The sequence below is a fragment of the Microtus pennsylvanicus genome, chromosome 2 (assembly GCF_037038515.1).
Source record: "Microtus pennsylvanicus isolate mMicPen1 chromosome 2, mMicPen1.hap1, whole genome shotgun sequence".
In the NCBI taxonomy this organism is placed as follows: Eukaryota; Metazoa; Chordata; class Mammalia; order Rodentia; family Cricetidae; genus Microtus; species Microtus pennsylvanicus.
Genome location: NC_134580.1, coordinates 54518298 through 55671730, shown reverse-complemented (window position 1 = coordinate 55671730; position 1153433 = coordinate 54518298). Strand labels below are relative to the sequence as shown.

The 1153433-nt window shown below is 34.9% G+C and overlaps 1 protein-coding gene across 1 annotated transcript; it reads right to left on the bottom strand.

The window, feature by feature from the left end:
* Nucleotides 1–205641: 205641 nt before the first annotated feature.
* Nucleotides 205642–1150544, bottom strand: Csmd3 (CUB and Sushi multiple domains 3). The gene is made up of 71 exons (XM_075961035.1): nt 1150284–1150544; nt 1054494–1054716; nt 1024074–1024186; nt 954599–954793; nt 904533–904740; nt 846394–846506; nt 808350–808661; nt 786750–786827; nt 780344–780431; nt 759036–759160; nt 707384–707505; nt 686017–686120; nt 678386–678498; nt 573416–573598; nt 570932–571258; nt 567705–567899; nt 551223–551361; nt 547387–547574; nt 545326–545514; nt 540616–540732; nt 535739–535954; nt 533456–533644; nt 498772–498941; nt 489939–490095; nt 475417–475608; nt 471275–471401; nt 469520–469722; nt 454258–454449; nt 446519–446657; nt 443173–443360; nt 435825–436019; nt 413717–413833; nt 353351–353464; nt 352793–352888; nt 351081–351284; nt 339448–339572; nt 330417–330513; nt 327915–328019; nt 302118–302236; nt 301050–301119; nt 298665–298781; nt 297043–297252; nt 294619–294807; nt 293796–293973; nt 292805–292950; nt 278972–279052; nt 278298–278411; nt 273929–274117; nt 273427–273573; nt 272204–272392; nt 262521–262706; nt 261590–261784; nt 259884–260057; nt 257368–257541; nt 253233–253406; nt 251942–252127; nt 251187–251360; nt 248513–248695; nt 243584–243760; nt 238776–238955; nt 236959–237132; nt 232390–232563; nt 230211–230284; nt 223592–223703; nt 221164–221343; nt 218625–218690; nt 215021–215179; nt 213069–213181; nt 210311–210398; nt 208836–208971; nt 205642–207614 (listed from the first exon to the last, which is right to left on the bottom strand). The coding sequence occupies exons 1-71, from the start codon at nt 1150459–1150461 to the stop codon at nt 207455–207457; spliced, it is 11124 nt and encodes a 3707-aa protein (XP_075817150.1). The 5' UTR covers nt 1150462–1150544; the 3' UTR covers nt 205642–207454.
* Nucleotides 1150545–1153433: the final 2889 nt, after the last annotated feature.

The following is a 1153433-nucleotide window of genomic DNA, read 5'->3' as shown; positions in this document are numbered from 1 at the left end:
TAATGTAGGTATGTAAAACAAATGAGAAACGTGTTAATTACATAAAAAAATTTAAAAAGAGAAAACAAAAAGCAATAAAAGGAAAATAATATGATCAGAATTACAGAAATGATAGGTTCAATGTAAGTTTATCTATTATATGCAAAACCAAATAGAATATTGAGCTCATTAATTATCTTGAATCTGAATGGGTAATTCACTATATAAAATAAATGAATAAATTATGCCAATGACAGTTTGAACTTCTAAAAATCCTTAGTTTACCCGTTATCCATTCTTAAACACTTTATTTTAGGTATATGTGAAGAATATTGGAGAAGTTTTGTGAATAAAATGCATGCTATCCAAATAAATAGAAAATAGATCTTGCTTTTTCTCCAGTGTTACATCATTATCAAATTCACATTTAATAACCAGGTTCTAAAATCTACTGATGGAATCTTATCTATTATGCTATCTATCTTATAGTACTTAGTCAAAAGATGCTCCATACATGCCGTCTAGAATCACTGTATAAACCAAGTAGATGGATCAGAATATTACCCCAACAGTCTCTATGACTCAATTCTAGAAATATATAAACCAATAGATAAATGTCTCTAATTAATATTTTAATGCTTCCTGGATTTTCATGTAACATTACTCTTAAGTTTGAATATTATTAAGAACTATATTACTGAGTATTATTTTACTTTAACTTTTAGTTTTAAAGTTGATAAAACAAAGTCTATATAGCAAGAAGTAAATTACATGCATCACAAAGCAATGCAATATGGAAAGTTATTGATCTTACATGCTAGCCTTTTGAGCAATATACAAAACTTAACATTAAAGGTCTTCTTAATTTTTATTTATTTATTAATATATTTATTTATCGCAGGAAGTATGATATATAGAAAGTGAAAGTAGTTACAAAATAGTTATGAATAATCAGATTATATTTAGTAAAGAAGTAATTTTCATGTTTTAGGATATTAATAAAATATACTTTTGCTTTTGGGAAATCAGACCAAATTCAATAGTGATAAAACAATGCTAAGACAGCCACATAGAAAGTTTTACAATATTACAAAAGAATAATTAAAGAACTATCTACCAAGTTGTTACAGTTGATAAGTAAAGAAAATACTAAGGGAGGATCATGAGCAGCCCTTGGGTTTCTTTGTGAGTGGCTGGCTGAAGATGGGAACAGCAGCACAGACTGAGGCCACAGGGGGACAGTGATTAGAGAGATGAGGGCCATTCAAAAGAAGATATGCTGAGTCTAAGAAGATTGTATGATACAATATTTGTAAAAAACAGAGCAAATAATATGTAGTCATCACAAAGGGGTGTCTAATTAAGATAAATGTCTAATTTCATTCATAAAAACAAAATATAATAAAAAGAATGAGATTCTACATTTTAGCATTCTTTGTTGAAATCATTCGCTACAATTTCTTTATTCATCTGTACTTCACACACACACACTCAAAACACACCCACAGAAGCCTGTTTTTGTATCTATTAATATCAAATCTCTTCAGCCTATGATGTTACTTGGACCACTGTGGCTGGAGCCCAAATTGGAAATTGTAACTATTCAGTTACATACCTTGCAGTTAAGCAGTCACCTCCCAATCCTTCACATAGAAGTCGTTTCTAGTTTATGTGTTAGTTCTTTCTGTACTTTATTAATTCTAAAGTCTGTACTTATTTTGGTCAGTTTTGCAAGGCTAGAGCTGTTGTGGGCTTCCTAAGATATTTAGGCATATTGAAACTCACATTTATTACGTGTTTATTTTAGAAACTCATTCCCTGGAAGCAGTTTCATCTCCACCATTTACTGTTTCTTGTAGCACACACACGAAAACAGGAAAGCATATTAAAACGTGAGTCTCCGCTACCAAGAGCCTAATTACCAGATTGTTTCTAGAGAGAAGACCAGATTCGCAAAGAACCATGGAACTCTTGGACAGGAATGACCACCACAATAAGAAATATACTCCAAATAGGTACAATTTTGTTTCTTATGACTACGTGTTCCAGTCTACAGTGGCCCCTCGGTTGTTTTCCATAACAACTTCAGAGGATTCCAAGTCTCAATTGCTCGTCGTTTTCTTGTGATATTACTTTCAATGGATCATGTGTCTATTATTTTATAAATCCCACAGAGCCACAGGGAAAATTCTTCCTCCTTGTCTGTTATTTATGGCCTCACTGCATACTCTATGTAAAGCCATATACTGTTCTTTAATTGGATCATTTTTATCATTTTTATCCAGGCCGTTTGTATCCCACTCAGGCTACAGTCCTGTTGTTTGTGTAACTTCCTAACTTCCATTTATTTAAAATACAACTTAAATATTTTTTTTCCAAAAATACTATGTTGACCCAAAACTTTCTTCCCCCTAAACCCCTTCTAGGTAGATATCAATCAATACAGACTGTTGCATCTGTTTCTATAGCAGGCTCATGTTACTGCCATGTGATATTACCTAATAAAGAATTAAAATTTCTTTCAGTTACATTGACAATATTTTTGGTTAAAATAGTTTTGTCATTACTCATATAAATTCAGATTAAAATGTTCTTGATTGTATAAAACTATCAGGAAATATTTCTTGCACGAATGGCTCATTATGATATAAACACAGTGTTCCAAAATATTTTTGGAAAAAATACTGAAAATCATACCTGGATAAAAAATATATATCTAAGGCCGGGCGGTAGTGGCACACGCCTTTAATCCCAGCACTCGGGAGGCAGAGGCAGGAAGATCTCTGGGAGTTCGAGGCCAGCCTGGTCTACAAGAGCTAGTTCCGGGACAGGCACCAAAGCTACAGAGAAACCCTGTCTAGAAAAACCAAAAAAAGAAAAAAAAAGAAAAAATATATCTATTTCTTTCTAATAATTTGGGAACAATGCTAAATATATTAAAATAAAAACTGTAGCTTCTGTAAAGATGACTGCTAGTCTGTGAACTAATGTCGTATCCATTTCATGGTAGCATACATTTTCAAACACAGTCTTAGAAAAACAGGGTTAGAATATCTTGTTTTCTTCATCAACATATATTCCTTCTGACATGGATTTCTATATTTTTGCAAAGATTTGGTTTTATTTATTTATTTATTATGTATACAATATTCTGTCTGTGTGTATTCCTGCTGGCCAGAAGAGGGCACCAGACCTCATTACAGATGGTTGTGAGCTACCATGTGGTTGCTGGGAATTGAACTCAGGACATTTGGAAGAGCAGGCAATGCTCTTAACCTCTGAGCCATCTCTCCAGCCCTTTTGCAAAGATTTGTGAAAGAATAAAGTTTTAGTACCAAATTTCATATTTATTTCTATCATATTTTTTAATATTGTCTTATTTGAAACACAATTCTTTTTTTAAGATAGTTACAAATGAGATGGGAGTGATAATTAGTACTCGTAAATAAGATTCATTTTTATGACAGGAAATGTTGACACAGTTTTTTCTATTACTATCAAGAAATTATGATTAAAAACAATGATAATTTTCTGTGAGCTTCAAGATTAAAGTAGACATACTATCAACTCAGATAAGGGACCAAATAACTATTTGCTAATGAAATCATTACACCCAAGTCAAGGCTTGTGAAGAACAGTTATATTGGTCTAGTTAAAGCACATGGCTTACTCAGAAGCTACAACACAAAACCTAACCACAGCATGAATAATGTCATCAAAGACAATGCTTCTAAATATTCTTACAAACATGCAGCCAATTCCACAAAAAATAAAAAACAAAACTTTTTGAAGCGATTGTTCAGTCATCCTACAATCTTGGGGATTCACTTTTTAATCATTTCATTTTCTGACCTTCCTTGGTCTAATAATTTTCATCAGAATGCTGAGTCTTGAGTGCATTTTTTCTTGGAAAATTGTTAATAAATAATGTATACTTTACATATACCAAAATATACTCATATATTATATAATATTATTTATTTATATGTAGATATACAAGGTTGTTGGCATGCTTTGGGGGCTCTTCAAAAAATTTGTTTTCATTTTGACATACCTTTAAACTTAAAGAACATCACAGAAACAATATAAATTTCCTGAATACAAGTCTCTCCAAATACTACAGTGGTTCATTTATCAATGAACTGCAATCCCATTTTAGGACCAAATTTCAAATATTTAAGACACAATTTATCCCCATTAGTAGAGTGTGGAACATTTTAGAATTAATGGTCTAATATTAGTGGTTTCATTCTTTTCCACTGATCAGCATCCTGCAACTTGTTTTGCCATTGAAGACACTGCAAATAATGTGCTACTGTTTCCAACTCAGGCCAGCAGAACCACCTCACTGACATATCCATTCATCAGATGAATAGAAAACTGTGGTTGAAATCACTGTTGATTCTCTTTTTATGAAAACATTTAAGCAATTACCTTTAAACAATAGCAAGACAATATAATTGGGCAATATGAAAATATAAGAAACTAAAATACAAATTATTTGTGTCATATGTAAAAGCCCAATGACAACAAGACAAAGTGGTTTTACAATACAATCTCTGGAAAATATTTGTTCCTTTGTAAAGAATAATTCTGACCTGTATCAGTAGGCTGATATATTTATATATGCTATTTATCAATATCATTAAGATTGTTGAACACTGTACATTTGAGTTTCTTCTCTACTTTTAAAATTAATTATAAGTGTTAGATACTTTAAATTTTTTTATGTTTTAAAAATTACATTATGCACCAGCAAGAATGCCCAAAATATAAATCATAAGCTGAGACAATTTTAACATTAACTATATTTAAAAATTATTTCTGTCATGAAGACCATAAAGCAGAGCAGAGTGACTGCCATTGGAAACACAGGTCCTGCATTTTCTTTAGCTTTCAGTTCAATACAATAGTTAAGTCTTAAAGGACTTTTGGGTAGCGGTGTTCCTGTGATTAACAGTACTCTGTGCTTAGAGAGTACATTTTTTGCTAAATGTTTGGGACACAGCTTAAAAAACATCATCAAAATAAACATCCAACACAATAATCAGAAATACAAATTTAGTATATTTTAAATATTTGGAGTTCAAACTACTAAAATTTAATAGGTTGTAAATTACAATGTTAAATTATGCTCATTAGTTCAGTGTAATTTTTGTATGTGACCACTAGATAGAGCTAGCATAATGATCAAAAATACAAAATATACTTGTCACATGTCAAGTTAGGTAGGTATTCTTTATGTCTCATGCTTTGTGAGCCCACCTAACTATGGGCTTAACTGTACACAGTAATTCTCACTCCTACACTTTTAACCAATACAACACCTACTATATCCGCTTAGTATATTATAATTAGTATATTATAACTATATTAGCTTAGTAATAGTGATTTTCAAGGATCATATCATGAAACTTAATTATATTCTAGAGTATGTTACAGAATATTTAACATGAAGCTTTCCCTAAAATAAACTTCTGATGATCTTGCTATATTATTTTTTTTTTTTTTTAGATTTTTTTTTATGCTAGATTTACCCACTGTTGTCCAGGAACCTGTCAACTGAGCTTTGCTGATTTTAATGGCTGAAACTAAAATAATGTACAAAAATGAAGCAGACTTTCTTAGAAAAGACAGGTTTCACAATCACATATCTACTCAAAATATATTTGGAACCAAAGAAGAGGAGCTCCATTGACATCATAGACTAGAAATAAATCTCTGGAATCACATTTTTGGCTTAGCTGTAGATTTTCAGAGAAAGGGTTTCAGAATATAACCCTGATAGAACTGGGAATTGCTATTTCTTCAAATTTGTAATCTCCCTACCTAAGCCTGTAGGCTGCTGAGACTATAGGTATATTTCAAAATACCTGACTGGAATTTGCTTTCTAAAGAAGACATTTATGTACTGGTTACATATTTGCATTGTCTAAATATCTAAAATTAATTAGATTATCGTTCAATGCTATACACATGCTTTATATTTCAAAGTAGTGATCTCTTCAAAATTCAGTACTTAATCTGAACTTTGTGACAATATGTGACTTGATAGAAACAGAATCAATGGAATTTTCTAGCCAATAAAACAACGTTTATACTTTGTTGGATATTAGTGTTGCTTACAGTCATGTTAAAATAAAATAAATACTAGAGGAGATTTTGACAAGTGATTCCTGATGTGTATTATTAATTGAAATATATCAAATAATTATATATTTGTATACAAAATCTCTATATGATAATGCTATAATTTCAGCAGTAGAAGAATTCAGGTCCTAAGATGAGACAGATCAGAATCTGTGCCTCAGTTTCTTTGTAAAATGACAACAATAATACAAACACAAAGGTGTATAGTAATTAAAGCTACTAAAATACATGAAATATTACAAGGACTACAGAATAGTGGCAAGTGTATTAATGGGGCTCACTGTTTTTCCTTCTGCAATTATCTACAGAATTTGTGAATATTATCTAACATTATTTTCCAGGGATTAAAAACTGATGACAGTGATATGGATGTTTGATATGCTCCTGTGAGTTTTCTATTTTTCTCATCACTTATTCTATTTGCAGTATCAAATAATCGCATGGTTAAATGAGTAGCAATGTCATTTTATCTATCGATAATTACTTACAACCTTGTTTGTGTGTGTGTTTCTTTTTAAATTACATTTGGGAACAGATTACATTGCCATAAGGTATGTATGCCTTGTCAACCATAAATGTAAGTTGTCACTTAAAATATGCAACATGCTTTTCTCATGCAGAGCTCTAAAAGAGAAACTATAAAATTTCTGGCTGGAAAAGTAACTCATTTGACTATTGCCACTTTAGATGTTAAATATCTTTCTTGCCCTGTGTTTGCTCATAAATTGTTAATGCTTGACCCTGAGTGAACCATTAACCTAAGCAGGTTTTATAGTCTGGCATCTAAATAATCCTTCTTGATAATATTCCTTTGAATGAAGAAAATGTATAATATTTGGAAACTACAATGAAACCTCAATTAATAATTGTCTTTTCTTTTAAAACTGATCATTTTATATTTATATGTCAGTATGTGATTTTTAAATGAAGGAGCTAACCCATGCTGGCATATTTGAAAATACTCTGAATTGAATAAATAGTAGTAGAAATAGAATGTATTTGTCTATCTAAATATGAAACTCTGTGATCCATAATAAATATTTCCAAGTTGGTTTATCATGTGTTTTATTAAGCATAAGGAAACTAGAAATAACAATTTGCATGTATTTACATACATTTAAACACTAATTTCATACCTCATTTAACCCTAATAAATGAATAATATAAAAATCATACATAGATCAAATAATATATAATATCTGATATATATATATATATATATATATATATATATATATATATATATATATATATATAATCTGATCCATATGTGATAAACAGAGACAAAGAGAAAAGTAAGTCAGTCTGGGCTAAATGTTGCTTAATAAGGAATTCTAGGTTCTTTTCATTGCAGTTCATTTCATGAGCCTATGGCTTTAAATCAAAACAAAGCAATCTGTCCTTTTGCCTTTAAGCCCCTCTCTAGATTAAACTCATATCAACCAGGAGAACTTTAATGAGGCAGGAAGTTCTCACTAAATATATCCAAATTTGTGTCCTACAACTTTTTTCAATTCATTCTTATGAGAACCAGCTTTTCCATTTCTTCCCTTTCTGAAGTGACAGATCCTTGAACTTGTCTACCTCAAAATCATTTCCACACCCACCAGAGTGCCTTGGCATTGATTTGTCGCATGATACAATATTCATCATTCTACCTCCCACAGAAATCCTTCATACTTTGAGGCTGACAACTCAGACAAAAAAAACTTTAACCTCATGCATAATAAACTCCAGAATACTCTGTTTTCCAATATTCATCTATTCCCTGGGAATAACCTTGTGCTTTGAGAAATTCTGCACCGATTAAATGGGTCCTGTATATCACACACATTGCATTAGGAGCATTCTCCGTAATTCACACTCTCTGTATGGATATCAGGAAGGGGAGTAAAACATTCTCTTGTGGGTCGAGTGACTCAATTGATGAAGAGTCTGGATACCATAGGATAATGTTTATCTTGAAAGATTTCTTGGCCTCAAATCTCAGTAAAGTTAGTAGGTACAGTGCTCAGATTTTCATGATAAAAATCTTCCTCCAAATTTGTGGGACATTGTGTATTTCAGTGGTTGTGGGATATATTCATAAATATTAGTAGAAATCTGTTCACAGACTCAAAACACTAAATATATGATGTTTTGAAACAAAAACAATTACAGGAATACGTTCAACATAATGAGTTGCTATTCATGTAAGAACTATTACCACATAAGTATGTGGATAAAATTTTATTTTTAAATCATGGAATCCATACATTTGAGAATATCTGTAGTATAAATTTATTGCCAAATGCTAGTCTGACGATAACAAATGGAGATTCCTTTGTAAGACACTTTTTATGATGTTTAGTCATTTACTGATTTGTGGTGTGCACTCCATCTCCTTGGTTTCTCCTCTTATTCTCTCCCTCTACCCTTTAATCTTTGCCTATTCTGAGGTTGTAGCTCTAAACCCTCATAAAGAAATTTTATGTATATAAAATTTGAATAATATCATTTCATCTCTATGGTTTAGAACAAAATTTAGTTGGGGCTCAGCATCCAAAATCTCCCAGGAGAATGAGTCCAGCATAGTTAATTTGCTTCAGTTACAGTAGTCTGCTGTGCCTCTCCCAGCAACAGGAAGTGGATATTGACTATGATATCTGAGCAATGGATTTCTTTTTTGTTTGAATACTTGAGATTTTAGATCTTATCAAAAAGTTATCAAGAAATCTGTTCTTCTTACATTTGATAAATGTTAGTATTGTTGATATGCATGAAACCAAAGATAAATTATCCTTTCTTAAAAAAATCTGTAGAGATCCAATGCAGAGAGATGACTGAGATACATATGACCGAGAGAGATGTGCATACACACACACACACACACACACACACACACACACACACACACACACACACACAGGTGATGGAGAGAGAGGCAGAGAGAAAGAGAGACAGGGAGGTCTCCAAGCTCTGAATGCTGTAACTGTCTCAAAGTTAGAGACCTAACTTGTGTCAAAAGTGCAAGGTTTCAAACAGGTAGACAGAAATCTAGACCATGCTTAATGTTATCTGTAAAATGAGGAGTATATACATATTTTACCTTGTGGATTAGTTGTGCAATCATTCATAAGTAATCATTTCATTGTATGCTTATTTTAGTAATGCTTCATTCTCACAAATACATGTAAAGGAGAAAATAAAGGAGCAGTAATCCTATTAATCCTAAATCCATATAACATTTAAAAATTTGTAACAAATCTTTCAAAGCACAGGAGACGGAATGTAAGCTTAAATCTTTATTTCAAGTAACTTTATAAATTTACTATAGTATAAAATGAAAACTCCAATTACTACAGGGGATTGAATTCTTCCTAAAATTTTAATTTGTCACAAGAGTTTAAGTGATAAAATAGGATGGGCGAAAATTAAGACACACAATTACTTTAAAACAGCTAATGTGTTTACAGATTTTTTATGGTTCTTCATTATAATTTGTCATATTAGAAACATTTTTATTATGAACTGAATGTTGTTGGATGTTTTAGCCTGATCCCACAATCAAGACACAGAAACTATGCCTGGCCAAGCACTTAAGCATATTGCTAGCTAGCTCTTTTATCTTTGGTTAACCCATTTCTATTAATCTATGGATCGCCACGTGGCTGTGGCTTACCATAAAGATTCTGGTGCATCTGTCTCTGGTAGGGCTATGTGACTTCTCACTGACTTCCACCTACTCTCTCTATCTATCTATCTATCTATCTATCTATCTATCTATCTATCTATCTATGGCTATATTCTCTATATATATGTATGTATATGTATATATATGGCTATATTCTCTATATATGTATATATATATATATATGGCTATATTCTGTTAAGCCATTGGCTGAAAGCAGCTTTTTATTAACCAACAAAAGCAACATGTATACAGAAGGATTTCTCACACCATCTCCCTTTTTCTATTCAAATAAAAAGACAGGTTTTAACTTTAACACTGTAAAATTACATATAACAAGACAGGCATCAAGCAAGAATTATAGTTACCATAATGATATCTACTTTATCTTTTATAATTAAACTAAGGAAAACTATAATTATACCTGTCTATCCTTTAATTGCATCAAAGGCTCCAGAAGGATATAATATTACCTAAGATAACAAAAGTGCCTTGTAAGCAACTTCTGAAACTCTAGGATTGACAGAGACATCTCGCTGCCTGGACAGTCATCTAAAGTTCTACTGTAATGTTGGAGCATCAATCTTCTAGGCACATAGTATCCAGCAGACTTTTCTATCCTCTTGGCTATGGGAAGTAGACAAAATTGCCGGGGAGAAAATTGGGATCTTGGGGATGGGGTGGGATGGGGGTAAGGGAAATGGGGAGAGAAAAGGGAGAAGGGGAGGATGGGGGGAACTTGGAGAAAAAAGGATGATTGGGATAAAGGAAGGTTGGATAGGGGAGCACGGAAGCACAATTCTTATTTAAGGGAGCCACCTTAGGGTTGGCAAGAGACTTGAACATAGAGTGGCTCCCAGGAGCCCAAGGTGATGTCCCCAGTTAGTTCCTTGGGCAGATGAGGATAGGGAACCTGAAATGACCCTATCCTATAGCAATGCTGATGAATATCTTGCATATCACCATAGAACCTTCATCTGGTGATGGATGGAGATAGAGACAGAGACCCACACTGGAGCACTGGACTGAGCTCCCAAGGTCCCAATGAGGAGCAGAAGGAGGGAGAACATGCGCAAAGAAGTCGGGACCACGAGGGGTGCACCCACCCACGGAGACAGTGGGGCTGATCTATTGGGAGCTCACCAAGGCCAGCTGGACTGTGACTGAAAAAGCATGGGATAAAACCGGACTCTCTGAACATGGCGAACAATGAGGGCTGATGAGAAGCCAAGGACAATGGCTCGGGGTTTTGATCCTACTTAATGTGCTGGCTTTGTGGGAGCCTAGCCAGTTTGGATGTTCACCTTCCTAGATATGGACGGAGGGGGGAGGACCTTGGACTTTCCACAGGGCAAGAAACCCTGACTGCTCTTTGGACTGGAGAGGGAGGGGGAGAGAAGTAGGGGAAGGGGGAGAAGGGTGGGAGGAGGGGGAGGGAAATGGGAGGCTGGGAGGAGTCAGAAACTTGTTTTTTTCCTTTTCTCAATAAAAAAAAAAAAGCAGGAAATTTCAAAGACAGTTTTGCCTATATTGGAAATCTGTCAGTCATTTTCTTCTGTGTCCTGCAGAATGTCTGGCAGACTCTTTCATGAAGTAGGAACCCCAAAAGACAGTTTCACCTATATATAGACAAGTTCAGCAGTCATTTTTCTGTGGGTCCTGCATGTCCAGTTCATACAGAATAACATCAATCAGTTTAGGCAAGAGCAGTTTCTTGCCCAATGGCTTACAAACTCTACCAGGAGGCTTTTTATTGTCCATCATCTACTTGAAGTACAACGGTGCTCCAGGAGCAGACGTATCTCATGTCATGAAAAGTCCTAAGTTCTTAAAACATTTTAAATGCCATATTTTGAGGGTTTCTTAAGGATTTGAAGAATACCTAGCTAACTGAAATATATCTCTATGTATCTATAAAACCTAGTTAACATGACCAGAAGCTTGAATATTATAGATGATTATCTATTAACCTATACTTCTTAATTATACATTATATTTTAAATAAGCTGCAAAACACAATACCTTAATCAAGAGCCAATATAAATATACACATATATATGTATATGTACACACACACACATATATATAAATTGTCCTTATATTTTTACCAATAAACCAAGATCCATACCAATGAAATGTATCCATCACTATAGCAACTGAAGTTTCAATATATTTTGAGCAACTTCATCAAACATAAGTGAAACACACTTCCTGATACCCAATTAATTAATACCTCATTGATAGTCCAATTCCTGTTGAATTCCATGAATGTGGACTAACATGGTAAAAAACTAAAAAAAGTTGGGACTGTGACACATCATTCCTAAGCAGTTCATACTGTCAGGAATAAAGGTGTTCATTAGGGCAGTGGGAAGTTATGTCACAAGATGTTAGCACAGGACACAAAAGCTTTTGTTTTGTCTGTTTCTTTAGTTTTTTTTAAACAATATTTCACCATTTTATGAACTTATCCCACTACCTCCCCTCCTCCTACTCCTCCCCTACCTTCCCCCATCTTACTGAGTGCAGGAAGAGAAGCATTGAAGTTGAGAAAAGGTAAAAGGATACAAAGTTAAATGTTTTTCTAGTTTAAATTCTGTTATTTTTTTTTTTTACTTTATGTAATGGGAAAATGCATGAACAGGTAATTTATAGAGAAACTATAAACTCTTAGTGAAGCACCATTGATTAAGAATGGCTATTCTAACTAGACAGGGTTCACTTAGATTAAAATTTGGAGTTGGTGTTATTAAAATTTACAAAGCAGATAAGGAATACATGTATGAAACACATACAACAATAGATTGGAAGGAGAAATCTAACAACTTTCAGAGGGAACAAGATAAATCTGTAGATCGAGACTTTATTTAATGTGCTTCAATTAAGATTTTTTTAAAGATTTTTGTTAACATGCAAAATAATGAACTTATTTTGATTACTCCGCAAATATATACTCTGCTTTTATGGAAAACCTCCAACATTCACCCTCTTCTCTTTTTGTTGATCCCAAAGAATCTATGCTTTGTATTTGTGGCAGGTATATTCTATTACCATTTCTTGTTCTACTTTTTACTCTTTCCTTCAGACTTAATACTTCCTTTCTGTTGTAAGCTTTCATTGAATTTTAAATAGGATCAATCAATAAATAATATACCTAGTTTTATTTCAATATAGGTGTTTATCTTCTGGAGAACAGAAACAAATTTTTTTCTAATAAAATAACTATTTATGGTGATCCTTTATTTGTGCTATAACAAATTAAACATGCCTGAAGATCAGAGTGTGGAGCGAGTCACTAGTTATCCATAGAGGTCAAGTAGTGTTGGCACATACCTTTAATTCAGTGCTTAGGAGGCAGAGGCAGATGAAACTGAAAAATGTGTAATTTTATAGTTACATTCTTTTAATTTTATTTTATTATTCTTAATTATTTATTTTTCTTAGGCCATTATAAGAAAATGATATCATTTTCCACTTTGCGTTCCTACCTTCTATCTCTCCTGTATGTCTCCACTTGCTCTTTTTCAAATTCATGGCTTCTTTTTTATTAACTGTTAATATTTACATATATGCACTTACAGAAGTGCAACCTGTTTCATCAGCAAAATTTTACTTGCATGTATGTTTTCGGTGTTGACCATTTTGAATTGAATATTCAAAAATATTTCACATGGGATCAAGGTAGCATAGTATGAGGAATGACATTCAATGAGGAATGATATTTTTCATTTCACACCACTGGGAATATTCTGCATTATTGTCTTCAAATATACAGGACCATAAACTTACTGTTTATTTTTTCTACTTTTTAGGCAAGTTATTTTATCAATATGTTATATCTTGCATATTGCTAAAAGCTTTTCTAAATTTCTCTCAATAAATAAAAGATTAAAGTGATATATATTTGAATATTATATATATATACCAAAACATCATGTTATAATATAAATCTTCCAAAAAATAAATTGTTCAAAACTAAATTACCCTAGAAAATAATAAAAAGTATAAAAAATAAAGTTCTATTCTATGATTAATATCTTAATGATTTACTATCTTAATTTTAACTTTTGCAAGTTTATTTGAATATGCTATTATTCAAATTAAAGGAAGAAAAAGATAAGGAGAGCACAGTCCAGTCAAGTAAGAACTGAGTCAATTTATTTTAATGAGAAGCAGAATTTAATGCTTAGCACCAGTCCTATGCTATAGTTCAGATTTCTCAAACGCAATAAAGTTATATAATTACTATCCAGCCACATTTGCTATTTTCTTCTTACAGTCCTATTCATTTTTACTGACTTAAGAGAATTCAGTTATACATGTGACTGTTCGTCAACCCACATTATTGAACACTTAAAAACAATTGAACTAAAATAACATTTATTAACTATAAACCACTAACATAATTAGAGTGTCTTTGTTTACTATGTGATGTGTAAATTATTCCTAACTCACCCATGTTTGGAAACGACAAATATATTCAACATAGCTTTTGCTTAATACATATGTTCTGTGTAGTTAAAAGGTTAGGCTTTTATTTTTAATTTAGATATTTTTTCTTGTTATGGCATTTAATTTAGCCTTGCTGCACTAGTATTTCCCTTGAGGAAACTGGGCCAGTGACTTCACAGTGACGTCTGTTTTTCTGTTGGTTTCAATCATCATCATGTTTCCTCTAAGTGGACTATTTATTGAGTCTCAGTAACACTGAGCACCAAAGGACAATTAAATTGATCCTTCACAAATTACTAAGAAACACTTCCTTGATTTTAGTGTTTCCCCTTAATTGCGAAGCCATGGCAACACCACAAATAAATGGGTCACTTAACAGACTCCACTACTAATAATGTGAATAGCTCGCATTACCTAATGGAGCTTACAACATGTCTGTCACCTCTGTGTATTTCACTAAGAGAGCAAAGAAAAGAAAAATTGCTATGTGTTTTTACCACATGATATAATTGATCCTTTCTAAGATGCATATCGGTACAAAGACACATTCAAAAGTACACACATCTATAAACAAATATAGATTCAAATAATAAAACATGCTTAAATAATTGAGATACATTGTTTGATATAACATACCTGTTTTAATAGCAGTTCATAAAGTTAGTGAAAAGACATGAATGTATAATAAGATTACAATATATCAGTTTTAAAAGTAAAATATATTCATATGCTTGAACATATATTTGCATTTATTTCACAGGAAGAATATTTAATAGAATAAATTAATTTTATATTCAGAAAAGCAAGTATACAGTACATGTGAGAAGCAACATGTATAAATTTTCCATATTTCATAAACACTTAATTTATTGTTTGACTCATATTACAATAAATAGAATAAATTAAGTAATAAATACTTCTGAGAACCTGTGTTACAAGAATGTTTAATAGTTTACTTCAAATTTAATAATTCTAACATCAAGTTTGTTGAGTAGGAATTGATATCCCCATATTTAGTTTATTACCTGGGTATCTGCCTTCTATACATAAGGGCTCTTAGGTATTACTTTTCTATGACCATTAAAGCAGAGTATCATAAATTCAATGGTTTATACAACATACATTCAGAACTTTATAGTTCTTGTGACCTCAAGTCCTAAAGTCATGTTGATATGGTCAGATTGTATTCCTTTTAGAAGCTTCACGGCATCATTTGAATCTTACCATTGTAGACCTTTTATAGATTCCCCATGTAGCCAACTTCTTCTAGCTACAAACAAGTCACCTAAAAATTTCCTGAATGTTTTCATGTTTAAATTCCCTCTTATCACAGGCAGCAAAAACCTGCATTTGAATATTCATAAGATCAGGTTGGAAATATATACATGATACAGATTGATATTCCTGTCTAAGTCTCTAACATTAATTCCTTACAAAGCTTCATCCTCCCTGTAAGGTGATGTCCACAGATGCAGGGATCACTATTCTGCTATGTCTCTAGCATCAACTCTTCAGTGATCATTCTCTTATGCCTATCACTTAAACTGGAACATAGTATTCTGAATTGAGCATTACCTTCCCTCATTTCATTTTCCATGTTTAACAACACTGGAGAGGATGTGGAGTAAAAGGAACACTACTCCATTGCTGGTAGGTGTGCAAACTGGTAAAGCCACTGTGGAAATCAGTATGGCAATTTCTTAGAAAATTAGGAAATAACTTACCTCAAGACCCAGCAATATCATTTTGAGGCATATACCCAAACAATGATCAATCATACCCAAGAAAACGTGCTCAGCTATGTTTATAGCAGCATTATTTGTCATAACCAGAACCTGGAAACAACCTAAGTGCCCCTCAACTAAAGAGTGGATAAAGAAGATGTGGTACATTTAAAAAATGGAGTACTACACAGGACAAAAAATGACATCTTGAAATTTTGGGGCAGTGGATGGATCTAGAAAACAGCATATTGAGTGAGGTGACCTGTAGTAATATGGGGCGGCGGCAGGGCTGCGTCCCCAAATCCCCAGCCGCCTGGCTCGGCTAGCTTATGCCCCAAATAATTACACGGACACTGTATTCTTTTAAACACTGCTCTGGCCCGTTTCTAATCATCTGTGTAGCGCCCCTAGGTGCGCTTACCGGGAAGATTCTAAGCCTAAGTCCATCCTGGGTCGGAGCTTCATCACGTGCGTCTTCCCTGGAGCAGGTAGCATGGCGTCTCTCTTGCGTCTGCTCTGGAGAGGAGAGCTGTGGAGTCTGAGCTCACTTCCTCTTCCTCCCGGCGTTCTGTTCTGTTTACTCCACCCACCTAAGGGTGGGCCTATCAAATGGGCCTAGCAGTTTCTTTATTGCTTAGCCAAAGGAATCAACAAATTGATATATGACACTCCCACATCACATACCAGAAAGACAAATATAGCATGTACTCACTTATAAGTGGCTATTCGGCCTAAAGAAAAGAAAAGCCAGCCTACAATTCATAATCCCACAGAACATAGACAGCAAGCAGAAGAGATATACATGGATTTAATGTACATGGGAAGGAGAAAAAGACAAGATCTGAATAAATTGGGAGCTTAAGGATGATGGGAGAGGTTAGAAAGGGAGGGGGAGGAGAGGGGAGTGGAAAATATATATAGCTCATTAAAAACAATTAAAGAAAAAGGTGAATTACATCATTATTTTCCACATTTAAAAAGGATTAGAAATTAGAATATCTTGTCTTAGTTTTATATTTCTCATATATTATTTTCTACATCAAAGTATTTATGAATTTTTAACCAATCATGCATAAAATTACTTTCCTACTTTATAATTATCTTTCTCAGTTTGAACTTATCCATCCACAGTAGATTTCTACTCTCATTTATGATGATTCACATGGCATGATCTACAACCTTGCATGTCAGTGTCAATTGGACAGTCATTGCAGGAACCACTCATTCTCACTTTGTTGATTGTTTTTAATTTTCCTTTTTATTAGCATTAAAAATAAGTCTCCAGTTTTATCTCTGTTGGCAGACAGAATTAGAACACTTTCCCTATTATTATTCTGCCACTCCAAACTTCCCAACTATAGTCAACAAAGTGTGTGTTTACTTACCAATTGACATATTTAAAAGATAATTTCAGGAAAGGAGAGAAAAAAATAAACTCTTTAAAGAATGATCTTTTCTGCACAGTTCAAAGAAAATGTCTTTGCTCTGTATGGTCATGATGAGATTCATCCCTCTGCCATGCTGAGATCACACTGCTTATCCAGTGAACTTTTCAATCGTCCCCTCCATAGCCACCCCCTACTCACTTATTATATAAAGAGAAATTACCCAGCTCAGAGGGAATCCGATTGCCTGAATGCATTTCTTCCATTAATTTACAGCATGCCAACTTTGTAAAAAACTTTGCCTGTGGTTCTCTAATTGTGATTCCTGGTCAACTAGGTCCTTTAGATTGATGTGAGCTGCAATAATAGACTTAGATCGTAATGGAATAGGAGGTTGAAATGAATTCTGGTATTCCATCCCTGAAGTAGACCATAAAACCATTTTCACTGATGTTCCTACAGTAAGACGTAAAATATAGACATTTCAATAAATAAACCTGTGAATATACACACTTGCTTACATTGAATAATTCCCATGCATATGAAATGAGAAAAATTTTCATAATTTAGTAAGTTATATATCATGGATTATGTATACAATAGAGTACTTTTTTGTGTACTATTTGTTTTTCTTCAAGTCCTATCAAATACTTCATTAGAATATCTAAGGTAGGGGCTGGAGAGATGGCTCAGTGGTTAAGAGCATTGCCTGTTCTTCCAAAGGTCCTGAGTTCAATTCCCAGCAACCACATAGTGGCTCACAACCATCTGTAAAAAGGTCTGGCGCCCTCTTCTGGCCTTCAGGCATACAGACAAAATATTGTATACATAATAAATAAATAAATTATACATAATAAATAAATATTTTTTAAAAAAGAATATCTAAGGTAGGAAATTACCAGCAATCCAGGCTTATGTGAGTCTTCCAGGTTGTTCATTAGTGTAAAGGCAAATCTACACATGCGCGCGCACACACACACACATTGTTAAATTACATAATTTTTAAAGCATGGAGGAAAATAATAAGAAAACATGATCATATAATACAGATATGTTTCAAGTATATTTTTCTGTGCAATACTTATGGTTTATATGAACATAATATTTTAGTGATCTTTCTCCATAACTTAATGTTTGTTCAACTACAAGTTTAATACCCACGAACACAGAATAGCACTCAATGAATAAAATATTCCGAGCATGTGTGAAGCTACAGGTTCTATCCTCAATACCCACCAAAAAAAGCCTAAATAAAAATTACAACAATTTCATGAATATTTTGGTACATAATCTGGTACCATGGTTTTTTTTTTAACTAAATAGAATATAATAAAATAAGGACAAGCCTTCCTTCTTAAGTTTCCTCACCATTTGTTCTAAAGTTTTTCACTGTAACTTTTTCAGTGAACAGGGTTGCTTTCTCACACTGAAAACTTGTGGGCCCTTATTTCGATATGGCACAAAAGCCATTTCCCCGGTCTCCTAGCTTCTTTTGTTAAAATGTGGATTACCTGAGAAGAGATGCTTGACTAAAGCTGATGACTTAGGAGTTCAGATGTTTGGTGCTTCCTTCCTTTTGTAATTTGGAAGGTGTCTTATAGAGATGCTAATTCAGGGCCTGCCTGACTGCTAGATGCAGACATGACGTGAGCCCAGGCACCTGGTTGCCTAGGTGATGGCATAATGCCCCCCCCCCCCCGCGCTCAATTTGGTGTGGGTATATAAAATTTTTGGACAATAAACGGAGATTCTGGCCTTTTCCATGATGACGGTGTAAGCTGTGTCGGTTCTTTTCCTCGCGACTCCGTTCCAGCCGGGTTAGAGAATCAGAGAATTTATGTTGGACTCTCACGGGCCACGACAAAAACTGATCTCTCCTTACATTGTATTGCCATGTATTCCTTTTGAGGTCCACTTTAGGCTTCAGTGTTATGGCATCCATGTCACCACAGGTTTTATACTCTTGTTGAATCCCTAATTCTTATTTTCTGCCAACCTTCCCTAAGTGGGCCTTTCTGTATATTCCATTGAGATTGATGATTCTGTCACCATTGCCTATTTAGCCACTGGTGTTCTGTTCTCTCTTCTACTACACCTCCTGCTGTGTGTGTATTCATATTGGGGGTGATGGCTTCCAAAACAGTCCTGAATAAGCAGATAGATAGATAGATAGATAGATAGATAGATAGATAGATAGATAGATAGATAGATAGATAGATAGATAGATGGATGTGGATGGATGGATAGATAGATAGATGATAGATAGATAGATAGATAGATAGATAGATAGATAGATAGATAGATAGATAGATAGATAGATAGATGGATGTGGATGGATGGATGGATAGATAGATAGATAGATAGATAGATAGATAGATAGATAGATAGATAGAACCTTCTATAGGAATCACATCTCAGATTCCCATTGGTGCTGCAGAAGTCTAGAAAAAAGACAGCACCACTGTGTCCTGTACCACAAGTACATGAAAAACTGATTGGGACAGCAAGAGAGTGAAGAAAGGCTAGAAACACCATATAAATTTAATTTGAATAATAGAGATTCACTATCATTTATGGACTTTGATTAAGTAGCTCAAATTTACACATCTCAGTACATGTTCCTACCTTACTTAACACTAATAAGCACTGGAACACCTCAAGTCTGTAGAGCCACTGTTGAGATGTACAGAAACGACCTCTGTTCTCCTTGAGTTATGTCACCCTCGTGCTGCAGACATGACCTATGATGGACTGCCTCTTTTCACGTGCGTTATAGCTAGAGTTAAGTAAAGTGATACTAAGTATATGACCAAGTCTCATGTGGTGCACCGCGCCCCTGTGTCTGCTCTCTGTGCCTTGGCACCCAGTTCGCGAGCTTCGGGCAAGGGGCTGGAGGTTGAAATACACAGACACACATAGACAGAGAGACAGCGACACAGGTCATCCTTGAATTCCCCAGGAATGTCCCCTTTACTGTGTTCAGGGGCAGATTATATAGAAACAGCCACGCCCCAGCCAAACCCACCAGAAACCACTCTGCTGCCATCAGGAACTCCTGAAGGTCTCATGCTCAGAGCAGCTGTAGGCACTCAGACCTGGGGATTACAAGAAATTCAGGATCTGGGGTCTCACTGCTCCCAACAGTCTCACTTATTTACAGGAGGTGATTTTAGAAAATATTTTAAACTATTTTACCCTGCTATTATCTAATCACAGTTTTGTCTGCATGTTCTTCTTTAAAAAGTAAATGAAGATCTAATATTTATTAAAATAGTATAAAAGCAACATTAACATCAATAGTTTTAACCTGAAAATATATTAATGTTTCTTACTACATTTTAAATTATTTGATTTAAATACTTTCCCTGGACAAATCTTTCTATACATTTATCAGTATAGACTCATGAGAGAAATTTAGAATCATTTTATGAGCATAACACCAGAGAAGTATCTATTGTGTATCTAAATCATTAAATGGAATGTACAATAAATATTTAGTATCACCTAAAACTATAATTTATTTTGATACAGGGTTTCTCTCTGTTGCTATGGAATGTGTCCTGGAACTATCTCTTGTAGTTCAGGCTGGCCTCAATTTCCCAGAGATCGGCCTGCTTCTGACTCCCGAGTGCTGGGGCTAAATGCATGCAACACCAATGCCCGACTCTAAAAAAGTACTTAATGATTATTAATTTCATAATCTTCATTATATAATAATTTAGGTTTGTTTTTGCTTACAAAATGGAATTTTAGATATTAATTCAGTTTAAGTAATAATTCAGTTAATTATTTCTATTACTAAGATGTGTTGACCATTAAATCAGTTTTATTAAAATCCATTTGCACACTATTTTATCCTAACATTACTTTGTCTAGAGATAAATGAGATGTATTTTAGCAAAGCAGTGAACAATAAATATCAGAAATATTATATTTTCAGGGGTGGATGTCAACTATTCTATTCAATTTAAATCTGTGGGACTAGTTCTGGCATCTCAAGTACATTGTCCTAACAATCACATTAATTAGTAGTTCTCATGTAGCTTTTTACATTCTAAGAGCTAATTTGAGTCAAGCTCATTTTCTCAGTTTATGTTCTTATTTAAAAGGCATGGATTCAGCTATGTGAGCATTTATGCAGGATAAGAAGCTGTTAGTAGAGATTATCCCTTTGCCCTTCTGTTCCTTCTACTTTGTGTTTCAGAATAGCTACACAAATAATATTAGTAATGTCAAATCACGTGTCAATAAAATGTGAGAAATTACATTGAACTCAGAAGATTAATTTAAGATTAATTTATTACAAATAACTTGTATTCGAATGTAAACACTTTCAGCAATACAGAAAGCAGATAATATTTTAAAGTGTGAAATTCTAAAGGAAAACATTGTTTTAATACTTTAATTACAGAAAATTCCCCAATATGCTCACTAATGTATTAAAATGTGTACTAAATATTTTAATTTCTCACTTTAATAAGCATCATGTCATATTTGCTATCAAAAGATATTGAAATCCAATGATCGGAATTCCTTCTCAAAATTGCCTTAATATCTTTAACTGTGCAAATTTGGTATTCCCATCATAGATCAATCATGTGATTGTATAACATCCATTTTTCTATATTGATTTTAATATTACTGCTTATTTTAGCTCAATTATTGCTTCAAGGTGTAATATGAATTATGCATGAAAAAATATAACAGTTACCTGAAGATTAAAACATCATTTATTTTGTTTATGTGTCTGTATATCTATATGTCTAGCTCCAAAAAATTGACTTATTTGTATCATTTGCTAGTTACTAGATATATACATTAGATAGAAATATGATCACTAATTATTAAACAATTTTGATCATCTATGCACTGAAAATTACATAATTTTTTTTGCATTCCTTGAATTTTATAATGGCCAATCATATGTATGCACTAGGCACTAAGACAGAAATGTAACTGCTGGAGTCTTAACAGAATGCTAAATCTGTTTGCCAACTCTACTTCACATTTTCAGAATCCACAGGTAAGGAAGACAATGCAGTGTTTATCATGAGTAGTCTTAAATTTAAAACTCTAGGTCTTACATTTAAAACTTTAACCCATTTAACTTGATTTGTATAAAGAATGTGAAATACAGACCCTTGTTCATCTATGAGTGTTTGTGTATGTTCACTTGTGTGTGTGTCTATATATCATTATATTAATTTATCTATTTCTAGTTTTCCCATATACTAAAGAAAGATTTCTTTCCTCACTATGCATTTTTAGTATTTTCATCAACAATTTAATCTATTGTGAACATGTGCACATATTTCTGGGTTTCCTATTTGGTTACATTGACTTTTAAATTAGTAGAAAAATATTTAATGAACTATAGGTTTTTATTTCTGTAACTTACTGATGTATATATTTCAAAAGCAAATGTAGTCATGTAATTTTACCTGTCTGGCATATTTGAAGTCATGCAGTATGATGTCTTTTTGTGCCTTTTTTTGAGAGATTTTATTAAAAATCTATTTGAACTTTTTAGGCTCCTTATGGTTTTTAAGACAACTACTTTCTATTTTTTAAAAAAATCACATTGAAATTTTGATAATCATTGCATTTTTATATACAATGAGCTGTGAAATGCTTATGTTCTTTGGGAAAAGACTTATTCATTTTTTCTGTTATTATTGACTTCAGCAGAAAATCCAAAACAGAACTATAATGTCTTTTAATTCACATTGTACCTTTTCTTCTAGATGTCTTTTTATGCATTAAACTTGAATGAAATTGATGTGTGTTTCCTCTCTGTATTCTGTGAATGCCATTCATTAATAAAGAAACTGGCTTGGCCTGATAGGGTAAAACAGAGCTAGGTGGGAAAGATTTAACTAAATGCTAGGAAAAAGAAGGTGGAGGCAGGGAGAAACCATGTAGCACCATCAAAGACAGATGCTGGAGCTTCAGTTAGTAAGCCACAGCCACATGATGATACACAGACTAATAAAAATGGGTTAAATTAATATGTAAGAGTTAGCCAATAAGAAGCTAGAGCTAATGGGCCAAGCAATGATTTAATTAATACAGTTTCTGTGTGATTATTTCAGGTCTGAGCTGCTGAGCAGCCGGAGGCACCAAGTGGCCTCCTTACAACATGAAATCTTTCCAATCTCCTAAACTCTGAAAATAAAATGACTTATACCTCAAGTATTATATGAAAAAATAACTTTAGGTAAAATTATTTATTCTACTTCAAAGCTCTTTAAAATCCCATCTTTGTGAAGACATTCTCCTTCCTATAGATAATATTTTAATTAGATGTGTTTGTAATCTTACCACCTGCTCTCCGTAGCATAACATAGTTGCAATTAAATTAAGTATACAATGAATTGTGAAATATATTCTTCCCAAACTCTCAGAAACAGGGCCTTCTCAATAAATTATAATAAATGATTATATACTTAAATTGACTTTGGAAAATTATAATTATTCAAAAGACCAAAAACTTACATAAGAGACTGAAGATGTGGTTCTTATGATTAGTTATGTTTTTATCTACTATAAATTCTATTATCTCAAGCAAGAGAAGACAGTAATTGGTGTTAAGGTTATTTACAAACATCTTGTATACTTTTTGTCATAAGATACAGTTATGCCCAGATTGAGGAGTCCCCTAAATTCCAACCAGACTGAGTACCATATGTAAAAGCAAAATATCTTTAATCAAGTTTGACCTTGAACTCCACAAGCGTCCAATGTATTGGTACAATCAGAGAGTGTTGAGTTCAGTTGGGGTGGAGTATTTAGCAAGGCAGAAGTTGTAGTAAAGGATTTCTAAGGCTCAGGATCCGTGATTGGCAGACTTATGTCTATGGGTATCTTAGTGAAAGGGATGGGTGTGTGCTGGGCTAAGGGACATCAGCTAATCATATCTACAATGGTTGGAACATTATGAATTTCCTTTGGAATTTTAGAGTTTTTTACCTTTGAATGATCTGCTCCTGGGTGATGCCTGAATAGCTTCAGTTTGTGGTCTTTCTGGAGTCAGGTATGGCCTTAGGCTAGTCTGAAACTCAAGCCTCTCTTGAGCTTGGCATGGTAGGGCCCTACAATACAAGCTCTAGATTTTAATCTAACTATTGAAGACTTACCAACAACACTATGACTTTCTCTTTCCGTTTATTTCATTTTGTCTAATTGAGCATAATGGGGTATTTGCCCCTGCTCAGAAATTCAAGAAAGAATTTAGGAGTTCTCCATGCTCACCTAAGCATGCAAAAAAATTTGTTTTCAGTTTTATTTGAGCTAATTGCATAATTTATATTAGAAAGGATCAAACCTAGAACCCCTCACATACCAGGTAAATGCTCTACCGCTCAGCCACACCCTCACCACACTCAGTCTAGGTTTTGAAATTCAGACAACTGCCTAAATTGCACTTATTTAAAAAGATATCAAAATATTTAAACTATAACTTCTAGATTAATGCTTTTTTGTTCCTCTAAAAAAATGTACCTCTAAATGATACATTGCTAGAAAAAAGATAGATGGAGTTTAACACATAAAACCTGGTGCATGGCATTGAATGTGAGGTGTAATTACAATTAAATATGTTTGACAAAGATGTCTTTGCAATCTTAAATAGAAATACGTATGTGTGCAAATAAACAAGTCAAAAATATTCTGAGACATGGCAGCAAAATATTAGATAACATATAAAATATATAAAGGCCTGAAAGGCTCATTTTATTATTTAATATTCATTATTCAAGTGAATAAAACTCTATTTGTCTATTTATTCATGCATCTATTTAGAGAAAGGGCTTCCCTAAAGCACCCGTTTGGTCTGTGACTCAGTTCTTCTGCCTCAGCTTCCCAAATGCTGAGATAAAACACAGCCCTCACAGCCACAGCTAGCTGCAATTTAAATTTCTATACCAACTTAAATGGCCTCAAAGAAAAGATAATTTACAAGAATAGTACATTCACACTTACTTTAATTTTGAGAAAAATTTGTTGCTCTAAGTACAGTAATAAAGTAGCCTCAAGTTAAACTACTGCAATATATACTTATTGTTTTTTTTAACTCATCCTAGTCATAATAATTTCAATTTGGCTCTGAAACATCTGTGTGATATGTTTCTCAGTTCACATAGTACAACCTTGTCTATGGCTTTATTTCTAAACCGTAATTTCACCACCTGCTGAAGATGTAATTACCATATTTTCTGTGGCAGAGCATGGAATTCTTCAATTATTTTTAGAGCACGTTGTTAGTTATTTGTTTGCTGTAAATGGGTCATCTCAGAGAAGCACCAGGGATAACCACTTTATTTTGATGACACTACTGTTCTGTCTCCTAGATAATCAATTTCCTGGTATGTATACCTCAACAAGGGTTTCATTTCATTGTCTGTTTTCCTTATGTTCAACAGAACATTTGAATGTAGAGAATAGTTGAAGATAATCAAAAGAAACCATGTTCATGCATGGTAATGGAAATAAAAATTTAATTGCCAGAGAGCTGACCTTGATAATTAAGGGTCTGAATGTGTGTCACTTTGAAAAATATTTAGCTTCAGCCTGTTCTTTAGATTGTATTAGATAAATGAAAATTTCCTGTGTATTCGTGTGAAAATACTCATGTGTTTATGGCTGTGTTTGTGCATATGTCTCCATATTTATATATGGTAAAGGCTCCAGTCACATGTAGACACATGAATGAATAAACCTATCATATTCTACATCTGATGCACATACCCACTGAATAGTGGACTGCATAACCCAGGCACATGTCTATTATCAACATTCTTATGTTATTTCAAGATCATTAATGAGAATTATTTAAGGAGATAGTGGGAAATCTTCTCATGAGAATAGGTATTACGGGTACAAGAAGTAAATACCTCTTTAACATATGAGTACTTAGATATGAATGAACTGTAGACAAAGATAATGTTAGGATATGAGGACACAAGAGAAAGAGAAGCTCTTGTTTAGGAATTCCTTAAAGCTTTTTCTAAGGATTTTCACACAATTGTATACATACATACAATGTTTTATTGTATATGATAATTTCCTTGTCATCTATAAGAATTAGCACAATCTTATTTCTGCCTCAAAACTCCAGTGGATATCAAATATATGCCCCCTTCAGATCTGGTCACTAACATCCCTGCTCTTCATCATGTTTTGGGTCCCCTTACATCTATCCGAGTCTTACTTGTTACAGAGGCCTTTTCCTCTGCCTTCAGTCTTGCTCTGGGTAATAGAAACACAGTAAGAGAACATTACTACAATAGGAATAGACGAAGCTCCCTGGGGGGAGTTTGAAGTGATCAGTATGTATTATATACATGTGTGAAACTGTCAAAGGACATGTGTAATTAATACAAAAGTCTGCTAAAATATTTTCCAGCTGGTATTCCATGTGTTTTTGGGGCTGCGTTATTTGCTTTTTTACTACTATGAAAAAACAGCATTACCAAGGAACTTCATAGAAAAAAAGAAGAGTTTCCTTAGGATTACAGTTCCAGGGAGAGCATCTCTAATAGTAGAATGCCCGCAGGATCCCAGAGCAGGAAGCAGAGTGATCAGATATTCATCCACAAATAGGAAGTGGAAATAACAAATTGGAAGTGGGCAAGTTTATGCAGTCTCAAAGTCACGTCCAGATGATATACTTTCTTCAGCAAGTTTGCTCTATTCCATATCCTCCCCAAACAACAGCTGGGGACCTACTGTTCAACTGTCTGAGGGTGTGAGAGACATTTCTCATTGAAAACAGAGCAGAAAAATTGACTTGGTTTGTCTAAATCCTTGCCTCTAAAACCCTGATTTCATCTTCTCTCAGTGGGATCATTTTGTATTTGAGAAATTCTAATCTCCTTTGTTCTTTCAGTGCTAAACACTATAACCACCCATAACAAGACAGAAACCACAATAAAATACCTTGTAAATAAATATATCTTACTATTTTCTCATCTCATCCATTGTTCATACTCTGTATTCTCCTAAGTCTCATGGAAATTCAAGTGCAAAAAAAAAAAATCATGCAAAAAAACGAAAAGAAAAAAAAAACTTTCCTTGTACCCAATGAAGTGGCTATATTCTCAAAACATTGTTTCTGTCATGCCTAACAAACAGACGTGGTGAAATGAGCTGTTGAATTATCTAAGGCTGAGAAAAAAAAACAGGCTAGCTAAAAGATAAACCAATTATATTTTTCTTTATTATAAGGGGCAAACTCATGAAATAGGAAGAAGTCTAAGCTCAGCAGTGTAGTGTGGGAACTCCAGAGAGAGTGAGCCCCTGGGCCATGCTATGTTTTTCTCTGGATACCCAGAAAGCCGTGCCCTAACGTCATCCCACCTCTTAAAGATAATTAGCTGACAAAGATTCCCCATCACCTCACCTTTTGAATAAATAAGAGTGATCTAAAACCAATGCAAAACTATATATACATGGTATAAGTTAAAAAATGTTGAAATTTTATATTGTTATCTGTCAGTTTGTCCTTTGAAATTATAAGTTATGAATTCGATCTCATAAATCTCACCTGTAATGAGTTAGAGTAGGGTAATAACCATTACAAGCCAGTAGGTGCCTTGGCACAGTGTAGCCACATGGCAAGCTTGAACGGTCCCAGTTGGTTATAGTGTTAGATACTGAAAAATATGGTCAAATTAAAAACAGTTATTTGGCAGTGCAAGGACAGCAAGGCAGCAATGCTGACAGAGACACTTGGGGAAGCCTGCGTCCCACCTGAGCTTCTGCAACATGCAGGGAGAGCTGGATGCACAAAGCAGCCAGTCACTGCCAGGCTCCGCATGGTGCATTAGTGTAGTATCCCCATGTGGTGGCTCTGAAAAGTCACTAGCTGCTCCAGGTCACCTGTGCCACTGGCAGACTTGGCTGGTTGGAACAGTGGTGGTGGTGGTGGGAGTGGGGGAGACCCATGCCCCATGGTGGGCACAAACTGTTGAATTATCTCAGCTCAAGAAAATAACAGGCTAGCTAAAATATAGACCAATTATATTTTTATTTATTATATGGGGAAAACTCATGAAACAGGAACAAGAAGTTCAAGTTCAGACAGATATTTAACAGACTCTAAGAGACCACAGGTAACTGTCCATCTTCTAAACCCAATCAAATTTTCAATCACAAAAGACAGAGAAAATCTATGAAAAGAAAATTGCAATTATTAATATATATACACAAAATAGAGTGACACCCAAGTTATTAAAAGAAACAACATATTTAATCCAATACAATGATATGAGAATTGCATTGCTACGGGATTACATTACTACAGTACTTCTCTTTTGCCAGTATAAAAGTCATCTAGATGAAAACAGAAATACAGGAGCTAACTGAAGTCATAAACTAAATGGACCTAAGAGAGACATAGATTTTACTTAATTACAAAAAATAAATCTTCTGAGATTTGCATGGAACTCTCTGCAAAACTGACTACTTACTTGAGTATAATGCATTCTTAAAAGATATTAAAAAATTAATTTACACCCAACATCCTATCTGACCATCAAAAATTGATGTTGAATTTCAACAGCATCAGAAATAACAGAATACTTAAGAGTAATGGAAACATATCAGCTTACTCCTGAATGAAAAAGGAAGGGGGGTCAAGACAGAAATTAAGAAAGAAATTAAGAACTTACTATAATTGAATGAAAATAAATATACAACATACCCAAACTTATGGGACCACTAAGGACATTTCTAAGAAGCACTTCAAAGCATTAATTGCCTATCTAAAAATGTCAAGAGATCTCATACTGGTAATTAAACAACACACTTGAGAGTTCTAGAATAAAAAGAAGAAACCATACCCTAGGGGAGTAAGTAGCAAGAAATAATCAACCTTAGAAAGGAAGTAAATAAAATAGAAACAAAGGAAAACAACAACACAAACAAACAATTGAATAAGGAGTTGTTTTTTTGAGAATATCAATAAGATACATAAACTATTATCTGAATTAACTAAAGGGCAGAGAGGGAATATCCAGTTGAACAAAATTGTAACACTCAGCATTGTTGGAATATCTCCATTAAATTCCTTCCATCGGAGCTCAGGAAACTGTGGAAGAGATGGCAGAAAGAGTGGGTGTAAGATCCAGGGCAATGGAGGACACCAAGGACACAAGGCTCCCTAAATCACATGCCCCCTCTCTAATCTGGAAGCGATGTGCAATTTATAACTACTTACAAATAAAAATTTACTTTTTTCCAAGAAAGTCTAACTGGGAAAGTTACTCTCAAAGGTAGGTTGCATGCCCCACAATAGGTAGACAACAAGAATTGAAAACATAGACACCGTTGGAGGCGATTTGTCTCCAAAGTCTTGAGATTTTCATTTTTATTTTCCTTTTAATTTTTGTCTTATAATTTACTTTTACTTTTAATATTAATTATATTTGTTTTTTCTCTATCTTTATAGTTCCCATAAAGAGTTTGTTTGACATTCCTGAGTATGGGAATCTTTCTTCCCTTTTTTTTTGTCTTACTCCAATATATTTGTTTTTATTTTATCTTACTTTTTAATTGAAAATATGTTCTTTTCTCATACAATCTATTCCAGCCACAGTTTCCCCTCCCCCTTTCTCCAAGCTTCCTCACCCACCTCACCTCTGCCCTAGATCCTCTTGTCTTCCATTTCTCCTCAGGAAAAAACAAAAAAAAAAAATGGCCTTCAAGAGACAACAGTCAAACACAACAAACAAGACAGAACAGGACAAGTCAAAAACTTCGTGTGGAGACTGGATAAGGCAACCCAATAGGAGGAAAAGAATCCCCAGAGTAGGTGGAAGAGTCAGAAACCCACCTGCTTCCACTATTAGGAGTCCCACAAAACAGCAAGTTAACAGCCCTAATTATATATGCAGACAAACTGATGTAGACCCTTGAAAGACTGGTGCTTGACACTTAAGTCTCTATGAGCTCATATGAGGCCCGCCTTCGTTGATTCAGTGGTCCATGTTCTGCTGGTGTCCTCCATTCTTACTGGCTCCTTCAAAGTTTCCTCTCCCTCTTCCACAGAATTCCGTAGATCTGAATGAAGAGAACAGATAGAGAGCTCCAATTTAGACAGTCACCCTTCATAATGTCTGATTAGGGTCTCTGTACCGACTCTTATCTGATGCCAGAGAAAGCCTCTTTAATGAAGACTGGACAAGGCGCATACCGTGAGTATAGAATACCATTAGGAACAATTTCATTGTTTGTTTTATTTTGGTTTTTTTTTTTCCTGTTGTGTTTGGTTCCACCTTACTTCTCTGGGCTATCCAGTCTTTAGTTCCTGGCCATCCAGGCAGGGTTAAACAAGGACTCCTTCGGATGGAATGGGCCTCAAAATAAACTAAATAGGTCCATTTGTTCTCATAAATTCTACACCTCCTTTTCCCCAGAGCATATTGTAGGAAGAAAAGATTGCAGGTTGAGGCTTTTGTGGTTAGTCGGTATCCAGTTTTCTCTTTCCATAGCCTGTAGAGTACCTTCCCACAGCAGAGACTAGAATACAGGGGGAAGGCTGCATGCAGAAACCAGCTTGACCTCTCTTTCTTCATGGAGCTGCATGTGCGTTTTCCTTGGCATTGGGGCTCCACTGTCAGATTTTAAGAGAGACCCTTGCTACTAGCAATGTTTTATCTTATCATATCTCAGGTTATTTTATTTTTATAATTATCCTTTAGAAGCCTATTGTTTTCTAAGGAGTTACAGAAAAGATATGGATACACGTGGGATGAGATGGAATGTGGGGAGAACCTGGGAGAAGTAGACAGAGGGAGAGAGTAATTGCCATATATTATGTGCAAATAAAAGTCGACTTTCATTAAAAAAGAAGAAAATCGAGCTTGCTCACTTGTTCATTGTCGGTGCAACGTAAGGGTTTGGGGACATCTGTTAAGAGGGCTGAACGAGTCCTCAGCATGATGTGGTCACTGTTTTTAGGCCATAGCCCATTTGTGAGGACTTAGAACCCATTTCAATTCCTGGGCCTGATGGCACCTTTCTTCTTTAATATAATCCCCAGTGGCTTGCACATTTGTGTGTTATAGCTACTGGGAGAAGACTCTAGGCAACTGTGCTTCTTTCTATTTTATCAAATATAAATCTGGTTTTCCTTTATAAATTGTCACTGAAATATTCTAGCAGCTGGCCACTACGTTTTAATCAAATCAGTGCCCTTTGCTTTTATTAAAACTGAAGAGGAAACTCAGAATATATTGGGAACTTTTCATTTCCTTGAAGAACAAAAATAAAATTTAGCTCTAAGCATACATTAATGTCTTTAGCTATTCCTTTCATTGATTAAATATTGGATTTTACCAACATTTACTTTACTTGAGAAAGTAGGGGATGTTATTTACTTATCACCATAACTAAATCTTTGAAAATATCTACCATTTTAATAGTACATTTTCAACTTGTTTATGTACACTGGAAAAAGCTGTTTATTATAAGAAAGCATTGCATACAATCTTAGAATTGAGAAAAGTATGTTAGAGAGAGCAGCTCAATCTGTCTACAACAAGAAGCATTTTTATTAATAGTATTTTATCGCATATGCTTTGTTATCTTTCATTTATTCCTAAAATATCAAGTAATAGAATTTTTTTCTAGTTTCTATCAATTATATAGTCATTCTCTATGTATTTTTTTTTGTAGTTTTGAAAATGCCACTCATTCTTGAGACAGGTACTGTCTTTAAGTATATTTTTAGGGCTTTAAAAATTGCTTTTTTTCTTTAAATTCTCCTATTTTTATGCCAAGCACTTAATATTTTCTCTTTACAATGGTAATGACATTCTGTTTTCTAGGTACCTGAGGACTTTTTCTCTTTTCCTTCTTCGTATTACACATATGTAACAAGTTATACATATGTGTGTATATAATATAAATTATGGTAACATTTATGTGCCTATATCAACTAATACATAATGATGTATACAACTAATAATAATAATGAATATATAGTAGTCATAATAATTGTACAACAATTAATTACTCTGCTAATTGTAAATGTTTGTAATTCTTCAAATTACCTTATATTGAAAAAATAATCTTTCTTTTAAAAAAAATGGTCTTTTTTAAGAACAAAGCCTTCTTCTTAATTCAAAGGTCAACTAGTATACTTTATAAAAACAAAAGAAAAACAAAAATTGCTAACATATTTATGAGCCATTGAAATATTGCATCATGAAAATGTGCTTGTATGAATGCTTGGCAGGACAACCCCTGAAACTCATGTAAGGGGGAATGCAGAGAAGGGACTAGCAATGGTTGTCATCTGATTTTTACCATGTGCTTGCTCACCTACAGTTACACATGGTAGGACATGAAGGAGGGAGAAAGGAAGGTGGATTTGGTTAAAGCATGTTTCATGCATTTGTAAAATACTCAAGGCAATGTATTATATTTTAAAAGGAAATGGTGTTAATACAAATAGATATTTGAGGGGGATAGGCCCTGGAGAGAGGTGGGGGTATAGGGTGGATACAATTAAGACAATATATTTACATAAACTAGATATTCAAAAATAAATATATATTAAACTGTGGGAGGCATCTAGTAGAATAATGAGTTCTGTTGCTGAAGATATGGAAGAGCATATGGAAACTTTGTAAATTTTACAGAAAGAGCAATCAGGAAATCTGTTGGATGAAATGAAGTCTATAATCACTATCAATATAGTATATGTCATTACCTATTTGAGAATATTTCATTAACTTTGTGAGAATTTCATACAATGCATTTTAATCACACTCATTCTTCCTCAGCTCCTAATCATAAATCTTTTCATATCTATTGCTACTTCCTTAGCCCCTAATCACTGGGAGATAATACTCTTTTACACTGTAAAAATTTGTCACTCATATTGGTTTAACAAAACATTGATTGGCCGGAAGCCAGACAAGAAGCATAGGTAGAGCAACCAGACTAGGAGAATTCTGGGAAGAGGAAAGGCAGAGACAAGAAATGCAGTTGCCAACCAGATGCAGAGGAAGCAACATGAGAAGGCCTTACTAAAAAAAGGAACCAAGTCACATGGCTAAGCATAGACAAGAGTTATGAGTTAATTTAAGTGGCAAGAGGTAGTTAAAATTAAGCCTGATCTAATAGACCAAACAGTTTATAATTAATATAAGCCTCTGTGTGTTTCTTTGTGACTGAATGGCCATGGAACTAGGCAGGGCAAAAACTTCTGTCTACAGGAATATATACATATATATATCATAATACAGTTTTGGTTGGATTTACAAAGGGTTTGTATTGATAATTTTGTTTTTATTTATATTTAATTTGTTTCACATGCTAATAAATATGATTTTTGTTTGGCTTAATATATTTCCACGCTCCTCCAACCTCTAGAATCGCACTTATGGCTGTTTTATCTTTATGCATACCAGATATAGAGCACCCATTTAAAATAAGACATAGAATAAGATTTTTGAAGAACTTAAATTTTAAACTACAGGTAGAAAATGATGTGAAGTGTGCAGGATTCCTATTAGTCCTACTTGGAATGATTCACAACCTGGGATCTTGCTGTTCAAAGTAGATACCAAGTCATTATTGTGGACCAACATTTCCTGAAGAGCCATGAACAAATATGTACTCACACAGATAGGATACCAGCGACAGACTAAAAATCTGACACCACTCCTGAGGACTCAATCTAGTGAGTTTTGTTGGATTTTATATACAGTCATATGTATGAAGGCTTAGGGATAGGAGCCTAAATGATTAAAAGACAACTTTATCACCAAGTCCACCCAATAACGGGTGGCTTTGGTCACACATTGAATCCCAGAGCACACTGCACAGCCTAAACGCAGCTCGATGGGGTACAGGAGGTCTTTGCCCAAAGGCTGTCCACTCAGTCAGTCTCTTACAGACAGTTTAGGTGCTCTCTGCTTCTTTGAGACTGTTTAGTTGGTTCTATCTTCCAAGAAGCTGGTCTTGGTCAAGCATGACTCTCTACAGACAGGGTTTACTGTTTAAACACTCCTGTGGATAGAGGGGATTAGGAAATGGACTGGGATTCAGAGATTCCCTAAAGCCATTTTGAGGTGTTTACTTCCTGTCTTAAGGAGTTCCCTACAATACTTCATCTCTGCTAGAATATCCTATCATTTTCCTTTTCTAAAAAAAAAAAAAAAATTCTGTCTTAAAAAATTACATTAGAGATGGTAGGTTTTAGCCATTGGGGAAATGGCTACACAAAAATTGTAGAGTCCGAAATTTTAAAAAGAAAATGAGTGATAATTGAGAATAAATTATTACACAACAAATTATAATTAAAATATATTGCTGGATTAAATCTGTGGTGACTATTTTATCTCCATTTGGACTCTTTCCTTCTTCTGGTTTGCCTTGTCCAGGCTTTATATGAGTGGAGATGCCCAGACTTATTGATATGCCATCTTTGGTTGACATTCCTGGGATGTTTGCCCTTGGGGTAGGGAGAAGGGGATGAGAGGGAAGGAGGAAGGGGAAACTGCAGTTGGGATGTAATATATGAGAGAAGAATAAATACATTTACAAAAACGGGAAAAAACTGTGGTTATATTTATATGCTTTTTATTCTTGATTTAAGTTGTAGTACCTATGTGCTCTATGAAATTATTTGAGTAATATACAATAAAATCTTTCATAAACTGTATAGTTTTTATGTCATCACTTTACTGTGTCCTATGTAAGCCAATATTTTAATCAGATTCTGTTTTTCTCTATGTTAATAAATAAACTCTCTACAAATGGGAATTTTCACATTGTTCAAAATATATTCCTTATTTCCTTGTGCATATATTTTTAATGCCGTGTGTGTGTGTGTGTGTGTGTGTGTGTGTGTGTCTGTGTCTGTGTGTGTGTTTGGTGTGTGTGTATGTGTGGTTAGGCCAGAAGTGACCCTTGAGTGCAGTGCCTTCTGCTATTTCCAGTATGTTGTTTTCATGAGTCATACTTTCTCAATGGTCTGAAATTGTCTAGATGCAGCAGCAAACTGGCCTGGAAGCACCAGGGGCTCATGCATCTTTGCTGTATAAATTCTGGGCAGTTCTATCTAATGAACTCAGGTCCTTGAGTGTGAATGGCTGAGTTCTTTCTCAAGTCCACATTTCTCATTCTCATTAACAAGCAGAAACATGGCAAGACATCAAAAAGCATAAACCAAGTATTTTCTGAGCCACCCTCTCACTCCAGCTTTCTGAATGTCATGGAACTATAGATAAAAGAATGGTGACTATTACTATCACCCATACCCGCACTGTACCTTGAAATTCTCCTGGGGATTTTCTCATTCCTATACACATTATTTCACATTTCTTTCATTTCTTCTGCCTGCTTGTACCCGACCAAGGCAGAATATCATTTCAGATTTTTCTTGAAAATTGGCTACCAGTTCTTTTTTGAGCAGATGACTTCCTTTTCTTTCCTTATTTCAGCCGAAGATAATCTCTTACTATTCTTAACATATCCGCTTTCATACGTTTACTGCCTAAGTGGAAATAGTAGTGTTTGAAAACTTGGCTCAATCTGTGACTTAAATGAATTTGTAAATAAGCATAGTTGAATAACAATACTATCCCACTTTAAAAATGGAAAGGAGAAAATAAAATTTGGCTAATATATGTTATGAGTTTCCTTATATTTTTCATATATAAATATGTGTACATATATTAATTTACCTTGAAAGTGAAAGCATGTTGAGCTGTGGCTCTTGACCTCAGAGAATCAGAGTCAAGTGGAGATTGAAGAAATGAATGCAATCAGGCATTACCCAGAAATGCTGTGTATGGGTCTTGATTACAAAGGAGGCTCTCAAAAGAGTCATCAGCGTATTTCAAATATAGCACTTATTTTTAGGGAGAAAATACCAGGATACATAAGGAAAATAAATTCATTGGAAGTAACTATAAGATTGTCAAGATTCCTTAAAATGTCAAAAGTATTTTAAATCATGAGAATAAAACTTTTGATAGCTTGAACAAAATATGGCCTTATTTATTAAAACAGTAACTAAAGAAGTATACAGAAGGAATATAATTAGTTTTAAAAATTAGTATGTCATTCTTAATTACAATATAAACTTAAAATCTCAACCTCAAATAATTTGTTTCTCTTCACATCTTTTCTATGATTTTTAATTTTTTTCGTTTATTTTTTCCAGACAGGGTTACTCTGTATAGCCCTGACTGCCGTAGAATTCACTCTGTAGACTATTCCAGCCTCAAACTCAGAAATCTACCTTCCTCTGTCCACTGGTTTCAGAGATTAAAAATGTTGCCACCACCACCCACCTTGTTTTTAATTTTTAAAGTCTTTTTATGTGAGGGTTTGCCTTCATATGTGACACTTGCATGCCTATTACCAACGGAATGAAGAGAAAACTTAAGGTCTTCCTATTGCAGCTAGAGACCTCTGTGAGTTGCCTTGTGGGTGCCATTAACCTAACCTGGTTTCTCTATGAGAGCAACCAGTGCTCTTAACTATTGATTCACCTATTTAGCCTCTAGTTATGAGATGAATATGTGATAACTAACTTAAATTTTGAAATTCAGTTGCAATGTGGAAATTTTGTGTTGTTTTCATTTGTTGTTATGCCGTGGCTTTGTTTTCTTGGTGCTACACAAATTAAAAATGCAGATCCTTTAATAATAAGATTGGCCCTCACATGAAGAGATACAAGAAATGTGTTGATTTTTGCCTCTCAGTCATATTAGTATTCAGCAAGAAGACTGTTTAATCCAAACCAGGAAAGGGGCCCATGTCAGACCCTATATCTGAGAGAATTTTCAGTTCTACATCTGTTACATCTCTAAAAACATTCTAAATACATACAAAACACTGTGTTCAGTTATCATAAACTTAGGTGATGTGCTAAAAAAATAGAAAGGAATAGAATTGCTAAAAATAGAATGTGAGCATTCATTAATCAAGAAATACTATGGAAGGATTTTGAATAGGAACCCTAACTCATAAACCTTTATGTACTTAGGCATGGTTAGAATAAAAAGTCATATATCTCTAGGAGTAGCTAAAGAGACAGAGGAAAGAAGGTTGCAACCCATGCCAATAACAAGCAACTATCTTTTTCATGCTATTCTTTCTTTCCCATCCCCATCCTTTCTATCTCTGTTCCTTCCTCCCTTCCATCACAGCATCCCAGCTTTCCTGCATCCCAGCTTTCCTGCATCCCAGCTTTCCTTCCACTCTCATTATTGTACGTAGCCAGTGCTTGGTCAAAGAATTTATTGTTTTGTGTTAATTCTCTCCTCCAGTCAGAATCAGAATATAGAACTGTCTCTTTCTTACTCATATGAAAATATTTAGGACTGGGAAATTGAAAAGAAAGCAAAATATTTCAATTTCATCGTTTTTGCTTTTTAGATGTACGCTGATAGAAAACACAGTTAGGGGAAATGCCAGGATGAAACTTTTCCTTTTTAAACATTTCTAAAGTCAAGGACTGAAAGGAGAGTAAGTTCTCAACCTCTCAAGAGAGAGCAGTCTCACGTGTTTTCCAGTGCCTCTTTTTCATCAAAGAAAGTTCACATGAAAAAAAGGAACTCAACTTCCCCAAGTTTTGTGGTTCACCTATCACTAATTTAAAGGGGCATTACTCATTCTGTTTCATAGGAACACCAAGGAAGAGCCCTGCCTGTATCTTTTAATCAGTGAGTATGATGTGAGGTCCTATGGAGAGGTAAGAGCAAGAGAAAATGCAATTTTCAGAATCAAGTTTTCTCAGAATCTCAGCATTGGCGTGGGGCTCAGCTACTCTATCCAAAGTGTGGCATAAAGATAACGTCTTACGTTTTTAATAGTTTGTTTGTTTTAAGATCACAAACAAATATTTCTCACTAATACATGTAGCCCAAACTGTTTTTGTGTATGCAATATTAATTTAATGTCTAAAATGGATTTTCCCTTTAAATGATGTTGGTGCCTAATGTTGAGAAAGGTATTCAGTGCTTGGGAAAAGGTAAGAGACTGGGAACAACTAGGCTAAAGTGAAACCACTGCAGGGCCTATTTAGGGCAATGCTTGTGATGAGAAACCACAGAAAGAGCTTTTGACCTCACTCTGGCTCAATGTCATTTTAGGTTCAAATATGGAGTTAATGATAACGACATGGACAGCACAAACCCAAGAGCTTAAATGTAGCTTTTTTTAATAAAAATCTATATATTTATCACTTCAGTATCACTAAGTTTAGTATTCCACTTTACTTAGCTAATTCAGTTTTCTATTACAAGAAAGATTCAAAAGTCTTCCCAATCTATTTTTCTTGCACCATATTTAATCTATTCTCTCCTGTTGTATTTCAAGAACCAGCCTACTTTAAATCAATTTGCTCATTATTTTCCTCTTTACCATACCTTCCCTTCTATTTATCCTTTGTGGGTATAGCTATTGTTTTAGCATCCCCAACATCTTCCAATGAAAGACCAGCAATATAGGGCTGAGCCCACAGTGATCTAATTTCTGAGTACATGCAATTAATTATATTCATGTACACAGTATGATTAATTTGGGCGAAATTAATTTACCTTCCTTGTGTGTAGAAGTAGGGTATTAATCTAGCTTACATGCTGTTGCATGACTGACCAGAGACACAAACAGTTTAAATACAATGCTCACACATTTGTTTCAGGTCTGGTTTTATATGGTATATCACTATTTACAAGGAGAATATCCAGGTTCTTATAGAGAACAAATGCAGTCACAAATCTGTGTTGAAGTCTACATCTTAGCTCTCAACTTCAGCCTCCTTTATATTAGATTATTATAATAATGGAACTCAGATAGGAATATTTTATTTTTGTAGATTGCATATTTCATGTCAGCATACTCGATAATTTGAAAAACTCCACAGAAATAATATTTGACCAAAATTCAACAGCCAGAGAATATGAGTAAAATATTCTGTGAACTTGTCTTATAAAAATAAAACTCTATGAAACTAATATGCTACTTTATTCAATTATTTTTTTTAAAAAAAATCACTGTATGCTTTTTAGTTACCTAGAAATCTCTAGCTTGGATAAAATATATCCAATATTCTGTAGCACTTTTAATTGTTTCTAAAGAGAGTTATGTGATAAACTAACTTTGTAACTAAAGTGGAAAGAAGGGTAGGCAGCTAATAGTGAATATGGCTCTTACAGAGGTCCCTAGGTTTTTTCCCAGCACCCACATCAGGTGGTTCATAAGTCCCTCCGCCTACAGTTCTGGGCAAAATCATGTCTTTCCTGGATTCTGTTGGCAATTGTACTACTGGGCAACTCCACAAACCCTTCAGCACACATGAATAAATACAACTAAAAAATAAATGTTGAAAAGCAATATCACACTCTGTAACTATTGAGATTAAACCTAGATTCCTAGAGGTAGTTCCAGAACATGGTCTACAGTTTATGATTGCTTTGAGAGCATCTTATTTAAACTATAATTGAGAGAGATTATATTATATAAAATGAGGTACAGAATATGATTAAAATATTTAACTTCAGTACTTTTTTCTTTTGCATCTATTTAGTTACTGAGTGTGACTGTGTATGCAGACAGGCACTAACTATGAAAAGTGAGTGAAGGTCAGAGGACAAACTGCAGAAGTTGGTTCTCTCCTTCTACAATGTGGGTCCCAGCAATTTACTCTCGGTCATCATGACCTTAACAAATAAGTCATTATGCAGACACTTTAGCATTTTAATTGACAAAATAGGATGAATATAGCCAAACAATTTATTGAAAAGTGTTTATGTTCACTATTTGTTTTGTTACAACTGAACATTGTCTTTGTTAAGTGCAATTTCCTACTCCAAAAATAATTCTGCATGTACTTTCAGGTCACATTTAATCCAGACACAAGTATCTGAAACTTTGATGCTTTTGAATTCTCATGTGTTCAAGGAATAAAAAAAAAAAAAATGGTGCCTTCCTTGTAAGAGGATCAATTGAGCAAAAGCAAATCAGAAATGAAAGGGTTGATTTAGTTCACACTAAAACATCGCAGTCCATTATTGAACAAAGTTTGGGCAGGAACTCAATGCAGGAAACAGAGGCAGGAACTGAACTTGAGACCACGGTGGAACAGTTCACAGGTTTGATTTTCATGGCTTGTGCAGCCTGCTTTATTATATAATCTAGACCAGCTGTCGGTGAATTATAACTTCTATAATGGGTGAAGCCCTCTAATAGTAACCATTAATCAAAAAAAATGTTTCTCAGATATGACCACAACTCAATTAAATGACTAGCCCTCAGTATAGGTTTCTTATTCCTAGGTGGCTCTAGCTAGTGTCCTGACTAAACCAACAAGCACACCCCATAATACTACCTAGGTTTATTTTAAATATTATATATGTAAATATATATAATTTACATGCATGAAAATATGTACATTGTTATAGCTTTCTAAAAATATAGATATGTGCTTAAATTTCACTTGACATCATTCTACTATTCGTAGGACCTACATCTTTATCCTAGACCTTAACTAGTTATTCCACTGATTCTCTGAGTACTTAGGTGTGCATTCATTTAATCTGTTTTCAATTAAAAGGATAATTTCTCTCAGTTCATGTAACATTCTCTTCTACATGACTTAATAAAAATAATTCAAAATGTTAAGCAATGCCTTTAATTAACTTCACAGCACTCAGAACAGAGCTTGAAAATTTTTAAATCCCTGATGTAAAACTTTGAGCGTATTTGGAGTGATTCATCTATGTTACATACTTCTTATTTTTCCTTTCCTATTTTATTCAATGCTGCAGATTGAGCCCAGTTTCTTGCCCATCTTAGGCAAGCATTTTACCACTATACAAGACACAGAGACAAATATTGTTCTCTATATTGTTAATAATTTAGTTATCCCCAAATGTCCAGGTATTGAAGGATTGTCTGTGAATATGTGTCACTATCAGTGGGATTTAAATTTTAGCTCCAGCTTCCAACTAAATTTCTTTTCTGATAGAAGGGAGTTTGACACTAGAGAGTGATTTCCCAGGAAATAGTAGGACCACAGACCCTGCCCTTCCTCTCTTGACTTCCTAGCTGCCCTGAGGAAAAAAAGGTTCATCTACCACAGAAAATTCATATATTTTATGAATTATCAGAGACTGTTTTCTCAAACTGAGTATCAAACTGAATCTTTCTTTCCTATAACTTGTTTAACTATTTTGTCACAACAACAACAAAAGAGTATTGTTTATTTCTGTCATGCACCATGTCCTTTGCGTAGTAAATATTAAGTGAACAAAGTACAGAATGTGTTCAGTTAGTTTCATGACATAAAATGGAATGAACATACCAATATTACAATTAAGAAGCAAAATATAAAACTGTGGTTTATGATAATAAAATTGGAGGCTGAAGAGATCGTTCAGTGAGTGAGAAGAACACACTGTATGCTGTTCCCACATTAGCTGCTTCTCATCTGCAACTCCAGTTCCCGCAGATAGACATCTTCTATTGACATCAGTGGGCACTGCAAGCTTGTGGGGCATAGACATAATTGCATCCAAAACACATATACTTATAAAAATTATAAAAAATAGATTGAACGAAAGATGTTAGTTTAATAATTTATGTGTGTAGTTGATTGCTCAGGGTTTTATTTTTATTGCATTTTTTGGTATCTAAAGCTTATTTGTTGGGCTTTTTGTTGTTTTGCTTTGTTTTTAGAGACTGATTCTCTATGGAGCCTTGACTGTTAGGGAATTCTCCATTTAGACTGGCCTTAAACTCATAGGTACACTGTCCTCTGCCTCTCAAGTGTTGAGATTAAAGGCATGAGCAACTACTGTCTGGTAAAAACAATTTTTAAACTTAAATGTATTTTGATCATATTCTTTCCTTGCTTTCAAGTTCTTCCAGATCCTCTTCCTTCCCCTACCTAGTCAACTTTAACTTCCTTTTCAGAAGAAAACAAACAATTCTTTAGAGCAATAAAAACACTTCACAACGAAGAAAACAAACAAACAAAAAAACCCACCATGCCCTACTAGAAAAACAAACAAACAAACAAACAGAAACTCACCAAATGCTTACAAAGTAAAAGCACACAGACAAAAATGTATTTGAACACTCCATTATATGATGGTCAATTACTTATGAAAATGAGGCCTGCCCCGGTTTTCTTGACATGGCCAGTGCCACTCATTGGAGAAAACTGATTTTCCCTCTCCAGCAGGTATAAATGACACAACAGCTGTTAAGCTTTACCCTAGAGGCTAAATTTTCATTCATTTCTTTTTTGTTTTTTTTTTAAATATAACTACACAAGACAATAAGATAAGACAATATACCTGTCACTGTTTGGGTGACAAGAAACTAGAAAACCAAGGGATCTAAGGTAAACCCAAATAATACCAGTCTGAAAATTAAGAAAAAAATGCTGAGAAAATGACTGCCAGCGATATTCGTAGATCAGTGACTTGCTCAGCCATCATCCGAGAAGTGTCCTCTTCCATCATCTGGGAAGACATACAGATAAGCAGAGCCATACATTATGCAAACAGTGAGTGCCCTTGGGACATTCAGCACTTAATTGGACATCCCCACCAAATCCTTCCCCGTGGAACTCAGGGAATCCAAGGAAAGTAGAGGCAGAAGAAAGTATAAGAACCAGAGCATATGGAGGACACCCAGAAGGTGAGGCCCTCTAAATCCACAAGAGCAAAGATCATATGAACTCACAGAGATTGAAGCAGCATATACAGGTCTGTACCAGGAATTCTTCATACTTTTTATGGCTTCCTGTTTAGTGTTTTGATGGTATTCCTGAGTCTGTGAATGAGTGGGTCTATGATAATTTTTAAATTTTATAAAATTGAAATGATGTACTATGTACATTATAAAGCATTAATTTATAACTCTTAGTTTCTGTTCTCTCTCTAAAATACATTGATAGGAATACGGTTTCTAAAACTGTTATTAAGAGCCAATTATCGACTGGGTCTAGAGAGGTGGCTCAGCAGTTCAGAGCACTTACTGCACTGGCAAAGGACAGGGATTCAGTTCCCAGGACCCATAACATACTTCTTAGTCTCTTGCAAATCTAATTGCAGAAAATTAAACACAGTCTTTTGGCTTCTCTGTCAACTGCAATTATGTACACATATACCCCTCAGAGACGCATACACATTTAAAAAAATGGATCAGTTATATAAATGTAAGGATTAAAACTTTATTTGATTAGGAGCTGGTCAAGACACATGCTTTGAGCTCTTTGCTAGTTAGCTCTTTGCTAACTAAAAGGAGTTAGTAGGAAAAACCAACTGTTCCTGGCAGCTAGCTGCTTAGTCATGTGGTCTAGACAGAAGCAAAAATAACTGCTTAGGGAGGGGAGGGTGGGGGCACGCATAGAAGAAGAAGTAGGCACTTAAAGGAGGAAGAGGGTATGCAGAAGTATTCCATACCCTGTACTCATCAAAACTAACCCCTTGACCCTAAGTAAACCTGGCTTGCAGTTTTTGCCTATATAGGTCAACCACAAATGAGGAGGGGGAACTCTTCCTACTGCGCTAGGACATATGTAGTGGACAGCTACCTGCTAGCTAGAAAGAATAAACCTTGCTTTTGCAATCTGGACTTGACTGGATTCCGGTGGTCTCTCTGGGGGTCTCAACATGGACACAACATAAACTAAGGATATGATTACAATATTTTAAAGGATATCATCACAATATTAATGGGAAATAATAATTCTTACTAAAAACATAAATAATAAATTGATTTAGAGTATGCAAGGATTTGCATAATCATAACATGAAACATGATTACTTAAATAATTGCAGCGTTAGTTATTATGATTCTATTCAGTACAGAATTATGTGTTTTTATAAAAATATATTTATATACAATGTTTCGTGCTCTATTGGTTTTATTCTATTCACAACAGCCCCTCCTTTGAGAGGGACACAGAGGAGCAACATACCCCAATTTCCTTGCAGGAGAATCCACCACGATTAATAAATGCTTATGGAACTATAGAATGCAGTCAATAACTTCTGTATAAACTATAATTCCTTTCGATGTATTCAGTGTATTCTATAATTCCAAAATTTAATAAAAAGCAGCCATCAAATGTTCAAGGTTCTTTCAGCTTTCACTTTCTATACCAACAAAAATGCAATACTTCCCATGGGTTTCATATTTTCAGGATTTGTGTTGATCCACTGCATTGCTTAGAGATAATTCCCACCACAAACACAAAGAGATTTTGTTTGTTTCACTTTTATTGAGTTTGTTCTTAGACAATTCTATGCATATATAAGTACATCTTGATCCTCCTTCAATGCCCCACTCAACTCTTTTCTGTCTTCGTCCATACAAGTCCCCTTTCCTCGTTCATGAGGTTGGATTGTTGCTGTTGTTGTTGTTTTGAGACACCTTGAATTTAACTAGGCAAATATAGGTGACCATGAAGTTGGAACTATCTGGGAGTTCATGGAAGGCTTTTTGGTGTGTACATAAGCAAAGGTTCAGGAACTTATCTGGAATGTCCTCTTGGCTGTGAGGCTTCTGTGGTGTCAGAAGATGCTATACTGCTCCTGGACAGTCGGTTGCTTACCTCCTTTGGAAGCTTCTATGGCAGCTTCTAGTATAGAAGTGGAGTAACCTTATGAAAGATTTAATTCAGTACATTGTTTGAAAATGAAGAGCTGTGGTAAATCTGATACTTATCTTTGGATGGTAACCAAATAAGAAGATATAAACCTTTAGTTTTTGCCCATTTCGCCTCAATTTTGTGACAAGTTAGTCTATCCTGTTCCTGTGGCTGGTATTAAATCAATTTCATCAGTTTTTGGAGACTGAAAGTCAGCAATTCTCTAGGAAGCTTCCAGAACCCTGGAGCCAGATTTGAACTTCTGAGACATCTAGATTCATAGACTGAATATTTTCTATGTCTTGGCCTTTTTATCATGATAGAGCATTGTTGTACTACACAGACCATAACCTGGAGAGTCAGTCTAATAAATCACGTGCAATATAAATATAAATGTATTTGTTCTATCAGTTCTGTTCCTTTAGAAAATACTTAATAAACACCTCAGAATTTGACAATTTATTTTCTAATGGAAATCTTACTTGTCCTATTTTCTAAAGTGTGAAATCTTTGTGTTTTTGAACAGAAAGTATATATTTAAATGTATTCATTTTCAGCATGGTTTTCAAATCATTTCCCTGTAACTGTATTTCCACTGTGAATTTTACATGAGTAAAGATGCATGACTTCAAATATGGGGAAAAGGACTGGACCTTATACGTTCATAAAATTATTGAAGTTGTTATTTTGCTATTATTAACACTTCAGTGCTTTTTGTTATTTATATTATATCTTATACCAACTGTAGTAATATGGGCGGCGGCAGCAGGGTTGCGTCCCCAAACACCCCAGCCGCCTGGCTCGGCTCGGCTAGCTTATGCCCGAAATAATTACACAGACACTGTATTCTTTTAAACACTGCTTGGCCCTTAGCTCTAGCCCTTACTGGCTAATTGTCACATACTAATTTAGCCCATTTCTAATCATCTGTGTAGCGCCCCTAGGTGCGCTTACCGGGAGGATTCTAGCCTAAGTTCATCCTGGGTTGGAGCTTCATAGCGTGCGTCTTCCCTGGAGCAGGTAGCATGGCGTCTCTCTGAAGGCGTCTGCTCCGGAGAGGAGAGCTGTGGAGTCTGACCTCACTTCCTCTTCCTCCCGGCATTCTGTTCTGTTTACTCCACCCACCTAAGGGTGGGCCTATCCAATGGGCCTAGCAGTTTCTTTATTGCTTAGCTAATGAAATGAACAGATTGATATATGACACTCCCCCATCACTTCCCCTTTTTCTGTTTAAACAAAAAAAGGAAGGCTTTAACCTTAACATAGCAAAATTACATATAACAAAACAGTTATCAAGTAAAAGTTACATCAGAAACATTTATACATATAACAAAATTGACCTTAAATCTCTATAAATAAAGCAAAATCTATATTAATGCAAATTATTCATATCTATATCATATCCCCCTTTAAATGTAAAAGAACATTTATAAACTATATTTGGGAACATGGGCGCAGTTTTTTCTCTCCAAACTGCTTCCTGCTGAATGGGGGCGTCGTTAATCAGATTATTTAGGGTGTAACCTGTGTGCCAGGTTTATCTCAGTTGGCAGTTGAGCAAAGCAATTTTCTGAAGATGTTCACAGCAACCCTTCAGGAGGACGTGGTCCATCATACCAAATCGGAATAGAAGAAATCCATAGAGTCTCATCCTCTGTGAAAACAAAAGAAGACTCTCTCCAAAGCATCATATCCTTAGACCCAAATTCTGGAATCGTAATACCCTTATATCCATTCTGGTTTAGCTTGGCAGCCCATATAATGAAATGTCTCTCTGTACTTAGCTCCTTCACAGTCAAAAATTTTAAAGAAAACACAATAATACAAAGAATCCAGACTCTCTGTGAATTTTTCATCTTTACGCGGCTTATTTTTACTCTATCACTTTACTTTATTCTGTCTCTTTAAAGACTTTACTTTTACTTTTTTCTTTTTAAACCATTAACTTTATTCTCTATATTCTTTTTCTTCTCTCTCCCAAGCCAACGTACATTCATCCAACAGTGTGACTCGTTTAGTGGTCTGAATCTGTCCTATTGTGAATCTGCAATTTTTTACTATCCAGGAGCACTTTTGATTTGCGCCTTTAAATCACTAGGCGCTTAAGAATCTAAGCTGAGACATTCCTAAGTTAACTTTTTGCTTTTTGAGCGTATATCTGTGGACCAGGCTGTCTTTGAACTCTCAGAGATCCGCCTGTCTCTGCCTCCCAGGCATTGGGATTAAAGGTGTTTGCTACTACACCTTGAACTCACAGAGATCTGTTCGTCTCTGCCTTCTAGGCACTGGGATTAAAGGCGTGTGCTACCACACCTTGAAGTCACAGAAGTCTATCTCCCTCTGCCTCCCAAGTGTTGGGATTAAAGGTGTGTACTAAGACACACAACAACTCTCTTCCTTTTTTTGTTTTTTGCTTTAAGAACTTTAACTTTCAGCTTGCATATATTTTTAACACACAGTAAACCATTTAGAAATTTTCTTTGTCTTTGAATCTCTCTTTACTGTATATCTCTCTTTTTCTGACCACAAGAGCCTTTAAATTACTGAGCAATATCAGTAGGACTAAAGGCGTGGCTTTGCCGGCTGGATCCTTAGCTTTCCAGCCTCACGGCTGAGGTACTGGCTGTAGCCATGTTTATAGCATTTCAAGGTCCCTGCCAGCCAGCGAGCTACAACAGACAACACTCAAGTCCTCTCTCGGTAGCCGGCCCTCCTGCCTCAAACAGTCAGAGTTTGCCCTGGCAGGATGGCCCAGAAAGCCGGCATTTTTAAACGCGCAGCTTTTTTCCTGCTATGGCTGAAAACCGAAAAGCATGCGTTCAGCTTTTCGTCAACACCATTTAAGTGTTTCGTGGCAGGACCTCTTAATGAGCTGCAGGATTTTGCAGCTAAAGCTGAGTCAGGAAGCCTCTTGGGGCTACCAGGTAGGAGCGGCACTCAGCACTTTAATTCTGAGACTGAGCGTGCAGCACAGAAATTCTTTTCATCCAAGTAACATCCAAATCTGACAGGCAGAGCACTGCGCAGTCTAAAAACACGTCTCTGTATGGCGGCAGGAATCCGCCATGCTCTTCCGCCTGCCTAAGCCTGATTCTGCCTTCTGCCCAGGAGCAGGCGGGGAGCTCTGAGTCATCGTCAAGGTCTCAGAGCACTCTCCTTCCGATCCCAAGCGGGAACACAAACATAAAGCCAGAGTTTGCACTGGCGGCACAGCCCCGGGAAGCCACACTTTAAAATAACGCAGCTTTTTTTCTGCTGCTGTTGCTGAATCAGGAAATCTCTCTACAGCACGCCACCAACAAACAGCAAAAATCTGTGTTAAACGCTCTCTCCCTTATTTTTAAGCCTTCTCAAGTTTTTTGTGGACTCAGTTAGCCACACGTCTGGGCGTCATTTGTAGTAATATGGGCGGCGGCAGCAGGGTTGCGTCCCCAAACACCCCAGCCGCCTGGCTCGGCTCGGCTAGCTTATGCCCGAAATAATTACACAGACACTGTATTCTTTTAAACACTGCTTGGCCCTTAGCTCTAGCCCTTACTGGCTAATTGTCACATACTAATTTAGCCCATTTCTAATCATCTGTGTAGCGCCCCTAGGTGCGCTTACCGGGAGGATTCTAGCCTAAGTTCATCCTGGGTTGGAGCTTCATAGCGTGCGTCTTCCCTGGAGCAGGTAGCATGGCGTCTCTCTGAAGGCGTCTGCTCCGGAGAGGAGAGCTGTGGAGTCTGACCTCACTTCCTCTTCCTCCCGGCATTCTGTTCTGTTTACTCCACCCACCTAAGGGTGGGCCTATCCAATGGGCCTAGCAGTTTCTTTATTGCTTAGCTAATGAAATGAACAGATTGATATATGACACTCCCCCATCACCAACCTCTCTAATGCAGAAAGTTATTCAAAAGTTCCATGCCTTTTCTTTTTCCTTACACATAAGCAACAAGAGTGAAGTCACATTTCAAATTTTAATATGATTGTGGGAAGCTCTGAGATCTCCTTATCTATCTCTCTGCACTCCTAGTATTCCATAGATTCTTGGAAATGAGATTTCAGGTCCTCTGAAGTTATTCTTCAACAACTGCTTTAGTAAACAATACAGAACAAGTGCACATGTTCCTTGGATAGCAAGACCCTAAATAACAGCAGTGATAAATGTAGCAATCTGTGTTTACTGCAGAATTGGGAACTGAAGGACTGAACTGATGCTTATTCCTCGGAGCTGTTCTTTTCTATTAATGATAATTCAATTTCCTCTGATGTAAGAGGATCTGAACTGAAGTGTTCGTAAATATATATATATATACAGTTTGCTTTCCATTCCTGTGATAAAGAGCATGTCCAAATGAAGTTTGGGAAGCTAAGAGTTTACATATTTACATATTTAGCTTGCATATCATGATCATAGAGCAAGGTTAGGGCAAGAGGCAAAGCAGAGCCCATAAAGAAATGCAGTATATTTGCTTGTACTATATGGTTCCTAATATATATATATATATATATATATATATATATATATATATAATCTTTGAAATTGGAGATTTTGTCACTGAATATGTGAGATAGAGAGGTAAACTTTAAATTACCCTCTCATTACTTTTGAACTTATCCTACCTTGTCACTGTTTGTTCTAAGTAAACTGTACATATTCATTTATTACTGAAAGAAGTCAATATAATTTTATAAATTTTTGTAAGAACACTATAGGCTATATTGTTGAATGTATAGACACTTTAACATAATTGTGCATTGAAAGTTGCTTCTCCATAATAAACATTATTAAAATAATTAATAATTTTAAGGTTAATGGTTTTAGAAATGTCACCACTTAATGCAGTATTTAAAATTCATGGAATAAATATTATTTTGCACATTGTAATTATACACACATACACATATAAGCAGATATATTACATTTTCTAATATAATTAACCAAAAGGCAAAATTGTGTGGGAAATTATTCAAGAAGGATGATGAACAGTATATAGAAGATAGAAAATGTCAAAATGACTTTGGGTGACATCATTTCTTAACTTTATTTTAGCATTTTGTGCTATGCATTACATTTAGAAAATAAGTGTGTGTTTTTACACTTCTGTGTGGGGGTTAGCTTTTTAAACAACCTAAAGTCATGTATAATGAGGAAACCTTCATTGAGAAAAATACTTTTGTCAAGATTTCTTATAAAAAGTCAGAGGGCCATTTTCTGGACTGATATTTGATGTGGGCCCAGGCTACTGGGGTGGTATCATTATAAATGGTCCCTAGCTGTATCAAAGGGTATATAATAGGAACCATATAGTACAAGCAAATACACTGCATTTCTTTATGGGCTCTGCTCTGCCTCTTGCCCTAACCCTGCTCTATGATCAAGATATGCAAGCTAAATATGAAAATATGTAAACTCTTAGATTCCCAAACTTCATTTGGACATGCTCTTTATCACAGGAATGGAAAGCAAACTAGGAAACACACACACATACACACACACACACACACACATGATACAAATATGCCACTGTTGAAAATAGGCTTACATTATAAGCTTATACTAGAAGAGTCAGCCATGTATGAATACATGATTGCTGTCTTTAAGAAGTTATTCAATCCATATCATCCTCTACATATGAATAATGCAATGCTATTAAAAAATTGCTTACATGTGTGCTCCAGCTGATCCAATAATGGCTATCTATTAATGGAAAGTCTGAGAATTCAATATTTATATAGTCTGGAAGCCTAGATGTCTCAGCTTGTCTGCAGTATATGCCAGAGTCAAAAAGAAGCAGACTCTAATGCCAGTGAAGGGATGGGTATTGTAGGAATTCATTCAACCAATAGCGTTTTGGATAGCCACCAACTGGGATGCGATCTGAGGTACTATAAGCAGACAGGAAGCATGCTGGCCTCTTTTTCTCTCTTGGTTGGTGATTGGCGTGCAGATTGCATCTCCTAGCACCCAGAGCAGAGGAGCGCAGCGGCTTTCTTATTGTGAGGTTTCCCAATAAACATTTGATATTCTTTATTTCAGGCTCTCATGGACCTCCTTAATTATGCCTACAGTTGGGCTTTTTAGAGAGAGCTGGAGCAAGAAGCCAAGCTTCCTTCTTCCATGTTCTTTGTATAGGCTGCCAACAGAAAGTGTGACCCATATTAAAATTGGATCTTCCTACCTCAAAGATCTGGATTAGATTTGGGTTTTCCGACTCAAAAGATTTAATTAAGAAAAAACCTCTCAAATATGTACTGAGTCATTTGTGTTTAAGCTAATTCCAGATATATTCAATATGACAATAGCCTTCATGGGTACTCAAAAATTCTGCTACATATAATAGTATTTATAGACATCTACATATTATATTTAAAAGGTAGCCCTTTTGCCCGCAAACACTACATGTATTTACACCTAATAATAATCTTGGTTTGCTTACACACTAGTTAAATTTTTTAGAATGTTTTCTTAAATTACTTTTTTAAAAATAAACACAACGCATGATACTAAAAAATGTCATTTCTATTCTGACTCCACACGCTTCCAAGATAATATTACCCACTTTCTTTTTTTACTTTACCAATTACTCCTTAATATATATCTTAAATATCAGCTTAGTGAATGCGTTTTAGACTTTGCAATGCAGTAAGCACTTTTGGATGAAGAGAAAGATAAGGAAGAATAAACCATAAAGGCTCACTAATATTATTTTAATATAAATTTAAAATAACTTATTATATTTAATTCTCAAAAAAACTTAATTCAAATATTATTATACTAAATCACACATGTGAGGAAATAAATTTTACAAGTGGTAAATACCCTTGTAATACATCTGATAAAGAACATGTGAAGAACTGAATATATATATATTATATATATATATATATAATATATATATATATTATATTAAATAAACATAAAACTAAATCCCGGGACCTAGGTCTTATGGAGCATTTATGAGAAACTCAAAATACCCAACCCATTTTGCCTTCCAGCCCTGTATCTTTCTGTTTGTACTAATGTACTTCTTAAATTTGTTTCTACTCAAACCATCAGCATTGACATATCCCTGATCTTTTTTTGCCATAGTTCTAGTTCTATTGCTGTGATGAACCACTATAAATAGAGGAAAGAAAAATTTTGATTCACCCTACAGCTTATAGTCCATTACAAAGTGATATCAGGGTACAATTTTGACTTAGTTAGGGTTCTATAGCTATGAAGAGACACCATGACAATGGCAGCTCTTATAAAGAAAGACCTTTAATTTGGACTGGCTTACACACACACACACACACACACACACACACACACACACATACATCCTCATTAATATTGTTAATCTTGATTTTGCTCTCTTTTAAAAGTGATCATTTTGGAAAAGTCTTCAGTAACCTATTTTTCTTATACTACTATCCCTCTCAAAAATTAGTTTTTAATTTCCTTGGATACTTGCATGGCTTAAACTTCCACTCCACTTTGTGCCCTAAATTTATTATGCCCCAGAAGCTTGGAATAGTGGTTTTTATTTTATAAATAATATGTAGTAATTGAATCTTAATTATGTAAAATGTGATCCAGCTGATCGCATTCCCCATAAGCTATATCTGATATTGATGCTACCAATGCCTGAAGCTGAAATCCATGTCCTGGGTGGAGCTTTCACCCACAGTGCTTCGCTATATCTTCTGACACAGCTCAGTTCTTTCTGTGACTAGATCTGAAATGTTCATAATTATCTCATAAAATATTCCATTCACTATAGTATTAAATTTTATGGCCTGACAATCAAGAGTTAGAGCTGTGCTGACTCTCAGAGCGGTAACACACCAGAATTTAGGACAGTATTATCAAATTTGGGCCTTCAATTTTAAAGATTTTTCAAGTTTTTTTTTAAAACAAGGATACACTGAAACAAGAATAGCTTTATGAAATAAATACTAAGTTGTTCAAGAAGTCCAGGATTTGGTTTTGCAGAGATAAAACTAAAATCCTTGAAATTCAACTATATTTAATGATTCTCTGATGGATTAATTTAGGGTCTCGTGCTCTATCCTTCCATATGCAGAGAAGTTCCAATTGATTCGTAGTTGTCAGTTACTCACAGCCAAGGATAAATAGAGGCAAAGCCATTTTCAGACAATTTACAGAAACTCAACTGTGATTTAGGTTGCTTTGTCCTATTACTTAATAATTTTAGTTTTCTTAACTGGTTTCTAGAAATTCAGAGATCAATTAAATAGAAATAAATATCTGCCTTGATTGCAGTCTGTATTGTGCAAAGGTCTTGTCTACTGATTACTATATTTAGAAAAGTTCTTGTCTACATGACTCTCTAATGAAATTTACATGAACCTTTTTCATATACTGTCATCTTACATATGATCATGTTGCTACATGTACAGCAAGCTTACTCATAATCCTGATCCCTAAAAATCTTAAGAATCTATGACACCACTGCAAAGCTGGACATTGGTACTATTAGAATATCTTTCTAATAGAATATGAAAACCCACATGTAAAAATCATATCATCAGAAACTTCTAATCATGTTCGAGTGTTTTTAAGGTTATCTTCAGATAATTTTTTCTATGTAATTTTTCCCTAAAATAATGAGAGTTATTTCAGAAAGTCGAAATGTGTTTTGTCATATTTATCATCAGAGAATCTTTAAAAATATGTCTTCAAATTTTGAATCATATATTTTCAACAAAACTGCACTTTTTATCTTTATAATACTATATTTCACATGACTAAGCAGTGACGTATATTTTTCTTACTTATCAAAGCAAGTTAAACATCATCCATAAGGTAGAGTTTTACAACTCTTCTTACTGCATTGTGCTTGTAGAGGAAATTTATAAGCTGTTTTCTCTTGCTTGTTTTATTAACTTTTGGCTGGAATCTGAGAGATAGTTGCAAGATTTGCTAAAATAGAGAGAAAAATACACAGACATAAGATGACAACTGCCATAAAATTTCCTTATGCATGATAACTTTCAAAAACTCTCAGAGTTAGCAAATTTAGACATGGCATGGCACTTGAATTCATGAGGTAATAGTAGCTACAGTTACTCCTAAAGATCTGTATGGAACCAAGCCATCCAAATACCAACACCTGTTGTGAAAGGAACATCCAAAGACCATCTCCTTTTTGAAGATCTTGGCAGTTAGTAGCTGTTTGAGGAGAGAATATTATTCTTTTTGGGGTTTGACCCCCTGGTACGTTCCATAAGCTTCAGTTGGTGGTCCCATTTCAATGTATATACAGAGAGCAATGAATCAACTTAGGAAAACAGTAAAAATAATCAGAAGACAAAGAAGAATTAGGAAGAGGAGGAAGAAGATATGTGAGTTTGAGAAGGAAAGGAGATATGTTGTAGGGGCCCATGTGTTCTCAAATTAGGTGGACAGTGGCTGTATATGATTATATTTTATTGTGCTCACGTGTGAAATTATCAAAGAATAAATGTTATAAAAGTGCACATATTAACAATAACCTACAAGACATTTCTAAGAATCTGAACCCATTAACTTTGAGAAGTCAGAAATAGACATTAGTGATTTTTGCCTGTGGAAAAGAGAGGGCAATTTCTGAACAATATTATTGAAATAAATACCTTACCAAAGGAAGTTTTGTGCAGTGGTGACAATTTTATAGAGTCACTAGGCAATTGTGAGCAATCTTACATATAATTAAATATACATATTGTGTTCGTGTATGCGAAATATATATACATATGTGTGTGTATGTAAGACAATAACACAGAAAGTGTATTCTGTTTTTTTAAAAATGTTTCTCACATGTATAACTGTTCGTCAGAATTAGACCTTAGAGACATGTAATTCGTATTGCCTAGACACTAAATCTTTAAAAAGCTAGCTACTTTAGCCACTACTTGCTTTTATAAAAATATCTTTGGTACAGAAACAAAAAGCAGCATTGTGCCCTTTTATATGATATTAACAAATTAATAACAGCAAACATTCACGGAACGAGAAGATACTGTCCTAGATGATGAGTATGCTAACACAGCGGTGATATTTTCCCTAATGACCATTTGTGAAGCAGGAGTGAAGGGCACACAGCATAGAAAAATGACTATTGCAGCACCAATAATAAAATCCGAGAGACAGAAATAGGGGTTAAACTGAAGATCAGAGAAGCCGAGCAGTCAGCCACCAAAGAGAATGTCTACCTCTACCAATGCTCACACCAAAGGGGCGATCTTCTAAGTGCCTAGACTACACTGTCTCCACCAAACTTCAGACTCCATACTCTAGTGAGTAGTTGTCTCTTCCCCTTTATATTCCTCACTCCACCCAGCCATATTGTTCCTATCTCCACCTCCCTAGTGCTGGGATTAAAGGTGTGTGAATTCCAAACACTGGGATTAAAGGTGTGAGTCACCACAATCTGAATTTGTTCTGGATCGATCTTGAATCTTGTATAGTCCAGGGTAGCCTTGAACTCACAGAGATCCATCTACCTCTGTCTCCCGAGTCCTGTGATTAAATTGAATGCCAGTACTCTCTGGCCTCTAGTGGCTTAGCTATGCTCTCTGTTCTTTATTAAATGTTTATTAAAATACAACTAAAATATCACTATAGACTATAAGTTTAAAGGTACGAGAAAGATGTATAAGAACAAATCAGATCTAAATAATGGGACGAGGTGTTCACACAACCGAAACCCATTGTGTGAGCTCTCTTACTTGTATTTTGCTTCATGAAAACATTTATAATATTTTATGTTACACATTAACCAGCTGAGTGATTTATTGGATTATTATGTTTATGAAGAATTGTATATATATATATATGTGTGTGTGTGTGTGTGTGTGTATCCTATAATAAACCCACACTGTACCAGAAATTGAAATTCATTCCTCTTAGGAACAATTTAAAATCACCACAGTACAAATTCTTTCTCCAACTTCTGCAGCAACAATCTGCTCATGGGACATTTTGCTTGAAGTTTCCTCAGAAATCTATGTGAACGCATATCTAAAGAAATGGGCCAGTGTGTCTGGAGGAGTGTAGGCAAGTGTCAAAAAATGCAGTGTAGCCCAGAGTCTCTAGGAATTTCAAAATAGATATGAGTTTCATTCTCCTTTATCTCTAAATAAGCATATTCACCAGGCAGAGAAAAAGCACTAGATCCAGGGGCCCGCTCGGCCTAGAGGATGGATATGACGATAGGGATAGGGCAGGTGTTTGGGCAGGTCTGGCAGCTTTTGAAATGTCTTCAAAAAGGACTTTCATTGCACTCTGATGTAATCCAACACTAGTGTCTCATGACTACTACAAATTGGAAGGACGCTCTTGTACCAGCAGTTCTCTTATTTCCTATAGAATGCCTTGCTTTCTGCTCTCTGAATGCAAAAATTCATTTTGCATTCTGTCCCAGTAAGATTCTATGTCGGCAACTTTATGAAACATTTAAAACACTCTAAGGTTATTACTATTGGAACTCTATTATTTGATATTAGATATTTCTCTATTTTTTCAAAGAAGAAAAGAAGTTCATGTAATCAGCATATCTTGCAGAGACAAAAGAAGTCATAACTCATGCAAATCTAAACCAAGGAGCTAAAAAGATTTCTTAAATTATGATATAAAAAGTATGGGGCATAGATTTTGTGAGGCATGATAATTAAGATATTTTTTTTAGGCAATTCAGAAATAACTTCAAATGAAACATACTGTTCCTACAAATTATAATAAGCACTCAGGAAAAGTGTATGATTTTTTTATTTAATTTCCAAATACAAGATATTTTCTATGTACTTTACCTCTCTTTGCTTTGCAAACTGCCTCTCAGAAGCATGTCAGTAAACAAGGTGAGTTAGTTCTCCTGCCCGGAGGTTACAGTCCACTAAGTTGGCAGAAAGTATAGGAGGGGAAGGCATGATGTCCCGGGTTCCACCGCCCAGGTAGATGCCTCCTATGCCTGCAAAAAAAAAAAAAAAATACCACAGCCCTAGAGCACATTGCTTTTTATCTCCGGAAACCCTGTGTCCTGTACTTACTCAGGTGCATAGCTGTAAGGCACTGCATCTTTCTTTGATAGTTCCTTTAATATTCCTACAGCTTTGTAATTAGCTGCTTTATTAAACTCCTGTTAATTACCCCATTTTTGAGTGTACCATCTGTTTCCTCCTGGGCCTGGCTCATAATAAAGGCAACAAAAAAAATCATAAAACTATGATATCCTTGAGTAAGACATGACTGGAAGTAAATAGACAGATTGTTCACTGACGACATGAGAAGGTATTTATTGAATGTTAGGAAGACTTGCTGGAGAGATGCCTTAGAGTTTAAGAGAGAGGTCCAGAGTTCATTTCCCAGCAACCACATGGTGGCTCACAACCGTCTATAATGAGATCTGGTGCCCTCTTCTGGCCTGTAGGCATACATGTAGGCAGAACACGGTATAATAAATAAGTGTTGTTTCTTTTTCTTTTTCTTTTCTTTTTTTTTAAAAGACTTGCTAGCCTTGTGTTAAACAGGGCAAAACAGGCTAAAGAGAACTTGCATACCACAATGTTAGAAACAGATTCACAAATTAATTTCCTAACTAAATATATGTCTTTGACATTTGTATTTAAAATAAATAAATGGATGGATAGATGGATAAATGCATGGATGAAAAATAAGCATCATTTTTCAAAATTGCTGCACCTTAATGTACACTTCTTCTTGTAACATCATTCCCACAGTTAAAAATGTGGAGGATATCTGATGGTTACACTGATTCATCCTTGATATGAATTGTCACAGGCATTGGTTTTGAAGATACCTACTGTGAATTTTTGTGATTTTCAATTTGAAAATATTTTTTTTGTAGAAAAGCATTGTTCCTTCTACATATAGGCTGGTATTAAATAGATTTCATTCTGATCACACTCTCCCGTATAATTTTAATTTAAAGTTAAATTTTATGGATATGATGCCATGAAATCTAATCGTAATAAAGAGAATTTCAGAAACAACTTTCGGTCTAGAGATTTACAGAGCTGGAGAGGAGCGGATTAATCGAGTAGAAAGAATGAAACGCAGCTACTGTGCATCTGTCTCCCGTTAGACTTGGAGTTTGTACTCCTATTACCCTGTGATTGTTAGACATGGGGTTCACACTCTGATTATCCTGCAATTGTGTAAGTTTATTCTTCCTGTTTCTCTTCTTAGAAAACTTTCATTTTATAAATTACATTGTTTAATCCTTTTCTTTAGTAATAGAAAGCTCTGCACAATTTCTACAACTAGTACTAGTTTCAGATATAAACCTTTTCCTCACTTGCCATATTTTCAGGAAAAAAAAAAGAAGTTTCTGCTCGTAGCAGGATAGAAGTCTTGACTGTTATACTTTAGCTAACATTTTAATGCTATTTTACTTAATTAAGGTCCCAGTATGAGAACATAATTAAAGTAATGAAATAGACTGAACCACACCACTACCACTAAATTGTCTGAACGTTTAATACTTTGCAGCCTTAGAGAGTTCTAGTTATTGTTTTATACTGTGATTCTTAGTGTTTAGAACAAGGAAAGATGATTTTTAATGTTGAACCTACCCTAGACACTCTTCTAGTTTTCAAAATATTTCATTACTGATAGCTGCAGAAGTCAAAATGGAAACTACAGACAATGATTGCAACATTTTCATTCTGCACGGGAGATACATTTCTCCGAGATGCATCGACCCTCAAATTCTCCTTCTTCTACTTGATATTCTTTCTTCATCTTCATTCATCCCCTAATGGGGAATCACTCCATTCTTCCAATTTATACTCTCCACTCAGTTTCAGTTTTTTCTGCCTTCACATTGTGCCGTGTAATGCAAATGAAACCTTATAGACTATTTTGACACTTTACTTCTTTCTTAAATATTATATATGCTACATTCATAATATAGCTGAATATATTTTTAGTGTATCTACTCACACAGCAGTGAAGCATTTTAAGTTTTTTTTGTATACTGCCAATTTATAATGCTTATTTTTTTTATTTCTGAAGTGGCATGAATATTTCTTTTCCTTGATAGCATGGGAGAAATCTTTTCATTGTAGCATGGATCAATGGAGATGAAGTAGTATATGATTCAGAACAGAGAAGCAAGGAAGAAACTACCTATTTTAGAAAACTTCATGATTTCTATCATGAACCAAATGCCTTTTGGTTCTGCATTATTCCAGTTCCACTATATCTATATCTATATTTATATCTATATCTATATATCTATCGAATTCCTAAATTAACTTTCTGCAATTGCAAAATGCATTTAAACTCCTAGGTTCAACATGATAAATGAGCTAATATTTTCTGAATTTTGACAAAGATGATAAGAATGATAAAGTCATAAATAGTACATGTATGAGAAAGCAAAGAAAGCATACTGGAGTTTTTGGCTAATTAGACATTGTTTATTCATAGATAATCTGTTGCCAGTAATTCTTGGACAAGAGACCTAACTGACTTTTAGCAGGATAGAGTTATGTTATTTCTGGCAAATAAAAAGGAAGCTTTCCTTGTGGAGTGTTACATATGCAAATTGAGACTGAAATAAAACAGGATGTCAAAAGAAACAATAAACACTGCAAGAGCCTGGTTAGCATCAGGATTAAAAGGGAGAATTGTGGGTCACTTTGAAGGCAGTAATCATTGGCATAGTAATTGATATGTTATGGATTAAAAGAAATAATAAGAAAATCCTTCATATTCAAGATATCTTCCTATATTTGTTAAAGCAACATTGACTCTTAAAGCTGTTCTAATTGCTCTCTACCACAGACTGAGGCAACTTCATGGATATTTTGTGGTGCATCATATTTGAATGCTGCATCAAATCAAAGAAGGGCAATTTTTAAGGTGAGATTGATCCCTTAAATATCACTTGGTTCAAGTACCATCTAACAGAGTTTTGGTATTCCCAAAATATGCATACAACTAAAGGACCCAATAAATGAATGGCTAACAGTTGTAAGAGAGCATGACATATTCTTACTTTGTGTGATAGACAAAGCTATTCACAGTACTCTGTATTTAGTTTAGTTAAGATTATCACTATACTTACCTGTACGTCATCACCCCAGTCAATCGCTGTGATTGCTCGGTAATTCAAATTGTAGTGTGTCTCTAATATACTTATTCGTAAATCGTTATTAGATATCCTATTTCCATTTAAAATTTTTGTGTTTCCAGTATTGTTAGTGAATTTTAGCCTCCTGAATCATATATTCTGCCCTAGGGGACAACATCCTATCTGTTTCAGAATGATTTGGGAACATGAGCTGTAAGTGTTCGAAAGTGAATAGCAGTGATTTTGCGTGTAATTAACATCCAGTTTCCCAGCCAAATAAAATAGCCCAGAGAAGTCTTTCAAATGTATGTAGATATAAATGTAAGTGAGGAGATATGGAAAATTACATTGACCTTTGGAGGCTAACATCAAATAGAGTGCATTATTTACAGATTCCTTCATTTCAAATTTTTTAGAATTCTGACAATAAAAGTCACAATCGATTCACAGTGAGATAGCCACCAAACATTCTTCACGAAGTTATGTCATCTTAAAATATCCTGCTGTAACTACAGTCTGGAAAGCAGTTGAAATAAAACTGTATTCCTTATATGGTTTCCATAATATTTTACAATATCTCAGACAGTTTCAATCGATCCAAATATTGCTTAGCATTTTCTTTTAGTCTATAACAGTCATAATATCAATCATTTCAGTTTTCAAGTCAATGTAATCTTCTGGAGGCAATGAATATACTATCAAAATATTAAAACTATTTATGAAATTAAGACAATATGATTCAACAATATTCATGACACTACTATCTTTCCAAAACATTTATTTGTAGAAGAAGGCATTGAATATGAGGACTCACACGTAGTAGACAAGTACTGCCATTAAGTTACCTATCAGGTAGTGATATTCTTAGCTTTCATTTTTTAAAACCAAATCTATTGTGTATCTTTTCATCCTCATTTTTACATAGACAACTAAAGAAAAAATAAATAGTAGTCAACAATTTGCAAAAAGAATACCCAATGGGACATTATTCAATATATATATTGAATATTGTATATATATATAATGAATATATATTATATACTTAAATATATAATAAATTATTTATACATGAATATGGGTGCATTACTTGCCTACATGTGCATTGAATGTGTGACTGGTCCAGATAGAGAACAGAACACTGAATTAGATGCCCTGGAATTGGAGTTGCAGAAGGTGGTAAAGTGTCACGAAAGTGAAGGGAATTGAACATGTGTCCTCTCTTAGAACATCCAGAGCTCTTAACCACTGCACAATTTTCCAATACTACCCTGTTCATTTTCAGTTCATGTCATTTTTTCCCTATTGTCTCTTTTTATTCTTAAGGCAAAAATTGTTTTATTTTGTTTGTTTTTTTTCTTTTTCATCTATGCTTAGTTCAGTGTCAATACACAATAATCTTCCTATGTCTTATTTTATGATAGAGATTCTCACTGATTAACTTAATATGATGTTCTATCAAATTCATTTATAATAAAACCACGACTTATAGATGGCTTATTACCCAAGAAAAGAAATGCTACACTACCAGTCCTCTTTTTGAATGTGCAGCAACTAATAGAATACAGAAAAATATTGAGCTAGCTGAGAGGAAAACGTTAGGATTTAGGATTTCTTTAACTATATTTTAGCGAGTTAAAATGTAGAAATGGTGCCTGGAACACTAACAACCATCTTGGATCCTGATTTTTAATAATGACAGAGTAAATAAACCAACTGTGGAATAGCTCACCCAGGCTCCTTATACTAAAATAAACAAAGTTTTTTTTTACTTATGTGAGTCACCAACATCAAATATTTATACTGAAAGTGTATACTGATACTTCGTTCTTTAAGTAAACACTCAAATAATTGTTCCATCTTTCAGATCCTATAACCCATAACCAACTGGCTCACCAACCATACACAAATTTCCTGCCATTGTTCATTTGGTTGTTCATTTTCTGGACAGGAGGAAACTATATTAAAAATTTGTTTTCCATATTAATTGTATTCTTCCATATGGTAGTGGTTTTCAGAAAACCACTCGAGGCTATAGGACAGAAAAAAAGTCTGGCTCAAATACTTCAAGGCCTGTAAGACAGAGAAAAGCCTGGCTTGAGTTTGAGTGAGGATGAGACAAGCAAAATTAGGTAGACTCTGCTCTGTCACAGGAAGGGTTTGGCTGCCTCTTATTGGATGGAGGTACCCCATAGCCAGGGCTAATAATATACCATCAGATTACTTAATACTTCAAATTGCTCTCCTCATGTGTGTTTTACATGTTTGCTTAACCTGCCTTTAAGATAACAATGTAATAATCACCATAATTTGCCTTAAATTTGCCAAATCAACTTTCACTATCTAAGCTTATACATAGCTTTAATCTTAAATTATGTGATATTCCATGTCTATAACCCAGGAGTAATATATAATTGTCTTCATGTTTCTTGTGATAACCATTTATTAGAAATAGCAAGTAGGATGAAAATGCCCTCATAAAATGAGTATCTGCAATGAATGTTGAATGTATATTTTATGTTGATATTGATAAACGGTGATATTTGTAATACTGTCTGCTATAATTTTTAGTTGAGTTCCAGTGGAGTAAATAACTTAATGGCTTATAAAATTCCATTAAATATTTCTGTAAATTGCTCCTCATTCCTTCTCCATGGGATGCTTTCTGTGTTTTTCAATAAAATAGAGAATCCAGCCCTTTGTTAAAGACAGACACAACAGGCATACTACTGTGAGATATCTGTACACTGTGTGAAGATGTGTCAGCATGACTGGTTTATTAAAGAGCTGAATGACCAATGGCTAGGCAGGAGAAGTTAGGTGAGACTTCCAGGGAGAGAAAGAAGAACTTGTGATTAGAATATAGTTACACTGGAGGCACCAGCAAGACACTGAGGAAGTCAGACATAAAGAATGAAAGGGAGGTAAAAGTCCATGTGGCGAAATTTAGATGAAAACAAATGGGTTAATTGAAGTGATAAGAGCTAGCGGGACAAGCTTAAGCTAAGACTAAGCTCGCATAATTAATAATAAGCATTCATGACACTATTTGGTAGTTCAAATGAAGTCCAACACACACACTATATATATATATACATTTATATATATATAATATGTGTATATATATATCACAGAAAGAGTCACAAGTACTGGGGCAGACACACATTCAGGCAGGCACAGATTCATCCTCATGCAGCAAGAGTGGAGGACACAGACACAGGACGGGCTAAGTTGTGAGAATTCGATTCTGAACTCACTCTTGGGTAAACTGCATTAGGGTTAAGTGCTTCAACATCTTATTTCAATGTAAAACTGGAAACACAACTGGTGGCACCAAGCTAATTAGCAATGCATTCAAATCTACTCAATGAGGAGTATATTATTTTGAGGAAAAAATATCCAGATCTGTGATTTATTTATTTTATTTGGCGTAATAATCATGTACCTTAAAACTACCCCTCGGATGGTTGTAACTTATCATAGTCTTTTTTAACGAGAAGCCATATACTTTGCAGAATAATCCATTTATCAATGGCTTCTCCGTCAGCCCCTATTGTCAGCTACAGTCAGAGTCCGGTTTGATCACATGCTCATTCAGACCCGGTCCAGCTGGATTTGGTGAGCTCCCACTAGAACAGGTACACTGCCTCAGTTGGTGTACCAACCCCTCGCCGTCCTGACTTCTTTGCTTGTCTTCACCTCCTTCTGCCTTTCAACTGTACCTTGGGAGCTCAGTTCGTTCCTCTGATGAGGGTCTCTGTCTCTATCTCCATGCGTCGCCGGACGAAGATTCTATGGTCATATTCAAGATAATCATCAGCGTGATAGTGGAGCAAGGCACTGGAACTTGTTTTTACTGCACGTTCTGACTTTTGGGGACCCTAGTCTATATGGATGCACAGCTCCCTAGGCCTGGATGTAGGGGGGAGGGCCATGGACTTCTCACAGGGCAGGATTCCCTGCCCTCTCTCAAGCAGGGTGGGAGAGGGAGGAGAGGGTGTGGGGGAGCGGGAGGGGATTGGGAGGAGAGAAGGAAGTGTAAATAATTGAATGGAAAAATAAAAAAATAAATAAATAAATAATCTATTTAATGTTATTCAGGGACTTGGTAGCTCTTTTCACTTCACTATCCTCTGCCTTCCGACTACTTCATGAACTTTGTCAAAGAGAAGGAAAATGTCATTTTCTTCCCCTGTGTCCTCCAAACTCTTCTACCATAGTATTCTTTGCACAGTGGGTAACCAATTTATTTTTCTAACTGAGTGAAGGCTGATATCATTATTCAATAAAATTATCCTTCCCTCGCAGCAATTAAAGCAAAGAATACATAAATTGTCATGTAGTCTTCAAGTACGAACTGTTTAGTAATGACTATTCATAATAAAAATCATTAGTTACAACTTGATGCAGGGAATATTAATGAAAGAAAAGCATATTTTGACTAATCTGCTTTCTGAAATATTCTTGGTAATAAGTGTTAGAATGGGGTCAAAGTCATTTTCCTTATTTGAAATGGAAAGGTAATTCTAACGCTTATAAAAGAATGCTTTTTGGTCTGCCAAGAATTTTAATTTCTAAGCTGACAACTTTTTAGCACTTCTATCTGATAACAGCTGTTGCAACGCATGCCACAATCTTTTATCCATTGCTGGCTCTTCCACAAATAAAAGGGGAAAGATGAGGAAGAGTGGCATACAATCCACAATGTAGCTTTGAACTTTGGTCAAGTTGTATTGTCACCAAATTATCTTAAAAAGACATGTTGATGACAATGTTACATACCGTCACAACTGATAGAGTCTTGTTAAAAGCTATTTTTCTCAAAAATGGAAAGAGGAAGTGAGGGCACATTAATTTAATAACTGGTAGCAGTAATCAGTTTTTTTCCCCTAATTTTGAGAAACTGCAGTGAAACAGACAAAGGGAATGGAATATGAAATATAGGTCTTAAGTGATTCTGCGCTACAGTAAAGCAAGGCACAAACCAGTGGGATAAGTTTTAAAAGTTTAGTTAAGGGACCCACTTTAGGGTGGGCAGGAGACTTGACCCTAGAGGGGCTCCCAGGTGCCCAAGCTGAGGTCCCCAGTTAGTTCCCTGGGCAGCTGAGGATAGGGAACCTGAAATGACCCTACCCTAGAGCAATACTGACGAATATATTGCATACCATCCTAGAACTTGCATCTGGCGATGGATGGAGATAGAGACAGAGACCCACACTGGAGCACTGGACTGAGCTCCCAAGGTCCCAATGAGGAGCAGAAGGAGTGAGAACATGAGCAAAGATGTCGGGACCACGAGGAGTGCACCCACCCACTGAGACAGTGGAGATGATCTACTGCGAGCTCACCAAGGCCAGCTGGACTGTTACCAGAAAAAGCATGGGATAAAACTGGACTCTCGGAACATGGCGAACAATGAGGGCTGATGAGACGCCAAGGACAATGGCACGCGGTTTTGATCCTATGCAATGTGCTGGCTTGGTGGGAGCCTAGCCAGTCTGGATGTTCACCTTCCTAGATATGGATGGAGGGGGGAGGACCTAGGACGTACCACAGGGCAGGGAACCCTGACAGCTCTTTGGACTGGAAAGGGAGGGGGAGAGGAGTGGGGGGAAGGGGAGAGGGGTGGGAGGAGGGGGAGAAGAGTGGGAGGAGGGGGAGAAGAGTGGGAGGAGGGGGAGGGAAATGGGAGGCTGGTGGGAGGAGGTGGAAATTTGTTTTTTTTTTCTTTTCTTTATCCTCCTTTTATCAATAAAAAAATTAAAAAAAAAAAAAACAAAAAAAAAAGTTTAGAATACAACTATACACGTCTGCAATGTATTTGTTTTCTACAATTAGTCCCAATTTACTGTGTGCTCCCTAAAATTTTGTGTCAGTGAAGAATGTAATTGTATTTTCAAATTAATTAGCAGAAACAATAGTAAGAAAGAAACATTTCTGAGTCATCTGTGGTATAAATATAGAGAGTAGAAGCCTTAGAACAGAAATACCAATATGACAAATTCAGGATCCAGATCATAATATTATACAAGGTGGTTGAAGCTTGCTACAATTCTAGATATTCTTTTCCAAAGGAAAATTTTGATATCCAGAGAAGCTTATCATGTTAAAAAAAAAAAGAGAGAGAGAGAGGAAAAACTAGTGATATAGTCTCTATTTTAATGCCCACAAAATACAAAAAGCAAATCTCTTTTTGGAGCCCAGTTCCATCACCAGAGATGAGACTGGCAAGGTCCTACTCAGGTGATGTGAATAGTCATTCAATGCGAAACTACAGGTAATGAATGACTTTCAGTTTCAGAACCTTATACACGAGTCCTGCTATGCTATGAATGTGCTTTCCCTCCTCCATGCTCACCGTTTAGAAGTTGTGTCTCCAGAGTGGATATATTAACAGGTGATGAGACACATATGTGAAAGAGATTAAAATGAGAAGCACTACTGCCTAGGAGACAGCTTTTCCTCATGTTTGCAGAGTTTTGTGTTGACTATGTTAATGGAAGTGGGAAGACCTCCCCACTAAGAAGGGCCCACTGTGGATAGTACCATTTACCTGAGCAGTGGATCCAAGGATGTAGAAAACAAGCTGAGCGCTGATGGGCATCCTTTTGGATGAAGAGATAATGTGTGTATTCTACATGGGGCATAGCTGCAAAAGTGTGATTAGCCAAGCACTTTTGAAGCACATACATTTTCAACAGTAGCCCTAAATGTCAGTCTTAAGGTTTTTGCTTTTGAAATTTGGTTTTCCTTTAATCTGATCATTACTTGCCTTGCTTTATTCTTGTATTTTGGAACAGATACTTATACTCTGTATCCTTGTTAATCTTAAGCAAAAAAATTTTTTTTTGATAATATGGATCAATGAGTTACAATTCAGAGATTGCTTTGAGTGTTAAATGAAATGTAGGTTTTGGACTACTTGGGTTGTCTTTTCCCTTACGAGATAAATCTAAATCTGAGGCTTTGGGGAATAGGAACAGAAATTTATTATTTAAAGAGATATCTTTGAGTGTCAAATTGGCAAGGGGTGGTGTTTTAATAGCTAAACTCAATTGTGATGCACTCCATGACATCCAGAATCACCTTGGGAACCAGCTTCTGTGGCTGACCTTCAGTAAGGTAAGACGTACCCCCCCCCCGTGGTTAACATTAGTTCCTTAACAGGGGATCTTGAACTATGAGAGAGAGAGAGAAAGAGAGAGAGAGAAAGAGAGAGAGAGAGAGAGAGAGAGAGAGAGAGAGAGAGAGAGAGAGAGGGAGGGAGGAGAGAGAGAGAGAACCACTAGTATATTTATTTCTGCTCCTTCATTGTGATGCAATGTGACCAGCTGTCTCAAACTCTGCTCCACACAAATTCCCTACCATGATTAAATATAACCTTGAATTGAGAGATAAAACATTTCCCTTTAACATGCATTTGTCAGAGCTTATTTATCACAGCAGGAGGAAAATGAACTAAGACAGTGGCCCGTCCTTATTAAGTCTAATGATGAGAATGCTCTCTCTCCTTAAACCCTCCCACTGATGAGATGCCATTTTTCATATGGCCTTTACCAGAGCCAAGTTGATGAGAGAGTCATGTCCTTGAATCTCCAGAACTGAAAGCTATATTTTCTTTTATACCCTAGATATACAATGAATTTCTTTGTAGAAAATTAAGTCAAATTAACTCAAGAGAAACTTTTTAAATTTTGAAATAAAAATTGAAAGTCAGGTATACTGGCATGCGCCTATAATCACCTACTCAGTACATGGAAGCAGAAAGATGGGGATTTCAAGGTCATTCTCAACTACAGAATGAATTTGAGAAGATCCTTGTATTTTTGCACCTCCTTGTCAGATTCCTAATCCCCAAATAAAAACATGGAGCTTTATTATTAATTATGAAAGGTTGGCCATTAGCTTGGGCTTGTTCCCAAGTTGCTCTTCTATCTTAAATTAACCTGTTTCTATTAATCTACATTCTGCCACATGACTTTTTACCTCCCCTCCTTTCTGTATGTCCACCCCCCCCCATGTCTCACTGGCATATCCCTCATGCTTAGATTCTCCCTGATATTTTTCTCTTTTCCAAGGGGTCATTCACTTCTTTATTAAAACAGTCACAACAGCACATCTTCACACAATGTAAACAAAAATTCTACAACAGCATTGTCTCTACTGATCCTGTTTTAAAATCAATCAAACAAACAAACAAACAAACAGGAAATGCATAAATAAATCTCAACTTTACAATGTACTAATTTGTTTGTTGGTTCAACAAAATAGCCAAACAAAAAGTTTAAGGAGAGGAAATCTTCTTTTAGTCCACAGTCATAAGGCCAATCATGGGCAGGAAACTGGTCACCCTTTACCAATGACTACTGAGACATTCATGCTCAGTCAGCTTTCTCCTTTTATGCAGTCCATGACTCAATAAACTTAACCTATAGAAACCTTCCCAGGTATGTCCAGAGTTATTCTGGGTCCTATCAAGTAGATAGCCAATGCTAATCATCACAGGGGCAATATAAGAGAAAAATAGTTCAAATTTTAAATTGTGTTGTTATCTAAACATGCATAATTTTTTGTCTCTCTCTAACAGCATATACTCCTGTCTACAGCATAAAATAAATTTCACTCACTAAACATCCATCCAAAAAAAAAAAGAAACCATTTAATATCACTGAATAAGAGCGTTTATTTTTTTGTTCTAATATTGACAGTACCTCCAGTAGCCTCTTGCTTGGAGAATTTCTACTTCTACATTGACTCACGGATCATAGACTTTAGACTGTGAAAGAACTAGATTAGATATATGTCCCATCAAAATAAACATGAGTAGAATTAAAAGAAACCATTAATTTACCTCCTTACAGCTACATAAGTAGTATACATTAAATGAATTTACTACTCAATTCCTCGTTTTAGTTTTAGCAACTATTTTTTTCTACCAGTTATCTGTTCTACTTGTATAGAAAGTTTTTCTAACATTTGTCAAATGCATTGCTTAGCACACTGACATCAATAAGTCAATGAAGTTGCTGTCTTGAAAACTTATCACAGGAATCTTGCTCTACTTCACACATTTATGATCTGGGAAAGTAATACTTAAATTAATACTATGTTGTAAAACTCTGAAAGAGAAGCTTGTACTTTTACCTCCTAATTTATGAATTTCTTCACTTATCATATATTTTAATATCTACAATATTTTGAATTTGAGCTTTACTTCACTTGAACTTCCTTATGCCTATTAAGATTGTCCATTAATTAATTATATGCAGTCTTATATTCTATGCTATATTTCCTTTATCTTCACCTTTGATTAATACAATTTTATATATCTTTCTGCCACATAGAAAATATTTATATACAATTTTGATTAGTTATCCTATGCACTGAATTTTATTAATGTTTTTCTTAATGAAGTCATGTGATTAATTAGAATCCATTCAGTTTATTTTTCTTGATTTTGGTTTAAAATGAAGTTGGTTTTCTTAATTCTATAAATATATATTAATTCATATGATGCATTTAAACTTAGAAATTTACAACAGGCTTTTCAAAATATATTATTGTATTTTATGCTGTATTCAGATGAAATACAGGTTTATAAAAATACCTATTTCTACAGTTAAAAACATTATTTTTCCCTCCCTTTCCTCATCCCATTACTTCCTCACTTCCCATTTTATTAAAATCTATCTCATTCCTCTCTCTCATAAGAAAACAAGAAAGCTTAAGATTTTAAAAAGAAGATAAAGCAAAAACAAACACATGTGAATAAGACAAAACACCCAAAAAGTAGGAAAAAAAACCCTAAGGGGACAAGAAATAGATCTACATACAGAGACCTACTGGTTTGCACATCCAGGATACCATAAAAAAGAAGATTGGAAGCCATAAAACAGATGCAAAAGATTTGTAGTGTAAAAAAATGGGAAGGAAAACATTAAAAAAATAAAATATATACTAAAAATAGAAAAATAAAGAAAAAAATGAAAAAAAAATCCCGAACATGAAGTCTGGACTTAAGAATGGTTTATTTACACAGAAATACCCTTTAGGAGAAAACTAAACTTTTAGTTGAAAGTGGTATTCAATGGAAATTTAGTTCTCAGGTATGGATGGGGGCATGTGTTCATTTTTTAATTGTTATTTTGTTTCTGTTTTGTTGTTTTGAGGTTTGTTTCTTTGTTTTTGAGTTTTTGTTTTCGAGACAAGGTTTCTCTGTGTAATAGCCCTACCTGTCCTGGAACTAGCTATTGCAGACCTCCTACTCATGGATTCCAGCGTGTAAAGATGGGGACACAGGGTGGGCAGCAGTTCTACTGCTCCATAATCAATGAGTCGTGAATACATTATCTTCAAATATAGGACATAACCGTCAACTAGAGAAGAGCAATGTGCAGCATTGGCAACAGCCTGTCGTGTTTCTGGATCCCTATTGGTTTCCTCCAATGATCAACTCAACAGATGTAGCCCATTTCTAGTACAGAAGATCAATTTGCTGACAAGATATTGTTTACATCTTTAAGGCAATTTTTTTCTAATGGTTTGTCAATTTAGGAACAACTCTGTTTCATTGATTCTTATATTACTATTATTTTGCTTTTATGTTATTGATTTTGGCCCTGAGTTTCATTATTTCTTCTTGCCTACTCCTTGTAGAATATCCTTTGTTATATAGTTTTAAACTAGTATGAGATCTCTGCGTTTTTTCCTTTCTTAATGTAAGAACCAACTATGAAATTGGTTCTCATAAATGCCTTCGTTGTATCTCATAAGTTTGAGAAAGTTGTGTTTTCATTTTTCAGTTCTACAAAGTTTTAAATTTCTTCCTTAATTTCTGTCATAACTAAATTTTCATTCATTAGGAAATATTTAGATTTTTTTTGTGATTTTTGTAGGCCTTCTATTCTTTCTGTTGTTGTTGATATCCAGCTTTATCCATAATGATCAAATAGGGTTCAAGGTTTTATTTCAATTTTTTTGTCAAGGCATGCTTTGTGTCTGAGTATATGGTCAGATTATGATGTATTAAGAAGATGAAATCTTTTGTTTGTGTGAAATGTTCTTGTAAATAATCTGTTGGGTCCATTTGGTTTGTGACTTCTGTTAGCTTCAGCATTCCTCTTTTTAGGTTTTGTCTAGGTCAATTGTCTGGTGACAAGAGTGGGTTATTGAATTATCCCAGTGTCAGTGTATATTAATATGTTATTTAAGATGTGATCATGTTTATTCTATAAACTTTAGTGTCCTTGTGTTTTGTACATAGATGTTAAGAATCACAATATTCTCTTGCTGTATTTTTGCTTTAAAGTATACAAGTATTGATGTGGGATTCCCCTCAGTATACTGTGAATCCCATTGGATAATAAAGGAACTGTCTTGGGCCTGCACAGGGCAGAATGGAGGTAGGCAGGAAAAACTAAACTGAATGCTGGAAAAAGGAAGGTGGAGTCAGTAAGATGCCATGTAGCTGCTAGAGGGAAAAGACCTGAGCTGCCAGCTAGAATATTGCCAGTAGGCCACGAGCCTTGTGGTAAAATATACAATAATAGAAATGGGTTAATTTAAGATATAAATGTGAGCTAGAAATATGCATAAGCTAATAGGCCAAGCAGTGTTGTAATTAATACAGTTTCTGTATGATTATTTCAGTTCTGGGCAGCCTGGAAAAAACAAGTCTCCTCATACAACACAGTATCATTCCTTATGTCTTTTGATTAGTTTTAGTTTGACTTCTAGTTTTTCCAGTATTCAAAGTCCACATCAGCTTGACTTCTGTGTCCATTTGCATGGATTTTTTTTCCTATATCCATTTACTCTGAGGTGATATCTATACTTCACATAAAGAATGGTTCTTGGTTGCACCAATATATGGATCCTGTTTGTGCATCCATTCTGTTAGTCTCTCTTTTTTAGTAAATTGAGACCATTGATATTTAGAGTCATCAATGAAAATTTTTCCTTGATTTATGTTATTTTGTTATTGTTGTTGTTTTGGTGGTCATAGTGGTATGTGTATGTCCCCTCTTTTGCTTTGTTATTCTGGGATTGTTTGTTCCCTGTGTTTTCTTGGGCGTGGTTAACCACTTAAGTTTTGTTTCAAGCACATTCTGTAGAGCGGGCTTTATAGGTATAGGTAGATACAGGTTAAATGTTTATTTACTATGGAAATTTCATGTCAAAACATTTCTGACCTGCCAGTGATGGTAAAAGCCTTTAATCCCAGCATTTCTCAAGAGGCTAATAAATCTCTGAATTGGAGGCCACCCTGGTCTACAGAGTGAGTTCCAGGACCGCCAGGACTACACAAAATAACCCTGTCTTAAAAAGATTATAATGTCTGTACTTTTTAAGTTAACTCATATTCTCTATTTCTTCTTTCTGAAAATTAGTTCATGTCATATGCAGAAATAATAGAAAGAAAAGCATTGTAATTTCAGTGTGCCTCATTCTAGACTGTCACTTATATAGAATTTTTGCATGAGCTTTTCAATAGTATTTTCTTGAAACACACTGATAGTATTTCAGAATCCTTTCTTTTTTTCCCAAAGAAGGAAACACTGTGGTAAGCTAAGACATGGAGTATCTTGATCTCATTCACATCCTTATACCATTTTGCCTGAAAATTAGAGGGGGCAAAAAATGAGAATAATGTTGGATCCTAACGGTGTTCTGGATTTCACCTACAAAATTTATTTCCTCATAGATTAAAATTTTGGAATGGAACCTCTTTCAAAACATACATATACATAGGCACACACACACACACACACACACACAGAGACCAAAATACAGAAGCTTGAACATAACAAGCAACCAGGGATTAGCAAAAGTCTACTACACAAGTCTAATGTCTAATGAGAAATTCAATCCTCACAGTCATACCTTCTTTTGTTTCTAATGGAAGAGGATTTATTTTTGTATCCTATGAATGTAAAGATATATTTTTGAATTCTGAGATTATAATACATTTTTTACAATTGTTCTTTCTTTCATAATTTCTTTTTCTATGTCAAACCTACAATTTTTGGTGGGGAGATATGTAAATTTTAATTAATTTATCTGAGAAATTGTTTTGAAAATAAAGTCAGTGTTTCTTCCCATAATTTTGAAGTTCTATGATCAAAGACTGAACATATTGCTTGGCATCATTTTCAGCTTTTCCCTGTGGAGCTGAAATTTCATGTCTCTCAGAAAACACACTGCATTCAAATTGATTAATTCTACCCATTCATGCATTTATTTACTTACATCTATTTGGCATCACCGCAAACTCATAATTTTGTAGACTAATTAATTCATTGCACTAATTCAATATGATTATACACTTCCAATGAGCAAATGAGGACGTTTATCATTATTAATTTTCATGAATAAGATTTACTTTCATTTGATGAAAATGTAAACATGTCTCCTGACGTGGAACAGTTCCCTAAAATGATGTTTCCATAGAATACTCTAATGAAAACAACTATATCATGGAATAGAAGATTTATGTTAACGTTATGATTCACAGTATAACAAAGCTATGTTTTTAATGTTTCCTTTTCATGCTTAACTGATTGTGAGGCCTTAAATATGAACTTTTTGACAGTTAATTTTTTTTCAGTAATAAATTTGTATAATAATCCATACTAGCCATATGACTTATCTATCTATCTGTCTGTCTGTCTGTCTGTCTGTCTGTCTGTCTGTCTGTCTGTTTGTTTATTGTGTGGTGGTGGTGTTTTGAATATGAATGGCTTCCATAGACTCGTGTTTGAATACTTAACTAATAGATAGCAACCCTATTGGAAGTTGTGGCCTTGCTGGAGTAGATGTAGCTTTGGTGGAGAAACTGTGTCACTAGGCATGTGCTTTGAGATCTCAGATGCTCAATCTAGACCCAGTGTGGCACTTTCTCTTCCTACTGTCTGCCAATCCAATTGCAGAACTCTCAGCTACCTCATAACACTATGTCTGCCTGCATGTTGCCATGTTTCCCATCATGATATTAATGAACTAAACCTCTGAACTGTAAATCAGCCCCAATTAATTGTTCTCCTTTATAAGAGTTGCTGTGGTCCTAGTGTCTTCTTACGGCTACCGAAACCGTAACTAATACAGTGTTGAATGCGTGTGTGTGTGTGTGTGTGTGTGTGTGTGTGTGTAACCCTTAGTTGTTTGTTCATATGTCCTTTGGAAATAATACATTCAACCTTCCATGGAACAATGAGTTTTGGATAGTCTCTCTCTTTTCGTACAGACCTTATTATCATAGCAAATGCTCCAATAGAAGAGAAACATGCATAATATAAAAATAATTATTTAATCTAAAGCTGAGATTAATATATGAGCTTTTTAATGTATTGACTGGAGTTGTGTCAACATGATACAAGCTAGAGTCATCAGAGAAGAAGGAGCCTTGGCTGAGGAATGCCTCCTTGGGATCCACTTAGAAGGAATTTTCTCAATTAATGATGAATGAAGGAAGGCCCAGGCCATTGTAGATGGTACCATCCATGGAATGTTTTTCCTGGGTTCTATGCTAAAAGAGACTGAGAAAGCTATGGGGTGCAAGACAGTAAGCAGCTCCCCTTCATGACTTCTGCATATGCTCCTGCCTCCAGGAACCTAATCTGTTTGTGTTCCTGTTCTGATTTCCTTCTATAATTAGAAAGGAATAACTTCCTTCAATAATGAACGTCTATATGACTGTGTCTCTCTGTGTGTGTCTAATCCAAATAAACTCACTTCCAAATAAATGCTTTTTTGTTGTGAGCTGGTAGGGGCTGCAGACCCACACCCCGAATTTCCTGTAAACGATTTGTTTTCCTCTGCTCTGAGCAAGCTGCAGCTGCCTTGAGAATGAGACCCTAATGGCAGGGGAGTGGGTTTGCAGCTGAAAATTCTCAAAAGCTGGTTTGTGACCAGAGCCCTATATAAGTTGCCCCTGAGCTCAATAAAGTTGGCATTCTTGTATGAAGAGTGACCCTTGTCCGCATCTCTGTCACCCTGTCTGTCTCTCTGTGTGTCTCTGTCTACATGTTTTTTTTAAGTCTACAGTTTAGTTCTGGGCTCGCATAACCTGTCCTGTATTGAAATGGGAACTACAGGAACATTTCAGGTTTTTAGACTTTTTGATCATAGTGTTTTGTTGCAGCAATAGAAACCCTAAAATGATACTTTATGTTAGTAAAATAAGTATTGCTTCAGTATTCTGCTTAAATACAATGCCACCTCTTCATTAATAAAAAATGTCATTGCATCAGGGTCCCTAAAAGTCTTGACAAATGTTTTTTTGTAGTTTGAAGATAGAATGTTTAGGTAAGACTGTTGAGCTTTATTCAGGTAGGATGATAGAATCCTACAGGACTATGAGGAAGAAGCAGGCAGATCTCTGTGAGCTGGAGGCCAGCTTGGTTTACAAGAGCTAGTTCCAGGACAGGCTCCAAAGCTACAGAGAAACCGTCTTGAAAAACCAAAAAAGAAAAAGAAACATTAATAATAAAATATGTTGTATCTTCATAATTTTTTGTCTTACCACAAAGTTATGGAAGTTAATCAAATCAATAACAATATCTTAAAATGTTTCAGATGCCCATTGGGACTTCACTGACCAACAACTCAAATAAGATAATCTACATCTTGTGCTGGGCTTTTTATCTGAATGTCCTATGGTTTCTGATAGGGGCATTGCTCCCAGTATAGGGTAACACACACACACACACACACGTACACACAAACACACACAAGTACACATGTACATACATAAACAAACAAGCACACAAACACACACAAGCACGTCGACATACACATACACATGTACACAAAAACACACAAGCACACATGCACAAACATAAACATATACAAGCCCACAAACACATCCACATATGTGCTCGTGTGCACGTATGCGTACACACACACACACACACACACACACACACACACACACACACAGCAACTTCTCCAGTAGTATGGTTCTTTCAAAGGCCTCTACTGTTAGTTATCCTTACTCATACTGGTGCAGTCACTGTGGAAATAAGTATGAAGGTTCCTGAATAAAAGTCTTTTAAAGAGAAAACTATATGTGATTTAAAGTTTGAGATGCTGAATATCTGGCATCATCAAATTTTGAAAATATAATATATATTATTATTGAGTGATATGTAATATATCCATTGTATTATATTGCCTATGATTCTCAAAGCATCGGAATATACTTTAGAAACATAAATGTTTTATTAAGCAACTGCATTCCAATGAAGGTGGAAAATGTTATATATTATGGAATATTAAATATTATAGAATAAGCTGTGTAAAGGAATAGTTTGGATAATTAACCATAATTATGTCATCTAGTAGCAAGCAATTTTTAAATTGAAGGGGGGAAAACTTTACTAAGGTTGATTATCATGAATTCTCATTTGTTATTCACTTCATTTAAAAAAAAAGAGCTGACTTCTAGAAAATTAAGTGTAGGTACGGGTGTGCACATACTAATGAATTTGCTGTCTAAAATCACTCTAAAGATCTATCATTATAAGAGTTTCCTAGTTTCCTACCAGATACAAGTTATACAGTAGTCCCATAGTCCCTGATACTTATTTTTTGAGGGATAAGAATATGTTAATTTTCCTATTAAGACATCATATGTAAGGGGTCTGGAGAGATGGCTTAGCAGGTAAGAACACTGGCTGCTCCTCTAGGAAACCAGATATGGTGCTATTCACAAGTTGGAATTCCAAGTTCAGTAAATTCCTCAACCTTTCCTGGTCTCCACAGGCACCATGCATTAAAAAAGGTCAACAGACATACATGTAGGCAAAACCTTCACACACATAAACAAGTGGACAAACAAATAAAAATATAAAATCATAAAATGTCAAATGGCATAGAAGTTTATATGATTTAATATAAATATTCAATCAAAATTAGGTCTAGACTTCGGACTTCACCATTTTAGACTTTTAGTAATAATTAAAGCAAAAACCAAGAACCCAGCATATCAGTAAGTTTACATTATTTGATAGTGAACATGATAATAATAAATTTAAGCACTATGAACACATTTGCTTTAGAGCTACACACAGTTTTAACTTACAATTCCCCATCCATATATCTGTGCATACACAAGATTGAATGTTTTGAAAATTAATTTTAATTGGCAGGAATACCTTATTAGTCTTGAGTTTGGATATTGCAAGATTCTGAAACCCTGATATAATTACAATTGTGTTTTTTTCACACCATGGTAGCAACTAGCCTTCTGAATATCACCTTTTAAAGGGGACTGCAGTGAAGGAAAGTTACCATTTGCCCTGGCACATTAAGTTTCTTTGTCATTTTCCTCTTCATATGGCAAATCATGACCCAGATGCTGAGCTGGAAACCTCCATTTCCCAGAGCAGCAGCTGGTACCTCCCAGTCTCATTAAGTGGCTGTATGGCCCTTTTATATCCTCTACAGATCTCACGTGTCATTATGCAGCTGATAGCTGCTCTGAGCTCCTGTGTCGGTATGCTTAACTTATTCTTTTAACAAATATGTGTGTAGATATTTTGTTAATGTTGCTAATTGATTAATTAGACAATGATTATTTTAGTATTGCAAAAGTACAGAGGTATCTCTGGTAACAATAAAATCTATGATTAATATCTATGTGAGATTTTTTTCTTAAAAAAGCTTAACTAGAAAGAGGTGTTTTCTCACCACCAGTCCCTAAACTAGATGAGAACATAGTTCTGTATAGGGAATATAAATAGATGATAGATAGATAGATAGATAGATAGATAGATAGATAGATAGATAGATATCAACCAGTCTTTCATAGAGAAGACTATAATCCTTATAGCCACAGGATAATAGAGACTGTCAAATTACATACTAGTGTTTCCTTTCTGCTAAATCAATTAATAAAGTATCAGTGAATTAAAAAACAGATAACATTATGTTTTCCATATACTTCACACAACAGACTAAATAAATTAATAAATGATTTTTTGCAATAGATAAAAACAAAAAATAAAACGAATTCAAAATTTGATAATATGCCATTTTATTTATCTAAAAAGTATATTTTTAACTATCATATGTGTTTTTTGGAATAGTTTCTGTATAAAATCTCACAAGTTTCAGTTGCATTTTATTATCGAAATATCTCAGTTTTATATTTATGTCTTATGTCATGGGCATGAGCTTCTAATCTTCCTTATTAAAATTTTGCTTGTGGCAAATATTCTTACAACTTAAAAAATAGTTTCATTAAACTTAAAAGTTCATAAACTAAAACTTTGAGAAGCAGTTACAAGGTAACAATTTTTTTTTAATTCCTGGGGACATATATTTTTAACTTTAAGGTAAGTTACTAGTCTATATTTGTCAATTTGAAAGAAAACATGGAGCATCCTTAAATACTGCACACATTTTATTTGAAAGGTAGAACAATATTATATTTTTTGCTATACATTTGTCTTCTATAGTGGTCTAGTAAAATAAGAACTAATAAAGTGTTGCTTATTTGACTAAAATGTTGTGTTACTCAATGTGAATGTTTTCTAAAATTCATGAGTTATTTAAGTAAATGCAGAATGAACGTGCTCTAATTTGTTTAAGGACAATAATACTATGACATAGACTTTTCACTTCTCCATGATTCAACTATAATTTCTCTACCTTTGATCCCTAATCACTTTAAAAGATCATTTTATCATATAAAAGATGAAGAGACAGAAAATATAGCTAAACACTTAATAGCTTGCTTTAGTCACTAACTCATTTCTGTCTACACTTTTGGTACAATGTATGGAAATGCTAATAAAGGCAGCAGAGATATATTATTTTGAAATGTTGTATCTAAATATGTTACTAGGGTACTATTCTAAATTTAGTGTTGCTCAAACATATTCACTTAAAATCCAATTGTCAAGTTATTGAGAGTATTGCCTTTAGAGTTTGCAGACAGAGAAGACTAAAATATTCTCATTTATAGAACTCTCTGACTAATGTAATTTTGGTCTTTAGCTAAGTGCTTAAATTTAAGCAGTGTAAACCTTTATATATAAACACAGCTCTTTTTTTGTAAAAAAATGAAGTAAAACAGTTTATTCTAAATATTGAAATCTATTTTAATTAGTTTTTCTGATTGGCCAGGTTTTTAAAAATAATATGACCTAAGCCGGGCGGTGGTGGCACACACCTTTAATCCCAGCACTCGGGAGGCAGAGGCAGGTGGATCTCTGCGAGTTCGAGGCGAGCCTGGTCTACAAGAGCTAGTTCCAGGACAGGAACCAAAAGTTACGGAGAAACCCTGTCTCAAAAAATCAAAAAAAAATATGACTAGTATAGTCAAATTTAATTTTACAAGCAACTTATACAATGTTGTGAGCAATACATTCTAAAGAGTTACAGAAAGTTCTGTTTATTTTGTCAGTAACTAGTGTGTAAAATTATTATGAAATATGTATATGAAGTATATTTCATTTTAGTGTTAGCCTGATAGATTATTACAAATATTACTAATAAGAGTTTTAGATCAACATAAAACGAGTAAAAGATCTTCAACAGATCAACTGCCAACTTCATTTGTTATTTTATTGATAACAAATCATTAAAACATCATGATACAATTTTAAGTAGAACTATTATTTAAACTTAATGGAAGGTACCATTTAACGCATACATTGATTTCTTAGCTAATAAAAAATACTTGCTAACAAAAGACCGTTTCTTACAAATGATTTTGAAAACTTTCAGTATTCAAATCACAGGTGATTTATTTTGACCATTCTCATTTTATTCCTTTCATCACTGAAAGTCAATTGCACAAAGCTTATGCAAACAAATTATGAGCAATCAGACTACAGTCTGGGCCTGGGATTCTCTTTCTCGAAATTAAAGAGAAAAAGAAAGATAACTGTGTATGATTAAAAAAAGTGAGAAACTGGAAGTAAAAGAACAGTGAAAGAAGAAAAAAATATAAAATGCCCATTTCATGTTAATCTTTGAATGTTTTCTAAATCAGAACCAAAGCTTCAGAGATAACACAGCAGTAAGCCTGAAAAAAATGAGAATAATATGACTTTGAACTACAAGATCTTAACAACCCTGAATACAATCAATTTTAGTATACTTTTATGAATAAGATATGGAGTGTATTCCTACAATATTGAGCATCAGAAAACCATGTAGCTCCTTGTAGGTTTTTTCTTCTCCCTTTGTTACTCCAGTTCTAATCAGCTTGTCTCATCACCGGTTCTGCAGCAAAACACATGTGACAGCCTTCTCTGCCCCCATACCCATCTTCTGTAGATTCCACAGATCTTCCCCTTCTAAACTTTCTCCTCCAACTTCTTACTTTTTCCCAGCCCCCATGTCCAGCTGCCCTGCCCCTGATAACCCACAAGCCACACCTGACAGAAAACCAAGTAGGCTGTTTGCAAGGCTTCTTGTCTCCCTCTGTTCCCCAGATTCAATCCAACAGTTTTTACTCTCTAGTCTGTAGCAGAAAACTTCTATGGCCTCCTTTTTTCATCCCCAACAGATCCTTTCCCAAAAACTTTTTTTCTCCCAACTCTTCCCATTATCCCAGCCACCAGGCATCACTGGGAACATACTTGCTGGAAGGACAGAGAATGAGAAGCTGTAGAATCCTCCCAGACTAATGTGGTTTGATGGACCAAAACCTCCGAAAGGTTGCAGTGAACACACTCAAAATTACTTCGCCCAATAAACAGCAGGAAGTAGTTTGGAAAGAACTAAGCCCAAATTCCCAAATATTTTTTGTAAATGTTTATTTACATATAAAGCGGGATATGCTATAGAGATGGATACTTTGCATTGGTATGGATCTAGCTCTATTAACACAAATTTAAGGTCAACTTTGTTATACTGTGTATATGTATTTCTGCTCTTTATTAAGGTATTATGGGTGTTTAAAAATGTAATTTATAATTAAGAAATATAGATAAATAGAGCGTCATCTATAATAGTCTGGCTTGTCATGTTAGTTAGATTTTCTAGATGTACAGAGATGTATTTCAGATTGATAGGGATTCTTCAAATTTTTCAAAGAGTACAGAATATGGCATTTAAAATGTTTTAAGAATTAAGGACTTTCCATAATATGAAACAGATCTGCTCTTGGCAACACCAATTACTTCAAAAGGAACATGGGCATTAAAGAGCCTTCTTACAGTTTGCTAACCATTTGGGCAAGAAACTGCTCTTGCCTGGACTGCTTGATGGTATGCTGTGTGAACTGGACATGCAGGACCCACAGAGAAATGACTACTGAACTTGCCTAAAGATAAGATGATCCTTTGGAGTTCCTGCTTCATGAAAGAGTCTACCAAACAATCTGCAGGACACAGAAGAAAGTTACTGACAAACTGCCAATATAGGCAGAACTGCTGTCTTTAAAATTTCCTGCTTCATGGAAAAGTCTGCCAGATACTATGGGCCTATAGGCTAAAGATGGATGCCCCAATGGTACAGAAGAACTTTGGGTGAGGGTCCAGGTAGTGAAAAGTCTTTGTCTGTTCTAGAGTTTTGGAAGTTGCTTACAATGCATCCCCTGTTTACTTAGGTAATATTATATCCTTCTGGAATCTTTGATGGTATTGAATAATAGATAGAAAGTAGATATAAATATTATAACTCTAATTCTTGCTTGATAGCTGTTTTGTTACATGCAATCTTAATATGCTAAAGTTAAAACCTTCTTTTTTCTTATTTATTTATTTTTACTTAAAAATTTCCACCTCCTCCCCTTCTCTCAGCTCTTGTAGACCAGGGTGGCCTCAAACTCACAAACATCTGCCTGCCTCTGCCTCCCAAGTTCTGGGATTAAAGCATATTCTTTTTATGGAAATACTCTTATGTTGTCAGTTAATAGTTTATATATTTATTGAAATTCTCATAAGTATACATAATACAAGAAAAGTCTTCTATTTAAAGGGAATAAATTTAGAGTTGAACACCTATTCATGGTTTTAAGAAAGTTTAGTCTGTATAAAGAATAAGAATTAGGTTGCAATTTGTGAAAACTATTGTTGATTGTCAACTTCACACATCTGAGAAGAGAGACTTTCATCTGAGGAATTACCTCAATCAGACTGGAATGTGGATATGACTCTAGTGCATTTTTTTAATTCATAAATGATACAACCTGCTTGGGACTCTCATCTTGTGGTGACCACCAACCATAAAATAATTTTTGTTGCTACTTCATAACTAAAAGTATTAAAAATTCATTATTTTTACTGTCTTTTGAGATTTACTGATTGTTAATTTGTGTGTGTGTGTTTCTAGTACCTTTAAAGACGGAAATGTTAAATTCTCCTGTATCTGGAATTACAGGAGGTTGTGAGTTTCCTGAGCAGTATACAATCTTAACCACCAAGTCAGGTTCTAATTCTAGTTTTAGAAAACTATGGTACTGTAAGAAAATTAGATTGTGGGCACTAGAGAAATGTATTGCTCATCCAGAGGTCCTGAGTTCAATTTACAACAACCACATGGTGACTCACAACCATCTATAATAGGATCTGCTGCTCTCTGATGGCCTGAAGTTATGCGTACAGGGCACTCATATATATAAAATATAATTAAAAATAAATAGGCTTTGTTTTACATTATTATATTAACTGGAGAGAACTGTGTACAAATAATTAAAGGTTTCTGTTCAACAATGTTGTGTTTATGTTATTTGATAAGGGGTAAATTCATAATGACTATTTTTTTCTCAACTTGAAACACCTGGGAACAAAGAAACTTGATGGAAGAATTGCTTCCATAAGATTAGTTAGTATTTAAGTTTGGGGGTTTTTCTTAATAGCTAGTTAATGTGTGGGTCCAGTCCACTGTGGGTGTTGCCCTTGGTCAGGTGGCTCTGGGTTGTATAAAAACGCAAGTAGAGAAATCCATGGGAAACAAGCCAGTAAGCATCCTTCCTCCATGATCTCTGCCTTAGTTCATCTCCCCTGGTTCCTGCCTTGATTTTCTCATCTTACTTCCCTTTATGGCAGACTGAATGACTCATCAGGACATGAATCCTTTTATCCTCAATTTGTTTTTGGTCATAGCATTTTATCACAACAGTGGAAACTAGTGAGACCAAGACACCTTTACCCTAATTTCAAAATTTGTAATAGATTTTTAATTATTTTGGTAAACCAAGAATTATTTTTATGCCATATCAAAATTCTCTATGAAAAAAATATATTTTACAGCCATGCATAATTTTGATTCTGCATAATGACTCAAATAAGTTTAGTCCACAATGGGAAGTCTCCTGCAACTAATTTAGAAACAAACTTTATTCCAATATTTTATGTTCCTAAAAGACAATCAGGATGAGTTCCATAAAATCTATATTGAAGCAAAATCTCTGTGATTGATAAGGGTACAAATATCTTCCTGCACATAAACCACTTCAGAAAGTAAATTATAAGGTTTCAACATAAATTAAATGAAACTTGACAGAAAATTATAGGATGTTACCATACAGCATGCAACAACTACACCGAAAATTTCAAGCATGAACCTAATATTTTGAAGTATATTTTTCTAGTCATTTCATCTTGCTCCGTATTTTGCAAAACAGTAAAAAGTATTACAATTTTATTTTTTCCTTTTATTGTATATGCAACTCTTAAAGATAAATGTGTGCACTGGTACATGCAATTTTTGCTGAAAATCAAATCATATTTTCAACTCATATATTTTCAATTCATATATTTCATATAATGAGAATGGTCAATTACTAGGTTACTCACCAAAGCCTGAAATTTTTATTATGGGAGATTTTCACAGTTGACTGTATTTTATGAAATTATCACTAACCTCAGAGAAGCACCTTGGACATATAGCCAATATAAATGATTTTTAATATAATAAAAATTCTAATTTCAGACTGATATAAGGATTGTATTATAGAAGATTAAGGAGTCTGTGTGTAAGTTCTAAAGTATTTTATTCTGTTCTGCACTGAAAAAATGTAACTCATTTTATATACTCTTTGTTGTTTTATCCATATGACATAACCAAAGAATATACATGAAATAACAGAGAAACATATTTTATAATATTAATATTATATACCCTTCCAGTATGAATTCAGTTATGTCATGTAATGATTTATTAAATGGAGAGAAATGGAGCATTTTCACATCTATGAAGATATTTTATTTCAAGTATAATTTATAGGCACTAATACCATTTTGTTACACCATATGACCTCACAGTCTCAAAATTTAGATGACAAAAAATTTTGTTTTTCAATTTTTATCAACTTTGTGAATGTGTTCTATGAACCTTGTGCATCTTTTTAAACTGTAAAGTTGTAGGCCCATATTTCTACATGATGTGCATCAGACCCCGACATACAGTTATATATTCATGACTTAAAAATTATAAAAATGTTAACTTGCATAAATCCTAGTTGTATGTCTTTGCTAAAGACACACACACACACACATATATCTGAGGCGGTTCTAATAATTTAAATAGAAATGTATTTTGAGATTATGCTAGTCACATGTAGTTGTTAGATTGATGATTTTGTAAAACTCCTAAGAGTGGGAGTCAGAGTCTCTCTCTCTCTCTCTCTCTCTCTCTCTCTCTCTCTCTCTCTCTCTCTCTCTCTAACTCTTTCCACCTCTTGAGTTGCCTTACTTAACCAGGATGTGAGGGTTCGTGTCTAGTCTTATTGTATCTTGTTATTCCATATTAGTTGATATTCCTGGACAGTCTGATTCTGATTCTTTCTTAAGGGAAAAAGTGAAGGACAAAATTTGAGGAAGAGGAGAGGTGGAGTGGGAACTTGGAGGAATCGAGGGAAGGGAACTTGAGTTTGAGATGACTTGTATGAGAGAAGAATGAATTAAAATTATTTTTCAAAGTAAAAAAAAAAGAAACTTTGAGAATTCAAATACCACTCAAGGGGAATTTTCCATACAACCCTCTCACAGAGCAAAGGAATTATGAATATTTGAAAACACCAAGTGATAACAAGATAATGTCTTATGTTTTTATAGAATATAGGCTCATATTTTTAAAATATTTTATCAAAAGTTTAGTCATATTACCAGTTTGTTCAGTTATCTAGTATCAATTGTAGGTCCTTGAACAGACTCCCAAATTTTATAGTTCATTTTTATTTTGCTTACATTATACCTAGGCAAGTGTTCATATTTTCTTTCAGTTTACTTATTCCTCAAGGTGAACTTTTTTTCTTAAAGATCTCTGGCTATGAACTTTTCTGATATAATTAATAATATTAGAAGATTTTTCAATACACCATTCACTTAAATTATGCGATTTCTGAAAAGTTATATATTTCTGAAAGCTATTTGAAGGCCCTTCAGGAACAACCATCAGTTTTTTTTTTTAAGTTCAAGAAGGATGCCTTTGCTGATTTGTTTGACATGTTCAGAAGTGTTTGCCAAGTAGGAGTCTCACAATCTCATTATCGTGTGAATAAACTAATGAGGAAGAATGCAAATAAAATCATTCTCCTTTTGAATATTTATAGCCCAAACTTTTCAGATAGGATGTGATAAATTCTGTCATTTCTATTTATGGAAGCTCAGTCTGTGGTCTGCAATTAGGAAAAAAATTAGTATTAGTTTTCTCATGTACTATAGCACTATTACAGAAGACAAAATATTTACAAATTGATAACAACATTAAACGATGAATTTCAGCATGTCTCAGAATTTTATTACACAAATTTATAAATATAATGTTTATGTATCACCTATTTTCACAGTTATTTCATGAATATAAGCCTGAAATTTCAAATTCTTCAAATAGAATTAATACATACCTTATAAGTAGGTGAAATACACATACATTTTACATGGGAGATTCAAAATGATGCAAAAATATATGCATAAAACTATCCAATTGTGCTGGGCGATGGTGGCGCACGCCTTTAATCCCAGCACTCAGGAGGCAGAGGCAGGCGGATCTCTGTGAGTTCGAAACCAGCCTGGTCTACAGAGCTAGTTCCAGGACAGGCTTCAAAGCCACAGAGAAACCCTGTCTCGAAAAACTTAAAAAAAAAAAAACAAAAACAAACAAAAAAAAACCTATCCAATTGTGTTTGTGAGAAAATGTTTATAGCCAAATCCCAAAAAGAGCATTTAAATCTTCTATAAAAAAATATAATAAAATCAGATATGCTGGAGGTATTTAAGCAATTAGTTCAATACATAGACATTGTTATAGTTTCATTTCTGTTGCTATGATAAAATACCCTGACAAGTATCAGAGAGGATTTCTCTGAGCTCACAATTTTACAGTCCATCATAGCAGCTACACGAACATGAAGCAGCTAATTGAAACACATCCATAATATAAAGGAGAGACAATGAACGTGTTTGTGTATCCTTTGTCTTAGCTCCTTTTCTCTACACTTAGAGAGTTGCACTTCTCCTGTTTAAGGAATAGTGCTGCCCACAGTGGGCTGCTTCCCACCATAATTAACATTAAGACAGTCTTCTAGATGTCTATAGGTTATGCCTATAGGTTAACTTAATAAGACAATCCTTGTTTGAGAATTCCTTGCCAAGAAATTTTAGATTGTGCCAATTTTATACTTAAAACTAACCATCAGAGACATGGCAAGAGATTTCAAACGTGTCAGGACATGAGAAAACCACTTGGCAGAACAGATTTTGATCTCATTGTATTATATAATACATATGCAACACTTGTGTTTATACAGTTATTTATATTCTAGCAAGTGCTTCCTGAAGAAGTATTACCACTAAGGATATCATATGTGGGGCTTAAAGTACAAAATAAAGATAAACACAATTTATGTTTGTTTTCCAATTTCATATTCTTAAATCATACAATTTATGTAGTGTTTAGTAGCAAATACGAAAAATCTTTTAAAAGGCACACTAGGGTATAATAATGTATATTTAATCCAAAAATAAGTTGCAATTAAGAAAAGAAAAATTTTTGTTTTATTCTTTATATTATGACTGAATAATTTGAAATTTATCTACAATTATCATGTATCCATTTTGCACTGAAAACATTAGCTACAGAAAAAAAAATATTTAACAGTTTTAGCTAGCTCCGAGTGAGTAATGTTACCCAAACTCTCCAAATATTATACCAGTAAGCTTTAACCTCATTTTTAAAAATACTCTTTTTTACTTTTACATTTTCATACTTAAATTGTTCTCAAAACTGTTCCCTTCTACAAGGTCACTGTTCTTTCCAGTGTAATTTTTTGTTGAAGGAAGAGATGTAAGGATATTTTACAATCCTAGAATGCTGAACACCATGTTTTAGCTAAGTAAGGTACTATATAGGATATATATATATATATATATATATCCTTACACACACACACATATATATATATAGCCATTATTAAAAATTAATTATGATTTCAACTTGAATAGTTCATGAATCCAGATGATATAGGTACTTTTACCTTAAAAGCTTAAATAGAACTCTGTTCTTCTATTCTCCTTTACAGTCAGAAACTTTAAAATATTTAATGGTATTTATTAAAATCTTAAAGATAAAAATTGTAACTAATTTCCATTGAAACTTCCCACCACCAAGTGTCTCAAATGTGTACATTCTGCAAATAATTTCATGATATAAAACCAGATCACTTATTTGATTAAAATATGACAGGTATCAAATGTTTCAGTTTGCTAAGTAATTTCACAAATTCAGCCATATATGAAAAATCACTGAGGGATTAACGGGAGAGAATTTTGTTTAATGAACTTTTAAGTTCCTTGTCAAATAGCTTTAATGCAAAAGAATAAAATCCACTGATAGAATAATCTAAAAGTCTGTGGGTTTTAGTTGGAATCATAGAAAGGATTTAAGCTTTAATATCGTTGACTAGTCAAGAACTATTGGGATCAATAGGAATTAACATCATAAATGAATAAAAGACAAGATTTTCCTAAATGTTTTTACTTAAATACAGGATAGAAATGGAATTCTAGAAAGGCTTAGTAGAAATATGAGTTTGATTAAATGGAAAGTAGGTCAAAATAATACAGAAACCTACTGTTTCCCCCTCATAACAAAAAATTTCATGAAAATGAGCGGTAATAATTTCAAAAGCAAGTCTGAATATTGATTACTCATATAATATATACATTTATTATATTAAATACCAGTTATGATGTATGCTAGATTCCATGGTCCTATCAGATGATAAAACCACACATAGAAATCAGCAAAGAATACATATGCAGCATTATATTAAGAGAGTAAGTGATCTTGTGATGGAAGACCATTGTAAATGATTCCTGAAGTATAAAGAAGCATACCTAAGAAATGATTAATTGAAATTTTCTTACTTCATGAAAAGATAATATTTATCTTAATAAGTTGAATTTTCTGGCTCTGTCAGAACTGCATTGGGGCTGTATGCTGGAACCAGAGAAGCAGTAAATTGGGTGATCAGAAGCCCTGAGGAGCACAATGGACCTACACATTTTTTCTTGCTACTGGTGAGTGGAATAGGGGATGAAGCTGTAGGGTAACTGAGAGACATGTGCTATGTAGATAAGTCTACACTGTAATCTTTACTTCGGATGCACTGGCACATAGCAGACATAGCCTTCTTGGGTATGACGCTAAGAATAGTCAACACTGAACTCCCTTTAAAGAGGCATAGTTAAAGGAATTTTATATATGTCAGAACAAGGATTTCATGTTGAGTTGGAACTGAGAATAAATAATAACAGAACCATAGCATATAATCAATTAACTGAAGTAGAATAGCTTTAAAATTATTTATTCCTGTAGAATTTAAATAAAACTAAGCATTACAGAAGTCACCATAAGAGGAAGGGAAGAATTACACAAAGATGTGCTACATAACAAAAGGAAAAGAGGCAAGTTTAACAGTTTGTTACAAAAATTAACAAGCAATATTTTGTGTAGAAAGCAGAGTCAATCTATAGAGCAGGGGGAAAGAATTGTCTTGATGCCTTTGTAAAATTCATTAAGAACTTGGCAGTTAAATCTCATTGTCATTGTACACTTTTCAGACTTCCAGTCTTAAGTGTGACCCTCAAGGATTTTCAGTTTCCTAATTCTAGGTTATGTGATTAAATTAACACTTGACAGAAGTATTCATAGATTTGTCCTTAAATGACACTTTCAATTAGCCGGCATGATCAAAGTCTCTCCTAAAAGAATTCAGATTCTCAGTAGATAGCTAATCTTAAATGTATTGATTTATTTTTAGCATAGTTTGTAGGAGTACTTAATGCTAATCATCATAAAACTGTGATTATGGAAACTCGAATATCTTGAAGCTTAAAATGTAAATTATTACTTTAAGTGGACAAGATGAGTCATGAGTACACACTTGTCATAAAATAACTTTCCTTGGTATATACTTTTGTATTGTTGATGTCTTTTTCTTAGTTATAATTATTATTTTGTTTCATAACTAGAGGTGAGCTGAAAAGTCTTCATAAAAACACTACTCAATGCAGTTTTACTTCAGAGAATTATTTTTGTTCAGGCAATGTGTTTAAAAAATTTGTGCTAGACAAATTGCAATAACAACCCAGGATCTTTATCTGAGCGATGGATTAAAAATAACAGGAACAATTTAAAGATTCTACACTCAACAAACTTGTGGTCTGACAAGTTTTTATGTCAAAAATACATCTTTGAAAAAATTTTGAGAAGAGCTAGCAGCTTCCCTCCAGTTGCATGAAAATCGAAATATTCTCATCAAAATCAGTGGACATTTATGAGTGGTGGCAAAGAATCTAGTAAATGTGGCTATCAACTGTACATGCTTTTAATGGGAAGACTTAGGTAGTTAAAAAGAAAACTGAAAATATAATATAGAGATGGAGGATTTTCAAGAAAAGATGAGCGATGAGTTCTTTAGATTTGGGTGCCGTGTAGGAAGTGATTTTCTAAGTAAAAATGCCATGTTTAAAATAGATTTTAGAGAGACACAAATGAGACACACTCATGCAAAACAGGGCAAACTGGAGGACACTGAGAATGTACTTGGCTTTTAGTCACAAGTGTGTGTTCCTTGGATATTAAAACTTGATGAATTGCTTTAGAGAGATGAAAATTTGAGTGTACACATAAGTGAGAACTGTCATAAAGGAAGATATAATAGCAAATGGAGGGGGTAGCTTCATCCCGAAATACTAGTTGCCATGAAGTAAAACATTTGAAGAACTGATATCTGTTCTTGGCTTTATGGTTCATATTTCATTCTGATTATATATTTTCTGACTAGATACTTGAAAACTTAGTAAACTGATATTCTTTTTATGTCATACCTAGAGATATGTTGATAATTCTAATTCTGGAACCACCTGATTCGGGTTATAAACTATTTGGTAGTATATTGGACATCAGATCAAAGTTATAACTTTGGGCATTATAATCAGAGATCTTTCAGTTTTGAATGTATAGATTATATTGAAAAAATGAATATGAGAAATGAGAGTTATTCCAGGCCTTTGTTAGGATAGGAACCATCCATAAACTTTACCATAAATATATTTGTTGGCTGGTAAGGTTGATTATTTTTTTATGAAGTTGCATGCAAAAACAATTTTAAATAATCATGTCAAACATGGCTCTCCAGGACTCTTGACATAAATGAAAAAGAAATGATTCATATCTACAGAAGAATATGAAAAAAGAATATCTAATTTCTGACAGGATATTATAGCCTATTAATTTTGTTCATTGGCTCAATTGGTGGTGACAGGGACATGAGGGTATGTAATACACTGCTTTGTGGGGGTAAATGAGATCCCACAAGCCTAGGGTTAGACTTTGATGTAGATATGGAGACCCTTCAATGTTAATCGGGATACAGTGAATAAATGTAGGCACAGATAAGATAGAAGATTCTAATGTAGGTTGACAACACAATTTCCTTAGCATTACTTCTGCTTTATCAGAAAACAAGAAAGCAAAGTCATAAAATGAGAGAAATGAAGCAGAAATGTGGTACATTATTATAGCTGTAAGTAAAAGAGTTACCTGGGAACATGTAGGGAGAAATTCCCTGAAGAAATAGTCTATGTTTGCCTTAGCAGGGACTTGGTTGCAACCAGAGACAAGAAATTGAGAGCAGATTTCCTGAGGAGAGAATATTTAAACGAAGTACTTGACAAAGTGAAGTTGCCTATGCACACATTAATAAATGGGTTATTCTGAGGAGAGAGAATAGCAAACAATGTCTCAAGATCAGAACAAGTATTCAGTTATGACTCTTATCCACAGGCATAAGGTCCAATATGCAACAAGATGTAATGAGAATATTATATAAGAGTCAAATACTTTGTTTCTAAATTAAGATATTTTTAAAAGACCATATTTATAATAAATTCAGTTGCTGCTTAAAAAATATACCTGTACTTTACATTTATCATGTTCCTAAAAATGAACAATCATAGGAAATACTATGAGATCTCAAATGATGTGTTTGAATAACAGTGAACTTGCTAAGAAAGGGATAGCAAACTATTATACAATTCTTAATAACACCTTCTATGACTCTTAGAAGCAGGCTGGAGCCGGGGAGGTGGTATAGGGCTGAGTCCTAGCACTCATATAGGAAGAATGTCAAGTTGAAATCTGTGTGAATTATAATAAGATACAGGTGCAGGGCAGGCTGAGCTACAAAGTAAGTTCATGGTTTGAACAAGCAAAATCCGTGTAACGATTCATGAGTGGCTTATGAAAACTTGATGATTGCTACTCTGTACTGATTCACCTTCTTCTCATGCTGTGTCTATGAGCACAATATGCAATATTCAAATTCCTCAGAAAGACCCACTTCTTAGTGTACTGCAACTCAGTGATAAGGAATCCATGCAGGATATGCGCACTCTAGAGGAGGTAGCTAAAATATCTGGATATGTGGCCAAGGTTGGAACAGTTTGCATGCTAGAATCATATTCCAAATTTAAAAAAAAATATCAGAATCAATGATATAACAGAAATTCTGAATATGGCAATAAATTTTAAACATAACAACAAAAGCACAAGAGTGTACCGATGCCTCTATTCTACAGACGGACATAGTAGCAGGTACTATATCATGACTCACATAGAATATGGTCTTTATTCTGAATGCTTCCTTTTTGGTGCTCATGATTCTCTAGAAGCCAGAAATAGCAGTCATCAAGGAATAGCAAAGAGAGAAACACACATACCTTTTGCAGTCATAATAATATTAATCAGAGCTGAGCCATGAAGGAAGATGCTTTAAATTATGCAACACATAATTACTATTATCTCTGTTTTGATCTCTTTAATAGCAGAAAAGATGACTGGTTGCCAATAGAAGAAAGTGTCTAGACAAGTGTATAGAATTTACCCATGCCAACATCCTTTGATGCAGGGAAAAGACTTAAAACACTGATTTTGGATGTCAGTGGTGAGACAGTGTCATCATTCTTTAGGTATTCAAAGTGCAATCCATGGACTCAGTGAATCTTAAGGCTGTTTTGACAGAAGATATTTGATGAATCTATCCAAAAGTAGTGTTTTCTAATTAACCTATTAAGCATCTTAATTTACTGGTTGTGAACAGATTTTTGGAACAGAATACGAAGCACAGATAAGAAGGGGACAAGTAATGAGAGTTTATTGATAATACAGGCAAAATGACTGTAACTTGGGATAAATGGTTATTAGTGGGATGGGGAGAAATTCTATACTATTTTAAAAAGTAGATTCAATAAAATCACATGATATATGGGGTTACTATAAAAGGGTAAAGTTATTTCTATATTGAAGGTCAGTAAAAATGAGCACTAGCCTTAATTAAGTGTGAGAATATTTGACAAAGATCAGTCACAGTGAAAGAAGGAGACTGATAGTCTTTGGTCATTTTATATTTTGAAGGTTTATCAGACATTTATTTGACAATGTGACATTTGAAGTTGTGGTAGAAGTCAGAAGTAGTGGAAGAAAATTGGAGATGGGTATGGGCAATCAGAACTATATTAAAACAATAGTCAGCAAAGAGGAGAAATATAGAGATATAAGGAAGATTAGAAGAAAGATAAAAAGGAAGAAAAATAAACTGAAGATGTACAATGCACAATGATCAAGGAAATCATAACTAAAATAGGAAAATAGATTTCTAAGCCACAAGAAGAAAGATTAAGAATTGTATAAATAGCAAGAGGTAAGGCCAGCTGAAGGCAGTTAAGGGTGGGACTGGCTCCACATAGCCCTTTGATTTCATCTCGCATGGTTACTAAAACTTCCTGAGGTGCCACTGGTCACAGACATAAACACAGACCCCAGATGTGGCTGGGCCATGGCCCCATACATGGCTTTTGTCCGCAGTTTAGACCTGAATGACATCCTGGTTCTGCCTGAAGGGAATGGCTACTCAGGCAGAATGGTTCTGGCAGCTCTGTGGTCGCCAGATACCACCAAGGCCTCAGACTGTGGCCCCAACCCTACACCTGTATGCAACCATTGGTGCCAACGCATGAAATGGACTTCAAGTCAGACCCACAGTCGTGGTAAGACCATGGACCCAAACATGGTCCTTAGCAGCAGCTGGGGCTGGATGTCACCACTGCCCCCAGCGGCAGTATGGCCCTGAGACACCAACTTGGCCCTTAATCTTGGGTATCTTCACTGCCTTCAAAGCTAACAGGAGCATGGGACATCAGCACAGACACTGGCTGCAGCTGGGCCACGGACAATGACATGGCTCTCAGCTGCATCTTGGGCCCAGATGTTGCCCTATCATTGAGTATCAGCACAAGTCCCTCGGTTATGAAAGCAATCCCTGTCCTTGGTCATCAGATTGCTAGTTTGACCCTGGGCTTCTTTTTGGCACTCAGTGGTAACCAGAGTCATGTATATCTATCTCGCTGCCCACTAGAGCAAGATATCTGGCCCCTGCACCCACGAAAGAGAGCCCCCAATCCTCATCAAAGGCGAGGATGAACCTACCCTGAGCACATGCATGTAGGGGATCTAACTTCGCCATGACACCCAAGGTAGATGGCCCAGTGGCAAGGTCTGACCTGACTGGCGAACATTCAGGTCCGCAACTGAATCTTGGGTTGATCCACCCTAGCATTTACCCCATCTAGGTAATACTGGAGCTTGTGATGTGATTGGTCCTGCCAAAAGATATCCGAAAGATCTCCTAGACACAGGATACCCCAGAAGATCTCCATTGATGATCCAATGAGGATGGCTTACCAGAAACCAAAGGCCTTGAACTAACCAATGACTCATAGCAATGGAAAGTTGCCATTGAAGCTGATGGAACAAAGGGGTATAATGGACTAAAGGACACAAAACCTCAAATGCCATCAGGACAGAGGAAGAGGTGATGGAGAGGGGAAAGAGAGAAGTAGAACAGTGATTTCGTTGTTTCGGATGTGTTTCTTTGTTTTGGTTTGGTTTAATGGTTTTGTTGTTGTTGTTGTTCCTTGTGCTTGCTTTTATTTGCTTGCTTGTTTTAGTAGGGAAGGTTTTTTTTTTTATTGTGTAGACAATACCCAATGTTCATGAAAACATTAGTCATCATTTGATTATATTAAATACCAAATCACAAGTGACCTTAGCAATTGCTCTCAGTGGATTGATTGAAAATAATTCAGCTTTAGAGAGTTGAGAAGAGAGTGAAAAAAAGCAAATCTTAAACAAACTACATTTAAGTCCTCTAATAAGAAAGGAACCAAGGCTGAAAAACTCAAAAACTAGATGTGTGGGCAAAAGCTATTTAAAAAGTCCAAATATAGATAAAAATTCTTAAGAGCATAATTGAGGTTGATCAAAATAATTGAGTGGAGATGGATGATTCAATGCAGCATCTTAGAGAATGAAATTTGAAAAATAAGATTGTTGAAAATTGTGCAGGTAAAGGAAATCCAAAACAACTTGAGCATTTGACTGCTATGTAAAATATTTGTCCCAGAGGAGATAAGTAAAATATCCTGATGTGGGAGTGTCAATGAATCTGTTGATTTCATTGATTAACCAATAAAGAAACTGCTTGGTCTCATAGGTTAAAACATAGGTGGGAGGAGTAAACAGAACAGAATGCTGGGAGGAACAGGAAGTGAGCTCAGAGACGCCATGCTCCTCTCTCACCGGGCAGACACGATTCAGCTCCGGCCCAGGATGGACGTAGGCTAGAATCTTCCCGGTAAGTGCACCTTGGGGTGCTACATACCTTGTTAGAAATGGGCTAGTCCAGGTGCGAGAGTTAGCCAAGAAGAGGCTAGACATAATGGGCAAAGCAATGTTTAAATGAATACAATTTGTGTGTTGTTATTTCGGGGCATAAGCTAGCCAGGTGGCCAGGGTGCTGGGGTTGCAGCCCCACCGCTCGTATTACTACAGATTGGTGCCCAGACATGTGGACAACTGAATCGACTGAAAGCCTGAGAAAGCTTGGGAAAGAGTAAAACATGTTTTCTTGGTAGCGACAATTTCTAGGGTCTATCTGCTTGCTAGAGGCAAGGAAGCGCTCTCATCTAAGAGAGGCTTCCTGACTCAGCTTTAGCTGCAAAACCATGTGGCTCATTAAGAGGTCCTGCCACGAAACACTTAAACGGTGTTGATGAAAAACTGAACGCATGCTTTTTGGTTTTCAGCCGTAGCAAAAAAAAAAAAAAAAAAAAAAAAAGCTGCACCATTTAAAAATGCTGGCTTTGTCCTGCCAGGGAAAACTCTGACTCTTCTACGCAGGTGGTTCGTGCAGTTTGCAAGCACAGGCTACTGAAGCTCGCTTGCTGGCAGGGACCTTGAAATGCCATAGAGTTGTGGCAGTAAACATGGCTACAGCCAGTACCTCAGCCATGAGGCTGGAAAGCTAAGGAATGGGCTGGATCTAGCTGTCAAAGCCACGGCTTTAATCCCACCCATATTGCTCAGTAATTTAAAGGCTCGTGTGGTCAGAAAAAGAGAGATACAGTAAAGAGAGATTCAAAAAAATTTTTTTAATGATTTACGGCGTGTTAAAAATATATGCAGACTAAAAGTTGAAGTTCTTAAAGTAAAAAACAAAAAAAAAGGAAAAGAGTTGTTGTGTGTGGTACACACCTTTAATCCCAACACTTGGGAGGCAGAGGGAGATTGACCTCTGTGACTTCAAGGTGTGGTAGCACACGCCTTTAATCCCAGTGCCTAGAAGGCAGAGGCAAACAGATCTCTGTGAGTTCAAGGTGTAGTAGTACACCTTTAATCCCAATGCCTGGGAGGCAGAGACAGGCAGATCTCTGAGAGTTCAAGGACAGCCTGGTGTACAGAGTTATTCCAGGTCAAAGATACAGAGAACCTGTCTCAAAAAGCAAAAAATAAAAGTAAAAATAAATAAACAAAATAGAGGTTAAAATAAAGCACACAAAGATGGAAAATACACAGAGAATTTTGATAATGTATGCTATTATGCTCTCTTTGAATTATTTTAATACTGAGGAAAGAGCAACAGCTACTAAAAGATATTTATTTATAAATGCTGCTGAACTAATCCAACGTAGATATTTTGAAAATGCCTTGACTTTGAAATTTGGATCTAAGGACATGATGCTTTGGAAAGGAGTTTCTTATTTTGTTTTCACAGAGGATGAGACCCTGTTCATTTCTTCTAATCCGATATGGTATGATGGACCACGCCCTCCTGAAGGGTTGCTGTGAACATCTTCAGAAAATTGCTTCGCTCAACTGCCAACTGAGATGAAACTAGTACACAGGTTATACCATGAAAGACCTAATTAACGACACCCCCATTCAGCAGGAAGCAGTTTGGAGAGAAAAAACTGCGCCCATGTTCCCAAATACAGTTTATAAACGTTCTTTAACATTTAAAGAGGGATATGATATAGATATGAATAATTTGTATTAGTATAGATTTTGCTTTATTGATAGAGATTTAAGGTCAATTTTGTTATATGTATATGCATATTTCTGCTATTGATTAAGATATTGTGATTGTGTAGTTCATTAAAAAATGTAATGTATAATTAAGAAATATAGGTTAATGGATAATCATCAGTAATAGTCAAGCTTCTAGTCATGTTAGTTAGATTTTCTAGATATATAGAGATGCATTTCAGTTAGATAGACATTCTTCATATCTTTCAAAGACTGCAGAATATGGCATTTTAAATGTTTTAGGACTTTTCATGACAATGAGAAACTCTGCTCCTGGCAGCACCAATCTACTTCAAGAAGAAGATGGGCATCGAAGAGGATCCTTATGGAGTTTGATAGCCATTGGGGCAAGAAACTGTTCTTGCCTGGACTATTGCATAAACTGGACACAGAGAACCCTCAGAGAGAGGACTGCTAAACTTGCCTAAAGGTGAGATGGTCTTTCAGGGTTCCTGATTCATGAAAGAGTCTGCAAGACATTCTTCAGGACAAGCAGATAGTGACTGCCTTTGAAATTTCCTGCTTTGTGGAAATGTCTGCTGGAAACTATGGGCCTGTAGGCCAAAAACGGATGCCCCAACGGTACAAAGGAACTTTGGGTGACTGTCCAGGCAATGAGATGTCTCTGTTATTTCTAGAGTTTGGAAGTTGCTTATTTCTTGTTTGCTTAGGTAATATTGTATCTTTCTGGAGTCTTTGATGGAGTTGAAGAATAGTTAGTTATAGTTATAGTTTTCTTTAGTTATGATAAAGTTTATTGTAACTTTTACTTGATAACTATTTTGTTATATGTAATTTTGCTATGTTAAAGTTAAAGCCTTCCTTTTTTTGTTTAAACAGAAAAAGGGGAAGTGATGTGGGAGTGTCAATGAATCTGTTGATTTCATTGATTAACCAATAAAGAAACTGCTTGGTCTCATAGGTTAAAACATAGGTGGGAGGAGTAAACAGAACAGAATGCTGGGAGGAAGAGGAAGTGAGCTCAGAGACGCCATGCTCCTCTCTCCCAGGCAGACATGATTCAGCTCCGGCCTAGGATGGAGGTAGGCTAGAATCTTCCCAGTAAGTGCACCTTGGGGTGCTACATACCTTGTTAGAAATGGGCTAGTCCAGGTGCGAGAGTTAGCCAAGAAGAGGCTAGATATAATGGGCCAAGCAGTGTTTAAATGAATATAATTTGTGTGTTGTTATTTTGTGGCATAAGCTAGCCAGGCGGCCGGGGTGCTGGGGATGCAGCCCCGCCACTCATATTATTACAATATCCCTGAATAAAACACAATTAGTGTTTCATAATTAGCACAAGAGTCAGGCATAAGAGCTATCCCCTAACTTAATGATTCCAAGAAAATTAATTGTGAATACTATTTCTGAAACTGGAAAAAATGACATTACAGAACAACCCATGATTAAATTTTATTCTCTCTAAGGAAGGGATTCATACTCCCAACGTCATCTTTTTCTTTTTAATTTTAATTACCAACAGTTTTTCCTCCCTCCTCTCCTCCCATCCTCTTCCCCCCTCTCTTCTACCTCCATATCCAACCCTCCTCAGTCTCCTTTCATAAAGGGAGCCTCCCATGAGAGTCAAAGAAGCTTGCCAAGGTCATGTTTTACATGTAAAATACATGAGAATGTTTTCCTTGTTCAACTTTTGGAAATTTAGTTATTCTAGATCCAAACCTGACATATGCATGCACACATAGGTTCTGGGACAGCTTTCCATGTTTTTATTTTATAGCTCATTTGTAAGGAAGGCAGTGTCTACATTGTAATAACAGACATCCTTTGGGATACTCTACTTTAGAAGATTGTAGTTAACAAATGGATATAAGTACTCTGTTTTCTCTCCTAGAACATAAAAGGTATGGATCCAAACAAAACTTTATACATAAGAAATAACAGTGCATGTTTATTTAATATTTAATATTTGTATAACTGGCATCCAGGTGAGCTACCAATCATCTTCAATATACTGCATTCACCAGGAAAGTCATGATTCTTCTAGATTTTCATCCTAATCATCATTCATTGTACAAACTACTGAGGATCAGTTGAAGATATTATAGGTGTCACATATACTATATATTAACTAAAACTTCTATTTTATTGTTGCTGACCAGAGATGTAAATTTACAACTATGTTTTTCTTTCTTTTCTGTCATTATTGGATATTCCTTTCTTATTGTCCTCTGTTGGACTTAACTAACTTAAAGCTTTTAACTGGTCAATTGTACCCAAATATAATGCTCACATAATCAATGTTATTTTATATTTATTGTGTTTTCATAATTTTCCAGTCATTGGTCATGGGATACTGCTGGATTACTTATGTAATCCACAGACCGTGGATACAGACATTTCATCATTTCTATTTGAAACTATAAACAATTATCAGAGAGCTGGTGGATTACTTTAAGTTCAAGGTATATTATGTTTTTCATATTTTAATTTTCAAAGGCAAATATCCCTCAAAAATCCAGATTTTTTTAAATGAGCAAGCTCAGTCTTCATACATATGATGTCACAGCTGCCCAGATGTTGTATAATCTCAGTGATTTTAGACACAGGACAAGCCCCAGCCACTCCCTTCACTATCATTTTCAAAAAGAATTGTATTTAAAATATCTGCAGCATTGATCTAGCTTATTTTAATAAAATGATTCATTGTCTCTTAGTTATGTCACCTAATGCTTATGCTTAAGTGAGCATGTACTTCTGAATTGTACATCTATTATTAGATTGTATTTTATCCCCAAAAAGACAACTTTATCTAATTCAAACAAATGTGTACAAAAGTAACATATGAAAGAGTTGATGAGACTGTATTTTCCTTGATGGGTTACTTCATATTAATCATTTATTCCTCGGCATGGTATACACATATGGATCAGGGAAGTAGTGGGTTATAGATGAATATTGTTACCTAAGAAACAATTAATGCCATAGAATATGTAAGTGAACCCTGGATGAAGGAAAAGTCTATTCTGAACACATTGTAAAATACTATTTTATTTATTACATTTTCTATAAGTTAAGCATTTGATTTGAGATGCTTTCCTATGAAGAAATATCAGATGTTAATGGAGTTTAAGGCAACATTCATAAAAAAAAAAAAGATGAGAGGTTTCGCAGTGTGCTTGACATCCTTCCTCAATAGACACAGCATTAACAGAGAACTCGATGTTCAAATGGAAGTGACAAACCTGAGCAATTTGCAAATCCACAAATAGAGGCATTGAGGGAGTTCATTAGAGCATTTGTGCATCTTTGCTTCAGCTAAGAAAATCATTGCAGATAAAAATAATTCTCTCTTGCAAACACTGCCACGCATGTTCAACAGTCACTCAGCAAATTATCATTTCTGTTCTTTATATAGGTTGATAATGCCACTAGCTAAGATAATGACAGTCAATTTCCCACTTAAATCTTTTTAATTGTATTCATTTTTCTTATACTGTCTAATCCTACTCAGTGTGAAATATGCAAGCAAATCCCTGGATTAATGTCTTAATTTCAGTGTTGGTTAATGTTTCCAGATAGATGAGTCCTTAGTTTTGAATGCTCCTCTTTAAACCTGAGAAGGAAAAGATCAGCTACCCTTGGAGTAGATGATGCAGTTTCCAGAGCTATTAATTCTGACAGACATGCCATTTTCGAGGCAGGGATGAAACCCATGCATGAACCTGACAATGCTGTCTGTTCCTCCCATAGTCACTGCTTTGCTGAACTGCTGAGCAACTGTGCATTGCTTTCCTGATCCCAACAGAATCTGAAGCTGAGAATATCCCAGTTCCATTACTCTAGTCATGAGATAACATTAGTTTTGAAGGGAGCAAAGATTCAAAGCATTGCAGATTTTTCCAAGCCAATAGTTCTCAAAGCTTTGAACCTTACACAAAGGCAGTTATTGCCCTATCCCTTGTGCCAGCTACTGAGCTTAAACTGGAGCCCTGTACTGTTCCAACATTATGATCCTTTAAGGAAACAAAAGAAGGTGTCAGCTCAAGTCTACCTCCTGCAGGCATGGGGAAACGTAGGAGCAGGAGAGCTGGGAAATGGGCTCATGCTCAGAGAGAGGAGTGGCTGGAGTCCTCAAGCAACTGCTTTTTGAGGGAGATAAGAAGGTAGGTGGCTAGGAGAAAAAAAAATATTGGTCCTATAAATGGGGCTAGCCATGGGAAGTCATTAACTGTCAGAAGTGCCCTGGTTGTAGAGGTGAGGCTCAGGTATGTCAGATACAATCAGATTTTAGTTGATTGATATCCTTGACCCAGGAGAGTTGGTACTGATGGTGAAATTCCAGGAGCTAGTGTAGGTTTTGGGGTTGTCTGGAGAGCACTTTGTGAGTTGGAATTGACCCAGGCAGCAGGAGTGACCTGGAAAATATGTTTGAAAGTAGCTGGGGTTAAAATAGGCGTACTGCTTTTAGGATACATCTGAAACCTGTTAATCCTGGACTATGAAGCCTGTTAAAGAGTCACACCTGGCTGTATTTTAGGAGGAAACTTAACAAATGAAGTAATGATCTACCAGTACCTTCAGTTATCAAACACCATTAGACAGATCTGGGAAAGACAAATGAGCAGAAATGAGACAGCATTTTTAGCTATGCAGGCAATCCCAAATCTCTTTCCTGTCCTTGGACATCAGCAGCCTAGAAGCAGTGCTTGCCACTAGCTGCTGAATACAAGAGGCCCAAAGATTTTTCCTGTGAGGATAGAAGACTTACTCTACTTGTTTTGGCAGGATGAGAAAATTGATTTCCAGGAAGGCATCCAGGAACCTGAAGAGGTGAAAGGCCACTTTTTGCTCTGTGGGGACCTTTGCAACCACGTATCTTGGAGGAGCTAGAGCTATATGTGGAAGCTGGCTCTCAGCATGTGTCTATGTGTTAAAAGCTTTTTTTGTTAAATGCCATACCCTCAAATCTGTGAAGGCACTTGAAAATTAGGTACCATTACCTGTTATTTACAGCTGGGCATATAAGCTAAATTTAGACAGTATTTTATTCAATTAGTTACAGTTTACCAATGCTAGGAAATGTAAGAACATTAAAATGGATATTTTAATAAGTCAAAGAATACTAGCACACGTGGGTACTCTTCCTGAAAATGGTGGAGAGGTCAAAATGGAGGTTATTCATGTGTTTGTATTTTTCCAGAGCTGTTTTGGTCTGGAGTTATCTTAAGACAAGCACACATGCCCACAGAAACATAAATCCACAAACTGTGGCTACATCGTTCTAAAAGACAGACAAATAAATCACTTTTAGAAACCTGTGCCAGCTGACCAACTTAAAGTTTCTGGCATAGGTAGGTGTCAAAAGCCAGAAAAGCACAGGGGTGATCCCATTAAGGACTAGATTAGCAGACACTCTAAGAGAGAACAGAAACATAAGGATGAAACATTTATACAGTTTTAGAGTGGAAGGACAAGGGAAAAACAGATACATTGTAGAGTGTCCCAGCATGAGACAAACACAGCACGGAGAAGAGGGGGAAGGGAAGCAGGTCAGGAGTGCTGCATCAAGAAACCATGGACTTTTGGAGCCTTGTCTGTTTCATGTTAGATGTTAGTCCCAATTTAAAAGGATTTTTTAAAAAGAATTTTGTAAAAGGCCACCCAAGGGTGTTTGAGTAATCGGCTTGGAATCGCAAGAAACCCATTTGGAGGCACATGTCTGTGAGACTCAAGTCTGTCACAGTGCATTCACTGGGACAACTCTGGAGTCAAAAACAGGGGTGCATGAGAACTGAGTAGCAACTGTCTTTGGTCTGCACAAGTCTCATCTCAGCGAAAGCCCAACTTTAGCTGCAGGGACTTCTGACACGGCTATGACTTCAATGGAAAGCCCAAAATGTGAATGGGTTCCCAACCCTACCGGCCATGTATTTTAAAAGGGGAACTCACTGAGACAAAGCCGATGCTAGCCTGGCAGACATCTTGTGAAGGAAGGGCATTTTTCTCCATGCACCCTAGGCTCTGGACCCAAGGGAAAAACAGACCCCTTCCAGGAGAATCCTCCCTCTGTTAGGTATCATCTTAAGAGGAGCCTCTCCACCTACGCAAATAATTCCAATTAAACCAGATTAGACCAAATCAAAAATGCCCACATTTAATAAATGCAATGCTTCCAGGTGGCCGGGAGAGCATAGTGAGGAGAAGGGAGAGACAGAAGGGGGGGGTGTGTGTGACCACAAACCACCTGTTTTGTTTTGTTTTTTTTCTCTGCAGCATCCTAAAAAAAAGCTTGTGGGAGTGGTTCTGACACTCCCTGGGGACAGCTCAGAGCTTGGTGAGCTTCCTTCCAGGAGGTGGAGTCAGGACCAAGGCAACTTCCAGGGGGAGGGGGCATGAGATGGAGCTTTCTGCTCCATTAGTGTTCCATTGGCGGCCAGAGGATGAATGCCAGGGGCTGGGGTGATGCTTTCAATCAATCATCCCAGACTGCTTGGATATAGGGGTGTTAGAGGGCTGTAATAAAATAGCATTAATAATAATAGGGTCTCACTTTCAATAAAGCAGTCAACACTGGAATTGCTATCATGATACAAGAAATAAGTACCCACTGGTATTTTAAACAATATTGCTCCACCAAATCTCACCCAAATTTGTGAAGGTCTGTAAACATATTAACCACACCTATCAAAGGAAACCGTCCAATGAAAACTATGTGATTTAGTTAAAGATACTGTTTTGAAGAGTTCACCTCTTGTTACTCAAATAAGTTTGATGATAAATTAACAAGGATACAAAATAATCAGTCCAAGGTGATAGAAGAAAAGGTAATTGAGGAGCCTACATGACTTGTTTAACAAAAGAAAAGGAAGTCACAGACCAAGTAAAACATATAGCAGTTGGTATCTTGAAGAACAATGCAGATTATTTTTTGGCATTTTGAGAAATGGCATGGGTTTGCTGAGTAATGTAGAGAAAATGGTGCTTGTTCAAAAACAGAAATAATCAAATTATTTTTATTCGAGTTTTGTGCAAAACATGCTATGAAAGACTTTTCATCTAATTGTCAATAATCTTGTTTTGTTCCAATTTAAAGTAAAAGTGAAATGAAGCACATTGATCTGGGTGAAGAACCACAGCAGACAGACAGCTGGCCTAGGAGTTGAGTTCACATGTCATGTAACTCAGTTCCTTCTCTTGTTCCTGAAATGAAGCAAAATCAAACCAAGAAAATAAAACCATAACAGCAGAAATAAAATACACCAATTTTAGAAACCCAGTGACACAGAAAATTATGATGAAGTAATTTCTTGTCATAGCATCACACATATTTCAAGCCAGAGTGGCTGTTTGCATGGACTATGTGATTTAATCATCTTTGCCAACTCACTAATATCAATCTAAAAATTGCCCAAACCTTGAAATTGATGTAAATGAGAGGCTATCATGACATATCATTTGAAAATGAAACCTAGAGGCATTAGAGAACAAATCCAAAGAATACCTGTATTTTATACCCTTCTTTATTCACTGGGTACTTAATCATGCAAACACTAAAAATAGCTTACAAATGGCTGTGGTTTTTGAAAGACCAAATTAATCTTAAGGATTATTTTTGAAATTTTAAATTAAAGCCATTTGAGTGATGATAGAAAAATCTTAAGTAATAACAAATTGCTAAACTTGTGAAGTAATTCACGGACAATGGTGGCAAAAAGCTTATGGGAGTAACCAACCAATAAGTGACTTGATGTAAGGCATACTCCAAAAGATTGAATCCACACCTGAGACTGTTTGGGTGACCCAGAGCCTGAGACTAGATAGCCCAGGGACATGGGCAAAACCAAACAATACCAATCTTAAAAAATAATCAAGAAATATTATGTGAAATAAGCAAATATTTTTAAGAAAAGGAAAATGAATATCTGTCTCTCACTGGACTAATATTTTTCACCATGTTTCTGGAAAACACTGACTACCAGTTCATACTTTTGTTTACAAGTTTTATCTGTTAACCATTAATCAGTAATGCTTTTTTTTATTCAATGCTTTGCAGTGTGGAATTGAGTAAAAAAAAACTTAATATAGATAATTCAAAATATGAATAAAATATGCAGAGCATTGATATCTTAAAATATGTTTAATTATTTATGAAGTAAATAGTACATGTAATAGTCATACTTTCTAAATAACATTAAATTAAAATAGCATAAAAGTTGTCTAGCAAGATGGCTTAGCTAGTATAGATAGATGCTTGCCACCAAGTCTAATGACCTCAGACTGAAACTGGAAAACCAAAATGAAAGAAAAATATAAGTAACTTTGTAAATTTTTCTTCTGGTGTTCGCATGCTCACTCAATAAGCCTGCCTTCTCCACATACACACTCGGATTATTGGAAAAATAACATTTTTGATAGGGCAGCCCTTAGGTGGGCATAGTAGACAGAACAAAGTGCTGGGAAAAAGGGAAGTGTGGCAGACGCCATGATTCTCCTGCTCGAGATGGACCCTGGTTAGACTCATGCCGGTAAGCCACAGTCAAGTGGCAACACACAATAATGGAAATGGGTTAATCAAGTTGTGAGAGTTAGCCAATAAGAGGCTAGAGCTAATGGCCAGGCAGTAATTTAATTCATACGATTTCCATGTGGTTATTCCGGGGTTAAGCTAGCCAGGCAGCGGGAGCGACCCGTGGCCCGCTCCTCATACTACTCATTCTCTCCTTTTTTTAAATATTGTGCTTTCTGTGGTTATTAGTAGAATCTTGATTATGTTTCAGATATTCATACTTTAATCTAGGTTTCTTACTGTCTAATAAATTACTAAAACCAAAACATGTAGCCTATCACTAAGAAGTAATACTGTAAATATCAAATCAACTTTAAACGTAACATTATGAAAATAATAGAGGACCTTAAACAGGATGTGTACATATTTATCTTTACTGTACATTACTTTTGGGTTTTATCAATATTCTTCAGTAATACATGTCTAATACTGTACCATCAACTATAGTCACATTATCATTTGAGGCTGAATAGCAAGATACAGTATCAAAATAATTTTGAATTATAATACGACTACACCATCTAACCTTAAGTATACTGAGTGACTGACTATATTAACTACGCTTTTAAATAAAGGACATGACATGGAGATCAGAAGAAACACTGAATTAAAAGTGGTTACCTTTGCATGTTGGGAAGGTGTAATTTGGTTTTAGAAACTGTGATTCAAAGAAAAACTGTAAGTGCTTGCAGTTTTTTTTTTTGTTGAGAGAATTGCATAACCCTGAGTGCAAAGGTCCATCCCTCTACATGATCTGTATTCATTCAAGGTGTTCAACACCTAAGACCTCTTTAAATTAATTCCCCAGGCTAGATGTTTTTGATCCCACTGCTGTACAAGAATTTTGAAATTCTCATCTTACAGGACTGCAGCTTATAGTTATGAATTCTCTAGAGGGACTCTCATTCTACAAACATGAGCAAACTGGAAAACTGCTGAATATCACCCTTTAAGAATAGATTATTTTCAGTTTCTTTAACACTGAAATTTTTATATGAGTTATTATTTCCGTTCTCTACCCTTGCACAGAAGGAAAAGAAATCGTCCCTCTTCCTTTCATTGCAACCATTAGAACTGCACTTCCTTAGGCAGATGCCCTCAGGGCAGCCATGGATTCGGTACACTCTTGCTGAAATGAATCGGTGCTCCTGGTTCACTTCTGTTCTCTGCTTGCTTAATGTTTTCGCTATTACAAAACTCTATCTCACACATCGCATCTGACAAGTAAAACGTTTTATAATGGCTCTATTGTGATAAAATTCAGATTGAGCTATCATTTGAAGTTGCCTAATTGCCGGCCATTTTTTGATATTTAATTTCACGTGTTAACATAAATAATAGCCTTTATTTAAGATGCTGTATTTTCTCCTTAAAAGTATCTCCTTCTTTCTTGCTATATACTTTATCGTTCATGCAACTGTCTAGAATGATGATCTAAATTCCCGTCCTATCACTATGCTTTCATCCCCATCTTTTTAAGCCTACTCCTTGGGATAATTGTTTAGCTTAGTTCAAGTCATTCTCTGCTTGTGTCTCTCCTCTCACAGTTTCAGTTCTATGTCCGCTCTTGCTTTGTAAGTGTTCCTTGCTGTATCATTCTATTTTTGCCTCGTACATGTTATATTTTCTGACACTACTGAGGATATTAGAAAATGTGGTGTTTTCGCTTTAATTGTAGCACTTGGGACACCAAGGCATGCGGGTTTCTGTAAGATCAAGGTCATCTTTGGCAGCAGAGTGACTGCCATGTAAATTGGGCTACAGTGTTAGAACCTGTTTCAGAACAACAAAAGTATGAACGAGTGTGGAATTTCTAATGTAGGGTGGTTTGGGTAGCAAGCGAGCATGGACTGAGCTTGTCAGAGCAAGTTTTTTATTTCCTTCACAACTAGCTGACATCTGAAGTATGGTTCAGATACAAAATAACGTGAGCCATTATTTTTAACCACATCATTGTATCCCATCCTTCCAACTGGCCATAGCTTGTTCAACCTAACAAAACCCTTGTCAGATTAGGGTATAACTGGAAGCAAGGGTTCATCATTTCCCTGAATACAGGTTGAAAAGAATCCCTGAGGTTTGTCTTTATCCATGTTTATAAATACAGGATGACTCATACTCTGTAAATGGAACATCAACAGTTTTTGTAATACATGATTGCAATAGCTCTGCCTTTGCCAGAATATGACAATAGCCCTTCTCTCTGGTTTCTAACTTTTACATTCTTTCAGTCCCTTTAAGGTACCTGTATCCTTTGATCAAATAGTACAAATGTCTTGTTCAGTTTGGAGGATGCATAAGACACTTATTCTCAGCCTTCAGTTTAGTCAAGGCATTCACTGATATTCTCTAGAATATTTATTTAAACCATTATACCTTTGTATATATTTTCATAAATATCTAGAAGCCAGTTTAATATTGTATCTATTTTGCAATAATAATAAGTTCCTTGATGGAGCTATGATTTTTTCGAGCTACATAGACTTTTAAGCATGTATATAATACCATGTAGGATTCCCAGCTGTGAAGCAGGTCTTAAGTCGAATCAGAAAGCAGCTGGTTACCCTCTTAACAGTAATACGAGTATTTCCCCAAAGGGTAATTATTGCCTGACAAATTTATCTCATTGATCACAGGATTATGAACTGAGTAAGATCTTTGCTTTTTCCCTCCAGAAGTTTTCCTGGTAACTTTCTGGATTATAATATAGACCTGGTAAAGAAGAAACTTCTAGTTTAATTTCAGTTTGCTTTCTCTAAATCATTCATCTAGACTGTCTAGGACATTCAGTAACAGAAACTTATCATTGAGTTCTGATGGACAACCCAGAAGAATCACAGAAACAGTAGTAACAATGTTCTCAGCAGACAAAATGAAAAACAACTCAGAATAACATTTCTCCACACAGCTTCTTGGGTGTGCTTAACATTCGCCTCAGTTCACAGGAATCATTCCAATATGGTCATAAATTCTCTGAATTGTATTTATCATGGAGAATTTTTTTCACCTTCAATTACGAGAAATATTTTTTCTGGGAAAGTCTTTGACATTGACAGCTATGTTCATTTCACAACTTGAGTCTCTTCTGCGGGTTACAGTGGTTCTCTTTCTGGAATTGACTTTGTGGATAAAGTACTTACAGTCCACTTAAAGTAGAATGGAAGGTGAATGCACCCTCCTAATGATTCTTACTAGGGACAGGTTGAATGGGCTGTGTACCATCTGCAGATGATGGCACATGAGAAGTGTGGGGAGGGGTGTACTGCTGAAAGCAGGCAGGGTCTGGTCAGCATGTGGAGGAGAATGTAGAAAGATCTATCCAGTAGGGAGGTTCATGAAAGTTTCCAGTGTTGGGCACTGTAAGGAAGGGGGAGGAAGAGGTGATAGTCAACACCTTGATAGATATATAGTCCGGGGAATGGTGGGGCTTGAGTTCAGGACCTTAAAGAGGAGTGTCTTCTTGCACTATTGTTGAAACAGTGATATCATAAGATGCTGTTCCTTCAAGTGCGTAGGTGTAGTATATGTGTGTGTAAATTTCTTAAGAAGTTTATTACATTTCTTCAGATTTGATGTTTATAAAGAAATAGATTTAAATGTGAATGTTTAGAGTTATTGAATCTGAGAAACAGTTATAACTAAGACAACCTCTTTTATGTTAGAAACATATGTATTTGTGTTTGTGTGTATGTGTTAGTATGTATATACATATATATGTACCTGTATGGCTGTGAGTGTGTGGATGGTGGTTTAGAGTATAGTAGTGCTGTAAGTGTGTGAATGGTGGTTTAGACTATAGTAGTGCTTTTGGAAGCTCCAATTCAGAATGAATAAAATGATACATGGTACCACAGTAAAACTGCTAAATATTGTTGATGATGAAAGTATGATTTATGTGGCTGATGTGGTTGGTCGAAAATAATATGCTTAGGGAACTATGAAGTTGACCTTTGCTCCAGAAGGAGAATATAATAGCAACAGTAGTAAGAGTCAAGTGCAGACATATTTCGGGTGAGCCATTACCTTACTTTTCTCAAGAAGAAATTGTTTAGGTCAAGAGTCAAAGAAAATAGTTACAGTCTTATTCAGAATGTATATAAAAAGGATGGAGAATAAAAGGTAAGTTCTATAAGTTACTAGGGTTCTCTGATTTACTTTGAATTTAGTTTGTTTGGAATATTTTATTTTTTTCTAATGTTGAGCGTCACAGAATCAGCTGAATGAGTTAGGGCTGTGAGTTCTTTTCTCAGGAAGACTATATTAATAATTATTTGGTTTCTTGTCATTTTTTTGGAAAATTCTGTTGCTAGAAAATCCTATGGTATAACATTTTATGCTAATGTGTGAGAAAGACCATGGTCCACACAGTCATTGGTTCTTTATTTATGTTGAGCATCATAATACTTATTCCAGAATAGCAGCACCTATATGAGAACTACCTAGAAGCCTATCATACAATCAAACAGGATGCTGTTGTTGATGAGAAGATTCTGTGATTTTGATGAATATATAAAACTAGTAAATAATGGAGCTAAGGTCAATACAAGCCAGCAGAGAACAGAGATAATGAAAGTAATTAAAGTTCCAAAATAAGAAGCCTTTAACTTTATCTCATACTGTCCTATGTAGTATATATTCAGACAGTTTCATGGTGCACATTTTCACTCTTTGTGTTTATCTAAAGCTATTTAGAGCTGATCATTAATTGTTTGGAGTATATCTCCTGCTACATGTCCCTCGGTTTCTTTTCATCACCACTCCCTGAACACTATCAGTCACTATCAGAAAACTTTGCTTATGATTTAAAGTCAATTAGCTGTACATGTGTTGATTTGAATAATATCCTTCATAGGCTCATACATTTGAACACTATCTGGGTCCAATTGGTAGCACTGTTTGAAGTTATGCAGCCTTAACGTTACAAGAGGTAAGTTTTAAACTATTTAAATTCTCTAACTTCCAGCTAACCCTTGGTTTCATGCTTGCAGCCAAAGATGTGATCTGTCTCAGTTTCTTGCTGCTTCTGCTTCATTTTCTGATGCTTTCTCTCCTGTGTCTTATTCCTCTGAGTTAATACTTCCAAACTAAGCACTTGCTTCTATAAGTTGTTTCTGATCATGGTATTTTATCACTGTAACTGTTGGGGACCAGTCTCAACAAAAATACTTCTTGCCAGGAAAATAGTGTGGGGACATAGAAAATATTAGTAAAGAATATGAAGATGTGAATGAAAATAATAAAACAAAAAAATATGGAATAGAATCAGGATGGAATTCCAGTCAGTACTGAAATTCGCCCATGTTTAATTTTCAATTGCTTTAAATAGTCCTGACCCCAAAACGTATGTGTAAAAGAAGAAACTGTTGCTAAAACAAAACAAGTCATACTCACACGCTAGACCAAAACATTCTGTTTGCAAACCACTCTTGGGGTGGGATCCAATGTTATTTCCATAAAAAACTGGACCCTTAGTTAAATCCTTAGAATTTTGTTTGAGGTAGATACGTATCTACTTCTCTCTTCCTGAAATACAAGGTCTGGATATTAGCTACACCTGTTGACAATAACCTTGAGCCAGCAGAACTCTCTGGCCTAAATCTAGGTGGGACCTTTGTTTGAGGTAGAAAGGTAGAAACACAATAACCTTGAAGGACTAGAGGTAAGTTCCAACTCTCTGACCTTTGATTAACTTGGAAGTAGGTTCATATTTTCAGGCATACACATGTAAAAGAAAATTAACTAACACATCACATGTGTGGCTTTCCATACCAATGTCAGTTAATTACCTAGTTGGAAGGAAGCATAGGCAAGAGTCCTCCAATATATCAGTGCATTTACTCACTATAAGGAGTACAGAGTTATACAACATAATTTTCAAGTACTTCTTTTTCTAAAAGAGAAAGGATTAACATCTTCACAAGTCGAATTTCACACAATTTTAAGAGGTAGTGGTGAAGGAGAAAGGGGAGCACTTTTTGAACCTAGCTAAAAGTGATAATTATATGATATTTATTTGCTGATCAATAAAAGAGTTTCTTTTCATCAAATGTAGAACCTTCTCATAGTAGGACATCATGTCTCAGGTTAGTATAGTCACTTTATTTCATGAAGTATGGGGGGAGAAAATAGCTTGCCATAGCAAGAGCTATATCAGGAGATAGTCAAGAAAATAATTTAAGAAAATAACCTTTGCCTCTAGAAGCAAACAAAAATATTATAAGAGCATTAAGGTACTTCTGTTCCACTATCTGGTATAAACAGATAAGATAAATACATGACATTATTTTGTAAACACCCATATAAGCTTTTCTGTAAATATTTTTTATAAGTCAATTGTAGTTGTCTAATGTAGATGTCAAATCCACAGTTGCTAAATTTTAGGTTGATTTGAAAAGAAAAGCATATGATACAATAGGGTATACCATTTGATCTTAAAACCTGTACAGCTAGTTAAACCAAACCTTATGATTGTTTTAAGATCACAAGTATGACTGCCTCTTGAATTTCACTGGCCAATTTAATTTCAGCATTTTACTAGTGAAGTGGAACTTTTGGTAACTTATGTTAAAATGGGCAGCTGATCATGACGAATGGAATTTGTTAAATTTAATATTATAATGTAATTGAATACACTTTTCTGATGTGCTTGACTAATATGAACAAAAGAATATAATTGATAGAGTACATGTCATAATCCACTTCGTTCGGTGTAAAAAATGAAATTTCTCATGAAGCATACTCTGGTTTCTTGTGTAACAGAGTGTGCATGCATATGATAGAAAAAAGCTATCTGACAGTAACCAGACAGACATCTAGGCTTTCTACCATGTTTTACATGTAAAATTGAATTTCTTTGTATTATCATGCTTTTTAAGTCTTAGAAAGGAAATTGCACTCTAATAAAGGTAGGGTCAAACTTGAGGACACTAAGTGATTTTGAAATTCAGCCATCAGAACTAGGACAGGTTTTATTTTTGTTTGTTTTTAAAACTTTTTTAGATAATTTTGTTTGAATAGTAGTCTATTTATTTACAAATACATTCATAATTTGAAATGATGATAAGGACACCGAATACCATACAATAACTTAATCAATGATACTATATATTTCACCATTTCCAAATATGTATAAGAAAAAATAATGAAAGGCAGGCTTATTTTGGTTGAAAGGTTTAGAGATCCCAGGTCAGGTTTTTGATGCCTTTGACTCACATCTTGACGCAGGATGGTACGACAGACCACATAGTACATAAAATTGTTTTCCCTCCCATCAGTGAGAAGAAAAGAAGACTAGAAAAATTAGGATAAAGAAGGAATCTAACACAATTTTCAAAACAAAGCCCTAATGATCAGTTTCTTCCAGCTAGGCTACAATTCCCTAACATCGATTTCCTCAACTCTTCAAGAATGCTACTCGAAGAGCAATCAGGGTTCCCTGACCTGTGGGAAGCCCAAGGACTGCCCACCTCTATCCAGGTCTAGTAAGGTGAGCATCCAAACTGCCTAGGCTCCCCCAAAGGCAGTAAGTGCAGTAGGATCAAAAACCCACTGCGATTGTTCTTGATTGCTCTTCGAGCAGATGAGGGAGGGGGACTTGATCGGGGGAGGGGGAGGGAAATGGGAGGCGGTTGCAGGGAGGCGGCAGAAATCCTTAATAAATAAATAAATTAAAAAAAAAGAACTCTCTGTGTAATTTGAGAGTTGGCTGATGGAACAGAAAAAAACTCATTATAAGTGTCTTCACTTCCCATTATCTGTGTTCAACTATTAATAAATTTAAATTCTTTGGAACTCAAAAAAAAGAATGCTAACAGCTGAGGATCAAGTGTTCAACCTATGAAACTTTGGTGGACTGTTCCTATCCAAATTTTAACACTGCTTTTTGTATAACAATGGTTGTCGATGTGAAACTTGCATGGGATAGTTTCTGGTGTTTAACTATCTTAAACAATGACTGATAATAGTAATAATAGTTTAGTTGTTCTCCAACTACTACATTACTTCAATCAAACAAAGAGATATCTCTACCTACACTGACCTCAGAGCTCAACACTAGCACCTGTCTACTACCATGATCCTGAAGGTTCACTGGTTTCCACAAGGGAAAAAAAAAAACAGCCAAGATTATTCACCTCCATCTTACTGGTGCCTCTAGAAAGAACCTTTACAGTTTTCATCTCAGCTGTTTCTTCCTCTTAATTTCTTTTCTCAACAACAACAACAACAAACCCAGGACTTTCCACTTGTGTTTTCTCAGAACCAATGGAACTTGTCACTAGATTGTCTGCTTTTCCTTGTCTCCAGTCTGTGCCTGAATGTTCTGGGATATATTCAATTTAGTGCAGTTCAGGCATATTGCTGGTTCTGGCTATCATGTTACATTGGACAAGCGCCCAGTACCCACATCTTTTCCAAACTTGTTATTGAAGAGGATTTTGTTAATTTATTAGCTGAATATGCCTATAGATTTCTCAGCTTTATAAACATCCATTAACACTCACCCCTATCAAAACATAAACAGATACATCTTTACAAAAGTGGGAAAGAAATTTAATTATCCCCACATACTTTTGCAATTGAAACACCTAACCACTACTTTCTTTTTCCCTTTTCATGACTTGGTCTTTTCACTCTTATATTTCATTTTTAGCTGAATTTCATGTACCTAAATGTCAGGCATAACATATACTATAAGTATAATCATGCTTGATAAAAAGGCATTTCAATTGCTTGCTTCAACATATTTTAATCTTGTCATCATTTAAATAGAAGTTTCAACCACCTTCAATCAGAATACTTACCTTTGTTTTTTTGTGTAGTGGGTACAGGGAATTAATATTACCTATTTATGTTAAAAACAAAAGAAATTGCTTTTTTATACATCATTACAAAAGTGGTTGCAAGTCTTAATTAAGTACTTTTGATTTTGAACTTGGAGGGCATGCAATCCATGTAAACAATCATTCCTAGTTCCTATCACTAAACATATTTCTGAACCTAATTATTTTTTGCTTTGAAAACAAATTCTTCTGGCCAGAGCTCAGTAAAGGGAAATGGTTTAGAACAGTTGAAAACAGATCTCTGTGATGAATGTGAGGAAAAGAAATTAATGTGACTATTAAACTGTATTTTTTTTAAAAAAATACCTTTTGTATCTGCAATGGAAAATTATTATGATGTTATAGCTTTTTAAAGAAATTCATCAACTTTGTTAGTTCATAAAAATAAACTAATGTTAAGAGGAGGAAGGAGGAAATGGTAACAGTAAGAGGACTTATATGTCTCTTAAATTAATAGACTCTGATCCTCAAGTAATTTATAATACCTTTTATTCTAACATTTGGACTAAAGAAATGGCCACGTCATGCCGAAAAAATAATCACCAAATTCTAGGCTACCATTTGTCAATATGGTTAGTGATGGAATAATTTCAAAGAATAAAGAATTTATTTGAAAATATGACCCTGAAATAATATCTGAAACAAATAAAGAAAAATAATATAGTGATCATTTTATTATATTGCTTCGAGATATATGTTGGTTTCTTAGAAACATGGTTTCTCCACACAAAGACCCAACCAAGAAAGAGAATTACAGGCCTATCTCACTCATAAATATTGACGCAAATATTCTCAATAAAATACTGGCAAACCGAACCCAAGAACACATTAGAAAAATTATCCATTATGATCAAGGAGGCTTCATCCCACAGATGCAGGGCTGGTTCAACATATGCAAATCTATCAATGTAATCCAGCATATAAATAAACTGAAAGAAAAAAACCATATGATCATTTCATTAGATGCTGAAAAAGCATTCGACAAAATTCAACACCCATTTATGATAAATGTCTTGGAGAGATTAGAGATACAAGGGTCATACCTAAATATAATAAAAGCTATTTACATCAAGCCGAGAGCTAACATTAAATTAAATGGAGAAAAACTCAAAGCCATCCCACTAAAATCAGGAACACGACAAGGATGTCCACTCTCTCCATACCTCTTCAATATAGTGCTTGAAGTTCTAGCAATAGCAATAAGACAACATAAGGGGATCAAGGGGATTTGTATTGGAAAGGAAGAAGTTAAACTTTCGCTATTTGCAGATGATATGATAGTATATATAAGCAAGCCCAAAAACTCTACCAAAGAACTCCTACAGCTGATAAACACCTTTAGTATTGTGGCAGGATACAAGATCAACTCCAAAAAATCGGTTGCCTTCCTATACACTAAGGATAAGGAAGCAGAGGGGGAAATCAGAGAAGCATCACCTTTCACAATAGCCACAAATAGCATAAAATATCTTGGGGTAACTATGACCAAGGAAGTGAAAGATCTATTTGACAAGAACCTTAAGTCTTTGAAGAAAGAAATTGAAGAGGACACCAGAAAATGGAAGGACCTCCCTTGCTCTTAGATTGGGAGGATCAACATAGTAAAAATGGCAATTCTACCAAAAGCAATTTATAGATTCAATGCAATCCCCATCAAAATCCCATCAAAATTCTTCACAGATCTGGAGAAGACAATAATCAACTTTATATGGAAAAACAAAAAACCCAGGATAGCCCAAACAATCTTATACAATAAAGGATTGTCTGGAGGCATTACCATCCCTGACTTCAAACTCTATTACAGAGTTGCAGTATTGAAATCAGCTTGGTATTGGCATAAAAACAGAGAAGTCAACCAATGGAATCGAATAGAAGACCCTGACTTTAACCCACAAACCTATGAACACCTGATTTTCGATAAAGGAGCTAAAAGTATACAATGGAAAAAAGAGAGCATCTTCAACAAATTGTGCTGGCAAAACTGGATGTCAATCTGAAGAAGAATGAAAATAGATCCATATCTATCACCATGCACAAAACTCAAGTCCAAATGGATTAAAGACTTCAATATCAGTCCGAACACACTGAACCTGATAGAAGAGAAAGTGGGAAGTACTCTACAACACATGGGCACAGGGGACCACTTCCTACTTATAACCCCAGCAGCACAGACATTAAGGGCCTCATTGAATAAATGGGACCTCCTGAGACTGAGAAGCTTCTGTAAAGCAAAGGACACTGTCACTAAGACAAAAAGGCAACCCAATTACTGGGAGAAGATCTTCATCAACCCCGCAACTGACAAAGGTCTGATCTCCAAAATATATAAAGAACTCAAGAAACTAGACCGTAAAAGGCTAATAAACCCAATTATAAAATGGGGCACTGAGCTGAACAGAGAATTCTCAACAGAAGAAGTTCAAATGGCCAAAAGACACTTAAGGTCATGGTCAACTTCCTTAGCAATCAGGGAAATGAAAATCAAGACAACTTTAAGATACCATCTTACACCTGTCAGAACAGCTAAAATAAAAAACACCAATGATAGCCTTTGCTGGAGAGGCTGTGGAGGAAGGGGTACCCTCATCCATTGCTGGTGGGAATGCAAACTTGTGCAACCACTCTGGAGAGCAGTGTGGCGGTGTCTCAGGAAATTCAGGATCAACCTACCCCTGGATCCAGCAATACCACTCTTGGGAATATACCCAAGAGAGGCACTATCATACAACAAAAGTATATGCTCAACTATGTTCATAGCAGCATTGTTTTCAATGGAAGAATGGATGAAGAAAGTATGGAATATATATATATATTCCATACTAATATATATATATTAGAGTACTACTCAGCAGTAAAAAACAAGGACTTCTTGAATTTTGCATACAAATGGATGGAAATAGAAAACACTATCCTGAGTGAGGTAAGCCAGACCCAAAAAGAGGACTATGGGATGTACTCACTCATATTTGGTTTCTAGCCATAAATAAAGGACATTGATCCTATAATTCGTGATCCTAGAGAAGCTAAATAAGAAGGTGATTCCAAAGACAACATATAGTCATCCTCCTGAATATTAACCTTCATCAGGCGATGAAAGGAGACAGAGACAGAGACCCACATTGGAGCACCGGACTGAAATCTCAAGGTCCAAATCAGGAGCAGAAGGAGAGAGAGTATGAGCAAGGAACTCAGGACTGCGAGGGGTGCACCCACACACTGAGACAATGGGGATGTTCTATCGGGAACCCACTAAGGCCAGCTGGCCTGGGTCTGAAAAAGCATGGGAAAAAAATCGGACTTGCTGAACATAGCGGACAATGAGGACTACTGAGAACTCAAGAACAATGGCAATGGGTTTTTTATCCTACTGCAAGTACTGGCTTTGGGGGAGCCTAGGCAGTTTGGATGCTCACCTTACTAGACCTGGATGGAGGTGGGCGGTCCTTGGACTTCCCACAGGTCAGGGAACCCTGATTGCTCTTCAAGCTGATGAGGGAGGGGGACTTGATTGGAGGGGGGGGGAATGGGAGTCGGTGGCGGGGAGGAGGCAGAAATCTTTAATAAATAAATAAAATTTAAAAAAAGAAACATGATTTCTATTGGTTTCTTAGAAACATGTACTTGATGTTTTTAACGTATTTCTAACATGGTGGGCAAATGCATATCACAAGACACACCACAGCCTGAGAATATGAAAATTATCTATGGCTTCTGTACTAGAACCTAACTGTATTTCCTTTTCCAGTGTTTTTTCCTACTACCTGGCTGCAGATTATATTTTTGCTCAATATGTAGTTCACCAGCTTGCTGATGTGGGAAACCCGTAAATATTATATGGATAATGCATTTACGTCTGGCATTTATTAAATCAGGGAATGGATTTTAAAAATTTTTATCAGACATTTACACTTCTGCTTTTTCAGGAAATATTTGAGACTTGTTAAAGAAATCTCACTTCAGAGCATCTAGTTCATGAAAGTCTGATTGCAGAACTTCAGCAGAGGTTCGTGCAGAGCCAAACTCATCATGCTGTGCAAATAGCATATAGGGGTTTGTCTTGTTATGTCTGGATATAGAATAAAAACATCTTTTAATATAAACCATTAGATTAAAAACAGGAGAGTTCACAAGGTTTATTTGCATTGATCCTTGTTTGGGGGAAGAAAACTGTTTCCCTCTGTGTTTTGCAGTTATGGTCTCATTTAAAAGTTTTGATTTATGGAGCCCATTTTTATTAATTCTATGACTCCACCCTTCTATTAATATTCTTGACAATGTTATTCACATAGTGATCTATGCACCCCAAAAATTCTTCCAGTCATATGCACGGCACCAATAAATTACAAGTAAAATTTGAACATGAATATTGATAACATAAGTAATGTATTAAACTTTAAACTCTATACTTTTAATGCTTATTCCAATTTTATTTTGGCAAGAAAATAAATAATGAGTTGTCATAGCTTACCAAAAGTAATATCAAGTTTGAGGTTTCTTCTTTAGCTTCTATAGAGTTTTCTAATAAGAATTCTCTCTCACTGAGAAAACCGAAAGACGCTGATGCTCAGGAAAATTTGAATATTCATTCTCATATTTAAGTTTCAGGAATTAGTTTTTCCTTATTAGCAGTTTACTAACCTAAGAAATTATAATTAAGATTTATTCTTATATATTAAAGTGAAAAAAGAATTCTTCCAAAGAAGCTATGAGTTTTAAACCTTTCCCACTATCAATTTATTCATCAGAATGATTTTAAGATAGAAGAATATTTTCTTTAGTGCTTGCTTGACATGATCAGTGTCACGACAGGCCCTGGTTGCAGCCATGGCAATGAAACCAATTGAAATACAGAGTAGATATGATAGTTTGAATGAGTAATACTCTCCATAGGATCAAGTGTTTGAACATTTGGTGACCGATTGGTGGCACTATTTGGAAAGATTATGAAAGCTCTAGAAGGTAGATCCTTGAGGGGGAAGCGGACCATGGAAGTAGGTTTTTGGCGTTTATTGTTGTGTCGTATTACCAATGTACTCTTTTTGTTTGTGTGTGAATATGAGGTTATTATATTCCAGCTTTATCTCTGGATTCCTGCTTCCATCCCTCTCCTACCATTTGGACTCCCTCTCTGGAACTGTAATCCAAAATAAACTTAACAACCATTTTGTTCATGGTGTTTTACTTCAGTAACAAAAAGTGACATAATATTGTTGGACTATGACAATGAGGATATTAATTTTCTCTCTGAGGAGTCACCTGACCTTTAACAAACCTCATCTGAATCTCCAGTCACCAGTCCTCAAGTCCATAAGGTGGATCATTGCCTGGTATGAGAACTGTTGATAGTGGGCTTTGTGTAATTTATCCAAGCTCCTTCAAGACTTACAATAAACTCATTAATTTTACAAAGCTACTATTGACAGAATCTTACTTTTCTCTATTCTCTCTTTCTCTCTCTCTCTCTCTCTCTCTCTCTCTCTCTCTCTCTCATAGACTGATTTATCCTATCTTTCATTTTTTTTATTCAGAAAAGGCACACCCTAAAATAAAGACACTTCCATCATTAGTTTTCTTTAATGGGATTCTTGCTTCAATACAAATCAGACTCTGTAAACATATTATAAATAGAATATATGGGTAATGATATGAATTACTTTAAAATGTTTTTCCTTGTTCTTGAAAATACATAATGAGATATCTAATGCCATTTTCCTTTTCCTATAGTTCCACAAATTTCTGTCCAACATGACCCCTTCCAGATGAAAATTTTTACTTACTTCATAGCAAGTACCAAGTAATGAGCTCTGTCATCTTCTACACTTTTCTACTAAACAGAGGACCTATTGCTATGGCATTTATCTTCCCCAAATAATGTAGATATTTTAAAATATTAAGTATGGAATGTAATGTGTTTTGACAAATGTGTTTACTTAATTGCTGCAATCACACTACAGAATTTGTGCATTGCCATACACATACATCTTAAAAGCTTTTTTCCTTGTCTGACAAAACAAATTTGGAATATTTTCAGCCATCATTCCTTCAAGATTCTTCCTGCTTTTTTAAAATTATCTTCTCATCTTAGAATACATTTTGTTATATATTATTCTGACGTTATTGTCACATGGTTACTGAGATCTTTTATTGGTTTTGAAATTCTTTTCTGCAGTGAAATTTGGTCATTTTGTTAATTTATGAGTTGACTAATCTATTAAAAATAAAGTCTTTTTCTTTTCTGTGTTTGTTTTGGTTTTATTTTGTCTTGTGTGATTTCCTAGAGGTCTCCCATAAACATGTATGTGCTCTAAATCACATTTGTGTACATTTGTATTCAGTATTTATCAGTCACACACTTTGTTGTTTGAAATAACAGCTTTCCTTTTCAAGTTTATAATTTTCCCAATAAAATGTTGTAATCACGATACTATGAGACTAATTCTTTTGATCTTTCAAAAACTCCTATGTTTTAGGCAATCAAATCTAAAGAGATTTTTTTCTTCTGAAGGTTTCTCTATGTAACAGCCCAAACTGTCCTGGATTTAGCTCTTGTAGACCAGGCTGGCCTTGAACTCACAGAGATCTATCTGCCTCCCTCTGCATCCAAAGGCTGGGATTAAAGGCAAGAACCACTACCACCTGGTTTGGTTGTAATCTTGAGCCAAAAAAAATATTAATTCATTATACATAGTTTGTGCTATTACTCAAAAACTTGCTCCTTTGTGAAGCAAAGCTAATGATTTTTCAGTTAAGTCTTATCTTTTGGTTTTCAAATGGCCAGTGATAATCCACACCAGTACTAGGGTCAAAGATGATAACATTAGTACTTTTGATAAGTCACACATCCTACACAAAGACATCAACTTATTTGAGATATTTATTTTTGGCAACAATTACATGTTAAAGCATAAATTTATACAGCTGGTTAATACTGGAAAATTTACTGAAACAATCTAAGAAAATATTTACCAATAATCTACATCAAGACAAAAGCACTTATTACCAATTTAGTGATGCAAAAATTCATTTAATGTGTTGGTTTTGTCTTTATTCTTATTGATTTTTCCACAGAACAAGGAGAAAAATATTTTTAACATGAAATAACTGTATAGCAATAAAACATTTTAATCCTTTTTAAAATATCAGCAAAAAAAGTGGTAAGCTATCCTTTCTCAGCCATGAGAATCACAGGGAAAGTAAGATATTTCGGCTTCTAAATCTTTCAAGCACTAATATTTTAACATTCAATTAACTACCAAGTTATTGAGGGAAAATTCAAATGTTGGTTTGCAAATAGAGACTTTGCATAGACAATAAACAGAATATTTATAAATGTAGGACAATAGGCATTTTTCACTAGCCAGAAAAGTGCCAATTCCCTAATACAATATCAACTGACACTTCATTGACCATCATGAATATAAAGAGATGATACTCTCTCCAGGTAACAGTGAAAATAGAAGGTTGCATATTTCCTTTAGGAAGTTTAGGAAATTACAATCTTTGAGGGACAAGTCAATAATAATTATAAATAGATAAGCATGAAATCTACAAGCAGTATACCAACTCGCGATTATGCATTCCAGAATTTTCAGAAACTCACATAATTTGTGAGGAGTGTGGATGAAATTAGTAGGTGTTCGTTAATAAAAGAATAAATTACAACATATCAAGAAATACTTTCGCCGGGCGGTGGTGGCGCACGCCTTTAATCCCAGCATTCGGGAGGCAGAGGCAGGCGGATCTCTGTGAGTTCGAGGCCAGCCTGGTCTACAAGAGCTAGTTCCAGGACAGGTTCTAAAAACTACAGGGAAACCCTGTCTCAAAAAAACCAAAAAAATAAAAAATAAAAAATTAAAAAAAAATACTTTCAAATAAAATGTGACAATCTGAAAATCTGTGACAGAGACACACACAGAAATATGGATAACATTTTAAAACACTTTTGTTTGTTCACTAATTTCTCAGAAAGGACTAGAGAATGAAAAATTATAATTAGGATCCTGTAAACAACTGATCCAATATTTGAAATGATTTATTACAATAACAGCACTAAACAGTGATTATTTAAATGAGTTTCTATCAATTATTTGTACAGTAAAATTGAAAGATGCTCAGTGTTGTGTGGTTTAACACTATCCTTTAACTTGCAGGGTTCATATTATATACTTTTTAGAATATTTTTTAGCTCCCACATATTTAAACTTGGAATTTTAGAGGCCAGTTAGATATAATTTATTCTCGCTATATTTTGGCCTTTTGAATTAAGCATATATCAATTCACTGTGATGTAACATAAGCAAATTTAGTTGTATTTATTTCAACTGGAAAAAAAGTCATAAAAATAAACACATTCACTATATCAAATATTATTTTCAAAAATCTTTCACAGCCTAGGCAATAGCCCAAAATATTAGTTTCCTATGAATTGAAATGAGATTAGATACTGTGTGTATGTGTGTGTGTATGTCTGTGTGAGAGAGAAGAAGAAGAAGAAGAAGAAGAAGAGGAGGAGGAGGAGGAGGAGGAGGAGGAGGAGGAGGAGGAGGAGGAGGAGGAAGAATGTGTGATACACTAAACAAAACAAAGCACCCTATATCGCACAGCAGTGCAAATAAACTACAGCATGTGTTCAAAAGGGCTCATTCTGTTGACTCCTCTTCTTTTCCAAAATAACACATGTGTGCACATGTACCACACATACAAAAACAAATCAGAGCAGAAACTTGTTTTTTTCTTCCTTTTCTCAATAAAAAAAGGAAAAAAAATAAAGCTACTGAGAACCCTGAAAAAAATTAATTAATTAAAAAAAATTAAAAAAAACAAATCAGAAATATACATAATCCGGGAAGCAGAGCTTGAGTCTGAACCATTAGACCGCTGGGCAATTCCTGACTCTAGAATTTCATAATAAAAATAAAAGTACAGGAAAAAGGCAGGAGTACCTTTCCAGGATACCATCTATCACCAAAGTCAAGTGCAGATCTGCCTCTCAAGTTATGTGAGTTTGTAGACATAGTCCCCAATATGTAAAAAAATAATGAAAAAGAGTTTGGTGACGTTAAGATGTCTGAGGAAAATAAATAGGAATACATTTGGTAGCATAAATTTTACCTAAGCTTAAGGAATGTCACTATTTTTTAACGTAAGGCTTTAATTCCTAAAATCCAAAAATAAAGTATTTGTGTAAATAAATTGGAAATATTATATTTTATAATTATGTGGTGCTAAAATGAAATAACTACAGCATGGCTTGAATTGATTTAAAATATTTCATTTACTTGAATAAAAATGCCAATCTCAAGTGGGCATGTATTGTTATATGCCATATTTTACAAAATAATTTCTCAGAGTTAAAATGCATTGATATTTACTGAATCACTTTAATTCCTTTAAAGTTATATTATGTTATGAAGACTAGAAGTCCACATTTAATTTATTTTTCAATTGCTTTTAAAATAGTTTTCATGTTCTGATATAAAATAATAATAGCTTCATTGCAAAGTCAGATTATGTATGTGCTTCACTTGCCTTTTAAAAAGGACAATAGTAATAGTAGCAATAGAAGTATAGAATAAGATGTAAGTTAATGTTAACGAGTTCTATATAGAATTAAACACATAGTCATAACAGTATAGAAAATACTGAATTTCCAAATTAAATTGTAGTCATTATCGCCATGGTTTGTAGCAAATTTGATGTTTTATTTATGTAACATACGTTATGTGTCATTAGAAAACTTCCTAACTAGTTTAAAAGGAATGAATTATACTCATTTATATTAGATAGAATGTTTATTTTCATAGGTTGTTTTGAAGTCTAAATTCTACATATTATGTAGGGTAAAAAAGCCAGTGGGAAATCAGCACGCCTTTGGCTGGCCTTCAATCTCAAAGACTTTGAAATCCTAGCTCTTGTGACTCAGCATTAAAGGCCTACAGCAAAGCAATGCTTGAAGGTTCTGTACTTTTCCACTAGCTCACTGTACTTGCTCCAAATACCTCATCTCTGCCCATTTCACTGTTGTCTCTTTTCCCGTTCAGAGGCAGCCACTATTCTCTTCTCTCCAATAAATCTCTTGTGTGAGGTTCGTTGCATCATGTGACTGTGTGGTTTTCCTTGACTCCAGACTGGCAAGATGCCCTTGTTCTGGAAATCAGCTTCTTTATAACATTAAATATTTCATTAATTTCCTACCTGTTAGGAAAATTAAGCCTCTCCGCTGACACAAATAATTCCAATCAGACCAAATTACACCAAATCAGTGCCTGTGTTTACTGCAGCTCTCCTGGGTGCCCCGAAAGCAAGACGGAGCTAGTGATGGGGCTGGGACACGAAGGGACAGGACACACAAAACCTAAAGATCATGTGTTCTTTTACTCGGTGGCAGCCTAACTCCTTGGGAAGGGGTCAGAGCTTAACTGGCTTTTCCGGAGGCGGAGTCTGGACCAAGGCAACTTCCAGGGGGAGGGGTCTTGAGAAGGAGTTTTCTGCTCCATTGACACACCATTGGCGCCCCATGGATGAATGCCAGAGGCTGGAGGTGACGCTTCCCATCACTACCTTTATTTGAAGAATAGTCAAGCTATCTTTCTTTATTCCAGATGTGAGAAAAAATTGAGTTTTGGATAATAATGTCTACGTTATCCAAATTATACATTATATTATTATTAATATTATGTTACACATAATACTGATAATTTAAAAGATTGGTTTAAGACCAAATACCCTCAGCTTTTTAATTATTATGTATTTTCAAATATGTAAGGAGAAATTATAATAGTTTTTCAAAGTCAATGTTATTTATAGAGTGCTTATGCTGTTTGGGGATCATTGGTTGTATGAATAAGGCTTTAATATTTTTAATGACATAAAACACTATACATAATAATAGGCTTATTGTGATGTTAGTGGAGACTGTTTTTTCAGACCCAAATAATTATACAGAAACTATATTAATTACAACACTGTTTGGTCGATGGCTTAAGCATGTTTTTAGCTAGCTTTTATATTTTAAATTAACCCATTTCTATTGATCTATTTATCACTACTAGGTTGTGGCCTACTTACCAGTTCCAGCTTCAGCAGCTATATAGACTTGACTCTGCCTACTCTCTCTGTATATCTCTTTTAGCCTGGCTATATTTTTCCTGCCATCAACAAAACCAGCTTTATTTAATAACCAACAAAAGTAACACATACACAGAAAGACATGCCACATCATTTTGAGATTTTCATTCATGTGTATAGTGTACTTTTTCAATATTCCCTCTCTTATATTTACAGTCCTATATCCCCCATCAATTCCTTTCTTTCCTCAACTAGATCCCGTTCTGGTTTTATAGTTTTTGAGGTGTGTTTGACCCAATGCAGCACCTGTCCTAGAAGAAGAAGGGACTACATCATCTACACCGTCCTTAAAGACTTCTATACGGATTAGTTCTGGTGAGGGGTGGGGGATAAGTCATTGTCTTTACTGCTATAGTTACAGGCGATATGTACATAGTTCTGCAAAGAAATATTCAAACTTCTATAAACACTATAGCAAAACTTTAAGGCTATACACATACACACACACACAATATATATTTACACCTCTTAGAAGAATGTATCACAGTTCCATATTGAATTATTGTGGTCTTCTGTATTTTAATTTTTCTTATACTTCTCTTATTTGTTACTCCAAATGCTTGCAGCCAATTGTGCTAGGTATATAGGCAACTTTGATTTTCATATCTCCCATGTGTTTTATTCCTCCTATTGCACATAGTATAACTCTTGGGTGTGTTTCTATATTTAATTAATGAAATTATTATAATCATCATACTAAATCATTTAGAAGTGCTTAGAATGAGCTGGGCGGTGGTGGCGCACGCCTTTAATCCCAGCACTCGGGAGGCAGAGGCAGGCGGATCTCTGTGAGTTCGAGACCAGCCTGGTCTACAGAGCTAGTTCCAGGACAGGCTCCAAAGCCACAGAGAAACCCTGTCTCGAAAAACCAAAAAAAAAAAAAAAAAAAAAAAAGTCCTTAGAATGAAATCCTCTAGTTTTATTATCTGTGAATCTGTTCCGGTATTCTACAATTAAAGATTACAGAAGCTTTTCGTCAGCAAGTAGTAACTATTTATCATGTGTACAAGAGCCTAGGACTAACAAAAATTCTTTGTTTATATAAGTACATTTTAATGAATTGTTTATATTATAAACGTATCATTTCTTTTTCTCTTTCTTCCCAATAAATGCTCCCATGAGCCTACCAACCCTTACCTTCTTCTAACTGCTCTATGCTACTGCAAAGTATGTCTTTGCCTTAAGTTTATATTCCATGTTTCAGCTCCAAGAGGGCATGTCATTTTTATATGCCAGTTCAGATTTACAGAGGCAATGTATTTGACACAGCTCTGTGGCCACGAAGGACTGAATTGAAGCCTCATTTCTAGTCACAAGAGCCATTATGGAAGTTTGTTTTAGCCGAGAGGAAAATGGGTTGCTCATGTATTCACTGCTCTTTTGGAACTTGATCATCTCGGTGACCTCTTTGTTCTCTCCACATACACATAGATACACAGACACAGACACACACACACACAAATACATGAACACACTTTCTTCTTTCTCGCTCCTTTCTATGAGTTGTTTTGCTTGTGTTTTATTATATAAAAAGTAAAGCAGCAATTTAGTTATTTTTATAAACATTTCTCCCACTTGACCTTTAAAATCATGCTGTAAAGAAAAGGGCATGCAATATGGGTGAATGAAATAAAAAGAGTCATCCATCCCCTTTTCTACAAATCTATAATCATGTTAGCAATCTGCAATAAGAGAATAAAGTATAATGACATGTATGTGATCATGTTTTAATAAAGCCCATTACTTTGTATGCTAATTTAAAAATAGTTTTCAAATCAAAACATGCATCTCAATATTTGAAGACAGTAAATCTTTGCTAGCATCTCACTAGCTGACCACACTTTGCTCCAAGAACACAGACACAGCTTTTTAATACAGGGCCAGAGATAAATTGGTAGTTATTTCTGTCTTAAGTGCTAAAAATTGATTAAAAATCAACCAAAGTTTACCCCCATCCCTTCAAACTGAAAATGCAAGTCGTTGTAACAAAGCTAATTCAGGGAACATGTGCCAGTGCCATTAATGTGTACATGAAGATGCACCTTTGTGGTATTCTCTTCTGTACTTCCTATCTTACCAGATCCCTACTTTTTTCTTTCCCTTTTTCAAAGAACTGACACATACATCACCGTGAATATCATGAGGACTAAAACATAATTCAATGAGGTTTTCGTCATAGTTCTTACACGTTATATATATTGAAAAGCACTGGGGTTATGAAAACTGGTTATATTCTGCAGAAAACCTGAATTAACTGGGAACTCCCAAGCATAAATTCATATTCTAAATTTCAAGCAGTTCTGCCTTCAAAAATCACATAAATTTTTTATTAGGAAAGTTGAAATCAACTTCAGATTTTTATAGACTTGTTCATTAAATTATCCTTGCATTACCCTGGTAAAACCACATCTGACTTACAAATAAAATAAGTGTACTTACTGAACTATGTTGTTATTTAATATCTTTACTATCACCAGTTCTAATGTAATGAAACTTTACAATAATTTTTAAATTTTATTTTAATCTCTGTTGAACCATCTATTTCCCCAATGCAGAAAATAGAAAATGATTCACCCAGGATATTATATAAAATCATCGGCTGGGCGGTGGTGGCGCACGCCTTTATTCCCAGAACTTGGGAGGCAGAGGCAGGCGGAACTCTGAGTTCGATACCAGCCTGGTCTACAAGAGTTAGTTCCAGGACAGGCTCCAAAACCACAGAGAAACCCTGTCTTGAAAAACCAAAAATAAAATAAAATAAAATTATCAATAATTCCCTGGAATACTTTGTAAGTGTTTGGGATCTGAAAGTAAGGTATAATAATAATTCCCTATTGTAATTTGAGTATATGCAAGAGCATAGTATTTAAGGTATTCCTTGAAGGAAAATATATTTAGACTTTACAGTTGTATAAAGACATATGTTTCCTGTATACTATGTCCTTTTTTCTAGATTTATAAATTTAATTCTTCCAATCAACATAAATGTATTATTAACTTTCAGATTAAATTCACACAAACTAAGAAAAGCTATAGAGAAAAACATAAAAAACTGTGGGCAATTTTAAACATTAAGTTACAATGTTTGATTTTCACTGTGATGTGGTGAACTTGAATAGAAACAAAAGAGAAACTAGTGGAAATGAAAGCAACTGCTTAATTCAGAAAAGGAAATCTATAATGAAAATAAGGAATTTAGGACCTATGAATCAGCTCTACATAAGATACTGGAAGGAGTACTTACGTTTGAAATAAAGATTTAAAACACTCGAGATGAAACAGACCAATTCCAGAACACTTAGTCAAAAGAGGCCTAGAAAACATCACAACAGCCAAATAGTAAAAAATCATTAATACATACTGTTCAAAATTATCTTTAAATGTCAGTGGCAAAAAATTTACCAATAAAAAGTTAGAAACTAACAAATTAGAGTGAAATATTAGACCCATCCTTTTGCTGTATTGAAGAAACATGCCTTACTATCATTGGTAAAATTGACCTTGGGGTACAGGTTTATAAAATATTACTGTGAATAAATAGAAATAAGAAACAAACAGGCATACCAGTTCTAATAGCCAACAAAACTAGTCAGAGGAGATAAGAATGGACATTTCATACTAATTATATGGAGAAAAAGGGCTACCAAAAAGATACTATAGTTCTGACCATGTATTCCCAATTTAAGAAAAGAAATACTATAGCATTTATAAAATAAACAGATTGAGCCTAATACAGTGATAGTGTGTAATTCATATGTCATTCTCATCATTAGGATATGTGAACAAAAATAAACAGAAATTACCAAATGGAATGACATCAAAAATCAACTATATTTAACTTCTGCTCATTTATTTATAGCAGTTAATAACTTAATCACCATAATGTTTCTTATTGTACAGAAACTAGATAATGTCAGGCATTTCCTTAAGTGGCTATGTGTACAACGATGAGCTTCTTGTTTTTCTGAGAGCTGAGGTTAACACACAGTGGGGAACAACAAGTCACCTCTGGTGTGTCATCTCATGGAAAGTCTCTAACGTCTGCTGAGTCAAGTGTTAATCGTCTCACACATGGTAATATAAAATATTGGGTTAATAGAACAGCTAGGGTCACAGTGGAAGTCAGAGAGGAAAGATGCTATTCAAATTTTCCAGTGTGTATATTCACCCCCAAGGAACCCTATTATTTTCCCTTTGCATTATTGAATAATGGAGCTTGCCTCTTGCTGGGATTTTATTTGAATATGTATGCTGTAAAATGTTTGTGTGATGTCTCACACCAAGGACTGTGCTGCAGTGTGTAGAGGATGTGAGACATCAGACTGACCCTGTCTTCACATCAGTAACTGTGTCATTTCCAGAACAGCAGTTCTCAGAATCAAAGAAATCCTTGAATGAAACATGAAACCTCCCAACCCGTGAAACTATCCCCATACCTTCTAACATAGGTTTTAAAAAAAGCATGAACTGTTTTCTACTTATGAACCATCATGGACATATACTTACTGGAAATAACTAATAAGATACCAACTTATCATAATTATGTGTGTATATGTGTGTGCTTATTAAATGCTATATAAGTAATTTGTTTATATTCCAAGCAAACAACAAACAACAAATTATTCGTCAAACTTTATTTATCAGTTCTTATTTATTGCATTTTAGCAAACTGATAATTCATGAAAGAAGTCAGTGTGAGTCAGGCCACAGGTATAGCCATTCTCATACAAGTTCAAAATTAATCACGACGGCTATTTCCAGAAATCTCAGATTTTTAAAATAGTTCTTTTTTTACAAGGTAATCTTCCTTTAAAAATATATTTAAATGTTTAACAAAGGTAGCAGTATTGTAAAGAATTTTCACTTCACAACAGAGAACTGTGGTAATCATATGTATAGTCATTACAGTGCCTCAGAATCGAGTTCATTGATAAATCCATCCGGGAAGAGTGAATCATCACTGCCCAAAGTGATAGGCCCCTAGATCCTACCTACCTTGTTTTGACAAAATAAAGAAAATTGTTTTGGAAAACCACTCAGATTATTTTTCTGTTATATATGCACATATCCACATATACTATATAAACATATATATGCATACGTGTACTTACACACATACATGTGTGTATAATGTGTCTGTATATATATTATACATTATATATGATATTTATGTATTTTTATTTTATACTAGTATATAATGCCTAAAAAGAAAATGAATTATGACACTAGTTTTGAAAGATTACCTCTCAGGTTTCGGCATAGCTCCAGCTGTAACTGCTGCTAAGATATAGGGTTTTCCTCAGCAAATCTTCCATTGTTGTTGTTGTTGCTGCAGAGCTGAGAATTTGGATACAATGGTTAACAAACAGATTGACATTTAGCAAAATTTCAAAATAGTAGGCAATGCTTTAACTACTCAGGTGTGATTCTATTTCCAGAAAAAGCCAACACTAAAGTAGAAATCAAATTTTAAAATGATTTTTTGCCTAATTAATGATAGAAATAATCTGGACCAAGTGAATATACACATCTTTAGATACAAAAATGTGGTGGTCTGAAGGAAAACGACCCCCAAAGGGAGTGTCCCTCTTAGGAGGTGTGACTTGTTAGAGGAAGGGTGCCATTATGGGGGAGGGCTTTTATTCAAGCTTCTCAGAGTGTCAGTCAACTTTCTGTCCCCTGCTAGATGTAACACTCTTATCTCTAGCACCTTGTTTGCCTGCAAACCACCATGCTCCCAGTCATAATGGTAATGGACTGAACCTCTGAGACTGTAAGCAAGCAGCTCCAATTAAATCTTTTCCTTAAAGAATTACTGTGGTCATGGTGCCTCGTCACAGCAATAAAACTCTAACCAAGACAGAAACTATACCAGCATTTTAACTATGCTCAGCTTTTTAAACAATTGTTTTAAAAACAAATGTTTTCCAACTGAAACCAGATATGCACCTCTTCCAAATTTCAATTGTTTCCTGTATTGAAGCTTCATATATTATACCTTTTGTGAACAAATAATTCACAGAAAGAATTTCTTTCATTATTAAATGCTAATAGGCTCTGGCAAAGAGGCTAGACCGGCTGATGACAGAATATGAGCCTGCTTGAATCACACAATATCCTGGAGCTCAGAGATCAAATGAAATTCAGGACATGGGATTAGGTTATAGACTTGTTTCTTTGGTCCTTTTTGTTGTTGTTGTTAACATGTGCTATATGACTGCTGCCACAAATTCACATGCCTGAACAAGATTATCAAAGCACTTAGAATCTGACCCTCAGTGGACATCCTAAAATACATTCAGGCAAAAGTATTGAGTTGCAAATTGGGACTGTATTGTTTCAAATATTTTCTCTGCACTGTTTTAACTTCTATTATACTTGGAAGAGATCCACTTCAAAAGAGAGCTTTTACATATTCTTCATCTTAAATTTCTACAAAAAATCAGCATTGCCATTGGATACTGACCTCCTGCCCTTCATCTATCGATTACATTTTCTCATTTATTTCCTCCTTTCAGGATTTTCTAGCCAAATTCACCTCTCCTCACCTGCAAATTATTTTTGTTCAATAAGTGACCTTGCTCCTGTGCGTTATAGGCCCAGAGACTCTCTTCATTTCCATGGGCTTTGAAATGAAAGACCCTACAGACCCCCTCCTCAAAATCCGCAGCTAGCATGCTCCCGGGGGAACGTCCTGTTTGTTTTAAACAAATCTCCGGATCAGCAGCCAGCCTGCTCCCGTAAGAACATCCCAGGTGCCTGAGAGAACAGGAGATAGAGATAGGAAGACTGCAAGGCAAGATGTCAATAAGATAGGATGTCAACAAAGCAGGTTAGTTATAAGATAGGAACAGGATGACTGTTGCCAGGCATCCATGCTGAGAGAGGAAACCTTTCATGCCCCCCGCCGCATTCCGATAACCACGCTTTTGCTTCTGTAAACTTGCTTCTTGCTGACACCCATGCTAAGAGGGGAAACCATTCATGCCCCCGCCTCATTCCGGTCGATCGATAACCACGCTTTTGCTTCTGTAAACTTGCTTTTTGCTCTTCCCTATAAAAAGCCCGTCCTCCAGTTGGCAGGTGCGCAAGTCCTCCGAAAGACTTGCTGCCCGCAGGTACCTGTGTTTACTCAATAAACCTCTTGCTAATTGCATCCTGTGGCCTGGTCTCGGAGTGTCCTGGTTCTGGGGTCTTCATCAGAGAGGAAAGGTCCTCTCTGAGGGTCTTTCAGAAATATGTGTGTATGTGGAATGCAGAGGATTTCAAGTGTTTTTATCATTGTACATTTTTACTGTTTTTTTGTGGAGAGACTTACTGAGATCTGGCATTGCTGTTTGACTATTCCTGGTATGTCAAAAAATCACCTCTCATTGTGTTTGTACACACTGAACAAGTGCTATCACATAGCAATGAAATACAATAGGCAATTATATTTTTGTCATGCAAATGACAAAAATTTTCTAACCTCAGACTCAAGGTATTAATATAAATCTATCCTTCACTGTTGTTAATGGTTTCAAAGACAACAAAGCAAGTTGGGGAAAGAAATCTCAAAAACTCAGGGCATTTCAAGTTCCTGTTCAGCTTGAGGTGGTATGATCCTGATATCTGCAGCTCATCACATGGTTCTTTACAGTCCAGTTAATCAGACTCCCCTTTTAATTAAGATGATTCAGAAATGGATTTCTAGAGAAGTTAAGACTTAGCTCCTCTCGCTTATTAATATTCATCTTCCCCATAGTCTTGACCATACTTTATTTGCGTAATTTCCTATTCTACTCCCGCAGTGTAATGATAATTTAATCACCTTGCTTTATTTTTAGTTATTGGTTGTTATTTGTCTATAGGAATCAAAAGACAGCAGTATTTGATATTTTGTTTTATTTCTCTCCTTTTTTATGAAATGAATGATGAACAACCCCATCCTCCCTTACAGTTTTAAATTTCTAGTATCTGAAAAATGTGTGACTGGCCTTACATGATTAAGTTTTTGAAGAGGTATTTAAAAGAAAGTGAACAGGAGTTTATCCTTGATCATCCAGATCAGCCATAAACATGTCACAAATATCTTAATGAGAGGCAGAACCAAAGAGAAATACAAAGTTATATCATTTAAAGAAACATACATACAATTAACTGGAGCTAATTGTTTAACAAATTTCCAGGCTTAGAGTGATGAATATCACCTTAAAGCTCATCTATGGTTTCTGCATTTCATACAGATACATGAAATCATATATGTGCATATGACATTAGAGAAGAGTGACGCTATCTAGCTGATCAAAGCAGACAATTGGAAGGAAGAAGTGTGGAGAAAGGAGAGAGAATGGATGCAGGGGAATTATCCTCAAAGTACATATATACTCATTAGAAATATTTTTACATAGCCCAATACTATATGTGATGAGAATATTGCTGAAAAGTAAAAAAAAAAGAAAAAACACATTAAAGAAACAAAAAAAAATGGCAAAAACAGAGGCGAAAAAAAGGGGGGGAAACGGAATTAAATTATGCTTAAAAGCATAGGAATGCCTGTAACCAAAAGCTCAAGAAACACAGGAATTTGGAATCCATTGTCACCTTCAGAGCAAGTATTGCCCTGTGATTACATGATTGTTCACTGTATGTAATTGATTGTTTATAAATATGAGATAATGCATACCTGTAGTTTCAAGTTAATAAGTTATGATAGTATTTCAATGTGACCATAGAAACCTAATGTTCACAGGATTTCAGCATGTGCATAATAACATAGCAATCTGCTAAGAATATATTCCTCCTCAAACACTATTTATTATGCATATTTTAGAAATAATTTTAAATGCAAACATACGGTAAGGCAATATTCAATGCTACAGCAAAGACACACTCCAGAAATAGCAACTGTCATGGGACAGGCTGGAAGATCACACATCTGGTTTTTATATTTTATAACACAGACATGCATCACTAAAATATACACAGCATTATGTTCAGGTTTAATAATGGTAACATTTACACAGACTGTATACCTTGAATATGCTGTAATATGCTGCAATCATTACATATTGTCTTTCTAAATTTTTTATGTAGAGACCTATAGTTTCAGTACATTTATTTATTATGTAATTTTATTTTGACATATAAACACATTTATTTTTTTCTATAAATATGTGATTTTAACATTTTGAATTGTGAACAATATCATGATACAACTGAGTATATTTTAACAAGCATATACTTGAGATTAAAATGAGTTAATAATTATATATTTAGTTATGCTTGGCTATTGAAAAGACTACATATTCAGCTTTACAGACTATTGGCAAATTACAAAACCAAAATTGTACACCTACATAACTTACTATATATATAATATATATACATACTCACAATATATAGATAACTTTATGTACCATATTTTAGGTAAAACAGAATATTACACTTAACCCAAACTACTAAATATGAAACAACAATTCAGTTTATCAAGATAATAAGTGATATTTTCAGATTTTCTTTGCTATTCTGGCATTTTATTCAATTTTTAAACTTTTCCTGTAAATACCTTATTGACTTTTGGAGGTGGAAAAGAAAATATGCCTCATCTTAAGCCACTATTTTCATACTATGAGTGATACTTTATTTTATGTTTAAAATACCTTTTCTAATATCTTGCGTATTTTTTCACTTGTAACGTAGAGGATTGCTTTATCTTTAAATGTTTTGAAAATCTCCTATATCCATGCGGTACTTAGTATCCACTTTCCACCCTGCCAATCCTCCTACACCCTCCTAACACAGTCCAAATTCATAAGCTCTTTTTCTTCTTCTTTTTATATATTATTACATAGTATATTATTTCATATATTATATATGTATATTAGTTTATATATGTATATCAAATATATGTATATTACTTTTGCATATTATTATTTTCTTATCGACTGTTTTTGATTTGATAACATATCTAGATGCTTGTCATGGAGAAAATGGAGTCTCCCTCTCTTAGCAGCCATCACTCCTATATAGTCCTTCATCTAGGAGCGAAACCCTCTGATACTTCCCCATCTGTGTTGTTATGTCAACTGGTGTTACCATTATGCTGGGACTTTTTACATGTGGTAATATTGTTGAAATTTTGTTAGCTCAACTTCCCTATCTATATGGAAGGCACTGTCTATCAACAGATGCTCTGGTATTCTAGCTCTTTCATATTCCTCCCCATCTGTGCTATTGCCTGAAATTGAGATGTAGGTCTCTCAATATAGATGTCTCATTTGGAGATGGGAACCCTGCAGTGTATTGTTCTCTGCATGCTGTCCACTGTGAATTTCTGCTGAGAGTTTCTTCCTGTGTCAGAAAGAATCATTTTTGATGATGGATAATATCTACACTTACCTGTGAGAATAAAAGGATATATTTTTATAAGGTAGTTGAAATTTAAACCAGTATAGGAAAGTGACCATAGTAGATTCCCTTCGGAGTTTTTTGACTTCCTCAGTCATAAGATGTTGACATCAAGCCTGAATTCCCTCCTATTGGATAAACTGAAGTCCAGGTAAACTCCTGGTAACTGGCAAGGTGTAAGTGCAGCTTTTGCAGCACTGCAGATATCTTGCCAAGCTAGATATTGCGGCACATAAGTGTTTCAGTTGCATAGGGCTATTGGTTATTCTTTTCCCCTGGCAGCTTCCCTGGCACCTTTGCTTACTTTGAGAGCAAAGGTGCTACACTAGCTGCCTAACAAGAATGCTCTCAGGGAGAATATTTCATATTCAAGTTTAGCTAAATTCCTCCAGTTGTCTGAAGTCTGTGGTCTTTTCATTTATAAGGGTTTATATTAAAGTTCAGAGTGGAAACCATGGAAAACCACAACAGCATTTATTGTTCTGGGAGCCTTTGGGATTTCCTGACCAACAACTTGGGGGAAATTTCCCATACCTCATATAGACATATTTTTAAATATTATGTCTCTTGTGGAAAGTATTATTACCTTAAGTGGAATAACTTAATATAAACATCTTTCTATCTACCCATCTATCTATACTTATCTATTTACATATCGATATATCTATCATCTACCTACATATCCCATTGATCCAGTCATCAGTTTGTCTAAATATCAATCATCTACTGAAGTGTGTTTGTGTATAATCATACACTCATATATACAAACTCTGTACATTCGAGTAATATTAAAATATATATTTCCCTATGTATTTTTCATATATCTTTAGTGCTATATATACTTCTAATTTTCTACCAAGTTTTTTTTCAGTAGAGATTATTTAAATCTCAATGTTATTCTAAAATTATCTCATAATGTGTTTGTACTATATAAAAGATACTTGTATATGTCTTGAGATATTAGTAATTAATTTGTATAGTCAAATCTTCAATCCAATATCCAGAATGAGCTTTTGTGACGAGTAGGCTGAAAACAGTACTTTGTCATCTTCAAATTGTAAGATAAGCTTCCATGCACAATTGTTAAACGTAACCAAAGAAATGGTTATTGGAGACACTGAAAAGTGAAACCACCAAAAATTATCTAAAACCCACAAGAAAATGTGGTGTCTCAAATGTTTGCATATCTTTTGGTTTAATAATCTGCCCTGCTAACCAATGCTTGGACACACCAGTTCTTAGAATATTTGCATTCCTCTTATTATTGACACAAAGGATCTTAACCTCATCAGAAAAACTTTGTTTGAAGAAGACTGAAGTGAAACTCTAAGTCAATATTTAAAGGTGCAAGTGCCTCTCTTGAAGTCTCTATTAATCATATTCCAAAGTTCTATGTTGAGAAGTTTTACCTGGATGGTGGATATGCTAGTTTTCAGGTGTCACTGCTTAAAATCATATCGTAACTGGTTTATTCAGCAGTCATCTCTAGAAGTGGAACAATGGAAAAGAATTTCAATGTGCCTAGACCCTTATAATCAAGAGAAACAAAATGTCTCTCTTGAACATTAAACATTAAACATTAAAATTTGGTATATGTAAATAGAATAATATCTGATGGCAGGTCATACATGACTCTCATAAAAGCAAAGGATGTGGTACTGTGTGATGTGATGGGTTTGGGAAAGTTAGTTGAGAGACAATAGAAAGAATCTTTGTGGAGAAATGTCAAATGACTTGATGGTTTAGTAGTATAAAGCACCCAACTGTGCCAGACATTTAAAGCATACTTCAGGAGGAGAGAACAGAATGTGCAAACACAGTCTATGGGTGTACTTTAAAATAAATGAGAGCAACAAAGCCAAGCACAAGGAAACAAGAAGACATGAAATGTGTTCCCTTACAAACTCCTAGGGAAGACACTTTCAGGGCAAATGTACAGTGACTTGATTTAGATTTCAAAAACTCTTTGTGTATTATTGTGTAAATGTACTTAAAGACAACTTAATTTACCTAAGATGGCCAATTAAAACATATTGTATATATTATCCTATTCTCTGAAGAAATACTAGAGTCCTGACTTTAAAGTTAATGATAATAATATAAAATGTTGCCTTTAACTTATTATATACATGCATACATATAGGTATTTGCATATATATATGTATATATATATATATATATATATATATATATATATATATATATGCTAGTACATATTGTTTAGAAAGACTGACTAATAGGCCTGGAGGTGGTGTCACATGCCTTTAATTCCAGCACTTGGGAGGCAGAGGCAGGTGGATCTCTGAGTTTGATGCCAGCCTGGTCTTCAAGAGCAGCTAGTTGCAGAACAGACAGGCTCCAAAACTACAGAGAAACCTTGTCTCGAAAAACCAAAAAAAGGAGAAGAAGAAGAAGAAGAAGAAGAAGAAGAAGAAGGAGGAGGAGGAGGAGGAGGAGGAGGAGGAGGAGGAGGAGGAGGAGGAGGAGGGAGGAGGAGGAGGAGGAGGAGGAGGAGGAAGAAGAAGAAGAAGAAGAAGAAGAAGAAGAAGAAGAAGAAGAAGAAGAAGAAGAAGAAGAAGAAGAAGAAGAAGAAGAAGAAGAAAAGAAGAAGACTGACTAATAAAGGAAAGGTAATTTCAAGAGAGAAAGAATAAAATATATGAAGACTTCTTGTATGGAACATAAAAATTGCTGTTTGTAGGGTATGCCAAAATGGAGACCCTTTAAGAAATTAAGATCACATGTATATTATGAATATATATATATATATATATATATATATATATATATATATATATTTATGCAATATACATAAATTCCAAAAACATACCTATAGTTTTATCTCTGTCTTTCTATATATCTATATCTACCTACAGCCTGAAAATTAATTGTTCGGCAATATTATTATGAAAACATCACAGATTCTGCTTAAAAAAGTTAAAATAGGTACAACGGTACTTGGCGCACTGCAACATAAATTGCTGCTGCCACCATCACATATGACATCAATGCTCGACTCAAATGGCATTTAGTTACACATAACTATATATAGACCTCAACAGAGATATTTTTAGTCAACTCTAATTATCCATGATTTCTGAATCTGAGGATTCAAGAAACTGTGAATCACAAACAGTCAAAAACTCTCATAAATTCCATAAATCAAAGTTTCAATCTACCACTATTTAGATACTATACAAAAGCTCCACGAATATTGCGACACATGAGCATAGTTTCCCCTGAGCTCTCTCATGTCTCAGTCTCTTCCTAATACCAACAACTTAAACTCTGATTCATGCCTGTTTAATGCAGTATTAGTTATATAACTTAACACTCTCATTTCTTCGAAATATGTAAAGACCTTCTCTCTTGCTATTTGCTAAGGAGTAGAGAAAGCAAACACATAATTGGCTTTGAATTGAATAGTATACCACTAGAGATTATTACAAACAGGAAGGACTATTCAGATAATATGAAAAGACTACACATTTTACATAAAGAACCTGTGCATCCATAGAGTTGAGAATGTACAAGAGGCCTTGGAAACAGTTCCTTAGGTGTACTGAAGAACCAGTATGAATCCCAAGAGATCAGCAACCTTTCATTATTACTAATACAGAGTTTGTGATGTAAATATTTATTGGATGCAATACAATAAGCATATCTAAAACAGTCTTGAGAAATAGCACAAAACTAGCAGTTTTACACATTTCAACTTTAGATCTTAAGAGAAAAGTCTAGTACTAAGACTGTTATTACAGGGCCCAAAGGAGAGTCATGGGACAGATAAGGGGGAGAATCCAGAAATAAAACCAGATATCTATGGTTGAATTTTGGCAATGGTGTGAAAGCAATTCAATAAAGAGAAAATGGTTTCAAAAAGTGTTTCTTCAACAATTAGATACACCCATACAAAATAATAAAGTTGATCAGTATCACATGTCAAATACATAAATTAAGACTAGATCAGAAATCTAAATATATTAAATATTCACCTGTAAAAAGTTTGAAGGAACACAGAGAAAAAAAGAAGGGAAAACTAAGTTTGGGCAACAAATTCTTAGACGTGATACCAAAATTTCAAACAGAGAAAGAAGTTCTATTATTGATGAACTTCAAAACGTAACAATTCCTTAGATCCTATATCCAAAATAAAATAAATAAGTGGCAGAAAATATATCCATGTAATATATAAGAATTGAAACTGAAAAAATAAGCATTTAAAAAACTTACAAGTCCCACTGCCAGTGGCCCCATAGACTGCCCCAGCCATACAACTCTAACCACATTCAAAGGGAGGGGCTTGTTTAATCTTCTGCTGCTTCTCTCACTGTGAGTCTAGAGTCCACGAGCTCCCCTTAGCTCAGGTGAACTGTTTTTGTGGGTATCCTTATCACAGTCTTGACCCTTTGTTCATATTACTGCTCCCCCCCCTCTCTTTGACTGGACTCTGGGAACTCAACACAGTGTTTCGCTGTGTATCTTTCCATCCGATTCCATCAGTTGCTAAAATGAAGGTTCCATGATGACAATTAACGTAGCCATCAGTCTGATTACAGGGGATTGTCAATTTAGGCACCCTCTCCACTATTGCTTAGGGTCTCAGCTGGGGTCATTCTTGTGCCTGGTTTCTTGTTAGACCCATAATGGCTCCCTCAGTCAAGATACATCTTTCCTGGTTCTCCCTCTCTGTCCTTGAACTGGCTTATTGGAGCCGGTTCTCTTTGGAGGGATACCTTGCTCCACCTAGATATTGTGGTGAGGACCTCAAAGAGATGTGGGATTTGGCGGGGGGGGGGGGGGGAGGTTGAGACAGGGTTTCTCTGTAGTTCTGGGTGCCTGTCCTGGAACTAGCTCTTGTAGACCAGGCTGGCCTCGAAGTCACAGAGATCCGCCTGCCTCTGCCTCCTGAGTGCTGAGATTGAAGGCGTATGCTACTACCGCCCGGCTCAAAGAGATGTTGAGTCAGCTTTGATGACTTCTCATGTGATGTGGGTTTTCCCCTTTATATGCTATGAATATGCTTCATTACCATTGGATAATAAAGAAGCTGCTTCAGCCTACGTCAGGACAGAATAGTTAGGCAGGAAAACTAAACTGAATGCAGGTAAAAAGAAGTCAAGGCAATGCCATATAGTTGCCAAGGAGACAGGGGCTGGAAACTTTCCAGTAGAACATAACCTTGTGGTGATACATAGATTAATCAAAATGGGCTAATTTAATATACAAGACCTAGCTAAAATACACCTGAGTTGTTGGCCAAGCAGTGTTGTAATTAATATAGTTTCTGTGTAATTATTCAGGTCTGGGTGGCCAAGAAACATAAGAACAGTCTCCATTTAAATCCATGAGAAGCCCAGCCCTCTCTGAGGAATGGGTGGGGATGGAATTGGGGAGAAAAAGTAGAGAAAGCAGAGGAAATTGGAACTGGAATTGGTATGTAAAAAGAAAAAAGATTGGTTTTATAAAAAGCAAATAAATAAATTTAAAATAGAAAAATGAATAAATAAACTTGCAAGTTAACAAATAAAAGACAAATAACCATAATAAGCTATCTGATTAAATAAAGTGTGTAAAAAGGCTATTTCTTAAAAGGTGATAGAAAATATAGATAGAGCAAGGAATCATGAGACCTGAGCCTTTGGAAATTGTATCATGGCTAGGACCCTTTTCTGCTTTATTTCTTCATTCTATGTCTCGGTTTCCTATCTACAATGATGTGAATGCTCTCTGTCATATGCTACCATTACCATGATGTTCTATTTCACAATGAGCCTCCAATGATGTAGCCAACTGCCCAGAGACCAATGGTTCAAATTTGAGCCAAGCATATTCCTTCTTTTTTTAAGTTATTAATGTCACGTGTTTTCTAAGAGAAAATGCAAAAATAAGGAGCATATGCACTCCCCTTTTCTGTCTGTTAGCTGTATCCAAAGGAATTTATTCTAAAAATGCATTGTTAGAGATCTAACATGATTTCAAATCTTTGATGACTTTCAAATAAATTATGCATGTATATACATACAGACAGACTGACAGACTAGACAAACAGATTCAATACGGTTAGAATACCTCCTGTTTCTTTGATCACACTTAAGTTGTTTATGAGGGAGTTTGAGGAATTAATATTACTCACAATTGTATTATACATATTCATAAAGTAATATTAAAGGATTATTTTCATGGTATTATTTGTTGTATATTCAGCAAGGCTTAATGGCCTTTGTAACGATAAATAATCTGTAAATTGCAGGCATTGTTGGATAAATTAAGCAATTTAAAAAGAAAAGTTAGAAAACATAGAATATGCAGAATACTATGTATTATGTATAGAGCTTAAGATTAGATGGTGTGTCACATTGAGAAAGGGAGATGCATTTTGCCTATTTGTTCTCTATGGGATTGTTTATCTTAGTGTGGGTGGCAGTCTGTATATGTGTGTTTGAGGAAAATATGCATTCATTTCAGTCAAAAAATGAATCCCTAAGAAGTTCTAAATGGTTTTATAATTTGTCTCTAATATTTTGAATGACCCTTCCAATATTCATGGTGAAATTCAATTGCCTCTCTAAAGGCAGAAGTGTGACCTTTAAGTAGTAGTGACCTTATGACTAGATTAAGGTTATTATCTTGAGAGCACACTAGTTATCACAGAAGAGGTTCTACAAGAAAAGCAAGTTTAGCTTTATAAGTTTTCTCTTGCTCGTTCCACGACTGCCTTTCACAAGAAACCCCTAACCATGTAACACTTTCTACCATGACTTTGGCCCAGCAAAGTGTCCTTTCTAAATGACAGAGCCATGACTTTAAACTTCCCAGGTTCCAGAAGAAGAGTCAGATAAGCTGCTTTTGTTTATAATTTTCCAGCATTCTGTTATAGTCATAGAGTATAGGTTAGGATGGTAGGCTTTGCAATGTAAATATCCAAAACAAACATATTTGTTCTTTTAAATTTTACTTTAAAAAGGTATGTTGACTAAAAGATATATTTTTATCTAATAGACATTATGAAAATTTGGAGACTTTTAGATGTTGGAACAATTGTTCCCCAAAATTTCACATTAATTAGCATTATGGAGATATACCAAGTGGAAAGTGGAATAGGAAGAGCTTGGTAACGCATCCGTTTTAACTTTTTATTCCTGTTAATATCGTAATTCTGCAGTGCCTCTTTCACACAGGGTAAACTTTTTCAAATAATGAAAGCAGAATTTGAAGTCTCAAACATGCCACTCTTATTTTTACTAAGCTCAGATAACATCTACCTGCTATGCTTTAAATCTCTTTCTCTTCTAGCCCCACCCCAGCTGTTCTTCCTCTCTACTGAAAGAACCCCATGGTTTTCCATTTTTCTTCCAGATGCCTCATCTCCTTGCTGATCTCATTATCCAGTTTAAATGTCAAGGGCTTGACTAAAGTCACTCTTCTTTGGAATTAACACACAGCTAGCAAATATCAACATTGATAACTTCCTACTGTTTCCTTAGTCATCATAACTACCAGCAGAACATATCAGGAAAGTGATGGAAGACAGTCCCATCTAGTCAACTGGAATTTTGTTTCTTTGGGACAGGTTCCCATGTAGCCCAGGCTAGCCTCAACCATTTTATGTTGCTGAGAAAGACCTTAAGCTCACTTCCACCACGCTAGAGTTACAGGTGTATGCCCCGAGGCCCAGTGTTAATCACATGAAATGGCTTGACTGCATACCTTAGATGAATAACAGATTTCTGGTTCCTGGATGTCTCCATTAGTCCAGTCAAAATTTCCTGATGACTATTGCTTAGTGTCTCATTGTTCTCAAATCTTTTCTCTTCCTTTATGATCAGCGATAAGCCCTATGAGATATTTAATTAATGAAAAAATCAGAGGGCTTGAGGTGTGCTCATCTATGCCTAATCCTACAGATTTTCACCCCATTACTATGGTCTAAAGGTACACTGATTCTTTTATTAATAGTGATCTAAGGGTTTGTTTGATTGTTGCTATTTTGACTCTGATTTTCTCCCTTACTGTATAATTTTAGAGATAAGAAAAATGAACTGTCTCCGTTTATACCATAAGATTACTTCTCCCAGTCAGGTGGTGATGATGAATGCCTTTAATCTGAGTTTATAAGAACAGACAGGACTAGATGGAGAAAACCTGTCTCATAATATGGAAAGAACAAAGATTGCTTCTCTCTTGCAGAAAGTTCAAACTTCTTTACTAGGCAACTATCAAGTCTCCTCAGAAGTCTCACCTGAATGTTTCCTACTGAGGACTGTGTAACACAATTAGTAAAAACTCAGAGACAGAAATTAGGGGTCAACCTGAAGGTCAGAAAAGCAAAACATCCAGCCACAGGAACTTACCCCTATCTCAGTCTAAAATAGTGATCCTGCATCCAGGAATCTCAGAATGAGAGTGTGTGAGAACTGTCTCCTCCCATTTTATATTCCTCTCTAGTGCTAGGATTAAAGGCATGCACCACTACTTCCCTGTTTTTGTGACAAATTTGTGTCTACTGGGATTAACGGTGTGTGTCACCACGGCCTGGTCTATAAGACTGATCAGTAGGACTGTTTTACTCTCTGAACTTCAAGCAAGCATTATTTATTAAAATACAAATGAAATATCACTACAGAATTGCTTGATGTCAGTGTTCTACTTCATTTTTGAGCACTGCTTAGACAGTGGCCTCAGAGTTCCCTCATCTTTGCAGGCTGTATTTAGAAGGACATAAATTGGCTTTATGCCACATATTCACCTTCCTTTGGGTGGTAATGGGCATTGTCATTGCCTACTGCATCCATGTGGCAATTTCTTTCTACCTAGTCATTTTGCTTGAGGTGAGTATCTTACCTCAATCCACCAGCGACAGAGAATTCACACAGGTTTCAGGCACAGTTCATATTTCAGATGGATCTCCAGGCTTTCCATAGTTCCTCACTCACAAATGTACTGTTTGCTGTAGTTTCTTTGATTTGATACCATGGTCATCTCTGTTATGTAACACACAACCTTAAAAAGTACACATATAAAGTGTAATTTTGTTGCCCTCACAGACTCTATGGGTCAGGAATCCAGGCACGGCACAGCTAGGCTGGCTTTGTTCTGTTCTATAAAATCCTCTTGAGGTTAGGGGTGACTTGATAATTGGAATCCAGAATCCTCTACTGTCTATTGACATTAACTGGGAATATGAGTGAAGCTTTTGGAGAAAGACATAATCTGACCTTTTCTGCTTCCCCAAAGCATTTGGAATTTATGCCCGGTTATTTGGACTTCAAAATGAGTTTGCAAGTTATCAATGTGAACGTGTTTTTACTTTTTATAGGAAAATGTAAAAATAAAACAAAATGCAGCACCTCTTCTGCCACTGCCCTCACCAGCAAGACACAGTGTTACCTAGATCAAGGAGCGAGGATCTCATTAATTAAATAAAAGCCATCATTTAAAAAATGATCTCTAGGAAGGCTCCAGCAATTGAAGCCAACTTTAAAACGTTTTTTTTCCTCTCAAATAAATTTTACTAAATGAATATTTTTTCAAATACATTCGGGGTTCTTTGTTTCATTTGTGTATAAGCTTGATCTAAAAAGTCTGAATGTCAAAAACACTTTATTATGCATTTCCCTAGTAAATTATATATTCTGTAGTGTCACCTCCATTTGGAATGCCACCTCTTATAAAACTTTCATATCTTGTTCTATAAAGGGAAAAATGAGTGTGACCTCTTCCAGAGCCCTCTGGCCTCACCTCCGAGGCATTCACCACCCAGAGTTACCCTGGACAACAAACACAGACTTTCAGGTGATGTTCAGAATGGAGTCGCCTTTTAGTCCTTGTCACGGGACCCTTTCCTTCTCCAGTGTTTCTGCACGAAGAGGAACTTTGTCCTTTAAGTTAAAACTTCTGGCTTAAGTTTTAGTTCTAAGGATTGCTTGTCTTTTATGAGAAATGTATATGTAGAGAATTGGATCATCTTTTCAGAAGAAAAATAGCTTTCTCTTTAATGAGACAGACAGAAAGAAATAGCTACTCCATATAGTCCTAAATCCATTTCATATTCTATCAATACAGGGAAGCTAGATTTTGCTATATGAACAAAATATGTTATATCTTTATCAGGAAATTTGCATCTAATTTCCAGTTGAAGTATGAATTTCAGCTTTATTACATTTGTTTGTCATGCTATTTTCTGTATAAACTGTGATATGTCTGTCTTGGAATTTTCAGCTGAATTTTAGTTTGTGTATGTGCTTATGAGTGAGTGTGGGAGAGGCAGGATTTGTAGCTGCAGCAGCGTTTTGAGTCATAAGAAAAAGGACCACAGAAAAATGATTATAAATCCTCAATATGTAATTAATTGGCTGGCAACAGCAACTGGGAGGTTCCGCTACTTTCAGAATTTCAAGTTAGACTATGCCACTGTCAGCTTCTGTGCAGTAACACTTACACACAGGTGATCTACATTTTAGGAAACATTGGTATATTTGTGGTCAGTTAGATAAAACTTTAAAGGTTATAAAAAAGACCAAACCTTACATTTCTCTGGAAAGAAGCCATTATTTTCATTTCTGTTAGTGGTAATTATGATAGTAAACTTAAAAATTAAACCCAGGATATATGCCTTATTTAAGACCTATTGCTAATATTTCAGATCTTTTCAATTTCATTTAAAGTGTGTCCAACAGGCGTAAGGGCATTCTTACTGAGGTACGATAACAGAGTAGACACAGAAGGCAAACCAAGAGCTGAACTGGGAGATGCTTCCCCTGAACCTCTTGAATTTTGGATCTCAAAGGACCTAAAGAGAAACTTTAAAACTTTAGCCTTTGTGCTATAAAGCTAATCTCTAATCTCTGAACTTGTTGAAAGTTGGCTTTTATTACCTCTTACTGGAGAATGGCTCTTTGAACATACAGGAAAGTACTTGAAGTTAAGAAATAGCAACCTCAGTAAAGCCGATACAGCCAATGGTAAGGCAGATTTGAAATAGTATTCAATGCCTTGTGCTGATACTTGAAAGCCATTGTGTCAGGATACTTGTGGTAAAGCAAGTGGCCATCAAGGATACTTCTATTAAGATATGCATTTTTAAAGTAATTCTCTTACTCTTATTTTCCCTTTTATTCCCGTTTTTTTTTAATATATAGTGATAATCACAAAACAGAAGGAAGTAGAATGGTGACTTGCTCTTTATCAAACGTCCATTTATTGATTTCATAACCATGAAGCTAGATATCAGCTAATTTACACAACTAAAGTTTGTGCACAAGACGAGAAGGACAGATACACTATTACATGCGTTTTGTATGCAAATGAGAGAAGGGAGAAACAGAAGACATTTTGCATGAATAGGATTGATGAGAGCAAACTGATAACATATAATGGCAAAATGTGGCTGTCTTTGTTTTATTAGACTATAGAAGTAGAAAAGCAAAGGACAGAATTTCAAAAGTAGATTGTGTCTGTTTGAGAAATATGAATGACTACAATATACAGAGGAAAGATGTTAAATGTTATAGACAAAGGAGCAACTTGCTCAAGGGTGTTTACCATCAAGGATAAATTGACAGCATCATGTAGGGAATTTGAGAAACTGGAAATGACAGAAGCAGGGATACTGACGGGAAATAGATTTAAATGCTTCAATGAAGCCAGCATAGACTTGAATATGGTTAGAGAGGGGGGAGGGCTAGATATAAAAGCTGGTTAAGAGTTGTGATCAATAAGGTAATGTTAGTGTGTCTGGAATCATTAAAATAGAATGCAGGAAAATTCTAAGGTTCTACAGTAAAAGTCCCTGAAAGCTAAACTACAAACAGACTATCGAGAAGGATATTAGGGAATAATTAAAGGCAGTATAAAACTATTTAACCTTTGATATTTGTTTTTGTGTGCAAAAGAAAAAATTGAATATATAATTTTTATTTTTCTATTTAAAGATTAAAAGTGTGGATATATGAACTTATTTTACGTTTATCATTTTCTTGAGTGAATTTAGCAATTCTAAGTTTATTACCCATTCTGCTTGCCGGGAAGATTCAATAATAAAGGTAGAAGATTTAAAGAACAGCATGTGCATTCCAGCATCCTGTCCTCTACATTTTCCTCTGCATAACACCTAATGGTCACCTAGGTTTTCCTAGGAACATGGGTTGAAAAACTTTGCTTCCAAGAAATAGAGAATATGTAGGGGCTTCAAGCAAGTCAGGCACTTGCTGAAGGTTGCATTTTATTGGGTAACCAAAACAATTGCAATAATGGAGAATTAGAACCTTGCAACTCAAAACAGATGGGCCAACTGGGAGAAAACTGCCATAGCCCTGTGACGCTAAGACAAAGCTAAAAACAAACAAACAAAAAAAGCTGTTGGAAACCTATTCAATAAATAAAAATTAGGGTTGCTATTATTTGACTTTTTTTAAAAAAAAGGTATGTAGAATGTAGTGAACAGGAATAGGAAATTATCCGCTTTTACGTTGGCTGACAAGGAATGTAGAAGAGAAATACAGTGAATTTAACTTGCAATTCAAAAAAAAAAATGCGCAAATCCACTTAGTTGAATCATGTAAATACTTAGATTTGAAAATTATATTATTTAGAACTCATTTTTTGAAAATCAATAATTGTATAGTATGACTTGTTTCCCTTAAGAGTAGTGGGAAGATGTAAAATAATAATGACTATACCAGGCATATTTAACTAATATTTGGTGAGACAAAGAACCAGATAAAGAATTCTAGCCTCTCAGATCCGCATCCATTGTCTTGTGCATGTTTTGTGAAAATGAATATCAAATACAGATACTTTGTTCATTTGTTAGGACTCACAACACTATCAGTCGGTTCTGGAAAGATGAAGCAGGAGGAAGTTCTTTCGCCTTTTGATGGCCCAGCATCCTGCCACAGCACCAGCTGGACCTTCACCTCTCCTGCAGTAAACAAAGCTTCTTAGCGAATGGCTCTCACGGTTCACGGTGGATGGCAACCTCCAAGACCAGCATTCTCTGTGAGCAATGCTCTTAGACAAAGTTGTCGAGAGCTTTTCTGATGAGACTCCCTTCCGTGAACAGCTTTTTCCAGGTTCCACAGAAATTGGATTTCTTCCAAAGCCTGCCAATAGCACAACAATTTCTCTGCTTTCGGTGAGTCAGTTATCTCCTCTTCAACAGAGACCTATTTTTGTGACTAGGGAGAAATCTTCCTCTAGAATAGTATCTCTACAACTGGGGTATAAGCGATTTTGTAACATGTAAGTATTCTTCTATACATTTTCAATTTCCATAGTCTTTACAGCATGCCAATCAATGTCTCATTACTCAATTCTCTATTTAAATCAATACCACACACTCTCTGTTCAAATGTTGCATGATTTTTATGACTTAACTTTACCCAGACTTGCGTAAGAATCAAAGAGCAGTAGAAATGAAAACAGAACATTTCGAATAACAAATAAATATTTCAGGATATAGCTCTGTTGGTAAAATGTTTGTGAAGAAAACACAAAATTCAACATTGTATTCTCATCACCATATAAAAATGCCATCACGCCTGGCAGTGGTGGCTCACGCCTTTAACCCTTGTACTTGGGAGGCAGAGGCAGGCAGATCTCTGTGAGTTCAAGGTCAGCCTGGTCTACAAAAGCTAGTTCCAGGATAAGCTCCAAAGCTACAGAGAAACCGTGACTTGAAAGACTAAAAAAAAAAAACAAAGAAAAAATGGCATCATTATCATGCCTTTAATAACAGCACCGGAAAAGTGAAGACAAGTGGAGACCAAATAGAAACATTTAGGACAGCTTATACTACATGATACTCTGTGTACATAAACAAAACAAAGCCACAAAAGTGATAAATAAAAATATTATTTAATAATATGTTTTACTTAATAATAGTATAACAAAACCATGATTTAAAAACTTAAAGCACAATCTAGTTTCAAGAACTTAGTAAGTCTCCATTAAATGTATAAAGCATACTGTGAGAATGTTTGGGAGGCAGTGAGTGTTTGAGGAAACTGAATATTTCATTTGAGGCACAGAAAGGGTATGGGTCATGTAGACATCATATCACGTCATGAGAGGCATGCAGTGTTTAGATATGATGAGGAGAAACAGGGAACAGTGCACACTTCAGCAAAGGTCTTGAACAGTCCTGAGACCCAGAATTCATATTCCTAGATAATGGTCAAAAGAATATATATATTCCAACACGTATGCTTAAAATATCTGGCATCATAATCTTAACAGCTAATGAATACAGACAGTTTCAAAACCACTAACGTACAGATATATCAGAAAGTAATGATATAGATAATGGAGCAATATGAAAGAAAAATTATAAAATGATGAAATCAATTTATATTTCAAGAGTTAGAAAAATATGAACCATATAATTTTGAGGAAAAGAGACATCCACAATTCAGTGTCATAGAATAGTTTATATTAACAAAATGTTCCATAAGAGAGCTAATAAATATTGATAAAAATTTCTACTAACTTCTTTTTTTCCCTCTGATTAAAAAGTGCAATCCAAATTTTCACTGGAATGATAGGAGCTAGTTTTTGATTCAGATAAGAGACAAACATTTATCTTCACTTAGTGACAATTGCTAAACAGCTTTCTGTATGTTACAATTTATGAAATTTTAAAATAATGAACTATAATACATTGAAATATAATACAAATGGCCCCTTTATGAAGTCATTCTAACTAGACATTTTTTCTCAAAGGAAATAAAGAAATTTTAATTTAGACTCCCTTGGATAAGAGAAAGAAAGAGAGGGGAAGATAGATAGATAGATAGATGATAGATAGATAGATAGATAGATAGATAGATAGATAGATAATAGGTAGATAGATAGATGATAGATAGATAGATAGATAGATAGATAGATAGATAGATAGATAGATAGATGATAGGTAGATAGATAGATGATAGATAGATAGATAGATAGATAGATAGATAGATAGATAGATAGATGATAGGTAGATAGATAGATGATAGATAGATAGATAGATAGATAGATAGATAGATAGATAGATAATAAAGCATCATCAAATCAGGTACTCACAATATTCAGCAGAAATTCCTTAGGGAAGCCCTTTCTAGACCCAAGGATCTAGATTTCACAATAGAGAGAACCCTCAGACAGAGCATAGGGTCCCTGTGGTTATGTTTAGAAGTACAGCAATAGATAAAAGCATGAAGACAACCTCATCAAATAGGGATTTTAAAAGATAGCATTAAGTGCAAAGGCCAAGAAGACCTTTTGCATACAGATTAGCACTTGAGAAGCCAGGAAATTTCAACACAAGGCTTACCACTTCAGTGGAATGAGGTGTGTCCTTGATCATACTGGAATTCAAGAAATGATGTAATTTTCCAACCTGGTGATTTTTTTTTCTTTTTGCTGTCTAATGAGATAGGCTCTGTCTGTATCTCTCAGAATTTATGTTATTACTTATCCAAGACTCTTTCCCCTAAATCTTGAACATTGCTTTTAGACCATAACACCTACCCTCATAAGTGAGGTCACTTGTATTTTACAACAGCTTAAATGACTTCTGTGTTATCTTAGGGCCAGGCCAATCCTGACACCCACAGATGTTCTGTTGACCTCAGCTAAGCCCCCTAGACCCTATTTCTTGGGCACTATTTCTGAGTCAATAGTACCCATTGTTATAAAAGAAGCCAGATGTAATTTGTAAAGAATCTCAATGTAAACTTGTCTTAAATTATTGCGCTCTTAAGACTGAATTGTTTATATACCATACTTTCTTTATCCATTCTTCCGTTGAAGGGCATCTAGGTTGTTTCCAGGTTCTGGCTATTACAAACAATGCTGCTATGAACATAATTGAGCATATACTTTTGTTGTATGATAGAGCATGTCTTGGGCATGTTCCCAAGAGTGGTATTGCTGGGTCCAGGGGTGAGAAAGCATGGAATATATAGATATTAGAGTACTATTCAGCAGTAAAAAACAATGACTTCTTGAATTTTGCATGCAAATGGACGGAAATAGAAAACACTATCCTGAGTGAGGTAAGCCAGACCCAAAAAGAGGAACATGGGATGTACTCACTCATATTTGGTTTCTAGCCATAAATAAAGGACATTGAGCCTATAATTCGTGATCCTAGAGAAGCTAAATAAGAAGGTGAACCAAAAGACAAACATATAGTCATCCTCCTGGATATTAACCTTCATCAGGCGATGAAAGGAGACAGAGACCCACATTGGAGCACCGGACTGAAATCTCAAGGTCCAAATCAGGAGCAGAAGGAGAGAGAGCACGAGCAAGGAACTCAGGACCCCGAGGGGTCCACCCACACACTGAGAAAATGGGGATGTTCTTTTGGGAACTCACCAAGGCCAGCTGGTCTGGGTCTGAAAAAGCATGGGATAAAACTGGACTCGCTAAACATAGTGGACAATGAGGGCTGCTGAGAAGTCAAGAACAATGGCAATGGGTTTTTGGTCCTACTGCACGTACTGGCTTTGTGGGAGCCTAGGCAGTTTGGATGCTCACCTTACTAGACCTGGAGGGAGGTGGGGGTTCCTTGGACTTCCCACAGGGCAGGGAACCCAGTCTGCTCTTCAGGCTGGTGAGAGAGGGGGAATTGATTGGGGGAGGGGGAGGGATCTGGGAGGCGATGGCGAGGAAGTGACAGAAATCTTTAATAAATAAATAAATATAAAATAATACAGAAGAAAGACTGAATTGTTATCTGAATACTGTTTTCTTTTTCGTTTCTTTTTCTGCTTCAAAGGGATTTATTTTTACTTTGTCTAAGACTTGAGAGGAACTCCAGGGCAGTTACAAAGCTACCTAGTGACTTCGTGAGAGGTTCCAGTGAAGGTCCTGAGAATGGCAGAACAGAAGTGGGAGGCCTTCGGAAAGAGAGGCTTGAGATGTGGAGTAATTCTGCCATGGTGATTGATAGTGTTTTAACCAAGAACTTTTCTGAATTCTCAGAATCAGCAACAGTTGGATTAGTTTGAGTCTAAAATGTGTGCTCTATCTCTTAGTTTTCTTTATGGCTCAAGGAAAATAAAATCCTAAATTCTTCAAATGAACTAAAGTCCTAGCCGCATAATTTATATTGTGTGAATAGTGCAAGCTAAGTTCCTTCAGTTTTAGAAGTATATTAATGCAGATCTATTTTTAAAAGAGTACACATTTCCACAATAATTTAGTGGGACTCAACTTTTGTAACTCAGTACCATCTGGAAATAAAATACAAGGCAGATACTCTTGGTTTTATCACCGTGGCACTTTCCCACTGGGCAAACAGCACTATGTCTCCCACTCGCAAATGAGTCTGCACAGGTGTGCTGAAAATTTTGCTTAATAATTTATTTTGCCACCATCATAAAAATATTCTATTTCCCTAATTTGTCATCACACAGTCTCAAATGTTTTAGGGGAAGATAAATACAATTCAGTAATTAAAATAAGGCACACCGTAAAGAATGTATTAAATTCATTACAATGTATATTATAAACATAATGAGAATGCAGCTTTACCTGCTGTAAGTCATTTGTTCATTAAGCAAATATTTGCTGAACTCTAAGTATATCATGTCGGCAGTTGAGATTAAATGATACTCCATATATAGTCTTTGCCATGTCCTAGAAAATTACTCACTGTAAACAATTATATAAATGACACAAGTAACAGGTATGCCTTTAAGTAGAACAGGAAAGTGACTGATTATCTGATTTAATCCTTTCATTTTGTCAGAAAGAATATGGAGCTACTTTGCTCAGCTACAATAGCAGTAAATCGATATCAAATCTTCCTTAACTGAATTAGTTTCCTGAATTGCTAACTTGGATTATAAAATATTATATTCACCAACTTTTAATACAAGATGTACTGATGTGACATCACATCCGTAGTGACTCAATATTAAGTTACAGCAATCTATGAATGGAGCAAAGGGGTATCTCAGTCTAATTACAACACACTAAGATTATATTATTGGGGGTATTCACCTACAGCACTGATTGACTACTCATTACTATACAAGACATTTATAGTTTGAGCCCTACAGCCAAAGGCTAATGTATAAAGGTGAGAGTGAAACAATTAATGAAAAATATCTACAATGCATATGCAAATTAATAAGAGAATTCATATTCATATTCACCTAAGGCTAGTGACATCTTGGAAATGGTGGTACATGCCTTTAATCCCAATACCCACGGAGGCAGAGGCAGACAGATCTCTGTAAGTTCGAGGCCAGCCTGGTCTACAGAGTGAGTTCCATGACAGCCAGAGATACACAGAAAAATCCTGTCTCAAAAGAAAAAACTGAAAAAGAAGTAGACAGTGACCCTATAGGTGACTTTAATTTTAATAAGAGAGCTACAAATTACTGTCTGTTTACTAATCCAAGTTTCATTAGAATATTGTAATTTCCAATTATATTATGGCCATTAGTTCATATGTTTCAAAAAATGAATAAATAAATGAACCAGAGTTTTGATCATGCTGCCATACACTTTAAGTGGGTTTCTTCCATTATGTTTAATATTGATCACATGAGATAGACACTATTACACCTGTAATAAAATTAAAAATATATGGAAATTGATTATTAAAGTACTCAGACATTAGGAGGCAAAGTTAGATAAAAATCCACATTCTAAAGCCCCAGATTTTTATATATTTATTGAGAACTGGCAAATAAATATATTTTGTGATATAAAACAGGGCAAAATTGTATTTGAATTAACTTGAATGAGTATTTTTGCAGAACCTGGTATTCTACATTTGAATTTTTGCTTTCTAGAAGACAAAAATATGAAAAGAATATTCTGTATAATTATTTTTATTTACCATCAGAATCAGTCACATGAAGCCCCTACTGATGCAGGACTCTGCATTTGTTGTTTTTGGGGTCTAATGCTTTCCAGTAGAAAAGAGAAACAAGATTTTAATGAAGATAAATGAGAAATGACATGAAAGTTCTATTTTCTTCATGATCTTTGAATGAGCAGAAGACCATTCATGATTTTATATTATACCTAGGGTGGTAGCACAAAGGTATTTATTATGCACATTCACTCTGATTTTCTAAAGCATTTTTATATTTTTTTTGGGGAAAGACAGAAAGCATCAACATATGATTACAGTGTCTTTTTATGTAATGAGAAAGTACAGATTTTGGTAGGCATAGATCCTGTTACCACACACCAAATTTGGCATAAATCTGTGCATAATCTGTATAATTAACTGAAAAATTTACATGTTTGAGACATGAAATTTTATAGACGTTATTCTGTCAGACATCTGTTTTTCTTTGTCTATGTTACTGAGCTATTTTTGCATTAATGCTCTATATTGTCTTCTTTGCCCTTTTCCTATGAACCTCTGTCAATCACATGATAACACTTTAGATGGAGAAAAGGAGAAGGCAAAGAAAGATCTTATAGAGTTTTCATGAGGAAAGTAGTTCTGTGATCTAGTTGACTTCAGATTTTTGCAGTCAGAGTAAAAGAGAAAAGTTCTGTGGTTTGAAACCTTCCAGTTGAGGTCATTCGTGTGATAGGTTAACAAATTATTAGAGAACCAATCATCATAGTACATAGTTTTAAGGGTAAATAAATCACAGGAGGTAAGCTATTGTGTACCTTGGGCACGTGAATAAACTACTGAAAGAATTTGTCTTTCCATGAGATCATCTCTCTCTCTCTCTCTCTCTCTCTCTCTCTCTCTCTCTCTCTCTCTCTCTCTCTCTCTCCATGTGTATGTGTGTGTTTGAGCAAGGGTTATGCAAAAGAGAGAGTGTTGGGGGATTTTTATGGGGTAGGTTCAGACTCATGAAAGCAAACTCAACAGGGTTGTCATATTCTTCCGATTTATGTAAGAAGGGGAATTACTCATTCTCTAAATTACCCTCCAGGTTTGCAGTTTTCAATAGCTGACACAGTCACTCCCTTCTGGGGCATAGGGAGAAGAATCAAAATCCAGTCTAGTTCCTATTCTCCAACCATTGTGCTTTTTTGCCCTTCCAGACTAGGAAAACAGTGTTCCTCTGGGTCATGGGATTAATGTTAAGCTGATATTAAATTAGTGACTCCAGTTTTTTGTTTTATTTTGCTTTGGGTGAATTGTTTTCTTGTTTTAGGTCATTCTTAGAGACAATTGATTTGTTTTATGGTCTCACACCCTCTCTCTATTTTTCTAGTTTTTAGATTTCTATGTCTTTTCACCTTTATTTCAGTTTTTATGTTTATGTACTTGTGTATATCTGTATGAGTAAGAGAGAGAGGGAAGCAAGCCACCCAAAAATATAGATGCCAGCAGACCAGTAAAGTCAAGATCACTCACATGTCAATATGTAGATTAGTAGAAATGGGTTAATTTAAATGTAAGAGCTAGTTAGCAGTAAGCCTGAGCTATAGGACAAATATTTTGTCATTAATATTAAGCCTCTGAGTGATTATTTAGAAGTGACTGTGAGACAGGCAGGACAGAGAAACCTCCACTTACAGTTATCTCTGTTAGAATGTGGACTGATTCAATTTCACTAGGCAGTTCTTTCCTCTTAGTAAAGGCTCTATGGATTTATTCACAGGAGGGTAGGAACTGAGGTGATCATGGTTATTGTTCTTTTGGGTAATTTCAAATGTCCAAAGAACAATGAAAAGAAAGAATTTTTAGTTCACAGTTACAGAGGTTTGTTTCCAGGAATGTAAAGGGGTCATGGCAAAGAACAGTGCACATAATCTCAGCCAGGATGCAAAATGAAAGGGAGAAGGCAAGAGAGGAGAGAGAAAGGTATAGCCCCCAAAAAGCACATACCAGAGACTCAGTTCACATACCTTAGCACTTTACAAAAAGAGTCTCAAAATTAATAAAAACTCTCACTAGTGGGGCATACATCATCAGTCCTTTCTGGGCTCATATTAACAAGGTGCTATCTTAGAGGCAGAGTGAAGCCCTCACCTGAAACCAATCTTCCTCTGATATTAGACTTCATGGCCTACACACCAGGGGAAACCAATGTTCATTCTTTATAAAGTGGCAACCTAAGGCATTTTGTTATAACACCAGAACTGGACTGAACAGACAACCTTTAAGATGACATTTCATATATATATTAAAGAATCGCTGATATATTATCACCCAAAAAGATAACAATTCACTGAACAAACTATGTCCAATGATTAGATTTGGACTGTACTTTATGACCCATTCTGCACATCAGTGGGATTGCATTATACATTTGGGATCATTATTTTACCCCTTTCTCTGCTCATTGGCATAACACAAGTTTTGATTTCAATCATTGTAATTTTTCATAAGGCTCTGTGGGAGTTTTAATCCCCTGTTTATTATAAGCACATCACAAAAAATGTGAGTTTTACATCAATATGTAAATACTCTGGCAATCTATGACATATTTTAACTTTCTGCTTTTTTTTATGTACCTATATACTTTATACAATTTTATTGCCATCTTTGTGATACAGAAGTATTAACTATAAATATGCCTGTGATTTCTTTTGTAAGTAATTATGTAATGTTTGTTGGAAAATTACTTCTTATATTTAGATCATTATTAAGTATAGATTAAAAGAGAATGCTAAATTTATTGTACTTCCATAAAAACAGATAATTATTTCAATGTGATTTATTAAAAAGTTCTCCCCTCTTCCCAAGTGATTTATAAGCATCAATGACATATTTATGTGTGAGCTTCAGTTTTCTGTTCTCTTCCATTGATCTATTTGTTTAATCTCACATAAAACCACCCTACTTTAAACCCACGGAAGTATTATAGATCTTGATGTCTAGCAGAGAAAGTCTTAACAGTATTTTCTTTTAAAATTGGTTTGATCATCTTAGACTTTGTTACACTTCTCTATAAACATCAAAGCTAGCTTTTTCAGCTACAAATAAACAAGCTTTTCTTCAATTTAAATTTCTTCCTATAATGAATTATTTTAAAGGGGGATTATTATCTTGGCAAATAATAACCATCATAAAATATTATGTTTCTGTGTCTTTAGCTTTCTTTTTTCATCATTCATTACTGGAATGAGACCCATCTCTAGACACTTATACAATCTCTGGATAATTGTGCTAACTTCCCTATTTAGATAAGCTTTATACTATTTCTTCTGTTATTATTATTACAATTACTAATGTGTTTTCATAATATATTAATTATGAATAAGAGAGAATTTAACTGTGACATTTCCATATATGTATACAACGTATTTTGAACTTATTTACCCTCCATTATAGTCTTTTGTCTCCTTCACATTCCTGGTGATCACCATCCTCTTCCAAAATAGTCCACCTGCTTTCCTGGTCAGTGTTAGTTCCTTATGGTTATTACTTTTAGTGCTGCAATGATATTTAATTCGTGTTACTTACATGGACATTTTACCCATGTCTATGCCACGGAAGGATTTGACTCTCCTCTTTCCAGTCAATTTTAGTTTCCCATAAATCATTAGGGAAGAATAGGGTTTCACGGAGCACTTTTATATCTGTGAAAAGATGTCAATGGGTCTGACCAATCTTGTGAAAGTCTTGGATATGTAATCACAATTACTATGAGATCAAGAGTTGAACAGTTATGTCATGACTTAAAGACAGCTTTCTGAAATCCCTTTCTGCAGCTTTTACATGCTTTCTTCCTCCTCCTCTTTCTCCTCCTCCTCTTTCTCCTCCTCCTCTTTCTCCTCCTCCTCCTCCTCCTCTTCCTCTTCCTCTTCCTCTTCCTCTTCCTCTTCCTCTTCCTCTTCCTCTTCCTCTTCTTCTTCTTCTTCTCCTTCTTCTTCCTTCCATGATATTTACTGAACCTTGCATGAGGTCCCATTTGTGGATGAGCAGTCACAGTCACTCCCTCTCATCACTTTGTCCATCTGGTCATATCTCTCGGCAGTGATAACTGTCCACAACAAAATGAAAATCCTCTGTCATGGGGTGGCAAGAAAAGTAACCTCGAGGCATAGGCACGATTATTTAGAAGGCATTTTGGCAGGCACAGGATTTTGTACCAACAAACCAAAATCTACCAACTCAACATTAAGCTCTACATCCTACCCAAATAAAGGCTTCTCACCACATTTATAATACCACTGGACTTGTAGAGGTCAGAGGAACAACTTGCACTCTCATATTATTTTGTGGAATCTGGGAATTGAAATCAAGTTGTCAAATTCAACAGCAAGTCCTTTTCCATGTTGAACCATCTTGTCAGCTTTTCCTCCCTACTTTCACACGACATTTTCAAATCTCAGGAGGGAAAATTGTAATTCTTCCTCCTTCTTTAAAAATGCCAACTAGTGAGTTTGTAAGAGGTAGAGTAAAAGCTGGTTATGAGGGAAGTTGCCATCCTCAGAGACATTTAAATCTATGAATATCATACTAGACACCTAATGTGAATTCAGAGGAAGACATTGAGTGAGACATCACTACGAACATATGAAGAAACCAACTGACAGGAAAACTGAAAACCAAACATCAAGAAATAGATGTAATAGATAAAACATACTTGAGAAAAGACCTGCAATATACCAATACCAGAGTCCATTGTTATTAAGAGATAATAATGACCACTGGATGTTAATTCCTGTTATTTTTCAGTAGTAGTGTTTGTGTGTTTTCCTTCTTTGGGTTTTGTTGGTGGGGCATTATCTGCTGTCTGTGTTTTTGTGGGTGCAGTTAACTTTCTTGGGTCAGTGTTTTTCTTCTAGTACTTTCTGTAGGGCTGGGTTTGTGGATATGTATTGTTTAAGCATGATTTTTGTCATTCTTTCTTCTATCTCTTTTATTCTCTTGGTTAAACTTGTCTATATAGTTCCTATTCATTTAGTCAGACTTTCCATATCCAGAATTCCCTTGTTTTGTGTTTTTTTTATTACCCCTATTTTAGTCTTTAAGTTTTGAACTGTTTGCTTCACCTGTTTTACTGTTTTTATTGTGTTTTTGGGGGGTGGGTGGGGGTTGGAGGCATTTATTAAATTCTTCCAATTTTTGTTTGTCTTTTCTTCCATTTCTTTAAGAAAGTTTTTATTTGCTTTTTAAAGGTTTCCATCATTTTCATAAAGTTACATTTAAAGTCATTTTCTTCTGCTTCTTCTGTGTCAGGATGATCAAGTCTTCCTTTTGTGTGACCATTGTGTTCTGGTGTTACCATGTTGATTTTGAGGTTGCTGGAGGAATTTGTGCATTGGAGCCTACCCATCTCCTACTTCAAATAAGGCCGGCAATGTATTTGTGTCTTGGTCCAATACTAGCAGTGGCTGTCTGAATGTTTGGAAAATTTTCTTGGTCTAATTTGTACTGTCAATGTCTGTGTCTCAGGAAGCCTCTGAGGTCTCTCTAAGCCTGCTCCCTTGGTCTTCTCTCATGGTTTGCTCTTTTGGTCCTCTTGCTTGATCCTCTCAGTGTTGTTACAAGGTCTTGGTCCTCTCAGTATTGTAGCAAGCTGTGTTTCAGAATTCCACCGAGGTTGAAGTGTTTCAGAATCTACCAAGGTTGCAGGAGGATAGGCAAGCTTGGGGATGGAGTGGGGCTAGTAGCTTGGAGGGACCAGTGGATGAGGTTGTGTAATGGGAGAGCCTACCTTCAGGAAATTTTCCTACTGGCTGGCTAGAAAAGACGCGGGAGTTGGGGGAGAGGCTCGGGAATTTGTTCCACTGTGGCAGTACTAGAGAGTGGTATGTCCCACCCTGTGGCTGTTCACTAACCTCTTAGTTCCCTCAGTATTGGGGCAAGCTGTGTTTCAGAGTTCCACCAAGGTTGCAGGAGGATAGGTGACTTTGGAAACCGGTGGCACTAGTAGCTTGGAGAATCTGGTGGATGTGATTGGGAATTGGGGGAGCCTACCTGCAGAAAACTCTTCTGCTGACTGGCTAGAAAAGCCAAACCATACTTCCATTTTAAATTATGCAGTCCTTAATGTTTTCAGGACAGTCCACCACTCAGCTGAAGCTTTTACACATGATAAAATAGGACTTTGCAGTGATGTGATCTTCCTGAGTCACCCAGGCTCTTTTTTGGCTACATATCTAGAGAAACTATAAAAATAGAAGTTGAAAGGTTTAAAAGCAACTTACAGCTGCTGTTAGCCTTGGTTTGGAGCAAAGCTTTTCTTGTAGTGTGTTTGTTAGAGACAGTGTTTCATAATGAGTCCAACTATTTTCATACGACTGTTGCTGTGCTGTAGCAACCTATGGCTCAATGAAAGATAATGAAAGATGTCCTAAGTATACATATATGTGTGTATGTATCTTGGATGGTGTCCACAAGACTCAGGTAACATAGAAGTGTGGGAGGGGAGTAAGAACTTACAAAAGTTGCAGAGTCTCCTATAAGCTGCTTCCTCCAGGCTTGACAGTGACTATCAAGAACCATGCCTGTAGAATAAGCAAAATAAAGTGATGGCTAGATTTGAGGTGATAATGAATGAAGCTGGCTGATAGTTCTGTACAGTATGAGGAGAATAGAGAAAGGAAGTGAATCCTTGCCAGGAATTAATAGGTTCAGGCCAGACTGACTTAAAGTACTTATCTGCCGTGTATTTACACCCCATACATCGTCTAACATCATATGCCTCTAGTTCGACTGAATTCTGAGCATAAGTACTTCATTTACATATGTCTTTCCTGGAAGTACATACTCTGTGGGAAGTCATAAGAAATAGTCAATGGGAAAAAGAGAAACAGAAGCTCTCCTACCAGGTTCGCACCATTACTGCCAGTACGAACCTGATTATACTGAAGAATATATTCTTGATTTTCTGTTTGCTAAAAGTAAACTCCAACCACTTTCTTTATTATTATTATGTCTTGTTTGAATTCTTCCATCACAAGAACAAGGCTTTGGGACAGAGAATAGAGGGAATTTGAGACACCTTTCTCTATAGCCAATTAGAGTTTCAGTGTTTACTGCTAAGGCTTGAGTGTCTTATAGATTTTGACAAAAATCTGGAAAATAATAAAAGGTTACTGAGAGTTGAAGTTAAGTCACCCCTGTGTATATCAAATCAAACAAACAAACAGTATTTCCAGAACTCACAAATTTGTTGGTTGAAAATCTCTGTTCTCCTTATAAGTAGTTTGCCAGAAACGTCCCTGTAGCTGACCACACAATACACATTATTGTCACTGCTGTTGGCTTACGTAGATGCTAACCCTATAGTGTAGTGCTGAATACACAGCATTGATTGGTTACAGGGCAATGAAAAATTGGGATACGAATGACATAAAAATGTCTTCCCAATAGGCTGGCATTCTTAGTATCACTAATCACCGTGCATGCTGCTCAGGGAGAATTACCAATAATCTTGCTTATGAAATTCACATGTTGCAGGCAATATGTGCAGCAATCAAGGCTCAACTATATGTGGAAGATATAATTAGACATCTATATCATACCTTCTGTTCCCAAGGAAGCATCATAGAGGAAGAGACAGAAAGAATGTAAGAGCCACAGCAATGAGCAAATTGTTATGTAGCTGATTGCTCTGGACTGAAATGTCCCCTTGAAGAAGGAGGAGGCTCAAAAGGCTCAGGAAAACAAGACTTTTAAGATTGGGAGCTCCCAAAACTAAGAGAACTTCTAAGGTCCCTCCCAGAAATCAGCAATAAACATTTCCTGGGCAAGAGTAGCCACTTCACTTACACAGTTAATGGAAAGCTGTCTGCCTTGATGGGGTTTTCCAAAATCCTCAACTGTGTTGCAGTAGGGCTTTACAGAATTCAGCTTTTAAAATACCTTTTGATTCTATAAGTAATCCCAGCAAACCCATGGGATAATTGATCTGCATTTGGGTGACATCATTCTTTTAGTCTGTCATTGCCCTGTATCGCAGGCAAACAAGAAATTTCTCGTTATTTCTCCTGAAAACAAAAGCAGAGTTCCTAGGCCTACTTGTTTACTCTCAATTTTCATTTTCTTTATACCTGAATATGTCCCTCTCATCTTAGTCCCAAATCTTTAGATGTGACATCAAAGATGCTTCTCTTTATAGCAAACGAAGAACATCATAGAAACATCACAGAAAACCACATAAGGACACAATGCAGCAACCAGAGGATCATCGGGAACCCAGCACCCACAGATATATTTCCATCCTAGATTCGGCATCTATGGTTTGGAAAATGCAAAGGAAAGGGTGGTAGAAACTGTAAGGATGAAACACTAGGAAGTCTGTGGTGGGACAGTCTTTCCTAGAAAGGACAGCATAAACAGGCACAGAACAATGGCATTATAAATAGAGACACTAATATAGAAGAAATAAATTTCACATAGTCCATCCCCAGAATAAAAGAAAAAAGGGGGAAAAATCCTTCAGGCAACTAATGACTGCTGAGAGAAGGAATGAGCTTTATTGTTGGTAATCCAATATAGAGTGGTCACACCTGAAACCCTAGGCACACAAACAGAAAGAACAGATGCAGCACGTTGTGCTGATATACATAGATATAGATACATATTTATATGTGCAACAGTATAAATCAAGGAAGACGATTATAAATTTGAGAGTAGTGGGGTTATGATGGGAGGGAACAAAGGGAGAAAATGTGGGTACCTACCAGAGGCTGGAAGGAAGGGAAGGAAGGTAAGGAAGGGCAAGAATGGCAATTATGTCTCTATTAATTGCAATTAAAAAGCAATGTGACACGTAATCTCAGCAGTTTTTGACAGTGAGTCATTATGATGCATCGGTTTCTTGGAGATCCTGATTTTAATCAATTTTATATGCAGTCAGATTGTATCATGTTTTCTATAGAGCCTCTATATTCATATTATGACAGACACAAATTTCCAGTTTCTTCTTGTTTGCCTATACTTAATGCATAATTTTCTTTTTTAAAATGGACATCTTAAAAGCTGAGAAGTCATATTTCATTATGATCTGTTATTTTCACTTCCCACAGGATTAGTGATATTAACAAATGACTTCTCATATGCATCTTGGCCATTTTTTATTTCTTTTCAATTTGTAGAGAAACATCTGATCAGATCATCTGCCCATTTTAAAACTAGGTTATCTGTTCTTACTGCTATTGAATTGAAATGGACCTTTTATACCCTGAATGTTCGGCCTTTTGGTATACATTATTGGCAAATGTTGTCTTCGATTTTGTAAATTGCCTTTCATCCTGTTTGCTGTTTCTTTTGATGTGTGGAAGCTTTTTAGTTTTACATTGGTCTCCTTTTCTAACAAATATCTGTTTTCTTTCATTTCCTTGTGTTTGACTGTGATTTTAGTATCATATTCACATAGTAATTTTCAACATTAATATTATAAAGCCTCTTTCTTGATACTTAATTATGAATCCTTTCATGTTTCAGGAACACCATACTAGCTGAAAAGAATAAGGAGAAATCATGTATGATCACATCAAAAATAGAAACATACTTTGAAAAATGTAGCCCAAAAGTTAAATTTTATCCACTAAAGAATACGAAACTCGAAGAGTGAGGTCGGGAACACAGTTTGGCAGATAAAGTGCCTGCCACATAAAAATGAGGATTAGACTTCATATCTTCAACATTCACTTAATAGCCGTGTAGGTATCTTAGCCTGCTTATAATACAGTACTCAGAAGCAGAAGCTAGTTTGTTAGACCAGTCAAACATACATATACTAACAGAGACAAAGTATAACTATTAATAAGTTGGAGTTAATATGAATAACCTAGAAGTTAATTTAGTTCTAAAGTGTAACAAATATCTTTCTGGAGGTAGGTAGAGATCCAGATGCTAACACATACTTAGGCACAGTGACTCATTAGTTAACATCTTAAGATCTGAGAACACATTATTTTCTATGTCTATCCTGACACTTTCCATAAATTTGACTTTGGGACAGCCTACAATCTAAAGCCATAAACTCTGTATTTTGAGTAATCAAAATATTAGAATCTACAATTTGGCAGGATTAATTTCTCTTTCTTGAATATACACTCCCCTTTATTATATCCAGATCCTTGGTGGCTTGCATGAAAACAGCCATCATAGGCACATAGGGAGTGGCACTCACAGGAGGTGTGTGTGACCTTATTGAAGAAACTATATCACTGGAGCGTATTTTGAGGTTTCAGAATCTTCAGTCAGGCCAAGTGTCATTCTCACTGTCTGCTTCCTGACAATCCAGATGGAGAACTCTGAGCTACCTCTCCAGCACTATGTCTTCCTGCATGTTGTCATGCTTCCCGCCATGATGATAATGGGCTCAATCTCTGAACTATAAACCAGCCTTCAATAAAATGGTTTCCTTTTTAAGAACTGCCATGGTTATGGTGCCTTTTCACAGTAAAAGAAACCCTAAGACCGAAGTTTGGACTAGGAGTAGGGTGTTGTAGACTTGACTCACATTTGTTTGGAAAATAGAAACTTTATGACTTTGGACTACACAAAGAGTTGAGTAAGTGTACATTAGCTGTACTAGGAGCAGTTCTGGAACAGTGGTACTGTGGGTGATTCAAACTGTGGGGGACGGGCTCAAAAGATTCAGAGAGAAAGAGGAATAATATGTGGCCTATAGACCATTCCTGTGTTATTTTGGCAAAGAATGTGACAAAATCTTTGGGCTGGGCGTAGTGTTGCACATCTTCATTTTCAGCGTTCAGAAAGCAGAGGTCAGAGGATCTCTGAATTCGAGGCCAACTTGGTCTACTGAGTGAGTTCTAGGACAGTCAAGCTTAGGCAATGAATGAAACCATAGAAAACAGACACCTGGGGAGGAGGTGATAGACTGAAGGGAGCATTTTACAGCCCAAGCAAGCAGCAGAAATGGCAGCTTAGTCCACATGGTTCTGGCTTTAAAGTCAAGGTTGCAAGACAGAAGATAGGGACTCTCCCTCCAAAACTGAGGAGAGCTGCTCGTGTCAGGCATATTTCACAGGTGTTTCTACACATAGGCCTAGAGAGATTATTGTGAGAAGCTGTGAAGGTGAAGCCTGGATTGCCTTGGAGACTCAAAAATGTCGGAGATGTCAGAGCAGTGAGATACCTGTCCAGAAGACCACCTAGCAAGAGTGGAAACTGCTCAAGGAAGAAAAGTATGTTGCAATAAAGAAGGCTGAAATGAGCCGGAGATCTGAAGAGCGCTTTGACATCGGACATGGAAATGCAGTTTGAGAGTTTTTCTAGCTGGTTTTGGTCTTGCTTTTGTTCAGTATTTTCTCACTATGCCTCCTTTGTTTCATTTGGAATGGGAAAATATGCTCTGTGGTGTTACAGAGGATTACAGTTAAGAGACTGCATGAGTCTCAGACGAACCTATAAACGTTGGGATTTTAAGCGATGCTGACACTGTGATAGGTTAGAGGGATTTTTGAAGATGTACTGTGATATGGCTACAAATCTCTGCGGATCAGGGAGGGTAATGTGACTGTTTGAATAAAAATAGACCTCATGGGCCCGTAGGCAGTGGCATTTTTAGGAGACGTGGCCTTGTAGGAGGAAGTATGTCACTGAAGTATGCTTTGAGGCTTTTCATGCTCAGACTAGACCCAGAATCCCTCTTACTTTCTGTTGCTTACTGACCTAGATGTAGAACTCTCAGTTACCTCTCCAGCAATAGGTCTGCTTTAGTGCTACCATGATTCCCAACATGATGATAATAGAATAAAAATCTGAACTGTAACCCAGTCCCAATTCAATGTTTTGCTTTATAAGAGTTGCCAAGGTCCTAGTGTCTCTTCATAGTAATAGAAACTCTAAGACAAAATACTAACGAGTATTCATTCTTGCCAATTTGAAAGACTTTTATATCATTTTCTTTGACCAAAAAATGTTTTGGAAATTGCAAAAGAAAGATAATGACATATGCTTTGTATTTTTATATTTTATCAAGGGAAGAATATGACCTTACTCTGTTGAGGATCTTTCAGCTTTGGCCCTCCTCCCAAAGCTAGGTCCTCCCAAAGAACAGAGCTGATAGGACAATATGTGTGGTTTACCGGCTGTAGTCCAGCTCTTCCAGGAATGGGTTTCCCAACAGGAAGGCTCAGAATCTGGTAGTTATTCATTCCCCAATGCTGCACGTCACAGATGGTCTTGTCTATATGTTGAAATCCTAAAGAATTATGCTGTAAAATGAGCAAAACAATACTACTGCAACAGATGATATCACTTTCCAGTGAAAGTAACATGAAGCGTGCTAAAAGCAACAACTTTCTTCTTGCATGCCTTTTTATGTGTGCTGTCCCCAGGGGTCCCACAGTTTTGGGGTGGCTCTTCTCACCTCAAATGATCCAAATCAAGAAATTCTCTCACAGGCACAGTTAGCTGTTTAGATCTTTGTTCATTCCAGATCTACTCAAGCTGATGGAAAAAAAAAAGCCACCGGAGTCCCCAAAGAGAGAAACAAACTGGAAAGGCTGAAGCTCAAATCACAGTCTATCTATAATGCAAACTTAACAACCTAGAAGCCCAACTAGTATAATTTCTGCCACTAACTTGGTCATATAAAAATAATATAAACTGTGTGTCTTCTGGGAAAGTCTTCTATGTTTTATCACTCAGAGAATGACAAATATGCTAATATTCAGGTTAACTAAGCATCTTTGCAATCTACAAATAAATAAAATCAGAGGTGGGTAATATGACTCCAAAGTTGAGAGCAAAGCCTGCAGTCCCTTTCAATTCAATTCACGTTTAATTCCTAGTATCCAATTGGTTCATAACCATGTATAATTCCAGTTCCTACAGGATCTGATGCCTGCATGCTTCTGACCTTGGTAAACACTATATGTATATTTTGCACATATACACATACATGTGTGAAACATAAATATAAAATAAAATTAATAATTAAAATAAAAAATGCACTTTGATCTTTTTTCTGTTTGCTACATGACAAGATCAAATCATAGTGTTCAAGAAACATTTGTTCAGCTAAGTGAGCTAAATGAGCATCGGCTTGCACATAGTAAATGCTAAAATTTGTTTGTGTTTTTCATCTATTGCTCTATCTAATCTCTTGTCCAGTCCTTGAGATGCTTAGTTAAACTCATCTGATAAATGGTCACAAAGTAAGCTGGTGGCACAAGCCCACTAGGGAGACAGAGGAAGTTGAGTATCTGTGAGTTCAAGACCTGTCTGGTCTACAAAGCAAGTTCCAGGAGAGCTAGGACTATTACACAGAGAATACTTTTCTCAAAAAAACAAAAAAAAATCACAAAATAACCACTAAATTTGCATTACACTTATCATAACAAGTATAAGTCAACTAAGGAATTCACAGAAAAATATCGATTATGATTTTAGAATTTAGCTCCCTAACCCTATACATCATTTGTCAATATGTACTAATGGTCACGAAAGAAGTTTTGAAAAACAATAAGAATAATTAAGAATAATGCCTTTAATTTACCTGACAAAAAGTATTAACTATGAGAAACTTAAAGTGGCTTCCTAGAAGGAATTTACAAATTGAGAATTGCATAAATGGTGGGAAAATTAGCCATGTCTATACTTGAGTATCAAAATGGAGAAAATAAAAGACATGCTTAATTTTGAGGGTTTTTTCTATTAGTTAAAAATGGATAATTCAATTATTTCTTAATTGTCTTTCAATTTCTTCTAACATGTCTGATTTTCCTTTAGTTTTATTCAAAATATTTTCTCTATGAGAAAAGATAAAAAAGAGAGTTCATGTGACAAAAGGCTTAGGGTTTTAAAATTTCTGGGAAGACAAGAGGATTTGCATTAATGGAAAGAAAGGGTCTTACCTAATCCTTCAAGACATGCAGATATAAAAGAAATGTTGGGAAGCAGAAAATAAGCTAGATATGCAAATAATCTTTACCAGTCTTTCACTCCTCTGCCTAGACATCAATATTAAGACAAATTCAAAGTTTTTAAATGCAGAACATCTGGATACATTTTGTAATTTGAAGGTGATATGACCTTTTACGAGCTTCCCATCTGGCATGCTGAGAAGTATTTGCTCTAAGAGTTTTCAAAATTAGCATAGTAAAGGAATACTAGAGTACTCACAATTAAGCAGTATGCCAGAGGCAGAGCAGCCATGATATTTTAGATGCTTAAATTAATATAAGAAAAAATTAATAACATAAAAAATATGAGATTCAACATGGTCTTGTATTCATGCTTAAGATAAAAATCCATATGCTCAGTATTTCTTTGAAAATACTGAGAAAATAATGTATTAGATAATCATGATATGCATTTATTTTTAGTTTCAAGATCTCAGAAAACATTTAGCAACTAACTTTCAGAGAAAACGAAAATAAAAATACTTTACATTGGAATGGGTTTATCTATGAAAGTATATAGTAGTTTAATTTCACTGTAACACTGGTTGTTCTACACGCATTTCAAGTGTTATCTCCTATTTTAACACCCCTTTTCCTGCGTATGTATGAACACATGACTGCTAATTCCAGATAAGGCTCCAGTGTCAGACAAATGACTGTTCCCTCCAAATCTAGTTAAGTCAGCTAGTGAATGTATTGGACTTACTTACAGAGGAATCAATACTTTGAGATCTGTATCTTTCACTCCAACACAGATGGCAAATTCTCTCTAGTGGCACAGAATCATCCCACCCCCAAATTTTCATTAACTTTCTACTCTGTGCATACCCTCATATCTCCTGACATCATGTGCAACTGAGAATTACATGCCTTAACGAAACTGAAAGATAAACTTCACATACAACGTAAATAAATTGGAATGAATAGATTCTTGAAAATCACTGGTTGTGTAAACACAAATCTTTCATGATATAATTTGAAATAAAACAAAAATTCATTTTAATTATTTGTTTATGTATGTAGCTCATTTTATTTAATTGCATCTCAGTAGACAGTCACCAAGATCACAAACACATTATCAAGAAACACAAACACGAACACACAAAAACATATATGGAGAAGATATAACTCTTCTTCACCAAATTGAATGACAGGAGAACAGGATTCTTTTTGTAAAGCTGATCTATAAAAACTTACTAATTGATGTAGGATTTACCTCTGTATGCTGTGAATATGTTTTATTACTATTGATTAATGAATAAAGCTGTTTCAACCAATGGCTTAGCAGAGTCGGCAGGAAATCAGAGCAGAGATAGAGTGTAGGCAGAGTCTACTATTGCTAGGAGTCTTCGCTGGGGTTGTCCTTGTGTATGCTTGGGAATTTCCCTAGGACCAGGTTTCTCCCTCACCCTCCTAGTGGCTCTGTCTATCAAGATATCTCTTTTGTTGCTCTCTCACTCCATCTATCTCCCCCCTTGTCCACCCTGTTGCCTCATTTTCTCATCTCCCATCCTCTCCCTTTTACTGCATACCACTCACCCCCAGTTTACCCAGGAGATTGCATATAATTTTCCTTCCCTGGCTGATCCATGAGGCCCTCTTTGGGTCCTCCTTTTTACATAGCTCCTCTGGTTCTGTGGATTGTAGTCTGATTATCCTTTGCTTTACATCTAATATCCACTTTGAGTGAATACTCATGTTTCTCTTCTGAGTCTGGGTTACCTCACTCAGGATGTTTTACCTATCCCCACTGGGTCTTTGGATTACAGCTTGATTATCATTGGCTTAGTAGCTAATATCAACTTATAAGTGAATACACACCATATTTGTATTTCTGGGTATAGGTATTCTCACTCTGGATGACTTAGAAAATAATTTTTTCTTACAATACATTCTGATGATACATTTCTTTTACAGTAACTCCTCCCAAATCCACCCCACCTCCCTAGCTTCCATTAGATTTAAGTTTAGCAAGATGTACTGCATAGTGGAGAACTTAGGTGGGGCTGGTAAAATGGTTCAATTGTTACTTGCTGTTTTCATAGATAATCAGGGTTCAATTCACCCGCCCCCCCCCACAGATGACAGCTCATAGCTACCTTTTACACAAGTTCAACGGTACTCAAAACCCTCTTATCAGCTCCAGAAACACCAGGATAGCTTGTGGTACACATGCATACATATAGCAAAAAAAAAAAAAAGTAAAAAGATAAAAATAAATACATCCTAAAATACATTGAAAAGTAATAAACTTGAACAGCTTGGAATAATTAAATTGTTCAGTGCTTATTTAATGACATAAAAGAAAATACAAAAACTGATAGCTGGTGCTTTAATAAAATCATAATTTGAGAGGGCTAAGTTAAAAAAAGGCTTTTGTTTTACATAATGTCCTGTCAGATATTATTCAACATGATTCTGTTTGCTAAATAGTATTTTTGTTCCATGGAAACTGAAAATGTTATGATTTATGGAGATGGTAACACTGTTCTACAGAAATTACATCAGCAACTTTCATTTCTTAAATTTTGAATTACACTAAAAATGTAATAAGACTTGCAATTTTACTTATGACAACAGATTTTTACAACATCATCAATAACATAACCATGATAATTTTGAAAGAAGAATTAAGTAGATCAGAAAATAAAATCATATTTAGTGAAATAGTTTGCTTTGCTCATAGCAAAGAAGACAACTACTGAATTTCTAGAACTATCCAGGTTATCTGTAGTTATTGTATAGGAATATTATCATACCTTATCTCATATTTTTCTGAATAAATTTTATAAGTAAATATTAGTCAAATACCTTCAAATATGAATAAATTTGAGTATGTCTTACAAATAAATTTTTCCAGTCTAACACAAATAAAACATTTAAAGATTTTATTGGTCTAAAATATGGCACCCCTGCCTCAATCTATTCTGTAAATGCTAATGTAGTCTCTTTTAATATCACATATTCTTTTTACTGATATAAAGTAAGTCATACAATATGTACATGCTTTTATTTTCTTCTGTTCTATATATATTTTGTATAAAAAGTATAGTTTATTGGCCTGGGGTACTTCACTCAGGATGATTTTTTTTCTCATTTCACCCATTTGCCTTAAAATTACCTGGTGTCGTTGTTTTGAACAGCTGAGTAATACTCCATTGTTTAAATGTGCCACATTTTCTTTACCCATCCCTCTGTACAGGAACATAGTGGTTATGTCTAGATTCTGACTATTACAAATCAAGCAGCAAAGAACATAACTTAGCAAGTGTTCTTATGGTATGTATGATTGAGTATCTTTTGGTATATGCTCTAGAGCAGTACAGCTGGTCTGGTGGTAGACTGCTTCACAGATTTTGAGGAACTGACACAATGACTTTCAGAGTTACTGTACAAGTTTGCATTTCCACCAGCAATGAAGGGGTGTTACTCTAGTTTCTCATCCTCTCTAACATGAGCTATCACTTGTATTTTTGACTTTTGCCATTCTGACATTGGTAATCACTCACAAGTGGATAATAAATGTAAAAATAAAGGATGACTACACTTTTTTTGTTAAAAATTTCTGCCTCTTCTCAGCCTCGGCCTCCCATTTCCCTCCCCCTCCCTCTCCAGCCCGAAGAGCAGTCAGGGTTCCCTGCCCTGTGTTGACCCTAGAGGGGTTCCCAGGTGGCCAGGGAGATGTCCCCAGCTAGTTCCTTGGGCAGTTGAAGAGAGGGAGCCTGAAATGGCCCTATTGTATAGTCATACTGATGAATATCTTGCATATCATCATAGAACCTTCATCTGGCGATGGAAGGAGATAGAGACAGGAACCCACATTGGAGCTCCGGACTGAGCTTCCAAGGTCCAAATGAGGAGCAGAAGGAGGGAGAACATGAGCATGAAAGTCAGGACCGAGAGGGATGCACCCACCCACTGAGACAATGGGGCTGATCTATTGGGAACTCACCAAGGCTATTTTAGTTTTTGTGGATTTAGAAACGCAGAGAGACTAGGTAACAAAGAGAGTTCATGGGGGCACAACCAGATATCACAAGAAAGGGAAAATGGAAGAGATTTGTGGGGAGTGGACTCAGGGAAGGTGGGGATGGAAACATGAGCGATCAGGTTGTTGGGAACCCAGAGAGGGAGAGTGATGAAAGGAAGTGAATTTTGAGGTCAAGCGGAGCCTGAAGCATGGGGATCTCCCAGGTGTTTAAGCGGAGGACCGCAACTTAAACTCCTAGCAACAGTGAATAAGAAGCCTGAACTACCCAGTTCCTATGACCCGATGGGTACCTAGCCCAGTTGTCATCAGGTGTCATCCAGCAACTGATAGAGGTAGATAAAGAGACTCAATGCCAAACATTATTAGGTGAGGTTCAGAAATTCTGTGGAGGAAGAGGAAAAAGGAGTGTAGGAACCAGGGTAGTCAAGGACACCACAGGAAGGCTCATGCCTCAACAATCGTGGGCTCCTAGGGGATTACAGAGATTTAACTGACAACCAGGAAGCCTACATGAGACTGGTCTATGCACTCTGCATATAAGTTACACTTGTGTAGCTTGGTCCTGCTATGGGACGCCAAACAGTGGAAATAGGGACTGTCTCCAAGAGTTTTACTGCTTTTTGGGACCATACTTTTCACACTGCATTGCCTTGCCCAGCCTGTGTACATGTGGAGGTACTCAGTCTTACAGCAACTTGATACTCCTTGATTTTTTGATGCTCATAGGAGAGCTGCACTATCGTGGATGGAGATGAGAAAGGAGGGGAACAGGAAGTGGGAGACAGGAAGTAGGGAAGAGTAACTGGGAAAAGAGGATGGGAGGAAGCTGCAGTCAGGATGTAAGATAAATAGATGAATAAAACAATATATTTTATTATATCTTTGAGATTTCCAAATATGCCTACAATATACATTGATGATAGTAACTCTGAACCCATTGTCTTAATGCTTCCTAGATTCATTCCCAACAGACAACCCATTCCAAAGTTTTATCTGCTTTTTTTCTTAACCTACTGAGTACAATTAGTGTTACCTTTAGATTCATGGGTATGGGACAATCCAGGACAGCATTGTTTATCTACAAGAGGTCTTAGCCTTAAAATCTCTCTCCTCTAGGAGACAACAACCGATACTAGATCCTCAGCTAGTGGTAGGGGCTCAGTAGTTTCACTCTCTTCTATGTTAGACTTTTGCCTGGCTTGACATTGTGCAGGTCTGGCATGAGTAACCACACTATTTGAGCTCATAAGCATTTTGTTTCTTCCATGTCCAGAAGATGGTCTCCCTCTGGTATTCCCCAGTTACTGTTTATTATAACCTTTCTGAGTCCTCTTTGATGATATTCCCTGAGATTTGGAGGAGGGATTCTGACATAAATGTCCCAATTTTGGTTAAATACTCCATAAAAATTCTTTGCATTTTGCTCCACTCTGAGTTTCAAAATTAATAGCTGTCCAATTTGCAAAGATATTTCTATAATGAAATTTGAGAGTTGTGCTAGCATATCAATATAGAGATATGAATATAGGCATAAATTTGATACTTTTGGCATTTAGAAATAATAATAGTAGGGTCGTCTCTGTGTCCTGTATTTCTCTAACCATGAGTTATTGTCCAGATTTGTAGTGCAAAGAATGTATTTCCTTCTAAAGAAAGCTTTATTTCCAATAACCAAGCAATTTGTTACTCATATAACACATGTGTCCCTATTGTATCATTGGGCATATATTGCCAGGGTAGTCATTATTGAAGCTCACAGATTTCATAGGTAGGTAATTTACCCCAGGAGTATTGTTAACTTCCACAATAGTGTCTTATCATTTAGCTTTGGTAGGTAACGAAGCCATTGCAATTGGCTTTATATTTAGGAATCTTTATGACAACCAAGATCGACAATTTTAGAAGAAATATCACACATGTAGCACTGCCCTTTTATTTCATAATGCATTGATTTTGAGAAAAAAAAATAATCATCCGTGTAGGGTAACTTAAATCTAAACCTTTCATATGAATAAATATATATAATTTATTCATATACATTTGTAAATATATTATATAATACAGATTTACATGAATCTATTTGTATATGCATACTTGATCACGAATTATTATTCCGCCAGCCCTCTTCTGTCTTATACTCCTGTGTCATAAATTTATATATACATACGTGTATATATATTTCAAAAGTGATTCATGGGAGATCTTTTGTCCTTTATAAAAACTTCAGCAATATAAATATTAACACTTTACTTTTGTAGTATATAATTATGCAGAAATAATTACTATTTTTTCCACTTAATAAAAATGTGTATTTTCCTTCTTTGACAGCAATTGATTGTGAACCTATCAAAAAGAATCCTTTTATATATTTTCTCACTACCTTATTCATATACTGATATTTAAGCTTGTAGTCTTTCATATAACATATAAAGCACTCCCTTTCCTTAATTTTGGGACAAAATGGCACTACATATTTCAATTTGGTCTTGAACTCTGTTGAATAAACCTTGTAAGTAGCCTGAGCCACCAGGCCTGAGTAATAATATATTTACCATAGATATATACAAAGTGATACATATGTGAACCAGTGCATCTTAAGCAACAGCAAGTATGCGTTTGTGTTACTATGGCTGACACCCAACTAGAAACCCACATATAGACTTAAGCATCCTTTTAAATAAAGATTAAGATCTTCTAAAGCAGTTAAGATGTCTTGTCTTTATATAAATAATGGAAAATTCATAACTTTCACTTATCTGCTAATATTATACACAGTACTTCATTCTCAGCCACTTATGATTTTGACAAATATGAAGCAATACATTTTCAGTTGAATAAACTAAAATTTAAGATCTGTCCCCAAATTGGACATAATCACATATGATTTTGAACATTTGATACAGTGAAATTACCTAATTAGAGAAGGAAAATACTTTTAGCATTATATCTCTTTGTTGAATATTCTACTTGAAATCCTTCAGTGCAATTCCTGGGCTACTTCATCCATGGTCCCTACCAACCTTTCATTTCTACTAAAATTGACATGACAGCAAATAATATTCTCATTTTTTAAGAATTCTAGAGATCATTAAATTTTATTAAGTTGAACATAAGTTTAAATACTGTCATTTTTGTCCCATTTATCAATCCAGGTAAGAGGGAGCCAAGCTGAGCAAGTAAACAATAAGCCTTTTGATTTCCAGAATCTAGAAACAGAATAGTAAGCATTAAATTGTTTTTCATTCCTTTTGCTTGCACATCTTGAAGCTATTTATACCTCTCTAATGTCTCACCCACTCCAGAGAGTGTCCCACTTCTGCTGTTTAGACTTCCATAGCTTTTAGCTTTCCTTGTTGGGCTCCTCTATCTACTGCTACATCGAATGAGAGTATGGAGGTGCCTTGAACATCTCTCTCCATCAGTCCCTTCGTCATGTCCTGCAGCTTTGGCTTGTACATCCTTTATCAAAATAAAATGCTCATTTAGCAAAGCAATGGGTTCATAATTGACATTTTTTAGATATTCAGGCATTATATAGATTGAGAATGGAGATTATCTACTATTTCCCAGTTAACAGCATTTAAGCAAAGATATTTAAATTTCCATGAATATAAATACAAATTGGAAAGCATCTCTCCTTTTGGGTTTGTGGGAAAACAAAATAATAGTGATCAATAAATAAATGTTATGTAATATAATGCTTAATGCTTTGTTTAAGAAACTTGATAAGACTGAAATCAAAATAGGTAAAGGTTAAAAATGAAGTTGACTCCTAGAATAACTGATTATTTTCAGTAAGGAGAGCTTATCTGATGCTTCCAGTCAATGTTTTATATGATCATCGGTATATACAATTAAAATTTCAGATAAAATTTAGGTTCATATAAATTAGAGTGTGCAAAATAATACATTCAAAATAAAAATTGCCCAGGTATGACAGAGCAAATCAAATTTGGGGGCTAGAACTTGAATTAATATGCTAACTGTTATAGTCCATGAAGAGAAGGAAATATTTTAGACTAGTAATATAGGCAGAGAAATAAAGACAGTCACATTCATTTATGGTAATAATTAGTTATTTTGTCTTTGTTTACATGCCAAAGAACATGGAGCTAATGCAACTGTATTTCTTTAGATGATTTCATGAGCCCTCATTTCAGCTTTGATAGAAAGCCAATATGTTATTAAAAGTGTTAAAAATCTGTCAAGCAAATAAAACTTATCAAGTTGTAAACTTTGATGAGTTTGCCAAAATGATTTAGTTCAAGAACCTGTGTCTTTTACGGTCTAGGAAACAATCTAGATGCCCTTCAACGGAAGAATGGATGAAGAAAGTATGGAATATATACATATTAGAGTATTACTCAGCAGTAAAAAACAAGGACTTCTTGAATTTTGCATACAAATGGATGGAAATAGAAAACACTATCCTGAGTGAGGTAAGCCAGACCCAAAAAGAGGAACATGGGATGTACTCACTCATATTTGGTTTCTAGCCATAAATAAAGGACATTGAGCTTATAATTCATGTTCCTAGAGAAACTAAATAAGAAGGTGAATCCAAAGACAAACACATAGGCATCCTCCTGAGTATTAACCTTCATCAGGTGATGAAAGGAGACAAAGACAGAGACCCACATTGGAGCACCGAACAGAAATCTCAAGGTCCAAATCAGGAACAGAAGGAGAGGGAGCATGAGCAAGGAACTCAGGACCGCGAGGGGTGCACCACACACTGAGACAATGGGGATGTTCTATCGGGAACTCACCAAGGCCAGCTGGCCTGGGTCTGAAAAAGTATGGGATAAATCCGGACTAGCTGAACATAGCGGACAATGAGGAATACTGAGAACTCAAGAACAATGGCAGTGGGTTTTTGATCCTACTGCATGTACTGGCTTTGGGGGAGCCTAGGCAGTTTGGATGCTCACCTTACTAGACCTGGATAGAGGTGGGCGGTCCTTGGACTTCCCACAGGTCAGGGAACCCTGATTGCTCTTTGAGCAGATGAGGGAGGGGGACTTGATTGGGGGAGGGGGAGGGAAATGGGAGGCGGTGGCGGGGAGGAGGCAGAAATCCTTAATAAATAAATTAATTAAAAAAAAAGAACCTGTGTCTTTCTCCAGATGCTTTTGTATCATGTTCTATTTCAGAGTATAGTAATAAAATATTTGGATTTACAAGGACATTTTCAATCACAGAGTATATGAACTTACTCCAATGAAGTCTTGATATGTTTGATATATAAGTATAATCATCTGAATTTTCTTCCTTGTTTATTCTGAAACCTAAGTAGCCTTTATTGAGTGCTAGTATCAACTAATTCATTTGAACATACTTCACTGGAAACTAATGAATGCTATTTATATGTGAGATATTAAATCTACTATAAAAATAAAACTTATGTATGACTCTAAACTGATAAAGGATATGCAAAACACAAATAGTATACTTAATTAACAGTGACAAAACTTGGGAGAATATGACATTAGGGCTGGGAATACAGCTCAGTGTTTATATACTTGTCTAGCAAGTGTGAGTACTTAAGATCAGCTACTGGCATGGTCATCATCATTATTGCCATGTAGCCATCATCACCATCACCATATGACAATTGATTATACATTCTCTGTATTATAGATAGGTCATTTACCAATTTGTTACTTTCATTCTTTCAGAATTACTATGTTCTCCTCCGATAGGTCATCCTACTGCCTTGCTTATACTTGACTCATGAGTTTGAGTAGAAGTTGTCATCTACTTTTTCCCTCAAGTACGCATTGGTGACATAAACATAAAAGTCATGTCAAAACAGTCTTCAAAATCTTCCTAGTCAAATACCATTAAATTATAGCACAGAGTAAATAACTATTAATATTTGGCTAAATTTGCTAAGTATTTGCAAAAATATTTTAATAGCTTAACTATACCGTAGTTTTTTCATAAATATTTTAATATATAGCCCAAGAAAGCAAAGTTCTTCTACTCTTCCCATATAACCATGGAATATTATATATGAAATCTCATTCACCTAATAATATATAGTATTTACTCCCTTAAATAAGAATACAATTAAAAAGTTCTGTTATTTATGGGTTATTAGATCTCCTAAATACATTCAAATCTGGAATAATCCATCTTCTGTTGATTTATTGTGACTCAGTTATTCTGTAGACTAACTCCTGGAGTTACATAAATAACAATTATTCTATTTATTATTTATAAAAGTTTAATTTTCACTGTATTATTTGAGTATTATAGAAACAAAAATCAGATTTAAAAAAATTCTAAATACAAGATAACTAATATTCACCATGGATAAGTCATAGGCGATGGTAGGCAACAAAGAGATTAGACTCTTTTATTAACTATTAGAATTGATAAATAAGTCATGGAGATTTGATGTGGGATTCCCCTCTGTATGGTGTGAATATATTTTTTACCATTAATTAGTAAAGAAACAGCTTTGGCCTATGGCAAGACAGAATAGAGAGACGTGGGAAAAAATTAATGCAGGGAGACAAAAGGCTGAGTCAGGCAGAGGTCATGTAGCTGCCCAAGGAGGAAGATGCCAAAACCTGCACAGTAAGTCACAGCCTCATTGTGATACACATATTAGTAGAAATGGGTTAATTTAAGATATAAGAACTAGGTAGGAATATGGCTAAGCCCCTGGCCAAGTAGTGATGTAATTAATATAGTTTCTGTGTAGTTATTCGGGTCTGGGTGGCTAGGAAATGAAGGTATAATTTCCATTAACAGAGATTATTAATATGTTTAATTTCAAGTCATTTCTTCATGGTTAAGAGTAGTAAATATTCTTTGTGTAAACTTTATAACATGTGCCATGCACAGCTATTCTACCTTTCTCATATGGATATTAAAATTTCTTGGTCATTCTTACTTAAGTTAATCACATTGTTAGCTTTGAAAAGCATTAATAACATAATTACATTTCCTCCATAATTGATAATTGGTATTTTTTTAAAAGAAATAATTTTCCTTCTTTCACTGTGACTTTATTATCTCATTGAAAAATTAGGGTATATGTTTAAGACCAGCCTTCAATTGTTAATATCTGGTAGTATTTATCTCCATGAGTGTAAGAAAGGACATTCCCCTTTAATCAGATTAGTGACTACCCTAAATGTCCTCATAGAACCTACAAGTTGGGCCAGAATTATCTCAGGGCCTGAACCTCGAGGCCTATAGGACAGAAAAAAGCCTAGCTTGAGTTCAAGGCCTGTAGAACAGGCTTGAGTTTGAGTGAGGATGAGATGGCAAAAACTAGATAGATGCCCCGCCAGCCAGAGGGAGCATTTAGCTGCCTCTCATTGGCTGGGGCTACCCCCACATCATAGGATGTCACTTAGCCTATATAAGCTGATGTTCACAGTAATAAACTGAGTTCCTGCTTTGATTCGACTCCCTATCGTGTCTGATTGTTCTGCATTGTAGGCTGCGAAATGGGTATCCTGTGTGGTGGGGCTGAGGAAGGGGTGGATAGCGCACTCACCTTTCCCTGTGGAATAAGGAGGCTCAGAAAGCCTACCACCTACATCTGGTAACTGATGGAAGCAAACGCAGTAACCGCACTCATCTTTCCCTGGGGAATAAGGAGGCTCAGAAACCCTAGCACCTACCGAAGCAGATGCAGTAACCCACAGCCAAGCACTAAGCCTAGCTCCCGGAGTGCCATTGAAGAAAGGGTGGAAGGATCATATGAACAAGGCAGGTCAAAAAAATGATGGAAAAAACATAGGGACAGCTGATTTGAGCTAGTGGGAGCCCATAGATTATGCACTAACCGTTGGAAACCTGCTTGGAATGGAACCAGAACCTCTGAATGTGGGGGACAATTATGTGACTTGGTCTGTTGGGGTGGGAGGAGGCTGAAAGTGTCAGTGAGACCTATTCCAGGTGCAAGAACTAGTTTTTTGGAGCCTGTTTCCTATGGTGGCATACCTTGTTCAGCCATGATACAGGGGAAGGGCTTGGTCTGATTCAAGTTATTATGCCAGACCTTGTTGACTCCCCAAAAAGCCTTACTCCCTTTTGAGGAGTGGATAGGGGATGGGAAGGGGGGAAAGGGAGGGAAGGAGAATGAGAAAGAAGGGGAACTGGAGTTGGTATGTAAATGAAAAATATTTTTTTTAATAAAAAAAGACTTTTCCTGTCATTTTTTTTGTTCAGAATTTTTTCCTTTTGAGACAGGTTTTCTCTGTGTAGATTTGTCTGTCCTAGACCTTGCTTTGTAGAACAAACTGGTCTTGAACTCAAAGAGATTCACCTGCCTCTGCCTCCGAAGTGCTGGAATTAATGGTGTGCAGCACCACCACCTGACTTATTTTGGACTTTTTTTATATGCTTATATGAAATTTTACTCAAAATTATTATATGCAAGTGAATACACATAGCAAATGTTACAGCCAGTTGTGGGTATTCCTTTTTTGTACTCCTTATCTGAGGTGCTATAAGATGATGGTTCACAACCTTACTTGATTCTTCGACATTTTAATATAGTTCCTCATGTTATAGTGACTGACAACCATAAAATTATACCATTGTCACTTCATAGCTATAATTTTGCTACCTTTTTGGTTGCAATGTAAAATATCTGGTATGTGAGATATCTGATATGTTATCCCCAAAGACATCGTAACCCACAGATTGAGAACCACTGCTCTAAACAATTGTGGAATCCAACTCTTCTGAAGTAAAGAATGATATTATGAGTGTTATTAGAGTAAAGAAATGAAGTTAAGAAAAGCAGCCGAGTCAATTATTTAACTCACTTCTAAAATTTGCAGTAAATGCCATGTTAGCTGCTAGAGTATTATTTAATATTTATTTCATGCTCTTTCAAGGAGAATGATGGAGACCCCAAAACTCACAAACTTCCAAGTTCTATGAAGACAAAGAGATTTAGTTATTCTAAAATGGTTGCCTTGCTGGGTGGTGGTGGCACACGCCTTTAATCCCAGCACTCAGGAGGCAGAGGCAGGTGGATCTCTGTGAGTTCGAGGCCAGCCTGGTCTATAAGTTCCAGGACAGGAACCAAAAGCTACAGAGAAACCCTGTCTCGAAAATCCGCCCCCCAAAAAAAGTTGTCTTTTTAAATTTTATTATAACACAACCTATCCTTACATGTTTAAGCACACGTGTAGCACAGTATATGGAAGAAAATTTTAAACTATGATTTGAAATTTACCCATCTATAAAATACCAATATATAATATGGAAGTGTTTTCAAATATTCAGAGTCTTACTAAGGAAAGAAAACTTGGATAACTCAGATTCCATCCCTTCCTTCCATATGTTCTCACATTAAATGTATACTTGTGATTACAATTAGCCCGCTCAATTGGTGGGAGAAAAGTTGAAGATCCTTTGGAAGCAATTTTACTTAAATACATCAGTGAAGTTTATCTCCAGACTGAGGAACTGGCAGAGACCCGGGAATCAGACTCATAACAATTGTTTAACCGAGAGATGATTATCCGTATGTGGCTGCAGGACTCGTGCGAAATGAAAAAGACTAAGATGCTATCAGTGCCGCCATTCAGCTCCAATCATTTTCAGCATGTTCATGTTTCTCAGCTCTCCAGCATTTTTTTCAGACTCAATAGCTATATCACACTTAGTATTATCACACCATATGCTGCTTTCTGCCCTTTCACACTTTCCAAGAACACTTGAAAAGCTAAAAATCTATAGTCTAGTCTGGGAAGTAAAAAAAATGCTCAAAAATAACTATCCCACAAAGAAGAGGGTGATAAATACCATAGGAGAGGCACAGATGAGTGCCGAGAAGGCAATGAGATTGCTTGCAGCTGTGAAATATGAGGAATGAGTTTTTTTAAAATAAAAATCTCAAAAGTAGATACTATAGATGTACAACTATCATGGGAAAGAAGCAATCTAAGATTGTGCTAGTAAACACGGCTTGTAAAAGATCTGAGTGGAGGCCTGCCAAGGAGGAAGACCAGAAGAGAGAACATGGCTCCTGGAGTCTCTAAATACCTAAATTAGTCATCTTTCCAGTTGAACGTATACACACAGATTTTCTGGGTTTTCAAAGACTGTAATGCAAATCCAGCTGTGGATAATCTTTACTTAGAATTTGGATGCCTATTTAAACTTTATTTTTGTCACAACAACCAGCAATCTTTCCACCCTTTCCAACACTTTCTCAAAAAAACCTTTCCCACACTCTTACCCCGAAAATTTCACGTTAGGACCTGTAAATTTAATTATTCATTGAACATGGGGCTTTTATTTAGTTTACTGCTTAATAATTCAGAAAGTTGTTCACTTTTTAACCTACTTTAATCTTAGTTTGCACTCTATTTAAGCCCTTTATCGTCAGCTTAGTCTTTAGGTCTCAGTGAAACTGTCTCAGGTGAACTTGGTGATTAAATCAAAGCTAGGTTCTTATATTCCTTAAACCAAACACTAGTATTTGGTTTTTCCTTAAGTCTGTCTAGCTCAGGTTCCTGCCTAGCATCCATATGGGTTCCATTTCATGAAGTGGACCTTAAATTCAATAAGATATGGGTTGGTAAATCCCACAAGCTTTAAGCCACTGTTGTAGTAGTGTATATTGTGAAGTGGATTGAACAACTTAAAACTGGGTTGGTATTTATTTACCTTTTAACTTTGACAACATTCAGAGTATCTTCCGGGACTATGAACACTTACTAGTAATGATGAAGGTTTTGGTAGACAAGACCTCAAGTTCTCCATGTTTAATAAGTTGTCAAGCAAGGTTTTGTTTTCAGCAATGGCCCTACCACCAGTTTATGGAGAGCAACCAATAACTTGCAAAGAGCCTGGGTGACTTGAAGATTTGCCTTGGGTATTTTTGGTTAACAATTCAATTAGAAGTAATCCTTCCAGAACTTTATTTATTTATAAAAGACGTCCATTTGAGGCTCTAGCTTCCCCATTATTCACGATTCCATTAGATCAATTTCATACATGTAGTCTTTTAGGTAGCTTCTACTGTATTGGTGTTTTAGGCAGGGTTCACGAGAGTAAGAAAATGAAAACAACTTATAGAATGAATCTCTGTGTATATAAGGAAGGAAGGGGTCTGTCGGAATGACTTATAGGCTGTAGGTCAACTAATCCAACAATGGCGGACTGTGAATGGAAAGTACACAGGTTTAATAGTTGCTCAGTTCATGAGCGAGGTTGGATATCCCATCTGGTCTTCAGTATATATTGGAATCCTGAAGAAGTAGGCTTTAGCTCCAGTGGAGGAATGGACTTGCTAGCAAGGCAAGGGTAAGCAGGCAGAGAGCGAAATCTTTTTTTTTTAATTTATTTATTTATTAAGGATTTCTGCCTCCTCCCCGCAACCGCCTCCCATTTCCCTCCCCCTCCCCCGATCAAGTCACCCTCCCTCATCTGCTCAAAGAGCAATCAGGGTTCCCTGACCTGTGGGAAGCCCAAGGACCTCCCACCTCTATCCAGGTCTCCTAAGGTGAGCATCCAAACTGCCTAGGCTCCCCCAAAGCCAGTACGTGCCGTAGGATCAAAAACCCACTGAGATTGTTCTTGAGTTCTCAGTATTCCTCATTGTCCTCTATGTTCAGCAAAATCTTAATTCTTCTGTGTACTTAGTATTCCAGCACAGTGTGTGGTCCAAATTAAAAGTGTATCTTTCTGCCTCAAGATCAAGATTAAGGCATGTGTGCTCCCACTCCAAAGATCCAGATTAGAAGTGAATCTTCCTATTTCCACTTAAGCAATCGAAACACTCACAGGTATGCCCTCCGTTTTTGAATTATAGTTCATTTCAGAGGTTGTTAACAATCAAGAATAGCCATACAACTGGTTTCCATACATAACCTCAAATGCCCCTTAGTTTTAGCTAGGTTGGCTGTCTCCTACTGTTTAATATCCCTCATCCCACTTATCTATTACCCCTCCCATTTAAGCCTCCTGTTCCAGTTCCCCACCCATTCAATAACTGTTACATTTCCCGTTCCTAGAGTGGTTCAATCTCTTCACACAGTTTCTACCTCTAATGCTAACTTCTATGCTTGCATGGATTGTAGAGTTCTTACTGAAGATTTAACAAATAGCATCCCTCTAAAATGAAGACATACCAGATTTTTCTTTCGGAGTCTGGGATAACTCACTAAGGATTCTCTATTTCTAGTCCCATCCATTTACCTATGAGTTTCATGATTCCAACTTATTATTTTTTTTCTTTTTAGCCTGACAATAAATATTTTAATTCTTTGGCTTTATTTTTATGATGACAAATACTTTTCAAGTTTATTTCCTTTTTTGTTTGCTATTTAAATACAAAGCTAAGCCACAAACAAGCACAACCAAGACATTTTATCTCACAGTAACACCCTCTGTTGAATCCTCCTCCATGTGTGGCCACTGAAGGACTAGCAAGAGGTGTGGGGAAGACTTTCTTAGATTGCACCATCAAGAGGCTGGGGAATGAGGGAGGTGTTGGGGACAAGGGTAAGTTCTCATACCTAGCTCCAGAGCCCCAGCCCCAAGATGGAAGGTGAATGGGGAGAATTAGTCCTTCCCAGGAAGAGGAAGGAAACCGAGCTCTGCCCAAGAAGAAAGCCAGAACTCCCTGGCACCCCACGTCCAAAGACAGGCAGATGTGAGGGTGCTGCCACCCCCTATGCACAGCCTGGACTGGATGTCTCCAGGCTCTTGTTCTCCTCAGCGTCTTGACAGGCATACACATTGACGTGTGTAAATATTTCTTAGCAAAAATTTTGCAGTAAGCTCGTCTTCCCCTCTGCTTTCTCCAAAGCTTAATGAGCCCGGGGCTCGGAAGCCAGGCCAGGAACAGACATCTTCCACAGGCTTTCGGCTTTTCCAGGCACCTCGAAGAATCAGGGTGGGCAATCAGACTAGAAGAAGGCCTGGAAAAGCACTGTTTCTCCTGCTCCAACGGGGCAGGTCTCCTGAATTCTTTATAAACATGTAAATACTGGATTTATTTTTAAAAAATAATAAAACAACAAAACGTTTTTAAAAATCAAAAAAATGAAGAAAACACTGAAGACAACTTATATGTATATAGGTTTTGAAAGGAGTAAAATGACTGTTTTCTTCTGAGTCTTTTTTTATTTATTTTTATTTTTGATTGTGTAGAGAAGATTTGAGATGGTACTCTTCTAATCAGAAGTAAGATTTTGTAGTGGGACCAGAAATTACTAAGTCCATACACACCTACCCCAGCCCCACCTGCAACCCTGATTCTGCTGCATGGAAAGTTCTCTACCTGCTGCCAAGGCAGAACCCCTGGTATCCTCTGAAGGTGCTGAAGCCCAGGACCCCTGCTGGCATCAGATATGTGTGGCACTAGGGTGCCTGGCAGCCAGAGAATCAGCTTGATCCTTCTTAACCTGTGAGAGCAGAAGTAGGCGATTCCAACTTTTTAATGACTGAGAAATATCCCATTGTGTAAATGGCCCCACACTGTTCTTATCCATGTGTCCACTGATGGGGATCTAGCCTGCTTCTAGTTTTCAACTATTTTGAATGGAGAGAGCATCAGGAAATGAGCACAGGTTTCTCTGGTAGAATATAGAATCCTGTCCTCTCAAGATCTGTGAAGAATTTTGATGGGACCTTGATGGGGATTGCATTGAAACTATAAATTGCCTTTGGTAGAATTGCCATTTTTACTATGTTGATCCTCCCAATCCAAGAGCAGGGAAGGTCCTTCCATTTTCTGGTATCCTCTTCAATTTCTTTCTATCTTGTGCAACCACTTTGGAAATCAGTGTTTCGGTTTCTCAGGAAATTCGGGATCAACCTACCCCTAGATCCAGCCATACTACTCTTGGGAATATACCCAAGAGATGCCTGATCATATGACAAAAGCATTTGTTCAACTATGTTCATAGCAGTATTATTTGTAATAGCCAGATCCTGGAAAAAACCTAGATGCCCTTCAATGGAAGAATGGATGAAGAAAGTGTGGAATGTCTAAACATTAGAGTACTACGCTTCTGTAAAAAACAAGGACTTCTCGAATTTTGCATGCAAATGGATGGAAATGAAAACACTATCCTGAGTGAGGTATCCCAGATCCCAAAAGATGAACATGGGATGTACTCACTCATAATTGGTTTCTAGCCATAAATAAGGGTCACGGAGTCTACAATTGGTGAACCTAAAGAAGCTAAATAAGAAGGTGAACCCAAGGAAAAACATATAGTTATCCTCTTTCCTATGGGAAGTAGACAAAATTGCCGGGGAAAAAAGTGGGATCTTGGGGGTGGGGTGGGTTGGGGGTAAGGGGAAATGGGGAGAGAAAAGTGAGAAGGGGAGGATGGGGGGAACTTGGGAAAACAAGATGATTGGGATAAAGGAAGGCTGGATAGGGGAGCACGGAAGCACAATTCTTAGTTAAGGGAGCCACCTTAGGGCTGGCAAGAGACTTGAACCCAGAGTGGCTCCCAGGAGCCTAAGGCAATGTCCCCAGTTAGTTCCTTGGGCAGATGAGGATAGGGAACCTGAAACGACCCTATCCTATAGCAATACTGACGAATATCTTGCATATTACCATAGAACCTTCATCTGGTGATGGATGGAGATAGAGACAGAGACCCACACTGGAGCACTGGACTGAGCTCCCAAGGTCCCAATGAGGAGCAGAAGGAGGGAGAAGATGAGCTAGGAAGTTAGGACCACGAGGGGTGCACCCACCCACTGAGACAGTGGGGCTGATCTATTGGGAGCTCACCAAGGCCAGCTGGACTGTGACTGAAAAATCATGGGATAAAACCGGACTCTCTGAACATGGCGAACAATGAGGGCTGATGAGAAGCCAAGGACAATGGCACGGCGTTTTGATCCTATTCATGTTCTGGCTTTGTGGGAGCCTAGCCAGTTTGGATGTTCACCTTCCTAGACATAGACGGAGGGAGGAGGACCTTGGACTTTCCACAGGGCAGGGAACCCTGACTGCTCTTTGGACTGGAGAGGGAGGGGGATAGGAGTGGGGGGAGGGGAATAAGGGTGGGGGGAGGGGGGATTGGGAGGAGGGGGAAACTTTTTTTTCCTTTTCTCAATAAAAAAAAAAGAATATAGAATCCTTTATGTTCATGCCCTGCAGTGACATAGATGACGCTTGAGGACGATCCTGAAGAACTACCACACTGATTTGCATAGACTGAACATGTATGAACCCCCACCAGCAATGAATATGTGTTCTCCTTACTCGACATTCTCACCAGCATGAGCATTCATTGGTTTTATTGGTCTTGACCATTCTGATTGATGTACAGTAAAATCTTAAAGCAGTTTCTAATTGCATTTCCCTGGTGGCTAAGGATGTTGAACATTTTTTTATGTGCATCACATCATTTTGTTTTTCCTCTATTGAGATTTGATTGTTTAGAACTCTATCCCTTTTAAAACTGAATATTTGTTTTTCTGCTGCCTAGATTGTTTGTTTGTTTGTTTTTGTTTATTTAAGCTAGCAACATGTTTGGATGTAGAACTCGTAAAAATATTTCCCATTCTGTCTGGTTAACAGTGTCTATTGACATGAAAATGGAAGCTTTTCAGTTTCATGTGTTCCCATTTATTGAATGTTGTTCTTAAGGCTGTCCTGATGGTTCCTGTTTATAACGTCTTTTTCTGTGCCAGTGAGTTCAAGACAATTCACCATCTTTGCTTTCAAGTTCAGTGTTTTGTATTTATATTAATATCTTTGAATCATTAGTTGTTGAATTTTGTTTAGAGTAATATTTGAACATTTTTTTTAATATGTAGCTACTCAGTTAGTTAAAGTTGCTGTCTTTTATCCAATATTCATTTCTGGCTTCCTTATAAAAAATCTAATCCCCATAGATGAATAAATTTATAACTGGATTGAGATAGTGTTAGTCTACCAGAAGAGTTTTAGGTACCAACCTATAGTGCAGGAGATAATCTTTCCAGGGCACTAAAATAGACAATTGGGTATGCACATGTTAGCAATAGTGATTGCATATAATAATGAGAAAACACCAGTTACTTTTCTTCCAACCATATAATCATTGCAGACAAGTTTGACAGCTTGCAAGAAATATTTATTTTCTAAAAGTTTCTTTTGAAATGGTAGACACTGCCTAAATTGTTTGGATGGCAAACTTCCAGTTCTCTGGCTTTGCAATATGATCCCTGTCAGGAAGATGTAAATGCCTTTCCTCGGTAGCATGTCTGTCGATATGAGAAAATTCGCATTCAAATCCAAAGTATTAGGAAAAGTTAGCCTTGTTTCCTTTCAGTTATTGGGAAGATTATCAGAGAAGAAATTATTCACTACATTTTGGATTGTCACATACATAGACTCTGCTTCAAATGACAGAAAAATCAGACAATTTGGGAAGCCAAAGAAAATATTTGAGGTTTTATTCTTATTTCTTTAATCTTATTATGAATGAAAAAAGATTCATTCTTAAAACACCTTTAATCGATATAACAGGAATTTAAAAAGATATTAAAAAGTGCAGTATGATTAAAATATTTTATTGTTTTTAACTTCTTATTTTATAAAACTTTGCGAAGTCAGGCAAAATGGCGTGTGTGTTTGTGAGTGTGTGTGTGTGTGTGTTTTACAGGCATCATGGATCCTTAAAGATAATGTCAAAGTCCTTTCTAGTAGCATTCTCTCAAATTTATGGTAGCTACTCTATGACTTTCACAACTTCAAGAATTCCAATCCTAGCCTAGATACCTCAGTACCTGCTTATATTTTGTTGGTTTGCTAAGTCCTGCCTACAGGTATCTTAATAATCTCATTATGAATCTGTCCTAAATTGTAAATTTTAATTGTTCCATCCAAATCAGAAAATGCCCCACTTGAAATACAAGAGCCCATATTATCTCTTTTGCCCTTGAGTTTCAGAAACTTTGAGCAGAAACTTCTTCATGCTAGGGAATAGGTTTATTAACAAATTTAACAAACACACAATAATAAATAGAAGAAGGGTCTCAGCAAACAGATTAAGCATCCTTCAATTCAATACACATAATTGATGTTTCTTGAATAAGAGCAGTGAGAAAGTTATTAAATGGAGGAAATATATGAGCTGTTATAAATTGCACATGAATTAAAATATATCCTGTCAAAAGGAACCCTGCAGTACAGGCCCAATTACTGCTAAACAGCCAAAGTTTCCAGGAAATAGATGAACAGATCTCATCTAACCTCTGTGCTCAGATGCCATAACTATTTCCTGTCAGAGCTCAAGCAATCACATGACATTGTATCGTGAGCTTCCATATTAACCTAACAGTGGAAAGGACCGTGCAAGTGCCAGCATTTTTATCCTTCTCAATATTTCATTAATGTCCCATGAGTACATAATCAAGTAGGAAGTAATGTAGGCTTTAAATAAAGTGGGTTCCATTTTTAAGTCAATCCATCAACTGCAATACTTAAGTTTTAAAAATCTAGTTTGTGGAATGATTTCCAAAACCAGTATTTGAAAAAACATAAATGTTCAGTATTTGAGACTCCAAAACCAAACTTATGCACACTTTTAAAATACTGGAGTCTCTAACACTATTTTAACAAGTTAAGCTATATCATTAAATCTTTACATACAAATAGATAATATTTATATAAATGATGCTCACTCTAAAACAGCAATTTTCTTTTTCTTGGTATATAGCAACTTTCCAGTTTGATTTTTTTTCTTATTTTATACATTTCTTCTTCTCCTCCCCCACCTCCTCTGTCGGGGACCAGCCTTGAAAAAACAAAAACCCGCTCACCAGGATAAAGGTGTGGGGATTAGAAATATAGTAAATAATATGAAGATCTGAATGAAAATAATAAAACAGAGAAACATATAGGATAATATTGGGAGGGAATTCCAGTGAGCACTGAAAATTCTCCTGCATTTAATTTCCAACTGCATAAAATACCCTGACCACAAAGGTAGGAGTAAGAAAAGGACTGCATTAACTTGATACAAGGAAATGAATGAACCAATTGAAAATTGCAGGCTATGTTTACAGTTAAACATACTGTTGCTAGAATAAAACAAGTCACCAAGTCACAATATACCCTAGACCAAAACATTCTGTAGGCAAACCACTCCCTGGGTGGAATATAAAGTTGTCTCCTTAAAGAGAACTGGATCCTTAGACTTTTGTTTGAGGTAGGAGCAGATCTCCTTTTTTTTTTTTTTTTTTTTGGTTTTTCTAGACAGGATTTCTCTGTAGCTTTGGAGCCTGTCCTGGAACTAGCTCTTGTCGACCAAGCTGGCCGGTTCCACCCGCCTCTGCCTCTGGAGTGCTGGGATTAAAGGCATGCACCCCACCCCCCACTGCAGCCCAGCCAAATCTTCTCTATTCCTGGAGCACAGGTCTGGCCATTAGCCACACCTGTTGACAAAAAACTTGAGAGAGCAGAACTCTGTGAGCTACAGCTAGGTGGAACCTCTGAGGTAGAAACACAATAACCTTGAAGGCTCTAGAGGAAAGTCCTAACTTTCTGACCTTGCATCTACTTGGAAACAGGCTCACATTTTCAGGCCTCCACATTCCTCCTTCTTTGTTCTTCTTAAAATTGACTTACCTAATTTATTTGTCTATTGCTTTTGTGTTTTGAGATATGATCTTGCTATGTAGTCTGGGCAGGCCTTGAATTTACTGTAGCTCAGGGTAGATCGTACTCAGAAAGATCCTGAGTGCCTAACTGTTGCCAGTACAGGTGTGCTCTATGATGCCTGCCTCCCCTTTTTTCTTCTCTGCTTCTTTTTCCACATGTGCAGCTCTTTGACTATTTTCCTAATTTAACCACCCTTATTTGCAGACTCTCCTCCCTGAATAGCTCTAAATTTGCTAGTTTTATAGCAGGACTTCCTCATATTCTCACACTTTTTTTCTATCTTTTTTTTCTGTTAGTTGTGCAGACAATTGCATAGTACTGGACAAATTTTTCAATAGGAACTTCATTTATTGAGTAAATAAACTCACTCTCTTTATTGATATTAATTTCCTCTTACATGTAAATTAAATACCCATTTTTAGAAAATCACAAAAACATGCAGTACTTTTTAAATTTTGTTTGTATTTATTTTTTAATTATTCTCTTATGCATTCTAGTTCAACCATAGTTTCCGCAGCACTTCATTCTTCCCAGTCCCTCCTCCCACTTCTCGTAGGCCCCAGATCCAATTCTCCTCCATTTTCCATCAAAAAAGAGCAGATCTCCCAGGGACAACAATCAAACATGACATAACAAGCTATAATAGAACTAGGATATATATCAAGAATGGGCAAGGCAACAGTAGAAAAAGGTCCCAAGCACAAGCAAAAGAGTCAGGCACCCTCCTCTCCCACTCTTAGGAAATAGATAAGAATGGCAAGCCTCACAACCATAAGGTATATGCAGAGGACCTAGCTCAGACCCAATCCCAGAATAGGATCAGACATGAAACTCAGTGGTAGAGTACTTACCTAGCATGTGCAAGATGTTAGAAACTTAGTATCAAAATCCCCCATTTATAAAAATTTGTAAATCCAAGATTTCTTTGATTCACTTCTAAGAATTCTGTGTGTTCTTTGTGAAAAACAAAAAAACGATTTTAGTAAGCATGGAAGAAAAATTAAAAAAATAAAAAATAGAAAGAAAATCATCTTTATTTATTTTATCCATTTAGCATTATACTCAATATACAAAAATAATAATTTTTAAATTTTTACTTATTTACTGAGTAATTTATTCAACAAACATTTGAAATAGTTTTTATTTTTGATAGGTAAACAACATGATGAAAAAAACCAATAACTTGGAGAAGAGTCTTTTTATCCCAGGCTTAAGAATTATACTACCGTCAAATGAAATTACTAATTATTACATTAATTTCAGATCTATTCCCTACCTGCAACGCTAAAACTTATTAACTTCTTTTGATTTCTACCTTCACTTTCCACATTTTCAGAGGTTGGCATGCAACTCTTATGAATCTGAAATGAGGATATCGAACATTGTGGTTTACTCTAAACTTGTTCATGCCCAGATAAAAAGGGTAATGATAAAATTTAGTTTCTTTGCATGTGAATATTGAAGGTAATGAGATACTAATTTGGTAAGAAGAGGAGAGTAACATTGGAATAATTTTAAGGTTGGAAAAATGCTATTTTATTAAAAAAAATTTATAGAGGCAGGTTCTAAACAGAGTATGGCAAAAATGCTTCTCTTCCTGAAAATAATGTCATAGAAAAGTAAAAATTAAAACATCCACCAACAATATTATAAAGTAAATCATGTTGCTATTGTTTTTATTGATTATTCATGCATATAAAAATTTGATAGTAGTGACTGATGTCAATGCTAGGATTCTGTTGAGTATCAGTTTATCTTAAAAAATGTGAGAAATTTTGAGATCAAAATATAAACTTGCTGTAGTGTTAGTCAATAGATAAGTGCCCGAACACAGTTGAATATTTCATTTTCTAAATTACAATCAGATATTTTGGGTTAGCATGAGAAGACTTGACATAATGGTTTACAGTATTTGTTACTGATATTGAAATGTTTTGTAAGCTATTCATGCCAAACTTTTCAACTGAAGGAGAAAAAATGTCAAGTGCTTCAGAATAGATGAAAGAAATGTCAAAGCATGAGAAATTTGAGTGATCAATGTATGCACTGCTGAAGGCTATCAATAAAGCTCTGTATAGCAGTTTAACTTGTCTGTTTAAGTTGAATAGAACAATAGTCTAACCTACAGTCAATGCACTTAGTCAATGAGCTATAATGGATTCTGGGACTTTAATTGCCTTTGATGATTTGTGCGAATTCCACTTTGTTAGGAAGTTAGATGGATGGGGAAAATGCTTGTATCTATTTCATGGAAAACTTTCATTGTCTAGGAAAAATTAAATACAAGTCTGTATTGATTTTGTTTTGTTTGGAGACACTTAGCATATACAGATTTCACACCCTCTGCAGAAAGCTGCAAATTCACCAGTTATTATTATGAGTAGCATGGGAAACTAGGCCAAGGAACATCTCTTTTTTATCTCTCTCTCTCTCTCTCTGCCTCCATCTCTCTGCTTCTCTCTCTCTGCTCTCCCCCTTCTCCCCTTCCCTTCTATGACCCAATGGGGGGGGGGCGGAGAGAGAGAGAGAGAGAGAGAGAGAGAGAGAGAGAGAGAGAGAGAAACAGAGAGAAACAGAGAGAAACAGAGAGAAACAGAGAGAAACAGAGAGGGGGAAGGGGAGAAGAAGTTGGGAGAAGGGAGAGACAGAAGCTGCTTCTTCAAGAGAGAGATGGAAAGAAAAGGACTCAGGCTGGAAGAGAAGATCAACTTGCCTCAGCAGATGGGGGAGAGAGTGGGCATGGCTTGTCTCTGAAAGGCACAAGACCTATCATTACATTCCCATTGCTTTTTTATAATAAAAAGGCCGAAAGTTAGGCAGAATGGGTTAAAGGAATTGGGGCAGCAGATTCTCAAGACAGCTTCCTGCTTAATTGTAGATGTCATCTTGGGGGAAAACCTGAGAAAGCTGAGTGTTGGTCACATCCTGAGAAAGCTGGGTGTTGGGCACATCCTGAGAAAGCTGGGTGTTGGGCACATCCTGAGAAAGCTGGGTGTTGGGCACATCCTGGGGTAGCAGGTCTCTTTGTTCCTGTCCATTGTTTTTGGTATGGAAATGTCTGGTGTCTCTTATACTGTTTAAGTTATTGGCAGAACAGAGGACAAAGTTAAGTTTAGGGAAAAAAATTAGGATCAGGGAATTGTGATATCTGGAAGGTCGTATGGCCTTTAGTTTATTGCTCAGAGCTTTTTGAGAAGAGTTTGATATTTTTTTTTTTAACAGAATTTCCCATAGCCAATTAGAAGCAGGTCAGAAAAAAAAAATCAGTCTAAGACATACTGAGGCCCTCCCTCTGCCTCTGATAGGCTCCATAAAACAACAAACCTGTGATAAAAATCTGGCCTTTGCTCTGTAGAATGGTATGGTCTTAAATGTTCTTTTGTCTTTATTGAAACCCTTGAAAAGTAGACAGTGGAGTGAATATGACTGACCCCTCCATACAGATGTTACCCCTGAGGCTCAGAAGGACCAAATATCCTGCCTGAGGTCATTTGTGGTTTATTTATTTGCTCATGAATATATGTTTTTCGAATATTAAATATAATTTTGCCTTTCAGATTCATTTTTTTCACTATGTTAGGTATTCTCTATCATACACGCAACCACATTTCATATCCAAAACGTTTATAAATTCCTGGTTGTTAGGGATGTCTATATCTATATCTACATCTATATATATCTATATATATCTTATTAATATGAAATTGAGGTACACGCCAAAAATCCACATGGTAAAATAATGAGTATATTTGTACTGGTAATCTTATTTTAAGGTATTTGATAGGATTTTCAAAAAGTCATATCTCATGTATTTTATAGCTTTTATTTTAAATCAATAGGAAAAGCAGAAACAATTCAGTTTTTGTGAGTCGAATTTTGTTGCTGCTAATAGTTGCATTTAGTCCAAAGGAAAACACACGTGATAAACAGAAAAATCAGCCTCTTCCATCCAGTAGCTCTCTCAGTACAACTATCGAGGATTTGGTTTTCTGTAAGGCAGCATGGCACAGTATATGGGCTATGGTATTACCTCGTTGACTACGAATCTACTCATTATTATTAGATGTTCATTGTCAATTAACCCAGAAACAGGTTTCACCAAAATTCTATACAAAGACAAAGCACAAAAACTGCCAAATCACAAAGTGGTGAATTTCCTTATTTCTATCACTATGAGGAACCTTTATTTCTTTCCCAATTAAGCTAAAACATGTCTGGTATTTAGTGTACAACATATGTCAAATTATTCCAGAAATATCTCAGCTACCCATGTCTAGTAGGAATCTATATGTAATGGAGGAAACTAGATTTCACACATATAATGGTGAAGGAGAATGGAGAGCATGTGGAGCCACTCTCAACTTATTTCAACCACACTGTGTCAAATAATACTGCAAAAAATAGGTATATTTTGTTATTTTATATGTGTTCTGGTATTACTGTTTGAATAAACTCCTTGAGCTAATAAGGGCTTCTGTATGCACAAAACTTTCTTCATGGATAAGCAGAAAATTAATACAGAACTTCATCTAAATAATGAACATGAAAATCAGAGAAAGAGGAAAGTTTTGTTTTATACTTCTCTTAGTGCTTTCTAATATTTGAAGCAAGGAAATGCTTCAAAATGGAAAATCATTATCAATTCTGCTTTAATTGTATATTAGTTACTAAAAATCTGTCATGATAGGCAGAATGTGTGATAGAAAATAGAAAGTTTCCTAGTTTAGACATGGCACCACTACATCACAGCATATGGGAGAAAGAAGGCATCTACTAATATTGGCGGACAACATTGCATATACTCAGTAGTTAGGATGAGCATAGCTCCTACAACAAATTTTACTTTACTGTGAAAAAGCCTGGAAGAGTGTCCTTGGAAGTATAAGTTAGAAGAGTTGTACCATTCAGGGATTCTCAACTTGTGGATCAGTGCACTTTTGGGGTCACCTATCAGGCATCCTGCATATATGATGTGCATAGTACGATTCATAACAGTGGCAAAAGTACAGTTATGAAGCACCAACAAAATAATTTGTGGTTGGGTTACCACAACATGTGGAAACATATTAAGGGCCATAGTATTGGAAAGGTTGAAAAGGCTGGGTTTGCAATGTGATGGAACATGGTCACAAAGATGTTGGTGTCCTATGTCATGACAGTGGTGAACTGACGTGGGCTGGCTTGTTTGCCTGTGTGTACTTGCTAACATTTCTACACAGGGATGCAGAAGGATACATGACTCGGCTCTCAGCTGACTGTGATGCACGGAGTCCTGCACAGAGAAACAAACAGTTCCAATTTCGTTCTTCTCACACTGCTTCCTCACACACCACAGTTAGAAGAATTCAGGATTTCAAAATAAATGTTACAGCACTGCTATAGATCTTCCATTATTATTATTTTTTACAGACCTAATGAAGTCTATACAGATTCACCTCATTGATTCTCAAAGAAAATTCCTTGAAGATAATATCCATGTCCATACATTGAGCAAAGCCTTCACTTTTCTATCAAAATAGTTTTGGGATTATCTTTGAAGTGACAGTATGCCGGCACTGTTGGAAGCTAAATTGTTTTTCAATATTGTTGTTGCTGACTCCATTACAGAAATAAGTATCAAATACTGCATATATCAACATTTGAGACTTGTTTACAAAAAAAGATTCACTGTTTTAATTTTTGATTAAGTGGTTCATAAAATATCAAATCTACTATTTACAGTCATTAATTATAAATGGGTGGTAATTTCCAACACAATCACAGGTCAGTGACTATTTTCTGTGTAGATAAACAAAACACGATTTTAAGCCTCAGAACAAATGTCTATTTTCGATTTTTTTAATTGAATCACAGGTTGCCAGAATAATTATTTTAAGCCAAAAGAATATTGATTTTCCTTCTGTACATATAGAATATCATTAAATCTAGGATTTACCAGTGTCATTGGAAAGAAGTCAGACTTTCACATTTGCAGATGATATGATTTTATAAGTGAACCCATAAGTGAACCCAAAATTTCTATGAGGGAACTCCTACAGCTGATAAACCCCTTCAGTTGTAGCAGGAGGCCACTTGTTGGTTCCCAGCTGCATAGCCTCAAAATAATCACACAGAAACTGTATTAATTAAATCACTGTTTAGCCCCTTAGCTCTAGCTTCTTATTGGTTAACTCTTACATATTAATTTAACCCATTTATATTAATCAGTTTATCACCACATGACTGTGGCTTACCTGCAAGATTTCAACCTGCGTCTGTCTCTGGCAGCTCCTTGGCTTTTCTCTGACTGCACCCTTCTTTCTTCCAGTATTCAGCTTAGTTTGTCCTGCCTAGCTAATTTCTGCCCTGCTGTAAGCTGAAAGCAGTTTTTTTTATTCATTAATGGTAATTACAGAATACAGAGGAAAAACCCCACATCTCCTCCCCTTTTCTATTTAAATAAAAAAGAAATGTTTTAACTTTAACATTGTAAATTTACATATAACAAAACATGTACCAAATAAGAATTACAGCAACAATATTTATATCTACTTTATCTTTTATCATAACTAAGGACACCTATAACTTGACAAGTCTTCAATTCCATCAAAGATTCCAGAAGAATATAATAGTACCTAAGTAAACAGGAGGTTCATTGCAAGCAACTTCCAAAACTCTAGAATTGACAGAGACATTTTACTGCCTAGACAGGCCCATAGTATGCAGCACACTTTTCCATGAAGCAGGAAATTTCAAAGACAGTTGTGCCTATATTGTCAGTTTGTCAGTCACTTTCTTTTGTATCCTTTAGAATGTCTCACAGACTCTTTTATGAAGCAGGAACGCTGAAGGATCATCTCACCATTAGGCAAGTTCAGCAGTCATTTCTCTGCAGGTTCTGCATGTCCAGCTTATCAGGCATTACAAGCAAAAGCAGTTTCTTGCCCAAATGGCTTACCAACAGTATAAGAAGCCTCTTCAATTCCCATCTTACTCTTGAGGTAAATGGTACTGCCAGGAGCAGATGTGTCTCATTGTCATGAAAAGTCCTAAGTTCTTAAACATTTTAAATGCCATATTCTTTAGTCTTTGAAAGGTTTGAAGAATGTGTACCCATCTGAAATACATCTCTGTACAACTTGAAAATCTAACTAACATGATTACAAGCTTGATGATTATCTATTAACCTATATTTCTTAATTAATAATGATTTAAAAAATAATAAATAGTAAAGATGAAAAAGGAGAGAGAGAAAAGGAAGGAAGGTAAGAAGGAAGGACAGACAAAAGAGAGAAAAAAGAAAAAAAGAAAGAGAGAAAGAAAGAAAGAAAAAAGAGAGAATATATCTACTCCAATAATTGCTAAAGAATATGAACTCATTAACATCTATTAGTTTTACTCAATGAAAGAGCTAAAATAAATCAAGTGGGATCTATGAAACTTTCAAACAATACTTAATAAATGAATAAAGAATGTGTGACATCTTTCTAAGCCAGAGCATTTATTCTTAGAAGAATGTTGGTGTTATCATAGGTCAGACATTGAGTGATTCTGAGAGAACCCAAATAACTCAAATGCCTAGAATATATTCAGAGGAGCTACACATCTTAGAACCTAGGTATTGCATAGGATCTTAAGCAACACTAAAATTAATTTTAATGGAACATTATACTGTTTAGGGGACTAAATAGCACTAAAAGCAAAACTCCTAAATCATAGCCCTGTGGCAACTCTTGACGAAAGACCTTGTAAAAATCTTCCTACCCTTTTTGAGTGTCTTAATGAGACTAGGTAGAAGTAAAGTCAACTTATTCCTCCATGTGTAAAGAAAAAATCCCTTTTCGAGATAGATTTGTTACTCAATGTGTTCCTGACATCATACGAAAATTACAAAATCATTCCTTCACCCTTAGGCTCCACTGATGGACTATTACAAATAGCACATTCCCATTTCTAGAGTTATGAATGAGAGGAGGAATGAGAAGGAGGGAGAATGGAATGGGGATAAAGCTACCAGAGAGACAGAACCAGTCTGTGAACTTCTTGGAGCCTTTTAAGAGTAGTGATCTGTCAGTACTCCTCTGTTGGAAGAAATAAACTAAAATTCTTTGTCTTTTAGGAGACAGATCCCTGAATATAAATAACATAAACAGTGTATGTCAAGAGGGTATATTGTCTCAAAGAATGTAAAAAATTCTTGGGCTGACAAAACCCTTGGCTCCAGGTGGCCTTCATGTAAATAATCACTATCAATCTGTAAATCTTTTAACTGCAGGTATGAATGTAAGTTTTCTAATTGATAGTGGTGGCTCCTATTTCATCCTTCTCTCATAATCTAGTAAATTATTCCTGATTTTTGGGTTACATGCATCAATCAGACTCTATTTTTTATTAACAAATTTATTATTCTTTGGGAATTTCATATCATTCACCCTAATTCTGCTCATCTTCCGGTTTGCACATATCTGTCCCTCACTCTGGCAGTGTGCTCATGAAAGAAAACAAAAAAATAAGATCAAAGCAAAACATCACAACAACAACAAAATAAGCGAACAAAACCCTCTTTGTTCCTACATGTTTCCTGCCTCTCCAACATCTCTTCATTTGTCTTAGTGGTGTGGAACACAGTATACTCTGTTATACAATCAGTTCTACTTTAAATGTTCAGTGCAATGAGTCATTGTTCTGGCTCAAGGTCTCTGCTTTCTGGTACACCATCTTCAATGGTGCCTCACCAAAACTCCTCAGGGGTATCCCAGGCCACCATAAGTCATGGAGATCCTTATTATCAATGTTTACTTCACTTTTATATTGTCCATGTCTAACAGTCTTCGCTCATAACTTTCTTATGATACCCAAGCATCATCTTTTCTATATGACAGATTTACCACCAAAAGTGGGGGTACCAAATTACTTTCAACACCTTACAAAAATGACAGTAACAACTAGGGTTGCCTGTCTGTCAAAGAAATTGACTCATTGCTGATGAGTTCTCCTCTCTAACCCATAAGTATGTGCCAATCAAATGCCAAATACAGAAAATACAACAACAAAGATATAAATAGATTAAAGCACTGTTGGGGTTCTTCTCACCACTCTCTTTTCTCATGCCTGAACCCTTAATGGAATTTCAAGCACTTATCAGTAAATTCCTTTGTTAGGGGATTTTAACAGCACCAGCCTCCCTGTTAAACTCCAGGGAGCCTGTTAAAATGTCTAAAGGAGACTACACAATGGTTCAAGCACTTGATATTACAAATGCAGCTATTATTCATATATCCGGTGCTCCTTAATACCTACACATTATAAACACAAACCCTTTCTATTGTCCAATAGTCAACAGGCTAGATTTTAAAGATTCTCTATGTGCACTGCCATTGCTTCTAAGAATCAATTTGGTTTTGCCACTGAAAGGGCTGATGCTCAAGGATGGAATAGACAACTTATCAATGGTGTCCTTCCCTGATGTTTTAAAGACAGAGCTCATACTTTTGGGTAAGACCTAGCTAGGTCCTCAAATGACTTAACAAGACAGTGAAATGGCGTTTTAACATATTTTAGACATATATATTAAACATATGATATTAATATAGGTGATCTCACCTGTTTCCTTCATTGAATGAGACCCCAATCCACCAATAAACTATGAAATTCCCTGGCAGATATTATAAAGTTTTAATGCCCAAGGCATCTACCTCAGCCTTATACTTAAGATTCATTACAAGTAAGGGCATAGTGCTATCTCAGTTGAACATAGAAAAGTTGTCCAGGCTATCCCAATTCTTGGTGATAGGAAATATATTAAGGGTTTTGGGGGGAATGATCAGGTTAATAAATATCAGCTTTGATATAAAACCTTAATGAGAAATTATGAACAAATTCTGCTTACTTTGGGCACAAGAGGAGAGGTTGATAAATTAAATCCTCTGCTCAAATTTTATTTATTTATTTATTTATTTAAAATTTCCACCTCCTTCCCTCCTCCCATTTCCCTCCCACTCCCCCCACTCCTCCTCCCTCTCCTGTCCTAAGAGCAGTCAGGGTTTCCTGCCCTGTGGGAAGTCCAAAGTCCTCCCCCCTCCATCCAGGTTTAGGAAGGTGAGCACCCAAACAGACTAAGGCCAGCTGAATCAAGTACAGAGAATAGTTGTCTGTGTCGTTCTCAACTACAAATGAGACATCTATCTCTTATCCTATCATGAAGGCTCAGAGATTATTACAAAAGATGAAGGAGGGATTTTTAAGAGTCTAAGTTTAGAAAAGACTGAAGAACAACAGTATTTTCTGGATATGCCAGAACTGGTATACTCATGAATACACAGCAGCCCTTGTTGCTTGCATAAGATCTGTATAATATCAAGCATCAACACATTCTAGCGTGGAGTATGAAAAGGTTCTTAAGCCTCCATTGAGGAGATATGAACAGTAATGGCTTTGGGGGAATAAGGGACAGTTTTTATTAAGTGTGGTTCCTGATTGCTTGAACATGCTCATGTGGATGCCCCCATAAACAGAAATATAGGAAGAGACAAAATATATCAATGCTTTGCTTCTTTTAAATTTTTACTTTCACTTTTCTTTTTTGGTATTTATTTCCTTTTTAAAATTGCAAATACATTCTTTTCATATCAATACTTCCTGTACAGTCCCCTCCCTCAAATCCTCTCAGCTCTCCTACCTCCTCTCTCCTCTAAATTTACTCCCTTTCAGTTTCCTCAGAGAGACTACAGACAAACAGGACAAGACAAGATACAATACAACAAGGCAAAATCCCTCATATCAAGGTGACCTAATAGATGAAAAATTGTCCCGGGGCAAGCAAAAGAGTTGTTTGAAGTAGGGACGTGGGAATGTATCTAGGAAATACATGGGATGGTTGGGGAAAGAATGATAACATGATTAGCAAGAAATTATGAAAGATTTAGAAGAGTATGTTTAATAAAAGATTTCTGCTCAAGGTTTCTGCTTTAAATTTACCACAAACTGGCAAGCCTTTAAGCTGCACATTACTGAAGCACAAGAATGTGTCTAGAAATTTAACAAAGGATTTAGCTTAATCCATGGATTTATAGAATATTTATCAAAACAAAAATATTTAACTAAGGGTGGTACTTATGAATAAGGTAGTATTCTTATGGCTGTTCAGTTGGAGTACTGTATTACACATTACCAAGGTTAAGGTCATGGGTATATTCCTGAATATTCCACTAATACCTCATATATTTACATGATTTGTATAATCAGATTTGAATCCATCAGTCACTACCTTACTTTCTGTTGTCTAGATTTGAAATTGGATCATCAAATTTACATGTTGGAAACAGGTTAGATCTATTAGAATCCCAGTAATGATCCTATTAGCTTTTAGGCACTGTTGATCTAACTTAATTTTATCTCCTTTAATTTACTCACTGTGATGGTCCTGTGACAGTTTAATTCCATCTACCTAAATACCATTCATTGTTCGCTGTGGCCTAATAGTCAGCAAATATACAGACCCAAAAACTTTTATGTCTTGTTTTATCCAGAAATAGACACACCAGCTGGACTCATATCTCCTAATAGATTTTAGAGCAATAGGTCTTGATGGGGAGAATGTTAGTCAATTATATTAGGAGGCTTTTCTGTCACTGAGGTTGACCTCCTGTCATCATCAGCAACCATGACTTGACATGGTCAAAATAACAGGACTGTTGGTTAGGAATGGGCTCTAAGTCTCTCATAGACCTGAATAGATATGTTGTGCTTGGAACAGCCAGAATGAGAATCACCAATTGATGACAATATAACACTAAACCTAAACTAAAATTAAATTACTATATAAGATCAGTTTTTAGTTAGACAATTTCTGGGAAAGAACAAAAAAGACAATAGAACCCTATTGTAAGTGGCAACACAAATGGGCAGATACCTGGACAGGGCAATGCCTTTCATGGGAAGATGTCACAAAGCTCTCTTGGTCCACTTTCCATTCTCAACTTAATAGTGCTCCGTCTCACTCCAGAGTAAACACTACCTGTCTTCTACTTTGCCCCTGTGTGTCTGAATTCTTTGACAGAGATTACAAGGTCAAAAGGAGTCTAGAAGAAGATCATATGATAAGACCACCTCTATTTTCTTTTTTTCTCAAATTTTTATTGATTTTTATTAAACTCTACATTTTTCTCTGCTCTCCTCCCTGCCTCTCCCCTCCCCCTTCAACCCTCATCCAAGTTCCCCATGCTCCCAACTTACTCAGAAGATCTTGTCTTTTTAAACATAAAGCAAAGAAAACCAGCCTACAAAACACAATCCCAGAGAATTTTAACAACAATGAGAACACTAAGAGAGACTTACATAGATCTAATCTACATGGGAAGTAGAAAAAGACCACCTCTATTTTCACAGCCATGCTAATAGTTACAAAAAAGTTTGGGACATGTGAAAGTTTAAACAAGAATTTATTGCTTTATATTTTGCAGTATGATTTGAATATAGATGTTCTTATTTTTACAAGACTAATAAACTTTCTACACAGAGGGACTTATTAAAGTTGGGAAAGTATCTGGCCTGTATTCACTACTTCCATTGTTTCTATTCTGAAGAAAGCAACCAAATGTCTTGTGTTTCATTTTATTCCCCAACAGCTTCTAAATCTACTCATAAATTGCTTCAGAATACTAAACTCATGAAAGTGATGACAGAAAGCTATTTTTCAAAGTTTGCAACATGTATATCTTCTTAGATTAATATTCCCTTACCTCTAGTCATCCTGGAAAAAAGAAATCAATATTTTTAAATCTCCAATTTCAACGTGTGTGTGTGTGTGTGTGTGTGTGTGTACGTGTGTGTGCATGCATCCTTGCTCTTACGCAACAGCACCCATGTGAAGATGGTAGGTGATTCTCTCCTTCCTTTATGTGGGCCCTAAGGACAAAGCTCAGATCATATGGCTGGGCAGCATGAGCCTCTCTCTACTGGCATAAACTATTTTTTAACATTATTTAAACTGTGCTTACTTTAAATTTATAAGTATTCAAAAGTTAATGTTTTAACAAGCAGTATGTTCTGATTGTCTTTTAAAAAGTTTAACAGTCCTTACTGACCTTTTAATCTACATGATGTCCCTTTTTTCTACCACCTCACTTGTGAACGTACCACATGATAAAGCAAATCTTCTTCAGGATTGCTCCACAGTCCTTTTTATCAAAAGACTCTGGGGGAGACTTACATGTTTAATTTTTTTAAGCATTTAAAAAATGAAATAAGACATTACAATAATTATTTTAAATGTCCCTGAAAATACTATGAACTGTGAAAGGGTTAAAGATTGCAGAAAATTTTAAATAAATGACAACTAAAAGACTGGAAAATATGTAAAGGAAGATACATATCAAGAAAGACATCAAAATAGAAAAAACAGAGGGAAAGGAGCACAGAGGCAAATAAAAAAATACAAAGGAAAAAAGAAAATATACTAAAATTGTGAGTAAAAGGAGGAGTTACAAAGTTAATAAAGAATGAAAGATTCAGGCTGGAATGGTTCAAGGATACAAAGACTCAAAAATACAGACTTCCTCTTAGGTTATAGAATTGCTTTAGTAATATTGAATTAATCAATGTATTATGACCATAACATTACAGAAACAATAACAATAGGCACTGACCTATTACAAAAATATTATTGAGCCGGGCGGTGGTGGCGCATGCCTTTAATCCCAGCACTCAGGAGGCAGAGGCAGTCGGATCTCTGTGAGTTCAAGACCAGCCTGGTCTACAAGAGCTAGTTCCAGGACAGGCTCCAAAACCATAAAGAAACCCTGTCTCGAAAAAAAAAAATTACTGAGCCATGTGTCAGAGATTTGTCTAGATGGGTTTTGAAGAGAAATCTTTCTAACCTTCCAGAAAGGAGATAAAACCTCAGCTTCCTCAGATGAGACTGAAATGAAGATATCTTCTGTGAAGGAGTAAAAGGGCATCTTGTTTTGTAATACCAAATTTAAACACCCCACAGAGAATAGCACACCTCCTCAGTGAGGAACACATCAGCAGGGAAAGAAACTGGTCAGCTAGATAAATCTTTCAAACTTCCCATTTTACCATGAAGTTATCTATCAGCATGACCCTCTCCTTCCCCATACATTTTTTCTTCCTAATGAAAAGGTGGCCTGCCCATACCTGTTTCACTTCTTGCCTAGCAGTCAATAAAATACCTTTATTTTACAAAAACTCTTGTCAATGGATCATATTACAGGGGACTCCTGTAGTGAGCCCTTGATTGGTAGCAGAACTAATTGTATTTACTGGGATTCTATTTTCCTACAAAAGATTGTCACATTTATAAGTAGAAAATAGAGCGAGAAACTATAGTTTATTATCTGGTGTAACATAAATATGGCATGCAATTGGGAAACATTTTTAAAAGCACCAAGGAAAAACTGGGCTGTGCCTGGCTTTTACCAACCAGAAGAGCATTATGTGAGCTCGAAAAGAATACACATTTTACAAAAGCAAGTATCCTTTTTTATTTGTTTACATTGCACTGAAAATTTACATCATACTTTTACAAATTTTTTATCATAAAAATATACTTCTTTACAAAAGTGTATGCATTAATATAAGAGGAGTAGCCAGTTGCAGAAGAAACGTTGTTTAAACAAGATCTTAAACGTATTAACCTTAACATTAGTGAGTGAATCATTGTTATTGCAGTCATTTTTGAATAAACAAGAATAAATAACAGATGGCATAAAATTGAAAACCGCATCCTGTCAGTAGAATACAATGTTGAGAAAATTGTATGAATTTCCAAAACAATGTATCTCAAAGTGTTTTACAAGAAATTCACTAAATGTAGAGATAGCTCCAAGCGGTGCTCCCAGGTGCAATGGTTTCTTGTAGGCACTCTTGTCTCATGATACAAAAAGCAAGACCCTTCACAGAACAATCCCTATTTGAAATGGAAAGCAACAAATAGTCCACAATGGATATGTGTTTTATTCAGTGAAATGAAACACGATAAAAATAAAGACTAAGACAATGCCCTATGAAATAAAAATACCAACACTACTGCATGATGTAGATTTAAATGAGCTAACAATTAACATATAAACTTGTTTTAATCAGACAATGAGAAACACTGGCTGTACCTGATACCTACTTCTTAAAAATAGGGTATAGACAGAATGTTCAAAACCTGTGAAAATTTGATGAACACATATATTTGGGAAGCAAATTTATACTGTTGATCTAAAAGAACATTTTTTTTGGTTCTTTGAGTTATTAAGTTAAGGGGTAGATCAGAATATGCTGTACTATGTTCAAAGAAACTATAAAGTACCCAAAGTGGAAAAATCAAAAGTTCAGCTAGAAGGCTATGCAGACATCATAAATTAAATGCAGATGTAATTGACTTACTCTATCAAAACCATTAAAGTGCTTGATTAAAAAAAATGATACCAAGTTGATGTCTTAGTTAATGTCAAAATAGGCATCCTTACAGATAATTTTTTCGAGCCTAAATACTGTTGAGATGACAAAGTATATTGAGGCAAACATGTAAAGAGTATCCTATATCCAATAGATAAAACAATTTCTTTGAAAATAGAGAAATAAGAAAGGTCACATAATGACCTTGCTATTTGCAGGAACTTGAAAATGATTCTAAATTAGTACTAGCTGCTTTTTAAAAAATAAATACAGAATGCCAGATTGGAGTGGGCAAACAACCTTATTTCTTCTGTGTCATCAATTAGTTCATAATTATTTAAAGATGTGTGTCATTCATAAATATCCAAGAAAATGAGAAAAATAATTCCTGGGATAAAGAAGAATGAATTGCAGAAGACATGTGGTACAAACTACAGACATGTAGGTGGGATGTAGCTTATGACAGCAAAGAGAAGTCAGTGACCTATTGACTCTGGTAAGTATAGCTCTTATTTCTACCCTATATCATTTTTAACCCAGTCCCTCTAATATAGTTTATAAAGCACAGAAATACTGATAGTGGATGCTCCTCCAATATATGCAAATAAGTTTATGTTTTAGAATAATCTCCTTTTTAAAAAAAGCAAATAAACTGTGAGCAAGCACTCCCAGAGTGCAGCCAGATCTCTGTAAAACTCTCCATGGTACACATGAAGAAGAATTTTGATCCAGTTTATGAAAAAAAAAAAAAACACTCTTCTCTGTCATTCCTCAGGAAAAGGTGACCCAGCAAGTCCTGAAAAGTGTGCTTTGTTTAGCAGTGAACTAAAAGTGCACTGTTCAGTGTGTCGATTTCCAGGATTCTGAAGAAGGCAATGTGTTGCCGTGTTATACCATTGTGCAAACTGTGTTCAAGTTGGGGTCAAATCGTACTGCCTTCCCCTCCACAGACTTGGCATTGGTGTCATACATGGGGTTCTCAAAGGCTGCTTGGCCGTTGTTATTTTCATGAACAGAACATCCTGTGTACTGTGTTTTGGGTGCAGTCCTGTGTATAAAAACAACATTGATAGTTGCATGTTAGGGTGTTTTGAGAAATAGCAGACTAAACTTCAACAATTTAGGAATGAACTTATTCAAACAAAATAATACCCCACACAATGTAACATTGTTTAACAAGAATTGAACAGTGATGAATGATACCATGAGTAAAATCTTAAAAGAATTACTGTGCTTAGGAAAAAAGACCAAATATGAAAGATCCAAAAGAAGAAAAGTGACTGTTGTAGTTCTTTGTACTTGGATGAAGTTTGAAGATGGTGAGGGAGATAAGAGAGGAACCTGCTAATGAATTCACATTCCCTTGGGTTGATAATTGCATTCTGTAACTCCATTGGCAAGAACTTTCTGATGACGCAGTGAGTGTCCCCAATGGTATTCTGTTATACAGTTGAAATGTTGTTAAAATTATGTATATATTATATCAAAATATATATAATATAAAATTATTGATATATGTATAGTGTATACATATATTTTATATGACTATATAATATTAAATGACTAATTTTTAGATAGCAAGACAGATATAAATAAAAATGTCAGTTTGGGAGAGAATGTACTTAAGTAGGTAAGTGTCTAAATGTGTATATATACTTAAATATATTTAATTTAATTCTTTGATTGTTTGTATTTTTCCAAATAATACAGATAGATTAATGAAGCTCCTCCAAAAGGCTGTAACACATATGATATATGTGACTGAGTAATTATATGTAATACTATTTATTTGATCAATCATAAGCATAACATATTCATTAAATAATCTTCAGACAACAGAAGCTGAATGACAAATTAGAAGGTGACCATCTGTCAACCAAGCTAAAATTATTCAAGACTGCCATGTGAACCTGAACTTTCTAGATTTTTACCATAAATCTTTCAGCATTTAGTATCTTTTCAATTTAAGCCTTAACAAACATTCAGTATCTCTAAAGTACCAATATTAATAATTCATGAATAATATGTACAAGAAAATTAAAGACAAAATGAGGAATGGTAAGGTTGAATCACGTGCAATCTAACAGAGTGATTTCTGCTATGGACATGTGGCTCTTGGGGTGAGTGGTAAGATCCAAAAGGATTATAACATCTATGCACACAGATTATAACAACACATAAAAAAGAAAGGTGGAGTATAGGCAATATGATGGAAATGACATGAAAGGAAAGTTTAGGTAAATATTGTCACTGAAGTCACACATCTTACCTTTGTTTATAAAGATAAAACCCAAATCCTGCAAATATAAGTGCGAAAAAAGGCACAAGAATCGCAATGGCCACAGAACTACTGTTTGTACCATGATGTTGATTCGAAGAATTTGACCCTTCTGAAGTATTCAGTCCTATTGGAAATAGCACAAGTAAGTCATTGACCAAAAAATCAACTCAGGCCTATAATTGATTTCTACATTTAATTACCAGATAGTTTATTCTATTTTTCAAGTGCGAAAAAAAAGAAGGTTTTACAAGATTTAGAGTAGGAATGGAGATGAAGAAGCATATAATAGCACTTGAAATACAGTGTTTTACGTACTAGGGCATGTGATCTGAAATCTGTGCATCCAGTTACTTTTCTGTATGAACAGCCAACACCTGTGAATGCTGTATACTATTTTCAAAACAGCACAAATTTAGGCGGTATAGTACACGAAGTGATAAATTATTATTTTTATTTACAAAGAGTTAATATACTAATTATTTTTATTCATATGTATTTAATGGCATAGATGGTAAGTTTTAAGTAATATTTTATGTCTTATTTAAATATTTCAGATATTTATACAAGAAGTTTTGATCACATTTATGCCAGTACTTCCCTCCAGCTCTCTCTAGTTTTCTCCAGCCTATTTCCCAACTTTATGCATTTTTGGTGAACATTTTTATTCAAATAATTTATAAATCTTGTCACACTTATTTTTAAACCATATCTATTTCTCTATTTATTTCTCCAGTGACCAGGTTTAATCATACAAAAGTTTAAAGCCATGATTTGTTAAGATAAATACTAAATGATAGCTTTTAGAGTTATAATTCATTGTTTATATCTGCATACAACAATTTAAGGATGGAATACAGTGTATATATACAGCAAAAGACATGTGTTTATAAGTATAAGATCAACAAATATGTGTGCCCATGTCAGAAGGATTATAAATGAAGAGGAGAAAGCTTCGTCCATCATAGCAGAGAAAATGGCAGTATTTGAGATGACCAGGTTTTCAAAAGAACCCATTTCTCAACATTATTTTTTCCTTCCAGGCTGTAAAAGTTTCTCCGAGTGCCACTATATCTTCTCAGAAGTAAGAAATTTGCTTTAATACTCAAACTGAAAAGAAGTGGTATAGTTCTCAGGAGAAGAGTTAAAAATAATTTACAGTTTAATATTACCATGTTATCTATGTCACTTTTTCTTCTTTGTGTTTGCTTAGGGGCAAGACAGCTTATCATACTGATGGCAGATTTGATGAACACTGAGCTTTGTAGAGTTATTACCTGAAGAAGGGATAATTTCAACAATGTGATTATTCTTTAAATGCTGTCAAATGGCTAGTTGCATAGTCCTGATAATGCATAATTCAAGATATTGTAAGTGTGAAAATGTAAAGAATCATTTATGTTTTTATGGTGTCTATAGTACCAAAGAAATTACTTGAAAATAAAAATAAAAAACAAAAATATTACCCAGTCTTTGTAGTCCAAATTGACCATAATCTTTGCCTTTAATAAATCCTTGGAATACATAAGTGGCTCCATCAGGCTCAGCAGAAACCTGAAAATATTTGGAGTTCCAATTAAATATAAAAACTGATCACAGCTTTACTTTTTATATCTGAATAAGTACTCAATATATTCTAAAATGAACATCCGCCTTTGTTTTTTTCCTGTCCCTCCTATGCAATGAACACGATACAAATCTTCTATTATAAAGACAAAAGAAAAAATTTCTAATTTTAAATAATTATGATATTGGTAAACAGGAGATTGTGTGTTGCTTTACCACCATTTTATAAATATAGACTAGTAAGTATATTATCCAAAATGTAAAACGATGTGTAGAAATTGAATCACAGTGTGGAGAGATGGCTCAGGATCTAAGAGTTGCCCTGCCAGGGAACTGCTGTAGGTTCCCAGCACCCACACTGGGACGGTCACAACCACCTGTAACTCCGTCACTGCTGCATCGCTCTGGGCAGCTGCAGGCATGTGGTGTACAAGCATACCTTCAGGCAGACACAGATACAAGAAAATAAATAATAAATTATAAATTATATTGTCCCTTTTTCCACTCCAGAGACTCTACAGAAGGTAGATAATTTCTGTCAGTCAGGGTTCATTTCCAGCCTCACTTTTAGCCATGGGCATGTGAGTGGCATTGATAATTGGCTAATCATAATTTTGCGGTGTCAGATCCTATTTCCTATTATGATAAATATCAGAAGCCAGTGACAATATCACTTCAGTCATAAAATTTCCAACCCATTTGTAAATCTTTGGAGATTGAAAATAGATTAGTGTTTGCTTAAGGATAGGGCAGGACTGAGTGGCAAGGGAAAGAAACAAGAGCCATAGGATGGGAGATACCTTATTGAAATAATAAAATCATTCTAAAGTAAATTTTGGGGGGACTACATCAGCAAATCTGCACAAAAAAGTAAAACCAGACTGAGGGGCCAATGAGAATGGCACTGGGATTTGTCTCTACTGCATGTATTAGCCTTTTGAGATCCTATTCTCTTTGGATGCATACCTTGCTCAGCCTGGATGTAGTGGAGAGGGCCTTGGACTTTCCACAGGGCAGGGTACCTTGCCCTCTCTTAGGACTGGAGGGTGTGGGGGAAGGATGTGGGGGAGGAGTGGGAGGGAAGTAAGAGGTGGGGAGGAAGTGGGAATTTTGACTAGTATGATTTTAAAGTTAAAAAAATATATAAAAAGACAAAAAATAAAACCCATCAAGTGTATACAAAAATGGATTAATTATAGAATATGTGACAATGTTAAAATTGAGCTGTTAAAAATGGCCCATATAGGGTTGGAGAGATTGCTCACATGTTAAGAGCACTGGCTGTTCTTCCAGAGGTCCTGAGTTCAATTCCCAGCAACCTTACAACCATCTGTAATGATATATGGTGCTCCCTTCTGACCTAAAGGCATATATGCAGGTAGAATACCATATACATAATCAATAAATTGTTGAAAAAATGGCCCACTCTCAACTGGATAAAGTGATGCTCGCCTATAACACCAATGAGGTAGGCTGAGGAAGGAGGGGTGCAAGAGTGAGACTAACCCCGAGTCTAGAACAAATTTGTCTGTCCAAGAAGAAAACACCAGCATGTGTTAAAATATTTGAGAGTATTTCAGAGCTTCCTGACCACCTGAAAGCCTTTGGCCTCCAGATAGTATGTGCTTCTCTAGGCCCATCCCCAGTCCCAGAATAAGGCATAGGGCTGACCATCAAGCAAATAATCCTCCCAGCTCCCCCAAGGAAGACAAATCAATTCTTTTGGCAATCTGGATTGCAGGGATTGTTCCTAATGTTACAAAAGCTGTCTATAATCTGATCCCTACATATATACACACATAATACTGCTTTTAACAATTTCAAATATGTTAAGGTATATCATTAAATCCATATAAAGGGAACTGATACACTGTAGTTACTAAATGATTAACTAGGAACATGAATTTATCCCCAATAACCAATTACTAAACCAGTAACTAACAGCTAGGTACCTGACTCATAGCTGTTGTTATAAAAACTACTTTTAAAACCATCTTGGATACTTACCTTAAAACGTGAAGTACCAAACTAACTATGGGAGTCTAACTAACATTGCTCAGCAAAAAAGTCCATCCTGTTATTGGATATTATACTTGGCCATGACCACATAAAATCAAATTCTTTGAACAAGAGCAGTTCAAACCCTGATATTTTAATCAATTAATGAATGAATTGACCTCATATTAATACAGAACCTCATGTAATTCAGCAACCTGTGTAAAATAAAGACTTATGACTTCTCATTCTGTAAATGTCAATAGAGAAAATAAAATAAAATAGATGGAGAGCAACTGAGAAACAACTTACTGACCCCTACTAGTGAAAATCTTCTTTTTCACTAAATCCTATATACACAATTTTATTTACTATAAAATATGGTCTGATCTCGCAGGTTTATACTCTGCAGAGGCTTGTTTCCTTACTGTTAGCATTAGACATCCTGATGTCAATGATCCACTTGGAATCCATTCACTTAGGATCCATGATCTATTCACATCACACGCAGGGTGTCTGTGGTGAAAAACGTAGTAGCGTGTTTTCAATGGGAGCTTTTCATATCAATCCTCTTCAGACCACTTCATAAGCCTTTCTAAGCCCATAATAATCTATTAGTTTGCTGTTAAGATCAACCACGTGCTTTTAAGGAACTATACTTACGAAGCCATCCATGGCCCAATTTTCTTCCTTCATTTTCTTCACAGAAGCGTGGGCTGGTACTTTAATAAGATATATATGTAACATTAGGCGAGCTTCCTGGCTTTTGTAGATCCCTGAAAAATGTACACACAGTTACCTAATTTTGTAGATAGCTGTGATTCACTTTATTATCACTAACTTTGTACATATATTGTGGACAACAAAGGAAGAATGCAAGTCCCAAGTCAAGAATGACTTTGTACATGATACCTGATACTATGTAATATACACCTGTTTCTTATCTGAAATTATGAATTAAATCTTACCTGAATCTCTAACAACCCTAAATGCTAGAGTAGAAAATGCACATAATATAGAAAAGCAAAAATCCCAGGACAGCCAAAACAATCCTGTACAATAAAAGAACTTCTGGAGGCATCACAATCCCTGACTTTAAACTCTACTACAAAGCTACAGTACTTAAGACAGCCTGGTACTGGCTGGCATAAAAACAGACAGGAGGACCAATGGAACTGAATCACAGACCCGGATATTAATCCACACACCTTGGAACACCTGATTTTTAAAAAGGAAGCAAAAAATATCAAGTGGGAAAAAAGCATATTTAACAAACGGTGCTGCCATAACTGGATATCAACATGTATAAGAATGAAAATAGAGCCATATCTATCCCCATGAACAAAACTCAAGTCCAAATGGACCAAAGACCTCCACATAAAGCCAGCCAAACTGAATATTATAAAAAAGAAAGTGGGAAGTACACTTGAATGCATTGGTACAGGAGATCACTTCCTATATATGACACCTTTGTAAGGAAAATACATGACAAAATGGTGTAAATCCCAGGCTGCCATAGTGGAGTCTTTTGACTCTGCTCTCTCAGAGAATAACTACTATGTAAAAGAATGTTTTAGCTATGCCTTAAAACTTAGGTTTTAACTTAAGACGATAAACACACACAATGATAGAAACACGAGAAGCAAAAATATATACACTGATTCTTATACCTGGCTATTCTGAGAGCTGGAATAAGCTAGAGTGTAAATACACTTCATGATAAGTCAGGCTGTGAGGAAAAAACTTCTGATTGACTATTGATTAAAATTTGACTCCTGGTGACTTATATACAGCTTTACCTATTAATGAGGCACCAGAAGAATATGCCAGGAATAGCAAGGCAAAGAGATGCAAACCTTGACCTAAAGTAAACTAAAATTAATAAGCAAAACATAAATGTACTGACAAAAACACTTGTGGGGAATGGTTATAATTGTATTTTACAGTCACTGTCAGTGAAAAGTAATGAAATTTAAACTATTATGTTTATGCATATTTATAAGGATCTATTTGAATTGTTACTTTATAACAAACAGATTCTTTTTTGCTAACTTAGAGAAAATGGAAATGTTATTTATGACTAAAAGTTAAATTAATTGTAAACAAAATTTAAGTACAAATTAAGCTTTTCTAATTTATTCCATGTAATTATTCATACTTAAAATTTAATGTATACTAAATTCTGATAAGTGAACTTATTGGATAGTACAACAATACATAAAATGTTTATGTACTTTTCAAAATTAATTGTTTCAATTTTATTTATACCACAAACTAATTTGCTAGTAATTATTTTCAGGATAACTATATAATAAAAGAAACTTGCAATATATATCTCATACTAAAATATCGTAATTCCATCTTGACAAATGAGAGTTCTAGTCCAGAACAAGAATTCTTTCTGCATGAAATAGTCTTAAAGACACTAACTACACAATTTAGCTCTGCATTTATTTAGTAATAGTCACTCACCTTTACAAACCTTCAAAATTCTGGATTTTAAGAAAATTCTGACATCCATGAAAATCAAACATGAGAATTAACTCACAGTAGTAGAGTGTGACTAAGCAAATGCCGGGATGTATAGCTTCTTTTGCTAAATTTGAATCGGATACCTGAAAGCAGCAGTTCCATGTCCCTGTTGCTGAGCGTGGCGTTGACTCTACCGGTAGAGGCATTGAAGCTAGTGACTGTCAGGGTCATAGGCTGCTTCCTTCCTTTAAAGTTATAAGAGCCTTTCCATATGTAATTCTGGGCAAACACATCATCAGGAACTGTGCAGAGATAAAATAAATGCCACATTTTAATTTCACAGTGCCCTCTAAATATGATCATCTGATATTAGATTAAATCCTGTAGTCTGTTGAACAAATAATCTATTCCTAAATATAAATCATCTTCAATAAGTATAAACTAATATATTCTTCCTTGAATTACAAATTTCAAAGAATAAATCACAGTTATTAAAGCCTGAGTTTGTTCAGTAGTCATTGACAGGAAAGCCAGATTCCATGCCAACGAAAGACACGAGGCTTATAGTTAGAATCCAGGGGACACGAGTTTCACTTATATTTGGTCACCTATAACGTTTTTCTCTCCTTTCAGAAAGAAGATGAGATGATTTTATTGAGGCTGCCAGCCTGAGAGCATGCCTCCAGAGCCCCGCTATTCTGCTAGTGTCATAGACAAATTCGTTAGAGGAAGAATGTAAACCATGTCCTTCTCTTTCCAATGGCCCTGGAGGCAGCCTGGAGGTAGTGACTCTTTGTCACTTTTACAAAACACTGAGTTCAGTTATTCCAGTAATAGAAGAGGAGCAGGGCTGTGCTATATTGACAGCTTTGAAGTTTACGTGTATTTTTAGAAATAAAAGGATTGTGACTAGAATTGCCCAGGACTTATGGGATAGAACAGACAGTAGTAGAATATAGCACAGGGTCTAGGCCAGCAGATCCTGGGTTATGCTACTTGTATTTGATGGCATTTTCTATACTGAAAAACTAGGTCATTTTGCATAAACTTCTTAATTCTAAACCAGGATTCCCTTATGAATAATATAGATTAATATATACTATGTAGAATGTTAAATAAAATAAGGAATGCAAGATGTTTATCTAATCACTACCTAAAAATCATTGTCTAATATTTTCATTATGTTTAATTGTGGTTCAGATAAAATAGGGATATTGGGACTTTTTAGGTCACTAAATAGCTACTGTGTGAGTGTGTGTGTGTCTATGTGTGTGTCTATGTGTACAGATACCATGTATTGGGTGTCATGAATAATCTATAGCCTGGCTTTTCAACCTTTGTCAAATCATCTTTCAACTGACCCTTTATCCATAAACAGCAAGTTATTGTGTTAAGCTTACATCTATGTAATCATCTTATTTGACACATTGTCAGAAAAATTCTTCGTTTGATTGGTTTGGGCTAAGAAAAGTGTACCTACAAACTGTATAAAGAAGTGATAGGCAAAAGTTTCATTTGAGAAGATTCAAGGAGAAAAAGAGAAATGTGTCCTACTGGTATGTGTAATAAATGGTTGATAGTAATTGGCACTTTTCACATTGTTTACTTCTCCTCCTCTCAATAGTGATGATTCTCCATCCCTGTAATAAAAGTCTGCTGTTACTTAATGATCTTATTTCATGAAATTTAGTTAAATTAAGACTGCTAGTTAAAATACATAGAAGCAAAGCCCTCATTTTGAGAGGTAATAGTTATAGGAAAAGGTATGCAGCCATACCCAGCAATATCAGTTGTATTAAGATAAATAATTGCTTTGGTAGAGATGATTCGTCCCAGTTCCTTGAGACGAATATTTTGTAGTAAGAGCTACTTCATTTGGGAGAAATATTTTCTTCATTGCAGATGCCAAGCTTCCAATGACCAGAAACAGAACAGAATGGAATGCATAACCATTTACCCAATGATAAATATGACTTGAAACTATGTGTTGTCTTTACCATAATGTTAAGTTTAATTCAGTAAAATTTCAAATTTAATTTTTCATCAATAATCACAAGTCAGATAGTACCAAATTTTCCTCCTCGTGTAATATCTTTATCTGTATTTCTAATTATATGTTGACCGTCACATGAGTATGTTAGATTATTTTATTTAAGACATATATTCCTTGCCATATTTCTTTAAAATTTGTCAGATATCGTCAGTGGAGCAATATGGGCCTGGTATATCTCTGAAAATAATTTTAAGCTTTACCTTGCTTTATGATTATTAAGCTAGCTTTTATAACATTTGTTAAAATTGAGGTTCAATTTTATAACAATTTGTAAATTTAGTAAAATAAGTTTTGATAGTTACTGGCATTACCCCAATATTTTAAATTTATTTAACCTGTTTTGTATCATATTTGTATATCCTTTATTTCACAGTCACTTTTATAAAATTTTTCTTTACACATTAAAAATGTTTCTATTGTGTCATCGACAGCTTTATTTATTTTATCCTTGTATTGATTTTTGGTTGCTGTAGTATAGTATTTATTGGTTAACAGAGATATAACATCACTTCAGGGACTTTCTTCTTATCTAATGCAAAGATTTAAGGCTACAAATATCATTTATAATGCTACTTTTGTGGTAGTTTTCAAGTTGGATCAAAGGTAAAAATTTATATAACAAAATGTATTCCTCAGTAATGTGAAAAAATAGTTGTAACGAATGAAGTCTAACTATACACTGTATACTTTATATTTCATTCTGATGAGTATCAGATGCATAAAATGATTTTAGAATGAGAATGACATTAGTGTTATAAGAATTTAAATCTCATGTTACTGATGATTAGGTCATATAATTAAGATTGCATTTTATTTTTTTTTTGAAGTTATTTCTTTTTTTTTAAATCTTTTTTTTTTATTGAGAAAATGAGAAAAAAACAAGTTTCCACCTCCTCCCAGCCTCCCATTTCCCTCCCCGTCCTCCCACCCTTCTCCCCCTCCCCCCACTCCTTTCCCCCTCCCTCTCCAGTCCAAAGAGCAGTCAGGGTTCCCTGCCCTGTGGTTACATGGACGGAGGGGGAAGATTGCATTTTAAAACCAGTTACAAATAAGTTGTACAATATCATATCTTTTAACAAATGTCTTGAAATCCATACACCTATAAAGGTATATGTTTTAAGTTGTCTTGTTTTCTATTTTAATTATAAAAAATAAAAACATTGTCATGTTATTGTTAAAAGAATCTTTAAAAAATAAATCTACAAGTATATAGATAGATGTAGAAAGCATATTTTTGACATAAATAACTGTCCAATATTTTTATAATGAATGGAACAAAATGAAATTTATGGCCTGTCAATGCCGAAGCATGCATGGGCAGCCCATATGGTTCTGTTGAACTTGTCCATATTGGGTTTTATAATCTAAGTTGATGAGGATGAATGACCAGATCTCTTCCACAAGAAGACACCAAATTTCATTACAGATGGTTTCTGGGAATTAAACTCAGGACCGTTGGAAGAGCAGGGAGTGCTCTTAACTGCTGAGACATACCTACATCCCAATAATTTAGAAAATAAATAGAAAATATTTCAAAAAATAAGCTCATATCCTATAACACACATGATCATATCTAATATGTTCAGGCTTATGTTTGTCATGCAAAATATATCATTTTCAATAAATACATATTTAAGGAGAAAATTGTAGATCAATCTTAGACACCATGATTTTTAGAACAACAAATTACTTACCACTTAGCTTTGGACTTGGTGTGCCTAATGCAGGTCGAGGATCTTTCACCAATATTTTGGAGCCAGCTGAGGTAACAGAACAGCATTTACAAAAGTTAATGTATTACACACAGTGTGACACTGTCAATTTTACTCAGAGATATTACATAATTTCCTTCGAAATCCTTTGCTCAGTCCACCTCAGTGAAAACACTTTCTGATTAACAGCTTTAGCAATCACTTCCAGCATAGTCCCTTGGGGAAAAGGCTGTTATTCAATCCTCACAGGAAACTGGATCTTTGATTAGAGGGAGAAGCTGAAAGAAAACAGTTGATTCCAGCAGGGATACTGAGGACTAAGTGTTTTCTATTGTTGACAAAAGGGACAAGACCTGGTTGTGCAAGGTTCACATCTAAAAATCAGAATTTGCTGAAATCATTCAGAAATCGGAAGGCTCAAAAGTTGAAACTTTGAGTCTTGGCAGAGAACGGTTCATGTCAATAGAATCACATATGGGGCTAGAGAGGAACGAACAGTGTAAGGGCTGTGAAACACACTGTTTGGTACACCCTGTGCCCAAGGAACACTGTCATGTTCTTAAGAACATTTAATGAGGGGAAATATTTGAAAGAACCAAATACTGAATTTAACAGGTTCAAGCATCAGTTCCACTAGGGAAAACTGAACACTACTATCACATTAGTGACTTTAAAACAAAAACCAAAAAATGATTGTTGAGAAAGCTTTGAAACTGTGGTGGATTTCAATAAGATAACATCTAGGGTATTGATAAAGTTTGTAATATATGAAACTATGATGGAAGTATCACAAAGGCAGGGAGCAAAAATATTCCTACTACTTTAATTTAGACAATTAAATTAACGCTTTCAGTTGTAAGTCTGTAGAGAAAATTCAATGGAAATGCCTTTGAGGGATTTAAACAGACATGCCATGGATAGAGTTGGATGTGTAAACTGGAGGCTAAAAGAAGCAGAATGTGATAAAAAAGCTAATTTAGGCATGATTTCCACAGAAGAAATCAATGGCATGAATAAAATCATGAAGGATAGAGTAGAGAAAATGAATGGAGAGGATACCTGAATTCTAGGCTGTTAAAAACCTGAAGTAGAAAAGACTTTGTAAAGGAAATTAAAACTGTATAGCCATAATGTTAGTAAGTACTGATATTAGAGTTTAATAATAATATGTCAATACTTTCATCAATTTTCAAGGGTTGTATTTACTGATATTAAATGCCATTTGGGGAAGGTCACATAGGTGGACAGAAAAATAAAAGCAAATACTAGCTATATATTTGAGAAATTCACCATTTTTAAATATAAAATGGTGAATTTCTCAAGCAGTGGTATTTTAAGAAGAGAAAACTCATGTTACATTCTGTCTAAGAAATGAATGAAAACAGTTCAAAACAGTGGTTAAAATTTGTTCCTGCTTCAAGAAGTCAAATACAAGAAGATATGAGAAGAAAGTTTAACAGATGTAAAGAAAGAAACAAAGAAACAAAAAAGAAAGAAAGAAAGCTTTTAATGGCCTAATCAAGAACTATAGAGAATTTCCTTCAATGTGCCTTATAGTATGAGTGAGTGTTTTCCTCTGGTAAATTCAGTACATCAGAACCAAGTAGGATTTTCCCTGGAGAAGCGGCAACAGGTGTAGACTCTTCAGCTAGATCTACTTAAATTATCGTGCTACAATGACTCAGAACAAAATTGTAAAAATTTCAATACTGAGTTGTCACTTGTAAGTCAGACTATGAGAAAGACTATATGGATTCTGAGAGAATGCTACAAAATAAGACATTGAGGCTACGTTCCCTGTCATACGGGATCAAATATAATTTAGGAAGCCCGTGCTACATTAGAATGAGACTTTATTTGGAAGGGATTGATTGTAGCTATAATTAACCGCCGCTCTCAATATAAAGTAATACTGAATTTAGAATAAGTCTTATACATAAGAAGTTTTTTCATAAGAAAATTAGATGAACATGCAAAGACATATTCAAATATGTTTCAATATTTTTAGAATCTGGAATTCTCTGGCCATATTTTGGTACATATGCTAGAAATATCATTTACCATATGTAAAGATGAAGGCAGGTATCACTGGGAGATTATGAGCCAAAGAATGCCAGTGATTGCTAGGAGAGGACAAAGGGTAGGGAGTGGCTATGTCATTGGAGAAGATCAAATACACAAAGTCCTGTTGACTCTTTGACTTTTTACTTAATACCTATAAAAGGATAAATTTCTATCACGTGAAGTCACCCATATTTAGGTGATGTTTTATAACAAACCTAGAAAATAAATACACCAATAAAAGCATTTTAAAGAGAGAATGTGAAGATGGAATGAAGACAAAACAAATCAAGTTATCATTGAAATATCACCATAGAAAGATTTATGTGTGTCCGTTTTTCTGGAATTAAAAAAAAAAGCTCACACATCTTCCAGTGTAGGACTTGGTCTAGCAAATATCTTCTAAAAAGACCTAAATAGCACATCCTAATATGCTAAAGCATCTGTAAATGAAAGTTACCTTCACAGACAGGAACTTTTCCAGTCCAGGTGTTGTCTGATCTGCACACTCTATGTTCTGTTCCCCCTGCTAAGAAGAAGCCTGGTTGGCAGGTATAGATGAGTGTGTAGCCGTGGGAGGGAAGGTCCATTCCTACTACATTTGCGTGAGCAGGACTTTCCGGCTGCTTACAGTTGTGAGCTATAGCAAGAGTGGAGGGGAGAATAATGTGAATTTTTTGAGATTCGTTACTAAAATTTTGAGGCAAAGGTCAAATAGTGCAAACTGACTCTTGGCTACTTATGATTATAAATGAATATTTGAAGCACAATACGGGAGAGTCTCAGTGAACAGTAATATTTCTAAAAATGTATAAAACCTTGAAGTAAAAATTAAAAAATTCACAAGCGTATATTTTATGGATAATTTCTTGAAATATTCATTTATGAGTTTACTATATTTATTTTAAATAAAAACTCATTGCTTGAATATAAATGTAACCATATATTGGGAGCAGTGAGACCCCAGATCCTGAATTTCTTGTAATCCCCTGATCTGAGTGCCTACAGCTGCTCTGAGCAGGAGACCTTCAGGAGTTCCTGATGACAGGAGAGTGGTTTCTGGTGGTTTTGGCTGGGGCATGGCTATCTCTATCTAATCTGCCCCTGAACACAATAAAGGGGGCGTTCTTGGGGAATTCAAGGATGATCCGTGTGGCTGTCTCTCTGTCTGTGTGTGTCTGTGTATTTTAACCTCCAGCCCCCTTGCCCGAAGCTTGCGACGGTGCAGACACCGTGGCGTGGTGTGAGTCAACCATAAGTTCATTATACAGTTCATATACTAATGCTATACTATGTTCAAATATATTTCAATATTTTTAGAATCTGGAATTCTCTGGCCATATTTTGGTACATACGCTAGAAATATCGTTTCATTCATCTAAATTTTGTTTTTATTTCTGTATTTTCATTCCACATTAACTTAATCATTCATTCTGCTTGGTGTCTGATAAAGATAATTCCCTTTTCAATCAAAAACGTTACAAAGAATTTCATATACATATATTGATATAGATATGTATAGATATATACAACTTAACTTATATACAACATAATTCATGAAAAATCAATCTAAATATGTTCTCTGAGAAGCAATTCATTTAAAGAAACAGCACCCTTCCACTTGCTTCCTCATAAATATTCAGAAAGATATGAATAACAGTTAACATTTTATGTTACAAGCTAAATATGGTGATAAGTGGACTTTGCTTTCAGTGATATATATGGAACCTAGAGCCTCATGGATGCTAAACGTCCTGTTGCAACACTTCTTTTCTATTTGTTGTTTTGATACGAGGTTTCACTAAATTACCGAGGCTGGGCATTGATGTGTGATCTTCACATCAAAGCTTCTGAATAGCTGGTATTACAGACTTCTGTACAATGTCAAGCTCTGTACATTCTTAAACTTCACATAACATACTCACACTTTTGTCAATCGAAAGCAGTTACTAACGACAGTAAACTGTACTTGAGTGATCAAATAATAATGTAGCTCACCAGAGAACTTCAGCTTATTATGAAATACCCAGTTATAGTCCAAACTGTCCTCAAGTATATATTTTAAGGAATTCTCTTATAAGAACTTTTGCCATAATTAGATATGAATCAATCCATGAAGACATGATGCATGTTCTGTATAAACAATTCATTCAAGGGCAGTCCCCTTTTTATTGTATGGTCCAGACAGGGATCAAGAAAATCTTCAGAGCATATCTGCATTAGGAAAATTTCATAACTGAAGCACATATCTGATGAGTGTTGATATTGTCATGTGTTGTTGTTGATTTTATTCTTTGCAAGAAATTTAGAATTAAAATGTGGTGAGAAACAAGGAGGCTACCGAAGGAAATGAAGGACAGTATCTGACTAGCTTGTATTTATTTCCAATTCTGAAATCCAAAAGATCATGTACTGATTTTAACATTGTTTAGGACAGTCTGAATTGTTTTTTTTCTTTTAAATAGTTATTTTTGTTTTTTAACCTTATATTCTCAGAAAACCTCTTCACCCATGCTTAAAAATCATTATGATTAACTAGTGTTTAACATCTTGTATTTCAGAGTTCTCCATTTATACTGCAGACCCATGAACTGAGAAAGTAACCATCATTTAAAACACCAGATGGCCGAGCTTACACCACTATATGAGTTTTGCCAAAGGAACAAAACTGAACCTCCTGTTTTCTGGCTTCTATGGAAACACTGCCTTCCAATGATCATGGGGTTTTGATACAATCGTGAAATTATTTAAGTGCAATATATTTTAAAATAGTCTAAATTAATTTTATAAATTTCTTATATGGACACAAATCTGTTTTTATTATAGAAAGAACAAATATATATGAACTCTGGTCCATGATCTATGTTATGCAAGTGCACAGTCCTTACGTATGCACTCAGGTTGAATTCCACTCCATGTGAGGTCAGAAAGGCAGGTACGTGTTGTAGATCCTTGAAGCAAGTGTCCCTTTTTGCAATGGAACTGTACAACACTTCCTACCTACAGTAAATGAAATAAAAGTCACAATGAGATTTCAAAACTAGCATTAACTAGAAAAATCTGTGAATAAGAAAAATACTTTCAGAAGAAATCTGTGTGACTAAATTAAAAAATACGATAAAATACTTAAAAGAAACTTGGAATAAATCAAGATTAAAAATAATAACATGTTTTGTCTATAGCACCACAAAATACTAGAGTACCCAAAGTATGCATAAATACTGTAAATTTTTCTCATGAGATACTTTCAGTTGATACGAAAAGCTATCATAGAAACATAAGATCATGAGATGATGTGAAAAATAGCAATGATACAAATATCACACAAGTAAAGACAAAATACTAATCAAATGCAGCCTAAATGTGCCAAAATGCAAGGTGAGGTCAGAGTATATGCAGATGCTGCAGACTGTAATTATGAAAAAAAAATAGATTGGAAGCACAGGAATTTGTAGAATGTTTAAGGAGGCGAAATTTGGATAATTAAATTTGTAACATACTCTAGAGGCCATGAACATCAGCAACAGCTAAACACTTAATAGACCAGCTTCTGAGATGCACTTCTGTCTTGCCTAATCAGAATATCTCATGGAAACTTCTGTAACAAACTCTTCGTGTGACTTTATAAGCACTAACGATTGAGAACAAACATAAATGTAGAAAAGAAGGAAACAGCTGAGGGTGTGGATCAGTCTATCGAGTGCTTGTTGAGCAAGTATGAAACAGGTGGTCCTCAGCATGCTCTCGAGTTCCACAGAAGAAAGGCCTGGTTATAACTTTAGAACTATGAAGGATGTGAGAGTTGAACCACATTAGGAGTTAAAGGTCAGTCTAGACTACACAGAACATTTCTTAAAAACAAGCAAAAATGATGACGAACTTGTAGAAGTTAGCATATCATTTGTTTCAAGGGGTGGAGAATCCATTTTATCGATTGCTTTGGATGGTTCAGAAAGTAAGAAGCAATGTCAGGGGAAGCACATACAATAGTAAGCAGTAGAACAGATGGGGAAATTAGTTCCAGAGTCTCAAAAAGACAAAGGGATGAGTAATATAAAGGTCTTAATTCTAGGTACAAAGCTGCTGCTGTCATTTTTGATGTCAATGGAGTGAGTGCTAGATTTGTTTGTGGCAGTGAAACTGGGAAACAAGGCATTAACTCATAATGGACTGCAAGGAAAAAAAATAATATGTATCAAATAATTAGGAGTGGATGACCAAGCCAGTTATATGTAGGATTGGCCTCTTTAAATTCCCTGGAAAATAACCTGAAAGAACTCGGTCAGATGCTGATGACCCTTGTCAGGAGAGCAGCGGGAGGTAATTAACTTCAGGAGGCCAGTTGACCAGAATTCAAGGCACTGATGGGTGAATCTCTGATTGCAATGCCTGAGAGCTTCGACTCCCAAATGGCTCTTGTTACTGCTGAGCCTTCAAGTGTTGTTGTTGCCTTTCCTTTCTCTTATCTGGCATGATGTCAGTGAATGCTGGGGAGATCCACACTGCATTTATACAGTGTGATTATGTCGTGCAAATATCCTTTTCTACCAGGTGTTTTTCTATGAATTATTATGAAGATCATTTCCTCTTAAATTGTACTGTTTAACTGAAGCAACTGTTTCACATAAGATTGCTTGTTTAAGTAGAACTTTGATAACTAAGGTTTTTAAAGAAATGTAGTAAGAGATTATGGTAGAGGCTAGATTAATGGGAAAATTAAGATGAGTAAAGGTATGATATAGTGTTGCCTCATATTTTATAAAGCAGGGACTGCAGAGCATAGAAAGTAAGATCAAGGAAGTGTTACGTAGCTGGGACTCTTTTTTTTTTTAAAAAAAAATGGTTTTTTTGAGACAGGGTTTCTATGTGTAACAGTCAAGGCTGTCTTGGAACCAGCTCTTGTAGACCTGGCTGGCCTCATACTCACAGAGATCCACGGCCTTTGCCTCCTGAGTGCTGGGATTAAAGATGTGCACCACTACCGCCTGGCCATAGCTAAGACTCTTAAGGAGCCACGTAGACTGTGGCTTAGGTGAATGATTAATAAAAAACAGTTGAGTCCCGGAAGCTGAGCTGGCTCAAGTTCTTCTAACCTTAATGTTGGGAAATGTGTTCATGGGTTTTGATGTTTATCATAACTAAAACAAATCTTTAAATAATAACTTATGGTTAGGTTAAGATGTTTTTATCAGTGACTCTGAGGTAGAAAATCTTGAGGAACAATGTAAAGTTTAGGAAGGCACACTTTTAGTACTTGAGTGAGGGACTCGTTGGAGTCAGGGAACAAAACCATGGCAGTCTCGCTGCTGCTGGCTGATGCATCTTTCTTGCTATAGTGGGTTGGTGATTGAAGATGATGATTCATTCTGTGTACCCATTTCTGCCCTCTTCCTGATTCAAAAAACTTTTGATGAATGGGTATGCGCCCTGAGGGGTGAAAGTAGACCTGACCAATTGTTTTTATATATAAAAGTTTAGATTTGTGATTTTTTCAAGATTTTTAAATATAAGATTACTTTTGAGATAAACAGTAAAGTGATGATCCTTTATTTGTAGGTGAAAATGCAGACAGCCAGTAAAAGAACTGGCTAAGAAAAATACCTTGTTTGCTTACACTATTATTCTATAACAAGTTGGTTGGACATGAGATTATATTGGTTTAGGGGATAATTTGTTTTTACTCGTGTTTAGAAATTATCACTGCTTTCTTCTATCTGTTTTGGCCATCAACATTAGTTCTGAAATTCTTGGTTTCAGGAATACATAACAATAAAAATAATAAAAAACATTTTAATTGAAATATATGTACATCTGCACTTTATAATTTATGTTATCATATTTATTATTTCAGGTACTAAAATAGTATTTGATATGTTTCCCCAAATTTATGTCCCAATACATTCATTTCAATTACCAAGTGAATGTCACCATCATGATTTGATAGAGTATCTTGAGATTAAATAGCTAAAGAGTCGAATTGAAAACATTCTAAAGCTATAATTACTTTATGAAACAAATATTGAATCCAAAGAATGTATTTTCTTGGCCCAGAAAATCTTCCTAAAGATTTATATAGAAGTTAATGAATAATGTGTCCTTGGCTCATAATCCATAATTGATCTAGATGTTTTATCAATCATTTTGACAGCTCTTCTTTCCCAGTCTCATGGCCATTGTTCACCTTTAGTCTATTTTCAGTAGACTAACATTCTGAGCAGAAAAACATTATGTTGGGCACTGTCATTTCCAGAAGATTGTTTCAGCATCTGTATAAACAGATGGTATCTTCTATATGTTAGTAATAAAATCTATTATTCCCAAATCGACTTCAGAGTCCTACATATACAAAATAGTGTAATCAAGAATATGATAATTCTTTTAAAAAATGGCTTGAATACCTCAGCAGCACTTGATTTTGTTTATTATTTATTCTATAGTTAGCTTCTTACAGTTATAATTTTATACTCTCACAATGAGATACCTGTCAAACCAAGATGTCTAATTTGAAAGATTGCATTTAACTCTGGGAATCAAGGAGTTTTGTTCTACTTTTGTTATTTTGTTTTGGTTTTTTGTAATTTGTCTTGTTTTTTCTGCTTTCTTCCAGTGCTTGGGAATGAACCCAGGGCCTCATACATGTCAGACAAATGTTCTACCACTGAACAGTATTTCAGACTGCTTTTACTAAGATAGACATTTTATGTGTGAGGTTGTCACATAAACAGAGCTGATTCACTCTTGGAAATATGCCCAATCTAGAAATATGGAAATTAAGACAAAGACAGAGAGTAGAGGGGAAAAAACTGTATACTGTTGTTCAGTGCCTAGATTCTAGACATAGCATAGCTCATTTTCCCTCAGGAACTTGCATATTCTGCTACGTGATGTATAGCACCTTGGTGTTGAGTGATTTTTTTTTTATTTGCCAGCAAGGCTTTTTTTCTCAACTCAAAAATATAAGCTTTACATAAGAAACAAGATTCATTTCATGCCTTCCAACGGCCTTGTAATTAAACACAGATAACTTTATATAGTGGAGGTTCTCTCTAGACTGTGAACATAATTAGTTTGCATATGCTTATATCCATGCATGTTGACCTTTTGCTAGTAAGAAATTCATGCCTTTAACATTCCAATATATTTATATTATGACAAAAAGGGTAGAAAAATAATATAATTTGAGACTCACATTTATTTAGGTAGAATATAATAAAATAGAATATATTTTCTACCCCAAATAATATATTTTCAAGGCTATGCTAAATTTGTGATAATACTTTTCAATGATTATGAAAATAAAAATCAAAACTTCACAGTTAATGATCCTGTTCTTTTTATTAGATTGTTATTTTGAATTCAATTTGTATTCTTTTTCTATTATCTCAAATAATATTTGAAAAAAAGACTCATAAAAATCAGGTGGATTTTATGAGCAATTACTAATAACAATATTACATAAGTCTGGAAAATGATTCAGTAAGTTATGGTTTTGTTGCCAAGCCTGCTTCCTCGAGTTCATTCCCCAGAACCCAGATGGCAGAAACCAAGGAAGGACCAGCACTTTCAAATGTCCTTGGTTTTGAACAGTTGTGCCCTGTTAACCCACCCCAGACGAATTTCATCTCTGCTCATGTGGTGCATATTTTAATCCTAACCCTTAGAAGGCAGAGGCTGTCAAGGCTGCAAAATAAAAATAAAACCAAGACAAAATATTATATATATACTCAGAGAGAAAATCAAATTGTCAACTCCTGATGTTCTTAAAACAAGTCGAATATTGCTGCAATTTCTTTATCTTAGTGCTGAGAACTAATGCTATGTAACTAGTTCCCCATTTATCTACAATTAGATCAATTTATAACAAGCAGCCCTTTAGAGTTGTATGGGGCTAAAGTTCTCTAAAGTACCTATGTAACAAAGGTAGAAATATGCTTTTTCGGTTTGGTATTATCTGGAACATACTGAAGCAAACCAGAAGAACAGCAAACACTCTGAAATCAATGTGCGTGCTGTGCCTGAAAAGTAGATAAGTGGAAACTATTTTTAGTAACGAAATATGGCACTTTAGATAAGCCCTTCCTTTAGAAATGGACATTTTTCAGGTTCACACTGAATTTTCCTCAGAATAGGACAATTTAGAAAGCCCTGCAACAGAAAGCAATTGGGTAATGTGTAAATTGTCTATTTCCTTTTGGATTCAGCGTGTGTTTTGGTTTCCCATTGACCCTTGTAATGTAAAACTTTCTGAATTTCTGCATAAAATCTAAATTTGAGAAAGGGAAAAGTAAAGCACTCATGAGTGGGCATGATGAAGACATAAGACATAGGACCACCCAACTATGTATTTTAAAATCATGGGTTGGGGACAGATTGTTGTTCTTAAATTTTTCATGTCAGCAATCGATATATTAAAACATGCATATGTTTACACAATTGAGCCATGCTTTTGATGTCTTCTCTTTAGCCTCTTGTTTCACTTTTCCTCACAGCTCTCCCATCTTCCTGTGGAAGCTCCTTGTCACTGGCTGTAACTACTCACTTTATTCCTGCTGCCTAAGGATTTTCTGATGACCCTTGCTATCAATTTCCCATTTGTCTTATCCTCGAGTTCAGAGGGCCTGTTTTCTGAAAGTATATTTTTATTTTCCTTAAGCACCCCTCCTTCCTTAAGAATATCTTTACTCATGTATATGTGAGTATAGATATGAGCTTGACATTATTTTTCTATTTATATCAATAAAAAATATAAGCTCATGAACCAAATGTAACCTACTTTTGGACAATAGACAGAACGGATATATATATATACTGAAAGTTCTCAGTGGAATCCAGCATGGTAATAATGCCTACAGCCGTAAACATGAAAGAGACAAGAGAAACATAAATTTGAGGCTAATCTAAAATAAATATTAAAATCAAATCTCAAAGAAACAAAAAGAAAAAGACTTCAATAAAAAGAATGATGAAAAGCAGGGGCACTTAAGAATTCCCCACAGAATTTTTTTCTTTGATGATAACCAATCTGAATAGGGTAAAATACAACCTTAAAACAGCTGCAATTTAAATTTCCCTGCTGGATGAGAATGTGAAGACTTTTTCACATATTGATTAGCCATTTGTATTTTTTTGCATTGGGAATCGCTATTCATTAGCTCTTTCAGTTGCAAAGAAGGAAATTATGATATTTGAAGGAAAGCAGATAAAATCAGAACATTGTACTACACAAATCCCAACTCTGACAAATAACACATGTCCTCTTTCATATGTGGAATATAGAATTAAATTTTGTTCAAATGTAATGAAACAGTTAAACTATACATGCTATAAAATCATAAGGCAGAATCTATTTGAAGGAAGGAAGGAAGCAGCAAGAGAGAGAGATTTGGGATAAGGGAGCACAGTACGACTTTGAATAAGAATAAATTACAATATCATACATGAAAATGTCAAAGGAAATAATATTTCATGCTATACTATACAGAAAACTAACAATAAAATAGAACCTACTTGAAATCCAAATGTATTGTTTTGAGATCCATGCCTCGGTACGCCAGGGTTGTCACAGGAAGTCCTAGTGGGCTCTAAAGTAAAAAGTTAAAAAGATAACACTTCTTTATGAAGTAAAAACAGTTCAAACGTAATGCATGAAACTTGTACAGGTCCCAATCTAACAAAATCCCACAGTGGAGGTGAAAGTTGAAGACACAATCTTATCCTTAGTAATGCAACTATTAGCCATTGTTAACTGCTTAAAGAGGGAGAAATAATTTTTTCTAGGAATGTGGCCCATTGAACATCAGCCACATTCTCCTGAAGTCATATTTGCAAGAAAATGTGGGCAGTACAAATTAGTCACAAAGGGTCGTACAAGAAGACACAAAGTTGTGTGACTGTGAGAAGTGGTGGCTCTAGAAACAGTTGAGAAGTGGAATATGACCAAAATACACTGCTGTACTCTGAATGGCAACAACTTCCACAATCTCAAACATTTGAATGCTTGGTCCCCAGTTGGGGAGATTTAGGAGGTCTTGATATCTTGACATACCTTGTGGAAGTATGCCACTGGGGTTTACTTTGGGAATTTAAGTATTCAACTCACTTCTTGTTCACTCTCTTTGGTTCATGCTTGCAATTTAAGATCTGAACTTCTGCTCGAGATATAATGTGTTGAAAAATAGTTCTTTATACTGTAGGAAGATTGCCACTGTGATTGATTTAATAAAGAGCTGAATAGCCATTAGCTAAGCAGAAAGAGATTAGATGGGACTGCTAGAGGCAGAGAGGCTCAGAGATGGAGAAATTGGAGTTGCCAGCCAGGTATGGGAGAAGCAAGATGGGCAATACAGAGAAAAGGAAACCAAGTCACGTAAAACGAATATAGATTCAAAAGTATGGGTTAATTTCAGTTATAAGAACTGGTTAAGAACAAGTCTAAGCTAAAGCCAAGCTTTCATAATTAATAATAAGTCTCTATGTCATATATTTGTGAGTTGGTAACCCTCCAAAAATTCCCTTTTCAACCATGCCTGCTGTTTGTTGCCCTGCATTCTCTAGCCCACAAGTACCCATATCTTTCTCCAATTGAAAGTTCAAATAAGCTTCTTCTTTTAAAAGTTGCCTTGGCCATTATGTTTTATTATGCCAATAGGATAGTAATTAATATACAAGTACAAGCAACTAATATAAAATTATACAGAAAAAAGTAACAAGTATGTTTCTCCAATGCAAATCAATTTTAAATAAGCATGGATTTAGTGACTGTGCCCTTGGTAAAAATAATAAATGGAATACTAATAACACCTCCCAAATGAGCAGAAGCTTGCTAATCTTGAGATATAAAAAAAAATCAGGATGAAGCTGGAGAGACGGCTCAGTGGCTAAGAGCATATATTGGCTTACAAAGAACCCGATTCCGTTCTTACAATGAATAAATGCAGCCTCTCCCAGCAGCCTGGAACTCTTGCTCCTAGAATATCTGACAACCGTGACCTCTGCTAGCTCTGCGCTCACCCTCACATACCCACACAGAGACACCTACACATACACATAATTAAAAATAAATCTTTAAAAGAAGAGTTTCAGGTTAACTTCATTTATATGCATCATGGGGTTCTTGAACTTTGAAACTTTTCATTAGAAAAAAGTACTGAAAACATAGAAAATCTGTAAATGAAAAGTTTTTTAAAAAAGAGTTACTGGCTATTCAAGAAATCCACATATACAAATAATTTGCTTGAGACATAAGGTAGGGTAATAGTCTCCTAAAGAAGTGAAAGCTATTCATAGAAACAGGATTGATAACTTGGGCTGTATTGTTACTTGTAGGTCACTCATATTGAGATTGGTTATTGATTGTTTCCACAGAAAATACTTGGTGAATTTCTTAAGTGTGGCATAATGTGTTAGGATTTCAGATATATATGTACAGTCATTCAACAATCTATGTTTTAGATAAAGTTTCATTTTATATAAATGTGATTTATTTGTTTAAAGCATTAAAATCATAAGATAATGACATATTCCACTTAAACTCACTTTCAGTAGTTTTTAAAGGATTCCATAATTTCTTGCAATATTTAACCTCTTATATTTTCACACAGTGAGAGGAACCAGTATATGTACCTTCCACCTATAATAATAATAATAACTATATAACAGAGCTTAATTGCTTAATTATCAGTATTACCTATGCAATGAGGTGACGAGCCACTCCAAGTGCCATCAGTTTGACATAACCTCGTGCTTGATCCCACTAGTATGAAAGGAGAATTGCAGCTGAATGAAACCTCAGACTGATATATAAAGCTTTTGCCTTCTCGTTTTCCTTGGGAAGGTATGCCAGGATCACCACAAAACTTTGCTAGAAGTTAAAATGGAGACACTTATCATAAAAATAATAGACGCAGTAGAGTAAATAATTAATAAAAGCCAGGAAATATTATACTAACCAGGTATCTATGATAACCTATCCCAGGGAAAATGTTCAATTTGTTTCTGACTTATATATAAATTATAATACTTAAAACACAATATTTAGATAATGGGTCTGATGTGCTCCATCTAGCATGTTACTCAATAAATGCCAGATGCTTTGAATTTTTATTGAATTAAATTGATCAGAATCAAACAATAAATCTCCAGCTGTACCTCGTAAAGCTATAATCCACACTACATGTGGTTCACAGGTAGCTTCATTAGCTGTAATGACGAAGACAATTTAAAGCCACACTGATTTTCACATAGGCCTGCTTACACATACACAAACACATTTACACAAAAAGTAACATAAACACATGCATGTGCTGTTATTGTAGTCTTAGCACTGAAATCTGTGCCCTAATATACTTTTAAAGGGAGAGGAACCAGACTAGGATAAAATCAAACACAACTAGAAAAGAAAAAAAAAAGCAATGAAATAATTCCTAACAATATTCTGTTGTATTTGTTGCCACCAGAGTGGCTTCATCCAGCAACTGAGGGAAGCAAAAGCAGAGACCCACTGCCTAACATTAGGCATTGACAGGAAATCCCATGGACAAGGTAAAGGAAGGAGTGTAGGAGCCCAAAGGTTCATGGACACCACAAGAACAAGGCTCACAGAATCAACTGAGCTGGACTCATAGGGATTCACAGACTAGAGCTACGAGCAGGGAGTTGGTATGGGTCTGACCGAGGTCCTTCACATATAAGTTATGGTTGTGTAGATTGTTGTTCTGGAGGGACTCCCAATAGTGTGAGCAGGGACTGTCTCTGAATATTTTGTCTGTTTTGGGGACCCTTTTCCTCCTACTTGTATCATTCAATCTCTATATGTAATAGGTGCCTAATGGTAAATACTAGGTGTGTGCTTAATCTTAATGTAATTTATCATTTCATGTTTGGTTGATATTCCTGGAAAGACTGTTTTTTTTCTAAAGGGAAACAATGAAGGAAGAATGGATCTGGGGGAGAAGGGAAGGGGAATGGAGAGACTGGGAGGAGAAGAGGTTGGGGAAGCTGCAGCTGTGATATAATATAATATGAGATTAGGATAGATAAATAGTAGATAGATAGATAGGTAGATAGATAGAAAGAAAGAAAGAAAGAAAGAAAGAAAGAAAGAAAGAAAGAAAGAAATTGTTTTTGCCTTCTTACTCTTTTATGTTACAAACATATTCAACAGGATTTTTAATGTACTATATTTGTGATGGTTAAATATTTTTATTTGTTATTTGACTTCATTTATTCATCTAATTTCATATCTTCATTTTTTTTACTTGTGGGTAAGTAATTTTTATTATTTTGTTTTATTGCCTATTTATTTTAACACCATTTTATTTTATTTATTCTTTGAAATTTTAAAATAGGCATAAAGTATTTCCTTAGTACTGTGACCTCCACCCTCTCTAATCTCCCTCTTACACCAATTAACTACAGTCTCAGATCTTTCCTACTTTCATGTTTATGTTTGTAGATTTGTGGGTTGGTTGGTTTTGAGACCCACAGAATTATAACCAGAAGCCTCTGTGTCACAATAGATTTGGAACTATCCTTCAAACATTAATACTTTTCTGAGAAGGTTCAGTACTGATGCTATGACTGCAGAGGCCCCAGAATGGTCAATAGGCAATATTTCAAAAGTGTGGTATAGCATGTCTTACTGACTCAAAATTGACTATTGGTAGGGCCACTCTCATGCATGCCTATATATACAAATATCTTAATAATTGCACTACCAATCTTCAAAGAATTGGTAAAATAAGTAAGAGGAAAGAGGCTAGCTTTAGGTATTAGTCAGAGTTCTCTAGAAGAACAGACTTTAAGTATTAACTATATATACTAATTAACTTATATGATATATATGAGGTATTTATTGTAATGGCTTACAAGCTGTGGTCCAGATAATAAAACAATGGCTGTATACTAATGAAGGTCCAAATATACAATAGTTGTTCAGTTCACAAAGCTGGATGTCTCAGTTGTTCTTCAATATACATTAGAATCATGAAGAAGTGGGCTCTAATGCCAATATGGAAGGAGACTTGCCAGCAAGAGTGAAAGCAAGCAAACAAAAAGAGAAAGTTTCTTCATCCATGCCCCTGTATATATAAACTTCCATCAGAAGGTAGGGCCCAAAATAAGTATTTATCATTACATCTTAAAAGATTTTGATTAAAATTGGGTGCTACCACATCAAGTGATTTAAGAAAAGGTCCCACAGAGATGTACCCAGTCACTTAGGTTTTCATTTATTACAGATGTAGTCAAGTAGACAACCAAAGATAGCTATCACAAAATGCATATGTGTGTGTGTATGTGTAATATTCTAAGTTTCTTTAGTGTTATTGTATGCATACATTTAGATCTGACCACTTTGTATTGGACAACCATTTAGGGCATATTTACTAGAATGTCTTACAAACTGTGATCAAGCTAGGAATGCCATAGCTATTTATCAAGAGAAGATGAAATAATCCTGTAGTTTGTTCAGTTCAAGGCTGGATTCTAACCTGGTCTTCAGCATGCATCAGAATCCCAAAGAAGTTGGAAAGAGTGCCAATAAAGGAATGAACTTGCTAGCAGTGAGAGCAAACAGTCAAGAGAAGGCAAGTTTCCTTCTTTAGTCTTTGAAAGAGGTTGCCAGCCAAAGGTGTGGCCCAGATTAAAGGTTGATCTTCCTATCACTATAGATCCAAGTTAAAATAGATTTTCCCACCTCAAATAATTTATTCAAAGGAAAAAAAAACTCCCTAGTGTACTAAGCTGCTTGGATTTTAGATATTAATGTAGATGAGTTAACAGCCACTCCTTCGTAAGAAATTCAAATTTAGTAACACTGATGAATTTTAATTTTCTACAATAACCAGTAAAGAGACCAACTTTTCAGTAATATAGGATATCCAAGATTAATTAGATAAATCCACTCAGAATGCTTTTTTTATTTACTAAGACAAGCGTTATTCTGTATTTTTAAGCATCTAGATGTATCTGTAGACACACTGAAGAACACTCATCTCCAGATGCTTGCAATCCATATTGGAAGGAAGCAAATGAACAATTGTCAAAATTAATCAGTAACAATCGAAGGTTACATGTAGAAAGGTAATTAGGACTATGAGAAAAATAGCTCAAAGGAAGGATATTTAAGTCTTTGTGTGTGGTTTTTAATGAATATGCATTTCAAATAACATGGCATTACCTGAACTTTAGTTCACACTGTATTGTTTGCTAGCTGTGTGATATCAAGCTACATAAAAACTAGCTGGGTCCTTCAACAATGGCAGAATCACCCACTGTTCTAACAAGCTTGTTTCCCTCTATGAGCTTAGGTGTCATCTGTGAAAATATTTAGACTGCACACACTCACTGAAGTGCTGTGTAACAGGAAGTTGAAAGGACACATGGAAAATAACTGGGACAAAGTTAGCCCTGTAAGATTTGTATAGTCAATAATAAAATGTGAGTTTGTAAGCAGTTTTTCCCTTCTCTTTCTTCCTCTTCTTTGTCCTCCTCCTTCTTGTCTCCCCCCTTGCCTCTCCTCTCCTCTCCTTTTCTCTTCTCTCCTTTCTCTCTGTCTTTCTATTTCATCCTGGGGATCAATTCTAGAGACTCATTCATGCTTGTGGGTTGGTGCTCACCAAGTGGCACCTTCCCAGGCTAGCAAACTCTTCCACAGAAAATTTTCATTCACACACACACACACACACACACAAAAAAAAAAAAAAAAAAAAAAAAAAAACAGATAAACTTATCTTTGTAAGACTCTTTGATTCTGTTTAGGAGTATCTTTAAGATATGTTAAAACATTGGTGTTTTTCAATATTAGCCTCATTGTAAAATGAGTTCCAGGGACTAAAGCATCTTTTATTAACACTGCAGAAATCTAGAAATAATATTACCTAGATGGGTCTCTTTTCAATGCTGTACAAGTCCATGTCTAACAGAACACAACAATAAATAGAATTAGAATCTTAATCTGGTTAGTAATATTTCTTGAAATGGTTTCTACCTTAAAGGAATTTTTAAAAAACAAGAATAATTTAGGAAAAGAAATTGTTGAAATAAAGCTCATTCACTGAAATATTTTTAGCTGAACTGTAAAGAATATAATGACTAGAATAAAGGAAAAGTAGCTATATTAATGAAAACTGACTTCTTAAATTTAAATATTAATTATGTATTTGTATGGGGCTTAACCTCAGTCTAGCAAATTTGAAAGGTTTAAGCAGCAAATGTGACTTTAATACATGGTTGTTATAAGAATTTTACTACTTACGTAAGCACTGTGGAACCTCACCACTCCAGGTACCATTGCCTACGCAGGTCAGAACTGCAGGGAAGGACAGCTCATAGCCTGCAGAACAGATGTAGCTAATACTGAAGCCCCAGTCGAAATTTGTTCCTTCCAGCCTTCCATTAGAGATCTGGGGAGGAGCTGAGCAGGTAACAGCTGCAATTACATTAAAAGTAATTAGACACAGCTGTTGAAATACCCTCAGTGTGAAATAAATAAATAAATATCATTAAGAGCTGCATATGTGCTATTTAACCTTTTGGAGGACAATACGGTGTGGCATGCTTTATCCTCCTATTAGTCTTCCTGAAAGATCTCGAAAATGAAACCGTGGAGGAGGATGCTTGCTTTTGGCAGCATAATGGCTCCCAGTTCTTTTACAAAATAGCAAGCTTCCTGAAAATGAAGGGGGAGGTCACCGACCTTCTGTCTGGTATACCACAACTGAGGGCAATCCTGTGTCTTATATAAAATTATTTCCCAAGACCTTGTGAGGCTGATGAGCTGGGTGCCAAGGCTAGATTTCGATTCAGTGTGTTAACTGGGGGATTTAGAAGCAGTTCTACAGCATTTGTTTTCAAATACAGACAAGCTGTGTGTCTGACTACAATATTCAGTATTCATTCTGAAAACATGCAGATTCCTATTTTAAAGCCTATTATCATATTTGTAAATATATAATTAATTTCAAATTATAATTTGCTTAACTTGTGTTACCCTTGGGGAAGAGTCATGTTGGAAACTGTCAGACATGAGAGAAAAAAAGAGGTAACATATTTCTAAGCACAAAAATGAGAAAGCTCTGTTATGATGGTTAACAACAGGGATAAACAAAATTTTGAGTTTTCTAAAATTTTAATTTTTATTATACATATAAATGAGCTAGAAAATAACTTTTGAAGTAAACACATCTATGGATCACTATAATAAACTGCATATAGATTAAATAGATTAATATGATATGTAGGCAATAAAATTAAACTATCTGGAATTTTACTCAGAAATTGTAAGATATTAAAAAAATCATTGGAATTATTATATTTGTGAAAATATGTCATGTATATATTAAGGGATCAACTCTTACACATAAGGGATGAATGAATAGGGAACATCAATTATTAAAAATAAAGCTATCAAAAAACTAGCCCTTATCTGACATAATTAAAGTTTTCTTTAATGTAAGTATTAAAATACCATTATTCACATTAGCTTCACCAAATTAACATTTTCTTTTACCATCTGGAAAAGGTGGTTTCAAATCTCTCCACAGATTAAAGTTACAAACTTGTTCAAGTTACATCCTTTTACAAATATCCACCCACTGGTATAAGCATCAGTAGTTAACATAACAATCCTGTGCTTTGTTCTCTTGCTGAGCTACAGTTCATTGTCTCTACTCACAATAAAATGTAAGTTTGATAAAAAAATACTATTTTAATACATTTGCATGTTACACTAGGACTTTAAAATAAAATACCCCACACTTTGGTATCAGAAAAAAAATGGAGTAGGGGCTGGAGAGATGGCTCAGAGCTCAAGAGCATTGCCTGCTCTTCCAAAGGTCGTGAGTTCAATTCCCAGCAACCATGTGGTGACTCACAACCATCTGTAATGGGGTCTGATGCCCTCTTCTGGCCTGCAGGCATACACACAGACAGATTATTGTATACATAATAAATAAATAAAAATATTAAAAAAATGGAGTAGAATAAGTATATACTTAAATATATATGAACTTTGCTATTAAAAAGAAAACTATGTAATGATTATTTGCAATGTTGACAGAAGTATTTTCGTACCTCTACACGTTGGCATAAGTCCACTCCAGGTGCCATTGGTTGTACACATCCTGACGCTGGAACCATTTAGCTCCATGGTATAACCTGGCTGGCACATGTAAGAAACATTTTGCCCAACCACAAAATCATCTCCATATCTCAGTCCGTTGGCTGGTATGCCTGGGTCTCCACAGCTGATGACTATCAGTGCCAAATGAGAAGGGGGCAGAGGGTTAGCACGGCCTGTAGTTGACATCGAGTAGTAATCATAAGATTTGCTTAACATATATGCAGGGAAAAGAGCTACCATGCTTGTTTTAGCCATAAAACCTAAACATATTTAAAGAACATATTGGCAGGTCTTAATTGGCATCAGGAATCATCATTACAGATGTTGGGCAGGTTGTCCAGACATGTCACTTATACCTCAAAAAGAATCTTGGTTAAGATGTCATTGCGCTATAGGAAACGGCTTCAGGAAGCACTTTCCAACTTGCACTGTGTGATCATGCAGAAACTACATTAAGAAACTGGAAAGTGGGACAGGCAAGGTGACCCAGCAGGTGAAAGTCTTCATCATCAAGCCTGGTGACCAGATTTCTGTTTACAGCACCCACATGTTGGAAGAAGAGAGCTGATTCCTCCGCATTGCTCCTAATGTACACACCCGGTGCTGAATGTTTGTACATCCCCAGGTATGCATACATGGATACATTACATAAAAATCTGCTTTGATTTTTTTAGAAAATTGCTCAATTAAAACCAGATTTTAAAAACATCTGATAACAGTCTTCCTCTTTGTGGTGTGGCCTCATATCAAACAGCTCGTTATCAACCTAGGCTACTTTTAAGAATTTGCAGTCTCAATTATAGAATGAATGTGCCAAGGGTATTATGAAAATGGTCTTGTGTATCCAAGGTTTTTGATTTATTTTATTTTTTTATACAATACATCCAGACCACAGATTCTTCTCGCTGCATTCCTCCCAGCTCCCCCAAACCCCCATCTACCGCAGACTGCTTCCACTGTTTTGTCTTTAGAAACAGCAGGCATTCAAGGGATGACACCCAAACAAGAGAACACAAGGCCCTGGAAGACAAAAGCCCTCCTACTGAGGCTGGAGAAGGCCACCCAGTAGGAAGAAAAGAATCCCAAGAGTGGGAAAGGAGTCAGAAATTTGCCAGTTCCCATTGTTAAGAGTCCCACAAAGACACCAAACTAACAGCCTTAACATATACCTAGGGGACTCGCTAGTGTTGAAGTCTAGGAGAGAGTCATTGCTTTACTGTATCATGCACTTTATTAATATATTATTTAGACTTTCCTCATTTGCACTGACTTTCACAAGGAAAATGGAGACTACTGTAGTGAGGATGTGGACCTCATCAACCAATTCTTCTACTGGCATTACAATAGACATGGACACAGGAAACCCAGATAGAGCGAGGGACATAAGGTTGTGACGATCTCAATGACCAGACCACTGCCTAGGTAATGAGTCATAGATAATAGCCCTCACCTGGGAGGTGGTGACACAGGCCTTTAATCCCAGCACTCAGGAGGCAGAGGCAGGTGGATCTTTGTAAATTTGAGGCCAACCAAGTCTACAAGAGCTAGTTCGGGGACAGGCTCCAAAGCTACAGACAAACCCTGTCTTGAAAAAACAAAACAAAGTAAAACAAACAAAGAAAGAAGGCCAATAGTTCTCAGCTCATACCAATTAACCCATGGGCTTCAGTTACAAAAGACAAAAAATAACCAGATCAGAAATTCTGATGGCCATCAACAAGGACTGAACTCTACTACAGAATCTTTATTCAACATAGGCCTTATATTGATTGCAGTGAGGTCTTGGCCTAGTTGTCTGAATATAAAATGAATATAAAATATTAAGTCATTTAAACTGTTACCAAAGACTTTCAGAAATACATGGAACAGCTGAGAAGTAGAGATAACAGAAGACACAATGCAGAAAAAGGCAAACAAACAAAATACTGCTTTTTAAAGCTTCCAAATTTACCACCATATAAAAATGCCTAAACACTTTAAATTTTTTATTGTGTTTCTTTAGGTTATTTTATGGTTTCATCAAGATTTTTAGGGAGAAGGATATTAAAAGAAATATCCCCTAAGTCTTGTTTTTTGGACAGGTCCTTTTGCAGACTGAATTAGAATTTCGGCTAGATGGAGCAACCATGGGGTTACAAGGCCACATGAGCTGTGATGCAACCACCAGTCAAGAAGACAGAGCGTTTGCTTCACTGGTACTGAGCAGGGGCTGAGCACACAATGGCAGCAGCATTAATGAACATCTGACAATGGAAACATCAGAAGAGGTTGTCTGGTGACTTCCTAATGAAGCAAAGGCCAAGAGCAGAGTCAGTTTCCAATAGCAACAGGCTTTGTAAATAGCATCTGCTTGGCAAGTTAATTCATTCTCTGCCAGCTTGTTTGCAGCTACCAAAGGAGGCTTTGGCCTTTGTGGGCAAAACCATAGATCAGTTTATGGCTTTACCCTAAAATTGGAGACATCAATAGGCCATGATAAATGTTGTGGGTTTTCTCTTGAAAATCTTCAAAAACAACCCAAATCTTTAAATATCCACATGCAACAGGACTGATATTTCTATGTTCTTATATTCTCAGAGATTAGTAGAGCGTGTACATCACCATGAGAGATTAAATATTTGCTTCTGGGATAAATATGTTAATGAATTTCTGAAAGAGTAATTGAATTGTCAGTTTAAACAGAAATCCAACAAAGTCCCATTGGTTTAAACTTTTCAATTTGTTTTGTGGAATTAGTCTTATTCCTTTACAAGTAGTTAATGTCATTTGGTACTATTTATAATAAATCTAAAATACATGATCTATACACCACAAATAAGGTATAATTGTAGTAGTTTAGTCAATGTTTGCCACTAAAAATTCATTTACAGATTAACATCTTTTGTAAACATATAAGTATATACTTTAAAATAAGATAAGACATGTTCCAAAGGTAAAATGTAACTCATTCTAATGGATTTTATAATGAATATTGTGTATGTTTCACCCACAGGCTCGAGTGGTTTATTTTAATATTTTATATCCTCTTATTCAGATATACATTCAGTCTATTTTATATAACCAAACTAGCTTTTGAGCTATTCTTTGCTCATTATTACAGACAGTACACTAAAGCGCATGTCTGTTGAGATATCAAATACATAAATACTTTGCCAATACAGGAAAATAACACAGCTGTAGCAACAAAATGATATTAAGGAGAGGGTAGCAAAAACATCAGTCTGATAATGGTTATAAACTTCTATAATCTCCCAATTAGAACTCCAGTTTTCTTTTGAAATCTCAGCAACAGAGGCTTGTTCAACCACTGCCATTCTTAATGTTTTAGTATAGATACTTCCTGACTAGGGTGGTAGTTTTGTTCCTTGTTATCTCTAGTAACTACATGCTTTCTTCCAAAGCAAGCCTCACTTTGTAGTGTGACCACCAAAGCTATCTCCTCAGAAAGTGAAATAGTCCAAGGTCAAGAACAATATTACTCAGAGCACCTTCTCCTTCGTAGGAATTACATCATATCTTGATATCCATTCACTCAGTCTCATTTTTAATTATTATTCATCACCTAGTTCTCTCTTGTGAGATCAGCCCTGTATTTAGAACTATCTCCTAAAAAATGAAAAAAATTCTGAAAGGTTTCATTGTTCTGGGTAGGTGCCAAGGAGCCAGTAAAAGCCCAATTATCATGCTGAATGTTGGGAATTAAAAGCCCAGTTATCATGCTGAATGTTGGGAATGAAAAGCCTTAGCATTCTTATGACTCAACTTCATATATTAAATGTACTGTCTTTGTCTCAATTGAATAAGACTTGCCAGATGCAAAACATTGAGCATTGGTCATTTTGGTAGTAGAAACCTTACTTCATAAAAAAGAGAAAAAAAGCCGGGTGGTGGTGGTGCACGCCTTTAATCCCAGCACTCGGGAGGCAGAGGCAGGCGGATCTCTGTGAGTTCGAGACCAGCCTGGTCTACAGAGCTAGTTCCAGGACAGGCTCCAAAACCACAGAGAAACAAAAAAAAAAAGAGAGAGAGAGAGAAAAAAGACAGCAAGAATAAGAAAAGATATCTTATAAGCAAACCAGTAAATGATTAAAGGCATGCACCACCACCTTCTGGCTTTGCTTCTTCTTTTTTTTTTTTTTTTACCTGAAACCGAACACAAACTCTTTTTTCCAAAGCCCATGTATACAGTATGCACTATGGGCTCCAGGAACTGGTTATACACACATGTGGTATACTTGGGAAGGTAAAGAGACATTAATAACTTCCATTTAACATAAGTATTTTCTTTTGTTCATTTTTGAGAATTCAATTATGTTCCCCTCCCTTTCTATCCTTATAAATCTCCTGCATCTCCTTGTTCTCTTTGAGATACACTATTTTTACAAGAATATGTGTTTTCTTTTAACATGGATGTGTTTTCACATGCATAAGTGTATATGTAACTACATTTATGTTCCTTGGTATGATGTACTCAGTCTGTACCATTTTAATTTTTTGTATATATTGCAGTTTTATTCTTATAACCTCATGTTTAATAACTATTCATAAAGTTTATTAAATTATATAAAATATGACTGATTTTCTCTTTCCTCATCCAGCCAATATAGTACCTTTGTGAAACTACCAGTTTTTGCAATCACTAAATCATAAACATACATAATCTTTTAATCTCAAAGAGGTAACATTTAGTTGAAATCCTTAGACACCTTTATACATTTTAACTTGAATGAAACTTTTGGAATGTTAAGAAAAGATTTACTTGTACAGTTGGGCAAACTTCCAGACCATGTTCCGTTGGCAGTACACTGTCTTACAGAGGGTCCAGAAAGGATGTAGCCTTCTGAGCAGGAATAGATGACGGAACTGGAAAATGTTGTCCCATCAATTCGAAAGACTTTCCCATTTGCTGTTGTTCCTGGGTTGCCACATTGCACAGCTGTAAAACAAAAGTTTAGGAGCATGTTAAAAAATAACCAAAAGGAAATTTTTTGCATGCAGTTAATGACTAGTATTTCCTTAAAATTATCCAAGGAAATAATAACATTCTTCAAACTTTGCAGAGAAATATCTTCCTATATAGTTTAAATTCAAGATTATTTTATGCTAATTTTATTGTCTTAGTTACTAGATTTCCAATGAAATAACAGTTTTAAAAACTGATGACTCAGAGGCTAAGAGCATTGGCTGCTCTTCTAGAAGGCCCAGTTTCAATTCCAAGTACTCAAACGACAACTCGTAGCTGTCTGCAACTCCTATTCCAGAGGATCTGATTCCTGTATACAGACATACTTGCAGGAAAAACACCAATGTATATAAAATAAAAATAAATACATTATTTTTTTTAAAAAAACTGTTAGTAGAGTTAGTAGTTTTAGTACAACTATTGCAAAGAAAAAGTAACCATTTAAAGAGGGTGGCCTTCATATACCATGAAGTCTTTCTTTTGCCTTAAAACCAGTTCATAAAAGTTTAGACAATTAATAACAAGAATAGTATGCAATAGATTCATTATATTTGCATTTCTTGAGAGCAGCTGTTTTATATATTTATTCATTTATTTACTTATTTACAAAATATAAATATTGTAAACATCTGTGCACATTTTACATAAATATATAACATTTGCATTGCTATAGTTCCTTTCTTTAGGCGATTGAGCACATAAAAAGAAGAAAGTAAATAGAAAAAAATGAATCATGTTTTCAATAAAGAATCACAAATTTGCATTGTCTTAAAGACTAATAAGCTAAAGAAAAAACATACTGTAACACCTAGGTATACTACTCCTCATCATAGGTTAAGAAACTTAACACCCAGCCGGGCGGTGGTGGCACACGCCTTTAATCCCAGCACTTGGGAGGCAGAGGCAGGCGGATCTCTGTGAGTTCGAGGCCAGCCTGGTCTACAAGAGCTAGTTCCAGGACAGGAACCAAAAGCTACGGAGAAACCCTGTCTCAAAAATCCCCCCCCCCCCAAAAAAAGAAACTTAACACCCTACCACCAGATTCTTGTTTAGCCACATTAATTGCTTCTTTACTCACAATACGAGCAGATGAAAAGGCTAAATATCTTCAATGAATGAATGGATTATGAAAATTTGGTATACATTCACAATGGGATACAATTCAGCCGTAACAAAATATAAAATCAAGAAACTTACAAGTAATTCTATGTTTCTAGAAATTACTATAAAGCATAAAGTGACTCAATCCTGGAGACAAACACGATATTTTCCGGCCTGTTTGTGAATCCTACCTTCAACTCTCTCCATGTGAGAACATCACACGGAGTATGAGCAGAAACCAAGGAGCTAAAAGGCGGAGCATGCATTGTGGGAGTTCTAAGAGAAGCATAATAGGTCACAGATGCTATAAAGTGAAAACGTGGAAGTGCAGAGGGGCATATTTACCTGGGGTGGGGGCAGAGGGAGAGGGAGAGAAATTCGATGTTTGAAAGTGACACCAGTTATTGTGTGTGTGTGTGTGTTTGTGTGTGTGTGTGTGTGTGTGTGTAGTGATTATGGTGACAATGTTCCCCAAAGAATACCCCAGTGCCTGGCATGGCATATATACTTTTCAGTTGTTGGTCAGGGGATTTCAAAAGACTCCAGTCAATATAGTCCATTGCTAGTGCCCTTATTTGCCTCCCAGAAACTAAGGTAAGCTGACTTCCTGGTATTCCAGCTTTTAGAATCTTTCCATCACATTTTGGTGATGTTTCCTGAGCTATAGGTACAGGAACTGTGATGTAAATCTGTCTGTTGCTTTTATCTCTGTTGTTCTCTATTTTGTGTTCATTTGTGATTTTCTATAATTGTTTCCGTTTGTTGTAAAAACAGTTTATTTTATGGTGCTTTTCTGAAGGTATAAAAATAAGCTGTAGAATGCAATAGGGAAATACATTGGTCTGGTAAATTCAAATGTAAAATAGACAATAGAAACCAGGGAACATCACCAAAGACATGGTTAAAAAAAAAAAAGACTCTAAGTGCCAGAATACCAGGGAGTAAGCTATGAAACAGTTTCTCCTAGAAATGGCTACATAAATAAGACCAGAACAATGGTAGTATCAAAAGACATGGAATAGGGGAAATCTCATGGGGTATGTGGTTGCTTGGCCTATAGAGAATGGCATTATTAGGAGGTATGCCAGGCATTGTTAGAGCAGCTGTGGCATTGTTGGAGGAAGTGCGTCATTCTGGAGGTGGGCTTTGAGGTTTCATATATGCTCAAGTCATGCCCAGTGACACGGTTCACTTCTTATTGCTTGCAGATTAAGATGGAGAACTCTCAGCTGCTTCTCCAACACCATGTCTGCCTGAATGCCACATTCCATGATAACAATGAACTAAACCTCTGAAATAAGCTAGTCCCAATTAAGTGTTTTCCTTTGAAAGAGTTGCCATGAGTCTCTTCACAGCAATAAAAATCTTAATTAAGGCAGAAGTTGGTACCAGGGTCTTCAGTATTGTTGTGATAGGCTGGACAATAATTTTGTTTAGAGGAATTTGGACTTTGAGACTTTGGCTAGATGAACAATAGCCTAGTTAAATTGACCAAACTAGTAGAAACATGGAAGATAGTGGTGCTGAGGGTAATTTGAGCTGTGAAGGCCTGTCTCAAAAGGTTTCAGAGGAGAATTTTAGTATGTTACATAGAGATTGTTCTTGTAATATTTTGGAGAATAATGTGGCTACTTTTAGCCCTTGTCCAAAGAGTCCCTCTGAGACTAAAGTAAAGAGATTTGGACTAATTTTGTTGGCAGAGGAAATCTCAAAACAGCCTAGTATAGACTCTGTCATGTGGTTATTAATGTTAAATCTAATGAAGGTTTATAAAGAAAAGGTGGAAGCTGAGAAATAAAATACAAAATGTACAATTTGAGGAGAACTACAAACAGGGAGTAAGACCATTCTAAGAGAAAGAAGTGTGTTGCAGTCAACAAAGAACTAGTTGGAGATCTGAAGAACACTTTGACATCAGACAAGGAAATACAGAGTTTCAGGTGTTTGGTATTACTTTGGTCCAGAATTTCCTCACTGTCTTCTCTTTCCTCCCTTTTGGAATGGTAATGCATATCACGTGTCATTATATGTTGTAAGTATGTGATTTGTTATTTAATTTTGATTTTACAGGGGACTACAGTCAAGAGATTGCAGAAATCTCAGAAGATACTTTGAACTTTTGATTTAAAGCATTGTTGAGACTGTTATAAACTGTGGGGACTTTTGAAGTTGGACTAAAAACATTTTTCATTATCTTATTGACACAATCTTGTGGAAGCCAGGATGTGGAATGTTGTGGAGTGAGTAGGTACGGTTTTCAGAGATTCATGTATTTGAATGCATGACCTATAGAGAGGGGCACATTTAGGAGTTGTGGTCTTGTTGGAGTAGCTGTGGCATTGTTAGAGGAAGTGGTTCAGACTTTGTGAGTTCCTATGAATCGAGTTAGTTGTTTTTGTGGGGTTTCTAGTGATGCCCTTGAACCTTTTGGCTCCCACAATCCTTCCTCCCTGTATTCAGCAGGATTCCTCAAGCTTGGCTTATTTTGCTGTGTGTTTCTGTATCTGTTTTCTTCAGTTACTGGATGAAGGACAATTGGGATACTCATCAATTTGACCACAGCAGGTGGCCAGCTTAGGCTACCTATCCTTTATCACTAGGAGTCTTAACCTGGGATCATCCTTTTAGTTTCATGGAAGTTTCCCTTGCATCATTTTGGTATCAGGTTTATTTTGTTTGCTTGGTTTCTGATTTTTGGGTTTTTTTTTTCCCTCAGACATTAGGTCCCAACCAGTTTCCCCTCCCTCTACTCTTTCAAGTTCCCCCACATACATCCCTTCTGCAATTCTACTGCTCCTCCATCTTCCTTCAGAAAAGAGCAGGCCTCCAAGGGACATCAACTAAACACACGTAACATGTTACAATATAATTAGGGACAAACACGCATACCAAAGCTAAAGTAACCCAATATGACTGAAAAGGGTATACTGTTTTTAAATGAATGACCAAACATGTTTCGATATAATTATTATCATTCATAATTCTCTGTCAGAACAGTGTCAATGAAATACTGCTTTCAGATGAGGATCTAAAAGTTATAGTAATATTACTATACTAATATAGTAATGTAATAATATAATAATAGTACCCAGGTGATTTTGAATACAGATTTAATTGGAATGTCATACTGGTCAGTCTTTCATTGTTGTGAAAATGTACCCAACTTAAAGGGCATAGGATTTGTTTTGGCTCACAGGGTCAGAAGTTGTAGCATACAGCCAGATGACCCCACCATAGAAGGTTGTGACAAATGAGAGCATCGTGGCAGTGGGTTGAGCTGGCAGAGCAAAGAGTCTCACTCTGAAGTGACAAGGAAGGAGAGAGGAAGACTGGAGACCATACTCACCCTTCAAAAACATGCACCTAGCCACCTACTTCTTAAAACAAAGCCCATCTTCCATAATCATACCACCTCCCAATATTCTTCTAAAATTTTAATTTGTTGGAGGTTTTAATGAAACCGTTATGGGGGCCAGAGCCTTCCTGATCTACTTCTGTCACTGGAAATATTCTCATGCGCACAGTCAGATAGATGTTTTATTAATTCTTCAGTTCAATATAGTTTATAATCAGACAGCAGTACGAGTAGCACTCTTAGGAGAGCTAACTCCAATTTGAGATTACCTTTGCACTCTGGCTGTCTCCCAGTCCAGCTGCCATTGGATAAACAAGTTCTTTCTTCTGAACCATAAAGGATATATCCAGAATCACAAGCAAAGCGTACAGTACTTTTAGTTCTGAAGTCACTTTCCTGTCTAGAGCCATGACCAGGAGTGCCTGGGTCCCCACATGTACCAGTAGTATCACCTGCATGCAGAAAATGGAAATTAATTTATTATGATATGCGTTTATTAAATTCACAAATTTGGCTAATTGATAGACATTACTTTTGTAAGTGCTGTTTTCACATAACTTAACTGCATAGAAATGTATTTCACGTGAGTCACACGAAGAGAAAACACAAATAAAAAAATGATACCTGAGTATCAAGTTATTTTTCTTATTGGAGATTTGTAGACCAAATTTTAAAAGATTATGGATATTTCTTTAATGTTTTTAGAATCTAGCTCGTAATGGAACTTATGGGGAATTTATAAATGATGAAACTATGGATTCAACAATTCATACATAAAAATTAAAAAGACTGGATTCAGTAACCACAGAATTCTCTGAATCACCTAATTATTGCTGCGTTTTCAGTTGTTATTCTGGAACTACAGTATGCTAGATTCGAGTAAATCTCATAACAGAATTATTTCTATACATTGAAAATGGTCCCTTTTTAAATTTCCTCTTCCAATGACTGTCAGCAACAAGATAGCAACAAACTGCATTTTTTCATGTGTGAAAACGCAGGAAGTAAATCTCTGAATAATCCTGAGGTAGAAGCTTGGTATTAACTTTGCAACAGAGTGTCCCTCATCGTTCTCATCACCAGGATCTTGTGCTTTTCTTTAAAGGTTACTGTTTTCTCACTTTTTGGGACCAATTGGAGTCCTGGCTTTCAGCTGCTCTTCCCTGCTAGAGCCTTCTAATTGGAGTTACTAAAAGCTGTGTCTTGCCTAGAGGATCAGAGGATGGGATTTTCACCTGCTGGCCATTGACTGCTGGGTATTTAAGCCTCTATGGTACTATTAAAGAAGGGCTTTGTACCAGTGATTAGACATCCGTGTGTCTGTCTGTCTCTGTGTGTGTTTGTGTATTTCAACCTCCAGCCCCTTGCCCGAAGCTCGCAAACTGAATTGTAGCGCATAGAGCACAGACAGGGGCGTGGTGCACGGCACTCACTTTCTACACTACTGAGCTTTCTCTAACCACAGAATCCATAGAAACTGTGAGGGCACTTAGATCACTTTCTGGATACACTTTCTGACATGTTCTGACATGTTCTCTGTGGAAACTTTCCTCAAAATTTCTCTTTTATATGTGACGTTATGCTATTCACTACACACATTTTCAGGATGTTATTCACTGTTTAGACATATGCAATCGTTTATTCTTCAATTTGGTTTTAGGCTTTTAGTATACTACATACATAGGGAGGGGGATGTTTATATGTACAGTTGGTCTTCTGGGAATTTATTTATTATCAGTAACTTAAAATAAGACCAATTTTTCATGGAAGGCACTTATAAAATTACACTGATTGGTAGGTTTGATTCGAAGTGCCAAACAATCACTGTGCACGGAAATGCCAGTGTTTTGAAGATGTGAGTGCAATTATTTCACCTTTTCACCTATAAAGGGAAAGCAATGTAAAACTAATACTAATAATTTGCATGTCCTATCTCTACAAAGTAAAAGTTATATAAAAAGATAGATTACTATGTAAATTTTGAGAAGACTAGAAAAATAGCATCATATGTAGTTAATGGGTGAACATAAATAGTATCAATGAGAGATCTATTTGATATCTAAAGTTTATAAATTTCTAAAGAAAACAAATAGGATATAAACCATAGGGAAATCCATGAAATACTCTGTCTACTGGTTATTAATAAAATAGCAGTTTCATATGCATTAATTTAAATATAACTTCAATAGCTATAAGTAGTTAATATAGATGATATCCATAATAAATAACATTAGTATTAATAAGTTGCTTTCCTAAGATTTATTAAGTTATTTCAATTAAAAGCATTTAGGAATTTTTAAAAAATTTGCCACCTAGTAATCATTGTTTAGAAAGTAAGATAATTGAATTCTGATAAAAATTAATCATATAAATTTTCCTTCTTAGGAAAACAAATGATTTGTACTAAAATAAAATGTCTACTTTATCATAGCAAGTTGAACAACCTTTATGAATCCATAGAGAAACATGTTCTAATACTACATAATTGTTTACATGGGGTACAGCACAATCCAAAATATATACCTGAAATTTATTATCTAGGGCAAAGGTTCTCAACCTGCAGGTTGTGACCCTTTGGGATCAATGAACCCTCTCATGGGTTCACATATCAGATATCTTGCATATCAGATATTTAAATTGTGTTTCCTAACAGTTGCAAAATTATATTTATGAAGTAGCAATGAAAATAGTTTTATGGTTGGGGTCACCACAATGTGAGGAACAGTTACAGGGCCACAGCATTAGGAAGGTTGAGGACCACTACTCTGGAGACTCAGCCGTCCTTTGCCGGCCAATTTCCATTACCTTACAAGTATCCTAAAGAATGAGTTCAGCTTTCACTCAAAATTTTTCCGAGAAACGCTGGAGTCCTTAGAGAACACTCTCTGGATTAGTAATCATAGGATAATTTATGACGCACACCACTCTATTTCCCAGCCGTACCTGAACAATGAGGCTGAGAGCCACTCCAATGTCCATTTAATTGGCAAGTCCTGGAAGCCTGGCCTAGAAGAGAGCGCTTTCCTGTGCAGGAATAGTGAACGGTTGACCCAAAAGTATACTTCTCTCCAGACAGGACTGCATTTGGGGGAATGCCAGGGTGTCCACAGTCAATCACTACAATACATAATTATTGAATATAAAATTTTTTTATATCTCCTATCGAACCACCCAAATCAGCTTGTTTACAATATAAAAGTAAAATTTCTATTCAAACATATTAAAGCCATTTCCATTCAGCAGTCTGAAGATCACATATGACCAACGTAAGGAATGACTATAGATGAATACAAAATCAGAAATATAGTTAAAACATTCTGATATTTTATTTATTTATTTTAAAATTTTCAGTTCTCAACTGTAAACTTTCTAGATGGCAGCATTATATTGCAATGTCAAAAGATTAGTGATAACTTTCAGATGGACATATCTCAAGATCTCAAAGACTCTAGAAAACATACGCAAGAGCGATAATATCATAGAATATTATAGAAAACTATATATTTTAGTAAAAATTGATATTATAAAAAACATTTAGACAAAGAATCTGCAAAATATGTAGATGTGTAATTTTGAAACTATTTAATTCAGTCAATATAATTTCCTCAGGTGTATAGTTTTGAATATAGGTTGGCAATAACTGTCAATATTATTTACATGGCAGTGTTTCATAGGAACAATTCATATTATCTACTTACTGATGCATTCTGGCAAAGGTTTGTCCCATTGTCCATTTGGCTGACATATCAAAACTGAAGAGCCAAACAAAAAGTATCCTGGGTTACAGTCATAGAAAACTACCGTGCCATAGGTGAAATTCCCATGCTCTATTTTGCTTTCTCTTTTGGAATTGGCTGGAATCCCAGGATCAGAACAGTTGACCACTAAATAAGTGAAAAAATAAAAAAGTTAGCTTGAGAATAATATAATTATAACTAGATGCAACTCTGTTGAAATTTTTAAAAACTTAGTTTCTGAAGTAAATTCAATTAAATAAACCACATATTCCAGAAATTTAGTTAATCCATGAACCACTGAAATAATTGCCTGAAATTCGTGTAGGTAGAAGCATAGGAAAAATTTCAACAATTTTAAGGATCATAGTAATTCATAAGAATTATGGTAAATGTAGACTAAAGAACATTCCACTTAAGCTATTTTTAAGAATACCAAAGAGAAAGTGGTGGTATATTATTATTTTTCACAAAATGATCTTTATCATATTTCATTTACAAAAGAATTTACTAAAAAAGACTCTTTTAATCTGTTACTATCTGGTAAGCAACAAGAAGAACTTATGCAAATAGCATGGGAATCCAGGGCATTTTGCAAAAGTACAAAGTCCATAAATTCGAAAAGCACATTTCTGTGCTCTTGAACAGAAAAGGAATTTAAAATGATTTTGAGTACTGTATGTATGCCTTCAGAGATAGCTGTAGCTTAATAATATTAAGCAGAAAGAAAGTCTTATAATTCTAGACATAGAACTGAGGACAGGGAGAAATGTCATGGGGGTCCATTTCCACGTAAAGAACTACAGGGAACTAATAACTGCGGTAAGAGAAAGCAGTCTTTCTTGGGACGAACCTTAAATTGGTTAAGCAATATAAAGTGATACAGTAATAAGCCAGATACACAAGCATCTAGATCAGCTTCTGCAGGGTGTAGTTACTTATTTGTGCATTAGGAATAGATCCCTACACATTGGGACTGAAGGGAGGATGTAGAAGGGGCTATGGAAGGCTCTGAAGTGAGGAAAGTAAAGGGCAGAAATAATGTAATTATTATTTTAAAAGAATTATAAGTAAATAGATGAAAATAAAATTGAAAAATTTAACAATTAAAAACATGAGATGAGAGGACACCAATATTCAAGCCTTTTGTTTTATTAGTTAATAATCCGCTACTGTTCTGCCTGAGCTGTTCAGATTTATCACCTAATACAGATACTGCTGCATGCCCCTAGAAGGAATGTGGTGATCTGGTTACCTTTGCACACAGGTGGGGGATGGCTCCACTGCCTGTTGGCCTGGCACTGTGCCTTTGTTGGCCCTTGCATGATATACCCAACATTGCAAGAGAATGTTACCACATCATTAAAGTTGAACCCATTTCCACTTGTTCTTCCATAAATTGGACTACCCGGGTGACCACAGCTAACAGCTAAATCATTGGGGAGAGGAGAAAAACAGTAAAGCATATCAATTATCACATGATAATTTCTTAGATTCAAAATAAAAAAAATCACTTACTATATGGATACACACAAAGTATTTTTTACTAATAAAAATATAGAGAATCAGTAAAATATATTGAGGTAAACAAACTATAAGATTATAATATTGTGTGTGTTTTTAGAGACTGGTGTGTGTGTGTGTGTGTGTGTGTGTGTGTGAGAGAGAGAGAGAGAGAGAGAGAGAGAGAGAGAGAGAGAGAGAGAGAGAGAGAGAGATTCATGTGCATATATTTGCACATATATGTGCAGGTATATGAATAGAAGCTGGACAAGGGTGTTGGGTGGCCTCCTCTGTTACTCTGCCATTTTCTTATCTCTGCAGCTCAAACCTTCTGACCAGGCTGGTAGGCTGTGAGTCCCAGCAATCCTTCGGTTTCCCATAACCCTGGGGTTACAGACTCAAGCCAGACTATGCCTTATTATCTACATGGGAACAGGAACCAGAGCTCAGTTCTTTATGGTTGTCTAGCAAGCGTGGTTTTTTTGTTTAGTTTAGTTTAGTTTAGTTTAGTTTTTTTTTTTTTCTGTTTTTTTTTTTTTGAGACTGGGTTTCTCTAAGCATTTTTAACCATGAAACATCTTTTAATCCACTTAGTTATGAAGGTTTTAGTAAAGCCTTACATATTTTTAATATATCCCATGCTTGCTTCTGTTCTATATAGATGTTTGATGTTGTTTCTCTTTTTTGTATATCCTGAAATCATACTGAAATACAAAAAACAATTCTACATAATAACATGCATTTTCACCCCTAGATGCTTGCGGTAAGGATCAACTGACATAGTGTAACTTTAATAGTTAATTTTAAGGGATGCAATACTTGTATTCATTTTTCAATGTAATTTTGAAATCATTATTTTGATATTATATAGAAAATATCATTAAAGGTTAATAGACAAAAGTGTTGGAGTCTTAACAAGACGAGATAATGTAGACAACAGGAACCAGTACATGGTGCTTATCTAGAAGTGTCAATCATGTTTTGAAATAAACAATGCTACCATTCTTCAAGTCAATCAGTCTTACTGGATAGTATTTGATAATTTAACACTTTTACTCTGAAATTATGTGCTCAGTAAAATTATTTGGATCCTTTTTATGTTATGGTTCTTTCATTAATTTTATGAGGTGTTGTATTTTCCCAAACCCTGCTCTTCTAGGAAGTGTTTTCCTGTGTCAGCTCACTCTGTTAATCAGACCAGCCCCAGGAATGAGGCTTCATAATTGGGTACAGAAAAAAAAAACTATAGCTGTTTTTAGTACTTTCTAAATGACCCAGGGGCAATTACTCTTCAGCTACATTGTTAATGTCAACCTACTCACTTGGAAATTTAACTGCATCTTATTCTTGCTTAAAATTATCAATAAAAAAACAGTTTCTCCCCTCAGGGCCTCTTTTCATTTATAGTCCTAATCATTTAAAAACAAAGGCAGTGGCATTATTTGGTCATGCTTGAATTTATATGAAAAATGAAAAAAAATAATCTAGGGCAAACACAAGACAAATATTGCTCTATTTAAGTTATCTAGCGGTGGTGGTGGTGATGTGTCTGTATGTAGGATGAGTTTAAATGTTTATTATTCCTTTCTTAACCAAAACCTAAAAACTCAAACACATTTCCTATGAAACACCTGTTATTTTTTTTAAAAAATGAGAATAATATAATTTCTAAATATTACTTAAATTAGTAATTGATTAAATAAGTCTTTTGTTTAACTCATATTAATCACGTTTTCTTTAAAGCTTGCAAAACTTTTGTCCATAGCCTATGATGCTGCAAGTGAAAAATGCTGATGTCTATACTGCCACTCACTAGACAATATTCTTAAAATATTAATGTAATTAATTGAAAATGGCAGTTATTAGGAGAAATTTTAAAATATATGGACAATTAGGTAAAGGTAAAATGGATCACAATATCACACATGTACATCTGGGCATTAATGATAATAAGAAAAGGTAATGCAATTATCCTTACTAAGCTATAATTTTAATTTTTGTGCAGTATTTAAAATAAATACAAAAAACTTCAGAGACAGAAATAATATGGAGAAGAAAATGTGGTTTCTGGAGTCAAGCTCATCTCCAGTAACCAGCTTTGGAAGGAGCGGTGCTGGGGATTGGTCTGTTTTCCTTGGCAGATACAGAATTCACGGGGGAGGAGGGCGCAGGTGGTTGTGAGAGAGAAATGCTGAAAAAGGAACACTTGAAGCAAACAATCACTCCATACTGTGCCACATAGAAGCCGTCTGACTTAAGCCCTCACCTGCTAGAGATGAGACTTCAGAAAAGTTCTGCTCTACGTGGGATCCTTTACATGCACACACACACACACACACACACACACACACACACACACACACACACACACACACACTGAATTCTGCTCAGTATTAAGGCATTTCCAGATTAAATGGTACACCACTAGCCCAAGAGTTCAAGTATCAGTTGAGGACTCATGAAACAATGATAAAGAAGAACACTTTGATCTTATTCATGGTGCTTCAGCCCAGGTAGCCTCAAAGCTACTTCTGCCCAATCTCCTTCAGTGCACTGCTCTCTACTTCCTGATTTAGAGGAACTCATTCCCTTCGCACATGAGTGAGCCATGCCGAGACTGCCTTCCCTTTCTTCCTCTGTCTTAAAGTTCTTGTGCTTTGTCATCAATAATAAAAAGAAATGAATGATATCGCCACGGTCAAATTCATATTTCATGTATAGGAAGAGACTCCTGATAATTCCCAAGCACAGCTGTAACTATTTAAGGAATTAACATAAAATCCAAAACAAATCAAAATCCTTTTATTTATTTATTTTATATTTTATGTGTAGGGTGTTTTACATTTACACTTGCCTGTGTACCACATGCATGCAATGGCCACAAAAGATAGAGAGCCTGAATCTGGAGTTTCTAGTTGTGAAGCTACTATATTTGTGCTGAAAATCAAACCTTGGTTCTCTAAAAGAGAAATCGGTGCTATTAACCACTGCACTATCTTTCTAACACCCTTATATCTTTAATGCACAGTTTCATACATAAATCCACTAAAACGTTTATTGAAATGCTGAGTGTGTTCATTCAAATATAATTTTTAAATGTCCAATAAAATATGTAGTCAGTTTTATATTTGTAGTAAAATATTTTAAATATAGCTATAAAAACTTTCTAATATTGGTCGAACTATTTTCATCACTTATCACAACATATTATTCCAACTTCACATATATACTATTGATATATTTGAGAATATGATGGTTTCTGAAGCTAAAGGGAACCATAATGATAAACACTTTCAGATGTTTCTGAAATGTAGTTCTGAAAGAGCAAATTACTTTACTTAAGTGACGTAATTAGCAATGTATCTGACATCGGTACAATGGCTCTGCCTATGATGTCTGATGCTTTTCCTCCACTAATTACAATTCATCAGGATTCTATTTGATGAGCGAGCTATAGCACCCTAATTACTAAACACATTTACCAGAAGAATTTACAGTAGAAAAAGCTTTGTAGTCTCACATCACAAGAGTGTTGACATTGTTACAGTGGTGTCAACAACTTGAAAACCTTATGGTAAAAACGTGCTGAGAGTATGCCATACTCACACCAATGTTTCTTGTAAATATTTTCAACAAACGCTGAGGTTCTGAACTTAAATTATGTCTTCATGAAAAATATAAGGAATGTACAATTTAATATTATCCTTATATATAGTTTTATATGATCCTGAGAGATTATTGCATAGCAGTAAACCTGAACACAGTATAAAATTTAATTTCCAAGGCCATTTAAATACTGTAAAAAAATTATCTTGTTTAGTGAACACGATTCATTGACTATTTCAGAATACAGGAGGTCTCTACTTTCTTTTGCCATGCTTACTTACGCACACAGGATGGGAGCTGACCAGACCAATTGTGATCCTGCTGACATATCCTCACTGAAGAGCCAATCAAACGAAAGCCAGGATTACACTGATACACAACCGTGTCTCTGTATCCATAATTTTCTCCAATGACTTGACCATTCACTATGAGTTCTGGAATTCCACAGTGACCCGCTGAAATTTGTCAAATAATGTTTTAATAATGTAACTGAGGATTTTATTTATTATTTATATGCATAATTAGATTCACTAAATATTTAATAATTCATACAGAATTAAAGAACATAAAGGTAACTAGGATACATTCTGAAACATCAAAAATTTAGAAATATAAACAATTGCCTAGTGGAGTGGTCTAAAAGAAGTTTCAAGACATTTCCATATACTGAAGTGGATATCTGACAAGCAAAATATTGGTGAATAAAGAAGAAAACAGTGTTTAGGGAAAAAAAAATGTTAGTATAACTCTCCCAGTGTGTCTCTGAGGGAGTGGGGTTTTGACACAACATCTTCACATCCAATCAAGTGAGTATAATCCAAGCCTGGTTTATGTGTTCTATTTAGAATGTAAAATGCTATATTATTAACATTTTTACATTTTTTTTCTTGTCTTTTCTTTCTTTCTTTTTTTTTTTTGGTTTTTTTTTTTTTTTTTTTTTTGGTTTTTTGAGGCAGGGTTTCTCTGTAGCTTCGGTGCCTGTCCCGGAACTAGCTCTTGTAGACCAGGCTGGCCTCGAACTCCCTGAGATCCGCCTGCCTCTGCCTCCCGAGTGCTGGGATTAAAGGAGTGCACCTACATTCTTTTTCTTTAAGAAGAGGAAAATAAAGAAGATAGATCCAACCTCCAGGCTGAGCCACTACTACTCACTAGTGAGATTCTGCATTTTAGAGGAGGATATACTGCTGAAACTTTTCTAAAGCTGGACAATCTGTAACTGCTTTCTGAACATTTATAATACCCACAGATAAGTATAGTCATTGTCTCTCATCAAATAAGCTTCTTCTTGAAGCAGACAAAGGTCAGTACTATAAAACAAAAACATCAAAATCCAGAGAAGAGCTGACTATGGGTGCAGAGCCAGTGATACATAAACAACCCTACCTTTAGAATCAAGACTCGGGGAAATTGAAGAAGAAGAGACAGAACGATTGTGAGGGATAAAGAATTTGGAAATTTGCTATGAGATTATGTTCTGTATCTGAAGGGAGGCTACACCTATGAAATCTCAAGAAAATGGCTTCCTAAACATGACCTTAAAGTGATACCATCATAACGCATGCTGTCATGGCTAAGGGAAACCTCACAAGGACCCAACCCTAGATGAAGACCTATAACTAATTAACAACTGCTAAGAGAAGAAGTATTAATCTTCTTCAGGGATGAGTCCTATAAATGAATATCCAATGCCATGCTGCTAGCCATAAAAATATCTACATACTATCAGTATTAAATAGACCCAGAAAATTATATTTATACCCATCTAGATTGATGTGGGAGTGTCATATATCAATCTGTTGATTTCATTGGTTAAGTAATAAACAAACTGCTTGGGCTTATAGTTTAGAACATAGGTGGGTGGAGTAAACAGAACAGAATGCTGGGAGGAAGCGGAAGTGAGGTAAGACGCCTCAGACAGAGACGCCATGCCCCGCTCCCGGGCAGACACACGCGATGAAGCTCCGACCCAGGATGGACGTAGGCTAGAATCTTCCCGGTAAGACCAGTGTTCACAGATTATTAGAGATGGGTTGATCGGGATATCAGAATTAGCCAGTAAGGGCTAGAGCTAAAGGGCCAAGCAGTGTTTAAATGAATACAATTTGTGTGTTGCTATTTGGGGCATAAGCTAGCCAGGCGACCGGGGTGCTGGGGACGCAGCCCCGCCACTCCAATTACTACACTAGATATGTTTATGTAACAATAATAACTTAAGTAAGAGGCCCTAGATTTGAGAAAGAGTGGGAGAATAGCATGTATGCCATAGGACTTGTTACCAAAGTGAGAGTAAATTTTGTAGTATTTTAATTAAAAATAAAATTAAAAATCAAGAATATAGAACCATATAAAATAGACAGAGGAAAAGAAGCTAACTTCCGAAAATAGAAAACAGAAATATATACCACTGAGTAATATAATCATTAGATAAAATCACTTTGAGAATATCAGCAAAATTGTTGAGTATAAACTGACCATGCTTTAGAATGAACTGGCTGGTGATAAGCCAGTTTCTATGTACAGGCATTTTCAGTAATTAGTTGCAACTCTTTTATTTTCATCATGGAATTCGTGTATCCCGGTAACAGCATGAGATTATTGTTAGAAACATTATCTGTTTGACTTTAAGAGTTATCTGTTTTCTATTGTGAGACATTGTTAGCATTAAACCTCTTCTGATGTTTTGCTACCTTCCTAAATGAATCAAAGTGGCCACCTCATTTCAGGGACTAGGTTCAGTTTTCTGTTGTGTGTGCCGGTTGTGTGTGGAGGGAAGATAAAGTGAGTTAAAAACCCATACCTAGACATCTGGTTTCTGATCCGCTCCATAGACCTGAGGAAAGACATTCCCTCACAGCAGAGCCCACCAGCATGAATCCCAAATCACACGTGAAGATGGCTGTGGAGCCATAGGAAGTTTGCGTTCCAATCTTATTTCCGTTTGGAGGTGTTGGTAATTCTCCACAGGAGATGACTTAAAAACAGTAAGTAAACACACATGAGATATGGTTAAAATGCACTTGCCAATAAATAACATGCTGCTTATATTTTAAGTTAACTTTGAAATGATTCTCTTAAATATGAAAATGACATTTTTAAATCAAATTTGAATGTGAAAGAATAGAAAAATGATATGATATATTCAATATTTATTGTTTCTGATTAGAGAGAGTATAATTAATCTAAATCTCCCCTTAACTTTGAAGATTGAACAGAGGTATGTGAAGTAGAAGCTATTATAATATCTATAAATCTATTTTATTGTCATTATTTCTTAACCTTATTATCTTACGCCATTGGGGCAAGCAAAATCTATGCCAGCATAGAGATTTAGAAAGCAAACTGTAAACACACATGCTTAAAAGGAAATGTTATCCATAAATACTTATAAGCTAGATATAATATAGCTAACTATCTGTAATATTAAATTTATTAAAAATCATATTCTCATTTGTCTAATTATTTATATATAAAATATCAATGTCTGTACTGTGTTTTATGAAATAGATTTGTTTTGGATTCAGGTTAAAAACGATTTAATCTAATGTGTCTTCTGTTACAAAATAACAAACAGGCAAAGGAAGTTGGGTTGTATTTACTACTTAAAAACAGATATATACAAATGAACTGATAATTCTCAATTTGATTAAATAGCGCTTTAGATTTATGTAAGTCTGAATCTAGATGGTATATCAAATATATCAGGACATCATCTCAACAACTTTACAAAACAGGGTTAATATTTTACTTATTCAAGAAATTGAGAATCAGAAAGAATAAACATCATATAGCACTGCTACTGAAATCAGATGGTTTTAGGTGACCTGAACTAGACATCATTTCTGTATTTACAGACTCTTTGGGTTGTTTGAAATGGTTAATTCATCATGTAATTTCATTTTTAAAAGAATAAATTCAATACATATAAAAACCTTAAAACACTTCCCATCAAGTATTCAGTACACTATGACTATGAATATAATATAGCTGCTATGATGAGATTTTTTTCAGTAATAGCTCACCAGTTATTTTATTCAATATATTTAGTAAACATAATGAGTAAACCTTAATGTGTAGTAAGAGTGATTTTAATAATTATAAATGTGGACTGCGCTTACATTTCCTGGCTGCCCATACCCAAATACTCAGCCTTCTGCTACCTCTACTTGGATTTCTCGCCTGGCTATATTCTGCCCTGCCATAGGCCAAAGGATCTTCTTTATTAACCAATGGTTATAAAACATATTTGCTGCATACAGAGAGGAATTCCACATCAATTAATGACATTTTTTACTAGTTTTGATGATTTACACCTGCAGTCCAGGTACTCTGAAGGCTCATTTGAGCCCAGGATTCTGAAGGTAGTCTGGGCAACAAGTCTCAAAGGAGCACTCATACAGCAGAAAGAATCAGTCATTCTAATGATTGTGTTGTCTATATTTTGAAAAAGAAATAATTCAAGAAATTCACTCCCCAAAAAGAACTTTGAAAACAAGCGGGGCATACTTTGGCAGTATGGTCTTTCAGTTCTCCAACTCCAAGTACCATTAGGAAGGCATTCAATAGAAGCAGGACCGAGTCCATGATAACCAGGGTCACAGCTGAAAACCACCTTAGTCTTGTATTCATAATGTGATCCATTCACAATTCTCCATCTTCCATGCTCCAAGGTAAAGGAATTGATGCTTGGACAAGTAACAACTGCACAAATGGAAGAATACAGATGCTAACAAGGCAAATTATCCAGTTCATGACATCTTACAAATACCTAAAGTGTATTAAATCCTTTAAATTGCCATTGCTTTAGTTCATTCTCTATTGCACTCTACAAAATAATAATTGTTCATTTTTTTCACACTAATCATTAATTACTTCTATTTCCCCAGAACTCTTGGAGGTTAATTTATTGAAAAGAAACCTAGAACTTCATTTATTGAAGTAGAACATCACTAAAGTAAACATGTTTTTAAAAAGCTCTCTATACAGTTTACTAACAAATGCCATTTTATAAAGTAAATAAAAATTGATTGCCTAAAATAAAAATACCTCATTTGATATATACATATTTTGGAATTTCTGAACATGAATAAAATGTCTGTTTCCTGTCCTCTAGTCTTTCATAGTAGAAAAAAAAGATTATTAACTAACTCTTCATCCTAGGATATTTCAGAGATTTGCTTTTAAAAGTCAACAGTATGCCGGGCGGTGGAGGCAGAGGCAGGCAGATCTCTGGGAGTTCGAGGCCAGCCTGGTCTACAAGACCTAGTTCCAGGACAGGAACCAAAAGCTGCAGAGAAACCCTGTCTCGAAAATCAAAATAAATAAATGAATTAATAAATAGATAGATAATAAATAAATAAATGTCAACAGTACACAGAATTTTAAGTCATAGCATACAAACTACACACTTTTGACACATTTCTGTAACCGTACATACCAACACAACGAGGGGTCTTGTTATGATTACTCCATGTTCCATCTGACTGGCAGGTGGCTGTGGTGAGTTCCTTGGATGAGAGTCTGTATCCATCATTGCAAAAGTAGGTAACTCGGGTTCCAACCAAATAGTCTGTTGTCAGTATTCCCCCATTTGTTGGGGCTTTTGGAATGCCACAGGAAATTGCTTGAATAAAAACACACAAAACACACATACACAATTATGGCAAAAGGAAATGCAATACGACCTCATGAAATCTTTAACTGTCAAACATTGGGAATTAAGGTCAGGTGGTGGTGGCATACGCCTTTAATCCCAGAACTTTGGAAGCAGAGGCAGGGGGATCTCTGTGAGTTCAAGGCCAGCCTGGTCTACAAGAACTAGTTACAGGACAGTCTCCAAAGCTACAGAGAAACCCTGTCTTGAAAAAGAAAAAAAAAAAAGAAAGAAATTCACAATAGATCACAAAAGAGCTTTTCTGAACTGTACATTTTGAATAATTTATTTGAAACTGATAATAAAAGTTTAAGTTGGTGGCTCTGTATACTATTCTACGTTTGTGTCTTGGCCTCTCAGCTTTTCTTCATCTATTTTGGTTTTAGTGTTCATAAAGTCTAAGTGGCAATACAAGTCAGGTAAATATATGGTGTGGTTAGTGCTTAGTGCACAGCATTGAGTTAGATTGCCTAATTTGATAGTGCTAATCAATAAGTATTAAACATTATGTTGGGAGACCAGAAATTCTCATTTCTATGTTATCTAGGAATAAAACAAAAGATTAATATTAACCAAAATATATTTCTTGTCATAAGAATAGCCACAATGTGTGATAAGCACTAATGATAGCAGAGTGCACGTGGGACTTGTTCAATAAATAGCAGGCCAGAAGTTATTCTTGCAAACATAACTATAAACTTTCTGAATTTCATTTTAGATGCTTAGTTTTAAACTACAACTCATTAGCTTAGGTGAGCATTAGTTTTTCTATGCTATGTTGTCACAGATATTTATTTACATGTATATTTCAGTTCATTTGCTTTTAAAATACTATATATAAATTCTACATACTGACTCTTGTCCATGTTTGTCCAAAATTACACAATAAGCATTTTCTAGATGATAAACAATTATATAATTACCTCAACCAATGTCTGACAGCATTTAGAACCATAAATAAAATAAAATTCTTTTACCCAGTCCATAAGACTTCAATTAACATTGGTGTCCTGCCTGCAAGATGTGCTAGTACAATGACAGCACAAACCTTGTGGGGTTAACCCACCAATGTGTGATTTTATGTCAAGCCCATTCCATGAGTTAAAACCACTACCCAACAGCTGCTTGGATGACCAAGAACCTGAGAAGATAGCCCAGGGACCTAATAAAGCAAACACTACTTTTCTACAAGAAATTTAAAAAATAAAATAAAATAAAAAACAGTCCAGCCATCATCAGAGAGCTTCCCCCTGCAAGCAGAGGGGAACACATAAAGAGACTGACAGCCTGACATCAAGCAGAGAGTGAGAGACTTTGGAAGACTCAGTCCAAAATGGGAAGTCTCCGTCAAATCCTTTCCTTCTGGCGCCAAGGAACCCTGAGGAAGAGGAGGCAGAAGGATCATAAGATCCAGAGGAGATGGAGGACACCAAGAAAACAAGGCCCTCTAAATCTACATGAGCAGTCTCGTAGACTTGACATACAATGATGCTGGATTCAGAGAGCCTGCACGGGTCTTTCCCAGATGGGGTCCTAAGGCTAAAAGAAGAGTGGTGACAGGATCCTATCCCTAATCCAGAAGCTACCTCTAACTGATAAACACTTGCAAATGAAAATTTAGTGGGTTTTTTTTTGTTGTTGTTGCTCACATGATATCCTTTTATTGCATATGCTTCTTGGCAGTTACTGTAGAAAAGGGATAAGCATTTTAGGCAGGAAAGCCAGAGTGGAAAACCAAAGTGTTTGTGTCTCAGTTGCTTTGGGTTAAGTCATGGTTCTCTTCAGTTTCTTGCTTTTGTTTTTTGTTTTTTTTTTTAACATGAAAAAAATGACAAAAGACTTCCTGTGAGCCAGCTTCATCCTGTTCAGTTTTCCCAGCCATGACACAAGCATCCTGGATTTGCCTCACTGACCACTAGCCATTTTTATTGTAATTTATTTTTATTCTTTTTTTTTCTTTTTTGTTTTTATTGAAAAAGGAGAAAAAAAACCAAGTTTCCACCTCCTCCCAGCCTCCCATTTCTCTCCCCTTCCTCCCACCCTTCTCCCCCTCCCCCCACTCCTTTCCCCCTCCCTCTCCAGTCCAAAGAGCAGTCAGGGTTTTCTGCCCTGTGGTAAGTCCTAGGTCCTCCCCCCTCCATCCATATCTAGGAAGGTGAACATCCAAACTGGCTAGGCTCCCACAAAGCCAGCACATTACATAGGATCAAAACCCCGTGCCATTGTCCTTTGAGTCTCATCAGCCCTCATTGTTCGCCATGTTCAGAGAGTCCAGTTTTATCCCATGCTTTTTCAATCACAGTCCAGCTGGCCTTGGTGAGCTCCCAGTAGATCAGCTCCACTGTCTCAGTGGGTGGGTGCACCCCTCATGGTCCCGACTTCTTTGATCACATCAGGGAAAGAAAGTTCTCTTAAGGGTGGGAAACTTGGCCAGCAGTAGGAACTCAGTGGTATCTTTGGAAGTTCTTTGTCACATTATGCTATGTCATGTTTTTTCTTTACTTTTCTAAATTTTATGTAGTTTTTTATTTTTATTTTATTTATATATTTTTCTCTCTACCTTACAAAACTTAGTGTATATATTTTGGCTTCCAGTTCTATGTTATTATTCCTGACTGTGGGAATTTGTTGGTCTTTCTTCTGCTTCATTGTAGACTCTTTTCCTTCTCTTTGTTTTGTCCTATTCTGAAGCGTTAGTTTTTGTTTTACCTTATTATATTATACTTTATTATTATTCCTTAGAAGACTGTTTTCTAATGAGAGACAGAAAGTGATTGAACAGGAATAGGAGGGAAGTAGGGAAGAACTGGGAGGAATAGAGGGAAATCCATCATCAGGATGTATTAGGTGTGAAAGATATCTATTTTCAATACAAGGGGAAAATATGATATTTGTATTTCCACTTGGCATGTCTATAAAGACATAGGAATGTATTTGTGTCTATGTCACCTCAGTACCAAGTATTATCTGGTATATATTTAGTGCAATACCTTAAACATATGAATAGTTTTTGGATTATGAAAGAGGCAATATGTAAATAATTCTATGTGGTGCTATTTTGTGTGTAATCTAACAAATAAAGCTTGCCTGAAGATGAGTGTGTGGACCTAGGCACACTAGTTAACCAGAGAAGCCAGGCAGTGGTGGCACACACCTTTAATCCCAGCACTTTGTAAAGGTAAGCAGAGGGATCTCTGTGAGTTCAAGGACACCCTTGAACCAGTCTAGAAGGGAAACAGAGCAAGGGTGGCTCACACCTCTAATCACAGTACTTTTAAGTCACACGCCTTTAATCCCAGCACTAGAAAGGTGGAGAAAAGAATGACAGGACTGGACAGAGAGAGGCGTGTAAGGCAGGAGGAGGAAAAGCTCAAAGCATTCAGTCTAAGGATTCACAGAGTCAGGATCTTGGCCACTTTGGTCTGAGGATTCCAGAGAGGTAAAAGGTCACCCTAATGACTGGCTTCTTTACTTCTCGATTTTTTTTAGCATTTACCCTGATATCTGACTCCAGGTTTTTATTATTAAGACCAATTAGAATTTGTGTAACATTCTAGACGTACTTTTCTCAAAACAGCAAAATATATAAGGTACAGAGAGGTGTCTTTTATTTAAATATTATGAAGGTCATTTCTGTTTATCAATCCTTTAATTCAGAACAAACTTGTTTCTTTTTACTCTGTAAAATCTACCATGTATTTAATTTATGTATATACATGAATGTAACATAATGAGTGGAACTTAGTCAAGTCAATACAAACCATTTAAAACTTAACAGAAGAATCAACATTACAAAATAGTTTAATCTATTGCAATTTTCTGACCTAAAGATTCTGAATAGAAAAGTAACACCGAATCAAGAAAGTACATTAGCAATTTCAAACAATTATGTTTTTATCCTTTCTATAATTACAAAATCTCTAACCTTTGTTAGAAAAGTAAATGGTCCCATGATATCACTTTCATCAATATTTATATTTTCTCATATTCATGTGGGTAATTGTAATTTAAATAAGCCCTCTTTCCCAATACTCCTTGCCAAAGATCAAGTATTTACTGAATACACACACACACTCACAAACATGCACTTATACTCACAAATACAAACACATATGAAAGTACACATGAAACACATGAATACACATACATGCATAAGAAAACAAACATGAACACATACACATTAATGAATCTAGGTGACAATAAAATAAATGTAGTTAAATAGTATAAATTCCTTATATGTCTAGAAAAACGGGTTATGTATGGCTGAAGTACACTATGCCATAGTCAAATGGCTAGACCAATACCTTGTTTGCAGATAGATCCGTTTTAACTTCTGTGATGGTTTGAATGAAAATGCCCCCATACAACTGTGGGCTTAGTCCCAGTTAATGTACTGTTTGGAATGATGAGAAGGTTTGGCCTTTCAGACACACTTCCATTGCACTGGTATTGACGACAACACTCTCAGAATTTAGAATGAGAGACACAGAAAGCTTTTGTGACAACCTTCTAACACCCTCCACCAAATAAATAAATACATAAAGAAATAAAAGAAACAGTCTGAACCATTGAAGAGAGTCCTTAAAATTTGAGAGAAAGATGCTGAAGTCTAGCTCTTCATATGTGATAGCTTCTGATAGGGTTGGGAGTGGGAAGGACTCAGTTCTCTTTAAGGGGCTGGGCAATGGGAGCTTGATCATGCTCTGATGAGTATATGGACAACACAAATTGGACTTGATATATATATATATATATATATATATATATATATATATATATATATATATTTCTTTTTTGCTGGGGGAACAAGGGTGGGATGGTGGACTTGGGAATGGAAAGTGGGAATGATCATGGTGCATTGTATGAAATTCACAAGTAATCCATAGAAGATACTATATTGTGGGGAGGAGCAAGGATTGCAAAGCCACTGCTTCCTCATTGCTGAGCACTGTGCCCCCTGTCTGCGCTCTATGCACTACAATTCAGTTCGCGAGCTTCAGGTAAAGGGCTGGAGGTTGAAATACACAAACACACACACAGAGACTGACAGACACACAGACACCTAATCACTGGTAAGAAGCCCCTTTTTTTTTTAATAGCACATGGAGGCTTAAATACCCAGCAGTCAATTGGGCCAGCAGGTGAAAACCTTATCCTCTGATCTTCTAGGCAAGGCACAGCATTTAGTAACTCCAATCAGAAGGCTCTAGCAGGGAAGAGCAGCTGAAGGCCAGGACTCCAAATGGTCCCAACACCGCATAACAACAGTGCCTAGTTGTGTAATGGAATGGAATTGTTCCCATTTTAAAATTGGTTCCTGTATGCTTGTCAATCAGTGGCTATCTGACATTCCAAAAGAAAAACTTATTTAATGAAATGCCAACACAGAGAGCCAAAGAAATTTTCTAGTTATAACTTGCTTGTGTTGTCTAATTAAAACTTATGTAAGTAAATGTTAGGATATCTAAGACACTGACAAGCAAGAAGAATAATTCATTGAAGAATGTAAACAGAAGTGGGATTAAAAGTTTGTACTACATAAACAACTCTTTCCAGTGACTTACAAGTATTTAAACACATAGGTCAAACATACAACAAACACATTCTTACAAAATAATCTTTCTAAATGTTTTGATGAAAATACGAGATCAGTTTTGTGAGAAAGACAAAGGTGTTCTTGAAAACAAATACTGTGTAATTTTACAAGGTTAATACCTTTCCTTTCTACTAGGCTTCAAATTGTTAATTGTAATAGAAAACTGTCAAATAAAGACAAAATATTGTGATATAACATATAAAATGTGATATTATATATACCTAAAATTAGTTACATGATCGCATTGACTTTGGGAAACAATTGATGTTTTCAAAAAGTTACAGACGATTTTTCTTTTAATGCCAATCCAGGCATTTGGAAATAGTCAGAGTTCCAGATTGTCATGACAAGAATGTTTACAGCCACCTGAAACTCCGGCTTTAGCATCCAAAGAAATCAATATCTATAAATACCTTCATTCACCTGCGCATATTCATGTACATACACAGGCACACAGACAAACAATTAAACTTAATGAAAAATAAAACCTTTGATTACATAAAGATTATATGTATATATACATACATTAAAAATACATACTCATAAAAATTTTGTAGCTATAAACTGAGGATAAATATAAGGTACTTTAATGTCCATTTAAAATATATATGATTTAGTGTCATTTCAAATACTTTTAACTCCTAGTATTATTATATCATGAGATCAAATATTCTTTTCCCAATGACTCTTAAGAAAAAATGATCCTGAGGTAGGTTGAGTCCCAATTTTCTGAGAAATCGCTGTATTGATTTCCAGACTGGTTGTACAAGTTTGCATTCCCACCAGCAATGGAGGAGTGTTCCCCTTACTCTACATTCTCTTCAACACACACTATCTTTGCTGTTTTTGACTTAGTCATTCTGACAAGTGTAAGATGGTATCTCAGAGTCATTTTGATTTGCATTTCTCTGACGGATAACGGTGGTGAATATTTCCTTAAGTGTCTTTTGGCCATTTGTGATTCTTCTGTCGAGAATTCTGTTTAGATCTATATGCAATTTTCAACTAAATTATTTGGAATTTTGATGTCTAACTACTTGAATTCTTTATTTATTTTGGGGATCAATTTCCTGTCTAATGTGGGATTGGTGAAGATCTTTTCCCATTCAGTAAACTGCCTTTTTGTCTTATTAACTTTGCTTTACCGAAGCTTCTCAATTTCAGGAGGTCCTGTTTATTTATTGTTGCTCTTATTGTCTTTGCTACTGGGGTTATATTTAGGAAGTGGTCTCCTGTGTTCATGCATTGAAGGCTGTTTACCACTTCTCTTCTATCAGGTTCAATGTGACTGGTTTTATGTTGAGGTCTTTAATTCATTTGGACTTGAGTTTTGTACATGGAGATAAAACGGGACTTGCTGAACCTAGCAGACAATGAGGACTACTGAGAACTCAAGAACAATGGCAATGGGTTTTTGATCCTACTGCACGTACTGGCTTTGGGGGAGCCTAGGCAATTTGGATGCTCACCTTACTAGACCTGGATGGAGGTGGGTGGTCCTTGGACTTCCCACAGGGCAGGGAACCCTGATTGCTCTTCGAGCTGATGAGGGAGGGGGACTTGATCGGGGGAAGGGGAGGGAAATGGGAGGCGGTGGCGGGGAGGAGGCAGAAATCTTTAATAAATAAATTAATTAATTAAAAAAATTTAAAACAGAAAAAAATAAAAAAAATAATAATAAACTAGAAAAACCAAAAAAAAAAAAAAGATGGGGGAAGGACAGAGATGGAGAGCAAAGAAAAAGATACTTTGATTGAGGGAGACATTATAGGGCTAGCAAGAAACCTGGCACTAGAGAAATTCCCAGGAATCCACAACGATGATGTCAGCTAGACCCTAAGCAGTAGTGGAGATAGTGCCCAAACTGGCCTTGCCCTGTAGTCACCATAGAACCTTCATCTGGTAACTGATTGAAACAGACACAGAGATCTGCAATGAATCACTGAGCTGAGTTCCCAAAGTCCAGTCGAAGAGAGGGAGGAGTAAGAATATAAGCAAGGAGGTCAAGACCATGCTGGGGATACCCACTGAAACACCTTACCTGAGCTAATGGGAGCTCACCAACTCCTGCTGGAGAGGAGAGGAACCAGCATAGGAAAAAGCTCGAGGCTCTGAATGTGGGTCACAATTGTATGTCTGGGGCAGACTACGGGGCCACTGGCAGTGGCACCAGGATTTCTCCCTAAGACTTGTGCTGGCTTTTTGGAACCCAATATCTTTGGAAGAATAATTTGCTCAGCCTATATAGCAGGTAGGGCCTTGGGCCTCCTACTTTAATCATTGTGGGGGAAAAGGTAGAGTGAATGGGAGGAGGGGAGTGTGTAGTAACTGGAATTGGTATGTAAAATAAAAAAGATAGACAAATCCTTATTCAAAATAATCAAAAGACAGAGGGAGAACATCCAAATTAACAAAATCAGAAATTAAAAGGGGGACATAACAACAGACACTGAGGAAATTGAGAGAATCATTAGGTCATACTACAAAAAACTGTACTCCACAAAACTGGAAAATGTAAAAGAAGTGGGAAATTTTCTGGATGTATACCAGATAGAAAAATTAAATCAAAAACAGGTGAACAATCTAAATAGATCTATAACCTCCAAGGAAATAGAAGTTGTCGAAAAAGCCTTCAAAAAAAAAAAAGCCCAGGTATGCATGGTTTTCGTACATAATTCTAACAGAACTTCCAAGAAAAGCTAATGTCTCCCGAGTGCTGGGATTAAAGGCATGCGCCAACACCGCCGGGCCTCCAAACTCTTTTTATGAGGCTAAAATAACCCCAATACCAAAACCACACAAAGACTCAACCAAGAAAGAGAATTACAGTCCAATCTCCCTCATGAGCATAGATGTAAAAATACTCAATAAAATACTGGCAAACTGAATCCTCAGGAAATTGCTCAATTTAACAGTCAGCCTTTCTATAAGCTCTCTCTCAAATTACATGCTAGTTACAACCAATTATTTATTTTTATGTTCTAGATTATATACATATATAATTTATAATGCATCTACATATGTATACATATGTGAATATATTTGTATATATAATTTTTTGCATGTATATATGCAATAATAACGCATTTTAAGTCAAATGGTGGTGGTGCACATCTTTAATCCCAAGATTTGGAAGGGAAGAGGCAAGCAGATCTCAGAGTTCAAGGCCAGCTTGGTCAACAAAGAGAGTTCCACCAAAGCCAGGAAAATACAGAGAAACCCTCTCCTGGGCAGGAAGGAAGGTGGGTAGGGGATTAAGTAGTATGCCATTATTTTGTATAGTTTAAATTTATTGGCTTAATTATACTACCTTAATTCAAGAACTCCACTATATTATATTTTCTGATTAACAAGTTTGTCATTTGGTATCATAAGATCCAGATATCACAGAGTGTTTTGTTTTTTTAAGAAATTACAAATGAGAATGAGATATATATTCCTGCCGAGTCATAAAACCACAAAAAAGGAAAATAACCAGATATTACCTAGAGCTTTTCTCATAAATTTGTTTCCCAAAGAACAAAAACCTGTGGTGTTGAACTAAAATCTATGATGTTCTTACATATTTTAGGTAATACCTTCATATACACTAACTCAATTTCCATTTTTTTTCTCTACAAGGTAACTGTGTTTGTGGATAAAATAGTTTTTTTTTTAAAAAAGCATATGGCAAATTAATCATATAACATCCAAGAAAAGTAATTACACTTTGTGCCTCTCAAAGTCAATTTTATGGAAATGAATCCATTTCTAGGAATGGATTTGTTTCTAAATATGTAAACTTGATAATGTCCATTTTCTGCTTAACATTAAAAAGGTAAGGTCAATCATTTATTAAGGCCTGTTTCTGTTTGGGGATAAGATACTTCACCTTGGCAGGCAGGGACCGGTGCATCCCACGAATGATACCCATAGGAGGACTTTCTGCACACGGCGCTGCTCTTCCCAACGAGTCGGAAGCCTCGATCACAGGCCCAACGCACCACACTGTTCAGTTGTCCGCCTGTCTGGCTGATGATGTATCCGTGGGGCGGCGATTCTGGGGTGCTGCAGTAGAAGGCTTTCCAGAAGAAAAAGTGATCACTGCTTAATCAACAACCAGACGTTCTCTGTCATCCAAGTTTATGAACAGCTATTCAATTAATGCTGACTTAAGAGTAAGCCCGTGGTTGTTTTATTTCAATGGCGATTGTATATTTTAGTTTCTTTTAAAATGTGTACTCACATGGCTTGTAAAATGCTTGGCTACCCCTACTCTCTCCCAATTTTTATTGTCATCTACATGTCTGCTTTTCAGTTCATTCTGTCACCTGTGGATCCAAAAGCTCTGCCATGTATCACCAAATTCAAGAAATACCTTATAAGCTTTTTTTCCCCAATATATTTATATTATTATTTCGGAATTTCATAAAATGTACCCCAATCACACTTGATTCCCCCACAAGAAGTCACTAATGTTTAGATAATTAATTAAAGGAGAGGGTGGAATTATTTCATCGCAGAATAAAATTCAGACACAGAGATATTACCCCAAATTATTCAAAAATCATAAATGGATGGTCTGTAATTCTTATTTATTTAAAACTGAATATTATATATATTCCTCTGTCTATTTTTGACTTGTTTGTCTTATTTTCTGTGTGTGCTTGTATGTACACTAAACATGTGACTACTACAAGCTGAGATCAACAGAGGGTGTCACATCTCCTATAACTAGAGATACAGAAAGTTGTGAGCCAACAGACAAAAAGAATACAGACACTTGCAAGGTCAATACATGTTCTAAACTGCTGAGCTTTACTTAAATGTATTTATATTTATTTCATCTGTATTGGTGTTTTGCCTGCATATATGTCTACATGGATATCTGTGTAAGGGTGTTAGAGCTCCTAGAACTCGAGTTACAGACAGTTGTGAGCTGCCAAGTATGTGCTGGGAGTTGAACCTGGGTCTTCGGGAAGAGAAGTCAGTGCTCTTAACTGCTGAGTCCTCCCTCCAGCCCATCTTAACTCTTTAATTCAATCTTAACTCTTTAATAATAGTCACCACAATGACAGAAGTAAGATAGTTGCTAAAATTCTAAACATCACATACCAATGTATCTTATCCTGAAGCCTTTCTTGTTATTGCCATGATCTGCGGACCATTGAAGAAATACTTCATGACCATTGCTTGTTACATTAAAAGCATTTGAATAATCTCCGCTGAGGGAAATAAGCACTGGACTCTGAATATTTGGTCCTTTAGAGAGAAAATCATGGAATATAGATATAAATAAATGCATTCCCATTTATTTTCAGTGTTCATATGCTTAAAATAGTATGGAATATTAAAGTGGTTTTATACCCAATGTTCTTTATCGGTAAGGAAAACCTAATACAAAATGATTTTCCTAAGCATTTTAATGATTTCTTTAAACTGTAACGCATAAAAATTATCAGACTAACAACAATTCTCATAGTGAATGAAGTCCATGAGGTTAAAACAATATCTATAAGATAAAAGTAGCATAAGCAATTATATTGAACATTTATGTGTATGGTTAGTGTGTTTCCACTGAATTTGTGAATATCCAGGAAATATGACCCATGGTTACCATCATACACCTGAAGAACATCAAACTCCTTTTCCGTCTGGAAGAATTCTACAAACATGCTGATGTTATAGCCCTTTTCCACTGAGATGCTCCAGGCACACATCTGCAGATTTGGGTAACTGTCAGGATATCCAGGACTCAGTATGACTCCTGTCGAGTCCAGTCGTAATTCATTGGCAGGACAGAGCACTGTGAAAGAAGGCATCATTACTAATATTTTAAAATATACACAGAAGTTGTACTTTTAATACCAAATGATTGTTTTACATTCATAAACAAAAAGAAGATAGTAGCTGGAATTTGTGTTAAATTACATTTTTAAGGTGCTATGTAAAATATTTAATGGAGGCCTAAAAATTTACTGTAATTTTTCTTCCTTCCATAACATTGAAAATGTCTTCTTTATGATAAATAAATATATTAAGACAGTGCATTTAGTTCTTTTACTTCTTCACATTCCCTAATTAGTTTTTTGCTCTTGTATCTTTTCCTCTGACTTGCTATCTATATATTGCCCATACTTTATTCTCCTTACTTACAACTCAATTTCTTCTCATTCTAAACTTTCAACCCTCTAGGGTACATGGTCCAATAACAAAATACCACTGTCTCAAGGCTTATTTCATGAAAATTTCTTTCTGGTCTCAGGAAAGTGATTAGCCATAAGGACGTTATATGGTTCCCAGTCACCAGGTATCCTGTAGCTCCTGACGTTAGCTCCTAGATGCTGGCTAAAACACAAATTCTCCAGTCATATTGCTTCTTCAAAATAGTACATTCTTAAAATGACAAAGCAATGTATTTATGTTCTCCTACCCCTACCCATAGTCAATGAATTTTAGTCTCGGGTTCATATAATTTGTATATTCGAACAAATAGTCAAGATATCTACTTTAATATTGGTTTTAAAATAGAGAATAATGTAATTATTAGGCCTTAAGTACTCCAAAGACATCATTTAAAAATAAATAGTAGATCATAGGGTTTTCAGTATAGTGTTGTTCACTATGTATCATATTGTGCATAAATAAATCCATACATAACAAACAGGATTAGAGCTAGTATAAACTAAAATGTTCTATTAAAATGAACAACATTACTATAATAAACCACCCAGTATATAACAGTTAAATGTTTTTAACTTAAGACTATACACTACTTCAGTGTTTTAAGTAGGACACTTAACTATCAAGAGAACAATGGAACACAAAATTTTTAAAATTTTAATAGATTGGTCATAAACCACAGACCATTTCCTAATTCAACTAGTGTGCATACATTTTACAGTTTTGGTATTAGAAGGTAAGCCATCAAAATAATTAGGTCCTGATCTTAATAATTTGTTTTAATAATTCTACTTTAAAACAGCAAAAATACCAGGTAGAATTTACTAAAATACATAAATGATTAGCATATTCATAATTTATGAAGTGCAGTTTAATATTTTGGACAATTTAATATTTTTAAAAAGTACAAGAATAAAAATAAATAACAGTGAATTGTATGCATGTAAAGCTACTCTCTCTGTGGAAAACTTGGAATATTTGAAAAGAAAATGGACCAGAACAAATTTTCAGATCTGTAAAATTAACTATAAAGTATAGTGATAAACATCCTATTGTTAATTCTATGTTGTAGCTAGAGTTGAACATGAAAGTAATGTTGCTTCTTTAAGAAAAAAATGAAAATATCAAATAATTTATAAATTGACTGAAAATGGTATAGTAGATGTGTTCTAGAAAATTTAAAAGGAATGAGTATTTTGCTAAGTTTGTTAAATTTAACTTAAACAAAACTGGTAAGTCTGAAATACATTGTCAACTAATGCTTTCATAAAGAAAGTCCATAGATTTATTCTAAACAATAATTAATTAATAATTAATTTTTATTGACCCTCTCAAGTGTCTGTGACTAGTTATTGAATTTGCTTTGCATTTTCTACAGGAGGCAGAATAAGATTTATAGTAATCTAAAGAAAATTCTGGTTTTAGAACTGAGACATCGAAAACATGAAAAAGCTGGACTGTGAAACACAAAGGTTGTTGAGATTAGTTTGTTTAATTTCATTTAAGATTTTTTTTTTTTTTTTTGGATTTTTCGAGACAGGGTTTCTCCGTAGCTTTTCGGTTCCTGTCCTGGATCTAGCTCTTGTAGACCAGGCTGGCCTTGAACTCACAAAGATCCGCCTGCCTTTGCCTCCCAAGTGCTGGGATTAAAGGCGTGTGCCACCACCGCGCGGTTCATTTAAGAATTTTTGATCCAAGCCGGGAGGTGGTGGCGTATGCCTTTAATCCCAGCCCTCGGGAGGCAGAGGCAGGCGGATCTCTGTGAGTTCGAGACCAGCCTGGTCTACAGAGCTAGTTCCAGGACAGGCTCCAAAGCCACAGAGAAACCCTGTCACAAAAAACAAAAAAAACAAAAAAAGAATTTTTGATCCAAACATAGAAACTCTATATCCAAAAGTCTAGAAGTTAGCTTACATATGTTGACCTAAGAAAGCAGTCATGTCACGGCTCTGACTTCTCGCATCTTTTATGCCTATTGGAATATTTCTCCATGCACTATCTCCTGAAAGGAAGAAACCCTAACTTTTCCATTTGTTTGTATCTGTTCCTGAATATGCATATATATATAATCCTAAATGGCTACAGAAAATTCTTCCATGGAGGAAAGAGTTGCATGCATGACACCTTCTTTTCTGATACAAGTTACAGACTACAGAATGAATACTCAAACTCAATAGGTTCTGGAAGCCTTGACTGAGACCTTAAGACATTCTCACAATGTAACAAGTTCTTCACTGCCTTTTTTTCTGCTACATTAAGACACTCCTCTAAATAACCTTCATCATTTCATAAGGATTCCAAGGTAGAAGATCAAATACTAATTCCTACATATAGCATGATAGAGTAATAAACAATGTTTTGCTGTTTTTTGAGGGAATGTCTTACTTTGTAGTTCAGACTGAACTATATTTAGCCCAGGTTAGCTTATAAACTGTGGGTAATCCTCCTGCATCAGTCTTAAATGTGTCAACATTATAAATATGAATCACAATGGACTCATTGTTTCTGTTTTGAATATTATAGTAACAATTATGATACTCCTCAGGGAGCAAATTCCATGTCAGAAAAAGTTCCAATATAGAATGTAAGCCAAGAAACCCTATTGTGGCATAATAAAATAGCTTAATTTTCTTCAAATTAGCAACCATTTATAATCAGTTACAATGAGTTAAATTTATGACCAGCACAAATCAATCATAAATAATGTTTGAACATCTTAATTATATTAGTCTTTCAAATTCCTTCCTTAGCTGTCTTGGTAAGACAGTAAATTCCTTTAGATCCCCGTCCAGTTCTTTTATGTCTCTCTGAATGTTCAATGGACAGTAGACCATCCTTCCCCTAATTTTTTTCTCCGACAAAATATCCAACTTTCATTTCATATTTGAAAATCAGAGTAACATGCCTCCATCAAACTGTATCTGACCCACAAGTAGTTACTTCTCATTATTCTATAGCCTCCTCGACTGTCACTTGGGGGACTGTCATGTTCTTACATTGCAATGCTTATATAGCAAAGCCCATAAAAGGTTGGTTGACTTTTGTTTTGTTTTGCTTTGGTGTGTATTTCTGTCTGTGGAATCAAAATCTTCTCATTCTTAACATGTAGTAACTAAAGGATTATAAAGCTAGTGATTAGAATATTTTTTTCCTAATAAAAGGAAATGTTTATTTGGTACTTGTTTTGTTTTGGTTTGGTTTTCTCCTTTTTTTCTACCCTTAATCATACCTGTAGAGAAAAAACACTTTGCATAGGAAGAACTGACTTCAGACTAATTAAAATAATTAGATCTCAGAAGAATGAAACATCTTTTTAATTAGCACAACTGAGAAATCATTGAATTAAAAATACTCCGTAAGAATTATATACCTCAAAATCATATTATCAGGCGAGTATTCAATACTGAAATGACACATTTTCTGTGAAATTTTTTTTTCTTTTTTTTTGGATTTTTGAGACAGGGTTTCTCTGTGGCTTTTGGTTCCTGTCCTGGAACTAGCTCTTGTAGACAGGCTGGCCTCGAACTCATAGAGATCCACCTGCCTCTGCCTCCCGAGTGCGGGAATTAAAGGTGTGCACCACCACCGCCCGTCTCTGTGAAATTTTGTCTTTTCTGCCATAAGCATAAAAGAAAGGTTTAAGGAGTTAATAACCACAAGTTAAAAGTCGTACCATGTGAAATCCCAGCACTCAGGATGCAGATGCAGGTGAAACTCAAGTCTTTAGGCCATCCTGGGCTATAGGGCAAGAACTTGTCTCAAAAAAAAAAGTAAATAAGCAAAAAACTGCAAAACACCCATACCTTGACAAACTGGAGGTGCCCCATCCATCTGAAGCCGCTCTCCCAATCTGCATGTCAGAATTGCATTGCCAACCAGTGTAAATCCTGGAAGACACTGATATCTGATAATATCACCTGTTAACAGAAAAACGGGGCTTTCAGACAAGCTACAATGTGTAGCTGAATGATGTTTTTATTTTAGGACCAGAATTATTTTCATTTATTTATTTTTAATCAATTTAAAAAAGCCTATCAATTATAAGCAGGGTTGACTCTTAAACATTGAACAAAAAGGCCTGGTAGCATGGATCTACCTTAAATGAAGGCAGGAGTAAGTTTCTCATGTATTCTTGATGAGAGACACTAGCTACATAAAAGCAATTGTGGTAAGGAACTCCTTTGCTTCCTATAAGTATGATCCTTCCAAAGTGGTCCAATTAAAGAAGATTGCCATACTATTGCTTATTACTAAGGGATCCAAGCATGGCATTTCTTCAAGCTCACAACACAGTTCTAATATGCCCTTGACAAACAGCTTTCACTGTTTCTATTCTTCTTTAGATGGTTTTACCTCCTTCACAATCGCAACAAATCCTTTCAACCCACAAGCTGCTGTACTTGTGCTTAGATTTTTCTTTTAAGAAAAATAGTTCTGCTTTGAGTGTACTCTTTAAAAGTAATTTTAGATACTTTACCTATTTCAAATTCATCATCTTCTGTCAAAATTTCTGCATTAGGTACAGGTGGTGGAGGCTGACACACTCTTAGTTGGTAGGCTATAAAAATACACAATACTTGTTTATTCCTTTTTGGAGAAAACTCCATGTATCAAAAATTATACAAGGTTTTGAAAGAATGAAATATACTTTTATTCATTAACTTTCAATTACTCATTTAAAAACAAGACTACAACCAAGGGAGAAAACAACTCGTTTTTTAATTGTGAGAATAGTTTATGTCATACACTGTATTTCTGCCCCTTCATTCATGTTACATGATTTGTAACACCTTATTATTTCTTTTTCTTTCTATTTCTTAGAGTGATCACATTTTAGAAACATGTATTGGTGTCTTTATTTGATCAGTATTTTCAGCTCTCAAGGTTCATCATCGAATTCCTTGCACTTAAGGAACTGACTGACATCAGATAAGAGCTCAGTTTGTAGGCCTTTTTAGGCAATATTATAAGTACCAAGCTATTAGTATCCTAATTGACCTTCACAAAATTTTATCTTGTATCTGTGTAACTAGCTCTGTAATGATTTCCATTTGACCAAATAGAAAACTAATAAAAGGAGGCAAAAATGTACACAAATCACATAGCTATTGTGTGTGATCAAGCTCTGTGTGAACCTACTTTATCTAACTTTCAAATATTAACTCATCCTGGGACATTATTGAACATGTGGGATACATGTGTGTAAAATATAGTGTCTTGTCACCTTTAAAAGTCATATTCCTAGTTAAAATTGGTATTGGGTACCATTTAAAAACTGTCAAAAATGTCTCTGAATCTAAGCCTCATGGAAACTAACTCAAAATGATACCTAAAATCAATAATACTTTATTATTTTATTAAAATCTTATTTTCTCTGTGAAGTTTTGCAGACATGCTAATTTGTTCTTCATTGGTTTGTACTTGAAGCAAACGAATGTGTGTGCTTTTTTTTCACATGATAAATTTTGCTACTAAAAGTAAAAAGGCGGGTATATGAAGGGAACGTGACATAAAAACATACTGATTTATACAATATGTCAATGTATATGAATAGTGAGAGCATGTAAATGTCCTCTTATTTCACAGACTACATCTTCAATATCTCACCTTTGCAAGAGTATTGCTGGAAAACCGATGAACATATGCAAGAGGAAATTATTGAAATAATTGCTGAAAACAAGTAATATTTTCCCATTTCCAAAGGGTTACAACACCTAAAGGACATTACAGATTCAGGAGGAAAAAACCTTGCACATAAACTTTAGTGATGAATTCTTACTGAATCATCGCTGTCATCTTACCAAGATCCATTTTATAAAAGGTTAATTGGCTAGCCAATATCCAGGTTAGTAAGGACAAAAAGAGAAATTTTAAAATAACTGTAAGAAAATAATGAAGAGATTTAAAAATATAGAGGGACAAATAATGGAAGAGTACACAGAAAAACACTTATGGTCTATTCTTAGGAAAATTTATTTGAATGTAATGCAGAAAAAGATCAACTCAGAAAATGTAGCAAAGTGCACGTCTACATGAAGCTTATTTTGCCATAGGTGTCATAAAAATGAATTATTCATTGTTTTGAGGAAGTATAGCACATTACACACGGTTTCTGTCATTTATGGAACATGCAGAAAATTAGCTACCTTACTCAGTTTTAGTGTGCAATAGACCAGATGTTGTGAATTACTATTGATGAGGGCCATGCTATTTCCACAACTCCAAAGGGATGCTTTGAGCTAAAGTCTGCTTTGCTCTGTTCTGTTTCCAGTTACCATCAATTTCATAGGACACAACCCACGAAGCTAAGGAATCACAATGTGGCCACATAGGGTCTCCAGTACAATGTTCTTACCACTTTAATAAAAATAATAATACTTTTCCCTGATTTATAGATGTGACGCCCAAAATAAATTTATTTGTTGTTGGTTTTGTTTGTTTTCTTGATTTTGAGACAGTTTCCTCTGTATAAAAACAGTCCTGGATAACCTGGAAATTGTTTTATACACTAGACTAGGCTCAAACTCACAGAGGTCCACCTGCCTCTGCCTCCTGAAAAAACATCTTTTGAAACAAGTTTTTCTCTCTCCATCTTGGTAATTTCACTAATTCCTTTGGCTTCATTTGTTTTTTAACTTCATGCTTTAATTTCCAAATCTACAACAACAAGCTAATCATGTCTCTTATGATCCTTGGTGGCTTTGTCCTTTACAGTACAAACATTAAGTCAATAAATCATATTTTATGTATAGCAAACATGTTTGTGCCTGGTTTTGAAATTAAGTATTACGCATACATTTGCCTAATTGCTCATAGTTTAAGACTCCAGGTGAACTCACCTGAGGCAAAAAAAATTGTAAAACTGTTTTTTACCTGGTAATTGCCATCACTATGTCTAAAATTCCACAAATATGAGCTAAATGGGTGGCAGGTTGGGCGTTTCTGAAGATGCAGAGAGCTTCAGAACAAACAAGTATTCTTTTCTAAATATCTCCAATATTTAGAATTTAAAAAAAGAGTATATAATGGAAGCGACTGTGGGTTAGAAAGTGTCATAGGTGGAATCTAAGTAGGATCTGCCTGGAAAGCAATTTGGTTATAGACTGTAGAGTTCCAAATAAAAAGGCATCCATTGCTGGTAGGAATGCAAACTTGTACAAGCACTTTGGAAATCAGTATAGTGGTTTCTCAGAAAATTGGAAATCAACCTACCCCAGGATCCAGCAATACCATTCTTGGGCATATACCCAAAATATCCTCAATCATACTACAAAAGCATTTGTTCGACTATGTTCATAACAGCATTATTTGTAACAGCCCGAACCTGGAAACAACCTAGATGCCCCTCAACTAAAGAATGGATAAAGAAAATGTGACACTTTTACACATTAGAGTATTCCTCAGCGGGGGGGAAAAACTATGACAACTTGAATTTTGTATGCAAATGGATGGAATTAAAAAACACTATCCTGAGTGAGGTAACCCAGACCCAAAAAGATGAACATGGGATGTACTCACTCATAACTGGATATTACCTATAAACAAAGGACCTTGAGCCTAGAGTTCATGATACTAGAGAAGCTAAGTAATAAGGTGAACCCAAAGAAAAACATATAGAGATCCACCTGAAAATTAAATGCAGAGAAGATCACCTGATAAAATTGGGAGCATGGGGGTGGGGGAGGAAGGGAGGGTAGAAGGAGAAGAAAAGAGGAGATATGGAGGGTCACAGAGAACTTGAAGGAATGGGATAGTCATGATGGAGAAAGGACAGAGATGAGAGCAAGGAAAGAGATATCTTGATTGAGGGAGTCATTATAGGGTTAGCTGAAACCTGGATCTAGATAAATTCCCAGGAATGCACAAAGATGATCCCAGCTAAGACCCTAGGCAATAGAGGAAAGGGGGCCTTGACTTGCCCTGTAGTCAGACTGATGAATATCTTAAATATCACCATAGAACCTTCATCCAACAATTGATGGAAACAAAGGCAGAGACCCACATCAGAGCACTGGACTGAGCTCCCAAAGTCCAAGTGAAGAGTGGAAGGAATGAGAATATGAGAAAAGAGGTCAAGAACATTATGGGTTCACCCACTGAAACAGTTTACATGAGCTAATAGGAGCTCACCAACTCCAGCCAGACTGGAAAGGAACAAGGAACCTCTGAATGTGGTTGACAGTTGAATTGCTGGGGCAGACTGAGGGGCCACTAGCAGTGACACCAGCATTTATCCCTACTGCATGTACTGGCTTTTTGGGATCCTATTCTCTTTGGATGTATACCTTGCTCAGCCTAGATATAGTAGGGAAGGCCTTGAACCTTCCACAAAGAAAGGTGCCTTATCCTCTCTGAGGATTGGATGGGGGTGGGGTGGGAGGGTATGTGGAGAGAATGGGAGGAGGGGAGGGAGTTGAAACTTGGATTGGTATTTTTAAAAATCTAATAAATTTTAACAAAGAAAGAAAAAGAAAAAAGAAGTTGGGAAACCTAGAAGAAATCACCTTTATCTGTTTCTCCTTTGACATTGAAGCAGAATACAAAAATATTAGCAAGTAATAAGAAGTTTACAAAGTATTTTTCATCGGTTTCTGAATGTCTGCTACTTACCATAATCCTAGAATTTGAAGTTTTCGCTAACAGTATCTCAGAGTAGAAAAACACTATTTCATACCTGCTATGCCAGGATGAATTAGTGTCCTTTAATAATAGCGTCTTTCTCAGAATCTCAGATTGTGGTGTGAAGTGGAGTTACTGCAGATACGAGTTAAGTTCCACCGATACTGAATTAGTGTGAGGTTTTAATTAGATGACTCATATCCGTATAAAAAGAAATAATGAGAAAGAGAGGCATGGCAATGATTAGTCAGGAAGAAACTGTAGTGATTCACACGAAAGCTGAGAAAACAATGCAGTGATTACTGGCTGATACCCAGAAGGTAGGAGACAAGAAAGGGCCTCACACAGCCTTCAGGGAAGGCGAGGAACAGTTTGAACACTGTAGCTCAAGTCTGAGTCCTCTTCCTTCTTCAGAGACTTGCTTTGCTATATCATTAAATTTAATTACATCAACTCAAAAGGTTATAGTTGGGAATATATATATATATATATGCACAAATTCATATGTATATGTGATATGAATTTTGAAAAGGTAGACTTAATTTGAAGGAAAGTGAAGAGGAGTATATAGAAGTGTTTGTAAAGAGGAAAGAGAAGGAAGGAATGTTGTAATATAAAATAATCTCAAAAAATATACAAAATATGCTTGTCTTTAGGAAGAAAATAAGGGTGGAAAGAAAGGAAGGAGGGAGGAAAGAAAAGGGAAAGAAGGAGAGAGAAAGGAAAGGAGGGAGGGAAAGATAGAAAGGGGAGAATGGAAGGGGAGAGATGTGAAGGGAAGGGAAGGAAAAGGAACAGGTGAGGGACAGAAAGAAAAATAAAGGAGTCAGAAATCTAGACTTCACTATAAATTTCTAGTCAAGTGGTGTCCACACACCTGTACCCTTACAACAGAATCACTTGTGAGACTGAAATGAAAAGATCACAAGTTCTAAGGCAGCATCAACTTAGGACAAGATTCAGTGAAATAATGAGGAGGGGGGGAACAACTATCTGTTGCTTTATAGTCCCTAGTTCCTGTTGGTATTATTGCTATTCCACAAATCCTATGAAACTAATGGCAAATAATATTAAACAGGAATTCGATGTACTGTTTATGCTTTGTGTCTGTCTTACATGCCATTAAACTGTTGATAAATTATCTAGACAGCGTTCAAAGTCATTGTTCCTCAACCATGAGGACTAGAGCTCTGACCCCCCAGAACCTAGATATAAGTTTGTCAGCTAGTTATCTGAAATAAGTGATCTGGAATTAGTTAGCTAGAATTGTGGGTTTGGGGATGCATTCACGGACATTGCCTAAGCAATAATGTGGGGAAGAGATTGAGAAAGACACCAAACCTCAACTTTGAGCTTTTACATACATACTCACACACACACACATTCAAATTTCTCCCCTTCTATCCCTTACTCTCTCTCTCTCTCTCTCTCTCTCTCTCTCTCTCTCTCTCTCTCTCTCTCTCTCTCTCTCTCTGGCACATACATATTGACTAGCATGCATTTATGCACCCCACACAGTTCCACACACAAAAGGAAAGAATGAATTAGTCTGTTCACACTAAGACACATTTCCTTCTACAATTGCAGAAAAACGAACAAGAGTCGAAGTGATTCTCCTCATCCCCTCTCATCCCCTTATTATTGATTACAATGAATACACACTGGATGGCATGGGCTGCAGACTGAGTTTACAGTCTGAGATTGGGCATGTTGATTAGTTTTACTTTCTCTGGTCCCATTTTTGAGATCTGTTTTATTCCCTATGAATCCCCCAAGAAGCTATTTATTTGACATACAATGCTTTATCTCCATCTTCACTGAGGGAAGCTCAGCCCAAATTTTGTCACCTTCAATTGAGCAGTAAGTGTTTCGCAATCTTGTCTTTGTCCATCCTTTGTCTTTCCTTTATTAGTTCTTGCTTCATTGATAATATATATGGGAGTATTTGGCAAATCTTTACTTTTACCGAACTTATCGAGGTTCATTAGGTTGTTCATCAAGTAAGTTAGTACTGGGTTCCTACTGTGTGTCATGTGGGGTGATATGAGAATTGCACCTGAAAGGGGTACTTTTACTACTTCTCATATGCACGTTGATAGTGAAAGAGAAAGATGTGAGTCCAACAACAAACCAGTAGAATTTGACTAATTGAAGCAAGAGGTCTGAGTGATGGTGGTAATGATAGTAGTGGTGGTGTGTCGTGTGTGTTGTGTGTGTGTGTGTGTGCGTGTGCGTGCTTATGTTTGGAGGAAGGAGAACATAGGGAAGAATAAACCTCCCAGAAAAGACAACATAAAGAGACAATGAAAAGAAATCAAGATGATTGTGTGTAGAAGTTCTGTGAGCAGAAAGAGAAAAAACAGAACTGCGCTAGAGAAAATTAAAAAAAAAATAGTGTGTGGGCCATATTTGAGAACTAAAATTATTTTAATTTGAGACTAAATAAAACTCTAAAGTTTAACCTCAATTCTCTACAATAGCAATAACAATAACTACAACTAGAAATGGACTCGTAAAGGCTTTTTTCCAAACTAGGAACAAGCATATATTTTTCCTTACAAACAAACAGTTTTTAAGAACATTTGGATCTCAAGAACCACAGAACTAGTCCCGCAGATCAAAGGAAGCCAGCAAAAAGTGAACATACCAACAGCCTAGCTCCTGCCACAGACTCCTCTATTACACAGTCATAAAATTCTGAAAAAGTTGCCATGTTAGTATCATTAACAAAGCATCTACACTTTGTGTTCCAAATAACAGTACTTCTAGATTGCTATCATTTAACTTGCTGTGCTTTCTCTTATAATTTGTCTTAAATAGAGAAGGTCTCTTCATGTATCATATTCTATCAAGGTGACATAAGCCACTCTCGGTTCCACATCTACATTCTCCCTCTGGCAACTTTCATAATATGAAATCTACTTTTATACACTCAATACAGTTTGAAGTAAAGAGAGACTTTTAGTAAAACTAATAACCTTTGCCTTTGAGGAATTTAATTGACATGGAATACAAAACATTCAATAACTAATAAATACTTGCTGAGGGCTGGAGTGATGGCTCAGTGGTTAAAAGCATTGCCTCCTCTTCCAAAGGTCCTGAGTTCTATTCCCAGCAACCACATGGTGGCTTACAACCATCTGTAATGAGGTGTGGTGCCCTCTTCTGGCCTGCAGGCATCCACACAGACAGAACATTGTATACATACTAAATAAATAAATATTAAAAATAAATAAATAAATACTTGTTGAGTGTCTGGGGTCAATGTAACTTAAAGAAAAAGAGAGAGGATTAAATGTGCACACCCTTAATACCAAGCTAGTTAAAAATTCTAGGATGCCAAAGGAGAGCATCTTGGGGCCCAATCACCACTTGCTAAATGGTTGATACTTGATGACTGTGAGCACAAAGAGAGTCAGTTTCCATGTTGGTGACTAGTCATAAAATGTTTATGGATAGTCCATGACTCAATATCCATGCACATATGAGTACCCATGATTGGGTTCATAAAAAACCAAAAGAGGACCTAAAACTGGAAGGTATGGAGCCCAGGAAATTGGAGGGAGGAAAGAGAAGATGGATGAAAAAAAATACTCTGGAAACAAGTATGAAATTTTCAAAATATAAATAAATTTAATTAAAATTTGAAAAGAAAATCTGTGTCTTGATTTTCTCACTTTTAAAATGGTTCTAAAACTGAATTTAAAATTCTTTAAAGACTTAGAATGGAGAGAGACATTGAACCTATATACCTTATCCAGAAAATGTTAACATCAGTATGACTATTGAAATAATTCTTCAGTTGTTCAACCTGCAAATTCCATATTAGCTACTCTTCCTCATAAACACTGAAAATGTACCCATCTTCCAATGACAGAGCAATAGAGTCACTCTGGCTCTACAGGGAGAATTAAGCTTTAAAGCTGCTGGGATTCTTTGCTGTTGTACAAGGATTTATATTATACTAGAATGTGTATTGCAGAAACATCTTATAGCAGAGCATAACAAAAGTGTATTCTCTGGTCCTAAAACTACTAGTTCAGTGCTGCAAGAAATTGCTCAAAATTATTTTCATGAACAGATGTTAAATTTCTGAGATCCTCTGAGAGCCACAATTTCTCCAGAGTCCAGCTAAAGAAGCAATCAATCATGTGAAGGAAGTCCATGAGTAGGAAACAATCTTTGCCAATACATAACTGACAGAAAACTAAGATACAGGATACATAAAGAAAACCACCAACAACAAGAAAAGAGCCAGGAAAGCATACATAACAATTAATAATGGGCTATATTCAAAATAATAAATAGAAATGTCTGAGAAATATTTTACTAAGAGTTCATATGGGGTTCCATGGAAACAACCAAACATCCCAGGCTATAACAGAGACTGTTGGTTACTCTCCATAAATTGATTTTAAAGTTTAATTACTAAAGAAAAACTTACATATTTCTCTGAGCATTTAGTAGTCAAGCTGCTGCCTACACAGAGATGTTAGCCCTATTGACTTGTTTTCACAGTACTGGAAGTTACTCTGCTTCCTAACAGACAAGAAAGTAACGAAAAAATAGCTATAAACCCTGTAACTTACATGGTTATTTGCCTGCAATATATTCTGGTGTGATAGATTACAGATGTTGTAGGAGTCATAAACTATCCTCTGGTTGGACTTTAGGATCACTCTGTAAGATAGAACCAATACCTGATAATACTCAGATGGCCAATATGAGGCATAGACAGGCCATGGACCTGGGAAAAACCAAATTCTATTGCTCTGCTAAAAAAAGCATAGAAATATAAAAGCCTCGTCAAAACAGTCTCTTATACCCAGTACCTTGTGCATCCATCACCAGAAAGGCTTCCTCTTGCAGTAGGTGGGAATTAACAGACAGAGCTTCACAACTGGATTATGTACAGAGTGAAAGACTTGGGAACTCTCAGACCTAAATAGGATGTCTTCCCACTCAAGGGCTCAAGGAAATATACAGAAGACGAGGCATAAAAATTTAAGAGCCAGAGGACCAGGAAGTCTTTTGTGAGATAGTGTCTCCTACATATTATAAGGAAGCTACTCATGCTATCTCAACATCCCTGCCTGAACAAGATCTAGACAATTACAGTACCAATAAACATGCTGAACTGGAATGAAGGAAGCACATGGAGCCCCACCCTCAACACAAAGAACTACACACAATTAGTGACTGCTAAGATTGGGAGAATTTATTCTCCCCAGGGATCAGCCTTCAATTATTATCAACTACCAACTGGTGTGCCATGAAATCACATCACATTTATGCAGGCAGTACTTAGCATACACACACACACACACACACACACACACACACACACACACACACACACATTATGATTTGAGAGAGAATAGAGTATAGGAGGAATTGGAAGGAGGGGACATGGGAGAAGTCAGAAGGATGAAGTAAAGGAGAAAATGATTTAATTATTTTTAATTGTCATTTTAATTGCATAGAAAATATTATTTACCATCAAACTAACATAATTTCATGCTTTATATGTGTGCTGTAATTACTTCTGAAGAAGATAATAAGGTCTAGCAAAAATATCACTAGTTTAACATGGGTTAAAACTTATTTCTAAACTGAAAACAACCTTAAGTCTCTGTATTTGGGTCTGTGTGGGAGACAGAAGTTGACCTGTAACAGTGAAAGTGGTAGACAAATCAATACATTCAGTCACGGCTGACCCACGCAGTATCAATGTCAGCTAAATTTTAAATAGTCTATGCACATACTTTCCTCCACACTTTTCATGGAGTTCTCTACTTAGAAACTTTCCCAGTTACGACTACTAAGAGAAAAGATGCATAGACTAACTCTTTACAGCTTTCAAATCCACAATTGATCTCAATCTCCATTCTTCTCAAAGGAAGCAATTTGTTTAGCATGTCATTCGGCTTTGAAGCATCATTTTGCTCTTTAACAACAACATCGTGGTATTGTATTCTGTGTTCCAGGATCTAAGACGATAGCTATTATTTAAGTAAGTGCCATGTTTGGATGTGCGTGGATATCTGTTTTCTGGCCCAATGAATTCACTTCTTACAATTGCTTTAGAATTTGATTCTGGCCATATTTTTTTCGGTTATTTTTAATTTCCTATTTTCTTTGCAGTGCACCATCCAACCCAATTCCAAAAAAGAATGCTACATTTATCTATGTCTATTCAAGCAAGCTATTAGAGGCTGTTACAAAGAGAAAAACAGGACCCAGGCAAATTGCCATATTTTTTTTTCTCCAAACCAAAAAAGCACAAGTACATAACCTTTTTGCTAAGTAAGGGCATACTATTCCTTATAGATGATAAAAATAATGTTCTCACTTCATTATAAACACTAAGCCCTGGGTTAGTGCAGTGCTGACTCATATTAGGTCAAGTATGACTGTCTGTAGATATAAGAAAGTTCTGCGGTGGGGATCAGGGAGGTGTTGGTAATTATGTTTTAGGTTTTGCAATTTTTAGCGGTATTGTTTTTAAAGTCATCTAATATTAAACAATTTCACTTGAAAGTGTAGTAAAAGTTCTTTTAAAAAATGCTAGCTCAGAGATGGTGTCACACTCCTTTAAGCCGAGCACTTGGGAGGCAGAGGCAGGTGGATCTCTGTGAGTTTGAGGGCCAGGCTGGTCAACAAGAGCTAGTTCCAGGACAAGCTCCAAAGCTAAAGCTTTGTCTCAAAAAGCTAAGAAAGAAAGAAAGAAATGCTTCCCAAATTGTAAAAATGAAAAATAGAAATATCCATATGCATATACCTACATACACACTTCGCATTTGGAGAAAACCTGCTAACGATTTAACATGAATCACAGAGTGCTTTTGTTGTGCTAAAGTCACTTGAAAAGTCACTTTTGTACAATTAATGTTTGAGATGAGTGTGTCTACTTTGTGTCTAGATGAGTCAGACTGTCAGAAAGGGAAGCAAATACTACTCCTTGGCTTTAAGAAGAGGAGAACCTGTATCCTGAGGTAGATTAGCAGAAAACAGCTTTAATTGCTTTCCTGGAGAAGTAGTCACAGAAAGCTCTGGGAACAAAGGTATCAGGGGTCTTCAGAATCATCACAAGAAAATTCCAGTGTCTGATGCAAGAATAGACCTTGTCCCAAGCACATGGCTAATTGAATGTACTGTGACACGGCACTGAGTCCATTAAAGTCTGGAACAAAGACCGCTGTTCTTTATGGTTGAGTTCCTTGCCCATTAGCAGATAGCAGAGAGCATTAGCAGCGATAGCTTCCTCTTTGCCGGCCTCAGTTTCTGTTCTCTATTCATGCATCGCCACAGCCTGTGGGACTTTTGCAGTAACATACCAGACCTATCATTAGCTCTTACTTCAACCCACTGTGAATATTCAGCACTTAAAGAAAAAAGCGGATATCTGCTGCTTGGAGCTGGCATATCTGACAGGAACTGTCTTCTACTGAATATAAACAGCTTTGCTAAGAATGAACACCAGATAAGGTAATTATTTTACCTTATTGGAGCAAGATGTAAACAAGACCTTGCTGTAATAAAAATTATGAAACTAGAATACTGTTTAGGCCTTAATATTAGAGCAAGAATGTTCAACATCAGCTCATAGAATGGAATATTATACCCAAACCAATTACATATACATAGACCTTTCCTCTATCAAGGGAAATAAAAGATGTGCTAAGATAAATCATAAAACTGCTCTAACGCTTGGACAGCACCTAATCCAGAAAAGAACGATGCTTCTTTGAATCTTTCCACCAAACCGTCTCACACAGCTCAAAACATGTCATCCATCTCCCTACAGTGGATTTTGAGATGCCATAGCATCTATCACTGTGCATTGTCTCACTGATTATAGCAAGCCAATAAACCCAATTCTGTTTAATAAAAGCTATGTGATGATGATCTTTGACTAGAGAAGACAGTAAGACAAAAAATAGCAGACATGGTGATGAATATATTAGCGCAAAAATATTAAAATATAGCATGTGCTTTTGACAAGACATCTACTTACTTAATCACTGGCTTAATTTTTACTTATTCAAATACTAGTAAATGAAATTTTGCTTTGCTTAGACAAATTGCAATTATTCCTGAATATGTGCATGTCTATGTAAATCCACATTTGTATACTATGCTCATTCACATACACACATTTTGACATTCCTGTGCTTCCCACGTACTTGCATGCTTGATATCTGTTCATTTGGCAATATCTTCCCTTGGACAGTGCCTTCAATTTTATAAGAATTTTGGAGTCTCCACAGGGTTGTCTTATGCACAGTGACAGTCTATTAAGAAAGACTCCCTTCATATTCAGGAATAATTGTAAAATGATAAATACATTCATAGCAATTTACCAAAAGAGTAAGTGTGCACAATATGATTCATTTACCAATTAATTATTTCATTTTCACCCTTGGTGGTTCCTCAGTTTTAGTTATCTAGCAAATAAAGTACATATTATTTGAGTGACAGATTATGTCTATATGTTCCCAGCATCAATGGCTGCTTTAGTAAAGCAACCAAAAGAGCAGCCTACAGATGTATCTGGAGAACATCCCACCTTCTAAGTAACTAAACTGCAGTGAACATGCAGCCCTATGTTCAGGGTCACGATGGGAAAACTAGTTATATGTCATCCAACGGGAATACAAATGTTCAGCTAAACAGCTCAGGAATCATGTAGTCACTTCTCAGTTTCTCCAGTCAGTGTGATTTTAGTGTCTGAAATGCAATCACATTTGATATATTTGGATTCTTCATAGCACAAACCTTAAGTGTCAAATATTTCACTACTTTGCATTAAACTATGACAAATTAAACTGTATATTGATATAATGGGCAAAGTGCTGTTCATTGTCTCTTTTTCATAAAACTTTTACACATTTAATTTAGTCGATTATAGGTCCTATGAAATATTTTAGATTATTGCAATGATATTTTGGAAAAACCATGTTTTTGTAAGACCATGGTCATAGCTCATAAAAATATTCAATTACTATAAATAAAGATTTGTTATTTGCAATGAATACAATTAATCTGAAATATACAAATAAAAATGGAGATTTCTATGAAAAATATGATAACTTTTCAAAAAGTGAATGCTCTGAAGATAGTACTCAGAACAATTGTGTATCGCCAAATAAAACTGAGACTCCATAAGTAATTTCTCAGGGGTGAAAGCTATGAACTTAATGATTTGGAATCATAATCTAAAAGTATAGGATTCTTGCGCAGATACAGTTTCAAAACAAGAGTATAAATGGATGAGTAATGTGATCCAGAGCATAAAGATATTAGATGCTAATTTTAGAAAAATTCACAGCAGGTTGACTAGATTAAACATTTTCGTACAGAGAATCTATTGCTGTTTCCAAATTACAAGCAGTAAAATATGAACAGCTGGTTCTCTTTTATTGGTTTCCATGCAAAATGATTATTTTCCGCTGGGTAATTACTGGCTGATTTATTTCCTGTATTCATTTGCTCACACATTAATGTCCCTAAGTACTTAGAGGAGGTCACGGTTTGCCAGTAAATGTGTTTGAAATGCATAAGTTACACTGATGACTAACGTGTCTGATTTTAATATATTTTCAACCATTATATAAATATATATTGCATTCAATTTTTCAGGACAATTTAAATGGTACAAATGCAGTCGAAACACTGAGATGATACCAACCATGATAACTGAGCACAAAAAAGCCACTTGTCGTGAAGTCACTGTGGAATTTGATTAGAATTTGATTGGAAGTGCTGTATACTGATTCCAGTGCAGTATTGCCGCTAAACTGTCCGATCTGGGGTGAATTTTGGTCGGGACCATCCCTAGTAGACAAAAGTTGGGAAGGAGAGAATGACACTGATGTTCTCTAGATTTTGAATAAATTTTAATGAAGAAATTATAATCACATGGCCTTACGTTAAGAGCAAAGCAAAACAATCCTTGAACTAAAAAACATGGATGTTGGTAAGCCATACACCTGCTCAAGTAATAATGGACTGAAATATGAAATGTAAAAACGACAAATTTACCCAAATAAAATGTGCCCATATTTACTATAATCAATAAATGAACTTCAGTTTTTAAACAGCACTGGGCATCTCTTAATGCTTGTGGTGTCTTCTGTTACTTTCTTTGACCACAATTGAGTGTCCTAGACTGTTCAAATTAGCACTCCTACAATTCATGCAGCATTTCTGTCTGTCTGTGATTTACCCAAAGATTTCTTTATACTTTTGATAAAGTAACTTCAAATGATACAACAATAGTATAATTACATTACTGTTTAATAAATTATTACAAGAATTTAATGACCATATAATACATTTATGATCTAAAGAGAGGACAATAGATTTCACCAGATTTTATGAATAGAGGACTTCCTTAAACATATTATGGCAATTGCCTGCCTCACACATTTTCTAATAATGATGTCAATTCTTTTTTCACTCATAAGGCTTCTGCTATTTTATAGGACAGTATTCTAAAATCTGTTTATCATGTTTGTCTCTTTCTGCAAAAAAGAAAAAAAAAGGCATACTGCCTCCCTCAGTTAGCATGCTGTTTCAAATGTCAGATGGTAGTTTGTAATAAAAAATTGTGATTTATTTTCATCTTGACCTAATTGCATTCATAATTTAATCAAGCAAAAGGAACATTACTGGCTTACCACACAGTAATGAAGTCATAGATGGGTTCTGTTTGAAGAACAGTAAAATTGATGTAGATTCCATTCCCCGGGGGGACTCTTACAAGCCAAAAGCAGTCTTGGAAGTTTGGATACTCATCAGGATAACCAGGAGAATAAATGGTACCATTCATTGCAGTTATATTCCCACCGCAAAGAGCTATGGAAAAGCATCCATGAACATTTCTTTTTGTAACAAACTTGTGTTAGATAAATGGTACAGCCATCAACAGTTATAGGACGTCTGCATTATCTTAGTTCATGAGAATGTACACAAAGGAGTCATTTCTTAAGAATTTGTCTAAATGAGGTCTGAGATTCATCTGCTGTCTTTGGTGATCACAAGGCTCATTAACCACTTAAAATACTGTGCATTAATGCAATACAACTTTTCTCTCATATTATGCATACATAATATGGGTATACATATTGCATTTCTTTTATTTTCCACATTAATTTTATAGAATAGGAGCTCAAATTAAATAGCTGTATCTTGATTCTTTGTTTACCATACTGATGTTAAAAATAAAGCTTCCTTTCCTTTCCAAATACACTAAATAAGTTCTAAATTGACTGAAAAATTAATAACTTTTGTTGCTACTCCCACTGACATATTAATATTGCTGTTCTTAATATAATATATATTCAATTGTTTTTTGTTTATCATTTTTCTGTTATTAGAAATCCCCTAACTAATGGCAAAACTATGCAATCATGCTTTAGAGACTAAGCAAATAAGAATGTAACCAAAAGTACTGCTAAGAAATTTCATCATCTAGAAGATAACTTTTGTTTCAAAGCATACCTTCACACCTTGGAAGTGGATGGTTCCAGTTCCGACTGACGCCATGAAGACACGTGAGAGCTGAGTTGCCGATTAGTGTGTATCCTGGGAAACATTCAAATGAAATGGTCTGGCCCACAGTGAAATCATTTCCAATGACAAACCCATTTCGAAATGGGCGAGGATCAGGACAGCTTTGCAACTGATAGGCTAGAAAATAAAAATGAGAAAGAAAGGCACTTATCTTTTCTGAATTCCAAAGACCACAAGTGGGTACTATTTGTAACTTTGCAATCAATAGGGTATTGCTCATGGTTAGTTATTATATAAATACTAATTAGAACTATGGAAAAGGCTTTCAGAGACAGTGTAATGAGAATTTCTTCTCATACCTATAATTTTCATATTTAAGATGATAATTCATAAAAATGCATCACTGCCTTACCCGCTGGTGCAATTTATCTAAATTATGAACATGAATAGAGATACAAACTTTTCTTACAGCCACAATTTTAATCAAACATATTATGATTCCCTAAATAGAATGTAATTGCTTCCTGGTTGTGCTACTTGTACATAGAATAGAATAACTACATACATGTGAGCCTAATTCTTATTCTTTTGAATTTTAAAATATTTTCTCTGAAGTTTCTATGCTGAACTGTATATTTTGATTAGTGTGAGCTGTTTAGTGCTGAAATATATTTGTTCCTTTGTTTTTCCTCTTGCCCTTTTGCTTGTTTTTGACTGAAGGGCCTTTCCCATCTCCTTTCATACAGTGGGTACTTTGTAAGCAGGATTTGATACATCTTGTGCTTATGAACTGTATTATTAAAACTATTTGAAACTTTATCATTAATAGTGTTCAGTGATAAGATGGCATCCATCAATAATATAACATCCAGGGATTTCAACAGGCTTGTTGTCTATATCAGCTACTCTTTTGGTACATATATGGGATGCAAGCAAAATGCTCATACACATAAATAAATATTCAATTCTTTATCTAGAGTTTACCACACACATGTTTTGAGTTGTCTAGTAGCACAGAAGAAAATAAATTTTCTGTTATTTTAAAATATTTTATATATTTCTTGAAGATTAAAGCTAGTTGATATTTCATGGAGATAGTGAACTGCTGTTATGGATATAGGCATCTAAGGTAAGTCAATAAGCAATTCAAAGATCTCTATATTTAAGAGATAACTCCAAAAATATAACATTCATGACATCCTTTAAAAATTAGGCAGAGAAGTTGCATAATTTTCACATTTCTATCTATCCAACTCAGTCATTACAACTATTTTGTGTAAATTATCATTTTAAGTTTTAATTTAATATCAATCTAATAGTGTTTAGATTTATAATATCAGAAATAATAAAATAAGTCAATATCTTGAGTAATCATCCGTGATATACATAATGGTGTATATTTCACAATAATTTTTTTTCAATGAAATTCATCTTAAGTTTCTGGAATATACTACATATAACAATGTTATGCTACTGAGGAAATGGAGATCTACACTCTATCTTGAACAAGGAGACTAAGGATTTTAATCCAGCTCAACTATAAATCTTGTTCAAAACCATCAATATTTTCTTGAACATGGACCTAATGTAATATATGGCCCTTAGTATATTTGCCTTATATTCTTACGGCACTATAATAAAACTCTGACATTCTACCTATGAATAAGTTTATGTATAATATAAGGTAAAAAATAACTTTCAATTTACTTTCATATAAAAGTACAAATTTATCTTCACTGTCACGCTTTCACTTTTTAATTATTTTGTCTTGCTCAATTTAATTATGTCTTAGACAAATTAAAACTTTTTCCTATGATTTTCTATGTTCTCAGAAAAAAAAATTGCATGAGGAGAGTGAATGATTTTTTTAATCTTCCTAATTGAAGCTTGCTTAGTTTAGCTTCCTTTATCTCCTAATATGACTACAACATGCTTATATTAAGTTAAAGAACTCCTAAGAAGTTATTTAGGACTGATGTAGGAAGTCCTTCTGTATATGTGTTGCTTTTATTGGTTAATGCATAAAGAAGCTGCTTTCGCCCAATGGCTTAACAGAATATAGCCAGGCTGAAGGAGATATATATATAGATAGAGTAGATGAAGTCAAATGATGAATGTAGTCACCAGAGGGCAAAGATACAAGATGTCACTTGGAACCTTGCCAGTAGGCCATGACCCTAGTGGTAAAATATAAAGTAATGGAAATGGGTTAGTTCTAGTTGTAAGAGCTAGCTAGCAATATGCTTAAGCTATTGGTCAAATAGTTTTGCAAATAATATAGATTCTGAGTGATTATTTCAAATCTGGGCAGCCAGGAATGAACAAGTGGCCTCCATACTACACAGGACTTTGAACAAGCTCACCCACGCTGCTACCACTGAACTACCTTTCATGTTTTATCAAACATCTTACCTTGATACACAATATGAAATCCCTGTTTGTTCTGTGAATAGTCACTGTGAAAATACAAGCTAGTTTCGTGGGTTGTGCTAAACAGGGAAGATGGTATTTGAGGACCACTGAGTCGGCCAATGACAGTACTAGTTTCTGAGGATCCGCTCCGTACTTCCAAGTAATCATGTATGGTTTCTGTAGAAAAATTTACAAACTGGAGATGAACACCTAAGGAAGGAAGAGCAAACGCAATGTTATTTGGAATTATTGCACACATGTATAAACAGGAACAGACACACAAATTTGCATCCATGTGCTTAGATATGTTTGCATTTATTTCAGAAGGTATATTCAAAGATCTGTCCATGGTGACACATGCTTGTAACACATGGGAGGGACAGGGTGCAGGAGTAGGAGTACAAGGCTCCCTAGGCTGTATAGCGAGTACGATGCCAGCTGAGGCTACATAAGACAGCCATAAAGATAAACAAGAGATCGGAACTCTGTTTTGCTGTAAACCCCAATGTCTTAGCTTTGCCAAGATTCTTCAGTGAGTACATGCTCATCCTAGGCTTTTCAGACTTAATAAACACTAAATTCAAATGTTAGGTTTGCAATACTACTTTGTAAATGTAAATTTGGACTTACTTGCAAAGATAGTGTGATAAATTCAATAACTTCAAGAAACAAAACTTTATCTGTATACTACTTGCTTATAATATTAGGAAATGATTTACAAAAATAATGTCACATGAACTTTATGTTAGCCTTATCCTCAGTACATGTTCCCAACGCAGACTATTTGCACAAAAATACTCAGCATATTTATATAGCCATCCTCACTCTGGAAACAATACAAATGAAATAACATCTATATGTTAAAAGGTTAGCTGTACATCAATAGATATTGTAGTGTTATTCACAAAAATCAAGAAGTGGAATCAATCTATTTTTTAGTGAATTGCTAAAAAAAATTTGCTGTGTATATACACAGACAAATGTTGTTTGTGAAAAAGAAAGGAATTCACTTTAGCAACACAGACCCCAGATGATTTTGGAGAATGGGAAGACACAGGACATATGATTTCAGTAAGAATCCTGAGTGGGTAATTTATGTCAGCAGAGAGTAGAGTGTGTTCCCTAAAAGCCAGGGGAAGAGATTGGGATATGCTACATTTAAATATGCCAATATCAGTCAAAAGAAATTTTGGGAAGTTCGTTTTTCAACATGGTGACTGAATGCCATAATATGATATTATGTTCTTAAAAGTGCTAAGAAATTAAAATTGCAGCTGCTATTGCTCTCTATAAAACAAATAAAGAAAGCCTTACAATTAATGACAAACACACCTGAACTCGACTAACCTTCCCATTCCACAATGTATTCGTAACTGAAGCAAAATGTTTCATATATGTATTTGTGTATAAATTAAAAATTAAGAGCCAAAAAATACCATGTAGATTTACTTATTCTAATAATTCAAGTAAAATATATTTTGTCAAATCAAAAATTACTAAAATTATATTATCCAATAAACATAATTTAATATACTCATGAATGAAACTTTAACTTGTGGACATATAATGCATTAAGGATGCATTAATAAAGAACAAAACTTCTTTCATATTCTTATATATACCAAAGCCGATGGGCAGCTTTATTGTCCATGTGCAATCTAAGCTGCTCGGATAGTTTCCAGGAAAACCAGGACTGAGGATCACACCACTGAAATCTGACATGGAACCACCACACTGAGCTGTAAAAGAACAGAATTCTTATGTAACAAAGCATTATGGGATATATTTCTATACTAATATGGTATTGAATTTATTTTGAGTCTTCAAAAAGCATCTAAGATAATACAATTTGATAAAAATTAAACATAGTCCCAATTCTAGCAAATGCTCGTTAATTGTTAAATCACTATTCTAGAACAAAAGGCATAATCACTCAGGAAAAACAAAGGGCAGCTGAAGTCAATGATTGTTCAGCAGGTAACAGTTCTCACGCATTGAATACACAAGAAAAAGGACATGTTCCTTCTAGTGCTGGAAAGCTGGCAGACAGCTTATATTTCTTTCTTAAGTACATCGACTGCTGTTTTGATTCATTCAAAAGATGAAGCAATTTATACTAAAAGAAAGCCAACAGCTATAGTTGTCAGAACCATATAAAACCTTCTTTCTTCTGTTTGTAAGAAAGCTCAATAAAGAACATTAAGAAAATTATTGGCTTCATTTTATCCTAAAAGAATCAAGACAAATAAAGAAAGAAATATAAACAACAGTGAAAGACACATGTATTTGAAAGTTTAATCAGGTACAACAAAGAAGTTTATCTTGTGTTGTACCACTATTGATAATCTAGTGGAACATTATTAAATTGCATGTTGCTAATTTAATTTTGTACATAGGGTAGATACAATTATTTATTGTATATTAAAGAATATTTTCATTTTAGAAGTCATTCCTACTGTCAATGAACAGACTTATCACACCTTCTTAGAAGACATATAAGTACAAGACTGTCATTTGTTGTATAAGAAATCAAATTTCATGGTTATTACCTAACTACTTATAATTTCTATTTAAGATTTTTCAACCAGTACATATTCAAATTTGTATTGTATTTCATAAACAATAATCCATAAGAGGTTTTATCTATGTGTGATGTTTAGTGATTAGTCTGACATGTATACTCCAACATATATAGTCTTTTCTCTATCAATCTCTATACATATGTATGTATACAGTCAACATGCTATAAACTCTTCTATCAAAAGTATATCACAATTAAGTTCTAAAATGGTTTTCTTCCATTTAATGGTTCGTTAGTTCATTGGCCATTAAATCTATTCAATTTTTAACACTATGGTGAAAAGTTAACTGAGCATCTTGGCTTCTGGACTGTGATGGAAGATGAACAGATGTCTCATGCTTCTGTTTTGACTTTCCCACCATGGTAGACTGTTGCTCCAGAAGCTGTAAACTAAATAAACCTTCTCTCCCTTAAATTTTACCAGAATAACAAGAAAATTAACAAAACATTGTTCATTGACTTTCTAATTTTGGCCAATATTTCATTTAAAATACTTTAATTTTATGTCATTTAGAGCCCAAATATATTATGTAAAATATAAAACAGTAAAAAGAAAACTACAAAAAGAAAAACAGCCTTCAAAATAAAATTAAAAATAAAATTTTTAATTCATGGGTTGTTTTCCTTAGCTCAAGTATTTCTATGTCTATATGGTGACAATAGCATAACACTGTGAATTATTTTACCTTATATATATGATTAATTTCTTGCTAGTCTGTAAACCATCATGCTTATTATATTTTTAAAGCAGTGCATAACTATTTTGAAAACTTTACTTGTATTCCATTGCAATGGCTACCACTAAGTCCATAATGTGAGTCACGTGCGGAGCTGAACACTTTAAACACATTCTACCCATTATTCTCAAAATTAACCTGCGAGGCAAGCATTGCTATCTCCTTTAACAGGTGACAAACAGAAACTCAAAGAATAAGACTTTTCAAAGCTATTATGCATTGAACTGACATTTGAATACACTAATGTTGTATATTAAAGTCTGATAAGTATCCCATGTGATTTCATATAATTTCAGCATATGCACTGAAGTTTACATTTTGTACTTTAATTTTATTTAAAGTATTGCCACTATATAGTGCTTTTTTGTTTGGTTCTTTATTTTACTTTGCTTGATAGTTAGCAATAGGATATTCAATTATTATTCTGAGGTATTTAACATTTTTATGTCATATTAAGAAAATGAAAAAGGAATAAAAGCAAATGTATTCTATTAATATCCATATTAACTCACCCATTGATGTGTAATTAAGCTTAAAAGTTACAAAATATTAACATTAAAAAAGAAAATAATGTATATCAAAGTAACCATTCCCTAAAAAACAGAAAAATCAAAACAAATTAGAACATGGGTTTTAAGTGAATCTCTTAATTTGAGAAAACATAAAATTTCTGTAGTCTTTTCATTTACCTAAACAAATGGGGATTGGATAATTCCATCTTCTTACAGGTCCAGGCATACATGTGATATGAGAATGTCCCTACAAAAATGAGACAATGCGGTTCAGTACACACTTACCAAAGATTGAATGAGATGTAGCTTTCTAAATGATTTATGTAATGTCTACATGGAGAAACATGGAGATATTGTCATTTTATATCTGTGAGCTTTAGAATTGCTTAAGAAAGGTAATTTTACATACCAGGAATAAAATTTGAATTAAAAAAAAATTAAAGTCTTTATAGAAAGAGCAGTATATCATGTAAGCACAAAATTGTGGTTTTTATATTCCTCTATCCAAGGAAGGTCTACTGTCAACAAACTAGTTGGAACAACTCAGTGAATAGTACTTTGCATCACATTGGTCAAATATGAATGATGACACACATAAAAAACTGTCATACTTATTTTATAAAATCATCCTAAAACTTTAAATGTGAAATCATATTTTAAAATAAAATATGAAATTTTTAAAACCCTTTTGGTACTTAAGAGATTAAGAATATTGATACAATATTATAATTTAAGAAATATAATTAAATATTTATTCTCTAAGAATTTTTCTTGTTAAAAATGTGAAATCATTATTTCCTTTAATTTTTAAAAATTAATTTTGGCAAAATTTATGGATATTATCAGTAGACCACCTGCATGAGTTCTGAAAAAAACAACATTCATAAAACAAGTATCAATAAATACATGATGAATGTAATTCTTTGGGAAGGAAATTTTTAGTGGATGTTCAGTAATTTTCAGAATTTTATGGGATTATTTACAAATTCTAAACATTCAGGAAGTCAGCTGCCACAATTAAAGATAGATTTATAAACTAAATTAAATATTTAATCCACTTTACCAACTTATATTTTTTACTCAATCAAACAAAAATAACCTAGTTCATTCCAGAAGATTTTACATATGAATTGAACACTGTTTGTTTAAAATCAATCAAAGTAGCAATCACTGGTCCATTGAAATATTCAAAAGTCAACAGGATGATTTAATCTTGGTAAGATACGGGTTTTGTAACTGACTTACCTGAAGGGAGTAGCCTTGATCACATTGGAAGGACACCACATCACCAACCATATATCTGTCTCCAACTTTGATTCCACTGCTTGGAGTTTGTGGCTCAGGACAAGAATCCAAACCAATTGCTATGATTATTTAATGAGAATATTATAAATAACTTTCAAATGATGACTATTTCAATTATGCATATTAAGCTACCTATATTGTACACAGATACAATTTATTCTTTTAACTTTATTTTATCATTCAAAACTATTTTATCTTTAAACATACTTTGATCATATGCTTCCCCTCTCCCAAGTCCTTCCAGATGTTCTACCCCAATTTTTCCTGTTTCCAAAAATAAGCAAACACCCTCTACACAAATCCCACAAAATCAAGAAAACAAAATAAAACTGCATATAAAGAAATATAATAAACTCTAACCAAATAAAAGCTCAAATTAAAAAAAACCTGTGGACTCCATTATATGTTGTTCATCTACTCCTGAACATGAGAATTGTCCTGAAGTGGTTAATATACAGTGTTATTCTATTTGTGAAAGATGACTTTGCCTCTTACAACTGGTAAAACTGACAGGTATGGGAGACACTGAAGTAGGAAAAGGCATTTGAGGCAAGCCTGGCCTACATACCTACATAGCAAGTTCCAGGATAGCCAAGGATACACAGAGAAACCCTGTGTTTCATATACATATGTATGTATATGAAATAAACATATATGTGAAGCATATATGATAGATATGAAATAAATATGTATATATGAAATACATATATTATCCAATGCTACTTGAACATCAAAAGACCAGAATCCCTGCTATGAGATAGCATCTTCAATAAATGAGAAAGAAACTATAAAATTTGAAAAATATGGTCACATAAATAAAACATTCAAAGTGACAAAACCAGTTGACATGCCAAAGAGGATTGAGAAAATCATACAAGTCCCTCCCTTGCATGAAGAACTGTAGGCAATTAATGGTTGCTGAAAAGAGATTGAATTCAATTTTACTAGTGATGAACACCATGACAGGTTATCCAATCATGAGCCTGAAACTATGAGAAACACCAAATTTACCAAACAACTATATTTAAAAATACATTAGTATTTACTCATATGTAAATAGCAATAAATAAGGATAATGTCATGAATTTGTAAGGGAGTTGGTGATACACAGGCCTTGGAAGTGGAAGATGGAAGAGTAGAAATGAAGTAAACATAGTATGCACAAATGAAATTGTGAAAAAATAGAGCTATTTTCATGCATATTAATTAAAATACTTTGTCATTATTTGCCCTTTATGTTCTTTCCCTATTCCTCTTCCCATACTACTAGACACTACCTCCCACCAAAGTCCTTCTCTTGTACCTCCATGACAAATACTGGGGAAGATTTTCTTGCTTCTGCCTGCCCACACATTTCTTCAGAAACATTAAATCACAAAGAAAGCTTTGTGTTTCACTGAGAACTAAAATCACTAAAAAAATCAAGTTTTCTTTTTAACTAATAATTAAATAATGGCATGATTCCAATAGTTTCATTATATTTATTGATAGTTTATTATTAAATATAAAAGTATATAAACTTAAAGTATAAAAAACCTCATCCCAAAGTTAGTTTTCTAAAAGTTTTATCTTTTATTTTAATTTTTCACAAATACTTTTCAAAAATATAAGATAGTAAATCCATTTTTATCTTCCATAAACCATTGGAAGAACTAATCCAATGCATAATTCAATTGGTTTGAAAAATAGTCACCAAATGTACACACGTATATTACACAACTATTTTAATAATAAAATTAAAAAGCAAAGGGTAATGACATTTCTGTAGCACCTCATCTCTGGTCACCATGTTTCTTGATGGTAGATGGGCTTATGGTGTCTACATCTATATTTCTAATGATGAATAAATAATTGTTCAGTTGTCTAATATTTATCTCTTTTGGTTGACTGAAGCTCCAAGGGGAAGGTTAGTATATTTGAGGACCATTCAGGAGCAATGCTATGCATTCAAAGAGAGTTAAGAATGGGGAAGGGGCTGTCCTTATTTTGATTATTTCTCAATAAAATTAAGTATCTTATTTTTAAAATGGAAGACATTTTATTTACTACCACAGAAGTCAGTTCAGAATGCATTGTGCATCATTAAGGTTATAAAATAATCAAGATACTAGAAACGATGGCACCAAAGAGCAATACTAAGACCAAAATTTGAACATGTATTTGAGACAGTCCTGAATCTGATAATGGCAGTGGTTAGCCAGGAGCCCAATGCCCAATGCCATAATTATAAAAGTTCCATAGTTTTTGACCTTTGAGCAATCTTGTATTTATTGTGTATGTCTAGAATTACCAAGTTGCCATCTGATTTAGACATACTTAAAAATCTTGATGGGTTTAACATTTCCATCCTTTATTAATATTTTTAGATCCAAAAATATAGAAGTCTTGTGTTTTCTTTAAGCTGATTTAATACCCATTAAGAAGATCTATACATCAAAATTATCTCATGTTTTCAGTCATTTTCATTTTACTGAATCAGTAAGTGGGTTTTGATTTAAACATATGTACGCTTGCAGCAAGATTTAACGTCTCTTTGGTGACGTTTGTGGTCCTTAGTATTTTTGGAAATAAGTTTATTATTCTTCAGAATTTAGGCTGTCCCTGTGATTATTTTTTCTATGAGCATCAAATATTGTGCACTTTAGTTTTTTTTTCTTTTCTTTTCCATGAAATACTCATTTGTAGGCCAAGTATTCTGAAATCTATAAATATGCAGCAGAAGTCATTTTCTTTTCTGGGGGTGGGATGAGTAAGTGATCTGATAGCAAAACAGCAGAACACTGAGATCCTCACTGGAAAACAAAGAGCTGCAAAATATTTAGGAATCTGACAAAATGGTAGCAAAAGTATTTTAACATTAAAAATGGATAAAAACTCTATTAAATCATGGCAGTTTTAATTTAACGATTCTTATATAAATATATTCACAGAAAAAATGATAAAAAAATTATACCAAATCAGGCAATCTGATTCATGGATATCAGAATTCTCATGTTTGAATTAGTTTGTAATGTAAATTTAAATTAAAAAAATACATGTGAATTTTAAACAATCTACTATATTGAAGTATCATGTTTAAAATGTCTTATCTACTGCATGAAATATACAATTAGCACTTATGTCAAGAGCTTACTTAAATTCTTTTTAAATGTTTAATATTAAAATAATAAAATAAAAATAAAAATACATTAATCATTTTATGTTTCTGTATTTTCAGATTATCTATAGCAATATGAACTATTTTTTATATATCATAAAAGAGAATAATACAAGAATTAATACCATTAGAGAAGGTTAGGGTCAAAGTTCATCTTATCTTTTATATTTATAAAATATTAAATTGTACAAAATAGTCCTTTTGAACATAATTCAGAGAAGACAGTTACGTAGACTAATCAGGGTATCAGGTAAGACAGGAAACCAGTGGTCAATTTTTAAATATGCAGTAAAATAATTTATAATATCTATTAATCCTTTTAAGATTATTTCCATATTTATTTATTCAAATAAAATTCTGATTGCTTAAATATTCACTCAAAATAGTTCCATGAAGAATTTAGTGAGAAAATAAATCCAAGAGGGTATTTATAGGAATGCCAAAGAAAAAAGAATTTTTTGTCAAAATGTTGGCAAAACTAGAAGTTTTTTTCCAGTTAATGAAGGTTAAACTTCTGATTAACAGTGGCAGTAAAATAATTGAGATCCTTTAAGCTTTCTGCATGGAATTCTGTGTCTTTGGCTTTAACATCCTTCTTTAGATAAATCTTGTTTTAATAGAATTGGATCAATTAGCCTTCTGTTTTAATAAAAACAAATAAATGGATTCAAGATCAAATCCATATTTTTTTTAGAAAATTCACACTTCTTTCTGCTGCAAGTCATTAGTAATGGTTACTGGGGCTATACAAGCTAAACTTTCATTTTATCAAATTGTCAGGATTTATATATATAGTATACAATCAATCTCTCACCAAATCAAATAAAATAAAAGGTTGGAGGAGTCCAGTGTAAAATAGCAAATAAATTTAGATCTTTTCTTCAGGAATTATTTTAAGAGTAATATATCCAAAGAGTGCTGAAAGTTATTAATTATTTGTGTGTGTGTGTGTGTGTGTGTGTGTGTGTGTGTTTAGTCATAGAGGTCAGAATGTTGATTTGAATTTTTGATAGTCCCATTAAGGAGTTTTCCTGTTGTTATGAGTGTATATTTCTTTGAAAATGAATATATTTTATGTGGCCCTCTAGGAATATGCTAACACAAATTAAGAAAAATTATGTTAAGCAAAGATCACATGAAGTGCAAGTGTTTAAAATCCTTGCACATTGTATTATCTCAAAATGGGAGGTTTCCTCATATCCAGGCAGTAAAAATGTAGCTTGATTTATAGTAACTGAACCCAGTAGTATTAAGTTGCAACTATTTTTTATAGAATGGAATAAAACTATAAAGTATCCCCAAAACGAAGACAGTCAACAAGATTAACTGGAAATAAATTTTAATCAAAAGACAAATAGAGAAGCTAAAGTATGATTAATGTGTAAGGGTTTTATAGGTTAAGGAATAAAATGTGTTCATAAAGATTAATTATTCTTATTTCAGAGGATACATTCAGTCATAGTAGCAAATAAAATTAGAATGACAAATTCTAGTAATATGATTTGGGTGGGGAATGTTTCTACATTTAATACTTTATGAGATGTGAGTTACAACAACAAAATTAGTGTGAGTAAAAAGATAATTAATCCTAAAATCCCTGTTTTTCTCATGTAATCAATTATGTAATTAGCTCAAGGGAAGAAAGCATTTTAGTGGTTGTAAAAGTAAACTCATTAAGGCCTAATGCATTAAGTCATAAACAAACTGCTTAGGGACAGAGAGCAATAAAATGATAGTGCTGAAACAAAGCTTCCATGATAAGACAGAGTCAAATAGATAAATGTCAGGACGTTTAGAATTTGGGATAGTATTTTTGTAATTTAAGTATTCAGTTTAGCCCTACACTTCCTAAATAGGTAGAGAGACTACCCTGCTTTCCCAGTATTTCAGAAAAACGTTATTATCGGTGAGTAGCAGAGAAAATTGAATTTGTTACATGAGCTCCACCTGTGTCTACCTAGAAGACCGTGTTTGGGGATTTTGAAAACATCTAAAGTCCCACAAGGACTTACAGGCTTTCTTTCATTGTAGTATATGGCTCCTCCTTATAAAATGTGTGTGTTATACATTGAGAACAGATATATGTCACTAAATTATAGATGCTACAAAGATCACCAAAGAATTTTGCATTAGCAAATTTTAAGGTTTTCACTACAGAAGTTAAACTACATGGTTAGGTTTTTGTAGATATTTTTAATGCTAGTGTGAATAGAATTGTTTCTTTATCCTTTTCACGTGTTTGTTGTTGGTACATAGAAGAGCTTCTAATACTTTTAATAGAATTTTTTATCCTCCCATTTTCTTTTCTTTCTTTCTTTCTTTTTCTTTCTTTCTTTCTTTCTTTCTTTCTTTCTTTTTTTTTTTTTTTTTTTTTTGGTTTTTCAAGACAAGGTTTCTCTGTGGTTTTGGAGCCTGTCCTGGAACTAGCTCTTGTAGACCAGGCTGGCCTCGAACTCACAGAGATCCGCCTGCCTCTGCCTCCCGAGTGCTGGGATTAAAGGCATGCGCCATCACCGCCCGGCCCCTCCCATTTTCTTAAAAGTGTTCATTGTTTCAGTTTCCCAGTAGAATTTCAAGAATTTTATATAAATAAGAGATTATCTAGATAGATAGAGGAAGAGATATAATATATACAATATTTATATAAAATTTTATATATTATATATAGAGATCATATATATATATACACATATATGCCAAACATCTGCAAATATGTATAAGTTGACTTGTTTTGTATATGTTTCCGTTTTCTTCTCTTGTCTCATTGCTTTTCTTAGTGCTTTACCCACTATACTAAAGGTGTAAAAGCAGTGGACAGCCCTGTCTCATTCATGATTTCAATGAAATAGTTTAATTTTTCTTGAAGCTGGGTTTAGCATTGAGGAATAAGAAGATGGATCTCTGCAAATTCTTGACCAACCTGGCCTAGATAGTAAGTTTGATGATAGCCAGTGCTACACAGTAAGACCTTGTCTCAAAACCAAAACAAAGCAAACACCCACCAATTTTTTTCTCCATTTAAGATCATGTTGGCCCTGGATCTGTCATATCTAGTCTTTATTAAATATATGCCTGAAGAAGTTTAAAGAAATAAAATATGTTTATTAAAATCATGTAAACATTTTAAATAGCAACTGGAAATACAGATGTTTTCTAAAAATCTAAGTAATTGAACAACTAAAACTGAAAATTCTCAAATGGAGAAGACCCCAAATAATTGATTTATTTATTGACAACCCATAAATTAAATATATTTTTTGCATCAAATGTGGTTATCAAAGATGCATAATTATAACCATGACACCATTTATTTTAAACAAAACAAAAAAAACAGTATAACTACAGAAATTAAAAGCTGTAAATTCGATAAATGATTCCTATTATCCAGTATTGTAGAAAACAGAAAGAAAAAAAGAACGAAGGAGGTACAATAAAGAAAGACTACCAGTGTCTGTGCCCAACCTAAAAATATTTAGTCCATCCACCTTTATCTCTGTGAAAGCTGAACAGTAGCCCCTATGCTAACACAGGGTAGCCGAAGCCATAAAATGCCAAAATACAAATCAACGTTCTTAACTAACACTATCATGTTTTCTTTTGAAGAAAAAAAAATGCATATAGCCCCAAAATCTGATTTATTTGTTTTAGTTTTGTTATATCAAGCCATTATGATTTAGATTTGTTATATCAAACCTTCTTTTTACCAGGCTTCTTCCTGTTCAGAAATACTATTTTTCTTAACAAAAGAAGAAACTGACTATTTTTCTGAGTTTTAATATTATATATTCACAAATGGTGTCAGTAATATTTTTCAAAAAATATAAAAATTTCAAAATATGTAAATGAAGTAAATTTTCATTGAGAAGTTTGTATATATTATCACACATTTTAACACTGTGATTTTGAAAACCCTGCTACCTCAACTATTTGTAATATTTAAAGAGAATAATTTGTGCAGCATGATTAAAATTGTCAGTCGACCCAATGAAAGGCGTGAGGCCTACATAGATTTATTTTAAATCAGTTCCTAAGAGCTAGAACTCAGAAGAAAAAGAAAGTCCAGCACAACAGGTGAATCACACAAACTCTGGATATAGTGTTATATTATGAAATAAAAACCAGAGACAAGGTGGGAATCCAAAGAAACCATCTATTTAGAACTGGCTATAAGCCCAATTAAATGTTTTCCTTTATAAAAGTTGTTGTGGTTAAGGTGTCTCTTCAGAGCAATAGAAACCAAAATTAAGACACATGCCTTTTATTGTTGTTGTTGCTTTAGTGCACCCTTTAGTGAGCTCAATCACCAGAAATCATTAATATATGATTACTGCCTCTTCTGACATCACCTAAAGTATCCAGAGCACTCGTAATTATTGGTGATGGTGAAATAACTCCAGCAGCTATGTAAAAATACATATATTTACTTGGATCCCTAAAACAGTTGGAATTCTGAAACAAGATATGTCATTGGGAGATTTTAAAGCACTTTAAGATTATTATAATACATGGTTATCAGAGAAATGTTGAATATCATAGCCATATTAATAATGCTTGAATTGTTTTGTAATAATTTCTCATAATGTTCTTTCTCATAATTAATGCCTCTTGTGCTCACACACTATGTGCTAAGCTATGGTTATAACATTTGATAAAGTGGTTATTTTTAACTGTACATGCAAATTGTGGACGAAGACCGCAAGGACTGAATAAAGATTATTTATTTTAAAATAAGATGTCCTGAGACACACTGTTATATCTTCTAAATAAAACTCTCCAGGACCAAGGTTCATTTTTAAACTTCACTTTTCATACTTGGAAAATAGGGTTAAGAGATTTCCATTAACTTCCTTGTATAGTGTGTGTGTGTGTGTATGTGTGTGTGTGTGAGTGTGTGTGTGTGTGACTGTCTGTCTGTCTGTGGGGAAGGAAATCAGCACCCCAATGACAGTCTGTGCTATTTCACTGAGCAACACCCTCAGTCTCAAAGTATTATTTATCAGCTCTTGGCTGGTTTATATGATATAGCATCTCCCTGTGCAAATAAGGCTGCCAAAATGCCATGATTTTCTTGCTGCAGTGCTGGGAACACAGGCATGGACTACCATCTGAATTAATAATTTTGCCAAAATTAAATATAATATCTATGAAATGTGGAGCACAGTGCTCAGTATGTATCACAATCTGAAGTATGCCAAGTATTGGAAGTAAAACGACAAAAGCAAAAGACAACATAACCTTTCTTACTCCATTACAATTATGACTATGTAGGTGGTAAATACTTCTGAAGAACCTAAGCCATTTTTAGATGTTCACAATGATTTTACTATGGTTTAAATGCATGATGGAATGTGAATGGTAAATGCCTCCAATGATATGAACAGATAAATCTAAGTGAATCAAAATTGTTTTGCTTATAAACTTTTAAAAGAATATTTGTTTCAAATATATATATATATATATATATATATATATGAGAATTGAATTAAACACATACATAAAAACTTTTTTAAAATACAATTTTATATAATTTGCATTTCTAGAAATACAATTTGTATTTTAAAAATTAAAATTTTAACTTTATTTATAAAGAAATTATTTTCCTACATCTACTCTTTCTTCTGGCTTGCTGATAGATATCCGGGTGTGCAATGAAAACACATGGCACAGTTCACCGCTACCCAGAGTAACAAGCTCTCTTGATTAACTTACACACTTTGGTCTGCTCTCTGACAATTAGAAAAGCAGCACACTGTGCTGCTCTCTGTTGGAAATAAAAATGTACATCATATCTTCCAAAAGTCATGGGACACTTATTAAGAGAGATAATTCAAGGATATCTACACATTAATAATTGTAAAACATGGCAGTACCTGGAAAATAGAAGTTTTATTCTTTCCTCTAATGCTGTATCATTCCAGTTAAAGAGGTGTTATTAGAAACAGCTTCGTTGGCAAGACAATGCTTCCTCTACCTTTCCTCCCTTTCCACTCTTTTCTCCTCACACCACTGTTTTCTGTATGTTGCTCTGAGTGTTCCCTTCAACACTCTCCCGACTTGTTAGCCTGACTTCTACCTCTATCACCTCTAAGTCTCTTCAAATAGCATCATCTCTGTAGAACCTCCCCTGGCCACCACAGCAGCCCCTTCTGCAGCCTTCACATTATTGAGCCCTCCATTCTTTCTCCTATTATCTTTGATGTAACACATTTCTTTCTGCAATTTTACATACATGACTTCTTTCTCGTAGATGTGATTATCATTATCCATGTACACCTGATCTGCTGTAATAAAATTGCACCTTTTATCCTCTCATGTTAACAAAGGCACAGACTAAAGTTTTGGGAATCTATGAGTAAACAACTGCTGGCATTATAAAGGTGTAAAGGGGGCTTGCACAGTGGATCAGTGTGCAAATGTTCCCAGGGCAAAGCCTGACAACCCGCATTTAATCCTCAGGATGCACACGGTGAAACGAGAGAGTGGACTGCCCTGAGTTTTTCACTGACCCTCCACACATTCGCTGTGGAACTAGTACATCCAAATATACATAAACACAAATGCCAAAATTAATTAATTTATTTAATAAGACCATTAAATGAATGTAATGTTTCAAAGGAAATGCATAAAGGCAGTAATAACAAGATACAGAGCAAGAAATTATGAGATTGACTGGTTAAGTCAATGAGGTCAAGATTTTGGGTAATAAAAATTAAGAATCTTTTAGCTAGAAAAAAAGAGTCAGAGTGGGTGGATGTCACCAAGAGAGAAGGAATTATGTAAGGATGTGACAACAAGGCATAAAATCTAATAATAATAATAATGTTTCATGTAAGTGGAAGAATATTATAGAGGCCTATGAGAAAAGTTACAATAAATTCTTTCTGGAGTAATGTGTTTGAGGATGTAGAACACAGGGGTATGATGACAGGAAATGATCAAATAGCTAAAGCGATTGGTAATAGGAAGTTATGGCAAAGAAGCACTGAGCAGAAGGAAGGGCCATCTTGTCTGCTGTAATGATGAGCTTATTACCAGAGGTCACATTCCAAAGCAAACTTGTCCAGAACAAAAGAGGAAGATGAGTGTAAGCAACTTTTAAAAACAAGCTTATCCTCAAGCATTTGCTGTTTCAAAGGAAAAAGTAAAACGATCTTTTTCTCTGTATAGTAGTTGTATTATCAGTAATCTAGATTGTTATTTTTTTTCCCCTTGACAAATCAGATACTTAAAACCTTTGCTTTCTGGGAGGAATCTTAGCCAAAATTTTGACTCCCAAGACAGAACACCTGCCCTGCTTCCTGGAACATCTACTATTTAAAATATTTCTTTAGGGATGTAGTAAAAGTCTGAGTCCTTGGATAAAAAAAAAAAGTTTTTATGGGTTTGCGAGCTACACAAGCAGCACGCAGTTTCGATCTGGGCACCAGGTGAAACATCATTGTGGTGAGTGAGTGCTGCAGCAGCCAGGAACAGGGAACTCAGACGTTCCTCAGCCCTCCTATACTTCCTGGTCATCCTACAGGGGCTATACTGCCTGATGCCTCCTCTCTCTTTCTATCCCATCCAGCGTACATCCAGATCCATAAATCCCCCTGTCTCCCTCCCTCCCTCCCTTCTTTGGCAGCATAGCACCTCCCAGCTCAGCCTGCTTGGGCACTGGGACCAAACCCAAAGCGGAGGGCAAAGGGGAGGGCAGTAGCTCCTTTGTCTCCATAGCCTGCCTGCAGCAAGCAAGGTGGGCGCTTTGTTTGTGAGCCACCCAAGCAGCACAGAGATCCGACACCAGGAGAAACATCACTGGGGAGTGACATCACTGGGAAGGTACATCAGTGGGCAAGAAGACCTGATCCTGTAAAGGAAGATCCATAGGGGAGCATTAGGATGAAAAGATGGGCAGGCGCCAAGGCAAGAATTCACCCAACAATCTGAAAAACAACATGAAACCACCAGAACCCAGCAACCTCACAACAGAAGGACATGAACAACTTAATCAAGAAGAAGTAGAAAAAACTGACTTAATGAAAGTGATAGAGGCCCTTAAACAGCATATAAAAAATGCCCTTATAGAAATGGATGAGAAGTATAATAGAAAGTTTGAGGAATTGAGTAAATCAGTGAATGATACCCTAAAAAACCAAGGAAAAACAATCAAGCAGATAATGGAAACAGTTCATGACTTGAAAACTGAAATGGAGGCAAAGAAGAAAACACAAACAGAGGGCCAGCTGGACATGGAAAATCTAGGTAAACGAATAGAGACTACAGAAACAAGCATAACCAAGAGAATACAAGAGATAGAAGAAAGAATCTCAGAGTCTGAGGATAACATAGAGAAAATAAACGCACTGATCAAAGAAAACAGCAAGTCCAACAAACTCTCATCACAAAACATTCAGGAAATATGGGACACAATAAAAAGACCAAACCTAAGAATAATTGGAGTAGAAGAAGGAGAAGAAGTGCAGCTTAACGGTCCAGAAAATATACTTAATAAAATTATAGAAGAAAACTTTCCCAACCTGAAGAAAGATGTACCTATGAAGGTTCAAGAAGCATACAGAACACCAAATAGGCTGGATCAAAAAAAAAAAAAACCATCCCCTCACCATATAATAATCAAAACACAAAATACACAGAATAAAGAAAGAATATTAAGAGCCGCAAAGGAAAAAGGCCAAGTTACTTATAAAGGTAAACTTATCAGACTTACACCTGACTTCTCTCTGGAAACCATGAAAGCCAGAAGGTCCTGGATAGATGTACTGCAAAAACTAAGAGACCATGGATGCAAGCCCAGACTACTATACCCAGCCAAGCTTTCATTCACTATAAATGGAGAAAACAAAATTTTCCACGATAAAAACAAATTTAAACAATACGTAGAAACAAATCCAGCCTTACAGAAAATAATAGAAGGAAAATCACTAACCAAGGAATCCAACAATAACCACAATAACTCAGATATCTAGAGACCCTTCACCAGCGCAACTCAAAGAAGGGAAACACACAAACCCTACTACTAAAAAAGTGACCGGAGTTAACAACCACTGGTCATTAATATCACTTAATGTTAATGGGATCAACTCACCTATAAAAAGGCACAGGATAAGAGATTGTATACGAAAACAGGATCCAACATTCTGCTGTTTACAAGAAACACACCTCATCCACAAAGACAGGCACCTACTCAGAGTAAAGGGCTGGGAAAAAGCTTATCAAGCAAATGGACCTAAGAAACAAGCAGGTGTGGCCATACTAATTTCTAACAAAGTTGACTTCAAACTTAAATCAATCAGAAGAGATGGAGAGGGACATTTTATACTCATAACAGGAACAATTGATCGGGATGAAGTCTCAATCCTGAATATCTACACCCCTAATATAAAAGTGCCCACGTACATAAAAGAAACATTACTAAAACTCAAGGCAGCCATCAAACCACACACACTAATAGTTGGAGACTTCAACACTCCTCTCTCACCAATGGACAGGTCAATCAAACAGAAACCTAACAGAGAAATTAGAGAATTAATGGAGGTAATGAAGCAAATGGACTTAACAGACATCTATAGATTATTCCACCCAAATAGGAAAGAATATACCTTCTTCTCTGCAGCTCATAGAAACTTCTCGAAAATTGACCACATACTTGGTAGCAAAGCTAACTTACACAGATACAAAAAAATATTAGTAACCACCTGTGTCTTATCAGATCACCATGGATTAAAGTTAGAATTCAACAACAATGCTACCCCCAGAAAGCCTACAAAGTCATGGAAACTGAACAGTCCACTACTGAACCATACCTGGATTAAGGAAGAAATAAAGAAAGAAATTAAAGTCCTCCTTGAATTAAATGAAAATAAAGAAACAACATACTCGAACTTATGGGACACTATGAAATCAGTGCTAAGAGGAAGGTTCATAGCACTAAGTGCCCACTTAAAGAAAACAGAGAAAGCACATATTGGAGACTTAACAGCCCACCTAAAGCTCTAAGAAAAAAAGAAGCAGACTCACCTAGGAGGAGTAGAAGACAGGAAATAATCAAACTGAGGGCGGAAATCAACAAAATAGAAACACAGAAAACAATCCAAAGAATCAATGAAACAAAAAGCTGGTTCCTGGAGAAAATCAACAAGATTGATAAACCCCTATCCAAACTAATCAAATGGCAGAGAGAGAACACGCAAATTAATAAGATCAGAAATGAAAAGGGGGACATAACCACAGACACAGAGGAAATTCAGAGAATCATTAGATCTTATTATAAAAGCCTGTATAACACAAAATTGGAAAATGTAAAAGAAATGGACACTTTTTTAGATAAATACCATATACCAAAGTTAAACCAGGACCAGGTGAATAATCTAAACAGACCTGTTGGTCGCGAAGAATTAGAAGCTCTTATAAAAAACCTCCCTACCAAAAAAAAAAAACCCAGGACCAGATGGTTTCAATGTGGAATTCTACCAGAACTTCCAAGAAGAGCTAATACCTATACTCCTCAATGTATTCCACAATATAGAAACAGAAGGGTCATTACCAAATTCCTTTTATGAAGCTACAGTTACTCTGATACCAAAACCACACAAAGACTCAACCAGGAAAGAGAATTACAGGCCGATCTCACTCATGAATATCAATGCAAAAATCCTCAACAAAATACTGGCAAACTGAATCCAAGAACACATCCGAAAAATTATCCATTATGATCAAGTAGGCTTCATTCCTGAGATGCAGGGCTGGTTCAACATACGAAAATCTATCAATGTAATCCAGCATATAAATAAACTGAAAGAAAAAAACCATATGATCATTTCATTAGATGCTGAAAAAGCATTCGACAAAATTCAACATCCATTTATGTTAAAAGTCTTGGAGAGATTAGGGATACAAGGGTCATACCTAAATATAATAAAAGCTATATACAGCAAGCCAACAGCTAACATCAAATTAAACGGAGAGAAATTCAAAGCCATCCCGCTTAACTCAGGAACACGACAAGGCTGTCCACTCTCGCCATACCTCTTCAATATAGTGCTTGAAGTTCTAGCAATAGCAATAAGACAACATAAGGAGATCAAGGGGATTCGAATTGGAAAGGAAGAAGTTAAACTTTCGTTATTCGCAGATGATATGATAGTGTACATAAGCGACCCCCAAAACTCCACCAAAGAACTTTTATAGCTGATAAACAGCTTTAGTAATGTGGCAGGATACAAGATCAACTCCAAAAAATCAGTTGCCCTCTTATACACAAAGGATATGGAAGCAGAGAGGGAAATCAGAGAAGCTTCACCATTCACGATAGCCACAAACAGCATAAAATATCTTGGGGTAAATCTAACCAAGGAAGTGAAAGATCTATTTGACAAGAACTTTAAGGCATTGAAGAAAGAAATTGAAGAGGATACTAAAAAATGGATGGACCTCCCTTGCTCTTGTATTGGGAGGATCAACATAGTAAAAATGGCAATTCTACCAAAGGCAATTTATAGATTCAATGCAATCCCCGTCAAGATCCCATCAAAATTCTTCACAGATCTGGAGAGGACAATAATCAACTTTACATGGAAAAACAAAAAAACCCAGGATAGCCAAAACAATCCTATACAATAAAGGATCTTCTGGAGGCATTACCATCCCTGACTTCAAACTCTATTACAGAGCTACAGTAATGAAAACAGTGTGGTACTGGGATAAAAACAGAGAAGTCGACCAATGGAATCGTATAGAAGACCCGGATTTTAACGCACAAACCTATGAACACCTCATTTTTGATAAAGGAGCTAAAAGTATACAATGGAAGAAAGAAAGCATCTTCAACAAATGGTGCTGGCACAACTGGATGTCAACCTGTAGCAGAATGAAAATAGACCCATAACTATGACCGTGCACAAAACTCAAGTCCAAATGGATTAAAGACCTCAATATCAGCCCGAACACACTGAACCTGATAGAAGAGAAACTGGGAATTACCCTACAACAGATGGGCACAGGAGATTGCTTCCTATGTATAACCCCAGAAGCACAGACATTAAGGCCAACACTGAATAAATGGGACCTACTAAAACTGAGAAGGTTCTGTAAAGCAAAGGACACTGTCACTAAGACACAAAGGCAACCTACTGACTGGGAGAAGATCTTCACCAACCCCGCAACAAACAAAGGTCTGATCTCCAAAATATATAGAGAACTCAAGAAACTAGACTTTAAAATGCTAATTAACCCAATTAAAAAAATGGGGCACTGGACTGAACAGAGAATTCTCAACAGAAGAAGTTCAAATGGCCAAAAGACACTTAAGGTTGTGCTCAACTTCCTTAGCAATCAGGGAAATGCAAATTAAAACAACTTTGAGATATCATCTTACACCTGTCAGAATGGCTAAAGTCAAAAACACCAAAGATAGCCTTTGCTGGAGAGGCTGTGGAGGAGGGGGTACACTCATCCATTGCTGGTGGGAATGCAATCTTGTGCAACCACTGTGGAAGTCAGTGTTTCGGTTTCTCAGGAAATTCGGGATCAACCTACCCCTGGACCCAGCAATACCACTCTTGGGAATTTACCCAATAGATGCCCTATCATATGACAAAAGCATTTGTTCAACTATGTTCATAGCAGTATTATTTGTAATAGCCAGAACCTGGAAACAACCTAGATGCCCTTCAATGGAAGAATGGATGAAAAAAGTATGGAATATATACACATTAGAGTACAACACTGTGGTAAAAAACAATGACTTCTCAAATTTTGCATGCAAATGGATGGAAATATAAAACACTATCCTGAGTGAGGTATCCCAGACCCAAAAAGATGAGCATGGGATGTACTCACTCATAATTGGTTTCTAGCCATAAATAAGGGTCACGGAGTCTACAATAGGTGAACCTAAAGTAACTAAATAAGAAGGTGAACCCAAGGAAAAACATATTAGTTATCCTCTCGGCTATGGGAAGTAGACAAAATTGCCGGGGAGAAAACTGGGATCTTGAGGGTGGGGTGGGATGGGGATAAGGGGAGATTTGGAGAGAAAAGTTAGAAGGGAAGGAGGGGGGACTTGGGGAAACAGGAGGATTGGGAAAAAGGAAGGTTGGACAGGGGAGCACCTAACCACAATTCTTAGTTAAGGGAGCCACTTTAGGGTTGGCAAGAGACTTGACCCTAGTGGGGCTTCCAGGAACCCATGGTGATGTCCCCAGTTAGTCCCTTGGGCAGCTAAGGATAGGCAACCTGAAATGACCCTATCCTATAGCAATACTGACGAATATCTTGCATACCACCATAGAATCTTCATCTGGTGATGGATGGAGATGGGGACAGGGACCCACACTGGAGCACTGGTCTGAGCTCCCAAGGTCCCAATGAGGAGCGGAATGAGGGAGAAGAAGAGCAAGGACGTCAGGACCACGAGGGGCGCACCCACCCACTGAGACAAGGGGGCTGATCTAGTGGGAGCTCACCAAGGCCAACTGGACTGTGATTGAAAAAGCATGGGATAAAACCGGACTCTCTGAACATTGCGAACAATGAGGGCTGATGAGAAGCCAAGGACATTGGCACGGGGTTTTGACCCTACTTCATGTTCTGGCTTTGTGGGAGCCTAGCCAGTCTGGTTGTTCACCTTCCTAGACATGGACGGAGTGGGGCGGACCTTGGACTTTCCACAGGGCAGGGAATCCTGACTGCTCTATGGACTGGAGAGGGAGGGGGAGAGGAGTTTGGGGGAGGGGGAGAGGGGTGGGAGGAGAGGGAGGGAAAGGGGAGGCTGGGAGGAAGGGGATACTTTTTTTCCTTTTCTCAATTAAAAAAAAAGTTTTTATAGAAAACCTCAGTGTTCTGCATCTGTTGCTAATATTCATGGTGATATTATGAGATTCTAATTTTCCCATTGTGTTTCCTGCCGTATGCTACCCAGTGGGAAGAACAGTTATTTCAGTGATTCCAAAACTGAATTAGCAAATACATGCAGTGCAATAGATAAGCTCTCCACACATAGAGAAATTAATATAACTATCTCATTCACACACATAAACATTATTACTCAATTATTTTCCTTAAATGTCCAACTGTATAATCACCTTTTCTCTGTACAGGTATCTAAATTCTGCTTTTTTGAATGAGTAATTCATGAGTAGAAATGCAAATTATTAAAATCATTATGGAAAACATGATAGATGTTCCTTAAAATGCTGAAACAACAGCCACCATTTGACCAAGAAGCTGATCTACATTATCTGCTGCTATGATCACTTTCCAAAGAAAGGAAAACCACTGGATGGGTAGGTGTCTTATTCCCACTGCAACACTACTCAGAATAGCCAAGATACACAACCAACCTAGGTTTCAGAAAAAGAAAAGAGGACGCTTATTCACAGTAGATCCTTGTTTATCCATTAAAAGTTACTTAAGTCCTGTCGTTTGTGGCAACACAAACGGAACAGTGAACATTACGTTAAGAGCACCAAGTCAGCCACAATACAATAAACACACAAAAAGAATTGATCTCCTAGAAGTAGAAAAATCTAATTATCTAAGAGGTAGTAAAAGTGTGTGTGGGGAAGGTGTAAAGGTGTGGATAATGGTTACAGAAGTTAAATGTACAGGAATAGCTGCTAATACTCCATAGTATGGTCAGTTGGGTACCAATAGTTGACAATACTGAACTGTGCACTTCCAAATATGAAGTTCAAAAGCTTCTTAATATCCCCAACAAATGAAAGAAAAATGTTTAACATTATGTATGCCAATGACCCTAATTGGATTCCTACACAGTATACATATATATTGATGTATCTCAATGTTCCCATCAGTATATGTAATGATTATGTGGCCAAGTCTACATTTTTTTTAAATCTACGATCTCCTAGATCACAGCTCTTAATGAACATTTTCTTCCTTCACCTCCTCCTGTTATTCTTCTTTCGCTTAAGCTTCTGTATGATTTCATTAATGTTTAAAATAAAAAACAAACCCCAGGCAGGGAAGCCTTAATTAGCACAGCTGCCCAATGTAGGGATATAGGAAAACCATGCCATTTGTACACAGTCATACAAGGCAGAGGAATTCAGAGAAAGAGTGAAAAAAAGCCAGAAACCAGCAAAAGCATATTGGGCTTTGAGCCAGCATCTGAAAGAAAGAAATACAATAGAAGCAAAGTCGGGGGGTGGGGATCTCTCCTTTAAGAGTCAGGACAAAAAAATATCCTACCAACCTAATAAACTTCAGGGTGACTTTGTAATGACAGGCTAATTCAAAGTACATATGGAAGTTAGCAGCTTAGAAGTCTAGTAAATAATCTGCTTCAACAATGGACAGGTTCTTATACTACCATCAACTAGATAAGTGTCTATTAATAAAAAAAAACACATTTTTGAATCTTGATAGAAATATATTCATTCTTCCATAAACAAAATAAATTACGTGAAAAAAATGACTATGCTCGAGTAGAGGGCACTGTTTGAAGTAATGTCCCTGAGCTCTCTCTGCGTGGGCAATCAGCCTTCCCGCTCACTTCTAGAAAGACTGCAGAGCAGAGCACAGGTGGTGTTCAGCCCCCTACTCTATTGTCTTCCTAGTCAGTCTTTCTAACTGGGAGCCAAAACTATTGTCATGACTTTTTTTTGTCTATGTTTCCCCTTAAAATACAGAGAAGAACTTAGTGATTTTACCCCTATAAAGCTATCATTAATATTTAAATTGTCTTGTCCCACTTATCACAGCACTGTTTGAATTCAACTCCATCGTTTGCTATTATTATGCTGTTGACACTGTGGATGAGCAAACAGAAGTGAATCATGAAGACTATTCCATAGTCCTTGCTATTAATTAAAAGAAGTTTCGGCTTCTGCTGGCACTGATGAACAACCGACAAAGAATGTCATTTTCTCCTTTACTTCTCTCCTTTCCTGCCCTCCACCCTACTTGCTCCCATTTGCATGATTGGTAACTTTTGTTTCCTAATCTATTGCACCACATCCTTTCATTTCTATTTTAATTTAATCACTGACTTTGATTAAAAAGAAGCATATGTGCCTGGAGTGTTTTTATGAGACAATACCACCGCATGTACTGTTGATTCAGGAATTTATTTAGTTTATCCAAAAGAGTCATTATCTCCTAGAGAAGTTATGATTTGATAAAATTGTTATTTGCTGTATTTATGGGGCTTTTATTACAGTATTAGCATTAGCTGACATTTATAGTTTTGTTTATTGTTATCCAAGAAGATTTTAGATTTTGCTCCAATTAAAAGTTAGTGTTAAACTAATGTTTTCATGTTTCTGTGGGGATGATCAGTAAGACATTGCTTAAAATACTTGTTTATCATTTCTTTATTGGAGTTCATAATAATAATAAATATTGTTCTTAATATTATGCTATTTTTTTCTAATAATTTGTATTGGGGATCAGCTAGAACCCAAAGCATTTCACTGAATATATTTACTTTAGAATATATGGATTTAAATAAACCATTGCCTTTGAACAGCTAGTAGGTCAGCAGAAGAGTTAATAGTTTTATTATTTAAAGCGATTATACATGAAAGATTATGCATGATTTGTCCAGACGCTCATTCTTTATCAATAATTTCTCTCTCTCTCTCTCTCACTCTCTGTCTGTCTGTCTGTCTGTCTCTCTCTCTCTTTCTCTCTCTGTCTCCCTCTCTCTCTGTCTCTCTGTCTGTCTGATACAGAGATTTAAAGTAGAAAACACTGTCATTTTTATGATAATTTAGGCAATGGACAAAATCCTTAAAATGAAGTTTCCATACAATTAGAAATGTGATTACCCAATTTTCCTTCCTATTCCCTGGCGCTGAAATCAGGGTCCTTCACAGAACACTAAATATCACTTTCTAAAGCATAGATCACTATTTAAAATGCTTAAGTTACATCTATGATGACATGACTTTTTCTGTCAAAAATATTGGGTTTTAAGATCTAAAATTATGACATATTAAGTCATTATTTATTCATGCCTCTCAAAAATACTCAAACCTTTAAAGCTCTGAGAATACAAGTTGCACTTGCCACACCTTTACTTTACTTAGAATCAAGCTCAATGTCCCTTATTTGTGAAAAAGAATATCTTTCAACAATTATAAATGTAATACAAGGTCATCTACATAACCATTGAATGCAAATGATATTACAATATTTACTATGTATAAACAAATAATTTGTTTTGCATTCAATAACACATTGCAGAGGTGCAAATGTCATGCACAAAATGTTTAAAAAAGTTTCTTCAAGCTACTTATGAATATGATAATTTAATGCTCTGCATTATGCATGACTACAAAAATGAATAGTGGCTTTGGACTAGATCCCCTGCAGGGCAGTAAGAGGTAGGTATGCCTAAGAGGCAGCTTTAGTAAATATTGTTTCTTCAGACCTTCTGTGCCAGCTCTACTGAAGTAAATGCATTTCTCCTAGCATGCCATATTCCAAAGCTCTGTCTGAATCTGAAGTTTGCTCTACCAAAATATCCTCCCTGTCTTGTCTAACTGAAACTTCTGCTTAGATTCTAGGACTTGGCACAAGTGTCACATCCTCTTTGAAATACTCTGTGAGCTTTCAACATGGAGCTGACTAGCTCTTACTTTGTGCTTTCTCTGCATACATCCACCAGTATGTGAGCAGCTGTGTGCTGGTTCTTAACATCTCTGTCTCATCTACTAGGCTAATATTCCTTCAGGGGAGACTGGACCATATTTATCTTTCCATATCCTGTGTTGAGCATCGTGTTTGTCATAGAAAAAGTGTGCAAAATAAATTTAGGTTGAAGGAACAAGTCTTCTTTCCACACTTGTCATGAGTTTTGTGGTTGTTTGTTTGTTTGTTTTGCTTGTTTTTTGAGACAGGGTTTCCCCATGTAGTTTCAGAGCATGCCCTACACTTGTTCTGTAGACCAGGCTGACCTCGAACTCACAGAGTCATTTGCCTGCCTCTGCTTTCCAAGTGCTGGAATTAAAGGTATGCGCCACCACTACCTGACTTCTGTGTACTTCTTGATAAAAGTACATATGCTGTTTTACAGCTTCATAATAGCAGGATGATATCTGCACTATTGATTAACAAATGTTAGGGTATGCACCTGTGTTGTCCCCCAAACACATCAAAGCTCAGACCCTGGTAGGGTTTTTTTTTTTAAGGAGGAATGATACATTTCAGAGGTATGAAGATCTTATGTGATGGGCACAATCTCCAAGAAGATTTTGGGCCGGGCGGTGGTGGCGCACGCCTTTAATCCCAGCACTAGGGAGGCAGAGGCAGGCAGATCTCTGTGGGTTCGAGGCCAGCCTGGTCTACAGAGCTAGTTCCAGGACAGGAACCAAAAAACTATGGAGAAACCCTGTCTCGAAAAATCCCCCCCCCCCAAAAAAAAAAGAAGAAGAAGGATATTTTGGGATCCCAGGCTCTTCCTCTTTTATTTTCTTTGACCATGAGGAAGAAAGTGTATGGTCTACCATATACTTCTTTTTATTGACAACTGGCACACTTACTAGGGCCCCAAAGGCAACAAATCTGCCCAGTTGAGAACTGGAAACTTAACGTATGTGACAAAATAAAATTCCTCTCTCTTTAAGTTGATTATCTGTTGCTAATTAAGCAAGAGAGAGAGAAATGGAATAACTAGTCTTTACTACGGATACGAACATGCACATCATGCACAAAGGCTTTCTGCTTTCCCGCTAGGAATTTTGTTCTATCCAAAAAGCTAGCATCAAACATGGTGTTTCAGTGCTGTTGAAACAATAATACGCAGAAATAGGCCTGTATAAATGCTAAATGTATATTTATAATTTAGGCAATTAGAACTGCCTAAATTTTATCACAAACATCAGTACCTATGTTGTCATACTATTATTGATAAATGTCAATTTCATATATTTTATAGTTTCTACACTTAAATACTAGATCTAGTAATTCATTTATTTAATAAACACATTGATTTTGTGTATTAAAAAATCTTAGGATTGGACATATTTTAGGACAAAATAATGTCTTAAATGAAAATAGATAGTTTTGTGGTATGGCTATCCTTTCTGCATGGAGTGGAGTATACATTTTAGAGGAAAAGGAATTAATCCCTCATTATCCAAATATTAACCTAAATACATGTACGATACATCTGATGTAGGATATGTACAACATCTCATATGTGTTTGCACATAACAGACTTAAACCCTTTCTATTTTGTTTGTCCTGGTATTTTGTTCACTTGTTTCTTTATATGTTGTTCCAAAAATCAGGATATGAAGAAAAGTCACATATTCTAATTTCAAATCAAATTATCTATAATGTCATTAAAGTTTAAATGCAGAAGGTCTTCTATAGCAAATTTCTTTGGACACTGGCTCCTGAGGTGCTAGCATGGTTGGAGGAGGTTGTGGAACCTATGGAAGATGGAGCACAGATGAAGGAAATGTACCAGTGGGATGTGCTTAGCAATTTATACTTTTTCTGGCTCTGGACTAGCTCTCTCCTTCCTGTCTGTTGCCACAATAACAGCTTAGTTTCTATCACCATGAAGCCCACTGTAGTGCTCTCCCCAGGAAAAATGACTCAAAAAGTAATTTAAAAAGGGGGGGTCAAAATAGATTGTTACCCCTTCAAATAACTTTTGCTATGTATTTTGAAAGGGCAACAACAACAATAACAAAAAAGTAACTCAAAAGTGTCCCTTACTTCAATTTACAAATTCTCTTTATAAAAGGGGAAGCATTTTAACTGATACCAAAGAAATTTTGTAAATGAACATAAGAAAACACAGTGAATAATTACCCGAAAGTGTTGAATAACTAGACATAAAAAAAATTACTAGAAAAATAAAACCTTTGAAAATATAATAAAAGGAAACCTGGAAGCTCTTAACAGACCAGTAAATAGCAAGGATATCGAATCATTATCCCAAGCCTTCCCATCAGAGAATGATCAAGAAACAAATCTTCACAAGTGAATTTTCCAACGTATAAAAATTTCATCCAACCCTTATTAAACTCTTTCACAAAATTATATAGAAAGGAACCCTTCTAAATTCCCTTTTTAATAACAGTATCAAATGCCACTGAAGCCACAGAAAACACAATTCAAGAAAAGGAGATGAAAGGAAGTATCATTGTTGAACACCAAGAAAAAATGTGCAACAAAATACTAATAGATAAATTTAACATTATGACCAAATTAATTTTATTATATGGATGAAACTATAGTTTAATAAAATACACAAAACTTTATAAAATGAATAACAAAATAATGATCTTCTCAATAGATGCCAAAATGGCAATATTTTGTCTTGATTTAAATCTCAACAAAGTAGGTATACAATAATTTATTGAAATCAAATAAAAGCTGTATGTGGAAGGCATACTTGAGGTATCACATAGAATAGTGAAAAATTGAAGGCAGTTCCTTTAAGTTCACGAAGAAGACACAGAAGTGTATTCTTGTGACTTCTGATCAACATACTAGATTCTTAGCTAGAATAGTCAATGGTCAATATACCTCTGTATGAAACAGCACAGAGGACCCTGTGGAATTTAGGCAGTTAATTACACCACTCAGAAAAGGACACATATGGCTTCTACCACCTACATCACACATCTGAAATAGGTATTTTTATAGAAACAGTACAATGGCGGTTGTTGGAACTAATGAGAATCCTCAATGGGAATTATTAACTAGCTAGTGGTGAGAAATCTTTGTCAGCCAATGATTTTTAAGAAGTAGGGAGTGGGATCAGGTTAAGGCTTGACTTTCTGAGCACCCTAAGAAAAAATGCCCTACAGCCCGGGGGGGGGGGTGCAGGAAGGTGCTCTCTCTCTCTCCCTCTCCCTCTTGGTCCATCACTTCCTCCCTTTCTCCTCCTCTCCCCCTCCCTTCTTCTCTCTCTCTCTCTCTCTCTCTCTCTCTCTCTCTCTCTCTCTCTCTCTCTTTCCTGTGCTACACAACTAACCTTGGACTACTCATTTCTCTTTCATGAGTTTGCCCCTTATAATAATAAGAGAAAAATATACAGCTTAATAAAAATCAATAAAAAAAGAAAATTGTAGTTGGTCTATCTTTTAGTTAGCCTGGTTTTTTCTTGACCTGAAATAATTCAACAAGCCAGCATAAAATTTTAGCTTCATAAGAATCTATTTTAGAGTTTTGATCCATATTTTTATGGGTAATGCACACTTACAAATTCATTTTAAAAAGTAAGTATAATGTTGGTTCTTCAGACATTACAAGAAAAAAAAAACCACTGTATGCAAATTCTATCCAAAATTCTTCATTTAATACATACATTTTTTTTTCAATTTAATTGATAGGCTGTTTGAAATTTTAAACGTTAGATCAGAATGAATGTTTGCTTTGTCAGAGTTAATGGCATTTGTATAAAACAAGACTGTGTTTTGTTTGTTGTTATTTTGTTTTGTTTTGCTTTACAAGTTTGCTTTTTCTTTTATTGAAAATAGATGTTTTCCAGCCAGGAATCCACAAGGATGACCCCAGCTAAGACTCCTAGCAATAGTAGACAGGGTGCCTGAACTGGCCTTCCCCTGCAATCAGATTAGTGACTACTCTAATTGTCATCATAGAACTTTCATCCAGTAACTGGTGGAAGCAGATGCAGAGATCCACAACTAAGCACTGGGCCATGCTCCTAAAATCCAGTCAAAGGGAGGGAGGAGGGATCATATGAGCGGGGGTATGGGGGGGGGAGGTCAAGATCATGATGTGAAAACCCACAGAGACAACTGACCAGAGCTCATGGGAGCTCATTGACTCTTGATTGACAGCTGTGGAGCCTGTATAGTTCCTGAGACCAAGCTAGGCCCTCTGAATGTGGGTGGGTGACAGTTGTTTGGCTTGGTATTTTTGTGAGATCCCTGGCAGTGGTACCAGGATTTATCACTGGTGCATGAGCTGACTTTTTGGAGTCCATTCCCTATGGTGGGATACCCTGTTCAGTCTTGATACATGGGCGAAGGGCTTGGTTCTGCCTCAACTTGATATGCCATGTTTAGTCGACTCCCCATGGGAGGCCTTACCATCACTGAGGAATGGTTGTGTAGGGTAGAGAGGTGAAGTGGAGGAGGAGGGAAGGGAGGGGCAACTGTGGTTGGTATGCAAAATGAATACAAAAGAAATTACAAAAAGAAAATAGATGTTTTTCATACAATATATTCTGATTAAGGTTTATCCTCTCCCTGTTCCTCCCAGTCCTCCCATCCTTTCCTCCGTGTGGTTCCCTAACTTTCTTTCTATCTTTAGAAAACAAATAAGCATCTAATAAATAATAATATAAGATTTTTTAAAATTTATTTATTTATTAAGGATTTCTGCCTCCTCCCCACAACCGCTTCCCATTTCCCTCCCCCTCCCCCTCCCCCGATCAAGTCCCCCTCCCTCATCTGCTCGAAGAGCAATCAGGGTTCCCTGACCTGTGGGAAGCCCAAGGACTGCCCACCTCTAGTATACATAAGCGACCCCCAAAACTCTACCAAATAATATAAGATTTTTAAAAGTCAAACAAATCATAACCAAGCAAAACCTGCTCTTTCACAGAGAGCATAAATTACCTTTACCTGTGTATTCGAGGTGAAATCCTGCAGCGGAGACGCTGATATCTGACTGGAAATTTAGGTATAAATTGTTGGATGTACTGTTCAGAAGGTGGGGTATTGTTGTCCCTGAAATGACAGTTGAGATGGGTCAAGGATCACGTGAATAAGATCAAAGCAAAAATAAAGAGCCTAAGTAAACTGGTCACCAGTCAACACATTGTAACTAAAATTATGTATTGGCCAGAAGCTTTTGAGAAGACAGCATAAATGTTTCCCCCTTCATTATGTTTTATTTCACTGTTCCTGTCTCTAAGGAGAATGACCTGTGAAATGACTTCAGATAATTCCCCAAAATTAGAAATAGACAGAAATAAACAGTGTGGTCAGAGCTGTTTTGAATCTCAAAGTGATGTCTATATCATGTGTATGAATTAAAAATAAAGTTTAAGCCAGGTGATGGTGGCGCATGCCTTTAAACCCTACACTCGGGAGGCAGAGGAAGGCAGATATCTGTGAATTTGAGGCCAGCCTGGTCTACAAAAGCTAATTCAGAACAGGTACCAAAACTATACAGAAAAAATCCTGTCTCCTAATACCAAAAAAAAAAAAAGATAAATAAAGTTTATGTAAAAGTTTTCATGTGTTTGTGTTATTGAAGCCGTCGTAACCTCAAACTTTGTATAAGTTCAGAGAAGATAGTAATAAATTCACTTTTATTAATGAAATATATACATAATTCTGAACCAGGTTGAATAGTTGATATTTCATTTTTTATATACTTCTTATACATTGACACTATATTTTTTCAAAAAGTCCAGTTTATGAAATGATATTAGCCTGTCTTTCAACAGATGCATTATAATAAATTTCTGAACTTCTGAAGCAAATAAACCTTGTTCCATCCAATTATTGAATTTAAAAATATAGAACACATGCTTGAATAAATTAGTTCCTGCCTATTTATTAAAAAACTCTAAGGAATACAATACAGTTTCAAATGACAAGCATTGAAGATAATCGTCCTTTCTGTGTTGAGATAAAATTCAAAGAGCGTGAGTGGTCAGGGCTGCAGATGTCTTGGGAATATTCATAACAACTTTACACTCGCTTTGTGCAAGTGTGTGTGAGAAGCCCTGGTGACTACTGGGGGATGTGCGAAGAATTTCGTATCGACTGCACCTTGGTGTTTAATTGTTCCTGATCTAACTCTGTTCCTTAGTGGCATCACTGTCACCGCAGAAGCAGGAGGTAAACAGACTCCGGAAAGGTCAGGGGATCTGCCTTAGGTCTTAGAGGATCTTAGTAATTAACAACTCAGCTGCTGGTGACTCTCTAGCTGGGCCCTGCTCTCAACGATAGGGGAGCTGGACAACCTCTGGCAATTTAATCTCCGTAAATTTCAGTTAGTACTGAGACCCACGGAGGGCTGAAGTTAGGAGGTATCTGACAGGGTAGTCAGATGTCACACACAGCTGGCGTGAAGATTTACAGCTGTGTGCCGTTAACCACTTTTCTCATCAGTACACCTAGTAGGAATAATATCGCTCTTAAAGAATAAATGCAAGTATGTACAAAGATTTATAAGACTCTGCCTCTGTCTGAATCTTTATCTAATATGCTATTTATGTTTAAATCACACCACTTCTGCCCTAGGTAATTATTCTTTTGTTCATCAGTGATTCTCAATAATTGCTTATCTGTGACTTTAATGCCTCTAAAAGTTTAAAACCATTCATACTTATTTTGATATATTATCTAAATTAAGGTCACATTTTAGCAATGCTTGTATTTATACTTCTAGAAATTTTAAAACATAGCTATTAAAAAAATCACAAAATAAAAAATCCTTCTGCTAATGTGTGACGGAGGATACTTAGAATGTGATGCATGTCATCCCAAGAACCTTAGCAATTCTCATAGACGATTTTTAAAAGCATCAATGTCTTAAATAACATGGTGGGAGTTTTCATTTTGTCTCTCCCTCTAGTATGATTATGTATAGATAAATTAGTCTATAAAACTGTATTCATTTCAGGGAAATAATTTTACATTTCCTTTTGGTCACTTGACAGTACTTTATGGCATCTTTCATGTTATTCAGTCTCTAAAATTATTCTAATGACATCATAGTATTCTACTGGATGAAAAATCATAACCAACTGAAGTATAGCCATATTTTTAATTACTATTATTTTATTTATCCTGATTTTTAAGAATAGGATACACATAACAGTATTAATGGATCCTAATAAAATTAAATGTTTAAGTATTTTATTAAATATATAAATAAAATATTTGTATTTGCATAAGAAATCAATAAATATTACAAAAATACAATTAGCATGCTGTAAAATTTAAATGGGCATGCTACCACTTCTTTCAATATTTTAAAACTTCTTGTAACTTAGCTTATTGTGTATGGCTCATAATTAAACCTGAAAACATTTTGGGGAATTCTTTTAATTTTTGTTCTGTATTGGTGACTATATCTTCACTTAAAATGATCTCAGATTTCCCTTTTACCTGAATAGCTTCCAAGTCTCGGTGCGTTGTTGTCTCCCCCATCGTAAAAGTCCAGAGAATCCCAGTTATGTTCTGTAGCGAAGCTGACCACTTGGACCTGTGAAATAACAGCTTCTGGTGAGAATTAGGATTTCTAAGCAGACATGCAGTCCAGAGATCCCCCCTACTAGAAGGGAGATCTCAAGGACAGACTGTTGCTGGGTCCGGGCAGATGTCCCTTGGGGGAGAGCGAAAAGTAGGTGCAGTAACAACCTCACAGACAGCAAGAACAGGTTGAAACAAGTTTGCTTTGTTTTAGGAAGGGGCAAAGCCTATATACTCCCCACCCTGCCTATATCTGCTGAGCTGGCATCTGCTGAGGTGACATGGTATCTGCCCATAGTTCCACATCATCTCCTGTCAGATTCAGCTGTTCTTGGCAAAGCCCTCTGGACAGACCCAGACTGGCTTTCAGCTACTGCGCATACTCTTTATTATCCGTATAGACCCGCAGCAGGCTTTCAGTTCCTTAAAGGCTTAGTCATCCCACAACAGATCACATGGCTGTGGGATTTGATAGATGGTTCAGCAAAACTGATCTTGGACATTTGTTTTGCTTGCCTACATGAACAAATTTGCATGAGAGAAACGTTATGGAGCAACTGACAGTGTGCATGATGGATGTAACACGGAAGTTCCTTGTCGCCATCTCAGCAGCGCATATCTTCATTGAATGCTTTGGGTTAAGGTGCTAGGAATTCAAACTCGTGTTCCAAACAATTAATGCTTTGAAATACTAGGCTTCTGATTTTTCCATTGCTTTGGTGTTAGAAAGAAATAGATCTGTCATTCACATGTACAGAGGATTTTGTAACGAATTTTCAATAGGCTTATTCTTGATCTTGTTTCCATATATAAAAGCATTCGATATTAAATATTTTCTTTAATATTTATATTATTGTCAATATAGACAGCCGAAGAAAATATTTTATCATAGATTTATATGGATCTTCCAAAAGCCATTTTTATTAATGTCATCATAATAGTCAAGTCACCTTGAAAGTCCCTCAAGTTGAGAAGGCAAATTCTGGGCTACAATTCTGTGTCTATTAAATTTTATTTAAAGACAGTGACATGTGCTACTTTGGTGTACCTCACTTGGCACAGTATGAGATTTCCAGGAACCCACAGAACTCACAACTGTGGATTCCATTCTGGTGCTCAGAGACTGTTTCGCAGTTTCAAAGTCGGAAAGGAAGAAGGTTATTTGAATGCATTCATTTTAGCTTACTGGGGTCTGTTTTAAGTACAGGCACTCACTTGCTAAGTCATTACGACAATCCCACTCATTAAACAGTCCTTTTCTGCAAACCAGCCCCCTGTCATTCTCCTTTTCAAAGGAATGCTGGCACTGCTGCTCCAGGGGTGAGTGCCACATGGCAGGAGATAGTTTGCCTGCACGATTGGCCCCTGATCTAATGCACTGTTCCTGAAGAACAAGGAGTAAGGCTCCAACCACTACTTTCTTAAACAAGAATTCATACCTGATCCTTGTCTGAATTTTTCTTTTCTTCATCTGTGAGTAAAGTAAAAACACATATACATATTTTCCACCCGTGTAATAAGAAGCCTCTAAAGGAGGGAAATTATTGAGTGAGTGGTAATGTGGATGAATCAAATCACAAGTGGACTTAGTGAGCTGTCAGTGATCCAACTTAGGCACAGTGGAGAGCATATTTATGTAAGGAGAAGCATGGATGCACCGTTAGAAGAACAATAGAACAGTGACAAGGAGTGAAGTTTAATGACAAACACACGTGAACACCAGCCAGGGTCACTGAGCATGAAACTGCCCGATAACCTCTGTCTCCACAAGTTTCAAAGCCTAGGGATGCTGATAATCAACCTGTTCTTCAAACTGCTCACAGAAGTCACTGTGAGCAAGTCATCTAATTTACAGAGTCACTAAAAATTAAGCTAGATCATGTGTGTCGAAGGCTTAATTTATACTATAAATTGAAAACTCAGAATCTTAGCAGAGAAAGGTGGGGAGAGAAAATCATTAAAAACTAAACATGAGGGAAATAATTGTGCAGTTGAAAGTTTAATTATGCTTTCAGTTTTCTCTTAAAGGATGGCGAAGTGGGAGGGAGAATATAACCAAGACGTCTCTTCAAGTGCAGAACTGAGTCGGGTGCAGCAAATGTGAATGAAAAAGAGAGGTGATGTACAACTGAACTAGACAGGATTCAGAAGAGGTACAAGAAACTGGTGTCATGTGTGCTGCCATTGGTGTCTGCAAGAGACCGAGACAAATGATACAAGAACAATGTCTGTTTTCCCCTGAGTTACTCAGAACAGAGACACAGAAGAACAAAATATAAGACTCTCTAGGAATGTCTACTACAAGTAGAAGAGGATGAGCAGTCGTTTAATTCTGGATTCGTCAGTGTAAACCATGAACATTGGATCCTAATCCCTAGAATTTATAAATATTACCTTATATGTGTATTGTCAGAGAAGTGTGTTTGCATCTTTTTGATACAACTAGGTGGGAAACATTAAGATACATAGAAAGTATATATTGCATTAAATTTAAATGTGGATGACAAAGCAACGTGTCCACAAAAGCAGGAATAAGACTGATGTGGCCAAAGCCAAGAGATATGTGTTGCCATTCAATATTGGAGACAGCAGAAGGAGAATTCCTCAGAGACCTGGAATAGGAGATCTACTGGCAGTTTTATGCTTGAACACTAAAGCAAGATTTGGATAGTCACTTCTAGTTCATTGAGAAGACATGTAAGTGGTTAGATGGTTATTTGGTATCTGGTGATCTGCTATGGTCATCATAGAAATCTGATACAATTTGTCACAGGGATTCTAGGCAAATATAAGCTGTAAGATGAAATAGCCAGAAAAACAAAATAAAATAAAAGAACAACAACAACAAAAAAAAACCCTAGCAGGCCATGTTCTGGAATCTTTTCTGATATGCAAATAAATGACTGAGAATCTAAAATGACACAAATTTAAATAAGAGAAAAAGAAACTGATCCAGCCTTTTGAGAAGTTTGCATGGGGTAAAACAGGCCACCATGGCAGCAGGATACCTTCCTGGTGGAGAAAACTGAATAAATTTTTTTTTTTTTTGCTTTTTCGAGACAGGGTTTCTCTGTGGTTTTGGAGCCTGTCCTGAAACTAGCTCTTGTAGACCAGGCTGGTCTCGAACTCACAGAGATCCGCCTGCCTCTGCCTCCCAAGTGCTGGGATTAAAGGCGTGCGCCACCACGGCCCAGCGAAAGCTGAATAATTTTATGGCACCATGCAACAAGTTAAAATCATCCGAGAGGAAGGAACCTCAATTAAGAAAATGCCTCCTTCATGTCCAGGTATAGCAAGCATTTAAGGCATTTTCTTAATTCGGGATCATTGTGGGTGATACCATCCCTGGGCTGGTGGTCCTGGGCTCTATAAGAAATCAAGCTGAGCAAGTCGGTGAGAAGCACCCCTCCAGGTTCTCCCTGTCAGCTCCTGCCTCTAGGTTCCTGGCCTGTTTGAGGTCCTGTTCTGTCTTCCTTTGACGATAAACAGTGATATGCAGGTATAAGCTAGAATAAACCCTTTCCTCCCCAAGACGCTTTTGTTCTTCTTGTTTCATCACAGCAATAGAAACACCGATTAACACATGCAGTATGTTTCTAATTATTAAAATTAGGTATTTATCAGAAAAATATATTCCTTTACTCTGGAATCTTAAGAACTTAAAAAAATCCATCTTGGTAATAATTATGTGATCAATATTTCCCCATAAGTTGGTAAATATTTCTTTTTTTGGTAAATATAACCTTTTGGGAGTTGTCCCAGGTACACGTTGATAAAATAGAGAGGGAAATACAAAAATCTATTGCTTGCCGCATACTTATTACATTATATTAATACAACAAACAGATCGTTATGTTGTTGCTTTTCCAAAGGACTGTCAATCATAAGTTGTTGTCTAATATTCTTCTCTAAAATTTTTCTACCAAAGGTTAACTTATTTCAACTCAAGTCTGATTAATTAAGTATTCATATAGTTCTTTAGGCATACATGTTCACTACCATATCTCCCAAATTAAATGTTGCTTAAACCTGCAGATTAGTTATAAAACTATAAACATCCAAGTTTACAACATAAGAGATGCATTAAGTATGTCTTTATCATGATGGAGTTATTTTTCAATGTGGTCAACAGAACTTCAGAGTATTTAAGAGTATTATATATATTTCATGCTATGAGATTTCTAAATAGTCTGCTAAAGCCACCTTTTGTTTTCTGAGAGGATTCATTAAATAAAGTACTTCCTTAGTAAAGGTTTTGTATTGGCATTGACCTGTACAGTTTTGAGAGTGTTTTCCTAACACGAGTGATATATAACACTTTTTCTACAGGTATCTTATTAGTTCATTATGCACTTCTAATTCTCCAAATCATTCCAAATCCACAGCTTGAGGAAGTGTCCATTGATTTTTTAAAAAATTATTTACTGAGTTTGTAGTGCCAATTCCTGCAGTAGCTGCCAGAACAGTCTTGGCCACTGCCCTGAAGAGCTTACAGATAATTAGTAGATAAGAGGAAAATCGGATTAGTCTTAGAATAAAAATGTACAAGGGGGAATTTAACCTTTTCATCTAGTTTGTAGAAGGTTTATCAAATATATATATATATATATATATATATATATATATATATATATATATATATTGGACAAAAACTAAGGTAAAGTGCAGGCAAATACTGGGTAGTGTCAAAGAGAGAAGAAATAATGTTCACAGTGTCCACAGGAAATAGGATGCCATGCAGCTAAAGAGGAGGTAGTTGTGAACATAACAAACTTCAGAAAATGAGACCTGAGTAGAGAAGGAGCGACTGCCGTTGAGGATTAAAAGCGATGCTGAAATCTGAGCGCTGTGAGAAAGACAGTATGGAATTCCATGTTAAGGAGTCATTTTTTGGATGTTTGGTTGGTGTGTTATTTATTTTGTCATGAATAGACAAAAAAAACCATGTCTAAGGCAAGGATGAGAGCCACATGTTCTTTTGTGGTAAAAGTACAAAAGGAAAGAAATAGAGACCTGTGAAACACCATCGCGATCCAGTCTGTTATACACAGTATTAGACAGAATAAAAGTCAACATTTCTGGCTTGACAACTGAATGGGGTTGGGGACATCCTGGTATAGAGAATGATAAAGAAAAGTGAATGGAGATTGGACCGTCCTGAGAGAAAGCACAATGGAGGAATCATTTTGAGAAAAATTGAAGAAGTCACTATTGGATAGCTTAACAACAAATTAAACTGAAAACATCTAGTTTCTAGTTCAGATAGTCTAAAGCTGGGGCTAGAGATGTGGGATTCCTATATTCATCCAAGTGCTATCAATTGTGCTCATCGTATTAAAAAAGAAAAGGGCCTTTGGATCTATTCTGTTTTGCTGTTTTTTTTTTTTTGTTCTTGTAACCTGTTATTACGTGGGCTATCCTTAGCTCTTAACAGTTACTGCGCACATAGAAGTAAAGAATCTGCCAAGAGGGTAATATGACCTAAAATAAATGGGCCTCCAACTCTGAAAAGCATGAACCAGGTGAGGGAAAGTTACTAAAATCCATAAAATGTTGATGTAAGAACTAAGGAGGCAAGGAGGGTTTCGAGAGTGCCGGGGGAATCCGCAGGCTTACATTGCATTGTCTCACTGCACAGATGAACAATGCAAAAGGTTTAGTTCTGCAGGTGCTTATGAGAGAGCAGCTTGATCAGAGCATTAAGTACTAAAGCTTCACTGCTGATTACCAAAAATAGGACATGATAGTAGAGAGAAATACGAGTTTTCTAGATTATCCTTTTATGATGGGATCGAAGTGAATAAGCTCATAGCATATAAATAATCAAGGCTATCCTTCATAACCTTTTAAATAAATGAGATGATAAAAGTTCAACGTGATTCTCATTTCTGAGTACAACCCAGGGTATGAGCGATCCTGAAGTCTTTGTTGATTTTAATCTTTTTTCACAATATGTATTTGGGAGAAATACAGAAAGGGCTCATGGGAGATAGGAGGTAAATGGGCCCTTAAAGAGGGCATTGCATGGTAGAACACGTGTGATATAATATTAAATTAGAAGACAGTATACTTTAGAAATATATTTATATTTAAAAGTATAAGTAGGAAAGGGTAGAAGGTAAACTAACTAAAACAAAAGATATGTAAAACATCTTTATACATATATAAAGATGTATAAAAACCAGATTTGTGAAACCCCATTCCTTTGTAAGCTAATAATCTATGTATGACTATATATGAGACCAGTATTCTGCATATGAGAACAATACCAGAAAGCAAGAGTTATTAAATCAAAATCTCAGTGTCAGATATGGGGCACCGCCTATGAATTCTGAATCACAGAAGCCCACTGAAGAGGCCCCTCCTAACAGCACGGATCATTGCCAGTGTGCTTGATTAATCACTGAACTAGATGGTCCAACTCTCTACCTGAAGACACCACAGGCTTTGGCTTCTAGGACATAGAGAAATCAATCTTAAACTAACAAGGAAAGTTCTTTTTTGGTGGGTAGCTTTCACAGTACCGGAACGTGCCGTGAGGTCCTGGATGCAGAAAAATTATCATTTTTCTTATTCAGTACTGTATTCTGCATGTGCCAATACCAATCTGAATGAAAGGATGTGCCCACTGCTGCAATATTGGCATGGTGGTGACTGGATAATCAATTATTTCTTGATAGGATGGGAGGCCTATCCCTGAGAGGGAATTTGTGCATGATGCTGTGAAATTGGTCAAAAGCTCAGGGGTGTGGAGGTCCTTGGCCCTGGTGGAAACCCATTCCTGTTGTTTTACTAAATACTAATGTTGTCTACTTGCCCTCTAAATAGTTATCTTTATGCCCATATATTGTTACTGCTGCTCTAAGCTATGTTCAAAGGATCTTGTTTGTTTACAATGGGTCCTGTTTCCTATACAAACTTTACATCTGGTCAAAGAGCTGAGAAAAAGTGGCTGGGAATGAGAAGGTGCACTCAGATGTAGATAAGACATCTATTTCAACTCCACCTCCAAAGCTCAGGGAACATTTTTTTTATTAGGAAAATGGTTTAATATTGGAGACAGAAGCAAAAAACCGCATCACACAGTAACACCTGCAGTCCCCCGCAGAGGCTCGGGCCAGGCAGGCACTTTCTGTTGAGTGTTTCTAATTTTGCAGGCAACCAAGACAGTACATTGAGGGGGAGGTTTTTGGTTTTGCATGTTTCATGGTAAGAAAGATAACCTTGCTCAGGGAACATTTTTAAAGTAGGGCTAAGAAGAATGTGAACGCTGAAGCAAGGGCAAGGGTCCTGTAAACTGCCATTCTCTGGATATAACAGAGACAATGCAGTTACAAACTCATAGTAGCTGTAGCTACCTACAGGAGACCTATGCAAGAGACACTCAAGATTCAACGCTGATGGAGAGGCTGCTGGAGCGCCATCCCCACCTGAAAGCTACCACACACAGATGGCCGCTAAGGAAATGAGGGTCGACTTTTCCTTAGGGGTATGGCTGCTGGTATGCTGCCTATGCTCTAGAGGATGTTTTCACACCCATGGTAGCTTTAATTTCTTAAAATCATGTTATTCATGGATTTATTTATTATTATTCTCTCTGTCTTTGTCTCTGTCTCTCTGCTTGTGTGTTGTCTGTCTCTCTTTTTGTGTGTGTCTATGTGTGCGTGTGCACACTGAAACTTTGAGTGTGCCACAGTGCCTATGTAACAATCAGAGAATAACCTGCAGTGGCTGGTCACCTCCTTCCTCCATGTGAGAGCCGGTATCGAACTCAGATTATTAGGCTTGGCAGTGAGCTCTATTAAGCTATTTAGCAACCTTGAATTTAATATTCTAAAACCAAAAAAAATTGTTCTTTGCCATTTATTTCATGCTTTAATAACAATACCCAGTGTTTGGGTCTTTCTGAGATTATCTTCACAACTTCCTATTTTGAAGATCTGCTCTTCCGCAGCAGTGTTCAGAAGCATTGCCCCTGAGAGGTGATTCCATCTTTAGGTCATGTCAGTCTCAGAGGCGAGAATGAGACCACTGCTAGCATTCAAAGCCATATTTGAGGAAAACGTTAATTAAATACTGGCCAGGTGGATGGGCTCGGCCAGGTCTATACCCAGGTTCCTGGAAAATATACCAGAATGAAGTATGGCAAGGAATTGAGAAGGAAAACCCATAATTCATTGCATTCCCTATCAGGTCCAGTCAAAGAGAAGCATACATCCTTATGTTCCGCCAGCCTGTAAACCTCCTGCCCACATGTGGTCAAGCACGTCAGAGCAGATGGGTCAAACAAACAAACTTGTTTAGGGGTATGAATACTGATACCTTGGCTTGTTATCTCCCATAAACAAAAGCCTCCAGCATTTCAGGAACTATCTGTCCTTGGGCATGGGGCTTGCAGAACACAGAGGCTTGCAGAACAGAGAAATTTTTGTTTCATGGATTTCTTGGGCATAGTAATTAAAACATAAAATATACTTGAGCTCTCAATTTAGGGCTAGTAAGTCATTGAACTATTCAGAGGTCTGAAACTTTAGCAGATGAATTTTACTTGGAATAAGTTACTAGAGGTATGACTGGGATGAATTTCTTTTTACCTTAAGCCTCTTCTATTTTCTGATGGAAATAGTCTAGGCCAGAGATGGCCAGACTCTCTGATATACATACCCCTTCAGTTGCCTTATTTCATAATTCTGTTTTGTGTGTCAGATTTTTGTTTGTGTGTTTGTTTTTGTTTTTATTGCCTGCCTTTTTGCAACTGGATTTGACTTTATTTTATTTCCAAGTAAAAAATTTCAGTTTCAAATGTATTAAATATATTTCTATTAAGCTTAATCATATCTATCCAAACCATTTGCTAAACTTTAAGAAATAATATGCGTTCTGTCATTTCTGAAAATATTAATTCCAAATAGAAAATGAAAAAAAAAACAAAGAAAAATATTCTTACCTGAATGCCAGCTCCCTCTGGCACTGTGATCTTCCAAACACAATTCAAATTGTTGTCATAAGGCTCAGGATATCCAGGAGACAAAATAGTCCCTTTGCGCTTAGTTAAAACTCCCCCACAGGGCACTGCAAGCAAGCAGCAGGAAAGCCAGTTATTTCTAATACAGAGGATTAAAATAAGACAAAGGTCAGAGCGACAGTCTCAAATACTGAACAGTTTTGTGTACAAAACCACATCACATTATGTTTTAAGCCTCCAAGCATACTGCAAAAATACCTACAGAAATTAATTAAACACCATTAATGCGAGAATATCTAAAATCCCACAGTTATGATTATCATTTTTGTTATAATCCATAAAACTTCACCAACTGTGTTCTCAGACACAAAATGAAGTGAAATATTTCAATTATTACATACACATAGAGAAGTTTTTTAATTAGTATTTGAAGTTATATGGCCCATCCTTTATTATTCTTTGAGGGGTAAGGGGATCTTTTGAAATCTAATATTGATCCTGGTAGTATATACTATGAAAACAATCATTCAGTCCACTCCATATCACAAGACTTCTAATCACTGCTGTATTTAAATTCACTTAAGACTCCAACTGTCCAAACTGACTATAAAATCTTTTTTATTTATCTCCTGACTGAGAAAACAGAGTCATTAAGAAGCCAAAAGATTTCTCAGTAAGTGATGAACCTGGGATTTACATGTTGGGGTTTGGATCCAAAGTTCCACAAGGGAGAATAGATACTTCAATGATTATTATCAGTCTACAAGAGAGAGCAATATGTTCTATTCTTCCTCTTAAATCTACACAAAACTCAGCTGAGGTTTCAAGCTCTTTCAGAATGTATGTATGAGATTAAGGTCTCGTGTCATGAATAACTTTATTCAGATTCTGGGCACTGCCTAATTCATAAATTTTGAATCCTCTTTCCTTTGAGAATGTTCCTCAAATTCATTAGAATGTCAAGGTCTTAATCCGTGAAATGAAAATACTACTGAATTCAAAATGCTTTGTGAAAAAGAAAATGTAGGACAAGACTGCTCTCTCGTTTCCTGACTGTTTAGACCCCAATAATCACACAGAAACTCTATTAATTATAACACTGCTGGCCTATTAGTTCAGGCTTTTTATTAACTAACTCTTAACATCTTAACTCATTTTCATTAACCTGTGTATCAGCCCAAGACTGGCTTACTGGTAAAGATCTTGCATCTGTCACGTTTGGCAGCTACATGGCCTCTCCCTGACTCCACCTACTTTCTCTTTGTGTCTCTGTTCAGATTTCCTGCCAGGCTTTACTCTACTAAGCCTTTGGCCAAAAAAAGCTTCTTTAATAACCAAAGGTCATAAAACATATTCATAGCATACAGAAAGGAATCTCACATCAAATATTTTTGACATGAAGAAACTAGTCCAATTGATTAAAATATTATAAATAATTAACATGTTAGATTTTTTTTTGGTTGCAACTGTTATTATTTTACATACCAAAAGGTGCTTTGCTGGTTGAACATTTTTTCCTAATTTGCCTATAATGGTAGCTATAAGTAAAAATAAAATTTAAAACATTATATATATAAGAGAGAGGAGAGGGAGAAAGAGAGAGAAAGAAACAGAAACAGAGACAGAGAGACAAACAATAGAAGGGGGAGCATCAGTGAGGTCTTTGTGTGTCCTGCCCTCTCTCTGCATTATCCTTTTGAAACAGGCTCTCTCACTGAACCTGATCTATGCTGTCAGTCATGAAGCTGTCTCTGTTCCCCAAGCACTTAGATTGCAGGAATGTAAGATTCTCTTCCTTGTGAAGCACACAGTCATACCTACCAAGCCATCTCTCCTTCACACATGCTTATCACCAGATTTACATAAAGAAATCACAGTTTTGTGACACTTCTTCAAATGCAAAATTCCAAGATACTTGCTTGAAGAAGACAACAAAAATGTTATAAGTAACACTCTTTTATAGTCATTTGTCAGGCTTTTTGTTCTTCTTCTTTTTTCTTTTTTTTTCATATTTGCATTAGCATGAGTTTGTGCATGTGTATAGATACCCTCAGAGGCCAGAAGATGATGCCAGATCCCTTAGAACTGGAGTTACTGGTGTGTTTGTGAGTAGCCTCTTGTTACAAACAGATCTCCTAACCACTGGGCTCTGTCTGTTTTCTTATATTACATACAATGCCAGGGCAAAACAAAAATTCAATTACACTGGTTAGGAAGTATTTTGCACCTTTAAAAATATTGACAACTTTTCTATAGGAATAAAAAATATTCTGGAAGGATTAGAAAGGGAATCATAAAATAATTGCTCCAAAAATAAATGATAGACAGACAGACAGATAGATAGGTAGATGATAGATAGATGGTTGATAAAAAATAAAGGAAGGAAAATGGCTCACAAAGTTCTTTCTGATCCGTGGATGAATTAATACACTACATTTCTTCTCTTACATCTTTATACTCTTCAGTCAAATTCTCATTTTCTTTGCCTGACATATTACATTCATCATAACCAAGGCTTTTCTGTATAATTTATACATAATATATACTTGCAAATTTCTGTCAGAATGATCTTTCTAAAGTTATAAAATGTTACTTCTCTGTTAAAAAACATATAAATATACTTCATTTCATTAGCCTATTTCCTTCTACCTAATCATCATCCCTCAGCTATTGACTACACTTATTTCCATATCTTTTGCAAACAGCAAGTGTTCACCTCAGGCTGTATACGCCTCCTCCAATATCTTTAAGACGAACATTGTTCATTATGAATTTCAAAATTCATATGTCCAAATAATAGCTTTATATTCTTCCTCATTCCTCTCTCCTGCAACTCAGTGGATGCTGCTGTCACTCACCGTTCCTCTGCCATAAAACCAAGAGTCATCTTGATTTCTCTTTCTTTCCACCACATATTCGATTTCTCAAATCCCATAATTCTCCTTAAAATAGACATGTTGAACTAGAGGCGTGTCTCAGTCAGTAAGCACTGATACTGCAGGGAAAGCCTGATGGCCTGACTTAATTCCTGAGCACTGGTTAAAATAGTGCAGATGATTCTGCATCTGCAATCCCAGCATCCTCCAGCAGAACATGCGGCAGAAACAGGAAAATGGATCAGAAGCTCATGGGCCTGGAGTGTGCAAAGCAGTGGCAGTAACAAGAGAGAACCTGCTTGAAGAAGGAGGAAGGCAAGAAGAGACTCCTGAAGTCATCTTCTCACTTCCACACAGGTATCTTTATATGTGTAAACCTGTACTCACTAACGTATGTGTGCACACATATAGGCATGCACACACATACACACACAAACACACACGATAGATGATAGATAGATAGATAAATAGATGATAGATAGATAGACAGATAGATGATAGATAAATACATAGATGGATAGATAAATAGATGATAGATAGATAGATGATAGATAGATAGATAGATAGATAGATAGATAGATAGATAGATAGATAGATAGATAGATAGATAGATAGATAGATAGTATATCCTGACTGTTGGCAAATCTCATTTCCATGATATTGATCTCTCACTCTCAATTATTATTCCATTTTGTTGTGACTATTATAGATAGATTCTTAGCTCATCTTATGACTTCTACTCTGATCTACTACAAGTGATTTTCCAGAAACGTATTAAGGTCCTTTCACACTCTACTCACTGACTCCCTCCGCTATTTAATTTGCACCTGCCATGGCCTTCAACGATCTCTATCTTTGACATTTTTCTGTTGGAACCATTTTTGGGCATAGTGTTCCAGACACCTGGGGATCTTCCCATGTTTGTGTGTGCCTCTCCTAGGATAAGGCAGGGACCTTACTCCCAATAAAAGGAAAACAATTTGACTGCCTTCTGGTGCTGATTTCAGAATTAAAAATTATACTTCTTATCAATATTGATACTCGCGATTTAACACCATATTTAATAAATCTTTCTTGATTACAAGTAAAGATGAACAAATGAGCCAATGAAGGAATGAAAGTTGAGATCATGATAAAAAAATACACACACACACACAAAGCATAAATCTTCAAAATTTTCCCACTCTGGAAAAAGAGAAGAACTACATAAACAGTACCATTGCCTGGGAACCTTCTAGTACAGGTGATTCTGGGTCTGGAAGGCACTGAAAGAACACAGCAGATAATAGTGAAGGGATAAGCAGCTAATTAAAGACTTTTCCCCTATGGGGTGTAGGTGGTAGCTTCAGGGACTTCTCAAAAGAGACTTCCCACCGACAGAAGTCCTTCTACCTAAGGCCTTGGGGGTTATTTGAATCTCCAAGTCTCAGAGCAGGACAGCCTTGGGGCTTAGGACTGAAATATCTTAAGAGCACTAAAGTGTAACAGGGACAGATTTGAGGGTGAAAGCTCTCTATCTAACTTTTATTAATCATTTTTTTTTACCTTCTTTACAACTTTAAATTTGTATCAATGTTATAATTCAATTTACCCATGAATTGTTTGGATACAGCTTTGTACAAGATTACACTTGTATATATGCCAGCTGCTTGCATTTTTCCAATCCTTCCATTTAAATTCATTTTTGTGTATTTTACCTGTATCACTTTTTTGCAGATCTTAGCATTGGAAAACTTCAGATGTGCTTTAAGTAAGGAACAGAACAATGAAGAATGTAGAGCAATGATGAAGTTTGACGGCTTGAACTCAGTGGGAAGGTGGCTAACATTGTTATATCTGCATGTATTCAGGAAATTATCAGTGAGCATGAATAAATAAACGCTCCCTGCTCAGCTATTATGTATCAGAAATTTCCTCTTGGTCAAGTATAAAATAGTATAGTGGAGAAAATGAGATGGATTCAAGTAAATTAAGAAAATTTTAACAAATACAAAAGCTATAAATGTATAAGATAATGGATGTTCACATGAACAAGAGTATGGAGAATGAGTGGCAAGAGTCATAAAGTCTCCGTGTGAGACTTGAAAGAAACGATGCTGTAAGAGAGAAAAGCATCAAAGAGTATTGAGTTCTAGTGAGCAGAAAACGGAAGATCAAGGGCTTGAAGCAGGCGATAACTTAAGTAACAACAAAAGTGCAAACTAAACAAAAAATTAAACAGAATACGTAAGGATGAACTTCAGACAGTTCTGTGATGATTTTCGTATTAAAAATGTTCATACACCAAAGTTTTTAGTTAAAAATGAGACACAATCATTTGTATTCAAAATATTTATTTTTAAATTTATTTGGGTTTGCTTTATATACATGAGTGTTTTGCCTGCACGTATACCACATTCATGTGGGGTCATTGAAGGCCCAAAGGAGACACTGGAAGCACTGGAATTGGAGTTACAGACTGTTTTGAGATCCTGTGGAAGTGCTGAGAACAGTGGGTCCTCTGCACATGCAGCCAATTCATTTAATTGCTGAGCCATCTCTCTAGCCACTGTATTCAGAAATTTTGAAATTAAAAATATTTACAGTTCAAAGAAGAAGTTTTTTTTCAGATTTATTTATTTATTATATATAGTGTTCTGTCTATCTGTATGCTTGCTGGCCAGAAGAGGGCGCCAGATCTCATTACTGGTGGCTGTGAGACACCATGTGGTTGCTGGGAATGGAACTCAGGACCTCTGGAAGAGCAGTCAGTGCCTTTAACCTCTGAGCCATCTCTCCAGCCCCCCAAAGTAGAAGTATTAACTAAATACAAACTTAAAAGTCTCATCAAAATATAATACAAAGCAAACCAATAGTATTTGAACAGTGATTTATACTGAGATAAGTTTTTGCTAGTTATAAGCCTATAAAATCAAGCCAGTTAGGTACTAGTAACACATAGGAGTAGCATAAGTATAGAATAGTGTCCTGAAAAATGAGAGGAAATATAAAGTTACTAGAACTTAGACAAGTCCACAAGTTTGAGAACAATCTTTGGTTTTAGGCTCCATCCCCTTTGCCCACTGGAGCTGGGGTCCTGGTTTTGGAATCTAGTGGAGCAAAGGTGATATTCTCTCTCTCTCTCTCTCTCTCTCTCTCTCTCTCTCTCTCTCTCTCTCTCTCTCTCTCTCTCTCTCTTTCTCTGTCTCTCTCTCTGTCTGTCTCTCTGTCTCTGTCTCTCTCTCTCCCTCTCATTTTAGTTATATTTTATATGTATATATATTATATATATTATACTATGAAATTCTACTTTTAGAGTGATATAACTGCTTTAGCTAAACACATTATATTTTCACATGGATTCCAGGGGAATCAAGAATGACACGTTGAGAGCTTGACATCTTAGCTTAGGGATGACCCCCTAAGCCTTGGTCACTTGGTCATAGTTGTACTGCTCAACTATGCATAAACATGTTAAACACTTTGGAGTGTTTGTGTTTTGCCTTAACTTATGTTTCTCTTTCACTTCAAGACTGAACACACCAACAAAGTCTATCTCAGTTGTTTGCAAGATTTAAAATATCATCATAATCAAACAAATTGTCAACTGTTAAGTTTTGAAAACTTTGTTCCAGACTTCCTGAGGATAACATGGGGTTTCCTAAATTGCCAGAAACTTGAGAAAGACCTCAGCGCTTTTGTTGTTGCTGTTTTTGTTTTGTGGTGGTGGTGGTTATTGTTTCATGACACAGTTTCTCTGTGTAGCCCTGCCAGTTATTCTGAGATTCACTCTGTAGACTAGGCTAGCCCTGGAACTCAGATACTTGCCCCCCTCTAACTCTAGTGCTGGGATTAAAGGCTTGTGCTACCACCACATTGACTTAAGGGTTTAGCTCTTGACCTGACAGCATCTCACCTTTCTGAATTGTCTTTATCTGAGTTATTCTGTACTACAGTCAGATTCCATTAAAACAGAACTGCAAAATAAACATTGTATTACAAGAGTGGAAACTCTCTTTTACATAGTAGCAAAGTGTTTTATTATTGGTGACAAGGCTCTACCCGGCTGATGCTGACACATTGGTCAATGTAATGGTGTTCTAACAATGCCACCTTTGCAGCCCCTAACCTTCTCCTTCATTTTTCCCTTTCCTATATTACTGTAATATTCTCACTGGCACAAGTACTTCTCTGTTCTGCTCACAAGATCATATAGCTAAAATCCATTTCCCCACCTTCACCTCCAGTCATTCTTTTATTCTGCCTTTGAGACAGTTAGCCAAGACTTGGTGTGTTTGGAGGTCGGACTCAGGGCCTCTCTTCTAGGTCTAGTAACACTGTCTTCTAGTCTGGCTGAAGGACAAGAGTTTGTGTTCATGTTTTTCTTGGCATAGTTCATGTCATAGCTTTCATAGGTTGTAGTTATATTACTGCACCTCTTCCTGGCAGAAAATTTCAATCCAGTGACTCTCCTTGTGTTTAGTAGCAGGCCTAGACCTACTGGTACAGTCCGCTTTGTCTGTTTGAGAGATTCTGGGTGAGTTTCAACTTTTGGCAGTTCTGCCTGGACAAAGCATCTTTGTCCAGCATCTTTGATTTCCATGTGGAGGCAATTAGAATACCATTATCTTGCTTTAGATTAGCATCCTTTATTTCTCTTCAGAAGCAATTAGAGCCCCATTATCTTGCTGTGGAATAGCATATACATTACAGTCTGCTGAGACCTTATCTGTGTGACTAAAGATCTCTGTACACAGCACAGATGAGATCCTGACGGTGAAATGAGAGATGTCATCAGAGAGATTCTCCACCCTACCCTACCCCCATCCCACCTCCATCCCCACCACTCCCTGAAATCTACCAGCTTTTGTTCCTTAAAGACTGGTAGGGTGAGGCAGGGACTAGCCTTTGACAATTTCTGAAATAAATCCTCATTAATTCCTACATTGTCTTGGTAATTGGTCTTTGTTTTTGTCATTATATCTGACTAATCTCCCCATTATGCTGTCAACTACCTACAGTAATCTTATCAAATATCCCTTTGTCTACTCTTAAAGATGTTTCTTGGATACCCTGGCCTTACTTCCAATTTACAGGCAGATATTTTCTAAATTTTAAGTTGAGAGTCACATTTCGTTAATAATTGTCTTTCTTTCTTTCTTTCTTTCTTTCTTTCTTTCTTTCTTTCTTTCTTTCTTTCTTTCTTTTTTTCTGAAGCAGAGTCTTGTTGTGGTTCCCATAATGGTCTCAAACTTGCAGGCTCAACTTTATGTCTTTGTTTCCTGAGTACCTTGACCTAAAGGCACATACCACCACAACTGGGTAACATTCTCTTATTAAATGCTATTTGACAAAAGCAGTCAGGACAAACAAATTGAGTTATACCTCCAATGCCTTAGATATCTCCTCTGCCAAACACCCACTTCAATCTCATTCTCCCCAAGTTGTATTTTCTCCAAAAATTTTGAGTTCACCTGAGCAGCTTATTCATGACTTTATAATAAGGATAACCTTCTCGCCGTTATTCAACGATGTGTTCCTCATTTCTATTTGAATTGCCAACATGGGCTTTGTTGTGTCTAGACCAATAGTCTCTTCATGATCACTTGATTATTCTCTAAGAAGTATTCTTTCTATAATATTTAATAGCAATGTAGCTCCATCCAGCATGTTTTTCAACAAATTCAGCTTTGATCCTTTAACCAGTCCATTTTCAGAATTTTCAAGCAGAATCCAACTACTTTTGCTCATTCTTTGACTTATCATTTGTGCTGCTAAGACAAAGCACCACAGACTGTTTATCCAATAAACAACGGGCATATATTTCTCACAGTTTGAGAAGCTGGGATGCCAATAGTCTATGCACTAGACAATTCATGACTACAGAGCAACTGTTTCCTGGTTCATAAAGACCATTTTCTTACTGTGCTCTCACATCGTGGAGGGGAGTGACATCTGTCTGTAGTCTCTTTTACAAGAATATTAATATTGTTCATGAAGGTTAATACAGAATCATTTTCAAAGGCTGCCCTTATGTGCATATAAATACATTATAATTTACCAATTAAGTTCCTAAGCAGTGACAATAGTTTACAGGTGAAGTTTGGATAGGACCTCCTTCCCATCTACATGCCAGGACTCATTTGTTGAAGGCTAGGCCCCCAGATGACACTGCTGTTTAGTTGTTCTTGGAACATGGAGGAACCTATATCCTCAGTGAATCAGTCCATTGGTCAGCTCATAACTAAATGAGTCATTAAGAAAAAGGGTAGGGTTGAAAAGCATAGTTCATGAAGGAGACAGGTGATATTTTAAGACGTCTGCAGATCCTCCAATTGCTAGCTGACAGGAGAGTAGCTTTTTTTTTTTCCATGATGGCCTCCTGCAACTCTCCTATATGTCAAACTTATATCCTTAAAGGGAGGCTAAAAATGAATTCAAATCTTAATAATCTGTGACAAAAGACTTGTATTTCTTTAATTTGATTTTCTCAAGCAATAAAGAAGTAACCAACATAATAGCATAAGACTTTTATTCAGTTTTAAACAAAAATAGATTATAATACAGTATTTATATTCTTCTATTTTATAGCTGTCTTTCACTTCTTTTATTCTTCAAATATAAAAATTATATTTTTTTCTCTGAATCAGTAAGATTTTCTTCTCTGTGTCTTTTCTTTATGGAAATACTAAATTACTTTCATGTAAAAGAAAATATTTCTCTTAGTAAGGTAATATTTGAATTTTTCAGAGTCACAAAAAAGGATAAAACTGAGTAAAAATGTTGTTTTGTGTCTATTTTAAAGAAAACTATAATCTTTTAAATTTAACTTAATTTGCATTTTATGTTTTTGATACAAAATACTCTTGCAGAATTATTAGTGTTCACAAGAAGCAACTGAAAAAAATAAATTTCAGTGTAATTCTAAATAATTTCATAATGATTACTGTTATAATAGTGTTAAAAGACACAAATTGTAGTCTGAATTGAAGAGAACGCTCAAGAGTTCTGTTATACACCATGATGACTATAGTTAATGACTTGGTTTATTCATCATAAAGATATAAAAGTAACTTCCCAATAGACTGTTTGAAGATTTAAATATGTCTTTAAATACTTAAAACCACAACAGTCTAATGTTAGAAACTAGGCAACCCTGAGTCTGCCTTCAGCAACTCAACATTAACATCTACATCATTACCAACAGCCCAATGTGACAAGATTACCCTCTGAAAGGTCCTTGCCACTTTGGTGATGGTGGCGCACGTCTTTAATCCCAACACTCGGGAGGCAGAGGCAGTAGGATCTCTGTGAATTCAAGGGTAGCCTTTTCTACAGAGCGAGTTCCAGAACAGCTACTATGGCTATTACACAGAGAAACCCTGTCTCGAAAAACCAAGAAAAAATAAAAGTCCTTACCATCACAGATCTGCTTTCTGCTTTCTTGCTCTCTTGATATATCTGTCTCTTCCTGCCCCTCTTCTCACTGCCTCTCTATCTCTCTGTTTCTCTCTCACCACCACTCTGAGACAGCCTTTTATGAATCCCCCCCCAACTCCCAATAATAAATCTCTTATGTCTCTTACATGAGATCTGTTGTATTGTGTGATCTCTGCTGCATTCCATGACTCCTTTCTGTCATGGCACTTCTCCTACTAAACCCTAACCTTTAGAAGTTTTGACAACTATTAAAAATGCCTTAGGTGGAAAGACCATTAAACAGAAGACGTAGGTTAACAATTACCCAACAAATAAAAGCAAGCCAACCAAATAGCACATTGGAGATATTAATCACTTTATCATCCTAGAGAGGCAAAGATGGTTCAGCATTTACAAAGGTAAATCTGATAACTCAGAGTAATCGAAACAAAAACAAAAATTATATAGAAATATTTCAATGAATGTAGAAAAGGCATTTGACAAATTTCATGATAAAAATGTGAAATAAGTTAGGCTCACAAAGGAGCACCATAATATAAAAAGTACTGTATAGTAAGTTACTATCTATCATCACACTGAATAAAGAGGAAATATAAACAATTATAAGATCTGGTAAAAGAAAAGTGACAACTTTTGCCAGTTTTATTCTGGCTACCTACCACAAATCATCAGGAGAACACAACACAAGAGAAACAAAAGAAAAGAAAAGAACAAACAGAAAGAGCATTTAGCTGTAAAAGAGAAAATCAGATTTTGATGGCAGATGATATGGTGTTATATTTAAAAATACCAGTGGACTACTAAAACTACTAAATGAATTGGTCAAAATTTAAAGATAAAAAATCAACACATAAAAATTAATAACATTCAGCTACTATAAACCACCAGCCATCTAGAACTAAGAAAAGAGTACCATGTCATTACCAAAAAATAAATTTTTCTAATTATTATATGATTTTTACAATGAAAATTCAGAATGTTGTTTATGACAATTGAAATACACACACATACAGAAAAAGAAAGATTAAGGGAAGCATTAAAAGAATGGTTGATAGAAATGATAGAAGAAATAATTAAGGATGATAGGATAGGCAAATACATTTTAGATAACACCCCTTAAGTACAAGAATAAATGGCAAACATAGAGGGTACTATGTAAAAATGAAAAGTTTTTCAGAAAAGGAAATTATCATGAGAGTCTAGAGACAGTGTAGAGAACTGGAAGAGACATATTTAATTACAGTAGAGAAGAAACTTATCTGATTAAAAAATGAGCCAAAATTATGCACAATTACAGAGCACACAAACAGATAAACTCACCAATGCAAGTAGGTAAGGAATCATTCCACTGAGCCAACGAATTAGGCACTGTATCACACCTAATGGCTCTGGAGCCATGGAGGATGTATCCTGGGTTACATTCAAATAGGACCAATGAACCAACTGCAAAGTCATTGCCAATTCTTCTTCCGAACCTTGGCTCAGGCACAGAACTGCACTGTGTAGAGCTTGTTCTAGGAACAGCTGCACAGAAATAAGTTACTTTAATTTCATATGTATCAGACATAAACAGACTTCATAATGTAACTGCCTAAGAAGCTAAAACTTTTTGTTCTTTTCATAATCAGAATTATTAATTTTAACACATATTTAAGTTGAATAAAAATAAAACACAATTAAAGAGAATATTGACATTCAAGACATTTTCTTTAAAAATTTTACCTTTGATCCCTTAAATAACATCAATTTTGCTACCTTCTTCTGTTTTATCGAATTCTTATCAGTACAACAAAGTAACTTTTTTAGATATTGCAATTTACAGGATCAATAATGGATGTATAATTCTTAATTTTGGGTTCCCAACCACAAAAAGTAATTTAGGATACATGAAATATTTTCCAGCTGTTTCATGTACTGACTCTTACTAATATTAATTAGCTATTGCAAACATGTTTTTAAACTTAATTTTCCAAGTGTGTTTGTTATTAATGAAGAGAGTAATTACAGTCAGGTTAAGCAGAATGTAAGTCAGACAGATTAACAACAATATTTATTTTTAATTCATCAATTGTATTTAATAAAATTTGAGATGGAGTTTATATTTTGTTTGCCCATCAATTGTGCCTTTTTTTGATTCAATAAAATAGAATGACAACAGGATGTTTTTTCTTTTTAAAACACATACAGATGTGATTGAAGAGACTGATAATAGTCCAAAAGAATGACATGGTGACTTCTAATAAATTAAGCCCTCTAGTACGACTTCAGGAAATGCGAGCAAATTTTCTCAGTGCCTTTAAAAGATTCACAGTACCGCAATTGTGTACAGGGGAAAATACTATGACAAGAGTGCATGTTATAGCCAACCGAAAAAATAAACTGAGATGAGGGAGTTTAATAAGAATACAAAATAACAAACGTTTATACATTTCTTAGTAAGAAGGTACAAAGTAATTTTAAGAAGAACTATTAAGCTATCATAAACAGTTGACTCATATATTTCAAATCCTTTCTTGGTTTAGTTTAATAATACTATAAAACGTTGTCCATAAAAGGCAAGAAAAAGAGTTGGGTGATTAACATTTAGTGTACAAATCCTTAGTAAGTGTGCAGAAAGTTAAATTTTTCTGAGAGGTTAAGAAAGTATATTTTTCACATTTTTTTACGTTAACTAAATAATTTACAACCAAAGTACAGGTGTTTAATTTGGAATGCAAGACTATGAGAAAAATAAATGAGAAGAGTCGAGAATAACAAGGATAACAGACGTTTTGAAAACAAAATGTTGGGAGGGAAAGAAAAAAAATCAAGCATTTACATTGAGGGAAGTGATGGAGCAGTGCATTCTTTTTTATATTCGGTCAAAGCAACATTCCAGGAAGGGAATCATAGGGCAGGGGTCAGTGTATAGCTACTCCAAGTGACTTTCCTCTTTCCTAGACGGTGGTGAGGAGAGCCTTGGACAACAACTGGGCACAGCACGGAAATAGATACCATTCCTTAGTGTGTTTCTAGACTACAGTGTCACTTACCTTGGTAAACAAAGTGAAATCCCTTAGCTGTTATGGGTCCAACTGAGGTGAATCGAATTGTGATCTGATTACCTGAACTCAGTGGAAGTGACTCTCCTACTCAACAAAACAAATACTCAGATATCATAAATAATCTCCATTCATAAACCTAACAACTCTATCATTTTACACTGTCATTTGAAAATGTCAAACTAGGTTCTATCAAATTACTTTTTAAAAATCCTACTAGCAACATCATTCCTTTGGGTTCGGCTTCAATTGCAATCTTTTTACCATAAAGCTTCAATTACATTTTAATACATATGGCTCATTCATAAATATTTTATATCACATGAAACACCACAGGTTGTGATTAAGTATTATATTTATTTTACTACAGTCCTATAATATAATTATTTTTTCAAGCTTATGAATTACTATTAAATTGTGGTTTTATTCTTAATAAAAAAAAGCTTCAGTTTACAGTATTGCTAACATGGATGACAGATCTCAACTCTCTCCACAATACTAATCAAAGTCAGTCTTTAAGCAACAGCTGACAGTTCTAGTAAAGGATACCTGAATGGGATCCCGAGAGGGAAGATAACAGAGGAGACTGCTGAGTTGGCCCATCAAACACCTCAACAACATCGTGGAGTGATGTCTGGAAAAATACAAACTGGCCAAACACCACTGATCAACAGGAACCAGGAGAAGCAAACCAATCACCAACCATCCAAAAACAAAAACGAAAACAAACAAAAAAAATAGAAAGAGGAGGAGACAGAGAACAAAGTATTACAATATAATAGTAATCTGCATGTTTTGTTTTTGTACTTTCTACCTTTAAATGAAGATTGGTGCTATGCCAATTGGTTCCTGACAGAAGTATTTCAGGCCACAAAGGTAATGATGATGATTTAAGGCAATAAAATTTTCAAAAGACTATCTTTAAAAAAAAAATGGATGCCAGATTTATCTGGAAATTGTAGGGTCCTTGTAATTTAGTATTTATCGTATCTACTTTCAGAGTTTTCCTCACAATTTTACTTACTCAGTGACCCTCCTGTCCTAACTTTTCTCTCCTTCTTTAGGTGAGATAGCTAAGATTTTAATATAGGGGATTTAAAAAAGGTTCTTCTCAAAATGTCATTCCATTATAAACAATGGGTTTGCTAGAAAAATATCAGCAAGATCTTCTTTAGGTCCCAGGTTTAATTTACATTCTGTGTAAAAATGACTCCTGCGCACTTATTATGAGTCTTCCGTAATGAAACGAACATAATTTAAGATTCCTAAGCAACTACAATGTTAAAAAGTCTTCACAAAACATTACTTTTTCATGGGGAAAAAAAGATTTCTGAAGTACTTCCCAGAAGAACTTTATTTAGTTTATTATTTTCATTCCTATTATTCTTTTGTGTATTCACCTTATACATTTTGCTCCAGAACCTATCCCAACTCATCCAGAAACTACGACTTCTATAGCAGAAGTTAATTCAAATTTCATGTTACAAATATAAGAATGTAAGAAAGAAGTGAGTGATGATAATAATTCTTAAAACTTTGCACTAAATGGAAATATTGTGGATTTAAAAGACAGTGGTATTAATTCTAGTGATACATAAACATAACTTTGTGTATTCAGAATCAAATGAGTTTTGCTCAATTATAATTGAATGAATATAACTACAAGTCCATTTTAACGTTTCCAGTTCATATTCTACAACTCAAACCAAAGGTTACAGACATCTTTGAGGATTACATTGTAAACAGCCCATACACCAGCAGCATTGCTGAGTTTGGCTCATGAACACAGGTGTATCCAGAGTACTGTGAACTTAGCTGCATCCATTCACTGGCAGGGAAGAAATAAGTTGGTGATCCCAGTCCATTTCTTTGTAAATGAAGAGGAAAAGGAAGAAGAGTAGCAGGAGGAGAGGGAGGGGGAGGGGAATGAGGAAGAGGATATCTACCACATGGGCAGATATACTATGGATACTTTGAAAAATGTCTGATTATTGAAGTGCTTAATTTTATGAATACTCCCCCCTGAAAATACTTGCTAGAAAAATGGAAGAACTATATGCACCTATTAAATCAGATACATGCAATGTACTGTTGAGAAGGCTTACTAGTCATTCAACACTTTTGGAGGTCAGACTTCTTTAAAAGATGCTAAATTTCTTCTACCATATCTCAGACTATTTTTTAAAAAAAATACCCAGAAAAAGAAATGGGGCTGTTTTTACAGTTTATTTATTAATAATGTGTTTTTATGGTTATTTCAAATTATGGTGTTAATTTGCTCTGATATAACATGGATATTCCCCACTGCCTGACAAAATGGTCAAAAAGGAAAAATAAGGATCATAAGCACATTGGAATATCAAGTACATTGTGCAATACTCCTTAGAGATGATGTTTTCGCTTGTTTGTTTGTTTGTTTGTTTGTTAGTTACAGTAAATTTCAAAATCAGTTAGAAAATTTCAAGCTCAACCTCTTGGACTCTTTCTCCCTGAGAATGTCAGTTATTCCATTACTAACCACTCTCACTTTCTATGACAGCCACTACATCCAAGGCAACCAAAATAGAGTTACGTGAGTGTTTATTATTATGAAAACAAATCTGCTTTTATATCTTATAATTAGACCCCTGCTCAACTGCATTCTCAATAGATCACTTTTTTTTATAAATATCTTCTATAAATTAAAGATTCCGAGAGCATATGGTTGAATGATATGGTCACTAGCCTTTTAGTGTTCATCTAGTTATGTAAGGACAGAGACTGAGATTGCTTTCATACATAGTGTAGTATGTAGGCATACTACACTAACAAGTTTCTCTAATTCTGTGATGAAACCACATAGTGGGGAAGAAAAGTAACTGGGGAAATTAAAACATGCATTATGGGGGCAATAAGCAAGCTACTTCTTAACAAAACTCCAATTCTACATTCATGGAGACAGTTGTAGATTTAAATTAAAACTGTTGTGTATAAAATTACTCAGAGAAGAAACTGGATCATTATTTCAGAGACAACATGATAAAATGTGTGTTTAATGTAAAAGTTGGAGTTCAAAGAATCATTACCACTTGCCCAAACCTGATTTTGTATACACTGTCAGAATGTAATACCACTGCTTAGAACCAGATCCCTTATTCCCAGCAAAATAATTTTATGACATTCATTCTTTGACATGCATGAATATGGCTCATTCTGGTCATTCCCACTATTCTTTTCCCTGTTGGTCCATTTCCCCTGGTCATGACTTTTTCTGTTGTATGACCTGTTGAATTTAGGCAAGATCATCCATGAGATCATGGATGTGGTAAACCTTTGAAACAGGGTGGAGTTACCAGTGGCCACATCATTGAGGAGAAGAGTCCCCCAGCATCAACCAATAGCTAGTAGTTACCGAGAAAAGAGGACCCAACGAGTTCCACAGACCATGGAGTGTATACTGCCACTACAGGGACCCAGAGCGCTATCAGTTAATGACTCTAATGACTGCGCCATAGACCAAAAAGATAGCACTTTAAAAATTAAATGCCTAGAGTAAGGTTTGCTACCTCATTTCATTAATAAATATCTCAATTTATTTAGCGTTCAAATATGCAAAGAGTCGTTGCTCTTTGCTTCTAAAACCTTTGGAATACGCAAAGGCAAACCATGACTGATTGAAACTAATTTAGAGAAAATCCAGTTGATACGTTAAACGTGGAACATTACATTTACTGGATGGCTTTTTGGGTAAGCAAGTTGTCTTGTCTACTTGGATCACCAGGGCTGAGCTAAGGTATAATGATACTATTATTGTCATGTAAATAGATCCGATTTGCTTCTCTGCTTAAGTTCATTCTATCCATCTCCACATACATCTCCTTACATTCAAATTGACTCATCAGTCATCTATATTTCTACTCTATTAATTCCATTTTGAATCGCAATTCGTATTTGACTGTATTCTTCCTTATTTGAAAATTAAATGAAAATTTTAGGATTTAACAGTTTATCTGTCTAAGAAATATAGAGACTCCCTCTTTAAAGACATACCTTTCAAACCTGATCTATGTATTGATGCCTTCACCCTTTGCCTGAATCACTGCTTTCTTTCTAGAACTTTGATTTTTCCCTAAACTCTGGGCGAATAAGGGAGCTCTGTGGTGTCTCCTGGTCCACAAGCAGGAATCAAGTGGATGGAACGCGGCAGCCACTGGTTTTTCACCTCTAGAGATTGGAAGCGCTTTACCACTGCAAGAGCAGGCTTCCAACATCAAGCAGCTTCTTAAAAGAAACAGGATTTATTGGACTATTCTTCCGCTTTAAGAAGAACAGATATTAATGGTAACATTTTAACTCTTTTATTAAAAATACATTTTCCCTAAAGTTACAAGTACTGTGATGAGCCAGAAAAGGGAGGGACAGAAATCTTAGTCAGATGAAAATTAAACATATAAAATGTGCCCACAGATGACAAATTTTTAAAACTGCTTTTGGAGCTCTTATTTTCCACACATTTCATTCCAGAATCAACATGACTATAATCAGACTTAGTTAATTTTATGGCATGATATATAGGAAGTGAGTTAAGTGCTAGAGTTGAAAGGGTCACCAAAACAGACAAGATCTATGCCCTTAGTCCCCATTAACTATATTTGCTTGTTGAAATTGCAGCAGGCCTTTGTTCTGCTTATGAAATGGTAATAGATTTGCTGATCAAATTAATTACAAAGCAAGCAACACCCACAGATGTAGGCCTCATCTTTGCCTGCAGATTGATGCTGCATTCCTCCCTTAAACCCAATCTTCAAAGCAAGACCTCTGGAAACATCTCAGGGAATATGAGATGGGTGACTTCTGGGGCAATTTTTTAAGAAATCCTACAGTGTAGATTTAAAAAAAAATCCCTTTAAACAGTGATTAAAACCCTTAAACTCAGTGTCAGACTGGGGATCAGATGTTTTTGGAAGAATGCGCAGCATACCTTGAATATGCTCTAGTTCACGTGCTCATCCACGAGCCGCAAATGCAGAGTGTGTGAAAACATCCTACACATCTGCCATTCAACTCTTCCCTTACCAAAGCAACACTCAATTTGTCGTGATAATCAAGATGAGGAATAGTTGTTTGCTCTTCAACCCCACATCGGGCAAATGAATTTTTCTTCGTCAGATACACTGAACTTCAGAGACTTAGCCCACTCTCTTTAATTAAAGCATCTTCCATACAGATTGATAGATGCTGTCATAGTGTTTGGATTGCCAGAAAGAAATTAGCACAGCTGAATTGAGAATTTCAGGGCAGAGCAATTATCCTCTCACCAACATTACTGAGCTACCTGGAGTAAAATGCAATACACCAAAATGGGCTGCTGTTTGCGGGAGTGTGCTCTTGCTTAGAACAAAGAAAGGGGGGACTTTAAACCTCATCTGTCCATTCAATTCTATTTTGCAATATTACTAAGATGTCCCATTATTGATGGCAAACACCATATCCATGAGCAAGCTTTAATCAAACTTCACCAAATCCTCTAATCAGAGCTTGATCCTTATTTACTTCTGTGTCTGTTCTTGCCTTGTCCAATCGCAACAAAAATTTATCACGTTGGTTTAGCCTGTCCTACCCTCAATAACTGATCACCCGCTCAACCCTGCTGTCTCCTCAGTAGTATCAATTGATCTTAGTTTCCTCAGCAACAGTTCTAAATTGGTTTAGCCAGGCTATTTAATAACTTCTTATGTTTAAATGCATTTGTCTTCCAGTTCTCATTCTATTACTTGGCTTTTGGATCTCATATAATTCCTTGTATTTGAAATTGAGCTTAATTTCTCTGCCCAGTTGCAAAATTCCATTGTAATGATCTTTACAGATATCTTGGTAGTCTTCATAATTTTCAGTTCTGTTCTTATATATTTAGTGTGTGTGTGTGTGTGTGTGTGTGTGTGTGTGTGATAACATTTTTATGGAAGTCCTAAGTCAACTAGGAGGAGTTGGCATTCAAGTTCCTTCATGTAGGTCACAAGGACAAGAATGTCACTGAGGTCACTCTGCCATATAAACATTCCTTGTTCCTTAAGGGAATAAATAATTTTTTCAACATTGCCTGAGCAGAAATTTCCCAAAGACAGATCCCATTTTTGTGCCATCAAAATAACCAGCACCATGTATAGAGATTCACTGATCTAGAAATTAATTAGCCCTAAAGAGGGCTAATGAAATAAACATGGACATGATTACTCTTATTCAGTGATTAGAACCTTACTTACTGAGTTAAAAATGAAAATTGAATTTATGCAGATGAGAGGGTTTTACCACTACTTATTGTCTTTTTCCTTTCAGAAGGAAGTAAGTAATTCTGAGCAGCATGGTAGTACACTAGTATGAGATGGGGAAAATGAAAAAGAAAAAAAAAAACAATAAAAAAGAAAAGAAAACCCATGATCTGACTGAGGCATCATTAAAGGAAGTAACGCAGCCTCTTCTGTAGAAAACTGATGAGAGATTAAAATGCCTGAGACACTGTGAAGTCTAAGTTTGTATAAAACTGCTCTTGATAAATTTTTGGACAGGAGAAGAATTGCAGACTCTCTGGGAACTAATGGGCCTAGGAGGCAGATGAATGATGGCATATTATTTGCAGGGTAAAGGCACTACAGTAACAAAGTTTTTCTCTGGGGAAAAAAAAAAACAAATACCTGTGCAGCTGCACTTCTCCTGTAACTGAGTGGCAGAACTCTTTCTTAGCATGTTAGGTCTTAGGTTCAACTCCCCACATAGGGAAAAAAAGATGAGGAAATTGGAAGACCTCTGTACTTATAGATGAGCACATGTAGAAATAATATGTTCATAGGACAGAAGTGCATTGGATATTTCATAGAAATTATTTATGCAGAGTTCTGGAATCAACATCCAGATTGGATCCATACAGGTGAATCAAATGGGAGGAAGTCCATTACCTTGGTGTGCCTCATTTTCCACATCTGCAAATGAGTGTTAATGAATGACCCACATCTCACAGAGCTATAGGGGCCAATGTAGGTGGAAGTTTCTGTCCCGCCTGGTCCCACAGTCATTTAGTCCCAAAGAAACACACAGAGGCTTACATTAGTTATAAACTGGTTGACCTATTCCTCAGGCTTATTATTAACTAGCTCTTGCAACCAAAATAACCCATAATTCTTATCTATGTTTAGCTATGTAGCACCTTTTCTCAACGAGTCATTCTCATGCTGCTTTCCCTGCTTCAGGCTTGTGACTGATTTTCTGCCTTTCCTCTTCCCAGAATTCTCTTAGTTTGGTTGCTCCACCTGTGCTTTCTCCCTGGCTACTGTCCAGTCAGCATTTTATTAAAACAGTGTGAGTGACAAATCTTTACAGTGTAAAAGAGCATTATCCCAGAGCAGTGCATCACATAAACTAACACATGCCAAACAACTGTACAGGTCTGGAAAATAATAATACATATTGCCTGTTGTTACCTTGCGAATGTATTTGCTGCTAAGTCAGTCTGAAATTTCTGTCAATATCTTTGATGTCTAATGTGCCTGACTCATTCTTTGTTTTCTAAATAAGCATGTTTAGAAAAATGGAAGGAATGATAGTATTAGATAAGTTTTCTAGCAGTTTCAACCAAGATTAATCTGTATTCCAAAATCAAAATGTCAATATGTACATTTGATTTTTTTATTTTATCTTCTCAAGTGGAAGAGGGGAATGGTAATTTTCAGGTTCCTATTTTAGTTTAAAAAAAGATGAGAGGGCATTCTAATTTTTATGCTTTGCTGTAAACACATTGAAATTCCATTTTACAAAAGAAATACATTCACATAAAAAGGAGTTGGATATATATATATATATATATATATATATATATATATATATATGTCTTTGCTTGATTTTCAACACACCTGTCATTTTGTTTATAAAATCTACCTAGTCATTAAATTCTGGGGTTTATATTGGTGACTTTATCACTCCCTCGGCTGGTTTGTCACTCTCTTTAAACTTTTCCAAGCCAACCTTGTTTGCTCAGCATGAACTTTACTTACTGATACACAAAAACTGATAACACACACATACACCCACACTTCTGGAGTTGACATTTAGAGACAAGTCAAAGATATAGTGAGAACTTCACTTGACTGGGTGTGGGAGGGGGACATCAACTATTCAAAATTTGTGGATATTTAAATGAAACTTGCCTCATATGCTTCCTTGAATGATTATTTAAGACTATTATGCTACACAGATTTTGTCAGTCTAGTTGGAGTGGTCCCAGGCATGTAGAGTGACTTCTTTAACATCAGTAACATACATGGAAGTCCCTGGTTCCTTCGATGCAGAATTACTTTCAATGAAACTAGCTCAGTTGGATTTTGAGATCCTCTGGACAGCTCTAGATTTTAAAAGCTTCTCTTTTAAAAATCATTTCAATGGATTTGAATAAAATTTCAAGTTTAAAAAAATTAAGAGTTTACTTCAATTTTTTTCTCAAAAGAATAAAAAATGGAAGAACTTTGAAAATCAGGCACAAATGAAATCAATGTGTTCTTTATGTTTAAAATGACATCTGAGGGTGGAAAGTTTGAATAGAAATTTCATTCGTCGATATAACTAAAAGTGAAACTCACTGCTTATGTTACGATAGAATAGATGTGAGCTATTAATTCATAATGAGATGCTTGCAGCCATTCATCATTGTCATGAAGGTGAGTCATATATATCAGACACTAATTATTTGGAATCTATTCAAATATCATGCCAAAGCTTGCATCACTCTAGATATTAGGGTCAAATATTAAATATAGCAAAATTCTAGAAGCCCAAACTCATATTTTTTAGTGAACAAAAAGAATATCTTACTATGATTTCTATTTGCAATAATAAGGAAATGAAAGATTCTATTTATAATTTAAATTCATACTAGTAGCACCTAGTAATCTTATAGCTGATCCTACTCCCCAAGAATTTGGGTCTGCTCAGAACTCATCACAATAATTGGGGTACTATGATTCCCCTGTTATAAATTTCTTATGAGACATATTAATGAAACTACAAATTAGATTTAATGTCTAAATTCATAGTCACCTTTTAGGACTCTCTAGAGCTGGCTTTCATTTTGTGCCATAAACTTTTGTTGTCTAACAAAACTAGAGAATGCTCTACTTGACGTATTCTAAGCCCATAATTATTGTCACTAAAATCCCTATCTAATGTACTTCAACTTTCTTTAACTCTTCTAAGATTTCATGTCAATTTTACTACAAATACTTTATCTGCAACTTGTAGTTGTACTGTTTACCTTAACAGCTAAGAATTAATTTGTGTTTAAGAGCATAACGTAATAAAAATATTCAATAGTATGCATTTTCATTATATGCTTTAACAATTAAAATGACAAGCAAGAAACAAAGTTTGAAAAATTCCAGTTTGAATCAACATTGTTACTTTTAACTTCTTTATAATTCAGATGAATGTTTTCTGCCATCATCTGACAAATTTCAGGCTGGGAATATAGATATAGGTCAGAAAAATATGCTCATGATTATGATAACTTAAATTGCTAAGGTATTTTTATTATTACAATTTTTAACTATAAGTCAACCAAAAAATTACCAGATTAAAAGTCCATGAATTCCTCACCCTCCTATAGCATTAGATCTTTACATCCTGTTTTATTTATTGCTTCTTTTTCCTCTTGCACTAAAAATTAGTGCATTTTAAAGCAAGCCAAACATTGTATCTTTCTCCAGAGGATAATTCTTCAATATTTATTACTAACCATCAAGTCCTTGAGCAGCCAACAATCCTGCACTGACCACACCTGATAAAATGTACAATAATTTTTTCTCTAATACTCATTTTCCCTATTTTATTTGAATATTAATTGTTTTATCCAGGTAATTTGATTAAATATGGAGCCACAGTACATACATTTCACTTGACTAATAAAAATAAATTTACCATCATTGTAAAACAGCTGAAACAACTATTTAAAATTCTTTTAGATTGTATTTACTTACTTTGAGGGTATGTATGGTGCATGTGCCTGTGTGTGTGTGTGTCAGAGGACAGTGGGTGTTGGTTCTATTCTCCTACCACATAGATTGCAGGGATCAAACTCAAGTCATGAGGCTTTGTAACACCTTTCTTTAGTGTCTAAACCATGTTGCAAGCTCCCACTCCTCTAAGATTTAATGCTATGCATTTATATTATCTTTTGTAGGTAAATTATTAAAATCAGATAAAGTCAACTGGATAAATGTTATCATTGCCTAACCTTTGCTGAGATTTAACTCCAAGAAGTCAGCTATGAGTGATGGATTCTGCTTTGAGGATATCTCTGTAGGTAAAAAACTAGGATGAAAATGTAGTCCTAGTGAGTCCAGATCAGTAAGGGAAGCTCTGTTTCCTTGTTGTTTAAAAGGGCTTTGACAGAGTTTATCACTAATCTAGACTCAAACCCTTGCGTTGGCCAAATCTTTTCACTTGACTCTACCAGCAACTTTCTATGCAGCTCACAGCTTCATGGCAGGTCTAGGACCCCAAGCCTCTCAATTCTCAGGCCCAGTGTCAGAAGACTCTATTTGCCAAAATTCAAAACTGTTTAAGAAAAGAGATGGGGAGCCCTCAGAGGACAATTTTTTAAAAAGTTTTCTCTGCTTGAAAATAAAAACCATCACTAGGAACTCTTAAACTTGGCCTTGGCCTTATATGCATATAGATGTTCACAACCAAAAGAATTTGAAGCATCTTTAATTGTTATTACAAATATAATTTTACCATGTTTGACATTTATATTCTGAAACCAGAGTTTGCAAAACATCCAGTTAAAGTGAGAATTGACTCCTGAAAGGTTTTGTGCACTGACCCATCAATCAATCAATCAATCAATCAATCAACCAATCAATAAGAAAAGACAGAGTAGAAGAAGTAAACCATTTAGGTCATTTAGTTCTGTATCCTCTTTCGCAGCTCATGTGTCATTTGTCTGCCTTTTGCCTTTCCTCATCATATAATATTATCATTTCTTCATCTCATTTAAAAAAATACTTGTGAGAGTATAAGTAGAATTCTGTAGAGGCAGATCTACAGAATATGCAATGCTGAAGAAATACATTGAATTGTACTACTGGACCAATTATCTTTTTATTTTAATTTTTTTTCATTTTACACAGCAACCACAGTTCCGCCCCTACCTTCACCATCTTCCCGCTTCTCTCCACCTATTCCCAGGCTACCCCCAACCCCATCTGCTCCTCACAAAGAATAAGGCCCCCACATGGTCTCTGCATCAGCTTCTGCTTCCACGATTCTGCCCTGTTTGAGTTCCTACTTTAACATCTTCAATAATTAATTATTATATAAGCCAAATAAATCTTTCCTTCCACAAGTTGCTTTTGGTCATGTTGTTTCATCATAGCAACAGTAACCTGAACTAAGACATTCATATTTCAATTGTCTTTGAAATCATTGCAGTCTATGAAAACAGCAAGACATTTTAACAGTATGGAATACTTCACCACCATCTCATTAACTTCCTTGTTTACAAATCACGTAATGGAAGCCCAGAAAAGCTGGGTGATCCGCAACAGTGAATCTGTAGGAAGATTCATTTTAAGCTCCAATTAGAGTAGTAAGAAATCCAAATCCCTGTAGGATTTGGAACTTCACTACAAGAAAGCAGGTTAAAATCCCTAGACATGAATAATTTAATTATGGCACCTGCATAGAAAATACAGCTTAATCTTATTATCTCTGCATCCTTCTACTCAAAGGCATGTCTAAATCAATCACCGAAATGGAGAAGAGGGAGAAAGTGAGGCACTTATACTGAAGTGTTGCATTTACGAATTGGAATATGCATGTGTCTAGTCTGAGAATGAAATCTCTTTCTTGATTTAAATTAGTGATTTAGTTCTACGATCCCACTAATAAACAATTCTGTCTTATTTTCATCAGCTTTGTGTCATTTATTCTACTACCAAATTGAAAGCCCTTGTAATGAAGCTTTTCAAGTACCTTGTGTTGTCTAGACATGTTGTGAAGTGTAGATCATTCTAAATATTCTAAGCGAGTTAACAAACTATACTTCCAAAGAAAATATCTCAAATTCCATTAAAAAGGCTTTTGACTTACGTGAGCAAATTTTATTCATAGACTGTGTAATGTACTTTGCTTTGAAAAGAATCTGTGTGAAAAATGTGTTTTCGGTTGTCTTCAGAGGAAAAAGGCCTGATGATTAATCTTTTTTCTATCAAAATGCAAAAGGAACTAAACATAGCATCATATGCATTCCTAAAAGCTTACATAAGAACAGTTAACTATTCAAAGTCAAAGTCAATAGCATATTTGGAGAATGAAAATTTTAAAATGTGATTGTAATAGTTGCCAAAACCATCTCTTTGTTAATTTATTTTGCTTACTATAGTACTAACAGTGATTTGAGTAAGTATTTTTAAGTTTATTTTATTTCTATATGTATGAATGCTTTGCCTATGTTTATATACAGAGGCCTTATCAGAAAAAGAGTCAGATTCTCTGAAATTGGAGTTACAGATGGTTGTCGCACATCTATGAGTAGTGGGAATCAAAATCAGGTCACCAGTAAGCTACAAAGCTGTCTCTCCACCCTTACAACTGAAACCTTAATAAATGTTTAAGAGTAATTTGTGCCCTCATGTGATCATAGGCATTTAGAGACTTTGTTAGGAGCACATATATGCTGTACAGATTATTTATTTCCTATGGTATGGAGATCAAATAATTCAGTTCAAAAACCAAATACAATGGTATTAAACTTCTGTTATTGTTGAACGTTTTGATTTTAAGATAAATCCCATCTACTGGTTATTGTTTAACTGTGAACAAGGTAGAGCCTGCAATCATCTGGAGGCAGGAATCTCAGCATGCCTGTGGGAGATTAATTTTTTCTATTTTTTATTTTTTAAAAAAGAAATAAATTATTTTTTTTTCATTTTACATTCCAAACCCAGTTCCCACTCCTTCCATTCCTCCCATTCCCTCCACCTGTCCCCTTCACTCCACCCCCCACTCCACTATTCAGAGAGGGTAAGGCATATTGATTTGGGGAAAGTCCAAGGTTCTCCCAACTTTATCTGGGCTGAGCAAGGTATCCATCCAAAGAGAATAGGTTCCCAAAAAGCCAGTACAAGCAGTAGGGATAAATTCTGGTGGCAATGCCAGTAGACATGCAGTCTGCCCCAGCCATACACCTGTCACCCACATTCAGAGGGCTAAGTTTGGACACATGCTGGTTCCTTCCCTGTGCAACTGGAGTTAGTGAGGTTCCCATTAGCTCAGGTAAACTGTTTCAGCTGGTATCCCCACCATTGTCTTGACCTTTTTCTCATATTCTCACTTCTCTCACTCTTCAACTGGACTTGGGGAGCTCAGCCCAGTGGTCCACTGCAGGTCTCTGCTTCTGTTTCCATCAGTTTTGGATGAAGGTTCTAAGGTGACATTTAAGATATTCATCAATCTGATTACATGGCAAGGCCAGCTCAGGCACCTTCTCCACTATTTCTTTGGGTCTTAGCTGGTGTCAGCCTTGTAGATTCCTGGAAATTTTTCTAGTACCAGGTTTCTTGCTAGCTCCTCCATAACGGCTCTCTCAATCAAAATATCTCTTTCCTTGTTCTCATTTGTTGTTGAAGGCTGCTTGTTCATTCCTGGCTGCCCTGACTTGAAATACTTACACAGAAACTGTGTTAATTACAACATTGCTTGGCCAATGACTCTAGTGTATTCCTAGCAAGCGCTTACATTTTAAAAACATTTTCTCAACCATGTCAACTACTGCTTTATTCATAATAGCCAAAAATTGGAAATAACATAGATGTTCCTCAACAGAGGAATGAATAAAGAAAATGTATATTTACACAATGGATTATTACTTGGCAGTTAAAAAATGGCCTCATAAAATTTGGAAGTAAAGGGATGGAATTAGAAAAAAATAAACCTCAGTGAGGAAATCTAGACCCAGAAAGATAAATATGTTATGTAATTGCTTATAACTTAATACTATTCAGTAAATAAATGACCGCCAAGCTAAAATCTGTAGAGGCAAAATGATTAGGTAGAGGAAAGGACTAACAGGAAACACGGAGAAAACTCCTGGGAGTGGGAGATAGAACAGATTTTATGGGTGGTTTGGGGGTGGGTAGAGAAGTGAATGAGACTGTCAGGTGGAGAGAGGAAGGGAGATGAACTTCAGAGAGGGAATAGGAGGAGAAACTTTTGGAACTGAAGAATGAAGGATACCGTTTGAAGGATGCTATTGAAACTCAGTGCAATGGAAACTCCCTAAAATAAATGACAGGGACCCAAGTGAGGTCTCCTAATTATAGGAGAGATGTGGTCCCAACTGGCTATCTTTTGTCACCAAATGAGTCTTCCAGTAGCAGGTCTTGATAGCATTCAGATGTGTTGTGGGCCAAGAGGTCTGTCATAGGGTTTTTATTGCTGTGAAGAGACATTATGACCACATCAACTCTTATAAAGGAAAAAAACGTTTAATTGGGGTGATTCACTTAAAGTTCAGAGGTTCCTTCCTTTATCATCATGGGGGCAGGGAGCATGGCAAAGTTCAGAGCAGGCACACATAGTGCTAGAAAGTAGCTGAGGCAACAGGAAGTCTACTGAGACAATGAGTAGTATCCTGAGCTTCAGAAATGGGGGCCAATTACTTTCAAAGTACCACCACAGAGTCTCACAGAAATCCTCAAGCAACTCAGAGGGTTGTTAATACAAAGTGTTGCTTTCTGCAAACTGACAAATTGCCATGGTCACACTGGAAATTTGCATGTGGTCAAATTCAAAAAGATCCATAAATACCACCCTGCCCAATACTCAATTACAAATGATACAAAGACCTCAGATTAAAAGCAGACGCACTCCTATTATTCTTAGGTTTGGTCTTTTTATTGTGTCCCATATTTCCTGAATGTTTTGTGATGAAAGTTTGTTGGACTTGCTGTTTTCTTTGATCAGTGTGTTCATTTTCTCTATGGTATCTTCAGAATCTGAGATTCTTTCTTCTAACTCTTGTGTTCTGTTGGTTATGCTTATTTCTGTAGACTCTGTTTGTTTACTTAAATTTTCCATGTCCAGCCGGCCCTCTGTTTGTGTTTTCTTCTTTGCCTCCATTTCAGTTTTCAAGTCTTGAACTGTTTCCATTATCTGTTTGATTGTTTTTCCTTGGTTTTCTAGGGTGTCATTCACTGATTTATTCAATTCTTCAAACTTTCTGTTATATTTCTCATCCATTTCTATAAGGGCGTTTTTTACATGCTGTTTAAGGGCGTCAATCACTTTCATGAAGTCAATCTTTTCTACTTCTTCTTGATTAAGGTGTTCATGTCCTCCCGTTGTGAGGTCGCTGGTTTCTGGTGGCTTCATGTTGCTTTTCAGCTTGTCGGGCGAATTCTTGTCTTGGCGTCTGCCCATCTCTTCTTCCAAATGCTCCCTTATGGATCTTCTTTTACCGGATCAGGTCTCCTTGCCTACCCAACGCTGGCTCTCCCCAATGTTGGCTCTCCTGGCGCCGAGAGATCAGGCCTCCGTGCTGATGGGGCAGCTCGCAAACAAAGCGCCTACCCTGTTTGGTGCAGGCAGGCCATAGAAGCAAAGGAACTCCCACCTGCTTGGGTGCCCCGAGGATTCGGACCCAGTGCCCAGACAGGCTGGGCTGGGTGATGTTATGTGCCGAAAGAGGGCGGTGGGGCCGAAGTGGGGAGGGTTCTGGATGGAAGCTGGGTGGGTTAGGAAGAAAGAGGCGGTATGCCGGGAGTAGAGGCCCTGCAGAGAGCCCAAGAAGGATAGGGGGCCAAGGAACCTCTGAGCTCCCTGTCCCAGGCTGGCGCCGGGCACTAAGATTCACAGTCAATAAATGCATCTTCACAAACCTGAAAAGCTTCTGCAAGGTAAAGGACACTATCATTTAGACAAATCAGCAGCCTACACAATGGGAAAAGATTTTTACCAACTATACTCGGATCAAAAGTTAATATACAAATCCATATAAAGAAATACCAAAAAAACCCTACATATAAAAAAAAACATTTAAAGTGGGGTATAGCTCTAAACAGAGAATTCTCTAAAGAGAAAGCTCAAATGACAGATAAATTCTTCATGAGATTTCCACCACCATTAATAATCAGAAAAATGCAAATCAAAATTGATTGAGATTCCATCTTACACCACTCTGAATGGCTAAGATCAGTAAAACAAATGACAGTTCATGCTGGTAAGGATGCGGAGCAAAGGGAACACTCATCCCTTGTTGGTGACACTGCATACATTTACAGCCAACATGTAAATCAGTGTGGCACTTCCTCAAGAAGATGGGAATTGGTCTACCTCAAGGCCTATACCACTCTTGGGCATACACCAAAAGGACTCTTCATCCTTCCACAGACACTTGCTCAACAATGTCAGTTGGTGCTTTATTCCCAATTGGCAGAAACTGGAACAATACAGATGTCCCTTAAGAGGAGAATGGATAAAGAAAATGGGTTGTATTTGCATAATGAAATACTACTCAGCAATTAAAAAGAATCACTTAACAAATAGGTATATAATATATATATATATATAAAACTTCCTGAGTGAGGTAATCCAGACTCCTCCAAAAGATAAAAATGGTGTGTAGTCACTTATATGTGATAATTAGCTGTTAAATTTATGATAACCAAGGTACAATTAGAAAACCAACAGACTTCTTTGGGATAATAATATAATATATAGTACAATATATGTAATGCATAATATATAGGTATATATATTATATATCAATATACAATAAAGCATAACACAGAAACAAAACTTACACATCATGATACAGCAAAACAAACAAACAGGAAAAATTTCAAGAAAAGGCAGAAGAAACAGACTTTTAGTAAGAGACCTTGAAACAGTTAGTCCTAAACAGAATGTCTCCCTTAAGTCTTCTCACGGTTAAAGAAACCCTGTGAAAGACGAGGCAGAAAGAGTGTAACAGTCAGAGGGGATAGAAACCACAAAGGAAAAAGGCCTTTTAAGTTATCAGGATTGATGAACATATGAATGATACACACTGTGGCCTCACAGAGACTAAGACAGCATGCATAGAGATTTTGTGGATCTGCACCAGGTAGAAACCTAGAACTAAAAAGAGAAGTGGATGTACTCTTCCAGTCCTAAACCAGAAGCTAATTCCAACTGACAACCACTTGCAAAAGAAACTTTTCTTTTCTCCAAGCGTGTCTCAATAGAGAAAGAAATTACCCTAAGGATAGGCTTATGCCTAGCAGTAGGTGGCCAACAGAAAAACCATTCAGGTATCTTTGGAGTTCCTTGTCTCATAATATCATAATGCCATATCCCAGGCTTCTGTTTGTTTGTTTTTCATTTTTTTATTCTTATTTTGTTTTATTTATATATTTTTCTCTCTTTTTACCCTAAAGTTTCTTTGTTTATATATTATGGCTATCAGTTTTGGATTTTTATGGGATTCCTGAGTGTGGAAATAATTGGGTCTCCTAATCAATATCTACTTCTTGTGCATTTTCTTGGGCTCTTTTCTCTTTGTTGCCATATTTTGATGAGTAAGTTTTTTGTTTTAAATCTTATTCTATATTGATATGTTACATATATCAATATATAGTACTTATTACATATATTATACTATATATTATATTATTATCCCTTAGAATACTGTTGGTTTTATAATGAGTAACAGAAAGACAATGGATTAGGATGAGAGGAAAGGTCAGGGGGGACTGAGCAAAGACTAAGAAAAAAAAACATAATTAGGATACACAATGTGAGAAAAAAATCTATTTTAAATGAAAGAAAAGAAGCCTTCTCAAAATGCTTTGTTTTTGTTTTGTCCTAGTGTGTCTAAAGCAAACTCAAAATAAAAGTAAAATTAAATACCCTTGATGAATTTATAATTTTAGTGACTGTGAGTAATTTGTACTTTGAAATAATTTTTTGACCCTAGTTAAAATCAGAATCACCTTTTTTTGTTTGTTTTGTTTACTTATTAGATAAGCAAGCTCTTCAGTTGCTCTTGTCCCTTGGGACCATGTATCTTCAACTCTGCTCTCATTCATTAGTGAAGCAAATAAAGGTCATAAAGTTACATAGGGCAAAAAGGCTAGGCCTACCCCTGGGCAAAAATCAATTCTATTTAACACTGAAAATGTTCACTCCATAATGAGACCCATACAAACATTGGAATTCAAATGAAAGATATTATGTGAGGTTAATTTAATACTTCTGCAATCCTTAAAAATGAGGAGTTCCTGTAAAAAAGAGAATGGATCTCTTTTTATCCTTCCTTATTTTTTTTTTAATTTTGAATACTGCCAATGTCAGCTATCTGAATTTCTACTGCAACTTAATCTGTTTTTGCACAGAACAGAATGAATGTAGGCCAGGAGCCATTTTTCATGCAGGCTAGCTGAAGGAGTTGAATCTAAGACGGATGTCAATGTGATGGCCAGAAAATCTCCTATTTTGATACTGTCTAATCTAAATGCTATGTGATACTCCCTCTAAGGCAACGAGGGCTGATAGTTGCCATAGAAATAATGGCAAACAAAAGGTAAAAAGAAAAAGAAGAGGTAGTGCACCACAGTTCCAAAATTGTATTTTCATATTACCATGAACAAATAAATATTCCTCCCCCTTAGTATCCTGTCCATCCGTCTCATTTGTTTAATACACCATGTTCCAAACATCATGGGTAGAGAAGTGTTCTTTTTCCTATTCTAAGTTAAACATTAAGACTTTTATCACTGCTCAAAAATCACTCCCTGCTTAGAGACACAATGAGGTAGAGAGAGAGGGCAGAGACAATGTTATATTATTTCATTTTTTGATTCCTCTTGCTGTATGTTCATGAAGCCAGAGTAAGCAGCTGGATGCCCCAAGTAGCATCTACCACAGTCATATATTCATTCTTTAATGTTTGTTTATGTTGGAACTTCTGTTTGATTTTCTTAGTCAAGGTCTGATGCCTCTGGTGAATAACCCTTCTCCATAGGCTCACATGTTTGAGGGCTTAGTCATCAAGGATTGGCACTACTTGGGAACTTGTTCTATGGCATAGACAAGATCTTGTTGGAAGAAGTTGTCATGGGGGTGGGCGTTAAAGTTTCAAAAGCCCAAGTCAAGCCCAGTGGTTCTCTCTTCTTTCTTCTGTCTTCTGATTTCGATGGAGAACTCTTAGCTACTTCTCCAGTAATGCCTGCCTATGAGGTGCCATGATTCCTGCCATGATAATAATAGACTGAACCTGTCAAACTGGAAGCCTAGTGAAATTTTTTTCTTTTATAGAAGTTGACTTGGTCATGGTGTTTCTTTACATCTATAGAACATTGACATTTGAGAGCTCACCACCTGGAAACTGTCATAAAATCCTGACAACTTCCTTGAAATTGATCAGATTAATCGGGTTATATAAGCTATAACAATACTTTAAAATCTTGTTTTTAGTATTATATTCTTTTTCCTCTAGGACTTGAGATTTCTTGCTTGTGTACCACAATACCACTTCACTGTGATTCACAGCATGTTTGCAATGAGCATAGATACTCCAATTATACAGATGAAAAAAAAAAAAAAAAGAAGCGGAATTGCTGAGGCAATGTTTTCTGTCTTCCAGGTAATCACCTTGCATTGCAATCACTTCACATGCCAGGTGTTAAATATATGGTGACGGCAGAGCTCTCTTTTCATTTTCTTTGTTTTTATCTCACAAACAATCAATGTTATTTAAGCAATTATCAATCATATCTGACAGGACTCCCTTGAATATAAATTAAGCTGCCACATATTGCTTTTAAAGAATAATAGGAAAGAGAATGTTTAGCTCATTTTCCTTCTGATTGATGACTTTCTGTTCTTACCAGGAACTGTGCAATGTGGCTTGGGAAATGGAAAGAAGCTGTTTTGTAGAAGGAAACTCATCTTTCTTTCCCCTTTATGCCAACTTCTTACATCACGTTCATTACAATAGAAAACGTCATGTATTCCCACTTTATATGAGGCTCTGTAATGTGGCATCTGCTCTTTAGAGCTTCTTCATTCAGCACTAGTGGCTAATTTCAGACCCGGGCCCATGCAGACCCTACTTTCAAGCACTTCAGAGTATCTTAATTCTTCTTTCTATCATCATTAGCATATATTTTAAGAAGGCACATATGATCTTTGACCTCCAAATTGATGTTCCAGTGAACAAAATCTGGATCCACTCTTAATTCACTCAACTAATATTTTACATATGGAACCAAAATTGCTGAGGCAATGTTCCTCTCTTTCCAGGTAATGACCTTGCTCTGCAATCACTTCACATGCCAGGTGTTAAGTACATAGTGACAGCAGAGCTCTCTCTTCTCATTTTCTTTGCTTTACCTCACAATGTTATGTAAGCAATTATCAGTCATATCTGACAGGGCTCCCTTAAATATAAATTAAACTGCTATATATAGTTTTTAAAGTATAATAATGATGAGAATATATAGGTATGATAGATAGGTAGATATTGATATGTAGATGTATACATATATAGCTATAAATAGATATGATAGAAAGATAGATGATTGATAGATAGAGAGAGAGAGATAGATATGTAATAACAATAAATGATAAGAGGCCATGAATTTGAAAGAGAGCAAGAAGGGATGCATGGAAAAATTGAGAGGGAGAAGAAGGAAGGGAAATTATAAAATTATATTATCATCTTCCCAAAAAAAGAAATGAGGAAAAACTTTAAAAATCATTACTGTTGTATTAATAATCAAACCTAAACATGGCTCCATAACTTTTAGTCTTAAATCTAATTTCACAGAAAACAGACTTGTAGATACTAAAAGTCACAACTAATATTTTTGAAACATGGATTATTTCATCATAAAAAGTAAAATCTTGGATATACTTTGTAGCCAAGTAAATATTTACCTTTTAAAAAAGTTTAAAAAATAAAGTTTACTTCCAGATTAATGTACAAAAACCCTCAATTATTTAACTAATAGTTATTGAGCATTGGTAGTACCTATGTGACTTTTCCTGGAATGTGGATATATGTCCTTGCCTTCAGGGATTATTCAAGCTAATTTGCAACACATTAACAAGTATCATACATCCTATATTATAAGTCGGTGATATAATCATAGCATCCAGGGTGCTTAAGGAAAAGAGAAAGCAGTTGTCACCAAACCCAGTTGCCTTTTCATGTGCTATTTCCATGACAATTATCATCAAATATGAGATTTAAATAATCAACTTTATTCAAGTATACATACATATATAATATATACCATATTAGCTACTGAGAACCAACCTAAATAAATAGATACACTGACTTGATAACATTTCAGCATGCCTTCAAAATGGTCTTCTTTACTTTCCAAGGTAAAAAAGAAATTGGGCTTAGAAACCTTATATTTATTTATATTCTTGATCATGGACATTGAACTCAGAATTCTGCATATGCTGAATGAATGCTATACTATTTAGTTATATCCCAATCCCCAGAAAGCAGTTTTTAGTGAACCAATTTACATATAACTTTTTTGTTTCCTGAATGTAGATGTATCAAAGATTATTCAAACACCTAGTGCTAAATATCTCAGGCAACAGCAAAAGTCACACACATTTTAACATAAATACACTATGCTAAGCAGTAGCAAATTTTGGCATTTTAATTGTTGGTAACTGCTGATTTTTGGTAATTCTAAGGTCACTGGTCTAGAGATCAGTGGTACAGACTTTAAGATGTAATGTGGAATCTGCTTTAACCAGTCTCAAGAGAGACTGGCTAATGGAAGGGAAGGAGGATTTAGTACAGCAGGCTCTCTCAAACTCTCATGAGTGTGAATAGATGTTTGTTCATTTATTTACTACACTTGAAGTCACTGGAGATTACAGATGTGGATGGTGAATTTTCATTTTTGTGGAGTGACACTCTCTGAGTAGCTGAGTTACATCAGCCCTGAGTCGGGCTGATAAATTGAAGACAATTTATGTATATTGCCTTTAAATAAATCTCTGCTCTCACAGATTTCTGGGGAATTATCTTTTCTAAAATGTAGGCCACCTGGTATTAATTAGGAAGAGATAATAAAGAAGCCAATAGGTTTATAGATATTGGAACACTGATCCCTTATGGTTTAGCAGTTTAAAAGTTGATTTCAAAGGTGAGGTTGCATTATCAAATAGAAAAAATAACTTTCAACTTTATTATCAGAAAAATAAATGTTATCAAATATGAATTGCATTTTAATTGACAAGAAAGATAATGCTGAAGTGATAACTTCTTCAGAATAAATTTATGAAAGAAAAAATTACCACAGTTTTTCTTCATAAATAAAACATGGTATACACTGAAATTTGAAAATTGCTCATAATGACTTAGAAAAGGGTGTAAGAAAAATGAGTGGTGATTAGGTGTGGAATGTGTCTACTCTTTAATTTTTTTAGAGAGCCAAAACCTCAACAGCAGAAAAATTATGGAGGAATACATTGAACTGCACTGCTCAATAAATACAGGAAGCTACCTTGAGCTGGAAAATCTACTCTTTCCAGAGTGAAATTATTTATGTCCGTCCTGACCTACTCTTGTCATTCTATGAGTTTTGAGAATTATTTCACTTTATAGTTGTGAATTCCATCTCAGGAACTGAATAGGCATGGGGCAAGATTCATGATTCCTGTATCCTGAGTAAGGCTTAGCTTTGTAGACAGATTTAAAAAAAAAACACATGAGATACAGAAGATAACACTTTGTAACATCACCTTTTCCTTAATATTTCAATTTCTCTTTCCCAATTCCAGACTTAAATTTATTCAGAAATACATTTGCCTACTCCTAAATTTTGAACTGTTTTGATGACCAAACTCCAATGACCATTCGAAAACTGATGAAGGCTTCCTGCAAGGTGAGAGGGGGATAAGAGAATAAGAAGAACAACATATCTGAGTAGGGGTGAGAGTAAAGTCAAAAACATTTACATAGCAATAAGACTGATCAATAGTTTGCCATTATTCAAATGGCAAAGACACTTTGATATTACCATCTATAGCTCTTGATTATCTAACAAGGCTGTAGGCTAGTGTATTTTGTCACTAAAATCTGTTTAATTTAGTTTTGGCAAGGATGACATTTGTAATGACTCAATTGTAGAGAGTTTGTAGTGTTTTGAATATGAATGGGCACGCTGGATCATACATTAGAGTGCTTACTCATCAGGGGATGACACCACTTGAGAGTGATTAGAAGTGAGACCTGGTTGGAGTAGGCGTGACCTTATTGGAGGAAGTGTGTCACTGTGGATGGTCTTTGGTGTTTCAAAGACTTAGTCATTTAGTCTCCCTGCTGCTCTGGATATAGAACTATTTGCTACTTCTACAGCATCATGTTTGCCAGGTGTTACAATGCTCCTTGCCATGATAAAAATGGACTAAACCTGTAAGCAGGTCTCAGTACAATGTTGTCTTTAAAAATAATTGTCACTGACATGGTACATTTTCAAAGCTAGAACACTGACTATAGCAGAAGTTTTTGTTGTTTGTTTGTTTGTTTGTTTGTTTTACCAGGAGTGGAGTATTTCTGTGATAGACTTGTTCACACTATTGGAAGGAAAGTGAAGACAGAACTTTGGACTAGAAAAGTGGCTGGGCACTTTGAGTGAAGCTTAGTCATAGTATGAGCACGGAAGACAGTGCTGAGACAGATATTAACTGTGGTAGCCCAGATAAAGAATTTTCACACAGAAAGAATTTTAATAAGTTGTCTAGAGAAAGTGATATTTTTCCAAGAATAAATCCACTTTCTGCTCTTGTCTACCCCTTCCCTAATCTGCCTAAGTCTAAATGAAAGAGTTTATGATTAGTAGCAATGGCAAAGGGGATTTCAAAAGAGCCTAGTATTGATTCTGTTGTGTGATAATTAGTGGTCACTCTTATGAAGATCTACAATGAAAAGGAGCAAGCTGAGCAAGGGAAAATACAAAATGTCCAGTTTGAGAAGAAAAAGAGAACCAGGAAATATAATGGAGCTAAGTCAAGTGCACAAGGAGATTAGCTGTTTACAGAAAAGCCTGGTTTTATATGAAATAAAGGGAGTGATTACCTCAGAGCAAGACCCCACCAGCTAAGCTTCCAACTGGTGAAAAAGAAGTAAAAAAAAAGTGTAAGTAGTGAAGGAAACCATCAACAACAAAAAGCTGGTGTAGAAGTAATTGCGTAAGGAGGTCATGTTCTAGCTCCATCAAGCAGAAGTATTGTCACCTTTGACTAAGTGGTTCTGACTTTAAGGTAAAGGATACAAAGCAAAAGACTGAAATGTCCTCAGCAGATAAGGCAAGTCACTGCAGTTGGTCTGTGTCAGGCATGTCCCTGCATAGAGGCCCAGAGAGGTCATTGCTTAAAGTTATCAAGGTGAAGCCTGGATTGTGCTGGAAACCACAAGATGTTGCAGATGCCAGACTTGTGGGATACCTGCCATTAACATCTGCTAGGATGCTGTAGTACCATCCCAAGAAAAGAGAAGTGTGTGGTAGTCAACAAAACTGGCAGGAATTGGAGATCTGAAGAGGATTTTGATATAAAACATGCATATCCAGAATTTGGCATTTGCCCTGCTGATTTGCAGTCTTTCTTTGTTCTAGAATTTCCTTACTCTGCTCCCTTTCCTTCCTTTTAGAAAGGTAATGTATATTCTGTGCCATCCTATGTTAGAAGTATAAGATCTGCTTCTTTATTTTGATTTTATAGGAGTTATACTTAAGAGTTTGCCATGAGTCTCAGACGAGGATTTAAACTTTGAAATTTTAAACTGTGTTGAGACTGTTATACTGTGGGGACTTTTGGACATTGATTTGGTACATTTTTATATTTGAGCTTATGGGGGCCAGGAAGCATAATGTTGTGTCTTGAATAAGAGTGGCCCCCAAAGGTTTGTATATTTGAATGCACAGTTATTGTACTACTTTGTTTTGGAATATTACATTAACTGTGTAAAGATGTGCTTCATTTGTTTATGTTGCATTTGTTTAGCTAGGCAAAGATGTGTTGAATTTGTTTTATCTTTACTTGCCTAGGGCACTTAACTGGTCTAATATAAAGCTGAATGGCCAAGAGCTAGGTAGCAGAGGAATGGGTGGGGCTGGAAGGATGGAGAGGAGAGAACAAGGAAAGATAAAGGGAAATGCCAGGCAGCTGCCCATCAGCCAGACAAGGAGGAAGCTGGAACATGCAGAATGAAAAAAAGGTTTAACCAAAAAAGTCTTGAGGCAAACTGTAGATGAAGGGAAGCAGGTTAAATTAAATGATAGGAGCTAGTGGGACCAGCATAAGATAAGGCTCAGTATTTATAACTAATAATAATTCTCCATATCATGATGTGGGAGCTAGTTGGCAACCCCACTACACAATTTAGAAGGAGCAGAGGCCGTGGCATTTTGGGGAAAGTATGTTATTGAGGATTGGTGGAGGTTTCAAAATCCCAAGCTAGGCCATGTGCCTTTCTTTCTTTCTGCTGTTTTCAGATCTGTCTTTCAGTTACTCCTCCAGTCCCATGGCTGCGTTTGTGCCATCATAATCCTGGACATGATAAAAATAAACTAACCCTCTAAAACTCGAAGCAAACTCCAATTAAATGCTTTCTTTTATAAGAGTTACCATAGGCACTGTATCTCTTCAAAACAATAGAAAACTGATTAAGACAGAGTTTACTTACAAAAAAACACAAAAGAGGGGGAAAAAGGTCTTTGTGCAACAAAGGTAAATTAAACACGAATTGAGAAAACAAAATTTTTCTCTATCCCACACTGCCTTTCTTTTCTTTTTTTTCTTCTTTCTCTCTATCACTTTTTTGGGGGTATAAGGCCTCAGAAATGCATAGTCAACTGATCCCCAAATATTTTAGGTTATATCGTTGCTTGCCAGATATTTCTTAATTTGTTGTTTGTTTGTTAAAGACAGGATTTCTTTGTGTAGTTCTGGCTTGTCCTGGAGCTATTTTTATAGACCAGGCTGACCTGGAATTCACAGAGATATGCCTGTATCTGTCTCCCAAGTGCTTAGTGTAGATGGAAGTTTCTGTCCTGCCCAGTCCCACAGTTTAGTCGCAAAGAAACACACAGAAGCTTATATTAATTATAAACTGTTTGGCCTATTAGCTCAGGTTTATTATTAACTAGCTATTATAACTTAAATTAACCCATAATTCTTGCCTATGTTTAGCCATGCAACTTGGTAACTTTTATTGGTAACACAGTCTTATCTCGCTTCCCCTTCCTTTCCTCTTCCAAGAATTCTCTTAGTCTGGTTACCTTGCCTATACTTTCTGCATGGTTACTGGCCAATCAGCTTTTTATTAAACCAATATGAATAACAAATCTTTACAGTGTACAAGAGCATTATCCTATAGCTCGGAATAGTTTGCACAACCAATATTCAGTCCTAAATATTTTTAATCCAGGTCTCTTCAAATGCTAATCATAATATAAAGAGACAATTATGAATGGAGGATCACAGGTTGACAGGTTGTTCAGGGAATAGGCAGAAGCTGTGACTCCAGTGAAATTTGTAGCCCATGAGTACTAACTGATCAGTGGAAATGACTGTGTGTAAGAACAGTGCTCTCGTTCTTATTTACACATTAACTTAGAGACTAAACCCAAATTCCCAAAACAGACAACAACTCAGCACTGCGGACACCTACATCCCAGCGGGAAGCAATGCTTTGCATCAGCGAGGAAAGAAGAAACAACATGTTTCACCATCTGAGTGTTTCTCTGTCACCTCAAACAAGCTAACCTGAATAATCATCAGACTTTATTATTTCACAGGTGATGGTGAAGGAAGCAGATGGATGATTGTTTTGAGTTTGGTTAGTTAGAATGAGAATGACACGTACTATGATAGTATTTTTAGTGTTTTAAATTTACCAGAATAAAATATCTTTCAGTTTTGAATGCATGTGTGTGTGTGTGTTTATCGTTGTATTGAATTCACCGTCAAAGTTCTATCAGTGTATGCATCTGTGTATGCATATATATCTTCCCTCCCTTCTTCCTTCCTGTACCTTCCTTTTTCTTTCTTTCTCTTTTTCTTATTTTTCCTGATAGGATCTTCAAATGCAACCATGTTTTGAATTCAAAACAATTCAATTAAAAAATTCAAAATGTTTTGAATTTTCATTTGCCTCCTAACTGGTGACAAAACAAGAATTAGGCCCCAAATATTCTTTAGCAATTTTCCAAGGCAATATGACATCACACTTACGAGTTGTGGTGGCTTAAAAGAAAATGACCTCAAAGGTACTGTCACTATTAGGAGCTGTGGCCTTGTTAGAGGAAGTGTGTGAATCCTGGGGCCAGAATTTGAGGTCTCTTTTGCTCAAGGTTCTTATAGCGTGACTATTAGTTTAGTTCCTGTTACCTTCAAGATGGAGCCAGTACCCCGTCTACCTCATGCCATCATGCTTTCTGCCATGAGGATAATGAACTGAATCTGTGAAAATGTAAGTGGGCAAACCCGATTAAGTGTTTTCTTTATAAGAGTTGTGGTGGTCATAGGTCCTTTTCATAGTAATGGTATTAGATAGCAAGAATTCTCTCCCTCCTGCAGCCTCCTGCTGCCTCCCGCCTATGGCTAAGCCTCTCTGGAGCAGGATCCTCCCTCTGCCTTGGAATTTTCTGTGTTGCTCTCCTGTTCCTAATGTATTGCTCGTCTATTTGCTCTGTTGCTGCTGCCACTGCCCCCCTGCCATCCAGCCCAGGATGGTGGGTCCCTCTTTCCTGCTCAGCTGTGGGCTGGCAGTGTATTCTCAGCAAGTTCTCTGCCATTTTCATGTGTACGAAAAAAGTATAAAAGTATGTGTGAATGGTGTGGCCACATGCACATAATTCTGACTGCCTGTGTCCTTCATGTGTATTTTACTAAGGACATATATTTTTTAAATCTATAAGGTGTCTTGCAACATGTGGGCAGATGCCATCTTTGCTTAGGGTGACCAGGTGACTGCCACCATTTTGTTTAAAGTTAAGAGAGATGCTTCACTGCCATCTTGACTATGGGACAGGTGACCTAGTTGCCATCTTAACTAAGGATGTGCTTTGCCTTGTCTTGTCTTTTACTTATGTCTCTGTCTCTAAATTCCTCTTACTGACTCTGCTGCATGTGATGCGTTTGCTCAGTGACGTGCTTTTTGGTGGGACCCACCTGACATCCCCCACACTTCATGCAGTGACCCCCAACTATCTAAAAAAGATATGCTGTATCCCACCTGTAACAAATCTGTTTTGCCTGCCATTCAGTGCCAGCAGCTGTATTTGTAACGTGGGAATCAGAAATGAATTGGCAAGGTTTGTCCAACTCAGCACACACTGGTTTTCCCTCTCTTCTTATTCCTGTTTAATACATTGTGTATGCATGTGACTTTTGATTTAACTTTATGTGTGAATGGAAGCTATCTTTAACTCTGTATGTGTGTTCATGTGTGCATGGAACTTAAATTCAACTGTGCGTATATATTCATATAATTATTGTTTAAAAATGTTTTAAACAGTCTTAATGAACTATGTTCATTGTATCTCCTTCAAAAAAAAAAACAATTCTCAAATGTTTTAAATTTGTATGTACTTTTAAATATTTAAGGTTATAAATATCTATTTTAGATTTAAAAAAGCTAACCTAGAGATTTGCTATAAACTGTTCTTCACTATTGTCAATTTTTATATTTCAGCTAATATTACAAAAAAAATTCTTTACTTCTTTGTCCTTCTCAAGTATAAATCTGACTTGCTAAGTAAAAGCCAGGTAAGTCAAGCTGGAGAACTCTGAGTAAAACTTTATTCTACAACCTCTCAATTTGGATCCAGCTGTCCAGGCAGGTCCTATCCTAATTTCATTGTAGTCATAACTCAGATACACTCAATAGACAATTCTCACATGCTCAGAGATCTAGAGAGTATGGCATTTAAACTGTTTAATTATTAAATGCTTTTCATAACAGTGAGACAGATTAGCTCCTGGCAACACCCCTATCTCCACAAAAGAAGATGAATGGGAAAAAAAAAACTCTACCTGCAACTTCCTTCATAAATGAAAGTGCTAGCCACTGAGCAAAACTGCCTTTTCCCTGAACTTCTGCAAAACCGTCTTCAATCCATAGACAAGAGGATACTGGGGAACAAAGGTAAAGTCCTCCCAGAAGTCCTAGCTCCACAAAACCTTGTGGGTTCTCCTGGACCTTGCAGGCCTAGATCTGCCAGCCAAAAGACAGATTTTGCCCTAAGACCTGCCCTCAATGACCATGGAAGACCCCAGGGTGGCTGTCTAGGTAGACAATCAACTAATCCTCTGTCATTTTTAAATCAATAACTCAAGTAAAAATTTATTCTTCTCAAGAACTCTGATGCATTTTAATGATTGATAGCTTTGCCAGTTTAACAGCAGGAACCAAGACAACGTCTAGACACAGCTCACCTTGCTACCAGACTCAAAAAAAAACAAACTCACAAAACAGATTTCTCCTAAATGCTGAGATGATATCATAATGATAGGGAAGAAAAACTTGCTTGAAGGGCCATTTATGTGAAGATAGAAAAATGAGGACCTAAGAATATTTCAGCGTATAAGAAAATGTTTTAAGGTCTATAAATGCAAATCATCAGATTTCTCTCTCATTATGATACTGTTCATAGTCTTAACATTAACCTCTAAAGTTGTAATAAGCTATTAACCCAACTCTGACAGAGTACTACACACCATATTAAAGCCATAAGCTTAAGATTTTAAATTCCCTTTGGTGGTTTCCTAACTATAGATTCAACAATATTTTTCATTGTGTAAAAAAGTCTGTCACAGTCATTTCCAGCATGAATATATTGCTGTTTATACAATTTAAATTTTAGTACAGATTACAAACAGTGAAAATGCTAATCTGTCTAAAACATACATTTTCACAAACTCAAAGAATTTTGTAAGTTCCAGGGAGTTGACTTGGAGGATTCACCTCGAACAGGTCAGATGCCCCCTTTCCTCAATCACTAGGTCTTAAGAGCCCAAGTGTCCCAACCTTTCCCTGGTCCTGACACCCTCCCTCTCAATCACCAGAACCTAAAGACATTTTTTTTTCCCCTAAGCTTAACCTTGTTCTGTGTTCTGCCAAGACCCCGCCAGGTCCTAGAGACACTGGATAGTTCCACAGAGCCTGGAGAGCAGTGAAACAACCAGATACCCCAAGACATGGCCAGCATTTCAGCTTTCTCAGGTCCCCCAAAAGTGATCAATGCCACAGTCAGCAGGAAGCAGTCTTGAGAACCTGGTTCCCCCATTTCTGCTATCCCCTTTAAGTTCCTCACCTTTTTATAATAAGAAAAAAGTGGAAATGTTAGGGTTCAGGCATTATGCTTTGCCTGGTCACGTGGAAGGATGACAGGGTGCTATCTATGGCTACTATGTCACTATGTTTGTACCCAGCTGCAAAAGGTCCCTTTAAGAGATATGCTCTGCCCACTCCCACTCTCTTTTCTCATGTTCTTCTGAAGAGACAGACTGGCTCTTACTTCTTCCTCTCCCTCTTTCTTCTATATTTTTCTTTCTCTCTTCCCTCCCTGACTCCTTTCATCTCAGTAAAACTCTTACATAAGATCTGTATGTATGGCATTTCTGTGCCTCACCTGCCATCGGCTCTCACCCACTGCATGGCCCCTTGGCTCACCATTTTACAACAAAGTCAGACTAATTAAATATTTTCTTTGTAAGATGTGTTGAGGTCATAGTATCTTTTCACAGCAATAGTAATCCTAACTAAGACAGGAGTGAAGTCTGATAATTTTCAATTGCAAACCTCAAATGAAGACTCACTAGCAAAAGAACTTTGGCTAATGAAATTAGCATATTTTAATCCATTGACATAAAAATTCATTACTAATTTAAATCTCTGGAGTGATTCTTTACATATGTTCATAATTATATTTACTTTAATATAATTTATGTATTAGAGTTGGAATTTAACACCAATTTGGTTAGTTGATTTACAAATCCACTGTTAGTCTACTGTTTTTGGCATATTACTGTAATGGTCTGCCCTTTCCCTTTAAAAGACAATCCCTGCCCATTCCCTCACCCATCACAGCTGAGGCAGGTGGTTCTTCCTTCAGCTTCTAGTCTGAGATTTCTCCTTTTCCATCTCTCTCCCAAAGAGTTAGCTGCTGCTGTAGCTTCTTTCCTTTCCCCCCACTCTTTCTCTGCTCTTCTCTCATCTCCCTTTCTCTCCTTTTACCTTACCCCTCCATAACCCACTAAATAAATACCCAGTCTCACTTTGCCTGTTGAGCCTATCCATGTCTTTATCTCTCACCTGCCACGTGACTCCCTGCTCAGGACCAGCTGCCTTCAGAGACCTACAGCATTGTCTGATGGCATGCCTATCTGTCTCAGTCTCTTACCCACCATGCAGCTCCCTGCCTGTCACTTGCTCCTTGCCTGGGACTGGTTGCCTTTGTGGCATTCTGTGGTCTCAGGACCCCTACCCGCTACTTGCCCCACTGGGGGACCTGAAGCTTTTCTGCTCCATGTGCCCCTCAGAGATTCACAGCATTTTACTTTTATCATAACAGTTACCTTCACTGTAATTACATATGTTTGAATTACCTTACTTTTGGCCTCTTCCAAACAGCTGCCCTCATTTTTTTAAATATTTAATAAACTCTCTAGTGCCTTCAGTCAATGTTAGGTCATAACATGGCCATATTGGTGTATCATTACGATTGCTGTGCTATCTTTGTTTTTCTTCAGAACAAGATAATCCTCCTTTTCACAGGTTTCTTCAAGACCAAGGAAGGTGACCACAAAGCATATATATATTTACAAAATGTACAAATGTCAGAAATTCTTTAGTTTTTGAAAGAAAGTTCCCCCTTCTACACATACACACACACAAATAAGTTTTACACTAAACAAACCTACATCCAGTTGACACCTGAACATGATCATGATCAGTGCCCATACTTGCATAAAGTAACCCTCAACTCGATTGTTTTTTTTATTTGTTTGACACAGAGTCTCCCACAGTAGCCCAGACTGGCTTGAACATCTCTAGAACTCAATCTGGCCTTAAACTCAAGGTCTTCCTCCAACTTCAGCCTCTTAGTTTTCTGGGATACAGTTATGAGCTAGTATTTTTGGCTTTGAAAGCAATTTTGTGTCAAATATTTTCAGACTAGTTTAGTTACTAGTACATTAGTAACAAATCTTCAGATCACAGTATATCTTTCAGAAGAGAAGAAAACGAACATTTATTAACTTTTTATAAGAATTCGAAATTGATAATCAAAATAACACCTGATATTGATGTAAAACTAAACTGATTGATGGTAGATATCTTTGCAGTGATGTTTTTGAAATAAGCATAGATTTCATGCAGAGAAAATAATGTGTATAAAGGTATGGAAAGATATTTACTTTCTACTAAATTAGAGAATCTATATTTAGGATGAAATAATCCTTAAACATAATAATAATAGTAACAACAATAACAATGAACATCATCAAAAGTCACAAGAACAGTGCAGAATTAATCTCAGACAGCATATGAACAATACTGTAAATCATATGGTATAAAAGATACTTAGAATTAAGTAATGAGGCAAGATTGTAGAACAAATTAAAGCAAACCATTTCACTAATGTGTGCATGGCATGTGTCCAACTTGAAATCCTTGACTCTCAGGAGCAGAAAAATAGTTGGAAAGCCAGTATACTTAATAAGAATTCGTTTCTAAGGTCATGGAAGTCAGAGACAGGCTCTGGAAGGTAATGAACCATGCGGATGTGATACAACAACTTTAAATGTTTTTGTTAAGCAATCATTTTTCATGGAGCTTGGTAGAATGCTTACTAAGACAAAACAATAGATGAGGAACATTTTTTAACTTGGATACCTTTAGATGGTTTAGAAAATGATTTATGACTTGCGTTTCAAAGCCATGCTTGATAGACTGTGCGCTGAAGACAATGTGCATAGCTCCTACTTTTTCATTGTGTTGTCACTGTTAATTGGGGAATGTGCTGTCTAGTGCAGCTTTCAGAAGTCCTGAAAAGATTTTCAGCTTGTCAGGGGATAAGACGGAACACAAGCGATTTACTATATAGGTGAAATGAGATAAAATATTTAACCTGATTAAATTAAAATGTAGTAATGGCATGAATACAGGGATAAAGATGTATAGCTTCAAGTGGTTTTTCTTCTGCTATAGCAGTAGTCAAATTCAATAAAAATCAGAAACATTTTGATAATATATGAAATGTCTGGGTATTTGAGCCAGAGTCATCTTAGTTATAAAACTGACAAAGAGTATATAAAATATAAAATTTTGTAAGATTACTAAAAGAAATTTTGTAATCTACTAATTAGATGACAGAACTCAAAAAAAGAATTTGTTTACAGTAAAGTTAATATGTAGTTTCATTTTTGTGTATATGAGAGTGCATGTTGTATGAATGTTTTCCATGTATATATGTTTGCATATGGAGTCCAGAAAAGAAGGTAGACACTATGAAACTGGAAGAACAGGCCTTTGTGAGCTGTGAGTGTGGTGAACTGAACACACAGGTCCTCTGGAAGAGCTTTAAGTATTCCTAGTCTCTGAACCATCTCTGAACTTCAGCTTGTCAAACAATTTTAATGAAAGAGCTAGGCAAGTATACAAACTAATTATAACACAATTACTAAAACATAGTAATGAAAATAATAAAAGAGACTCATAATTCTCAGTGTCTTTTTAAATTAAACATTTAATTCTCATGAGAATTATTAATACAAAAATGATTATATCTATGACTGCATGTTAAAAGTCCTTTTAAAAATATTATCATTAATCATTGATAAATACTTACCAAAATAGTATATATTGTACTTCTCCTGCTTCTGACTAGAATAAAATTTTTACCAGATAAAGATTTTTTCCATTGATTTCTTCTTAGGTAGAAGTTTTTTGGTTTTTGATGTTTTGTATTTATTATTTGAAAAGTCTCTGTGGACCGATTAGATCTTGTTTTACTTTCATGGCCATATTTCTTTCCTATCTACATTTTAAAACATTATTCTTAAATGGATGTATATGTGATTGTGTATATTGACTTCCATGCAGGTGTTCTTATCAGCCAAAAATGTCAATGAATGCTCGGGAACTCTCCTTGAGCAGCAAGTGTGCCTAACTGCTGAGTCATATGTTCAGCTCCACGACCTGGAACTATGCCCAGATCACGGGGTTCCCCCAAAATCACCACAGAGTCCACACTCCTTTGATAAAATAAACAACCTTTATTCAGCGATTGAGAGCAGAGAGCCCCAAGCCCAGGTTTCGTATAGTAGAGATTAGGGTGAGGGAATATCTAGGGTTCAGGACCCTGCTTGGCTGACATTTATCTAGGATTATCATATCTTGGCAAAAGGGGAATAAGTATGTGCTGGGCTCAGTGACATCTGGTGATCTTATCTAATGGTTGGAATATCAGGTACCTCCCTTTAGATGCTGGACCTCTCTGGGTGGTGTCAGGTTATGGCTTCTGGTGCAGCCTGCCAGGAAACTAAAACTCATGCCTACTTTTTAACTGGTCTCTATCAAGCCTGCCATGGCAGCTGTGTGGCCTGGGCCCCATGTGTCCTCTGGTTGCTCTGGGCCCCACACTGGATTTTTATTCAAGGACTGTGTCTTCTTCCTTTCTTTCTGAAATCTTGACTATATTACTGAGAAAAAAACTAACGGGAAATAATAGGATGGTTTTAAATACACTCTGTGAGGAACTTAAATGGCACTTAAGTGGATGTGAGAAGTCAGCTGTGGGTACTCAGTGGGGGAGCCCTCAAGCTGGTTGCCTGTTTTTATCCTGTGTGGACACAGTTCTTATTCAAGCACAGCTAGAGACTAATTAAGATACATTGTTCCTGCACTGTAATGAAATTCTGTGGATTTGGGAAGCTTTAGAAACTGAGTAAAAAGTAATAGGAAGAGTTATGTCAACATTACAATTCTGAAAAGAATAGCTCTTCTGGAAAACTAACAGTTGAAAGCAGTCGGAGTATCACTAGGCTTAATTATTTCCTGAATGTTTTAAGTATTTCTGTCAATTTATCATTTCCAACTAGGAAACACAATCTGCTGTATTTCACTGATCTTTTTTAAAGACTCATACAAGGTAAAATAACACTTCCTGTGTACTTACTCCCAGCAAGAGTTTGTTTGTGAACTGAATGTGTTTAAGAGTCACCATTGCACATTGCTTTTTGACAAGATGGAGCTTTGTGTACACCCTTTAGGGCCAAATAAAGTAGGTCCATATTCAAGAACAAATGTCAACAAATGACAGGAGTTGTAAAACCATATGTGTCTCTCATTGAAGCAAGTTTGAGTTATCTGTGTACCTGTATAGACATTACCTCACTGAAAAACAATTTGGATAAAAAGAATGTTCTTTCAGAACAAAACACATTTGTTCCTTAGGCTAGATTTTAGTGTCTTTTATAAACACTATTCCAGCACATAACTTTCTAATATCTATAATAATAACTCTTGCATAATTGATAAATAGTGTTGCATTAGTCAGAGCAAAAGAAATCGTGATTATTTTGAGAGCTACATAAATGCTAAAGAAGACTTCCTAGTTTTCAACTCTTCAAACTTCAGTGGTACATGTCTTTTTAATATAGCTTGTTTGAAATCTAGTCTCTGATCACCTTTTCTTTGCGGATTTAGTTTCCTTTAAAGTCTGCAGGTTTCCAGCTTCCTTTTTCCTTCTCACATGTGCATTAACTATTGAAAAGGCGGCGGGTTGAACTTCCTCCCAAACAGCTCTCAACCCCACCTGAGTCTCCAGCAGGCTCATGACAACACCAGAGTCAGGACAAGCTTCCTCTTCTTTCTCCTCTAGGACCTGGTCTGGTATGGACCCTTGTAGGCACTATGTATGTTAATGTCTTTGTGAGTTCAGATGTTCTTTGATGCTGTTGCGTGTTAGCATCTGTGAGTTCAGATGCACTGTGATGCTGTTGTGTATTAGAAGGACTTGTTTTCTTGTTGTCTCCATCACCTCTGACTTTTTCTGCCTCCTCTTCCATGGGGTTCCCTGAACCATAACAGGAGGGATTTGATGAGGACATTTGAGTTGATGGCTACAAGGGTCCTAAGGAAACCCCTAAATAACCCAGGGTATTGCCAAAGCTTTAGACTTCTCGCAAAAACTGACCAAGCCCGACTGCTGAAGACAACTACACAACACATAGAACAAGCCGGTGTTGACCTAGAACTTTCACATCTATGGGCTAGTGTTCTTGTTACTGGGATGTATTCTGCAAGCTATCAAAGAGAAAATGTAAACAGCTACAAACTCTTTAATCCACTACAGTGGTGTCCTTCCTGGAAATTATGCTAGTATAATCATAGCACAAAGCTTGTGAAAGTAACTAATTATCTGATTTGATTTAGGGCCCACTTAAGGAGATGGAACTCAACCAAAACTGCTTTGGTCAATAAAAAAATCTGAGACTAGATAGCCCAGGGACCTAAAGTCAAACAAAATACGACAATTCTCCTAAACTAACTTAGCAATAAAATGACTACTAATGACATTCTTCTCTACTCATAGATCAGTACCTTATTCAGACATCATAAGAGAAGCTTCCACTTGCTCAAATGAGAACAAATACAGAGACCCATAAGCAAATAATATGCGAAGAATGAAACACTTTGGAACACATAGTATATTTCTTTTTTTCTTTTCCGTTTATTTATTTATACATAGTATATTTCTAATGAATTGAATATTCCCACTGCTTGTGGGCCTACTGATATCTGGTATGAGCACTGTGGTGATTGAATTTACACTCATCTTTGACATTTAAGAAATCTGGACACCACACTTCATAAAATCATTTTCTGAAACTCAGTGTAAATTTTATATGCTGGAGACAACTATTTCACTTCTGTTCTTACATGGTATAATCGTCTACAAAACTACATGTGAGCAATCAAACTCATGGGTTATGGAGAACTAATTCATTTTAATTTGGTTAGATCTCTGTTAATAGAAGTGATTTTTAAATATTAAATGGTACTAGAAAAAAATCGTATTTTTTTCTTGCAAGGAGATTTTAGGAAACTCAGAAACATATAGTTTCTTTAATTATTGTTGAGTCAACTGAGAATAGAGGGCTCAGTGAAGTTTGCTTAAAGTGCATAGAGATTGAGCTATAGGATAAACATTTAAAACTGGAGTACAGACAAAGTTTGCATTCCTAACCTATTATGCCACCCTGGTGGCCAATGGCTATGCTGTGTTCCTTCTTTAAATGTGCACCAATAAAATGCTCTATTGTATGAAGGTAATTATTTTTCCAAAGAAGCAGCAATATTTTTCTGAAGAGAATTATAAATGAATGGCATGCTCTTATCCATGCTTGAAGGTGCTCAGAAATAAAGGGTACAAGCACTTATAACTAGGTTGGCCAAACACCACCTAACAAATACAAACCCAGGCTTCTTTTGATTCCTTAGAACTTTTACCTTAAGACAAGATCTTCCTGACTTGCCCTGCCTGTCAGGCCTTGAACTTGAAATCCTCCTGTCTCAACTTGCCAAGCTTGGCCTGGCTGTCTTTATAAAGACTGATTAAAATTCATCTGCATTTGTAAAAATAGCCCAAAGAAAGAAGAATATAAAAGCCATGTTTTCTATAGATTTTAACCTGTTTTATAGCTCAAAATTTTTATAGCTTGGCATGCTCTTCTAACATTGCTTGTGTTGCACACACCTGTCCACACTAACCAGTGCCCACATTAACACCTGTATTAAGAGTGTGTTGCTGATTGAGTTCTAACTTTCTGAGAGTTTGCCATTTTGAAGGAAAGATACTCAGAGGAGGCACACTCACACCACAAGGACATTTCCTCAGCAATATTCCTAGCAGTATTATTTAAAATTGCCAGAATAAAGTGATGGGGCAGACTTAATAGACTTACCAGAAAAGGCCTTACCCTACTATCTCTGAAGAGCAGATGGGGTGGGGTGAGGGGAAGGTGGTGGATGCTGGATGAGAGGAGGGAGGAGGAGCCGGGACTGGTATGTGAGAAGAAAAAGATTGTGGTCTTTTTATTAAAATTGTTGCTTTGTTTGTTTTCTCCTTTTTTTTCTTTTCTTTTCTTTTTTTTTTAGAGAAGGAGAGAAAGAAAAGAAGCTTGGAGTAGGGTGAATGAGGGGATTGATAGGATGTTGGAGGAATTGTACTTAATGAATTTTTTTATAATTTGAAATATTTTCATGAAATGACCAAAATTTTCATTATTTTCAAGTTTCTATAAAATCATCTGTCTTTTAATAACCAGATTATGAATCCTTGTTTCTTTCTAGAGGCAAGCACTGGGCTTGGCTTCAGTTTTCATTGCTCCTGCCATGCACCCTCTCAACATTTTCATCACTCAATCCCTGCTGTGTCTTCAGTTGCCATAGAAGCACTCTTTTCTTCAGATAGTTTGTCATGAATTCTGTTCACTAAGGTTGCTGCTAATATTTATTGTAATCAGATTAAAAAGCTATTCATTTCAAAAGCATAGTAACAATTAAATAATTTTGAGATAAATTATATGATTTTATGATATTTCTTTTTGGTATCAATGAAATATCTAGTAAACAAGATAAAGAACTTATTGAGCCTCTGATAAAATACTAGGTTAAGAACTATGCCAAATTTTATCTTATATATCATTCTCTATTTTTGCTTAGATATTTAAGCATTAAAATTTTACAGAAAAAAATAAAAGGAGAAGAGTAAAGTAATGATATCTGTCCAGCAATGACTGAGTGTAAACATTATTAAATTTATAGCTTAACTTGATTGTGATTTATATATGACACATGCATCTGATGTGATAAACATCATATCAAAAGTGTTTTATGAGCAGCTCTGTTACGGGAATACAACAAATCCAAATATAGTTGCTAAGCTTTGTACAGTTTAATTTTTGATTTCATAAACTTGGGACTTTTGCCTTACTATGAGGACATAATTATAATAAGCATATGGTTTTTTAATAGTCAATGTAACTGTGACTATTTACTTTATTCATTTCTTTACCGTTTATTTAATGTGGTGTGTATATGTGTATATGCCTGTCTTTGGCATGTGTAGTCGACTATTGGTGCCCATGAAAAACAGAGGATTTATAGTTCTTGGACCTGGAGTTAAAGTATGTGCCTCCTGACATGGATCCTAGGAACTAAATTCTGTTTCTCGGCTACTTATTTTAAACATAGTTGACATAATTATCTTGACATAGACTTTTATGTCATGCAGTCCTACAACTTTAATCCCTATAGGTGAGAAAGCTCATGAAGGAAGGTCTTTCTTCTACAAGAAGTAATTTCCTTTTGTGTTTAGGGAACTATTTCCAAAGTGGATTGTACAGAATGACTCTAGGGCACGCCTTTTGTAACTGTTACTTAGGAGGGTTAAAATCAACTATTATGAAACATAGTGATCTACAAAGTTTAATATGGAGGTGTGCTACTATGTATGCATCGTTTATAACTAAAGTCAAATATTAAAACTTCAAAGCATCTAAGAAAAACGTAGTGTAAGACAGTACCTGCTTTTACCAATTACATCACACAAATATTAACATGTTAACATTTGCTGATTTGTATTTCTGTGCACAATTTATAAATTAGCAAGGTAATATCGAGACGATTCAGTGAAAAATAAGTCAGAAAAAGAAGCCTGAAAATGTCAAATTTAAAGCGAGTTACTAAAAATGACAGGAAATCTTTGGAGAATCAAATGTTTATTAATAACAGGATACTCTCCTTTCCACCCTAAAGCACTAAACTAACAAAAGCAGGACAGAGTTGAACTATACGAGTCATTATTCTCTTGTAGGTACCAATTTCCAATTGCCAATTAATGCCCTTAGTGAAAGAGGACTAGGAGTGTAGTAGGAAGCCCACTTCCTACTTTAGTCCCTCTTTTCCTGGAAAATGCCAGGTCAGCCGCTTCTGTATTTGCTTCACATTCATCTGCATCATTTCCCATGAAACTCTCTCTGGGCAGAACCCCTTCCTTGAAATATTATCTTTTAATTATTCCTCATATGGTTTTTCTTCTGGAAATTTCATCACTTTTACTAACTTTTTGTGGGGGAGGCACTGAGCAATCTTATCTTTGAGTGACTGTACTAAAGTTTCCATCTCAAACACATTTTGCTTTGCTTTTAATGTTGTGAGATATGATCTAGCTCTTCAAGTTCTCATCTTCCCACGTTGTCTCAGTTTTGATGTCATCTCAAAGGGGCTGAATACTTTTTCTCACTTACATGCATTATAGAGCTCATTTCTTAATCTATATGAAAATCCCTTCAAAATGTTCAATCTACATTTGTTAAGAAGAAAAATAATAAGCTAATAGTTTTGCATGTCATAATTAATTCATAAAAATTTGTATGCCAAATTTACCTTAAACTAAAGACTTAACTATTTAATCAAACTCTTTCATAAAATCAAGAGAGTACTGACTTGTCTTAACAATACTTCTACCCATCATTACTACTGGAGAAGAAAACCAATGTTTCGTATCTTTTATAAAAAAAAAATCTGTCTTTGTTAGGTGGTTTTTATCAATTTTTAAAGACCCATTTAATAATTTTGAATTTTTGAGTTAAGCATTGAAATTTTACAGAAAAAAATAGATTCCTTTGAAATCAATGTAATGTTTTCCAATTTTTACATATGTTTGATAAATTAAAGTGCTATATTTACTTGAAATTATGAATTATTTCAGAGAACATCTTTAAGAAACTAAAATTCGGTACAGGCATTAGGAGTTCCAGCATCCAGAGAGATATGAAATGAAATAATGATGGTTCCTGGATGCTTATGTTATATAGAAATTGTTTCAGAAAACACAGTCATGATTTTAAGTTGTTAGACATAATATTGTGAAATGTGAAAGAATAAGACAATTTTATTATGTATGAATAAAAGTACAATATTTAAAATGTTTGAAGTATTTTCTATACCTCTGGCCTTGTGTAGTTACATTCTGATCAAGTATCTTAATAACTATTTATGATTATTACTTTCATCTTATAGATGAGAAATCTGAGCCTGAGAAAGGTTAGGAAATATGTACAATGTCATAGTTTTATTGTGGTTTAAGTTAAATCATAAAATTCAGCAATCAAACCAAATAAGGTGTTAAGAAAGAAGGCAACGCCTAATAAGGGTTCAATCATTTTAGGTCAAGAAGTGAGAGAACACAATGTATGTATAGAACAAGAACATGTTTCAGGTTGACAAAATCTAAAAGTGTAAAACCATCAGTGAATTATTTTATGTGAAGATTTCACACTAAAGAGCAATTGCCATTAACTTGAGAACTTTTTCTCTATCAGAAAGAAAGCGTATTTAGGACCTTGGCAATGTCAATATTCTGGCCTCCTTGTCACATCTGTTTCTCTGGGTGAATTAACAATGGCATCTGATTTAATACATTGTGCTCCTGGCAACTCTGAGACCTGAAAGAAGCTGGTCAAACTTCGATATTGAAAATACAGAGCTATGTCTTAAAATTTTCACCCAGTTAGAAACATCCAGTGAGACTCCTCATGAACTGAAGGTCTTTTTTCCAGACAGTGTGATTACAAAAAATGCTTTAAACTTGTTACTAACTGGCCAAAAACTTCTGTTTAGCTGGTTTAAGTTTCATTTCAGAGACTGAGCCATCTGTTCAATAACTGGGCAATTTTCTTACCTATTCCCTGGGGATTTAAATCTGTTAAATCTTTCTGAAAAACAACGTAGGAATTGTATTAAGAGCTTAATTCTATTCTGGGAATGCTGTCTATAAGCTACTGAAAACTTACATATGAATGTGTTTATAACTGTGATATTTGTAAGGGATAAAATGAATAGGAAACAGGTAAAGGGTTACAGATTGTTGTGTGACTATATAGCAAATGAATATTTTAACTCTTTAAAATTCATGTTGAAAACATTTGATGACATATATATTTCCTTAACTATAGTTGATTAACAATGGAGGTAACAATAAACAAGATGGCAAGTGAGGAAAGGTGCTTGCCATCAAGACTGAACACCTGAGGTTTATTCCTAGAGCCCATGCCACAGGGGATGAAACTCACCTAAGCTGTCCTCTGACCTGCACAGACATGCCATAGTAATGCAGCACCCTCAACCCAAAATAAATATATAGGTGTAATGAAAATTGAATACTTTCTGTCTTTGCTAATATATTAATACTAAATGTATAAAGCATTTAAAGAAAAAAAGACTAAGAGTACACATTAGAGAGTTAAAGATGTTTTCAAACACACTTAATGTTTTTTCTAGACTTGCTATAAAATATTAAACATAAGACAACATGTGTTTAAAAGAATTATAGGAACATAACTCCTGATAAACAAATATGAAGTTAACTTTATTTTCAGTATCAACAATTCTTCATAAAGTTTGACTAATTACATGGTTTTAAAATATTAAAACCGGTTAAAAACTATTTAAAACATAAACGTACCTTTTTGAAAAGACGCTTTAATTTAGGTTTTAGAAGTATTTCAGTTGGCTTGCTATAAATAAATTTACTATCATAGTTCTTTTTAAACAAAGCCTGGGGAAATTCCCTTTCTTGGTGAGATAATAATTGTCCCAATGGTATCTGCACAGTTGGTCACATTTCTGCCATGGAACCAGTGACTGAGATTGTCCCCAGCTGTGACTTATGATCTGTTTAGGTACAATCTGGCAGAACATACTGCCAGAAAGCCTGCAAGATGCCTGGGTAAGATGAGAGAGCGGCTTTTCAGCTCATGTTAGAGTTCTTCCATTAAACTTTTAAACTTTAGCATACTGCAAAGTCTGTCTGTGTGCAAAGAATCTGAAATAAATCCATAGTGGGAGTTCGCAGAAATAGATTTCATTTTCAAAAATTGTTTCAAGCTTTTAATAAACTGTTATTGAAGCATATTTAAAAATACATATCATACCATCACAACCATTCCTGAAAACATAAAATTCCATGAAAAAGAACAATGTTTTGCACATGGAATTTGCAAAACAGAAAAGCAACATTGTATATACTGAGCAGGTTATATCTCTCTATCTTTCATCTATCATCTCTCTCTCTCTCTTTCTCTTGGTCGTTCTGTCAATCAGTTATCTGTCCATCTGCCTATTTATATGTGCTATTTACAGATGCATCAACCAACAATTAAAGAAAGGGACACCATTGATAACAGAGAGAAAAAGGGACTGACAACTGAAAAATAGAGCAGCTTTAGAAGAGCTGTGGAGTGGGGAGGCATTGGAATAGCTTGGAGAGTCTAGAAGGAAGAACGGGAAGTGGCAAAAATGATGAAATTTTATTTCATTTAAATCTTATTGAAAAAAAGAAATGTACAAATAAGATCGTGAGCACTACAAAGGTAGATTGTGACTAAACAGTCTTTAAATTTTGTTTTGGATTGTGTTTATTTTATTTAATAGGTATATCTTTCCTCTTTCAAAGAACGGAACTATTGAGAGGGAAGAGAGATTCTGCTGAGTTTTTAAGATGACTCCAAAGGCAGCATTAAACCCTTTAAAAAAAACTACTTCAAGTAAATACGTTAATATAGCATTATTATGTGGAACATCTATTACATGTTTAAAGAATGCAGTTGTGCTTAATTTTGGGAAGATGGCTCAAATAATGATCTATGCACTCATATCATACTGCATCCTAAAATATATCTTGCCTGTTCATGTTGTGAAATTTAACAGGTGAAGATGCTTGAATTAACAGAGATATTTGATTCATTAAAACCAGACAGGTACATTTACTTACCATAGTACTAGAATAAATACTCACTTGGTATATGCTATTAATGGTACTAAAAGTTATAAAATCTCTTCCCTGAAGATTCTCATTCCTTTGTTAAACACTACGAACCTGGTATGATTGTTTTTTTGGTTTAAAGAAAGATAATATATTTCACTTGGTCAAATCATAAAGTATAGCCACACAACATAAAACCCCACATCTAATTTTCATTTACTGGAGATATATAGCAAGACAAATAGGTCACAACAGACTCAACTGAAATAAAAATCTTAGTAAAGATTTTCTGAGGATTCTTTTAAGTACCTGCATTTTATTGACAATGAAATCAGGACCTTTAGCTGATTTTAAAACTAAGGTTTGACTATTTATTTTTGGAGAAAAGAAAAAAAAAACATTTGAACGCAATGAAATCTAAGTTGTTAAGAAACAATTTGCATAAAATTGCATAGATTTTTACCTGAGCAAAAAAATTTTATCTCTTTTTAATTCTTCAAGCTTGAGGAAGACAAGCTGGTGATTTTTAAAAAAGAAAGTAGATTCTCAAAGATAAATCCTATTAAAGGATTACCTTTTTGTATTTTTATCATATTTAAAATGGTGACAAAAGGTGAGTACTTTTTAAAGTTTATTTATTTAAAATCATATATTTTAATTTTACAAACCTATCTCAGTTCCCACTCTCTCCCCTCCTCTCGCTTTCCACCTTCCCCACCCCACCCCCTATCCAGTCCTCAGAGAGGGTAAGGCTTCCCCTGGTGAGTCAACACAGTCTGACACATCACTTTGAAGCAGGACCAAGATCCTCCCCCCTAAATAAAGACTGAGAAAGATATCCCTTCAGAAAGAATGGGTTCCAAAAAGCAAGTTCAAGCACTAGGGTTAAATCTGCACCCCACTGCCAGTAGCCCACAGACTGCCCAAGCCACACAGCTGTTACCCACATTCAGAGAATCTAGTTCGGACCTATCAAGGTCCCTCTACTATCAGTCTGGAGTCAGTGAGCTCTCACTAGGTCAGGTTAGCTGCTTCACTGGATATCCCAATAAAGGTCTTGACCCTTTTGTTCTCTTCTCCTTTCTCTCTTCAACTGGACTCTGGGAGCTTGGCTCAGTACTCTGTTGTGGATCTCTGCATCTACTTCCATCAGTTGCTGGATGAAGGTTATGTGATAACAATTAAGGTAGTCATCCATCTGACTACAGAGTAAGTCCAGTTCAGGCACCCTCTCCATTATTGCCAGGAGTCTTAGCTGGGGTCATCCTTGCAGATTCTGGGAAATTTTTCTAGTGCCAGGTTTCTCACTAGCCCCATAATGGCTCCTACAATCAAGATGTCTCTTTCCTTGCTATCCTTCTTTGTCCTTCCCCCACTTGATCATCCTGTTCCATCACATTCTCCTCCCCTTCCCCTTCTCTCTGCCTCTTCCCCTTCTGTCTTTCCTTCTCCCTCCCACACTCCCAGTTTTTTTCAGGGGGATCTATGCGTGTCTGTCTCTCTTAGGGTTCTCTTTGTTACCTAGCTTCTCTGGGGTCATGAACTATAGGCTGCTTATCCTTTGCTTTATGTCTAATATCCATTTATGAATGAGTACATATCACATTTATGAAAGGTAAGTTCATATATATATGTAGTGATATATATATATATATATCATATATATATATAGTGATCAACAACCCAATTTCATTCATAAAACCATCCTAGCCCCAACCCCAGAATTATCAGGAAGCAAATTCACATAGCTTTCCTAAGTATTCAAAACAGAAAAAAACCATTAGAGCAGGAAAACAAGTGACAGAAAATTAATGTTTGAAGACCGGCTGTAAATCTCGAGTGATAGAGGGTTGCAAGGCAAACAATCAAGTGTTCTTGGATGCTTTTTGAACAGGATAAACTGTTATCACCAACTTCATTATTAAGTTGGATATCCACAGAAAAATTACTACACAATTCAGGAAAGATATGAAAGAAGATGACTTGCTGAATCCTAGAATATAGTAAATTGGAATAGGAGTTAAGCACCGCTAAATAGATAACAGTTTGTGGCTTAGGTATCATTAAGGGAGGTAAGAAAACCTGTAGCTGTTTCTCAAGCGTGGTAAGCCATAAAGAAAGTGGTTCTTTGGAGTGTGTGTTTTCTAGGAAAATAAAAAGTCCATTTAAGCAAACAAATGTAAACAAGTACTCGTTCAGTATAAAAAAATCTACTTAGTATTCATAAAATACCGTTCTTAATATTATTTACTCTGGAAAGAAAGTATTAAAAAGACTACAACTAACATCAGTTGGATCCACATGATATAAGATACAAATAAGACAGATTTTGTTCAGTGTTTACAAAACTACGTGTGTGTTACAGTGGGACAAAGGACATCAATACTGTTTTGTGGATGAGATCATGCTGAGAGGACACGTGACTTGAATGACATGACGTGTGTAAAGTACATAGCTAAAACTATATACGTTGTTCACGTAAATGTCCTTTTATGGCTGGTGAGACTCACTAGGCTTAAATCAACATTTCTAGAAGACAATTCCTCATTTAATTATGAATATTGTGTTTAAAATGTAATATGCAAACAAAAAATAGAGCCATTAAAGTAAAAGAAACACTACAATAATTTATTGTTCACATATTAAAAATAGATTTCTTAACTGGATGGTGGTACTGCATGCCTTTAATCCCAGCAATTGGAAGGCAGAGACAGGAGGATCTCTGTGAGTTAAGACCAGCTTGGTCTATAAGAGCTAGTTCCAGGACAGTTAGGACTGTTACACAGAGAAACCCTGTCTCAAAAATCCAAAAAAAGAGGATTTCTTCAGAAATTATAAGTTCACATATAATAATAATACACTAATTTATATTATCAAATGGATTTATATGTCATGAGATATTTTCTGTTATTCATAAAGGTCTACTACCTCTGTCTACAAAGCCTTACTCTTAGAGCCTTTATTCATCACACACTACAGAAGAGAACAGCATTTAGGTAGATATCTGTTTTTACAATTCCAACACAAGGTCTGACATCAAAACTAAATATAACTGGTCAAGATAAATTTTTCTTCTGCCCTCTGCCAGCTGTAATGAGAAGGAGTGCGGGGGGGGGGGGGCAATTCCCAGGATTGAAGAAAAATCATCACCATTGTCCCTAAAGTGATAACCATGATTATATTAACTGTAAAGGTGCGTTTTGTCCAGTGCTAAGCCCTTGTTCTAATTACCTGTATTATCAGAAATAAAAAGTGCTTGACCAAACTACTTCCCTATCCCTGAGACTTTTCGTTTGGGAAGAAATCAGAGTAAGCATGAATTTCTGCCAGAAGACATGCCACCCTGGATTGACTATTACATCACAGTATGGTATGGCAGGTCTTTCTGTCTTATGTGTTGCTTTCATTGGTTAATGAATAAAGAAACTGCCTTGGCCTGTTGATAGGGCCGAACTTAGGTAGGTCGGGAAAACTAAATGGCATGCTGGGAGAAAGGAGGTGGAGTCAGAGAGACGCCATGGAGCCGCCGGAGACAGACACTGGGAATTTTACCAGGTAAACCACAGCTATGTGGAGATACAAAGATTAATAGAAATGGGTTAAGCTAATATGTAAGAGTTAGCCAATACAAAGCAAGTGCTAATGGGCCAAGCAGTGATTTAATTAATACAATTTCTGTGTTGTTATTTTGGTTCTGGCCGCCCAGATGAACAAGTGCCCTCCTCCTACCACAGCAGATGTTAGTGATGTCATTTGAGCAGTTCTGTTTTACTAGCAGCATGTAGCATCATCCTAGAAAATGGTCAATTAAAGTAGAGGAAACTTGATAAGCTCTTGTTGTATAGATATATAACATAGCACACAGAGGTCATCATAGTATAGTCTGTGTCTGTGCCAGTGTAAAGCACAATATTTTGCTATTTACCCCATGGTAAACTGTAGTAGGAGGCCACTAGTGCGTTCCAGTTTCACAGCTGCCCAGACTCCCAAAATAACCACACAGAAACTATATTACTTGAAATATTGTTTGGCCAATAGCTCTAGGTTCTTATTGGCTAACTCCTACATCTTAATTTAACCCATTTCTATTAATCTGTGTATTGCCACGAGGCTGTGGCTTTCTGGGTAAGTTCTGATGTCTGTCTCTGGTGAGACTACATGGCTTCTCCTAACTCAGCCTTCCTTCTTTCAGCATTCAGTTTAGTTTTCCCTGCCTAGTTCTACTCTTTTGCCCTATCACAGGCCAAGACATTTTCTTTGTTCATCAATGGTATTCACAGCCTACAGAGGAGAATCCCACATCAGCAAACCATAAATCATGTACCATATGACTATGCCTTACTTCATTGCCCATTGGCTGGAAAGTCTTCTTCCCACTATCTAACAATTACCGGTCCCCTAAGACTCAAGTGCATGATGTCTCATTCGGCAAATGTTTCTGATTGCACACGTTATTACTAGTTTTTTTTTCCATAGCATTTTCTTAAATGGCAGCTTTCCCCTCCCCCCGAAATGTTTGCATTCTTACACAAACTGCTCAGTTATTCTGTTCCTTTTCTGAGTTTTCCTAAAGGACCAGAAGCTACTGCTGTGAGGTGAGAATCTAAATCACAAATGGAGATAGGCAGTCTTTGAAAATCTAGTAGATCAATTTAGCAGAAGTCCAACACATAGAAGCAATGCAATGTAGAACTCTACCCATGATTATGTTACAATTGTCAACAGCATTCTATACATTTAGAACTAAAGGAGAGATGGAAAGTGTTGGTTGGGTAAATAGAAAGGAAATCATTATGCTTAAAATTTAAATAAAGACAGAAAACACAATATCTTGACAGTCAAAATAATTGAAAAGATGATATGCTCAGGAAAAATGAGATTGAAACTTTTGATTTAATATGTTTTCAAGAAGACATGTATCCTTGATTCACAACAGTACCATCGATTTCTAATTACTAATGCCCACATAGTACTCTCACTTATGATTGTTCTCAACTTTGGTTTTCAGTAAAAATATTTTTTACCAAAATTTTAATTGGTAATACTTGGCATACTAGGTATTATACAAGATTAAAGCTCAGAACATAATTCTTTTATAATTATAAATTCTTCAACAAAGAAACTCTGACATTTAGCGTGGCAATTTTCTATTTTACATAGATTCAGGGAATTTGGAAAATATCCCAGTTGCACATCTATTTTTGAATTTCCCATTTTTAACAAAAGCAATGGACCTGAAATATTGAGAATTTATGTAGTCTATGGGAGAATCATTTTTAGTTCTCTCTTAAGACAGAGTCTGTGACAAACACTCTAGAGTACAAATTACATCAGGTATTTGTCTACCAAAGAAAAAACAAGTATTCTGATGATGAAACTTATTTGAAATATAGGCTGCAGAGTTTTCAAACAGAAGAGTTATTGTAAAATGTAAATTCTGTTTTGTCCAGTAGAAAGGAGATAAAGTAAATCTCATGACTCATCTAAATAGAAACAAATTTTTAATTACATCCAGCACTGGATTCTGTGTAAAACACTTGGAGATTATTATACTCCCATTAATCATCAGTTGGAGATACAAAAGTGACAGCTATGAACCACATCCATGACCAGCATGGCATGATAATTCCAAGGGTGCAGTACTGGCATACATATGTTGATAGTAACAAAAAAGATTTCTAATTAGACTTAAAACCCACTCAATAAGAATAAGGCCATGTATGCTACCAGAAACACAGCTACTACCTAGCCTTGGTGTAGTCATGATTATTGGAGGGAAATCTACAACCACTAATTTACTAAACCAGCATAACCTCTAACAATAATTATAATCATTTGTCCTTATACCCACCCCACAGATAAGTGTAGTTTTTACCCTTTATCAAGAAAACTTCTCCTTGCAATAGATGGAGACCACTACAGCAACCCGCAACGAATCAATATTCAGAGTCATAGAGCCCAGGCCTAATAGAAACATCTACAGAACATTACTACATCTAAGGGTCAGGAAGCATTGTAGAAGAGAGTAGAAAGATTCTAAGATCCAGAGGTGCAGGGAGTTTGCTGTGAGAGTGTCTTTCCTAATAGTATCAGAAACTACATTTATAAATTATCACCATCATGACTACCTAAAGGATAGCAGAACAAGAAGGACACAAGTGAATCTCCCAGACTAGTTCCCATACCTACACAAAGAACTACAGGCAACTGAGTCAAGCTAGATGCAGGAGAGGTAATCCTCCACAGGGAAATGCACAGCAATTAACTGTCCAATACCTAACATTCAGTGCTGAAAACACAATGCAGGTAATATTATATTGCTTGAACAGGTTATATTTAGGAAAATATGTGTACACACGCATGCATGAAAGCAATAAAGGTTACTAAAATTAAAGAGGAATAAATTTGAAGGAGATTGTAGAGGAATTTTTTGGAGGGTTTGGAGAAAGAGAAAGGAAGGAAGGAATGCTGTAATCAAATTATAATCTCAGAAATTAATGAACACATATATAAAATATAGTGAGAAGTATTTCATGTTTGCAGGAGAGACTCTGAATGCAATTTTGTGACTGACTTTTCTAGCTTCAATCTCTTTGTCATGACAGAAATAGTGTGAATGTGAATCTGTATGAAAGAATAATGAAATGCTTTAAAAAGACTATATATAATGACTTTGCTATATACAATTTCTCCTCCATAAAAATGTTGTGTGCTAAAAGTAATACATATATAAGCAGAAATATGTTTTTCAACTTATATTACTTTAAATATTTGCATACATTGATTTCCTGAAGAAAAGAATAGCAATTTTTATTAAATTTAAAAGGCAAGTTTAATTTATATATGTGATATTAAGGTTTTTGTAAATGATTATTTTGTCTAAGTTCCAGTAGTCCAATATGGCAGAAAATTAATTTTCTCGCATTTTTACTGAATTGAAGGCCATAAGGAGCCAGTGCAAACATTTATGGTCTTTTCAGGAGAGCAGTGAAAAAAGTGAACATAAACATCGGGAATAATCTCATACATTAGAAAAGGAAACAAAATTTTATGTGTGGCACATAATGTTCATGGGACTTTATAGGAATATAAGAGATTCAGATGGAGCCTGGAGTCTCCAGCTATTTTTGGAAGTTTCGCAAATCCATTGCCTTCTATGAGCTGACTTGGATTTCAGAGGGCTTGCTTGTATTTTCCTAATTTTCTGCTTTGCTTCCTTGTATCACACTCTCCAGATTTGGAAGTAAGTAGACATAAGAATATCAAGCTTTGGACTAGAGTGGGGGGAAAAATAACCCTTCTCAAAAGCAAACAAAAATTGAACAAACAAATAAAAAATCTCAGATATGTCCTGTAATATGCCTACAGAAATAACACAGAACAAATAAATCAGATAAACGACAAAGCAAACACTACGTAACTATGTAAATCAAGATTGGAATTACAATGCAGGCATCATGGGAAAGCGTTTAAACCCAAAAAAGGCAGATGTATCTATGAGTACAAGGCCAGTCTGCTATACAGAGCAAGCTCCAGGACTGCTAGTTTCCCTGTTAAGGAAAACTAAAATAAAAAAATAAAATAAATAAAAATAAATAAATAAATTGGAAGGCTTAAAAAAAACATTGAACTTTATAGGTCCAAGTATAGACAGATAAACGACAACACATAGGCTACTCTTTCCACACTGTTTTCCATTATTTCACATTATTTCCATAGTCTAGGGAGATTGATCGGCACATATGAGTTCAGGTTAATCAAGCATGAGAACTTAAGTTTGAATTATTAGCATTCAAGTGAAAAGCTAGATACAGCTATACATTTATAATTCCAGAGCTAGGTTGGCAGTAGTGTAGACACAAGAGGGCCTGTGAGGCTTGCTTGCCTCCAGGTTCACTGAGAGTTCCTGCCTTAGGGTAATGAGATGAACAGACCGAGACAAAAGAACACGACATTCTCCAGTTGACTCCTCATTTGTGGGCACAGGTATGCACCACCACTACACATAAACACATAGAAAACACAACACACACACACACACCCCAAAACCAAAACCCCAAAACTAGCCAACCAATCTTCCAAACAAACTAACCAAACAGCAAATTAAAAATTAACAAACCTAACCTGCCAACAAACATAGGTGAGACAATAAAACACTTTGGTGATATATAAACTTCTACACGAGTAAAACAACTCTCTTCATGGCCCTGTTCTGTCTTTTCCAATTTTCTTTTGAATTATCAAGCATAGGTTGTTCCCCTAACTGCTGCAAAACTGAAGAAAACGTGAAGCAGTGACATGAACACCCACCACATAATGACCGTGGGCAGACATCTGTCATGTGAACTGCATTAGATCAAATGACAATCACTTTGGAAATTCCTCTCATCACATTCTGTAGCATGCTATAGTCATTCCACTGTAAACTGAAAGGAAATAATGTTGTTTGAAGCAGAATAAGAATACAGAATGTGAAAATAAGGTAAAATATTCATGTGTATGTATATAATGTGATATATGAATTTCTGCCTTATTCATTTTGCCTAAATCGCTGAAGTGTGTTTGACGTTTGGCTGTGAGCAGTAAGGCTCCCTCCCACTGCTTACTTGGAGCCCCAAACTTGGAGAACTAACTAAGAAGCCTGAGGATTATCCACTGGTACAGCAGGAAGTTTAAAGCATGCAGATCCTCAGTTTTACGCAGGTTCATTCAACCATGCATAAAAACTCCAAATCCAAGGTCCTTTCTCTGCTCTCGTGTGGCTTTTTCAAACTGTCTTGGAGTTTTTTCCTGACTAAAAAATCAAGACTGTGATAGTGGGAGCCTCTCAATGCAAGGTTCATGACCACCTGAGATAATTTTGTTGTTGCCTTGGTAATGAGACTGTTGTTTGCTGGTGAATTTGCACATAGAGCTATGCTGGTGAGTTCTGGCAAATATTTATCACAGATTTCATCACCTACACTAAACGTTGTGAAACTTTAGCTGTAAAAGTGAGTTCTTAAACTGAACCTGGGTGCATGTCATGGTTTAGACAGCTCTGCCTCATAGTGAATCATGATTCCAATTTAACCTTTTTTACAGGACAGGCGCTTACTTTGTAATAATTAGCTGTGTGTATCAAGCAGGTATTCCTCCACTCCATTGGAAACTCATCAAAAATTCTGATACCTAGTTCATTATATGTGTTATCAGTCAGTTATCATGATGAATGCTAAGCTGTAAATTACAAAAAAAAAAAAAAAAGGTATTGGGAGAAGATCCAGTGAGTGTTTTTTGTAATTTCATTACCCAGGACCTTGTTGGTAACAAGTGCCCCCTCCCAGTTTTTTTTTTTTCTGCTTACTAGAACGTATTACTTGATACCCTTATGGTACAACTAAGGACTTTATTCAAATTATCCTTAAATGGAGGGATCTATACTCTACAAGCAAGCATTTCCATGAGGGTATCCTTAACCTTCGTGTTACAAATTTGAGTTATGACAAAGAGAATTATGAATATGATCAAAGTAAAATAATCACTCAAAAGCATAAATAATTATTGTCAAAAATAATTCAAACAAACATAAATAATAAAAAGTCAAAACAAAAACAAACACATAAAAATTGAGGCACAAAAGCTGGATACAGAGAACTGAAGGGGAAACATAATTTTTCTTACTTACTTATCTTAAAGTATGCTACAAAATTTTAAAAAGTGAAATTATAGAATAACCATTATTTTTACATGCTTCTATAATACAGGTTTTGAATTAATATTACCATCTACTGAGATGTACCAACTGGCAAAGCTTTATAACCTTAATCAATAGAACAAATAAGATTAAAGAAGTCCATGGGAATTCCTCTAAATTTAAACAATGTACACAACATGTTGTGTAATAGTTAGAAGTAATACAATGGTGAGAGAATAATTATGTCTTATTTTAATCTTCACAAATATTGCATTGACTAAATACCTCATAGTGGCTATGGAAGCTCTGGCCAAACTATTAATAAATTAAATTAAATTTCTGGTACTTGTAATAAGCTTGACAAATTGGGACTGCGATAGATCTTTACCCTCAATTAAAATAATTAATATAACCAAATGTAAAATAAAATAAGGCCTTCAGAGACTGAAATCCAATATCCAAGACTTAGCAGAAAATATGAGGCAGTTAACTTTACAATTTAACCACTTCACAGCATAATGTGTGTATTTTAAACGTCAAAGTAAATTAAATCTCCGGGTACATTGTGAAACAATTCCATGTCCTTACTATTTTAGAGATCTATTGGCAATTTTCTTAAAATTATTGAGCACAACTAATGTTAAGCTGATAAATATTTTGCTGCCATTGATTTGATACATATGCTCTTCTAATTGCCCATCCCAGTAGCCTCTCAGTTTGCACACATAATGACAGCACAATCCATCCTCCACAAAAGAAGCTTCAAGCCACCTTTGTTAAAGCTCTTTCATGACCAAGCCACTGCAACGGCCTCTTTGGTGCAGCCAAGAAAATACAGGCTCCAATTTTTTTGTGTGATACACAGGTTAAAAAAAATCACACTTTATAACATCATCCTATAAGTATCTTCATTTTTCACAGTTATCTGAGACATCCTGATATTCACAAAAGTACTCACCAAAGAAAGAGAGGTTCTACTATCTAGCAAATTGAAGAACATTGTCTCAAACTAAGAATTATTGAGAGTTATCTTGTCTTTCAAAGACTATATCATCATCAAACCCAAATACTGACTTTCTGAAATGGAAACCATTCTTATACGCTAGCCAAACCTATTCCCTCTGTCACAACCCACAAATGTGCTGCATACCCTTTCACGTCTTCATGCCTGTACTGGTAGTCATAGCCTTATAGGAGGTCGCCTACTCTGAGGACCTCTAAACAACCTAACTTCCTTGGGATACACTGAGTGACCAGCAAAGCAGTGTGTGTTTCCTCTAGAGACTGTGTGAGCATTACTAGCACATATGCCTGTTATATCTTGACATCTGCTACTTCAATACATTATTCATGAAACTTTTGAAAAGGGCTAGTATAAAGAGTTGAACCAGTGTCTTTTTTATTTTCTGTTTTAAGATATTATGCAATTGTGAAGAGTTAGTGTGGTCTGAGCATTCTTGCATATCCTGGGACCATTGCCAAAGGTCTGTTCTTATAATGTTATTCATGACAGCCCTTTTCCTCTTTTCAAACTTGCTCTTTATTAGGTAGACATCTTTAGAAATGACTTCCCTTATAGATGCCCAATATTTCAATTAATCAAAACCATTCATACTTTGTCAAGATACCCACATACTCAATGGATAACTTATACACATACATGATAGGGACCAGGGCTCTTATTACACCTATCACAAAGAACGATGATGACATTTAATGAAAGTTTCACCTTCCTTGCCCGTTGTCCACCATATACATGGTGTGGCATATGAGTGGACACATATATACACATTATGGCAAAAATAACTATAAGTAAATAAATAACTGTAAAGACACTGTAAAACTTTAATTCTGTAGCATAGATAATAGCATAAGAAAAACAAGTTTTTGTAATGTTAGGATTCTTGCCAGAAAAAGAAATGTATATATAGCAAAAGAAAAAAATGAAGATGTGGAATGCTATTTAAAAGCAAACAAAAATCTCTAATTAAAATTGAAACGAAAAACTCTTTTGAGCTGAAGGCAGCATCACAACCTTGTTATTGAAATGTTGGGGTAAGCAAGATAGTTAATGTCTTGGGGCTGTATATTGAAACTCTGACTCCAGCAATAGAAGCAACAAAAAGGTTCACACCTGCAGCCATGCATGAAATATTTTTTCTTTTTTTTAAATTTTTTTTGTTTTTCTTTTCTTTCTTTCTTTATTTATTAAAGATTTCTGCCTCCTCCCTGCCACTGCCTCCCATTTACCTCCCCCTCCCCCAATTAAGTCCCCCTCCCTCATCAGCCCTAAGAGCAATCAGGGTTCCCTGCCCTGTGGGAAGTCCAAGGACCACCCACCTCCATCCAGGTATAGTAAGGTGAACATCCAAACTTCCTAGGCTCCCACAAAGCCAGTATGTGCAGTAGGATCAAAACCCATTGCCATTGTTCTTGAGTTCTCAGTAGTCCTCATTGTCCGCTATGTTTAGCGAGTCCGTTTTTATTCCATGATATTTTTTTAAGAAGTAGACTGAAGAAAACTCAGATGATTAAAGGTTCGGCAGGCTGAAGCATGGGTAGGTAATGAAGAGCTGGAGCCAGTGGTCCAGTAAGAGAAGAAACATATATTACCTGCCCAAGGGAAGATTTTATACCCAGTTCCTGGATCTCACCCTCAAAATCTAGCCTAAAGGTGACATATGTGAAGAACTATAAGTCAAAGCAGGATCTTTCATAAGACATAACTTTGTAGAAATCTGACCAGAAAATTAAGTCAAGACATATATTATACTCAAGATATTTTAAGAATTAAGAATCTCTATAAAATTTCAAACAGTTTTTAGTCTATATAGTGAATACCTGTTATGTTACTTATGTGGTGATTAATTAAGTTTTCTACATTAAATTATGCTAATCTAAGTTATACTTTACTGTCTTTATTAAATATTGCCCCCAAACTGATACCAGTGCAGAAGCTCAGAATATAATCATGCATGGAAAGGTGATCTTAGAAGATTTAATTAGTTAAGAAGCAAAGTGGTATGAGATTGATTTAAGTGCATCCTAAATAATGGTTATCATTAGGATCCAACAGAATAATTGTCAGACAGAGAGACAGGGTCCTGAAAATTTCTCATTGAGTTGAGTGTAACAGTTATTCATTTATCAGTTCAGAAAGTCAGGGATTGCTTACAGTTACCACAGCCAGGAAGATGTTTTGCCGGAGCCTGCAGGGTGTATGTGTCTTCATAACACCTAACTTTCAAATGTCTAGCCTCTGGAACTAAGAGAATTAATTTTTATTGCTTTAAGCTACTATGTGTGTAGCACGTAATTCCAATAGCCTTTTGGAATTTATGTACCATGCTTTACAGAGAATGCCTCAGAAGGAAGAAGATTGTGACTGAGAAGAAATAAAGTTTGGAAGATAGACACAGATGGTGTTTCACTAGCACCAGGTGAAGCTAATTCTGTGTGTTAGTCAAGGTTATGTAAATTATTCTGTTTCATGAAAACAAATACTCAAGTTTCCTTAATTTCTGTCTTCTCCATACCTAAAGGATTTTGTTTGCAAGCTACCTGACTCATATCTTTAGTTTTGTATTTTACTCATTGATATTTACAATAAAAATGTTAGTGTCTGTCATTTCAAGAGAAAGTTCTAAAAACAACATAATCAAAATCAAATCAAAACTTTAATTTTTTGATGCAGTTGTCAATTATCCTAATTTCTGCTTGATTTTCCAGCTGATTTTTAGAAAAGACATCCACATTTTCTAACCAGTTTTACTAGCTCTACTTTCCTGATTATCTGATTTACTTGGGTCCTGATGTTCTGTTTGTTATATGTTTATATTAATAAATCACTTTCTGTTTTACCATTCTAAGAGTTCTTTCACCTACTACAGTATTTCACCCACACAGAAGTCAAAATAAGAGCTGGGTTCCATATTTTATCACTTAATAATGCATGAATTACAAAGAAACCAAACTGTAAGAAAACAAAAACTCATGATTAAAAATTGAAAAAGAAAAAAATTAAAATACATTTTGCTAATAACTGTATCAATTCCAAAGTAAAATAAAATAGCTTAATATATTATAAAACAAGAACAAAACAGTAGTAAACTATCTAACTAATCAAGAATTGTTATTTTTTCATGGAAATAGGATTGTAATCCTAGAGTGTAAATATTGATCAACTGAGCAAAGATATGAGGTTCAAAGGAAAACCAATGAGGTTTTTGGAAACTTTTTGAGTTGCCAATCTTCTTATCCAGAGATAAAGAAGAATATGTATTTAATGGGACACAATCTGCTCCCAAAAAGCAAAGTCAAAATTTGTACATATTTATCCTAAGTGAATACCAGGCAAAAACAAATAAATGAACAGTTTCAGAAAACATACACTGCTGAGACTCATAGGGTGTCATGTGAAGTAGTTGTCTTCCTTTCCCAACACTGAAAAAAAACCTGTCATTGTAGACTTATTGAGAGATAGCATGGCATATGTAAAGCCATGTAGATGATCTTCTATGAATAACATAGAATATGCTCACTGTTAAAGCTTTTATGTATGAATTTTCTCTAAGCGTAACTATTTCAAAATTCCTGTCAAAAGGCAGTTTCTACAAATGAACTGAGTGTACTGGACAGATAATGTGCTAAATGATTTACAAGTCAAGTTCTATGAGCATTCCGATATAAAAGATAGAAAAGAGGGAACGATCATAAGTTGAAAGGAATGGAAGGAGTCAAGAAAAATGTGAGAAGTGGTACTTGATAAAGTGATAGCAAAAAGCAATAAGAAATAGCTCGATGCGGCAATAGCAGCGAATTATGGCAAAGCAAGAATGAGAGCAGACAGAGGTAAAATAGGAATTTGATTTGTAGGGAACCACTGACTTTTGCTTAATCATCTCACACTAAAGAGTTAGAAATACAGACAGGAAGATGTTGACTATGGTGGTTTAATTCCCAAACTGGTCAATCAACTGTTTAATTCCCACAGTAACCTCTGAGGCACAATTGGAAAAGTTGGATAAGTACATGTTTGAAAATCCAATATTTATTTTCACAACTTAACTTTTGATGTCTTAAATAAATAATAAAAATGATTATTTCATTTTAAGCTATGTGACTTTTAAGAGCTAGTTGACTGAATATGTAGGTCACTTGATTTCTTGACCTCTTGGAGGAAGAAGGAGGGCTGGAGGGTCTTCCATATGAAGGTGAATGCAAATGAAAATGTGTTCACGTGTTTGACTTTATGTTAAGGATTTACTCACATTGTTAAATTTAGTTATACTATAATCTCATGATTTAAACAGTGATCATCACCAGTTTTGGAGATGAGAAAAGTAATTCTGGGCTGAAAATGTGATTTTTTTTTCCCTAATAACTCCAACAGACGTGAGTTGTTGAGCTGAACCTGAACGCAGAAACCAGGCACTAAATCGTCATTCTCACACCCAGTGTTTCTGAGGATGGTGCTTAAGAAACATACTTTAGATACACACATCTCTCTTCCTTTTTCCAGTCCTTTCCTATGGACTGAATCTCAATGTCACAAATAAAGATGCTGGGACTTAATGATATTATGAATTTTTCTCAAAGAAAACAAAAGGGGTTAAATTAAAATTAAAATGTTTAGAATATATTGAACATTTATAAAATAAAACTATTTTTATTAATAGGCCAACATATACTTTAGTTTATCTACTGATAACTTGAGATTCAATTCCCTCAATTAGTTTTAAAACCACTCTTGTTTATCACCATATGGAATTATTTGTAAACTAAGAGGATCAAATTCAATTTGTATTAATCTGCTAAAATAAAATTATGTTAATTAGGAATATATTAATTAATTACTATTTCAATCAACCATTTTTTTCTCTTATGAAACATATACAAACTATTGTGAAATATCTCCATGGTGACAAGCATGTATAAATTCCAGAAAATAAAGTGAGGAATTTTTGTATTTTTAACTATTGTGGCCACAAGTCTATCAATAATGAGACTATAACAGAGATGATTAATAGCTTTCCAGAGAATTTTGTGAGCCATGCAAATTTCTGTACAATCATTGACAGGTTTCTCTCAATGGCCATGTAATAGTTTTTGCATCTGGGATCCATAAAATTCCATAAGGCAGAGGATGATCATGATCACAAAAAGGCAATGACCCACACAAAAGGATTATGTCACTCTTCTCAACATCGAAAAACTCAAACTTGTTAAAGTCGATCTTGTATTCTAGGTTGAAGAAATACTTCACACAGTACTGAAATTGACATCTTGTTAATGCTCACATAGTAGCCCTATCACAATGACAAAATGAAAAGATAAATACTTCCTGTCTGATGGCCCTGTTCTCAATTTAGTGGAAAGTCTTAGACTAGATATAGAGGAGGAAAGGAGAATGTATGGGTAGTATCTGGTTTAAAGAAATTGGACTGGACGCATCAGCTTATTATGTATCATCAGCAGAAATATTAAGTTGTTGTCCAACAGTCTCTACTGATAAAATCCATGATCTTCTCACAGAATACTGGATGTTCTAGACCCAGATATTCATGATGATTTCACAAAAAAATTCTTTGTCCATACAGCAGAATGCTGTCAATCTGAATTTAGGGGAGTTTATTAACTTTCAGCCACTCTCCCTCTATTTACTGCTACTCTTTGCCTAACCATGCATAAACAGGGCTTAATCTGGGACAGCTCCAGCTGGATCTCAGATCCAAAACCATTATAAGCCCTCTCGGTGACTTCTAAGACCCACAATCAATCATGGGAATGTTGAGACTGCAAAGGACATAATTTATTCTCAGTGCTAATATAGAAAAGAGTGTCAGGTTAATAAGAGGATCTGAAATGTTCCTTGTTGCCATTTTATAGTTGTTGTTCTAGAAATTATGTTTGCGAAACCAAAACACTTCAACTCTGGGAAATGTGTTCATGAATTATAAGCCTCATATATGTTTTATAAATAATTCTGTTACTGCTGCAATAGTTACATGTTTAAACTTATGTACATATTGCAGAGAAGATTTTGTTATCTGCTCCAGTAATTTTTCATTTTATGAAAACCCAATATGAAGGCACTTGCAAGGTTACTGGATGTTCTTATTTTTAAAAATTAAAAACAATCCTGTTTTCATTTTTGTATTGTTGTTCACCTGTATACTTGACTGTTATTTCAGATTAAATAAAATGACCTCAGTATTAATACAAATCTACCACCTAAATGATTGCAGAGTAAAGCACTTTTTGAGCAGTAAATATTCTCATGAAAATTGTTCAAATACCATATAATGAAAATCAAACATGTCTAGAAATGAAAGAATTCACAGTGAGTTGTCTCTTACTTACCAAACTCCTTGGGGACTGCTATAGAATAGACACAATTGTGGTCCACACTGTAATTTTTGGGGTAGTTTGGTGATAGGACAGTGCCTTCTGAACCTGTTGAACGACTTCCACAGGGTGCTGGTAAATAAAAATGATAAAATATTGTTTTTATTTAAAACATTAGAAAACTTAAAAGAGGAAAATCTTCATGACCTATAGGAAATTCATTGCTGAATTTAAAACACTAAATTTTATTTTCCTTACATATAGAACTATCATCAGCACTAAATATTGAAATAAAGTATATATAAAACTTAATGAGCAATGAGATTTACTCTCCTCAGAAGCAAAGCAATATAACTGTTATAACAGTTATTTCTAAAAGTAATAATGATAGCCTTTCATTTATTATCTCATAAAATTAATAATATCATAACAATGAGAAAACACGTACGTGTGGAGGAGAGGAGCTAGGTATTGAAATGTTACTCACTCAGGCTCCATAATAATTACACTGCTCGCAAGTGTATTATTTCTATACATTGGAATGCATGATGCTACAAGTACATTCCCTAACTCTAAGCCAGTGATTCTCTAGCTGTGTGTTGCATATTAGAAATCCTGTATATCAGATATTTACATTATGATTCGTAATAGTAGCAAAATTTCAGTTATGAAAGAGCAATGAAAATATTGGTGGTTGGGCCAGGCGATGGTGGCGCACGCCTTTAATCCCAGCACTCGGGAGGCAGAGGCAGGAGGATCTCTGTGAGTTCGAGACCAGCCTGGTCTACAGAGCTAGTTCCAGGACAGGCTCCAAAGCCACAGAGAAATCCTGTCTCAAAAAAACAAGAAAAAAAAGAAAGAAAAGAAAATAGGTATGGTTGGGTCATCACAACATGGAGAAATGAATTGAAGGGTTGCAGCATTGGGAAGATTGAGAACCACTGATCTAAGCTGTCTATCCCCCCCCCATCTTTATCTGCCATGAAGGCAAACAAGTCCATGGTTCCCTGGCACTGACTCACTTAGACCCAATTTCACAAAAAGATGAAACTGAAAACTTCTGATAAGTTAATAAGAAGTGATTCCAATCTTAAAAGCAGAAGATTCCCTAGGGTTCATAGAGAGGATCCAGCCATTTCTGGTCTGGTACTCAGAGGAACTTAAGCACCTACTAAACAGCCTTACATTCAGGAGAGCTGATAGTCTCTAAGGAAGCAAACAAGGTTGAAAAACACGCACAATAAGAAAAAGTAGCTAAAACATGGTTGGAGATTACACCAAAGGTTCTTGGTTAGCTAAAGGGAAGCAATGCAATCCCCATCAAAATCCCAAAAAAGTTCTTCACAGACCTTGAGAAAATAATAATCAACTTTATATAAAAAAAAAAAACAGGATAACCAAAACAATCCTATACAATAAAAGTACTTCCGGAGGCATTACCATCCCTGACCTCAAACTCTATTACAGAGCTACAGTAATGAAAACAGCTTGGTACTGGCACAAAAACAGAGATGTTGACCAATGGAATCAAATCAAAGACCCGGATATTAATCACAAACCTATGAACACCTGATTTTCAACAAAGGAGCTAAAATTATACAATGGAAGTAAGAAAGCATCTTTAACAAATGGGTGCTGGCATAACTGGATGTCAACCTGTAGAAGAATGAAAATAGACCATATCTATTGCCATGAACAAAACTGAAGTCCAAATGGATTAAAGACCTCAATATTAATCTGACCACACTGAACCTGATAGAAGAGAAAGTGGGAAGTAGTCTGCAACACATTGGCACAGGAGACCACTTCCTACATTGAACCCCAGTAGCACAGACAATAAGAGCAACAATGAATAAATGGAACCTCCTGAGACTGAGAAGCTTCTGTAAAGCAAAGGACACTGTCACTAAGACAGAAAGGCAACCCACTGACTGGGTTGCCTTCACCTACCTTACATCAGACAAAGGTCTGATCTCTAAAATATATAAAGAACTCAAGAAACTAGATTAACTAGACATTAAAACTCCAATTAACCCAATTAAAAATGGGGTACTGAACTGAACAGAGAATTCTCAACAGAAGAAGTTCAAATGGCCAAAAGACACTTAAGGTCATGCTCAACCTCCTTAGTGATCAGGGAAATGCAAAGCAAAACAACTTTGAGATACCATCTTACACCTGTCAGAATGGCTAAAATCAGAAACACCAATGATAGCCTATGCTGGAGAGGATGTGGAGTAAGGGGAACACTCATCCATTGTTGGTGGAAGTGCAAACTTGTGCAACCACATTGGAAATCAGTGTGGCGGTTTCTCAAGAAACTGGGAGTCAACCTACCTCAGGATCCAGCAATTCCACTCTTGGAAATATACCCAAGAGATGCCCAGTCATACTACAAAAGCATTTGTTCAAATATGTTCATAGCAGCACTATTTGTAATAGCCAGAACCTGGAAACAACCTAGCTGCCCCTCAATAGAAGAATAGATAAAGAAGGTGTGGCACATATACACTTTAGAGTTCCACTCAGTGGTACAAAACAATGACATCTTGAATTTTGCATGCAAATGGATGGAAATATAAAACACTTTACTGAGTGTGATAACCCAGACCAAAAAAAGATGAATATGAACCTTCATCTGGTGATAGATGGAGATAGAGGCAGAGACCCACATTGGAGCACTGGACTGAGCTCCCAAGGTCCAAATGAGGAGCATAAGGAGGGAGAACATGAGCAAGGAAGTCAGGATTGCGAGGGGTGCGTCCACCCATGGAGACGGTGGGAATGATCTAATGGGAGCTCACCAAGGCCAGCTGGACTGGGACTAAAGGAGCATGTGATGAAACCGGATTCTCTGAATGTGGCTGACTATGAGGGCTGACTGAGAAGCCAAAGACAATGGTACTGGGTTTTGATCCTACTGCATGTACTGGCTTTGTGGGAGCCTAGTTTGTTTGGATGCTCACATTCCTAGACCTGGATGGAGGGGGGAGGACCTTGGACCTCCCACAGGGCAGGGAACCCTGGCTGCTCTTAGTACTGGAGAGGGAGGGAAATGGGATGAGGTGGAAATTTTTTATAAATAAATAAATAAATAAATAAATAAATAAATAAATAAATGAATGAATAAATAAATAAAGGAAGCAATAAAGAAAGTATGTTGCAAGTTCAGAGAAAATAAAGTTCAACCAAAAAGAATGGCTTCAAATGGCTAAATGTTACTTACAAGTAGCAAATGGAAAAAAAAAAAAAACACCCTTCATTTTCTTCCCCATACCTATGGCCTTCATACTGAAAGAGTTTTGCAAAACCCATAATCCTAGAGGCCCTGCCTCTTGCTCCTTTTTATAGTGTTCCCTTTTTCCTTGCTGGGCTCTGTCCTGCTTACATGCAAACTCACCGGGCAGCAGATTCTGTAAGTCTTTCATGGTGTATCTTCCCAGGGAAAGGATATGAGTTCGTGAGAAATTTTATTTTTCCTCACCTGTTATCAATATTGAAGTTTAATAGTCTGATTCTTAGCTCTGGCTTCATTTATCTAGTTACTTAAGATTTTTAAATACAAGTTTCTTAGAAGACAAGAATGCTATTGGAAATTTGAAGAGTTGATATCTGCATCATGAGATTTCAGATGTTCACTGATTTTGTGTGTGTGTGTGTGTGTGTGTGTGTGTGTGTGTGTGTGTTCTTTTTTTCAGGCATCTGGGTTCCTTCGGCCCCATCCTAGGAATCTGAGCAAAGCTGAATTTAGTGGAAATGAACTAATCTTTTTGGCAGAGAAATTTTAAGAGAGCAGAGCATTCAGATAGTTCTCTGAAGGTAGCTGCAATTATTAAAGAGATCGGAGACCTCCTGTTCTATAACTATGACAATAGGAAGATGGCCACAGAGGATGGAGTAAGTTCAGCCAAAGGGGGCTGGATTAGTCATCTAGCCTTCAGTATAACTTGGTAGTGTTGTCCATGTGGTATTAGCTTTGCTGGCCTTGTTTCAGAGAACAACTGAAGTCTGGCTGTATATGGCAGGGTTGGAATCCCTGCAAGAGAACCCTGATAGCCTAGTGTGTGTTTCCAAAGACAGTAGAATAGTTATGTGTCTCAAGAACTGTGACAGTTTGAAAAGGCCAAACGTTTGATGAATTTCTAGTCAAAGCTTAAAAAGAAGGCACTGGGACTTGTTTCTACTTCATGCACTGGCTTTTGGGGATCCTAGTCTATTTGGATGCAAAGCTTCCTAGGCCTGGATGTGGGCTTGGGTTCCCTGCCCTCTCTTAAGGAGGTAGGGGGAGGGAGGAGAGTGAGAAGGGGAGCAGAAGGGGAATGGGAGGAGGGGAGGAAGTGTAAATTTTTGAATGGAAAAATAAATAAAAATAAACTGAAAAAAAAAAGAAATATTTTTAAAAACTAACACAGTTTGTATTGATCCAGCTAGTGTTTGGTGATTTCATGGTATTTGTTTAAAATATTTAATAAAAACACATTGATAATTGGAGTAAAATAACAAATGCAAAAATTTCGAGAAACAGCACATTGACTTGGTGATAGTCAGGAAAGGGTTCGTAGCTTTCATCACCCGCTTATCAATTGAAACGAAAGTAGTCAGGTGTAACCTTATTTCAGCCCTGATAACCTTACTTGTCTGCAACTGCTGTACGTGAGAGAGTAACTGAAGAACAAATGGTGGGTTGCACGTTTCTTCCTGATTTTAAGGTCCTCTAAACTTAAGACAATAATTTGAATTTACACAGTAGGAATTCTTATTTTTATATTGGGGGTATGAATGAAAGTGATGTCTTTTAATTCGTGGTTGAGCCCTGTGACTAAGTCAGGAGTGAACGTTCTGGCACCCCACGTTTTCCGTGCCAATTAGCTTGGATTAGCTTGGATTGGCTTCATGTGTTCTATTTTGCATAATAGAAATGAAGGGCTTTGACTGAAGTTTTCATGTGTAAACACGAAGGGTTTCTGTATGGATGTATGGAGATGACCTCTTTATGTTCTATGGCCACTAACTACAGATCCTGGAAAGTTCTCGAAAGCCTGTGTTCTTCGTTTCTTACAGTCAGCTTGTCCAAATGTGCAGCCAATGAAGCCTAAGCTAGCACAGGTAGGCAATAACTATGAAGCACGTGATCATATAAACCAGGGGAGATTACACTAACAGAGATCTGGTGTGGTGGATCTGCTTTATTTATCCAGGATAAATAGACTTCACGAAGTCCCCAAGTATTGTTCTTTCTCATCTCTACATGTTCACAGTTCTAGTTCAATTTCTTCACAGTGGTGAAGTCAGGGAAAGGGCAGCTTTTGCTTTCCTTTGTCTTAATAATCAGAAGATAAAACGGTATATGAAGAACTTTTTATCCTTTCCTTAAACTGACTGATTTTTCAAAAGAGCTTGTAGTTATCATAAGACTTCAAACAGGAGGACTCAATTGATCCTCATTTCAAATTAAACTATAAAATTATATTTTGATGGTATGTTATTAGATTCACAGAAGGAACTAAGCAGGGCTTACATCAACACACATAGGGAAAAAAAAGGGAAAAAAATGAAGCCTGCATGGAATTACACCAGGCCCTCTGTTATTAGCGGGGTGCTTTTGTGGGACTCCTAACAGTGGCAGTGGGCTTAGCTCTGACTCTCTTTCCTGCTCTTGAGACTCTTTTTCAGCCTATTGGATTGCTTTGTCCAGCCTCAATATGAGGGCTTTTGCCTTATCATATCGTATCATATAATATATCATATATCATATCATATCTTGTTTTATCCTGACTGACTGCCATGTCTCTGAGGTCTGCTCTTTTCTGAAAAAGAAATGGAGAAGTGCTGGATCTGAGGGAGAGAGGGTGAGGATCTGGGAGAAGAGGAGGAAGGGGAAACCGTGGTCAGGATGTATGGTGTTGAGACAAAAATCTGTTTTCAATGAAAAAAAAAATCACAGTTCTGTGCTTAAAATGTAGAAAGGAGACAAAGAAGAAATTGCTATCCTTTTTACATGATATTGTATTTTATGTATTTCTAAGTATGCTGTAAAACCCTTCGATGATAGAAACTCCTTCTCAAATTGCATCTTATGTGAGCAGACTTCTCCAGAACACACTTATCAAAGCAACACATTGCTTTTGCTGAAATGCACCATCTTGGCCACTGTCCTAGTGTTTTTATAGCTAATTATAATTAATCATTACTTTGCAGGACTGGAGAATTATATTTTGAGTTTACATACAAAGCCAAATTATTTTATGGATGTGCATATTTAAATTCTCTTTCTGAAACGGGCCATTATTCTTTTTCTCTCTCCTAGACTCAAGGTCAAATAAAACACTGGTTTGTTGTTTGTGCCATAGGACCATTTATCAGCTTCTCTCTATCTTTTCCCCATTATCTGCTATAATTCAGTCTCTCAACAGTTTCTACATGGCTATTTCAATCACCAGTACGCTTTCGCCTGCTATTGATTTTTCTAACATGCAAGTCTTATCGTGGCTCACATTTTTCTTTAAGAACAGTGTAAAGCAAAAAAAAAAAAAAAGTTCCCTATAACTACTAAGTAAACTTTAATTAGCAAGGTGAGACTGATGAGAAATGATATCCAAAACGTACAACACGATTCTATTTAGTAGGAATCATGCTAGGAAAATCACCTAAGTCCAAGTCAAAGTCCAAATAGGTCCTTTAATATCCAACCATACACAACATTGTTTTCTTCCTCTGATGCCACCTCCATTTTTTTGCTATTCCTTTGGTTACTGGGAATCACTACAGCTTTGCACTAGGGGTTACTGCAATATGGAAGGTAAGTAGCTTTAAACATTTGAGAATAATCAATAATATAGTGTTTAAACACGAGGGCTGCGCAGATACTGGATTCCACTAAGGGAACTGCAAATCCATGCCAATTGAAAGTAATTAATCCATACAATGTTGTATCCATTTGGGACTACCTCCAGTGAGTGTATACAGTCATCTGCATAGTTTAAATTGTGCTTATAATTAAAGATTTTTTTAAAAACTTATTTTTTTATACAGCATATTCTGGTCATGGTTTTCTCTTCCCCTAGCTGTTCACAGATACTTCCCCCAACCCAACAATTCGAAGCCAATTTTTCTCTCTTTCTTTAAAAAAACAAGTAAACAAAAAGTCAATTCAACTAAATAACACTAACAAAGCCAGGAACCTTGCCTAGACCCTCCTCTTCATACACACACACACACACACACACACACACACGAGGCACAGACAGAGAGACACAGTCATACACAGAGAAATGCACACACAGACATACACACAAACAGGCACACACACAAACATTTAGACACAGGTAAACACACGCAGACATACACACAGGCATACACACAGAAATACACATACAAGTACACACACATACACATACAGACATAAACACACAGGGACACACACATATAGACTTACACACAGGCACACACAGACATAACACAGGCATTCACAAAAACAAACCACAAAATCAAAAACCAGATGTACTAAGTAAAATGAACTTAGTATCAAATGATCATGTACCTATGATTGCTGTATTCTTGAATTGTACATGCAGTGAAAGAGCAGACAAGAAAGACACAAACAAGGCTCTAGTTTGTCATGCAATGAAGAAAGCTTTCACTTGTGCTTTGAACAAAGACATGAGTGTGCAAGAGAGAAGAACAAGTGTCACTTTGCCACAGCGTGACATAGAATAGCATACCATTTAAATGAAGAGACACTTCTGGAGTGTTTGGGTATCTTAGAGACCTCATAATACATGCAGCATAGCCTCAAGCTGATGGGAATTTCCTATCTATCTCTTTAGCTGTGTAATGTATAATTTATTGTCAAATATACTGTGCAATGAAAATTATGATATATAAATTATTCTCAGAAGGTACTTTGAAAAGTGAAGACTTTTTACAGGTCACAAAGGAGCCGTGCACTATATTAAATCAATAATTTACTAGCTGTGACCTGTGATTCTTCAATTTGAAAGAAATGCTGTACCTTACAAAACCGCTGGTACACTTCTCATAAATTACGTATGCCCTGATATAGCCTTATTGAATGTCACAAAGTATAAATCCTCCTGTGGAACACATTTGAAAGTTAGCGCCCCATGGAACATTGTTTTAAAATATAAAACCTCTCCTGACCCTTAAGCTGTCTGCTGTGAATTTTAACACAGACAGCTATGTGAGAATCTCCAAGTATTCAGATATCCCTTTCATGGCTTAGTTTATACTTCCTATATAAACCTAAGTGTTTCAATTTGCTTACCTGCCTCAGACAAATGCTTCTAATGATGTGTTCTTTTTGCTTTAACTCCATAAAGATGAAAAACACTTTTTAAATTATAATTATACTTAAATTTAGTTTAGCTTTTATTTGCCACTATATTTTTGGTATAATCTCATATATTTATCCATATAAAGGAAAATAATATTGCTGTGAGCTTTTCTTTGCCTTGTTTATTTCAGAAAAGAGGCTGAAATCATTCTCCATCCCCTTGTAATGATTTTCTTTCATAAGTTCCTATTTTCTCAAATATCTATTTTGTTATGCCTATGCATATATTGGGGTGAGAGGCACATGGGTAAAATAAAGTGCCTACAGAGTCTAAAGATAGTGATTTTTCCCCCATAGATCTTAAGTTACAAGAGGATATGAGCAGCCCAGTATGATTTCAGAAACCAAACATGGGTTCTCTGCAAGAGAAGTAGGAGATCTTAACTGCTGAGCCATCACTCTAGCCCATTATATGACTTTAATAGTAATTTTTCACAACGTGGTAATTACTGGCTTATAAGCAACTGTAAAGGCTTAATATGTAAACTCAACAGGCTTACCCTCTACATATGTCACCTCACTGATCAAACAATTATTAGACTCATTTATCTAATATTATTGAGTAGGAAGATATTCCATTTACCCATCACTACTCTGGCAACGATGGATTCCATCAGTACATATTTCTAGAGAAAGTAATTCAATGGCAAAGGCTATGAATTAGCTACCATACTTGGATATATCTTTTCTACTGACTTATAGAAATTCAGTAGCAGTCCTGGGGATGCAAATAGTCAGCCGATGAATAGCATATCATTGATTTTTGTCTCCTCATTTTAGGCATTGAGATAGAAGATATATGTTGTAAAAGTATCTGCTCAACGTGTAAAGCTGAGTGAGTTTTACCTGTTGACAAATTTCATAACCAACAGTGCTATTCAGTTCCTGGACATTCGCCTCATCCCTCTAAGAATTTTATTATGCAAAAGCAGCCACTGCCTTTTTTGCAATTCCACCTCCGTGACAGTCACACACTGTGATTCTGTGATAAAATGTACATGACAATGACAACCACTTAAGATGACTGCTAGTGAATTATTGATGTTTTTTGAAGCTAAAATTCTCCATGCAATTTAGTTGGAATTGCACTTTCTGAGACTTTTAAATCATGGTAATCTGCTATTTTTTAAATTACTTAAAGCACAAATATGTTAGTATAAATGATTTTATAGAATAACTCTTTTCTAATATTTCCTACCAAACCTTCAGCTCAGTGTTTGTTTTTGAAAGTCTATCTTGGACTCTACAGTTATATAAAACTCCTGTTTTTGTACAAAACTCCACTGGGTAATTTCAGGAAGAAATTTGTAATCCATAATCATATCTGTCATGATCTATATGTCTCATTAATATGTATCTCTATTTCTAGATTGTTGGGGTTATGAAGTCAATGCTTCTGTATTTTTAATATTATTTGTTCCTCTAGAAGCAAGTATATTATTTGTGCCTATAGAATCAAGCCTCTATACACAGTGGACTTTTGCTAAATTTGCCTTATTAATAAAACTAATAACATATACTTTAGTACTATTTTACAATTGACTAAATATGCAGTTTAAAATTTATAAAACTTTACAAACCTTTTATGGTCATATACCTAAATTTAATTTAAAAAGTCCCATCCCTTTTAAAATAAAAAATAAAATACTTAGTCTTAAATTTGACATGCACTTTTACCAAGCATGCTTGGAAGACAGAAATACGAATAGAAATAGCAACATAAAGCCTCTATTCAATCGGATCCAAACACAGGTAGAAGGAATGAAGGAACTGACAGAACTACTGTCCAATTTTCTAGAAAATGTAATGAACTTCCCTAGGGCTTTAAGAAGATCAACAAGACCTCAACAATTCCAAATCACAAAGCATAGCCAGGAAGGCATGAGGAACTTCCTTAATTGCTCTCCTCTTCCCTTGAGAGATAGGTAGTCTGTCTAGTACCATCTACAACACACTGCTACCCTCAGGGAAGAGCTGACATAATTTCTCTATTTATTTATATCTATCTATCATCTATCTATCTATCTATCTATCTATCTATCTATCTATCTATCTATCTATCTATCTATCATCTAATTTCTCAAGAAAAAACAACATAGCTTTTCAAAGGAGGACAGGATCATTTCAATTCAGCTTCTTTATGCAGTATCGATTTCTGGCTGGTTGTTGAGAGACATAGGGATGAAGCTATTTTACTCGTTATAATAATTCAAAAGTTCAGAATAGATAGAAAAAGCAATATTACTAGACAAAATGCGAAACATTTGTCTATCATATCAACTCCATATTATACAATTGATCTTTTCTGTTTCATGAATTCATTAGGGAAAATATAGACTATATGTTTTCTGTATCCTAACAGAATTATTTTCTATTTGAAGTTCAGCATCTTCTTAACACATTAATATAGAAAACTAAGCATGGTAATATCAGCTACTGTGACTTATTTTGTCAATAACAGAAATGCAAGACATAATAAATTATATATTATGATTATATTTAAAATAGTGACTAATAAAGTACAGTTGTTGCTAGACCTGCTGCTAGAAGTCATGAAGCAATGAATAGGAAGCTGAATCATGTCAATCTCCTTTTATGTTTATGATTGTAGATTTGGGCTGCTCTCATCTTTCTTCACAGAAATGTCTTACTGCAAAGGGTTAATACAGACTCATCATTCCTCAAGATGCATGACTTGCTAGCGGCTGCTAGAGCTCAGGCATTGAATGAAACCTTATACCAACTCCTTGGAGGCTTCGAGTACATGGTGAACGAGGGAACAGAAAGAATATGAGACTTGAAGATGAGAAGGAGTTGTATGACATTCTCACCTCTGAATATGGCATGATTGTTCCACACATAAATTCACAGCCTCTGATTTTACCCACACTTGATCAAATTGTTTACAAATGCCAGCAAGAGTGGAATAGGTGCTAAAACCATACATGAGAAATTAATATGTGTGAATGACTATAGATGGAGGAGGAGCCACATTTCTTTGGTGATGGTAAGGATGGATATATCCCTCATACACATATGCACATACGAAGTGTTTGAAATGGTTGTAAAAAAAAAAGCATGAATCTGGGAAGATGTTAAGAGATATGCTGGGCTGGTGGGAGGACTTGAGGGAGGGAGAGATGGTTATGAATAGGATACACTGTAACATGCCTTAAAGTTTTAAAAAGAAAGGAAATAAATTAGTAAAAATTAAAAGAAAGCGATACAATATTTTATGTGTGCATGTGTTGTATGTATGTGTAGGTTTATAATTCACATATTTGTGTGAACATGCGTGATTACTGATGCATATGCATGCCCATCTGGAAGGTCTAAGGATTAATGTTGAGTGTCTTTGTTGATCACATCTCAACTTACATATTATACTAAGGCAGAGTCTCTCAGTTGCACTCCAAGCTCTCCAATTGCCTAGTTTTGATCTGGAGATGTCTTGTTTTCTAACACCTGAGTGTGGGATCACAGGCAGGCTGTCTCACTTGCCTTACATTTATGTCACTTCTGAGGATGCAAACTATGTGGCTTTCACACTATTACAGTAAATCCTATCTCACGAGTCCCCCACAAATATACTAATTACCGTATTTGCATCCTTTGATAATCATACTTAATTATAATTTTCGCCTCCCCTTTGGTCTTAGGTTATAAAATGACACTTCTAAGAGGACTCTCAGTCTTCATCAGTGCACCATGTTTAGAAATCCTTACTCTATTTATAGAATTTTTTGCTACCTTTCTGTCATTCATCATGATATTTTTCAGAGGTTTTTCTTTGCCTGATATGCAGATCAAGACGATTTTAACTGCATTTGAGGTTCCCTTCTTTCCCTCTTTTATAACATAATAAATCAATTCTCTGAACCATGGAGGTCATCAGATTGGGCTTGGAACTAGAGAGAAAGGCCCCATCATTGAATTGACCTAAGGCTCTTTAGAAAAGCCTAGTGATCCACTCCTACTTCTAACAACTCAGCCTAATTCACTGAGTTGTGTGATGAAGTTTGGGACCAGAGTCTCCGATGAACACAGAAACCAATTTTGTCTTAAGTGTACATCTCCCTTAGGAATGTTGGAGACAATGTTTTGCTCACTAGAGATAAAAATGTAACTCTGTAAAATTTTCTTTATTTGACAAAAGAAAGAGTAGCATTCACCTACTTTTCCAGGCAAGACTATTTTTACTTTCCATGAAATTATTATAATTTTATAGTGCAAGTTCCCCCGCCTTCTGACCACTAGAACCCCAAAACTGAGGGTTTCAGCTGGGGAAAACAGGAGACAAAAATATTTACCAATTTGTCTCTCATAGAAACAACACATTTTAATTATTTTCTTTGTCATTGCTTAGTATGAGTAATTCCTGTTTTTGAGAAAAAGCATCAAATATTCCAGGATGGACCAAAAAATGTTAAATAGGCCAGCTTAAATTCTTCATCATCCTGCCTCGTCCTCCCGATTAATAGAATTACAGGCACCTACCTCCAAGGCTGAGCAGTTTCCCTTTGTTTTACTGCCTGGAAAATTTTCATGAGATTCTCTTTGCATGGTTTTCTGTAGACTGCCTGTAACCTGTGTTATATTCTAGGTGTGTTTATTAAATAATGGCATAGCTTTCACTCTTCCTTAGGTTTTGTAGAAAAAATTGCTATCAGGATTTCTGTATTATCAGCAGAAGTAAGACTTGACGATCCTTGGATCTTTGGCCTTATAGGTAACAGCATTTGAATGTCTCTATGACTTCTAAAGTTACTGCTAGACTTTATTTTCTTTAGTAGTATAGAGAAAAATCAATGAATTGATTCAACTTCCTAGATATTTTTTTCCCATTTGCAACAAAACCAGTAATACATTAGAAAGTATCTTTGAAGGCTTGGGGCTCCATTTTGTAAACGAAGACTGCTTGTTCATTTTCTGGCCACCCAGACCCTAATAATCACACAGAAACTATTTCAATTATAACACTGCTTGACTGTGACTCGGGCTTATTTCTAGCTTGCTCTTACATCTTAAATTAACCCATTTCTACTAATATGTGTATCACCACGGGTTGTGACCTCCTGGAAAGGTTCCATTCATCTTTCTCCTTTGGCTTCCACATGGCATCTCTTTGACTCCGCCTACTCTCTCTATATAGCTCTGTTCAGATTTCCCACCTGGCTGTACTCTGCTAAGCCATTGGCCGAAACAGCTTTATTTATCAGCCAATAAAAGCAATATATATACAGAAGGACATCCCACATAAACTAAGTTAAATACAGATTACATGACTGTTGAGAGCTCAGGACATGCAAATATGATAAAATTATAAAGCACATACCACCACCCTTCTTGAGATGTAGGTGAAATATGACCCCAATCTCAGTGGTCATCAAAAAAAAGTACACTGAATAAGCATGTATTTTTAGACAAATTGCTCTGCATATAGGCTGTTCTCTACAGTATGAATCCAACAACATTAGTGATGTCTATCTATTTTGCTATGCTTAAGGCTGACTAGATTGATAATATATGTGTGAGTGCCTGGAAATGGCAGGTCCTCAATTACAGCAGCTTTTCTTCTTGTTTCCTTTTAAGTCATAGTTTTTCAACCATAATATGAAAACAAAACACATTTTGGTTTTATCCCAGTCTTTCCACAGGACAAAACATGTTGCGCTTACTATTGTATAATCAGTATCTTGTGTCTGTGAGGAAAATTACTTCGTGCTGCTGAGGAAAGGCAGATACAGTTGGTGATGGTCAGATATCATTTAGGTACAGGCCTTTGTTTTGTAAATTTTTCTCTTTCTGTTCTCATAATGTCAGATTTTTAAATGACAGCAAATACTAGAAGACTCAGTGTGTTGAGACTAGATAAATTCTTTATACATTCATACTGGTACATTACTCTAGAGTTTTATATACTTTTAAGACATTTGGAATAAGAATTTTAGGCCAGATTCATGGTGGCCAACAGCACTAGCCCCAGGCCTGCCATCTTGAGTATATTCCCTAGGTCTCATAACGTAGATGCAGAGAAATTATTCCTCCACATTGTCCTTGCCCTCCATATGCAAGTTCTGGAACCTATATATACACACTCAGACACTCACACAGACTTACACACACACACTGCACACATGCAAACACGTATAATAAGGAAATAAAATGTAATTTTAAAAATGTAGTTAGCATCAAGTCACACCTGAACAAAAAATTTAGGAAGACCAGTTCAGCTATTTACATCCTCAAACATGCAGACAAAATAATTTTCTTAAAAATAGGTTGACATGTTCTTAATAAAGATCACATTGAAGTTGGAAAACAATAACTATAACTTTCACATTTTTAACATTTTCTAGTTTTCTCTTCAATTAGGAGGATAAGAAGGCTTGTTTTTTTAGATGCTTCCATAATGAACAATGGGGTCTGTAGGCTATTGAGCTTATTCTCGACATATTTGTATAACCTCAAATTTATGGACAGATTTATGGATGATTGGTAAATGAATACATACTTTCAGCATAAAATAGGACCTACATTAGCATTAATGAAATGAACTTATTAAAAATAGCAGTATAAATTTTCTAAATAATTGCTAGAACTATGTCTAAAAGATATCTTTTAAGGTCATCTTTTTCTACTCAAAATTTGAGATGAAATGTAAAAACAAATTTTAGACATTTAGCTACCATTTTTTGCATGAACTTGTCTTCATTAAGCTCCCATATTTAGCCTAAAGTAATTTTCCAGAAATATGTGTAAAACCTTAATCTAACCACTTATTCTTGACACCTTTTACCCATTGGTAACAAATATTTTTTAATTGTCACTGTTGGAGGGTGCTTGCCAAATTCCTATATTGGAAACACAATGCTCAGGGCAAATGCTGAAAAGTGGGCCCTTTAAGATACAGCCAGGCTATGGGAGCCCTTGCCTCTTCTTCCCCAATTGCTTTTGGTTATGGTATCTATCACAGCACCGGAAATCAGACTAGGACTGTATTTAGGATTAAGAGCAGCAAATGTAGACATTTTGAATGAAGACAAAGATGAATGCTTGGAAGAAATGAGGAAGCCAATGTCAGACAGTATCCATGGATGTAGAGATAAGAAGCACCAGTGTGCTTAGGTGGGCAGATGCAGCAGAGCTTGGAATTATAATATCTTTGAGTTTTATTCGTTTCTGCAAAGCCACTGATGACTTTGAATTCTTAAAATAAGCCTCCAGCCCTAGCAGGGCTAGAATTCTTTTGCCCCATAGAAAAATCAGAAGTACTCTACAGCACATGGGCACAGGAGACCACTTCTTACGTATAACCCCAGCAGCACAGACATTAAGGACCTCATTGAATAAATGGGACCTCCTGAGACTGAGAAGCTTCTGTAAAGCAAAGGACACTGTCACTAAGACACAAAGGCAACCCACCAACTGGGAGAAGATCTTCACCAACCCCGCAACTGACAAAGGTCTGATCTCCAAAATATATAAAGAACTCAAGAAACTAGACCGTAAAAGGCTAATCAACCCAATCATAAAATGGGGCATTGAGCTGAACAGAGAATTCTCAACAGAAGAACTTCAAATGGCCAAAAGACACTTAAGGTCATGCTCAACTTCCTTAGCGATCAGGGAAATGCAAATCAAGACAACTTTAAGATACCATCTTACACCTGTCAGAATGGCTAAAATCAAAAATACCAATGATAGCCTTTGTTGGAGAGGTTGTGGAGAAAGGGGTACACTCATCCATTGCTGGTGGGAATGCAAACTTGTGCAACCACTTTGGAAGGCAGTATGGCGGTTTCTCAGGAAATTCGGGATCAACTTACCCCTGGACCCAGCAATACCACTCTTGGGAATATACCCAAGAGAGGCCTTATCATACAACAAAAGTATATGCTCTACAATGTTCATAGCAGCATTGTTTGTGATAGCCAGAACCTGGAAACAACCTAGATGCCCTTCAATGGAAGAATGGATGAAGAAAGTATGGAATTTATACATACTAGAGTACTACTCAGCAATAAAAAACAAGGACTTCATGAATTTTGCATACAAATGGATGGAAATAGAAAACACTATCCTGAGTGAGGTAAGCCAGACCCAAAAAGAGGAACATGGGATGTACTCACTCATATTTGGTTTCTAGCCATAAACCAAGGACATTGAGCTTCTAATTAGTGATCCTAGAGAAGCTAAATAAGGAGAACCCAAAGAAAAACATATAGGCATCCTCCTGAATATTAACCTTCAGCAAGCGATGAAAGGAGACAGAGACAGAGACCCAAATTGGAGCACAGGACTGAAATCTCAAGGTCCAAATCAGGAGCAGAAGGAGAGAGAGCACGAGCATGGAACTCAGGACCGCGAGGGGTGCACCCACACACTGAGACAATGGGGATGTTCTATTGGGAACTCACCAAGGCCAGCTGGCCTGGGTCTGGAAAAGCCTGGGATAAAACCGGACTCTCTGAACATAGCGGACAATGAGGACTACTGAGAACTCAAGAACAATGGCAATGGGTTTCTGATCCTACTGCACGCACTGGCTTTGTGGGAGCCTAGGCAGTTTGGATGCTCAACTTACTAGACCTGGATGGAGGTGGGGGTTCCTTGGACTTCCCACAGGACAGGGAACCCTGATTGCTTTTCGGGCTGGGGGGAGACTTAATTGGGGGAGGGGGAGGGAAATGGGAGGCGGTGGCGGGGAAGAGACAGAAATCTTTAATAAATAAATAAATTAAAAAAAGAAAAAAAAAGAAAAATCAGATAAGGGTTCTCTCTCTCTCTCTCTCTCTCTCTCTCTCTCTCTCTCTCTCTCTCTCTGTGTGTGTGTGTGTGTGTGTGTGTGTGTGTGTGTGAGAGAGAGAGAGAGAGAGAGAGAGAGAGAGAGAGAGAGAGAGAGAGAGAGAGCTATCCTTATATTTGGGACTGGCTAGTAAACATCCAGTGAACTCCTTAATGGAGAAAGCTAGTTAAGAAAGGAACTAAAACATAAATCATCAGGGAATTTTAGAGGGGAAGGTTAGTGTGCTACACTTCATTTTCGGGTGGCTAATAAACAGCTATTTATTTTTCATAAAATTGTGAATAGTGCACAAACTGATTTAATCAGCCTCCCACTTCTTTTCTCTCAGTATGCTTAAAAGCTGCAAGGTCACTAAGCAACCTAGCGGAAGCTGACAGCTCTTAATCAGATAGCACATACACCAGACACTGTAGTTTCTACCGACCAAGGTCTGGAGTTAGACTTACTGCTCGAAATGAAGAAGAGACCCAGGCCTCTAAATTATTGGTTCTGGGCTACGCTGTTGTAAACCATTCTGATCGTGAGTGTTGTGGGGTTAAACCAGAGCAACAGCTTGGGCAGGTAGTAAATGTATGTCCTTGGAGATTTGTGAATACCATAGATGGAATGTTCTTTGCCTGAACCCCTTAACTCTGAACAAATGCCTGCTGATAAAGGTAATTGCAAGAAGGCTTCTCTGCATTTAACCTAGGAGAGAGAAATAAGGCCTGGCAGTGGGAAACTGTTTTCAGTAAATAGTTCTGAACTGTGGGAATTAATCCCCAAATATGTAACAGAAAGGGAATTCAGCTACAGCGAAAAATCTACAGCAAAGAACAGCCACTTATTCACAAAGCAATAATGCCATGAAGCCTTGCCTTTTGGTTTAGCTTTTACCAGATCCCTTGGTTCTGATAAGTCACCTGTGAAAAGATGGCTGAGCAGTTACTGTATAGTGTTGCAGCTTGTAGCATTGCCATATTAACTAAATCAAGCCAACATGATTAGGTAAAATAAATAATTAAAAATATCTGGAATCTTTTGCTATTTGTTTTTAATTTCCTTTCTTAATATTGAGTGACATTTATGGATAACATTTATACAAGCCTGTTATTTTAATCCCCTATGTCTGTTAACAACTAAATTTTATTTCAGCAGATGTCTTTTAATGTACAAAAAATAAAAAAGATTTTCCAAGAACATTTATTTTTATTATGTGTTAAATTCAAGAAAATTGGGGGTATAAACTTGCTGTTCTGCTGTCCTTTGATACATACGGCAATCTCTGGTGACAAACTGCAGGGTTTCTCATTACTGAGCAGAAATTACAGCAGATTGCAACTGTGTGGGACCTACCACTGACAAACATAATCTCAAGGTGTCTACATGAAGCTCTTTAAAACATATTTTTGAAGGAAGAAATGCAAATAAATACTATAGAACTTTACTATTTTTTGGCCAAGTTAAGATTTTAAAAATAATCCATATAATTGTTCTCAATCGGATAAATGGAGCCCATAGTTCTCTTGAAACGAAGTTTTGATTCTCAATATTGCATTTTTAAAACAAACAGAAGCATTCAGATTTAACAAATATTTTAGTTGCACATGTAATACCTTCAGACTAAATTAATTTCATAAGTATGCTAATAAAAGCTCAAAAAGAACAAAATTTATGAGATGTAATAATTTATCACAAAAGAAATATTCATTAGCACTTATGAAACACAATAAAACTACTAAAAGCTAAAAAACCAAAATTTACCATTCATACTTAAATATAACAAAAAATTACATGAATAATATGAAAATACAATCCATTTTGAAGATATTTACTGTCTTTTTCTGAGCAGCTAACCATTATAGCTTTTTAACAACAGCACACACCGTTCTCACACACCTAATACTTACTCCTAAACAGAGATAAAAAACTTGTTCTCTGAAACAGTAAAACTTTGTAAATTGCTGATCTTGTCTACATATTTGTTTTAAGATCATGTATATAAATTAATGTCATTTAAGCAGGAATTCGTAGACCAGCACTCCAATCCACTTTATGTTTTTCTAGGGTAAATCTCAGAAAATATTAAGAAGCAAAATAGAGTTGTGATCTGAAAGTTTATAGATCATAACTAGGCTGTTGGAAAAGACAGTACGAGGAGTTGGTTTCAACATATAGCACACCAACACCAATGAATACGCAAAGTATTTCTTTATTTTTGTCATTATGGATCATTGTCTAACAACTTACAATTTTTGACCACTAAAGCACAGCTTAGCAATCAGTCAAGATGTCCTGAATTTTTTCTTAAAGTCTTTGAGACACTCCCCTTGGGTGTAACCTAGCATGAAAGGCTGCAGATGGAGAGTCACCTAGTTCTCTATTGGCTGAAATTAGGGACAGAGACATGGCATCCTAACATAAAGCAAAAGCAACCACCAGAATAATTGGAGATAATAGAATTCAGACCCAGAGAAGGGTGTTGGTGCCATATAGCTGCCTTTCTAGTGAGATACACAACAGATGATGTTATATGTTTTTACATCAGGTTGAATAAAAAAAAAAGTCTTGTAAAAATCAGAGAAAGGTTTTTTTTTTCAAAAACACAGTATCAATGGACAAAAAATAAAGAGAGATTAAAATGGAAAATAGGAGACAACCATTGAATGAAATGTAAGTAATTTTGTATCAGCAACCATGAATAGGAAATTGACCCTAAAATTATTTTTCATGAACAATGAATTTTGCTGGATCTTATTACGCATGCCTTAGGAAATAATTGACCTCTAAATGTTGTTACTATCATGGGAAGGCAGCCAATGTTATATATAATTACAGTTAAGGAAACAAATAGCTTTCTATTTTGCTGCTTATCCTCCAAAATATTTTAAATTCTTTTTAAGAGATAGTAAAACCACAATAGCAAATAAACTGAGTTTTTAGCTCAATTTTCAACCACTTCATATAATACTGTAGAATAAAACATACAGTATATTTCATGATCATATATGATGTATAAATATTGAACAAGGACACAGAGCACAGAGCTAGTCTTACATTTAAAAATATTATTTAACATTAAATATATCTAGTTTTAAACAACAGATTTGTTTTCTCTAACTGTATTAAATGTTGTTGTTATGACAAATTGGTCATAGTTATTTTTTCTTTACAGCTTAAAGAATCCACTTAGAAGATTTGACTGTTATTAATAAACTTTGCATTTGGACTATATATTAAGTTGTTATATTTTAAGAAAGTTGACACCATTAAATGTCTTCCTATTTTATTAATGTAAGTGAAATATTATAAGTACTCACATATTAGAAGAGATAATTGTATATATATGACATTGAATTGTGGGATAGATATTTGTTCAGTTGAAGACATCATATAATGCCAAGTGAAGCATATGTCTTAGATACTTGGATTCTTTGGGGCAGTGCTGAAAAATCAAGGCTTCTGTGTGTTTATATTCAATAGCTGTCAATCACCTTCTGAGGCCCCTAGTGTGTGTGTTGTCTATTAACTAGATCTTAGCAGTCAAATGAATCATTAAACACTAATCCAAAGTTCTTTTTCCCCAGGTTGTAATGTCAAAGGATTCTAACCTAGGGCTGCTCTGCACTTGAACATGTGTATACATATTATATACTTACTAGGTAATATGTACTTAACCAAATAATTTTCTTTCAGAGGATTCACTTGCCTATATATTACTAATGTTCTACCTACAATTAAGGTAAGTCACTAGATGTTTTTGTTGGTTTGTTTGTTTGAGTCAGGGTTTTGCTTTGTAAATGAGAACTGAGACAAAGCCTACCCCAGCCTCATAATTTCTGGGATTACAACTTTATATCAGAACTTGGCTTTTTATTTCTTAAAAAAATCAATGCATAAGCAAATATTTGACTTATTCTAATTTTAGATGAAGGAGAATATCAGATTAAAGCAGTCAAATGGCTTAAGTAAATAAAGAATCATGCATAAATAATATTGTCAAATGAATACATTTTATAAGAAAAAATTAGAATGTATGTTAGACACTGACAATTCATTTGTTTCACTATCATATCAAAGATTTTTTTGGTCTCTCATTATTTTAAACTAGAATCTAAAGTGGTCAATTTACTTTTACAGAATTGTCCAGTGCACACCCAGCTCATAACATAATACATGCATTCATACACATGAGTATATACATATCTATTGTGTTTGCACCATTTACGCACAACTAAAACGTGCCAAACATAAAATTTCCCTTCCTCTGTTCTGTGCCTTAGAATATTTTTTTCTCTTTTCTATTTATAATTCAATTGTATTTAATTCAATTCTGTATCTTTTAGCAAATTGATGGTTATGACTAAGTGGGTTGATGTTATGATGCACTGGTGGTGCTCATACTTGGAAGCTCTTTCTCAGGTGACATCATTTTCTAGTAGCCTCTGTATCACTTTGTCTAATACATTAAAGTCATTCAACTAGCTAGCATGTCTATGTTATTCTTCTGCACTGAAATCCTTTGTTTACTCGTTTCTCCAAGCCTTTCATACATGTACTCAAGCATGTGGTTTTAAAGCACTGTATTATGGTGTCTCCATTTAGACATCTCCATATTTAGGGAAAAGCATATTGTTCTGTGTCATGATTTCAGCTAAGTGTTCTCAAAATAAACCACGTTATTACATTTAAGTTCGACATCTAATGTGTCAAACTTAGTCCTAAAGATAGAAAGTAAGCAAAAGATGCTCAAATGCCTATGTGTTGAGATAGCTCTCTTGCTAAACCTCCCTCACTTTCATGGAGACAGCTAAGAATATACGGACTCCTCCAAAGAATTTCTTTATTAAATCCACTTTTCAATGCTTCATGAAATTTTATTGCCTATACCACACTTTCAGGTTGTATTTTAAAGGAATAAGTTTGAAAATATAGAATATTGTATAGAATAATAAAACGTTATCAAAAGTTCTATTGCTTACCATGACAACTTGGTAGAACTCTATTCCATCCAGGTCTTCCATCATCTCCCATGATGCAAGTGAGTGTTGAATACCCTTGGAGAACATAGCCAGCATCACAGTAATAGGTGATGGTTGACCCCAATTTATAATCCATTCCAAGTCTAGTACCATTCATTATATTGCCAGGATCAAAGCAGGATTCCCGGAGTTTTGCTGTAAAACAGTGCCAGTATCATATTAATTGGACTGACACATTCTTTTCTGAGACATTTTATAGTATGCTCATCTGCTGACAATCAGTAACTACATACAGCAAGTGTAGAGAGAGAACACGGCAGATCATGTGGAAAGAATGCAGAGTGCTATGCACAGTGTGGTTACATCCAAACGCAACCCAGATTCAGGGACAGGATCGTTTCCTGAGTTCAGTACATGCAAACACATGCACACCTTCTTTCATTCATTCCTTCTCATGCATCAGCTTGAAAGTCCACTCTGAAACAGACACAAGGGGTGCTGTATTCACGGGTCCCCTAACAGTGGAGTGAAAAAAAATCAAATGCAAACTGACAAAGTAAAAGTTCCAAGAGTATCTTAAAAAGCAACATCTCCATTTTCTATGCATTGAACACATACATAAGAGTTGTGTATAAAATACCATGTTTATAAGAGATGCTAGCAACAAAGGATGCTAGTATTTGAGGAAGTCTTGAAAACAACCACTGAGAGTTGAACTGGAACAACCACATTCTCTAAGTGTAAAATGCATAAAAATGCTGTTTTCAGAAAACATCCCACAGGGTGGTTACCCTACTGTATCACTAAAACCAGAGCATGCAAAATTCCTGCTCTTTTCAGGAAATATATTGGCATAATATTGTTTCTGCAAAATTTTTCTATTGTTAGCTTCAGTGTGAAGTGGAATCACTTATCAAATGATTTTTATGCATTTTTAAATCCTTGGTGAATACATTCCTTTAAATATCACTGCCCTTGTTTCTTACCAAGTGTGCCAAAGCATTTACATCTGGAAAAATTGAAATCACCTAACACAAATTATGATGCAATCAACTTTAGAATTATTTTTGTGAATAATATATTGTGTTTGCCTTACTGTTATGCCAATTGATGAACAGATCATAGGAACTGTTGTTTTTCCTCCTACTATTTTCCATGTAAGATATATTAGGTAATAAAGTTTTTTTTTCTCAGCTTGTTGTAGATATTTTAGTTTTTCCCTTACAGAATGAAAATTAGCAGAGAAGTAGGCATGAATTCGCCTTTATCTGAGATACGGCCAATAGGCTTTACCTCATGTAGAACTGCAAGGTTAAATGGAGAATGGTTTCAAGATAAGATGAGAGAAACCTGGGAGGAAGTGATGCTTGGCTTTCAGAGTGACTATGCTGCAGTCAATTAGCGCACTTGCTGCGAGCATTTTGGTGGGTACCATTCCTGTCTTTCATCCTGTGGGTTTTCGGAAATGTTTCCTAAATTGGAACTCAAGGGAGAACTTAGAACTAGGTCTAAAGCAATGACACTTCCTCCTTATTTAGTTCTTTTATCTTTCCTTCTCTTTTTCCCTCTTTGCAGATGTATGCATACCCGTTCACCTTGAAGGTACAAGGAACTATCTCAAAGCTAAATTCTCATTGACAATATGGAGAAGAGGAATATATTTTAAAGCTACTTACTTCCCAGGAATATTATTATTACGTTATTCTAATTATCATTTTGTAAAAACAAACAACGCTTTTATGATGTTCAGAATGGAGTAGCTGACAGAAAGAAAGTCACTGCATCGTTTCCCTATATATGGACTGTTACAGCCAATCGATAAAGAGGAATGACTATAATGGACAAGGTTTGGACTCCAGATTCTTTCCATTTTAGTATATGTGGAAGTGGTTTGTGGATTACAGAAAAGACAAATAATATCTAAATGTAGCAGTAGACAAGAGTCTGGACTTTTGAGATAATGTGGAATCACATTTTTTTTCTCAGCCATATGACTTTAGGCAATTTAATTTGTTTTGCCAAAAACAACAGTCAAAGAGCGAATGATTTTCAATTAATATTTCTTCATAGTTAGCCTGAATACAATACGGCCTTTTAAAAATATGTCTCTTATTTGGTATTGCTCCCAATTAAGAGTAACTATCACACTTGAAGGTTTTACTTAGGTTTATTTTAAAATATTATCATGGATACAATGTTGGTCTTCAGAACTACTGGTATTTAACATGGTATGGAAACTCTAATATAGGAAATTTAATAAGCAAAGAATAGAAAGACACGAAAGTACCTCTCTTTATGCAGAAATTCCAAAAATACAGCAAGAATACTATCTCAATAAAAGGGTTAAGTAACTAGAAATATACAAAAAAATTATTAAATATCACCCCGCCTTCATTACTAAGAACGACCACAGCAATCTAATAATAGAGGCATTACTTATTACCAACAAAGTAAAGTCTTTAATTAAAGTGAGAAAAAATTTATAAAGAAAATTATAAAGCATTACTGAAAGACATTAATGAAAACAAGAGTAAATTGAGAGACTAGCTGTATTAATACATGAGAAGATTAAATGTCATACATCAATTTACTCCCAAAAGATTTATTAATTCAACATGGTAATAATCAAATGCAATATGTAGAAGAAGCTTAATTTTAAATATGAAGTCAAAGCTCAAAATGTTGTGACAGGCATCAAGGACAAAATTTAAAAAGAGAGAGAGAGAAAGTTTCTTCTACAGGTTCAATGCTTTAGGCACTAGATGAGGGAGATATTTTGGTAGGTTTTGGAAATCTTAGGAGGCAGGGCAAGCAGGAGAAGGAGGTTATAGGAAGACACATGCCCTGCAAGACTGTATCTTGCACTAACTTTATTCTTTTCTCTTTGCTTCTAAGCCACCATAAGGCTTAGGCAAAGGGTATGGTCCTGTCTCCCCACTGAACTGTAGCCGGTAGAATAGGACATGAAAACAGTAAATTCATGATCCCAAATAAATGTTTCCTCATAGTTAGTAAATCTGTTGGTATTTGGATACACCAATAAAAGTCCCATTTACAGAAGGTGGTGTACACTTTATCACTGCTGTTTTAAAACATATTACTGTTCTGAAAAATATTGCTATGGGGATGAAAAAATCGTCAGTGGAATAGATTTGAGATTTAAAAGTTGACAAAGGGACTAGATAGTTGACAGCAATAGCATTATCTGTCAGGAAGTGTGCTACAATGTTTGATTAGTTATATGTTGAACTGCAAATTAGGGTGCTGATTTACAAAAAATACACTCCACTTGAGTTAATAATAAATTAATGACTTAAGAATGGAAAATATAGCTCTATTTTTAGAACAAATAAAAGAAGACATGTTTATGAAAAATTGTAATAAGAACGATTATTTTTCACTTATTTTCTTTTTTTTTTCTCAAGACAAGGTTTATTTGCGTAGCCCTTGCTGCCTTGGAACTTGCTGTGTAGACCAGGTTGTCCTTGAACTCAGAGAGATCCATTTCATTCTGCCTCCCAAGTGCTGGAATTAAAGGCGTGCACTACCACCACCCAGTTAAGAAGGACATTTTCAGCAAGACACAAAACATATAAATTATGAAGAAAGGGAAGAATTAAATGTGATACAGATTTTCAGACGCTTGTACAGTATCATAGCAAAATAAAACAGAATGCTCTGTTGACCAAATATGGAATTCAATAATAATTAAAGCATAAATGATTTAATTGTGTCTATTAATGACATTAAATATTTCTAATAAATAAAATAAATGAATTAGAAAAATTTGTGATTGTAGGAATGCACAGATGCAACAAGAAGATGGCAGTGTGCAAAATAGTAGAGATACTCCTTTAATCCCAGCACTCGGGAGGCAGAGGCAGGTGGATCTCTGTGAGTTCGAGGCCAGCCTGGTCTACAAGAGCTAGGACAGGCTCCAAAGCTACAGAGAAACCCTGTCTCGGAAAAACTAAAAATAAAAAATAGTAGAGATATATTCAACTTAATACTACTTGAGGCAAAAATAATAAAATGTCCAAGACCTAATAACCATGAGGCTAAGAATGTTAAAATTTAATAAGAGAAGTGATTTTTGAAATCTTAAAGCTCTTACCATCTGATGTTTAGTATTAATGGGAATAGACCTTCAATATTTTTAATTAACCTGGCAATAAGGAATTAAATTGAAGAATTTTATACTCTTTGACTCAGTAATCCTGTTCCCAGAAACACAAATGTCTCTATAAGATTCTCACATATAAATTCACAAAGACCCATAAAAGAGTGTTCTTCTTGACATAATTTCTTTCTAACAGTAAAAGTTAGAATCAGAAAAAAATAGAAAATAACTATGATACAGCCATATTAAAGTGTATAGTGAAGAAATTAATAAATCTGTCTCAAATATTGAAGTCTTAGAACTATATAAGGAAAAAACACAATATAGAAATGATGAAAATAAAATGGTTATATGAAAACACGCTAAGGTATGCACATATGATAGATGTCTTGGTTACTGTTTTATTGCTGTGAAGAGACACTATGAGCAAGTCAACTCTTAATAGAAAACATTTAATTTGGGGTTGGCTGACAATGTCATAAGCTTAGGTCATTATCATTATGGCAGGAATCTCGGTGGGAACTTGGTCATACATATGGTGCTAGAGCAGTAGCCTTAGATCTACATCCGATTGTCAGACCAAGAGTGAGAGGAAGACATTGGCCATGGAATGTGCTTTTGAAGTCCCCAAGTTCACCACTAGTGCACTAGTTGGCAGCAACAAGGCCACACCTCTTACACCTTTCTAACATTTTCAGTCAGTTCATTCCCTGGTGACTAAGTATTCAAATACATGAGCCTATGGGGACCTTTTTTAAATTCAGATCACCGTAATAGAAAGCATAAAACTAGGTACAAACCTTCAAAAATAGAAAATTAAGCACAGAATCCAGGTTCAGGAGGACATAGTCATTAATAGAAGCAAGGATGAAAGGAGGCCGTGAGTCTGAAAAGAGCAGGGGGCTAGAGCATAGGAAGGGTTTGATCGAGGGAGGAAAGGCAAGGGGGAAATGATATAAAATAAAGAACAGCGAAAGTGAGGATGTCAGAAATCTATATCAAGCATTGATTTTGGTTTTCTCCCTATTTAGCTATTTAGCTGAGCCCTAGAGTGTCTTCCCTCTTGAGACAGTCATATGGTATTCATTCAAGCTCAGCTCTTCTAAATTCAACTGGTTAATGTTCACAGTCACAACTTCTGAAAATGACCTATCATCTTCAGATCAGACCAACCAACTCTTGCAAAAAATTTCCCCAAAGAGTTGATGCCCAAATTCTCACTGTCTGTGCCAAGAAGCCTGTTCATTCCTCTGCAGGCAGGCCATTTATTACTTTGTCCCATAAAATGTATGATAATCAGAAGGCTGCAGGTTACCACTGAAATCAAATTTGCACCATGGTTATATTCAGCGTTTATCATTGGGGTTCATAGGCATTTCCATAATGACAGCAGAGATGTCTTTACCTGCTGACCTGTGAACATTCCCTTTACTTACATACCGATGCAACAGATATCGTAGTGATTTTTATGATAGTTCTAAAGAGAATAACCCAAGGTCTGATAGCAAAAATTAAAGGAATTAACATTGAGCATGTAATATTTAACTTTTAAAAACAAGAATAAAAGCACTGGACTGAGCTCCCAAGGTCCCAATGAGGAGCAGAAGGAGGGAGAACATGAGCAAAGAAGTCGGGACCACGAGGGGTGCGCCCACCCACTGAGACAGTGGAGCTGATCTATTGGGAGCTCACCAAGGTCAGCTGGACTGTGACTGAAAAAGCATGGGATAAAATCTTACTCTCTGAACATGGCGAACAATGAGAGCTGATGAGACGCCAAGGACAATGGCAAGGGGTTTTGATCCTACGTAATGTGCTTGCTTTGTGGGAGCCTAGACAGTTTGGATGTTCACCTTCCTGGATATGGATGGAGGGGGGAGGACCTAGGACTTACCACAGGGCAGGGAACCCTGACTGCTCTTTGGACTGGAGAGGGAGGGGGAAAGGAGTGGGGGGAGGGGGAGAAGGGTGGAAGGGGGGAAGAAGGGTGGGAGGAGGGGGAGGGAAATGGGAGGCTGGGAGGAGGTGGAAACTTGTTTTTTTTTCCTCTCATTTTCTCAATAAAAAAAAGATTTAAAAAAAAACAAGAATAAAGGATCTTCTGTAAAGAAATATAATGCCATGTTTACAGTATTCACTGGGTAGATTCTTTGAAATTATATTTTCTTATGTATAATTTTCAGTTATTAAAAATTGTCAGTGGGGATAGGTAGCTAGCTCAGGGTGTAAGAGTGCTTACTATGGATGTACAGAGACCTGGTTTACATTCTTAGGATGTAAATAAAAATAAAAACCAAACGTGGTTCTGAACACTCACCATCCTAGTGAGGAGTATAGAGGAGAGTGATAAATCTTTTAGGAAGACTAGAAATTAGTCTAGCCAATATTAGGAGTTGAAGGTTTTAGAGACAGATCCTCCCACAGGGGAGTGAAGTGTGGGAGCAACAGAGCAGGAAACAGTGTGTTCTCTTCTGATCTTGGTACACAATCACATAAGTGAAATGCTCCTCTACACACATACACACACACACACACACACACACACACACACACACATAAAATTAAAAAATAAAATTAAGTATGTGAGGAGACGAAATTTAAATTTAAATGTGTATTTTGATACACATTTAACCCAATGGTAACCCACTATGAATTTATCTCTTCAATCAAATTTAAAATAAATGCAATTAATCATTAACTTATGAAATCGTCTATGATTCAAAAGGCATTATCAATAAAGTATCCATGGGCACTCTAAAATAATTATAAAAGTTAAAACAAACATGTATGAGACACAGTTATCACTGCTTTTTGTCCCCTCTCTTATAAATATAAAAATATTTAAAATACTAAGCACTATTTGAAACATAATTCTATTTTTCATCTTCTATCACTGAAGGAAATCTCTGAATTAAAGTATTTTAATGAAACTTCAGTACCCCAATGAAGTAACTTTTTTTTAATATTGTGGGGTTTAGTTCTACTGCAGTATACTAATTAGTAGTGTGGTTGTCAGTTACATACTGTTGAGTAAATAATTAGAGAAACAGTAATTTCATTTTCTTGATGGGAAACTTCAAAGTGAGCTCTTTTGTGACATTGAACTGCACGCAGCCCACATGTCACAAGCCTGTGCCACTAAAACAAACAACAGTCAGCACTAAATTATTGTCATGTAAACATAATCCCAGTTTAATATGGATGTTAAAGCTGAATGTGCGCACGTACCTTTGTATTCTAAATGAAATCCAGTGTAACTGACAGATCCATCGCTCCGAAAAGCCAAGTGCATGGTATTTGAGCTGCTTTCTATTCGTTCTGGTAACTTGCTGTCTTGAAAACTTCCAATCAATGGGCTGTTACTGTCTGGTCCATCATATATATAGAGGAAGTCATAGTTTGGTTCTATGCTAAAACTGAGAGAGAAAGTGGCATGTTACTAAAAGGGTATTTGCAAAGCTAGATGCAGAGTCAAGGAACAATTGACCCTGTGAACTAAATCGGACATAAAAACTTGCCTGGCAACAAAACCTACTGGACACAAGTCGGAATGAGAACTTGTCTCGTTATTTAAATAGCTCTTGTGGGTTACTTGAGGAAAGCCCAGAACTTTAGGACTAAGTTATGTATTTGAGTTTTATTTCTTCACTTTCTAACCTAGGTATTCTCTTGTAAGTTACTTTGTCATCTATAAAGTGATACATATGCTTTTTAATTTTACCATGTATTTTATAGGATAAAGGTGTAACCCTTTCACTGTTAGTTGTGAAAATATAAACACTTTAAAATATATCCAGTACCAGATTAAGCAGATAAATGTAAAAATTGTTTTAAAATTATTCAGTAACACACCGTGTGCAGTATTAGGTAGCATTATTGATATGAATCAGTATACGTATATTTTTTCCTTTTAAAATTAGATAATGGTAAAAGATTTTTACAATGTAGATGGTTCAAACTCACAGGATTGAAATATTTTCCATAAAAAAACTTCCTTTCACCTGACAAGGCATAAGAATTATTTCATAATGTTCATGGTTTCCAATATTTAGGAACCAGGTAATCTATTGATAATCTAGCTATTGTTAGTATCATATGATCCAGAAATAATTGAAGAAAAAGACTTTTTAGGCTACTAGGAAAAGCCAATTAGTTTGATTGCAAATGAAATCAGAAAAGCTTGTCTGTATCAAGATATCATCTGCTATAACTTGATGATATTTGTATTTAAGATACTACCAATATACAGAAACCAACAAGGTCAAGTTTCTGCTACTGTTTTGCCCTTAATGGTTTCCAGTACTGGCCAGATGATTTGTGCATAAATGATTAAGGAGGTAGAGGGTTGCTCAGAGCCTCCTAGCCTTCCCCTGTATAAGGTTATGTGGAGCATGAGAAAATGAAGAAAACATCAATTCCTTCAGCAGCTTGCCAAGTTCAATGAATTAATCTTAAGCCCTGTCAATGGCTCCGAAGCAGGAACTTTGGTAATTATTGGTATTTAATAACAGAAGTCAGCATAGGTTCGATTTCATTGGCCCCTATGGACCACAGCTTTGTGAATTTTCTCTTCCTTTGTGAAACTTTGATGTTAATGACAACCACTTTGTCTATTGTACAGCCAAAGGACTATGGAAGCAAATGCTTTACAAAGGACATGGCAGTAGTTCCTGTGCTTGGAGCACTAAAAATAGTCACTTTAAAGTGGAATACTGAGCCGGGCGATGGTGGCGCACGCCTTTAATCCCAGCACTCGGGAGGCAGGCGGATCTCTGTGAGTTCGAGACCAGCCTGGTCTACAGAGCTAGTTCCAGGACAGGCTCCAAAAGCCACAGAGAAACCCTGTCTCGAAAAACCAAAAATAAATAAATAAATAAATAAATAAATAAATAAATAAATAAATAAATAAAAATAAAGTGGAATACTGGATATTTTATTGAATTTCTGTTTGCCTTAAGTGAATAGTTAATGTATTGATTTTTAGATTTTTTTTTTTAAAAATGAAAGTGAAAAAAATCTGTGGGAAATCTGAGGCTCTTCTCACATTCTTTTTGCACAAACACTGGAAGGATGGTACACTGTACCAATCCGGCACTTTCACAAAATTAATATGGTCATGGCAATCCTTAGATCCAGTGAATATACAGAAACCATTAAAAGTCCAAGATTTCCTTAATGTCACAGAATGAATGACAGAGTTGGAAATCAAATTTCTCTTCTATATTTCCTGCAGTATAGCCGTTTATCTCCATGTTATTAGCTAATTCAATTTATGAAACAAAGCTCGGTATCAAACATCTTGATAATTTCTGTTGTCTTAAAATGCAATTTCTCCAGTAGCAAAAAATGGGGATAATAATCTTATTTGCCAAGGAAGTCCTTGCAATAATGGCCTGAAATAACCAACAATTTTATTGCCATTGTTTGGGCATCAACCATCATCATTTGTTAATACTATGAATTATAACAATATAATGTCTATATTTTGCTATTTTTCATGATTTTAAATGAGATTTTTAAAATTTGGCTTCAATATGTTAGAAAATCTTCTATGTTTGAGCTTTACATTTTACACAAATCCTAAGCCTCTTTAAATGACTGGAGGTAAAAAGAACAGCTGTGCTACTTCTTGGGTTACATCAGTGTTTGTGAACATGAACAAAATCTTAGATTAGAATGAACTTGGACACTTTAAACAGTGAAAATCCAACAGTCCCACGGAAATATTTTCCCTTTGCTCTGCTTTGAGTTTCTAGCAACTGAACCCATAGTTCTATCCGTCTAGTCAGCTGCTGTCTTGGTCCTGAACTTCCAGCCACCCTCAACCCCTCACTGAAATCTTCAATCTAAAGAGGTCACATTCTGCCATAAAATATCATAAGGAAAAAAATTATTTTCACAAATAAAACAGAAACGACAGTGGCAAGTCTAGAGTCCCATCTAGAGCTCCAACTCGGTTAGTTGCTGTGTGCAATGTCTCCCCAGTGCTATGACAAATAATGTGAATTTGGGAACATTCCCATGTAAAACCTCGGGAATCTAGCAAGTTCTGCTGAAAGATCCAGTAAGGATCTTTCTCTCATCTCCTGGACTTAATGAGACACCCACAAGGAAAGTGATTAGGAAGACAAATTTTTCCAAATACGGTAGCACACACATGGCAGAAAGGGAATGTTGGTGCAGAAAATACGAGACAAAAGATATGGAATCCCCAACTTCTTAATCCTTTAATATATATATATATATATATATATATATATATATATATATATATATACTGATTGGTGGAATCAGTGGTGATAAATACAGAGAGAAAGAAAAAAAATAGAAGTCAAAGTTTGTGATTTTTCAGTCTTCTGGACCTTTCCCACCTTCTGCTGAACTGGAAATCCCCTGAGAATTTTAACCTCTACCCTGAAGAACTGCTGATCTCTAAAAAAGACTTTTAAATCACCCACTGTAAAGTATTAGTGTTGGCATTAATTTTTTAAAGTAAATAAAACCTTACTGAGTACAAATGCCAAAGCAAACTAACCACAAGAGATTTTATACGTGGAGCCGTGGAAGAACTCACCTGATAAAGGCCAGGGAGATAACGTAGTCAGCATTGACGCTGATCGTCCAGTCACAGTCCCTGCTGTGCGGATACGGATGAGGGAAGTTTGGCGAAAGGATAAAGCCTGAAGATCCTGTTAAATTGCCTCCACAAGGTGCTTTAATTTAAACAAGCAAACAAAATACCTTAAGAGATTAATAAGATCCATTAGCTGTCTATATTTGTGAGAACATTTCGTTGAGGGTATGTGAAACTCGGCACACACTTCACTTATACAGCATGGGATGCTGGGATACCGCAGGCCTTTCTAGGAAACCATTAAAATATGGACACAGAACACGCAGCATCGCAGATATGCTTCCACACGCATGGACAACATGCACGCGCGCGCACGCACGCACGCATACTGATTCATTGACTTCAACTCTTTTCCTGGCTTCCAAAATATCCTTAAAAAGGTCACGTGTTACTAATTTGTGTCAAGCAAGCTAAAACATCAGAAGGGGGATTTAAAAATACGGTGTGCCCATGGTTACTAGAAAGGAAATCTGAAAGTTACAAAAAAAAAAAAAATTTGGAAGCAAAGTAAAACAAAATCTCAAAAAAAAAAAAAAAAAATGCTTTCAAAGCCAGCCAGTATATGGGAGGCTGAGGTGGGAAGATTGTGAAAAGAAGCCATCTTGGCTTACATAGCAATACAATACTTTTTCTTAAGCACAATAATAATGAAAATCAATGGATAGGATTATGGGGCTTGGCATAGTTTTACAGCTTCCTTTGCATCATTTTTATATTTGTAGAAGAAGTTTTAATATTAATTAAGAATCAAAATGAGTGATAACCTAAGAACTGTGATTGCCTTTCAGCAATCTTCCTGTAACTATACTGTTTTCCCTCCTAAATTGCTTGATTGAAAAAAATTGACAATTACTACAGATTCTATTGTTGTCCGAGACATGGTTTTCTGTAATCAGTCAGTAGATAGTAACAATATTTTCCAGTCAGAGTCAGAGGTTCTTTAAGGGATATGATTATATTAAAAAAGCAACATATCCTCAGTGGCAGATAAGGAGAGCAGAGAGGTGCACACTTGTGTTATGGGGACTCTTGTGTTCTTATGAGTCCTTCTACAAAATCAGCTTTCTTGTCTGACTTTTAAAATTGTTGTTTGCCTAGGTAATGTTTACAATTCAGCTGGAAGGCAAACAAATTCTTTTGACAGCCAAAGTTGACTTTGGAAGAAAAGAAAATCTCTTTTAGGTAGCCAGCACTCAACAGAAGTCAATAATTTTCCATATCCATGACTGTACTCCCCCATGCCACCACCCTTGTGCATAAATAGTGACTTCAGCACCTAGGTATTTACAGTGTCTCTATGCTCATTCATAGTACCCACACTGTTTCCCTTCTTGTATATTTTTCTAGCATCTGGGGACATGCTAGTAAATGAATTCATGGAGTACATCTTGATGCTCTGCCACTTTCCTATTTCAAACCTGAGTGTCCGCTGAATCTGGGAATAAAGCATCTTCCTGAAAAAGGAAACACCCTCAGCCTGGTACGAATCTTCCTCTCCACTCAAGAGCCTTTTTTTACTTCATAGCTTCCCTTCAAAATCTCCTATTCCAAACATGAAGTGCAGCTTTATAGGGCATTTTTTTCCCCAGCCCCCGTTGATTTCACCTGGAGAAGTCTAATTTATCTGATGATTAAGCATTTGCCATATCTATTTTTCTTGTTGTTCAACAAACGTAATTGTTGTAAGAAATCATACTTTCCCTGTAAGACTTAACTTAGACTCACTTATGACATAGATAATTCTCTTGTTTATTATGACTAAACGAAAAAGCAGACACTGGCCCACTTAACAGTCTGAATAAAAGTCGAGTTAACCAAATGTTGATTAACCTTCCCTTTTAAATTCAGGTGTCTGATCTTTGCCTCACTACCAGCTTTTCACCATCATACACTACTTCTGAGAGGAAACTGGACTTGGAGTACAGTATGGTCTGAGCTATCTAATCACACCACACTTTCCTGTACTCTTCCTTTTTTCCTCTTTCTGGTGATTTTTTTCCCTTTTTTTTAAAATTTATTTATTTATTAAAGATTTCTGTCTCTTTCCCGCCACCGCCTCCCATTTCCCTCCCCCTCCCCCAATTAAGTCCCCCCCCCTCAGCCCGCAAAGCAATCAGGGTTCCCTGTCCTGTGGGAAGTCCAAGGAACCCCCACCTCCATCCAGGTCTAGTAAGTTGAACATCCAAACTGCCTAGGCTTTGTGGGAGTCTTTCTGGTGATTTTTGTCTGCAAAAGAGAACTTCCTTTTTACTCGCTCTTGTACTTCATGGAAGGCTTGGACCTCGCCCTCTTACAATCAACTTATTCCAGTGAACTCTTCTACACATAGCTACATGTGTGTCATAAGGCTTTGAAAATAAAATGTCAATGCTTACGAAATTCAATTGGCAAAGGAAGTCTAATTTTATTGTTTTGTAACTATAATTTGTTTTTATCTGTAACAGCAAAAAAGTGTGCCCAAGTATGAGTCAGTAGACAATTGTTCTTATGTTTCAGTACTCTATTTTAAACTGTGTTGGAGAGATATAATCAGCTTTCATACCTGGAGATCCAGACGTCTTTAATCTAGTGTTTGCTATCTGCAACTAGCTACTCAAATTTTCTTTGTCAACAAACCTCTTCAGATCAAAGGCAAGCTATTGTCGGCTCAGTCTTAATATCTTTTACGTTTACAGGCAACTAGGGACTGCTGTATTTTTTTCTCTTCATATTCAGTCCTTTTAACTTGGTGACTTCAACTCAAATTGCTGGGCTATTTGGATTTGTTTTCCAATTTCTTCTAGTGAATTTACATAGACCAGTTCTGTCATGAAATTTCCCATTTCATGTTGTAGCCTGAGACCCTTACACAGCACGCTTTACCTAGTATGTTGTATTCTGTTACAGTCTTCTGTGTTGACTATGTTTAACTTTGTGGCTTTATTTATCACTTTTATTAATAGGAAACTCCCTTTTCTATCATGTCCTGCTGAATCGCAGCTGAATTACAAATCACAAAAGTTTTCACAGCTATCACTACCTAGTATAGTACTACATATATCATCTAATATCAAAAATACATAATACTCAAGTCAAAATGCCTCCTTGCTATGTTCTTAAGTTACTTGATTATGATTTCTATGATTTGTATTTCTAACCATGGAGCCTAACTTTGATATATTTTTAAGTTACTTGACTGACCTTGCCATAATGTGTATTTCTAGCCATGAAGCCTAATGTTCTTCACTGGCTCTTCATATCCAGTTCAACAAGATGTATCAAGAATTTATCTCATAAATAATCAGTACACCTCAATTTGACTTATTTTCCTTACTTACAACCATATTTCTTGATATAAATTAACTCCTACCTTTTTTTAGGATTATGGCAATAACTGACTTCTGTTTCTACCAATTATCTTTTGAGTAAAAATACTGAATCATAGCACAGAAATATAAAAAGTTTGCAGCAATGCTGTAAAACTTAAAAAACAGTGCCTCAGTTGTAGGGCACCTGCCTCACCCAACTCCTACACGCTCCGCAATGTCACCTTTTATCACTTTGGATGTAATATATTCAAAATGGTACAAAATTACATCAATTCATGAATTTTGTGTCTTTGTATCAAAAGAAAAGAAGGTCAGAAGGCAATTCCCAAGAGTTGTTTTTTTTCTTTCTATCATGTGAGTCTGGGTTAACAAATTTAGTAGTTCAAGATTGGCAGGAGCATCTTGAACCTACTGGTTCATATTGCTGAGCTAAAAGTTCTTATAATTCCATGTACTTTCTGTTCATGTAATTCCTCCTTTTGAAACATTGTGAGTTTCATTTATGATTTAAAATGTATCACAACCCTTAGGAGCATTTGGAAAGCTTCAGTTTTCTTCTGGTTGAGCTGGAGTCAGCACCAGCCTTCCTGGAATACACTCTGATGACAGTGGCACCTTCACTCAGGCTATCTCGATTTTTATAACCTCAATTCATCTACACATTACCCAACACTAACATGGGAAGTCAAGACTGTTTCTTCCATAGCGGGTTTTTGCCCAGATACATGTGATGCTTCTGTAATATTTATTAGCATGTTAATGGTTCTTCAACTTGATTATGAAAAGTATGTTAACTGCATGAATGAGTCTATAGTCTAATGAGTGGTTCTCTGTTCTTTGGAAAATAATAGCTTAGTTTGCGTTTAGGACTTTTAAATGAATAAATGATGAACAAACATGAAAAATGTACAAAGTTGTGGGCAATAGCAAATGCAAATATGTACATATCATGTAGACAAAATAGGATTGATAATTTTTGTGAGTCTGTGCTTTTATGGAGTGGGACTCTGTTTAATATAGTACAAAATGGGATCAATATCATTTCAGTTTTATCATTTGCTACTAGGAATACTGATCTTTGCTTTGTTAGGAAGTATATGCAGATACACATATACACATGTAGCTGTGTTTTTTTAAACAAAGAAAGAAAAGTTCATTGCATACATATTAACAGTCTTACTAGATCTTGCCCATGGCTTTCCTTCCCTTCAGGCTTAAGGACTCCATTACTCTTTTTACTACATTATTTATATTGCCAACATTTTCCTTATGTATTTCACAGCTATGGCAGTTTTGAAAAATATAACAGAGCCAACAAGAGGGTAAAACTTTCTGATATTTCTAAATCCTAGACTACCTTCAACTTTAAATACCAGCTACAGATCCGTTCACTTTTTTTTTACATGTCTAATCATAAAGTGCCCAAAATAAAATAAATTCATGAATCAAATTTCAGTTGGCTGCTTTGGAATCCTGACATGCCCGATTTGTTCCGAGTGTATTTTTCTGTGAGAGAGTGACAGGGGCAGCAGCTATGGGTCTATTTTACAATCTTCTTAATTTTTTTTAAACAAATTCCATTTCATCTATATACTGTCTTTCTCAGCAACCCACCCACACTAATGTCTTTGTTATTTACCTCCCAATCGAGTGCTGCTACTCTCCCTCTGGCAATGTCAAAGCAATCTTCACACTGTCAATGTGGTTGGAATGAATTCTATTAACTCTCTAAAGATGGCATCTTTCTGTTTGGTACTTGCTATGAGACTCATTGTTTTTTCTTTTTCTTTTTCACATGCAAGTACAATGCTTTACTCTCTAAGGTCAGAGACGCACCCTTCTGGAGTTTATAAGACATTCAGGGTCTAATCTTGGGCACAGGGTTTGCAATCATGGAGTTCTTTCTTATCAGCGGCTGAGGTCAAACTTTCTGCAACCTTAGCAATTTTTCAAATTCTTTTTTCTAAGTTATTTTCTTCCTCAGAGAAGTTCTAATGCATATCTTCTCCTGAAGCTATCTTATCCTTCCAAAAAAATAATGCTCTGTTCTATAATCCATATAAAAATGCTGCTCCATATAAGTAAGATTTAGTGCTCAACTTTCCCCCTTAATATCAGGTCCTGTTAACTACAGCATACTGTAGTTTATAAATGAAATTTTATAAGACTCTTACTCAAAACTCTTTAAACTTATTGAAGTTTGAGTTGTCTTTTTTCAGTAGATTTCTCTCCATTATTTTAGGATTCTACATAAAAACAAGCTAATATAATGTTATAGCCCTGATAATCCTATTAAGTGATCCCCTGGCCTAATAATCATACAAAGCCAGACAATCTGAAGTGATTTTTTGGAATTTCATATTTTTTGTATAAAATATATTTCTATTAAATTGTTAAGAATATCTCATAGAAAAGTATTTTGATCATATTTATCCTTCATTCTTAACTTAATTCTCAGAGTGATTCCTAAGCTCCATGCCCTTCATGTCTTCTTAAAAAATAGAAAAACAAATCATGGATTATTTCGGTGGAGTCATCCCCTGGGAAAAATGCACTTGGAATTACCCTCCATCCATGAGAAGCTATAACCTTGAACCTTCAGTTTGTTGAAAGGGGTCGTGAGCCCTTTATCCTTCCATTCTTCAATACTGACTGCCTTGTTTTATATAGAGATTCTCTTTAGAAGATGCAACACAACTTCAATTAGTTAGTATATGGAGTTATAAACTAACCTAAGCTATAATCTCATGTGACAATCAAGTAGGGAATAAGAGCATGGACCCCTTAAGCAAATATACGTTACATTTTTTTAGCCTCTTTAATGTAAAAACGTTCAAGTTGCTTCCCTTGCCTGCCATTATTGATAAAGATTTTATAAATATAAATTAGTTGACATCTGATAATATAAACTTGCAGTAGTGCATAGAGGGCAATAGAACATAGCTATTTTAGATAAACTATAAAAATGTATCAAAATCTGAACTAGTACAAGTTATGCCATTATTTTGTTTTAGATTTTAAGTCTCTTTCATACTCTAGGTTCTTATTATCTGCCTCATCATCTACAGAAGAGACCTAGAGCTACCATTCTCCATCCAGGATGGATTAAGCCTTTGGATATTGGTAAATAATATGTTTTAAAAGCCTATATACAAAATATAGAAAATGTGTTGTAAAAATACATTTTTAGCTTTCATTTTATTGAGAAGTAGGTTGATAATATTTGGTAATTTTTTTATTTTATTGTTAATTTCTGGTGAATGGGAGAGATCAAGTAACTAATGAATTTGACTTTGTGACTTTGATGTGAGTTGTTTGCTTATTACTGAAGTGTTGAAAACACATTTTCTAATTCCACTTGTTATTTGAAAAAAAACTATGGATCTATATTGAAAATGTACTTATAAATAATTATAAATGAGCCAAATAAAGTTCATGAACTGTGTATAAATGAACCAAAATATGGCTTTTCATTTAAAACATGCGAAGTCTGCATATATCAAATGCTTTGAATGCAATATTGAATGAGCAAGAAGCAGAATCCCCTTTGAAGCTGCTTATGGTGCAATGAATTTGTGAATATATAAATGAATATAAAAAATTTGAGTATAATCATAAGCTTGGTTTAGTGAAAATATATTGTAAATTAAGAATGACATCTACATTGATACTTGAACATAATGGCTTAATACTAAACAATTTAAATAAATTTAAGATTATCTTAATGTTTATATTAATAAAAATGGCCATTTCCCTAAGCTTGATTTTTTTTCAGCTCTAGTACCAAAAGGTCTATATCTTGAATCTCTCCTGAGCCTGACTTGACTTGGAGATTTGAGAACAAACATGGAGACAAAAGTAAGGCAAGTGAAAGCATGGGAGAAGGTCTGGACACTCCTCAGATCATCAAAACAATACTTGATGTTCTTTTGATATTCCTGACTTAAATGGACAGCTTGCCCTTTGAATCTTTAAAATAGCTCCTGATATAAGTTTCTTAGAAGAAATAAGCATATCTAGAGTAAATCAACCCAGCTCATTTTAACTGCAGATTCTCAGTGCCTCTAAATCTTAAGCCAAAAGATAACAACTTTATCCAATAAATAAAGGCTGAAAAAATATTTCAGGAAATCTACTAGATAAACTTCTATAAGTACAGGTTGTTCAGAATATACTAAAATTGTGGACTCTTAACTATAGAAATTAGTATTTAATCAGTATAATTTTGTACATTTTGTGGTTTGTGGATATTCCTCTGAAATATCAGACTCTCATATACCACTTTTCTGAATATAGTGTCTAAGAACATCAATACCAGCTTTTAATCATTGCATTATATTTTATAAAATTTTAATTATTCTTTAATCATACCTATACAGACTGGTGGGCTGGGCTGCCAGAAGTATCGATTTTCTACCTGAATGCAGGTTATTCTTTCCTGTCCCTGAAGCTCATATCCAGGGTCACACTGAAAAACAACTGTATCTCCAGGTTCTCGTCCATCCCCATTCCGTGTCCCATTCATGGGAACTCCTGGGTCACGACAGGCAGTGGCGACTGAACCTATCAAAAGGCAAAAAGGCATTTAGTTTTTATATTAGCAGAATCAGTTTCACAGTTCCAAACTGTAAGACTTAAATTCCACAACTTTTCTCATGTTTATGTGTTGTTCCGAAACTGACTTCTAAAAATGTGCTTGCATTAACTTTAAAATACCTATGAAGTAAGTGATTTTCTATTTCTTGGAAAATCTATGTGTTAGCTTTTTCTAAAAAATCCCATAGCATCTGAATCATTAAATAATGATCATTATAATAATTTCTAAAGTCTATGTTACAGCCATTTCTTCTGTGTAACAAGCAAGTATCCCACCTAAAAAATAGACAAATAAAAACAAAAGGCTGGGAGTGGTTATTTGCCTTAGAATTCTGAAATATAGCTCCCCACTTTGGGAATTCAAGGAACTTGTCACATCCTAGCCACACTCAAGCGTAAAGAGATGAAGGACACTTCCTTACTTTGTTGCTCAGCTCAGTGTCCAGCCCATGAAATGATGCTGTCCATATTTATGGTATTATATTTCAACTCAATTGATGCAGTGAAGACATCCTTTTATAAAAATGCTTATAGGTCTAAGGGACTCTGACCTAGGAAATTCCTCAACTGAGACAGTCTTTGCAGGTATTTGAGGTTGTGGCATGATGGCATTACAAGACAATCATTTCCACCATGTTAAAGTCACTGTGAAGGGGTGAAAAGAACATGGCCAATGAGAGGAAATAATTGTTTGGAAGATATTGAACTTACATCAGACTGAGGTAGATAGAACAAAAGAATAAGAGCAAGAGCAAGAGAGAGAGAGAGAGAGAGAGAGAGAGAGAGAGAGAGAGAGAGAGAGAGAAGAGAAAGAGAGAGAGAGAGGAAGAGAGAGAGAGAGAAAGAGAGAGAGAGAAAGAGAGGGAGAGAGAGAGAGAGAGAGAGAGAGAGAGAGAGAGAGAGAGAGAGAGAGAAACAGAAGGAATAGCACTCTCTCTACTCTAACAATCAAAAAGCAAGATGGACAAAAAGATTTTTTTTCAAAGAACATGAAATGTTATGTGAAAATAAATTCCACATCATTAACTTAAAAAATGAAAATCAAAAATCACAGCAAGCCTTTATGATATCATTTTAAACTTGCTAACATTAAGTAAAAGTGAATAGCATAAGCGAGTATACTAAATCCGGACATAATGCTAGATAAAACTGCATCATCATCCACACATTGTGGGGAGAGTGGCAGGATGCTATTGCATTGTGATACTTAGCTTTGCCAACTTGACACATCCTAGAAAAACCCTGGAAGAGTCTCAGTGAGTGACTGTTTATATAGTGGTGTCCTATAGCCGGAATTGAGTGAGGCATTGATGTACCACCACAGGGGGTTATACCCTTCCCTAGGCAGCACGTCTTGCAGTGTATATGTTGGAAAAGACAGCTGAGCAGAATCAAGTAAACAAAAAAACCATAAATATATTTTTAATAACTGCTAAGAATCATGGATGTGATGTCACCTCTTTCAGTTACTTTGACTTTTTCATAATGATGGACTATAATCTGGAACTCTGAGCTAAAATAGACATTTTTCCCTTCTATGTTGCTTTTGTTTCAGATTTTTCCTCCACAGAAATGGAAATAAAATTAGAATCAGACCCTCCACGAAGGATTATTGCATTTGTTGTAGAACTTATCATATACTTATTTTATAGCCCATGTGGTGTGTAAGTAAGTATTTATCCCCACAGATGGCTAAATGGTGGTAAATCCATAATACGAAATCATGCTCAGGATCAAAGAGGCATAAATCTCCACATGGTTTCTATGTCACAGAAGTTGTCATGTTAAAAACTTAAAACCCAGATTATGTATTGTTTGGTTGTGTTATATATCATTTTAAAGGTGACTAATTTGTGAAAGTACATAATTAATTAGTTGACAGCATCAGAATACATGAAAAAGAGTTCAGGGGTAATTGCTTGTGAGTACTATATGACTCCTTGTAATGGAAGTGTTCTAAGTCTTGACTATGGTGGTTGTCATGGAAAAGTACAACCATAACATTACTACAAGTGTAATACCTTCATGCTCTTAAAATCCAAATCAGATTGGTGAATTACACCAATGTCACAATTCAGGTTGTGATATTATACTACATATCTGCAAAACTTTACCTTGGAGAATCGAGTAAAGTATGTCAGGTACAGAATTGAACAGACATCGTTTTGTTAGTACTTGTGATGATGTTATTTTCTATATCTTTAGTAGATGAGTATGTGAATACGAGGCATATAGGTCTATTAATTAGTTGAAAAAGAGATTAATAGACAAGTTACCTATCAAGAGAATAATCAATGTAATGCTACATCGATCTAATACGTGTAGTTGTAAATAAACAGCAAAGTCCACATTATGTTGCGATGTATTGACTGTAGTGGTGTAGGAATCAAAAGCATGTTCATAAGTGAGAAACTGAAAATGATAGCATTATATTAAATTTGACAACCCACACACAAGCAGCAACACCAGCAAGAGGAATGTGCAATCTATAACTATATCAATTTTCATGCTCATATTTTTAAAGTAAGAATTTTTAAACATCTGATTTTAGAAATGAAAACTGTTGTCTTTTAATTTTATATACCTTTTTCAGAATTGCAAAATGAAAATTTCAGGGAACATTTTACCAACCCCCGATAATAGTAAAAAAAAATCTAGATAGCCTTCTAGAACTGGTTTAGAGTAAGGTAGTTGAATCCCAAAGTTTCATAGATATTCATTAATTTTACTGATAATATACCATTTTAAATAATGGCCAGTGACATTATTCATACAATTCACTTAACCTTCAAAAGAAAGAAGATCTCTATGAACTAACTGCTAACATAGCCTCAATTTATAGATAAACTTAGGTCTGTTAAATAAGCTGTTTTAAATTTTCTAGAACTAGAGATGCATAGCATGACCTAAGCCCCTGTTGGTGTATTTTCATAGCTCAAAGTCTGAATAACACACCAGAGACTTCTTTTTTAACTGTCACTGTCTCAGAAACACAAACATCTCCCTTCCTAATCCATAGAAAAATAAACATTAACACATTTCAGAAGATATATATCTGCAATTAGAAAATTTAGTTGGCATTATTCAAACCACATCTTAAAATATTAACTCTAGCTCATACCAGTTATTTCTGGAAGGATTACTTCCTTATTAGAATAACAAGGGAATCCCTACGTGACAATATTAAGCAAAGGTGGATTTCTGTAACTATAGAAGGATGTTAGACACATACATACAACATCTACATTGAGAATATTTTCCTTGGAAGGAGTAGCATGTAATAGACTACAAAAAGAAAAATGAAAGGCTGAACATTAATAGGAAACTTTAAAGTTTTGTATTTTGGGTGAGGGCTCACTATGTTTAATCTATACCCATAAAATTTACTAAACTTATTATAAATATTCTCATACATAAAACAATATATGATATATAAATAATTTTATATTTATATTCATGCATATGTATGTATATATGTGTATATATATATATATTTATACATACGTATCACTTAAAACCTAAATTAGGTTCGTAAATTACATCAATGTCAGAATTCAGGTTGTGATATTGTTCTACGTATCTGTAACATGTTTCCTGGGAGAATCGAGTAAAGTATGTCTGATACACATATTGAACAGACATTAAGTTTTGTTTGTCAAGTTTTATTTTCTATGTATTTATTAGACATATGTATGTATATACAGAGCTAGATAGAAATATTGAAAACAACAGTTGGAATCATCTGGTCATAGGTAAACATGAGGGTAAAATGTGTGTTTCTTATGAAATTTTCTAGGGGTAATGATTTAAATGAGACACATTATCTAAAAGAAAAAAGAGGGCTTTAGTATTAGGTTGAGATTTGTGTAAGAATATACATAGGCCTAGGTCTAATTCACTTGAAAGGAAAGAGGTGGCAAATCCCTACTGTTCCATTTTTCTCAGTTAATAAACAAATTAGCGGTAAGGTTTTAAGACAGCGGAGTCTGAGAGGGTTGAGTGAAAGACCAAAGAACGCTCTCCCCACTTGAAATGACTGGAATTTTAAAAGCAATTAGTTAAATACCCACAGAAATAATTACATTGTAGGGATGCCATTGTCTTATTTTCTTCACTTATTCAAAGTTTGGATCCATACTGGTTACCTTCTATGTTTGTGAGTGGGAAAAATTATAATCATTTTAGCACCAACCATTCTCTTCTATCGAATTAATAGAAACAACAACCATGGAAAATAATAACCATTTCAGAGGTTATGTTATTCCATTATTTCTGCTAGGGATTCAAGAGTGAGAAAATATCACATAATTAGTATTATTATCAACAATTATTTAATAATGTAACTGTATTTAGGAATTAACTACATTATTAGGAACTGGTAATTTTTATTTAATACTATATTTTCCTTATATTGGAACACATAACTCTGGAATTTTAAAATGTGACTTTCACTTCTCTTTTTATTATATATAAATTTTGATTACCTCTTCTGACTTCTCATTGAGTACTTTCATTATTTAGCATAATATGTAAGAAAATTATATAAAACAAGAGTTTTATCGAAATAATCTTTTTATTATCTTTCTTACATACAGAACTTTAAAATTATTATTAGAATATAGTATATTGACTAGCAATGTATTGTCATACCATTTCCATTTAGTTCTGAATTAGTTTAGTTCATATTGCTTTCTATTTAATTACAAACACATTTTTGTTCTGCTACATTCTAAATGGTATAGCTAGGGAAGAGCAATTAGTTCAAAATAAATTCACAGTAGGAAGGAAAATTCCTAACATAAGAAATAGATTGTATAAAAATCTGGGCTGGTGTTCGTGGTCTCTTATAGTGTCTGCATAACGCTTGACCAGGACCTTCTGGCTTTCATTGTTTCCATTGAGAAATCAGGTATAATTCTGATATGTCTGCATTTATACGTTACTTGGCCTTTTTCCTTTGCAGCTCTTAATAGTCTTTCTTTATGCTGTATGTTTAGTGTTTTCATTATTATGTGGCATTATATGTTCCAGTATATTTGGTATTCTGTAAACTTCTTGTATCTTCATAGGGATATCTTTCTTTAGGTTAGGAAAGTTTTCTTAAACATAAAGCAAAGAAAACCAGCTTACATATCACAATTTCAGAAAACCTGGACGACAAAGTGGACTCTAAGAAAGATGTGCATGGATCTAATCTACATGGACAGTATAAAAGGCAAGATCTTCTGAGAAAATTAGGAGCATGGGGACCATGGTAGAGGGTTGAAGGGAAGGGGAGAGGTAGGAAAGGTAACAGAGAAAAAAAATGTATAGCTCAATAAAATCAATAAAAATAAATAACAAGCCGGGCGATGGTGGCTCACGCCTTTAATCCCAGCACTCGGGAGGCAGAGGCAGGCGGATCTCTGTGAGTTCGAAACCAGCCTGGTCTACAGAGCTAGTTCCAGGACAGGCTCCAAAGCCACAGAGAAACCCTGTCTCGAAAAACCAAAAAAAAAAAAAGAAATAACAATAAAAAGAAATAGATCGTCTATTGACAAAACATAAAAAAGTAGCTTTGCAATTTTTGTTTCTAATTTTATATTTGTGTATGTTCTTGTCTGTACAGGCGCATGTGTACATTCAAGTGCGTGTGCATTTGGGTGTGCTTGTGTATATGCACGTGTGTGTGCAAGTGTATATGCATGTTGGTTTGTTGTCTGTGCCAGAGAAGAACCAGGCATGGGGAAGGGCTCGTTCCTCAGGTGTCATCTACTGCCATTTTGACTCTTTATCTCTCACTGGCCAGGCACTCACCAGATATGACATCTGGCCAACAGTGAGCTCCAGGTTACCGCTTGTAACCTCCTCCCTATTCTAGGGTCAGATTGAGTTCTTAGTGCTTTGAAGGGAAGCACTTCCTCACTTTGCCTATTCTACTTGTCCTTCTCTTCTCTGTTGTTGCTTTAGGAATAGCTATTTTTCCTGGTACGGTTGCATTTGAATAAACAGATTTTGTGTGTGTGTGTGTGTGTGTGTGTGTGTGTGTGTAGTGATTACAAAAAGAAATAAATTCCCTATGGCAAGCGCTACTTTCAAAGGAGAGTATCTTTCATTGCGCTAAAAACAACTACCTATTTGATTTTTTAATTTAACTTTCTCGTAACCTGTTATTTGAACAAAGAGACTTTTAATGTATTATAATTTTATAGCTACATTTTATAAGCAATTTTTATAGGGAAAATTTCAGATATGACCTTTTTTTTGGCTTTTTCTTATTTTTTTCCAAGACATAATAAAGGCATGCACTATTATGTTCAGCTTACATCTGCCCTCTTATAGCACATACATATAGGTGAATCTTCAGAATATATTATTATAGAATACTTTATGGTACAATTGAGAAAGTTTATATATTAGAAGGAAATTACTTCCAATCCATCTAATTTCATTTGATATTATTTGGATAATTCAATGAACCAAATCCACTGAGAATCATTTTGTTTATCAAGTAGCTGTGACCTTATCGAATAAAGCTAGTCTGTGCTAAGAATAAATAAATCATCTTTCCAAATAAGAAAAACATCAGTAAAAGAAAAATCAGTTGATATACTTGGGAATTAAGTTAATGAACATAAAATTGTAATTGATTTTTTAACATAATTATTTACATAAAGTTGTATTTCAAAATGATGGGCACTCATCCCAATTAGGTAGTAGAAAGATTTATATTACAGTGAAGTTCTTTATATATTCTAGATAACTTGAAGATGTAAAAAAAAATGAATACTATGATATCTAATGATTTTCTTATTATTGTAATTTTTCTATGGGGTAAAAATGTGTATTTGACTTCACATTTTTCTCTGTCTAATTAAGAGTATACATTTATGCGAAATAGACCTTTCACATAGCTGAAAGAAGCATATAGATACATTTCATCTGTACACACATACACATACACACACATACAGACAAACATATAAACTCTTGGGTCTTTAATTAGATCTGATATCTTAAATACAATTATAATTTCTCAGGGGAAATTAACAACACAGCTATTTTTTTCCTCTTATAAATACACTCGGTGTTTTAAAAAGCATAAACACAATCACAACACCCGTTGATTGTCATTTCTCCTAAATATTTGATGATTTGTGATAAAAAAATTTTAAGAGCTTGTAAATGTAAATAACTTTGTATTTCATCAGTTGAGTGGACAACACAATTAGATGTGGAGGCAGACTGTGTTTATAAAGAGAGAAACATTCATTGATCAGTTTGTCTCAATTCTATGAATTTTTGCTTCCTTATCTGATAATCTGTCAAAAAGTATTTTACTTGTCTTTCCAAAGATTAGATAAAATCTAAGGTTTCATTATAACAGTTATATATACAATTCTATGAAACTGTTGATATTGGAATGAGAGTTTAAAACCAATTGATATAAATTTTGAATTTTATAGTGTATATTCACAGTTTTTCAAGTGACTTCCACAAGGTCATAGATCAAATTTGATATCCATAACACTTTATCTTTTATCTGGTCCTTGGGCATGTGGGGCTTGTTTAATTTTTGGCATTGTATTTACCCATATAAAGTCAGAAGAAGGCTACCCTGAAACTGGAGTTATAAATGGTTGTGAGCCCCCCTTGTGGGTTGCAGGAATTTAACTCAGTTCTTTTAAAAGAGCAACTAGTGCTCTTAACCAATGAGCATCTCTTTACTACTTCCACTAATTCCTATTTCATGGGTAAATAATCAGTGTGTTTGCTAGTCTAATATATATTTAAAAGCTTTAATTACCTGGAACTATGTGGAATTGTGTGATTTTTTTTTATATATATTATGTTCCAAGATGTAGCAAAATACTTGGGTTTATGATTAGTAATAAAAAAGACTATTCCAAAATGATTCCTGCTGTATTTGGAGGTTTTTCAGCTCTGTCAATATAGGTTGCGGAGCAGCATTGGTCATCACTTCTCATAGTAGCCCCTTCTGCTAAACTCACTTTCCTTATGCTATTCTTCGCAGTTGTCAGTATATTTTAAGACGTTTATATTTGACATATACTGAACATTATATATACCTTATAAATCCTATTGTTACAGAAATAGATATCACAAAATAACAGCATTTTATGTAACAATAACTCATTCATTGTTAATTCACAAAATGAGAAATCATAAATGTATTCACAGTACATTATAATTTATGTCTACAACTCAATCATTAGCCTTTGCTTCTATATATGTTAGGAAAAAAAAATTCCACAAATTCTGCAAATCATTGCCTAGAAGCTTTATGTAGCTATCATGCCACAGTAGATCTACGCCGCATCTGGCTGTCTTCAAGCTTACTGATAGGACAACGGTCTCAAACAATTTTCCTCCTACCATCCATACCAATATTGTGTATGGAGTACATATTTGGGCAAATGTAATTTTATCTATAAATATCCTCTATACTGCCCTGGGAGGGAAGTGTCAATTAATTAACATCTGAAAGTGTAGAACAAATAATAAAAACCCAGAGGCAGAAATTAAGGTTCAACCGGAAAACCAGAAAAGCAAAACAGCCAAGTTACTAGAGAAGTCTTATCTCTACCAAGGCTGGGAGACCACAAGCTAAAAACAAACTGAGCCTTTTTTCCCTCCCATTTTATATTCTCTCTAGTGCTGGGATCGAAGGTATGCGACTCCCTATGACTGGGATTAAAGGTGTGAGCCACTACTAACTGGATTTGTTTCGGCATTGATTTTGTGTAACCCACGGTGGCCTTGAACTCAAAGAGATCCACCTGACTCTGTCTCCCAAATTCCGGGATTAAAGGTGTGCATCACCAATGCCTGACCTCTAGTGGCTTTAGCTTTTCCTCTGCTCTTTAGGCAAGATTTATTTATCAAAACACAAAGAATGTACCACCACACAAAAGAGATGAGAAACACTGATATTCGTATTTGTCTTTCAGCTTTAACCTTGTACGATAATTCCTCCGAGCACTGCAAACTTAAATCACATGCTACCAGAGAGATTTGAAAGTGCAATGCTATGACGATACTTTGTTAAGGATGGAAAACACAGGCCACACACTGAATCAGTCACTATTCTAGGATGAGCACAATCTACAAGTATCATAAGGAAATCAGAGTATAGGCCCACGGCAAATGTAGTGACTCATTGTGTTGCTTAGGAATTTATGGATACAAGAAGTGTGTTTGTCCTGGACTTGGAGAAGGATTACTACTTTGTTGTTTTGGAATATGACTGTAGGTCTTCCCAAGCTAAGGAAGAGAGTTTTCAGAAGAGAAGTCATTAGACTACATTATCCCATCCAGAGCACTGTAGATGGCTGGAATATAAAGATGTAGTGAAAGTATGAGGGTGATAGGTAGCTTGGGGACTGTAAAGGCGAATGCTCGATGTCACCTTGTCACAGATGGGAAGAGCCACACCTCTACAGTGGAAGGAATGCTTCCATCAGACTGACATGTATGCATGTTGGTGGGTTATTTTAATGACTGCCTACAATATAGTATACATAGGCCTGTGCTTTGTAAGAAAGACACCAGGGCAAGTGATGGGAAGCAAGCCACTCAGTGGCATTCGTTCCTCCAGGTCTCTGCTTCAGTTTTTGCCTCAAGGCTCCTGCTTGAGTTTTTGCCTTGATTTTCCTCTGTGATGTACTGTAACCTGTAAGCTTTCCATGGTCAGAACATGACACAGGAGTTGGAATTGGTCCATGTTTTATCACAGAACAGAAAGCAAACTCCGACAGGCATATAATGTAGAGCTTTTACGTTTAAAGACAGAATATTCAGTTCAAAACTGAGTTCAAAGCGTTAAAGACTTTTAAACAGTAAAGTGATATGCAGCGTTTGCTTCCGACAGCTAGCCAGGCAGAGGTGTGGAGAAAGAATACCGAGGGATAATGAAGTGAGTGGCGAGTTGACTGTTACCCAGTGCCTCGAACAATAATGAGGAAAGGAACAAAGGCAGTGGTCTCATGCAGTCCTTTAAGGCTGTCAGGCTTCAACCTATCCTAGCGAGGCCATCCATTTCTTTGAGAATTTTCAACCGTAGGAGTTATGAGCCTTAGCGTTTTGAATTACCCAGCAGGGACAGGTTCTTAATGGAGAGGTCAAAGAGTGAAGAGCAGAGAAAATGCTCTGTCGAAATCAACTCTTCTGTGGGCAAATGACAGCATGATGCCTTCCTGTAGAACCGAAGCGGAACAAGACAGGCAGATTCCAAATTTAAGTAGGGGATAAGGAGGCTGACTGCTGAGAAGCCAGGACAGCGCTTAGGACAGCATGAGGTGACGGTGTCAGACTTAAGGAGCTCTGATTAAGCAAAAGTGCCTGCAGATTATAACACCAAGAGGCAAAGTGACAGGATCTACTAAGCAGGAGCAGATCATGAAACAGAAGTCTTGGCTGCTGATAGTGTGGTGAAGACTAGAAAGTTGTTATTCAACCCACATTTCAGTTAGATTCACTTTATACTAAATACTGTGAAATGCTTTTGGTTAAAGACACATGTTTTTTGTCTATCGCATCCCTTCTCTATTGATTACTCTGTCTTTCAATAAGCAGTAGGAATTGCTTAAATGAGTAAAATAAAAAAAACGGAAATTAGATTGGGGTGAGTACACAAAGAATGCTCTAAAGAATCAGAGACCTATCTACTTTAATTTATGTGATAATATATGTCAAATTTTAAAAATCATGTGATTGTATATATTATACTAAAAAAGTAAACTTTACTTGAATCCATAACTTCATCTCCGACTAGGTGTCTTAAAACTTAGTTAGTGAGATGTCTCTGCTGTGTGTCTAAGTCGGCTGATTCCTTCCAAATAAATAGTTTAGCAGATAAGACTAATCTGCTGCTGATTTTGTAATGGGGATGCAAGTTCTTTGGCCTTTATTTTGTCAGCAAATATTTCTGATTCCAAGGATCAGGCCCTGTGGTAGGTGCTGAAGATAAGTCAGTAATAAGACAGATATGCTGCTCTTATCTGGTACAAAAATGACAGACTCTGAATTTTTCAGAGTCTGAAATAATTCAGAAGTGCCTTGTTTTACCTAGATTCTACACGTACATTCTCTTTTCCCTCTTTTTTCATACAATATTAATTAAATTGTGTACAAAAATTACTGTACATCTATGACCTTTATATCTTTTTATTTTCTTAATTGTTACTTTTTGTAATATTATTACCATTGCAACTATAATATTTTGAAAAAAAATATGTAACATAAAATTTGTCTTCTTAATAAGCTAATTCTATACAAATAAAAGTCAGGAATCTGTATCTAAAACAGCTAAAAAATTGCTTCAGAAATCTTTTGTTGCAGAATTAAGTCCTATGTAAAAGATAAGAAAAAAAATCACTTTTGTTCAACAGGTTTTACTTTTTACTAAAAATCATAAAGTACCCAAAACAGAAAAAAAAAGACGCTCAATAAAAAATTTAACTAAAACATGGCAATGAATTATGATTTTCTAGACTTTCCTGGTTTATGTTTTTTAAATATATATATATATATATATATATATATATATATATATATATATATTTGGATTTTTTGAGACAGGGTTTCTCAGTAGGTTTTTTTTTTTTTTTTTTTTTTTGTTCCTGTCCTGGAACTAGCTCTTGTAGACCAGGCTGGCCTCGAACTCACAGAGATCCACTTGCCTCTGCCTCCCGAGTGCTGGGATTAAAGATATGCGCCACCACCGCCCGGCTTAAATAAATTTTTAAAAATGCCTCTCAGACATTTAAAATACCTTAGATTTGGTCAATGGATTATATTATTGCTCCAACAAAGTCTTTGTTAGATATTTGCATAAACAAAGTAATTCACAATATATTTTGAAAAACAGACATAATTAAAAGCTTTAGAAAAAAACAAATTGCTGAATTACTGATTTTGATCTTTATTTGGATCGCATTACAAGTAAGGCAAGGTTAATGGGTCAGAAGAATGTTTTTCCAAAGAAGGAATATGAATAATAAGCTTGGAAGAATGAGCAGAAATTAAATAAAATGTACCAGAGGAAACATCTAAGGAGAAAAGCATTTCGGTGATAGAAAGCAGGGGCAGCAGTGTGTGGTGACTGTATGTTGTGTACATGCATGTGCGTGTGTCCATATGATATGTGTGCGCAGATGTATAGATTTGCTTGAATAAAGGCAAGATGCATTTGGAGACTTATAAGGGGATTAATGTGCTTATTATGTGGTCCTTAGAAGGCTCTATTAGAATGAATGAATAAGTAGAATGAGTATACTTCTAGAGAGGACGATTTTAAGTGACTTCTGGAGTTGCCAGCTGTGACCTACAGGCTAGTTTTATCTTGAACTGGTGAATAATTAGCCCATAGGTCATTCACATCTTCTCTAATACACTTGATTACTTTGACAATTACATGTTGTTTTATATAATACCTTGTTTCCACACCCATTTTACAAGATATGCTTGTTAGTTTTTATGTCAACTTGATACAAGGTAGGGTTATTTGGGAAAAGTAATCATAATTGAGGAAAATCCTCCATTGGATTGCCATGCAGACATGTCAGTAGGGCAATTTCTGGATTTATGTTTGACATGGCATGGACCAGCCCATTGTGTATGGTGTCACCACTGGGGAGTTGTTCTTGGGATGTATGAGAAATCAGGATGAGCAAGTCATGGGGAGGAAGCCAGTCAGCAGCGAACCTCAATGACTCCTGAATCATTTCCTGCATCCAAAATCCTGGTCTACCAGCAACTGCCCTGATTTGTATCAGTGATAGAATGTTCCGTCAAACTTGTAAGGTAAAGTAAACCTGTTCTTCCTCATGTTGTTTTTGGTCCTGGTGATTTATCAACCCAACAAAGCCTAACTAAAATATTTGGTAAAATGGTTAGACCAGAAGGCCAATGTCCTTTTCCAACAGGCAAGTGTGCTGTCTTCTTTCCTTCTTTGATGGAGTGCTTGTAACACAATCAAGAGGAAAAAGTGACTAAGTTATAAGAAGACCTACATTGCAATTAAAAATGTGTAGATAAAAATGTTTCCTCTAACACATACACGTATATTTTTATATGCAATAATAACAAAATCATAACCACTAAGCTTTTTTCTGTTCATCAAGATTGAAGTTCATCTACTTTTAGACATATGTAGGCCACATTCCAGACATCTGTTAGTTATATTACTGTTCATAAACCAGTTTACTGTCCAGCCTGTGTGCACTTATCTGTGAATTTGGATTCTGGGAGATATGTTGTTATCAGGAATGAATGAGATTTTGTATATAAAGCCCCAAATAAGTACAAAATGGGGTTCTCGGTACTAACTGAAACTTCCTTCATGATGAGCACAATTTTTTCTCACTAAAGAGTTTAACACTTTGGAATATCTGTAAACATGGCATTAAAAATTGTTCAAAACATGCTTCATATTACTTGATGTTACCCATAATATATTTATACTCTATGTGCCCTTAATAACTAAATTGTCCGATTCAAGCAGTAGTGTACAAGTAGATCATCTATTGTAAAGGCAGATTCCTTCAAGTATTCATGTCATTCATGTCATGTATGACAGACAATATTTCTACAACTTTAAATGACCTATATTATAACAACATAAAAATAAACCACTCATTTTACAGAGAAAAGTTTTATACAAATTTCCCAGGAAAGAATGCAGAAACTAGACTTTTGTGCTATGAAGTCACAGATACTTAATCTCTAAGCACATTATATGTTAGTAGATATAGAGCCCCAAAACAGTAGCCATTTAAATCATTCACTCTGTATTACAAATATACAAAAATCAACTGTGTTTTTTAATTATCCTCAGAAAGAATGGGGAATAAATACTTCCTTGACGACTTATTCATACTTTAAAAGATTAAATGAATTAAAAGAAAAACACAGAAATGAAATAGGAGACATGAATGATAAATGATAAATAAACAAAACTGCTAGAGATTGAAATGAATGTTCTCATAGAAGCAGAAATTTACTATTTCAGTGAAACAAAGCCAGGACTATTTTTTTTTCCTTTGGGTGTTAGATATTCAAATTCAAGATCTCATACTTACACTTACATGAAAAATGCCCTTCACCACTAAGCTATCCCATTAGTTCCTACACCTTTTTCTGTTTTTAAAAGTATAATAAAATAAAACTTATGTATCAAATTAAATATGAATTATAAAATGTATTTTATATTAATAGTTGTATTGCCTACATTACTATATATTATTTTACATTATTTTGTATGTTAATATCTCATAATCATATAAAATAATTACAAATTAATTATCCATGGCATTATACAATCTGTTATTAATATACTATTTTAATACTGTAAAATAATATTATTTTATTAATTCATTACTATATATCATTTATAAAATAAAATAAACATTCATTTGTTTCCTATTAGAAAATCCTGCAAATAATATGATTTTATGGTATTCCAGGTTTTAGTAAACCAAAGAAGTAATAAGAATAATGTTTCAAATGTGGATAATTCCACATCTGACCTCATATAATTAGTCTCAGTGGAAGTTCAGGTGCACAAATAGCGATGTGTTAACACATTAAAGCCATATTTCTAAGGTTTATACGAAACAACAATGAATTGTGCAGTAAAACTGCTGTCTCCTTCCTAAGATACCTCACTAAGTTAATTTAAATACGCACAAACTAATATAATTTCCTAATCTGAAATACTTCTGTTCCTGTGCATTTTGAACTATGGCTGTTCAACATGTATAAGACTTTATGATAGAATTATTTCTTTAGTTGAATCATTTTAACACCATCATTATTTTCAGGATTATTGCTTAGACAATGGGAAAAAAAACCTGGCAGTTTATGTACACAATATCATATTTTTCCAAGTATATTTTGTTTTACCTGAGGTGAAATAGGAAGATCAGAATCTATATTTAACATAAATAATATTAAAAATAACACACAAACAGTAAATTTTTATACTTAATATACACCGCTTCTTTTTGTATTTAGAAATCAAATACAGAGAGCTTACTTGAAAACTGAATTGCAAATCCAGATTTGCTGATGTAAAAGTCCGTATCAAACTGGATAGTCACCACGTTGAGCGTGCTATGAATCCCATCAGGAATCAGAGATCCACTAACTTCTTTTAGTAGCATCTCATTTTCTGGTGGACCATCCCAAACTCGGAGTATATCATGTGATGCTTCTGTATCGAAGGCAAGAAACTGTAGGCTGTAGGGGAACCACATGGCTTTGATTATTTTAAGGAAGGCAGAGAATCATGTTAACAACAGAACAGAACAAACACATATTGTTGCTTTGGCTGTCTGCAACTCTTCTTTAAAGAATAAATCATGTAAACAGCATGAATTACCTGAAAGAAATTTTTGAACAGAAAAAAAAATGTACTTGCTAAGAATGGGATTAACTACATTATTTCATCATTATTGCTAATTAAAGAAATATGTGTTCAATATTTTCAATTTTCATCAATTGCAACTGTGGTTACAAGAGCAGATACTCATAAAGGACCTCCTATTTGCCACTTGCTTTGAAAAATGCATTACTAATACTTTGTCTAACTGCTATAATGACCTTATGGAGTAGAAACAATTTTGATCTCAAGTTGAAGGATATAATAAATGGAGTTTATACAGATGAAATAATTGTTGAATGAGTGGCTGAGTCACGATTTAATTTAATTGTTTGAATGCACGGTACATACCTTTACCATTGTATCAGATTGAAGCTATTTGGCTGTATGTTTAATCTGTACAAAATTATCAGTTACTTTTGATAACATTGTGAATCTTAACTAGACTATGCATATGGTTTATGTATGATATGTGAACTGTCAAAGTTTTAAATTTTGTTCACATATTAATATCAAAAATTATTTATTGATAAAAATATTCCAGAGTCTTGCTAAATTTAAATTTTAGGTGTAATAATTAAAATATTTAACTAAAACTGTGTATGACTTATATTAAATATCCGCAAGTTGAGGACAGATCCATTATTCCCTATAATTCATTCAGTAAAATCCATTACCTTGAAACCTATCTGAACTTCATTTACACAATTAGCATATTTCTATGCTATTTTAAAGCCATCACTACTTTTAATCCTGTTGTGAGTTCTGATGAAGTAACTAGCTCAAGTGTCAAGGACAAATGGTTCAGTTATTGATTTATACCCAGTCAAAATACTAAAAGCAAGGTTGCAATGGGAGTTTCTGAAAGCCTGCCGAAACCTGATGTATAGATTTGGGAGCCCATGGTTTGGAATTTCTCAGACTGCTAGGACATGAAAATGTGTGAATTTCCTATCAAAAGTCAGGAGGAAAGAAAAAGCAAGCATAGTTAGAGGATCAGACAGCAGACTCTTCAGAAATGCCAAGACCAGGGAAGGTAGCAACTGTCGAGGCCCATAGTGTTTGTTTCTTCTTAACATTAGTGGGGTAGCACAGCATGGTATAGTTATGAAAATGATGGGTCCAGCATCTTAAGTCATTGAGAACTGAAAGAGCATAGATCATAAGAAACATCACAAACATTCCCAACTCCAGTTGGAATTATATCGATGAAAACTTCATGTCCAGTTATCCCAGCTGTCTAGGAAGAAGGAACGGATTCTCGTGATTCTTTCTTATTTTAACCATACAGAACTTGTTTTCCTTTATGAAGAAGGTTAAGCATGTGGAAAATTAATGATACTGATCAATATTTATATAGTTACTGATCAGAAAAGCCTAAATAATTTGAAGAAAGTGAAATGCATTTACCTTACAATGTTTCCTGGATCTACCTCAATCATCCACATGCAGCGAAGGTTATTATCATATGGAAAGGGATAGCCGGGGGACAGGATTCTTCCTGATGATTCTCCTTTGAAACGACCCCCACATTCAGCTGGTGACACAGAGCAACATTTCAAGTCCAAGTTTCTTACCAAACTCTTCAATCATTATATGAATTACGTAAGAGTGTGCATGTTCACATTAAGAAAGATAAGATTCACCCTCAATCTGCTTGAAAGTAAATATTTATATAAACGTTCTTAAAATTTTAATTGAAACAAGAATATATGTATAATAAAATGACATGCTGTCTCTCAGATCACATAAAAGATTGAAAACAAACCAGATTGTGGAATAAACAAAAGGACACACTCGATGTCTGTGAACTTGGCTCCCTAACATTTCCAGATGTGTTGTTAAAAATTGCTCATGTTAAGAGGAAAGCAGATGGCAAGCGCTCAGTGCTCAGGAACGGCCAGCTGAATAATTCATCCAGCACCCCACCTCTGTGAAAAACACATTCCCGCAGGCAGCCTAAGTTCAATTGTCCGTTTATTTCACTCCAACCGTTCTAAACCTCTTCCCTCCAGCCTTAAAAGTCAAAGAGGGATTTTTATTAGATTCTTTACTTCAGTGAAACATAGCATAGATTTGATTAAATATGGCCTATAATGAATTAAAATGCAGGCGCTGTCATATTGTATAATTAATATTTTCTCTTTTGAAAGACTCTTTCTCTGTTTTATACTTTTTTTTTTAACACTGCCGGGAGTTTGGAAGTGATGCTGAATGCACAAGGCAACAACCTTTCTGGACTGAAGAGAAGGGTAAGGACACTAGGAACTACCGACCTTTACAACGACAGTGGGCTGCATGTCCCTGCAGGACAAGAAAACCCTTTTCAGTGCATTGTATAGTTATTATTTCTACAAATAAATCTTCTCTAAAACTAAATAAATACAAAAACCTATTTACTTAAACATTTGAAGAAATTCTTATATTTATTTTGGTTCTTTTTTTTCTTTTTTCTTTTTTTTAAGAAATGAGGTGGAGATGGAAGAATAAGAGTGTATAGCTTGTACCGTGAAAAGACATTCTAAATTAAATCAACTTTGTGTGTGATGTGAGAACAAACTCTGAAGGGAGATGTTGGCAGATCTTTGTGAGTTTGAAGCTAGACTGGTCTACTAAGTGAGTTCCAGGACAACCAGGATGTTACATGGAGAAAACCTGTCTTGAAAAATCAAACCCAACCCAAACCAAACCAAAAATAAAATAAAATAAAAATTGAAGACTAAATGATATATGACCCATGGAAATTTTTCATAGTGGGACATTTTGCTTATTACCTTTTCATTGTGGCTAAGTCTAGAGTTATATATAAAGTTTTTCTTCTAACTGTACCTCACTCTTGTTCTAGCCATATATCCAACAACATAAAGCCAACAAAATATGATTAGAAGTCAGATTTACAAAGCTTTTTAAATGTCTTTGATAGTGGTATAAGAGTATTTGTTTTTAAAAAATAATAAATCTTTGTAATTATTGTAATAATTACCTTGCATTATTTTTATTTCAGTAGTTGGCATTTTCTTTCACATAATTAGAGTCGCATGAATGCCTCCTTTTCCCTGACAAATCTATTCCATTTATCTTGCTTATTTTCTTTTCTTTAAATTGTATGTTACACAAATTAAAATTTGTTTCTATTTAGCATTATTAGAATTACTAATAAAACGGCTCAAATTAAAAAGTTTTATCTCTGGTGAAGCAGACACGAGTGAGGAATGCGGCTTACAGGATCCTCTATGGCTTGTTCCACTACTTTAAACACATCTCAGGACCACTTGCCCAGATGTGGTACCACCATAATTATGCGGAGATCTCCCATTCCAACCCTCAGTCTTGAATAAAAATCCCCCTCCTTATGGCATAGGCTAGACTGATAAAGGCAGATCTTCAAATAAGGTTCTATATTTTCAGGTTAATTCTGATTTGTGTCAAGTCTGGAAAAACTAACCAGCACAGTTACTATTACATCTGTCTGGTTTTTAAAATGAAACAATAATTAGTCAGACATAATGTACAATAAGTAGTGGACATTTCTTCTTTGTCTTTTTGATTTATCACTATTATAGGCATATATTACTTTGAAAATGGCATTGACATTAAGTTTATCTATTAAGATAAATGCGTTTTAAATAGTTTTGTTTTGTAAATTATATTGCATCTTGAATTTAAATACACATTTCTAAAGTTTTAATTTGCAAATATCACTTTATGCTTTTATCTAAAAGGTGCTGGTGTGGTATGACTTAACACCTGGGCCCATAAGAATGGCTTTGGTTGTGAGCCTAGCCTTTAACAGCTGAACCATCTCTCCAGCCCATTGGGCCTATTATCTTAAGGCACATGTTTCAAAGAGAAATACAAAATTTGTTTGATTTAGCATACAAGTTTCAGAAAAATAATTGCCTATATAATATGCAGATGATTGAGTAAAAATCTTTGTGTTTTGCAGATCCCCAAACAAAGCCATAATAGATATTTAAGGTTAATCAGAAAAAAATGGTAATTTTAGATCAGGTAGTCGAGCTACTAGTCATCAGTGAGGAGCATCATGGACACAGAATTTCATTGTCTGCTGCCACAGACATGGTCAGCATCATTCATGTTGTGTTTGTCCTTCTAGAGTTGTGTACCTTGATCATCTGTCATTGAAAGTTTATTATTCCTTTGATGTTATCAAGTCACAATACTGGTTTAGATACTAAAAGCACAATCAAAAATATGATCTCTGATCAATTATCTTTCCATTTGATCACAATCTTTTCTTAGAAAATGTTTTCAGCTTTGTTTAATATACTCCAAAAATATATATGAATTTTATTTTAAGGAAATTATGGAAATAAATATTTTCTAAGTTTGTAGTTTTGCAACTGTTTGGTGATTTTTAAAACCTTCAATGTTATTTTTTCTGAATATATCTCATATTTATATTGTCAGTGGGTCATTTTTCATAGCCCATGCAGGTGGTCTGATTATTGGTCTAATGCTTGATTTTTGGGATTTTGTTGCTTAGTATTGATTATTGTGTTAGGTATTAGTACCATAATCTACTTAAAATTCATATGCCATCTGACAATAAAGCACTGTGATTATATCTGGTTTACATAAAACCTGTTTGTCTCTTTGGGAATCAATGTTTTAATAAGCCATCAGACGGTACAAAAGCACATCTAATGCATTGTGCTTTAAAAGGCTTCAATGTGTATGCAGTTTTGTGCATTTCAATTAAACCTCAGTAAAGCTGTGTTAGAAGAGTACACATCAATTTTATACGCATTGGCAAAATACGGTCAGGAATGACTTGGGAATAACTGTTTCTCTTACCTTCTGTAGACTTAGGGTTTTCTTATGTTGTTTTTCTGTTATTTCAGATGGAACTCTTTGATCTTTTCAACAATGAATCATGGGAACATCTATGAATATCTGTTCCCGTACTCTCAGTCTCCTATGCTAATTTATTATCTGCCTTATAATAGGAATAAAATGATATTGAACCAATGCAAATTAGAGATGTGATGATCACTGTAGCTTCAGGTAGGGGATCTCTCTTATCTATGAATTTTACAGTTCTTTTCATACTGCAGTTTATTTTCTTGTTGTTTATACATAAGAAAACCACTATGTTTTCTAATGTTTTCAAAGGGGCTTAGACACATATGAGATGTATTTGAAGTTACTGCAGATAATTTTTTGCTTTTACATTCATTTGGATTCAGAAATGTGCAGATTTTTTTTAAAAAAATCATAACTGATCAATGAGATTCAATTAAATGCAAATGATGAAAAATTAACATTCTTGAAATGAGTCAACTATTTTTTTATCAAAAGCAAAAATAATATAACTTGATATAGACCACAGCAACTCCCTAAGCACATGCCTTTGTCATATTAAGCAGAGAACTCTTTTATTCCACTTTTGCTTGGGGTGAATTGAATTTTTTGAAACTTCTTATGAGTTGTATATGGATGAAGCTACCTACAGCATGAGTATGTTAAGTAGTGGTGTATTCATATAATCCCATCAACACACTTTATAAAACTCTGAAAGAACATCCTACCAATGCAGGAAGGCAGAGGGTAGTCCCAGGCCCTTCTCTCCCCAGTCATGCACTTGAGAAGGCTGCTTCCATGGAGAGTGTAGCCTGGATTGCATCCATAGATGATGGTGCTGCCAGCAAAATGGCCCTGGTCACTGATCTTGTATCCAAATTGAGGAATGCCTGGGTCTTCACAATGTGAAAGTTCAAAACCTGGGAGAACAGTACAAATTACTTATTGGAAATATTCTGAAACATAATTTGAGATTACATAAATTGTTTATTTCATTTATCCCTTCAAATAGGATTCCATTTCCTACTTGGAATACTCCTATCATGTCTAACATTATTAACATTTAATAAGCACAGAAAGCTTTTGCTGAAACATTTTTATTTTTATTAGAATCTATTAGTTATAAAGTTTACGTATCAGTGTAATGGCAAATACCATCAAGTTCCTGTTTTCTTTAAAATTGATATTGTTCTAGAATACTATTTTAAGATGTTTACATTTGTTTATGCTGTGGAACATTTATTTTTAATGATGCAAAGATGTATTGCATTCTTTCATGTTGCATTTGTTTAATTCTGTGAAGCTGTGATTCTTTGCCTGTCTAAAACACCTGATGGTCTAATAAAGAGCTGAAAGACCAATTATGGGGCTTGAGAAAGGATAGGCAGGGCTGACAGGCAGAGAGAATAAATAGAAGGAGAAATCTGGGAGAAGAGGATCAAGGAATAAAAAAAAAGAGAGAGAGAAGTATGCTGCGGCTAGTCACCCACACAGTTAGCCATGCAGTTTCAGTGAAAGTAAGATATATGGAAGTAAAGAAAGGAAAAACCCAGAGGCAAAAGGTAGACAGGATAATTTAAGAAAATCTGGCTAACAACAAACCAAGTTTTAATAATAAAACTCTGTGTGATTTATTTTGAGCTGGGTGATGTGCCCCCCAAGGAGTCAAAGAGTGAAAAACAACCAACAACTTGTTATTGTTAATACTAGATTAATTAATTAATTAATAGGGATTAATGATGCTAGACAGTGGTGGCACAACCCTTGAATATCAGAACTTAGGAGGTGGAGGTAGGTGGATCTTAGTGAATTCAAGGCCAGCCTGGTCTACAACGCAAATTCCAGGACAGCTAAACCTACACAGAAAAATCTTGTCAAAAATCTCAACAACAACAAAATCCCAAAAAACAAAAATTGAAACAAAAATAAAAAACCCCAAACCCCAAAACAAAACAAAACGGAAAAAAAAAACACAAAAATCAAACCAAAACCCTAAAGGGTTAAAATCTGATTCCATGTGTTCATGTATTTGCATACGTGATCCCCAGTTGATGGGACTACTGGAGGAGGTTAAGAATCCTTTAGTAGACAAATGTGCTGGTGGAAGTGTGTCTTTGGTGATGGACTATGAGGATTTATAGCCTTTCCTTGCCTCCTGCTTTAGAAACATGACCAGCCAGTTTATATGCCCTGTCCGCTTCCCTTTACCAACTAACTCTTGCTCTCTGTAACTACAAGCCAAAATGAAGCCTTTGGTTCCTTAAATTACTTTTCCTGGTGGCATTTGGTCACAGGAAAGGAGCTAATATGACAAGAAACATTGTTTGCTTTCATCTTGGCACAAAGCATCCAGGATGCTTGGAACCAGCAGAGTCCAACCAAGACCATGACAACCTTTGCTTTGCCCACTTAGACAGGTTCTACATCACCAGACTGGCAAATATGATACTTCCCATCGTAAGTTTGCCATATGATATCAGAGAAAGGAAATGCATAAATAAACCTTGGGAAAATTCTGATCTGTTCTTGGTATTTCCTAACTTTTCACATCCTGAATTCATGAATAATCACTACCACCACCACCTGGCTTATACGTTATATTAGTTATCAAAAACTGCTAAGTATGGGAGTTATGGGAGTGCAGTCCAGGATTCTACATGCCTGCTATGATGTGCATTTTAATTTTGTTTCTAATAAATCTCTCCGCAGTTCCTTACTGTATCTGAACTCCTTCTCTGTGAGTAGTAAGAACATGGAAACATGTTAGGCTTGTAATCTTGACAAGCTCAGATCTGCTTTCTCACTCAACATAAAAGGAGACTGGTTGCCAAATGAACTGATCATGTTACTAAGGTATAAAAAATATCACTAGCTACAGTCCATCACATTCTAAGAGAAAGAGACTGAGCCGAGGGTCTATGGAGTTATCTCTTACAGGGACACAATCAATCAGGCATATGCAATAGAATTTCCAACAAAATCTTATACAGAGTGGCTCAGAGAGTATCCTGGTGGATAAATGCGTTCACATGCTGAAAGGATTAAGGGGATAGCAGCTCCGGCAGTTGTTGTTCCCTTCTGGGCCTCACCAATATGTCACTTATTTGCTTATTTATAAGAATGAATGCCTTTCATAATGAATCAGTAAATATAAGTAAATATATTTCGGAGAACTTTAGCAATGTTGTAAATCATTGAGTCACAGAAAGGGATAATAGGAATTCTCTGTTGGTTCTTTTTATGGTTGTTTTTGGTTTTGAATTTTGTTTTATCTTTTTTGTTGTTGTTGCTTGTTTATTTTTCTTATTTTTTGCTTTTAGAAACAGTTTTTTTTTTCTTTTTGTATAGTCTTGGCTCTCTTGGAAATAGTTCTGTAGATCTGTGTGGCCTCCAAAGCACAGAGATCTGCCTCTGACTCCCTAGTGCTGTGATTAAAGGTGTATGGCCCCACTGCCTGGAAGAATTCCCTGTCTTAATACCAGTCAGAGAAGTAACATACATTAGATCCTCAGTGTCAAATCCTTAATTCACACTATTGAATTCTAGAGCGTCAGAAGATACTTAATGCTTGTATGTTTACATAAATAAATCTTGTATAGCTCTGAGTGCTGAGTTACTCCTATCATTGTAGGTTCAGAAAATGGGATTACCAAGAGGCCTTGTCTCTCCTAGGGGATTTCAATGGTTCTCTTCTTCTTCAAGCCAGAAGACAGTTGTGCACATTTAAGTTCATATAGACACTTTTATTTCTTTATTTTCTTCTCTGTTGTCTTCTATTACTTGTACTTTTTTTTTACAGTACCTACCCAGAACAAATCTTGGAACATATCAGATGTCTCATGACATTAATGAGTAAGGATTTAGAGAAAAAATATCTACAGGAAAGTAAATTAAGGTAATATTGATTGTTTCAAAAGTATATTTTGAGATAAATCTAAAAAATAAAGGCCTCAAGGATTCTTTCTAAGATTTAGCTTGTGGGAACCTTATTCAGTTGGAAGTGTAAGCATCTTCAAGGAGAATTATAAAGGAGGATAGCGATCATTGAGTCACGTCATGGTAGTTGTAACAAAATTCACTGTATACAGTCAAGTAAATGAGTATTTCAAATAAGACACTGCAGAAGTAAAAACTGTGTTTACAGGCACACTTTGCTATATCTTCATAGGTAGTACAATATTTAAAGACTCTCTGATCAAAAAAGACCAACTTTGCATTCTTCCTACCAGACCAGATTCTTCTGTCTCGGATTTAAGCTGCAGCCTTTTTTCAGTTTTGTCATATAATTCTTTACAAATCAAAATGAAAATCAAGCTCTGTTTTGAAGATTTCTTCTCAAACTAATTTTTCCTTAATGTGCACATTCTGAAAGTGTGATGGGGGATTGCTCGTGATGAGAAGAAGTGGAGATGGTCTTGCTAATGACACTCCTTCACAGACGGAGACGCAGGCAGACAATACTCTTTATGCTACAGAGTACAACATAATCTAGTTCAATTTGCAAGACTCATTGTTGCTCTGTCATAAATATTCACAAGTGTCTTAAATTTTACAAAACAGCTCAGCTGATAGTCTTTTCACTGAAAGCTCATACTTGAAACTGACAATTAAATAAAGACATGAATGAGGCATCAAATATTCACTGTAGCTGGTGGAATTTAATACTGTGATGAAATACAAATTTATAGAGTACAAACTGAACTCATTATTAACATTGTCTAAATGCTTCAGCTTTTCCGTATAACTTAAGCTGAGAACTCATTTCATGTCACCATTGAAGATATTGTTTATTACTAATTTACTTTAAGGTATCATTTGAAATTTATGACATTTTATCAAAATATCTACTAAGGTTCATTGATACTATCATATTCTAATATTGTATTCATTTCTTTTAGGTCAGCATTCAAACCAATGCCATATTAACTGGTTCTCATCAATAATAATAATAGAATTTAAGAAATAAATATTATAAAATAAAAGAAATCTTGTATTTCATTTTACCAAGTCTTTTCTTTTTGTTTTTTTCCCATAAAATCTTTTAATATGTTAATCAGGTTATTCTCACACATTTTTCTATATATCCATGTATCTTTGGTGTGGGAGGTTCTTCTGTATAATGTTGCTTTTATTGGTTAGTGAATAAAGAATCTGCAGAGTGATATTTGATTCTGTGGGCTGCTAAGATAAACCAATATAAAGGTATCTTGACTTCAAAATTTGGATCTAAGGATTTTTTGCTTTTGAAAAAATGGTTCTGATTTTGTTTCCATAGAAGATGAGAACCTGTGGAATTTTTCCAGACTAACGTGATTTGATGGTCCAAGACCCCCAGAAAGGTCACTGTAAATACACCCTAAAATTACTTTGCCAAACAAAAATCAGGAAACAGTTTGGAGAGAACTATGCCCAAATTCCCAAATGTTGTTTATAAATGTCTGTTTATATTTAAAGGGAGATATACTATTGAAATGAATAATTTGCATTAGTATGAGTCTTAGTTTATTGCTACAAATGTTAGGTCAATTTTGATATATGTATATTTCTGCTCTTGATTAAGGTGTTTTTACAGCTTATTTAAAAATGTAATATATAATTAATGTATAATAGGTTAATAGATAATCAACTGTAATAATCAAACTTATAGTCATGTTAGGTTTTCTAGATATATAGAGATATATTTCAGTTATATAGATAATCTTCAAACCTTCCAAAGACCTATGGATTTGGCATTTAAAACGTTTTAAGAACTTAGGACTTTTCATGACAGTGAGAAACATCTGCTCCTGCCAGCATCAATCTACTTCAGAAGGATGATGGGCATTGAAGAGGCTCCTTATAAAGTTGGTTAGCCATTTTGGCAATAAACTGTTCTTTTCTGGACTGCTTAATGGTATGCTGTGTGAGCTGAACACATAGGACCCACAGAGAAAAAAACTGCTGAACTTGCCTAAACGTGAGACCATCTTTTGGGGTTCCTGCTTCATAAAAGAGTGCAGACATTCTGCAGGACCAAAAACAAACAAACAAAAAAATAAAACATGTGACTGACAAACTGACAATATAGGTGGAACTGTCTTTGAAATTTCCTGCTTCATGGGAAAGTCTGCCAGCTACTACGGGCCTGTAGGCTGAACAATGATGCTCCAATGTTACAGAAGAACTTTGGGTGACTCCAGGTAGCAAGATGTCTCTGTCAATCATAGAGTTTTGGAAGTTGCTTACACTGCACTCCCTGTTTACTTAGGTAATATTATATCTTTCTGGAGTTCTTGGTGGAGTTGAAAATAGATAGTTATAATTATAGCTTTCCTTAGTTATGATAAAAAATAAAGTAGATATAAATGTTGTACCTATAATTCTTGCTTGATACCTATTTTGTTATATGTAATTTCACTATGCTAAAATTAAACCCTTCCTCTTCATTTAAAAAAAAATGGAAAATGGTGTGGGAAGTCCTTCTGTATATGTGTTGCTTTTATTGGTCAATGAATAAAAAATCTGCCTTGGCCTCTGATTGGGTAGAGTAGAGCTAGGCAGGAAAAACTAAGCTAAATGCAAGGAGAAAGAAGGCAGAGTCGAGAGACACTATGGAGCTGGCAGGGTGAAAGATACAAGCTGCTAACCAGAACCTTGCCAGTAGGCCATAACCTAGTGGTAAAATGTAAAATAATAGAAATGGGTTAATTTAAGAGATAAGAGTGAGAAGGAGGGAGAAGATGAGCAAGGAAGTCAGGACCAAGAGGGGTGCACCCACCCATGGAGACAGTGGGGCTGATCTATTGGGAGCTCACCAAGGCCAGCTGGACTGTGACTGAAAAAGCAGGGGATAAAACTGGACTCTCTGAATATGGCGGACAATGAGGGCTGCTGAGAAGCCAAGGACAATGGCATTGGGTTTTTTTTTTTTCTTTTTTTTTTAAATTTATTTATTTATTAAGAATTTCTGCCTCCTCCCCGCAACCGTCTCCCATTTCCCTCCCCCTCCCCCAATCAAGTCACCCTCCCTCATCTGCTCTAAGAGCAATAAGGGTTCCCTGACCTGTGGGAAGCCCAAGGACCGCCCACCTCTATCCAGGTCTCCTAAGGTGAGCATCCAAACTGCCTAGGCTCCCCCAAAGCCAGTACGTGCAGTAGGATCAAAAACCCACTGCGATTGTTCTTGATCCTACTTCATGTTCTGGTTTTGTGGGAGCCTAGCCAGTTTGGATGTTCACCTTCCTAGACCAGGATGGAGGGGGGAGGACTTTGGACTTTCCACAGGGCAGGGAACCCTGACTGCTCTTTGGACTGGAGAGGGAGGAGGAGAGGAGTGGGGGGAGGGGGAAAAGAGTGGGGGGACGGGGAGAGGAGTGGGGGGAGGGGGGAGGAGTGGGAGGCTGGGAGGAGGCAGAAATTTTTTTTCTCAATAAAAAAAAGAGTGAGTTAGAAATATGCATAAGCTAATAAGACAAGCAGTGTTGTAATTAATACAGTTTCCATTTGTTTATTTCAGAGCTGAACAGCCTGGAACAAATAAGCAGCTTCCAATAACAAATTTTGGCAATATAGTCCAATTTCTGTGCATTTCTATATGTAAAGCACAATAAAATCTACTTTATACAATTTTGTGAGAGTTTATTGTTTAGTTTTGCTCTTTATAACTTGGTTTGTTTTGCATTTGCCCTTTATAATGATATGAATTGGGACATACATATTAGCATGAGAATTCCTGAGGAAGTGTCTCATGAAGAGCAATGACATCTAAAAACTGCTATTTAGAAGGAGCTGGCTCTTTTGCATATATACCAAGGCACAAATTTAATAGAGTGCTGGGCATACAGGGAACAGAACAGGCTAATTATAACCATTTATTTAATTTAATATACAAAGCCCTTCTTGCTGTGGTGGCCTGGAACAGTACTCTCTCTAGAGAAGACTACTTGGGCATTAGCAATAAACTTACACTGCTGTAGCTTCTGTAACTTTTACCTTCACATTGTCTCAGTATGTTTCCTAGGATCCTTTACAAACCTTCCCCTTCCCTGACTGTAGCTGAGTCTATGAACTCCATTGCCCCTGAAATAATAACCATCAATCTACTGCATAAAATCCTCTTTAGTTTTGAAAGTAGATGATCAAGTTGAGTGACTGCATTCCTTAGAATAAAATGCAATTTTATGTAAATAGTGGATGGAGATAATTGACATTAATATTTACTATTATTATTTGTTTGTATCAGTTTTCTTTCCAATTGATTTTTTTTTTTTAAGGAAAAGTGAGGGAACATGAGGTTGGGTAACTTAGGTTTGGAAAATCTGGGAGGAGTTGGTGGAGAAGTTGTTTGGAAAGAATGTGTTTAAAAAATAGGGTGTGCTTCCTTGTGGGCTAGTTTTCATGATACGAGTAGGCACAATCCAAACTTCCAAATGAGGGAAGCAACAAACAATCCGACCTGGTTATGGTGCCTGTGAACCACGACAAGGAACAGCATGGCACGATAACCCAAAGGGTGAATCAGTGGCAAGCATACCTTGGTGGTAAGAAACATTTGGCTATTTGGACTTCATACTCACTCAAGAATGGGGAAATCATGCCTGGTATTAGAAATCTAGCTAGCTACCCAGGGCTAGTGAAGCCAGAGATCTTGTAGAACCGACAACCATCACTTTACTAAACAGATTGAATCACTAACTGCATTCTGAATATTCGGCCTTATACCTACAGGTAAGTCTCGTCCTCATTTTTCATTAGGAAAACTTCTTTTTATAACAGATGGGGGGCATCATAGAAGGTCAGAACCAATACAGAATGCAAAGCTGTGGAGCCTAGTCCTAATGAATTCATCAACAAGCCACGCCCCACACCTGAGGCTCAGAGAATAAAGTGGAAGTGGAGGTGGAAGATTGTAAGAAATCCTGGATCTGGGAGTTTGTGTCTCCTAACGATGTCGGACTCTACACCTAGGAAGTCTCAGCAAAATGATTGACTACAAGAGAGCTGAACACGGAAAGCAATGACAGAAATTTCAACATGGACCGAGGAAAGATCACAAGACATCAACCCTTCACAAAGAACTATAGACGATGAGAAATCATCCCTGAAAATGCACATATAAGTAGCAGTATACAGATGGAGCAGGTTATATTTAGGAATACATATGTACATATAAATATGCATGCAACAATAATTATTGTAAAAAGAAGCCATAAATTTGAAAGGAATTAAGAAAGGGATGATGAGAGGGCTGAGGGAACAAAAGGAGTGGATAAATGATGTCTCAGCAATAAAATATAAGAAAATACAGTATAAGAAAAAAATTAAATAAAACATTTAATAATTTGTTATAATTGCCATTTAGGCTATTGAACCTGAAGCATTGCCCTGTTATAGAATTGTTTTATGTATTTGTTTATTTCACAAATGCAAATTTTTAAATCTTATATTTAATTTTCTCATGTTTAATTTGAAATTTATTTTTCATGGTTCTAGGGATATAAAATATGTCAAACAATAACTCTACTACTGAGCTATAAATCCATTTATAGTGTGGTTCATATTCAAATAAGAAGATTGTAAAGTTCCCCCCCCCAATTAATCAAAGAGGAATATTTCACCTTCATACTCATGAGTTGTGATGTCCGTATTTGTTCTGTAATAATAAAGAATGTAGGGGGAATAAGGAGAGAATTTTGGACAATGAAATTACAGTCCATCTTAGCACTCAGTAACCTAATAAGAAACATGTACATTCATCCCTAAATAAACTATATAGTCCATGAGACTATGGTCATATCTTGAAAATAATACCAAACACAGATTTCCTTACAACTTCAAATCTACTCAAGTTTTTAAACAAAACCTATTATAATTCTTCATTTTCAATTGATTTCAGGAGGTATGTTTTTTATTGATGATGGTCTGAATTTCTACCCAGAAAGTTCTTCTTTAAAAACTAGTTACTGAGAGACTTTCCTAAATTTTCGTCTGCCAGGCATGATACTAGTAGCTGCTCTTAATGATAACTGCGTGTCTCATAGATCGTGAATGCTTCATGCCTCATTCTCAAATCCATTGACTTTAATTTTTCTAACCATCAGAATGTGGGTATTTCACTAAAGATAATTGATATGCTCACAACCTTCAAAAACTAAACTTTATATTGCCAAATTCTTTTCCTACCTGACCTTTTCAATTGATAGTTCCTAACATATTTGCATTTCACTATCTTGAAATTATTTTTAACATTTACTATTCTGCAGCTTTAAAATTTTTGTCTACTATGTGAATCTGTACTAATACAATTTTCATTTCTTAAGTTTATTTTTATCTAATTTTCCTTCTCTGTAATGATGTCATTTGCCCATATATTTGTTATTTGCCAGGTTTCAGACAGTATACTTTTTCTTTTTGATACACATATGACTTCTTCTAACATGTCTCAGGCTTGTTTATTGAATTTTTAAGTCCAGAGTATTTTGTGGTTGTTGGCTTTTGAATAATAGTACCTGGTCAAGAAAATTAGAGTCAGTCAGTAGTTGTGAGTGAGTGGATAAGAGTCAGTCAATCGGATGGTGAAGAAGAGTGAAGGCAGTACAAGGTGAAAAGTAATTCCTGCCTTTTAACAAGTTGGGAGTTCAGGACATGTGAAATAGAGAGCTGCCTGCCATCATCACATTTGGGCTTATAAATTATTGTTGGAATAATAACTTCATTGATCAAATTTCTCACTTTTCCAAGGATTGATGCTAACTGGCAGAACTCAAAGACATTGTTTGCTAGCAAGAAGTTCTAGGAAAGGTGGCTGCCAGGCTCCCTTTAAATTTCAAGAAAGTTTTTAGAAGAGAAAGATATAATTGACTTGACAGATTTTCGCTTGAATATCTTCTTTTAATTTTCATTTCTATTCCCTAAAAGCAGCTCTTCTTGGATAGAATGTTCTTCTAAACTATTCTAAATTCTACTTATTGGTAGATCTCAAACATGTCAGAAATTAAGTTTATACAATGTACAGATTGCTAGGTATTTAAAGTTAACATACAAAGCTTTTGTAATATCAAATTGTGGAAATAGTAATCACTCCTTTTTTACTCTAGCCAAAAAAAACTATATTGTGTTTTATGCTAATTACAAACAAGAGATATTTCTTTGAAATCTCTCTTGGAGAACTTTGTATTATATAATACACCTTTAGTCAGTACTTCCTTCATTGCCTGCTTAATTTCAGCATTTAAAGAATGAAGGAAATGCCAAATGTGCCTGCTCAGTGGTTTTGAGGACATGTAACCGTATGGAACGTTCTTGCTCTTCTAGGTAATTTACTTATTTTCTACTCACATTTGCATTAAGTAAATTATGCACTAAGAATAAAGTTAAAGTTGATAGGTCATCTGATTATTTTTCATGGTTAGCATCGCCAATAACATGTTTGTAACTAAATTACAGAATCTAAATAGAATAATTTGTAGTACATTCATAAAGCTAGTATACAAGCAAAGGCATTAAAAATTAGCCCTTGCCTGTCTCTAATGAGAACCTGACATTTGGAATGGTTATGTTTTCTGGGCATTATTGAATCATTTCAAGCAACAAAACTGGAAGGCTAAGTGAATCCAAATATATTTGAAGTTTTCCCTTGGGATAATAAACATTTCTGCAGTAGAATTTTTAGCAAATAAAATGAGAAGAGGAAATGGCAAAAGATCATTTAACCGAGTCGTATCATTTAATGACTGTAAACACTGGACATCTACCAAGTCAGTTCTTGACAAAAATACAATCCACCAAAATGCTATGAATCATTATTAGAAAAAGCACATGTGTCATTTTTACTGAATAAAAATAACTACGAATGAAAGACCTAAAAGACTTTTTAATGAAGCTTACTTTTAAGGATGGAAGTTAGACGAGTTCATCAAACATGATGATACTAACTAGAACCAAGTTGATGTCTGATAATACTTTGCAAAACGAAGAAAGAATTCAACTTCTCAAGCCCTAAGTGACTAATGTTTCTCCTTGAGAAGAAATTAATGACCTTACCTTCTGGTCTAATCTTTAAACTTTAGAAAGAAATGGTACTTCTCCTGAACCATATCTGTACACACTATATGAAACTCAGCTATGCCTTCATAGATTTCTCCCGAGAGACATGCCAACCATTGAACTGTTTTGTCTGAAACACCTGCCAGTTTGCCTCTTCGCTTCTCAACCTTCATTTAGAGCATTGTATCTCAGCATGTGGCTCACAGCCCTCCACAGGGTCAAATATAAGTTCTGCACATCAGATATTTACATTATAACAACAATAAAATTACAATTATGAAGTAGTAACAAAATTATGCTTGGGGTCGCTATAACATGAAGAACTCTATTAAAAGGTCACAGTGTGAGGAGTTTGAGAACTACTAAATTAGAGAAAGAGGTTCTTACTGAGGAAGAACAAGAGTAATTGGCAGTCATTACTTTGAAGAGAAGGTAATACAATGAAAAAGGTAGATTCTGGAAACAGGAGGAATGGAATAGTGATTGAACTTGCTAATGGTAATTCTGGCTGCACCGAGTTTGATACATGAATGCTTTTGCATTCAAGAAGCAAAGTACAGTTGATAGAAAAACTTACTGGAGAAAGAGAGTCTCCCAAAATAAATGACCAATTTTTGACCATTCTAAGACATGAAGAATAAGCAGATACAGCCATGGAATGGTGCATTCTTCCAAAAATCTCATGTGTCATGAAGAATTCTCACTACATGTGTATGTATGTATGTATATATAATTTATTTATAGCTTTAAATTAGTAAGACAATTTCACTGCCATTTTAATATTGTATATTAAAAACTATTAATGGCTGTGCCAAAATCTTTCATTCTAGGCACTTAGGAATCCCAGAAATCCTTGATTTCCTTTTTTTTTACTTTTTAAAAAGAATTATCTATGATTGCTGCACATTATATTATATATTTATGTTCTCCCTTACTAATGAAGGTCAATTTTAATTCTGGCATACTATGATGGTGTGAGGCTAATTCATAATTATTTAATAATAAATTATTAAAATTTTGATTTTGAGATTAAAGGTAGACAAATTTCTTCCAGGCCTCCCAAGGAAGTTTCAATTCTAGTAAAAGCATCATATGTGACTACTAATGCTGCTTCTCATGTCCTCCAACCTTGAGGAGGTCCAAGTGGTAGCTATACTGTGACCTTGTAACAACATATTGGAAGACACAAATGAGTCTCCAAAGATGATATGCATTGGTTAGGATGAAACAAAAATTGTGGTTGATCATGTTGAACACTTCAATGTAGATCTCGTTCTTCTTGCATTTTTATATGATATAAAGAAACCCTAGCTTTTTAGTTTAAACCAGAATTAGTTTTCCATTACTTGAAGTTAAAAGTTGATTTGCTAGTTTAAGTGAGTGTGAATTTATTATTTGAACAGGTGAAGTAAAATGCATTGTGTGTCCTTTAAAAACATATTGATCATTTGTCTTAGCCAAATATAATGATACTTAAAATCCAAATAGTCTAAGTAGTAGCCCTAAATAAACAAAACCAATAATGGGATAGAAAGTGACTATTAACAGATAAAGGTATCAACATGCTCTTTTTCTGCTCAAAGACAAATAGTGAGGTGAAATGAGCATCTGAGAATAATCCGGGTGTAATGTCTGCTTGAATAATTTTGCGATGTTCTTCTAGTAATGTTTTTGTATCCTATTACCTTTGCTAGGAATATATCATACCATTATTTCTGTGAATTATGACCTATGTCTTTATTACTACCATGTTTATGAAGCCTCACTAGAGCTTTGATAGTCACATTACCTTCTCCTATTTTTATTATCTCTGTGTGAATACTGCATTACACTTCAGAAACAATTTGCAATAATTGTAAAGGATACATGCATACCAAATGGCTGTGAAACTGGTTTTAGACATTACTAGATAAAAAGATTTAATCATCAAAGCAAGGTCTTCCACTTTTCTTATATATTTAACTCTTTAAGTACATTTTTTTAAATTCACAAATTGTTTATTTCTTCCAAACAATTAAGGGATTTATTTATTTTTATATTATTTGTATAGGTGTTTTGCCTGCATGCGATGCTGTGGTACAGTTTTCAAGGAGGTCAGAAGTAGGCATCAGATCCGCTGGAACAGTAGTTACAGATTGTGGTTAACCAGAATGTTGGTGTTGGGAATTAAACCTGGGTCCTTTGTAAGAGGAGCAAGTGTTCTTAACTGTGAGCCATTTCTCCAGCCTCACTTCTAAACACCTTTTTCTTTTATATTTAATATGTTTCCTGTTTGAAACTTATTCAGGTATCGAACTGTTTTATTAAGTCAATATTCAGACTACATCTTAATTTCCCATGTAGATGTAAAAAGGTATAATTCAACTGAAATTCACAATGATATATTAAAAAGAAATCGTTTTGTAGTTCTATGCAAAATTTGTTTGCAATGAATTTTTAAAAGAAAGCAATTGACAAATATTATAGAAGTTGTACATTTTTCAAAGCATTAATATATTCGCTATCTCTGACACAGAGGTTTAGGATAAGTAAACATCAGTGGGGAAAGGTTTGAAATGTATCTTGTGGTTCAATAGTTCAACTGATGCTCAGGGAAATTAGATCATTCCTTAAAAAGAGTGTGTGGGGGGTGGGCATAGGGAAGATGAAAGAAAAAAATGTCTAAGTGAATATACGTGACATAGGTGAAAAATTGTAAGTGGATACTGTTCCTTGGTTTCCTGGCCATCCAGACCCAAATAATCACACAGACTGTATTAATTACAATACTGTTTGGCCAACAGCTCAAGTATATTTCTAGCTAGCTCTTATATCTTAAATTACCCATTTCTATTATTTCATATTTACCATGAGACTGGTAGTTTGTTATCTCTTCTTGGGCAGCTACATGGCATCTCCTTGACCCAACCTACTCTCTCTATATATATCTCTGTTCAAATTTCCCACCTGGCTTTACTCTGCTAACCCATTGGCTGAAACAGCTTTATTCACTATCTAGTAAAAACAGCACATATACAGAAAGACATCCCACATCAAAAAATGAACTATACACAAATAGATAGATAAAAAGATATAGATGGAGAATAGTAACAAAGTTATTTTCATACAGAATAAAACTATGTTAAATTTCATGTAGAAATACAGAATTATTGATATTGTTAACCCCAGAAGTAACAATTAGGAATAAATATAAGTGTTGACAATTTATTTTTAAAAAAATACTTACTGGTGTAGACAAGTTGGAAGCCTTCATCTGTCCCTTCAGAGTCAGAGTTAAACTCTAGCCAAAGCTGATTCGATGTGCTACTGAGTGTCAGTCCTCTCATAGATGCACCCGTAAAGGCACCCAAGAGATGTGTTGTTTTGTCCTTTCCATCATAAATCTGCAAGATAAATTAAAATACTAATGTGGTCAAAGTGCCCAATTCCCAAGTATGTATGTATATCTATGAAGAGCAGGGACTATCTGCATTGTCTCTACCTGGATATTAGTGGAGAACAACCAAAGAAACGAGTTTCAAAAATCAGAAATTTAGAATACACATGGATAATTCTTTTTTTTTTGTATAATTCTTAAGTTAAAAAATTAGCAAACTCTAAGAAACTCCAAGAAACGCTTAAACTACTCTGTAAATTGGTTTCTAAGATAGCAACACATTAAATGACATATAATTTAAGGTTTAAAGCACCTAATTTAAAAGTAGTTTACAGAGTTGGTTCATAGTCATTTTGTTTATTTTTTTGTTTTTTTGTTTTGCTACTTTCTCAGTTAATCAAACACACTTTTCTTAGCACAAAACTAGTAAAAGTATAATTACTTCAGCACAGTTTTTGCAATTTTATTCTTTTTGTTGATTTGTTTCACTTTTGAGATTTTAAAAATATTAAGCCAATGATGGCACACACTTTTTATCTGACTACCCTGGAGAAGAGGCAAGAAACTTTTTGAGTTGTAGGCTAGTCTGGTCTACCTAGCTAGTTCTGGTAGTTCTAGGACACCCAGGGTTATATAGAGAAACCCTGTGTGGAAAAAAAAATACATCAAACAAAGGGCATATAGTTCATAGGTAGAATATTTACATATAATATTTCTGTATTAGTCTTAATCAAAAATGTAAAAGTAGCATAAAAGAATAAAATAAAGATAAAAATTTGAAAGTGTCCTTAGTGATTATGAATATTAAGTAAACAAGATAGATTTGTGACAAAATTGATAAGTTTCACATTCTTCCTTCATGCTCTTGAAGGTTTACCATATTACATTCCTCTTTGCTTTTCTCTGAGCTAAGATTATGAAAATATGATCACAATGTGATATTTTATTAGATGTGTCTATCTGTATGGTGTATTGTCTTGTGCTATGCTGGATTTAAGAAATAACGTTATGTGATAGTTCCGATGAGAATGGCCAATACTGGTAGAACTGTTGGGGGAAGAATTTGTAGGTGTGTCCTTTTTGTAGTATTTATGTCATGGGGGTGGACTTTGAGTTTTAAAATGACTCACAGTGTTCAGAGTTTCCCTACCTCATCTCTGTGACTCACGATTCTGTCTCAAGGTCTCATGGTATGAGCTACCAGACACTGCTCCAATGTCACGTCTGCCTACTGTCATGCCCCCTTCCATAACTTATCCTTAGGAAGTATGTGCCAAATAGACTCTTCTATAATTTGCTTTGGTCACAGTTTATAATCATAGCAATAGAATATTTATTATTACCCCTTTGTAATATATCATATAATTTCAAAAATACACAATTTTAATTTGATACTTATCATTTACTAGGTTTTAAAATTAAGGTTATGGTAATACTAAAAAGTAAAGTTTTCTTTGTTTATCTGATTCAGTAAAAATAGTTTGAGTTTTAGGTCAAGCACAAATATTAGGGTAGGTGACAGTGATAAATGAAGGATTTCGGTTGGGTAAACAAAAGGAATGTTTTTGCATAAACAGGTCTAAAGGTAGCTTTCTATTTATCAGAGAAGCACATCTCCTAAGGCAGTTTTTATTTATTAAGAACATCCTTTAATTAGACCCAAATTCAACTACTCTGGGCAAGGGCATCTAGTTCTCAGTCAATATGAACCACCTGAATCAGTTTAAAGACCCGTCCTGCTGTCAATTGAAGTTTGCCAGTTTTCCTTCCATGTTGTTGCTCTCTCCATCCCTCAGGAGAGAGCCTCAGCAGCCTGAGGTCCAGAAGGAAAAATCTGTCAGCCCATGGAGTGGTCTGGTTTGGCAGTCTCAGTGTGGCCTTGTTTACAGCACCTTGGTAATCTGCAGACTCAAGACTTGCTTCATACCTTAAAGGGGCTCGGAAGATTTGGGTTCTTTAAATTTAAATTTTCAGTTTTTTTTTCCTCGACCTGGAATGTTTCACTTTTCACACTCTTCATTTTTTCTTATAGGACTTGTGGCTGCATCTTTCCTTTGTATTGTGCTCCATCTTCCAATGAAACTCTGTTACTAACAACTAGGTTGTCTGCAGTGACTAGGGTCTTTTCATATTTTTACTGACATTTTGAAATTTAAAATCATTGGTGAAACTATTAAAAGCCCTTTTCTGACAAAGAGGTTACACCATTTATACTCAAAAGATTCCTCACTAATTGGAAAATTATCTTCAAATTTAACTAGTCTCTTTAATGTAGTTCTTCAACTTTAAACAGGTTAACTGTGTTAACTAAAGCCTGGTCTTTATCTCAGCTACTGAATTTATTGAAGAACAAATTTATTTATTTCTAGCTTCCTGAAGTTTTAATTTTTAAATTATTTAAGTTTTGTTGTGTATTTTGTTTTTGTTTGTTTGTTTGTTTTGTTGAAAGGGTGGCTACCTGGAAAATCGCTGTGGAGATTAGGTCTGCCCTTGCCTATTGAGCACTGGAATAAATGTATGCATCATTAACCCATTTTTAGGTTTTAAATATTCTTGCTGCTAACCTAACCTTGAAGACTGTAAAGAAAACAAAGGCAAGTTTTAATTTACATCCTTTACAAATGGAGCTTTTCAAAATTGACTGGATCCATAAGAAATTCTTTTTTAACCACATTAACCTAAGGTTTTCCTACACAGAAATTCAGAATTCTGCTGTAGGAAGGACCTTTCTGCTCTCTGCATCTGTGACGAATGCACTCTATAACCTTCCATGCCCCCTGTCCGCTCTTAAGGTTTATTTACATTTTAAATTCCACAGAAGGGGACATAAGGAATAAGAAAGAGAAAATGAGGAAGAAGATATGAAAACTCAACTCAGCAGGGCTGAATAACTGTGAATAAGTAACAGTGGTTTCTATTTCTGTCAGTAACAAAAAGCATGTATTTTCCTACAGTTCATTAGTATTATATGGAAGGCTGTGTGGACAGAGATTATGAAATTATCAGGAGACAATTTGGACCCTCCCCAGGAGAATCCAATTCATATAAATAATTTTCTATTATACTTCTCAGCAGAAGTTTATCTATCTTAACCAAAACTAAATCAAATATTGAAATTTATTCAGAAATTAATTTTGTTTGGTTTTTTGATTCTGTACAACACAACTTTTCATTTCTTAAGGACACTAATCACCAGGACTAAAGACATAGTGCTTACTGTAAAACATAACTATCTCTGTGAGTTTTCAGTGTTCAACATTTTGTCTTCTTCTGAATGTATTACTTTAATGATGCTATGAACTACATAGCTTTAAGTCCGTTGTTTACTACTACGTATTCACAATCAAACTATCTTGCTCAGTAGTTCTGTGGATTTTATTTGTGAAAATACTGTTAAGGTAGTCACAGATATTTTCCATTAATAACCCCTGCTTCTAAGCAATGTATAATTTAATTGTTACCAAAGATACTGTTTTAAATATAAAGATTTTTTTTAGATTAAATTAAATCTTGGTCATGTGTCTGAACTCTCAATTTGTCAGATGTTCCAAATAAATAGGAAATAAAAACTGAACAATTACACTTGGGCAGTGGGGATAAAACGATCAGAAGTTTAAGGCAGGCTGGGCTCTATGACCCTCTTTCAAAAAGTAAAGCCAATAAACCAAATAAAACAACTAATAGTCTTAAATGAAGAAATAAAAAAAAATATTTCTTGAGATTTGCTTTCAATTCATTCTCAAATTGCCCTAGTACTGTTTCCTAAGGTTGCACTAGTACTGAAAAAAAAAGACTTAATAATAGAATAATAGACAGCGCCAGCCTTTACTTTGTATATTTTCATTATTTTTGTACATAATTGATAACCAAGTAACCCACCACAACTTCAACTCTGTGTTACAGATGTACATAACTTTATAAAAATCCTAAGACATCATTTTAGAATGAAGAACTTTATTAAAATTTAGCCCATTATTGGCTGTCACGATACAGAAATATGTTTTATTAGTATTAACTATATATATACTAGTTTTTCTAAATTTTAAGCAAGAAACATAGCTTCCTTTAAGCATAAAAACTTTATGACACTTTTTTTCAAAACATATTTTACAATGTTATATTTGAAAAAGAACATTTTTGGGGAAAATGATCTTAGCTTCAACTGAGAGTAATGAGCAGTCACAAAACCCCTCAAGTCACTGTTGATTTAGCAATATAGAATCAGATGGTAGAAAGAAAATGGCCTAAGAACTTTATAACATGAAATTTGAATATCCAGGTATGAAATTTAATTATTTAAAAGTGATTCCTGTCATTTTAAAAAGTCTGACAAACTTTTTAGGAGAGGGGTAGATAAATATTTAAGGCCTGTTGGGTCCTTAGTGTCCTTAGTACCTCTTGTTTGGTCTTCTTTTTGCAGCAAAAAAGGCAGGTAATATGAAAATAAGTGAACATGGCTTTTTTCCAATAATATTTTATTTACAAAACCAGATGTTATCTAGGAGTGATGGGACATGCTTGTAGTTCAAGTTTTTCAGGTGGTTGGACACAGGAGGGAACATTTGAATTCAAATATTCAAAGCAAGTCTAGGCAAACATAAGGACACTCCGGACCCCTCATCTCTTCCATAAAAACAAACAACCAAATAAGGCTACCAGTATTTTTTCCAATTTGGTGCTGGGCTCTCATTTCTTATATCTGATTTCACAGGATTATAGCATACACTTTGCAAAAGTAATAAAATATGCAATATTCATTAGTACAAATTACATGCAACATTTATTCTTCTAGAACACTTTTATTGTTTTTGACAAATCTTTCTACAAGTAAATTTTGATTACAACTGAAAATTAGTCACAGTTAGGAAATATTTATATATACATACATATATATAATATTCTCTAATATATATGAGTGATATATCTATTATATATTTCTAACAAGAGGACAGTGTTAAAAATAGAACATGGTTTTATTGAAACCTTATTATTTGATAAGAAAAATAAGGAATGATATTACCAAACTTAGTGCAGTCTTGAAACAAGTAAAGATATTTCCGAGACATGTGAAGCTATTTATGATATCATGCCCGAGATACAGTCTATTCATCAACAGTCAAGGCTGCTTGATTAAGGAAACAACAAGCGTGGCCAGACTTTGTGGTGGGTAATGCATGCAATTTTCTGTAAAATTACTGTTCTATGGCCAATATCAAAGTGGTGTCATTTGAATATGGTTTTGGGAAAAGACACTATTACAGAGAATGTTTGCTATGAGATTGTAAGCACAATAACCTTGTCAAGGGCAAATTATCTTAAGGGTTTATTTTACCAGTCATAACAGTGTTCCATTTCTATGCTAGTCTCAGGAACACTCTGTTCCAAGAAGTAGAGTAGGTCTATTGAAAGCAATATATATTGGAAGAAATGAAAACTAAGAAGATTCAGATCAGATTGGTCAAAATAACCGAAATAATGATTCGTTAAGACCAGGTCTCTTCTTTTGATTGAGACAAAGGGACTCTCAACATCATTTTGGTTGAATCTAACCTTAATGAGAAATTTAGAAGTTATCTCAAATCTACATTTTCACAAAGTACCAGTGAATGAATTCCTTTCAGTGTGAAACTTCAGCTTGCATGAATCCACATGAATTTTTGCCAGTCTTGTCAAGACTTCTTTAAGAAGCTTGTTCTCAAGGAATACTCTTCAAATTTTTATGCAATACTTTAAGAACACTAGTCGTTATTAGGGAAGTACATATTATATTTATCATTTTTCTTTTAAAAATAAGTTAACCGTAAGTTTTAAATTGTAATTTTATCACAATCTTATTTGTAATGCAATTTTATAGATACATTTAATTAATAACTATATTTAATAATCATCTGTATATTTTACAGGAAGTCCTCATGATACTCCCCAACGCTCATTCATAAAATAATTAGAATTTGAAAACCATACAGTATTGGTAATAAAGGCAGTAGATAACTGTTCTACTTATATCTAAAATGATGTTCATAATAAGGGTTGAAGAGATGTCAGTTGTTGCTAAGATATTTGTCATTTAAGAACGAGGACCTAGGATGGTCATACACCTTAATCCCCAGTGCTAGGATGTGGTGAAAAAAATTAAAGCTTGTAGCTTCTTGCCTAGACAGTCTACTAATAGCTGATCTAAAGGGTCAATTAGAGAGAGAGATTGTCTAAATAAATAAATTAATGTATGTTTGTGTCTGTGTATATAACCATGTATATACATACATATATAGTACATACTATATGCAATTTGTGTACATGCAATATGAATACGATATATGTAATTATACAATGTACATAATTTCATGAAATTTATATGAAACATAATAGTATGTTTTCTGTGTTTTTTTTTCAGATATCCTGGTATTAGTTATTGGTTTCCTCAATCTGTTCTTTGCTCTAACTTCCCCTCCCTCATTCTAGCAAACCTGAGCTACTCTTCATAGAGAATAATGTTACTCTTTAAGTTGTAACCAGTCTAATTAAAAAAGTCCACTGCCAGGTTTGCGAGATGTCAACTGGTCAAAGGTATTTCAGAGACATCCTGGAGCAATACAGGGTATTGTCATTGCTCTTGCTCACCTGTCAGAGCTTATTGGTAAGATCCTGTTACGGAAGACACCATATACATTTTCTATAAGACATTACTAAGTCAAAAATCTTTTCTATCTACTCCCTAGTTAGTTATCATCGTACTGAAAGGATTCTCTGCAAGCTGCTAGGGGAAAATGTTATCACTAGTCTTATCCATGCTGGAGTCTCTGAGGAATAGCAGTAGTGGTGAGGTAATTTCATGGTTGCCCGGGCAGTGGGAGTTTACGCCTTTAATCCCAGTGCTCTGGAAGCAGAGAAGGGATCTCTGAATTTGACTCCAGCCTGAACTACAGAGTGAGCTCCAGGACAACCAGCACTATACTGAGAAACCCTGCCTCAACCCTTCCCCACAGAATGGACTGGGCAAAAATTAAAGAGAGGAAGCAAATATGATCAAAATACTTTTCCGGAAATTCTCAAAAGATAAAAATGATTTGTAAAAACAAATAATATCAAAGTGATTGAAGAAGATACAGCCATTGACCTTAAAAGATTTATTGGCATATTTGTTCTTTGATGACCAACATTTCTTGAGTTCTTTGTATATTTTGGAGATCAGACCACTGTGTGATGTGGAGTTTGTGAAGATCTTTTTCCATTCTGTAGGCTGTCATTTTGTCTTGTTGACCGTGTCTTTTGCTTTATAGAAGCTTTTCAGTTTCAGGAGGTCCCATTTATTAATTGTTTTTCTCAGTGTCTGGGGTAATATTTAGAAAGTGTGGTCAGCTATGTTCATAGCAGCATTGTTTGTCATAGCCAAAACCTGGAAACAATCTAAATGTCCCATCAACTGAAGAATGGATAAGGAAAATGTAGTATATTTACACAATGGAGTACTACCTCATTTCTGCATTAATATATTTCACTCTTAGCCTACAATAATCACCTGCAAACGCAGAATGCAAGTATTATTTATTTATTTGAGGTGCTGAGAATCTGACTGATGTCCTCATGAGTGCTGATAGTAATTTGAGCTATCCTGCCTGCCAGGAAATGTAAATCATTTAAACAGGAAAATCTGAACAATGAATTGGAGCTGGAAGGTTGGAGACAGTGAATTTCTGGCATACACAAAACAGGAGTGCATTTATTAGCCCTAATTAAACTAAGTATTAGATATATTATTGAACTTCAAAGCTTTTCTCATAAATCTATATACATCTTACACATTGGAAATTACCCAATATTAATAAAGGAAATAGTTTTTATAAAAGAAGTGACCAATAAGTTAATATTCATAGGTTTAGCAAATCCTTCTCCTGCTTTCATTGTGGGAAATGTAGTTTTGCTTCAAAATTGTAAAAATGGAAATATTTTCAAATACCTGTATTGCTTAAAAAATGTTGAGGATAAAAATATGAATATTTTTCAGCTGTTTCAATTTAATTTTGCAGACATAGTATATATTGTTATAATCCATATATGGCAAAACATTTGTATTACAAAAAGCAAATCAGTAACAATTTAAACATTCACTTGGAAAACATGTATTATAAATATATTCTGTAACAGGATATTTCACTATTTCAGTATTTTTATGCAAACAATTTAACACCAAATATTATGATTTAAGTATTGTTTTCTAAATAGAACACTGATTTTTTTCAGTTTATATATACACAAAAGTGATTTGTATTATTATTTAGGAAGTTCTTTACATACAAATAAAGAATAGGTATCAAAGCCATCATTTTCAAAAATAGCTGATCTTGTCATATAAATCAAGTTACTATTTTGATTTTTCCTAATGAAGTGGTCATTCATGTGTTAGTTTTTAAAAAAAATATGTAATATTGATTGAATGTGATACTTTGCAATAAAGTTTCCTTGTTTTTATTATAGTGAAACAAATATTTAAATATCATAACATTTATGATTTCTTACCACAAAAAAATCTCTGGAGGCAAATATCGCTTCAATTAAAGTAACAATAGGACTGGTATTCATGAAAGGTTGAATGAATTTACATTTTATTAAGTGTACAAATGAATGTAAACATTTTTAGATAAGCATAAAAAGTGGTCAAAGGGCAGCACATTCGTCCACTTACCTTCAGAACATCTCCTTGTGCCAAGTGAAAGGTTCTGGCTGAAATATTGATGCCCTTTCCTGCTTGAACCTGGAGACTGTAAATGCATTCATGGTTGTTCTCATAGTTGAGTGGGTAATTTGGGGAAAGCAGAATTCCTTCATTATTTGTTGCAGATGCACCGCATTCCGCTGCAGGTAAAACAGAATATTGAAGCACTGTTTAATAGAAGGCATTAGGTTTTCCAAATAATTCTGTTTATGGAGTGTAAATGCTTTGTGTTTTACCCAGATCCTAATAGGAGGTTATGTGCAGAAAAATTTTGTGCTCAAGAGGACCTACGTGTCTCTCAAATGATGGAGGGGAAGAAGGAACTGGTGCCCTGAAGATGATACATCTATGTGTGGGAATTTATAGCAGCTGTCACCAAATAGTATCACCAAATAGTACACATAATAGTAAAATGCAAATTTCTTCAGTAGGTCACTTCCATTTGCGCATTTCTTATAAATGCATTAAAATAATTTCTGTTTCGGAATTCAATTTTATCTTCTTTAATTTGCCTTTAAAAGTTTTTAAATGATTGTCTCCTTCCAATAATCAACATTCCTTCCTTTCAAGTAATTCAATGACAAGACTACATTTTTAATAGTTACACAATAGTTGTCTAGAAATGCATAATAAGAGATATTTAGTAGAGCTTGAACCATACAACTTTTCTTAGTGTAAGGCATTTCCACAATACATTATAGAGAATTGCTGATCCTCTGGGTTACGTGGTGTATACTCTACATGCCAAATTTGAGGAAATGGAACAAGATTTCTTACTATATTAAACTAGAGGACTTGCAGCAATATTACAGAATTGAACAAGTCTGTACTTTTAAAATACACTTTAGAAATCTTTGTCTTGGGTTTTCTACCTTATTTAGTTGCTGACTTCACTATCATACCTTAGGGTTGATTTGAATGTTCACAATTAACTAAAATCAAACAAGCAAGCCATAATTGTCAGGAATAAGAATTTAAAATAATAATTTCTGGGAACAGTATAAGATGAAGACAACAAGATGAAAGACAATCAAATGCTTTACTTTTAAATGCTTAAACATGAAAAAAAAAAACAAGAGAAAAACACACAAATGAAGAACTGAAACTGTCCAGAAGAAGCAGAATAAAAGTAACAAGTGTGAAACAATAAAAATAAATGCTGAGTGTTTACAATAACTGGCCAGGAGGAGAGGCTACATCACAGCGTTTTTACAATGTGCTTGAAGTTGGAGACAAAGAAAAGCTATTTCCTATATTGTTTGCAATGACATTTATTTCAATAATATCGTATGCATCCATAGTAGCCCAATGAGCTTACAAATGAAGAGATAACACAACAAAACTTTAAAACAACATGGTTGTGATGTGGCAAGATATTTTGTCTCCCTGAGTTAACTCTTGCTTAATTCTAGTGTTCCAAGTAGTATTGGAGTCAGGCCACTCTGAGCTAAGGAGAGCATGCATTAGGTGAGCACCACATACAGACGTGCATCCTCATAGAGAAGATTTCTCGACCGTTTCAATGTGCTTCATCTCATGCTCTACCTTATTAGAAGATTTGTGTCCTTGTGGAGACCTAAAGTCTGCCTGTGTTTGTGTGTGTGTGTATGTGTGTTTTTGTCCATATTATACATAAACGTATATCTATATAATACTAAAAATTTAGTCCTTTGTAGGCACACAAAATCCCAAGAAACTAATCATTATGAACAATTTGTGTATATAAAGTATATTTGGCTTTATACCACATATATTAGAAAATGAACCCTGCCATACTTTTCTTGCACTGAATTGAAGAACTATCCCAAAGATTAAAGCATATTTATTTTTTAAAAGCCAGCATCCTTTCCAATGTTAATGAAGAATAAACTCTAACATTTCCTTTATTTAATCTCAATTTAAGGTTGTCAATTTAAATTCCATAAATTAAAAATAGCAAAAAGACATGATTTTTTGAATATTATGGAAATGATTTTAGAAAAAAATGGACTTTTCTTGACCTTTATAAACTATACAAATTATCGATACATCTTCTAGCCTAAACATGATTTGTTGATGATTTCTGTAGAAAAAAATCTCTATTTATATAACACATTTCACTTTAGTATACTTACAAATGCATTTGACTTGCACAACAAAAATCTAGCACATTGATAAATATAGCTGCAGCTGGACTGGTGCAGAAGAGAGATATGTGCAGACGTCTGGTGACAAGGGTGACTGCTACAGTGATAAGCTCACTAAGCAGCAAATCCCATAGAATATCAATTTTTTTGCTTACAAAAAAGCAGGGAAGCCCTTGCATCATTAATCTCCATTACTCTGGTAGAAAAATCTGGGCGCTATCTATTTTAAATACACAGTTTCATATTTTTTGCCTAAACCAGCAAAGGATTTTTGGGAATTCAGTTGCAAAATAGGAAAAAAAGTTTGTGTTCAAAAAAGTTATTTTTTTAAAATTTTTGTCTTTTATGGTAATCATTTGTTTCAAGATACACAACAATTTCTCAGAAACTAATTATTTTATGAGGCTCCTATGAATTGTAATACATTAATGCATTGATAATTTTTAAAGAATATTTTAATAGGCTTTCTAGATAGATACATCTGCACTAATACTGTATTTGTTCAATTTTTAGACAATTACAAAATTTCTCTCAAATTCTTTAATACTTTGATTATTAAATGAATTTAGAGGGTATAAACACATATTATGTATTTAATGATAATCTGAGAATTGTATTTCTTCATTTAGATATTTAGTTTTCTATTGTTGTGTAGACAATGGTAGGGCTAATGGAAAATAATGCAAATTGTACATTTGAAACTGTTATGTGTGTAACTTCTTTTAACAGTATATCAGTGCTGTGTGATAACAGTTTTGTACACTGTAAAAAATTCTTACTTGTATTGATTTAATAAAATGCTAATTAAGAAGTAACCAGGCAGGAAGTATAGATGGGACAACCAGACTAAGACAATTCTGGGATAAGGAAAGGATAGACCCAGTCACCACCAGACACAGAGGAAGCTAGGTGAAAATGCCTCACTGAGAAAAGGTACCAGCCACATGGCTAAACATAGATAAGAATTATGGGTTAATTTAAGTTGTAAGAGCTAGTTAGAAATAAGCCTGAACTAATAGGCCAAAGATTTTATAATTAATATAAGCCTCTATGTGTTTCTTTGGGACTGAATGGTTGAGGGACTGGGTGGGACAAAAACTTTCATCAACTATTAAGGAGTGTAAAAAACAATTTCTATTATTCTATGAGAATTTGTGTTTTTTTTCTTTTAATTTATTCTTCTCTTATGCATTACAACTAAATAGCAGTTTTCGCTCCTTGCAGTCACCCACCCCTCCCATCTCTCCCAGCCCCACTGCTTCTCTGTCTTGTTTTGTTTTTAGAAAAGAACAAGCCAGTTGGATGGTATTGTGCACACCTTTAATCCCAGCACCTGGAAGGCAGAGGTAGAAGGATCTCTGTGAGTTCAAAGTTTGGCTGGTCTACAAAAGTGAGTTCCAGGATAGCCTGAACTGTTATACAGAGAAATCTTGTCTTGAAAATTTAAAACAAAACAAAAACAAATAAAAAAGCAAGGAAGGAAGGAAGGGAGGGAGGGAGAGAGAGAGAGAGAGAGAGAGAGAGAGAGAGAGAGAGAGAGAGAGAGAAAGAGAGTGAGAGAATGAGAGAAAGAAAGAAAGAAAGAAAGAAAGAAAGAAAGAAAGAAAGAAAGAAAGAAAGAAGAGAAGAGCAGTACTCCCAGAGATATCAACCGAACCCTACATAACACAATGCATTAAAATTAGAACTAGGCACAGACCAACAAATAAGGACTGGATGGAGCCACCAATAGGAGGAAAAGGCTTAAAAGTCCCCTGGCCACACAATAACCTAAACCAGAAACATACAGAATAAAAAGAAATGAATATTAGAAAGCTGCAAAGGAAAAGAAGCCAGTAACATATAAGTTAGACCTATTAGAATTAAACCCAATTTCTCGATGGAGACTCTAAAAATAAGAAATGCTTAGACACTTGACTGTCCTACAGACTGTAAGAGACCACAAATGACAGCCCAGACTACGATTCCCATTAAAAATTTCAATCACTGTAGATGGAGAAAGCAAGATATTCCATGATAAAGTCAAATTTAAACATTTCCATCTACAAATCCTTCCCCACAGAAAACACTAGAAAGAAACTCTATCCAAAGGAGGCTAACTACACCCATAGAAATATAGAAAAAAAAACACATATTAGCAAAACCAAAAGAAAGAGGTACACACACACACACACACCATCTCCATCACCACCAAAATAATAATTATTGGTCATTGATATTTCTCAACATTAATGGACACAATTCTCCAATAAAAAGACTCAGACTAACAGAATAAATGTGAAAAAAAATCTATCCTTTTGTGGCATACAAGAAACACACCTCCATATCAAAAATAAATATTACCTCAGAGTAAAGGTTGGAAAAATGATTTTCCAAAAAATATACCTAGGAAATAAGCTGGAGTAGACATTCTAATATCTAACAAAATAGTATTCAAAACTAATCAGAATGTAGTATCAAAAACACAACATACTCATCAAGTCAAAAATCTACCAAGAGGACATTGCACTTCTTAACATCTATGTTCAAAACACAAGCACACTCAAGTTTTTAAAAGAAACATTACTAAAGCTTAAATCACATAGGGACCCTCAGACACTGGTAGAGGCTTCAGTACCTCACTCTCACAAATGGACAGGTCATGCAGATAAAATCTAAATAGAAAACACTGGAGTTAACAGATGTAATGAACCAAATGGACCCAATTGATATCAACTACAGATTTCACTCGAACACAAAAGAATACACGTTCTTCTAAGCACCTCATGGAACCCTCTCCAAAATTGATCACATACTCCTTCACTAAGCAAATCTCAAGTGATACAAAACATTGAAATTACTGTATGAATCTTATCAGGCCACCATGGATAAAGCTGGATTTAGAACAGAAATAACAGAATATCTATAAACTCATGGAGATTGAACAACTCTACTGAATGACTAGAGTCAAGATGGAAAGAGAGAAAGGAAGGAAGGAAGAAAAAAGAAAGGAAGAAGGACAAAGAAAGGAAGGAAAGAAAGAAAGTTAAAAAAAGAAGAAAGGAAGAAAGAAATTAAAGGCTTTCTAGAATCCAATGAAGATCAATGCACAATGTACACATACTTTATTGGACACCATAAAAGTGGTGCTAAGAGAAAAACTCATAGCACTAAATGCCTACATAAATAAATTAGGAGAGCTTTCCTATTAGCAATTTAACAGCATACCTGAAAGGTCTTGAACAAAAATAAGGGAGCATATTTGAGAGCAGTAGAAACCAGAAAATAATCATACTGAAGACAGAAGGCAATGTGATAGAAACAAAAAACAATACAAAGAATCAATGAAACAAAGAGATGGTTCTTTGAGATCAACAAAAGAGACAAATCCTTATACAAACTAACTAAACGACAGACATAGAATATCTGAATTAACAAAATTAGAAACTGAGAATTTCTTCTAATGTGGCTTGATCACATTCAACCCTTGTCTCCCCCTAATTCTTTAACAGAAATAAGAATTCTTATACCTCCCCACCCATTCCCAATTTAGTGTCCTTTTTCTTTTAACCTTGAGTCTAGTTTTTGCTGCTTATAAATTTATGTGTATTGGACAAATAAAAAGGATTTTAAAATAAATCATTTAAATTATTTTGAAATTTTTAAATGTTCTTCTTACCAATCCATCATTAAGAATAAACAGTGTTAACATGTACTTTTTGTGAATTGCAGACATCAAAAAATGAGTAGTCCAAATATTCTTAAATATAAATTGATGTAATTTTGAAATATGATATTTTAATTTCAACATTTCTGCCACAATAACTTAATAAGGTCTATTTTATTGTGTTTAGTGAATCATCATACATAAATAGTAATAACAGTAGTACCTATGAACTGGGTATGGTGAGTCACACCTATAACTATAACACACAGGAGGCTTGGTATGATATCCTCCTTTCTAGAATGCTGAAATAAAATAAAAATGACTATCAATAAATGTGCATTTATGACTATGCTTATGAGTTCTTGGGCATCAGGCCTTTGTCTTTATGTTTCAGGCACTCTAGAAGAAAAGATAAAACCATTAAATGGCACATGCAGTAATTTGCAGTTGAAAGTGTGGCACATTTCTGTAATACGCTGGGATGACAGAAATGAGGACCGTGCATGTTTTAGGGCCACATAGATGGCCGAGACTGATGAGATGGATTTCTTCCTGAGACACACACTGTGAAAGAGAAGGAAAGACTCTTGTAAATTGTCCTCTGTTCTACACATGCCATTTCACAGCACATGCCTGTGTATATATACGTAATATAAAATGTGGTAACTTCTTAAAGACAGAATAGAGTTTATAACAGGGATTAAAAATGAGGACTTTATTTTGTTTGTGCCGGTTTGATGTGATTCTAACAAATGGTTGCAAAGACAATCCAAATATAAGCAGAGAAACTTCCTGAGTTACTTTAAAAAATAAAATAGAAAAGGGTGAAACTGGATGGCATAATTAAGAGGGGTGGAAGCTGACACACCATCCAAAGTATTTTAAAGTCATATATCATGCACTTTTTGGTAATTCCTGGTAGGTATTTTTAAGCAGAGAAAAAATATATATTAGCTTCAAGAAATCCATTGCAGCTCTGTGCAGGAATGAATTGTGGTCCTTGATTTCCTTCGGCTAGAAAACAGAGAGAAGAGTTTTAGAGTAACTCAGACAAGAGATGGTGAGAGCTTGAATTACAACTCCAGAGAAAGAGGAAAAGAAAGGAGTTTTACAACCTGAAGACTATTTATTGTAGGAACAGAAAAGAAAGCCAGAGCTGAAGTCTGAGGAGTGGCATTAAGTATATGTTGAACTTAAAAACTCTATGTGGGTATTGTATGTGAGGTGGAGAAGTATGTCAAAAAGTTAAAGATTTATTTATGCTTATGAGGTTTATATTTCACACTATAGACAAAATGCTTATCAGATACTGATTTAGAAGAAAAAGAAAAAAGGGAACAAAAAAATCCATCTCCTGAACATAAAGCAATATCTAATACTTTTCATATTCCATCAATCTGAAATACACTTCAGGCCATGGGAAAGACCAGAAAGCATTAACTTCATAGAGAAGCATGAAGAAAAAAAAAAAACAGAAAGCCAGGGGAGAGAAATAAATATGATAATTATCACTTGTAGAAGGCATTAACAACATATATTTCCTTATTTACTAATACAACTACTTTAAATATTATATACTTCTATATCTAAAGTATACTTCTATATTAAAATTTCAACAAATAGTATTTTAACTGCTCACTGTACTTTTTACATGTAATTTTTAAAAATGTCTCAGTGAAACAAGCCTGTATTTCTAAAAAATATTTGACAGTAAATGTGGCCAAGTGAGCCCAAAAGAACATAAACAGGATATTATCCTGACCCTAGACACTGAACTCTTACATATTTCCAGCCAGAGATGAGCAGAATATACTGTCTTGCAGTATAAGGACTTCACTTTCACCAGGAAACTAGCAGGTGAGGTAAATCACCCTGCTGTTGATTAAACAGTGTAAGAGCTCAGAGAAGAAAGCTTCAGGGAGGAATTGTTTCTTATGGTTACAGAGCATTGAACTGACAGGGCAATAGGCTTGTAGTACTCAAGAAAGAGAAGAATTATGGTGAGTCAAGGACAAGGGGATTGTTACATGGTAGGAAGAAAATTCCATTTAAGAATATTCATTTCTATTGCATTGAAAGGAAAAGTATTTTAGTTTTCTTTAGTCCAAAATGTATTTTTATACAGTATTACTTTGTAACACTCTTAGTACCATGGAAACCTTTTCCTTTGCATTGAGTTGATTATATACTTATAAAGAAATGTAATCTTAGTTCATAGATGGTCAAAACATGATTCCTTTATATAGATTAAATGCAACTCTCAGATTTAATAGAAATTTAAGAAAGTTGACTAATAGGCTGTGTAAAGAAAAGACATAGAAACATGCATTTACTTTGTGTGTGGAGTGGTGTTGGAGGTCCTTCTCTCCACATGCAACTCTCATTAGTTTATAAATAAAGAAACTACCCTAGCCTGTTGATGGGGCAGAACTTAGGTAGGTGGGGAAGACAGAACTGAATTCTTGGAGGAAGAAGGCAGAATTAGGGAGACATCATGGATCCGCCAGAGACAGACACTGGGATTTTTACCCGGTAAGCTACTGCCATGTGGCAATACACAGATTAATAGAAACTGGTTAAATTAGGATGTAAGAATTAACCAATAAGAAAGTAGAGCTAATGGGCCAAACAGTGATTTAATTAATACAGTTTCTGTGTGGTTATTTCAGGGCTAAGCTAGCTGGGCAGCAGGGATGAATAAGGGTGCCCTTCCTATAACAGTGGAGTTTGTGCACGTGGGCATGCACACATTACAATATGTATGCATGTGGGAATTAAGAAGACAACATTCCAGAGAGTTTGGCTCTTCATTTCCAATATGAGGGCTCCAGAGCATAAACTTGAGTCATTAGTCATCTGACTTTGCACAAAAGCCTTTACCTGCCAAGCCATTTTGTTTTATATTTGTGCATTCCCTCTCTGTTCCTTTATTATATTAGTATAAGCACTGACAAACAATTATACATGTTTATGCATGTGTGTGTAGTTTTTTCTCTGTGTGTGCTGTTTTGTTGTTGTTTCTGTTACTATTATACATGTATAAAATTCTGTAAGTTTAAATATATTTTTTAGTTGAATAATTTTAAGAAGAAAAAAATACAGCATGTCTTAGCTCATGATTCCTTTCATGTGAATAGTATGGGCTACTTCTGGAAGTGCCTGGCTCCCCCAGCAGCCATGAGTGATTCTGCTGAATAACTTATGACAATCTTTCCCTATTTACAATACTGTAGCTGATTTCAGCAAGTGTGAAGGAGATTTTGAAGCCAGGAAAACAAAACAATACAATAGAAAACAAATAAGACACTTCAAAATTAGTAAATAGTAAATTAGTAAATAGTTCTGGACTAACATGCAGTGTCATAGTCCAAGAACTATACAGGATGCTTTACTTTCCAAATCCCAAATAATCCAAACAGAAAATCAGTGGAAGAATATATTTACACTTCTCTATAAACCAACTAAACTTAGCAAACATAGAAAAAACATTTCATCTGTCAGGTCCAGTATATACACTGTTTTCTAGGGCACACTGAGAATTCTTCAGCATAAACCACATATTAGATTCTAACACTTAATAAATATTGAAAGTTTATAATCATGTCGTTTAATTTTCTGAATAAATTATTCAGTAAATTTTAATGTCCTTTTATTATCTAAGTAAGAATTGCAGCAATAAAAAATTCTTCATTGATTGTGCATAGAACTATGACAATCAAGCATAGTTTGAGTCAATCAATGACTGACCAACAGTAACATAAAACTAGAAATGAATAGCAGATAGAAACGGGAACATTTACAAATACTTGGAATACATATGTTTGTAATAGAGAGTAAAAGATGAAATCAAAAGGAAATTTAATATTTTTCCAAATGGTGAAACAATATTTTATTTAATATATATATAGCAATTCTCTTTACTTTCATCTTTTAGTTCATACTTATGCTAACTTGATACCTAGAAACCACATGCTCATATATATACATAGAAAAAGGTTTTCTGGATCATATGTTGGTTCTGTTTTTAGGAATATCCATATTTTTTTCCAGGAAGACTCTACTAATTTGCATTAACACTAGCAGTGTGTAGGTGTTCCCTTGTTCTACATTGTCACAAACACTTGTTACTTTTCTCTCATTTTGATAATACTTGATTTTGGTGACAGTTACAAAATTCCGTGGTCAAACTATGAGGAAACACAGTGTGAGTGAGTGATGTCATATTTAAATTATGCTTAACAACCCTCTTAAAAGTTATTTAGTAGCTGGGTGGTGGTGGCACACGCCTTTAATCTGAGAAGTTGGGAGGCAGAGGCAGGTAGATCTTTGTGAGCTCCAGCCCAACTTGATCTACAAGAGCTAGTTCCGGGACAGGCTCCAAAGTTACAGAGAAACCCTGTCTCAAGCAAACAAACAAAAACCCCAAAAACAAAAAAAAAATTAGTGGTCTAAAATTTGTAAACTTTTATGTCAATAAAGGGAGAGATAGAGGTAGAGACTGAAGCAGGGCTAGGTATGTGCATAGATGGATATAGATAGATAGATAGATAGATAGATAGATAGATAGATAGATAGATAGATAGAATAGGTAGATAGATATTTGAGACAAATGACACAGAGAAATAGATGGAAAAAAGACTATATTAAATTATATTATACACTATAATGAGCATATATGTATCAATTAATTGGAAATCCTGAAGTGAGATACTGGGCACAGTATATGTATATATAAATTTACCAAAGATGAATCACATGAAATGGAAAGTAGAGACTAACGTGAAGCACATGTGTTGAAATCTTATAGAAGCCCCACCAAGAAAGTGCAATTATATGTGGACATAAAATGAGAAAAATGAGGGATATGAATAAGAAAGTGAGAAGATCTTAATGTATGGGGTACAGATGATGAACAAATGAAGGTTTGAAAGGAATAACAGAAAACAATTTTAAATGAGCAACATAACTGTATCCATTAAGAAAATATACACAATAATAAGAAGAGGTATAGTCTTAGCAGAAAGGAACAAATAGCAAATATCAGAACATAAATAAATGACATATGAAACGGAGAAAGATAAAAGAATCAACAAAACTAAGCATTGATTTTTATTATATAAAAATTTGACATAAATTCAGCTAAAGTGAGAATGAAGAGAGAGAATCTTTAAATAATATTAAAGACAAGCAGTTGAAAGTGTAACTGTTAGCACAGAAATATGAAGAGTCACAAGAATACTATAATAAATGTATCTGAAAAACAAGCAAAATGCATGTTAGTTATATAAATATTGCTGAACTTTAGCTGTAGCGTTATACACACCATTGATCTTAGGTCTTGAGAGGCTGAGGAAGGGGTCTCGGGGATTGAGGCCAAACAGGTGTACATAGTAAACTCTTCTCTCTTCCTAGGTGATGACAGACTTTGTCAAGCTAACGTTAAAACAAAGCATCAGAAGCAGGTACACATTTTATTTGAAGACATAATCCTTATCAGACTCATGACCTCTAATATTTTAGTTCCACCCCCACATGACTCCTTCCATCTAATCCTACAAGGTTTGTTGGCAGCAGCACACATGCAATGATTTTAATTCTCATTCCAGATGCTAGTTAATAAAATTAAATTAAATCCCAGGTGTCTGGGATAGCATTGCATTCAAAATGGATAATTTGTAAGTATAAAGAAAATAGAATTTCCATTCATTTGCTTGAAAATTTCAGAATGTCATTGTTTTTACCAGTGAGTAGTACTCCATTGTATAAAGGTACCACATTTTCTATATTCATTCTTCAGTTGAGGATCTTCTAGGTTGTTTCCAAGTTCTGAGTATTACAAATAATGCTGCTAAAACACAGTTGAGCAAATGTTGTTGTAGTATGAGAGAGTATCCTTTGAGTATATGCCCAAGAGTGGTATCCCTGTGTCATGAGGTAGATTGAATCCCAGTTTTCTGAAACACCACCATATTGATTTTCATAGAGGCTGTATAAGGTGCACTTCCACCAACAATGGAGTTTTCCAACATAAGCTTTCATTGGTGTTTTTGATCTTAGCCATTCTCACAGGTGTAAGATGGTATCTCAGAGTCGTTTTGATTTGCATTTCCCTGATGGCTAAGGATGTTGCATAGTTCCTTAAGTGTCTTTCAGTCATTTGATATTCCTCTATTGAGAATTCTCTGCTTAGATCTGTATCCTGTTTCTTAACTGGATTATTTGATAGTTTGATATCTAGTTTCTTGAGTACTCTGTATAATTTGTCTGTTAGATGTGAAGTAGGTGAAGATTTTTTGTTATTCTGTAGGTTGCCATTTTGACTGGTTGACTGTATCCTTTGCTCTACAGAAAGAAGCTTCTCAGTTTCAGGAAGTCCCATTTATTTATTGTTGTTCTCAGTGACTGGGTTACTGGTATTATATTTAGGAAGTGATCTCCTGTGCCCATGCCTTCAAGGCTATTTCTTATTTTCTTTTCTATGAGGTTCACTGTGGCAGGATTTATGTCGAAGTCTTTTGGACTTGAGTTTTGTGTATGGCGACATACATGGATCTATTTTCATTTTTCTACATGTTGACTTCCAGTTGAGCCAGCAGCATTTGTTGAAGATGCTTTTTTTCTTTCATTATGTAATTTTAGCTTCTTTGTCAAAAATCAGGTGTTCATAGGTGTGTGGATTAATATCAAGGACTTTGATTCAATTCTATTGGTCCACCTGTCTGTTTTTGTGTCGATACCAAGTTTTTTTTATTAATATAGCTCCATATTAGAGCTTGAAGTCAGGGATGGTGACACCTCCAGAAGTTCCTTTATTGTACAGGATTATTTTAGCTATCCTGGGATTTTGTTTTTCCATATGAAGTTGAATACCCAGACACAGAAAGACAAACAAGGTATGTACTCACTCATAAGTAGATATTAGACATAAAGCAATAGATAACCAGCCTATAGTCCACAACCTCAGAGAAGACGGAAAACAAGGACAACCCTAGGAGAGACATATATGAATTACCCTGGGAAGGAAAAGTATCTACTAAGTAAATTGGCATCACGAAGGGAGGGGCAAGGGTAATTGGAGAGTGGGGTGGGGAGAAGAGGAGCAGGGAGGAGGACATCATGAGGTATCAGGAAGTTTGAGTTGGGTGAAGAGCAGAGAGGGAGAACAAGAAAAGAGATATATTGAAGGAGGGAGCCATTAGTGAGAAACCAGGCACCAGGGAAATTCCTAGGAATCCAAAAGGATTACCCCAACTAAAAATCTAAGCAATAGTGGAGAGAGTACCTAAACTGCCCTGCCCTGGTAAGCATCATAATTGTCATCATAGAACCCTTATCCAGCAACTGACTGAATGCAGAGATCCAAAGTTAACCACTAGGCTGAACTCCTGGAGTCCAGTCATAGAGAGGTAGGAACAATATTATGAGCAAAAAGGCCAAGATTGTGATGGGCAAACTCATAGGAATAGTTGAACAGAGCAAGTGGTAGCTCACTGACTCTGAACTGACAGCTGGGGAACCTGCATAAGACGAAACTAGGCCCTCTAAATGAGGATAACAGCTGTGTGGCTTGGGGAGTTTGTGGGGCAACTAGCAGTGGAATCAGTATTTATCCCTAGTGTATGAACTGGTTTTTTGGAGCCCAATCACTATGAAGGGATACTTTACTCAACCTAGTCAGACGGGGGCTGGATTTGCTCTGCCTCAAGTGATGTGACAGACTTTGTTGACTACCCATGGAGTGGGTCAAGTTGCAAGAAGATGGGGGGAGCAGGAAGCCTGGAGGCCCAGCATCAACTGGAACACAGCATCCATAGATGGTTTAGAACAACCTGTAACTGAAGTTCCAGAGGGACCTGTTGCCTCTGCCCATCACAGCCAGCTATAGTCACATGTACGTACTGCATCTCCCTCACACATGCAATTAAAAACCAATAAAAAGAAAAAACAAATTGAAAAAAATTAAAATAAAAAATTAATGAAAATTTCACTTAAATAGCCGAAATATAAGCATTTAGAATACAGCAACCTCATAAAAATATTGCAGTTATGTGACACTAACAGGGATTCCCCTGTAGAGAAGGGACCTTCCTATGTGGGGAGTAGATAGAAAGAAGTAGATTTTATGTGATAAACTAAAGCCATAATGACATGAGCAAATTGGAGAAACACTGTTAATAGAAAAATCAGTTTTATCTGCAGATGTATATCAACATCCACAGAGACCAAGATACAATCCAATCCTGAAGCAACAATATGCCACATTAATTAATTTTAAAATTCAATTTTCATCTTAGGAGACACAAGCCCAATGTTCTTGGTGTCCCATTGACAGATTAAAGCAAAATTCTCCAACACAGGTCCTTAGAGACCATAGCTGACTGCTTGTGTACTGAAGTGTGACTGCTCCTTCCCGATAAGCTGCTCCTGAGAAGCCAGGAGGCATGAGAAGTTTCCCAAAGCCATACAGAAGACTCCCAGTTTCTCTAGTTTTCCCTGGCTTAAATACTCCAGTCACTCTTTGGCAGAGTAGAACAGATGCTTGGGAGTGGCCGGATATTCTTTTTATGACCCACCCTTCCAGCGCATTCAAGAGTGGGTTTAAGAGAGTCAACAAGCCCAGCTTGTGTGATCTTCACCACGCAGGCACAGCTGAGCCACCCGAGATGGTTGATTCCTGGTTCAGAGGACAGTCACAAAAGCCAGCACAAACTGAATTATTCTTCCTGAACTGGAAGATGGATCAGTGGCAACATGCCTGTCAGAAAAACATGGAGCCATGTGTTCAAATCCATAGACCATAGGTGAAAAACTGGATGTATTGGCCTTGGCCTGTGAGTATAGTGACTCTGAAGTGCAATCAGAGGTGGAAAAAGAAAAACATTGCAAATTCACCAATAATCCAACTTGAGATATGGAGTAGTGAATATAGGTTGTCTCAAATAAGACGGAGCCGAGAAGCCTGATGTCTGAGATTATCCTGTGTTACCTAGAAACATAAGCCTTGGTAAACAAACATCTACATTCACAGATTAATGTGGACACACACACACAAACAAACACACACACAAACATACACAGAAACACACACACACACATACACACACACATACACACACACACACACACACACACAAACAAACACGCACGACTGGAAAGATTTTAAATTTTTAAAAAGAAAAGGTATTTCTTTCTCCTAGCCCTTAGCAGAGGGTTCCTCTTGAACAATAGCTGAAGTCAATGATTCTCTGAGTATTCTATTGTATGTGTGCAGAATCTCCCTTTTGTATTCTAATGAGGTTTGACTAAGACATCAGCAGCACTGAGAGAAGAGATTACAGTACGGGGCAATATGTCAGGAGAGCATAAATTACAGGAGCAGCTGGAAAATAGCAAGTAAACGCTCCTGATTTCTCCATGGCAACAGCCATGGTTCCAAAGTAAATAAACTCTGATTAGACCTAGGGAGCCGTGTTCATCTGAAACAAAATACGAAGGAAGGGAAAGCATATTGCAATTGTCTGTGTAAATTTAGATAATCTAAATTACCAATACTTTACAAGTTTAATTTTTAATGGCGAATTAATGTGCTATTAAATAACTAAAAAGGAAATGCCCCTTACGCGTTCACTTAATACATTGTCAACCACAGGTATCTATATTGTTCTTTTTTTTTCATCAAAGTTTGTCATACTCTGGTTTTTTTTCTTGTTCTCATTTACCCACCATTATTGTGAGGAGAGGCAATTGGGCTTTATTTCATAGATTTTCTTCCTTGCTTAATTTTTTTTTTTTTTTGCTATGCTGAAAAAGTACTCTATAGTCAAAAATGGAAAGGAGAAATTTGCTTCTTTTGGCAGACCACCTATGTGGATATTTAATAATAATTTTATAGCTATGTCAAGATTTTAAAATTAAAATAGCAGTAGTGTTTAAAATCACAGACACTTAAACTGATATACTATTAAAATAATTTCTATTTTGTAGACATTTATGATGCTATTAGGGATTAAAAAGTAAAATTTGAACATCAGAGTATTAAAGTATACCAGTTTGATAAATCCTCAATGCATTCTCTTCAATGAAAACAGATATAAGAACAATTTACTGAGAGTTGAGATAACCATAATTTAAAAAATCGTTTTAGCACCATAAATTATACATTTTAACTAATAACAGTTAATTCTGTATGTTTTTCACTGACTAGTGACCTACAACAAATTAAAATGCTAAACAGAAAAGCTGTATTTTCTGAATAAGTTGAGCTAAAATTGGAAAGTAATAAAACCACCATTTTATTGCCCAGAGATCATGCAAAATGTAGCATACCAAATTCTATAATAAAGCACATGAACTTGAACTGCTGGAGCCCATAGTGGATAAGATTAATTTAGGAGCTTTGAACCATGACAGTATAGCATTTGACAAAAGTTGAACAAATATAGGATTTTGTTCCCAAGGGTTAGTCTGGTGATAAAACCTGAACATATTTTTTCAAAATGCCATTTTAAATGCCCATAGTTTTAGTTATGAAACTACTGAGCCTGCAAATTTTAATTGAGTGTTTGTTGATCTTTTCAGACCGTTAGGATATTACAGTAATTGGTACCTAGAATCATGTAGGAAGCTATTTTAATACAAAGCTAAACAGCATTAAACAAACAATTTCATAGTTATTTTTGGCAAATTATATTTATGCCTATATCATAATATTCAATCAATATTGTAAATATTAACTAAAATATCTATAATAAGTAATCACTTAGCCTGACCTATAATTGTAAAATTATAACGTGCATGCTCTAAATCACACAGAAAAGAGTTCTGAGTTCTGGGGTAGTATTTGAGCATACATCTATTGTCCCTAGGGATATTTGTGTTTTTATGCCCAAAGTACAACAAAAGGAAAGTAAAAGTCGCATTATTCTTTCACATAAATTATACCTGCAAAAATACTTACATGAACAAAATATTATGGCTTCACTGACAATCCCTAAAGCTGAATAGAAAAAATCCTATTATCTGATTAACCTGTAAAGCAGAAATGTCCATGGCAGTGGTCATGAAGCTTGTGATAACCTTTCAATGTTAGTGCATGGAACTTTCACACTTATTAATTGAAGACACAATAGTATAGAGTAACTGAGAGTTATGCTAAAATTATATATATATATCTCCACTTTTTTATTTGGGCTCATACTATGAAACCTTGTTCAAGTTTCTTAAAGTCAAATGTCTTCAAGTAAACAGGAAACATTATAGTAGAAAATTTGTGATTGTTCTGAAATTAAATTTATTTGCATGTGTAACTGGTTTACAGTAATTGGTACCTAGAATTGGTCTTGTATCAGAACAAGTAAGTGATATATACTCAAAAATATGTTACTATTTTAGTTTACCTGCCAGTACAATAAAATTTAATAGTATTTTATTAGAAATATAGAAATACTCATTAGTGACATCAACCTACAGATTTAGAAAATGCTATTGGTACATATACTATGATCTTCCTCATACACTGGCCACCTACTCTGTAAGATAATAAGCTGTGGACATTTGATGAGTGCTCAATTTCAGATAATTGCATTAACGCTTTATGTCACTGTTAAGTGTTTCAGTAGTCCCTCAGAAGAAATGAAACAGCTAACAAAAATCTACAAGGGTTACAGATGGAGTAACCTTAATATATTTGGGAACATTTTCATGGTAAAGCAATGATAATTGCATTAAGACAGTTTATTAATTTCACAGGTAGGAAACATGATTGGTATAATATCAGTTCTCAGTACTCCTAGTACCACAGCAGTGGTTCCCAAGATCTGGGTTGTGACCCTCCTGGGAGGGTCAAAGGTCCCAATCACAGGGTTGCATATCAGATATCCTACATGTTAGATATTTACATCATGATTCATAACAGTAGCAAAATTACAGTTATCAAGTAGCAATGAAAATGATGATGTGGTTGGGGTCACCACAACAAGAGGAACTATATTAAAGGGCTGCAACATGAGGAAGCATGAAAACCACTGTACTACAGGATAATAGACAAGAGGCTAGCAGGTCTTTGGCACACACACACACACACACACACACACACACACTCAAAGAGTTGTAGCTCAACCGTGTATATTGGAGGAAATGAAATGTCATTGAGTTTTAAAGGCAAACGTATATATACCCTAGAAAGGAGAGCTCAAACGTCATGTGAAGTTGGTATTAGGATGCCGAGTAACAAAAGGACAGCTCACTAGACTGATTTTCTATTCTTAGATTAGATGGATCTGCAGACAACTCAGTCAACAATTGGGAAAACTTGAAAACACACCTCACAAACGTGATCTGTAAAGAAATCCACAAAGTTATCTGGATTCCAAAAGCACAGTAGAACTCTTTCTCTCTATATTTATCTTCTGGAAAATTTGAGACTAATGCATATGCAATATCTTTACAACAAATAATGTAGATGAAGTTTAGGTGGAGAAGATGTAGGGGGTTTATTTTACTATATATACATTTTAGCTTCTATGTTCCAGCATATAAAGAAAACCTACTGCCTTACATTTTTTCAGGCAAAACATTGTCACCAATGCTATAATAGCAACTAGGTCCTTTTATTTTTCATGTATACATTATTACTTTTCAAAATATTCATATATTTGGCCTAGGCTATTATGAAAGCAGAATGGGGGAATAATACTAATAAATGTTTAAAATATGAGTAGAAATTTAAAAAAAATTGTTTTAAATTATGTATAAACAATTTTGTTGAAAAAAACTTTAGTGGCTAAAAATTCTTAGTTTTTTGAGTAAAGAACACAGTGTTTCACATCTATGATCATATCCTCAAAAAAGTCTCTTCTGTTGTTCAAATAACCTATTCTATTAAGAATCTTGAAGGTGAATGACTGAAAAATCAAGTTGCCTTACATATAGGTTCAAGGAGAAAGTGACACCCAGGTTATCTGCCTTGCTGCCTTTTTTGAGTTTAAAGCTAGGATGCTCAGCAGCCATTTTCCGATCAATATCAATGATTATTTCTTTACCATAAGTCTAGGTTAGTAGCAGGAATTCTTTTTATTCACAGTATTTAAGCTAATACATGATGATCAATGTAAGAACTTTCCTAAGTAGCACACTTTTATATGTGTTTAAAGGGTCATTTTTAATACCTTAACATAGATAACATAGCTGTGAAGAAAAATTTTACTTCTCTTTCTTTCAACATGCAAGTGTTGTCCTGTCAATGGGATAGTGTAGAATAGGCCCCTTTATTTCTCTTCAAATCCATACATTTACCCAGGAGTGAAAGGTTTCAGCAATCTATCATTCTTCCATGTAATTCTGCCACAGAGACTACACCTTGAACAATGTGACTGTACATCTGAGTGGCTGAAGAAGAGGCTGAAACTGAGGGAGGGCATGGTGAATAACAGCTAAGCACATGGAGGAGATACCAGATAAAGTAAGTGATTAATCAGACACATGTCATTGCTGAAGGAAACAGGTCATTTAACATCATCTACTCTAGAGCAGATGTATACGGAGTACGCAGTGTATGCCCTTTAAGTTATAGACCAAAGAGCTCTCCTACTTGCTATTCAGCAATATTGACTGAACATGTTTGATTACATAAGTCTAAGTTATTTGTAATAAATCTAAGACTAGTAGTATGCATATCTTGCGTTTTAGGAAGAGTTCACTATAGCAACACCATTTAGCTTTGTTTTGAAAGCATGATTTTATGTTTGACTTGGACGCTTGCCATCCAGAGCCTGAGGGAAGCTGCAGTTTGTTGTGTCATTTACAATAAAAGTTTAAAGATAAGCTATTTCAAGATAAAAGCAAACAAAATATACTTGTATTTTTACAACATGCTTTCCCATACACTTTTCCCACAATTACGTCATCTCTGTTTCAATACAAGTTATTGAAGCCAGTGCAAAAACAAGAAGGCTACTAAGAGGTAACTTAGAAATCGGACTCAGACAAATTCTTACCCAGTCTCGCTACCATGTCATTTACTCACCAGGAGCAATATGAAACAATAAATACCAGTAACTAGAGAAAGGCTTTCTCACATAGGTTAGGGATGATAAAAAAAAAAAAATCAATTCTGAGCAGGATAATGTTAGAGACTCTTGAGAAATATGTTTTGGACAATTATATCATATGCTTCTGTAGATTAAAAAATCAAGGCAACAATCATTTTCTTGTGTAAAATTCATAGCATTCAGTAAAATTTAAAATTGAATAATAACTATTTTTATTTCAAGTGATTTCATATTTAAGAGTATTGTGCAGAAATTCCTTATTTCTTGGGGCTCTTAATTATCTCAAATTTAAAAATAAAATGTTAGGCCAGTATTGAAAGAGAAAGAGGAATAGAAATACAATGTGATTGACTATTACAGTGAGACATATATTTTAAGGATTAGTATTTTTAATATAATAATACAACTTTCATCTCTGTAGAAATATGAGATTATTTATTTTGGAACAAAATATGAGGGCTTATATCTCTGAACACACATTCAGGTTGCCCCTAATTCTGTTTTACAGTGTATTAAGAGTTTGATGAAATTACAAATCAATAAGAAGAGAAAAATGTTCAGGTGGTGGTGGTGCACGCCTTTAATCCCAGTACTCGGGAGGCAAAGGCAGGCAGATCTCTGTGAGTTCGAGGCCAGCTTGGTCTAAAAGAACTAGTTACAGGACAGGCTCCATAGCTACAGAGAAACCTTGTCTCAAAAAACAAACAAACAAAAAAAAAAAAAAAGAAAAATAAGAAAAAAATCATAAATCAAAGAACCTTTCAAATTCATCGGGTGTCTCAGAACAAAACCATTTCATTCCTCTGTGAACTGGACAAAACCATTTCATTCCTCTGTGAACTGGACTCAAGAAGCCTTTTTTCAATGTATACAGATCGAGAACTTACAATTTCTTAAGTAACAGGCCTTGTGGATTTTGACGCTGCATTTTGTTTATAAAAAGGGTGAGTCAATTTATTCACAAAGAGAACACGTATCATAATTAAGAGAGGTAAAACTTGGAATAGTAAGAACCTCCCCTCCCCTCCCCCATCCAATACCCAGTCTTATGAGCAGCTGTGCAGTGGAACACCTGTGGCAGTATTCCCTGCTCTCTCTCCCACCCCATCTTTTGTGGACACCACAGATTTTTTTCCCCCTTGAACTTCCCACCCCACCTTTATCCTAATCCCCAAGCCCAGCTTCTCTTTTTCTTCTCTGATCCCATCCTCAAGGGATCAGTAAGGTCTCTTCCTTTAGCCTTTCTTCCTCCAATCCATCCCAGTACCCCAGCCTCCAATAGCAGCAGCCACTCCCTGAGAAAACACTAGCTGAGAAAGCCATCACAACAGATAAAGAAACTGAAGAATTCACCATTCCCTCCTCTCCAGTCTCATCCTTACCTCTGCAACAGAACACCTGTGCAGCCTTCCCTACCCTTCTGCCTACATCTCCTCTGGATCGGACTGATCTTTTGCTGCTTACCTCATTTCCCATTCATTCTGCTTTATCCCATCTCCCAACTATAAACATCTGCTAATCCATAGACCATTCCTGCCAGGGTAGCAGGTAGGTTGTGTGTAGATCTTCCCCTCTCCTTCTGTTCCTAAAGTCTAGACCCAATTCCCCACCCTCAGTCACATCCCCAGTCCTATAGCAGACTTCTGGGGGGGGGGTTGTTATTCTCTGTCCCATTCCAAAGAGATGTTGGACTTCCAGGAAGCTGAACTGGTTACAGCTCATTATTCTTACAAATCTAAATTCTTTCCCTCATTTGAGGCTCACAGGATGTGTTATCAGAAGCTACTTCTCCTGCTGTAGTATCTATTAACACTTTTTAGTCATTGCTATGACTTGACAATCCCAGTATTGTCAGTCTTTCAAAATTTAATCTTTTCTATTTTAAAATGTTTTTTACTATTTCTTTTTTTCTTTTTCTTTTTCAAAGCGAGGTTTCTCTGTAACTTTGAAGCTTGTCCAGGAACTTGCACTGCAGATCATGCTAGCCTTAAACTCACAGAGATCCTTCTGTCTCTATCTCCTCATCACTGGACTTAAAAGTGTGCACCACCACTGCCTGGCTGATTTCAGCATTTCTTAATCCATTCATGCTGACTCATTTTTCTCATTATTCCATATTAATTTCCCCTCCTAAATATGAAACATGTTCTTTGCTTCTGATTTCATCCTGCAGCTGGAGTCAGGATACAGAGAGAGATGGGTGACAGCGATCATCAGGCTTCTCTACTCTCCCTTTTCCTGCCTTTTTCTAAGTCTTGGTACCTAGACTAAATTATGGCATCTTATTTACCTAAATGAGTGCCCTTGGTCATATCTTTCTAGATAGATTCAGAGGCTTGGTATCCGAGGTGATTCATAATCCTGTCAAGTTGACCTTCACAGAATTCATCACAGTGTATTTATGAAAAATGCAAGTCTTTCATCCTCTCTCATGCTATATTGTACTTCCACCTTTCTCCAAGATGGCCCTTACTCCATCTGTCTCTTGATCTTTGAGTGCTACACACCAAGAATTGTAACAAACGAACCTCAACTACTTATACATTTTGTAGTCTCAGGTATGCTACTGTCGCCATAGAAAATGTACTAGGGCAGTCTTTAAGAGTTTCTGAAACCTCATATTCTTAGCTGTCACTTTGAGACTGGAACAACATTAGACACGATCCTCAGCAACCTCCATCTCACTATAAGGCATAATTTATCTTGTTTCACTTCTGGCAATCCTTGTGTTAGGAATTCTTCTTCTCCCTGAAAACTTCTTGACTTGGACACTAGGAATCTCTTAACTTCTGATTCCTCTTCTTTTCTGGTGTGGGACAATTCTGTATTCTGTCAATTATGTTTTAAATAAATGCTGTTTGGCCAGTAGCCAGGCAAGAAGTATAGGTGGGAAAACCAGATAAGAAGTAGAGGCAGGACAATGAGAACAGGAGAATTCTGGGAAAAAGAAAGCCCATTCCTCCCCAGACCTGTCCAGACACCAAAGAAAGATGTAACTTACCCTGCTGAAAAAGGTACCAAGCCATGGTAACTATTCTATGGCTAACATATTCTAGAATAATGGGCTAATATAAGTTATAAGAGTTAATAAGAAGCCTGAGCTAATGGGCCAGTTTATCATTAATATAGACCCCTGTGTGATTTTCTTTGGGACCTACTGACTGTGGGAACCGGGCAGGACAGAAATCACATCAAGCAGGCCTTCATGTTACATTTTTTAGACACTTCAGGTTTCTTTCTCCTTCGCTGGTCTTTTTATACCCAGATCCTAGCCTCTTCTATGCTCACACCCCTCTATTATTTACCTAATCCATAGCTTCTCTCTGTTTTTATGTGTGTACATACAAATATGCTGATGAACTAATGTTTTTTCCTAGATTTGAACTCTCTCAAATGTTCTAGACCAGCAGTTCCACATCCTTCACATCAGATATTTACATTGTGATTTATGACAGTAGCAGTTTTACATTTGTGGAGTAGCAATGAAATAATTATTTGGTTGTGTGTCACCATAGCTTGCGGATCACAACTGTAGGAAGGCTGAGAATGATTACTCTAGTTTACTTAGTCTGGGCCTGATGACCATGCTAATAGAGTGATATGTATTTTTCCTTATTCTAATTCATGATATATCCATGGATAGATTGGTACTGAGATAGATTTGAGGTCTGGCAATGGAATAAGAATATAAAAGAACAGAAAAGTAAGATCAGTAAAATATCAAAGATCTGTGAATTCAATTAAGCCAAAAATCTCACTATGAATTAAAGATGTAACAGTAGATCTCAGAAAAAGAATTTTTACTAGAAATAGGTGTTTCTGCATGAATTTTAGAGAGTGAAAGAGTTTATCATCAAACAGTTGAAAGGTTTCAAACACAACTATTGCTAATGTTTAGAAATATGGTCTTATTCTTTCCGATTTCATTTCTCTTATTCCTAAATTTATGGCTGGAGTATTAGAATAGCCAGCTAATTGGATTCAGTAAAGCAAATTGAAAGTAGGGAAACCCAAGTTCATAATCTATTCATGCAAATTCACAAAAAATACTGTAAGATTTCCTCTTTTCTTCAAACAAGTTAGTAGAATTCTATTGCCTAACATAGCTTACAAGATTCTCCATCATTCCTATTAAAACCTTTATTTTTATTTTGTCTAGTCCTTTTTATACCAGGCACTAATACAAGTTCTGCATTCAGTTAGGTAGCTTGAAAGCAGAGAGGCCTTATAATTTGGTTTATATGCAAATTAATGAATTTAAGTTAATTCCTGCTCAATAGGGAATCTGTAGTGACGTAAAAATACATGCAATAAGTTCTTTGGGGCCTTTCTCAAATACAGGCTCAAGATACTTTTCTTTGTGAGTGTCTTTTTTCACCAGTATTCATGAGAATGACCTGCTGTGTACATCACATTGCTGAGAGAACGTATGGCTTGATGCAGGTAAATCCCTTACCAGTGCCTGACTGCAGTACCAAATTAACAAAGATGAGAATCTATCATTGTACTCCATTACACGCATGGTGAATCCAGGCGATAATTTCTGTCTAGCAAACACAAGCCCTAGGTGATACATGAAAGGTAAGAAACTAGCCTTCCTCTCTTGCTCCAAACTCCTGGATGCCATTGGAGAGTGGCTGTTGTTAAGAAATTGACTCTGCTAAGACTAAACATATATTTCAGATTCTTCAGAAAGCAGAAAGGTCTGTGAAATCAGATTATCCTTGCAGGAAAAGTAAATTTAATAAAACAAAGAAAAAGACAGTGTTAGCTTCATCTTGGGCACAGCTGCATATAACTGAGGGGTCAAAAGGAAGCTGAACAAAGAAAGGGTTTGTAGCTACATCAGTTTGACTTGTTTGAGGAATGAGATTTTTCCGCTGTTTTCCAAACCATCATTTTGTCATTTGGTACTACGTAGTTGATTAAAACAGACATGTTAATTTTGGGGGAGAATGCCTGTTCACTAGCCTTCTACTAGAAACAAACAAACAAACAAAAAAACATCTTCCCTGCTGTGTGGTAGTGACACAGGCCTTTAATCACAGCAGAGATAGGTGGTTCTATATGAGTTCAAGACCAGTATGGTCTACAAAGTGGGTACCAGGACAGCCAGAGCTGTTACACCGAAAAACCCTGTCTCGAAAACCAAAACAAATCTTTCCTTAGACACAAAGTTTTGTTTGTTCTCTGTTGTTGTTGTTCTTTACAGTGAAACAAATAGCTGACAGAAATAATGTGTCTAATGTATTTCCTGATATTAATAGTCTTTCGAAATAGTGGTGAAAACTGAAAGAGCACTGTCAAGTGCTTCTCATGTACACAGCGAAACCCAGTAAGTACATTTATCACACAGTAGACTCTCCTCTGTCTGCATTCATGTTATTAGACAGGTACTGATATTCACTCTTCTCAGTGGGAGCATTGCTCAACAGAGGAAAAGTGATACAAGCTAAGTGTCACAATCAGTGTGTGAGTGATAGATTTCGCCATTCTCTAAGGGCCATTATCCATATTTTTATATCAAGCTTTTTGTCTAAAGTACAAAAATGATACAAAGCCAAATAGTGTGACCTTTTAAATGATGTGTTCTTGTGTGGACAGGAGACATTATTTAGTATTAAGGTTAAAAAAGGGGGTAGGTTTACAGACTAATACTCTATTTTATCCTTTGAAATGAAATCACTTATTAAACCTGGAGCTCTCGATGCAACTAGAATATTTGGATAGAAAACTCAAGGGAACTGCATGACTCTATCCTCTAAACTGCTGGTGTCACTGCTGTGTTCAGAGCTACCCCTAGATCCTCATGTCTGTTAACAAGCAGTTTACTCACTGAGCTGGCTCCACAGATGCTGTTCATTTAAATTTTAATATATATATATATTTGCTTACTATATGTTTACTCCCATGTGAGAATGAGAATTAAGTAATCTTTTACTCAAATTGTATCCATTACACAAATAAATTTTATTTCAAACTAATAATCAAATTACAGCAAGCTTTATAATATGTTTCAATAGGAGGTAGAATTATCCCTTGCTTCTTATTCTTTGGAAAAGTTAGAACTTGGTTAAGCAAGTGTGAGACTGTTTTATATTAACAAAGAATGAGGAGAGAAAGAAACTTACCTTGTTTTCCAGAATTTAAAAGAAGCATTTACTTGAGAAATTATTAAAAAATACTAAAATTGACATTTGATTCGATTTAATAGAAAGAGAATAAAAACTTGAAGAATTCCACGTCCAACAAAACAAATCTTTTAAATACCACAAATTCAGGAAGGCTTAGTAAAAAAAAAAAACACAGAATAAAAACTATCAATGTTTGAAACACACTATTTTTAGACTGATTAAAGCCTATGAAAAAAATAAATGTTACCTACATTTTTGTCTATCGATGCTTGAGCTTGGATTCAAAGATAGCACATGAATACAAGACAAAGATGCAGAAGAGCAGCTCACTGCCAGAGACTTAAATTGGGTTGGGGTGAATGATCTTATTTGAAACACCTGCTTGTAGCTCAATGTGTGAATTCTGAAAACAGTTTCTAGGCATTTGGTCCATTATTTCCTGTGTTTTAACAGTAATTTGTTTGGGAAATTTTTATGATTGTGATGTTTAATACTCATTTTAATGAGCAATCTCTCTCATGCCTGAACACACATGCCCCTCTTGGATTTCAGTTTTAATTGATAATGCCTTCCTTATGACATTACATGATTTTCACAGTAATGTTCTGTGTAAGTTACAGAACACAATGAGTTCTGTTGCTGTATACTGCATTGAAACTTTATTTGGAAAGAATAAGCTTTAGCTGAAGCAAAAGAAAAGAGCTAAAAATCCTATATAAGCAGTCATGGGGAGTGTCATAAGTTTCTGTGCCTTTGATTATGGGCTGACTACATTTACTAGGCAAAATGGTCATATTGTGTTCCTCTTATCATCAACTTAAAACTACCCTTAACATTACCCTGAATTGTGGGCTGGGTGTCTACAAAGAACAATGCACTATTACTACTGATAACTCTAGTTTGTATCAATGTTCAGCTCTGCATTTTAAAACTCTAAGTTCATTTGTAAATATCTCATCTAGTGCATTATTAGATGATACACAAACCATTCATAGGTACCAGCCTTCACATTATGTTGTACATGTTTTAATTTTTAAAATGGTTGAATGAGAAAAATGCAATGCTATTCACATATACACAAAGCAAATAGACCGATGTACTTTCCAAAAACCTAGAATTAGAAGTAATTTTAAAATATATTCACCAAATGTAACAATGACCTTTCTTTCTAATTTCAAAAGGATTTTAGGTGTTGTCAGACTATTGCAATTTCAATTAGATTCTACCCTCTCCTGAGATATGGCATCAAAATCTAATTCAACTACAAGTAACAGTAACATTTAATTATCTCTTCAATTGTCTACACTCAGTATTGCTGAGTCTTATGTCTGTGAGACTGTCTGATATGCAATAGACAATTCCACAACAAACATGAAATAACTGACCAAATTATATTTTAATTTTATTTTTAATTATTTACATGTTTGTGTGAATGTGCATATATGAGTACAGGTGCCCGCAGAGTCCAAAATAGGTCACCTAATCCCTTTAAGCTAGATATATGGATATTTTTAAGTCATCTGACAAGAGTGCTAAGAACTAATCTCATTTCTATATGAGTAATATATTCTCTTAACCAATAAGTTATCCCTTCAGCCGTTTTGTTTATATAACTTGTATTTACATAGAATAAATTTTTGCTCTCAATCAGAAATATTTTGAATGAAACTAGTATTAATGTGTTCTCTTAGGGAAAAAATATTAACCTGTGAATAAGAGAGCTCAGCACATTATCTGAAACCAGTTAGAAGATGGGAAAAAGAATGATCCTTCATCCGGCGATGAATGAAGATAGAGACAGAGACCCACATTGGAGCACTGGTTTGAGCTCCCAAGGTCCAGATGAAGAGCAAAAGGAGGAAGAAGATGAGCAAGAAAGTCAGGGTCGCGAGGGTTTAGTCCACCCACAGAGACGGTGTGCCTGTTCTAATGGGAGCTCATCAAATACATCTGGACCAGGACTGAATGAACATGTGATCAAACCGGACTCTGAATGTGGCTCAAAATAGGGGCTGACTGAGAAGCCATTGATAAAGGCACTGGGACTTGTTTCTACTGCATTTACTGGCTTTTGGGACCCTCCTCTATTTGTCTATTAGGATGCAAAGCTTCCAAGGACTGGATGTGGAGGGGTGGAGTGCTTGGGCTTCCCACAGGGCAGGGTTCCCTGCCCTCTCTTAAGGAGGGAGGAGGAGAGAGGAGGGTGAGTGGGGGAGCAGGAGGGGAATGGGAGGAGGGTAGGAAGTGTTAATTTTTTTGAATGGCAAAATAAAAAAACTGCTTATAATTTATTAATAAAATTTATCATTGCTTCTGGTTGACTTTTATTCATATTAGGGAACTATTTCTTCCACGTCTAGATATAAGATTCATTTATTCACAATATTGCAGCATTTACCTTTTATAATTTCCTTTTAATAATTTACATTTTTAATAATTTCTAATATCATTATTATTATAGTGAATTTGTAGCTGCCTTTCAGTAGCTTTCATTGCTTCTTCCTTGTTTGGCTTATAATTAATGTTGTGGGTTAAAAATCAAACAAACAGAAATGCACTTAAGGATAAGGAAAAGTAAGAAAGCTCAAGGACCCAATGAATTTATAACCCCATATTATTGACCATGGTGACTCTATTTCCCCTGGAATACAGCTTCTGTTTGTGTCAATGAAGACTAGAAAGTTGAAACTATGAAAGAAAAGAGAGCTTATCTGTGTAATATATTCAGATTTCTTTATCACCTCTACAATTTACTGAAAGCTTTCTATATGCTAAACACTCAGTAGATAAAGAAGCAATTCAACAGAAAATGATGAGATCTAGAGAAGGGAAAATACAGTAATGCTCCAAAGAACTGCAGACATCTAACTGCACTCCAGGGAGGTCAAACAGAGCTTATCAGCGTGGGAAAGGAAGACGAAAGTTTGCTGGAATTAGAAGGTGAGGGTGAAGGATGTGAGAAACTTTCCAAATTCATCCTAGGGGATGTGCACAAACAAAGGAAAAATGTAAGCCAGGAGGGTGGCAACATCAACTTTGTATCATTAAAATGTTTCTGAGTCTTTCAAAAAGTCAGTTCTTTTTTAAAAAGAAAAAAAATTGTGTCTTATTTGTGTTACTAAAATAAAAAGGTAGATAATGATAGATAATACTGTCAGCGTTAACTATGCTACATGAAGGCATTTAAGATGGAACTGAATAGAATTCAGAGTGTTCCAGAAAGTGAACAATTCTGTCACTGTTTATTAACTGTGAATTTGGATAGATATTAGTTAGGTTAAATAATTGTTTATTTGATTATGCCACTGTGGTAGCCAAGTTTTGAATAATCAGCCTCTAGAGTGTTTTTTTAATCTTTTTATCTTTTTTAAAAAAGAAAACAAATTACCTTTTTTTCATTATACATACCAATTCAAATTCCCACTCCTTCCCCTCCTCCCATTTTCTCCACACAGCCTCCCACCCCACCCCCATCAAATCCTCAGAGAGGATAAGGCAGATTGCTTTAGGGAAGGAAACCTAGCCTCTAGAAAGTTTTAGCACTGGGATTTAGAGAGTGGTGCTATGTTAGGGAATGGCAAGGCACCCCATGTGGTTCTATTCCACTATGAAAGGAGAAAATAGAAGAATAGTAATAAAAAACATTTATGCCAACTATTGAAGGGCTTGGAGAGTTTTAAAGTTATCAAGTAGGCAATGCTAAGTCACTTTGTGTTTAATCAGAGAGTAGAGAAATCTTTTGGATTTTCTAAGGATGATTGGCAGGTTGAACAGAATGTAAGGTGAACCCTCATGGCACTAATTTCCTGATATCCATGTTTTTGTCTTGTACCTCCCTTTAAAAGCAGATGTGATTTGTTGTTCCTTGTAACTTTCCTTGATCATGTGGTTGCCTACTAAAGGACTCCATCTTCTAGGAGACTCAGTAGAGAGAATCTTGAAGAAGAATGCTTAAAAGAAATCTCATACAGGCTCAGAATTGAGAATAATAAATGGTTATTTATTTATGGGTAAACTCACAAATCAATATTTTCTTCTGGAATGGAGAACAGCAACCGAATCCTGCAGCAGGAAAAGAGGCTGGATGCATGTTTTACATAGGCATAAATAGTATAAGAGGTCACTTTCCAATAGGCAGGTAACTTAAGGGCTACTGGCTGTAGGATTTCCTACAGCAGAATCTCTTTGCTAGACTAATGAAGGAATCACCTTTACAAGGAAGTCCAAAAGATAAGAATATGTAGGTGAACTGAATTAAATAACTGAGCCTTAGTTTCAAGAACTATTCAGATCAGATTATTTCCAAACAACTGTATGAGTTTAAATGAGGGTGCTAAATCTCTGTGAGAGCTTATTCCTAGACAATTACTTGATTGCAGTTTCTGAGGCCGTAAAACTATTGATTTCTCTTAAAAATAGGACACAAACAAAACAAACAGACATAATCCACAAAACCACCAGGAAATAAATTATGTTGCATCAACCTTCTAAATTTGTGTTGTTGTTATTTATTAGCAAAAATATAATGTGAGACAGCATCACCAAATGGTGTTTCAAGAATTCAACAAGTAATATAATTAATGTAATTACTTTATAAGAATGGAAGATAATATTCTCCTATATTATATGGAACATGAATACATTAAAGACTAAGTAATTGTATATAAAATGTAATATATATATATATATATATATATATATATATATATACACACACACTAAGCATACAGTGTGTTTCTATTTTGATAGTCTCTATAAAGAATAAAATGAATCAGAATAGATAATGTTGATGAGAATGAAATGAGAAATTTGAACAGTAGTTTTATATGGTTAGGCTCACAGATGACTCATATTAAAGAGAAAAATAAAAGGAGCAAGAAGAGAGAGATGACATAATTTCTAGCTTGGGCGATTGGATGAGAATGATGCTGTAATTGCAGTAAAGAGTACAGCAGTAAGGGTTGATTTGGCTGAAAAGATAACGCATTCTGTTTTGGCACCGTGAAATCAGTGCGCCTGTGGGAGGATGTCCATATGGAGAGGACCAGTGTAAAGCTGGGAATGCAGATCCTCTTAAGAAAGGTCTGGATATATAGAGAGATTTGAAAGTATTTGAGAATAAGGTTGTCTGGTAACTGTTCTCCTTCATACTGTCTCTCTTCTCTCTCTCATTCACATACACAGACATATACATACATGCATGCATACACACACACAGTCAGACAGAAAGATAGAGAAATACACAAAAGAAAGGAGAAAAAGAAAGACAGAGAAACAGGGAGAAAGAAAGAAACAATTTGGGTGTGGACCTAGCCTTTAATGGTTAAACCATCTCTCCAACTCAGAGGCAAACAATTTGAAATCTTTAGATTTATGATAAATCTATGTTTTTGTAATTAATTATATGCACTTTAATAAGCAAATTCCAGGATAAGGAATGAATATGAAATTATCCCATTATCCTTTCATTTTCTTTAGAATCAATTCTAAATTGAATGAGTTTTTAGGTTCAGTGAAATTTTTATTTTTATTTTTTAGATTGGTACAGGTGTTAGCAAATTGATCCCATAGCCACATCCAATCTGAAGCATGGTTTTGTAAGCATTTTTCTTTTAGAATACCACTACATCTTTTCATTAATATATTGTCAGTTACCTCTATTGCAATTCAATGTCAGAGTTGGACATTTTCTACTGAAGTCATGTGACTGTGAAGCTTTATGTATTTAGTATCTTCTAGCTCACTAATGGACGACAGCATGTGCTATGGCTCCTATTGATTATCTTTTTAATAAAGATGGATATTAGAAATTAGAAAAAGTAGCACTTTTCTGATTTTAGAAAGGCATATTAATCAAAAGAAATATAAAAATGCTGCAATAATTTAAGAAGCATAAAATCAGGTTGTTATTACAGTTGTTTGCTCATTATTGGTAACCTTGTTTCAAAATAATCATGGATTTCTTTATTTGTTTATCATGTTTTTAATAAGAAACTCTTAATAAATAAGACAGAGAACAAACATAAATGAATACCTAGATTTTATATTATGAAATCAATGCACCCAGCATTAGAGTACTTTTCTATTTAGTATTTTATAGATTGATTGATTGTGGCTTGAGTATAATAAATAGGTTTTTTGTTTGTTTGTTTGTTTTTGTTTTACACAATGGTTCAAAACTTGTGCTCAGGTATCTGGAGCATTGGTCAACTTCTTCTGGTCCCCACCCTCTAATCATCCTCAAGTGAGGTGGATGCTCTGGCTGTGAGCAGAGAGTGGAGGTTGAACTGTATATGGAGGGGAGGATGTCAAGTCCCCAAGAGCAAGAATGATAGGCAGTAGGATTATTTGAAGGCTAAGCATCAAAGCGCAGTAGAGAGGCTAATTTTGTTCAGGAGTCTATGTTCATTTTAATGAGTAAGTGAAATGATGGAGACAGATGAAGGCAAATTTATCTAGTTAGAATCAATCAGCTAACAAGGGTATAGTGACACATACTCGGTTTTGACCCCAGCGCTCATGAGTATGAGGCAAGTGCATCAAATGTTTCAAACCAGACTGGGTTAGCCAGTGAGACGCTTGTTCCTAAACAACGCTAGAGATTTAAGACATTCTACTTTCTTTGCTACGTTGAGTCAGTGTTACCTTAAGAAAGTGGAAGGGAACCTTAGGTAGAGTGGAAATTATAAATAAGTAGTCTCCCAGCACACAGTTGTGTTTTTCTCTATCAGTCCACATGTTCTTTAATGTACCCCTTTAGCAACCACAAGCCATTAGATTATGCTTTTAATAAGTGCCAATCTTATTACCTCATCTCTTTACCTCAAGGGTTTGTGTCTATTTAAACAGTAACCAAATGACTTCGGATCCATTTGTTTTGTGCACAGCACATATTGCCAAAATCCTTTTCAGAGAAAAACTCAGAAAATTCAGGCAACTTTCCAAATTTGTTTAGCTAATAATGACTTATAAAAAAGCAATTCAATATATAATGCCCCAATTTGCTTTCTACATTGATACATGGCTGCATTGATGATTCATCGAAGAGTCATAGTTAGCCTACAATGATGAGGAACTTATGCCTATAATTTCTTTAAGAAGAACTTACAATTTTGAAATGGACTAGACATATTTTTCTTAATGACATATTTTTTTTGTATCTGTGTTTGCTTTATTTTATTCACTTCAGAGCAGGTTTGGGTTCACAGAGACATAGGATTGATAGTATGGCAGGGTGTTCCCATATGTGCTGTTCATGGGCTTCCTTCCTTCAACATGTATTTTAAGCTACAAAACCCAATAGCCATTATTATATGTCATCTAAATATCAGAAAGAAAGAAAAATATGTCTGTTTAATGTAGTGATCATTTTTCTCACTTGACTCATGATCAAGAAGACAAGATGTTGTTACTCGTCCAAGATCAGAAAAAAAATAATGACACACAAAATTAGATACAGAAGTAGATGTGTTAAATGGGGATTATGGGCAAGAGTGAATTAATGTCTGTAAACTGACTTCTAAATGTTTTCATATAAATATGTCTACCTATCTTTTTCTTTTTTTGAGATGGCTCAGCCTTTAAAGGCTAGGCTCACAACCCAATTTTTTTTTCTTATATCAAAATAAGCACTGATGATTATTGAACAATCAGTGGTCTGAGATTATTCTTCTCTGGAGTTTCTATTTTAAATATGGAAATAACTTCAATATTAATGAAAAAACATACTTATTCTTACCTCTTGTTTAGTCAAAGTATCCATTTTAAAAATTAAATCAGCTCCAAGCCTTTTATATTTCAATTACTGTTAATTTTTATTTTACAACATAAATAACTATCTTAGTCCACTAATTGTGAGCCAATAGGTGCCTTAAATACCTCTTGTCTGAGATCTGGGTAATTGGCAGCATGGGGACCACGGGAGAGGGTTAAAGGGGAGGGGAGAGGCAGGGAGGGAAACAGAGAAAAATGTATAGCTCAATAAATCAATAAAAAAGAAAAAAACAAAAATTCTCATCTGTTTGACACAGTTTTCTTGTATTTTTTTTCCTGTGAATTCCAAAATATTGCTAAAGAATCATTCAGAAAACACCATCAAAATAATAGAGAATTCACTTTGTGGATGTTTCTATGGAAATGGTTCAACGGTGTTTTCTGAGTGCTGGTCCATTTAATAATGGGTCAGTTTACTTTTCTAAACATTTACCTCATCCTCGACTTGGTAGCTCCCATCTCATTGTTGAGTGTTAGTTAGTTATCGAAATAAAAAAAAAAATAGTCCTGTAGATCAAACACTTGGGTACAGGATAAACACTGCATGAAAGGGAGCATTAAGAAACCTAGAAGTTAATTTTAACTCTTAAGAAATGAATCCATGTATTGTTTCATGTTTTGTGATTTTTATCAATCCATTTATCTATCTATAAATCATCAATGTATTTATCTTGTAACTGCATATCTATTTCATTTGTTCTTTATAATTGTTATCTGAAAATAAATTTAGAGGCATAGTTGTTTGATTGCAGTAGCAAAATAATTGGGGTACACCCGATCGCCAAGTTGAAAAGAAAATAGAAATACTAATGTGAAATAAATGGAGAAATTAAACATATTTTTTCTAAAAAAAAAAAAGTGTGTAACCATGCAACTTCATGGACAGTGACTACACATACAAGCAAATGAAAGCAGCTGACCACGTACCCACACACCTTGGCAGAGGTGCACTCCACACTCGCCGGCCACCGCCAAGACAAATGATCTCCGAAGAACCTTCCAGTCGGTAACCCGATGAACATGAGAAGGTCAGAGTATCACCAACTCCAAAGCTGAACCCAACTCGGCTACCGTACTGAGGAATTCCAGGGTCTTCACAAGGCTCAAGATTATATTCTGTAAAGGGCAAACAAGTCATCCAGAGATAGTGAAAAGAGAGTCATCATTTGAAATACTTTTCTTCTATTTCGGCCCTTATTATATTATGTATAAGAGCAGTAATGCACAATGGGGCACATCGTTTTCTTTTGCTGCATTATATCTAATAACTAAAAGAATATGTTCACGTGTGAAATTCAGTGAGGACGGGGAAATGTTACCCGAGTGAGAAGCAGAAAATGTAACTACAATCTCATGATTTTTTTTTTCAGAATTGGAAATCTTTTCCACCTCGCCGAGTTTTGAATTATAGTAATGACATGAGAGATGGGTATTTTCAAACAAAAGTAACATTTACAAAGAAATCATTATGAGCAAAAAATAAATTACAATTCATGCAACTGTTTTAATTTAAATGGTGATGGATCTTGTGCCTCTGGTATCAGGCATTTAATTAAGGCATGTTCTGAAGAACTCCTAGCTTCAGATGGAAAAGTTGATGTAAGAACGAGTACCCCACACTGGCAGTGATTACATGATGGATTTATACAGGAACCCTTCACAGGCAAAGAATGCACGGAGTGATATGCACAACTAAAAAGTTCCCAAAGTAATATAAGTGTTTGGATAAAAATTATAATTTATATACAACCTTAAGAAACAGTTGACCTAAAGATAGTTCCAGAATACTTCTTTACCAGTCATCATGGGAAAAAAATCATGAATTTCTTTTCACCTTAATTTTTTATGTGTGAATTATTTGAATGTATTTTAAATATCTATATTTTAATTGATTACGCTTATTTACTAGAGATTATAGATTACTGCAATCATTCTTATAGCTAAATATGATAATTTAAATAAATACCTTTATAACAATATCCATACTTGTATATGTGCTTAAACACATGTAAGAAATTTATTATAGATGAATATTACATTAGCATCATTGTTTGAGCATTAAATGTAATGTTCTCAATCAGACTATAATTATTTACTATTTCAGTATGCTATGAAATAGCTATTTATATCATTATAATTATAAAATACAACTTCATGTGGCAGGCATAATTTTTTTATGATGCTGCACCTAATAATAACTTTTCTTGGAACTCAAGTCATACTAAAACTGGGCTCTGGAATTAGGATCCTTGTAGGATATTCATGCTGGCGTTGAAAACAGCCCAATAGCATAATATTCTATCACCTGGAGAGAATTCCTACCCAGTGAGGGCCTTCTGCCCAGCACAGAAGGCTTGGATACACACCTGTGATTTTTCTCTCTTTGATTTCAACTTTCCCTTAAGTGGTAACACTGCTTTGGGAGATTCAGGGACAGATGGATTTCTCTCCCTCACAGTATAGCTACAAATGTAAAGAATTGAATATTTTTTATTGGAAATATATATGCTGATTTCTTTTAATGAGAGTATGCAGTACCATATGAAACTTTAGGCAAGGAATTATTCTGACAATATTATTTGTTTATAAATGATGCTTTTCTATATGAAAGCCTATTCATATTTACTTTCTTGTAGATTGTATACTCTCAAATAATGAAAATGATATATAATATAATATATATAATAAAGTTTATTTTTTAACTTGGTCAGTCAGTATATGTTTATAAGACACGCAAAACTAGATAGATTTCACTAGTTAAGTTCACCTTTTTTTTAGTCTAACTGAGACAGCAAAAGCCAATATTGTAAAGATATATGTATATATAATATATTTAGTACTTATATAATGCAAATAGTAGATAAAGAAATACTCTAAATTCTGTAGGTATGTTAGCTGATTTTGGCCATCAAACTATCACATGAATTTTATAAAGAAAATTAAATGATTGTAACTTTAGTGACTTTTTATAGAAATTATTTACTCACTACTTCTTTATTTGGCTTTTGTTTTATGTTTCACAGTGCATTACTACAGAGAATCCTCAAGGCATTTTAAATTTGCCAAGAGGTAATTGTTTTCTGTGTTTTTCTACTTTAAATGTTTTTCATCTTTTCTGTAATCTTTCCACTTTTGTTTGTCATGTTAATAATAATTATATAAGCTTAATTGCTTAAGGTTTGCTAAAATAATTCTTGATTATTTTCTTACCAGAGAATGTGATGTTGAATCCTTCATATGATATGGAAAAGTCTGAAATGAAGCGCAACTGAGCCCTGAAGTTTCCATAGAGACCAGCGTTGATTGTTGAAGGAAGTTCAGAACCAGTGAGGCGTGCCAGGGGCTGGGTAAAACTACCATTCTCCGTGATCAGTAAATAGTCATGGTGGTCTTCTAGATGAAAGGTGTGGAAGTTGAACTGCACACCTGTGGACAAAAATTAGCAAGAAAAACATATTGGGTCAAGCATATTCGTGAAGGAAATCAGCCTTTAGCCTTTAGAAGCTTTTTTTTTTTCAAATAAAACCCACTGCCGTCGTATTACAAATATCCAGAATAAGCATTATCTTTTGTGCATCCTTCAGCTTATTTATCAACAATATTCAACTTTCAAATAAACCTAAGCCTAGTTCAGATAATAAAAAAGTCAATACAGTGAGTTATTACTATTTATTTATTTCCATACCTTCCAAATTTTCCTTATAATATTGAAATGTGGACACAACTCATGAAATTTATTGAATTTTGACTAATGAAACACCTGTTTACCGAAAGTGCCTGAACCAATGAGCACATTTTTGACTCCAGTGCATGAGACAGTCAATCCCTGAACTTCTAACAGCACAGTCAAGTTTTATTTTATATATATGCTCTTATAGCTTCTATAATTGAGTTATGGATTATTATACTTTGGGGTCTGAATAGTGCTCAACTTAAGATATATGTGTTTTATTTATATTATTACATACAAATGTGGGTTGCTTATCGATCACATTCATTTACCTGCTTGGTGTTGACGATTATTAAGGGGCTTTGCATTTTTTGTCATGAACTTGGTTGTGCCACTGGGAATATAAAAATACTACTTTTGATGGACACATCCATTTGGTTCTGTGCATAGATGTGAAAGAATAGAATGACTGGGCCCTGAGGGTGTGCATTCAATTCTAAGAAGACTGGCTTTACCAAGTGGCCGTTCTGATGTACATTTCCATAGGCGTGCATCACCACGCAGCTCTACTTACACCTCTCAGTTTTATTTCTGCGACTGAGGAAGGACCAGAACAAAGCGAGCGACAGAGGGATAACATCTGAGAAAAATGAACATGTTTATGTTTGTATTAAATGTGCATCGAGTTTCAGGAATAAAATGAAGATTTCTGCGAAAAATTGATGCTGATAGGGCCATTGTCAAGTACTTTCCGTTTTTTTATTTTTGTTCTATTTTGTTTTTGTTTTTGCTCTTTTTATAAATAAAATGACTTTGCAATGGGGAAAGGAATACCTTAACAGTAATTAATTGTTGTTCATTTATTTTTAATCCTACAGAGTAAGTATTAATGTTTAGCACTTCAGCAGCTTTTGACTAGGTATTGAATAAAAGAATGTTGCTATTTATCAAACAATGGAATAAACATTAAAATCTGTTTACACCACTTCTGGAAAAAAATAAACAATTTCTTTAAAGTTCTGCTAAGAGTTGATTGATTAAAAATGCTTAACTGAGAACATAGAACGTCGTTCTGTAAAGAAAACTTAAATGTGAACTGCAGGAAAAGAAGCATAAACCAAGATTCCAAATATTCTTCAGAGTGCTATAAAACATCTTAGTATAAGTTAAAACAGCATTATGGAAATAAAAGTAACAGTTAGTCAATTAGTTATTAGAAATTTTAGAAGGCAGACCTACAAAGAAGTGAGTAGTGGAACAGGCCTGAAACATTAGACATCGGGAAGGAGACAGGCAAAGGCACAGTTCTAAAAGGGGAGTTAGAAGAAGCCCCTGGGTTTAAAATTACCAGAGAATGATGATTCAAGATGCTCTACTAGAGTGACTCATGTTAGATATACTCTTGCAAATGTTTGACCTCAAAGTCGAAATTAAACTGATGTCTCAATTTTTGTTAGTCATTTTGCCAACGATAGCCTTGAATGTAACTTTTTTAAATTTTTACTTTCCAACACGTGTACTTAACGTACCCATTTAATTCAATTTAACTTAAATATTTTCTGAAGTAGATTTTATTTTTCGCCAACTCTGTCATCATAAGACAATGTAGGTATAGCCTTTTTTTGTTTGTTTGTTTGTTTATTAGTTTTGTTCTTTGATATACGGCAACCTTATATAGCTCAACAGGGAATCTGAAATCACAATCCTCCTGACTTAGCCTTCCGAGGGCTGAATTTAAAGACAAGAGCTAACATGAACAACTTGAATTAATATCTTGACTTATTAAAATATACTTAAAAATTTAATACATAATGCTGTAAAATAGAACCAGTGTAGGCTGAAAAACAATATAATTAAATTTCTAAACTATTACTATTCACAGTTAAGTATGAGAGTATTCTAAGAATATACTGCACCTAGAAATGGGATGCGATTACTTTTAAAATTCCATCCCAGACTATTGAAGTCAAAATTGAGAATAAAATGGAGGTATAATTATATGTCTATTATGAAAGTAAAATAATCTGTTGAATATATAATTCACAATGTTAGGTATTGGGGATATCTGTAACTTAAAGTCAAAAGAATCGAAAAAAAAAGTTGTATGATTAAAAACGCATTGATTAGTAGTATGCTGTAGTCTCAAGACTTAATGAGAATGAGTATAGGCTTCTTTAAGGGAAACTCCCTGGAACATATGTGTTTTGGTGTAGAAAGCTGAAACTTTTTAGAGGTAGGAATTCCCATAGCTAGATCATTCTCTGAGGAGCAGACCTAGAACGATAGTTTGATGCTTTAGGTATTTTTATTTATTTATTTATTTATTTATTTATTTATTTATTTATTTATTTTATTTTTGAGACAGGGTTTCTCCGTAGCTTTTTTGGTTCCAATCCTGGAACTAGCTCTTGTAGACCAGGCTGTCCTCGAACTCACAGAGATCCTCCTGCCTCTACCTCCCGAGTGCTGGGATTAAAGGCGTGCGCCACCACGGCCCAGCTGATGTTTTAGGTATTATTTACAGATTTTGTGGAAGTGTTTTAACATCAGAGATCCAATTATGTATAAGATTTCGAGGACTGACTAAGGTTTTCTAAGGGAATAATTACCTTTAATAGTAACTAACTAGTCTTAGAAAGACAGCCCACTATGATTCTAGACATCAAGAGGAAGAGATGAGTGTAGGCTAGAGAAGTGTAGGCGTTCCTCTTTTCCCAACCCGAAGTCTTTCACATCACTTTGTCTTGCCTTTGGAACAGTGATTCAAGGCAATTTTACTAGCTCTTAAAGAACGGCACCTAAACTTGCATCCCTGCCATGTAAACACTGATTTAATTAACACTTACAACCTGTGATAATGTGAAACCTTAAGTGTTAATTAAACCTCTGTTTACATAGCAAGCAGTGTGTAGCCCTCCATTTTCTTGTATAATACCAGGGAGCTTTTTATAAACTCCATTAGTCCACCTCACGGTGAAATAACAGGATGCTTTCCTTGATTTCCAACAGAATGTTCTGTATGCTAGAATACAACACAAACCAGTTTTATAAAGTTAAGAATCTTACTGCTTCTGCTACTTCCTTTATTCTTATTTTAACAGGTTCTCTTAGTAGCATTTAAGTGACTAAGGGAACCTAACTAAAAAAGCCCACGTCTAAGACTAACCTCTCAATAAGATGGTGTAGAATTTTATTAAAAGTAAAGGTCTCTTATAAAAACACAAATTTACATTTACCGAAAACAACTTCGACTTGAAAAAAATTCTGACAGTACTTACTCAATGCTAATTTTTACTTTTTATTCATTAGGGTTTTCAATAGCAATAATAAAATATATAATCACAACGTGTCAACAATTAAAAATGAAAAATTACTTAAAATCAGAATTTAAAGATCATTCTATGTTTTCAGGTAGATAATAATGGATCCTTATTACTCTAATATTGTGGGGTAATAATCTTTTCAGTGCTACCATTTAAATGAATTGTCTTGCTAATTTTCTAGTATCATTCCAGTTGTATCAATTAATCACCACAGTCCTACATTGTCTCTCACTTGTATGCTTATTTTTAAAATCAACATCTGCTATGCACATAATTTTAAAGTTCATTTTAATGATGTGAGACATACTTGAAGTTCCATTCTTGATATTTGACACAGAAGTATTCATGGAATACTTATAAATGTATATGGAGATAGCATTATAACAATACTTTATAAACAAATATACATAAATATGAATTAAGCTTCATGTAATGCGGCTGTCTTTCAGGTTTTGTTGATGAGATAACTCCAAATACTATTAACTTTCTATACCATAATAAGAGGAAGATAAAACTAGTAAAACTTTTATTTAAAAATAACCATGATGTTATATTCTAGAAAAGCATATATACATATGCTACATTTTGATGTGGCATTCCCCTCTGTGCTATGAATATGTTTTGTTACCATTGTTTAATAAAGAAGTTGCTTTCGCTATGGCAGGGCAGAATATAGCTGGGTGGGAGAACTAAATGGAATGCAGGGAGAAAGAAGGCAGAGTCAGACAGAAACCATGTAGCTGCCTATGAAACAAGATATGAGATAACAAACCATTAGCCTCCTGGTGGAATATAAAATAATAGAAATGGTTAATTTAAGATGTAAGAGCTAGATAGGAATATGCCTGAGCCATTGACCAAACAGTGTTTTAATTAATACAGTTTTTTTTTTTTTTTTGTGTGTGTGTGTGTGTGTATGATTGTTTGGGTTTCTATGGCCAAGAAACAAAAACGCGGCCTCCAATTTCAACAAGTTTTTTCATATTGAAATTTATGTTCATACTTACCTAGTTTTGAACATGAAAAAAAAATGGCTAAACAACATAATAGATCCAACGAAAACTCAAATGATAGTCTTGAATTAAACAACTTACCTTTTCCATGGGTTACATCAACTGTCCATGTACAATTCAGAGAGTTTGGATAAAATTCTGGGTAACCCGGTGATAAGATTGTCCCACTAGGGCCTCTCACATCTCCTCCACATAATGCTGAAAATACAGAAAGAACATTACAGTCAGTCACAGTTGGAGAGGCAGAGGCTGAACAAATCTCTTATCTCCTCTCTTGAAACAGGATAAGTCCCATTATGTTTGTCTAATCAACTTCCTCATAATAAGAGGAGTGTGTAAAGACCTCTTCCAAATACAGCAAAATCCTCTCATCCATTGCAGCACCAGGGAAGAAAAATGCATTAATAGTCTCTGAGCATTGTGACTGGTCCCAAGAGAACATAGTTTAGGATTGCACATTTGAATTTGAAGTATATCTTTACTCTGTTCTAATTATAAGCAACGTTTGCATAAATTAATGGTCAATTAAACAGGAGTAATTAATTGTTTAGCAGCTTCTCTTATTACACACTAAAAAATGAGTTAATTTTGTAAAATTGTTTTCTGTATATTCCTGGAGGGATATGTGTCACACATCAAGGGATTCCTTCTAAGGCAGTGAAATAAGCTGAAGAAGCTTTGAAATCCATATTTCAATGAGAATGAATATAATAAACAAAGTGGGATTCTTGCCTGGACACAAAGTCATAGCTACCTTAATGATAGAGTTTGTAAACAATATTTCAGAAAAGTCAAGGCAAATAAATGTTTATGATCTGCCATTGATTAAATTAACTGAATCAATATTCATGTAATTTGAGAGAAATGTTTATATCTTCTACCATATAAAAGTGATCAATGCCTACAGAATACAATAAAATCACCAATTAAGTAATCTTATCAATGCTAAAAATTGAAAGAAATCAAAATTAGATATAGGCCAGGATTTACGTGCAGAGATGAGGAGGACTTATGTTGCACCTGGATCTATCTGCTTTACCCATAATAAATATTATGGTTGGCATTATAGCTTTAAATTTTTCCTACTTGTTCAGATAATAATTTCTCCTTTCCTTACTCTCAGTGAATATTCATTTCTCATACCAACTATAATGCTTTATCGGGGTCAGCAAACCTTATACTTTTATACAACTATAATTTTATCAGTCCTAGGATATAATGATCCCCTGACACAGACCAAGTCAAAGAATAAGAAGTGCTGCCTTACTGTAGAAACTAGTCTGGCTAAGGACTCCTAAGGTGGTTTTTTTCAGCTCTTCATATTGAAACGCTGAAGAGCTCTTTATCTTTTATTATTTTGAAGATGTAAGTACATATGCTGTCTTCCTTGGCAGGTCCTCTGACTATCAGCTCTCCTCTTGGAAAATGCCTGTTTCCATAGATTACTCAAATGCACAGAGAAAACTCTCAGTGGAAGATAAAATTTGAGTCCTTGCTTATTATCAGCTATGACAAGCATTCCACTGTGCCTTTTTAGACTTGATGAGCTGAATGACAATTTGTTTTTATTTTATTTTTTTTTTTTAGCATCAGTGAGTGTGTGGTTTTGTCACGTGTAATCACAAGAGTGTTGACTTGTATGAGTGGCATCGTAGCAAGTGCAGGGAAGATGTGCCAAATGATGGTTCTTTTGAACCTTCTTTTAAAAACAAATTGGCATAAGGCAGTTCCTAAAATATGATAGCATGGAAAGTCCTTAAATATTTAATCATGAAATGACAAATGCGATCTTCCCTCATGAAAAGGACTAGGTAGACGTGATGAAAATCATGTTGTAAATAGAAGGTACAGCCTAAACTGAATAATACATAGATGAAGCGGCTGTAACTTCTGACAAAACACATGCCACTTCACTTCTCAGTCTTACAGAAAGTGGGGTTTTCACACTGCAATTTTATATGTTTGTAACTGAATCCATTTTGATTTATTTTCACAGAAAAGAGTAAGAAAGCAGCAGTGGTTACTGTCATGCAATTTGCCGCATCTAGGAACTTTCCGTCAAAAGAAGTTTGTATAAATTTCCATGAAACACTATACCAAGTTAAAATTCATTTTTAAGATAACGGACATCCATGGGAAGGAAGCAAGTGTGTACCTTCAGACTTTCACATGATTGGCATTTTCAACACAGTTCTTTTCCAGTTTACAATACATTTAAAATGGAAATAAGTGTGGAGGTTCCTCAAAAAGCTAGAAATAGATGTACTTCATAATACAGCTACACAGTCTTAGGAATACACCCAAGAGTTTCTACATCCTACTACAGAAGTACTTGTTCATTTGTGTACATTGCTGTTCTATTAATAATAGCCATGGAATGGAAAGAACCTAGGAATTCATAACTAGATGAATAGACAAGTAAAATGATGTATATTAAGTAATGTAATATATATTACTCATCTGGCAAGGAAATGAAGTTCTAAAGTTTTCAGGTAAATAGAATTGAAAAAAATCATTGTGAGTGGGGCAGCCCAGACACAAAAAGATTAAATTCCCACGTTTTTTCTTACAGGTAGACATCAGCTTTTAGGCCTTGGAAGTGCATGTTTAATTTTAAATACCCACAGTCAGAGGTTTTGAAGGGAAGGAAGATAGCACACACTTGTAGAGGGTTAAAAGAGAATAATGGAACAGGAAGAGTTAAATGAGATGGAGGTTATTAGGACAGAAGAGGGTGAGGAATATAGAGAAGCATAATTAATATTATTGTTCACAAACACTTTAAGAAGTCATATGAAAAACTATTGATGGTTTGTAAAATATAAACAAATACACATATAAAATGAACTTACCCTATGATGAAGTAACAATGCCTTCACTAGACTCCACTGTCTAATAAAAGCTGCACATCAGGAATTTGTTACCCTAACTTCAGTTGTTAGCAAGTGAAATCAGAAAGTCCCTGAGTATTATAGGCTATCGCCATTGCTCTTAGTTACCCTTTCATGGAAAAATCAAGATGATGTTCACCTGGAGGTCTCCTGCCTACTGGGTAGCTTTTGTATCAATGAAAGGGGTTATACACGCTGCCAGAGGGGCCAGGAATCATCCATTTTCTCCAGCTGAGAATTCTGAGAGCTACTATAAAGATCTAACCTGAGCAGGTACACCCACCAGTGCTATCGTGACATGATTGTCCAAGGAATAACTCACCACTTTTTGACTGAATGCAAGGCTAGTTCCATAAGTTAGATATTATACCCTGAATAGTAATTAGGGCCATGAAACTGTCTATAGACAAGTCATAGTTTTTAGAGAAGATTGTATTACTGTTACTCTGCGAAAGTGCTGCGGTATTAAACTGCATCCTAACAAACAATGTTTATACTCACAGATTAGTGCAGCCTTCAAGTATCATCTGTGGAACTTCTTTTCCCAGTTTTTATTTCTTTAATTAATTATTTTTCTCATATATTGCATCCTGACCACAATTTCCTCTCCCTCTTTTGCTTCCAGTCCTTCCCCTTTCCTCTATTGTCTCCCTGAGATCCACTTTTCCTCCACAAAATAGCAGGCTTCCCAGGGCTATCTGTCAAACATGGCATAACAACTTACAATAAGACTACTGTACATATAGTAAATCTTCTCATATTAATACTGGAGAAGGCAGCCTCATAGAAGAAAAAAGGTCCCAAAATCAGCTGCTACCACTGTTAGGAGTCACAGAAGAACTCCAAGCTACACAACCATAACAAACAGGACAGACCCAGACTGGCCCCCCACTCTCAGTTCAGTCTTTGTGAACCTGTATTGTTCCTGGAAAATAGATTTTCTGGGTTATGTTCTCAAGGTATCCTTGAGCCATCGGCCTCTGACATTCCTTCCTCTCCCTCATCTGTATGATGCCCTGAGCTCTGCCTAATATTTGGCTGTGGATCTCTACATCTCCTCCTGTTAGTCACTGGATGAAGCTTTTCTGATGATGATTACACTAGACTCCAGTCTATGAGTATAGCAAAATACCATTAGGAAGTATTATACAGTAGTTGGTAATTACTGTAAAGCCTTCAACTGGTCAATGGGCAGAGAATAGGTGACAATGGAGGGCTCAGGCATAAGTGAGACATCTATAGAACATTCCCTTATCCTCCTAAAATGTACAGATAACTTTAGAAGAAGCATTGGGAAGATAGTATGATGAAGAATTTGTAAAAGATAAAAAATACGCTGCATTTTCCAGAAACGTTAGGTCACTAACAGTTACAAACTCACAGTAATTGTGTCATGGTGCACAAGAAATGTCTAAGATCAAGCTAGACAAAACTCCAAGCATGGAGGGAAAGGTAACCATGAAACTTCACCTCTAAATGAGGAGCTATTCTTAATTAATCTTTACCAATTCAGGAAGACCCTGTTTTTTGTTTTTTGTTAAGGCCCCTAGCAGTACTAACATCCTTCAACAAAAGGCCACACCTTTTTTTTAAGCTGAGGTTATAAATTTGCATCAGTAAAGACTGGGAGGGTGGATCTGGAAGGAGATTTGAATTGGCAATGAACCTGGTTAAAGTACAATACATCAGATCCTCAAAGAACTACCAAATATGTTTTAAAAACCAAACTTTAAACAAGGGGTAAATATTACTTACTATCAATGTTCTTTATTTATCTGTTAAATAGTATTGACAAGAGCTGTCATAATTCAAGGTATTTTTACCACCATGTTTGTGAAAACTGTGTCAGTTTCTTTTGGTTTATAAACAGTTGTATTTTGTAAAATGAATGAATTCTTACCATCACAGGTTGGGAGTGGATGGCTCCACCAATGGTTTTTCTCACAAAGAAGGGGCTCTTCGTGACTCAGTCGGTATCCTGGATCACAACTAAATGAAACAGTTGATCCAATGGAGAAATCATGCCCATATCGACGGCCATGGACAGGGATGCCAGGGTCCAGGCAAGAGTATGTGTTCACTGTGACACCTGAAAAACAAAAGTAGAAAAGTCAACAATTAGACTGATAGGATTCAGGTTTTCTAAAGTGATTCCTAGTTAATCAAGCAACTATAGTAGATGAATTTTACCCACTAGCATTGCTTAAAGCCTGACTGGTAGCACCCAACAGTAAGTACTGGATGACTGGACAAAATAAAGTGTTTCACAGAAAGTAAACTGATATTGAGTCACTGGGAGTGACAATAGAATTGAAGAGAAATAAATAATGGTGTATACTTAAAATAACAATACCTTATAGCAACATGTTTCATATATTTCATATACAAGAGTTGCTTTTCTTGTAAAAATACATGGAAATTTATTGCATTATATAATCTAGAGCTTATATATCCACTAACATAAATAAGTTTATGTATACACACAAAGATATTTATACTCAGATATGTCATACGTAGTGAGTCAGAAATGTATACATTTGTGTAATATTTGTAAAACAGAGGTATATTTCTACATAAAAAATTAAGGAGGTCCTTTGGGGTTCAACCCAAAGGTCATTTTCAGGGTTAAGACTAGATGTGACAACAAGTGAAATAAACTTATATATTAGAGTTTCTGAACACTTGCACAGAGTTCTTCTCTAAAGAAGTCTTTTTTTTTCTTCTGCCGCTATTCTAATTCTAATCACCTACTTCTATTTCCTCTTAGCTTCTCTCCTAGCCTAAAAATTCTCTTTATTGCTAGAGCATTGAAGTGATAAAAAAAAAAAAAAACCCTCCAAGAGTTCCCTCTCTTTGTTTGAAGGCAGATTCAAAGGGTGAGCAATAAATATCTGAGCTATTTACAATGGCAACACAAGGGCTTCAAGGTTTCAGGAGTAAGACTATAACTAAACCAGGTGGGAGGTACGGTGCCCAATAACAAACTTTGAGATGTAGGTCTATTTTCAGCAGACTAGGCAAGTGAAGAATTGGCATGCTTTTCTTAGGGTGCCTTGGACAGCAACCTTAGTTGGTCATCTGTGACTCTGACCTTGTGCAGAGCTGTAAGGTTTTAAACTTATGATCTATTTACAAAGAGTCTTTAGTCTAGTGTGAACTTGTTCTGATTTAAAAATCAGCTAATTGTGTGCAGTTGGTCAGATCAGAAGGAACAAAGCAGGGTTTTAAGTGTCTCCAGTCCTTGTGGGGCAAAGAGACCTAGTTAGAAAATATGTCCTAGTGTATTTTCTATATATCAAAATTATACAACTATATAAAAAGTCATCTTTCTGACTATCCACAGACATATGTGTCCATAAGATTAAATGTAATCATGAGATTACTTACACAAATCACATGAAATTATGCACTATATTGTAGGTATTGGGGAGATACCAAGCTGCCTTAGCAAATGTGAGCAACAGTTTCCGGAGTCAATGGTACTACACGGCTTGGCTGGATGAGATTAACCTCCATCAGAGAATCACTCCTCTGGTGGATTGACATTGAATAATCAATTTCCATATGCTGTATATTTCCAAACCCTCTGACAAATCATAGTATCGAAAAAGTAAATACTAAAAGAGACCTATTGTTTTAAGTGTACCAAACTGATAATGACTGAAGGTTAATTTGCTACCCTAAACCATACAAAATAATTTAAACATGAAGGCACTGAACTTATTTGATATTTCTGACATAGTGTTTCCTTTGAAAGGGATATTAGGTAGCAGTTCTTTAAAAATCCATTGTACCATTTACTTAAATAACATTTAAAAACTTTATACTTATTACTTATAAAAATAAACTTTGGTTTAAAAGAATTATTAAGTAAATATCTTACTTCTCTTAGCAATATGAATATAATACCAAGTATGAAGAAAGCAGAATGGGAAAATAAAGAATATTTGCAGTTACTCACTTTCATAATGAATCTTGAATCCATTATTGGAACGGCTGTTGTCTGTCGTAAACAGAAGGTATATAAAGTTACTGCTGCTGAACAGAAACTGTGGCACTTGTGTGCCATTGTAAGACCCAAGCAAGGGTGACAGAAGATTTGGTCCATCGTGGACTTCCAGAACATCATAGTTTAGTTCTGTCTGGAATCTAGGATGAAGAGATACAATGGGAAACATTAGAAAACAGAGTGGAATGAGACTTTACTAATTTAATTACTCTATGATTAAGGTTTATTTTTAACCCCCCCTTTTTTTTAATCATTTTTGTTTACTCGGTATCTAAGATATCACTGAAATATCTGTCTGTTCATACAGGGATCTTATGTGTGAGAGCAACCAGTCAGAACAATGTGTTCTCATACTCATAAGAAAAGTGACTTCCGACTGTTATAGGTTATCCTTAGTAAATAAATGATCTAATCGTGAGCTATGCACTTCTCAAAATATCCCCTCTTGCTCTCTTCAAATCTATGGAAACTATATTGTTTTATATTCCTTTTAACAATAAATATACTTCAAATCTGACCTCTGTTTTATAGAAACTGACACATTTTATAGAGTGCTTTAAAGATCTTCAAGTTTTAATTTTATCTCTGCTGTGCATGTCTGTACATGGGGTTGTGCCCACAGACTATGGAAAAAGCCACCAGATTCCCTGGAACTGAGTGCCAGGTGGTTTTGAATTGCTTGATGTTGGTGCTGGAGACAGAAACTAGGTTTCCTCCTAGGGCAAAAAATGTTCTTAATCACAGAATCATAAAAACATATTTGATAAAAAATTTGTAAAATGTAATACAAGGATTCACATTTTTTCAAATATTTTAACTTTATATAGGTTCATTATGGTATATAGACTGTGCCTGTTTAATTTGGTTGTGTGATGCTTTAACTTATTCATTTATATAAGAGATTTAATTTTAAAATTGCATTTTCAATTTAAATACCATCATAAGTAATGGAAACCAAGGGTGTCACAACTCTATAATAATGAAATTCATTAATTACAAAGAACTTCTGCAAACTATTTTTAAGATTAGAAAATTATTTGCAATGTTCTTACAATAAGTTGGGTGGGAATCAGAAGCAATGTAAGAATGGAGGAAGCACATCAGGTAGATTGTCTGTGTGGTAGTAGGAATGTGAAGGAGTACCCTCGAGACTATGATGAGCCTACTACATCCATGAAAATGTCATAATGAATCACATTGTTATATGTGCTATATAAACATATTATGTTTTTAAAAAGACCCATGAAACAGAATTAAATGACTTAGTTTTTAAAAAACACAGTAAGTTTTAAGTAATTCCCTGTGGGAGCCCACAGTTTTGAATCCACTCCACCCTGACCAAACGCCAGGGAGTTCAAACCTGTTTTTACTCCTCAAGGATAAATAAGAAAGAAGTAGCTTACAGGATGTTTTGTTCCTCAGAAGCCAGACAACAGGGTGTTTGACCTACGGTGTGATTACCAGGTGTTTTGAAATGTAAGGAGGCAATTACATTTGCTTGTTCTTTGTATCATGGATGTCGTGTGCCCTCGCCTTTTGATTAGGCTATATAAGGACTGTGAGTAATACACTCAGGGTTTTTGGCTACAGTATTCACTGGAAGCCCTCCTGACTCTATCTTCTCTCCCTTGTCTATTTCTTTCCTCAATTCACACTCCTGTTCTCTGGAACATATGGAGTCGTAGGGCCAGACCCAACAATTCCCAATGCTTTCTTGTTTCTCAAGATAATATTTAGAGAATAAAAGAAATATCAACAGCTTTTAAGGTCCATATACACAGGAGCACTTAACATAGGCATGCCCCATTTCAAGTGAATTTAATTTGCTAATCTAATGAATAAATCCTGTTTGCTCAATAACTTGAAGTACTTGCTCATCCATCTGTTGCTAGGTTACTTCTAGCCTTGTTAGTCGTTACCAGGTGATCATCTAAGGTAAAGCTTTTCTGACAAAAGGCATGAGATATATTAAATACTCAAGGGTTCTCAAGAAAGCAGAGGAAATGTGCTTTATATATATTCCTGTCAAAGAGTTTCCAATGAAGACTCTTATATATTGCAGTGAGAGAGCTCTACAGGTGAAGGTATTTGCCACAAAGTCTGAGTACCTGGGTGTGATCCCCAGGATGCACATGAAGAAGCAGAGCGTCAGCCTCCCCAGGTTATCCTCTGATAGTCACACATAGCCACATACACATGCACAAATGTACCATCCCCACAGTAACTAGACATGACTAATAGAAACAAGACCTTCCATGCTTTCATGTGAAGGAAGGCAAAAGAAACAGAAACCAAGGGCTCTAGTCCCAAGAGGAGCATTTTAGTTAAAGGATATTATGTATGCATGTATGTATATATGGAGAATGATTAAAAGAAGACTATTAATATGACTGTGCTCTTTTTAGTCTGAAATACTGAGGATGTCATTGACATATTTGTAAGTTATTGTAACTGCCATATGGCAATGATTTTGATATCGATCCTGATTCAGAATTCAGCATGCTGGGACTATGAGGCATGCCCCAAAACATTCAGTTTTCAAAGTTATTATGAGCTTAAAATCTACACTCTAGGCAGAGTATTGTGGTTTATTTAGAGGGTACTCAGTCTTCAAGTTGATCCAGGCTTATATGATGAGTTGGCGCTAACCTGAGCTATATAATATGACATTGAAAATCAAAATGAAATAATAAACTTAAATAAGTATACAGCTTCATGCAGTAAATTATGCTCCATACATATCTGCATGTTGAAATGCTACCCCTCCATATCATGAAAATTATATGATGGAGAATAAATCTTTAAAGAGGAAATTAGACAAAATGAAATCATGAGAGTGGGCATCTGTCCAGCTTATCTGCTTCACATATCTGAAACAGAGACTAAGACATAGAAAGATATCTACATATACATTTATGTGTCTAGGTGTGTGTGTGTATATATGATTGTTGGAGCAACAATTATTTGGATAGAGGACAGAGCCAGCCAAAGAAAGAGACCAGAACAAAGTAACCTTGAAAGTGATATTAAAATCCTATTCCTTAGAATTTTAGGAATATAAAGCTTTATTGCCTAAACCACAGCATCTTAAACTAAGCATCCTATACTCTGAAACTCATGGTTTAATTCTATGTAAAAGAAAATGAACAAATCCATTGTGGAGTATCAGTTTTTGCATTTGTCTTTAACAGATGGTAAATTTTTATGTATTACAAAAGTCATTTCAAAGTATATTATACACGATTTATCATCACTAAACATTTCATTCAATTACCTAATTTTTATGCGCATGTAGCCAGGCTCATATAAAAACCTTGGGCAAATGGAGTCCCAAGGGAAAAATGGTGAATGCATCCTGTATTTACTTGGGTGATTATGTGATAGTACCTGCATGTGTGTGACACTTGGAGGTGGTATAAAATTGGGTTTTCTTCATGGCCCTTTTGCTTCTGGAAATCTAACAAAGTTGAATTCACAAGCCCTTAAAAATATAGGACAACTAAACTCATTAAATGAAAGGTCATACGTTCATATCTCAGCATTTTTCATATGTACAGCAAAAAGGTCTTGCATATCTTAATAGTAAAGTTACAACGGTAAACAAATAAAAAATTAACTTGAGATCAGGCTGAAAGGTCAAAATGGGCAGACCCTCTAAAGCTTTCAATATACAGCAATTGACTATTCTAATCAAATTATTTATTGATATAGTAAGCGAAACGGTGAATGTCAACTGGTTTAATATCTATTCATTTCTGCATAAGATAGAAAAAAATATTTGCAGAGACCTTTCAAATGTAATTTTGATAGAGTGTCCGGGTTCAGCTTCAATCACCCACTCACAATTCAAAGAGTCTTTGTAGTATCCTGGCCATCCCGGGGAGAGAATTACTCCACTTGGAGCAGAAAAGTGGCCACCACATGGAGCTGAAAGAAGAAAGCACAGAACACAATAGAATTTTCAGAGGAAGTTATATAAAATCTCTTCAGTTCCAACACATATCTACTGTTCTTTATTTTTGAGGCAAGTTCTTGTTTTTCAGCATCTGTTACCACGGTACTTACTTTGTAGCCCCATTTAAACAACTCACCCCAACCTCTGTGCTTAGCATTCTGAGTCATGAGGTGGTAGGTATGTGCTACTCCACCTAGTCCAACTAGATTTTAAATAACTCCCTTAACACATTCATTAATATTGTTATAAATACTATTTTAACTGTAGGAATCCATGTAGTAATCCTTGCTTTGATTAAGGATTGTCCTTTGCAGAGGTAATATACTTGTAAACATGTTAAATAGCTACACTTAGGAGATTAGCTCATAACTAGTTATACTCAAGTCTCCAGGTGATTTCTTTCCAAACCTTGTGTGTATTCTGTTCTTTATCTTCAGTTTGATATGATGCATACATTCTCAGTCTTCTGTTCCCTCTCAGTTTCTTCCTTGTGTTGTTAAATTTTCTTAATTCACATTGTCTGTATTGTGAGCCTCCCTTATTCCAGAGTTGCTATCATGATTTATATAGCTATTTGTCTAAGGATGGCCCTTATAACCTCGAATGTTGGAATGCCAATTCTCCAGATGGGAGAACTGTTTGGGAAGGGTTAGGGGATGTGGTCTTGTTACAGGAAGTGTGTCTCTGTGGTTCACCTGTGAGGTTCAAAATCCCACACCATTTCCAGTGACTCTCTCTTTGTCTTGTGCTTGTGAATCAGGATGTGAACTCTCAGCTACTGCTCCGGTGCCATGTCTACTGCCATGACCCTTGACATAATGGTTCTGAACTCTAACCAATGCTCTAAACTTGTAGCCCCCAAATAAATTCTCCGTTATATGTATGTTCTCCTGGCCATGACGTCTATCAAAACAACAGAAAAGTAACCAAGAGAGTTTTCATCATCAATACTTCATCCTCTGCTGCCATTGCTCACCTGTTATTTTATCTGTTGACGCGGCTCACATATCACTATGCTCCATATTTTGCTTTTATCACGTCTCCAATTCCTAGACATGTATTTTGATCTGCTTTATTTTTTATATTAAATTTAATCTTCAACTTAACTCTATAATTAATGTTGTATTTTATTCTCTGTATTTCCTTAAACTCAAACACAATTAAAACCACAGAGTCAGCAATGTTAGAATTTTCTAAATATTAACGTCTCTGTGTAGAGATGAATAAACAGCCACGTAAGAGAACAACTGACTAATGTTCTATAAGTCAGAAAAGACTCAAATCATTTTCTCATAACTGGTGCTACAGTTTCATCTGTGGAATTGCTCAATTATATGACCATGTATTTAGTAATGTAAGTCGGAAAGTTCAGACTTATTCTTCCTTACTTCTATTATGATTAACAAGTAGTTCAATATCCAACCCACCCTGAGATTGATCAGTAGCTTTCCAGCTACAACAGCCATCCTACTTGAAATTAGCCAGATTTTATCCCAGGAGTACCAAGGAGTATCCTATATAAAATACCTACTTATCTTATGCACTTACAGGGCCTGCCAACCATGCTGTAGCTAGAACAATTTACCTACTGCTCTTCATTACTTTTTCCCATGTTGAACTACATAGCCTAACTTTTGCCCAGCCTCTGACCTTCTGCCCTTCTACATTGGCTTCATGAATATGCACTACACAAGAAATATACACAGGACAAAACTTAAATTACAAGATAGTTTTTAAAATATACAATATTGACCAAGACAAGAAATAATCAAATTTATTTCCAGGCCTCAGTACAATAGAAATTATCCTTTCAATACTGTTTCTTAGTTTTATTAATAAGTGGTGAGGGGGTTGTTTCATTGTCTATTAAGCAGGCATCCTGACGTGTGACTGTGATACAGCCAAAAGCATCCCTGAGACCTCTAGCCACCTAAGCTGCTTAGCAAGACCTTGTTACAAACCAAAAAACCCAAACAAACTAAAAAAACAAATTTTAGCTTATTGTTTATGTTTTTCTTTGTTGATTTTTCCTCTCTGTTTTATTTTATTCTAAACGTATTATTTTTAATACTAATTTTATTCCTGTTATTCTTAAATAACTTGAAACAAGACAAATAAGATAGTAAATGTACAAAACCTTAGAAAAGAATTCTCTATAAAACAGCCAGTTGAGCAGAGTTTTTATTGGTTTGATATTCATTTTTGTTGTTATGAGACACAGTTTGTTGTGTCTCAGGTGAGCTTCAACTATGTAATCCTCCATTCTCAGCCACTCTAGTTCTTGATTACAGACATATGACATAGCATCTGACTTGGATAAATTAATTTTATGCAAAATTATTACACATGTTATATGTATGAGACTGTTCATTAATAAACCAAATACCATTTATTAACTGAATCCAATGTTGCTTCCTAATAGCTTTCTAAGAAGACCATTGTCATGAAGATTTCTTGCTCTTCCAGTTAAATGACATATAATTTAATTATTTCATGTAGGGTTGTTATATATTTCAAATATTAATCTATGTGCACAATAGTCATTTAAATTTACATAATTGAAAAGACAGCAGTGGGTATTTCACTTAGAGAAGGAGCAGGGAATGTGAAGCACATTTGTCAGAAATCACTATTATGTCATCAACTCAAGTTGTTCTCTGAAAGCATTGATGCATTCATTCATTAAATGAAGTAATTAGTCATAAAATTAACAGCTGAGACAGGGGCCAAAAAGTTGTCAAAAAGTAAAACACTAAGAGCCACTTTGTCTGCCCCTCCATCCAAAGAGTGAAAGAGAGAAATGGGTGGATTTCTTTAAAAAATTGTTAACAGAAAGATGTCTCTGCGTCTTCTGAAAGGTCATTTCTGAGTAGAGCCCTTACTCAGTGATCATCAATCATCCTATAATGCTCATCACATACACTGAAGTAGAGTCTCTCCAAAATTATCATTCCAAAGGCCCGAGAACAGATAGACACTGTAGAAGATCTGAAGTCAAAGAAGAGAGAGGTTTGCTGTGCTAGGACAATCAGAACAAGTCTCTTCATCTGAGGGGTTGTCCAGCAAAAGCCAGGACAGAGAAACTGCAGGGCCGCAACAACAAAGAACCCCGAGTGCTCAAAACACACAAAGGGAAGATGTAAGTGAGATGGGAATATGGGAGAGGACAAGGAGAACAATCGCAGAAAGCAGTGCAGGTTTGCAAACAGTCTACAATGCGGCAGAAGCGAAATGCGTTTCCAAACCAGCACCTGGTCATAATGATAATGTTTATAAAATGGATTGCATTTATGAAAAGCTCGCTGCAACATGAGCGATAATACAAAAGAAAAGCCATTAGTTGTCTAATCATTATGGTTTGATATAGCATTCATATAAAAAACAGTATATTGTGTGATAATTCTCTTTCAGGTAGCACTCAATTTAATTACTGTTGAAAAATATCATTTGACTTACCTTAAGTAACAGCAATGAAATAACAAATTTTATATACTTATTATTTCCTACAAATGCTCAAAAATTAATAGATATTGTTGCTATTTAAGAACACACACACACACACACACACATATATATATATATATAATACCTAAATACAGAATTTAATGAAAGAAACTATCTCTGATTGAAAAAAAGAAATTTCAGACTATTTATCAGGAAAGAACCTAAAAGCATAAGGAGCTATTTTTAAAAACCCACTTAATAACTCATCCATTCATTCATTCATTCATTCATTCAATCAATCAATCATACTGTTTATGCAACATACTAATAACTTTTAAATTTGTTTCTATTTTTCAGGGGTATGCAAAGACAACTCCTGGACCAGGGAAAGTGACACAAATCTCTAATACCATCTTCTTTGATATGGGGGCCAGTGACGACAGAAACCAGAGTATTACATGTCTACAGCTAGGTTGGCTACACAGCAAGGCAGAGTGCGGTATAGGTAACAAACAGAGGGGAAACAAAGGACCAAATGAAAACAAAAGAGAAAAATAAAGCAGAAGAGCTAGTTGAATTGCTGATACTGTGCATAGTTAGCAAGCATGAAAACCTGCATTTAATTCCTAGCACTGCACTGTCTGGTTGTAATGATCAAGTTTTATTATCCCAGCACGTGGAAGGTAGAGGCAGATCAACAAGAAACTTAAGGTCATCTTTAGCTACATAGACAGTTGAAGGCTTGTTTGGGATACATGAGCCCCTGACTCAGAAAGACAGGTTGGGGGGGGAAGTCATTGCTATTTTGAACAATTTTAGATATAAATATTATAAATAATTTACATATTATCAATCAAAGATTTGACAGGCGGTATTCTGACTGTGCGGAATTTTAAAAGTTGTTAAGTTAGTTAATATTTCTTTCTCACAAAGATGCCATGGATCTGATTTTTTTTTTTTGGAAAAGAAAAAGAAAACAATAAAAATAATAAAGTTTTATGAAAAAGATATGCTCACAGAGATATGTAGAGAACACAAAGGATTTAGAGATGATATTTAATTTGATCTTTTAAGGAGGATAAGATTTCTGGAAAGAAGAGATGAAGGGTCCTTTACATCTGTACATGAAGTTAACAGTGTGACGGTATGTAGGATTGAATCAGGATAAGCAACTGAAAACATTGTAGAGCTAAGTTGAGGCTTCTATTTGATGACTCATGCATGTACAATGCATTTGTGAGATCAGAAAGGATACTTTTCAAACAAACTTAAGAAAGACTTAATCAGTATCTGACATGAGGCTATTATTGCAGGGAAAAGCTAAATTATGCACTTAGAATGTAAAGTCAAAAATATTTTTTGGTGGCCCAATGTGACATAAAAAATGTAAAAGATCAAAATATGTTCCTTACATCATTGTCATATAAAACAGACTGGATGGTGATTTCATTTAAAACAATGGAGAACTCAAAGCACACTGGAGTTACACATAAAAGTCAATACCATTTAGTGCTAAACTTGGAGAGCATGCTGGTTAGTTTTATATCATTTCAATTAGTGATTGATTGGGCAGGCACAGTCCAATGTATAGGGTGCTACTCTTTTAGTGGTGTTTTGGGTTCTATAAGGAAGCAAGCTGAGGATGCCATGAGGAGAAAGCCAGTAGGTAGCACCCCTCCACGACCTTTGCACCTGCTCCTGCATCCAGGTTCCTGCCAAACAAGTCTTTCCCTCCAGCAAGACAGCAATGGTAACTCTAATCAGGACAGAGTATGTGGGAAAAAATGTATTTATCGGACCTCTTTTCATAGGCATCATTATCATAGGCTATTTTAAGCTTTAAAGTGGATATTCTTTATATCCACAATAAAGGTGAATATTGAGGAAAATAGAGTGGTAGAGTATGTAGTCCTTTGTAAAATGTTTTTATGTAAAGTTAAATATTAGTCAAAAGCCATTATATCACCAAATGTACGATGGACTTTTGTTTGGATCTTTGTTGATCTTAAGCATGTAAATCAAGAAGCTAGTAATAGTCAAAATACTTCTTAGATTTTAAAAAGCTACAGCTTTAGTCTGAGGAAGTGTTAGAGACAGGCCCATGGCCCACCTCCTGTGACTTGCAACATTTACTTTACAAACCATAAATTACTTTCTCTCCCTTTGAGATACAAATCTCCCCACAGTTAATCAGACTCTCACAATTTTCACAGCCCAAGAATTATGCCTCTCATCTTGAACATCATCAACAGCCCTTTGCCTAATCTCAGTGGGAGGGTAGGAAATCACTTCATTAAGTTCCGCTGAGGGTACATAAATGAGCTAATCACACCGGGCATCTTCCTGTTTACCTTCCCCAGAACTTTTCTACAAATTCACACCAGTGCTTAAAAATCTTTCTGAGCAGTTAACTCCCATCTCCCCTCTTTATCATGGTGATCCAGAATAGCCTGACAAAATGAAGTTATAGACTATTTACTTAGAAAAGTAAATTTTGTTGTCTCTCTTTTCTAGTTTTAAATTTTGAAAAATTTCATAGAGTATCTGATGCGATAGGACTCATGAGCCCAGGTAAATGTGGAGATTAGATCTAAACAAAATCTTTAAGTTACAAGTTAGGAACCACTTCCATATTAAATTTGTAGAATTAATTTACTAAGAAAAATATTTATTTAAGTAATGCTTACTAACTTTTGCTTTAGTGGAGCAGAAGGTTGATGGAAAGCAAGGCTAGATCCTTCTGTTCAAAGGTTTTTAGTAGAAGTTGATGCTTCTAAACACCAGGCTAACAATTTTATTGCAGTCATGCAATAAATTGAGTTTGTATCTGCTAAATTTCATAATTTATTATCTGCTATAAGTTTTTTGAGAGAAAAATCTGTAATAATGTATCTGCCCTCCATAGACATATCAAATTTAAAGGTTCATTTTGTTATTTTTGTGTGTCTGCATGTGTGTTTGTGTGAGAGAATAGCATGTGTAAGTGGGGGCCTGCGGAGGCCAGAAGACAGGATCTAATTCAACAGGCATTTGTGAGCTGCCTGACACATCTGTTCTTATCTGTAGTTAGATACTCAGACAGAATATCAATTGCTATTAACCACTGATTTGTCTCTCAGGTTTTGAGAGAATTTATCCAAGGCAGGTTGATGTAGTCAACACAAAATTTAATAAATACATGTTTGAGCTCAGGGGAGGATTCTAGATATGCAAGGGAATAAGGCAATGCTCCAGAGAAGGGATAGAAATTTTCTGAAGTGGTGGGTGGGGGACTGGGGGGTTACCAAAGGATGGTTTAAAACTTATGCAGAGGAGAGAGATTGGTGGTGAAAAATACTACCGTGAGAGGAGAAAATATGACAGTTGTGCCTTCTAGCTCAAGAGAAGCAAACGTTCATATAAAAGTGTGGAGTTTTTTTTTTTGAAGAAATGTTGTGTAATATTCTTTTAAGATGTGTCATGTTCATTTATGCCTTGGAATGTTTGTTTAATGATGCAACGATGTGTTGCATTCATTTATGTTGCATTTGTTTGACTTTGTGAAAGCTGTGTTACTTTGCCTGTCTTAAACACCTATGGGGAGCCGGGCAGTGGTGCCGCATGCCTTTAATCCCAGCACTTGGGAGGCAGAGGCAGGCGGATCTCTGTGAGTTTGAGGCCAGCCTGGTCTACAAGAGCTAGTTCCAGGACAGGAACCAAAAAGCTACGGAGAAACCCTGTCTCAAAAAAAGAAAAGAAAAAGAAAAAAACCTATGGGTCTAATAAAGAGCTGAATGGCCAGTAGCTAGGCAGAAAGAGAGACTAAATAGAAGAAAAGTGAGCAGCAATAAAAAGGATAGGAGGATGCCAGGGGCCAGGTGAGAAAAATGAGGAAGACCAAGATAATTTCTACAATTTAATTTTTATAACACATAAAATCTGTTATAAATAATTTACATCCAAACATTGCATTGGTTCTTTATTTTTACTACCGTGGAACACACTCAGAATACACAATATACTTTAAGACCTACATGACTTGATTTTTTTTTCACCTAGAATTCAGATAAAATTCTCTTCAATAAGAGTTGTTAGGAAGTTAGAAGGGTCACAAAGGGTGATGTCAGTGCTAGTTCATACTTGAGTTCTCTCAAATGGAGCAGTAAAGTTGAGTTCTGATTGTAAATTTAACAATGATGCATTTAAAACAAACAAACAAAAAATAAAAGCATTTCCAGCATTTGGTGAGAGAAGACGACCCTTCTGTGGAGAGGTGCCTGATAAACTCAATACCTCATATCATCATACATCAATGCCTCCATTTTTCTGCCTCTCCTTAATTTGCTTTATATTTGGAGTTGTGGTAAATGATCATTAGATGTATCAATCATATACACATTGGATGATGATTCAATAAAATTAAAGAGCATTTGTAGTTAAACTCTCATTCAAAAGATAAAGCTATATTCTCAGAAAGAGAAGAGCTTGAGTATCCCTGAAACTTGAATGTTAATTCCACTTCTCTTTCAATTGTCAAGTTTCTTCTATTCCTTTTTCAAACCTAGGCTAGGAAAAACTGGGAGATAAACTCTGCAGATTGCTATTATTTGTTTTCTTATGCTAGTCCTACAAATGAAACTCACTATAACATAAACATTTGGATAAAAAGGGATTTTTCCTTTGAGATAAATGAACAGACATTGTATTAGAATTACAAATCAGTTCTGATATATGCATAGAGTTGTTGCTCTAATTGTTTCTTCAAAAGAACTCTCTACACAGAGAGCATCATGTCTGTACAGAAGGGCTTCCTTTCCTCTTTGTCTGATTGAAATTCAGGAGAAAACCCCTTATCTTCAATGAGGAAGTTCATCAGGCATGCAAGCCCCGCCATGTCCCCAAACCGGTCTCTAGGGACTCAGTTCCATCCTATTCATTCTAAAATTTTTCTCAGATATCTCACTAGGGAGTAGGAAGGAACATAAGCCAGAGTAATTCAGGGAGAACAATTCTGCTCACAAGCCAGTTTTTGCTTGAGTAAGCATTTTATGGAGCATTGTAAAATCATTAGGGCAAAAGACAAAGCGTGGTTTCAGTCTCACTTTTTTTTTTCCTCACTTCTACTTCAAATATGCACTGTCAAATTGCCCTCTTCATAAAAACAAATATGTTGGGAATATACTCTAACTTTATAACTACTTTAAACATTTTTTAAAAATTTTATTCTCAAACCCTTTGATTTCTTGTATCCATTCATCTAAGACACCTCTCTGAGTAGTGGTGAGAACTGTATTGTGGGAAAGCCCCCTCATGCTGATTCATAGTCTCGCTCTTGAAATAGAAAACGGGCAGCCTCTTGCACATTTTTTTTTTTACTTTCTAGTTTTCCTTTGTGGGAAGAGTAAAGGCTAGTAAGTAGGAGATCATGCTCCAGTAGTGGTGCTACCGAGTATTAAAAATGCTGTTGTCACAGTAAGAGAATTAATGAGTCTTTTGTTAAATAAGAATTAGGAGAGAGGTCTTTCAATACTTCATGACCCAATAGAGTAAACTCTACCATCTCTAGGTACTACTTTGCTCCCAGATCTTCTGATAAATCTGTGATCTCTGCTTGTATGTCATTTATTAAGAAGTCAATAGCAGGTGCCTGCATTGGTCCTTGGTTAATGCAGAACACTTACATCCTTAATTGTCAAACTGTTGGAACTACAGGGCTCTGACTGTCTCTTGCGTGCCAGCTATTTAAAATTTTCTTTGCCACTGTTCATTATCCATGAAAGACATAGCTATCAGTAAGTCAGTGAATAAGCAGACATGTGCTTGGCAACTGCCGTCTTTATTTCACACATGGATCTAAGTTTTCCACGAGCAAGTCTCCTGAAGTGCTGCATTCAGGTGGGATTGCAGATAAAATTATTACCTACTCTACTACACAGGAGAGAATGAAAACCTCAATACCCCATGAACCTAACAGTTACAAAAAGAAAAAAAAAAGAGATATATCAGTTTTCCTTAAGTTCATATTTTCAGCTTAAATGGTTGAGAATGAAGTGCCCAAACTTGTTACTGACAGAGAAGAGTCTCTAGAATTCCATTGTCCATGGAGGAATTTAACATATTTTTTCTTTAGTTTTATTATTAATAGGAACCTAGGAACACTGGCTTCGAGTCTTCACAGTCACATGCTATTATTGTTTTCCTGGTTAGAAAGTCTTTAAAGACCATATTGTTTGAAATTATTATGAGACTTAACAAGAGGCAACTTTCCATTCAGTCAGTTTTAACTTAGCATCTTAATTAAATTACTAGCTTTGAGCTAAGATAATTATGTGATTCTTCCAATACATTTCATTAAATGAAATCCTCTTTATCTATATAAAAGCCCGGTCATTATTTTATGCCTAATCATATTCAAGAGCATGATCACATAACCAGAAAGACCAATATTTCATTTTTATTTTTACAGGGAACTTTCTTTAGATTAGAGAGGGCACAACTGACTTCCTAATAATTGGTAGAGGCTATTAACATTGTGGAGGAAAATACATATATACGGGAAATCCAGACCAAAACATAGTATGAGGATTTATTTAAATAGGTTCAGATAAAATGAGGAATAACACTTTTATGCTGATATCTCTGAGTTCTGCTTGCAACATACTTCTGTTTTCCTAAAATAATCTCATGCGCATATTGAGGTTTGTAATTTAACTTTAGAGGTAGATTATTTCTCACCAATTTTATGCCTTTAATATGATTTCTGAGTTTTTTTAGATCATATTAGACAATTGAGCCATTTAACAGCTAAATTGTTAGGAAAGTTATAGAGCAATATGTCATTAAAAAACATTAAAAAGACATGTACAGTCCAACAGACATTGTAGAAGAAACCATGAAATAAAAACTGCATTTTGTGGAGATGATTTAGAAATATGAAATGAAATGGTATATTATTGAATTTACATTAATATAAAAATGTTAATCTCAAAATATGTTTCATTTGTATGGAATTTAATATATTAATCATATTTAACATTAATTTTGTTATGCTGTATTATATTTCCATTCTTTTTTAGGTATTGTGTTTCTGCAGGTCAATTAAAATATAATCTATAATATCTAAAATACATATTATTAGTCATCTATAATAGTCAAACTTAATGTTAGGTTTTCAAGATATATTTCAGATAGGTAGTTAATCCTCTTTAAGTACTTAAGAGCTTTAAGAAAATGGCATTTAAAATAATTTAATAACTTAGACTTTTCATGACAGTGAGGTGCATCTGCTCCTGGCTGCACCAATGTATTCCATAAAACATTATGAGCATCAAGGAAACTCCATATGGAGTTTATTCTACAAATGTTTGTCATGTTGGACCAATCAAAAAAATCTGTACTTGCCATAATTGCTGACAGTTAGTGGACCAATAAAATGCAAGAAAGGCAACTGCAAAACTTTGCAAAGACAAGGTAGGACAGTCCTTCAAAATTTCCTGCTTCTGATAAAGGTTTGTCAGATATCCTAGGCCTGTAGACCAAGGATGAATTCCCCAGTGTTCCAGAGGAAACTTGGATGATTGCCCAGGCAGCCAGTTGCTCCTATAATTTCTCAAAATTTATTGGAATTTCTTACCTGTACTTCCTGCTTGAATAGATGATATTATTTCCTTCTTAGGTCTTTGATGGAGTTAAGGACTAGATAATTGTAGTTATAGTTTTCTTAATTATAATAAAAGATAAATTAGATATAAAACTTTAAATTCACCAAAATAGGATAGATAAATAAATAAATATTTCCCTTAATTTTGCCAAATAAATAAACTAAATATTTTAACTATAATTCTTACTTGATAGCTATTCTGATGTATATAATTTTACTATGTTAAAGATGAAACTTCCCTTTTTGCTTAGACAGAAAAGGGAAATGTTATGGGATAATTTTTCTGCATGCTATGAATATATATTGCTCTCATTGGTTAGTAACAAAGTACATTCAGCCTATAGCAAGACAGAATAAGGCTAAGCAGGAAGGTCAAACTAAAAATACAGAGAGAGAAAGGGTGGTTAAGGAAATTGCAAGTTGGTTGGTTTGGGAACAAGATGTGCTAAAGAACAGGTTGAGACATGAAGCCTCTTACAAATTTACAATTTGGTAAAATGTAAATTACTAAAAAGGGGTTAATTGAAGTCGTAAGAGCTAATTATTAATAAGCCTGGCTACAGGTCAAACATTTCATAATTAATATGAGCTTTTATATGATTATTTGGAACCAGGTGGTCAACAAAATAAGGACTCCATTTGTTGACATATGGCACCCAATGTGGAAGATGTATATCTCCACATAAAGCCTGGAAAAATCTTTTAAAAAGGAGTTCTAAATATACAAAAATAGACTCAAGAGCAGCTTCATAGTTCATGTTTCTCATGTAGGCTGTGGTACAGAACCAAGTCACCTGGCCATGGCAAGTTGAGTTGCCATGAGAGAATCCTGCTCTCTCTCTCTCTCTCTCTCTCTCTCTCTCTCTCTCTCTCTCTCTCTCTCTCTCTCTCTCTCTCTCTCCCCTCTCTCTTTCTCTTGGGCTTCAGTATAAATTGACTTCTACCAACCACTGACTATGGGCTTCACACCACTGATACACACCTCTTGGCAGATTTAGGGATTTTGCTCTTATAGAAAAAATGGTTAGAGATGCACAGTAAGGACAGATTCAGACTACAGAGGGTCTTAAAAAATGTAATAATAAAAATATAATAAACCAAATAAAAATATTCCGAGTCTAGATTATATATATTTCATTTTTTCTTTGAGATATATAGCACTGTATGAGAACAAAGATTGAGTAATGATGATAAGGTCATGTAAGGTATAGACAATAAACAAATATGTCTTCATTGAAAATGAGAGCAGTATCATTTGATTCAACAAGATGGCTAAGATAAAGGAGTTTCCCACAGTCCATAATGGAAATATCACTGTTAAGCAAACTATTTCTCGGGAAATTTTCCTTTTATTTAGCAGCACTGATTAAAGGAAATGACATCAGCAGCTACATCATTTGGTGTTCTACTAAATAATTAAAGTTTCCAGGATTTGGAGGTTAAGAAAAGTTCCAAGTATGTTGCTTCCCACAGTGGAGGAAAGTCATTGCCCATTCCATTCCAAGGAGAATTGAGATAAAGTAACCTTCTTTCTTTGTCTGAAGAGACCTAAATTTACACACTCAGATGAAGAAGTAAGTTTAATTTAAATGCAACTATAGTTCACAAGCCTAGAGAAGCCAAATCATAAGAAGGACCCAAAGAAAAACATGTATAGCTTCTCCTGGAAATTGGAAGCAGACAAGATCACTAAGCAAAAGTTGGGAGCTTAGGGGTGGGGGTGGGGGTCGGATGGGGGAAAAAGAAAGATGGAGAGAGAAGGGAGAAAGGAAGGATTGGGGAGAGTTTGGGGGAGTGGGAGGGTTGAGATGGAGGAAGGGCGGATATAGGAGCAGGGAACAAGTATCTTCATTAAGGGAGCCATTTTAGGGTTGGCAAGAGACTTGGCTCTAGAGGGGATCCCAGGTGTCCATGGGGATGTCCCCTGCTAGGTCCTTTGTACAGTAGAGAGGGTGCCTGAACTGGCCTTGTCTCATAGTCACACTGATCAATATCTTGAAATTCACCATAGAACCTTGGTCCAGTGCTGGATGGAGATAGAGACAGATACCCACATCATAGCACTGGACTGAGCTCCCAAGGTCCAGGGAGAAGATGAGTAAGGAGGTCAGGACCGCGAGGGGCTGGTGACCCACTGAGACGATGTGCCTGATCTAATGGGAGCTCACCAAATCCACCTGGACTGGGACTGAACGAACATGTGATCAAACCAGACTCTCTGAATGTGGCTGACAATGAGGGCTGACTGAGAAGCCATTAATAATGGCACTGGGACTTGTTTCTACTGCATGTACTGGCTTTTGGGGACCCTAGTCTATTTGGATGCACACCTTCCTAGGCCTGGATGGAGGGGAGAAGGACCTTGGACTTCCCACAGGGCAGGGTACCCTTCCCTCTTTTAAGACTGGAGGGGAAAGGAGAAAGGGGAGTGGGGAAACGGGAGGGGAATGGGAGGAAGGGAGGAAGTGTAAATTTTTGAATGGAAAAATAAAAAAAAAATTATATCAAATAATGGGCTATATAAAGATCAGAAAAGGAGTGGAATAATTCTTTCATAGGAACATTACATCCATGCACCATTTCCCAACTAAACAAGATTGCCTGGGTACCAAGTTGGGAAATGGTTTGGGGTGGGAGAAGAGTGCTTTATTTTTATTTCTTAAGCAAAATTTGATCTTTTATATATTCTTAGGCTTTTTTAAAAATCATAATTGTGTAGAATTTTGGAAATTAAACCCAGGGACAGAAAAATCATTATAGATCTTAATTAGAAACTAAGAAATCACCTCCTGTCTCCAAAGATAGGTAGGATTTGCTAGCAATGAGCCTGTTTGAACAGAAAACCGACTTCAAGTACAGCCCAAGATATGGGCAATCTTGCAAGGGCCACAGGAATATTGTTCCTGGTGAATGTTGATCCTGCCTTTCTCGGCTTCAGCTTTTACGTGTGGATGTTCCCACTGTGGTTTTGAAAACACCATCAGGAGGGAAAGCTACAGACTTGTTTTATTCAAGGAGAAAAAAAAAGTCTCCTTCAAGAAATTCATAAAACATCTCCTTGAGATATTGGAAGAGCTTAATGGCCTGTGCCAAATTAGAGTTCAGCACACTGTGCCTGACTTTAAAAAAAAATAAATAGCATCCATTTTTCACAGGTAGTGGAAAATTGCCTTCTAGAATTAGCAGTGATTCACAAAATTATTTGTTGTTATGAATTCATTAGTCTTAGCTCCCCATGTAGTTAGGCGTCAGTCAACTTTAAAATCAATGCCCTAGTTAGAACAAATAAGGCAATGGAATTCAGCAGTTATCAGGAAGTGTTTTGTTTCTACCCACTGAGACTTGAAAACGACAGCCAGAGAAATGGTGAAAGCAGCTCGTATCATGCCCCTGCTACCTGAAATAGGTGCTCACTATGCCAAAGGATAATTGTGATCCCACTTAGCACTGCTTTTGGTCCCGGCCTTTCTTTGCACACCTCTGTCCTTCATCTTATCATGTTCCCTGTCCTGTATTTCTGACACAGGAAACTGATGCTATTCCTTTCTTTTTCCTGAAACCAACTTTCTTCCTATTTCTATTTTTCCTTCACACATCTACAAACTTCCTGACTGGCTTTCCCAAGTCAGAGTCAGAAAGCAAGGGAAGGAAGGAATAGGGGCCAGTTAATGGCGATGTATGACATAAAGATAGAACATTGCTTTATTTCTTCTTATTATACATTTTATTGCGAAGCTCCATTAATTTGAAAGAGAGGTATTACAATCCCAGTTCTCAGAAGAGTAGCCCATTACAAATGAATAAGGGTGGAAGTTTCAAATCACATTCTAAAGTCATCCGTGTCAGCATTCTGATATCAAGATGAACAGTGATGAAAGGAGAAAGGAAGGAGAGTCTAAAAAAGGACCCACTAGGGAAGCATAATAACATGAACTGAAGTTCCCTCATTATGGGACAGGCACTGCAAAAGTGTTGAAGCTGATGAATGTTGCAATTTATAGGTAATGATTGTACTTTTCAACTTAAAAATATATATTAGATATTCTCAGATCAGCAGATACAAATGAGAAACAAAAAATATATATTCAGTTGGAGCACATATAAGAGAGGAGGCAAAAAGTTAGAAACTATTTTAAAGATGTGCCCAAGTCTCTGGATTTTATATCTATGTGCTTGTGTGTGTTTGTGTGCCTGTGTGTGCATACATGTATGTATTTATAAATTAACATATCTAATTTATCATATAATATGTAATATATGTTTATATATCAATATTATTTATATAAACATTAATTTAAAATATATCAACGCATGTTCACATATATAGTTAATATATATTAAAATCAAAAATATTAATATGTATTACATTTTATTACATTATATTATAATTATATCACAATATAAAATTATAAATGTTAATATATAATTACAAATATTACTATATTTAATATAGAACAGAGCTATCAACTATATGAATGTATAATATATATAAGTATATATTTAGAGTATTTCATAGTTCTAGTTCATCTACATTATTTTACTTATTAAATATATGCTTTTAGAAATTTGCTTGTAAACAGGAAATTGTAATTTTCAATATATTTATTTTCATTGAAAAAATTATGTAAAGCCTACAACTCTAAACACACACTTCTGTAGATTCTACATTAATATCTTATATGTATGCTTGAATAAATTATATATCTGCAAATAGTATTTCAATGTGTGTACATATAAGTATAAACTGTACTAAATGTTTTTGACTATGTCTTACTGAAAAATTTGAATAACCAGTTATCTATAGATAAATTTTAAAATATGAATATTTTAACAAAAAATTACTTTCCATTTTGTTAGTCAATTTTTGAAAAAAATGACTATAAATAATATTAAACAACAAGAAAACGTGATGGAAAGTATAATTAATAGCTATGATCCTATATAACTTGCTAAGTATAATGGCAATGGCCACAAAGATGTTTATAGACTCTACCAGGCTTACTATTCATTAATATTCGTAATTAGGAAGACCCAAAATTGGTTTCTTAAGTGATTCTAAAAAAATATTTCTCACCAAAAGTGTAATTCAATCACAACCATGTATACTATGTAGCATAAGTCATACATTGAGATGACAACGATAACAGTTCTCATGGAATAGCACACTTCTTGCTGTGGTCTGCAGAGTGTATGGTGGTTGGGGTTCTTCTTGCCTCTCACTATTGTGCTTACCTCCACATCTTGGAATTGGTCCACTCCACATTACTTTTCCATCCATGAGAATACATGTTATTGTTTCTGTTCCCTGGGTTTTAATGAACCCTTCTTCACAAATAACAGAAATGGAACTTCCTAATTGAAAGTTGTCTCCAAAGCGACGGGCATTGATGGGTATTCCTGGATCAGGGCACTCATTATGGCCAAAAGCTTAACAATGAGAGAAAACATGAGCAGTGTTAAAAAGGTATTTCCACATGAGTGTAAAATAATATGTAATAGCTGTGACTGTTTCAACACAGAATTTATACACTAAGACTTAAAAATTAAATGTTTAACTCTATCATTTATCTATCTATCATCTATCTATCTATCTATCTATCTATCTATCTATCTATCTATCATCTATCAGCTATCTATCTATCTGTCTGTCTATCTATCTATCTATCTATCTATCTATCTATCTATCTATCTATCTATCTATCACCTACCTACCTACCTACCTACCTACCTACCTACCTATCTCTATCTATATCTTTTTTGGTTTTTCAAAGACAGGGGTTCTTTGTAGCTTTGGAGACTGTCTTGGAACTCACTCTGTAGACCAGGCTGGCCTGAAACTCACAGAAATCTGCCTGCCTCTGCTTCCTGAGTGTTTTTGTTAATGGCATGTACCACCAGCACCTAGGATTTTTGTTCATTTGAGCTGATCATTAGGATAAACCAATATAGTAATCCCTATTACAACTTGTTCAGATTCCAGCGAACATGAATCCTAACACATTTATGCTATCCCCCATTAAAGTTCCATAACTCATCTGCAAGGATTGGAAAAAAAGGTTTTATTGGGAAGATTAAGACAAGCTTTCAATTTAGTCAAAAAAAATGGCAATTATTTTACAGCTTCCTATGACTATACGGCCTTTTCTCTTTCTATTGTCTCAGAAAAGAAACTTAACTCTCCAATGATCATGTCCTAGGCACAGATATTATCTCATTTAATACATAGATAGGCCTGGTGAGGAAAACATCACCATGAAGAGAAATGTCAGATTTGATAAAGTCATATAGCTTATCTCTAGTCATAGAAATAAGAGTTTATAGGACTACAATGTATCCTCATTTTGACATGTAAAATGTCCTCAAAACCTTTTGTATCTTTGGTCATCTTTCTCATGTCTCATAATCTTAGATCACCTCTGTATTTTTATTTTGTTTCTTTTAGCATGTCGTTTTAGCAAAAAGGAAAACTATAGTGATATGTTTGTTTTAAAAAAGAATAGATTATTTGAAGTTACCCAAACTTTTCTGTGTATTAATATATAGAACCATATATTTGTATAATCAAATATTATTTTACTTTAATGGTAGTAGAAGAATATTTCTGTGAGGACAAAGCATCTTGGTTTATAAGCATAAGGCATTTTAATGAAGCTTTTATAATTTGATATTATAATTGTTCTGCTTGAATGCAGACAATTGTTTTAAGTTTTCTTACTTGTCACCATTTGAATTTTTTCCAAATTTGCATTCTTTTATACTTCTAGACTAAATATACAAAAGAAATTAAAGTTTTATAATACATAAGTATATTATAGGTACATATTTGAATTTGAATTATAGGTACATTTATTTGAATGACTATTTTATCTTGTAACCTAAAAATACTTAACTCCTAAAGAACCAATTATTTAAAAAAATGATAAAAATATATTTCAAGTTTCATCTTTTTGTCTTGCTGCTCTAATGTGCAACATCCAAGTTGATTTGTTCAGGAAAAAATGAATTGAAGTAAGAAGTATTAAATATATGATTTTATGCATAAAAATAAGCTACTATAGTAATTGAATAGATTTAATATCTGAAAACATCACAGGCATTGATTAAAAGTATCATGCAATTAATATAAACTAAAAACTGTAATTAAACAGACGTATACTTGTGTTCACCTTTATACATAAATAGGTTTGACGAATTTTCAGGAAAATATTCCACTTTAGGCAATGTTTATGACACGTATCACCGTAATTGAATAAAAATGATGTAGTTACGCCTTGCAAACCGAGTGATGCTGTGCACAGCTTCAATCCCACTGAAAGGACACTGGCTGTACTTCATTTTTCTTTGATAAGACTCAGGGTCACTTGGATGAGGGTGGAAGAAGGGAGACAGTTTTTCTAAAGGTGGTGCTGATATTTTGAGACCGAATTCTATTGAGTATTTTTATATTAACACAGTGGGTTAGCCAGCATCTAACACAGAGTGATTGATTCAAGATAAAGCTCTAAACATTAGAGCGGTTTCTGGCTGCTGGCAAAACATCCGCACAAGAAAATACTCACATGTAAGTATTTGAAGCCAAGAAGCTTTCTCTTTTATGTGATTTAATCTTTTGCCACTATCATAAAGAGTTTTAGATGAATAATGTTCATCTTATCTTTTAAAAATACAAACTGAATGTGGCTGAGATATATAAAATCTAATAAGAGAAAATATGTCTCGAACCTAGGAAAATATAATAGACACGGAGACAGTATTAAGTGATGTAGTTAGGAAACCTAGGTTGTGGTTGTTAAGGCTTTGTTAGATTTAATACTGTCTGCTAATTTAATTCTCCATACCTTATTTAGAACTTTTCTTATTCCTCCCATGTGCTTTTATATTTAAGGATGCATGAATTAGGTATAAAATCTAAAAATGCAATAGTAAAGACAAGACTTGAAGTTGTACTGTCTGGCCTTATGGCTGACACTTTGAGACACTAAAGTATGTTTGCACAGAGTGAGCTGAAGGGCCTACCCAGAATTAATGAGTCTTACTCTCCTATAGCATGAGGAGGTGTTCTTTGGAATTAGAATTGTGTGCCGTCATTGATTGTTTTCTATGAGTTCCCTATGAGCCCCTGAATATCATTTTCTTTCTAAAAACTTGATAAGTAGCAGCGAAATTTGGTTTAAACTGATGGTAAATTTTAATAGAACAACCTATTGGATCAGCTGATAGAGTAAAAACGTTGAAAAGAATTTTCTTAAAACGATAACCTCTAAAAGAGAAACAAAACATAGGAATCAAAATGTAGTTGGTTATCAAGAAACACAAAAGCAATCATGGGCAAAACTAGATCGACAGCTATCTCAGCTATCCTTATCTTTGAAACAAGAGGCTGGGTTCCTATGTTCACGCCTCAGCTCTCTACACACATGCTACTGAGATAACAGGCAGACGCACAGCAAAACCCTTACTATTGTAGGTGATGTTGAAACCACGTCCTGACATGGAGTGGTCAGCTTGAAATTCCAGTCGCAGGATGTGGCTGTTACTTGTAAGGTGAGAAGGCACCTCAGCCCCGGTAAAGGTTCCCAGAATGGGGGAATCTGGAGAGTCACCATCTTTAACAGCCAGGAAGTCAAACTGGGATTCGAGATCGAAGTCATTGAATGAAAGGTGGATGCGGCTCCCTGGGTCAGAGATTATGGTCCAGATGCAATTTAAATTATTTCCATAGCCTTCTGGATAGTCAGGGGAAAGGACTGTGCCCATCGGTGCAGTGAAGTTAGACAGGCAGGGAACTGGCAAATATAAATAAAACAGTAAATATCAGAAAGCAGTATCTGAACATATGTTTTTAGTAGTCTGCAAATATAGCGATCAATAAACAACTGAGAACACAGCAAATAATCTAAGTTATCCTATAACGAGAAAGGAATTTTTAATTTAAAATGATTTTTATTGAATAGTGAATTAAAGGTTCTGTGCAAGGTTCACATTGTTAATGCGCTCACCCAAACTTCATTTCACATATGAACAAAAACAGCTAGTACTTCTCATGAATGTAAGGCTATATGCCTGGTTGTGCACAGATTCATAGTTTAAATAAGAGCCACATGATACTTTGTTTTTGTGCTTTTAGACAGTGCTCACTCTTGAGTTATTTAGTGTTGTATGGAGGGGCGCTTGGTGGTTTCCCGACTGTTCAGTCCCAAAATAATCACACAGAAATTATATTAATTAAATCACTGCTTCGCCTATTAGCTCTAGATTCTTATTGGCTAACTCTTACATATAAAGTTAACCCATCTCCGTTAATCTGTATATCGCCACATGGAGGTGGTCTACGAGGTAAAGTTCCAACATCTGTCTCCGGTGGGGCTACATGGCTTTTCTTGACACCGCCTCCTTTCTCCTAGCATTCAGTTTAGTTTTCCTCATTCTATCAGGCCAAAACAGTTTCTTTATTAACCAATGATATTCAGAGCATACAGATGGGAATCCCACATCAATCTAGAACTCACTACCAGGCTGGAAAAATCCTTTCTGGTATTGCTGCTACTTTAACATTCCCAAAAGGGGACTTTGGGCAGATACGTTTAAGCTATTGGTGAAACAGTATTGAAAATAATATGTTTTTTGTATGATTATTTTGGGGCTGAGCAGCCGGGAACAAACAAGTGGCCTCCCACAACAAGCAACTGCTTATAGTTCCTCAGGAGTGGGACCTTGTGAGTTTCTGGATTGTTCATGCTAGTATGTGGGCTGGATTGATCTTGGGCAGGTTTAGTTTGTAACCACAGTTTCTGTGAATTCAAGAATGTAACAGCCAAGCCCTGTCCTTAGGAGAGAACCTCACTGAACTCCTCCCTATTCTCTGGACCATCCATTCTTTCAACCCTATCTCTTGATATCTTAATTTGTTCCAGCTCCTTGCCATTTCCATATCCGGAGCACATAGACTACTGTACTCTCTTCTCTTGTACTCCACTGAATCCTGAGACCTTTAATTATACAATTATTATAACAAAATGACAGGTAAATTAGAAAAAAACTATGTGGTTTCTTTTACTATAAAGCTTTTTCATTTGGGGCTGAGGTTTGGCTTAAAAAGCAAACTCTTATCTACCACAGCCAAGGCTGGGGATTCTTTCTCTTGCACTGCACTTTTTCTTTTATTGTTGGTGTGATTTATCACATAGGTTTTTTATTATGAAACCAATATTATCTTTCTGAAGTACTTTTTGGAATAAAAGATCATTCATTAAAATATTTTAAATAACTCTAAGCTTCATGAAGCATGAACACATTTTTTTAAGCAAAAAAGTAAACTTTTTTAAAAAACAAAATAGTACTTTCTTATAATATAATGATGACTATTTACTTGAACATAAAAGTGTTTCAATAGATGATACTCATCTTTGTTTTAATTAAGCAAAAAATTGAGTGTGTTTTGAAAAGTATGTTTTTGTAATCCTAACATTTTATATAAAATAAACTTTAATGGATTTTATGGTGTGAACTATGCCTTATTTTGAATGCTTCCATGAAAAAATAAGGAATTATAAATAGAATAGAGGCCTTGAATATTTTAAATAGTTTTGATTACAAATAAACATGCATTATCCTATGAAAGTAAATGGGCTAATTAAAATTATCAATGATGTCTAATTTCCATAACAAGTGTGTCTCATATATATACAGTATAGAAGGCCAACTTGTTCGAACACATGGAATAAATATATTTGCAATTACCAAATAAACTATGTTAACTTTATTTAAATCTGTAATGGAATTTATAAATTGGCATAAGCACCCATGTTAAAAATAGTATCGCAAAGTACTACTCACTCAAAAATAATTACTTGGTTCCAGCTCTTTGCAATTAATTACAAAAGCAATTATATGCAAGGACTTGGTAACATATGCCATCCAGAAGCGAAGCATTTGGTACTCACAGATACAGATGGGTATATTTGCAGACCATTGGTTATTCTCTTGACAAACAATGGATTTCTCTCCAATTAATTCAAACCCAAACTGGCATTCAAACCTTAAAACATCACGATTAGAAAAACCATCGCCTTCTCTAATTCCATATAACGGTGTGCCAGGATCGCCACAACTTTCTTTCTCAATTTCTGTAAAATACAAGAAATAATTTAAGTTTCGGGCATCATAGGTACATGATTCCTACACTACAATCGTGCTCAACGTGCTCTTTCAATGTAATGATACTTCAGAGTGGAAGGATGGGTTCATTTTCAGATCTTAGTTTTATTTCTGGTCTGCCACTCTTATGGATTGACTTGATGGTTTTCTTTGGGAGCCAAATGGCGCATTGCTTTCATTTACTCAGGTGGGGTCTGAAGATATTATAACTAATTAGGGCAGCAGAGGAAAAGCACTTTAACCGAAGACCATGACAGCATTTAGATGTTTTGTGTGTCTTAAACATATACACCCACAAATATACCTACACATATTTCTTCCAAATACCCCTATTTTTCTTATTATTTGTATATTATGCTGAAAGTTATGATCAGAGAATGAAGATTTATTACCTTCCTTTTTCTTTTCTGTAATTAATCAAAACCTATCATCAAGAATGATCTTTCAGGTAATTTTTTTGTTGACTTAACTGTGCAATAACTACAAGAATAATCTGCTTGAAAGCAAGAATTCATTTACATTGTAATTTTTTTCAGATATATTACTTGAAACCATGTTTATCAGAAAATTTAAATGAGATTGGAAAAAAGAAATATTTCAAAATGAAATGCAAGCTTTTGAATCATATTCAAAGATATTCCAAACTGCAAATGTGAAGGTCTGATTGCTAACAGCAAATAACTGTGGTGGTTGTAATCACTAGAGGTTACCATTAAACATAACAAACATTAATTTTTAAAAATTAATTCTCATTTTCATATGAATTCTAACTTATAAAATATATATGTATATATTTATATAAAATATCTGCACAACAAATGGCTTCTCTGATATCGTTCAAGAGCTACATACATAAAGTAATATTAAATCAGAATTAACTAAGATAATTACATCAAATTTTTATACTAAACACACTGAACATCTTTTTAAAATAATTTGTTATACTTGGAGTAGACTGGCTTACTTTCCCTATGCCAGAAACAGGGAACTTGATGACTTCCTCCGGCCTCTACAGGTACCAGGAACACTTGTGGCACTCACATATATACAATAAAATACTAACAGTTATAAAATAATATATGCTTTTCTTAAAAAGTAGAAAGAAAATTTAAACACTTTAAATTTAATAAAGTATATCATCTCCTGCCATGATTCATTCGTTACTTATTATTCTTAAATCTACCAGCCGTTTATAAATGTTTCCTTTGCTTTTTCTCCCTGATTTTATGGATATAAAATATGCGGCAGTAGTAACATTCACACCTATGAATATATAAAAATATTTTCCACAAAATGTCTTGTTATCTATTGGTGCCATACCATACTTTGAGTTTTATTATGCTGCATCACTCAAAACTTTCTTTTAAACCAAACTCATCTAGAGGTGTTCTTGAAAAACCTTAAGTCCTCAGCATAATCCACAAGGGCTTATTCTTGCTCCAATCATTATAATCCACAGGAGACTTTTACATTCTGTTTGACCTATATCCAAATGTCATCACCATGTATTCTTCTTCTTCTTGTTGGTATTCATGTTTGATATCAAAGGAAGAAGTTAGTAATTTTACAACTCTTCTATTTGCAGCAGGAGAAAGTGGATCTCTGCATATCAGAAATTTGTGAAAACACTGAGTCTACTACAGCTTTGGGATATCAATCAAGAACTAATTTAATTACATGAGAAGTTGTTTGTATATGGAACTGATTTTATTTTAATTCTAGGGCTGACAATATCTATGTCAGAGAAATGATACTACTAAGTTAGTAGTATCACAGAACTCTTGCTAGGTTTTTATATATTATGATTATAAATATCTGTCAACATTTTTTCTATTTCTTTCTGGGTGTGGCAATACATCTCAGCAACTGGGAGGCAGAGGCCAAGTAAGATTAGCCGATGGTTTTCAGGAGCTACAGAGTAAGTTTGAGGTCAGCCTCAGCTACACATAGCACCATCCACAAACTAAAAAAAAAAAAAAAAAAGAAAATTGTTCTAAATCTTAATATTTTTTATTTGTAGTTACTAGACTAGTTATCTTTTCACACAGTTATAAAATCTTACGATTATATCAGCCTATTCAAAGGATTCACTTAACAAGCTTTGATAGTTTTGAAACAATTCTATTGTTTTAGTTAAGTATAGTTATCTTTTATTTACAATTCCACCTATGTTTATTTTAGATCATTTATGTTTGTGCTTTCTTGAGCTAATATTGTTGAGTCTTACTATTTCTAGCTTTTGTAGTTTCTTAAAAATAAAATAAATTGTCTCTCAATTTTCTTCTCCATGCTATTTTGAATAAAAAGTTTATCGCTGATTTCTAAATACTTTCTGTTTCTATTCTGAAATTTTTTTTTTTTAATTTTCGAGACAGGGTTTCTCCATAGCTTTTTGGTTCCTGTCCTGGAACTAGCTCTTATAGACCAGGCTGGCCTCGAACTCACAGAGATCTGCCTGCCTCTGCCTCCCGAGTGCTGGGATTAAAGGCGTGTGCCACCACCGTCCTGCCTATTCTGAATTTTTTACATATAATTTTGGTCTTTAATACTTTTTCGCTTGGTATATTTTCTTATTTGTGGAACTTTTATTTCTTTTTGTCACTCTTTGAGAGTACTGTATAATCGTTTTGATTAAATTCACGCCATCACACAACTCTTCCCATTTTGTGTCCCCATTCCCCACACCCAACGTTTTTGAATCCCTTAAGACCATTTTTTAGTGCCCAAACATATTTTTGAATGTTTGTGCTTTTCTACTAGGGAGTGGTTGACTTACCAGTGGCTACATTCTTCGAGAAAACTTTCTCCCCATCTCCCTGTAGCTAACAATTGCTAATAGATCAATACCTACATATGGAATTCTGGGCCTAAGACCCATTTATGCTAGAATTAGATCTGGCTGCATGTGTGAAGGTTTTATACGTGCTGTCCAAGCCACTGAAAGTTCATATGTGGTCTGCTTTATTCAGAAGATAGTATTTTCTTGAAGACATCCAAAACCTCTGACTTCCACACTTGTTTTTACTTTTGCAAAATGATCCTTGATCTTTGGGAACATCTTGCATATATGTTCCTGCTATGTATGAGCATCTTTCAGTTCCTTATTCTCCACACCTTGGCCAGTTTCTTTGTTAATCATGATTTACTATAAATTTCTCAGAATAAGGTTGGCAGATGCACCGTTCTATGGGTAAAACATTTTATCATTAAGAAACAAAATAATACTGTCTGCTTAGTAATATAACAGTAATTGTTTCATACCAGGGCTCTGGCCTCTCTAGCCATGAAGTAGTCACCCAATAACTGCCAGTTTGCATTTCATTTTGTTCAGTGGCACTTCCTTCCCAACCAAAAGAGGTAGCTTACTCTCATGATACTACTGTACTAACGTAGCTTGAAAGGTTGCTAGGTAGGTCTAATCAATGTTTACTTTTCTCATCAGGTAGCATGCATAGCAATTTCTAGATGAAATTTTGTATGAAACTTACAGTTCTCTACAAGTTTGATTTTGCCGTGTTCTAAGATGCAATTGTGTGATGTCTTCTATAATGGTGTCATGCCATGACGTTTGGGACAGTCACAAAGAACAATGGCAATAGCAAGCAATGTTTGGGCTTCTACTTCTCCTCATCTAAAAATTTCATGTGGTGTATTTATGTCAGAATAACATTGGATGAATCAATGACACACATTCAATTCAATTTTTATTTCATTGCAGTCAAGTTTAATAATGAGCTTAGTTATTTTTGTATGGTTATATTTATAAATTCTAAAATAAAGTTAGCAATGTTCAAAAATGAATGTATATGTTAGTGTGTTTTCTTAAGGTCAGGATAAGCTTACTTCATGTAATTTAAAAGATTATTCTATTGTTCTTTGGAAATTTTATCATGACAAGTAGTATCCAAAAGGTTGACGATACATTAGTGAACGATGATTCTTTCTCTCTGGAAGTCACCATCCCCATTTATAAACGCACAACATCATACTATTTAAAAATACACAACATAATACTATGATGAGAAAGGCTGACCAGGAAAACAAGTGTAAAGAAATGCTTGTGATGAGGGATGGTGAGAAAGACGTGCAAAACGTCACCACTCTTACACCTTTTCATGGAGATAGTTTTTTTTGAGAAACGTAGTTCATTCTTCATCTGAAAATATTCCTAGAACTAACTCAAAGTTCCATGGGAACGGTCAGTTTGGACTACTGATAAGCTCTCAATGTCACAGTCAACTCTCACTAAGCTCCATTTCCAATACTTCCTATATTACCATATTAGGAACCAAGATTCCTATATATGAATCCCTTGAGAAACAAATCCATATTCAAACTATATAGAAACTGTAGTACCTCACATTGAAATCCTGAAGAACAATATATATTTGAAAGCTATAACTATACCTCATGTGTAAAAGTAGTTCAAGTTTTAAAAGTAAATGTGATTCAGATTCTACAAGCCTTGATCTATCTATCTATCTATCTATCTATCTATCTATCTATCTATCTATCTGTCTGTCTGTCTGTCTGTCTGTCTGTCTGTCTGTCTGTCTGTCTATTTATCTATCTATCTATGTGTCATGATATATATATAGTGTGTACACATATTTGTTCATATATATGTGTATTTATATATGTATATATTTATCTTTTTATTTAGACCTCTGTCTCCTTTCATGAAATGCATACAATGTTTTCGTCTTTAAAATTCAATGCCTATATACATGTTTCAAAAAGTAAGTTATTAGGCACTGTGTATTCAGTTATAAAATAATATTTTATAATATTTTATTGTCTATAAATGAAGGGTTAACATGCCAAGGACATGAGGTCCTTTTCAATTAGCATTCAATTAACACTCATGAAATGGCATAGTTTGCAAAGTTATACAGAACATATATAGACATCATATAATGATCATATTCCAGTTATTTCTTTTGACTAATCTAAGCCTTTCAGTAGCTTTGAGGTTGAAGAATATGTTTGTTAAATACTTCTTTTAATTTATCTTTTATCCTGTGATTTTTCTTCCTCTATGGTGAGGATGAAGACTAATTCACAAGGACACATTATTGCAAGCATATTGTGTTATAGAACTTTCTTGGGAGAGAGATGTGGAACTTATCATGACTTAGGTATGGAGGTCTAAAAGAGAGTACCATATGGTACTTCTGATCCCTGTTCTCTGCCTGTTCTCTAGGTATGGTCATGTCCATTATAAAAGCCAGGGTTATATTAAACAGCCATCTCTATATAGTTGTACTCTGACCACCAGATGGGATAAGTACAACACTTCGTGAGATTCCCTAAACTCTGAACATGCTTAACTAGTTTACTAGTTTCCCTTCAGTTGCTGTGATAAAACAATAACTAAATCAACTTGAGGATGAGAGGGTTTACTTCATCTTCCAACCCTCACATCACCATTATGTCAATGTGGGAAGCTACTCTAATTTGCTTTATGTTACAGAAATATAGACCAAGAACAGAAGGACTATGGGGATTAAAATAAGCATATTATATTTTTCAGGATACAGCTCATCATCAAGGGAAGTCAGGCCTGGAGTTCAAGAAAGGATCATGGAGGCAGGAACTGAGGAAGAACCATAGAAGAATGATGTCTACTGCCTTGTTCTCCATGGCTAGTTCAGAACACTTTCTTATACAATCCAAGGCCAGCTGTCCAGGAGAGGCACGATTAACAGTGGGCTGTGCATTCCTACACAGCCCACTAATTAAGAAAATGTCCTGTGATATACCCATTTGCCAATCTGATGGAGGTAACCATTGAAGTTCTTCCTTCCCAAGTGAATCTAGTTTGTGTCAACATGACCAAAAACAAAACAAAACAAAAACCTCATAGACATGTCCATAGGCCAGTATGAGGGAGGCGGTTTTCCGTATGAGGTTCCCTTCCCCATGTATGTCAAGTTCGCAGAGCCATCACACTTCATATCAGCATACTACTCGTTTCATTCAGGATATGCATTACTGATGAATGTTTTACCAGAGAAAAATCAGTTCAACACAGGAAGTTACTCTCCCAAAGCTTCTAGATTTTATTATTTCATAATAGCCTCATCTCTCAGAGTGTCCAACAAGACTGGGATGTCCTAAACAAATGGTGGCTCCACTAGGAGTCACAGAAGTATCTCTAAGTCCTTTACTACTAAATTGGGAAGGAACAAAGCAAGTATCCAATCCCCATAAAAAGAGGCAATAATCACAGAGTACACCTATTTTTCCTTCCTTTTCTTCAACATTTTGAAGACAGAGAAATAAGCAGAATGAGATAGATGAAATAAGGGAGGATGAGAGGTCAGAGGAAATAATATAATTAAATTATATTATAACATAAGCAGAGCACTCTGAATGTAGCATAGTGGGAGCAAAAATAGAAATATAGGTTTAAAGGGCAGATGCAAAAATTTGTGGAAGTGGCTCCTTCCAATACATTTTTTTTTATTTTTAGTCCCCAACTTAACTTTTATCCCAGATGCCTAAAGTAATATACTCTAATTTTAAATTCCATCAGATTTCCTACCGAAGAGTAACATCTGGCCTTAGAGTGACATAGAACCACACATTGATCCAACTCTAACTTGACAAGAGTTCACACAGTAATTCAAATATTTCACAGAGAAGCCATGTAGGTTAAAAGAAAGTGATCTCTAAAAGTTGCAGTTCTGCTGATTCTTAGCATTAAAAAGTCTCCTGGGAATCTCATTACCTCAGCAACTGGTTTGCAAACTTTAGAAATAGAGAAGCATGCAGCTAGAGAAGACCTTGTGAGTTAAACTGGGTCCCCTTTATGGCATCTCAGACAAATGAGACTACAGTCAACATTTGAAGAGATAAAGAGAAGGAAATCCATAACTGCCTGGGGAAAAGTAGCAAGGAATATGTATGCAATAACAAAAGCACAAGATGTTTTACAATTATGATGAAAACATCAGCATTTTAAAATCCTTCAGATTCGGTGCAAAAGCTCAGTAAAATAGTATGAAGGTGGCAGATTTAGTCTGAGACCAGACTTGCAATTTTCATAGAGGTGGTATAGAACACAGCCAGCAGTGCAAAACAGATACTCTTTTGACCTGAAGTGATCAGAGGATTTAAATGATGCTCACATTTAAGTATACTTCACTGTACTGTTGTTATTAAGCCTCTATGTTTGGCAGAATTCGCCTCTCTTTTACTACGACAATAGCAATATGCTTGATAATATGACTACAAATAGCAATAAGATGTTGTTTATTTAATTGACTATGTAGGAATAATTTGAATATTTTCACTTAGGGAAAATAATGAATGTCAATTCCATACATATGTATCTTAATTTTATCTGCTGAATACCTGTATCAAAACAGCATCTGATAATTCATAAATGAATATATATGCCTATATATGTATGTGTATGTATGTATAAATGTATATAATTGGGTAAACTAATTTAAAAGGAATTTATTTTTATTTTAATCTATCTTATATTTCTTAATAAATCATTAATTAATACTTGTTTTGTAGGTTAATTTATCCCTTAAAATGATCTGCATTTTGCTGTTTAGAGTTGAAATGGCAAATTTAGAGAACTTCTAAGCTCTGTTCATGAACATCTGTGAGGAGCTTTTACTCGTTAACATGTTTAGAGTATTGGAATTTGAGTTACATAGTATTTGGTTTCAACTCATTGATATTCAGACTTTCTTCTGAAGATGATATTTCCTGAGGTTTTTCTTGTGAGACTTTGATCAACAACTTTACGCTCAGCCTGTCATTTCTCAGAAGAACATGTCGAAGTCTAAGAAGGCAGGACTAGTACTGTTATATATATCTGAGAATCTGTTCTTTGTAACCCAGTGAAATTAAACAACTTACAGTCATAAAAACTGAATTATTATTAGTGATATATTTTATGAAACTTGACAATGAGCTGAAATGCACCAAAATGGGACCTCTCCAAATTTAAGAAGTTATGCTCTAACCTCAATTTACCAACCACATAAATTTATTTCACATATTTCAGGAACAAAACAATTTAGTGTGATCTGATGGTAATAAATTTCAAGAAAAGAAAAACAAAACCATAGCGTGTATGGTCTCTAGTAGAGAGTATGTAAACTCTAGAGTTATCACCTTTAATGTGTAACTAACTCATTTCACTTTTGTATTTACTCCACCCCCACCATGCGTGAGCAATTGTACTTGAGGCTGTTGCCATAGACAGAGATTAGTTTCATTTAATATCTCAGTAGATGCCACTCTGATGAACTGATTATTTTGAGTCAAAGAGAAAAAGCAGGTGTAGAATGTCTTAGTACCTTTTCCACTTAAAAAACAGGTCATAATGATGACTCAGCAGAAAAGAGGACTTTACTGCAGCATCATGTATACCAGAGTTTGGACCCAGAACCCACAGAATGTGCTTGGTACTACACAGCCAAGAGGAATTGATGCTTTTTTCTTGCATACAAGTCTTGCACGTCCATATGTATACATAAAGGCACATACAAAATAAGTAAATATGTAAGATAATTTAATTAATTAAATAGTGAGGGAGTAAGAAAATGAAAATTAGTGTAATCTAGAAAGAACTAAAATTTGATTGATCTATGTGGTTATATGTTAGACGTTATATGGTTATAATTTGTGATATTTTAGATAAAGGCACACTTTTATAAAAGAAATGATATTATGAAATAAAGCGGCAAGGTTGGAAAAAGATCAGATCACACACTGAAGTTATTCGAAAGGTCTGATAAAACTGATGATGTGGGTGGGAAGACACGGGGTGACAGGCGTACACAGTGTAGGGACTTTGAGTATTCTGAGCAGACAGTAGGTACTGCAGAAGCATTCCAGAAGAATGCACCGAATCAACTACACATATCAACAATCACACAAGATTTATCTGGATTGAAATCAACATGGTATGGAGTCAATTAAAGAGGCATGACCCTGCTTTCTCAGGAGCTTACAGTCCAAGGGCAGCCAGTCACATGAAAGAATCAGGGAGCACTCCTTTTATAAGGAGTCACCAAATGCCATTGTTCACCCGCAACCTCACTTAACCCATCCATTTTTAAAACATTTTTCTCTGAAGTACCTTGAGTGAAAGAACAAAGTGAAATATAGATTTTTGTCTAAATCTCTGTAGCTACCTGTTTAAAAGAGTTTGCAAGCAAGGGTAGATCAATATTTTCTGAACTATAATAGCAATCAAAGTAAATGGATTTTTCTTTCGAAAGAATGATTCCTGCTAGCAGCCCAACAGCTGCCATCAAAAACTTCAAAACACTACTGCTCTTACTGTATCTACTAGAAGGTAAAAGGACGTATAATTATTTGAGGGCATAGCTTTGTATGTCTGTAAAGCAGGGAAGTAAAATCAGCAAGCCTTGTGAATATAAAAGACCACGTGGACCCCCCCCCCCCAGTGAAGCAAATGAACAGGATATGTCCTTCGCTTTACATATCAACTTGTTTAAATGGTATTAAGTTCCGGGTCTACCTACACAATTTTGGTGGTTAAATAAACAGTCAGTGGGTTCCATATGTGCTCAGATACTGAACAGATTACTCAAGGAAATAGTATTTTGCTGTGATAGGACATTCTGGTCAACTGAATTTTGAGAGGAAAGGGTTTATTATCCTTAATAGGCTATAGTCCTTTATCAGAAAAACCTTGTTTACTCAATTAGTAGTATCACCCCCCACAACTCTTCAGCCAACTTTCTTATACTACAACCCAGAACAATCTTCCCAGGGATGGCAATGCATACAGTGAGCTGGTCCCTCCCACATCAATCATCAATCAATCAATGCTTCTACAGACATTCTCACCATACAATTTGGTGTAGGCAATTCTTAAATTGAAGTTCCATTATCTAGGCATCTTTAGTTTATATTAAATTGGTGAATCTCACCAGCATACATTTTTAGAAAGTCTTTTTAATATTTATTTTTGATTTTTAAAACAATCTTATTATAATACTAATCCTAGTTCCCTCTCTCTCCTGTCCTCCCACTCCCCCCACCTTCTACCCAGCCCATCCCCCATCCACTCCTCAGAAAGGGTGAGGACCACCATGAGGAGTCAACAACGTCTGTCATATCACTCGAGGCAGGACCAAGGTCCTCTGCCCTCTATCTAGGCTGAGCAAGGTAGCCCTTCATGAGGAATGGACTCCAAATAGCCAGTTCAAGTACTAGGGATTTTAGAAAGGGTTAGATTTTCTTTTAACAGTGGTGAGGAAGACAGAGAAAAGAAGTAAGGTACCTATGTGTTTATTGAGTTTATTAAGAGAGTATGAGTGACCATATTGCGGCAAAACCATGGGTGTCTCCATACCCACTAAAAAATATCAGTGGATGATGGTTTCCCTCTAGGTAAGTGGTAGACAGAAGTTTCTGTCCTGCCTGGTCCTGTAGCTCTTCAGTCCCAAAGAAACACACAGAAGCTTATATCAATTATAAACTCTTTGACGTATTACTTCAGGATTATTATTAACTAGCTCTTGCAACTTATATTAGCCCATAATTTTTGTCTATGAGTAGTCACATGACTTGATACCTTTTATCAGTGGGGCATTCTCACTTTTATTACTCTACATCTGGCTAGAGACTGACTCTTAGCCTTGACTCTTAGTCTGATTGCCCCACCTATACGTCCTGACTGACTACTGGCCAATTAGCATTTTATTAAACCAATATAAATGACAATCTTTACAGTGTACAAGAGCATTATCTCGTAGCACTAAGTAGATGAAACCTCCTTCTATTACTGCCCCCAGCCTATGGACTTTGCAACCAGTGCAGAACTGCATACAGACAGCAGGGAAGAATGACTGCAATCTCAGAGGAGATCGCCACATCCCTTCCTCTTATGAAGGATGTTAACAGTCAAACAGCCTGATTGTGATGGCCTCTGGCAAGCAGACACAGCTGATCTGAGGAAGATGGCAATTGTTCTGCTCAAAAGACCACATTCAGTAAGTTTGAAAATTCACATGTGAGCTTAGATAGGCTGGCGTGAGTATCGCCTGGCTTCTACCTCCCCAGGGCTGCAGCTATCAGTGCAGCACATCAGCCTGACTATTTTTTTTTAAATGTGGATTCTGGAGGGTCAAGCTCAGGTGTTCATAATTGTAAGACAAATACGTTACTAAGTTTTCTCCCCAGGTGCCAGAAAATCATTTTCAAAACTAACTCTCTGTCATGTATTGCTTTCTGGATGCTGCATCACTGATTATAAAAACAATCGGTTCAAAGAAGAGAACCTACAGATTTAATTTGAATTCTCATACCATGTCTAGAAAATTCTTATTTTTTAAGATTTCATAATAAAGTAGATACGTCAAGACAAGCAAGGGCTGAAAAAATTTCAAATTTAACATTTATTCTCCATTAAAAATAATATCAAACTATACTTAAAAACTAATAGAGTTCCCTGAAAATGACAGCATCATGTAATCACTCAGTCCCCAATCCTCAGTGCCTCTGGATTGTTATATTCCAGAGAAAAGGACACCAAGAATTTAGGGCAAGCCTGGACAAAGGAAGAGTTAATCATGCTGGTAGTATGTTGGTGATGGTTTAGAACCTCATCCATTTATACATATAAGTGTTCTCTAAGAAACAAAAACAATGCTTGCCCCAGAAACTGCTGGCACAAAAACATGCTCACAGCTTTCAAGGGATTATTTTTTATTCTTCTAATCCTATCAACTAAATCTTAAACCTTCCTCATGGCAATACTCTTAGAACGAGCTGCACAAGTGTTATTGCCTAGGAAACAGGGTCTTCAAACATTTGAAACAACAAAGCTTTCTTAAATTCCCACTATAGGCCCTCCCTCTGGAGTTTCCAAAGAGCATTCCCTATTAGCAACGTGAGCAAATGTCCATGTGTGACAGTCATGCATAAATTCCCTTGCACAAATCTCAGAGCTCTCAATGTTGAAAAGAAAGAGTTCAGAGGGTGAAATTGAAGGAGATTCAAAGATATAATTTTGCATTATTGGTTTATTCAACTAGGGACAAGTCAACTTCCTTGCAGGTTTGGATGAAATGTAAGCCAAAACTTACTTGTAAAACCAACTTGAAGGTTGACCATTATTGGACATCTCCCTAGCTCCAAGAGTACATTTTGGTTAGTCCAATTAATCACAATAATCGTCTTCCAATTACAAATGATTGGCTTAGGATTGGCCAGGGTTGATGCAATGTGGGCCAGTAACCTGCACTGAGAGCTTTTTCATGGAAGCTTAGTGTTTTGTTATAAGGTTTCTATGGATCTGCTTTCTGTTCTGGGACTTCTGCCATTATCTAATTCAAAAAAGGAGAGGCCCACCCAATATGTCTAAATTATGACCACTCTGTAGAGTCAAAGACAAGACAACAAATAGCACAAGAGTCTAACATCATAATTAACATTGGCAGAGTTTTAGTTTTACAGAATGGGCATGTTAGTAGTGTTTTCACAGCCATAGTAATGAATACTAGTCTTTGTAAATGCCAATGGACTAACATTAGAAGCCTGATCCAGGTGAATGTAAAGGGCTTTCATGGTACTTGCCAATCTCAAATATTTGTTAATAAAAACTGCTTAACAGGAGAATTAAAAACTCCAGGAAACCCAAATATAGAATAGATAAGCATTCAAAGTACAGAGCCTCTTAAGAGTACCCAGAGAGTGACTAAGGCTAGGAAAATATATTCAGTGGGGAAAATGTAGGTGTAGTTTTACTAGATCAATGGATTGTTGGATCCTTGAACATAAACCATTTCAAAATGATTTTTTCATTCCTGTATTTCTGGCACCCAGCAAAAAGGGAAGTACCCAATATGTTATTTTCTCTCTGTTTTCATGAATCATAAGGGAAATCAGAGGTAGGGAAATTGGAAGTCAAAACTAGACCTCATTAAAAACCTAGCCTGTACTAATTAGTTACAGCTGGACTCATCCCAATCAGACTGATTTGGATTAGGAGACTGTTTCTGATTTGACTTCCTCAGAGCTCTCCTAAACAAACCACAACTGGCAGAACCGTTTTGTCTTGTTCTTAAAAAATATGTATTTACATCTTCTCTACCTATGAGATTCCTAATAAGGGTTTCTCATGCAACCATTAAGCTACTGATGATCTCTGGAGTCATGAGAGCTTGGTACTCAAGAGATCAAATATAAAACAGAGAGGGAAAATTAAGAGAACAAACAAATAATGAAACAAATGATTAACTGTGTAACTTCCCTGAAAGGAGACAAAAGAGAGAAAAAAGAATACAAAAAATGGTGGTAATTGAACTTATCTGAACTTTGCTGTCCTACAAGTGCAATTTGTAATCGATTTTTTATAATTTGCTGACATCATAGGTATCAGACGGAAGAATTGACTGGAAACATGTAGACTATTTCTGTTTCCAGCATTATGCATTAACATTCTATTCCTCAGATATTTGCAAGATTAGAGCTAGGAGCTCAACATGAGGAACAATGAAGGATGGCTTTGGAAATGAGGATTAGCAGTGAAATGTTATCTAGATAATAACACATTAATGACCATTATAAATACCTCATGAGTTGTTTAAATAAAGGGGACTGAAATCTTATTTCTATTAATCAATTGTGGTCTTTGTTAATCATTTTTTTTTTGCTTTAAAAATTTACGTGAAGAAAAATCAAAACGAGGAAATATTCATTGCAATTTCTGATATCATCAATTTCCATTAATAGCTACTTGACTCTCTTATTTCTACCTTGTATGTGTGAGACGGGGGGGGGGGGGGGAATGCCACAGCAGGAAGCATTTTTTGAAGCAATGTATCTTAAAGTTTGGCAGGTAGGAAATGAAACTAAGAATAAATGGCTAGAAGTTGTGGTGGGGATGCACACCTTTAATCCCAGAATTTGGGAGGCATGGGCAGGAGAATCTCTGTGAGTTTGAGGCTAGCCTGGTCTACAGAGCTATTTGAAGGAGAGGCTTCAAAGCTACACAAAGAAACCCTGTCTCAAATTAAAAATAAAAGCTGCCTTCATGATATGATGAATCATCATAAAGATGAATTAGAAGATGTGGGGAGAAGGGAGAGAAATAAAAGAGAAGAGAAAAATAGAGAGAGCATGTGCTCCGTTCTCTTAAATTAAGCATGTCTCAAAGGGCAGTTATTTCTCCACATATTGACAAATTAAGTAGAGTATAAACACCTACATTCTGAGAGGGACCAACTCAGCCCATAGTAGCAGATAATAAGACTAAAGCAGCAGCCGTGGCTAATGATGAGTTAACTACTAGCTAGGCACCAACGGGTGGATTATGCACAGAGAAGAGTACTCAAAATCCACTGTTTAAAATTGGTTTAATGATGAGTCAACTACTAGCTAGGCACCAACAGGTGGATTATGCATTTCTTGTAGAAAAATAAATTAGCAAATACTGAAACACCATTATTTTCCTTATGGGAGAGTTGCAGTCATTGAGCACATCGAGGTTAATTGAAAAACTTAGAGACATAGAAGCCATCTAAATTGTTTTCCCGGAGAATCTGTCCATAAAATGTAACTCTGGCACCAAGAGACGCTGACGCTACACTCCACCATCCAGCTCAGCTTTCAAAAACAACTAATACTTCATGAACGTCTTTACTGACATTTGCAGCTTAATGCTTTTCCTCATTTCCAAGTTGCTTTTTTTTCTTAAGGCTTTCAAATTTTTTCCCTAGTTAATTTGAATTAGGATTTATACATGCATCAATTTCAACACCCCAATAAATCAATTTAAGTGTTTCGGGTCATAATAGGTAGAGAATTTATTTTTATTTTTAGCTGAATCCTGACTGATGGAACAGGTAACCAAAGGGAACTGAAGTAAATTATTTATTTTTACTATAGACATTCTGTACAATTTATAATCCTAAAAGTATTAAAATCTGTTCTAAAACATATCAAGTGTCATACTGTCCACTCATTTATAATACAATCACCAAAGGGTCAGTCACCACCTAACTTTCACTGTTACAAGTCTCACAAGAGCATGAGGCTACTCAGAAATAACACATATGGAAAGAACCTACAGACTCACTATCTTCTGAAGACCCCCATGAGTCTCAGTGAATTGTATCTGTATACCAGGTTCTCTTAGTGCTTCTAATAATTCTGGTTCCTCAGATCCATTAAAAAATGGGGTACAGATCTAAACAGGAGGTTCTTAACGAAGTAAACTCAAATGGCAGGGAAACACTTTAAAATGTTCAGCATCGTTAGACATCAGGGAAATGTAAATCAAACTACTTTCAGATTCCTTCTGACACCTGTTAGTATGACTAAGACAAAAAACACAAGTGGCAGCTCATGCTGGGGAAGCTATCGGCCAAGGGGAATATTCCTGCACTTCTGACAACCACTTTAAAAATCAATATGGTGGAGTCTCAGAAATTTGGGACTCACTCTTCCTCAAAACCCAGGTATACCACTCCTGGGTATACACCCAAAGGATGCTCCATCCTATCATAAGGGTACTTGCTCATGTATGTTCATAGTAGATTTCTTCATTATAGGCAGAAACTGGAAACAACTAGATACTTTCAGTCAAAGAACGGATGTGGTTTATTAACATAATAGAATATTACTCAGCTGTTGAAAATGACATCAGGAAATTTGTAGAATCCACATCCTTAGAGGTATTAATATGATTCCAATTCTCTATGTATCAATATTTCTCTTAATTTCTGTTAGAAGGTGAAAGAGAGAGAGAGTTGATCACAGGCTGGGTGGTTGAGGGAGGGAGGGAGAGAGAGAGAGAGAGAGAGAGAGAGAGAGAGAGAAAGAAAGAGAGACACACAGAGAGAAATACAGATAGAAAAGAGAGAGAGAAGAAGGAGGAGGAGGAGGAGGAGGAAGAGGAGGAGGAGGAAGAAGAGGAAGAGAAAGAGGTGGAGGGGGAGGAGGAGGTAAATCCTAAAATACCTAATGTAAGATTGTATGACTTTACTGTTCTGAAATATCAATTTCAAATTGTATACTCATTTTCTAGCAGTTTGTATTATTCTACTTTATATGTCGATCAAGTACATATACTTGAATGAAATGTATCAAGAGTTGCACACAAACACACATACAGTTAAATATCAAAATAGGTTAAAATTGCTCAGGCCTTTTGGCAGTAGACATCACTGTTGTATTTCTTTTATCTCCTGAAATATATACATATCACACACACACACACACACACACACACACACACACGCACGCACACACTTCCACAGGAAATCTATAATAAATGCAGCTTTCTTGACTCAATAATAACATTAAATATGTGAAAATGTGAAATATGTGGTAGATAAGATTTTGAGGAGTTGTAGTATACACAATAAATACATAAAGATAGCAAATATTTATAAATGGTGGCAATTTTACCAGCTTTATCCTTGATCTTGATAAACCATCTTGTCTAGAATTTCAGTAGTCTGTTTTTCTTTATGTATACCTGTTTGACTAGTTTTTCAGTACCTTAGATAGGGAAGGAATCCAGTGAAGTCCTGCAGCTATTATTTTTACTTTATTAATAACTTCTGTCCTATGATTGCCACATTCTTTTTATTTCAAATATTATAAATATTTTCTCTTAAGTAATACTATCACTCTTTTGTTCTGTGTGACATGGTAGTCATGGAAATTTCTCACTATTGAACTGTAGATGACACGAAAAACGCACGACTATAATTTTCTCAAGGTTCCAAATTATATTTCAAGTGCTTGGTAAAAAGCGATGGATTATATTGACCCAAGTCAATAAGTCTTTGAAAGATAATGTGAAAGTGAAGTAGTCTATACAGCATGTTGCCTATCACATATTAAAAACTGGAAATAAGTACATTTGTTCATCATTTTTAAGTCCAGTAATACTCCAGATGTGTGAATTGCAGCAGTGAACAACAGAGAACTTCTCCTCCTCTTTATTATCCCCAGAGTAATAAAAGGCAAACGGTTGTAATAGAGCTGTCCTTGTGGAGTTTATGACTGAGTGGAAGGAGAATGCTGTTTGAAATGGAAATGAAGTTACATAATTGCCAGAGAGCGGTGTTATAGATCACAATAGAAAAGTAGAAGGTGGTACCAAGGGGATAAATAGTTTCTAATTTTAACATAGAGGATAAAGATAGGTCCCTTGAAGTGACCATTGAGACACAAATCGAAAGTGAAGGGATTAGTCCTGATTATATCAAAGGAGAGGTCCTGAGAGAGATAACACCCTAGTGTTTGAGGAAAAAGCAAGTAGTACAGAGTGTAATGTATTTTTTAAAAGGGTTGTTTTGTATGTTGCATACAGAAGAAAGTAAGCAAAGTTAATTATAAGGTTCTTTCTATTTCTAGATGATAACGGTGAGTGTGAGAGATATTAGCTGCAGAGGTGACGACAGAGGCTGATTTTGGTTATATTTCAAATAAATTCTAAGGAATTTGTTACCAGGTTAGGGGAACTAAGTGGTGAATGAAGTATCTCTAATGGTCTCTTTCTGAGCAACAAACTGGAAAGATGAAATTTTGATCAATTGAGGTGCAAAAAAGTAAGACTCTGAGGAACCACATTGAGTATGGACTGTTCTTTAGGTATCTAAGCAGAGATCTCAGGAAGGTGGTCTGGGAGAACAGAGTTCCAGGAGAATACATAGGCTGGCAACGTAAAAGGACGTGTATGCGGTGTTGAGAATCACTCAGAATGATGAACTGTCAGAATGAAATAGAAAAGATGACAGGAGGAAGAATCACATGCTGTTTACGCAGGAAAGAAGGTAGCAGGAGGAAGGAATAGAGCAGAATGGATTTACACAGTCCCTATGTATTTAATATTCTATAATACCAAGGCTAACATATGAACATTTATGTTTTAAGTAAAAAAAAATACAAAAATAATTTAGAAGCATAAGAGAAACCCCTAAGAGTGTAATATCTTAGAATACTAGGAAATAAAATGATGAAGGGGAGAAATTTTTAAATGAAGAAATAAATGTTGCAAATGTGTCAATCAGTATGTGTCCAGAATAGCAAGCATTAACTATAACAAAGGACAGAGAGTTTTGATTCTGACATAAGTTTTATTACCTCAGAATCAGTGTTATGAATACTGACCTAATTGAGAATGAGGTAAAGTTACATAGCATGAGCCTGACTCAAATTTATTGAAAAATTTTGCAGCAATGAAAAGCGAAAATATGATTTGATAACTGACAAAGAAAATTAAATAAAATGTTTGCAATTTTTCATACATTTTTTCACATGGTTTAGATGATGAAGTAACTGAAGATCGTTTTAGTAGTTTGGATAACTCATTAATTTTAAAAAAAGGATACATAGGAAATGATGATTTGACAAATGGTGTATTGTCTTAAATTAATGCTTAATCAATAACAGAAAGCAGCAAAATGATACCACATCAAATTAAAAAAGGAACAAAAACTGTAATCAAATAATTCAATGCTTAATGGATGGTTGTTATCACTTTATCCACTATTTATGCTACAAGCAAGTGAAATTTAACAAGTAAAATTAATATGACTTTGACATATAATTTATTTGGCATCGGTCATCATGTCTATAAATAATGTCTCTCTAATTGTTTCAAAGGTGTGATCAATAAAAAGAAATTCAAGCCTGGTACTGATATCCTTCCAAGATACCTATGGATGAAGAGGTCAATGACCTTAAAGAGAAGCTGCTATCCCCATATTCTAACCAATATAATCTCTGTTTTCTGAATAACTATCCTTATACATATAGGTAAGTGTAACTCTCACTCCTCACTAAAGTAGCTTCTTTTTACAACCAATGAGGACCATGACAGTGTTTCACAAATGGTCAAAAGACTGAGAAGTGACAGTGGGTTACACTAATCCAATCTGTTTATCCACAACACATTTACAACTAAAAGTCAGAGAAATTTGGGCAAGTGGGTGCAGAAAATTGAGAGGATCCAGAGTAACATGGCACATGACATGATATAGTGTCCTTCAAAACATGATAAGAACACTGTACCACTGAAACCTCAACAATATGGTTGACTAAACAAAACTTGTACAATGAGAACACCAATAAAGTTGTCATGGTAGCTGATGGAGATTTTATAAGGCTACCTACGGTAGCTAGTGGCTGTTGAGAGAGGCAGAATCATTTTCTCCAGGGATGAGAATAGCACCCTGATAGGCTGTTTAATCTCATGAGGTCACCACTAAACATATACACATAGAAACAACATTAAATATACTCAGTACGTTAGTATATGTATAATATATTACATATAATGTATTGCATGAAGTATATTTATTTAATAATTAAAGAAGGGATCATAGGGTTCAGAAAGAGTGCCAGGAGATAGGAGGAATTAGAGAGAAGTGCAAGTGATATAAATACTCAGTTATGTTTGAAATTCTTAGAACATTGAAAACATAAATTAAATAATACAAAATCCTGAACACATGGCAGAGATACTATAAACACATAGTCATGCTGGACTATAAAAAGTACCCAACAAATAGAATAAGCCATGGTGTTTGATAACAGACAAACAGATAAAGAAAATTTAGCATGGACACATAATTTAATTATATGCATAAAAATAAATGTCACTCCGAAAATAAAATTATGATTTCCATCAGTCACAGGGATACTGGCAATCCAAGGACCTGGGAGGCTGAGGCAGGAACATGAATAAATGTGATGATAGTCTGGTCTACAAAGAGAGTTCCAAGACAATCAGAGCAACACAGAATAATCCTCTCTCAACAAGCAAAAAGAAACAACAAAAAATTGCTTTGAGTATCCTCCTTTTCTTGATTCAGTAAAAACCTAAACAACAGCAATGAATAATTTCTTGGCAGGTCTTTATTTTTTTTCTGATTTGTATCATGTTATACAGGTAAGTTTTATATATGTGTTAGTGAAGCTAAGGATAAGGTTTAAAATACCAACAGTAAATCAAAGAAATAGTTCATAACTTTCATTAGATTTTTCACTATCCACATACACTGTAGTTAAATGATCCCATTGCTAAAAATATAATATTGTGAGAAAAATAGCATGGACATAAATGATCTCAAGTATTGAGCAACCATAATATTCTGCAGATCTTTTCCAATTCTTTTCAGTAGGTGAACAATTTACCTACTATTGAACTAAATGAACAAGACGGTGATTTGACATTTAAATTTGGATGACTATTCTTGGAGCATGCCATGCATTATTTCAAGAATCTCAATAATTTAAGTCTAGATGGCATGTTTTCTATTTCTTACTTTAAAACTGACATTTTAAAAATATCTAAAATAAGTAAGTACATGAAATTGAAAGGCAGAATCAAACTTAATGTCCCACTCTTTCCATTAAGAACATTATAAAATATCCCCCTCTTTACAACATAATTTTGGGGCTTTAGGGTTGGTTATACACCAGTATATTTTACATCACTTTTTTTAAATAGTTAAAATTTATTCCAGTCTTGCTGAAAAAAAACAAAAAATATAAACAGCATGCTGTTGGATTTTAAATTCAGTTAAAGCTTATTTAAAATATGGACTCCAGTATACATAAAGTCATTTCATTAACCAAAATGAAAGATTTTTGACATCAGGTAATTAAATTTTAGTATTGAATAACTGACTTGCCATTTTTCCAGACCATAAACCCTTAAGTTGCCTTGGCATCAGCTTAAAATTATCTGGTGAAGTGCTAATTTCATTTTCTGACACACAATTTCATGTTGTTTATCATAAAAAACAAAAGGCACTAGCATTGTAGTTAATTGAGGGGAGGGTAGTCATGTGATAGACGTGACAGCTCATTTGGAAGCCTTAAAACGTTGTCAGCTGGAGCTCTAACTCCCTTCCATTAAGATTAGGTAAAGTCTTCTCAAGACCATAAACTTGTTATCACAACGTAACTACACAAGCAAAGTTATTAGATGCATGACTGCAGAAATCAAAGAAAATCCTTGAATATATATGTATGTATTTACATGCATACATATACATTCATGCATGCATGTATGCATACATATATTAGTATGCATACAATGTGTATTTACTGATAGTAACATCATTAAAATAATAAAAAATCAAGTAAATTATTTATAAGGTCAGGGGGAGCCAACTGTGTAAGACAATGGGAACAGACATTTTCTTTTTCTTTTTTTTTAAATTTATTTATTTATTAAAGATTTCTGTCTCTTCCCCGCCACCACCTCCCATTTCCCTCCCCCTCCCCCAATTAAGTCCCCCCCCAGCCCGAAAAGCAATCAGGGTTCCCTGTCCTGTGGGAAGTCCAAGGAACCCCCACCTCCATCCAGGTCTAGTAAGTTGAGCATCCAAACTGCCTAGGCTCCCACAAAGCCAGTGCGTGCAGTAGGATCAGAAACCCATTGCCATTGTTGTTGAGTTATCAGTAGTCCTCATTGTCCGCTATGTTCATAGAGTCCGGTTTTATCCCAGGCTTTTCCAGACCCAGGCCAGCTGGCCTTGGTGAGTTCCCAATAGAACATCCCCATTGTCTCAGTGTGTGGGTGCACCCCTCGCGGTCCTGAGTTCCTTGCTCGTGCTCCCTCTCCTTCTGCTCCTGATTTGGACCTTGAGATTTCAGTCCTGTGCTCCAATGTGGGTCTCTGTCTCTGTCTCCTTTCATCGTTTGCTGAAGGTTAATATTCAGGAGGATGCCTATATGTTTTTCTTTGGGTTCTCCTTATTTAGCGTCTCTAGGATCACTAATTATAGGCTCAATGTCCTTGGTTTATGGCTAGAAACCAAATATGAGTGAGTACATCCCATGTTCCTCTTTTTGGGTCTGGCTTACCTCACTCAGGATAGTGTTTTCTATTTCCATCCATTTGCATGCAAAATTCAAGAAGTCCTTGTTTTTTATTGCTGAGTAGTACTCTAATATGTATATATTCCATACTTTCTTCATCCATTCTTCCATTGAAGGGCATTTAGGTTGTTTCCAGCTTCTGGCTATCACAAACAATGCTGCTATGAACATCGTAGAGCATATACTTTTGTTGTATGATAAGGCCTCTCTTGGGTATATTCCCAAGAGTGGTATTGCTCGGTCCAGGGGTAAGTTGATCCCGAATTTCCTGAGAAACCGCCACACTGCTTTCCAAAGTGGTTGCACAAGTTTGCATTCCCACCAGCAATGGATGAGTGTACCCCTTTCTCCACAACCTCTCCAACAAAGGCTATCATTGGTGTTTTTTATTTTAGCCATTCTGACAGGTGTAAGATGGTATCTTAAAAAACCATATGATCATTTCATTAGATGCTGAAAAAGCATTTGACAAAATTCAACGCCCCTTTATGATAAAAGTCTTGGAGAGATTAGGGATACAAGGGTCATACCTAAATATAATTAAAGCTATTTACAGCAAGCCGTCAGCTAACATTAAATTAAATGGAGAAAAACTCAAAGCCATCCCACTAAAATCAGGAACACGACAAGGCTGTCCACTCTCTCCATACCTCTTCAATATAGTGCTTGAAGTTCTAGCAATAGCAATAAGACAACATAAAGGGATGAAGGGGATTCATATTGGAAAAGAAGAAGTTAAGCTCTCGTTATTTGCAGATGATATGATAGTATACATAAGCGACCCCAAAAACTCTACCAAAGAACTCCTACAGCTGATAAACACCTTTAGTAATGTGGCAGGATACAAGATCAACTCCAAAAAATCAGTGGCCTTCCTATACACTAAGGATAAGGAAATAGAGAGGGAAATTAGAGAAGCATCACCTTTCACGATAGCCACAAATAGCATAAAATATCTTGGGGTAACTCTGACCAAGGATGTGAAAGATCTATTTGACAAGAACTTTAAGTCTTTGAAGAAAGAAATTGAAGAGGACACCAGAAAATGGAAAGATCTTCCTTGCTCCTGGATTGGGAGGATCAACATAGTAAAAATGGCAATTCTACCAAAAGCAATCTATAGATTCAATGCAATCCCCATCAAAATTCTTCACAGATCTGGAGAAGAAAATAATCAACTTTATATGGAAAAACAAAAAACCCAGGATAGCCAAAACAATCTTATACAACAAAGGAGCGTCTGGAGGCATTACCATCCCTGACTTCAAACTCTACTACAGAGCTACAGTATTGAAAACAGCTTGGTATTGGCATAAAAACAGAGAAGTCGACCAATGGAATCGAATAGAAGACCCTGACATTAACCCACAAACCTATGAACACCTGATTTTCGATAAAGGAGCTAAAAGTATACAATGGAAAAAAGAGAGCATCTTCAACAAATTGTGCTGGCAAAACTGGATGTCAACCTGTAGAAGAATGAAAATAGATCCATATCTATCACCATGCACAAAACTCAAGTCCAAATGGATTAAAGACCTCAATATCAGTCCAAACACACTGAACCTGATAGAAGAGAAAGTGGGAAGTACTCTACAACACATGGGCACAGGAGAACACTTCTTACGTATAACCCCAGCAGCACAGACATTAAGGACCTCATTGAATAAATGGGACCTCCTGAGACTGAGAAGCTTCTGTAAAGCAAAGGACACTGTTGCTAAGACACAAAGGCAACCCACTAACTGGGAGAAGATCTTCACCAACCCCGCAACTGACAAAGGTCTGATTTCCAAAATATATAAAGAACTCAAGAAACTAGACCGTAAAAGGCTAATCAACCCAATTATAAAATGGGGCATTGAACTGAACAGAGAATTCTCAACAGAAGAACTTCAAATGGCCAAAAGACACTTAAAGTCATGCTCAACTTCCTTAGCGATCAGGGAAATGCAAATCAAGACAACTTTAAGATACCATCTTACACCTGTCAGATTGGAACAGACATTTTCTATTGTAAACCACTGTCTATTATTTTAAACTTTTTTTAGTTTTACTGCATTAAATTTTACCTAACTTGTACTTTTTTTGTAGTTTTGAACAAAAAGTAGATGTCCTATAAGTAATTTCTGCCCCTGCTACTAGTTTTATTTCCTCAACATTTATGCATGTTGTCGTATGTTTATATATACAATATCTTAGCCTTTTCTAAATAAGAATTTTTAAATGCAGTGCATATCAGAGAACAGAAAATGAGAGAATATGGATTATTTATAACTAAACTTTCACATATCATAGTGGTTTATGTTATTATTGTGATATTATTTGTTTTTCTTTATTGAAAACATATTAAAAGAAAAGTTGTAAGTACAAAAATTATACACCAAAATAATTAGCTAGATCCAGGGATTAAGCAACTAAACAAACTTCTATACATGCAGAGTAGCCAACAAAACTGAAACTGTAGGGGTTCATATTAAATTTTATACTTTCACTATTAAATATATTTTTATTCACTTGTCCATAACCAAATATGAAAATTTATGTCAGTGTTAGAACTAGAAAAGTAATCAGCTTTATATTTTTTCATAACTCATGTTTGTTGCCTGATTTCAGTACTCTCTTCCTAATATGTAGGCTTTTTTTTCTCTTTTCTACAAATTGTACTGTAGAATGTAACCTTGTTTATGTATATGCATATATTATCTGCTAGGTTTTGAGGATGAGGGGAAGAATACATTATTTTTTATTTCAGAGACTGTAAAAGGTTCATGAGACTCTGAATATGACCAGAAATCAAGTTTTAAAACGTATATTTTGTAGTTAAAAGACACATTTCTGTAGGGCTTGATGTATTGGGTTGTAGTTCAATATTGACCTTATGTAATTTACCCATTAATGGTGAGTAGGCACACAGGGGTAGGAAATCTAAATAGCCAATGGAAAATGGATTAGGGATGGAGAGAGGAAGGGACTAAGCACCAATTTATTATTTTTATTTAACAGAAAAGATGAGCAATGAGTTTAGTGATAGAAACAATTATGTAGATGTTATTCAGCATAGCTAATCTTGACTGTCATTTATTTTTTTAGGAAGTCTATCTTTCTTATGAAGTTGAAATTTTGATTGGAGAAGAAATGGGGTGAGAAAAATTCTGAACTGTTAGAAAAAATAGGGAAAACTGGCTTTAAAGAATGGAGCAGAATGGTATTATTTATGGCAAATGCATTAGCATGTGCACATACACTCACACGCACACACTCCACTTCACCAGGCAAAACACCTGGAATTTGCATACGATAACTGCATTTAAAAAGATGTATGTTAGCAGATAAAAATAACTTGAACTATTTTTAGAAGCTGTAATGAGCATGAGCTGTTTGAGTTAGTCCTAAAGGATCTTGGTAAGATCTTTCTACTATAGAGGTGAAATGAAACACAACAAGCGAGTATGAACGTACAGCATGACGATGGAGAGACAAGAGTGTGGTCGACACAGGGCATCCTTGAGACGCTAGAAGGCATATGGAATGGATATGTCCCTTTGCTTACTTTCTGGGTGAATATTACTCTCACTGATATAGGCAAATGTATCTATAAAGATTAAAAGAAAATGATTTTTGTTACTTTAAGTCAGTAACCCTTTGCTGATGATTTACATTTAGAAACCAGAACTGTCACAACAACTAATACACCTGAGAGGTATACCAACTAGCAGTAATAAGTTACCACTGGAATTCTAGTCAAGAATTTGTACCACAGTCAGTTGATAAGATAGGATGTAATGATAGGATGTAAACCTTTATTGAGTGTCCTTACAGGACGAATAAGGAATAAAGTAAGGGCTGGGAAGATGGCCCAGTAAATAAAGAGATGGCTACACAAGTGTGAGAACATGATTCACATCTGTAAAACCAATGCAAAGCAAGGTCCCTTAAGGCTGAAATTACAGTGGAAAAGAGATGAAAGAATGATTTCCTGAGACATGTGGTCCAGCTGGCCTTGTGTATACAACAACAATTAGTAAGAGATTCACTCGCAAATAAAGAACAAAGTGAACACTGATACCAGTGTTATGTTTCTACTTCCCAAAAGTAAGAAAAATTAATATGAAGCCACTCTGTAATGAAAAAGAGAAAATAATAGATATAAATTATAGGATAAAATGTCATATTTCTTAGTTTTTGTATATTTCTTGGGATACAGTGTGAATTTCACAGCAAGTTGAATTATTGGTGATGATAAAGATTTCTATTATGTAGAGCTGGAGATATGCCTCAGTGGTTGGGAGAATTGAATGTTATCCTAGAAGACCTGAGTTCAATTCCCAGTTACTCACATGGCAGCTCCTAAGTCTCTGTAGCTCCAAGATCTGACACCTTTACAAGACATACATGCATACCAAAGCACATAAAATAAAAATAAATAATTGAAAATGATTTCTACTATTTATATGTGCTATTGTCTTATACCCACCAGAATGACAGAAATCAATAAAACTATTGACAATTGATGATAGCTAGGACATGGAGCGAGTGTGACACTCACCATTGGCGGTGGGATTATAAATTTGTATGACCACTATGAAAGTCAGTGGGGTGACTTCTTAGGAAAAGGAATCAGTATACCTCAAGATACAGCTATTTCACTTAGTCATATACCCAAGAGACACTTCCTCCTAAAACAATGACACTTCCTCCACCATTTTCACCACTGCTCTATTCACAATAGCCTGAAATTGGAAACCACCTAGAAGCCTGACAACAGAAGGATAGATAAACAAAATGTGATCAATTTACACAGTGGATAATTAATCATGTGTTAAAAATATGAAATTATGAAATTCACATGTAAATGGATAGATCTGGTAACAAAACATTTGCAGCAGATATTCCATACCCAGAAAGCGAATTATGGTATACATTCACTTAATGTGGGTAGTAGATATTAAGTGAATGATAACTAAGCTACCATTCGTAAAGCCTTTGAAGCTAGGTATAGAACAAATGACTGGAAGACTGATAGATATTATTAAGGAAAGGAAATTGAATAGTTAGTTATGGATGGATGAGGGGCATGGTTACATTAGGATAAAATGGGAAGAGTGAAGGTAGGGAGGGATGAGAAAGGGATACAGGAAGAGATAGCTAAATTTAAGGGGTAGTAAAATTTGAGAGTTAGTACGGAAATCCCATAGAGTAGAAGTTCTCATATATGTATAAGATACAGACATATATCCATTACTTATATGTGGGATAGATGTATATGCATATATATCAAAACAGTCTAAATAAAACCCACCAACTGTCCATATTTGGTCAAATGAAGTTTTCAGTCCCCAAAATGGATTACATTTATTTGATCTGTTGGTCAAAGAGTTTCCTTGGCAATTCCTGTTTTTGGTGCAAATGTCCTTGTATTCACAGGTAAGCACTAGCAAAATCAGAAATGTTAATCATGAAGGCATGTCTTCTCAAAGGAAAAAAAATACATGATTTCTGACCAGTGGGCTAGGAGTTGACATGGTTAACAACTTGGTGACCTTTCTACATCTGTAAGGGAAGACCTTACCCAAATCCCCTAGAATTATTATCCCATACTTACCCTCCCTATCTTTAGCACCTACTTAATTGAAACCTTCCTAGGGAGATGTGACATGTTTTTATGGCCTGCAAAACTCTATTCTATCTCTCCTGAAGTTTAACCCAGACAGGCTGAACCGAATTTCTATTCACAGGTCATTTCCCTGCCTACCATGACACTTGCAGAGACATATTCAAATACCAAACGGCCTAGACTGTTGTAAAGTTTATAGTTTGCTCCACAAATTGATTACAAGATCCCATTCCTAAAGACAATACCTATAGAAATAGAACTCATTGAACATCGAAAACTGAGCTGCTGCACACATAGAATCTAGCCCCCAGGTTCTAGTGTGTTTGATATAGGAAAGAACTCTGATGCTACTAAAAGATAAACATAAACAACCAACCCAGCTACTAACCCTGATCTACTTTGGTGTCCTGTCTGCAAAATATGCTAGAGTAATGTTGGCACAAAGTTTGTAGGAGTAACTACTAATCAGTATTTGGTCTGACTTAAGGCACATTCTATGAGGTGGGGTGACCAAGAAAAAGAGACTAGACTGCCCAGGTGCCAAGAGTAAAATGAACAAATAAATCAAGAACAAGCATCAACCACAAAAACAGTGATAAAATGGGTACTAATGATAATTCTGCTATACTCATAAAATAGTGCTGTGTTTCTATGAAATTCCTTTCCATAGCGTACAGGAAGCCCTTCAGAAGAGGGAGCACAAAGATTGTAAGACACAGAGGGTGTGGAGGAAAGCAAGAAAACAAGACCCTCTAAGTCATCATGATCAAAGCACATGTGAATTCACAGACAATGAGGCAGCGTGAACAGGGATGCAAAGGTCTGGACCAGGTACTTCCGGTGTCCAGCTTAGTGATTCTATGGGATTACTGAGTATGAGAAGTATGGCTAGTTCCCTTTCTTGTGCTTTATATTATAAACTTTCCTTCAGTTTGTTTGTTTTTCCAAATCTGATGTGATAGACCTTGTTTTGTCATTTTGTATTCTAGGCTTTTTATTAATATCCCTGAGAAATCTATTCATTTTGTAATGAAGAACTGTGAAGAAGTGGATGTTGGGAAGAGAGGTGGGGAGATACTGTGAGAAGCAGAGGGAGAGGAAACCTTCATGAGATATATTACATGAGATAAAAAAAATCTACTTTCAATTCAAGGGAAAAGATCATTTAATAAAAAACAATTCAATGAAACCTTGTTGTGGCATCACTATAATGTTTTGTATTATACATAACAGAAATGGCATATTTCATATAACTAATGAAGCTCTCAAGGTACTATAGTAGTTTTGCTGATGATTGAGTTTCAGGGTGATAAATTTGTAGTTAAAATTGTGTTGCTTCATTTTCCCTTGAGGCTCTAACATGAGTCCATTCAAAAATGATAGTCAGTAAAAAAAATAATCCCCAACTAATGAAACCCCATCATGTATATATAAAATAGGACAGTTCTGTGTTGTTACTATAGTGACTTATAGGTCAGCACTGTTGTACCATGTAGATACAAATATACCTTTCTCACAGTTAGTGGAACATTTTCCATTAAAAACATGGATATCATGTTTGAGGAATAAAATATCCCTCTATTAGGAATAATCTAATTTATACAGGTACCATTTAGAGAAATTAATTTCTAATGCTTTTTCTTAAATTACAAATATGTAGTCAGTTCTAGTGACAATCTTTCTTGGGAACTTTTCTTAACATATGCCCATAACATGCTGATCATTTTTATTCTTGCACGTTAATATAAATTTCCTGTCTCCATTACATTTACTTCTTCGATATATTTTATAGGTGATTTGTTGCAGGAGATTTGTTTGCTCTGTCCCCTGAAACTGTCAATAAACTGCACTTTGCTTCAGATGTTGGAGTCAACATTCAGCTGATCAGAAGAGTGTTTTTTGACCAGCTCAGATGGGGCTAGAGGGATTAAGGGAGGAAGGAGGAGGGGCATACAAATTTCCTGGGCCCTTTTGAAGCCTAGAAAAGCAAAAAGAGGGTTAGCAGGGCTTTCCTCCATTGATTTTTGCATCTACCAGGCTCATGCCCTTCTCTCAGACTCGAGTTATTATTAATAATGGAATAATTTAGAAAATTGTTACTGAGATTCTGCTATTTGCAGTAAGAACTTTTGGTACAGAAAAATTTACTTGTTCTGCTTCTCCCAGGATGCTCCCCAACAGTGACCATCTGATCACTGAATTAAACTAAATTATTAGGTTTAAAGCTATTTATGCAATATAAGTACATCTATAAAATCTATTAATAAAAGAACATTGTTAGGTTTTAAACATATGCAATCACATGTGAAAGAGTCAATATAGTAAGATTATATCTAAAACAGTGTATAGATCATGCCTGTGAAGTCATAGACATGATTTTCCAAGACAGACAAAAATATACTTTATGATCTATTCCAATGCAACTGTATGGCCCAAGGACCCACTTATAGAAAGTACAGTTAAACTGATGGATGTACACGGCACTTTGTGCATTATGATGACAGCAGAAGTAGTGTTGCATATTCACTTTTATTACCTGGTATTGAAAATCAGTGTTTTTAAGGCACAGTTTCTTTGTGTATCAGCTCTGTCTTGACACTGACTTTTTGACCAGCCTGGTCTCAAAGTCATAGAGATATACTTGCCTCTGTCTGCTGAGTGCTAGGTTTAAAGGCATGTGTCACCATAGCCAGATTCAGTGATGTTCTTAAAATCACACTAAGTGCCGGGCGGTGGTGCCGCACACCTTTAATCCCAGCACTCGGTAGGCAGAGGCAGGCGGATCTCTGGGAGTTTGAGGCCAGCCTGGTCTACAAGAGCTAGTTCCAGGACAGGCACCAAAGCTACAGAGAAACCCTGTCTCGAAAAACCAAAAAAAAAAAAAAATCACACTAAGCAACAGAGAATGCTGATTGTTGTTGTTGTTGTTGTTACTCTCAAGAAGCTATGGAAATAATCTTACATACATAAGCTAAGGCAAAAGAGAGATTCATCAGATAATTAAATTGATGCTCTTTATTAACAGAGAGGGTTAGAAGGATTTATTAGCTAATGATTCTTTGTGTTAGCAGATAAATACTGGCTTTGTTTCATATTTGTTTATGTCACCATTTAATTAGATTATCCTGGGGTGACATTAAAAACAGACTTCACTCTAATTTACTGTAAAAATACTGTTTACCAAGCAATGGCTCCCAAAAATCATTTTAATTCAGTATTTACAAAAACCAGTAACAGTTAACTATATAAAGAATTGTGATCAAAATAGAATTAGAATCAATAAGCATAAAATTTGTGATAAATAATATTTTCTCTCACAATAACTAGAAGCACAAAGCACTACTCCAAATGTCTTATTTCTGGATGTACATTATATTTGGATACTCAGAGTTTGTTTATACTTCCATTTGTCTAGATAAGTAAGAATGTGAATATTGCTGGGCAGTGGTGGCACACGTCTTTAATCCCAGCACTTGGGAGGCAGAGGCAGATGGATCTCTGTGAGTTCGAGGCCAGTCTGGTCTACAAGAGTGAATTCCAGGACAGGCTCCAAAGCTACAGAGAAACCCTGTCTCAAAAAAAAAAAAAAAAAAAGAAGAAGAAGGGATTATTTTGAAAAAAAATTGCTGGGTGGTAGTGGTGTAGGCTTTTAATCCCAGCAGTTAGGGAGGCATAGGCAGAAGGATCTCTATGAGTTCAAGGCATGCCTTGTCCACAAGAGCTAGTTCTAGAGCAGGCCTCAAAGCTGTCTTGAAAGACAAAAAAGAAAAAAAAAAGATAAGCATGTGAATATTTTACTTTTTCATACAGTGCTTTTTAGTTATTTTTAAGATGATCATGAATTAACTTCCAGGATGGAGAAACAGACAGAATCATCTCACAGTTAATGAGTAAGCAGATAAAGAAAAGCTTTAAAGGAAGAAACTTTGAATGAAGAAACTTTAAAGGAAAAAGATAGTCATTTTTATGACGGTGATGAACAAATGTACTTGTTCGAATTTGCATTAAAGCTGACTAATGTATGGAACTGAACAAAAAGAGGAAAGAAAAAAGAGGAAGATAAAGAGGCCATATAGGAAGAATAATTCTTTTTAACAAAATGAGTGAAAGGAGCTAAGTATAAGGTGTGTTAGAGTGCAGATGAACAGACTATGAGATTGCGTTATTTAAACACCAGTGAATCAGGAAAGAAAGTCAACGCTGTTAACTATTTTAAAAGAATGTTTTCACCTCTTCAATTAAATAAATGTGGCTGCAAAGAGCTGTGATTAATATTAAGACGTCAACTTCCTGTGCTTTTTCTCAGGGAGATACAAGATGACAGTTTTACATAGGCTTATGAGAATGCATTGAAAATACTTCCAGTAATTCAGAAGAATATTTAGAAGATAGGAAATATTCTATAAATTTTAAGGAGGTATAATTTTCAAAAAATTACAATGTGTGATTTAACTTCAAATGATTTCTTTATTAATTTATATTTTATGTTTAAATTAAAAATTATATGTATTGCGTTAAATATTTTAGAAACTATTTGTGTCTGGTCCTAAAGTAACAACCCTACATTATAGTATGAATGGTCCTGAGAGTCCTTGAAACCATCCTGTATCTTAAAACACATTATCCCTAAATTAATCAAAATACTGACCATGGCTTATGCCATAGTACAGAATTTCTGCACAACAGAGAACTTCATTATTCAAGTGGAGGAGCAGCCTAGAGATTGCTAAAATATCTTTGTGAGTTGAACATCTCAAAGATAATAAGTAGAATATGCAAAGCACAAAACAACAATATCTTAAACATCAGGAGAATAAATAATACAATTAAAATGGGTTCATAGAAAGACAAATGTCAAAATAAAATAAAAATATAATATTTTTATATATTCAGCATCCTCAGTCACAGGAGAACACAAATTAAAACTCCTTTGAGAATTCATCCTATCCAAGTCAGAGTGGCTAAGAGCAATAAAAGAATATCAACAAACACTGGCTTGCATATATGAAAAGCAAAACACTTAGTCACTGTTGGCAGGAGTGCAAAATGGGGAAGCCACTTGGAAATAAGTGTAGGGGTTCCTTTTTAATTCATAGTTTATAATTTTTGATAATTTTATATAATTAATTTTTATCATATTTACCCACTTCTCAATCAAACTTTTGTCCTTTTTTATTAACACATTAAATCCAATTTGTTTTACTGTTCGAAAACCTAGAAATTTATCTGGAATGCGATTGAGCAAAACTGGTCCTAAACATATTCCCAAATGTGTATACTGAAATATAAAAAGAACCATCACATATCAAAGTTAGTCAAGGTAAACCAACAGAAGAAAAAGATCCTTGAGGGAAGGAAGGCACAGGAATTTGAGACACACACATTCACCCACTCAGGATCTGTGAAAATACTAACTGATGGAATCTGGTGCATTCAGAATTATGTACCCAAATAATTGAAAATTAGAATGTGTAGATAAATACTGTGTCATGAAAATAGAGCTTTAATCTGAATAAATTATGTTTATTAACCTAGTTAATGTTTAAACACTAACCAACACACTATGTGACACCTAACTATAAATGAGCATGGCATAGACGAAATTTTTTGTGCTTAGTGCTGGCTAAATTAAATACCTCCTTCCTTGTCACTAGGGACTCTATTAGCTCTCAACCTTTCCCCTCTTGTTCTAATAAATGCTTTCACCTACTAATAGATTGAGTGTTCTAGGTTAAGACCTTATTATGAAGCTTTCCACATATCTGCTTATTCCTGCTTATACCCCCTCCATGTCATTGGCATAATCCTCACCTGTCTTTTATGCATCCTAATTTCATTGCCAAAGATAATTAGTTGCTCGTGGCCTCCTCAAGAAATACATTTCCTTATGTGCTTTCTTCGTATGTGAAAACTCTTTTGGTTGTGTGTCAGTTTTCAGTTCCTCTGTCTGGCAAATGATCACTCTTGCACTGGGATTCCCAGGGCTATCAGATTAGTGGTATTTTCTCAGAATAGATATCTGCTTTTCTATTTTTTTCTATTTGCTCTTCTAGAGGTTTTGATACCCTGAAATTTCACATTTTAAAACTTACATTTATGTTTGTTTTATTGAGACAGGATCTTGCTATGTAATTCAAACTGACCTGAAACTCACCATGTAGGTCAAACTGTCCCAGAGTCTACAGCAGTCTTCCATCCCTACTTCTCTGAGTGTTGGGACTACAGGCATGAGCCACCACCCCAGTTATAATTTTGCCTCATTCTTCTTTCCTTTTTGCCTTTCTTTATTTCTTATATCTACATTTATTTTACCCCTTCTTCCTTCTCTCCCTTGGTCCTTTCTTTTTATTAAGTCCCCTGTTAAGGTTTAAACCTAGTGTCTGCGTCATGTAAGGCTGTTCTATTGAGTTATATCCCCCAGTTTGTGCTGTGTACTTCCTGCTAGACTGCAAGAAAGAAACTACTCTTTCACTTACTAATTCTACTCAGCATCTCAACTATAAAAATCTTTGTTGAGTGAGTGACTGAGTGAGTGGATAGTTTTACTTTCCCCATGGGAAAGTGGGAGAGCATCTCTGGCCAAAAACTATTCCCTTCAGAGAAAGTAGAAGTTTTCAAGCTAGCAGAGTTAAAACAAAGAAGAAAGAGCTTTGTGAAGTTTTAATGCTTTGCTACTTTAAATGTTACTTTATCATTAAAATATTTGAAAACGCGTTAATATTATTAACATTTACCTCTTGTATTCAACTTTAGAAAAGCAGAGAAAACTGTCATTGAGACTAAAATCTGGGGAAGAGATAAGATTTGAAGTAAGGCAGAAATAATTAATTGGGCGAGCCATCAGCTGCCTTTCATCGGGCAGCACAGTTTGCTTGAGGGGAAGCAGTGAGAAAAAGTAGATAAAATAAAACAATACATATCACAAAGCACGTTATCTCTGGAAATGTCTGAAAACTTGACAGAATACAAAATATATTAATAGGTAGACTATAATGCACTTTAATTAGCATCATTCCAGAGTATATTACTTATCCATGTGGTATTTGGAGTGATTGAGTACACAGCTTCATGTTTTTAATTTAAGCCACTACTAAATTGAAATGCTGAAACCCTTCACAGTGGTAATGGTTTGGTTCTTATTAATATTTGATCTTTTGCAGTGTTATAAGTAAAGGCAGTTGTTTTTTTTTTCTTTTAAGGCAGAGGGTGGAGTTCCCTGGCACAGAATTTTAAACGGTAATGTATGATGAGAGATTGCTGTAAGCTTTGCTTTGCCCTGGAGGTTTGGTTTATTCTTTTTGTGTCAGTGCAGTTATTAATTGCATCCCACATCATTCTCAGAAGTGTCCTGATTTGAACAATAATTCACAGTGTCACCTTAACAATGAATGCAAAGAAAAATGGGTGTGATGAGATCATAATAAAGCTGTTGGCTGGGATGGAAACAAATTCAGACATTGCAACAGCTGACCCTCAATTCCTAATGATTATTACCTATAATTCTGAAGGAAGGTTGGTTTGCATACCTCATTTATGCAGCAACAAAGAGAAAAGCAACTCTTCCATGACCTTTCCAAATAATGAGCTGATGATTCTATTAACTGTAGCTCCATTTCCATCCACAAAGATCTCTACTGCAAATTAAAGTACTTAGTGTCTGAAGTAGATTATTTATTAATGTAAATCATTGTCTAAACTCATCTCCTATTCTTAGAACATGATTACATTCTGATGATAGCTTGATTGATAGCTCAGTGAAAAAATAGTTTTGATCAGTAACGAACATTTAACCATATATATTATGCCCGACCTTGGTTTATACGTAGTGGTGTCACTGCTGCAGAAGAAAGGCTGCAGATTTGTTACCTGGGCAACCATGAGCATGTTTCTGTGTCATTCTAGCTCTTATAAAAGTAGAAAATGAACTACTGTTTAAAGTGGCTAACCATCCACTTTATCAAATTTGTATTCCAAAGCATAATGTAAAAAGACAAAGTGCTTCAATCAATTGTTCTTGGAGGCCTTTCATATATATAGATAGTCAGCAATGATTTTCACAAAATGAAATTCATGACAGAAAATTACTTATGACTGAGATGGCTACTTCCATATTTATTATTATCTTATAAATAGTTCACTGAATTTAGTGTAAAAGAACAGTCCTTTTATCACATCTTTAGTTTTCAAATGAAAGCAGGAAATGTAGGACAGAGAAAGATGGCATGCTGGGGCACTTCAGAAGAAAGATGCTTAAACTGAAAGATTTGAGAGGTCCTTGGGGAAAATTCCTTAGTATCTTGTTTGCAAAAATAACTATTCGCAAGATCACAATGTACAAATGAAAGGTGAGGTGAAGGGTATTTTATTACACTGAATAAATATCGCTTAAAAATCCATAGATGTACACACCATTGTTTGGTGAACTCATGTTTAGGTGTGTATATTTTGATTATTATTTTGATCTTGAGATTAATGTGTAAATTTGGAGTAAATTTAATGGAAATAAGTTTATTTTAATACTTGCATATTTTTAATATAAATTACCAGGTACTTTTATCAAATGCTGCATCATAAATTTAACAGTATGAGAATATTCCACCAAGTTGAATTTTAGAATTATTACCTCTACAGTTTCCAGGAAAGGGGAACACTCTGCCCATGGAATAACTGAATATCTGTCTATCTAAAACACTTTGAGTATACAAACTTAAAATTCAGATAAAACACTATAAATTTTCTGAAAATCTATATGCCTCTATTACCTCCATTTACAGTTGACAATAAAATTATTTGAGATTGTAAACTTATAAAGACATTCTTTATTTTTACTCCCTTTGGAAGGTCTAGTTTGTCCTTACTTGACTTCATGAACTTGAGCGAAGCATCACAGTGCTGTCTGTGCAGCTCAGGACAGATGTTCATAGCTCAATGGTTCACAAAGAGGAATTAAGTGGACATTGCATGTCAAGGACCCATACCCTAGTGATCTAGTTACTCCTGCTACTTCTGCCTAGGCCTGACATCTACAGGTTTCAAGGGCCATCCTAAATAAGATTACGAGCTAGGTATCAAGCACTCAAATCACAGACCTGCAGGGACAATCTTCATTCCAATGCTACAATGCTGGAAACACCCCAAATCATATTTACTTCATTAAGAAGACTTTCTTCACTGTCTTTTAAAACAAAGTATGAAATTCAGAATAAAGAGCCTATTCTTATTATAACTTATGCTTTCATGAGAATTCACGCGTAATTTTATGCTCAGTTTTCAATCTGTGACAATATTTACTCTCCATAGTGATTTCCACAGACACAGCAACTGACTTGAAACCTGAGTTTTCTTCTAATCCATTGCAGTCATTGATGAATATTGACTATCAGTATAGAACCACAGAGCAGTGACAAACTGTCCATACTCTAAACTATTGCTGTTTCTATTAATCACCTTGACTAGTAATTCTTAAACTCACACAATTTGTAAGATCACTGGATTTGTTCATACACAAGCATAGATAGATCATGAGGTGGTAGTGGAGAATTCTGTTTGCAATTTTAAAACTAATTTCATTAAAATTTAAGTGATCTTAAAAATATCAAAATATTGTAACTTCTTAGAATACAATTTTATAATGTGTGGTAAAAATGTTTAAAGTAGAATGTTTTCTCTAAGAGGCTATGTATACCACTAAAACTTTATTATACTTGTAATGATAAAAGAAAATAAAAATTACAAAGAAAAACTAGTTTTAAACAATATTGTGTGTAGTATAGTAATTGTATAGTTTTTCCTCTTACATTAGAATTGTACACACATGTATACATATAACAACTGAACAGCTGAGAGATATTAACTTATAAAAGATTTCATATATCCTACCATAGTCATAGATAGTCTTGTAATATAGTCATGCAGAATTCCATTAAAATCGCCTAATTACCCATTGTAAGGAAATGGATACCATAAGATGTTGATGAGAGGAAATGCAATCTGAATCTCATTCAGCAATCCTGCAAATGCTGATATAAATGGTTACAGAGAATATCTTGGAAGTGCTAATGGAAATTGTGCATTGGATACATCCAAAATATCTGTATACAAATACTTCTGTTTCAAAAATTTTATCTTCAGGGTATCTGGCACTGTTTGAACATAACACATTCTAGCTTGCTTTTTGTGACTCAAATCACCTTGGGGAGGAAAGGGATTAATATATTATTTTATTTATTACTATCTATAATCAACGGAAGACCTAGTAAGAACCTGATGTCAGTATTGAAACAAAGATCATGGAGCCATGCTTAATACTGACCTGCTCTCCATGTCTTGCTCATTCTGGTTTTTAAGATACCTCCAGACATTTTGTCCAAGGGTGGCAATAACCAAAGTTGGCAGGACTCTACCAAATCTACCAATAACAAACAAAGTGGCCCAAAGACCAGCTTATAGGCCAATGTGAAAGAGGCAATTCCTCCATTGAGGTTTTCTTTTCAGATGACTGTAGTGCAGTGGTTCTCAACATTCCTAATAAAGTTCCTCATGTTTTAGTGACCCCCAACATGAATTTATTTCTGCTCTTACTTCATAGCTGCAATTTTATTGCTGTTATAAAACATAGTGCAAATGTTAGTGGAGAAAAAAATTTGCCAAAGGGGTTGTGGTTAACATGTTGAAAAACATTGCTAGTTTTTCCAGGTAACTAATACAAATAAGCACATTATGTCTTGATGATACAAAAAACTCTTAAAGACTTGTGAACAACCATGTCTTGGCCTCTATTTCATGACAGCTTGATAGTTGCTTCATTCTTTTTCTTTTTTTTTGTAGCTGAAACACTAATGATTCACAGATGAAGAAAATATACTTTTATAAACAACACAGCAAGGAAGGTGTGCATATAAACTAAAAAACATATTGAGAATAATGATGTAAACATATGCCCTTTGCTAACCTTCTAACAGTTTACACACCTTCCTGGAGGAACATGCATTGGTATGCAAGATGAAGTGACATGTGACCTCCATAGACGAAAAAAAAAATGCAATACTCTTCTCAAACAAAAGAAAATTCCTTGGGTTAGGTAGACAGTCTTTCACATTGTGTACATTCCTCTTTCTTTTTTAAGTCAAAACAAATTTTATTTTAAAGCATTTCTATTGCATGTACATCATCTTACAGTTTTTTAACAGAAAAGCACATTTTCACATTTATTTTTACAAATATAATTTAATCTGGGTTGCAAATCTGATATTTATCAACTGATCAATATTATCATTTCATAATTATTAATACTGAGAATACTGCCTCATTTGTGTAGTTTGCTGAAAATATGTTCTGTACTTTTGATACCATATTGTTCTCTGTGGTAATTTATTATTATCCTCCTATACTGATAATTCACTGTGTTCCTCCCCAGACTACCTCCTTTACCCTCCTCTTATACGACACTCCCTATTTAATCCTTCCATTCTAATTTTCCTTTATCTCTCCATGATGTGACATTGTATTTCCCCTCCTTAGGGAATCCTCTTCTCCCTCTTCGTCCTTTACTAGATAGGTAATGTCCGTGGTTATTCAGATTGTTGTGCACATGGGATAAAGGAAGGTTGGATAGGGGAGCAGGGAAGCACACATCTTAATTAAGGGAGCCATCTTAGCGTTGGCAAGAGACTTGAACCTAGAGGGGCTCCCAGGTGCCCAGGGCCATGTCTCCAGTTAGTTCCTGGGGCAGCTGAGGATAGGAAACCTGAAATGACCCTATCCTATAGACATACTGATGAATATCTTGCATATCACCATAGAACCTTCATCTGGCAATGGATGGAGATAGAGACAGAGACCCACACTGGAGCACCGGATTGAGCTCCCAAGGTTCCAATGAGGAGCAGAAGGAGGGAGAACATGAGCAAGGAAGTCAGGACCATGAGGGGTGCCCCCACCCACTGAGACAGTGGGGCTGATCTATTGGGAGCTCACCAAGGCCAGCTGGACTGTGACTGAAAAAGCATGGGATAAAACCGGACTCTGAATATGGCAGACAATGAGGGCTGCTGAGAAGCCAAGGACAATGGCACTGGGTTTTGATCCTACTTCATGTTCTGGCTTTGTGGGAGCCTAGCCAGTTTGGATGTTCACCTTCCTAGACCTGGATGGAGGGGGGAGGACCTTGGACTTTCCACAGGGCAGGGAACCCTGACTGCTCTTCAGACTTGAGAGGGAGGGGGAGAGGAGCGGGGGGGGGAGAGGGAGAGGAGTGGGGGGAGGGGGAAGAGGGGGAGGGAAATGGGAGGATGGGAGGATGGGAGGAGGAGGAATTTTTTTTAATAAAAAATAAAAAAAGAAAACAAAATTATGAAAATTTCAGAGAAATGGAAGGAGTTAGAAAAAAGATCTTGGTAAATTAATCCAGGGCCCCAAAGACAAATACTGTAGGTTTTTTTTTTTCTTTTATGTGGATGTGTACATTCTTCTTTACGAAAACATCAGGACAGTGTACCCCAAACACGTTTAGTTTTTCCACTTCTACTCTTTATCCCTCTCCCCTCAAAACTCACAATGCATATGTACAAAATAGTACTAGAATTAGGTGAGCTCAGATTTCTGCAAAATCACAGCACTATTCAAAGCTGCAAAGATGTTTGTTAAAAGATGAATGGAGAAAGACTATGTGAGATTTAAAAACAATGGAATATTGTTTGGAAACCCTCCCAAAGAGAAAAAGGATGAACCTTAAGAATAGTATGGCAAGTTAATAAACTAGTGTTGGGATTACAAAAGTTATATACTCCCTTAATATTAAGTATCTAAAATATTCTAATTCGTAGTGACAGGTAGAAGAACGGTGATTTCTAGAGGATAAGGGCAGATGAAGATGGAAACCTGGAGTCATGTGAATGAAATGGCATTCCCATAAATTGGACAGGTTCTTGAGATCATTCTCACAGTCTTGGGTTCACATTTCATGACATTTTGCTAAACCACATTATTATATTCATGTTGTTATAATATAAATATGTAAACTACATTGCTAATACAATTCTTTATCATACTTTTATGCCATTTGAAAAAAATTTAGTGGTAAAATGATCAACTGTGATAACTGTTAGGAGAATAAAACAATTACAGCTTCAAAAAAAAAATCAAATGAGTCAAAAGCCTGATCTATGAAGTAGGTTCTTGAGTCTGGGTAGTCCAACATCAATGTGGCTTGAGTGTCTGGTGAAAGCACACTGAATGGCTTCCAGAGTGTCCCTTCTTGCTGTGTGTTCATGTGGAATGAATGAGATCCCATGTGTCTCTTTTATATATCTATATTTAATGGAAGCATAACAATGAATATATATTCACCGTGTGCAGTGAGCTTTTCTTACATGCATGTAGCATCGTCAGATAATTGAACATATGTATTTTCCTGTTACAAATTTAAAAAATCTTGTCTTATACTTCCCTTGAAACATCTAATTTGTGTTTGTCAACAGCTGTTATTTATTTAAAACACTTTAGACCTTCCCTTCCTGTCAAATTGCATTCCATGCCCATATGGGCAACCCACTCTTCTTGTCCCTTTCGCATATTATCATAAACTTTTCTAACCACAGTTTTTCCTCAGTTTCTTTGAGATTAATCTTTACTTCTCAATTATGGATAAAAATACTTGATTTAAATAAAGTATTTTATTTTTAAATACAATATTTAAAAATAAAGACACTTAAAAAAGCAATACACTAATGACTTAACAACCTCTCACATTGCAACCTTCCAATACTCTAATCTTGGGAATTACAGTCTCAAGGCATCAATTTCCAATGAGTGTAGCTTGCTAACTATATCAAGGCTGTTTAAAATTTTAGCAGAGTAGATATAATCTTGTTATTACCATAATAATGAAAAAATCATGCAAAAGACTATTTCAGTAATTTAAGCAATATTTAGAAAGCATTAAATGTTGATTACAGGCTGTTAGTAAAGGATTAAATACAAATGACAATGAACGAAGCGGTAGGCAAGGATGACTATATGTGAACTGAAATGAGACAAAGCAGGTGAGGGCTAGATTTAGAACAAAATAAAAACAATTTAAACAACAAGTTTTCAGAAAGCAAGAATAACTCTTTCTCATAGATAGGAGAATGATAGTTCAGATGAAATGCATTCTGTTATTGAGAGCAGGAAAGGGAGTAGACAATGGTACATTAAAAGATTTACATAATTTATAATTATGTAAAATTGGTTGAGAAAGATTCTAGATTTTTGCAGATATTTTTAATTTTAATATCTGTTCCATAATACATAAATAATACTTGCTCATTGTGTATAATGCTACTTGTATAGATGTTTTCTGGGTTTAACAATTAGTACTGGATGACCAATTAATGTGGTTTTCCCCAGGAAAGACTGTCTCCTTTCAGCACCCTGAATTGTCTATAAAAAGAGAGAAAGAAGGTGTGGAGTTGGGGTACTTGGGCAGGGAGATCTATCTGGAAGAAATGAGATGATAGGAGTAATGATGATTATAATATATGTTATTATTTTCAGAAAAAGGGAACTGAAATGAAAATTTATATTTTTGGAGGCAGGATACAAGCTAAGTTGTAAATAACTATAGAAAATAGTAATATATTTTTGTTTTTCTAATTATCTCAACAAAATTAGGATTATAAATTTAACAAAGATAAACTTGGTATGTTCATATATATGAGTGTGTGAGCAGTTATGTATGAGTGAACACGTATTTATTCTTTTTAATAAATAAATTTTAAAACACAGGCTTATTTTATATATTGAAAGAAAAATAGCGTCTCTTAAAATTATGACAACTCATATTTTCATAAATAAAACAATAACTGTACATTAGAAAATAGTTTAACATAATGCATTCATATTGAAAATTATATATATATAATTTAATTATGCAGAATATGCATATATATTAGAACTTTACATATGTATGTCAATGGAAACTTACAATGTTAAAAGCATGGCAATTGAAAATTTGTATATCTCAATTATTAATTTAAATAATAAAACAGGTTAATTTAGTTGAATAATTCATCCATTTTTTATTTCTGTATGAATATATGTGTTGAGCTAGTTTGTGATATCAACAAAATGTAAATTGATCAGTCATTTAGATTTATATATTTATGATCATTCTCATAAATACAGGATTTTATCCTAGAAGAAATCTAGTTGAAATTTAGAAAAATAATCATAAATACTCTTCAGAAATATGAATCATAATTTATTGTTTGAAATGTAAATCACATTTAGATGTGGTTGATTCAAAAATACATATTACCAGAACTTTTCCTTCAAAATACTTGTGTGAAATAATATTATTTATGGACCGTTGGCTCAGTTTTGAATACCTCATGGACTACGTCAAGTAAAACAATTACCTACTATTTGTGTTGGGATATTTTATTTAAAATAGACTAAAGTGGATAATACAAATGAATACAAAGGCAGGCAAAATTGGTGTAACTTGAAAGTAAAATATACTCTAAAAATAAACTTAAATAAATCTGTGCTCTATTAGGCTATCATGTATTGTGTAAAATACTAATCATATGAAAGTTTGTTTTATGTATCTACATTGATCATATATGTATGTATCTATGTCTATCTATCTATCTCCAGATAAACACAAGAAAAACAACTGTGTTTTCCAACGCATATAACATCACAAACATATACAACAACAGCAGTATAAAAAGCATTGTGGGAAAGGTGTTTACAGTTTGGACAGGGAAGAAGGCTGATAAGGGAAGTGCTTATACTTGTCATACTGCTAACACTTGACTTGTCTCTGATTGATAAACACAATACTGTAGAAAATATTTGAGACTTTAAGAAAGAAGGGTAAATTGCTTGAATAAAACTAATCACAGCTATTATGAGTTAAACCATTTTAGTTGTTGCTAAATATAGTTGGGAAGTTACCACCAAACTGTAGAATGACTTACTGGGTAATATGCTTTAGAGAACCATGCTAAAAGTTCTGATTGATTCCTTATGTATATAGTAGTAACTTAAGTCAAAATTGTAAGAAAGGTAATCATGGTGTCAAGGTCATTTAATCTGACTAGATCTTAGATTTTCTTTCTTTTGTTTTGTAAAGCATACTCTGCATATTGTATTAAAAAATCCTTCAAAATTAAAAATGTTTCTACTATTTGTCATATATATATATAAATTTAAGACAAAGTTATAAAATATAAGCCCCATTTTAAAAACATTCATATAGTATTTCATGATGCCAAGGTTATTTTAATTGGATAATTAGATTTAAGTTCCCAACAATTGTTTTATGAAATGAAATAAAGAAAGTAGCCAGTATTTTAAATCCATAACTATTACATAAATATTACAGCTGACACTTCATGAGATAATAACACGAGTTTCGATATTCAAATAAAAACCTTTGCCAATTCTCAGGTTTATTTTTGGGTCCTTGATTTTATAGTGTTGAGGCATTTTCATAAATGACTCAAAATTAACATGATCCTTAGGCAACATGCTTATAATAATTACTAAACGAAATGCCTACAGTTAATCTGAATTATTTATTTTATCTCAGGAATGGCACAAGCGATATAATTTTATTTCATTCAAGCACTATATTTTTAAAAGGCTGTTTTAAATTTCTCAATGCTCTGTGTCCGAAACTGCAAGACAGGGAGAAGAGGGGGTGCGATTAAGAACCACAGTGATATGGTCAAAAGACACTTGACTTTTATTCCTCTGACTTGCTGCTCACTATCTGGTACTAAAAATTAGAAAATTAATCCTCGCTTAACTGTAGTTATGAGTAGTGATTAGGTGAAACCACTTGGGTGCATATCCAAGTAATCTGGAAACAAACAAAAAATCCAAGACAGTGGATTCCTGATAATTGGGTCTCTTATTCTTGACAGATAAAGGAATCCCTTCCTTTCTTTCCTGGCTTACTACGATAGTTACTATTCTTAGTCATTGATGTAGAGAAGTTAGCTTTTTGGACGCATGTTTCTGGTCTTAGTTCTTAACTACTGCAGTTTGTATTTTTTTTTCTACACTATCTTGGCATTTGAAGGAAGGGGAGAAATCCCTGTAGAGTTAAAAAATTTACTGCAGCACATGGCATTGCTCTTACGCCAAGCTTCCTGACTATGGTATTTGGTAGATATCCAATAATTTATTTTCTTTCTTCTGCGAGTATAGCTCTAGACATTCTTATAACTATTTTCAATATTCATCTTGATATTCTCCTCTGGAACGTTTCTCTTGAACTCCATTTCAATGAGTTTGTTTTCTGTTGCAGCTGCAGCTGATTCCTTCTTTTTCATGGTCATAATAAGGAGTGCGTTATTAACAATAAAGATGCTACCTTTCAGCATTTATCTCTGTGATCTATCTGAGAATCATGTCCTCTCCTCTCTGCATATTTCCACCAGCCTTTCTCCTTGCCTATTTTCTCAGTTCCTTTGCTTTCATGCCCATCATTGTGATCACACTTTTGGCTTACTTCTTAAACCTTACCTTCTATGTCTTATTCCACTGTTTTTAATTTTATTATGATTTTGATATTTGTTCTGAAATATTACCAATAGTTAATTTTACCTCTCAATATACTTCGAGTAAACACATCAGGCAAAGGTAGGTGGAGAAAAGATTTAAATTAATACCCAACCAACCAAAGACAGCCATGATAGTCCAGACAACCATATACAAACTGAGCTGCTCCCTTTGAATGAAGCATGATTAATAAAAATGAAAAGACAGAAATTGGGGTTCAACCTGAAGGTCAGAATAGCAAAACAGCCATAACTGACTCTTAATTCAACCTCAGTCTGAAAATGGCAAATCTGCCTCCAAAGAACCCCAGAAAGAGTCTGAATCTGAGAGCCTTCTCCACCTGTTTTGTAATCCTCTCTAGTTCTGGGATTAAGGGTGTGCATCACTACCACCTGATTTCTACAGCAAGTTAGTGTGGGTACTGGAGTTAAAGGTTTAAATCGTTGTGAATACTGGGATTCAAGATGTTTGCTATTGTTGCTTAGTCTATAAGCATGGACAGTGTGGCTGTTTTACTTTTCTGACATTCAAGCGAGCTTTATTTATTAAAATACAAATGAAATGCCACTACAATTTCCAAATCTATTTTCTACCCAGTCATTTTCCATTTAGATTCTTTTAAAATAAATACTTTTTCTTACTTTTTCTACTCTCCTAGTGTCAGGGATGGATCTCTAGTGCCTTGTGCATTTTAGATATTTTTTTCTATTGTGGAGCAAGCCCCTTGTACCTTCAGATTTTTTATTTCTTCTTTGTTTCTCAATCTAAGACAATAATTTTACTGTTAGAAGGAATTGGCAGTACTGCCAAGACTTCGAGACAGGAAAGAAATCTGTGTCTGTTGTGGGAAATTGATTTAACCAGGAGCTAGCAAACTATGGCCCACAACACAAATTTTGCCAGATGTCTGTTTTCATAAATAAAGTTTTATTGAGAAGCAGCTTGGTTGTTCTTTCACATGCTGTCTTTGGTTTGCATGCCTAGTACCTTATTTGAATATTTACTAAAACTGTTGGCCTAATTCTGGTGCAGAATGCCGACCAAATGATTTCAGTTTTCACTGGCATTGCTTAGAACTGTCAGTCCTGATTGAAAAAAAAAAATGTTAATATCAATGTATCGTTGTTTTCAATAATAGACTATTGTTGTTTTAAAAAACAGTAGATTGCATTATTGTTTTCAGGCATTTATAATCAATATTCCTTCTCCATCCCTCCATTGCTGCCTTTGAGCATTTTAACTTGTTTTACTACATTTGTTTTATTATAATTGTTCCTTCTTTTGTTCCTTCCTTTTTCTTTCTTTCTTTTCTTTCTTTTCTGGCTTTCTGTCTTGTATGTCTGTGAAAATACTGGTAATCATAGATGTGTATCCTAATGAAGAAATCACAGATTAATGCCAGATGTCACTCATTTCTTCACTTTATATTCTCTTACTTAAAATATTATTTTCATACAATATATTCATATTGTGATTTTTTTCCCTTCACCCAACTCCTCTCAGATCCTCTCATATTTTTTTAGACCATATTTCTTACGGACCTCACATTGATGACTGTTTTGTGTAGGTTGACCCGTCACTGAGCCTCATAGTTCTGGGATCACATGCTAATGCCTATGCTTTTATGCAGGTACTAGAAATAACTGCAGTCTTTATCCTGATGCAGCAAGCGTTTTTGCAGTTAATTTATCTCCCAGCCCCCTTCCTAGCACCTGAGATGTATGGATTTAAGCTGCTTATTTCCAGGACCAATTGTTTAACCTAACCATAGCATTATGTTTCCTTGTTTATTTAAGAAATTCACTAAGAGAATGTCACTTCTCTTTTGTATATCATCATAATTTCATGAGGTTCAGATATCTGGTAGGAAATAAAAAGAACAATTAGTAATTTGCCTGAGAAACAGGCAAAGGAAAGCGAGTATGGAATGGGAAAACAGTGATGGTTTATTTTCAATCGTGATAACAACACACCAGTACAAAGATCAATACAAAGATGCTTAGTAGAGCGTTTGGTAGATGAGTTTCAGTTCTGATCTCTAGGTCTAGTATATGGATTTAGTTTTTTAACAACTAATGTACAGTGTGTAATTATATTAAATACATAATAGAAAGCAAAGAAAAATCTGTCATTTAAAAAGTACAGTTTCCATAGAAGAAAACTGAAGAAAATAAACAAAGAAACTGAAGAAATGCTGAGATATTTCCTAGAAATATAAAAGAATGTAGCAACTTAGAAGCAAGTAATAATAATAATAATAGTTATTACTGTTATTATTTTAAACTGAAAGACTGATTTTACCAAATGCGGTTGAAGCGCCAGGTGAGACTCTGCACACTACAGCTGGGTGACTCAATAGTGATTGAAGGAAGTGCTTTAACTGCAAGCATCTTATTTGAATGGAATAGCAGAAAGGGGTGTCAATATGAGAAAAAAAAAGCTTGTCCTCTTCTCGGAGGTTATTTCTAACAGAACCCTGGAAATGGCACAGCAATCCACTCCCAAGACTGAGATGGCAACTGGTCCTGGGGGCGAGAAGCATACTGAAGGAAGTTCTGAGTCATCATCAGCGGAGTTGTCTCCACTCAGAGAACACTATCAAAGCACATTCGTGACAAGTGACCAGAATGGCTTATTTAAAAAAAAAAATGCAGTGAGTTCTCCATTGCGTACATCACCCAAAATACAGGTTATCATCTTTATATTCTACAGCATGAAAGATTTCCAGTTCCTCAGATGAAACAACTGACAAGAAAAAGTTCCTAACAATGATAAATTGAGTTTTCTAGGCATTAGCAGGCACAAATGTTGAGACATCTGAAGCCTGGATTGTGGAAAACATACAATAGTACACTGCTCACACACACAACTTTATATTTGCAAATGTATACTTGGTGCAATAAAATGCCACGGATTTTTTTGCATTCTTATGAAGTCAAGTTTGTAAAACATATATTCCTGAGAACAATTATATTAGAATGTCAAGGGAAGCTATGTATTTTTGTTTAGCTTGGGAAGTAAAGCTTCACTGTGGAAAACAGCTTGAGTGGTTTACATGATAATGAAAAAAGAAAAAAGGTTAAGCTAACATTATTGATTAATATGAACAAAGGGGAGAGACTGATAATTTGTCAAAATTTAGTCAAAGACTAAATACAAGAATAGACAAATGAATACCAAGTTGTGGGGCCATTGATGTCATATCATTAATCATCACTGTCTATCATGTGAACCACTTTTGAAATGGTGAATTTCTACAGGATCATAAGAATTAGCTCTAAGAATAAAAATGATTCATCCCAGAGGTGGTATAACTCATAAATAATGTTTTATAATTTATAAATAATGTATCTATAAGACAGCAATACTTTTATTGCATAAACTAAGTTTTCTTTACTAAGAATCATTGGCAAGCTTATTAATGAGTAGAGTTGGTAACTATAAGGAATAAATACTGAAGTATTTTAAAGGCGGTTATAATGTATATATATATATATATTTATACTTTGAAATTTTCTTGCCTACATTTGTTCTAAATAAGATACATAAAAATTGATCATTTATTCCCTACCTTCTATATCTATCTGTAGTCAATCAGCTTCCATTATCTATTTAACCTTGAATTTTATATTGAATTCCTAACTGAATTGTATATAGATTTTCAACACAAGGTTTCCATGGCATAACCAAAAGTAGTGTCTAGTATTTACCATTGTAAGGAAAATAATTAAATATTCAATAGACTGTGGGCTATTACAGGAAAGATTTAATATTTTTTTACAATCCATATTCAAGCTGTGGCTAGCAGCACTGTGAACACTTCAAAGAATATAGTCCTTAGACTGAGGAATGTCAGTGTGGTTTTTATAATTCAGTAGGGAAAATGTATGAGTCACAATACTGTGATCAAATATAATGTCATCAGGCTACAACAGTGGAGAATAAGGAGCAACATAACTTTTCAAGTTTCTCAAAATCTTTTCCCAGAAAATTTTATTCTCTTGCACAGATCTATGCCCAAAGTCATTCCACAAAAGGAAACAGAAAGTATTTGGTTTCTCTAGTCAGATAATATTTTATACAATGCACTCCATGATTTATGAAATATTTAAAACAATCCTGCAAGGATGTATTTCAATGAGAGCTGAAAGGCTTCATAATAACAAAGTGCAGTGAAAAATACATTGTATCAAAGTAATTCAAATATACATTAGCTACTATAAAATGCCCAAGTGTCTGTGCCATTTTTTGAGGACTACTTGTTTGACCCCAGGACAGATTCTTATTCATTTTAATTTAATCATCAGTTGTAATATTCAAAGTTAATGGTAGTTATCACATTCCATCCATATATTTTTAAAGAAGGAAATAAAGACCCAGAACCCCAATTCTATCCTGCTTGTGATAATTTGAGTGTAATTAGCCCCCATAATCTCATAGCAAATGGCATTATAAGGAGGTGTGGTCTTATTGAGGTAGATGTGTTCTCGTTGGAGGAAGTATGTCATTCCAGGGGCAGGTTTTGAGGTTTCTTTTGCTCAAGCTTCCTTCGGTGTGATACTCAGTATTTCTGGTTACCCTCAAGATGTAGAGCTTTCAGCTACTTTTCCAGCACCATGCCTACCTGCATCTTGCTATGTACCCATTATGATAATGAACTAAACCTCTGAACTGCAAGCTAGCCACCACAGTAAATGCATGGTGTTTCTTCATAGCAATAGAAACCCTATTCATTTATCTATTCATTTACCCGTTATATACAGAAAACCTTCTATGTGTAAGGGATTTTTGCAGAATTACAAACCCACTTCACAGCTTAGTACTAACACCCACTGCTAGGATAGCAAGCATGTAACACAATGTCTGGATTTTATTTTCCTATTTTTCTAATTTACTTATTTTTGAAATTAAAATATAATTATATCATTATCATTTTCATTTTCCATTTCTTACCAGTTCTTACAATGTACTTCTTATGTCAAAATCCATGGAAATTTTTAAAAATTGCTGTTATATGTGTAGTGATGTTTTTATTCTAAACATAGAAGTACATCCTGCTCAGATTGTTTGATGTCACTTGAATATATGATTTCAGAGATATCGACTTAGCGTTTATTTAGTGTGTGACCACGTGTCTGTGTGGAGGTCAGAAAACTATTTTAGGGGGTCAGTTCTCCCCTTTCAACTGTCTGGGTTCTTGTGATTAAAGTCATAACATCAGGCTTTAAGTAACTTTTACCCAGTGAGCTAACCTGTCTTGCTTGATTTTTATATGGATGCTTGGCACTAAACTCAGTAACCCTTTACTGACTGAGCTATCTCTATAGCCCTATGTTTATTTATTTAACAATAGCTTAGAACAGAGTGTCTTAAAATAGCTATATTGACATGCTTATTAAACTGTATGTTTTAATGTAGCAACAGTAGTATATTCTGAAGAAAATTTCCTTACTTTAAATTCTAGGTATTAATGTCATATATTCCCTTCATTAAAACATGGCTATAAAGTAGATAAACAGATGATGGAAGCTACATCATGTGAAATAAAATTGTGTCATATTTCTGTCATCAGTCATGGTAAAATGAGTGAATACCAATTACACTGACAGGTCATCAAACAAAACAGAAAATGAAATATATTGTTTACAGATGAGAGGCTAAATCACATCCATCATATTTTTGTTTTGAGAGCCTCAAACTTAGAACTTACACAGCATTTTCATTTCACCAGGCTAGGATCACAGGTATATAAAAAAATATGCCAAGTTTCTTTGAGTACCCTTCACAAGGAATTTATTGAAAATAAACATTGAAAATTATGTTTGATAGGAAAACACAAAACTAGTTGTATTTTTTTCTTCTAAGAATTCTCAAAGATTTTTATGGGAGAATTAAAAAAATAAAATAAAAGGCAGAAAAAACTACAAAACACTTATATATTTCTAAGTAGTACTTCAACCCAAATGAATGCAATTAAATTAGTGACCACTATTGTGAAGCACTGTAGACTGAGCTCTCAATGAAAACAAATATCCAACAGGTGCTATGATGGATGGAAGGTTCGTGTTCCCTTCTTCTTCTAGAAATATAGATGGTAGTCAGTCTCTCATGGACCCATGCATGAAGTTGTGTCCAAAGGCAAAAACAGGTCTTTGATGGTTACAAAAAAGGATTACAGAATGGTTCACAAAGAAGACAGAAAATACTGATGAAAGAATAGAATAAAACATGTTGCCTGTGAAATAGGAAAAAATATACTTAGCAGTAATGACTCAGAAGCAATTTTTAGTTATGTTGAATGAAAAAAATATTGGACAATAAAGCTCAGAGACAGGATCAAGACACTGAATCTTGAACAAGCACATAGATAGATGTAGAGAACAAGGTACCTTAAAGCAAAAATATGTACACATATATGTATGCAATAATAATCAGTGTAAATAGGCCATGAATTGGAAGGAGAACATAAGAGTGGCCCATGGGGTGCTAAGTGGGAAAGAAAAAGGAAGAAATTATATAATCATACCATAATCTTAAAAATGAAAATATCTTAAAAATCCAATCTTTACTAGTTTGGCAAAAAAAGCGGATTTTAAAAATTCTTTTTAAAAACAAAATGATAACCTTTATGTAAATTTGTCAAAATTAAACAGTGTATTTAATTTTTTAAAGTTTGATTATATCTACGAATTTATAAAACAATTTTATAAATCTCTACTTTTATAATATCAATTAAATAATTGTATTAAAAACCAACTCTAGGTACCACCTTGGTTTACAGTTATTACATTAAATGAAGTAGATTAAATATTTGCCCTTAAAACCTCATACTATCCATCAAATCCCTTGCCTCAGTTTCAGGGAACCCAATGGAGAAGAATTGGAAAGAGTGTAAAAGCCACAGGGGATGGAAGACACCAAGCAAACAATGTTCTCTAAATCAACATGAGAAAAATTCATATAAATTCAGAGACTGGAGCAGGATGCCCAGGGACAGTACAGCCTTCACCAGGTCTTCTGAGATTATATTAAAGCTTCTAGTTGTGTATTTTTATGTGATTCCTGAGTGTATCAACAAAAGGGTCTTGGCTCTTGGCTTCTTTTCCTTCTGTGGGTCTGTCCTGTCTGACCTCAAATGCGAGTTTTGGGATTTTCTTATTATATTTTATATTGTTATGCTTTACAAAATGAATGACTGTACACCTGTCACTAGGGTAAAGGTTATCAATGGAACAGTCATCCATTCCACAGCAACCTCATGACTAACAAATAATAGACTCCACAGTTTTTTTGTGTTTTCTTTATTTCTTAGAGTTTGGTAGATTTTTTGTTTGTATGTTTGTTTGTCTTTTTTTATTGGTAATATATTTTGTTTTCTAGGTTTTGAATGGTTTATTGTTGCATTTGATTTTTCAATTTGTGTTTTTAGAAAGAACTTAAAGCTGCATGGGTAGGGAGGAGAATAGCCAGATAAACTTGAAGGAGGGGAAGAATATGATCAAAGATACATAAATTTAAATTATTTTAAATAATAAAAGCATAAATAAATACATAAGCATAAAAAATCAGAAATCTACCTCATAATGTGAAGAACCATAAAATCCTCAACTATGTTCAGAACAGCATTGTTTGTCATAGCCAGGACGTGGAAACAACCTAAATGCCCCTTGACCAAAGAATGGATAAGGAAAATGTGGTACATTTACACAATGGAGTATTACACAGCAGAAAAAATAAGGATATCTTGAATTTTTCAGGAAAATAGATGGAACTGAAAACGTCATTTTGAGTGAGCTAACCCAGACGCAGAAAGACAATTCATAATAATAAGTGGTTTTTAAATATAAAGCAAAAAAAATCCAGATCTTATACTTTTTAATTACACTCTTATCGGGTTTTCTACAACTCTCTGTGCCTCACCAAGCTATCCTTGTAATGAACATAAATGCTTTTCATATTGGGAATTTCAAAAATAAATTCTTTTGAATTTATTTGGCTAATTGTCGTATCATTCTGCCTAACTCTGATGACTAGCCACATTTTAACTTGAAAACCATATTCTCCTTCACTCTCTTTCATTACTGGTCTTTCCTATGAAGTCTCTTCAATAGGTCTAATATTGGAATGTTGAAACTCAGTCTGTGACTCTCTTTTCATTTCTTGTTTAGACCAACTTGCCTTAAATACAATTTATACACTGAATTACACATCATATTTCTACCTCTATCCAAAATGTCTATTAAAATTCCAAGCTCACATATAATCACTATTAGATAAAACCTTAAGATAAAAAAGATAAAAAAAAAAGCAAGAATGAGTGGCATAAAGAAAACCTGAACGTGAATCAGGATAACTGTGGAAAAAAATAAACAATATAATAATTTTACAAAATGGATGAAAGATAAGTAAATATCACCCAAATGTTTTTAGAGTCAAACTGTTTTTTTAATATACTTTACTCATTACAATACATATAAAAGAAATTTGAAGACTAATAACTTCGAGAAACAACTTTAATAATCTGAGCATGTAACTCAGTAGGGTAGTGACTTTCTTAGCATGTACAGTGGTCAGTATTCAACCCTCTCTCTCTCTCTCTCTCTCTCTCTCTCTCTCTCTCTCTCTCTCTATATATATATATATATATATATATATATATATGTATATATATATACACATATATATACACATATATACACACACACATATATACATATATATGTGTGTGTGTATTTATATACTATATATAATCACACTATATACTAATAGACACCATATATAATATTATAGTAATATACATTACTCAATTGCTCAAAATACACATATATATTTAGAGAAAGAGGACATTGATGTGAATAATACTTTAGTATATAATTCAAAGAAATATATTGCCTCCAAATGCATTTGAAAATACAAGCCTTGCTGCTTGTGAGCAAGTTCAAACAGTAAATTGCTTGCCATGCTTCATGGGAACCTGACATTAATTCCTTCTCAGAACCCTCATGAAAGATCTGGCTTTGGTGATAATTATTTTTAATCATAGGACTGCAGCTGCAGAAATAGAAAATTCTCTGAGGTTCACTGGTCAAATAGCCTAGTCTACTCAGGGGCGCTCAAGGCCAAGGAGACAATCTACCTAAAGAAAAAAACAAAAGAACCAGTCAGTGGTGGCACATGCTTTTAATCCCAGGACCCAGGAGGCAGAGGCAGTAGGATCTCTGTGAGTTCAAAGCTAGCCTGCACTCAAAGACCTAGTTCCATGACAGGTTCCAAAGCTACAGAGAAATTCTGTCTTGAAAGACCAATAAATAAATAAATAAATGAAATAGAAAAAACAAAAACAAAAAGATGCACATGGACACACACAAGGATACAAATGACTCTTCTTTCTTAGAAGATTAAAATTGATCAGTTATATGGATGTCAGGCTACACACTGCTCTAAGCTGCCTTATGTTGTTTGCAGGCTGTCTTGTCCAGAGTGTAGTCTCCTTCATTTTGTATGCAAATGCCAAGGCAGAAAGAGTGAGCATCTTATTTGGGAAAGTAAATAGCCACCATCTGTCCAGTAAAGACCATGAAGTAAGACTGATAACTAATTTATGCAAATAAGATATTATCACATATGAACTTATCAAATTAAATTTGGAACAAATGGACACATGGATGTGTCAAAACCATATTAGAAATACCAGGCCTCTGAATTTATCAAAAGAGCCAAACCAATAAGGTAGGTGATAGCTTCTTTGGGCTTATGTGAAATGACCAAGGTCATTTAGCCAGGGAGACCAGAGGTAACTGCATTTAGATTTGCTACTATAGAATTGGTTTCAAGTATCAACTTCCTCTCTATAGCCAAAGAGTTTTGGCATAATAGTGTCTATTCTGACATTATTATGTGACTATTCAGACGTCAGGCCCGAGCCCTACAGCATTCCTATGAGGCTGGTATGCTTAATGACTATATTCTCTAATGCCTTGAAGAAACACCTGCAATGACCCTCTTTAGTCTCTCTATCAGCCCTGTGTTCTTGTCTTCAATTTGGCTTCTTTAACTTCTGCAACCTGTTTTTTTTTAATCCATTCATCATTATTGTGTAGCTTGAATGAAGTTAATGAATGGTCTAATGAATGATTAGGATTAGTGCTAGTGTTACTACACAATCCTCGCACAGTAATGGACCCTATGAATACCAGATGATTAGAAGTTCAAAGTCTTCATCACATACCAATGCAGGTTTAGGAAATCCCTTCTCAAATATAGCCAATGTGTCCTCTTACATCACTGGGAAAGATTAATGTAATTATATGCCTGGGTTAAGCGTGATGCTTAGTCAATGATACAAAGTTAAATTATTTTGTGGTATAAAGGTATAAAGGAAAGACATAAAGGTAAGTAGGGAAAATAGGTGATTACACACTACACAAATACTTCTGAATGGCAGTTTTCTCCTTGAATGCTTAACATAAACCAAACTATTTTCTAAGTGTAACTTCAGTATGAAAAACAATAGTAGAAGGGATTTGTATGGAGCGGGAGTAGGGCTGTCAAATTGCTGTTGGACATTGAAAGAGATGTACGTGCAGGCTTCATACACTGTAAGCTTTGGAAGGCACTGGTGAAGAACTGGTCTACTCCATGTATAAGGAACATTAAGGACAGCATTCTTGAGAGGTCGTTTTTCTACTCCACATTCATTGTGCTTTCAAAACATCCAGTTTTTAAGTGACTTAATTCGTTACTTCTTTGAGATTTTTCATACAGCAAGGGAGTAATACTTTATAAGTTACCAAAAAAGCCACCTTGAAATATCAAAAGCACTCAGAGAAGAACCATGTGCCAGGAAAAAGTAAGAGAGAGAGAGAGAGAGAGAGAGAGAGAGAGAGAGAGAGAGAGAGAGAGAGAGAGAGAGAGAGAATGAATAATGCAAGGTGCATATGCAAGGCAGGAACCTGAGAGCAAGGTGCTAGAAAGTGGGACCAATCCAAACACTGCGGTGTTTACACCCTGGTATTTCACAGACTATATGTGAATTTGGACTCTGTTAATTTTAGTTGCATAGTACAAAGACTCTGAGGGACCTGTTTCATAGAATAAAATGCATAAAAGTTACAGGACAGAATGTAGTCATGCCCAGTGTCCCCCCTGCCCAGTGAAAGGTATTTTATTCATAAAGAAAATGTTACTGGTGTCGTGAAATAATCCTTTTGTACACTGTGAATATGTATTAGGCTCATTGATTAAAAGAGATGCAGCTGGCTGGTAGCCAGGCAGGAATTAAAAGAGGGACAACCAAACTAGGAGAATGATTGGAGAAAGGAGGGCAAAATTAGAGGAGACACCAGCCAGCTGACTAAGTAACAGGATGTGTAGAAAAAAAGGTAACGTTATGAGCCATATGCTACATTGTAGATAAGATACATGAGCTAATTTAAATGTAAGAGATAGAAAAGTAACAAGCCTGAGCTATTGATGGAGCATTTATAAGTAATATTAAGTCTCCCAGTAGCTATTTTGAAAGCAGCTGATGGATATTTGGGAAGCATGCAGTCAGGACAAGAAAACACCTACAACTAGACATCTCCTTTTGGAACTCCAAATTATCAAATTTTAAGCCATACCTTGTGCAAGTTGAACTCTTACAAACTAAAGAATACACAGAGAGAAGCAAAACCTTAAAGATGTGGCACAAACCATGAAAGCATTTGATAATTCCGTGGTATTAGTTTCCATAACTTTGTCAAAAATATTTATATTTATTTATATTCTAATAAGTGGCTTCCAGCACTCAGGAAATTCAAGAGCCATGGGAATAGTTTTGGGTCGTGTCTGTCAAGTGTGATTTTTGTGGTCCTCAGTTTGTGGAGAAAGTTTCTGGCACTTTGTCACACTTGCATGTTTTGAAGTTTGAAGCAGCCTGCACCCTGCCCATTTTATCAAAGCAGGGTCTTCTGTTTCATCTTTTTGTCTTTAAACTGCCATGAGTGACTCTCATAGGAGAGACTGTTATATAACATTGTTGAATGAGATGCCTACATTAGGTAGCTGAAGGTATGATTACGCTCTTCCTCCTTGGTGGAACGATATAGTCTCAGCAATTTAGTCCCCATCACAAAGTTAGGTCCCAATACCGCCTTTGTCATCACCTTTATGTCTGTACCGTGAGGCTTATCAGTGCACATATTAGAGTGGGGAAAGTCGAGAGGGAAAAGCAGAAGGAAGTTGGTGTAAAGTTCAAATACAACAATTATAAAGGAAGAAAGATAAGACAAGTAGCAATTCCAGTCTTTTATATGGTAATTGGTTACAACATTGACCTTTTTTGGGAATGCTGTCATTTATCATAAAGGAACTAGAAGCTCTGTATTTGAATGAATCTTTTGTCTTTTAGCCAATAAGAGCTATAAACCACTAGGTTTCCAAAGTGATGAAACTAGAAGTAAGCCTTTTATGAGTAGACTAACAACAATGAGGAGGAGTATCCTTCCAGTTTATTTTCTTGGCTACTGAGACCAAGGTGTAAAATGAGCTTTGACATATTATTCACTAGTTCCATGTATATATCTCAGGCACATCTGATGACTGAAACATACATTCAAAGAGTTACCATTCATCAAGTTTCTTTACCAATGACACAGCTTCTCTTTGCCCATTGTTTCCATATAAAACTAAGAAAAAATTCAAACAATATTTAGTTTTTTTGGTTTTTTTTTTTTTTTTTGTTTTGTTTTGTTTTTTTCGAGACAGGGTTTCTCTGTGGTTTTGGAGCCTGTCCTGGAACTAGCTCTTGTAGACCAGGCTGGTCTCGAACTCACAGAGATCCGCCTGCCTCTGCCTCCCGAGTGCTGGGATTAAAGGCGTGCGCCACCATCGCCCGGCTCAAACAATATTTAGATATATTTTAAAAACTGGCCCGTTCCCTAAAATAGTGGATTGTGGAATCCAGAATTTCATTTCTCATGATATTGAAACATATGTATCTCATCTCTCTCTAGTGATATGATATTGGATCCTGTTGACTAAGTATCCTTGGATTTTAAATATGTCTTGGAATAACAGTTTCTAGAAATAGGAATGTAAGAAAAATTTCTGAGGAATATAATTTACTTTACCATCTGTTTTTCTTAGAAAACAATTAGTTAATAATGAATCTGCCTTGGCACTATTCTCTGAGTTATACATATGCTATGCTGGATGCAAATTATAGTTTCTTACAAACTGAGCTAGTACGTTGCCTTGGAGCTTTTCATCTACCTTCTGGTTTTGAGCTGACATTTCTGATGGCTCATATACTTTGACCTACTCCATGAAATTTTCTTCATAAGTTTGTATATAAACCTTAACATAGCAAGAGTTTGTGGTCTTAATACCATAGACAATGAGAGCACATTATTTTATAGCTAGTTGCTTTTTCAGTATATCTATAATATTTTACCTATTATTTTCCATCAAAGTTTAAGAAATATTTAAGTAATAGCACCTGATTCTTCAAGGACACATGACAACTAAATAAAATCTTGTCACATAGTATGTTTGTGTATATTTATTTATAAGTTTTTAAAATTTTGCTGTTGCTTAATTGTTGCTGCTGTTTCAATTGCCTCAGTGGACTATTGAAATAGGCAAGCGCCTAATTTTTAGGTTGTTTACTAATTTTTAGCTAAATATTTAGGAGAAGTGATCTTCAAGGTTCTTGGGTGAAATAAAAAACAGTAATTCTCATTTTCTAAAGAAGTGATTATATTACAAATAATGCTGCAATGAACATAGCTGAATAAATGCCTTTGTAGTATGATTGAGCATCTTCTGGGTATATGCCCAAGAGTGGTATTTCTGGATCCTGAGGTAAGATGATTCCCAATATTGTGAGAAACTGCCATACTGATTTCCAAAGTGGTTGTACCAGTTGCCACTCCTACCAGCAATTGATGAGTGTTCCCCTTAATACATATCCTCTTCAGCATAAGCTAATATTGGTGTTTTTGCTCTTAGCCATTCTGACTGGAGTAAAAAGCATTGTTTTGATTTCATTTCCCTGATGGCTAAAGATGTTGAACATTTCTGTAAGTGCTTTTGGTCATCTGAGATTGTCGTGTTGAGAATTCTCTGTTTAGTCTGCACCACATTTTTAAATTGGGTTATTTAAAATTTTGATGTTTAATTTCCTGAGTTCTTTATATATTTTGGAGATCATTTCTCCAAAATATGTGATGTGAGGGTGGTGAAGATCTTTTCCCATTGAGTAGTTTACCTTTTGGTCGTATTGGCTGTGTCCTTTGCTTTACAGAAGATTTTCAGTTAATGGAGGTCCCATTTATTTATTGTTACTCTTAATGTCTGTGCTAATGGGGTCATATTTAGGAATTGGTATCCTTTGCCTGTGCATTAAGGGCTACTTCCTACTTTCTCTTCTGTGAGGTTCAGTGTGGTCGGATTTATATTGAGGTCTTTAATCCATTTGGACTTGAGTTTTTTACATGGGAATAGATATGGATCTATTTTCATTCTTCTACATGTTGACATCCACTTATGCCAGCACTATCTGTTGAAGATACTTTTTTTCTATTGTATAATTTTAGCTTCTTTGTCAAAATTCAGGTGTTAATATGTGTGCAAATTAATATCTGGGTCTTTGATCCAATTCCATTGGTCAACCTCTCTGTTTTTATGCCAGTACCAAGCTGTTTTCTGTTTTCATTACTGTAGCTCTGTAATAGAGCCTGATATCAGGGATGGTGATGCCTCCTGAAAACAGCCTAGAAGCCCTTCAAACGAAGAATGGATAAAGAAAATGTGGCACATTCATACATTAGAGTACTACTCAGTGATTTTAAAAAAAAATGACGTCTTGAATTTTGCATGTAAATAGATAGAACTAGAAAATACTATCCTGAGTGAGGTAGCCCAGACCCAACAAGATGAAACGGTATGTACTCACCCATAAATGGATATTAGCTATTTGCAAAGGATATTGAATTCATGATCCTAGAGAAGCTAAATAATAAGGTGAACCCTAAGAAAAACATACATATATCTACCTAGAAAATCAAAATAGAAAAGATTGCCTGACAAAATTGAGAACATGGATGTGAGGGAAGAATGGAGTTTGGAAGGGAAAGAGGAAGGGAGAATAGGAGGGGTAAGAAGAACTTGAGGGAATGGGATATTTGTGATGGAGGAAGGACAGAGTGAGAGCAAGGAAAGAGTTATCTTGATTTAGCAGGCCATGATAGCAAGAAACCTGGCTTTAGAGAATTTCCCAGGAATCCTCAAGGATGACCCCAGCTAAGACACAAAGCAATAGAGGAGAGGAGGCCTGTTCATGACTTGCCCTATAGTCAAACTGATGAATATTTTAAATATCACCATGAAACCTTCATCTAGCAACTGATGGAAACAGAGGCAGAGACCTGAATCAGAGCACTAGACTGAGCTGCCAAAGTCTAGTTGAAGAGTGGGAGGAATGAGAATATGAGCAAAGAGGTTAAGACCATGATGTGTACACCCACTGAAACAGTCTACTTGAGCTAATGGGAGCTCATCAACTCCAGCTGGACAGGGAAGGAACAAGCATAGGACCAAACTAAACATCGTTGACAGTTGCATGGCTGGGGCACATTGAGGGGTCCCCAGCAGTGGCTCCAGAATTTATCCCTACTACATGTACTGGGTTTTTGGGAACTTATTTTCCTTGGATGGACACCTTGCTCAGGCTAGATGTAATAGTGAAAGCCTTTGACCTTCCCCAAAGCAATGTGCCTTTCTGAGAAGTGGATGTGGGCAGGGTGGGAAGGTATGTGGAGGGAGTGGGGACTGAGATTGGTATGTAAAATAAAAAAGAGAGTTTTCTTTTTAAAAGAATTAAAAAAGAAATAAGTTTAAAGATTCTTCTTGAGGCTGGAGAGAAGGCTCAGGGGTTAGGAGTGTATATTACCATTGCAGAGGTTCCAGGTTCAGTGTCCTGTAGTAACATGTGGTCACAACCAGTTTCAGCCTTAATTATATAAATAATTTGTGACGTTATAATAGGAAATCATAATAAAATAGGTTTACAAATACAGAAAATATGTTGCATAAAACTTAGTTTGCCCTGCTGAGACCAGCCTGGTCTACAGAGTGAGTTTCAACAGAGCAAGGGGCACACACATAAATGCTGTCTCAATGAAAGGGAAAGGAAAAATAGAGGAAGGAAAATAGAGGAAGGAAGGAAGGAAGGAAGGAAGGGAGAAAGGAAGGAAAGAAAAAGGAAGAAAAAAGGAAAGCACTGCAATTTTCAAGGAGGCTAAATATTCTGTTAGTTTTACTTTTTAAATACTATGTTATACAAACTTTAATGAAGGCTAGTTAGTGACCAGGACAGTTCTATACATACAACTAAATACAATAGCAATATCTTTGTTTCCTACTCATAGAAAGAAGTCAGAATTAATGGAATCAACAGCTGTAAGCAATCAAGTATTGACTCTTGTATTAAGTGGCAAGGATGCCACAAGTCTATGATCACTCACGAGGAAGATCATTTTGCACATCAGAATAGTTGAAGATGTCATCCTCATCACAGTCATGTTTATCTTATGCATTCATGTTCTCTAGCAGACTCTGAACTTAGGATTTACATTGATAAAATGAGCTCAAATGATGAATTCATAACTTTACATTCTATTAAATTATATAAGAATATTTTGTGTTTTAAATGATACAGCTGGGTTTTGCTGGCAATATTTGAAGAGTAACTATCGAGCACTAACTGTATATGGTGCCTGATATTGTTGTCAAATATCCTTCCTACATATGATTAATGCATACTATTCAATTTGCAAAGAGTAAATTGATTTTATTTTCAAACTGCCATTGTAAAATATGCTATTTTCTCAGCTTCTTAATGATGTTTCTGCTATCCACTGTAATTTTCTACGTCAGAATATAATCTTGACGGAAGGAAATTCTATATTTCAGCAAGATTGAGTCTTGTAGTAATTACCATTCTCAGAATAATAGTTATTATTTATTTAGAATTATGTGAGCCATATTCTTTTGCATATATTTAACTATGCTCTTCTAAATAATGTTAAGAGATAGTGTTATTAACTTTATAGTATCTATAAGGAAACTGAGGCAAATTAAGCAATTTACCATACTGCCTGTATATATAGGATCCCCATGGCTACATGACTCAAATGCTGTGAATTTATCCTGCATGCATGCTTTCTCATGAGTAGCAGACTATTTCTTCCATTCTTAAATTCTTGGTTATGAGTGAATTTTGTTTAAAATTTTCAAAATAAGACAGCACCACAAATAATGACCAACACAATACACTAACTCTACGGTAAGATTTCAAGAGTAAAAAATTTCTCTCAAGATATATAAAATGAATGATTGAGTGTAACATTTCCTTTGCAAGAGCAATCTGTGTTGGCACCTAGGGGAATGATGAAGGGTCCAATCAATCATTTAGATGAGCATGGAATTAAGGCAGATCCTTGTTTTCAGAAGAAAACACAAACCAACATGATTATATTGATGAAAAACTATTCCTTTCCTTTACTGTGCTTATATTAAGCAAAGCACTTTATGAAAACTTATCAAAAAGTAAGGCTTCACTGTATAGCACTGTTTAAAACTTATCATGTGTAAACATACATCCAGGAATATTTGCTAATGTAATAAATGTAATTCAAACTGTTATAGGTCCAAAATAAAGATATTCTATGTGTAAAATATTAGTGTTGTAGTTCTTCCTATTGAATGTCGAGTTTCAAAGCAATTGACATCAAAGTGCTTTCTCATTTGTTATGTGTATACTAAATAAAATCTCCTACTATATTTTTGTCCAATGTGGGGGCAGAGATAAGGCCATAGCTGCTCTTGTGATTGGTGGTGAACCATGTGAGTGTTCTCATTCTGAAATCCTAATACACTCTGGTTAGAGTTCAAAGTCCAGCAAAGCATTGCTAATAGTAAGTGCTCCCGGAACAAAACCACTGCTTTTTAAAGCCACAAATACATCACTTGGTGATATTTTTCATCAATGAAAATGTGACTATTTAAATAGGTCTCCCAGATTGGTGCCTTCTCCAAATGCTTATTGCCTTTAGAGGAATGCCACATTGAAAAGGCGAACAGGAGGACTCTTTAAAAGGCTAGCCACATCTCTTCTTGAAGTAACAACAGATGCAATCTCTGTTTAAATTTACAATGGGATATTTTCAAATCCCCATGCTGATTTTTTCTAATTTATTTACTAATCGAGACACTCAAGATGTACTTGCTGTGGGATCATGTCATAATTTCATTTATTCCTCATTAAATATTCTACTGGGTGGAAATCTTGGGTCATTCCCCAAAGGAGGAGAAGTGCCAGTGGAGTTCTTCAATTGACTCTAGTTTGGTTTGCAATACACACTCTTATCCAATTCAGTACTACAGAAATGCTGTAAAACAGAAGAACACATCCATACAAGACAATATAAAGTAAATTTAGTTTAATGTTCAAAGTATCTGTTTCAGGCACTATTCATTGACTATCTGACTTAGATATCCCATGGCATCTTTGTTTTAAAGTAAACTACTAAAATCTATAACAGAGAGAAAACTTCCTGAATGATTTTTGTAATGATTATTAACTCTCTTTTGTGCTTCTAATCAATTATAAATGAGAATATCTGCTAGTTAAAAATATTTCAACTGTTACAACTTAACGATAAATTTTGAAGTGCTCTTAATCATAATCGATCAAGGATTTTGAAAATTAATTGTTTTTAATATACACATTTAAAATAGTAAACAATTTTAATAATGTATATATGTTGTAAAAATAACTTTGTACATGCATCAGCATTTATTTACTTATAGTTTTATATATTCCAGATAGTATATTAATACATATTGCAATGTTTGTCTATGTAATCTAATTATAAGAAATTGAAGTGCTTATACTTTATTTTTATTAAAAATATTTTGTTCATAGTTATGTATCTTAAATAACAATTTGATTTCTAAGGTTAATCATATAAACATTAATTCATTAACAAATATTCACAAGTAGTATGATCTATCATTCTTGCAAAGTTGTATTAAGAGCCTTAACCTCCTGGCTTAGCAGTAAAGGTCATTTAGCACAACAGCTTTGCATAAATCACCACCAGATGGCAATCTTGTGTCTCTGATCATGTACGCTTATTTCCGAAGTAAACTATTTCAGTAAGTAGTCTCCTTGACAAACATTACCCAAATCATCTGCTAGCAGTTATTAAACAGTCAGAAGATGTATAATTTTTTATTAACAAGATGGATTTCTTTTCTTTTTTAATGTGTTTATAATTCTACATTAAAAGACTTCTTTTTTTTAAACAAAAAGTCTCAGTCTAGTAATTTTCCCTGAATGCCTATATGTCTTTGTGTGTGTGTGTGTGGTAAATGTGCTAGAGGTTGCAGACGGGAATTTTCAATGCCTTCAGCTGCAGTCAGGAAATCCATGTACAGTAAAACTTTCCCATGATTTCTATGTTATTTCATTTTCAGATTGACTGTTGCTTTTCATTTTCTTTGTGAGCACACTAGAAACAAGGAGTGGTAAGACCTAAAGGGTAGGTATGTTTTTACTTTATTGCAAATTATATGAAAAAAACCAGTAAAAGATACTGAGTTTTCCTGTTTATAGCTTATTGACTTTTGATTGTTACATATTAATGAAGCAGACAATTACGTGATCATATATGTTTTATAAACTTTCAACAAATAAAACACAGACTTGGGATGGAGAAGTTTATTAGAAGTTGATAATCAGTGACGTACAAAATAAAAGAATTATTTCATGACTCCAATTACATGTCAAACACAATCTCTTAGAAACAACGAGACATGAGGATATGAAGAAAGTGTTAAAATGGTGCTAGTTAAAGGTCATGAAACTTTGGCTATATAGGAGGAAGTTCAAGAGAGTATTTAATGCAACATGCTGACTGCTACTAAAAATATCATTGCATTCTTTGAACAGTGCTAAGAGATCAAGTATTAAGAGTATTCACAATAACATTAGGATACATATGTTTATCAGTTATTATTAAAAATTTCCATATGTATCTACAGTTACCTATCCATCTTTATATACCCAAATGACCATGTTGTATTATATAACACAATTTAATTTGTACATAGGAAAATAGACTATTTTGAATGAATGAATTGCAAATTTAAACAACAAAAAAATCAAATTAGAAACCATTTACTCTTCATAAAAACATGGATCATTTCAACCTATTAGTGATTGTAAAAGAAAGATTTGTCAGAGTTTTAGAAAATATGGTATTTTTCTCATTTCCATGTCAGAGTAGATGTTAAGTTGTGATGAGACAGAAAAAAAATGGGAAAAAAGCAGAAATTAGTAAATCATAAAGAAATGTCTTCTGTTGAGCTTAAAATTGTATGCTATACATTGTGAAATATGAATTTAGTTTTAAGTTGAAGAAATAAAATGTAAAGATTAGAAAAAAATCTACAAGGGCAGACAGATCTCTGTGAGTTTCAGACTAGTCTGGTCTACAAAGCGCAATCCAGGACAGTAAGGGATAAACAGCGAAATCCTGAGGAAAGACTATAAGATATGGTTACAATAAAATAAATAATAAAAATTATTTTGTTCACTCAGTGAGTTGTATTGATACTACAAGGATTAAAATGAAGTTGAGTGTTCTCACATAGCATTGATCATAAATAGCTTCTTGGTTATAGGTGGGACCTTTTATTCACTTCCTCTTCTCCTTACTGGGCTTTTGTCTGTTTTGAACATATGCAGGTCTTCACGTTTCAAAGTATCTGTGAATTCATATATGTATCAGCTCTGTTTTATCCAGAAGATGGTTCAGAAATAAGATTTTTGGTGTAGGAAGGAAGGAGAAAACACAACAGATTTCTCCCAAGTAGCCTATAAAAATTTTCAATCTTTTAGTATTTTATTTTGCTGGTAACCTAATATCTAGAAAATTCTGATTATACCTTTCCTTTTAATTTTGGCAAAATGGAAGATATTGAAATCCCTTAAAGATTCAAATTTCTCTTGCTTCAACATGAATTTATCAATTGACTGGAATAGTATTTTATATAGTCAATATAATTTTTATAAAGATTATTTCCAAAAGAAATGTTAAAACTATACTAAAGGAGTTCTGTGCTATAGAAATGAAACAAGAAGTAAAACCCTGATGAAAAATCCTGACAAATATAGTGTATTTTATGTGAAACATGTAAAGGATGTTCCTAAAAGGTAATGAAGGAGAAACAATAGCATTATTTTCATATCTTAAATTTTGGGTTTAGTTGAGGATTGGGAAACTTGGTTGTTAAAAATGGAGAAATAATTAAGGCAACAAATCATGAACCTCCAAACATTGACTAAAATAGTAAATAATAAAAGGGAGACTTGTATAGGAGTGATATTTAAGAACTAGTGATGTGAAGAATTAGTGTTGGTATAGAAAACAAAAAAGTGAGGTGGTTAAATGACACCAAGATGCAAATGAGCCATAGGAAGGAAATCAGGAAATGAAATTCTTCCATAGAGAATCCTTTAAGTATGGAAGCCAGACGTTTTTATTTGACAGGGAAACAATGGGCCACTATAACCGGGTACTCATAAGAGGTTTGTTTCCACCTTGACCTTCCTTTGCATGTGGATATGAATGTTGATGTCCTTTATTTTTAGCTGTCCAAAACCTACTGTATATATATTTTAAGTGTTCAGTGATATCTATTCAGCAACACAAACTGTTCACTGTGGCATTGGGATCTGACTCAAACAACTAATTATTTTTGAATGCTATCCAGTAAGCTAGAGTCCAGAGATTCCTGGTTCCAGTAAAGAGTGCTGCCTTGTGCCAGGACTCATTCCTGAAGGATGCACTTTAGTGTCTGTAGCTGAGAAATCCCTCTTTTATGGTCCTGCCTGTGTGCTCACGGAGGCTTTATGTTGTAAAATATTTCTACAGCTTACTTATTATATTGGAGGAATGTTCTCATCTCTGTCTATCCTCCACCAAACGGCAAAATCAGGGACACAGATTTGTTCCGTGGAGAAAAAAAAAATCAACAATGAACACACATTGATCAAAACAACTTATACAATTCAATCCTCTTGACTTGACTCTAATACAGATGACTCCAAAATGAGAATGAAATGCCAATTAAATTGTCCACAGGAGAACTACTTTTTACATACAGACATGCACATACACTAACATACACACACACACACAAATGCACCCACCTGTATACAAACGTGTATACATTACGTACACACATGAAAACACCCATAAGTACACATATGTATATACAAACATACATCAATATATACACATATAATTGCACAAACACATACACACACACTTTTGTGGTAGAAGCTGTAAAGTCAGATGAAATACAACAGATAAATGAGAACAAAGATCTCTTTCTAAATTCTACCCCATAAATCCAGTCCTCCTTTTTTACAAATTCCTTATTAACCTAAATTTGTTAGAAGATAATGCATTCAGTCATGACAAAGAACAGGTATTTATAAAATAGCAACAAGTTGCTTCTATAAATAAATATTTCTCAGCAACTAATACTTGTGAGAATGCTAAAAACAAGATCTCTTTTGTCAATTTAAAATTCAACCCTTTTTCTTATAATGCAGCTATCTGTTAGTGGACAGCAAACAGTAAAGACAAGCCCTAAGGAGGAATTTCTGGTCTTCCTCCTAGGCCCATGGGGAGCAAGGTTGATCTCCTTTGACAGTTGGTCACTTTGCTTTGTCAGGGGACAATTGAGCCCACAGCTTCAGAGTGACAGAGCTGATGTACTCACTTTGGGGACAGTCTTCTTAATGGCACAGCAAACTGCAGTCATTAGGAATTCTGGAATTAGAATGGGGGGCTTTAAATCCCAGCTCAACCACTTACTAGATTTACAACCTTGGATAAGATAATGGAACTCTTTAAGAACTTCAAAAGGTAAATAATGTTTTACCTCACAGGACTCTATAAATTATAAACAAGCTTAGGAACATCAGGAAATTAATAAATTCCTAATTTAAGGGATGCATTATGAATGACAATTTGATCATCAATAACTTCCCTTCTATAATACACTTTGGAACTAAAAATATAGGAAATATACAAAATTATTCAGCAAACAGTAAGGAGAAAAAACAACAAGAAAATGCAAAGATAGTCTCAAAAGGAAAAGGAGAGAAGCATATTAAGCTTGGAAGGATTTACAGCCCTCAATAATAGTATCTCAGTAATGGCATTGCAGTTATTTAACACTGTGCTTCTTGCAGAGGAAGATAAAGAGTGGCTTATTTGAGGAGCAGAAATGGTTGAACGCACCATGGAATACCATCAGCCATGACAGTGGATCAAATAAAACAAAATTGAGATATGAAACCATATCTGAAACTGATCAGGTCAGAGAAATAACAATCCATTCTTAGAAAAAATTGATTGGTGGCTGGGATATTGACATTGGCACTGTAAGACTTGGCCCTTAATCCTTCTTTGGCTTTTTCTTGTTACATAGCCATGTACAACTTGTCTTTCATCTCTGAGCCTGAGAACATCATCTGAAAACCTGGTTTATAATAACCCTTTCCCAGTGGGATTGCTTGAAGTTCAAATGAGTTATTGTAAGTAGAGCACTTGAGTCATGCTTAGTGCCAACTAATCACATTATAATTATAGCTATTATTACCTTTAATATTACCTGAAGAACAGTTTCCGTAAAGTTGTCTAAATCATTAGCATATGTGTATCCTTTTGTGACTAATCATTTTTATTAATAATTTCACTTTAAATAATTTTCCTAAGTAGTCTTTCAGCATGGTTTCTGTGGGAGGAAAACCTTCATTTTTAGGGCTCTGTTCCTATTCTACATTGTTAACTGTACATTTTTGTACATGATTTTCTGTTGCTGAATCCTTAGTGACTTTAGTGACTTAATAAATCCTGGATAGACTTTAGAATCATCTGGATAAAAATGCAAATACTAATTCTCGACTTCAGCTAAGGTGAAATACATCAATTCTCTCTTGGAAAGGATATAGTTTCAAAGTTCAGGTGATTTCCATGGTGCAGGTGATAAATCAAGTGTTTGTTCAATAATGTGCCATACTTTATGCCTTTTTCTATCAAACAAAATTTAAAGGATTAACAAATATATATGCATGTACCATGTAAACCTATAATCCCCCATAAGTGATAACATAGCTACACTGATAAGTGTAAAACACCTAGAAACCTCACAAGAGTCTAAAAATAGGTCAATCACAATCTGGTAAGCAACAAACACTCTGTAGACCTTGATGGGGTAGTTTTGGATGTAGTTGAGCTGCTTCTGTCCCTTGGAACACACAGACACACAGTGGAGGGATGCTTCCCATTCCTGTCCACAACCTTTTCTCCATTGCATCAGCACTTGCCCACTCTGTCCCTTTAGTGAATTTAAGCTAACACTCACTCTGTTTGTTACTCATCTTCTACAAAGTAACATCTCACCTTCATGTAAGGCAAGAGGGTCCCAAGAAACATGATTTCATCCACCTGACAACTAGGACTGTAAGAACTGTACTGATTTAGATTCCATTAGAAGGATGTTTTTTCATAGTACATTGTTCATGTACAGTGTATGGACTAAATACTTGAGACTATCCATATTAATATGGAAATTCCATATTTCCTTTCAGCTATTTCCCTTTGACAGAACTCCCTGGCTCTACTACATACCTGCAGTCCTTCTCCCTCCAAAAGTTTAAAAAGTCATCCACAATCAGCCCAAATCGGTGTCATTTTACAGTTTTCATTTCTGATGGGTCAGTGGCAGGCATCACAGATAATGGTAAACCCTAAGCTAGGAAACTATTCATACACCCAACTGTTTGTCCCAGGTGCCTGCTTTCTTGTAGGAAAGCAATACCTACTTAATGTTATAAACAGCATTTTCAGGATTTGTTCCTGAATAAATATCTCTCCCAACATCACATCTTCTATAGTTCTCAGGCCGTTTTATGACACAATGACCTTCCACCTTTATTCCCTGAACCGTCCCAAATGGCTTTGCAGTCTTATCAAGAGTTAAGTGATACCACACTGGATTTATAAAACCGATAATGGCGCTTCCACACAGAGTCATGAATGATTTCGAAAATCTATGGAAATTTGCTTTCTTCTAAGATTGTATGACCTGAGCCTGTCATGCTGGTATATATGTATATGTTTAATTCCAATACTAAAAGATTGTGTGTGTGTGTGTGTGTGTGTGTGTGTGTGTGATTTCAAATCAAGCTTGGTGTACACAGAGACCCAGGCCCAACTGTAGTTAATTTAGTTCTTATCTCAAAAAAAAGTAGTCAAAGAAATATGTAATTTAAATACCCATCTCCAGGCAGCCAATGATTGCTTGTAGCATCTAGTAATGGAACCTTAAGATGTTTCCATGGTCTATGTTGACATGATATTAATATAAATAAATGGAACCAAAATTATCTATCTATCTATCTATCTATCTATCTATCTATCTATCTATCTATCTTTTATTTCATTTTTCATTAATGTATTGCTTGTTTTTGGTAAAAATCAAATTTACTTTTGACTCACTGTAGTTTTCAATCACACACAAGAAGTCACATTATTTTTGTAAATCACACCCAAGTTAAATTCAATAGTCAGATATCCACGTATGCATGCATAAACATTTCTTGAATGAGAAATGCAAATATTACACCTGCAAGAAGGTAGAACACATCCTTTAATGGAATAATCTTAATTGAGTCAAGAGAGAAAAAAAGATGAAATTTTATCAGCTGTGAAGATAAGCTGTAGGTTAAGCAATAAAGGATGGTCAAGTGAGCACTGAATTTATGTGTTAAGTAAACCGAGAAATAAACATGATAGGGATAAAGAAACGGTAAAGAATAATTAAGTATATCAGAAACAAGGCAAGTGAAAGAGAAAGAACATTTCCACTTTTTAACTTTCCTCATGAAGAAAATTAACACAATAAAATGCCAGAGAATAAATATTTACAAGAATTTTTCATACATTGCAAAAAGTAAAAGAAGCATCTGGCATAAACTTTGAGAACCTTGCTATGCTTTTCAAGAAATTTGTTTGTTACAGACATATTTGAGATAACTTTTAATTAGTCATAATATCTGTCCAGGTATATGTTAACAAAAGTTTGAGAGTTAGGTTGGTCCATCTCCCTGCCTCCACCCCTCAAACCCCCATGAAATTCAGGAATCATTGATGGAGAAAGTTTAAGAAACTTGAGAAAATAAATGCACTCTAAGGATACAGACTGCATCTTAGAGACACCCAGAGTAAAGCAAGTTGGAGTAGAAAGGGTTATTTGGCTTACTCATACAAAACACTAGGAAAGTCAGGACAGGAACCTGGGGGCAGGAGCAGATGCAGAGACCATGGAGGAGTACTGCTTACTAGCTTGCTCTCCCTAACTTGCTCAGCCTGTTTTTTTTCTTCTTTCTTATTTTTAGTATTTTATTAATTTGTAAACAATTTTTTCTCTCATTTTACATACCTATCCCAGTTCTCACTCCTCATGTTCTACGCCCCCAGTGCCCAGCCACTCCTCAGAGAGTAGGCAAGGCTTCTGAAGTAGAGTCAATAAAGTCTGACACATTGAGGCAGGACTGAGGCCCTCCCCCCATATCTAGGCAGAGCAAGATATCTCTCCAAAAAGAATGGGTACTAAACTATCAATTAAAGCATTAGGGATAAATCCTGGTTCCACTGTCAGTGGCCCCACACACTGTCCACATCACACAACTGTCCCCCACATTCAGTGGCCCTAATTTGAGCCTCTGCTGGTTCCCCTGCTCTCAGTCCAGCCAGCGGTCTCTCACTAGCTCAGGTCAGCTGTTCCTGTGGGTATCCCCATTATGGTCATGACCCATTTGCTCATTATATCACTCCTCTGTCTCTTGAACTTGTTTCCTGAAGTGTGATGCGGTTGTGGTATCTGCATCTGCTCCCAGCGGTGGCTGGATGAAGATTTTACGATGTCAATTAAGGTGTCATTAATCTGATTACAGGGGAAGGCCAGTTTAGGCTCCATCTCAACTATTGCTTAGGGTCTTAGCTGGGGTCATTCTTGTGCGTTTCTGAGAATTTTCTTAGGTCCAAGTTTCATAGTAATCCCATAATGGTGCCCTCAATCTCTTTTTTTGCTCTTCCTCTCTGTCCTTTCTCCATCTCAACCATCCTATTCCTTCATGTTCTCCTCCCTCTATTTCTCTCCACCCCCTCCCCTCCCACCCTCCTAAATTTCTCAGGAGGTCTTGTCTAATTCCCCTTCTAAGGGGGATCCATGTTGAGAGTTCCAGGACAGCTAGGTTTACACAAAGAAACCTTGTCTTGAAAAACAAAGCAAAACAATCCAACAAACTAAAAAAGAGAAATAATCTTGCTAGGGCTTAGTGGTGAAGATTACTTGTTGCTCTTGCAGAGGACCTGTTTTTACATCCCATCACCCATGTATGGGCTAACACCTATGGAATTCCCATATCAGAAGATCTGATGCCCTCTTCTGGCCATTGTGAACCCTGAAAGCATTTGGTAAACAGACATACAAACAGTCAAAATAAAAAGAAAATTTCAAGAAACGGGGTCACAGGATAAACAATATATTGATTTTTCCACCCAAAGAAACAGCACCACCTGGAGCAAAGACTGTTAATTATATGTCTGGAAAAGTTTGGCGTAGTATGAGCAAGCAAATAATTAAAGATCACTAAACTGGCATCTTGAAAGACTTCATATTGGACAGATTACACTGAGACAGGATGGGCAGATGAAAAACATAATTCCTGGGTTTGAAACACATTGACCTTCCAAATCCATTTCTTAATAATGATAAAGTTAACACTAGCACAAAACTCTAATGCTCATCCTAAGATGTTTCAAAGTGTGGGCGGTGGTGCATTCCTTTAATGTTGTGATAGGAGCAGTGGGGCTGCGTCCCAGGCACCCGGCCGCCCACATGGCTAGCTCTAGCTTATGCCCCTAAATAATTACACCGAAACTGTATTCTTTTAAACACCGCTTGGCCCATTATATCTAGCCTTTTCTTGGCTAACTCTCGCACCTGGACTAGCCCATTTCTAATAATCTGTTTAGCCCACGAGCTGGCTTACCAGGAATGATCTTAACCTGCATCTGTCTGGAGTGGGAGAATCATGGGGACTCCTTGACTCAGCTTCTTTCTCCCAGCATTCTGTTCTGTTTACTCCTCCCATCTATGTTTTAACCTATGAGGGCCAAGCAGTTTCTTTATTGCTTAACCAATGAAATCAACAGATAGAAAGATGACCCTCCTCCATCACTTTAACCTTAGCCCTTGAGAGGCAAAGGCAGGTTGTTATCTGGGTTTGAGGACAGCCAGGGCTAAGCAGAGAAATCCTGCCTGGTAAAATCAAGTATAAATAAATATAATGCCTGAAAAATATGTTTCTTCCTGTTTTCTTATAGAACCCAATGACACTGTTCCAGGGATGGCAAGACCTACAATGGCTGGGCCCTTCCTCATTAAATATTAAGAAAATACCCTCCAGGCTTGCCTACAGCTGAATCTTATAGAGAAATTTTCTAAATTGAGGATCCCTCGTCTCTGATGACTCTAGCATGTGTCAATTTGATGTAAAACTACTCAGCACAACTGACATTTCCTCAACTTCAATTAGAACTTCTCTTTTCTAACTTATCTCTCCAAAATAGTCCAACACTGTGACTATAACATAAATCATAAATAATTTTAAAATCTCACATTCCTTACAAATTCAAACACATAAAAACTCCAGTCCCTTTAAATATCCAATCTCCTTAAAAATCCCAAATTTCTTTTAGAACTTCCAAGTCTTTCAGCTGTGGGAACCTGTAAAAAATCAAAATTAAGTTAAATAACTCTAAGAGGGAAGAACCAGGTCACAATCACAATCTGAACAAAGTAAAACCAAAATCCCACAGGGTAGATAATTCCATGTCCATTGTCTGGGATTCATTCACAATCTTCTGTAATCCTTCAAAGGACTTTGATACTTTCTCCAGCTCTACTCTTTACAATACACACAATTTATCTTCTAAGATCAGGCAGGTTGTTACTGCTGTTGTTGGTGATAATCCTAAGGTACTGGCACCTCCAAAATTCTGGGGTCTTTAATTGCAAATGGGCTCTACTTTCATCAATAGACTCTCCTATATTGTCTTCATGGTGTCAAACCTCATTTTCTCTGCATGGTACCTTCAATCCTGTGTCTTCTAGTGCTGGCTGTACCTTCTTCGATGGCCTCCACAGAACTCTCTCAATGGTAATTCTCAAATATTTTCCATGATCCCTTCATGCCCTCAAAACCAGTACTACCTGGGTGACTCTTACACTATCAAGTTTGACTGTCAGCAAGACGTACAAACTTGGTCACCTCTGAAACACAGCTTTGTATGCTGTTTCTCATGAAACACTTTCAAGAAGATTTCATCTTAGTGGTACTTGTCTCTTCTTAATCATGGGTAATTCTTAAGCCCAAGATAATTTGACCAAAGCATCTTAATTCAAAATAAAAAATGACCTGATACAGATTTTAAACTTCCCTCTGAAACTTAACAAGCCAGGCCTCAATCATCTGTATTGCTCCCAATGTTCTTATCTTCCAAGCTCCTACAGAATACCTCACCGATATCCCAATACTCAATAAATTTACTTTCACAAAGTTTCAAAGTCCTTCCACAATCCTCCCCAAAATAATATGGTCAGGTCTGTCACAACAACTCCTTATTCCTTGTACCAAGTTCTTTTAATTAGGGCTTCTATTGCTCCAACAAAATACCAAGACAAAAGACTTTGGCAAGGAATGGATTTATTTGGCCTACACTCCACAGTGCTGTTTATCATTAAAATAAACCAGGACAGGAATTCAAATAAAGCAGAAACCTGGAGGTAGGAGATGATGCAGAGGCCATGGAGTGGTGCCATTTACTTACTAGCTCTTCATGTCCTGCTTAGCCTGCTAATTAAAGAACTCAGGACTCACGTTCCATAGATGGTACCACGCATAATGGGCTAAGCCCTTCCCCATGAAATACTAATTAAGAAAATACACTACAGGCTTGTCCAGATTTTATGGAGGCATTTTCTTTATTGAGTTTTGCGTCTCTCTGATATCAAGTAGATTCAAAGTAGTTATAAAATTGTCAGTACAACAACTAAGATGGTCCATAAATAGAAAAAATAAAAATTTTGGATTCAGATAACTCATAATACACACACACACACACACACACACACACACACACACACACACACACAGTATTCCCTTCTGTGTTAACAATATATGTTTGACCCAACAAGGCAGGTAGGCAGATATGTTAACAAAACACTGATTTTAAAAATTCATATTTTAATTGTAATTGCAGCATCAAATAAAGTCTATGCTCATAATATAAAGATAAAGAATACTTGTTGAATTTTTCTTTCCCAAAGGGAAAATGAAACACCGTGGAGGACATATTTATTTAGCATTTAAGATGTGAGACAGTCTCTCCTGCCACACTTGGGTCTAAACGTGGCAAAGCTAGAACTCTTACACCCATTGTCACAGCTCTTTCCTCCTACACTCTTGGTCCAGTAAGAAACCATCTCCTAATTACAAAAGAGTAGGAATCATTTGTCAAGTTACCCTACACATTGTTGTGGCTCCTCCCTCTGCTCTGTTCTCATATATCAACCTCTGATCCATGATCACATGTATATTTTCACTAATGATTGTCTTTTCCTTTATGCCTTTTGACAATGTTTTAAAATATTCTTGAAAAACTCACCTGTATTTCTGAATTTCCAGTTTTCAGATTTTTAGAAAAAATCTCAAGTTTCTGTATTAGGTATCAAGAGCATCTCTTCAGTGTGGGCTCTTTTGTGTGGTCTGTAGACAGGCATTGTAATCACTGCATTGTAACTGACAGCATCAGGCATTTTTTGAGATCCAGCTTCTTATTAGCAGCAGCAGTTGGTTGTCTTAGGTAAAATACTATCCAGCTCAACTCTATCTCCCTTATTTGAACCTGGTCTTCCTTTCACTGTACTGTATTTCCTTGGTATCACAGTAGCTACTATGTAAAGCAAAATTTTGGGTGTTATACATGATTTTCCTCTCCTCCCACAACCTTTGTTTAGACATTAGAGAATGGTGTGCTGTCTTATCAAGAACTGTAGAGTTTATTGTATTCTTCAGTGATCTCAAATGCAAACTTTTATCCGTCCCTGTATAATAAAAACATCCTGTCAGTTTACTTTCAACATCAGACCACTTTCTGTATGATTAGTGGCAATCATCTTGTGCTAACACAAACCATAGGCTATTGATGATTGCTTACATTCCTCTTTAGACTCACCACACTCTAAAAATGCAACGCTAATCGTGCCGGCTTTCTTAAGCACACTTATGGTTAAAAATTGTTTGCAGTTGGCTCCGTGGAGCTGGACTTTCCAGAATCTTATTTTTTATTTTTCTTATCTCTGCAAAGCCCCAGACACCAGCCTCTTACAAGTGCCTTTGCTGATCTTATTATACCATTTATTATCTGAAAGCCAGGTAGGAAATCTTGACTACTTATCAAATCACTAGCTCTTTGATCTTTGCTGTCATTCTAATTAGTACAAAGTCCTGCTGTTAAATTCATATCAGTGAGTTTTTATAAAATTTACAGCTGAATCTCTCCCAAACTTGTGATTTGTGTGTGTGTGTGTGTGTTTCACTAGATCTACACCCTTCATTTTACTAAATCCTAAACATCCAAGAGCTTATTGTAGCTACTATAAAATACATTTTATTAATGTTCAGGTATTTTTAGACACAATATAGAATAACTTAATTATTATACTGAGGGTTTATGAATTTATGTTGCTCAGTATGTGCAAAGATTATATAAGATAGCAATTGCAATACTTCTAACTTGATGCTTGTTGTGTACAACAGATATGTAAAATATACTTCTGCCTCTCTTTTTGGCAGTCCCAAGTATGTCACATGCAAACAATAGATTTTTAGAGGTTAGTTCATCTTTTGAGAATAGCAGAATTCTATTTCTATTGTTTAACTGGCTATTCCTCAGCACTATCAGACCCAACCCAAACTGTGCTAACACCGTGGTCATTTAGACCCTAATTTCTGTTAAGAAATGAAGTACACAGAATGAAACAAACAAGGACTTTATAATCATGGGTATATATTGCATCAATCATTTTATTGATTCATATTTATTAGTTTCTATAATATCCATAGACTTTCCTACCATACACACACACACACACACACACACACACACACAAACACACACACACACGCTATCTGGATCTCCCTCTGTACACTGTGAATATCTTTTATTACCATTGGTTAATAAAGAAACTGCTTCATTCTATGGCAGGACAGAATATATCCAGGCTGGAAGAGATATATTGAGAGTAGTCAGAGTCAGGGAGATGCCATGTAGCTGCCAAAGAAGAAGGGCATGCTGGAAACTTACCAGTAGGCCACAGCCTTGTGGGGATACACAGATTACTAAAAATAGTTATTTTAAGATGTAATAATTACTTAATAAGAAGCCTGAAACTTTGGACAAACAGTGTTGTAATTAATATAGTTTCCATGTGATTATTCAGGTCTGGTAAGCAAAGAACAAAAGAGCAGTCTCCGATTACACACACACACACACACACACACACACACACACACACACAGAGAGAGAGAGAGAGAGACAGATAGACAGACAGAGAGAGAGACAGAGACAGAGAGACAGAGACAGGGAGACAGAGACAGAGGGACAGAGACAGAGAGAATTTAGAAAAAAACTAGCATAATAAATGTAACATAATTTTTGTAAGGTGTGATAATAAACACAACTCTCAAAAGGACATTGTTTTCTTTCATTTACTATTTCTGTGTAAGGTTTAGACACTATCATTTATCCTGAGACATGAGTTTCATGTTTTATTGCAAAGCTTACTCATCTGTTACATATTCTGTTTACAGATAGTGAGACTTGGTCAATTATCAACTTAAATAATTCTGAAGTTAATGAACATTTTAGATTATGATGTTTTTACATTGGGTTTCAGTCCTAAAACAATCTCATTGTTTTACTACGTTTCTGTTAGAAGTTTCTATCTATTAACTTATATTGTGATTGTTTTAGAAATACACACTTAAGTATTTTCAGTTGATTCATTGGTTTAAAATCTAATGGTAAATGGTAATTTAATTTTCTTTAGAATCTCATCTTACTTATGTATGGACCTTCCAACCTATTCTGCAAAATTTTTCTAAACTCAACTGTCTTTTATCTGATTTTATTATGAGATCTTTTGTATATTACCTAGGAGGTTTTCATTTTCATTTAGTTCTATTAAGTAAAACAAATCCAAAGTTCAGTTTGCATATCATTACCAACTAAAAGTACAGATGCAAATATGGGGTACACAAAGATAATGATAACACAATAGCTTCCCAAATACATGTGTTTAAAACTCCAACAAAAATTTTCAGCTTTTATCCTTATATAGAAGCATGGTAGCAAGAGAAGATTTGCCTTGCATCCAGAATCCTTACTACACAATGAATAGAAAACAAAGCCTCTTCCTAAATAGTTCCCGATGGACAATGTAGTTCTCTATGTTACTTTCTATTACACAGTGAGAATGTATGGTTTATATTAATATGAGGTCATTCATTTCACTTTAGATGCTCATTTATTCATAGCTTCATAATGAAGACATTTAACAAGAGCTGGTGTTTGTATTTAGGAATAATAAAATACCAACATGTGTGTGCAACAGGGTCACCTACAGATATGAAACAGGGTATTTAGAAAAAAGTGTAATTTTAGCATCATTTTCTTTCCATCTTCTAAAGAACAAGACACAAAATTTTTCTCTATTACATTTTTGGAATTTCTTTGAATGTATCCTAACTCTCCTGACCATTCCACTTTGCTACACAAAGAATTACAAGGGAGATATAATATTACATCGCCTTCTTTGTACTAGACATGTAACAAATAGTTAATAGAAACATAGTATTTTTATTGTTTTTGGCAAATCAGTTTGAGACCAGCATTTTTCTGTGTGATGAACATAATATAGTCTGAAATGTTTTGAAGGCTAAACCAACAGGAATGGCAGTTGTGAGTATTGGCCAGAACATACGGCTTACAGATGCCTTCAGATTTCTTTTTAAACCTGGAAAAGTACCATGGAAGTTGAATAGTAGTCTAAATCATATAACTCTCTTAGGTATATCCACACCCACCTGAAGCCTTTAAATTTGTGTGATGTATTAGTAAAATAGACAAAGAAAATTGCAAATAGCTCAGGGACCTTGGAGAGTAATATTAGAATCTATTCATTATTTTTTGTTAATTCAAAAAACTTGACTCTGTAGAGTTGTTTTGGGGTATAGCTAAATAAAGCATGAACATGTAGAGATTTCTTATATCATCCTTGGGAAGCCATCTGCACAGCCTCCTCATTGGTGACATCCTGTGTGATGGTGGCTGATTTGTTAAAATCAGTCAACCTGGACAGACAAATCATTGTCACAAGTCACTCTTTATGCTGGAGCATTGGAATATCTTCTTTCTTTTTATATGGATATATATATATATATATATATATATATATATATATATATACTGTTTCTTCATACTTAATGGTTTTAACTGCTCTAATACTTTTCCCTATTCTCTTCTAATATTCCACCCTTCCTAAATCGTCTTCATCAACATCTATCAGTAGTTTTGTCTGAGAGAGTTGTCATAGCGGTAGAAATGTTGCTACGTGTATCTTTCTCAGGTTAGTTGTTTCATTAGTAGGAATTGGCTTGGTGGCTTCATGTTTTCTGTGGATGGATAGCATTTCTTGTACTGCTTAGTCTAACAAAGTTTACTCAAACATTCACTAACTGCAAGATTTCTTGATTGCCTCCAAGTTTTGGAACTTGCAAGTAAAACTGCTACAAACTTTCATGTGGACATAAGTTTTCAGTTTATTTGGGAAGAAATCAAGGAGCATAATTACTTGATATTATGGTAAGAGTGTTTAGATATGCCAGCAGCCGCCAGTCTTGTAAAGCGAGTGCACCATTTGCATTCCCTCGCCAATTAATCAGTGTGTCTTTTGCTTCGCCTCACCGCCAATATCTGTGCTGTCACTTCTCTGGGTTTTAGCTATTCTAAAAGGTAGGGAATGATATGACTTGATTTTAATTTGCTGTTCTGTAATGACATATATGATATAAGGTGGACAATATGTGTCAGGCTTCCTTTCCATCTGGCCAGCTCTTCTGTGATGTCTACTCAAATTTGTTACCCCCTGTTTAGTCAGGTTATTTTCTTTCTTCTTTTTTGGTAAACTGCTTGTGTATTTTGTATAACACTAATTATCAAATGTGTCCTTAACAATTAGTCTCTCTTACTGTGAACTGTCACTTTGATATTATCTGTAGAGAAGTGATTCTTAATTTTAATGAAGTTGCACATCACAACACTATTTTATTCTTTATGTCCTATGCACTGTTCTCATGTATCTAAAAAATAAAGGAAGTTCACACTTTCCAGGCTTTCTGGGATCTCTATAGTTTTGCATTGAGATCTATAATTAATTGGGATATAAAATTTTTTTAAATGGGTAAAAATCAGTTTATATATTTAGTTTTGGATATGCTTATAAATTATCAGTTGTTACAATAATGTATGTGCTCTATTTCATGGTTTTGCTGCTTTGCCAGGTTCTGTTGAATTCACTGCAAGTGTTTGATTCCGGGATTTTTATTATACCCTTTATTTCTTTTCAATTCTTTTACACACTGTAACAAATATTCAGTATTGTAGCTTATACAAGGTTAGAAATAAAAAAAACCCAGGATAGCCAAAACAATCCTGTACAATAAAGGTACTTCTGGTGGCACTACCATCCCTGACTTCAGAGTCTATTGCAGAGCTACAGTAATGAAAACAGCTTCGTATTGGCAGAAAAACAGAGATGTTGACCAATGGAATTGAGTAGAAGACCCGGATTTTAACCCACAAAACTATGAACACCTGATTTTCGACAAAGGAGCTAAAAGTATACAATGGAAGAAAGAAAGCATCTTCAACAAAATGGTGCTGGCATAACTGGATGTCAACCTGTAAAAGAATGAAAATAGATCCATATCTATCACCATGCACAAAACTCAAGTCCAAATGGATTAAAGATCTCAATATCAATCTAAATACACTGAATCCGATAGAAGAGAAAGTGGGAAGAACTCTACAACATAGGGGCACAGGAGACCACTTCCTACGTATAGCCCCAGTAGCACAGACAATAAGGGCAACATTGAATAAATCGGACCTCCTAAAACTGAGAAGCTTTTGTAAAGCAAAGGACACTGTCATTAAGACAAAATGGCAACCTACTGACTGGAAGAAGATCTTCACCAACCCCGCAAGAGACAAAGGTCTGATTTCCAAAATATATAAAGAACTCAAGAAACTAGACTTTAAAATGCTAATTAACCCAATTAAAAAAAAGGGGGCACTGAACTGAACAGAGAACTCTCAACAGAAGTTCAAATGGCCAAAAGACACTTAAGATCATGCTCAACCTCCTTAGTGATCAGGGAAATGCAAATCAAAACAACTTTGAGATATCAGCTTACACCTGTCAGAATGACTAGAATCAAAAGCATCAGTGATAGCCTTTGCTGGAGAGGTTGTGAAATAAGAGGAACACTCATCCATTGCTGGTGGGAATGCAAACTTGTGCAACCACTTTGGAAATCAGTGTGGCGGTTTCTCAGGAAATTCGGGATCAACCTATCTCAGGATCCAGCAATACCACTCTTGGGAATATACCAAAGAGATGCTCTATCATACTACAAAAGCATTTGTTCAACTATGTTCAAAGCAGCATTATTTCTAATAGCCAGAACCTGGAAACAACCTAGATGCCCCTCAACAGAAGAATGGATAAAAGAAAGTGTGGAATATGTATGCATTAGAGTACTACTCAGCAGTAAAAACAACGACATCTTGAATTTTGCATGCAAATGGATGGAAATAGAAAACACTATCCTGAGTGAGATAACCCAGACCCAAAAAGATGAATATGGTATGTACTGACTCACAAGTGGATTCTAGCCATAAATAAAGGACATTGAGCCTATAATATGAGATCCTAGAGAAGCTAAATAAGAAGGTGATCCCAAAGAAAAACATATAGTTATCCGCAAAGAAGTCACACCATTCCCAGTGTGTTTCTTTGGCTCCTACTTGTAGACCTAGCTGTGAATTTTCCGTCATTTCTGTTACCATACCTTTGGTTAACCATCTTGAACTCTAAACCTCTGAAAATGGAAGCCCACTAAAAGACTTTCTTTTATAGTTTGCTTTGATTAAGGCTTTTAATCACAGCTATAGTAAAATAACCAAGACAAATATTATGAATGTTCTCTTTGTCTGCTAATGATTTATTTAATATATGTGTCTTTTCCTATAATATCTTCATCATAACACCCCTAGTTAATTTTTCTCTTTTTATAATAAATCCTTTGTTTCATGTACCACCCTGTTCATTTCTATTCTCAGATTGTATTTTCTGTATTGTTCTAAGTCTTCCACCACTTATATAACATAATTCTCAGCTTATTTAATTTAAATTATACAAGACTTTTCTTTATATATTTAATTTCAGTCTTATTGGTTGTTTAGTTCAAGATTTTTATTAATGTGTGTGTTAGCTATTGTAACAAATATTATTGTTTACAGAAGATTCACTTTCTAAAATTCACTGGTATAATCCACTTCAGTCTAGGCTTGAGAATGCCAAGTCAATCAATGGGTTTGAGAGGATACATTACATTTGTAGTTTATATATGGTAAAATTATTTTTAAAGTCTTTTATATATGGGTATATGTATATATTTTACTTTTAGCTTCTACAGTTTTAACTTTCCATGTCCTCTTTAGTATTCATTTTCTTTCATATCTCACACTTGCTCATTAAAATGAATATAACCCCAAACTCTTCCACAAAATCTCAACATCTATAAAGCTAAATTCACTGTATATAACTTTATATCCTACTCTGTGATATATAAGGAATGTCTTATCTCCTGTTTTTCTTATGTTTGCATTTCACTTCTTGTTGATTTAATTTTTTTACCAGTAAAACATCATCAGTAATTATCAAACAATATCTAAAATTAAAGAATCCTTCTATTGAAGTGTACAGTATCTGTAGATTTTTTGACAAGGTTCTTACAAATCACAAAATTCTGTTTGTCACTTATCCATGTGTACCCAGCATGAGAAGAGACCACGTCTGAATAGAAGAACACAATGAAAGTGAGTCTCACAAGAGCCTGGGACTGGTTTCCCCCTGACTCAGGCAATAATCAATTATGAGAAGAGCAGTCAGTTTGTTTGTACCTCCACTTCCTTATCTTAAAAGAAATAAGCATTTTTTCCACAAAACTTTCAAAAATATCTTCTTGTTTCTATAATTTTGCATTCTATTGTATTAGTATGCACTATTTCTTTCCTCCAGAGCAACAAAGGAAGAAGGCATAGCAGAGGGCTGGAAAACTGCTTCCCCTTTCCATTGATGAAGTTGACACTTCTAATCTTGACAGATTATAGATGTCTCCAGCAGGAAATTAAAACATATACTTTCCATTTCCTTAGATGTATCTGAGATCACTACTCTATATTTTTTTCTTTATTTGGGCATATTTGTCACATGTCCTAATAATGTGGGATTCCCTTCTGTATGCCATGATTAACATTCATTAATAAAAAAAAAACTGCTTTGGGCCTATAGCAGGGCTGGACAGAGCTAGTCAGGAGAAACTTAACTGAATGCTGGAAGAAAGAAGGTGGAGTCAGGAGAAGCCATGTAACCCCACCTGAGACAGACACTGGTCGAAACCTTGCCAGTAAGCTATAGCCATGTGGCAATACACAGATTAGTAGAAATGGGTTAAATTAAGATGTAAGAGTTAGCCAATAAGAAACAGTGATTGAATTAATAAAGTTTCTGTGTGGTTATTTCAGGAATGAGCAGCCAGGAACAAACAAGCGGCCTCTTACAACATCCAGAAACTTTATCATCTCTTCCTCTAGGACTTGTTATCTTGTTCACATGCACATAATTCTGCCTAATTCCCATCTTCAGGATAACTCCCAAGCCTGGCATCTCTTCCCGTGTTCACAAATTTAGGAATTTTTTTTTTCTTGAAACTTGTATTAAGAGCCTGTTGTCATCCCCAAAAGTACATCGTGTTTTCCTTATCACTTATACTAAAATGATGGTAAGTATTATTTTGTTGTCAATACTAAACTGAAGACTGTGACTCAGTCTCTATGTTTTTGCTAAGTACTCTCTATTCCCTTTATAATGCTTTGTACATAGTCAAAATTGAACAAACACCATAAAACTGACAAAAAAACCCAGAAAGTATTACTTCTAATTCCATGGCTGTACAAACAAAAGGTTAGTTCTTAAAACATGTTAGGGTAAACAAAATCATATTTCAAAGAGTAGTTTTCTCAAGGAACTTAAAGTATTAAGTATAAAATATAGAAAAACAAACCTTTAAGCTTAAAAAGAAACAGTAACAGTAAAGGTTTATAAAAATAAATCTTGCTCAAACATAAAGTTTTCATAAGCCATGTTTAAAAGAAAGCCCTCTTTATTCTGAAAGGCAGACTCAAAGGTTATAAATCCCACAATACATTACGTATTTTATAATTGTTCATAGGCAAGTAGAAGCATTTTTTTTGAGACAGGGTTTCTCTGTAGCTTTGGTGCCTGTCCCGGAACTAGCTCTTGTAGACCAGGCTGGCCTCGAACTCCAAGAGATCCACCTGCCTCTGCCTCCCAAGTGCTGGGATTAAAGGCGTGTGCCACCACCGCCCGGCAAATAGAAGCATTTTTAAGCACTATGGGAGTGCAATAAGCCATATGAAATTGGTGCAAAGAGAAAAGGCTCTACAGATCATAAAAAAATACAAAATCCAGAGGAGTGTTATGGGTCAGTGGTAACAGATCATAATCAGAGCATTATCAAATATGGAGAAGATTTATCACAGAATTTGTGCAAGCAATATCTTGGTACTGGTTTTTTACTACAATGAATGAATACTGACTAAAATAATCATAGACAGCCTGATGATAATAACAATATTTAATTCATAAGATTATAAGAGAAAGAATGTGAGAACTTAAAGGAAAGATAGAGAGTTTTTAAGTCAACATTGTTACAGGTAAGACAACTGACCTTATAGCAAACCTTAGGTCTGCTAAGCGCACAGAACAACACAGGGAAAAGGGCATGGTATATAGACTCCAGCAAGGATCAAATGTAATGCATCAATGTTAATATTATATACATATATAACAAATAATTTATTTTGTAAGAAATTAGAATATTCAGCTTTAATTTCTAGATAACAAAGTGCTGTTTCTTTTGTTGGTATAAACCCTGAGATAAAGAATATGAAATATGAAAGGTTTATCTTAGTATGATCTTCAAAATCTTTGCTCTCTTCAGACTGAATTCTGCTCCATTGACTGGGTAGCAACAGAAAATACTTGGAAAGCTGATACCGATAAAACTATGGCTTACACGATTTAATTTTATCAATGTGAGTTTATACTATGAGAAAATGTATAAGTGCATGAGACTGAATAATAGATATCAAATAAATTCTCACAATATTTTATTATTCACTCATTATATGTGTTTGGCTTTAATTAATGAACAGCTTTAGAATAATTTTTTGAGTTAATTTTTAATAATAGAGTAATTATTTACTGTTCAATATTATTTAGGTTTTACATTAATTTCATTGAATTCTTTCTGGTATTAATGGAATACATTATTTATTCGTCCGACAATTTGAATATGATGAATACTGTAATTGCTATAATATACAGCAAAGGATCTATTTAGAGTCACTAACTAAAGAGACAAATAAGAATATAAATAATTAACTATTTAAGTGGACGTCAACAATTATCTACTATATCAACATTTATTGAACACCTTTTTAGAATAGTCTCAATAAGAGACTATTATAAAAAATAAAAAAGGAAACCAAAAGAATTCAGAAAGAACTTTCTAGTAGATGTGCAGCAGGATATCCTTGTGATTTCAGTATACATTATCTTAATGACAAATATGGTGTTTTTATTATTTCTTTTAGGTTCAATTACATAATTGCTTCAACTTAATGACAAAGATAGTATTTTCATTATTTTGTCATTGTAGTATCAATTTACATGAACTTAATGACTTAATGACAATGATGGTATTTTTACTTTTTATTTTATTTTTAGAAATTATAAAATAATTATACCATCTCCTCTTCTTGTTACTCTCTCCAAGCTTTCCCAATTAACCCTACTTTCTTTCTTTCAAATATATGGCCTCTCCTTTCATTAATTGTCTTATATACTTATACAGATTTTTTCCTTTCCTTCCCTTTTTTCCTTTTCCTTTCCTTTTCTTTTTTTCTTTTTGAGAAAGGGTCTATCTGTGTATCATTAACTGTTCTGGAATTTTTATGTAGACCAGACTTGCCCTGAACTCACAGAAATCCTCCTTCCTCTACAACAGGAATGCTAGAACCATTACAAACTCTTAATACATTCATTTTATATTATTATTGAGTTTTTAAAATTAATTATTTAGTTAGGGTTGACAGATATACAAACAGACACATATACATGTGTATTCATGAGCAAAAGAGTCTGTGAGTGTGTGCAAGAGGGGAAGTGTGTGTATAAATATTTTCTTTTAGAGTGTGACAGCAAATATAGAGAATTAAACTGATAGATTCTAGAATCACAAATAAATGTCTGTGACAAATGATCAAGGTTAGCATAAATGAAGTCTGAAAACCCATCCTAAATATGGACAGTATCATTAATGCAAGTAAATAAATGCCTACCACCAGCATTCAACTTCCTCTCTCTACCTGACTGAGGTTGGTTGTCAATGTCTGTTTCAAATTCCTTCTACCACACAGTCTTTGCCGTGATAGTCTATACCCTTGGACTATAATTAACCTAGTCTTTCATTTTATTCTGCAGTTGTCTTTGCAAGCTATTTCTTTGCAGTGATAAGACAAGTCGTTGAGGCATAGTCTATAATTTACCCTTTATTCATATCACAATTTCTTTTAACAGCAATATACTTTTAACTGGTGTCCAGCTGACCCTCTATAGCACCACATAAAATGTCCCTTACCCCTTTGTAACTTCAGAAAAGACATTTACTTTCATTCACCATCTATATCTAGTGCCATAGATCCTGGCATGATAACTGTATCAAAGGGAGTTTGCATTAGTTCAGGCCAACTTTATTTGGCCATGAAGGATTGGGAGAGATGAGGGTCATCATAATGTGGAGTATTCGGGTGCAAGCTGGATGCAAAGTAAACATCCTCCCCCAAGCGTAGCTATTGTATTGTTCCTGCCATGATGGATTGCACACTACCTGCATGAGGATGCTTGTGAATATGTGCTTCAACTTTGTTCCAACACCAAGCCCTTGCAATGATGGGTTCAACCCTTGGATTGTAACCTAAAATAAACTTTTTCCCATGAAGTTGCCTTTGTAGTTATTTTGTTGCAATGTGACAGTAACTGATTTATAAAATTTTATTCACAGTGGCTTTTAATGACCATATAATTTTAACTTGTAGATAGCCAAATTGGTCAAATTTTGTCTTGTCTAATATCACCATCTACTCCAACAACAATTACAAAATGTCATGTGATTAGGTACTCAAACCACGGAAACTTATTTTACATGTCCACATATTGAGAAAACATGTTCCATAGTACCATCAGGGTCAGACTCTGGTAGGGGTTTTCCTGGATTTCTGGTGGTTGTTTTCTCTCCTGTTTTGTATTTGGGAGAGGGGGAAGAGCGACACAAAATTGTTTTTCGTGTTTCTCCATAATATCTCAATAATACTGTCATTCCTCCCTTATTTAGTTAAGAAAGTGGGAGTGTCGAGGCTGTTTGCAGCTGTTTTATGTAATAAAGACTGCTCTATTTCTTGAGAGAAAGTTTATAGTTACTAATAATGCCGCTTGCGGTAATGCATAACTTTTGCACTTTCATGAATTCTATTGCTATAGTTTCTTTTGGTATCATGGGGAACCATGTAAAGAAATAAGAGGCAAATTACAGTCAGTATAAAAGGAAAAGAAAAAAATGAGCCACTCCAGAATGAATACTAGCATCATTAAACTCATCTGACTCTATCTGCTTCTCCCATCCACCTTCTCCAAATCATATCACATTACAGGTTAGGATGCCAATAGGGATTTTAGGGAGTGGCTAAAAATACTGATTCCATAACTTAACACAATCTGCCTTTTATGTAAGACATGAGATATCTATTATGATTATTATCTTTGAAGGACATTTGGCTACATACTTCTCTCACAGCCATTAAAATAATACATTTCCTCATTGCATTGACTAGGTCCTTTATGCCTTTAAATAAAAATGTAGATTATTAGCCACGGAAACTCCAAAAAAGATGAATTAATCGATGATTAATATTTGTTTCTATTAATCCATATGATTGGAGTGATAACTAAGTAACTCGGCCTCAGCATTCTAATTAAATACATAAAAACAAAATAATTAGTGCTACTTTCACAACATTTCAATCAATCACATGCTCTGAGCACAAACTTAATGATGACATAACTTAACTTATAAATGGCATTAAAACACAGGTGCTCAGATTAATAAAGACATTGGACCAAGAAGAATTTATACTGCTAGCAGAAGAGAGTTAAGGAATTATTTTATCATGTCCTAAAACAACAAAATTATTTAAAATTAATTTATATATAAATACTATTTGTCTAAGATTACACTTTTATGTGGTAAGGGTATATATAATATTAGGTCCATGTTAGTATAATTTAAAAAGAAATACATTTATGAACCTTGAATTATCATATAAACAGTATTTCCTCCCAGGTGAAACAACTAAAGAGAAAACAAGGCTGTATCAGACCTCATTTTTCTTTTGAAATGCTCATGGATAGAAACAGGTACTTTGCCTTAGATAAGAACTCTATAGCTTCATTTGAACAGGAGTCAAAGGTTATCTTTGGGAAGTGTTAAATGTAGGACTTTAAATTATGTCCCTCATGCTGCATTTTTCTTTGCTATTGACAGTTTCTTCTTTGTCTCTGATGGCTTTTTTTGACACAAAGTAATCAAAGTCGACACAGAGTAATCAAAGCCAAAACTCTCCAGCACCAAATGAAATGACCCTGACCATTTACAGCCTCAGAGAAGACCCTTCCTTTCTTCTGGAATCTATATCAATTGCCCAGATCCTGATCTGATAATGGTATCAAAGGGAATTGTATTAGTTTCGGCCAACTCTATAGAGCCATGAAGAATTGAGGGAGATGAGGATGATCAGAACCTAGGGATTTTCTGTCAATAACACCAAGAGAAAGGATCTGCTGAGCAAGGAAAACTCGATCTCAGCAAAGGGAAGAGAAATTCATCCCTTGAGATTAACACATACTCCGAGACTGTCAGCATAGAATAGCGGTTTGCTAATAATATTTGAGGTACCCATATATTCAAAAAGTAATGTCTGAAAAATATGCTTAAGAAATAATCTCCATTAATACAAGAAGATACCAAAGATGACATATGCAGAAAGAAAAAAACGTTAAATGCTAGCATTTTAACAGAAGTATCAAAATAGATTTACACTAAAAAGACATTTTGTTCTTAATTATATGTCACTCTTGTTCCTCAAGCTAAGCAATTATATTAATAGACCTTTCTGTAAAACTTCCATATCTTACAAATATAAGTTTAAAGAAGTACAGAAGAGATCATAGTTCAAATTTGTAAACTTAGATATGTGCCAAAATTTTATGCAACATCAGAAAATTGAGCTAATATATAAAAACATTCTTTGCAAGGAATAAAAATAGTTTATGTATCCAGAAAAGTCTCAGTAACCCCTAAAGTAGTGACATGGTGGAATATTTGGTAATAATGTTAGGCAGAAAATTGTAAGAATAAAAGCTAAACTGAATTGCTTGAGGAGCTGGTGAAATGGTTCAGTGTGTAGAGGGCTTGCCACACAAGTGACAGGACTGAGTTCAGCTCACAAGCAACACCTGGGCAGAAGTCGGGTGGAGCCATTGAGTGTCCATAGCAATAATGCTGGGTGATAGAGGAAGTATGACTATGTCTGTCAGGGGCTAAAGAGTTTATTGGAATCAGTGATCTCCAGGTTCTGTAAGACCAGTATCCACAAAAAATATTCGATAGAGCTACTGAGTCAAGTATCCAGTGATGACTTCCCCAGTCCATATAAATACACATTCACAGTTCACACATGAGCACAAAAGAACAGCACATAAATAAACATACATCACATATATACACCTACAGTGAAACAAATCTGAATTTCTGAGACTGTGTAGAGACTCATATTTCCACATAGTCTTGTACATGGTGTCAAACGTCTGAATAATAAAGGCCTTGCCATTAAAAGAAGAGAAAAAAATTTCAGTTGTTATCAGTGTTCTTTAATGGACTTTGAGAGTGACAGCATATGTCCTGAGATAGCTTGAAATGTTAAAAGGAACTGCATGACTTCCTGATGTGTGTGCTAAGCAAGCATCTGACATCACCAACTGCATTTCTCCAGATGAGGTCACCTCACTATAATAAATCCTTTGTCTTTCAACCATTACTATTTGGACTTTCTTCAATAACAATGATTTCCTTTTTATTATATGCCCAATCATGAAATCATTATAAACACTAAGAAAACAATATACTATGCTTAAGTACTACCTAGATATAAGAAAATTAACAATTTTATTATATTGCTATAATTATGTAGCATTAAAAACTAAATTTAAAAGGTCCTATCATGATATACAACTATATAGAAAATATTTATCAATAAAGCCAATGTGATTAGTAAAGGCTTTACCTTTTCAAATAACATTATATTTAAGCACATAGCATAAGATACTTGAAGTTAAAAGTATAAAGAAATTTTAATAAAAACCACAAATGCATAATTTCACTGATATTTGAGTAAATATTGTAATTGTATACAATCCAATACAATTATTTTAAAATAAAAATAGAAGTGTAATTTTATAAGAATTTTCACGTATTTTTTTTGGTAGCAAGTAGCAGTGAAGAATTTTCACAACTTCTTGCTATTCAGCTAACAGAGGATTTATGTGGTGCTATCTGGATCTCTGTAAGTTCAAGGCCACCCTGGGCTACTGGAGATTGAATCAGTCTAAAGAAAAAATAAAGCCAAACAATGGGGGCTTACACTTTGAATTCCAGCTTTAGGGAGGTGGGGATGAGGAGTGACGTGACTGGGTGGAGAGAGGAGTATAATGCTTGAGGAGCCCAGAGCCCAGGATTTAGTCTGAGGTTTAGTAGAAAAAGCATTCAGTCTGAGGATTCGTGGAGATAGGAATTTGCCTCGCGTTGGTGTGAGGATTTGGTAGAGGTAAAAGCTCTCTCTAGTGACTGGTTTCTTTGCTTTGCTGATCTTTGCAGGTTTTTTATTATAAAGAGCAATTAGAATTTGCATTATAGATTTATAATCCCTCATCTGACCTCCAAGGGCACCTACATAAATGTTTTGTGTGTATACAAAACAGGCATGTACATACACCCAAATATATAAATTCTAAAAAAAATATTTCAAAAAGTAGCAGGGAACTTTACCCACAAAATAATTTAGAAAGAAAACCTTCAGGATTTATTAAAGAGTAATGAGTTGTCATAAAAGAAAATATTGTACAAGAGAATTTACTGTGTTATAAATATGATATGGCAGGGCAGTTTTATTAGAAAATGATGATCTGAACAATAACGGTACTAACAAACTAATGTCTATGCCTTGAAGAAAGTACCCAAATTAACCAGGAAAATAAATATCAGATGAATTAAGATGGCAGAAAACAGAGTCTGTAAACAATAAATGGAGATAAGTGTAAATTAACCCAAAACTTGTACAGTCTCACAACACTCTACTCCTCCAAATCAAATTCCCCAACCTTAACCTAGCACAGCCTTCCTTGCCCTCACTACACCATGTGTGGGGCGTAGCAAAGAAAATCCTCTCTAACCACTCCTCCTGCCCCCAGTCCCTTGCTTTATCCTACTCCAATAGGTATTCTCTGGGAACCCACAGTCCATGCCGGTTTAGGAATCAGGTAGTATAACTGGACATCCTCACTCTCCCTCCCCTAGTCTATGTACAATCCTCCAATCTCATTCCAAGCTCTGTAGCAGAATACTTGTGGCCTCTTCTCACTCTCTGGTCTCATTCTCAAGGAACTAAGAAGATCCTGGTGCAACACTTTACTCTCCTCCTGCATGTAGAACCTCTATCTCCTTATTCAACTAGTCTACTGCCATTCTTAAATGTCAGCTCCCAATACCTAGGAACACATTTTATCCAGAAGACCCAGTGACCACACCTACCTGGACCTCAAAAAATTACTACCAGCTACAACACTTTTCTAAGAATCAGAGGGACCAGCAGAATGCAAGGGGGGAAAAAAGCACCTATCCAACAAAGAAAACACAAGATATCAACACCTAGAACCACAATTGTCACAAACCCAGGTCCCTGAGATGCCATTCTCGAAACACAGTAACTGCAACGACAATATTTCTCCAGTGTTGCCCAGAAATCTACTATAGAAGGCCCTGATTATTGCAACAAAGGTGAAGCATGAGGCAAACCAATGTCTATACATTAAACACAAGGAAACCCAAGTCCACAAAAGTATCAGTATTTTAGCTTAAATCATATAGAGACCTCACATACCCAAAGTCAATACTGCTAATAGGCAAATAATCCATAGACAGAGTGAACAGAGAAATGCTGGAGATAAAATAAATTATAAACCAAATGAACTTCACAGATGTTTACAGACCATTTCACCCAAAATATAAAAGAATGTATCTTCTCAGCTTCTTGATGAACCTTCCCCCATAATTTACCATGTACTCAGACACCGAGTCAGTCTCAAGAGAAAGAAGAAAATTGCACCAACACCAGGCATTCTAGCAGCCTGCCATGGATTAAAGCTGAATAGGCTCAAGAACAAAAACCTTACGAGCTCGTGGAAACGGAGCAGCTCACCTCTGAGTTAAAAGTTGGTGAAATCTGACATGAGGAAGGAAATGAAAGAATTTCAGAATCGAATGCAAAGGAATAGACAACATGGCCAAAGTTACAACACAAAATGAGGGCTGTTCTGACAGGTAACTTCATAGTACCAAGTGTGTACATTTAAAACCTTGGAGAGATTAATACTAGCAACACAGCAGCTCTCCGGAAAGCTCTAGAACAAAAAGAAGACACCACACTCTAAAAGAATAGATGGCAATATATTTCAATATAATAGAAACAAGCAAACAAACAAACAAAAGAAGAATCAATGGAACAAAGACTTGGTTCTGTGCAAAAATCACTAAGATTGACAAACTTATCCAAATTAACTCAATGGATGAGATAACATATCCTAGTTAACAAAATTAAAAATGAAAAGGGCAACATAACATCAGACACTGAGAGAATACAGAGAATCATAAAAATATATTTTAAAAACTTGTACTCAACCATACTGGAAAATCTAAAAGAAATGGATATTTCCTTCAAAACAGAACACTTGCCAAAATTAAATCCAAACTAAACTAGTTTTATGATTCCAACAGACCTATAACTTCAATGAAATAGAAATTGTAATTAAAAGTCTTCCAACCAAAGAAAGTCCAGGATCAGATGGTTTTAGAACAGAATTCAACGAAAATTTCAAAGAAATGTTAATGCCAATACCTCTGAAATTATTCCACAAAACAGAAACAGAAGGAGCAGTGCACAAGTCTTTCAACAAGTGTCTGGTTATTCTAATGCCCAAGCCATATATAGAACCCACAAAAATGAGAATTACACATTTTTCCTTATGAAAATAGATTAAAAATATTCTCAGTGAAACTCTTGCAAACAAAAATTAAGCACCCAATGAAAGATTATCAGTTTGATCAAGCAGGCTTCATCCTTGAGATGCAGAGAGCCTTCAACATACTTAATCTATACCTGCAGTCTTCATATAAAAATACACAAAATCCATGTGTTCATCTCATTAAATGCAAAATAGATCTTTTACAAAATTGTTGGTAAAAGATACAGAGATTAAGAATACAAAGGGCATGTTTCCACATAATAAATGTATTTTAGAGCAAGCCCAGTTAGCATCAACTTAAAAGGAGAGAGACTCAAACAATTTCACTAAAATCAGGAACAAATCAAGGTTGTCCACTTCTCATCTACCTATTCATAATAGTACTTGTTGTAGTAGCTAAAGCAATAAGGCAACTGAAGGAGATAAAAAGAGATTGAAACAGGAAGAGAAGAAATCGAATTATCTTTATCAATAGATGATATGCTTTACATAAGTTACTCTAAAAACTACTGAGAGACTCCTAGAGCATGTAAACACCTTGTTATCCTTAGCCATCAGGGGAAAACAAAATTTCTTTGGGTTTTCATATTGCACCCTTTAGAAGGTCTAGGATCAATAAGTGACAGCTCATGATGGTGATGATGTGGAGTAAGAGAAACGTTCCTCTGTCACTGCTGGGAGTGGAAACTCATACAGCAATTATGGAAATCAGTGGGGCAGTTCCTCAGGAAGATGGGAATCAATATCCCTCAAGAAATAACAATACCACACTTGGGCATATAAGGAAAGGATGCTTCATCTGACCACATTCATTTGCTCAATTACATAAATTGCTGCTCTATTCATAATAGCCACGTATTTGAAACAACATACATATCATGTTCCTAAAACCAAAAATATATAAAGAAAATATGGCACATGTATATAATGAAGTATTATTCAGTCTAAAAGAACAAAGAAAATAATGAAATATGGAGGCAAATTGATTGCATAAGGAAAAACAAATCTAGAGTGAGATAGGCCAGATCTAGAAAGCTAAAGATGGTCTATATTCACTTATGTGTTATGAGATATTTGTACACTGTGTGAAGATCTATTTGCTGTGATTGGTGTAGTGGAAAGCTGAATGTCCAATAGCTATGCCGGAGGTATAGATGGGATTTCCAAAGAGAGAAAGAAGAGAAAAAGAATCTAGAAACATAGGAGACACAGAGAGATAAAGGAGGTAAAAGATGGAAGGAGGTAATGTCATGTGATAAATTGTAGCTTAATATAAATGAGTTACTCTATAAGAGCTCATTAGGAACAAGCCTAAGCTATAGGCCAAACTTTTCTAATTAATAAAACATCTTGGTGTTGCTTTTTGTGAACTGGAGACCCAATTGAAAGTCCAATTACTCTTATATGTGGATATTAGCTATAAAGTAAAAGACAACAAAGCTACAAATCCTTAGAAGCACAGAGGTGAGTTAAGGATTAAGGCACTGGGTAGTGGAGAGCAGATAGTTCCTCCTAGGGAAGTGGTTTAGAATACACAGTTATGGATGAATTGAAGGTGGTAAGAGATTAGAATGGGAGGATCAAGTGTGGAGAAAGAGGGAAGATGTATACAAAAAAAGGAATATGGGAGAAAATATCTAAAAGTTAAACACCATTTAAAGGTGATATAAAAAGCTAATATAGTAGAAGCTTTCTCACAGATGTACATCTTTGAAGCAATATAAAGGTAATCATGTAATAATGGGAGAGACAGTACCACACCCTCTCATCTCCTGTTACCTAGTGAAGCTTCTAGTACCAAACATTAATTATAACAAATTGAATTTTTGTCTAAATGAATTCCATTGGAATCTTCAAATGACTTAGGCTGTTGTCAATATTATAGCTAGCTCTTCAGAAATTGATGCTAACATCCAACTGCTAAAGGCAACACCTTACAACTTAATGAACATAGAGAAGTTGGCCATGTGCCTACAATAACACCTTCACCCTCCATGCTAATATCTTTGGTACAGGAAGTTATTGTGCACATTACCAAAGAGAAAACATAAACACCCACACAGTCACAGATTCTCTGATCTTCACCGGTGTCCTACCTGTAAAATATTCTAGTTCGGTGGTGGCACAAATTATGTGGGATTAAACAACCAATATTTCACTTGACTGAAGACCTATTCCATGGGATAGTACCCATATGTTAGACTGCGTGGCTTCATAAGAACTATAAAGATAAGCTAGAAAGCTTTGGTCAAACCAAGCTCTACCCGTCTAAAATAATTGTAGCAGTAAAATGACTACAAGTAATATTCTGCTTTATTCATAGATCAGTCAACATCTTGCTTAGCCTTCATCACGGAAGCTTCCTCCTGGAGCAGATGATAACAAATACAGTAGCCCACAGCTGGATGCTATGCAGAAAGGAGACATTGGAACATTCAGTCCTAAAGGGAGCATCTCAATTAAATCCTTCCCCTCAGGGCTCAGAGAAGTTTGTGGAAGAAAAAAAAAAAAGAATGTAACAGCCAGAATATATGTGGAATATTAAGGAAATAAGGCCTTCTATATCAACAAGAATAACACACGTATGAACTCATAGATTCAGGAAGGATACATGGGTCTGTGCTGTGCACCGCGCCCCTGTGTCTGTGCTCTGTGCACTGGCACCCAGTTCGCGAGCTTTGGGGGAAGGGGGCTGGAGGTTAAAATACACAGACACACACAGACAGAGAGACAGCGACAGGGGTCATCCTTGAATTCCCCAACAATGCCCCCTTTATTGTGTTCAGGGGCAGATTATATAGAGATAGCCATGCCCCAGCCAAACCCACCAGAAACCACTCTCCTGCCATCAGGAACTCCTGAAAGTCTCGTGCTCAGAGCAGCTGTAGGCACTCAGGTCAGGAGCTTACAAGAAATTCAGGATCTGGGGTCTCACTGCTCCCAACAGGTCTGCATTGTGTATACCAGAGAGGGTCCTTGAGTTGATAGGAAAAGTGGACACATGCCCCAATCTCTAAACCAGAAGCATTCTCCAGTTGGCAACAACTTGCATGTGAAATTTTATATATCTCCAAAGGAGTATCTCTGGGTAAACAATCTACTCCTAAGTGGAGGCTTCATGCCCAGAAAGAGGTGGACAACAGGAAGTAAACTCAAATGCATCTTGGAGGGTTCTTGTTTATAATGGCATGTCAGGGCTCTCCCCTTCTTTTTATTTCTAGTTTTATTTTATTCTTTCTTTTTGTCCTAACATCTTTTTGTGTATAAATTATGGCACCAATTTATTGTTTTTTGTGGAATTCCTGAATGTAGAAATGATTGGGTCTCTGCTTCATGTACCTCCTGTTGGGCTCTTTTCTGTTTGTTTTGGATATTTGTTTTTTTGTTACTTATGTGTCTGTTTTATTGTTTTTCTTATATTTTATTTCATGATTATTCCATAGAAGCCTATTATCTAATGAGAAAAAGAAAAGGGGTGGATCCAGAATGGATGGGTGGTAAAAAGGAGCCAGGAGGGGTTGAGGTGTGAAAAATGATAATCATAATATATTATGTAAGAAAAAATATTTTCAATAAAAAGAAACAAAACCTCATCACATATAAATCCAGGGGCCTTGAAAAACTGACAGTTGATTCCTAAAAACAACAATAATAGTTTATATAGAAAATAATAGAATTATTAATGTCAGTATAATATATAATAATAAAGATTATAAAACAGGCATTATTAATTTTTATGTGCCCTTGAAGTGCATACATTTGATTAAGATTACAATACTTTCTAAAAGTCACTGTGAAAGAGGAGAATCTGGTGGTTATATACCACCTGCCTCTCATTAAGTTTTCCAAGAAAAGAAAATTTATCTAGAAGTAACCTTGGGAGAGGGTTTAATGGGACTAAAGAGGCAAAGAGGGGAGCAGAGAAATATGTAGTGCTCAAAAAATCATAACAATAAAAAAGTAAAATTCTCTAAATTATGAGGAAAAAGAAGTTGACTTAATAAAAGTGATGTACTTGGATTTGCTGCCTATGATGCACATTCAAGACTGAGGAATATGGTGGTGAGATTTCTTTCATGAGGAATATATGGCTTCATTGTTCATTTTTAAAGAGAATATAAGCCAGATGGTGGTGGTGAATGCCTTTAATCCCAGCACTCAGGAGGCAGAGGCAGGTAGATCTCTGTGAGCTTGAGGCCAGCCTGATCTACAAAGCTAGTTCCAGGACAGGCTCCAAAGCTACAGAGAAACCCTGTCTCGAAAAACCAAAAAAAAAAAAAAAAAACAAGAAAAAAGAAAAGAAAGAATATAAACCCTGTGGTGAATTGTTTGGAGAGACTCTTGATTATTGTACTTGTGTCGAACCTACAACCTTATGCATGCTAAGCAAGAGCTCTATCACTTAATTATACATATATTACTTTTCTAATTTTCTGTTTTATTTAGACAGCGAGACAGCGCCTCACCGTGTAACACATGTAAACTTTGAAACCTTATGTGCTATCCTGTAGACCTGCCAGAGTTAAGGACGTGTACTACTAGATTTATACTTTTGTTTATATTTTTAGTATTAGACCTCATTTCAACAAGACCGACATTGAAAGGAAACTAACAAAAACCAGTAATTACTCTTGATATAAAGCAGAAAAATTTCCAAAACGATATAAATCAGGTGACTAATAAATCTATAAAAGCATAAACCCTATTATTATCAAAAATAACTACCTAGACCTTGATTAGGTATAAGATGAGAAACAATGCAAAATCATTAGTTTTCTGTTTTAGGTTTCGAAAATTGTCATGATTTTGTACTTCTGGAGAGAAGGAAATAGAGGATGTAAGAAATAATTATTTATTTTCTATTACTCATATAATTATCCTTACTTTTTACAGTTACAATATTTATTCTATTTATATTTGACAAAATTAAATACTCTATCATTTTTACTATCTTCATGAGTCTAAAGTTTTATATCTAACTTATTTTTTATCATAACTAAGGATAACTATAATTATAGCTGTTTAGTCTTCAACTCCATCACCTATGCTCTAAAAAGAAACACAATAAACTCGTTGGTTCTCTGGAGTGACCTTCAATATTTCCACCACCCTTCTCTAGGTGGAAATATTGATTTGTTGTTGGGACCTTAGAAGAGTAGACACTGCTTATATCTTCCCCTGGGAAGGAAGTTTACCAACAAATTTTATAGGAAACTTTCAGGTTAATTTATTTGAAGATAGAAGTCACCAGGTTCTAGTAATAACAAAAGTTATAAATATCCACCTTATTTTGAAAATAAGTCCATTCAAACAAAAGAAACTAACAACTTTACATATACTTACACAAGACCGCTTATTTCAGCTTCATAATCTTCATTGTTATAATAAAGTCAAAATTTAAACGACTATGTATTTAGTTTGAGCTCTGTCTTTTTTTTAGAATATTATGTATTTCTTGATAAGAATGCTACCTCTCTGGTTATATTAATCACAAAGAAACTAAAAACATTGTAGAGCATTATTATTTACAAAACAACCTCAAAAGAAAGGGGGAACAAAATCACAACAGTGTAAAGAAAAATACAAAAATAGAAAAGAATTGAAAAAAAATGAAAGAGATTAATAGGTGAATTTTTATAAATGTAAAATCTATATGTAAATATTTATAACATTTAAAACGACCCTAAGCACTATATACAACTTCTTCCAGGAAACCTCTTAAAATAGTAATGAAAATTTAAAGAATATTACTTTCATCACTAAGTACATCTTTTGTAGTAATGTTTTTTAATTATAATAAAAAACTTTGGGTTAAAGTCCTGTAACTGCATAATTGCCAGACTTTTGCTGTCAATCTATCTCATCACCAGCATGCGTCCCAATTACTAAAACTTTTGAAACTAAGCATACAGTTTCATCTCTCGTCTTCAGCTGATCACTGAGGCATCAAGACACTTCAAATCATAAAAATTAATGACTCTAAATATTTAAGAAAAACAGTCATCTTTAATGAAAATATTACATTTAAAATTATAGGTCATCCCACAAAACCAGCTGGCATCATCAAAATTTTAAGCACTCACCATTTACTTAAGTTAAAAGCTATTTCAAAATTGAAATGTATAAATAAATTTAAAATTCTGTTAAGATTTATGAAAATATAGTTTTTGAGGCCACAGTCTATAAACACACAATGTACTATAGTCAACCCACCAGAACTTTTAAAAATGCCTAAACCTGATTCAGACCAATTACTTTATCTGTAGTAAAGCTATAAAGTCATTTCCTTGAGAGGGTTATTGCAGTGATATTATGAGGTCATATTCATGCTTATCAAAGTATATAACCTTGTTATTGCCAGTTCTTGCTCTTGAAGAACGCTGCCATACAGCTAAATTGAAATGAGCCAGTTTCATGCCCATTTTCAAAGTTTTATTTTTCTTTTATTATATGGCAGCCACAATTTTCCCTCCCTCCACTCCTCCCAGTGCCTCTCCACCTCCCTGCTGAACATGGCAAAACATAAAATAGATTTTGCTGTTGGAATCGGGACAGGTGGGCATGGAAACAGAAAAGATCATTTGAGGTCCAGGGGTGAAGAGAGAGTGTGCTAGGAAAGACGACTGGAATTAGGGGATATTTGGGGACAATTTGGAATCTAGTACACTGAAAACTCCCGGGAATCTGCAAGAGTGACTAGCAAAGACTCCTTATAATGGGGAATGTGGAGCTTGAATCAGTTATCTTTTATGACCTGGGAAAGCTTCCCACAATGGGACTGGAATTACAATCCAGCCACCAAGTCTTCAGTTTGCAATCTATCCTGCCTAGAAGATGTCTTGGGATAATGGTGGCACAGAAATTATGGAGTGGCCAACAATTACTCATCCAACTTGAGGCTTTTGCCACAAAGGAAGCTCAGTCCTGACACTGCTTGGATGAGCAGGAACCAGAGGCTGGGCTGTCTAAAGCCAAAGAAGACAACCAAACAGGACTTGGAAAAGAATTGAACGAAATGTTTACTAATGATATTCTGCTATACTCGTGGAAAAGGGCTGGAAGATTTGTAGGAGTCAAGAACATCAATACTGCCCAAAGAATGAACTAATCGGGGCTCATAGAGGATCACAGAGACTGAAGGGACAACCACAGACCATGTATCTCTACATATACATTTTGGTTGTGTAGCTGGTTGTTCTTGTGGGACACATAACAGTGGGAGTTGGGCTTGTCTCTGACTCTTGTTCCAGTACCTGGGACCTATTCTCTCCTACTCGGATGCCTCCTCCAGTCTTGATATGTAGGTTTGTGCCTAGTCTTATTAATGCCTGATCTCTAAAATGAGATATTATGAGTTCTAGAATTCTGTAAACATTTCATTTAAAAAAATCAGGAAACTACAAGGAACATTTTAAAATATAGCCAACATTGGAAATGTGGTAGATTTTGTCATTTGGTTTGAGTTGTGCACACGGTGTGTGTCCATGTTATGATTTTGTGTATCTGCTGAGACAGAGGGAGATCATTAATTTAACTTGACATTTTTTGGTATTCCCCATGTTATCCACACTGATTAGCATCTGCAGAATCTGCTTCTAAAAATCTTTCAAGTTCACCTGGGACATAATATTCGATAATTGAAAACAGCATGGAGTAAGCCAAGTTAGACTCATGCCTCTATTCTGCTGCAGATCAATGAGTCATTGTGTTCATTCATTCATTCATCTTCCATTCATATATGCACAAATGGTGGCATGATCACATTTTCTGAGAATGGCTTCAGCTTTTGAACAAAGTTGAGTTCTTATTATTATAGCGCTTAAATCTTAGTAGTTTAATATGAAATATGAGTAACAGTTCTTACCTCTTGCAATTTTAATGCAATCTAATGAGTTAATTTAGGCACAAAGATTGGGATATCCAAGGAAATGGATAAATATTCATAATCCTTTGATGATTCTTTAGTCTTCTAAAATGAAGGTGAAAATATATCCCTAAAGTTACGAACTATTAGTAGAAACTAATATGGTTATTAGATAAAACTTTTTTATTTTATTACTTTGTTTGTTTGTTTGTTTTTGCTTCTTTTCTGGTTAATATTCAATGGAGATAGTGGCACTTCAAAAACAAAATTAAGGTATTTAAGACCACTGAGAAAGGTAAACATGAGAGATTTATTTTTTTCAGATGGCACTTCCAGTGTTGCATCCTGAATTATTGCTTCGGTATGCTATGGCCCAGTGTTTGCTGATGGGAATGCAGGGCCAGTAAGTTGTATTTCTTTTGTCTGATTATATAGTACTTGTTTCATAGCATATGTCAAAAATAACAAGCGGTCTATTGTGAAAGTAGATTTAAGGTAGACATTAAAAAATGTGACATGATTGAACTTTGTCCACAAACAAGAGTAGGTAAAATAATGGGCTAAAATTAGACACAACCATATAATGTATCCAAATACATATTGATGAGTTAAGATAATAAAATATAATTTGGTTAAATCAGGGTTTTGAGGAGAAAATGAAGGGAAAATAAGGAAGATCAGCATTGGCAATGAGTCTGATAGATTAGGAGAAAGAAGACAGAGATAAAGAAGAAAGAGAAGGTCAATTTTCAGGTACAGCTTCTTGAACTGATTTCAGATCTGTCCTGCCTATGGATATTTATACATCAATTCTTTGTATTTTTTGTTTGTTTGTTTTGTTTTGTTTTTTGTTTTTTAAAGACAGGGTTTCTCTGTAGCTTTGGAGCCTGTGCTGGAACTAACCCTTGTAGACCAGGCTGGCCTCAAACTCATAGACATCCGCCTGCCTCTGCCTCCCGAGTGCTGGGATTAAAGGCGTGCGCCACCACTGCCCAGCTATTCATCAATTCTTATATGATTTTTAGGTTCCATCACTGAATTATTATCTTATTGAAAGAGAGAGTCTCTGTTGGTTTTTAAATTCAAAGACATATTCAATAGTTCACATGAAAGAAGATCCGTGGAAGAACTTGTAAGCACTATTATTGAAACCAAGGAAAGGAGGATAAAATAACACTGACTTGAATTTCTTTACAATGTACTCTACCCTTGATTAGCAGTAAAGACAGGAACTGTAGACATGTCTGTAGAATCCCCTGCACCTACAACCTCAACCGGCATGTCAATAACTTTCTAGTTGAAGCACCACCATTAATGATTAATAGTTTCTGAGGTTTGAGCAACTATAGATTTTATGACAAATCTTTCACAGGGTTGAAGAAATGTTGAAAAATTACAGGAGTGCAAGGACACTTATTTCACTTTTCTGTTAAAAGAGGAAAGACAAATCAAGTAAATAGTTCCAGTAGAACCTGACTTGGTTTTGCAGCTGTAAATTTGTTTTATTTAATCAAAAAAATGTGCATTTTAATTGGAGCAGGAATGCATTTTAAACCACAGCCAAGTGAACCTCTTTTATTCAACTGACATCCATACAGATTTCCAGACCTCTTCGAATTAATATAGTACTAAATTTAGTCACAAGTAAAAAACACAGAATGAATGTGTCCTGTCTCCCAGACAACATCACGCGTTCATTTCATATGTCCAGATACAAAGGAATGACAGTGCTTAAAATGGGAAACTGATTGAAATTATATTTTTGCAAGTAAGAAAAAGAATTCACAGCCATTGTTAATTGGTAAGATGGAGAATAATTATTTTGCTACAATAGTAACAATGAACTCAAACTATGTAACATTCTGCCGGTCTCATTCACATGTACCTTCCTAGATTCAGATTTATTTTTATTTATTGGCATTTACGTTTTTCAGATAGAATTTCTCCTTTGTATATATATTTTCATTGTGTGTTTATGTTGAATTTAAAACAAACAATATGAGAGAAAATGTTTATAATTTTGAACTGCATTTGTCTATCATAAATGAAGCTAGAACAGGCTTCACATTCAAAAACAGCTGATTCTTATTCATGTCAACCCTAATGATGAGATGGCAGAAGTGATTTAAAAACAAATTAATGTCACTGACATATATAAAAGTGACTCTCAACACTAACATGATATATTAGAACTTATGGATTACTATATATATTCAGGTATTTTAAGAATTAATTCATTTACATATATATTTGAGTATTTAATAATAGCTGTTATTTGAAACAAATTATTAAAAGGGCATCAATTCACAGTCTTTTTTGTGAAAGTCAGGCAGTCCAGAATAATGAAGCATAGGATGAGGGTTTAGGTATAAAAAAATAGACAAATTGTAAAGGAAAGCTCATTTTATTTAAAGATATGTAATATGTCGACATCTACCATGAAAGAGAAAATAATTTTGGGGGGGCAAGGGGGATTCGAGACAGGGTTTTTCTGTAGCTTTGGTGCCGGTCCCGGAACTAGTTCTTGTAGACCAGGCTGACCTCGAACTCCCAGAGGTTTGTCTGCCCCTGCCTCCCGAGTGCTGGGATTAAAGGCATGCGCCACAAGTGCCCGGCTTGAGAAAATGATTTTTTAAAATACATTTTTTTCATGGAACTGTAGAAACCATATCTCCCTTTACTTTGCAGATGCAATTAAGCTTGGATTTAAATGTATTCTCTGACTCTATCGTGATAGCATATTTTCTACAGACCATCCATTCTTACCTTTGTAGTTAACCTTGAAGCCAACAGATCCAACACTCTCATCCGTTTGAAGATGCAGCCACATTTGACTTCTCATGCTCACTATCAGGTCTGGCACAAAGCTGCCAGTCAGCCTGAGAAAGAGATTGACAAAAGATGGAGAGATGGATCACTAAAGTACCCTTTGCATGCAAATTATGAGAAAGGTACCCATTATTGCTTTCTATATTGGAAGAAAGCAAAACTTCAAGCTTACAGGGCTGTGTGTGATGTAACGTGAGAGATAAACCACCCAGTTTAGTGATCAAACTTTGTAATTTAAAAATACCATTTCATGTGTTTAACTAGGTTAGATCTTTCATATCCCTGAGGTAAGATTACTAGAGCATCAGAGAGTTTTATGCTTCCTTTTGAACTAAAAAGGGAAAGTAGATCTATGATCTTTAAGCATTTTCATTCCTAATAAAAAATCTATAGCATTTTAATCTTCAAGTTCCATAGAATTTTGTTGCAGATGTTTTGAGAACTATTGAAGTGTTTTGCACACAACAAATCCCCAAGTGATATACCTTAACTCTGTAATACTCATATTGAATGCATGATGCTTTATATAATTACTCTCATGTTGGGTGTAGTGGATAGTTTTATGTCAACTTGACACAAGCTAAAATCAATTGCAACAGGAAACCTCAATTAAGAAAATGCCTCCAAAAGATCAGGTTGTAGGCAGGACTCTAAGACACTTTCCTAATCAGGGATTGAAGGGGGATGGTCCAACCCATTGCAGCGGGGCCAACCCTAGGGAGGTGGTCCTGGGTTCTACAAGAGAGCAGGGTGAGCAAGTCATGAGCAGCAAGTGAAAAAGCATCACTCTTTCATTGCTTTTGTAATGACTGCTGCCTGTAGGTCCCTACCCTGTTTGAGTTCCTGCCCTGACTTCCTTGATTATGAACTATGATGTGGAAGAGTAGAGGCAAACATTTCCTCCAAACTTTCTTTTGGTCATGGTTCATCATAGAAATAGTAATCCTAACTAAGACAATGCACACCTGTTTACACATGTTCTATTGTTAATGGTGTCATTTAAAGGAACATACTTCTTACCTGATGTAACATAACTGCCTCTACACATTAATGATGCACATTCAGTAATGTGCTGTTTTTGAACTATTGGAAAAAATCACTTCGTATTCCCTCTCATATTAAAAATGTATCATATAATTGAACAGAAGCCAAGGGTCAAGAAAGGATGAAATCAAATGAGTAAATCAGACATAGGGAGACGGGAGAAGACTCCATCAAGAATGCAAACTAGGGAAAGTAGGCTTTCTACAGAGTAAATATTTCTGCTTATTGATTTTCAATTTTATACTAAAAAGATAGTTTTTTTTTCAAAAGAGAAATAATAAAATTGCCTACTAAATGCTAAAACCACAAACATGGCTGCAACATTAGTTCAGGAAAGAAAATACAGTTTCCTTTCACAAAAAGGATTAGAAAAAAAAACAGGAGGGGACCATCCTCAGAGAAGACTATAAACACCATCTCCTGCCAGGTCTGTTAACTAATGAAGGCGAGGTTAGCATGGATGATCACTTGCTTGAACAGTCTGGAAATGACAGCGAGTAATCCTGCTCTAGAGATGCCTATCAAAACCACAAAGGTGGAAGTTTAAATACTACATCTTAAGTATAGCAGCATCAACAGTGCCCCTCCTGAGACAGTTTATGAAATTAATCATAGAGGAAGTCAATAAAATATTTTGATATAATTGTGAGTTACATATGCTTAGGAGGAATACCGAGATAGGGAAAGTATTGTGCTACATTAGATTGTATTACCTTTCTGCCTGTAAAAGAATTATAAATTTTATGATATAAAATCTTTATCTGTCTTGACACTGCTTACTTGATGTGTGTGTATATATATACATATGCACATATATTATATCTAAATGTATACTATCTTAATCTTTAAAGTTTCACAGACTTTCATTAAAATATTTGAATGCTGTACAAATAATAAAAACACATTGCTAAAATATATTTCTCCCAACTCACATTTAGCAAACAATTTGTCTGTCTGTCTCTCAATCTATCACTCTTAACAATAATATTTCTCATAGGAAATATTATTGAAGTAGCCTTTGTCTTGTGGATTTTCAGTGTGGTATAATGGAATTGTGGTGTGATACTGGCTATGGTGTCTTGAGGAAAGTTTGGAAATGAGTAAATCTTTACAAGAATGACAATTCAAACATAGATTCAGAACAGAAAGTAAATTGACTAAGTCTGAAATCTGTGTATGAGCCTAAATATATACAACACTTTTAGTTTTACTATATCCAGCATGCCAACCTTCTATGTTATGGTGGATATTTAAATTGTTTTTTTTTATTGCATTGCATTGTGTGTTTGCCAGTTCTGAACTGGGCAAATAGCCAAATCCTATAAAATGGTATATTGCCAGTTCACAAAGGATACCCATGGAGGGTCAATTGTACCCTTGCTCCTTACTCTCTGACGGATCTTGTATTTCTTGATCTCAGTTCACCCCCAATTAAGGGTACTACAACTCAAACTAATGAAACCTACACTTGAAATGAAAACACAAATATCAAACTCCCATGTGTCAGTCACATTAGATTTAGAAAATGATAGAATCATAAATCTCAGGTTTCTCTAGATGAATAGAGGATTTCTGAAGATTATTAACTTGTATAAAGTTACATGCCAGGAATGGCTTTTGTTCCTGGAGCCACCTGTATGATGTAGAAACAACAAAGAGATAAAAATATTTCTTCCAGTTCCTATGCTGCTTTAAGCCAGACACAGGACTCCATGATTTCATTTTCAGCTTGTCATAGAACAGGTAGAATTGTATTTTTGTCTGGATCAGGACAAGCTATCTATGCGACATGATTCTATCTGCCCCTTTAACGATAGAGTGAAGTTTAGTTTTCTTTGGTGAAGTCAGCTTAGCAGATTTAATATTGTGCACATTACATTCTGTTTTAATACATACTTAATAAGAAAACTGCTTCATTTTTTCTTTATTTTGTGGGGAAGATTCACTGTACTTGTATGTGATTTCATTTTAAATTGTATTTTCTCATCATTTGATCTCTCTCTTAAAACTTATCTTCGCATGCAACTTCAATAGATAATTCTTCTCAAAGGACTTGATTTAAGTTCCAGTTGTCGCAGCAGTTTGAACAATTTTGTCTCCAACTTCCATGCATGACACTAAAGAATGTTTGGGGCCTGAATCAAGATTCTTAGATCATTCATAAAAGGCTCTCAAATGGTTCTTCAAACAATTTTAATGCATGCTTTGAATTCACTGTTTGTGACTAAATGAACTTCAATCTACGTTTATTTATAAGCAGAGTGACCTCAGTGTGCGTCCATGCTGTGCTTTAAACCTCCTGGTTAGTCACTTTATGCAGAATAAAAGCATAAAAGCTCTACATAAATGCACTCAGAAATCTTCATTATGTTCTGAAATAGAAACTGAAATAAAGGCAGGATATATCAAATATCTATTAGGCTCAATGCCTGATCTTTATATTCACTCAAAGAATTTCGGTTATATCCATTAGGGAACAACAGCCTTTATACATCCTAGCAATTTTCTTTGTGTCATGTAAACATGGAACTATTGCTTTTTTATGAAAATGCATTCAATATTTTATCTTACAATGCTATGAAACGTAAGGCATCTGTTCACTGTGAAGTACCTACAATTCACTAGAGATAGTGGCTGCTGGTAAAATATTTTTTAAAATTCTGGGAACAGCATTTGACAATTACATTTCAGAAAGGATCAAGATCCTGAACGAAAAATATATCATTGGCACATTAATACAAGAAGAAAACTATAAATGTGGATTTGAAATCATTGCTGTCCATGGGCATCAGAAGTTCTAATTCACTTGCTATTTCAAAGTATAATGATTATCATCATTAAATTTGGTGGAGAAAATTTTGACACATGCATTGTGCTCTTTACCTATGGGGTTTTATACTTGTGAGTTTATTTAAATACTATTTCCATATTTTGTGGAAAATGTTTCTACTATAGTAAGAAAACAAGTATTTTTGAATAAAAATAAAAATGAAAGTGGCAACTAAAACATTTTAACACATTATTTGTGTGTAATAAATAAACACATAAACAAGCAAGCTCTAGGAAACTAGAATGAAATTATTGTTTTCCATTGAACTCAACAGTTGTTTTATAGTAGATGGACATAAAAATTAAAGAGAATGAAGCTCTAGTGAGCGGTTATTTTATAAAGTTAATATTTATGGTTAAAATCAAAATTGCATAGGACTTATTTTTATAGTTAAGCTAAATTATTCAGAGAACTGAAAGCATATATTTATCATGCTAGAAGGGACTTGGATGACATCATATTAATGAAGTCTTGTCTACAAAAAGTAATTTCTGCAGTGAGCTTTCTGTCTTCCTTCCTTCTTTCCTTCCTTCCTTCCTTCCTTCCTTCCTTCCTTCCTTCCTTCCTTCCTTCCTTCCTTTCTTCTTTCTCCTTCCTTCCCTCCCTTCCTCACTCTCTGTCTCTCTGTTCCTCCTCCTCCTCCTTCTTTTTCTTTCTTTTGTTTTTTGATGTTGTGATGATTAGAACTTGGTAAATTTATGAATTCTCAAAACTGGGTGTATATATTTGCATGTGTGCAGGTGCTTGTGTATTTGCACTTGTATACATGTTAATGGACTTGGAAGTCTGTAAGGTTAGGTGTTCATATACATATATGTGTGTGTGTGTGTGTGTACGCGCGTGTATGTGCATTGATCATGTGCTTTTCTGTATATGTTTTTAATGTGATTTATACCTTGATATGTGAGTGTGCATGTGTACATGCACATGTATATCAATAGGAGTTTATGTATATGTACTTATGAGCCATATACACTTGTGTAAGAGAATGTTCAAATATATTCATATGTGCATGATATTTCTATGTGTATTTGTGGATTTGTTTGTATGTGCATTTATATATTGAATTATGAATGTCAATTTGTGAATATACCAGTATTTTTGTGTGTATATATATATATATGCACATATATATTTATACGAAGTAAGCTTTTTTAATCGATAATGTTCCATCAATAGCTGCAGATGATTTAGTAAAATCCCGGTATTAGGAATGAAGATTGCCTCTTTCAAATTATTGATCAGGGGATTTTAAAAGACTCAAAATAATATCGAATATGTTATTTCCCCCTGTTTGCATCACAGAAGTTGAATTCTTGTCGCTATCACTAAAGACACTGTAACAAGAATTGGAGGATTGGACCTGGATATATCTTGAAAGCTTCCTATTCGAGAACTATCATTCATGGTACAAGAAAGTAGGAAGTGTACATGTTTCCAAAGAAATAAATCAGAACTACAGCCACAATGGAAAATACCCAATATGGCAAAAGTGCAACGGTGCTGGCACTGATATTTTGGTCATGGTCAAGAGTTGTTTGCCTGGATTTAGTGTCCACTCAACAGACTGGAAAATGCCAGTATTGGAAATTTAGCCAACTTTTTGTGGCTCAAGAGTCATAGATCTTATAGGAAACCTCCACACACTACTTTTCTAAACCAGCATAATTTCTAGCTGCACTCTAATTTTGTTTATAAACAAAGATAATTATAGCTCTCATCCCTCATCATAGACATTTATTATCAGAGAAGATCAAGACCATTACAGAAAACTACAGTGAAACAAAATGCCCAGAATAACAACCATGAGTGCACAGCCCCAGTGGATATAACTATAACATAACTCCTGTACCTAAGGCTCAGTGAACATCATGAAAGAGGGGGAAGGAAGATTTTAAGAGGCAAACAGATGACCAGGAAGTCTGCTATGAATTGGTGTCTCCTAGAAATAGTAGGAAACCTGCATCCATGATACCCTAACAGTATGGCTGTCTAAACTCCATCTAACCAATAACAATACTAATAGACATGTTATCATGGAAGGGGTAAATCTCATGGCCCCCCATCCCTAGACAAAGAACTACAGGCAATTAAGGAATGCTGAGAGTGTAAGATGAAGACTTCCCCAGAGGTAACTCCCTTAATTAGTTATCTAATTCTGAATGTTCTGCCCTGAAATCAAACTCACACAGCATCATTCAACAGAACCAGTAGGTTGTCTTTAAATTTCCATACATTTATACATATATGTAAAAATTAAGGAAAAAAAGGGCAGGGATTTTAGAGGAAGCAGTTTATAAGAAAAAAGATACTGGCATGGAGGGGGGAGTAAAAGTTACGTAAAGATTTTTAACTAAAGATTAAAAGAAATCAGTAAGTTATTCAATCAAAGGGATTTGGTGTTGAAACAGTCTTTTAAATGTAAACTCTGTCAGCCAAGTATCCAGTTTCTGTTAAATATCTTGGTTGTGATTACTGACAAAATTTTCTTTCTGTCCATTTTAATAGAGAAAAGAAATTTTATTTATCAGATATATAATTTGTTTTTAAGAAGAATTTTTTTCTGATGGTAGACAGAGGAAGGCAGGACAAAATATTTTTATATAAATATTTTAAATATTTAAGTTATATCTCAGGATAAGGAAAATGCAGGTGAAGCCCATGCACTGAACAAAACAGGGACAATAGAAACAGCATTGTGAAAAAAAAACTTATAAACATTTATTTCACCCTTCTATGAGTAGTGTTGAATGAAAATCTATGGTTTAGTGGTATAACTTTTTCAGATGATTACTCACTGGGAATATAAGAGCACATCCCATAGTTCTATTTTTCTCTATACAATCTTACACCAGCTAGCTGTCCTTATCCTCACTTTATTTAGAATTAGTTGTGAGTCTCTACTTGATATCACTTGATGACTCCGATATCATAGTTACCCCTTATCTACTCTACTTCTTGATCACATTCATTGAGTGCAAGATATTTAACAATACCTCCAGGCATGGCATCCAATAGAGAGGAAAATAGGATCTTCACTCCACCTAATAAAGTCTTTTTCTCCCATTCCTGACATCATTTTCCCCTTTGAAGTTCAAAATGGTACCAGCAATTCAAACCTTTGGAATCAACTATTACAGAGACTTAAGCAGCAGGCACAGAGACAAAGAGTTCCACATCAAGTCCTCTGTATATATATTATAATTTTAAGCCAAGTATTTTTCATGGAATTCCTAAGTGTTTGTGAAGTAGCAGGTTTCTAATTCATGTGCCTGCTCTTGGGACTCTTTTTCCTTTATTTTTGGGGGTTGTTTTGTCCAGGTTCAATATGTTAGGTTTTTTTTTTTATTTATCTTACATTTAATTTGGTCATATTTATTTGTTGTCTCCAGAAGCATGTTCATTTCTAATGAGAGGCAGAAAGGAAATGTATCCTGGGTAAGGGATATGAACTGGGAGGACTAGAGGGAGGGGAAATTGTGATCAATATATTGTATGAGCAAACAATAAATTTTTAATAAAAGGGGAACAAAGAAAAATAATGCTTCTAGTGTCTTGTGTATCATTCCAAAGATACTCTGGTATATTCCAAAGGTTTGTGGTATAGGGTAGCATAAGTATTGAAAAACACACTGACAGTAAAAGTTTGCAAATAATGATTCACTGTAACAATCATGAAACACTGAATACTTACACCTGAAGCACAGTCCTTGGGTCTCCAACTTCACCCCCATCACCAATAGTCAAGGTGTCATAGCCAATCTCCAGATCAAATTCCTCAAAATTTATTTGAATAACCTATGAACAAATAAAAACAAACACCCTAATATATATTGAACTATATAATAGAAACCAATGGTAAGCAATGGAAGAAGATTTTAATATGACATTATCTATGAACATCACACCGTGGAAGTAGATATTACGATATCACCACTCCATTTTTGCTTCCTGTCTTTTAACTCCTGTATTAAATTTTCAATGAAATGGTATGATTTCTGTTCATAGAACACTCTCTTGGATGTAAGCATAATTAATGCAAATCCACTTTGGGAAGGCTTTATAAAAAGTTCATGTGGGAGAGAGTGGTTTTCCAGGCACCTCCACGTATTTTTTATAAACTGGACAGGAAAAAAGTATGCTATTTTCTTAACTGGTAAAGCCTAAAAATGATTGTGCCAAATTTGAATGCCAATGAACAGATTTAAAGTTACAGGTTTATTTTTATGTTTACTTAACTAGCGGAATCTTTCAAATGTAGTAAAATGTGCTCTTAAAACTGGAGACATATGATTTTGAATATAGCAGACAATTTGGAATTGGTTTTTACAAAAACATTTTTGTACACTCATTTTATCCTCATTTTAAAACAAAAATACAGTTACATTGAAATTATGCAACACACCACTGAAAGTCAAAGAATTCTATGCAGAAAGAGCTGCACAATTGAGGTCCTAAATATAACTGTACCTTCAGCCAATATTGATGTATAATGGGATATTAATACCACTGCATAGGGAAACAATTGTTAGAGCTCTCTAACATTTTTAGAGAAAAGTAAAGAAAATATACCTTTAGCAATAGTCACAACTATTTGTTATTTTTAAGTGTAAAAGTATAGAAAATAAAATCTTTCTCTGGCAGTTTTAGCTCTATATCAAACCATTCAGTGTTTATAATTTTTTAGTTTCAAATGTTGTTTTGTGTTGACATTTACTAAAGATAGCTTTTCAAATTCAAAGCAGCCTACGAAAATGTATGAAAAGTACATAGTTTACACAGTCACAATTTTTTAATCATTTTTAAAAGTATTTATTTATTTATTCATTCATTCAACTGTTTGTTTATTTACTTTTTATTTAGTTTCGACTGCTAAAATAAGTGGTTTGAATGATAATGTCAGCTATAGGTTCAGATATTAAAATTTTGGTTCCTTGTTAGTGGAGCTGTTTGGATCAGTTTAGGTGGTACTGCTAGGTCAATATGTTACGGTGACATGCAACAAAAGCTACGTTTGGTTGTTTACTGTTCAGACCTTGCTCAACACATAACTAATATATTTGTTCTAGATCTACAGTTTACTCTCTCAAACTGTTAGCTCTTGTTTATTAGTGAAGATTAGGTCTATATTTATCAGTTGCGTTGTAAAGTGTGATAAAATCTCTTTCAAGGAATTTTGCAAGGTTTGAAGCAGAGAACTGTTTTGATATCTTCTACAAACTTCACTATTTTGGAAAATGACTTTTCAAGAAACCACGAAGGAAGTATTTGGAAGAATGTTCAGCCCTAAGACTTCAGGTATCATGTTTTTGGTAGGAAATATAATTCCTTCTGTTTTATTGAGGGCAGCGTGAGTGTTTAGTTTCCATGCAGGAAACCTGGGAGGATAGTATAGAATCAAACCTGAAAGGAAGCTGCGAATTGAATAAAAGCAGCAACTCCAATGGCAGTCCTCCTTCCTTCTCTAGTGTTCACTACGTCAATGATCAGTTACTTGACTTCAAAAGAAAATCAAGTTCCTTGGGCAGCTGAGGATAGGGAACCTGAAATGACCCCATCCTAGCGCAATACTGACGAATATCTTGCATATCATCTTAGAACTTTCATCTGGCGAGGGATGGAGATAGAGACAGAGACCCACACTGGAGCACTGGACTGAGCTCCCAAGGTCCCAATGAGGAGCAGAAGGAGGGAGAACATGAGCAAAGAAGTCGGGACCACGAGGGGTGCACCCACCCACTGAGACAGTGGAGCTGATCTACTGGGAGCTCACCAAGGCCAGCTGGACTATTACCAAAAAAAGCAAGGGATAAAACTGAACTCTCTGATCATGACGAACAATGAGGGCTGATGAGACGCCAAGGACAATGGCACGCAGTTTTGATCCTACGCAATCTGCTGGCTTGGTGGGAGCCTAGCCAGTCTGGATGTTCACCTTCCTAGATATGGACGGAGGGGGGAGGACCTAGGACTTACCACAGGGCAGGGAACCCTGACTGCTCTTTGGACTGGAGAGAGAGGGGGAGAGGAGTGGGGGGAAGGGGAGAGGGGTGGGAGGAGGGGGAGAAGAGTGGGAGGAGAGGGAGAAGAGTGGGAGGAGGGGGAGGGAAAGGGGAGGCTGGGAGGAGGTGGAAATTTGTTTTTTTTTCTTTATTCTTCTTTTATCAATAAAAAAATGTTAAAAAAAAAGAAAGAAAATCAAAAAATGAAAACACACACACACACACACACACACACACACAAACATCACCTCAGCAAGTCTTTGAAAAGGAATTAACTAATGTGTTGCTTAAATTCAAACTCCTTAACATTTTGTGTTTTTTTATTGTTTTTTAGTGAGCCAAGATGTGTCAGTGTTGAAAGCTTAGCATTACTGGGTCTGATTTTTTATTATAGACTGCTAAATACGAGAAGGTTCAGGATTTTCAAAGTTATTCTTTCTTGGATTGCCTTCTTAGCTTTTTGTGTTCTACATGTTTTTCTATTGTAATCTTTGGCTCAAATAGCCTCATACAATTAAGTTTATGAATCACATTGAAGCATTTTTGCTCTCAATGATTCCAGATTACATGAAACAAGGAGATCACTATCAGTCAGCGAAATAGCCACCGAGACCTTAGAACAGACAATGACTATAATTACATACAATCCCTTTTCTAGAATCACATCCTGGGTTAACACCAGGAAACTAATGTGCAGGAGGGAAATCATAGTCGGGAAGATACAGACAAAAGAAAGGTGAAAAGCCACAAAAATATCTGTGATACAACAGTTTTCTCCTTGTAAACTTTGAACTGCTTTATCACATCTAGGAACATAGGTTGGGATGAATTCCAGTAGGTTTTTGCAGTTCCTTATAAGATTATGGTATTTCGTAGTGTTTTTTCAGGCTTCTCGGGAAAATCAACATGTATAGAACTAAAGGGAAAGGCATAATGTTGCTGTAAAACCTTGCAAAATAGTATTTTCATTTAATATAAGAAATGCATAAGTATTAGTTAATATCTATAAAGAGCTTTCTTAGGCATTACAGAACTTTAATATATTGGCGTTCATATTGTGGGTTCACAATTTTTTTTGTCCTAAATTTCTTTGTTATTTGAGAAACATCTACAGAGGTTTCCTTTTGTAGATCTATCAGTGATAAACTATTTAATATTCTAGCATCAAGAAAAATTTTCATTTATTTTTCATTAATTCTTGCTGAAAAATGCTTCCAATTACATATTTTAGTTATCATTTATTTTATAAATGCTCTACAGATATTTCTCTACTGTGACATAACTTTTAATGCTAGCTTAATAAGTCCAATGATGAGATATTAACATCTCTTTGTAATTTTTGCTTATTTTTTTGGCTAGTTTTACAAACTCTTTTTCTCTGTTGTATTTGTTTACCTCCTTTAAGATAGTCTTGACAAGATAGGAGTTTTTCTGCATGGTATGAATATAGACAACAATAAATTACAAATCACTGATTCTTGATAAATTTTCAGTGTCAGTTATCATTTTATCTTTTAATTTTATTGTGTATAAGTAATCATTAAAGCCGGATAGGCTATTTGTAAGGACATGGAAGATTTTAAGGAACTTTCTGCTTGCTGAGTAGCTAATTAGGGCACTGGGTTCAAATGCAAGACATCTAGGGCTGATTGAAAACAAGATGTCTAACTTGGACTCTGAACTCACCACAAAGTGCTCCTCACATCCTGGCAGCGGGCAACCTGTTAACACCTAGCTCTGTGGTCTATCAGGAAGCAGAAAAGTCAACTGCTTCAGGGAGGGCTTTGAGAAAGGGGGGACTGCTTGACAAAACTTGGGGCTTCTTGACATAACCACTTTGGGGAGGGGGCTTGTTAGAGGTAAGGCCCACCTGCTGTTATGTAAGACTAACTCCTTTGACCCAAAAATGAACCTGGCTTGCAGTTTTTGCCTATATAATGTCAACCCCAAATGATGAGGGGGCTCGGCTCCCTACTGAGCAGCGATGAGTTGGACGAGACCCCAGCCTGGTTGAACAGAGCTCCGAATAAACCTTGCCTTTAATTCTGGTTGACTGGATCCTGGTGGTCTCTCTGGGGGTTGCAACTCAGGAACAACACTGGTATACATGTGTATAGTCAAGGGTTTTCTTCAATGGTTGAATCCTGGATGGCATGGAACTCACAAGGTAGACCAGGCTGATGTCAAACTCAAAGGCATGCCTGCTTCTTAATCCTGAGGGCACTGGCATCTGATGCTTTCTCATCAACATGGAGTATATAGGCACACATACATTCCTTTAGTAATAAATTGCACTGTGTATCCTTTTATGCATTTGTGACTTTCATTAACTTAGGAAAGTTAATCATCTTTTTTTCCTCCTTCACTCTAGAATTAAAATTGACGTAGTATGATTTTTGCTTTGTATATCTCTTAAACCATCTTCTGTAATTTCCATTAACTTACTTTTATCTAATAATTGCATAATTTTTAGTTCTATCTTGGTTCATTAATTCCTTCTTTATTAGCATATTCATTGAATTATTTAAATTCAAGTATGCTCTTCGGTTTTTTTTTCTTTTTTTTTTCTCCTGGCCACTGGAGACATGGGCTGGACTGTTAAATTAGCATGTGGAGACAAATGTGAATCTAAGGGTTTCCTGTCTGACAGTAATACTGGAATTAAAAACATGGAATTTGACAGTGCTGGAGTTTATATCTAAGCAGCTTCAAATTACTTTGCTAGCCAAATCTAAATTTTCAATGATTACTAACACATTCCAAGATAAACAGAAAGGTACTTTCCATTAAAATTTTTACGGAAAATGCATTGATGATCTCAGGAAGTCATAACAGAGCCCTCAAACTCTGGAGTCTCTCCAACGAAGTCTGCACGAAGACAGTATTTTCATTTTCCAGCAGTAATGATATTGTCTGCACCATTCAATGAGTAATTTGTGAATATTTTAGCAAAAAATTCATTTGTAGAACATTTGACAAAAGAGAATGGTTAACAATGTGACACTATTGGGGATGGCCACTGCTCCGGACTTAAGCTTAGAGAGGAATGGCATGTGGAACGGCTCCTGTGATGATTTTCTGAGTGTCATTGGTATCTCAACAAATTCTGTCAAACAGACAGACATTCAGTATGTCTCTGTCCAAATGCAGTTCTGATTATAGAAGAGTCCTTTCCAGTCCAAATGACAGTCACGTGCCATCAGGAGCAGCTGTGAGGTCTCTAGAACATTCATGTCCACCATCTAGGACTCATGCAGTAATCAACTGGGCACTAAAGGGTCGAGAAAGCCTCACAGTTAGAGTTCTTTGACTTGTAGCATATACAATCTATTTCTTTTCAAATACCACTTATGCTCGTAGGTATCTTTGGCAGATAACCCTCAATACTGATGCTTTCAAGCTTTTGATTTTCTCCATCATAACCTAGGTCTTTTCGTTATATGGAGTGTCCAAGGGCAGTGGTTTTTCACAAGGTATCTATTGCATTGCTTCAGTGTAGCTCCTCAAGTGTTCCCGAACACGTGAATAATTGAAGTTGTGTACATCATTCTGCTTCAGAGATGGTTGGTCTCAAACCAAATGCAATAGCATAGCTGTGGATTAACCTTGCATGACAATAGTGTAAGTCCCTTTGCACAGGTAGGTATTTAGATTATTAGGGTCCGGAAACTGACGTGATTATTGTCAATATGATGGGAGGAATAATATGGTAAGACAGGGTTATAAAAGGATATCTGAGTTTTCAAAGTAAGTTAAAAAACTTATCTGTGCTGAACTGACTTTACCTGACTCTATGGATGCAGTTAATAGAATATGTAGTTTGAAGACAAAAGCTATATAGTGAAATATGTAGTGTCAAGAAACAGGTGCTTTGTTAGGCAGTGCAATCCCAGCATTTGGGAGGCAGAGGCAGGTGGATCTCTTTGAATTTGAGGCCAGCCTGGTCTACAAGGTGGGTTCTAAAACAGGATCAAAAGCTACACAGAGAAACTGTGTCTCAAAAAAATCAAGCAAGCAAGCAAGAAAGAAAGAAAGAAAAAAAGAAAGAAAAAAAGAAAGGAAGGAAGGAAAGAAAGAAAACAGTGTTTCATCAACAGGCTTTGGGTCTGTATATCCCTGGAGAATGCTTTATCATAGAGCTGTGCCTTATTATTGAAATAGGAACTCTTCAAATAAAGGTAATAAAGACTTAATTTAAAGGAATTTCTTTGAGGATGTAATTTATCTCTATTTATTCAAATAATCAACAAATTTTAACCACAAATGTGCAGTTTGCCTTATGTCAAAATATATTTGCTAAATACTTCACACTGTTTTTCATTTGGCTAGACAAGTGCTACAAATTTTCGAGGACTGAGTCTCTAAAACACTTCATATCTAATAAAATACATTAGGGGCTGAAGACATAGCTCAAAGACTAAGAACAAATGTTATTCTATCAGAGGAGCGGCATTCAGATCTAGGCAAAGAAGGCTCATGAGTGCCTGTAATGCAACTCCAGTGGATCCAATGTGCCCTTCTGAGCATCTCACGTACACAAGCACAAACACACACACATACATGCACACACACACACTCTCACAATAGGCACACAAACACACACACACACATAAATAAAATGTATTTTTATGTCAGGTATATGTCTTGTACTTTAATGATTCCTGAAATGCAATAATTTGTAAGTATTTACATACTAATTATTTTTCAAAAATAAAGTGCCTAAATTAGCATCAGCTATTTATATTTCATCTAAAGTCTAGATTTTACTCAGTCTGAAAGCAGATGAAAATTCTCAATATTTCTCTAGCAGCTGACCCATCTAGGGGACATTTTGTACTTATGCAATTAGTACAGCATTCAAATTAGCCTTTGATAGTGTTTAACTCAACAAATTAATGATGCTTTAACACTAATACCAAGCTATCCTCATTAGCGAGACAGGATAATATAGTGAAGGGCACAGGAAATGCCTGAGGTTAAGTTCCATCTCCACTGTAGAATGTTATACAAAGTTAGACACATAAAACAGTGTTTATACATGATACTTTCTGAATCATGATACTCTGGCATTGGAAGATAGCACACAAGGCAGGCAGTAAGCAGTAAACCTCAGTAAGTGACAGCCATTGTTTGGCAAGGTTACTTAAGCCTCTTCAGGTAGATGTTCATATATGCTTGCAATGCACCTTGAGAAGTACAACTTTTTTTTTATAGCCTTCAGTAAGATTTCTGGCAAGAACTTTCCCTTGATCTTTTCAACAGCTAAGATTGCTTCTTTTCTTTTAGTACTTTTCTCCGTTATGTGTGCTTCCAAATAAAAACAGATCACTGTAATATCAATAACTTCTTTGATTACTAGTTAAATTAATCTAGAATCTATATTTAATTGAGAACACAAAAATATAATTGAGGTATGCAAATAAAACTGATATCTAAACAAGTGTCTGGATATATTTTTCAGACATTGTCATCTAAGTCCAGTGGAGAAGACTAAACTTTAATATGCTGATGTAATGCCCACTGCATAGTGCTCTGTAAGGGTAACTTGACAGTTATCTCTTTTGGAAACGTGTGAAAACTGTCTGCTCCACAAGAAGAATAAGGGAAAGGTTTTCTCAGGAATAAAACATCAGTCACAGCAAAGCAAAGAGGAAATGTGAATGAACTAGGTGTCTTAAGGTTTTTCTAGGTGTGACAATACCATATACAAAAACATCCTGGGGAGAAGGGAAGTTTTCATCCAAGGATGGCATTGCAGGCACTGATAGAGAGGATATGGAGTGGTGACGCTTACTGGACTGTTTCCCCATGAACTGGTCATGCTGCTTTTAGATTCCATGCAGGACAGACCACCTGCCCAGCTCATCCAGGTCAATCATTCATCAAGAAATGGCCCAACACTTACCTACAGGACAATCCAGTGGGAGAAATTCCTTAAATGAGAATCTTTTTTTTTTTAATGACACTAGCATAGGTCAAACTGACATAAAACTTGCCAGCGCACTGGGGACAAATATTTCTGGGTCTTGCTCTTTTTTTGGTCCATTCACAAACAAGCTTCATCTGGGTTTAAGTGGCAACAGGACAGAGGAAGGGACCTTAAAGTCTCACGCTGTGTTATGGAATATAGGAATGGGACAGAGTAGACATTCTCAAGATGCTTTTTCTTTCAAATAAAGATGGGGTAAAGGCCATGTTTTTCTCCTGTTATATTTTCACACATACAAAAAAAATATGCTGTGGAAAGGCCAATGTAGAAATCTTTGCTTCAAAAATTATTTTGTCAAATGTTATTGCTTAAATAGCAAACTAATACCATATCATAACAGTATATTGCTAAAAATTGATAAATTAAATACAAGGAAGTAATTAATATACATTCTAAATCATTGGCTTTAAAAACAAATGATATCACACCACTTTTGTGAAATATATTGACGAAGAATATAAATGACAGTGTATGATGGATGCAGATCTATTAATCTATGAATTCCTTGTTTGAAGCAATCATTTTAAAGAGAATAATCTTTTATACCTCCAAAAGATTATATCCTGTAAAGCTCTACTTAGATATTTTGTTACATAAGATATATCCCAAGGAGCTTTTCTAGACCATTAATAATGAGAAATGCCAGATCAGGGAATTCATAGGTTCATCCATTTTGCTTTTGTATCAGGTTAATAGCTTCACTTCTTATAAGGGCTCATATTTTACTGACAGAGGAGAAGAAGAGTCTAGGGACAGAGAAAAATATTGATGGTATGATAAAAGCTTTTAGCTTCTTCTTACTCTACAATGCCTTTCCTATCTGGACACAGATTTTCCTCTGTAGAGAATTGAAACATGAAACAATGACAGATTGCAAGACACACTACAAGTGCTTCACTGAAGGGACAATATTATATAAAATGAAAATTTCATCAACTATTAAATCTATAGAAGAAAAGTACAAAAGCATTGAGACTTTTCTGTCATTTATCCACAGTCATTATGTACAGAAAATATTTTCTGTACATAATATGCTGATCCTTGAAGGATATGGTTTATAATATTATATAATAAATCATATGTGTTTAAAATGATTTGAAACAAAGTAGTGTTTAGTCAACAAACTTAATTTACAGGAAAAGACACTTTTTTCTAACATTATTTCTTATTAATAATGGCATAATTCTGACTGGGTGCTATGTCATCTACTCATAGATATTGGTGTACCCATTTATTTTAGTATCTATCTCTATCTATCTATCTATCTATTTATCTATCTATCTATCTATTTATCTATCATCTATCAGTCTATCTATCTACATATCTATCTTTCTATCTATCTTATCTCTGTCTGTCTGCCTGTCTATCTACCTTTTTATCTGCCTGCATATACTTTTATATATTTTAATTATTTCCTTTTGTTTCTTCTGACTTATTATTACAATGATCTTGTTTCCAAGTTAATTTGACAATGTGACAATCAAAAAAAGTTGTCAAAGACATTAGCCATTAAGTTTTATGGGTTGTGCTTACATAGAGAGGAATCATAATAAGTTCTTATTCACTATATATACTTTATAAAAAATTGCATTGCAAGATAAACTTAGATTTTTATTTTTGATTAAAATTCTAGTTTTATATTCATAATATCTGAAAACTATTATTTAATAACTTACAGAATCAAAAATTAATATATATTTAGTCCAACATTATTTAAGACTTCCATATTTGCTTTTTTTCCTTTTCATTGATTATTGTTGAGCTCTACATTTTTCTCTTCTTCCACATTTGAAGTTCAACTATGAAACACCTGAATCTGTACTACCTATACTCTCTTAATTAATCCCAATAATATAAGAGAAAAATATGTATACTGCAGTTACACTTTAAAGTCTGTGGAGCTACACAGATGTACCATATATAGAATTTTACAATTTCATATATGTGGCCTGAACAGCTGTGGGTTTTCATATGGGGAAATAGTTTAAGCAATGTCCCATAGATATTGGGGCATAAATTATTTATTTTCTGTTGTAATTCTAATTTGAACACCAAAACAACAAATATGTCAATGATTTTATGCAACTCAAAAGAACATAGAAGCTTATATTCATTTTGTTTTACTCTCTGTGGCTTATCTCATTTAAACTTAAAGTTGCTAACTTAGCAACTAATTTATAATCTTTCAATCTAGACCTATATCATTTTCAAATAGTAAAAAAACATGTTTTATGACTACATTGTCTTGATATTTTACAAATATTATAATTATGAGAATCTTCTCAGAGATTTGGATGAATAATCAAGATATTTCTCCTGAAACAAATTTTAAAATATTCCTTCAAAATGCAAAGATGTGCGATTTCAAAGGGTTTAATACATAAAATGTTACGTAGTAAAAGAACTACTGATGTCAGTGAGAAGGCCATACAGCATAGGTGTTACAAAAGCACGAAAATATTAGAAAAAACCTTACTTAACTCTTTCTTTGCAAGGGGAAACCAGCATGAAATCTGGATCCAGTAAAGTTTTCACACTAGACAACAACAGTCACGGAAGAATCTTAGGTCTCTTCACATCTAGTATCTAATATCAAATATCTGTCCTTTGTCTGTCTATCTATCTATCTATCTATCTATCTATCTATCTATCTATCTATCTATCTATCTACCTACCTATAGACCTATATCTATCTACTCTCTTTTGGACCTGCATCTTTATTTAAATAAATAAGTGTTCGATTCTGCTTTTATTTCACTTATGGTGTTTTCTTCCAACTGTTACTGTGTACTACTGTGTTCTTTTATTGTTCATTTAAAATACCAGGTAAAAAATTCTTGAGGATAGGAAATCATCTTTTTTAAAGCAGGCTGTATGTAGATCGAGCTTTTTTTTCCAGGAATAAAAATGCTGTATTTTTCACCTACTATTTTGAATTTAATATATCATCTTTAATAAAATAAAAATCACATGGAATCTTCCATTCTAGCTGTTGAAAATTCGAGGTCATCATGAACTGAGCATCTAACTGGAATATATGAAAGCAATCACAATTTAAACAAGGATAGTGATCAATAGTATTTCTGCAGATGTTATCCCATTCCAATCGTGTCTCGTGTATCATACATTATAGGTGGCTATGTTCTTAGGCCAATGGTTCTGGAAATCAAAGACAATAGTCAATGCCAAGTAAAGAGACAAAATAGCAGTGTAGATGTTGAAGATATGTAGCCTGTAATATATATTCAAAAAACTAAGTCTAAGTGAAATTTTGTCTTCAAGATAAACTTAATATTGTAAGGGGAAATTTCTTTGGAGTTTATTAAACTCCTATTTGGATAATTCCTCACACAGCTTCACTTTTAAGACGCTAAACTGATATAAATCTAATTTTAAGAAAACTGCAATGTATAACATTAAACATGCAATTTTAGAATAAACGAATCTAACATTGTGTGTGTGAGTGTGTGTGTGTGTGAGAGAGAGAGAGAGAGAGAGAGAGAGAGAGAGAGAGAGAGAGAGAGAGAGAATTAGAGAGATGAGTTTCTGTTGTGATCCAGCTGCCCTCACTCCCCCTGAATGACAGAGGAACTTCCTTGTGGCCTGTAATTGACAAGGATGTTTGTGTTCTTTCTGTCCAGTGGGTCTTTACAGAAGAAGTAGAGGTGTAAAAGGCTTTAGCTGAGGAAAAATAAAGGTTGCTGTTCTTCCACCTGAAAAGAAGCCTCCTGTCTCATTCCCAGCACCACCACCAGCCCTCCCCCACCAGTCTGGCAAGTCCAGGCCACCGCCAGTAGCATGGCAAGTTTCTTCTGTTTGATTGTTTTGTCCTATTTTATTGTTTATTTTCTCTTATTTTGTTGAACTATTATCCCTCAGAAACCTGTTTTCTTCTAACAAGAGTCAGAAATGGGATGGATCCAGATGGAGGGGAGATGGGGAGAAACTGGGAGCAGTAGAGGGAGGCAAAACCATATCAGGATATATTGCATAAAAACAATACTCCTGAAAGAAAAAAGAATAAAATGAGATACTCTGAAACTAAATAGCTTTAATACAGAGACTCTTTTAATTTTTTTGTGATTTTATTTATAAAAATTACCATCAGATGAATATATATATATGTCATATACTATGGATTGAATATTTTCCCTTTAAAATGAATGTATTGGTTTTGATATAATGGAAAGGTGAGACCAGTAAGGTGTAAATGGATCACTAAGGCCTCACCCTTGTGAATGGTAGTGAGATCCTTGAGCTGCATTAAGCAGTGGTCAGTCCACTAGCTTTCCACATTTTGTCCATGAGAAGAACTGATGTTCCTACTCTGTGGTGAAAATATAAATTTATGCCACATTAGAGACAGAGAACTAACCTTGACTTCACAAGGAAGCTATAGATACAGTCATCTTGGACCAGAGATCCTCAATACCTAAGAGAAGGTATATTTTCTTTCTTTATAATTTAACCAGATTCAGGCACTTTGTAAAAGCAGCATAAACTGGAGTAGGACACACACACACACACACAATAAAAGAAGAAATTAATAAATATACATGCATAGAAGTATCTTTTGAAAAGCAACAATAAGAGTGTTTACATATTATATATATATATATAACACAATTTATTGGTGTTGTTTATTCATAGTTATTAATACTTCATGAATAAACACAGTATATGTGATCAAAACCAGACACTGGCAGTTGCTAAGTAAGGTCAATAGTGATCTGCCTCATAAGCAAACCCTTAGCCTTGGTTGTCATGGGAAGCATTCTTCTATAATATTAGACTGTGACGTCACTATTACATCTAAAATGAACATTTCTACCCATAAGGAATAGGAAGACTCATAATATATAGACAGCAAATGAATGTTATAGGGATTCAGAAACTCAGAAAAATTTAAGTTCCATAAGGTCTTTCACCAAGTTTAAACACTTACTAAGAGAACGGTGATTTTCCAGTAGAGCTGTCAGCAAGTTACTCAATGATCTTCAGGGACACACCTCTCATGAGTGCATCCTTACACCCATGCTGGACTGGGCTTTCACAATTATCTTCAAATCACTCATGCTTTTGCATGTAATCCCTCACCCATGTTTCTGTAAGTTGCCTTAATAATGAAAAATTATATTTTCCCTAACTGAATCTCATGGGGATTAAAACCATTCTTAAAGATTGGCTCTGTGCCCAGCAGTAGATGGCCAACACAAAGCAAACTCAGTAGCTTCTTTAGAGTTTCTTTATCTCATAATGCTTCGATCCTTTGGGTCTTACTTGTTTGTTTGAGTTTTTTAACTGGTATGTGTTTTGTAACTATATTAGGACTTCTGATTTTGTAATTTTATGGGATTCTTGTATATACAAATCCATGTGTCTCTGAATGTCTATTTCTTTTGCTTTTTATCTACTCTTTTTCTTCTGTTTGTTTGTGTATTTTCTTCTATTATGGTTTCTTTTAGATTTGTCTTATTTTATTGTAATTCTTTACATGTCAATTTGTTTTCTAGGGAGAGACAAAAAGAGTGCTGACAGGGGTAGGAGGGGAGATGAGGAGTATTTCAGAGGAATTAGGAAAAGAAAACCATAATCTGAATATGTTGTATAAAACACACATTTTCAATAAAAGAAAAACAGCAGTTGGTAATAGAAATAGAAAGAAAAGAACTAGAATGTTTTGGATGATTAAGTCACATCTAATCTTGTCTTTTCATAAATCAAACCAATTGAGAAGGAAAAGACTTGATTTAGTCTCAGGTCAGATTTCAGCTTATCTTTGTCAAATTATATTTCTAGATTTAAGAAAGAGTTCTTTGTCTCTTTGCTGGACAGGGCTGTCCAAATTAAATCACTGTCCCACACATCCATGCTTGCTTTAGAACCTCCTTGATATTGCTGACACTCGATTTTGTCACAGAGGACCCCAGTAGGAATACTGCTCTGCCATGGCCTATGCATTTTTTCCTATAGAGAATGCCTGTATTGTCATTAGCCATTTTAGGCTAAACTGAACTATAGGAGTGGAATCAGTCCTTTCATAAAAAAATATAATAGTCAAAATTATTATTTTCTTTACCCTGGCCATTGGCTTGCTAGTTTCAAAGTTAGTTGATATTCTAAAGGAGAACGATGGAAATCTGAGAGAAATAAAACATTAGCATATTGCAAGAATGTTAATTATCTGGAATGAATCTACTCAATTTACATTTATATATGTAACAATGAGAGGGAATGACAAATGAATTGCTAATATTTAAGGATGGTGCCTTTCGAGAGATGTAAAGTGAAGATAAGTACTGCCAATACTGAAAAGGTAGACAAATGTTCAGAACACAATAATTGGGCAAATGAAAGAGAATTTTTCAAAGAGTAAGTACTTTATAATACCAGTGACTCTATAATATGAATGTCCGGCAATACATAAATTTTAATCAAGCATATATTATTATATTATATACTATAGTATTCAAATTCACCACAGGTTATCTTTATTTTTATATTCTTGGTAGTTGTATTTATTTTCATAATGAAATGTGATGGCATTCACCCGTTTTTCTTACATCTCCTCTCATAGTTTCCACATGATATTTCTTTCCCAATTTCATGTTTTATGTTTTTATTTGTTGTTGTTTTAATAACCTATTACATTACTACATTCAATGGCAGTTGCCCAAAGTAATGTTATGGGAAAGGAATAGATTGTTCTGCCCCGGGAGCTGCTAAGTGGGAACACTCTTCCACAATAAAGAGTGAGACCTGAAGCACACCTTGTCAACCTAGTGTTATTGCTCCTGCTTACATGCCATAACCATAATTTAAGACCTTTTACTGAAGACACCACACATTTCAGCTGTAGGAAAAAAAGGAATCAATCTCAAACTGACCAAGAGACTTCCACTATTATGGCTTTTTTATACTTGAATGTGTTTTATTCAGCAGCTGATTAAAAAACAAAACAAAAGAAAAGACGACATTAGTGGTTTCACCCAGAGTTATATGCCATATGCCTTGGTACTAACTCACCAAGCAATAAGTAGCACTAGTTGCATATTGGCACGGTTATTGCAGAATGGCAGGTTAAATTGATCTCTATAGTAGAGGTGAAGAACATCTTTAATTCTATTTCCAGAGGTGACCTTTATAACAAACAACTGGAACATCTCCTTATATGGCTAATGTTGTTCATTGGTGTTTGTTTGAATGTAAGCTCCTATCCATTGTAACTAACAAGGGAAAATTCAATAAAATGTTTAAAACAAATTGGGCATTCAGTGAAAAAGAGAGGTGCTATGGCTGGAGTTGAGAAGAGAATAGTTAAGGAATTGCTGTATTAGTATATGCACTGAGGAAATAGAAAACAAAATGTCAGCATTTTCCTTGTTCTTCTAAGTGTCAAGAAGAAAGTGATCCAGATATATCCATTTTATCTATGTTTATTTTCTCAAAAATATTTTTGTTTTCTAATTTCTATCTAGAAACATCAAAATCAACACGCCATCATTGCTATTTAAGTACTATGACCTTGTATGGCTGCTCATATATTTTTGCTTTTAATGAAATATTTAATTCCTACCTCAATGTGACCTAAATGGTCCCCCTTCTATGTTAGCAAGCACTAATATGGCAGCAGATTCTACAAATGATTGATCCAAAGTCCCTTAGATGTTTCTTGAACATTATTTTAATAGTTCTCTATCTCCAATGCATTTGTTTTAAATGACTTCACTGATTAGACTTCTAGGGACTACTGTAGGTACACATGGACAATATGTGGGAACTTAAATGGGATAATGCTTAGCTGATGGTTATGGAATGCAGAAGTATAAAATATCAGTTTTCACCTCTTATTTGGAACAGACTCTCAGGTGTGGTTTTGTTTCAGGGAGCTGCTTGTTTGTCCCAGCTGCCCAGAACAGAAATAATCACAAAGAAACTATATTTATTAAGTCACTGCTCTACCTTTTTATTTGTTAACCCTTACATATTAATTTAACCCATTTCTATTCATCTGTGTATTGCCTCGTGGCTGTGGCTTACAGGCTAAAGTTCCAGCCAGCATCTGTCTCTGGCTGCTCCAAGTTGTCTGACTCCACCCTTCTTTCTCCCAGCATTCAGTTCAGTCCTTCCCATCTACCTAAGTTCTGCCCTATTAACAGGCCATTGCAGTTTTCTTTATTCATTAATGGTAATCACAGCACCCAGAGGGGACCCCCACACCATGGTTTACACTGTGGCCAGTGGTGCACTCTTAGATTTTACTGATAGTTGTAGCTTTGTTGATTACTAAATCATCCTGGTTCTCTAGTACCTTCATAGTTCCAATTAGTGCACTCCTCCAACAGTGCTACCTTCAGCTATCTACCATCATTCATTCTCATGACATGATTGGAGTATCTCAAGCACCATTGTCATATCCTGTGGTATACTTCCTTCTGTAGATGGAGAAGTTTCTTAAAATCATGGTTGCACAACCTGTCTCTCCATGTTATGCCTAGAATCTGCCTGAGATATGCCATCTCAAACACACTCAGCTGCTGTTTGGAGGAGCATTTCATTATCCCATTATCCAGGTTTTTGAGTTGTAAATAGGCTACTCAAGAAAAGTGTCTCATATATTTGTAATTTTGATGTTGTCTTTATGTCTCTTGCTGATCAAACCTTTCCTAGTGCCTGGAATGCATTCCTCACTATCCCTATCTGGCTCTTGACGTCTGAAATAGTTCCCTCCTTTGAGTTTCATTTAATCTGAGATAAATATTGTCAACATTTATTTATAAGACAGCATATATTCATTGTGTATTCTAGACTTGTAATGTTTTAAGTCTGGAGGTGCAGGCAGAATATGAACGCTGAGAGCTTAAAATAATGCTTGTCTTAGTTCAGCTGTACTAAATTTGTTAAATATATTCTTGAAGTCACAGAAAAGATTTTCTTAAAAATGTTGTTAATTTTTAGATTAATTTTATGTCAACTTTGGGTTAAAATTATGCTACTCCCTTTAATGAACATTAATTCCACCTTTATTAAGATGCAGTGTCTGGATATTAGGAAGTGTATAGTTGACATTTCTGGGTTTTTTGTTTTTGTTTGTTTTGTTTTGTTTTTCCGGTTTTTGAGACAAGATCTCTTTGTCACTTTGGAGACTGTCTTGGAACTAGCTCTTGTAGATCAGGCTATTCTCCAACTCACAGAGATCCACTTGTCTCTGCCTCCCAAGTGCTGGGATTGAAGACATGTGCCACTACTGCCTGACTACACTTTTGTTTAACAATGCTAGATTCTCTTCAGCTCTCACTCACAAAATGAATTTTGAAAGTTGCATTTTACCCTATGATTTTTAATTGAAAATTATTCTAACAACATTATTTGTAAAACAAAGCTAAAGAAAAGAAAAGAAATTGCATTTCTTTTGTTCTAATTTAAATACAATTTCTTCAAAATATGAGATAATTAAATCATTCTGTTTATACCACAAATAGAAAGTCTTTAATTCTGAAAAGTCAAAAATTATTTTTGTTTAAAGAAGTGAGACTTTTCATTTTGATTCAGATGAATTTATTTTCCACATTACATATCATGAAATTTGGTAGACAGTTATTCTGAAAATTGAACTAACAATTGAATGATTTATATCTAGGTAGATGTGCATGCAGATTTTTCTCTGAGTTTACTTCTTAGGAAAAATAAAGAAGTCTTCCTTCAAATATTTTTTGGTTAACATTCCTCTCTCATTTCTTCTAAATAACTCCCACCCATTAGTTATAAATTTGGAATTTTCTATTCTGATTTTCTATTTTATTTACATGGAAGCAATGTGATTTTCACTAGAAAAGTTACATTTGAATTCTTTTTGCAACTGGAAAAATACTTAAATAAGGAAACTCTAAAAGAAGAAATAGATAAAGATATTAAACTGGTTTATTAATGATCAGTAAAGTACTATTTTTGATATTTTATCTTTTAACTATAAAGTAACATCAATCATAACAAATTAAAATGTTGAGTAAAATATTCCCTGTTTTATCCTCTGAAATAATGATGGAGCAAAATACAAACACATACCAATCCCCTAATGCTCAGACATATTTATTTCTGAATATTTCACTTTTAGGTTTTAATTAATTTGTGGGCATTTATTTGATCTGTATATGCAATTGCTGCGCATACCAGGGTAGATGGGAATATTTAATTGCCCTGATGCTCTAGTTACAGGTTATATTGAAACATTCCAAGTAGGTGTTGGACCCAACTCTGGTCTTCGGCAAGAACAGTATTAACTTTTAATTTCTGAGACATAATTCCAGCACCTATATTATATTTATGTGCTTTTATTAACATAAAATAATTAATGACCAATAAGTTAGTTGCTTAATATTTTAAAATAAAATGTAGGCACACATCACATAATTAAATATACATTTGTATTAATATGTGAAGTTGTTTTAAGAAGCAACTGAAATATATGTTTCTTAACAAGGTAGAAGTAATATAATATGTACAAGACATTGAAAGTTATCATTCTAAGTTAGTAGGAATTTCACAGTCTCTTTGCTAATCAGTACCACAAACATGATGTGCAGATCTCAAATAAAAAATAAAAAACACCTGATTTTCACATGATTATGTCTATAAAAATATAGTTATTAAGGGCAACAGTCTAGATAAATCTTTTACACCAATTTCTGTAGATTTCATGCCTCACATTTAATATTTGACAGCTAGCTACGTACTTTCAATCTTTTTAAATACATGATTGATTGTGCATGCCTAAAACACATGGACTGCAATCATGAAAACTGTTTTACAGACCTACCACACTTACTTAGGATTTACACCAAAAAATAGAGGTGTGGACTAGTGTGGTATGTAAGCAATTGCCTCTCATAAAGTGTTCCTGGAGGTAACCTATGGAAAAAACAATCTTCCCAAGAGTGTTTTGAAGCTTTGTGTTCTTTAAATTGTATGTGTATATGTATGGTACTTATGTAAAAAGGAGAAAGATTAATACAGATGCATATTCTTATAGTAAAGCATATGTTCCCTCCTACTCTTCCTGTATCTCTATCACTTTCATGCATATTTTGAATTGGATATGTATATAAAATATAATCAGTAATATGATTTGGGATTTAAGTTAGTGAAAAATTCTATAGCGTATTTCAAATTAGAGATACATTTATTAATCAAAATTAGGGTTTATATTCAATGAGGTGTAGGAAAAATGTTTAGAAGATCATGTTAGATAAATAGAGAGAACACTGAAAATCTTAAGAATTATAGGAAATTCATTGATGGCAGTATTTCAAATTTCCCAAGACCAAAGTCTTCTATAATTATGGATAACTCCTCATCTTGATTTACATGTTTCCTATGACACAAAACATTTTTTATTTTATCTCACATTAATATAATGCATTTGTTACACACTTAATAATAAACCTGCTTCATATATATTTCAACAAAATATACTTACAGCTTTTTGTGAACCTTATCTTATTGGGTACACACACACATATAAACGTATACACATATACATAATTCATACACACACACAATATACATATATATATATACACACACAAATATACCTTCATTATCAAATGAATGCTTTGTTGGCCTTTGCTACGTGATTTTAGAACTATTGTTCAAGGATTCTCATAAATGCAGAAAACATAATGACTGCCAAGGAAAGATTTTTAGGTAGTGCAAATATTACCAAATATTTACAAAGTGTTTAGCAAATTTTATTTTATTGCCCAAACTATATTTTGAATTTTTATTTTCTAAATTAACCTAAAATTTTGTTGAAGAAAGTATTTATCAAAATTTTAAATTATTTTATTTTAAATTGATAACAGACAATGATTGATGAAAAAACTTTCCCTATGTAGTTGAAAGTTTAATTTAGAATTTCTTTCTTTTTTTCTTACTTTTGAAAAAAATGAATTTTTTGATTTAGTGAGGGCCTATTTCTTTCATTTCTCCTGATTTAACCATTGTGGTTCTTAATTAAAGCAAATATAGTTGACCAGTAATGATAATTTTCATACCAAACCAGTGGCTATTAGGGTCAGGCTTCAAGAACATGATTGATACCAGATACATTCTCTTAGACAGTGCTTAGTTTTTCTAACAATTACTAATATATTCCAAACATCTACTAACAGAACAGATGATTCAACATATGCTATTTTACTTATTACTCACAGTGAAACAGGAAATACATGATTTTACTTTACTTTATTTCAAAGAAAAAGGAATTTTTTTAAAAGAGAAAGGAATTTAATCAAAGTTTAAACAAACTAAAATGTTCAGTAAATTATCAGAGATTCATGATCTGACACAGTTTTGTAGTCTGGTCTCCTGAGCTGCATTTACTCTAACCACAGAACATATAGAATACAAGGAATTGAAAAGAACTTAGAATGTTTAAGTCTTAGAACCAAACAAAACTAATAAAGAAACATACTTTCAAAGAGAATCAGAGTAGTGGAAAAAAAAAAAGAGAATGATTCTAAATTTAGTTTCCCTTGTCCACAGTTGATCTTATAATCTGGTATGGAGTGTCACATACTGTCCTACCCATGTTAGTGTCAAAAAGGAAATCTAGAAACATCTATAATATAGATCCACTTTTCCTTTGAGCTCATTAAATTATTTATTTCTAAAAGATTATTGAATGATTTTTAGTGACAGCAAGACACAAAAGAAAGTTACCTAGGCATGAAAACATAATAAACCTGAAAGACACATCAAGTAGAAAACATGTCAAGGGAAGAGCCATAATCCACAGCTACTTTAAAAAAAAGAAGCTTTGGGTTGCAAACTCCAAATATATATGACCAAAAATCAGTGATAGCTCCATTTGCATGTTACTAATTGCGACCAGCGACACTAGCTTTCAATTTTATCTTATATATTTCTTGCAAATATAAATTAGAAGAGTAAATTTAATTTGTGAATCCATGCTGACATTACAGGTTTCTGTTCTGCTCTGTCCTAGCTTGTTGGCAACTAGCTTGTCGTCATTGCCATTATGAGTATTTTTAAAGTGTGGTTGCCCTTACCTTGTTTGTATTCACGGCAGTGATGACCCAGACGCATTGTGCATTGCTGTCGTATTGAAAGGGAAAGTTGGGCGATGTAAAGGTGCCACTTGGTCCTTGAAGATTAGAGCCACACGTCTTCACTGAAAAAGAAATTGAAATTTCAAACATAGGTATACAGCCTCTGTGAAATCACAGTAATCAAATATCTTTCAATGGATGTTAAGTTCAAAATTGCACAATTAGTACTGCATTGAAATGGATATTACGATACTCTAATGTTATATATTGAAATTAGAGTGCCTGCTGCATTCGGAAACTTAAAACTGTAGAATTTGTATATGAGTTGAAAGCTAGTTATAAATAAAAGTATAACATATTGAAATATGTAGTATATGGAAATTGCAGTGTCTTTTATTGATTTTACTGAGCTATACAACAATTTCAGTGTTTTTACATGTCAAGGTTCAAAATTTTGATACTTTCAGTATTGCAAAGGCTTGTGAATGTAAGTGTGAAATAATATAAATGTCTTCTGCATGTAAATTTCTCAGATAGACAGAGGTATATTTAATTAATATTATCTTACTACAAATCCCCAAAGAAAGAATCAAAATCTCAGATTGATTAAGCAAAGTGAAAAGAATTTTTTTTTTACTGGTTAGCGAGTATCCAAAGACTCTTAATAAGAGCTAGGAAATATCAATATTAAACTGATTCATTTTTATTTTTAATTTTTGCCTGTGAGTTACATCACTAAGACAGAAGGGACATTCAAGTGATTTTAATGGATTTACACAGAAAGTGGCAATATTTTCTCAATGTTCAACCCATTTCTTCTTAATGAGATGCTAATCAAATAACAATATTTCTTTATTTCCTTACTGAACCACAAAGTTCCTTGGTGCTAATAACTGTGACTTGTGTTTTCTTGCATTATTTCATTAAAATCCCATCATTTTATAGTTTTCTAGCCTGTCAATATCAATTATATTTTTTAAGTAAGTTGCAATTCAGTATGCATCTTCATATACTTGTGTTTTTACAGGAATATCAGCATTTTCATGTTGAAGATTAAGTTTTGATATTCCTACACATTCATATGATAAAGCTACAATATTCTTCCAGAACAACAGCACAGTGACTTTTACACTAATTTATTTCTGTGACATGGATGTTCATCTTGGAGTTGGTAAACTCAAAATGTCTTTTTGGTTTATTTGAATTTCTAGGTAAATTTCCTAAACTTTTTATTAAGATGGCTTTTACAGAAACATCTTTAACTCACCCCTATACTTTACTCTTAGCTGTAAAATCTGCCATGGACATATATGAACTTGTATTTAGATGTATATGATTTCTGGTTTATTTCTTTTTTATCTCAAGATTTGACATGCATATAATCCACAATCAAGACATGAAAACATGCTATTCCAAATATTCCACTGGGCCCTTTGTAATCACTCCTCCTCTACCTCCTCTTTCTACAAACCACCAATTCTTTCCTTTCTAAAGATAAATTGCATTTTCAGGATTCAACATAAAAAGACTCATACAGAATATACTGTCTTATTTTTTCATATAATGAGTATCACTAAAGTTCATCTGTATAGGAATATTAGCGCTTCATTACTGGTGTTGCGTAGATGGGCTAACATTTGTTCTAAAAGTTCACTTAGAGGCATTTGGATGATTTTGTTTTTACTGTAATATATAAAACTGTGATGAACACTTGTGTATATATCTGTCTGTGGCTATGTTTTAATATTTTTCAATAAATGCCTAGGAATAGATGTGCTGGATTTCTTTCCTGTTTTTAAATTCAGATAAAATTGCCAGATCATTGTCTGGTTTACTACTTCTTTATGCTGGTGACTTCTATATCACTTCTCCTGGAGTAAATAAATAATATTTTCTTTGTTTTATAATCTCAGTTTCTCTCTGCACTGAGGTTTCCTCTTTGCTATTACACCATCTAAAATGTGTACTGGGTTACCTTACTTAATTGCATAGAAAATTTTGTGGCTATTCTCATAGGATGAGTTAGAAAGAACTTAACATAATATCCATGATTCCTGTAGACTTCATTTCCAGTGTTATGCATTGCTATCATCCATACTCACACACGTTGTTTGCACTCATATTGGCTCTTGTTTTCTAAAATGTGCCATAACTAAATTTCTAGCTAGTCATGGCATTCTCAAGGCTAAAATATTTCTTCTCTATTTGATTTGCAGCAATTATACCCACTTAGTAAATCCTGCCTGATACATCATTACTGTTTATAGGAAGCATTCTCAATTTCTCCACTTCTGATATAAATTGTGTTTCCAATAGAACATCACATAAACAGCACGTATATAAAATTGCTCAGTTACTAGTGACCTGATAGATTGTGTGACTACAAAGACTCTGAGACTAAGAGTCTGTTATAAGCAATACTTTCTATTTATCAGTTCTCTGACAAAATTTATCTCTTTTTTTCTGGGGTTGGACTTCAACGAGGTTTTCGCTTTATATCTCTGACTGTTCTGGAACTCACTCAGTAGACCAGGCTGGCCTCAAACTCTGAGATGCACGTGTCTCTGCCACACCCTTCCAGGTGGTAGAATTAAAGGTATTAGCCTAGCCTCCATGGCCTGACTCAAAATTCATTTTTTCTAAAATGCACTTGCAATTACAAGTTTCTAAAGAAAGCTTATTTATCATACCTGTTAGTTGCTCATGCTTTTCTTGGTCGAGGCAGTTTGCTACAGAAACAAATAAACAAGCCTTTTGGTACAGCTTTGAAGTGAATCATAAAAGCAATGCTCCATTCGTTCCAGGGAAGACTCTGTGTAAATCTATAGCTATATGTTGAAAATGATGTGTTTAGTTTTGTTTTCTATTCATTTAACTGTGTATAAGGAGCAGTAATGAAATGACAGATAAAATCTAACTCTAAGTGCGTTGGTAGTAACTGCTGAAATCCGACCTGAATTTTAAGACATTTGTATTTTGTAAATGTATGTGGTGATCCACATCTCTGCTTGTCTGTGCATGTGTGTGTTTGTGCACATGCATATATGCTCATATTTAAAAAAAAAAAAAACCTGAGCAATTTCTCTTTACATTTCTCTGGATTTCAGTAGATTTCTAGGTCAGTGCATGAATGTCATTTTTCACCAGTTTAATAGTGTGCGGGTTGAACAAAGTATTACATATGTTGACAGTCTATCACTGTGAAAATAAAGCAAGGTTTCTTTATCCTTGGATGGGAGATGAGAAGACCTCGAAGAGACCTTATGCACGAGGAAAGTTAGACATATTGATGCAGAGCAATCAACAAAATACGATGTAATTGAATAGAGAAATGACTTAATACTTGAGATTGTGTGGTTGGCTATGGTCGCATGATGGCTATTTTTATTCTATTTTAAGTTTTAAGACTATTATAATACCTCTATGAAGAATTGGAGATGATCTTTCTGCAGTTTCTTACAGTTTGTGCTTCCGATTGTATTATTGCTGTGAGATAAGACTAGAAGGAAGCTTAATCACTGTATTTAAAATTTTTAAAAGGCTGGCAAGAATTCTACCACTTGTGATGGTGACTCATGTTGTTAAACCCAAACATTCATTAGTCAGTGTCAGGTGAGTCTCTGAGTTTGAAGCCAGCCTGAACCACATGGTGAGTTCTACTAGAGTCTAACAATGTCTTGAAAAACCAAAAGAAAGAAAAAAGAAATAAATGACCTAAACAACTCTCTGAAGTTGTTTTCTGTATTCTCATACAATGTCATATGAAATATCAGCTTGAAATATGAATAAAATCATTTATTTGTCTTTCATGTTGATATCTATTCCACTTTTTAAATTTCTAATTCTCTTTTTATCTGAATATGGTTTAATATAATGTTTGTTTACTCCTATTAATTTTGCTTGGCTTTTCACTGAACACTTTCCCTGACTCCTACTGCTCTCTATTGGTTCAGGGGAGCTTGTATACCAAACAGGAAATATTGTCATGTGCTGCATATATTTTCTAATAGCTTGTCTTTTATAACAATGCGTAATGTTAAATCGGCTGTACTGTAGTTAGTTTTGCTTTTTTCCCCATCTTTTATTTTAAGATAAGTATTCAAGAAGTTGACCCAAACCCAAAAATACAAATGCAGCAGTATTGCCTTTTATGTAAATAAGCTATTATACCAGTGAGAAACAAGCTACAATCTGTAAAAACAGAAAGGTTAGGTATAGATATAAGGACTAGCAGGCACAGATAGATCTTATCAGAACAGGGAAATACTCAGCAATAAAAAACAAGGACTTCATGAATTTTGCATACAAATGGATGGAAATAGAAAACACTATCCTGAGTGAGGTAAGCCAGACCCAAAAAGAGGAACATGGGATGTACTCACTCATATTTGGTTTCTAGCCATAAACCAAGGACATTGAGCTTATAATTAGTGATCCTAGAGAAGCTAAATAAGGAGAACCCAAAGAAAAACATATAGGCATCCTCCTGAATATTAACCTTCAGCAAGCGATGAAAGGAAACAGAGACAGAGACCAAAATTGGAGCACAGGACTGAAATCTCAAGGTCCAAATCAGGAGCAGAAGGAGAGAGAGCACGAGCATGGAACTCAGGACCGTGAGGGGTGCACCCACACACTGAAACAATGGGGATGTTCTATTGGGAACTCACCAAGGCCAGCTGGCCTGGGTCTGGAAAAGCCTGGGATAAAACCGGACTCTCTGAACATAGCGGACAATGAGGACTACTGAGAACTCAAGAACAATGGCAATGGGTTTCTGATCCTACTGCACGCACTGGCTTTGTGGGAACCTAGGCAGTTTGGATGCTCAACTTACTAGACCTGGATGGAGGTGGGGGTTCCTTGGACTTCCCACAGGACAGGGAACCCTGATTGCTTTTCGGGCTGGGGAGAGACTTAATTGGGGGAGGGGGAGGGAAATGGGAGGCGGTGGCGGGGAAGAGACAGAAATCTTTAATAAATAAATAAATTAATATAAAAAAAGTAAAAAAAAAAAGAAAGAAATTAAGACCCAAAGAAACAAGGAAAAAAAAAGAACAGGGAAATAGAATAGATTATGAAGGATAGATGGAGGGACTAAGGAAGATGGGGATTAACTGGTGTGATGAGTAGTTAAGAGAGGCACAAGGGAAGAAATATGGGGGAAATAGCTAAAATTAAGGGTCATTTGAGGAGTAATATGGTAACATTATACAGTTTAAGCTTTCATATACTGACTGTGTGTGTGTGTGTGTGAGAGAGAGAGAGAGAGAGAGAGAGAGAGAGAGAGAGAGAGAGAGAGAGAGAGAGAGAGAGAGAGAGAGAGAGAGAGAGAGAGAGAAAGAGAGAGAGAGAGAGAGAAAGAGAGAGAGAGAGAGAGAGAGAGATCTCCTGTCATCAGTAGTAGAAATGTTGTCACCAATAATAGGAACACTAGGGTAGCGGTGACACAGAACATATGGACGTGATCAACTAATGTTTGATTTAAGTTGATGACATACTGGTAGTGGGAACACATGTCCAACAATACCTGTGTGGTTAGAAACAGGAGATTAGATAGCCCAAATACTTTAGTAAAGCCAAATATGACTAGACAAATAAAGAAAATTATTCCTTAATGATATTCTGTTATAGTCATAGATTGGTGCCTTGTCCAGTTGACATCAGAGAGGCTTCCTATAACAGCATGTGGGTGCATGTGCAGAGACCACACTCAGACATTGTACAGAAAGAAGCTAAATTGATATTCTCCATGTGTACTTCCCTAAGTGCTTGGGAAACTGATATGGGATAATGCTTTTGTACACTAAGATTTGTCACTCATATTGGTTTAATAGATCACTGATTGGTCATTCACCAGGCATGAAATATAGATGGGACAATAAGACTAAGAGAATTCTCAGAAAAGGAAATGCAGAGAGTCACTCACTAGCCAGACACTGAGGAAGCAATATAAGAATGCCTCATTGGTAAAAGGTACCAAGACACGTCACTAAACATAGACAAGAATTATGGGTTAATTTAAGTTGTAAGAGTTAGCTAGGAATACGCCTAAACCATGGGCTAAACAGTGTTGTAATTACTATAGTTTCTGTGTGATTAATCGAGTGTGTGTGTGGCTAGGAAATGAAACACAATCTCTGTTTACAGGAAATCCCATGGAAGAGGAGGAGGAACAATTGTGAGAATTGGAGGGGATGGAGTACATCAGGAAAACATGGCCTACTGAATCAAGCAGAGCATACATGGGCTCATAGAGACTGAAATAACAAGAGTGGCCCCTGCAGGGGTATTTTTCCAGGACCTCTGAGTATATGTTATGGTTATAGCTTGGTATTTTCGTGGGAATCCTGATATTGGGAGAGGTTGTGGCTCTTTTGCCTGCTCTTGGGATTCTTTTCTTCCTATTGTGCTTTCTTGTCCAACTTCCATATTGGGTATTTTGACTTGTCTTATTGTATCTTGTTTTGTTATATTTGGTTGTTGTGTTTGGAGATTTGTTTCTTTTAGATGAGTAGGAGAGGAAATGGATCTATGGGGACAAGATAAGAAGGTAGGAACTGGGAGAAAAATAGAGTGAGGAGAAACTGTGATTAGGAAGAATTGCATGAGAGAAGAATCTATTTTCAGTAAAAAAAGTAATAGGAATTATCTGGAAACAGAAGAAAACAATAAATTATGAATTGTAAAATACTTATGTTAGCATTCTGTTCTGTCTACTCTGCCCACCTAAAAGCTGACCTATCAAAAGGCCAAGGCAGTTTCTTTATTGAACCAATGAAAGCAACACAAATACAGAAGGACCTCCTACTAGATTACATTATATTTTACCTATTCCTTCTACCATTATGGTAAGGAAAAAAAAACAATAAAACCTCCCAGTAGATTTGAAAGTCATATACTGAGATTTATTTAGTAAGCTGTGTTGCAGAAAGTCCTACACTGCATTTTTATAATCATCTAAACACACATAAAAGTGCATATTAAATATGAATAAGTATTTTTATGCCAGGTTTTTGTCTTGGGGGTTTATTTTCAATTAATATTTAAACAAGTTTTGTATAACAATGTAAAGAGTTCAGTAAGTTAGAAGAAATAAACAAAATCTTGGACACACATGCCTTACTAATATTATGTCATGAGACCTAGGAAACCTGAGCAGACCAATAGTAAATAATGAGATAGCATCAGCAACAAAGAGACTTCTAGAAAATGGTACCCCCAAAAAGATAGCCTCCCTAAGGAATATTTCAAAGAGCTGATGGGCAGGTAAAACAATTCTTACCTTGTTCAAAGCAAACAGAAGAAAAGGAAATTCTTCAAAATATATTGCATAAAACTAGTTTCACCCTGATATCCAAGCCAGATAAAGACACCAAATAAAAAATGGCTGTGGTTCCCTCTCCTTGTTTAATACAAGTCAAGTTGTCTTTAATGAAAATTCATTGAACTGAATTTACCACATATTGAAAAGGATATTTACCATAAAGTCAAATTTACTTCATAATGCAAGAAGAGATTAACATATGAAAATGGTAATATACCAATATTAAAAGTATAAAGAGCAACAACATGTGGTGATTTCAGTAAATACACAAAAGATGAGAATCTGAAAAATTTTGAGATTTCTGTATTGTAAAAATTCTGAAAAAAACTAGATACAGATATACCACATCTTAATAGATTAAGGTCTCATAATTATAAATTAAAGTTTCATAATTAAGCCTACAGTTAATATTACCCAAAGTATAAAAAGCAAGAATTCTTTCAACATAGTAATGAAAACTCTAGACCAAATATATCACACAATTGAAACAGAAGACATTCAAATTGGAAAAGAATATCTTGAGCCATCACTACAAAAAGAGAGACTTTATACATACATAGCTTTAAATATCACACACACAAATATAAACACACTGAACATTAGTATTTGTGAGATAATATCACAGGCACACATACTCACACACAGAATTGCAACTAGAATGCTAGTCAGCAATTTCATTTGGTGTCTATTTTTAGAGATAAAATACTCTGGAAAAATAAATAACCAAACCAAAAATTTAGGAGAACAGGGATTTATTCCATGCTAGTAGGAAAAGCAATCAAACAGGAACTTTAAACAGCCATCCCAACACAACCACAGCAAAGAGTAAAGAGAAACAAGTGCATGCATGTTTGCTAACTTGCCTGCTGCTTTGTCCCTTTTTCTATTGTTCACGATCCCTTACCTAGGGACTAGTACTGCACACACTGCGTTGTTCCTAATAATTAACATCCGTGCTATCCCATCAGACACACGAATAGGCCAATCTGTTAAAATCTGTTTACCATCAGTTAAAATTCTCTCTGCAGATGTTTCCAAATTGTATTAAGGTGACAGAAAAACAAAATTTAAGTATCACAGAAAGTAAGATGAACAGATCCAATGGAAGATCAGATTAGAACAGTGACTACCAGAGCCTGAGTATATTAGCAGATCAATCTAAAGAGTTTATTAATGATTATTAATTCCTAAGAGACAGACACCATGAAGTAATATTGTCCCACTGGGTGAGTATTGATTTAAAAAAACCCACTTTTACATCTTAAAAATGTAACACAAAGGACTTAGAAAGACTTCACCCTAAAGAAATAATATTTATGAGACAAACGTGTTTAATCTGATTTAAATCTTACAGGACATTCCCATGTGTGCACATAACACAGGCAACTCCATAAATATATACAAATTTGTTTCCATGTTTCAGTTAAAATGTTTTAAATAAATAAATATACTTTGCAATATATTCTACATGAAATATGAACTATTTGGTCGATAAATATGCAGAGATAGAGAAAAAGAGAGAGAGACTCTTATCTGAAGGTGAATGATTAAGCCTATTTAAGCCACTGTCTTGAATCACCAGCAACTGTTTCAGCTTTGCATTACTTAATTGGACAGTTTAGTCTCCCTGTCTTCACAATACACTGAAAAATTTTCATGAATGAAGCAACAATTAGGATTAATCGTGATTTACATCTTGGTTATACCTGCATAAGAATAGGAGTCTAATGCATGTTTTCACCAAAAGAAAGTGAATAAATAATGAATAGTGATGAAATCAACCCAAAGCAGAGAAATGGAAGCCAAGGAAGATTGCCTAAAAGACATATAATTAAAATAGCAAGAAGCTGACTACCTAGGATGAGATGAGTCTGATTAAAAACTAATAAAACCAATTACTCACGAAGATCACAAATGCTCATATTTTTTCAAAATAGAAATAGTAGGTAAAAATCTTTTTTTCCTAACGTAATTGCTAGCAGTTTAGCTTTATCCTAAAAGTCATAAGCCATATATATGTGTGTGTGTGTGTGTGTGTGTGTGTGTATACATACATATATATATAATAAAGTCTCTCTCTCTCTCTCTCTCTCTCTCTCTCTCTCTCTCTCTATATATATATATATATATATATATATATATATATATTACTCTCTGCTTTAATCACATAGAGCATGTTATGCAATATATAATTATTTTTAATTTAGAGACATGGTATATTTATTTGTTTATTTGGACATCTATTCAGTCAACACTGGGTTCTAAGTTTCTAGAATGTTCTTGATGTTTGAGTGTTTGTGATCAGTTTGGCTAACCAGCTTCTTCCTTCCCCACCTCACCATTATTATAAGGAGAAAGAAAAGACAAAACCACCAAGTAAAGCTAATTTCGCCGCTATGAAAATGTTATAAAGAAAACACAAGGGATGCTCTCAGTGGATAGATCTGAGAGATAAAGTACAGCCTGAGGAGTCTGATTACAAAGATCCCTCCCTCCACAATATAAAGTTTCCCAAATGGAAGATCACAACCACAAGGGCCCATGGAGGCAAAAAAGTAAGCTACCTGGATTTTAAATATCACTTTAAAGAAATAAAAATTTTCATTTAATTCAACTGTACATTTTAGTGAAAATATTAATATTTCCTTATAACTGAATAAACATGGTTTCATGATTTTTAGGAAACTTTGCATACATCTCTGTGAAAACAATTTTTCTAGTAAAATAAGGTGAACTTATAAATTTTTAAATATCATAATAACATTTAAAAGTTTCAGAAATAAATTTTAAGAAATTAATGTTTCATCTTGTCATGCTACAAGGTAAGTTAGCTTAATTAAAACATAAAATATTAATTTAGCAAAACCCAAAGACCCATATTTAATTAAAAGTGGGATATATTATACAAGTGTCAAAGTGAAATATTGCATATTCATTGATCTATAGAAGACCCATCAGAAAGCACCCATTAGATATCTCGGCTATTTTCCATCTCACCACAAGGACACTTGCTCAACCATGTCCATTGCAGCTTTATTCATGATAGCCAGAAAATGGAAACTCCCTTCATGTTCCTTAACCAAAGATCTGATAAAGAAAATGTAGTACATTAAAGCAATAAAATATGACCCAACTTTTAAAAAAAATGACATCCTCAAATTTTCAGGTAAGTAGTCATTCAAAAATTATTTTGAATGAGATAACCCAGGCCCAGAAAGATAAACGTTATATACTCACTTATAAGTGGGCATTACCTGTAAAGAGTAATCATGCTACAATATACAGCATCAAGAGAGTTTAAGTATTAAACAGAGCTCAAAGGGGGATACATAGAGATCCCTGGGGAGGGAAAATGAAACAGATTCTATAGGCAATCTGGGGATGGGAACAGGAGGCATCAGGCAGTGAGATGGAGAGAGAGAGAGAGAGAGAGAGAGAGAGAGAGAGAGAGAGAGAGAGAGAGAGAGAGAGAGAGAGAGAGAGAGAGAACACTGGAATTTGGGGATTTTTGGGAGTGGCACACACAATTTGGAAACAACATAGTAACCCAGTGCCCTGGAAACTCCCTGGAATCTAAGAGAGTGATGCCAGTGAAGTGACCTCTTAATGGGGGATATGGAGCCAAAAATATCCGTCTTCTATAACCAGGCAAGGCTCCTAGCAGTGGAAATGGGATAACAAACTAACCACAAAACTTAGACTTGCAATTTGTCCTGCCTGCAGGATATGCTGGGGCAATTGGAACTCAGCACTTGTCCTGGGGCCAACCCATGACTGATGCTAATTGGAATCAATGACATGAGAGGGGTACCATAACTGACACTGCCTGGAAGACCGGGAACCAGAGGCAGAAATGAGAGCTAGAATAGGGCCAAATACAATTGTCCAAATAACAAATAAACAAACCAAGAATATGATTCCTATGACATTCTGCTATACTTATATGCCCCATAATTAATAAAAACCCAGAGACAGATATTGGGGTTCAATCTGAAAGTGAGAAAAGCAAAAACCATCAGTCATTGACTCTTATCTCTACCTCAGTCCAAAATGGTGACCCTGCCTTCAGGACTCCCAGGATGAGAGCTGTCTCCTCCTGTTTTAGAATGTTCTGGGATTAAAGGTGTGCTTGGTTTCTCTTGCAAGCTAGTGTGGCTACTGGGATTAAAGGTATTTCACCACGGCCTGGTCTGTAAGGCTGGCCAGTTGGGCTGTTTTAATTTCTGATCTTCAGGCAAGCTTTATTTATTAAAGTACAAGTGAAATGTTACTACCGAGGCATCTTCGAAGATGAAACTAATAAAATAAATGTAGATACCCACAGCCAAACATTAGGAAGACCTAGGGGAACCCTACAAAAGAGGAAAAGGAAGGATTTTAAAAGTCAGAGGTGTGGGGGAAACCACAAGAACACAGCCTGCATAGTCAAATAAGCAACTGTGATATGGGTGTTTGTACCCAGTCTTATTGTATCTTGTTAAACCATGTTTAGATAAGCGTTTTGATTTTTTCAACAGAAAATGAGAATATGGATGCTTATGTAAAACAATTTTTAAATGTTGACTAGTCAATTAAAACATGTCAGACTGAAAAAGTTAAATTATGCAAGGGGTGCTTTTGACTATAAGCCATTATTTTATAATATGTGACCTATGTGTGTATTTTGATATAAAATAAAAATAGGCAATAATTTTGGTGATACAAGAGAAGAAATGTAAATACATGCTGATATTTCAATTACAAAGTTTTGATTAGTAATAATATTTTCTCTGATGTTCAAAAACTCCCAGGAGCCCATGGTGATGTCCCCAGTTAGTCCCTTGGGCAGCTGAGGATAGGCAACCTGAAATGACCCTATCCTATAACAATATTGACGAATATCTTGCATACCACCATAGAACCTTCATCTGGTGATGGATGGAGATAGAGACAGAGACCCACACTGGAGCACTGGTCTGAGCTCCCAAGGTCCCAATGAGGAGCGGAAGGAAGGAGAAGATGAGCAAGGAAGTCAGGACCACGAGGGGTGCACCCACCCACTGAGACAAGGGGGCTGATCTATTGGGAGCTCACCAAGGCCAACTGGACTGTGACTGAAAAAGCATGGGATAAAACCGGACTCTCTGAACATGGCGAACAATGAGGGCTGATGAGAAGCCAAGGACTCTGGCACGGGGTTTTGACCCTACTTCATGTTCTAGCTTTGTGGGAGCCTAACCAGTTTGGTTGTTCACCTTCCTAGACATGGGCGGAGGGGGGCGGACCTTGGACTTTCCACAGGGCAGGGAACCCTGACTGCTCTATGGACTGGAGAGGGAGGGGGAGAGGAGTTTGGGGGAGGGGGAGAAGGGTTGGAGGAGGGGGAGGGAAATGGGAGGCTGGGAGGAAGCGGATACTTTTTTTTTCCCTTTTCTCAATAAAAAAAATGAAAAATAAAATGAATTTTTAAAAAAAGAGATGCTATTTTTAATGGATTCAAAAATAAAAATTGCAGTTGATGATGCTTATTGGTGTACAACATTTATTTTTAAGTAATAATTTCAGAGTCATAGTAAACTTCAATTATTTATTATATACATTCTAATTATTATAGGTTATTATATACATTCCAATTACTGTATAGGTTATTATTTACTCTTACTTCAATACTATTTATTTGTCCAAAGGAAGAAATTAAATTGTTAACTTGCTATTAACTATACCCCAGCATCTATAATAATTGTTAGGTGCTGATTTTAATAACATTTTTTTTTTCAAAGCTACCTTCTTCTGTTAGGAAAAAAATCCACCATTTTGTATTCTATACCATTGCTTATTCATTTTTTCCTTACCAATACTTTATGTTACTATGTTAACAATTGTCATTTTATTTTTGGATGTACACTTAGTACGAAAATCAGTAAGTACCTTTAATAAAAATCAAGGATAAAGGAAAGGTGACAATGAGATTCTGAGCTGGGCAGCTTGGGGCCAGAGCCCAAGTACAGCAAAATCACACAACGATAGTTGACCCAAAGCCCCTGGTTATCGTTGTCTGTGTCGTGGTATAAACACCTTAGCAGCACATTCTCACAGATTTTTTTTCTCTTGAGACTTAGTTGGTGACAATGAGAATCGCTACAGGATATTTTCAACACCGTAGAAGAATACAAGCTTAGTGCATTAAAGGTCAGTAAACAAAACTGCTCTGAGCTTTTCATGACGCCCTGGAATCTCTGTATCTGGCGACTTCCTAAAACAATATAAAATGCATGTTTTCAGAAAAATACCACGGATGCAGGGCATGGAAGCATAGCTGCTTTACAAATAGTCTTCAGCCTGTCAACACCAACCAGAGTGCTGAGAGGCAGCAAGGCTTCTTTTCTCTCAGCCGCTCAAATTCATGCATTTTCGCTGGGTTCATTTGCAGTTCTCAGGGAGCAATTTGGAGCAGGGCTTCCCACACCTGCAGTGGTTTGGAGTGGAGATGGATCTCATTGCTGTGGAAGGCTCTTGTGTCTCTCAGGAGGTTTAGAGGCATCTGTCTCTCTATCCATACGTGCTCTTGCATCTCCATGATTCCAGTCCTGGTTACGACAGTCAAATAGTGTTCTCTGGGGCAGGAAGAGACATGCTTTCTCCCTCAAAAGACCGCTGAATGCTTGGGATCTTGTTTTCCTACTTAATCTGAACAAATTAAAATATATAGTCATTTCCCATGCTTCCTTTCATTATCTATTTGGCCTAGAAAATTTGGTAGGAAAGAATGGTGAATAGGGTAAGTTCTTTTCTTGTGCTAGTAAGAAAGTGATTAAGGAGGTTTTAGAATACTCCTTTGACAATCAAGAAATATATGTCTTTTTTATTTTATATCTTATTTAAATAACTTTTTTCATTTATTTTACATACGAATCTGTTTTCCCCCTCCCTCCTCTTCTCCCATCTTCTCTCTTTTCCCATCTTCCCTTCTCCCCATCCATTCTTCCTCCATCTCCCTTCAGAAAGGTGCAGACCTCCCTTGGGCTTGCACAAAGTATGGCACATCAAGTGGGGGACAGGACGGAGCTCCTCCCCTTATGGCAAGGTAATCCAGCATGGGGAACAGGTTACCAAAAGTCAGTTAAATTCTAGAGAGAGGTCCTGCTTTCACCTTTTGAAGCCTCACCAAGAGACCAAGCTACATTATTGTCACACACAGGCAGGGGGCCTAGGTCAATCTCATGAAGGCTCCCTAAATTTGGTTCAGTGTCCATGAACTCCCAAGAGCTGAGGTTAAATGTCACCGTGGTTTGGTTTTCCATCCTGACTCATTTGGCTCTTACAATCCCTTCTTCCTTACTTCTGCAAGACTCTGGAGCTCAGCACAGTGCTTGTCCGTGGATCTCTGTATCTGCTTCCAACAGTTACTGGATAAAGTATCTTTGATGGCAAAGAGTTAAGTCATCAATTTGCTTACAGAAGATAGTAAGTTTAAGCACCCTCTCAACTATTCTTGGGTGTCTTTGTTGGGGTCATCCTTATGGATTCCTGGGATTTTCCCTGGCACCAGGTTTCTCCCTAACTCTGAAATGCACCTTGTGCCAAGAAGTCACTTTTGCTACTCTCCGGCTCCATCTTGCCTCCAACCTGCCTCTTCACCCAGCCAGTCCAACATGCTCCCTCTAGTTACTATCTCTCCACCCCTTCACCAAAGCTCTCGGTTTACCGAGATGAGTGTTGGCTCATCTTTCGCTCTCAAGTTCTTAAGGTAAGAAATTTTGGTCCACTGTATTTCAGTATCCCCGACATTTCACATCCTGCCCTCCCAACACACACCTCTATAATGTTCTGCCTAGCCTCATGGTCAAAACAACAGAAGCAGTTTAGCACGGAATGAAACTAGCAGTTAAAACAAATTCTTCATCTTTTTAATTTATTCTTTGCCACTATTTTGCTGTAACAATGGGAAGCAGATCAAATTAATTCTGAAAGACGGTATTAGACCAAGAATGATATGGTCTCCCACTGCTTTGAATCATTTTAGGTATTTACTCCTATCTACTGCTATTACCCCCCACCCCAATATACTATAAAATACATAGGAAGTGGTAACATCAATAACTGGTTTGTTCTTCTGTAGTTATTAGCATTGAGTTAATGAAGGATGTCTCCAAAAATTATGGATAGAACTAAGACATAAAATTAGGGACTCTGAGCTAACATGACACACAGAATGAGGACAAGTGGGTATGTAATGCTGGAAAACTTGCTCATAGAAGACAGTGGGGCCCAAATGTGTAGGTCATTTCAACATTTCCTTCAAGTAACTACATGATTTAGATATTTAATAAAAAATAAAATACAAGAAAACATTTAAAATAATGATGTCTGATGTGACTTCCAAAGTTGTCAAGTCATTAAAATGTACCCAAGATCTTTCTTTTTGTCATAATCCTTCTTACCCATTGTTCATCAGTGAATTAAAGACCCAAGTATTATCTCAGTGCAGAATGTAGTAATAAGGGCGGCGGGGCTGCGTCCCCAACACCCCGGCTGCCTGGCTAGCTTATGCCCGAAATAACAACACACAAACTGTATTCATTTAATCACTGCTTCGCCCATTTCTATCTAGCCTCTTCTAGGCTAATTCTCAAATATTAATTTAGCCCGTTTCTAATCATCTGTATAGCGCCCCTAGGTGTGCTTACCGGGAAGATTCTATCTTATGTCCATCCTGGGTCGGAGCTTCATTGCGTGCCTCTGCCTGGGAGCTGGGAGCATGGCGTCTCTCTGAGGCATCTGCTCCCAAGAGGAGAGCTGTGGAGTCTGAGCTCACTTCCTCTTCCTCCCAGCATTCTGTTCTGTTTACTCCTCCCACCTATCTTCTAACCAATGAGGGCCAAGCAGTTTCTTTTTGTTTAACCAATGACCTTCCTCCATCAGCAGAAGCCAGGCCCCGGTTCTTAAAAACACTAGGAAACAAAATGTAACTGCATGAGTGCATTGACAACCATGGTCTGGCTTTCTGGATGTTAGTGGGTTGCACAGCAGTTTGATAAGCTCCTCATGTATTTATTTGGACCGTTAATGTGAAGAGACAGACTAGCATTCTCCATGTATGTATGTCCACAAAGATATATTGCTATTGCTATCTCTACAATGAGAAATCCAAATTCAATATTCCACAAAGAGAATTCATGAAATCCTAGCTATTGCGTAGGAGACTAATAAAGGTCATGATGATTACATTCATCTAATTACCTTCAGCCTTGATAAGTGCCAGGGACTGTAAATAAATGATTCTTGATTTTTATAGAAATTCCTGTATGCGCAAACTGGATAGCAAACTTTCTATCACAAAGAAATAAAACGTTTAAGTTTCCAATATCAGAATTCTGTTGGGTTCACTTGATTGTTTATCTTTTGATGGAATTACAGTTAGCTTTTTCAGGGCTTTCATTTTAAGCCATACAGTTACACTGCATATATATTATGGATTCCAGTTGTGTGTTTTTATGAGATGTTTGAGCATGCGCTGCATTTCTGTGTCTATTGTGGTTTTTCATTGAATCTTTTTCTCATGTTTGTTTCTTTATTTTACTATTTGTTTACTTGTTTTTATTTTATATTATTGTTGTGATCTTATATGCCTGTTTGTATTCTAAGGGGAGACAGAACTAAAGGAGAAGGTTTTCTTGGGTGAAGATGTGGGCGAACCTGGAATAAATGTGGGATGGAAAACCAAAACAGTATATATGGTGCTAAACATAGAATTTTTAATAAAAGAGGAAAACTGTGCACCATGTTTATCCTGACCATGGGAACTACAATGTCAAATTGTCTGAAAAACACTTGCTTTTAATATTTTGTGTTATTTTAAATTCTGTGTTTCTGATGGTTAAGTACATTATACTTTTATGTGCTCAAATTTCATTTATACTTTTAATAGCCTATCCAATTTGCCAAATAGTACATTATTTTTAATTAATAAGACATTTGCTTTCAGCAAAGAAATGACATCATTGTAAAGTGCCCTGATATTATATATAAATCGAGCAGTTCTTTAAAGCCAAGGAAAGTTAGGTTAACTTTAACACAGGTGTGTTGCTGTGGCTCTGCCATTTAAAATGTTTTACTTTCATTAAATCCTGATGTTAGAGCAGAACTACTTGATGCTATAGCAAACAACAGTGGTCCCCCCGCTCCTTAGCACAGCAAGCACAAATAACACTTTCCCTGTGATGGTGCATAAAATACTCGCTTATTACAGAGCATTTAAGAACAAAGACTACAACAGAAATTGTATCACTTGTAAGATGAGCATTGCTTTTGAAATTTATCACTTACATCATAGAATGTGAAACCATGATTCATATCCTGATTCTAATTTCAATTTGATAACAGTGAAGCAGTAACTCTGTGTCTCATTTCCTTGCAAACAACATAAAGATATACATGCAAAAGATTATTCACCTTGACCAAGCTGGCTTTATCACTAAAATAAAGGGGTGTTTCAATGTATGCAAGTTGATAGATACGATAAATCACATAAATGGACTTAAAGACAAATATCGCATGATCATCTCAATATATGCAGAAAAATCTTTGCCAAAAATCCAGCATGCTTGTATAATAAAAGTCTTAGAAAATATAGAACTTGAGGGGATATACCTCAACATAATAAAAACTATATATCCAACAAAAACATATCCAACAAAACCCTAAATATAGTATTCCACAGTGTCTATAAGTCACACTTTTTATTCATTCGTCATTTGAAGGACATCTAGGTTGTTTCCATTTTCTAACTATTGCAAAGAGAAAAGTGATGGTCATGATAAGTTCAGCAAAACATTCTATAAATGATAAAGAAATTTAGCAATGTGGCAAGATACAGAAAACTTGCACAAATCAATAGCCTTATTATAACCAATAAAAACATACAGAAAAAAACAAAAACAAAAAACCAAACATACAGAGATCATAAACACACAACCATTCACAACAGCCACACAGAAATAATATATCTAGAAATAAACCTAACCAAGGAAGTGATGGATTTTTATAATGGAAAATTCTAGTCTTTTAAAAAGATGTAGAGAAAGATAATAACAAATGACAAGTCCCACTATCTTCACAAACTGGTAGATTTAATATTCTGAAAAGCCATTTACAAATTCAATATAACCTCATTCCAAATGCCATCTCATTGTTAAGAGAAATTTTAAAAGAAACCTAAAAATCATGTAAAACCACAGAAGACCTAAAATAATCAAACAAATCTTAACAAAAAAATCAAAAGATAATAATAATAATAATAATAATAATAATAATAATAATAATAATAATAAAGCATACAAACAGCAATAAAACCCCGAAACTATGTAAAGAAAAACATCACTGAAGGGATTAATATTCCAGATCTTAAGATATATTATGGAGCAATAGTAATAAAATCAATAAAACACCAACACACAATCATATTTGTAGAACAATGAAACAGACCCAAACACACACACATGAATTCATCCAATTTCAGACTTTTAATATTAAGCAAAGTTGACAGAATCATATGATGGAAAAAAAGTATCTCCAGCAAATAATGCTCGGAAAGTTGGATGCTACATGCTAATGAATGAAATTAGAATGCCATCACCGTGCACAAAATTAATCCCAAATGGAACAAAGACCTAAACATTAAACATGAAACCCTAACACTGCTAGAGGGAGCACACACAACACACTACATTATGTGGATATAAGAGCAGACTAAATAGAACTCCATTTGCTGAAGATTTGAGTCAAACAAGTGATAAGTATGACTATATTAAACTAAGAATGTCTGCATAATTAAAACAAAACAAAACAAAAAACAATTCAACCGGATGAAGATGAAGAGAATGGGAGAGAATGTTTGCCAGTTAAACATTTTACAAAGGATTAATATCCAGAATAGATAAAGAACTTCCAAAAAAAATAAGAAAAGAAAAAGCTTTTGATAGAAAATGAAATAACCCATTTAGAAAATGGTCTTGGGTTTTCAATGGAGATGAAGAAAGTGTGGAAGAGATGGAAGAGAGGTGGAAGGGCAGAACAGGAGATGAGAAGGGAGAAGAAACCTTGATTAGTATGTAAAATAAATAGAAATTTAATTAAAAAAATAAAAAGTGGGCTTAGGAACTTAACAGAAATTTTTCAAAAGACAGGAAAATGTCTAAAAATGAAAAACTCAAAATGTCTACAATAACTAGAAATTAAGAAAATAAAAATAAATATTTGGAGATATAAATTTCCTATTCAAAATGGCAAGGATAAAAGCTAACTGACGGCGAATTCTGGAGAGAATATGGGGAAAATTAAACCCTCATTCACTTAGGTGGCAATGAGTCATTCACCATGGAAATCAGTATGCAGAATTCCCAAAAGCTAAAAATAAGTCTACCATATGACCCAGCTAAAACTGGTCCTTGGAATATGCCCAAACACTCATTATCCTACTATACAGATACTTGCTCAACCATGTCCATTGCTTTTCTCTTTGCAGTAGCGAGAAAAGGGAAGCAACCTAGCTGTCCTTCAAATGATGAATGAATAAAAAGAATCACTTTTAGACTTATGGGATACTATTAAGCTGTACAGAAAATGAGTGAAGAAATTTACAGATAAATGAATGTAACTAGAAAAGATCAAATTGAATGAGATAAGTCAGGCCATATGGTACAAATATTACATATTCTTTCTAATCTGAGACTCCTAGTTCTAAACCTTCAAAAATAAATACCCTTTTCTGGAAAAACTGAAGAAATAAAAAAAATTAAAAAATAATTATTGTAAGGTTGGGGAGTGGCATAGCAGAGCACAAAAGATCTGATTTGGGAAGCAGAAAAACAAGACAGATTTAATTAGGAAAGGGGAGAGAACTACAGAAGGAGAAGAGGGTAAAATAATGGTAAGAATGTCTAAAAAGGTCATGAGGAAATATAATTGTCATTGATTTATGTAAAATTAATGATCACACATGTAATTATGTAGAGAAACCCATAGATTTTAAATAAAATTTTCTCATCTTGACTGACAATGACACTCTAGAGCCAATGATCATCTAACAAAAAAATTACACAAGGTTTAAACATTGACCATTGCAGACTATTTTATGGGCATCAGTTAGGAGGAAAGAAATTATTGCTAATTACATTATGCATTTCAGACACAGAGCACATCCGCACCTGACCTTGATTGACTGTACAACTTCGTTCCATGATCAGGTGCTGATGTAAAAATGCAAGCTGCCAAAGGAGGGAAGCAACCAGCAGCCAGTCCTAATCAGCCATGATGCCGCTGAACCACAAGAACCCTAAAGATGCAGTAGTGGCATGGATAGCTTAGAGGTAACCAACGATTGTCTCATTGGACTAAATATGCACTCAGGAAGATGTGAATTAAGCTTAATAATAGAAATATAGTCAGCTGACAAGGGATTATAAATTCATGGATCTTGAGGAGCATACATCTTTATTATACTGACTAAATCACTATAAACCCTAATTAATATATATTTGTCCTTCAAACCCAGTGTAGTCCTTCCCACTTATAAAGAAAGTTTCTCTGCGCAACAGCAGACCAGAAAACTGTGTCCAATCAGAATATAGAGTTGTGGAGACCAATCCCAACTAAAACATCTTCAAAACAATTCCTGTACCAAGGCCTTAGAAATCATTGTAACTGAGAGGGCAGAAATATTATAAGATCCAGTGGATCAAGGTGATTGATATGAGGTTTAATCCTCATGAAAATGGTGCCTAAACATCATCTGAACAAAGAAATAGTTTTCCTCAGAGAAGAGCACACCAATTGGTTTTCCAATATGAAATGGTCATCCCTGAAAAGGTACACACACACCACACACACACACATAAATTTATAATTATATATATATATATATATATATATATATATATATATATATGTGTGTGTGTGTGTGTGTGTGTATTTAGGAATATATGTATACACATATATGTACGTAACAAACATTAGTGAAAAAGTTAATGAATTTGAAAGAGAGAAAGGAGAGGTGTATTACAGTGTTTGAAATAAAGGGATGCAGCAACTGATGTAATATATATAATTTAAAAATAATGAAAAATAAGATAGCAAATAGGTTGGTATATTCAAAACTATAGTAGATATGGTTTTTATTGCTATGATGAAACATGATGAACAAAAGCAACTTGAGAAGGCAAGTGTTTATTTAATCTTGTATTTTATAGTTCATTATCTACTGTCATCAGGACAGCAACTTGAGACTGCAAACTCGAGGTAGGTGGAGTTGATGCCAGCATCACGGAGGGGTTCAGCTTACTGGCTAGCTTTCATGGATTACTCAGTCTCTTATCTTAAAACGGGCACTATTACTGATGCAGGGGTAGAACTGGCCGTAGTGAGCTTTGCCTTCCCAATGAACCATGGAAATACCCCAGGGACTTACCCATAGACCCAACCTATAGGGACATCTTTCACCGAGGTTCCTTCTCCAAAATAGCTTCAGTTTTTGTTACGCTGACATAAAAAATAACAGCAAACTCACCTAGCAGACAACACACAAACTCACTGGGTTTTTAAGATAAAAGGTTTATAAATAAGTTTTATAATGTCTTTCAGTTTTTCAAAATTAGTTTACTGTATGGGTAATGTTTGCAATACACTTTTAAAAAGCAGGTGTTTAGTAAAGGATGAATGGTTGATTATCAAGTTTGATTAAAATGATTTTGTGTAGAAAAATATAAAATCGAATATGTTAGGATATTCTTGTATTTCTAATTACATAGAGATCCTGACCAAAGATTAGACAACAATAAAATCACTTTGGTTTAGCTCATAAATCAATCTTAAGTTCAGATTCTATCCAACCATGAAATATTGTTAGCCTTCAAATAATGCTTACATAATGGCTTAATGCCTTCCTGGGAGGAAAACTGTGTAGAAGTTTACCTCCTGCAGTAAAACACAGAAAAGTGTTTCAGCAATTGCTGTTTTCCCCATACACGTATATAAAATCAAACAACAGAGAAAATAATCAGCAAACTACAACCACTAATCTGGGAGAAATTGACACTGATATCTATTCCTGAGCAACGTCAGTGATTTCAATATTCCCTGGCGATGAGGATGATTGTAGTTGAGGTATTAGAGACGACGGTCTCACTTTCCTTTCTTGTCGATGTGATGGAATACCTTTGCAAAGGTAACTCAGGATAAAACATGTTTATTTATCCCACAATTGCATGATATAGCCCATCATTGTAGAGAAATCAAGGTGGCCGGAAGTTGCAGCAGCTAGTCACATAATATCCACAGTGCAGAGCAGAGAGGAAGGAGTTAATGTATGCATGGTAGGATTTGGAAGATGTGTTGAAAGGAAACTGTGTTCTGGAAATAGCAGGACAGCTGCACATGTGAAATAGCCATGACTGTAACATGATGCCCAAGACCTGTTGAAAGCCTGAGCCAAACGAATCTCCAGCATGGAAAGTGGAAAGGGACATGGTAAGTGAGGAGTTATCAGCAAATGCAAGCTGATGGAAAAACGAAGGGTTTTGCATATCAGTGTCGGCCCTAGGAAGTCAAACATGTTCCTGGGGACCACCACACATCCAAGAATATTTGGGTTACACATTTGCCTGAATGAGGGAAAGAACTTAAAGTTAAGCAGGAAGGAAAGTAGATTGTGAATTCATGAAGAGTTGGTGAAGGGGAGGAGAATATGATCCAACTATGCTGTATGGAATTCTCAGAGAATGGTAAGGAGCTAAATAGGCTGACAGAAAACCAGAGAGATAACTCTGCCAGTTTGCTTGTTTTAGACAATGCTGGCAGACACTAGGACCGAGATAAGGACTTGCGAGATTGAGATGTTATTTGCAATGCAATCTCAGGCAACAGGTGAGTGTGAGACATGCCTGGATCACAGGGAAGCCAATTCAAGAAGCATCATCTAGTTCAGTAACACTGTGAATTACTGTGACCTCTTACATGAGAAAAGTAATGAAATTTGTATAACACCTCTGAGTAAGGCAGAGAATATTGCAGCGGAATAAGAAACACATTCATATATTTATTTCTAGCTCCTTGAAGGCTAATAATTGAGTTACAAATGTGAGATGCTGTGTAATTCCTTCCAGTATTTGTATAAGGTCAAAAAGGTCACAAGTTTCCTGTCCCAGGTGAAGAAGAGGACAGACAGAAAAATTTAGTATGTTCAAGGGGCTTAATACACTTAGATACACTCCCTTAAAATCCTAACATGAACAGAAGCAATTAACACAAATGCTAATTTCTTTGAATTTTTTAGAAAATTGAATTATTTAGGAAATATTTTAAAACAAGGAAATTTTGCTTTTCATCATACTTTTTGAATGATTAAAATTGAGTTAAACACAATTCTGGTTTCTTTCTAAAAATTGTCCTCAAGTTGTCCCTACACTTTACCCATTATTCATCTAATTCTTGTAATTGAATTGCCAAGAAAATCCCCTGCTATATTTCTGTCCCAAATAATAGACTGGAGAGTGATGAGATGCCACGATTACCCTGATGACACTCAGCTGTGCCATTCCTTTCCTCTGGTCTCAGATGTCACTGTGGTTCCAGGATCTTTCCAGCAGCCAAGAGTGGAGGAGATAGGCTGGAATCCTTCCAAATCATTAACGACAATGAGACCTGCCTGACATGCTTGAGAAATGCCTAGAGACATTAAAATAGGAAGGATGGCTTTTCTCAAATGAGGTGACTCATAGTACTTGCCTAGCATTGGTCTATTTCGTGATGACAATTCTGCCCAAGTCCTTCCAGGTAGCACCTATGGAAATGCATTATGGAAACGCATATCAATTCTGCTCACCTATTTAACCTGACCTTTCTCAACCTTACTCAATACTCTCATTTTCCTCTGGGAAACATTCAAGCTTTGCAAAGCATGGGGGCTGCTTAAGCTGTCCTTGTGAAATGAAACCGTCAGACTTTTAAAGGAAAACATCTGTATATTTGAAGAATGCATTATATATGGAAATTACATATCAACTATTTTAGACTGTAATGTTAATATTGACTACAATTGGATAGGATATTGCTAAACTTAGCCCCCTTTTACACCTCTAGACTCCCTCGAAAGAAGTTATATTTGTAGACAGATCCTCAGGATAAAAACCCTGATACTTGGCTTTGAGAGCTCCCAATATAAAATCTGTCTCCTATGACATGCTTTGAGAAACATCCAGATCATCACTACTGAGGAAATAGAGATGAAAGTTGCATTCAGCATTTAATAGATGTGAAACGAGAACAATTCCTTTATTAGAGAAGATACAAGAAAGAACTTGTCAACTTAGAAGCCCACAACTTTTACAGTGTCATGGAAGTTTCTGGTAGTCTTTGGGGTACTAGTGACTTATTTGTCATTAAAATTCCAGAGAAAGATGAGATGTCAGTTCCAGCCCCATTTGAATTTAGTGAGTGACTACATCATTTTGCCATGTGGTTAAATTGCCATTAGCTTAGGTAGGTGACAAATCTTTGTGTGATTGACCACACTTCCTTAGAGGTGATGATAATATCTTTGATAGAAGTATTATTATGTGGATTTGAGATAACGCTCTTGGTAAGAGGGGGGTCATTTAGAAGTATTATATAAAATTATTTTTGTACCAAACCTGTAATAGAGCAGAGTTTTATCATGATGTTAGAAACAATGCCAATTAAGAGATTTTACACTGTAGGGTGAGATGTTTTAATCATCTATTACACAGGACGAGGTCCTGCTACCAGAAGAGGTTCCTGTGTGAAAGGCAGCATCTGGTTTTCTCAAGTTCCTGCAAAGTCCACAAACTAGACTTTAGAATCCTATAACCTTTTTAAATATTTCATCATCTTCTAATTAAAAAAATGTATGACTAAAGAAAAAAATTCATTATCAGTATCGTGTGACCTTCATAGGTGCTTAATATAATTTGCTCAGGGACAATATCTGAGTAACTTTACATAGCATCAGTCTTCAGTCTTAATAGATGCATGTATTGATGAGGTATCCAGTCGTGTGAGGTGTGAAATTAAAGAGATGTTATATAAACAAGCATGCTGTTATTATGCTTCTAAATGAACACAGTAATAAAATGATTCCCAATGACACATAACACCAGCAAGCAGGACATGATCCACCCTTTATCAGAGAAGTTTCTACTTGCAGTAGAGGGGAATTCACATAGGGCCATAACTGTGCGATGTATAGACTACGAGAGATTTGGAGTACTCAGCACTGAATGTGACATCTCTATCATATCATTCCCCCAAGGCTTAGGGATATATGTGTAAGAAGAGGCGGAAGATTATAAGAATCAGATACAGTGAATGACTGCCTTTTCCTAAATCAGCATGGCTTAAGCCTTTGTTACCCACAAAGACTGTGAGTTCAAGCACAAGACACAAAGAAATTCAAACAATACAAAATCCCAGAGTGAAGAGAGAGAAGGAGACACAAAGTCCCATGTCTAATCAAGAAGCTATTCAGAATTAATAGCTGTTGGGAAGGAAGAATAATTTTCTTCGATAGAGTAACAGTATGCCAAGCACAGTCTCCTGCACAAGATTAACTAACCAACACAAAACAGATACCATAATGTTAATATATGTTTATTTATTATGTGTGTTTTTGTGTTGTGTACATTTACTTACATTGGTTTGGTTTTGAATCTACTTATGTTTTACCAGAGAAAAAAAATTGAAATTTATGAGTAGAGGATCTGGGAGGGCAGTAGAAAGAATATGATAAAAATACATATACTATAAAAGTTTTAACAAATTAAGATGTTAACAATTGGAGTGCATTATATAGATGCTGGGAATTGTCTAGAATTATGTTTAACTAATAAACATAACATATTTTAAGTTCATACACATTTGTTCAGGAATTCTGGGAGACAGATGATGTTACAATAATAATATATAGATGAATAACTAAAAATTAATACATTTAAAATATTGATAAGATATTTCATTGTCTTTCCTTATTCTTTCTTCTCCTGCACATTCATTCTCTAATATACTTCACACTAGATCTTTTATGACAGTCTTACGTCACATGTTCCAGTAGGAAAAGCATAAAAGTAAATATAATTATTACCAATTTTTACAAGAGCCATAGTTCCAAACCCACTTAGAAAACCTTCAGAGGCTTCTAAATTTTACACAGTGGTCTTTCCTTTCCCCCTGTTATTAAAAGTTTCTTCAGCCAGAGCCAGAAGTAAGCTAATTTAGACACCTGTTATTGAAGAACTCACCCTGAATTGCCCAAGCAGTCGCTCTGTTTAGTATTAAGCACCTCTGTCCTCTTCCAAACAGCTTCCTTCACACACAGCTGCCCTTCGATTGGTTAACTCATTACGGTTATTGATGGAAAATATTTCTCTCGCACATTTGATACCTCGTTCTTAGAAACCTTTATTATCTGTGAAAAGGGTGCTTTTACAAGGCAGATAATTCTTGCTGGCACCTCCAGCAATGTGGTTGCTATTAAAATGCTATGAAGCTTGAAGGGAAAGGAGCCCTCTTATTCTGGTGTCCTTTTCAATATGGCCTTAAGTCATTCTTCCCTCCTGGCTTCAAAACAGGAGCTATCAAAAACCGAATTCATCCAGTCAAGATAGGGAAACAGGATTGCAACTTTTGGGACATACTTGTTTAATTCTTATTTGCATATCATGGAATTGAGGTTCTTGTAGCAAATTTATCTATAGTCATAAAAATATTTATTTTTTTTAAAAGGATCTTTCCTTTGCCAGACATTGTAAAAATCTTAAAAATACGAATGGACATTATACACAGTAACTGCTGTTCTGTCAATTATTATTATTTAAAGTTTATTTTTTACTAATCAAATGGAGGAGAGAGAATACGCAAATTAACAAGATCAGAAATGAAAAGGGGGACATAACCACAGACACAGAGGAAATTCAGAGAATCATTAGATCTTACTACAAAAGCCTGTATGCCAAAAAATTGGAAAATGTAAAAGAAATGGACATTTTTTTAGATAAGTACCATATACCAAAGTTGAATAAAATTTTAAATAAATAAATATGTACATAAATGCATACCAATATATAATCACTTAATCATATGTATATTATTTGGAGAAGCATTGAAAATAATTCAAAAAGTAAATTTTATCTTTAAAAATATTATAAAGGTTGCCATATGGAAGACAGTAGCATAATCATTATAAGCTTTATTTTTTTATTTCTGTCATAAATCACAGAGCCCTTAGTTATTGAGTGACACCATGGGAAATAAAAGAAGACAGAAGCTCTCAAACTTTATTTCCGATGGTATTTGCTTTCTCTTGTAATATCGAAGATTGCTAAAGTTCCAAATAATTCACCTGCTAAAGTGAAAGCCACATAGTTTAGAAGCAATTTACTTAGGTTGTGAGTCGTTATCTCATAAAGCCCAGTATGCTTCACAATTTATAATCCTCCAGCATAGAAGCATCTGCTGTGGGAGCTCCTTTGGCCAATTCCCTTTAAGATACCAGCCCACTTGGGCATGGTCTTTTACACTATAAATGCAAGTTCTAAAGCGTGCATTTGCTCTCTTGCTTCAGGCTCTCACTTCCAGCTGATAGTCTCCATAGACTCTGTTCCTGTTCTTGTTCGTGCAGAGGACTATGATCTAAGACAGTGATCTGTGAGTCACCCCTCAATAAATAACCTTTTATTGTACATAATTCTGAACTAGTGTGAGTTTATTTTGTATCTTCCACCATCAAGCATTCCCTGCAAGGACTGTATTCAGGCTCTCAGGGATGTCAGGGAAATCAGAAAGCACTACCACACTTGAAACCGAGCATAACATATTTGTGATGCATGAGTTTTAACTTAAGTTTACATGTGAAGAAAGTGCAATTTGTGCCCTTAAATAACACACCAGGTTCTTTAAAATAGTAAAGCATGAATGGTGTGGAATCTTAAATTATTAAGCATCATGAGTTAAATTGAGCAGCAAGCTCACGATTGTATCTAACTGTGCTGCAACTCTTCTGCCTCCTCTTTCACGGGTTATTCAAACAGGAAATGATATATATGGATCTGCCCCCTCTTTCATGAGTTATTCAAACAGGAAATGGTATATATGGATCTATCCTTGAAGAAATCAGAGTTGTTTAACGTAAACTGTGAAGTTCCCATATTGTTGTAGATCCTTTCAGGAATTAAAGGGAAAGGTGGCCAAAAATAAATTCCTGGAAGATGTTTTCAGATTTGTATTTGGTTGTTTTTTTTTTCATAATCATCTGAAAAATTTCTAAAGAAATCAGTGTTTAAATGTTTTCACATATTCTATTGGTTAGAGTAAAGTATATTTTATAAAAAACCTGAAATGCTTTCAAGAATTTATGGTGATTCCACATGTATTATTGTTTTCCTTCCTATTTTCAGTCCCTACCACATAGTGCTTCTTTTTCTAACCACTGAAGTCACATCTGTGTTCACTGAAAGAACTAAGATTAGTCATTTTTACAGGATTGTGGACACCATAACTCATGGAATTAAAGGAGACTGTTGATGAGGCATTTGGTGCTATCAGGATAAATAGGTTATTTCCTAGCTCTTGACAGTCAGTTCACCTTGAGGTTCAAGAATGGGTATGTTTCTTAAACACAGACTCCTTTACTTTGGACTACTTTTTTAACTATCAGCCTTTAATAAAGAGTCTTAACACGGCACTCACCAACTGCCTGAATAAGCTGACCAAAGAACTCCAGGGACCTTTGTGTCAACATCCTTCCAGTACATGGCTTAGAGGCGTGTGCTTTTTCACAGTGTTTGGAATGTAACTCAGATCCTTATGCTTCTCAGTAAGAATTTTATGTATGGACTGAGCCATCTCTTCATTCCCAATTATTTCTTAGTATAGAAGATAGAGTTTCCAATCCTGGACTCAAGGATACACAGACAGCTATTTCTTATCCAATGGGTGTTTATAGAAAAGAGTTCACAGGATTGCTGTGTTTCTCTGGCCACCATAAGCCAGATAGGTCCAACAGTGACTTCCACTGCATTCTTTTACAAACAAAAATTCTAAGAATTGAATTGCTGCCTCTGTGAACTACACAAATGCTCAAATATCAAGCTGTAGTCCATAGAGGTTAAGGAGTTGACTGAATCCATGTGGAGTCATCCAGATCACTATCCTTTTGCACAGATGACTGGTGTGGGGAAAGAGTAGCAGACTCGGGGCCTAAGGACGATGGTTATGAACTTTCTTTTGTATAGAGAATACTGACTAGCAGTTGCTCTCTTGTTTATCATGCTCAGTTCCTCCTGCTTGTGAGTCCTGGGGAAACAAGATATAAAGAGTAGATGGCTCCTGTGAAGTAGCTACTGCCTTGGCCAAAACAGTCCTAGTCAGAGGAAAATAGATTCAGATATTCAGAGAGTCTAACAGCAAAGTCTTCGATGGGTATCTAGGAGGTATAACTATCAGGGTCTGCTGTGACAGGATTCGTGCTGTCTATATTGGACCTATTCACTATTCCTGTACCATGTCTGCCTGTTGCCATACTCCCCTTCACGCCGGTGTGATGGGAGTGGTTTCTGACTATAATCCTCTGGAAATGTAGCCTCTTAATAAAATGTTCGGTCATGTATAGCATGATGACCATGATCAATGACGATATAGTATGTACTTGAAAAATGCTGAGTGTGAATGTTTAGTTTCCTCATCTTAGCTATAATTACATAAAACACGATGAATATTAATCTACTAGGTTTTATACATTTGATGGCCTATATATACTTTAAAATGCATGTAGTATATTACAAATATGTATCTAATGGTCTCTACAATGAACAGGAATAAATTTTAAAATCCTTTTAATGAAACTATTCTTATAGATCCTGTAGCCCTTGCATAATTGAACACAAATTCCAATATGAAATATTCTTGACCATATTTGAAGCTACTATGAAGGATGCAGAGTTGGTCTTTCCTGAACTCTGAGGTCTTTTATTTATTTTAATGAAAGCTATTAATGAATTAGAAAATGTTGTATAAAGTGAGTCCCCGATTGCTGCTGAAATGTTCAATGATATTACCTAGGTTCTGGAAGGCATTATAGTGAGCCTCTGCTCACAGGCTAGGGTTTCTACAGGTGGCCAAATGGTTTTAGATCTGTTTGGTGACACATCTTGGATTACCTAAATTAGTGCTTCAGGACAAGTGCAAGATCAGGACACAAACAGAAAGAAATCCACTTTGGTTTTTCAAAGAGTCTCTGAGCGTGGTGTGATTTGTTCTGCACATTTGGTCTGTGTCCCTGGAGGTTGGTCTTGTTCTCTAGTTCAAATCCTGTTGGTGATTATCTTAATTAAATGCTGTGTGATAAAAATTGAAGAGATTTGGTCTCAGCTTCTGGCATAGAGATTAATCAGAGTGTCTGACTAATGGGAATTCTCACAGGAAAATATAATAGAAGCCAAAACACTGTAGAAATAAAGATGGCACTGCCAAAACCCATAAAAATATGGCAAGTTTGGAAATGGACATATAACCTCCTGAAATTTAAGTTGCTGTCAGATTCCCAAAGTGATAGAATATAGCAGAAGATATTTGGGGCACTTATTAGGATGCAATGTTGGAAAATGCATGAGCAACTATAGTTCCTGTATAAGAATTGGGTAAACTCTTTTTTGTTTTTGTTTTGTTTTTTTGAGACAGGGTTCCTCTGTGTACCTTTGGAGCCTATCTTCTCCTCACTCTGTAGACCAGGCTGTCTGAGAACTCACGGGAATCCACCTGCCTCTGCCTCCTGAGCGTTGTAACTAAAGGCATGCACCACCACCACCCTGCTGGCAAACTCTTTATGATGTGAAGTTTCACTATTCAACTGTCAGCTTCTTCGAAAGGGTTTTCAATGAAATTACATTTTTTTCTCGTAGCCTGTTCAAAGAAATTCACCCTACAGAACTGTGATTATAAAAGACTGTTGATAAAAATATCCATGGTAACATGCTAATTTCTTTCTTAATTACATACATGGTAAATGCCAGATTCTTCACAGTACTAAATCCATTATTCTGATCATCTTGTGTTTTATGTACAGAGTTCAAAAGTTAAAACACATCGACTAATGTTTGCGTCTCAGAGTTCCTCATTATACAATACAACAAAAATATAACCCATTGTTTTCCTTTTTTGTCTTTTTTAAAAAAATACCCTATATCTGTCTGTCTCTCTGTCTGTCTATCTATCTATCTATCTATCTATCTATCTATCTATCTATCTATCTATCTATCTATTATCTATCTTTCTATCTATCTATCTATTATCTATCTTTCTATCTTTCTATCTATCTATCTATCTATCTATCTATCTATCTATCTATCTATCTATCATCTATCTACCTATCTATCTAACTATTTTGGTTTTTCGAGTCTAGATTTTTCTTTGTCACAGCTCTGCTTTTCCTGTCCTAGAACTTGCTTTTAGACCAGGCTGGTCTCATACTCATGAGAGATCTGCTTGCCTCTGCCTCTTGAGCACTGGGATTAAAGGCATGCGCCACCACCGCCCAGCAAGAACTCTTTCATTGCTTTAAAAACTAAAGCTGTATAAGTGCTAAATATTTTAACTTATTCATGAAATTTAAAAAATGAAAAATTTAAAGGAAGACAACTAGGTTTTGTACTAATTTCTTAATTGTTTGTATTCATAATCTACTATTAAGTTCCTTAGGGCATTCAAGGCGGGAAATTTGCATGTTTGTGGCACATATAATATAGCAATCAAAATTAGTTGTTTCTTATAACTCTTTTTTTTTAAATCTCACCCAAATGTGTTCTATGGATACATTCAATCAAGGTCCATTTTTTTCAGGATTTCTTAATATTTCACCCATTAATTAGGTTTTTCTTCCTTTCATTTCCAAAACTCCAATATTCTTTTTCACAGTAACCTAGTTCCTTTAGTCTTTTAGGTTATGGATCATCAATTTGAGTATGTCTCTCAAATCTAGTCAGTGCAAGAATTAATATCTACCTCCTGCTTCCTGGATTAAAATATTATACACAATTATATTTGTTTGTGCTTTTCATAATAATTATGAATAAAATAAATGATACATCTATGACTATTTATCTATTAATATTTTGGTTATGCTTATAATGAGTGAAGACATTTTCAATTTTAAGGTGGGACTATTTAACTGAAATTATACTGTTTGAAATTACTATTACCTGTATCATTTCCCCTTTCCTTTTTCCAACTCCTCTCATGTATTGCTCTTTCTTGATTTCTCCCAATTTCTAGTCCTTTAGCCTCTTTTTCTTTAATTGTATGCCATAAATGTGTATATATATGAGCATATACATATATACCACATATAAATAAAATATGCAAATATGTATAACTTTGTGTGCATTTAATATTTTGTTTATTTTCTTGAGACAGTGTTTCTCTATATAATGCTGGCTAACCTGCAAGTCCCTATATAAACCAAGGTGTCCTCAAACCTATAGATGTCTTCTTCCCTGTGTCTAATAACAATAAAGGAGAAAGAATCCATGAATTTAAAGAACATGAGAATTTGTATATGAGGAGATTTGGAGGGAAGAAAGTGAAGGGATATTCTGTAGTTACATTTATAATCCCCAAAATAATTCTAATGTTGTGATCGTCATAATATTTTAATTCATTAAAAGATTAGTAGAAATTCTGTTCCTCCTCAGCCTGTTTGCCACCAAGTTGAGAGGGAAAAGAGGCAGACGGGGTGAAAAAAGTTTGGCAGCCCATGAGCATCAATGGAGACAGTCCTGCTGGGAGACAGACTTCAGGGACTGAGTTCAATTTTATTCCAGAGTATAAGGAATATGTAGGACTGGGGAATCTAGGGACAATCCCTAATTTGCATTAAGTGGTAAGCAGGGCCCCTGGGGGATGGGGAGGATGTGACCTAGGACCACCCAGGAATGTCTTCCAACAAAGATTCAAAATAGGCATGGAAATATTGTATACCATCCTGGAATAATCTGGAGGGAAGGTTTAAGGAACAAATTAAATAGAAATGAAAGCATTGAAAAATGAGAGGCTTCCCAGAAGACAGCTCTTTCGTCGATCTCATAAGAAGCCATGTTTGACATTTGTGGAAGCTGACATAGAAAGAATAAAAAGATCCTCCTCTGGTTGATGAGTTTAGATTTAATCATTCTACTGATCGTTTTCCTCTAAGAAATTAGTGCTTGATTCAGAAAAAATAACAGAAGCGTGAGGTATCCATGGATAAAATGACTGTTTCAGAATGTCCCATGTGTTTATTTTCAGGATAAAGACAGAATTGCAGAGTGTGCAAGACACAAATGTTCAATTTCTAAATACTGAAATAGACATTCTTTCAAGGTCAACCAAACTATAAACATTTGTGACTGGTAAATAACTCTGGAGGATCAGTTTGAAACACGGTGACTATATGAACATTTCCTTTTCCCAGATATGAAAAATTCTCTAGTGTACTATCCAAAACAACAGCAAAAACATTTTTCTGCTAAAATGTAAAAGAAAAAGAGAAAATATGGTAGTCATATATATTGACCATCTGATTTAAATTTTAAAGTTTCAAGGGTTGGCAATTTATAGGGCTTAGTCATTTTCATTATGACAGTTTAATAGCTGTGTATAAGGAACTCGGAACATTTTTATGTCAAAGCTCCTCACTCCTGTCCTGTCTTTCTTATCCCTTTACTCTACCCTAGTGGCCTCCATATTATGTTTACAAAAATTTTTTAACATATAATCAAAATTTAAAATATAAATTTTAAATTTAAAACTGGGGGCGCAAGACACATGGCATGGTCCATAAGTCCCAGCGTGCATAGAGGTGAGAGCATAAGCTGCAGAGCAGGCTAATCCTTTCTTCCATGTTGGCTCTAATTCTCAAACTCAGGGCATATGCTTGAAGGAAGTGTCTTTACCCCTGAGAAATATCTCTAGCCAGTGTCCATATAAATAAAAAAAATTCAATATCTGTTTTGTTTTAAAATGGAACTATAATACAGTTAAGCAAGGGCAGCATAAACTAGAGACTCATTCATAGCTTCATAGCACGTAACAAGGAGAGGGGGAATCAAAAATACTGAACATGTTAATAAAATGTTGCTGCTCTTGTCACGCTTGACAACTCTGTGCTTCATGGAGACACATTTTCTAATATTTTCCTCAAAATCATCGCCATCGTGTAAACCTAAATTTGCCTAGTCTTGTTTCCTTGGAATGACTAAGCTAAAGGTGGCCGAAAAAGACGGCAAGTGCACATTATATGTATTTTTTTTAGGTCTGACACCATTTCATTTCTTTCCCTTAAAATACATATTTGAGAGGAAAATCTTTTCCATTTTCACATGGTAGTTCCTGGCGACCCTGAAATAAGTGCCTCTTTGGCAGGGAGTGTGCAGGTGTAGAATGTTCTCATCACCTGGGTGTGCTCAGTGACTAGAGGAGGCAGGAACTGCTGCTTTGGTTCAGTGCTCTGATGTAGCAAATGTCCATTTTGCCAATCTGTCAATCAAGAGCATTACAGAGGTAACTGAGGATTCCAAATAGCCTGCTAGTGAGTGCATTACTCCTATTGAATAATCGAAACTCTGCCTAAGAAGCAGGATCATTTCAAGTTTTATTTTTTTCTTCCTTGATGCAGTTAAATGAATCGATTTATTACAGACTGGGTGATGCTAAGTGAATTACCCTCTAGAGATTTGATTTAATTGGTCAGAGGTTGGCTGCAGGCATGGGTTCTTATTTTAAAAGCTCTCCAGATGATTAAAATGTTCATCCAGCAATGAGGACCACAGGGCTACATGGAACCCTCAGGATGTAATTGTGTTTCAGAGACTGACTGACTGCTGACCTCCCTAGGCCCTGCTCGTGTGGATTTTAGCCACAGTTCCAATTACAAAACTTCGTTCTTCTGCCAACTTCACGGGAAACATAAGGGGTAGGGTTTCTTAGGGTTGCTATTGTTGTGACGTAAGACCATGTCCAAAAGAAAAGTTGGGGAGAAAAGCTTTTGTTTGGCTTCCATTTCCAAATCACTTTTCATCACTAAAGGAAGTCAGAACAGGAACTCAAACAGGAAAGGATCCTGGAGGCAGGAGCTAATGCAGAGGCTTGGGAAGGGTACTGGCTTGCTTCATATGGTTTGTTCAACCTGCTTTTTTTATAGAACCCGGGACTACCAAACTAAGGATGGCACCTAACCATTCCGGGGTTTAGTGCCTGCTTTTTCAGTCTTGGAGTTGATCTTGTATCCTGCCACATTACTAAAGGTGTTTATCAGCTGTAGGAGTTCTTTGGTTGAGTTTTTGGTGTCGCTTATGTATACTATCATATCATCTGCAAATAACGAAAGTTTAACTTCTTCCTTTCCAATACGAATCCCCTTGATCCTCTTATGTTGTCTTATTGCTATTGCTAGAACTTCAAGCACTATATTGAAGAGGTACGGAGAGAATGGACAGCCTTGTCGTGTTCCTGATTTTAGTGGGATGGCTTTGAGTTTTTCTCCGTTTAATTTAATGTTGGCTGTCGATTTGCTGTAAATAGCTTTTATTATATTTAGGTATGATCCTTGTATCTCTAATCTCTCCAATACTTTTATCATAAAGGGGTGTTGAATTTTGTCGAATGCTTTTTCAGCATCTAATGAAATGATCATATGTTTTTTTTTCTTTCAGTTTATTTATATGATGGATTACATTGATAGATTTGCATATGTTGAACCAGCCCTGCATCTCTGGGATGAAGCCTACTTGATCATAATGGATAATTTTCCTAATGTGTTCTTGGATTTGGTTTGCCAGTATTTTATTGAGAATTTTTGCGTCGATGTTCATGAGTGAGATTGGCCTGTAATTCTCTTTCTTGGTTAAGTCTTTGTGAGGTTTTGGTATCAGGGTGACTGTAGCTTCATAAAAGGAATTTGGCCCTTGCTACTAACACATTCCCATTTCTAAGTTTCATCTCCCATATCTATAAACACTTTTTGTCTTTGACCCCCAGGTGTCACACCTGGAAGTGTCTCAGAGGCATTACCTACAGCGAAACTCACAGATACAACATTCTCCTAAAAACAGAGAAGACAACAGGAAACAAATGATGAAACACTCACCAAATCAAGACAAGAACAGGTATCAGCTTTTAGGATTACAATCATTCCAAACCTAGACACATAGATACGTTCACTAACAGTTGGTAAGGACAATATGTCTCCACTAGAGCCCAGCAATGCTACAACAGTGTACCATGAGAAATGAAATATATCTGAAGCACAAGTACTGCAAAGTAACTCTTATGGATATGCTCAACGTACTTAAAAAGGATGTGAATAAAACCACTGATATAATTTATGAAACTACAAACAAATGGGAAATTGAAATGGAGAGAACAGTTCAGGACATGAAAGTAGAAATAGAAACAACAAATAAAGTCCCAACTTAAAAAAAAACTAAAAAATATTAAAAAGACTTCCAACAGGAGTCTTAGAGATAAGTCTTATTAACAGATAGCAAGTAAGAGTAGACAGAATCTCAGACATTGAAGTTAGAATGGATATATCACTCAAAGAAATATTAAATAAAAAAAATACTGGCACAAAACATCTAGAGAAGCAACAACACCATGAAAAGACAAAATCTATAAGTAATTGGATAAGACAAAGAGAAGAAATCAGGTTAAAGGCACAAAAATGTTTTCAATAAAATGACAGAAAAAAATTTCCTTAACCTAAAGAAGTTGCTCATCAAGTAACAAGAACCGGGCAGAATACCTAATAGATTAGATCAGAAAGGAAATTTCCATTGTAACAGAAACAAAACACCAAATGAATATAACATAGAAAGAAAATTAAGAACTATAAGGGAAAATGACAAAATAAGATATGAAAGCAGAATGATTAGAACAACACCTTAATTTTTTTATATAAAATCTCAAAGCCTGAAGGGCATGGATATATGTTCTATAAACTCTAAGAAATCACAGATGCCAGTCCAGAATACTATACCCCCCAAAATTGAATCATAATAGCTAGAGAGAGAAAGGAATTCTTAAAAAAATAAATTTATGCATTATATATTTACAAATATACCTAACAGAAGGTGCTAGAAGAAATACTTCCACCTCATAAGGTTAATCACGCACAAGAAAACAGGAATAATTTTAGAGTAAGAAATCCAATGAGGCCAGTAAATCCTGAGACTATGAACCAAACTCTTGTCAACAAACACTGCTTATTGATAATTCTAAACATTAATGGTCTTAATTACCCAATAAAAAGAAATAGACTAACAGATTGGGTTTTAAAACTGGACCCATTCTTCTGATTCATCCAAGAAACACAACTTAATGTACAAGATAAATATCACCTCTGGGTAAAAAAATGGAAAAATATATTCCATGAAAAGAAATCCAAGATGCAAGCTAGTAGAGTCATTTTAATATCTCATGAAATAGTCTAAGAATCAAAACTAATCATAAAAGATAGGAAAGGATACTATATACTCATCAAAGGAAAATTCTATTAAGAATTTATTTTAATTCTAAGTATCTAAGCATCAAACACAACAGCACCAAATTTCATAAAAGAAACACCACTACAGCATGCCATTAGCACACTGCTAATGGGTTACTTCAATACCCAACTCTTGCCAATAGACAGGGACACCTAGATAACAACTAAACACAGATATGCTGGAATTCAATGATGTCATAAACAAAATAGATTTAACATATTTATAGAAGATTTCACCTACACACACACACACACACACACACAAATAAACTTTTTAGAAACTAAAAGGACTTTCTCTAAAACTGACCACATATTTGAACATAAAGCAAGTCTCAATATATACAAGAAATTAAAATGGCCTGCATTCTATCTGTTCACCACAGATTGAAAATTGATATCAACAACAGCAGGAATAACAGAAAACTTAAAACTCCCGGAAACTAAATAATTTAATACTGAATGAAAATGGTCAAGAAATAAATATAAAACAATTATAATTTAATGAAAATGTAAACAGAACATTTCTAATCTATGGACACTAGGAAAGTGATTCTAAAAGGGAGAGTCCATGACCTAAATGCCTAAATGAAATTTCTTATTAGTGATTTAATATCACATCTGAAATTTGCATCACCAAAGAAAGGAATAACAAAGGGTAAACAAAAAAATCAAATTCAGGACTGAATCAACAAAATAGAAAGGAATCAATAAGTAATTAACAAGGAATCAATAAAACAAAGAGTTTGCTCTTTAAATAAATGAATAAATTTACAATTTGTTAGCCAAATTAAAGAAAAAAAGCAGAGAAAGAAGACTCAGTTTAGCAAAACTGAGATAAAACTGAGGAAATTCAATCAGTCCTAAGGACAAACTTTAAAACCTGATTTCAAAAATAAAATAAAAGTCTAAAGGAAATGATGTGGATTTTCCCTCTGTACCACTGATTAATAAAGAAACTGCTTAGCTGGGCAGTGGTGGAGCACGCTTTTAATCCCAGCACTCGGGAGGCAGAGGCAGGCGGATCTCTGTGACTTCGAGTCCAGCCTGGTCTACAAAGGGAGTTCTGGGACAGCCTCCAAAGCTATAGAGAAACCCTGTCTCGAAAAAAAAAAAAAAGAAAGAAACTGCTTTGGTCTGAATGCTGGAAGAAAGAAAGGCAGAGTCAAGGAAAAGCCAATTAACCCTTGCCAGAACGTTAGCCAGTAAGCCACAGTCATGTGGTGATACACAATTACTAGAAATGGGTTAAATTCAGATAAGAGTTAGCCAATAAGAAGCTAGAGCTAAAGGGCCAAACAATGATTTAATTAATACAGTTTCTGTGTGATTATTTTGGGGCTGAGAAGCTGCAGACCAACAAGCGGCTCTCTCCTACAATAAATTGGTGCCCACATTGACAAATCCACTTAAAAACCTGAGAGAGCTTGAGAAGGAATTCTAGACAAAAACATACAGAAATTAACACAGCTTCTTGCTGTTTGCTGGTGGCAAGCCACAGCTCCTTTAAAAGAGATTTTCCTGACTCAGCAGTAGCAGAATAAAAGTCATTCCATTTGGAAATGCACATGAGGAAGCACTATACTGACTCTGAAAGATGTATTTAATTGTGATTTATGAGGAGGCAAATGGAGGACAAGAAGAAAATGGCATAGAGAATAATAAGCCACGCTTAGCCCTTCAACTCTGAGAATGAACATGCAGCACATAAACCCCTTTTATCTGAGTAATAGCTAGATATGCCATGCAGAGAATTGTGTGGCCTGGAAATATCCCTGTGTATGGCAGCAGGAATTCACCATGCTCTCCTGCCTGGGCACTCCTAGCAGTCCTGATCTCACTGTCTGCCCAGGTATGGGGGCACTGACCTGTGAGCATGGCTCAGCTGCTTTCCCAAGCGTGCTTACAAGCACCTGATTGCACAAACCCCATTCAAGTGAACCATAGCCAAACTCCAGAAAGAGTCAGAGTTCACACCTGCAGCATGGCCAAGAAATTGTGTATGCCCATATATTGCTTATTTTTATGTTCTGCAACCAACTGCCAGAAGGAATCTACTGAAGGATAGAAACACATTTGGTTCACATGCATTAAATACATCATACCAGGGGAACATGGCAAATAGATATGGTCCTTGGGGCATGATATTAGGAGCATAAAGGTCCATGAGTACAACTCTAAGTCTACAACTAGTTTCCAAGTCCAAAAGATTATGCCTTCCCAAATGATTTTACTCTCTAAGGATCATATACCGGAACACTTGAACCTGTGTAGGGATTTCACACTCATCCCATAGTAGCATACAGGCCTTTGGTAGGCAAATCATCCATCATCCATCTCTCACTCTAACCTTGTGAACAAAAATACATAGGATCTTTTTTTGCATTGACAAATTCCCTTTCTTAATCAGTATGTGCGTCTTTCACTCTCTTCTTGACTCATTGCTGATCCTTTTCTATAGCCAAAGGGGTTTTAATCTTGCTTTGAATTCCCTTTAATGATATGTGATAATTTAAAACTTTCTGTTACTATCTCTTCCTAATTAATCCAATTCTAATCCACAACATAAAGATGAAAACACATATTTTACCTCCTCTTAATTAGAATTAATTAGTACATAAATTTCAATGTTGCTAAAATAAATTCATGGTTTTCAAAATAAGGGAATATACAGTCGTAACAAAGAGATAAAGTGGCAAAATGTTATTTTCATGTCCAAATTGAATTTACTTTTGAAAGGTTAATAGAGTAATTCTGGTTTTGTTTGTTTTGAAATGTCTTTATATTTTAGATATTGACAATGTAATCATGCCTTATTTGTGTTACAGATGTTCTCCCATTGTTTCACTCTGAATGTACTGTACTTTCAATAAGACTGCAAATTACTTAAGGGCTTGATTTGTTCATTTCTAGTCTGTGTTTAATGTATTGTACTTAGTACAGCGGTTACAGAAAAGATTCATTTATGTATTCAAGTATCAGTTACCGTGTTTACCATATACCAGAAATTGCAAGTTATTTGGATACTTATTCTGTACTTACTGTCAAAAAAATTGTAGACCAGGTTAACCCCAGAACATGCCCCTTTCCTTAATGCACAGAGAATCCCCAAGAGGTAATAAATAAAATCATTAAAGAATTAAATGTAGTTTGTTAAATTTAAATTCCATTATTTTTATTATTAAAAATTTAACCTTGTGTATGTATATATAAATATGCAAAGTAATATATACATCCTAGAAAATACAGAGTGCCCTATTTCATCTGTTTTGTTTTAAACATAAAGAGCTCTAAAGCTGTTGGTATTAAAACAAAGGGAAACCTAATTAATGAAAGGCTCATTTCATATCCTGAAATCTTCCATCTTTTTAGATGATCAAAAATATAGAAAAGTTATTGTCTCTCTGTTCTTGTTAAATAATAACATTCCCTTACCAAACATGAGAAATAAAATATGCTCTGATATAGAGTTCTGAATGATATCATAGACACACTACAAACAAAAGTGTTGTAAAGTAGGCTGCTAGCTAGTTCCTGGCTGCCTAGCCCAAAAATACTCACACAGAAACTGTATTAGTTAAATCACTGCTTGACCCATTACTTATAACTTCTTATTGACTAATGCTTATATATTAATTTAACCCATTTCTATTAATCTGTGTATTGTCAGATGGCTGTGTTTTACAGGTTAAAATTCTGGCTTCTCTCTCAGGCAGGGCTATATGGTTTCTCTGTGACTCTGCCTCCTTTCTCCCAGCATGTCATTTAACTTTCTCTGCCTTTTTAAATTCTATCATGTTAAAATAATCAGTAGCCCTGCTATATACAAACAATAAATGGGTTGAGAAAGAAATCAAAGAAAAAACACCCTTACAATAGCCTCAAATAATATAAAGTATATTGATATAACTTTAACCAAGCAAGTGAAAGATGTGTATGACAAGAATTTCAATTTTTTAAGAAATAAATTAAAGAAATTATCAGAAGATAAAAAGATCTCCCATTATCATGGATTAGTAGGACCAACATAGCAAAAATGACTATTTTACCAGAAGTAATCCACAGAGTCAATACAATCCCCATGAATATCCAAACACAATTCATACACAATTTGAAAGAATAATACCCAACTTCAAAGAGAAAAACAATAAAACCTGGGTAGCTAATATAATCCGGTACAACAAGACTTGCAGAGCTTTCACCATCCCTGCTTTTAAACTCTAACACAGAACCACAGTAATACAAAGTGCATGGTATTGGCTCAAACACAGATATGTGAAACATTGGAATCTACTCAAAGGCCCAGACATAAACTGGATTTTTGACAAGGAAGCCAAAATTGTACAATGGAAAAATGAAAGAATCTAAAACAAATAGCACTGTTCTAGTTGGATGGTGGCGTATAGAAGAATACAAATCGATTCGTAGTTATCACCCTTTACAAAACTCAAGTCCAAGCAGATCAAAGATTTCAACATTAATTCTGATACTCTGAACCTGGTAGAAGAGAAAGTGAGAAATGATCTTGAACAAACTGTCAGGAACTTCCTAAGCAGAACACCCATAGCATAGATGTTAATATGAACAATTAAGAAATGCGATCCAGCCGGGCGGTGGTGGCACATGTTTTTAGTCCCAGCACTCGGGAGGCAGAGGCAGGTGGATCTCTGTGAGTTCGAAGCCAGCCTGGTCTACAAGAGCTAGTTTCAGGACAGGAACCAAAAAGCTAAGGAGAAACCCTGTCTCGAAAATCAAAAAAAAAGAAATGTGATATGCGATCCAATGAAATTGGAAAATCTCTGTAAGGCAAAGGACACTGTCAATAGGACAAAATGGCAGCTTACAGAATGGGAAATAAATCTTCACTAGTCCCACATCCAACAGAGGGCTGATTTCCAAAATATATAAAGGACTCAAAAAACTAGATATCAACAAACCAAATAATACAATTAAAGAATGGTGTGCAGGTCTAAACAGAGAACTCTTAACAGAAGAATCCAAAAGGACCTAGAAACACTTAGAGAGATGTTCAACATACTTAGGCAAATCAAAATGACTCTGAGATTCCATCTTACACCTGTCAGAATGACTAATCAAAATGAATGTCAGATCAAAAACACAAGTGACAGCTCATGCTGGAAAGGATGCCAAGCAAGAGGAGTACTCCTCCACGGCTGGTGGGAGTACAAACGTGTACAGTCACTTGGAACATCATTGTGGTGGTTCCTCAGAAAACTAGGCATCAGCCTACATAAGATCCAGATATACTATTCTTGGGCATATATCTAAAGGATGCTCAGTCACACCACAAGGACACTTACTCAACCATGTTCATAGCAACTTTATAATAGCCAGAACCTCAAAACAACCTAGATGTCTTTCCACTGATGAATGAATAAAGAAACTGTGGTAGATTTAAACAATGGAGTACTACTCAGCTGTAAAAACATTGACATCATGAAATTTTTAGGTAAATGGATGGAATTAGGAAAAAAAAATCACTCCAAGTGATGTAACCCAGACCAAGAAAGACAAGCATGGTATGCACTCACTCCTAAGTATAGACTAGCTACAAAATAAAGAATAAGTATGGTATAACCCACAGACCACAAAGTGTAGGTCACAAGGAGAGGTTTTTGGGTGGAAACCCACATATCCCTTGGAAGGGAAAGTAGAAGAGGTTTCATTAATAGACTGAGGGCAGGTGGATATGGGAACGTGAGCAATCATGTTGGGGCAACACAGGGGGGAAGAATGATGATGGTGATTGCTGCAGGGTAGGAGGAATTTTGGAGCTGGAAGTCTGGCACGGGGTTATGGTCCAACTATCATTAGACATATGTCATTCAACACCGAGTGGAAGTAGTTAAGCCTTAGGCAGAATTCAGAAATCCTGTGGTGGTGGTGGAAAATGGAGTGTAGGAGGCAGAGGGGTCAAGTACACCAGGGGAAACTTCACACAATTAACTAATCTAGGCTCAATTAACTAATCTGTCTCAAGGAGACAGAACCAACAACCAGGGAGCCTGCATGAGACTCACCTAGGCACTATGGGATTATATTAGAGTTGTGTAGCTTGGTCTTCCTACAATATTCCTAATAGTGGGAGTAGGGGCTGTCTCTGTCTCTTCTACTGGCTTTTGAAAACCTACTTTTCATATTGGGTCGCCTTGGACACACTTAATACATGGGGCTGGACATATCTTCCAGCAATTTGAAATGCCATGATTTATTAATTCTAATAAAAACCCTGCCTTTTTTAGGTGGAGACAGAAGAGCAGGGAATTCAGAGGGTAGGGGAGAATGGGGAGAGGGACTAGGAGGAGAGGATGGGAAATGGCAGAGGGTGGGATGTAAAATAAATAGCTGAAAATAAAGATTTTTTAAAAATATTGTTTTCTCATCTCAATTCTCCTAGAATCCATATTAATATCTATTTTACACACAATGGAGATTATTTTTCTTATAAAATAGCCTTCTTTGTGAAGTTGATAGAGAATGTTATATAATTTACAACTGACTGGAATGCTGAGAAAAATTAAGCTAGGCATGCTCAGAGCTAACCTGATGTAAGAAGTACTTTCCAACCCCTACCAAAAGGGCTCATGGGACATCCATGAGGAGGGGATGGAAAGAAGGTAAGAGCAGACAGCTAGTAATCAAAAAACACAAACAAAATGTAAGAGGAAACACAACATGTAACATCATAAACTGCCAAAAATGATCACAGATACTGGTTAAGGAGGGTCATATTCTTTAGCCTTGCTCAGCAATTATTCATAATATAACTTAGATACCCAGTTTTTGGGTTGTGTATGATGAAATTAATTAAATCTCATTTAGATTGCTTTGTTGAACCTGATAACAATGGATTAATAAACTAAATTGATGACCGAAGTAGTTTCATTAAAAATCTAAACATAAAAAAAAACCAAAAAAAATCCCTATAAACATATTGGAAAGTGTGTATGTGTGTATGTGTGTGTGTGTCTGATGTGTGTGTGTGTGCATGTCTGTGTGTTTGACGAGGTATATATATGCCACAGAATGAGAAGGTGAAATCTGAAAGATTGAAAGAATGCAATTGGCTTTAAAGGCCAGAGCACCCACACATGAAAACAATCTCCTGAGTATTGAGTTGTTGGAAAACTGTTCGCAGTTAAATAAATGAACTTAGACATGAATCCTGAGTGATTTTGGCAATCAGAAGATTCAGAAGATTGCAATAGCAGCAGGAGTGGGTGCCGAGCCAGATGCCACCCAGAACTGTAAAACCTTTGCAGAAATTCAGGTTGAATACAAGTGTTTAAGTTTTATAATACTTTTGTCATAAGATCCTTTTACATAGCTAGAATATGAGCATTTTGAAGAGATTTTATTACTTCAGATACTGAATGAGACCTGAAATAATTTATGAAATGGACTATTTTATTTCTTTAACTTGCAGTACAGAAGAGCAACATAATTTCTCAGAAAATTTATAAAAGGGTGAATTTGTTATAATTTATCTACCAGTCACATATAGCTATATTGTAGCCAAAATGGAAAGAATTGAACTCTCAACATAGTAGGTTTATAGAACACTCTATGCAAATGAGTGTGGCTTTCAGACACGTTTTAAGGAGTCGGCCAAGAACATAATTTTGTTATCTTTTTACAGTTTTATTTTTTGAGGTGAAATTCTTTTTTTTAATTATTTTTTTAAAACCATCTATTTTCATTTTGTTTACCAATCCCAGTTCCCACTCCCTCTCCTCCCTTTGCTTTCTCCATCTTCCCTCCCATTCCACCCATTCACTCCTCAGAGAAGTAAGACTTCCCATGGGAAGTCAACAAAGTCTAGAACATTGCTTTGAGGAAGGACCAAGGACCTCCCCACTATATCTAGGCCTAAGAAGATAACCCTACAAAAAAGAATGCCTTCCAAAAAGTCAGTTCATGCAGTAGGGAGAAGTTCTGGTCTCACTGCTGGTTTACCTACATTCTGCCTCAGCCATACAACTTTCACCACTTTCACAGGGCCTAGTTTGGTTCTATGCTGCTTCCCATGCTATTAGGCCAGCCAGTGAGCTCCCACTGGTTCAGGTAAGCTATTCCAGTGGGTTTCCCCACTATGATCTTAAATACTTTGGTCATATTATTGCTCTTACCTCTCCTCAACTGGGATTTGGGAGCTCAGCCCAGTGTTGCCCTGTGAATCTCTGCATGTGCTTCCATCAGCTGCTGGATGAAGGTTCTACGATGACATTTAACTTAGTCAGCAACCTGACTACAGGTTAAGGCCAGGTCAAGTACCCTTAATCTTCATAGTTAATTAGAGTCATTGGTAGGTTTATTCTTTTGAAAAGTGCTAACTTATATAGCCACTTTGAAAATCAAAATAGTGGTTTCTTAGAAAATTGGGAATCAGTTTACCTCAGGACCCTGCAATACCACTCTTGAGAATATACTCAAAGGATGCTCAATCATACTATAAGGACGTTTGCTCAACTATATTCATAGAAACATTATTTGTAATGATAGACTCTGAAAACAATCTAGATGTACCTCAACCAAAGAATGGATAAAGAAAATATGGTATATTTGCCCAATGTTGTACTACTCAATAGTAACAAATAATGACATCTTTAAATTAATGCAAATGGATGGAACTAGAAAAATCCATCCTGACTGAGGTAACTCAGACCCAGAAAGACTAGATGACATATCCTCACTCATGTGGCTATTAGACTTAAAGAATAACCAGCCTAGAGTCCACCACCTCAGAGAAGCTACGTAGCAAGAAGAACCCTAAGAGAAACATACATGGATCCCCCTGGGAAGGGGGAATAGAAAAAAAAATCTCCTAAGGAAATCTGAAGCATGGGGTTGGGGAAAGGGAAGTCCAAATGAGAAAAGGAGGGAGGAAGTGGGTGGAGAAAGGAGAACCTGAGGGAACTGGTTTGCCAAGATGGGGGAAGGCTAGAAAGGGGGAGCAAGGGAAGAGATATATTGATTGAGGGAATCATTATGAGACTAGGGAGAAACCTGACACTCTTTTTACTCTTTATTTATTTAGAAAATGATAAAGCCTTTTAGTCTCTATCTCTTCTCTGTATCTGCCATTCACACTGTGTGATGAATCATGGTACACTCCTCATATTAAAATCACACTCACAGTGCTTTTTTCCCATTCAATATGTATGATAATTTACATCAAGATCATCTTTCTCACCAGAAATTGCAAACAATTGCCCCTGTCATCTTTACAGAATCTACCACATACTTCCTACATTCATGTGTATGATTTATGGGTTATGTAAACTAATATCAAATTCATATGCTATATCATATATATCATTTAATTTACTATAACTACACATGCTGATCATTGAATGAATAGATATATAATAATATATTAATTAGTTAATAGAAAGATAATTTATGGAAGGTTGAACACAGTCATTAATGAGTGGTTTTGTGACTTTAATATAAGAACACGGGATGTTAGTCTTCCGTTCACTTTTCTATCCAGTCTTCCCTCATTACCCTGCCACACTGTTTTCACAAGTTGTGCATGACATTGTGTTAAAAGCTCTTAAACACTTGTATGCTTAGAGCCACCCTATAAATACTGAAATACTAATTGGACAAGTCCATATAATGTGCTTAGGTATTATTGTTAAGTTTCTTAAGTGTTTTCACATTAACAAAATTATATATTCTTTTCACAGCTCACCCTCGCTAATCAGGCAGAAATCTCAAATGAGTGTGCCAATCATTGTAGGAGCTGATAACGTTCATATGCTTCCTTTGGAGGATCTATTGCAGACACGACTATGAAATAATCATTTTTAAAGCATTAAAATGACAAACACTTTACAGGCATATTTCATATCTAGGAAATTATGCTTATTTGAGTTTCAATACAACCATACTACTAATTATGAAATTTAATTGTTTTAGTTTATAATGTGCTGTTATTAATGTGAAAATATGTCCCTTTAAAATTCCATTGTTGCTTATCCATACATCGTGTGGACACAGCCATATTAATGATTTCTCAAGGGCACTGTACACTGATACTGCTATTGACAGCACTTTGTGAACAAAGACATATTTATTCTCTCCAAGCACCTATGAGACACAAGTGCTATTCTTTGTTCAGAATCACAGTGGATGTCATTTTAAAACTTCAATTACTATGTCTGTCAGCAGGTTCCCTCTATTACTTTTTCCAGAACCACAGCAAGTGATTTCTAGTAGCAATGCATGCTTGATAAGCCATACACATGTGCACCTTGTGAGCAATAGCAAATGAATCTTTGCAGACATGGTTGGGATCTAGAGAAATAATGTCTCTGTATGGAACTGTAACAGTTATGACTCTTGAACATATAGTGTTTTTACATCCCTGCTAACAGATGTAGAATGAATCTTTCTACAAATAGACATGACAACAGGACGCATGCTAGAATGCAAAAGAAACAACATTAACATTCAAAAAATATTTCTGAGGATGGCAATCAGTAGAGAACTGTAGCATTTTTGAAAAATGCCAAAAAATGTAACATTATTTCTGCCTTAGAACATTCTTCAATCAAAGACATGATTCATCCAGTCTTACAAAAACGAAAGTCTTGAATAACAAAGGGCTTATCATCTCAGTTTTACTTTATATAGATCGTAAACTCCATAATTTGACTAGAACTTCTTGTATGTGAGTTTGTTCCCATGTTAACATTAATCTCCTTTTCTGTAATAAACCATATTCTTAACATTATTTTGTCATTAAATGTATATAAAAAAGAAATTAGGAAGCATTAGAATGCACAAAATGTTTAACTCACAAACCGTGATAACTTTTTTAGAGCTACGTGAGAGTGGGCCAGACCAGGACAGAGATGAAACAAATGCCATGACACATTATCTAGTATTTGTTTCACAAAGTACATTAAACATGTTTTATGAGTGAAAGCTAGAAAAAGTATGCTTTCTTTGTGCCGTTGGTGTATGTGTATTTTCAAAACAATATTCTGTATATACACAAGCATGCATGTGTGTGTGTGTGTGTGTGTGTGTCTGTATGATGCATGCCGGTGGTCTATATACGTGGCAACTATAATACTAAACACAATAGATTCGATTTTTAAAAAAAATACACAATTTTATTTTGTTAGTTTCATGTAATTTTATGGCTGTTTTGATACAGTGTATCTCATATGGCTCACGCTGACTTAGATCTTTCAAGCTGGTTGCAATGATTTTGAATTCCTGGTCCCCTACTTCTACCCCCTAAATGCTTGGAAGATGGATACATGTTGACATACCTAGATGTATTTAACTCTTGCTCTTAAATTTCATCATCTTCATTGTATTAACAATGTACCTTTAGTGTTGTACACCATCTTTTAAGACTTTAACTTAAAGATGTTAAGAGGAAATTTATATGAGACCAAAAATCTTCCAATGAACCTGTGAATTTCTCAGCCTAGGTTGCCATTGCCAAGGGAGTACAGTGTATATCACTTATGTTTTATATTTTTCTCTGTGTGCCTTTTTGATGCTGTGAAATCTGGCGTCTCTTCCCCATCTTATGAGATTAGTTTTTATATAAAATGTTGCAGTCCTTTAAGTTTTGGAAAGCTGCATCACTTGCTGCCTTATGCTTTTTATTTCTAAAATGGAGATGGCAATGTCTTCGTCAATTTGTTGTTTGAGAAGTAAATGAGACAAAGTATATGCAGTTGTCAGCATAATGCCTGGCACATAGGAAATGTTAAAAATAATAGTGACAATGTTGTAGTAACTTTGGAGTCCTTCCCACATAGCTCCATTTTCAGCTCCTTCATATTTATTAACAGCACAAGATTGTTCTATTCAAACACACTTGAACATCATTTTAATGCTTTCTTACTGCACCCTCCTTCTATATCTAGCCAATCTTGAAATAACTTTTCCCTTTATAGTACTTAGTACATATGCTCCTCTCTATTCTGACATCTTCCTCCGCTTTTCTGAGAAGAATCCCCTGGGTGTGGTGACTGTAAAAAGGCTCCCCGAGAGAACTAAAATGTCTTGACTATTGATGTACTAAAAATGCAGACAAATCATTATGAAAAAATCACAATAGGCACAGGAACGAACAACAGACATGCGGAAGGTAAATTCACAAATGCAACTTAATAAAGTTCAGAAAGATTAAGCATACATAGTGGTGAATGCCGCCAGAAACCCATAACCAATGAATTTGGGAAACAAAGGTAGGGGATCACTGTATTATTGAGAGCCTATCCTGGTGGAAATCATTTGCAGGCCAGTCACAGATATATAGCAAGACCTTGTCTCAAAATTAAAATATCATAATGACGAAATCTTGAATAATTGTATAAGAATTTTTCTTTGAGGAGATGTAGTGGGTATGGGAGCTGGGACAAAGGAGGAGGGGTGTAGTGTGGGAAGAACAAATTTTCAGAGTTAGCAGTCAGGTTTTTAAAAGAGAAAAAGGAACAAGTAGACCAGATGGCAAAGAGGCAGTCAGAAGGTGGGAAGACTGTGCAGCAATATAGAAACTAAAAAAGAGATAACATTGTGTAATAACATTTAGACATTGTCTTCAATGAAATCATAGTTATTTTCATGCTCTCTTAAAACACAGGGACTAGCATTTGAGTTTGAGAAGTAGCATATATCATAGATGTATGAACTTAGGTATTTGCTATTGATGAATACACCTAATCCTAGTGGCATGATTCTTGCAAACATTTACGTTTATGTCTAATTATATTAGCACACTACTTTCATTGTCTTAAGATTATGATATGCATACTGTGACCTAACACTATGTCTAATAATTTTGTATTGTTTTACACCATGAAAAATTCACTAGTACCACAAAACTAATTAAACAAGCATATATAGTACATTTGAGTTCACATGAAAAATAAAAGAGATAGTCTAGTATGAATACTTTAGGCTTAGCCCACTTTGTTTTCTAGATAGTTAAAACTTCACTTTTCCTTCAAAGTGTTTTTTTAATAGTATATATTTCAGAGACAGAGTTATCATGAGTCAGATTATTCATATGTATATCCACTAAAACTTTATCTAATCCCAAACAAATAATTTATAATACCAGCAATTTCATTTCAATCACACTTTATAAAGGTGAATAAAGAAGTACCACCTTTCATTTCTCTGGAAATATTTTTTTGAGGAAAATTGTTGAGATTGGAGTGAGGACAAAGATCTTACACTCACACACACATGCACACACATGCACACACACACAAAGGGGTAAGAATGGTATTCATGTGGAAAGAGAATGAGAAAATATCTATGTTAACAGGCAAAACAGAAATTGAAAGCCCTCATTATTTGGTTTTAGTGTAAGTTCAATAAAATTAAACTTAATCTCAGTGCTACCTCTTACTACCATGGGCAGGTAAAATGAAAAGTTCTGCATGTGAAGGTGGGATTTCACTTACCAAATATTCATTTCCTTATCACACAGGAAAATTAATGAAGTATTTGTAAAGATGAAAGACAATTTCTAAGCTTGATATTGCATGCTTTCTGAATCAGTTGTGATATTTATGATTGTTAGGTTGAATACTCTTAGAATAGAAAACAGTCGTTACAACTTCTCTAAAATGTTAAAAAAACACTGAGTCAATGATTATTTTAAGAATATATTTCAATGTTTTATCTTGATTGTTGGCCTATGAAAACAAACATAAGTATCACAGTATCATCAGAGAATATTTTATTATAATGGTTTTTTTTTTTACCTTTACAAACAGGTCTGTGATCACTCCAAGCAGCAAAAACTTCTGCTATTCGTTGACAAGTGATGCTTTTTGCTCCCTGTAGGACATAGTCTTCATCACAGGAGAACTGCACAGTGGATCCAAGGCTACAAATGAACAAAGAAATGTCTTTATATTTAGACAAACAGGATGTGATGGACAAGATCTACATCTATAGACTTGATTCAATAAGTCAAATGTGTACCATGAGGCACAAAAATTTAATGTAAAATGTGAAAATACAACTTAAATAATTATGTACTAAATGTAAAAGGAAAAAATCTTCATTAGATATGTTCAGTGCCAAGGATTATAGAAATTTAGGGCCAGCAGCAAGTTCAATTATTATTAATAAATTTGCTTCTCTAAGTGGATGGTAAATGTGAATAAATACTGGACATTCTAAACTGAATTCCGAATTTTGGGCTCCTACAATCCACAATATTTCTTCATGGAGAACCTATATGTGTAGGTGTTTTTACATGTCATTGAATATCCACCTGTGTTTGCAAATACATTTAAAATTGTACTTTTGAAATATATATTGTCCATGTTTATTGTGTTCCATTTGATGCCAGATGTTGTCACAGAAGCTGAAAATGGTAATTCTCAATAGAGCAATCACAAGTGACTGAGAAACACTTAAAAAATGTTCAACATCCTTAGCTATAAGTGAGTCACAAATAAAAACTACTTTTAGGTTTCATCTTATACCTGTCATAGTGGTTAAGATCAATAACAAATAAATAGTTCACTGCAGTGAGGATGTGGATGGAGCAAGAGGATCACACAGTCTTTGCTGGTGAAAGGGGAAACTTATGTAACTATTACAGATATCAATATAAAGGTTCCTCAGAAACTCAGATATCAATCTACCTCAAGACCCACTTTTATTACTCTTGGGTATATACCCAAAGGAAGCTTATCCTACCACAAGTGCACTTGCTCAAACATTTTCATTGTTGCTCTAGTCATAATTGCTAGAAACTGGAAGCAACCTAGATCTCCCTCAAGAGAAGAATAGATAAAGAAACTATGGTATATTTACACAGTGGACGATTATTCAGTTATTAAAAATGACGCCTTAAAATTTGTAGGAAAATGTATGGAACTAGAAATACATCATCCTGAGCGGAGTAAACCAGACCCAGAAAGATAAACATGGTATGTATTTACTAAAAGGGATAATAACTTTGAAGTAAATGATAACCAAGGCACAATCAACAGACCTGGGGACATCAGGCAACATGAAGGGCTTTAGGAAGGATGTATCCATCTCGCTGGGTGGGGGAAATAATATATATTAAGGGCAAACTGAAGATGGGTGGGATGGAAGTGGGGACCATGTTGGAGGAAGATATGATAGACTGGGAGAATGTGGGCAGAAATGCTTTGAATTGGATAGGCATTTTGGTCGTCCTAATGCCGTGGAATTTTCCTGAAATCTATTAAGGTAATCCTAGTAAGGACTCCTAGCAATAGGCATTACTGAGTCTCACCTGGCCATCTCTTATTAGCCAAGTGAGACTTCCAGTGGCAGAACCAGTTTGTATTCAATTGAGTTGTTGGCCAAGGGGGTCAGGTCAGCAGCAAATCCACAAGTATTCCAGGCTGCTGTTAAGATAAATGGTTGTTCTCCAAAATTTATGGGGGCGGGGTATTGCCATGGATGACACCCATACAACTCATTGAACATGAAGTTGAACTGATGCCTACATTGAGCCCTCATTTCTATGTTCTATTTATTTGGTGCAGACAAGATACTTTGAAGTCTAACAAATGTGGACACCAACCCAGTCACAAACTTTTTTTCATTTCAGTTTACCCTTCTTTAACTGATAGGAGGGATCCTCACAGAATATGGGGTATTTTAGAGTGCTGTAGAGCATGCAGACTTTGCAGATGGTTACATCTGTAGATCAGCATGTGCATTAATTCGCATGGCTACTTGAACCCATTTTTCTCTTCCATTTTTACCTCCACTTAGTTTAAGCAAATCCTACTGACAGCCTTTTCATAAAGCTGAATCCAACCTTCTGTCAGCGTCCATATCAGAGCCTGATCTAAGCCAAAATAATTTCTCAAGAGAATCATTGCATTGTTATATTGTACTTTAATTTTTTATTGAGCTCTACATTTTTCTCTTCTCCCCTCCCTGCCTTTTCCCTCCCACCTTCAACTCTCTTCCAAGATCCCTATGCTCCCAATTTACTCACGAGATCTTGTTCATAAAAAGTACCCTTAACCAAGCATATATTTACCTTTAATCTTAGTTTTCCCTTCATTCAGAAAAAGGGTATTCTGTGATATCTATCCAAGAAACCCAAACCTGGTTAATTCTAAAATTAATTTCCCAGACTTCCTCAATCTATTTTTCTTCAAAAACCCTACTCTGTACTTTGGCATGAATATGCTAGCACAGTCTTTCATTTCATAGTAAGCAAATCTCTTACTTAAAAATATGTGTTCATGTTTTAATTTGTTCTCAATTCTTCATGCCAGCTTATTCATGGGCCTCTTCTTGATCGCTATTAAAATATAACTCAAGCTATTTTATTTACACTATCTAGTCAATGTGCATTTATTAACCATCTGCTTTTTCTTTGGTCTCAATAGAAAAATTCAGTTTATTTTTCTGAATATAAAGAAAGACAGGTCAAGAAGTTGGGAGGAAAAGAGACAAAACACACACACACAAACACACACACACACACACACACACAGAGAGAGAGAGAGAGAGAGAGAGAGATTGAGATTGAGATTGAATTGTATTATTTATTTCAGATTTATTCACTAACATTTGCCTAAGGTGGACTAAAAACACACATCCTGGATGCCAGCAGTTGGATAAAACATTCCCAGGTCTGTTCCTGGATCAGGAATTCTAAACTTCTATAATCCACAAGCACCAATTCTCCATCATCTGACACACTTTCAATTTCCACTAAAGAGCAAAAGGAATAACATGATCAGAATGTTGCAAATGAAGCAAAGTCATGTATAAAATTAAAGTAGGGAAGCAGTTAGGCATTCAATAAGATAAATTCCAAGTCTCAAGGATGCTATAAGTCTTTTGAACTTTATTTTGGAAGTCATGGGTTTTCAGTGAGTGCCTAATGAATGACAATATATTGTATTTTATAGTGATTCACAGTTTTGAGTTAATAATACAATTTGAAAGCACAAGTTTGAATCAGGAAGGTAATACAGACGTCTCATCTGTAGATAAGTTTGTAACATATACAAGATGGAAGACAACTGACCAATAATGATAAAACATTAAGGAAAGGAATATTTTGCAGGAGTTGTTTAATTGCTGCATCTTATTGACTTAACAATGATTGCTAAAGCTCACTGCATGTGTCACAGATGAGTGTATTTAATTTCAACCAGAATCTTTCTGGTAAAATGGATCAATGATAACATCTTTAGCCATAGGATATTCACTGTGGTGTGTGTGTGTGTGTGTGTGTGTGTGTGTGTGTGTGTGTGTGTGTGTGCGTATGTGTGCGTGTGAGGGTGTTGTAAATTCATTTTTATTATCTGGATGTAGGGAACTGTTAAGTATAAATATATACCTTCTTTGCTAGCTTGTCAAAAAGTATCTTTAAGGTATGTTTTTACTCCCTGTGAGGTAACAATTTCATTTCTCTCTTTCTCCAAACAATGCGTTTGTAATAGTTTACATGTGGAATAAAGAGGGTCAGTAGTTATCACTTTAGATCACAGAGCAAGACTTGCTAACCCCCAACATATCTGCTGTAAATTTAAGATGAAACATCATTTATTGAACTCACAACGTCTAACCCATTTCAGGCACTTAATTATTTCTTTTATGTTAAAATCAGATCACAATCATCTGGGAGCACTTGATTTAAAAGTCATCTGAAGACTTCTGTTGTGGTCTTATTGGGACTTAATATTTCATTCTCATAGAACTCTGCTATTTCAATTATTCTCTCCATTTTGGGGGGGTGTTAATCTATCAAACTATTGCATTCTTGTATATATGACAGATACCTACTTTGTATTCCTGACACTGTCCTGATATTGTTGAACCAATAAGCATCATTCTTTTCTCTTGTCTTTGTCAATACTTGTTTTCTAATGTCTCTTACACTTGATAGTAAAGTTTTCCCCCTTTTGTTCAATGTAGAATCAAATGGTTCATTCTTTGTACCTAATGATGCATGTGTTTGCTGCTAGGAGACCAAAGTTTGTTTCTCAGTACCCATGTTTGGTAACCTACACCCACTTGCAACCGTAGCTCTTGGTTACCCAAAATCATTTTCTGGACTCTTTGAGCACAAACATAATATCCCATAAATTAACATAGTTTACTCTGTAATTTTTATTACTGTGTAATTGTGATTTTATGATCTTTTAATGAATAAGCATTTCTGACATAATTTAGAGGAATTTAACTTTTAAATCATTCATATATAAAAGGAAAAATTAATTTTGAAGATTAGAAGAAAACCTATAACTATGAAAGTTTAATAATGCTTTTGAAAACAATGATTTATAGGAAAGCATTTAGATTCCTTGAAAAGATGATCATATGTGCCCACCATAATTTCTCTGTCATCACAGAAGAGATGACGATTCTACTCAATCAATATTGTCCACTTGAGTAGGATATTTAATATGATGCCACTTTCCAACACAAATGATTGAATACTTTATTAAGACTATAAATTACACTGTTTGAAAACAAGTGTGGATCTCTACTATAATTATGTTTGGGGAGCTGGAGAGATGGCTCAGTGGTTAAGAGCATTGCCTGCTCTTCCAAAGGTCCTGAGTTCAATTTCCGGCAAACACATGGTGGCTCACAACCATGTGTAATGAAGTCTGGTGCCCTCTTCTGGCCTGCAAACATACACGCAGACAGAATATTGTACACATAATAAATGAATATTAAAAAAATTATGTTTGCCCAACTTTAAATATCATCTTTTAGAAAATAGTTAGTATATATTTATTTATTATGTATTGTTAAATAAAGTCCTAAAGCTGTCAGTTGAATGAGAGAATTTTCAAAATGTATAAATTTTGAATCATATACGTTGACTGAAATAGTTAACCTATTTATTTTAAAATCAATTAAATGATATATAAATGAATAGGAAGAAAGGAAAGGCATCTTCTGGTAATTGATTGAAAGAGAGGATCCTCAGAGACCAAGCAATCTTATCAGCAACTCATTTCAGATGGGTTGATGCTTAATTTTTGCTTTTTTTTTTTTGGTTGTTGTTGTTCCAGATACTGTGTGTTTTGGTTGATTTAAAGGTCTCATGATTTCCTGACATATGCAGAATTCAACATTAACACAGATGTCTAGTCTTCAAAAAAAAAAACTTACGAGTAGAAATTACAGACATAAATACTGATGCAAAACTTAGAGCTTATGTAAAACATTTCTGTACTGAATAGATTAAAGTTTTAAACACAGAGGGGAAAACATTGCCAACTAAACCTGAATATGACAAGATAATGCTGTTCAAAAATAATTCTTTTAATTAATTTAAACTGCACTTTCAAAAATGAGTTATTGTACATTAGAAAACTTAAACTGACCTTCTCCCTTTACTAGAATGAAGTTTAGGGTATTTTAAATATAACCATTATGTGTTCTAAGAATATAAAGTGATATTAAAAATGAATAACAACTAAATTTTAAAGTTTTATATTTTGTATTCCTGTAACTTTAAACACTCCTGGAGCAAAGGATGCTATGGTATCCAAACCACCATAGAAAAGGTTCCCACTCTGCTGTAGCCCTCTTCGTAAGATCCTATAATTCATTAGAAAATACATTGGTCACAACTTGATTTAAAAAGTTTATGTCAAATGGTAGCCCCTAAAATATGCATATGAGTAACATTTTATGAGCAGGTTACATTTAAAAACACACATTTGTTTATATAAATTGGCATATATATATATATTTCACACAAACAGAAACACATGAAATTGGACTCACTTCCATTGTAAAACACTATCTGACTTAATAGAAACCATATCATGTTTTATTTGGAGTAAGAACTTTATTTTATTTAATTTCCCAAATTAACTGGCACTTATTTTTAAATGTTTTAAATTCGTCTAAATGGTTGTCAAATCCTGTTCTCACATGAAAAAGAGTAGATAAATCATAGGCTTTACAAGTATTTATTACTCATTTATCATGATTTCCTTAGGTTCTGTCAACAAAACCAATGTTGTTAACAGATGAGGATGGATTCAATTCAGCACCAAAACGCTTTTGTGCTTGTCTAATCTACTGCTTTCTGCACCGTAATTGTAACCAATCTGGGTATTATTCCTGGGTATCTTGTTATAAGAAGTGCTTAAGGTATTATTCAATAAGCAAAACATTCTATGCTCAAAGGCCAAGCTTGTTCAACAGGAAACAGAAACACTTTAGGAAAGTGTGCTCGCTGAGGCATTCTTTAATGGTTACATAATGAGATAACCTCAAAGAAAATCCATAGAAGAGGAATGTAATTTTATAATACCAGAAAAGAGGTAGCAACTCTCATAGAATCCATATTTAGTAACCTATAAATTATACTGGGAAATCCAAAAGTGAGTTCATAAATGCAGCAATAAATTATTACAGAAATAATCAACACAACTTTGTAAAACTTCTTTTACTGTAAGAAGGCAATAAAATAAATTTATATTTTAATATTTAATTTATATATTATTTCTTACTGTCTAAAGTTTTGAGTCAATAAGATTAGATTTTCTCTAAGTTTTCAAGAGCCGTAGCATTCAATGGCTCAACCTAGTTTTTATTGACATAGTATGTCAAAACAAATATATCACAAACACCTTACTATGTTATTGTAATTTTGAGACCCTTTAATGAATAAGCATATTTGACACAATTTAGAAGTATTTAACTTTTAAATCATTCTCATTTATTCTACTAACTCGGCTATAAGGCATTTCCTATAATATACAACTAAAGAAAATTGAATCACTTTTAAGTTTGAAGTTAGCACATTCCCTTTTAATAAAATGTTTTTTAAGTAAATGAAAAACAACAAACAGTATTTTAACCAAAGTTGGACAAATTTAGTATCAGCTTTGAAATAGCACAGACAAACTGGAAAAACTGAATATGCTGGAAATGATCTTTAAGGTTTTAATCCAAGACCTACAACTCTGAGACGATATATGAAAAAAAAAAAGATCGTAGTCAAGTACAATTCATTTTGTAAAACATTATCAAATTTACCGAATGCAATTATTTGGGGCAATTATTACTGAGTGCTAATATCATACAGAATTACTGAAAAGATGCAGATTATGGACATGGAGGCTTTCTCCTTTTGCCTTCCTTGCTACAGTGGACTGTCTTTTAGCACTGTAATCAAATGTAAACTCTTGATTCTACAAATGTTATCTTGAGAAATGGAAATGTTATTATGAGCCATGTCTTTTGTAACATTTTAAAATTGATTTTTATTGAGCTCTACATTTTTATCTGCTCCCCTCCCTGCCTCTCCTCTCTTCTTCAACCCTCTCCCAAGGTCCCCATGCTCCCAATTTACGCAGGAGATCTTGTCTTTTTCTACTACCCATGTAGATTAGATCTATGTGTGTCTCTCTTAGGGTCCTCATTGTTGTCTAGGTTCTCTGAGATTGTGATTTGTGGGCTGGTTTTCTTTGCTTTGATTTAAAGACCACTTATGAGTTAGTACACATGATAATTATCTTTCTAGGTCTGGGTTACCTCACTCAAGATAATGTTTTCTAGCTCCATCCATTTTTTCCTACAAAATTTAAGATGTCACCTGGGTGGTGGTAGTGCACGCCTTTAATCCCAGCACTCGGGAGGCAGAGGCAGGCAGATCTCTGTGAGTTCGAGGCCAGCCTGATCTACAAGAACTATTTCCAGGACAGGAACCAAAAAGCTACGGAGAAGCCCTGTCTCAAAAAAAAAAAAAAATTCAAAAAAAAAATTCAATATGTCTTTATTTTTTCTGCTGTGTAATACTCCATTGCGTAAATGTACCACATTTTCCTTATTCATTCTTCAGTTGAAGGGCATTTAGACCGTTTCCAGATTATGGCTATGACAAACAATGCTGCTATGAACATAGTTGAGCACATGTGCTTGTGGCACGATTGAGCATCCCTTGAAATTGTCTTTTTAGGGACTGTGAACATTCAAAACTCAGAATTTTGGACTTGTAAAATCCTTGAACTCTAAACTGAGGCTACTGGACCACTCTAATGTGGAGAGTGAAGATGAGGAAAACAGACCATAAAGACAGAAGTCATGTAGTTACACAGGGAGGATTCTATAAGGCACTAGGATAGACACATTTAACGTGATATTCTGGCAATCAAACCGGCTACATTCATTGCGTATTCTGAGAATTTGACTCAGGTTGTTTTATTATAATGGACTAATTTGTTTATAGAGGAAATCACACAGCCAGCAAGTGTTCAGGATATATCGTGAATACTGCTTTGTATTTTCAGACACAGATATCATGAGACAAAACATGGAGCAGAAACCTAATCAACTGTAAAGTTTGATCAGAAAGGAATGTGAACAAGTTGAAAGTTTCAAATGGAGAGTACACATTACTAACCTCTGTAATTATTAAAGAGGATAGTATAATTAAGGAAAACTTGATAAAATACACTGGGACAAAAGAAAAAGTACCTGGAGAACAGGGTTTAATTTATCTGAGGCTCCACCTGAATAAAGTGTGAACTCATTTGAAAATAGACAGCCTAAAATGAGAATACCACAAAATGCTGGATTAGAACTGCCAATAAATTTAGAATTCAGAAACATCTAGAACTCCAGAGAATCACTAATTGCAGTCCAAGTGTAGCCAGGTCAGACTTCCTGTAAGAAAGCGTTTTGAAGGTTCTGCATAAATATGTGAAGGTAAGACCTATATTGCAGTGGAGATTCTTGGATGTTAGAGATGCTATGACCATGGGACACTCACCAGGAAATCTATAGGTGTAAAGTCGAGCCAGTTCAAGAGAGAAGCTACATATGCTAAAAGCAGCAGAACAGTAGCAGTCATCTTTTGAACCCTAGATGCTGGACCACGGATCTGTTTAATTTGATGGTTTACATCCCAGTTTTCAGTGCTGCTTCAGTTTGTTCGTTCTCTCCTATGCTGTCACTATTCCTTTTCAAAATGGCATTTTTTATTATGTGCTGTTGAGTAGTAGAGGAGGGTAACTTGTTCTACTCACATATTTATTTAATTCACAGATGGTCATATACGTCTCAGATTAGACATAGTCATTGGATCTTTATGTTATATGAAGATAAAGTCTTTTAGGCATTTTAAACTTTAAAAGAAATAAAATCTCAAACATTCTTCCAGATAATACAATGGAACTCACTATGATTCTTCTATGTACCAAGTTTCCCTCGCCCTTTATTAATTCACCAAATACCAGGTCACCCAGCATTACCAAACACACACAAAAAAAATCATATTTTCTCTAATTAAAAGATCAGAACATAAAACAATGTCTGGTCAAGTAGAAATAAGTGAATAAACAATTACTTATTTTTTTATATTTGAAAACTTTAACAAAATTCACAAATATGTTTTAGACCACATTTGTGCCACATCACATAATTGTCAATTTTGTTAAAGTTTTCAAGTGTAAAAAATCAAGTAACAGTTTATTCTCTTTTTGGCATGGTCTAAAATGTTTGGGTCTGATGCTTGCTACCCACTTCAGGTCTAAATGCTTTTGTGTCATCTTGGAGATGGGAGACAGTAGCTGAGAGTTGTCCCATGCAGGGGATTGGGTGCTAGGGGTGCACAGGCAGGAGAGCTTGGAAGATCCCCAGTGCTGTATTTCTAGGCCACACAGTGTGTTTCATGGCAGATCTAGCTTTTACTCAGATAAAAAAGGTTTATAAGCTATACTGTGCAACCCAAAGCTAAGGTAGTGAGGAAAGCTCCCACCAATAGTCCCAGAGCAGGAGGTAAACTACCCTCAAGATATTGAAAGCCTGAGAGAGGCAGAACAAACATTCAGGGCTGCAAATAAGAAAATTACCATTTAAAAAGCCGCCCTGGTCAGAAAATAATTACAGATACACAATAAGAACAAATCAAATGAATAAAAACCCCCAAATGGGTCACAAGGTTGGATAAATATATGTATGCTTGGGAGGGAGAGGAAAAGGAATGCAGACAGTTATAAAAAAGGAAATAGTTATAAAACCATAAAGCAAAGTCTTTAAAGAGACAAAGTACAGACAGTCAGAAAAAAGAGTAAAGAAAAATAAGCCACGAAAGATATACACAGAGAGTCTGGGTTATGTATATTGTGTTTTCTTTGAATTTTTTGATTGTGAAGGAGCAAAGTACAGAGATATTTCATTGTATAAGCTGCTAAGCTAAACCATGATACATATATTAATGGTACTGTGACTTCAAAATTTAGGTCTAAAGATTTTTGTTGCTTTGGAAAAGAGGTTCTTTTTTTGCTTTTACAGGAGATGGCAACCTGGAGATTCCTTCCAGACAAACTGGTTTGATGGACCAAGACCCGACAAAAGGTCAGTGTGAACACCCCCCAAAATTACTTCACCCAACAAAAAGCAGGAAGCATTTTGGAGAGAACTACACCTCAATTCCCAAGTATTGTTTTTAAATGTTTGTTTATATTTAAAGGGGGATATGCGATAGAGATTTGCATTGGAATAGATCTTTGTTTATTCATATAAATTTTAGGTCAATTTTGTTATATGTATATTTCTGCTCTTGATTAAAGATTTATGTTTGTGGAGCTCATTTAAAAATGTATTGTATAATTAAGAAATACATTTTAATAGATAGTCATCTATAATAGTCAAACTTGTAATCAAGATAGTTAGGGTTTTCTAGATACATAGAGATTTATTTCACTTAGACCTACGGAATATGGTGTTTAAAATGTTTTAAGAACAATGAGGGCTGATGAGACGCAAAGGACAATGGCACGGGGTTTTGATCCTACGTAATGTGCTGGCTTTGTGGGAGCCTACCCAGTTTGGATGTTCACCTTCCTAGATATGGACGGAGGGGGGAGGACCTAGGACTTACCACAGGGCAGAGAACCCTGACTGCTCTTTGGACTGGAGAGGGAGAGGGAAAGGAGTGCGGGGAGGGGGAGAAGGGTGGGAGGAGGGGGAGGGAAATGGGAGGCTGGGAGGAGGTGGAAACTTTTTTTTTTTTTTTCTCCTTTTCTCAAAAAAAAAAAGAATTTAGGATTTTTCTCAACAGTGAGACATAGCTGCTCCTGGTAGCACCAATCTACTTCAGGAGGAAGATGGGCATCGAAGAGGCTCCTTATGGAGTTTATTAAGCATTTGGGCAAGAAACTGCTCATTCCTAAATTGTTTGACTGGACTTGCAGAACCCACAGAGAAATGATTGCTGAAGGTGCCGAAATGAGGTGAGACAGTTTTGTGGGGTTCCTGCTTCATGAAAGAGTGTACCAGGCATTCTGTAGCACACAGATTAAAGTGACAAATTGTCACTATTTGTGGAACTGTCTTTGAAATTTCCTGCTTCATGGAAAAGTCTGTCATATACTATGGACCTGTAGGCTGAAGATGGGTGTCTGCAACATTAGAGAAGAACTTTGGGTTAGTATCCTGTTAATATTATAGCCTTCTGGGGTCTTTGACTGAGTTGAAGAACAGAAGGTTGTAGTCAGAGTTTTTCCTTAGTTATAATAAAACATAAATATGATAGACTATTTTCCTTAATTTGTCAAATTAAATGGACTAAATATTGTAACAGTAATTTTTGGTTGATCACTGTTTTGTTGTCTGAACTCTTGCTATGTCAAATGTAAACCCTCCTTTTTATTAGACTGAAAAGGGGGGTTTGTGGGAGGTGATGTATGCTGTGAATATGTTTTATTACCATTGGTTAATAAAGAATCTGTTTTTGGCCTGGCTTAACATTTTATGTTAAAAGGAAGGAGGAAGTCTTTGCCTATTTTTGAAAGAAAACTCATCTCAACCTGGTCACTTGGAGTATTTTGTGCTAGAAGATAACACTGTTGAGTTCAGAAAGTTTGCATTAAAATGATGAATCCTGTCCAAAATGATGTGGGAGTGACTAGGAACTATCTTATTGGATTAAAAGCCTAGTGCATGAATTGCAAACTATACCTGAAACTGCTGGGTGGCCAAGGACCTGAGATTCAATAGGTCATGGACCGAGCAGATAACTAAATATTACTGTTACGCTAAAGCAATAAAATGAATACTAATCGCATTTGGAATTTTTCATAGATCAATGTCTTGTTCATCTATCATCTATCATCAGAGAATCTTTTTTTTGGCGGTAGATGGGAACAAATACAAAAACCTTCAACCAGAAAATGTGCAGAGTGCAATTCTTTGGAACACGAAGTAAGTGTCCTAAATGGGATGTCACCATCAAATTCTTCCCCTTATGGCTCAGGAAACCTTGTGGAATAGGAGGCAAAATGTGTAAGAGCCAGTGAGAAATGGAAGAGATGAAGGAAACAAGGTCTTCTAGACATACCAGGGCTAGCATACATGTGACTCCACAAAGGTTGTCACAACATTCACAGAGCTTACCCTTGTCTAAGAAGATCAGATCCCAGGACTAAGGAGGGAAGCAGACCAAAGATCACATCCCTAATTCAGAAACTGTCTCCAACTAACAGTGACTTGTGAAGGAAATACTGATTTTACCACTGGAATCCAACTGGGTGTACGAAGCACATTTAGTAGCAGACTCCAGTCCAGCAGTACATGGACAATACAAATCATGCTCAATGATATTTTTGAGGTGTTTTTCTTTTGTATTATTGTCTCATAAAACTTTGACATTTATTTTTACCTAGTAGCTTTTAAGTTTTTTCTTTTAGTTTCTGTATTATGATCCTTACCATCACTACCACCACCAAGAGGAAAGAAAGAAAGAAAGAAAGAAAGAAAGAAAGAAAGAAAGAAAGAAAGAAAGAAAGAAAGAAAGAAAGAAAAAAGAAAGAAAGAAAGGAAATAATTTTCAACACTTAGAGCAAGATACCTTTCTAAAACATTTGGTCAAAATTCATTCACCTCCTCTTTTACCACTTCAAGAAAACATTTGTGCGCTCTGCATTATAAAACAACATATTTATCAACATATATTTAAAAGTGTACTTCAGTAGGGTATCACCATGATTTCTTTGTGTGTGTCCTCAGATTATTCAGATTAAGTTTCTATTATTTTCTGATTTATGGTTCACAATTCCCCTCTACAAAGAAAAACTTGTGATAACGAAGAGAGTGCAGACAGAGAGTGCCGCTTATTACCGAGTGGAGAGCTCTCTTAACGATATGCATGCTGTTCATGTCACACGCCTCCTCTACTTCCTATGTAATTTATGGATTTCCTTAAGTTATACATTCTCAAAGTCCTATCAGCTTAGAAAGCATTAGTGCAGTGACTTTGGATAAATCCATTTAGACTATATTACCTTTAGCTTTATATAATAAAATAGATGCATTTCTCCTCGAGCAAACATTATAGGGCAACATTGTACAGAAATTCTTGAGCCCTAAGGAATAATAATGTTGTGCTTACTATTACATCTGTTTTCAGACCCAAATGATAGGGCTTTAAGAATTTTTTCCTAAGTGTCCCAAAAAATATTTTCATACAGACAATCCTAGTCCAAATTATTCATTTCAGTTTTAAAATGTAATACTGGAAGATGCAGTGATTTTTGTTTGTCCAATGCACATACAAAGCTTTTCTTAAATATTTAAAAATGGATTGGCTTGGGTAAGAAAAATATAATCCAATGGTATGAATCTTCGTTTAATATATAAATTTGCTGCCTATTGTCGAAATGAGACAAACATGACTAAATAACTTGAGAGTCAAATGACACAAGTGAGTGTGGGCATAAATTATGATGATAGAGATGTAGAAATACATTTAAAGAACTGAAATAATTTTTAGAGAATAGCAGGATTATCTGCTTGGAGAAAGTAGAGTATGCTACATAGAAACTCTGAAGAAAAAAATGTCATATGAAACTAGACAGTTTAAGGAATGGTAACTTCGTGCATTTATTGTTTTGAAATACACAGCACAAAACTAAAATGAGTTTTTTTTTAATTTTATGCAAGGCATGCTTAGCATTCTATATCACAATATGGTGCTGGAAAAGATAATGCCAGAAGGCTAGGTTTAGAGTGTCTTAAAGAAGAACTTAAATGCTAAAATGCAAATGTATAAGCAAAAAGAAAGAGCAACAAATTGAAAGCTATAAGCCCTGAGTTCAAAGCTTGCTTTTGTAATTACTAAGTGGGAAATTCTAGCACTCTAACTTTTTTAGTAACGAAACAGAACTGTGAAGTGATGCCATTCTTGAGCTTAGAGCATGAGGCATGAGTATGATCCTGCTCTTATAAATTATGTCCATCACGTTTTCTGCTTCCTCTACTCTTCCCAGGCCCGTCCTTCTCACAAAATCAATTCCCCCACCATTTCTTCTACAGAAAAGAACAAGCCTCAAAGAGATGACATCTAAACAGAACAAAACAAAATACAGTAAGGCAAGGCAAAAGCCTTCCTACCAAAGCCAGAATGAAGGTATTTTTTTATCTGCAGTCATCAAGAAAATAATTGTACAATCAGAAGATGATATTGACTGACCTCTGCTTTGTTTTCGTTATTTACTAAATGACTTTATGACACAGCGTTAAATAGCCTATGCTTTAAATCAACTTGTACAGTTTAGTAATAGTCTTTCCTCTTTTAATAAAAAATAAAATAAACCAAACTTTAGATACCAAAAGTTCGTAAAGTGAAGGCAAAAGATTGACAGGAAGTGATGTTACATTCAACTATCTCCAAACACCACACATTTCATCTTTAGTGATACATATGTGTTTTACAAGAAAGACTAGTTCAGATTTTATTTTTAACTTGAAAATAAATATCTAAAGCTCAGAACAACTAGAAAAGGTTAAGACTGCAGATAAAAAATTAAATCAGGATTCATAAGGTTCTTCAGTCCTGGTAGATGTCCTAGGTAAAGACATGGAAGAAAACTACAGTTCTGAAGATAGAAGTTCAAGTGAGGCAGGATGATGACAGAGACATTAGAGAATATGGGAAGGGAAAGAAGTTGCTTCTCCTGCAGTCTGATTGACAGGACAGTAGAAGAGAAATTTTGGCACAGTTTTAATAATTGTTGCATAGGCACCTGGCATTGAGTTAATATTACTTTATGTATAGATATTTCATGTTAAAACAGAAATGAGAATGCATGTGGTATGAATGCATTTAATCTTGGATAAAGACTTATCCTTACACCAGACATCTGAGAACCTCAACCAAAACCATTTACGGGAACAATATCTCATCTCCCTGTCTCCTCTGTCCTAGGCTTTTTTCTATCATCTTTAATCCTGTCAGATGCCCAGAGAAAACACACAGTGATCTTACTAAGTCCATAGAAATCCTTTGAAGAAATAACTTCAAACCTCAAGAAAATCCTACATAAGATCATTGTCAAAACAACCAGCTCTGATTCAGCCCTCCTTTTGAGATGTCCACATCCACACTCCCAGTTTTGTCTTCCAAGAGCATCTCTGTTTCCAACCCCCAGTCCATAAACCGACATTTAAATTTCATTATTAACCCAACGCTTGTCCATAAACTGGCTATTATCTGCAGTTCTATTCAGTATCTAAGCTGTGAATCCTGTGTTGACAGGAGTCAAGTTCCCTAAATCGGTAACTGAATGCCTCTTGTTTTGGAGACTGAAATTGCACAGTTGGGAAACTGTGCATTGCCACTAATGTGAGGAAATCTTGAGGAGGAGAGCTCAAAAAATGCAAATATGACAGTTTGACATGTCTTAGATAAAACAATTTTTAAAGTCATGGGAGTACAAAATAGAATTGTGAATGTTGGTTCAGAAAAGATTGAGATTAGTATATAAAAATAACTGGTGATTATGAAATGATGTTCTGTGGTGATCGTGGAAAGCCCACAAGTAGCAGCTATTCCTCAGGAAATTTACTAGGAATTGGGGGCAGGACGAATGCCTCAGGAAGTTTCTATTGTAGATGATTTCTTTGCAATTACTAAAGTAAAATCTTGAATATTTTAGCATGCTTAGAAAGTCCATTGCAAGATTTGGAGACACGTTCACATTCAAAAGTATGGTGCACTTGCATTATTACAGTTTTCCCACCTGACAGGCTATAATATAACCCCAAGAGCAATGCCTACTTTCTGAGCCATCCGTCATTGTCTGCGTGATCCTGTAACTAGCAACGTCTTCACTCTCAGAGGGGAGAAAATGGTTGTCTGGCAACATCACTTTTGCATCTTTAAAATACATATCTTCCTTACTTTCCTCTGCTTTTGACAAGAAGGTGTCATATAAAGTCTTTTTTGCAGGATTCCGTGAAAAGTAAGGATCCCACTAACTGGGATTTCACAGACGGTTGTAATTTTAAGAGACATTTAAATTTTTAATTTATATTTCAGCACAGACTACACTGCCAGCTTTTATATTTCTTTGGCAGCCTTTCTCTACTTCAAATTCTGCGATGAACCATGGACATTTCAAATTAGAAAAACAGCTTTGATGACTTCAAAACCCAGCTGCTAGGGTCTTACCTTGGAGATCGGAACAGTGATGCTAACAGTGAGACCCGGTAAGACAGCTCACATTTCTAAGATTTTCCTACAGATTGCTTCAGGGCTTACAAATATATTGGTTATGTGCATATAAGCATAACTGCTTTTCAACATCTGCTGTAAGTCATTTGGTTTAATAATGAGTTTCAGGTCATCCAGCCACTGAATCAAATGAACCAATAGAAAATTGCTGATGATAGACTTTTGCTGTTTATTCAATTCAGTTCTATAAACGTATCTTTATGATCTTGACTGATTCTCCATATTGTACAATCAAAAATTTTCTCAGAGACAGAGAAGATATACTTAATATTATAGCAAAATATAGACACTAATTGAGGAGTGAAGAACCAGGAAACAACTGATCTAAAAAACAAAATTTTCAGAAGAAAGTCTTTGATTACATGAGAGAATGAACGTCTAGGACAACACACAAAGGCATTAGGGCAGCAGATCTTCTCATAATAGAAAAATCAGAAATGAAACACTGAGGCAAACTGTATAGGATAATTTTCAAAGTACAAATAATCGATCAAAAAACAAACAATGATATGATTAGAAATCTCTTGAGGCAACTTGTACACTCCAATTGAGAGACTGTTTAAAAGAAGGCTGTGCACAAGTTTCACTGCTGTGATTTATTAAAGAACATCTATTGTACCTGGCATTGTGGGAGAAAAATTATGGTAAAGCCTACATATGGGAGAGAGGTATGAGAACCTTAAAGAGCAGTAAGTTCTGTAGATACGGGAAGGTTGCCTATGAGGGTGTGGCCACGAAACAGGAGAGGAAGACTCTTTTTGTTCTTCCAAAAAAATCCATTATTTCTTAGCATGGAAAATTTTTAACTTTCTGACATCCTGCTTTGTAGAGCTTATTGCTACTCTGGAAGAATTTGAAAACAATGTTTCCAGTTGTGATCAATGTTCACACTTGAGAAAGACTATAATATGTGTTAATGAAGCAATATGTGCCTACATCTCCCTGTTCAGCTTTGTTTGCTACCTATTAAGGAACAGAGCCGTGGTGTAGCTGCTGCGTTAAGCATTTTGCTTCATATTTCTACCTGTGCAGTTTGGACACTATTCCTTGCACAGATCTGGAAATATTTTCTCCCAATCTTTAGTGTCTGTTTTCTTCCAATTAGCAGGGTTTTTAAAATGAAATTCAATATAATATTTTATTTGTTGTTTTTTCATAGATCGTGCTTTTATGATTTTTAATTTTTAATCAAAAATTTAAACTTCATCTGGGTAGAGAACACCAGGGAAACTTGTCACGGGATTTTAATATTCATGAGGCACATTGCTAGGTCAATCCTGCAACCAGTCTGGCATCTCTAGATGCAGATGGTGATTCATTTCAAAGCCACCATTCAATTCTCTCTTGACACAACAAGGGTATAAGAATACTGAATGTTTTTAGGGAGGATAATAATGACAAAGGAAAAAAGAGTTATCTGAAGATATACCTATCTTAAACTTTTATAGATGTTTTATATCTCTATTAGCTTTTTGCTTATTATTTCAGGGTGATTCTCATACCACCCATTATAATGCATACAATTTATAGTTTTGAAACAAAGTCTTTGTGTCTCTTAGAAAAATCTATGCATTCTTCGATTGGTGCTTTCTGAATGAGCAGAATGCTATTGTTAAAAATGGCCGTGGGAGATAGCCCAATGAAGCCCCCTTAAAGATCTTCCAATTTGAGCATATATTTGAGGATTTCTGTGCTTCAGGTCTATTATTCCAATCCATTTGCATGAAACAATTACTAGCAATTTGCCAAACACAGTAAATTTTTGCATGCTTTTGAACAGTCCCTTTTACAGTTGTGCTTGGGTCATTCAGTAATGCTAGATAGAAATCATATAATAAGCAGTCATTATTATCAATCTCCAAAGGGCTCTAAAAATTGTTCCCGAGGGTAGCATTTTTGCATCATGTTTGCTCTTTCTCCACGATAGTAGATATTTATCATTTTCCTCTCTGTCTCAAATGTCACTGCATCCATGCATTCTTTTCATGCACATATTTTGTTTACTTGGCTTTGCTTGATCAAGGATTATCAGAAAATAATAAATATGGAATCATTTGTCTTTACATTACACAGCCTCTCAATCTTTAATGCATATGTATCTCTTTCTGATACCTCTGAATAATTTTGATCCAGTTTCATTTCTGTTGCCATAATAAAATGCCGTGGGTGGTACCTAATGGGAAAAGGTAAGTTAAATCTTTGAGGTTATAGTTCATAGCTGCTGGGAAGTCAGCATGACAAGAACTTGAAACAGCTAGTTAAGTAACATCCACAGTCTAAAGCAGAAAGAAAAGCACGAATGCATGGTGGACACTCAGCTAATTTTTGCTACGTCTAAGTCCTGAAGGTAAGGAATGATACCGCTCACTTTCAATCTGGGCTTTTCTCACATCCTGAATGGCAGTCAAGTCAACCATTCACAGACCAATGTAGTCTAGACCATCCCTCCATGAGATGATGCCCAGTTATGTCAAGACAGCTAATGAATCTTGTAATGTTAGCTAGTATCTCTCTCTGCAGTTGGATGTAATTTGTAATCTCTTTCTGCTTTTGGATGATATTCATTGTAAACTGATATTCTTTCAATATCCTCTCACTTACCACTGATCTGTTCTGTATAATTCCTTAAATCTTAGCATTTATAAAAATAAAAATGCCTTGATTTTCTAGTGACAATGTAATTGCCTCATTACTCTGTTGCGTTGAGCTACTTGATGTCTCAAATATGTGAGCTATCTGAAGTGTCTTTTCACTGTTCTGCGTGTTTAAAAGTATTTTCAAACTGTCTTTCCCATGAAAAACAACCTCATCAACAACACTCATGGTTTTAAAGAGAGTGATCCTCTGTCCTGAATATGTCCCTTCACACCCATTGCACAGACATACTTCTCTTTCCTATCTTAGGAGTTGTCTCATTCCAATGGCTGCTCAAAAATCATGATCAGAGAGCTACATGTAGTTTAGTAGTCATCAATAAAGGTGGTGGCTATCTTGCATTGTGCCACAGGTCTCCATATATATATATAAACTATGTGGTACCAACTATTTATAATGTGGGAACTCAAGTGTGTGTGTGTGTGTGTGTGTGTGTGTGTGTGTATGTGTGTGTGTGTGTGTGTGTGTGTGTGTGTATGTGTGTGTGTGTGTGTGTGTATGTGTGTGTGTGTGTGTGTGTGTGTGTGTATGTGTGTGTGTGTGTGTGTGTATGTGTGTGTGTATGTGTGTGTGTGTGTATGTGTGTGTGTGTGTGTGTGTGTGTGTATGTGTGTGTGTGTGTGTGTGTGTGTGTGTGTGTGTGTGTGTGTACGTGTGTGTGTGTGTGTGTGTGTGAAGAACAAAGGTTAACGCCAGACATATTCCTCTCTTTTCTCCTTATTTCTTATTATAAAATAATTTATGCAATATGTTTTGATTGTGTTATTTCTTTCCTTCAATTCCTTCCAGATCCTCCACAGTTTCCTACCCATCCAACTTTGTGTTCTTTCTCTACCTTTACAAAACAAATAAAAACAAAACACGGATACCCAATATACAAAGAAATGTAAATAAAAATAAATAAGCAAAAGACAAGTAAGTCAAAGAGTACCAAATAAGTTTACAAAAGTACCATGAATTCAATTTGTGTTGCAACTAGCCCTAAATATGGGACCTGCCTGAAATACCTCTCTACCTGACCTTTATAACCAGGGTCACTCACTGAACTTGAGTTGACTGTTTCTGTCATTCTGGTCAGCCAGTGAGTGTTGATATCCTCCTCCTTCTGTTCCCCAGCCCTAAGGTTACAAGCACACTTTATATCTGAATCTTTATTATACAGGTCCTAATACTCGCATCCAAGTACTTTATCTATAGTGGCCATCTCAGCAACACTTCTAATATTCTTCATAGATTAGATTAATCCACAATACACTTAAATTTGATTATGTTTATTATAATCTTTTAATTTTCTTGTTTCTGAGACAATTGAAATTTGCAGTGCCAAATTAAGACCTTAGATTTTCTCCTTGTTCTTCTGAATTCTATGTTACTAAAGATCATAATTTTTAGTCACATAGATTATCAGTTTTAAGAATAAGTTGTAATCAGTTTTAGTTGTTAGTAAATTTAATTATAGATTAAATTAGACAATATACTTAAAGATTTGAGTTATTTTATTTCTAGAAATATAATCAAGTTTTCTCAAAATATTTACTGGCTATTAACACAAAGAACACCCCACTGAAAATTCACCATTGTGTACAGGTGGTCTGATTTGCATATTACAGAGGAGGAAGTGAAAAAGACTGAACGATTCATTCAGATTCATACAACTTTTTAAAGTATTTGAGTGCAAATGGATTTCTAAAAATTTTCATTTGAAGACAAAAATTAATCATGTCAACTCCAAGACAGTCTTGTAATTTTGATGTATTATTTAACTAGTCATTTTAAAACACTGAAATATAATTAACAGTAACATATTTATAGATTTTAGCTTACATAGTTTGAGTTCACAAAATCCACAGTTCAATAAACAGAATGAAAGAATTAAGAAGATAGATAAAAAATAATTTAAAATATTACCTAAAATCTGATCCAATTCTCTTTCCGTTTTCTGGTTCTCCAGGATCTGGACATAAGTTGGAAGCTGTTTTAATACCTCCCTCATTTACTGTAATAGGAGAAAACAAACAAACAAAAATACACAATGTGTACGGTTAGAAACTCGGTGATTAATAATATTGAAATCTACAGAAATATACTATTGAATATTTCTCTGAGTACCTAAAGTTAAAATGTCATTTCAGAAAGAAGTGATAAAGATATTTTTTTCTATTTAATGACATATCAAAAATAGTTTTTATGGCTGTCTTCAAAGATATATACTATTCTGTATATTAACACATAAACATCAATTACTTTAATTTTAATAAAATGCACATTTTAAAACACCTCAGGTATCAGTGCTGTTGTTTCTATAAATTATCATCAGTAGAGTGATTAGCTCCTTTGACTATGTCACCTGAGTCTCCATTACTTTTAAACTTGTATTAAAAGCAGTCTATCTATCTATCTATCTATCTATCTATCTATCTATCTACAAACATTTGTTATTAACACTTTTGCATAACAAAGAATTTCAGTTTGGCAACAGCAGTGTAACAAAATAACACTGTAAATTATTGTGATTTATTGTAGTTTGATAAGGTTGGACAACAAAATGATGGGTTTAAGTTCATGCTATTTCTTTAACATTTGAATTTAACTCTTTTGCATAATTTCACAGTTTTTTAAAGATAATTCCAGTCAATGGTTAGTTAATATTTTTCAGTGAAGCAATTGTGATCACATTGAATAATTAAAATTTATTATATGAAAGTTTATTTATGCCTGTTTGGGTACATATCTACATCTGGATGTACAAATATATTCATAATGAAACAGGATCTAATTATACGATGCAGACTGGCCTTACAATTAAAGTACATCATACTGGCCTTAAAGTCATGCTTATCAATTCTAGAATATCTGAATGAAGTTGTTTTATAATATCAACCTGCAAGTTCACCTGTCTCCTTTTAAGAAAAAAATGAGGCTCCAAAGAGAAAAAGAAAGGAGCCTACAGTGGCTCTTGTTTTACATTGTAGAGCGGGATCACCTGAGGATCCTTTATGGAGAGTAATGGTGTCCAGTTCTACCCTACCTGGGCACTGCTTCCTGGACAACATCATTTGTCAACATATTTTGACTGCTTTAAAAAACTGCTGAAGTAATTCTAATGTAAAATCAAAACTGACAGTTGCTGGAATTCGGCTTAATTTTGATAGTCCAAATCCATCACTGCTTTTAAACTGATGCACCAGCCAGGCAGAGAGCTCACAGATGATTTCTCACAGTTGTGTCTACTGGAAAGACATCATTTTCTCATATAGACACAAAATGGTAGAGCTTCTCGGATCATTCGTAAACGTCTTTCATAAATATCATGAACAAATTAGTTCTTGCCAACTCTATTACCTGCTCATAGATTCATTTCATGTGGCATTTTTTATGTCCTTATTTTCTCAAACTGCTGTTTAATGCCTCTTGAACATTTCTGAGTGTTTTCTGGGCTGTAGTCTTGGGTAACTGATTCAACTATAGTGGGCTACTTCTAAGTTGTTGACCCTGAGTTAGTCACTGTGTATTTTTTACTGTTTGAAACATTACCAAACTGCGTATCGATTCTGTATACAAATCTTTCATCTGCATAAAGATTCTTAAAGAGACTTCAACAAGTCATTCTCCAAACTTTTTGTTGGCATTTATTGCTGCTCAGAAGCAAGCTAATAATCCTTATACTTCTGTGATAATAATATGGTCCAATGTGAGTGTAAAATGATTGGTAAATTTTCTAAAATATATTTTAATATTTTTAATATCTTCAAGGGCTTTAGATAACATACTAAGTCAAACTTATTTCTCACTAGTCATCAATATGTATGTGTTACCGAATACAGATCCTTTCTGTCAGAATATAATACCTTCACAGATGGGTAGAGTTTTCTTAATGTCTCCACACATTGCTTTTTCTTTATAGGTATCAAAACTTTAAAGAAGATTCTAATACAAAATTCTGGCTCCGTTTATTTCAAAAGATAATCACATATTCTTACCTTGCTGCCCTAAACCTACTTCTTACATGACTGAAAATATTTTATTTAGATACTACTTTAAATAATTAAAAAATGTCAGATATTAAATTGGGGATTTCACTTTCCTTTTATAATCAGCACTTAAGTTTATAACCTTTATAAAATCGTAAAACTTTATTTATTTGAACATATTAGTAAAAGCTAAGTCAATTTTTCGATACATAGGCTCTATTAGTTTCAATATCAACACATCCTCATACACTCTTTTCAATAAGTGAGAAATTTCATTGTAATGTCTGTTTTGACTCTTGGAAGGCTTTTCTCTAGAATGATATTAACCTGTCACTTCTAAAACTATGTATAAGTTATACAGGGTAGCATGATCTAAGTTTAACCAGACTATAGTGTAATACATAGCATGTTATAATATACAACTTGCTTGTTAGGTCATAGTTAGAAGATAAAGAAAATTTCCCTTTTCAACTTACCCACTAATATTACCTCAAATGCAAAACTGTAGCATTTTATATAAATATAAATAATATTTATTTACATTGTACAATGTCAGGAATCATTCTAGACACTTTGTATATTAATTTGATCCTCCAAATAAGCTTTCACCTAACTACCATTATTATAAAAATAACCTTCTGCAGGCGAGCAGCCTGATAATGGATAGTTTAAGAAATGTATTGGATGATATGTTATTAATTAGTATTATTGTCTAGAAAACTTATAATGACATACCTATTATGTATATTACTTAAAATTCAAACTATCCCACATTGTATCTTAAAAAGAAGATATAGTATACTAAGTTCAAAGTTTTAAATGACATTTTTGCATATATATCTTTATACACTATTTCATTATTGCAAGTATATAGAAATTTTAGTATTTCCCAGACTTAAATAGCAGTAAGATCTTCAAATGAAATGATTATTCATTCAATCAACTGCTTTCAGTGCCTAATGCCTTTGAAGCAATTGGCCAACTAAATTTTCTTCATCACATGTAGTCTCCATAGCAACTTGCAGCATGGTATGGACATAAGTATTTTTACAGTAGGATGTTGACTTTTGAGAGTGCATCCTTGATGGGAAAATCTTTTAGCATAGAACTTTAAGTATACTTTCATCATTAAAACTGTTAATTGAGAATTGTTTTTGCACAAACAGCGAAACAATGATCTTAAAAGTTTATTATTTTCATAATGAAAAAAAGTATTTATTATGTATGAGTTAAAATGTACTTTTAAAACCCATACATTTTAGTTACTCTATATACACTCTACCTTAAAATGTCTTCTAAACCTCTAAATAGATTTTTTATTGTTAATGGGAGTTTCTTGTCTAAAAATAAAAATAGGTAGATTCTGATTTAAATGAACCTCCATATGATCTCTTCCTTTTGATTACCTTAGTATTTCTATTCGTTATGATTTTTTTTAGTTTCTATTTTAATTTTAAAAATAAACTGCTTTGGATTTTTTTTCTGATATTAAACACAAAACTATCAACAATGTTGTGTTATTTTTGAATGGGAGCACTTAATAGCCTTTAAACAATTGCTTCTTGTTTCATTTAGTTTCTTGTGTAAATGATGGGTCCTTGAGGATTGTGACTGAATTTTAACCACCCGTTTATTGTATTATTCTAGCAGAACACAGCAGGGCTGCTGTGGAGTAAAAGATTCATGAATGACTGGGAACAGAATTTGATATGGGAAATAAAAGCATGATCATATGGAAGTCTCAATTTCTTTATAACTCTGTTACTTGCTAGAGGATCTTACTGAACAAGTCAACGAGTTACCAAGTGGAGCAATATGAAAATACAACAATTGGTTTATTAACATTTTTATAATACAGTAGCCAATATTTCACTTTTCTTAGAAAACCAATGAATTTGGAGCTTAGATAGTCAACCTTTTCCTTTGAAGAAAGAAAGTGGATGGGACAATTAAAGGTGAATAATCTTTGACTTAGTTTTCAAGATGGAATGTGCCAGACTGAACACTGGAACTTAATGAACACCGAGTTGGGTTATATCGGTTAAAGATGCTGGGATGCCAGGTATTTGGTAATTGTGTGTTTTATTCCAGATATGCTGATATTCAGTGCTGCCCAAACAACTGATTCTTTTCAACTTTAAGAGTTAGACATTCAAGTTTTATTTTTAGTCAAAGGATAGATAGTCAATAATAATACAGGATGTTTAATATTATTTTGCATTGGAGTGGATAAAGTACAACAAGTGCTAAATTTAAATACTGTCTTGAAAATAGGCATTAATGATTAAAATCAAATTGATATGCTTTGTGAAAGTCACCAATGAGATAATACAGTTTTCAAACTCATTTTTCAATATTGGAAAAATAAGTTGAAGTAAAATAAAATTTAAGTAATAGTGCATTGCTGTTTTGCATTCATAAAACTTTTTCCACATATAACTTGTTTTAACCTATGTAGGGATTATTCATATTAAAAAACATAGTATTTTATGCACACTGTTTGAATTAGAAGCTTGTCTTAAATTTATGTTGCAATTTATTCACAATTTATGCTTGTTGTAATCTTTGGCTCAATTATATTAAAATTAAATACTAACATATTTTCAGGTAAAAGAAACATTGAAAAATTCTAATATGTTTGTATATATGGATTTCTAAATTGATAAAATATTTATTACATTAATGTGTTATACCAGGAAAAATAACCAATTCCATATACCAGATAATAACCTGACATTTACTATAAATAAACTGAATTGTTCAGGCCAATTGGAAACTTAAAACATGGGAAATATGGAGTGACATTTGTACAGACAAAATGAGAAAAAAGCGACTGAGTATGAGGCTTGTTATTCTCCTTAAAATTCCAAATAAAACACACAGAGAACCAAAGTTTTAGAGAAAAATTATAGTATATCTCATATATATTTATGAAAGCATGCATTTCTCTTGTCATATAGCTGTGATCAGGTCAGATATCTGGAATTATCAAACCTAGTATTTTTTTGCAAATCATAATACATCTGCATTTTTTAAGTTATGGGAATATGAATTTTCTTTTGAACTATAACAAACAGTTTATATATAAAATTTATTTTAGCATTAGGTACTTGAACATTGGTTAACAATTTGGAACAATTTGTTTTTAACCCAAAATACATAAAAATTCATAATTGTAAGCTGATTATTTTGAAAGTATCTATAGTATATCTATAGTAGCTATAGTAAAGCTTCCAAAGTCAGCAGACGTCAATTTTGTATTCTCAAATATAGCTAGTAAAATGTCGAAATTACTTTAAAGTTAGTCTAATAATCTAAATTAATATCATAAAAATGCACAACAGTATCCTAAAAGTTGGAACAATAATTTAACTTGTAATTTATTATTTATATACACCACTAAAATATAAACAAACTATTTATGAAAAACAGTAATGAGTTTTGCTAAAGAATTAGTTACAAAGCTGTTTAGCTAGTTTTTTTTGGATTTGAACTAAATTTAATTAAAGTGTGTTTTGTTCAAGAATAAGTAACAACATATGCATATTTGCAAACACTACTGGCAACTTTCCAGAAGTTTTTAGAATTAAGATATAGGTATTATATACAGTTTTACTTCAAAGACTATATGTATAATAACAATGTAGAAAATTTTTATCAATTGGTGTCCCATGTTGTGGCAAGAATGTACAACTCTTTTGAAAACTTTTCCTTTTATGTTTACAATAGCAAAGATTTTTTATTGGTGACTTATTTCAAATAGATAGAGGGCATCAGACAACAAGTACCAGCTGTGTGGGGAAAAATATTTATTTTAGGCCACCTAATGATATTTTCAAATTAGTAAATAATTATAAATATATTTCTTTAGAAAACATTGTGGGGTTTTATTTGAATAAGTAATCTAAAAATAATAATATTTTTAAATGGAAATTCCTGTTTGAATTGTTCCTTAAGCTATGTGTGTATTAATTGAGACATATCCAAATAAGCATTGCTAAGAAAAGAAATCTCAACAACATAAGTAATTAATTACATTTGTCTTCATATGCCAAAAATAAAAATTATTATGACCACACAAAATCACAGTATATTTTCACATATTCATTAGTTTAAGTGGAAAAATACGAGTTTTATAAATTACAACTAAACTTGTACATATTTAAATACAAGAAAATATTGGATAACCATCATGCATGTTATACAAGCATTAATGCAGTTATTTGGTCAAAACACAGACACTTAGATATGCACACACAGACGCCACAGACGCCACAGACGCCACAGACACCACAGACTTCACTCTCCCACTAGAGAAGGTAACAAAAAGGAGGTGCACTCACAGAGAGAAAACTTGTTGCTGTTGTCTTTCCCTGGAAACAACTTAAATCCTCTAGATTTAAAATCTATGGCCTTTTTCACTAGTTAAGAAAACAAACAAAAACATGTATCAGGAAATACAGTTTTGAAAATGAAATTCAAGTTAACAAATTTGGTTAGCATGGAATAATGTAAGTTAAAAAAAAACTACTCTCTTATGCTTGATTGATGGCACTCGGAGTAAATTGAGAAATAAAAATGGTACTAATAACATTAAACATTGTAACATTCCAAATACTATATAGGGAGTAAACTGATACAAATGTATCTATTTCTTTAGAATGATTAAAATTTTAGAATAAATGCATAACCTTGATTGCCCACTGTTAACTGCTTGACTTCATTAAGTTTTACTAGATAAATTATACTTGTAAGCAATGGTATTGGGGTTATCAGAAGAACGGAAATTGTATCATGATCTTTATTATTTTTTAATTGAATTACCAAGAATTTTGAATTATTATGAAAGTAATAATATTGGAATAATTATATTTAATATATCTGGCAAGAATTTTCACAAATTATTATTGTTCTTTATACTATGATTGAAACCAGACTAAATAGATCCAAATGTATGAGAATAAATTACATGTGTTGCATATATTATTGCTATTTAGTACCTTAAAGCCATTCTATTAAACCTGATAATAAGGGGTGGAATTTTTTCTTAAGAGTGCTACTAGATTATTCATCTTAAAATAGATATAACCACGTATGAATACAAAAATACATAAATTAAATTAATAGTCTAACAGAAGTGTTTTAAGACCTAGAAATGTCATAAAATATTTTAAAGTTAATTTCCATAAAGAGAAATTTTCATCTCTTAATTTAAGAATTGTTACATGTATTTTGAGATTTGCATATGGGTGCATGTGTGCAGATGCCTGTTTGTGTATGCACATGATATACCATGGGTATGACTGTCAGCAACAAAATCCGGTACTCGCTTTTTTTTTTTTCCATTTCCAAACTAAAAACTTTGGCTATGTGGTTAGGAGCTCTACTCACTAGCCATACACAATCCAAAAGTTTCTTTTAAACATTACATAATATATTACACTTGCTATGGATTTTTATAGACTGATTGCTGATATCCAGAAATCTACTAATTTAGACATAGTCTTGTTTTGTATCTCAGGTTTACTTTGAATTTCTTTCTTCTACATCTACTTCTCATGTATTGAAGATATAATCTTGAGCAACCCTGTCAGGCCTTTATTAAAATACTTTGGCTCCAAGACAAACAATTATTCATGTAAATGTAACCTGACTAGTTGAACATTTATGGTGACTTAACCTAATAATATATTTGAACACACAATATGAATAAGAAGTTCTAAGGATAATTTAATTTCTTTAATTATAGTGTAGAAGTCTCCCTTCATTTTATCAAGTTAAAAATTGGAAGACAATAACCTTAAATGTTATGCTTTTCATTTATTTTTCAATCATTTTTGAAAATTCCAAAATGTTTTAAATTGAAGTTTTGGGCATTGATTCACATTTTTATTGTATTTTTTTTTAAAAAATTAAAGAATAACTTCCATCTTTTGGATAATCAGTTATAGGAAGGTAGAGAAAATATCAGACCACTTAAATAGAAGCTATAGTTTTAGCACTGCATAATGAAATATTGATACATAACAAGGCAGTGGATGTGTGGTCAAACACGACTTAAGTGATATGAATATATATATATATATATATATATATATATATATATATATATATACTGCTTTTTTATATATACTGATATATATATATATATATCTGTTATGCGGTGTGGATGAAGATGTCTCCTTCTATATAATTTTCCTCTTAAGTAAGAAGTTAGGCACAGAAAACATCTCAGTGTTGCTATGGTTCCAACTCTTCAACAGTGACTCTCATGTTTAGAAAAAGATAAGTGATTGCTACATCTCAAGTGGGGTTTCTGTTTGGTCTACTTTGTCTTCTCTACCTACACCATGGTGATATAAAAAAAAATGATTAACTCTACCTACATATTTAGCTCCTCTAAGCCAATTATCCCAACTGGGAAACTTTCTGCTGTCCTAAATACTTAACAAAACAAATTCTGGACTTCCTCCTTCCAAGCACAAATTACATATAGAACTCATTTCTCTGTATCATATAATTTGATCTTTAAGCATTACAAATAAACTTGGATATAACATTCATCACATTTAAATTATAAAAGTTTTCCTAAGTAAAACAAAATATATTCAAAGGAACAAAATTGTAGAATATTCTGTAGGTTAATTAATTAAACCCTTATTCCTTTTTAATTGTATTTTTAGTCAGGAGAAATATGTATATATGTGTGTATGTATAAGAAATACATGTGAAAGTCTTTAATTGACTTTCTTATTAATACCCTCAATTGTAGGAGGATAGACACAGTAACAGGTCAGTTACTAGTTATATATAAAATATGTTATCTGTTTTTTTTTTTTATTTTTGAAACAGGGTTTCTCTGTAGTTTGTGGTTCCTGTCCTACAACTAGCTCTTGTAGACCAGGCTGGTCTCGAATTCATGGAGATCCGCCGACCTCTCCTCCCGAGTGCTGGGATTAAAGGTGTGCACCACCACTGCCAGACCTAAAATATATAATCTTATTATAAGTTGTGTTAATCAGTTGAAGACTTTTAATAGAGATGTTTTATATTGAAGTCTGGTGTGTGTGTGTGTGTGTGTGTGTGTGTGTGTGTGTGTGTGTGTCTGTGTCTGTGTATAAATTCAAATAGTACAATAGTTCTGAGAGCAAAAATTTTCTTTTGTGTTTTGGTGAAACACCAATTTGGCTCTTTTATATTCAGTACAGCATTACTGTATTTTATATTATATTATATTTTTCTGTCTAATCTCCCATGTAAATTAGTGCTCTGTTATTCTAAAAAATCAATTTAAACTGTAAATTATTTTAAAAATCAACAAAAATTGTTTACTGAATATTATTTAATATTACTATAATTTTGTAATAATGAATTGAAAAGTTTTATTTGAGATGTTTAAAATGAATGTCTATTATATAAATTACACTTGTGTCCACATATATAAAAACTTCTTTTGAAGTATTTTGAAGCTATTAGTAAGTGTTTTCTCTCTGTGTGTATGTGTGTGCACGCATGTGTGTGTGTGTGTGTGAAATCAGTTTATATGGCCTTTTTTTCTATGTTAGATCATCGTTGTCAGTCAAAACAGAGGGCTTTAAATAGGACAGGAAGAAAGGGCTGTAGTGGAGGTAATTGGCAGTGATCTTTATTTTAAAAATGACTATTCTATGTAGATATGATAGAAGAAATAAATCAACTGAGAATTTGAAAAATATAGTGTTTCAGCGATATTTTTTTTTGCAGAACTTACACAATATAAAGTTAAAAGAAATCTAGCTTCAAGTACTTGGTTGAAATACCTGGGCTGTGTACTGCACAACCACACAGTGGCAAATCTAATATGTGAATTGCAATTGTTAGCCTCTACACTTAGTAAAACATTGGAATTTGCATTATAAAATTTGGAAATGAGAAAATAAAGTATAGTATTGGTGAGATAAATATTTTCACTGAATATTATTAACTTGTATTTTACATAAAAGTAAATGTCAAATTATTACAATTTTAATAATGTTATAATGTACTATAATAAGAAACGTATTTATTCCATATCTTTAATGTATAGCATTTTTATTACAAGTGTTTGATTAGTCATAGCTAACATAGTATGAATCTGATTCAGGAATAAGTCATCAGTTAATAACTCTTTTTTAAAAAATCTATTATGTATAAGTAAACTATATTTTATGCATCGTTTGTTTCATTTGTACTTTAACATGTAATTTTACATGTATTATAGGGATTTTCTTATTTTTCTACTTTTAGATATGGTATTTAGTTATGTAATTGGAGCTTTTCCTTTTAATTAATTATTAGCTTACCTTTCTCTTTGTAGTCAACAAATGTATTCTATTGACAAGAAGATCACTTAGTTTTTTTAAAATCAATTGAAATATTCATAACTTTAACTGATTGATTTCACGACATGGAATATCTTAAAAGTGCCAGTGGATTAAATAACATGGTTATTAAATAAAGTCATAAATTAGGATGGAAAGGTGTTAGAAGGAGAATAGAGGCAGAATTGAAGGAGGGGGCCTTACAAGTTTGGATACAATCAAAACAATTTGTATGCATGTAATTTTCAATTTAAAAACCTTGCACAATGTAAAGTGTGTAAATCTAAATACAAACAACAGCTGTTGACATCCCACATATTTTGTTGAATAACAAACATGTATTCTGCCAACTGCCCACAAAGATATTTTAAGGTTATTGTCTTCATAATACACAAAATTGCATTTTGCTTTGTAGATTAAACAATTCTGTACTTAAAATATTATAAATGAATTATCTTTAAAAAAACAAAGAAATTAGTCTCTGATGAAGTTTTGTTATATGTTAAAAGCTAGTGGGTTATTAATGTTTTTGATACTTCTCTCACTGTTCTGGGAACCTGCACTCAAATCCCCTAAACATACAGCTCATTGCTTAATGTTTCTATGTAGTCCTAGGAGATTGATTTGTCTTCTAGTATTAGCTGTTTGGAAACAGAATTCAGACCAAAGTAAAGTGGCAAATTTAATGTAATCAGAAATCTCAGTTCTGTTCTAGAGGTTAAAATTTCTCTGTGAGATTTAAAATATTCAACTTCAATAAAAGAACAGGTTTTGTTACTATGTAGTGGCTCCCTGCTTTCAGTCTTTAAATATTAAAGTTTAACTTGCTTTTTGAGAATTACTATTGGTTTATTCAGGTAAGATTTGGGAACATATTCATTACGGGATTTCTAACTGATTACTTCTTCAATATACTCCTTTGAAAAAGAGCTGAAAACCTGGAGGGTGGTGGCACACACCTTTAATCTCAGGAGACAGAGGCAGGCGAGTGTCTGTGAGTTTGAGACCTCCCTGTTTTACACAGTGAGTTCTAGGATGGGCTTCAAAACTACACAGAGAAAACTTGTCTTGAAAAACCAAAAATAAAGAAAGTAAAGAAGGAAGGAAGAAAGGAAGGAAGGAAGGGAGGGAGGGAGGGAGGAAGGAAGGAAGGAAGGACGGAAGGAAGGAAGAGAGAGAGAAAGAGACAGATAAAAAGAGAAAGAAGAAAGAAAGAAAAAGAAAGAAAGAAAGAAAGAAAGAAAGAAAGAAAGAAAAAGGAAGGAAGGAAGGAAGGAAGGAAAGAAGAAAGAAAGAAAGAAAGAAAGAAAGAAAGAAAGAAAGAAAGAAAGAAAGAAAGAGAAAGGAAGGAAGGAAGGAAGGAAGGAAAGAAGAAAGAAAGAAAGAAAGAAAGAAAGAAAGAAAGAAAGAAAGAGAAAGGAAGGAAGGAAAGAAGAAAGAAAGAAAGAAAGAAAGAAAGAAAGAAAGAGAAAGGAAGGAAGAAAGAAAGAAAGAAAGAAAGAAAGAAAGAAAGAAAGAAAGAAAGAAAGAAAGTGAGTTGAACTGATGTTCACAACATCTCAGTTTCTATCACCATTTACATGTTAGTATGGTTTAATACTAAAAATTTCTTGGAATAATATTTTTTCTTTGTCTATCTTTTAAGTGCTAAGAAATAAGCACCAATTAAATAGTCTCCGGGATATATAGGAAAAATCTAGTAGAAAAGTCAGGGATATCCTAAAGATGCATGCTTGAATCATGCCAAAACACTGCATTTCGAAATGTGTAAAAATAGAGAGAAACTTTGTATATAGAGAAGTAGTGATGGGCACCATTTAATGTGAAATGTGTACTGAAACTAAGTATGTTGAAGTACAGAGATCATAGCTTGATTTTACGTGATAGAGACATGCAAATCCTTAATGTTGGAAACCGCTAAAGTTGTTGGCTATGACTCAAGCATTCCGATGTGTTTCTCAGATTGCTAAATCCTGTTTATGCTGACCTGCAAGCTTAAAACCCATACGAGTAATGTTAGCTTCTAGGATTGTTATTTGCAATTTTTTAAAAGTTTTTCAATCTCAGGTAAATACTATTTTTGATAGTTCCCAGTGTCTCAATGATTTTGAATTATGCCTTTTATACTAAAATGACATGACATTTAATTTATTACCTATTTTCTTTGTGATTTATAGTGCAAGTTTCAGTTTTATACCAAGTCAGAAACCTCCCCAGACCTTTGACAAAAAGAGTAAGTTCTCTAGGAATGTGTGGAAATGTCCTCTGCATGTAATCAAAATAAATTATACAAACATATGAAACAGCCCCTTAACATAACGCCAGCTACCCTCATGGCAAGTCTTTAAGAACTCAAAGCTAAACACCCCATTATAAAATGGGATTGGAACTTTTTACGCAGTTTTGAATAACTAATCAGTAGAAGGTTTTCTTTTTCAGAACTGAAAGCATGTTCAGCTTTACAAAGAATTTTCTTATTTTACTAAATATAGAAAAAAACAAATCTGGTTAAATTTGCAGGTCTTGTAGGAAGAACTAAATGTGTTACTTTTTGTTCAAAAGACAGGATAGAGTTTAAATAAATGGCTAAAATTTACATGACTAATTATGGGAAAATACTCTAAAATTTATCTGTGACCTTCCTTTCTTCCTAAAAATGGAGCCAATTCAGGAATCCCTAACACTTTCCCAGATAACAACAGATGCATTCTCAGCGCTTGGCGTAGCAGGTCTTACAACTACGGTGCGCTGTAAAATGTCAGCACTACATGTAAAAGATGGGATTTTATGTTCTCTCTAGGGATTCTTCTAGTCGGTATAAGAAAGTCACCATATGTGAAATTACCATTGCTAGAGCATACCCATACTTGCCACACTCTAGAAATGCTGTAACCTTTTAATTTAATTAAGTTTTCAACCCCTACTTTCCAACAGCTTCATATTCAGGAACTTTTAACTGTGTTTTATAATTTAATATTATGATTTTATTTAATGCATTTTAAGCGTTCTTGGTTGGTACATTCTCTTGAACACAAATGGTTCAGTGACTATTTTGCTTATAGTTTCAGTTCTGTTAATAAATTTCACTGGAATATTTGAAGGATATTTAACATGAAATTGGTAGCCTTAGTATGTTCTTAATCAAGGTAAGCTAATATTCCGTTACCTATTTTTTCCATATTGTACATTGCAAAGGTACATATATTCACTAGAGTGTCTAAAAAGATGAAAAAGCAACAATTGTTTGAAAGCTAGTGACTACAGTAAATGCTCTCTTCAAACTACACACAGGGGAGTGTATTCCACCACTGCAAATTTCAACAATGTAGTGAAGAATTGTAAATATAAGGAGGAGCAGGAAAGGAGACTACGTTAAGCTGAACCATTATTGTTAATCCTTGAGATTTCACTTCTCATGTTACCTACATACTCTACATTGGAAGACTTTGCAACACAAAGCTGCATTCTGTTGAAGGCAAATACCGATGTGCTTGCATGGTTTCCTTTACTACAAAGCTATGCAGCTGTTTGTGTATTTGAGCATCAAGAAACAATTTAATTACATATACATTCTATTTCCGGTCCTGTCCTTCCTGGGTCTCGGTTACTTTTCTCCTTTTTCTCTGCCAAGGTTAATCTGAACTGGCTCTATCTTTGCTATGCAGCTGTGTCACTCCTCAATCTGTAAAACAGATCCCCAAGTTATCCTACAAATATGTGAAGATGTAAATAAACAGTTGAACAAGACTCCCAGGTGAATATTATAAATATCTACTGTTTAAATATGAACTTGATCAACAGATTCACTCAAAATCTGAACAATGTAATAGGAGGATGCAAAGAGAATGGAAAGCAAAATCGGCACACTTATTATGAGTTTCACAGCATGCTATTGGCTTGAGCTGGCTAAGTTGAGAGGTGAAGCTCTCTTGTTCTTTCAGACAGTCTGTGATTTAGCACTCTGTTTAATGTACATTGTCTCTATCCTTTAAATTGGGAGTAACAGCTTGGTTTCTGCTATTCTAGATGACAGCACTGGAATCAACACCTGAGAAACCTTTAAACTAATATACTTAGAAATATTTACTATACAGGGCTTCTTCTTAAATTAGTATAATGATATTTTCCTTCTTAATAAATCTATATGAGTACCTGAGTACTGAGTAAACTATGATAATTGAGAACCATATATATATATATATATATATATATATATGGAATATTTCTAAAGATATCATAAAGAAAAAAATAGTAACTATTAATTATCCTGCTATTAGGGGATTACTAGCTTCTTAGAAAACGTTTTGAAGATGAAGACCACACAACTGCACTCTCCTATAGAAATCTTACTCTCAAAAAGAATAAAGAATTCACAAGGATAGATCCAATTAAATGATAATTAAAAAAATGATAATTAAATGTCTTTGCCACATCAAAGTTGGAAAGATTGAATTAATGGCAAAACTCAAGAAAAAATATATTCTAGCAAATGATTGAGTTGAATTAATGTTACAATTTATTTTGATATGATTATAGATACAACAATAGGAATATCTAAATATCTTTGCTACTAATACATTTTATCAGCAGCCAATTGTCTTGGGCAATAAATGCCAATGAACAATTAAAAATAAGTGTGCTACTTTTTTCTTAATAAGTTCAATTTAACTTTCTTCAAGAAATAAGGTTTTTATATTACTAGAATATATTTTTTCTTTATACAGGATCAAGAAGATGGTGGTGCCTTTTTAAAATCAAACAAGCAAGAATCTACATAATAATTATTATTCCCTTTATACAGACATAGAAATAAAGGATGCTGAGTAGATGACTGAAGGAAAGAACTGACTCTCAAACCTCCGTGCTACCACTGACACCTTTATCTAAATACAGAATAACAATAGTCTATGTAGTCAGACAACACTTTGAATTATGATAAAATTATTATTTCCAATCATTATTTACTCTTTTCCAATTGTTATTTCTTGTTACTTGATGATATGAATCTTAAATAATTAATAATATCTACTTTTTATTTACATTTTATACTAATATATCTTAGCAACTTCACATAGTTTATCACCCATTACACAAATACATTAGTTATTTTCTTACAGAGCAAAACATTATCTTGTGTTTGCTGTTCTGTAATATGGAAGTTTGTTTTAAAAATATAAAATGTAGTGAAAATATAACTGTTACATGAAATTGTATGAATTATCTATTCTTTTTAGGAAAACCACTGGTCTCATTTCTTCCTAATGGAAAAGTCCAAAAAACCTGATCATACTTTTACTAGCTTTATTATAAGCTTATACCTAAAGAAAAAGCACAAATCTCACTAAGTAACTGAATATAATAATTCCGGAAATTTGTGTTACATAAAAGCTCTACTGATATGATGAAGAAATACCATTTTGAAGAGAACATTTTGTGGAAAGTTCAAGCATCTGCATTAAAAGCAATCTCCCATGATTCAGAATACGGATGATGTAATCGTGAAGGGAAGAATACCCTACACAATGCATAACCAAACTCAACACCACACTGCTCTGCTCTCCTGAAGAGTGTAAAGGGAAACCGTGTGACTTCACTCTGCTCACAGAAGGACTGCCATATGCTCTGAGAACTGCATGCAAGAATGGCAGCTTGTTGTAAAATGGGTGAAATGCCTTGAAATAATTCTGAAGATGATAAAAATGTCTTTAAAACAGGACTGTTTTCCTCTACTTTAAAAGGCAGAGACATTTCTTTGGTATCAATTTCAAGCATCAGTGGAGATTCAAGTCACTTTGTATATTTTACCAAGAAAAAAAAAACATGGCATGTGTTGGTGACCACCTCTTTCACAGGTAAATTAGTGTCTGGTGACAGTTTGAGAAGAAGTAAAACATACATATTTTAATTTCTTGTCTAAAGTTAGCTTCTTCAATTTATTAAGATTTAATTGTGTGGTCTACATTTTTTCTCACTTTCCCCTCCCTCCTCTCTTCCCTTTCCCTGGCCCCATCTCTCTATCCCCACCACCCATTCACTCCTTTTTCCTACAGAAATAAGCAGGCCTTGCATCAGATTCCACATAGTTTTCCACCTCAAGTTGAGGCAGGACCAAGAACCTCCCTCTGAAATAGGGAAGGGCGAAGCCTCCTTTCAAGGGGAATAGGATAACAAAAAAACCAATTTATGCTCCAGGGACAGGTCCTGATCCTACTGCTAGGGGTTTCACAAATAGACATTTGTCACCTGCATGCAGAGAGCCTGTGACTGTCCCATCTAGGCTCCCTACCTGTAGGTTCGGAGTTAAGAGTTGGTGAGCTCCCAAGAGCTCAGGTCACGTCTCTCTTTGGATTCCTCTGTCATATCTTTGCTCCCATTGTTCTTGTAATCCCTCTTCCCTCTCTTCAACTGGACTTCTGGAGTTCAGTCCAGCGCTTGGCTATGGATTTCTGCATCTGATTTCATCTGTTACTGAATAAAAAGGCTCTCTGAACATGAGGTTTCAGGTTGGTCGAGTTGGGGCAGCAGGAAGGGGGGGGGGATAATGAAAGCGACATCTTGATAGAGGGAGCCATTTTGGGGTTAAGGAGAAACCTCCTGCCAGGGAATATCCCAGGAATCCTCAAAGATGACCCCTGCTAAAATCCAAGCAATAGTGAAGAGAGTGCCTGAACTGGCCTTCTCCTATAATCACATTGGAGACTACCTTAATTGTACATTTTACTTTTGAGACAGAGAATGGCTAGGTTTTCCACTTTCGAGGAAAATAACTAAACAATCCTCAACAAATCCTCCTGTCTCAACCTCCCCAGTGCTGGGGTTATACTCGTTCACAGCCATTCCCAGGAACCCATTTTTCTACGATCAATTCATCAAACACTATTATCTCCCATTTTTGCCTATTTTATACAAAGCAACAAGTTGTACGCTAATATAAAAATAAGCCAATCAAATCAAAAGAATTAATTATTATTGAGTATATTGAGGTGTACAAAAACCTAAAATATAGTGCCAGTAAAAAAGAGCATTTTATGAGAAAATGGAGTTATTTCAGTAATGTAGTCAACCCTAATGTCCTCCTCTAAGATATATAAAAAGGTGGTTTGTCCAAAATAATAAATTCGGCATAAATCAAGTGCATGCTTTGAGTTATAAGTAACACTGGCTAAAAATATTAAAATTAATACCACAAAGTATTCATGTTCAAATGAAATAACTTTCACTACCTAATACTGTCAGAAGTTCCATTGACAGTCAGAATAGTTTATGTGACAACTTTAAAATGTACGTAAACATTTTTCTTTTATTTCACCCAAAACATCATTTTCTAAGCAAATTTTAAGACATTAGAAATACAAGAAGATGTTTAGTGTTATGAATGATGTTTCTTTGATAATATCATAAACATGATGAAACAAGAAAATAGAACAGAAGATGAGCATGATATACAGTCTACAATTATATGTTTAAAAAAGATATCGGGATGGTTCTAAGCATAGAATTTTAGATCATCACAAAACAACACAGAACACAATTTTCCACATAAAAATGCATACAGAAAATGGTAAGAGAAAAAAATAAGAAAAAGAAAAAAATATTTTTAGGAAATGCTATCCAAAAATTGACAATACTGTTTGTTACATGTATTTTACTATACTAGTATCAAACTTTTTGTATTCAAAATACCAAGTAGACTTATATTACAAAAAAATCATATATAGACTGAATTTTTGTTATTCATTCTCCCTCCTTTTTAATTTATGCTTTCAAATTGTTTTAAAATCAATGTTATTCAGTATCAGAAGATATGACCTGGGAACTCAAGCAAGTGAAAGCGTTGTGACTACAAAAATACAAGATTTATATGTGTATTGAGTACATTAGTATGATAGTATTTTTTGTGTATTGTCATCATATTTTGTTATAATCTATAAGTTTGCCTTTCATTATTTTAAACCATGTTAAGAGATGGAAAAGTATTTCTTCATTTTTTTTGTTTAAACATAATAGCACATTAAAAACAATGTCTGCAGGTGGAGAATGTAAGATAAAATTCAAAACTATACACTAAAATTTAACTGCAATAGTATCACTATTCATCAATTTGCAAACTTATTTTCTTACAAAATTACAATGGACTACCTGGATTATTGTCATGCGTACAGCATGATCCTATTTTACCAATGTTATAATATTTTAACTGAGGACAAGATCTCGGAACAAGTTGACAGAAGAGTACTGATATATGTTTCTGTCTCCACATGATAATCATATTCCTATTAAATATCCCCCACCAGAACCTTAAACGTTGAAATTTAGAAGACCAGACAGCAATTCAACACTTTCAAGTAACCTCCTCCCTTGGAACACACCAGTTTGAAAATCGATCCACACTGAATTTTGAGAACCCTAGACTTATATGTAGGAGCCAAGTCACTAGACTTATATGTAGGAGCCAAGTCACTAGTAACTGTTATTTGGACTTTTGGATATTTTTAAGTCTGTTTTTCTCACTTACTTAAATCTCATGAAAATTTTTCTGTTCTCTCTCTCTCTCTCTCTCTCTCTCTCTCTCTCTCTCTCTCTCTCTCTCTCTCTGTGTGTGTGTGTGTGTGTGTGTGTGTGTGTGTGTGTGTGTAAGTCCTGATTTTCCCTCTGTATTCCTGAAAGGCTGAAACTCACTCTGTAGACTAGGCAGGCCTTGAACTCACAGGTATTCATTCACCTGCTGACCTCTACCTCCACAGTGCTGGAATCAAGTCGTGAAACACCACCTCCTGGCTGTTACTTTTCCATTAGATTATATTATCTCTGATTTAATTCTGCTGCCAATTAATTAGATTCTTTTACTGGATGTTTCAGGCCAAATATTCAATTCCTCCCCATAATCCACCTCATCTATGCTATTCTCCTTTTGTGTGCTGATGCCAGGAATACTAAATGTTACTTTTTGTTTTCCCTCAACTGAGACTCAAACACTAGGTGATGCATGAGCTCAGACTTTGCCTTATTTTTCACTTTGTTTCGAGGGCAATGCAGAGCGATTCTATGACCATGGTGATCTCATTTGTGTTCTTCAGGTCTCGTTTTCAGTTTTGTAACTCCAACAGGCCTTCACTCATTTCCAAGTCAAAAGGGCCAGCCTTTCTCATGCAGCTCATTTTTTATTTCAGCACAGCATCTCTAACTAGCACGTTATCACCCAATGCCTTTTTCATGTCTATTATGAACTTAATGAAGAAGGGTTTTTTTCACTTTTCTTCAGTACTATATATTTTATATAAAGAAAGAAAAGTGGAAAGAAAATAATGGAACGGAGGAAAAAGAGGGAACGAGTATGCAGCAGATAAAAGAAAAAAAACAGTGAAATGGACTGAAAATGAATAGAAAACTAGAAAGATGAAAATCAAATAAATTATTTGTTCAGAAAATAAGTTTAAGTAAACGAATAGGTAATTAAATATAGTGGAACATAGTAGTGAAGAAAGTAGAAAAACCAGTCTAATTGAGTCTTAGGAATAATCTGTGGTACAAGAAAAGCTACAGTTGAATCCTAACTAGACAGTTTGGGGAATTTTAGGCACAGATGTTATTGGGCCCTAGGAAAATGGACACAAAGCTGATATTATACACATGAGACAAACACAGAGTAAATTCTTAGACTTTTGTTATGATAGCAATAACCTCTTCCATTCTTGTTTGTAAAACAGTTATTAATTTAAATATTGAGAAAATAAGCACATATTATCTCAACAACCAAGACAAACAGAGCATGATGAATGAGATGTAAATTAATATGTGATTTTATCAGATGTCACAAACAATTTCAGAATAAAAAACGACTATAATCTTGCATTATGGAAGGATTAGTTGAAATGCTTTTGGAATATACAATTTGTCTCTTCTTCACCCTGACTTTGGAAATCTGTTCTTTTACACTTGCAAGCTTATTGATTAGTGTGTGTGAGTGTGTGTGTGTGTGTGTGTGTGTGTACACTTGCACACGAGTGTGCCCTAGTGAGCATTTTTATGTCAGTTGAAACTTTGGAGAAATTTTCTGTCTACTTCCACCATGTGTTTTCCGCTCATTAAACCCAGGGACTGTAAGGTTTTTACTCGCCCAGCTATCTCACCACAATCTGTCCGAACATTTTATTTCTCACATTGTGAATTAAGAGTATGCAAAAACAGCTGCTATATGATTTTAAAAATGCTAGAATAGACTTACTCACACAAATTTTCTCTTAACTTTTGTTCCAACACTAAGACACATCACACAAGAGACATCACACAGGACAGATCATTTACACTCATCTTCATCTATATGTTTAATCATTTTTGAGTTTTCCTTTTCTTATAATTGACAAATCCTCTTTCTGTACCACTTTATCCATGCAACCTTTTTCTTGAAAATTCAGTTAATATCTAATATTCATCCAATGACATCATTGCATAATTGGCAATAGGTAAAACTAGCAATAAAATGTCTTGGATGGACATTACTCCGTATCCATCAAAACTCAGTCAAATAATTTATAAAGTAAATTTATCAATGTGAAGATGCCAATGAGAGTTAAACCATAGCAAACCCAAACAAAGTTAGCAAAACATATGAAAACACTACTAATTACCTGAAAATATTTAAAGTATATTTACAAGAGATCATATAATTTAATGGCATGCACATATTTAGCATCAAATAATTATTTGACACAGATGATGGTCTGTCTTAATAAAGATGCTAAAGCTTTGTATTATATCAAACCCTTTCACTAAATAGACCTGTCTTTTTAAGTTCCTGTGTTCGGGAGTCTGGCCTCACAGAGATATAAACGGCAAGCACTGGACCTTCTTAGGTCTGAACCAAGAACTCTGCTTTTCTGCTAACATTGTTACGCTGGGTGCTCTTTTGTGACTTCTAATAGTGGAAATGGTGTATTTCTGGCTCTTTTGCCTACAACTGAGACTCTTTTCCTTCTTCTAGATTGCCTTGTCCAGCTTTCATAGGACTTTTTTCTTGTCTTACTGGATATTATTTTGTCTTATCTGTCTGTCTTTTGAAAATATGGTGTTTTCTGAAGAGGAAATAGAGAGGGAGCAGGTGTATTTGTGTGTGGGGGGAATGGGGGGGGGAGGCTAGAAAGAGTGGAGGTTGGATAAACCATGTTTGGATGTGTAGTATGAGAGAAGAATCTACTTTAAATAATTTTTTAAAAAAATGCCAGGTGCTTGAAGATTTTATTTGAATCTTATATAAGTTTTTAAGAACTTACTTGAAATGCAAGTTAAAAGTAAAAATTTCTGTTTGTTTTTAATGTAATTGTTTAACTCAGTGAATATGATGCTTAAATCAGCATATTTCTCTTAAAACTAAAATAAAAGTAGCCTTTTTTTTTTAATCGAGAGAGTGATATTTAAACTGTATTTTCTTTTCAGCTTTAGTTTTGTTAGGAAGTCTGCTTCATAATCATCCTCAGTGATAGACAACGAACAATAATTTTATAAACATATAACACCCCATGGATATGAAACACTATTGTTAAGTGAACTGTGAAAGAGTCACTGTTCTCTGCAAAGCCAACATTGGCGATGTCTAGAAACCTTGTACAAATATTTCACTCCACACATTGCTGAAGTCATCTTGTTAATTTATACTAGGAAGTTCAAAAAAGATCAATGATCATTCTGTCTTTGTAGAGACAACATCCTTGGTTAAAGATACAGATATTTTCATTATAAAAGTTACAGTGATCTAGAATATTCCTTAAGAAATGACATTAATTACCTTTATATGAAAAAATAGATATCATTATGTTATAGTCTCTAAAAAATATAATAAAGTGAATGAATGCTGTTATATGTCGAATTTATTGTTACTAATGTATGGCTGATCATTTCTTGTTCAAAAATACCCAAGTATTTCTATGATCTATTATCAAATTCTATTTAAAATGTTAATCTTATACAGTCTTATATTCTGTATAATCTAAAATCTCAAAAATGAATACTGAATAAATAAATGAGAATGAATGTATAGTACTCAGTTGATATGAGTTCTAGGTTCTCCTTTAGCCTCTCCAAAAAGTAATCTATAAAATTATGGTGTAATAATACATTATCTGAGATTTAAATAAATGAAGAAAAAAGCAGATATTGTGTGTTTTATTATATAGTTACATATTTAAGCTTTCATTGAGGTAAATTCTTAGTTGTTTTTCTTTAGTTCATAGTGGTTTAGAGTTAGTTCTACAGAGAATTGTGTATATATACTAAGAAATAATTTCAAAATGTATCTTATAATCAAATTAAATAATTCTAATAATATTTAATTGTGACTATTAAAATGTTATTTTAATTAAAATATATGAATTTTTAATAAAATATCACATATTTAAGTTTATTTACATTAATATTATCTTCCTTTAAACACAGTTTAGCGATTTTAAACTGGTTTTGGATTTATACTTCTATTCATCACAAATATCCACTGAGAGTATTTCCTATAGGTGCAACTAAGGTAAAACAATTACAAACTTTCAACTCCTCATCTATCTTCTAGTATTAGTTCAAGAATGAATTCCATTTGACTTGAGTTTTGGACTTTTATTTCCAAATACGTTTTATTCATGCACTTGCTTCAGTATCTTTTAAAATACTGTAAGGAAAATGTTTTTTAAGTTAAATTTCAGTTATTTCAAATATATAGAGAGACTACTTAGCCAGATACCAGTGATGGACAGGGTAAATTAGCAAGGAGGAGATGTTTGGGGAGGCAGGGTAAATCAACACTAGAGACGATGCACTAGTCTGTGGCATGGACTGCACTGATCACATGCTGTTCATTAAAATTCTACAGATTTAAATGTCACGATAATAATAAAACAACTAGCATATGTTAAAAACTTAGTCTGAAATCGTTTTTCTTAATTTTTTAAAAAATATATTTCTCTAAGGCAGCAGGAATATTTATTTGTTTATTTGTTGTGGCAATGGTCTCAAACTCATTATTTTAAATCAGAAAGCTAAACAAGGAGAACAGAATGATGTAGATTTCTGTGCTTTGAATTCAGTGCTCCCATAGACTTTCTGTTACTTATATTAATGTGAAAGTACACTTGATTACATAGGAAAAGCATTTGGAATTTGTTCCTAGGGAGAGCATATAATAACGATTGATAAATAACTATTTGTAAACTATCCATTAATTAAAAAAAACTATTATTTATAAAAATGGACATAGCCACAGGAAACTTAACTTTTCACAAATATATATATATATATATATATATATATATATATATATATATATATGCACTTAAGTCCCCTACAACCAAGTGTCCATTACCAAATTTCAGCTTTTGAGTCTTGCTGTGTTTTTAAGTACCATGCATTCTAACTAAAGATACTTCAATTTATTCTAACAGTTGTAAAAGGATATACAAATATCTACTAATGATTTTTAAATTCACCAAAATAAACTAATTGCAATAGGCATACAAAAAGGTAATGAGAAATAGAAAAGTATCTAGTACTGCACATCATTAATTTATGAACACTGAAAACTACACTACACGAAACTTTCCAATGTTTATGCTCTAGGGCATAATTAACCTCAGCTAAATAGCATGCACTGTACCATCTCTGGATTTCTTAAAATAAAATTGATTGACTTTATAATTCATTCCTGTTTAATTAAAGGTATATTTTTGTTTTGAAAATATGTACAAAACCTGTCAAAAGGCTTTTCATTCTTAGACATTTGGAATTTGAAGCCATACAGAAATTAGCACAATATGAGTGTGGTTTCATGGGAATATTATTTTCTTTATTACATTTATTTTTAACAAAATAGTTAAAATAGTGAGAAAATAAAAAGTGTATTTTTTTTAAAGAAAGGAACCATAGTTATGGCAGTATAATGACCAATACTCATTTTAATTTCAGCAATTTAAGAGTATATTTAATTTTTATTTTAACAGACATTTTCTGGATACATACATGGTACCAAACTACACTAGTAAAAGTGAATGCAGTGAAGAAGAACGAGGATAGTTTCTTGGAACATTGTATCCTAAGAGTTTCTAAGAATTCACAAGGTAAGTCCTATGGTTAGGATTTACCTACACATCCCAAAAGCAAGTTATGCTTAGATAGTTTAATGTTTCTAGAGATGACAGTTTCATATCAGGAGATGAAATTATAATCATCTATGCAAATGAAGGATGAGAAGTTGCAGAGCCCCATCGCATTGTAAAAAAAAAAAATCTTTTAAAAGAAAGTCTAAAATGACAGTAAAGAATTCACTGTAAGGTGTGTATATGGTATGTGTTTATGTATGAATGTATATATATATATATATGTGTGTGTGTGTGTGTGTGTATGTATGTATTATATATTTAGAACTATATATGTAATGCACATGTAAGTATGTTTATATTAATTAACAAAAATGTTATGAATTTGAAAATGTACAGGAAGTGGCCTATGACAGAGTTAGAAGGAAGAAAAGGGGAAAGTGGAAAACAAATCATTTATGAATAAATAAATCATTTAAAGTCGATAAGAAGCAAAGCATGGTGTGTTAGCCAAACTTGAAGACAAATCATATTACAGTAAAAAGACAATGAAAGAAAGAGAGGGAGAGAAGAAACGAAGGAGGGAGGAAGGAAGGAAGGAAGGAAGGAAGGAAGGAAGGAAGGAAGGAAGGAAGGAAGGAAGAAAAAAAAGAAAAGAAAGCTGCAGTGTTTGTGAGAGTTTCAGGAGATAAATTTTGAGACTGAAGTAATATTCCGCTTATGGGTTTTCATCCCATCACTAAGTGTGGGCCCGATAGGGGCTGTCCTATAAAGGAAACTATAGAGAATGGAGAAGAATGTGAACGGTTTGGATTGTATTAATTCTCATTTCAATGATTCACATACACTAAATAACCTGTTTCTAACAAGTATAAAATCTCAATACACCAGTTTTCTCTATGAACTAGTAGGAAGAACTTTTTGAAGGCAGAATACATGGCTCCATTAACATTCAATTTCTCAGGAAGTACTCGGGTGTTTAGTATGAACTAGAAGAATTTCTTTTCAAAGACCAAGCCTTTGACATCCACCAACCCCAATTTAGATATTTAAACCTGCTAGGAATCATATCACTGAAAACTGTTTAATGTCAGAAAATGTAGCTGTTATTTTAGGGTTTGTCAAAACTGTGATTCCCATGGGATAATAGGAGTGATACACGTTTAAAGGAATATTCATGGCTAATGTGTGCCTTACCCTATCAGCAACATTTTTCTAAAGCTAACAAATTCAATGGATAAACAGAATCAGATATGTTTTTGGATACTGGAGTTAACAGTAGGACCAGTATAATTGAATTCAATTTGGTACAAATATAATAACTAAATGGATGAAAATAATAATTAATTAAAAGAACGTTTAAATGCCTTCTGCATAATCTTTTCTCTATTGTGGCAACATAAAAATCATGAAGAATATTTTTCATAGAGTCCTGTATAAAATCATCACTTAAAAATAAACATAGGAAGGAAACAAGTCTTTTAAACACCACTAAAACATTCTGACAGCAGCTGATACATGACTTCAAATTTATCAAGGTAAACATCTTGACGTTAAAATTTATATGAATAGATTTAGTTTATATAAGCAACCAGTTTTCAACAAATACTTACTGTCAGTATTTACTGAGTTTTCAATTTTAAATCTGAGTAGCAACTATGCTAGTGTATTAAAAAAAAAAAAACTATTGGTTTGTAAATCTATACTTTTCCACAAAATGTATTGGTAAATTTGGACAAAACTTAATTTTCATAACTTTTTATAGAGAAACAAACTTTAAGTCACCTTGTTTCCTCTTTTGAGTGATATAGCTATTATGGCTAACTTTATTCCTAGTAATAAGAATTTTGGGATGAATTAAATATGATTTTAATATCATGTTTTTCTCTTATGAGTAGCAATATTCATGGGAAAATGTGAATAGAGAAAAAGGATAATCTTAATAGAATGCTTTAGATGAAATTTCTATGTGCTAAAATTTTCTTTAGATTATGATTTTAAGAACCATTGCAAGTACTTCTAGGATAAATTCACATGGAAACAAACATCCTTTGGAGATGTGGTTCACTGGATTTTCTATCCTAAGCACTTATGTCACACAATCTTGATTTCTGTATGTTGTCAGCATTGGTATTAAAAAGTGCATATATCATGATCTGCATAAAACACACACAGGCACACTACATACACCACATGCAGATGAAAGAACATCTGTGAGTCTGAGAAGGAAAATGGGATGTAACATCTATTATATTTTCAATGTGTTCAATAGATATATTTTCCAATCATCCATATCTTGATAGAAATGATCTTTTTATTTTTGATACTACTTTGAGTTTTTTCTCTGTATTTAAGCATTATATTGTTTAGAAACCTAAAAATCTGTTTCCTGTTTTCTGCAACTTTTGAAAAGTTAACTGTATTAATTGAGGTAAAATTTTACAATATGTAAAATTTAATCTTTCTTAAAAATACAATCTAAATTAATTGTTATTTTTTACTCTTAATATCACCCATTGCTGTTACTTTTTGAAAATTAAAACAAAACGATTTACATATGTCAGACAATGATTAATAAAGAATAGCATCATGAAGCATAAAATAACATCAGATTTAGTTCCTTTTTCTTCAGATATTTAATTTTCTTAAGTACTAAATAGTACTAAATAAGACTTTTAAATTTTATGCAAATATTTAAAATTCTTATGGGGTATACCTTCTGTGTCTTCATATATATGCAATTATTTATAGAAAATTGTATTCTGATTTTTTTCTCAAAATTGAATGTTATGGTAAGAAAAACAGGCATTTATCCTTCATTTGTGCTATCCCTTCTACTTTTAACCCTCCCACTAAATCCTTTTCATTGTACTTTGATTTTTTTAAAATTTCTATACTTCCAAATTATTATAATTCAGTTCTTATTATCTACATTGTTCTTTGATGGAGGAAGGTCATTGGCTAATAAAGGAACTGCCTTGGCCCATTTTATTGGTTAGGACATAGGTAGGTGGAGTAAACAGAACAAAATGCCGGGAGAAAGAGGAAGTGAGCTCAGACTCCACAGCTCTCCTCTCGGGAGCAGACGCCTCAGAGAGACGCCATGCCCCAGCTCCGACCCAGGATGGACTTAGGCTAGAATCTTCCCGGTAAGACCGGTGCTCACAGATTATTAGAGATGGGTTGATCGGGATATCAGAATTAGCCAGTAACGACTAGAGCTAAAGGGCCAAGCAGTGATTAAAAGAATACAGTGTCTGTGTAATTATTTCAGGGCATAAGCTAGCCGAGCAGGCGGCTGGGGTGTTGGGGACACAGCCCCGTCGCCGCTCTTATTACAACAGTTATTCTACACCAAATTAATTTTTTAATTCGGCAAAACTATAAGAAACAGAGGAAGCCATCTGAGAGACGAATTGTTTACTTCATTCTCTACACCTGGGCTCTCTTTCAACTCCTTCTTTAATTGGAAGCATCACCAAGTATAGCTTTGTCTGTAACTAAATGGGCACAAGTAAAATAACATCGATACCTCTATGAGTAACACCTGCAAGTTCTTTAGTTCTTTCTATCTGTTCAGCATTTCGTGGTCTTCTCCTTGTACTTTGTGTGTCTGCTGGATGAGGAGAGAGCTGGTCCTTGGATGTGTTGTGATCCAGACCTGAATCTCTGAGACTTGTCTCTTGCACTCGCTGCTCCTCGGAAAGTCTATGGCTGCTGACAGCTGTAGCCCTGGATGCAGTAACCTCTGCAGGTGTGCTAGCAACAGCAAGAGCGCCAGTGGCAGTCCTGATATGCTCCTCTAACTCACCAGTGGAGGGAGTGTGGGTCAATGGAGAAGAACCTGTGGGACACAGTAGCACTAGATGCTAACTTTTTCTTTTGAAGTTTATAGGATTTTGATAAGTTTAATAAATTATATTTCTACTATTACCTTAAGGATAATCAACACGGTGAAGTAAAACACAAGCACACCACTAAAATGTGAAATCCTCCAGACCTCCCCCCCACGATTGTTTTTATCAATCTATGAGTGCAATTACAGACAAAATAAAACATTCTAACAGAATACATTAAGGTGGACAAAACTGGAGGAGAAAATTCTTTATGAAACCCTCCATCAATGATTTTCTTTTTAGTTCACCAGATGAACTTTAGTAGACACAGATTTGACAGAATAAATAATTATGTAACCACACTTTTCTCAAAATTATGCTTTGCAATATCTGGTTTCATATCAGTTCAAATTTCTGGGAAAATATCAAGCTTTATTATGTTAGAAATGCAAGTGAAAAAGAAAAATTGAAATCAAAGCATGAATGAAAAACGAAGTGGTGAAAAAGTGAGGTGCTGAAAGTATTATGTGTATGTGTTCATCTTAATCTTGTTTGCCAGGCAAGGATCCAGCCAGGGAAGACATTCGAAACCATGAGCACTTTTCTTCTTATACAGCTGATAAACTGTCTAAAAATAGCTAGCATTTTGCATTATTTAGATTTAAATTTTAGTTAAAGCAATTCTAAAATGAATAAAAGTGAACAAATAATTTCATTTATAAGTGAAAGCAACCGATACTCAATGGAAATATTTATAGGGATAGATTTTTCTCCCAACAATTATTTAAAATAATGATTTGTATTTCTAATCATAATTAGTGTATTGTATGAATGAATACTGATTTATACACATGCATTTATAAATGTATGTATTTTACTACTATTTATTTTAGCTGCAAATATAGAACTACATAGTTCACTTCTAAATTAAATTTCTAAATTAGGATTTCTTTTTAATTAATATTTGTAGAGGTTGTACATTTTTATTTGGCCTGTTTGTTATTTAATAAAATTTAATCTTATTGTAGGATCATGGAACTTATTAAGGACATATTTAAATGAATCTTTAAATTATTAACAAAAAATAATAATTCAATTTTGTAGGTTGAGCCATTAGTAATACTGAAAGGTTTAAGTTTCTGCATATTTTTAAAGTAAGTGAGTGATTTATGATTTATTTTCTGATATACTTCTAAATAGCTTCCATTTCAGTCAACTATGCTTAACTAGGCCTTTTGACAAACATATACAGTGTTGTTTTAACATCCTGAAAGTGTAAATTGTAGCTTGTTCAAAAAATGTCATAGATATCTAACTTGTGTTTTTCTTTTCTTGTGCTGCTCACATATTAGTGGGTGTGGTAATTCTGTTTGCATAAAACTAAAAAAGTAAGGTGGACAAATATAAAACCATTATTTTTAGGCAGGAATGTGTAGATATGATCACCATGGACTTTTCCAATATGAATATTCATGCTCAACAATCTCATTATAGCCTCAGATGAATTATATCATATTATAAATGAAGGAAGCAGAGCAGAAATATAAATGCAAATTAATAGATCATATTGTCTAATAAATGTATTTTGAAATATCAAACAGAAAACTATTGCTTCCATGTTATTGGGGGAAGATTAGAATCCACTGTATTACATTGCCTATGCAAATATGCTATGCTACTTACTAAACTAATATTTAATGTGGTATTTTCTCTCTATTTCTATGGACAAACAGAAACTGCTCACATGACACCCATGTTGCAATGTTGAGTCCTTTCTCTGACATGAGAGACTGTGAAGATGAATGTAGTTAAGCTTTCTGCTGTACAATTCTATGGAAGCCAAATGGAAACCTAATACTTAAACATTTGTATTGTTTCACTATAGCATTCAAAAATCAATTTGATTTATAATTTTATTTTTTAAGAGTGTATGCGTGTGGGGGGGTTAGTGTGTGTGTGAGTGTGTGTGTGTGTGTGTGTGTGTGTGTGTGTGTGTCTGTCTGTCTGTCTGTCTGTCTGTCTGTCTGTCTGTGTGTCAGATCACTTAGAGTGGAGTTACAAGTGGCTTTGAATCCTGCCAGGTAGGTTCTGTAACTGAATTCTTGTATTCTTTAAGAGCTCCGCTGTAAGTGTTCTTATCTACTGAGCCACCTATCTAGCTTCAAGACTTTCCGTTTTAAATAAGTAAATCAACTAACTATAAACAAGGCAAAATGAAATTATGAAAAATAAAGAAATTTGCACTATATCTAAAGCATGGCATGTGAGCTGAAAAAACACAGCCCACTACAATGCTATGATGATTAATTTGAAAAGAAAAGTGCATCTGAAAAACATTTTCTTGTTGATTTTTGATTCTTGAAAACAGGCTTTGATTGCAAGTCTAATTATTCCTGAAAGTTTCTGATTGATTTCCAGAACCAATTTCTCACAGCACCCAGGCCATAGATACAAGTCCAGATTAAACAGGGAATTTGAAAACAAGTTTGATATAATTTAGAAAAAGGCTCTTCAAACAATCCAGTGTTGAAGGCTTGAACTTTAATGTCTATCTTTGATCAATGGTGATAGTAAAATTTATTTCGCCATTACTCCAAATATAAGAAGATTCAATGATTAAGAAAGAAATACTCCATTCCTTTTAAACTAAAGTATAGACAAAAATGTTTTTCCATCAGGTATTTTATAAATCAGTCATGTTTTAGCAAACACCGTACTCTTATTCCTTCCATCAACATACTAAAATGCAAACCAAGTGTAGATATAGATATTTGAATACCTGCTACAGACTTACATCTAGACTTGACTTGTGTCTAAAATAGAGGAGGCACTCAAAAATACACAAAGTAAACATAAATGAATGAATTGATTTAATAATAATATTGGTAAAATCAGATTATCATTAATAAGTAGGATATTTAAATGATATATTACTATAAACTTTTACCATGGAAAAGTCACATTTTTAACACTTTCATGGTTAAAAAAGGAATTCCAAGCGGGTATAGGAAGCAGATTAACTGTGACCTATACTTTCAGAAACATCACTTTGAGAAAGTGTGATATTTGAACATTTAGAAGCAATGCATTGAACATTTTTTACATGTGATAATATAATCTGCTATAATGATGGGTTTACTGACAATATTAAGACATCTCTAAATTGAAGAGTAAATATAATTAATGAAATAAAAGGAAGAATTACATTTATCATAGTTAGATCTTTTTATAAGAGCCCTACCTAATCCTCTAATAAAGCAGTGGAAACATCAGTTAGCATCTTATAGTATATAATTGTAGTTATTTACATCAAACATAAATCATTTCAGAATAATGATAGTGGGACCACTTTAAGTTGAGAGTATAAGAAACATTAAATTTTTCAATCATATAAATATATTTTAAGTATGTAAATGAATTAAATAGATTTAATAGCTCAAAATCATTTAAAATGTCCACACACATGTGGCAACTGTCAATGTTCATAAAGTCCCTAAAATGAAGAGCAGTTACAAGGCATTATGAAATATGTAAAATACCTTATAATTGAGTTCATCAACAAGGCAGTATTAAATATATAAAATAGTTTGTCCTTTCTTAAATTTAATGTTTAAATTTTTTCTTATAAAATGAAGTATGCTGTTTCACAAATACAAAATGATTGGTTTCAACAGCACAGAAAAACATAACAAGACATACAACCAAATTAATGGAAGAAATGTACATTCAAAAGACCTGCTCATTACTCAAAATAATCACGTATAAAAACTGTTTTTAACAAAATTAGATTGTCTTGTAATTAACCTGAGTTATATTTTAAAATACCATGTTTATAACACAAAATAGATCTAAAAATATAAATTTATTATTACTAATAAGACATTCCCCAGCATAACAAAAGAAGAATGGAATGATACACATATACAAAACATGCTTATACAAATCATAAGTATGTCACATTTGGAATCATGACAATGGGAATGATGTATGCTATACATGCAAGTTCTAATATTCAGAAATGGTATGTACAAAATCCAATTTGGACTTATAATGCATTTTAATAAAATTATTCTTGTAAAAGTTTTATAACATTAACAATAAATACATAAGAAGCATAAGTCACTATGAAAGTAAAATTTATAGAATGAACAAAATTAAATCTTATAACATGACTGGATTTGATTTTTTTATTAAATTTTGTTCCAATTCCAATTTTATGGCACACTAGTTTCTAATTATTGTCTAATTTATCAAGAAGTTAAGAAAAAATATCCTCTAAATATGAGTGTTCAGACCCCAGATTAAAAAACAAATGAATGCATTAAATTTGCCTTTCCATTACAAGATCATTCCCTTAGCTTTTTATTTATCTTTGATCGTCCTGTCATTTTCTTAATTTCAGTATTTTTCTCTGAATCATGTCAATGAAACTTTGTAAAGTAAGTACAAATATTAAGGGCATGTAATGGTTAAAAATGTAATCAACATTTAAATGAAAAATGCAACAAAACTTCATATATTCATTCCCAAAACAAATGAAAAAAATTAAATCAAAATACTTTTAGTGTTGCAATTATCTTTGAGTCATAATTTACATATTTTATTATTTTTCTTCATGGAAGCTATTTTGTAGTTTTCTTTTTTCCTAAAAAAACTATTTTTATAGACTTATTTTTATTATTTTATGAGTGCTTTACTCTGTACATGTATATCTGTGTATCAGACTCATGCATGCTCTCCCAGGAAGTGTAAGCCTCCCCTCAGGTTCTTTGCAACAGTAAGAAATGCTCTTAGCCACGTGTCTGCTCCCCAACCCTGCTTTTCTTCCTATATATAACATCATTTACATGAATCTTTCATGGGAAATGCAAACACATGAAACTTGGTGTTTAAAATCAAAAGACGCCTTTTTTTATTATGCCTAATGCTACTAATTTTATTAAGCATATAGTAGCATTTCACTAAGTAAGTAAGATCGAAGGTAATTTGTGTTTCAAATTGCAATAATTGCAACAAGTTCAAAGCTGTATCTAATATGGTCTAATAAAATTCATCTGCCAATAGGATAGCAACAACATCCAAATTAGAGAAGAGACAAGTAAATTAAAACAGAAAATCTTTAAAATGATACAAAGTAGTGTTTTCTTTTAATCAACTATAATTTACACAAAGAAGCATTTAAAGTTATTATCAAAACAGAATTAATGTATAAATAAGCTTTAAAAATAGTTCTACATTAATCTTATAAAGTTATATTTTAAACTGAAATAAGAAACTAATTTTAAATCTACATTAAATATTAGATATATAAAAATCCTCATTAATATAATTTATCCAGATAATAAATTCAAAATACCATTATTTATGTTTAGTTTCTGAGGTGCTATGGAATAACATGCTTATCATGATGTCTGGACAAATAGGTAGGTACTTACTAATTTAAAATGTAATGGAGGGCTTGGAATGAAATGCCTTTCAGATTTTGAATTGCCAAATGTTCATGTTTTTAACTTAGCAATAATTAGTTTTATATTGACTTGACTATTGCTCATTGAATATAAACTATCTCACTGATACAATGACAAAAGTGACCAAATATTAAAATATTTTCCATTAGAATGAAATTCTTGAGAATGTACTTAACAAGCTTACTGGCACATTTACTAAATCAATGCTTTGAACAAAATTTTCAAAAATGAATATTAAGCAAATTATTTTCTGTGTCAAGTTGTTTGACATCCAAAAAGAATCCCATATTCTGAATTATTTGAAATGGTTATGAATTCACATATTAAATAAAGAAAAATTACTTCTGAAAACAGTTTGTAAAAATATCAAAATGATCATGCAGCATTCATGAGACAACCGTGTTGATCACAACGAAACTTTTGCATTTAAATAAATATATGAATAATGTGATAAATAAGATATTTATCAAAATATATGAAAAAAGGATTACTTATTACATCAAAAGCAGAATCAATGAAACTGTTTTTGGAATTTTGAAAATTTCGCCTCTATTCTCAAATGATCATTTATGTTATCATGTGTTGAGTACCACTAAGCTGCAGTGACAAGGGCAGCTCCTCATTATCCTCATTAACTCATTTTTAAAAGCCTCCAGTGTACAGCACTTGGAGAAATTCACAAAACATGAGTTGAAGTCTTTGCTGTAACTAAGCATAAATGTCTCTCAAGAAGCCACAATGGTGACATTGAACACTTACTGCACAGATTTTGAACAATATTAATGGCAAGTCTTCTAGCGTTGCATACATTTAGCATGTCTTGCCACATTTTACTTCAACCATCTTTCCTCTGACAGCTTAGACCTTGTCTGAAGCAGATCTTCTCCTTGAACTAGAGAAGCACTTGCTGTCACATTAACCCCAAACAAACAAAAACATAACTATATAGCTATGTATATGTGTGTATATTTACGTGTGTATATGTATATGTATATACAATTAAATATTTACCTTCTATTAGTCATATGATATTCATGTAAAAATGAATAAAATATTTAAATAAATAACTCCAAAGTATAGATTTTAATCTATATGTAGTTATAGTTATTTGCTGTTAAATGCCTAATTGCTAATATATAAACATTACTAAGAAAAATGATCTCTCAAGATATGTCCAAATCATACAAACCATATATCATGCAACCGAGTTTATATTCCACATGACAGAATAGAAGAATAATAAGAATTTTATATTGGATTTATAAAAATGAGTGTGTAAAAACAGGAAGAAGTAAATGTTCCATTAATTTGAAAATTTCTCTTGTATAGTTCCTCATATTGGCTCCACATTTCTTCTTTCTTTCATTTAAGATACCTGATTCTAAGATAACACATTTTATGATGCTATTTTTTAATTTGATGATAAAGCAGGGGCAAATAAGGAAAGTTGAAACTGAGTTTTTTTTTTATACTAGTAATGATGGGAAGAAGAAATTGGGGTCCTTTCTCTAATCTCTCTCTCTCTCTCTCTCTCTCTCTCTCTCTCTCTCTCTCTCTCTCTCTCTCAATGCACCAGGGACATGGCTAATATTATTTTTTATAGATATACCTGTTATTTTTATTTCCTTCTATATATCACTTCCATTTTGATAAGAGAAAAGACATTAATTTTAAAAATTTCAAATGTGACCTTTGTTTCTTTGTTTATTTTGTTTTTCCATACAGGGTTTCTCTGTGTAATAACTCTGACTGTCTGGGAATTCGCTTTGTAGACCAGGCTGGCCCCAAAGTCCCAGAACTACTTCTGCCTCTGTCACTCAAGTGCAAGGATTCAAGGCATGTGACACCAAAGCTTATTTTTAGATGTCTTTTAGAGTAAGCATTGCTCAGGGTTTTCTCATATTATGTAATTCAAAAGAACCAAACATCTGCCCTTACTTCACAATTTGCTTTCCACAACTTTTTTTAATCATTGAAGTTTCCCTTAGGTAGATATGTTTAGCAAATTTTGGAAGATGTGTACTTTAGAGAGGAATAAGAAACTTAATACTTTCATATTTAATGATACTTACTGAGATCTGATTGATCATAAAAGAATACCTGATATTGCACAATTACTATTTGATTAAAAGATCTCGTCTCGCTATTAGTGGTTGGCTACAAGAGACATATGGGTGTATAGGAATCAACTAACATTCTGGAGGAAGATTAGTATAGAGTTGACTGTGTACAAGTTGCTGAGCTACTGGCAAGAATTGCCATAAATTGGCCGAAGAAATGGAGTCTTATTTTCCTCCACTAGACACTGTGTAGAACATTGTGTTGTTTATAATAGGAAAGTTATACTAGGAGAATTTGCATGAAAAAACATTGTCTTAGAAAATAGTATATAGGAGGGAAACTGCAGAAAGGGTTATAAATAAATTAAATATTGTTAAAATGATGGCAGAGCTTTACATGGCTTACATTTATCAGTAAGTGTGCTTAGGATTTCAGCTTGATTATTGGACAGAGGATGTTTAATTTTACTCATCACAGAAAGAGAACTGAATGACAGGATCTTTTTTCTCTTCTTTCTATTTCACAGACACATATTAAGTACCATACGCAACACAAGAATATATATCATATTATAGAAAGAATCTGTAGATTCCTTTCTAAGAAGACTAATGGCAATTTAGAATGATTTAGAATGTTGGGATATGTTCTATATTAAGTATTCAGAGAACTAGGAAATATGCCTAGAAAATTATAAATTATGCTTACATAAAGCACTGAAACATTTAGGTGATCAGCATTGTTTTTCAATTTAAAATATTACAAGATTATTCCTGTTAGGAGGAGAGAGAATATTTTGTAGGGAAAAATTAGAAAAGTTTCCAGCAGGGGAAATACCATATATATTCAAGGCACTGCAAATTTTTTTGGCAGGGTAGGAAAGGCGATAGAATGATAATGGACACCAAACATTGAAGTGTCAAGACATTTCAACTTTGCTTCAAGAGTTGATGAATGCCTCAATGAAGAATCTCAAGCAGAAGATTGATGTGACAAGATTGCCCTTTTGGAAAGAATGTTCTAACTATAAATTGAACGTGGCGTTACAGACATGTATGACTTGAGGACAGGACAATATTGAATTCATACATATTGTGGCTAGTGATGTGAGATTATCCACTGGGTGCCATCTGTAAGCAGAGGCTGCTTATTTGTTTACTGGCCACCCAGATCTGAATCATCACACAGAAGCTATATTAATTACAGCACTGCTTGGTCAATAGCTGAAGCATATTTCTAGCGAGCTCTTTCATCTTGAAATAACTGATTTCTATGCGTTTGTGTATTGCCACGAGGCTGTGGCTTACGGTAAAGGTTCTCTGTTCCTTTCTTTTTCAGCAGCTTCTTGGCATCTCTGACTTTGCCTACTCTTGCTCCATATCTCTGTTCAGATTTCCTGCCTGGCTTTACTCTGCTAAGCCATTGGTCAAAACAGTTTCTTTATTAACCAATGGTAATAAAACATATTCATAGCATACAGAGGGGAATGACACATAATCTTTGAAGCCCTTAAAATTAAATACTTAGATTGGATAAATATAAATATAGAACATATTTAAATTTGAATGTCAGGAAACCTGCAACTAGTTTTTGTTGTTTGGTTTCTCCTTGTTTAATTTTGAATACATGTATATTCTCTGCAATATTTGGGGACATTTGTAATGAAATATTCATTATATATTTTAAATTAGCTACTAAACATTAAATGAAAATATAATTTTAATCCATTCTATTGCTAGTTCTAAAAATATCTTGCACATATAGTCAGTAAAAGTTAAGTAAAAAATATTGATCCTTTGAAAGAGAAGTGTTTTGCTTGATCTTGTTACACACCAGGCATGAAGACATCACAAGGACGAAATTTTTCTGAAAGCTTCTTCTATTAATCATAAATAAATAGAAGAAGTGTGGAAAATGTGTTTGTGGTCCTTTATGCTATGAAAATGTTAAGTTACTACCTGAAGATAACTATAATGATAAATAGAGATAACTAAGTCATAAATTACTTAAAATCCAATGTGTTCTAAAAATTTAATCTTTGAAACTGATATGCAGGATAAGTGTCAACAAATACTGAATACAGCTTTCCTATCTCTAATTATGCAGTAAAATCTTTTTGGATTTTTAGTCTTTCACAAATGATACTAAATAAAAAGAATAGGATTTAATTATCCCCCCAAAGTTTCCCCCCACCACACTTCCTTATGCATATAGAAACACACATATACATACATACACACAATGAGCATTTGTTTTATTCCATTGGACAGATACCATATTCTACATAATAATCACTTAAAACCCAATCTGTGGCACCTAGGGCATTTCCTATAACATAGATGAGAGATTACACATATGACTTCCCTGGCTCTATTCAAAATTAAATAATTGATTAGATATATTCTGCCCACTTTTCCAGACATTTGTAAAGAACTTTTAGATTCTTATGGAACTCAAGGTGTGAATTAAGGAACAATTTGCTTTACCTACTCTGACCCCACAACCACCTAAGTAGAAGTTTCTTCTTGTTAACCATGAAGAATACCCTCAAATGTATTTAATGTAAGAACAAGTCACATGCATTTTGTATCTACATTGCAAATACATATTATAGCTTCTTTACTTATGACTATATAATAAGTCCACAACACAAAGTTTTATTTTTTCCAATAATTTAGTTTCTACTTGACATATGTCAATCTTATATATTATATTTACCCCTTTGATATTTTCAATTTTCTCTTATAAAGTAATTTTAGAAATCTAATGGTATTTTTAAAATTATTTCTGCCCACCAAAGTAATTAAATGAATTTATGCTCCTCAATTTTTCAATCATACTTCTACTTGGGTTATTGTCTAACATTTGATATGAACCAAAAATCTTCAAAATTGCGGTTCCCTAGCTGTACCTGTTATAATGACTCTTCTAAATTTTATAAAAATTTGAAAATCAATGCTTATTCTGTATTTCATAATTTCACTTTTGTTGGAAAAAATTATTAACAAAAGAAACAAAACATGAACTAAGAATCTTAGTCTTGATTCAAATCCTTTTATATGTATTACATGATGAATAGTGATTATTTACTCAATATAGTATCCTGTATAAAAATGTTAGCCTCTGTTGACAGTAGTTTTGTTTACTACTATCTTTATTAATCTTTATTATCCTGATATGTGTCCTTTGATTCCTTCTATTCTCTGGCAACTTTATAGCAAAGGAATTTGTACTTTGTTGAAATTTGTTTTTTGTTTTGTTTTGTTTGTTTTTTATGATAATCTAGAGATAATGAGATAATCATTTGGTTTATGTCTTTGTGTCTATATATGTGGCTGGTGCTTTTAGTGATTTATGTATGTTGGCCCATATATCATCTCTGGTGTTAAACTACAGTCTCTGTTATACAGGAATATCATCTTTTTTTGTTGATTCTTTTTCTGCTTGGTATCAGATAATGTTGGTTTAATAAGCATAATTTAATTTGATCCTTCATTTTATATTTTTCAGAATAATTTGAGGAGTATTGGTGTAGGTTTTCTTTGAACATATGGGAAAATTCTCCCACCTCCATCTGTCCATTATTTTCCTTTTTTTTTTTGTTTGAGAGAATTTTTATTACGACTCCTATTTTATTTGTTGTTATTAGTCAATTTAATTAATTTTTTTCATCTTAGTTTAATTTTATACATCATACACATTTAGAAACACACCTGTTCCTTTTAGATTTTATAGTTTAGTGCAATAAAAATTTTTAGTGTGTCTTTAGGTTTCTTTTGGTTAATTTAGCTAAAGAGATTGCTGTTTAGCCTCTGAGTTTATGTACTGTCTAAGGTCTCTATGGATACTTTGTTCCATTCTGAACTGGTAGAATGCAGAATGTTATTTCACTTTTCATATATCTTTTTCTATTGTTTTGTATTACTTTACCTTCTGGTGCAAAGTTGATTTTATAGAGGGCTTCATGGGTTACCAGGAACAATGTGTACTCTTTGGTTTTGGTCTTATTTTCTGTTGATATCATTTAGGTGTGTTTGCACATAGTATGTAAGTTTTGAAAATGATAATATTTTTCTTATGGATTACACTTTGAGATGTATGATGCTGTGGATAATGCTCTTGTATGCAGTAAAGTCTTGTCACTGAAGACTTTTTGCTGTCCGTAAAAGTTCGAAATATCACTTGTTTCTCAGAAATCTAAATACATGTATTTAGATCTTCTTTGCTTTAAAAGTTTCTGTCAGGTGTTTTATTCTGTTGGCCTGCCTCTTTAAGTGGTATGATTTGTTAGGTTTTCTCTCTTTTAGTTTTTGATGCACTTTCCTTATCTTGTGCTTTAAATTCTTTAACAATAAAACATAATGGGAAATTTATTTTTCAGTCCTACTTTCTGTTCTAAGTGCTTCTCAGACATAGATGGAAATCTTTTTTGGCCCCTAGATTGGGGGAATTTCTTCTTTGCCTTACTGAAGAAATTTTTCTATCTCTTTTCTAAGGTATGCTTGTCATATAGCTGGAATTTGAAGGACTGTCCTTTATCATCCCCCAAACTTCCCATTTCCCATTCATACATCAAAAGAAAATTCTCCTTGACCTTTTATGGTTGAATCCATACTTCTACATTTTTCTAAGTTCTGACTTTCTTCTTCCTACCTTATGCATTCTGACAGCAAAGCTTTCATTGAGATTTTTCTTGAGTTTTTCCTTCACAGAATCATTTCAGTTTAGTTTTATGCAGCAATTCTCTCTTTTCTTTTGAAATTTGTTTTCACATATGGAATTGAGTTCAACACTTGATTTTTCTTTCTTGGAGTATATTACTGTCACCATTCAGTTTTTAGAACATAGATGTAATCATTCTTATTAAATATTTGTCTATTGAAAATAAAGATCAGAAGATCTTCTGAGTAATTCATTGGTTTCTACACTGTAATATTGGTAATTTTAGATTGTGGACGTGTCTTAGTTCTCTAATTTTATTTCTGCAGTGACACTTGACCATCTGAAGTTGTTTTTTCTTTTTTGTTATTCCTTTCTACCTTTGTTACTAGAAATCAACTTTCTTCTTTCAGTGTGGTAGTCTATAATGTCCAGGACAACACTGAGTGCTTAGATGCATAAGAGATTTCTTTTTGTAAATCTTATATATTGGCCCTTAAAATGCTTACCTGAGTCTGCCATAAAAGAAATATCTCTAAGGTATTAGGAGATCACATTCACAAGGATAAAATTGAAGTACCAGTTAATAACACCAACACCAGTTGAAAAGGCCTATGTGGACTCTCCAACCCAATACCCAGCCAGTTAAAGGCATCTGATTTTGCCCAGATAAGGCTCATGCCAAACAGATGAGTGTGAAGAATGAAGGATAATGTTAACTATTTCAATTCAATGATGGATATGCTGAAATGTCTCATTCTATAGGAAAATATAACAGAAGAACTAATCTAGGCAGTGAGTGTAAGAAACAGAAGCTTTTGGAGAAATATGTTTAACTTAAATCTGAAAAGATGAGTATTTATTCTTTATTTCTTTTTTCTGCCTACTTTATTTCTTTTTTCTGTTACTATGTGCTTTAAAATAAAGCATCCTTGTCATAAAGTAAATTCTCCATACTTATGGAAACTATAAAATTATTAAAATTTTGTTTTTGACTAAAAAATAAACCTGCTATTGTATTGCATGTTTGCAGTTTAACCAGGAGCTAAGTGAGTCATTTTGAAACTTGCCTGTGATACATAAAGAGATTCTAACTACAAAAAAAAAAAAATATAAACAAACTTTGAGGTTTTCTTAAATACAATTGCTCAAGATAATCACTAGAAAAATAAATACGACTTTTAAACTCATCATCATATTTTTTATAATCATTTCATATGGCTGTATAGTATTTTACATCCCAATATTATATAAGGTAGATACTACTTCATGAATCTTTCCCAAATGGTAGGTAGAATGGCTACGGAATTATAAATATCTATTATTAGTAATTCATTTGTTATTTCAGGAATTTTAAGATCTTATAAGTGAGGCACAAAATCAGGTCCTAGCATTTCAGTTAGTAGGTAGGCATAGGATTTTCTAGGACATCAGGGATTCTCCAAACTTCTTGCCATACCATATGGCCAATGCCAGAATATCTATTAAGATGATCAGTTGGCAGGCATCTTTATGGGATTCTGTAATTTGGAATGTGTCCTCCAAAATTGTGTTCCTCTTTTAGAAAAAAAAAATTCTCCTATAAAATCCAACTGAATCTACACCTCTCTAGTTTTATTGACTATAGAAAATACACTTTTAGTGCAGCAAATAACTTCAAGTTTGATTAAGATTAAACTTAATATAGTGTTTAATGAAACTGAAATTAAATAATATGACATTAGGCAGTAAAATAAGGTGATATTCCAAGTGCACAACAACAAAATATGTGGTAAAGAAAATATTGTTCTATTAAGGTAAAATTATGTATATAAATACCATCTGCTGCAATTTGTCTTGTCCCAGGAAAATGATTTATGATAATTAGAAGCCACTTATATTGTGGCTAAAAAAACATATATGTTTGTCTTCTGTAAATGAGAGTGAGATAATTTCTAATCATTTCAAAATAGATTAACAGATGGACTGCATATAACAATAAATATTGGTTTGAAATTAATTTTAGGTTTAATACAGCTATGATCAAACAAGGAATGAAATTAAGGTCATTTTTCTGTATTTTCATTATTTATACTTAGAATTTAGGTGGAATTTGCTATAACTAATACTCCCACATTGGAGTATAGATTTAGAGTATTTTGAAATTTACCTAGTTTAATAAGCAATGTTAGTTTCACAGTACAGATAAGAGCATTCTCACTTAGATGAAAATCAATATCGACACATGGTAATCAATAATTCTATTCCTTATGAGGTAACCATGATATTATAATGAAATTATAATGCTGCAGACAGACATAGATAACTTAACATGTAAGTACCTGTGATGGTTTATTTTAATTGACTATTTTGAAATAATGAAAATCTTTGTTCATAATTAGATTTACAGAATTCTATCACTACCAATGGTATGAAAGGAACCTTTAACCACCAACCATGATATGTGAATAGCTGCTCAGAATTTTAGTTTTATAACTTATTAGTTATTATTCTTAAGGCCTGTAGTCTTTAGTCCGGGATCCTTAAGTTCTCAACAGTGCCAATGACAATGCACATTTCCTATTTTGAACTCTATCATATTCATGGTATCAAACCTTATATTGAGGTTTTGATATATTTGGAGATTATAGTAGGATACGAGATAAATCCAGTTTCATTAAAATAAAGAAACATATATCTATTCATTTTAAACAATAACCATTTATTTAAAATGCTCTTTTGTCAACATTTTTATACATGCTTCTTCACCAAAAATTGGGTGGCCATAAGACTGTGGGTTATATATAGTCCCTCAACTCTGTTCCATTCATAATTTTTTATTATGTCATATGACTTGAAATGATGATACATCCAGCAGGTGGTTTCTATTTTGTTGTTGTTTGTTTTGTATTTTTGTTTTAAGGTTTATTGTTCATGGCTGTTTTGTTCTTGGGTTTATGCTGGATAAAAAAATGTTTATAGAAAAGCAAGAAATAACATTAAGATTTAATAAAATTTCACGTTTTGTAATTTCAAGAATTAAGAGATGAAATCACGGGCCCAGAAACTGGTGACATTGTATGTGTGGCTCTTTGTGGTGTAGCTTAGCCTAGTTCACATCTGCTCATCATAGCTGAGAAATCATAGTTCATCCTGAGTCCTGTAGAAGGAAGGACAAAAGTTACAGAAAGATGTCAGAACATTGCTTTTATATCACAGGGGCCACCAACAAAAAAATTAAGTTGGTATCGACTGCAATAGCCCAAAAGTCACTGAAAAATGTTAAATATTAGAAACTCCGAGGCTTAAGTTCTCACAGTATGAAAACAGTGGAGAAAGAAAGGTGGAGTTCCTTGAATAGATAATATATAATAGCCTTTCTAGTAGCTTGCCTCTGTTAGCGATCATCTGCTGATGTGTCTGCAGGTGCACATGGTATGTGCATATGCATGCCTTGTGAAAGGAGTTGACAGTAGTGATTGTTTGCTACTTTGAGAGGAAATATGTTAGACAGTAACAAGTAGAAGCAACGGAAATTAACTCTTTTTCCCTCCAAACATCCTAACATGAAAATGAAAAAAAAAAACATAGTGTCTATAAGATTTCTGTAGGCAAATGGACTTCAGGCACTTTGGTAAAGTAAATATCAGAATATTAAGAGCCAAGAGGAGGATCACAGAGTAAGGAACTGCCTGGGATGAAATAGGAATTATCATCAGTATTGAGATTTTTTTAAAAATAAATGTAGATGACTAATTGAAACCAATGTCGCACATAAATACCAGGCCAATTGATTGGAAGAGAAAGCTGAGGTCCACAGTCCCTGAAAGAAACAGATGCTGTGAGCAGCAGGGAGATGCCAGTGTGATTGGGGTGAAGCTGTCTGTGAATAATGCTCTGGCATGACCCAGAGAACTAATCACATACACAGGGAAGTGCATTCAAAATATTCTCCCAGGAGGTTTACACCCGATCTCAGTAAAAAGAACAAAAAGTGGCCATGTCTGAGCCATCAAGAAATGAAAGTTCCAAATTATAGTGGGACATACTCTTCCTCGAGGATTATGATATCCACAGAATGACGTAGTTGTGTTCATAAATAAACTGATATATCATAATAGTGTCTTAGGTTTTAAGTGGTACATAAAGCAAAATTGTTGAAACACTATCATACATTGCACATGACTATGCTAAAAATATCAAAGACAAACTCACTTAAGATCTTAACAGTAGTTTAGAGAGGTAGGGGTGAAATAAATGATGAAAATGTTCAACAATGATTCAGAATAATCTTTAGCTTGTGAAACAGAGAATAGCTAATGCTTAGTCAATGAAGGTGGTTTAGAGAAGTGGACATTTGCTTACAGTCTAATACACAAGTGAGAGATAGACATGCCCAAATACATAAAAATAATTCCCCAAATAGACATATGTATATCTATATATCTATATATGTGTGTGAAAATGCATGTATAAAAATATATACAAAATATATGTAAGGTAAAAACATCAATTATAAATATATATGTGTGTTTGTGCATATATACATATTTACACACACACATATATGCATGTAGCATCGATTAATGAAAGACAAAAGGGATCAGGAGTTTGAAAGATAGCATGAGGGGAGAAATAGAGAAGGGGAAATGATGCAGTTATATATATATCTCAAAAAGATAAGAGAAAGAATAAACACAACAACATAAAAGCTTTCCAAAATTATTGCATGAAAGACAGGCTAAAAGCAGAGATCACATTGGTAATACATGAAAGGTTTTGACTGATTTTACTAACTAGTGAGCTGAATTGATTAATTTTTACTTCAACTGTTTTGAAAATCCACAGTGTGTTTTGACATTACCTTGGATTTTATTTTAACATATCACCTTGGTATTGTATGGACAAATGGCTCATAATGAGGCAAGAGCTGGGAAACAGATCTGATACGTGTGGCTGTCACTGTACATGGGACATAGCTACAATTTCTTTAACAATAGGTGTGTTTGTGTGTGTGTGTGTGTGTGTGTGTGTGTGTGTGTGTGTGTGTGTGTGTGTTGAGTCCAGGAAAACCAGTCTGAGGTTAAGAGCGCAAATTGTTCTTTCAGAGCGGTGTGTTCTGCACCCACTAATCACATCATGATGTTTACACCCAACAGCTCCAGATCCAAATGATCCACTTCCCTCTCGCCTCCATATGTGCCTGCATGCCTTTGATGTGCACAGACTCATAGAGGCAAGTGTAGATAAATATAAATAAAAATAAATGAACAAAGATACTAAAAATGATACCACATTGATTCAAGGTGATAATTAGTGAATACCGAATAATTAGAGAAAACAAATTCTTTTTTTACATTTCTTTTAAATATCAACAGCAGTGTGCTATTATGCTGATTATACTTATGAAGAGACATCAGAACTCAAAAAACCAACACACAAAACATCATATTTCTGTATGACAGCAACATTGAGAAATTTATATACTTTTAATTACAAAATAAACAAGCTATTGTAAGTATGACTCAATATTAGTAAGAAAGTTCCAGTGGTCGCCAAAATAAAAATAAAACCCACAGGCTATTGTACTTACAGCAAACTGCATTACTGGAGACACCTTAGACTTGACTGTAGAGCATAGAGAAATCAATAACAAGCCTATGAGAAAATGCCTTCCCTGTTAGAGACATTTCCTGGCGGCAGTAGTTGTTATGCAGGTTGCTGTGAGAAAAATTTTTTCACAGCTTTTAGTTTTATGTCTGCTTTCTTTTTCTAAGTCACACTCGGTAGGATGATGAATATTTCATTTAAAACTTCATTAGGAAATTGAAAATAACTGAAGAGTTTAAGTATTTAAATTATGAATAATTAAGTTCCCTTAAATAAGTAACTAAAGTAATAATTATAACCATGTTGCTGGGTTTTAATTCATTGAAGAGGTTTTTGAATTCATGAGGACTAAAACAGACATAATCAAACGAAAAGGAGAGAGTCCTTGTCTTTAATCTCAGCACCCTTCAAATTTCTGTTACTGGAATTCTATTGAGGCAATTTGATCTGTGAAATTTAATTTTATATCTTGAATTTTTGTCGTCACTCCCTATGGTGGTGTATCAACATTTGCCATCTCTTTTCTCATCTAGGATGACGTGATGCAAACTCATCCTCTGTCTCTGAAGGACAGAGCAATTTAGACTTCCCTTGTCTCATCGGGCTCAGTATCTACTTCATGAAATCTATTGCAAGAAAGATTTCATTTTCTTTCTTTTTAATTATGTTATCATTATCTATATATTCATCATGTATAACACAATATGTGAGAACATTTTGAATTGGCAACAATGAGATAATTAAGATAAAGTTTATTTGTACAATAACAACATTAATATATACTTTCTCACTACTCTGAGGAGGATGTAATACTCATTATCATGTAAGAGACGTCTTGAATTTCCTTTTTTACTAATAGAATTACTTCATCATTTGACCAATTTCACAATACCCTATCCAGTACAGTGGCAGTCAACACGATTTTCCTGTGTATATATTTGAATTAACTTTAAAGCACACATATAGATAAGATCATGTTTCTTTTCTTCTTCCACACTTGGCTCACTTTGTTTGATATATTCCAGATTTGATCATGAACACAAGTTGATTTTATACTTTGTGTGTTGTAAGCAGTACCACAATAAACATGGTAGTTAAGGTATCTCTGCAAAAAGGAAACATGGAACACATGTACACTTGAATAATAGCCATAAAAGAGAATCTAATCTTATTATTTCTTATACAAATGATGAATATATAGGGACCTTATTTTTAGTGAAATAAGCCCAGATTAAAAAGAAAAATATTGCATGATCTTGGGCATATGTGATTCTAAATGTATTTATTCCATACATAGCCAGATATGGAGATGAATGTCTACAATCATGATACATAGTAAGCAGAGAAAAGAAGGGTTGTGAGTTGAGGACTATCTTGGCAACATTGCTGTGATCTCTTAAAAATAAGCCAAGAGAAGCAGAGAAGGCAGAACACGGATAAAATGGAAGAAAGACAGAGGTGTTGGGGAAAGAATAATAAAAAAGTTAATATAGCTTATTTGAAGCTACTGATGGTATAAAAGAAAATTATTTTCTGATCTGTTTGGTGTCTAGATCATTAATGAAATCTTGCATATCTAAAATTAATTAAATACAAACTAAAATTATAGAATATTTGTTCTCATAATCATTTCATCCACGATTCAAAGTAGTCAAGGTTGTAAACTAAATAGATAACCAGTTTCTTATAATGATCAATTTCTAATTTAATTACATGAATATTTGTTGTATGAATGGTGTATGTCAATTAGTGTCAGCTAATTCTTGCCTAGGCAATTATAACTTGAAAACAATTTATCATGTCTCCAAGTACAGTTATTGATGGAAATTTGAACTAAAAGTTAATATTCTATATGCAGTAATTTACTTTATATCAGTTGAAATCATAAGAATAAAATATTAATTATAGAAATTCTTATAAGTTTGACAGGTTTCTCTTTGTATTAGTATTATTGCTTAATTTTTTTAAACGTTTGGATATTTTGGATGTCTGTGTACCCATGCATGACTGATGTCTAGGGAGGCCAGAAGAAGGTGCCAGATTCCTTGGAATTGGAGTTACAGACCATAGTGAGTGGCCATATGGGTGTTGAGAACTGAACCATAGTTCTCTGGAAGATCATTAATTCAGTGCTCTTAACCCCTGAGCCATTTGTTGTTAATGTTGTTGTTTTTTTCAAGACAGGGCTTCTCTGTGAAGCTCTGACTCTTCTGGAATTCTATAGACAAGGCCAGCCTCAAAAATCACAGAGATCCTGCTTCCTCTGTCTCATGAGTGCTGGCATTAAAGGTGTCTGCAACCGCAAAATGGCTATTGCTTTAGTCTAAAAATATTAGTAACCTACAAATGTAAAAGTTAATGAATAATTTTGAGTATACATTTTCAAGGTTACAATATTCACAAAAAATTAAATATGTGTTAAATTATTTTATAGTAAATATTTAGAATAAGGAGAATTCAATTTTAATGTTACCTCTCATTATCTACCTCACAGAGAATTTCTGTCCTAATTTGACTCCTACTACTGCATTATTTTAGTCCTTCCTAATAGTGGGTGTGCCAGTGTCCTTGTTGATTTTCCCTTCCATTTTACTGAATAAATTTATGAGTTATTATATTTTAAAATATTAAAAATGTCACTGTTACTCAGATTGAAGTTTTATTGTTATTCAAAAGCATAATGAATGTTACTCATGAAGCAAAATGTCACCCAGATAGAGCTTCACTGTCCAGTAAACGTTTTATCTTTCCCTTCTCTTTTCCTGGAAGAATGATTTTTAGTATATTCAAAACAAACAAGTACACATATCCTGTGGATATATGCTACAGATAATGGCCTTCTCTGATACCATGAGAGTTTTATTCCTTACCTACTTCATGACCCTATCCTATAGCAATACTGACGAATATCTTGCATATCATCATAGAACCTTTATCTGGTGATGGATGGAGATAGAGACAGAGACCCACACTGGAGCACTGGACTGAGCTCCCAAGGTCCCAATGAGGAGCAGAAGGAGGGAGAATAAGAGCAAAGAAGTCGGGACCACGAGGGGTGCACCCACACACTGAGACAGTGGAGCTGATCTACTGGGAGCTCACCAAGGCCAGCTGGACTGTGACTGAAAAAGCATGGGATAAAACTGGACTCTCTGAACATGGCGAACAATGAGGGCTGATGAGAAGCCAAGGACAATGGCACGGGGTTTTGATCCTACGCAATGTGCTGGCTTTGTGGGAGCCTAGCCAGTTTGGATGTTCACCTTCCTAGATATGGACGGAGGGTGGAGGACCTAGGACTTACCACAGGGCAGGGAACCCTGACAGCTCTTTGGACTGGAGAGGGAGGGGGAGAGGAGTGGGGGGAGGGGTAGAAGGGTGGGAGGAGGGGGAGAAGGGTGGGAGGAGGGGGAGGGAAATGGGAGGCTGGGAGGAGGTGGAAACTTGTTTTTTTTTCCTTTACTCAATAAAAAAAAATCATCTTAAACCAATGATTTTTTCCCTATTGTATGTGTTCACATGAGTCGTTACAAAGATAGGCTTCAAATTTTTATGATTATAAAACATATTCTGATTATTCTTTTCCCTCTTCCAACTTGGTGTCCAAGTCCTCCCTGTCTCCACCTAAAATCTATACCCTTTTATTCCCACACACATTTGATAACAGTCAGGCATCTAATAATAATAAAATCAGAGAAAATAAAAATGACAGAACTAAATTACACATAACAAACATACAGGGAAAAGAAAAGTGTCGAAGAAAGAAAAGTACAAAACATAGAAAGACACTGTTCCTCAGTAACTGTAAATAAATATACCTCAAGATCCATCTATACCATACTTAGACATATACCCAAGGACTTTATTCCTACTACAGAGATATTCTCACAACTGCATTCACTGATTCCCTATTCATAATAATTACACATTGGAAACAGCTTGAATGATATTCAGTGGATGAATGGAAAAGAAAATATGACACATTTACACATGGAACATCAATCAGTTGTTAAAAATAAAAACCAAATGCATTCGTGAAATTTGTAAATACCTGGATGGAGCTAGAAAAATTCTACTGAATATGGTAAGCCTGAAACAAAAAGACGAACATGATTTATATTCACTTTTATGTGGATCTTGGCTGGTAAAACATTATTGAGCAGGATGCAGTCTTCATGACAGAGATAAGGTTTAGAGTAGGATAGTAATAAGGCTATCCTAGGATAGGGACAGAAAAGATAGTTATGAATCCATGGAGGAGAGGGAGGCTGGAATTGTCAGATCAAACAGGGATTAGGAAGGCATTGGAGAAGAAGAGAGTGAATATTGGAGGGACAGCAAAAACTAAAAGTTATTTACATGGCTGTCTCAACCTTGTTAGAGTAGAAGCTTCACGTGTGTATATGAAATCTTAAAGAGAATCCCCAATAGTAGGAGAGACTAGACAACACCAACCCAGCTACAACCTCCGCATTTACAATGATTGCATGCCTGTAAGATAAGCTGTTGCAACAGTGCCACAGAATATATGAGAGGAACCAACCACTGTTTTATTGGATTTACGATCCACTCCATGAAACAGAAACCATGGTCAAGACAGCTGGGGAGCCGAATAATCTGAGACTGGATAGTCCAGGAATCTGGGGTAAAACCAAAAATGACCATTATACTAAAAAGAAACCAGCAACTCCTGACCCAATCTACTATACTCATAGATTAGTGTCTTGCTCTGCTCACCACTACTATAGAAGCTTCCACGTGGTAGATGGTAACAGATGCAAAGACTCACATTATTGACATTGTAGCAAGAATGAGAGGCTTTGGAGCATTCTGTCTTAAAGGGATGCTTCCTTTAAATCCCTTCCCACAGGGCTCACAGAACATTAAAGGAGAGGGAGAAAGATTCTAAGAAATGGTAGGGATGAAAGACACCAAAAAAAAAAAAAAAGATCTAGTCACAAAGGATCAACAAACATATGAACTCACATACTACAGCAGTATGCACAGGGCATGCACAAGTCTGGGCCTAATGGGGCACAAGTGTTGAAAGAGGAAGTGCACACAAATGTGCACACCTAACACAGAAGCAGGCTCCAATTGGAATCCTCTCAGAAAGAAAAAATTTGTTTTCTCCAGTGAATCTCACTTGATATGCAAGGGTAGAATCCATGCCCATTAGTTGAAGGTGAACACAGAACAAACTCCAAACTCAATGGTATTTTTTTTTTGTTTTTCTTTCTCTCTCTTGTTTGTTTCATAATGCTCCTTTTTCCTTACAGATAATACAACACACACACACACACACACACACTAAAATTTCTATTACCTTACTTGGTTGAAATTTTTGAATTTACTTGCCATTTCCATGACTCATCTTTGCTCACTTACTATACATTTCTAAAGTAACCAAATATTTTTGGAATGAACCACACAAAAGGTAGAGCATAATCAAAGTCCCTGGCAATAAATGTATTACAATTTTAGAACTACTCACAGACAAATATGGCAAGAGAATAGGAGACGGAAGTAATTGAAATAATAAAGTCGAACAAAATCTACCAAGTAAATCAGACATACTCTGGGTAAGATAGAATCATTGAAGTGAGGAAAAATGAAGATTAACTTTGACACTTAATGTTTTACAGACTGCTTTTTGTTTTATGCTGCTTGAGGACATGGAAGCTGAAGGAAGGCACAAAAGAGGTCTTTTAGGAAGAAGTTGTGATGATTCAGAACAGAATTATGGATGGAAATAAGTGATTGCCATGGAAATAGAAGAAGGATAATCCTATCAAGGATAGTTTGAAGCTATAGTTGAATATTTCTGATAATATGAGATGACCTGAATGATAAAATTTAATAATTGCTTTAAAGATTTTTTTCGGATTAACTGGAAAGTCATATGTGAAATCTTGCAAAGATGATATAATGATAAAATATCAGAAATTTACTTATAAGGATATTAAAATCATAGATCCACTTAAAAATCTAGAATATTAGATGTTTTGTGATATTTAGCATACATGAAACTGTGGTACAGTTCAGAAGATCTGAAAGGGAGATACAGCATTATAAACCATTAGCTTAGGAACCCACAGAATTTCAGGAGACTATCAATCAGAAATTTTGAATAAAAGCATTATTTCACATATAAAATCTAAGAAAAAATCAATGATGACAAATTATTAGTAAGTTGTGCTCTCTCATAAACAAAATTCAGAAAACATGGTTTAAGAAACAAAAATAATCAACAGTGACAAATGTCTTAGTCTGTTTTAAGGTAAGAACTGAATACTGATGATCTCCATCAATCATGGAGGCAGACTGATACATGTGAGAGAAAAGTATGAGCGGGATAGTTGCAAAAATGAATATTAGAAAATAACCAAGTTTCTCATAAGCATTCACTGGAGGAATGGGGAAGAGAGCAGCTTGCAGAGATTGTTTAAGCACATCATTTCCTTCTTCTTAAACACTTTGTTTCTGGCTTTCCAAAAACACACTATCTTGGTTTTTATGCACATTTCTGATCCGTGAAGGATTTGTTTCAGTTCTTGTATTGTCTGCTCCAAGGTCTAATACTTGATAAGCTATTTTACCATGGATTCATCCAAGTTTGTCTTTAAGATTACTGAAAATTAGGAGTGAACCCATCAAAGCCTATGAATTTAAATACTTGCTCAATAAACAACAATGAATATGAGTAGAATCTAGTTTAAAGCCCATCAAAATTCCATGTTTAGAATGGTATTTTTCTTTGTGGTTCTTATTGTTCTAAGGGCAGAAATGAAATCTGTATTTTAATATAGCCCTCCTAAAAAGCACATTTGCTATTTTCTTTTTCCTACTATTTAAATATTTTAATTAAGTAGCTGTCTTCTACCAGGTTAATCAAATGAGATACTGTAATATTATCTGTAATTTAAAACACATAAATGTTATTTCATTCAATAACTTTCCTACTTACAATACACACATACACAAGTGTGCGTGCACACACACACTCATTAGTAACTCCTTAAAGATCAAAGGTTTTGCTTGTCTCAGCTCCTAGCAATTCTTCTATGGCTCTAATAATGAGACTCTGCAAAGATATTTCAGTCAACTTTCACTCGATCATTATATCTTTTCACTACACGAGTGAGTCCTAAATTCTCCAAAAGTATAACGTTTATTCTTACGGTTTTCTAGCTGTCCCGCTGTCTTGATATCCAGACAGTGACCCCACTCCACTCTTGGTCTGAAAATTTTTCTTGTCATTTAACGTGTTACATCACTGGGGAAATATGTTTTTTTTAAAAATCTATAGTTATTTTCCACCTCACTGTATGTTCCTCTGGTGCTTTTTAATATAAGATGTTCATTATAACTGCTTTTGTATTTGTGATTAAAGTGAAGTTTGTGTATTATATTTATATAACTCCACAAAGATATAACTATTACATATATGCAGTTCCATTTGATCATTTGATCAATTATAGTTCAAATTGCAGAGTTAATAATATTTAGTTTCTATGTTTATCAGGTCTGACTGGATATCAGAAGAATGACATTTTGTGTGTAAATAGCTAAAACCACATTACACATATTCACTATTGGTCTTTATCACATTAATAGTAAAGAAGTACAGGAAGTCCTGTCAATTTATTTTGCTATAAAATAATATGCCCTTATTTACTTATATGTCACAATTGACATTAATGCACCTACAAATTTCAATTGACTGTAAAATGTCAAAATATTCCAGATAGAATTTGAAATATTCCAATTTTAACTAATTCTATTAAGTTATTTTAGCTTCTACACATATCTATATATCTATATGTATGTATGTATGTATTTCCTTCAAAAGACTGAACTTTTACCTTAGAAAAATCAGTAATTTATGATGTTTTAACAAACATGGGTAATGTTAATATTTCTAGTGATAATCTATCAGTAACTGTGTTTTTTATACATTTTAAACTCTAAAGTTGATATTAAATTTTTAGCCTGGATATAGAATGATTTTAGGATAAATACACTATCATAATGGTAATATTTTATTTTGTCTGTTATAAATTTAAATATATTATTAAAGTGAAATATAGGATAGAGATTTTAAGAGAAGAGGAAAGGTAACAAATTAATAAATACAAAAGTTTATTGAAATATTTATAAAATTAATACAGAAAAATAACATATATTTAGAAATGTTAAAACTCTAAGCTTTGTTATAGAGACATTCTGTTGCTATGGGTTCAGTTCAGCCTTGCTCATGCCTTTAAATTATACAACACAGATCTAGGTCAATATTTCTAAAACCTATAAAGTAATTTCTGAATATCATATACTTTATACAACTCTGAATCTTCTGTGAGGGCATTGGATACATGATAGATAATGTTTTTCAAACTGAACAATTTCATTTTACTTTATAAAAAATTGTAAAGTCAGTGATAAAATTTTTTTGATTAAAGTTTTGATAAGATCTTATTTAAAGAGATCCTAGCATATAAAATTTTCCAAAAAGTTTTTCATTTTGTTTGAAGAGAAATTTGAACATTTTGTAAATGTGTTATTCTCAAATGTTAACAAAACTGCAGATTATAATTCTCTTGTGGAATATTAAAAAATATTGTTAATTCAGACTGAAATTAATTTGGCCTACAGCCATACATAACATTTAATTAAATGGAAGTGCCTTATGTAGACCAATTAAGTAAGCTGGATGGCAAAGGAAGGAAATAAACATCGCTCAAAAGTACATTATAAAGTATAGGGGAAGAATTCTGACAGTAAGGTAAGAATCCAGCAGGGTCATCTGTGCACACAAGTATGTAAAAAGCATTAAATTTGAAATCAAAGGCATGAAAGAGGCAGAAGAATCATTGTACACATTAAAGGAAGCTTAACGTGTTGTATCCTTTATTTGACAATAGAATTGTCCTATGAAAGAAACTCGCTTTCCTTCGCTTTCCATGCAGTCAGCTACACGATAACCTTTCCATTTCCAAGCATATAACGCTAGATGGAGGAAGAACACTTGCTCTGGGGCACTTTCTGGTTTAAATTTGTCTAACCCAATAGAAAGCTTGAAAACAAAAATTGAATTTGGCTTAATGTTTCTTATGCATTTAGGGAAGTCTCAATGTTTAATAAAGTAATTAAGGTATTTCTGGTTTGCTGGCGCACTTTATAAATATTTTAAGATTTACATAATTTAATATGTGGTATGCAAGGTTCATGATTTCTCAAAGAACAGGTAGTTTTGAAAGCAAAATGATAAAGGAAATACCCAAAATGAACCCAGTGCCAAAAGAGTCAGAGTATGCTATCGGAACAGTGGTAATATGGCAGAAGTGCTGGGAAATGCTACCTCCCCAGGCCAGTGCGTTCATTCATCATTAACTTTATTTGATTCCATAGTGATGGAGACAACAATTAGGACTTAATAAATAATAGTGAGTAGCCAACTCAAGCTCTATGTCAATTATGAAAAATACGTTATTCTAATCTAGTAAAAAAAATCAGCAATTCTCAAAGAATAACATTCAATTAGATACATGCAAATAAGCACAAAAAGTACCTAGCTTTCAAAATATATTATGAAAAGCACAATACAAAACATAATAGTTCATATTTTACAATGGCTGCTTGCTTTCCGCATACTTGTTAAATTAAGGCATTTATCCCTGCTTATTTTAATGTTTATCAAATGGCCACAGGAGCAGGTAAACTATATTAATGTGTGTGGCATTGCTGCTATTGTTGAAGTTTTCATTAGTGGATTGTTGAAAGCCTCAGGCCAGGGAGCAGTTAATTAGAAGATAAAGGGCACTGAAGGCTTTCACAGGAGTGGTCACTGATGATGTGTCAGATTGAAGCTGTGCTTTTCAGGGTGAATTCAAAGATCTCCTGGCAATGTGGAGAGAGGAGGGACAGACTGTGGCTCTTTCCACATGACTTGCATGCAGATAATATAAACTTTAGAATCCGTCATTGTCTGTGTCTGAGAATTTCTGCATTTCTGTTTGGTCTTTCTCCCTTTCCCATCCTTACTTTCTGTTTCTTGTAGTAAAGCAAGTAGTGTATAAGATACTATCTTGGGTATCTGTGCCATCCCTCACTAACCCCCATCATCCATAAAGTTCTTATAGAAGCATGCAGCTTAGACCTATTGTTATTGGATGGGGAGGATTTGCTTTTATTATGTGCTTATCTTAAGTTAACAAACTTTTTAACTGAGCCTTTCAGTTTGCATCTAATTCTAAAACAAAGGACCTATGTAAAATTGATTAGTCCATTATCCCTTTAATTGCATCATGACTTAATAGAAATTTAATTTTCAAAAGAAGTTTGGAGGAATTCAATGGGCTTGAAAGAGATGAAACAAAATCGTATTTTTTCTGTCTGGATTTCCAGCATTCCTATTGTAGGTATTAAATAAACAAATGTGATACAAGCATAAATAATGAGTTACACTTTGCAGAATATCTGCTTATGCTCCATTTTACATAATCCTCCCACCTCTAGCTTAATGCAAAGACTTTAGGACAAGTTACTTACATACGATCTGCCCAAGGACATATGAAAAGGTAACAAGTGGAGCCTGATCAAAGCCTCCACATATCCTGTTGAGCTCTATGCCTCACCCTGTATTCAACCAGAGAAGGAGGCATTCGTTCAGAAGCTATTTGAGAAAGCAGCAGATCTGTCAAAATGCAGTAAGGGCAAAGTCTCATTATGCAGTTGCAGACATGAGTCTTAAGGCTTGCAGTGCTCTGATTCCTATCAGTGTTAATATATAGATATGCACATATGTAGAGATGAAAAGTAAAATGTTACCAAATGATCATTTTGAAAATAGAGAGCATGCATAAAGCACTTTGAATGTCTGCCTGAGAATAAGAACCAGAGAAACTATTAGCTCAGATTACCGTTGCTAACTTAGCATTAGCAGTGTTATTATTCTTAATGTTTGACTGATACTTAATTCAAAGACAGTTTCAAGCACATCGTTTGTAAAAAAGGCAGTGTTGCAGAGAGTATTCAAGTCATTCAAAGAAATTAGTAGAGACTTTAATCTTCTCTGTTTATATTGTTTCTGGGTGTATCTTTGGCTGATTTCTTTGGGGGAAAGCAGTCTATGTAACTATATAATCGCACAATGATAAAGTTATAATCAGTAATCCAAATCATACAATTGGCTAATAACTTTTAAATGAACCCTGTGAGGTATCAATAGATTGTATTGCTGTGTACAAACATTCACACACACACACACACACACACACACACACACACACACACACACATATAAGGCATTTGTTGTGTGCTCGTCAAGTCTTATATTTGTGAGGATTTGTAGAAACCTAACAAGTAGTTATAAAATAGTGACGTGAAAGAGATACAGGGCATTTTTGTTTAAATGCTAAAATTCAATGTGTTATTTATCTTATAGAGAATCATCCTTGGTACTATGGAGTGTATCTTCCCTTCCTCAAGACAACCAATTAAGTACGGTTTAGAATGTCCATGACTCACAATGACCTCAATAAATCCAGGTCATACACCTGTCAGACTTCCAATATGATATAAATTTTCATATCCTAATATTATAAAAAATAGCTCAGTCAAGTTTTTCTCAATTCAGTTATTGAAATGGTAAGATGCTTCTATAAGAACTTTATGGATGATGGGGGTTAGTGAGGGATGGCACAGATACCCAAGATAGTATCTTATACACTACTTGCTGTACTACAACTATTTCTTCTGAAATTAGTAACCCATAGAAAAATGTCAACTCTTATTAAAACATCCACATTCAACAAAGTAGAAATGTAAAAGATAGTAAAGTATGTTTATCTAGTTGGATTCTTAAACGTCATTGAAAGCTAAGTTTTGAGTTGCAGTTAGGGCTAAGTGAAGCAACAGAGAACAAGGGCTTGGTTAGGCGACACTCATGGCAAATAAAGATCAAAGGCCTATGGTAGTATGGCTTCAAAGAACTTTAGCTAGATTGATGGAAGTTTTTGTGAAAGAAATCATGTAATACAAAGGAGATAACTGACTTCATGCTAGGAGACTAGCTCATGATTTCCTCGTTACATCAACAATGAATGCTCACAGGTGACTTACTTACTAATAAGTAACATCTCTAATACAACCAGTATGCTCATGAGAACACACGTTTTAAGTCAATTACTTGGTTACATTCAACCAGTACTTAGAATCATAGGCTATTCTTACTTATCTAAGAGTGTTCACGAAAAGAAAGAAAAAAAAGTGTTCATACCCTGAAACCCTTAGCACTCATCCTAACAAAGGAGTACATATGCAAAATAGTTTTAACTTAAAAGACAGTGACACATGCTGTTTCCTCTGTAACAGAATTGTATGTGTGACATAAATAAAACTGTTTCACTAATTAGCTTATTCATTACTACTCTTCCAATTAGTGAATAAATAGAATTTTTATCTACTAATTTATTATCAGTAGAGAACATTGTGTTCTTACTGCATGGTATATTTTATAATAGTACACATAGGAGTTATGTTCTCATCTGTTTTTACAATCTCACAGTCTATGAGATTATGAAGTAAGGTGGTATAAATTTACATTATTTTGAATTTTTAATATCAAAAAGGCCAATACGTTTATTCTGACTTGAAATGACATGGACAACAAAGTATTATTTAAGTTGTCAGTTTTAAAAGAAGCATTCATAATGTATCCTGCTTAGCCATATCAAAGTCATATTGATTTCAATACCACAGGAATTAGTTCTACTCCTTGGGAAGTAATAAAAACTTACACAAAAATCTCCAGAAACATTTAAACTACTGATTTATATTATATATTTCAGTTCAATTCACTATTTTACCGTGTCTTTCCTGTTACTCTTTGCATGTTAAAAATCTGACACATGTGATCCTGATAAAATCCGGATTCCTCAAGATGACTCCCTAAAGTACCGGGGTTTTTTTTTGTTTTGTTTTGTTTTTTTGTTTTTTTTTTTTTGTGAATGATTTTACCCAGTCTATCTATCTGTGTGGTCTCTCTGTTAATATTTTGTATTAGTCCATAACCAGAATGAGTGAATTATAAATCACCTAAACAATATTAAGGGACCCCCAATTTCTTTCCTAACAGTTATGTACGATGACATTATATCTTATTCTAAATAAATAAATAAATCTGCCTTATTTATTTAAATTTTTTAGGTAGGTTAACTCTCCCAGACAGGCCTCAAACTTGTTAGGGAGCTAAGATGACTTTGAATTTCTAATCTTCAGTGACTCTACTATCCTGGTGCTTAAATAACTAGCATGCACAACTTATGATTTATGAGATCAAACTGTGGAACTTAGACATTCTAGGCAAGCATACTACTACTATAGTCCCATAATACATGACTTCATTTCTTAGTATTATTTCTTTTTTGGATGAGAATATAATATACATTTCATCCCTTCCTCCACTCTAGCCATCCCAAATATCCCGATTTACTCCCTTTAAAACACATAGGCATTTGTTTATGAATTGTTGTCCCAACATATATGTATTTGCATATACATAAGCGACATTTTTAGCATTAACAAGGTTAGCAAGTTAAAATATTTTTTTTAAAAAAACAGGCCGTACTTTACTGGAATTGAGAGAAATGATTGTTAAATTTTGTCCTGATGAGAATACTTTATCTAATTTCTTTTTTATATTCTTTGCATTGGAAATTTGAAATAAAGCAATAATTAGTCAATTTACTGAACATTACAAGTCTATAATTTACTAACAGAATTTAGACTTGAGATATATGAAAAGATGGCTAAACCAAATCTCAGAATCACAATTTTGTAAAAAGCTAGTGCTTCATTCAATATTTTAATAAAAATTATCTCTAAAACTAGAATTTTTTTACAATATAGTCTTTTAAAAATAAATTAATGAATTTTAAACACTTTCAATTTTTAGGAGTCTTATGCTTTATATTGGCAGGTATATGAAATATTCATTTACATGACAGAGTAAATACTAATGGAATAAAACTTAGTGTTACCTTAATCAGTCCTATAACTATTTATAGAGATTACTTTGAGTCTTAAATTATACCGTTTATTTGTGCTTTTTATGTTTACAATGCTAATTAAAAGAATAAATTCCATAGGCAAGAAAAACTACTAATGCAATAATAAAAATAGATTTTCTTTCCTGATTTGTTTTTATCCTATAACAAAATTTACAGTAGAAAAATTTCCAGGTACTATTCAGGGTTGAAAGAAACTTAAAGAAAAAAAGTGCTCATATCCAAATAAGAAAAAAATTTGCATCAATAACAAATACTAAACACCAGAAAATTTTAATTTTTTGTTCTCAAAAAATTCAGTAAGTAGAAAATTATAGCTTATACCATAAGGTTAAAATAATGCAGGGGCTGTATTTATGATAGGAGGGTTTTGTGATGAATTCAAGAATATCATTCATGATTTTCCCATAATAATTAATGTATTAGAAGTTTAAGAAAAGCTACTAGCTTATGAAAATGTGTATATTCTATGGAATTGATGTGTATTCATCAAGAACTACAAAGCTTCCTTCACTCTATTTACCCTAAAGAAATCCATTGAACCATAGCAAATACAGTAGACACTGACTGCTTGGTCCAATACATTCAGAAGAGACATGAGAATACAGTGGTATCAAATTATAAGGCAGAGTATCACAACTAGTAATATGGGAGGTCTTACATCCTGATAAATAAATAATAATAAAAATTAATTAGGAATGGATGTGTGAGAATATCATAATAAAAACAGAGGTGTTAAAATTAAAATGCACGGTTAATTGAATCAGTAAAACAGAAATTAAAATAAAAACAAAGCCACAAAGCTGTCATTTTCACAGAAATCTTTTTGGTTTATTTCTATATTAAGCCTGGAATATAAACTGGGAAAAATATTTTAGAGAAAAACTATTTACCAGTTTTACTTATGAAATACCACATTTAAAAAGTGGTTCCAAAAATGATTTTTTTTTTAAGTATGGGCATATTCATTGTAACTGTGAGTTATGGAAAACTTCTCACTTTTCATTTTTAATTCTGGTTCCTGAAATTAATTATCCAGTTCAGTCTCAATATTTAAAGCATTATTTCCTCCTGACTGAAATATGTGATTTTTCACTTATTCTAAACAGGTGATAATCTCATTCTACTAAAATTGCTTTATTTAATATACAATCATATTTACATAGAAAGAGTATGTCTGGCTTCTGTGATTTGTGTCAGTTACGTAGAGAGGTCCAGGCTAAAACAATTCTGAAAATAGTGATTTAGTTGTCTATATAGTTTTGCCTATATGAGAAGACCCATTCATCACAAAGTAGTGGAACAAATACAAATAAAAGGTTGAGAGAGTGAAGAGCATAAATCTCAATACTGAACCAGTAATGTATTTTAGATATTTAGAATTGATTGGCAGAATCCTCATCTTTGGGTCCCCAATTCATTACCCTAATAAGGTACGCTGTTTACAAATTATATTGTGAACCGGGCGATGGTGGCACACGCCTTTAATCCCAGCACTCGGGAGGCAGAGGCAGGCGGATCTCTGTGAGTTCGAGACCAGCCTGGTCTACAGAGCTAGTTCCAGGACAGGCTCCAAAGCCACAGAGAAAGCCTGTCTCAAAAAAAAAAAAAAAAACAAAAATAAAAAAATAAAAAAACAAAAAAAAAACCCCAAATTATATTGTGTAATTTGTACTGTGTAAGAGCATTTATATCAAATTCATCTCAATATATTGTATGGGTTAAATATTGCAAAGATACTTTTGTTTGTGTCAGGGTTTAATTTATCCCAGGTTTATATTTAAACATTCACTATTTAAAGTACTGTGAAATAACCAAGGTTTACGGAAGCATATTTTCCTTGCAGTTACAAAGTACACCCAATTAATAGATGTTGCTTGTAAGATACATGCCCAGTGATTCCTAGCTGATCTTGAAATAGGAATTACCTCTAACAAAATTTAAAGATTATTTATGAGTATTAGTAGACTGTAGAGTTTAGAGATTGCTTATACTGTATTTTCCTATACAAGATGAATAATACCTAGTAAGTCTTAAGGAATAAATAAGCATGAAAGAATAAACCAGGATTTATAGAACTGATTAAATGCTGAAGTTGCTTATATGTCTCTGATAGTTATATTGGTATCAACATTTATAGGATCTACAATGTCACATTAGAAACTGAGTGGGCAGAATGCTAAATAAATTTAAAATGCAATATAATGGTAGTTTTTTATATTCAATTAAAAAAGCCTTAATCTAACAATAGCAAAAACATCCTCAAGTAAACATCATGTTGTGGTAAACTTTTCTTTATTAGTCAGTTACACATTTATGAAAATCCAAATCTTCTAAAGCATGGTCATGCATGTATGAAAATGGAAATATGATTTTTAGATTTATACTGAATATCGTGTCCATAAGATGAAGCTGCCTTCAAATGAGAAAGCATTCAAATATCACAATTTACAAAACACATATAATGTTTAAGTAAGAAACAGCACAGTTTGAGAGTGTTGTCGTTAAAAGATGTTCAATGAGATTTGAATGTTGAATAATTTTAAAGATAGGAAACTAATGCAATGAAATAAAAGCAATATTAAAATGATCAAAGAAAAACTAACTAAGTTTTTTTTGACTGAAACATCTTCTTTATTAACCAATAGTAATATAACATAGTCACAGCATATAGACACAAATCTCTTATCTCCCCTTTTCTGTCTAAATAAAAAGGAAGGTTTTAATTTTAACATAGTAAAATTACATAAAACAAAACAGGTATCAAGCAAGATAAAGTAGATATAAATACTGTAACTGTAATTCTTGCTAACTAAAAATTTTAAGATAGAATGCTTCTAGTATGATTAGCTTAATGAAAGGAGATCCTTGATACTGGGGGGAGTTAGGAAGCTCAGTATAAGACCTCAAAGGGAATAGTTTACATGTGAGAAAGTCTCCATTTAAATCATAACTTTTCTTACTACATTTGAGTCAAACAGAAGATTAAGTACTAGCATTGTATTCCCGGCCTCTGTTTATGTGTTAGCCTTGAATGCTCAGCCCATGTTTACCCCCCCCCCCAAAAAAAAACCTATCCATGTTAAGTAAAAAAGAATGTAGGGAGTTTATAAAACAAGGTGATGGAAGCTTTGCTTGGGAAAACACACTGTTGCATGCTCCATTAACTAGGGGGAGATTTAAAAATAGTTAGTGAACTACAGTTAAGAATTTAATAGTTTAAAGTTAATTCCCTTGGTATTTAATAAGAACACAGATTAAATAAACAAACCAGGCATAGGATTAGTGTAAAATACTCAGTTTGGGGAAATCCAGAGTTCTGTTGAAACACTGAATTCTGAATTATGCCTTTCTCAATAATAATTATTGGAAACTTTTGATGTTAGAGTTATGGAAAATTAGGTCTTTCTTTAACAAAGTTGATTTCCCATAAATTATCTATAAATTTGTTTTATGATAGATACAACTAGTAAAAGGGTAATATAGTACAGTACATGACCACCATGGAATGCAAGGATATATTGTTGCTGTCTGGCATATCAATGCTTTTAAAATTAATTTTTGAAGTTTTCTATAAATTCCAGAGTGCTCATTTGCTTATGATTTGGGTAATTGCTCTTCCAACAGAATCTATTTTTAAAACCATTTGGGAGTAAAATTAGAAATATTAAATTGTAAACTTAAAAATAATGTAATCCAATAATAAAATATTTACATTTTATATTATTATAATCATAGTTCTACATTCTTAATCCACTTCATTTTCATTTCTGCTAGAGTGTGCGCTGTGTGTGTTTCTGTATCCTACACTAAAATCACCCTACCTATTGATCCTTATACTCTGATGATAGAAATAAGCTAAACTTCCCAAATACTTCCTTTTTGGTTTTTATCAACTTATTTATGCATCATTTTCAGTGTCATAGAGACAGCCAGTAGTGAAGAAATTTAACTAAATCATTTTAAATACTGTTGAAGTAAACTTAAGATTGAAGGCAGAAGAGTGAAAATAATCAAATGGAGTCTGCTAGTATTCCATGCCATTGCCTCATAACTCAAAAAATAAAAAAAAAACAAGTGATAATACAGTTTCATAAAATCAGGTTATGCTAAAAATAAGGTATCATTTAATTTTGAGTAGACTTGATTTTCCTCATGTTTTCTTATTTAAATAAAATGATACCTATTACTTCTATCAGTTAAATAGAAGGAATCTAATAGGAAGACTGCCTGAGTCTAATCTAGACGATAATCAATCACAAAATTTAGGCAGTTAATTTTTTTTTTAATTCCAGCCACTCTATATGTTTCAATTTACTGTGTAGAAGAATCACAAGCTTAAGGTAGTGGAAAAATGAGACAAGTAGAGAGGTGAACCTAGAAACTAAAGAGTCCACGATACTCATTTGATAATCATTTAATTTTTTTTTAAAGGAGGAACGCTGGCTTCTGACATGAATTTTTCAAAAGTACAAGTTGGTCTAGGGAAACAGATAAAATCTTCTATTCAAATGTTAAAAGAAACAGAAGTTTAATAAGTTCATATTATTAATGAATGAAACACCTGTACTAATAAAAGCTATGAAAGTACATTTTTCTATGTATATTTATCTTTAACCTATATTAACTTGTATGGGTATATTTTCTGTTATGGGGAATAATTAACAAATTATACAGTTTTTGTTTTTTTATTGGTTTTTCGAAACAGGGTTTCACTGTAGTTTTACAGCCTGTCCTGGAACTAGCTCTTGTAGACCAGGCTGTCCTCGGACTCACAGAGACCAGCCTGCTTTTGCCTCCAAAGTGCTGGGATCAAAGGTGTGCTCAAATTATACAGTTTTAAAGCAGATTTGCACTCAAGCTTCATTCATTTGTTGTGTAAAGACATTTTATTAAGGAGTTTCTTTAGGTACTACTCTATAAATTATTTAAGTTGTTCTATTGGGAATTTTTATTATAACAATATCGAATACTCTACTAATTTTTCCAGATACAACACATATTAACCTGTTGTTATTGAGAGAAACCTTGTTGATCCAAAATAGGCAGAGGTCTCTTGTCTTCAAACTATTATTTCTGTTATTTGTAGTGCAAAAGGCAGCATGTGTATCTGATACTATTTCAATAAATAAGTGTAAGCTACCTATAGACACCACATTTAATTTATCAAATGCTTAAGATCAAAGAATATCAGAATAATTATTTAAAAGACTAAAATCAAAACCAAAGAAAATTAATGGAATATGTAACCATGGTAATGTCCCGTAAGGCTTAAGCAGTGCCTGGTACATCAGGGAGAGTAAAGCAACTTACTTACTATACTTGGAGTCTATATTGTGTCCACTGGGAACACTTAATATCACTTAATACTGTTTAAGTTATATTGCTGTTAGTGCTTTATCATCTTACTAAATTTGTCCCTATGAGTTTTCCAAAGTAACACATTATAAATTATAGCCTAGTCTTTCGAGATTATCCCTGCTAATATTATCAGTAGAAAAAAATTCTATTAAGGCAAATTTCACTTACAATAACAGACAAACTATGTATGAAAATGGATTTAAGGTGATAAAGGTCCCATTCCCAATATAGGATTTCTGCAAGATTTTGCAGCATGCTTTCTGTTGAAACATGTCTTTAAATCCAAATATTGTATTTTCTGCAAAAATACATTCTAGAAGTCATAAAGTTTTTCACCTTGATCATTGTGCTATAGGAATCTATTAGCTTTAATATCTATTTACTTAGAATCACATTATTTCATAGAAACATCGGCATTCCTTTCTGATTTAAATATCTTCATAAATTCTAAAGGCATTTTTCTCAGAGCACCAAATGCAGTTGTGCATACAAAAATCATTTTATCCATCACGGGAGGCAGAGGTGATCATTAAACATACCTTGGTAAGGAGCACTGAAACCACGGTAGCGGTGATTGCTGTCTGTAACAAAATGTAGTCTGAGCCAGTTTTTGTTGCTGATAATTGGTGGTGGTATATTCATTCCAGACAACCTGAATTATGAAAGACAACAACATAAAAATTTAAAAAGCTTTTCGGCAGTAAACATTCTAACTGACTTGGAACCAAAAAGAGTCTTCCTGCATAAAATATAAAAAAAAAAAACAATCACTCTATACTGCCAACTTTTTAAGGAAATGCAAAAATATGTATGTATTATAAAATAAATCATAGTATAATTGTATAATTTTAACCATTCTGTTTTCATCAGGTTTCATGTATTACTGAAATCTACTGTAAAATTTACAACTCTGTAAAACTAGTTTACACTCTTAATAGATTTACCACCTTAATAATAAAGGCATTGAGCATTTAATTGATGATAATACTCATGGCATTTATGTGCACAGAACAACTGACCTTGAAGTGTCCATTCTAGTTAATAAGCCCCCAAAAGCAATCCTTAAACCTAGGGCTAAAAGATTCTTTCTGTAGAGGGTTAGAAAGACTGCAAGAACCAGAGCGTAAGAAAGTCTGTTGTGAGATTGTATCTTTATATATTGCAGGGAAGCTGCACCTGTGAAATCTCAATTAATAGTTACAGCTTATATTACTGTGATAAGAAATAATGACCTGAGGCAACTTTTGAGGAAAGCGTTTATTTCCCCTTATATCACCCAAACAGTTCATCATAAATTCAAGGAAGGAACTCAAGACAAGAACCTCATGGGAGGATATGCAAAATAAACCTTAGAGGAGTCCTGCTTATTGGCTTGCTCATCATGTCTTGCTCAGTCTATTTTCTTATACAAACCAAAACCATCCACCTAGGAATAATACCACCTCTGATGAGCTGGACTTTCCCAATCAACACAAGACACTAGACTAAAGACTTGCTTATATGCCAATCTTATGAAGGTGTATTCTCAGTTAAGGTTTCCTCTTCTCAGATATGTCTATATTTTTCCCCAGTTAACAGAAAATAAACAGTACACTCAACATAATGGCTGTCTAACAAAGATATGAACAATAACAATTTACATGACAGCATGGTACAGGCAAATGTGTCAGGCCCCATGGCTAGATAAATATCTACTGAAATTAATGAGTACAGAAAGAAGTCCCTTTAACAGGAAATAATGATTTACTTTATGTTCTAATACAGACTGGTCAGTCTTAAAATCATATACTTAGAGGCAGTACTAAGTAGACACGATTTTGCTCGTCTATCTATCTATCTATCTCTCTCTCTCTCTCTCTCTCTCTCTCTCTCTCTCTCTATCTATCTATCTATCTCTATCATCTATCTATCTATCTATCTATCTATCTATCTATCTATCTATCTATCTATCTATCTATCTCTATCTATCATCTATCTATCTATCTATCTATCTATCTATCTATCTATCTATCTATCATCTATCTATCTATCATCTATCTATCTATCTATCATCTTCTATCTATCAATCTATCATCTATCTATCATCTATCTATCTATCTATCTATCTATCTATCTATCTATCTATCTATCTATCTATCTATCTATCTATCTATCTATTTATTCTGGAGGGATTCCTTCTGCCAACAGCCTTTGAAAAAGGGCGAGTTGCTGGGGAAACACCTTTAGCCAATGACATTTAAATTGGTGGTCACTTTGGGTGTTGTCTTGGGTCCTATGTAAACATATGGAAAAATGAATGTGTACACCTCTTTGGCTGATGGATTCAGTTCCTGTTTCCCGCTTGTGCAGAGGACTGTGTATCTACCCCTAAATAAAAAAAAAACCTTTATTATACTCCATTATGAGCTAGATTGGGACTACTTTATTGTAATCACCAACATATCTATGTATCTATATCTTATATATAATATATAAGATACATGTGGTACACATATATGTATATAGGTCACAAATAGATATATCATATATAACACATATTCACATGTTTGTCATATATCTATACATTATATATAACATATATGTATACAAGTTACACACATATTTTATATATAACATATATTTGTATATGGTACATATTTATATCAATTTTTATCAGTAATATTTAATGTAAAAGAGGCTATGAATTGAAGGGCATAGAAGATATTGTGCGAGGGGAAATCAGACTGGAGAGGGAGGGGGAGAAGAGTGGGGGAAAGGGGAGAGGAGGAGGAGGAGGGGGAGAAAAATGGGAGGCTGGGAGGAGGCGTAAATTTTTTTCAATAAAAAATAAAAAAAGAAAATGATATAAATATAGCATATATATAAAAATTCAAAATGTTAATTTAATTTGCTTTAAAAAATAATTTTAAATTCCATAAAATCAGATATACTGACCTATCTGTATTTTATCCTCAGTATTCATAGATACAGTCAATACTAAAGAGATATTTTTCCTATTCTCAATACTCTGAATCCTAACTGTTGCCACAGCTCTCTCATTTTCCTACTTGTCTCTCTTTCTCTTGTTCTTTCTCTCTTGTTCTTTTACCTGTTTGACATCTTAGGCACTGAGATGAGATGCTTTCTTTAGATATATTCTATTCCCCATGACCTTGTTAAATTAATTGTCCTGTGTTCGGTCACAATTTGCACTCCTCTGATTCATTCATTTATCTTATCTTAGGACACTTTAATGTACTTCTTTTTAGGACTGAAATAAATATAATTCAACTTTATTTACTTACTCTTAATCATTGTCAGACAAGCCAGCTTTAAAGTAGGAAGGTTATACTAGATGCTTAATCTCCTATGTCCTTAGAGTGTACCTTGTGTCCTTTCTTGTCTCATTTCTTACTTTATGTAGCTGTAAGCTTTTCATTTTTCCCAATATTAGAGATTTTCTTGTACCATGTTAAATCCTTACTATTAAGTACATTAATTGAGTTGTACTATTGAAGTATTGGATTTAATCATAAAAAGTAAAAACCAACATTACTATAGCATAAAGTTAATTTTAAGAATATACTTATTTGTTCTTGTTCAACAACACATTTTAATTCAAATTTTAGACCAGTATCAAATAGTTTCAGCTTTTATTTTATTTGTAACACATCTAGAATGATATTTGCTTTCTAAGAATTTTTTTTTGTTTTTGCTTTCTAAGAATTTTATAATGCCCAACATGTATGTGGTCTGAGACCCAAAGTGCTTTTCAAAGCTGATGGCTAGTTGTTCTCTTACCTTTGTCTACATTACTAACTTTTCAAATGGTAGTAATTAGCTAAGAAGTAGTCACTGAGAGTTTTTAACTTGAGGATAACAAAAACCCCTAATTGAATAAAGTTATAACCTGTTACAAATGTCTCAAATTATATTCCGAAATTTTGTAACAAAAGTGTCCTTAGAATTTGGGAAGACTTCTCAGTGTCTTTTTAAAAGTTGCCCTTATGTAACCACATACTTGTCTTATAGTTATTTTTGTTTTATCTAAGAATTTGATAAACTTTACAACAAGTTATCTTTGTATGTGTGTGCTTTGTATTTATGAAGAGTAAATGTCATGTAGTGGAATATATATTACAGAAACCTTCTAGAAATAATCAATACTGTTTATTATTCATATCTAGAAGGAGTTAATTATATAGTCTTAAGAAGTGCCACATTCCTTATATAATTAAAGCAGAAAAGTTGCCAATGTTGTAATTTTGTTTTTTTCAGTTTCTCTTTGGGGAAAAAAAAGCTTTATTCACTTAATTCATGAATAGAATGATTCTTGAGAAAGCTATGCGAGTCTTGAGCAAATGGTAGAGGTAGCCAAATTGTATAATTTGCATTTTCTGTGACAGATGTGTGAACTTGCTTGGTGGGATAGGTAATATTCATTGTTTAGTTGAATGAATTTAGAACAACACAGGCAATTAAGGTAGAATTATCAAAATATTTGATAGGGGTGATTGCAGATGGAATTAACCAATCAATTAGGGAAATGTCCTGTAAGTATGGGTAGAATGATTCCATAGGCTGGGGATGCATAGAAAATACAGGGGCAAATGAAGACGTGAAAAGAACACCAGCATCTCTTACAATTTTCCTGGCCTGCTATGATCCTCACATTAATACACCACCTTGCCGTCCCTGCAATGAGTAATTGTATCCTTTAGAAATAATAAACAAAATAGAATTTTTTATGATTAATATGTTTCAATGTAGGGGATCAACTATGATAAGTAATACATTGTACAACCAAAATTGACTAAGCTAAATGCCAAACAGGCCATATGGTTTTAAGATGAAGATTAAGAAACTAAGAATACTTAGATATAATTAAAATTATTCAAAATCTAGATGTCAACAGTATATATGAATAAAGGAAAGGTATTACTCAAGGTTTTTTTTCTTTACCTCTTCATCTCCTTTGTCAATGACATCTCTGTAGTGTGTAACCCACCTGTTTCTCCACAGTAGTTTCTCACATACCGGTCATTCCAATGGTCAGACATTATGGTCAGTCTTTCACACTTATCTTATTATGTCCATTTGGCTAGTACATCTGTATTCCAAATTAAATTTGAGAACCAGATCTACCAAATCTCATTTGTTCAACTCAGATGCCATCTTGTTTGAATCAGGGTCTCTTTTAGTTGTTCATTCCTGCATACCTTAAGATACTTGGGATTTTCCTAACAATGCCTCCTAATTTGACATACAAGGACAATGTTTAAAGATGATGTGCCTACATTTATATGACTTCTGGGGAGCTGAACTCTGGTCCTCCCACTTGCATTGCAATTCCTTTCACACTGAGCCTTAAAGAACACCCTTGGAGGTCTGACAACACTTTATCTTAAAATACAGAGCTGTACTCCAAAGAAAAATAAGCATGGTACTGCTACAAAAAGAAGGAAATTATAGTTGTTAATGTTTTATACATAATATGGGTGTGGTGGTTTGAAAGGTTAAAACCCACTATAAGTTCTTGCATTTGAATATGGTTCCCCGGTTAGTGGCTCTCCCTGGGGAGAATTTTGTATCTTTGCTGGAACAAATTTATCACTCACTGGCTCTGAGAGCTTAAATCTTCATCCAACTTCCAGTTAATTTTCTTCTATTAATGTTTGTAGCTGAGGATGATGTAACTTCTCAGATTCTTGTTATGGGATTCATGCCTGCCTCCTGCCATGCTTTCCCACTTTGATGCACTATGCCTCTGGAACTGTGAGCCCAAACAAACTCTTCATTCTTCAATTAGCCACTGACATAGAATTTTATCTCCATAATAGAAAAGTAATTGTTGCAATGGACATATTTAACTATCAGAATGTAAGAATATTTAATATTGTTATAACCATGAAAATGAAATTATAATTAAAAGCCTATTAACAATGCCGGGCGGTGGTGGTGCACGCCTTTAATCCCAGCACTCGGGAGGCAGAGGCAGGAGGATCTCTGTGAGTTCGAGGCCAGCCTGGTCTAGAAAAGCTAGTTCCAGGACAAGAACCAAAAGCTACGGAGAAACCCTGTCTCGAAAATTAAAAAAAAAAAAAGCCTATTAACAAGCATCTACTGAAATAGATTTTTATTATTTTCCTTCCTTCTTTCCTTCTTGCTTTCCTTCCTTTTTTTTTATCTTGTCATTGCCTGTACTGGCCCAGTTCTGTTATGCAGGTTAATAGAGTTCTCTACTTACTCTCATCCTCCTATATCTTCTAAACAGATAAAAATTGAGAACATAACAAAACAGAGCTCATTTTATGGTGTTAGTATTATCCTGATACTAAAACCAAAATCAGCATAAAAGCCTTCATTCGTGAACATTATGCACTGATATTGAAAATATTAATCACAAAACTCAAAAACTTAAATATAAAACTAGTTAATTATTTATAAGATCTATAATATGGGAATTACAAAAGGGAGAAAAATGCCTGCTATAAAAACTCCTTATAAAAATGAAAGAAAAAGAAATTATCAGACAATCTCCCAATATTGTATTACAATGATATAAGTAGGCATGGCATCATAGGTCCAATTGACTACAGACAAATATACACCTGGAAAAGAGTACAAATAAATGCATATGCATTTGTGATTTTGGGACCCAAGCATCTGGATACACTTGTGATGGATCATTTGTTGTGGGAAAACTCACCTTATATCTAGGCCGCACCTCCTGATGAAGTCTATATAATTTGGAAGAAGGAAGCACTTATTCCTGACTTCACTATCCCTGGGAAGGTCATTCCTTCAGTGGTATTAGAGCCTACATCTAGACTCAGAATATACTAAAGAGCTCCAGAGACATCTAATCCTGTGACCCCAATAGCTATTAAATTCTTAGACTTTCTAGCAAGAGACAACCATTGTTAGACTACCCAGACCATATCATGTAAGTTACTCTAATAAAGCATATATATTCATTCTATAAATGCTGTCACTCTAGAGATCCTTGAATAACACAGTATTTCATATATAATTTTAAAATATGAGCAATTTATTTTATTTCTATGCATTTATAGTGTATATCCCACTCAATTAAAATAAGAAGGCCATGGAAGCTCCTGGAGTCATGGACATCTATAGAAATACATTTCCTTCCATACCTCCACTCATCTATGTAAGCCTCTGGCACCAGCTGATGTGGTAGTCTCCTCTATGTGCTGTAATTACCTGTTGATAGGGCAGAACTTAGGTAGGTGGGGAAAACTGGAGAGTATGCTGGGAGAAGAAGGCAGAGTTAGGGAGAAGCCATGGACCAATTGTAGGAGATAGATATGCTGGAACTTTAGTGATAAGCCACTGCCACATGGTGATACACAGATTAATGGAGATGGGTTAACATAAAATGTAAGAGATTAGCCAATAAGAAGCTAGAGCTAATGAGCCAAACAGTGATTTAATGTATACAATTTCTGTGTGGTTATATTTTGGGGTAAGCGGTTGGGAAGAACAAGCAGCCTCCTTCAACAACCAGCTAAAACTCAGTTCAAATGATGAACCCCCCCCCCAAGCCACAAATATATAATAAAGTAGTAAAACCATGAATCAACTTAGAAGACTTTATTCAGTTTCAGAACACAGACTAAAATACATTTATCCCCACAACTAAAGTTCTATTGAAATGCTCAAAATGAGTTCATCTGTAAGGGTTTTATCTGCAGTTTGATAATATATAAATATTCATTGCTAAAATCTTGCAGAATTAACTTCTTTCCTCATATTAGAAGATGGAAAACCCCAGCCTAGGCAAACAAATTCCTCGGTTCTCTGTGATTTCAGTTCTTATGCAATTTATTGATAACATTTTTTTTCAAGAAAGTGTTATATTGAGGTATAAGATATTTGAAGTCATGTTTTGTTCAATTTCGATGAATATTTTTCAATTGCAGTAGATGGATGATTTTTTCCCACTGTGAAGAAAAGGGGCAAATGGGTAGTATTTCTCTATTTCACTAATAGACCATTTAAATAATTTAGGGCTTAGAGTAATTTTCAATTGTCAATTAAGTGTGATACTTAATAATGATAATCAACCTGATGAGATTTAAGACCATCTTGGAATTAAGCATCTGAGTATAGTTGAAAAAATGCATAAAACATTAAGTGGACAAAGTTAAGAAAATCATACTTAGGTAACCCATACCTAAAAAGACAAATATGTTATGTATTCACTTACGGATGACTGTCAGTTATTAAGTTTTTAAGTTGTCAATAAGCAGGTTACAGTCCAAATAACAACAGAGAATAGGTATACAATAAGGGACTAGAGGAAAGTAAGGATCTCCCTAGGGAGGAAATAGAAGAGAGATTGTGAATACACTGGGAGTGGAAGATTGGAATATGAATCTAAGGGGACATTTGAGGGAGTGGGAATGATAAGGGAGGAATTTGAGGAGCGAAAATTAAGTTAAATGACTTTGAGCCATTGTATGGGAACCTAATCCAGTAGAAACTTCTGAAAATTTATACATATATGAAAGAAATATAAATGGAATTGTCAAGTAATGAAGAAAACAAAGTGCAACTAGCCAACTGTCATGACCAAATGGAACCTTCAGTGTCAAAAATCAGTCACATTGAAAGCAGCTGTTGGCCAAAGGCATCAAGCCCACATAACTCATTAAAGAGAAATGTCCAGCTGATTCTTATTTAGAGTCTTGAGTACTACTGACAATTTTTTTTCTTTCAGTTTATTTAAATGATGGATTACATTGATAGATTTTTGTATGTTGGACCACTCCTACATCTCTGGGATGAAGCCTACATTATCATAATGGATATTTTTTTTGTTGTTTATTTTAATTTTTTTTAGTTGTTGCAAAAAATTTTCCTCCTCCTCCCCATTTCCCATTTCCCTCCACCTCCTCCCACACATCGTCCCCTTCCCCTACTCCCCTACCCTTCTCCCCCCCCACTCCATTCACCTTCCCTCTCTAGAATAAAGAGCAGTCCAGATTCCCTGCCCTGTGGGAAGTCCAAGGTCCTTCCACTTCTATTTAGGACCAGGAAGGTGAGCATCTAAACAGGCTAGGCTCCCACAAAGCCAGTTCATGTATTAGGAATGAAACCTAGTGCCATTGTCCTTGGATTCTCATCAGCCTTTATTGTCTGCCACGTTCAGAAAGTCCGGTTTCATCCCATGCTTATTCAGTCCCAGTCCTGCTGGCCTTGGTGAGCTCCCAATGGTTGTTATAGTGCTGGGAGATACCCTGTCTGCTGCCATCGGAGAAAGGTAAACATCAACACAGTTACGGAAGCTTTCATCTACCATGGTGACCTCCCTACAAGGTACATTGGCACAATGTTGGTACATTTTTTTTATGAGATAGAACTCATTTCCTACACTTCATTGGCAGCCCAAAACATGAGCCTATATAGTCAGAGACCTAGGAAAAACTAGACACTACTGTTCTGATAAAGGAATATAGCAATAAAATGACTCTTAACTGCATTCCATTATACTTTTGATTGGTGTCGTTCTCAGACAACATCACAGAAGCTTTCTTCTTCAGTAGATGAGAACAAATGGGCAATAGTGAGAGACATTGGGACACTTTATCTTAAATGGGATTTCTCCACCAAATCCTCCCCAGGATTCAGGGAACTCTTCAGAATAGGAATTCGAAAGATTATAAAAGCCAGGGAGGATGGAGGACAGAAGAAAATGACACCTCTTAACATATCAGGATGAGCACACACATGAACTTATACCGAATATGGCAGCATGTACAAGGCCTGCATGAGTCTACCCAAATGGGATCCCAACACTGAGATAAAAAGTAGACAAAAGTCATTATCCCTAATCAGAAGCTGTTTATCTCTAAGGGATTTACAGTGGATATACAAATCACAATTAGGGAGTCTCCATGCCTGACAGTAAATGGATAAAACAAAGTGAACTTAATAGGAGTTTTGGGGGAATTTATGTCTCATGATGCTATTTCTGTGCAATTATTTTTAAAATTCCTAATTGTTCTCTGATGAGAAAAAGAGTAAGAATATGTGAGAATTTGGGTGGGTAAGGAAGTGGGGGAATCTGGAAAGAGTTGAGGGAGGGAAAACCATACACATAATAAATTGTATGAAAAAATTATTTTCAATAAGAAATCAACATATTTCAAATTGTAAACAACTGTAGAAAGTAAACCCATGTACATATGGCAATATATTTGGAAAGGTGCTTGATAAAATTTGCTATCTACAAAATTTAGACAGAGTCATCAAATTGGTAAGAGAAGGGAGTTAATTTAACTTGATAAAGGGCTCCCAAGGGAAAGGTATGGTTTGAATTCCCCTTAATTCTACAGAAAAAAAATCAAACATATCAACCCTCAAGAGCCTTAGTCAACACTGAGTTTAAAGAGCTTGTTAGTGCACTAAAGCAAGAATACTAGATAAGAGGGATATTGAGTTAAAAGAAGGAACTGAAGTGTCCCTACCCACAGAAGGCAAATTCACCAATTAGAAAAGCTCTATGAAGCTATCCACGTCAAGTACAACTGGCAATTGAGTTAATCAAGATCTAAGGAAAGAAAATGAATATGCAACTATTAATCATGTTTCTACATACCAGTCAGGGACAAGAAAAACTTTTAATAAGATGCCATTTCTGAAAGTGCCATCAAATGAATTTTTTAAAATATTAGATTGAAATCCACGTAAATTTTTATGTGCTCCAGACTTGAGAACTAAATAGGATATCGCTGATAACCTAGCAAATGTATATTTGTAATCATATCCATTTACAGAAATACTTATGCAAAAATCCAATTTGCCCCAAGTGATCCATATTTTCAACATAATACTTGTAAGGGATGACAAGCAACATTTCATGTAAATTAACATACGTATTTGAAGTTTCATAGTGAAATATCAATTGATTTTATATTATCAGTCTAGATTCTTAAGGACAATATTGCTTTGGTGAACTGATGTTATTACAGTGAAAGGAGAGAAATAGAAACTCCAGACACAGCCATACAAACATCCATGTTTTTTATTTATTTAATTATTTTTTTTTAAAAAAGGAAAATACCAATCCCAGGTCCCACTCCCTCCCCTCCTCCCATGCCTTCTAACAACCCCCACATCCCAATCCCCATCCACTCCTCAGAGAGGGTAAGGCACATTGCTTTGCGGAAGGTCCCAGGCCCTCCCTACTATATTTGGTTGAGCAAGGTATCCATCCAAAGAGAATGGGTTCCTAAAAAGCCAGTACAAGCAGTCGGGATAAATCCTGGTGCCACTGCCAGTGGACCCGCAGTCTGCTCCAGTCACACAACTGTCACCCACGTTCATAGCGTCTAGTTTGGACCCTTTCCTGTCTGGCTGGTGTTGGTGAGCTCCCATTAGCTCAGGTGAACTGTTTCAGGGGGTGAACTCATCATGGTCTTGAACTCTTTGCTCATATTCTCACTCCTCCTACTCTTCAACTAAACTTTTGGGGCTCAGCCCAGAGTTCTGCTGCAGGTCTCTAACTCTGTTTTCACCAGTTGTTGATGAAAGTTCAAGATACCCTTCAATCTGACTACAGGGCAAGGCCAGTTCAGCATGTTCTCCTCAATTATTGCTTAGGGTCTTAGCTGCAGTTATCCAGGTGGATTCCTAGGAACCTCTTTAGTGCCACATTTCTTGCTAGCCCCATAATGGTTTCCTCAATCAAAATATCTCTTGCCTTGCTCTTTTATCTGTCCTTCCTCCATCTTGACTATTCTGTTCCCCCAAGTTCTCCTTCCACCTCACCTTCTCCCTGCCTCTTTCCTTTCCCTCCTCCCTTCTCCCTCTTACCCTCAGATGCACCTGGAAAGGCGAAATGGACAAGATTGCTAGACAAAATTGGGAACTTCAGTGTTTTCAATAAAATGCTCAAAGCAATTCAGATAAAAAACAATGTCTTCACACTAAACAGCACTAAGACAAGTATACACAGCACGAATGAAAGAAACAAATGCTGACTACTTACACAATAATTAATTAAAAATGAATTGCACACTTAATGTAGAAGGAACTGTTAAACTTCTAGGAGAAAATACAAAAGAAAATTGTGTACTGAGAGATAGGTCATTTGAAAAGAATCATCATGTTTACATCAAGTGTAAAACTCTCTGCTGAAAGAAATGCTTCAAGTCCATTTGAAAGTGTACCACATGGAAACTTGGGGGTTACCGAAGGGAGGAAATAGAAAGGGGAAACTAATGTAATTATATTTTATTTACAACTTAAAAACTATGACTATAATCCAATATCCAAAATTTTCAAATTATCGTTATATAGAGGCCTCTTCTGGAAGCATCTGGCTCAACCTCCTCTTAGCTTCTTTCTGTGAGAGGAGGAGCTCAGATAGGAGTCTATGCAGGAAATACAGTTCAGAGGAGGACACAGAAGAAAATCCTTCCTTCCAGCATACAAATCTCTAGATTTTCCCACTTATCTACATTTCCAAGATGTCATTGTTTATTAGATTTGGAGTTATAAAATGATTACATTTTCTTTTAAACAATTTTATTTCTTTATGTCAAAATTTTTTATGTCTAATTTTAAACTGAAAGTCTATTAACGTGACAAGCTAAGAATGGATACCTTGTGTGATTGCATCTCAGCTAAGAGACCATTTGATTATTTGAGAATGGTTTAATGCAAGTTTTAAGACAAGAAGTATTTTAATTGGATTTTATAGTACAGTAGTATATGAAATTTTTTGAATTACAAGTTTTTCTCTTACTTGGTAGCATTTTACAAATGTATGGTACTTATCTTTGTGATCTCTTTTAATAATGTTTACCAAATAAAAACCAGAGTAAAATAAATTGAAGGCTATTATTTTTCTTTGTGTGTAATAAAGGGTCAAACATGTGTTTACAAATATGAATATAGTCAATTATAATACTCTTTATTATAAGCATTCACATTTACAATTATATATCCTAAATAACACCTCTACAAGATTCTGGGATCTTTATGCCACTTCAGTGATGTCTCTGAGCATTAACTCCAGGTGTTATGTTTTAAAAAGCTTATTTGGGACTGAACATTACATGGTAACTTATTTTTTTTATTTGTTTGTTTGTTTTTTGTTTTTGAGTTTTCGAGACAGGGTTTCTTCGTAGCTTTTTGGTTCCTGTCCTTGAACTAGCTCTTGTAGACCAGGCTGGCCTCGAACTCACAGAGATCCGCCTGCCTCTGCCTCCCGAGTGCTGGGATTTAAGGCGTGCACCACTGCTGCCTGGCGGTCACTTATTTTTTGCATATTCACAAGTTGTAGCTCTACCTCTGTGTGATGAAAGAAGAAGCTTAGCTTCATTGGTGATGTGTGATAATTGTTATTGTATGTATGTACACAGATATATATATATATATATATATATATATATATATATATTAATTTGAAGGATGTAGGCTAACCTCTAGGGCTATGAACATGCATGCCATTTGTGTTTGTTCTGACTACAGTACAGGTCATGACCTACATCAAATTGATGAGTTTTAAATCTAATTAGACAGACTTTGGTCAAATACATGGTAAAATTGTTGCCTTTATGAGTCATCTTAAAGGACTGAAAGACCTCCTTCAATAGTCACGAGTTAAAGAAACTGAAGTTGTGACCTATGCAATTATCTGAGGTGTGGTGTGTGAACTGCTTCCAGAAGAGCTGGTTATACTATGACTGTGAAAAGCAATGATTAGAGGGGATATTTGTAGAGACAAATAGGCAGAATTTTAAGGGCATTGCATTCTTATTATAATTACATGCTCCCTTAAGTATTATGCTGGTATAGTAAGTGAGATAGAGCAGTCTGATTTGCATCCAGCAATGATATGAACTAGGGTATTGGGTATAATAGGGTTGCTCTCAAGGGAAGGAACCAAGAGTGGTTATTTAAATAATTAGGTAGTTCTTTGTGCTGTAATTTAGGAATAGCATTCATAGCAGGGAAAATAGAGAAAAAAAGGTTGCTTTCTTTTTGAAATTTTATTGAGAGCCAGCATAATGTGTGAAAAAGGAAAGAGTCAGAGACAAAGAATGACTACAAATCTTAGTTCTAAGAACTAAGAGCCCTTAACAGGGTTGGAAGAAGTACCAAAAGAGGTTATTGAGAAGAACAGCAAGAGGTTAGCTTTGGATTTGTTGAGGTTGGTGGGCTCAGGCCCCACTGTAAAGTCATTAATTATACACTCGATCTTAGTCGATCAGCGTGTACCCATAGCATTAAAAGGCACAATTTAAAATGTACTCATCAAGAGAATAAGCACACAAGAAGATATGGAGATTTTTCTCTGTTTCTCCATCAATCTCTCCAAAAGCCACCCCAAATACTCTCTAAAAAAAGATATACAAGACAATAAGTTATTGGATCTGTTATTTTCTACTTCTATTTTATTCTGTTCTCTCCTTAAAATACCATTTTAATATTCTGTATTAGTTCACTATAGCTTTCTAAATGTTATTCATGCAAGTTACGAAATAGCTTCCTATTGAGGAATCCAAAGATCTTCATCATACTCTCATTTCGCTTCTTGTTTATGCTTTCATTTCTTATCTCTAGTTGAGTTGTATGGGATGTAGCATCCCATGTTCTTTTCATATGTCTGTTCTTTCCTTAATACTTGTAATTTTTTTATTTGTTTCTCTTTTATCTTGTATCTGCCATTTGAAGCATTGTTCTTGCACGAAGGTATTGACAAATTGATATTTAATCTTAAAGATTAGTTCAAATGTCTCTTGTCTGTGACACTATTTTTTGGGATGTTCACCTTAATCTGCACAGCATGTTTGCCTAATATCTCATACTTTCCCATATCTAAACCTGTGTTAAATCACTTAGATGATTGGTTTAATTGTCTCTGTCACTTATGTGAGTAGTTGCTATGTTATCCTAATATAGATACTCAATTCTTCTTAACATAGCTTTTGCTGTACTTTCATGGTCTTGAATAACTTTTATACATACATGTGTGTGAATTTATGTATACATCCTATGGACATTTAATTATATTCAAGTCCAAAATATTAAAATTTAAATCATTGATCACCATCAAGTTAAAAAAAACAAACATATTTTTAATTTTAATTAAATTAAAAATATTGAATGAGGCAACTACCAATTTACCAATAGTAAATCATCTGATATATAATGAAGAACTGACCTGTTTAACAGAAGGAGAAATTGAAGTGATTCAGAGAATACATACCTCTGGCGACATAGAAAATCTTTGTGATTTTCTTCATGTTAAAATGGATTACCAGCAGGAAATATTGAGAATTGTCTTTCAAATGGAAGGAAAGTGGAGGAAAATGCACACCTTTTTAATATCACCTTTTAATTTCAAATCCTGAAAACATGGTCAATGAGACAAAATATGGATTTGTGACCTTTTATGAATTTTAGCTCAAACAGCTGGACAAGTTTAAAATGCTAATTCTCACTTCTGCTTGCCTTTAATGACTGAATGCAGCTTCCAATATTTAATAATAAAACTATTTTTGTCTTAAAGAAATTTCGAGAAAGGTATTAGTTGGGTCCTGCCAATATTTGTTTGATTGAGATCATCTGAAAGCATGCTTACGACACATGCCCAGAATTTACTTCTGATTCAGTTACTTGTTCAGATATAGTTTTCTCAGGCATATCCTCACTGAGCCATGGGGAGTGAAGTTTATGAGAACAAAGTCCACCTCCCACAGAGAGCAACAACCACAGAGAAAGTCTCCACATACCTTAGAACTAAACTCTGTGTGTGTACAGGACTTCATGGAGTCACCTTTAACCCTCCACTGAACCTACCACCAAGTTAAGAAAAGGACTCTGGCCACTAAAAAGTACCTAAATGAGCTACTTGAATTCTTCCTAACTCAAGCCCTTCTTTCATTTTCCTGGGACTAAGTCAATTCCAGGTGATCCTTTGTAAGACATCATGTGGCTTCTGCTTGACACATGTGTCAATTTATGTTGCAAATGAATACCAAGAACAAACTCACAGACCACTACATTTGATTGACTTGTTTCTGGCTCGGTCCTTATCACTAGCTTCTGCTGAAATATGCAGACCCTCTGACTTCTCACCTGGATTTATTGATTCAATAAATAATGTTCAAAATCCCAGAACCAGCAATGTGATGCATTATCTTCAGTCTCTCCCTAATTTGGTACACATAACCTAAGCAAAACTCAGGGTGTCCCATGTGAAAGTAGGGCGGAAGAGGTGTGTCACCAATAGATTTGAGAACAGTTCATTCTTGCCCTCTGTTTCTTTATATTTCTTTCAGCAAACTGAGGCTTGATGAGTAAGTTAAATTAATTATTTTTAATCTCTGTAAAACTATTTTCTCCCAAAATATTATAATCTACTTAGAACAAGGGAATATACAACAAATGACATCTAGAAGGCTCTAACATTTGTCCTGTTTATGAACCGCCTCCCCCGCCTGAACTCTCCAAAAGTGTCATACTTTAAGAACAGCAAGAGTTCAGCTGTATAAATGTAAGGAACTTGAAATTAGTAAAGTGCACTCTGATTTTTCTCTGTCCCTCAAAAAAGAAATTTGTGTGGTTTCTAATAGTCGATTCTTTTATACAGATATCGATAACAAATTTATCCATTGCTCAGCAAAGAACTGTTTTCCTGTAAAACCAAAATAGGATATGTGGAGGTACTTTAAGATATACTCTGCCTTTTTTTTTTTAAATAAAATCATACTTGTTGGTCTGCATTTGCTTAATGTACTCTGGTTTTGTGCTTTCTGATATTTAAAAATTTAACTAATGTCAGTCGGTTCATCAGCATTGTACAAGATGGAAGCCAGCCTTTCATTTGTACAAAGATTCTCTAATAAACAAGCTTTAGAAAGCACATTTTAAGTTAGCTCAGCAAGGAATATCAAAAATTAAAAAAAAATTAGAATATGGTGTGGGAGGTCCTTCTGTCTATGTGTTGCTCTTATTGGTTAATGAGCAAAGAAATTGCCTTGACATATTGATAAGACATAACTTAGGTAGGCAGGGGAGAGAGGAAACTAGATTGAAAGCTGGGAGAAGTAGGCAGAGTCAGAGGGATGCCATGAAGCCTTTAAAGACAGATACTGGGAATTTTACCCAGTAAGCCACAGCCACATGGCAATATACAGGTTAGAAATGGATTAAACTAAAATGTAAGAGCTAATCAATAAGAAGATAGACTTAATAGGCCAAGCAGTGCTTTTGAATAATATAGTTTCTGTGTGATTATTTCGGGTCTAAGCTAGACAGGAGGCCAGGAACCAAAAAAAAAAAAAAGCAGCATTCTTACTACAAGAATATTAGTCTCTTATTTGTATTTTATACCAATTTTAATCATAAAACTATTTTAGGGCTTTGCTAGGCTTATGGTAGGTCTGTGTACATATGACATAAGACTTTGCATAATACAGAAAGGGCCGAATGATTTCATAATATGTCATATAATATATCCAGCATTTTGGTGATCTTATTTTATTAAAAATACAATCAATATATAAAGTGACATAATCAGAGGATTTGTCTATTCACAAAATTTTTACTTAGTTGTCTCTGAAGGAAAAGAAAAAGGCTGAAAACATATTTATATTCATTGCATGTTCAGTTACCTACAGAAATAAATTATGTATGGTTGTTGATCTGATTGATGAGTTTTCCAGCAGAGTTCAGTCAATCTAAAACAAAGAGACTATCACATATTAAATAGGAAGATGACATGAAGTAATTACCCCACCGTTTCAGTGACATGAAACTCAGACATGTCAAAGACAGAATGTTCCTATTAAGCTTTAGAGAAGTACTAAAATTTACATAAATCTTTAAAAATATGAATGTGTACTTCTCTATAAATTTATCTTAATCTTCTAGAGGCAGAAAAGGTGTTTTGAGGTTCAATATTATTTCTCAAAAGTGATTTTGAGAATCTGAATTTAAATGGCTTATAAATACTATTTCATTGCACTAACAAACATGTGATAATTGATAAAAATTAAGCATATACATCAATCTAATCATATAAAAAGTATTTTATACTTTTATATACATTAGTGCTAATTACTTGATAATTTGGGATGGAATTGTATCATTTTGTATCAGTCAAACAACAAAATTTCCAAATCTAACAACTGTGATTTAACATTTGGTTGTGAAAAGTTAAAGGAGGAAAGGGGATGTAGAAATTAGGAGCATTTCAAAATTACAGCTTTCTAATTTAATTTCAACATTTTACAAATATTCATTATAAAAAATGAAAAAATCTAAAATTTTTAGAGTCTAACCACATACAGTAATTCTCTTGTAACTAATGTTTTGCTAAGAAATGCTGTTCTAATTTCTTATGGAGAATGATTTGCTGTTTCCACTCCTCAGAAAGGCTGTCACAAAATTCATCTCATTGTCATTATAGCTTCAGGAGGAACAATGTCAATTCTTTACAGATTATTGTCTTTTCAACTCCTAACTTCCAATTAGACATTACTTTTATATCTCATGTGTATATCACCAAAAGAGTAATAATTTATTTGCCAAGAATACACAGACTTTAAATTTTTCTATTGTGTTAAAACTAAAGATCTTCTACAGTAAAGTAATTCTTTCATTATGATAAAGAATTAAATGAAATTATTTTCAAAGAGTTCTATTTGAAAATTCCTAAATTTCATTGTGATTTTGAATCTTTTAAAATGTTACTGTTCTTTATGTATGAAGGGTTTACATTGATTTGTTTTTAGATTTTGTTTGTGTATGTTGTGTTGTGTGATTTAATGAGGACACGCGTGTTTTCATGTGGGTAGGCATGTGGGTAGGTGTGTGTCAGCATACTTGAATGCACTTGCATTTCTGCTCTCTTACTTGATTCCTGTGTACCATGGATGTTGAGGGAGGGTTCCACAACTGAACCGAACATTAATTAATTCAGAAGATTCCTTAAACAATTTGGATGGAAGACACCTTGTTTCTGCCTCTGAAACACCTGCGATAGTGTTACTCAAATCTGTGTACTTTAACAACAGTGACGTCTTCCTTGCACCTATATACAGACACTTCCATAATGACCAATTACCATGCAAAGACTCATTTGAAGATCTTAAGTTGAAATCAAGTCATGTTAGTGTTCTACACTACTGAATATTTAGGCTACCCAACCGTATTTTAAGTTTCTAAAGGCCAGGCCATCATTTGAAATTTATCACTGGGTTATAACATGAGGGCATAAACAGGTGCTCAGCAAATGTGTGCTGAACCGCATTAAATGTCAACACCTAACCTTCAAGAAAAAGCCATCACTTTTTCCCATCAAAGCAAAGAGCAAATGTGACAAGATGATATGTCAATAACTAGTGATGGAAAGGGAGTTTTTTCAGGACTTCACTCTAAATTTGTTGCCATTTTTTAAACTGTGATACATTTTGGTTTTCTTTCTCATGTCAGCATGCAATTAAGTTACCTATTCGTAGCACAGAGATGTCACAATGTTGGAAATAGTTACAAATGCCTAACAAATAAGAGCAAGCATTTATTTTATAGTAGTTATCTAACAAATCAAATATCTATTTTAAATTATTTAATTCCTGAGTTTAAAAGTACTGGATTTTCCTACTACAGAGGGAATTTGATTTCTCTGGAAATCGTCTTTGAATTCCTACGAAACAAAATTTATAAAACTCTTTTACCTGTTTAAGTTAAGTTGTTGATAATATCTTCTATTGAAATGGGAGCTCACCAAGGCCAGCTGGACTGTGACTGAAAAAGCATGGGTTAAAACTGGACTCTCTGAACATGGCGAACAATGAGGTCTGATGAGAAGCCAAGGACAATGGCATGGGGTTTTGATCCTACGCAATGTGCTGGCTTTGTGGAAGCCTAACCAGTTTGGATGTTCACCTTCCTAGATATGGACGGAGGGGGGAGGACCTAGGACTTACCACAGGGCAGGGAACCCTGACTGTTCTTTGGACTGGAGAGGGAGGGGGAGAGGAGTGGGAGGAGGGGGAGAAGGGTGGGAGGAGGAGGAGAAGGGTGGGAGGAGGGGGAGGGAAATGGGAGGCTGGGAGGAAGTGGAAACTTGTTTTTTTTTTTCCTTTTCTCAATAAAAAAAAAGAAATAAAAAGAAATAAGTAAATGAGATTTCTTCTAGCCAACATTTTTTTGTTTTGTTTTTGAGACAGAATTTCACAATATGAAGTTCAGATTGAGCTCAAATACACCGTGTGCTCTAGGAAAGTACAATATCATTGTGACACTCTACACTAATCCTCCTAGGTCCTGAGATTAATGATGTCTGTCCTATGCCTGATTTAATTGTACTGTTAAACCTTAAAATGTATGTCTTATGAGAAAAGAAGAGTTAGGTATCTAGAAATAAATAAAATATGCAGTAGATCTTGGACTGTGTTTAAAACAATGTTTTATTAATATGCATATTGCATATTAATAAAGGTAATATTAATAAAAATAATATTATTGTGATGATTGTTACATAATTAAAGAAGTGTTATAGCACTTTGGCTGAAAAAATTGTGCAATATAAAAAATCTTGATGGCGATCTGAAGAGATAGCTCAGGCTAAGAACACACACTATTCTGCCAAAGAACTTCAGCTTGATACTCAAAACCTACATCAGATGACTTACAGAAATATGTAACTACTACAACTTCAGGTGGATTTGATACTTTTGGCCTCTGTGGGCACCTACACTCATATGCACAAACCCACAGACAGACACACATGTTTACACAACACACTTAAGAAGTATTAAACTGAAATTTCACCCAAACACAAAAGAACATCCAAAACAGGCCATGTACTAAAAAAAAAAAAACAAAACCTTCACAAGATACAGAAAAATTGAAATAACACTTTGCATCCTATCAGACCACCACAAATTAAAACTAGATATCGAAACAAGAGCTTACAAACTCATGGCACCTCAACCATTCACTACTTAATGAAGAACAAATTAAAGCATTTCTAGAATTGAATGAAAATGAATGCATTACACCCCAAACTTATAGGTTAGAATGGAGACAGTTCTAAATGGCAAATTCATAGAATTAAGTGCTTACATTAAAAATAATAATGTAAAGTTTTGATATTAGTAACTTAAGAGCACACCTGAAAACTCTAGAATAGTGGTTCTGAACCTTTCTAATGGTGTGATGCTTTAGTACAGTTTTTCATGTTGTGGTGACCCCCAAATATAAAATAATTTTTGCTGATACTTCATAATTTAATTATACTACTGCTATGAATTTTAATGTAAATATCTGATATGTGACCCCTATGCGATGTTTGATAGACCCACCAAAGTGGCTAAGGCCCATAGGTGGCAAACTGCTGCCCTAGATCAAAAAGGAGAAAACCCACCAAAAAGAAGTGAACAGCAAAAAATTACTGACTTTGGGACTGAAATTAATCAAATTGAAACAAGAAATTATATAAAGAGTCAATAAACAAAGAGCTCGTTTTTTGAGAAAATCAGTAAAACTGACAAAACTGTATACATTATAACTAAAAGGTAGAGAGAAAATATTCCAATTGATATTATAAGAGATGAAAAGGGGATCAAAACAAGCTCACACAAAAAAAATCAGAGATATTTAAGAACATATTTTAAAAATCTGTACTCAACCAAATTGAAAAATCTAAAAAAAGGGATTATTTTCTAGATACATACTAAAGTTAACAAATGATAGACCAGGATCAGATGAGCAATTAAAAAAAAAAAAACCTATAGAATCCCTAGTGCAGAATTCAACCAGAGCTGTAGACATAAGTTAATGTCATTGCTTGTCAAGTTATTTCACAATATAGAAAATAAAGGAACATTTCCCATTTTTTTTTAAATCAGGCCACACTTATCCTGATCCTAACTACACATAAACTCAATGAAGAAAGAGCATTGCAGAATAATTTCTGTTATAATTTAGAACTGAATATTTATAATATTTGAAGATGTAAAAGGTCACAATTAAGTGCTTGCCAAAAAATTCCATGAACACATCAAAATAATTATCTATCATTATCAGGTAGGGCTCATCCTACAGATGCAGGGATGCTTAAAAATATATGTAAATCAATACATGTAATCTACCCCACAAACAAAATGAAAGCAAGAAATGACACAATCATCTTTTCATTGGATTCAGAAAAACCCTTTGATGACAACAAACACTTTATGGACAAAAGTTCTAGAGTCATTAAGAATAGACGAGATATAATAGATAGTATAGAGGAAGCCCAGAGCCAATGTAAATTTAGAAGAAGAGAAATTCAAAGCAATTCCATTAAAAAGAAAAAGAAGGCAAGGTTGTCTATTCTTTCTCATCTACTCAATATAGAAAATATAATACTTTGAGTATTAGCTAGCTAGAGCATTAAGACAACCGTAGATGATCAAAGGGATACAGATTGGAAAGGAAGAAATCAAGGTATCTTTATTTACAGATGGTATGATGGCACATAAAGATGACCCTAAAATTTCACTTGATTCTCCTGAAGCTGATAAACACTTTCAGCAAAGTAGTTTGATACAAATTTAACACACAGATATCAGTATTCATCCTATATAAAAATGACAAATGGCCAAGAAAGAAATCAGGAAAGCAGCACTTTTTCCCATAGCCACCAAAAATATAAAATATCTTGGGGGTAAGTCTAACATGCACATAAAAGATGTGTGTATAAACCTTTAAGATATTGAAGAAACAAATTGATGAAGACATCAGAAGTTGGAAAGATTTCCCATGTTAATGTATTGGTAAGCTTAATACAGCAAACTACAGATTAAATGCAATTGCCATCAAAATCCCAACACATTTTACAGAACTTGAACAGGCATCTTTCAGCTTCATATGTAGACACAAAAGGTATAAGACAGTGAAAACAACCCTTAATAAAAAAAAATTAAATTAAAAAAAAAAAACTGCTGGAGGCAATACTATTCCTGACCTCAAGTTGTGCTATAAAAACTAAATTGGAGCACCTGCCTGAGCTCTTAAGATCCAAATGAGAAGCAGAAGGAGGGAGAACATGAGCAAGGATGTCAGGACCACGAGGGCTGCACCCACCCACTGTGACAGTGGAACTTATCTATTGGGAGCTCACCAAGGCCAGCGGGACTGGGACTGAATAAGCATGGGATGAAACCGGACTCTCTGAACGTGGCGAACAATGAAGGCTGATGAGAATCCAAGGACAATGGCACTAGGTTTCGATCCTAATACATGAACTGGCTTTGTGGGAGCCTAGCCTGTTTGGATGCTCACCTTCCTGGTCCTGGATAGAAGTGGGAGGACTTTGGACTTCTGGCAGGGCAGGGAATCTGGACTGCTCTTCATTCTAGATAGGGAGGGGGAATGGAGTGGGAGGGAGGGGGAGAGGGGTAAGGGAGTGGGGGGAAGGGAGCGATGTGTGCGAGGAGTGGGGGGTAATGGGAAATGGGAGGAGGCAGAAAATTTTTTTTTGCAACAACTAAAAAAATAAAATAAAATAAGCAAACAAACAAAAAAAACTAAATAAAAGCAGCATGGTATTGAAACAGAAACAGACACATTGATCAAAGGTCTTGAATTGAAGATCCTAAGCCACACCTGTGGACACCTGAATTTTGACTTAAAAGGAAAGCCAGAAATACACACTGGAAAAAAAAGGGGGAACGTCTTCAACAAATGGTGCTGGTCAAATGAAGGAATGGATATAGAGGAATCCAAAAAAATTCATACTTTTCATCTTGCACAAATACCACCACAAAATGAATCAAAGACCTCAGTATAAAATCAAAAAAATGAACTTGACAAAATAAAAATGAAAGGATGACCTTGAGCACACTAGTATGGGAAAATACTTTCTTAACAGAACCCTATTAGCAGAGGTACTAAGATCAAAAGTAATTAATAGGGCCTCAGAAAACTGAAGAGCTTCTGTAAGAAAAGGAAACCATCATTTGGATAAAGTGGAAGCCTACACAATGAGGAAGATTTTACTACCTCTACATCCAATAGAGGGTAAATACCTAGAAACATATAAAGAACTCCAAAAAGAAATAGTAAGAAAACAACCCATTTTAAAATTAGAATATCAATCTAAAGAGAGTTCTCAAAAGAGAAAACTCTAATGACTGAGAAACACTTAAGGAAATGTCATGCATTCTAAGTAATCAGGGAAAAGGCAAATCAAAACTAATTTGAGATATTTTGGACATCCATCAAAATGACTAGGAACAATGAAACAAATGATTTTTTAAGCTGGAGAGGTTAGGAGATGAAGGGGGTCACTAATCCATTGTTCAGTGAGATTGCAAACTTATGCAGTCAATATGGGTATTTGCATAGCAATTCCACAAAGATAGGAATTGATCTACCTCAGCACACAGCTACACCATTCTAGGGCATATTTCCCAAGGACACGTCATCTTACACAAAGAAACTTGTTCAGCCATGTTCACTGATGTTCTATTCATAATTGTCAGAAATTGGAAACAACCTAGATGTAACAAAATTTGTTATGTTTACAAAATGGAGTATTACTCATTCATTAACAAATGAAACTTACAGGTACATGGATAGAACTTGAAAATATTCATCCTGAGTGATGAATATCCTGAGTGAGGTAGCAGGAATGCAAAAGATAAAGATGGCATGTATTTGATTTGCATATTTGTAGGTAATAACAGTTAAGTCAGTGACAACCAAGCTACCATGTGTAGAGCTTCTGAGGTTAGAAATAGAATATAAGACTTGGGGGATTGTTTCCAAGTTCTGGCTGTGACAAACAATGCTGCTATGAAAATAGTTGAGCACATGTCCTTGTGGCACAATTGAGCATCTTTTGATATATATCCAAAAGTGGTATTATTGGATCATGAGGAAGGTTGTTTCCTAATTTTCTGAGAAAACACCACACTTTTATCCAAATGGCCTGTACCAGCTTGCGCTCTCACCAACAATGCAGGAGTGTTCCCTTTACCATAAAACCAATCCAGCATAAGTTGGCACCAGTGGTTTTGAACTTGGCCATTCTTACAAGTGTAAGATGGAATCACAGAGCTGTTTCGATTTGCATTTCTTTAATGACTAAGCATGCGGAGCATTTCCTTAAGTGTCTTTCATCCATTTTATATTTCTCTGTTGAGAGTTCTCTGTTTAGGTCTGTAATCCATTTTTTATTGGATTATTTATTCCATTTTTTTGAGTTCTTTGTATATTTTGGAGATCAGACATCTGTGTGATGTGGAGTTGGTGAAGATCTCCCTTGACCAAAAATGGGTAAGGAAAACGTGGTACATTTACATAATGGAACACTACACAGCAGAAAAAAATAACAACATTTTGAAATTTGCAGGCAAATGGATGAAGCTAAAACAAACAAACAAAAAAAAAACCAACCCATCATTTTGAGTGAGGTAACCCAGACCGAGAAAGACAATTAGCATGTGCACTCACTCATAAGTGGTTTTTAAACATAAAGTAAAGAAAACCAGCCTACAAATCACAACCCCGTAGAACCTAGACAACAATGAGAACGCTAAGAGAGACATACATGGATCTCATCTCCATGGGAAGTAGAAAAAGACAAGATCTCCTGAGTAAATTGGGAGTATGGGGACCATGGGAGAGGGTTGAAGGGGAGGGGAAAGGCAGAGAAGGAAGCAGAGAAAAATGTAGAGCTCAATAAAAATCAATAAAAAGGAGTGGAAAAAGGACTTGGGGAGGGAAGAGTCAGTTAAATCTTTCAAGGAAAGAGAATAGAATAGAATAGAATAGAATAGAATAGAATAGAATAGAATAGAATAGAATAGAATAGAATAGAATAGAATAGAATAGAATAGATAGTCATGGAATGATGTGGAAAGGCAGGAATGAGGGGATCCAGTGTGGAGGGAGGGAAAAGAGGGAAATTAGGGTACCGAACACATTGAGAAACAGCTAAAATGAAAGGCTGTTGGAGAGTTCATTTGGAAACCAAATACAGGAGAAGCTTTCACAGGGGAAACAAACCATTCTCAAAGGTAGGGCTCATGCCCAGCAGTAGATGGTCAACCCTAATTAAACTCAAAGGCATCTTTAAAGTTCTGTGCTTCATAATGCTAACACGGGGCATTTTTCTTAACCTCATGAGTCCTTTCCATTTCTTAAGTCTCCCTGGGCTAGTTTATTGTAGGACTCCCGTGTGTGAATACATTTGCCTTTATGCCTTTGTGTGTTTCTTATACTTTTCCTTATTAGTTACTTTGTCCTATTTTCATTTGTTTGGCTTTGATTTATCTTATTGTATGAAGTTAATAATTCTTAGATGCCTGTTGATTTTACAATGAGAGACAGAAAGGGTGTGATTCAGGTAAAAGGAGAGATGGGGAGTGTTGCAAGGAGGGCTGCTTATTAGTTCCTGGATGCTTAGCCCTGAAATAACCACACAGAAACTCTATTAAATTACTGCTTTTCCCATTAGCTCTAGCTTCTTATTGGCTAACTCTTACATATTAATTAAACCCATTTCTATTAACCTGTGCATCAGCCACGAGGTCGTGGCCTACCAGCAAGGTTTCAACATGTCTGTCTCCAACTGCTCCATGGCTTCTCCCTGACTCTGCCTCCTTTCTCCCCACATTCAGCTTATTTTTCTCCGACTAGCTCTGTTCTGCCCTGCTATAGGTCCAAAAAGTTTCTTTATTCAGTAATGGGAATCACAACACACAGAGAGAAATGCCACATCAAGGGAGAAATTTTGTAAAGTTAGGGGAGGGGAATCCACAATTATCTGTTTGAAAAATGAAAAAGACTATTTTAAATGAGATAAAAGTAACAATAAGAAGAGGAAAAATGATAATTTAATGTCACAAAAAAGCTTCCTGTATCTGTGCATGCTGAAGCATCAGCTGTTGAACCCAAAACAAAAACCAAAGAAACAGTTTCTTATTCAGGCCTATTGTCAGGCTGATCTCACTGTCAGACTGACTACAGTTGGAAACATTTAGAAGATACATGTCTGCAAGTGTTAATGGCATCTCCACAGAGGTTTACCTGCAGAACAAGTATGCTCCTAAATGAAGTTAGCATCACCCAGTGGACTGGTGGCTTGAACTAAATTTTGAGGAAGAAAAATGAGAAGGCAGAGAAAAACCAGTTCTCATCTCTCTCGGTTCCTTCACTACAGACAAAATGCAATCAGCTATTTCATAAGTCAGCTACCATGACTTTTCCATCATAATAGACAAAGCCTTCTCAACTATTAGCCAAAATAAACACAGCTCCACACGAGTTCCTTTTGCTCAGATATTTTGCTCCCTTGACAAGAAATAACTGCTATAATGTCTTTTACCTGATTGTAGATACTATATAACTTATTCAGGTTTTTCCAATTGAGCTGCACTAGGACATGTCAAAATCAAACTTCTGTTGTTCTCTCTCCAACTATGTTTTTCAACACCTAATTAAGACCATATAACACAGAAGCATAATACACATTAATCATTGAATCCTATGTTCTCCTCAGTATCAATTGGCTCAATACAATTCAAGGTATGCACTGCCATCTAAAATGCTTCCTAATTAGTTTATTTTCTCAATTGTGCTTCCATCAGCGAAATCCCCATTGTATCATCTACATCTTTCACCAGTCAATTGATGACTCTGGTAAATACTCCTACAAACTGCTTTCCAATATATAGCTGGGGCATTTTTTAAAAGAAAATATGAACCACCATCTCACTTAGCATCTCAATTTGAATGAAACTTGGACTCTTTATTGATGCTCTACAAATGCTGGGAGCTCTGGGATTTACCCACTCTACAACTTCATCATACCTGGGCAATTCTTCCTCCACTGCTCTATAGCCACCCTGACATTTTCTGAGCACTGCCAAGCCTTTGGACCTATTCTTTGTTAAGTATTCAATGCCTACCCTCTAGATAATTAATCTCTGGTTCAGCTTTCAGTGAGATATTCTCCAATGGTTCCTGGGGAGAATTCCTTATTTGAAAAAGATATCCATTCTGCACTTTATTTTGTATATTCCAAATTAATGATCCATTCTGCTGCTTTTAGGAACTTTTTTGTAGAGAACTATAGTGATTAAAATACTAGAATTCAATAAAACATGCACTTTCTGCAGAGTAACAAACTTCTTTAAACTCCTCTTATTATGTTTTTGAAAAACTATAGAAAGTCATGATTTTCTTTTTTGTTTATTGTTTGTTTTAACTGGTATATCACTTTGTTCTTCAGACTAAATTTCTTGCTTTTATTTTTCAAGACAAGCTTTCTCAGAGTAGCACTGGTGGTTCTAGAATTCATTTTGTAGACTATGGTGTTCTTGACAGGCATGTGCCACAGTGCTTAGCTATTCTTTATAGTAAACATTCAAGCATCCAAAACTATTGTGTACATTACAACATGGCCTGTTGTTTCAATATTTTCAAGTTGGACTTAAACATAATACCTGTGATTTAAACATGAGAACTATGACGATGTGACTTCATGCTAAAATATTAAAAACTTTATTGGTCTCTGGGGTTGCTGTTTTTTTTTCTCCAGTATATAAAGAAAAAGTTAAAGCTATCATAAAGTGATCATACAGAGGAATGTTGGAAAGAGTCCTTGAATGATGTTTATATTTATCTAATAATGAGATATTTTATTAAAAACTCAGGTTTGCTTATATTTCAGTAATGTGAAAACATACATATCCAATAACTGAATCTAGAGATGCTGTGTTGAGAATAAGAATACAATTTTTATATTGCAACTCCTACAGACAAATGGTCCCATAGGCACTGTATATGTTTTAATTAAAACTATTTCATAAATAGAGAGAAGAAATTTCCCCAGTGACACCTGTAACCCAACATTTTCCCATAGCTTTGCTTATTTTAAAATGCTGAAATTATGATTTTTCTCTATGAATAATTTTTTATTAAAATTTCAGTTTTACACACTTAAACAATTGTACAGATTTCATTAAATTGTAAGCATATATTTGAGAGTATAGAGGTATCCACCATAGTCAGTGATTACTTATGATTAATGACCAACAGTTCACAGTACAGCTAGCATGGCAGAGGTAACCAGTAGTACAGCCATGCCAAAATTAGTATTTTTTTCAAGAAATTATGTGTACAACATTACTGCTCTACAATAGATATCAAAGACTCTGCTCATGACTACCCAAAGACACTGGCGATGGTTAGAATCAAAGCACTTGTAAAATGACACGAACTGTGTTCAAATATTCATCTCTCTAGCCATCTCAGAGTAATTTGGATGATTTTCTTTTGTTAGATTTAGGTTACATAATCCCAAAGTTATATTTCATTCACCACATGAAACAAAGCCTATTATATTTGTGTTTGCAGATACAAGTCTAGCACCTGGAAGATGAAAAGTACAGCTCTATGCCTAGTATTCTCAGCCTTTCTTCGGAGATGTCTCTTAAAAGTGTCCTGGTAATTGGCACCCTCCAATGTTTGCCTGCTCCTCCATTGTCCTCTACCCACTCATTTTCTCTCTTAGGCTTTAGACACTGTGTTTGATGCAGAGTAACAAATGCTAACACATAAATCAGAAATTTTTATTCCTAATTTTTCCTTACTGCTTGCAGTAAAAAAAAAAACCCTTTTATTTAAAACTACCTTGTGTCCATAATACCTCAAATAAGCTGAAACTAATACTGAATATAAATTAATTGCCTATATGCCATGTGTTTCAGAAATAAGAAATACATTGTAATTACTATCTGGTTTTTAAATACAATTTCATCTGGTGGTATCAATACAGAAAAGACAGGGATTCACGGATGGAGATGTAAACTTTGCTGCTGGTTATTATTGGGAATATCCATGCAAATTCAGTTTGAACTGCACAGAAGAGAATAAATAACAGACTAAAAGCTAAAGACAGTGGCAAGGACAGCACCTTTTCCTTTTAATAACATAGGCGAGTTAATCAAGCGTAATTAGCTTAGCAGTACGTAAGGGGCAGTTCAGGGCTTTGATATCATGCCAGGGTCTGTGAGGAATACTACAGAACTGTCGGTCTTTGAAACCCGGGAATATAGACCTGAACTTACTTAATTAGTGATAAAAAAAAACTGCAGAGATGAAAGCAGCAAAGCAGGAGGCTTTTTCTTCCTGCCTTATGCTGTCTTTCTCATTGTGTTCAGTTTTCTGATAAGCTACAGTGCTCATGTGTTTAATCAGAAGTATTCTACATTTAAAATATGCTAATTGATTTAAAGAAACATTTTAAGTATAACAGATAAGGAGTAGGTATAGTAACACACTACAAAGTCTGTGGATCTACTTAAGACTACCAGATGTCAATCGAAAAGCATGAAACTCTATACCTCAACTCCACAAGCTGATGTTTGGGAAATATCAAGCGAAGCCTCTCCACATGCTATAGAAAAAAAAAAGAGTAATTGCCCTGTCATTGCCAAGGGATAATAATATCCTTGGAAAAGGGTTCATGTACACTATGTTCCTTTTTTGTACAATTATTTCCTCCAGTCAGTGTGCTCTGACTTTAAGTAGAAGCACTATCCTGAGATCTAGTTGAAACCTAATGTTACAAGCCAGTTGGAGATTTAGATCTAATTTTCGGCAGGTTCTTAGCTGACTTTCTAGAGCATACTCACTTCTTTCCCCTAAGGCCTATCAGTGTGAAATTCACTTGATGGGTTTTATCAGGTCTTGTTGAATCATGCATTTCTCTGTCCTTATTGCTGTTCAGGATTTCGTGCTCATTGATCTTGTCTTTTAGTCTTGCATACTTTGTAGAAAAAATAATCTCTGTTGCTTCAAAGACTATGTTACTTGGCTATCGGCTTCTCTGTTAAATGGAATTCACTATGAGAACTAGAGGATGTGCAACTCATATGCCGTAATGCTACCCAAGGTAATTCGTTGAATATAACAATTCTATGGCTTTACAAATTCATTTCTATGCCAGACTAAGTGCAATGACCTGAATAACTAACTGGAAAAAAAATGATATCAACTAGTAAGCACTTATCTTTTCCTAGTTTGTTGTTGACAGGAAAGATATATTTAGAGATTTTACTTTACATGCTTTTCTAATAAGCTTTTCACCATAAAGTTATTTTGATTTTCAACTGGATCAGATCTATATGTAATTGAGATTTGACTGTTTAAAATCCATAATTTATTCTTCTAAAATTACATATGCATGGTTTACAATGAAATAATTTTACTAAATATAATTAAGGTAAATCACAACTTAAGCAACAGCGAGTTAAAGACGATAACACTATTCTGTGAAAAATACAATACAACAGCTATACGATTTTATTTTATATGCAAACATGTAGCAACATACTCATCCACTTATTTTCTGATAAGATGCAAGATGTTCTCTTTGAAATAAACTCAACTATTTCAATTATAACTATTTTATTATTTCTTCTTTATATATAACCAATGCCTCTGCTTTTGAAATTCTAATTTCATAATGAATAACACAACCCCAGAGCTTAAAATTCTTCTTTAATATTTTAATTGCATTTATGCTCAATTTTATATTATTTCTATTATTATTCATATTATATTTAAGGAAATTTGCACATAATAAAAACTTTGGGTGATCCTTTAATTTTTCTCTATCCTTTAGATGATTAGCTTGAGCCAAGCATACTTGTAGTTCTTATTTATCAGTATTGCATTAATTTCCATATATGAATGAAACACTGAATCCAACAGGCATAAATCTTCAGACTACTACTCACTAAATATGAAATAATAGTACACAAAACAAAATTATTCGAAAGTTACAGTGAGTAGTAATGACTCAAAGAGCTTGTTTTACTAAGAAAGTTTCTCAATATGTTTTACCAACAATAGAAAAGTAACCCTTAATCCAGAAGGTTGATTAGGTTAGATGTTTCTGAAAGGTAGTTTTTATTCTATTTAATGGTTAATATAACTAAAGTTGTTATTTTCTGTAGAAAATGGAGATATATACATGTCTACGAAGCAGAAGGCATCAATAATAATGCCCCATATTGCTTTTCATCCCTATTGCTACAAATCATGAAAATGTACACCTTGATGAAATGTAGTTTGCTGTGAAAATATTGGATACTTAGTACATAAAGAACTCCTTTCTTTTACAAAAATATATGTGTGACTGCTGACCAAGATGCATAAAGAAAATAAAAAATAGTAATGACATCTTGAAATATGCAGGCAAATGGATTTTTCTAGAAAAAAAAAAAAACATATTGAGTGAGATAACCCAGAATCAGGAAGACAAGTATAAGATTTACTCACACATAATTGACTTTTAGACATAAAGCAAAAAAAAAAAAAAAAAAAAAAAAAATCAGTCTACAGTCCAAAAAACCAAGCGAACCTAAATAACAAAGAGGACCCTAAGAGAGACATACATGGATCTATATCTCCTGAAAATTTGAGATTATGCCCATCATGGGAGAAGGTAGAAAAGGAAAGGGGACAGAGAGAGAGGAGAGAAGAAAAATGTATTGTGCAATAAAAACAAGAAAAAAGATGTTTTTATAAAAACACAGACAAATGGAGTAAAGTGCATTTTTTTGATTTTACAAAAAAAAAAGACAGTGGGTGATTAAGAACAAGTGTACTTAATATAGTTTAATTTTTCTAAAAGATCTTAAAAGATTTTCAAATTTTCTTTAAAGCATTTTACATTTGAATATTTCCTTTGTTTCACTGCTGAAAGTTATAGCAAGGGAAGGCTAGAAATAGAAAACTTTGTTATCTGTAGTGATGCAATTGCGATTTAGGCTTGCGGTCTTAGATATTTTAGCATCTCAGCTTTTGTTTATGCTCTTTTCAACTAACACTGAAGCATGTCTCAACTTCATCAAATTTGCATGGACACTATATTGATTCAGAATGTGTAATGATCCATTCTGTCTATTTAAGAGACAAGCCATGCCCACTCCCTCCCCCGTTTGCTGAGGCAGGCAGATCTTCCATTCTGCTTGCAGCCTGACTCCTTTCCTCTTTCTGTCTCCCTCTGAAAGAGGCAGCTTCTATCTCTCCTCCCTCCCTCTTTCTCTCTCTCTTTCTCTCTCTCTCTTTTTCTGCCTCTCTGTTCTTTTCTTCTCCCTATTCCTCTTCCTTAACCCACTAAATAAACATCCAACCTCACTCGACATGGCGTGTCTATCCATCTGGCTCTCCCAGCCAAGGCATATTTCCCTGCCCAACACTAGCCACCTACAGGGGACCTGCAGTTTGATCTTGTGGTGTTCCCATCTGTCTGTCTCTCCTTGTTGACTGTGCAGCCACTTGAGAACTGTGCCAGTCCCTGCCTAAGACTGGCTGCTCTTGGGACCCACTGCCTGCCGCAACATGGCCTGCTTCCACTGCATGGGGACCTGCAGTGTTTCAGCCACTGCAGCCGCCAGGGATCCTGCAGCATTAATTAATCCATTTTATAATGGATAGTGAAATTACAATAAAACTAACATGCTAAATATTTAATATCTGATTGGTTGACTGCTGTATTAAACTTATTCTTAATTTGTTCATGAAATTGTATCTCCATCTATGTTCAACTCACTATGTACAAACATGTTTTTCTTTGAAAATTAAATATCTGACCCAAAAAGGTAAGTACATTGTTCAAGTGCCCCATCTTATCAATTAGGCAGTTAGTCACCTGTTATTCTCAATAAGTCAGTTTACAAACCATTGTGGCAGCATCTCATTCTGTGCTTGCTGAAAATGCAACTACACACCCAACATTTTTTCCATTCAGCTTGTTCAGCTGAAGGTATAATACTTAGTTTTAATGAAATTTATATTTATAGATATTTAATTAAAGTGAATAATGATAAAGATTATCTTACAGTGCATCTATTTCTCATATGTTAAATTAAATGCGTGATAGAAATTGCTAAATGTCACAGATGTTAAATAAATTTTAACACTTGGAATTAATTTTGTAAGTAATATTATCCATTGTAGTTATAATGACAAATGACTCATTGGGCCATTATATTTTATATTATTCTGATCATTTCTTATAATACCACATATATAGTTTACAATCTCAGAAATTCTTTAGTATCTCAGGCAATTACCTAACCTATAAGAAGACTTTAAGCTGTTGGATTAAATTTAATATCCATAAATCTATGAAAGGATCAGGATTAATCAATAAATCAACCAGAGCCAATGAAGAATCTACTGTGTTTCCTTCATAAAAGTGCCCTCATGATATCAAGCACACACAATATCTGTGATAATTAATCAGCATCTGTTCTTATCCCTGATTCTTACTGAAAAGACAAATTAGTTAATGAAGAAAATTGATCTATTTAGAGGTCTCCAGTGAAATCATGGGCTACCAAACTAAAGAAACAGAGGATGTAGCTACATAATCTACTCCTGGTTGGTTCGAATTTCCATACAGGGTAAGGAGCGGGAAAAAAAAAGTTTTCCTTTTTAATCCTGATATGCTTCTCTGGTATAGGTCAGTTAGGTAATGCGATCGTTACCATTTAGATGAATTTGAATGATTTTGAAATATCTATATTATAAATCACCTTGGATTACATTAATCCAAGATTGATATTTGCATTTTTGGAAATAACAAGAAATACAAATTCTAGTATTGGTTACCTGTTTGAACTCGGAATGCCCACCTAGGGAGATAAACGTTGTGGAAAATGGTAATGGAAATGTTTTAGCAATTTTGTATGTATTTCCTGTAAGAATACAATATGTCAATAAAGATCCAGACTATGTGGAGTCACTAATCAGTCTAAGAGAACTCTAAAATTCTACTATGTTGCTATCACTGGGAAACTTTTTGCTTGTCACTGATAAGCAGCAAAGGAGAAACTCATGCAGAAAAGAACAGGGAGCATAACCCTGCCATCATAGAGCAGGGAGGGTCTCGAAAAGATTCACTAAGGATTTATAGACAATTGGCAGTTTCTGTGGGAGAGATTTACTTGCTTTCAGTAATGTAGGTACCCAAAAGTTGTCCATTTTTTCCTTAAGTAACTCCAATTAAACTCACTGGATAGAATGAAAAACTGATGCAGATAAGGAAGGCGTTCCAAAATAGATTTGGAAGTGCGTGTTTCAGTATGGCATTGAGTTAAGTGCCTTTTATAGTTAAGTGACTTTTGCAGGTAAGTGAATTAAGTGCCTTTTAGAGTTTCCATTTAATCAAGTTGAAAGCTGCTATGCTCCTTTAATTTGTTAAAGTGGAGAAACCTTAGAGAGGTCAGCTGACCTGTTCATAAACACACAGTGGAACATCGGGGAAAAAAAGAGTTTCAACAAATGTCTGCCAGTTTTCCAAATTCAATTACTTTTTATGAAAAAGGCTCCATAGCAAATATTACTCAGAAGCCAAATAATATTAACAGTATTAATACTGATCAAAATATGATTCATAAGTGGCCTTAGTCAGCTTATACATTCAGATATTTTAATGACATAAATTTTCTTAAACCAAAAGGCTAATTTTAATTAAAATCTATGCATTATTTGTATTTTATTGAAGCTATAGCTAATTAAGAGACAAATAAGGCTATGCAATATTTATATTAAATTGTGATATTTAATGTTTAAGTTGATGTTTATATTTACAAATAATAAACATTTATATGTATAAATAACAATTCCTAAATGAGTGTCTGTATATGCACATCCAGAAATGTTTGACTGTGCATGTGATTTTACACTGTTCTATTTGAGCAGAGAATGCTAGATCATGAAATTTTGTAGAAATTTTCCCCGTGGCAACTTAGAAGTAGTTAAAGTATTCGAAGATATATGTTTATGCTCTTGAAAATTTTTAATTTAGCAAACCTTTCTATATTTTAAAAGATATTGAGAACTAACTTTAGACTTATCAAAAATATCTGGATGCAGCTTAAATAATAAATAAAACTGCAAGGGATAGGCAACTAATTGGAGGGTGAAACCATTCCAATCCCAAAGGGTAAAAGAGCCAGCCAAAGAAGTCAACCCTGGCCCTGGAACCAGAGCCAGTGGGAAAACCCATCCTAGACATGAAACTACAAAAGAAACACTACCTGACCTTGAAACCAAGTCCATAAAAAAAAAAAAAACACCCTGCAAATGAACCACAGAAAGAAACACTTTTGCCCTGAACCCAGAATCTAAGAAAAACAAAAATATGACATTTTTTATCATTTATAAATTCTTTTCAATTGTTTTACATCCCAACTGCAGTTCCCCCACCTCTTCTCAAGTTCACTCCCCTAACCGCCCTCTATCTCTCCATCCTCCTCTGTATCTTTTTAGAAAGGAACAGGCCTCTCTTTGGTGTCAATAAATCATGGCATATCAAGTTAAGGTAGGACTAATCTCTTTCATTTGTGTTAAAGCTTGGTTAGGCAACCCAGTATGGGCAATAGTTTTTCAAAAGCCAGTTGAAGGGTTAGGGACAGGCCCTGATCCCACTGCTAGGAGTCTCACAAATAGACTAAGCTAAACAACTGTCACACATATGTAGAGGGCCTCAGTCAGTCTCATGCTTTCTTCCTAGCTGTCTGTCCAGAGTGTGTCAGCTCCTATAGCTGAGATTAACAACCTGACTCTTAAACCAGAGCCAAGGGAATACACTTTGAACCTGGAAACAGAGCCATTTAAAGAAACATACACTAGCCCCAAAACTAGAGCTGAGAAGCAAAAGAAGGCCAATGAAAGAAACACAGTTTAGCGCTGAAGCCAACCAAACACATAGTCAACCATTTCATGAGCAGGAAACCAACCAAACCCTGAGCATGAATTCTAGCACTTTGGCCCTGAACCCAGAGCCAGTGAAAGAAACACATCTGGGATCTGAAATCTGAGTCACTGAAAAAAAAATTAGCCCTGAACCTAAAACCAAAGGAACACACCCTGACTCTGAAACCAGAGCCAAAGAGACATACTTTGGCCATACAAACAGAGCCAGTTAAAGAAGTACATCTTAGAAGTAAAAATATATCCAAAAAGCTAAAAAGGATCAGTGAAAGAAGCACAGTTAGGCCCTGATACCAGAGCAAACTTTGTCCCTGACTAACTAAACCAGTGAGAAGGAAAACTAACCAATTCCTGAACAGAAAATTTCCCTGGGAAAACCTTACCCCTAAGAAGCCTTATATAAACCCCTCTGCCAGTACAGTTGCTGGCTGACTTTCCCACCCTGGCTGAGGAAACCACTCTCCTGGACTCCTACATCCAAAATATATCTTCGCTACAAGAAGCAGAAGAATGTTTGCTGAAACTTTTCCTTCTAGGGCCTGAGTAGAAAAACCAGAAGAAACAGTTATATCTTCTGGGAAAATCACTTAGAAGTGAAGCAGAAAAATCAAATTTTCAGAGGAAAATTTGACATTTCTTCAGGGATTTCCCTTTTAGCAGAAGGAAACAGAAAAAGTAACATCTTGGGCCAGAGCTAAGAACAGAATAAGAAACAGACAGCTCTAGGTTCTGTCTATGACAGGTAATGCTGTTATGAACATAGTTGAGCATATATTTTTGTGGTATTAATGATCATCCTTTGGGTATATATCCAAAAGTGGTATTGCTGGGTCTTGAGGTATGTTGTTTCCTAATTTTCTTTCAAAGCGCCATACTGATATCCAAAGTGGCTGTACCAGTTTGCACTCCAACCAGCAATGGAGGGGTACTCCTGTTACTTTACATTTTCTCCAGCATAAGTTGTCGTCAATATATTTGATTTTGGTCATTCTTACAGGTGTAATATGAAATCTCAGAATTGTTTTGATTTGCATTTCTCTGATGGCTAAGGATGTTGAGATCTTTACCCCGTTTTTTTATTGGATTGTTTGTTCTTTTGATGACCAATTTTTTGAGTTCTTTGTATATTTTAAAGATCAGCCCTCTGTCTGATATGGGGTTGGTGAAGATCTTTTCCATTCTGTAGGCTGGCATTTTGTCTTGTTGATCATGTCCTTTGTTTTACAGAAACTTCCCACTTTCAGTAGGTCTCATTTATTAATTTTGTGCCTCAGTTTCTGTCCTACTGGAGTTATATTTAGGAAGTGTTATCCTGTGCCAATACATTTATGTGTACTTCCCAATTTCTCTTCTATGACGTTAAGTGTGGTTAGTTTAATGTTAAAGTATTTGAACCTGGAAACAACCTAAATTTCCCTCGACTGAAGAATGGATAAGAAAAATGTGGCATATTTACACAGCAGAAAAAATAATGACATCTTGATATTTGCGAACAAATGGATAGATCTAGAAAACATCAAACTGAGTGAGGTAACCCAAAACCAGAAAGATGAATATAATATGTACTCACTCATAAGTGGCTTTTAGATATAAAACAAAGAAAAACCAGCCTACAATTCACAATCCCAGAGAACCTAGACAAGAACAAGGACCCAAAGAAAGACATACATTGATCTAGAGTACATGGGAAGTAGAAAAAGACAAGATCTCCTGAGTAAATTGGGAGCATGTGGATAATGGAAGAGGGTAAAGGGGGGGGCTAGAGAAAGAAAGGGGAAGAAAAGAAAAATAGATTGTTCAATAAAAAAACTCAAAACAGAAAAGACACAATAAAAAGTATCCTTAACCATAAAAAACAATAGAAACTTCTGCTAGGACATTCCCGAAAAACCAGCTCTATCTAGGAGAGGAAGGATTGCTACATCCTGGGAGGAAACTCTCCTCCATTGCACCCCAGTCAGGTATACTTCGAGTTCCTGACCATCCAGGATACATTTTGCTTCATAGAAGCCCTATTGCAGCTCCAGCCTCCAGAGCTGTCCTATTGTAGAACTAACCTCCAGAAATGTCTTTTTGCAAATCCAGTATCCCAACAAGTCAGGATACCTTTCTCGCCAGAGCTATCCTATTGCAGTTCCAGCCTCCAGAGCTTTCTCTTTACAATACTAGGCATAGCCTGTTTTCCCAACATGTCAGGATATCTTTTTTGTGGAGCTGAAACACTTGCAGATACTGCAGTCATTATTAAAAGAGTATTCTTAATCATAGGTAAACATGGTGAATACTGAGCTTGTAATGCAAAGGTATAGGTGTGCAAGGCAAATTACACAATAGGATTTAAGGCAATACTTTAAGGCAATACTTTAATTTTAAAAAAGGATGATTATGAAAATGATATATTAATAATGATAAAACACTTCTCAAAAAATTAGTAAATCATTTGCATATAATTTAATTTTCAGAAAAATGAATGTCTAAAGCAATATAACTTGAATTATAGAGATAGTTTGTAATCAACATATCTAGAAAGTAGATGCATAATATTTTTCTTTCAGTGAAACATTTGGGTAAACACATTTACATATAAAAATAAAATTCTGGTATATGTGTTTATCTGAAATGTGTATGTGTGTGTGTGCAAATATGAATGTGTCACAGAGAGGGTGTGTAAAGTTAAGAAGACAAATTTCTGGATTCCATTCCTCCTTCTACATTTACTTCAGAACTAACATCAGTAGATTTACATAACAAATTGCATATGCATATTTGTGTTTGTATATATATATATGGAAGTATATATGTATGTGTATATTATATGTGTCTATGTTGAAAAATTACTGAGTCATCTACAAATTCATAAATGATCTTTAGAAAACTGACAGGGTATTATTACCTAAAACTTATAAATAAGAATCTGAGAGTAGTTCAAAGAATAGAAAATAACTGAGTTGCAGGAGAGGGAAGATTATCTTATGCCTGAGATGAGTTATTGATGAAGTGAGGGTTTTCACTTACTGTTTGAGTGATGTTTTTTAATTCTTCAAAAAGTCATTACTGCATTTTTAAATGCAAGAATACTCAATCATTGACAAATTGACTAAGACTATTCAGACAAAATAAATCTCAGAAATTCAGTGGTCTACAGTTTATATGATACAGTATACAATTTTAATTTTAGTGTCAAGAAAACAAAACTTAAAAATTGTTCAGACATAAATGTTTTAGATAACAAGACTCATGTAATCAGGTAAACATCTGTAACCATCAACCTATACTTAAGTAACAGTAATAAGGTTTTGACAAAGTTTGGTTAAGTCATGTTAGTTAATCTGACAAGAAGATCAAGAATTGTTCTTTGCAAAGTTCTGAAATTTATCTAGCTTAAATGTTGACATATATAGTGGATCCTAGCTGAACACACCTTAACAAAGACTAAAGTAAACTGGATACTAAATTAATTTAAATTTACAGAAAGTTTGTAAACAGAAGAAAGCTTTTAGTGGCCTAACTTTCAAAAACTATGACATAGGATGTAAGGTGTCAAATGAGGGAACCACTTAATAGTCTAACTTAGCTGCAATGCCAGCAATTGTAGCAATGGCCAACATGTAACTATATCCATGAATATGAAATAGGGGCATTCCCATCCTGCTGGGCCCTAACAGCTGTCGGATTGGACTCAACATCCATTCAATCCAGGAAATTATGCCTGGTCCTAGAAACCTGCCCAACTACCTGGAGCTAGTTCCATCAAGAATCTTAGAAGAGAGTTTACTACCATCCCTATTCTAAACCAACTTAATGTTTAAATGCTTTTCAAAATGTATCCGTATACCCAAAGGTAACTGTGGCTCTTACTGCCCATTCAAGTAGCTTCTCTTTACAGCAAAAAAGAATCCATCACAGAAAGCCATATCTAGGCACAATCAGAGATCAACAGCTCATGTGCAGGCCAGCCCCAATAACTACATCTACAACACAATTTCTGTGCCAAAAACTCAGGGAACACCACGGAAAATGGAGCAAAAAGATTATATGAGCCAAATATATAGGATTGTGTCTCCTAGAAAGGACACTACACCCATGTTACCTCTACAAATGATCGTCCATACAAGACATAAATAGTGACAATACAAATAGATCTGCTTAAATAGAATGGGGGAAATTTCAGTGGGTATCAGCCCTAGGCAAAATTTATTGGCCTTAATAACTGCCTAGAGAGAGAGAACAGAGAGAGGAGATAGAGACCCTTGCTCAGGTGTGAGGCTCCTAATAGACTGTCCAATGCATAGTGGCAAAGCTTGAAGTCCTAAGTATAAAAGCCACACTCAAACAGACTCAATAGGATGGTGAGTGTGCATGTGTGCATGTTTGTGTATATGTGTGCAAAATGTCTCTTTTTCACAATGTTAACCACCAGAGAAAAATACTAGGAGGGATGTGATACATTCATTTTTAAGCTAGTTAATTTGGTTCTTTTTCTTGAAGATAATAAATGTCATGAGGGAAATCTTCCAGGGAGTTTCCCTAAAATCACTGGGACAGCATTCTGCTCCAGTGGCTTAAATATGCCATGGTGGGATGAAATATAATTACACATTCCTGGCACCTAATTGACTAGAAGGCTTTACTTTTATTATTGCTCAGTGAAGTGTTCCAATGTTCTATAACAAACTATTCTATAGAATCATGAATTGAGGAAAATGAGATGAAAAATATTAAGCTATATTCTATACAACAACCGGTATGGCAGTAGAGTAGTTAAAAACGGTAGCTGAATTTTTGGTAAGTACAATAATTTATAGCTGAAGTCCAACAATTCTTAATGTGAACCATGAGTGTCAAAACTATCAAAGGGCAGTTGGACAATGCCAAAACCTAAAATAACAGCAAGCACAATGAAGTAGCTTAAACGCAATAAGGATGTAAAGTGAGCACATAGGAAAAACATTATAGACTCTCATATTCTCATACAGTGGACTTTGCCATACTAATTTTAGAATTTCTGAAACTTCAGTAAGGAAAAGGTAAGTTTTTCAAACCAGTATAGTAGAGAATGACAGGATTATAATTCAATAAAAGATATTTTCTCCTGGTATTTTAACCTATTACAGAATTAACAAGACCAGGAACAAAACACTGGTGAAGTAATTAATAACAATCTTTTGTTTACTTTGCAATATATTCCTAAACATTTTGCATTTTTGTTTGGCTTCTTTTTATATTTCTTGTAATCCATAATGATGATTTTTCCTCTATTTATCATCTTTTGGCCATGAAAGATAGATAAATTCATCTATATTAATAATTTTAAAAAACATACATGTGTCTATCATATATATATTATCCATGTATATTATATAGACAGCTATGTTTTAAATACATTTATATATGTGTGTGTAATATTTACAAATTTGTACTGGATTTATTACAACAATGCCACAAAAAAGTAGCTGAAATAACTAAAATTCATTGTTCCAATACTAAATGCTAGAAAACACAGGTGTCTCCAGATTTACCTTCTTCTACAGACTATGAGGAACAACTTCATGGTTTCTGATAACTTGATGTAAATCTATGGTATTCTTGGGCATGCAAAGATGTCACCACATCCTCTCTTATAGTGTCCCAGATGTGTTGGAATAGGGCCCAAGCTAATGATATCAAATTAACATGACATTCTTCAGGGACTCTCCTCACCAATAAAGCCTCCTCCACAGGCACTTCAGCACTGAAAGCTTTTGGAGACAATTATCTCCATAGATACTTTCGTACTTAATGGGACTCTCCATTATATACTTTGTGCGCTCTGAGTTGAGATTTAGTATGTACATTTGAGCATAGCACATCACTGATGTTCAATAGTTTTGCACAAAAGAAATATTCATAGTTGTGTCAGATCCAGAGTGGCCCCATCTTTCAACCTCACAAGGGTAATTATATGCCCTTTCAAGCCTATAAAGCAGTTTTTCATAGTTCCTATCCTTATTTATGGAGCATGTATAAATGTTAAAATTATTCCAACCAGCATTTTTGCGTGCCTATTTATACATCAGCCACAGTCTTCTTCACAACAATAACTTTGTTATTAAATAACAAATATTTGAAGCCTCTTTGATTTCCAGAACTTGATTACCTGTGCCCTTAAATATCCTGAAAAAATTTAATTAATTATGTTTTTTTCCAAATTCTTTCTTTAAAACATTGACTGCTAATAATCTTTCTAGTTTTATTTAATAAGGGAAAACAAAATCCAAAAATCCTAAGAATTATTATTTTAATCTCATTATCAATGTTTTTCAACCAGATAAGTAAATGTGAATAAGAAATAAAGCAACTTAAGGTCTGAAGCAAAAAAAAAAAAAGAATAAAATTATGCAATAATTATCCAATAATGTATACAATTTAACACCAAAAAAGGTACATCAGCTAGTATACGATTGGTTAGATAATCAGACTCAGTTTTTGTTCTTTTGTTATACTCATATTCTAAAATTGCATGCGGTATAGTATTTTCCCTTCAATACACAACTAAAAAAAAGAGAACACAGAAGACAAATAGTTCATATACAAACTGCACACTCTCCTGGAAAAAAATCAAAGGTTAATCTTGCTGTTTTTTAATTCTCAACACAAAATATGTTAATTCTGAACTATAAACTAGGCTATTCTAAGGTTTCAGGCACGTGAGAGTTTGGAATAATTTAAACATTGGGAATTTCTATAACATTATCATGAAGAAAATGAATATTTTAGAGTAAGGTCACCTTATGGGTTCCTACTCTGCATTTTTGAAACAGCATACCCTACCCTATTTCAGTGTCTACTCAATTCCAGTAGAATTTATTATAGTAAGAGTGCTCTACTTGTTTTATATAATGTGAAATCAAACCATCTCTGTCTCTCTTTCTATCTCTCTGTCTGTCTGCTGTATTCCTCTCTCTCTCTCTCTCTCTCTCTCTCTCTCTCTCTGTGTGTGTGTGTGTGTGTGTGTATGTGTGCATGCGTGTGTGTGTGTGTATGTGTGTATGTGTTTCTTATGTGAGTTTAGGTGTTTTTGACAATGTGGGTCATATGGAAGCCAGTAATTCTCGTCAGGATTGTTTTCCTCAGTTGATACCCACCTTGCATCTTTTTTTTCTATTCTTCTTTTTTTCTTTCTTTCTTTTTTTTGTTTTTTTTTGTTTTGTTTTGTTTTTTTTTTTTTTTTAGATAGGCCTTCTCACTGAACTTGTAGAATACAGATTTGTATCTAGACTGGCTGGTCAGTGACACTCTAAGGTAAACATTTTCTGCCCTTCAATGACTTGAATTAAATGGTGTAGCCTTGTGGGTGGAGAACCCCCTCAGTGGTTAAGAGCACATTTAATTCTTCTGCAGAGTACTTGGGTTCTGTTTGAGTACCCACACCAGGCAGATGACTACTCTGTAACTCCACATTTAGAGTATGTCACTCTCTCTTTGAATCTCTACAGACACTTGTAAAGGAGCACATATCCACTCTGGTGCACAACACACATACATAAATATTACAATAAAATATAAGTAAATAAAATTTTGAAACAGGTAATATAGCTATAACTGGCTTTCACTTAAGAGTTGAAACTCTAAACTTTTGTTCTCTCACTCACCCACAAAGCAGTTTATCCACTGACCTCCTCAACAGAACCAGTATTTATTTTTGAAAGTTACTTAAAAAAAAACTAAACATTCATAGTTTCTTTTCTCTAGAAACTATGAATTTCTTGAATTGCTAAGATTTTATCTAACTTTGAAAGACAGAACTTTTATTAAAACTAGACAAAAGGGGTATGGTTGTATAAATTTCAGAAGTAGCACCTGCGTAATGGTGTGACTGTTCAAAAATGGGGTAGGGAAGTGCAGTAGTGCTTCTTACTACTTCTTTTTTTCTTTAGTATATTGGACACTGACTTCCTGGTCTCTTGCAGTTAGGTAGGTTGATATAAGTAGTTAACACCAAACACTAAGCGTGGAGGACATGTACCACTTTCAAACTACGGTCTGACAAGCATCTTTATAACCCCCATTCTCCCTATCCTGCTTGCCTGAGTTAAAGCATTGTGTTGCACTTGTACATACAAGACAGCAATAGACAAAGTCCCGAGTCACGGCTGGCAAGGTAATAGCCAGAGAGGAGCTGATTTTTAAACAGACTTTAACTCTGTGAGAATCAACCATTGTCTAATTAAACTATTGAAATAATCAGTGTAATTCCATTTCCTTGGCCCTACTTGGTATGTGATGATGGCTGTCATTCTCATCCTTGCAATATGAAGAGTAGTAGCCTTCTGGTACCAATATCACAGTTTAAGCAGGAAGATGGGGATCTTAATATCACAACTATATCTCAGATGAATCCATCTAATTCTAGAGGAACAGATTCATTCCTGTCACAGAAAACTTTTTCAGAAAGCTTGAGGCCCAGGAGGTCGCAGTCCCTAAAGCAGTAGTTCTCAGTTTTCCTATATGCATATCAATATAAATATATATCTGTATAGATACAAAAGTATACACAGAGAAAAAAACACACACCATAGCTAGAGTTCACATATGAGAGAATAATTATAGGTATGGTCTTTCTGTCTTTGGATCTATGTACTTTTCCCATAAATTTCAATTTCTTTATTTGATATATATATGCATATAGATAGATAGAATTATGCTGTATTATCATTATCCATTCATCTGTTAATGGGCATCTGGGTTGGCAACTTCACTCTTGATTTCATGATTTCCATACCTTTACCTATCTTTGGTGTCCTGGTATCTGCTGACATATTCAGCCTTCTTGAATGTTTTTCTTCTCAAGTTTCAATAAAATTGTATGCCTAGCTGAGATGTTGACAGGCAACTGCTGTGGGAGAAGCCTTAAGGAGTCATCTGTCTTCAGTGTGGAAGCCACCGGGAAAAAGCCCAAGCCCCATTGAGTAAAAGAAAGGAAAAAAGTTTCCTGCGTAAATCTGAGGGACATTTTTTTTTCAGTCTGCTTTCAAACACTTTTGTTTCAGAGACTAGAAGATCCCTCAAGCTGGATTAATGGCTCGGCAGGAAGAAGCACCTGTTGCTTTATCAGAAGACATGGATTTGGTTCCAGCACCCACGTACACAGCCACCTAAAACTCCAGCTCTGGGAGATCTGATGACCTCTTCTGACCTCTAAGAGCAACAGACATATATGTAATGCATACACATACATGCAGTCAAATATTTCTACTTATAAAATAAATTAAAAAAAATTAAGACAGTAAGATCCTCCAAAAAAGAACCAAATCCCCTCCATAAAAAGGGTTAAATTGTTGCAGATAGTGTTTCTGCTATCTTCCTTTTGTCTTCTCCTAGAAGCAGTTCTACATGTTCTTCTTCCACTGTTTTCATTGTCTTTTTAACTGTTGTGACTGTACATGACAGTGTCTGACATGTAGGAGATACACATAAAAGTGTGACTCATTCTTTAAGATATTATTGATTGTCATTTTATTTTGCATCCTTCAAAATGTAACTTAAAGATGTATACAGAATGAGAGGCTCAGAGAGAGAGAGAGAGAGAGAGAGAGAGAGAGAGAGAGAGAGAGAGAGAGAAGAGAGAGATTTCCTTGGGCCTGTCATCGCTTTTCTCTTTTCATACATTAAGCAACACTTTATCCTCACCGATACTCTCTCCGAAATTGCAATGCATTATTAATTCCACCTTCTTAAGCAAGTTGCCTGTAATTATAATTGTCTTTCTAAAAAAGAAAAGGCAACAGCTGCACCTACTCTGAAAATGGATCCTTGGAGAATGTAATTAAGTTATTTCAATTTGGAAACTGAATATTATCAAGAGGTATGGGTTATATAACCTTAAGGAAGACCTTTCCGCCAGATTTTCAATAGTATGTCGTTTGAGGAAACCTAGATAACTAGAAAATTAGAATGTAAATTTTTGCATTTTTTAATCAGAACCTAAGTATAGGATTATGTTACATAATCTTACATACTATTGTAGGAACATTTGGTAGCCAGCAGAGCTAAGGAAGCTGAAGCCATATGTTTACTCCCGATGTGATACTCCATGTAGTTTTATTTACTTTGTTCTGTGGTCACGGATTTTCCACTGTAACTTCCAAAAAATATTGAGTAACTGTTTCCTAAGTCACATTATTTAAAAAGAAAGCACAATGAATGTGTTCTCTCTATATAAAGATTAATTCTAATGATGTAAAACTATTTCCTATAAATCATGCTTTTACATGCATGAACAGAATTATTTTGTGATTCAGAACTATGTCTAGGGGAGCTAAATCTTAAATATTGCTTATTATTATGTTTAGATACTTTCAGAAGCATGTTAAAACAGGCTTTTGAAATTTATTATTGCTTGTTTATTATATTTTTATTGGATAGTGGCCTATATTTTTCTGATTAAAAATGAAGGAAAAGAAGTTTTATGTGTGTGGGATAGATCAAACTAGTTAGTAGAGGACAAGAGAAACATTTCCTAAGTGGTTAGTTAGCATATGAATGCACAGAATTTAGCAAAAATCTTATCCACTCTGTTAGAAAACAAAAAGACAGACATTTTCACTGTCACAGTTACTATTTGGGAACTTTCTGAAAATCATAGAAAAGTTGTCCTCTCCAGAAAATGAGCTTTTAAGCTCTGCAAGGTAACCTAGTCTACAATCATTTACATGAGAACACTTCCAAAGAATCTGCAGCAGCAAATCAAATTACTGATAAATCAAGTACCTTGATGTCTGTTGCCACTCATTTCAAAGAGAAATGAAATTATGTGAGGACTGAAAAATAATTTATTTATGATTTACCTGGATGAAGTCATTGCACACTGTATGATACCAATAGATAGGCATGCTAACAGAATGGGGAAAGGTCATGAGGTTTTAACCCAAGACAACAACAGACTACTAAGGAATGCTGAGAGTTCAAAAAACAATTTCCCCCAGGGAAGATCACACCAACTGAATATCCAAAAAGCATACATTCAAGTAACATTTAGGATTACATATGTAATTTTAAAGAAAGGAGACATAAATTTTCAAAAGAGCAATGGGTGTGGGAAATACATAGGGGTATTTGGAGGAAGAAAGAGGAAGGTGAATTTATGTAATTATGATATCAAAAAATAAACCTGAAAATATATTTTAAAATGAGCTGAACAAAGACAACAGGAGACATGCTCAAGCAGAAGGGGGAAATGTAAAGCCTCAGATCTACAGGCACCTAAGAAATGCAGACAGTGGGAAAGAGTCTTCCTCAGGAAAAACACATCAATTGCTTATCTCATAACAAATTCAGTGCTGAAAACAAGCATACAAGTAAGACTATACAAGCTGAGCAGGTTATATTTAGAAATATCTATGTATATACATATACATAAGTTAATATAAATATAGAAAAAATGAGGCAATATATTGGAAAGACACCAGGAAATATTATATTAGAAGGCTTGGATTCAGGAGAGGAAAATGAAAAAACATTGCAATCACAACATAATAAAAATATTAAAATAAAAGAAGCAATTAAAACAATAAATATATCCAATTCGTGTAGATAGAATTGACAAAAAAGTTGTCAATATTAATGGAAGAATAGCTTCTATTAAGGTAATACAGTTTTTGAGAGGACAATATAGGTGATAAAATATAAAAATTAATCATAATTTGGTTTATATACCACAGTTAAAGTCCATAACTAGATTTCCTGGATTGGAGACAGATAATTATATACAATCAATTGAATTCTTAGAAGAAAGGAAGACACTTTGGCTACCCTTATGTGACCCAGAGAAGTCTTAAGACACTTGAGAAACAAGAATGTTGCTAAAGGTAAAATATAAAATATTTTCACTGTTACATCAGGAATAGGATAGCAGAACACAATCATAAATAACAGTGGTAGAACATTAAGAGCTGTAATTACAGAGAGATTGACTCTGGGAAAGTAAGGTCAAGAAGTTAAAAAACAAAAATAAAACACGAATGGAATATAGGCGATATAGCACTGTTGAAATTAAAAAAAAAAAAGCTGTCCTCACATGGAGGGTTATTTTTTTAAGAGAAAGGGAATGTAAACAGAGGAACTAGGAGGGGGGAGGCTGGTCTTAGGAGACAGGAGCAGCAGAAGAGAAGAGAGAGGCACACACATACAGTGAGAGAGAGAGAGAGAGAGAGAGAGAGAGAGAGAGAGGGGGGGGGGGGGCCTTTTAAAGTAAAGTAGTAAATGTGCCCAGGAGTTGCTCTTAGTGGCTACAGCTGAGGACATAGCCTGTTAGAACCCCAAGGTCATGCCAGGGCAGGTGTATGGCAAAGTAAGCAAAACACATGCTGCTCAAGTCTGAGAATATAAATTCTATTTTTATTATTATTATTTTACTACTTAAAAATACCAATCCAAATTCCCACTCCCTCCACATTCCTTCCCACTCCACCCCCTCCAATCCTAAAAGAGGGCAATACACTCCACCCTGTGTAAAGTCCAAGCCCTTCCCACTACATCTAGGTTGAGCAAAGAGAATAGGATCACAAGAAACCCGTACATGCAGTAGAGACAAATCCCAGTGTCACTATCAGTGGCCCCTCAGTCTGCCCCAACTGTCAACCACATTCAGAGGGACTTGTTTGTTCCCATGCTCTTTCACTCCCAGTCCAGGTGGAGTTGCTGAGCTATCACTAGCTCAGGCAAACTGCCTCAGTGGATGAACCCCTCATGGTCTTGAATTCCTTGCTCATACTCTCACTCCTTCCACTCTTCAACTGAAGCATGGATAAAGAAAGTGTGGCGCATCTACACATTATAGTACTACTCAGCGGTAAAAAGAAAAAAATGACTTCTTGAATTTTGCATGCAAATGGATGGAATTAGTAAACACTATTCTGAGTGAGGTAACCCAGACCTAAAACAAACAAAAAACAAAACAAAACAATCCAAATATGGTATGTATTCACTCATAAGTGAATACTAGTCATAAACAAAGGACATCAAGCCTATAGTTCATAGTTCATGATTCTAGAGAAGCTAAGTAAAAAGGTTAACCCAAGGAAAACATATATAGACCCTCCTGAAAATTTTTGGGAGCATGGGAACAGGAGGTAGAAGGAAGAGGAGAATGAGAGTGTTAAGGAGAATTTGAGGGAATGGGATAGTCACGATGGAGGGAGGAAAGATACGAGTGCAAGAAAAGAGATATCTTGATTGAGGGAGCCATTATAGAGTTAGCAAGAAACCTGACTCTAGAAAAAAAGCCCAGAAACCCACAAGGATGACCCCAGCTAAGACCCTAAGCAATAGAGTAGAGGGTATCTGAACTGGCTTTACTCTGTAGTCAGACTGATGATTACCTTAAATGTCACCATAGAACCTTCATCCAACAACAGATAGAAACTGGACTGAGCTCCCGAGAATATAAATTCATTCCCTGGCATGATATAAAAGCTAGGCATAGTAATGTGCATCTTTAACCCCAACACTGAGAATGTAGATGGTTATTAAATACAAATGGATTTAGCAACTCAAAGACCAGCCAGGGTAGATAATCAATAAACTTCAGGTTCAGTGAAAGATACTGGGTGTTGTTCATTTGTTTTTATTACTGTTTGTTTGTTTGTCTTGTTTCTTAAAAGCAAAGAGACCTAACGACAAAAACACTCAATGTCAACTCTTCTTTACAAGGGGTACGCTCAAATATGTGCCCCCCACCAGACACAAACATACACATTCTCTCCTATCCCTGTCTCTCCCCAACAGGAATGCAAGAAGAGGCAAAACTGCATTGACATTGCTAATTAATTGAAATAAACAATAAGATAAATCAGAACGTACTGGCATTTTCAATATTTAATCTGTTTTATTGGTTATATAAGAAGGAATTCATATATTTAAGAAAAAGTCTTATCTTTAGTTTCTGAAGTACTGGGTTGAGATTTCTAGACTGAAATTGCTATCACAGTAATATCCAGAAATAAAAGAGAGACTGTGAAGTCACCAAAAAATTAAAATAAGTTGAGAACACTTTATTCACACAGGCATGGTCAGAGAGAGGACAACATTCCTAATAAATGTTGACTGAATCCCTATTCTGCACTCAGTGCCCATGTAGAATCCTTCTTAAAAACCACTTAGTCTGTGCCCTATATATTACCCCAAAAATAGCATTTCTATAGACACTAATATAATTGTAGCCCACCACAGTTGCACTGATGATCATCTGCAAATAACTCCTGGTGCCTGTGTGGTACGCTGCAATTTGTCCTATTAAGAGAAACTAAAGGAAAATGGTGCCCCTTTAGCAGCAATCCTTACACATCCACCACGTTTGTAGATTCTTCTTTGTAAATAACTTCAGCTTTCCTTACGAATCATGAAATGTTTTCTGTGCCCTAACGGGTCTATTTCAAGTGTTAATCATGAATGTTCAGCCTACTTTTCATTAAAATACATGAGCATAAAACTTAAATAGTATCATAACTTTCTCATCATTAGTCATTTTGCTTTCAGGTAAGTCTGAGGGATTTAATAGCTTCGCTTGCAGTTGAGCCATGAGCACCCATGTTAGCATTAGATAAAGGTGGAAATCTTCATTATAAAGTCCATTTTCCTATGTGGGGAAAGCTAATTTGAAAATATCATGAGTTAGCTAAAAGCTCTCCATCATTTTCTTATTCTTTCCAGAGAGTAACAGCTAAGTAGAATGCTCCTAAAATTCCCATCTACATGTAAATGCGTCAGAAAGAGGCACTCACAGTTAACCTTCAGAAACACACTTCTGCCTATGGGAGACCTAGACAAGGCTTTTCAGAGACTAAGGTGACATGGCTATCAACAAGTTTATTTTTGATAATTTCTGAAACATCTAAGATTGGTGAAGCAATTTATTTGTGGGAGATGTTTTGTGTGACAGGCAGAATCATTTAAGACTGAAAGAAAAATTCTACTTTGGGCATGTAGCACTATTTTGGCATTTTAGCAGCATAGTGTCTTTGTATTTTTTAAATATACACGTCAGTGCAATTTGTACAATTAACATTTTGTTGAATCATTATTCTGGATTCCTAAATATGCCTCAAATTTAATAACAGTGAATGACTTCTTTCCATGATTTCAGCTACATGTCATCAAATCAGTTTGAACAGATGACATGGAAAATTTCAAAAAAAAATAAATAAATAAACAAGCATTCAAAATTTTTGGTTCAATACAATATTATATTGAATTCATTTTTAGATATAATTAATTTCTCATCATTCCATGCTCCAAATCCAACTTTATTATGTTTTCATACATGGCTACCAGAGGTGGGGTTATTAGAACACAGTGTAGGAAATACTTTCATAATGTTGAACATGTGTCTATGGTAGTAAAAGCAATTTGGCAATTCTCAAATGAGCATAATATAATACTTTAAAATACATAATATTTTTATAACCATGTTATGTGGTTGGGATAAATCAACTCATAAGAAAGGGTTTCATTAGTCCCCATCCTTACCTGAAATGCTAGTGCTGATGGATGGCTGCTAGTATCATTTCTCAGGGACAAAAAGACTTGCATGATATGAGTGTGTGGGTGTAGATCCATAGGAATAGACTAATTATTTTAGAATTCACAAAATCAAACTCCAAAACTTAATATATGTATATGTATATACCTAAAAGTGATTTTGAAGTATGTAAAATGAATTAAGATATGAAAACAGATAATCCACTTCTACACAGCCTGAAGTTATTAAAGGTGTGATGTTAAAAACAATTTATAGTTTATGACTTCCAAAACAGGTGAGTCATGAGCTTGGCAAAAATCAACTGGTGTTATCTTCTTTCACAAAAACTGTTCTATTAAATTGAATGAATTTATTACACTTCATTGTTGTTTGTTCCAGTCATATAAAATGACACATATTGTTAAAACCTAATTTCCTTATATTTCAAACAATTTTACGATAATGATTAGCTTGTTTTCCTTGTTAGCTGAGCTTTCCGAAATAAGCACATCTTATTAATTCATAAACAGATTATATAGACGAGCATCAGTATAATTTGAAGCTACACACTTGGTTTGAAGTCACTTCCTTCCATATCCTAACAATGCCCCAAGGATCATCTCCCTCTTCATTGTCATTATATCACATAGCCTATCGAATTCTCTGCCTGGACATTCTACTTTACATCTAAGTCATGCATGTTGAAGAAATTTCATTCAAATCCAGAAATACCGCTGTTAAAATTGCATTGAGCAAAAAATCACCTCAAATAGATAAACAACATTGTGAGGGATTCCTCTAATTCTTCAGTTGTATTTTTCTCAAATAAATTTAGGTATCTACCACAATCCTAATATGTATCATGCATTTGATTGAAGTTTTTGTCTTCTTCATCTAATCAAGACTAACAAGTGCTCCTTTAATCAAATATTATCAATAAAATATCAGGATACAACAGACTTTTACCTTGTTTCTATGTTGTAAGAGAGCAAAATCATGCATTAATTCCACAATTAAACATAACCTGCTTAATATATAAGTACATGTTTCTAAGAATTATGTATGACTTAAGATTTCAGTTGTAAGGTTTTGTTACTTTCCTGAAGATATACACATAAGGACAACCAAGAAAGAGAGCAAATGAATGGTAATAAAACTGACAAATTTTGAAAATAGTAAAGAGTAAATAGAAGATAAGCAAACCCCAATATAGTGAATAAATACAACAGCAGAGCTGAAGAAAATAACTGAGGAGACCTCAGAATGTATAGAAACGCTGAGGGTAGAAAAACATCTATGAAAATCAAAAAAAATATACTCATAATGAGAAAAGATTGAGCAAAGGGCTTCAGTGTTTCAGAGATCAAGATCAAATGTTGCAGATAAATTTAGATAAATATTAACTTAGGAACTGAAACATTGTTGGTCATTTTGTAAAATGCATTACAAAGAAATAAAGACAGGAAACTAAGATACATCTATTTGAAGATTGATCATTCTGATGGCAAAAACTGATGGTATAGAGAAAATTCAGAAAATCAGATCCATAATCAGAGTAGGTGAGAAAGAAATGAGTTGGATTTGTAGCTGGAAGCAATGGCTGGCGATGGTAATCAGTCTTGATTAGAAATATATGAGTAAATTTATTAGCATATATCTGAATCTTAAGCACCATTTTAACTAAAATTATAAATACAAATGTGTAAGATAATACATTTTAATTGAAATACATTACTTACATTACTTCATTCTTAATCTGAATGAGGTCGATTTATATATTTTCTTTGGTATAAAATCTAAATGCTTCTTTTTCCATAATACTCTGTTCTTGTCAATTATAGTACGCTCTTAACTCTAGAATGCATTTAGGTTTGTAAAAACTTCTTATCTTGTATTCCTATTTTAAACTTCTTGTTGAAATTCAGTCATGCATTCACAAAGTTGAGGAGTATTCTCATGGATATCTGGCTTGGATTACGATTCAGTCAACATGTTAAACTAGACTCCCCCCCAAAAAAGCTCAATGTTAATAAGCTTTGTAACTTTCTTTTATCAATTACAGCCCTCTGGCATATAGCCAAAGAGCATCACTATATAGAATTCTTCACTGTGAGCTGTGATATTAAGTTGAAAAACCTTCATTTTCACGTTCTTTCCCACCTCACTTTCTTGTTACTGTGATGCTCTATGTTACTTCAAACACACTTTCAGAGTGCACATTGGCTATCACTGCATTTTTTTTTTTGCTAAAATGATTGTCTTAGTTCATTTTCTTTTCTTGTTTACTTTCTGATGAGCCATTCAATTTAAGTTTAAACAAAAGGGAAAAAGTCTTAATTCTAGCAATTAAGAAACAAAAGTCAAAAATCTTAACAAAAATATTTGCAGGTTGGAGAGATGGCTCAGCAGTTAAGTGTACTTTGCTGCTTTTGTGGAAGATCATGGGTCAGTTCCCACCACCCACATGGTAGCTTAGAACAAACCATTTGTCCAGTTTCTGGGGACCTGCTGTTCTCCTCTTGCTTCCCTAAGCACTAGATGTACACACAGAACATATGCATATATGCAGTCAAACTTACACACTTAAAATATAACTGAATAAATAATTTTAAAATGTTTTTATATATCTGCATACCTCGTTATCATTTCTTTATGTATCTTTCTTACAAAGTTCCCTAATAGTTTAGTTTATATGAACTATTCACCCCATCTTCACTTCATTTGTGTTAGTCCAGCCCCAGTTAAATTCATCCATAAATAGATTTCATCAGAATTACGATGTCCTATGACATCCTGCTGTGAAACCAGTGGTCAGTTTGAAAGTTTATTTTATTAGCTAATCATCCTTATTTGAAGACCCATGAGAGGAATGTGGATGTCTATGAGCTGAAGACCAGCCCAAGCTACTAGGCGTGTTTGTAGGACATTTCAAAACAAACAAACAAATAACAACAATAAGAGCAAGCAAACATCCTTATTTGGCATAACTGAGCAGTGCTTTGAAATTCTCTTCATTTAATTTCCTGGACACCTTTACTGTATTGTTTTCTTCCCTTCCCTCTTCCCTCTTATTTTATATATCCTTCACTCCTCATCCCAGTTTGTAGAAATTTTGGTGATGAAATGCCCTGATGCTTAGTAGTTTTTTCTTTCTTAATTTAGTAATTGTAGGTGGAGACTGCTCATTTGTTCCCTGCTGTCCAGACCCAAATAATAACACAGAAATTATATTAATTACAGCACTGTTTGGCCAACAGCTTAGGCATACTTCCAGATAACTCTTCCATTTTAAATTTACCCATCATTATTAATGTGTGTATTGCCATGAGGCCATGCCCTGCCGGTAAGGCTCTGGCTGGTAGCTGGACTCCTTTGCAGCATCTTGGACTCCACCTTCTTTCTCTCTATATCTCTGTTTGGATTTCCTGCCTGGCTTTAATCTACTAAACCAATGGCTGAAACAGCTTCTTTAATAAGCAATGGCAATAAAACACATTCGTAGCTTACAGAGGGGAATTCTACATCATCTCCTCATTTCTGCCTAAATAAAATGGAAGGTATTAACTTTAAGATAGTAAAATTACATATAACGAAATAGGTATCAAGCAAGAATTACAGTTACAGTATTTATATCTACTTTATTTTATCAGGACGACTAGAGAGTCTCTACCCATACTATAGTCCAGACTAGATTATACTTTATTAACTACTTTCCTATATGACAATGTTTTCCACCTCTAGGTAAATTAATCATTCAGCTCAGGTCCATGTATATATTTACCTTACACTTCCCATAAATTTTTGGTCATAAAGGCTATGTGTCATGCTTTTCTTAATAAGTGCAACTGCCTAACATATTAAGTAGTAAGCTGTTTCTTTTATTCATGTTGATACATGTACACTATTATTCTCCATTTACACAATATAAGTTATACATTAACCACCCTCATGGTTACTGCCTTCATGGGAGTGCTTTTTTAAAGTGGTTAGATAGTAGATATGGTAATACATACTTTTGTAACAATCATTGGATGAGAAAAAAATCTAGTAGGAATGAAAACCGACTTTGAACATAAATTTTAAAATAATAGAAGTTATGGCTTACTCTTTGTAAACATGAAAGTAATTAGATACTTCATAATTCTTTATTCCAGCCATAGCAATTAAAACAGACAATGTAATACATGTTAGAATTAAGAGAATCCCAGAGTGTTACAGGTATGGAACAAAATACATGTAGGGTAGTGCTCTATTCAGTGAGAACTTTGACTCCATTATTTTCTATTAAATAAGGTGAATTTCCATGTAGGTGCTGTGATTTAAACCCCTGTCCTTTGGAAGAGTACTCAGAGTGGCTAGTGCTCTTAACCACTGAGCTATCCCTCCAGCCCCACAAAGAAGTGTTTTTAACCAGAGTAAATAAGGACATACTGATCCAGAGAATATAAGGATTAGATTTTCTTTCTAGAGTTCAGTGAATACAAAAGAACAATTGCAATGAGACTATTTTCATTTTCGTCACCATGTCAAGAACCTGAATGCTTTGCTAACTTCAATAGGATATATTTTGTATGAAAAATAATAAAACTATTAAAAAATCTATGGTATCCTTATTTGTCTTTATATGAACTAAACATGAATTATCATATAATAGTAAATTCTGAAATAGTGTTCTTTAAATCCCCTACTAATTAAAAAATTATTAACCTATGTTTCATTGTATTCTTGCACAAAATTATTGTGGAAAATATAAAAAAACATAAATTCATCTATCGAAGTCCTGAAAGTAGAGAATGATCTATCTTTTTTGTCTATTAAATGGTAACATTTCTGGTGGAAATACATTAAAAATTATTAGAAGCCCAGTGAACTACGAAATTTTTCAAGCATGCACCTAGTGTTTTTTTCTTCTTTAGGTAGCAATGGAAAAATCCCCCATTTACATTCTTCATGCCTTCTCTATGTTACATAGCATTCCCTAATTTAATACCCTAACTCCTGGAGTGCACTTGTTTAGTCTTCTTTTCACAATTATCTTCTCAAACTCAGGTAATATTGCAGATATCCAGAATTGTTCTTTCTCCCCTCTTCACATCCATTGTTTCTGTTTAGGTACTTACACTGATCTATCTTCCTTCGACTGTCTGAACATTAGTTTTACATTTCTTTTTGAAATTTCTGATTATACAGTTATATGTCATATAGCTTCACTACTATGTTTTAATGCAACTTCAAACTACTGTATATAATGCAAATCTCAGACTCCATTGGGTCTAAATGCTAAAGCTGACTTTCTTTCAACAATGTCCAGAGCATAGACTATCACTGTTGTATTCATCTTTTGCTTAAATTAAGAGCACAAGCTTCTACTTCACTACCACATTCCTTATCATTCTAACCATTTTCAGAATTATTTTCATGCAAATTCTAGTTGTGTGGTAATTTCTTCTGTGACTGTGACCCCTTGTTGGATTCCTGTAGTCACTACTTAAGTGACACTCCTATAGCTAAGCAAGCCACACTTAGAGTCAATTTCTATACTTTTAAGAAAAATAATCATTCAATATTTCAGATTTGTGGATTTAACTGTTTTAGATAAATCTCCACTGCTCCGAGACATATTTTCCTTGACTTCAGTGGTTCTTTTTCTTCTTGTGTTTGGCTATATATTCACTTCTCTATTGATTTTTTATCATTATTTCAGTCAAAAATCCATTCAAAACAGCATGATAATTTGAAAACATCATAAGCAAAGACTTTATCTAAAGTATTATTATGTCCAGAAAAACATATTTTGAAAGTAAAATGTTCATTAGACCATGTCTTAAATCCTAAAGAAAAACTCCATCTTCAAACAAATTGTCTTCAGACATAACAAGACAAGTAAATGATCTGTTAATGCAAAGTAAGGCAAGTTACTGTCAGAACTAATTTTAAAGGAATGGCTACATTTGGACTACCATGCTGAAGAACAGCACTATAGGTAGTAGGAGGAACAAATTTGATTTCCTTGTCATAATATCATAATGATTATTCTTACTAATCAAGTGACATAAATAGCGATGAAAAGCTGACTGTCAAAATTCTAATGTCACTCTGGTACCTTAATCCATAATACTATCCCTCAGTTCTGACAATTATTCTTTATAGTTTATCAGAAAGTCATGTGATTCTTTAAACACTCAGATCTGGCAATTCCACACAGATTGGCATTCCCCACTTTGCTTCAACCATGACATTAATACTCTTTTTTTTTTGAGACAGGGTTTCTCTGTAGCTTTGGAGCCTGTCCTGGAACTAGTTCTTGTAGACCAGGTTGACCTCAAACTCACAGAGATCCACCAACCTCAGCCTCCTGAGTGCTGGGATTGAAGGCGTGTGCCGCCACTGCCCGACTAATACTCTTAATTCAAGTTATCCACTTACCATATTGTAGGTGGTTCAGAACCTTCTATTTCTAGGTAATCATATTTTTCCTCCATTTGGAAATCAGTAAATATAAGGGAAATTGTGTCCCCCGGCTCTGCAACAATGGTCCATGTGCAGTCTGCATTGTTATGGTACTCATTAGGAAAACCCGGGCTGGATATGATGCCACTGGATCCTCTCATTGTTCCTCCACAAGCATCTTCCGCTGTTAAGAGAAATAAGAACATATTAAAATCTAATTTCTGTGACAAAGCTAACTAAGTCAATTCGGTGTTTGAGCATTAAAACAATAATTCAAATCTGGCATCCCTTAAGTCTGTGAAAAATCTTTGTGTTTCACGTATAAATATAAAATACATCTTGAAAGTTTATAAACACTGTTCGCAATAGACACGCACATAAGTGCAAAAGGAACTCCTCTCCAGAATTAGGTCTCAGTGGAATAACATCCAGTTTGTGCTCATGATTGAATGATGAAGTGTGTAAACAAAGAAATGTATCTCCTAAAGTCACCTATGAGAACTGTTAATCCTTTCACATGGGTTTGGTGATTGTAGAATATCTTTCATATTTTTAATGTGTTTTTATATAAAGTAAAAACATGCTTGAAAATACAATATAATAAGGTTTGGCTGTGGAGTGTTTCAAAAGCTATTGGAAAATATTGGTGGGGGCACACTTGAAGTTAAGTATATTGAATAGAAAGGATAATTTAATTAAATGGGAATAACAGCTATAAATTCTCAGGAAATATATCGTCTGTGAGTACATAATGCAATGCACATATTTTTCTAATATACATCATATTAATACATATATGTGTATATGAAGATGTACATTACATATAACTTTGAAGTAGAATTTAAATTTTGAGCTAATGTGTATAAAACTTGACATAGATCTCACTCTTGGTGGTTTATGATATGAGAGAATATTTACATGAGCATCTGTGTTAATGTGAGATTATAAGAGAAAAGACTGATCATATTAAAGAATTGAAATTAGAATATTTGCCTAACATAACACGTTTTAGGCCAGTCAAGCTAATAGGTAACAAATTTATTTGTGCAATAAATTGCAATATGATTTATGCTCTTGTTTTTGCCAGCTCTGGGAACTCCTTTAGTATAAGTCATTTGAGGAAATGTCCATTTCTATAATGACCAATTACTATTTGATGTAATGGAGCATTTCAGAGCCTTAATAAATAGAGAAGGGAAAATTTATTTTATTTAATTCCATAATAGACAGGGAGTAACATGATGTTGTTAGTGGGAACAACATCATGACTACCTTGTGTGAATCAGACTGTATTAACATCTTCTGCCCCATTCGTTATTCATTTAACAGCATGATTTATAACCTCATGGAAGACATGATTAGCTTGCTTTACACATTCTTGTAAATGTGATGGATATTATTCTGTCTTTATTGCATGGTGTCACTCATTTTGTTATTTTTAGAGATTATTATATAATTGCATAATTCTCCCTTCACATTATTCCCTGCAAACCTTCCTTCTAATGAGCATAAAATAATATTATCTAGTTAGTTCTTGTGTAATATTGCTGTACCTTCTTTCTTATTAAATTATATATGAAATATCAAGAAAATCTATAAACAACAATTAAGAAAAAAATTAAATAGATTAATTTTTAAATGAATTTTAAAGAGAACAATGATGAATATACAAGAAGATTGGGTGGGGGGGATGAAAATGGGGAAGAAATGACATTATAATATAATTCCAAATATGTAGAGGAAAATTTTAAAAGGATATTCCATAGAATTAACAATTAGTTAAAATTAAATTATATATTAGGTAAAATTAAATTAGTTAAAATAAAATTATAAAATTTGTTTTAATATATTGTGCCTGTGTGCTTTTACCTAAAATTAATTTTTTTATTTATTTTCAATCTCTGAAATGCTCATTTTGATAGTGAAAATTAGTGATCTTGATATTTTTTGCATATGTTTACCCAATTCACTTAGGAAAATATAAATTCGAACTTTTCAGAAGTATAGTTAAAGAAAAATAAGCCAGATTTGATAATCAGCAAGATCCAATTTTTTTCTCTAACACATCTTTTCAGACATCAGGTTCAGCCCTTGGTCCACCTTGCGATTTGTTTCTTCTGGAACTGCTATGTAGAAGTGGGAAACGAGAAGTAGGACTGCTTGTTTTCTCAGGGGAATGGACTGGGATTGTAAGGAGATGAGTTCTCATGGCCAATTGCGGATGTTAAGCATGGAACCCAGCATCAGACTTTGTCATGGCGTATATCTCTGCAACTCTCCTTAGCTGAATCACAAACTCCCATGACTTTCTGACTATGAATCCATTTGCCTAAGAATTAAGGCCAACAATTGCCAAGTAAGACATCATAAAACTAACAAGTTTCTTCACGGTGAAAGGGACAATCAGTTTTGTGAGGTGGAAGCTAACGATGGATCTGACAGAGGTTTAATATCCAGAATACGTAAAGAACTAGAAAAGCTTAACTCTTTTTCAGGTGAGTTTGGGATATGAACAATGTCCAAAAGAAGAAATAAAAATGATGGGACTTCTAAAAACTGTTCAGCAGCCCTAACAATTAGAGAAATAAAAACCGAAACAACTTTGAAATTTATCCTATCCTGTTCAATAAGACAAAAGTGGATGGGAGGAAGTAGGGTGGTGGGGGGATTGTCTGAAGAGAGGGAAGGATAGGAAACTATGGTTGGGTTGTAAAATAAATATATATAATAAAATTCATGGTGCCATAGTTTTCCATTTAAGATCATAGTATTCTCTTTGGATTTCTGATAATACCTCTGTCTTTATTATAAAGTTAAGCCATCTAAGTAAACATAGCTGTAGCTAATGTAACGCTATGTAAAGTATGTCTAATGTGACACAAACTGGAGATGGATATATATATATGTGTATATATATACATATACATATATATATATATATATATATATATATATATGGTCTAAGTGGGTTACTCAAGCTATGATGGATATTTTTACATGCATAAGAAATAAATGTTTACAGAGTTATTACTAGGATTTCAAGGTTTATTTCTTACTGATTCGTGGGCTGATAATTATATAGAAACTGAATGGACTAATTATATCAAGTGAATTTTTAAAATGAAACATTCTAGGAATAAGGAATGTCAAACAATTGGGATTTAATTTTGATAAATGATTGAAAAACTTTCTCCTGCGCATGCCATGTCATTAAAGAGCCATTCATTGATTTATTTATTTGTGTGAAGTCCTATTAAATAGTGTAGAATTTGAGAATAATTGAAATGAAGTGAATCTGCTAATTTATTTTGTGGAAGAACTGTCTCGTTGAGAGTACAAAAATAAACACCATAAAAACAGAAACCAGTCAGTCCTTTTCATTGTTATCTTTAGTGTTAGAAACTGGCTCACACCTGTTTTCAAAAAAAAGAAGATTTTGTTGATAAAAGCATCACACGCTTATGGGTCTTCAATATATAGAAATCAAGATGAAACGGAACTCAAAGCCTCCTCCTTCCTGGGTACTTTTTAAAGTTCCAGAATTTGTAATATGAAGACTGGAGGGGTGGGGAAAATGCATTCATTGTCTTAACCAGTTCTGAAACCCACAATCATCAAGTTCTCTTTGCCAAGCAAAGTCAACCCACTTACACAGTAGTGGCACTGCGATTATGGTAGCAACCAAATGTTCTCTAATTACATGGAAGAGTAGCTATGCAGGAGGGGATGCATGCCTGGCAATAGATGCCTGGTCAAGTATCCATGCTGGGAAAAAGTAGGCCTTAATGGAAAACTGAATACTGCTGCTTAGCTAAACAGATAAAGCATCACATTGCCTTCTAAATAGTAAAAATTATCCCCTTAGGTAGATATTAATGACACCGGTGATCAGAGAAGCCTCTTTGTAGTGAATGGTGATGAATGAAGATCATGGGTGAACAAGATGTTAAGAATTAACACTCAATATTCACTTATTCTCAGTATTTTGTTTATTCAGGAAGTATTGTTATAATATCTAATGTATTTTAAGAGTTGAAGAGTTTTGGAAGTTATCATAAACTTAGCTATGAACATGAATTATTTCTCAGAACGATAGAGCCTTTCTCATTTCCACTAAAGGTTTGTATCTTTCCAGGAATAGGCACAAGTAATTTAAGTTATTTTTAACCCTTTCTTCTAAAGTGGTTAAGACACAAGCATTCAACTGTGTTTATTTCTCAAACCTTTCAGATGAATACACAGATCTTTAAATTCAGATATATTTTAATAATATTTAATAACAGAGGCTATAAATCGGAGTCGGTTCTTGATACTAATTACTCTGTTACCAATGCAAAACTAACAGATACATGACTCCCTTTATTTTAGGTTCTTGGTTGACTTGATCATCATGTCCCCTTATGTCTCATTCTGAAAAAAAAAAGGAATATTATACTAGGCTCTGTTTTGCTCTGCTCCAATCATATTTTACTCACCATGAAGAAGTCAGGGATATTTCCAATAGAAATTAACCTTAGCTCTTACTATATCTTTATAGCATTCTTGTGGTTTTCATTAAAATAAAGTCAGTATTCTTACTACCTAATGTGTATGTGATTGTGTGAGTTCACATGAGTATATACAGGTGTGTTTGTAGGTTTGTGTGTGTGTGTGTGTATGTGTGTGTGTGTTAGTGTGTACATGCATACATGTCATTCTTCCTCAAGCACCACCCCAATTTGTTTACATTTTCTATTGAATCCTGGAGCTTGCCTATAATGTACATTTATACGTTTTTTGTTTTTCCCACTTTTTAAATGTCTGTGAACCTAGAGTAGAAGTAGGTAAATAAGGAAAATGAAAGTGAGGCCCCTGAGTTGGATATATCTAGTTCTAGACGGCATTGTGAGAAGAATCTGCAGAAAGTCTTGTGCAATCCTTCTAAATGGAGCAAGTAGGGAAAAAGGGAGCAGCCAAGAGCCCTGTAAAACATTCCAACCTGCATTTGTTTGATGGAATTCCTGCCTTAGGCCTCTCCCATTCCAAAGGAATAAAGGTGCCATTTTTTCTTTTTCCTGTAACCATGTCTTGTTCTTTTCCCTGTAATCCAATTATTTGTACCTGCCAGACAACAAACTTAATGAACTTAGATGAAATCAACAACAGCTCTGTTAAAAGGTGTGTTTAAATTGATGTTCCCTCGAAACCAGGAAAACAGAACAGAACCATATATAATGACAAGGGAGGAAGAACAAATAGTACATTGGTAATATGAATATAAAAAAGGGAGATGAAATAGGAATGGCCAACTGAATTGAGACTGGAGAACAGGGTAGGGGAGAGAATATGGGGAGGAACAATTAACATTAAATACCTTCTCAAAGCCACACAGAAACCTATTCCTTTAGAAATATATACACATGTGTGTGTGCATAATACATACTTATATGTGTATGTATATATTTTATAATATAAATATGTATATGTGATACATGTATATATATAAGATATATGAAAATATATGATATATGTATAGAAAATATATTTACAGTTTATATATATTCATATTTATATAGGCAAGTTTAAATAGATACTGCATAGCTGTAGATCAATACTACTCCAAATAAGCACAGCAATCAAAGAATAAATAAAATAAATAGGTACACTAGAATGTATGTGTTGCCTTTTGGGCGGTTGTTCTCCCACAGAGTCTCATAGACCACCAGATATTAGGGGTCATTACAATTATTCTTAGTTATTCAAGGGTCTAATGGTAAATACCTACTGTGGAAGACTCCACTTACTTGAATCACAGGATATGGAAAATTCAAGCTAGGAGCGATTTGGAAACTTCATCCCTATAATGTAGCTTATATAGTGCTAGAAGATTTTATTCATGCTACCCAAAAGGAAAGTAAAGGACAAGCTTAGACAACTGTGAACTGTACAAGCTCTAATAATCACTGACTAGGCAAGATTTGTCCACTGGTATAAGAGTCTATGAATGTTTTGGAACAAAACTATTTTTGAGTTTGTTGTTGTTGTTTACTTAAGTTCAATATCACTCCTTACAACCAACTTAATACCTTAAACAGTCCTTCTAGCTTCTTCCTTAATATATTTTCAAGATTTAATATATGATGTCATGGATCTTATCAATATTCATTGGCAAATAATTCTTACATTTAAAATAATCTCCTGGTCAGTATGTATCACAATAACCAATTACATTTTCTACATTCAATTTATCATTATCAAGTAGTATTTTTTACTCTATTTTTATTATTTTCTCATTCACCAATGAAATATGAATTCCATGGGGATCTCATCATTGGTGTATAAGTATTAAAATAATCATGGTTTTATCTTGAAAATCTAGAACAAAGTTAATATTTGATATTTATCTGGAGAATATATTACTGATTAAATTTGGTCTTTATTTTTAATTTGTCAATATGTTTATAAACATTGAATGACACCATAAGTTATACTTAAATGTGAATTCCCTAGAACAATAAAAAACCTAATGTTGATTATATTAATTGACTGAAAGTTCTGAATTTGTTTCTTGTTTTTCAAATCATCATTATTTAAGAATAAAATTTTATTGACTCAAATTTTACCAGCAGTTCCTTAGTTACTTTTTTTGTTTGTGTTAGAGGTATTGTATTTTTGTTGGTCTTGTTTTTGTTGGTGTTGAGAGTGTCCTGTGATGTGATAACACAATTGACTTATTACTCCCTCTGGCAAAATTGTCCCAGCGGGGGCATGGAGTTGGTACTGTCAGCCCTCTGCATTTCATTTTTCCTTGCCATCTCTACCAGTTAAATGACAGGTTCACTGCTGCTGCTTTTTTCTCATTTTCTGATACAAAATAGAGTAGGAAGAAGATAATAGAAACTGAGAAAAAAAGTAACAAATCCTTGCCCATGAAAGGTCCCTTGAGAAACGCCACATTTAGGCAACTGACAGTATAATTTCAAGAATTCTACAGTGCCTGCTTGTTTAAGAGTTGGGATCTCCTCAATCTGTTCCTGAAGTATGGATTTTTAAGTGTCAGTTTGCTTGGGGAACTATTTTGTCCCTGTGAAATGCAGAAGAAATTGTATTTAATGAAACACAAGCTACCTAATTTGGGTGACTAATGATTAACACTTGCAAACTCAAATATGCTATCCCGAGTTAGTAAGAGAGATCATCATAATGGTTACTGATGCTAATTTTTCAAATATGACCAGGATACAATGTCTAAAAGATATTGAAACATCACTCTGTATACTATAATTATGCAAAATCACTAGATATGAAGTTAAGCTGAAAAATAAACTAGATCATCAAATTCAGTATAGAAGCAGCTTTAAGAGAAAAGCAGAATGCTATTCTTAGACAAAGAGACAAATGTTTTTCTCATTTCACAGAAAAAAAAATTGAAGGAGAGAAAGGTAAAAACATTTAAAAAAAATTGAGTCAAATTAAAAGAAAGTCATTTGGAGAATAACTTAAACCAGTGAACAAACTGCCAATGTATTTGAAACATGAGAAAAGGAAAAGAAAAGAAGTATATATACAATAGCAAAGATTATGTATACAAAAGGAGAAAGAAGTCTACCATACAGAACACATAGACAGCCAGAGATGTCCTTTTTGCTTTTCTAAAACATTTTCAAAACACACAGTGATATAATTAGTAGTATTGTTCCAAAAGTCTTTCTAGCCAGTTTTTTATATTCTTTATTAGAACTACCATATTACATTTAAATTTTTTAATTTTATTTTTAAATTTCATTTTAAATTATATCCACAGTTCTCCTTCAGCCTTTCTTCTGTCTCCATTCTCCCAGTCCAACCCATATCCATTCCTCCCTTACCTATGAGCTCCCATGGGAAATCAACAAATCTGGATCCTTTATTGGGACAAGACCAAGCCCCAACCCCCTGCATTAAGACTGAGCATGGCATCCCACCATAGCGAATGGGCTCAAACAAGCAAGATCATGCACCATTGATAGATTCTGGTTCCACTGTCAGGTGTCTCACAGATAGTCAAAGCTTCACCATGGTCTCTCACATTGGGGGAAGAGGGGGATTGGCTAGTTTTGACCCATAGAGCCTCCACAGCTGTCAGTCTAGATTTCATGAGTTTCCACACACATAGTTTACTTGTCTTTGTAGATTCTTTGCTCATATATTCCCTCACCCTCTCTTCGAATGGATTCCAGGAGGTCAGCCCTGTGCTTCGTTGTGGATCTCTTCATCTGTTTCTCTCAGTTACTGATGTAGGATCTATGATAATAGTTGTCGTATTCACTAATTTGATTACAGGGGATCCCTTTCCATTATTGCTAGGAGTTTTAGCTGGGGTCATGTTTGTGAATTCTTGGAAATTTTCCTACTACTATATTTCTTCTTTTTTGTTTTGTTTTGTTTTTTTTTTGTTTTATTAACTACACTTTTGTGTGGGTGGAAAATATTACCACATACACTTTTTTTAATTTATTTTTCCATTCAGAAATTTCCACTTCCTCTTAACCCCATAGTGACTCACTATCAAGATTTCTCTTCCATTGCTCTCCCACTCCATCCTTCTCATTTTTATCGGTATGTTATAATAACCTAACCAAGGATTTATGGAAACAATAAAAAACAGAAATAAACAATATTTCTGTTGAGTGTCTATATTGCAAGTTTTTTTGATAAATGGGTATTAAAGAAGACCAGTACAAATGTATATTTATTATTTTAATAGTTTATATAAGATATTCAAAGCACTGCCTAAAGAAAAAAATGTTTACTAATTTTTAAATGAGTAATTGAGAAAAGATTCATCTATAATAAGAATATAAACACTGACGTAAAAGCTCAGTCTGTAAGGAAGCTGCCTTAAAGCATGAGGATCTGGGAATGGTTCTAGAACTCACACCTGAGAAGCCAGGCTTGGTGGTTCGGAGCTTGAAATCAGTCCTATTTCCGCAGGACAGACAGGTTTAGATACTTGTGAGTTTCTGACATCCTGAGCTACCCTAATAGAGGAAATCTAAGCCAAGAGTAGACTTGCTTTAGAACAGTAGGTGAATAGTGGCTGAGAATGTCAACCAAGTTCACCATATTCTTTCCACATTCCGACACACACATGTATATGCACACTTTACAGATACCTTCACCTTTGCACTTATGCACATACACATGAACACAGAGATAAAACATATAACTTAAATATATATATATATGTTTATACACACAGCCAAACCCTGTAAAGTGAGTTGTAAAAAATCAACTTATAATGAGCTCACTTTGCTTGTTTGTACTAAAACTTCTCAATTGTGCAGGGAGTGCTTAATACATAGGCTCAAATGTAATTTTTATGCTAGTATTAAAAGGTGGCAGAATGCTCAATACTAAATAAGAAATCCATAGCAACCCATTCAATGCTCTGGGAACATCATGAAAAGGGAGAGTAGGAAAAGTAACAAATAGAGATGCGCAACATAAAGACACCATCTGGGTATTCCATGCCCATTCACTCACAAATCACTACAGCTGTGGACACCAATAAAAGACTGGACCCTACTGCATATAATAATGTGCACGTGACAAGCCCTTGAGTTCCCTAGCAACCCTGAGACTATCTAATGGAAGTTAGTAATTGCTGATAGGAATGGTATTTCAGTCACTGGTGTAGCCATGGATATGTTCAGTAACTCATCTCCTACAAGGATTTCTTAATCAATTCTAACGAGATCCAGTGGGGAGTAGAGGGAGACCTGCCTGAAAATAGAAGGAATTCAGTGAAAGAGGGAGAGAGATGGAGAAGGATAATGTCAAAAAAAAGCACCTAAAACTGATTTTATATGTTAAAAATCGGTCAAAGAATAAACGAGAGAAAATTAAATGGAAGTGTGCACAAAAGGACAAAACCATTCTATTGAAAATTCACAATTTGTCAAGATTGATAGGCCTCCAAACTTCATGAACCTTTCTTTTTACACCCTCACCTCCACTCTGCACAGAGGCAGGAGGATAAAGAGTTCTCTTCCTGTAGACACACACACACACACACACACACACACACACACACATTCTTAAACAAGCTTGCATAAAACCCGAACAACATTAAAGAACACATAGTTTCTAACAATGTTATTGCTTCCTTCTCTCTCTCTTTTTTTATATTTGATGTAATGACATGGAAACTACATATAGTTATACACTTATTAGTATTACCTCGCCCTTCACCAAATTCCTTATATTGTAAAACAAGATTTTTGTAGAAACCCATATTTTCATCTGCACAATCTTAAAATTAAAAAGAATAAGAAACAATAGGAAAATTACAGTATCACTAATTAATGAATTTTTTCATGTAAAAATAAACAACGTTTTGGTCTACTCCATATTTTAGCACTAATAATGTACATATTGTTATGGTGAGAATGAATGCACACACACACACACACACAGTAGAAATTAACAACAAAAGTTCCTGTATCCAGAACACATTTATCAAAAGCTGTAGCTAATCAGTGGCCAGTTTTTAAAAGTTTGGGCTTCCTGTGGTTCACGATGCTGCAACCTACTATTTATCTAGGTCACCTTTTCAGTTAGCATGTACACAGGGAGTATAAACTAATCTTTATGGATCCCAAATCCAATTATAACTGGGAAGGGAAACCAAAGCCAAATGTAAATGGGTTCTGGAGAATCGGTCCTTGTGTATAATGTTTCTGTTGGCATGATGAATGAAACTTTGGCGGCGCGGACGTGTTAAAAATGAACAGGGATAAAGAACACCCACAATTACATTCGGATTTTCAGAAGCAGCAATGCTGAAGCTTTTCTAAATGGTTAATTTTAGCATTCATCCAAATGTCAGTGAGCCAGTTAGTGAGGTGAAACTACACTTAAATGAAGTCCAAAGGCTTTTTTTATACAGAGTAAGCATTTGCATAAAACCAGCCATTCTGTGCCCTATGTTTCCAAATCAATTTAGCTTTGTGTGCTAATATTTTACTAGAGCCCTGGAGATAAAGAGGCATGCAGGTCAGCCATGTGTGCTGCTAAATCCCCAAAGGAAGCCTTCACAGTAACAGGCAAAAGATTGACACCAGACAAGATTAGCAAAAGAATTAGTTATGCACAATCAACTGTGTTATATATTGGGAAGGATGTGTGCATCTGCTTCTCTTGTGCTTCAAAAAATTGCCTGTCTGTGTGCAGTGATAATACCGCCAGCATTTTACTATGTGCATCTGAGTGTACTATTCTTTTATGTGATATTTTCATTAGGTGCAACTATCATTATCGCTGTACATACTAGTCATAAGGTCAGCACATAAGAACTACAATGATCCCGTCCTGGCTATCAACTTTCCAATATAAAGAAAAACATTGCAGTTAAAAGCCTCTTTTGAAATATCTCAATATAGGGTTAAATAGGTTTTATAATCTAACCTTTAAAATTATATACAGTACTGAAAATTTCCAAACCAAGCATGCAACAAATAAAATCTTCAAATAATAGGACATTTCTCTTAAATGTATACTATCTGAAATTGCTGATTAAAACATTATAATTGCTAGATTTGATACTGAAGCTTGTGTTCCTAAGACATGCTTACCTTCATTCTAGGAGACATGATCTCAAAAAATGTAGATTTATTTTTTAAATAAAAATCTTATTAAACACTTGGGTAGCGACCCTTTCCTTCCTACGGGATTATCTTATTCAGCCTTGAAAAGAGAATTTGGGCATTTGGGCTTTGTCCATTGTATCTTGTTGGGCCATATTTGGATACTAACTTTTGGAGACCTTGTCTTTTCTGAAGGGAAGTGAAGGGAGAAATGATCTAGGGAAGGTGGGGGGGGGGCTGGGAGGAGTGGAGAGAGGAGAACTGTGGTTGGGTTGTGCTGTATGAAAAGAGAATTTATATTCAATAAAAAGGGGGAGATAAAAAATAGAATTAGAATTAAATGTCATTACCACTTTTTCAAATACCTCCTATGCCATCAGGTATTCAAACTTCAATCTGGATTATTTGATAGTTTGTGCTGTTGTAAAGATTTAATCAATTAACAGGTAATAAAATTGTATGAGGAGACATTAGTCATTTCAAGCTTAGTACATCCCTTTCCATTCTTAGATCCATAAGGAAGTCAATCATTCCAGCTGAGATACTTATTCCAATTATGTGATTTCCTTCTTGAGACATCATTTCCTTCTCTACTTGAAGCCTACAGGCTCCAAATTAATTGCCACATCCACTGGCTTGAACAGTTTCATTGATTGAGTATATACACTATGTAAATGTGTTAGATACTACATTTTTAATTTTTAATTTCAGTCCTATTCACATGACCCTTTAATAACTCAGAGATCTCTGCTATACCACAGTAACTTCTTTTTTTTTTAAATCAAGATTCACCTAAATAGTGTAAACAATTTGTGCTTTCTAATGTACTATTTTGCCCCAAAGACACAATCCCTGGAAACCTGTCAGTGTTTTAATTTATCTGGCAATTGATAATTAGTCCTAAAGATGCAATAATAGCTGGTAATCAGCTGCTGAAATTATTGCACAAGTAAGGTTCTCGTGAAGTAATGAGGAGACCACTCTTAATTATTCCAAGAGGCTGAGGCTAATCACACACACCCTTTAAAAAGCGGAAGAAGCAGGTAAAAGTTAGAAAAACAGTGACAGAAAGATGTGGAACTGTTGGCGGTGAAGAGCAAAAGAAGGGGGTGAAGCACCCAGAGACTGAAGCAGCTCCTAGAGACGAGAAATATAAGGGCTGGATTTATGAACAACCCCAAAGGACTCTAGCTCTTTCAGCCCCACAACTGTAGACCAGTAAGACCTGATCTACAAAGTTCTAAGATAGAACTTTACTGTTTAAGAACTACATCTGTGGTCAGGTATTAATGTGGCAATGTAATGTTAAGACAACATTTTGAACAGCCATTGTTAATATCTGAATCACTTTGCAACCTCAACATTGTTAACCACTAGAGGGAGATCTACAAAATGATCTGCCATTCCTTTTATAATTCATTGACTCATAATACAGGCGTATGCTTACTGATAATCACTTACTATAATTATTGAGTCACCCTTTGTAAAGTGGCTTGTTAACTTGTAGAAATCAGTATAGAAAATGCAATAATTTCTGTATAGAGGAAAGAATGACAAGGTTATTATTAGCAGTTTTATATAGTTTATTCAGTTTTTTTATCTAGCTCAGCAACATTATTTCAAAATTATATTAAATGTGTAGATTCTTTAGCACCCTTAGAACGGTTTTGACCTCTTATTTGTTTATCCTTATTCAATAAACCTAACTAAATTTTTACCATGCATTCATCATAAGCATGGATGAAAACTGCATATATTCACTTTACATCTTTTATGATAATGAAGTATAAAATATAATTTATCAATTTTAAATATTCTGTCAATTTGCTTATGGGCCAATTTGACCTTTGCTGTTTTTTATAAATATAACGTTACTAAATTTTGGCAATATCTACTCACTATATGTTGTCTCTAGCTGCATTTAATGACAACTTGAAAATATAGATTTTATACACTTTATGGTTTACAAACATAATGTAGTTAATTTCTGGAACATTACAATAAATACCTTCACCTTTACAAGTGAACTATAACAAAACAAGTTGAATTATATATACAGATTTTCAGATACTGAAGTGATGTAGGTCCCAATGCTTTCCCTTGCATATTCCTAAATTAATTACCTAACTTCACATTTCTGTTAGTTATAGGATCAAGATTCGTTTCCACCTCATTAGCTATTTTCTTATTTCCCAGAATAAACACCTCTAATCCTGTGGATCAACTCCCAAGCATAAAGCATATAGACGTAGAAATGTATGGGTGAACTCCTTGAAACTGAACTCTCTGTGTCCTGGTGAGGGACTTCAGCTTGCATTATGCCTAAGCCTTCCCTGCATGCCATACTGGATATAGACTGTGCCTGGCTTCTCTTGAATCCCAATCTGCCTTATACCTCACACCCATTTAAGAACAATGTACAAATTATCTGTCTACTTAGATGCACCCACATTACCTCACTTTTTCAGAATCTGTGTTATAAGCAATTCAACCCATTTTCACTGCAGAATTTTTGTATTCTAGATAGTAGTTTTTGCTAGGTAACAAATACATCCAAAACTCACCTTTGAGGGGAAAAAAGACTGAGATTAGCATAACACTTCTCTTTCTTTTACATATATCCATAACAGTATCAAATGGTCTTGACTTTCCTACATATAGAATAAAATGGATAAGCTGACACAAATAAAAACAGTAATTAGTAATATAAGAATGAGTAAGATGTGTGTGTGTGTGTGTGTGTGTGTGTGTGTGTGTGTGTGTGTTCTGCTCTAAGGTCTGTTTTCATTAGACAAATGAGGTTTACATAGTATTACATAGTATTTACATAGTATTCTATTACATAGTATTCATAAGTACCTCAAATGAAGAGTAAGCATGTTCAGTTTAAATCCTTCATAGAATAAGATACACAGACAAAATTATTTCTTTTACTACTATAAGAATACTTTTACTCTTAATATACAAAGAATTTACTGTATTATAAGAATATTGCATATAATAGCTCTGAGACTATTCCTTATATCCTTTAAGTAAATCTGGTGAATAAAGCAACCACAATGATTTCATTCTACTGATCATGGTCATTAACTCTCTTCCCAGGATCTTTTATTTAATTCTCTATCTCATTTTCTCTACAATGGGATCTTTGATAGCAGAGAGGTTTGTATTAGAAATCACAGTCCTTGGAAAGCTACTACACTGCAAATATTTCATATAATATGTACATAGCACTGACCAGCAAGACCGATACAACACATTGCCTTTGTTGAGAAGTTTAACAAGGCCACATGCTTGAAGAGATCCTGCCACGTCAGGATTTTGTCATATTTGCCATCTCCAGCTTCTGTTTGCACCTCTACACTCTCGTGTTATTGCTCTTTTCTCACCTTTGGAGATGTCAAAAATATTTTCATTGAAGTTATTTCAGGAATTTACACAAAAATTCTTTTCTAAAATGCACATTTGTTATTACTATTATCTTTTAAAGAGACTAGGTAATAATTCAAAGGATAAATATATGCAAATCTTATAAATACAGTGAAATAATAATACCTTTCTATAGGTAATATCTTGTTCTATGCCTGTGTTGTAAATCTTTATTCTCCTATGCTTTATTACTTTCTAACTTTTCCTACAAGTTGTAACTTTATAATCTACCCTTATATGACTTGTACTAATTACTTAATTCTGGATAGGCTCAAAGCCCTAGAAGAGAACCTATCAATGTGATTCTGGTGGATTAACATAGTACTAAACAGCCTGTTACTTATACTTAAACCTCAATCCCATTCCTTGAAAGTGAGCTCACCCCTGACACTGCCTGGAGTGCCAGGATCCAGAGGATGGATGACCCAGAGACCTAAGATAGAACCAAACAAGTTTGGAAAAAAATAAAAAAAAAATGTTGACATAATGATGCCTAATGATATCGGCTTTACTTATAGATTGGAGACTACCCCAATTTCCACCAGTGAACTTTCATCCGGTAACTGATGGAAACAAATGCAAACACCCAGCAGATAAGCTTTCGGCTGAACTGGGGGAAATCCTGCTCAAAATAGGGAGGAAGAATTGTACAAGCAGAAGAATCAAGGAGATCACAGGAAACCCACAAAAAACAGCTAATTCAACCTCATAGAGGCTCACAGAATCTGAACTGACATTCTGGAAGCCTTCATTGAACCAACATATGAGGGGCATATGAGTGACCATTGTATCGTTTGGTCTACTGGTTGGATTCCTAGCAGAGAAAGCAGCGGCTATTCCTAGCACTTTGGCTGGCTTTGGGGAACCCATTTCTCATGCTGGGTTGCTCTGTCCATCCTTAATACAAGGGGTAGAGCATAGTCCTACATCAACTTTTATACCATGTTTTATTGATACCCATTGGAGGCCCGCCCCTTTCTGAATAGAAACAGAGGACGAATAGATTTGCAGTGCTGGTGGGCAGAGAGAAGGTAGGAGAAGGGATTAGGAAGAGATAAACAAGGGAAAATTGTGTTCAGGATGTAAAATAAATGAATACATTTAATTAATTGAAAACCCCATAGTTTGGTGCATATTTAAACCCTCGTCATAGAATTTTTTTTTTCAATAAGTGTCAATTAACACAGAGACTCACAACTGACCATTGTGCAAAGAGTAGGTGGCTGTGGAACGCTAAACTCTAAATGGGATGTCTATATTATACCTTCTTCTCTAAGCCTCGGGGGGCATAAGGAAATGAAGAATGAAAGAAGCTATGATTTTTTGGATGGATGTGGAAAAATTATATTACTTGACCTGATAGGGCTGTTGTACATATGAGCTCATAGTAGCTCTCAAAGCATGCACAAGATCTGTACAAGGTCAAATGAACTTGAATCACAGCATAAGGATAGGAAGGGATCATGAAGTCCCACACTCAGCAGAGGAGCTATTGCCAATTGATGGTTTCTGGGAGAGGGAGAGTCAGGCTGAGTGACTCCTGAGAGCCTACCCGCAATCTAGCAGATGGTCATAAACTCACACATACACTAGCAGCACTGGATAGACTTAAAGTGTTTAAAGAAAGAAGGCTCAGTGGTTAAGAGCACTTGCTTCTCTTGAAAAGGGGTTCATTCCCGGGATAGACACACTGCTTTATGACCATCTGTAACTCCAGTTTCAGGATATCCATTGCCTTCTTCTGGCATCTGAGGGCAACATACATGCACACAGAGTACATTTATGCATATCAAAAAGAAATTTCAGCACATGAAATAAAACTAAACCGAGTTCAGAGGAAACAAGACAAGGGTAAAGCAGATTGAAGAAGGGTTAATTGGTCAGGGTTACTAGCATTGGGTGAGAAATGTGAACACAGGGTCCCATTCCTAATAGAAGAACTGGGGTAGATTTAATTAAAGCACATATAAATGTATAAAGTTCTCAAGCAATAGGTATTAAACACTTATATCTGTGAAAATTGTGTTTATTTGACTTTATTTTAATATGTTTTTTGTTTCTTTTTTGAAATGCTGAGTATTGAATTCAGAAGCTCACATATACTAAATGGGAGCTCTAACACTGTACCATAAAATTCATGAAATATGCTAAATATATTATTGAAATAATTTTCATGTATTATTCAACTTTAATTTGGAATTAGAGATAAAATATTGAGTACTGTCGGAAAACAATTTAGCATCAAACCTATTTATCCTTGCTGGGTCATATTGTATGTGGCACAAGTAGAGAAGAGGATGGAGAAGACGGCACAAAGAGACAGAGGGAGCAAGCAAATGAAAGAAGACAAGGAAGCTAAGGAAGGCAGGAGGATAAGGAGATAGTAGAGAAGAGAAAGAATGACCCACAGGAAAGTGAAATTAAGATGGGTGTCATAAAATTCCTTTAAAATAAATTAAAATTAAAAAGAAATTGTGCTGCATGATAAAGAAAGAGGTTTGTGTATTCACTTTGAGAGGAAACTCTAGAGCATTCTGTGCTCAACGGAGTGTATTTATCAAACTGCAACCCATAAAGCTGAAGGATCTATACAGACGAGGATTTGCAAAGATTTTAAGAGCCAAAGATGATGGATGACTCCAAGGAAATGGTGTCTGCTAGACAGAACAGGACTGATGCACATATGAGCTCACAGAGGCTCTTGCAGACTTCACAAGACCTGCACAGGTTCAATCCAGACTGGACCCGAGCATTGAGAGGGAAAACTGGACACAGGATCTCAATCCTAACCAAGAAGTTGTTTACTCTCTGTCGAAGGGAAAGTCAGCTTTCTCCAGTAACATCTCAACCAGTTTGTTAGCCACACTTAAAGGCAGGCCCCATGCCTAGAAGCAGTTGGCCAGAATAAAATCAAACAAACAAACAGCTTGAATGGTATTTTGTGTGTGTGGACTTTTTGTTTCACTTTGCTGTGTTTGGACATGTTTGTTTATATTCGGTTTTGCCTATTTTGTTGTTGTTGTTTTGTGTGTGTACCATGCCTGTTTATTTATTTTACTCTTTAAAGAGAAAGAAAAGAAGAACATAAAGTTGGGTAGGAAAGGAAGATAGGAATATCCAGGAGGAGTCTTGGGAGAAGAAAACATGATCGAAATATATTGTACAAAATGTTTAACTAAAATATACAAAGAAATACCCATTCTTCTGCGGGAGAAAACCTTTTAAAAGATTAGATAAGAAAGATCTGACAGGGATAAGGCAAATTGGAATGAAAGAATGATAGCAATGCTTTGGTCCACTGTAAAGTCTTTAGGAAATAATGAGAAACTGAACATCAGTGGAATGATAAAATAAGTGGTTTTCTTATCATCACTGTGACATTATGCTATGGTGACAATATAGAAATAAAGACAGGCAGATAGAAAAATGCATTGAAGACAAATGGATGTTACAATGTTGATATCAAAAGAATAAAAATCAAAAAGTATTCCTTTCAGTGTGATTATTAAATGGTTCTTTGATAAGAGAAGATTTGAGATAAATTGTGCACACAATAACTGCAGACTCTAAAAATAGTCAGGAGAGCAGAAGGGAGGCAGGAAGGAGAGGCTCGTGAGCTACTGGGGTCTCTTTATCACCTTGTTGCCTGGGCTATCCTTGAGTGATCATTGCATATTTGGTGGAAATGACCCAGTCTTTTTTATACTCTTCTCCGTCTTTCTTCACTGACTGCATCCAACAACTCTCTGCTACCATCAGTATAAGTAATTCCCACGTTTTCGCTTCTAGATAACAATTTTCCTATCTGGCACCTTCCTCACAAACAGAACCTTTAACGTTTTCTCACAGTGTTACCTTAGTTCTGATTTCTATTGAGAATCCTTTTCTAACTTCACAGGCAAGGTGACAACTGACCTCAGGTGCTTGGCCAGCAATGCAGCACTCTGTGCTAGGGATGAATTTATTTAACTGCCTCTTTAGGACACTGTGTCACGCATGACTCTGCCTTTATTCCCTTTATACAGTAGAAGCACGGTAATTGTCACATAAGGCACACAGATTTCTGCATGAAAATTACAGAAATTTGTCTCAAAATATTATGTTATCAAATGTCTCCAATGTCTGCTTAGATACCTCATGTGAATTTTAAGTTAAATATGAAGGAAATAAGGATGAAAGTTTACTTAAATTTATAATACTTTCTTTTTTATGGATTTATTTCTTTAATTAGCAACCTACATAATTAACATCTGTTGAACAATTACTCTACCAAGCTCTGTTGCAGATCATGTGTAACAGCTTTACCATTAAACCTACACTTAGGAAGATGTCTGTATTTCTACCTTTCCCTACCCTCATTTCCTACACAAGTAGAAGGGGGTGTGCATGTTATGTCTAAGAGATATTGACTGTCAACTTTCCCATATTAAAAAAATATACTCCATTTGGACATTACATTATTGTATCCTATTCTTAGTTTGTATCCTAGCAAAACTTTAATTTTTTTTGACCAAGAATCCCATGTAGCAGAAAAACTGATACCTAAAAGTAAAAGCCCGAACGTATTACCATCCTTCTGCCATGCTTCCAAAATGTCTTTATTCTCTCCAGTCTCAAGGCATACCTTACCGAGTTCCTAATTATTGTGGACATCAAAGTAATCATACCACTTTTCTTTCATGTGCCAAACACTACAAACAATCCTAACATTAGTGTCTTGTGTTTGGCTTTCTTTTCTCTTCAGGCTGGTGGTCATTAGGGAAGTTCCCTCCCAGCTTTCAGAGTTTAGTTTAACTGTCAACATTGAGAAAAAGCCTTTACTGAATACATTATTTTAAATGCATCACATTTTCTTTCACCCCATCTTTTTTTTTCTATTATGAAGCTATTTTCTTTGTATATCAGTTGTGGTTTTGCATTGTTTTTGTCTTACATTATGAAAGTAGATACACTGGGAGCATAGAGTTTTTGATTAATCTTAGTTCACAATAAAGTCCTTGTCATCATATACTTAAGGATTTTGTTAGCTGGTTTAGAAGGAAAAAGTATGTTAGAGTAACTTTATTAACATGACAATCATACAGAGATATGTTATAAAATACCCATTCAATCAACATGCATTTATTAATCACCTGTTAATACCAAGCACCATTTGGGAATTAAGCATAGAAAGATGAATTATGAATGCTACTTTCAAGTAGTTCCATGTCAATTTAGAATTTCTAGCTTCTACATAAACATACACAGAGTAATATGGAAACATGAAGGAGTGGCAGGTACCTTTGAAGGGAGGCACCATGAAGAAGTGCAGACATTTGTAGATTACTAAAGTAGAGTTATTACTATTTATATTATATTGGTTCTATCTTTGTAAAGCTTTCATGAAATTTACACAGAGAAAAAGGTTAAATTACAAGAACAGTCATCTAATTTTCTTGTCCTTTTATTGATAATTGCTTTGCTTCAAATATCCAAAAGCAATAAGGCCATATAAAGGATTAATCAAATATTATTAAGTATTTATTACTTTTCACCCTCTTGAGACCTGCTTGACATAGCTCCTTTGAGATAATTATTATTCTATTCGATAGCCTTGTCTAAGATATCACTGAAATGATGACCCACATAAGAGGACAAGTGAGCCACAATTAAGAGAAAAGTTATTATATGATGTTAATCTTTAAACAAAATGACCTATTTATTTTTGAAATATTTTTAAATGAAGCAAAGCTAAGCTATTATGATTGTTATGGGTATCATGGCATAAATTATGTAAACATATATTGGATATTCCATATAGTCTTCCAACTTAAATTTGACAGCAGAAAATATCAGCTAAATTATTTAAAGTTATCTTTGCCAGATTTCATATACACTCCAACACTTTATCTTTACTGCTTCCCTGAATAATTTTATAGTTTGTCATGTACTATAGCTACACACTCATGTATTTTGCCAAGTACACAATAGACCAAAAATAATTATAGTATCATAATATTCTGGTATCTCTGATATATGGGTTTTGTCGACTTGATATATGCTATAGGTAAGTTGAAAGAAAGAACCTCTGTTGAGAAGTTATTCTTTAAGATGGGCCTGAAGGCAAGTGTAGGCTGCCATTTTCTGACTAATAACTAATAGTCTAGCTCTCTGTGGGATGTTCCACCCTTGGTAGGTGGCATTATGTTACATTAAAAAAAAAAGCAAACTAAGTGATCCATTGTAGATGGCTGTTTTCAGAATCCTTCTGTGGTTTCTACTTCACTTTCCACCTTCAGATTCTTGTTATGAATCCCTTCATCAAGGAGTGTGATCAGGAGGACATGTAAGACACTTCAACCCTTTCTTTCCCACTCATTAAAAATAATATTAGCATTATTTTCAGAGAAACATAAAGTACCTAAGACATTAAGTAACATATGTGCAGTTACTTAACGAACATTTCAAAATGAATTAAGGCTCAAATATTGTAATTTTTTATTTTATTTTTACATATTTATAGATGTTCTTCTGACATAAAGAATTTTTTAGAAGTGCTTTAGTTATTTTTTCTCATTTTGGATATCAATTTTTGAGGATAGTATCAAAATTACTGAAAGTAAATACTTCAAGAAACAGTGCTAAGTAAAGGTAGGTCTGTCCAAATTTTCCTAATAGCAAATTTGACTTTCAAAGATATAAAGTGACATTTTTAAGCCAGATAAATATAGTTAGTAAGTCTGAATCCCTGGCATAACAAATTGATAATAATGTGTTTCACTTCTACTATAAAATGTATTTATTAATTTATGGTAAATCTTTTTTTGACATGAGTCAGATGCTTAATATTATTACAATATGACCGAATTTTCTATAATAAGTTATTATGTTTTTATTTTTCAGCAAAGGGAGCTGAAATAAAAATATGCTAATATATTTATACTTCATTTGTTTGTAAAATAATTAAATATCTACAAACATAAGTCAAGAATTCATTTGGGCATAGGCAACAAACTCCAAAGCAAAACAACGAAATTGATTTTTACATCTTGAAGTCTAGTATTCAGAAATATGAAAATGAATATACAGTGTTTGGTAGTCTCATCATGACTGAGCACTTGGTGAAATTCACAGAAATAGGAGATCTCGTTTATGTGAAATGGGATTTGCTCTCAGCAGCCCCTCAGACCCCTGGAAGAATTCAGATCAAGAACACAAAAATACAAGCACAAATAAATGTCTGAGTTATTTCATTGGCATTATAGGCCAATATTTCAGAGAACAAACTTTAAAAGACTAACTGCAGAACATAAATACTAGAATGATAGATGTCAGGACTAGGGACCTAATTTGAATATTCCATAAAATTAGATTATTTTTCTAAAATTTCTTATAGAAAACAGATTAGCTAAGAAAAAGATAAAAGCAAAAATAGAATCTCGGCACTAAATGAACAAATTAGTGTTAACAAGTAACTCATTTAGCTAGAAAGATGATCAAAACATTAAATACAGTTTTCAGCAAGTGAATTGACAGCATTTATATGTCTTACTTAGATCTAGGGAATTCTTGTATCTTTGATAATATAGAAAATGTCATATTAATAAATTATTATAAAGATTTGTGCAAGATATTTTTATAATAAAATATATAAAAATTAGAAAACTCTGGAAACCTACCGTCTAAAGAGTGTTTTCTGCTGGATGGTAAAAAGAGCACCATACATAATTAAAAAAACACTAAGGGTCAGAGTAACCATGAATTTTGATGCTAAGTAGGTGTCAGGCTACTTATAAATTAATATTCACAATTGATCACTTATACTGTGTGTTGCCTGAATTTTTAGTTATATCATAGGAAATAGTCAGACTCCAGATTTGATGGTTTCAAGAGTTTCCGGGAGTTTCAGTGGGTGGCAGGAACTATTTGTGGTTGTCTGTTTCTTGACCATGGCCTAGAGTTTGTCTAATATATGAGCTGGTTAGACATATGGGCTTTGGGCTGGTTGTATTTTAAAAGTGCACTTCCAGAAGGACCTCTGGAGGTGCTGGGGTGGGGCTAAGAGAAGTAGGGTGAGAAAGCAAGGTGACAAGCTTGTCAACATGCTGTGTAGAAGTGATTGACATATGCACATAGTGTAAATGTTAAAAGCTTAAGTTTACAGAAGCAAAAAGCATGGTTAGGACAAGAGGAAAGACATCATAATACAGCTAAAGAATTCAAGTTCATAGTGCTTACTGTGCTTGGCTCACCCAACTCTCTACTCAGAGCAGGTTCAACATGAAAATTATATCTTTTAACCTTAGAAGCCTGTTACTAAATTATAAATTTTTACCTTATTACAAGTACCAAATACAGCATGCTAAATAAAGTATATCCCTATCTGCCTCTTGACATCTGAAAAAGTTCCTTCCTTTGAACTTAGATATCCTCCCAAACAAACAAGGTTGGCAGTTTGCTTTTAGGTTCTGATTCTTTATTACAATGTTCTAGTCCTTTTGTGCCCTTTCCATGTGTTGAATCTCAGTCTTCTCAATGTTTGCTTTCATACCATGGTATTCACTTACTTCCACCTTTCTATTTACCATGGCTTGCAGTTCATTTGGACTCTCAGCAAGTAGGTCTCTTGATAACTGCCTCCTTGATGGCAAGAATGGAAATGACCAGCTAGGTCCTCTGGAAACCTGGGAATTTAGTACATGGGTGGAAAGAGGTGCATCTGGTCAGCTAAAGATTACCACACAAAGAATAAGACACCTGGCCAGTCATCTTCATTAACTCAGACCTTGAAACACAATATGGACAAGTTCAGCAGTAACATAATGCCTATAAAGATACCTTTATATCAGTACGAGTCCATGAAGAATTAAGTGATCAGTTTAAGACAATCATAGGGTTGTTGCAGGGTGTATTCTCTCAGCACTACTCTTTAACATTTTCCTGAAATTAATAATGGCAACAGCTCTGGAGGATGAGGAGCTAGGCATGCATAAAGATGGTGCTTGAATCAACAATTTGTGTTTCACCAACAATATAGCACTAGTTGCTGACAGTCCAAATGAGCTCCAGGCCAATACTAAAAGCTAATCTTTTCTAATTCAAATACTATTTTATTTCAATATCCCTAATCTCAGTGACTGATCATGTCCTTACCATCTGTATTCTCTGTTTTGATAATTCCTCGTCATCCATGCACAGAACCAGGGGATATTAAATCTCTCATATGTCTTAACATATGCAGATTTTTTTTAAAAGCAGAATTCTTACTGGTTTCTTGGTATATATCAAAATAACAGATTTAATTTGCTAACAATACCACAATTCCAGAATATTTTTGTAAAACAGAATTAAAGTTGAGGACGTAACTGTTACATCATTCATGATTATTTAAATTAGACACTTACATAGTTTCCTAAAGATTTCTGAAAGTCCAATAAGTGAGTACATATGTTTATATACTTAGAGTAAGTAAATCACGTCTGATAACCATGGTACAAAATCTTGAACAGTATAGTATATGAATCAATACGGAAATCTTATAAGACAGATTATCAGAGTGTGACTGAATAGCTCAATTATGGAAATCTTTTAAAATTCCAAAAATTAACATGAAATTTAATCTCTTGTAAATCTTCTAAGATCACACTGCTTTTAGAAAATATTCAAAGTCATTGCTCAAAATAGTGTTAAGCAAATTCAAGGTCTTTATTTTGAAATTCCAAACATTGAGTTGGTTTCCTTAAAATGTATGAGATTCCTCACATTTCCATATCTTTCTGAGTAATGGTTTAAATATTTCCCCAAAACCTGATTACTCATTATCAAGGAGATCCAACTCTTGTGCCTGTATCTGGCATAATCCTAGGATCTATGTTTAGTTAGGGAATAAAAATGCTATATTTCCCTCAAACCTAAATTCACCACTTATAAGAAGGGGGGACCTAACTCCTTTGGAAATAACTTGAGCATTCACATATGTTTTCCCTTAAAGATAGAGTTTCCAAGGTGCAACAGCTGTGAAACAATCTGCAAGTTGAATGATATTCCAATAGAAAATGCATGTCGGCAATGCAGAATGGAACCACAGAGTTCAGTTTAGGTCAGAATTCGTTAGTAAAATCTTACTCCCATCATTAAGAAATAGATTATTCTTCAGTAGCTTCTCTGAAAGTAATAATGTGGGAAGGATTTAATAGCACATATTCTGGGAAAGAAATAACTAAATTACCTACTTATGATGTGGTACATGCATACACATTTGATTCATGCATTGATTCATTCATCCAGCAGATATTTATTGATTGCACCATGAGAGACACCATAGTTAAGTAATAAGCCAGACAAAGTGCACTGTGTTTTCAGAATATTCTCCAAGCATGAACATTTTCTCACAGTCTGAGAAAGGACAGAGCCTGCATATAGGACAGATTATCTCTGATTTATATTTATAACAACAGCAATATTTTTGTAGACGCCATCATTATCTAACTTTTAGTTAATGAGAGAATGATCCTGGTGAGCCTAATCTATCCAGAATAGTTCTTACATTAATATAGGTGTCTTTTCTTGACCTTAAGGCAACAAATTGCTGTAAAAAAGTTTTCTGTGACAGAACATAAGGCAACTTTCAGAAACTGAGAACCTCATTTCAAGCTATCATATGCACATCTGACAATGAGCAATTGTTGAATATGGTTACCCAATTAAGCCTGAGAAGACAATGTTGTTAATCTGCACTCACACTTTAGATCTATAGAAACTGGGAGTTTTATGTATTTTGAGAAGTATTTTGTTTTCAATTAGTAGAAAACAAATAATGAGACTATTTTGTAATTGTTAATAAATAAACATTTTTGTCATAAGTTGATGTGGGATTCCCCTCTGTATGCTGTGAATACCATTGGTGAATAAAGAGAACTGCTTTGACCAGTTGATAGGGCAGAACTTAGATAGGAGGGGGAAACTAAACTGAATGCTGGTAGAAAAGAGGAAGAGTCATTGAGAAGCCATGGAGCCACTGCTGGAGACAGACATTTTAAAACTTTGCTGGTTGGCCATAAGCCTCAGTGTAAAATATAAAATAATGAAGATGGGTTAATCCTAGAAGAGAATCTAGGCAACAATGAGGACCCTAAGAGAGACATACATAGATCTAATCTACATGAGAAATAGAAAAAGGCAAAATCTCCTGAGTAAATTGGAAGCATGGGGATCTTGGTAGAGGGTCGAAGGGGAGGAGAGAAGCAGGGAGTGGAGCAGAGAAAAATGTAGAGCTCAATAAAATCAATAAAACAAGAATAAACATGGCAAGACTATGTAAAGTTGTTCAGTAATAACAGTACTAACGGATCCTCTGTTTGCTATTTCTCTTTGTTGTTTTGAGAGTGAAGCAACAAAGGAACAATATTAATTCAGAAAATCTAAACTGTTGATGGTGTAAGTAATAGCCCAATCAGTTTGTAAGGCAGCATTTTTTGGGATATGCAGAGAGTTCACTATTAAAACAGATGGTCAGATGCAGGATGAGTTCAGTATATGCAGGAGTAAAAAATAAAGTTCATGAATTTCTATCTTCCTTAAGTTGATTCCAAATGAACAATCAAGAAAAGTTTATAATTATCATAGAAAATGTATAATTAAGGTCATAATATTAATTTAAAAGGCTTAAGAAACACAGTTGCTCCTTTTATATGTAGCATGAAGTTTAGTTATAATATATTCACAATATGTAACTATATATAAGATTTAAAGTTTTAAATTATCCAACTGATTGAAAACACAAATGGTAAAATAACAACTGTTGGCTGGAAGAGAATAGAAAAACTTCTAGGTACTCTGATTTTCTGTAATGAACTTCAAATGGTTTCTAGAAGAAGAGCTAGATTTAGAATGAAGGTTATATACAGTCACTTGCTTTCTTGACATTTATCAATCTTAATTACTTCATAGTGGGCAGAGAGTCAACTTTGTGCACTTTAAGCTTCATAGACCAACTGAAGCTTAAATTAGAAGTCAAAACAAAATCTAGGTAAGATAAATTACTTTATTGATTTTAAAACCTCAAAATTTATATGAACAATCTCTATATTCATATTTGTTGGCACGTCATATAAAAATTAACATGTCAGTCATTTGGATACAATTTCAATATTTCTGCAGAAACTATGATTATATGAAAAATTGATACTTTCTCTGCAAAATAGTGAAAATAGTTAAATTGTAAGTTGTTTTATTTACAGACATTTTTCTTTCTTTTAAGCATAATAGATAATTTCATTGTTTGATGAAGTCCATTTCTTTCTGTATTACCTTGCTATAGCAAAACAGCATAGAGCAATGAGAACTCTGCTGTTTTTGATTCATGCCTGTATCCCTTGTTTTCAGTGTTCTAACAAAACAAAACAAGGGTATGAATTAGCTGAAGTTATTGTGTGGTCTTTTCCTTCCTTCCTTCCTTCCTTCCTTTTTTCTTTTTTTCATTCATTCTTTCCCTACTTACATCATTTTTGTCTTTCCTTTCTTTCCTCAAAACCTTCCCCATAACTTTTCTTGCTCTCTTTCAAATTTATAGCCCAATTTTTTATTAATTATTCATATATATGAACATTTTCCCTAAATATATAAGTACAACCTTCTCAGTCTGTACAAGGTTATTAATATATATGTTTTCAGGCCTGATCATTTGGTTTGAATAACTAATTGGTGTGCCTTTCCCCCAGAAAAGTGGTATTTTTTTTTCACTTTCAGAATTACTTGTCTCTGGCTACCTTGACTCATATGCTTTCATTGCACTCAACTTGAAAATCAGTTATAATTTTCTGAAAGATATTAAAGGATAATGATAGCTTGTGTTGTATATAGAGAGAAATAAAGAATGACCACATGTTCATTAGCTTTCTATTAAAATTACAGAACAAGTTGTTTCAACTTTGAGATACCATCTTACACCTGTCAGAATGGCTAAAGTCAAAAACACCAAGGATAGCCTTTGCTGGAGAGGCTGTGGAGGAAGGGGTACCCTCATCCATTGCTGGTGGGAATGCAATCTTGTGCAACCACTGTGGAAGTCAGTGTTTCGGTTTCTCAGGAAATTCGGGATCAACCTACCCCTGGACCCAGCAATACCACTCTTGGGAATTTACCCAAGAGATGCTCTATCACATGTCAAAAGCATTTGTTCAACTATGTTCATAGCAGTATTATTTGTAATAGCCAGAACCTGGAAACAACCTAGATGCCCTTCAATGGAAGAATGGATGAAGAAAGTATGGAATATATACACACTAGAGTACTACGCTGCGGTAAAAAACAATGACTTCTCGAATTTTGCATGCAAATGGATGGAAATAGAAAACACTATCCTGAGTGAGGTATCCCAAACCCAAAAAGAAGAACATGGGATGTACTCACTCATAATTGGTTTCTAGCCATAAATAGGGGTCACAGAATCTACAATTGGCGAACCTAAAGAAGCTAAGTAAGAAGGTGAACACAAGGAAAAACATATCGTTATCCTCTTGGATAAGGGAAGTAGACAAAATTGCCGGGGAGAAAAGTGGGATCTTGGGGGTGGGGGGGAAGGGGGTAAGGGGAGATGGGGAGAGAAAAGGTAGAAGGGAAGGAGGGGGGACTTGGGGAAATAGGAGGATCGGGATAAAGGAAGGTTGGATAGGGGAGCACGGAACCACAATTCTTAGTTAAGGGACCCACTTTAGGGTGGGCAGGAGAATTGACCCTAGAGGGGGTCCCAGGTGCCCAAGCTGAGGCCCCCAGTTAGTTCCTTGGGCAGCTGAGGATAGGGAACCTGAAATGACCCCATCCTAGCGCAATACTGACGAATATCTTGCATATCATCTTAGAACTTTCATCTGGTGATGGATGGAGATAAAGACAGAGACCCACACTGGAGCACTGGACTGAGCTCCCAAGGTCCCAATGAGGAGCAGAAGGAGGGAGAACATGAGCAAAGAAGTCGGGACCACGAGGGGTGCACCCACCCACTGGGACAGTGGAGCTGATCTACTGGGAGCTCACCAAGGCCAGCTGGACTATTACCAAAAAAAGCATGGGATAAAACTGAACTCTCTGATCATGACGAACAATGAGGGCTGATGAGACGCCAAGGACAATGGCACGCAGTTTTGATCCTACGCAATCTGCTGGCTTGGTGGGAGCCTAGCCAGTTTGGATGTTCACCTTCCTAGATATGGACGGAGGGGGGAGGACCTAGGACTTACCACAGGGCAGGGAACCCTGACTGCTCTTTGGACTGGAGAGGGAGGGGGAGAGGAGTGGGGGGAAGGGGAGAGGGGTGGGAGGAGGGGGAGAAGAGTGGGAGGAGGGGGAGAAGAGTGGGAGGAGGGGGAGGGAAAGGGGAGGCTGGGAGGAGGTGGAAATTTGTTTTTTTTTTGCCTTTATTCTTTTATCAATAAAAAAAATAATCAAAAAAAATTACAGAACAAGAGGTGGAAAAATAAAACGGGCGCACACTGTGACTCAGGAAATGAAATGACACAATCCACCCAAGGAGGAATTTGTTCAAAGTTTGAAAGCTCAGGACTGGGTTTGCAGAACACAGGCTTCCTCAGCTGTGGCACAGCCACTGTTACAGAATCTGCTGTGCCTTGCTGTGCCCAATAGGCAATGTGGACTCTTAGAACAGAGGGGATGGCGAAGCACAGGTGGGTTTCAATACTTTGATTAATAGAGTCCTTTGTCTTTGACCTGGGAGCCTCCTATATCCTCCAAGCCTCTATTTCACAGTGGCAAGCTCACTTCAAAACTTTTTTGGAGAGCAAAATTATATGTATTTGGTGGTGTCCTATTTTTCATTCTTTTGATATCTCTAAAGCTGTATGGAAATTGGGGTATTTATATAAAATATAGTCATTCACCTACACAGTTCACTAGTGCAAACCTAAATATTTTTAAACAGAATTATGAATGACTAATGCTTAAATGACCTTATATTTCTTTAAAAATTATTTATAACAAATAAATGTATTGAGCATGGATGGAGCTGAAGAACAGAATGTTTCCTTTTATTCCATTTGCATGTTTGCATTTAGCAGTTCAGAAATAGATACCGAAAATGCAGAGGTAGTTAAATTTTCAGAGCTTGAGATGTGTACTATGAACACAGCTCTCCAAATACATAACTTTTCCATGCTGAATTAAAATCTAATTTTCTGACTGCTGTAAAAATGACTATCACACACAGAAAAGTGAAGTAATCAAATTTATGCTATTCTCTGAAAACAAATAAAGCATTGTTATAAATGTAAAGCCACGATGCTTCTACTTCTAGTAAGGTTCCATGGAAAATGCAATTCTTTAAAATAAATTTATAGATCACCGTTCACAATGAATATTTCTAAAGTCATTTCCAACTACAAAAGGTATGAAAACAATGGGGTGAAACTTCATACAGAACATATTTATTTACAAACAGCTAGTCCAGAAGGAAAATATATTGCCGCCATCACTAGATGTACTGTGGATGCAGTTAAAAAAGTTGGAACTGCACATAACTTACATGAAGTGAACATTTCCAGGAAAAAGTACTAAATAAGTAAATAATGAAAAGGAAACTGTGCAGTAGTTATTAGCAGAAAGGAAGACTAGAATCTCTAAATCGCTTGTTGGTTCTATCACAACTGTAAGACAAGGATATCAATGCTAAAACACTTGTGAAATTGTGGAGCATTTGTACCTAAGAGGAGATTCACTCAGGTTGTTATAGCAATTTGCATTTTATTTGAGAGCAAGACAACATAATAAAATAGAACTGGATATTATTACTTGACCAGGCAATGTAAAAAAGACTTTCATTTTAAGGGTCGAGTTATACTGTTCTGTTCGTAGAACAAACTGAAGAGGGTTGTGGGATATTCTTTCATTCCTTTAAAGTCATAGGACCTCTTACTGAGTATAAAAGCAAACCCACACTTAAAGGTATTTATAACATCTATTTTGGGAAAAGCATATAAAATATTATACTATGAAAAGATTCAGTATCTGAGTACATTTTTGCATAAATATGAATAAAAATATATCTTTTATATGTACAGACATTTATATAAATATGTATGTTATTTAGTGAGTGCATGAGAACATGGTAAAACATACAATGGTATTGAAATAATTCTGATAAGCAGAAGAATCTAATTTGTTTTTCCTTTTGTGAAATTTAGGGGAAGATAAAAGATTGATAAGAATTTTAAATATGGATAAATCAAATGTTCTTTAAAAGTTGAGAAGACTTTCTCCTTATTTTCCCCACATTACTCAGATATTTTTATGATATGATCCTTAGTTGCTCAGCCACCATTTATAGCTTGTTTAGCAGATATCAATACGTTCCATGATAAGGAATATCAGAGAAGAAGTCAGTTCCTATAAAGCTGAAGATTAGTAGCATCAAATTTTACAAATATTGTGACCCTGTAAAACTCATGCTAGACTTTCACTTTTTTTTCTCTTTGTGCAATAAATGCTATCATAGTTTTCGCTGGCGAAATACAAATGAGTGAAGTTCGTAATACTTTCTAACTAAAAATAAAGCTCCTCACTAATATTTTTATTCTTTATCCTTATTGTTTCACATTGGTGATTTTTTCCATATATTCTAAAAGCAGTTGACAAGCAAGTAGGAAGATGGAGACCTTTAAGTTTCCCAAAACTTATTCTGAACAGAACCAACCTATTTGGTAGCAGCAAAAGAAGCGACTATAATATATATCATCTTTTTTAAATCTACTATGATGATATTTTGTTATTTTCAGTGTCATATGACATTGCCCCTTCTATCAATGTATGAATCAGACAAATTTTCCATATTAATTCAGAGGTAACTTTTAAGGTTTCTCAATATTGCTTAAGTTTTTATTTTTCATCGTAAACTGACATTATTTGATCACAATGTCTGCATACATATCTATTATAATATTCATCTTGAATTGAATTGTCTATTGTAGTAATATGGGCGGCGGCAGGGCTGCGTCCCCAAATCCCCAGCCGCCTGGCTCGGCTCGGCTAGCTTATGCCCGAAATAATTACACAGACACTGTATTCTTTTAAACACTGCTTGGCCCTTAGCTCTAGCCCTTACTGGCTAATTGTCACATATTAATTTAGCCCATTTCTAATCATCTGTGTAGCGCCCCTAGGTGCGCTTACCGGGAAGATTCTAGCCTAAGTCCATTCTGGGTCGGAGCTTCATAGCGTGCGTCTTCCCTGGAGCAGGTAGCATGGCGTCTCTCCTGCATCTGCTCCGGAGAGCAGAGCTGTGGAGTCTGACCTCACTTCCTCTTCCTCCCGGCATTCTGTTCTGTTTACTCCACCCACATAAGGGTGGGCCTATCCAATGGGCCTAGCAGTTTCTTTATTGCTTAACCAAGGAAATCAACAGATTGATATATGACACTCCCCCATCACTTCCCCTTTTTCTGTTTAAACAAAAAAGAAAGGCTTTAACTTTAACATAGTAAAATTACATATAACAAAACAGTTATCAAGTAAAAGTTACATCAGAAACATTTATACATATAACAAAATTGACCTTAAATCTCTATAAATAAAGCAAAATCTATACTAATGCAAATTATTCATATCTATATCATATCCCCCTTTAAATGTAAAAGAACTTATAAACCATATTTGGGAACATGGGCGCAGTTTTTTCTCTCCAAACTGCTTCCTGCTGAATGGGGGCGTCGTTAATTAGGTCTTTCATGGTATAACCTGTGTGCTAGTTTCATCTCAGTTGGCAGTTGAGCAAAGCAATTTTCTGAAGATGTTCACAGCAACCCTTCAGGAGGACGTGGTCCATCATACCAAATCGGAATAGAAGAAATGAACAGGGTCTCATCCTCTGTGAAAAAAAAATAAGAAACTCTTTTCCAAAGTATCATATCCTTAGACCCAAATTCTGAAATCGTAATACCCTTATATCCATTTTGGTTTAGCTTGGCAGCCCATGTAATGAAATGTCTCTCTGTACTTAGCTCCTTCACAGTCAAAAATTTTAAAGAAAACACAATAATACAAAGAATCCAGACTCTCTGTAAATTTTTCATCTTTACGCGGCTTATTTTTACTCTATCACTTTACTTTATCCTGTCTCTTTAAAGACTTTACCTTTTTTTTTTTTAAACCATTAACTTTATTCTCTATATTCTTTTTCTTCTCTCTCCCAAGCCAACGTACATTCATCCAACAGTGTGACTCGTTTAGTGGTCTGAATCTGTCCTATTGTGAATCTGCATTTTTTTACTATCCAGGAGCACTTTTGATTTGCGCCTTTAAATCACTAGGTGCTTAAGAATCTAAGCTGTGACATTCCTAGGTTAACTTTTTGCTTTTTGAGCGCACATCTTTGACCTGGAATAACCCTGTAGACCAGGCTGTCTTTGAACTCTCAGAGATCCGCCTGTCTCTGCCTCCCAGGCATTGGGATTAAAGGTGTTTGCTACTACACCTTGAACTCACAGAGATCTGTTCGTCTCTGCCTTCTAGGCACTGGGATTAAAGGCGTGTGCTACCATGCCTTGAAGTAACAGAGGTCTATCTCCCCCTGCCTCCCAAGTGTTGGGATTAAAGGTGTGTACTAAGACACACGACAACTCTCTTCCTTTTTTTGTTTATTGCTTTAAGAACTTCAACTTTTAGTCTGCATATATTTCTAACACACAGTAAACCATTTAGAAATTTTCTCTGTCTTTGAATCTCTCTTTACTGTATATCTCTCTTTTTCTGACCACGTGAGTCTTTAATTTGCCAAGCAATATCAGTAGGACTAAAGGCGTGGCTTTGCCAGCTAGATCCAGTCCATTCCTTAGCTTTCCAGCCTCATGGCGGATATACAGGCTGCAGCCATGTTTATAGCATTTCAAGGTCCCTGCCAGCCAGCAAGCTACAACAGACGACACTCAAGTCCTCTCTCGGTAGCCGGCCCTCCTACCTCAAACAGTCAGAGTTTGCCCTGGCAGGATGGCCCAGAAAGCCGGCATTTTTAAATGGCGCAGCTTTTTCCTGCTACGGCTGAAAACCGAAAAGCATGCATTCAGCTTTTCGTCAACACCATTTAAGTGTTTCGTGGCAGGACCTCTTAATGAGCTTCAGGGATTTGCAGCTGAAGCTGAGTCAGGAAAATTTCAAAATGGAGGACGTACCATTTTGTGCTAGCTCTGGGGCTACCAGGTAGGAGCGGCACTCAGCACTTTAATTCTGAAACTGAGCGTGCAGCACAGAAATTCTTTTCATCCAAGTAACATCCAAATCTGACACGCAGAGCACTGCGCAGTCTGAAAACACATCTCTGTATGGCAGCAGGAATCCGCCATGCTCTTCTGCCTGCCTAAGCCTGATTCTGCCTTCTTCCCAGGAGCAGGCGGGGAGCTCTGAGTCATCATCAAGGTCTCAGAGCACTCTCCTTCGGATCCCAAGCGGGAACACAAACATAAAGCCAGAGTTTGCACTGGCGGCAAAGCCCCAGGAAGCCACTCTTTGAAGTGACACAGCGTTTTTTTCTGCTGCTGTTGCCGAATCAGGAAATCTCTCTACAGCACGCCACCAACAAACAGCAAAAATCTGTGTTAAACTATCTCTCCCTTATTTTTAAGCCTTCTCAGGTTTTTTAAGTGGGTTTAGTTAGCCACACGTCTGGGCGTCATTTGTAGTAATATGGGCGGCGGCAGGGCTGCGTCCCCAAATCCCCAGCCGCCTGGCTCGGCTCGGCTAGCTTATGCCCGAAATAATTACACAGACACTGTATTCTTTTAAACACTGCTTGGCCCTTAGCTCTAGCCCTTACTGGCTAATTGTCACATATTAATTTAGCCCATTTCTAATCATCTGTGTAGCGCCCCTAGGTGCGCTTACCGGGAAGATTCTAGCCTAAGTCCATTCTGGGTCGGAGCTTCATAGCGTGCGTCTTCCCTGGAGCAGGTAGCATGGCGTCTCTCCTGCATCTGCTCCGGAGAGCAGAGCTGTGGAGTCTGACCTCACTTCCTCTTCCTCCCGGCATTCTGTTCTGTTTACTCCACCCACATAAGGGTGGGCCTATCCAATGGGCCTAGCAGTTTCTTTATTGCTTAACCAAGGAAATCAACAGATTGATATATGACACTCCCCCATCAGTCTATAATGATAGAAGTACTTAACCTAAGTTTTACTAAAAAAAAAAATCAATGAGCAGTTGCATCCCCTACTCTGCAGGATAACACTAGTAGCAGCCTTCACAATATGCTTGTTTTTGTCTCCTGTGAATCTTGTGGATATTCATTTGCCTTCTCCCTCCCCGTGATCCATGCCCATTGTTATGTCCCAGATATTGACCCCAGCAGGCAACCCTCAATAATGCAAGAGCAACTTCTCCCAGGGCAACAAGTAGGTTGATATTGATTTCATACCACTCTTCCTGTTCCACCATATCCCATCCACCAGTTTCATCCTCAGCTCTATAGCAGAAAACTTGGTGGAGTCTCCCTTTCCCCTCTGATGCCATCTCCAATGTCTCAAAGACCTCCCCCCAACTTCCCTTCCTCAAGTCATCTCATTATCCCAGCCTCCAACATCAGTAGACATTCCCTGGGAACATAACAGCTGAACGTGCCAGGGAACATAGAGGTTCACAAATATTTCCTACCAGGCACCACACAGCCATCACAGTATTCTAACGTCCAGAGAGGAAACAGAAAACAAGGACCAAAACACTCGCCCAAGAGAGACAAAATCAAATACCTCCAAACACAGGTACTTAGACAACCGTGTAAGAACACAATCAACAACAGACAGGACACTATGCCTCTGTTGGAATCCAGGGACACAATAGGCACCGAATATTCAAACACAGCTGAAGAACAAGAAAAAAGAATAAAAAAGACCTAGTATAAAGATAATGGAGTCCCTTAAAGAATAAATGAATACATACCTTAAATTAATTCAGGAAAATACAAACAAGCAGCACAGGGAAATATATAAAACTGTTTAAGACCTTAAGATGGAAGTAGAATTTAAAAAAAATAAAAACTAAAAATAATCTAGAAAGGAATTATGTGTGAATTCCAATAGGAATCACATAGACAAGTTTCACCAAGAGAAAACAAGAATCTCAGGACCCAAGGTTATGCTAGGGAAATAAAATACATCAAAGAAAATATTAAACATTAAATAAAATAATCAAAGAAATTATTAAATCTAAAATATTCCTGACATAGAACATGTAAGAAATAAGATACTATTAAGAGACCAAACAAATTTAGGCATAGTAGATATAGGCGAAGGAAAAGAAACTCACCTCACAGATCCAGGAAATATTTAAAAGATGTTATAAAAGAAAATTTTCCTAACCTAAAAAAGGAGATGCATATAAAGATAGAAAAAACAAACATCGCCAAATAAATTGGACTAAAAAATAAAATCTTGTTACATATAATCAATACACTAAACATAAAGCAAAAAAGAATATTAAAAACTGCGAGAAAAAAAAAACTAGTAACAAATATTCTAATAGTCCTATTAGAATTACATCTGAATTCTTAGTGGAGTCTCTAAAAGCCAGAAAGGCCCAGACAGATTTGCTTCAGACTCTAAGAGTCAACAGGATGCCAGACCAGACTACCATACCCAATATAACATTCAATCACCACAGATAAAAGCAAATTTAAACCATATATGTCTAGAAATCCAATCCTACAAAGGGTTCTAAAAGGAAGACTCTGACATTAGGAGGTTAACTACAGTCATAAAAACACAGAAAATACATAATCGTAGACCATCAAAAGATGGGAAGCACACACACACACACAAATACACAAACACCACCAATAATAGCAACACCAACACCAAATCAAACAACCCAAATCAACTAGCATTGGTGACTGACATCTCTCAATATCAATGATATTTATTCTTCAAAAAAAATACAAACTAACAGAAAGAATGTGAAATGACCCATCCTGAACATCAAAGATACATATTACCTCAGGGTAAAAGTCTGTAAAAAATATCCCAAGCAAATAGATCTAAGAAACAGGCTGATAAATCCATTTTTATATCTAAAAAATTAGACTTCAAATCAAAACTAATGAAAAAAAGATAGTAAAGGACATATATACACATCAAAGAGAAAAATATCTAACAACATGACCTTTCAATTATTATCATCTATATACAAAAGACAAGAAAAGCCGCCCTTGTAAAGAGACTACTACGGATTCAGTTACACATTGATTCTCATACGTTGACTGTGTGAGACTTTTATATAACCCACACTCAGCAACAGACAAATAATGAAGATAAAAACAAAAGTGAGAAATGCTAGAGCTGATGTATGTTAGAAACCAAACAGGACTTTACAGAGCATTTCATCCAAACACAAAAATATGCTTTTTTTTTGCACCACATTTAACTTTCCCCAAAATTGATCACATACTGAAACAAAAAGAAAGTCTCAACAAGAAAACTGAAATAAAGCTATATCTTCTCAGACCACAACAGATTAAAGATGGGATATCAACAGCTTATAGATTCAAGGAAAATGAACAACTTTCTGCTGAATGAAAATGAGTAATGACAGAAATAAACAAGTTAAAGACTCTAAAATGGAATGAAAATGAATACCCATCATCTCCAAGGTTATGGGACATGAATGAATTGGTTCTAAGAGCCAACCAACTTCGTAGCAGTAAATACCTACCCCTCCCCCCAAAAAACTGGAGAGAGGCCATATTAGCAACTTAACAGCACACCTGAAATTTTTTAAAAGAAGAAGAAGAAGAAGAAGAAGAAGAAGAAGAAGAAGAAGAAGAAGAAGAAGAAGAAGAAGAAGAAGAAGAAGAAGAAGGAGAGGGGAGGGGGGAAGGGGAGGGGGAGGAGGAGGAGGAAGAGAAGGAGGAGGAGAAGAAGAAGAAGAAGAAGAAGAAGAAGAAGAAGAAGAAGAAGAAGAAGAAGAAGAAGAAGAAGAAGAAGAAGGAGGAGGAGGAGGAGGAGGAGAGGGGAGGGGGGAAGGGGAGGGGGAGGAGGAGGAAGAGAAGGAGAAGAAGAAGAAGAAGAAGAAGAAGAAGAAGAAGAAGAAGAAGAAGAAGAAGAAGAAGAAGAAGAAGAAGAAGAAGAAGAAGAAATTGCACCTAAGAAATCACATTGACAGTAGATGGTATGAAATAATCTAACTTGAGAGTAAAAATGGAAACAAAGAACAATCAGTTAATCAAAAAGTACTTTGAGAAAATCAGAGAAAGAATATTCAACTTAACAAAATCAGAACTGAGAAGGGGGAAGAACAGGAAATGGCAGAAAATCAGAGAATCATAAGGACATATTTTAAAAACACATATTCTGCATAACTGGAAAAACTTAAAGAAGTAAACAGTTTTCTCAATATTTACAAATTAACAAAGGTAAATAAAATCAGAAAATTAATATAACTAGATCTATAACACCTAGCAAAATAGATACAGTCATTAAGGATCTCCCACCAAAGAAATCAGGACCAGATAGTTTTAGTGCAGAATTCTACCAGAATTTCAAGGAATTCCTGAAGAGATTTTGGATACAAGGGGCATACTTAAAAATAATAAAGGTAGATTACAGCGAGCCCATTGCCAGCACCAACTTAAATGGAGAGAAATTCAAAACTAAGCCACTAAAATCAGGAATAAGATAAGGTTGTGCACTCTCTCCATTCTTACTCAAGATCATACTTGAAGACTTAGATAGAACAAAAAGACAACTAGTAGAGATAATTGAATGAAAATTGCAAAGGAAGAAGTCAAAATATCTATTGACTACAGATGATGTGAAAGTGTGCGTGAGTGGCTCTAAAACTTCCACCAGCGCACTTATGTGGCTGCTAAATCCTTTCAGCAAAGTAACTGGATTGAAAGAAAACTCACAGAATTCCTTAGTCCTCCCATATACAGAAGGCAAACAGAGTTAGAGCGAAATCAGGAAAGTACAGTCTTTCAGCATAGCCACAGATGATATAAACTATATTGTGGTAACTCTAACAGATTAAGTGAAAGACTTGTGTGATGAAACCTTCTGTTAGGAAGTATTATTTTCAGGCGTGCGGCTTTTTTATGCTACATCTTGTTAATTGTGAAGTTGTAATTCTTTGCCTGTATAAAACACCTGATGGTCTTATCAAAGAGATGAATGGTCAATAGTGAGGCTGCAGAAAAGATAGGTGGGGCTAGGAGGCAGAGAGTATTAAAAGGAGAAGAAAGAACACCAAGGACAAGAGAACAAGCAGAGGGGAGCATCCGGGGCTAGTCTCCCAGGCACCTAGACAGTTACCCAGCTACTCACGAAGTAAAGGAAAGATAGGTATATAGAAATAGAGAAAGATAAAAGCCCAGAGTCAAAAGGTATTCAGGATAATTTAAGTTAAGAAAAGCCAGCAAAAAAGCAAGTCAAGCTAAGGCTGGATATTCATAACAAAGAATAAGCTTTTTGTGTACTTTATTTGGGAGCTGGGTGACAGCCCCTGCCCCCCCAAAAAAAGTCAAACTGGTAAAACATCACACAACAACCTTCACAACTTTGAAAAAAAAAATGAAGAAATATCAGAAGATGGAAATAATGCCTATGCACATGGATTTGTAGAATTAACATAGCAAAAATAGTTATTCTACCTAAAGCAATCTACAGCTTCAATACATTGAATTTTGATACAATCAAAATTCAAAATTCTAGCACAGTTCTTCACAGGTATTGAATGGACAATTCTCAACTTCATATGGGAATACACAAAAGAACAATCCCGAATAATAAAAGAACTGCAGGAGGTCTCATCATTTCTAATTTCAAGCAACAGTACAAAAGCTATAGTAATAAAAATTGCATGGTATTGGCATGAAAAGAGACATGTCAGCCAAAGGAATCAAATTGAAGACTCAGACATGCACCCACACACCTATGGATACCTGATATTTGATAAAAATGCACAATACATACAAAGAAGATAGCATCTTCAAAAATAGTGCTGGTCAAATTGAATGGCAGTTTGTTGAACAATATATATATATATATATAATGCATAAATATATATAATGCATAAAACTCAACTCCAAATGGATTAAGGAACTCAAGATAAATGGAAGTACACTGAAAGTAATAGAAAAAATAATGTTAAATATTCTGAAAGAGAAGACTTTCTGAACAGAACACTAATAGCACAGGCATTGAGATCAACAATTAATAAATTAGTGCCTCATGAAACTATAAGGCTTCTGTAAGGCAAAGAACACTTTAAATTGGACAAAATGTTTGCCTACAGAATGAGAAAAGAAATGTACCAGCTCTACATCAAAAGAGGACTAATATCCAAACTACATAAAGAACTCAAGAAACTTGATTTCCAAAACCCAAATAACCTAGTTAAGAGTGCCTTAGAAAGATGAGAATTGATCTACCTCAAGACCCATCTATATCGAGCTTTGTGATATACCCAAAGGACACTTTGTCCTATCACAAGGACACATGCTCAACCACGTTCATTTTTTTTCATAATAACAAGAAATTGTAAACAACCTACTTGTCCTTCAACAAAAGAATTGGTAAGGAAAATGTGGTAGATTTCAACAATGGACTACTGCTCAACTCTTAAGAAACATGATGTCATGAAATTTCCAGGTAAATGGATGGCATTAAAAAAAAAAGTTCCTAAGTGAAGTAACCTAGGCCCAGAAAAATAAATATGATATGAATTTCCTTATGTCTAGATATTTGCCATTAAATAAATGGTAACTAACCATTATGATAAATAAATGATAACTTAATAGAAAGGTTAGGTACAGAGGTAGGAACTAGGGGGGAATATATGGATCTTCCTGGGAAAGAGAAATACATTATATTTTATAGGTGTACTTCAAAGGGGGTAGAATATAACAGGAAGGAGCAGATGGGAAAGGGGAGGGGAGGACTTGAGGGAGGAAATGAGGGGCAATACAATAAGAATTGCAGGACATTTGAGGGATGGTATGGAAACAGTGCTGTGGAAATTTCCTACAATATATGAAGGAGTTCCTAATGAAGTCTCCAAATAATGAGGGAGCTATGACCTATCCTGGCCATCTCTTGTTATCAAATGAAGCTTACAGTAACAAGGCTGGATGTTATTGGCTGAAAGGGTACAATGAAAATCCCCAGACAACTCAGACTGTTGTCAAGACAATAGTAGCTCTAAACAAACTGACAGCAAGACCCTATTGCTGAAAACAACACCCCACATCTTGTTAAACATGGAGAGCTAGAGCTCATGCCTACATAGAATCTTCTCCCTCCTGTTGTATTAATAAGTAAAAAGCTAAAAACTAAAACTAAGTATAACTTAAATATCAATTATCTAATAATATTAATATTAATAAAGTATGCTTTGGGACTGTAATAATCATGTCTTTAAATGCAGAAATACTTTAAAATCTAACTTTTCAAACTAAGGTTTTTTGAATAATACAATATAAAAGGATATCAGGAGCACCTTATTGTAAAAATATTATCCTTTTTATTGTAATTTTAGATGATTAATTTGTAAGCCAAACAAATAACCTAAGAAAACATTCACTTATTTAAACATAAAAAGTGGGGTAGAACTAAATATAAACCACTGGTTTGTACAGCGTTTGTCTTGGCCCATGGTATTAGGCACATGTGTTTTGATTTATATCGTTCTCTAAAGATGGTCCTTAATCATCTTCTCAGTATCCAGATGTGGTACTGTCTTGGGAAGCTCATTCCCTATGCTTATGTTACTGGTATAATTGAGGATGAACAGTATGAAATTATGCTGTGATTGCTTCACAGTGTCTTGCAATGATGGATAATATACATAATTATTCATATTGCTTTCTTTCTGTTTAAGATACTATAATCTAATTATCTTTTATGGATGTGTTTATACTGTCAAGTGAATGAGTGCTTGATTTAACACTGACTCCTAGGATATGAAAATTCAGAACTTGACATTCATATATAAAACTCGTTCTTAGTTTCTTCTAATTCTCATATTATTTTTCTTCATTATCATTTGCCTAATTTGCATTAATGTTAATCTTTTACATACAACACATTTTCAGCTGTTTCAGCTACTTTTTTTTAAAATTAGCTATAAATTAAAGAACATACTTAATTTTTAAAGTATGTTGATTACTTTGGTAATTACCACTCACAGAAAAAGTGGAAAATGAAGACATCATTTGCCCTAGTCATAGAGGTAGATTTTAATTCATGCAGAAAAATTAGACAAATAAACTGATGTGGGAGTGTCATATATCAATCTGTTGATTTCATTGGTTAAGCAATAAAGAAACTGCTAGGCCCATTTGATAGGCCCACCCTTAGGTGGGTGGAGTAAACAGAATGCAAGGCTGGGAGAAAGAAACTGAGTGAGGGAGTCGCCATGATTCTCGCACTCCAGACAGACGTAGGCTAGAATCTCCCTGGTAAGCGCGCCTCGTGGTGCTACATAGATTAATAGAAATGGGTTAAGAGGCTGAAACTAAGGGGCCAAGCGGTGTTTAAAAGAATACAATTTCCGTGTAATTATTTCGGGGCATAAGCTAAAGCTAGCCGTGCAGGCCGGGGACGCAGCACCGCTGTTCCTATTACAACAATAAACAAAACCTAAATTTACATTAATGAAAATTCAGAATTTAAAACATTTAATAACCCCACTGTTAAAAGAATATTATTCATTTTTTGTGTCAGATGCAGAATTGGAGAACCTTGGAAATGTGAGACAATGATTGAATTTTTACTTGTTATATGACTTTTATCATGAAGGAAATGATGATAATGTGTATCCTATCATTTTTTTTGTGTCAGATGCAGAATTGGAGAACCTTGGAAATGTGAGACAATGATTGAATTTTTACTTGTTATATGACTTTTATCATGAAGGAAATGATGATAATGTGTATTACCTTTGATAATTGTAAAATTTTCAAGTGACCATGTATCTTTAAAATCTATCTGGCTTTCTTTGGGGAGATAAAAGAAGTCTTGCCCTCTCTTAAGATTGGATGGGGTAGAAGGAGGGAAGTGGGAGGAGGGGAGGAAGTGGGGAATTTGGATTGGTATTTTTTAAAAAGTAACAAAATTAAAAAAGAAGAACCCTGTATCAGAAAATTTTTACCCTCTTCATTTGAACTGATATTCATAAAATATTATTTTCATCTTCATTGCTACAAAGTACTTATTTTCACATTCCAGGGCATGATAAAGGGCCATATGTGGAGATTAAATGAATGGAGGAGTGAACAAAATAGTGTTAAGGAGTTAAGAGCAATGCTGAAATAGAAAAAGTTAAATGGTGTAAAATACAAGATAATTGGACAAGGTAGGACTAGAAATACAGAGAAGGTTAACAAATACCAACAACTTTTTAAAATATCATTTAAAGACCAACTACCATAGAAGCTTTATTAAATACATTCATATATAAAACATATATATATATGTGTGTGTGTGTGTATTTATAAAATCAACACACATATATAATCAGCACACACATATGTGTGTGAGAGAGTGTATGCTGATTACAACCCAAATTATTCTCTAAGTTTTATGTATACATTTGCCACAAGTCTCCTAATACTGAATGGCAAGAGAAATTCACATTAGTAAACACTTCTTTCATTTCTTTATTTATATTTTAATCAACTATATTTTCTCATTTTACATACCAATCCCAGTTCCCACCCCTTCCACCATCCTGCTTCTTCCACCTTCCCCCATCCTGTCTCATATCCACTCCTTAGAAAGGGTAAGGCTTCCCATAGTGACTCAACAAAGTCTAGCATATTGCTTTAAGGCACTCTTTCATCTCTTAAAGACAAAAATTTTCCTATAACAAATTTTAAAACATAAAGTTATAATGAAGAAAAATTGCTCCTGAATTAAGTGCCCAAAGAATATACTTACAAATTTAGTTAGAAACTTACTTTTGTGCTTCAATATTATTAACAGATGTTTGAATTATGATGCAACTATTTTATGTTTTAAATAATAATTCCAGTTTTACCAGCCACATCTATTAAGTCGGTTTTATAGTTTTAAATATTACATCTCAGCATGCTTGAGTGGTTTTGTGTATTTGCATATTGCATATTGAATAAATGACATTCTTATTTTCTAGTGCTTTCTGAGATGGTTTCCCAAAGATTGGACATAGAGTCATATAAATGGAATAATTCACATCCCATGAGTTGAATTACTATTTTTACAGCAAGATGTTTGCTGTAATTTACATATGGAAAGTATCTACCTAAAATTTTAGTCCTGTTTCTCCTCCAACTCTCATTTTTTATGACTAATATAAATTCTGCATTTTGGTCTTAAATTTTTGCCTAGAATTACCTAAGATTTCTGGCAGGAAAATCGTGTGTGCAGCAGAGCAGTCTGCTGTTGTTTCTCCATTAGTTATTTTCTTATCAAATTTTGGATGAAAGCTACTTCTATATCTAAATAAGGCATAGAAAGCTTTTCCACTCGTAATTACTACCTGAATTTATCTCACTTTGTCAGCGTACCGACTTCCTGATAAGCCTTTTACATATCTCTGCCGTCAAATATTTTGTTAGTCACATTGTACCAATTGACTGTATCACAACTGCGTTACTAATGTCACACCTTTTCCAACAGGATGGCACCTATCAGATCAAAGTCTTCTCCCTCAGTCTTTTATGTGCACATACCGTTTGCCTGAGCACTGCTTTGCCTGGATTCTATATGAATACCTTAGACATACACATGACACAATAACAATTATTATTAACAATTATCTAGTTAATACAAAATTCATAAATTCCCAATACAAACTAAAGTTATCTATGGCTCATTAATTATGTATTAAACCACTGATCCCTCTATAACAAAGGGCAGGGTTCAGATGAAGCACTATAATTTAAGAGAAACTTTTGTCGTCATATTTGGAGTACATGACTCTAAATGCTTTTCTGAATGCAGAACACCAATCTCAGAACTTTCAATATAAAAGTCTGTATTCATTTACCATTGCTGAAACTGTAATTAATGTGTTCAAAGAATCGGGTGCATTGGGTTGAGAACATAAACTGCATGAAAGCTCATTTGGAATGAACATCACAGAAGTCTCTGTCAAAGGAAAGGGGTGCAAATATTCAAGTGCTCCAGGTGTGAGCACAAGCATTAAGTTTTAGTTTCGAGATGGTTTTGCTTAGCAGGCAGTTTGCTGCCTTTTTCAAATACTCGCAGATGTTGCTGATGAATTCACTCCTGGTTTTCAACACAATAACCCTTGCTCCATGCCCTCTAGGTTGATATGACATTTGTTTCTTTCTTAATTAAACTATCATTGCTAGGAAGCAGCAAAGAACGTTCAAAGTAAAGGTTTCATCAAGGAAAGAGCCTGTGTAAGCGCCATGGGAAGCAATGAGCAGATCATTACAGAATTATTAGCCCCCTGCACAGTTATAAATTAAAGAATCAGTATGCTATTGAGTGACAAAGAGCAGAAAAGGAGGTGTAGACTAAGCCATGCTCAATATTCCCTTTTGAACTGAATCATTGTAGAACATTCTGGAAACACACTGGTTTTCTATACTTTAAATTTGAACAAAAGTGTTGACTAGTGAGAGATAAAGCTGAGTATGGAAAATTAGGTCATGTGCTATGTGAAGTACGACACAGAGACTATGCTTAGCCAGTGAATATTAGTAACACATGAGAACTACTTTTGAGGCCCGAAAAGAAATTTTGTACTTTCTACACGAATTATTACTTCACTTAGAATGCTATTGCTCTATATAGTTTATACTTTTAGTAATCCTTTCAGAATCCTTTACTTAAGGGCTGGAGAGATGGCTCAGAGGTTAAGAGCATTGCCTGCTCTTCCAAAGGTCCTGAGTTCAATTCCCAGCAACCACATGGTGGCTCACAACCATCTGTAATGGAGTCTTCTGGCTTGCAGGCATACACACAAAGAGAATATTGTATACATAATAAATAATAAAATATTTTTTAAAAAATCCTTTACTTAAATATCTGTCCCTAGATTAACTTCCATCTTCTCAACTAGGAGATACTAATGCATCCTTCATCAAGGTGCTCAACCATTATAAGATCCTACCATTAAATCAATTATCACACATTATTGTAATTGCTTGATTACATTACAAATCTGCCCCTTTGGACCATGGGCTCTTAAGGTCAGAAGTTATTTCTTAATTAATCTTTGGTTCCTTAGCATATAAAATACTGCTATCCACACGGTAGGATTTAATGACTATATTTGAACGAGTAAATGCACTTATTAGTTTTGGTAGTCAGGAGAAGAAAAGGTGAGCCTGGGAGACTGAAGTTCAGCAGGCAGCATTTCCTGACACAGAGAATGCCCCTTTTTAATAAATTAGGCTGCAGAGGGTTTGGTGAAAGTCAAAGTAATATGCCTGCTGGATCTTGGGAAGCAGGAGAAAACAGGAGAGTTGTATACTCAGGCAAATAATAATTGAACCTTGGGATAAAAAGCTAATAACAAAAGGAGGGAAGCATTGGCTCTAGTATTAGCCAGGATGGATAGAGAGATACTTGATTTCTCGTTTGATGTTTTCTAACTGTATGTCTCTTCTTAAGGGGAAGATAGAGATGAAAAGAGATGTGGGCTAATTGTGCTCGATGCACATGTTTTAGTGCATACAATAACTGTAATGTGTTCAAGGGTATAATCACACCTGCTTATCTAGCAAGGTGCTGGAGGAGACCTCAGTGACTTATAAAATAATTTAATATTAATTTAATTGTGATTTTTATATTTCTACCTATATCTTCATCATTTTTACCAAAGCAGCCATTCCCAAGTTCACAAACGATCTTTGTATCATGAAGGATCTAATCACTAAGTGGGATTTAGTATTAAGTAATAAGTATTGAGACCACAGTAACATTTTTTAACTCCAAACTCTATTATCTGATTTGAAATGGACAAGGAGTCCCCAATCAGAGATAAATATTAAATATTGTTGATGTTGATCCTTTGTGAACATTTAAAATATTTCTTGTTTCTAATTAAAGTCCCAATAAAACACTGACTTTTAAATGTTCATAAAATAATTTTAGTGAATGATTTGTATGCTTCTGTAGAATACTATATATATATATATATATATATATATATATATATATATATATATATGCCTTTTCAAAGTTCCACATATGACTTCGTTTCTGCTCACTATGTGATAAATTATCCTATGGTAAGTGTAAATTAATTATTTTTAATTATTTGTAGTTCCAAAGTATGATGCTAGGACTTTGGAAGAGAGAGAGAGTGTGTGTGTGTTTCAAACCTGGCTTCCCTACTAACCTTCTTAAATACTGAGACATTTATGCATTGGCATTCTCATATGTCTGCAAATCTTTTGAACACATTCCAACTGACCTTTGTGTTAGACTATCATTACACAGACATCTGTTTATAAAACAGTCTAATGTCTTCCCACAGAGCTGAGGACAAAATTTGCTTATAGCCTTGCAAGAGAGAGATAATGGCTCCCCAGAGATCAAGTAAGGGCACACTGCTACACATGGCCATGAACAGTTCTCATTCATACTGAGAAGGCTTTTTTCCTAGTATGTGAGCTGATGTTTCTCACCTTTTTTTTTTGTATCATGCTATAGAACTGGAAATTGGTGGTTGTAAATCATAGATATGGCAAAATTTCGATATTTTAAATCTTGGTTTTACTGTTCATTTAAAAAACTGTCATTTATTTTTAGCCTAAGAATAGCATTTCTTTTGTGCCATTGATAAGACTGAAAAAGAAAACTTTTCAACCAAAATCTTAGACCTTCATAATTCCTACGCTTTTTATTTAAGTAATCTTGACTTTTTTATATCTGGAGTTAATTTTCTGTTTTTTTCTTTCTTACCAGATACAATGCTTCTGAATTCTTTGTCTGTTTAAAGTGTTTGGCACAAAGCTAACTATGATAATCTTAGCAGTAGCAGAAGCATCAGCAGAGGCAGCAGACAGCAATACTAGGGAACCACAAACACAGAGACCACCTTGGGAAGAATCTGGACATGTACCACACACAACAATAAACAACAAGTAGAGGCAGAAATATTTAGGATTGCTACAACTACAGCAGTTTAAAAAAAAACTTATTTTTTAAAAATGAGTCATCTCATTGGCTAGAAGGACAACTGAATTCAAATTTTTGTATGCTATACCTGAGACCAATCACATACTGATTGAGACAGCTGGCAAAAGAAGTTAGTTCTGTCTGGGTTATAAACACAAATATTTAAAAGGTAGTTTAATGATCACATGAGTCCATTTGGAAAAAGCAATGGCTTCCCTGTTTGGGTCCATGAATTCCATACTATGGGCTTTTTGCAAGATTTTCAGTACCAGTCGTGAATTTTCTTTTGGGGTCAGAATTCAAAATCCACTCAGAAAACTATTAGGTATATCCAAAAGAATCATACAACTATTGTAATAGTCTATACAGTTTGCCTGGTTTGTAAGTTGTATACTTGATATGGTCTTAGTCAACTACTGAGAATAAGTGGTGTTGGGTTTGCAGCTCTGTACAGGACACTTCCATCGAGCAATCAAAGGAAACATCATAAGAGAAGACAGAAGAACGTAAAAGCAGGAGGATGGGGAAGGGCACCATGGAACACTGTTTCATTGGTACGATATTGCTATTTAGCTCATGAACTCATAACTGCTTTAGCTACCGGCACAAGATCAAACCTGATCACACTTTGTAAGAGGTGGGAGAGGACTTCACAGGGCTTGCTCCTGAGAAGATACAGGCAGTTAGTGGTTGGTACAGGAAAGAAAGGATCTTCTTTAGCTTTGAAGTTACTGAATATGATTCCCATGTTCTGCTAAATAACATCTACAACCTAATTAATGGTAACTAAACTTGGTAGGCTTCATATATAACAAATAAACACTTGAAATTAGAAGGAGGCCATTGGGAAAAAATAAAGGCTTTTGTGAAGGGATAGAAAAGATAAAGGAGTGGAGTTGAATAGGATAAAATTAAATTGATATACATATATGAAAATAGATAAAAAAGTGAGAAGCTATTCGTGGCTGACTTCATTGGTTAATATGCTACTCATCTGCATCCTCTTGTTTGACAAAAACTGTTTGATATGTGTGGTTGCACATTCCTAGCTTCAACTCAGTGAGGAATAAGAGAAACGTATCTCAACAGATTGATGAAATACAACACAGTAAGAAAGAAAGCCCAGACTAACAATGTTGATCTCCAGAACTTCTGTGGCCATGACTCAGTATAGAACATAGCTAATGATTAATACAGCTATTTTTCAGACATAAAACATTTAACTCTAATGAACGACAAAAATACTTCTTTCCTTCATAAAATACAAACTTTATGCCATCAATATATAACTATAAAGTAATATTTTCACAATAATCCTATGCTAAATTATGTGAGATTTTGAGAAGAATCAATGATATAGACAATATTTCTCAATTCATGTTTCAATGATTTTCTCAAATTATTTGTTTATAATGATCATGAATGCTCATTCAAGAAACTCTGATTTTTACACAACATAAACTCTGTATGTTTTCTAATGCAAATTTAAAAATATGTATGCCTGCATTGTATTGTAAATGCCCAAATATCTTTATAAATACAAGTATTTTCATCTCAGTTAAAAATACTATGGCGGTGGTGGCTCACGCCTTTAATCCCAGCACTCGGGAGGCAGAGGCAGGCGGATCTCTGGTCTACAAGAGCTAGTTCCAGGACAAGGCTCCAAAACCACAGAGAAACCCTGTCTCGAAAAACCAAAAAAAAAAAAAATACTATGTTGTAGCAAATATTAAGTATGTTTGGATATTAGTATTCAATACCTAATATAAATAAATAGATGAAGGAAGGTAGAGAAAGCTATGTTATAGAGATGGATAATATGTAGATGATAAATAGTTATGCTTAATAGTTTCTTACTTTTAAAATGTTTCATTATATTAAACAAATATTCAAACAAATTTTTACCTCTGCAGATGGGAACAGGGAAATCCCAGGAAGCTGTATTAACTGAGTTGGCTATACAGGTCAGTTGAGGATGGCCATCAAGGATATAACCAGTCACACAGCTGTAACGAATCTTGTCCCCAACATCAAACCTTGTACCATACAGTACTCCTTTGGGTGGAACCCCTGGATTTCCACAGGAGCTACTCTGCAATTCTGTAGCACAGAAGGAAAAAAAAGAGAACTTAGAGTTACTTAAATGTATTTTAACCTTTTATGATTATAAAAGTACATCAAAATGTGATTATCATTTTCCTGTAGAGAAAAGTGGGACTGAAAACTTTGCATGTTCTCTTTCAGTTCAGGGAAGACTTACAGCGAGAATGCTAATAAATTTTGTTGCTTTACAAATGTCCTTATTTTTCTATAAAATTTTAGATGTCTTACATTCTTTAGTTTTCATACCAGGATTTGCAATTACCATAATATTATAGATTTTCTAGAGCTGAGATCAACACAACTTATATGGTATCTTCAAAGCAATATTTGAATGACGGAGCAGATGTGTGCTTCTACTTATGCTAAACTACAAATCTCTACCTAGAAAACATGTACATTTTGAGTAAAAATATTTTTTATTTAAATAATTAAAATATACTGAGTAGAAAATGAATATATATTTAATGTAAGAAATTTGATTAATATTCAACTCATTTATTTAGTTTGATCTGGATATTTGATAATAATGATAGTAACAAATGCAGGACATAGCTCATTTAAAATTAATCAGTAAGATACCATATATATAATATATACATATGTGTATATAAATACATTAAAATTACTACTGTCATATTAAATTTGCATTGTAAACATTAATCAATTAAGCTAAAAATAATCAATGAATGAAAAGGTAATATTCCAAATTTAATCATTAGTTTAGTTACTTGTGCTATACAAATGTTAATTTCCCAGAAGGGATAATTTTATTGTAGTTTAGAGACAGTTAAATATTAGGTGAGATAATTAAAACTATAAAGGATTAATATTCTTTCAAATTTCAAGAATCTGATAATAAAAGTGAATCATGTTCCCTTTTTATCCTGTTACTATTCCATGTGTGGCATTAATAAGTTCTTGATAAAACCATTATGTCAATCAAATTTATTATAAACTGCAATTACCTTGAAGTTATCAAAATATATAATCATGTATAATAATAGCTAAAACTTGACAAAAATGAAATTATGTACAGACATGGGTTTTTAATGATAGCTTGCTTCTAATAATTTTGATAATTTCTTTATGTTTTTGTTTTGTTTTGCTATGTTCTACGAATGCACTCACTTTATTGTGTGTGTGCGCGTATCCGTGTGTATGAGTGTGTGTGTGATAGTGTGTGTTGTGAATATGCAAGTGCATTTACGAATGAACATGAGTGTTCATGGGGAGCCCAAAGCAGAATTGGGAATTTCCCCTCCTACTCCTTTTCTTGTTGCTTTGAAACATTCTCTCACTGAAATTGAAGCTCATATTTGACGAAGCTTTCTCACCAGTGAATGGATTCACTGGCACAGGCAAGCATGTCACAGTGTTTACAAGGGATTCAATCTTGAGCATTCCTGCCTTTACTCACTATTCCAGCTCCCCCTATTCTTGTGTTTCCAATGTTGGCAATGCTAATGGAAAGACTCACTGTTTGAGGTCACTGTATTTGATTAAAGAATGAAATAAAAATGATGATCTATGAAATAATGACTTGTTTTGGAGGTAAAATATCTGCTGTTAAATTATTTTACAATTATTTTATAATAGTTATTTTAGATTCCACAAATATAGAAAATTAATGTACTTGGCTAACATTAACTGGATATCAAAGGTTTGTGAAAATAGTATGTCATCATCATAAAATTATACTTGAAAAATATTTAAAATATCACTATTCAAAGTTATTTATCCCTAAAAATTTAATTTATTCCCTCATTTTTTTTACCATTTTGTTAACAATTCTTTAAAGACTTAGTCTTTATGAGGAATTCTAGAAATCTTTAAAACAAATTTATTGTCTTTGGATTTGGACAATTAAAAAATATTCAGATCAAAGAGATGGTTCAGTCCTTTAGAATGTTTGCAACATAAACATGGGGAAAGGATCTTTGTCCCTACACCCATGTAAATGTCAACATGTAGCCGCAGATCTCTTTAGATCCAGAGTTGGTTGTGGTAATGGAGAATACAAGACAATCTATGGATTCCTGGCTGCCAGCCCAGCCAGCCAAAAGATTGCAAGCTCCAATCTGAGAGTGAGAGGCAGACTCAAGAAAAGAGAGAAGAAAGAAATGGAGATGAACTTAATGTGTCTCTCTGACCTTCACTCACATACACACACGTATGTGGTTTGTGCGTGTGTGTGTGTGTGTGTGTGTGTGTGTGTGTGTGTGTGTACATGCAATCACACCTCACACACATTGAGCGGCAGAATATTTTTAAATGTTTCATTTTCTGTAACAGTCATATCAATGATACTTGTTGGAATTGATGCTCAGGTTAATAAGTTTTGATAAATGGAATTAAGAACTCAATCCTTTGAGTAGAGTAACAAAGGAATACTTTTAATGAAACTACTACTTTTAATCTTATTCTCAATGCTTTCTCTCCCATACACACTCTAAAAATAATTAAGGTCAGGACTTCAATTATTATAAAGTTATATATCTGGGAGAAAAAGGCATTTCCACATGCTTTCACAGGAATTGTTTTGGGAGGGAAAGAAGAGTGAAGATAACAAAGTTGCTTATGGCTTGTATGTTTAGTTTCAACTTATAATTAAATTAGCAATTGAATATTACCTTGACAGAAAACTTAAAGGGAAATTAGGTCATATACTACAGATGAAGTGAATGAATAAGAGAAGAGTGATATCATCACAAATTACCTAACCTCTGTTCTTGTGACTGAATAATATCTAAGCCCATAGACTCATAAAATTTATGGTTTTTTTTCAAATAAAGCCCAAAGAATATGGTTTGGCAACATGTCTACTCTTTGTCATTTAGAAGTCGACACTGTTGAGTGACCTTGTGTTTCAATTGAAGAATTGATATAATATTAAATATGATATCATTTACCCTTAATCACCCATCACAATTAATTATGTTTCACATTCAAGTCTATAGATATTACTCATGGAATCTATAATTTGTTCTTTTTCAACCTTTTCAATTTCCCTCTCAGCTGTCTATGTCCAACAAAAATGAAATGAGAAAAGATCATGAATTGAACAGTTACATTATCTACATTTTGGTTGATCGTTATTATTTAATAATCTGTGTGTGTGTGTGTGTGTGTGTGTGCCATACAGATTGTATGTTGCCAGGTGTGTTGACACATCGGTGTGTGTGTGGACAGTGTGTATATGCATGCTGAGACCTGAAGTTGACATACGGTATCATCCTCTATTTACTTTGATTAACTTTTTGAGGTGTATTCTCTTTCTGATTCCAAAATTTGCAGATTTTTGCTAGTCTAGTTAGCTAGGTTGTACCATAAAGTCTCTGTTTTGGCCTATAGAGGACTGCTATTATAGCTGGGTGTCTTGCTCATCTGGCTTTTAAATAAGTTCAGGGAATGAAGGTCAATCTTCCTTTATGTGGGAAGTATGTTCTCCACCTAAGCGGCTCTCCATTCTCTCCTGCATTCATAGTCGTGAACTAAAATCAGAGTACTGCATGCTAGAATGCTAAGTTAGTGTTTAACAAATCATACAGCTAGGTTACACTAAGGTTTAGAAGTTCTTACCAGTCTTCAACAATAAGAGTGAGTGAAAGTTGAGGTGATTAGTTGAATAAAGAAAAATATGAAATAATCATTGCATATTTTTCAAGTGTTTACAGTAAGTGTTATCATGTTTAAATATTGGAAAAATACTGCTAAGGAAAGCAGAGATTTAAGTGATTCAGTGGATTCCTAAGTCATTCCTCAAAAGTAAATTTCAGGTGGCCCCGTCATATTTGCAATTCATGGCTGAACTGCTGAATACCTATATGTTCACTGATGATAAAAGCAGTATATTTTGACTGAAGTAATGCAGACATAATCCTGAAAACTCCACTCTCATATTCCTTCATACAAGGAGTGGGGTGAAATGGAATCTCTGGGAATAATTTAGAATTACTTTAATTCGACCATTTGCTTGACCTTGAACATATACAAAAAGTAAATATAAATAAAAGGACTTTATATGCTTGCTCCACATGAATTCCAATTTTAGAATATATATATATATATATATATATATATATATATATATATATATTGGCAGGTTCACAGATAATACAGGAATTTTAGGGTTGGTAATTTGACGACTGAACGGATACCCAGAAAATGAATCTGAAACTTTGTTCTCCAAATGTCTGTAAATTTCAGGGACCCTTCTTGTCATGCTTACCATTTTACGTGTAACAAATAATAAAGCCAATTAAAGTGTGTCTTTCTTAAAGATAGAATGTTGGAGGTCTCATTTATGGTTTTATCTAATAAATTAAGTACTCTTCAATTTATATAAAAGCAATTTGGTAACATAAATCATGATAAACTATAAAAGATTTTGGATGTAGCAAATATTACCCTTGAAATCATAGAAGAAAACAATTCCAGGAAATTTTTGTTACTGAAATAGAGTTTAGTGGCATGCTTACATGAATATATCTATATACGTGTATAAGAATATATATTGTATCTTCTCAAATTTTGCATGCAAATGGATGGAAATAGAAAATACTATCTTGAGTGAGGTAACCCAGACCCAAAAAGATGAACATGGGATGTACTCACTCATAATTGGTTTCTAGCCACAAATAAAGGTCAGTGAGTCTATAATTTGATATCCTAAAGAAGCTAAATAAGAAGGTGAACCCAAAGAAAAACATATAGCTATCCTCCTGGGTAGGGGAAGTAGACAAGATTGCCAGGCAAAAAATAGGGATCTTAAGGGTGGGGTGGGAGGGGGGTAAGGGGAGATGGGGAGAGAAAGTGAGAAGGGTAGGATGGGGAGACCTTGGGGCAACAGGATGATTGGGATAAAGGAAGGTTGGATAGGGGAGCAGGGAAGCACATATCTTAATTGAGGGAGCCATCTTAGGGTTGGGAAGAGACTTGGACCTATAGGTGCTTCCAGGTGCCCAAGGCGAGGTCCCCAGTTAGTTCCTGGGGCAGCTGAGGATAGGGAACCTGAAATGATCCTATCCTATAGCCATACTGATGAATATTTTGCATATCACCATAGAACCTTCATCTGGCGATGGATGGAGATAGAGACAGAGACCCACACTGGAGCACTGGACTGAGCTCCCAAAGTCCCAGTGAGGAACAGAAGGAGGGAGAAGATGAGCAAGGAAGTCAGGACCACGAGGGGTGCACCCACCCACGGAGACAGTGGGGGCTGATCTATTGGGAGCTCACCAAGGCCAGCTGGACTGTGACTGAAAAAGCAGGGGATAAAACCGGACTCTCTGAATATGGCGGACAATGAGGGCTGCTGAGAAGTCAAGGACAATGGCACGGGGTTTTGATCCTACGTAATGTGCTGGCTTTGTGGGAGCCTAGCCAGTTTGGATGTTCACCTTCCTAGACCAGGATGGAGGGGGGAGGACCTAGGACTTTCCACAGGGCAGGGAACCCTGACTGCTCTTCAGACTTGAGAGGGAGGAAAAGAGGAGTGGGGGAGGGGGAGAGGAGTGGGGGGAAAGGGAGAGGAGTGAGGGGAGGGCGGGAGGAGTGGGAGGCTGGGAGGAGGCGGAAATATTTTTTCTCATAAAAAAATAAAATAAAATAAAAGAATATATACTGTATATATAAAGGTAAAATATTCTATAAGTGTTGGGAGCAATGAGACCCCAGATCCTGAATTTCTTGTAATCCCCTAATCTGAGTGCCTACAGCTGCTCTGAGCAGAAGACCTTCAGGAGTTCCTGATGGCAGGAGAGTGGTTTCTGGTGGGTTTGGCTGAGGCGTGGCTATCTCTATATAATCTGCCCCTGAACACAATATAGAGGGCATTCTTGGGGAATTCAAGGAAGACCCATGTCTCTGTCTCTCTGTCTATGTGTGTCTGTGTATTTCAAACTCCAGCCCCTTGCCTGAAACTCGGGAACTGGGTACCAGCTCACAGAGCACAGAATCGGGGGTGCGGTGCTTGCGACATATAAGTTTACTAATTAATTTAGTCATACAAAGCATTTGCGATTCTTAATGTCAACATCAGCATTGCTTTATAATGGATGCCATTAAAGTTACTACTTCCTCTAATTTGCTGAGCTAAAATAGATTTATTCCAGTTTGCATTGTTGTCAGTCAATGGACATACTCTCTTCTATAATCACTTATGATTCATGAAACACATATTAAACATACTCTCTACACCTTACTGGGAATGTGTCTCAGGCTTAAGTATTTTAGGTAAGTTGTCCAGTAAAAATAGCTAATAAATAGTAAATGTGTAGTTGAAACCTTAGTTTCTTGATTTGAAAGCTTAGAAAAACTCCAGAGATCAATATATATTGTTACCTAGGGACATCAAATAATTACTCCACCAGTACTGTTTAAGCATTTTTCTGTGGCCGTGATCTGAGACAGTGGTACAGCCATGGCATGTTGCTGCCCCTTATCATGTCTATTGCCAAGACGACCAAATACATCACAATAAAATGCAAATTGCCTCATAATAACATGAAATGAAAAATTATCAATTAACAGTAAAAGCATACAGCTAAAAACCTAGGCATCAATCAAGAAGGTTTTAGGAGGTGTATCATAATGAAGTTAGCGTTGTTACCTGAAATAGGATATAAATTGAGTTCAAACAATCAATAGGAGTTTTAACTGGAGTTTTCAAAACCACGGTATAAAACTCAAAGCCATAAGCAAGCATATTTGAAAAATGGCTCAAAAATAGATTTCATGTAGTGAAAACACAAGTGACACACACAAGCACAGCATGTATAAACACACACACACATATACACACATACACACACACACATACACACACACACACATGCACATGCATGCACACACACACAGAATTTTAGCAAGAACAACTTGTCAGCCCTAAACATATAAATATAATCTATGAGTTCGTGTGTGTGTGTGTGTGTGTGTACACACACACGAGTGCACATATGTGTAAAGATATCACATATATGAGAGGAGTTTAGGATTGCACAATAAGACATGAGGGGCAGAGAAAGGAGTAGAAATGACGTATACACAGTACTTAAATATGAAAGTTCCCAATACTAAAATGAAATTAACAACAACAATAATAAAAATACCTAGTATAGATACTTATATATTAAAGCAACCGGGGATTTTAAAATTATTGCCCATTTTGTATTAAAAACAATGAATAGCTTTCAAAAGCAAGGTTTTTAGCAACTTATCAAGCAACAAACCTGACCTTGAGTATTGGGATGAAGAAATGAAAGAAAGGAAAAGGGCACCCTGAGAACAGAACTGCGTAATTATTCCGTCAAAGAGATGAAGCATGGTCCTGCTGAGATCAATTAACAGCACTTTAAAACATTGTAAAATTATGTCTTCTAAGGGAAGCAAAATTCAGGTTGCTTGTACTTCTTCAAGAAAATTCATCTCCGCGTTTTATTTCCCAGATGATTAAAAATCATTTAGGAGAGTAAAACATCAAACTGAAGCAAAGTGTTTTGCACCTAGTACCTCTCAGTCAGAGACTTAAAAAGGAATACTTGGCAAATAAATGCATTTTCTCACTTTTTACTGATGCATAATGTTCTCTGTTACAGTCTTGAACCATTTCATTTACGTAGGACATAAATGAAATCAATTATGAGAATGTTCTCAGAGATGTCTGCGCAAGCATTTCATGAATATTTTCAAACACTTACTGTAGCTCTCCTATCCCCTGGATTTTTCATCCATTACATATAACAGAATGAATCTGTTTCTTTATACCTAGTTCGTCGCTATTATACAACTTGGGGACTTGAGAACAAGCGCTCTGACTCATCTTTGTGAATCAAGTATTTAGAACACTGTGTTGCTGGCAAGCAAACAAAGATTGAGTTAGCTGAGTAATTTCATTCAATGTGAAAATGCAAAAGATAATCATCACACAAAGCTTTTTTTGACAAATGCTTAAACAGAAAATAATGGAGTTGAAGTCATATAAAAGAGAGCAGTAGGCATATGTTGAATTAACTGTGTTACAATAAACACTGAATAACATTTTCAAGGTGTGGTTTGTTTTTTTAAAACACCAAATTTCACTGTTAAGCTTTTCAACTGTATTGTCCTATGAAAATGCAACCACTTCTATAAGCCAGTTTCTGTCCATGATCATAAAAACATTATTCCTATGATTCCAACCATGCTTTTGATTTCCTTGTGGTTCTGAAAAGGAAGTACACAAGAGGCAGCATTTGTTCTTCCAAAAGTGAAAAGACTTTTCATAAGACTGAGATTTTCTAACAATAAAATATCAGATTTTGTTAGGAGTATTTTAACGTAAAAAGAAAATCATAATAAATTATTTGTTGATAAATGAACAAACAAAAAGTTTTAATAACCAAGATTGCCAGAGCTGTTTTTTCTAATAGAAAAAGAAATCACTAAACTGATTGTGGGGGTATAGTGTAACCATTTCTTGAAACATTGGACAAGAACTACTGAGATATTTCAGTGTTTATGACTTCCTACTCCTGTAGAGGACCTGGTTTGCTTCTCAGCACCCACGTGTTGGCTCAGAACCATCTATAACTTTAGTTCCAGGAAATACGATGCACTGGTGGGGTTTCTGCAATCAGGTAGCATACATGTGACATTCATGTATATGTTCAGTCAAAACTCTTAAGCATAAAACAAAAATAAGCCTTTAAACAATGCATTTCAAGTGGGTTTTGCTGGCATAATTTTGTTAATATGAAGATAAATGTTAAAACTGATGGAAAAGCTATTTGACATGTGAATATGATACTATGTGGTTTCAGTTTTAAATTTCAATATTTCTTTTATGCCAAGAAGATTGTGGTACATACAATAAATTTTAGAAATTATGTATTTTAATGAAGTGATTGTCAAGTTAAGATAGTTTGGTAAGATTATAATGAAATGTAATATCTAATTGCATCCAGGATCTTTACTAGTATATTGTATATCAAAATAAATAATAATATAGAAATCATGTATTTTTACAATCATATCTACTTTAAAGTTTCTGCGAATGAGAGATGCTGCACCTGCCATGGGATAACCTTTTATCACTTGATCAGAATAGCAGGAAAATGTGTTCAAGCCCTCATTTCCTCATGACAGAATTGGGGCAAGTATCAGTGTTAAAACGTTATTTCTCATGGAATTTATTTCTTTTAAAGGGTATGCTAAGTTGATCAGAGGTAATTTGCTGGATTATATAATCATTGGATATGATGAGTGAGAGATACCTCTGTGTGTCAGCAATTACTCCATCATCAAATAATTACTGAACTTTGAGGCATAAATGTTAAAGGGGGTCTAACAAATATAACACCATTTCTACCTTGTTAGAACTTATAACTCAGCTGAAAAATGATGAAGCATGCACAATATGACCTTGTGAAAATTAAAATTTGGTCTAAAGTTTGAAAATTTAAAAATGATACTACTCCATTTTGTAATACTCTCTCTCTCTCTCTCTCTCTCTCTCTCTCTCTCTCTCTCTCTCTCTCTGTGTGTGTGTGTGTGTGTGTGTGTGTGTGTGTGTGTGTACACATATGTGAGTGAATGCTGTATATACTCAGTGACTGCAGAAGACAAGAGGGAGTATCCTATCTTTTGGAGTTGTGAGTTACTGGCAGTTGTGATTTGCCAGATATAAGTGTTGAATGTGAAACTCAGATCCTCTGCAAACATATCAAGTATTCTTAGCTGTTGAACCATTTCTCTAACACCCTTATTACTCTCTTAAACAAACAAAACACTTTATTATCTATCATAGATCTGTCTGTCTATCATTTTGTTCATTGTGTGTGCAAAATTGGGTGTGCACATGTGGCATACATGTGAATGTGTGCACAGGTGCAAGCATATGAAGATAGAGAGAACTCCAAGGAGTTGCTTCTCTTCACCACCAACTTGGTGGGTTCTGGAGGATGAACTTTCCTTTGTCAGAGATAATATCAAGCAACACCTGACGCCACATCCTACAAATACTTATATAATATGAAGAACACTATCTGAAAGGAGCATTGTTTAATTTTGAGTAAAGTGATGTCAATTTACCTGAGTAATACCCACAGAGGAACAATGGAGAAACAGTTAGGGTAAAGAGAAAAGATAGAATTGAATGGAAAGCCTTTTTTTAAAAAAAGGCAAACACAATGATAGTCACAAGGAAATTTCATGAGTATGCTTTTGAGAAACTTTAATTTAGCTGTTTTGGGTAGTGTCCCTCTACTGCTACTGTTGCAGAAATTCGACAAAAAAAATCATATGAATAAGACAGCTGTTGTTTCTTTTCAAGTGACTCTGATTATTTAAACAAATAATGAAAGGACTAAGATCATCAGAAGCCCAAGGTTTTTCCTTCTTTCTGCTTTGTCATCCCTAAAACTCAAGATAAAAATGAGTTAATAAAATTACTGAATTTCAGGCTGTTGGGTTGAAGGAGGGAGATCCTGAGAAAGATAACCCTTCCTTTCTTGATGTCCTAGGTTTCATTCTGTTTCTGGTACAAAACCCCGTGTCCAAAAGTCGTCTTAGCCATCCAGATCATAGCCCATCATTGAGTGAAGTAAAAACCAGTAAACAAGAACCACTGAGATACACTGCTCGCTGACTTAGTCTCAGGCTCACCCATTCTTAGCTAAATTTCTGATATGATTTATGACAAGGTATTCTGGGACAGCATTACTCACAGTGGGTGTGACTCTACAATATCAATTAATAATCAAGAAATTCACCCTGGTGTACCCCCAAAGCCAATCTAAAAAAAAACATTCCTCAATCCAAGTTTTCCTCTCAGATGACTACATAGTTTATCAAGTCAGTCACAGTTAAAGTTAAAGGCAAATTTTCATATTATGGAAACCTGCTACAATTCTAGATTTCTAGAAAATTGACAGCAGGGTTATTTTCTAGTGATGGAATTATTTTGTTTTCTTTTGAGGTTAACTATAGTACCTCACTGGGGTGAGAAATTGGGTGAACAGATAGTGGATGTTTGCAATCCGTGAAACAAAAGTGGGAAAGAATTGTGTGCTTTGTTTGTCTACACTTCCCATGGTCCTGCATCTTCATTTGGACAGTTCTTCCTTGTCCACATTCTCCGTGATGTAACTTGAAGTGGATGAAAGAAAACTGGTCCTCATCTGCATGCTAGAACACATCAGGTGATACAGGTTTGGTAGCTGAAATTTGCCTTTGGAATTGGCTAAACAGGGATTTGTAGATAAGTCATTTATTTATTTGGCCCAAATTCCCTCAGATAACATTAGGGATTGATTTGTATGCCTCACGTCTGTTGTGTGTGCCTGCAAATACTCAAATATTCTTGCCATTCTCCTTAACCAAGCTCCCTTCAGCAGATTCAAGTGATAAATTGGGAAGGAATCTAGCATTCTCCACCTATTTTTTTTTTAATTCCCCAAAGGACTTGACAGCCAGAAACAGAATGCTTTAACACATAGTAAGTCATCCATTTGTGTTGGCACCTTAGAATTCTGTCCTTCACATCACTGTGAGCTATAACCTTCCATAAATACAGAGAAGAGAAAACTAGTCTCATTTATTAGGAGTTTCATTGCTACTCTCTGACCACAAAATGAGGGCATATTTTGTATTTCTGTTTCAGTATATTCATTCAATACTACACCATTGATAGAAACTTTTAAATACTTTTTTTTGAAAATCATAAATTGACTTAAATTAAATCATAGTAGTGGATGTAATATAGACCTCTTAATTACTAAATATTTAGTCTATTAAGTTCAACATAATAACTAAATTTACTTAGAGTTTTGGCCTGTTGTCCCTAAATTTTCAAGAGCAGAAACAACTAGAGTAACATGCTTTCTTAAAGTATAACTCATAGATCAGGGGAATCACATTAAAAAAACAAAAATTATAATCATTGTTGTTTATCCAAAGGAAGGAAGAAAATAACAAAAACTGCGTTTTTCAAATTTGTTTCTCTGCTATTGTGATATAACACTGACCCAAAACAGCTTAGCAGAAAAGAGCATTTGTTTGTTTACAAATTACAGTTCAGCATTGAGGAATGGCTGGACAGGAACTTGGGCAGGAACCTGAAGTCAAGAAGAGAAGCAGAGAACTGACAGGTTTGCCCAGCTACATTTCTTATACATCCCTACCTGTCTAGAGTTGTTACTGCCCACAGTGGGTTAGGATCTCCTAAATCTATTGACAACAATAATAACAACAACAACAAAACTACTCACAAGTCAATCAGATGGTAAGAATTCCTCAAGTGAGATGCCTTCATCTGTGATTGTTGGAATCTGGGTCAAATTGGCAAAGACTAACTAGGACCATGCTGGAGTAATGCTCCTATTTCAACAATAAAATCAATATGCACAATCTTCAAAGAAATTGCACATGTCTAAAACCTATGTTCCATTTTCAAATAAGTGCATTGAATTGCTGGAACTTAATTATCATTAGCCACAGGAGACAAAATGTAGATTAGTCTAGCTCATAGCATTTGGAATAGTGAAATTGAGATTGATGGATTTTGTTTCATCACACTGACAAAAACATAGGTCCCTCTCATCTATCATATTCTTGTTTATATAGTAGCATTCATCACACATCCCCCTCAGTCTCTCCTCTTCTGTATAGATGAGAAAACCTAAGCCTCCTGGTAATAGTCAGAATTTTCTATAAGCACACCACATTCTAACTGCAAAATAAAGTGATATCATTTTAAAGATGCATTATTTCTGCCAAATATCCACTCATCCTTACATGATATACATATTCTTGATTCATGGTTATACTTACACCATTTTGAAATGCCTGCCTGCCTTTTTTTTTTTTTTTGCCTATTCAGTGCTTTAATAGTTGAAAACGTAAATCAGTTTTAAATTTCTAGTGGAAACATTTACAACTTATTCTGTATATCATAAAAGAATTTTCTTAGTTCAAAAAATTGGAGGCAGGAAAATAGAAAACAAAAATAAATTGAAAGTGTGTGTGTGTGTGTGTGCGTGCGCGCATGTGCTTTTGTATACAAAAACACATGTATACAGAAGAGAGAACAGCTTTGTTAGCCTTCATCATTGCCATCCATCACTTCTTCTTTTAATACAGGTCTTTCTTCTGGGTTGTATCTTACAAAGTTGGCTACAGTAAATGGCTAGAAAACCCCTGGATGCATCTGCCTCTGATTCCTTGGTGCTTGAATAATGAGGGCACGGCACCATAACAGTTTGTTTGTTTGTTTGTTTTCTTTACATGCATTCTAGGGATCAAACTCAGGTACTTGGGCTTGGAAAGCCAGCCTCTTTTAGACTGATCTATTTCTCTAGTCTCTCAAATATCTTTTAAAATGAAGTGAAATCCCTTTGATTTCCACAATGAAGTGATTTATAGACAATATTTCTTGTGAGAATAGTGGGAGTGTAGACTCCAGAGGTATAAGATTTTCAGGGTGACACGACTCTAACCTTGGTTCTGTTCTTTCCCATAATACGGCTCAACATCCATTTTCGTAGGAAGTGTTTATACATTCTTAGAGTTGTTTTACAGTTATGAGTAAAATAGACTGGGAGAAATCTCACTAATGAAATCAAATTAACCACCTTTCCTTAAACCCTATCTCTGCCATGTTCTAGTCTGTAGTCAATGAGGCTTTTAATCCTTTAGTTTCTTCAGAGGTACCAGCCTCATTACTGAGATTTATTGTTGTTTTTTGTCTTAATGAAAATTAATGGGAACTCCATCTGAATTTAACAATGTGGTGCATTTATTGATAACATCATATTCTAATACTCATTTAATGGTTGCTTGATACTTACTGAAAAGGCATCCATTGTGGGTGAAATTATTTTCCTCAGAAAAAATGTGTTCATGAGCCTTAAGTTTATTGAGCATGCATGACTTCACTTCATCCAAACTATACTAGACTTAGCAATGACAAAGATTTCCCAATGATACTTTTTCATTTTTATACAGCTCATTTATCCTTAGTGAGATCTTAACATTTAGTATGTATTTTATCTTTTAAACATTGACACTTACTAATCATGCTAACTAGTTTTGTTTCTGGTTATAGCTCATGGTACAATATAAAAGGAAATGCTTCTGCGAAGCTATAAAAGAACTAATTGAACATAATTATGAAATTATCTCTTCATTCAGTTACTTGATCTAGACTCTTCCCCCACTTTAGTCTGTCAGACTCCATATTTTCCTTACATGACCTATCCAATTGCATTCCAAGCAATATTCAGTAGCAAGAGTACTTATGATTAAAATTAATAGAAGCTAGGCATGGATTGAGTGAAGATTGTAGTTATTAGAACTGTAATATGAATATAAGAAAGAATTAAGTATCATTGGACCTTCTTATTTTAATTAAGTACCCAAATACTCTTAATCAAGCATATAATTAAATTTAAGAGGAAGTGTATTGTCTACTAATTTCCATTGATTATTAATAATATGCTTATTTATGCATGCAAACTCTATAATGGCATATATCTCTAAACTGTTTCTGAATGACAATAACTGAGTTCTGCATAATAAAACTATTAATGAAATGGAATCTTGCAAGAAATGTCAGGCAAGAAAACAGCTCAGATTATATAATTGTTTTTTCTAATTTCTCCTTTTAAAAAATTCATAGTATATCACATGAATTTTTACAGAATAACATCAGTATTTATTTTTACTTTCTTGTTTTTTCAATCACAGTATGATTTAGTAACAATAATATACTTGGTAAATAACATATTAAAACAAAATATTTTATAATAAAAGATATTCAATCATTTTTAGCATTTAAATAAATGACATTTCTTCAATTTGTCATAATAAGCATTTGCAAGAGTGACTTTTGTTACACGGTGAAAATTCTTAATTTTCTTTCTCTATTTTATTTTTTATTTTTGTTTTTATTTCCAAGATAAGATTTTTCTGTGTAGCAGCTCAGGGTATCCTGGTATTGGCTTTGTAGACCAGGCTTCCCTTGAACTCATAGAGATCTTCCTGCCTCTGCTTCCCAAATCCTGGGATTGAAGCATGCACCACCACCCAATCAACTAGTTATTAATTAATACCATTTAATAATCACTTGTTTATAAAGGAACCACTTTCTAAATGGTTCATAGGAAGAAAGTCTGTTTTGTAAATAGGACCAAAATCCCATGACTGAGTTTCAAAGGGCACAGAGGAATATACACTACCGCTGTCATGTCCCATTTCTAGGCAGTTACGCAATATTTGCATTATCCTTCCTTTATCATATTTCCTCATAATATTTACTATTAATAACACATCTTATATTTTGTGTATTAGTTCTATTATCAAGGTCTTTCCCCAAACTTCCTTTTAGCTGCACTTTTGCTTAGCTTTTAGAAAAAGTCCCACTTGATAGCTCAGATTACTCTAGAAATTACTACATAGCCCATGTTCAAGCCAAACTTGCTGTGATCCTCCTGCCTCAGTATCCCAAGTGTTACTTTTACAGTGTGAGCACCATGCCGTCTTACCTCTAGTAGATTTGCTTACTATCACCTATGATAACATTTACTTGGCGTCAATCTCCTTGCATTAGATATCCTCATCTTTGTGACATTTAATATTCGCTTCTATTATTTTATATGCTTCAGAATAGAATAATGGACTTTTACTGAGCATACTGCTGTACATATAGCATCTGTCCAACAAACTGGAAACTTAAACTAAACAAACAACAGGCAACCAATTTAAATGAGGTGCACAATAGGAGTAAAGAACACAGAGGAAATGGAGAGCTTTGGAGCAATGGAACAACATTTTAGGACACTATAGTTGTGGGTTATTGTCACTGCACACTTGTCAACTTTTATAGGACACATCACAGCAAGAATGAACTCTAATCCAAACGACAGACTCTGCATGATGAATTAGTATTATTGTAGACTTGTGGATCGTTCGAGTCCACTGCTCTGCTACAGGGCTTTCATAGTCCAGAGGACAACGAGTACGCAGCAGGTAAAAATAATTGAGAGTGCTCCAGAGCCACTGCTCACTTTGGGGGTGAGGCTAAACTTGTTTTACAGATAATGGTTTAAATCAAAATGGAAAATCATGGAGAGCAGCAAGATGGGATAAACAGGTTGGGGTGTTTGCTACTAAATCTGATCATTTGTGTATAATCCTTGGGACCCACATAGTGGAGAGCAAAAGCAAATCCAAGATGTCTTTTGACCAGCACAGGTGTCCACTCACACATATATACTTAGACAAAATACAAATTAATAAAGTCATATAAAGGCAAAATAATGTCAACAAACAAGGGCTGAATGTGGCAGTGTGCTCCTTTAATTCCAGGGAGCACCGGACAGAAATCTCAAGGTCCAAAGCAGGAGCAGAAGGAGACGAGACACAAACAAGGAACTCAGGACCGCGAGGGGTGCACCCACACACTGATACAATGGGGATGTTCTATCGGGAACTCACCAAGGCCAGCTGGCCTGGGTCTGAAAAAGCATGGGATAAATCCGGACTAGCTGAACATAGCGGACAATGAGGAAGAATGGGAACTCAAGAACAATCGCAGTGGGTTTGTGATCCTACTGCACGTAATGGCTTTGGGGGAGCCTAGGCAGTTTGGAGGCTCACCTTAAGAGACCTGGATAGAGGTGGGCGGTCCTTGGGCTTCCCACAGGTCAGGGAACCCTGATTGCTCTTTGAGCAGATGAGGGAGGGTGACTTGATCGGGGGAGTGGGAGGGAAATGGGAGGCGGTTGCGGGGAGGAGGCAGGAATCCTTAATAAATAAATAAATTTAAAAAAAAACTAAAAAAAAAAATCCCAGCACTCAGGAGATAGAGGTAGGTCTCATAGGCTGATATTCTTAATGTTGAGGCCACAAGTAGTCATGTTTCTTGGAAAGGAACGGCAGCCTTCCTGAGGGGCTTTTCCCATGTATACATGACTTATTGGAGACATGTATTTGAAGGTTATATATCTTTGCAACTATTTCATACTCTACGGAGCTTGGAGACAAATTCAGCTTTTCTCCATTAAGTTAGTTCTATGAGGCAATTATTTCAGTTATGTGAATACAAAAGTAATGAATACTTTGTTATGTGTGTGTGTGTGTGCGCGCGTGTATGTATAGTACAAATTCCCTTCCATCTTCAAGTTTTCTGTCATACATTGTCAAGTCTTCATCTATTTTCAACCCTACTACTGTCTCTCACCTATTTCATACTTTATTCTACTATGCTGACGTCAACAGACCAAGGACATGTTGGTCTGTTGAAAATACATGTCTTGTATTTTCTATTGCATTTTAGAAAAAGAGCTATTGAGTTGCATATCTCCCCATGTAAGGGATATTCAGTAATAAGAAGCAGCCATTCTCCAGTTCAAAAATTCATAATGCTCTTGTGTTTCCCAGCTTCAGAAACTTGCAAAAGACTTGTATTTCATGGGGGGAAAAACATACTTGTGAAGTATCTTGAATACAAAAAGAATTTTTGAAAAGCCTTAAACTCAATTTCTATGTTCTATAAATCACAAAAAGTACTTTGTATGTAAGCAGAAAAATGGTATGTGTAGGCCAAAGATAACTAGCATTTCTGGGATAGTTAGAGTTATTAAAAGTATTGAAAGTTTAGTTAAGCAGTGAATAATCTATTATTGCAAATATATGTGTAATATTACAGAGAAATTTTATAGTTTCAATTATTTAATTTGTCAATGGAAGTGTTAGAGTTTGAAGACTTCATTCTTGCTAAATTAAAAAGGAATTTATATTTCTTTGTCTTAATGCTTTAAGTATTTTTGTTTCATTCTTAAGTATTTTAAAGTACAGTAATTTGAAATCTTTTTTCTCTTTTTTTGTTTTTAGATTCTTTTACTTAAATAGAGGGTTTTTTTTCTCACAAGATATATATCTCAATTACAGTTTCTCCTCACTCTACCCCTCCCACTTCCTTTCTCATCAGGAGCTAACCCCATTCTGTCTTTCATTAAAAACAAAAGATAAAAAGATATGAAAAATAAAGCAAGAACTATCCTATCAGAACAGGAAAAGAAACAAACAAACACAGGAAAAGAGCCAAAGAAAAGGCCTAAGAAACACAGATGCAGAGACCCACTCACTCACCCACTCAGACATCCCATAAAAACACTAAACCGGTAGCAAAATTATATGTGCTAAGGATGTATATGGGCAAAAGAGAGAAGAAACATGTGTATTACATTAAATGTAAGAAAATATTTTTAAAAAGGAAAAGCCTTGACATGTATACAGAGACTATATTTTCATTTACACTTTCTGTGAGTTAAACAGCATACCACACAGGTATGGGAGGGCAAATTATAATTCAAACAAGAATATAATTAATTTACTAGAAAATGTCACATTTTAACAGAACAAAATTAGTTTTTCAGATGTACTCAATTCTTACTAGTTTTCTCTTCTTCTTCTTCTTCTTCTTCTTCTTCTTCTTCTTCTTCTTCTTCTTCTTCTTCTTTCTTCCTCTTCTTCCTCTTCTTCTTCTTAATTTTTAAAATTACAATATTATTGTGCAACATTTTTTATCTTCCCTATCTTTTTTTCAAGCATCCCAGATAGCCCTCCTATCACCCTTTCAAATTTATTACCCTTTGTTTAGTCTTTTTTAGCCTAAGAATTTTCCCTCAAATGGCTTCTCAAGTTCTCTCTCTGTCTCCCTCTCCCACCCTCTCTGCCCCCCTCATGTGTGTCTATGTGTGCATGCACACATGCATGTGTGTGTGCATGTGTGTGTGAGTGTGTTATTTTGTTTTCTGTTTCTCTTGTTCTTAATCTCTATCTCTTTTTCTATACCTATTTTTTCTTCCCTTGTTGAAATGTGTGCAATAAGTTAAGAAATTCAAGACTAAGAATATTATCTTAAAGTTAAAATTTGTTATGCTTTGTGGAATATTCCTATACACTGTGTGAATATTTGTCATTATGATTGACTTAATAAGCAAGTTGACTGGCCAATAACTGAACAGGACAAAGCAAGGTGGTAAAGATAAACTGAGAATTATGGGAAGAAGAAGGGTGATGTAGGGAGATTCGCCAGGAGACACAGAGGAAGCAAGACATGCTGGAGGACAAGTACAGCCTCAAGCCACATGGCAATACACAGATTAATAGAAATGGGCTAATTTTAGTTGTAAGAGCTAGTTGGTAATAAGTCAGAGATATAAGCCAAGTATTTAAAATTTATATTAAGTCCCTTGGGGTTATTTGGGAGCAACTGTCACAAAACAGGAAAACCCTACAATGTTCCATATTTTAAATTTATGAATGAGTGTGTTTGTTTATGGACCTAAATGCCATTCTATATCTAGAACATTAGTTTCAGAAAACATATATTTCAACTTTAGTACAGTGAACATATTTGATCCATTGTTGGCTATGCTGAGTACTGCCTGGCTGGCTTATGATCCAGAAATACAGGTAAAGGGGCAGAAACTGAACAGTGGCATCTATATTCAAAGTTGATGCTAGTAATGAATATTGGAAGTAGTATTATACTTAACTAAGGATAACCATGGCAATATTGATTCCTAAAATGTCATGCTTTTCTGCATTTGTCCTTTCTATCTTTAGTTAGCCATACACACGTCTTTTCTAAGTGTTTGCTAGTGTACAAATGTTATCTGAGAAGGAAAATGCTTTAAACTATGCTCAGAGATTGCAGCTTTAGTTAGTTTTATCAAATCTTTAACTTAAAATTTGGCTTATCTTTATTTTTACACTATATTGTATTTCAGATGAGATTTTTTTCCACCACACAAAATACACATGCATACCAACACTGGAAGATAATTTTCCTATCACGTTCATGCAATGTGAGAAGAATCATGTTCAAACACTTATGACAGTCTGCCTGAGAGGGTATTGTTTTAATGTGAATAAGGTAATTTTTACCCACTCTACAATGTTGAATCCCCTAACTCTGAATATTGAAATTCTTTCTAGAACTTTACAGAAACAGTGTAAAAATAGTTAGGTCATGAGAATGACCAGTCATAGGCATTACGAACAGAGAAGGCATGTGTATACACAAGGACGTAGCAATGCCTCGATCTGAGAATGTTCTTCACGATGGTAAGTGCACTTCTAGATGAAAGGCTTTGGTTTTTAACATTAACAATGAGGACGCTGTAATTGCCGGTTGACAGAACCAACAATTTTCTCTAGCCCAACCCTCTTTTTTAGGCTCCACATTTATACTCCCAACTGCCTATTTAACATCTTCATTTAGACATTTCATGGACACCTCAAAGTTAACATGTCCAACACAAATGTCATGCTTTTCTGCATTTGTCCTTTCTATCTTTAATTAGCCATACACACGTCTTCCAAGCTGTTGAGAGAAGAACAGAAAACAGACTGGTATCATTTCTTTGTCCTCTCTCATTCATTTTTCCCAATGCCCCTCCCTGGTATACAATGCAACTGGGTAGTGGAGTGCTCTCATCTTCACACTTCTATTCCTGCCAACTGCCAAAACCGTTCAAAAAACAAAAATGCCACTCCAGGTTGGTTTGCCTGCTCAGTGTGTTCAGACTGTTTCCTGATTAGCCTCTCCACAACTAAGACCTACGGGAGTATCTCAGCTATAATAGTTATCTTAAAAGATGTTTCAGGGCATATTTCTCAGCTTAGTTATGAAATAATTTTTTCTATAGTAATATGTATAGCTTAGTGTCCTTGCTTTAATAATATATTGTATTTAAGCTCACAGATGTTTTCCTCTTCGTAGACAGGAATCCACCCTATTCTTGGTTCATCTTTCAACACTGACTAGAACTGTCACTGCCTCCGAAAGGCAGTTTTTTCTTCCCTGTCTAATTTGAACCTCCAGGTTCCAAAAGTGTATGTAAAAAATAATTGCTATACTCCGCATTTACTTTTTATTATTTGTACAGCATGTGTGATTTTTAGAGGGTCTCTACAGCTGTTTGTTCAGTGTTCATTCTTGGTGCATTTCCTAAGGCCTGGCATCTCTAAGTGTTAAGTAATGGCAGGCTGCATTTAGGAGCCAGAGTAGAGAGCTCACGGGGATGCCAGGTCTACCATGAGGTCGAAGGCTGTTCTCTAAACCACTTGTTACCTATCTCAGTGTCTGTCCTAGGATCAGCTTCATCGTAAAGCTCCTCGTGTATAATTTTGATTCAGCTTGCATGAAAGGTTTGTTAATATTCAATTCAATTCTCTCTTAGTGTCATAGTTCAGCTAGAATGATTCTAAACAGATGAATAATAGAAGTTTTACTTAAAATGTTGACATGCCAACTCTTTATTTGAACCTTGGCTGGAATCATTTCAATGATGAAGTTCATTGAAAATGTTTCCGCTTTCCACTTTCACACCACTGTCTGCCTGTGTTCTACAATTTCAAATCCTGTGTAGTTCATTACCAGACATTCATTGAAATTTGAAATGCAGAATTTCAAAATGATGGCCAGAGAACACAAACAAACTTTTCTATTCTAAGGTGTTTCAAGATGGTCTAAATAAAGAATTTCCAAGTTCTGAACTAACAGGTATTTAATGCATTTATTTAGTGTTGTCTTTTTCATTTAAAACACTGCACATTACTAGGAATTGTGCAATTTATCGATGCCCCATGAATTCATCATGCAAGCAATAAGCACTGAGATAGAGTTTCTGTGATGATTACATGTTTTCATGGTGACCATGTCGCTCCTCTTCAATATTACAAAACTTAAGCAGTAAAGAGACAGCACATTATTTTCTGAAATAACGTGAATTTTGAAATAAAGATTTATAGTACAAAGTTTCATTTATTTTTTGTCCTATGTAGTTTAAATCATGCTATGATTATTAAATTATGAATCCCCTTTATAATTTATGGAAAAATACAAAGCTAAACAATTAATGTTGTTTGTATTTTACTCCCACATTGAGGGGTATAATTTTTAGTTTATGAAAACTACTTCTAGTCAATTTATCATGGCACACATCATACAGATTTATACCAAAGTACCACAACCAATGTGCTCCATGTTTTACCACTGAAACAGAACCACAAAACTGGAGAAAGTAAAGTGGAGCCAAAAGCGTTGCTTTGTTGATGACCTTTTCACACAATTGTAAATTTGCTGGAATCATGCCAAAAGGTAACACTTGACATCATATCCATTCTGTTGCTATAAACCAGGGCTGGTCCAAAGCAACTTTTCACTACATAATGGCTGCTGTTTTTGCTCAAAATTAATTGCACGTGTGATTAATTATATAGCAGCCCTTGAAAGTGATTATATAAAATGTTATTTCTTCTTGGTCTTGCTCGCATATCTCAAATTATAGTTCTCTATCTCTGAAAGCAACAATGAATTTTAATAAAGGGCATGGTTTGCAAATTGCTGCTGCCAGGATGCAGCCACTGACGAAAAAGCTTCTTTCTGAAATTGGATGAAGTTCTATTGTCTTTGCTCGCTTGCAAGGGAGATTGGAATTACTCCTCACAACCTCTAGAGGGCGCTGAGATTTTGATCCGTTGAGCTAGGAGAGCATCCATTCTTTGCAAAGGCCTTCGTCCACTTAGTCTACAAACATTGCTTTTGTTGTTACTGTTTTTGTTTTGTTGCTGTCGTTTATAAAAAATTAAGAATGTGAATTGATGCTATATTTATTCTATTCATCAATACCTGACCTGATGCCAACTTTTTTTTTCCCCTTCGTTTTTTTTGTGATACGGTTTCTCTGTGTAGCTTTGGTGCCTGTCCTTTCCTGTAACTAGTTTTTGTAGACCATGCTGGCCTCAGACTCACAGAGATCCACCAGTCTCTGCCTCCCATCAGCTGGGATTAAAGACATGTACCACCACGGCCTGGTCTAATTCTTACTCAGTATGAAAGTATGCCTTATATATCTGGTCCCTTAAAACCTGCAGGCTCTCGAATGCTAATTACCCACTGGTTGCTAGCTGCACAGTAGTATGGCACTCAGTTTAAATGTATGAATTGTCCCATTATATTCAAGGTATACATATTTACTATTTCATTTATAATACAATCCATGAGAGGATATGTTCTTTCTCTTTGAGTAAAACAACTTTCCTGGTTTGGAAATTCAAAAAAAGTATCAAGTGTTAATCTGAGATCTGAATTAGAGATCTGGATTGTTCTTGAGCCAGTTCATAATGGAACTGTCTCACAATTCTGATGACAGTAGCTCCAGTTTATCTGGAGCTGTGAGTGGGAGGTCAACATGTACCAATGACCTGCTATGGCCAGAAAACACTGATTCTTGAACTCAGCTCTGAGTTACCATGATGCAATGCTTCCATGAGAGAGAAATTAACTTTATCTTTCTCCATGCTTAGTGATTGGAAAGTTCTAAGAGCTTAGATGCAAAATCTTTATAGACCCTAGATACTCACAATGAAGCAACATGCATTAGATACTCAAATATGTTTCAATGACATTAATTAAATAATCATAGCATCTACCATTTTATACAGCAAGGAATTTCTATATGAATACACCATGCAGAAAAAAGAAGAGTCAATAGTTAAAAGATTATTACATCACTAGTATATGATGTTCTTAGATCTTCTGTATATATTTACCCATTTTCTAGGATAAAAAAAAAAGCACATTGTTGAGTAATATAGGAGCATGGGGACTTTGGAGGAGGGTTGAAGCAGAAGGGGAGGGGTAAGGACGGGGCAGAGAAAAATGTATAGCTCAATAAAAAAGCAAATTGTAGAATTTTCGTTTTGTCATTGGTTAACAACAACTACATAATACTTAACTTTTAAGAAATAAAATGAGGTGTCTATTTGGATCTATTCAGTTGGAAACACTCTGATGAAAAACAAAATAAGTACAGGTTCAATATGTTTATGAATTTCCTAGCTCATACTATCTTTTAATAATTGTTGAATGTTATTTTAAGATGTGTTATAATTTTTATAATGTGGAAATTTTGTTTAATGATGCCAAGACGTGTTATATTCTTTTATGTGGCATTTGTTTAATTCTGTGCAGTGGTGTTATTATGCCATCTGACCTTATTGGTCTAATAAAGATTAGAACAGCCAATATCTAGGAAGGAGAAAGGATAGGTAGGGCTGGCAGGCACAAAGAATAAGTAGAAAGATAAAAAGAAAGAAGGAATGAGAAAAGAAGGGGCCAGCCACCCAGTCACACAATCAGCAACAGAGTAAGAATAAAAGTAAACTTATAGAAGAAATAAAAGGAAAAAGCATAGAAGCAAAAGGTAGATTGGATAACCTAAATTAAGGAAGGCTTGCAAGAAACATGTCAAGCTAAGGGTAGGTATTTATAAGTAATTATAAGCCTCTGAGTGTGGGAGATGGGTGGTGGGCCCCCAAAAGAGCCAAAATTACTCTTTGTAAAATCAATCAACAACATTCCCAAGCTTATTTTGTTATATTTCTTGTTTTGTGATGACTCAAATAAATTCTCTATGCGACTTTCTATTTGAAACTTCAGTGTAGAGGACAAATAGCAAAGTATACTTTTCTTTCAAAATGTCTCTACTGTGCTAAAACTCCAAATAGAGGCACCTGCCCTAGAAAGTGCATCTGCAGGGCAAGTAAAATTCTTACCTCACAATCCCACAACTCTAATGGGTTCCATCAAATATTTTGCCTATCAAAATCAACCAAATCTTAGTTAAGTAAGTTTTCTGAACACCATGGCATATTTGTCTAGAAATGAAAACCGAATGTAAAATGCAAATTTATTTCCCCCTAAATTTGGGACCTAATATTAACTTTTTTCAATAGTCCTCAAAAACACCAAGTGTTCTGCCGTAAGCACCTCAAAGTCACCCATGAATCAGTCTTAGCCAGGGAAGAAAGTTACTGAGTCTCTATATTTGGATGCCGTGCCAGCAAGAAGAGGATGTAATTTGTACCTTCCTTAGAGGAGAATCAGAAATGATGGGTATTCCCCCACCTACTTCATCTTTTGCCTTGATGAACTCCTATTAGCACCATTCGTTCTGCTAAGGGATAGCAAAGGGAAATTCTCATCAATGTGGCATTCTTGGGTATTTTCTGCTACATCCAAATTATACTACTGTATGAAATATAAGTACATCTTTAATTTCCTATCACGGAATAAATTCTTTTCATAAGTAGGATGTAATGCAGTTATTTTCTTTGACAATAAGCTGAACACAAATTCAAGAATGCATATGTGAATTCAATAATGTAATTGTTTTTTAAAAAAATAAACTATTCTCAAATCAAGTTATTTTTCTAAAAATAGTGGACAATCTTTTCTAATATTCAATTTATTTAATTAATCTGCTGTATCTATCTGTTTTCTGATTTAAAAACATACCATTTAACTTTCTTTCATTGATTTACAAATTTTAGCTATATATTATGTATCCTGATTCTTTGACTGTCACACACTTGCATACATTTTCCCATAAATTATTCCCTTCGACTGAAAGCTAGATACATAAATGTCTCAGATGTTAACATCAAAGACATTTTTATCCTCAAAGGCACACAATCCATTGGAATTACATGATTTAATTAACAGCATAAGCTGTGAAGACACATGGTGGAAGGTTCAAAATACAAAGCAATGCATTCTTATTAATTATTTCTATATGTGTAAAGATAGAAAAGAAAATTTCACTGTGCTGTATTTTTTAAAGTATTTGCTGGGCTTATATTATTTAGAAAACAAAATTTCTCAGTCTGCTATGTAAAGTTTTAAGATAAATACTGGCATGGTTTAGGAAATAGTATTAAAATTACTCTAAATTACTAAGACCAACAAAGGTTTGTAGAGTTTCAATTCAATGTTTCTACCAGTGGGAAAAATAAAAGGAAAGTTAAGCATAATGAAAATAATCTAAACAGTTTCTTAAAAATTCAAAGGTGAACCAGGCAGTGGTGGCACACGCCTTTAATCCCAGCACTCGGGAGGCAGAGGCAGGCGGATCTCTGTGAGTTCGAGGCCAGCCTGGTCTACAAAGGGAGTTCCAGAACAGGCTCCAAAGCTACAGAGAAACCCTGTCTCAAAAAAAAAAAAAAAATTCAAAGATGAAGGGACTTAAGCTTGCTCGGGCTATTGGACATTTTTGTTAATGTTGCCAGTAAAATTATTAATCAGAAAGGAAGTGCCTCTGAGTTAATTGTCACTGACCTCAGAAAAATCATTATCGTCTAAATGGACGTTCAACTGAAGGTAAAGCAATTTCCGTTAAACTCTGGGCCATTAACTCATAGTTGTAAATATTTTCTCCTGAATGTCATCTATTGTCATGTAAATCTACCAATTAATTAACTTCAGTCTAAAATTATGTTTCCCACACTAAAAGCAACAATTCAAGGTGTATAAAACAATCTAAAGGTTTGGTAATCTTAATATGCTCATTTGTCTCTCTCATCACATGCATTATTTATCTTTCCAGTATTTACTAGAACACTTTTAATAATTTTAAATATTTTTGTTCATTTGGAGAAATTTTTTTTATATTTAACTTTGATTTTAATCTTATTATATTTGGTGGGAACATCCATTGCATATTCTGTAGTTTCACTTTTTGTAGACATCTTGAAGGAAAGTTGAAGAGACAGAGTCACATTAAACCTCCAATCATTTTTTGTTAAAAATGACAGGGATAGTAGTATTTTTCATATTTGGTTGATGAAAATATTGATGGTATCTTTCTAAAAATATTTGAAATATTTACATTTATTTTCCCTTTGACCTAGCATCCCAGCATAGAGAAATCTATCTTACAAAAAATTAGCAAATACAAAATATTTACAAATTATCATTGTTGTGGTCAAAGATTTAAAAATATTAGCTCCAAGAAAAGGTTGAATTAGTTCACATATAATATGAAATGTTGAAATATTGACCAATATTGTACATTTATATGATGATTCACAGCCTTCTGTATGCTGTGAATACCGTTGGTTACTGAGCCCATAGCAGAGCAGGGCAGAAAGAGCTAGGTGGGGAAAACTAAAGTGGATGCTGGGAGAAAGAAGAGTCAAGGACAAACAATGGAGCAGATGCCAGAGACAGATGTGCTAAAACTTTGCTGTAGGCCACAACCTCAGGATAATGCACAGATTAATGGAGATGGGTTAAATTAAGATGTAGGAGTCAGCCAACAAGAAGCTAGAGCAATGGGCCAAGAAGTGATTTAAATAATATAGTTTCTGTGTGATTATTTTGGGTCTGAGCTGCCAAAAAGCCAGGAAACAAACAAGTGACCTCCTCCAACATATATAAAACACTATGGCAATGGATATATACATTAAATTACACATTTAAACCACAATAAAGGAAACCCCATATAACTGTGTTCATATTCATATGGGCAGTGACATTTAGGAGGTGCATTTCATCTTGAGCCACTATGATCAATGCATTTTTACTGGGAATGTAGTATAAACATAGAGTTCTTTGTAAGCGTTCCAGGAATTCCATTTTATCACACTTTATTCAAATTGTGAGAATGAACACATATTATACTTTTTAAAACTTATGCTAGTTTATAAAATTTGAATGCATTAAAGAGTAAATAATTACAGACTTGCTTTCTTAATGTGAACACTTTTGAAATAGAGACTTCAGGAACTGATAACAATAAATGGAATACAATATTCCATGAAGAAAGAAACATGTGTGAAGGGAATCTTATTTTCTTTCAAAAGTATTATTTGAACATGAGATTAGCCTTAGCAGCATATCTGTCTTTTGAGGATTTAAGACTCCACACAACAGAACAAGGTGTGACAAGGACACTGGGCTTGTAGACATAGTACTGAGAAATAAGGCAGTGCAAAGGAAAAAGAACTTGAGAGGCATAGCAAAAATCCCACTCTCTGTTCTTCTTAGAAACTGGTCCAAGAGCATATCTACAAGGCAAGAGTTCCCTAAATCCCAAAGAGAAAGGTAACTGAAAAATTGAGACAAAAACAAGACTACTGAAGAAGATCAGGCAGTTCTTGAAGTTTAATACTAAGATATTGATGTGATTTTGTTACTCCCTTAACAAAGTCAGTTGAGGCCTGAGAAAAGCCCAAATTTCAAAGGACCAATAACACCATGAATTCAATATCCCTAGAAATGTTTAGAAAATAAAATTTTCTGCAAAAATTAGAGTTAGAAGCACTACACTCTGTGAAAATCCTACTACTGTGCACACAAAGGGGACAGGATATGAAAAAGTAAAAACCACATCACCATATCACTGCAACATTGTTCATAACAGCGAAAGGAAAAGAGTCAACGCGTGGCCATCAACTGATTGGGGAAAACCTGAGCTCGGGGAAGATTATCTAAATATAATCTACAGAATAAACCAGTACATTCTTGGATCCAAGTATAATCTTAGGAGTTTTCTATCACAGCAGCTGCAACGTGAAGAAAGGAGAAAAGAAGAATATATTTATCAGCACTGCTAAGTAATATCTACATTACTTATATCTCCACAGAATGACTATTCTTTTTTATTTTATTTAAAAAAAATCTTACTTTGCATTCCAATCACAGTTACTTCTTTCTGTCTTCCCGCTCCCCCCATTTCTCCCTACAACACCTCCCATCCACTCCTCAGAGAGGGTGGGGCCTCCATGGGGAGTGAACAAATTCTGTCACACATTTGAGTCAAGATTCAGGACCTCCCAACTGGATTTCGGCTAAGCAAGGTATTTCTTCATAGGGAATCAGCTCCAAAGAGCCAGTTTATACACCAGGGATAAATACAGGTTCCATTCCACAAACTTCACAATTCTTCAACTGTCACCTACAATCAGTTCAGTCTTATGCTGGCTTGCCAGCTGCAGAATAGCTATTCTTAAGTAAGCTGCTCTATGTGTGCCAAAATAAATACGAGTGGACTTTGAATGTTTTACTCCAAAATTATAATCAATATAACTAATTTTATTGATTTGATAATTAAATTGTTTTGTGTGTCATTTTCTTGATTTTGGTGGGAGTTGTTTTTTTCTCTTTGTCTGTCAAACGGAGAGAGATGTTTTAAAAAGTGTGGACCTAGGTAGTTGTTGAAGTGCCTAGGATCAGGAAAGCTTTGGAGGAAATAAAAAGAGTGATAGGAATATATTGTATAAAATGCATACAGTTATATGTAAATTAGAAACACAAATTATTAAACTTCAGTTCATTATTATTTCCAACCAACATAAGGGAAATTTTATACAACATATAAATATTAAGAAAACAAAAGTGACAGTGTGAAAGAGGATGCCAAGGAGAAAAACAATCCCTGGAAATTTAGTTTACCAGTCTTAATTTTTGCAAGAAGAAAGGGCTTAAGTAGAATACTTTCTAAAGGAAACGTGAAATGAGGTAGTTACGTGCTCTCCATAAAATAGGGCTGGGATTAAAAAGTTTCACTGGGATATTCTTCCACAACATAGTAGAAAAGATTCCTTTCAACATGAATTGTTTTAGATCATAGAAAATAAAAGTATTTTCTCTTTTAATGAAACAAACATAAAAGAAGTAAAAAATGCATGAAAACTTAAAATTATACATCAACAAATTACATACAGATGCAATTTAAGAGTTGGTGTGTAACTTTAAGTGATATATTCTATGGGGGAAATTTATCAACATATTAAGGGTAAAATGAACCACCGAGTGATTATAGAAGTGATCAATGTATCAAAGGAGAAATAGTAGAGATACTATAGCATGTAGATGATGTGTCTAACAATTTTCATAATTTCAAAATTTTGTGGACAGTCACTAGGTTTTCAAACAATCCTTTTTGTACCCTTTGCCTTCTTCAATTCTGTAATCACTATCTACATTGACTGAGAAATTTAAAAGAAAAAGGATGTATACCTATAAGGTCAGGACCAACGGAGAATACATAACATTATTCTGGAATTTCCAGTCAAGCAAGATAGGAAAATGTAGCTGTAGAAATACAACAAACTATATTTGACCACAGCTAGCAGGACAGTTTACAAGAAAGACTACAGTAAAGCAAAAATGAGAGTTATTTCAAAGGTAAAAAGTTTATACTGAATACTGACGAATATCTTGCATATCATCATAGAACCTTCATCTGGTGATGGATGGAGATAGAGACAGAGACCCACTCTGGAGCACTGGACTGAGCTCCCAAGGTCCCAATGAGGAGCAGAAGGAGGGAGAACATGAGCAAAGAAGTCGGGACCACGAGGGGTGCACCCACCCACTGGGACAGTGGAGCTGATCTACTGGGAGCTCACCAAGGCCAGCTGGACTGTGACTGAAAAAGCATGGGATAAAACTGGACTCTCTGAACATGGCGAACAATGAGGGCTGCTGAGAAGCCAAGGACAATGGCACGGGGTTTTGATCCTACTTCATGTGCTGGCTTTGTGGGAGCCTAGCCAGTTTGGATGTTCACCTTCCTAGATATGGACAGAGGGGGGAGGACTTTGGACTTTCCACAGGGCAGGGAACCCTGACTGCTCTTTGGACTGGAGAGGGAGGGGGAGAGGAGAGGGAGGAGGGAGAGAAGGGTGGGAGGAGGGGGAGGGAAATGGGAGGCTGGGAGGAGGTGGAAACTTGGTTTTTTTTCTTCCTTTTCTCAATAAAAACAATAAATTTAAAAAAAAAAGAATTTAGAAAATTGTCCAACATAACACTAAATACTTAAAGCATACATCCACACAAATATTCATCATTTATAAAATACAGTCAATTTTAAATCAAATTAAAATGAAAATGTTAGCAGTAGTGATTCATATGTACACTATATGTATGTGGACACAGAGCTATGAAAAGGGCCTAAACAATGTTGTGACATTACAGCTGACAGTTTTGAGTCTTTCTAAGCACCAAGAACAAGAATCTAATCAAGAGTAACATTCACCTTTTTCTTTTCTTTTTTCTTTTTTTTTATCATAAGGAAAGAGATCATGATGATCCTCACAATTATCAAAGTCAGAAGTGATTAGTAAAGAAGGAGGACGTGTTCCAATTTAAGAGAAGCTAATCCATCATGTCAAGCAAGTAAAATACCCAACCCCACCTACTACTGCAGAACCTTCCAAAAATATATACTTATATGAAATAAATTTAAATGGAGTAACCTCATTCAGGGAAACAGTGCCTTAACTAGAAATTTTATTTTACAAGTTCAAATTCCCACTTCCAGAAATGGGTCACATCTTCTTCAGTCATTGGCCAAAAGGATGCTACAGACTCCCTCAAACACTATGGGGTATTGCCAAGGCTATCAGTTACCCTCCACAATCTGATTGATGAAATCATAGTGTAGAAGGCACTTGCATATGCTATGGGACAAGGAGAAACTAAGATAGGGCCCAAACAAAAGTTTTATCTCCACTAATTAGAGTTGATGGTGATGTGAGGTAATTTGCATTGCACTAGAGAAGAATAGCGATCTTCATCACCACTCTGCTATACATGCTGCAATCTAAAACAGCAATATTCTTACCAATTCTCAAATATTATGAAAATAACAAAGTGCATTCCAAAATTGGTTTTAAGGTCAAGTCCATGAGATGTAACCCAAATCTTGTCACTACTAGAGTGATCAAGAACATAAGGCTAGGTTAATGGGGCCAGGGTAAAACCTACTACTATTATTAATCTGCTAAAGGAACATAACAACAACTTTTCTTCTAATTGCATACTTCTATACCCATAGATCAGAGCATCAATCAACCCTCATCAGAAAAGCTTCTTCTTGCAGCAAATGGCAATTAACACAGAAACCCACAATTTGTCCAGTCTACAAAGAGTGAGAGCCTGGACGACTCAATCCTAAATGGAAAGTCTTTGTCAAATCCATTTCTTCAAGAATCAGGAGAGAAGGTGGAAATATAATAAGAGCCAGAGGTGGTGCATGACTTCAAGAAACAGAAATTAATAAAAATGTTTTAAAGGATGCATGAAACTTTCTTAAATCTTGTGATAAAGACAAGAAAGTGCAATACATGGCATTATGATGTCTGTTGACTGAGCTAGAATATAAACAGTTGATTACATATTGTTGATTCCAAAATAAATTCATTGATGTTGAAAGCATTAGTCTGGTTGGTTACATTAGAAAATATCTCGATGAAATATATATTTAAATACAAATAAAAGACCATCACGTCGGCAATTAATTCTTAAATGCCTTGGGAGGAAGCCCACATGCAGGCAAGTTACAATGGTTGCACACAGTGTGAAATAATTGTGTAGAAGGCTAGTAAAATTGGCCAAACAGAAGAAAGGCTGCATGCTTTTACTGGGTTTTAGTTTTCCAGCATTTATGTGTTTTCGTTTAGTTTCAAAATGATATAAACTGAGCTCCACACCATGCCTTGCAACTGGGGAGAGCAGGTCTCAATCAGGAGCCCACCAGGTGCAGGGCTTTCAGACACAAGAAGGTGAATGAGTACAGGTAGGTACTGGAAGAGAAAGAGAGCCAGAATTGTTTGTGGGCTGGTGAGAGAGAAAGATCTGAGAAGGTGAGGTTGGTGAGGAATGGACTGACATGACTGAACTGAACTAAGTTCAAGGTGACGTTCATACCTGGACTATTACCAAGGGTCAAGTTTAGGTCTGGAACTCTGAAGCAGCCAAGGAACCTTGTGTTGATGGCTGTTGCTCCTTTTGCCACTGAGAGCTGTGCAAAGGCCTGTAGTCTGAGCTGCCTCCCGAGGGCCTTGTTAGTATCCAAAGACCATGCTATCATGGGGACTATGCCTATCTGAGTGGCCTGTAATGCCACCTGCGGCCATGGTCAAATCCATTCCTGAGCTACTGTTGTCTGAGTCCATGGCTGTACTACAGCCAGGGTTTGTGCTGATGTCTGTGGCCCATGTTGTCACCAAAGTCCACATGGATGTCTAGGGTCTAGGCCAAAATCAGTGACCAGGTTGGTGTCTGGGACAATGGCAATTTGAGTGGCCAACACTGTCAGCTGAGGCCATGCTGTGCACCGAGACAGGGCTGCTGCAGAGGACCGTGACTGTGTCTGTAACCCTACACCATTCAGAGTCTGACAGCTGATGGACGACTCCTGCTGCCAGCAAGGGCCTTGTGGATGTCCGGGGTCTGGTCAGTCACCTGAGAACATATTGGTGTCCAAGAGCTATGCTGCTTCCGGGGCCACTGACCTGGGTGACCTGTGCTGCCACTGGGGCCATGGTAATATCTGGGGTAGAGCTGTGGCAGAGGGCCATGTCTGAGCCCGTGGACTTGTGTCAATGGGGATCTGTGATGATATTATGAAACCACAGGTGTCACAGAAAATCATGAGTGCTGAAATCCGAGGGTTGGGTTTAGTTGGTCTCGCTTCTCACTGATCCTGGTATAGATGGCCCTGCCACTTGCTGGAGCAGGAGAGTTGGTCTTGCCCCGTAGGTGAGAGCTGACCTCCGCCAACACACACACACTTGAGATAAATAGCCCTCACTATGGGGTTGTGCCTCACCTGGACCGCTATCAGAACTGACCCCGTCAGAGCGGGTTCAATGTGAACAGAGCCTGAGGGCATCAGAGAACAGGAGAACTGACCCCTCATCTGTCATGTGGTGGCAATGGGTAAGAGAAAGATGTCTTCTGGTTCTCACCCATTACTACCTCTGGCAGGTGGGAGAGCTGACCCCTGGGTCACACGAGTGGGAGAACTAGCCCTGCCCCTCATCTGCTGCAGCACAAAAGACAGTGGACCCTGCATCCCATCTGAGCACCACACTAGAACTAACAATCTTGTTGGGGGCACCTGTGAGCCTGCCCTGAGGGCTCGAGAGCAGGCCAGCTGATGCAAACTCCTCAAAACCCATTTGTCCGCTATAGCAATCAAGAGAGAGGGCTATACATCTTGCCTGTGGTTATGAGTTGACCCACCTCAACATCCACTTCATGTATGAACTGCAGGAGCATGTGAAGGAACGAACCTATGGAGCCAAACCACGACACAGAACAAGATGTCAAAGGGGAGTGCCAGGGAGAGCACATTATTGACAGTGTAACAGAAGCAAGAGATCTCAAACAAGACCAAGGACTTCTAGCAATGAACAAGTACAAGTAAAGATAAATGGACTAATGGATAAACTGTGTGACTCAATGGGCCACACGGCAGCTTCCATGACAAGAGTCTTCTTTTTGTTTTGTTTTGCTTGGTTGGTTTGGTTTCTACTTTTTCTTTCAAATATTGTTTTGTTTCGGAGAAAGTTGCAAGAAGAAAGAGAGGATTCTAGGGAACAGTGAAATAAGTGGTATCATGATTCATGATGAGAAATCCACAAAGAATTAAAACACTTTAAAAGAATTTTAAAATAATGTAAGTTGAGGCAAAGAGAAATAAGTTATAAAGTTACTGACTCCTAAACTGCTAAAGGATTAGGACCCTAGTAGCTTTATATTTTTTATTTGTTTTTATTTGTTTGTTTGTTTTGTTATTTTGTTCCATTCCACAAGTCTCTTGGTGATTTTTATCTACCTCAACCCCAAGTCAGCATCAGGAAATCTGAATCTGGCCTCCCTTAAATTTAAAATGTACATCTTTTACACATTTACATGTATCAAATTTTGTTCCCGTTTTGTTCAGAGCTGTGATCATTTATGATTTTACCAAAATGTATTTCTTAGAATTCCAAGGTGGTACTTATTTTCCATTACATCCACTAAAGCATGATTTCTTGACCTCAAGGCTTTCTACAAGTGATATACTATTTATTAGTTGGTCACTTTTAACCTCAACATCACAGAATCATAACTGGAAGCGAGAACTTAGTTTTTTTATACTAGACCCTTAAAAACCTAAAAAGGACCCAAACCAAGGCAAATGCTAAATAACCTTTCATTGCAAGCAATAGATAATTGGTAGGTGTACTTAAAGTACAAATAAGGCTCAGAAATTTGTAAAAATCAAGTCAAGAATGATGTCAGGTTTCTTGTCCTTAAAAAATGTTGTCTTTGGAAATGATGTGGGAAAACTCCACAATATGCTTATATTCTAAGATTAGAATTAGTTTTTCTTATGAATGTTACATAAAACATTTTTTAAATAATCTCAAAGTTTTATTTACCACTTTATAAAACTGGGGGAGATCTCTGCTGATTGTGAGTTTGTTATACCAAAAATTGGCAGTATGAGCAGAAAATTCAGTGTTATAGTCTTTGAATTACTGTAGTAAGATGTCCATCAACATATGTCACAAAAAATGAAAAATATAACATAAAGACAGCAATTTCTATATGCAAAAAATATCATTTTAGTAATCACAAAGTAAGTACAAGAAAATTTTCCAAGTGTAGCAAGCATAAAAAAATAAATAAATTTAGAGGCTTTTGAAATGAATCATTGGCTAGGAATATCATTTTAGTAATCACAAAGTAAGTACAAGAAAATTTTCCAAGTGTAGCAAGCATAAAAACATAAATAAATTTAGAGACTTTTGAAATGGATCATTGGCTAGGAGCACTGACTGCCTTTCCAGAGCCCATGTCTCCAATTTCCAGCACCCACATGACAGCTAGGGAGCATCTTTAATTTCAATTCTATGGCATATCATACTCTCTTGTGACCTCTGTAGGCACTGCATGAGTGTGATGAGTAGATATACACGTGTGCAGAACATCCAGATGTAGAAAATATAAAAATAAAGATCATTCTCCCCCTAAGTTAACTACACAGATTTTCTTAAAAATAACTATCATTTATTATAACCTCAAAGAGCACACGGTTGTTTTGTGCATTTGAGTTGTTTTCAAATCAATCCTGTTTCTTAGTTGTGATTTTTATTTGTAGAATGACTCTCATAGCTTATTAGTCATTATGACATACTTTGCAAAAAGTTGAAATTGAGAAGGTCATCCAGTGTTATCATTGTTTTGTTGTTATTTATAGCCACATGAAATTCTACTTCATTGTTTCCTGAATGAGGTTTCCTTGAGATGATTTCACATTAAGGAAGTGGGAATTTTGATTGGTATTTCTTTAAAGTAAAAAACCAAAAAGCATACGTAGCATTATTCAATTATTTCATTTTGGTCATGCCTTACATAACACAGCATATCATTTTAATATTTCAAAATACTGATAAAATTTGACTAAATAAAATAAGAAGGAGAAAAGCTACTTCTCAGACTGAGAACCCTAGCCTATTACATATAACAATCTATATTCCATCTTTAAGATACATGCAGATGCACGCACACAGACACACAGCAACGCACACAGAATAAAGCAAGATGATGTTGAGTGTTATTATTTCACTGTGTGTGTGTGTGTGCTTAGATTTCTTGAACAATTTGGTATGATTTCTTGAACAATTTGGTATGTTTTATTTATCATATTCATCCTCTTCTGCAACAGCTCCTCCCAGATTTTCTTCCCTACTCAATCAATATCATGTCCCCGCTTCCCACACCATCAAGTACAATTAATGCTATCCATATATTATTGGATTGTGACCTTAATGGTTGACTTAACAGAACTAGACTCTTAGGGAGCACGGCTTCTTTCCCTCAGCACCTATAACTTGCCAACACAGTCTTGTATGCTGTCATAACCATGATAAGTTCATATTTACAGCTAGTCTAGAAGACACTATTCCTTTTTTATAATCATTTTCTGCTCCTGACTCTTCCACTTCTTCAGTCCCATATTTTGCAAAGATTAGTGAGTCTTAGGAAAGGGTGTAATACAGATATCACACCTAGGAATTACCATTTCTCAGTCTCTTATCATCTGCTACTTGAACTGTTGTGTAATCACCATCTACTACAAACAGAAGCTTCTCCAATAAGGGTCAAGAAAGGTATTATTTTAGAGTGTAAATGTAAATAATTAAGAGCCAGGCCAATACTAGGTCCATTTAGCAGAATCTTTAAGAGCATAGTCACTGGAGAGAGATGTCACCAATGGTTTTCTACTTTAGAAAATTTGGGGAGTTGTGAAATATTTTGTGTATGGTTTCTTCAGGTATAAAATGAGATTAAAATAGTAACTGTTCAATGTATTTGTAATAAAAACAAATGATGCTAAAAAGTATAAAACATTTATAAAATATGACAGCACAGCATAGTGATAATTGATGTTACTTTATTTATTTGAGTTTTATAAAAATGATTATATGAAAAGATTTCAATATATTTCAATATCATTAGAAGTATAAAGTAAATAATATATTTACTTTAATATTAAATATTTAATGTCTAATATTTCATTCATTAATTTGACACATTGCATACTCTTTGTGTGAGGTGCTTCTGTGTGTTGGTGTGTATGTGTGGGGGTGTGGGGGCATTTGGTGTCCATGTTCATGTAGTTGTGTTCATATGCATGTATGAGTGTGCACATATTGTGAGTGTGCACAATACCAGATATAGGGTATCTTCATATATTATCATCTATGTTATAATATAAAACAATATCTCCCATTTTACTTGGAGATTTAGTATTCAGAGAGTTGCTAACCAATGATCTGGACCACCTGCCTCTCCACTTCCCCTGTACACACATTTTTTATGTACACCATCATTCCTTTTGCATTTTCTTTTAAATATAAGCCACTAATGTAAATGTGATCATGTGTTTATTACTGGTATACAATATGTGTGTTTAAGAAACATGTTTCTGCCTTCAAACAATATAAAATATTACTGTCTGCTGTTGATTAGCAATAATAGGAAGTACACAAGGCATCTCATGGAAATAATATAAAAAAGCAAAAAGTCCACAATGTTGACTTTGCAATCAAGGTAGTAAGACATACATATTTTGCCATGCTACTTCCTGTATTAGTTGGGGTTTCTATCACTGTGATGAAACACTATGACCAAAGCAACTTAGGATGGAGGTGAGTGAGTGCAAAGGGTTTATTTGCCTTACACTTCCGCATCTCTTTATTATCAAAGGAAGGCAGAACAGGAATTGGAACAAGGACTGCTTATTACCCGATTTTATGCAGGCATTTCTTAACTCAGGCTTCCTCTTCTTAGATGCTCATTTGTGTCAAGGGGACATAAAACTATCCAGTCGAATTCCACACTTAATCTCCTATCAAATCAACTGATCAATACCGTAATGTATCACCCATCTGGATTGGATAATGGTCTACAATATCATCCATTACAAACTGTACTCACTTTTTCAGAAATCTCGGTATCATTGACTTTGGAAAATCATATGTTCCTCTAAATTCTGTCATTACTTTTCTGCTTTTCTGTTTTTAAATCATGTGATTTTAATGTGCCTGTGGCTTTTATTCTACCTCTGCCGAAATAAATGATTAATTTGTAGTAGCCTATTATTTAAGCTGGGATTGTTTTTCTGCTTTGCTTCAGTAGACTCCGTATCCATCAATCAAAATCTAGTTACTATTTCCATGTATTGACAATCACAATCAAGTCTTTATATCAACTCACAAAAGTAAACACAATTCATTAAGCTATGGATATAGTATGTATTATTTCTAAAAAGAATGCTTTATTACTGTTCTCCTCTGTATTACATATATAAATGGGGAAATTATTTACTTTCTTAAAACATTCACATTTAATTATTTATTCTTATTATATGGGGCTAGTAATCTCACTTATGGTAGGGTTTTAGTGTGAAATATTTCCTATAGTATTATATGCTTGAACACATGGTGCCCTCCTGGTGGTGCTATGTTGCAACAGTATGAAACCTTCTGGTTATGGTACGATGCTGTCACTGGTAGGGGCACAATAGTGGGGCTAGCATGTGGGGGAAAAACCTGATTCTGACCCAAGTGCTTGTCTGCATGGTCAGGACGGATGTGAAAGAGCCAATTCATGTTACTCCTGTGGTGGAATTTAGTCACTCCGATTTATAAGCTCTGTTATACCTCCTCCACTATGAGGCTGACTTAAATTAAATCACAATTCCCTGAATTGTGTCCCTCAGAAGTTTGTCTCAGCAATAAAAAAAAAACAACTAAAATATCTACACAATCTACATAATTTAGTCTTGCATCTTTCTTTAAAAGATTAATTTTGCGAATAATCATTGAATCAAATATACAAAATTGTCCATTACCAATATATTTTGAACTTATTTTTAAACCCTATATGTGTTATTTGATGTGATTAAAACGTTATTTTTAGACACTCTGAAAAGAAGTTGTCATTATATATTGATATAGATATCTGAAATAAAGATCATTTTAATTATGTCAAAATGGGGAAATAGCCTTCTATCATGTCCAATATGTGGAGTGAAGAAACAAAAGATGTGGGTGGCACAGTTCTTCAATGGAGCTCCAGTATAGATTTATTTCTTTAAATTTGTGATTCTCCTTACTTTATCTTCTTTGAGTTTCATTTTGATTAAATGAAAGTAAAGTGAGGTGTTTTATAATGCCAAGGTTCATTAGGTTATTGGAATGTAACCTCAGAAGCTTAATGCAGTTCGTTAAAATTCACCTTGAAAGATGAAGTTTTTTGTTATCAGTACTGTAGATAAAAATAAACATCCCTGGATCTTGTCTCTTAAATATTTCTTTTTATTCTGGTTGTTACAAAATGATGACTTCAGAGGAAGAAGGATTTAAATTCTACTCTTTTCCAGTGCTAGGTTAAATATATGTTTATGATAATTGCAAAAAAATTCATGAAAAAGCAATGTTGTTTACAAATCCCTAGGGTTCTCAAAATAGGCCACCAACGTAACTTGAAGATACTGGAGAGAGAAGATAGGAAGCTAATTTCCTTTTAGTCATTTACAGAAAATATCTAGGAAAGACATGCAGAAAATTACTGTGTGTGTGTGTGTGTGTTCCTTTCTTTTCTAAGAGTATGAAGTCTTCGTGCATTGATTTAGTCGTCTTTTTTACTGCATTTTAAACATGCTCTCTGTTACTAATGAGAGGTATGATGCATATGCTGACTCCAATCTTGGTTTAGGAATAGACACATTTGTATAAAAATACTAAAACTATTAGATAGAAATGTAAGATGAATAGATAAGTAAAAAAAAAATAACCTGAGCAAGTAAAGGGAATTTTAAGCACTGGCTATTCCTAATGATCTCTAATAGAAAAAAGTCTTAATTATTGTGGTGATTTTAACGAAAATGACCCCCAGAAGGAGTGGCATTATAGGAGGTGTGGCTTTGTCAGATTAGTGTGGTCCTGTTGGAGGAAGTGTGTCACTGTGGGGATGGGCTTTGTGGTCTCAAGCTATGCTCAGTGTGACATACAGTTGTTCCTGCTACCTGCGGATCAGTATTTAGAATTCCCAAATTCTTTTTCAGCACTATGCCTGCCTTTATGTGACCTGAAGATAGTGCACTAAACCTTAAAAACTGTAAGTCACCCTGAATTAAATGCTTTCCTTTATAAGAGTTGTCAAGAATGGTATTGCTAGGTCTTGAGGGAGATTGATATCCAGTATTCTGAGAAACAGTCATAATGATGTTCAAGTACAAGTTTGCACTCCCACCAGCAATGGAGGTGTGTTCCCTTTACTCTACATCCTCTCCAGCATAAACATTCGTTGTTGATTTTATCTTAGCTGTTCTGATAGGTGTAAGATGGTGTAGTAGTTTTATTTGCATTTTCTGATGGCTAAGGATGTTGAGTAGTTCCTTAAGTGCCTTTAGGCCATTTAAGGGTCCTCTGTAGAGATTTCTCAGTTTAGATCTGTACCCCATTGTTTTAATTGGATTATTTTATATTTTCATATCTAGTTTCTTGAGTTCTTTGTATATTATGAATATCAGCTGTCTGTAATATGTGGGAGTGGGGAAGATCTTTTCATCAATACCACTTTTGGTCATATACCCAATGGTCATATAAGGAGATTTGCTCAATTATATTTATGGCACCATTATTTGTAATAGCCAGAACCTGGAAACAACCAAGATGCCCCTCGCCTGAAAAGTGGATTTAAAAAATGTGGTACATTTGTGCAGTGGAGTACTGCTCAGCAGGAAAAAAAAAAAAACAATGACATCTTGAAATTTTTAGGCAAATGGATGGAACTAGAAAAAACAATCCTGACTGAGTTGTCTCAAATACAGGAAGACAAACATGGTGTGTACTCACTCATAAGTGAATATTAGACATAAAACAGAGAATAACGAGCCTATAGTTCACAACTCCAGGGAAAACAGGAAACAAGAACCTGAAGAGGGACATACAAGCATCTCCCCCCATCCCCCTACCAGGAAAGGACAGCAGGGAAACCTGCCTAAGACCAAAATAGGCCCTCTGAATGTGGTTGTCAGTTGTGTGGCTTGGGTAGTTTGTAGGGCCACTAGCAGTGGAACTAGTAGTTATACTGAGCACATGAACTGCTCTTTGGAGACAATTCCTTTTGGAGAAATACCTTGTACAGCCTAGATACGGGGGGACCAAGGCCCTGCCTCAAGTGATGTGACAGACTTTGTTGATTTCACATGGGCGGTCTTACCCCTCTGGAGAGTGAACTGGGAGTGGGTTGTGGAGAAATTGCGGGGAATGGGAAGATGTGGGGGGGAAGGGAACTTGGATCTAGAGTAAAATAAGACTGTTTTAAAAATACAAATAAAATAAGATTTGTCATTGACATGGTGCTAGGTCACAGTAATATAAACCCTGATTAAGATGACTGTGTTAGTATTAATAAATTATTGTAACATTTCTTTTCTTTTTTAGCAATACATAACATCTAGGGAGTGCAAACTATTGGCCTCATATTGATATCACTTTGATGTAAGTAAACCCTCACAGAAATTAATACATGAGTATCAACAAATATCTTTAACCCAACAAATACTAAAATTGGCATGGGATAATTGAGCCATTACATGAATCAAAATGTATCTGCATTTTAGAATTAGATAAATTTGCATGGGTGCTTATAATTTGAGATTACAAAAATATTCTGCAATTTTATCCTTGCAAATGAAATGCAGTTACACAGATGTCATTTATAAGTTTGTTTGACAGAGCAGATGTTTGACCTGGAGTCATGCCTGTCACACAGATGGTCCATCCCGAGGTGGATTTCCATAGCTCTTGTTGACTGCTTTGTCCCATAATCCACATGAATTTAATACAGGCACAGTAGCTGCTTGAAAGGACACCCTAATGTTTCTTTATTGCTGGCACAATGTCCTGTTTAAAATTTGAGGGCAAAGATAACAAGATCATGTTTGTGGTGAAAAATCTCTAATACCTGCCTGTCTTCTAATGAGAAGCAGATAGGGTTTGGGTCCTGGGTAAAGGAAAGGTTTAGAGAAACTAGGAGGAGCTGAGACAGGAAAAACAATAATAGGAATTCATTGAATAGAAAAATCTATTTTCAATAAAAGAAAAAATGAATATGAAAATAAAAAAAAAACTTTATGGAATTCTTCAAACATTGCCACTGTGAGTAGATATTCAATCACCCTGGCTAAATTTGTATTTTGACCTTATCTGTGTTTCTCAGTTATTACTAAATTTTAATCCTTTTAACACAATGATTTTTATCAAATCATGCCATTTTTCCTATTCTCAGTCTCCACTGGGTATTGGTCATTAATGTTATAAACTGAATTATATTTGTTATTCTTTATATTTTGGAACAATTTATTTTTCCTCCTTAAGAAAGCATGTATCATTTATTGATCAATGATCTATGGACTATGTAATTAAATACTTCCTCTGCACACTTTCTATAATTAATGACAGTCTTATCATATCCCTTATTTTTAATTGTGGTGCTTTAATAGATGATAGAAATTAAAATTAAACTTGATATTTAATAACCCAATTGTTATACTCAAATAATATAATGAAATGAAAATTAAATTCTGCATTATAAATCTAGCATTTCATTTAGCTTTCTTGAATGAAGTGGGTGAATCCATAGTGTTCTTCAGAAAAAACTGATAGGATATCCTATGCCTTCTGTCTAATGACTTGATTGATGGATATATTACTTACATTTCAAAGAAATTATAAGGAATGCCTGGATCAGGATCCCATTTCATGTATTTAGTACTTAATGCTGTGTTTCCTACAAGAACTCCAGTCAATAAACATTACAGTGTAATAGCCAACCTTTTTCCTTTTCTGAATATTAGGTATTCAGTATGCCAAAGGTTTATCTCCAAAACGTAAATATTTAAGCCAATAATTCAGTCACTGAAAGAACTTAAACAATCTTGTTCTCTTCATATACGATTATATCTCTATTAATGATTGATTATCTTTAGTGGGATATAAGGTCTTCTTGATGGTGAGTAAAACACAATAGAAGATAGACTAGTTTTTCTGTCAGTATCAAAATTTTCCTTTTTGGTACTTTGGAACAAGTCATTTTTATCACTAAAATTTTATTTGGAACACAACATCAATTAATGATAAAATTGTAGAAGAATAAATTTAATCTCCAGTTATACATATACCAGAAATTGTTTTTAAAGAAGACTTTGTTTATAAATATGTTGAAATAATACTTATCGCCTTGTTCTTTAATATTTACTGTTTTTTAGATGATATGTAAAACTGTCTTCATAGAGTAAATAAAAAATAAGGTTTTTATATTTACTTAGATGTCATTTTTCTCCAGAGACTGTTAGAAATTTAACCACTAAATGAATAAAAATTATACTCTCTATGTATGAATATAGAGGTATGAAACACATAGGAAGGAGTTAGGGGATTTAAGGAGAATCTTCCTTCATAACTTACCTATCTAGAGAAAAGTGGAAAGTTACTACAGGACTATGTGCAGACAGACTATTTTATTCCTGGGGAAAGAACAATAAATGAGCCTTGAAGTGGGTTGGCTAGTACCATGGTTCACGAGTTGCAGCTACAGGGGATCTGGCCAGAACACAAAGAAATCGCTACTTAAGCTGCATAGGTTGACTGAAAGCAGATAATTATATGTGCACAGAACTGCGGTTTAGCAAGGACACTAGATGTATAGCACTCTGAGAGGCAGAGAGATGGTTTTTAATAGCTTGTATCTCAGATAACTCATTGGAATGAATTTCACTTAAAGTTAAGACCCATAAGAACATGTTCAATAGTTTGCAGGTTGAAAAGAAGTTGTGTTTGTTTAATTAGAAACTTTAAAATGAAGTCCCCAGCACACATTTGTCAACACAAAGTGTATTTGTATTTTGTATTCATTAACAAATTTAGTAACGATAGGCATTGCCCTAGTGACATGGGCATATTGGCAAGCCATAATATAGAAAAAGTAAGCTGATTCCTTAAAATAAGGCACTAAGGAAAAATTTATTCTATTTTGGCAATTCATGGGAAATATATTGAAAATGCAAATGCCTGCTGAACATTTTTTAAAAAGGATATGTCAAATATAACAAACATAGTGTATACTTGTTCCCCAAACTACCTGTAACTTCTCCTGCATAAGATATCTATTTTTAAATCAAATTCAGTCCCAAATAGAGCACTTGTATTGGCTACATACAATGATAAATGGCATGTAGTTCAATCTAATACAGAGAGCTGTGTTTGAATTTCCCTTTCTATATTCATATTTTTGGGTATTTGTCTGGGTTCTATACCCAGTGCAGACATGGCTTGATTGTTGCTTTTATCACTGTGCCTATCAGGTTGAGCATGGTGCCTACTACAGAGAGGAAAACCATCAAAGACACTGTTGAACTGAGTTAACTGTCTCCACAACAGCATGTCTGTGGGAGGTTGGGATAATAGGTTCTGGGTCCTTTGATTTCTGATGTTTGAGGCTAATGCACGGTTAGAACTTAAAGACAAGCTGGATGCTGGTGAAGACCTCCTTTAAGAATTTTGTCTCCTTGGCCAGATGTTTGAAAATTGCCTAAAGCAGGTGCTGAATAGAAAATGATAACATCTGTTGACTCAATTAGAGTAAGTTTAAGACCATTTAACATTTCTGAACCTCAGTTTCAACTCTTACAGACTATGTGATGGTTGAAAACCATCTGTAATGTTCCTCCAAGTTTTAGAACTCTCGTCCCTGGGTTTTGAAATGCGTAGCTTCCAGACGAGGATTTGGTGTGTTCACATAATCTCTAATTTGTTTGCACAGCCTGAGAGTTATTCAGAATGGCACTAAAAAAGATTTCATGAGAATCACAGCTTATAAGTTTAGATATTTTTAGTGTAACATCCAGAGAAATTAATGGAAGGATTCTCTATGGGAATAAAAAAATGTATGTAGTAGCAAATCACAAGAATACTGAGCTTTCACAAAAGAGAACGTACTGCTTGCACATTTTAAACACATTTCATTTAAATAATTTACACTACACTGAACATCACACTGTTTTTTAAACACCGACTCCCTAGTGGTTTCCCTCAAATACTGATCCTTAGTTTATTTCTAATATTTTGCTTGATGTGATATTCTCGCATTTGAAAATTGCTACTCACAATAATTTCTTTAAAATTCCTATTTATAGCCTTCAGAATAAATTTTCTTCACTAATCTTAATGTTTTACATGTATTGGAAAAAACAATCCCAATTTTATAATTTAGTTTGCAAATATCTGCTTACTTCTTGCTCTTTTCATTTATAGAACTACATAAATGTAACTATATACAATTATGAACCTGCAGACATAGTCATATTTAAGCTCTATTTTATTCAAGGTATTATATATATATATATATATGTATATACACACGTATATACACACATACATGTTTGCCTACAGAAATACATAAGTTTTTTGTATTAATATTGAAATAGTTTAATTAATGTACTGCCCATGTGTATTTACAACAGTTCCATAAGCTTCTTTTCTTCTATCAAATAAATTGTACAAGGATATTTGGAGATGGTTGAGGGAACATGTTGGATAATAGATATACACTCTGTTCCAAAATCATAGTGCCAATTTGCATGATGACAATTGTAAGTATACTTTAGTACAGATGTAAAAGCTTTTAAGAGTTTGCCAATTGCTGGCTCTGAAATTGTATCTCAAGTATATCCTGTAGATATGCTTATGAACAAAAATTAGATTGATCTCTTGGTGTCATCTAATGTCAATTTAAACTCCAATTTTATAACTAAATTTATATTTCGAGATTTTTTCTTCATTTGAATATTTTTGTACAGATTAGACAAAATAAAGAGAAAAATACAAAATAATTTTCTTCATAAGGAAGAAAAATATCACATCCATACATATATATATATGTATATATATATATATATATATATATATATATATATATATATATATATATATATGGGCAGTAATTTTAAAGAGATCAAGTATGGTAGTTCCATGTGAATGTTTGGAAGCAGAAAAGTAAACAGGGAAAGATGTGATTCTATTTTAATCTTAAAAATGTTTTAAAAGTTCAAAGTAACATTACAAGATATCACATGGTTATTATTCTAAAATTGAGGAAATGGATAATATAAAAACTCACACTTAAACAAAGCCACAATTCAGCAGTGTAACTCAAATCCTGGAGCTGAATTCCCCATATCTGGCAATAACTCATATCTGAATGCCTTGAAAGTCTCACTTCCCCAGCTCTGCCTTCTGTAGAACGCACAGTTTCCATTCTAGGACAAATCCACTCCAAATATACAGTTTTGCTTAGCAAATGTCTCACAGTCTTGTGTTGTCTATATTCTGAAGACTTTCATGCATTTGAGGCTTCTCTTTTACCAATAGCATCTCAGAGCTTCTGTTTGGGGACTCTTAAAATATTTCAAAGTGTGGAGCCTCAGTTTTGCTCCATAATTATTTGTCTTGCATCTTTATGTGTTTAGACCAGAACTACATGGATGAGGCTTTCACAAAGCCAAGGTGTAGCCTGGTCCATTTAGAAAACAGCTTATTTATGTTGACTTAAGGACATAGTTCATGTTGTACAGATGAAACATAAATTTCACCTCAGTGGTATTGATCCCTTTGACAATTACTACACGTTCTTCAGCCCCTTCAGTAGTCAGAAATACAGGCTTTGTCAAAATATCACATGAATAACCCTTAGCCTAGCTCCTTATTAAAACAAAAAAAAGCCTTCGCTTATCTCTGAAACCTCATATTAAGCCTGAACTACTTCACCCAGTATTCTTATTTTTCAATATACCACTGACATGGCTCATTAAACTCTGAACCATTAATAGCTTTTTTTCTTAGCCCAAACTTTTGAAATCTTCCAAAGACTCAAAATCAAAATGGCCTGGTTCATCCTTGGAATAGCCCCAGTTCATAGAATCCATTTCCATGTTAGCTTCATCTCTACTGCAAATGACAAAACCCCTTAAAAAGGCATGGTAACACAGCAAAGCTTGCATTCACCTTATAATTCCAAGTTACAGTCCAGTATTTTGGGAAAGTCAAGGCAGGAACTCAGTCAGCCACATCACACCCTCAGTCAAGAGCAGAGAAAAAGATAAGTATACCCACGTGGCCAAACTGCATATAGGAATTTTTTTCTCTGATAGGAATTGAGAGCCTACACTATGAGATGCTGTCTCCAATAGTGGGCTCAGCCTTCTTCTATCAATTAACAAGACCATCGCTCACATGAGCCTACAGGCCAATCTCATCTAGAAAATTCATCAACTGAAAACCTTCTCAAGTGTGTATAGGCTTTTGAAAGTTGACATTTAACAATTTGAGAATGAAAATTTACTTTTCTTCCAGGGAAGTGTCATTAGGAAAAAAAGTCCCCTAATTGGAAGCAGCATGCCCAGTGGCATAGATAGCAAACATCAAATTAATTCAATGGCATCTTTGGAGGTTCCCTGTCTCAAAGCAAAACAAATCAGGAAAAGCTACTACCATTCATTATTTCACCATGTTTAAAATTTTATCTCATTTTTATATCTATATTCTCCTCTCTATTAACCTATAGCCACATATACATTACAGTTTCCAGTTTGGTATTTTTATGGGATTCCCAAGTGTATGAATAAATGGTGTCTATTTGGGGGGGCATCTTTTCCTTCTGTTTTGTCCAATTATGTTGCATTGGTTTTTATTTTATTTTATCATTATCCCTTAAAAACATGTTTGTTTTCTAATGAAAGAAAGAAAGGGGGTGAATCTAGATGAGAGGGGACATGGGGGAAAATGAGAGGGATAGAGGGAAGGGAAATTATTACCAGATTATATTAAATGAGGGAAAAAAGGTATTCTCAATAAAAGAAAAAAAGGTTGACATTTAACACTAATTGTTAGGGTCCCCATCAAATACAGTACTAATAATGGTCATATATCACTTGCCTAGAAGTGTGAATCAATTATTTAGGATGCTACTGAGGATCATAATAAAAAGTGATCCTAAAGTAAGTTCTAATATATTTATTTCCAGTAAATTTCGTGTGATGATACTGCTGCCAAATCTGTGGGGTGCATTTTAAGTAACAAACACAACACAGATTGGCAATAAAGGTTAAATATGAACATGAGAAGTCTGCAACTCTCATCTGATTAAATGAATATACTTCTTATCAAATCCATTTCATCCTTGTAGTAGGAGTAGTGATCAGTGAGACAGAGCGCAACATTTGGGATAGGACAACACCTGGCCTTCACGATGGTTTTTGGTAACCCATAAATGACATTTACGGGCTCATTGGCTGTTTTAGAAACATTACTCTCATAAAAAAAAAAATGAGCCCGAACCAAAAAGAGAAATCCTCTGAGTGATTTTATTATGTGTTCCTCCCATAAATGTGTTTCCAACTGCAACAGATTTAATGTTTCATAACATTATGCTTTTATGTAGGTGGAACATTTCATTTTCATCTTTCCATTTTCTGCCCTAGAAATACTTTTAAATTTAGATTAAAGACAAATTAGACTTTGAATATCCAGGTAATTAGCTGCAAAATGTACTGATTGATCAACATAAATTTTCAGTGTATTATTTCTGTAATATTTAGAGGCCAGACTTTATGTTTTTAATAAGATAAAGTATGTAAAATATGTAGAAATAAATAATAAAGTTAAAGATTAAAATCAAAGTTAAAGTTAAAATTAAAGAATAATCATATTTGAAATGAAATTACAATGTCAATTTGAGGACCCATATTAGAATTAACTCATATGCCATAACTGTTCATTTGATAATTTCAAAGATATACTTATGATTTATTTCTTTGGAGTATCACAGTTGAATACATTGTGACCCACATGAAGAAATTTTTAGTTTCCTTTCAATAGGTATGCATCTATAGAGTAAAATTTGAAGGTAAGTCATTCCAAGGAACAATACTTTTCATTTCTTCCGATAAAACAACTATTGCTAAACAAATAAAATACCAATTATCAGTGAATTCGGGTATATAATAAGTTAGAAGATGAAATAAAAATTGTTTTTGTGTATACTCAAAAGAAAGCCTCAGTTAAAAAGTATAACACAAACACTGAAGAGATGAACAAATACAAAATAAATCTTAATTGACAGGATGCAATTGTAGACATTCACTCTATGGAATGGGTAATTAGTATAAAAATATCATTTAAAAGATAAGTACTTGAGGATGAAAAATGGTTCAGCAATAAGGAACATGTACTGCCATAACTGAGGACCCAAGTTCAGTTCACAGTACCCACATCAGGAAACTCATAACCATTTGTGAGACTTCAGACACCTCAATGCTGTCTTTTGGCCTTTCAAAGTATTGCCTGCATATTTAAACACAAATTACACAAAATTTAAAATAATAAAATTAAACTATTTACCACTTTTTACTGAAGGCTGATGTAAGATACCCCTCTGTATGCTGTGAGTACCATTGCCTAATAAAGAAATTGTCTTAGGCCTGAACATGTCAGATTATAGGTAGGTAGGAAAAACTAAATTGAATGCTAGGAGGAAGAAGGCAGAGTCAGGAAAAGCCATGGAACCACCACCAGAGATAGACAAACTGGAATCTTGCCTGTAGGCCATGAGCCTCATAGAAAATATAAAATAATGGAAATGGGTTAATTCTAGATGTAAGAGCTACCTAACAATATGCTTAAGCTATTGGCCAAACAGTAAATAATATAGTTTCTGTGTTATTATTTTGGGGCTGAGCAGCCGGACTGAACAAGAGGCCTCCTACAACAGAAGACTGTATTGGGTGAGCCAGCAGAGGCCTTGCTGAGAGTTCATGGGGTAGTGAAGATGAGGGGAATCTAGAGTAGTGACCACTCCAGCTACCATTCATGCCTGGAACCAGGGTAATGAGTTGACCCACCCCAGAATCTATGATCTGTTGGAGCACGTGAAGGCATCAAAAATACAGATACAGAAACAGCAGAATCTCTATGACAAAGGACAACAGGATATTCAAGAGAAGCTCCAGTGAGAAACCATTATAGGTCATGTAGCAGAAAGCAGAGGCCTTAAACCAGACCAGTGACCCCTGGCGCTATAAAGCAAGTAAAGATAAGCAGACTAAATGGTAAACTGTGTGTCTCAAGAGGTCACACTACAGCTTACAAGCCAAGATCCTTCACTCTTCTTCTTCTCCTCCTCCCCCTCCTTCTTTCTCCTCCTAGCTCTCTTTTTCTTTTGTTTGCTTGTTTATGGTTTGCTTTGATTTTGCTTTGTTTCATTTCTTTTTTGGGGAGAGTTGATTTTTCTTTCTAATTTGATTTTGTTTTAGGGAGGAACTTGGTTAAACAGAGGGAGGATGCTAGGAAACAGGACTGGAATGCATAAAGTGAAATCCACAAAGAATCAATAAAAGCACTTAACAAACGAGCAAACAAACAGCCACCCTCCAAAAAACAAAATTAAAAAATCAAAAGCAAATGCTTGAATTTACGAAGTTTTGAAAGTTGATAAAATATAAAAAGGATGAAAAATACCTTTTAAAAATAAACTTGAACAGGTATTATTTGTAAACTAAGAAAAGAAAATGTACAGAAAGTACAGAAAACTTTTTTAAAGTAATAATGCTTGTGATGAATAGTGTTCCTTTTCCAGAATATGTACCAATTGACAGCATGTACGTAACCAACAAAAGCACAACTGTAAAAACAATGGTAGCTAGTAGTAAAAGACATCTTACAGGGACTGACACTCTAGTCCAGGATGCCTTACAGTTTTTACAATCCCAATAGCTTTGGGCTTGTGACAATTCTCATGGCTCAAACTCTGGCCTGCTGAGATAAAGGTATGTGTTCCAAACCCTTTATGATCACTGACTTAGAAAATGCTCAAAAACTGAAGTAAAAACATAAATCTTCTTGAAGACTGAAGAGGTTGGTTATCATCTAATATTTACAGTACACAGACACCAGACTTCTCAGTCACAGAAGAATTGGTTACCATCATCCCAAGAACACCTCATTTTTCTATACCAGTTCTCTGAATATTATTTTCTATAGACTGAAGTGAACAAGTTTCTTTATTACTTTAAATTAAACATTTTATATACTTAAAAAAAACACAACTCCATAATCGGTAGTAAGCATATCTTGTCTTTGTTTAAAATATGTTTTAATATTCTAAATGTTTGAAATTCTTTACTTAAAATACTTCCTTGAAAATCTAATTCTGAAACACAGTTATGACAACACACAATCTTAGCCCCTTCCCGTCTTTGGGATACCTTGGCTTCAGGATAATTTTCCCTCGAGTACACTGCTAGTCAACAAATCACATTAATCTTAGTGACAGACACTGGCATCAAATCTATTAATGTGTGCCATGTAGAATTTAATTAAGGCCACAAACAAAGAACTCTAAGCAGAAGGATGACGTCAAGCTACAGAAATGATGCAGCCATGCATGTTAGGCATCCAGATGAGCAAAGATGCTTAAGAGTCATGATCTTGAAAAGACAGGGACAATTCTCCTGTCAAGATGTAAACGAAGAGAAGTAGCAATTTTCATAGATTACAAGATCTCTACAACTAGATGCAGTCCCTCTGTTCTTCTTTTCCAAAATAGAAGTCACAGTGTTCAAGTATTCATTCCAGCATTTGGATTTTGTGGGCAGTAACATGTATCAGAAGGGATTACTATGAGAATAGTTTGAATTAATAGCTACAGAAGATTGATTTATGAGATATTAACTTATTTATAGTTTTTCCTATTAGTAACATCTTTTTTCTTCATACCAATATTATTTTGGGGAATTTTTTTATGAAAAGTGACCAGATGAGAAATATGCACACACATATTCCAGAATATATGAAGATTTTTGTGTGTATATATACAAATAGCATGTATATATGAAGATGTGTGTGTGTGTGTGTGTGTTACAGAACTTTTCTTATCTCCAACAAAAAGCATTCACCTCCACATCCCGGAGAGTCTGTAGAAAGAAGTAAACTTTGTGTTAATTCAGTGACAACAATGATGGAACAGAGAGTTGCTTTCCTTTACACGTGAGGCAGAGATTTTCATAGCTAGATAAATACCTAAATAAAACTCTTAGATCTACGTTCTTTGAAGGGAAAAGTGAAGAACTAATAAGAACTATGCAGTCCTGATAAACTTCCTTAGAAATGGCTTTTTAAATAAATCCATGGATTCTTAACTAGTAAGAGAAAACATATAAATATATACATATATGTATAAGTATGTTTTGCTGAAAAACAAAACAAAGCAAAATACAAATATCTTCAGTATAGAAGGCCAAGTTACAGAATGTAGGTAAAAAGAACAGGTTTTTACGCAGGAAAGTCTTTAAAATCTCACAGTGGGAGAGACTTTGTCTAAGGCACTAAGTATTAGAAATTTCAGAAACTAAATGTCACTTCAAAAAGGAAAATACAATTTGAGTGGGAGGCTTCTCCCTGTTCTCTGACATACATCACTGACTTTTTCACAAAAGCACTAAAAAAGAAATGCTTTTCTATGTCCTGATAGGTCTTGAGGTGCAGTGAATGCTAGAATCGGAGGGCAGGATAAATGTTATTGTGAAGAATAAGAAGGATATACATTGAATACTGATGCGACTGTATCTTAAAAACAGTTTCAACTTGTTTCCAAAGTTATGAGGGCATTGAGTTTAAAATAAACACTGTATTTTAAATTTTAAAGGAACAATTACTGAAGCTGAATGTCTAGTGATCATTTACTAGAAAGTTCTGCAGTATTTAATGGAAAGACACATTTTAGAGTCCATTTTGTATTTAAGTAATGTCTAATGATTCATTCATGTTTTAGTACAATGAACATGATTAAAGTATAAGAGTTACATTTAATAGTAGGTTGCTCTTTCTTTTCAATATGTGTCAGGTATCAACACTTAAGTAAAGAAACCATTTAATTTTTCATGGTACGATAGCTGAAAAAGCAGTTCACACTCTTACTGTGATCTCTTTTGCAACATACAGGCCTTACCAAAAAAAAATTAATTTAAGTTGGATTCTTGCAGACTAACTGAAGTTCACTGATGTGAAAATAATCTATCAAGTATCACATGACTCAAAAAAATTCGTCTGTGGTTAAATTGGTGCCAGCGTCTACCATATTGTCAACAATATATATCTATTGTAAGATTTTATTTATGACTTAGATGATATTATTGTCTTCTTGAATTTTTAAGGAGCATTAATTAATTGGGGCTTATTTAACATAAATATGTAATACAGGTCATGTGTTCAATATTTTGGCATGAGATGGTTACATGAATAATACCAGTGCATTAAATTATATGATGCAAGAAGCACACTTTTCTAAATTTATATGCACATAAACACTAACTAAAATATCCACTTCCAGGAATCTCGGTCACTGTTTACTAACAGTGGGTAGTTTTTCAAGATAAAGTAACTAAGGAGTGCTTGCTTCTAAAAGATTTGTTTTTCAAACTATCATGATGTTTTATAAAGTACAGATCAGGAACATTGCAGCAAAACCCACAGAATTCACTCTTCTGACTCATGGGAACTCAGAGAGTCTGAATCAACAACAAAGGAACACATGTGGAAGCAACGAGGCCCTGTGCGTAGGTGTGACTGTTGTGTAGTTTGGTCTATATGTGGGATTCCTGGCAATGGGAACGGATATTGCTGCTGGTGCTTCAATTGTCTCTTGGGCACCTATTCCTCAACTGGATTGTCTTGCCCAGCCTGAATACAGGGGAAGGTGCTTGGTTTTATGGCAGCTTTGATAGGTCATGCTTTGCTGGCATACAGAGGACGTCTGTCCCTTTCTGAGTGATTATGGAGGAAGGATATATTGGAAGAGAGAGAGAGAGGGGAGGGAGAGGTAAGGAGTAAATGGAGAATAGGGAAGGAAGGTCACAGTCACGGTGTAAAATAAATAAACAAGTTAATTTCAAGTTACATTTGTCTACATAAATTAAGGATAAATTATTTTGCAACCTATATAGGCATCTATAAGTTCTAAAAGTCGTTATAATTTTCAATTGTGATTATTCTATTTTCCCTTAGAAAATTTCTATGAATTAAAGATATAGTTTGTAAATTTGCGTTCAATTTTAAGGGTTATGCAACTTATAGGGCACCAGTCTTGATTTCTAAATAACATTCCATTACATAAATATACATTATCACTACTTATGGCATAGGTTGATGAATATTGGGGTTTTTGTACAATATAGTGTTGAATAATGTTAGGACAATATATCGTGTATCAATTTCTATTTGGACTTTTTCTTTCCACTCCTTTTTGATATAGCTAAAATTATAGAGTCATATGCTAATTCTTATTTAATTGAGAGTGTCAGACATGGGATCTATAACCTAACAATTATATTTTTAAATTTTTTTTATGTTTTTAGTATGAAAAGATCAAAGGATAGCTTGAGTGAGTCAGATATTTTCTTCTACCATGTGAGTCCCAGATACAGAATGACGTTTATGAGGCTTGGCACATGTACTTTTATTCCACAAGCTCTTATAATTGGAATTCCAAGCCCTTGTAACTGGGATTTTGTCCCTTAATATTTCTAATCAATTTTCCTACACAATGAATTGTATGATTTATTAGTGGTTTTGGCCTTTTCTATTGCTTCTCTATTTTAATGAAGTTTCTCTTTGACTTCCATCCTCTGTGTTTAAACGTATGCACTCAATTTAAACTAACTGATAATTGATACAAAATTAATAGAAATAAGGATATCTTTTCTAAATATCAACTACATTATTATCTATACTAAAATATAATAATTAAAAGATAATTTTTACTATTTCATTTTTGAAGCATTTTTCAAGGTTTTGAGTGATTATTGAATAAATACTGGTTAAACAAAAAAATGGAAATCTTTTAAATATTAATCTTATGAAAAATAACAAAATCTATGCTTATATTAAATAATAATTGTAAAAGCTTCTGATAAACTATCAAAAATCTTCATAGATTATGGCAAAATTTCAAAATTAGTACAAATTGGAGAAAGGTATTATAAAGATAACGTATGATATCTACACGCTGGATCTAGACTCAAATCATATGTAAAGACTATTACCAGAACTTCCTATTCATCACTTATCCATTGTTTGAACAAAATACACATTATCATTAAAATGAGCCATGGAGAAGTGATTTCATTTCATTAAAAGTTTAAATATGCATTTAGACCTTTCCACACACTGTTAGCTGAAGAAGCCTCCACTCCACACAAAAGTGAGAGTTATAATTGCTGTTTCATGTGTTTAAATTGAAGACAACTGTTCATTTCTTCAGTAACTAATGTATGTAATTTATTAGTTCTTACATTACCATGTAAAATTTCAGAGATCATTATATCATGTTTATATATTTGAGTGATCATACTTGGCTCTACTCATTATCCTCCCTCCCTGTCCTTCTTCCTTTATCCATCTGATTCCTCTTATGAGTACCCTTTTCTGCCAAAATAACTTTTTCTTCCACTTTCTGGTCATAATAATTATCTTTCCTTCTCTTTACTATATTTATTTTACTAAAGATCTCCTTTTCTTAGCATTCTTGCCTGTTTACTTTCATTGCAAACACACACAACACACACACATACTTACACAGGATCATAGAGTCTGCATATGATATCAATCATGTAGCACCTATTGTTCAGCATATGATTTTTTACTTAAAATTATGATTTTTTATTACTACTCCTGTATATGTAACAGATTTATTTTGCTTTATGGCTGAAAATATTACATATATATGTGTGTGGTATTTATACATATATATTTGTATGTGTATAGATGTGTGTAGTTTTGTAGTAACTTTACATTTCTCTATACAATTTAGGATTGGAATATCCAAGAAAGCCTCAGGTAATTTTTTCCCAATCTGACATATTTTGCTTTTGGTGATGATCTCCTATTTCATAAATTTTCCAATAAAAGATAAAATTCTCTCATCTATATAGCTGAAAATTCCATTACGTACATAGTCCATGTTTATTTTTCCATCCTATTGTTGATGGGCATCTAGGCTGGTTTTGCTTTTTTACTTAACGTGAATAGTCCAGCCCTGCAAGATTGATGTTCATGCCTCTGTTTCATGCTTTCTTGGAGACCTTAGGATGCATGCCCAAGAGCAAAACAGGGGGTCATATTACAGATGTATTTTTCACATTTTAAAAGTTTAACTGTATGAGAGTTTCTGTGTGCATGTTAGTCTGTGCATTTGTGTGTGTTTATGTGAATGAACACTCAAGTGTCCCTGGAAGCATAAGGACATCAGAGCAGAGCTTCCAGGAGATGGTACTCTCCTTCCACAACACAGGCTACACTTTATTTTTCAGTTAGTAGTGTTCCTCCTTCCCCATATCTTCACTAGTATGTATTTGTGTTTTCCAATATTGTTGCTGTTGTTTCAAGTTTTAAATGATAGCTATTTTGATTGAGGTGTTATGGAATCTTAAAACAATGCAACCTAAACAGAATAAAGTAAAGAAATTTTTACAGACAGTTTAATTATGTAAACCTCTGATCATTAGCCTAACACAGTCATATTATGAGATTATTGGATGCAGGACGGCATTTCGGATTGAGGTATAAGTGAAAGCCAGTGGCTGGCTGTTTTGCTTTTCTGACACTCAATTTCAAGTGTAACTTCTGTCACTGGTCTTTTATTAATCGTGCTATAGAAAGCCATAGTAACCAATTGCATGTGTTGGTTGAAGGTGATACAACAATATTAGACTTTTGTTTTTATTTGTTTGCTTGCTTGTTTGAGTTTTGAGACCGATTCTCTGCATAGCCCTGGCTATCCTTAAACTCATGTTGTAGACCAGGCTCTGGACTTAGATACAGAGATCTGACACACTCTACTTCCCAATATTAAAGGCATGAGCCACCATCACCTAACTAGGTTAGCCTATTTATAATATACTTACCAGAAACTATATGTGGATTACTTGATATTTTGTTATTTATAGGAATCAACTATTTTGCTATTTATAAAAATCAGTTTCTATAAATTAAAGAATTTCTTAATGATAAGAAGTTAATGACGTGGGAAGTCTTCTGTATATGTGTTGCTTTCATAGATTAATGAATAAAGAATCTGTCTTAGCCTGTGATGGGTAGAGTAGAGCTAGGTAGGAAAACTAAAATTAATACTTGGAAATAGAAGGCAGAATCAGAGAGACTCCATGGAGCTGCCAGAGGAGAAAGACCACGAGCCACAAGCTGAAAGGTCACGAGCCTTGTGGTAAAATATAAAATAATGGAAATGGGTTAAATTAATATGTAAGAGATAGTCAATAAAAAGCTAGAGCTAATAGGCCAATCAGTGATTTAATTAATACAGTTTATATATGGTTATTTCAGGACTACCAGCTGGGAACAATCAAGCAGCCTCGCACAACAGATTGACACACCAACGTAGCTGACTACATCCATGTAAAATCTGAGAAAGCTTGGAAATGAATTCTAGACACACAAGAAAAACAAACTTTAGCAGCCTTTTTATTTATGTATTTATATTGACTGACCTTAATGAGACACATCTGCTCGTGGCAGCACTAAGCTACTTCAAGAGGATGATGGGCATCAAAGAGTCTCCTTATGGAGTTTGTTAGCCATTTGGGCAAGAAACTATTATTTCCTGGACTGCTTGATGGTATTTTGTGTGAACTGGACATGCAGGACCCAAAGAGAAAGACTGCAGAACTTGCCTAAGGGTGAGACAGTCCTTTATGGTTCCTGTTTCATGAAAGAGTCTTCCAGACACTCTGCAGGATACAAAAGAAATTGACTGACAAACTGCCAATATAGGTGGAATTGTCTTTGAAATTTAGTGCTTCATGGGAAAGTTTGCTAGATACTATGAGCCTATAGGCTAAAAATGGACATTTCATGAGACAGAAGTTTGTTTGACTGTCCATGCAGAGAGTTTCTCTGTCAATTCTAGAGTTTTGGAAATTGCTTACAATGGACTTACTGTTTACTTAGGTAATATATCCTTCTGGGGTCTTGAATAGAGGCGAAAAATAGTTATAATTATAGTTTCCCTTAGTTATAATAAAAAGTAAAATAGGTATAAATATAATAATTCTTGCTTGACACCTATTTTGTTATATGTAATTTTACTATGTTGAAGTTAAAACCTTCCCTTTTATTTACACAGGAAATGGAAAATGGTGTGGGAAGTCCTTTCGTATATATGTTGCTTTTATTGGTTAATGAATAAAGAATCTATCTTGGTCGGTGATAGGGTAGAGTAGAGCTAGTCAGGAAAACTAAACTGAATGCTGGGAGAAAAAAGGCAGAGTTAGATAGATGACATGGAGCCGCCAAAGGAAAAAGACTCAGGCAGCCAGCTGGAATCTTACCAGTAGGCCATGAGCCTCATAGTAAAATATAAAATAATGGAAATGGGTTAAATTAAGATGTAAGATCTAGCCAGTAAGAAGCTTGAGCTAATAAGCCAAGCAGTTATTTAAGTAATACAGTTTCTGTATGGTTATTTCAGGCCTGAGTAGGCGGCAACAAACAGTTGCCTCGCACAACAAGTTGATGTGTGGGAAACAGCAACCATTTTTGTATCTAGATATGGAAAGAAATTGTCGTCAAATTTACCCATGTTGTAGGAAGAAAAATAGTAGAAGTTAGCACCAGACATTTGCTTTAAATAAAACTAAAATGTGGCTTGAAGGTACTCTTCTAGAATAATATAGTTGATGAACTGAACCTAGAATTAAAAATAAAACTTAAAAAGAGTGGGTCAGTTACTCATCCTGTGTGTCACAAAAGGAATAGTGTCAGTTGGATCCTGAGCTTTATTTCTGGTTTTTAAAATATGTTTTCAGTGCAGTGATACCCTCAGGTGGTTCTTTTAAATATTTAAGTGAGGAAATGTCTGATTAAAAGTAACGTTTAAGAAAAAGAAACACAGGATAAAGAGAGTGAGTCATTTGGAACAAACAGCTTGAGTCTGTCACTTGACTACCTTGGGCAGTAAATGTTTAACAGCTTGCTTGCTAGCTGGAAAAGAGAAGAATAGACAATAAAAAAGGAAGGGAAGAAAAGAAAAGAATCTGCCATTTAACATTTCTTTGTTTAGCATAAATAAGCACCAAGCACTTGATGCTCCATGTCCACTGATAGTACAAATACTCCTGGAATGATCAAGGCCATAAATCATTCCTTTGATAACCTGAGCCCTTCTACAGAACACTGCTATAGGAAGTGTCTTTATTCTGTTTCAAGAATACAAAGGTTTCAAGAACTAATATGTATTTAACAGTATTGCTTTGCATTGAAGATGAGATTATAAATTATACTTATAAAATGATCATTTATTAGTGGCTTACCTTGTTTTTAATTGCAAATTATATGCATTCTAAAACTGATAATAAGGATTCTCTAGTAACAAGCCTCATGGTAGATGTTTAAAATATGTTTTGGAAAGCATTATTAACTTAAGAAAACTGGATTCAATGTAAGGTTTACTATTAGAACTATGATACTTTTAAGTTAATAAAATGTTCTGTAAAAATGATATTAAGCAAGAATATATGACATTTCTTATCCTGAAACAATGTCCAACTCTGATGTTCCCTTTTAGTATCTCCCATATGCAGTATCTGTTTACTTAATTCATGTGTTCTTCTGTGTGCCTGTGTAAGTTTATGTGAACCGGGTTCATGCAGGAGGCCACAGAAGCTACAAGCCTGTGTCTGTTCCCATGGAATTGTAGCTACAGACAGTTTTCAGTTATCATTTGGGTGCTGCAAAACAAACCTGTATCTTCTACTCGAGTTCATAACTGCTGGTCCATTTCTCCGGTCCCTCTATCCAATTGTTTCCTTATTTTTAGTGATTTCGTTTTATTATGGACTCCAAACTAATATCCAAAATAAGAGTATTTTTCCCAAGACATACGATTAACGTATTAATAAAAATAGAATTATGAAATTTAAAGGCAAATGGCTAAAGCTGGAAACAGTCATCTAGAGTTAGGTAATTTGGTCCCTGAAACACAAATGTTGCATATTTTCTCTTATAAATGGAAATTAGCTTTTAAGCTTTAGTTACGTATTTTACTTAGAATAATCACAGAGGTTAAATAGCTGCTAAAGGACCATCTAGTAGGTGCGTGAGGATTTCCTAAGAAAAGAGTGGTATAATATAGTCTTATAAGAGATTAAAGGGCAAACTATAATAGGATTAAAGAGGGAGGGAATGAGAGGACAACGCAGAAAAGAGAATATAAGGAAAGGCAACTAACACTAAAGACCTCATGAAAAGTCACTTGGAAACCTGCTATTGTCTACTCTAGAAACTTCCTAAAATATGTTCATGCATGAAAGGAATGTAAATAGAGTTCCCATATAATGGAGGATACAATGCCTCAGCTACCTATTATATTTGACCAAGTCTTACCAGTATCATCAAAAAATGCATTACATCTTGCTGAGCCTTTTGTGAAAGAGAAATCATGCTGGTGCTCACATAAAAGACTTACCCCTGCTAAATATACTATGCACTCTGATGATGAAGAAAAATAACCATAAATATCACATAGCTATGAACTTTGTGGCCTGTAATTGTGACTTGCATGCAGAAGGTAGTAGTGTAATATAGTCCCAATGTTATGGGAGTAAGCAACGTCTTGATTGGATTTAAGACCCACTTGAAAATATCAACCCATACCTGACACAGCTAAAATATTTAAGAATTTGATACTTAATTGGGTCATGAGCCTTAAGAAACAAAAACTGTTACTATAAATCTGCAAAATGAACATAGCAATAAAATAACTACCAATTACATACTGCTAAACCAATGTATTAATAAAACACTTAGCCTCATCAGATAAACTTCTTGCAATAAATGTTAGTTAACACAGAGAATCAAAAATGGACCGCCTAAAAAAATGGACAACCTTCAGAGAGTAAGAGACTTCGGAGCACTCAGCTAAGTGGAATATATTAGTCAAAACTCTCTTAATCAGATTCTTGAATAAGTCATTCGAATGGGTTTATTCCTGTTTATAGCTAAATGATAGACCTTATGAACATGTTCATGGTTATTATGGTTGGTACTTTGAAAGGTCTGTAGAAGCCTGTGTCGAAGGCTTCATTTCCAGCCTTTAAAATGGTTCAGATGTGGTAAAAAGTTAGGAGATGAAGACTTTCTGTTCCCTGACTGCCATGCTGTGAGACGTTTTGCTACAGAAAATATCCTTGACTTGCTGTCCAACACAGACACACAAAAAAAAGGAAGCTAAATGTCCACATACAAAAGTATCTGAAACCGTGCACCAAAATAATATTTTTTTCTCGCATAAGGCGAGGATCCCACATGTTTCATCATAACTAAGGAAAACTAACACACCAGTTCTCTCAGATACTGGAGTAGATTGCTCATCTGGAAGATAAATATAGGTATAACTGATGAACATTTTTCATTTAATATTTAGAAATTATAAGTAACAACTATTGGAGGTAACTAAGGAGTTATTTTAAGGAAAATAAATGCAAAATAGAGCATCCTTGGGAACACAGAGAGAAGATTGTTTATTATAATTTCTTTTAATTTCATTTTACATTCATTCCACAGTTCACCTCCCCCCCTTCCACCTTCTTCTCAGCCCAAACTCCACCAACCCCTTGCAATGAGTAGGGGGTTCCATAAGAAATCAAACAGTCTGCAACATTAAGTTGGGATAGGACCAAGCCCTTCCCGCTCCATTAAGGCTGAGCATGGCATCCCACCATAGGGGAGTGGGCTCCAATAAGCTAGCTCATGCACTACGAATATATCCTATTGCCAGGTGCCTCATAGAAAGTCCAAGCTACACCACTTTCTCCCATATATGAAGGGACTAGTTCAGTCTCATGGAGACTTCACTGTAAACAGAGAGTGAACATTGATTACCCAGCTGCCCAGACCCAAATAATGACACAGAATATCTACTATATTATATATTAACTATATGAATTACAACACTGTTTGGGCAAAGGTTCAAGCATACTTCTATCTAGCTCTTATTTCTTATATTAATCCATTTCTATTTTTTGTGTGTATTGTCACAATGCTGTGCCTTACCAGAAAGATGCTGTCATCTTTCTCCTTCAGCAGCTGCATGGCATCTCCCTGACGCGGCCTTCTTTCCTCCTCTATCTCTGTTTGGATTTCTTTACTTGCTATAGTCTGCCTTGCCATAGGCAAAAGCAGCTTTTTATTAACCAATGGCAATAAAACATATTCACAGCATACAGAGGGGAATCCCACATCACTTCACAGTTCTCAATTTAAATTTTATGAATTTCCATTAGCTTGGTGCAGCTGTCTCTGTAGATTTCGCCATCATGATCTTCTCCTCCCTTGCTCATATATTCCCTTTCCCTCTTTTCAATTGGATTCCCAGAGCTCCACCTGGTGCTTGGTTGTGGATCTCTGCATCTCGCCCATCAGCTGCTGGATGAAGGTTCTATGATATAGTTGGGACATTCACCAATCTGATTACAGGGGAAGGCCTGTTTGGGTTCCCTCTACACTATTTCTAAAAGTCTTAGCTAGGGATATCCTTGTGGACTCCTGGAAATTTCAATAGCACCAGGTTTCTCCCTAGCCCTATTTTAGGGAGAGACAAAACTAGTATGCATTAAATTCTTTTCTAGGAATTTATTTTTATGCATGGGTATTCTATGGGTCTGTGTGAGTACATGTCATGCTTATGCAGGTGTCAATAAGGGTAGAAGAAGGCATCAAATCTCATGAAGCCGAAGTTATAAGCAGTTGTGTCTTCTGGGAGAAAATCAAGCACTCTTCACTGATGCTATATCTCTCCAACCTCGGACATATTAAATTCTGAAGTCTGTTACGATGGTTTGAGAATTTCTTCTTAAATTTGGAAAATTGTTATTCATATTTATGTCAGTCAGCTTTCCACTGCTAAGGAGAAACACTTGAGATAAGCTTCTTGTAAGGAAAAAATATTTATCTTGGATTATGTTTGCAGAGTGCTTTTAGGCACAGTCGCACAGATCCCTGGCTTTTGACCTGTGGTGACCCAGCAGGTCAAGACCCAAGCTGCTAAACAGATAAAAATGAAGGAACATAAAATGGAGAGTTGTTCTTCAGAATTGATAAATTGCTATATTACCTTGAAAATAACATATTCAACTAAATATTAGAGAAAAGTGAGGAAGGTGAGAATTAAAAAGAAGAGGCAATCAGTTCTGCAGATAACTTTTCAGAGCCATTTAAACAGGCATATCAGAAGGTTGGAACTAGAGCTGAAGATAAGGCAGACTTTGGATATTCATTTGATCATGTTTACCTTATCAAGAGCTAACATGGCATGCCTTTGTGGAAAATAATGAGTGAGCTTTATTAGAAACAAATTGATAATACATAAAAGATGCACCTAATCATAAACTGTGGTAAATTTTATTTACCAGTATTTTATTAGCATCGGGTGCCTCAATAATATCATTTCTAATGACTGAACACAGTAATGCAATTTAATACAAGCTTTAAATGTACAACCATGACAAAAACTGACTTGTGTGGTAAATGTCTCTCCTTGTTCTGTAAACAGCTCTTGGTGAAAAGGCAGACATTGTTTAGTGAAAAATGATATCTTCAGTTACTAATATTGTTAGCATATCTTCCACACTAAATAAAAACATATAAGTTTGATTCAAGAGGATAACTGCAATAAGATAGGGCTATAGTTAAAGAGATATAAAGATAATTGAAATGGAGTCTATGATATTTCATATGAAATCTTTAAATTGATAATATGGAATATTTTAAATTAGACACAGATAGACTCCTTTAAATTTATAAAAAATAATCATTTACAGCCCAAAAAGTGATGAGCTTAGAATTCATATTTACATTATGAAAGTTTTAATACTACCTAATATAAATATTTTTTCTATATCAGATTTCTTTCTCATACTCATATAATCTGAAAAAATAAATATATAAATCCCTTGATTACTTTAATTAAGCATAATTAAAGTATTTCACTTGTAAAATCTATCATCTGAACACTTAATCTTAATTCTTTGGCTTGATGTGTCATATTTACTTTCCACCACTGTCACAACTTAAAGAAATAGTTGTGGTATTCTCCTATCCGTGAACTAATTTCATGGATAACAAAATTATCAATGATAAATTTCTTATGTATGGCCACCTTTGCTACATACAATTTTGTCTATTTAGATTTTTATGAAATTTATAATTCAGGTGATATTCAATTCATTTTTATATCAGAAACAATTGTTTTATATATATATATATATCATATGGAATGAAAATGACATACAGTTTTTTTCTCTTTTTAATATAATAATGACATTTTAATCCTACTTGGTTGCAAAAATTATTATCCCAGTATCTAATATGTAAAAACAAAAGGGTTTTGAGATTAATCTAGTCTATTTATATAAGAAAACTCTGTTTTTAAAACAAGAGGAAAGGAATGAATGTTTAAAATACTGCATTAATCAACTTTCAGATTTTATTTAGTTGACTCTCAATATTTTTTCCTGGAGGACATGTTTCCTATTTATCTTTTGATGTTGGAAAGGTTTTCCCTAGTATGTTTTGATAAGGTTCTTCAGTATTTGTTCTATCATTTAGTTTTTATATTTATTCCTCTTGAAAAATATTCTGTAGAAATTGTATAGGAAATTAACATCAATCATCTTACATTCTAATATTACCATCATCTAAAAGCTACAATAATTAGCATAGAAATATAAAGAGATGGAACTTAATATAAAGAAATACATCTCTCTGAAGTGAAATGGATGTACTACACACTACAGAGCTTGTTCAATATTGACCCACCAACATTAAAGAGAAGGATACCATAAAACCACAGTCATAATTACCATAGTTATACAAATAGGCTGGGCACTTAGAATTTCAATTTCTTCTATCATCTACCATCTATCTGTCTGTCTATCTATCTATCTATCTATCTATCTATCTATCTATCTATCTATCTATCTATCATCTAACTATCTATTTTTCTTTCTTATTATTTATTGATTAATTTTTTTTGACTTTTCAAGATAAGGATTCTGTATGTTGTCTAGGCTGTCCTGAAACTCACTCTGTAGACCAAGCCAGCCTTGGACTTACAGCCATCCACCTGCCTCTGCCTCCCAAGTGTTGGTATTAAAATCATGTGCCACCACCACTCAGATAGGAATAGAAATGTTTCTGCTTATTAAACAATTTTTGAAAATAGTTCTAAATAAATAAATATCTAAAAGGTTTTGTTTTCTACTTATTATGCTTGTTTTATTTATAAATTTACAAGACTATTAATGATTATCTAACACATTGATTCTGTATTTCTGTGATAGAAAAAAAATGAACATGTAATACATTATTAATGATTGCCACATCCTGCAGTAAGAGTATTGAACCCCCCCACCACCACCATTTTGAGCAGCAGCATAGGGAAATTATCTTCATTAGGTGCTTGGGACAAGTTTGATTAGGGTTTTCTATAACTAAGTCTCACTATCTTACTTCAAGGTCAGTCTATTCTGTAATAGACTGTGTATATGTTGTCCCTTGGCCATTTTCTCCCTGTCTATTATATAATAATAAGGAAAACTAAAGAAACAAAAGGATGGATAGAGAAGATAAAATAATGTGTATAAATTTCATTTTTCACAGTTTGACTAAGAGAAATATAACAGGAAATTCTTTTTAATACATGGCAAAGAGTTTCCCAAAGTCTATGTTATTAAAGAAACATGGACTTCCCCCTCTATTGCTTTACTTAAATGGTCTACAGTAGCATATTAAAGTTGATAACAATACAAAACTTCTATCTGTAGAATATTATTTTAAGGTGTGTTACTTGCTGTGGAATATTTATTTAATGATGCAAAGATGTGCTGCATTCTTTCTTGTTGCATCTGTTTAACTCTGTAATGCTGTGTTACTTTACCTGTCTAAAATACCTGGTAGGTCTAATAAAGAGCTAAATGGCCAATAGCTAAGCAGGAGAGAAATAGGCAGGACTGGAATTCAGAGAGAATATTTAGAAAGAGAGAAGAGAGATGAGCAAGGAAAGGTGAAGGAGAGGAGGGCTTCGGGGATCAGCCACTCAGCCAGCTAGGGGAATAAGCAGATAGATAGATAGATAGATAGATAGATAGATAGATAGATAGATAGATAGATAGATAGATAGATAGATAGATAGATAGATAGAAAGAATAGAAAAAGTAAAAAGCCCAGAGGAAAAATGTAGAAGAGAAATGGAATGAATTAAGTTAGGAAAGCAGGTTAAAAATGTACAAGCTAAAGCTGGATATTCATGGGTAAGAATAATTTTCCTAGTATTTATGTGAAAGTTGGGTGGTGGAACACCAAAGAACAAAGTAAAAAATAAAAAAAATCCCTGCAACTTTTGGTAAATATCACAGTTGAATTTATATTTCTAACCACTTATTTTATACTGGAGAAATTAATTAGAACTGTTTGATAATTCAGTTTTATTTGTGGGGGAGGAACCTTGGATTTGGAGAGGGTTGTCACAACCTTTTGTTCCGTTACTGCAGAAGTATTCAGATCTAACTAGAAATGTACAGTACCACTGTCAGAATGATTCAGTGAGCCAGTGGCTCATGATGAGACAAATGAGTCATGGTGAAAGAAGACATATCTGTAGTAGGTTTGTGGTGTGGGAGGTCCTTCTGTATATGTGTTGCTTTTATTGGTTAATGAATAAAGAAACTGCCTTGGCCTGATGATAGAGCAGAGTAGATCTAGGCAGGAAAAACCATGTAGCTGCCAGGGGGAAAGACATGAGCTGGTAGTTAGAGCCCAGCCAGTAGGCCATGAGCCTCGTGGTAAAATATAAAATAATGGATGTAAGAGCTAGCTAGCTCTTTTAGATGTAAGAGCTAGCAAGCAATACACTTAAGTGATTGACCAAGCAGTGATTTAATTAATATAGTTTTTGTGTAGTTATTTCAGAAGCCTGTGTGGACAGGAAATGAGAAAGGGCCTCCAACAACAGGCATACGGGGGCTTCCAACTTATAGGAAGCATATATCTCAGGTCCACAAGCTTGAAGGACTATAGCACAGAATAATAACCAGATTAAGCCTACAAATTGAGATCTGCTAGTTCTTTCTGATGAGAACTCAACTCATATTTTTAGTTCACTTCACAAGACCATGAACAAATAACCAAATAACCCAACTGAAATCATTAAGACTTCCCATCTACAGAGCTACAGACTGCAATTTGTGTCCATATTATAGTAGAAAAACAATGGAACATTGTTATTGCCATTCTAGAAACATGATACAGGGCAGAGATAGCAAAGTATGGTGGCCAATACTTCACTGCTACCTGATTAACTGTGCCAGGTATTTAAAATTAGAACATTTCAAAGTTGCATGTGAAAATTCTTTGTGAATTCTTCCCAAAGGGAAAAAAAAGATGACAGAAATTTAACACTGACAAATGGACTGAGAAATCGAGATTAATTTCTATTTATAATAACATTGAAAGCTATTGAAATATTTTTGAAAATGAATTTATAAAACATGGCAGACAAAGGAAATATCAAAATTTAACTCCTCTTATATTCTTCAATATGAATTGCACTTGTTTGAAGTGCAAACTAACATAAAAATAACTGTGCTTAATAAATATAAGAATATATGGTTTGTCTTTAAAATCTCTTGGAAAATATTAGGGTTCCTAACCTCTTAAGTTTGTCAAAATTACTTAAACTTTTGTCATTGTGATAATGAATATGTATGAATTAACTTGCTAAGACTAATAAAAATATTTAGCTATTGAAAAATACTTTGTAGAAGTGATTACAATGAGGAAATTAAGTCTCTGAATTCATTTCCCCTTGAAAGAGAGGAGTTTAGAAGTGTATGAAGGAGAAAACTGTCTCCTAAACTTTTATCTAGGATGTTATTTATGATGCATATCCTATTTTATTTTTTAATATTTTATTTTACAGATAAATGTATATTTTATAGAAAGAAACAAAAAACTAGATCAGATAATATTTATTTTGCAACTTTCTCAGATGTAAACTGTTTAAATTTGTGTTGTTGGATTAGTGGATTCTTTTTTGTGATTGCTTTCCAGTATGTACTGTAGACATGCTTTTATACATCAATAGTATATAGGTTAGGAGAAAATGCCTGGGGATGCCACATAGTACTGCATTTTGTTTACAAATAATACAAAAGTAATCATTTGTACATATCTCAGTGGTAGTGTTAGATCTGACAGACGAAATTATAAAAACATAGTTCAATAAAGAAACATTGAAATCTGATAGAATACCACTTCAGTTAAGGGTGCAGTTTTCCCTATTTAATGTAAATATACTTGCTGATTATTGAAATAAATCTATGTCCACGATTTCTAAGAGAAATATTTAGGATATTTTATCATTAGACATTTCATTCATTTAAAAACAAAAGTATGTACTTCTATATATTTCAGCACCCTCAGCAGAGAAGGGATTTCTCTACAGCAGCTTACTACTCTTTGACCACATGGTATTTTACTCTAAAATGTAGTTCTTTAAAACCTTATATTGACTTAATTCTTATCAGAGTTCAGAAACAGAGGAAAGATGTTCTCATGCTAAGGTATATCCTGGATGTGAAAAAGTAAAATCCACTAACACTAACCAGTACATTAGTGATTGGTAAGAAATCAGTTCCTTGGGGCTAGCAATTCTGATACCCTCTTCTGGTCACCACTGGTACTGCATATCCATGGTACACATACGTTCATTTAGGCACACACTTATACATAAAATTAAAAAAAAAATCTTTCCTTTAAAAAGCAATCTCTTCATAAGTTTTGAGAAAATTAGGAGAGCTCAGCCAGTCTTCATGATCCTTATGGTAATTAGTCTTCCATCACCATACCTGGAGAATTCTGGTTTTAGTTAATTAAACTAGAACTTGGTATCTCTTCTATTACCATCACTTACCCTCATAATATACTTTAAATCCATGAGCACTAACAGCAAAGTCACTGGTCAATCGTAGTGAGAACACAGATTTGGTACTTGTCACTGGGGGTGGTAGGTGAAATCCTGTTAACCTAAAAGGCAAAACAGAATTCTTAGACATGTAATCATTAGCACAAAAAGGTTTTTAGGGAAATTAGAAATCATGTTTCCCTAAACATCAAGTTCATTTTTTTTCTGTATACTCATGCATAGACACATGTCTTTCCAATTATAAATTAGTCATCAAAGTACAAGTATATAAAAGTATATATTTAATAATGGAAGTATATGTGTATTACATTTTATAATGCCATCAACAATACGTTTATACTAAAATTGTCATACTTTAAGAATGAGAATTATGAGAATTTTTGTTTAAGGGTATTGTGTGCCACTAGTACCAGAAAGAGATGCTTAATAGAAATATAAAAATACACAGATCATGCTATGGTCATAATGTGTGTGTAGATCAGTGTCCTTGAAATTTCAATGTTGTGCTTGAGAAATAAACAGGTATATAGGAAAAAGTAGAAATTAAGCACTGTTTGAACTCAAGTTTAAATAGTTTAAAATATTTGTTTTTCCAAGTACAAATGATATTCTATGAAAATAAGCAGCTAACTCAGCAACCAATCCCAAAACATGTATCTGTTTCTCCTTAAGACACCAAACAATTTTATAGGATCCAGGTGTTTTGTGAATAATTTCATATTTTTTGCATTATATGTTAAGGAGTAATATATGGTAAAGTTATAATAGAATTAGTTATTTATAACTTAGGTTAAATATTATATATATTATATAATTCATTATATATTAATGAATATATTAATGAATTCATTAATATAATTATATATTAATGAATTATATATAGTTCATTAATAGCTTATGACATTCTTAAGCATAACTGGGTTATTTCTTTCTTAAGATCAATAAAGGATAAAATGACTAGTCACTACTAGAACTTATTTTAAGCTACTGATTGAACAATGATATCATAACAGCAGTTTTAAGTATCATTTGAATCTTCTTGGGCTTTAACTGAAATGCCAATGCAATTAAAATGACAGATATTATCCAGAAGAATTTAATGGAGATTGTTTTAACTGTGACCTTGAGGCTACAGTTGCGATGTAATATATGAAAGAAGAATAAAAGCAAAAGCAAATCCACATAAGCCAGTAAAACCAACATAATGATTTTAATTTTGTACTAAATAACTGGCAATGCTTAAAGAATACAAATTTGAATGAGAGAAGAAAATGAAAAGGATAAATGTCCCTTTAAATTCATTTAATTCAGAGCTCAATGCATGGTATTTCAAGAACTATGATTTTAAAGAATTCATGGTATATGTGTATAAACAGTAGTATTCGATTACTCATTTTACAATTAAGACATATTTGACTTCTTTAGGGCTTTTCCAATATGTTTTTTTTTATTTTTCTTTTTTTATTTTGCAGTTACTTTTAATGGCAAGTGTAATTTATTTCCTTTTAGAGAACTTGCTTTTTCTTTTAACACCAGTTTGTAAATTCCTTTTTTTTTCTTTTTTTTTTTTATTGATAAAAGAATAAAGAAAAAAAAAAAACAAATTTCCACCTCCTCCCAGCCTTCCCTTTCCCTCCCCCTCCTCCCACTCTTCTCCCCCTCCTCCCACTCTTCTCCCCCTCCTCCCACCCCTCTCCCCTTCCCCCCACTCCTCTCCCCCTCCCTCTCCAGTCCAAAGAGCAGTCAGGGTTCCCTGCCCTGTGGTAAGTCCAAGGTCCTCCCCCCTCCGGATGTTCACCTTCCAATATGTTTTTATTAAAATACTTGTAACTAACTCTTCTAGCAGTTTCTTTACATTCCAGGACATACCCATATGTGTGAATGATTTTCTTTTCTTTTCTTTTTCTTTATTTTTTTTGTTTATTATTTCTTAGTTGTTGAAAAAAAAATTTCTGCCTCCTCCCCATTTCCCATTTCCCTCCTCCTCCTCCCACACATTGCCCCCTCCTCCGACTCCCCTATCCCTCTCCCCCTCCCCCCCACTCCATTCCCTCTCCATCTGGAGAATGAAGAGCAGTCCAGATTCCCTGCCCTGTGGGAAGTCCAAGGTCTTCCCACTTCAATCGAGATAGAGTCAGAGACCCAAATGATTTTCTTGCTAAGTAAGACACATCCCTTAAGTTATAAGCCATTTTGTAAAATAATAACAGTTTGTGGTGTGTGTGTGTGTATTTTATATGTGCACTAGGAGAGTATGTTTACACATGTCCTTGATAGTGTTTTAGTACATGTATGTGTTCTTGTGGAAACCAAACATCAATATTGGGTACATTCCTTGATCATTATCTACTTTATTTCGGGAAACTTCATCTCTCCCTAAAGACGGGACTCACTGATAATGTGTCTGACTGGTCAAAGAGTTCAAGGTTTCCTCCTATCTTCCAATATTCTACTCTTAAGCACTATTGTTGCACAATACACTGTTACTTCTGAATCTAATATAGGTGTGACGATTCAAAAGCTGGTCCACATGTTTATACTCAATGACTTAACAAGCCGCATTCTCTACCAAGACATTTATTGTATGAGTTGTTTCCTAGGCATATGGTTAAGAGTTGTATCGGTTATCAGAAGCACATAATATGCCTGTACTTATATTATTACCAAGGCTCATTTCACTTGTATAAGATGGGATAACATTCTCAGCATTACTGAGATACTATGAATTCAACAATATTACCCTTATTTATCAGACATCGCAAAACTTTCATGGTGAAGAACAGATGTATTATGCTTATAGTCCTAATTTAAGTTACCACAAACTTATACAATGTATCTTATTACCTCAATTTGAGCCTGCCCAGAGCAGAGTTCAGTTGATTCCCTGCTTACAGCCTCACAGGCTACATTTAAGTTGTGCCTTTAGCTTAATGGCTTTCTGAAGGTCCTGAACTATATATCAGTCTCTAATTCAAAGCAATTCAAAGCACTGAGGCTGTGGCCAGAGTTCAGCTTCCTGTGTTTGAGGAATTAAGCTCTCTGCTTCCTTGTTTGCTGAAGAATCACTCTCAGACTCGAGACTTTGTCTGTATCCATTGCTTTTTTTGTGACCCACTTCCTTTATTACTTGAGATTGATCTCATGGTTCTTTTCTTTCTTCTATTTTTTCCTTCTCTTCCAATTAACATTTCAGCTTGTTTCTCTTCTGCCTTCAACTACAGAAAGTTTTCTACTTTTAAAGTCTAATGCAATTAAATTACATTAAGTATATCTCTGTTTTAACATCTGAAATCTGTATTTTTACCCAGAAATTTTCCTGTAGCATGATATCATACATTTTTGATTGTTCTCATAGAACCAATACTCTATCTGATGTGAAATTTTCCTTTTGTATACTTTGAAAAAGATTGGTTAATTAATAAAGAAATCTGTCTTTGACAATTGGGGCAGACTGAGAAGCCAATGATAATGGCAGTAGGATTTGTCTCTACTTCATGTACTGGCTTTTGAGAATCCTATTCTATTTGGATGCATACCTTCCTAAGCCTGGATGGAGTGGGGAGGGCCTTGGACTTCCCACAGGGCAGGGTACCCTGCCTTCCCATAGGACTGGAGGGGAGGGGGGAAGGGTGAGTGGGGAAGCAGGAGGGAAGTGGGAGGAGGGAAGGAAGTGAAAATTTTGATTGGTAGTATTTATAAAGTAATAAAAGAAGAACAAAAAAATTAAAAAATAAAGAAATATGGCTTGGCCTGACAGGGCAAAAGAATAGATGTAGGCAAGAAAAAAATTAAACTGAATCCTGGGAGAAAGAAGTGTGGGGTCAGAGAGAAACCATGTAGCTCTGCCAGAGACAGATGACAGAACATTAGCTGATAAGCCAAAGCCATGTGGTGATGCACAGATAATGGATTAAATTAATATGTAAGAGTTAGCCAATAAGAAGCTAGTGTGAATTGTCCAAGTGGTGATTAAATTAATACAGTTTCTATGTGATTATTCCAAGGTTGTGCAACCAGGAACCAACAAGTGACTATCCTGCCAATATCTGTCAATTTTAATTATTAGTGAGCATTAACTAGATAAATTATTCCAAGCTGAAACTTTAAATAAACTCAAATATATAACGAAAGTAAATATACTACTTAAATCTGGGCAAGGACTGGTTCAAATAGGTATAAACAAATGTGTAAAATTTTTTGTCTCACTTTTGTATTTCAAGAAATATATATATATATATATATATATATATATATATATATATAGAGAGAGAGAGAGAGAGAGTATACAAATTGCTGAGTTGACATATTTCAGATTAGGGAATAAAACATTGTTTATAATATTGAATTATGGTTTCATCTTTCATTATTTATTGCTCCTCTGAAGAGACAACCATCATTTTGACTTCCATCAAATAAAATATTTTTACATTTAAAAGATTTATATGGACAGAAACCTAATATTATGTTGCCACTGCATACTTTGACTTAATAGTATATTTGTTTCATAACAACAGAATAGAAACATTGATCACTGTTTTGCAGAAATCCATTTTATGAATATTCCTTATATTTTTCTTATACACTAGGTGGATGTTTGTTCTCCAGATAGATCTTTTATAAGCATACTGTCATAAATATTTTACATGGTTTGAAATCATATTGATATAATTCTATGTTGAATATATGTATAAATGAAATCTCAGTGTCATCACTAATAATTTTTTAATTAAACTGTTTCTGTACTGCCAGGATATGACTATAACTATTACACCTTTATAGCTATTTCACGTAATTAGCTTTAAGTTCCACTCGACAGGAATGGAAAAACACCTGCTACTGAAAAGCTAACTAATGAGACCTAGTGAGTTGTGTATCTTAAATAAGAACCTACTATGGTCACTTTATGAAAGCAGCCTAATTTTAACTGTATTGTAAATATTTATTCTCATACTACCAAAGAAATGTCATTAAAGGAACTTCTTTTTTCAAAAGACAGAAATCATAAAAACACACACACACACAACTTGTTAAAATGCAGGGACCATAGTGTGTCCATCCCAAAGGATACATCTACAATACAAATTTTGCACCTCAGACTTGGGAAACATCATGGAAGAAAGAAACGTATTGATTTTAAGAAATGGAAGTCAGGAACACTGCAGTGAGATTGTATCCTCCAGAAATGAGAAGGAAATTCCAAAAATAATACCCCAAAAATAAGGCTGCCTAAACAAAACCAGAAGTACACCATCAATAGATAGGCTGATGTGAAAGGAAGAAATTTTATTGGGTCCCACTCCTAGACAAATAACTATAGTCAATTAATTAATGCTGGGAGTAGGAGAAATAGCATTCCCCCTGGAGGAGCTCCCTATTTGGTTAACCAATACCAAGTTGTATATCTTTACATATGAGTATAGGCCAATATACATACATTATGTGTGTGCATATATGTTTATATTTACAAATATATGATTCTTAGCTATATTGTACATACAAATTATATAACAAAAGGTGTGTTTGTGTGTGTGTGTGTGTGTGTGTGTGTATCTTACATAAAAGATTTTGGGATGAATCAATCGGAAGCATATATGGGAGAGCTCAGAGGGAGGAAATAAAAAGGGGAAACATGTAATTACATTTTAATTTATAGAAAAGTATAACAAAGATAAATACTAAAATAAAATATTTCCCAAATATAACCTGAATGATGCAGGTTATTCTTCCACAACAAGTAAGAACCATTCTCAGAAAAAGTGAAATTTAAATAATTCTAATGCACAAATGTATCAGGAATTCTTATCAAAACAAAACCAACATAGTGCATAAGGAATTAGAAAAGGGCATCAGAGTCCCTGTAGTTGTCTGCATGTCTGTCAGTGTACCACATAGTGCATAAGGAAGCCAGAAAAGGCATCACAATTCCTGTCAGTGTCTGAGTATTTTGCCTGCATGTGTGTCTAAGTATCATATAGGCACATGGAATCCAAAAAAGGCTTCATATTCCCTGGATCAGAAGTTACAGAAAGCTTTGAATCATCATATAGTGCTGTGAATCAAACCACAGTATTCCAAAAGAGCAACCAGTGCTCTTAACCACAGACCATCTCTAATCACAGTCCAGCTTTCTTTTGTCTTTATCATACTGATTAGAGCATTAAACATTTTACATGAATATATTAGCTTATTAATTATAAATACATATAATTGATATAGCTTAATATATATATATATATATATATATATATGACTAAAAATTTGTAGCCACACACAAATTTAAATAATCTATTTTTGGCAGTGTGCATATTTTTATTAGTAACTTTCCAAAATAACAGATGAAGGTAATATGAAAATTCTTCTACAATAAAGGCTAATAGTCTCCAGTTATATTTAAACAACTAGCATGTACTGAAATGATATGTATGTACAGATTTCTTTTTGGTTTCACTTTAAGTATGAAGGAAGAATATAATAGTTATATCATGAGTATTTACAGCAATTTTTTTTTCTTCTCTCCTGTAAGATTTGATTAGGAAAAACAGTAAAATCCATAACCCTTAAGAATATTCATTTTATTAGTTTCTATTACAGGTGATATTTAATTGGTGTGGAAGTCCTTCTGTATATGTATTGCTTTTATTGGTTAATGAATAAAGATGCTGTGTTTAGCCTATGATAGAACTGAATAGAGCAGGAAAGACTGAACTGAATGTTGGTGGAGGGAAGGGTCAGGGTGAAGACTTATAGCTCTGCCAGAGACAGATGTGACAGAACCTTGCTGGTAAACCAAAGCCATATGGCAATACACAGATTTAAAAAAAAATGAGCTAATCAAAGATATAAGAGCTAGCTAGCAATAAGCTTAAGTGATTGGCCAAGCAGTGATTTAAATAATATAGTTTTTGAGTGATTATTTCAGAAATCTGAGCAGCCAGGAAACAAAAAAGTGGCCTCTCAACCACAGCTGCTTAGCATTAATTTAAAAAGCCTTGGTCAAAAAAATAATTACAGATACACAAGCAATAAAAAGAAATGCAGATGGAAAAGACCTCTGAATGGGTGATAGTGTTGAAAAAAATGTACATAGGCTTGGGAGAGAGAAGAAAAAGATTAAAGAGACAGTAAATATAATATATAAGAGCAAGACAGTCATAGATTAAAGGAGCAAATATAATACAGTAGATATTAAACTTGTAGAAAAAAATAAAGTAAGAAAACTAAGCCATGTAGAGATGGAATATACACAGAGAGTCTTGATTATGTACATTATTGTGTTTTCTTTGAATTTTCTTTGACTTTGAAGGACCTAAGTACAGAGAAACATCTCATAAATATAAACATATATGCTTTAGAGGTATATTGATTTCAAAATTTGGGTCTAAAGATATACTGTTTTGGAAAAAAGATTTTGCTTTTGTTTCCACAGAAGATGAGAACCAATGGATTCTTTCCAGGCTAATATGGTTTGGTGGACCAAGAGCCACTGAAAGGTTGTTGTAAACACTTCTAAATATTTCTTCACTCAACAAAAAACAGGAAGCAGTTTGGAGAGAACTATGCCCAAATCTCCTAAATTATTTTTTATTTACATTTAAGAGTATATGATATACATATGAATAATTTGCATTTGTATGGATCTTGGTTTGTTAATACAAATTTTAGGTCAATATATATGTACAGTATATATACACATATATGTAAATATATATATATATATATTCCTGCTCTTGATTAAGATATTGTATTGTGCAGCTTATTTTAAAATGTAATGTATAATTAATGAATATAGGTTAATAATCATCTATGATAGTCAAGCTTCTAGTCATGTTAGTTAGTCTTTCTAGATATATAGAGATATATTTCAGCTAAATATATATTTTTCAAGTCTTTCAGAGACCTTCAGAATATGGAATTTAAAATGTCTTAAGAGATTAAAACATTTTATGACAATGAGACACATCTGCTTCTGGCAGTATCAATCTACTTAAAAAGAATGATGGGCATCGAAGAGGCTCCTTACGGAATTTATTAGCCATTTTGGCAAGAAACTGTTCTTGCCTGTACTGTTTGATGTTATGTTGTGTGAGCTGGATGTGTAGGACCTACAGAGAGAAGGCTGTTGAATTTGCCTAAAGGTGAGATGGTACTTTGGGGTTCCTGCTTCATGAAAGAGTCTACGAGACATTCTGCAGGACACACCAAAAAAGTGCCTGACAAACTGCCAATATAGGTGGAACTGTCTTTGATATTTCCTACTTCATGGGAAAGTTTTCCAGACGCTATGGACCTGTAGGCTGAAGACAGATATTCCAACAACACAGAAGAACTTTGGATGACTGTCAATGCAGCGAGATGTCTCTGTCAATTCTAGAGTTTTGGAAGTTGATTACAATGCACTTTCTATTTACTTAATGTACATTATATCCTTCTGGGGTCTTTGATGGAGTTGAAGAATAGGTAGTTATAATTATAGTTTTCCTTAATTATGATAAAAGATAAAGTACATATAAATATAATTACTTTTTGCTTGATACCTGTTTTTAATATTTAATTTACTATGTTAAAGTTAAAAAATACCTTTTTATTTAAACAGAAAAAGAGAAATGGTGTGGAAAGTCATTCTGTATATGTGTTGTTTTTATTGGTTAATGAATAAAGAAGCTATTTTGGTGTGTGATAGGGCAGAATAGAGCTAGCAGGGAAAGACTGAACTGAATGCTTGGAGGAAGAAGGCAGAGTCAGGGAAAAGCCATGTAGCCCTGCCAGAGACAAATGTGATGGAAGATTGCTAATAAGCCACAGCCATATGTCAATACACAGATTAATAAATATGGGTTAACCAAAGATTAGCAATATGCTGAAGTGATTTGTCAATATAGTTTCTGAGTGATTATATCGCGAGTCTGCATGGCCGGGAAATGAACAAGCTGCCTCTTCCAACATTTAATCAGTATTTTTATTTCTCATTTGTATTCCAAGCTTAAAGAAGAGAGTGTGGTATCTACCATTCATGCTTCAGCTAATGCCTATCATACAAAAAGCCCTCAGTAAGTACCTGTTCAACTAATCACTTGAGTTGGACATTCATATCTCACACTTAGTTTTGGTGATCTTTGAGGAATCTAGGGCAGAAAGATATAAAGACCCAGAGGGGTTGGATTGCATCAAGAAAATGATGTTTTACATACGTAACAGTACATGTGAACTCATGATGATTTTGAAAAGTGAAAAAGATCTATGCAAGGCTCACCTAGGTAAGAGCACACCATAAAGGGCAGGTAAGAGTACATGTAATCCCACCACCAGCTGAGGCACTATTAGTATTTGCTGGCTACTGAAAGAGGAAGTATAAGAATTCATCTTTTTAAGGATGTGTCCTTTAGTAGGCTGGTCACACAAGGCAGACCCCAATCCCAAAATTAATTGAGCAAATGAATGTGAACTTGATTTAAAGAGGAGAAACAGAGAGAGACAGACAAAGAGAAAGAGACAGAGTTTAGTTGGGGGTGTATGCATGTGTAAAAGGGAGAATTATAGATTACATATAGAAACCTGGAAAACTGTATGACTGTGTTGGATTATTTTTCAGTAGAGAACTGACTTCGTGAATCATTGGTGATTTTTCCATGAAAGCACTGGCAACCACAGTTGAGTGTGCCTCTTCATTGCCCTCAGACCTTTCATTATATGGCTTAATAACCATTGTTAAGACTCAGTAATTTAAAGTTATGCTGTTTTTAAAATTCATGCTCTTATCTATCTCACAGACTTATCAAGAAACTCCTGTAGGTTTATGAGGACACAAGGATGAATTAGCAATAAGTTCTGCGTTCATTGAAAAATCATTTGTCTCTTGGAAGATCACAGTGAGAAGAGAAGTGGATTAGGGTCAGAAGTTATGTTTGTTTCCATGCCCCAGTGCGTGTCAGCTGAGTGGATTTAAACAGCTTACAATGATTTCTGAGCTGTCATTTCTTCAATAGCATAGGAAATAGGGCTGTTCTATAGACCTTCTCTTAAGGAAAATGCCACTCAACCTTCAATACTACGTCATCACATATTCCTGTGAGGAAAACATAAAGGACAACATGGTCATCTAACAATACATGGCACAGTGAATTCCCACAATGTCTGAATCACTGCAAATGACTTTGTAAAAACTACCTTTCTCTAGAATTTATTATGAATGAAAATGTGGAATGCAAACACATTTGCATTTTTAAATTCAGATCTCATATTTTAAAGCTTTCAAGTCATATTAACTTTGAAAATGCACTTTACATTAATTATATCTTAAAGAAAACTTCAAATGGACTTTCATAAAGTGCAGAGCTTCCCTTTCAATTCAGAGGTCAAAAATGGTCATAAAATAATCTTTTCTGAACCAGTGACTTCATGGAATCAAGGAAATTTCTTAGCAATCATATTTTTTTTACACTTTTATGAGTCTCTTCACATCAGAGTCTACTGGTTATGTAGTTAGAGATTGGATCACTACAGTTTAACACCTCCATTGAGAAATTAGCCTTGTCCCATTTTGTCTAACAAAAATGGAGAACTTTTATCATATTTCATTTTGTAATAACTAAGTAGTTAGAGGGTGAATTTAATAAGTCACTTAAAATTACATCATTGACTAATATGTAAAGAACAAAAATAATTACTAGGTATTTGATTAAAAATTGAAAGAAATTTAAATTATAAGAAAACCACTTATGCTACCATTACTTGTATTATTTCAGTAATAAGTTTAGATTTTTTTCCGAGATAAAGGCAATATTATGCTATATTGCATAAGTGAAATGATGGAAGGCCTTCAATAAGCACATATAACAGTTTCTTGTTCATCCATTCTGATATCATCAAAACTAGTTCCTTCTGTGGCAGATATGAATAAATACAGAGACCCACAGATAGATATTATGGAGAGAATGAAATACTTTAGAGCACTCAGTCTTAAATGAGTTTCACCCTCAACTCCCAGCCTCCAGGCTCAGGGAACCCTGAAAAAGAGGAAGCAGAGAGAGTTATAAGAGCCGTATGGGATGGAGACACCAAGAAAGCAAGGCTCTCCTAAATCAACATAATCAAATTTCATATGAAGTCACTGATTGAGGCAGCAGCATACAAATGGCCTGTGTGTGTCTGCACAAGGTCCTCTGCATATGTTATGACTTGCAGTTTAATGTTCCTAGGGGATTCTTGAGTATGGGAACAAGTTGGTCTCTAATTTATATGCCTTCTCTTGTGTTCTTTTCCTTCTATTTGACTTGCCCAACTCACATTTGATAGGCTTTGTATTATCTTATTATATTCTATCTTGCTATATTTTTAAATAATCAGAATAGGTTAGTCTGTAGAAATGATTCCTTTAACATTATCTGATTATATTTAATTATATGATACCATTTTTGAATATATGATCTATAGTATCCCTAAAAGAATAATCAAGGAATATAAATAATGTATATTTTAATATTACTTATCAATTTACAATATTAAAATATTTTCTGAACAAATAGAAAGTATAAAGTCACCACATTAAATTGAAAGGCTATTATCACACAGTACAGCTATTAATAATGTTAGAGAAAAGTAAATATGAACATTAATGTGGGAAGAGTGAGAAGAGACAGAATGGAACAGGAAATGTGTGAAAGAATAAATGAGGAAAAGAAGGCAGGAAAAGAAGGGTGTCAAGGATTTTAATTTTAAATTAAGAGTATTTGTATTATTAAAATTCCATAGGGCTTTGGTAGCTAAATAACAAAATGCATGTTGATATTGGAAACCTAAGAATATTCAGCACATGTTACATTCATGAATGCTGTAACTCACAATCAAATACCCTTTCTCCATACTCGGCATGCTACTAAACGTATGATGTCTACAGCATGTTCATGGTGAGGGTTCATTATAGTAAGATGTTTGTATTTGAATTATCTGAAAATCTTACTTTCTTTTTGACAATCCTTAAAAATAATAAAGATATATAAGGAATCTTCTGGAGAAACCCTATTCCCCAATATTATTTCAAATTATGTGCGAAAACTCTGGGAGAACTGATATTTCTAGTAGCATGTAAAATAAGAAGAACTCAAATAGGACAATTTACACTGAGGCAGGAAGCATGCCATAATCGTTCAAGCCAATGCCAAAACATCAGGGAAGACAGTATAGTAAACGATAACTGTGGCAATATTTTAATAATTTTATCAATTATAATGAACTGATGAGTCAATAAATACAAGCATGGACCTTGAAACATTTGGTTCTGTGGTAGAAAGCACGTTGGCTATGGTACTGTAATCTACCATAGAACAAAGGGTGAAACTGCTTACAATTGTGCCGTAAATGATTATCATATTTAGCACAAGAAATCTGTCATCTGAGGACGATAGAAAAATAATAATAAAATAATAAAAATAAAGTAATTTTAATGCTTATTTTCTCTTACTTCTTTCATTTCATTTATAGAATCATTGATCTTTTAGGAAACAATTGTCCATAATTTCAAAGGCAGTCTCAATGCAGCTCCGAGAAAACATAAACTGCAGTGAATTTATGCTTCATAACAAATAAAGGTCTGATATTTAACTTTTTCTTAAACTGTCTTCACCTTGCACGTCCTCTGATAAATGAGCCTATCTTTTCCAAGCTTTCAGGCTTTTCAAAAGCAGTCGACTGTGACAGCCACCTCGCAAACTAGCATTTATAATTGGAAAACAAATTACTTTCTTATTAGCAATTTGATATTAACTGAGCAGCTTCAAAAACTAAAAGAAAAAAACTACAAATAAGAGGTTGTTATTAAGCGCCGTGCCCTAGTGATGTTAAAATAAGTATATCAAATGAAATTTATGAAAATGATTACAAAGTTTGACACATGCTTATATTATCTTCATAATTGTTCTGATGTTAAACCCACTCAGCGTTTATCTTAATACACACATGCTCAGTAACGAATCTGTCCTGTGCGCATAGTAAGCATGCTTGCATGAGTTATTTCTGTTCTCTACTCGGATTATAGCATGATAAGCTCTTTCAACTTCCTGGTGCCTTGGCCTTTCCATAATGACGGACTATAACATGGAACGGTGAGTCAAATAAACACTATCCTAGGTTGTTATCATCAGGTCATTTTATCACTCCAACAGGAAAATGGGTCTAAGAGAGCCATCATACGTCATAAACAGAGTTAAAACCATTTTGTGTGGCTTTCTTGTGCCTGAAAGGCAGATAGAGGAAACCCAGTTCATAAGATATTAGAGAAGGTCAGAGTACTCCGGGCTTTTGCTGTGGATGGACCTTTTTTTTTTTTTGATAATTTTATCAAGAGTTTGGCTTTATTCTGCTGTGTGCTTCAAACATGAGTGAAGTTGAAATGAGAAACTGTGGAAATGTCAGGACAGGAAGATTTTCTAAGATGGTGCTAAAAAAGCAGAAGTCACTATCAGAGATCAGCACTAAAAAGAAGTCTGAAGGGTTTTACTAGTATAGTAGAGAAAATCTCTTGAGGACAAAGCCTCCCATTGGAGACTGCATTTGTAATGATCTGAATATGTTAAAAAGGAAAACGCCTAAGATGGTATGCCTTTCTACTCCTTGACAGCAAATGCCAAAGGAGAAGGTAACACAACTTTGGTCCAAAGGGTTTATGCTACATTCTTGTTGGGCAGCAGAACTTGACAATGTTGTTAAGGTGATCCTATTCTTGTGAGCATCCATGAGGCAATCCTGAGGGGATGGGGGATGCACTGCTGAATACAGTCAATATGTATAAACATTTTAGCCCCTACAGAGAGTTCCTGAAAAGATGTGACAAGTTGTGAAGGTGAAGTCTCAGCTAAAGTGAAGATCCTTAATAAAAGAGATGCCAGGAGAGACCATGGGGCATCCATATAGCTATGGCCATGAAGTGGAGTTATCATAACCCTCAGAAAGAAGTCATACCCTGACCATAATACAAGGTAAGCTGAACCTAATAGAAGAGAAAACAGGGACTAAACTTGATCCCATTGACACAAGGAATGTCTTTATGTACAAGACACAGTATAACAGGATTTAAAACTAACAATAAGTGGTGTCCTATGAAGCTAAAGTATTCTCTCTACCAACGTTTACTGCCAATTGACCAAAGCATAAGCCTTCAGAATAAGAAAGAAGCTTTGTGAATTATACATCTGATAAAGAGTTAGTATCTATAATATACAAATCATGGGAGCGAGAATACCTGAAATTAAGAAAACAAGTAACTAATTTCAAAACAGATTATAGAATCATACAGATAAATCTCAAAACCTGAATCTTAAATGCCTGAGAAACACTTTTTAAAGTGTTCAATCTTTAACTATGAGTAAAATTTAAATAATAAAAAAGCAGATTTGAGATTCCATCTTATTCCAGTTATATGACCAAGTCAAGAATACTAAAACAAATAACAGCAGATGACAGCAGAATGTGGAGAAAGGGAAACACATTTTCATTGCTGGTGGGAGTGCAAGCTGAAAAAAATCAATATGGAAATTCTTGTGGAGTTCCCTCAAAGAGCTGACAAGTAACTCTACTCTAATTTCTAGCCATACCACTTATAGACATGCACCCTAAGGACTCTACATCTTACTATGTGGATACTTCCTCATTTGTATTCATTGATGTTCTACTCTTAATTGCCAGATATTTAGAAACAGCCTTAATTCCAATAAGGTGCTATTTGTAGATAAAAAAATCTTTTACATTTTCATAAAATAAATCTAACTAATAAACCAGAAGAAACTAAATGTGTAAACAAATGCAATGCTATAAACATTAATATATGGTTGAACATAATGTCTAATCACTGTTTAAACATGATTTTTCTTGGATAAATATATTGTTCCTATGTCATTTCAGTTCCTTGAAACTGAAATTTTAATTTATGTGATCTTAAAAAAATATAATCTTTGAAATATTAGATCTACCTTGTTACTATAGAGTATTGAATACATCATGTTATAAAATATCAGTCTTGGTACAGTTTTGGTTAACAGGGTTAGTCACATATATTGAAAACCTTCACCATGTTTTCCCAATTGAAATATTTATATAAATTCAAAAGATAAGAAGAAAATAAAACTAGATTTGTCAGATCAGAGCTATTTTACCTAATGAAATAATGCTGAATGTTTTCAGCTATTAAGTTTCTTTATGGTGTTAAATGGGCAACCAGGTCTCTTAATTGCCATAACCTGTTAGATTATACATGACTTTACTTTTATCACTCCATTTTGAAAAATAGAGGGAAAAAGTCATAGGAAAGAAACATTGTTAAAACCACACCAAAAGTAAAAGATAAATTTAGATATTAAAACCATGTTCCATTGGTTTTTCTCTAGGCACTCTCGATTAGTTTTCCTGAATTTTAATGAGTACACCAGTTTATCCAACTTATTCTGACACTGGGAGCTAATGGAAATGCTTTTGTACTAATCAGTAGATCTGTCTATGAGAAAATCAACCTATTCTGAATAGATTCAATAAGGTAAGAAATTAAATTTAGTGACTGTTGAAAGAAATTGAGAAAGAGGAAAATCAGAAAAGCTAGTTACTTCTTGTTTTAGGAAGCCTTGCTAGGAAAACTGTGAGTGTGTAATTGACACCGACATTGATGTATGGCAAGCCTAACTGCAGGTTCCTCACAGAAGAAAATGAAGTCTTGAATCCTAATTCTGTTACAGTAAGGAGTGCCACAAAAGGCATATTTCTTTTATATGTTGTCATTGATGATGGCTCACATTAATGAAAACTCACACTCCCCAGTGACAGGCACTGGGCTCAATTTTTACACGTTTAAGTCACATAGTGCTGTGCAAATGACCTCTTTATGTTCCTACTGTCCAGAAAGCTCAGAGAGGTTAATTAATTCTCAGTCTTCTACTTGTAAAAGATTAGAATTCCAAGGAAGTTTCTCTGCATCTGAAATATGTGTTCTTTGTCTAGCAGATTATTAATACCACAATTTGAATGAAAAATGAAGGGGAAAATGGCCTTGGAGTTGCATAAAACAAAATTTCTTCCCAGCAAAGGAAAGTAGCAAAAATAAAATACTATTCAAAATAATTTTAGCACAAATACTGAAAATAATTGTTTAAAGCAAAGTTAAATTAATAAAACCTGACCATTTTAGTAGCTTAAAAATGATTGTTGAAGACTAGAATAGGAGAAAACATATAATTCACCATGTATTTTCAAATAAATATTTTCAGTAATAATATTAATTGTTAAATGTATGCCCAGATTATAGAGGAGATTTCCATACAAACAATAGAATTTAACAGAGAGAATAATGTCTCCTGAAGGCTATACTATAAGAGTATTAATACAAATATTCTTTATCTGTGCATATGCATCCTCAGTAAGAAATGATGCTATAGTTTCTGTATGAGAAGAAGGAAAGAATTATGTAAATAAAATAGCTGGATAACATGCAACATTTGGGCCATTATACTTCTATATGAAAATGTCTCTATTTATTCTGTGATTGATACTATCATAGCTGTATTAAATAATATTTTAGTTTGTGAGATCTGCATGGGAGAATGGTAAGCATACTTGGGTTTATTTTTGAAAATTAAATTCATGACAGAAAAAAATCTGAAAGAAAATAAATGTGTCTGCATTTGAATAAAGTGTCCTATGTTCATTATTGAAATTTCTTGTCATCATGGTTGATTGAGAATGAATAAATAATCAGGCGGCCTTGGTGGCTCAAAGGTTAGGTACTGGTGGCACACACTTTTAAGACAGAGACAGTAAGATCTCCATGAGTTCTGAGGGCAACCTGTTCCATAGAGTTCCAGGACAGCCAGGTTTGCATGGAGAAACCAAATCTCAAAACAAAACAAGAAAGAAACAAAAACAAACACAAACAAGAAAATGAATGAATGAACATGAGAGAGCATCTAAATAGGAGGTCTCCATCAAATCCCAGCCCCATCAGAGCTCAGGGAATCCTGCAGGGACTGTAAGAGTCAGAGGGCACAAAGCTCCTCTGCATATATAATACAAATATTACTTGGATGTTTTTATGGGACTCCTGACTGTGAGAATGGATGGGTCTTTGAATCCCATGCTCTCCAGACTCATTCTTACTTTTGGGTTGCCTTGTCCAACTTTGATATGACAGTCTTTTCTAATGAGAGGCAGAAAGGAAGTAGATCTAGAGGGGAGGGAAGGTATGAAGGAACTGGGAGGAACAGAGGGAGAGAAAAATATGATCAAGCTATATTGCATGAGAAAAGAATCTCTTTTAAATAAGAGGAAATAATAAAACAAATGAATAAAACAACAAAAAATAAACATCTTTTCTTTAAAAATATCTAACATCAATTATTTTACCATAGAACTTAAATATTAATATGTAAGTGGTTTTGTCTGATAATATGAGGAATTTATATAAAAACCAAGTAGACATTATAAATATAGTAACTTGTTTCCAAGCTTTTAAAATTTAATATATCTGCTTATGAAACAATAATATGTTCTTTTTTTTCTAAAAATATAAAGTTAAAGTAGTTAAGGATGAATGGACATGTGAACCATGATAGTACACCATACCATGTATGTTTTCTAGCTATGTAATATAAAGTCCAAAAAGAGAGGTACCCAAACTAAACAATGATGTAAGTTGTAAAAATAGAAAAATACAACATGTTGATAAGAGGTTCATTTATATGCAAATAAATAAAATTTATCTTGTTGGTATAAAATAGAATAGCAGCCACAAAATGGGGATGCTTTATAGCTGTGCTTAATTTGAATAAATATCTCCCAAAGGTCCCTGTGCGTGGGAATTGGAGCCAACAGTAGCACTAAGAGAGGAGGTTGCTGAGGCCTAAGGGAAGTCCTTACTAAGAATACATTTCAAAATATACTTTTGGAGTGAAATGTGTGATCTATGCCTGTCCTCTTTGCTTTCTGGCTCCTGAGATAAGAAGCTTGTTCCACCATGGTGCATCTACCATACTCCCCAAATATTATACCAACTGTTTCTGAACCTAAACTTCCAAATCATAAACCGTAATACTGTGTGCTGCCACACTGCAGATAGCATTCAGAGCCTGTACGTGTTATACAAGTGCTCTCCTCTTGCCTCCAGCATCCATCCAGACTGAAATGTGAGTTTTCTTCATTTAAACTGATCACGCAGGACTTTGCTAGAGTCATAAAGCTAACTAAAACAGTTAGATTTAATCCAGAATGTAGAAATGAAAAGTAAAAGAGAGGGTATAGGGAGGAACTATAAACACAAGTTAGAAGCATCCTTGCTCAGTGTTGATCTAGAGTTTTATTTTAATCTATATGCTTTTTAAAATGCTGAAAGTTGAATTTGGTACATTCTCTAAAAAGCACTGACCCACTGAATCAATTCTTTAAGTGCTAATCTAGTGTGTTATCATGTCTATATTACAGAGTTATATATAAAATTGATGGATAAAACAGAATAATAGAGTGTAAGAAATTCACTTGAAAATATGATTTGATGAGTTAAGTATTATAATACTGTGGGATGGAAGTCAGTTTTTTACATATTATTCTTTTTGAAGGAATACTTCTGATCAACACATGTAACATAGAAACATGACTATTACAATCAGAAAATATTTTATTAATAATGGGTGAGAAGTTGATCTGTTTGTGTCATACATCTAAAAATAATGGGCAAATTTTCTCTAGCAATAGTCTTTATTTAGAGTTTACATTTTTTATCTGTTGTATCTTCCAAGGAAAATATGACAGATCTATAGCAAATTCCAGTTTTTTATTCTGACCTTTTGGTACCACATGGAGAAATATTTTGAGAGGCATATGTAATAACAACAGTGCATCAATCTCAAATGTTTAAGAATTGCTAATTTTAAAAGATTGACTCCTGTCTTTGTAAAAACATTCTATTTGAGTATGAGTAAAATCATAATGCTCCAATCATGCAGGTTCAAGCAAATGTTTAAATTAGCATATTGTAAAGATTCATATTTAGAAAATATAAATTGGTTAAAATAATTTTTAAAAGTTATATGAATGTAATTTTATCATTTGCTCTAACTTGAAACACAAATGATATTACCTTTAAAAAATCAATATAAAGTTTTAAATAAAGTGATTTTTGACATATACTTAATAAACCAAATATTTTTTCAGTCAAATATATTATGCAAATTTAAATTAAAGTGTTTTTGGCCTATGTGAAGGAGTGCAGTTGGCCATAAATGTAACCAAATATATAATGATTTACATATATATATGACATTGGAAAATTTAGTCATATTTCTATGTAAGCCCAATTTCTTAAAAACATATTTATTGCTTCTGATTTGAAGAAGAATGCTTTCTCTCTCACACACAGGTTGAATATTTGGTGAAACTATTTGGGAAGGACTAGGAAGTGAGATTTGTTGGAGATGATGTCCCTGGGATAAACTCTCAGCTCCTGACCCAGTGCCATAGCTATATGCCTGATGCCATGCTCCCAGCCACAATATTCATGGGCTCACCCTCTGTGCTATAAGCTCCAAATTAAATTATCTGATTCGTTGTTTCTTAAATTGCGTTAGCTATATTTATTTGTTTTTTTGCCACAGCAAAATAAAAGTGATGACAACATGTATCAAATGTGATTCATCCATACAACATTTGTCCTGAACATGATTATTATTATTATTATTATTATTGGTTTTTTGAGACAGGGTTTCTCTGTGGTTTTGGAGCCTGTCCTGCTCTTGTAGACCAGGCTGGTCTCGAACTCACAGAGATCCGCCTGCCTTTGCCTCCCGAGTGCTGGGATTAAAGGCGTGCGTCACCACCGCCCGGCTCTGAACATGACTATTTTAATAACACAATAATCCTTCCAGTTAATGTTGTCATAATGTGAACATAAATTTCTAAGATCAGTAGGTCTACTAATATAATTCATTTTCTTGTTTGATGATCTGTACATTTATAAACACTTGGTTGAAAAAGCTATTTATTATTTGTTTCTTTCTTTAAGAATACCATAAAATAACAAACATAACTGAACTCACAGAGTTAGTCTATAATGTCCCATTTAATATCTTATTTAGGGTTTTAGATTACTATCATGAAATTTTCTATTATATAAAACGTTTATATTTTGAGAACATTCAGCTGCTTCCTGTGAAAAAAATCAATAGTCATTTTGATTATACAATATTATAGAGGAGAAAATGAATGTTTATGAAGAGTGCCTTTCAGAAGAAATATCACCAATCAATTATAAGCAAAATGTTACTTACTTTCAGAATATTGGTTCTATTTTATAGAAAGCACACTAATGGAAATAAGGCCTCTCACATTTTGCAGTAAGGATTAAATAAGCCTAATCCACAGAAAAAAGTGTTTGAACTTACTTATTGTCATTTTTGTTTTGTCTTCATCTCAATTTTAATGGTTTTTATGTATTCATTTAGTTTTTCTGCTAAAGCTATCACAATTATTCTTGGCCAAATGCCTAGAATCAACAACAAATGGTTGTGTATATTCCTGAACCCTTGCCTTTCTTTTATTTGAAAGAGCCTTTTATATTCATAAAAAAATTTCAGAAATCCTGTCTGTCCTTGAGAGCCATACAATCATTAATTTGAATATTTCAAAGAGAAAAAAAATGGTGTCTAAAGAGAAGAGTCATTAACTGCCCAAGGTGCATCACAATTTTAATTGACTATTTTTCGAAGTCATTTGCATGGCCAATGGCTATGCAGAAAGTCTTTTGCTAGTTATACTATCGAGGAAGGGGTTACTAACTACAATGTAACATAAAAGCTTGTTTAAAGGGAAAATAAATAAATTTATTCTCAGCTTCAGTGTTTCAGTGGTCTACATGAACATGCAATGTTAACAGTAAACAAATGACTTGTGTTCATGGGTATCATTAATAGTTTGGGAAAGCTTATTATTGTGTTTCATTTTCCTGAAGTGGTTATACATATTGCATTTGCAGCTGGTATACAGGAACCTACATGCAAACTATGCTGCCACGTCAGTGGGTCAAACTTCTATATTTCTTAGACCCTTTATTGTAGAGATTCAGACCACAAGGACAATTCCAGCTCGTAAGGGAAGAAATCTTCAGAGCCAGCAAATTATATTGAGTTCTGTCACTCTCAATCTAACCTTTATGAGAGCCTAGAGACAGGAACATGGAAAGAAATGCCATCAGGCAGAGGAAAATCGCCAAAGTGTGTGGTCATAAAATATCTTATGGCCATTTGTTTCTATCACCTAATACGTCATTCAGATATTTTCTAATACTGTTCATTGGGAAGGTGTTATGAACTTCATTTTCTCTACAGGAAATAAGAGAGGTGATTCAATGACATTGAAAAGAACAGAAAGTAAAAGGGAGGAAGATTTTAATCATGAGGAAAAAAGAGTTGTGTGGAAAACTCAAGGGGCAAAAGAGAGAAGAAAGCCGACAAGATAAATCATACAAGAAACGAACTCTAAAGACACTTAAGAAAGTCATCAATCTGACTACAGGACAAGGCCAGTCCTGGCACCCTCTCCACTTTACTTAGGGTCTTAGCCTGGGTCAGCCTTGTGAATTTCTGGGAATTTCTCTAGTGATAGGTATCTTCCTAGCTCCATAATAACTCCCCTAATCAAGATATCTCTTTCTTGTTCTCCATTTCTGTCCTTCCCCCATCTCGAAAATCCTGCTCTCACTAGTTCTTCCCCTTCCTCTTCTCTCATCCTCCTCCCCTCCCATAGAACCTATATCCAGCAACTGGGGAAGCAGATGCAGAAAACCACAGTGGACCCTTGGCCTGAGCTCCCAAAGCACAGTCGAAGAGAGAGAGGAATAAGATCAAAAGCAAATAGGTCAAGACCATTATGGGGATATCTGCTCAAACAGTCTACCTGAGCTTGAGAAAGCCCTCCAATGCTACCCTGACAGTGGGGGAACCAGCAGAGACAAAACTAGGCCCTCTGAATGTGGGTGAGAGTTGTATGGTGGGGCACATTGGGAGGCCACCGGCAGTGAGACTAGGATTTTTCCCTACTGCTTGTTCTGGCTCATTGAAGCCTGTTCTCTTTGGTGGGATACCTTGCTTAGCCTAGATATACTGGGAAGAGTCTTTGTCTTGCCTCAAAACAATGTGCTAGATTTTGTTGACTCCCCATGGGAAGCCTTACCTACTCCTAGGAGTGGATGAGGGGGCTGAATGGGCAGTAGGAGGGGTAAGATGGAGAGAGGAAGAGGAGGAGAGGGAGTGGGAAATGGATTTGGCATGGAAAATAAGAGAAGATAGTTTTTGGTTTTGGTTTTCTTTTTTTAAAATATAACTACAGCACTACTCAGAACCATTCACAAGGAACTGCTGTTATTTTCTGAATAAGTAGGACGTTCTGATAGTGATGTAAGTGGGAAGCTAAGCATCGCTCTCCCTTCTAATTACTAGCCTTTCCTTTTGGTCCCTTACATCCAATCATTTGAAATTGTCAAGAACCTATCTACCAAGTTAATATGACAGATAATAAATTATAATAAAATATTTTTGCGTTGATTTTATTTTATTAAGTTTTTAATTTATTATAATTGTGTATTTATGTGTATCTGTGCATATATGAACATTAGGGCAGGTTGGTGCCTGTGAAGGTTAGGAAAAAGCATTGGATCCCAAGATCAAGAGTAAAAGGTAATTGTAAACCACCAAACATTAGTACCAGGAACTGAACTTAAGTCCTAAGCATCCATCACTGAACTTAAAAAACAACTTTGCAAAAATACTTGCTTTTGGTACAATGATAAATAGTATGACGAGAATTTATCTGAAATAATGAGGCTTAGTGCATCATCTTAGTAAACAGTATATGCATTGGTTGTGGATAGTTAAAAAGTAAAAAAAAAATGGGAGGAGAATAATTTTATTGATACAATAATGAAAAATAAATAGGGTTTTCTGTAGCAAAAGAGTTGATCAAGCAATCATTCTGTAAAATGTACTTTCACCTTAACTGTGACTGGCAAAAAGCAAAATCCTGGGAGACATAAAGTATTTATTTATTATTTTTGGATTCCTTAAAATATATGTTATGTAAATTATTCATTTTAATAGCCAAATGGAATGAAAGAAGCACAGATGCTTTCACACCTGACAAATTATAGACCTAATTATAACCTCTAATATTCTAAACTTTAGACAAAAATAAAATATGGAATATTTTCCAACTTTAGATAAGCAAATATTTATGTAGCTACACAGAAATTAAGAGTAAATTGGTACTAAATATACTCATTACAATTTAAAATATTTCTCATTGAGGAGTGGTATGAGGAAATGAAAATGCTAGTCATATAATCTAATGAGACTATTGTATCACGTATATTTGTCAATACATATGATAGAGATATTTCTACACTTTTATCTCAATAATATCAAGATTGTCAATAAAATTAAAAATATAGAAATATTTTAATAAACACTTAGGTTAGGGTGAATATATTTCAATCAACACTCAGAATTTCTAGATAAATTGCCTACTTCCACACACTCTGAAATATGACGGAAAGAATTAAAAAATTGCTATGTACTTCAAAGGTCAGGTCAATAACTTTTGCACAAACATAGTTTGGTATACACATTTCAATATCAATTTTTAACTTTTTATGAAATAAGAAAACCGTTCTTTAAGCATGTGGAAAGGCTAACTATTATGTGATCAGGGATTCCAGAATACAGGTAAATAACACCTGGTCATAAAAAGGATAGAAGTGAAATTTTTTCTAGCTTTGAAGTGTCATGGATTGTTTTGTATTAGGTAATGGATAAGTGCTCAAGATGTATTTGATAATTAAAGTGCAAAATCCAATGTGATACTCCAGATATTTAGAATGACTACGCTTAGGAAGTTAGAAGTTTGTTGATGTGTTTATAATTTGAGTCTTTTAAATCTTACTGTGTGATACAAGTTATTTGTAATAAAGTTTTATATTTATTTCTATTTTTATGCATGTGGAAAACAATTTGTATATACATCTGTCAGCCACATGCACAATGTCCACAGAGGTCAGACGAGTGTGGTGGATCTCTAGGAACTGGAATTTCAGAGAGTTGCTAGAAACTATGTGGGTATTAGGAAGTAAACCTGGTTCTTCTGGAAGAACAGCCATGTTCTTAACCACTGAAACATCACTGTATGCATTATGACAAAATTTTTAATGAATTCAGAATTTTTATTTTCCTGTGAAATGAACAAATAGTTTTATATGTAACCAAATGAAGATTCATACACAAGAGTTGTCCAATAATGCCCATGCTTCTTTATTCAGAAGATCCCCAAATTAACCCACCCAAATGTTCATTTGTAACCAAATCAACAGATTATGGAGAGAAATGTTACTCACCAACAAAATGCAGCAAGCTGCTGATTCATATAAGACTGTGAATGATTTTTAAAACCATTTTGCTCAGTGAAAAAGCCAGAAAGAAAAGAAGGTATTGTATTGAGTCATTTGGAATATGTGAATGTTTAGAAAGACTTAAACCAAGAAATCATACAGATTTAGAAATTAGGAGATTAGCTAGGATGGTTATGGTAAAAACTGCCATGGATGCTCAAAATGTTTATATATTAAGAACATATGTGCTGTGTTCTTATACAGAAGAGGAAGAGAGAGAAGAGGAAGAATGAGGAGAAATAAAAATAATGAGAGAAAAAAGAGAGAGAGATGAAATTTTGCAGGGAGTATGGTGGTAGGATAAGGAGCAATTGAAGACATATTTCATCAGAATACATTACACACCAGTATGAAATTCTCAAGCAAAAAGTTTAAAAAATAAAAACAAGATACCTCAGAACCAAAAAAACCCATAAATATTGAAACTGTATCATTTCAATTCATCTGAATTTATGTGAATATAATTTATGTGAATATAAATTTCATTATTAATTTCTGAAACCCTTTATAAAGCATATTGTCTCTAAGTTTCATACACTTTGGATATTCTTGATAATTGCATTTTTTATTTTGTTTTAGTTGTGTTTTAGACACACTGATTTTGTCCTTAATATAACTTCTTCAGATCTCCTTCTTTATCTTCATCATGATTGATAATTATAGTAAATATCATTCATGATTAATTTTAACTTTGCAGTTCAATATTTTTCTATAAAACTAAACTTAATTAGATTTGTCTAAATGTATTATTTTATATTGTTCAAAACCATATTCTTTAGTTATTTCTTATATAAATGCTTTGCTTTCAGTTTAAAGTATTTATTTGATATCTAAGTACTTCTTTCCTTGTGTGAATATGAGAATGCTGAGGAAGAATCATACACATTAATATTAAAGAACATATACTCAAAAATTTCAAATAACTTTCTTGAGCCTCTCAAGCTAGTTGTTGTTTTATTCTATAAACTACTGAAATACTGCACATTATGATCTCCTTATTTAACCAATTTTGCAGTCCCTGTTTCCTATTCTCTCTTTATGCACTCTTTCTTTCCATCTTTTTGTATCTCTCTCTCCTAGTATGTGGTCCTGGTAACATTGTAGCCTTTAATATATTTTGTTTAACTGATGCATGTATATTTCAGAAGAATGACAGAGGCAGATTATACCACTACAAAATAGTGTGCCATCAGGAACAGAAGAAAATCTAAGCTAAGAATTTTTTATATTGCAAAATATTAAAAGAAATTGTTACATATATATTATTACATATATACATTTCAAGATGTTATATATGTTATCATGATTTCCTTAAAAATTCTGTATTTATGTGATCTATTTTTGTTAAATATAACCTATTTGCCTTTCATGTAAAATATTTCTTAAAATCTAGTGGGATCAAATTATGCATAATATTATTGAATATTACATGATTAAATAATTGCTGTATATCTCATCTTACAAAATTTCATATATTGATAAACAGTGAATTTATACTAGTTCTGATACAATCTATTTACTGTAAAATGGCCTAAAATGTTCTTTTCATATTACTAGACATAACAGTGTGACTAATTGTGGGATTTAGTAAAACTTTCCCTACCCCCTGATGAGAAAATTGGGGAAAGGGTGACCTCCTCTTGACAAGACAATAAATCAAATTCTATGCAGTGCAGGTCAAATTCTTGGTAAAAGCCCAAATTGTATCACCTTTCTGCTGAAAATGTTCGCATAATTCCAAGGTTTGTCTTAAACATCAAAGTTTAGGTAGGTTCCATCCACCAGGCCTTCTATGAACTTGTCTTGCACCTTCAATTTATCATTTTTTCTCATTTACATATTCACTCCACAGAGTTAGAAATTCATCACTGCTTGTTGCTTTCACAATGATATCTCTCATTTTTGTCATTTCTTGCCAGATGTCGCTGGTTCTATATCAACTCACCCTTTATGCCTGTATTTGAAATGTTACCCCTTTCTCATCAAAGAGCTCTGATTCTAAACAATGTGGTCAATAAAGCCATGATAAGCATACAGAATAGTTCTAGTAACTTTCCCTGAGTGCCCAGAAGGCAGAAACTCTTAGAGCCTCAAAGCCAAATGGGAGCTATTGAATCATGTCTTTGAACATGCTAAACAAGAAAAAGGAATCATTTTTCCCTGGGCAGTTCTTGGGCAGACAAAAGAATTCACCCCAGAGGATTAAAAAAGGTCTATGGATACAGAATTCATGCACCAGGATAATATAGGAAATTCTATATTATACACAGACTAAAAGACATTGTAAGAAATTTTGGGTAAGTTTTGCCTTCCGGCCAATTTAATGAAACTAGAGTTGCTCTTATGTTGAGAGAAACACCACCACTTCAGTATAATGCACAATATATCTAGTTTTTCCATTGCAGTCAAATGCCCAAATGACCTGCTATACCCAAATATGAGTGAAGAGACCATAGCTTATGTCATATGAAACATAAGGAAGGAAGAAGACTTTCTTACCAATGATACTACAAAATGACTATTGTCATCTTGGTTTTGTTATCATGCAACCACTGTCTACAATCACAAGAAGTTTCCTAATGCCAGATAAGTTTCCAGATGAATAAATTTGAATAGACAGAAGTAATAAAAATAATAAAACATATAAAACATCTTCTTTGAGTTCTACCCAGCTATGACACCTATGAACCATATCAATGACCATATAATGATAATGCATGCATAACTTTCTAGTAATCAACAGACCTCTAATCGTACTTAAGACCCAATCAACAAGTGGAAGATCATGCCTGATACTAGAAGATTAGCTTACTATTCAGTGCTAATGAGGTCATAGTTATTGCTAGAAAATCTGCAACCATTAAACTACTAAAGAAACAAAACCACTAACAAAATATAATCATTTGTCCTTATAGCCACAGATAAGAGCAGTCTTCTCTTCTCTAAAGGAAATGTCTCTTTGCAACAGATAGAGAACACTACACAAAACCAGATACAATCAAAAGGCAGAATCATGGAGCCCAGACCCAGTGGACATACCTACAAAATAATCTTGACTCGAAAGCCCAAGAAAATTTATGAAAAATGGGGTTGAAAGAGTTTAGAAGTCAGAGTATTAGGGCATTTGTTGTTATATGGTGTCTTCTAGTAATAACAGAAGCTATACTCATAGAATCACCAATAGGACCACCCAAGGTGAGCTAAATAGGGATGGCACCAATGAAAATATCAAACTAGACAGAAAAAAACAAGTCCTCAGCCTACACAAATATTAAAATATATTTAATAGAAATTAAGAAAATTGTCTTAGTGACAAAAACTGAGGTTTGAGGCTAACTACATTTCTATATAATTAGAAGACTGGTAGGATGGTCCATCATTTCTGCAGTGTTATGATATATCTCCAGCAGGATATAGTTCAAGAAAATTCTCTGGAAGTCATACAAAGCAGTGAAATGTAAATATAAATTTTTAGAAGAAAGAAGAGCAGATGAGCCATAAGGACATGAATTAACGGGGAATATGATGCCATGCGAGAGAGCAAAAAACAAGAACACAGTGAGTCAAAGGAACAGGCAAAGATAAGTCAAACCCTGCCTGTTCCACTTCCAGCTTCTAATCAAACAGCCAATGTTCTGCATAAGCACAGTCTGGAGGGCCTTAAGGCTGCTTTGTAGAATTCTTTTTCCCAGTCGTTCGCACAAAATTCAACCCTGACATTAGCACCAGTATTTCTTTAAGCACAAAGATCAACAGAAGCAGATGTCTTCAGTAAGCGAAAGAGAACATGATGCACATTAGAAGAGAGTTCTAAGAGAAATGCCAGGAATGAACAGAAAAAAGATAAGCTTTCTGTTTATATAACTATACATTATGTGTTGAAGAACATTCCTTTTGTTATCAGTAAAAAGTAAGCAGGTTTTTTTCATAACTACATAAACCTCGAATAAATTACATAGATCTAGTTTTAAACAGAGAAAATTGGTTTGCAATGATAGTTGTTTGTCCCTCTGTATTTAGAAAGGGTTACATTGGACAAGTGAAGTCTAAATATATAAGGCATAACCTGATGTTTCCATACAATGTTACTACTCATTTGTATGTTTTCAGAGCTGACCATTTGGTATTAGACGACAAATTAGGGGTTTGCCTCTGTGGAAGACTCTTTCTCCTACATTTACTATTCCTTAGTGGGCTGTAGTTCTTTGTCTAGAGTTGAATCTTTGTAACCCTTTTTCATGCATATTGGTATCATTCTTATTCAGGTATTGTTTAGTTGCTTATTTTGGTGATTTTGGGTATAGCTTCTGACATTTTTTTTCAGATTTAATATTACGTCATTAACCCAAAAACTCCAGTTGATGCTGCCTGTGTAACAGTACATGGGTGTAGAACCACTAACTGGAGTGCAGGAAGCCTTTCAGGGACCTCGTCTATGAAGAGACCTGACTATCCCTTTTGTAGCATTTGTCAGTTTCCCAAGGCTTAAAATTACAAAAGTTATTTTATTTCCTTCTTTGCTTTTTTTCTTTTCTTTTCTTTTTCTTTTTCTTTTTATTGGGTGATGATTGATACAAAGACCCTTAACTTGTTAATCCATAAGAATAAAGTTCTGAGTTCTAAAAGCAATATCTTTGTTAACTTTCTTTCCCCAGTGCTCAGGTTCATAATGAAAGAAGGGGCAGAAAGATTTTAAGTAGCCTTGATAGTGGAAATCTACTATGAAACATTTGTTGGACCACTGAATACATGACTACATGTATTTCTTTTATATAAAAGAGAAGAAATGAAACAGTATTGTGTTCTCTCATTCCTTAAGTAAATGGATATGTGCAAAGATACAGTCAGTACATCTATGGAGGCCACCAGATATTATTGAAAGGGTTAGCTCATTTTTATGTTTACCTCAATTATACATAATACATAACTGATGTGAAGAAAAACTACAAAAGCCTTTGTTCTATGAATATTATTATAGCAGTCATGAAATTTTTAGACTTCCTTTGTTATCTCTTATAACCCATGGTTGGATGTGAACAGCTATGGGAAGTATGGTGGTCTGTATAAAAATGGTCTCTATAGGACCATAGTGAGTGGCACTATTAAGAGGTGTTGCCTTGTTAGAATATGTATCACTTTGTTGAAGGAAGTGGACTTTGATGCTCAAGTCAAGTCAATTGTGACACTTCCTGCTCTGTGCCAGTATGTACGATGAACTCTCAACTACCATGTCTACTTATAACCTGCCATATATCCCACCACAATGACAATGGAATAAATCTCCAAACTCTACACCAGTCCCAATAATATGCTTTTATTTATAAGAGCTGCTATGGTCATGGCATCTCTTCACAGCAATAAAACCCTAACTAAGACAGTTAATATATATATGTGTGTGTGTGTGTGTATGTGTGTGTGTGTTTATATTTTTATGTGTGTGTATGTGTGTATAATTCCATTTGTAGGGTCAGAAATATAGGATTTGTTTGCTCAAAAGTTGCTTTCATCAATTATTTGAATACTTCCTCTGAAATTAACATATTTCTCTTTTATATAAATATGGAATTTACAGTGTTTTCTTTTTATACAACTGCATACTCCATTTGACACATACCTCTAAAAGACATCTTTTATACTATAATTTTACTTTGCCCCTAGTTTTGACCACAATAAGTAAAGTCTCAAGATAATTAACTAAAACTCCAAACACCATAACTATTTTAAAGGGTCACATTCAATTTGTATTTATCCATGGATAGGTAATAATTATTAGTATTAGGAATTCAGATCTATGGAGAAAATTTTATCATTAAATTGTATATTTTCAAATGAAGAATACTTGTTTATTCAATATGAATTTATTATAACAAGCCATATGATAAACATTTTCTTTGAAACAAGTTTTTCCATGATATAGTTTACATCTAATGTTCCACTGAAATTTTACTAACCTTGTCCTAAAGTTCGTAGGGTGAGGATGTCCATCATATAAGGATAAATAGTCGTATTCCTCTTCTAGCGCAAATGACTGAAAAACAATTTGTATTCTATTTCGTTCTTCTGCTATTATTACCCATGTACAGTTTGCACCATTTGGATATCCATATGGAAAACCAGGGCTTTCTATGGTGCCATTAAGTCCTTTTAAAGTTCCACCACATGTATAAATAAAACCTGCAAAAAAGATAAATAAATTGTCATTGTTATAGAATACAAAACAAAAATCAGTGACTTTTTTTTTTTGAAAATTCTTGGTTTTCTATAACAGCCATTGACAAATTTTCAATGACATTTTAAGATTTATGTAGGTTGCATGAATATGGATGTAACATATTTATGGACCATTTGATACGTAATGTGAATAACAAATAGTAGGATTATAATTTATCAGATTAAATTTAATAAGACAAAAGAAGTTGATAAAATCATCCACTGTGTTGTTTTTTTTTTGCCATTGTGACCTAACAAATAAAATTCCCAAACATGTCAGTCTCTTTCACATTATTTTCAATCTAATTCTGGGAAGAAATAAACAATATTGAAAATTAATTATACAAAGCACAATGGGTCTGAAAAGTTTAAATCCATCTTTTTTACATAGCACACTTTGAATATATGTACTAAGTTATACCTATACTGTGTTTTGAGAGAACTTGCTTATCTAACTACAAGAGAAGGATTTGTGAAGTAAATTCTATACAACAGTTTTAATTTTATAAAAGTGGTTTATTTTAAGATGATCCTAAATTAACTAGGGTGTTAAACTTATATAATAAAATAAACCTAAGTATTTGGTATTGATGTTATTACTTTTTTATACTAATTTTGTGGGAGGTCCAAGTCCATGAGTGCTCAGATACAATTTGACAAGGTACTGTATTATTAGCAAACTAGTTTGTTCGAATATACTGATAGAGATATTTTTATGAGCAGAACCATGAACAGAAATTAAGAGGTCACAATTGGAGAATGGGGAAGACAGAGGCTAAGTTCAAAAATTTAGTGCTGTGGGATAATGGTCTTATACCCTGTATAGATTTGTCACTTGTATTGGTTTAATAAAATACTGATTGGGCCAGTAGCCAGGAAAGAAGTGTAGGCAAAGCCACCAGACTAGGAGAATTCTGGGAAGAGGAAAGGCTCAATCTGAAGTCAGCAACCACACATAGAGGAAACAAGATGAGAATGCCTCACTGAGTAAGGTTCCAAGCCATGTGGCTAAACATAGATAAGAAATATGGGTTAATTTAAGTTCATAATAAGTCTGAACTATTAGGTCAACCAGTATATAATTAATATAAGCCTCTGTGTTTTGTTGGGACTGAACGGCTGTAGAATTGGGCAAGACAGAAACCTGCTTGTAATCCATACTGTTCCTCAAATCACAGCAACAGTTTGTAGTTGCTGAGTGAATCAGATCACCCCACAATAGCCACTTGCACTAGATTAGCTGCCTGTAATGGGTCTACTCCTAAGAAGGTGTCTCATGGATAAATTCAAAACTCTTTTTGATTCTTACTTAGTTTAGAAGTCTGTACGTAGCACTATTATTATATAGCACAAATATAAATCTGTACTTAGTGCTAATGCTGCAAAATAAATGATAAAATTATTGTTATAGTTTGCTTTTTTAAAAGCTTACCAAGAATTTAGATCTGATAGAGGCTTAAAAAGTCAATACTTGCCTATATTCATATATTTTTGCTCAATCATCAAAAGTCAAACAGGGTATTTTAAGATTTTCAAAAGCAAACAAATAAATAAATAAATATTAAAAGGTCTCTTTCAAATTGCTTCCTGCACAGCAATTACTTTGAAGCCTAAGGTTAATTAGCTATCAGCCATTTCTATTAGTTTTCTGCCTGAACAGCATCCAATTTGAAGTTCATAACAAAATGCAAGCATGAATCCCTTCAGCAACAATCTGATCTATGGGCTGTATTATATATTCTCAAGCTACATGACCCTGAAGATTTCAGACAAAGGGCATATGTTTTAAAATAACATACTCATTTTGTCTGCTCATTTGTTAAGATGCTTTTGATTCATACATTGCAAACTTTTTTATTTAGGCAATTAAAAGATGCACCTGTTTTTAGTGTTCTTCCTTTTCTATATTCTTCATTTTTAATTTTTATTTTGTTAGAATAAGCATGCATTATACATAAAATTATTTTTAAAGTTAAATATTTTGAATGAAAGTAATTTAAAATCACAAATAGAATTTCAAGAATTAAAAATGAAAACTACCCATTAGTGGCATCGGGTTTTACCCTGCTATTAACTGTTTCCTTTTCTATATATTTTCTAGGCATATGAACAACTTTGAATTTTTATATGCATTTGATATATTTTACAAGATACATTTTAAAAATAAGTACCCATTTTGTGTTATTTAATTCATGTATTTCTTAAGGCCATTCCTGCAAAATCAATATTCTCTTGAAAGTCCCTGTGTCTATTGTTTCTTATCTTACCGGAGAATATATATACTTATTTTCTACTCAACACAACAAATCACAAAGATGAAATTCAAGCTTTTTGGTCTCTTTCTCATATCATAACTCTCCAATATAACAAGAGATGCGATTGGAAGAAAGGTTTTTAGGTACACAGAGCATTGAAATTACTATATAACACTGTAATACTTTTTAAGGCATAAACCTCATCTGCTCTTATCTGAAATATTCCTATAATCATAAGGAGTTTCCTAACCAAAAGTGCCATAGCTCATAACTCAAAATCTTTATTTTAATCTCAGCTGATTAAAACTGTGAATATGGAACACAGGATCAGAAGTTTGTCCATCAGGAGTAGTCTCATAAGAAAACAGAGACACACATGGAAAACTATTCTGGCAATATTTCCCACTACTATCATACATTCTTCATGTCACAAATGGCACAGAGAATATGTATTTAATTATTTGAGATCTGCAGCTAATTTATAAACGTGAATGAGAACTCTAAAGTAAGAAAGTGTATGTTTGCTTTTCTAAAGCACTGCAGCTTGCCTTCTGAGTCAGTGTACTAAAAATTTAAATATATCAATTGTTACACTTCACCTTTTGTGAACAAAAGTTTTATGAACATCCTTCTTTGACATATTTACCTAGGTGTGTTGTTAAAATATCACAGGTAATAAATCCTTTTGGCTTACATATCCTACTTTTTAAAAAGTACATCTTATTTGTCTATGCTTTTCCATATTATGTTGAAACATTTCTGGAAAATATTTCAGTTAACATTATTTATAAGTATTTTTTTCTTATTATTCACACCATGATACACCATCCAAAAACATAGCTTATTCTATACCAATTTTACTGAATTGCCTTAAATATTAAACAAACAGTAAATGGAAATCTTCCACTCAAATCACCCATTCTTTATGATTATTTTGGGTAATTTCATACTGTTTCACCTTCACAAATATTTAAGAATTTACACACACACACATACAGACACACAGAGAGAGAGAAACACACACTCACACACTTCTCTTTCTTTTGTTATCTTGCTTTAGGTTTTTGAGCCAGGGTCGTACTATATGTCTAAGAATGAACTGTCATTCACCTTGAATGTTATCTTGGTTTAAGCTTAAATTCTGCAACCCCTAAACATTGTAATTGTAGTTGTTCAATTATTTATAAAGTATGTGTATTATCTGAAAAGCATACCACTATAAATCATGTTGATAGGATCTCTGAATTGCCAATTTATAGAAATTATCAGAGTTATTATGTGCCTTTACTCTACACAATTATATTAGTAATTTTTCTCTGGCTCTGGTTCTGATTTCAGACCTATCTTGCTGGTGAACATAGAAAAATCACCAACAAAATGCTAACAAATAGACTCTCTCATCAAATAAGAGAATATAGACTCTACGAAATGGTCTCTATGCTGAAACCACAAGCATCTTTAATCATAACATAGATATCAACAAGAATAATACATCATATTAATGGTAATTTCATATTCTGTTAGTAGTACTGCTGGAGATTAAAATACATATCTTACTTATTACACTAAATGTATTACATTGAAAATGAATACTTATGACTTCCTGCACAAGGCAACACCATTCACATTATAAATATAACAATATATCCTGATACTTAAACTATCATTTGTACATATTTATTTATATATGATTATACCCTTAATTGCCTATATACTAAATTATATATACATGGAAAACACTGTAAATGCTTCAATCATTGAAAGTCCATTTGTATTTACCTTCATCTTTATCCTTTTTTTCATTTGGTCTGTCATACTAGATTGATTTTTCTTGCACCTAAAATTATTTCTCAGTATTTGTTTTAACTAGTCAAAAATAAATTTGTTAGATTAATTTGGTAAAACCAAAAACAAAACAACCAACCCAAAAGAACACTCCTCTCTAGTATCCAGCCCCCTCATTTTGTTGGAAGTTTTCACCAGCACAAGCTGCTGCTCACAGTCCTCAGTGCCAGCTGTTCTCCACTGAAGAATGTTCAGTCTTGTAAAGCAACTCCACTAAAAACCTTCAGCCAACCTTATTTCAAGGTATAAAGAACCTTAGATAAATAAATTATAATCATGACCTGAAATACTCTTTCAAACAAAAAACAATTCTCAGAGAAATCAAAAGTTCATGCACGATACAATCATTCAAGTGGCCTTCTCCCTCCCTTGTCTAGTAGGTTTGTAGCTTATTAGAATATTCTAGTTTATACTTGATTTTTTATCCTTCTTCTTCACACCACTTTGTGTGGACCAATTAACCATTCCTTTGTTTCACAGTGCAGTAAAATACACACCGCTTTTCCACATTTATTGGCTCTTTGTTTAACATCTGTGTGTAGATTTGTCTGTTAAGCCTGGGGAGACCTAAAATATTCACTCTCTTCCATAATAAGGCATACATAAGCTATAGAAAAACCAAAACATATTTAGTTGTATTTGAAAAATCTAACAGACACAAAGCAATATTTTTGCAAAACTTGCCAGTTTATATAAACAATAGTGGGAAGCTGTTCAGACTCCTGACTCCTTTGTCAAAGCATTACCAGATCCAGTAAGCACTGCACTGTAACGCCTAAGGGTAGGAACTACGTTTTTATTGCTTTCTTACTTCAAATCCTCATTCTATTATGCATCTTAAATGTATAGATTATTCCTATAAATGAATAGCATGGATGATAATTATTTTATAAAGTATCAAAAGAAGGAGTAGAGAATGTTAATCAGTATATTCCATAAAAGGTAAGATCAGGAAAAAATTAAAATAAAATTATAATAAAGATACCTTTTAAGTTGTTCTGGTCAGTTGTAAAAGAATCTTTGAAACACAGCTATAGTTTTTTTTAGTTTTGAAGCTCTGTAGTCAATGAGATATCATGTTGCAAAAAATCTATGTGTTGAAGCATTGGATTTTGAGAAATTATGGGTTTCCTGAAACATAATCACAGATTGCACATTCTATCATTCATAATATATGTATTGAGTAGGTTTAATCAGAGAGAATTTTTGATTTTTGTATAATTAGTCAATATAATGATTGTGAATCATATTTTTCTGTCATGAATACCTTAATCTCTTGAGTTTTAGCCACTAAAATGGAGTGAGTGACAAGTAATTATAACCTGTAAAATTTAGATGCCCTAAACTTAAAATACTTGATATAATTTCAACAGTTTTGAGCAATTTCAAATCTTCATGACATTGGATTCTTTTAATAATACAAGTGTGTGGGCTGGAGTGATGGCTCATAGGTTAAGAGCATTGTCTGCTCTTCCAGAGATCCTGAGTTCAATTCCCAGTAACCACATGGTGGCTCACAACTATCTATAATGAGATCTGGTGCCCTCTTCTGGCCTGCAGGCATACATGCAGACAGAACACTGTATACATAATAAATAAATAAATCTAAAAAAAAAAGAATACAAGTGTGTGTGTGTGTGTGTGTGTCCGTACTGTAACAACTAGTGAAAAAACAGAACTTTTTAATTAAAACATTCCTCTTCTCTTTAGATGAAATATTTGCTCGCATATACCTCCTCATCATAATTTAATGTCATAATTTAAGTATTGGAAGTACATAAAGCTAAATAAGTCCCTAGCAGATAGGGAGTTCTGTGGGGCAGTCAGCCTTTCTGAGTCATTCAGAATGGCTACACTTCTATTGGACAATTCTTGTGTGGACTGGCCATGACTCCTGCCAAACTTATAGAACACTAGAAAAGGTATCTGCAATTTAATGTTCTAAAATCATAACAGTTTTGACTGTCTGACTTTGCGTCTTTCTTTTACTTTCTAACTTATCCCAGCTACATAATATTTACAACATCTATAAAATGTCAGAATTTAAGTTTCTAAGTGATATTGACCAATTTTGAGTGCATATAATATAAGACCTTGAAGCAATGAACTGTATTTGCATATCACATTCAAAATTCCTGAATGGTTATACAAATTGGAAATGGTATACCATTTTAAGTTGGAAAGTATCTATATGATGGGTATTGTTTTTCCAAGCTAACTATTTCTGTGTCTTTTCCATTATATCCTGCTGTCCTGAGATGCTGGCCCATGAAGATATCTTTCAGGTATGGCTTTCTGGCATGTTAAGCCTCCATGTAAGCTTTGTCATTGTAAGACAGAACCGTAGACTTAAAAAGCAAGAAGAAATCAAATATTCAGAAGACAGAAATCTGTAGCATGATTAATAAAAATCTAGAGACAGAATTTGAAGTCAGAAAAGCAAAACAGCCAGCCACCTCAGTCTGAAATGGCAATTCTGCCTCCAGGAATCTCAGAATGAGACTGTGTATGAGTGATGTCCCATACCGTTTTATATTCCTCTCTTGGGATGGGATTAAAGGCATGCACAACTACTACCCAGTTTCTATGGCAAACTAGTAGGCCAGTGAAATTAAACGTGTGTGTCACCACTGCCTGGTCTGTAAAGCTGACCAGTGGGGCTGTTTTACTCTCTGATCTTCAGACAAATTTTATTAAAATACAAATGAAATATCACTACAGAGATGACTATTCTTAAATGTGACGATGAATATTATTCATAATTTTTGATGTGTAAACTTATTGTAAAATTCTATAACTTATCAGAAATCCTGACAAAGCAAGCCAATCTCCTAGTAAAGCAGACATCTCCATATCATGATTAAACCACCGACCTCATCTCTGAACACTTTGGTTATTAGAGGATAATATATTGTTTCGTGTTTATTTGTCCTTGATTAAAGAAGACAAAGGCCTTGCTTTGAAATTCTGTTCTGTTCATTGAAGCATTTACAAATAATGATTCATTTAATTTTCTCAAATTCCCTGTGAGTTATATCCTCTAATCTCAATTTTCAGTTGAAGCAACAGACACGGGAAGAAAGAATAATTAGAAGTAATGGAGTTGATAGGTACCAACGAATAAAGCAAGGATTTGAACAGACACATATGCTCCTGTATTTAATTTTACACAGCTGCAGTTTTTCATATACTAAGATCTCCCTCCAGCAGTCTTTACTGTTGTTACAGATTCCTTCCCCATTCTCTTCATTACTCAGCCATAGAATATATAGCTTTGGAAAATAATTCTGCAGAGGTAGTTCAAATGTCAGTTAAAAGCTGATGTACCAACAAGCACCTTTGTAACTTTTCTTTCTTTTTATTTATTTATTATGTTTATTTTTCATTTTCAAAACAGATTCTCACTATGTAGCTCTGGCTGTTTTGAAACTTACTTTGTATACTAGACTGGACTAGACTAGACTATAACATAGAGAAAGATCTGATTGCTTCTGTCTTCTCAGCTTTCAAGTGCTGGAACTGATTTTGTGTGCCTGTATTTGAAGCTGCCTCTTTAAATTTTACTTCATATTTAAAGACAGATTTTTATCTCTTATTATAATATAACTTGCTAGCAATTTTCATAAGTAATGAAGTTAAAAAATATGAATATACTGTATTATGTGATAAGGTATGGTAGTGTTGATAGGAAAGTCAGTTTATTCTGAGACTTCTATATTTTCACCTTGCCTGTTGTATAAAAAAAAGCTTATCTATTTTCACTCACTCTACACACTTTTCAATATTGTGTGTGTGTGTATTGGTATGTATGTGTTTATGTGTGTATGTTTCTGTCTGTATAGATAGAGTCCAACCTCTGCTCTCTTCCTCAATCATTCTCCGATTACATTTTGAGACAGTGTCTCCATGAATCTGGATCTTGTGGATTTAGTTAATATGAACGGCCAAAGGCATTCAGAGATCCTCCTGCCTCTGCCTGCGCAGGACTGGGGATGCACATCTGCCATACCTTCATTTGGAGGCCGTGGATTGGATTTAAGTACTTGTGTACTGAATACTTTACCAGCTGAGCCTTTTCCCAGCTTCCTTACACCCCATTTTAAATCAAATATTAAAGTTAAAAAGAGTCTCTGAGGAATAAATTAGAAAATCACGTCATTGCACCAAAATTTAAAAAAAAAATGATTAGACTAATAGGGAAATTCATAGTAATGTTCTGATGTTCAAATTTGTTATTTTGTGGCATATAAACAAATATTCTTACCTAGATTCCTTATAGGCAGCTTACAACTGTGGGGTAGAAGAAGAAAAACTTCTAGGATTTCGTAGTCCCAGGCACTTATGTTCCTTTCCCTTGTTTCTAAATGACAAAATGCACTACAGGAAATGGGCTTCATCTCAGGTGCTATACTTGGACTCTTCCTACTTCAGTCACCCTTTTCCTGACTCTTTCAAAAACCTAAGGAGGTAAGCTGTTGACCATGTTTTATTTTGAAAACTTTCTTACAAAAATGAATAAATAAATCTTTGAAAGGAAGCACTGGTATGGAAAAAGCAAAGAAAAAATATTTCTACAACAATAAAGAAGTTAAAAGCCTTTTCGTGGCTGCACTCAAACTTATCTCCATTTTGACACTTATTTTTTCTTACTATAGCAGCCATAATGTGATTGTTCCCCTTGTATTCTTGCTCTGTACGTCTCAGCCTACTGCTAATAATATCTGCTGCGGTTATTATCTCCTTCCACACCTCCCTGGCTCTTGCCTTGTGCCTGAGGTTACTATTTACTTGAGAAGAAAACAGTGAATTGAAGTATTTGTAAGGTGGAAAATCCAAGTTATGTGGTTCTGGAAAGTGGAGGTTAGCATCCCCTGGCACATTGGAAAACAAGTCACAAAGACTTCTGAATTGCCTTGCATGCTTTCTTTCTTACAGGGATTGGAAAGCCAGAGGGTGAATGACAGCAATGATGACATTATCATTTGGGGGACACAATTCTGGAGGCTCTGTTATGCAGGGAAATAGAGGAGGGGGAAGATAACTTGTCATTGAATGGGTTTTCACACCACTGACGGTGTAATTCAGCTTCACTGTAGTGACAGTCCAGCTTGAACCTGCTGACAGATGGCTGCTGGCAAAAAGATATGGTTGAAACTCACTGTCAAGATATAAGCTTTCATGTTAACTGAACAACACATTTAAAAGAGCAGTTCAAAAGATGATGCAAATAAGGAGAAATGATATTTAGCTCTCACATCGTATGAAGCGTATCTAAATGCTTCTAGTAGGCTACGTGCTGGCAGAAGCAAGATAGCATAACATCCTAGGGGTATGTCCTTTTTAAAAAGGGGTTCAGCTAGTATTCTGTTGGGGGTTTGTATGACTAAGGATTCTCAGAGAAAAGGCCAAAGGTTGTCAAATAAGTGGAAGTGAGAGACACAGTCACCTCTGGCACTTAAACAGAATTCAGAACAAATGGAGTAATTTTCATAGGCCATGACCCAGATATGCACTTTGCAAACTCTGGATAATTCCATTGGTGTCTTGGATTATTTTCATAAGTGTGAAGGTGATTAGTAAACAGTACCCATGAGAATTTTCCCCTAAATAGTTTAATATGCAACATAGAATGTTAAGGTATTCTACTCTTGTTAGCCTCATTTAATAGAAATTAGAATGCAAGCCAGGGAATTTATATAATATCTTCATCTATGATAGATTCATATAAGGGAAGTATGGTCATGTACAAAATAGAGACACTAACTTAAGATCCCTCAGGGAAACATCTACAGCAGCATATTGGAAAAGAACACATTCTGATGACAAACTATTTCTTTACCAGAATGTAAAGCTTTGGGAACAAGTAATAAAAATAGAAATATATTAATTATTTAGAAATAATGAAGAAATCTAGAGATTAAGAAAGTGCAGTTAGAGCATTGCAAGAAAGGGCATCCACATACAGATCGCTATTGTTTTCATTTCAAAATGTTTATTTTGAATACACAAAACATTTTATTAATTAGAGAGATTTAGCAATAGACTGCTCTCAAGTTTCATTTGTTGTTTGTGTTTTTTTTTCTTTGTTGGTTTTATTTTCTCAGAACTTAGATACACTAAGATCCATCTGCCCATCTTCTTCAGTTTTAGCCTTCCATGTATCATTCACAGTTTTCCATGGCTTCATTAATGAAATTGCATTTATCCTTAAAACACCATTAGACAATATTCAATGATATGATACTCACTTAATGCATTTAAGTGTTTCTCAGTTAAGACCAAACAATCTTGGTCCAGGATGGAGGTAATGATTTGATAGAATTTATTGAGTCTGTTTTCCATTTTTCTGTAAGTGGAGAGTCACAAAATTCAGTGCTTCCATGTCTCATGATGTTTATGAAAAGGTTTACAGAAGCACCAGCGACACCCACACATCCCAATTGACAATGCTCTTTATATACCCCATTCTCTGTGTCCCACAACTGAAATCTCTGCCGAGATAGCTTCAAAATTTGATGATCCTTCTTCTTTCGTTATTTTTAAAACTGCTCCAACTGCAGGTTCGTAACATAAACCAGAACAAGTGCTGAATAAATAGTATCCTAGTCATTCCATTTAAAGCTTGAGTTTGTAAAGTATTATACTATTAACTGATTATTTTTTCCATGTTGGATGCATATAGAATGAAGGTATTACCACAAATAAAACACTAGCTCATGAAATTTTATCATCAATGTTAGAAGTAAAGTGGATACAATAAATGGCAAAGATGCTGAATAATATTTAGAGGGACATAATTCATGCTGTAGCTATGACTTGATAATAACCATTTGAAAGATAAAAAAAGAATTTCTAATAACTTGATACACTTAAATATTTATTCTAATAAATAGACTATTTTCAAGTATGTACATGATTTCACATGGAATTAAGTTCATACTTTCCTTGACAGCAGCTAGTCATTAGACAATATAGAAAATCTTGAGTCATACTTAATCTTAAAATGGGTTATAGTCCATAATGTATGATATTTTCTTCCAATATTTTATCATATGTCTTTGTACTTGTGGTATTTATGCCAGTGCATAGTGAAATCTATTTATTCTCCTTAAATCTGGGCAATATGTCTGACTCCCTAGAATAAAGCAACAGTAAACATATTGTAAGTCGATTCTTTTGCTTGGCTCATGAGAAGACAAGGAGTTAGAGGCTTCAAGCATAGGATCAAACTCGGCCCTCCTAATGTGGATGACAACTGTGGGGCTGGGCAGTTTGTGAGACCACTGGCCATGGAACCAGTGCTTATCCCTAGTACATTCAGTGGAATTTTAGAGCCTATTCCCTACATAGGGACACCTTGCTCAGTCTAGATACAGTGGGAGGGTATTTGTTCGCCCTCAAAGTGATGTGACAGACTTTGTTGACTCCAATGAGAGGGCTCATCCACTCTGAAGAGTGGAATGGGTGGGATGGGGAAATTGCAGAGAACAGGAGGGGGAGGGGGAAGAGAAACTGGGATCGGTATGTTAAAAAAAAAAGAATGTTTAAAAAAAAATTAAGAAAAGAAGCCTTGGGCACCATGAGAGATGCTTACCTCCTATCAAGAAGCCATAGCCAATCACAACCACTACCCTTACTATGCAAGATGATGTCGAGAAAAAGTGGATTAAATCATTTTTAGTGTTGCAGTCCCAGCTGGGGCCCCAGGATAAAATCAAGCTGTTGATTGATCACAGACAGCATTTAGAGAGACAGTCTACCCAACTGAGCACAATTACAGATAATTCTATTAATTTACATGTCATTGTTTAGGTATTACTTTTGAGATTGTAGTATAATTACATCATTTCTTTTTTTTTTCCTTTCCTTCCTCCAAGCCTTTCCAGACAATATTTTGCTTTGTTCTCTTTCAATTCATGGTATCTTTCATAATTAATTGTTGTTCTGTAAATATATATGTATATATACATTTATGTGCATGTATTTAGAAAAATATAAGACATGCTCGATTGCATAACAATGGGTGTGCTCTTTCCTTGGGAAGACTATTTCTCTTGGTCTCACCATTTCTTAGTTGTCTGTAGTTCCTTGTCTAAGGTTGAGACTTGGAAGGAGTGGCAAAATTGTAATAATTAGAGGACAGGGTTTTGCTGTGTATGAGACTATGTCTCCTGAGGGATTTAAGAAGTTGTACCTGTAGAGTCTCAGAAGCATGATTGCCTAAATATATCATTATTTTAATTTACTAACATTTGGAGATTATTTTCTACAAATTACTTCTTAGGTGAAGCAGAGTAGAAGACAGAAAAAAACTTGAACCTAAAGAATCAACGTGAATATCTGGTCAGAGACTCCAGATTGAAAAATAGAGATATTTCTTAAAAGCAATAGGCAATGGAATTTGCAATTTATGAAAAGTATCCCTATATATTGGAAAGATTTCTGTTTAGAGGGAAAACTGTAGTTGGAATGTAAAATGAATAAAAGATAAATAAACAAAAAACAAATCAAATAATTACTGATCAAACATACTCAGACATCTTAAATTCAATGAGAAATAAAATCTGAACATATCAAGAGTTAAATCAAGTTAATTAAAGTTTTTAACTTCTTTACAACCTTACGATACAGATGAAATTTTCTTTAAATCCTCTGATTTCTCATAATGACACTCATTGTGTATGTATGTTCTTTATTAATTTATGATATCTAATTTGTAGGTTCTGAGAAGGAAGATGACTGACATTTTCTAAATATTTTTGTTAGCATGGGATTAAGTGAATTACTACTATATGAATTTTCTGACCTCTTCTTCCTCGTGCAGAGTTCGTGCCACCTGTGTCTTTCAAGCCCAGACCCTGTCATACCAAGGCTGCACATCTTCAAACACGATGCTCCTCTCCCTCACTGCCTTCCTCTGCCTAGTTTTAAGTTCTATGTATTTTTAAAACAGGGAAATGATTCCCGTTCCATTTGACTTCCATGTCTTCTGTTCTCAATTCTCAACCGTTTGCTCTGCCTTTAAGTTATTCTAGCACGAGGTAAATACATACACACATTGAAATACCCACCATACTCCATTAGTGTGCTTCCTATGTGCTGGAAGGGATTTTTGAGTTCCTCACCTTCCATGCAGCTTAGACAAATAAATACGAGAAAGTGTAGTGTTTCTTGTATGGGTGAATAAGATGGAATGGAAAAATGCATGGTACAGTACAGTATTTAATGATGTTTGAAGTGCTTTGCAAATATTATGATGTTGATTCCTTGTTAATGGGTTGTAAAAATTCTTCTAACAGTGAAACTAAAGCCAAAACAATTAAATGAATATACATGAGAAAGGGGGATAAGATTACTTTTATTAATGATAGAAGCTTTTCTCTGCTTACTAAATAAATGTAGAAATTATTTCATACTGTTAATTGTATACAGTTGAGAGTAATGATATTTATATTTGACCAAGATAGCTTTAGAAATGATTTAAGAAAAGCTGCTAGGGTGAAAAAAATTAAACTTATTGACTAAAATTTGTGACTTTCGTTTAAATAAAGCAACCAAATTTATCATCAAGATAAAAGAAATACGCAGAGGTGATTTTAATTTAAACACCAGACACACAAAGTGTTTTTGTAGGAAGTATCTTCTTTAATTCTTTTTTTTTTTGATTTTACTTTTTTTTAAATTTATTTATTAAAGATTTCTGTCTCTTCCCCGCCACCGCCTCCCATTTCCCTCCCCCTCTCCCAATTAAGTCCCCCCCAGCCCGAAAAGCAATCAGGGTTCCCTGTCCTATGGGAAGTCCAAGGAACCCCCACCACCATCCAGGTCTAGTAAGTTGAGCATCCAAACTGCCTAGGCTCCCACAAAGCCAGTGCGTGCAGTAGGATCAGAAACCCATTGCCATTGTTCTTGAGTTGTCAGTAGTCCTCATTGTCCTCTATGTTCAGAGAGTCTGGTTTTATCCCAGGCTTTTCCAAACCCAGGCCAGCTGGTCTTGGTGAGTTCCCAGTAGAACATCCCCATTGTCTCAGTGTGTGGGTGCACCCCTCGCGGTCCTGAGTTCCATGCTCATGCTCTCTCTCCTTATGCTCCTGATTTGGACCTTGAGATTTCAGACCTGTGCTCCAATTTGGGTCTCTGTCTCCTTTCATCGCTTGCTGAAGGTTAATATTCAGGAGGATGCCTATATGTTTTTCTTTGGGTTCTCCTTATTTAGCTTCTCTAGGATCACTAATTATAAGCTCAATGTCCTTGGTTTATGGCTAGAAACCAAATATGAGTGAGTACATCCCATGTTCCTCTTTTTGGGTCTGGCTTACCTCACTCAGGATAGTGTTTTCTATTTCCATCCATTTGCATGCAAAATTCAAGAAGTCCTTGTTTTTTATTGCTGAGTAGTACTCTAATATGTATAAATTCCATACTTTCTTCATCCATTCTTCCATTGAAGGGCATCTAGGTTGTTACCAGGTTCTGGCTATCACAAACAATGCTGCTATGAACATCGCAGAGCATATACTTTTGTTGTATGATAAGGCCTCGCTTGGGTATATTCCCAAGAGTGGTATTGCTGGGTCCAGGGGTAAGTTGATCCCGAATTTCCTGAGAAACCACCATACTGCTTTCCAAAGTGGTTGCACAAGTTTGCATTCCCACCAGCAATGGATGAGTGTACCCCTTTCTCCACAACCTCTCCAACAAAGGCTATCATTGGTGTTTTTTATTTTAGCCATTCTGACAGGTGTAAGATGGTATCATAAAGTTGTCTTGATTTGCATTTCCCTGATCGCTAAGGAAGTTGAGCATGACCTTAAGTGTCTTTTGGCCATTTGAAGTTCTTCTGTTGAGAATTCTCTGTTCAGCTCAATGCCCCATTTTATAATTGGGTTGATTAGCCTTTTACGGTCTAGTTTCTTGAGTTCTTTATATATTTTGGAGATCAGACCTTTGTCAGTTGCAGGGTTGGTGAAGATCTTCTCCCAGTTAGTGGGTTGCCTTTGTGTCTTAGCGACAGTGTCCTTTGCTTTACAGAAGCTTCTCAGTCTCAGGAGGTCCCATTTATTCAATGAGGTCCTTAATGTCTGTGCTGCTGGGGTTATACGTAAGAAGTTGTCTCCTGTGCCCATGTGTTGTAGAGTACTTCCCACTTTCTCTTCTATCAGGTTCAGTGTGTTTAGATTGATATTGAGGTCTTTAATCCATTTGGATTTGAGTTTTGTGCATGGTGATAGATATGGGTCTATTTTCATTCTTCTACAGGTTGACATCCAGTTTTGCCAGCACAATTTGTTGAAGATGCTCTCTTTTTTCCATTGTATACTTTTAGCTCCTTTATCGAAAATCAGGTGTTCATAGGTTTGTGGGTTAATGTCAGGGTCTTCTATTCGATTCCATTGGTCGACTTCTCTGTTTTTATGCCAATACCAAGCTGTTTTCAATACTGTAGCTCTGTAGTAGAGTTTGAAGTCAGGGATGGTAATGCCTCCAGACGCTCCTTTGTTATATAAGATTGTTTTGGCTATCCTGGGTTTTTTGTTTTTCCATATAAAGTTGATTATTGTCTTCGATCTGTGAAGAATTTTGATGGGATTTTGATGGGGATTGCATTGAATCTATAGATTGCTTTTGGTAGAATTGCCGTTTTTACTATGTTGATCCTTCCAATCCAGGAGCAAGGAAGATCTTTCCATTTTCTGGTGTCCTCTTCAATTTCTTTCTTCAAAGACTTAAAATTCTTGTCAAATAGATCTTTCACATCCTTGGTCAGAGTTACCTCAAGATATTTTATGCTATTTGTGGCTATTGTGAAAGGTGATGCTTCTCTAGTTTCCCTCTCTGTTTCCTTATCCTTAGTGTATAGGAAGGCCACTGATTTTTTGGAGTTGATCTTGTATCCTGCCACATTACTAAAGGTGTTTATCAGCTGTAGGAGTTCTTTGGTAGAGTTTTTGGGGTCGCTTATGTATACTATCATATCATCTGCAAATAACGAGAGCTTAACTTCTTCTTTTCCGATACAAATCCCCTTGATCCCTTTATGTTGTCTTATTGCTATTGCTAGAACTTCAAGCACTATATTGAAGAGGTATGGAGAGAGTGGACAGCCTTGTCGTGTTCCTGATTTTAGTGGGATGGCTTTGAGTTTTTCTCCATTTAATTTAATGTTAGCTGACGGCTTGCTGTAAATAGCTTTTATTATATTTAGGTATGACCCTTGTATCCCTAATCTCTCCAAGACTTTTATCATAAAGGGGTGTTGAATTTTGTCAAATGCTTTTTCAGCATCTAATGAAATGATCATATGGTTTTTTTCTTTCAGTTTATTTATATGGTGGATTACATTGATAGATTTGCGTATGTTGAACCAGCCCTGCATCTCTGGGATGAAGCCTACTTGATCATAATGGATAATTTTTCTTTAATTCTTAGCAAAACTTTACGAGATTATCATCTCCCTTTTTAAAGTAGAAATTGAAATTTAATCATGTTGACATAAGTAATACCTAACAAAGTCATTTTCATGTTTTAGGTTTAAGTTTCTACATTTCTGTTACCAAAGAAAATAAAAAGAGACAGAAAAATCTAGATAGCTGGAACATGGGGTCTTGGTTTCCTTTCCTTTCACGATCTGACTAAACAATTTAAGAGAGAGAGGATTTATTCCAGCTACCAGTTACAGGTTTTTAGTCTATCACAGTGAGGAAGTCAAGGCAGCAGTAGGTTGCATGCATGCTAGTGCTTTGCTGGTCTTGTCCACTCTTTTTTTTTTGTTGTTTTGTTTTTCGAGACAGGGTTTCTCTGTGGCTTTGGAGCCTGTCCTGGAACTAGCTCTGTAGACCAGGCTGGTCTCGAACTCACAGAGATCCGCCTGCCTCTGCCTCCTGAGTGCTGAGATTAAAAGCGTGCGCCACCATCGCCCGGCAGTGGTCTTGTCCACTCTTATACAGCCCGTATTATGCTGCCTAGGGTATGGTACCACCCACTGTGGGCAGATATTCCTACCTAATTTAAGACAGTCAATTGAAAGCTTCATAGATATGTTATAAGCCCTTTCCCAGGTGAGTCTAGATTTTGTAAATTTGACACTAGCCATCAGGACAAATGTTTTTAGAAGACAATTGTTCCTTCCCAAGTTTGTTTCATAGCTTTTATTATTATTAAAGAAACCACAAACCTTTTTCCTATAGATTGAATCTGGCTATAATCCCTATGAATGTCTACTGCTTTAAAGTCTCATTATTGAGAAATAACATGTTCTAACATACTTCATGGTTACTGCTTGCCATTAGAGTTCTGTTTGAGCTCTATTTATAACCTTAGGATGTATTTGATCTGCATATGAAATGATTATCTCAATCTTCAGACTCATTATTCCACATCAATCTTAAATCCTAAGGTTAGGTATTAATATCCTTTAATACGATGTTAAAGACATAGTAAATGAACAAAGAAGGTCAAGTTAAGATAAAGCAAGAACTGGAACTGGAAGTATTCTCTCACTATCTAAGTAAAACATGAAGGGACTCTGGCTGAACCCAAGCATAGCAAACATGGCTCTGGCAGGCCTTTCCCTTTTCTGAATTCCTTCTGCCTTGCTGGAAACCAATAGATTACACTCTTAATGCTACCCACCAAGGTCTATTCTCTTATTTGGCCACTTCCTCCTCCTGTGGTTGACTACCAAGTTCCAGCTCTTAAAGTATTGAAGTCCAGCAATCAAATGCCCCATTTGACTCAACTAATTAACATGAAAATGAAACTGAAATTTATGCCCTGGCAATGCTAAAGCATGCATGAGCAGTCCATATATCGGGTTCTGTTGAACTTGTTCACATTGGATTTCATGGTGACATAACCAATTAAAATTAAACACCAAATCCTAATGTGGGGTTTCCTACCTCACCCTTCAAACTACCATTTTCCTACATCTCACAACTGTTTCCTCCCTCTCCAGAGGCAGTCCTTTGCCACTGCCCCACTTTTTCTCCACAGATATCTCTGTCCCCTTTCCCTTGTTCCCTTCCTCTTTGCACTCATTCTCTATCTTCTGTGTTTGTCTCTGATCCCTGCTAGCTGTCCCTCTGGTGCAAATAAATCTCCTTTCTGCTGAGACCTTGGCCTTGGGGGTCCTGAGCTGATAATACATCGATAATACATTGCCTTTCCCACTGTACCAAGTGCAATGCAGCAGATGAATTTTCTGGTTATTTATGGAAAATAGGTTATAAAAGTTTTCCTGAGTGACACTTAAGATTATTTGGAGAATAAGTCTACAAAGAGGAGATAATAAAATGTTAAATAGAAGACTATTTAAATACCATAAAGAACACAAAAGTTTGTTTGTGATGAAGAAAGAATAGAGAACCTTCAGTAGGTGGTGAAGTCAACCTGATAGCAAGCAGGGTATGTAGAAAGACCCATCCGACAGATCAACAGCTAAGCATGTATTACGATTGAGTTTCTAGTTACTTGTAAACCATGCAATAATTTAAGATTGGTTTTGGAAATATATAGTAGACATGTGCAGAAGAGTAAACGGCATCAATTTATGGTTTAAAATGTTGAAATTAATGACTAGGTTTGGAAAAACAGAAGGCAAAATGCTGTAAAAAAAGTATATTTACCAGTTCTCTTCAAAATACAATTTTCATTTCTGAATGGAGACTCAGAGAGCAACCAAAACTTTCAGGATTTCGTAAGTAAGCAACATTATAGTAGACTAGGTATGAGAAGGGAAGACAAGACAGACATTATTCTGAAATAAGATGGTGTTGGGTATAAGAGGAGAACAAAGGGAGAGTCATTTGTGGAGGAAAATGAAGACATGTTGCCTGGAGAAAAAGATGCCTGCATATATAAATCAAAGAGGTCTGTGCATAATTGTGAAATATTTTTGCATATGAATGTTGGGAACAAGAAGTTGTAGGGAGAATGGTGGATAAAAGATTTTTGTACTAAATTCTCTGCTAACAAGACCAATTTGTAGTTGAGCTGTTTATATTCCTTTGACTATAAAGAACAGTAATTATAGACAACACTGAAATACTATAAATTATTCAATTGCTTCGAATTTGTTAACCTCACATTCTTTTCCCCATGTGCCTGTTTTAGGCTGATCCTCTGCACCAAGACATTTTTAGATTTGTTTGAAATCTGGTATTATTTTATTCCAAGTGAGTTTAGCCAAAACTACTTTTACTTCATTCTGAGAAATTTTTGTTGTTGTAGTTGTTTAGTTTTGTTTCCATCTCTTTCCTGTTCTTTAAAATGATCAAAATTTAGGTAAGGTTTTACATCATTGTTTTACACGTAGTAAAAGGAAAATTTCCCTGGACCATGTGATCATTCATGCTATGAATAATATTTCAAGATATTTTGACTTATGCTAGTCTATTAAGAAACATCACTAGCTAGAGTAGATCTTCCAGGAATTACTTTATTTGCTAAACGAGATATTGAACGGACTTTACACCATTTGAGCATGTGTCTTGCGCAGGCCTTGCCCTTCTCTACCATTCCCTCTGCCTTGCTAAAAACTATTATATTCCTAAAGCCAGCCACTTACCAATAAGGTCTATACCCTTATTTGGCCGCTTCCTTGCCCTGAGGCTGACTACCAATGACCAACAATCAAAAGCCCCTTTTGGTTCTCGTAATTAACATGCAAAATTAAAACTACACTTGAACCTACCACATGGTTTCACTTTAGCTCTATACACCACCATTTGCCTGTTTTCCAAGTAGGTTTTTTATCTATTCAGAGGTGCCTCCCAGAAAATACTTCCCTTCCCCTCCTTTTCCCTTATCCCCTATCTCCTTTACCAGTGCATCCTAGCCCATTCTAATACAGACCTCTCCTTTTCCTCCTCTTACAAATTACACCTGTTATGTCATTTGCTGCTGTTTCCTGCCTGAGTCAGAAAGCAATCACTTTAACTTTTCTTCCCTGCTTCATAAAGTATCTCTCTGTGAAAACCGGAGCTTGGGTATGATTAATTGTGCCTAATCTGGGGTCCAGGAAGAAGTCCCACTGTGCAGGGGTTGGGGGTGCTTGTCTCCTTCAGATATTGTATATTTTGCTTGACTTGGTGACCTACTTTATGTTTTAAAGCTTTCACTGCCATGCTTCTCTTGTTTCCTGACTTTTTTTTTTCATATGATGCTTTCATTCTAGCAAGAAAGTTTGGATATTATTACAAAAAGATGGGCATAAGCCTATAAAATCCTGACGCTGTTTTTAGTAACCACAGCGTATTTAATGAAGTTAATGTGTATGCATTTCAGTTTGGGACTGCTGGAAATGCCAGGAAAATCAGAATTCGCTGTGTCGAAGGGAGATAAAATGTCCCCTTGACTTTGCGTCTTACATAACTCTCTCATTCCCAGAGTGTAAAATCATTTAAACGAGGCCCTTTTCAAAGATTTTCAGCTGTACTGCATGCTCAAGCACTTGAAATGCCAAAAAATTATAAACTGAGTTCGAGGAAAGTAGCGGGAATTTATTCACTCAGAGTGAATTTCCTTTAGCCTGAGCATGAGAATGGTAACAACACACGCACGTAAGGAAGGGCAAAACATTCAATCATTTCCCTGAAAAATGGTGGGACCACCCTTCAGTATCCATGGGAAATGGGTTCCGGGATGTTGACTGAATATCATAATACTGCCAAGCTCCTTTGTGACTGTTCAAGTTTCATATAAGATGTCATGATAGTAACATATAACCTACATAAATCCTCATGTACACACAAATCATTGTCAAACATGCAGTCTGCCTAATATAAGATAATATTAAGTGAACAATCTTTTTAGGAAAAATAACAATAACAAAGAATGCCTGTAATACTCAATGTAGAACATGAATCTGGAACAACACAATAGCCAACTTCCTATTCTAAGAGCTGAACTAAATTATGAAATGTTTACATTGGATAATGGCTATGAAAGGTTCTTGTTAAACATGTTCTAATATAGTTTTATTTTTATATGTTTTTGTGTGTCTTATCGTTGTAGGGACATATGGGGGGTGCCAATGGTTCCCTAAGGAGGCCACAAGGAAGCTTCAGATCCCTGGAGTTAGTTACAGCAGTTGTAAGTATCATAATATGGGTGGTAGAAGAAGTAATCAAGGCCCCTGGAAGAGCAGCTTCCCTCGTGACCTCTGAGCCCTCTCTCCTACCTACACATGAGCATTTCGTGACAACTCTGAGAACTGTGTGAACAGATGATTTACAACTGTAAAACTTTTCTCCCCAATGTATGTAGCGCAAATGATCCTGATCCTCTCTATTTCATACCCAATTAAATAAATTATAGTCTCTCAGACTTATTTTATTATGAACCCATATTTATCTCTGTATGATATTTAGTTGAAGAAGAAGAGCCATGATCTACAACACTTATCTACTGATCAGAAAGTCTGAATGGTCTTCACTAGAAGATAATGGGAAATAGAGATATATAAAAATAAAATGGAGTAAAGCTTATTTCCTACATTCTCCAACATGTAGTCCAATATTTTCCAATTCTATCTAAAGGATGTATGTCTAACAAGTATGTCTTAGAAATATTATATGCCAAATTCTATGTACTATATATTTTTGATCAAGTTTTCTACACCGTGGCATGGTCATCATCAGTCATGCCTATTCTGCAAACTGATGGAATCCCACTATTAAGATGAATGAATATACAACATGAATCAGACATTTGGATGAATCCATAGAATGACATGTGGATCAGGAGAAAATAGACTGGTCACAAAATTTAGAGGTCCTATGACAATAAGAAAATCAAATTCACAAAGCCTGTGATAATAGGAAGCACATAAAATATTATCTAAACTTCTTGTGTCTGAGATATCAATATCACTATTACATAGCAAAGATTCCCACTGTATGGGATAGAACATAAATGCACAAACTGCTCTCATATACACAATTTACCAAGATACCATGAGGAAAAAAAGTCCCCAAAAATGAGCAAAAGGAAAGAAAGACATGAATATTTCAGGAAATGAGTAAACTAAATACATCCCGAGAACACAACTAATCTCAAGCCATTTGAATGACCTAAAAAGAGTGAACCCAAACCTGACAGTGGCAGTTTTATTTAATAGCCTGTAGTATATTGGGGAAGCATTATCTCCTGTCATTAGGTTATATTCCATTTAACCTAGATTTAAATATGTATCTATATTTAAGAAATTTCAACAATAGGAGGTTTCCATCTTGCTGTTGAGAGAACTTTAGTATTAGTTACTCTCCCCATACTTCCTCCTCTACCCTACTCCTACTCACCCTACTCCATTAATCCCTCTTACTCCTTTGTTACAACTTCCCTTCATGCCTTCTTTCCTTCAGCTTCCCAAGATTCTCATCAGTCTCTTGAGGCATTGCACACTGAATCAAATCCTTGTTTATATTAACCAATGGCTGTTAAATGTGTAGTCAAGAACTATATGCCATTAGTGAACAAAATACTCAAGACTTTTTGGAGTTAAATCAAAGCTTGTAAGAAAGTAAGTAGATAATTAATTTTCTGATAAAAGAATATAATATGACTTTTTTTTTAAATCTGGAAATCATTGGAACCTACCAGAGCACAGATGATGAAACTGAATGGTATTATATTGTAGGCACAGCTCAGCAGGAGCAAGAAAGAGATTGGCCTTTTGGGAATTTCAGATAACTGTTCCTACTTCCTATAGGACGGGTGTTGCAGAAGACTATAAGAAGATGGCAATAAACCATCTACCCATGGGCAGTATCCAAATGAGAAGAGGCAGTTAATGATCTTCACAGACTCCGATTCTGATATAGCCATTTGTCATAATTCATAGTAAATGTTGCAAGCAATGGCTTAACTTGAATTTTAAAGGTTACATACTGGAAAAGGATTGAAAGTCATTAGTATCATATTCAATATTCTAATTTTAGCTGCAGTCTGTTAGATGAATTCTGAATTGGAGAAAAACTAAGAGAGAAAAAAACACAACCAACTTGTTTATGGGGAAAATATTCAGAATGAAGATACTAAAGTATATTTTGAAGTACACCTTCAAAATAATACCAATTGTTTTGGATTATCAGGGGAATATACTCAACATTATATGATAAGTTGAATTTCAAAGAAGGTTAAAAGTATGAGACAGATGTTCATGCATACAACAAATAGAGGATTTTTGATGAGGTTTTACATTGGCCTACAAGAGCACCAAAAAGTCTAGCTTTCATAGTTATCCTTAATGCTGCAGGTATTTTTCTTTCTATAGCATGTAGACTATCTCTAAGAAATAATCACATTGACTGTAGGATAACAGGGAAAGTAATTCAATGGGAGATAGTTAAGAAAAAGAAAACAATGTTGTAAAAAGTTTGATATTTATTGTCACTATTACCCAAATTTATCTGAGGGGATTGCATCCTAAAACAGATTTATGTTTATGATAATGCAGACTATTGTGGACACCGGTGTTTGCACATACATACTTATGTACATATATGTATATATGAAATGTGAATATATAACATGCAGGAAAAATAGATTAATAATAATAAAATAGAAAATTCATATATATATATATATATATAGTATAATAAAAGCCATTTTGTTGTGTTACATGCTTCTTTATTCTTAACCTACTTCTGCTCTGTTCTTTTTTTTCCACCCAACATATTCTTATCAATTGTTTGGGAGTTTCATACAATGCATCCCAACTACACTTGCTTCCCAGTCCTCCAGGTCCACCCTTCCACCCTTGTCCCCAGCCCCCAAAACAAGAATACTAAATTCAATTTATGTTACCCATATACTCATTGGAGCATAATCAAACCTTCAGAATCCAGCCCCTTAAAAGGACTAAATCCTCCCTCCCTCTGCTCCATCCCCCTCTACCTCCAAAAGCCATAAACTCTGAAGAACTACACTTCTGTGTCTTTATCCCAGTTTTGAAGTATTCGTCAACAGTTTCTTGTCTGGACTGTTTCTTTTTTGTAGGGAAAGATGAGGATAGAGATGTTTTGTCACAGAAGCCTTCAATGTCCCTCATTCTCTGTTATTAGTTTTCAGTCATTGATTCCTCTGCAAAAAAAAAAAAATCTTCCTTTCCCATAATAGTCACAGACATCACAGATCATGGGCTTCCAGGTGGTATCCTGGAGCAGTGTGGATCATGGCCATCTACATGTATTCTTAGTCATATCATAGGCTATTTATACATATAGAAGGTTAGTTCTCAACAACTGAACTGAAAATACAGCCTCATTGAGATTAAAGGCAATTTGCATGATTTTCTGTTGGGGTAAATCATGATGCTTCATGGATCATTTTAATTACTATGTACTCTTATACCTTATTTTAAACACACTGGTTGATTCTGGTTATGATTTCACTAATTTATAAAATATTACCCATAAGGAACTACTAATTTCCAACATACTGGTTTGGTTTTCATCTTTGAACCACTTATTTAAGGGATTAGTGACTTGTATTGAATATCTAAAACAATAATTATATTCATAAATGAACCATGGAAATGAATATTAAAATTATTAGAAAATATACATGAGCCATCTATTCAATGGTGTTCTTAAGAGTAAGGCCACTCTTTGTCAGTGCTTTAAAATAGCTATGCCCAGAGATACTCCCCTTCTAGCACATCTGTGACCCCACCAAGTTCTTTCTACTTCTAATTTCCCAGCTGGGAATTGTGACCATGAACATTAGTGCATTGTATGATTAGTGGGAAGATTAAATAATGATTTAGGGATAGACAAGTGGGATAGTGCAGAAAACATACTTAATCATAGAAATTTAATTTGTTCAGATGTCTGATATCAGAATGAACTGCATAAAGAAAATAAGAGACTCCTGGTTACAAAAAAAATCTTCAAATATTCTGTCTTGTTTCATCATCTGATAAAACACTGGTGGAAATAATCCAGTATATTATGTCTATTTTTTTTTATTGCTGTGATGAAATATCATGATCACAAGTCGGTTGAGAAGGAAAGGATTTATTTGGCTTATACTTCCACACAATAGTCCTTCAGTAAAGAACTTTGGGACAGAGACTCAAAATGGAGCAGCACCCTGGAGCTGGAGCGAACGCTGAGGTAATAAAGGGATGCCAGTTCTTAATGGCTGGCTCAGCCTACTTGTTTCCCCCCCCCCTTTTTTCCTCATATGTTCAGTTGTTTATATTCTTTAAAGATTCCAAAATTTTTAACAAAATGAAATATAATAAGATAAAACAAAAGCCATCACATCAGAGTTGGTCATGGGAAACCAACAGACAGAAAAGAACCCAAGTGAAGGCACAGGAATCAGAGATCCACTCGTTCTCCCACTCAGGAGTCACACCCTGTGCTTGCTGCTTCTGTCTGTGAGCTCATGTAAACGTTGCTGAGTTGATGTAGAGGGTATTGTTTCCTGGTGTCCTCCATCCCCTCTGGCTCTTAACTCTTTCCACCCCCTTTTCTGGAGGGTTATTTGAGCTCTGAGGGGAGGGATTTGATGGAGAAATCCCATTTAGAATTGAGTGCTCCAAGGTCTCTCCCTTGCGTAATGGTTGTTTGTGGGTCTTTGCATTTGTTCCCATCTGCTGAAGAAGCTTCTCTGATGGTGTCAGGCTACTTTCTTAGAGAACCAGGGACCATCAGTCCAAGAATAGCACCACCTTCAATGAACTGGGCTCTCCCCCATCAATTGCTCATTAAGAACATGTCCTGCCCTACAGCCAGATCATGTGTAGGCAATTCCTCAGTTGAGGTTACCTCCTTTCAGGTAACTGTAATTTGTGTCAAGTTGACATAAAACCAGGCACCACTTGTTATTTTATATTTCTCTAAGTATCATTTTGTAATATGAAGTAGTTTTCAGTCTACCTCTGTTTTTTTTTCATTTGCTTCAAGATTCCCTTTTTTGAGACAGGATCTCTCTGTTATGAATCTCTGACTATTCTGGGACTTGCAAGGTAGACCACACAGATCTCCAACCCATAGAGAACCACATTCCTCTGCCTACAAAGTTCTGGGATTAAAGGTGTGTTGTGTTACCATGTCCAGCATTCAAGTCTCTATATTTTTCTTAATAATGGGAGTTGTTTTCACACAAATTTGTAGGTCCAAGTGAAAAGTAAGTTCTATGTTTACACAATGCCCATATAAAATTACTCTTCTTCAGAAATCTTGGTATTTTTCCAATAAAGTTGGTTATAACATACAAATATGAAATTAAATAAAAAACTACAAAAATATTTATAACATATTCCAATCACAAAAAATGTCTAATTTGGAGTACAAAAGCATAATCATAACAATCTATATGTAATATGCAGGTCAATAGATATTAATATGGTATGAATTAATTTATTGTAAAGGTAATTAATACATTTTTGTGCCTCCATTCCAGTTCTCTCCTCCACTTCTTATGCCCCTATATATCTATTCCATTTCACTTTTCTCACCTCTTCTCTTTGTTCCCTCCGGTTCCTTACTACAGTCCTAAACTCTGTGGTTCTATGGATTGTGGCTAGGTTATCTTTGACTTGCCAGCAAATATCCACATATAAGTTAATATACCATATTTGTCTTTCTGTTAATGGATTACCCTCACTCAGGATGTATTTTTTTTCAAACCGAAATTCTCTCCTCTGCATATATATCATACTACCAGTTTAGTGTTTTCATGGGATTCCTGAGTGCACAAATAAGCGGGACTTTGTTTCTTTTCCCTCCTTTTAGGGTCTTTTTATTCTGTTTTTCTTGTCCAACTCTTATGTGATAGTTTTGTTTTAATTCATTATGTTTTATTTTACTATATCTTATTTTACTTTTTCTTATTCCTTAGGAGCCTATCTGTTTCCTACTGAAAGACAGAAAAGGGATGAATCCATATGGCAGGTAAAGTGAGGGGGACCTGGAAGAAAAAAAGGAGGGGAAACCATGATCAAGATAGAGTGTGTGAGAAAAAATATTTTCAGCAAAATGAAAACAACAAAAAAGCAAACAACAAGAAATAAAATATTTTGAATTGGAGATTTATAGTCACTGTGTGTAGTTCATATTTCTTGCATTTACACATTTAGAAATCTGTTAAAGATAATCATGAGTTAAGTAGACACTTGTTTTCAAGTATATTTATAAAATCACACTCATAACTGTAATATAATTTGCAGGATAAATAGGGTTAAACAAAGTAGAATGCAACTACGAAGCACATTGTATTTCAATGTTGAACTTTTTAGCCTATCCTTGAATTAAAAGAGGTTATAATAAAATAGAAGAAAAAGTTTTAAAGTACAATCTGTTAATAGTTAAACCATAGTATCAAAAATAATTGTAAAAATGAAAGTTTCAAAATTGAGGATATAGTTTATTCTTAGAAATTTTGCCAAATGATGATTCAGTTCTATTTTCCAGCAATGAAAATTAGAAGATAAAAAAAGGAAAGTCTATAGTAAAGAAACAGAATATTTAAAGCAAGAAGAGATGAGTAAAACCAAAGGTCAAGGATCCTTCTTTTGGGTGATTTAAAGAAATAAAAGTATAACCATGATAATCCACTCAAGGTTCTATACTCTCCCCTGACAAGAAAAACACATTAACAAAAACAGCACACATTAGCGAAAACAAAAAAGAAATTACTTTAAGAACCAACATTAATCTGATAAGCAGATGCATGCAGATCTATTATAGTTATGGAAAGCTAAAATGGGTGAAATTTAGCTTCATTTCAGAGAACCAATACATAGTATACAATGTACCCTATGGGAAAAGAGTTCTCAAGTAAGATTGTTTGTTGCTGTTGATCACAGCTCCTATGCCATCAGAAAAAAAAATTCATATTACTCAAATTATACTAATGATAATGTAAATAATACTAAAAGATCTAAAACACTGGATTGCCTTTAAGTTTTTCCAAAATTTGAGAACATTGAGTATATAAAATCATCAGTAGCCAAGACACCTGCAGCAGCTTAGAGTAGGCCCACTTCAATTACACCTGCAGAGTGGCTTCTATGTTCTCTCTGCCAAAAATAAACTTACAAAATGTGCAGGTGCGGGGATGGAGCCCAATGCCTCCTATTATGCTCCAACTCTCGCTTTCCAATGGAAGGAGCCTGCATTAATAGATTCTGAACAATTTTGCAGCTCTAATGCATAACCCATCCACGCAGAAGAAACATTTGTGATTCATGAGATACTAAATCTGTTCAACTGATTTTCATGAGTGAAACTAATTAACCTTTTTTATCTTATTTCTAGTACCACAATATAAGAAAGAAATGTAGTTTAAATATTCAGACCTAAACTCCTCTTACAACTCAAATGAAGACACTTAAGAGTACAACAAGATATATGGTTATTTGTCTTTTAAAATTAAGATGAGTATAAAATAGAGCCCACACAAAAGAATGAATGGACACAGCCTCAACAGATAAACGACTCTCTAGAAGTTGGCAATTCTATGTTGAACTTACGTGTGGAAATTGTTAAGGATATATCAGCTTTCTATAATAAATATTAACTATATGGTATGTGAGTAATGATGTAAAACAATAGTTATAATTTAAGTACACTAATAGAATGGAAGGCTTGTGAGGTATCAAAAGTATTAGAATAGTAAGAGGTTAATAATGCTTATAATGAGCTTTTACCATAGATGCTGGTGCATCACATTCTTGTCGTTGGGAAAACTTTAGAGAAGTTAACCTTCAGTAACCGAAACAAACTAAGACGTATAGAACAAACTAAGCCTAAACATGTGTGGATTTTGAGTATGGTCACGCTTATACCATTTAAAGGGCAGTTAATAATTTTCATTTAATTATCCCTTATAAACAAAGATTGCATTTCATTTCCCAGCTGACAGACCTGAATAATCACACAGAACTATATTAATTACAACATTGCTAGGCCTAATGGCTCAGGCTTCTTATTAACTAACTCTTATATCTTAAATTAACCCATTCCTATAAATTTATACTTTACCACAAGGCTCGTGGTTTGTTACCTCTTGCTTTCTGAGGTGCTACGTGGCATCTGCCTCCTTCCCACAGCTCCATGGCATCTCCTTGATTCTGCCTACTCTCTCTATATATATCTCTTACACCAGGCTATTTTCTGCCCTGCCATAGACCAATAATAAATAAAACATATTCATAGTATACAAAGGGGAATCTCACATCAATGTCTCATATTTTTTTAAGTTTTGATGTTTATCGTAAAATGAGAAATATAGTTTATTAGATGTTTAGTTTCTTCATTGATAGTTGCTTATATTCATGTTTATATTTTATATTTAACTTTTATCTTGTATATGTTTTGAAAACACTTTTTCTCATACTTTGGTTAGTTTTTCATTTTATAATATGTTTTGTATATACTGAATATATCACCTACTGCCTAGATTTGGGGAATACTTTCCTCCATTGTTCAGTTTATTATGTGCTGTATTTTTCCATAGAGTGAATTGTGTCTGGTTGTTGCTTTCATAAACCACCACGAATAAAATGCCTTAAAATAAGAATGTCTTCTATTCCAATTACAGAAACTTAGTACCATTTTAGTGGATTTGTCCCTACGAGAACCACAGGGGACCTAGGACTTTATTGAATCATCCAGCTTCCACCTTCTGCTTAGTTAGGATTTTTATTACTGCAATGAAACACCAAGACAAAAAGAGAAAAGAGAAAAGAAAAAACAAGGTAGTAAAGAAAGGGTTTGTTTGGTTTACACTTCTACATTGCAGTTTATCACTGAAGGAAGTTAGAATGAGAATTCAAACAGAGCAAGTATCTAAAAAGTAGGAGATGATGCAGAACCGTGGAGAGGAATAGCTTACTGGCTTGTTTCTCCTGGCTTGCGCATCCTGCTTTCTTATAAAACCCAGGACCACTAGCCCAGGGATGATACCAGCCACCATGGACTGCTCTCCCCCATTGATCACTAATTGAGAAAATCTCTTCAAGCTGGATCTCATGGGGGCATTTCCTCAACTGATTCTCCTTCCTCTCTGATGACTCTACCTTATGTCAAGTTAACACAAAAAACCAGCCAGTACACCCTCTGCCTCATGAATACTATTTTCAGTTATAACCCAGGTGATTTATGATAATCACCTCTTGCCAGGGTCATTATTTAACCTTATCTATGAGGGGCTGTTTTCTTTATTAGGTAAAACTTGCAAGGTTTATGTGCTGGTAAATTCAGATGTGAATTAATCAGTTACCTAGATAAAAGGTTTTTGCTATGGTACATACAGCTTCATAATTCTTTTCTTTCATGAGCTATTTCATGGCTGCATCTAATAAAAGAACTCACTCGATAAACACAAATATAATAAAATTTTCATATTTGTTTTTCAGGAAGTTTAGAGATTTCTCAGTTTATAATAATAACTTTGATCGTTGGAAGTCTATCTAGCTTGTGCCATAGGGGAAAATACATTTTTTTCCACAAGGTGATTGGCTCAGAATGATTCTGTATCGATGAAGTTAGTCAATACAATAAGGAAACATTTTATTTTATTACTCTTAATCTCAATACATGAAGGTCGAATTTCTGTTAATCTCTGAAGGATCGTGTTTTTATTTGCTTAAATTGATTTTTTTGAAAGGTTTTAGAACCTGAACTAATTCTCTAAATTCCATGCTATATGTATTTTTAAGACAGAGAACACTGGCAGTCAAATAATAGATTTAATAAGGTGTTTACTTTTGATATGTTTAATTACACAATGAATATGATTATATCTATCTCCCGAAAAAACTCTCAAGTTTTCCCATAAACCTGTGAATATTCTTCATGTTTTTGCGTGATTGATAATCAACTAATTCTAGCCAGGGTTGCCCATATATGCAGGAGTACATGGACAACCACTGAACCATGAAGAAACTTCCGGTAGCCACAATCTAAAAACAGGAAAAAATAAAAAAAAGAATGCTTCTTTCACCCCAAAGCAACTGTGAGCTGCCAATAGGTCTTCAATAAGGAGTAGGATTAGAAAACTTTCCACCGTATCTATAAGAAAATTTTGGCTGGCTTGATCTCCTGTAGGTGTTGTGGAAGAAATCATAGTTGTTCAGAATTCATAGTAGTATTAGCTCTATAATGTACAGAAGACAGAATTTCACAGTCCTTCTATCTATCCTTAATTCACTATTTCTACCCCCTCTCCCAATATTCCCATTCAACCAAAAATATTTTTTCATGTGCTGTATAGTTGGTGTATTCGCTCTCTCAACTACATAAAAGAATGAGTTCATAAATTTACACAGACTAAACACTATAGGAATATGAAGGTTAGTACCAAAAAAGATACAGGTCATAGGCCATTGTGTCTTGCCTGTTGTTAGGGACAATCCATTTTCCTGGCTTTTTTGTTGTGGGTTTACTTTGCAAATCTTACCAAAGAGCTCTTTGACAACTAATTTTAGAAACACTCCTTCTAAAATACAGTGAGGAATCTAATGCAGAAAAAAATTATTGCTAAAATATCTATTTCATTCTTACAAAGTACCTTGATACCTCACACCTTTAAGTTTCCCTGTCTTAAATAAACAGACCTGGGAACACAGTTGGCCAAACAAACCTTACTATAATGTCTCCATGATGAAATGATGCTTTAATGTGTCTTCTGCATCAAGTTAACTCCTCTGAATTAAATCACAATAATTTCAGTTTCCACATCTTAAGACATATTCTGTCATACATCAGTTATTTTTATGTGTCCACTTTTGAGATGAATCAGAGAAGATCCCAGAATAGGTTATCCATTAAATATACGATGTTGGGGTCATAGAATAAGAGTAGATGGGTAGGCTGAATTTTTACAGGGGGCAAAATCAAATATCTAAGCAAACTACAACTCATCTTTTTGATACTTGATTTTTAAAAGTAAGAAAACAGTTAACAATTTTTTTCACATTCATCTATTCATGAATTAAGTTAGACTATTCAATGTCAGGGATAGTTGTCTCTCCTAGCGACTTTGAAATTTTTCTTCTTTTTCTTTCTTTCTGTCATTCATTAATTCATTCTTCTTTTCTTGCTTGCTTTCTTGCTTGCTTTTCTCTCTCTCTCTCTCTCTCTCTCTCTCTCTCTCTCTCTCTTTAAGACAACAAAAACTAATAAAATGAAAGCATAGGTAAATTGCATCTAATAATTTCCCCTTTTGTGGTTGGGTTCTTTTATGGATTTTTTGTATTTATTTATTTATTTATTTTGTTTTCCTTAACTATTTTTTATACCATTAACACAATCTTATAAATGTTGTGTGAAAAAAATATTAACTACAGTAAAGGTAAAACTGTTTTCTATTTGAGACTTTATTTTCTAAACATGATAAAGAAAGGATGGAGATTTGCAGCAATCAATACTGTTCCTGGAATGCAAATGAGAAATTATTTTCCTTTTTGCCTCATTTGCCACCATTGAACATATTAGGTTCTATTTATGAATAACTTTGTGGATAATTTTCCATTAAGATAAACACTTTCAGCAAAGCAGCAGGACATAAATTCAACATGCCCCCTAAAATCAATAGGTTTTCTGTATACCAATAAGGAACTCACCAAGATAGACATTCTGAAACTATCTCATGTACAGTAGCTTTTTCAAAACCTTGAAATATGCCTAACAAACAATATAAAATAATTTTTTGGAAAAAAATGGGGAGTGAATAAAGAGAAAAAGAACCAGAATGTAGAAAATGATTCCATGAACACTGAAAACAAAAATTAATATTGTCAAAATGATACATTACTGAAAGCAACATCCTAGTCAATAAAATTCTCATAACATTCCAATGCATTATTCACAGAACTATGAAAAAATTCTAGCATTTACTGAATTATAAAAGTCTCAAAATAGCCAGGGCAGTCCTAGCCAGAAAGATTAGTTTTGAAGATATCACAGTACTTGATTTCAAATTATATTATGGAGAAGAGCAATAGTTGCAATAGCAACATATAGTGGCACACAAAAATAGACCCAGTTACTAATCAATTATCTCACAGTAACTCAAACCTTCAGAACTCTAGTTTCTTCATTTTTACACAAAAGTGCCATGAAAACATATTGGTGAAAAGGTTGCCTTTCTGACAAATGATGCATGGAAAACATGGTTTCAATGTGTGGAAGAATGGATCTATCTTCTTATATATTACCCTGCACAAATATCAATTCAAAGTGCATCAAAGTCATCAATGTGAGTTCTGAAATGTTTGAACTACTAGAGAAAAATACTTCAGTATTGAGGAATAGGTAAAGCCAAACTCAAACAAAAGCAGCCCCCTAAAAAAAATCCAGCAAAATCTCATGGAAAGGAATCTAATAACACAATAAATAGCCTAAATGATTGTTAAAATGAATTGCATAAAATTTTAAAAATTAAAGGAAACAGTCAATGAAGAGAGTGAAGATACAGCCTAAAACTTGGAGATAAATTCTTGCCAACTATACAATGGACATGTGATTAATATCCACAGTATATAAATAACTGAAAGCAATCACCAACAAGCAAATTTTCCAATTAATAGTTTAACAGAATTCTGGAAGAAATAAAATGGCAAATAAATATTAGCAAAAGTGTTCAGCATCAGACATCTAGAAACATTATTTTCTATAACTTTAGTATTATGAAATATCTGTAATAAATAAAATACAATTATGAGCCACAAAAATACACAAATCTTGATATATGGTATGATTATAACACCGAGTTTCCCCTGAGAAACCCAGAAATTATATATATATTTTTTCAAGAAAATATATTAAAGGAAGAATTAAAATGCTCTTTTATTCCTTTTCACATTCTTAGAAATTGTATTATTTTCCTCATTTTTATTTGCCCATGTGTTACCACTTGCTTATTTAATGGTTGCCCTAATCCACAAGAAGTGTTCATAAGCTTTATGTCAATCAATTATAGCAGAAGTTTAGCACACAAAGAAGAAAACCACAGATCCATTACATCTTAGAATTGCAAAACGACTCTTTAAGCAGAGAAAAGTGGTTCCAGCTACATGATTTGAAAAGGGAAGTAAACACACCCAAGGAGATCAACAAAAGTAGTAAAGGATTGAAGGATTGCAAAATGGGTTCTGTGAGGAACAAGTGAATGAACTGTGCTTATGAGCGCATGAAGTTAATAGCAAACTACCAGCCTGACCCTTTTGAAGTCAATGAGCAGGGATTGCTCATATGGGAAAATACCAATGAAAGCAACATTACAGCAACGTGAATAAACAATAATGGGAAGGATTTTAGATGTACAGAAATTCAATGAAAAGTTGGTCAAGAGTATACTGCTTCAGCCTTGCAGAATTAAATTTAGTCAAGGACCTGATAATGAAACTCAGGGCTGCCTGGTGGTGGTGGCATGTGCCTTTAAACCCAGCACTTGGGAGGCAGAGTCAGGAGGATCTCTGTGAGTTCAAGGCCAGGCTGGTCTAAAAGAGCTAGCTCCGGGACAGGAACCAAAGCTACAGGGATACCCTGTCTTGAAAAAAAACAAATGAAGAAGAAGAAGAAGTAGAAGAGGAAGAAGAGGAGGAGGGGGAGGAGGAGGAGGAGGGAGAGGAGGAGGAGGGAGAGGAGGAGGAGGAGGAGGAGGAGGAGGAGGAGGAGGAGGAGGAGGAGGAGAAAGAAAAGAAACTCGGGGCCTTTTGGCCTAGAATCTGAACCATACAGACTATTTAAACAGTTAAATAAATACTCCTGATGCTGTGCCTATTTGGGGAAACAATTAGGATTTGGGAATGAACCTGAAGCTAATATAAATGTTCTGTGCCCTTTCAATGCCTTACTGGAATGCTAAGGGGTGCACAGTTTTTGGATGGTAGGTTATCTAAGTGAATAAAATGCTTCTATCTTAATTAGTGAATGACTGTATAACAAATTCTATGTCAAAATATTGATTTTACAAATAAACAATTATTTTTTGTGTTATAAAATGAAATAAAAATACTACTGCAGTACCTGTAAGATGGTTCTGTAGCTAGAAGGGTTTGCAACCAAGTGTAATGGCCTTAGTTCAATAACTGAAGCCATGCACTGGAAGGAGAAAACCAATTCTTACCATAATTTGTCTTCAGCCCTACACACAAGTGCTATAGTGTACACACACCCCACACACACAAAAGCAATCACTCACTCACTCACTCACTCACTCACTAAATCAATAAAATGAGGAATCAATAACCACAGATATGATTGTTTATTGCCCTACAGTATAATAGCAAATTTTGTTCCTAACCTGGTCTCATCAATTCAGCGCTTTTCTTTATTATATGTACATTTATAGGACACTGAAGACTTTTGGAATCAGTTTTTCTCTTTTGCTCCTCTTTTGGATTGGTTGTTAATAAGATACACCTGCATAGATGTAGCATTACTTTCTAAAAATTATTCCAAATTTATGTTGTCCATAGGGAGTTAAATTCAAGATGCGATGTCCAATCGTGTTCACCAAAACAGTCTTTGTCTCACTCTGCAAAGATCCTTGAAAATGTTGCTGTGAGATTTGAGTGGTGGGGTTCCTTTTTCTCAGATTTGTGCAATGACTACCAATATTAGCTACCACACCAGTGAAACATCTAATTTCAGAGTAAAACCTTTTCACAATATTTCAACTGTATTATCTCTATAATCTATTAATAATCAGGGCCCAGCTGTGAGGAGCTGCAAAGATCCTTGCAAATGTGGCTATATTATTTAATTGCAATCTGACATATCTTACCATTACAGACAGGTGTGTAAGTCATACACCATGAGACATATATTTTGTTAAGTAAGATACAAATCTGCAACTATATCATATTCTTCATTGATTGATCTTTATTGGTGTGATAACTGATGCATGACTACTAAAACTAAGAGAGAAATTGGAGTTCAACATGAAGACCCAAAAAGCAAAACAACCAGTCACTGGCTCCTATCTTGACCTCAGTCTGAAATGGTGATCCTGCCACCAGGAATCTCAGAATGACTGAAACTGAGAGCTGTCTCTTCCCATTTTACATTACTCTCTAGGACTGGGATGTTTAGATGTGCAGAGCTGGACTTTGTGTATTTTAGATAAATCCTCTGAGCCACACACAGAACCAAAGTTTTGTTTTTTGTTTTTTGAAACAGGGTTTCTCTGTAACTTTGAAGCCTGTTCTGAAACTAGCCTTTGTAGACCAGACTGGCCTCAAAATCACAGAGATCAGCCTGCCTTTGACTCCCTAGTGCTGGGATTAAAGGTGTGCACCACCACCTCCCAGCACCAATGTTTTCTTTTAAATTAAAATAAGAATATATTATCTTATTGTGTCTATGTATATACACATATTTGAACACATATAAATACAAATATGTTATTTCAATTCAGTAACAATTGATGTGCAAAGCTAATATTTGTAGTTTTGCAAATGATGATATTTAAGAAGTAAATATTACACATAGAATGAAAATAGTATAAACTAGAAGTTTGCCTAGAATTTGTTATACATAGCAGAAGTCTGTCACCTGAGTTTTATTTGGATTTGATTTTTTAGTCCAAGTTATGCTTATACAACAAGTTTCATATTTGGTTTCTCCTGGGAAAAATATGAAATATATAAATCGTAATTTTTAGAAAGGACAGAGAACTGTGAATAAGAAAAGTGTTAGATATGGAATTGAACCATCTGTACTTTCTTCAGTCATGCCATTTACTTTTGAAATCTATTTTGTGGTAAATTAACTGAGCAAATAAAAATAAGCTACCAACCGATATTTAGACTCTCAATATAGAATTATACATCAAAGAGTGAGTATATATTGAACATTTACAACTGTCTGAAGAATTCAGATTAGATGTAATCTTAAGAATAAATGTGAGGAGAAAAACATGAAACTAAATTATAAATGCATGCATTTCTGAAAGATTTTCAAAATCAGCACAACTTCAAAATGATCATCTAAATTTAGATTTGAGGAGATAAACTACTCAAAGAGTGAAATAAAATATGAGCAAACAATTTAACCAGACACAGTCAAAACATCCCTTAAGAGTATATAATTCCATATTTTGGCTCCTCCTTATTTTCTAATATAGGAAGAGTAGCAACAATAATAACAATACATATTAATAATGGAGCATGTATATTAAAACATTGTTTTCTAATATAGGCACAAACTTTAGAATAGAATATATTTTTCCCCACATATTTGCTAAATACAACGTAATTTCAAAAGTGCTGTAAGGAAGAGTAGATAACAGGGAGGGCATGATGCCTGAATAGACTTTACCCACTTGCATGCACTTATTTAGTAAACAGGTATCAGTTCTGGGCCAGGACCTCAAAATGCAATAGAGAACAAAACTGCAATCTTATTGGAACAAACTTGGGGAAAATACTATTTGTTCAAGCGTTTAATAATAAGAAAATGACTGTCATGTGAATAAAATTGAAGAAGCATGGATTTTTATCTAACAGTAACAGCTCTCAGTTATATTAGACAACAATACCATCCCAAAATAAGAGCTATCTTGTTAATATCGGAGAATTATTACAAGTCATCTAGCTATTCCAAGAGTAAAATAATATGAATCGATTGCAGAGGAAGCTCTTGGGGACAGCAAAGTGGAAGGATACTTTAGTGGTTTAAAAAATAGTTTCAAATATTAGGAAATATTTCTCTTCAGTAGATATTGAATGAATATTGAAGGCAGTGTTTGACTGTATATCTATGGAAGTGGGGCAATGAAGGGCAACAAAGTGAGAAAGGGAGAGGATCCTGTTGATATGAGGAAGAGTACTGTTAAACTCTCTAAAGAGAAAGTGCCATGTCAGATCCAAGTTTGAGTCATTAATTAACTTGGGAGAAGTGCAAGGCACTGGAGTTTGCACAGATGCTGAATAAAACTGAAGTGGAGAGGCTTGTAATCTATGGCAAGGAGTTTGATGCTGGTCTGTGAAACTCTTTTTATTATCCTTAGTTTATAAGCAATAAAATAACAATGATTTCCATATAGTTAGAAGTCATCACTATGGAAAGAAAGTATGTTTGAGAGATGTATTTGAGTGTAGTCAAGAGAGGGTCTTCAAAGAAGTAAATAACAATGAACGCAAATCAATTTGAAAAAAATCATTGTTGTTGCCTCATTCATAAAATTATATAGTTTTATCTGTATAACCATTCCTCAAAATAAAATTTTTATGAGAATAAAGAACATTTACACACAATTTGAATATTAGATTAAGACTAGACAAAATCCAATAGTCTCAGTAAGGAAGATAATGTAATAACCCAAAAGGAATATAAAGTATACATACTTGCTTTGGGAAAAAGACAGTGAGAACTGAATATAGAAGATGAATCCACATTATGGGCGTGCTGAAAGTGAACTATTCAATAGGTTGTATGTCAAAATAATTTTAAGGCAGAAAAGATGGATAAGATTATCATACTCATACATACATTGCCATTTATTTAATGTCCTTTTCTTGAAGCTGCGATGTGCCCTAATTGTCATAATTTATTTTAAATACTGAATACTCTTATCAAGTATACTATACATCTTGAAGGTTTTAAGTGTGAATTTGTTAATCTAGTTTTTCAGTTTAGGGCCACTACTTAATACACGTTCCACAATAGATGTGAGAACAGGAAGAAATGGTAGAGTTTGATGAAACAGTTGATATATCATTAGCTGAAATAATGACAAGGTCTAGCCTTTAACCTGGAGAAACAACTCAGGGGATGTATATGAAATCGTAAATACTTGAGAAGGTTTCAAAGTTCAGGATATGGACCATAGAGGAGAGATAGTGTACTGTACTAGCTCTGATACACTTTAGAAGCACTAAGAAACTATCCTGCAAAGAGATGAAAAAAAATCTAGAAGAAGTAGAATGAATTTTGAGAGCTGATGCCAAAATCCACACAAATGCTATGCTGCAAATAAACACAAGGAAATAGAAGCACACTAACTACTCTCCCGCTGTCTGCTCTCCAATGCCACTTCCTGTCTGCTCTCCAATACCACTTCCTGTCTGCTCTCCAATGCCACTTCTTGTCTGCTCTCCAATGCCACTTCCTGTATGCTCTCCAATGCCACTTCCTGTCTGCTTTCCAATGCCACTTCCTGTCTGCTCTCCAATGCCACTTCCTGTCTGCTCTCCAATGCCACTTCCTGTCTACTCTCCAATGCCACTTGTTGGGTGAACACAGTAGACTGACAGGTGCAGACATACACTGAACTTGGATAATCCCAGTCATGGTACAAAAACAGAGTCTAAATATGTTTCCACAATCTAAATAGATTAATTTAGATAATATAGAACTGCTTAATAATTAAAACTTTCATAAACCTACTTAGCCTTTTAATGTTTAAGATTCAAAGTAAAATAAACAATCTATCTGGAAAAACAGTAGAGAAAATGTTCTTTTAAAGCATATTTGAAAGAAAGAATGATTTACTACTATCTTTAAATATTAATGACATAGCCGGGCGATGGTGGCGCACGCCTTTAATCCCAGCACTCGGGAGGCAGAGGTAGGCGGATCTCTGTGAGTTCGAGACCAGCCTGGTCTACAGAGCTAGTTCCAGGACAGGCTCCAAAGCCACAGAGAAACCTTGTCTCGAAAAACCAAAAAAAAAAAAAAATATTAATGACATATCTCGTTTATGCCAAACTGCAATCATGTCGCATATAATAAAAATGAGATCACTAAATTAGTAAATGCTTTCAGAAGTATGTATCTGTTTTGTATATTAGTTAAGAATTCATTATCTAGATATGAACGATAAAGTTTGACTTGACTTCATTCCATGGTATTCCCTCATGCTTTGGGACTCTGGCTTTCTAGTAATAACAGAAATACTAAATAAGATTGCATTCCCAGCAGCAATGGATAAGTGTACCCCTTCCTCCAGAGCCTCTTCAGCAAAGGCTATCATTGGTGTTTTTGATTTTAGCCATTCTGACAGGTGTAAGATGATATCTCAAAGTTGTTTTGATTTGCATTTCCCTGATTGCTAAGGAGGTTGAGCATGACCTTAAGTGTCTTTTAGCCATTTGAACTTCTGTTGAGAATTCTCTGTTCAGTTCAGTGCCCCATTTTTTAATTGGGTTAATTAGCATTTTAAAGTCTAGTTTCTTGAGTTCTCTATATATTTTGGAGATCAGACCTTTGTCTGTTGCAGGGTTGGTAAAGATCTTCTCCCAGTCAGTACGTTGCCTTTTTGTCTTAGTGACAGTGTCCTTTGCTTTACAGAAGCTTCTCAGTTTTAGTAGGTCCCATATATTCAATGTTGCCCTTAATGTCTGTGCTGCTGGGGTTATACCTAGGAAGCGATCTCCAATCTTGTGCAACCACTTTGGAAATCAGTGTGGCGGTTTCTCAGGAAATTCGGGATCAACCTATCCCTTGACTCAGCCATACCACTCTTGGGAATATACCCAAGAGATGCCCGATCATATGACAAAAGCATTTGTTCAACTATGTTCATAGCAGTATTATTTGTAATAGCCAGATCCTGGAAACAACCTAGATGTCCTTCAATGGAAGAATGGATGAAGAAAGTGTGGGATATATACACAGTAGAGTACTATGCTGCGGTAAAAAAACAATGATTTCTCGAATTTTGCATGCAAATGGATGGAAATAGAAAACACTATCCTGAGTGAGGTAACCCAGACCCAAAAAGATGAACACGGGATGTACTCACTCATAATTGGTTTCTAGCCATAAATAAGGGTCACGGAGTCTACAATTGGGGATCCTAAAGAAGCTAAATAAGAAGGTGAACCCAAGGAAAAACATATAGTTATCCTCTTGCCTATGGGAAGTAGACAAATTGCCGGGGAGAAAAATGGGATCTTGGGGGTGGGGTGGGTTAGGGGTAAGGGGAGATGGGGAGAGAAAAGTAAGAAGGGGAGGATGGGGGGGGGAACTTGGGAAAGCAAGATGATTGGGATAAAGGAAGGCTGGATAGGGGAGCACGGAAGCACAATTCTTAGTTAAGGAGCCACCTTAGGGCTGGAGGAGACTTGAACCTAGAGTGGCTCCCAGGAGCCCAAGGCGATGTCCCCAGTTAGTTCCTTGGGCAGATGAGGATAGGGAACCTGAAACGACCCTATCCTATAGCAATACTGACGAATATCTTGCATATCACCATAGAACCTTCATCTGGTGATGGATGGATATAGAGACAGAGACCCACACTGGAGCACTGGACTGAGCTCCCAAGGTCCCAATCAGGAGAGGAAGGAGGGAGAACATAAGCAAGGAAGTCAGGACCACGAGGGGTGCACCCACCCACTGAGACAGTGGGGCTGATCTATTGGGAGCTCACCAAGGCCAGCTGGACTATGACTGAAAAAGCATGGGATAAAACCGGACTCTCTGAACATAGCGATCAATGAGGGCTGATGAGAAGCCAAGGACAATGGCACGGGGTTTTGATCCTACTCCATGTTCTGGCTTTGTGGGAGCCTAGCCAGTTTGGATGTTCACCTTCCTAGACATGGACGGAGGGGGGAGGACCTTGGACTTTCCACAGGGCAGGGAACCCTGACTGCTCTTTGGACTGGAGAGGGAGGGGGAGAGGAGTGGGGGCAGAGGGAGAAGGTTGGGAGGAGGGGGAGGGGAATGGGAGGAGGGGGAAACTTTTTTTTCCTTTTCTCAATAAAAAAAAAAAGAAATACTAAATAAAAGTCTTTCATTTAGGGTATGTATCAGGGTTGGGCAAAGTACCTGTGAATTCTTTAACATTTTTATGGAGAGTGCAATATCTCCCAAAGTAACTGCATAGAAAAAGATAAAGTGCCCAAGACAACATTTGGAAAGCAATAATGCTTATACTTTATAACATTGAATGAAAAGGCAAAAGAAGAAATTGGAAAACACTAAAAAGGCAATTCAAGAAAGATAGACCCTGCAAACCACGCTGCAATTTCAATTTGCATTTTTATTAAAATCCAGTTGCATTATTTTTTCATATTTAGAAGCCATATAATTTTCTTTATAAGAACAATCCATTTGTGCTCATTAAATTTTATTTTGATTTTTCCATGTTGTTCACTAAGAGATTTGTATGGAGATTTGAGCATAAAGTTGACATAATCCGACAGTAGCAAATCATAAAACAATGCTACTACATTCCATTAAATGAGCCTTGAATTTTAGTTGTAGTTTTATAAAGATGGTGTCAAAATATAAAGTATTGTGAGTACACAAACTTTGGGAAAATAGCAGCAGTCGGTCCTATGTGTCTTCTTCCTACTCTGTCTTTTACATCTGTTGACAGAATATATGTTAAGAACTGTGTAGAGGATGATAAAGCATCTTCCTGGACATCAACCTCCTTTTGAAGGTTTGGAAGCTGTGAACAATTAAACAAATGGTGAGACTTGACATGGCTCGCTTTTTTATATATATTTGAACAGTGTGTTTCCCCATGATTCACTGACCTGACTGTAGATTTTCCCATGGTTGAATTGCCTGTAGAAACTGAACAAACCGTGTACCTTCACATAGCTCACTTTCCCCTCCTCTCTTGTCAGAACAGAACGACATGTCAGTGAGGCAATTTGACTATGGGTTGATCTAGTTCATAAAAGTAGTTTCAATTTTTCCTGCTCATGGAGAATATCTAATAATTAGCAGCTATGGCAATTTTTCTCTCTCTCTCTTTTTTTTTTTTGTTTTTTTTGTTTTGTCGAAACAGGGTTTCTCTGTAGCTTTGGAACCTGTCCTGGAACTAGCTCTTGTAGACCAGGCTGGCCTCGAACTCCCAGAGATCTGCCTGACTCTGCCTCCAGAGTGCTGGGATTAAAGGAGTGCGCCACCACCGCCCGGCGGCAATTTTTCTCATTTACTCGCTCTCTCTGTGCATGTCTCTCTCTCTCTTTGTGGGTGTTTGTGCTTGCATGTGTGGAATGTGTCTCTATGTAGTTATTACCTTCTTATTGTTTGAACATGAAAACATGGCAAAATCACAAAATATTTTAATAACAAATGATTTTGCACGATAATTGTAAATATGTGTCTGCATTAACTAATATTTCACAAAAGTATTTTAGCAAAATTAGTTAAGGTAGTTATTAGATAAGATACTGTGTGTTACCCAGCTTTACAGAAAAAAATCTATGTGAGTTAAGAACTGGAATTAGATTTGTGTCACTTCAAATAACTTATAGAAAAATTAAATCAGACAATGTTTTCAGAAAATTTTAACAACAATATACTTCATTGATAAGAAAGACTGGCCGAACGGAATGACATTTCTGGTGACGGGGTTGCTAATTAACATATATTACGAAAATAAAACCAGAAAATGATGATTTTAAATCAGAAATTGAAAAAATATTTTTGAATGGTCGTTTTACTTTGTCAAAAGTCATTCTTTTATATATCAAAAATGTTCAAAACAACGGAAATGATTTTTAATTTAAATTGCATTAAAAATTCGTTGCTATATGGAAAATTGATGGCTGTGCCTGTCTGGGAATGAGGGAAGCAATCTTTATTGTTCCTCTTGTCCTGAATTTTCAATTCCCCATATCACCTTCAGTCCTGTACAGACCATATGCAGGGGTCTGAACTCTCTTTTGACATTACTCCCTGGAATGCCACAGGTACTCATGGCAGACCCAACTTTTCTCCTTCCTGTGGATCCTCTCCGTCTCTCAAACCTTCTAGCCCATCTCATGTCAGGACCCAATATCTAGGAAAATGTGCTACATGTAATGCCCAGTGGCCACACAAGCAAATGCTCAGAAAAACAACTACAGGCAATCCACAAACACCACATATTCCTAAATTCCAGAGAGGGAAACAGAATCTAAAGAATAGAACACCTAGTCAACAAAGACAAAACCAGATATCAATACCTACTATGACTGGCATCCCAAATCCAGATATCTAGACATCATTGTATAAACACAATCAGTAATGGTCAGCACAATGTGTCTTTGTCATAACCCAGTAGCCCTACTACAGTCAGCTCTGATAACTTAAGTAAATCTTAAGAACAAAGCAAGGACTTCAAAATAACTATCATAAAAATGTTCAAGGACCTTAAAAATATAAAAAAAAAATGTAGTTAATGAAAACACAAATTTACAGGTTAATAAAATGAAAGGAAGAATTTAAGACAGAAAAATAGAAGTCAAATCAATAAAGAAAACCTTAACTGAGGAAAAACTGGAAATGAAAACTTTAGGAACTTAAACTGGAAACTCATACATAAGCCTCACCAAAGGGATAAGAAAAGAGATGGAAGTAAGAACCAAAGACATTGAAAACATGATTGAAGAAATAGATACCTTCATCAAAGAAAATCCTAAAACTAAAAAACACCCTGGCACAATTATTCAGTAAATTTGGAGCAAAAAGACCAAAGATAAGAATAATATGAAGGAGGAAGGAAAGGAACACAGGAAGAAGTCGTAGATGATATTTTAAACAAAATCAGGGAAGAAAAGTCTCAAAAGTTGTGAGAAAATTAATACAATACCCTCCAACCTGTCTGACCACCATTGAATAAAAGCAATACCAACAACAGGAAATAGAGAAAGCTTACATAGCCATGGAAACTGAACTACTAACTCACTACTAAGTGAAAAAAAAAATGGTTCAAGATAGACATTTGAAAATAAATTTAAAAGTTGGTGCAGTGGAAACTTACTGGAATATATAAGATTGTCCCTAGGGTGGACTCCTAGTAATGGAGAATATGGAGCCTGACCCTGCCATCTTCTATAACCAGATTAAGTTCCCAGTGGTTGAGTTGGGACACCAAACCAGTCACAAAACCGAGGACCCACAATATGTTTTGCCTGCAAAATGTGCTGGGGGTAATGATGGTTAAGGGTCTGTGAGAGCAGCCAAATGACTGGTGTAACTTCAAACTCAAGCCACAAAGGGAGCCCATATCAACCACTGCATGAATGACCAGGAACCAGAAGCTGGAGGGCTTAGAAACCTTTAGTAGAACCAAAGAAACATATACACATGATGTGGGATGTCCATCTTTATAGGTGTTGATTTTATTGGTTGATGAAGAAAGCTGTTTTGGTCAATGGCTTAGTGGAGTAGAGCCAAGCAGGTAATCCGAACAGAGATACATAGAGGGAGTAGGCAGAGTCAGTGAGTTGCCATGTAGCTGCTGAAGGACACACTGGGACCTTGTTGGTAGGCCACAGTTTCATGGTGATACACAGATTAAAAGAAATGGGGCAATTTAAGATATAAGGGCTAGCTAAGAATCCACCTAAACTATTGGCCAAAACAGTATTGATATTAATATAGCTTCTGTGCTGTTATTTGGGTCTGGGCAGCCAGGAAACTAACAAGCAATTTTTATTTACAAAATAGTGCCAACATGGACCAACTGCATTCACATAAAACCTGAGAGAGCTTGGGAAAGAATTCTAGACACAAAAGAATAGAGTTAAGCACAACTTCTTGTTAGCAGTATTTTCTCAGGTGAACTTTCTTTGCTAGAGGCAAGCAGAGATGCATTCCTTTAATATAAGGCAACCTGACTCAGATTTATCATCAAAAACTCTGCAGTTCTTTTAAGGACCATCTTTTTGCTTCAAGATGGTCCTGTTACTGAGGACTTAAATGGGGTCTGTGAGCAGCATGCTACAGATTGCTTAATCGAGTCACAGACTGGCTGTGAGCTGGGGCAGTGAGAAAACCAAATGCTAAAGCAAATACTAAAATAATATAGTTGTAAAATGACTCCTAGAATCATTCTGCTATACTGACAAATCAGCATCTTGCTAGCCTATCTTTGGCTTTTATTGTTTACTTATTTTTTGTCTGTTTTACCCTATTCTGGCTTGTTTTATTTCTTCTGGGAGTTCAGTGTGAGGAAAACATAATCACTATCAAAATACATTATATAAAAGGAAATCTAATTTTATTTAAAAATATAACATACGGGCTCTATTAATTCATTAAATACCTATTATTTGGCTTCCATATGCAGGTCAAGACACAGAGCTGAGGGGCACACACAAGAGTTTTCCCCACCTAGTGCAGTTACCTTTCACTATTGTAAGGAGTGACCTCATACCCAAGAGACTGAAATGAGATAATGTCTGTAGAAGTTGCTCTTTAAACTTTAAAGTATAAGGGACTGACACACGATGTTTATGAATGCAGTAATATTCTGAATCACTTGTATGCTTCATAATATCTTAATAGTCAGGGATACACTAGTAACCTATTGTGTTTCAGAGTCAAAGTGAGGCATTTATAATGTTAAGACAAAATTCATATTCTCAAAGATATCCTTCACAGTTAAATATACTAACAAAGGAACAAAAAAAGAAGGATTTATACCTTTCAGAAGGTGAAAGGAGACAAAATATCTAGGGAGAGATGGAAAAGGCACATAGGTATGAATTAGTTTGAGAGTTTAACTAAGCAGAACAGTAGGGTAGCAGAAGCATTTATCACTGGACGTGAGCATCAGGGCACAATCATTGAGCTCTAGATACATGCACTTGTGTGCTTGGTGTGATGTTAATGTTAAGTCCCCGTAGGCCCAAAAAGGAGAGAGTAACCATTCAGTGAGTCCATGTTTAATCATGTTTTATGCTATGTAAGTGATATAGGTGGTAATTTGGGGATTTAAGTGGAGTGAGTACTATATTTACATTTATATTCTATGTGTAGAAGTGAATTAAGATTATAAAAACAATCTACCCCTTCTCATACATGGTAATATAAGTATGACATATAAAGTGATATAGACATGTATATAAAGAATTTGTATGAATGAAATGAAGGACTGAGTTCCACTTTCTGGTTTGGGTACATAAAAATAATTTGTTGTTACATTTTTCTGAGAAAAATATTGTAAAGGGAAAATAATATGCTTGCAATATACTGATTGTCTGATTTGTTTTCTTTCTTACTGAAATGGGGTTACTTATTACCTTTAGTGGACCATTAAATTTGAGCAAGAAACTGACATCTTTAAATTCTGGTAATTTTCATTCATAACATTTCAACACCCCGGCTAGCATCAGATTCCAAACATAGCTGTCTTTCTGAATTACATAAGTATACTATGACCCTTAAAATAGACAGCCAAACCAGCAAAATTCCCATCAAGGAAACTCAAACTGAAGGAAGACATTTACATGATTGCAGTTGCTAAAGTTCTGAATTACCAGCATGCACTGCTTTCAGAAAAGGCCTCCTCGGCTCTCTGAATTGCTCTTTTCACAATTTTAGCTTTGTTGACTTTCATCTCAGAGATATTTTTAGCACCTAAACATTAGCTACTGAGACATATTTGGTAATCAAATAAGATACCTGTTTATCATGATCTTCTAAAGCGCCATGGAAATAATTACACAGAGAGAGTATACGACTGTTGGAAGACTTTTGAATTACAGCTGGCTAGGCCTCCTCTTCATGCTTTTATTTTCTTCTTCTGACTCATTGCAGAGTGGTACTCACAGAAATGTATCTGTCGTAAAGTGACAACTTACTACAGCAATGTCGTTAACAAAAAAAAAATCTGTTGGGACTAATACTAAGCTTGCATTAGTCATTCTTATGAAGATCCGCCTACTTGTAGCCTGTTTCTACTGTTAACACTAGGAAATACAAAGTGAAGTAAATCTTAACATCTTAGAATTCAGTATGCCAATGGCAAGTGTGTGCTTTCCTATTTTCAAAATTCAATAGTTTATTCATAATTCTTACAGTTTTCAAGTCAATTTATTTTCTTAATGTTTCCCTGAACTAAGATAATTCCCATCAATTTCTAGAATTAAAAAAACTAAAGAATATCAGTGGTAAGGACTTATTTAAAAAAATTGAGCACTTTGTTCTTTATCTACCATCTGCCATCTATCATCATTTTTTTATTTCTCTCTCTCTTCCACAGGGAATTTCTTTTCTCCCTTAAAATAATCCTGTAAAATTAAGCAGGTATGGAAAACGTTTTCATCCTGAAATCACTCTTAAAAATAGAAAATGATATTAGATTCTTGCTGCTCTTGAAGAAAGAAAGATTATCAGAACATAATTTTAGATAATATATCCAGGGAAACACAAGTTATTAAAATCACACTGTCTAAATTAAAGTCTACTGTCACCAAACCCTATGTGTTTGATTCTAGGCTTACTTAATCAATTCATTTCCAGGCATAAACACGTATTTTGTTTTGTATGACCCTGAGTTTCCCAGGACACAGCATTTCTCGGGTTAAAATTCAGACCACCAGGAGGAAGAAGTGAAAACAAACACAGTGACCAGGCCCCTGTCTAAAAATGTTGAATGTTTAGTGATATTATTTGTATCACTTACTATAATGATTGTCTCATAGGAGAGTTTGAAAGGCTAATTATTGTATCAGTATTGTTGCTATTTTCTTTATTCTCATTCTAGATATTCTTGCTAAATTTCATTATGTATACTTTGAAAATCTACAGATAATACCATTTTCTAATGAAAATATGTGATCACTTCTTATTACCAATTAAAAGAGTAACTATGATTTCAGGTACTTCCCATTCTTTACTAAACTTCCTGAGCTAGTAGAAAGACATTATAGATAGATCAGTAAAAGGAGTGGTAGATGAATCAACATCAACAATATTCCTGATTGGATACAGCTCTATCTATACAGAGTCTCAGAACTTGAAAATTGAGAAGGAGCTCATCACTTTATTTTTTATTTTATTATCTGCTTATTTATTTATTAATATTTTGGGTTTGGAGTTAGAGGTAGGGTTTCTTTGTGTAGCCATAGATGTCCTGGAAATCTCTCTGTAGACCAGGCCGGCTTTAAACTCAGAGATTTGCTTGTCTCTGCCTCCTGAGTGCTGGGTTTAAAGGCATGCATCACCTCTTTTTGGCAAATTATTTTTACAGAAGAGGAAATAAAGCTTCCTCTTTAAATTATTATATTAGATAATAAAACCAGGACTGGGCTATCCAATAAGAAATTCACTTAATTCCTGATTTATGTCTGTGAGTTTAATGCTCGCCTGCCCCTTTCATCTATTATAGTTTCTGCATCATTACTGTTAGCAGAATGTCCAAAGAATTTACAAGTAGTTTCTCTTTTTTACACCCTGTTACCTTTCTCTTCATTTCCTCTCTCTTCATTTCTAATGTGGAGAGTTAATATATTTGACATATTTTTGAAACCAGGTATTTTTCTACTGAACTTTGTTTTTCTTTATTATTTTCCCATTTTAAATACCAACCCCAGTTCTCCCTTTTTATTCCTCTTCTGTCCTCAACCTTTCCCCGAGATTACCCCACAATCACTCAGAGAGGGTAAGGTTTCCCTTGGGGAGTCAACTTTTCTCAGCATTGATACAGGAGAGAGGGGCTTGGTCCTGCCTCAACATGGTATGCGAGACTTCATGCACCTTTGGTTTTCATTCCACAACAATTATGCTGAACATTTTACTTAAAATTATTATAGAGCTATCATATTATAATGTAATATATTAGTTCTTTCATAATTCAGTTTCTTCCATAATTAAACCATGTTCTCTCCTGATGTTTGCATAGTATTTTATAATTATATAATTAATATTTCAAGTAAAAAAAAACCAGATAGACAATAGAATGCCTTCTTCTTTTGTTTGTGAAACTGTGAAATCAAGGATCTATATCTTCAATAGAATACTTCACAATTCTCTAGCAAGTAAGAATTAAATGAAAGAATGAATGAAACATCCAAATGGGTACTCTCTCTTAAAGATGTAATATATTTATTACTAGGAAACTTTCATTCATCAACAGAAACTGAAAAACATGTCTAGATCCTACTAATAGAATCTAAAACTTAAGACTCTTTGAAATTAGTATCTTTCATTAATGCTGCTAAATGAAATTCAGTAATTAGAGAGGCAGAGGTATAATTCCTAGAAGGGTCCCCTTATCAGTAAACAACTAGATGCTTTTCTGAACTCAAAAGCCTTTATGCATTAGAAATTAGGAACTTCCATGGCATAGAAAGCCTTGATAGAGTCTGAGAAATTGTCAGTCATCTCGCTAACATTAAACGGATAGAGTTTAATACATGCACAGGCTTAGAAGTACTATGAAATTGTAGGACTACAGCCAAGTGGAGCAAAAGTCGACCTACACATAATTACTAACATTAGACAGTACACACTATACTCAAATAATTCAAGAGTTCTACTAATTGGTTTGTTGTGATAAAACACTGCAATAATTAAAATAGGAACTCAATATATAAAAATGTTCCTGCTGCTTTCCCATGGTGGTAACATGGTATTGTTAGTTTGTACATGAGATTTTGAGAAAAAATTCTTCACAGTGTCCCATAACTTTAGAAATAATTATTTGCATTAGAATAGCAATTCCATAACTGTGACAATGAATTACAGAACATTATATTAGTTTTGGGCTATGTTTTAATTAGTAAATAAATATCTAATTCAATTTGTAGTCTTAATATAAGAAATTTTTTTAAAAATGTGATAGCCATCCTGGATGTTAATGGCAGCTGTGAAGAGGAGTAAAGGCTTTTCTAAGAGTAGAAGAAACACTGTGCACAATGAAAGACCTAGATATGCAATGTGACTTAAAATAAGAACTTTCAAGATGAGGCACAGGGGCCTAAGAGGGTGCCTTACCGATTAAGCATGCTTAGTGATTTATCAGAGGGCCAGATTCCAGAACTCAGTACCCACACAAATGCATGCTACCCAGGTCTCCCATCTGGCCTCTATAGGATCACAGATTTCTAGGGCACTCAAGAGTACACATGCACACATGCATACTACACAAACATGCATTGCAAATGGTTGCAAGTCATACAATTTCAGTCTGCAAATAATGTTTGGGAGTCGAGCCAATTTACCCTCGTTTACTTCAAGTTCATGATCCTATTGTATGTTGGGTTAAAAGAAATGTATTTAAAAGTTCAATAAAGAAAGAAACCTACATACCTTGGAATATCATACTTAATGGTAACTAACAGATTGTGTTCACATACTAAGTGAGATCATTCTAACTATTTCACCAACATTTCTTGTCATTATAACAGTGAAATACAATATGTTGTAAGTAGCTCAATGAGCAGAGGAAAAAAATAAATAACCTAGTAGAAGTCTAAGATTATATTATTCTTAGCAATTAGACAAGAGCAGATGGTATCTGCTAGAACTTACCTCTATAATGATGTGTTTGTCAGTAAGAATGCATGAGATGATTCATGAGTTTCTGGTTATAATATTAATAACAATTCAGAAAGCACCTTCATGTATATCAGCTGCACATTCCTCATGAGAAACATATGTGGTCACCAGCAAAGACACAGCTTCTCACAAAGAAATAATCAGCTACTTTATGAACTAATATTTATATTCTGCTTTTTGATTTTATAAAAATCATCTTTTCTTTACCTTGTTTTCATATCTAGTATAAATAGAATGGGATATTTTCAAAGTCAATACAAACCAGTTTAATTTACTATAAAAGTTCATAATGTATACAAATACCACATAGCTACATTTTAAATGTAAGTATCTCTTATTTCCACTTATACTGAGTACTAGCCCTCTATTCTATATTACTTTCAGCACTTACACTACAGAAAATATAGCACTTGGGCATCTTCATAGCTTGAAATTCTTATCAAACTGCTGTTTGCAGGCTTACCAGACAGACCCTACTTATCTACTGCACAACACTCAAGAAACCATTATTTCATAGTCTTTGCACTGGAAATAAATTTTTGAAATATACCTGTGACTTTTCAGAGGGGTACCAATCACCTTTAAAAATATCACCTGTCCTTTAGACTAAAAGAATCATTTAACTTGAAATGCCTGGGGGAGCTGGGGAAATAGAGATGAATGTATTTCAAATGATTCTTTCTATTTCTACTTTAACATATAGGAAAAGAAATGAAGTGCAGTCTTCCAAAGTTTAGACTGGAAAAACAGCATGGTTTAAAAACCTCTATGACTTTTTAAAGTTATTTGCTAAAGACAAAGATGTCGCTACATGTAGTTTCACTATTGTTTCACTCTATTCTCTAGTTAACAAACTCATCTTGGAAGCAGCCATTTTTTTAGTATAGATAGCAAAATTGACAAATATATTTGGGATAAATTATGATATGGAGGATGAAAATCCACCATGACTTAGGATTCTTTCATGGACAAGGAAATATTCTTTTTTTCTTTTATTTGATTGTTTAGATAAAAATCCCAAGCACCAATATTTAACATTTAAGAAGCCTATTTCTGTGCATCTATCTGAAAAGAAAGACGTTTTAAAAGAATCTCTCACTTTCATGATCAAAGGAAATAATACGTACATTTTTCTTCTGTATAATACATAGATGTTGTATTTTATAAAGTAGAGTACAATGAGTATTTGCAACTTTGAAGTTTACTGAATATGATTGGAATATGCTTATAGATTTAATTTCACTTAATTACATCAATATTCTGGCATCTTATAATTAGCTATGAAGAGACTCTGCTTTGTTATTTTTATTAATACACATGCACACAATTTTATTGTCAAACACAGTTTTATAATTCTTCATAAACCTTATAATAAGGAATGCTAACTTAGCCATTTAACCCATCCAGATTGATTTTGTGTCTCTAAAAGGGAAATCAGAGACCAAATATGATGACTCATGCCCAAGACATCATAATTCGGAAGGTTTGAGTCAATTGTAAGATCAGTGTAGGTGGATCATGAGTACAAAATCAGTGTGAGTTAAATAGTGAGCCAGTACCAGAAACGTTAAATAGATTTAAAAACTAACCTGGGGTTAATTTTCCTCCAAGTTCTAAAAATCATGGGAGACTAATGTATCTTCCAATAAAATTAGTTGTGATGCTTAAACTCCAAATTGTAGCTCTAAACTTTCATTAATATCTTTGTTTCTTTCGAAAATGTATTTTATTTTAGAAGACCAAATGATGCTATAAGCTAAGCACTATAAAACTAGTAACTAAACTTTGATCTTGGGATTCATTGTGCTTTCTTATATAATGAATATTTGTCTAAAGAGTGAAGAAAAATATCTTCCTGGATGGTGTCCAGGAAGTGTATAGATGAAAAATGAACTGTTCAAGAGAATGTGCACCTTGGAAGAAAACAGTCTATAGTCAGGGTCCTAACAAAACAGAGAGGATTTTCATGAAATAAAACACTATGATATAAAATTTAAAAGTATAAAATGAAATATAAAAGATAATACATTATTGTTTTAGAAAAATATTTCCATTAGCCATTAGTTACAGATTTATTTATTTTTATATGCCTTCCCTAATATTTGACTTATTTTATCTTTAACATTCTATTTTTTTAACCTTGTGTAATAAATTCTTGTTTCATTTAAAACTAACTTCTAAATAGTCATGATTTTTTAAAAAGGTTCGTGTATATGCATATTATTTTTCTAACATTTTTCATAATGTGTATTGAAGGAGAAGTGACCATGGGTATCAGCTCCTTAATTCTTGCCAAGAACCATAATTGCTTTTTTTTCTCTTGACCTCCAGTTAGTGAGGAGGGAAATTTTAAATGGCAATTGGTTCACTAACCCCGTCAGAGTTGATTAAATTAAATAAGCTGGATTTCACTTTTTTTAATTCATCAAAGCAATGATATGGGAAATGATTTAATTATAATTGAAGTCCACCTCAGAGTAGTCAGAAGTTGAAGTGAAGCAGAACTTCCCTTTGGGAGTATTTATGAAAAGACTACTATGTGCAAAGTGGTGGCACCATAAATGAATAAGACTTCACCTTCTATCTGAGTAAATAAACAAAAGTTGTTATTACGGGATAGCTTGTACAAAAAGAACAGGCTTACCCACTGTGGGTACCATTTATAAGTGTTTGAGAATTACAAAATTGAAATAAGGTTATTGGTTGAAGCAAACTAATCAGGTCTAAGTGATTCTAGATTCTGAGGTATCAATCCTATCATGTGTAAATTTGAGTTGTGGCATCTCTTCTGGTCAAAAAAGTAAAATGTATTCCACATATATATTTAGCGAATGTTTATCATTTATATCTGCCACTTTTGACTAATACATCAAACTTCTGGAAAACATTCCTTCTTTCAATGAGGTTTTATAGATTGTACAAAATATTTTTCAGGATAAATATTTTAATAAAGGGGTAACACATACCAAATTAGAAGATTCTAGGTAAGTGGTTATCAGTAAATAGCAGCACAGAAGTTCTCTGTGATCCACACTTTCTAATGCATAAAGAAAAGGAGGATATTCATCATGCACACAAACCACATTGTTTCTTCAAAATACTTTTTATCAACAGATAGCTTATTTTCTTACATATTTAGTCTAAAAAAGGTTTTATAAGAGTGATTTTGTCTTCATTATTTGTTCTCGCCATATAAAAAACTGGCTGACATATCCAACAGAACCCAATAAATATTGGTTTAAAGAAAAAAATTAATATTGGCATAAAAATAATGAATTTTATTTTTGATATGAACTGAAAAATGTCTGTGAGAAAATAGTATAAAATTACATTCTTAACAGCCTTATAAGGTGATATTCTGTGCCTTATACTAGTCAAATACTTAAATACAAAAAAAAAATGCTAGTCTATGAAATTTTCCACATGACCTGTTGACAGCCATACACAACTGCAGCACTGAGAAAACTAAGTGAGAATCTCTAGCAATCTCACATATAGTGAACTGCAAGATGGCTGAGCAACTAATATGGCATTTCCCTCTGGATGTTGTGAATATGTTTTATTATAATTTGTTAATAAAGAAACTTTTTTGACCTGTGGCAGGGTAGAATAGAACTGGGTAGTAAAACTAAACTGAGTGCTGGGAAAAAGAAGGCAGAATCAGAGACAGCCATGTAGCCACCTAAGGAGACTGATGCCCAGGAACCTTACTGGTAAACCATGAGAGTCTTGGTAACATATAAAATAATAGGAATGGGTTAATTTAAGATGTAAGTGTTAGTTAATAAGAAGCCCAAGATAATGGATCAAGCAGTATTTTAATTAATGTAGTTTCATTGTGAATATTTTGAGAAATGATTAGGCAGCTTCAGTCTACAAGCAATAAAACACAAGCAAACACATGAAAATAAATATTTCTTACTCCTTGAGTTTTAACTCACTCTTCTGTACTCTGAAAGCAATGGTAACAATGCTCTGTGTATGTTTACTTGCTTGTGTTTTTTTTCCTTTTTCTAAAGAAATGACTTAACTATTACTTTTACTTATGTGTAAATGGTATTTATCTAAAAAAGTGTCCATTTCTTTACAAAGGCAACCTACTGACTGGGAGAAGATCTTCACCAACCCCACAACAGACAAAGGTCTGATCTCCAAAATATATAGAGAACTCAAGAAACTAGACTTTAAAAGGCTAATTAACCCAATTAAAAAATGGGGCACTGAACTGAACAGAGAATTCTCAACAGAAGAAGTTCAAATGGCCAAAAGACACTTAAGGTCGTGCTCAATCTCCTTAGCAATCAGGGAAATGCAAATCAAAACAACTTTGAGATATCATCTTACACCTGTCAGAATGGCTAAAGTCAAAAACACCAAGGATAGCCTTTGCTGGAGAGGCTGTGGAGGAAGGGGTACACTCATCCATTGCTGGTGGGAATGCAATCTTGTGCAACCACTGTGGAAGTCAGTGTTTCGGTTTCTCAGGAAATTTGGGATCAACCTACCCCTCGACCCAGCAATACCACTCTTGGGAATTTACCCAAGAGATGCTCTATCATATGTCAAAAGCATTTGTTCAACTATGTTCATAGCAGTATTATTTGTAATAGCCAGAACCTGGAAACAACCTAGATGCCCTTCAATGGAAGAATGGATGAAGAAAGTATGGAATATATACACATTAGAGTACTACGCTGCGGTAAAAAACAATGACTTCTCGAATTTTGCATGCAAATGGATGGAAATAGAAATCACTATCCTGAGTGAGGTATCCCAGACCCAAAAAGATGAACATGGGATGTACTCACTCATAATTGGTTTCTAGCCATAAATAGGGGTCACGGAGTCTACAATAGGCGAATCTAAAGAAGCTAAGTAAGAAGGTGAACCCAAGGAAAAACATATAGTTATCCTCTTGGATAAGGGAAGTAGACAAAATTGCCGGGGAGAAAAGTGGGATCTTGGGGGTGGGGTGGGATGTGGGTAAGGGGAGATGGGGAGAGAAAAGGTAGAAGGAAAGGAGGGGGGACTTGGGGAAACAGGAGGATCGGGATAAAGGAAGGTTGGATAGGGGAGCACGGAACCCCATTTCTTAGTTAAAGGACCCACTTCAGGGTGGGCAGGAGACTTGACCCTAGAGGGGCTCCCAGGTGCCCAAGCTGAGGCCCCCAGTTAGTTCCTTGGGCAGCTGAGGATAGGGAACCTGAAATGACCCTATCCTAGAGCAATACTGACGAATATCATGCATATCATCCTAGAACTTTCATCTGGCGATGGATGGAGATAGAGACAGAGACCCACACTGGAACACTGGATAGAGCTCCCAAGGTCCCAAGGAGGAGCAGAAGGAGGGAGAACATGAGCAAAGAAGTCGGGACCACGAGGGGTGCACCCACCCACTGAGACAGTGGAGGTGATCTACTGGGAGCTCACCAAGGCCAGCTGGACTGTTACCAAAAAAAGCATGGGATAAAACTGGACTCTCTGAACACGACGAACAATGAGGGCTGATGAGAAGCCAAGGACAATGGCACGCGGTTTTGATCCAACGCAATGTACTGGCTTGGTGGGAGCCTAGCCAGTTTGGATGTTCACCTTCCTAGATATGGACGGAGGGGGGAGGACCTAGGACTTACCACAGGGCAGGGAACCCTGACCGCTCTTTGGACTGGAGAGGGAGGGGGAGAAAAGTGGGGGGAAAGGAAGAGGGGTGGGAGGAGGGGGAGAAGAATGGGAGGAGGGGGAGGGAAAGGGGAGGCTGGGAGGAGGTGGAAATTTGTTTTTTTTCTTTCTTTTCTTTATTCTCCTTTTATCAATAAAAAAAATTAAAAATAAAAAAAAAGTGCGGTCTGTGTGTATGTGTGTAAGTATGTGCACACTGGTTCCCATGAACGCAAGAGGTTTTAGGCTTCTGAGAAGCTGGATAAAGGCTGTTTGGAACAGCTGAAGTCAATGCTGAAAAAGGAACTCGGATTCTCCGAAAGAACAATACCCACTCTCAAGAGCTGTGCCATTTCGCCAGTGCTAGGTTTGCTTTTACTCTTAATCCCAATCAAATAAACCCAAGTATGGGTTTTACTTACAGCATTGGTGCACGGAATCTACTATTTATATGAAGATATTTTTTTATCCCATCTTTGATGTACCAACAAACAAAGAGTAAAATAAAAACTATCCCCTGTAGGGTTTTTCTTCTCAGTACTCTGGTGGAACTACATCTGGCACACAAAAAAATTGTGCTTACAAAATTAAATTTTCATGACATTGCGCAGTCTTCAAGTTTAGGGAGTTTTTTTCCCATACACATGAGGTTGAGCCAATTGGTAGTAGCATTATTTTCTTATAGGGCAGAAGAGAAAAATTATAAAAACGTGTACCATGTTTGAATCATGTAGAGCCAAAAGTTGCATATATACTTTTCTTGGAATAAAATTAAGTAGAAAAACTTAAATACATTCTTTTACCATTTTGGAGAAAGTTAAAACAATATATCACTGGTCACCTAAAATTATATTACAAACTTTTTGCATGTTGCAGTTTGCTGTTATAATTTCAATATATAAAATGTATTGTTAAATCTAGTCAAAAAATTTATACAACCATCTATAGATTAGATACAACTTACACAATCATAAGAAGTAAAAGGGAGCCTAGCCGGTTTGGATGCTCACCTTCCTAGACCTGGATGGAGGGAGGAGGACCTTGGACTGCCCACAGGGCAGGGAACCCTGACTGCTCTTTGGACTGGAGAGGGAAGGGGAGGGAAGTGGTGCATGGGGAGTGGGGGAGAGGGGGAGGGAAAAGGGAGGCGGGGAGGAGGAGGAAATTTTTAATTAAAAAAAATTTAATAAAAAAAAGAAGAGGTCATTATCTCCAAACTTTACATTTAAACAATTTGTGCAATCATGTATAGATAGAGATTCATGTTCTGATTTTATTCAATAGTGAAATATTAATGATTATGAGACTCTGAAATTAAAAATTTAACATATAAAAATAATTAAGTTGATTTTGTTGAGACTTCCCATATGACTAGATAGACTTTTAAAATATTATTGTACTATCGGAACCAATTTGCTACCAATGGAAAACTATTGACTTCTATTGGTCAACTGTTATGCTAGAAACATTAAATCTTCAAAAGAGCTTTTTAATTAAATCATCGAAATTAACTAAACTTTGTAAGCAATATATCTAAGGGAGGTGTAGAAGAAAATAGAATTAGCATTTAAATGACTTCAAAGTCTGTATTCTTCACTTTGAGATATTAAATAATTTTTGGAAGATCATCTTCAGGGTATGTGAAACAGCCCAGTACATTTACTACTAAGCTTTCAAATCTCTGTTCAATCTCCAGAAAGAAAAGACTGACTTCTAAAGTCTCTTCTCTGACATCCACATGGACACAATCGCATGAGCACGTGCGCACACACATGGGGGAAATTAAATATATGCAATAAAAATTAAATGTCATCTTAATTTTATTGTATTTTAATATTCTAGTACATCATACTTTCTTATATTTTCTAGTCACAAGATACATTAGAAGAGTTAAGAAGATCCATGGCTAACAGATCAGCAAATGTAGTTTATGCTGTACCTCATAGGAGATTAATGACATAATTATCATTAGCAAGGACTTTCTGTGTTTTACTTCTCAAATTTGAATTTCCACATTTCAGAAATGCCACAAATTTATTATTCAAGTAGAATTTTGACTACATATTGAAAACCAAATTACATAATATTCTCTGTAAATTTTCACTGAAAGTTAATTCTTGAAAGTGTCACCATCTTCAACTATGCAGTGACTGAACAAAAGCTGTAATACAATGAAAACTTTGAGGATTAAAAGGTTTCCAAAAGTGATTAATGATCTACTTTGAATAAACTCAGACCTGGCAGTTGGAATGAAAAGACATGACATTCTTAGTGACTGATGTGTACTAAAAGGCAATACAAAGAAGTTAAATTACAAGTATGACTCATACAATCAGATTTTTAAAAGTATCTTTGAGAGTATCAGAATGGTAATGAGAATTTAAGGGATAGTTTGAGGTAGAATGTCTCTCAATGGTATTACATTGTCTCTGTACTATTTGAGAAAGAAAATCCATTTCCTATAGGCATTCAGCTTGTTAGACAGTTAATCAATTGAGTTAATGAAGATGGGTGTATCAATGGTTCCAATTCTTTACCCCTGCTTACATGCACACCCTTGTTATGTGAGTGTAGTTATTCTTGCTTAAGGTGCAAAGATATTTCCTTTCCCTTTGATTTTTGCATTTACTAGCGTTATTTCTTTTAACCCCGGGGTGGACGGATATACCTGGCAATGCAATACATTTTGATTTCATCCTGGGAGATTTGAGCATTGCTAGAAGCCAGGTCAGGTGCCCTGGAACCTCAGATGGTATGTAGAAAGAAGTGTAAGATTCAGTTATCTAATTCCTGATACACAGAGACTGCATTGTTGTGTGATCAAGTCTAGATAAGTTTGGAAGAAAGTGTCAACTAACCTTTAGATTTTTAAAGCCAAACCAATGTGTTTCTTTGTAGCTGTGATTTTGAGTAGTTTATCATGTGGTCAGAACACGGTTCAGTCAATTCTATGATATGTAGTGAGGAGTTTCCTTAAATTTGACAGTACTAATCTTGAAGAGTCAAATATAAAAATAAAAAAGAGAATTTCTCTTCCTGGTTACATGACAATTATAGTTATTAAGTAGAATACTTGTGAAATCTACTTGAAAGCATATATTTATCAGCTAGGTACTCTATATAGATTGAGCTGCCATTTTAAACATAAATCTTTTCACAAAATTTATATATAAGCTAAGACTGTTCATATTTTAATTTCAAGTAATGACTTATAAAAATTTACCTGTGAAAATTAAGGTAATGATGAAGACACTAACAGCTGTATAAAGTGGAAGCATCATGAGTGTGAGTATATGTATGTGTGTCTGTAAACTTAGCTAGAAAACTGTCCAGACTCCAACCTAATTGTTCATTTGTTTTAAATATTTGGAAGATAATATCACATTCACGCTTAGTAAAAATTCTTGTGTCAAAAATTTCTCACTGAAGAAAAATAAAGAGGAAACACTAAGAGAAAAGAAAAAAGGTGTAATAGCAAGACAATTATTAATTTAAGACCAAAACTTACCTTGTCATTTTCAAATTAAAACAAGTAAAGAGAGTAGAATGCATTCACAAATATGATTAATTTTCTCATATATATTATATAATTGAATAATAGTTAGACATGAAGTAGCCAAAGATCTACCTTCCTAGAGAAATCAATGTGGACAATTTAGAGAAAAATGACCTGTTGCATGGCCAACCAAAAAGCATATTAAATGAAACCATCTCTAGAAACCTAACAAAGAATTTGAACAGAAATGGAGTGAATATATCCTCAAGTATAATATAAGAAAGAAAAGGGACCCACACTTCATTTCCATATGATACATAGGAGGAAATATGAAACACTTTTCTAGCCAATTCAAGGGACATAAGCCAGATTATCACTGTTACATGAGATAACTTTAAGAAAATATTTTATATTTCAACTGGTAAAAGACTCTTACTAATGTACTTTTATTTAATAAATGGATATTCCCATGTTTCACTAAAGTGATGGAGGATTTATTCAACCAATGACCTTCCTCCATCACTAAAGTAGAAGTTATCCTCTGAATTTTGAAAATCTGCCTCCAAGTACAGTGGACATTATTATATATGATAGAGTTTTAGCTATTTCACTCAGTTTTGTTCTCAAGACATTCATTCTTTCTATACTAACCTAATTCTCCTGAGAAGTCTTACTCCTGTAGGGAAAGATCAAAATCCATGGTACTTAAACCTAGAAGAAGATAATGACTTCTTATAGAACCAAAGAGAATCATCAGAGTATCAGACTATACACATAAGAAAAAGTTTTATTGGTGTTTGGTTTCCTTTCGCAGCAGTTGACATATTGGGTGTATAGAATAAATCAGTATATGTCTACAATGTGTAAGATCAAATATAATACTTAGCATTTTCATCTCCTTTAACATTTGCTATATTTTTGGCATTTTTAAATCCATAGTTCTTTACGAAGTATATGGTTTACTGCCAACTCTTCTCACTGCACTGTAGTGCCAAAACAATGGAATTTATATCCTAATTTTGTTCCTTCTATCCAGTTTCCTTCTTCTCCCTCCTTCCTAACCTCTGGGGACCACTCTTTTAAAATTTGCTTCTGTCAAAACTTTGCATTTATTAATTTTCAATTTTTCATACAACAAATTTTATTCATAGTCTTTCTTACCCTCAACCTCTCCTATACATTTACTCTCTACCCACTTTTCTTTATATTATTTCTAACTCTTAAAAAACATAAAACCAAATCAAAAAAAGATCACAAAAATAAGCACACATGTTAAAACAAACAAACAAAAGAACAAGACAAAAACACACAGAGTCCAGGTTTTGTTGGCTAACTATTCCTAAACAAGAGGCTTGCCCTGTGTGTGGTTGATATTCCAGTGTCACTCCATTGAAGAAAACTAACTTTCCCTCTCCCAGAACCTAAATATTTCAAATAGTTTCTTGATTAGTGTTAGGACTTTGTACGTTATCAAAACATTTTTATTTCCACAAATGAGCAACAATATTCAGTATTTGTCTGTTTCTGGTCTGTTTCATTCAGTATAATGTACATCAGTTCCAACCATGTCGTCATAGTTAATAGGATCTTATTCTCTTTAAGACTAAATAGTATTTATTATAAAAATGTATCAATTTTAATTTTTATGTTTTTCAATAGACACCTCACTATATCTTACATAGCACTGTAATAAAACTGAAAGAACAGAAAGACATCCCTTTGATGCACTGATCTCTGTAATTTTTTGTGTGTGTGCATGTGTATGTGCATGTGTGTGTGTGTGTGTGTGTGTGTGTATCAGTGTGTTGTGGGATTTCTGGATTATCTGAGAGTTTTATTTTAATATTCTGATTCTGAGGACCTTCCACACTATTTCCTTAAGCACAGACCAACCAATGTTCATTCTCACGTAACATGTTTTCTTTCCTGAACCTCCTCACTGGTCTTTATTGTCTATTATGAGAGAAATTATACCTAGAGTAAAATGATATTTTTAAAATTGTTATTGAAAGCTTTTGTGTCATATTATATAATCTGATTTTGGTTTCCCCTTCGCCAAGTCCTCTGAAGTCCAGCTATACGTCTCTTGGGTCTATACCAAAGGACTCCACATTCTAACACAGCCATGAACATAGACAATTTCTTTAGATTTTTAAATTCTTTATGACTAGGGATTTTGTGGGTTTCTTTTTTCAGGTATTTGATGTTCATTTTTGCCTCTTGTTTTGAGAAAGGTCTGTGATCACTGGCCTACTGTTTTAATTGGATCTTTTATCTTTTATGTAGTTTAACTTTGACTTGCCTTGAGTTTTTAATTAAACCCTAGGTTGAAAATGATTTTGCTTTGCACTCACAGTAATTAAAAAATAACCTAATTCTCAGAGTCTCAATGCATTTCAAGGAGAGAAGAAACACAAAGCAGACAGACTCTGACAATCCAGTAGGCAAGCCCCAGATGCCGAGAAGTCTGGGACTGGAATGTCGTGAATTCAGTGACTGTTACAGAGTAAGGTCAATGCCTGTCTGAGTGTTTTAGAGAGGACTTGTCTCAAAACATTTAAAAGATTGTTTGTAAAAAGTGTACAGTGCTTACTGAAAATGCCTGAAATGTGATCCCTAGCTCTACAAGCAAGAGAAAAACCTACTAGAACTTATTTCTTACACTTCATATAAGTCCTTAAAATGGTATCAAGCTTCAATACTGGCTCTGATTTATGGTTGTGACGGCCATTTCTAAATAAAAACCCTAACTGTGCCGTGTGTACCATGTGTTATAAATTTCTGAAAGAAAATTTTTTAAGGGTTTCTTTATTCATTTCATTAATTTGTCTGTTAACTTTTTTGTTGATATGGTGTGCGTTTGAGTGTGGGCATGCATATGTCACAGCACACACGTGGCTGTCAAAGGACAGCTTGCAGCTCCCATACTCTCCTGCCACCAAGTGGTTTCCAGAGACCAGTCATGGATCATCAGACTTGAGGTAAAGCGTCTTTGGCTGCCGTGCCATCTCAAACTCGGAAGTTGTTTTATAATGAGATTCCTCAAACACATCATTTGTGACTCTTAGAATGAGATATAACATCAGGCCCAGTCAGTGGTGGCTCATGCCTCTAATCCTAGTATATGGCAGGCAGAGGCAAGTAGATCTCTGCAAATTCAAGATCAACCTGATTGAACTCCAGGACAGCCAGGGTTACAGGGTTGCACAGAGAAACCCCACCCCAAAAATAAATAAATAAATAATAAAATAGGTAGTATAAGGAAATTTAGTTACTACATTTTTACAATCTTTTCTAATTGAAAATATTTTTCACACAATATATTCTGATTATGTTTTCTACTGCCTTGTTTCCTTACACATACTCTCCACCTCCACACCCATCTCTCTCTAGAATAAAAGCAGGAAAGTTAAGGAAAAAACCTTCTTCAAATATCTTTTATATCTTAAAGAAGATCTGGGAGGAATATTAGACATAAATAATTGGCACCTGACACATGGAAGGTTTCCAGGAAGGTTGCTGTAAATTGAGATGGGACTTGAGAGCCTGACAGGGAAAAGACACCACAACATGGCCTTTCTGGGCAATTTAGCGAGTCCCTGGGTTTATTTTCTTTTAAACAATAAGAGTATAAAGTATCTGCTGATATAACTGGTCAAATTCACAGGCATATGCTCCTAAAGGCAAGGAGTGATGCTAAACAAACCGACAAAATTCAGCATCAATGCATTCTGAATATTGAACAGTAAGGAAATAATGAGGAGCTTTTCTAGAAAATGTGTTTCATGAAGAAAGAAATTATCTTACAGAGGGCATCTGAGCAGGAGGAGCATCACTTGTGTATAAATGGAGTGTTCTGAGACTTTTGTGTTCACAGGAAGACCTAAGAAGTTTAAGACATCACACATGTGTCATACCCCAAGAGTTAACAATCCCCTGGAGACAAGTAGGAATTCAAGTGAAAACGTTTGGCCTAATCTTATTGATAACTAACCTCATCTTGACACACTCACTGCTCTCTAGGAGTGGAGTTTGAGAAATGACTCTTCAAAGCTAAAAGATTTTCTTCTTAATTCAAAAAGCTTTGACACACAGATAGGTAAGTAACTTTAAGGAAGGACTGGAAATACTAGTAAAAAAAAGATGTTCTTAATCTCACTCGTGAATGATTTATTAAATAAAATAGTCACCTGATGCCCTACACCTGATGCCCTAGTGAACAAGCTCTTTTTGGAGACAATTCTTTTTATTTCTTTCTTTCTTTTTTTGTGTGTACTTTCTCTTTTGTTAGGCAACATGTTTCGGTTCTGAGCATTAAGTTATAACCCAGGTGCACTATTGACTTCACAGTAGAACAGAGTATCTCTTCGAGCATTAAATTCAATTGCATCCTCTGAATATAAAGACCGATTTTTCAGTCCTTACTCTGGAAAACTATCTTTAGAATCAGTGGGAGTTCTTACTAAATTACGAATGAATTGGATTTAATAAACCCACAGCTGTGTCCATTTTAGCGTGGCTTTTTCTCTAAGATTCATGATAGTTTTTTTTAAACTAATGAAAAACCATTTTGTATTACAAATATGATACATAATTAAACAAGTAGTAGATAATTTCCTCAGTTCTATTTCTGAAAATCTTCATAAAAAGTTGTTAAAAATGAAATGCAGAACACTCATGTAAATAGAAAAATGAGAGATTAGTTCTAAATCTAGTATTTTAAATCATATTTTCTTTCTAAGGAATTTTTATGGTTGATTCTTGAGTTAACACAAAATGAATTACTGGTCGTGTGTGTGAGTGTGAGTGAGTAAGTAAGTATATATTTGTGTTTCAGATAAACAAAAGTCAGGAACTTTAAATAAGAAAGATAAAATTAAGAAAAAGAAGACAACACCTCTTGAATGGGGCTTGACATCTCCCTGTTCTGCAGCTATTTTTCTCTTTTCAGAGTACATTGTAAAAATAAAATCATCATACAATATTGATTTCCACAATTACGAAGGTATAGTAGCAAAAACACTTATACTATAAAAACCCATTTTAAAAACCCATGGACAATTACTTAATCCATCCAAGATAAGTGAAAATGTAAGTACTCCTCTTGGATTTTTGTAACAAAGGTTAATCTCAATCATAAGACCACATTTCCTCGCTGAATATATCTCCGTGTGGCTGAGCATAGAGGATACTACTACTCCAAATGATAAAATCACATTGATCCCCTAAAGAGATATGAGAGTAGTTGATGTCTCCTGGATGGTGAAAAGACTCTTGGGATCATTTGACACTCACTACTTTAGTTACAGTCAGAATAGTGCTAGAAATCCAAGCACCAAACTGATTCTCCAAAGCAATTTGATTGAGAGTAGCCATCAATATTTCTTTTGGTGCTGGTGATTGAGACTCAGGAATACCCAGTTTGGATATCAATAACTTTTTTAGGATTTTACTTTATAATAACTTTTTGAAATTGTAGTAGTATCTCTAAAATTAGTTTACTATGCAATATTTTTTCTCAAAATGAAAAAAGTGGGGTAACTTTTTTACTTATGTTTTGCACAGTGTGGTGATTCATAGTTGAAATGCAAACACTCCAGGGCTTCAGGAAGAAGAGTGTAAGTTCCAGATCACAACTAACTATATGTCAACATCCTATTATGAAAAAAACTATGTCTATATTTGTATATGCTGTTTGAATATTATCAATGAAAGCTCAGATCATATATAAACTATTTGTAGGGCCTGGGAAGATGTTTTTTGGGTAAAATATTTGTCTTTCAAACATTAGTATCTGGGTTTGAATGCCCAGCCTATATGCAAAGAGTCAAACCCAGCTCTGTGTGCCTATGAACTGAAACAGGCCAATCCTAAGGGCTCACTGGGCATTCAGCCTAAAGGAAGTATTGAAATTTTGGCACAATGACAGACCCACCCATGGAGGTATAAGGGGGAGCACAATAGAAGAAAATAGCCAATGTCCTGATATGACCTCTGCATGCAAGAGATGCATATATAGAGACAATATAAAATAATACATTACTATAGCCATGAATAAATTAGACATACTTAGTTGTTTAAAACCACTTAATAACAAAATGTGATTATAACAAAATGTGAGAAATGAATAATATGAATTTGTTTATAAAATTAAACTTAATAAATGTTATGTGATACATAGAAAATTTGAATTTGAGTTCCTTAAAGCTTAAGCTATGAATCCTCTTTGCTCTTTAAGTAGTCCCTACTAAAGTAAATGGAACTATAAGCCCTCACTCTATATCTTTTGTCAGATAAGATCTTAATATACTAAAGAGGAAATAGTAATATGCCAATGCAAAAATTTAATATTTATTAGATTGAAGTATCTTGTCACTTACTCATTTATATAGCCAATATTTTTTATACTTAGTCCTCTTATCAAATTATATAATTTGGAATATTTATGCAAAGACATATTTTGTGAACCTAAGAATAAAATAGCGAGGGATAAACAAAATCATATGTAATGTGTAAAGGTTTTTTTAATAAAAATAAAATTTAAAAAGCGTGGCACAACTTTTTGAGGGAGCAATGGCGCAGAGATCTGCATGGTGCGATACAGACTATCAGAGCACAGGGGTTTTTTGCAGATTTTAATCAAAGATATAGATATTGGTAGGATACCCATTTGGGATGGAGCAAATTAAGCACACAGAAGGCAGTGGTTTCTGTCTAAAAAGCAGGAAATAAGCAGACATACAAACCTGCAAAATTATTTCCCTTAAGAAAAATATATATTCTTCCTTGTTTCCACTTAAGCACATCTATTGTTGCTATCTTTGATCAACTCATATTTAGATAGTAATGTTGGTCTTTTATTCTTTTTTTTTTCTAGAGAAGATTTCACATTGCAGCTAAACTTGTCCTCCTTAAACTGTCCTGGATAACCTTTAATCCCTGCTTTTTCTACCTCAGACACATGATTCCTGAGATTACAGGTATGCACCATCACACCCAACTTTGAAATAATCCTTTACTGCTAACAGACTTGCACTTCACAGAAGATCCAAGAAAGATTTTATCAATTGCATGACACATAATTCTCTATTTTAAAAATCCTTGTAACTCAAAAATATTCTTACTTGCAGAATAATAGTTACAAAAATAATAAATTTAAATAAATGAAAGTGTATGATTTTTAATATTGTTTCAACGACTTGACACCAGTACACTGAGGCAAGTTATTACATGTTACTATGTCCCCGATTCTTACTTGTAAGATAGGAAGAACTTACTTCACATTGTTGCTCCTTTGACTAAATTATCTTAGTGAAATAAGCCTTATAGCCACTCCTGGGTATGAAGGGCATGTACTATTTCCCAACACTTGGTCGGAAGAGGCAGGTGGATTTCTGCGACCGCAAATTCAGCCTGGTCTACAGAGCAAGTTCCAGGCTAGTCAGGGCTGCATGTTGAGACCCAATCTCAAAGGAGGAGGAGGAATAAATAAATTAGGAGGAGGAAGGAGTGGGTCTAGATAGAGGACGGGTAGGGGATGGAGAGAAAACCATTTAGCATATATTATTATATCTTTCTCATGAGATAATTGACTATTCCTAATTAACAGCAACCCATAGGCAAATTTGTCACTTCAGAGAAAATTTACCTATAAATTATCAGAACTTAGTTGCTCTTTTGTAAATTACAATGGACAATTTTAAAAGGAAAGCTATCAGTGATAAAATGCAATAAAAACAGTATACACTGAGATGCTTGTGCTGGGAAAATCACTCTACCTAGTAAAAGGCAGTGCATCCCTACATGTCTTTCTGCACAAAAGTTTACTTAAAAATATAGTAGAAAAGTATTGTAATTGTATCAGCTTCACAACAATTTCTAAGTGATAGTGATTTTACAGTTGTAAAAACCAAAGTGGCAAAGCACTAAAAATCAATATTAAAAGTCCTACAGTTAAGGATTTGAAAACAAGGTCTGCGGGTGAGACTTATTTAGTCATTGTTTTGCTATTTGCTTTTTTTTTGTTTTTGTTTTTGTTTGTTTGTTTGTTTGCTTTGGACTGGGGATGGAATTGGAGCATCCTATTAGGGAGTCAAATGCTCTATTACTAAGCTCTTCTCCCAGCCTCAGATCTATTTACTTATCACATTGACACATAATCACACATGTGGGAGACAGATAATCAGAAACAGGAAAAAGGAAACAGCAATCTCTTTTAAATTATACATAATTAATCCAAGACCAGAAATTAATCACATTTCTTTTATAATCCGATGCTTTCTGAAACTATGTTTATTCAATGGTTATCTCATTTTGACTTCGACTTTAGACTTATGAACTAAATCTTAATTAGTTCAAAATAACATATTACATAACACTTTGATGTTTATCCAGTTGTTATGTATTTATTTTCTTATTTTGTCTTATAGGCAAACCGGGTATTTGGACAACTTTAGATTTACAAATCAAATTAGATTATTCCAAAATAACATTACTTAGCGACTTTAGTTGCTTAAGGATTGCTATGAACTCAATTGTATCCCCTAACATTCTTGTATTATACTAAAAGACACAATATTTAAAGAAATCGTATGGGTAGATCCTAATCCAATCCCCTTACAAGAGATCAGGACACAGCAACAGAGAGAAAGGTAACCATTCAAAAGCTAAGTAGAGAGAAATCTCAGAAAAAGTCAACCCTATCAACAACTTGATCTTGAAATTTTATCCAACAAAATTAGAAAAAAAAATTCTGTTGTTTAAGCCTTACAGTTTGTGATATTTTGGTTCTAAAAATATATTTTACTTTTATCTTAAAAAAAAAAAAAAAAAAAAAAAAAAAAAAAGATACAATTTTAAATGTTGCTATAGAAACACATATAGTGTATTTAAACAAGTTATTTCTGTTTAAAAATGAGCAATATTTAAAATTATTTTATTTTATTCAATACTATTTTAATCACATTTAATTTACATAAAGCATAAAATTAGACACATTAATGGGGCAGTATTTGCTATTTTGATACGTGGACATATTTCGCAATCAGTTCATTGTAGCTATTTCTTCAAACCTTGTCATTTTTTCCGCTGAAAACTGAAAGCAATTCTTTTCGATCTCTGGGCTTCACAGGGCACATTCACTAGAGTTTCTTACTCTTTTCTTACAACTAGCTACTAAGCAACCTTTCCACAATGTCCCCTTATTTTTACCCCGCTGGAAAACTGTTAACTACAATCTTATACTCAATTTCTGTGAAGTCTACTCTTTAGACTCACATAAGAGCAATGTCTGTGGTTCTAGAAAGAAACTATTTCACTTAAAAATAATTAGGTTCGTGTCTTCCCTGCTACAAATAGTGAATGTTTACCATTCATTTCTCCTTTTCATCCACTTATCAGTCCTTGGACTTGTACAAGTTAGTAATACTAGAAAGGAGGAGGAGGGAAATATATCCTTTTTGAAGACAGGGTTTCTCTCTGTAGCCTTGGCTGTCCTGGAACTCACTCTTATATCAGGCTGGCCTTGAACTCACAGAGATCTGCCTGCCTCTGCCTATTGGGTATTAGGATTAAAGGCGTGCACCACCACCTGACTAATATATCATATTCTGAATGAAATATGTTTGCTATGAATCACAAAAGATAACAAGAAGTGAAGTTCTTTTTCAATTATAATGTTGAGTTACAATGGTAAACAGATGACTTATCTGTAGATGTCACCTACTCCTCTATTTGGAAGCTTTTATTTGAATCTCCTGAATCTCTCCTCCATTCATGTCTGGCTGATGCTACTGCATCAACCCACAACAGCCATCCCCAGATATGGAGTTCATGGCTGCAGTGACTGTTTAGTGCACAGAGGACGACACTCAGCCCCTTTTTCCCACACCCCCCTTTACAATCCTTTCCCCCCTTCCAGAACGCTTGCTGATCCTTAGAAGGGATGGTATAAATGTCTCTTTTAAGATTTAGCAGTCGATTGACATGTTCTCACTTTTCTCATGCAACTACAAGCACTTACTGTTTTTATATGTGAATATTACAGTATACACAAAGCAAAACTCACAGAGATACCTTTGAAAACTCCTCTTGTAATCAAATGAAAATGCTCATTGTTTTCACAGAATGAATTTATGCTTCTAGTTTCAAACAAGTCATGCACATTTTCTAATCAAAGGTAATGAACTGCTGATAAGGAATGAAGGGTCAGCGACAAAGCTCCATAGGAAAAGACGCTTGGCGCCAAGCCTTAAGTCTGTCTCTTGGCATCCTAAGGGATGTCCACATTCCACAAACTGTCCCCTGACATCTTAGTGTGCCTCATGTATGTGCATAATGTGCATGACCAGACAGTGCACACACATACATATAGAAAATAATACGAGAAAATTCCATTTAAACATGGCTTTAGAACCAATTGCAAAACAAACAGTAGGTCCCGTAGTCAAAGCACAGCGATGAGAGTTTACCAGGAATGAACAAAGCCTGTGTCGGACTTCAAGTCTAAATAACAAACACCACCAAACAAAAGCAGAACAAAATTAATTTGCCCACTATTACCACTCACCTAAATATATGTTAACATACACAGACACAAAAGAATTAAAGGGAAATAATTAAACAAATGATATTTACAAGGTTTTCATAAGGTAAGTAGTTTTATCTTAATGTTTAAAAATTAGTCATTCTTATTGCTTTAAATAAAATTTAAATACTGAAATTTACTTCTATTGGTGTTCAGAGTGCAATGGCTCTCATAGCTGCATGTGTGTGTGTGTGTGCATGTGTGTGGGTACACAAATAACCCAAAATGTAAAATAAAGCAAAATAATAATAAAATCAGTAACTAATAAAGATATAGTAAACTAAATTATATATTAAACTTTTAAAATTTTGTAAGAAACTATAAGCAAATATTTTAAAAATTATTTCTAAAAATAAATACATTATATCAAGTAATAAAACAGTTGAATATACAATACAGGATTTCAAATATTATTTTTTACTTGATACAAAATTTGAGAACCTAATAATGACTTTTTAGTTTAAGAAATTCTGAAAAATTAAGGTGAAATTAATGCAAGTTTTACCAATTTATGTTTTGATGATAATTCTTCAAATTTTCACAAACGGAAACTAATTGGCTAATGAAATGCATGACTTAGACATTTTGCCGTTGATTAAACAAAGACTCTTTTCTAATAAAATATAATATGACTACAGTTTTCCTTCCCTCTACTCCTGCCAGTTCCTCCCCACCTCCCCATTCTCCAGATCCACTCCCTTTTGTCTTTCTCTTGATTGAAAAGAGCAGGCTTTTTTTAAAAAAAAATATTTATTTATTATGCATACAATATTCTGTCTGTGTGTATGTCTGCTGGCCAGAAGAGGGCACCAGACCTCATTACAGATGGTTGTGAGCCACCATGTGGTTGCTGGGAATTGAACTCAGGACCTTTGGAAGAGCAGGCAATGCTCTTAACCACTGAGCCATCTCTCCAGCCCAAGAGCAGGCTTTTATGAGGATAGAAATAAAACATAACAAAATAAAATATAAGAAGATAAAACAATTACCATCACACTGAAGTTGAACAAGACAAGCAAAGAAAAAATAAAAGAGTTCCAGGAGTGGGCACAAGAATCAGAGACCCACTTGGTCACACATTTAGAAGCCCCATAAAAGAATTAAATTGAAAGCTACAGTATTTATGCAGTAGACCCTGTTACTGCGGCTTCAGTGTTTCTGAGTTCATATGACCTTTGCCCAGTTGTTTGAGAGCCTTTCCCTCCATCCCCTCTGAGAAAGCTAGGAATATGGGAACATTTCTCTTAACAAGATGCCTCCATCCAATCCCTCCAGCAGAGCTCAAGGAACCCCAGAGAAGAGGAAGCAGAAAGAATTGGGGAAACAGAGGGGGTGGAGAACGTTTAGATACTTTTAAAAGTTTACATCAGTCAAAAATTTCAAATAAATATGACTTAATTAGTTTCTGTGATGACAGCTTGATTTGTCTGTGGCAGGCAAAATACCAGGTTTTGTTAAAATTTAACTAAAAAAGAGATCATGTCTTTCCACAGTGCTGTTGGTAGAGTTTTTAAAAGATCCTTCAATAATCCATGATGAAGACATGAATCATCTTTGATTTTAAAAACTGTTGAAAGAAAGGAAAAAACAATTCATAGATTTCAAGTATTAGCATATTTTTGTATGACTGTTGGTTGAGCTATGGATACATTTTGAAAATATTGAATGTTGTGTTATTTCAAAATCTGGATGCACTTAAAACCAAGAGAGTGCTTGCCGAGCATTCAATCACCAAAAGCAAAACTAAAGACGGATGTTCCTCTCACCACGACCACAGCAAATGTACACAAGATCAAAATATAAAGTGGGGGAAGAGAAAATATACTGTTTCAAGAAAGATACAGAATGTATATTGGAAAGAATATTTCATAGTACAAAGGTATTATGACTATTTTACATATGTTCTCTTTGACAGAGATTACTAATGTCCTCACTGCAATTATGAAAGGAGGCCAAATGGCATGAGACTCTATCATAAGAACAATAGTTTTAGATAGATGATAGATAGATAGATAGATAGATAGATAGATAGATAGATAGATGATAGATAGATAGATAGATAGATAGATAGATAGATAGATAGATAGATATGTATATATGTTTAGAATACCCTTCTGTATATTCAAATAACACCTTCAGTGTAATGTTAAAAAGACCAAGATGACAGGACAATTAATTTATATATCTTCCACATTAGCTGTGAAATAAATATATTTTTCCCATTAAGTTACATTGCTTCTTTCAAAATTGATAGATAAATCTGATTATGGGAACTATGACTCTAATAATGTCTGCTCACAGTCTAATCTTAATATTTTCAACATCATTTAAATTACATTTTTAACTTTTTTAAAATTACAAATAATTTTCTATACAACTCTACTTTTTAAACTATAATGGTTAGGATTTCTAAAGCTACATGAAACCAGTGTCATAAAAGTTACGTCTGCATTATGACATACAAAACCACAAAATTTAAAAATTCAAATGGTTCTTTGTAATTATCTAGGGCTCTTTTTCAGTTTACGAGAATAACACTTGCTTAATATATTTATAATATATTTCAAAACATCAGCATGAGAATAAAGTTCTAACAAAATTAATATTTGAAGAGAGTAATCTTAATTTGATTATTGAGCAGTATAAGCATAGATCAAAATGTACTGCATACAAAGTAGAAAATTATCATCTCCACAAAATAGAGATAACATTAAATGAAACTGAAAGGGCAGAAGCAAATAAAGCTAGCATAAAATAGTATATATTGATTACATGTGAAAATGTTAATATTTATATTTTACTTAAAAAGAGTAAGAAAACGTTAGTTTCCAGTTGCTCAAGGAAACTTAAGTACTCCATAGAGAGTCTTAGTTATAATTTGTACAAAGGGGAGTGCTGAAAGACAGAGGAAAAAAGTAGAGGAAGAACAATTACATGAAATTTCAGTTTCTTAACTAGACAAATGGCAGCAGCCGTGTATATTTAAGTTGAAAACTACTTTCCACATCCCTGATCTCAAAAAGTCAAAATCAAAACTGTATTTGTATTTAATGAGTCACAATTCAATTCAAATGATTTTCTGGTTGTTGAACAGCGAAGTGCTGTTTCATGTTTATGGAGCTGAAAAAGTATGAACACATATGAAAAATATTTTGATCCTCCTCAGTAAATAGATTGTGTGTCAGAAGAAAAGTAAAGTAGAGATCAGACAAGACCCCATAGTCAAAGAAGTTTATCTGTAAAAGAATTGGTACATAGAAAATCTTTGACAAACACATCAATACTTTGATAAAGCATCGAAACATAATAGAAAAAAAGAAATTATGTTTTTCAGGAGGGATATACATCCTCTTAAAACTATATACAAACTTTTAAACTTGTATTTAAACAGACCTTTCCAATGATGTACACATTTTAGAATGTTCTGAATATGATAAATAATTTTGATGCTATCATTTTCCAATGATAATTTGAGCTTATGATATGAATAAGTAAAAAGCAGCATTTTATTATGAAAACTGAGTAACTTTGAGAAATTAAGAATGCAAATTTAAAATTTGCTGCAAATATTTTCACTTTCTTGATCCAGTGTCATAGAACGTAGCAACTCCTTAGGAAGAAATTTTCTCCAAATTGTAATATATAATGAGTGTTTAATGAGAATTCTACATAAATAGCAGTGAGTTTCTGTGAAGATGCAAATAATATAATCAAAACCAATTTTAAATATTAAATAAAATGCAATTGGCCTCAAAATACATATGTAGACTGTTCCTTTCTGAGTTAAGCTTTTGAAGTTACATACACGTTCTTGAAAAATAAGATGTATGTTCCTAATGCATTTCAAAGAATGAAATCTATCTGTGCGCGTGTGTGTATCAATGTGCAGAATTTGTTTAAGTGCCTTATTTTGCCTTTCTTTTTTTATCATAACTTATATAGTACTTTTGTACCAGAACATTTTGCGTTAGATAAATAAAAAGGTATCTCTGTATTTATGATTTGAATAATATTGCCACAATTTACAAGGCAAACCAAACTGTGCAGTTTTTTTTAATGGTGAAAACAAATAAACAAACCAAAAAATCTATGGAGTGTATTCCCTTTTCCATTACCTCGTTGGAGATTTATTTTGTGAACGAACAGAATTTTGCTGCATAGATGTCATATTCTCACAGCTGTTTCAGTTTTTTTGCCAATAGCACTGGTACGTAGCAGCAGTTTTCACAAGGCAGTCTGATACAATCTACTAAATTTTTAAAAGTTGAGTATCTGGCATTGGAAATTATTGCATCTCTTAAACAAAATGTCAGATTCATTCATGCTGTGGAAAACTATCATCATTCCATTTTTATAAACTGTGTCAGCCTTGCAAATAATCACTCACCTGTTACATCTCCCTAGCGCTGCGGAAAGAATTTAGCATCTTAACATTCCCTGCGCTCCTACAAATAGAGGAACGCCTTGCATTTGCTGATATATGCCTCTTTAAGCCAATCGCCCAGGGTGAGGGCTATTATTTTTTTCTAGAGATGTTTATAGTAATATGAGTCAAGTAAAGATATATACTAAATTCCAAGATAAGAAGTAGGGAAAGCCAGAAATACTAATCTGATGCAAAGTATCAGATAATCAAACTTGACACTTCTGTCTATTTTATACTTATTAACATAAAAATAGAGGATTGTATTACAATTATCATTGATAGTTAATATACAGCATTGGCAGTTCAGAGAGAAATTCATAAAAATGTCAATGAATCATCTTCAGTAAGAAATTAGAAGTCATAGACCATGATGCTGCCTAGAGTAAAACACAACCAATTCCTCAACAAATGTGCTCATGCCCGTGATTATAAAGATTCTAATAAAAACGATGTAGTATTCCCCTCTATATGTAAATATGATTTTTTTTACCATTGGTTAATGAAGAAGCTTCTTTGGTTTATGGCAAAGCAGAATATAGGTAGGCAGAAAACCTAAACTGAATGCAGGGAGAAAGAAGGCGAGGTAATTGAGATGCCATGTAACTGCAGAAGAAGGATGTCAGAACCTTACCATTAAGTCACAGCATCATGGCAATACACAGATTATTAGAAATGGGTTAATTTAAGATGCTAGAAATTCACCAAACAAAGTTGTATTTACTACAGTTTTTTTTTTTTTTTTTTTTTTGTGTGTGTGTGTGTGTGTGTGTGTGTGTGTGTGATTATTTGGGTCTGCATGGCCAGGAACAAAGGCACAGTCTCTGGTTACACAAAAATGTGATTAGGGCCTTAACTTTATGAAGACAATTCCCGGAGTAAAACTTCCAAAAACAAAATAAAAAGTTTCGACAAGTCCTACAATAATGTAGAGATATATATTTTCAAGAGATAGATATTAATTGCATTCTAATAATTTGGTTTTGGCATTTTTTAGTTGTTTGTTTGTTTCAAGAGATGGTTTCTCTTCACAGTCCTGGCTGTCCTGAAACTCACTCTGTAGACCAGGCTGGTCTTCAATTCAGAGAACTGATTGCCTCTGCCTCCCAAGTGCTAGGATTAATGGTGTATGCCACCACTTCCTGGATGACAATTCATTTGTAATAAAGCAAAGGCACAAGAGAAAGTACAGCGAGTGAAACTATGGATGTAATGAAGGGATGTTAATTTCTGAGCTGAAGGTAATTTTAACAGCGCTAGTAGGAAATTAGAGAGAATAGTTAAGAAACAAAGCTAAAATGTATTTCAACAGTGGACATTTTTAAACTATAAGACAATATGCCAGTCCTTGAAAGCAGATACTACAAACGAATTTCAGTGATACCTGAACCAAAAGGAAACATCCTGTTCCAGTGGATTTATGGGCAACATTAATTGTACTTGGTTGCTTAAATAAAAACCATCTTGGGTAGTAGATAAGACAAGGGTGCTGGGAAAAGCTGAAGGGGCACATGAGATGTGGAAAAATCACAACGTGTTGCACATGCATGCGTGAACATTTTAAAGGAAAAATTTTAAAAGTTTTACAGAAAAGGTAGAACTGACAAAGAAAAATTAAAAAGGGAAAAAACAATGGCAAGGCATCTGGTTGTTCTCAGAAACCAGCTGAGACTTGAGAGACATTACAAGCTCTCAGAAAAATGATTTGCCAGGAGTGTGCCAGAAATGTCGCTCAAAACAAAACAAACTCCACGGTGAAATTTTTATTTTGTTTGTTTATCTTGTTTTCTGGGTCAGTGTGTTTGATTTTGTTTAAACATCTTTTGTCTTGCTGGTTTGGGGTTTGTCATTTTTATGTTCCTGTGATTGAGAAAAACAGGGAGGGGAAGGAAGAGAAAGAGATATAACTATGAAATTGGTTAGATAAGAAAGTGGAGAGGATCTGGAGAACAGTTGGGGAATTGAGGAAAATTATTAACAATATATACTATATGGAAAAATATTTTAAAAGTTTAAAGATGAGCAGAAAGGATTCAGAATAGTAACACAGCTTAGAACCAATGGCAGAAAGTTCAACTGAAAATAAACTGGAACTTGTTAGGAATAACAGAGCTCAGCACATTTATCTGAAACCAGTTAGAAGATGGGAAAAAGAATGAACCTTCATCCGGCGATGAATGGAGATAGAGACAGAGACCCACGTTGGAGCACTGGACTGAGCTCCCAAGGTCCAGATGAAGAACAAAAGGAGGAAGAAGATGAGCAAGGAAGTCAGGGTCGCAAGGGTTTCGTCCACCCATGGAGACAGTGTGCCTGATCTAATGGGAGCTCACCAAGGCCATCTGGACTAGGACTGAATGAGCATGTGATCAAACCGGACTCTCTGTATGTGGTTGACAACGGGGTCTGACTGAGAAGCCAATGATAGATAATGGCACTGGGATTTGATTCTACTGCATGTATTGACTTTTTGGGATCCTAGTTTGCTTGGATGCACACCTTCCTAGGCCTGGATGGAGTGGGGAGGACCTTGGACTTCCCACAAGGCAGGGTACCCTGCCTTCTCTTAGGGCTGGAGAGGGAAGGGGGAAGTGGGAGGGAAATGGGAGGAGGGGAGGAGATGGAAATTTTGAATGTTATTATTTATAAAGCAATAAAAAATGTAAAAAAAAAACGAATGACAAACATCCACCTCTGTGGCTCAGGGGCTTAGGCACTGGTCAAGCCTGACGACCTAAGTTTGATACCCAGAAATGTATGGAAGAAGGAGACAGCTCACATTCACAGTTGTGTTATCACCTCCACAAGTGTGCCCTGAAAATGCACACCCATCCAACCCCCAGAGAAATGAAAACTAGTTTTCTTTAATCCCAGAAAAAAGATAAACTTTAAGCCATTAAATTTTAACAAATAGAAGTAAAATAATAAGAAAAATGATGTACTAGATGTCATAAAATAGGTCTGCTAATATTCTATGGTGCTTCAGTTTAATAAACATACCTGCAATTTGTTAACACTATACTTTTAAGAAGCACTATGCAAAACTCTATGAAGACCAACACTGTTGAGAATATGGATTCTGAGCTGCGCCACATGAAGAAGCTAGAATATGCACACTCTACTTAAATATGGACATATTACCAGTTATAAATACTTTTTTCGGCAGATGTGAGGAAATGAAGTCTAATTTGAGCTAGTGAGTTTGTGGAGAGCAAGGATACAAGGGTGGGATTTCCTGGAGATAAATTTACAGATGTATTTTCAACAAAAAGCAGTTCATTAAGACTGGGGAAATTTAAAAAGCACCAAGTCTTTCACACTGGGTCACCTCAGCTTTTAAGACTGTCAATAAAATGCAGTGTTTTAAGTATAGCCTATATGGAATATCAGAAGGACATTACAGAGAGTTAATTATTTTAAAAACTCTTCTAAAATAAGATTAGTAAAGCAAAAATCAAATTAAACATGTATACTATAGAACAAAAATGAGAAAAAGTATTGAAGGAAAGCTCAATGCTAGTAAGTGAAAATTGATTGAACTCTGTCGTAGTTAGAGCTCATGTTTCCTCCAAGTTCCACCACACTGCTGAACTAAGTGTTCTAGATACAAGGAGCAATCTCTGGAGAACAATGTTCGGTCTCAAAAAGTTATTGTAGCAGAAACAGAGTCAGGAAACAAAATAAAGATCATAGAAGAATGATGTTATTTCTATTATAATTTGCAGTAATATATTAGACACTTTCCTACTTACTAAGAGATAGTTGGCCAAGAAAAGCCAATACTAGAATTAAACAGATGTAGAGAAACAAAACAAATAAATATATACCAGTATCCACCAGTGACGGAGTTAGAAAGATTTAAAGTGCATAGAAATTCAAAATGTATATAATATAAACTGATTTTTGTAAAGGTATGACCTAAACTAAATTAATGAATTCAATTTAGTCAAGTCTAATTCAGTACCATGTAATTTATAGAACCTCTTTTGGTTTATTTATTTATTTTTAGGTTACTTTGTGAGAGCTTGCAGATGCATGCTGCTGACCCAGATTTTTGAGACACTTTTTTTTTTTTAGTGAATGTCTTCACCTATACAACATATTTCCTTCTTTTAGTTTTCTGAATAAGTGAACCCAGAGATTGGCGAGATTGTTGGGGTTGAAGAGAACGTTTTGCTCTTCCAGAAGACCAGAGTTTGATGGTCAAATACCCATGAGAGAGCACAACAGCCTGAATCTCCAGTTCCCAGTCATCTAATGCCCTCTTCTGGCATCTGTGGACATTGTATTTAAGTGCCTATACCAACACAGATACACATAAATTATAAATAACAAGGAAAGTAAATTTAAAAAAAAAAAAGTAACCTTTACAAAATTTCCAATATAGGTTGGATAGGATTCAAAATTTAGAAAAGTGTTTATCTTTGTTGTATGAGATCTTTATAAAGTTTATAAGTGTGGCTCCCTTACAACCTTTATTACATTTTCAAGTAGAAATATATATACAATGAAAAATGCAGGTAAGTACAATGCTAAACTACAGTATCAGGACACCTAACTATTTACCACATATGAATTTTTGTTTTCATTTGAGCAGCAAACCGTGCCCTAATAAACCATCCTTTGACACATGTCTAAACACTAATGTGAAACCTGCCTCTCTGACAAAGTAATAGGTCTGACCTTTCCGAAATGTCACTCTGATTTCCCCTGTTTCTATTGCCTTCACTTCTTCTCACAGCATGTGAAATAAATAATGGTAAAGTTCTGAATGGATCTTGTCAGAAGCAAGTACTCTTATACATGTGGAAGGATTGCTTCGATGTATGCGATTACTGTTTTCTCTCTCCAAATCGTTGACACTCTGTGTGATGAAACATTATGCCTGTTGTGGTAAAAGATGCAACTGTTTTCTTCTTTGTTATATTACCAGAAAGAATGAGTGACTGCTGAGGAGGTAACACAAACTGTAAATCTCTCGCTTTGCAAGAAAATATCCCCAGCATAGATAGGAGTAAATAGTCATCAGAATAGCAAAAGTTTAGGACTTCAGCACCTGGAAGGTGGAGGCAGAAGGATGCTGATGCCAGCTGGAAAGTCTGCCTAGCCTGTTTTGCTAGTTTCATGCCAGTGAAAGGCCGTGTTTCCAAAAGACAATTGGATGAAATATGATGAAGTCAACTTGAGGTTGTCCTCTGATCAAAATCATACACACACATACAAATAAATGAGAGGGAAGAAGGGAGAGAGACACAGAGAAAGAGAGGAGACAGAGAGACAGAGAATTCTTTTCAAGCACTGACTTGGGATGCCATGTGCATCAAATAACCATGCCCTGTTAATTGCCGCAAGTGTTATTATAGGATGTAGATAATGAGTCAATGCTACATTCTGGAGAGCACTGGAAAGTAACCATGGAGCATACAGTGATTCTTTTCTTTGATTTGCACCAGTGAGAGTGAAACCATGCTAAACGACGAAAAGCCGTTTTATCACAAGCTTCTAACCTGATGGATGAAAGTGTGAAGCAAGATTGTTGACATAACAGAGACACACATGGTTTTGCTCTTACATAAATAGCCAATATTTTGACTCAGAGTTGAGGAAACACTGCTATTCATATATGGTACCTTGGTAAACATTAAACCTACCTGTTTATATATTAAATTACTGCTGGGTCAACAGTACATGAACTTAACTGAACATGAATAAATGTTGGAACACATTTCATAATAACATAAATCAACAAAACAACACACATGAAGGAATAGGAAAAGGGAATGCACAAAATGAAATTTTATTATCCTATTCTTCTGGAGATAGCTTTTTCCCCTAAACTCTTCTCTGGTAAAATTAGCATTGATGCAATGTTATTATTCTCCTCATTTACTTCTGTACTTCTTTCTGTTAATTTTCTGGTTACAAATTGAAACATATTAATATAATATAATATATTTATTAAAAACCTATGCCTCATGGATAGGTTTCTCCAGATAAATACAATAATAAGCAATACAACCCTGTCATTTTCTGCTATTCACATTTTATTGTGATATTGTCCTTTGCTTGTTCACCTTGGTAATGAACCTAAGTTTATTTGATGTGCTACCAAAAATGAATGGGTAAAGATTAAAATTTAAATTGAGAGCATTATGAAGACAGAGGTATTTTCATATAGGATCTAAGTAAGAAGCAATAAGATTATAATTTTGATTATCATAAGTGATTATACAATTATACTTACACTGTGACAGAAATGCAAGTGGGATCTTCATCATACTGTGAAGACTAGTTCACATCAGCTAGGTGAACAGATGAGCGCTAACTAACAATATAACAGAAAATTAGATTCCCCCAAATAATGTCATATGATGGACAGTTCCAAATGATATTAATCGGAGGTTGTATTTCTCTGTTAACATTGAATTTTTAATATACATTATTAAATTATAAATATATATTATGAATACATACACCTATATATGTACACATATATAAGTACATTACAGAAACAGTACTGGTATCGTCTATATTGATGCTACTGTAAGAATATGGTACCACCGAATGAATAGATGGTGTCACAGTAATAAGAATTTTTTTTTGGTATTGTGTTTACATAAAGCCTGTCTTCTTTGAGAGTTGGGACTAGATCATTATATACTCAGGCTAAATAGGGACCTGAAATATCCAGTGTAGACCTTAATATATCACAGAGTAGAGGGTTTGTCTCCATTAGATAGTAACCAAACAATAAGCCACTTGTGGATTTTATGGAAATAAAATCTATTGCAGCTGTCAACCCCTAAACTATGTTTAGTGAATAAAGATAATTTTAGTATAATAAAAATATGGTGAAATAAACTAGTTTTTTTCAAATATTAGAAGTGGCTAAATTTAGTATTTACATGATCAACAAGCTAGTGTGTGTAGTATCATTGACTTTCTATCAGTTCATTGTGAATGTTGTTTTAGCACTAGAAACATAAATATAATGTAAACTGTTTCTATAATATGGACTTTCAACATTTTTTGTACACATAACTTCAAATGAGCATTGCTGTTAAATGAAAAGGATTTCAAAGGGTTCACACAAAAGTAATGGGTTAAAATAGAGTTTAGATAATAGTCTATCACATTAGTTCTCAAGTTGTGGCTTGCAACATCTTTAGGGTTGCATATCAGATATCTCGCCTAACATATATTTACATTACAATTCATAACAGTAGCAAAGTTACAGTTAGGAAGTAGCAGTAAAATAATGTTATGGTTGGGGTCACCATGACATGAATAACTGTTTTAAAGAGTCACACCTTTAGGAAGGTTGAGGACCACTGCTCTATCAATACAAAAGGGAACAGTGCTAAGCAAGTACAGATATTGAATATTTTCTAGAAGTTTGCAATATAATCTACTTTAAGGCTTCTGTTTGATCTCAGTTAAAGATAGCTTTTTTTTAAAAAAAAAAAGAGCTCAAAAAACATTGCTCAGGGGCTGGAGAGATGGCCCAGCTGTTAAGAGAATTGCCTGATCTTCCAAAGGTCCTGAGTTCAATTCCCGGCAACCACATGGTTGCTCACAAGCATCTGTAATGGGGTATGGCGCCCTCTTCTGGCCTGCAGGCATCGGCATACACTCAGACAGAATATTGATATATAATAAATAATTTTTTTTTAAAAAAAATCATTGCCCAGATGTTAAAACGTACTTTCTGCATTATTACAGGTCCCTTGACTTGGTTTCCAACATCCATCCATGTTGGACAACTCACAAATATCCAGTAACTTTAGCTCCAGACTATCTGATCTATTCTCTCCACTACAAACACCCACATGTGTTACTTAGAAAGATAGACACACACAGAGAGAGAGACACACACACAGTATTTTCTTAAACTGATTTAACAGGAAGAAAAAGGAATATTCATATATTGCCAGGTTTTATGGACAAAAGTTTTTCCTAAAGTAATTACAAAAGGCTGGGGATCTGAGTGCTCAGTTAAAAGTGTTTGTTGCTCTTGCAGAGGACCAAGTTTGGTTCCCAGCATTCAAATGGCCCCTCCCAACCCTATGTAATTCCAGTTCCAGGAGATCTGTTGCCCTCTTCTGGCTTCCTTTAGCATTGAGTGCATGTGGGGCAAAAAATAAATTCAGGCAGGTGAAGCATTCATACACAGAAAAGAATGATAAAGAAACGACTGAGAATTAAACAGAAATTTAACCTTGGTTAAGCATGGGCCCATGAGCATTTCTCTGATAAATTTCATTCCAGAGAGTTCGTCTTCTCATCATCCTAGGACACAAAGCAGGAGGTTGGCACACACATTAGCAGATTGGATGCAAATTTGTTTACACAAAACATTGAAATTAGTCCAGCTGTTTTACTTTAAGCAGCAGCCAAAAGGATAAAAGAGAAGAAGAAAAGACACCCGAGCTCTAAGTGGCTCCATCTATGTGAAAACCCAGTGCGTCTTCTGGACTACATAGGTCAGCCACTCCTAATGTGCTGCCAATGAATGAGGGAGTTGTTGCCTTGTGCTCCAGGAGATGAGCGAGCCTCCCTTTTCCCAGGTGTCCTCTCTTTGATCCCTTATCTTGCAGGTGCAGCCCCTTCTGCATAAAGCTCCAAACAAAAGTGCAGGCAGCTCAGTTTAACGTGGTTACCGATATCTGGAAACCAGTCAGATTCTACTTCTAAAGGAGCTGCAAAATTCACTACTGTTTGTGAAACTGTTGATTCCAAACTGAAAGCAAATTTAAGATCTAAAAATTTCAGATGAACTAAACATGTAATTACATTTTAAGTGACTAATAAGAAATGAGCCTGTCTTCACTAGTCTATAACAGAAGTCTCATAGCATGAAAATGCATTGCAAAATTATGCTTTTGAATTATTTTCTCAGTTGACAGACTTAATCATGAAGGTATGACTTTCATGAGACAGTGATATTATGAACATTATGGTTCTCAAATTTCTTTCAAATCAGGCAACCTCCGTAGTGTAAACAAACAAAACAATTAGATCAGATATCCCTGTTTGTTTGTTTTTTTTTAATTGTTTTACAAAATTTGTCTAATTGCTTGAAAAACTAAACCAAAATAAAACAAGAAAGCACAGCTAATGGTCTGGCCTTGCAACAGGAATGAGAAAATTTTGGGATGACAAGAACATGAGAAAAACATTTGGTACAAATCTGCTTGCTCCTACATCCACACCAAGTTCATGGAAGTGAAATTATAAATTAGCATGTATTTGAAAATTCCAATAAATCGGTGAAATTATAATATCATCAATCTTTCACCAGAGAACTTGGCTGATGATAGTGCACTTGCAGCATCAAATGCAACATTGCAATGCACAGTTGCACGAAACACAGCTATAGCTGCATCTTCATTACTTCAGACAAACTCTGGGAGGCCTGAGCACATATCCAAATGTGCGATCCTACTTCAAACAGTTTCTTAAAGTTACTGTGTCCCCATGAAGAGCCTAAAATTCAGTAAGTATAGTTAAGTAGACTTGAATTGTTCATGGGAGAGCATTAGTGTCTTTTCTGAGTCTTTGAATTGATTTATTTATCTGATTATTTTGCTCTGCCTTTTGAAACAAAGTTTCCACTTATCACTGGCTGTGCTGCAACTATGTAGAGCAGGCTGACCTTGAACTAACAGAGATCTATCTTTCTCTGTTTTCCTAGTTCTGGGAATAGCAGTTTATGCTACTATGCCTGGATTGAGCCTTAATTTTTTTTTTTTTTGATTTTTCGAGACAGGGTTTCTCCGTAGCTTTTTGTTTCCTGTCCTGGAACTAGCTTTTGTAGACCAGGCTGGCCTCGAACTCACAGATACCCACTTGCCTCTGCTTCCCGAGTGCTGGGATTAAAGGCGTGCGCCACCACCGCCCAGCTTGAGCCTTAAATTTTTAAAATGAGGGTTGAAGGGGAGGGGAGAGGCAGGGAGGAGAGCAGAGAAAAATGCAGAGCTTAATAAAAATCAAAAAAAAATGAGGAAAACATTTAAAATGAAGTTAATATGACATTTCTGGATACATGTTCACACAAAAGAGAGTTTCCAACTGTAGAGTTTAGGAAGGGCAACTGTACTAAATAGCTGTATCTGAAAACACGGTTTATTCCCTTCGCAACAAAACAACTATTTTGAACAGCTGTGTTAAATTGGTCATGTTTTTTTATGATGACCATGATGTATAAGTGTGCCATTTACTTTCTAAGTTAACCTTTTTACCTGTTGAAATTCCTGCATCCTTTAGCCCCGTAGCCTTGCTCTCTGACATATTCCCTTCAAGAGCTCTTGCTTCACAACCTCTCAGTGTTTAGGATAAGCATGGAAGCTTCCTCCTCCAGTAAGTTGCTTTTTCCCAAACCAGTTAACTCTAAAGAGACATCCAGGAGACCCCTCCTACAGATAGAAAGTGGAGAAAAGGAACTAAGAACTAATTTGGCAAGTCATTTATTCTGTAGGTTGTTTCCTCTTTGTGTGAGTGTGGGGAGGGAGAGCAGTACTGCACATATTTCAACCAGGATGCCCTTGAGGAATGAAGAAGATTTGTGGACTCGTCGTTTAATAATTTTAAAATTCTAAAAAAAAATCATTAACCCTTGCAAATAAATGTTAGAAAAGAAACTGTACACAATTTAGGAATATTCCCATTCTTAAAACTCTATTGAACTTGGTAGGAGTCTACATTTTTTTTGTAGAAAAAAACTCATGATAAAATTAGTTAATATTGTATCCTAATGAATTGATGTGTAACCCCATAATTCATTCGTCCTATTCTTTATTCTAAATTTTACTCAAAATTGATGTTCTAGAATCTAAGAATAACTAATTTTAAATCCATTTTTCTTTTGGCCCTTTTGCTAGATTTTTTTATTTGATAAGGGCATAGAAAGGACATCTCATGCACTATAATGGAAATCCTTCCCTAAGTATAGTCTATAAAATTGCAAACCATCTTCTGTTCCTATTGTGCTGACTGAGGTATCCAACTTTGGCAATTATGTCAAAGGAGTAGCTAACAAATGCAGTTTCCTGTTAATGTAACTGCACGGTGGCTGCATATATAATATCATTGGATTCTGACCTTTCTAATAAAGTAGTTTCTCTAAGCCTAAGGTTTGTACTTAAAACTGGGGAGATCCCTATAAGCATTTAACCACATACATGTTTTAGGTTTTGAAACTGCTGTGAGAAAATGGTTTCTGTTTCTGTTCTTATTAACCATGAGCAAAAACACCCAGCCCAGGCTTCTCATGTGCATGCAACAAGGAAAGGGTAGCTTGCAAATGAAGATGATAATCTGGATTTCTCAGCTGCTTGTTCGAGTTTAGGACTGAAATGATGTGTTGGGGTGAGAACTGTTGTTTGAAACCACTGCGTAAAGAGTATCACACATACAAACTACGAAAAATGCTGATTTTTAAAACATCTCCCCAAACACGACAATGCTGTAGTCTCTCTGTAAACCAGGTGCCTCTGAGCTTCATGGAATTAATCATACTGTCTATTTTTTGAAGTGGTATCTGGCCATATTTGTGATTCAATGTTTAAAAGGTCTGTTCTATTACTTTAAAACCCCCATGACAGGCAGTCTTTTAAAAACTGCTAGGATAAGACAGAGGAAGAACTTTGGCTTTCCTGAAAATTAATTTGCTATTTTATATATTTCACTCACTTTCTGTACTTTTCAAGTTCTGCAATCATCAAAAGTCTTTATCTTCCAGAATTTTATTCAAACCTGTAGTAATTAAAAATGTTTCATATGTTACACTTATGAGGACAACCACATAACAACATTGGGTTTGTCAATGAAATTTCAATACCTGTAAAATTTATTGTTATTTCTAAGGTAGAGTCTTGGAGGATTTTTTTTTTGTGTAAATAAGTTAAACTTGAACACTTGAAAACATTTCAAGTAACTAGAAATGTAACTAGAAAAGTAACTAGTAACTTAACCTTAATAAAACCCAGGAGGGATATTAAGGATTGGTTGTGTAGATTTACATTTCAGAAAGGAAATTGTTTCCAATTTACAAAGAAAAAAATGGTTAAAATTTAAGAATACATGAACATTATCGTATAAACTGATTTTACTTAGGGATCTATAACCAATGATGGTTAAAACGTTCAGAGAATAGGATTATTTGATTAGTGCATCCTCTTAGCTATGTATTTCTTGTGCATGTCTTTGCACATGGCCCGCCCACAGCCACAGCTCATCAGCACCTGAGTGGAGGCCCAAGGATGAATGCTAGTAGTTGCTCCTCTTCTTATAGCCTGTAGGTCCCAGGATTTGAACTCAGTTTATCACATAGTAGCAAGTGTCATCATCCTCTGAGCCATATGCGTGTTTTTTTAATCAGTATTAAGAAAATCTTCTCCTACCATAAACCATCCCTTTTTGTCCTCACTACTTCTTGTATTTTTTCCACAAATATGTGATGATCAATAGTTTTATGTGCTTCTACTTGATATATAGTACTTAGATGTGAACTTTTATGGTTCATTATCTTCATTGGTACCACCTAAACTAACTCTGAAACAAATTGAAAAGCTATAAAATAGAAAGCATTAAACCTGGTCTCTAATGCCCAATAAAGCAGCCTCATGTCAGGAGCTAATGCCCATGGCAACCTCGGCAAATTCACTGGTACCTTCTGTAGACATGTACTTATTTATAATATATGAGCAATGGCTCTCCTGATATTTAAGAATTCTATGAGTCCTCTGACTGTTATCATTTGTGACACAATGAATAGACAAATCTATATAAGTACATCCGTCAATTGGCATTCGAGTTAATCCACAGCAAAATGCAGGGATGAAATTGGTCCAGAAGTCTGGCTAACACTTTTTTTTTTCAGATTTGTGTACTTTCTTGACACATAGACACAGGAAGAGAATCTATTTATAATATAGGATCAACAGGAACCGTAGAGTATTGCATGGGTGGGGAATAGCCTGGCATCTTATGCCCTATGTGAAGTAAGAGCTAGTGAGAAAAGACTATACTTTGTATTGGGTGTTAGGGAAAGTTAAGCACTGGTATTGTCCATGAAGAATGCTCATTTTGCACAGGTAAGTTTCATTAAACGATAATTCTGCCAGGCCCTTGGTGGCATGCTTGATTCATAATAAATCACCTACCTCAACAAACCCACTGAAAATACAATATTTTATAGACACATATGAACAGTGCAGTTAAGGCTTAGAAAATTTTGAATTCTTTATCTAAAGATGTTCCCTGGCATTATCATAATCTGACTTTCAAATTTGTGTGTGTGTGTGTATGTGTGTGTGTGTGTGTGTGTGTGTATGTGTCCAGAGCTCTTGTGTTGTTGTTGCTGCTGCTGCTAGGTCTTTTTGTTTTGTTTTGATTTTGTTTTTGTTTTTTGGGTGGATTTTGTTGTTTTTCCACTATATTGGAGTGGTTTTTAAATTTCAGAAAACACTAAAATTAACTACTTGGCTTGTTAGAAACCTAATCTTTGTGCCCAACTCCCAGATCACCTGATTCTATAGACTGCTGGTTGGCAGGGATGTTTGTAGAGGACACCTGCACTCCTTAGAGATACCTTGAAGAGTGTGGCAGTGAATGTGCTTATGGAGCAGAGAGTGCTGTTGTGACAGCGAATGCCACCGCAACCCCTCTGACATTTTCCATCTGTGAGAGTCTCATGCCAATGTTATAAGGTTAGACATTTTAGGAGGGATTTTGGTTACAGTGGTGGGACGCGGCTACCTTCCATAGAACACATTAACCCCGAGAAATCCATAGCACAAAATAACATCCTGGCAATCAGAAATGGAATTGATGCCTGGAGGGACAGTGTCCCATGAAGGCAAGCTGATCAAAAACATAAGATGGGGAGGTCTGGGATATATTTAAGTAGTTGGTTTTTGTCAGTGACTTTCTGTAACCTGTTTATCAAGACAAAAACAAAAGCCTGATGGGAAAACTAATGCTGACATAATTCTGTGGGCTTGGTAGTAGATGGGCCTGGAAAACACCATGAATCACCTACACTGGCTCAGGCTCACAGTAGAGAGGTGAAGTTTATTGCTATAGTTCCTGTTTTATCACCTCACACAGAACTCATGCAAAATTAAAATGGTAATTCTCATTATATCCGTAAACTGCACTGTGTGTAAAATGAGAGAAAGAGGGCAGTAGAACGGAGTCTAATGAGAAGTTCATTATATCTGCAGACAGCATTGAGGAGTACCATGCTTTGCATCTCACATGTCCTTTCCCAGTACTCTCTTCCTTTGCAATGAGTGCTTCTAATCCCAGAACTCTTGAAATTCAAGGAAAAGATGGCATAGTTTCTCAAATAGTTATCTTGCTAAGGTGTCAGGGGTCTCAGGGAGAATACTGCTTGGTGGTGCAGGTCAGCAGCTAGGCATGGCAGTACATGTCTGCAATTCCAGCACTTGACAGATCCAGGCAAGCGGATGAGGAATTAAAAGAAGGCCTCAGAGACATAGAGGGTTTGAGCCCAGTTTGGGTTACACGAGACATTGTGTCCCCTGCAAAAAATAATAGTTAACCACAAATGGATAAAATATTGATTTTTTTTTTGACATTTGGCAGATTTTCTGGAAACTCTGAAGGGTAAGTACAAGAACTTGTATCTTGGGACACTAGAAATGTATCTGCTTTCATGGAAGGAAAGTTCAGCTTAGAGCCAGTCCCTGTCCCCAGGCATCCCCACACACATTTGTTTGCTCTGAAATCTTAGCAAACATCTTACTTCAGAGCCTTTGTTTCCTTAGAAACACAAAGACATTGTTCCTGCCTCACCTGCCCTTTGTTTTGTCAATCACAGAAGAGTTCTTCTGTATGTAGAACCATAAATATGCCATTTTCTGCAGGAGGGTTTTCTGCCTATACCAGATAAGTCTCCTTCAATCTTCTGCCACTACACTCCGCAGACAGAAAAGCTGGCTTCAGCATAGGCAACAACCGCAACTAAGTCAGAGATTGTAGGAAGACTTAATTTATCCACTGATTCTGCCTGTTTCTCCTTGAGGGATCTCAAGGGAGCTTTTCAAGATTCCAAAGACTGTTCCTTTACTATGTCTCCTCATGCACTCTTGCTACTAGAGCTTGCAAGGCCACAGCCTTCTGACTCTACCCACACGGAACATTCCAGAAAGTGAAGCACCTCGAATGGGTCTTTTTGATTGCTTTCAAGGAGATCACTGTCTAGGAACTTTCAGTTCCAAATTGCAGGAACCATTCAAACTCTCCCAGGGCTTACTATTAGACTGGCTTTAGGAAAGCTTTGGGACCAAGCCTGCAGCAAAGAATGATCTTCTGGGAAAAGAGAATCCTCCTCCTGCCTTAGTGGTCTGTCTACACAGGTTCTCCACTACATTTTCATTATGTAGTGTCCAGCAGACTTCAGAGGCCTCTTTCAGGAGTCACCTGGCTAAAGGAAAAGAGCATAGAGAAGTCCTGGGGCTTTGAGATTACCGATGATGTTTTATTTCCATTAGCCTGTTGTGCCTGCACTTATCCTGACAGGCCCACTTGCTTGGAATCTTTGCTGTGCTTTAAACATGAAATTAACTCTCCTGGCAATCTTTGGCCCCAAAACATCAAGGTAGAAAGGAAGACGTCATAGAAGCTCACTGCGGGAAGACTCCATTCTTTGTCTTCCCCCAAAGACCTTTGGCATCTACTGGAGGGAGTGTATCTTACAGAAGTTGTTTCCGTGGGGACAACAGCTGCAGTCACTTTGGAGAAATGCAGCTTTTTCTCCTTTCCCCTGTCCTGCCTCTAGACCGCTGTGCTATGAAAGCCAGAGACAATCTGGTGCACAGGGAAAATGAATGTGAGGAAACCCCACAAAAGTACACAGCTTTACTTAGTAGACTCTGACTTCTACTCTCAGGGCCCCTGGTAGCTCTTAGATATATTCATTATCCTCCCTCCTACTAACAACAGACACCACACACACACACACATATATTCTCAACCTGATTGAGTCAAGGGACATTTCTATTTCAAAAGTTTTGATTTTAAGCAAAAGCAATAAATATTCACAAAGGAAACGGAAAGGAGATACACCTATCCAAATTGTATCAGAAACATGCCTCAGTCTCTTAAACATCCTGTCTGGATGGTGCTAATAGGGGGAGGGCTGAGACTTGGGTAAATTTTGTTTGCTGTTTTTACTGTTATGTGCAGATAATGTATTCCTTCCAAGCTCTTTGACAAACACTCTCAAGATACTATGCTTTCTTTTCTTTTTTTCTTTCCATTCTTTTTTTTAAATTTATTTATTTATTAAAGATTTCTGTCTCTTCCCCCCACCGCCTCCCATTTCCCTCCCCCTCCCCCAATTAGGTCTCCCCCTCATCTTTTACCTCCCTCCCTCTGCAACTCCTTCCATCCCCTATCCTCCTCCTCCTCCTTCTCTCTCTCTCTCTCTCTCTCTCTCTCTCTCTCTCTCTCTCTCTCTCTCTCCTCTTTCTCCTCTATTTCTCTCCCTTCCCCCGTCCTCTCCTCTCAGGTGTGTCAGATGAAAGCCTTGCAATTGGAAGATGAGTCTAACAGTCCCTATGCACAAAGAGTTTCAGGAAAAGACCACCCTGGCATGAGCGACTGAGACAAAAATCACAGCTCAAGCTTCTTCTTGCTGCTTTGACACCAGCTTCCAGCCAGCAAGAATGACCTGGGGAGACTGGTATGTGGTCCTCCCTCCTTCAGAGCTCTAAGCCCTGTGACCTAGTCATTGTGTACTGGGAGTCCCAGAGGCAGCAGGGAGGTGCACCATTCCTGACTTCCAAAGTCTAGCAGAAATCGCAGAGCATGCAACTGGAGAGAGAGTGAGGGGCATAGTACCCAACCTTCCACCTGCTGCAGGCTCAAGTGTGCTGCCTGCACCACAGGGCCTTCCTGCGCCTTAATTGGACTTCCACTCCCCCATGCTTTGAAAGGAAGAGTGAGAAAGCACCCAGGCGGTCCTCTTTCACGTGGGTGGGACCCTTAACCAGGACTTAAGATTCACAATATCTTTTTTGGTGAAACCTAAACAGAACACTATTCAGCTAGAAGATGTATTTCAACCCGCTTTTCCTCTCACCCTCCTCCCCTCCCTCCCCCTCTCTCTTGTATTTCTGAGCCCCCCACCTCTCTTCTTCCCTACCTCCCCTTGCTTCAGCTAGAATTAGACACAGGCAAGAAAGAAACCCAAGCTGCAACTCCACCGTCCTCCAGTTTGGTGTCAGGCACAAGGCTTTTCGTTCAGGTAATTCTGGTGGCTAGAGAAATGCTCCCAGGAGGTTAGCTACCTTTTGAGCCCCGCCCAAGAGACTCAGGCCTACGAACACCACTTAATTTCCACCACGAGGCGTTTCCTCCCCCTGAACCTCTTTGTCATTGCTCTTGCAGTCAAAAGTGAAGGCTGAAGGATGGAAACTATAGACAGATGGTAGAACTGTGGCATATGAAGGCGTTTAGACAACACCGTGCACCATGGATTGCCTGACCTCTCACATTAGCCTCTGTTAGGGTTTTCAGAGACACTCTAAGCTTTTCTGTGGACCCAAGTAACCCGAAAAAAAAAAGAAAGAAAAGAAAAAGAAAACAACATGGGATACAAAAGAGGGATTAGACACTAGAATACACAATGTGTAAGAGTATGCAGCAATCTCAGCCTTCAGAAAACCTTGAGAGGGAGGTAAAATTAAATTTTATACAGGAGAAGAAATAAGCCTCTGTCAAAATGGGCAGCCCCACTCCCAGGTGTTGGAGTGTTTAAAACACTTAACGCTTGCAAGTTTTTTTGTTTTTTGGGTTTTTTTTTTTTTAATTTGAGGATAGTCTTTGGAGAAATAAAGTGTCAGACTTATCTACCAAGTACCAGAGGTATGGCAATTAAGAACTTTATTACCATTTTTCAAAAAAGGTTTTAATGACCTGTGCCATATAGATTTTGGACAAGACCAAAGCGGACTATGACATGCTGCATCTTTAGAAAGTCCTTAAAGCTAGGAGAGACTCAAAGGAGACCAAAGATCTTGGTCCAAAGTGTAGGAGATAGGGATGGAGGAGAGGGGTCTCCCCCACTGCCAATGCCATTCAAAGCAAATTAACATTTGTTTCATTTTCTGTGGCGCATTTTCTTCGTAATCTACGGTAGGTGCTGGCAGCTAGAGCTGAAATAGCAGGCGGCCCAGCTCTGCATTTCTCTGGCTGACGTGCTCCGCCGGCTTTGGCAACTCACTCCTTCTAATGTGCCCCCGAAACGCTTTGGCTCAACAGGTACCTCATGAAAATTCGCACTTAACCCTCGGTCATCTTCTTGAAGGAGACGCTTTCACGTTTCTTGCCCCTGCCCTGGCTGCTGCTGGCTACCGGCGACTCCTCCACGCGGAGCCCTGCGCGTGTCTAGCAGGCAGCCCGAGGGCCGTCCATTAACCACCCACTCCGAGTGGCAGGAAAACTAAGCCCAGACGTGTCTCTCGTCGCACACCCGGCTGGCGACAACAACCCCTTGTAAGCAACCTGAGACGGGTTTTGTGCAATAGATCGACTAGTTACATCGCGGCGAACAAGCGTTTTTATCGCCAGGACACACACACACACACACACACACACACACACACACACACACAGCTCTAAATAGAAGGTTGGGGTTACAAAGCAGTTGCTGTCACAGAAAGCAGGGGCGACTTCTTGCCATTTAGGGATGTCAATTAAAATTCGGAACTGACCACCCATCCTTGGTCATCGCTGAGAAAGAGGTAACCTCTCCACTTCCCCCTCCTCAAACATGAATTATCATATCCACTGAATGCAAATGTGCTGCCTTCTGCGAGGGGACAGCCAGCTGCAAGCTGGACAATAAAGTGTTTCATAGAGACGCGGCCCGATTGCGGTTCAGGGAGGCACTCCTGTACAAAGGAAGAAGCGCCCAGTTTGTGCTGATAGCCTTGGCGCGCCTGGGCCAAAAACTGCCCCTCCACCCTCCAAGGCACAGGCACCCATGATTAGAAACTAGCTCCGCTACAAGCTGCATTTCCCCCTGTGTCTGTTGGAGCTGCTGCGAGGACGGAGAAGTGCTTGTTCAGAAATGATGGCTTGAGTCATAGACACCTCTCGAGTATTCTTTGCAGCAATTAATGGGCAATGGGCGCAGAAGTTATGGAATAGCTGCGAGTCTGTTTTGTCCCCCGGACAGCTCTTTCTCCAGAGATCCAACTGCCCCTTGCCTTCCTGCTTAGGAATAAATTTTCCATCCCACCCGCCCCCACTCCCTGTCTGTGCATGTGACACTCATTGTACCTGTCTGAACGCAGAGACTCGCCAGGGATTTTCTTTTTGGTCAGCTGCTAATGACTTTCCTCCTACCTTCATTCATCTCAAAGGTGGATCTTTACACTTTGTGACATCTCAGCCTCATTTAAGATTTTTTTAAACCAAGCATTTTAACAGAGCACCTAAGGAAGCTCCCCTACATTTACCCTTGCCTAGGAAGCCACGTAGAAATAATTCAAATTTGTATGCAGACATTCATGTTGGTGTGAGCAAGCTCAGGAAGGCTCTATCTCCTAATGCATTTAAAAACCGATGCATTCCTAGCATGTTGGCAACTTTGTTGACCGAAATGGTTAAAAAAGCACTCACGCCAGTGTCTTCAATAAAAAAAAAAAAAAATCTGTGCAAAGAATCAAACCACACGGATTCCACAAGAAATCATGCTAATCCTCCCCACTTAAAAAAAAGTCTTGCAGAGGAATTCTGCGTGGATACCCACTAGTTAGAGGCTATAGGAACCAACTCACGTATTCTGTTTGAGCATACTGCAAGAATATTTATTGAGCACAAGCTCAATCACCGCATTGAACGCCAAATCTGGCAAGCAAAATGCATTTCCTATCTGAGGGAAGGAAAAAGAGCTGTGAATCAACTCGTTCATCAGTATTATCCCGATTATTTTATCCGTGCAAATTGCAAACTAAGCTTGCTGGCCTCTCTCAGGCGACAAGTCACCCCATCTCCAGCCACAGCAGAGGGTACCCCCGAAAAACAGACCTACCTTTTACACAAGACAGCGTCAATAAAAAGACGAGGTTCCAAAACGTAAATCCACTTTTAATCCCCATTTTCTTCCTCAGGATGAAGTCTAGGCGGCCACATTTAGCGCATCTTCGCGTGCCAGGCTCCCGGGGTTTGGATTCCTTTGCTCTGCTTTCCCCTTTGCGGCTCCCTTTCATATTATTCGCGAGCTCTGGATTCTGGCTCCTCAGCCCAGCGCAGTGGAGTTGTTGCTGTTGTTGGTGCGCGGTCACAGCTCGGAGTGAATGGTGTTTCTGGGATACCACAGCAACCTTGACGAGGACTCAACCATCTCTCCAACGGGGGCACAGAGTCTCCGCTACTCTGGATTCTGTCTTTTCTTTGGCGTTTTTTCCCCTCCACCAAAATTAACCTTAAATCTTGCTCCTTACAACCTACACCAGAGAGCACTAGTAAGCCTCGGAAAGCCCCGCTCTGCTCTCTGATAAACTCCCCACGATATTTGCAATCTCGGGGCTTGGATTATTTTTCCCCCCGAATAGATCAATTCTGCCAGCAAAAGCAGTTCAAGAAATATTATGTTAGTGAGCTCTCCATTGCAGCCTGCGAATACAGAAGCATGCTAAAAGGAGTATTTTCAAGTGAAGAGCTGCGTCGCTTTTAGGAGAAACTGTGAGGAAAATGAATTGGGTTCCATCGATGCCCACGTCGTTAGAATGGGACATGTGTTACTACAGTAGTTGCATATATCCCAAGCAGCCCTCAGACATCTATTACACTTTGATTTAATTGAGAAGGGAAATCACAGATAATTTACTTGCACGTAAAAATTTACATATTCGAATACCTACGTGTAAAAGCCACGGCAAGGATTTTATCATTTGGTGAACATATGTCGCCCATGGCTGGGGCAGGGTTAGGGTTGGGAGGGAAGTCAGAATATTTCCCTAAATAGTTCATCTTTCCTCTTTCCCCCACCTCCAAGTAGCCTGTGTGCAACAGCAGTTAAGCCAGTTGTGTGTGTCGTTATCATCTAGAGAAAACTCATTTTCCTTAATTCTAAATTGATCCCAAATATGTAAATGGAAGGTTTCTTTCAAACGGCAAAATGTATATGTCTATACATTTTGGACTTGGCAGCCCCATAAAGCAGGCAAGGGTTAAGGCTATGCAAAGAAAGAGTTCTTGCGCCATCTTCTGGCTGTCTACAAGCCTCCAGCTTCTCCTTCACATCTAAAGGGACCCTGTTTTATCTCCTATTGTAGAGATGTGTCCCTGAGACTAGAATGATTTTCTTACACATACAAATTTTTGGATTTTTTTTCCTGCCAGATCCTGGCCCAAATATTTTGATGATAAAGTTTTGTAGACCAGAGGCCGGATTGACGATATTACCCTTTTGATAACTTGGTCTTGTCTCAAGAGTTTGGAAGGGCTGCAGTGCAGACTCTGGAATAGGTAATTACCAGTGCCTGTGGGTTGGCCCTATTTGCATGCCTGGAGGAGTGGTGGGGAGCATCTTTGCACATCATTCAATCAAAGGGACTTCCCGCCTTGAGTTTCTGCAGCTCCCAACCTTGCTCACAAATGATGAACCCTGTCCTGTTCAGCTTGCAAACACCCTGACCAGCCTTTGTCCCTGAGCTAGCCTTGGAGCTGGCGGCTCAGTGGACCAAGGCAGTCGCGTCTAGAGGGAGTTCTGCTCTGGAAACTGGGCCCACAAAAAGCTCCCACAGTCGTCAGTGGCAAGTAGGTTCAATCTATGAGAAGGATTGTCAGCTTCTCCCTAGGAATGTGACATTTCCTGTGAGTCTGCCACTGAGGAGAGAGGGAGAGCGCACACTGGTGCTGTCATAAGGAGTAAGGCTGCTTCCTTACGGAAAATGATGAAAGGTGGTTTTGTTGTTTGTTTTATGTCTACGCGTAAGTTTTTTTTCTCAAGCGTTTTTGCATGCATATGCGTGTGCATGCGCTTGAATGTGAGTGTGTGTGTGTGTGTGTGTTAACAAGGATTTCTTTCCCGAGTAGAGTTAGCAAAAGGCAAAACTGTAGACGCCCAACTGACCTCATTAAATTTCAAAGGATCATTTCGAAGCTGCAAGGCAGGATACTGCTCCTTCCCGACAGTGCCTCCCCCCCCCCCCATTGTCTGCATAGGCAGATTTGGAAAGGGAGTGGGGGCAAGGCTGGGACGAGATTGCGATTGGGAGGATCAACACAGCAAACGTCATTAGTCTGCTCAGCCACCTTGGCAGTGGCAGTGGCATTGATTTCAGTCAAGATGTCAGTGTGCATTGCTGTGACTGTTGCATTAGCCGGGGCGAATGATGACTTATATGCAGAATTAATGAGGACCCAGCCAAACCTTCCTTTCCAAGCTGCAGAGGTTAGTCATCGCAGCTGGGTTTACTTTAGGGTAAGTGGTCTATTTGAACTCACGACTACCGATCTTAAACTAAAAGATGGTTATTTCTCAAAAGTTTGGTGGATTTTCAGTGTAATTGTTGTTTACAAAACACATTTTGATCCAGGCATCAGTAAGAGTGCCACTTAGACACCAATTTCTGTTACTCATTTTCCAACACGGCACTAAGCCCACAATGCAATTATCTTCCCCAAATGAATCCTGCCTATCTTTTCACTGTGAGGTTTTTCAAGATTTATCTGGTTAGATCATAATACATTGAATAACACTATAGTTTCTAGTTCTTACAGCTCACCATAAATCACAAGTCATTTTTCACTCACAGCTTCCAGCTTCTGAGACAGTGTAGAAAGGAAAATCATATTTTACAATCAGTTGATGTTAAGGCTGGAGGAAATGAAGAGGTTTATCCAAGGTCACCATCAGGAGCACTGATTTTCAGTCTGGCAAATTTAGGCCTGGACCACACTTGCCTTTCATGAGTAGAGGAGCCTTCTGGTCAAAGGAGTGTTTCTGAAGATATTCTAGAAACAAAATCAGCAGCCAGTGTTGTGGAGGAGAAGCCACTCAGGTTCACCAGAAGTTGTTGGGAGCAGTGAAACCCCAGATCCTGAATGTCTTGTAATCCCCTGATCTGAGTGCCTACAGCTGCTCTGAGCAGAAGACCTTCAGGAGTTCCTGATGGCAGGAGAGTGGTTTCTGGTGGGTTTGGCTGGGGCGTGGTTATCTCTATATAATCTGCCC

Bases quoted from the DNA above. Each gene is read 5' to 3' on its own strand.
- Csmd3 (XM_075961035.1), bottom strand. From the start codon at position 1,150,461: ATGAAAGGGAGCCGCAAAGGGGAAAGCAGAGCAAAGGAATCCAAACCC. The intron at 471,402-475,416 runs GTAGGATGTTCT...CTGTGTCACCAG, and splicing joins CCCTCTGCCTTCCTGCATTG to CTGAATGTGGGGGTCGTTTC. The intron at 446,658-454,257 runs GTATGATTAAAG...TTTAAATTAAAG, and splicing joins CAGCCCACCAGTCTGTATAG to CACCTTGTGGAGGCAATTTA.